Consider the following 1,153,433-nt stretch of genomic DNA (forward strand, 5'->3'; position numbering starts at 1 on the left):
GAAGGCCCCAGACCCATGTCCAGGACCCTTGGATCCATTGGCAACTTGAAGCTTGGCCAGTTCCAACTGGTGATCCCTGTCTTTCTGTTTTTCTGCCGGTTCGATTTTTAGTTTGGCCATATTGAAATTAAGCTCCTTCTGCCTAAACAGCAGCTCTTGCTTCTTGAATTCAAGTATGGCCTCCCCATCAGCACTGGCAGAGGAAACATTGGACATTTCATCTTCCCTGTCCTCATGTTCGCTGTGGACCAGTGCAGCGACAGAACTGTCAGTTCTACCAGTGAGAGCAGCCCCACCTCCTTCTGCACTGTCCTCTGAAGCTATAGCGCTAATCTGAGCTTCTTGCTACGCCATGATTCTTTGGATCATTTCCATTTTTGTGCCTTGAGAGGAGACACCTCTTTCAGCACACATCTTTTTCAATGTTTTGGATTTAGAAGCATTTAACGTTAACAAGGTACTTGTTTCCATACTGTTAGATAGGACTATGGCCTTTAAAAAGTTATGCTACGACAATTCACTACGTGTCCTGTTAGAAATAACTTGAAACGCCTTCGCTTGTGCGCAACACTGGATATCTTCAGTCGTATCCCACCGCTGTACACCAATTTGTTAAGATGGATTTCTGAACTCTGACCTGGAGGGGCAGAGGTTCAGAAGGCCAGCCTAGTTTCTTGGAACAGGGTAACCTCTGGACAAGCCAGACCAATCAGGGTAGCGATGGCGGCGGTCAAGACTAAGTCTCAAGAGGGTTGAGGGTGATGGAAAGACCTCAATGAGCACACAAAGCAAGGACACTTACAAATTACTCCAGACAGGTGTTATGTTAAAAATATAGACACATTTATTATAAGGCCGTTGTAACATCGACCATAGCAAAGAATCTCAATAATACTAAAGTAAACCAACACATCACAATCAATACAATATATATACAAGACCACAGGGTCTAAGGAGTTAGGAGCACGTAAGATGTAGACCACCTAGATGGGGAGGAAAACAGGCAGTGCACGTAATCATTAGACCCAGTTCGACATCTGAAATACACCTAACTAGGAGGAAGTCCGAGCCCTACGAAGAGAGGAGACTTATGCTCAAAGGTACCTGCACGCGCTGGGGCCAATGGACAAAAGAGGGCCTCTTCAAGGATATCAGGCAGTTCGAGAAGGTGAATGAAGCGATGCAGAACAAGTCCCCACTACTCAAGCAAGGCCTCCACTTGTGGGCAGAGGCAGGGTGAGAGTGCGGGATAGAGTCGCTATTTCGCAACAGCGGTAGAAAAGAAACGGGCTCCTGCGCGAGGGGCCACCGGTTGGGGTATGGACTACTCACCGGTCCCCGACGCAGGCAGACCCAGACTTCTCCAGTTCAGTTCACGTTGCTGGCAGGTTCAGCTGCGATGATCAGGACGTCTTGACACCGTGTCGATTCTGCGTAGCAGGATGCAGGGTCGAGGGTGTCCCAAACGCAGCGGACGTGCACAGGTTGTTACCACAGCAGGGCAACACGGCAACCGCGTTTACTCTGGTCCGGGCGCACTCATCTCACTTCAGACCTGGGAATGCCAAGTGTACGAATTTGGTGTGAGGGTGCCGTGGACGTAGAGCAAGCAGTAGACCAAGTTTCAAGGGCTTCCCCGAAACGGCGGCGGTGACAGAGCAAAGCATCCTGCGTAAGCTGGTCAGCCCACTCATTGGCTCAGGGACACTTCCGAAGAGGCTTACGTGCAGGGTTTGATGAAGGTGCCGGGAATAGTTGATCCCACTATTCCAATGGGTCGAAGCGCCTTCGCAGACCTTCTCAGACGATCAGATGCAGAGGGGTCTCGCAGGACGACAGCAGTTCAGGGTACCAAACCTTCAGCCGGTCACCAGCGGTTCCTCAACTCAGCTTCTTGTTGCAGGATACTTGGCTCCTTATCCCTTGTTCGGTGTGAACTCCGGAGATCGACATGGTAGTGGTGTTTTCAGCCTCCTCTTATCCAAAGTTACCTTTGTGCCAAAATGGAGAGGGCCCAATGGGAGATCTGCTCACAAACACTCACACCATACGTGGACCTATCACGGACCATGGTGGTCCCAGGCATTCAGGACACTCTAGACTCTCTGGCACCCAGGATGTTATTGGGAACAGAAATCCCCCCCAACATCCTGGAGGCACACACACGGCATGCAGAAGCCCGCAAAAGCGTTGTGTTTCACGAGAAAGTGCATGACCAAATAAGGACTGCCCCAGGTCGGCTCGACCTGGGGGAATGTGAAGGGGCTAGAAGGTCAGTGGACAGGACAAAGAACCTTGTGGCATGGCCATTTTAGGAGCCAGGCCACGTATTTGTGTCAAATGCGGTAAGCGCGGATACATGGCAGAAAAGGGTTCAAAACACAAGAGAAACGATAGCTGTCACCAGTCCCGTCCGTGACACACTTGCACAGTTCGTAATAAGTCCAGCGAGAGTTTCTAGGGCCTTTGAAATGACCAGAGACCCAAGAGCGCAGTAATGTAAGTTACGGTGCACTCTTGTTTCATGTTGCACAAAAGCTGCAACATGAGGAAAGGACTAAGGAAAACGAAGTCTCCCAGTACTGACTGTCTTAAGGGCATGTCAGTTTCCCCATAAGAATTGAGCGAAAGCCCAGAGGAGTGCGGCAGAAGGCTGCGCTTCTCTGGCAAAGTCTAGATCAGGGTGTAAAACAACAGCAAAAAGTTTGGGGGTTTCCACATGGAGGGAAAATTACATACAATTATGAAATCTTTCCTAACAAGAGCCACCAGCGCTCTTGCTGTGCACCCCATCGGTCCTTTGACCCACTTATTCTTGTCAAACATTATGCCATCCAGCTGTAATTGAGGTCTTATGCTGCTCTGCGACTGCTCCCTCTTGTTATTCTCGGAACATTCACTGCTGTCTGCTTCTAACACGGTTGCTTGAGCCTTGTGTCCCTGAAACATTCTCTGTGCCCTACACACCATCAGGTACACTAAACATTGTGCTATCAGAGGTGTAACCTCTTGGGGTATAAACAGTCTGGGTGTGCCAGTTGCATGGGGTATTCAAGAACAAATCATGAATCATTTGACTTCTCTCATCTCACCTCGCGCATATGACTGTACCATAAATGATATGTATCGGGGTGATGCAGATCCAAAATATTGTTAAAAAGACTCCCCTGATCCGGATCCACCGATCCCCTGCGCCCCTTTTGCTCTGATCACGGGTACATTATAACTTTCTAACCCAGATGCAATGTCAGTGTCATTATATCCCCCCCTTTCCCACTCTCCCTGAATAAACTTTGTTATAAGGAAAGAAAAATAGAGGAAAGCAAACAACCAATGCACAACCCAATTTTTCTACTCCTATTCGCTGCTCCTGGAGGCTGTGAAGAAGGGTTAACATGTGCTCGTACAAAGGGGTGCACTAATTTGAGAAATCTCAATAATGTAATAATAACACTCATCTTTATGACACCCCCTTCCCTGTGTCCTGCTCTGGGAGAGGGTGTTAGAACTGGTGTCTTTTTCGAACATCCGTGAGGTCGATCTAGGTCTTTTGTTCTTTAACCTTCAAAGTGGTAGATGTGGCATAGACCACTTTGTAGGGTGCTTGTAAAACCTCTTTCATTCCATTTTTCGGACCAATGCTCTGATAAATACCTGATCACATGGGAAGAGCTGTGGTTGGGATCTATCTTATAATACCAAAATAAAATAAAAAGGTTAAAAAAAATACCTTTTTTTGCACTTTATTTCCATTTTAAATGTGGGGGAGACCCCAGTAGTCCCCTCACATTCCCCTACCTTTATTTATTTACTTATGTATTTATTTGTATAGCACACAAACCCGTAGGCATCAGGGCGCTGTTACAGACATTGCATGAGTTACTATAGACACAAAGGAAGCATTAAAGTGCAAAGTCTAAGGCAAAGTGCACAGTTCACTTACAAAGGTAGAAAACAATCAAATTGCTATATCCTAGTGCTGTACTCTGTGTGGGAAGATGCTGGTAATTAATTGTCCAGTGAGTACAGCCAGGATTTAAGTTTTTCCCGGAAGGATCAGTGGGAGAGTTCTGCATTAAGTTGGGGCAGGTAATGCCTTCCAGTGTTTATCTGCTACTAGTGGAAAGCTGCATCTTCCAGATTTTTGTAGTTTGAATTTGGGTGTTAGGAGCATGGTAGATTGGGAGGTTCTAGTTGGTCTATTCACTTGAGTTTTCTTACATTTCCTGGTGAGATATTTAGGGGCAGCGTTGGCTAAGCATTTGTGTGTGATGGTTGGACTTTTGAAGTGGATTCTCTCATGCATAGGGAGCCAGTGGGCATTCCTTATGGCGATAGAGATATCATCATTTTTCTGGATAGTCAACGCTTTTCTAAGTGCATTATTTTGTACAGTTTGGAGATTCTTTATGTTACTGGTGTTTGTTCCAGCAAAAAGGACATTGCAATAGTAAAGTCTTGATAGGATAAGGTCTCTGACTATTGTAAGGCACCTGTTGGTAAACAGGAAGTGCCTGCTGGCATTGATTAATTTCTTGGTATAGGCTGAGGAAGAGGCTATTGCAATGACCAGCTTTGTTAATGTAAGGGATTCATCAGGTATACTCTGAACATTTTTACTGCTTTAGAGATTGGAATGGAGTTTCCATTTATGGTGAATAAAGCATATGACTTGTCAAGTTTGTTTAGTCGGTTGTGAGATCCAATGAGAAGGAGCTCTGTTTTATCATCATGAAGGCACAGAGCTTGTGTGGCCATTCCAGCCTGGATGCTTTGGGAGACAGAATTCACAGCACTGGAGTCGTTGTCATAGTTGCCAGTGATGGGAATGAGGATTTGGCTATTGTCTGCATAATTTGTGTAGAAGATACCCATGCATTTGAGGTGGGTGAAACGGGGCTTAGTAAACACATTGTAAAGCGTAGGAGAGATTCAGAAGCCTTGGGGGACACCACAGGTGACTAATGCTGGGTTTACTGATGCTGATGGTGAGAAGACTCTCATGGTTCTGTTAGACGGAAATGATTTGATCCAAGTTATCACCTTGTGTGAGAAGTTAGCTGCTGAGGCCAGGTGAAGGCACAATGTTTGGTGGTCCACTAGGTCAAAAGCGGCTGAGAGGTAAAGAAGGAGGAGGAGGGCTAATTTTCCATTGTCAATGCATTCCTCCATTTGTATCTTTAAATCAGGGAGATCTAATTCCGTACCATGGCCTGGATCAGGGCTGTCAGAAGATGTGGTGAGGCCCGGGGCAAAACATTTGGTGAGGCTCCCTTACAATTTTTTGCACTCGGCCAGCGGCGGCACATCCGCAAACAGGAGACTGGATAAATCTATGCACTGGTCACCTGGTCAAGCTCTGAATTCGGGCCCAGGTCCATGCCTGTCCTGTTGCAATACCGCACTGCCTCTTGGCTCCCCTGCACTTGTGGTCTGCATCTGTAACCCTACACTCCCCGCTCTTGCTCTTATTCTCCACCCGTTGGCTGCACTTATGAGTACCCACACTGGCCAACCGTTGGCTACACTCTTGTTTCTCCTTTGTTCCTGCACTTCTGCATCCTACCCCATCCTCGGCACATCTCCCCTCCCCCTTTCCCTGCTCTTGTGCGATCTGAACGACACAAGGCCTAATAAGATCTGTGTTTTGTCCTAATATTTTGTTTCTCACTCCTTGCCTTGTCGCGCCTAGAAACACTTGTGTACAGGCACGTTATAAATGCCATATCATATCATTAAGGAGCACCCTGCCCCTGTGTGCGCATTAAAACACACATCATACACAGTGACAAATGATGTACAGTGGAGGCTGGTACATTTCTGAACTTAAGAGGCTTATATGTTTGTGCCAATTAGGCAGGATCAACAGAGCACAGTGCGGGAGCCCAAACCAAACAAGGGTTTCTTGAGGGGGGTTCTCACTCCCAAGAAAATGTTTGAATCATTGGGTTAAATATATGCATTTTACAGCACTTTCTTTGCAAAATTGGGTAGAAATCCATACAGTTTGCAATTGGTTTTGTATGGAAGTACATGGAAATTCCCAATAGTTGCAAATCACAAATTGTGCATAGGAACATTTTCCAATACATTTCATGCCGCCTTTCCACGCGAGCTATGCTAGTATAAAAATATATTCATGCTGGTTGTTCTAATTATGTCCATGCAGGCAGCATCAATATATGCCATTATTACCACGTATGGAATCCCAGCCAGTAAAAATGCCATGTCACAGAAAGTATATCCAGGCTGACTGTGTACCATAAGTGTTATTACTGGCTAGATTGGCCTACATTCAATGTGGGCCAATTTAGCCAAGTTGTATGTTTGCTTCAACCTTGATGCATAGTCCTGTGCATCAAGGGTAAAGCACAAAGAGCACTGGCAATGCTAACAGTTTGGCCTTCATGTAGGCATGGGAAAGGCACTTCTGTATTGTTATTAGCTGACCATTGATAGTGCCAGTGCAAAATGGTTTGAGTACCTGAGCAGCCAATAGCAGTGCCTGGTAAATGCCCAATACAGAAGCCAAAACTGTTGGCTTTGCCAATGCTTATTTTTAAAAGAACTTCAGCGAAAGATACGCAGGGTTTTTTTAAATTGAGTGGCCAAAGGCAGACCTCATTAAGACATTTTTATTACACCAGTTACGTGTTTACAACTCCAATGAAGCCATGCACTCTCAGAAGACGCCTTTGAGGATACACTTGCAGGCACATTGAGGACAAAGTTTGATGACAAGGCATGTTTAAAGCTAGCTCCAAAAGTTCCAGTGAGGAGGTGTTTTGGGTGGGGAGGGCAGGAACTGGGTGAGAATTGCCATAGGGATTAGCAGGGCCATGAGAAGTCATTTCACTGTTAGCACCTGCATACATATCCATACATTTTTAGGTAATTGAAATCGTGATGTGGGGTTAGCAAATGCATGCTAGGGGAGTGATTAGAAGGGGAGTGGTGACATGAGACATCTCATTCTCACAGCAGTCCTTAAGTGTGACGTTTCAGAAATGAAGGCAAGAGGTAGTTGCTTATAACATTGAAGCTTCACCAGAATAGTCTCATTCGAAATGTGGAAAGATGTTAGGTGCCCCCACACAAGGAAGTTTGCCCCTTCCTCACAGCCTCTGACGTTAGCGCCTCTCCCAACATTTGAAGTGTTAGTCCCCTTTCCCCCCTGACAATTTAGCCTAGGTGCACCTCTGATGCCATGAACTCACCCCTTAATGAAGTGGCCCCCAGGGCGGCTACATTTAGGGGTGGTGCGGAACACACACTCACAAAAAACACTTTCACCCATGCATTCTTCCACCAGTTACACAACTCCATACATGCATGTATACATAAAACCAAACACAGCATTGACACAAACACCAACATGCACGCATGCACTCGTACATACACATAAACATACTAATTAAATTTAAATACACATATACACTTTTAATTTAAAATAAAAAACACTTACCTTACCTCCATGCACCCTTAAAAAGCATCCACGCAGCCGACACGTAGACATGCTGCCTGACAAGAGAGAACTCCTCTCCCATTAGTCAGCGTGATCACGCTGACAACATGAACACACTGGCTGACAGGAGAGGAGTCCTCTCTTGTCAGTCAGCGTGGTCATGCTGAGCAACGTGAACACACTGATTGACAATAGAGAACTCCTCTCCGATCAGTCCGCATGGTCACGCTGAGCAACGTGAACATATTGACTGACAGGAGAGAACTCCTCTCCCATCAGTCAGCGTGATCATGCTGACAACATGAACACACCGGCTGACAAAAGAGAACTCATCTCCTGTCAGTCAGCGTGGTCATGCGGAGCAACGTGAACACACTGACTGACAAGAGAGAACTCCTCTCCCATCAGTCAGTGTGGTCACACTGAGCAACGTGAACACACTGACAAGAGAGAACTCCTCTCCTGTCAGTCAGCGTGGTCATGCTGAGAAACGCGAACACACTGACTAACAAGAGAGAACTCCTCTCCCATCAGTCAGCATGGTCACACTGACAACATGAACACACCGGCTGACAAAAGAGAACTCCTCTCCCATCAGTCAGCGTGGTCACACTGAGCAACGTTAACACACTGACTGACAAGAGAGAACTCCTCTCCCATCAGTCAGCGTGATCACACTGAGCAACGTTAACACACTGACTGACAAGAGAGAACTCCTCTCCCATCAGTCAGCGTGTTCATACTGAGAAACATGAACACACTGACTGACAGCATGTCCACGGCTTCGCAACAAACAACAAAATCATTGCAGGGGCAGAGAGCAGACAACACAGTCCCCAGTGTGAATAAAGGACACGGGAGACTGTGCTGCCTTCCACTTAGGAGAGGGGGCCGTGAGGCCCCCCACATGTGCGAGGACCGGGGCAGTTTCCCCCCCTGAACTCCCCTTGTGACGGCCCTGGCCTGGATGGAAGCCAGATTGGCACCGGCCATGGAGATTGTTGGATTCTATGTGTTTTTGGATCTGAGCATAGGTTACTCTGTCCAAACGTTTTAGGATGAAAGGGACAGTTGTGATAAGTCGATAGTTTGTCGGAATGCTAGGCTCCAGAGTTGTTTTTTTAGAAGGGAGAGCACCCTCACATCTTTGAGAAGAATCAATTTGCAAGACATACAACAGTTACATAATCCTACATATTGTTCCATTTGTTTCACTGTGGTTAGCTGTGCAGTGTTCTGCACTGCTGCTACTCTTTCTGGTGTTACTCTTCTTCCCACCGATGATATTATCTGCCCAATATATACCACCTCTTTATGGCAATACTGCAGTTTTTCTTTGACTACCTTGTAGCCTTTCTCTGCTAGTAAAGTTAAAAGTATAACCAAATCTTCTTGGCATAGCTCTGCTGCTGTACTGCAGAAAAAAGGTTGTCTACATATTGAATCACTGCACTGCGTAATTGTACATTTCCTAAGTCCATTTGCACTACTCTATTAAATATGCTAGAGTACTCACAGTACTCTTGAGGTAATCGTGTTTGTTTGAATCTCTGCCCTCGATAGGTAAATGCTGTGAGATATGGGGTGTCAGGGTGCAGTTGGATAGAAAACATGCATTCTTGAGATTAATTATTGTGAATTATGGTTGCTTCTGTGCGGATATTTAATGGGATAGTGGCAAGACTGTGTACCACTGGAAATTCTGCTTCTACAATGTTATTCAACAGGTGTAAATCCTGAACCATCCAGTACCTTGAGCCCTTTTCTTTTTACACAGGGTATATAGCTGTGTTGCACTGGGATTACGATGACTGCATCAGGCCTTGTTGCTATAATGCTATGATGGTGGCATAGATCCCTTCATCTGCTTCCCTTGACATGGGGTGCTCTCTTACTCAGGGTAACATTGAACCTTCTTTCAGTTTGATTTGAACTGCCCCTATGCTCTTTAATAATCCTACATTGCGAGGGTTGCTAGGCCATATGTGGGTGGGCACCTTCTCCAGACCCACAAGCAAGTGTGGTAGTAATGCCTTGGCAACCTCAAACAGCTGGTCGTCAGACACCCCTCTTAGTAGCTGTGTTGGGTCTATGCACAGAACAGTGTGCCATTCATCCCCTTCCTCATCTGTAGCAAACAGAATTATTTCCTGTTTCCAAATCTAATGTAATTATTTTTTTTTATATTTTTTTAAATGATTAAGCTGTTATAAACAACTTTTCAATATACAAAATTAAACAGTTTAAAAAATATACAACAATTCATTTTTACATTCATAGGCGATGTACAAACTCAAAAAAACCAAAAGACAGAAGCACAATACATAAAACAAGTTATAGCTATAACAATAGCAATAAAGCAGTAAACAGATAACAGTCCACAACCAGATTAACCGTAAGCTTTAGACTATAGTCCATCCACAGCTAGACAATTCATAAAACTAGATTTTATCCAGAAATTCAATAGCAGTTAATTGCCAATGCGTCAAGTGTACGCTGCTTGAGATTACAACTTCTTCTCATTTATCAATATCCCAATTTACCGCAGATAGGAAATTAAATAAAGCTATCTGAACAGAATAATTGTTAAAACACAATAAAAACGACCAACGCATATCGTGGTCGATAGTTACTAAGGTACTAATCACCTTTGAAAAGTACCGTGCTCTAAGGGTTACAAGTTGGACACAGTGACAGACCAAGTGTTCAAGAGACTCGGTTGTAGTTGCATCCTTACAGAATCTACATATTGTAAGTGCTCGCGGTCTCAAATTACGTCTTGCTTGAACTAGGTAAGTCGGCCATAAATCAAACCGAGCCCTTAAAAGACCTGCTCTAAATGATGCCGATGGAGATTTCAGAAGATAAGCCTCTGGACTTTTAACTGGTTTAGGCCAGAACCGAAACCTACATGGTTGACGGTACTTTTGGCATTTTTCGAGGGTCTTAAGCCAGTCGAGTTGGAATAACAGATTTCTTGACTTCTCTGGATTAGAAGTCAATAAATCAATTGATATGTTTGCACTCGCTAGGGATTCCAAACAAAAATCTGTCCATTGTTTTACAAAGGACTTGTCTGATGATAACATATAATCAGCAATTATCGAAAGGGTGTTTGTTTTGGGAGATGCCATGACACATTTACGCAAGAGCATACAGCAGCGCCACGTATAAACTGCCTGCATTGAAATAAGACCAAGTTCATAGCGCAGCCAAGAACCAGGAACACAGTTAGGCAAAGCAAGCACTGCCCGCCAATATTTGCCTTCAAGTGTGTCAAAAATTAAATTTAAATTTTTACAGTTCAATAGCGTTTCCGCGCCGTATAAGATAGAAGGTATCGCTTTCATGGTCCAAAAAGTTATAGCCGGTTTAATGGTAAATTTACCAAATTTATGTAATATTATTTTGGTTTGGGAAATGGCCGTAAACAACTTTGCCTCTAGGCGCTCGACCTGACTACAAGATTTTATGGAACCATCAAAGTCAACACCTAGATAGGTATAAGTTGGGACAATCTCTAGTGGTATATTATTTATTGACCACTTTAACTTATATCTATGAAGACGATTTGCATGGTAAACTACAATCTGTGTTTTTTTGGTATTAACTATTAGTTGGTTCTCATGTAAATACTTGCTGAAAGTATCAATCAGATTCTGGAGGCCCTTCAGAGTTTTCGAAATGAGAACTATGTCATCAGCATAGTTCAGATTTGTTATTTTTTGACCTTTTAAGATGGGGGCATCAGAAAATGTCTGTGAAAAGATAGTGCTTAAATCATGGATAAAGTAATTGAAGATTGGGCGGCTAATAAGCATCCTTGTTTTAGGCCTCTGGCTGTCTTGATTGGAGCTGACAGCAGGCCCTCCAGGGTAAGTCTAACCCGAATCAACGTTGCACCATGAAACGCATGGATGATATCAAGAAGGTCTGGTGGAGAACTATCTCTTACTAGTTTTTTCACTAGTAAGGGGCGGGAAACAGAATCAAAAGCGGTATGTAGGTCAATGAACGCAAAGTAAACTGATTGTTTTTGTGATTGGCTAAGGGCTTTAATTGCATGGATAGATTAATACCGGTCCCCATCCCTGCTACAAACCCTGTTTGATGCCAATCACGCTTACCACTACTTTCAGTCCATTGATTAAATTCTGCCAATACTAGCTTTGCAAAGAGTTTGCCTGGGGCATCTAACAAAGCAATTGGGCGATAATTTCGAGGGTCAGCGCGGTCACCCTTCTTATAGATGGGGACTACTACTGAGCATAACCAAGAAGTTGGCAATCTACGATGGATCATTACTTGGGAGAAGATTGCATTAAGATTTAGGGCCCAAAGTCTTGAATTTCCTTTCAAGATGGCGTTGCGGAGGCCACCGGGGCCAGCAGCACAAGATGAACTTAGCTTCTGAATCAGCTCTTCGAGTAGGGTGGGAGAGCAATGGATGGTCCAGGATGTGGAGGATCGAAGCTGATAATCCTTTGGATCGAAGTCTGGGTCTCTATATAAATCTGTAAAATGAGATATCCAGACGTCCTCTTTAACAGTTCCTATTTGTACATACGCTTGGGTTTGATTTGATTTCTGATTAAGGTGGCGCCATATCTCTGCAGAGTTTTTAGACCAGATTGCAGAAAACATGGCTTCGCCATCTTGTTGGTAGATACGGGTTCGGCGTCCACGAATCCAATTCTGGTATTTGCATTTAGCTGTTTTTAAAGCAGAATTGGTGTTTATCGTATTTGACCTGAGAATTGATCTCTTTTCCTTACGGTATTCCGCCTTGCGGATTTTAATTGCAAGGTCAAATGTGTGGCTATGATTTTTAACGTAAGCATTTGGAACAATAGTGTTCCAAAAAGGTTCAAGAAAATCAATGTATTCGATCAAATTGTACGAGTTATCTGATTTATGTATTGCATGGGTGAACTTCATTAAGTTTCCATAAGACCATTTTAAACGGGTCTTGGTGTTATTAACCATTAAAGGTTGGTTCAACCATTGTCTAGATGTGCTATTAGATAGCCAGGCATATTGTAACGAGAGCAAGTGATGATCACTTGACAACTGCTGGATTATCTCAAACGAGAGAATCTCGGAAAACATGGCATATGCAACATAAATATAGTCAATGATGCTATGGCTGGTGTCTCTCTGCCATGTAGGATTCGGTGGAATATCATTAGCTACCGAGCCATTCACCATTCGCATATTACAATCAGACATAATCCTTGACCAGGTGGTAACGGCCTTCGTCTTGATTTTAAGAGGAGAGGATAAACAATCCATGTTTAAGTCACCCATAATAAAGGTTTCCGTAATGCCAGCAGTAGCTGATATGAGGTCTATAAACCCTGTTAACCCCGCAAAAAAAATGTATTCAGATATCCCTACCGGATTACGGTAGATATTAATGAGGGCTATTGTGTGATTTTTACAGTTAATTTTCACCAATTGCATATAAATGTTCACATGGCTCCAGGCTTCGATTTGAAATCCCAATTTTTTATTTACAGCCACCAATAAACCTGACGAAGGCCGACCACGAGATCCCATCTTTGCAGGTAAAAGAATGACATCAAAATTGTCCCAAGTAGGTGGTTCCAAATACCAAGTCTCTTGGAGAGCAATTATCGTATAACCTGCTAATGTTTTTAAGGAAGTTAGTAAATGGGCATGACCACGAGTGTTCCAGGAAGCTATCTTAATGGCATAAGGCTGTAAAGTAATTAATGGTTAATATCTCGCCGCCTGCATGTCATCACAAGAACTCGAATAAGTTTTGAATTGCTGAGCACAGGGAGCATCGTTACATTTTGTAATGCGATCCGGGACTTGAGCTAGCAAAAATCCCATATTAAATAGGGACATTTTTGCCAGCCATATTGTATTTAGGACTAGACCTGAAGGAATCGATAATCTCACAATCGCTGTTGAATCATCAGTGAGATATTCAACTTGGGCGATATCAAGAGATGTTAGATCCTCTAGTTCGTATACATCGCCAAAAATATTCAAGACACTTTGTCTGTTTAAGTTGAATTTAGGATAGGGACCTTCGCGGCATTTCAAAATTAACGTGTGACAAGCTGAGGCAGGCGAAGTCGAGTGACGGGTCAGTTTACGATTACTATTTCTCGGTTCCTGATTATTGGACGAGTTGTTACTTCTTTCCAAATTGCATTGTGGATTTCCTGGGGTCAAACAAGGAGCTCGATTAGATACTTTCGAGACCCCATTGTTTGTTGGATTCAATGGAGTTATTGGTTGAACAACCGGGGATGATCACAAAACCGTTTTTACATGAGTGTCAGACGCTAATTTCGTTAGTGAATCCTTATGTGCCAAACCACGTTCGTCTAAGTAAGAATCCAGCGCCCTACGCATTTCCCTCAGAAAATCAACCTTTTGTAAATCATTTTCATGATTTTTGGGTGTTAGTGACTGTTTATCCGAGGGTATGACCAATGTCCTTGGCGAAGACGGATCATAGTTGTTATTGGTATGGGCAGTTTCAAGTACTTCAACCAAGGCATCCAACGGGTCATGTACCACAGGGGGTGCATCCAACGGGTCATGTACCACAGGGGGTGCAGGCAAAACCTGCGCAACAGAGTTAATTGTGACACTAGCTGAGGTGACTGGACGTATGGTTACGGGATCATAAGGCATGGGACAAGACGCAGTGAACTTTTTAAAAAAGGTGTGTATGGACGCTTTTGGCATTCGAGCCATGGACATTTTCTTGGTTTTTTTTTTGTTTTTTGGTAGGTGCCTTGAGAATCTGCCTAGGTTTAGGTGATACAGCAGCGGTACTTTCAGATATTAAAGGAATATTATTCCCAATAGACACTATGTTAGTCATAACAGAGTTACTCTCAGATGTTAAAGCAATGTTATTCACAATGGGCAGGACATTATCAGACATCGAATCCGATATAATTAAGTCTTGTACACTCACCCATGATTTGTTCTCAGTGGCCGGGGCGACAGATGATTTTGTCGGACTAGATATAATAATATGAGAAATGATGGGCACCATCGGATGTAAAGGGGCGGTTGAAAGGGCTGAGACTAAATCTAGAGGGGGTATTGAAGAGACAGAGTCCGGCACTAGCCGATTGCCAATTGATGTACCGCTCAGCATGCCGACCGTTAGATGAGATTCAGGCTGGGATACCAGTTTCATATTCTGTGTCCATAACACTAAGTCATCCAACTTGGATTCTTGTTTTGTTATTTTTCCATCCAATACTTCGAAGAGTTTAAACAAAGCCATTAGGGTGGTGTTAATTGCCGTCAGTGTGGTTTGTAACAGCAATGACTGACTTTCAACAAAGTCGCCTTGTGGATCAACCCTGGGGCGGCGTGGTGTTGGGTGGACATATGAGATTGCAGACAAGGAATGAACTGATATTGGGGATTCAGATTTTGCTTGTGAGTTTTGGGAGTTGCAAATCGTTATAGGAGATTCGCACTGACGCGCATGAAGGGACACCTCTTGATCGTCATTTGCTTCGGGAGTGTAATCAGTGGAAATAGATGAATGAGTGCTTTGGGCATCGACTACTGGAGACATCTGACAAGGCGAATTTAGCATTGTGTTGTCAGAGAGTTCACAAGGCACCCTTAGGCCAGCAACAATTCTGTAGGAAGGACGCTGTGTAGGTAAAACAGGGTGGTTGCTTGGCTTAGGTAAGTTAAATAGCTGATGAGATTTTTCTATCGACTGCCCTCCTTGTTTAGGCGTTGACAAGCACAATGGTTACAATACTGTTAAACTGGGGCCCCTTGGTGTCAATGGGCATGGAGTCAGAACAATAGACTTAAAAGAAGTCTTTTTTTGTTGCAAATTATTATGATTACCATCAAAGCTATTACAAACATTTGTCATAGATGGCATATCGGTTTTCAGAGAATAAAGGCGGCCACGTTTAAGCATTTCAATTTCAACAAAAGGGCGTTAAATAGCTAAGTTACAGCACAATAGAGCACTCAAGGTGTTTGTATACGTAATACTCTATGGAGGATTTAGTAAACACTTACACGTGAAAGAAGATATAGATTAAGCCACCTCCACCGTCAATACGGCAAAGCGGCTAAGCGGTACTCAATCCGGTACTCGCCCGTGTGCGCGCGCGCTGTGCGTGTGCGCAAGATATTTGTAGATTAGGTAGATTCACCACGCAGCCAATCGCCGCGGTAAGGGGTGGAGCCGAAGGAGCTCAAGCACACAGTTCTGGCGCCAAGAACGCCAAAGTAAACTAGAAAACAAACAAACAACACTGTATCACTTTCACTGTGTTTGCAACAGTGTCAATAAAGTTTTTTTCAAATGACAAAGTCCTTGCATCACCCACCCAGGAAAACGTCCAGCACCAAAGTCCAACACAAGTCCAGCACGGGAACACAGGAGCACAGGAGCACGAGCAGCAGACAACGCGGCTAAGCGGTACTCAATCCGGTACTCGCCCGTGTAATTATTGTGCCTGGTGCCTTTTCCTGGGGAACAGCTAACCTGCACAAAAACTTGCTGCAAATGTACAGTGTCTAATCTTTAATCCCGGGTGCCCACCCTAACAAAACTGTTACCCCATAGAGAAACATATCTGGATGTAGGGGAACTCCTCTTATGGCACTGTCACTGACAAATTCTTGTGTTATGGCTGCAGCCTTAGCATGGTATTTGCCTGGTGTTGAACACACTTTACCTTCCTCGGTGAGTGATATGGTCACATTCAGTTTACTCAGGTCCCTGCCCAGAAGGCTAACTGGGGTATGTTTACAGTACAATGTGGGTGCTGACAACTCCTGTGTTGCCTTTATTATTCATTTATTGTTATTTATCTGTTTCTCCTCTCCTTCGCACTTTCCACTTCTCCCCCCTTCCATGCACTTTTCCCCTCCCCCTCTCCCATGCCCTTGCGCATTCTCAATGTCACTGGGCCTAGTAAGATCGCTGTTTTGTTCTCCTCTGTTCCCCTCCCTTGCCTTGTCGTGCTCTGAAACACTTGTGTACGAGCGCAATAGAAATAAAATATCAATATCAATGCATACAATGATAGGGAAATCGTCACTGAAAGAAACCTATACAATTTCCCCAGAGAGTCCCAAACTGTCCATTATTTTATCCACGAAAGGGAAATCTTCTTTCCCTAATACAGGGCTTTGTAGATCCTGTTTGAACAATAAACTTGAATGTTCCATCCCCTATCGCCACTCTAACCTGGGGTTCCTCTTCTGGGTCGGAAGTGACTGAAAGAACTGGGCATGCCAAATCTCTCTGTGGGTGGTGCTATTGGGGATAAGAATGCATGCCTAGGAGTGGAAAGGCATTCTCCCCTAAAATGCTTGCTCCTGTGTAATGCATCACTGTACCTTGTGGCAGGGGATTCTTAAACCATGGCCGTGTAGGGGCCTGCATGGCTGGCTGCGCTGTTTACATCTGTATGGCATTTTGTGCTGAATAATGGATAGGCTGCGACTGTACAGAGCCTGAGGCATGCATGGGACCTGGGGCGTACATGGGGGTTGGGGCATATGGGATAACTGGGGGCTGCATTTGAGACAGTGGATGGTAGGTGTTCTGAAATGCGGGATCGCTGGGGTTGTTATACGAAAAAGGTGGTCTGCTTCTACATTCTACATGCAAATGTCCTATCTTCCCAACAGGATCAAAACTTACCTCCAGACCTGGGCCTCATCCCTCCACATCCACCGCTCTTCCTCTCTGAAAACTACCTCTTCCCACCTGCAAACTTCCCATCTCCCTTCTATTATCTGCATACCCCTGGACCCAACCCTTCATCAGTCTCTGATCGGACTGCCGTTCCATGTTGCTCAAAGTCATCGATCCTTCCAATTATTTTTAAAATATTTTTTTAAAGCACAGACCGAGCTCGGGAGCAGCGCAGTGCTGTACTTTGTGTGGTTAGTCAGCATTTGGGCAGCCATCTTTTAACAGTAGCGCGGTACTGTGAGATTTATGCATCGTTATGTGCATTTGGAATTAGTCCTTGGTCGGGTGTTGTTGAAAGAGCCATGTTTTGAGAGATTTGCAAAGTTGGAGAATTGTGGGGGCATTCTGTGCCACAAGGATAGACTTCCAAAGGGTGGGTGCATTACAAGAAAAGGATTGTTTGTGGGCCCTCTCTTTGTGGACGAGTTGTGATTGAAGTGAGTTGGTCGATTTCCTTCTCCAATAGTGCACTATGTACGCCTGTATTTCAACCCATCCCTTTGTCTCAATACCAACCACTTATCATAATGTTGCACTTCATTGGGAAGACCCTTGCGCAGCGTGTGATAAAATACAGCAATATTCTTATCCCATGGCTCCCCTGTCTCCACATCTCCTGAATCTGATGAATGCATAGTGAGGGGTGTTTGCCTTCATTGTGGGGACCATAATTGAATGTGTGTCTGGTGTGTCTGGAGATACTTTCATACGTGTGCTCGACAGTTGTACAATGATGCGCCATCATATTACTGTTCAACTGCACCCCTGGATATCCTGCCGTCTTCCATATTTCCTTTGTCCGATCCGCTAGCAGCATAGCAAACAAACTCTCCATGTCTCCTATAGCTAATGAGACCCCTGCTGTCACAACCTGAGGTTTCCTCCCCCTTTTCCCATCTTTTGCCAATTTTATCCAACTGGGACATGGTCTAGGTCTCCTGCCCCATGTCTTAGCTCTGTTTTTTGTCTGTTTGACATTCTTCTTCTGCATCCTCCACTTCCCCATCGGTACATACTGAGTGATAGTTTATACTATAACGGTGCTCAGCTCTTCACTGTAAACCCTCTTGATCTCTGCCTGAATTGGATGCTCCCTCAATCAAATCCACCTTAATATCCCTAATAACCATAATATCTATCTTAAAGAGTATATATCCCTACCTCAACTTGTCTGTGCCGTTTTCCACGCTCTGTCCCAACTCTTGCCCCTTCGTCACTTATGCTAGCTCCTCCTCTACTTTCATTAGCCCTGCCTCTAGTTCCCTACGTGCCTTGTGCTCTACTTTCATAACCAATATCGTAATTTATCTTTCTAGTCTTCCGCTGTCCCTTTCTTTGGTTCTTTGGAGAGCGAAAAACAGGGGTTTGTTTACCCCTCTGCTGGATTTAAAGGAAGGAACCTATAAAGAGGTGGGGCAGTTGAGATGGTGGCGTGCATGTGTGTCTAATTGGGTCCTTCTGTTGTCTGATTGGGTCCTTCTTGCTTGGGAACCAGGTAGTGTTGTAGAAACCACAGCCGAGACACTGCTCTTGGGATTCATTTCTTTGATTGATTTGCTCTATTCAAGTGTGCGCTGCAGTTCCTATAGTGTCGGCTCTTTGCAATGGGAGCAGTATGACCCCATCTATTTCCGTGCCTTAGCAATGCCTGGACCCTAACAAGAATGATATAATGAGTTTTAATACCAGTCCCAGTGAGCTGTTAGGTCTCGCAACGATAGCCAATCTCTTCACCCGCCGACCAGAGATGTTGGCTGCTTGAAGACTGGCAGTGGGGAAGCATGAATAAGCTCTAGGTAAGCGAACAAAACAGACGATGTGGCCTAACACTCTTACTGATATAAGCTGCAACCTCTCACTGGTCCTAATTCAATATCGCAGAACTCTTGCTAACGTGGCTGTGGTTGACATCCCTTTTGTTACTAACAACTCAGCATCTATCCTACTTAATATTTGAACTGCATGGCACCTTAGCCACCCTTTCATTAATCAACAAAATAACACATTCTGAGTTCTCCTGGATACAAACAAAGCACAGATTAATTTATTTTTTATTTATTTTATTGGGCATTTGTAAGATCCTTATACAACACGAAATTGTGTTTCAAAGTGCCCAGAGGGCAAAGGGAAGGGACCAAGTGAACAGCAGGACAATGGGATATGAAAACAGTGATGAGCAAAATACAAAAAAATGTCCTACTAGGCATTGTGTACATTCGGAGCATGCAAGTGCATATAGTGAGAATGGGAAGAGGGAGGGGGGGGTTAAGTGCTAGGGGTTCCACAGAGGAGGGAAGTGCCAGAGAACTTAGTTGCAAAGGCAGCAGGTAAGTTCCAGGCAGTGACCACTTGGTGGAAGAGGGGTCACCAGCCAATACAATAAGTGCAGGTCTGTGAGATATCACAGGCCACTGGTGCTCAGGGTAATTTCAGGGGGCGGGCGGATGCTGCAGGTGATTAGGCAGAAGGCCAAGACCCAGAAGGACACATACGGGCCCAGGCAACCAAACATAGCGACTATGGGGTTTAGCATGAGGAGAGATGGAAGGAGGAGGAGAAGGGGAAAGTTTTGAGGTGCTTGTGGAACTTGAGGAGATCCAGCGCAAGGTGGAGAGAAAGAGTGAGGCTGTTCCAGAAGAGGGAGCCAGCCAAGGAAAGAGATCGCCCACCCGCTCTCTACTTAGAGAAGCACTTGACAAGCAGAGAGTTGGAGCCGGAGGATCAGAGAGATCTTGAAGGAGAGTATTTGGTGAGAGCAAGTTGCAAATAATGTTGTCTCCGGGCCCAGACAGCTTTTTGGATGATGCAGAGGAATTTAAATTTGATCCTTGCAGCAACTAGGAGCCAGTGGGGAAATGTTATGGCTGAAGCGATACAGTCACTGAGCTTGAGGCCAAGGATAAGTCTTGCAGCCCTATTCTGGATTCACTAATGCCAGCTATAAAGCCCTTAAAATATCCTTTACCTAAACAATAAATATAATGAGAAATATAGTTGCTACTCCTCTGTTCACCGCACGCTGCTCTCTAGGGTGTGCTAAAGCTATCTCCAAATAACACGTGTACAGAAATGCTAAGCCAAATGAGAAAAATGCTGACACTAAACGACCCGCTCCCTATGCTAACATAATGTACACAATCTAAACCTCTTTCCATGTTTGGGATGCTGCAGCATACCTGCATCATCCTTTCAGAAATCTGAGAGCCCACACTGTTCAGTTCTATTGTTTTGGCAAAACTGACATAACCAAATATCAGCCAAAATTAAAATACCATACAGGGCTTCAACATTTTGTTTTCAGTCTTTCACTCCACCTTTTCAAAGCTGTGTTGGCAGATTATTTTAACATATGCAGACTTGTTGGAAACACATGTCAGGGAAACAAAAACTTGACTGGGACCTAGCAGCGCCTGGAGAGCGCTCCACCAATGGCCTCTTACCTCAATCACAGCTCGACCGTTAGAGCCTTCCTATTTAATACTGCAATGCAAAGACAACTCTGCTGAAGCTGTTGAATCAGGTCATGTTTGAGTACTTAGCTTAGTGCCTCATGCTCTGTATGACATCAAAAGAAAGTTCAAAGAAAATGGATTGTATGGTGTTCCTACTGATAAATACAATTACATTTCTTAAACACATGTTTACAGGTTGTCCATTAAAAATGTACAATGCAACTATATTTTTCTTGTTTCAAAACTACAATGCAGAGGTGATATACCACTTAAGGGTGGGTGAGGGAAATGTCCGACATATAGTGCCAGCATGGTAAATGTTAACACAGAAGATGTTCACAATATAGCATTTACACAGTTTACCACTATTTAACAACTAGTGAAATGCAGGCAATTGTGTGTGATGGTTTGGTGTCCCATACTAAAACAACATTATTGGGCTTCATTATAAAGATGACCACACCTCTATTTCAAAAACGCATCACGATGAGTGATTCATTGTCTTACTAAGAATCCTTTGTACTCACAATTTCAGAATCTGTATCGTGACACTGCAATGCCAGAGACAGTACAAATACACTTGTAATAGGATGCCATCTGCAGGGTGTTCGTACATTTGTCATTGAAAGGGAGGTCTGCTAATGAGAAGCCCCTTTCATAATGTTCTCTAATGTGCACGATTGCCTTGCTTTAACCAGTCTTCTGACATCTATATTGTCAGCTCTGTGGTGGCACAGAGCAGATTCAGAGGTCACCTGTTCTTCCCTGATAGATTCTAGGGCCCAGAGTCTTTACAGGCATAGGTACCATTTTTACTGGCTGCAGCTCTGATCTAAATTCTGATACTTGAATGCCTTAGGCAGTCTGGTGACACACTGTTATATATAAGCCAGGCCTGGTTGTGGCATCACAATTGTCAATGACACACAATTGCAAAGCCACATCAATTTGATATCACACCAGTGTCAGCTCTGTGAGCAGAAATTCACTATGACAAAACTGATTAAAAAAAACTGGTCTGACTGTCTCCACTACTGCCAGGTGGAACAATAGCCATAATGCTGCCACTTTGATTCTTCAGCAGAAATGGCAACACCCACCTACAAGAACACAGTAACGCCCCTAGGAGGACTCTTGGGAACTGAGCTTCAAAGGTAGGCACTGACATAATAATGGCAGTCTCACACCAGGGTGCTGATCACTGCAGTTCCTTTTATACTGCCAGGCATGGTAAGGGGGTGGGTTTAGAGTAGCAAGAGTGGGAAGGTAGGGCTAAAGAAGGGCCAAACCATATTGCTTTCTAGTAGGGTGTTCTTTCTGTTCCTATCCTATCCATTTCCAGCAAGCAAGGTACTATGTTAGTGATGTAATAATTCAAAGGGCAGTTGTTGCTACAACAAGGAACCTAACCCGTACATTAGGCTTGCATTTGACGAGACCCTGTGACAAATTGCCTTTAAAAGGAGAGTGGCACCCGTCATTCTTTGATTCATATTTGGACCTTCAGAAGAAGAATTAATTGAAATTCTGTTGGGGATACAGTCTATCCCAGAGTCGTCTGCCCGGGAAGTGAAGACAGAAGGCATCCAAGGCAGAGGCAAACTCTGTCCCCTAACCAAGCCCAGGAACAGTCAGGGTGACTTTTGCCGGACAAAGCCCTCACTGTGGATGCATTAGAGGTGAAGAAAACCCTTTAGGTGCCATCCAAGGGAGTAGGAATGTGGCAGAAGGACTCATCTTTTCCCGGAGCCCCTATGTTGACGCACCATGTATCTCTAAACTGCCTCAAAGCCCGTTGACATCTTCTTCAAGCTCTGAGCCCTTACCTCTGCAGTACCTCAATGCTGTGTTGAGCCAGTCAAGCAAGCTCACCTCCAAAGGCCAGATGCCACTTCTCTGCTCCCGAGGCCACTGAGTCTTCCAACACAGCCGACCCAACATCACCTGCTGTCCCCATTATCTTTGACGTGCAGGCCTTCACCACTGCTGGACATTGCATCGTTGGACCTGGCACTGCCACTCATCAACTCAACATCGGCCCATGCTGAAAGTATTCAGACTGCCGGTTCAATGCTAAAAAGCCTAGCTCAATGCTGGTGAACTCCAACGACAAAGAAATACACTACTGTTAAGAGACCCTGTCCTTATGGTTCATTTTTGGGTCCATAGAGACTTTTAAGACCCTCCTCTCTGCTTTTTTCTTACAATGTGCCTTTTTGAACATTGATATTTTGACATTTAGGGGCCTGAACACACCTGCTTATCTACCATAGAGTGCTATTCTATACCTGCGTGCATGTTTTATTTAAAGCAGCTGGTTTTTGCTTGTGTTTTAAGTTAGCTAGTTATGTTTGTATTGTTTAATTAAAAGTCTATATTTATTATAGATTCTTGATTGTACATGCCTTTATTTTGGAGAGTCTATGCTATTGCTGCAATTGCTGTAGGGTTGCTACTTTTACTAGCTCACACGCCTTCTGAAGATTTAACCTGCACTACCACATAAGGCAAAGCACATATACCTTTCAGGCTGTGCCTGTTTTAACTTCATGATTAGGATCATTGCTGGTTTAGTAGAAATGTGGGGATAAATAGGCGGTTTAGACACTACTCATCCCTGTACTCCTGCAGAGCAGTAGTTCTTTCATCAAACAGTGACCACTAGATTTAAAATGAGTACAGGCACATAAGCGTTTAGTGAAATTCTGCCAAACTCATGTAATGTTATAGGTTTGCATATGTGTTGCACCTGCAGAAGTGACTTTACAGAAAAAGGACATTTAAAAGAGCATCATCGATCTTTAATACATTGAGGCACCATGGAAGTGACTTTAGAATAAGTTGCCATAAGTAAACCAAGTAGCAAATAACTTTGTGGTGCAAAATACCTAAATTGCACAATTGTTATATATGGAGCAACTCTGTGTCATTCGTTTTTTTAAAAATTATAATAGCATGATATATTAACATAAGCTTTGAAGTTAATGAGAATCACATACAGAGCTTCAGATAAGACAATGTGATTAAATAAATTGCCCACGATCACACACTTTGTTTAAATGGTGAAACTGAGATGTGGACAATTTAAGCAACTGTGCACATCTTCCCAGGTTTAGTTGATATATATATTTATTAAGGTTTTGCTTTACATTTCATGTGCTTAAATGTTTATTTCTGGCAATGCCTTGGAAGCGAACCACATTACATAATAAGCTGGCCTTTCATAGTAAAATAACTGTACACTATTGTTACGCTCACCTGGAATCCACGGGGACGCCACCCAGACCTGGTTGGATGATTTGCACTCTCAAACCCTCTCCCTTGGTAAGGCCTCTGGTTAAAGATGGGTCTTAATATTGTAAAAGGTGGATTCTCCGTCCTGCTCCTCGGGCAGGGGTGCATAGATGTGGGGGGCGAGCAGCGACCAAGTTACTTCACTGGTGCAAGCCCCCCTGTTGGAATCCAGGCCTGCTGCGACTCCGTAGGTTTGCTGCTTTACAGTCTTTATATGCAGTTCTTATGTTCCTCTTAGTTTGAATAATAATGTCTTGCTTCTTTCCTTTTAGGTATGGAAAGGTATTTTGGTGTTGTCATGCAGTTTGAAGATGAGCATGGGCCAGTAGGTGAAAGCGCAGTGTGCGTGATGCTGTCCTGTGAGTAATGTGCGATGCCTGGCGCTGTTTCGCCTTTTATATTGCTAACCTGTGTCTTTTCTCTCCTTGCAGGTTGCGATGTTCCTCACCAAGCGCCGTAATTTTACATCAATGATACTGACCAGGAAATGACTACCCAGGTAAGAATTGTGTGGCTTTCTTCATTCGGGAGGAAACGTGAGTAAACACTTACTAATGCTGTCTTTCTTTCTCATCTTTTCAGGTTATGGTATTCCAGGATGCATGCGGTGCCGGATAATGGAGTTCGTACCTTCAGGTGAGTGGAAATGAAGTCAGCGATGGATTGAAGAAAGGATACCGTTCCAGGTAAGTTTCGTAGTGTGCTTTCTCTCTCTGCATGTCCATGGTTTCAGGTAAGCTGGCATCAAAGAACTGGACACGGTGAGCGTTACGCTGCCCACAGCAGAATAACGCAAAGCGTGTTCTGCTGTTTGGGTGCAGTTTAAATATTCTCAGGTAAAGTAGTCCAGGTAAAATAGTCCCAGGCCTGCCACACCCAAAGTAGTCCAGGTAAAGTAGTCCCAGGCCTGCCACACCCAAAAGACTAGACCGCATAGCTCAGTTCCTTGTAACTGAGCTATGTGTGTGCCTCCATATTGGCTGAACCCCCCAAGTTGAATAGTCCCAAGTAAATAGTCCCATTCTAATGTTGGTCTTCATGATGGTTATGAGCCTGGCGCCAAAGGCGCCAGGACTGACTCCAAAAGAGTCTTGGGTGAGGTTTTAAGGCCTTTGACCTGGCCCTAACTGGAAGGCTGGCTTGCCAGTGAGGGCCTGGAACAAGGGTCATGACAACTACATACACTATGCTATAGAAATATGTTGAGGAATGAGAGTATGGCTTTAGTTGTATTCTCCCCATCCTGCATGCAAAGTCACAACAGCATAATGTATATTAATGTGAGCCTAACAAATCCCCATAGGGTTTAAAGGCATAGGCATTATTTCAAAAAGCATGCAGCATTATGCACCATTCTCACTTCTGATCATTCCCTCCCATACACATTTCTGAAGGGACCAATGTCCCTGCTACTAATCACCCCCTATCAATGCCTCATGGCTCGCAGTGTAAGGCTCTTTTGACACAGCAACATGAGGACCCTCTGCTTCCCGGAGCTCCTTGGGACATTGTCCTGGTAGCGGGACACCTGTACAGTTCAGAAAGGGTAAGGTGTCTTGCTGCCAGGACAATAAACTTGCTGAGTAGGAATTGCTCGGCACACATTGTCCTGCCAGTGGGACACCTTTCCCGTTGTACAGCCTCTTTGAGGTGCCAAACGGGAGTGGTGTCCCACTGACAAATGTCCTGGTCTGGCCTCCCACTCGGTATGCTACTGCTTGGGGTCATTTGAATACAGGAAAGCATACCTTCATTTTAGAGTCTGAATGTTGCAAGTAATTAATGAAATCAGAATAAGCATCTTAATGTGCGGTTTTAAAATCTTGCAGGCATTCATTTTCTATTATGTCTGTATGCTTGTTTGAGTCATTGCCCCAGTGGCTATAATCAAACACCAGCTCCCTTCAGCCTGCTTGCAGGCCCTCTTTGGGTAGTGGGGGTGCAGGCTTTTTTACTGCTGTCAATGCAGTGATTTCTAAAGACCAACTGTGATGTTATAAGTTTCCGAAGACTGGCATGTCTTTAGAATTTAATTTTAAAAATACACCACCAGTCTTAAGAAAGCTATAACAGAGCGTCGGCAATGGACTCTTGTGGTGTAGTAGTTTAGTGTTATCCCTCAGAGCTACGGTCCGCCCTTCCTCCACCCTGCCCCTTTCTTTCAGTTGTCATGTCCTCCCCAAACATTTCAGCAAAGTTACTCCACTGATGAAGGGAGGCATCGAGGAGTGCATTATACCCATCCATGTGGCTTAGGACCAGTGCTTGAATAAAGCTGTCCCGAGGGAGGAAGGGCTTGGATTTTCACAGGAGGGAGAGCTGAAACCAACTTGTCTGAGTTTTCTTACAGGATGAAGTAAACATGTGGCAACGCAAAGGGTCTTCATGATTTAGAATTATGTGGACCTTTAAGTTACTCCCCATTCTAGTAGGACTCAATCGAGGCATGACATGCTGTAATACTGCAAGGGTAATACCACATGCAGAATGTCTTTGTGTGGATGAAATTTCTGCCATACAAAACCCTGCACTTTTTTACCCATGGTTTAGTCAACACTTCATGTTTTTAAATCTCATTATAAGTGCAAAACATTAATTATCTACTCCATTCCACTGAGATTTTGCTTTTTTATTTCGGTGGTGCAATTTGAACATATCCATGCACATTCACTGTAGATTGTCTTCAGCACAGTGACCAGCAGTATTTATTTCTCGTGGGCTTCCCATACCACTTAGTCACCTTAAGGGCTTGGAAATAGTGCTGGCCATGCCTCTCTGCACCAAGGTTTTACAATGATAGGCTAATTAAGTCAATGGGCTTCATTACAAGTTTGGAGGTAGCCATGCCCTTAATAAGGGCATGGCTACCCCCAAACCCAGGTCCGGGTCCCGCAAAAGGGGACTTACCGGGCCATTCCGACATTGGAGGGCCCAGTAAATCCCTTTCGCGGGACCCGGTATGTCCCCATTCCCATTTGAGCCCCCAGAGGGCTCAATGGGAATGGGGAGGATGGCAACAATGGCCCGTTTCTGCCATCCGGTAATGCTCGTGGGTGCCACTCTGTACGCCTGGTCTGACCAGGTGTTCCACCGCGGCACCCGCAAGCATACTTGGAATGTTGCGGTGAGGTAACAACGGTGCCGGTAGCATTACCGGCACCGTTGTTGCCTTATCGCAACACTCCAAATGAGGCCCAATTTATGCCCATCCATAAATCCCCATACATACGGTAGTGAACGTGACCTCGAGCGTCATACTGACACATAAAGAAAGGAAGCTGAAGGGTAGGTATTTCAATAAACGACCCAAGTTCTCCATGTTAATTGTTAATGGATAGAAGCATACTGCGGAATAGCCAGAGCACGCAAACAGAAGCATTCAAGCAGGGGGAAGGAATCGGACCAAAAAGGTTTATTTGTGTGAATAGTTGGGTATATATGCGTAATTGCGAGCTTTAGGGCGATTTAATAAAATGTATCCACACTGTGTCATCGCTTTCCAGGATTATTTTGAAATAATCTAGAAACCGTATATAACATATTAAGATCTCATCACATAGACGGAACCACACGCTACCAAAAATGCCTTTGGCGCAATAATGGAATTCTAATGAAGTCATCAGCGGCTACAATGGAAGAGAGAAAATAATCCAGATAGATGGAAATGGAAATGCATTGCTCCTGCAACAACAATCAAAAATAATGGGCAGATGACTTACCATCGATATTCCTGCCATTCCTAGTCGCAGTCCCTTCTCGTTTAGGTGCTTCCACTCTTCATGAAAAGAACTCGAACTCCAATTCTCAAAAAGGAGATGTGTCTTTGGTTTCTTTTTTAATTTGCTCCACAAAGTGGGACAGGGATGTCATTTCACCAAAATGCCAGGGGTAGCAGAAGTGACATTACACAACCCTTGACCTTCGTTGACATCGCAGCATGTGATGTAATTTGACCCTGCTCCCAAATGACATCGTGGGAAAAATGTGGTTATGATATCACTGCAATATGATATACATTTCATACAGGAATGGAACGCCATATGTAGCATTACTATCAGTATGCATAGGCCCATATTAACAAATTACTGAGAATTTAAGCAAAGACGTCCAACACAACAACATGGACTATTGTGCATCACTCAGGCTAAACTGTAAACCGGCAGAGCATCTCGAAGAGTCCTAAACCCCAAAGCGCAGACATCCAGTGCCTGCCAAGTGTCTGGCCACAGACTGGAAACAGCAACTGACCAACACAAGCCCAACCAGAAGACAATCAGAGGCTGTACCATTTCATGCTTTGGAGTATATCAGGGCTCCTCGTTAAGAACCCATTCTGCCCAGGAAGGCTAAATAATAAAAGAACAAATTAATGGGTCTTTCTTTCCTATACCTGTGTCTCAATTGTTGGTTCTACGTAAAGTACAAGACACACCTTGTTGAGTTGATACAGAGTATATGTATTTAAAGGTAGAGACCTAATGGTCTAATAGCACACATGAATATAGAGTTATCCATTTCAAGACATAAAACAAATATGTGATGTTATCAAACAAACAATTTGAGGTAAATTCAGACTCAAAATTAAATGCAATAAGGTTGGGACAATACATAGCCTTCTGTCTGTTGTGTTGTGTTACAACAAGGGTCAAGCCAATGGTTACACCAGTGAAACAAAAAAAACATGAACATTGTCAATGGAAAACAGTGTTAGCAATTAGGCACTGCACTTATCATTACAGACTTGTCTACACAAATGTGTTTCGGCCCTCACTGACTGTTGTGCCAGCCAATCTTGAGCGGGCCTTCATCAGGACGAGAAAAGAAACCGGATGGACTGCAATATGTTTGTGCTGCCTACAGGGGGAAACAAATAGGCAGGTGTCAGTGCTGGGGCACTACGGTATAACTGAGGCAATGAAACTGTTAATAACTTAGATGTCTATAAATGACTTCCTTACTGTGCTAGGACAAAATTGATTCCGCACGGGTTCAAACAAGAGGTGATGCCCGTGGTGATTCAGGTGGCCTCTGGGTGTTTGTTTCTTTAATAGCGAAGGGACGACCTGTGTGGTAAAGGCAGGTGTCAGATTTGAATAAGGGGTGGGGGTTGTGAGCCAAGAGAGAGTTTAATTGGCTTACCTGTATAACGTAGTCTATTTAAAAACGGCGTTGGTCCGCTTCAAAATCTGATTTTTCATATAGGGTTGACGCAAAAATCAGTCAAACTTCTGATTAATGATGGACTGCTGTGGATCTGGGTGACCTCAATATCCTTCCAGTCCCTGTGGGGTCAAGCACGGAAGGTCTGTTAAGCAACCAAATGTCGCTAGGGTCACAGATCTAGTCTGTGAGTAAACAGGGGTACGCAAATACTTGCACTCGTTACCTGTATAATGTAATGTCACAGTGGATCTGGGGAAGCACCACAGCGCTGGTGCTGCTGTGGAAAGGTCTCCCGTGGTATTCTCCCTTGTTGCGGTATCTGCTTCTATACAGGACCCCCTGTCCGTGTCTGTTAGGAGATAAAGAGCAATGCTCTATGTTAACAACAAGGGGGATACTGGTGAGTCCAGGCAGGCATCTCTGTGCCCTGTATCATTCTCCTATCCATGCAGGGAGCTGTGTCGAAAATGAGATCCCAGCATCGAGGCATTGCCATGGGTACCGCTGTATTTATAGCCATCAGCCATGTTGGCATACATTGCTGTGTCAGCAGACGCGCTAGGTTAATATGTGGTTGTGAGCCCTGCGCCATCCTTATAAACGATGTAATACTGAAATATCACTTAATGATGGGCAAAAAATAATTATGGGTTAAATACATTCTGTTGTTGTCATTTGGTTGTCATGGCAACAGTCGACATCGTTTAGTCTTTCTTCTAGATTAATACGCGTTAATGTGGAAAGAGAAGCTGATAGGCCTTGTATTCTGGATGGGTGACGTATAACACATTGTCTCCACAGACTAGATCTGTGACCCTAGCGAAATTTGGTTACTTAACTTAACAGACCTTCCGTGCTTGACCCCACAGGGACTGGAAGGATATTGAGGTCACCCAGTACCACAGCACTCCATCATTAATCAACAGTTTGCCTGATTTTTGCGTCAACCCTATATGAAAAATCAGATTTTGAAGCGGACCAACGCCGTTTTTAAATAGACTATGTTATACAGGTAAGCCAATTAAACTCTCTCTTGGCTCACAACCCCCACCCCTTAGAAGGGGGATTCATTCTAATTTGATTAAAATCAGACACCTGCCTTTACCACACAGGTCGTCCCTTCTCTATTAAAGAAGCTAAAACCCAGAGACCACCCGAATCACCACGGGCATCAACTCTTGTTTGAACCCGTGCGGAATCAATTTTGTCCTAACACGGTAAGAAAGTAATTTATAGACATCTAAGTTATTAACTGTTTCATTGCCTCACCTATACCGTAGTGTCCCAGCACTGACACCTGCCTATTTGTCTCCGCCTATAGGCAGCACACACATAGAGCAGTCCATCCGGTTTCTTTTCTCGTCCTGATGCAGGCCCGTTCAAGATTGGCTGGCACAAACCACATTTGTGTAGACAAGTTTGTAATTATAACTGCAGTGCCTAATGTCTAACACTGTTTTCCAATGGCAATTTTCATGTTTTTTTGCTTCACTGTTGTAACCATTGTCTTGACCCCTGTTGTGACACAACGCAACAGTAGGCTTTGTATTGTCCCAACCTTATTGAATTTAATTGTGGGTCTGAATTTACCTCAAATTGTTTTTTTGATAACGTCACATATTTGTTTTATGTCTTGAAATGGATAACTCTATATTCATGTGTGTTATTAGACCATTAGGTCTCTACCTTTAAATACATATACTCTGTATCAACACAACTAGGTGTGTCTTGTACTTTACATAGAACCCAACAATTGAGACACAGGTATAGGAGAGGCAGACCCATTCATTTGTTCTATTACCATTTCATGCTTTTACACTTGGACACTTGGATCTTACACACACTCAAAAATGCTGCTTAAACTTGCATTCACTAGTTTTCTTTGAAATGTGTTTCTTTTTTTGTCAGACTACCACACTCATACCCTGTAATTTGTGTGCCCCTTCCTTTGCATTTTATCACAGGTTATACATATAAAGATGTTATATTATTGATTAATTGCTTAATCACAAATAAATGCTTCTGTTATTCTGGCAGCAGTTATCATGAAATTAAACTGTGGGTTCATGGGTGCCAACTTTTGATTTGCACTACATGGGAGGAAATACCCATACCTCTGCCCTGAATGTAAGCAAGTGACCAACACAACCATCCCGTGGCCAAATATATTTTATAGCACTTGTTATTTGTTATAATGAATTGCAAAACGTCATAAGATTAACAGGTTTTTAATATATAACATCTCAGCAATGGTCTCTCAACTTGCTGAGCTACCCTGGTATCCTTCTACTGTAGAGCGTGTCTATGGATCCCTTAATGTACGGTCTGCAAATGTTTTTCTGATTGGCAGACCCATTAACTGCAGAGATCTAAGCAACTCTCTTATTCCTAATTATACTTGAAGGGGCCCAGTGGAGCCATCTTTAAAACACACATTAAGCAGCATTTTTATCACAAGCATCACAAAGCAGTCACTTTATCTACTTTGGATTTGTAAAAGGCTGAGCCAACACTGGAATTACTGACTGGATTCTAACGTGTTGCATGTCCTGTACGTTATGTGAACACGTCAGTAGATATCCCGTGTGACCCTGAGCAACGTCACTTCTGCTGTTAGTGCGCATGCCGCCAAATACATCCCATATGTAATAATATCACGTGCTTGTATTGTGCTTCATGCCGCTGACATAAAATAGGTGATATGATGCAATGCAAGGATAGCCCGGAAAGTTAAGCACTCGCTTCAGTTATGGTGCAAAACCTCGGAAATTGGCAGGTAAAAACAGCCTAATAGGCGTGACTAGAAATGGCTGGTTGCATGAATGAGACGCTAAATAAAAATACATAATTTCACTTTGCTGCTAGACCTATGGTGTCCTAAAACGTACCTATATAAACGCACCCATGAAGGGTGCCCATGACAGAGCAGACTTTCTAAGGCACCTAACATCTGGCGGCACATTCCAATTTCTACGGGCGATTAGTAAATAGGCAGTATGTGGTTGTGCGCCTGGGTATGAGTTAGTTACCAGTTATGTCTACAAAACATCAATGCCTCCAGCTGTCTTTGTGTGTAGAAGTCCGAGCAGGGGATTTAGCATTAATGGCCAGAAAAAATGCACTCGTGACACCCTAAGTACCTTTCGGTGCATTTCTGGAATATAAGAACAACACACACAGAGATTGCAACACCCAGACCAACAGCCTTTCCATACATCACTTTATTCAGTGGCTAGCATAGGGTCCTGCTGCTGACTTCCGTGTTCCTGCATGGCAGATGGAAGTCCACAGAGTAGCCGTAGTAGCTCCCAGGGGGTCTGCTGTAGACTGTGGTCTTCTTCTCCATGTCTAGCTTGAAGGATAAAGGGTGGGCGAGAGCAGTTGTAGGCAGCAAAGCTCCAGCATCATGCTTACGGTCTTTCAGACAGAATAGCGCAAAGAGAAGTTCACATGCACACGTCACTGACGTGAGTAAAGCAGGGCCACTTGCACCCCTTTCTCCCTTCCAGCTCCACGAACAGGCAGAAATGACAGGACATTCAATGGCTATCTTTGAATGGATAAGGGTCCCATGTTTATCAGTGAGCGTGAGACTGCCATCTAAGATGCACTGTCAGTCTACTGATGGGATGCATGTGGATCATTTCTATAACTGCAAGTCAGTTGGAGCACAGTTTATAAAAAAGAAAAAAAGAAAAACATGTTTTTTTTCATTTCTTTTATTTTAATAGAGAGGTCACAAGGGAGACAGTGGGGGTCATGGCTGCAACCTCAGTGGTCACGGCTGCGAACCCTAGTGACACCCAAATGACGTCCCTGAAGTGGGAGGGTACACACGGGGATGCTAGGGAGGCAAACTGTGCACAATTGTTTGGCACGGCAGACCAGAAACAGTGTGTGGTATGCAAAGTTCCACACAATATCACGTGTTCCCCTCTTTTCCTTCATTACACTTTTTTGTTATAATCATTAGTGGCAAATGCCATTTTACTAGTAGGCTAGTAGGTAACAGAAAAGATGGCATCGTTAGGCAAACAGTGCTCTGGAATGTTAGATTGCTCTTCACATATAGGAGAGGGTAATTCGAGGTGCAGCCCTAAGGTCAATTTATATAAAAGGATCAAACAATTTCAGATTTAAAGAAGGACGTCTTCTGGGTGCAGGAGACGAAAGGCAGCCCTGCACAGAGCCACCATAACACAACAACACAGAGAAAAGAGGATCCAAAACGGAACCCTCCGTTTTCGGAACACTACCCGCCAAAACCGATCTCCCTAACAAGCAAGCCCATGCCCATGCTACTCCACCCACACTACAACCCTCCCTTGCACCAAGGCACAGCCACGTCCCTAGCACTGCCTCTATCATGATGCCAAGACACAACTCACCATCCCCCCTACCTCTACGGCTTGCAACTCACACCCACCCAACATAAGAGCCCTGAATGCAAACCTGCAGTACAGAACCACTACTCTATGTGCTGACTGGCCCCAGGGCACTAGATCACAGGTTTCTAACATTATATCTGTACATAGTCACACTGTCCCACATCAACCAACAACAACACATCCTAACACCCATAAATGCATCAGAAAGGTATCCCCCCCACCTCAACAACTCGATCTCTCAAAAAGGTCTACTAGAGCCCTAAGATCTGACTCTAGCACTCAATGATTCGTCCTAAGGTTCAAGAGCTCTAGGGCAGGGGCAGGGGAGTTGCTAGGTCTGGAAAAGACCCGGGGCTAAGCTGATGTCGGAACTGTTGGGACTGGGGGCTAGCTAGTCTTTTGGCTGTAGCTCCTGAGATTCTATCCGGGGCTACAACCAAAAGATCAGGGGCTATAGCCCCCTTAGCCCCCCACTAGCAACGGCCCTGGGCAGGGGGCAGCTTCCCAGTAGCAGCACCCAAGATCTGGAACTCCCTGCCCACCCACATTAGAAACAAGCTTTCTCACCAGAACTTTAAGAGCCTCATTAAAACGTGTCTCTTTAACACATTTTAATATGCATCGTTTAATATGTGTTGATTATAGCACTGTTTACATAGTTACATCAAAATGTTTTTACCTGCTTGCACAACCCACATGTAAATATGTGTTCTGTTTCTAACCTAACGCCAAGTTTGCCTATAATGAAATGCAACTACTCTGTAATGTGGGATGTCTTAACCCACGTATGCTCTACCCTGTGGCATCACTGTGTCCTGATGGTGCCAGGATCATCAAAATGGCTGCAAAACCTCTATGCACGCCAAAACCTATGGAAATTGCGCTCTACAAAGCACAAAAAGATGGCTTCCAAATCTACCCTGCATGTTGTCAGCGGTGGAATGGAGACCGCACTTCTGAAACATGTCATTGGGCTGCCCAACATGTAAATATGGAGCACAGATGAAAAGTAGTGCTTACTCAAAGAAATCTGAAATCTTGTGTTTTAATCTTTTCTTGGTTGCTGAAAATACAGAATGCTGGTCCCAAACAATCAAAAACATCCAATCTTCTTGTTGGGTGTCCCATGTTATTGAATACAAGAAATCATTGTGAAATTGCAATATCCTGGAAAACTGAATTGGTCACAAAAACATCCACAGCCAGTTTGCCTGCCTGCCTGTGAATCTGTCAAAATATGGACGCAGTACCAGCGGCCGCCTGTATGACAGCTGTCAGTAGTTGCATCAGAAGTTTAAACTTGTGCAATTGAAATCACATGTCTGGAAACTAAGTGACCTGTTACAGAGAGGAATCCAAGTTGTAACTATCTAATCTCCATGGTTTAGAGTCTGGAATCAGTGTTCTAGATGTTTGTTTTAAGATTGCAAGTTTATTTTAAACAAAGAAAAATTTAACAAAAATGACATTTAAAGTAAGCCTGACTCACAAAACTACAACTTCCCCCACCGGGCCAGTCACCTCCCTTCTGCTCCCAAGGCCAGGAACTCACATGCATGTGTTGATTAAAAGGGGAGGGGCACTTGGGCTGCTCTGGGAAGAGCACAATGGGCTTCCTCCCAGGCATGGAGATGCTAATCAGGAAGGATTGTAAAGGGCCTCTCCGAGAAGGAAGGGGGTGGAGTTTGCTGCTGAAGCTGCAGAAGGAGAAGGAGACGGGGACAGACAACTTTTGTTGATTCACAATGGACACAAAGCAGATTTCTAAAAAGACTGATCATTTACTGTGGACAATTGTAAAAATTATATAAACCCGGACTTCTGAACCTAAATTTTTGCTGCACATTTTAAGAGGAGCCAGAACTCTGTGCTATGTTCTGGGACGTAACTGTAGAAATTGTGGTTTTATAGCAAATGTATTTATGTCAAAAGCATGAAAGCTCACACCCTTATGCCCAGATACAATGCGCACATGTGTACACATTTTTGGACAAACCAGATATTGTGTCCCTGACAAAAAGTGTGAAATTCTGTCAAATCCAGACCCAAGATCCTATAGAGACGGGACTTGGAAGAGTATTTGCTCCACAGAATATGTGATGTATGTATGTTATTTTTATAAAGATTGCACACATGTAAATATGTATAATACCCAAAAGTAGATTTTATGTTCAAAAGGAAAGGGGAGGATTCTCTGACACATAAAACCACATCATCATGGTGACACCCTGTTTTCTCCTCCAATCAAGGGAGAGAGCAGACTCTAGCCAATAGCCTACCTAGGGGGTGCACTTAGGATAATTCAGCATACACACCCCTTTATCAAATGCATAAATAGAGACAGCTGAGGACTTAGGAGACACACAGATCCACCCACCATCTCAAGCTTGGCGAAGCACCCTGAAGGAGAACTATCCATATTCCAGACTCCAGATTCCAGAAACTTTGCAAGCAGAAAGGCTCATTGCATAGCTGAACCACTTTCAGCTGGGCCTTAACTTCCAGAACCCATCCCACAAACTTAAAGGGGAAACAGCAGAAGCAGCCGGGCTGTGCTGTACTGGTTACCTGCTAAATAATTATCTTCAGAACCAGAAGAACAGATTAAACCCAATCTTGTGCCGAGCCGTGCTGTGCTGCGACCAGAGAGCCATTGCAGATCCAGTCCAGTCCTACCGTGCGGTGACCAGAGCGCCTTGCTGATTGAAGACCAGAGCGCCTTGCTGATTGAAGACCAGAGCGCCTTGCTGTCCAGTCTGGTGTGCCCAGCAGAATCCTAGAATCCCTGACGGTTTTGTTCAAAACCTATATAGTGAGTATCCATAGATAGGACTGTGTCACTCTCATATATACTGTCCATAGGAATCCCTATCTAAATCCATCCTATCTTATCTTTAGAAACCTGCATTGTTAGAAATCTTTTTGAATTGCCTGAAATTTCCATATTCTCCTATATTCCTTCTGTATAATATTGTTAAAATTATCTTTGCACTGATATATTGCATCTGAAGAAGGCAAGCGTCTCGGCTGACAGTTGCCTTGATCAAGTGGCTGTACTGTTGTGTAGCAATTGCTTCTTCATAGTCCATCCCTAATGTAAATAAATCCTGTTTGTCTTTTTAAAAGCGCATCCTTGTTTTAAAATTTGTCTCTATCTGAAAAAAACGACCTCCACGAAAAATGTCCGTAACTTCTCCAATTTACATGCTAGTGTCTGCTTGTAGCTAACATCCTAAGCTTTCCAGAGAACCCAAAACCGCATCTCAAATCCTTATAGTTCTCCCGTGATCGTGATTACCGCCCGCGGAAAAGTTTGCCACAAATTTTCATTTTGGCAAAATCTATAATGTGTAAAATAGCTTTTCATTGCACCCGACCTCAAAATTAAGTTTTCACATTGCTTATTACTCTCAAATCATTGCTAGTGTTTGTTTGCAACCATACAAAGCAGCTCCAATTAGAATTTAAACAATTTCAGCCATTTAAAACCATATTTAGTGTTTTACCTATCCCGATCAATGCCAACTTTAAAATCATTTTGACAGTTTGCCAATCAGTTCTGTTTCTCTCTGTTTGCTGGGGGGAAATTGGGATTGATACATTTGTTTGAATTCTGCATTTGTGAAACCTGTTCTCTCTCCCCCTATCTCTTTATATTGCATATTGGGGGGGTTGAGGGGTGTGCAGGGGGAAATACTAACCACACTGCTATTTGATTTGAATATACAACCAAAAGTATTATTTCAGTTGCATTGTTTTTTCTCATCATTACTCCTTGTGATTAAAGAGATTGCTTAGTGTGACATCACCTCATTGGTGATTATTGTATACCCATTAAAATAGTGTGATTATATTGTGAAATATATAAATAAATATTTTAACTTTGCATACCACCCTGATTCATGGTTTAGTGTGACCGGGGGGGGGGGGGGTTCAAAGAGAGGGGCGTGATATAAGTGGTACATTGTTCAGAATAAAAGACCTTATAGTCACAAATAATTAAATAAGGATTTCAGTTGTGCATTACATGCTAGGCATTGACTTAGGTGAATGCCGGATTGAAATCACTTACCGTAACCATATAAGTAAGTTCCCTGTAATGTACGCCGTGATACCTCTGGGTTTGGGTGTACAACAAATTCTCGAAATAAACACAGACACTACTACTCCCCCCAGCCTACCCTTGCGCTGCGCCCTCCTTAACTCCAGATCCATCACTTCTCATCCCCATGAAATCCTGGACCTCATCACCATGAACGACCTAGACATCCTAGTCCTCACTGAGACCTGGCTTTCCCCCTCAGCAGGCCCATCCCTTTCCATTGCAATCTCTGCAGGCTATGCCATCCTCTGATGTGACATGCCAGAAAAGAAAGGTGGAGGAGTAGCCCTCATCTACAAAGATTGCCTCCCACTACACACCTCCTCCATGACACTGATTGCCCACTGTGAATCTCTATCTGCCAAACCTAGAAGCTCAGAAAACAACACAATTAACACACATATCATACACTGGCCATCCAGCCCCATTGCCTCCTTCGAAAATGACCTTACCCAACTCATCTCTGCCAACCTTAAATCTTCCACTCAACTAATAGTACTTGGTGACTTCAACTTGGGACACAAATGCAACTGCCATATCCACATCCCTTGCAGCCTATGGATGTACCCAACTCATCACAGAACCCAAACACTCTCACGACTGCAAACTAGACTGGTTGCTAGACCACAACTGCAATACCATCATTTCTTCTAACCTACCATGTCCCTGGTCAGATCACCACACTATCACCTTTTCCATCCCAGCCACTAGCATGCTTGCTAAACCCATCCTGGTCAATAGCATAACCATGGCACACAGTTCACACAACCTGATGAGCTCCAACACCATTCCTCTCATCAACACACCTCTCCCAGCCAAACAAGAGCCCACAACCCTAGCTGACCATTATAACATCTTGCTTTGCCACATTGACAACCACCTTGCTCCTCTCAAAGCTAAGAAGCCCAGGAACCCGACTCATCACAACTACTGGTTCACCCCAGAACTGCACGCTGTCAGGGCAGCGAAACACACAGCAGAAGCCATCTGGCTCAAATCCCCATCCCCACTAACAAGAGCCACCTCTCCTCACTCTCACACCAACACAAACAGCTGATCCTCACAACAAAAGCCTCCACATACAACGTAGGAATTGCCAATGCAGCCTTAAGCTCCCGAGAACTCTTCACCATTCTCTGTGAAGTCAAAACGCCCTTATCCCCCAGACGCCATCATCAAAGACAATTGGTGTAACAAGATCCAACAAACCCTCAGAGGGAAATTCACACATCTCCAAACAAAAATACTAACCAAACAAGCCACTCTGCCTACGGCTGACTTCCAACTGGGTCCTACCCATAACGACATCCCACCCTTAAAGTTCCAGCCTACCAACATCACTGCCCTTGCTAATATCTTCACCGGCCTTAAACCCTCCCGGTGCAATGGAGATGCTCTCTCAACCGCCCTCGTCAAAGACTGTATTGAGCCCCTATTCCCTTTGATAGCCGCCATCATAAACTCTTCCTTCACAGCCTGCTCTGTCCCCCTCTCACTCAAGGAAACCTGGATCTCACCGCTCTTGAAAAAAACCTACCTTCGTCCCAGCAATCCACACCAACTACCGCCCTATCACTACCATCCCCTTTCTCTTAAAAATCATGGTCAGAGTAGCCTATCTGCTACTTCCTATACAGGAATCCTTCCTCGAACAATCCTTCCTCGAACACTAACACATTCTAAAAAATCATCTTGACACTACCAACGACAATGGAGCCTTATACTTTCTCTTCCTCTAGACCTCTGTGACATTTGACCTTGTGGACTACAAGATCCTCTGCCTGTTTCTCCCTGATGCCACCAACTGGATCACCTCCTTCCTGTCTAACAGATCTTCCAGAGTATTCACGGGTGAGGCCACTGTCCCTCTAACACCCATCTCTTGTGGGGTACCCCAAGGCTTGTGTATCTCATCCACACCGTACAATGTCAATACCAAGCCACTGTTCGACCATCATGACACCTTGGATTCTTGTATACTACCTACGCTGATTATACCCAAAGCCTCTCCAGCCACCACTTGAAAGACAACCTAAGAATCAATGAAAGTACAAATCTATCCAAGCCTGGATGGCAGCACACTGTCTCTGCCTCAACGATGAAAAAAATGAGCTCCTTCTCATTGGGCACCCTGCCCCCCTCCAGTGTCTCCCGAAGGATTACACATCCTTCGTCATTGACAGCCACAAAATGATTGTAGCACCCTCTATTAAGAATTTTCGGGTCTACCTCGACTCATCGCTTACCATGTGTTGCCACATCAACCACATCGCATCGACATCAGGCTATGGGAATAAACTCATCAATGCCAGCAAACCTTTCCTCACCACCATGAACTGCTCGAAACTTGACTACTTCAACTCCCTGCTCTGCTGCGCTTCAGAAAAAAACCTCTGCAAACTTCAAACCACCCAGAACAATGCTCTCCGAGACACCATGAACATTGGCAAACACGACCACATATCGGAGGACAAGAGATCTGCCCAAAGGCTTACTGTTAAGGATAGAATCAATTTTGAAATCCTATTCCTTACCCACCATTGTCTCTCGAATAACACCCCAGGTGACCTGGTGGCCAGTTTAAGAAATAACACCTCAGAAAAACCCACTAGGGTCGCCTGCAGTCACGGCCTCATCACCCCAAGAAAGGAACTGAAAACACTGTTGTTCAACTGACTTTCCTTCCCTCTGTCCGCTGCCTGCTGACTTCTGTTTCTCCACCTGTAACTTGCGCCTAGAGGCCTAAGGGCTGTGCGCGCTGCTATAAATGTACAATTAAATAAATAAATCATCATTATTTTTAATGCCGTTTTTTGTTTAGAGTCAACATTTCCCAAACTGATTAAATGTTCACTGATTATGAATTGTGCAATATGTATGTCAAGCTATATAAGTCCAGTGATATGCCAGCATGCTTTGGGTCCTCCTGCTCCTGTTCCTCTAGGGCTGGTGCATGCTTTGTTTGATGAAGACCCCACTGCCTTAATGTTTGTAATGCCTGTGCAGCAGTGGCTCGTTGCCTAGTGAGTCTGGACGCAAAGGCTGGCACAGATGAATTACGCGATGCATTTTTCACAAGAAGATGAGCCGATACATGGAATTATTTGCATGGAAAATTGGGGATTTGTGTGCCGTTCTGTGTGCAAAACCCGTTTGTCGATTCATGGAATCGACTACGCTGCACCTTTTCGTAACTTGTGGGGACTTTGTGCATACTCGGCACGTCTCTGTGTGCGGTCGAGTGTCTTGAGTGAGACACTACGCGGAGCATGGGAGAGGCCTGCACAGAGAGCAGAGCAGGAGGCAGAACTCGGAAAATTCGGAGGAACAATGGAAAAAGTAGGCGTTACGAGGGATGGGCTACAGGCACTCCATAGCATGCCCACTGTTGTGTCGAAGGATACGTATTCATGGATCGGAGCGTGCAATCTCTCAGTGGGAAAATGCCTATGCAAATCCCTCCATCTCTGCCACAGAAGGCAGGTGTAAGTACACTTGCACATTGGAATCGCAGCCCAGAGGTGGGTTTGCATGTCAGATATAGGGGTCTGTGTACACAGCGGGTACCTGATTGGACTTACAGATGCACATACGCAGTGTAGTGTGGTTCAGGAATGGTTTACGGGAGTTTGCCCGGAAATTTTTCACATGAATTACGAAAGAACGTACCATGTTGTCGGGGTGCATGAAACAGTTACGAGGTACTCTGCAAGGGTCCCCGAGATACAGGTCCGTTTGCACGGGACCCCACGCAATGTTTGAAGGTTATGTGTATTGGCACCTGGGGAGGGCCTCATCCCCAGGTGCCAATACACATTGGCACACAGATAGCTGTTCTGGCTGTTTTTGCTTTGTGTGGGGGCATGTCTGGGCTGTTCTGGCCCCGACTTGCGTATACACCTATTTTGTGCAGATAATATCTTGAATACGTGGGGCCCACATTTCTTATTCTGCGTGCAAGCTCGCGCAGTGTCGTTCTGAGCGTGTGGCCTTTGTGGGTCAAATGCACACTTTTCCATGAATCGGTCCTGAGATCTGATCTGTGCTCCAACTGCGGTATCTTCCCTTGTGGCTGACCAGCCCAATTCATTGCCAGCAGCAGAGGAATGCACAAACCATCCTGGATAGTTTTCAGATCTGCGGTGCCCCAGATGGAAATGATCATGCTCGGCAAGCGGTTGGTAGTCAAGTAGTCTTAGCTTAGCAACTGATGTGATGGAGAGTGCAGAGGTACAGCTAGTCAAAATATGTCAGATCACCACCAGCATCCTTAGTGTGTGCAAGTTACTGTGAACATGGATGCCAATATATGCACAGGTTTGCATTTCTAGTGGCTACGCCTTCTTACTGCATGGCCGATTAGGTTTATTTTAGGATTTCCTGACAATTCTAGATTAACAAAGGGGATTGCAAAATAGTATCAATGTCACAGTAAGATTGTGTACACAATGTACACATTTGGCCCTTCAACTTAGATCCCTATGGATATTCCCACCCAGTTCCTGCCACTCCCGCCGAAAACACCTTCTCATGGGACGTCTTTGAGCTTGCTTCACTCAAGCCTTACCATTAAACTTTGCACTCTAGCCCCTACCAGTGTTTTTTCAAAGCCGTCTTCTCAGAGTTAATTAATTAATTGAAGCTTTAAACCTGCTACTGGTGTAATCAAAATGTCTAAACCAAGTCTACCTTCATCCACTCAATTTATAAGCACTATGTGTCCTTCACTGTTAAAATCAAGCCTTGGCAAAGGCAGCAGTTTTTGTGGGTTTATAATTATTGGGCATACTCGCACCATTTTGCACCCGCTACATCACTGGAAGTTAATACCACTATGAAAGTGCCTAACAAGTGCCTTTCTCATACCTACACAAAGCCCAAACGGTTTGCATTGCCAATGGTTGTTTAACTTAGATCTCTCCTCCTGAATTTCGTTCCTCGTGTACCAATCGTAAATTTGCACCTATACTCAAAGGTGGAAGTGTGAAATAAATCATTGGTACGCCATACCACTAGTTCATTTACTTTTTAAATGGGGCACCTTCAGTTGAAAGGCCCAAGAAAAGCACCCTGGATCCTTTTTCTTTCTCCCGACCCAAAAATAGAATCAGCTCAGCAAGCACTGCCCATTAACCAAATCACGGCAGGCAGAGACTGTGGCACTGCACCCAGCACCTCAGCAAACACATTTCTTTTTATCAGAAACAGAGCCTTTCATATGAATAATGGAGCATTTCCAACTGAAAAACCTCACAAAGCGCCAGTTACCGTGCAAATCTGTGATAGCTAAAGTGAGAAACACAAAGCACCCTTTTGAAGATGTGTTTATATACATGACTACTAGCTTGACATGCTAAGAAATAAAGTTAGCTTTTATGTCTCTATTCCAAAGTTATCACCATAGCAACGAGCTGGACGTTTGTGACAATCTCAATGTCTGAGTTTATTACACAACTTATTTTATTACATCTCTTGAAGCACTTAATGTAATGTGGGGTTAAATACATATTTCAGGTTTGTATTATCTTGCATTCTGGGACTTATAGTTTACCATTCAGGGAGTGGAAAATAAAACTGCATTGATATTTTGTAGGCTTAAATGCTGTTATAAAGATGTACTACATGTTGTCACGTGGCATTACGATGCAATGTGTGTATTTTGTCACTGAAATTTATACGACAGTGTTATTGTAGGCCATGAAATCCAAAATGTAAATATTGGTACCAAGAAAAGCTTGGAAGGTATGTAGTCACATTTGCACAGTGTGTTAAAATCGCTGCATCACGGTTCAGCCAAAGTGCCTGATCCTGGTTAAATAATTTAATCGCACTCAGATTTAACTGCAAACATTGGAGTCCTTATAAGTGATTAAGTCCACACTATAGGAAAAAAGACACACTTACAATGGCACAACTTTAATGAGTTAAAACAACATTGTGTATAATTGTGCTCCTCTGTTATTGGCCCCCAAAGCCATCAGCTAGACTGCATTATTGGTCCCCTGGCCTTCCCTCAATCCTATATCACTTGATATGACAGGCAAATATAAAATCTCAGCAGCCAGTCAATCTGCTATAATAGACTCTTTGGTACACCAACTGTGGGAAAGCCAACATTAAATGTCTCCCCTGTTTCTGCCAGTTGATATGATAGGTTATTTATAACACGCTTAATACCCAGAGGTTTCTAAGCGCAGACCCAGAGATCGAACCTGTGTTACTCCGTGTTCTCTTGCTTCCAAGGCAAGCACGTTGCCCCTGAGCGATCCTCCTTAGACAGTTACACAAGCTGTTTTGGACCATGGAGAGTACTGCCCCACAGGAGTATGAATGAAACTATTTATTATGTTTTGTTATGCTATGTTATTGCATCTTTTATAGTACACCCTCTGCCATTTTCCAGGAGCTTTGGAATCTGCAAGGAGTGCGGTAAGGGACTAATGCAGCAATGGGGAGCAGGGCAAGACTTCTTGGTTACAATTATGTGCAGATCTGAAGATGGGGCTCTGCAGAGCGTATATTTTAAATATTTTCTGAGCTGTTTTGAGAAGTAGTTAATGGGCACTCCATGTTGCTATGGTACTTGTTTGTCTGTGGGTCTGTCAGAGTGGTGCTTAGGGAGTGTGGGGAGTTCTGTTGATGATGGTGTGGCTTTGGTGGGCTAGGTTGGTGTTTAGTGAAATATTGTGCAGAAGCTTGTCTTTGAATGCTGTATTATCCATTGTGTTGCCTGTGTTATTACAGTGGATAGGTTGTGTGCTTCAATATATTGTGAATTAGGTTGTGAGGTAGAGTGATTTTGACAAGACTATACCCATATCTTTCTCAAATCAATGCCGTACTTGATTGCATGGACACACCATGAAAGACTAGGAGATGGAGGCTCTCAAAGTAACAGAAACAGCACACAGAAAATGGAAGCGTTTGCGCCCATTTACGTTTGTCAATGACACATGATGGAGCCAAGGACCCAATGAGGGGTGAGCTAGAGGAGCGGTTCCTAAGGCAGCCAAGGAGCAGAGGAGAGTGAGTTATCAGAACAGCCAAGGAACAGTGGGGCAATGACCAGAGGGGCAACTGACAACAGAACTTTGCTGTTACCATAGTCTATTTTTTGTTTGGGCTTTTAGGTGGTGCTTATAAACCAACGGTATTGCACTGGAATAAAGGTTGGAAGGAGATGGTGTGTGAGGAGGGACACTGCTTATAGGTGTTGTTTATTGATTTACCAATCGATTGCCTGCCTCTAGCCATAGTGATCCCTATGGCCATTCCATGATCTCTTGGAACTTGCTCTATCAAGCAGCAACATCAAGGTTTAGCCTGCCAGTGTTATTGCCCTAAGTGGTCTCCTGAGATTTAATGGCTTAATTGCAGCCTCACATGCACTACGGCTGTAATAGAAATGCATTAAACAATTGTGCCTTCAACCACTTGATTTATATTGGCTTGTGTGTAGGTATTAGACATGCCAGACACTCATATTTATGGATAATCACACCATGTTCTAGCTGTTGCATCTTATTGAACCCTCATTTTATTTATTTATTTATTTACTTATTTATATAGCACCGGAGCCCGTAGGCATCAGGGCGCATTACAAATACACAGGGAACAACAGAAAGAAAACAAGACAGTAGAGCATGTTTACTTGGCCTGCGTTGGTCACTTTACAAATTCCCTAACCGCTGGATAGGTCAATTATTTGAACAACAGTGTCTTCAATTTCTTTCTAAAGGATTGGTAGTTGGGTTCTAGTCTTAGGATATTTGGGAGCTCATTCCACTTGGATGCCACTTTAATCGGAAAGGCCCGCCCAAGTCCATTAGCTTTTTGGGAATGAGTTACTTTCAAAAACCCTTGTGCCTTGGATCTTAAGGTGTGGCAAGGTTCGTATGTAGTTATTTGTTTTTTTAGGTAAGCGGGGCGGATCCAAGATACAGTGATGGACAATGGTCATTTCTTTGAATGTAATGCAGTCTTCCATGGCTAACAAATGAAGAGACTTTCTGTCCTCTGTGATATGTCCCCCCCTCTTTTTCCTGGTGATTGTCCTCACCTGGACAATTCAGGGCAAGGAACTTGTGGTAGTAGAACAATATAAATACTTGAGTCATCCTCACCAATTCCGTCACAGCAAAGATTGAGACTTGGGAACTACGAAATAAACTTCAAACCTTGACCTCTCAGACGAGGATTCTTGTTGCCAGATTTGGTAAATTCTCATTTAAACATGCATCATCCTTTTACCAAATGAAGTTAGTACCAATATAATTATATGGGGTTGAAGCAGGAAATCCACGAAATCGTTTATACTGGGAGAGATTAGAGGGTAAATATTGGAGACAAGTGTTACAACTACCCAACTGCACTCCACTACCTATTATACGCTTTGAATTGGGTGTATTATCCCTGTATTCACAGATACTGTGGAAAATGTGTGCCTTATTGAGGAAATTATGTTGAGTCTTAATGTACTGAATGTATTGGGCATAGTAGCACAGTACATGCTCGCAAGCTCTACTGGATTTTCTAATAAGTGGTGTACGCTACTGTACACCGAAATGGCTGAGGCTGCGGTAAGCATTGAGATATTGGTCTCCAATCCAGATTTAGTAAAAAAAAAGATCTTTGAATATGACTGGATTGGGAACTTAGCAGCTTGCCGAACCTATAAAAATTTCGATATTGCAGTTTTTGGCTCAAAAAAATACAAAGTTATGGCGGAATACTTAACAAATGCCCTTCACCTCAGATATGACGACAATACATGAAAGTTAGATTTAATTTATGGCATACCCGCGATGTATTACAGAGGAGAAATCTAATTGCCCCAAATGAGAATTTCTGTCGATATTGTTTAGATCTACAACAAACAGAAACTCTTCAACACTTGGTTATTGCATGTCCCTGTTTACAATCGATGCGTATGAAACTATTTCAAAATGTACTGATGTTGTTCTCTGAGTTGGATGAGGGCACACTTTGGAAATTCCTCTTTACAAGTCCAAGATTGGCTGTAAAGGTAGCAATTGTACACTTCTTGGAGGCAACTGTGCCAGAATTTGCATGTACATAAATGACAAAACTGTTAGAGAGTAAAATTCTGTCTAGCCAAGAGAAAGGTATTTTAAGTTTGGACATTTTTTTTGTATAATGATGTTATGTAAAATGTAATATTTTATCTGGATGTGAAAACAATAATGTTAAATATTTGAAAAGTTGTTTTTAGCAACTAACCAAATAAAAAAAAAAAAAGATTGTCCTCACCACATCATTCTGAATGATGTGACATTGTTTGATGCATTATTTGTTGGCTCCTACCAGCAGCACATTCCCGTAGTCCAATATAGATAGGATTGTAGCTCTGGCGATAATGGTGCTGTTTTGTTTGCCCAGTACTGGCCTGATCCATCTGAGCAGCCTCTGGTGGTATTGGCAATTGTTTTATAGGTATGTTACGTGGGCGTCAGCTCCCAAGGATGCTTGTAGGTAGACACCTAGTGCCTTAACCTTGTAGGAGACCTCTACATTTGTGTCGTTGATCTTAAAGGTGGTGTAATCTGTGTCTAGTTTTGCCCTGGCCTCTGGTGATCCAAAGATCATGAGCTCAGTCTTGCTTCCATTGAAGCGAAGCCAGTTTGTTTTCATCCAGACCTCAATGGCACTGTAGATGTGAGTATGTTTATCGTTGTCAGTGGCGTGGCAGCCGGTCAATTCAATGACTAATTGCGTGTCATCTGCAACATTTGTAAAAAAGACACCTAAATTGGTAATAGGGTACATAGACACCACTGGTAGAGATTAAACAGAAGGGATGATAAACTTGCCCCCTGGAGTACGCAACATTTTATAAGTCGGGGCAAGGAGAAATGATTTCCCCAGTGGATCTTAGAGCTCCGATCTTCAAGAAGAGATGTAACCAGTCTATAGCTTCCCGAGAGCAATTTCCTGGTTTGTCTAAGACCTTGTGGAGTTTTTGATGGTCGAGCAAATCAAATGCTGCTGAGAGGTCCAATATATCAACATCCCTGCCTTTCCCTCATCCAGAATACTAAGCATTTTGGTCTGGAGGTCAAGCAGGGCCATCTCTGTACCATGTGCTCCTCTAAAGCATGATTGTTGGGTGTGTAGAAGGCTATTCCTGTTGACATACTCTTGGAGTTGAATAGTAGCAACTCTTTCCAGGATTTTTAGGAGAAAATTACAATTCGTTATTGGACAGAGGTAGGCATAGTCATGCTGGTCTGGTCCAGGTTTTCTGACTAGAGGAGTAAAGATAACTGTTGTAATTACAGTAGGGACCTTGTTTTCTCTAAAGAGGCATTCTCCATTCTACAAAGAAAAGGGGAAAAAGTCCCGGCATTGTCCATAATAAGCTTGGGAGGTAATATTTTTTCAGAACAGGCTGTACGTCTGATGGTAGAGAGTGAAGTATTCATGTCATCTAAGGAGAAAGGTGAGAACTTAAATGAATTCATCTATGAGGGGGTGTGCTCTAAGCTATCAAAAAATTGGTGTGGTTGAATATACACTTTGCAGGATTTTATGACTTTGTGGGCTTTTTGAATTTTATTACAGAAGGCTGTTTGGACTTTCTCACAGTCCTCCTGTGATGGCAGAAAAGGGGGGGGATAGAGATGGAGGTAGTGCTCCAGTTAAGATTTTGTCATGGGAGTATTTTACTCCCTATTTTTAAACTTTTAGAGTCAATGTGATTTTAAGAGAGTAAAAATGACTTTTCTGTTTTGCAAGAGAGTAAAATGTATGTGACACCCAGCCGACGTGTGCAAAAACTGTATGCAAATCATTACTATGTGGCAGCTTTCTTTATTGTGACAGAATATACCTTTCATTATTTCTCTAAGGTCTGGCCATTTGATTTCTGCTGTATATATTTAAATGTTGAAATCACAAAAACCTAGCCAATCACATAATAAAGCAAACATGAATTCTATTCTGTGTTTTGAGATTCGATGATAGAATTTTCTTTTGATGTTTAATGAAAATCCTCATTTGCTGGAGCTATTACTACCTAATGGTATGCCAATGTTATGATAAAACAGTGCAGAGAGGCAAGGGCTCTATGCTAAATTCTATATCTAATCTAATGGTCAAATGGTTATTTATATAGCGCTTTTGGCAAAGCGCTGTACATAGAACATATTTATCGCAATTATCACCAAACCAAAGTCAGTACTCCTTTATCAACCTCGAAAGGATGAAAGACTGTGTTGGCCTTGCTGGGATTCCAACCTGCAACCTATAGATTATGCACAGATTGCAGCAACGAGTGCTCAACCGGCTGTGCTAACAACTGATCAACTGAGGTATAATAATCACAGTACCTAGATGTTGGACGAACCATTTATGAAGAGCTACTTAAAGTTTAATACTAATCTGGATTATCACAGGGACAGGTTTTGCTGAGTTTCCATTTCAATTACCAATGTAACTTTTGTTTGTTTGACTTCCTGGAGAGTCAAGTTTTGGATGTTTTAGTTGTAATCTTGAAGGTTTGAGAGGCTAGAACCCTGTGATTGGTGTAATGATCATCACTCACACTTGAGCAAAGACTCTGCTGCCAGTGACTATTTATAGTAATGGACCCCATTGACTGCAAGGTTAAATGGATATTAACTAGACCACGCATACTGATCATATTACACTGTTTTTATAGTTAGAGTGTAAATTAAATTATAAGTGTAAAAACTATCTGCCTCTGTATGATTATGCACACAGCACAGGAACTCTGAAAAATATGATTGTGCAATGCTGGTTTGCTTTGACTGGAAAATGTTTTTATAAAATATGAATTCTCAATTGCAACTTAGTTTTCCATTGTATTAATTATACAAGCCTAACATTCTAGGAAAATAAATATGCACAGTGCTTCTGTTTGCTCCATGAGAATCAACACAGCAAAAGCTGAATGGAAAGAAACCATCCCTTTTATCACTGTGTGCCGTTTATTTTTTTGAAAGGCTTCAGAGAAATACCTTCTGTTTCAGAGGTAGCTTGCGATTACATACATGTAGATAAAAATCAAAAGAAGCCTTCTGGTTTATGTCAAGTAACATGACCTTTGCACTGCCCTCTGCTCTAAACCTGTGTGTAAATGAACCCAGGAAAATAATAAAGCTGTCGTATTTACAAGATTTTCATGCGTAAAAAGGCCTAGTACCCACCTTATCTGGAAGCCCAGATTGAGGTTTTTCTACTGATTTCAGATTCTGGAACAATTTGCCTGTCGCATTGGAGGCTACAGTGATCTGTTCATTGTAAGAATTTTTCTTTGCTTCAGTCAATATTTCTCTATGTAAGCTGTCCAATTCTTTCCATTTCTCTTTGTTGCTATCTGTGGGATATTTATGCCACTTTCTGTCACTTTTCCTTTTTTCATTTTTAAGTTTACAGGTTTCAGAATTAAACCAGTTCTGATGATTATAATTGGGTCTAACCTGCTTGTGTTTAATGGGAGCATGTTGGTCTATAAGCTTTTGGAATTGGTTATTAAATGTTGCCACAATTTTTGTCACAAGTGTCTTCGTCTGCCATAGCATTCATAATATCGTCAATGCCTTGTGCCAAGATAAATTCCTTCCACGAACTTTGTTTTTTTTTGTTTTTTTTTTCCACAAACTTTGTTAAGTACCTTGTTTGTGTTCCTAACATTCTCTTTAGGTATCAGTATCAGTTCAATTGTATGGTGATCAGACCATATGCAAGGATTTGTTCCAAGCATAGTCATTTCCACATTGTTGGAAACTATCCAGTCAAGTTGTTTTCCCTTGTTCGATGTAGGTTCGTAGTTTTTCACGAGAACGTCGACTGATTTCAGATCTTTTTCAAGGGATATAGCTTCCTTGTCTTTGATATTAGCTCTCTCTCTTATTAAGTCGCCTAAGACTACCGTCCCTGTATTGGGCCCTTTTAGATTGTTTACCAGTTGTGTCAGTTCTTCATTGAAGTGTGGGGCCAGAGATGCAGGTCTGTAGATTCCAATGATGTTAATGCAGATATTTTTGGATGCTGTCATTTTAAGTAAAAGAGTTTCACATCCATTGCAGTGGATAGGTGAGGGGAATAAGTAAATATTGTGCTTGGCTATTATAGCCACTCCACCACCCTTCCCTATTTCTCTATTTCGGTGATGAATGGTGTATCCTTGGGGAACTGCAATTTTGATGTTAGGGCCGATGGGTTCCTGCAACTAAGTTTGTTAGGCATAATATGTCTAGGTTATCCTGTAGGATTTAATTATGGATGCTTTGGGCATGGTTATTCATGGATCTGGTATTCAAAAGTCCTATTTTTACCTCTAAAGTTTTTGTTGATTTTACTGAGGGAAGTTCTTCCAATGGAGAAATTGTCTGTGTTTCAGGATCAAATTCCACTGGGACTGTTGTGGTTGTCTCAGTTTTTGATTTATTTCCATTTGTGAGACATTGCGAGGTCAGATTTAGTCCTGGCCTGGGGTTTGTGTGAGTTTGCAATGGTTTTGGTGTAGACTCGGGGATGGCATTTACAGGGGATGGATGAGGTAGCCCATGTTCTGGATTCTAAAAAGCGATGCACTGTGGTCAGGCGAGGTAGCTGCTCAGCCTGCGTCACTAGTTGCAATGTCCTTAAATAGCCCATACCTTATATGAGGATTGCAGAAGATGATTGGAAAATAAGATGAGCAGAGTGTCTCACAGAGGACGCCGATGGATGGCGTGGACCGGCGAGGACTGGTTTGTCACGGAAGAGCTGGTGCTGAAGCGACTGATGTTTCATTTTATGCAGTGTAGGCTGCTGGCAAATGTAGTTACCTAGAGCCTTCTGAGCCTGGTTACAATGGAGATCGGCTATGATGCATCGTACTGAGTACTGACAGGTAAGTTTAATCTGCTGAGGCAGATCTATGCAATTCAATGAAGTTTCCTGCTCAATTGTTGTAATTGCAATGTGTAGACAGCAGAAAAGGAGCTGGGGTTTAAAAATCCCCCTTGTGATCCTTTAATTGAGGTGACATATTGTATGTTGTAGGGGATGCAGAATAACTCTTACACCAAATAACAAGACTGACTCAGGAAGTTGTCAAAATGTCTCCTCCAACTGTTTTATTTTCAATTGTCTAAAACATGGAGTTACAACAGACATCAACGGATGTTCAATTGTGCTCTCAATCATTTTTCATAAAATAATACACTTAAGTACCACACATGTGTCATAAGTGACATCATACTACGTGGCAAACTAAGAAGACCTATGTGGGATTGTAATAGGCTCAAGGGGAACATCTAAGTATACTTTCTTTAGGGGATTGGGTTGTGATTGGGTCTCTACAGTCAGGTGGACAACTTATGCCCACTCCTAGTGTAAGTCAGCCTCATCAGTTACTAGATACACAGTACACCATTGGCTCTCAAACTATAAGGCCCTTTGTTATATGGCCTTCTAAAATTGGTTGCCACGCTCGTACCCTTCTGGAACATTTGGCTCTCTAGTAGCATGTAAACTGGTATCCCAGGTGCTGGTGGGTAGACTTGACCATGTCTCCCAACCCAATTCGTCATAGATCTTTCATCGCTCAAGCATTCTGCCATTCAGAGTGTCTTTGAACTTGGCCTTGCAAAGTATCACTGCTCCTGAGAATAAAAGGGAGTATAGGCACATCCTTATCCAAGCTCACGTCTGCACATCCACTCCTATTTCCATCCTCGATTTACGTGACAGGAGACTGTATTTCTGCCTGTTTTGCAGCATTTCAATTTTCTTGAATTAATAAACTTGGCACTCATGGTGTTCCTTCCTCACACCTTCACAAGGGCTGAATCAGCTTCTCACTTCCACTGTTCTTCAAGTATAGATAACCAGTTATTGGCTGCTCCATACTTTGACACCAGGCCAGTCAGCTATTCCAGGCCTTTCCTAGATCTTCAGCTGTTTTCTTGCTGCGAAACAGCCCTCGGATCCTTCTTTCTTCACTGGTCTGAGCTTACAGAATATGTGACACCGATGTCCAGAACTCCATATAATGGCGGCACCGCCTCCAGTCTATTCACTACGTATAGCCAGCTTTTACAATTACTTAACCTACTTGCATTACAGCATCTGTACAGTTATAAAATGGCTTGCCTTTTCTGCAGTGTTCTTCACATATCCAATCTTCATTCCGCACATGAAAGTCTTCTTGATTCTTTACTTCGTCATCAGATTTGATACGGTTTATGCATCTTCTTCTTCGACCATTCCTCTCAGAGTGTCACACTCAGACCTGGTGACGTCACCAGCCTATTTTCTTCACATCTTCATATTCTCTCTAGAACCTCCTCCAAGAGATTGTCTGCGAGGGTACATCACATAGGGTCTTCTCAACGAATACCTTGTCTCAAAGTCTCTTCGTGTAATAGGCACTATCACTGGCATTGCGCTCGTGACAATTTCCGGCTTCCAATATATAAGCAGAATGGGTGCGGGAATTCCTGCAGAGACATTCACCTGCTCCTCTACATTATGATCAGGTATTACCATGATGGCAGTGCCTGTAAAATGCCTATGCCATTCATACACAAATGCCAAAACTGTTGTCTTTGCCAATGCTTGAATTCAATGGAAGTGACTGTAGCCCAATGATTGCTGTTATTACTGACAACTACAACATGCATTTAAGATACAGGTATGGGCCTGCTCAAAGTATTGAATTTGTTTTGCTCAGATACTCCTATTTACAAGTATTAATTAAGAGAAAATGATTAAGTAATTTAAAATGGACATTACCTTGTCACCTGCCATTGTTGGATTAAATTATTGTACAATTCATGTAGGAAAATTATATTTTTATCTACTGACACTGTTTAGAGCCCTATACAGTTTAAATTGTATTTCCATTTCAAAATATGTTTAAACTATGTTTGTAATTGCATGTTTTAGTGTTAATTATGATTCACAGATAACACTAATAAACATTTTATGAAGAGATACATGTGAAATGGTGGGTTCTTGGTAGTGAATCATGTTGGTGTTTAAATAGGATTTGCCCAGATCAACATCCTTTAGATTTTCAAAGTCAGGAAAAGTCAGTATCTGGAGTCCTCTTGAATAAAGCACCGACCATGATTCACTATCAAGAACCCACTAGTTTCTTTCTTTGAGAATTCTCTTATGACACCAAAATGTCCAGCGCAAACGTGACAGGCATCGAAACCACAACTCATATCCCCAACCAGGGACAGTAGGAAACTGTCCCCAGGAGACCGTGACACAAGCTGCAGGGCAGCTTATATACTTGCATGGCAGCGCGGCAGTCCTACAGTTCTAATGTCTACCTCAACAGCACCAATCTTGTCAAATGGTATTTTGTTTAATCTGCATGCACAGTTGTATGAACGATTTCCATTTATCAATATATTGTTTTTTTATGTTTCTGCCAGGGACAAATATGTTACCATTTTTGATTATTATACCTAATAGCTGGTCTAAGCACAATACAAAAAGAGTCATTGCATATCAAAGGTCAAGCCCTGACCTGCCTCACCCAACACGCTATGCTAACACCCTACCCCCACCTGTCCCACTCCCTCATTTTTGAATACACCCAGAATACCACCAGCTTCTTTTTCCATTTTCACCACTGCTTATACGCCAGTAGGTAAACCCACATACAGACGAAAACAACAAGAGGAAAAAGTACTGCTACCAGGGGGTCTTCCCCATTTTGGTCATATTTTTTTGTCCAGACCAAGTTGGGGACCCTCATTATTACTAATTGAATGAATCAAAAAAACAAAAGTTTATCCAGAAAGAAACAAACAGAGAGGGGCTGAATAGTAGGTTCAAATAGTTATATTAGAAAGTATAGTTAATTTACACAGATGACAATACACGATTGAGAAGAGACATGCTAACACCCCTAAAGGTGTAAACACTTCTAAACAGGGTTAGTTTCCACAAATCACAGTAAAAACAAATCAAAAAGATATATGTTAGCACCCCTAAGCACAAAATTGAATCTAGTGTGCCAAAGAAATCATAGTTTTTGAACATATTTGAACCTACTATTCAGCCCCTCTCTGTGTGTTTCTTTCCGGATAAACTTTTGTTTTTTTGATTCATTCAATCAGTAATACTGAGGGTCCCCAACTTGGTCTGGGCAAAAAATATGACCAACAGGGGGAAGAACCCCGGCAGCAGTACTTCTCCCTCTGGTTTTTTCATCTATATGATTGCCGAGTCTGCTACCTGTCACTTTGGGCAAACCAAATCCCTTGTGTATGTTGATAAAACCGCATACTACATGATTTGAAAGTCATTTCTAACGTTACTCAGTACATGTTCCTGCTGAAGAGATGTGTCTGCAAGCTGGAGGTCACTATTTTCCAACTTGATTGAACTGCAAAGTATATAATTCTTCTGAGCCTCATAAAATGAGTATTACTGTGATGACTCAATCCCACCTGCCTTGCTGGTTGGGGGGGAGTGGCAAACAGAGCAGATAGTGGGCCTCATTACAACTCAGGCGGTAAGGGGTTTACGGCGCCGTAAACAGCGCCGACCCTTACCGCCTGAGTACGAGGTCCCTTAGCGCCATGGCGGATTTAACACCTGCTTTTAGCAGGTGTTAAAATCCATGGCGCTAAGGGACCATGGAGTTAATTACGCCACCGTAATTTACGGTGGCGTAATTAACGCCTTCCCCACTCCCATTATGCCCTATGGGGCAAAAATGGGAATGGGGAAGGGTAAATGGGGATTGGGGACTTACCGCCCCGCCAAACTCGGAATGGGGCGGTAAGTCCGCCAACCACCATGGCGTAAACGTAGTTTACGCCATGGTGGTAAAGTCACGGCCCAGGCGGTAACTTACCGCCTGGGTCGTAATGAGGCCCAGTGTGTCTAAGCTCTGGCGGGAACAAGTAGTGCCTTTAGAAAGACATGATACAAGTCCCAAACAATGGCTTTCTAGTGCCTGTAACCTTTCACCATTACAAAATGTCAATATCCCAGAACCACAGAGGCATACTGCAGTTACCTTTACTATATGTAAACTCACATTAGTGGAACAATATTGAATACAATTCTCAGATGCAATTTCTTTAAAACAGTTAGGACTGATCATCAAAATATTGATGCCCATGTATGCTCTGTACATTCCACGTGTAGCCACTTGTAACACATTCAGAAGGAGGCGGTACAGCCAGGTAAATTATTTGAGGGTTGCTAGGAGTCACAGCTGCATTCCTGCGGCCTTCCTTGCTACCCCTGGCATGCCCTCTGCGACCTATATTGAAAACAATTGGAAAAGAAACTGGAGCAACATGGAAACTCCATGGCTGCGGGTCAACTGGGTCTAGTCTCATGCTTTCAAGAGTTCTGTAACTTCAGTAGTTGCTTAGCAACCACGAAAACTTACAGAGCACTTGGAAGCAGGAGAGCCCTCTATCTGCCACTGTAGTGGAGGAGTGGTGAAGGAGAGGAATAGGCAGAGCTACAGACCACTGATTCTTCTGGTGAGCTAAGGAGGAGGACATGTAAGCACGTGTGCAAACGTAGGGACGCTGGCAGGCAAGACAGGACTAGAAAGATTTGCCAAAACTAGTTTATCACCCACAGAGGGTCTAGTGGGTGTAGGGGTTCCATCTCATCCTGTCTGGGAATATTTTCTTCCATGGTCTGCTCCATCTTCCGGGGAAAGATCCGACTTTCCCGCCCCCATCCTGACCTGCAGGTGGTTCAGTCCTGGCGTTTTCCATTTTCAGAACGCTTCTCAGAGTTGAGCCAGGCTGAGATGAGGAGTAATGTTCCAACCGATTTGTGGTTCATGGATTCTCAGTACCAGGGCAGCAGAACGAAGGTATTAGTAGTGACGGTGTACTCACAGTTTTGTTGCTTGGATGATCAGCAGATCTTGCCTCGGTAGGTGGCAGCACTGCTTTGTAACGTAAAATGATAAAAAAGGTGTCCCTAAAGGTATTCAGAGGCTGGACAAAGTCAGTACTCTGTGTACCCAGCAGACAGCACTCTCTGGAAACCCTCAAGGGGAAGAAAACGCAAATTGTGATGTAGTCACAGAATGGAAGAACGGAGGAGCACAATCCAGTCTGGTAAATAATCTTCAACAACAAAAGTAGAGTGTGTTTGTAATGGAGCTCCAGATAAAGCAATGTGTAGTAGTGCTGTCATGGCCACAGACCCCAGAACACAAAAAACACGCCATCTCGTGATAGGGGCAATGGGTGACTTGACTCACTTATGTCCCATTGGGACCCATAAACACAGGGGCCCTGGCTGGACTCAGTCCTGGCGCCTTTGGCTCATATAAAGATGTGAGCAGGAACACTTTATTTCAGTGCAGGAGTGATTTTACTTTATTTCAGTGCAGGAGTGCTTGTATTTTACAAGAACTTTCCAGGAGCTGAAATCCTTTATTCCAGAGAACATCCTCATGCGCTGAATCATCAGGTGTGGCTCCCTAGACCTGGTCTTCATATGCTGACTCATCAGGTGTGGCAAGGTGTGGCAGGCAGGCTGAACCTGGTGGGCGTTGCTTCAGAAGCTCAGCTATATAAGCTGCTCCATCCTTAAGGCTGGTGCTTTGCGTTATTGTGCACTCATGTGTAGTGTGACGCTCACCGCCGCTTCGACCAGATTACTTACCTTTGAAACCAGGTGTTCTACTGCATACTCACATCCAGGAAACCGGTGCTTCATCGCTTCATCTGCAGACTCATCTCCTGACATCCAGTGATCTTGATGGCGAAGCTGCAGCACCGCACTCCGCATCCACAAGCTCAGACCCTGTGAAGGAGAAGACAGACAAGATTGGAACACCTGTCCTACGGACGCGCCACATTTGAACCCTGTGCGCCCCCTAGTTAACAATTTACCAGCTACTGTACCGCTGCAGCTTTGTTCCTCGTCCCCTCCAGCTGCTGCCTCGAGCTCTGCAGCTTCTGCCGGGCCAGCAAAATTACCTGCAAGGGAAGAAAGCAAAATAGCAAACATCAAAAGTGGAACGGAGAGCAATACAAGACAACAAACTTTACAATAGAACAAAAACAGACGAGGAAAGACAAAGGCAAACAGGAACACTTACCTGAAGTATAGTGGCTTAGTCGCAGCAGGACTGGACTACCATGTGCAAGGAACCAGTGAAGGAACTCGGTCCAGATCATACAAGTGCCCCTGCCAGAAGCAGCAGGATGGAGTGCTCGCCAAAATGAATCAACAGGTGAGCTTTCCAGGGACAGCGCATCCCACGGGTACCACGGTTTGGGAGAAGGGGTCTGGAAGGGGATGAGGCACACAAGCTGGCATACTCACACCCCCTATACTCCACGCAGGAGCAGTTCCCTGTAGCATCACCTATTGCCACCAGTCACCACATAAGCGCAGATGGCAAAGTCGGACCTGAGCGACCTCGCCCCCGGGAGGGCTGCAACCGCACCCCAACGCCTCCGCAGAGACCAGATAAGTGTAACAGTCCAATGGAGGTAAGAGACTGGATTCACGATGAGGTAACAGAAACGAGTGGGCTGGAAGCAAGTAGGGAACGAGGAAAGGACAGAGCAGTAAGTGAAGACGAAAGGTAATTAAGCAGGAAAAGTAAGGAACTAAAGAAATAGAAGTGCTCAAGTAGAAGCGAGAGAGGCAGGCTCTTAAACCACAGTAACAGTTCACTGCGCGGCACGGAGAGAGCAACTCTCTGATCACGTGAGACAGAACAGAGAGAAGAGGGATGAATAAGTGTAGGCTAGATAGAGCATGAACCAGAAATAAGAAAGCAGGCAAACAGGAATGAGCAAGGACAAACAAACAACGGAACAAAGCAAGGGATGAAAAGGGGAACATGAAAAACCACAGTAGCAGAAGCAGAGAGGAACAGTAGTCCATAATGAATTAGCAAAAGCTAAACACCAGGAACGTAGTAGCAACATGCCAGACTCATCTAGTCACAGGCATAAGTAGATGTTAGCTGGATGTTACGCTCACCTGGTATCCACGGGGGCGCCACACGATAGTGGATGGAGGTCTAAGCACTATCCCGGACCCCTATCTGCTTGGTTATGTGCCAGATTTTGGGTAGCGCCTATAACAGGAGAATTGAGGGTTAAGATACTGGTTTTGTGATGGGTGGACTCCCACCTCCCTCTGGTCCAAATCCCCTCCCTTGGGGTTATTGCTCACCTTAGGTTTTTGTGCGTTGAACTCTCCATCCTGCGTCTCTGTGCAGGGGTGAGTGGTTGGTGTGGGCGTTCCATGGACCTAGTTGCTTCACTGGTCCATGTGCCCTTATGTCGGGTCCAGACCGGCTGTGACTCCAACTCTGCTTGCTGTCTTCCAAGTGAGTTATAATGTCTTTTCCGTATTTATTCTGTCTCTTTCCCTCCGTTTTCTCTGTCTTCTTGGTGTCTTGCTCCACTACGCTGTTCCCCAACAATGTCTCTTTTTATTGGGATGGTTGCGATCTCAGAGTTACTGCACCGATGGCGAAACCACAGCGAGTTATTGAAGCGCGGAGGGCTGCGCTGTTTATTGGTGTTAATTGCTAACCTGTGTTCTCTTCTCTTTGTACAGGTTGCGGTGATGTTCTGGAGTGATGAGCGATCAAAGCAATGCTTGCCCAGGTAAGTGCTTTGTTAATGCTGACCTTGTTCCTTCTCCCTTTCAGGTTGCGGTGAAACCCGGAGATGGGCGAGGTAAGAGAAGCGCAGGGTGCTGCCAGGACTCGCTGCTTGCCCAGGTGAGAATTGATATTAATGCTGTCCTTGTTTCTTTACCTTTGCAGGTTGCGGCGAACTCCAGAGATGGGCGAGGTAAGCGAAGCACAGGATGGATTCAAGACCGCTTACTTCACAGGTAAGTGTTCTTGCTCGCTAATGCTGTTCTTGTTCTTCCAGGTTATTGATGGAATCCAGATCTAGGGCTTCAGGATCGGGCCGCCGGAGAAGAAGATGAGCAGGAGCTGGACACGGTGAGAGTTACGCCACAGGAGTGCAGAATAACGCAAAACGTGTTCTGCTGTTTGGGTGGTAGTTCCAGGCCAAGTAGTTTCAGGCCCAGCAACACCCAAAACACAAGACCGCATGGCTTGGTTCCAAAGAACTGAGCTATTTAATAGGCCTCCATGTTGGATTAAGGTCCAAAACTGATATCGCTTTATTCCTGATAATGAGCCTAGCGCCAAATGCGCCAGGACTGACTCCATGTATGTTTGTGATGGAGTTTTAAGGCCCTTGGGGCCAGTGTGAAGGGCTTTAGCCCCACTGCTGTGAGGGGGCTGTTATACCTGAGGGGGTCAAGGGCATGGATCGTGACACTGGAAGGTGCTAGCACGCCATTTTGGAAATGATCTAGCCTGTTGCTGTGGACAAACGTGAACAGCATCAAAAAGGTGCCATCCGGGAGTGTGTCTGGAATTCTCTGTATGATATTTTCTCAATTTGAACCATAATGATCGGGATGTTTTCCTAACAGTATGCCCCCCCATGTGGAGCTAAGGGTCCTGGTTTCATGGGTGAAGACAATGACATTTCTTTATGAGAAGGGGAGCATGTACTGAAGAAGCCGATTCCGATGAGCGATCAGATGAATAATGGCCTTTCCAGTCAATGAGATATTGTAAAGAGCCCCTGAAGTATCGGGGGGCACATACTGCTGCTACTTCATATTCTGGACCATAGGCAGTGTCGACGGGTGGTGGATATCTTGTTTGATTTCTTTAAAACCGGTCTGGTATTTCAGTTGGGAAACTTGTAACATAGGATGTACCTTTGACCAGGAGGGTGGTAATTGTATACAATATGCCACAGTTCCTGTTGACTTGCTCACTTTGAAGGGTCCGAAATATTTAGGAGACAGTTTTGAAGGAATCAATCTCTTGGGGGGAAATGAGAGGACAGCCAAACCAAGTCTTCTTTTTGGAGAGTGGGTTATTTTGATCATTTTTTATCTGCTTGAATTTTAGTCTTGATTCTTGTTTCTTTTAAGGTGTGTATCTCAGATGGATGACCTTTTTGTATCTTGGCTACTAGTGTGTCCACAGAGGGTATTTTTGAAGAGGCCGGTACTGTCGTAGGTAGGATAGACAAATGGAATTCATAAGAGCAATAGAAAAGTCTTTTCCCTGTAGCAGAGTGAACAGCATTATTATAGGTGAATTCAGCATAGGGTAACAAAGAACTCCAATCATCCTGCTGCTAAAACAAAACAACAGAGGTATTGTTCCAAAGACTGGTTAAGTCTCTCTGTCTGTCCATTATATTATGAATGGAATCCTGAAATGAGAGACCATTGTATTTCTAACACTTTGCAAAGGTACTTCCAGAAAGTAAAGGTATATTGGAGTCTGCGGTCTGATAGTGTGGTTTTCGGGAGACCACGCAATCTGAAGATTGTCTGAAGAAAACAGGATGCCATTTGGGCCCCAGTAGGTATTTTTTTCCATGGGAATGAAATGTGCAAGTTTTGTCATGGAATCAATAGTGACCATTACGGTAGTGCTTTGGGACTAAGGGGGAAGTTCCACGATAAAGTCGGTGGACATATTTTCCCATGGTTGTGATGGTAAGGCTGCTTGGACTAACTTTCCTGATGGACCCTTACAAGGAATCTTGGTTTGTAGATATGCAATACCAGAGGATACATTCTCTTTAACATCTGTGGTCATTTTGGACCACCAGAAATGCTGGTTGACCAATTCCTGCGTGGAATGGATTTCTCTGTATCCTGCAGTTTTATGGTCATGGCAGAGTCCTAGCACTTCCTGTCAAAGAAGAGAAGTGGGTATGTACAGTTGTTCATGAAAGAAAATACCTTCTTCTTTAAACCGCCACAATGTTATGTCTAATTTAGCAACTTCTGTCAATCAATGACATTGGTCTTTAATGGATTGCAGGAGATATGTGGCAAAGAAAAGGACTGAAGATTGTGGTAATATTTTCTCAGGTATGAAATGTCTTTGTCGCCTCCTGCATCTCATGATAGCGCATCAGCCATTTGGTTGGTTGAGCCAGGAACGTACATAAGATTCATGTTTTATGAAGAAAAGAAATGGGCCGATCTGACCTGGAGTCTGTTCTGGGATTCAAAGTTCTGCAAAACCTTCAAGTTATGTTGATCTGTATGAATAGTGATAGCATATTGAGAACCCAACAGTAAATGTTGCCATTCTTGAAAGGCCTTCTTGAATGCCAACAATTCTTTCTACAAGACAGTGTAATTGCATTCAGAAGAAATTAATGTTTTGGACATTTATGCAATAGGATGTTCAATTCCTGCAGAAGAAACTTGCTTGAGGACAGCTCTGATAGCCAAATGGGATGCATCTGTTTCTAGAAGTAAATGTTTATTTTGATCATGGAGTCTCACGATGGGTGCAGAAGAGAATGCTTGTTTGAGCAGGTCAAAACTGTCATGGCCGTCTGTTGTCCACTAGCATTGTTGTTAAGGCTCTAATTTTGTATGAGAAATTGGGGATGAATTTCCTGTAAAAATGTGCAAAACCCCAAAAACGTTGAATATCTTTAACGTTTTCTGGTGTCTTCCGGTTTAAAATATCTTTTACTTTCGTAGGGTCCATGGCTGATCCTTTAGCTTATAATACAAACCCTAAGTAAGTGACAGTAGGTTGATGAAATGAACACTTGGCAAACAGGTGATTCTTTCTTAATCACTGTAACACTTTGGTGACATGTTGTTTGTGTTCTTCTAAAGTCATAGAGAAGACTAAGATGACCTCTAAGTAGACTGCTAAATCGTGTAAGAACAGGTCTGCAAATTCATGGTCTATGAATCTGTGACAAATGGATGGAGTGTTTTCTAACCCGAAGGGCATTATACAATACTCGTAATGACCAAATAGGGTGGGAAATGCTGTTTTTCACTCATCGCCTTAACGGATTGTCAGAAAGTGCTAGGCCTCTCTGAGATCCAATTTTGAGAAGACGGTGGCTCCTCACACAGATTCCACAATGTCTTGGATGAGAGGCAGAGGATTTCGATCTTTGAGGGTAGTTTTATTTTGTCACCTATAGTCGATGCATGGTCTCAATTCTTTACAGTATTTTCTTTGGGATAAAGATTAGGAAACTCCAGCCAGACTCTTGGATTCTGTTATGTGACCATGATGCAAATTGGTCTGTAAATAGGTATGTAATGCCTCCTTTTCAGGTTCTGACAATGCATTCATGCGAACAAAAGGTACTTGTGTATTGGGTAAAAGTTTGATGGCACAATCATCACCCCTATAAGGGAGTAACTCTTTGAATTCCTTGTTGGAGAACACATCCATTGAGTCGTGATAACATTCTGAGAGGGGATGGAGATTTGATACGGTAATGTTTGTGAATTTAATTCCCGGAGTGTCAATGTGTATATTACCCCACGCTCCATGTCGAAGACAGGATGAAAGACAACATTCTGAACCCAGAAAGAGAGTTCCAGCAGTCCAATTGATGGTCAGATTGTGCTTTCTTAGCCATGGCAGTGCCAATCTCCATGGGTAATGGGTTGCTTTTATTAGATCAAATATGACCTTCTCTATATGGGAAGAAACTGACATGATGAGATGAGAAGTTTGTTCCTTAATTGGTACAGACATTAGAGGAGTCTCATCCACTTCTTCTGCATGAACCTGTATTGTTTTCTTGCCTCGGGGTATGTCATGTTGTTCGGCCCATTCAGCATCCATAAAGAGGCCTGCGGCTCTGCAATCAATAAGAGTATGGACTCTCTGTATTGTCTTGTCAGTAAAACTTAGTAGTGTTACTTGTAGAATGACCATTGTGTCAAATTGGATATTAAATTATGCCTCCTATTGTAAACGATTGTATGTATATTGGCCTACGCCAAGTTGCATAAAACTGTACACGAATAACTCTCTACGGCAAGGTCTTGACCTTAGAAATTGATGTAAGCCACCATCTTGAATCTAACCACAATTTTAGGTTCTCTTGCTGTGTAAAAGTCACCCGGTACATCAAAATGGTGGACAAATTTGTGCGTGGACTGCTACCTGACATCCAGTCACAGATTATGTCTTCCGAGAGCGCTTGGCAGGCAAAATCCCAATCAGAAGTACTGCACATGGCTCAGTACGAGAACCGTGTCAATAATGAAAAAGATAGAGTAGAAAAGAGAAAAGGAGACTTAAAGACTAAAGTATTGTTACAACAAATTGTTAGAGGCCCCAGAGGGGGTAGTTCGCAGATTAGAGGTCAGTATGTTCCACAAGGGAATGTGCCCTTGGGTCCTGTGAACATTAACCAGTGTGCCTATTGTCGCCAGGAGGGTCATTGGCGTGCACAATGCCCCGTCCTTCGACAGAGGTCGAATAACACATTTGGGAGTATGGGTAGACGACCCAGAGGTCGCCCCGGGGTGGGGGGCCCTGGTAAAGGTCGGTTTTCGCAGGATCCTCAGCAACTTTTTTCACAGGACAATCAGACTTCGAGTGTGGATACTAGAAACATATTTGATCACCCTTCTGCTGCTTACCTCTCGGAGGAGCTTCCTTCTGATGATATTCTGTTTCGTTAGGATTGCCCAAAACAGGGTTTGGAACCTACACCTATTCCCGTTAGTCAGAAGGGTCCCTACGTTGAAATGGACACATCAGTTCTTGATAGACACTGGAGCACAGAAGTGCTCCATTGATCATTCTCGGGTTCCAAACATTCCACTGTCAGGGCAAACCAATGTCTCCGTAGGGTTTTCTGGCACACCAGTCATTTGTCCGGTTTCTTCGCCGGTACCTATTTCTTTGGGTCCCTTTACGGACCATTGTCCATTTCTTTTGACTTCGAATTGTGGAGAGAATTTTTTGGGGTTAAATCTGTTGAAGGAATTAAATGCGGTAATTCATTGTTCATCTGATGGAGTGCGTTTGACGATTTCACCACAGCAGTTTTCTGTTTCACAGTTTTTGACTAGACCTTTCCCACCAGAATTCAGTAATGTCCCGGAGTGTTTGTGGGCGGCTGACGACAATGATGTCGGTGTTCTAAAGATTGAGCCTGTTAGAATAGTCTTGAAACATGGTATTAAGCTGCCACGTATTCCGCAGTATAAGATCTCAGTTGAAGGTGAGCGAGCTTTGAAGAGCATTGTTTCTGATTTTGTGCATCGTGGGGTGATTGAGGAGATTACAGGAGGTTTGTGCAATAGTCCGATCCTACCCGTGTACAAAAAAGGCGATAATGCTATTCCGTTTCATTTTATAATTGATTTGCGTGCCATCAATAGAGTTGTCGCTCCACAATTTCCAATTGTGCCTGATGTGACGACGATATTAACTATGATTCCAGCTACGGCTAATTACTTTAGTGTTGTGGACCTGAAGAATGCTTTCTTCAGTATTCCTATTCGCAAGGACAGTAGATATTTGTTCGCGTTCACATTTACTCGTGCACCTCAGGGTTAAACCGAGAGTCCTAGCATTTATAGTAGGGCCTTGAAAGAACAGCTTGATACTCTTGAATTACCCCCTTCTTGTACACTGCTTCAGCACATTGACGACTTGCTTTTAGCAGCAGATTCTGAGAGCTCTTGTATGAGGGCACTGTATTGTTGCTCATCCATCTAGCTAAGCACGGTCACAAAGCTTTGCTTAAAAAGTTTCAATATTGTTGCCAGGAGGTCGCCTATCCAGGCTACCTCCTGTCAAAGGAGGGAAGAAGATTGACACGTGAAAGAATAAAACCCATTTCTGGCATGTCTGTCCCAAGTACACAGAAGGAAGTCAGAGCCTTAATAGGTATGGCTTCTAACTGTAGGTTATAGATCCCGAACTTTTCAATAGTAATAAAACCGATGTTGCCTTTGACAAAGAAGGGCATTTCTTCGCCATTGCCATGGAAATCGGAACATCAACAATCATTTGCGCTTCTCAAGACTGCATTTTGCTCTGCACCGGTTTTGGGTACACCAAATTACAACAAGGCCTTTGTGTTGTTTGTGCACAAATGTGATGGATGTGCTTTGGCTGTATTAACGCAGGAACATGGAGGAAAGAATAGGCCGTGCGGTTACTACTCTTCCGCCCTTGATCCTGTCGCATGCGCTTTGCCAAGATGTTTGCGGGCAGTCGCTGCTGCTGCCGCCTCTTTCAAACAGATAGAGGGAATAGTCCTAGGCCATGATTTAACCCTGATGGTGCCTCACTCTGTAGATGTTCTATTGAACAAAACCCAAACGCAACACCTCACTTCCGCACGATTGACGAGATATGAATTAATTTTGTTTGCTCCCCACATACAAATTAGGAGGTGTTGTGTTCTTAATCCGGCTGAACTCCTACCTTTCCCGCAAAATACTGTTTGCGGTGATGATGAGTCACATGACTGCCTGTATACTACTGAACAAGAAACAAAGGGCAGAATTGACCTAAGGACACTCCTTTGGATAATGCGCGAGGGGAGCAATTTTGTGATGGCTCCTGTTTCAAACTTCCTGATGGTACATCCACAGCTGTTTATGCAGTCACTACATTGTGCACGGTTGTAGAGACCAAGCGAATTACACATAACTCTGCGCAGGCCGCAGAGATTATAGCATTAACCCGAGCTTGTGAGCTTTCCGAAGGGCTAACGGTGAATATATATACTGACAGTCAGTATGCTTTTGGAGTGGCTCACAACTTTGGGAGACTTTGGCCAGAAAGAGGGTTTCTAACTTCACATGGGACCAAGATTCAGCATGGCCCCCTGATAGTACAATTGCTCTCGGCGCTCGCGCTCCCTAGCCAGTTAACGATCATGAAATGCGCAGCGCATCGCAAGATCACAGACGATGTAGGAAAAGGGAATGCTTTCGCTGATCAGATAGCCAGACAAACTGCCACAGATCTTCGCACAGAAATATATGCTCTAAGAGAAACTAGGAATATCTATGTAATGGACGAGGATATTGGGTCTTTGCGGCATATCCAAGCTGATGCCACAATGGAAGAATCTAAGAAATGGGCTGAAGGCTTGGGGAAATTAGATGATGACGGGTGTTCGGTGGACACAGTTGAAGGGAAATGGTTACTTCCTAATGCCTACATAGTCATGATGGTTACTATGGCACACGGTCCCACACGTGTGTGCCCAACAGATTACGAAAATGTTAGAGAAAGTCTGGGTAAATGATAAGATTTCGAAAATTGCTCAGCATTATGTCCAAAATTGCATGATTTGCCTACAGCACAATGTGGGGAAAGGGACGGTAACTCCAAGGGGTAGCTTTGGGCCTCCTTCTGTCCCATTTGAAGTGATTCATTTTGATTTTATTGAGATGGAGCGGTGCAATAGTTTAAAATATGTCCTTGTGGTCATTTGCGCCTTCAGTGAATGGGTTGAGGCTTTCCCTGTCAAAGATCCTACAGCCATGACCACTGCAAAAGTTATGATAAAGGAGTACTTCCCGCGGTTTGGGTTGCCAAGAGTCATCTGGTCGGACAATTGTCCACATTTTGTTGCTGCTGTAATTTTGCAGATATGTACGGCACTACATATTGATAAGCGATTTCATTCAGCTAGACATCCTCAAAGTGCCGGGTTGGTAGAGAGACATAACGGTATCCTAAAGAACAAACTCGCTAAGAGGTGTGCCGGTACCAAACTAAAATGGCCGGACGCCTTACCGATCGTGTTATTAGCCATGCGCACTACCCCTCAAACTAAGACTGGGCTCTCTCCATTTGAGGTGGTGATGGGGAGACCTGCCAATATTTGGGGTCTTCCGAAACCTAAAGCACTGAGAAATGTTGAGAATGTATTGCTTTCAGACTATTGTAACCAGTTGACTAAAAATCTGTATTTCATTTATCATCAGGTACGATCAGCTTTACCTGTACGTTATGAGGGCCCAGGACACAACATCCGGCCTGGAAGCTGGGTCCTGGTGAGAGCATACGAGCGGTCTTCTTGCCTCGCGCCTCACTGGCGGGGACCATTCCAGGTCTTGTTGGTCACCCAAACGGCAGTGCGGGTGGCTGGAAAGAAAAACTGGATACATGCGATGCATGTCAAGAAACTTCCTCACCCGACGAGGCACGTTACAGAAGAAACAGAACCCCTCGCTAATGCTGCAATCGATGATCCTGAGGCAGCAAATAGCACTGTGAGTGAGTCAGAGAATCTCTCTGAGCCCGTGGGGCTTGGGGAACTGTCCATTTTGTCTCCCCACTCTTTGGAAAAGTCATTTCCGGAAACCATTGCTTCGAATTCTGCAACTTCCGTTGCCTCTGATACGTTGCTTCCCTCAGGGAGTGACGTTACCTTATTTCCGGATCAAACAGTACTGCAGTACCGGGAACCACCAGATATAATCTTTGACGGAGAAAATAGACCTACAGCACGGATCGACTGTGCATTCAAAAGAAGGAAAGGATCATCAAGGGCTTGCTTTTGCCCAAATTTCAGAAAGGGGGTTCTGACGGCTAGGGTTGGGGAAGGACTAAGAAGCCGCGTGACTGGGAGGTCGCCAGCAACGAACATTGGGTTTCCATCCGAAGACTACGATGCCTGCCACCGCAACTGCCCGTATTGGACTTGTAAATAAGGGGGTGACCAACGTGGACAATGAACAATGTGCCTGGGCCCCGAAAACGTATTGCTGTGTTTTGATAATAATAGTTGGGGTTTTTATAGTAACTACTTTAGGATTCTGGTACGTCGAGGAGATTTATCCTCTAGAGCCCCCTTTGCCAACTGAAATTGTACCTACTGTTTTTACTCCTTTTGTACATGTTAATACTCTGTCACCTAGGGACTCTCAGCATAGACAGAAGTATCACAATAATACTATGATACTGATTATGAATTCGACACATGCCATTTTTAACAAAACCAATTGTTGGGTCTGTTCACATTTACCGCAACACGGGGATAAGGGGCTAGGTTGGTATATTGGCCTATGCCAAGTTGCATAAAACTGTACGCGAATAACTCTACGGCAAGGTCTTGACCTTAGAAATTGATGTAAGCCGCTATCTTGAATCAAACCGCCATTTTAGGTTCTTTTGCTGTGTAAAAGTCACCCTGTACATCAAAATGGTGGACGATGCCATTCCGAACAGAATCTGGTCGACATGACCTCCGTACAGCTAATGTATAACTTTCCAGCAAGCCACTTGTTAGGTTCGTGAACTGAGACCTTGTCCTTCTGTTGACCTGCATGTAAATGGATTACCTGTATCAACGGAACTGATCTATGCACATACTAATGAATAAATTAGAATTGACCTGGCAGAGACCCTAGACCAGTAATACATTCATGGAATGGTTAACCCGCGAAGGGGTTGGACAACAGGCTGGAGAAATGTATAAAAGCCTGAATGTCCCAATGTACAGTGTCTCACTGAATACATCGAACCCCGTTGAAGTTCGTTGTGTTGTACTGAGGGCCGATAGCTATCTGACCTGTCATTGACTTTGTCATTGCTTGACCTTAAAATAAAGTACTTTGTATGTTCCTTTGTAACCAGTGTTTGGTGTGTTTCCTTTGGGTTTCCTGGCCTCATATTATTTTCCTCTTTTCACAATTGGATGAGGGTTGTGTATACAGCCCAGGGAACCTTTCAGAACAGACCCATCTGTGGTCCTCTTCATGGACAGGTAGAAGCGTTTCCTGACGCCTTGGAGGGGCAAGTGGACAGCCTTTGAGGACATGATTCTTTGAACCGCAGTACATACATAGCCCCAATGTTCTTCTCCGGTTTCTCTATTCAGGCGTAAATGGTCCTCGAGCCATCCCTAAATGCAAAAGTTCTCCTTCTTCTGTTATTTTGATGCCTTGGGTGGATGCGTCATGGGTTGTCAGATGTGGTTCGATACGTTCAGATCTTTTTCTTTTCCAGCGTCCTCTCAAGTAGTCTATGATCTAATTGAAGCACCAAATAGACAATTTCTGATAAATTATGAGGACGAGGAATTTTGGAAACCTCGTCCTTTAGGTCCTCAGTGCATCGTCTGACCATGCTATTTCTGAGGCTAACTGTTTGAATTGTGTTATATAGTTCAAGATATCCATATCGCCTTGTCTAGGTCTAACAGATTTTCTTGTGCCGTAACAACAAATTCTCATCGTCTAAACATGGCCTGTAAACTATTGGGGAATGTAGGATAGGAATCCAATAATTGATTGTTAGTGGTTACATGCAGAGTTGCACAGACAAGGGCATTTGCTGATAAATGTGATTTCATAAAGCTCAACTTTGAGTGATCTGTAGGAAAGAACGTTGGTTTTAAAGTGAATTGAATCATGCAAGTGTCTATGAACCCTTTCATCTTTTTATAGTTTCCATCGAATGTTCCTGCAGCTGAAGGACCTGCAGGGAGTTCTGTGAGGGTTTGTGTAACCATCTGTCTTAGCAATGTATTTTCGTTCTTCAGGTTTTGAACTTCAACGTTGAATGATTGCACAGCTGCAACCAGTTGTACTTGTTAAGCCATTCTTCTCTAATCTTTTGAGCATCGCTTTCTATTAGCAGTGACGGTGTACTTACAGTTTTGTTGCGTGGGAGATCAGCGGATCTTGCAGTGGTAGGTGGCAGCACTGCTTTGTAGCGTGAGATGATAAAAAAAAGATGTCCCAAAAGGTATTCAGACGCTTGATAAAGTCAGTACTCCGTGTACCCAGCGGGCAGCACCCTCTGGAAACCCTCACGGGGAAGAAAAACTGAATCTTGACGTGGTAGCAGAATGGAAGAACGGAGGAGCCCAATCCGGTCTGCTAAAGGATCTTCAAGAAATGAAGTAGAGTGTCTTTAAAATGGATCTCCAAGGAAAGGAAGGTGTAGTAGTCCAAAGGAGGTAGAGACTGGATTCCAGATGAGGTAACAGAAACAAGTGGGCTGGAAGCAAGTAGGGAACGAGAAAAGGATGGAGCAAGAAGTGAAAAGAAAGTGAAGACGAAAGGTAAGTAAGCAGGAAAAGGAAGGAACTAAAGAAATAGAAGTGCGCAAATAGGAGAAAGAGACAAGCTCTGAAGCTGCAGTAACAGTACAATGAGCGGCGTGGTGAGAGCAACTCTCGGATCACGTGAGGGGTAAGAAGACAGAACAGACAGAAGAGGGATGAATAAGTGTAGGCTAGATAGAGCATAAACAATAGATAAGAAAACAGCAGAACGAGAAAGGGCAAGCAAACAATGCAACAAAGCAAGGGATGAAAAAAGGGGAACAAGGAAAACCACTGTTGCGGAAGCAGCAAGGAAGAGTAGTCCGAAATGAATAAGCAAAAGCTAAACACAAGGAGCGTAGTAGCAACTCACCAGACTCACCTAGTCAACAGCATAAGTAGACGTTAGCTGGAAGGTGCTAGCGTGCAATTTTGGAAATTATCTAGACTGTTGCTGTGTAGAAACGTGAACGGCATCAAACAGGCGCTATCTTGGAGTGTGACTGGAATGCTGTGTATGGTACTTTCTCAGTTTGAAACATAATGATTACGATCGGGATGTTTTCCTAACAGAAGGGCTGGCTCTAGCCATCTCTGACTACTTCTCATGTACATGAGTGCCACCAGAGAAGTGCCACTACAGTTTATGGGACAGTCTTCCATAGGTGGCAGAAATGCCATGTTCACTGGTGCATTACTTTCCCAGTCCAAACGAATGCACTCTGGGAACTGAAGTCTTGGTTTATTTCATCTGAATGGGCATACCCAGCTGGCTAGAGTGAATTGTAAAAACAGGCACTGGCAAAGCCAACAGTTTTGGCTTGTGTACACGTATTAGACATTTGCAAGACACTGCCATTATGTGTCCAGGTACTCGCACTATTTTGCAGCTGCTACCATCAGTGGGCAGTTAATACCTCAATGCAGTGTACACAAAAGCACATTTGGTTGACATTGCCAAATCCACCTTTACACAGCTAACTCATATTTTATGGGACCTTTGCCAGGTGGCCTGGCACTCCTAGGTTATCCTCCAGGTGCACCAAGAGGGAGGTTTAGAAACTTTCTGGTGTAGAAGTTAACATTTCAAGGGGGCGCTTCATCAAAACTCACATCCATCACACAACCATGCACTGACCAGTGCCACTGAATTTGTGTTTAAAACAGGCATTGGCAGAGCCAACAGTGTTGCAAGGACATCACTTTTGTAGGCTGCATACTATTTCATCAAGCATATAAACATTATTGTGTGCGTGCTATCGGTGCAGATATCAATGGATAATTAGCTAAAAGACACTGGCCCTCATTAGGACCCTGGCGGAGTGGGTTTCCGCCAGCGCTAATCGCGGCGGACCCGTCCGCCGTACTACGAGTTCCCTTAGCGCCATGGAGGTTTTCTCCGCCTGGTTTTACCGGGCGGAGAAAACCATGGCGCTAAGGGACCTCGTTGTTAATTACGCCGCTGTACTTTACGGTGGCGTAATTAACTCTTTCCCCACTCCCATTATACCCTATGGGGCAAGAATGGGAATGGGGAAGGGTAAAATGGGGATTGGGGATTTACCGCTCCGCCAAGGTCGGCATGGGGTGGTAAATCCGCCAACCCCCATGGCGCTATCGGCGGCTTTCCGCCATGCTCCGCGGTGCATTTAGCACCGCGGATTCCGCCAGGGTCGTAATGAGGGCCACTATCAAATGGCATCACTGTGTGTTACACTAAACACATTCATATAAATACCGCACTGGAAAACACTTTGCTTAGTAACGAGACAACCGTTTTGGCATTATCTCTCTACTGACATTTAGCGGATGTTGTCATCTTATGACCAAGTAATACCACAAGGGCAGTGCTAGAAAAATGCCTGTCTACTATACAATTCGAAAATGTTGGCTTTCCCAATGCGCGAATAATTCTAGCTATGGAGAACACGGGCGTCTGCATGACGGCAAATACAAGCTACTGTCGTTAATTAGCATGATATGCAATGAAGGAAAACAAACACTGAACACAGAAACCAGTATAACTACCAACTGATTGTGGCTTCCATTGACGTGATGTATTACTGTAACAGCTCTCTTCGCTCTTACAAGGAAGAATCGAAGCCGAGGATACTACATTTGCGACTCATTACATTACACGGAGTTGGGGTATACAGGCCGAGCAGGGAGGCGGCATCGAAGAGCAGATTGTCATATGGGGTGAATATACACCAAAACGAGGGCTGTCATGCGAGTATCATGTTACAGTGTGTAATAATTAAGCAGGTCAACGTCCAATCAAGGTAAGTTCTTAGCTTTTATTGTCGTTTCCTTACAAGCTAGTGCGTGAAACAACGGCGTCCCATTCAGCCAGTTACATCCTTCACCTTCCACTGCCAACGGCTCCTCTCAGATCTCTCATGCAGCATTCCTTCCCAACATTCCAGCAATCCATCGCAGGCACACATCATAACACTTCTCCCCCATAAAAACCGAAAACCGAAAATAGGAATGCCTAACAGCTGTACCAATGCCAAATCAATTACAGCATTATACATATAACCTGATAACAACCAAACACTCATCCCCCTGCTGGCACTAACTTAACCGAAGAACACCTAAACCCTAACCAACCACCTGCCAACAACGTGTGGCCACCACTCTATCAACAGTTACCACAACCCCCTAAAACGAACTCCACACCAGGTAAGCTAAACTGGACACAAACCAATCCATCCCAATAAGAAACCTCCATATGACAACAAGAATGACCCCTTGTCCACTGACAGGTACAAGATATCTTCACAACTACACACCAGTCCTCCGATACACAACTAACAGACCAGGCATTAGCCCACGAGAACGGAAAACAAAATAACGAACATCCACCGTCCTGAGCTCCCCCTCAGGACTGGACCTGCCACGTTCACTACTCAGTCAAATGACAATTTAACAAGGTCAAATGACAACTCACCTAACTTCCCGAATCCTCAGTGCACTAACATCCTTATGCCCCGAGCTGCCCCCCGGAGCCTCAGGCCTGCCATGCCCAAACACAAACCAGCCCTGACCAGGGCAACAACAAGCACAACACCAAGTAAGATGCCCAGTCCAACCACTAAGGGACAAACCTAAGATAGCAAACAACACTGGTATAAGCATCACGTACCATATGACCCACATAAGCACATGCGACCCCTAGTCACTTCCACCACAACTGCACACACCTCCATGTGACCCCAGGTCACTGCCACCACGCCACATGTGACCGCTAGTCACTGCCACCACTACAACTACTTCACACCTCCATGTGACCCCAGGTCACTGCCACCGCACCACATGTGACCCCTAGTCACTGCCACCACTACACCATACACCTCAATGTGACCCCAGGTCACTGCCACCTCTACAGCACACAGCTCAATGTGACCCCAGGTCACTGCCACCACACCACATGTGACCCCTAGTCACTGCCACCACTACACCACAGCTCAATGTGACCACTGGTCACTGCCACTTCCACTACATGTGACCCCCAGTCACTGACACCACTACCAGAATCAACATAACTCAATTGGAGAACATAAAGGACTTTACCATTGGAGAACACAAAGGACTTTACCATTGGCAAACACAAAGGACCCGGCCAGAATCCATTTGCGCCTCGTAGAAAACGCATCACCACTACCGAGACCCTATAAACCAAGATGCACAAGTACCCACAATATAGACTGTGCAGTAAAATGCGCTCACCACACTCACACATACTCCACGTCAGCACTATGTAAGGGCACACAACACCCTCACTTGCAGAACTGACCACACTGGCGAATCAGCACACAATCCTGGGATACGAGGAAGCCCCCTCCCTCACATCTGCCCAACAGGATAACATAAATATCTGATAAAGACAGCAAGAACAGGAACCAAACCCGCCCTCAAGTCATTTACAGCACTGCCCTAGCCCCCTTGAGAACAGAGAAGGCTGATGAGAGTCCACCCTCATGCCCGCCCGAAAACGGGCACTGAAATAAAGTTATACATTTCCCATTGAACGTCTTGCAAAAAAAAAAAAAAAACGACCTGCAAGAAAGACACAGTTACAGCAATATCATTTTACACAACCTGCAAAGGAATTTATAGCATGCTATAATCAACATTACAAAACACAGCAGAACACTACACCACACACCTCCACACACACGGGCCACAACATAAACATGCGCACCACTCATACCAAAGGCCCACAACACCACACTGAGGCCACAACATAAACACAGCAAACTCACTGGCCTCATCCACACACACAACACGAAATTAATCCTCAGACAGAGCGAGTTTACTCATCCTGATATAAAAATCACACAATTCAGGATCAAACTCCTTAAGGGCTCCAAACAGTTCAGTCAACGTTTACAGAACGTCCTGTCCGGAACGATATCCTCCAGACAAACTGCACACGCAGTCAGACGTGGCCACTTGGCTTGGACTGGCGAGCCTTGTACGTTGCCCTCCAACAGTCTCCTCTTGGGAAGTCTCTCACCATCAAGTACACAAAACCGCATCCCACACTGACTCCCTGATTGTGCAGTACTTACAAATTGTCAATACATCTCCTCGCATTAGAAGATGGATTCTTGTTATAATGCAGAACAATCTCTCTATCAAGTATACTCCAGGTAAAAGTAATGTAGTTGCTGATTGTTTGTCTCAATTACCATGTTCCTCGGATAATGAGGATAACAGTAGAGAAGAAATAGAAATGGACAGTGTCATAGCACAAATACATCCTGGTTTCACTAAGGAAGATTGGATGGAAGCTGTCAAAGCAGATGATGAACAAGAACAACTTAGATTGGCAATAAAGAGTGATTGGAAGAATGTTCATGAAGGGATGTTGTCATGGGAAGGCAAGAAAGAGGAAATGTCTTGCAATGAAGTTTGCATATATCGGGGTGATCGTATTGTACCGCCCATGGGTTTAAGAGAGAAGATCATGCAAATAGCACATGAAGGACATATAGGGAGAAATCTCACTAAAAGAAGAGTAAGAGAGACTTATTGGTGGCCGAAGATGTGGAATGAGTTGGAAAACATGGTGAAAGAGTGCTCTGCATGTGCAGTGAGTGACAAAGGGAAGATTGTCAGAGCCACACCTTTGCAACCCATAGATATACCAGGATCTGTGTGGACAAAGTTAGCCATTGATATTTCAGGGCCATTTGAAATATTAGAGCCTCACAAAATTTACATCATGGTACTGGTTGACTATACTTCTAAGTGGATTGAATGTGGTATTGTGGAGGGGTCTATGTCTGCAATAAAAGTCAAGAAATTCCTGGAGGAAATATTTGATAGGGAAGAAGAGCCTCAGGAGTTGATATCAGATAATGGGGCACAATTCATGTTAAACGATGTACAAGAATTTCTCAAAGAAAGAGCCATTAGACACAGAACCACTGCTTTATATCATCCTATGGGAAATGGATTGGTTGAGAGAATTAACCGATTTATCAAAGACACCATTCAATTGGCAGTAGCAAACAGCCTTTCTTGGAGAGAGACTCTTAAGGAAGCATTGATTACTTATAAAGTTACGCCACATTCCACAACAGAGGTAGAACCATTTACAATGATGAGAGGAAGAGTTGCTACTAACAGACCGAGACCAGCTTGGTTAACAGAAAGGAAAAATAGGGTTGTTGACATGGAAGCTGTTGTGAAGAGAGTAAAAGATAAACAAGCAAAGTATAAGAAATATTATGACAGACAGAAACATGTGAAGGAAAGTACTATAAAGGAAGGTGACTGGGTTAGAGTGAAAGAACCCAGAAGAGTTGTAAAAGGAGAATCTAAATATCGCTCTCCGCAGAGAGTGGTGGGTTGCTCCAGTAAATCTGTGGCATTAGAGGATGGAAATAGGTGGTCATGTGATGACGTAATCAAGACAGATGAGAAAGTGGAGCAAATTCTTGACATCGCCAAAAGAGTGGAGTGGAGAGATGTCAATAAAAGTAATGAGAAGTCAACAAGCAAACATACTAATGCTGCAGATGTGATGAAGGACAATACTTTTATGGTGAAACCCAGGAATAGAGTGCCATATGTCAAGAAGGACTTCATGTATTATTAATACTCTTAATTATAAATGGTTTCATCAGTTATATAGTTGAAAAGCAACAACGACATGTATCCTTTTTGTGGTTTTGCTATATGTTTTAGAATACCTTGTCAAGTTCTGTTGTTTTATTTTAAAGGAAAGTATGGTCCTACTTTGTTTAAATGTAAAGGGGGGGAGATGTTATGATAATGTAATCTGTGTGATGATGTGGCTATATGTAGAATCTTCACTGGCTCAGGTTCTAGATGAAGTGTGTCTGCCGAGCTCTGTTCTAGAGCTGAGGCAGAGATAACGACATCTGAGCCGTGATGCTGGAGGGGAACTCTCCGTTATAAATAAACTCATTGAAGTACTAAAATATGAGTCACGTCATACGTATGCTGGAGTTATACGCTGTGGACTAAACATAACACGCTACCGATTGTCCATCGTCATCCGGGCCACGTTACTGGAGCGGAACCTGCAATGGGGCCAACCACAGTAGCACTGCACTCAGCTTCCGTATGACGATCCATGGCCTTGCGTCTTAGGCAGCACGCCACGCTGCGTTGACCTTCAGAACCCTGTAGCTCCCCCCCCCCAACGGCAGCCAACGTCATCAGAGCCACGTCGGCTCCGAGGTAGCAACACACGACTAAAGAGTAATTCCAACTGCAAGTTCAGCCACGGCTGCACGTTACCAGCGCTGGCGTCCACTAGCGCTCGCACAGCAACTCCCACACACTTGCAGGCACGATCCGTTCCAATACCTCTGGAACTCCACCTGCAGGTCCCAGTGATACCGGCCTCGGACACGATGGAGTGCCCGCTACGGTACCACATAGTCCTCCACAAACACGGTCCTCCAATTCTGACGGCGGCCCCAGGCAAAACGGGCCTACTGCAGCGTCACACGATTCCTATAACGGAGCAAGGTCTTGGCAAGCCACTCCGGGAACACACATGATGCTGGCCCCAGGCGCAATAATGCCCACTACAGTGCTACAAGGACTGCCGCGGAGTACAAAGCCGGCTCCTCATGCTTCCAATCTTGTCAGGGGGGCAGGGTCGCAGCGACAACCCCAGGCCCTTCCCGCTCCTGATGCTGGCCCCGGACAACAACTAGTCCGCTACGGCACCAGACGTACAGCTTTAGGATGGCAGCCCTCACTTCACTCTTAGGGCTGCTGGATGGAACGACAGCAGGAAGGCGATGTCTTCACGCTTTAAGTCGCCCCCTCCATGGCGAAATCCCATCCTCGTTGCCAGTGTAATAATTAAGCAGGTCAACTTCCAATCAAGGTAAGTTCTTAGCTTTTATTTTCATTTCCTTACAAGCTAGTGCGTGAAACACCGGCGTCCCATCCAGCCAGTTACATCCTTCAAATTCCACTGCCAACGGCTCCTCTCAGAACTCTCATACAGCATTCCTTCTCAACATTCCAGCAATCCATCACAGGCACACATCATAACACAGTGCTTACAAATGGGGGTACAATGCAGTAGTGCTTACTGGGAGAGGAGGATACGCTGAAACGAAACAAGTCATGCAGTGATAAATAAATAAGGAAACGGACATGTTTTTCATGAAATGCTCAAACTAGCACCCTCATCAGCCGCTATGAACAGCTGATCTGTGGTCAGAACAGCTGATACGCCCTGGGATGACGAAGGGGGGCCTTGCCCCTCATGTCACACCCTGTCCATGTCACTGCCCCAACTATTCCAGGACCCGTAAGCCATCTACATACAGACGACTGACTGCAGGTAGAGGTTAGCTTGCCGTTTTTCTGGTCAGTCTTCACAGCTTCATTGAGGATCTTTCGAGTTCTTTGTAAATATATAAAACCCAACATGTTGGAAAGAGCAATGGCTGCTTCATGTTCCTTCTTTGCTGTGGTCCGGATTGTTCTAAAGCACCATTACCTCCACGTCCACACTTCCTCGTTCCAGTACTTACATCATGAGGCCCCTGCCTCCAACATGGGACTTTTTTCTTTTATTTTGTATAATTCCTCCCCCCACACTTAACACACAGAATCCAGTAAAAACGTTCCTGACTCCAGCAGGTTGACTGTTTCCTGTGCGGGGCTCCGGGGAGCAACGATTGCTGGCTCCCTGGTGGGGTTATGTGTGGCAGGGCCTTTGTTCCCTTCAGGTGCAGCATGCTCCCGGTTCCCCTGCTGGGCTTGTGCCCCGGTAGTGCATGAACTGCAGCCTCTCACGGTTTTTGCTGAGCATCATAGCCAGCGTGTGAGGCATCAACGCCTGGAGCCTGCAGGCCGGGCTAAGGGAAGAGGCTGCTGTGAGGGGTCAGGGACCTGTGTATGCCCTGGGGCTGTCCATTCCACAGAATGTGATGTCTCCAAGAACGATGTGCAACAGGTTGTGTTTGTGCCTTCTAGGGGCGGGTTGGCCCCGCCTCTGTGGGGGGTTATTAGTGTTTTCTCCAGAAGGCCTGCAGTTAAACACTGCAGTAACGGCCCATTACCAGGGGGATTTTGTACTTGTTCTCCCTCATTGGTGGGTTTTCTCCCGGTCCTAGAGTAAAATTCTCGGCCCAGGGGGGTGCGCAACAAGTATTTTCTAGCGTTCCTTTTTTTGCTGTGTTTGTGCTGCTGCTTACAACATGGGAAAGCGCACTGCTAATCTCAGGCACCTTGCCCTTTCCTCTTCCTCATCTTCCTCCTCCCCTGAGCTTCGCAGGAGGAAGAAGAAAATGTTGAGAATATTTCCTTGTCCAGGAATGACATAAAAAAGTTGCTTCTTTGGCATCATGGCCACATTCATGGGCACAAGCGCTGGCGTTGGTCGTCTTCATCTTTCTCCTCTTCTGGCGGGGAGTCCTCCTCTGCCACTTCCCGTTCCCCATCGGCTGATGCGGAAGGAAAATATCTGGACAGGGAAGATGTGGAGGAAGTTCTTACACAAGTTTGGGACTGAATAGGGTTTTCAGAGCCCTTGTTGCAGGTGGATGGGGCTGACCACACTATTCGCCAGTATAAGCATACCCCGAGGATGGTGTTGCCTTTGGTCTCTGACATCCGGTCTAAGATCCATTGTGAGTGGCGTGATCCGGAGAAGATTGCAATGCCCCGCATCATGGCCAGGCTCTACCCATTGAAGGGAGGTGAGAAGTTGCTTTCAGGTTCCAGCCTGAAGAAGGCTCATGCTGGTGCACATCTGGCCCTCAGGGCGAATATCTACGGCTCCTACACTAGGGGGACTGTGCTGAATGGTTTCAGAAAGTTGAACAAGGCCATGGAAGAGAGCTCTGACTGTGCCCCGCTGCTGGCTGACATGCAGCAGCAGGTTGAACTCTTGTCCGATCTAGCGTTTGATGGAGTATGTGGCTCAGCTATGGCCATTGGTGCTGGTGTGTTGGCTCATGTGCATCTGCGGAATTGGAAAACAGAGGGTTCACAGAAGGCGACTGCCCTTAAACTTCCTTTTGACACTTCCAAACTCTTTGGTGATTTGATTGAGGATAAAGTGCATAAGGTGTTTCGTGCTTACAAGCACGCTGACAAGTTATGGCAGAAGTCTACCTCGACGGTCAAGAAATCTTCTGATGCAGGGACTGGACGGTTGTTCCCTGGTTCCTCCTCCTGCTCCTTTCAAACGCCCAGGGGGTGGGCATGGTCGTCCGTGCTCTTCTCGTCCAGGCCCGGCCCAGAAGTACTGACGGTTTGGGTGGGCTGGGGGGCGAACGCCTCCGGCTGTTTATTCCGATATGGGACTGGTGGTGCTTGGATTCTTGGGATCTGGACACTGTCCGGATGAGTATCGAGTGAACTTCCTGTCTCCCCCTGTCCAGGGTTACATAGTTCAAACTGCTGTTCCCCGCTCGCTGCCCAAGAGGTTGGCTATGTCAACAGCTTTGACCGAGTTGTTACTGAAGGCAGCTTTCATGCCCAGTTCCCTTTCCGCAGTCGGGTCTGGGATTTTACTCATGGGTGTTTCTGGTCCCCAAACCTCAGGGAAGTCTCACCTCATCTTGGACCTCAAAGCTCTGAACTGCTTCATCCTGAAGGAACTCTTCAAGATGGAGACTTTGCAGAACATTCTCCCGATGTTGTGCATGGGGGACTGGATGGTGTCCCTGGATCTCCAGGATGCATATTACCACGTGTCTCTCCGCCCCTGCCAGATGAAATTCTTCTGTTTTGAAGTGGGATCTCAGCATTTGTAGTTCTGAGTCCCCAGGGTGTTCACCAAGCTGATGGCTCCCCTGGTGGCGCATCTTCACCTGAGGGGAATTCAGATTTTTCCCTACCTGGATGACTGGTTGGTCAAGGCGCCCCTCCAGCAGACAGTCCTTGCTCATCTTGAGCTGGTTTTCCAAGCATTTCGGGATTGGGGGTTTCTGGTGAACTGGCAGAAGTCTCATGTGGAGTCCTCTCAGGATCTGGCTTTCATCGGGGCTCAGATTTGCACCAGGATGGGGAGGATTTTTCTGTCCTGGGAGAAGGTCCAGTGCCTGCAGTCTGTTCTGGGCAGGGTTCTCAGGCGACGTTGTGCCCCGGCTCGCCTGTTGCTCATTCTTCAGGGGCACATGGCGTCTTGTGCCTTCCTGGTCCATGGGCTTGTCTTCATCTAGCTCCTCTTGTGTCTTATTTGTTCACCAACTGGCTCCCGGTGTCTCAGGCTTATGAGGCCTTGATCCCGGTGTCTCGTGCTCTGATGGCCGTTTTACTGTGGTGGCTACGGGTTCTGAATATTTGGGCAGGGGTGTCCCTGGTCCATCCCCCTTTCACCACTCTTACTACAGACGCCAGCAGAAGAGTTTGGGGGGCCACATTGGGTGTCCTCTCGGCACAGGGTGTTTATGGGCTCCGCAGGAGGTCCAGTGTTAGGGAGCATCTCAGGAATGGCTAATTTTCCTTACCTACTGAGTCCCTCAGCAGCTTTGCTGGATTTCTAGGATTTTTTTTTCCAACTGGTAAGAGTGTGAGCCCTTTTTTACCACTCTTACATGTGTTTTGCTGTGTGTGCTTAACATTTTTGTGTTCATAGACTGTGGAGCTTCACCTACTCCACAGGCATCATCTGTTTACTGTGTGTTACACAGGACCTTCAGTGCAGCGGCACACGGTTGTCTTTTAGACTTCCCAACTCAGACTCCATTTTCTGGGACAGACTACTGTCTCCCAGAACATGTAAAGTTGTCATTGACTTTATTAGTCTTTTAAAATCCACAGACCCAGTACAAACCATTTTACATGGAGTACTGGAAAGGGTTAATACTGATCCCTTTTTGTCTGTTCCTCTTGAACATTGCTTTTCTCCCTTTTCATCAAGACTTGGCTGGTGGCAGTGGTAACTACCCTATTTTTCCTACCGTGGTTATCTTAAATAACCTTCGTATTGTTTTACGCTATCTTGGTAGCCTCAAACTTAAACCCGCTAGACCATATAAGTTTTTATACAGTTCCAGCTGGGTTTATTCACCATTTCTTTTTGAAAATGTCTTTCTCGTGTTTTTCTCTGCACGCCAAACCAGGTTTGGTTCATTTGTTAACCGTCTCTTTGTGGGCTTCTACACAGAACCCTTCTTAGGCGCCTGAAAGTCTGGGTAGGTAGGATGTGAGGGAGGGGTTTTAGGACCCCTGCCATGGGTTCCCTTGGTAACCCAAGTCACACTCCTGTTTCATTGGCTAGGTGACTGTCTGCCAAAATACAGAAGTAACAAGGGATACCAGGGATATCTAAGTACTCTGACCTGGCCTGGAAAGAACAGAAAATAATTCACATAGAAGGTCAAAGTACTGTTGTGTTTATATGGTGAGAGCCAATGCAGTCTACCTATCTACATAATCCGACAGTCTAAGGAGCACAAAAAACACCTAAGACACAGAATATCTTACACAGCCCATATATTGGGATGAAACACATTAAATTCAACCCAGTCGATACTCAATCATGATTCAAAATTATTTATTAACACATTTGAAAAAAGAATCATTATAAAAAATATACACAATCAATGTCGCTATCAATAAATTCATCAACCAATCCATCAAATTCATCTACGGACTGGTACGAGCTAACATTCCCATCTAAAACCATAACCAACCACACATCAACCATACCACATTCACACTCAAACCAAACATCAAATCATTCAATTATATCATGTATTTCATTATTATAAAAACAATCGTATTAAAATACAACATTGCAATATTGGTCCATTATTAATATGAACCATACATTTTTCACCACTGAGTCAATCTTTAGTAATACAATGTATTCTAACTCAAGCTGGTTTCATTTAAAGTTGTTTATAATAAACAATACACTCCCCAATCCGACATGTTTCTATCTGTATAAATCTTGGTTCACAGAAATTCTTCAGGGGCGCTATGGCCCAGCGCAGTCAGGTGGAATATAGATGGAGAAAAAAAAAAAGAACATGCAGACTGTACCAGCAAGACTCACTATGAATCTCCTATGGGTATCTCAAGGACAGCCACCCTGCTGTGTGATTGACAGCCAGGATGTGTGAATGGGGGAAAACTGCATAAAAAGCTGGTCTCTGGGTCTGGTAAGGCAGAGTCGCCACTGGAATGAAAGAACCAACAAGGAGCTGACAGAAGAGGACCCCTACCACGACTGAACTGCCCGGTGAAACCCTGCTGCAGTCCGAATCCTAAAACTCCAACAACAGAGAAGATGCTCCTGGAATCTTCTTCCCCTGAGCGGGTGGGACCAACCAGTTTGCCCAAACTGCAAACCAGGACTCCCTCCTCTGGTCGAATTCGCTGTACAGAGCTACAGTGGGCCGGATAGCCAGGAAAGTCGGACCCTGCTTGGGTTTTAAGGAGCGCACCTTTTATTTGTTGCTTTGCTCTGCTGCTGGTTTCTTCCCTGGGTAGTGCAGGACCCTCCAGTCTTCCTAATTCATGACAGTCGCTTCAGGAACCGTGAGCCTGAAGTAACTGCCAGGAACATCCACCTCAGCTACAGCTTCTTCTCCATTTAAAGGTACTGTGCAAAACCGGTGGTTCGTTTCGTCCAGCCGTGGAGAAGGTGTGTGAAACCTTTCGCCAATCTGAGGGCTTGTCCTTCTCTACTCTTTAAACTAACTTTTCTGCTGACCAACTTCATCTGGGACTCTTGGCAAAGGCTTAACCGCAAACTACCCTGAACCGTGTGATCTTGAGCAATAGACTTTTGTCCTATTGACTTTGGCCCTAAGCCTATTTGATTTGATTCCATCACTGTAGTTCCTCTTTCTAGATTGCCCTGCTTACTTACCTGTTGGTGCTGCTCAAATTCTGCCTAAACTTCCTCTTTCCCTCCCTTTTTAATTCCTAGAGTGCCATTCTGCCCACTTCATTTTGTGAGCTTAACTTGTCTGGAAACTATTGGGAGTGGTGTGGTGTATTAAGAGTGTGATTTTTGAACTGCTTTACTTTAGTGAGATGTTATACAACTGATGTGTAAATAAATGTATATTCTTTTACACAGAAACCTTGAGTCAATGTTTGTTTGAATCATAGTAATTGCTGTCCTTTGTGTAACTATTGATACTGCTCACTTGCTCTTGAGATAAGTCTGGCTGCTCAGCCATCGCTACCACTTTTACTGTGTAGTACAGGCTTGTACCAAAGGTGAATTTGTACCGTCACTTGTAGTCTTAATTGTGTGTGGTGTTCCCAAAGGGTACTGCATATAAATCTGCCTAACATCCATCGCTTGTCCAATTGGAAGGAGTTGTTTGCCATTCTCCGGGCCCTGCTGTTCTTCAGGGAGTTTCTGGAGGGCTGGGCAGTATTGGTCCGAACGGACAATACCACAGCATTGGCATATGTCAACCGCCTGGGTGGGGTCCGGTCTCTACTTGAATGCTCTGGCGGATCAGGTAGGTTCCTCGGGGAGAGGCACCTGTTGTCCCTGGTGGCCTCTCATGTCAGTGGGAAACAATGTTTGGGAGTATCTGCTCAGCCGTTGGTTCCCCTCCTCTTCAGAACTGGATCTGTCAGACAGGGTGTTTGCAGAGATCTGTGTCAGGTTCGAGCTCCCGGTTCTGGATCTTTTTGCCTCTCAAGCCTCTGGACAGGTTCCTCTCTTCTGCTCCCAGTTCCCGGCCGAGGAGGGTCGGGGGTGGATGCCTTCGCTGTGAAGTTGCCTTGGGGTCTGCTTTATGCATTCCCTCCTCTCCCCCTTTTTCCCGGGTGGTTCAGTGCATCAGCGAGAGTGGGTCAACTGTGCTGTTGGTTGCTCTGTTCTGGCCCCGCTGGAGCTGGTTCCCCTCCCTGTTGGGGCTTCGGTCCGAGGAACCTTGGTTGATTCCGAGGTGGCCTTGTCCCCTGCAGGCGGGTCTGGGGTTTGGGGTAAGGCAGATTCAATGGGCGGTTTGTCTATTGCCTGGTCTCGGTTGAACTCCCTGGGTTTTTCAGGTCCTGTGATCGAGTCAATCATGAATGCTCATAGACCTTCTACTCTGAAGGCGTATGACAGACACTGGGGCCACTTTCAGGATTGGCGTGGGCGGTCGGAGATCCCACCCTGCGTTCTGGTCTTCCCGCTATTCTCTAGTTCGTCCAGGAGGGTTTTTGACAAGGGCCTGGCGATCTCCACGCTTCGATCCCAAAAGACCTCCATTAAGTTCCTCTTGTGGGAGTCTAATGGCCACCTGGATGGGAAGGTCTTGGTGAGGAAGTTGCTTCGGGGTCTCTCTTCATTCCATACTTGTACTTATAAGGGCCTTCCCCCTTGGGATCTCCCTCTTTTCTTGAGGTTCCTTCAGGGGCCCCCCCTTTGAGTCCCTGTCAGAAATTGACATCAAACACCTTACATTAAATACTGCTTTCATGATCGCTATCATGTCTGCCTGTAGGCTGGGGGAGGTTGGGGCTCTGTTGTGTCATGCTCCTTTCTTGAGGGTTCTACCAGACTCTGTGGTTTTACAGTTTGATCTGAAGTTCCTGTCTAAGGTTGTGTCTTGGTTTCACACCTCTCCGATCTGGTTCTCCCTGCTTTTTTCCAGGATCCTCAGACGCCGGACGAGGCGGCTTGGCATGCCATTGATGTACGGCAGGCGGTTCTGGAGTATTTGGCTCAGCCTGGCCCTTTCTGGCAGTCTGATATCTCTTGGTTACTTTCGGCCCCGCTGGTGCGGGACAGAAGGCCTCTGTGTTTTCCATTAGCCGGTGTATCTGTGATGTTGTCTTCATGGCCTGTGTGGCTTCTGGCCTGCCTAACCACATTCAGGATCACTCTACCAGGGGTTTGGCAGCTTGCTGGGCAGATGCTAAGGGGGTATCTCTACAAGAGATTTGTAGGGTGGCTACCTGGGCAGATCAGAACAACTTTGTCAACCACCATCAGTTGATTGTCTCTCACTCTGGGGATGGTTCCTTCGGGGTTGGCGTTTTGTCTGTTGGGATGTGATTTTGGAGTCAATAAAGGTGTACGTTTTTTGTTGTGCACTTTCTGTCTTGCTCCCTTAGTTGGACCTCTCCCCGTTGCTGCTTTGGTATGCCTCATGATGTAAGTACTGGGACGAGGAAGAGTGACGTGGATGTAATGCTCTGATTACTTACCGCTAATATTCATAATTCTACTCCTCCAATTCCTCATCAGAGTACTGATGACCCTCCTCTCCCTCCCTGCCGGGGAGGTCCCAGGCTCTGGCTTGGATATGTTAAACTGGATGCCGTGGGTTAAGGGGAGGAGTTATACAAAATAAAAGAAATAGAATAAGGTCCAGTGTCGGAGGCAAGGGCCTCATGATGTAAGTAATGTGACGAGGAAGAGTAGGACTAGGAGTGATGAAGATTCCCTGTAAGTAATCAGAGCATTACTCATAATGCACATGGATGGAAATCATTGGAAGTGTGAGGGAATGTATTGCAATGTAGCCTTGTGATCTAGTGTACTGTACACATTCAAAGCGTCTGTATACAGAAATTACCATTAAAAAATAAACACCAATAATACATATTTAGATGTAAGAGAAAATCGTTCTGTATTGCTTTGAAATTAACCATGTAACAAAAAGAAGTGTCTGTTCGAGCTCCCATCGTCCCCCTCTGTCCTTCTCCGTGTCACCGCTATTTTTTCTGTGCATTACATCTCGTTGTTTTGAAAACTGCAACGCATCCTACTCCACCCCAAACAATCTTTTAAACGTGATAGTCACCTCGGAAGATTTTTTCCATTAAAAAGAAATGTGCATTTTGCATCAAATCGCACACATGCTTTTACCGTTCCCCTGTCCTTCACTCCAAAGAGATAATACAGGCACTGTGGGACCACTGGTGCAGCTAAAAGCAGCATAGTACTGGAAAGGAAACACAAAACCAGGAGGACTAACAGTAATGAGCAAGCAAAGGCAAAGCTGGATACTAGGTTAAGTTTGTCTGTACGCAGCTGTCTGGAACACGGCAGACCTGGAACACGGGACAGAACACTATGGGCCTCATCACGACTTGGGCGGTAACGCCGGTGGTATTACCGCTGGCGGTATTAGCCCTACCGCCGAACTCCCCGGCGCTAAAAGCGCCGGATCACGAGTTCGGCGGTAATGTGAACCCCCATTCCCCATTCAGCCCATTCAGGAAACCCCATTCCCCATTGGGCTCAATGGGGACATTTTGCGCTAATACCGCCGGCGGATTTCCCGCCGGCGGTATGAGCGTGAATATTCGGCGGATTTCCCCCCAGCTAAGAGCTGGGGCGAAATCCGACGAAGTCCTGATTTGGCGGACCCTTAAATCCAGCGGTAATAGCGCTACTGCTGGATTTAAGGGTTACCGCCAAAGTCGTGATGAGGCCCTATATAGAAATCACTACCTGGTTTATAAACATAAACTATTGTGTCCTGTAAGCCATCCCTACAAAAAAAATATGGATTGAAAGTGCATTACTACTGGATTTTCCCAAACATTTAAATCCTCTTTAAATCCTTTTTAACTGCAGAAACTCCTATTGTACTCCGTGGATTGCATTTGGCTTCCTTTTGGCTTAATGCACCTGAAATATGTTAATTAGAAATCCAAAGTGGAATGCAATCCCTAAACAATCCTATAAAAATCCAAAAGCAATCCAATCTTCAAACAATCCAGTAAAAATCCAAAAACAATCCAATCCTCAAACAATGCAGTAAAAATCCAAAAGCAATCCAATCCCCAAACAATCCTATAAAAATCCAAAAGCAATCCAATCCTCAAACAATGCAGTAAAAATCCAAAAACAATGCAATCCGCAAACAATCCATTAAAAATCCATAAGCAATCCAATCCCCAAACAATCCTAAAAAATCAAAAAGCAATGCTATCCCTAAATAAATGCAAAAGCAATGAAATATGTTAATTTGAAATCCTTCCTCGTAGAAATCTAAAAGTAATGCAATCCCCAAACAAGTCTATAAAAATGCAAAACCAATGCAATGCAATCCCCAAATAATACTTTACAAATCAAAAAACCATGCAATTCCAAAAGAATACTACAATATAGGCACTGTATTGGTTTATGAGCTTGAAATAACATTTATTTAACTATAAACCTGAAAAAAATGTTTGAAAACACATTTGGTGCACCTGGGTTGAACTGGGCTATAAAAGTGTCACTGAGGCTTAATTGCTGCCCATTTCAAAGAGTTGGATTTTGAATTGATTTTAGAACAATAGTGATGATTTATTAGGTCTTAACAGTCATTTAGGTAAAATGGCCATGAAAGTCAAGACCACGAATGGCATATTACCTATATTTAAAAAGAATTGACACATTTTTTCTCCGACTGTATTTATTAAAAGACACTCAGAGGTTCAATCTGACACTGTGTACATAGCACAAAAACATGACTGTAGCAATCCCAGACCTGGGTGCTTTACAATTAGTTGCAATGGAAGTTAAAAACAAACAACAACAGAAAAAACACAATAACAGTTAGATAGTGTGGGGTAGACCTATAAAGGTTGGATTGTAATGCAAATCCCACACAGGAATGGGATGGTTGGGAAGAAGGTAAGTCCAGACCTTGCAGAATGATGGGAGGGATATGAGAAAGAGGGAAAGAGGGCCAGAGCCAGCCCTGGGAGCATGCAGGGGGATCTACTGCCATGGAGCAAGAAGGAGGCAGGACCACAACTTGCCACAGGGGAGCGGGGAGGAGACAAGTTGGGACCCAGAAGCAGCAAGTGAGTGAGAGGATCCCCCAGCCCAGAGAAGAATTAATCAGGTGGGAGCGAGAATCAGCAAGGAAGACAGCTGGGTACCCAGCCCAGAGAACAAGCGAGTCAGGTAGGGTCCAGCCGAGGGAGCAAGGGTGAGAGGAGAGCTGGAACCAGTCGAGGGAGTCATATGAGTATCCAGGCCCAGCCAGAAAGCAAGTGATTCAGGTAGGGTTCAGCCCAGGGAGCAATGGTGAGAGGGGGCCCAGAACCAGTCCAGGGAGTCATACAAGTATCCAGGTCAGTCAGGTGGGGTCCAGCCCAGGGAGCAATAGGAGTATCCAGGCCCAGCCCAGGGAGCAAGTGAGTCTGGTGGGGTCCAGCCCAGGGAGCAAGGGTGAGAGGGGACCCAGAACCAATCCAGGGAGTCACACCAGTATCCAGGCCCAGCCCAGGGAGCATGCGACTCCTGTGGGTCTACCCAGGGAGAAAAGGTGAGAGGGGACCCACAACCAGTCCAGAGAGTCACAGGAGTATCCAGGCCCAGCCCAGGGTGCAAGCGAGTCAGGTGGGGTCCAGCCCAGGGAACAGGGTGAGAGGGTATCCGGAACCAGTCGTGGGAGTCACACGAGTATCCAGGCTCAACCCATGGAGCAAGCGAGTCCGGTGGGGTCCAGCCCAGAGATCAAGGGTTAGAGGGGACCAGGAACCAGTCCAGGGAGTCACACGAGTATATAGGCCCAGCCCCAGGGAGCAAGCTAGTTTGGTGGGGTCCAGCCCAGGGAGCAATGGTGAGAGGGGACCCGGAACCAGCCCAAAGAATCACACGAGTATCCAGGCCCAACCCAGAGAGCAAGCGAGTCCGGTGGGGTACAGCCCAGGAAGCAAGGTTGAGAGGTGACACAGAACCAGTCCATGGAGGCACACGAGTATCCAGGCCCAGCCCAGGGAGCAAGCAAGTCTGGTGGGCCCTAGCCCAGAGAGCAAGGGTGAGAGGGGACCCAGAACCAGCCCAGGGAGTCACACGAGTATCCAGGCCCAGCCCAGCGCATCAGGTGGGGTCCAGCCCAGGGAGCAAGGGTGAGAGGGGACCCAGAACCAGTCCAGGGAGTCATACAAGTATACAGGCCAGTCAGGTGGGGTCCAGCCCAGGGAGCAAGGGTGAGAGGGAGCCCGTGACTCAGAACCAGTCCAGGGAGTCATACGAGTATCCAGGCCCAGCCCAGAGAGCAAGCGAGTCCGGTGGGGTCCAGCACATGAAGCAAGGACCACAGAACCAGTCCAACAAGTCACACGAGTATCTGGCCCAGCCCAGGGAGAAAGCAAGTCCAGTGGTGTCCAGCCAAGGGAGCAGGGGTGAGAGGGGACCTGGAACCAGTCCAGGGAGTCACACGAGTATCCAGGCCCATCCCAGAAAGCAAGTGAGTCAGGTGGGGTCCAGCAAAGGGAGCAAGGGTGAGAGGGAACCCAGAACCAGTCCAGGGAGTCATACAAGTATCCAGGCCAGTCAGGTGGGGTCCAGGCCAGGGAGCAAGGGTGAGAGGGGGCCCGGGACCCAGAACCAGTCCAGGGAGCCATACAAGTATGCAGGCCAGTCAGGTGGGGTCCAGCCCAGGGAGCAAGGGTTAGAGGGGATCTGGGACCCAGAACCAGTCTAGGGAGTCATACGAGTATCCAGCCCGACCCCAGGGATCAAGCGAGTCTGGTGGTGTCCAGCCCAGGGAGCAAGGGTGAGTGGGGACCCAGAATCAGTCCAGGAAGTCACACAAGTATTCAGGCCCAGCCCAGGGAGGAAGCGAGTCCAGTGTGAGTATACCTGGATACTTGTATGATACACAGAACCAGTCCACAGAACCAGTCCAGGGAGTCATACAAGTATCCAGGATGACTCCAAATAGCAAGGGAATGCTCAACTACACTTGTGTAGAAAAGACCAGGTTTGGTTCCTTCTTCTTCATCCGGTAGTTCCCAATTTTATTTTGGAGGGCTTTTCTGTACCCGGATACAGAGAGTATTGGAAAGCCAATTTCCCGGGGACTTTAACATGGATACATTCTGAAATGCAAAAAAGGTTTGTGTTAAAAGTTTGACAAGAGCAAGCAAAGTACTTTTTAGTTGACACGTGGCTGTGAACAATGAAGCATAGACAATTTTCACTGTACACCCTCTAATGTGCTTTTGGAATTCTACTTATGTACCTTGTATAGCTTCCTGTTGATGACAATCCAATGTTAACCTCCCCTTTGCGGCCATCAGTTCTTCTTTGGTTAACAGAAAATCCAGCAGCTTGTTCAGTAGGTAACGTGCTAGGTTGCTAGTTTGTGATTGTTTGGTGGTTACGGCAATCTCCCTCAACTTCACAGGGTTCACCAACACATCTGCAAACCTGCAGGTCCCATCTGTCACAAGGGGCATTTCTCTCTGTGTGCACAAAAACTGAAAAATTACTACATTTCTCAAAGCTGTCAATCTGGATCAAAGATTGGGAATTCCTTAGAATGTAATATATATTAGTGTCACTTCCCCCAAGATAAAATTGTTGGCTCTGCGTTTATCTTGTTTCCCATTTCTTTGCATAATTGGTATACTGTGAAGAAATTACCAATCTCATGTTTCCCATGTACAGTGCATTGGCAAAGGAGCCACACAAGCAAAACAAACTTTGCCCAACAGTATTTTTTTGCTGTGACTAAGGGTTTGAAATTGAGGGGTTCGGGGGGCTATTTAGCCCTGCTTGTAGCCTTAAAGAGCCTAGTAAGCTTTACACCATGCCTACCAGGGGCTACCTTTGGCTGATTACGTAAACCTATGGGACGATCACGTATACATATGGGAATTTAACTATGTGCTTTTGTAACAATCTATAAATAAACCTTAGGACACCACTATATGACATTTAAAGCATAACGGGTCATAAGTAATGGACAAAGCGATGTTTTCATGTGGGCATATAATGAGTGATGGACAATAACTGGTGAATACATGAGCCACAGTATTTGAGCTACCTTTTCCCACCCTCTGACAGTCGTCTAGAAGCCCTATGGCTTCATAGGAATGTTGGGGAGGAGGGTTTGAGATTGGGGCGGAGAAACACAGAAGCCTGTAACCGATAGCATTTGGATAGAGAAAAAGCATTTAGTTATTTCATAGGGGCACCAACCAACTTTTGTTTCACTCAAATGGCACTTACCTCTGATGCAGTTGATGGACCAGGGAACTGTTTCTGTGGCTCCAGTCCGCCTCCTCTTTATCCACTGAAGGGCCAGTTCCAAGCAGTGCTCAATTGCTACCTGCAGACGGGAATCCATTGTGTCCCAGTATGCTGAAATAATAGCACAAATATTAATATTACACATTTTAACACAGTACACATTCTAATGACAATTACCAAGATTGCAATGCAGTTACTCAAAGCACATACCGGTTAAGCTTTCCATCATATTGTCATCTTTGTCTATCGGGGGCTGATTAACAGTTTCCGTTGTCCCTGGTCCATAATCGCCAAATGACGATTCCATGCTCACCCTCAAGACACTGCTCATGTTATACAAAGGTAGCGGGCGCCCCTCTCTCGCAAGAACAGACATGATAACCTGTTCAGTGGTTATTAACCACTTGAGAGTTCGCAGCCACTGCTTTTACTCACTGTGCCTTTCACAGATGGGAAATATCCATTTGCATATCAGTCTTTGTCCTGCCCAGGGGCAGTCCAGCACCGAAATACAATGGCAATTCCAATCTGAACGAGAGTACCACCAGCAACCCCATACACGTGTTTCACCCTTGTTGGGGATCATCAGTGAGGTGAAGCTGATGCCTCTCTAAGCACAGTGAGAGGGAGACCACGTCTGGTTGCCCCCAGGAGACCTAGGGTTACCAATCCCAGGTTCCTTAAAAAATAGTTTTACAAAGGTAGCGGGCGCCCCTCTCTCGCAAGAACAGACATGATAACCTGTTCAGTGGTTATTAACCACTTGAGAGTTCGCAGCCACTGCTTTTACTCACTGTGCCTTTCACAGATGGGAAATATCCATTTGCATATCAGTCTTTGTCCTGCCCAGGGGCTTGCCCAGGGCCTTTGTGGGCGGGACAAAGACTGATATGCAAATGGATATTTCCCATCTGTGAAGGTACAGTGAGCAAAAAGCAATGGCTGCAAACTCTCAATGTGGTTAATAACCACTGAACAGGTTATCATGCCTTGTTCTTTCGAGAGAGAGAGGGGCGCCTGCTACCTTTTGTGTATTGTTGAAAGGAACTTGGGGTTGGTCACCCTAGGTTACCTGGGGGCAACCAGACGTGGACTCCCTGCTCACTGTGCTTAGAGAGGCTCAGCTTCACCTCACTGATGATGCCCAACAAGGCTGAAACACGTGTATGGGGTTGCTGATGGTACTCTTGTTCAGAGAGGAATTGCCATAGCATTTCGGTGCTGGACTGCCCTTGTGGGCGGGACAAAGACTGATATGCAAATGGATATTTCCCATCTGTGAAGGTACAGTGAGCAAAAAGCAATGGCTGCAAACTCTCAATGTGGTTAATAACCACTGAACAGGTTATCATGCCTTGTTCTTTCGAGAGAGAGGGGCGCCTGCTACCTTTTGTGTATTGTTGAAAGGAACTTGGGGTTGGTCACCCTAGGTTACCTGGGGGCAACCAGACGTGGACTCCCTGCTCACTGTGCTTAGAGAGGCTCAGCTTCACCTCACTGATGATGCCCAACAAGGCTGAAACACGTGTATGGGGTTGCTGATGGTACTCTTGTTCAGAGAGGAATTGCCATAGCATTTCGGTGCTGGACTGCCCTTGTGGGCGGGACAAAGACTGATATGCAAATATTATTTCCCATCTGTGAAGGTACAGTGAGCAAAAAGCAATGGCTGCAAACTCTCAATGTGGTTAATAACCACTGAACAGGTTATCATGCCTTGTTCTTTCGAGAGAGAGGGGCGCCTGCTACCTTTTGTGTATTGTTGAAAGGAACTTGGGGTTGGTCACCCTAGGTTACCTGGGGGCAACCAGACGTGGACTCCCTGCTCACTGTGCTTAGAGAGGCTCAGCTTCACCTCACTGATGATGCCCAACAAGGCTGAAACATGTGTATGGGGTTGCTGATGGTACTCTTGTTCAGAGAGGAATTGCCATAGCATTTCGGTGCTGGACTGCCCTTGTGGGCGGGACAAAGACTGATATGCAAATGGATATTTCCCATCTGTGAAGGTACAGTGAGCAAAAAGCAATGGCTGCAAACTCTCAATGTGGTTAATAACCACTGAACAGGTTATCATGCCTTGTTCTTTCGAGAGAGAGAGGGGCGCCTGCTACCTTTTGTGTACTGCTCATGTTATGTTCAGCGTCTTGTTCACAATGGGCTATTGCTGTCCCATTTAAGTCCTGGTGCATTTCTAGTCACAGTGGCCTAAGATGTGACTCTGTGCAATTTGACTAGTGGCCCAATAGTGGCCATGGAGCTTGGGGACAATATGGTGGTGGCGGCATGGTCTTACTGAGTTTGTCTGGCTGTAGACCCTGGGTAAATGGTGTAGAGTGGATAAGGCTCTGGTATTGCTGGATAGTGCAGTATAAGTATGGTTCACACCAGAGGGCAGGTGTAGCCCATTGCCCTTTGGAAGCCGACATAGCCTGGATAGGTAGAGGCAGTGGCGTACATAGGCCTTGTTGAGATTATGTATTTAGGAAACCCCTGAATTGTGGAGGTGTAAATACCTCAGCATTGTCAAGCCTCCCTACGACTCCACTTTCATTTGACAACCGCTCCACATTTTGCCTCCTTGGAACATCATGTCTAATTTGTACCTCTGGTAACACTGGAGGAAGAGAACGTGCCATGAACGTAGACACCTCTGCAAGCTTGGACGGATGCAAAGAAGGTCTTTTGGCTATCGCTTGCTTCTTCATTCCACTTGCCGCTTCAGTACTGTCACTCTGTGAAGTACCTTCTTTGCCATATCTTTATTTTTTACTAGTTTCATTATTCTCATCCCTAATTGCTTGCAGTAGAGTGTTCAAAACTACACTAGAACCTCTCTTTCCTCCATAGAGTTTTTTTACATGTGTCTTTTCTTTGAGGTAGCAAAAGAGGGCATCACCGGTCATGTTTCGGGTCACATTTCTTCGTCTATAAGTCATACAGGTTGATCATTCTGGAAAGAAAATATATATATTAAATGATTGCAATATATAGTACTGCAAACAACAGCACTCTCAACACACATCCGACACAAACACCTGCAACCACTGAACAGCCCTGGTACTGAACCTCCCCCCTCTGGAACGACAATCCAGGGCCCACTTTCAAACCAACCTGGAAAACAGTTTGTCCTGGTTCCACAAGCATCATCAGAAAAGCACAAACTCTATACTTATCCACCTTCCCTTACTGACCAACCCCCTAACTCCTCTATGTGGAGCCACATGAGCACCTGGAGACTGAAATAATGGTGGCGGTGTGCTATACAAATCAAATTATCATACACATTGTTATATGATTCTTAAGAAATACCCTTTGCACTATTGAAATACACCTTGAGAAGCTACAAGAGATTAGGATGGCTGACATAGTATCAACTAGTGACTCACAACAACTTACCACCAGACAATACAATTGTTTCAGAGTAACCCTCTTTCATTATCACATCTTTTCCGTCGTGGTTCAGTTCTACAGTATCAAAAAAGGCACGAACTTGCCCCCTGTCATCGCCACGCAAGTCGTCAGTAATAAACTCCAACTCTTCTTTTCCCAAGCACTCAACGGTATCGTCAGATTCAAAATGCACCACAAAAAAGGAGTCATCTGAGCACTAAAATTGGGCAATCTTATTAAATGTCCAAGTGGTCTGAAAGACACCCAAATGTGAAATATGCAATGCAAGGCATAAATTAATGTTCTAAATCTGAAAACAGATGTTTCATTTCAACTAGTCGCCAATATAAACTTTATGAAAAATAGCAACTAGTATTGCATGCTATGTGAGCAAAGCGGTTCATCAGTAGACTGGATGCAGGGGATTGTGTAGCACATGTTCATTTCCCCAGGAAAGGGGTGATTATTGCCCGATCTCAGTTTACCAGAATGGATATTGATATTTTATTTATATTGCGCTCATACACAGGTGTTTCAGAGCGCGACAAGGTAAGGGAGGGGAACAGGGGGGGAACAAAAACTACAATCTTACTAGGCCCAGTGACATTGAGAACATGCAAGCGCATGGAAGAGGGGAAGGGGAAAAGTGCATGGGGGATTGCGGAGCAGAGTAGAAACAGATAAATAATAGAAAATAAATAAATAATAAAGATAAACAGTGGTAGTGCAGCCGGCAAGTGCCTGGTTAAGGCAGCAGACAGGGTATGTCTGACACTTTCATGAAGAAAAAAGGGGGGGCAACTGTATGGGTACAGATACAGACCGCAGTGCAAGGGGTGGCCCGGAGGCAGTGCGGTTGGGTGGCAGGGTAAGCAGGTACCAGGATAAGTCTAGAGACCGCATCAGGTGTGACAGGGAGAGAGGGAGGAGAGGAGAGAAGAGGGGGGTCCAAGAGATCAATTATGAAACAATGTGCGTACTAGCAAGATCAATCTATAGTATTGCATATGAGAAAACAGTCAGGAAATGGATTTCTACATACAACACACATACGCTCCAAAGTCACTTCCCACCTAAGTTACCTTGGAACTTAGGAGAGATTAGTTGTCACGGCCAAAGTAAAAACAGTTTTACAGGAACACACTAAAGTTGTTGCCATGAAAATATGTTATAGTAGAAATACTGCCATATGTTTGGATACAGGCTGAATAAAAATGTACTTCAAAAAGGCAATTCTGGAGTATACTATTAAGTCATATTTTATTTTTGCACAGCTATTTTTTAAATATTTTGGACAAAAAAAAACTCCCGCCTCTTGTTGGTGTCTGGACACCTATTGTACTTTCTCATCACACCCACACACTTTCTATATATGCATTCTCTATTCAGACCCCCACTCTCTCCCCACATTACATCTACACTGGATTTCTTTCCCCTTCTCTCTCTGGCGCCCTCGCATGAATCCCCTCTTGTCATGTCACTCGCGATTTCTCACTCTACTCACATGATATGATATGACAGTTTATTTATATAGCGCCTATACACAATGTGTTTGAAAGCACTTCAAGGCAAGGGAGGGAACAAGGAAAAATACAATGACATTCTTATATGCCATGAACAGTAAGGATGTACTCGGCCTGACAACATTTCAGATAGTGCAAGAGCTAAGACGTAGATAAGGAAGGGAGGGGGAGAGTGGGAAGGAAACGGAAACAGACAGGTGGCTACCATACTAGGCCTGACAACATTTCTGGTAAAGCTGGAGAAAACAAAAGGTAGGGGAGAGGGGTGCAGAAAGAGAGGGGAGGAACAAAACAAGTGACTATCGTACTAGGCCTGACGACATTTCAGATAGTGTTGGAGGGGGGAGATAAGTAAGGGGAGGGAGGAGGAGATAGGAAAAGAGAGAAAGGGAGAGGCGGAGAGAACAGAGAGTAAGCAGTCAAAAAGAGTGGAGAAGCAAGAGGGGAGAGTGAATACAATTGCAGAAGTCAGTAGTAACAAATAATGTTGCAAGCCAGGATACAAGATTAAGATGGGATCAGCATGATTCAGGGCCACCATGAGTACAAGATGCAAAGGTAGTCCAGCATGAGAGCTGAGAAATGGTGACACACCGATCAATCAATGAAGTCCATAAAAGTCAAATCCAGCATTGGTCACAATATGGTGATGGTGAAACCAGAATGTATCAGGACACACTCCAGCAGAAGTAGGCTGTGTAGCCAACACTACACTCCTCTACACTAGCACATGCAGAAAGCTTTATCTATAGCACTGTCACCTGCCTTGCAGTAGCACCCCTAAAATACACAAATATTCCCACACACCCAAAACTTGGCCTTCAAACCACATGCTGACCAAAATGCCAACCGCCTCCCCAAAGTAACTCTGACGTGGGTCCATTTGCCACCAGACACTAATGAGCATCAAGCAACTCAACCGGTGCACACCCTGAAAACAAGTCACTGCACGTTGTTGAACACGCATATGCTTACTGGCATGCAGTTTCTCAAATCTGCCTGCCCCGCCCAAGCATCAAGAAGTTGTGCAAATGGCAGAAGCGGTGTCGTAAAAGTTCCAATTAGACAACATCGTTCTCTTCACATCTCCGTAACGGTTGTCATAAATCTCGTGGCCGGGTCCAACCTCCAGAACCTAGTCTGCACTTTAAAACACCAAATACAAAAACAGTGTCCTCCTGCACACATGATCTCTAGTAAAACAAAACTCAATGACATTTACAGGCGAGGAGTTGTGTCTAGCAGACGGTCAAACTAATAAGAGCCAGAGGAGAATTTAAAATGATCTGGAGCAATAATCATCCTACTTGGTGTCAAGCTTCACCCAGTAGGTAAGAGCTAACGCTATAAACTAGAGGTGAGTACACAGCGACACGGAAATCTAACTTCCACATGAGATGCACACTTAAATTTGTAAGGCACCAGTTGGTCTCGGGAGCCAAAGGTAGCACCTGTTAAATCAAAATAGGCTCTTCTAAGGTCGACCTGTAGAGATGAGGTCACAGGAAAGACCAATAAATTCAACTGACTGCATGTAAGGAGCATGAATGAACAATAACACGTTTTCACATGTTCCCTTCAGATCTGCTCCCACTTCTCAGACCAAAAGTAGAAGGGGCCCAACAACCCACAGTATGATGCTAATGGAACACTAGATGCTTTCTGTAAAGCCAACGTCCATTGACGATCTGTGATTGGGTAGTACCCGGGGACTATTGCGTCCAGAACCAGAACAAAAAAGGCCAGAGAGTCATGGAAAGATAAACAAAAACAGGACTACCTTACATAAAACAAAAACAACACAGTTTCTAAGTGGTCTTAGTTGTTGGGCCGTATACAGAGGGGTGCCATCCGTGAGCTGCCCACAACCGCCTACATGCTCTCACTGACCTGCATCCATTCTCTCTCCTTCCCTCACAGCGCTGTACCACCCCCTTGCTACCTGATGCAAACGGCAACAAACAGCAAATGTTCACACTGTCAGCTTTTCCAAAGCTTCTTTTTCAGAAGCTGCTATTTCCGCAAGCTGTTTCTTTTCAGAAACTTGTGATATACATATTAAGCCTCATTAGTAACTCTGCAACTTTCAATTTCTTGTATCATCGTTTTTAAACGCTACGTTGCACGGATATAAATAAGAGGAAATCGTATGAACACAAGTACATAAGAATAATACATTAATTGTATTGCTGTTAGAAAATGTAGAACACAAAGTGCTGAAAAGCTATATTTGTTATGCCTATTGATTTCCAGATTGTGGCAGGTGCTACGTATGAAAGTACTCAGATGGTAAAATAAGTAAGGGCTTGAAAGTAGAGAGTAGACGCAATAGAGCAGGTTTCTGCACCCTTTGGCTTTCCAGGTGTTTTGGACTACAACTCCCATCAGCCATATCCAGCAAAGTCAATGATGGGGGATCATGGGAATTGTAGTCCAACACATATGGAGAGGCACGTGTTGCAGACCCCTTCAGTAGGGAGTATCTATGTGACAGCTGAGGTACTTGTATTCATGATATGTTTCTCTTAGTGAGTATTTTCATGCCCATATCACAACAATTCAAACTTTGCTGATAGAGCATGCGCACGCTATTTGCAAACAACATGTGGGCCTGCATGCATTTTGAATCTGAAATTAAATGCAATAACATACTAAAGCACAATCTCAGCAGCATCCACGCACAGCAGCAGTTGGTATGGAAATGTTTCAATAGTACAATATTTGCTTAATTGCTAGCTGTTACAAAAAAAAATTGCTGCCAACATTAACGTAATTAAGTGGCTGTGGTTGTGACAGCAAGGGAGTCACCAGCCCCCCACCACAGCCAGATGTATCAGAGGGACCGTCACCACACAGCTCAGCTCATTTCTCAGTATCCATGAAGCGGCAGCAGGCTCGAGTTACTGAGTTACCGATCACCTATCTGCAGGCAGGTCAGCACGCTCCCAGTTTAAGATTGTTGTCACAGCAACTGCAAAGCGAGAGCAATTAGCAACAATATATCTGTGACCTGCTCGTATGCTGCGCGCAGCACACCGTTGTCGCTTGCCCTGAATTGTTTACTTCAGCATGCACTCGGTTACTGAAAGTGCAGCAAATGCAGCATTTCAGTTTCGATTGCTGTGGATGGGGGAGGAATCAAACTCCTAAAATGCCAGCCATGCTTAATTCCTGAATCGCAGAGCAGTTAATTATACAGTCGCCATGTGGTTTCGCATGCAGCAACACAGAACTATAATTCACACGGTCAGTGCCGGTCTGCTGCAGTGCGCGAGGACATGCTGCTGCGGTGCTAGATCTAAATAGGACGGACAGGCATATAGAAGCCTACAGGGCATACAGCGCAAACCGGATTGCATGTACATGGCTTGGTGGTCTCATAGCCACCCCACGTTGATTTAAAAACAAAGCAGTGGCCCATAAATAAATACAGCTGCATGTGCTTACCTTAAGATATCAGCTCAATCTTCCAAACAGTCTAACAAGTGCGTTTGTGTGGAAAATTGGCCATATATTTCCCCAAGACCTGACCTCCCCAAAGCAGGTACATGATAGGCAGAGAGGAAAGACTGGATTGGGGAAGGAAAGCAGGAACATGATGGACATAGAGGAAAGACTGGGTTGGGAAAGCAAAGCAGGTACAGGATCGGCAGAGAGGAAAAACTAGGTTGCAAGGAAGCCATTGTATAGCCCAAATGGAGTTAAGTATAGCACATTTGGTTTTTTATAACTGAGCTTGGAAAAAATGTTTGTGCTGTTGAAATATATTGTGCAAAACTAAGAAATAAAAATGGCCTATTAGTTTAACTGGCAAAGACAAACATAGGCTGCAAACATTGGCTGTACATCTCTTTATGGAGTATGTGCAGGCAGAGTGCAGGGCTGCGCGAAGGTATTACATTGTTTATTTATATAGCGCCTATACACAGGAAAGTGTTTCAACACTCTCAAGGACGGTGGTAAGAAGGGGGAATAACAACAGTCGCCCAGGGCCCTTGGAATTCTGAGACAATAATAGTCTGCACAGGCAGAGCAAGAGATTAGAGGCAAGCTGCATGGAGTTTTCACATATCAATCCCCCTGCATCGTAGCAAACACCCACAGTTCTGCAATTGCTGCCTATATTTTAGTTTACATATTTTACTTGTTTACAGCTGAAACATAATTACTGATAAAATTACATCTGGTAATCGAAAGAAACGTGGTCCTTATGCAAAAGAACAACTGGTAGGAATATTACTTCCTTTCTGCTTGGTTTACTTACATCTGCTTAAAAAATGTAAATTATTTTAGAGTACCATCCATAGTATTTATTGTTTGGGGGTAGAGGCAGTAGGCTGTTCAGGCTGCCCTTGGTCACCTCCTCTCCTTCTCTCATCGCCTAACTGCCATTCAAGATTGATGTGATCGTATCTCTCCAGCTCTGAAATCTCTCCATTGGCTCCCAGTGGATGCAAGGATTACATTCAAAACCCTCAACATTGTCCGCAAGGCTTTCTGGTGCCTAGGACAAAAATAACTTCAGCTATCCCCCTCAATTACCTCGCCTCTTCGTTCCTCTACTTCTAACTCCCTCAGGGTCAGTAGTTTTTTCATAGAAAGGAGCTGTGGCTAGATCTCTGTTTTCGGCTGGTGCCTCCCTCTGGAACAGCCTCGCCTCCCCTCTGAAACTTGAGGAGAACCATCTCTGCTTCCGGAAGCACCTCAAGACCTTCCTCTTTGCTTTTGCTTTTGCCTTCGCCCCCCTCTCCCCTACTGATTTGTTCTCTCTCGGCACCGTGCACCTGGCCTTCCCTCTGTCTTCCGGGCCCAGGTACCTGCTCACCCTGCCACCCTCCTGCACTGACTCCGGGCCACCCCTCAAACTGGGGTCTGTACCTGTACCCATACAGTCCCCCACTTTTTTTCTTCCTGCACTTATCAGACATTATCCTGTCTGCTGCCTTAAACTCAGCACTTGCCACTTGGTGGCTGCACTACCATGGTTTGTTGTCTTTATTATTTATATTTTTATGATTATTTATCTGTTTTTCTCAATTGCTCTGCACTTTCCACTCTCCCTCTCCCATTCACTTGCGCCTTCTCAATGTCACCAGGCCTAGTAAGATCATTCTTTTGTTCTTCCCTGTTCCTCTCCCTTGTCTGATCGCGCTCTGAAACACTTGTGTACGAGCGCGATATAAACAAATATCAATATAAATATCAAAGGTTTGCTGGCAATGATCCGAATGTCACAAGGCCTAGCCGGACCATTGTTATTTTTCTCCCTTGCCCCCCCCTTTAATTTGTCTTGAGGGGCCTTGAAACACCATTTGTTGTGTAAGGGACATACACATTACCCAATAAATAAACTAAATACATACAATTGTAATAGTGGGTACACATACTGCATTTTTTAAAATACATATTGTCAGAAGTGTGCTTTTTTTGAATAGTCACACATTCCTGTATGGCTCATATCATTACAGTTCAAAAACATTTCCTTTCATATACAGAGAACAACATTCATAGATGTCAACCAAAGCGCATCTTGCGCGAATGACTTTGAACCTAATTAAAAAAAGACCAGAATAACAGAATCAGAAACTACAGAAGAAATCCATTCATGTAAAATAGCACCATCATCTTGCGAGGAAGAAATTGGGACTTTTAGTTTCTGTTCATTTTCTGAATATTTTACTTCACAATTAAATAGTGATGATGGCAGCATATCATCAAATTATGAGGGACTTTGCATACCAGAGGATGTTGTGGCTATTCCTGTCACATGGATTGATGTTGACGATGAACTCTTTGAAAAAGTCCATATGGAATCCAAGTTAAGAAATTGTGATGGGCTTGTAGATTGTGAAGATGACAACTTATTTAGTGAGCAAGGAGAGATTATGGATGACAATGATTTTCCAGAAGGAGAAACCACTGAAATTGATGGCGTCCCTCAGGAAATTAATCCAGGTAATGAACACATTCACTCTGGTACAACCACATCACTGGGCGCTTCTGTTTTAATGATGTGTTGTCTACTAATTAAGTTTAAGTTGCCAGATGAGGCAATTTCAGATATTCTAACGGTAATCAGGATGCTTCTGCCTCAAGGTCACAGCATGATCAAATCTTTGTACCACCTTAGAATTTTTTTAAAGGATTTAGCTAACAATCTGAGACCAACAGTTCACTATTATTGTTCTTCATGTTATACCCCAGTTAAAAAGAGTACTCAACAATGTACTAGTCACGTTTTCAGGAACAACCTAACCGAATCTGGTGCTATGTCCTATTTTGTTCAGCTATCAATTATTGCTCAGTTGCAAAGTCTGAGGAAAAGAAATGATTTTTCAGAGTATGTTAGAACACATAGATTTAAACATTACTTTGAAAACATAGGAAATTTAGCGATGGGCTGCATTACAAAGAGATGTATAAAAAAGGTATTCTAAGTGACAAGAATAATTTGTCATTCTCAATCAATACAGACGGGGTAACAATTTTTAAGTCTTCAAATGTAAGCATGTGGCCTGTTTATATGTTAATAAATATGCTGCTAATAGCCATGAGGAAAAACAAGGCATAATGGGCCTCATTACGACCCTGGCGCTAAGTGAAAAACGATGGCGGTAAATGGTTACCGCCATCGTTTTCCGCCAGGTCCGATCATGACCCGTGACCGTTAACTACGATGCCATTAGCGGCATCGTAGTTAACGCTACCGCTAACTGCGCTAAGGGTGCGCGCACGCGACCGGCCACACCGTACTTAGCGCCATGGCGGAAAGGTACGCAAATGCCGACCCAAGCGGACATGCACCTAACGCCATCACCCAGCCCGTTAAGTACCTTACCGCCATGGTACTAATTACGCCATCGCGAACCAACCGTAAACGGCCATGTAAAGTGAATGCAGCTGCCACAGGTGAACAGAAACAGCACAGGTGAAGGCAATACAGACTCAGGAAGTACAAAAAGAGCACACCCCACCCCTTCCCACACCCAGTCACACTCCACAATGATACCAATACGACTAGCAATGTTGGGGCTGGAGGACCTGATAGCAATGCATGTGCTACAACAGCAACAACAACAACAGGCAGCACAGAGGAGACGCAGGAGGAGAAGGAGGGCAAGGCAAGCCCAGCAAGCTCCACCAGCACAGCCAGTGCCACCACGCAGGCAGCCCCCAATCCCACGCATCAGAGCCTATCCATTCAACCTCACTGCTGAGCAGATCCACACCCTGTACCGTTTGGACCGGGACACCATCAACGCCATCGTAGACATGATACACAACGACATCGTCAGCATGATAGAAACTCCAACCGCCATCCCCCCCCTACTGAAGGTAGTGTCTGTACTCCACTTCCTGGCCACAGGCACCTACCAGCACACAGTGGGGCACTTGCATGGCATTTCACAACCATTATTCTCACGAACACTCATCCAAGTGCTCAATGCCCTCCTCAAGCACAGGGACGACCACATCTCATTACCACGGACTGCCCAGGACATTGCAAACACCAAAGTGGGTTTCCATGCACTAGCCGGCATACCCGGTTGCATTGGTGCCATCGACTGCACCCATGTGGAATTGGTGGTTCCACGTGCAATGGAGGTACCGTACCGCAACCGGAAACAGTTCCACTCAATCAACGTGCAAATGGTCTGTGACTCCAACAAGATCATCACACATTGTTGTGCCCGATTCCCCGGATCAACCCATGATTCTATGGTCCTGAGGAACTCCACAATACCACGCTACATGGAGCGACATGCAGGCCCAAGATCCTGGCTACTCGGTGAGTCCAATGTCATGGAAGTGGGCAGGTGAATGACGTACCGATGCATACTCCACCTGGCTGAAAAGGGGGGGGAATGATGCAAACTCCACCTGGCTGAAAGGGGGTGGAATGATGCATACTCCACCTGGCTGAAAGGGGGGGGGGAATGATGCATACTCCACCTGGCTGTGAGCAACACAGAGAACGGAGACAGAGGATGGGCACTCACAATGCACTCAACCCCTCTGCATACATTGGGTGATGGCATGCAAAACAGGCCATGGGAGCCATGAGCATATACTGGTTGCATTGTGTGAATCAATTAGTGCATGTAGAAGTGAGCCGAAGTAACAGTTGGATGCAAGCCATGGTGGCACATCATGTTCTTGATCAGACGACATGACTGACACATACATTCTCGCCTACATACAGGTGATGCAGGCTATCCCCTGAAGAGGTGGCTCCTTACACCAGTCCGGAACCCGCAGAACCAGCACGAGGAGGACTTCAACCGTGCACATACACGTACTCGTGTGGTCATAGAGCAGACATTCGGCCTATTGAAGGCACGGTTCCGAAGCCTCAGCAGGTCTGGTGGGGCACTCCTGTACCACCATGAGAAGGTGGCAAAGATCATCATGGCATGTGTCATGCTACACAATATGTGCGTCAGACGGAATGTGCCCCTGCCCCCTCACGCAGAACTGCAACCACCTGACGATGAGGATGAGGAGGGTGCAGATGGGGCGGCACCCCATGGGGGAGGCGACGCACAGGAGGGGCGTGCAATGCGCCAAAGTATCATCGACCACTGCTTCTAGCACACACGGCTGGTGTGAATCACATGGAGACTGCACTTGGGGCACTGTGTGTCTCTGGGACATGCACACTGTGGACTGTACACCAATAAAGCACACATATGCAATGAAAATGTCCACACATTTCATTTTGGGAAAGAAAAAGTGTATTTAAACTATGAAACGTCGTGACACACCCCCTCCCCCCTCCCCCCTGCACACCCCAACACACCCCCTCCCCCCTCCCCCCTGAACACCCCAACACACCCCCTCCCCCCTCCCCCTGAACACCCCAACACACCCCCTCCCCCCTCCCCCCTGAACACCCCAACACACCCCTCTCCCCTCCACCCTGGAATCCCTACGAAGGTGCGGTAGTGTCTGTGCAGCAGGGTGTGCAGTAGTCCTGCTCGACTGTCAAGCCACTAATGTGAATCCCCTCCCCTGGCCCCCGGGGCACCCCTGCCCGTGCTGCGTAGATTGCGCCCTGATCTGCGGATGGGGTTGCTCTGTGCCGAGCTGGTTGATGAGTAGGGTCCGGCCTGCACATTTGGACGCATGTCCCTGATGGTCTGAGCAAGTTCTGTGAGGACATTGCGCACAGCCGCAAGTTCCGTGCATATGTCCTTTGTGGAGGACTCTATGGCAGCTGTGACTCGGTCTGCCAACCTCTCCATGCCATCCCTTGCCACCCCACACTGTGCAACATGTTCGTTGAGGAGGGCGGATAGCTGCTGCTGGCGGGTAACTATATCTTCAAGTGTCTGCTGGTTCCGCTGGCCCATGCCCAGTGGCATTTGCATGTCCATTGGGCTGCTCACCTCAGGCTGGGGGGATGGGGTGGCTGGCCAGTCCTCGGCCTCCGACTGCCCCTGTGTGGCATCCGCCTGCAGGGGGCTTAGGGATGTGCAGGGGGAATGTGGCTGGGCAGTGGGCCTTTCCTCATCGATGACCTCGATGCTGCCTGCCTCACTGTCGGAGGTTGCCGCTATGGCAGCGATTTCACCCAGGGTGCTGCTTGCAGCAGAGCCTGTCCCTTCAGTGGGCACGACTAGTGACATGTGCGGTGCTGCTGCTGGGTCTGTGTTTGCTGTTGTGGGGGCTGGCACTTGCCTGTCCTCTTCCCCAGGCAGGGTTTGTGGCTGCTGGTGTGTTTCCTTTAGGACGGCTGAGGTGGATGCCTGTGGCCTGGCCCTCTTGGTGGATCTGGATGCAGTGTTGTCCTCTTCCTGGAGGTCTGTGTCACATCCTGTGGTGGAGCAAAGGAGGGATAGTGTTATTGATGGGTCCGCGGACATTGGCCGTGCATTGTGAGGGATGACATCTATACAGTGGGTACATGCAGCACATTTCAGGCAGGGGCATACAGGTTTTGTGCTTTTTGTGTGGAGGTAGCATGGTGGTATGTGTGTGCCAGCAGTTAGGGTGTGCATGCTGCATGTGTACAGGGTGGAGTCTGGATGTGTCTGTGGACATTCACCTGCCGATGTGTTGCATATGCACTATGGGGCTACATGGTACTTCACATGATAGGACTTTGTTGAGTTTAGCATGGCTTTCTCTGGCCACCTACCTGCATCTCCTGAGGTCGGCACTCCTCTCTCCATCCCTCCGACACCTTGGATGCTCTCCATCCCAATGGTGGATGCACATATTTCCTCCCATGCTTGCAGCTTTATGGGCGATTCGGATCCACCCCCAGTTGACGTGCCTAGGTTCCGGTTAGCTGAGAGGATGCTTCGGACACGGAGCCTCAAGTCGTCCCAGCGCTTTCTGCACTGCTGGGCAGTGCGGGGTACCGCGCCCACTGCACTCACACACTGTGCCACTAGGGCCCATATGGCCTTCTTTTTCGCTATTGCCGGCCTTGTCATCTGCGCGGAGAATACAGCTGCAGCATTTTCTTGCAGGGTCTCTGCGAGCATGGTTAGTTCCTCCTTTGAGAAACGGTCTTGGCGCTGCCGGTCACATGCTTTTTTAACTACTTTGGGCATTTTTACTTGGCTAATTGGGTGGGTGATGGGTGTGGATAGGTGTCAGGGTTGGATCAGGTATGGTTGTGGAGTATGGCAATGGATTGTGTTTTTAAAAATGGCCGCCGTGCAGTTTCCCGTTCCGCCGCGATGACGCTATTTCCGGTTCCGCCTATTTACGGTGACCGCTAATTACGGTGACAGCTAATTGCGGTCGCCGCTATGGTGTATGTGGCGGTAGTGCTCCTTGCGCGGCGTGCGATGGCGGTAAGGGCCGTTTTTGGCTCATTTACGCCATGCCGTACTTTACATTAACGCCATGGCGTAATGCACGTGCCCTATGGGTCGGAATATGCCGCACTTTACGCCATCGACCCACGGTGTAAACGTTGATTACGCCATGGCGGTAATGTTCGGTACTTACCGCCAGGGTCGTAATGAGGCCCAATGTATTGCTCTATGGGATATGGATTTCCCCGGGCAAACCTCTAATGTGGTTATTTCTGCAACCTTTGTATGAGGAACTTGAGTTGCTCGAAAAAGGGTATGAATTTCATGATGTCAATGGACCTTTCATTTCAAGGTGTGCCCTGTTAACATGCACATGTGACTTGCCAGCAAGGACTTTAGTTTATAACTGTGTACAATTTAATTCTACATATTTAGGCCTCATATTTGATGGTCTGCCCTCGTATCACTCACAATTGTGTAAAATAGAACAGAAATTAACTACGGCTATCTTTCAAACAAGGCTAATAGTCTCTAAATATGGCACATTTTTCTATAAAGTTTGCTATTTTATACTGGACACAGAATGTAGTAGCCACTGTCCTATATGGTCTAGAGACATATAGAGAAATTCAATCAACCTTTTTGAATTCATTAGAAGCAAGGTTTTGGCGTGCAACTTTACATCTTCCTCAATGCATCCCTGGGGCACTGATTCGTTATGAATTAGGGCTATCCTCTCTGACTGCCATGTATAACTGGCGCCTATGTGCTTTATTCCTCAAATGTTTACTGTCTTCCTTGAATAACACCACATTAGCTACAGTTTCAAGCTATTTACTTACTTCATCTTATTCTGTCTATAATGTTAAATGCTGACATTTCCCTTGATACTCTAGTATACAATCCTGAGCGAGCCAAGAAAAAACTTTACTTGATGGACTGGATTGACACGAGAGCTAAATGCCTACAATATAAAGATTTTGATACCTCAATATTTGGCCCAAAATGTTATAGTGAAATAGCCTCTTATCTATGCTTAGCACCCTCTCCGCGGTAAGAAATGCAATATTACGTTTACGTTTTAATTTGTGGCCCACTCGTGAAGTCAAGGCTCGAAGAAAACAGATTGCATCGGATGCTAAGTGGTGTCGTTTTTGCAAAAATGAAGTACTTGTAGAAACTTTGAAACATCTAATTGTTAACTGTCCTGAACTCACGAACTTAAGAAAAATTAATTTTATAAAAAATCTTGCTTACTTTGCACAAATTGATCCAGAAAATCGATGGGTTGCAATAGCAGCCACCAATTGTATGAGCATCATTTTATCAACAATTAATTTTCTGAATGGACTGAAAATGGAATGAATGTTTCCCTATTTTTACTTGTTTCTTAATTGTTCTTGTATATGAGTTTCAAAGATTTTATCTATATGAATTTTATATGATCATTTTAATATTCAGTTAATATAATGTAATTGCGTATTCTGTATTGTATTGTTTTGTTTAAACTGTAAATCATTGATAAATTGATAGTAGAATTGATAAGTTTGTATTAATTGAAAAAGTTGATTAATTTCAGCTATATTCAATAAAGAAAAAAACAACTGTGTACAATTTAATGGGTACTCCAGCTATTGGCATTGTTTACAAAAAGGGAAGTGTTATAAGTTTCAAAATGGAGACACATCACTCATATTTCCTTATGATTAAAATGATCCTAAAGGGAACCAAACAATGAGAACCAAAACAACTATGAGTATAGCTATTGAGTCAGCTATTGGTAAAATACAAACTGGTGATGCAAATCATGTAGTAGGGGGTCACAAGGGTCCATTTTGGTTTTGTACTTAAAATATACAGGCGCATGAAACCGCTGTGTCATCGCTTATATGCTGTGTTTTTGGGTGTCATGAATCTCTTGCTGCAAAATTGGTTCTCAAAAGAGAACAAGGACAAAGACTTTTCCTTTTTTGATAAAAAAAAGAATATGTCAGAAATGCTCTAAAAAAGATTAAGCCAACACTTTTTGTCACACGGGTATCACATACAATCAAGGACCTTGGACATTGGAAAGCATCAGATTTCAGAAGCTTTCTATTGTACTGGGGTGTACCAATATTAAAAAAAGGTACTTACAGATTGTTATTTTGTACATTTCTGTTTACTTTCACAAGGTACTTATCTGCTGTCAAAAGAGAGCATTAGTGAGCAGGATGTATCTAATGCTGAAACATGTTTAATCACATATGTGATTACTCCTCCTACTGGGTCTCTCAGCAGCATTTGACTTGGTAGATCATGATGTGCTCTGTACCCACCTGGAATCTGCAGCCCACTTCTCTACACATGCCATTGCTTGGATCAAGTTGGTCTTAAGTGGCAGAACTAGGAGGGTTTTCTCTACCTCTGCAGCGGCTGACCCAGTACCTATCACATATGGCGTTCCCCATGGCTCCTGTGTCTCTCCTACCGTGTATAACATTTTCATGAAGCCCCTGTTTGATGATCTGGATCTTCTGGGTGTCACCTACACTAACTATGCAGATGACACTCAGATTCTCATCCCACTTTCGGGGGATTATGAACAGGATTTGGCCTTGGTGAATAAGATATACCACCTCATCCAGGCATGGATGTCATGGTCTATGCCTGAATGATGACAAAACGGAACTCATCATACTGGGGAATACACAAAACATCAAAAGACTGAACAATGACTATTCATCATTTGTTATAGATGGCAACACCATTAAAGCAGCAAAAGAGGTAAAAACATTAGGTTTTTACCTCGACTCTTGCCTCTCTCTAACAAAGCAGGTGAGTCCGATGGCCTCTACTACCGCATACACCTGTAAATTGATTAGAGCAGCAAAACCATACCTGTCCACTACCAGCTGCATCACCCTATCAAGAGCTCTGGTATTATCCAAATTGGACTATTGTAACGCATTATACATAGGGTCTAATACACACACACTGCAAAAAATCCAAACCTTGCAGAACAATGCCCTCAGAGCCGCCTTAGGAATCCCAAGAAGAGAGCATATCTCAGATGTCAGAAGACAATCTACTTGGCTCTCTACAGCGGACAAAATTAAACTTAAAACAGTATCACTAACATTCAAAAGTATTAACAATTTAGCCCCCAGACACCTAACAGAAAGGTTCAAAAGAAGAACCTCCAATAGACCCACCAGAGAATCATATACCAACCAGCTAGTTGTGCCCCCATTTAAACTGAGCAATGCCGGAGGCAACAGCTTCCCTGTCAAAGCAGCCCAGTTGCGGAACTCCCTCCCATCCTCTTTAAGATATGACCAATCCTATCCACACTTCAGACTCAACTGTATTAAATAGCACAAAGAAAACGACCTATAACTAACCGACACCAGGATTACTTACGTGTTACCCATCTGTTAATCTGTAGTTGAACACATGCTCACATGCTCATCCCCCCGCTTACCCCACGTTGCTTTTCGACTTTCAATGTATAATGTCTATACACCTCTGTGTACAAATACCTGTGTATATAACTCTGTATATAACTCTGTGCACAAACCTGTAGGGTGATCATTATCCTCTTGTCAAACTATCCTGTATCTACTTAGAATGTGTAACTGTAACTTGTAATCTTAAAGTATTCTGGCACACACGCCCGGATACCTTCGGGTCTGGCGCGCGCTATAAATAAATAAACAAACAAACAAAGAAACATATGTACAACTATATGAACAGTTCTATGGTGAAAGAGGAATGACTCTTACCCTTCACAATCTGATCCATCTGACAGACTGTGTACATTTTACAGGCCCGCTGTGTATCAATAATTGTTTTATTTTTGAAGATTTGAATGGCTTTCTGTTAAACAATGTTCATGCTAAACACGGTGTTGACATGCACACTTTGCATGTAATTGGGGTTTGGAAGGTGACACCTTTGCTGTTTGAAGTGCACAAAAAACAACTATCAGAGGAAGTGATAGACCTGTATCATAGTGCAATCAATTGTACTAGATTTTAAGACAAAAGAAAAGAAATCAATATGGGCATATGTGCTGGGGAAAAGTGTTTGGAAGCAATTGCTGGAAGAGTATTACAAGCTACTGAAAAACATGCATGGTTTAAATATGGAGTAAATAAATATGTACAAAAGGGGTTTTTATGTTTATAGACCAGAGTACTGCAGATGGAAAAGGAGATAGCAGAGTGCTGTATCGTATAGAAAGGGAAACCAGGTTGTATTGGGAATTGAAGTTTGCTTTTTACAGTTCGATGTGGATTCAGCAACATATAATGTTGCCTTGATCGAGAATTTCAAAATTATCGGAAGCATTGGACAGTTGTGGACTGTAGAAGAGGGTGACTTGGTTGATGCTGTGCCAGTAAGTGCCATAACTAATGCCTGCAACCTGGTGCAAGTAGAGAGTCAAACCTATATCATTGCTTCGCCAAATCAATATGACCTAGATAAAGAAGCAGTGTATTCTTTTAATTAGCTAAGGAAACCCACACAGCTTGCAAAGACAAAGTGTTGTCACCATTACTTCATTGTGCATTCTACTACTGACAGCTTTTTAAATGAATGTGGGGAGTCAAAAACACTGCTTCAAGAAGAACTGTGCTATTAATGTATCTAGGTACCCAGGATGTTAAGTAAAAAAAAAGTTAACTTCTGCCAAATATGTTTTATGAAAAGAAAATGACAAATATTAAATAAAAACAACTGTAACTGTGTTATATGAGATTTATAAAGTCTTTATTTTTTGCCAAATATGTTTTATGAAAAGAAAATGACAAATATTAAATAAAAACAACTGTAACTGTGTTATATGAGATTTATAAAGTCTTATTTTTAAAATCAAAACATCCTTTCAAATTTCATGCAGACTAATTTCGTTTGAACAGAATGCAGTCTGACTACATCCTTTTTGATTATTATTGAATTTATTAAGCGTTGATCGAGCTCCGAGAAACAGCAGAGCGCTTTACAGAGGTATACAACAATACAGATGCATAACGGAGCACTTTTCAGAGGTAACAACAGAACAGATATACAGCCGGAGCTGGTATACAGAGGGGCACAGAGGAGGACATCGGCTGTAACGGGTGGCAGGCAGGAGACAGGCAGCCACCGTCCAGTGAGGCAGGTGGCGCAATGGGAGATGGGATGGCTAAGGTATTAGCCATTTCTTTTACCCCTTGCTGCAAATTGGTATACCCTGAATGTTAGCAACTAGGCATTATTCACTGGAGAAATTAGTTTAGTGCAGTTGTAATTTGCACCAATAAAATGCAAAATAAATAAAACCTAAACTCTGCGAAATGTTTAACCAGATTAAAATGCTAAATAACTGCAACCAACGCTGAAACTAGTTTGACATTATTTTTCCAACATTTAAATGCAGTAACAATGTGTGCCTATGTTACTGGATTGTTTTTACAGCAATACAAGTTGGAAAAAATCCAAAATAAATCTTCCAATGTATCCTTGCTTGTAAAAGAATCCAAAATAAATACAGTCAAAATGTGTAGTGTTGCTGAATTGGTTTTATTGAGAAACAAGTTGGAGAAAATCCAAAATAAATCCTCCACTTTAAGACCAAACAATCATTGCTTGTCAAAAAATACCAAAATAAATCCTGCAAAAATGTGTGCCTGCCAATTAGTGTTAGTGTAATCCAAAATAAATCATCCAACCCAAGACAAATAAGTCCTCGCTTGGAAAAAACCCCCAAAAATCCAAAATAAATGCAAAAAAATATCTGCAGCTTAAAAACAAGCCAGAAGCAATCCCAAAACAATCCAAAAAGGGGATTTTTTTCAGCTCATTACCAATCAGTGCTAATTTTTCAATATAGGATGGACGGTTGAGTTTATCATGACAGGATTCAAACCTATGGCCTGCAGATCACGCCAGCTAGCACGTAACTCACTGAGCTGTCTAGCCATTTTCTAATGGTATTGGGTGACTGAACAGTGGAGACGAAAGGCCTTGCTTTGAATGTTTACATGCAGGTGTAAAGGGGGCTGAAGAAGCAAAGACACTGCTCCTATTCGTTGAAGGTATAATCCTGATATGGGAGATTGGTTATATTTACTTGTTGGAATTTATCAGTTTATGAATGTCCGGTTCCTGTTTTATATCAGAATGAGGAACTCTACCAAAGTCACAAAACTAACAATACTCAATTTGAAGGCAAATTGTGTTTTCTTAAGGTGGAATTTGTTTGGATCTGGTAATTTCTTTCCTGTCCTTATTCTAGTAGCTGTTGGTTGGGCTTAAAGTGACCCCGTGCGGTGGCACACACGCGATTCAATGTAGCTCGATGTTGGCTTCTTTTTTGTTTTTCTGATGTTATAACTGTCCCGCACAAAACTCCACCATGGCCTGTACTGTCGCATTCAGGGCACCACTGGCTCATCCGCGAATTGCATGACGAGGCAGGTCATTTCCCAGGAAGCCTCTGGGCTTGAGTAATCGGGCAGCAGGGTGTGCTGTGTTGCTGCTCCATCCAGTACAATTTTCTAAACTGAAACAAGGATTCGGCTTAGATATGAGCCAGCGACTGCAATGTCTGCCTTGTGTAAATGGTCATAATGCAGCTCTAAAGGGCTTAACAGTAGTATCGGGAACAACTGCCCCCCATTTGGGCAGATGGAGACCGTGGTGCGGGCAGATGAAGTAGCCTGTGATGTTACCAGGGGTTGAATTACGAGTTTGGAGGTAGCCATGTCGTTTTTACCGGCCTGGCTACCCCCAAACTTGGGTCTGGGTCCCGCAAAAAGGGACTTACCAGGCCATGCCAACCTTGGAGGGCCCAGTAATTCCCTTTCGCTAATGACAGGCCTGTTGTTAACATCCTGTTCTGCTAGCGGGTCCCGCTCTGCACGTCTGGTCTGGGCAGGCGTTCAGAGCGGGACCCGCTGCAGGACTCATAATCTGATGGCCCGGAGTAAACGTGTAAAAGCAAAAGGAAATATCGAGGCTGAGTACCACAAAAGGAAATACACCAAACACGGGCTTATAAAGATTCACAGATCTTTAATCTACTGTACAGTTTACAAAGAACAATTCAGATAGCTATCTGGCCTCAGTACATCACATCTAGACATTCGTACATTTATACATTTTCAGTAATAATATCCAGCCCCTCTGCAAGTTAATAATCCATGGTCTAGAGTTCGTGCCGAGTTCACTTATGGCTTGTACGACAATATGCACACGGATTATCTTTGGTTTACATTCAAACAATTACAATGGCAACAGTGTATTCCCAGGTTTAGCAGTAAGCCTTAGCACATGTCCCTTCACAATGCAGTTCAGCCAGTGTCCACATTCGACATTTACTTTACATTGTTTCGATGTATGTTCGCAGATGAGGCTTATTGGTGCAGACAATCCTAAAACCACAAGTCAGGCATGAGACAAGGTCTCTTTACCCAGTCTAAACATTTGGCCCGCGGACAGCCTAACCATTAACTAAGGTGCCAGGTTCGGGACGTCTCAGTTACAAGTTGGAAACACAGTCCACCATTTTAGAATGCAGAGTTACATTTGAATAGAGATCAAAATGGCGGATGATCCCAAAATTGCGGCGAAGTCGATCCAAAATCGGAACTTTGTAACGCGGTTTTCTTCGCAGAGCGACTGGGTTTAGGCCAATATATATATATATATATATGAAAGGAGGCGCAACATGATTTCCGGTTTTACAAACAGTGCCGGTCCCTCACTGGCACAATTTATTTTGTGGCCGCCACACTCCTAATGAGGCCCAGTGTCATTATGTGAAGCACATTTTCTTGTAGGATTGACTCGGTTGGGCTTTGGGGGTGTGGGCACAACACTGCTTGCTTCTCCTTACTTTTCACAAAATGTGTGTACCCGGTTAGGTTAGGCATATGTATATTCATGGGGTGCTGTTCCAAGGCCACCACAGAAAACGTGAGAGCAGTGGACAGGACACTCTTACCATCGCAACCTTTGACTTCCCGAACAGGAGCTCTCACTTTGCACTGCCAAGACAGCCATCGGGAAATAATTTCCGTCTATCTGATTAGTACCCTCCAATTCCAGAGAATTGTCTTAAGTGGAGCCTACCACCACCTGCAGAAAAAGGAGGGGGATGAACACAATACTGTGTTCCGCACCAAATACAGATTCTTTAAGTACCAAGTCATGCCGTTTGGACTGTGCAACACCCTTGCTGTTTTCCAGTACTTAATTCACAATTTGCTATGTGAACTACTAGATCCATGTGCCATTATCTACAAAGACGACATCCTGATCTATTCAAAAAGACTCATTGAGCACATTGGGCATGTACGAGCTGTACTGGAATGGCTGTGACAACATTGCAATTTTGCAAACCTGGAGAACAGTTTCTTGCATGTACAATAGATGGAATTCCTGGGCTTCATCCTGAAACCTGAAGGCATCATCATGGACAACAGAAAGTGGAAGCAATTCTTCAGTGGCCATCTCCAACATCAATGAGCTTTTAGAGCCCTTTTGGCAATACACTTTCAATGGATGGGATGCAGAATAACTCTGACACCAAAAAATCAAACCAACTCAGATAGATGGCAATGTTTTCTGTTTTAATATCAATTGTCTAAAATAGGGCGTTACAACAGACATCAACGGACGTTCGCTCGAGCTCTCATACATTTCATTAAAAAATAACAGTAAGTATTTTTCATACGTGATGTCATACTACTTGGAAAATAAGAAAAACCTTTGAGGGATTGTGATATGCTCAAGGGGAACATCTAAGTATACTGTCTATTGGCGGTTGGGTTGTGACTGGGTCTCTACTGTCAGGTGGATATTATGTGCCTACCTCTAGTGCAAGTCATTCTTAACCTTATTAAGTACATGGTATATCATTGGCTCTAAAACTATAAGGCACTTCGTTATTTGGCTTTCTACAATTGGTTGGCATGTTCGTGCCATGTCTGGAACATTCGGCTCAGTTAGCAGCATGTATGGTTGTACCCAGGTGCAAGGAGGTGGACTCGACTTTACCTCCCCACCCCATTAGCCCAAAGTCTCTCATCACCCATGCCTTCTGCCATGAAGATTGTCTTTGAACTTGGCCTTGCAGTGTATTCTTGTCTCTGGGAATATAAGGGAGTGCGAGCATGCACTATCGTTTGTTGTAGAACTGCAAACCCAATTCTATTTCCATCCTTAACTCAAGTGACAAGAGACCATGATGTGGACCATTTTGCTGCATTTAATTGTCTTAAATGAATAAAACTTGGCACACATTGTGTTCTTTCTTTGTACCTTAACAAGGAATGATTAAGCTTTGTATGTTTGCTACCTTCAAGAGTAGATTACCAGTCTTCAGCTTTGACATCAGGCCAAACAGCTTCGCAATTCAATTTCACAATCTCAGCTAATTCTTACTGTGACACGGCTCTCGGTCCTTCTTGTCCATGGGTCCAAACTTAGTAAATTCATGAAACCGATGTCCAGCTTGTATACAATGGCAGCTCTGCCTGCAGTCTATTCACTACGTATGGCCAGCTTCTATGAACGCTTGGTCTACTTGCGTTGCTGCATCTGTACAGTTATTAAACAGCTTGCATGTTCTGCAGTGCTCTTCGCACATGCAATCTTCTCTTTGCATATAAAAGTTTACTTGATTATTAACAGTTTCTATAAGTGTCATGCATCTTTTTCAACCAGTCGTCTCAGCCCATCACGCTCTCTTCTTGTGAGGACGCCAGATCCTTTTCTTGCTCTTTTTCATATTCCTTCAGGGACTTCCTCCATTAGATTCTCATCTCTTCAGGAATACATTTGATAGGGTTTTCTCAGAGGGTATATTCTTTCGAGTATTCTCCGCAGAATAGTCACAACTACTGGTGTCAAGCATTGCACATTCTCAGGCCTCCAACCTATAGGTGGGAGAGGGCGGAACTTCCTGCAGAGGCATTCGGCTGCTCCTCTACATCAATATAAGGCATCCATAGATTTTCAGCCAGAGTTTTTCAAGCTTTGCAAACTTCAATTGGAACTTTATCCCAGGGTTCTCACAAGTGCGTCACCTTAACACATCTATGAAAAAACAAGATGTTTGCTTGCAGCCAGGATGTGGAGCAGACCTTCAACATCTTAAAGACACATTTCACCATCCCATCTCTCCTGTGCTGCTACATCCCAACCCAGAGCAACACTACGTTGTAGAAACCAGCACTGCATACATGGGTGCAGTGTTGTCTCAATGGAGCCCGGAAACAGAAATTCTCCATCAAGTACCCCTCTGGTCCAAGAAGTTCTCTTGGCCAGAGTTAAATTACTTTATAACCAACAAGGAACTTATAGTCATAAAGGCACCCTTAAAGGAGGGGCAACACCATCTACTTGGAGCCAAGCACACTACCACGGTCTTCACTGACCACGGCAACCTGCAATTCTTGAAATCTGCATGTGCCTGTATGTGTTCCAATTGTGTTGGGCACTCCCTATTTGCTGCTTCATAACATCCCGGCCCGGTGTTTGCAACAGAAAGGTTGACACATTCTCTCTGATGTCCCTGAGTAAGGAAGAGGAGGACTGTTACAAGCAATTCCGGAATCACCACCTATCATAACCACAGAGAACATTGTAGTGGGGACAAGAAAAGAGGTACAGGATGTGACCATACTTCACAATAACATTTGTCACATGCTATCATCTGAGGAGGCATGGGCGGGTACGGGACCTGGATGCGGTATAAAGGATGGCTTACCCTATCACCTGAACTGGCTACACCTCCCTAGGGCTACACTACAGGAACAGGTGATGAGCAGTTACCACAACATGCTCCTGCCAGGTGACCCTGGAATCATGAAAACAATAACAAAGATACAACGGTGCTACTGGTGGCCCACATTAGCCAAAGACATAACACACTATGTGCTATCCGGTTCAATGTGTGCTCAAAACAAACACCCACAACAAAAACCGCAACAACCTTTAGAACCGGTGCCGGTACCCCCATCTGCATGGGACACCTTGTCTATGGCATAGCAGACTTACCCCCATGTCATGGGTTCAACACCATCCCGGTGGTGATGGATGACCTCTCCAAGGTAGCACACTTTATGCCCCTGAAAGGAGTACCCAATGCAAACACCTTGGAACAGACCTTACTGCACCAAATTGTGTGCTTCCACAGATTCCCATCTGTCATCATTTCAGACAGAGGAAGTATGTTTTTCTCCTGCTTCTCGTCCCATTGCTGCTCTCTGGCCCAAATCCATGTGCACTTCTCCACCAGCTACCACCCTCAAACCGATGTGCAGATGGAGAAGTTGAACCAGTGCCTTGAGCAATACTTATGATGCATTTTGTCGCAAACAGAAGCCGAGTGGGTCGACATCTTGTGGGTAGTGGAGTATGCCTACTGCAACATCCCCATGTGTCTACAGGTTATACTCCATATTATATATTACATGGTGGCATTCACGCACATCTATATCTGACCAGTGGAGTCTATCAAAATACATGCAGTACAAATACTGCATGCAGACATCCACTGCACACTAGCACAGGCTAAGGTCAACCTACAGCACACAAAAGACACCTATCGAATGGCTCCTATGTACCAGTAGGGTCTATTATGTTGGCTCGAAAAAAAGATTCTTCTGAATGGGGTGTATAGGACGGTATCCCATTAGTGCCTTAATAGACACAGCTGCGTTATGCCTCAAACTCCCAGCACCACTTCACATACATCCTGCCTTCCATGTCTCCTTGATTAAACCTGCAATTCCAGACGAACACCCTTCTCAGAGCGCACACCCACCAGCACTCATTGATGGAGAACCCGATTATGAAGTGCACGCTATACTGGGCTCTAAGATGGCCAAAGGGGTCTTGCACTATATTATGAACTGGAAGGAGTACAGGGTAACAGACCACTCTTGGGAACCGCTTATGTGGTACATGCACCCCGCTTAGTCAGGCGATTTCACAAAGAACACCCAGATAAAAAAGGTCTGGATTGACGGGTTTTAGGTGGGAGCTCGATCATGGCATCGGCCTCAGGGTGCCCATGTGAGCCGGGCTACTCATAGCCACCGAAATAGAGCCAGGGGTACTCACGGCACCCCCAAAGGCACAGTCAGGCCTACCTTTTAGCCCACATATGGTCGCCCTTGGGGCAGAGGTGGAGGTTGGGCAGGATTTGGGCCAGGAAAGCCTAGTGGGAACACGAAATCCCATCCTCTCGAAATCCTGTGAGATTTCATATTCTCATGGGATTAGGAAATCTCTGAACCCATTTTAGTGGACAAGACTGTATAACCCCCGCCCTTCCTCAAGCACACTGCTTGGCTATGAGGTCTTCACCTAGGCCTCCTATTTCTAAAGCCCAGCACATGGAAAAACAGCCTTCACAAACAAACAAACAGGAAGACAATTCTCACCTGCCTGGCTTTACCTGGTGCTTCTGGATCCAGATCTGTAACTCCACCTTCCCACAAGAAAAGGTGACTAGGAAGGATATAGCCCACAGGCTTTGCATCACATTACAGGAGCGATATCTAAGGACTTATCTGGTAAACCCATGCTCTGTACCGTTCTCCTCCTGGACTTGCCTGAACTCCGGATACCAGCCTGTGAAGAAACAAGAAGAGAAGAAGACATCAGACACTGGTTTCCCCAAGAAACCAGGACAAGAGATTAAAAGACATACATTGGGATATTGAACCGTGTGGCACCCCACGGCAACAAATAGGCTGACACCAGCGGGATTGTGTCTTTGGACTCAGTGATGTAACTGGGACAAGTTAGCTTACTGACAGCCTTCACTTCCCACCAAGATAGGCCCTTTCACATCAAGGGGAAAACAGAACAGTGTGTACACATGCCTACCATTCATGATCTTGTTTGCCTTACAGGGAGTCTTCGCACCCAAACTCTGGGGAGGAGTATAACAGGACAACCCCACACCTCCCGCACTGATCCCACATGTGCCCTATAAAATGCCATTTGGGATGGGAGTGGTAGGGACCGCCACAGGACTTACAAGGGGCCCCCACAAGATCCAGAACACAGGTGAATGTTGCACACAGCTTGACCCAGTTAGCCCTCGAATGGCCACCTCCTCGAACTTAACATTGATGCGTCCAAGATCACCACTGCGATGCCTGCCGACTCAAATGCTGAAACATCACCAATGACTGATTCAGTCTGGCCCAACTGCAAAGCGATCCTAGGACCACTCCTAAAAGCATCTTTGAGAGCCCTCCTTCAACTGCAGAGAGCACCCACGTTTGCCCCTACTGAATGCTCGCATGCTGCTTGGGCTTACACTGCCCAAACTGCCGAAACTGAGCTTGATCCACTCACATCAACGTTCGACACCAGGTCTATCTCTATCAACCCACCAATAACTGAATCGAAGTACTGTTGGCCCTGAGCTGCCCCCTCTGTCCACTTGGACCCCAGAAACGGGTTAGGTTACTATCTGTCCTGGTTTCACCAAAATCATATCCTTTTTGTGGCTAGTAATTTACCTACCACCCTAGGAACTACGATCAGTGCGCTACTTTCTTCCACCTGTCACATCATCCCTGTTCTTGCTTCAGTGTGGGTTTATGTACCATTTTTTTGTTTGTATTTGTTATATTACAGATGTTGTGTTTAATTAAAGTATATACATTTTTATAGAATCTTGATTGGACATTCCCATTATTTTGGACTGTTATACTGTGTTGTTTGTGTCACTAATGGTTTCACTTCACATCCCTCTTAAAAGCATAGCCTTCTCTCATCCCACGTTACCACAAAAGACAAAGGAGTTATATCTCTTAACTGTCCTTGTTTTACCTTTATGATTGTGTTGGGTTTTGTTTTGTAGAAGTTTGAGGGCTGAGTGGGATATTTTTACCCCTACTCATCTTTATACTCCTGTAAAGCAGAATCGGATTCATCACAGCCATGGCCTCTTTCATGCGTCTTGAACTAGGCATTATGGGACTTGTAGTAGGCTCACATTTGTTTGCACACCTGTCTCCATGTATCTTTGTCAGTTTGACTACTTACCTGAATGCCAGGTACGCTGTTCTCTGTGTGATATGATATGGTATGATATGATATATGTTATTTATAACTCGATTAATACCCAGAGATATTTCAAAGCGTGGACCCGGGGATCGAACCTGTGTTGCTCCATGTTGTCTTGCTTCAAAGGCGAGCACATTGCCCCTGAGCTATCCTCCCGAGATGATTGTTTGTTCATGTAAGCTGAAAGGGTGCTGTTCATCGTGTGTGGAACCTGGAAATCGGGCACAACAGTGGCTGATGAAAAGAACTGGATGTTTACTAATTGACCGATTTACAAATGACCTCAGAAGAATTGACCTGCGGAGAATTTACCTAATTTAAAAGGTCAATTAGAACATATATGAGGGGGGAAACCCCCTGCAAACCCCAAGCCATCCAGAACCCCCGAAACCCACCACCGAATCCCCTTATATTATTTATAATCCAAAACCAACCCAATACATATATAAAATAAATAAAATAATATGAAGGTCAATTGTGCAGAAGGTCAATTAGGACCACTATAATTAGGTCAATTAGGACAAACTGTCAATTTTAAAAGATCAATTTGGGTAATACCAAAGAACTGCATGGCATGTCATCTGAATGTTGATAGAATGATAGCGTTTATGGTTCCAATATTCTGGATCCACTGCCTGGGGTCGGCATTAATGCCACATGTGTGCAATCCAGGGCTACTATCACATTGGGAATTGGGCATTGGCGTAGAATTGTGCCTTTGCAGCATATACCTGAGCCTAGGTGGTGATCAGGGAAATGTGATGCTGGGTGCATCCCATTTTTGCTCTAGACAATGTTGGCTAGGACATGAAATGTAGCATCCCAATGGTGTGTTGGAATGTGATCGTGGCATAGAAGTGGAGGACAGACACCAGCTTCAGCAGTGGTGCCATAGCAGTTCTGATGGTGATGGTGCTCAGAAGATCATCCTCAATCAGGGTCAGCAGGTTTGAAATGGTGTGCCAGTCCAAGCAATAGATTGTGACTAATATTTCATCAGTCAATGTCCAGGGGGGAGGAACTAACACATGGTATGGTCGACCTCCACACAAAACCACAAAAGGTCATCCTTCGGTAAATCAGAATGTCAATGTTATATCAATGTTATGTTTAATATATGACTATTGAGATACATGCACTGGGGTGAAACAGTGTAAAAGTGTACCCAAGAATATTTAGTCATAAATAGATGTTCCCAATAATAATTGATCTCATAAAATGTTCTCAAACCATGCACATTTCAACACCTGACAAAATAATGCTGTGAAAATACATAATTTCCTACAAATTGCTACAGTTAAACACACAGACAATCCAAGTTACATAAAAAAGATTTTAAAAGTCTGTTATTTAAAGAAGAGAAAGTGGAAGTCAGTTATTGACAGTGGTCAACTTTACAATATAGTATGCCACGCCAGTGTGTGTTCAAGATCCGACAGGTTTCATTCCCTTAAGGTGATGATGGAACTTCATCAAAGGGCAGATTATGATGTGCATTAGTCAACAGTGAACAATACAAAAATGTGTGTGAGTATGAAAGAAGGGCAATATGATGATAGAAGAATATAGTATCCTACCTATTAGGAGAGAATCCTTTGGGAAAACTCAGTAGCCGAAAATCTGTGTCCTGTGTAATTCAGGCATTATTTTACGGATTCAAAGGCAGCTTCACTATTTGATTTGTGGAGATCTAGATTCACAAAGAAATATAAATATTACCAAAGCCATAGTGGGATCGTGTACATCAAAAGCATGCACATAGTGTAAAAAGACAGATGTCTTAATGTCTTATTTGAATGAGTAGGTAATATTTTCCATCTGGAAACGGATGTAATATTTTCCCAAAAACTCCAAAGACAAACATTTCAGGGACATTTTTCCTGAAAAGTGAAGAAAGGGTACCAATGTATTCACTAGATGGAAGAGCAAAATGGTGTGGGAGGAACTTAACACACACACACTGAGGGTCATACCATGTTGTGGTATAGATGATGACTGCTATCGTCGAAATGAGGATGTGAGATATATGTCTAAAGAATTGTGGGTAAAATGCAGTAGAAAAGACTGTGAACTTGAGACAAACATCATGACATCATAGGGTAGTCTTGATGACATGACACAGCCTCAACGGAATCAAAATAATGAACTCATCCCTAGATCATTCATGTAGCTAAAGAGTTTCAAGGTGATGACAGACTATGTGAGAAAGGTGCCTGTAGACTGAGAGACATTGTAGAGGACAATGTTACAAAGTACATTCAACCAAGCTGAAAATAGGATTACTATGCCTTTCTCAATAGCTGAGTGAGTGCAATGGTCATGTTAAATGTACTAATAGTATTGGATAGTGGATATTCCATAATATCATATAAAGAACAATGAATTAGCCTGGATGAGAACACATACCTAAGTTAACAAGGGGGGTCCTGGGAGTCCCTCTGCCAGACATTAGTCCTGGTTACGAGAGACTTACCCAGAGTCTTTAGCTCACTATCTTTCACAGAGAAGAAATATCCCAAACATATCAGTCTTTGTCCTGCCCTGGGGCAGTCCAGCACCGAAATGCTAGGCAATTCTACTCTGAACAAGAGTACCAACAGAAACCCCAGACATGTGTTTCGGTCTGGTTGGACCTCATCAGTAGGGTGGATCTGTGCCTCTCTAAGAATAGTGAGCAAGGGGTCCACGAGAGACTTACCCAGAGTTACTAGGGGAATCCAGACGTGGACCCCTTGCTCACTATTCTTAGAGAGGCACAGATCCACCCTACTGATGAGGTCCAACCAAGACTCTGGGTAAGTCTCTCGTAACCAGGACTAATGTCTGGCAGAGGGACTCCCAGGACCCCTCTTGTTAATTTGAGAACAAATACCAACTTAAAGGGTATGTATGGATATAGAGGAGCTCTATTATTCCATAGTTTCATTCAAGCTGATAATGTGGCTTTTAGTAAAAAAAGGTCATCCTTTTTGAAATTATTGAGAATTGTTTCAGCTATAGCTTTTTCTTGGTGTCTGAACATCCTTAGAACAGTAAATCTTATCTGTGTGTTTGCTATGAACAAAATGTCAGCCATGGGGTGATGTAATCACTGTGTTTCTTATGTAGCTATGATATTCACTCATACATGTTTTCACTTTTCCGATAGTCATCCCTATGTAGATGTGGTTGCAAGGGCAGAATATAACATATACCACCATGGTGGTATTGCAATTGGTAAAAGCATGCTGTTTCCAAGGTTGTTTAAGAGCAAGGTTTACCTCACTGCTTCATTCTGTAAAGCAGCACACAGTGCATTACACACATGGTGCATGGCCAGAAAGTGGCGGGAGATTCAGAGTAAGCCTTTGTTTTTGGGTTTGTGGTCGGTCTTTTTTCATGATATCACTTTTCACTATTTTTTCACTGATAAATGTGCTTTTTTAATGCAAATGTGGACATTGCCAATACGCTGTTTCCACTGTTCAAAATGTGCAAATGGCATTTAATGATGTTCTTAACTTGCCAAGATTTTTGGTGTTTCTTGTTCTTTCAGTCAATGTTGCTTCCCTGTTATTGCTTGCAGCTTTTTTCCAAGAGTGTTTGACAAGTTTTTCAGGGTAAACCCGCCTAATCAGTTTGTGAGAGATTGTTCTTCTATCTTATAGTCCTGCTTCTGAGAACTGTTTCAATGAAGACAGAGGAATTGGCCATGTGGTAAATCTTTCTTAAGACTATCTGGACAGAATCAGTCATATCTTAACAGTGAGTTTCTGTCAGTGATATGATATGATAGGTTATTTATAATATGATATGAAATGATAGGTTATTTATAACACGATTAATACCCAGCGGTTTCTAAGCGCGGACCGGGGATCAAACCGGTGTTGCTCCGTGTCGTCTTGCTTCCAAGGCGAGCACGTTGCCCTTGAGCTATCCTCCCGGTTTATGGTATTGCTGGACTCCGAACGCTGTTGTTCTCTTGTATAGAGTGATGTCTAAAAAAATGATTTCTGAGGTACAGATGATGGATTTGAATCTCAGATTTACGTCAAGGGAATTAACCCAAGTTACAAAGTTGTTAATGTGTTCTGCAGAGCCGCAGAGCCTTTCCAGAGCACAAACACATCAATATTTTCCAATCTTTTGAAACACATGTCTACGAGCGCGCTATAAGTAAATTATCATATCATATCATGCCAGGTGTGGAAGTAATCCATGCATGGTTTTGTTGAGTTGTTATGTGATCTACTTCAAAGCTCTCTACATATAGCTAAGCATTCCTTGGTGGTACCCATTGCTGTCTCCACAATCTAATGGTTCATTTGTTTATTACATTTTAAAAAGTGTCTGGTCAAAGCCATTTGAGTGCACCATACAATACATTCTAATGGCTTCTCTCAGTGGTGTCTTATTGAGTGCCTCAGAAACTTTTCTGATAGCTTCTTGCTCGGGGGATGCTTGTATATAGTCACTCTATATCCATAGTCATAAGTGTGATGTTTTCTGTATCAATTTCAAGACTCTCAATCCAGTTTATCATTTGGGTAGTATCCTATATATAAGACTTCATTTTAGGATTGAGAGTTCTTAAGAAATGGTTGGCATATTTGGATAGCAGCTCGAGAGCCTATCCAATGCCCAAGACAATACGTCTCCCCGGGGGAGATTCCAGGATCTAATGTACTTTAGGCAGGATATAAAAGACAGCGATGGATGGGAAGGATGGTATAAGCAATTGCTTATCTTGTTTTCTTATGAGTCCTTCTAGAAAAAAAACTGTAATTTTGGTCTTTGATCTTGTAGCGTATGTCCTTTGTGGAGTCAGAGCTTATGAGTGTGTAGCTTTTGCAGTCATGGAGCAATCATTCATATTCTTTTATGTACTTCTCTTTATATATAATGATATATATAATGACTATTGCATCTCCATTATCAGATTGCTTGATCACTGCATCTTCGTAAGAATTTATACTGTTAAAATGCATTCCTCTCGAGGTGTGTCAAATTATTAGATATCCTGTTGTTCAAACACTCTAATTTCTCTATGTCCCGTAGTTCTTGATTCTCAATCACTATAAACTATGGAGATCTAACAGGGGCTTAATAAAATGAAGGTAATCGCAATCCTGTCACATTGTCAGAATTTATTTCAACTAATTATTGCTGTTTTTTCATAAATCTGTGGAATCAATTCCTAAAATGGAAGGGATTGTGTTTGTTGGTGAAAACAAATCCAAGGTATTTGTCCAAAACCATAATTTCTATGTCATCCAGAGCATGATTTGAAATATTAACTACCAATGTGTTTCACTTCTCAGGGTTTCATTCCCCTTGTCCCATTTTTAACACACCTCTCCTTCACCTTTGCCATATCTGATTGTGGCTTGGAAGTGTGTTTGCGATTGGTGTAGGCCTTAAATACCCTTTTGGTGGCAATTGTTGGCGCCTCTGGAGTCATTTTCATTTCCTGTATGCTTTTACTCTCCCTTTTTGATGATGGCAGCTGCACTGTGTTTTTGGCAGAATTAAAGCTCACTGTTGGTGGTATTTCATCGTGTGGACGAAAAGCCATTTTTACATATGATGATAATTCCGCCAGTACAATTACTGCCGAAGCTAATTCCGCTGGTTTTTGCTGCTAATTCTGGCAGCAGTATTACCACACATTTTATGGCACCTCTTTTTAGCAGTTTTAAAAGTGGCATTAATACCTTTACCACTGTTTTTCCACTTACCACCCAAATTGTAATGATGCCAATAGGGGTGAAGATGAATCTCTCTATATATAAAGAACTGCACAGAAGGAAGTCTATACTTGACATAAGGGGTCTCCCATGTGGTTGTTATAAATTCTCATTACTTTTGGTAAAAGGGTTTGTTTGGTGTCATCGGGCAAGAACAAACTAAATGGTTGAGCTCATCCACATCATGCATACCAGCATGATGCCACAGAGGTGGTTTTATGGCTTTGAGGTTGTGTCCATTCAGCTTCTCATACAATGTCACTTCAGGTAATTCTCTATGTGCTAGTGTAGGTCGCAGGTGTTTATTGTCAGTATGCAAGGCAATATGATGGCAATCGTTGGATTATGTTTTACAGTGTTCAATGCTGTTGCCTGTGTTTTAGATACATTATCTTGAAAACATTTAAAATGTTTTAGAATGTGCTGCAAACTATCTATAAACCCACAAACCCATTACCCGTGGACAACATGTATTTTTTCATTTGGAAGGTGTCTTAGATGTATCCTGTAGGATGCCCAATTGTCCTTTCACTCAACCATACTCCATGCTGACATCTGTTGTAAAGATCGAAGTTCAAGGCTGCCTAGCAGGGCACAAGTATAATTTGCGCAAGTTATGTGGTGACGTTGAGGGTGGTGTGGTGGGTGACATCGGGAGTGGGGACATCATTGAATGCGGCGCAGCTTGCATAGGGGGCACAGAAGCAACTGCAGCACAAGAATTCCAATGGGGTAATGCAATGAAGGGTGGATGATTAGTTGTAGTAATGGGGTAGGTCATGCAGCGTGGGCACTAGGCGTGGGTAATGGGGGGTATATATCTGAACAGTCGAGAAGCCATTGTCTCATATGCCCACATTAGGAAAGCATTTTATTTCGCAGACAGCTCATAATAAAAGGGATACAGGCTTTTGTGACAGCAGTATGTATTGAAGATTCAACAGAAAACAGAAACAATGCGTATAAATCTTGCAAGGCTGCAGTTTCCCAGGAGAACACAGCCCCATCGGAGTCCCTCCAAGAGACACTCTCAAGACCAATGAGCTAGACAGCTGGGTGCATGAGGAGAATTGGCAGAGAAATAGAAATCAAATACAGTTAATTACAATCCAGCCACAGTGTGGTACCGTTTTTTCAGACTACACTTGGAAGCATACCATGAGAAGGAAGCTGGGGGGCCAGAGCAATGTGACAGGGAGCCAATCAGCGGGGAGAGGTTGAAGTGTCCCTAGGGTGCAACATAGTTAAGTGTCCTCGCTGATGTCTGTGGGGCACATCATTGGTTGGGGTCAATGTAAATGTCTCGCCCCTTGCCAATTAAAGATGTTATGCCCAATCAGTATGCAGCAATGTATCCATTTATATATTGGCCAATGCCAACCGATAGCAAGCGTTTTTGACAGATCAGCACAGTCACATAATTGTGGGGTGGTGTTGGAAGGTTTGTGATGTCATGAATGTTGTTAATGTGATTTTGACCAAGAAACATGTACCCAATCGGGGTCACTTAACATACCCATGCATATAGGGGGCAGACGTAGTTCCACCAATCAGCACTTGTGACCTGCCCAAAATATGTAACTAAAATGTTGTCTGGTAATTTTACAAGTTGTGTATAAATATAGCTGCAGTGGGCAGCGTTGTCAGCTCATTTCATTCAGTTCAGTTTCAGTTCCACAGGGCTGTCTGAACATGATTCCAAGCTGTTTGGGTCAAATAAATGTGCGTTACTTCTTGCTTGGTGTACGCTGCATTTTTTGGATTACTTTTTCTTCACTGGAATTATTTTAGGTGGAGGTCCTGTGGTACTTTGTGGATTCCTCAGCGAGATCATCAGGTCCCTCTGCGAACTGAAGGTATTCCACCGCACTCCTTGGAGCGTGGGGCAGGCGGGCTGAGAGCAGTTCAAAGTGCACTAACGAGGAGGCCCAGCAGAGTTCATAAAGGTCTACCTTTTCCCAAGCGTCGCCTACCCTCAAAGGGAGGTGCTGGCCATGGGAGAGGACTCAGCATCGAGTTGTCTCGGGAATCTCTACATCAAGTGAGTGTACCCTTGCATGAATGCACAACACCATGCCTGTATTCCGGCTGTGGTTTTTTTATGGTGTATCGGATGAATCCTAAAGGGCGGAGGACAATTAGCTGCAGTAGCCATAGATATTAGTTCCACCCCTCTGATAGGGAGAGGCTGTGTGGTGGGCACATCTGTAGTAGAAAATAGGAGTGTATAAATGGTGGCAAACTTCCATTAGATGGAGTGATGTGTAGTGCAGGCAATTGTAGTTACAAGATTCTTTATCAGGATTGAGAGAAGAGAGTATTGAGGTAAGTGCTCATTATTGATGAGGAGCCTGCACAGTAGATTAGAAATACTGTGGTATATTGCATTGGCTGAGGTGGCAGGGCTGGCACAAGAGTGTTGTTGTAAATAGTAGTGCTAAGAGTTTGTTCAAGTAGCATGGTGGCCTGAGGAGCAGGAGGAGCCAAGTGTATGTATATTAAAACAGATTAATTGGTAGTTAGGCGTGTGTGGGCCTGTGGAAAGGGCCATTGAGTGTTGTTTTGCTATGTCTTATGTTGGATTGAAGATGTGAATGTAAAGAGAGTTGGAGTGGGTATAAGTAAAGTGCGAGTTATAGTGTGTGAGGGAAGTAAAGTGTTGATTGTGAATATATGGTTGTATGTAATGTTTATTTTTTATTAATAAATTGGAGCCTTGTACAAGTGAAATAACTGTGATTAGTTTGTATATCCAAATTGGGAATTAAGTGAAATTTCACATGGGCAGAAGGGAGGAACTCTGACCTTGGACAGTGAGTAGGAATGAACAAGCGGGGGAAGATGGGGTTAAGTCAGATTATGCATACACCTTTGGACCACCTCTGTACTAAATTGCCCTAATATCAGATAACATTTTAAAATACCACTTTAGGTAGGGTCAGGACACTGAGGGTCAGTTTATCGAGAATGGCCAGGAGAAGGAACGTTCGATAGTGGCATAATAGAGAACATGGTCTCATATTTGTTGGCGACATATAAAGAACAGGCAAAATATTTTAGGCCTATGGAATCTCTATGAAGAGAAAAAGGAGGAACCTGCCAAAGAGGTTGGGAAAGGTAGTGCCACAGCGATGTCCCCCACACACCACCCCTTCCCTGCGGGCTATACCCTAGCTAAAGCCTGCAGCAGGTTCCACAAACCCATGACAGGTGTCCCCAAGAAGGGACAAGGTAGAAATAGGGAAGAGAATGCCAGAGGGTAGAAACACTACTACTGAGATAACAGCAGCAGGTAACAAGAAGTACTTAGCAGACATAGAAAAAAGAGTATGGTGGCAGTTACAGACTGTGTTCAGAGCAGCAGAGGACAAGATAAAGAAGGCGGTCTGGAAAAAGGAGGAGGGGCATAGGGTGGTGGGATGCCATGTGGCCGGATGTCTGGGAATATTATGTTTAAATTAGACATAAAAAATACGGAGGAGGAGGAAGAGGGCTCCGTGGGGACTGAAGCAAACCCTGAAGACACCAACAAGGATGTAGGAGAAGGGCCGGACAGAGGGGGGATGTAGGACGAAGGGGAATTGCACACGGATAGAGAAAGGAAAAAGAGGAAGAGGGAAGGTGGAGGAGAGAATGGGAAAGAGATAAAGAGAAAGAAAGGGAGATAGATTGGGGCACAGTAGGGATTGGTCCCAAACCCTCTGAAACAGGACAGGAAGGGTGTTGGTAGCCAGCGCTGCAATGTGCAAGGCTACCCCTACCCCATGAACCCAGCTGCCTCTGTTGCAGAAAGGCTAGGGAGGAGTGCAGTATACACCATGGCTGAGAGAAATGTAAATGCAACATGTTCTTGAAATGAAGATGTTGTCTCCTGAAAATATTTCTATCCCAGAGTCTTCTAGGTCTTCCACTCCTAAGGGACCTTGCATGCCTAAGGAAGCTGTGAGTATGTATGAGGTGAAGCTTGATATTTTGGATTGGTAGGGTGCTTTTGAGTACAACTATAGGATTCAGGGTTTCACAGGGAATCAGTTGATTCCTTGGCTTTTGTCTAGGCTATCCCACATTGCAACTGATGCTGTAATGGAGGTGGGTGAACCTGAAAGATTGGTGTATGAAAATGTGAAGCTAGCTTTGATAGCTAGTTTAGTTTAGTTTAGTTTGTTTATTTGTATAGCGCAGCCAACCCCTGAGCGCATTAGACTTGTAGACAACATAGGTTACAGAAGATTGCACATGCGAGGTACAGTAGAGGATAATACAATGGATAGCAAGAAGGACCGGGTTACAAAGTGGTCCGCGACAAAGGTTACCAAGCTGGCCGGGTTACAGATTGGTCTGCCACTGCATGCAGGTATCAGGTTATTGCTGAATAGTAAGCCACACTTTCACCTTGGCTCTGAATGACCAGAATGATACGTCAGCTCTGATTATCAAGGGAAGTGCATTACAGCATTTCGCTGCTAGCACAGGGAAGCTAGCTCCCCCTGCCATTTTCAGACTGAACTTGGGAATGTTTAGTTGGTGCAGATGAGGGGTTCTGGTTGGTCTGGACGAGCTATGCCTAGAGAATTGGTCTGATAAGTAACAAGAGGCTGTCAGAGAGAGGCATTTGTGTGTAATGATGAGTGAGCGTAGGTTGATTCTGTCACGGAATGGGAGCCAGTGAACCTCCTTACTGATGGTGGAAATGGGGGCCTTGTGAGGAAGGTTAAGGGCACATCTGAGGGCATTGTTCTATAAGATCTGTAGTCTGTTCAAGTTGTGATTAATGGAGCCAAGGAAGAGTGTATTGCAGTAGTCTAGTCTGGATAATATCAGTGCCCTAGACAATGTGAGGCAGCTGGTGGTAGATAAGAATGGCTTACAGGCATTAATAAGTTCATTAGTATAGACCGTGGATGAAATATGGCGTTTATTTGTTTTTTGAGTGAAAGTGTGGAGTTAAGATACACACGCAGTGTTTTGATTTCTTTTGAGACTTTTATGATATTTCCTTCAATGGTGAATGATTGGTACCTAGTGTCGAGTTTGTTAAGGCGGGCCTGTGATCCGACGATAAGCAGTTCCGTCTTATCGTTGTTTAAGCAGAGGCTATCGGTAGCCATCCATGCTTGAATTTCAAGGTAGATTTCATTTAGTTTTGCAACATCTTTCTCATAGCTCCCATTGAGTGTAATGAGGACCTGGGTGTCATCAGCATAGTTTGTATATGTGACACCCAGATGGTCAAGGCAGTCAAAGAGGAGCTTGGTAAAGATGTTGTAAAGCGTCGGGGAAATACAAGATCCTTGGGGTACTCCACATTGGATTGGGATGGGTCAGTCACAGCAGAAGGTACGAAGACCCTGGTCGATCTGTCGGACAGGAAGGACCGAATCCAATTGGTGGCATTCTGGGAGAATGCAGCAGCCGAAGAGAGGTGATTGGTGAGAATTTGGTGGTCAACTATGTCGAAGGCTGCAGACAGATCCAACAGGAGAAAAATGGCCAGATTGCCCTTATCTTTGGCTTCATCCATTTGGATTTTTAGATCCAGGAGGGTGGTTTTGGTCCCGTGCCTGGGTCTAAAGCAAGATTGTCGCAAGCCTAATAGATTATTTGGAAAAGTCCTTCCCAGTACCTTAGGAGGTTTAAGACCCTCAAAAAGATGATGGTACCCCTTGGGCTACCTGGGTGTGTGAATGTTTGAAGAACTTAGATGGTTGAGTTAAGGGTTACAGAGTTAACAATTTTGAAGGAATGAGAAACCTGTTTTCATTGGAAACTATTTTTGATGCCTGCTCTCCTGAGCTGAGACAGCATTTGGCCGCCTCTAAAGAGCTTGATCCCACAAAATTAGCAAGAGCATCTGACTCATGGGTAGCCACCAACAGGGCTACTCATAAGGATTCTGGGGCCACTCACAAAAATGATGAGGGGAACCAGTACAAAGGTGAGAATAAAGATTGCTCTAATTCCAACCAACCAGAAGAGGTCCCCAAACCACAGAAGGGTTAGGCCCCAGGGAAACCTTATAGGTATAGTGAATCCACTGGAGCCCAACCAGAGGGAGGTCAACAGAAACCCCCATTCCTGAGAGCATTTGGTAAATGCAATGTCTGTGGGTCTGTAGACCACTTGAAAGGAGATCCCAGATGCCAAGGTAAACCTGAAGGGGTCAGCACTGCCTCCGTAGTCTTCTCCCCAGAGGAAGAAGTACATATGGCTAGTGCCCACTTTCACCTACTAGCTGAAGAACCTTTTGGACTTCAAGCCAGAGTATCCTTAGAGTAGGGATGTCACGATATTGATTTTTTGACGGTATGATAACCTTCATTTGAAATGACTGTATACCGCGGTTATTGCAGTATAGTGCGCACGTGTGTTTATAAGCATGGTGGACACCAACAGTTCTGCAAGGAATTTGGTAATCAAACAGGAGAATAATTAGCAAAGAATCCTACCGTGTAAAGACCAGAGCAATATCGCGTCTGCCCGATTACAGCCCCCCACAAGCTGCAAAAGGGACTAATAAATTACATAGTATGGGCAAAGAGAGGGAGCTTTACCTGATAAGAGAATCACGTTTTCGAGTTTTCCCTGTCCCAGGCACCAGCAAACACAACAGGGAATCCTACATGGCACTAGTACCCGAGGGTGCAAAGTACTGCCTAGCACCAGCAACTGCATTCTGCCATTAGAGACCGAGGAGCAGTGCCTGGCCACACACTGGACGACAACACTTTTTGTCATACAACATAATTGAAATTAGAACATACTATTTATTGCACAGGCTTGTTACTGCCTTGCAAGGCCACACACGGAAATCACTTAACCACCAAAAGTGACCATGATGCTCATTCAAAAACAAATCACTTATATAAATACAGGTCTCTAAACGAAAACCATTCCCAAGAGACAAGTAAGGGAGGATGGATCATTGGTCGAAGTGTGCCAAAAGAAGTAGTGGAGCTATGCTTCCTGCTGACTTGAACCACGCTCCCCCAAACCCCATCGTCCCACTCCCTCCCACACGCAATTCAAAACCCCAAACAAGACACCTGCTGTTTAAGGGAATGTTGAGTGCAGTGCATTCATGCATTGAGGTGCAAATTTCAACTTCTACCTACACATTTATTTTAAGATGAAACCATTCCGGATTGGTTTCTTTTTAAAATAAAAGCATGGGAAAAGTAAAACGTTTAAAATAAAGTATAGGAGCACCGCTCCCGCCCACCACAGCAACACAACTGAATTGCAACACGGGTTTTCAAGGAATGGAAAAAAAAACACATATAAACTGAGCTTTTAACTTTTGTATTTCATGACCGTAGTATTAGCATTGGCAACGCAAAGATCTCTGTTCATATGCCATGTGGGACCCAACGGTAATGAAATACAAAAATAAAAATTAACATTTGTGTGTTTGTTGACAGATTGCCATAGAACTTGGCCAGGCCCAGGGATGAAACGACTGGTTCATTATAAGGCAGGGTTACCTTTAAGTGTGAGGTGCCCTGGGGTGTGCTGAAATCGCACACTAGCAGCAGAATCCTAAGAGGTTCTGTGTCACTCTGCAGACTTCACTGAAGCTCAGGCACATAAAGTGAGTGCTTTATTCCAACACGACCTGCGCACTTAGTGGTCGCATGCATTTAATGTAGAAAAGCACAGGCACAGCTGAGACATCACGACCCTTACCCGGGTCAGACAGCAGACGCAGACTTTCTAATAGTTCCTATACTTTTATTTACAAAAGAAACCATTCCGGAGCGGTTTCTTTACAAAATAAAAGTATAGGAACAGTGAAATGTTTAAAATAAAGTATAGGAGCACCGCTCCCGCCCACCACAGCCACACAACTGAATTAAAACATGGGTTTTCAAGTAATGGAGAAAAAAAACACATGTCAACTGAGCTTTTAACTTTTGCATTTCATGATCGTAGTATTGGCATTGGCAATGCAAAGATCTCTGTTCATATGCCATGTGGGACCCAACGGTAATGAAATGCAAAAATAAAAATTAACATTTGTGTGTTTGCTGACAGATTGCCATAGAACTTGGCCAAGCCCAGGGATGAAACAACTGGTTAATTATAAGGCTGGCTTACCTTTAAGTGTGAGGTGCCCTGGGGTGTGCTGAAATCGCACACTAGCAGCAGAATCCTAAGAGGTTCTGTGTCACTCTGCAGACTTCAGGGAAACTCAGGCACATAAAGTGAGTGCTTTATTCCAACACGACCTGCGCACTTAGTGGTCGCATGCATTTAATGTAGAAAAGCACCGGCACAGCTGAGACATCACGACCCTTACCCGGGTCAGACAGCAGACACAGACTTTCTAATAGTTCCTATACTTTTATTTACAAAAGAAACCATTCCGGAGCGGTTTCTTTACAAAATAAAAGTATAGGAACAGTGAAATGTTTAAAATAAAGTATAGGAGCACCACTCCCGCCCACCACAGCCACACAACTGAATTAAAACATGGGTTTTCAAGTAATGGAGAAAAAAAACACATGTCAACTGAGCTTTTAACTTTTGCATTTCATGACCGTAGTATTGGCATTGGCAATGCAAAGATCTCTGTTCATATGCCATGTGGGACCCAACGGTAATGAAATGGATGTTGCTAATGCACCTAAAGGTCCCACTAGATTTTCTGGAGGCCCTGTCCAATTGGTTCCAATTCTGCCAGCTCTCATTCAGTGTAATAAAATGACAGTGAGGATTCCTGTCAGTATTCAGAGTGAGGTGCCAGGGAGAGTCCTGTTGGGGAATGCATTAAAAACTGTGCAGTGTCCAGTACCCCCAGGCCTACCAGTAAGATGAAACAGAACCAAACCAAATTGGCTAGAGAGGCAACCTTAAGAGACCACTCCGAGCCTGTGGGAACTTCTACGGAGACCCCCACTGTAAGCCCTTGTGTTAGTAAGTTGGCCTCTAACCAAGGCAAATCTGAGGCTAGAATAGTAGGGAAATATGAGCCCCAAACAAGCTCCATCCTTGCCCATCCAGTTGTAAAGGCTTTGACCCCCCCTGCTTCTGAAGAAGAGGTGGATAGACAAATTGGACCCCACTCTAGGCCTGTGAGAACTGGTAATTCTCAAAGCTGGTCGAAAACCAGGAAGGATAGGTCTAAGGCTAAATACCTTAAGACTGTTGGATCTTCTGTGGAAGACTCCAGTATAAATCCTAGTGTTAGGAGGGAAACATTTAATCCTGGTAAACTGAGATCTCAGAGGAAGTGGAAGCATGTACCTTGCTTGAAATCAGACCCTCAAACCAAGATAACTGAGACCCAACCTACTCTTGTTAGAAAGGTGGTGAGGAACCATGGAGGCACCTCTAGATCTGAGGGGCTTTTAGAGCAGATCCCCTATACCTTAAATGAAAGAGATGTACCAAACAGGGTTTGTAGGTCATATAGCTTACAAATGAAAACCACTGATAAAGAGTGTCATAGCAAGGGTTACAAAAGGTTGCTGTTGAACTTAGCAGGCCATTTAACCAACTTGCAACAGGAGATCCATCCTGGTGCGGATTAGATCCTCCTGTCCCTTAGTCTGGTGGGGACGAGTGTTAGGGAGAATTCTCATAAATGTGCCAATTCCTCCTACCTTTTGCTAAACTTTGGGACTTTGAACTTTTAATTCTGTTTTTTTTTGTTTGTTTTCTGTCTGTATTTTCTTTGGTTATGGAGTTTTAGACAGCTCCATAGGCATCATCTTTTCATGTGTGTCACACTTCACCCTCAGTGCAGTGGCACAGGGAAACCTTTTCAGGCTTTCCTAGGGTTTAAATACCTTCTCTGGGATAAAATTACTGTTTCCCAGAGTGAGTAAAGTGAAATTGACTTTGCTAGTCTTTTAAAATTTCTAGACCCAGCACACCCTCTCTTACAATAGAGTGCTGGAGGGGTTACTTAGTATCCCCTGTGTCTAGATACTCATGTAGCTGTCAAATGCTACCCTTTCCTCTTGAAAAGGCTGATGGCAGTGGTTTTATAACGAACTACCATGATTTTTCCCGACCGCGAACACCGGTAGCATTAAATCACGGGAGCCATTTTTCTCAAGATGGAGTCTGAGCCCCCTCTGTAAAAACAGGTCCTGGTCTTCTTTTTTGCCGTTTCTTTGTGGACAGTTCCTTCTAGAGTTTTGCTCTGCGTGCCAAACCAGGTTTGGTTCCTTTGTTCATTCGCCTTTGGCGGACTTCAGCACTGAAGAGCGCTTCTGGTGCCCAAGTGTCTGCGGTGGGCAGGAATTGAAAGAGGTGCCCGAAACTTCCTGTGCTAAATCTCCTAGGAGACCCAAATGCACTCTGGTGTGATTGACTGTCTGGCAAGGACAGCCACCCTGCTGAGAGAGTGGCAGCTAGGCTTGAATGAATGGGAGGAAACTGGATAAAAGGCGAGTCTCTTTGCTGGAACGAAAGAACCAAAGACGAGCTTGAAGAGGACAGCTGCTGCAACTCCTGGACCATTGGTTTGCCCGGTGAAGCCCTGCTGCAGGTCCGAATCACTAAGTTCATCTTGACTGAGAAGCCCTACAAGGATGACTTCTCCCTTTGAGTTGATGAGACCAATCAACTGGACACTAAGCCACCTGCATACCATTCTCGGAGCTGGATGTATTTTCCTCAGAGTGCTGCAGGAAACAAATAACCAGGGAGAGGGACACCAGTTTGTGTACTTGACTACAGCTACCAGAATTGAAGATTTGCCAGTTGCCAGCTTTTTGACCAGTCCGCGTGCAGTGCAGGAGTCCCACGACGTCCTCTCCCTTGTCCCCACGACTGAGTCCCAGGAACTGCAAGATCTGAAGCAACTGCCAGGAAAAGAGGTCACCAGCTACATCGTTTTCTTCATTTGTAAACGTACTGTAAAATAAGACTGAGAGACTAGTCAGCAGCAGGATAATGTGAAAAACATGAACATTGTGGGAAACGAGACCTAGTCTATCATCTAAACTTCTAGTTAATTGTGTATTGTGTAATCATGATTACATTTTTTCCTTTTTTAGTCAAAGTAGGATAATTAATATGTGATGACTGTCGACTGACTAATGGTGATGGAATTAAAAAAAAATGTAAGTGAAAATTGATAATGAAATGATTGAAAATTAATGTAAGGTTCTGTTTTTCTTCCGTGTTTTGTGTAAAAATATTGAAAGGTTGATGTAATTCAGCTAAATCAATAAAAAAAAGACTGAGAGTACTTACCTTTAGCAGTGAAAGTGCTTGAAACTTTCCCAACTCACAGGCCTAATCAGCTTGTGACCCAAAATATGATTCTTCTTGCTATAACCTATTCCTAAGAACTGTTGCAGAGACGTTTCCGTTCATCTACCAGAACTGCTTTATCCTATCCAAGACTTTAGCCCATTGACTTTGTCCTAGCCTATTGAATTGAAGTGACTCTTCTGGTGAACTCTAAATATCTGCACTGTATTCTTTCTATGTTCTAATAATGTATGCCTTTTTGCGCCTCCTTCAAAGTGTTCTGAATGCCTCAGAAACTTAGAGTATACAGTACTGAAGTATATTTGTGTGTGATTATATTGCCTCCTTTTTATGAATGTTCTATAACTGATAGGTAAATAAATTAATAAGTATTTAACACAGAAACCTTGAGTGTAAGAGTTTATTTGAACACCTGTGATTGTAGACCTCTGTGTAACATCATTACAGCTCACATTCCCTCTTGAGATAAGCCTGGCTTCTCAGCTCCGTTACCAAAAACTGTGTAGTACAGACTTATACCAAAGGTTGGTTTTGCTTACGCCTGTTGTCCTAGTTGTGTGTTGTGGTCCCAAAGGATACTGCATACAAAGTTTGCCTAACAAGTAGTTCCCATCCAATCCCATTGTAGTACCCTCCCCCACCCCAAATCCTCTTTCATATAATAACACACCAATCCAACTTAAATTGACTTTGCCCAAAAATGCCTATAAAACATGCCATGCCCCGGTCAAAAAATGCCCATCTCTATGGGAAAGACTGATAAGTTGCAGCGAAAATTGAACTTTGAATCTGGCACTACATCTAAAGCACCCAGATTAAATTGCGGGATGGAATCCCCGACGCACGAAGCATCCCAGGAAGACGACTGTTCCCAACCCATCGATATCAGGGAAATTCTCCTCGAACTGAAAGCTGGGATTGTGAATCTTGACAGCGAAATCGACGGTCTCTCCTCCAAGGTAGACCAATTGCAACACCGGCTTGACAACCATACCGAACGTCTAGACACGGTAGAACAAAGAGTGTCCAACCTCGACGATGGTGCAATAGCCCTGGCAGCCAGAGTGTCAACATTAGAAGCTCAGATGAAAACGGCTAATGCGGGAAATGAAGATTTAGAAGAGCGCTCCAGGAGAAAAAACGTCAGGATTGTCGGGGGTAGAGAGCAACAGTTGCAGACGAAAATGGAGGATCACGTAGAGGCGATGTGCACAGAACTTTTTTGGGTCAGAAGCCCTATCATACTTATTCGTTGTTGAAAGAACCCACAGGATTCCAGCAATGAAACCAATCCCGGGGGTCCCACCCTACCAAATTATCGCAAAATTACTCAATTACAAAGACCGAGACACAATCCTGCGACTTGCGAGGGAGAAGGGTGAGCTACAACACGAATGTGACACCGTCCACTTCTACCCGGACTTCTCACCGGCCATTCAGGCAAAAAGGAGAGCCTTCACAGGCATTAAACATAGTTTTCGTGATAACCAGATACCCTATTCGATGCTCTTGCCCGCCCAGCTAAGAATGCAACATAATGGAAAGACCCAATTCTTCCAGACACCTAAGGAAGCTATCTCATATATGGACCGTGTGGGCTGCAGATCGCCGAGCAACAACCAAGCACTCCCACAGAGAGAGAGGGCTCAGAGTAACCCGCCATAATCAGCTACTACCAACAGAAGAATGATTCACATGCAGCGATAATCTTACCAGAATACAACATTTGGGTGAAATAATGTAGAGCCGCGTGACTTGGAAGGATACCAGAGCCCCTTGCGCAGCAAAAGTTAAAATCCACCAGTTGAATGGTAATGGGGTGGGGAAAGATAACGAGCAGGTTGGGGGTTGTTCATGAGACAGGAGGGGGAATAGTAAATAAGTTAGGGACCACCAAGTTGGGGGAAGTTTGTTATTTTACAAATGCACCGGACATGGGCGGGCCGTTCCGCGCCCCGAACTGGCCACCATCCAACAAATGCGGGAGAACAACAGCTCGGAATCCACAGACACAGTGACCCCCAAAGACTCAGCTAAACAAATAAAAAATAAAAAAACAGGCAGATTCAATTTAGCCACATGGAATATTAAAGGTGTCAATCAGCGGACCAAAGTGAGGAAAATAACGCAGTATCTGCGTCGACATAAAATGGATGTAGCCCTCATCCAGGAGACCCACCTGTGCCCCGCTTCTGAAAATCACTGGGCTAGAGAATGAGGCTGCCATAGGTACTTTGCTTCCTACTCCTCATATGCTAGAGGGTGGCTATCTTAATTAACAAAACAACCAACTTCAGGCTAATATCGACTAAAAAACATATGAAGGGGAGATCGCTGCTAGTGCATGGAATTATTAATGGCGAATAAATTATCCTTGTAAACTCCTATGGCTCACACACCGATGGCCCCAACAATTTCGATTGGGTGAGGACACATCTGGAAACGAACAGGCGAACCACAGTCATCTGGGGAGGAGACTTTAATACACCACTTAACCCCAGCAAAGACAAGTCGCACAACAATGTTCTTTCCCACTCCAAAGCAAGTTTGCAAATTACAGAGATATGCAAAGCCTACACTCTTAGAGACATCTGGAGGTGCAAACATTGGGACGGCCGAGAGTATACCTACTTTTCCTGAGTCCACAAAACTAGCTCAAGACTTGACTACCTCCTCGTGTCTGCAAATAGCTGTTTTCAGTGGGGAGGCTGCCAAATCCTTCCCAGATCCCTGTCAGATCACTCAGTAGTAATCCTAGAATGCACCACATCCCAAATGAGCAACGGTAGACCTCAATGGAGATTCAAGGCCAGAGTTCTTCAAGATCAAGCTTTCGCTGACAATCTCCAAACGCAAATAATATCCATCATCAAGGTCAATGTCCTCAGCAGGGACACTCTGGGAAACCCTAAAGTGCTTTGTCAGGGGAGTATGCCTAGAAAAAGAAAACAGGATCCTTAGGCTGGTACGCAGGGAACTGAATTCAAGCGAGACTCGCCTTAAGGAACTCGAACACTCACTTTCATCCGCTAATAACCCACAGGTCTTGGCAAAACTCAAGGAAGAACTGGAAACATTCAAAACTGCGGGAGAGAGAGAAATAACATTTCTAGCTAGCCATCACAAGATCTGTCAGTGCGGTGAAGGACAGAAGCATGGAGCACTCCTAGCACAGCTCGTAGCAGCAGATAGAAAGCCCACAATGGTTGAATCGGTCGGTGACCGCACCAGCAATCTCGTCTAGGCTGCCAAGGACATTGTTGAGACATTTCACCAATTCTACCAAGGTTTATACAACTCATACTGTACCGCAGACCCCTTCGATCTAACACACTACCTAGACACAGTCGAACTGTATTGGACAGACACCGAACTCAGAGAACCACTTAACGCACCTATCACCACAGAAGAGATACTCGAAGTAATCAAGGAATTACCAAATACAAAAGCACCAGGCCCAGACGGCCTGACAGACGAATTCTATAAATCCTTTGCGAATCTCCTGGCTCCACTCTTGCTACAGGTATATGATGAAGCCCTGGTTAATGATCAACTACCACCTACACTCTATGTGGCCAATATAATTCTCCAACATAAACCCGGCAAACCTAAAGATGACTGTGCATCTTACAGACCAATATCATTAATAAATCTGGATAATAAAATGTTCACGAAGATCCTTACCAAAAGGCTGCTTCCTCTGATGCCTGCCATGGTGCTGGCCGACCAAGCAGGCTTCATCCCAGGCAGAAACACATTGTTCGGCATAAGAAGAATGTTCGGCGTGATGGAAGCCATTAACCCGGAAAGCCAAGATGGCAAAGAGAAGTGAGATCCAAATCAGATTTTTCCCTCTCCTTCCAGTCAAGCACATACCACCTACACTCTACATGGCCAATATAATTCTCCTACATAAACCCGGCAAACCTAAAGATGACTGTGCATCTTACAGACCAATATCATTAATAAATTTGGATAATAAAATGTTCACAAAGATCCTGACCAACAGGCTGCTTCCTCTGATGCCTGACATGGTGCTGGCCGACCAAGCAAGCTTCATCCCAGGCAGAAACACATTGTTTGGCATAAGTAGAATGTTCGGCGTGATGGAAGCCATTAACCCAGAAAGCCAAGCAGTGGTGGTATGATTAGATGCTGGAAAAGCCTTTTACTCGGTCGAATGGCCCTTCCTCTAGACAGTGCTGGAACGCATGGGCACTGGGCAGGGGCTTTATACAACTAATCTCCCTCCTGTATAAAAGGCCAACATCCAACATCATGCTGGGAACCAACAGCTCAACTAATATATACCTACCAAGGGGAACAAGGCAAGGATGCCCACTGTCCGCAATATTGTTTGCCCTAGTGATGGAAACCCTGGCCTCAGACCTCAGACTACACCACCTCCACAGAGGCCTTTCCCTAGGCCAACATAACTTGATTATATCTCTGTATCTCTGAGGATGTCGCACTTTTTCTTCGTGATGCCAGTGAGAACTTAAACCCAGTGATGCGTGCAGTACTGAAATTTGGCCATTTCTCAGGGATGAAAATCAACAACTGCAAATGAATAAACTGCCCCCTTACTGCTTCTACCAGTGAATTTGCCAATGAATTTGGCTTCCAGTGGCAACACTCGCAAGTTAGGTACCTAGGTATCTACATGTCCAGAACAAGCGGGGATATCATGCAAGACAACTATGAAAAAGTAGTAGACGCCATTCAAATTAAAGTCAACAGATGGAAATCACTCCTTCTCACACTTAGGGGCAGAGTATCGATAGTTAAAATGATCATCCTAGCCAAACTGCTGTACCTTTTCTCATAAGTTCCCTTGGTGTTGACACAGAGATTTCTACAACGCATCAAGAGCATGATCCTGGACCTGGTATGGGCAGGTAAAATGGCGAGAGTGGCATATAATGCACTGGCCCTTCCAGTGAGACAAGGAGGCCTGGTCCTCCCAGATGTAGAACTTTACTACTGGGCTGCCCAGGCTCAATTTCTCAGTCACTGGTACACCACACACTTTGTCAGGCCACACGTCCAAATCGAAAGAGCCCTGGAGACTCCACATCTCCTTCATGCCATTATTTTCGGAAACATTTCTGGCACCTCGAACACCAATGAACATTGTTTTCACAACATACTCAATCCGGAAAAAGATGGCAAAGAGAAGCGAGATCCAAATCAGATGTTCCCCACTCCTTCCAGTCAAGCTCATTCGGGGAATCCCCATCACCGGGGAAAACATTTTCAACAATGGACTGAAAAAACTACAGATACACACAAAGAACAATCTCTTCCCAGAAAGTACATTTCTATCCCTACAACAAGCCCAGGCCATGGGAGGTAATAATGTACTGGACGTCTTCATCTACTTTAGGTTGCGACACATGCTACAGACCAGTATTCCCACCTTTCCACAACAAGCACCTGTTTGGCCATTGCAAGACAATATGATACAAGCTCAAGGAGAAGGTCACTTGATAACAAACATCTACAAGTCCCTCCTGATGGAATCTAAACCACCCAATCAAGGTGCAAAAAGGAGATAGGAAAGATCACTGGATGCCAATATTGCAGAGGGAGACTGGAACTACATACTAAATCTCACTCAAAAAGTAGCAATGAACACGACATACAAGTAGATACACTTCAACTACCATCACAAAGTGTACCACACCTCGACGAAACTCCACGCCCAATGAGAGACAATACCTGCAACATGTGGTCGATGTGATTTTCCCGAGGCAGACTTCATGCATCTGGCATGGATTTGCCCCACAGTGGCCACATTCTGGAAGTCAGTGCTGGAGAAAACATCAGCGATAATTGGTGCAGAATTGCTCTCTGACCCTAAATTGACAATGCTGGGTTTGACTAAAGATCTATACCTAGTACAGTTCGGAAATTGGCGGATCTACTATTGGTCCTAGCACGAAGAAGAGTGGCATGCAACTGGGGAAGGGGACCGCTCTGAGCCTGCACCGCTGGCTAAACGACATCACGTACTGCCAAGATGTGGAGACCAGCTTCATAAAGACAGTGCCGCTACATGAGCGTCCTCCAGACATCTGGGGGCCGTACATAGCCTATCTGTTATCAACCAAAGATGACCTGGACTCCCAGACTCTGTCCCTGGCGCATAGCCAGATGTTCTCATAGCTGTGTGCTAACAACATTTCAGATAACATGTAATGTTGACTTTTATGTTAAAACTCAGTGTTTATCTGTGTAAAGGGTGGAGTGGAACGGGAGGTGGGGGAGGGAGAGAGACTGAGGAGGGGGGTCGCTCGTGACAGCCAGTGCATGGCTTGTTTGTTAACTTTTGTAAAAAAATAATAAAGAAAGTTTTTAAAAAAAATGGCCATCTCCAGGCTTGGTTGCATACACACACAAAGACACTCTCAAATGCACACACATACAGAAGTGCACACAGATAGAGACACGTAAGCACACACAGCTTCACGCAACCAGACACACCCACGCACATAAAGAGATGCACACAAACACAGATGCACACATACACACACATGCACAGCGAACATGGACAATGTTACCAATGGGAATCAGTGTAATTGTCTCCCACTGGAAGTGATGGGTGATGTTCACCTTAAGATATATTCATCACCTTCTTACACCAATTGCTGGTGCACTTCAGCCTCCACCCCCCACAACCATTTCCAATACCAATTGAATGCTCCAATTGCTACTGCCTAGCCTGCCATGGGATGCCACCAAATGTATCCTTCCTTCATGCAGTCACTCAGACAAAAGCACACACACACAAACTCTAACAGCACAAACACACAGCAGCTGCACCTACAGCTACAGCTTACAGTCCCTCACTCAACATTTACATATGCACACAGACACATATCAGACACTCACACTCCACAAATAACATTACATACACTCAAACACACACTCACCAGACCCCATAGCTACACAACCTACAGTCCCAACTTTTACATATGTACCCAGATCCAAATCAGGCACACACACTGTAGGGGGAGCAGCAGGCAGGCACAGTGAGGGTGCTGTGAGAAACCTGAAGGTGTCTCACCCGCTAGTCCCTGATTATCTGTCATCCAGGTAGCCAGGACACAGTCATCACTTTTGGAACCAGTTCCTGGGGGCGGACCAGTGCAAGGATTACCTGGGTGAGGGGCTTTGGGGAGTGGAAGTGGGGTACCAAATGGCGAGACGCGGTATCCCACTTTCCAGTAACACCTTTAGCCCATCCTACCAGGTAGGATACTTAGGAACTCAACCACCCCCTCTTTTACAACACAAACATTTTCTAACGGACATATCTCTATGAGAGAAAATGGACTAACACCCGAGCCGTATACCCGACATGTCCCAACACAATGGTCCGTCATGGTGAGGTAATTACTGACCATTATGCACACCTGACTTCCATTACACTACCCCACACAGATAGAGGCGGAGCAGGAGAGCACATTCTGAGTGAGGCAAAGCACAGGAGGAAACAGCAATTCCAAGAGGGCAGTGTAACACAAGGAGAAAGATGACAAAACAGAAGGGGATTGCACGGGGGAAGTGCCCTTGACCTTTTTGACACAAAACTGTTACTTTCACAAAACCTTGAGAATAGAACACATAAGACCATAAAACCAGGCCAAAGAATGCTGCATGTGTCGGAGGGCTCTCCCGCGTCAATAATCAAGTCGGGCAGAATCGCATGCTGCCGTGGTACTGTCATCGGCTTCTTCAAGAAAGCAGCACCAGTGAAATCAACACAGCCAGTGAGTTGGGAATACCAATACCAAACCGGTCTGTGTTGAAGACAAGGTTGCAAGCGGCAACATTGTAAAGTGAGCACTGAAGAGAACAGTGTATGAAATGCATGTGATAACCTACACGACTAAAATTGAACAACAGATTAGTGATTGAAATTTGAAACCGAGTTATATACCCTACCTGTTACAGAGTGGCTGGCACCATGTGAATGCTCATTCGAAGGGCTCTGTAAGGTATCCAACTGAGAGTTGGCAAAGGTGAAAGAGTGGCAAAGAACTGTGCATCGAAGTGATCCTGCAACGGGTCAAGCAAAATCCAGTGCACATCCGAAAGTCTTCGATGTTGATACTGCCAAGAAAGTTGATGACAAAGGTGATAAAGTTGGTCCGAGCCCGAATGAGGGAGATCAATTGAAAGCTATGGGTTAAAGCAAGATTGTGTTAGAATGAATTAAATTGGTCCGAGCCCGGTGGAGGGAGACTGATTGAACATTGTGTTAAAACAGATCTGAGCATGGCTGAGGGGGATCGGGGGTGAACCGTGAATCATCCCAGAAATTGGATACATCAAAATCCTGCAAGCATTGTGTTAAAGGGGATCCGAGCCCGGCTGAGGGGGATCCGAGGTGAATAGTGAATCACATGAGAAATTGAGTATGTGTGAAATGCTGAGAGGAAAATAACTTACTGTTTGTTTGTCACATCAGGCCCTCTGAAAGAAGAGACTTTGAAAGGCAAAGAGACTTGGGCACAGAGGACCCTGATACTAATGTTTAAACTGCACCCTCATGCTAGAGAAGCCAGAGACTGTGCTAAAATTGAGTGTGCAGCCTTGTCCCGTGCTGAAAACATGGGGAAGGGAGACCAATGGCCTGAATATCCTGGCATATCATTTCTTGAACACTTATTTCTTTTTCATAATATTGTTTCCCGCACTATTTGTATTTAGAGATAAGAATTGACAATCGTTTTTCTTTTAGTATAGGCCCTTTTGTTTTGATAAGACATCACTAGGACTATGTTATTATTATTTGAAGGTTGTAGCTTGCTCCCATCTTTAGATTTAGGATTAGATAGGCGATTTTAAAACCCTTTTTAAAGTTGAATAAATACACTTGAACTGGGGTCACTTGTGTCTGTCTTACTGGTGATACCATGCCTTACTTAGAGCGCGAAGGAATCATTATCCAAGGCACTGTTGCACCTCAGAAGGACTGACAAAAGGGGCGTGCAGGTGCCTCTGTACAAGGGCTTATTTGGCTGCTTGCATGCTTGCTTAGCAACCAATGGGCAATGAATGTGTGCACACTTGGATACCGCTGCTTATTCCCAAGAGGAAAACATTTTGGCATGTGCCTCCGGAGATGGCTACTGCTAGAAACAGTTCAAAGCACAACAATGGCCGATTGCAGTGCTACCCTCTGAATCAGTAAAGACAGTTCACCACAGGCCAGGCCATTTAAATATATCTACATGTTGCTTGCTCTGTCCTTCCACCCAGAGAACACAAATAGATATATGTGGGATGTTTTAACCCACTAGGCCCTGTCCTGTGACATCCCTGTGTGCTGATGGTGCAAGAATCATCAAAATGGCCGCAAAAGCCCTATGCACGCCAAAACCTATGAAAATTGCACTTTGAAACCGGAAAAGATGGCTGCCAAATCTACTTTGCCTGTTGTCAGTAGGGGAAAGGAGACCTCACTGCTGAAACCTGTCACTGGGCTGCCTACCAAGGAACAATGGAAACTGCATGAAAGGCAGTGCTTTATTGAAAGAAACCCAGAAATTGCTCTTAAATCCCTTTTTCTTGGTTGCTGAAAATACAAAATACCGGTCCAAACACCACAAAACATCCAATATCTTTGGTGGGTGTTACACGCCACTTCATTTATGGAATCAGTATGAACATACAATGTCAGGAAAGGAAAAGCAGAATCTATCATCATAATATCCACAGTAAAAAGTGTGCTTGTCTGTGAAAATCTGTCAAAATATGGGCGCAGTACCAGCAGCCGCCTGTATGACAGCTGTCATTAGTTGCATCAGAAGTTTAAACTTGTGCAATTGAAATCAAATGCCTTGGAAATTAAGTGACCTGTTATCACAAGTAATATAGGTTGTAACTATTTAATCTCCATGGTTTAGAGACTGGAATTAGTGTTCTAGCTGCTTGTTTAAAAATTGCTAGTTTTATTTTAAACCAAGAAAAATGTAAGAAATTGACAGTGAATTTAAGCTGAACTCAAAAGTCACCAAACCAGTTCCCCCCAGCTTGCCCCAACAAAAGGCATCTCCCTCCTGCTTCCCACCAAGGTCAGGAACTCACACCTTTGTGAGGAGTAGATCAAAGGAGGAGATGTGGGCTGCTGCAGCAGAAGGGGGCAATGGACCTTCCTTGGCTGCAAGGATATGCAGATTGTGAAGTGTCAACAGTGGCCCCTCCCAGAAGGAAGGGGGCAGATTACTTCAGACCTGCCAGGAGGAAACGGAGGAGGGGACAGACACTTTTGTTGATTCACAAAGCAGAGAAAGTATATTTTTGAAAAAGACTGATACATGACTGTGCAAATTCGTAAAAATTATAGTATTAGCAGCATTGTGAATGTGATTTTATTGTGCACATTTTAAAAGGAGCCAGAATTCTGTGTGATGTTCTGAGACGGTGCAGTGAAAATTCTGGTTTTGTAGCAATTGTATCTATGTCAGAAGCATGAAATTTCATACGGTTATGCCCATTATATAATGTGCACATATGTACAACATTTTTGACAAATTAGATATCTTGTCCCGGACAAAAAGTGTGAAAATGTGTCAAATCCAGACCCAAGATCCAACGGCAACGGGGCTTGGAAGAATAGTTGCTCCACAAATTATGTGATCTATGTATGTTATTGGTATAAAGATTGTACACATGTAAAGATGTTTATATCAAAAATAGATTTTATGTGCAAAAGACACAAAGGGGAGGATGTTTTGCCTCATAAAACCGCATCATCATCATGACACTCTGTTTTCTCCTCCAATCAAGGGAGAGAGCAGACTCTAGCCAATAGACTGCGTAAGCGGTGCGCCTAGGATAATTCAGCTTACCCACCCCTTTATCGAATACATAAATAGAGACAGCTGAGGACTCAGAAAACAGACTGATCCACCCACCATCCCGAATTTGGCGAAGCACTTTGAAGGAGATCCATTCATACTCCTTGTTCCAGACTACAGAAACTTTGCAAGCAGAAAGGCTCAGAGCATAGCTGAACCATTTTCAGCTGGGCCTAACTTCCAGAACCCATCCCTCAATTTAAAGGGGAAACCAAAGAAGCAGCCATGCCGTGCTGCAACTGCTTGTCTGCCAAAGAATTATCTTCATAACCAGAAGGGCAGATTAAACCCCGCCTGGTGCCATGCTGCGCAGAACAGAGAGCCATTGCAGATCCAGTCCAGTCGTGCTGTGCAGTGTATACCAGAGTGCCTTGCTGTCCAGTCCTGCCGTGCGGTGTCCAGACCGCCTTGCTGATCGCTGAACCAAACCAGTCCGGTGTGCCCAGCAGTCTATCCGGAAAGTATCCCTGACCAGAACCAGAATCCCTGACGGTTCCATTCAAAACATTGGTAGTGAGTAACCATAGTATAGGATTGTCACTAGCCTATGTACTTTCCATAGTCATCCCTATCCCAATCAAATCTATCTTATATCCAGAAATGTATCCATCTATCTCAACAATACCATCAAGAAAAAAATCTCCTGTAGGTCACTCAGATCGAATAACCTGGCCCTCGTGGAAGTACCACAATACAAATATAGCAGAGCAGGACGAAGCAGTTTCAAAGTACTAGCCCCGTTGCATTGGAACGAGGTTACCTTATTAGGTTTTAAAAAAGCGTTGAAAACCTGGTTATTCAATAAATATTAAACAACCATTGCTAATCCCATTCCCACCCCTTTGACTGACTGATTTAGTATAAGAAAGTTATTGTTTGAATGTAACCGCTCCTCTGTATAAAAAAATGTCTTGTATGAACATTTGAATGCAACTGTAACACTGTAAAATAAGTGATAACATGTCTTTAATCTCGCCGTGATACCCGTGGGTCTGGGCGAGTAATAAATGTAATAAATAAATAAATAAATGTATTGTTAGAAATCCTTTTTGTCTTGCTACAACTCTCTCTCTCTTATCATATAGTCCTTCTCTAATGATATTGTTAAAATCATCTTTGCGCTGATATATTGCATCTGAAGAAGGCAAGCGTCTCGGCTGGCAGTTGCCTTGATCAAGTGGCTGAGCATCCGTGTAGTTTGTTTTTTCATAGGCCATCCCTAGTGTAAAGAAACCTTGTTTGTATTTTAAAAGTGCATCCTTGTTTTACAATTTTGCCTCTTTCTGAAAAAAACGACCTCCACAAAAACGTCCATAACTTCTTCATACTTTACGGAAAAGTTTGCCGCAAATTTTTTGTTTGGAAAAAATCTATAACGTGTAAAATAGTTTTTCATTGCACTCGACCTCAAAATTAAGTTTTCAACTCGCTTATTACTCTCAAATCATTGCTAGTGCGTGTCTGAAACCAGATAAAGCGGCTCCCATTAGAAATTCAACAATTTCAGTGAATTAAACCATTTTCAGTGTTTTACCTATTCATTCCAAGCCAACTTTAAAATAATTTTTGAGAGTTTGCAATCAATTCTGTTTTTCTCTCTTGTGCTTGCTGGGGGGGGTGGAAATTGGGATTGATATATTTTGTTTAATTCTGCATTGCTGAAAACTGTTTTCCCCCCTTCTATCTCTTTATATTGAATATTGGGGGGTTTGAAAAGGGTGCAGGGGGAAATAGTAACCACATTGCCATTTGATTGAACAAACCCACAAAAGTATTATTTCCGTGTTGCATTGTTTTTGCCCATCATTTCTCCTCGTGATTAAAGAGATTGTTTAGTATGACATCACCCCATTGGTGATCATTGTATAACCATTAAAAGTAGTGTGATATATATTGTGAAATCCATAAATAAATATTTTAACTTTGCAAACCAGCCTGCTTCCTGGTTCAGTGTGACCGGGGGGGATTCAAAGAGAGGGGCGTGATATAAGTGGTACATCGTTCAGAATAAAAGAATTTATAGACACAAATAAATAATTAAGAATTTCAGTTGTGCATCCCACGCTAGGCATTGGCTTAGGTGAAATGCCGGATTGAAATCACTTACATATATATGTTAAGTAAAAATGCTTTGGTTTAAGATACATTATGATTATGTTTACCAGAGAAAACGTTTTATATTCAATGAACAACCTTTTTAATGGGAAATTATGGTTTCAGTACAAAACAAGGACATTTCCTACAACCTCGAGCACCGGTTCCTACAGCAATCATAACTTTGCCACCACAGTCCAAATGCAACCACTGCTCATGAGGAAATTCACTGTATTGCGTGACATGTAAAAACAGGTCTAAAAAATATTCTTTATAGTTCTTTTTTAAAGGTGTTCCTAAGCAGGATAGGAGGGGTACTTTTGCATCTGGTTAGCTGTTTCCAGTCCTCATGTCCTTTAAGAACTGCCATATGTGCATGTTATTTAAAGTTGGCATATGTAGTGTTATGAACAGTCCATTCACAATGAATATGAGTTCATTGATCATAGTGGGATTTCGGCAAGTTCTGATTCCTGAAGTCTTTTGATTATTGAGTGTTGTTAATGCTACCAAAAGGTGTAGTGGTGTCCAGCTTTATAAATGCCATGGCGATATTTGCATCTGTGTTCGTTATTAAGCTGTGCCATAGGGGAAGGAGGGCTGATTCTATTGCACTCATTGGATTGAAGCATAGTTGAGTGTGATCCAGGATTAAGCTTTATGTGTTCCAAATTTGGATGTAAGCACAACTCACAATCATTTTGTCAAAGTATGGTAAATTGGAAATTGGGTGACAGTTTGTGAAATCTTTAGAATTTAGTAGTGTGTTTTTCAATAGAAGTTCAACATAGCCCAGCTGAGGTCACGTTCTCCCTCCTAGCCTTGTCCCCTCAGCAGGCCTCCTGTATTGAAAAGTCCTTTGATGACATCTACCAAGCTCTTAATACCCCCTTTGAAAACCACTCTCCTGATTGCACTTTCACTCCCCCTTACCCCAACTTTGCGTTACCCCTGATATTTGTGAACTAAAGATTGCCATGTGACTTTCCTCCATCTACTGTAGAATCCTGTACACACTGCTCTGTAACACAAACCATTATGCCCTACAAACACAACAGCCCTAAGCATCACCAAGTGCAATTACTTCATCAACCTTCCAATATCCACTCTCACTATTCTATGCTAGATCCCACTCAAGTAACTTCTATGTTTCATCAAGGATCCATAAAAACAGTGACACACACACACTAGCCTCAAAACTGTTAAGCACATTCACAATACAGTAACATAGCATCATCCAACAGTTGAGCATTTGCTTTTCCTAGTTGGCCAGGAGGCGGTTTGGGAGTATGCACTGATATGCCTCTGAGCATCACATGAGCACTCACATATTTTCTCTTAGTTATCCTATTCTCCATGCTTATTAGAGGATTGGATATGCACTCAAACATGTTCCCTTCTTTTTTCATACATGTCATGCATATAAGAGCAAAATGGCAAAGCACCTGGCCACTTCAGGCCTTTTTCAGATCAGATTTTGAAAACCTGTACTTGAAGACCCCATTTTGTCTCTTCACCACTCCTGCTGATTGCGGGTAATATGGGCATGCTGAATCTTCAGAATGTTGCAGAGACAACTTCTCCAGTAAAACAAGTACCACGGTTGCTATTGATACATACCGGTACTCCAAATGAGTCACCAAATCTCTGTTTACCGTCTTAACAACCCCATGTGTATCAGCTTTTCTGCATAGACATGCTTCGGTCCGACTTGAAAACATATCTACATTTACCGAAATACACTATAGACGTGCAACTCTGGGAAACTTTTCATAGTCAAAATGCACATTCACAAAATGGCCCCATATTGGCAGATGTGATCCCTGACTCGCTCTTCTGGTCTTGCCAGCATTATGCTGCAGTCATACCATTGTTGTTCAACCACCGTAGGCAAACCAAGCACAAGCCACTCAAGCTGAACTGCATGCACGGTACATGGGTAAAGTAAAGATGTGAAGATTGAGGTAGTAGCAATAAAACATTAGCTGCATTTTCTGGGTGTTAAGGCATCATCATCAGTTCTAGCACGCTCATCAAATGTAGTAAAGTGTGGCTGAACCTCATTTAGTGGGAACTTATTCACAGCATGGTCATGAGCCAGCACTCATTGGCCACCAGCATAGCCATTGCACTTAGCCATGCCAGCTTTACACAACGCTGTCTCAAGCCCACCCATGACCAAGGCCGCGCCCTAGACTGGATAAGTGACTTCAATTGTAACATTCCCACCCCTGTTACCTCCCGCTGCCAATTGTCAGACCATCAAACCATTGCCTTCAAAATCCCCCATTCAGAACACCCCAGACCAAACCCAAATGTACGGCCCGGTGCACAAAAAACATCAACCCCGCCCACAGCAACAGACCCAGCAGCAGTGGTCACCCACTACAAGCAATCTATTGCAAAGCAGTTTACACGCTTGCCTCTCTCAAACACAGGAAAGCCAAACCCCCACTAAAAGAAAATGCATGGTTTACTCCTGAACCCCTTGAAGTCTGTGCCAATAAGCATGCCACCGAGCTAGCTAGGAAAAAAAACCTCCCTTTCCTCCAATGTCCTCTTCCCCCTCCCTCGCCAAAAATTACAGAAGGGAAATCTAATTAATAATAATGCTTCATCTAGCTCCCAGGAACTTTTCATAATTCTCTGGGAGCTAGAGACCCCCTACACCCCCCGAGCCAGACCTGACAGTAGACAATACCTGGTGTGAAAAAATCCATGACACCCTCACTGCAATCGTCAACACTGTCAAAGGAAAAATCCTATCCAAGTAACTTGATATGCTAACCAAACCACCATCACCCACAAAACCCAGCCCCTTATCGACGCACACCAGCAACCCGTTAACTTCCACCCTGTCTCAGACATGGACGTCACCAAGATCATCAAGAGCCTCAAACTGTCAGGCTGCAAGGGTGACACTTGTCCAGTTCCAATCATCAAAGACTGTAACGCATCCTTCTCCACCAACTTAGTGCCAGCTTCCTTGAAGGAAGCATGGGTCCTATCGCTCCTCAAGAAACCCTCCCTCGACCCCTCCATTCTGACAAACTACTGCTCCATTGCTACAGTACCCTACCTCTTGAAGATCATGTTGCTTACATCCAGGTTCAAAAGTATCTTGAGGAAAACAACATCTTGGGCACTCGCCAATCAGGATTCCACCCCAAACACGGAACCGAAACTGCCCTACTTGATTTGAAAATAAAAATCGATGCCATCAAAGACACTGCCAAACCTGGCCTCCTGATGATGCTAGACCTCTCAGCAGCATTCAATTTGTTAGACCTCCAAATCCTCTGCTGTCAACTTGCCTCAACAGCAAACTTCTCTCCATCAGCTACCAACTGGATTAGGTCCTTCCTAGCTGACAGATCCTCACGTGTCTTCATCGAAGACTTTTCTGCTGAACCTAATCCTGTCACCTGTGGAGTTCTGCAAGGTTCCTGCCTCTCCCCCACTCTCTACAACATTTATACAATACCCCTCTTCAACCACCTTGACCTTCTAGGCATATCATACACAAACTATGCTGACGACATGAGGCAATTTATTCCACACTCCGGGTCTTACGCCCAGGACTCAGCCACCATCAACTATGCATATGAGGCCATATAAAATTGGATAGCTTCCCACCTACTCTGCCTCAACAATGATAAAACCAAAATCCTCATCATCGGGTCCAACTCCACACTTTGCAACATTGACCTAGCTTACAAGGAGTTCATCATCGATGGTAACCGTATCACCACATCTGCCAGTGCCAAGACTCTTGGTGTCTGCCTGGATGCCAACCTCAACCTCTCACGTCAAGTGAACTTGATCGCCTCAGCGTCGGCTACACAGCCAAACTGCTTTATGCCAGCAGGCCCTTCTTCTCCACTCCTAATCACCTAACAATTACAAGAGCTATCACAGGAGCCAAGCTCGACTACTGTAACGCCCTATTTACCAGCACGTCTGAACGCAACGTTACCAAACTCCAGACAATTCAGAACAATGCTCTCCAAGCGGCCATTGGTCTCTCCAAATCTGATCATATATCTGAAGCCAGGAGAGCTGCACACTAGCTGCCCATATGGGAAAGGATTAAGTTCAAAACATTGTGCCTGGAGCACTGATGTCTCTCCAACACTGCCCCAAACTACCTCTCATGCTGCATGGAGAAATATATCCCTGTCCGACATCTTAGATCATCAAACTCTCACTTCCTGAAGACCCCCAACTTCAACAGCCTTTCAGTAGGGGGCAATAGCTTCCCGGTTATGGCTGCCAAACTCTGGAACAATCTCCCACCAGCACTCAGAAAAGAACAGGCTTACTGGACCTTCTGCTGAAACTTAAAGACTTGGCTGTTCAACTAACTTTGCTCCTCCTTAGACTCTTCCATCCCACTAGTGCATATCCCCATCCACCCTCCTTTCTTCTCTTTTTACCTTGATATTACGTGTAACTTCACCCCACCCCTCTCCCTTCTTCTCTTTTGACCTTAATGTAACCTGTAACTTTGTACCTTAATGTAACTAGCACCTAGATAACCGATGGTTTGTGCGCTATAAAAAATGCAAAAATAAATAAGTAAATAACTGAGGTGAAAGATCAACATTGGTAGTTGCACTTTCAACAGAAGAATTTACCCTAGCAATATCGTTGTTAATACATTAACCGGGAGCACAATTTACCACTGTCAGTTTAAGTAGAAGCATTAAGGCCTCCAACAGTACTTCAACACATAAAGGATTGCTGAAGGTGATACAAGATGGGTTCAGAATCCCCTCTACCACCACAGGTGGCCCTAATCAAGGCCAATCCTGACTTCATAGTGTCATTCAGCGTATATAGTAACACATTAATTTTCTGAAAAGGTGCAAGCTCTAGTTGGCACTTAATAAATGGCAGGGACATCTGTGCTCTCAAGTGCATCTTTTGTCATGTAGTGAAACAGCTTCTCTTAATCTCAAATCGCTCTCGCTTAACTAGCCTCCATTGCATCTACATACAACTCTTGCTGTTCTACAGTAGTCCCCTTTGCTGCTCACCTCATAAAAGAACTTCCACATGTATCCTAACCCTATGTATCATCTCTCTTCAACCTCTTCCTCTCCATTGGGTACTTCCCCACCTGCTAAAAAGAAAATTATGTTCACCCTAGCCTCAAAACACCCCCAGTTGATAATAACAGAACCTTCCAAATATCAACCAATCTACCTACTCCCATTCTACTCCATACATTCTAGAGTGGGTTGCCTTCAAATGGATTATCAATTTGTTGTAGACTAATTAACTTATTGACTACTCCAAGGGTCTGTCTTTGGTCCACTTTTCGTCACTCTGTATACTTTTGGCAACCTGGTCTCCTCTTAAAGCTTCTCCCATCAACTCTTCGCTGATGACGGACAAATCTTCTTCTCCTTTCTCTCCATATCCAATGAGCTGTCATCAACAATTTCAAACTTTTTCTCAACCATCAAATAATGGATGGCGTCTCACTCGTTCATGCTCAACTCCCCTAAGACTGAAGTTCTCTACTTCCCAGCCAAACACTGTATCTCTTCCTTTCCTCCTCTTTCTCTCTTCTGTCCTGACTAACTTCCGTACTCTGCATCCGCTCGTAACCTTTGTGCCATCTTTGACCGATCACGTAACTACTCGCTCTTCATCTTTTAAGCTGCCACTGAAGCCAGACTCAACTACTTCAATGACAGTAAAATCCATCACTGTTTCCCCTTCAATAGTGCTAAAGAAGCACATTTTCTCATTAGTCCTTTCTAGATCTGACAATTGTGCCAGTCTCCTCGATGGCCTTCCCTACTACACTTTTTCTCCTCTGGACAAAGTCCTCAACTTCGTGATCCGGACTCATTTAAAGCTTTCTCGCTTTACCTCTGCCTCCTTTGCCCGTCGCCAGATTGCCTGGCTATCTATGAAACAAAGGGCTGAGCATAAACTTCTTCTCATATCTACATATCTGCTCAATGTCAGCTCACTGCTTTGCCACCCTTCAAGCCCCCTGTGCTCTCTCTTGAGTCAGCAAACTCCCTCTCCTCACTCCCCTACTCTGGAATGTTCTTCCTTTCACTCCCTGTTCTACTCCAACTCTACGACTATTTAAATCCAAACTCAAAGCTCTTCTTCTTTCTGAAGAACATGTTTCCTAGCACTCTGTGCTACTGCATCAACCTGCTTCCTCTCACCCTATCCTTCATGGATAACCCTACAGCACTTTTCTGTCACCGCTCCATATTTAATTCAGCACTTTCTACACCATCCCGCTCCTATGTCATTCTGTCCTGTCCTCATCCCTGTTTTTTTTTCCACCTTCGATTTCAACATCTGGTCTTCAAGTCACATTGCTCACCCCATTGTAAAGGACCCATGTCCTTCGCAGTGTTGTTAATGGTAACTTCTGTAAGCGTTTCTTTGCCAAAAATGCATTGCTTTCCTGGTGATTTTCATAAATAAACAAAGAAATAAATTAACAAGTAAAATATAGATTTTCCAGTTGTAACTCTACTGAAACATCTCTAACTCACGTCTCAAACTCCCTTACCTCTGCTCACCATAAAATAACTCTCCTCCATCCTATCCTTCTTAACCTATCTACAGCCAGCAGCATGGTAAAACACCCCACCCTCCTCCAGCCCCTTTCTAATATTGTGATTCAGGTATCTGTATTTGCTTTGATCTTGTCCTACCTCTTGGATAATTCCTTTCCATCTCCTGGAACATGGATACCTCAAAGTTCCTCAAGTTTCTCTACTCATCCCACATATCTTTACACTCTACAGCTCTTCCCTCAGCAAACCTCATCTCCTGCTTTGGATTCTCCTATCATATGTTTGATAATGACACTCTCATTTCCTTTACTTCTTCTCCCCTAACCCCACAACTCTCCTCAAAGATCGCAAGCTGTCTTGCTATCATCTGGTCCCTGATGGCACTTTTCTGTTTAATGCTTTGCCCCCCATGACATTATGTAATCTATCGAACATCCCTAAATGCCCCGCTCCTTCCCATCGTGCCTGTATATTTTCCACTGACATCCTCTCTTCCTTCCCCAAAGTGTATATTTTGAGGTTCTCTTTGAAAGTGACTTTAAAATTAATCACTTCTACTGTAACAGCTGCTAGGACCAATATGCTAAATATCTGGAAGAACTACCTCTGGCATCCAATGTGGATGATGTTCCTCACTGCTGCAAAATTCTGTAAGTGTTTTTTAAAATATTTTGTCTAGGCCTTTGGCCCTTTTGCCACCTTTGTGCGCTTCCTTGTTTTCAGCACCAGACACTGCCTCTGCTCCTCTTTGGGCCTCCTTCATGCCATCCTATGCCCTCCTCCCTGATATCGGATTGGTGTTCCTCCAAGTCAGGTGACTCTGGAACAATGACCCTCCTTACGATATCCCTCTCTTGTTGCATCCAACATGTATCAGTACTCCTCTCTGCTGCAAAACACTGTAAGTGTTTTTATTTGTTATTTTGTCTGTGTCTTTGGCTCTTTTGACACCTTCCTCCATGCCCTTGCCCTTGCCGCTGGTCTTCTTTGCCCGCTTCCACACAGTTCAGTTCCATCCTCCTCTCCCCTTTGGCCCTCTTTCATTCCACACCTTGCTGGCCCCTATGGAACTGGCTTGAAGTTTTCTAATGCTGAGTAAATCTTCTCTCCAATGTGGATGAGGATGCCTCACTGCTGCAAAACACTATAATAGTTTTTTGTTTTCATTTTGTCTGGGCCTTTGTCCCTTTTGCCACCTTCATCCATCTCCCTTGCCCCTAGTCGTCTTTGCATGTTTCCTTGTTCTCAGCTCAAGGCCCTGTCTCCACTCCCCTTTGGCCTGCCTTTATTCCACCCCCTGCTTTCCCCCCTGACACTGTATTGGTATTTGTCTGGGTCAGGTGATACCGGAACCTCGGCTTCTAGGGAGGAACTCTCAGGGCAGCCTCACCCCGGGCAGTTGGAAAAGGGCACAACTAAGGGTGCCTTCCTTAGTTTGCTTTCCTACCCTGTTTTCCTGTTCACCCGATGCCTCTGCCCTGCCAGATGCGATGCTCCAACCAACAGCTACATCAGGAAAGGGGACGCCTTAATTTGAATCCCGCCATTGTTGCGCTGGCCACTCTTGCATTTTGCTCCCAAGAGTGTTCCTAAGCCAGATTTCCTATTTCATATCTCACCATTGTTGTACTTTGCCACACTTGCATTTTTCTTGCAAGAGTGTTCGTGATTTGTGTTTGTTACTTTGCATCCCCGCCATTGTTGTCCTTGCTAGGCCCTGCTGCCACTCCCCTTTGGGTCGCCTTCATTCCAGCCCCTGCCTGCCCCACTGACATGGGATTGGTGTTTCTCCAGGTGAAGTGATACCAGAACCCCGGCTTCTTAGGAGGAACTCTCGGGCAGACTTCTCTGGGCAGCCATCAAATGGCACAGCTAAGGGTGGCTTCTTCCTTAGAGCACTTGACCAATGCTCTGACCAACAGATACATCAAGCATGGGGATGCCTTACTTTGAATCTCGCTATTGGCTCTTTTGCCACCTTCCTCCATCTCCCTTGCCCCTAGTCTTCTGTGCATGATTCCTTGTTCTCAGCTCCAGGCCCCGCCTCCACTCCTCTTTGGCCCTCCTTCATTGCACTTCGCCCACCTCTTGACACTGGATTGGTGTTTTGCGGGGTCAGGTGGTACCAGAACCTTGGCTTCTTAAGGTGAACTCTTGGGGCAGCCTTGCATGGGCAGCCGGCAAAGGGCACAGCTAAGAGGGCCTTTCTTAGGGCGCTTTCCTTCCCTATTTGCCTGTTTGTCTGATGCCTCTGCCCTGCCAGACACAATGCTCCACCCAACAGCTACATCAAGGTAGGGGATGCCTTACTTTAAACCCCACGATTTTTGTAATTTGCCACTCTTTCATTTTGCTCCCAAGAGTGTTCCTCTGATAGACAGGTTATTTCTAATCTCGCCATAGTTGTACTTTGCCACACTTGCATGTTCCTTCCAAGAGGGTTCCTGATTTGGGGTTGCTACTTTGAATCCCTGCCATTGTTGCACTAGCCACACTTGCATTCCAATTCACTGAGTGCTCCTTGTGGGTCTGCAACTGTGAATCCCGACCACTGCCGTATTCTGCCACACTCGCATTTCACTTCCCAGAGTGACTCCAATGTTAGCTGCGATTACCAGCCTGTCATCAGGGCTTGCACCACAGTCAAGGCAGGAATACTATTCAAAAAGTGCATTATTATGCATTTTTAAACAAACCTGAATCCCAAACTGTTTAGATCCAGCTCAATGAATGACACACACTTATGTGTCTTCTGTTCACAAGGCATTCAACAATACCCTGATATCTAACACAGTACAAGCCTCTTTGTGGTAGCTGATATACTAAAGCAATCCGTACAAAATCTTTTTCAGCAAGAATGTAATGCACACAAAGCTTAATAGCGCACTTATCTTTTAGGTATCCCAGTTCAGTACAATTACTCCATTAGACAGAACAGTGCAGTCTATTGACACCATTTTTCTTTGTTTCAACGCCATTAGGTAAGAATACGCCATTGATTTCCAGAGCAGCCTCAACACAAATGCTCCACCTTTTTAGGCAGCAAGGAAGGCCATTCCTTCGCTCTTCTTGTAATAAACAGGTATGATAAGGCTTATGCACATTAAGTATTAACAGTAGTCTTTATCTTTATTAGTATTTCTTGACAAGAAGTGTACACAAGAGGTCAAACCCTAAGAATATGTGCTATGTAATGTGTTTGTAGAACCTGACCTAAAGATGGATGTCTCAGTCCGAAATGCATCGGCATGGGTCTCTGTGCTTAAACAATGAAAACTAATATGAGCACTGTGTGTTTATTGTGTTTGTCTCAAAATGATTAATTATACGTTCTATTGTGCAGTAGTGTTAAATACACCCCAGGCATCACAAGGTCAAGTGAATGACTCACTAGACATTATTTGTTCTGGTTATTTTCCTGATTTAGTGTACATTAGGTTTTCTGGAGGACGCCTTTAAGTTTGAACTATCTTTCCTTGTCAAATATATATACCTGAGTGAGGCCCACCTCATCCCCATACTTCTGTCTTTCCCAATGTAAGTCTTGCCACTATGAATGTGCCACTGTTGTATCTGGCCACACTTGCATTTTGCTTCCCAGAGTGCTCCTAAACTGGGTTCACTGCTTTGAATATCACCACTGCCACACTATGCCACACTTCCATGTTGCCTGCTGAAATCTCACTGATATATGGCTGCCACTCCTAAACTCTCCCGGTGATATTCGGCAGAACTCTCATTTTGCCTCTGGGATGCACTGCAGGGCCAGGTTGCTGCAGTTACCCATACAGAACCTGGTAAAGCTGCCTGCACCTCAGTCCTTCTTTCCCCCAACACCCTGAATAATTACTCCACAATCATACTAAGTTAGTACCTCCAGACTCACAACCTCTCACCATGGCTAACACCTCTAAAATTAGAGGTTGCAACTGGTGCAACAGAAAGGCTCCTATTCATCCAGCCAGACACCATCCTTACATGTTGCCATTCTCTACCAACGTAGCACTCATTAGAATCTATGACCCACTCCCCCTTACGGCTGACACATTGCTCCCCTCAGCACAGCATCCCCTCTATCATCCACCCTCCCTCACATAGGTTGTCCCTGCAGTGTATCCCCCCAACCCAGGCTGACCCCAATTTAGAGCACTCCACCTTCACCCCTCTAGCCTCACCTGCACACCAGCACAGTAATCTTCCCATTCAGATCCTCACTTTGCATCTCTAATCGTTTTACCTGCAATTCTTGCATCCACCCACTGTTCTGATGACCCTTCAACCCTTACCCACATGCTCCCAGCTCCCTCAAAATATCTAAAGAGTATACACATCACCTTTCATGCCATTCCAATTGAGCACAATGCCCCCCACCTACTGCCAAGACATAAAAATAGCTCTCACACTTTCAACCTCAACTCCTCCCTGACAACCCCAAATCCAGTGAAATCACTCCTTAACCTGCTAAATAGTCTGCCAGGCAACACGAAATGCTCTCCTCCCCAGTGCAGCTCTAGGAGATTGTCACCAGACTCCCCCTTGACTGGAAATGCTTCCCCATCACAGACACCTTCTGTCCCTGTCCCCTCCTTCAACACTAGAGAATCCATCTCCACTAACCCACGTGGCCCCAGCACCCGGCTCACTAATCCTCACCCTCAACCACATACGCTCCCATTTCTTGTACCCAGATTACCATCCTACACCCAGAACTCCTCCACATCCCAACTCTCACCACACATCCACCAATAATGCGTATAGCCTCATTCCCTTAACCCTCCAGTGGACACCAAATGCCTCCTAGTGTGGACACCGATACCACACTCACATTTTGGACCATGCACCAATTCCATCCTTCCCCTCTGCCACACCACAAGCCAACCGCCCGACAGAATCTACCAGCCCTCCCTCTCTGTCACAACCTCCATCATTGCACCAGCCATCATAATCTCCCGCCTCTGCATCAACCCTTCCCCCACCTCTCAATGGTCCCGCCCTCTCCTCTACCAGCACCCCCCAAAAGCTAACCTCCTTGTCTTTGGAAAAACAACTAAACAGTCATCTGAACTGCATTCTAATCAATGCCAGATCCATCACAAAACATTGCCACAATATATACAACCTCATCTCATCTGAACGCCCTGACATCCTCTCTATCACAGAAACCTGATTCTCCCAAGACATCTGGCCAACCGCACATGAATACTTCTCACAGAGTTTCACACTTATTTTGCAAAACAGGGCCAGCATGACAGATGGCATTGCCATCCTTTACAAAGCCTACCTATCCTCCTCACACTCAGAAGAACAAGCACGAAGCATTGACTGCGAAACTCTCTTGGTGATATTCCTGCTATCATCCCCTCCCACTCACAGCCCCTTGCTCTTCTATTGTGCCCCAGGATACAATAAAGGCTTTGTGGAACAATAAAAGCTTTGTGGAATCCCTCAGCGACTTCATAGCAGCTCTCATTGCCTCCCACCCCGACCTCACAGTATTAGGGAATTTCAACATCTGGTTCGACATGCCAAATAACCCAATGACCTGACACCCTACTGAATAACCTGGAAACCTTGCCTCTAACACAGCTAGTCTTAGGGCCAAACCACTCTGGAAGTCACACCTTAGATGTTATCTTCAGTTCACCAAACTTCCTCTCCACACTAGCACCACGACCACTTGGCAGGTTTGACCACTTTGCCTTCCTCATCTACCTCTCTTCTGTGATTCCAAATGCCCCTCAGTCATCTCTGGGACCAATAACCAAAACGTACCTCTGGAAGGAAATCAAAGTGACTCAGAACCTGGCAAAGACCCTATTAGCCTCCATGACCTCCGCCCCCATCCATTTGGGTCAGATCACCATCTTCAACTTCAATCACTGGCTTTCTGAAGCACTCACCTCATTCTCACTCTTCAGATCTTTCTCTAACAGACAAAGCCACTCACCCAGATTGTTCATGCCATCCTTCAAAAAATGGAAAACCTTGGATCATATCCTGGAGCGTAGAAGGCGTGCAGACCAATCGCCCTCCAGCTGAAATGCCTGCATTTCACAGCTCTAGGATTATCGGGCAGAAATATGAAAAGCTAAATATTGCTACTACTGCAACAGAATATCCAATGCCCTGTACCCATTGAGGGAACTCTTCCAGCTCATTGCTGAATTCAGCACACCTGCCTGTACGACCACCACTACAATCCACACCTAATCCCTCTGTGACTCCTTCTTTGACCACTTCTACAACATGGCCCAAGAGAGTCACAATTCCATCCTCTCTAAATTCTCATCACTCTTCCACCTCACTTCCTACCTCTCCCACACCATCAGAAGCACTCTCCATCCTCCCACTCATCTCTACCTTTTCACCACTCTCGCCCCTGCATTCCCTCAGCTACTATCACTAAGATGGGCCACAGGATCTCCTGGGTATCCCTGGCCCCCTCACTGATAAAAGAAATCTTGACAGCCACCTGTGCCAGCGATAAAATTATTCTTGACAGCCACCTGTGGCAGCGACATCGCAAGATCCATCGTCAAGTCATCACTAGCTTCTGGTTCCTTCCCAGCAGAATTTAAGGCATCCTAGATCAAATCTCTCCTGAAAAAGACCTCCCTCGACCTTCATGTCCTCCCCAACTACAGACTCATCTCAAACAAATGCCTGCAGGCTCCAGCGCCAAATAAATAAATAAATAAATAAATAGATACAGCTAAATCAGCTGACCAAGCAGCATATTCTCAACTATGCCTCTACTCAAAATCAAACAAGATCCTTGGTTCTGCCCAATCTGGTTCCAGACCTTTACGAGGAACTGAATCATGCCTAGTCTCCATCTGGGATGATCTTAAACTGTGACTGAGAAGGTTGCACTGCCCTAATCCTATTCGACCTCTTGGCAGTGTTTGATACCATCGACCACTCCATCCTCACCAAGAGACTACTCTCCCTCTGCATCATGGATTCAGCTCTGAATTGGATATCCTCCTCCTTCCTCTCCAACAGATCCCAAATAGTAAACATGCCTCAATTCTCCTTAGATCCCCATCCAGTCACCCATGGCATGCTGCAGGGAACCTTCCTCTCACCGCTCTTCCATAACCTGTGCCTGAGGCTGCTTCTTGCATTCATTCAATCCCACAGCCTTTCCTGCTACAATTTTGCAGATGACACCCAAATCATCTTCAAAATCCCAAACAGCCACGCGTCCACCTCTCCTGATCTTGCATACTGCCTCTTGGAGATTGAGCGCTGAATGGTGGCCAATCACCTCCTACTTAAGCCAGGCAAAGCTGAGATCTTGATATGTGGGAAGACCACCCTCTTCCCTCAACCTACACCCTGGCTGCTGTCCCTATGCCACACCCCACCCCCTCCAATACAGTACAAAATCTTGGATGCATCATGGACGTGCACCTAACCCTATCACACAAAATCAACATATATGCTATAATGCTAACAACACATATGCATCCTCTGCCGCCTTTTTCCTTGCCCAACCTTCCTGCATAGAGCACAATCATTGCCATTATCCTTTCACGTCTAAACTGCGCTAATGTCCTATAACTAAGGGCCCCCGCATAGCAGATAAGAAAACTCTGACAAGTACAAAACACTGCCACAAAACTCCTCCTAACTATTGCCCTCAGAGAACACACCTCCCCCAGCCTTTATGTACTTCACTGGCTTCCATTTTGACGTCAATCCTCCATCAAGGCGATGTGCATTACCCATCAAACAGTTTACACAAAAATGCTGGTATACCTGCAGCATAAAATCCCACACTACAGGCCTAACAGAAAGCTCAGATCCGGCTCTGCACTTTGTTTTGTCATTCCAATGTCAAATATAAACCTGTATGGCGGATGCTCATTCTCAGTTCAAGCATCCACCATCTGGAGCTCCCTCCCATTAACTATCTGCCTCTTAGAGGACCACCTTGCCTTCAGGAAGGCACTCAAAACCTGGCTCTTCCCCTCGGCTCCCTCACACCCTTAATGCGGATCTCACACCCAATTCGAAAGCGCACTATTGACCACTAACATATGGTGGAAATTGGGGGCACACAAGAGGAGTCAGCTAAGAAGATCTTATCACTTCTTACGATACACACAGCATGCCCAAAAACCAATATGCGTCAGTCCTTCTTCACAGGACTTTTGTACGCTGGGTCCATCAAAATGCAGCTTTGTCCCCCAAAAAAAAAAAAATTTGGTCTGGCTAGTCACAGAATAGCACACCTTTGAGATACACACTCCTCGTCTATACCTTGGCCTAAACATACATCACCCTCGACCCAATGCTACTACCCATACTATAAAGCTGAGTCCCACACAAAATTCGGTCCGCCTGTTCACATAGCTTGACTCTGTGACTCTTTGACGGTTTGACAAATTGACACAGCACCCGTCCTCAAGCCTTTGTAATATGGGCTGCTGTTAGAGACCTAGCCATTCTCTATCTACCTTCTATCATTCATTACTTTCAACACAGACTACGGTTTTCCAAAGAATTTTCATCCTCACCGTGCTTCAAGGCCATATCAATGGCATCAGACGCTATACAAATGCCACCTAAAATAACACAACGTAACCATTTCATCACCTACCACTCCATGAAACCACTTACTTGCTTCCTACGGATTGGTTGCTTCCTACACCCCGGTGCTAAAACAATTGATATCTTTTATTTATATCTTTGTATTCATTCCTACTGAAACACCATGGGCCTCATTCCGAGTATTGCGGTAAGGGATAGCGGCCACCGGTAACGAGACCGGTGGCGGTGATCCCTTACCGCCATACTCCGAGTTCCCTTTGCGCCCACGCCCTTAACGCCTGCTTTGAGCAGGTGTTAAAGTCGAGGGCGCAAAGGGGCCTCCAAGCCAATAACGGTGACCGTAATGAACGGTCACCGTTATTTGCATCTTCCCCATTCCCATTGAGCCCTATGGGGGCTCATTTGGGAATGGGGAAGAGCCTTGGTGAATGGGGAATTACCGCCCCGCAACCTTAGAATGGGGCGGTAATTCCGGCATCCGCCAAGGTGCTGCCGGTCCGGGTACGGCGTCAACCAAGGCGTTAATAGCGCCATTGGTTATCGCCGTACTCGGAATGAGGCCCCATGTACTGATAAATACAACATGCAACTGCAAAGACTGAAATGTTAATTGTGGCAAACATCTCGCATATGTCAGCCTCATCATTTAGCACACACACCCCTACAGCCCTTAACCACATAACTAACAATAAGTAACTGTTTTTAAAACAGCATAGACCACACACACACACACAGTTGGGTCCCTACCTTTCTTTTACCCCTCAGGAAATCGAAGAATGCAGTTTTTGCATCGTTTTTAGTTAATACAAAGGATGCCATTTGAAGCGAAGCCACCTTCAGTGCCATGATTCACAGCTTTTGCCATTTCACATCTGAAAAGATGTAAGAACAAGAAACCACAGGCAGTCTACAGGGAACTGTATACTAGTTGATAATGAATAAGTTAAGACACACGATTTAGGGAGATGGGGGTACAGGGAGTCCCCCTTTTTAAAATGGCAGCTTCCCCTGTATATTTTCCTTCTTACAAAACACTTTATAGAATTGTATTTATGATAATATGGACTAAGGGGATGATTCACAGAAGTGTGCACTATAGCAAATTAGTTGTTTAACAGCGTCTCTGATTTTCACATAATACCTTAAAACCTAGTCACAAACCTTACACTGATCCAAATTGGGAGCTGCCTGGGGGTTCTTTAAGATGCAGAAGTGCAAATGTTAACAAATATTAACTCAAGGGCATCTCAGAGTTGCTCTAGATCGGCTAGGAGGTTTTCTTTTTTTTAAACTTTTGTTTTTTTTCTGGATATTTCTGCACGTGTCAATTATGTGTGGAGACCAGATGGCTGGTGTATTTTCCTACCTACATAATTTGGTTGAAAGCCACATAAGTGGGAAAAGGCATAGTTAAGACATAATTGCTATCTTCTGGGAGGATTACATAGCAACTTTCTAGGGCCCCTCAACGTTTTGATTGTTCCCCTCTATATATGTGGATCACTTATCTATGGTGCCAAAAGGGATTCTACTTAAGGTATGTGGTACTTGGTCGCCGTAAGGTTCCCAGTTTAAAAAGTGCCTCTCAAGAACTTCTATATCACCCCACAATTGTTTTAGGGGGTAGGCTGTCATTCAATTTTGGCTTTACTTAGGCAAAACGTTTTTAATGCATTAGCAGTCCACTACTCCTTTAAGTAGCCATTGAGATAACAATGTTTTTTTTTCAAGTTCTACTGTTGGTCATTTGGTATTTTAGGGCTTCCCTTGTTGAGGGCAACCACAAGGTAGGTCTAAAATGGCCATTCCGATCTCATGGGCTCTTTGTGAGCCCACATGCCAGTCTCCATATTGGTTCTAACTGGCTTAGACCAGTATAAATCCTCGGTCTCTCTCTCTCTCAAATTATGCAATTGTGCTCTGAGCTGAGCAGCAATTCTAGTAGCCAACCAATAGAGCTGACCATTGGACTTTTCTGTTCCTACACACATCCTGTTATTGATGACCAGCAAAGGTCAGCCTCTAATGACAGTGGTATTTCAGGGATCCCCTCCATTTCTCTCTCTCATTGCTGAATCTCAGTAGAAGCAGGACTGTGTTCCTGCTGGAGAGGATTCCTGCTGATTCCCACCGATCTGTGCATTTCTGGCCTTCACCTGGCAATACTGACTTGATGCAGTGGCCTGGGCAAATCCTTGTTGAGCTTTTATCTTGGTGGAAGTCTAGGCCTGAATGTGTGCATCCTGCTGACTCCACTTCAGTGCTGTGTCCATTCCTCTCTAGTAATCTGATGTACTACGTGTCTGTGATGTCAGTGGATATGGTTTCAGGTTGGAACCCTGGGTGTTTGTGTGTGAGTAGAGATTTAAAGAGTGACAGTTGGAGAAGCAGTGTTGGGCTAGCAAGGTGTGGGTGGCCAGTGGTCTGTTACATGTTATCTGGGTAACTCTCTTAACCTACCCCAGACCTACCTTTTGTGTCTCAGGAATACCAGGGCAATAAAAACGACCTGTACACTGACGAGTGGATTCATTATCTTCCATACCCACAAACCCATATTGCATCAGCTTCCTTGTTGGAATTGACTCCAGGCTGTCTTACCCACCACTGCTTGCTGTTGGCTGCCAGGGTCTCTGGCCTGTCTGTGAGTATCTTCCGTCACCTGAAAGGGTAGTGGGAAACCACTAGCCCACCTCATCTGCTCCTTGGGCCATGCCGGGTCACCCTCACATCCATCCTTGTTGTGGAACCACATTCTGTGTTTGTGCCACCCTCCCTTTGTCCTCCGAGCCACTGGAATCCTTTGACTACCCTGAGTATTTCTTACCAGTGGTTTCACTACTGACCTGAGGGGCTGCTTTGTTGGAAGCCACATTTTCTTCCTATTGTTCATCTTGGTCTTCAATGCTTTAGGGTTCAAGGTTATTGCTACTGGATCCCTTTAAACCAGACTTAGGAAAAAACCTATACTTTCCTGGGTTTTTATGTGCTGCTCCAGCCCTTTTTACGAAAACTGCTGATATTAGTAATAAAACCTCTGGGACCTGGGGTGGGTGATTATTGCAGATACCTACCTTCAGGGGTCCCTTTGTTCTGGAGTAGAGTGTTTAGAAGTGTTTCTCTACCACATTTCCCAATTACTAACTTTGGGGGTCTTCCTGCTTTGCTGCACTTCTCTCCATGGTTCCGCCATCAACCTGTGGATCTCTTTATTGGGGTCTCCTCTTGTCCTCCCTGTGGTTATTTTCTACCGATTCCGCACCTGTGGCGTAAAACAGAGACTTACTTTAATTTTCCCCATTCAAGGAGACAGCTTTCCAATTACCATGCAGCTCTCTTAAAGTAAATATTCGGTGAACTTACCTACCCCTGGACATTCTACCTTTAGCCACAAGGCGTTCAGGGAGTTCTGAGACAAGAACTGAATTTGTTGTATGTATCAACGATTTGTTATGTAGTTTTAAAGTCATGCTCTCCACGTCTCCCACTTTGAATGTATTTTTAAGCTGTAACAAATTGTGATAACTGTGTGAATGTGTGACTCTTTTCCCTGAAGTGTACTGCACTGGTAATTTTTTGGAAGCAACTGGCTGTGTGTAAGAATTGCTTTCACCCTCTAACACTATTATTATTCATACCATGTGCATTTGTGTATTCAAATACTATGCTCTTGAAGGCCAGAATTATTGAGGAGTGTTGGCGATGGCTTTAGGTGTCTTTTTGACTATTCTCCATGTGTGCTAACATGTCCGAATCCCTTTGCAACACTGTCTATATACGTGTATTCTTACCACCAGGTATAGTGCCTACAACGTATAACACGTTTTTAAATTATGTTTATTATGTGCCTAAGTATCTACTTGAACTACTGAATATATATATATATATATATATATATATATATATATATATATATATATATATATATATATATATATATGTGTAACATAATAAATGTATATATTTTTCAGTATAGTGTTCTATATGTTTCTATGGATAGGTGTGTGGCCTAACTGTACCTTGGCACCTGCTAACTCTGAGAGTTAGGACTTGTTGCTATGTCCATGTTACTTGCCTTCAAGACAGTTTTGGCTTCCCTTTATTGCCAATTGTATTTGTCCGCCCACCCACTTAGTGTTAGTGGTTGTACACAAACTGCCTTAACTGCCACTTACATAGAATCAAATATAAATAAAAAATGTCAGTACAGAGATTAAGAAGGTTGAGCGTTACTGTTGAAATAAAGTTGGCGCATCATCGGAAAAGAAAACATAATTCACAGGATTGGGTAGACTGGAAATCTCAGTGTATAATTAATGCCACACATACATATTATTGGAATCATATTTTTACATAGTATTTCACGCCAAATGCCTGTCACATCGAAGTACCACAATGATATAATGGGTAACCTACCATGTGTTATAAAGATATTGCAAAACAAAAGAGGTGATGGCTGTAAGGTTTTGAACGAATCTAACCCCTGCATTGCTCTGGGCAATGCCCCAGACCATCATTCTTTGCCTGCCAAACTTTCACAGAAAGGGGCAGGACCATATGTAAATCAGGCTTGGCCCCACCCCCAAGCGGGCAGTCTAGCCCAAACTGCTTAGTGACATCCTTTCTGCACGAGACCACAAGCATCCCCAGACATGTTTCGGCTTCATTGGGCGTCATCAGTAGGAGGAGTAGATTGGGTCGCGTGGGTCCCTTACCTGCTCGGCCTAGAGACCCAATCGACTCTTCACTGATGGGGCCCAAGGCCGAAACATGGCTTTGCTCTGGTCTGTAACTATGTGCCCCAGCAGTAATGAACCCCTCACCAACTCGGGGCGTATTCCTTAAATATGAAATGCTAATTCCTCTTTTAATTAGATGCTCATTTGCCAGCTGGAATTCTGCTCGGTGCTGGCTCAAACAGCAGGCATTTTGCCATCTCAACTCAACTGTAAAATGATATAACTGTTGAAATACCAATGTCATTTTCTCATTCAAGGTGACTAGTGAAGTCACTATTATTCATTCATTTATTTGCTGATTTGATTCAGATCAAACCTTAAACCATGTAGATAGTAACACATTTTTCCAATTACTTCTATAATATTTCTTAAAAATAACCATGGAAGGCAATTGGGTAAAACTAAAATACATGAAAATCTTGTGCCTGCTTTACTTGGCAATTTGGAAATATATGTGTTCTCTAAATTTAGGAAGTACTTTACGTAAGTTTGTTGAATATATATATATATATATATATATATATATATATATATATATATATATATATATATATATATATATTTGTTTTAACGAATACTCATATATGTTCCTCCAGTCCCTTTGAAATGACTTCCCACGCACCTTCTACAAACAAGCATTGGCAATGCCAACAGTTTGGGCTTTTCCCATAGTTATATTAGCTGGCCATTGATGGTAGCAGCTGCACAATGGTGTTTGTACTTGGACATCTAATAGCAGTGCCTGGCAATTGGCTAACACTTATACACAAGCCAAAACTGTTGACTTTGCCAATGCTGGTTTCGAACAGGTCTTCAGTGAATGACACGCATGGTGTTGCTAAATAGAGTGGCTGAAGCAAGACCTGGTAAAGGCATTTTTATTACACCAGTAGCAGGATTACAACTCCATTGAAGACATAACTCTCAGAAGACAGACAGTTTTGGAAAAAAAACAGACAGGCACTTTGAGTGCCAGATTTGATGGTAAGGATTGATTAAAGCACTCTCAAAGAGTTACCATAAGGTGTTTTTTTGGACGTGGAGGAATAGGAACTGGGTGAGAATCGACACCTTATATCCCAAACTAAAACGAGTTGCTTTCTTCCTTTAATCGGAATAAACTTTTCCGAAGGCAATCATTTGCAAATATCTTTCACAATCATGCATGAAGTCGGCCAGGAAACATGTTTCCCTAAGCCACCTAATTTACTATGCAAAGGGTAGAATTATGTTTTTCTGTTTAAACCTTAGCATACAGAGAGATTGGGCCTCATTACGACCCTGGCGCTGACGGAATGAAGGGGGCTGGTTCAGGACCCGTCCCCTTCATTCCGTCATGGCTGATTACGAGGTTCCCTTTGTGGGACCCGGATCAGACGTCTGGTAAAACCAGACGTCTTTTCCGGGTCACGCGAGGGGAAGAGGGAGGTAACAACGGGACACTTGTAATGTGCCCGTTGTCTCCCTCTCCATTCCCATTGAGCCCTATGGGGGCTCAAATGGGAATGGGGAATGGTTCCTGTAAGGAGGACTTATCGGGTCCTCCTATGTCGGAATGACCCGGTAAGTCCCCATTGCAGGAACCCGGTAATGGAGCCCGGTTTGGAGGCAGTCATGGTGCTAGTAGCACCATGGCTACCTCCAAACTCGTAATGAGGCCCATTGTCTTAGACATGCATAACATGTATAGTGAGACCAAACCTGACTCACCCCTAACAATAAGTGGCACTTGGAAACACCATTTTGTTGTATAAGCACCTAACAAATGCTCAATAAATAAAATAAATAAAGGGGTGAGCGATGAGGTAGATATAGAAAACGCCACGACCGCCCATCTGGTTTATTTAAACATGTCTTAGGCATCTCAGAAGAAGTCTCACAGCCATACAGGACATAATTAGCGGACACACAGAAACGCTGCTATAATCATGATGCCATTTCTTCTTCTTAGCAATGATGCTCCCAATGTTGTTGTCCATTTTCCTCTTTGACAAATTGTGTTTTTATGCACACAATATATGGAATAATGTACTCCCTGTCGTACGTTATAAGGATATTGCAAGTGAAATAGGAGTTCTGTGACCAAATAGAGGAACGGGTCCAAAGGCTGTGTTTTTTTTATGAGGTCATGGAACTCCAAGGTGACATGCAATATCCTTTTTGTATCCAGTAGGGGGGATTGTATTCCTTATAATACATGGTCACACACTGTCTTCCCCTTTAATACCTAGCCACTTAATTAATCTAATGTAAGAGTTCTTCCATGTTCTGATCTATATAATCGATATGAAATATGTTTGGATTTAGAAAAGCGCATATACAGCTTTTAATGTGTTTGAGAAAAACATCTCAAGTCATTTTATAAAATGCATAGAACAAACGTTTTCATTGGGCCTCATTACGACCCAGGCGGTAAGTTACCGCCTGGGCCGTGACTTTACCACCATGGCGTAAACTACGTTTACGCCATGGTGGCTGGCGGACTTACCGGCCCATTCCGAGTTTGGCGGGGCTGTAAGTCCCCAATCCCCATTTACCCTTCCCCATTCCCATTTTTGCCCCATAGGGGCAATTAATTTGTCCGCCCACCCACTTAGTGTTAGTGGTTGTACACAAACTGCCGTAACTGCCACTTACATAGAATCAAATATAAATAAAAAATGTCAGTACAGAGATTAAGAAGGTTGAGCGTTACTGTTGAAATAAAGTTGGCGCATCATCGGAAAAGAAAACATAATTCACAGGATTGGGTAGACTGGAAATCTCAGTGTATAATTAATGCCACACATACATATTATTGGAATCATATTTACAGTGGCGTAATTAACTCAATGGTCCCTTAGCGCCATGGATTTTAACACCTGCTAAAAGCAGGTGTTAAATCCGTCATGGCGCTAAGGGACCTCGTACTCAGGCGGTAAGGGTCGGCGCTGTTTACGGCGCCGTAAACCCCTTACCGCCTGAGTTGTAATGAGGCCCATTGTGTAGTTTAAAACAAGCAATAACATGCACATTCTCACCCACAAGTGTTCAACTGAAGCAGTGCACAAATTACACTTTGTACCATAAACTGTTCTTTGTCAACTCATGGCTGTGTCACAGTAAACTATTTTAGAAGCATGTTATTTGAAAAGCTTGTCACAGCTTTAATTAGGTGCTGCAGAGACAGCAGGTATTCTGCTCTGAGCTGGCTCAAGCAGCAGGTATTTTGATGTTATGTTATTTTATTCAGTATTTGTATAGCGCCTACTGACATTGGTATGGCCTCAAAGTGCTGTGAGGGTGAATGCCGTTTGGAAGACCATAGTCAGAAGAGATGTAAGGAGTAAAATGCATGTGTGTATTTATAGGCATAAGGAAGGTAGGTAGGGAGTGTCTAAGTCCCTAACAGCAGCCCGTAATTATCAGGTGAGGAGACGGGTAATGTGACAAGTTGCCAAAGAGTCTGAAGATTCATAGGAGTCAAGCCATTTGAACGGTTGGAACTAATTTTGCATGGGACTCAGCTGTATTCTTTTGGAGGTGCCACTCGGCCAATGGTAATGTATGTTTAGGGGGGGTGAAGCCAAACAGTGTATATCACAGTCGTTTGTGGTTGTACGGCCCAAAAACCTTAGGTGCGATTCCGCAAGTCTCTGGGATGCAGTGCATGAGGGTCTAGTGAAGAAAGACTGAAGCATAGTTAATTTTAGTCTTGCAGAGCATTTCATAAATAAAGGCCTGCTTAAGAAGTAACAGGTCCCACCCAAATTGCCTCTTCTTGAGAACCCGATTTCCCCGAGCGGGGATGGGCCATAGTTTGCGCAAAGGGGGCATCCAGGCTAAGTCTTTGAGGGGACTGATGGGAAGAGCCAGGTTTTGAGATCCTTCCTGAAGGCGAGGTGGTCCTCTATGCTGCATAAGGTTATGGAAAGGAGTTCCAGATGGTGTGTGCTTGGGCTGAGAAGGAGGAGACCCCCATGGGCTTTGAATTTGTCACTGGAATGATGAGAAGTGCTGAGCCTGATCTCAGGTTTCTGTTAGGTCTGTAGTGTGTACATTTATATTGCAGGTGCTCCCGTCCTTTCTTAGGAAGAGCTCGACGGGTGATGCACATTGCTTTGATGGTGGATTGTCACCTGATTGGAAGCCAGTGAAGGACACAGAGGGTGGGGTGATGTGTTCAGTAGAACCATGGATAGCAGGAGCCTTGCGGCTGTGCTTTGTACTGATTATAGTTTTCTTTTCTTCAATGAGAGGGCCCCTAGGTTTAGGGTGTTAACATAGTCTAGGCATGAAAGGATGATAGCAATGAATGCAGAGACTCTGTGTGGGAAGGTCAGGTAAGGAAAAAGGCTGCAAAGGGTGTGAATTTGTAGATAACAGCATTTTATCACAGAGTTGATGTGATGTGATAGTGTCAGGTCCACGTCCATAATGTTTCAGAGATTTTCTATGGTGTTGGAGATGGTGGGAGTTGGGCCTAGGGAGAGGGGCCATGGAGTGGGAAGAGGGTGGTCTTCCCACAGAGCATGATCTCATTTTTCCCTGGATTTAGTAGGACGTGGTTGGTCTTCATCCAGTGTTCGATTTCTGAGAGACATTTTGCGAGATCGTGGGAGGAAGAAGTGGGGCTCTAAGGGATTTTGAGGATGAGTTGGATGTCATCTGCATAATTATAGCATGATACAACATAGCATCAAATGAGTGTGAGAAGCAGGCTCTGAAAGAAGTTAAAGAGGAGTGGGGAGAGTGAAGATTCCTGCTGCCATCCATGGGCAACAAGGTGGGGGGCCGAGGAGAATGGAGGCAAGTGTACTATTTGGGATCTGTTAGAGTGAAAGGAGGATATCTAGTTCAGGGCTCAGTCCCTGATGCCGAGTGTGTGAAGTCTGTCAGTGAGGGTGGAGGGGTCAATGGTGTTGAATTCTGCCCAGAGGTCAATTAGGATTAGGGCAGGGCAGCCTTTGTAATCTGTGTGTCTTCTTAGATCATCCCAGATGGAGACTAGGCATGATTCAATTCCTTGTGAGGGTTTGTAGCCTGATTGGGTGAAGTTCAGGATCTGGTTGGATGTTGAGAAGAGGCATAGTTGTGAGTATGTCACTCAGTCGTTTAATTTAGCTATATCAGTTGTTGGGTCTGTAACTGGTCAGGACAAGAGGGTCTATGAAGGTCTTTTTAAAAACTTGTGTTTAGGCACATTATAAATGCCATATCATATCATATATCATATCAGGCGTTTTGAATTCTGCTTGCAAGGTGCCATGAGTGAGTGATTGTCAAGGAGAATTCTCCAGAATGGCTAATTTCCCTTACCGTTTGAGTCCCTCAGCAGCTTTGCTGGATTTCTAGGGTTTATTTTTTTTTAACCTGGTAAGAGTGTGAGCCTTTTTTCCCACTCTTACATGTGTTTTACTTTGTGTTGTACATTTGTTATGCTCATGGGCTATGGAGTCTCACCCACCCCATAGGCATCATCTTTTTACTGTGTGTCACCCAGCAACTTTAGTGCAGTGACGCAGGGTTGTCTTTTCAGACTTCCCACTTTAAACTCCATTTTCTGGGACTGACTACTGTGTCCCAGAACATGTAAAGTTACCATTGACTTTACTAGTCTTTTTAAATTTACAGACCCAGTACAACCTATCTTCCAATAGAGTACTGGAGGGGTTAATAGTTATTCCCTTTTGTCTGATTCTCCTGGAACATTAGTATGTTACCCTTTCTCTAAGATTTGGCGGTGGGAGTGGTATCTACCATTTTTATTCTACTGCAGACTATGAAAATAGACTTTAGTACCATTCGAAGCTACGGTGGTAGCCTCCAACACAAACCCGGTAATCCACTTTCATTTTAACTTGGTTCCGGGCGAGTTGATTCACCATATCTTTTTGTAAAGGTCTTTCTAGTGTTTTATTCTGCGCGCCAAACCAGGTTTGGTTCCTTTGCTGCACAGAAGCCTTCCTTAGGTGCCTGAGTGTCTGGGTGGACAGGATGTGAGGGAGGGGTTTGGGGCCCCCTGCACAGGGTCTCCTTGGAGACCCAAGTCACACTCTTGTTTGATTGGTTAGGTGGCTTCCCTGCGTGGACAGCCACCCTGCTGTGTGATTTACAGCCAGGCTGGGTGAATGGGGGATTTGGTGCATAAAAATCCAGTCTCTGGGACTGGAAGGCAGAGTCGCCACTGGAACGAGAGAACCAAAGAGAAGTTGAAGGAAGAAGACCGCTGCAACTACTGGACACCCGGTGAAGCCCTGCTGCAGGTCCGAATCACCTGAAACTTTGATGATAGAGGAGATCTGTAAGGAACCTTCTTCCCTTGAGCTTGGTGGGAACAACCAGCTCGCCAAACACCAGACACTGGTCCTCATCCTGGTCGAATTTACTGTGCATTGCTGCAGTAAACTGGATAGCAAGTGAGAAGGGAACCAGTTTTAGGTTTTAAGGAGCACGCCTTTTATTCATTGTTTTGCTCCGCTGCTGGCTTCTTCCCTGGGCAGTGCATGACCCTCCAGCCGTCCTCCTTCTTGCCACCATGACCGAAGCTTCAGGAACCGTGAGCCAGCAGGAACTGCCAGGAACAACTGCCTCAGCTACCGCATTCATCTTCTTTTAAGGTACTGTGCAAATTCAGTCATTTGTTCCATCTGACCGCGGTGAAAGTGCAGGAAATCTTTTGCCTCTCGGAAGGCTTGTCCTTTAAGTAACTTTTCTTCCGGCCAACTTCGTTTTGAACTCTAGGCAAAGACTTAACTGCAAACTACTTTGAACTGTGTGATACTCTGCAAAGACTCTGAACCATTAACATTGGCCCAGACCTATTGACTTGAATCCTAGTTGTAGTAGCCATTTCTAGACTGCCCTACCTATAACTTGTTGGTGCTATTGATTTTGGATTACCTTGTCTTTTCTCCCTTTTAAATTGCTGGAGTGCCATTTTGCTGACACTTCATTTTGAGCTTAACGTGTCCAGAATTGATTGGGTGTTTTTGTAGTATATTAAGACTGTGATTTTCTGCTGCTTTATGATAGTGAACTATTTTAAAAATAATGGTGTAAATAAATGTATATTATTTTATTGAGAAACCTTGAATCAGTGTTTGTTTGAGCAATAGTAATTGCTATCCTTTGTGTAATCTCTTGTACTGCTCACTTTGCTCTTGAGATAGGTCTGCCTGCTCAGCCATCTCTACCACTTTACTGTGTAGTAGAGGCTTGTACCAACGGTTAAATTGTACTTACACTGTAGTCTTAATTGTGTGTGGTGTTTCCAAAGGGTACTGCATGTGATTCTGCCTAACAGTAATGTTTTGAGAATGGGTCATGCAAGATCGCTGGTGCCGGTGGTTGTCAAGATTTCTTTTAGTAAAGCAGCGAGGATGGAGTCTTTGGAGGATTCTTAGGCACAGCTGAGCGATAGTAGGTTGAGAAATTCTAGATGGGAGAGTGGAGAAAAGGTCAAGAAGAGTGGGACAATGAATCTTTTAGAAATCTTGGGAGAGGTAGGGGGAAGGAGGGGTGAGCGATTCCATGCAATTTTTTTTGAGAGGATAGAATTGTGTGTCTCTAGGGTTATGTTGTGGAAGTGGTTTGAGAGGGAGTCACAGAGGGATTGGGTCTGTTTGGGAGTGTTGGTGGTGCAAGCAGGCAGGGATGTTGAATTTGGAGATAAGCTTGAAGAGTTCCCTTCAAGGGTGTGGGGAATTGGTGATTCTGTTCCAAAAACCGGATGTTTCGGCTTTTTGTGTGCCTGCCCGGTAAGATTTGAGCTGGACAGTGTAGGCCAATCTGTTGGAGGATGTTGGGTCTGCTTGCCATCTGCACTCTAGGATGGGGTTCTGGGATTTCAGTTTTTGGAGGGTTGAGGTGAACCATCTCGGGGAGGGTACTTGTCTGTTAGAGAAGGATCTGCTGGGGGTGAGGTGACTGAGTGCTTCAGAAAGCCAGTGTTCTAAGTTGAGGATGATGAACGGACCCGAAAAGAGGGGAGAGATGGCTAGGTAGGCGAATAGAGCGTCTGCCAGGTCAGGAGTCACTTTGACTTTCTTCCAGTGGCCGGAGTGGGTATGTAGCCCTGGAGCTGCTGGAAGGGTGGATGGTCCACAGTGGAGAGGGTGAAGAGGATAACCGAGTGGTCGGAACAGGCAAGAGGGTATGATGGCAGTGTGGTGATGAGGTCTCGTGAGCCAAAAATAGCATCTAGTGCAGTGGTCTTCAGAAGTTTTTTGGCATGGGTACCCCCTGAGCAGAATTTGGGCAGACCGGAAACCCCCCAATAATGAAAATGGACAGTATGTAAAAATGGCTATGAACTATTCTGCACTGCCCTGGGCTCCCCCACCTGCTCCCATCACAGTCGCTGAGCTCCCTCATCCCACTCCTACCCAGTTCCTGGGCTCTCTGCACCCCATCACAGACCCTGGATTCTCCCCACCCTGCTCCCACCACTATCCCAGAGCTCCCACCAATTCTACTCCCACCACAATCTCTAGGCCCTCCCCATCCCGTTCCCAAAACAGTCTGAGGGCCAGTGGGAGCTGGTGAATTTTTTAAGTGGATGGGGCATAAATATTTCCCACAAAAATGCCATAGCCACCGAGTGCAGCAAGTGAGCCTGAACCAATCAAGGCGGTTCGGGGGTTTTCCCCCTTGAATTTATTTTAAAATAATGGGTTAAAATGTTTCATTTTAGAGCATACCTAAAAAAAAATGGGTCAAAAGCCAAACAGTTTGCAAATGGTGCTGGGGGGCCAAGGGGAAAGCATGGTATTTTTGACTGGACATCTATGAGAGATAAAAACAAAAATACCATCCCTGTCCCCTGGGCTCCACAGCGCCTCAGAAGGACAGCTGATTTTGGAAGGTGGGCAGGGGGATTGTGCAACAAAGGCATTTTTTTAAAAAATCAGCTCAACGGACCAAAACAAACACACACACACACAGACAGAAACCTTCACACAGCAATCACTCTATCATTCATACAAGCACCCATCACCATACACTCACTCATAACACAAGCATACATACATCCATAGACATATTTAGATAAAAAATAAATGAACATAAATGTCCCTTCTGCAGGGAGCTGCGCGTGGGTGCTGAAATGCCCCACTCCAGGTTGCTCTGTCCCTGTGTGTGAGTAGGCACAGGAGCTCCCCCTCACACATACAGACATGCAGTGCCCCAGCCAGCATTTTCAATGAGCTACGCAAGGCTGGCAAAGCAACACGCCCCCAGCCTTGCATGACTCAGTGAGCGTGTGCAGCTGGGGAACTGAACTGTCAAAGGGAAAGAGTGTTTCCCTTTGACAGTTCAGCCATCGCAGGAGCACTCCCTCAGCTGGAAAAAGCAGCTGAGGGAGGGCTGAGTGTTTCACTGGACTGGCTCCTCGGCTCCTCCATAATGGGTGAGGGGCCATTGGGCGGATGCACCCTCATCCATTATGGATGATCCGCCAGGCTCGGACTGGCCTATTGGGCAATAGGGCAATACCCGTACCAAAAACGCAAAATGCTAGTGTAGGCCAGTCAAAATGGGCCCCTTTTTGGGGCCAATGTGGGCCAGTTTATTGAGTTACCTCACTATGCAGCTAGTAGTTTTGACCATTGTTACCGAATAAATATTAAATATCAATTTGGTTTAACAAAAAACATCCCCTGGGTACTATTCCAACAGTGTCTGCCTAAAGGAATGAATATCCATTTGCAACTGCGGGCCACTTTTACTTTGGTGCCTGAGACAGTTTTATGGTCTGGCCATGTGGGCCACCCCTGCCCATAACCTCCAACCTAATTTGTTTTTTTAAATATATATATAAATATATATATTTATTTTTTACATTTCATGCTGGCCTCTCGTGCCCCCTGGGTCTGCTCCCAGTTTGAAGACCTCTGCTCTGGGTTGTGACCAACAGAGTGGGCAGACTAGCAGTAAAATGACAATGGTTTCTAGGTTGTCCAGTAGAGATTGAATCATAGGGTTATGTGGGATGTCGAACCAGATGTTGAAACCCCCTAATGCTGTGAGGTGGGTCTGGGAGACCAGAATGGCTGCTAGAGAGTCACTTAGATATTCCGCAAAGCTTCTATTGTATCCTATGGGTCAATATATGATCAGGTAGCTGTTACCGCGATGGGGTGAGCATGAATTTTACCAGGAGGGATTTGCAGTCTGTGTTGCAGGCTTGTTCATCTGAGTGCGACAAGGATTGGGATGATTTGTGAAGGATAGCAATGCCACTTGCTCTGGTAGCCCTGTTATGTAAAATAAGATTGTAGCCTAGGGTGAAGACTTCATGTGCATTTGGGCGGAAGCCTTCGGAGAACCAGGTTTCGGTGGTTAAGAGGAAGTCCAGTCATTCAGATGAGGTTAGGCCATAAATGTTGTGAACATTATTTTTGCGACAGATCTGGCATTGATGAGAATGCAGTTCAGATGATTGTTTAATCATTAGTACGAGGTCGGGGATCAGGTTTTGGGTTGGTTCTGGGTGGGGGGAAGGGATGAATCCCAAAGGTTGGGGATGGGTTGGTGTAGAAATGGGAGAGGGTGATGGCTGATGGGGAGCATGCTTCAGTGGAGGGGAGAGGCCTAGAATAGGAGGTCAGGTGGATGGTTGGTGGTGTGGAGGAGGGGGAAGGTGGGAGCTGGTGCCGGGTCCGAAATGTGTCTGTAGTTGAGGTGTCTCTCATGAGGCGGTGAGGTAGGATAGTGGAGGCTGATTCTGTGGTGGATGAGGGGTCGGAGGGGTTGAAGGGATCTGAGTTTGGTATCCAGTCAGCAGGAGGGAGTCTGGCTACAGTCATCTAGTAGTGTGTGGCATGGGCAGTGTTCCTTAAGGGCAATTTGGCAGGTTGATGAGCGATTTTACAGTCTTTGGGGCTGTGGGGAGGAGGAGCTGGCTTAGATATGAGGGCTAGTCTTGGGTCTGGGCTGTCAGTCAGAAGAGTAATTCTCGATAGAAATGGGGCAATGGAGGCATTAATAACTGATTACAGAGAGGTTGTGATGTCATTTGCTTATTGCAGGTTAGTTGTGATGTCACAAATAGCATGTAATAAGAAAATAATTTCCAGGCTTTTATACATTAAACCTTGCTCTCAATCGATCCTTCTTGGGGACTTTAACTTAGGCCTCCATGACACCACAGATACTAATGCTACACTGGTAGCCAATTCTATTCACTCACTCGGCCTAACTCAAAGAGTTGATAAGCCTACGCACCTGAAGGGAAGAACCTTGGACTGGATAGCTGACTGTAACTGTACAACTACTATCTCATCCATAATGCCCCTACCTTGGACAGACCATTCACTGGTGTCCTTTAATTTAGTTACCGCCAGACCCAACCCCACGGCCCTTCCACCAGCACCTCCTTGCTTAACCAGAAATAAAAAATGCATCACCCTAGAGAAAGTAATCCCAGCTATATTACCAACCCTTAATGCGCTATCAGAGAACCTAAACCCCAGCATCCTAGTGCAAGAATTTAACACTATCATGCTCACTACCTTAGACAAAGTGGCCCCTCTCAAACTTAGACCGAGTAAGCCAAAAGCTCATCTAAACAAATGGTTTACTCCACAGCTAAAAGATCTACGTATCTTAAAAAGAAAGAGTGAAACCGCTTGAAGGCTTTGCCCATCAGCTGACAACAAAGCCAAACTTTCCACTCTCTCCTCACTGTATAAAAAAGAAGTCTGCCAGGCAAAACGTAATTCATATGACGACCGCATAGCGAAGTCCAACTCCAGTATGAAAGAGGTCTTCTCGATTCTAAAGGAACTCGAGTCCCCATTGCCATTCAGGACACCTGTACCAAGGACAAACCTTGGTGTACGGATATCCAGCAAGCCCTTACCAATAAAATCATCACACTCCAAAATAAAATCAAGCAAAAAATAAATGCACTCAAAATTCAGGATCCGCCCCATACCAAGAACTCATTGGTGCATAGTAACACCTTCCACTTCTCCAAAATGACCACCCTGGAAGTAGAAAAAGTTATCATGTTGCTTAAACCTTCAAACTGTAAAGGTGACATCTGCCCAGCACAGCTGATAAAAGACGCTGCCAGAGATTTATCCCCCTTTATTGCCAAACTGATCAACGCATCCTTCGCTTCAGGTACGATCCCGGCCAACCTTAAACAGTCCTGGGTTCTCCCTCTCCTAAAGAAGCAGACATTAGACCCTCTCATCCCTACTAACTACCGCCCTATCACGACGGTACCGTTTCTCCTTAAGATTCTGGATAAAGCCGCCTATATCCAAATTCAAAGGCTCCTGGAACTACACAACCTATTAGGAGAAAGACAATTGGGCTTCCGACCCCTACACGGAACAGAAACTGCCCTCATAGACTTGAAGTCCCAAATCGATGAGCTAAGAGACAAAGGGAGAACAGTACTCCTACTACTCCTGGACCTCTCAGCGGCCTTTGATTTGGTGGATCATAGAGTCCCCTGTAGCCACCTGGAGTCCGCCGCTCATTTCTCGGCAGAAGCCATTGGATGGATCAAGTCTTTCCTGAGCGAGAGAACGATGCCAGTCTTCTCTCCCTCCGCGGAGGCAGATCCCACCCCGATCTCGTGTGGTGTCCCTCAGGGCTCCTGCGTATCCCCAACTCTATACAACATTTTCACCAAGCCCCTGTTTGACGATCTGGATCATCTTGGTATCACCTACACTAACTACGCAGATGATACACAGATCCTCCTCCCGCTTTCTGGGGATCATGCTAAGGACACGGAATTGGTGAACAAGGTATACCTTATCATCCAGGCATGGATGGCTACTCACGGCCTTTGTCTAAACGATGATAAGACAGTTGATCATCTTAGGTACCCGAGCCAATATCAAAAAACTAGGACAGGAATTTGCCTCCTTCAACATAGACGGGAATATCATCCAAGTATCCAAGGATGTAAAAACCCTGGGATTCTATCTTGATTCTACCCTATCTTTTGATAAACAGCTAAAATCCCTTGCCTCCTCCACGGCCTACACGTGCAAACTGATTAGAGCCGGTAAACCTTTCCTCTCCAACAAGAGTTGTCTAATCCTGGCCAGAGCCCTAATTCTTTCCAGAGTAGATTATTGTAATGCTCTGTACTCTGGAGCTAATAAAAAAATAACCCAGAGACTACAAACACTACAAAATAATGCCCTGAGAGCGGCACTAGGCATTAACAAAAGGTCCCATATCTCGTCCACCAGACAACATCACAACTGGCTGTCTACAGAGAACAAAATAAAACTCAAGATGCTATCCTTGACCCACAAAGCCCTCAATAACTCTGCCCCTAGTTACTTGTCTGACAAACTCCATAGGAGAACATCTCTTAGACCCACCAGAGCTGGTAACTTCAACTGTTTGACAATACCGAACTTTAGACTCAACACTATTGGAGGAAACAGTTTCCCAGTAAAGGCAGCTAAAACTTGGAATTCTCTACCACAAGACCTGAGAGCAGACATGCCCTAACGTTGTTTCAGGAAAAAAGTTATTCAACTCCTTACCTCGACTGACCTTTGTTGACCGGGGGTTCCTACTTCCTACGGGTATCTTGACCCCTTTGAACCTGTATACTTGCTGTAATTACTGTATGCCTGATCTGTCTAACCCAATGTAATCTTAATGTACATTTTGCCATGATGTAACCTGTAAGTTTCGTATTTTCTTGCCAATGCGCCCTGATACCCTTGGGTCTGGCGCGCATAAAAAGTGAATAAAACAAACAAACAAACAAACAAACAAAACACATATTGCATGTTGACATGTATTATATGTGTTATATTTACCCAATTCAGTGTTTAGTCAAATCTACCTCACAAGGATGAAGGCCATAGTAGACACTTGCAGAGTCCAAGATTTGCCAATTTCTTAGAGAGTACTACACTCTTGGGCTATGTCTTTCAAGGCTATTTCCAGTGGGATTGTGCCATTATAAAACACTTTTTTATATCAGGCCCTTGGTCTATTCTTCTGTACATGATTTTAAAAGGGCATGTTTATCGTGGCAGAGCAAAATGTTCTTGCAAAAAGCTTTAAGCTCATATGTGAAATAATCTGCTTCTTTGAGTGCTCATTGCTCATCATATATTGAAAACTGAAACCCCACTTCATATTAGAACAGCCCACCTTTGGAAAGGATTGATGCAATTGTGATGTTACCTGCAAATACATTCTTCAGCCACTTGACAGGCATCATAATGTGTCAACCACTCACTCCATCTCAACGTGACTGACGACACAGTCAAACATAACCATGCAAATATCTATGTACACAATATTTTTGGCACATGTTATGTATAATTCGTTACATTGTATAACTATTTTCAGTGGCCTTGACAATTTTATTCTGAACCAGATAAAATAAAAAATACCCTTTAGCAAGACTTAAAGGGCATAGTTGTGCTGTAAAGTTCCAGATTCAATGCTGCCAAGGGGGCCGCATGCACCAGTTGTGTAAGTAACGTTGTGACGTAAAGAGTGACGTGGTGGGTGACATCAGTGGTGGAGCCATCATTGAATGCGGCGCTGCTTGACACAGAAGCAGGCACAGCACGCGAAGCCCCATGGTGGAGTGCAATGAAGGCTGGGTGCTTTTGGCATAGTAATGGGAAGTTACATAGTGCCGGTATGGGGTGGGGGTGCAGGGTGTCATGGGGTTATATCGTAGGGGGGCGTTTGAGGAATAGGTGAGCAGTATAGAAGTAATTTCCTTGTAGGCCCACGTTAGAAAAGTGTTTCTGGCAGGCAGCCCATGACAAAAGAACTGCAGACCTTTTATGTGACAACACTATGTAGTTTTGAACAGTCAGCAGAAAAAGTGTGCAGGAATGTTGCACGGCTGAAGTTTCCCAGGAGAACATAGCCCCAGCAAAGTCACTCTAAGTGATACTTTTGAGGCCAATGAGCTAGGCACCAGGATGCACAAGGAGAATTGGCTGAGAAATAGAAATCAAATACAGTTAATTACACTCCAGCAACAGCATGGTATATTTTCTTCAGACTACACTTGGCAGCAAGGCGTGAAAAGGGAGATGGGGGACCAGAGCCTTGGGGTAGGGGTTATGGGGCACATGTCAAGAAGCCAATCAAAGAGAGAGGTTTCAGTGTCTCTAGGGTGCAACATTGTACAGTGTCCTTGCTAATGTCCGCGGGGCACATCATTGGTCAGATACGGTGTGAATGTCTCGCCCCGTGCTATCTCAGGCCTTTTTATATTTTGGGCATTGCCAACCAATGACAAACAAGTGTTTTTGACTGATCAGCACAATCACATTATTGGGGGGGCGCTGTGGGAAGGTTTTAGACATAATGGTGGGTGTTAATGTGATTTTTGCCAAAGAAGTGTTTACCCAACTCAGGGTCACTTAACATATATACCAGCATATAGGGGACTGACGTAGTTCCACGAATCATCTTCCCTGACCTGCCCTAAAAATGTAACTAAAATGTTGTATGATCATTTTGTAATTTGTGTATAATATGCTAAGCCGCTGTGGGTAGCGTTGCCAGCCCATTTCATTCAGTTCTTTTCCACAGGGCTGTCTGAACCGTGCTTCTCAGCTCTTATGGGCCCAATACATTTCCATTACTTCTTGTTTGGTGTACGCTCCTTTTAGAATTGGGTTTTGGTTCCTATGATTACTCTCACCGGAGGTCTCTGGTACAGTTGCTCCTATGTTGACTGGGTGCAGCTATTAAACATGCAATTCAATCAGACGAGCTGCTTAGATCAGCGCTCATTAATGAGAATTGTGGCCAGCAGCAAAATTCAGCCGACATTAAAAATCACCTTAGTGTTACAATTAAAGTTCTCCAACCTGCTTAATTTCATATGTACTGAAAGAGAATCAGTGCAAGGTCAATCACTCCACTTGAGCACCGTAATTATTCATTCTGTCATACATTTCCTGCTACACAAACCTGACTTTAGAGATCCCGCATTGAAAGTTCCCCTTATGTTTGAGGAGCAGCTGTTTCTGTCAAACATCACCCGGGGCCAGCTCCTCTTGATCCTGGAGCTTTGATTGTGCACAAGGCAGATTCCTGTCACGCTGTCTAACGTGCTTTCAGTTCAGGTATATATTTGCAAATTACTGATCTTTATTTTGCCAATTCTGCGATCCCACCCTACACCAGGTGGGCATCATTTTAAGGATGTGTTCATAGGTGTCACTTTAGTAACACCAAATGGCGCAAAAACTATTGGCAGGGATAGTAATAAATGGGAAAGGTGCAGGAATACATACCCACCTTAGAGATGGTTTGTTATTACCTTCTTTTGTATGTTTCCTGTTTTGTGATTTGCGAAAAGGTAAACATTCTGGGGCGGTTTCTTAAAAAATGTTGGGGGCGCAAGTGATTTGATGATGAGGTGCAGTTCAGAACCCAACACTGAGAAATGCACTCGCAGCACCAACATGTGTGCTGTGAGCATGTTGTGTGCTTCGTACACTTATGAATGCAAAGGGTCAGGGTCACGCCATAACACCTTTTGCATTGCTAGTCAACCCTTCTGTAATGCGCAGGTCACCTTGGAGAGTGATGCAACTTGCGCGTTTTTCAAATTACTGCAAATAAAAGAGTGCATCCTCTGAGACCTGCTCCCGCCAAGAACTTTGAAGATTTGTCCTTATTGAGATATCTTGTATTCTCAAATACTTCACTGTATTTGATACTGGGAAATACTGAACACATTGTTTGCCAACCGTTCTTACCTCATATCAAATCAATTATTTTGATTTATTGTTTGTTAAAGAAAAATAATTATTTTATGTAACATTTGTAACTTACCTTCAACTTAATAAGATGGAAAATATTTGTTTGTATTGAATGTTCATCAATTGAAATTTTTCTTTGCACTAATTAGTAAAAACCTTGTTTTCCATTTTGGAAGAATGAATTATTGATATAATCTCGTTATAAAAATTGTTTGACAATTATATTGTCCAAAAATGTGCCCTGAGTCCTGCCCTCCGATGTACAACAGAGGACCTTTTCCCTCAACTGTTTCATGATCGTGTAGCCAAGATTGGACTGGGAGCACCGAAAATATCCTTGAATAACACTTGATAACGTGACACACATTAATGAATCACAGTGATTCTTGAGTGCATCTCTATACCCTCCCAGTTCTTGAACTGTATTGCTGTCTTGTAGTCATTAAGTGATATTTATGAGGGGGAATTTGAGGTTGCCCTTGACATATGACAGCCAAATATATCGACTTTGCCAATGCCTGTTGGATCCTCGTTTGAAAGTGAAGTCTGTTCAGAACCTGCACTGGCTTAGAAGCATGGCAGCAAAAGATGTAGCTAGACAAAAAGGGAGTAGGCTCATGGCACACTAGCACTCTTCACTATGCCTTGCAAAGAACCGTGTGAGTGCCCTGTTGTTGTTGTTTTTGTTTAAAAAAGGCAAGAATAGATGCAAGGTGCATTGCAGACTATTGAGTTTACATTCATGTGCATAACTAGGAGAATGGCAAGGGGCGGAACAGCATCTTCTGATTGGTTGATTTCATGACACAAACGTCCTTGATTGACAGAGTTGACTGGGTGGTGGTACTGTAGTTAACCTTGTTTATATACAAATTTTAATAAAATCATATATTGAACATGTTTGTGTAGTATGCAACTATTTTTAAGGTGTATTGATCATGTTGGATGTCTGCCAGCAGCGTGTCAGTAGCTTTGCAAACGAGACCATATAAAAAACGTCTGATGTAAAAGCTAACAATTTTTCCATGCCGATTGATGTGCTCTGTTTTGGAAGACGCTGGGGAACTGCAAAATCCAACACCATTCTTTTTTTTTTATTGAATCATCTGAATTTAATCAACTTTTCAATTTACAAATAGTTTTACAAAATTCTGAATAAGTATTTAAACAAATCAATAAATCACATTTGATAAAATCATTGATTACTTAAACAATTTCTGATTCAAGATTCAAAGCATTTAGAAATGTCACCACAGAAATTTGAATTGGCACCTTGGAAGTACTCAACATAAAAGCCCAGCACTGCTGCTCATCCATCATACCTAGGTACTTGCAATATCTGGAAACATTTATCACTCCTAACTCTACTAGAGCCGGACAGTAAACAATCAAATGTTCAACAGTTTCAGTGATCTTCGAGATTCTATAAAATCTGAAAATGCTTTGGTCTTGTGATAAATTCTTGCGTGTACATGACAAATCCCTAGTAGGCCACAGATTAAACCGAAATCGCAATATGGACTGTCTATAAAATACAGATGGAGCTTTGCACAAGTATCTTTCCATGGATCCCATCAATTATCACAAAACCTTCTGCTAGATGCATGTTTATACTATAAACACCTTTCTCTGTTATTAATCCAGTCCATGCTATAAATCCTTTGCTTTGTCGTGTCTGTATTAGACAGCAATAAGTCAATAGTTACACACACAGTTAGGCACATCAAACTTTATTACTATTTCATTGCGCATCCGGGTCACGTGATTATCCATGTGACCGGAACAAAACTACTTGTCACCATGGAAACGGAAAGCACTTTGCCGATGCAACAGCAATTGCCCGACGGCGCCTGACATCAGTCCGTGTAATGAAATTATGCCGATTACGGCGTCACTATTTCGGAGCTGCCCAATAACGCACATTACATTTAAGCGCAAGCCCAAAGTTCAGAAAGGAAACTTGCCAAAACGAAAGCCAACTGTGCCTAACTGGCAATGAGGTTTTTGAATTATACCCAGGAGCAGGATTATACAGTCATATTGACAACTCACCACATACAAAAGAACTGTCAACTAAATGCAACAAAAACGTTGAATGTGGCAAGTTAATATTGTTATTATGCCCTGAAGACGGCCTAGTCAGGTTGAAACACATGTTGGCGTGACATAGCTCTTTATATGACCATACAGGACATATTAGACAACTGTGTAACTTGCTTTACTTTATTGAGAAAATTCGTTTTTTTTGAAATACCGGTAATATCAGCAATTGCTTACAAGTGGACAAAGACAACCTTGTATGAGATTAATACATTTGTCTATTTCGATTTCACTCTAATACAGGAATCTTTTCCGTATAAACCTATTCATTGTCTCTTATTATTTTTCCAACAAGTAATATACTTTGGTTGAATTTCATGCTTGTATGAGCGCAGTCTGTGAGGCTAGCACCCCTTATGACGCAAGTTTTCTATGGGTGATAGTGGAAAATCACCAGCCTAACCCCACGGCTGCAGCCACCTACATACTTAAATTCCAAAGCAAGGGTACCTTCACCTTCAGTGGTGCGCACCTACAACCTTCGTAGAGCCATCTTTCCACATACCATATATGTTTCAGTCAATAGTTACATCAGCATACGCAAGAATTCGGTATATAGCTGTTAGCCATACTTGAACAAATATGAGTTGACTCGAGAATAAATATGCCAATAAGGTTTTTAACATAACTTCCATTCGAGTAGAAATTAAACATTTTCGAAATAAAACACACAATTTCCAATGATAGATAGTGTTGAGCGAAACTAGCCCCAATTCATACCACAGCCAAGAAAGTGGTATACACTGCGGTAGCTGCAGGATCCGTTTCCAAAGTTTTGCTTTCAGCCTATCCAGCATTTGGACTGGGAGGGGAGCTGTTGTTTCTAAACCATTTAATAGGGAGTGTGTCACTTTTAATGTCCAGTATGATAACGCCGGATTAAGAGAACATTTGCCAAAACGATGTAATATAATCCTGGCTTGGGACATAGCACTGTTTAGTTTACGCTCAATGCTTATTAGATGTCCCTTTGCATTGACAGCTCCCTAAAATACCATCCCTAGATATGTATAATTGGGTACAATGGCTAGTCTGATTTTATTAATAGACCAATGTATCAAATTCTGACTTTGCTTATTAGGAGTATACAGAACAATCTGTGTTTTTGCCGTGTTTATTTTTAACTCATTCTAAGTTATATAGCATCAAAGGCAGCCAATAAGTTCTGAAGACCAATCGGGGTCTTTCACACCAGGACCAGATCATCTGCGTACATTAGCGCTTTAATTGCAACTCCATTCAATCTTGACGAATCAGAACAAACTACATCAAATGCCCTCTTGACATCTTGAATAAAGTAATTAAATACAGCTGAGGTTAACAAACAGCCTTGTTTGAGTCCTCGGGCAGTAGGTATAGATGTAGATAATAAACCATTTAAAGTCAGTAGAATGTGAATGGAGGTGTTTGAGTGAAAGCTGTAAATAATATCACATAAAGTGGGTGCACACTTATCTCTGGTTAGTTTCAATATTAATAAGACCCGTGACACTGAATCAAAAGAAGAATGTAAATTTACAAATGCAAAAAATACTGGTTGTTTTATAGCTTGACATTGCAGTTTTAGGGCATTTAAACATGGTAGATTTATGGTGGTTCCCATTCCCGCCGCAAACCCTGATTGTTGAGGATCGCAACATTGGTCCGAAAGTGTCCATGCATTAAAGTCTCTTAGAATTAGTTTTGCAAAGATTTTGCCTGGCATATCTAAGAGAGCTATGGGTCGATAAGTTCTCGGGTAATGATCGGTCCCCCTTCTTAAAGATGGGAACTATTAGGGATGTTTGCCAAGACAATGGTAAAACCTTACACCTTAAGATTTGTTAATATAGCTTATTCAAAATAATAGCCCATAGATGTGGATTAGCCTTTAGCATAATGTTACTCAGGCCATCGGGTCCTGCTGCCCTAGACCCACTTGTCTGTTTGATAAACGCTTCTATGATGTCCATAGAGCACTCAACCAACCACTTTGATTTGGATTTCATAGTATATGTAAAGATGTCAAATCATTTATCCGCATATAACTGTGTAACGTGTGCAACCCACCATTGTTCCTAAACCCTGTTGGCTTGGGCTTCAATTTGATAAATGAGCTCCGGTTATTAAGCAATGTCGAAATATCGGCAGAGTTTTTTGACCCCACAGCTTTGAGCATTGCTTCACTATCATGTTGAAATATGAGTGATTTACGGGCTCGCAGCCAAATTTGACATCTACATTTGGCAGATCTTAAAGCAGCCTGTGGCATCAAGGGAGCAGCATTTAAGATAGTCTTTCTTTCTCTACGTTAAGCAGTACATCTTGCACGTACCTCTGGATTAAAGGCATGTATGTGCCTGATCGGCTGCTTTTTCATGATCAAAATATTGTCTTTAAATTGAGCCAAAAAATTAGTGTATTTTCTTCTAGATTGATCATTTAGATTCCATTCAACTGCTTTATTAAGAGCAAGAAGTTTAGGGATAGACCAAGAAAAACGAGATCTGGCATTATTCACCGTTAACAACTGTTTATGACAGTGTCTATTTAAATCGCCTTTTGTCCCATTCCATTGTAATTTCAGGGCAAGTAAGTTGTGATCACTATACTGTTGCTTCACTATTTCAAAAGAAAAAACCTGCATAAACAGATAGGAGTCCACATATATATAATCAATAATACGTGACAATCCCTCTCTACACCACGTGCTTTGGGCTGGAAGATCACCATTAACAGCACCATTGACCATTTGAAAATTCTCCTCACACATAAAGTTAGGCCATCTTAGAGCCTCCTGTAAGCACGCCCCTATCTATCATTCAAACAATCCACGTTAAGATCGCCAGCTAGTATGGTGGCTGAGATGTCTGGGTCATGGATATAGCATCCATTAATACTGCCAACTCTTTGTAGAATGTATCCTCAGCTATGCCATCAGGAATGTGATATATATTTAGTATGGCTACATTGCCTTGCGAACTCACCAGCTTCACCAATTGTTGGAATGCACTATAAGATAACCATGGTACAAGAGTGAACCCCGAGGTAATTCGTACTGCCACCAAAAGGCCCGAAGATGGTCTGCCTTTAATTCCTCTCATAGCTGGGACTAGCAAAACCTTATAATTGTCCCAGACCGGTGGAATTAGGAAACACGTTTCTTGGAATACTAGGATATCAAATGGATGAAAAAATGTATTTATCGATGTTTGCAAGTGTGAATGACCTCTTGTATTCCAACAGCCCAGTGACCGTGAGGAGCAATTTTCCGAATTTACTTTTTATCGGATAAGGCCTGGTTGAGGAGTAAACTTGTTCTTGATCATTAGAAATGTTGGTTTGACTAGCCAAGGGATAGTGTGACTGCTCAACTTGCCTTTGTGTACGCTCGGGGTCCTGAGCTGTTAAAAAGCCCAATTCAAAAAGTGTCATTTTTGCTTTCCATATTGTGTTTAGTACCACTTTGGATGGAATCCACAATCTCACTATCGCAAGATTTTGTCCCGCAATTAATTCTACTAAGTCTATGTGCCAGGTGGTGATATCCTCTAGCTCTACTACATCATTAAAGATGTGGAGGACACTCCTCCTATTGAGGTCATATGACCTAAACAGGATCTCACGACATTTCATTATCAACGAATAGCAGGTGGAGTTAGCTTCTGAATATATCTATTCTTATCCTCACTATAGTTACTCCGATTAGGGATTCTATTTTGCTGTGTTAATGAAACTTCACGTTGTATGGAGACCAGCTTCTTTTTTAGTGAAGGTTGACATGACTCTTGATCATATGAACTACCGTCGGGATTCTTTGCATCACCACTATTGGTTGCTGCACAGCCTTGATCACTAGACCCTGTTCGAGAGGCAGCTGAGGTAGGCTTGGAAAGCGAATTCACAGTGCAAGGTGCCAGCTGCTTCGCAAGATAAGCATCGACAAGTTTTTGGATTTGTTCAATCAAGAGAGCAGAATCAAAATGTATAGGTTTAGCTTTTAGTAAATTCGCAACATTAGACATTGATGTTTGACCTTGAGAGCCAGGCACTGTATTATAGGTGGAATGTACTATTGTGGGGGCTAGTTTTTTTTTCAGGGTTGTGTCTATCACTTTCTTCATCTCCTCTATAGCAGGAGTAGGAACCGCTCCTGTAGAAAGTGTTTGTGGAAGACCATTCAATTTAGCAACATGAAGTACATGCCCTTTGGCATGAGACTTCATATTTCTCTTAGGATGATTAGTTTGTTTGATAGCTTGTAGAAGTCTATTCAACAGTGAATAACTTAAAAATTGTTTTTGAGATGGAGGTTTTTGGATTACATCTACTCCATGTCCAACTGGGCATCATGTTCAGCCACTTGTGGTCTAACATTTCTAATTGTTGTCATATCAGGAGCTACACTTTTATCAACCTGTGGGAGATTTGGCAACCGATTTGGGTCGGTAGACTTAGGTGAAGCTGTTACTGCTTTGAGAAAGGTGGTCAGCGTATTTCTTGAGGCCTTAGGGGCCAGCATATTTTTTGTTTTTTTATTGGTACTTGCCGTACCAATCTCTTTTTCTTTGTTTGCTTTTTGAGTAAGGTGCAGGAGAGGCAACCACCACAACACTCTGGTTGTGGTCCGAAGAGTTTGTCAATCTAGTCTCATCTTGGTTAATGCTAACTCATGACTCGTCCTTGTTATTCTCATTTGTATGATCTCCTGTCACTTCGACCAGACAAATTATCTTTACAAATGAAGGCAGTGCTGGTTGCACAAATTGTTCAGACGTTAAGGTGGTATCACCATCTGGAATCACAATCGGTTGTTGGATTGGTGTGATTGCTAAATTACATATGGGCTTGATGGACATCATCCATTGAGAAAGGGATTCTAATTGCACCGACTGTTTAGTAACTTTTTCATTTAAGCTTTCAAATAACTTAAATACACTAAGTATAGTGGTGTTGATGGCAGTTAGTGTAAGCTCAATCATGGCAGCCTGCGAGGAAACAGTGTCTTGAGAACCTTGAATATCAAAATGTTTCCACTGTCGAGGATTTGTTGAACATAAAGTGATGTATCCGCTCACATAGAAGAGTTGGATACATTTCTTTCGCGCTGAAGTGTGCGCTCGCTATATATAGAAATTGGGGATTCGCATTGGCTGGCATAAAGTGAAATATTATCCCCAACTCTATTACTACTGCCAGAATCATTCGGGTGCATTGGTGATAACATGTCCGGTTGCATATTTGCCACTCCTCCATTGTCCCGGTGTAAAATAGTGGAGTCAGAGAGGAGTTGTGGCATTGGAGGTACAGAAGCAGACCCCGCTCGTGAACGATGAAAGAGTTGGTTAATACCCACTGCTCGAAAAGGGCAGTGAGTACTGGAGCGAGAAGGGTTCTGCAAATGAGGTGAGGCTATGTTTTCTGATTGGGGTGCCTTATAAGCCCCCTTGCTGGGAGGCCGCTGCACCTTATACATAAATGGAGTAAGGGTAATGGATTTGTGTGAGTAACATGAGTTAATAACATTACCGGCCACCGCCATGATGGATATGTAGGACAAATTTACTGGCATGCACGTTTTCAACGAGTATAAATAATTCTACACGCACTCACCCACTCACCCAATCTGTTCCCAATGTATCCTGAACAATCAACCCAAACCAGGAAAAGTCCTTGATATTGTAACCAGCCTCGCTGCTGTCATTCTGGGCAAAGCGAGCTAAGCGGTACTTGACTGAAGGTACTTCGCTCACGAGTTAGAATTTTCCAAACCCTATAGGAGAAATAGCTATAATCACTAGAATGGCTCTAAAGCACCGTGCCCGCAGTCGCCACCCAGCAATACCCACACACAGAAGAGTGTTTGAATCAAACAGTGGATATGACCATTTCTTGCAGATAAGCAATTCAGATTAAAACTGCAACAATCACTAGGTTACGTTATAGAATCCACAGTTTCTAGCAATACAGACAATGAGACTCAAAAGGCCGTAGCACTGCAGTCGCCTCACGTCAGGAAAGAAAAAGCTTTCAAAGCCCCTCTCTCAGAGGCCGGTGTTATCACAAGGATCGCTCAGAGACACAATGCACAGTGCCTACAGTCACCATCCAACGACCCTTGCAGAGAGGTTGCTTGGTTCATGATGTGCGTAGTGTCTGATTCTCGCAAGATGTCAGTGCGTGCTGTACCTGCAAAAGTTACTTCACTACAAGTTCCAGAATGCAGTGTAAGTGTAATGTTCACTGAAAAAAGACGATGAGGCTCAAAGGCCCTAGGCCCGCAGACGCCTCCCATCAGAATATGGAACTTCAGAAAACCGTCACTACAAGTTCCAGAATACAGTGAAAGTATATTGTTCTCTGAATCAAAAGGACGATGAGGCTCAAAGGCTCTAGGCCCGCAGACACCTCCCGTCTGAATGTGAAACTTCAGTAGTCCGCCACAAGTACCGCCACAAATACTATTCCAGAAGTAAATTGCCACCCGGCCACTAGTCATTCTCTAGCAATCAAATGCACGTCCAAAGGCAACCCGGACTGACACCCCTCGTAATTTCTTTTTATTATTTTTAACTTGAATCTTGGCCGCAGCTCTCTCAGATCTCCAGCCCCTTGGCGGTCCACTTAAATCCACTTGATATGGGGTACCCTTCCCAAAGCCAAGCCACCAAAAAGCCAAACAGGAATGCCTCGCAAATCACTGCCTCGCCATCATTATTTAAATCTTCTGCAGTCTTCCATGGAAAGTGTTTCATAAGTCACCATAGAAATCACCATATGGTTATTAGGATCCTCACCAGAGAACGCAGCCTTTTAGCACTATGCAAAGTGCTGCAAAAGGTGTGTAATTTCTTTTTTTTTTTATTTGAAAGTGCATTAGTTTAACAAGAAAACTTTTTACACATAGATCCTCCTAAAGCATCTACTTTGCTTTTTTTCATTTCATATATCCCTTTCCAATTCTAAAAACACTTAGGTAATCTATTACCATTTTTTATTTTTTTTATTTAATCCTTGGGCACCGATACTGTCTCTATCAATCCCTCAGTCTGCTCGTTCATTAAAGAAATTTAAAAGTTCAAACCTGTACATGTGAACCCTATATTAGTTCCTAAAGTAAATTCCAACCGCCAATCACCTACTGTTTTGGCTTTATAAGCTGAAAAATATGAATTTAGTCATCTCGATCTTTGTTGCTTGAATGCAGGACAAGTCAATAGTAGATGCTTTGTTGTTTCCAATGCATGTTTGTTTCTACAAAATCTACGTAATCCATTCAACACTCCTCAATTACCAGTTAGATGCTTAAATCGTTAGTAGGATAGACACCCAGTCTTATTTTCATTAATGCCTCTCCAAGAGCTTTACCTGGGAATTTCTTGATGTATGCTGGAATGCAGTCTCTTTTCTGATGTTCCACTGCTCCATTATTTTGTGTTTTGTACGTCAATCTTGTTTCTCTTGTTTTTATCTAATCTTGATGTTTTAATTTCTCTTTTATTTTGTTTGGGTTATTGATTAATTTGTCAACAGAAGAAGCAAGCGTTGTCAGTGGTTCCATCCAGCAATTTGTCCTTTCAATAAGCAATTCTTTGTTTTTGACTGTTACTTTGTTGGTCAAGATTTTGTATCCATCCAATTTCATTACAATCTTTTTTAATAGTGATAGAGATTTCTATCTCATTATTCCATATAAAGATTGTAACCCTAATTCAGATCTTATTGCGGCCATAGGAGTACATCTAGGCAGTTTCAGTAGGGGCTTCCAAAAAATGCTTTCAAGCTTGGTCCATATCTTCCACATTAAATTCAGTCCTGCCTCACTTCCATATGTCAGTATTGCTGTTACATTTTGAACATAGAAGGAACGCACTACACTGATTGTAAATTTCCCAAACATTTTGTTCAACCTTTTGCCTTGTGCACTTAATTTCTTGGTCTTGATTAATAATTCCAATTCCCAAAGTTATTCCCAGATACTTTATTGTGTTTACCTATTCCAGTCTCTGGTTACCAATTTTCCAAACAAAGCTTTTTTTCTAGTTGTTTTTGAAATTCCTATTGTTATGATCTTCGTTTTATTGATGTTTATTTCTAGCATATGTTGCTTCATAAAAGCTAGTAGTTCGTTCAGGAGATGTTGTAAGCCAATTTCCGTTTTTTCTACCAAAACTATATCATCGGCATTAAACATCATTGAATTATCGGTGTTGTTTATTTTGGCAGAAAGTGTGGGGCATGTCCTAGTTTTTGAAGAAAGTCTGTAATATATAATTTAAACAAGTTTGCTGCCAATGGGCAGCCTTGTTTTACCCCTTTTTTCGTTTTTATCACTGATGTTAATTTTCCATCTTGGCATCTTATTCGTGTCGAAGTATTTCCGTGCAAGGCTTTTATTTGGTGCAAAAATACTTGCTTGATAGCCCCCCTTTTGCAGTTTGGTCCAAAGGATTTCCCTGTCCACCCCATCGAACGCCTGCTTTAGATCTACAAATGACAGATGTAATCTTTCATTGGTTCGAATTGCGTTAAATTTTAGTAACGGCAGGAGAAATAACGTAAGTTTGGTGCCAATGCCTTTAGTGAAGCCTGTTTGCTGAGTGTCTATTATGGTATTATGAGCCGCCCACTCCGTCAATTATATTTGCAGATCTGAGGCAAAAATGTTCCCAATATATCAAGCAAATTATTGTCCTGTAGTTTCCTGGATCTTCTCTTTTTCCTTTCTTGAATATTGGTACTATGATACTTTTGGACCATGATTCAGGTAGTTTCTTCTTCTCATAGATATTTTTAAATATCAAGTTAATTAATTTTGCCCATTTTATCAGGGTCTTGTTAAAATGTAGATTTGTGACCCAATCTGGGCTCGCTGCAGATGAATCTATCTGTTTTTTAATGTTCTGCTCTATTTGAGCTTCAGTCAAGGGTAAATTCCAGATTACTTTTTTGTAAGTTTTCTCTAGCTTCACTATTGATATTTCACTTCCAAACACCATTGAGTAATGCTTTAGCCAATGTTCTTGCGTCACTCCACTTACCAGCCGACTTTGTTTGTTCAATGTCTTATTGTTAAGAATTGTCCATAGATCCTTTGAGTTAAAGTTGGCAAGGGCATAGAACATTTGTTCTCCTTGTTCTTGCTGTCACTGCTGTTGAAATCCTACTAGCCAATTTTTATAATATTGGTTCCGTTGTTTGATTTTTAGTAATCGAGAGTTGCCAACATAGATTTCCTTTATTTGTCTCAAATCTGATCGTAGTTATTTTTTTTTTGCTACCACATTAATGCTATATTGATGTTACTTCTTCAACAGTGGTGATGTCATCCCTGTCCATTTGGTTTCATAAGCTTTTAATAGAATGTCATAACCGGTATCCAATTTGTCAATTCTGACTTTTTGATTATAATTTTCAGTTCTGCTTATGATGTTGTTTTTTCTTATTCTTAGCCAATAGGGTCGGGATTATTTTTAGCATAGTCCCTTCTGGTTGTTCATTTCCAGTTAAGTTTCAAGATGTTATGATCACTGTTGTTTTGTGAAATGATCTTGAGACCGTCTAATTAATGTATCCAGTTGTTTAAAATCCATATATAATCAATTGTCGAGCATGAGGAACCATTAGTCCAAGTTGCCTTACCAGGGATTTCTCCATTTGTTTGGCCATTTAGCATTATTAGATTGTTTATTTCTGCCATCTGGATCCATTTTGCTTTGTTTGAATCTTCATGCTTCAGATTTTCCAAATTTGGAATACCCTGCTTATTTAAGCACTTAAGCCTCCGCATATAACCAATAACAATTGGGGATCTTTGGAGAGTTTGTTTATTAATGTTTCCTCAATGCTTCCCAGCAGTCTTTTTGCATTTATTTTTGCCGGGTTCCAATAGATGTTGAATAATAATAGTTTCCATTCCTGAGTCTTGTTCCAGTATGTTTATTAGAGCCCATTGTACAAAGGAATTAGGGTTCCTTTTTTTATGATGGTAACCCCTGGTTTACGTTTTGTTAATGTCAGTATCCCCCATACGGTCTACCATTGGGGCCTTTCAAGGTGGTGTTAAAGAGTAGCTCGCAATTATCACAGAGAGGTTTGTCTATGACCCACAACTCTTGTAAATAAATGATGGAGGCGTGTCTCAAGTCCCTCCTTGATTCATTGAACAAGAATCTAAAACCCCTCGTGTTCCAAGAAATCAAGTCGTCGCATTCCAGTCCAGATTGATCTTCATGTTAATTTGTTTTATTGATCACTAGGGAACTTGCGAACCAGGACCAGTCTTCGTCAGGACTCAATGTTCTTTCAGTGGAATACCTTCTGTTTTGTTCTGTATTGTGATCTTGATGTTTTCAACCTCCCTTTTCCAGTTTATTTTAGTCTTCACTATCTTCTCGTTATTTTTTTTCTTTTCCTTCACCGCCAGTTGTTCATATTTATCTGTCCTCGGTGATGATTTGTTTTCAACTGATTTCAAATGACTCAAGTCGGTAAGTTCGTATACACCTTTTCTTAATTTTCCAACATTTTTTGCCAGTTTTTTCTTTGCTACAATAGAGTTTAAGTGCAGGATTACTTTGTCAACCCTTTTTTCATTGTAATACTCAACTATTGCAATATTGTCAGAATCTATCTCCTTTAAATCACTTTTACAATGGGGTATTATTATCAAATTGTTCCTTTTTAAGTTTATTTCATCTGTTTCAGTCAGGATACCTTCTAGCATCACTTTTAGGTCAGAGTTCAGCCTGCGCCATGTAGAGCAATCTTGTTTAAGATCAGATATATTTCTGTGTTGGCATCTTGTTGGTTTTGAGGGGGTTCCATTTTGGTCTAATGTTTTCTTGACTTTTATTGAGTGATGGAGTTGAATGTTTCATTTCTTTTTGTTTCCTTTTCTGTTTATTCTCCATAGTGATGAATGGTCGTATTTCAATTTGAGAGTCATCTCCATTTCCAATTTCATTCATTACATCGTCCTGACCTGTGTTTATATCTGAGTCATTTGAATCATCTTGTACATTTTCAATTTTGCTGTCGTCACTAATGAGCAAGTCGTTGTTTTCTTGAATATAGAAGGATGCGTCATCAATTAAATTGTGTGTTATCTCGTTTTCATCATCCTCAGGTTCAGAATTGGTCACGTCTAAGACTGGAGATCATTTTTAATCAACTCCATCTTTTCCCTTATTGGCTGTCTCGATCTTTTCTTCGGCTACAGGTGTCTTTGTTTTATTAATCTCCTTTTCCGATGCAGCCACATTTCGCAGAAAGGCTCGAGATCCGGTCTGTTCCCTGATAGTACCAGTTTTAATGTTTTCTTGTTTTTTAGTTTTTGCTAAGCCAATCTCCCTGCTGTTTTTAGTTGACTTTGATTCATTTGTTTCTCGTCAAACATCACAGGATCATTGGGTCTTTTTGGTATATTAAATACCGAGTATGTGTTATCTTCTATTGTTATAGATTTTGTTTTCCCCGATTTTCACACTTCTGTTGCTGATTCAGGCATCTGCATTTTTAGTTGCTGGGGCATCTCTATTCTGCTTTGTTGTTCCATGTTTTTTTAATCATTTGGACCTGTCGATGTGATCACGTTACTGGTTCCTTAATCTAGATCAAGATCACTATTCGCGTTGTGTTTTTGACTCTTCATTGGTGGCTTTACCGTAATGTTGGTCATGGTGTTTGGATTTGGTGTATTTTTCAAAAGATGCCTGAGCTTGTTCTTCTCCTTTTGCCCCCTTACATCGAATATATTATTCACTCATTGTTTATTTTCTTCTTATTTTCTCATCCACTTTAGTAGATCTAACAAGGCTAGCATCATTGATTGTTTTTCTCCTTGTTCTTCGACTGCAAGATCCCATAGTTTTCTTTGCCAATTTATGGAGTTTTCAGCTTCTTGGTTTAGGCGCTCTTATACTTTTTTAGTGAAGCATTCTATTGCTACCAATTTGAAGTGGAGGAGTGCTATCATGGTTGTATTGTCATTTACGTTATCATTGATTGATTCATATAATTTAGTGTAGGGGGATAGAGAAATTGACAGTGCAGCCATAACATTGTTATGTATCTGTGTACTGGCGGCCATTGAGAGCTGGTTTTTATCATGTGTTGAGGTATTTGACTCTTTTCCAATTTATTTCTTCTCACCCTCCATTGTATTTTTATGCTGAGCATCTCCCCGTTGTTCAGCTCTGTCACAAGTTCCTTCAGTGTTCGCTTGTTGTCTGGTCTGTTTTCCCAATACTCTCAGCAGAAGCAATTCCTTATACTGGAGTATAACTGGACTCTGCACGGACCCGACGTGTGGTGCCAAGCGCCTGAGTTCACCTTTCAAGGGCCATCCTTCAAGTTAAAGGGCTAGAGTTCCACAGTAGTGCAGCAACAAAAACATCTTGTGTCGCAGAGATTCTGAGTATAACTGGACTCAGCATGGACTCAACGCACGGCGCTACACATCTGAGTTCACCTTTTAAGGGCAGTCCTTCAAGTTAAAGGGATAGAGCTCCACAGTAGAAGAGCAACAAAAACGTCTTTTCTCACAGAGATTCTGAGTATAACTGGACTCAGCATGGACTTGACGTGTGGCGCTATGCGCCTGAGTCCATCTTTTAAGGCTGGTCCTTCAAGTTAAAGGAATAGAGTTCCACAGTAGCACAGCAACAAAAACGTCTTGTCTCACAGAGTTTCTGAGTATAACTTGACTCAGCACAGACTTTTGAGAAGTTAGCATTTACAAATGTTTATGGTTTGTCCTGTCACACATGCAACACATTGTCCTGTGCGCCAGCACACATAACGTTTTGCTTCTGTGCCTGAAGCAACACATTCTCAATGTAAAGCACGCAGTGGGCAAAGTCCGAACTGTGTTTGACATTCTCTAAAGCTAAAAAGCCCACAAAGTCATGTGAATAAAAAACTGAATATCAGTAAGTGTGCCATCCTCGCACACAAGAATTGATATAAAAATAACATTTGAATTCGGAACCAAATTGTGAATGTATAAATTGACAGTATTTTGTGGTTTGATGTCATAATTCACTTCCCCTTGGGAGACATTGTTTCACCAAAATGCAAGGGCTAGCGGAAGTGACATCACCCGACCCTTGACCTCTTATGACATCTGTATTGTGATATGTTTGTCGATGACTCGGTAGCTGTATTGTGGCTGGTTATTCCTCTCTTGCATCTGGCTTGCTGGGTTGCCTATCGGCATTTCCTACGCTTCTGGGGCAGTAGATCAGAATTGCTGTGTGGGTGTACATGGGCAAATTCGGTGTGGCACTGGCAGTGCTGCTGTTGTGTGCTGAAATGTGGAACTTTGTTATTGCTTTTTATTATGCATGATGCATTGTGGTACCTGTTGAACTGGCACAGCCGACCCAGCCCTTTAAAATGAGATAGCAATACGTTGAAATGAATGAGGATGCAGAAGTTACTCAAACATCAATAATCAAAACGACTCAGGAAGTTAACAAAAGTTAACTGTTTTAATATCAGTTATCTAAAACAGGGAGTACAACGGACATCAACGGACATCTCATACCATGGTTTCTCAATTTGCTTCAGAAAAAACATCATATTTATAGTAAAAACTCATCATTGATGATGTTAACCTACGCACTTACTAACGTCACCCTACGTGGCAAACTACAACAAGCTAGTGGCAAATGTGATAGGCTTAGAGGGAACATCTAAGTATACGTTACATACTAGTCTAAAAAAGTGATAGGCTCCTTAACATCAGGTGGGGCAACTTAGCCCTCCCCTCAAATAGGTCACTATGAACGTCACTAAATACATGACGTGCTATTTGTTACACAAACTATAGGGCTCTTAATCATGCAGCCCCCAACAATTCGTTGGCACTCTTACATTTGTCAGTACTTTTCAACCCACGTTAGAAGCACACAGGCTGGACTTCCAGGTGCTGGTAAACTGGTCATTACCATAGCTTCCGACCAATTAGCATATCATCTATCATCACCTCAGTGGTCTGCCCGTCAATTAAGGCTTTGAACTTGGCCTTGGAAATGTTCGTTGCCCTGGAGAATACAGGGAAGTAGAGGCACGCTCTGCCTCTCTGCGTAGGTGTAGTTCGTCATGTTTGTCCAACTTCATCCATCCACATGACTGAAGACCACAAATTTGAGCTCTAGTGGATTCAAAGTATTATTGTTTTCGTCCATGCCTTCTGAACAGAAGTTTCATTCTTTCACACGATTGTAACTAATGTCTGCTCATCCCAGTTCGATAAGAACTTGGCTTCTTGGGGCTCATCCATCCTCGCCTTTCTGAGAATCACTTCTGCAATGTCATTGTTTTTCAACTGTGACACACTGGAAAAAGGCCTTTCTTCTTTGTTCCAGCTCTGCTATAACACGTTGTGGAAACATCCATTTGTTACTTCATTCCTACATATGTATAAGTTGGCGCATGCCGCAATCTATTCACTACATAGCTAGCTTCATGAATACTTCATCTGCTTCCATTTCTTTGTATCTGTAAACGTTTAAAATGACTTGATATCTTCATTGTTTCTGTAGCATACGTTTCCTGATCTCGAGCCCGAGATTTCACTTATCTTGATGCTGTCTTGGTGTCTTATAGACTATATTCACTTATGTCTCTGCATCTCTTCCATGTACATCAGTCTGGTTTTGTGTGATGTTACCAATCTGCTCTTTGATTCATTGGTGCTGCTTCTTCTGGGATTTCATTCAAATGGCCATCATACTGTCTTGTATGCAGGTATGGCTTTCTTAATGGGAACCTTGCCACAAGGATTCTCCTTGGTGTCGGTATTATCACTGGTACTGCACATGTCTCACGCTCTGGCTCCCAACATATAGGCAATATGGGTAAGATGCTTGAGGTGGGGGTACTTGGATCCTTCTCTAAAATCCCCTCTCTGGGCAATTCATCAACCACTATCCCATAATTCTTCACAACTAGACATCCTCGTCTGAAGAAATGCTTCATTGGGACCCATATATTGATTACTCCTTTCAGGCATCCTGCTGATTTCACATTCTCATACTTGTTCCAAGTCATGAGCATGCACTGGCCACTTGGACTGCAACAGATCAATCTTCCCAAATATTTCTTATGATTCTTTGGATACAGGAATTTCGTTCCCTCAGGTGCATGGAAATCTCAGATTTCTTCATCTGTTAACACTTTGGTCATCCATCCTGATTGAACATCAATCTTGATCTTCATCCCTGTGGCTTTCCTTGCTGTCTTCTTGCATTGTGAGATTATTATCCTAATCACACAGATTCCAAGCAATACCATTACTATCAGGGCTCCAAGAAACTTGAAAATATCTGCGATCCATTGTGGAACCAAAGACAAGAGTGCTCCAAACCAGCTATCATCAGCAATGTCTTCCACTTCGTCCAGCATTTGGACATGCAGCTCCGTCAGCATCTCTATGCCCTCTGTCAGGGTGCCATTCTCATCATCATGAGAAGGTATAAATGTGCAACATGATTCTCCAATTTTTGTACAAACACCTCCATCCATAGTTGTGATCATATCCAAGACCTGTGGCTCTCAGCTCTTCCCTGATAGCATTGAATCCCTTTATGGTAGTGTTCATTGTCTGCAACAGTTCCCATCTGCTAATTTGCAACCATTTTGTATTTTCTCCAACATGGATACGCGGCATAAATATCAACATGAATATTGATGAAGTCTGGCTGAACATATGGAATGGCATCAAAGGCTTCTATTGACTTGGCCGAAAAATAGTTCTCTCTCTTCATTCTACTTATCAGTTCCACAGATCTATTCTTCCTCAGGTGAGCATCTGCTTTTGGAAAACTGTCAAGATTTAAGCCACTTTTAGGAATTACCAATGCTGGAACATGAACATTTACTATGGAACATCGTCCTCCACAGTCGTTGGGCAGTTTCATATAAGCTCTGGATCCACATGGCCAGTAGTGATCCATTATCACTGCTGTTCCAATGCTCATTACTGGTACATCAAAGATTGAACCACAGTTCTAGTTTCTCCAACTTTTCTTGTGCCATTATTTTGCACAGTTTTGCACTTTCCAAATGCACTCTCTGCAATGGTGCTTCTTTATTTTCGACCCATGTCAGCAATTTGTCAAGTCTTGGCCATAGAGGTTTACATCCATTCTGCACTATGTCAATGGTTGGCTGATAGAAACCAATGATCACCCATGCTCTGCAGATGACCACTCCTTCTTCCCAGCCATCTAGTGAAAGCACGGATCTCCAGATCTGCATCTGTCCTCTGTTCTTCCATCTTCGAATTTCTTCTGCAGATTTTCCTGGACTCTCCAGTCTTCTGTTTACTTCCGATCTGATTCCAGCTCCTTTTACTCCAGGCTTTTTGTATCTGATCACGTGATTCTTGGTATGAGCTTTTAGCCTTGTCTTTGTATCTTGGACATAATCATCTTCTTCTGTATCTGTCCATTCAGTTGCCCATTTCAGAGGGCTGTTTGGCCCATTAACTGACCCCTTGTACGGCAGAGTGATCTGTGTGATAGACAATGTGCTGTCTCGACATCTATTTCAATAGCTATGAAAATCTTACACTTCCCCATTCTATACGGCAGGAGTGCACATACAAAGCTTTCCTCCTTCGAGGACCTCCTTCCCACTTCTTTCATACGCTCATACCGTATGTTTTTCGCCAATTGTGTTGTACTATCCAAGTAATCATTTAACTCATGATCATCCTCCCTAGCACTTCTCTTAGGTCTTTTCTTACAAGTTTCTATTTTCATTTTATGTACTATGTTAGCATAATTTTTTCTTACTGGACCGATTACAGAAACATTTGTCAGTGGACCTTGTATTTTTACATGTACTACTTGTGTAGGAGAAAGTTCCAGAAGCCTCATCCTATTACCATAATATGGTGGAAAAAAGATGTCTTGTATAATTTCCATATGTGACCTTCCCCCAAAATGAAGCCTAGATTTATCTATCACAGAACTAGGTGCTTTTGAATGTACCTCTAGAGTAGGGACAATTACATAAGGTCTTGGCTGCTTTGTAGTTGCCACATATATACCCTCCTTCTGCATAGGAAGATACAAAGGAATCTTTGCTTTATTTGGATCCAAATAGTAAGCAGTGCATACTCAAAGCGAGATAAGGATCACAATAAACAAAATGCATGTATAAATGATATATAGGTAGGCCTACTTCTTACAACAGTAGCTTCTTGCACATCGTGGAGGTCTCTTGTTGTCAGCCATAACATTATTACTATTGATGCTGCCCATTCTAAACCTTTTTTTAGGAAAGAACAATCAACTTTTATTGAAGCAACATCATGCAATATTCTGGAAGATGCTGTATCTGCTCCACAAGTTCCTCGATCAGCTGACTGATTGCAGGATGTCTAATAAAGTTCCTAATGTAAACAAAGGAATGGTCCTTTCTTCAGATGAAATGTGGATGCTCCTCCAGCAAGAGATAAAAGATTTCAGAGAGTAGACCTTGAATCTCTTCCCTCAAAAAGTCTTATTCAGGATGTCCTTAGTGTTTGCTCAGAATATATGGATTAACTTGTTCGCTTATGTCGCGTAGCAATTAATTAAGTGCCACTGTATTCCTCAGATCTCTCAAAAACGTGCAAACATCAGTTTGTCTTCCAATAAAATGTGGGCATTCCTCAACCATGTAGTGGAAAACCAACCCTACTAGTCTATGAGCATTTTCATTTGGTAGGGGCATTTGTGTTTTCCCCACTGTACTCAGGAAGCTGGAGAACTTGCTCTATTATGGTTGCAAGCAATCTCCTCACGATTGGGCCATTCTTAGGATTTTGCAGGAAATCACAAACGTCAGTATTTCTCCCCACCAATGAAGGGCAATAACGAAGAATGTGGAGAAAAATATGAAGGATGATCCGATGAACGTTGTCATTGGGCACCACCATTGGTGCCTACAAAGAAAAACTCAGTGAGAAAGGAACCAGGGAACTATTCCCTCCTCCAGTCGTTGAAAAGGAAATCCAAATCTGACATTCTTTCCTTCACAATCAAGACTTAAGAATGTCTCAGTCCAATGTTTAGCAAAGTCCTGTGGCTCAAGAGCAAATAGCCTTCTTTTACTCCTTTTTAGCAGCTTAAAAGGGTGTCCCGAATTAAGCCACAGTCCAAAGTATTCTGAATCTGTTTATTTTCCAGTTTCTGATTCCTTCTTTCTCATCATGGATCTTGTCTGCACGTTCTTCCCCGATGCTTGCTTCCGATGGGGGTGGAGTTGAAGGGGGTTCTCCAGCATAAATCTTTATGTCTCCAAGAAATATCCATGCATGTCGGCCTTGCACTTTCACTGCTGACTGTGTTACGTCCTCCACATTGAATGGGCCACCGACGAGTAAAGTTCCGGATCAAGACCTGATCACCGGGGAAAAGTTTGGGAAGATGGAGTTCTTCACATCCGGTTGTTTGATTGTCTCCATCTGTGTTCTGAGCCCCACACCCCTTCTGTTTGAGCTGATCTGAAATGACGGAGATACCTGTAGTCATACATATTAAATAATCACGTAACTCTTTTCCTAACAATTCTGCTGTCGCCTGGGCATTACTTCTAGTTCTAGACGGAGGTGTGAGGAGTGTCCTCATCCATCTCCCTGTCACTACTTCATGGGGAGAAAGATGGTGGTTACAACCTGGTTGATTTCTCAACGCATACAATGCCAAAGGTAGGCAATGCAACCATCCTTTCTTCGAGGTCAGCTCCATTTTGGCTATTCTTTCTTTAAGCAGGCCATTGAGTCTCTCACAGATTTCGTTCACTTGCAGATGATAAGCTGATGAAAACCTGTGCTTTATACTGAGCAATAAGCTTATCTGTTAAAAGACTTCATTGACAAAATTAAGGCAATTATCTTATCTTAATACTTCACATATTCCCCATCTAGGAAATACTTCTCGTACAAATAATTTCACAGTGCAGGTGGAATCTGGATGTGTACAAGGACTAGCTTCAATCCACCTTGAAAAAGGATATACTACTACAATCATGTATCTGTAACCATTACAGACTTGCAGCATGCTGACATAGCAGATAAGCAAATGCTGAAAGGGACCATTGGGTCTTGGGATAACTCCTCTAACTGTATGCAGTGTGTGCCCAGCAGTAAACTATTGACATAAGATGCAGTTCACTACATAAAATACAAAAGTGTTCTAATAAATTCGGAATGAACCATTCCTCTGCAATTGTGGCAGCGAGGCTCTCTCTAGTGACATGCTCAAGTGTAGCTGTTCCAATGCCACCCTTAATAAGGCTACAGGCATCACCGTTTTACCAGTGCTTTCCTGTCACCACAATGATTTAGAAGGAGTTAAAGAACACCCCGTCTGTCTCCACAGGACTTTCTCATCCTGCAGCACTTCCCCTTGAATTTCCATTAACTCAGTTTTGGACAAGTTGTTATAATAATCTGCGTGATTCTCGAGCACGGCAATCAGCGCCACTAATTCTGCAGCATGTGCCGAAAAGTGAGACAGTAGTCATGCACTTATCAATACTTCAAACTCCCCATTTGCCTTGTGCTTTACCACAGCAGCACCTATATAACTCTATCCATTATCTTGATCGATTCTAGAAGAACTGTCAATAAAGAGAATCTCTCCAGCTGCCAAAGGATTTTCCTTTACCCTTGGGATCTCATCATAAAATTCCTCATAGTTTGAGCAATCATGTGCATGCTCGTCTTCTGCCCATGGTTCTGCTATAAACATGACAGTGTTCATTATTCTGCATTTCACTATTGTAATCACTGGATTCGATATGACTACCTAGTAGGCAGAAGCCCTTTGAGAAGTCTACATACTTTTCGGTTTTTCCAAAATGGTAAACAAAGCATGTTCTAGAAATAATATCATGGAACATCCCATTACTATACTAGCAGCCTTCTCAATGGCGAACACGGTGGCTGACAAAGATTGTTCACAGGGAAAGTGACCTCTCATTACTGGGCCCAGAATACCACTATAATATGCTAGAGGCTTGTACCCCAACGTGGTTCTCTGCATGAGTACTGCTGTCATAACTATGTCATTCGTATGCGAAAATAAAAAGAATTCCTCAGCATAATTGGGAATCCCTAGAACTGTGCAAATTGCCCTTTTCAACTCATCAAACCTCTCTTCCATTTCTTCAGTCCAGACAATGTTTTCCTGGGTTGCCTGAGCTTTTTTCAGAGCCTGCAACAAGGACCTTATATATGAACTGTAATCAAAGACCCATGCTCTCACATAATTGTGTAGTCCCAAACATCTTTGCATGTGCTTTATATTGTGTGGCTTTGCTGTTTTTAAAACAGCCTCAGCTCTCTAAGGAGTAACTTTCTATCCTTCATACGAAATGAACTGACCTATATATAGCACTTCCTCTTGGCAATACTGCAATTTCTCCTTATCCACTTTCTATCCTTTCTCTGCAAGAATAATCATCAGTTGAACTGAATCATATCTGCACTCTTCCTCTAAAATGCTACAGACCAATATGTCATCTACGTATTGCAACACAACACTTTCTAAATCAATATTGCTGAAGTCTATCTGCAGGACTCTATTGAAAATCGATGGAGACTCACAATACCCCTGAGCCAAGCTGGTGCTTTTTAACTTAGTCTGACGAAACGTAAATGATATCAGATCTTGAGAATTCTCATGCAAAGGGATTGAGAAAAACGCATTTTTCAAGTCAATCACAGTGAAAAATCGTGCCTAAACAGAGATACTACATTAGATTGTCGCAGGATTAGGAACTAGATAGAACTTGGCCTCTACAATCTGGTTAATCGGGTGAAGGTCTTGCACTAGACACCACGACCACCCCTTTACTTTTTTTTAACAGGATACACTGACGTATTACACAGTGACTTTGCCGTCACAAACATACCTTGTTCCAGCATGGTGGATATCGTCTTAAAAATACCTTCGAGACATGGGATACTGTCGTGCTCGAGGTAACATTGCTCCTGTTTTCAATTTAATCTTAACTTTTCCAGCCCCCTTCAATAGGCCTATGTCATAGGGGCCTGTAGTCCATAAGGAAGCTGGCATATTTGCCATATCTTCTTCGAAAAACTCAGGACGTTTCAATGCTAACATCATTTTTTGAGTAACCTCACATTTGATTGTTCTCACCCAATAAGTAATACTCATTTCAAATACTACTTTCTCATCTGACGGATAGTCTCTAAACATATCCTCATCAGTGACGTCAGTCAATGCATAACCATCCCCAATGGCAATTACTGTGCACCATCGTCTTCCTTCATAATCAGTTCCATCAAGCAAAGCCATTTCTCCCCGCACTATGGCTGCTTGTAATTCTAAGGGAAAGACTCATCCTCCCTTTTCATCCATCGATATCCTTGGCCTGAATAAAAACTCATCAGGTATTCTCACAGTTTTACCCACCAAACCTGGTAACCATGTTAACAGAATGTGTACCCCATAATGAAAAACCTCTGGCTCTAATGGTGCTCCTCGTATGGCCATTTGTCCCGTGAATGCCATGATAAATTCACTCATATTTAAATAATGCATTCCTGGCATTGAACATAATATGCCTTCATTAGTAAATGAAATCATCATGTTCAATATTTTCATTAGATCTCTGACAGACGTCTGTCTCGAATACAATAATGGTACAGGCATGTCACATTCTCCTATAGAGACTGGCAGTTTTTCAGTAAAAGGAACTCTCCTTGTAGCTCCTGTGAAACCTTCAGCATTCATGGCATTCCCCGATAATGTAAATTTACCCTCTCGTATACATGAGCATGTTGCCCCCCTGTCTACTAAAAAAGAAAAAGATTTGACTCCTACATTGACGTCAACCCTCGGTTCCTCTTGAGGATTGGGTGACTCTGATAGTATTGAACACATCAAGTCTCCCAGTGAGATGTCCTATTGTGGGTATATGCTTATTCCTGTACCTGTGAAAGGATTTCCTTCTTCAACAGTGACACGCCCTATCCTAGGAGTCATTAACTATCCTGTACTTGTGCCCTGTTGTATCTGCATGGACGAATGCTGTGATTGCCCTCGCGGCAAATTCATTATTGTCTGCTGTGTTTGCAAACCTGGTTGCATTCTCGTCACTTGTGTTTGCTGTACTGTCTGATTTTCTGGTGGACCCCTTTCCATTCTGTCGAGTGTATACAGGCAGGTATGTGGTCCCCCTCTTGAAAATTGTGAATTTTCTACACACCCTTGACTTGTACACATGCGTGCAAGGTGTGCTGAAATACCACATGTCCAACATACAGGAGGTCTCCTAATTTGCCTTTCCTGCATGCCTTGACTATCATTCTGCATGTTTTGAAACCCACCCTGGTTATTCTGGAAATGTACCTGATTATTCTGAAAGCCTCCTGGATTATTCTGGAAGCCTCTGCCTCGGAAACCTCCCCTGCCTCGTGGTACGAATCCATTATTACTTTGATCGTATTGCCTTTGGTTATTCACCTGTGGCATAACTGCTGTTTGCTGTGAACTCGACCCTTCTCCGCTAGTCAACGTCGCCCCTTCTATGTCGTATTTTGACAATTATTTCTGCATTAATTTAGCTTCTTCACCTTTCCTAGCATTTTCTTTCTTTTAATTCTTCTCCTGCAACAGTCTGCAGTAATGCCAATGATCAGCTGAATTTCTAACCATGACTTCACTTCCATGCCCACTAACTTCTTGAGCTGCTTTTGAAATGGCTTTGGCAGCCCTTGGCATAGTATATAATAAAATACAGGTATAGATTTCCCCCAAGGCTCGCGAGTCTCCAAGCTCCATTCTTCCTGAAAATTCAGAATGTAAACAAGATGATCATGCCCTTCCTGCATCTTTTTCATCATTATATCTCCCATATCTGATGTGTCCGGATACAGTAGTCTGTGCGCTTTTCAGACTGCCGCTCTCAGTTATTAAATGGTGCTCCATTCTGAGCAGTGTTCGGCAAAGTGACACTCGAGCATCCTGCTCTCGACCAAACATTGTCTGCTCTCTCCCCAAGAATAGCAGCTAGAAGACCTTTAATATCTCCTATAGCTAACGTGTTTCATCCTGTCATTTTTTCTAACTCATGTATCCATTTCCCAGCGCCAGAAGTTAAACTCTGGAGTTTACACCTTAAATTGTCCTTGTGCATCTGTGGCCATGGTATATATTGTGGTATGGCTCCTCCTTTTCTAACAAAGCAAACTGCGATATCCAAAATTCACACTCATCCCCCATCATCTGTCTGTTCATAGCAGGGACAATGGTTCCACACTGCTTCCTTCCTGGCAGTGATCTTAATTTGCTCACATAAGGTGGTGGGTCCCCCCTCTCCCCATGGGATCTCCCTCTAAGTTGATCTAGTCGTGCCAGAGATTCTGATGCCCTCTATCTGGGTAAATCTAGATCTGACCATCTCACTTCCTTGTCCATTGGAGAACAACCCTCGGGACCACATGCGTTACCTCCCTCCTCCCCACGGAAGGTTTCCCTGTCTTTGTCTGACATATCCTGTCCCAAACTTGTATGGCTTCCCTCTCTTCTTCTCTATTCAGAGGTAGTTTGTCTAAAGACAACTCTTTAGGCTCAAAACTACACGAGCCTCCCTCTCGTCATACCTTTGAGCCGATCATTTTTACCCTTTCCTTTCAGTTCCCTCTTAGTCCTCATATCATGATAGACTTTATCGATTGTGTCCCCGATGCTTCTAGAGTCAAACTCATCCTCTAGATTTGTTATAGACTGACCTGGCATCGGTTCATGTGCTGGAATGAATTCTTCTTTGTCCTCCCATGCTACTACTGGATTAGGATCCATTCATTCTCTTTCTACACGCTCAATATTGCGTGCTCTCTGCCTTCTCTTTTGTTCTATTCCATCATCAAGCTCTCTTTGTTTCCTTGCTACTTCTCCCACTCTTTCTTCCAGCTTTCTTTTCATATCATGTCTCTCATTTGCCCTTTGTACTTCTTCATCTCTACGTCTTTGTATCCTTTTATCACTTAACTTTTGTTCTTCCTGTTCCTCTCTCTTTCCTTCTAGCCTTTCTCGTTCTTTGATTGCCCTCTGTCTGTTGTCATATTTCCTCTGTTCTTCTGCCCTTTCTTGCTATTTTAGTTGTTCATCCTGATACAACCTTTCTCGTCTTTGTCTATCCTTCCTTTTTTGCCCCATCTTTTTTCACTTGTTGATCTTTATCCCTATTTTTTCTGTCTTGTTCGTCTCAATCTTCTCTTTGCCTTACTTACTCAATGCTCTTACCATCAAGTTTGAGCAAAATCTGACCACCCATCCATTTGTTCTTTATGAGCGCTACCTCATCAGCCTTATCCTTTTCTCCCTTGCATCTCTTTATTTTTCTTCATATATCTGAGAATGTACTTGGTCGGTCACTTCTCTCCTTGTCCTTTCTCTCTTTCTCAATTGAGATTTTAGAGATCGCCTCTTTTTCAGGAATCTTCTCGGTACCCTCGTCGCTGCTATGTGCAGGTGACTCATATGCCAGATTGCTGTACCTTGCCGCTGCTTTAGGTTCTCTTAATGGGTATACTCCATCATCTTTTATACTATCGCCTTTAACTTCAGGTGCAGCGGGGGGAGCAGATAGCTCCTCACCCCCGTCTTTGCATATTTTAAGTATCCAGTCTTCAGGCGGTGACTCTTCTCTTTCCTCCTGGTACATTTTCCAGAGCGCTAAGCCTGCTATCCTTTTATCTAACTTATTTCCTGTGTATGCTGCATGCAAATGTGTCATGTGCTGTAAAACTGCCTTTGAAAGTGATCGCCCTTGTGGCCATGGCATGAACATTTTGTCTGCCGTGCCCTTAAGCCATTCCGCACTGTACTGTTTAAGCTTAGGTGCGTGTTTTGGCAACTGCTTGCATAGATGTGTAAGTGGAGGAATATCCTCCATTTTGACTCATCACACTTGATTGTCAATACTCACCTTTACACTTTGCACTTTTTCAAAAATATGTTTTTTCAGAAAAAGAATACAATATGAGCATGAGCAAAAATGAAAATGATGCTGGGTTTTCTCTCTCAGAAAAACTCTGCCAACTACGCCTCAGTTTCTAAATGCTCTGTACTTTTGTAATACACATATGTTATATTTGCTGGAACATACCTACTCACATTATAGCAACTGGCATTTAGTTTGGCAAAATGGTAGCCTCAGAGAAACGTGAACATTCCTTGAAAGGCCTTCTGAGATTCTATTGCAACTTCCGTGGGCTACCTTTAACAGTAAGAACACATGATTGAAATTACATAAAGCCATTTAGCCTTGGGTGTTGTGGCAATTTGGATAACATTTGGTATAGTGGCCTATGAGAAATACAGTTATTCATTGCCAAAATCATCTGTGGACATTTTATTTTCAGCTAGTTTTCTGTGACTCCAACTGTTGCCATGGCTTTTTTGTATTGCGTCTGGGAATGGGGTTCAAACACAACTGGTTGCTAAGCCCAGCCCTGAGTGCTCCCTTTGTTGTTCTGCTGGCAAGGGTTGACTCCTTACCAGAGGCAAAGGACAAACTCAGTGGTATGGTGGGAGCCAGTGCTTCAAAGGAATAACTGCCAGCCCAATGAGGAAGTCACATACAGGAGATAATTACTGGAGAAGGGGGGTGTAGGCAAGCTTAGGAGAGGATCTATCAACAGAGAAATCATCCCACCATCTTAGAAATGTTTAGACCCCACTTTTGCAGGTGCCCTCTCCCAACTTCCTACAGACAAGGCACTCTGGGAGCTGACATCAGATGACAAAGAATCTTGTTCTGTCAGCTGAATTTGATGAAGGAACACTTAAGGAAAGCTTGGCCAACAGCAGTGGCAAATCGACTACTCATGAGGGGACTCAAGAAGAAGGATTTCACTGGAGCTTTCTGGGGGTATAGTCTGTGTTACGCCCATAGTCATTGGGATGAAGATAAAGATCTCCAAGGAGAGTTTAAAGACACATTCCCTACCTACTTTAAAGGAACATTTAAAGTAACCTGCTGCTGGACATGGTCTGTTTGCTGCCTAGACACTGCTATCCGCAACTCTGCCTGCTGAAGGAGTAAATCAGCAAGGGACCCTGGTGAACCTCTTGGCTAGGAAGGGCAGAAGGACTTACCTGTTCCTCTGAGTCCATAGAGAGGGCCTCATAGAACCCCAGAGTAGATGCCTTTGGGTCTTCCTGTATCATCAAGCTGCTGGAAGCCATCTTGAGTGACTTTGAGACCCAACGGGTTACTGTAAGGATCCATGGACGCTGCATTTGACACTCTAAGGATTTAACCCAGTTTGAACTTCAAGCCTGCAGACTCAATGCTGATTATCTGTTTCTGTGCTTCTGCATGTCCTGAGCCATTGGTGCTGCTGGACCATATCCCACGTTGGACCCAGTCAGGCTGGCTTGACACTGGAGTTAAATCATGTCTTTCTCCACATATGGGACCTGTTGATCTTTGCACTCTGCCAACTCAACATTACTTGCTTGTTTACAGCTTCTTTAAGCTTCCCACTGTTGCCACTCTTGATTTATACCACATGTTGAACACAGTCTACCAGCACAAACGTGATGGCGAATTGATGGTTCAGAAAGAGCTATGATTTGTGGTTTGACACAATAGAACCTGAACAGGAGATTTAAGGTATGCACAGTGGTTCTGTCCTTTGAGTGTGATTTTAAGAGCCCTAGAGGCAATTACGACCCGACTTCTTAACTTTTCAAAAGGCATATACTGAACCTAAACATTTCTCCCAAGACAACTGCCTGAATATGACACAAACTGGATTATTTTCCACTGGAGTACAAGGATGAGTAGTTGTAAAATGACCCACTCAGCCCTCACACTTCTACGAACCAAAACATGACACAATCATAAATGTAGAACAGGGACAGTTAAGCAAAATACCTCCTTCACCTTTTGTGGTAACATGGGCCGAGGGAAGGCTTTGCTCTTAAGAGGGGTGTGAATGTGATCCGGTAGTGACTCAAACAACACAGTAACAAAGTCCAAAATAAAGGTTATCTGTATATAAAAAAGTCAAAAGTTGTCTGTGGTGGGATTTGTGCCAAAGCATTGTTCCTTATACAATTCTACACCGTTTCACCAATCTGCAACACATTTTGCATAGTTGCCTGTTAGGACCCTCCGGACATTACTGGCTACATGTCAATTTGACACCCCACCCCTTTACCCAGATGTGAACATTTTTGTTGTCTTTTTTAATGCATTTACAATGTGCCGAAGCCCGCAGGCACCAGGGTGCATACATTTAGACAAGGAACCACATGACAGAAACAAGACAGCTAGGTACTATTTGATCCTCCTGGAAAACTGCAACTGTTATCTAAAGATAACTGTCATCATTGCTTTCCTAAAAGCTAAGTAGTTACTCTCTAATCTGATTGCCCTCCGCAGTCGGTTCCATGCTTGGCCAGTTTTTACTGGGAATGATCTGCCTAGCCCATTTGAGTGCTTGAACGTGGGGCAAATGATCGCACCCTTAGATTGAGATCTCAACGAATGGCCAGGTGTGTAGTGAGATATGTGTTCCTTCAGGAAGGCAGGGGACTGCCAATGGAGACATCAGTGACTATGGCCATAGCCTTGAATGTAATCCGCTCCTTGATTGTCAGCCAGTGCAATGCTCTTCTATCTGAGGTAATATACTCCATTCTGGTTTTCTTCCTTACAGTTCTCACTGCACTGTTCTGAATAATCTGATATTTTGCAATGCACCCTTTGTTTGCTCCTAACATTAGTGCATTTCCGTAGTCCTACCTAGATAGAATAGTAGCCCTGGCTATTGTAGCACTGCTCTTTGCTCTCAAGAATGGATATGTTTGAGCAGACATAGATAGTATTGGCAACTTCTGTTCATATTGCTTACATGAGACTGCGCTTTTAGTGATGCCACTAGGGTGCTACCCAGAGTCTTCACTCTTTCTTGGACTTGGATGGCGGAATTCCTCATCTCAAAAAAGTCTCATATTCCTTGCCTAGTTTGGCACGTGCCTGTCGTGAATCAAAAATCAGTAACTCTGTTTTGTTCACGTTCAAACACACCCAGTTGGATGTCATCCAGGCCTCTATAGTGTTGCAAAATGTCTTTAGATTTTCAGAATCTATCTCATAGTTGCCGCTCAGCTCCATTACCAGCTGAGTATCATCAGCATAGTTTGTGAAAAACACTCCAGTGACCTCGAGAGCTGTGCAAAGTAATCTCAGATAGAGATTAAAAAGTAAGGGAGACAGACTGGCCCCCTGTGGAGCTCTGCAATTGATGGGTGTTAGGGTTGAAAATACTTCCCCCAATGAATTTTTGATCTTCGATTAGCCAGAAAGGATAGTACCCATCTGGTTGCCTTAATAGAGCAGCTCCCCATGTGTTCCAAGGACCAGATGAGTTGTTCATGGTCTAGGCCGAAAGCCACGGACAGGTCGAGCAGCACCAGCATACCCAACCTGCCTTTATCCATAATGCTAAGCATATGGGTTTGGAGATCGACCATGGCTGTTTCAGTGCTATGGACAGGTCTGAAACCTGATTGTTTATGTGCAAGATGTTATTAACTTCCATCAAGGCTTTCAACTGCATAGTAGCTGCTTTATCTAAGATCTTCAATAGGAAGTTGTAATTAGTGATAGGACGTAAGTTACTAGGATTCCTGTGTTCCAAACCTAGCTTATTTACTAGCGGGGTTACTGTAACTATTTTGGTATATGGCTATCACAAAATGATCCATTTACCTGATGTGTGAAAAAAGGTATGAAGATGCCCCCCTGTTCTAATATAATCCTTGGACGTAAGATATTCTCAACATAGGACGAACAATTAGGAAATCAAATCTCTCTGCCTCCCCTTGCTCCAGTAATTTAGTCGATGGATTTTGCTGGTGGGCCACAGAGGCTCAGGTAGTCATAGTTACGTCTCTAGCCTTCAAGATCTTAGCATTGAAAGCCTCCTGTATTTTTTGGCAGTCGTCCTGAGAGGGTTGGGACAGGGGGGACGGTGCTTTGGGCTTTTCTAGGGATCTCAATATTTCAAAGAGCTTACTCGTAGAGTTTGACACTCTGTTGATTTGCTCATTGTAGAAATTCTTCTTTGACTCTATTATGTTTTGTTTATACTGTGATTCTACTTCCTTCCACTTATTCTTATTCTCAGTGGTTGGATGTTTTACCCATCTTAGATCCAATGTTCTCTTCTCTCTTTTTAAGCTAGCAAGTTGTGTAGTGAACTGTTTCTTAAGCTGCATGGTTGCCCTGACTAATTTCCACGTGGCGCAGCCATCCGATCAACAAGTTCTTGAACCATTGTGTTATATGTCGAAACTAGGTTTTCACATGAGTCAGCTTCCATTGTGCGTACCATCACATCATTTAGGCATTGTGCTATCTCTACACTAGTGATTTTATTGAAATTCCTGTTCAAGATCCTTTTGTGCTGATTCCTAACTTTGGCCGCAGGCCCCCGGGGTGTTATTAGGAAGTCCACCCTATAATGTTCGGACCATATACATGGTATGGTCCCTTCTATTTTGACTTCCAATTTGCATGATACCACCCAGTCCAGCAAATTGCCATTTGATGTCATTGGGTCACTATTGCCTACCCTGAAGTCTATGTCCTTAAGAATTTTTTATAGTTCTAGGGCCTCTTTTTCATCAGGGTTCCCCGTCCAGCAATTTAGATCTCCCACAAGTAAGGTGGCTGTGTTAGTTCCATTAAGGCCACTCAACATCTGGGTTATTTCTTCGTTATCTGCCATGGGTGGAGGTGGTTGATATATCACTATGAAATGGATTCAGTTATTTTTAGTCTGAGTTAATTTCAAATGGAGGATTTCACATCGCTGGCAACAACAAAGAGTCATAAACATGTTATAGTCACTTCTTGCTATAATTGCCACTCCACCACTTTGTCCATGCTCTCTACTATTACAGAAAATTGAATAGCCCTCTGGGACTGCCATTTCAATCACGGGTACACTAGTGACACGTATCCATGTTTCCATAAGTCAGAGGATGTCAAGGTTGTTATCTTTAATAAGGTAGTGGATATTTCAAGCATGGTCGTTCAGGGACCGAGTGTTAAGCAACTGCATTTTTATTCCCTTTGGTAGACCTAAATCCTGGGCAGCCGTGGAATATGGCCTCTTTTGTGTGATGCTTACAGCTTCCAGTTGCCCAGTTCAGTAGGATTGAGCGCTTCTATTGTCTGATCAACTTCTGGGCCTGTTACTAGATTGTGAGAAGCTCCAAGTGCCTCATCATCCTCCAAGTCAGGCTCCACTAAGTCAGTAGTAGTTGTAGTTTTCTCTGTAATTCAAGGCGGTGGGACAGTTGATTTGGAGCTTACATTGCCAAGTCTACCCTCCTCAAAGGCTGCCTGTATATGTTTCTTCACAATTGCCATATGCTGCGCGCATTGGAGCCCTTTCATGTTTATGTTTCCCAAGTACCCCATGACTTATTTTGGATGGAATTAGGTTGAGTGATATGAGGTGCTTGGCAGAATACTACAGCTCCGTGTTTCCAGCGTCGATGGCGGCAAGGACCGGGAAAAACTGTGCTTGTCTCAGGTGCGCCGGCACAGGTTCGCCAGATCAACTGATTTCAGGGGCCTGGGGCTGCTGGGAAATGTAGTTTCCCTGGCCAAGTAGCTGAAACAGAGTGCACAAAGCCAAATGCTGGTTTTATTAAAGTTAGTAGACTACCCTCACATGCAGCCAGGCACACAATTCCAAGAACGTGATGAAATTCAACAAGTGATTACAAAAATACTTCAATTTCAATTAAAGTGCACCATATACACATTCAGTTTTGGCAGCAGCAAGATAACACACACACAGATGCAAAAAAGAAAGATTTGTTTGTGGATTTGAGGCAAAGTGTTGTTCCTTATTCAATTCCATGCCATTTCACCAATCTGCACCACATTTTGCATAGTTACTTGTTAGGACCCTCGGGACATTACTAGCTACCTGACATTTGGACACCCACCCTTTTCCTTGTATTTCACACCTTCAGACATGAAATGGTTGCCTGAAATCAGCAAAACATTAATGTGGTTGTAGAAGGACTGGTCCAGACACGAAGAACAAAACTCGAGGTCCAGGTCCTAGGATGCACAGTTTGCAAGATATTTGCACCACAATGCACTACAATGAGCTGCACCATGCCAGGGTGCGGTGACAGTTGCGGAGAGAGCATAGAATGTCACAGTATGCAGAAGCACATCAACTCTCACCTCCCCCCAACGTATGTTCTGGGGTTTGTCAGCCAGCCACACATGCCCATTATTAGTGCAATTTACTTCAGGTTGCAAAGCACATCAAGCAATAAGCAAATCAAACAGGGACCTGCAGGATCAATGTTATCATGTCCGTCTACAGAACCCGTTCAGAGAACTTGTACTGCTAGTGACCAATATGCTTCATTAAACACACTATCTGCAATAGAACAAAATAGAAAAACTGTACACAAATTCACCCCTGTTGAAGACAGAGAGGAAGCAACAGACTGTAGAAAAGTAGCCCTAACAGCTTGAGTACAAGGTTATAGGCAAATACCAACCACAAAAGTATATGTCTTAGGTGAAAGAAGGTGCAAAGAAGGTGCTGAGGTGATCTAACCAGTCTCTAGGGTCCCAGTGGACAGAGGGGGCAGTTCCTAGTCAACAGTACCTGTTTTGGATTGTTGGTAGGTTGATGGATGTGGAACACGGGGTCGAACATTGATGTGAGTGGATCAGGCTCTGATCGTGGCACGTTGGATTGTGTGGGCCCAAACAGCAAGTGGTCGTTGAGTAGAGGCAAATGTGTGGTTGAAGGCGGGCTCTCTGCAATGCAGGTTCGGGCAGTCCCTGGATCACTTTGCAGTTGGGCCAGGTCAAGTTGGGCTTCAAGCCTTAGCGAGGGGTCGATATGTGACCCTCCAGTGCTTCAAGTCTGCGGCTGATGGTTGTCAAAATGATGATCATGTGTGTGTTGATGTGCAGGTCAGTGAAGTGACAATTCGAGAGCTAGCTGGGACGAGCCATGGTTGTAACCCCTTATCAGAGTCAAGGTGTGACTCTCAAGAGGTTGGGGTTGGGTCCTGGCATCAAGCAGTGGATATGGTCCTAGTAAGTGACAAGTACAGCTAGAGCACGATGCAGCAACAAACTGGTTGAAGTGGAAGCGATAGTTTGGATTGGCGGAGGAGCGCAGAAGCCAGCGCCCGCATCATCCCTCTCATTCAAGGTGTGGAGAACACGTAGCGATGGGTTCAGTGCAGCAGAACAGAGAGTTTCAGCTGGTCTCATCCTCCGGCTTTTGTGAGGCCCACTCAGAGGGACTCAAGGGCATGGGTGTTCCATTCAGGGTCTTGTCTCCCAGCTTTAGGAAATTGCAGTGCAGAGTGACAGGCCCCGGACCACAACGAAGGTTCACCCCGTATGTGCTCTGGGAGTGGGTAATGGGCAGATCTTTAGTCTGCTTTGGATGGCTCCTTCTTCACCTCAATGTCAATACTCATGCAACCAGGGAATGCCAAAAACCCTCGAAGAACGGAGAAGATCCGTCATTTGGATTGCTAGTTAATCAGCCCACTGAGGACCTCCTCTGAGAGGGTGACCTTTCGTGTGAAATACCACCCTGTCCAATAAGGTGATATGGACAGGATAGAGGTTCACCTGGAAGAGCAAAACATACCACCAGGCTGCAAAGAACTGAATGACAGTTTTAGTACAGGAGTTTGGTTGTAAACCCAAGGTAATTAAGCTACTAGCCACCAACCTTAGTAGGCTGGGAACCAGCTTTGAAGGAAAGATGATGAAGAGTTGGCAAAAAACTCATATCAAGGTGATGTTTTTTCGATGGGATTCCTGGATTAGAGTAATAGAACAGAAAAATGGAAATTGGGAGGTGCCTAGGTGAAAGGAGGGGGGAGTTAATATGGTTAATAAGGATGTGAATACCCGGGCAGAACAAGGGTGCTCTAAGGGGAGTCAGAGAAGCAGTCAATAACAGCAAGGCATCCAAGGTTCAGAGCTCTCTGTTCGAAAGATAGACAGATAATTACTAAATCCGTTACTGTAGGGTCCAGTAGGCAATCCTTAAACTGAAATTTTTGATAAACCAGAAAATCCACCAAAACAGGTAAAATGTAATCACAAGAGAAGTTGTAATAACAAAAACATAGGTCGGTAACAGCAAAACAGGAGTAAATCGAGATCCAGGGCAAGTCTTAGTGCTAAGCAGAGGTCGGTAACGGGAGACAGAAATCGGGAACAAGAAACAATGGAGCAAGGAATGGGTGAACATACTTTAATCAGAAGCACTCTCCGAATGGAGTTCTTGGTTCTTTATGCTTCCATCCTGAGCGCTTGGTATGATGATGTAAGCGTGTGCAGAATGCAGTGGTTGGTCGCCACACAACCATGGCAACAGTAAAGACGTACGAAACACTTGGAACATTGCACCAATTGAATCCGCGGCATTCATGCAGGCACCATGGTAAACTCCGGGCGATCATATATGCTTTGCAGGAGTGTATTGTTTAAGGAAATGGCTGACACCTGGTCCAGGAGTGGGAACCATGATATCCTCCCCCAAAGGAGACAACACCCTATTAGTAGCATGGAAACAAGCCAACAAATCAGAAGTATGAATATTTTCACAAGGTTCCCAGGTCCGTTCCTCCGGACTGTAGCCATTCCAGTCCACTAGATATAATTGTCTGCCCTTCCTCATCTTCATGTCCGGGATAGCGCTAACTTCGTATTTCGCATTACCATCCACCATTACCGGGAGAGGATGAGCGGACAATTGGGTAGCAGTGTAAACATGGCTTAAGAAGAGATACGTGGAATACAGGATGGACATGACATGCATCCGGAAGCTGTAAGCAAAGTGCAACAGGGTTGATGACCTGGAGTACATCATACGGACTAATGTAACATGACACGAGTTTACGCATACCATGGATCTTTAGGTTTCTGGTCAATACCCAAACCTTCATTCTAGCTCGATAGATGGGAATAGGGGTGCCGTGCAGATCCGTATATTTCTTGGCACCGTCCTGTGCTTGATCCACATGGTCCTTGACTGTGATATGTAAGGTCACAAGAACCCTAACGGAAGCATGAGCAGCAGAGGGAAGAGGAGCTTCCAGAGGTATTGAATGGGGGTGTTGACCATATAATGTGTGAAAAATAGAGGAACCAGCAGAAGAATGGACGGAGTTATTGCAGGCAAATTCAGATGAAAAAAGAATGTTTAACCAGGACTCGTGATACTGCATCCAAAGACAGCGCAGATATTGCTCGAAAGTGTCATTCAGCCTCTCAGTTTGCCCAACTGTGGCAGGATAATTTCTCCGAGTGATATATGAGGGGTACAGCCAAAAGCCACCTTGTGGGGAAGCAAGAAGTGTTGTACAATACCCGACAAGGAATCATATACTCCCATGTAAGAAAGAACATCTGCCTTGGTATGGAGAACAGTGCCAGCATGCTTGTCTAGCAGTTGAGCACCTCACCAATTTCAAAGCAAGCAGATTCTGGTGGTCCATAAAAACAGTAACCTTATGACATGCTCCCAAGGAATGATGGCACCACTCAGCGAAAGCATCCTTGGTGGGTAGAAGTTTGTGTTCCATGACAGTATAATTCTGTTCAGAAATTGTTAACTTGAGCAAATAGAAGGCAACAGGATGTGTTTTATCTGTGTCAGGACATGTTGGAGAAAGGACAGCTCCAACAGCAACATCGGAAGCATCTGCTTCCACTATAAATGGTAGCATAAGGTCAGGGTGTTTTAAGGTTATCAAACGCTTCTTTGGCGGTCGGGTTCTATCTAAAAGGCATCGTAGGACTTGTAAGGCTGGTTAAAGGAGTAACAATAGAGGAAAAGGAATAGATTAACCTCCTATAAAAGTTTGCAAAACCAAGAAAAGACTCTAGGGCTTTTAGTGAACAAGGAACTGGCCAATCCAGCACGGCTTTCTCTTTTGAGTGACACAGCTTGACTCCTTTATCAGTAAAATTATAGCCCAAGAGCTTGACATCAGTCGCGTGAAGCACACACTTTTCACCGTCTTGGCACACAAGTGATGTTCGCTCAGTCTGTGGAGAACCGTTTGGACATGTTCAATGTGTTGTTCGACAGAGTTTAAAAAAATCAGGATGTCTTCTAGATATATGACCACATACTGGTCTTCTATGTATTAAAATATGTTGTTCATGAAATACTGGAAAGCGGCGGGAGCGTTACATAGGCTGAAGGGCATAACCAGGTATTCATATAGACCAGAACAAGTTGTAAATGCGGTCTTCCACTCATCCCCTTTTCTAATCTGCACAAGACTATAGATGCCTCTCAAATTCAGTTTAGTAAAAATGGTGGAGGAATCTAGCTGATCCAACAGGACCGAAATGAGTGGTAGTGGGTACTGGTTCTTCACAGTGATGGCATTAAGGCTCGGTAGTCGATACAGGCCCTGACTCTCCACCCTTCGTGGGGACAAAAAATAATGGAAAAGTAGCAGGAGACCTCGGATAAATCTGTTAGCTAGGGCCGTTTCCAGATATTCTTTCAGGACCTTGTCTTCATTAATAGTGACTAAGTATACATGGCCAGAAGGGATTTTCTAACCAGGAATTAGGTCAATTGGACAATCATATGGCCGGTGAGGAGATCATTGTTTGGCTCTGCCTTTATCAAATATATCAATATAATCCCTGTAATGGGCAGGGGTTGTGGCGCCCGTAAGCTTAGTCACAGCACTGATCGAGGAAACCGCTTCAAGAAAAACCACACAAGGGGAATTAGGAAATACAGTATCACAACTGACAATGACTTGATGAAAAGGTGACCTCTCGAGTTATGCAGTGTATGTGTGGGTTGTGTTCTTATAGCCTTGGGATGCCCAACATGACTTTGCATTCAGAAGCCGCGTTTCGATCAAAAGATAGCTGTTCTTGGTGTCCAGAGGCGGTAGTCATCATGATGATGGGCGTTTGTTTGGTTACCATCCCCGAAATTAGGGCTTAGTTAAGTTTAGTTTATTTATTTATAGAGTGCACTGAACCCTGAGGTATCTGGGCGCTTTTGCTTGAACAAGCAAACAGTAGTTACAAGGACGATAAATAAAGCAGTTGACTTGTGTTACATATCAAGTTAACATGCCAGACAGATGCATAGTATACAATGTGAAATGGTGAAACAGTGGAAGAGGTACTGAAAGGAAAAAGGGCTTGCCGGGCTGGAAAAGGCAGTCGTTCAGGGTTTTTGGTGCAAAAGAAGGGAAAAAGCTACACTTTCCATTAACCTTTGGGCAGCAGTTGGATGGGATGAGGCAGGTGCAGCCAACTGCTATTTAAGAGCTCCTTCGGCCCGTGCTGCATGTTGGTGATTGTTGGCATCGCACGGGCCGGAGGGAGCAGGTGCTCAGTTGGAGCATGTGAGGAATCTTGGAAGGCAGGACCGGGCCCGGCGGTGAGTTTCTATGACCTGGGCCTGGCGGTGAAATGCTGCAACGCTCAGCAGCATGTCCTGTGAGTGGAGAAGTGCACGGCAGGAGTCAATTCAACGCGCGATATTCACTGCCTGGGGAGGTGCCGACGAGCACCCCCAGGTCTCAGATAAGTGCCTGCAAATGTTCTTTTGATCAGATTGCTCAAACGTGATCTGTTGCAAATGTCTTAAAAAGATGTGATTGAGAGCCCCAGTTTTTATGAAGGTGCGTGATCCGCTGCTACCCACGACCCGGAAAACACTGTCCGACTCACGGCTTGCTTCCCATTCATAGCAAGAAACCCATCTGCAAGAAAGAAGGAATAACCTATCCCTCTGTTGCCAATCCTACCCGAACCATCTCGGCTGAGTGAAGATTAGTTTCCCACAGGCACGAAGAACGTCTATTTTGTGAAGCTTTGACAACGACCCGCGACGCACATGCGGGTCCGCGACACACACTTTCATAAAAACTGGGGCTCTCAATCACATCTTTTTAAGACATTTACAACAGATCACGTTTGAACAATCTGATCAAAAGAACATTTGGGTCTCGCTGTATTTCGCCCAACGCACACCTGATATCTAATAAGACCTTTTTTTAAACCTAAAACTTAGTGGGTTTCTACACAACAGTACGGTCAACAAGAAGTACTCAACACCATCAATTCTTATATTGTTCTTTTTAACTGTCCTGAAGACGGCTATACTTGCATCAACAGACAATTTTGTGTATTGCCTGATTTCTCTGGGTGCTATTAGCCGAAACATATGTCGACTTTCACAATTTAAACCTAAGATATCTAATAGGTTCTGTTTTTGATAGAGTTGTTTGACCAAAAAGTGCTCCACTCCCTTGTGTTGGAATTTGTACATTCAGTGTCCACAAGACACAACACCCACGTACTAACCTCACCACAGCTTTTGTTATATTAGATCCTTTGTTTGTCTTTTGCTGATTCATTTATAAAGTGTGAAAAGATTTATATTTCTTTTTCTTCCTTTTTTTAAACAAAGCAATGTTTTATACAGTTTTTAGTCTAGTCTAATAATAAAATTGATTTTGTGACTTTATAGTGGTTGTTGTTTTGTCCTTTAGACTGGTAAAATTTCAAGCCATCTTTATACACACAGGCTTGCACCTGGTGTTTTAGTTGCTTTTCCTTCTGTTGATGGGCACATTGTTTATCTGATTGTGGTACTAAGAGACAGGGTCACCGCCTTCCTTTTTCTGTTTGTTTAACTGCTCTTTGTTTCATTTCATCATGTTGCAAGTCCTGTTCTGTGTCACCAGGAGGTTCTTACGCTGTGATAGCAGCACCAAGGCACACATTGGGGGCATTAGTAAATAAGAAGTACTTGCCTGGGAATATCCTCCTTGGTTCATGAGTGTATAAGTGTTATGTTACCATCCATTTATACTTCTGTGCTCATTTGTGGCTATCTCAAGAAGTCTGCAAAAGTGTAAGGTGGAGAGTTGGTATTCTAAATAAGAAGGATACTAACCTAGGGTGTTAGGAAACAAGACAAGTTTGTTGCATGTTCTTTGTTTGATAGGTTATCCACCTCTCCTTTTCTGGTTACCCTAAACAACCCCTCCCTATCCACAACATCTCCCTAACCCACTTCCCCCTTCGGCTGCCTTGTGGTACCTGTGTGTATAACATTCAGGAGCCCATTCCGACCAAGGTGGGAGGGGTCACTACATTTGGCTTCCGTGGCTAGGAAGGAGTTGTGTATACTCCATTGGTGTGACAGGTACAGCTAACAAATGCATGATGTTACAAATCTAGGCATTTAGTCAGGCAATACAAATAAGCAGAAATTAGGGAATTAGGGTGGTACCACTGACCATTTCGTGTTGCGCTTTGTGTACAGCTGATATTCCAATCTGGTGGGCATAGGCAATGATATGATATGATATGATATTTTATTTATATAGCGCCCTATACACAAAGTGTTTCAAAGTGCTTCATGACAAGGGAGGGAACTAGGGAAAATGCAAAACATTCTTACAGGCCATGAACAACAAGAATGTGAAATTAACTTTCGTACTCGGCCTAGCAACATTTCAGATAGCGCAAGTGCTAAGACACAGATAGGAAGGAAACGGGAACAGACAGGCGACTACCGTACTAGGCCTGATAACACTTCGGCTAGAGCTGGAGAATTACACATGGTGAGGGAGAAGGGAGGAGAGAGGAGGGATAGGAACAAAACAAGCAACTATCGAACTAGGCCTGACGACAATTCAGATAGTGCTGGAGGAGAATGGGGGGATTTCAAGTAAGGGGGAGGGGAAAGACATTTGTTACTATCACACTAGGTCCAGGGACAATTCTGATAGCGTAAGTGCACAGAAAAAAGTAGGGGATGGGGAGGAGAGAGAGGGAGAAGGGGAAGGGAGAGGAGAAGAGAATAGAATAAAAACAGTGAAAAGAGCAAAGAAGCAGAGGGGAGGGTGAAAAAACGTTCAAACTGCAGTGTTCAGCCGTTGGCTCGGCATCACTGTTCTTATCTGAGGCTGTTGCTGGTATGGGCATTGTGGAATAATATCCATGTAATTCCCAGTGGCCCCTGAATCTAAGACCGCTCGAGACTGGAGGTTAAGATTGTCAGACAATGTCAAAGAGACGGACAGATAAACAGGCAGGGGGAAAGGAGTCTGAAGGATCACTACTCGCCTGAGGGACTCCTACTGCGGTTGAACTTTAGAGTTTAGCTCTTTCCGCATTGGCTTTTTTGTTAACTTATGCAGTAAATGATCTGCTGAGCCACAATACATACATAAATTACCGGAATGTCTACGTTGCCTCTCCACAGTTGACAAAGGACCACATACTGCATCGATTTGCATGGGTTCCCTATTTGATGGAGTAGCGACAGGGGTCTCCAGTCTGGTAGGAGGAACATGTGGTGTTATCTTTTCACCTTTGTGTTCCACCCTACGAGCATCGATCTGAAGTACCAAATCAAGTAGTTCTGGGAAACCCACAGGTACCACAGGAACTGTGGCATTGATATTCTTTAGGTCATCAGATAACCCTCTGTAGAAGGCAACTGCCTTCTTCTCTTCAGGCCATCCTGTTTCCGCGGCCAACTTGTTGACCTTTGCTAAATAAGTGAGCAAAGGGGCATTGCCCTGCTTTAGCTGCAGAAATTCTAGATATGTGGCTTGAGTTTTGTAACGAGTGTCAAAGACACAGTTCATGGCATTGATAAGGGCATCACAGTCGTACAACATATAACTTTTGGACTCTAATAGAGGGTTAGCCCAGGCTCCAGCGGTTCTGCCAAGGTAAGAAGGAACACAAGCTGCTTTAGTGGTAGCATCTGGAAACGAGGGAGGACGACAGAGGAAGTGTAGCTTACACTGATTAATAAAGGTACAATAGGTTTTTGGATCACCTTGGAATCTGTCAGGGGTTCCAATGAGAATTGAGTGGACATCAATACAGGGACTGAATTTTGCTGCGGTGTGGGATACACCAGAGCTGAAGCTGCTGCACCTGAGTACTCTGAGTCCCGAGAGGATGGATGTGCCAGATCTTGTAGAGCATCCATTCTACAATGGATACCCGACTGAGTTGTGGTCATGTCGGAGCGCAGATCTGGGACTAATTGCAATGGGATGGTCAGAGTATCAGCCACATCCATTGGTAGGGCTTCTGATTCTGTCAATACTCACGCAACCCGGGAACGCCGAAAACCCTCGAAGAATGGAGAAGATCTGCTATTTGGATCCGCTACACTGGCCTCAACTAAATTGAGAAATGGTGGAATTTACAAGCAGCTACCAGATAGTGGGGAGAACTAAACGAAAATTCATGTTCGACGCTTCCAAATAGTGTGTAGAACCAAAACAAATTCTCATGTTGGCTACGAAGAACTTAAAGAAATATAATTTTGACTTCTCTTGGTCCTGTTGAAAGCTTTCTGTCCCCTGAACTACTGTGGTTTTGAAATGGCAGTAGCAGGACCTATTAGCAGGTCCTAGTAGGAGTAGTGTCCCAAAACAAATGGCATCTCATCATCATATGACAGTCGCACTTTAATCTCACAAGCAGTAAATCACTTGAGGTAGCAATTTCACAATCAGCTTTTTGGTGTATGACTAGATGTAATGAAGAAGTCTTAATCATTAGAGGAGGTGTTTTGTCTATGGCTAGATGTATTACCACAGTCTTCCTCAGCAAGGTTCTGGTTTGTTTTAATGAATGTTTATTGTTCAATGTGGGGAACTACCAGGTTTCTCCTATTGTTTGATATCATAATCATGTCAGCGCTAACGACTCATTCACACTGTACCCTAGCATTGGGACAGCAAAATGCTAACTAAATGGTCACTCAAAAACCTGGCACGCCTTGATGAAATTGGAAGTTCGTTAGAGGAACTAATCAACAACCCAACGAAAACATCTAAAAAAGTAAAAGAACAAGATTGGTGTAACACTCAGGACTCGGCAACAGGATACAAAGCTTCAAGACATCTGCCAGTCAATACCCAAAAACTCAATGAACCAGCAAGCTACTTTGTAATCTACTAATTTCCAAATAAGAAACTGCAATCGACGTTCATGAGAGCCCGATTGAACTTCTTAAAAACAAATGAAATCCTTGTGATTCAAGATAAATCTAGAGCAAGTGGATGTACATTTTATGACCAGATGAATGTGCCGGAAACCTTGAGACATATGCTCCTTGAATGTAAGGGTCTAAAACAAAATCGAAAAGTCCATCTATGCCACCTGTTCACATACTACTGTAGTATGGACGAGGAATATTGGTGGACTCTTCTAATGAATGGGCCAATAGAAAACCAGTCATTGCAGTTGGGAACTTCATTGAGAGCCTGGATCAGTATCATAAGTAAACAATGTGGAGGTTCAATGGGTGGAAGAAGTTAACAAATAAAATGAATCACCTAACGAGGATGCGGATTGACAATAGGAATGAAAATGTCGAAGTGAACAAAGCAGAATACAAATAAACATTCAAACTGTAAGAACTGGTAAAACACAGTTAAATCAATAGGGGAGTGGGGAATTGGGACAGCAAAGCACTTCTATGGAAACTCCCCCAAGAGGTGCTGGCCATACTGACTGCTTACCAAACCAGTACTGTAGTGGGCCATCATCCCTGCTCATGAAGATATGCATCAACCTACTGGGCTGCTGAAGGATTGGAACATACTAATTTAGGAACATCTGCATTACGTTTCTCAATTAAGTGAGGAGTGTATCCCACACATTCTCCATCATCTGCCTTTCTCAATAGTAGTCTAAGAGAGTTATTTGGCATAGATGACAAGAATAATTCAAACCCTGGTTATAAATAAGACAATTTTCTTGACAACACTCTTGGTGATGGATCGAGCACAGCAGCGTTTGATATTTCTTTCACACATTGCTTTCCACACACTGTATCAATGTACATTGGCACATCTTGACTATGTCTCATTGTACTGAGTGCCTGAGTTCGTATGTGCCTGGAAAGCAGCCACGTTGATCATGCAACATGGGTAAATAAACAAAGCCAGGAGGTTACATGGTATTAGGTGATATGTTTTATAGAGGCAATGCTCAGTTCCACATGCAAGGTTAAGATCACATCCCTCATAAACTGTGCTTTATCCAGCACATCAGTCAAACCCTGAGCCTCTATCATGTTGGGAAAGTTGAGATCTAGCAGGAACACCAGTGGCCTTACTGAACAGTATGGCTAACACACATTACAGACACTACTACAGTAACAATGCACACTCTCTCATATGACCTTTGATATTTTTGTTCATGCTTAAATGCTTACATCACACTGGCATGCTCTTAGGAGAAGGTAGTATCACTATGGTAAGTGTAGCTGGTGCTCAGCATTCAGAACAATATTGGCAGAGCATCAATATTTTCTTGGGTGACATTAGGTGCTGGGAGTGGTATGGTGATGTGCTGTTAGATCGTCAATGCATTTGAGGTCTTGTGAGTTCATCCCACTCGTTTGCATGTTGCCAAATCATGTGGGACAGCTAAGGTGTGTCTTCCAGCAAAGCAAAGAGTTTCATTCTCAGAATACAGATGATGATATGGTTTAGATAGTTGTTCTTGTTGAAAGAAAATCTTTTTTTTTCCCTTTGGTGGGTTTTAGCCTTCTACACACCTAAAAAAGTTGGTGGTGATGGAGGTGGTTGTGGTTGTGGCATTAGTGGTCTTGCCATCTACCACCAACTAATATTCTGCAACTCCAAATCTTAAAGATTGTGTTTGAAAGACAATGTATACAAGTGGATCAGTATGTCTCTCTTTCCCTCCCAGCTATGTAACTGTGGCATTGCCACCTCCTTTTCACATAAGTGGTTTCGAGAACCATGTTTTGCTGCTGCCTTTACTTGGATGGTCCATAATCTTTGTCTAGCTCATCAATTTCATTATTCTCAAAGTCATGGAATGAGAGTGGGAGAGGAGGCGTTGAATTTCCCATACCCTCTCCCTCAACACTGTCTGCTGTTACTCATGGCTCATCGCCTCTATTTGTTTCAACTTTAACTATAATACCATGTTTTTTCTCTAGTGCTATAGTAAGTGTTATTACTACCCAATTTAATAGTAATGCCTTGCAATGGAAAATGGTTCTTCATAGCAAACCTTAGACATTTCTGGTGGTCTTGTGGCATGGGGTTTGGCCAATGAAAAGGGGTGGTCATAAGGAAGAGGCAGGCACAGAACATGTTGCATTGATGTGAGTAGGCTCGAAGTACAGAGTCCTGGAGGACATATACTTACGTGTGGTTTGTGGCATTGACACTTGGATATGTGTTCTTCAAAGGGGGAGACACTCATGATATATCAGATGACAGCACTGGGATACTGGGAGAGCCCCAGGCAGGACACAGTATGAGAAAGGGCTAAAGATGCAGCAGGCCATGCAAGGAGCTCTTGGTTGCACTGCCAGGTTTACTGTGGTCGAGGGTGGTACTAGCATACATACATGTGCCTTGTCTGTCGGGTACATGTGTGTAGTTTAAGGGTGTGAGTAGTTTCAAAGGATAGATGATTAATTGGTGAAGGGGCAGATGATTTGGGGCTCCTGAGAGGTCCTCTTATTGGAATATCGGCACTAGATAGAAACAGTAGAGTAGAAGTGGTGTTGTATGAATTGGGATGAAATGTTGTTGTTACTGATCTGGCTGACATTTTAAGATGGGGGAAGTGTCTTATGTCTGATGGGCGGAAAAAGTTCAGGCGGCAGACCCGACTATTTTAATTTCTATTTTAATGATTACTAATGTGGTGTTTTTTTAAGTGTTGTGGAGAGGTGTATTGCACAGGTCAGCAAGGCTGGCCCAAATGTGTCAGTATCTATTTTATACTGGTTTGCAAAGTGTGTGCTCTAATTTGTCTTTTGGCAAGCATTGTTATTGCTCTTTTATGTTGCTGAAATCTGAATGGTCAATCCCTTGGGAGATGCAGGAGCATGTCTGGTGTGTCTTAGAGTCACAGCCTGGGGTGGCTATGGGTTGAAAAGTCTGCTTAGTCCAGTCTTTGGAGAGTGCCAGGTTATTTTCTCTGTGGCAGTCTAGTGCACAATCCTATTCTGAGAGATTTTCTCAGGACTAGGTGATTGTTTTCTGTGCAGAGTTGCTTCTGAAGGATCAAGTCAACCCTGCCAGGATTCAAATGTGTAACTGCAGGATGCACACAGATGTCAGAGGAAAATGCTTAATTAGTCATAGGCTATGCAGCCAAACATCTGTGGCTGGAAAATATCTCCCACACACTACCTGTATTGCAATCCCTATTCTGGCTACCAATAATGAATAGTAATCTTTCAATCTTTGGGCTTGACTAACTCACAGGGAATACTAATTTCAAGGCCCCAAGTACCTATTGAAACTTCTATCTGCTTGAAATTCTTAGGTCCACCTTGGCAGGAAAAATTACTCTGGCATCATTCAAGCATACATTTTTAGGAGCCAACTCTTCTATACATGCGGGGTAGTGGCAAACAATAAAATAACTCCTTTGCCAGCATTTTGAATTACAATAGAGGTGGATGAAGTTAGTTAGGTCCATCGAGAGGGGGAGATAAAGGAAGAGAAGGTGACGGTGTGGATTTAGATATAGATCGGCATTTCTGTGTCTATTCAGTATGGGAGAAGATGTCTCTTCTGCTGCCCATGCATGCATTCTGCCCATGCTGTACTAAAGTTCTTTTGTTTCTGTTTTGGGTGTGGCAGTACCTGTAGTAATCCTTCCTTCCCACGCTTCCTCCCGATTACATTTAAATGTTTAGCTCCTTTTTTATGTGTACATTCATTGTGAGAATATATTTGGAGCAGTGGGGTAGTGGAAGACAGGAAGATTAACCAGACTGATGAGATAACTATACACCACTGCAACACCATGTTCCAGTGCTTCTAATTCCTGCAAATATCCCAAAGCTCTAGAGGAATCGCTTTCTTGGAAAAGACTAGTCCACTGCAGCTTATTTACACTATGCTTTGATAATATGAAGAAACAAAGCTCATGAATTGTTCCCTGTAAGGGCTGGAATATTCATATCCTACTGTGACAGATTGCCATTTGGCAGGAGTGCTGATGCATTGGCTTATTTATATGTGTTAACATAATAAAATAGAACAGGTAAATCCATCCATGGAACAGTAATCTGTCAATCAGATTCAACTTTCCTATACTCCATGCCAAAAGGATAGTGTGTACCTCTGCTCTGCTGCATCGGTATCCTGATCTACCAGTAGCAAAGACAGATTCAGAGGTCACATGTGCCCACTTGACAGCTGGTTTGACTGTAAAGACTGGGGGGGGTGTCTGTACTTCCGCTCTCTATATGGTAGAGGAGAGGCACAGAGGACCCCAGCCAAGATTCTCTATTATTGGTATGTGGTCGAACAATCAAGGCCTAGCTTCTAAGGAGGTGATGCAAGCTGGTTCTTAAGTACAGTGTAGACCCCGAGCACCCACGAAGGAAAGTCCACACACTGTATCGGTTAAAACACAGTTTTTATATAATTAATATTCAAGGTCATATACACGATCACGATAACTCACTTTGTACTCCGAAAATCAACAATGGTAAATATGTACAATTCTAAAGTGGTACCAATAACGTTATTAGATCTCATTAAAGTGCATACGGTCAGAATGACACACAGGCCAAAATAAAGAGGAAACCAGCAGTAGACAGAGGAAGGAAAGCAAGATGGTAGAGCAATTGGCAGAATACTGGCCCCACTACCTAGACACAGTTCTGTGTGGAGATCCCCCCACCTGGGCAACCTGTAGAAGAAAGATACAATCCCAGTCCATATATTGTTCACACTAGACTTTCCAATAGTTCTGCAACCCCAACGTACCTGGCGTTGTAGCGTTCCTCGTCGGGGAAATCGACAACCCTTCTTGAGTGCCCTCCCTTTAAGGCAGGAGTCGCGGGTCGTCGAACATCCGACGGAGAACAGGTCGAGCTACGACGGTGAAGTGGCCACGTCGTTCGTAGCGGTGCTCGTTGATGGGGAAGCGTAAACGTCCTGCAAGGAAGAGGCGTGGGGGGCACCTCAATGTCAATAGTTCTGCACCGCAAAGAGTTGAAGAACTGTGGCCCAGCAAGGGTGTCGAGTCGTCAGCGTCTCTGTGGTCTTTGGGTGGCGAGAAACCCACCGGTGGATGCTCCTCGGCGCGTCGACGGTCAGGCCTTCTCCGGCAGGATACAGCGGCGACGATGCGGACGAGAGCGTCCTTGGATCAATGAAGGTCTTAGGCAACGGGAGCATGGCGGCTCCAGTCCGTGACGGCGGTCGGCGACAATGGCGGAAAACAGTCCGGGCGCTTCTCCTTGGAGTTCCGCAGCAATCCCTGTATCGAGTCGGCAGCCTGTCGAAGGTCTGTCTAACAGGGAGCTTTGGCCAAGATCGGCTGTGCACGATGGTCCCTCGTAGCTCAGGAAGAGGGCACCTTACCAGGTGCTCTCTGGGTCAGTTCTTGAGGCACAGCAGCTTTCAGATTGCAAAGGAGAGCAACAGCAATTCTTCTCGTCCAGCAGGGCTCAAGGTTAAGCTTCAGTTACTCCAGTTACTCGTCGTAGTGGACTTCAGCTTTCGAACACGAGTCCTAGCAGTGCGAGGTCCCAGATATACTGTCACACTCAAGCATCCAATCACGACTACGGTCATTCATGCAGGCAGGCAGCCAATCAGGCACACGGGGCATTCAGGCCATTCACTTCTCTCCAGAAACTCAAAGTTATGTGTATTGGGACAAGTACCGAGCTATTCAACACTCCAAGCTGCATTCATACCGGTTTCGGGTAGGGCTGTCTCAACCATTTTGTCAATCACCAAATACTAGACAGCCACAACATAGAATGTATATTCGTCACAGACTCCATTCACCTAGGTCCCACCCACGGGCGTACCCACAACATATGGTTGTTGAGAAATCTCCAGCCAGTCTGGTCGGCACTTCTCCACACTATCATATATGGAACTACCACCCAACAGCCAGTCAGGGGGAAGGGCCAGAGGCAGGGCTTCCCGGGACTTCGGGAAGATCAAGGTAACAGGTGATGGAAGGCAAGAGGCCATGGGGGCCATTTTGTCTCCATCCGGAATCTACCGATTCCAATGACAGGGCCTGGGCATCCCAAAATGAAGGACGCTCAGGGCACCAGTCATTTCAGCATGGAGCTGCCACCAGCCCGTACCCTGCTCTGTGGGCCACCCAGAGGTGCCCAAAAACATACACTAGAGGGGCAGGGTTGCACCCCTACCCATGGGTGCCATAAGGGTCTCCCATGGGTCTGTTCACCAAACCAAAAGAGAGAGAGCTGCACTGCCAGGAGTCCCACGGAACTCCTGCGTGGAAAACACGACAGAACACACGATAAAAAGCAGTAAAGGACAAGGATACAGAGGCCCTGTCCCTCCGATGCATTTCCAGCATCACAGTGACATCCAAGGGTCTGTACTACGATATGCATAGCTCTCAACTCACACGCTTTTGGCGGGTGTCACCGCCTTGTAAAAGGCTGACTCACCCGCCAAGCCTCCTGCACTCCCATTCATTTCAATGGGCGTCTCACCCGCCAAAAACAAAATCGGGTGATTTCACCCGCCTTTGCAACACAAATGGTTGAGAGCTATGGATATGTACCCCTGTTCCAAAACACTATAATTATGAGTTTAATGTTCTGATGGTAGATACATCTTGATTAAATATAAGCCATGCCTTAATTAGGGTATGGTGGATGGTATTTGCCATAAATATTCCAGCCACAACAATTTGATATCACATATGTGTCAGCCCTGTGTGTGCAAGTATTCTGTGAAAGTATGTGTATTTTCCTGCAATGACCCTGCCACTGCTGGCAAGACTCTGTCCATGAGGATTGCCTCTCTTTGTTCTTTTTTGAGGGTAAGTAACACCATCCTCAGAGAGAAGACAGCCATTCCACAGGAAGCTATCCTGGGAACAGCAATCAAAGTGCATACCCATTCAAAAAATTCTTGGAGGATTCACACCAGGGTGTTTCACACCAAAACGCTTGAGGAATGTTCCACCATTATGTCTCTCTCTGCCTCTATCTTTCCTTCCTGTCCTCTTCACTTCCTTTAGCCCAAGGTATTTTGGGTGTGATGTCAGACGCAGTCCACTTATTTGAAGAAAAGCAATTGGACCACCTACTGCGGGCTAGCTTTAGTGCAGTCACCTGTGGGCTATGACGTTTAAAAGAAGGGGTCTCCCACTCCTTCTTTGATTCACTTCTGAACTAACACTACACCAGTGAGGTGAAAACTTAGTGTCCAAAGCAGAGAAGAGCTCTGTCCCCTAAACATCCCCAGGGACGATCAGGGTTTAAATACTGCTAAAATCGTAACCAGGACCTCACCAGGACCTCACTGTGTTGAGGGACAGCTGCAGTTGTGGGCCAGCCTCCCCTGTATGGAGGAGCATGAAAATAAGGACTGAATTATATCACTGTTTTGGTACTCAGAGCAACCAGAGGACCAAGACAGCCAGGAAGTCTGTATTTCCCCATTCAACCAACTTTGAACTATGTTTCGAGCAGGTTTGACCACTTCAAACAAACAGGACCCTCCAGAACAACTTTTGGCGTCCCTACCACATTGTACAGCTTCACTGCATGTTTGGTGCCACACCACGCTAGCCAAGCACATTGTTTCCCCAGCTTGAATTTGCAGTTCTTTAGTGCACCTGCCACCTTCGAACCACCTCTTTTGAACCACCTAGCATGTTTCTGATTCTGTTATTGTAGACTTGTTCGATCTTCATCTACAGCCAACCAGATCCTGGGGGATAATTTGAACTGCGACCTTTGAAGGCCAAACCAGAGCTGCTCAATTCAAAGTGTGTATCCCGTCGTCAGTCTCTTCCCCATCAAACCATCATATGGTTTAACTGATCCTAATGGCCCTAACAATCCACACTTCCCCGAGCCATGCCTTCGACCAGCACACCAGTTGGATCTCCACTTGACTTCTGCTCCTTGTCTAGAACAACACAACTGTGGTACCCTAACCACTGAACTGCACATTCAAACCTGTTCTCCACTGCACCATGCTACCTGAGCGCATCATCGCTTCACCTTGAGGTACAAGCTGTTTATTGCATCTGCCAACTTTGAACCTCCACTCAACTTGCCAGCATCTTCACTGTCACTCTTCATTGCCAGTCATGCGGACCCTGGTGAACCACTGAGAACTGATCCAAAAGCTCTCCATGAAACCGCTCCAACAGAACATATCCTTTTGACAAACATTGTGGTGTTTATTGCCTTGCACTCCTTATGCATGACCCAGAGTTCTATATCCTTCTATCTACATATGCTGTGTCCTTTCCTCACTGGTCGGTTTTGTTTAGTTATTTTTGCAGCTGGTGTTTCATTAAAGTATATCTTATTTTTTAGAATCTTGATTAGACATTCCCTATATTTTGGACCGTTGTACTATTGCTGTTTGGGTTGCCACTGAATCACATTCAACCACGTCTTCAGAGTATAGCCTTCCCTCAGCCCACAATACCGCAAAAGGCCAAGAAGCAATATCTCTTAACTGTGCCTTGTTTACCTTTTTTTTTTTTTTTTTTTTTTTTTTTATTATTACTTGTATATAATCAAGAAACAGATTTTTACAAGAACTGATTCCAGATAGAGCGAATCTCGTTTGCAGTGTGAAGAGGTTTGTCGGCAGTATAGGCCACAGTTTCAAGTTTCTGTAGATGACGGATCAGCGGCGGTGATGATTCTTGTCTTTTCGATTGCAAGTTTTAAAAGTTTGGCAGCTGCCGTGTGCCATCGGGTCTTTTCGCCATTGATGATTCGATTCCACCAGATATCTTCGTTTCCTGCGAAGGAGGTGGCTGTCAGAGAGCTAAAGTAGGCGATTCTGGGTTGGTGCAAGGCAGAGCAGCACATTACTAGATGCCTTATTGATTCAGTCTGTTCAGAATTTTGGCAGAGTCTGCGAAATTTTTCTTTAGATCTCGTTCTAATGGCTAGAATTTCTTGTGTCTGTAGCATGTTCAAGCGGGCTTTCAAAAAGATTCTCATGAGGGCTTTGCTGGGATATCTTTTGCAGTAAGCCATTGGCTCTTTCAGCTTATTTGTATTCGATGGCAGGTTGACTAGAAGTTTATATGAGGTCGCTTTATCGATGGTGGTGATCCAGTCCCAACAGTCTAGTTTGGTTTTGACCCTGGTAGGGTTGTTCTTCAGATCCTCTTCCGTACAGGCAATTAAGTGGAGTTTTTGTTTTTGTTCCATGGCCCACTTGTTCATGAAGTGGTTTTTGCCTATTCCAATTTCTTCAGCTATCATGTGGTAGATTTCCAGGCTGTCTGGGTGGATGACTTTCCTCTTAACTGTGCCTTGTTTACCTTTATGATTGGGATCACTCTGGTTTGTAGCAGTTTGAGGGAGGAGTAGGTGCTGTAGCCACTACTCCCCCTTTTACTCCTTGCGGGTAGTAGTCCTGTTGGCACCCTTGCTTTCAGCACACTTCATTCAGTATTCTTGTACAGTAATTGCAGTTTTTGTTTCAGACTATAAATCCACATTTGTATGTACCAGACCGCAATATGGTGATAACACCTAGTTTAGCTCTCACACCTGGCATGGACTCTTTTGTAAGGTCGTAAATCTTTCCACTGGGTTAAACATGTGTGATAGCTACCTACTCTTAGTCGTTGTTTGATGTAGGCAGGCAGTTCGTTTTAATGCATGATGAGCAAACAAGTGAGATACCATACATTTGAATGGAAGACATCACTCATTTGCTAACCACCTAATCGATGCACTCGGCAAGAGACAGCCTGGTTTTAACTAACAGGCATCACTTCCAGCGCAGTTACAAATAATATGCAGTCTGAGATACTACAGGGGTGTTGCTAGGTCTGGAAAAGAACCGGGGCTATGCTAATGTTGGGACTGTCGAGACTCGGGGCTAGCTAGCCTTTTGGTTGTAGCCCTTGAACTTCTATCAGGGGCTACAACCAAAAGACCCGGGGCTATAGCCCCCTAAGCCCCCCCAGCAACGCCTCAACAGAGATGCTTTTTAGCAGAGGAAACGTCACTCAAATCTGAGCTTCATATGATATGTACTGACAGTCTGTTTAACAGCTAGAATATCACCAAAAGACACTCTGTGCAATGCGGAAGGGGCAATCTGCCCTCCTTATCCTTTAACAGTGGGGACAGGACCCCCACTTTGCCCCAGTAGAGATGTTTACACTTTCAGTTTCGCATTGTGTACAATGTGTGTAGTGTTAGTGTGGTTGGTGACTAAAAACTATTGGTTTTAAAGTCAAGTACATGATGTGTACTGTTCGTAATGCAGTGATTTGTACCCTTCCTTTAAGTTTTTTTGTTTGTTGCTTGGGTACACATGTAATTGACTTGCCAAGTTGCTGAGTAGATACTTCTAATGCCCTGGCAGCAGTTACTAGTAAAGTGTGGTCTGAGTTCATTAGACCCAACGTTTGATTTTAGCTAGGGAGAAAAGAGGATGCTAAAAATGTAGCTCAGCATGTTGATGACTGACTGTCGCCGAGATGGTCTATTTTATAAGCTGCATGCAAATGCTATGGCTGTTTGTGATTCCGTCCACGGAAATACGTACTGTCAATTCCCTGTTTGTTCCGGAGAGGGTTTCTTATATTCAGGACAGGTGTGAAGAAATGCCGGCCTCGAAAGTAGAAATCAAGAGTTGGAACCAATGCACAGTTCAGGACGACACAAGCATTTAAATTCAATAGAGCAATCTGATAAGCCAGTTACAGTAGTATAAAATATTCTAAGGAAGGGGGAAACAATGCCAGGGTATTTGTGCGGGAAGTTACACAAAAAAAGTAATTGCAAGCAGCACATTGATCAAATAACAGTGTGGCCAACACGCGGGAAGCCGCGTTTTCATAAATGACCCCCACACCACGGCCCATCTATTCCCGTGGGGCTTGCTTCAGGCCAGACGAATGGACTGACTGAGCAAACAAAAGAAGCTGTAATAACGTGATTGCCAGCTGGTCAGAGGATCAGCTTAAAGAAAGCGGAAAAGCGCACTTTCTCCAGAAGGAGGCAGAGCACCAATTAGGTGTGAGATGCAACCAGACTTTAAGGTGAAGTGCGAGCAATTGCTCACTTTTTCCCAGAAAGAATTGAAATTGCCATATCCTCCTTCCACAAGACACCGCGATATTTCATTCAAAACTCGGTGCCTTTTTAAGGCTGAGTGAATCCATGGTGATCAATGCCTTGCTGACACAATGTGACGTTTGGGAACTCTGTGTCCGGAAAGGAAGAACACACAAAGCCGCTACTCGTCAGCCATACGTATGCTCTGTCTGGCCTCTGACCCTCGCTGTATTGGAGTATGTAAACGCTATTACACATTACATTTGCAATGCTGCCATCTAGTGACCATCTGTAGTAACAGTCAATTCTAAGGTTTGAAACACGTACCATATTCTCTTTATATTTTCCATCAATTTTCTATAAATATGTTGTTTTCTAAAGCTCAATCTGGGCAGAGGTGTTTTTTTTTTTTAACCAACGTCTTGTAAGAAGCACAGGAAATACTCGGTTGACAAATGCCAGCATTAACTCATTGCCACGCAAGACATATTTCCAACTTATAAACTCACCAATTAAAACGTCTGTACACAAGATACCCAAGTTACATCTGCTAAACGTGTTCACATGCAAGAGAAAACACCAATGACCGCAAAGTAAATATAAACACTCGAACGTGCAGTACTGCATCAATAATAGAACGTATTCGGAAACGCATTTTAGATTTCCAAGAAGTCATTATGGGCAGGAGCCTTGACGATAGCCAGAATATAAAGCTACTTGCTGGGTGTGGCGGTGTGCCTAGTGTTTCAGGTAGGCTACTCTGCGGTGGCAGGTGGTTGGGGCTGTTCTCATCTCATGGGCCCTGGGAGGTAATCAACCTAAAAAGATGAAAACAAAATCTAACTGACACTTCAGTTTTTAATATTTCCGATTCTCTATATTTGTTCTTCAGTGTACTTCGGACATATGTGTTTCTCCGGTGGGGCCGGGAAATGGTGATTGCATAAGATACAGTGCTTGATGTTGTAATGTACTTGACAGCGTTTAATGTGATAATATTCCACCAACTGTTAATATGAGGACATAAATAGACAACACGAAGAGACTCATCACAAGCTCAGAGGTGTGGGTTGAAACGGCGGTACTGCAGCGGTAATGACATTAAAACTGCATAAACACCACATTACTGAGCTGCCGTACGACAAGTTTGGTGCTAAGGTGGAGTATTTACCTCCAGCAAAAAAAAGGTGGAGGTAAATCCTTCACCTAACAGCCAACAATTGGCAAATTCAGCAGAATTACCAATGGCAGTAATTCCGCAGAAATCCCCATGCAGTCTTACGGACTCAGAAAATGGGGATTGCCAACCTGCCACCATTTCTAATCCTGCAGTAAATCTGTGGGAGCAAGTGGCAGTAACAGTAATCGAGTTGAACAGTAATTTGGCGGATTTGCAGGCGAATCTCCACCAGACTCATAAAGAGGCCATACATGCCTAAATATTGAGGTTTATTTTGAGTGCTCAAAGCTCGGCCTTCAACTAAGGCCTCACAGTCCATGCTGCCTGGAGGACATGGGGGAAGAGGGACATGTGCAGGACCCTTCACTGCCAATAAGGGGCCCCATCCCTCACTGGTGAGTCAACTGCCAGCTCCCACAGCCTACACGATTTAACAAGGAACAGTCTGTCAACCTCTTACATAAAAAACAAAACATAAGGGGTTTGGTGCGCGTTGTTATATATTTTGGTGAATGTTTAAGTTGTATTACAAGGGGAGTCAGGGATCAATCTGATGTATTGCAGTGGTGGGCTCACAATGTACCCTGAGAGGGGCTATATGCTTCTGTTTTCATTTGATGCGCGTGTGTTCACTGTGTTGTGGGTGTGCATAGGGACTTTCCAGAAGCATGGCTGGTGTGGTGTGAGGCTTGTATATGGTGTCGATAACGTGGAATGTTTTGTGGCTGGAAATGGGTGTTGTGAAAAGGTGCTGATAAGAGCGTGAGAAAAGGGTGAGGAAGGGAAAAAAAAGGGTGTGAAAGAGATGGGGAGCTGAGGAGCTAGTGAGAGCAGGTTGGTAAAGGATAGTAAGAGGTGGGGAGAAAGGACAAGGAAGTAGCAGTGAGGATGAACTTAAATAGTAGGGGGTGAGAAAAGCTGAAGACTAAAGAGGTGAGAAAGAGGATAGGGGGAGTCCAAGCGTGAGGATTTCTCATTTGGCATTTGGCATTTTTTATAGAAGCTCAGGCCTTTTTTCATTTGTATTCATTAATAAAATGATGTAGGCAATTCCATCTCTAAAATGAAAGTCTGCTGATCAGATACCCCTTTGATAACCTCCATGCCAAAAGCCCAGTTTTTACCTGTGCTCTGCTGCATCAGTATCCAGATCTGCCGTGCCTGATCTACCAGTGGCACAGAACAGGTCCAGAGGTCACAGGTACCCATATGACAGCTGCACTGTCATCCACGTCTCTGCAGCACAGTGGTTGCACTTAAGACATCCTCCCCTGTACCAACACCTACTCATTATGAGTTAACTGTCCTGGTGGCAAGTGTGGTGGATGGTATTTCTCATAATTACAGTCACAGCTATTTCATATCACACATGTGTCAGTCCTGTGTGCACAGCTCAGTTGTGAAAGGATTATGGATATTCTCCCCAGACAGGCTGGCCTTGCAACTGTCATCAGGAGCGTAGCCTTGGTAATTGTCTTTATTTGTTCCTTTGTGAGGCAAGTTAACATCCTCCCCAGAGAGACAGCCAGGAAGACAATGTCCTGAAAACAGGAAACAAAGAGCACACCCATTCACTAAAGGCTTGGCCTCACAGTCGTGGCAGTAGTGGGATTTGCAGAGACTGTGCCTGCAGCTTACTCGGCCAAAATAAGAATGTACATTTAACATTTTTTTATTTTTTATTTTTTTATTTTATATGGTTTATACAAACCTTTAAAATATTTACAAACCATCAACAAAACAACAAGCAACATACATCAATTTCCGTCATTCCACAGCCTCCTCCACTCCTCCCGCTCCCGCCAACGTCTGTAGAGTCCAGCCCTCCATTTGGCCAGTGCCTACGTCCTGCCATCATCAACCAAGCTAAATCACACTTCAATTATTCGTAAGAAGTTCGTCAATGGAATTAGCAGTTTTGGATCAGTTCCATTGAACATATGACCCCACCAATCATCCGCGCACAATGTCGGATGGCATGCGCTCCATGGACCCAAGTTCAAACTTCTTTCATTGCGAAGATTTTTGCAAAAAAGGACCAGATGCTTCAGTGTTTCTGGGGCTCTTGAGCAAAATCTGCAAGAAAGATTTGCGTTTTTGTTGCATTTCCACATCTGTAAACGCTCTTTGGTTTTAAATAGATTCATGCGAAATAACATGAAGCGTCTACGTGCATTGGGATCCAGGAATAAACTGATGTAGCGTTGTGCCGTATTAAAGGCACAAGCTTCAGCTGGTACATCTGTCATCAGTTTCGCAGCTGCTCTTTGTGCGCAAGTTCTCTCCCAATCTATGCGCCAGATTTTTATTTTTGCCGTGTTTTCGTGGAGCATATCAGTCTTGATGTCAAATTCAACTAGTATGCTTTCGCATCTTTGGATCCACATAGCCACTAAGTTCTGTCCTTCGGCCGTTGCGGTATGCAGGATTTGGAACTGGAGGATGTTTTCTCGCGCATGTGTCTTACGAAATAAGGATAACAGGTTCCAAGTAATTCTAGCTTGAAGAGAAATCAGCGATAATTCATATCTAATGCAAGATGTCATCGTTCCTCGTGGAAGGCCCAGTACTTTTGTCCAAAATTGGTTCTCTAAGGAGGACCATACTTCATGAGAGCAGCCCAGGGCGTTTTCTGCCCCGTAAATTAGAACTGGAGTGACCTTCTGTTGATAAAATAGTCTTAATGGTTCGTGAGAGAACTTTCCAAATTTCCTTTTTATGATTAAGGCTTGGCTGGGTAGCTGAGCACATTTCCTTTTGGTTTTGGCTCTCCAGGGACCGTCATTGATACAGGAACTTAAGACCATTCCCAAGTATTTCAGACTTTGTGATCTCTTCAGTATTGCTCCGCCCAGAGTCCATCTAAACTTTTTCATTGTTTTCGAGGACCCTCCTTTCAAGTTCTTAAATGTTAGGATTTCGCTTTTATTTGGGTTGATCAACAGCTGGTTCTCGCTTACGTATCGCTGAATAGCATCACGTTTTCTTTGTAAGACGATAGCTGTTAAATCCATTACGACAAGATCATCGGCATAGAGAAGCCAGCTTATGTGTGATTTATTTATTTTCGGCGGGAATGAATTCACTTCCTCTATCGCAATGCCAATGTCCGAGATGAACAAGCTAAATATAGCTGCGGCAAGCTGGCAGCCTTGCGTGACGCCCTTGCCTGTGGCTATTGCTGATGACAATGTTCCAACTTGGTCCAAACAAATCTTTATGGATGTTTCTGTATGAAGCTCCTGGATGGCAGATACAAGATCTTCCGGGCAGCCCCATCGCCGTAATTTTACCCACAGGAGGTTGCGGTCAACGGTATCGAAGGCGCTTGAAAAATCGATAAACGCTAGATGTACTACAGTGTTGGTTTTGATGGCCTCCATTTTTGCCAAGTTAAGTAGTAAAAGATTTAGGGAGCAACCAACTTGTTTGACAAAACCCGCCTGTCTGGCGTCAACATATCCCGTGTTTACAGCCCACTGAACCAACTTCTGTTGGAGTGTGGTAGCGTAAACCTTGCCCAGGACGTCTAATAATGCCACCGGTCGATAGTTTTTTGGATTTGATCTGTCCCCTTTTTTATAAATTGGTATTATGATCGATGTTTTCCATGATTTGGGGGATTTACCTGCGATATTTATTCTTTCGAATAAAGCTACACATATCTCTGCCCAAATCTCGGGATGCTGTTTCAAGGTGAAGTTCGTTATGCCATCTGGGCCCGGTGCTCTTGAGTTATTGGCCCTTTTGATTATTGCTACAATGTCATCTTTACAATAAGTGATGATTCGGGGTGAGAATAATAGTTTGAACTCTTCACCCATGGTTTTGTTGCCCCTGTATAGCTCCTCGAAATGAGCAGTCCATTCCGTTTCAGACACCAAACATGTTTGTAACGATTTTTGTGGCGCCTGCATGTCGTTCATAATCCTCCAAAACTCTCTTGTATTTTTGTTCCTTAATATGGATAACATTGTGTCAGCGTTGTTTTGAAGAGTTAGATGCATGTGGCTCTTCAACCAATTTTTATAGGACTGTTTAGCAGCTCTTATTTGTGTTTTCCTAGTAATAATTTCCAATGACTGGGCCTGTCGAATGTTCTGTCGCAGCAGCCGTTTTCGTTTCTGAATTTCAGGGTCAAACCAGTGTTTTCGAACCAAGATTGTATTCTTCGACCCCGCGTTCTTGGTCTTAAATTGAAACAATAGTTGGTTGTATTCTAATTGTGTGGAATCCTGACAATAAGCTGTTGCCAACTGGGCGACTTCTTGTTCTTCTAAGCGGAGTCTCACCCTGTTTGTCGCGACGGAGATATTATGCTGCCACCTCAGTTGACCTTCCTCTAATGATGTATTGAGATGCGTTATAAGCATATTATGGTCGCTAGTTGTTTGCTTCTTGATCACGAAGGAATTTATACGGGCGTGCAAATCAGTTGACACAAAGACGTAGTCAATCCTAGAGGCTGAATCTGCGCGCTGCCACGTCGCGGCAGGTGGCATATCTCCGGTTGTATTCCCATTCAGCATTGGCAATTGTCTTATTTCCATTTCCTCGAGCCACTCATTAGCTAGCACTTTTTTATCTGCGGTTATAAGTTTAAAGAAATCAATGTTTGAGTCCCCACATATCAGTATCTTGGCTTCTCTTCATACAGAACATCCAACATTTCCACGATTTTCTCTATGAAGACCTGTTTACCTGCCTTCTGGTGATTCCAATAACTGTTTAGAAATGTTATTTCCTCATCGTACCCAGTTTCTGCTTGGTAATTGTTGTTTCCTGGATAAATGGGGAGAGATTGTAGGACTTAGAAATCCTAAAGCCCGATGCCCTGTTTACTAGAGTTAACAAACCCACCATTGGATGACCTTTTGACAGTTTTATGGCTGGATTCAGGGCCACTTCGTAATTAATCACAAGTGGCATTTCGGAAAGCCAAGTTTCTTGCAAGCAAATGACCGACAGGCCGTCCAACCAGTTTGTATTGAAAAGATGTATAAATCCATGCGTGTTCCAAGATGCCACTAGGCACCTATTTAAGGTTGTCTTTTCCTGGCATTATTGACGGTCTTTCGTGTTAAGCGAGGCTGCCAACCAGCCCCAGTCGTTGTTCACCTCAGCAGTGCTAGTACAACAGAGTGCTTCGGCTATCGGCAATTGCTGGCCTTAGGTTCCACTTGTGGTGATTCTGATCTCCGTTTTGGGTTCCACAGATCCACTCGTATCGTTATACATCATAGAATTAGATGTTTTGTCTTCTATCTGGGTGCCTTCCCGTGGCGTCATAGTATTAGATTTTAAATCTTCTGTCTGGGTGCCTACCCGTGACAAGCACGGGGGCTGAACCTCGTCTGTGGATCTTACATTGATACATTTAGATCTGAGAAACTCATTTTTGTTCATAGAGCGCAGCACAGTGCTCTGTTGCCAGCCGCTTAGCATCTCTTCATTGTCTCGGGCATCCGAAGCATGGTGGTTCGGGCTGAGTGTTCCTAATGAGTAGACTTCAAATCCCAACAAAAATAGCGCAACGTTTGCTTCAATGATTGTGTTGGCTATCAATGAAGAAGATACGTGAAGGATTACTTTATCATTCCAATTCTCATTAGGAAATTCAACTATCTTTAGATCCCTGGACGTGATAGCACGCAAACTAGGAATCAAGTCGAATAGCCTGATGATGGTTGCACGGTTTAAGATCAACTTGTCCTTTGAGTCGAGCCTTTCAACCATCACCTTGAAGGCCAGATCGAGGTCGTTCTCTCTTTTGGTCTTGCCACCGTCTCTTCCGTGGGAGTTCTCTCGTGATTCGAGTCGTTCCAGTAGGCTGTTTGGAGAAGTCACGTTTGCTTTTTTGTTGTTGGAGGCTTTGTTGTTTGAAGCCATACTTCTGCTAGTGTCTTCGTTAGGTATTTTCTCCAGATTGCACATACTGGTTTTAGAATTCTCTCTTTCACCCAACTGAACTCCTCGTAATCTGTTACATAGTTTTGACCTTTTTTCTTTTTTTTTTTTTTTTTTTAATTCTTTATTTTAATTTTAGTACTTAGAACAGGACTGAACAATAAATCACAAAATATCATAGCACAGCATAAAGGATATAAACATGTAGGAATAGAAAAAGAAAGAATTTAACGATGAACTAGTACCTACTCAAAAAAGCTCCCCAGACCTGTGTATATAAACTCAATTTCCCCATTTTTCTGTATATACATTTCTCAATATTCGCTAAGCAGTTCATTTCTGTAATCCAATCCTCCAATATTGGTGAGACACACGATTTCCAGCTCCTCAAAATCATTTTTTTGCAAATAGAAGCACCTCTGAACAAAAATTTCTTTTTCGATAGTGAAAGGTCGTCAAGTAAATCATCGCAGCCTAGCACCATAGTCTTAAAATCCAAGTCAACATTTTGGTTCAGAACCCCGAGACAAATAATACAAACCTCATGCCAAAAACCACGAACCCTCACACAGTCCCACAGCAAATGTTCCATACTGCCTTTCTCACTCCAGCAACACCAACAAACATCAGAATCAGACAAACCTCTATTTTTAAGCCGTTTTTTCGGGCTCCAAAAAACTCTATTGAGAATTTTGATTTGTCTCGACCGTTCAGTCAAACTTATCGAACAAAGCTTCACATTCGCACACATCACAAGCCACAGGTCAGAAGTGATTTCACAACCCACTCTTCTGCTCCATTCATTAATTAATTCAGTATTCTCCTTATTATTCGATACAATTCGATGATAAACCCTACTCGCAAGCGACTGAACGCCAGTAGTGAAAAGTTCAACATTCGCAACCCCGTCACAATGCACTTCACCAATACATCTCTTCAATTTCCTGAAGTCCAAGATAGAAAAATTTTCAACAGTAAAAGTAGCACTTAACTCAGCATAGTCAATCCATTTTCCATCTTTAAAAACATCACTAATCCATTGAATTCCGCCAAGAAAACACTCCGGCCAAAACAACAACTTGCCATTGTCCGTTATAGCTTTATTCAACCACAGAGATGCATCAGGCGATTTCAGAGCAACCGAGCCACACATATCATAGATATTCTTCCAAACGTCTCTTAGAAACTCTGTCAAGGGGCATCTACTACCACGTTTGCTAACAGTCGTGAATATCGCTCTTGGGGCGAGTGGGCCCATCACACTTGCCTCTGCCATTGCCCACACACTAGGAGAATCCTTCAAAAAAGGAAGAAAAAATTGGCACGAGAAGGCCAAATGATATGCCTTAAAGTTTGGGACACCTAGTCCCCCCTTCTCAACCGGAAGCTGGAGTTTCCAAAGCTTCAGTCTTGGCGGTTTCTCATCCCAAAGAAAGTGGTATCAATCAACTTCCAAAAAGATTGACCACTTTTCAGGGGAAGCATACTCAGAATATAATTAATTTCTGGTGCAGAATTCATCTTTAGCGCATTTACCTTACCCCACAGAGATAGATGCAATACCGACCACCTTTGGACGTTCAATTTCAGTTCCTTACAAACCATACCCATGTTCTCTTCAACCATATCACTGACATCCGGAGTCAACCAAACCCCCAAGTACTTCAGTTTTTTCTCACACCATTGAAATCCAAACCCCACCACCAAAGACTTATCACAATGTGCAGTCACCGGCATTACCTCCGATTTAGACCAGTTAATCTTATATCCAGCCACTTCATGAAACCAATTAAGTGTATTCATCAACGAATGCAAAGACAAATCCAAGTTCCTCAAAACTAATAAAAGATCATCTGCGTAGAACCAAATGTTCTGTTCAACACCGTGAAAGGAAACACCTTGCAAATTCAAATCACCTCTCAATGCAATAGCCAGCGGTTCAATGGCTAGGACAAAAAACAATGGGGACAATGGACAACCTTGCCTAGTGCCCCTATGTAAATCAAAAGATTCCGACAATAAGCCATTAGTTTTAACATCGGCTGTGGGGCGAGCATATAAAAGGGCCACCCACGTAATGTATTCTTCTCCCATGTTCATATTTCGTAAAACCATAAACAAATATTGCCAGTTAATTCGATCAAATGCTTTCTCAGCATCTAGGGAGAAAATCGCCACGTCTTCATCTAAATCCCGTGCATGGGACATGGTCAATAACAAATTCCTGATATTACTGGAAGACCTACGGCCTTTAACAAACCCAGATTGGTCAGTGTGAATAAGCTTCGGCATGAGTTGTTCAATCCGTAAAGCAAGTAATTTAGCCAAAATCTTATTGTCAGTGTTTATCAAACTGATTGGTCGATAATTTGACGGCAAGTTACCATCCTTGCCCTTCTTTAAAAAGACTGAAATAGTAGCATGGTTTGTAGACGACGGGAGAAGTCCAGCTTCCTTGGATTCAGTATACATATCCTTCAAAAGACCCAACACCTTCTCTGGCAGAATTTTATAGAACTCAACCGGTAAACCATCAGGTCCCGGAGTCTTCCCAGAATTCAATTTACCAATGGCAAACCTGATTTCATCAATTGTGACCTGTCTGTTCAACTCTTCCTCCTCATCACAATTAACCTTTGGAACATCCAACCTGTGCATAAAATGTTCACCTTGACCAGTAACATCAGATTCATTTCTATATAAATCAGCATAAAAGGTCTTAAAGACTGCATTAATCTCACGCGGATCAAAAGTGGTCACACCATTCCCATCCTGAACTGAAGTAATGGCACCCTCAGAGTGTTGTTGTCTCAATCTGTAAGCTAGCCACTTATCACACTTTTCGCCTCGTTTGAAATAAGTACACTTGATCCTATACAAATCGTTATTAGCTTTCATATTCAGAATGTCATCCAGTTCCCTCTTCAGCTTCCTTAACTCATTCCTCTTACCATCATCATTCGGAGCACACACCAATTCCCTCGTCACCCCAATAATACGAGCATCAATATCCGAAGTCAACCTATCCATTTTCTTCCTTTTGCTGCTAGACAAACTTAGAGCAAGACCTCGCATTGTACATTTAAAGGCCTCCCAGATAGTTCTTTTACTAAGTTCTTCCGAAGTATTTTCCAACACAAAAAATTCAGCTTCAGTCCGAAGCTTCTCCAATAGGACATCATCATATAAAATTGATGTATTCATTTTCCATTGAAACGATCTACAGCACTCAAAGTTCAGAGCTACCCTCATAAAGACAGGAGCATGATCAGTAACAGCAATAGAGCCAATACTGCTGTCTAACAAATTCGCGGTCATCCCACCCGCCGTGAGTAGCATATCAATTCTCGAATAACTAGAATGCGAGCCAGAATAAAAGGTAAACTCCCTTACATTAGGGTGTTGCAGCCTCCAGCAATCTTTCAAATCAAAATCCTCAATAAGATTCCTAAATGAACGATAATGAATATCTTTCCTCTGAATCATCCTCTGAGTTGAACGATCAATAGAAGGATCATAAACCAAATTAAAATCACCTCCAATCAAAATATTGGAACAATCCAGATCAAGCAATAATTGCGACATAGAAGGAACCATCATCCATAGATGGAGCATAAACACTGCAAAACACATTCTTAGTCCCCTGAATATCCATCAAAAGAGCAATCATCCTGCCTGCTTTATCACTGCAAGTTTTCAAAATCTTAATCGGCGAACCTTTTCGAACAAGAATTGCAACACACCTGCTTCTACTGGAATAGCATGAGGTGAAGGCACTGCCAACCCACCTCTTCTGTAAAACACTTACATCCTCTTTCAATAGGTGAGTTTCCTGCAAAAAACAAACATCACATTTCATATCCTCAATACAATTAAGAATCTTCTGCCGTTTCACCGGATTATTCATACCATTAATATTCCATGAGGTGATCGACCTTTTTTCTTGCATGGTCATAAACAGTGGACTTCCTGAGATCTTCCCATTCTCCTCAGGAGTTACTGGTTTGTTGACAATGTGACAGGTTCTAAAGACCCTGGTACTTGCCAATTCTGTTGAATTTGCCTGGTATGAGTTGCGTGCACTCAAGCTCAGAGCTCCAGAGGAGTCTCCCTCTATTTCGGCAGGGCAAACCATAGGAGTGCTCTCATCGTTGTCTGCAGAGGTTATTTGAGCATACTTCTTTGGTTCTTGTGTGATTTCCAATTTCTCTGTATCGTCATAAGTGGACATGTTTAAGAGATCTTCAGAGATGTCGGCAGACAATTGGTCTACTGCGATCGCTGGAAGGAGAGGAACAGCTTCCTTTGCAGGCTCCGATCCTTTTCGATTTTCTTTTAGGTTAGATTTATTTGTGTCTTTTGTCACAATTTGAACGAAATTTATGTTCCTCAAAAATTTCCGTGCTCCTGTATTTTTATTATTTCTCTTACTCGGTTGGTTCTTCAATTTTTTTACCGTCTTTGTCGATTTATCATGAATTACCACTGGATTCTTGCAATTTCATGCTGTGCCTTCAAATATTGAGAATACATTCGGCTTCTCTGTGCCTTTGCAAGTTGTCTGCACGTTTTCCACAGTGTTAGGTTGGGGGGCTATAGTCGACGTAGAAGGTGTTTGATCGACAAGGCCCCTCTGCCTCTTATAGGCTCGCGCCTGTTCGAAGGCTGTGTTAAATGAAACGTCGTCAATTTTTTCACTCTCGAGAGAGGTACTTACTCCTCGATTGTATGGGCTTTTTACGGCGCTCGCCGTTTTTGCATGATCTGAACTTGCTTGTACCCGATCTTTACTAATAGTAAGATCGATCACTTGGACCTGATCTGACGACACACGAACTTCAGATCCTTGGGTGGGCCTCTCTATTATGTTTACAGACGCTGCCATAGAGCCTCCAATAATTAGTGGCTGATGCTCGGGGCACGCAGTTGAAGGTGAAGTTGGGTTTCTTTGTAGAGTGTTACCACTATTTGATTCAATTTCACGATGTGGACCAATACGATTTAAACCTTCGTATTTAAATATGGCTAGTGCTTCCCGGGCGACTTCAGCCAAAAGTGTTTTATCCAAGGAGTCATTTCTCTTTTGTTCGGCCAGAGATTTAAGTGAGGCATCCAGGCCTTTTAGGCCATGCTTAACGTTATGGGAGGATCGATTGCATATTTGTTCCAGATGAGCTACTTTGGTGTTCAATAGAGCCAACAATGTAGAGGAATCCTTCATTGTATCGTTTAGGTTCTCGTATAACTTCATGAAAGGTGCCATAGAAATGGCAAGTGAAGATAATATTGCAACTTGAATCCCCGTTGTTTGTTCAGACTCCTTAGGCTCCACCTTCCTTTTCCTACTAGTGTACTTCATAGTTTTCTTTTGTTTAAATCGTCTACCCCTCCTTATTTTCGGGAACGGCTGTTCAATAAAGGACAAGTCAGACAGATCACAGTTGACTGTTGAGTTCATAGTAGTGGACTTTGAATTTTGCGTGTTCAGAAGCGTTATTTCCGGATCAGTTCGTTTAGTGTTAGCCACTCTCTTTTGTGAGTTAAATTGGGTGAATGACATGTCCTGCAAGGATGACTCGCTTAACCTCACATTTGAGGCCCTTGCAGGCTGCTTTGTACGTTTATAGCAAACGTTAGCCCAAATGTCTTTGTTTGGTTCAGTTAGTTGTGAGTTCTGTCTTTTTAGGGCTACTTTGTGTATTTGTGTTGTCTCTTCTTGCTGACTGTTGCCGTTAATTAAGTTGCAATTACGTGTTTTGTTTACTGCTGTCGTGCTTTGCAAGATGATATTCACAACATTTAACGATTCACGGCACTTATATTGCTTTTGAATCACCTGCTCATCAAGTGTCACGGTTCTTACCTGCCGTTTTGGGACACAGACATCCTTTATCGTGTCATTTGAGGCTCCAAAAACATCATCATTCAGCTCCTCTAATACATTCACATCGGAGTTCGTCCCAGGTTCCCGGTCCATCTGGGATGCCAAAACGGCTCCAATCGAGCCCCCACCCTGGACCTGCACAACTATCCTGTGCTCCCTGAGTCGGTTCAACCGCCTCCACCGCTCTGGCCGCAACAACGCCCGAAGAGAGAGGAGGCGGCAGCACTCCCAAACAGGGAGGGACTCGGCCTCCACTATCCAAACAGACCTCCCACTCCCCGGCGAGTGCACAGCGCATGCGCGGGCCAACACCAGTGGAAGACACTGCGCCCGCTCCACCACGGTCTCCGGCACTGGCCCCCGTCACGACGGGGATCTCGGAGGGATCCAACCGCCGGACGCCTCCATCCACACCCAGCCCCACCTTCCCAGGACTCGGCCGTGTACGCGAGCCACTCCGGACAGGCGACACGCCGAGTAAGTGCTCGTACTGTTTACACACATGATCGTCGGCTTGTGTTGATCTCCGGCGGGGGCTTAACCCATCGACGAGACTTGAGTTCAAGGTGGGTGGGGGTATTCCTTGAGTGTGTAGGTTGATTTCACAGCAAGCATCACAGTTCAACGGTAGGGTTGTTTTTAGTCCGACATCCCCCCCGTGATTTTGTGACGGGTGATAATGTTAGGCACCACGACGGTTGGGTCCTCATCGTGATCTTCACTCACAGAGGTGGAGGTACATGAGTAAAATCGACTTACTTTCCTCTCACAAGTTCGATTCGCAGAACTGCGGACTCCAGTTTCCTCCTTTTCACCATGTTGGACGTGCTTTTTCTGCGCCCGTGTTCTGGACTTTGGCGAGGCCATAGATTGGTGGCGCAATCGCAAGCGCCACTCACCAAACAGCCTAACAGCAGTAGTCCAGCCCTTTCACTGCAGGGCTTACACCACAAGGGTGGTAGAGGCGGCCTCTTAAGGGTCAGCTGGTCCCTTAAAGGCACACGCACCTCTCCAGTGGGTATTAGTTAGAAAGCAACACACCACTCCTCTTCACTCGCCACAGCCTAACAGCAGTAGTCCAGCCCTTTCACCGCTTACATTTAACATTAGAGTCATTGCCAAGGCATTGTTTAATTGCAAATGTAACTTGACACGAGCCCTGCAGCCACCTTGTTATTAGGTGAACTGTGGGAGCTGTGTCGGTAGAGGGGTCTCGCTCATGGCAGTAAGGTGAAGAGAGCGGAACTGCTGAAACGCTTCCAGGCCTTTGAGAAAGGTAGGGGGCTGTAATATTATCATATTTCTACTGGTAATATCTTTAGTGGCAGAACTAGCCTCCAGCCCAAGATCCTATTTCTCTAGGGCACCTGGAAGTGGATGGGGAGGGTGACAGTCATTATGCTCCCACCATTCGGCCCAGAGAGAATGCTGCAGTGTCTCTCAGAGCTCCCAGAGGTTTCACAAGTCCCAGGCCTCAGTAAAATCCAATTCTTCAGTAAGGTCAAGGATTTCAGTTAGGTCCAGGGGAAGCCACTCTGGTGGAGACATAACCAGTAGGGAACTCTCTTTAGAAGAGACAACATGAGCCTTAGAGGTACGGAAGCAGTAGAAGGATGTTTCCCTCGACGGAAAAAAAACCTCATTCACATCCCTCTTGGGCGTATAGCCTTCCCTTGGGCCAATGTTACCATAAAAGGTGAAGAAGGTATGTCTCTTAACAGTGCCTGTTTGAACATTATGATTGTGTTGGCTCTTGGCTGTATAAGTGTGAGGAATGAGTAGGCCCTTTAGCCTCTACTAATATTTCACAGGAGAGAGGAGGCAAGGAGGAAGAGGGCACGAAAGAAGAGAGATAAAATAGGGGTGGTGAGAGGTGATTGATTCAATGAAGAGAAATCAGTAAATAGGAGATGGCGAGAGTGATATCATTCTGTCCCTCATTCGGGCTGGGCATTTCTCATAACATCCCATCCCATGTCCTGTAATGCTTGAACCTCTTATGTGCACTACTGGTTTAAAAATCTTTCTCTTGTATTGACATGGGGTCTAAGGTCAGTAAATAGACGACATGACAATGATTGCTTGGATAGACTCCTAAGACAAGAAATGTGTCTATGCTAGGAAACCTTCTGTTGGCTTTCTTGGATAGACTCTGCACTCATTGAATAAGAGTTTGAGTGTGATTCTGTGAATCTCCAGCAGTGTGAAATCAAGCTTAATGCTGGGCTTCCCTTTTTATATTCTACTTGTATAATAGATTATCAACTGAGAATGGCATTAACTCAATTATGATTTGTGCTGCCCAGATTGGGTAATAGGAGTTAAAATATAGTTCTAAGTCTATAATATTGGTGGTGGGTGATCAGAATGTTCAATTCGATCTGTTGCACAAATTGAAAGTGGTAACTATACATGAGGACAAGGTCTGGGATATACAGGACCTGGTGGCTGAGTTCCTGAAGAGCCAGCATAGGTTTACCCTAGATATTGCTTGCACCCGGCTTGGGCTGGAGTTAAGAGCTTGTAATTGGAGCCCCGCTCAACCCACATTTTGTTGTGAGGGAGCGTACATCTCACATTGATTAAGTTATGATAAGCACCCATGCTTGGGCCCAGGTGTTAAACTGCAAAGTGATCCCCAGAACCGAGAGTGATCACAGGCCGGTAGTTCTTAATCTAGTAAATGGTATTCCGACTGAGTTTCAGAGACAAGGATGTCAACTTTGGTACCAAATTTGTCTGGGGTCAAACAAGGAGGATGATCAAATGGGCCAATCTTGATCTGAACCAAGTTCTCCTGTATATGTATTCAAATTTCCTTGATGTATTGGGCAGGACACTGGGTATCAAGCATGTTTCTGATTCTGTTATTGTAGATTCATTTGATCATATAACCTCTATCATGCATGAGTTTGTTACTGCCCCAAGTAAGCTTATGAAAAAGGCGATGAATACGTGCACGCCTTGGTATGAGAAGGAATGCCGAGTAACAAAAAGAACATTAGTCGAGGCGACGAAAAATGACACTATTATTGACAAGGGCCAGCTCTGCAAAGCCAGATCTGATTACAACAAATTGGTGGCATCAAACAAAGATGATTTTGATTCAGCCATATGGGACTATCCAACTATGGCTGCAATAAGGAAAGACTCTGTTAAATTCTGGGGACTTGTTACTTTTTGCCAGGACCTACCTAGTATCTATATCCAGGGATGTATAAGCTCTTGGGCTGAACATTTTGGTAATCTAAACAGCGAAACTAGGGTAGAGTTTATGAATATATCACACGGAGAACAGCCTATGGTTATATCTGCTTGAGTTTATTCTCTTAGAAGCAAAAGAAGCAATCCTTGTGCAGAAATCAAACAAGGACCCTGGCCCCGATAAGGTTCCATGTGATTTCTTTAAGGATGAGGAGCTGATTTGTGCACCTTACTTGTTGAAGCTATTTAATCCAGTTGCAAGAGCAGATTTAGCTCCAGTTTCTTGGATAGAGGGAGCCGGCAGTGCACAGGCAAGTACCAGCAGCAAGGAGGCGGGAGGTGTGTCAACTCCCCAAACACAAATGCATGTCCAAATGGCATCCCAGTATAAGATGCCCAAGTGGACAGGAACACAAGTCAGCAGACCCAGAAGCTGTGCAAGCCAACAGGGCTGAGTGACGGGGTGGCACATTAGCCACCCTCCACATCAACCATGGGACAGGTCACCAGGGACACCCCTGAGCTTCTCAGCAGCGGGAATGTCAGGCAAGTGAACCAAACAAATGCCATGGGCACCACACCCCTACTGGCACACCCTGTGCCAACAGGATTGAGGTGTGCGAGCGACCACAACATCGTGCAGAAGTCACACCAGTATGCTGAGGCCTCAGTAGGCCTGCCCTATGTCAGCATGGCAGACTAGACACATGAAAGTACATGTACCACACACAGACATGTGCCCAGCCTGTGCACCACAGTGCAGCCCTGCTGACTGCACGGCAGTGCCGCATAGAGCCACGACAGTGCCATGGAATAAGCCACCCCCCACCAAGTGAGTGCCACCCGGGGAGGAGATGTGGGATCATGAAGGAACACAAGCATGCATGCCAGACGTAATCTTCCCCACCATGGACACCCTTGCTTACCCACACACAGGCAAAAGACCAACAGGCCATGGGTCACACACCCATCGTTACAAGCAACCCCGTGACTCTGGGCCCACATGCATCCTCCCATGACCAACCATGTCCTCCCATGACCAGCCATTTGCCCAAATGTGTGGGGTCACACACTGTACCATAGCAATTGTGCCTTGCATGCCAACACATGTGGGAGAATCATGCCGGATATCATTTATTATGTCCCTTACAGGGACTCACACATCACCAGAGGCATCAGAGGAGGAGAAGAATGCAGGCCCATCTGGTAGCTTGCTACCAGGCCCTCAAGGTCTGCAACCATCAAACTGCAGAGGCCCACACAGGCCTCACCAAGGCCTTACCAAGGCAGTTGTTCCGGCATGTAATGCTGCACCAGAGCAGGGCCAAGGCAATGCCCACACCACAGGCCACCAAAAACAGTGCAGGACACACTGCACCCACAGCCAGAGGGACTGACAATAACGCCACACCTGCTGCCAGGGGGACCAGCCCAGTGCAATTGTTAGGACTGATTTTCTATACTCTGGCCTGGTGGACAGTTGTATAGAAGGCCAACCTATATTGTGACAGGAACAACTCTGGCAGGCTGTAGCCAAACCAGTTTTGGTAGCAGTGACAGGCGGTCTATGCTAAGTTCTTCAGAGGTGGCGAGGGTCCACAATGAGGTCACACAATGGGAATCACAAATTACACTTAGAGCGGATGTATAACAATACAGTTATTTATTTATGGCCAAAACACACTATGAAAAATGACTACTAGTAAGCAGAGTTATCACACAAGACTATTTAACTAAATACATATATATATATGCATAATAGAGCATAATACACATGAGAAACTCCTGCAAAGGAAAGGTTAGAATAGTATTATGCACTTATGGTCCACAGAGATGATCCCTAACAAAAATTGTCCAGCTCTAAATTGTCGGGGGCCTTTTGTCCAATAGTTCAGGTAAAAGTTTCACAGAAGTTATGAAGCAGGAATAAATGCAGGTAGGGTCTCTGGGGTCCAGTGAAGGGTTTCGATGTTTAGGATGCCAGCTAGACTAATGCCCAAAAGTAGTCACAACAGTCAGATGTCTTGAACATCCAAGTAATGGCAAAGCCAATAATGTTAGAATTAGGCTTTATTATAAGCCCATTGACTTATAGTGGGAGTATAAGGGTAGGTTAGAAGCTCTGTAATTCCCCCCCCCAATACTCTGATTCTTCACCAGACTTGGCAGGACAAACGAAGAGGATCCTATGTTGCTTTTTCTGCCAAAAGTCGCAGTCCTCGATTCACAGGGGTTGCAGGTTCGGACTGATCTCTGCTTGGTGTCTTTCACTGTTGCAAGGACTCTCGATTGAAGAATGCAGCAATACTCGATGTAGAGCCCCTCTCAGGAATGGACTCGGCTCAGGTAAGCAATTTTGGATGGTGATCAGCGCAACACAGCGACGCAAAAGGACTCAGCAGCCGTTGTTGGACTTTCCCTCCTATCTCGTGTCCCCTTGCTGCTAGGACACCAACATTTCACAGGAGGCAGTCTCGTAGGGCCAGCTGAGGATCCCCCAAGTTTCAGGCCGAAACCCAGTACGGTGACACCAGCAGCACGGTAGCCAAAAAAAACAAAGCTGGTCAGACACAGGACGGTTCCAGGGCACTTCCAAAGGCTTCCTTTGGCAGGGCACTGAGCAGGCATCAGGAATGGATGGTTCCTCCACTGCAAGGGTCACAGTTCCTTCGCAGGACTGCTAAAGATCACAAGCAAGACATGGCTCCTCCAGGACAGCAGCAGAAGTTGGTTGCCAAACCTCCTTCCGTCAGGTCTCAGGTTTCTTCACAGGTGTCACAGCTGGATAGGATACTTGGCTCCTTCAGGTTTCTCCAGGATCTCTCAAGAATGGGTGTAGGGGTCCTCTTCTTATCCTAAAAGCCATGTAAGAGCTGAAACTCCAACAAGCCTAATGCAGGACTAGGCCACACACACAACCCACCAGTGGTCCAATCGGGACCACTGGCGGGAACATTCATGCATACCACTCAGACACACTGAAACCAGTTTGTGTATTAGGACCATACGTTCCCAGCCCACATTCTGCCAGCAAATGCACACAACCCTCCATAAGCCCGCCAAAAGCTTCTGCTTTCCCGGACACTGCAAGTTCTTATAAGGATTTTCCTGGCCTCTCAGACAAGGAAGAAGGCTAAAGAGCAAGATGGCAAAAGGACAAGCAGAAAGTCTTGTGGACGGCCATGTTTGACCAGTAGACACAGTTAGTAGCTAAATGCGGTAAACGCAGTAAGGCTAAAATGAAAATTCCCAAAATGTGCGAAAAAGTCACTGCTACCACCAGCTTATCCTTTTAGCACATCTACAGTAACCAAAAATCCTCTGAGTGTTATTCTAGGGCAAAATAAAAATGCACCTTCAGTGCAGTGGCACATGGAAGTCCTTTGGATTTCCCAAAGGTTTAAATACCTTGGGCCTCATTACGACCCAGGCGGTAAGTTACCGCCTGGGTCGTACCTTTACCACCATGGCGTAAACTACGTTTACGCCATGGTGGTTGGCGGACTTACCGCCCTATTCCGAGGTTGGCGGGGCGGTAAGTCCCCAATCCCCATTTACCCTTCCCCATTCCCATTTTTGCCCCATAGGGCATAATGGGAGTGGGGAAGGCGTTAATTACGCCACCGTAAATTACGGTGGCGTAATTAACAACAAGGTCCCTTAGCGCCATGGATTTTAACACCTGCTAAAAGCAGGTGTTAAATCCTCCATGGCGCTAAGGGACCTCGGAATCAGGCGGTAAGGGTCGGCGCTGTTTACGCTGCCGTAAACCCCTTACCGCCTGGGTCATAATGAGGCCCCTTCTCTTGGTTAAACTACTGTTTCCAAGAGCAGTAAAGTGAAATTGACTTTACTTACCTTTTGTAACTTTTAAGACCCAGCACACACTATCTTCCCCTTTTTCTACTTGCTCATGTAACATTTTTATGTTACCCTTTCTACAATTAATGGCTGATGGCAGTGGTTTACATTTTTCTACCATTGTGTGTTTTTACCGCGGGCTGCGTTTGCAGCTGCAGTATAGCACCCATTGTCAGTCTAGAAACACGGATACCTCTACTTTGAGACCGCAAATGCATTTTGGTGGCCGTGGACCAACCGTCTCATGCACGATACACAGAATATAGGTTTTCGAGTTTGCCAATGAACGGCCATTTTGATGTAACAAGAATCGCCATTTTGTTTTCTAACCATTGCTCATTGCTTTCTGTTCCTATTGCTTCGCAGTATATTTTCCGCTTACACTGCTCGACTGTGGAACATTGTTGTCTGTATGTGAAAAGGACAAGGCCACAGGGCCGAGAGGATAACAAGAGTTTGCTGAAACACAAGGGTAGGCAGCGCCAGGAAGAATGCCCGGCTCCCTCCTTAATGTAGCCTTGAAGCAGAGCTGCAGGGCATTTAAACATTTCACAGCTGCCAGCCAGTCTCGTTATATGGTAGAATATGTTAGAATAATACCGCTAAAGGCTTGAATTATGCTTCTCTAACAGCCCCCCTTTGCTGAGCCCGCTAAGAGCATGTCGGCTCCCAGGACGCGAATAGCACCTGATAGATAGCAAGGTCCGGAATGCAACTCCCCCCCGTATGTAGTTCGCTTCCAAGAACAGAAGCGCCGTGTTCTATTCTGTAACCGAAAGATGCCTACGCACTCAAAAATTGCAAATTGTTACTAGAATAGATGTTTAAAGGTGTCATAGTGGTCGGAGATGTCCATCATCACACCAAGTTCAAAGAAACCCAATAAAGGGGGGGTGTTAAACATGACATAGCTGATTGTTTGATATGCATTTTGTATATATGTAACTGATGTACGTAATTCACTCTCTTGCGTCCCTCGAGGTCTAGAGATACACGTCGCGGGGCGTGAGACTGAGTTGGCCAACTGAGACTTTTGCTTTGCAATAAAACCCTAGCTTTGGGAATACAACTTCGTGTCTGGCGTCTCTATCGTGTGTGGTGACCCGCCTTGTTTCCATAGATGTCAGGGTCCCCTAGGGGCCCCTTTCAAGATGGTGCCCGAATAGGGACCCTCCCCCACTTGTTCCTTCGCGTAACGTTGTAATTGAGAAAGGCAGAGAACGGCGAGGACGGGACGATCGAGCCAGGATCAAGAGGTGTTCCGCGCGCCCTGTAAAAGTGAATGAGAGATTCCTTTGCAGATCTGCACACATCTGATCCCTGATCGACGTGCCTGGCTAGAGAACAAGGAGGTGAGGGTCCCGAAATGAGGCGGAAGCCAAGAAACGCAGACACGACGTCTTTGGTGCGTCAGTATACAGACGACTTGATTTATCAGGTGAGTCATTCCCCGATTCAAAGCATCCTGATATTGGTTGAGAGTTGACTTTGCAAAATCAAACGCCCTAGGTAAGGTTGATTAACCAGGGGGAAGGTTGAAACATGCCTGGGGTATTGTCCACCTTAGCTGGGTTTTTCCACTGTGATAGACAATCTTTGGAAAATGGCCAAATTGTACCACCTGGGGGAACGCCGGCGTATGAGATGTATGTGAAGTATGGAGTGGGTGCGATAATATTCTGTGAGACTTGGGATAGGCAAACCAGAAAGCAACAAGACCATCATTGGCCGATTAATGGTAGTTTTGAGATGGCGAGTATAGATAACTTGGAAAGGGTGTTGATAAGAAAGAAAGTGCATCCTGCAGCATTTGAGACTATTAAAGACTGGAGAAAGGAAGCAATGCTCCGATTTAAAAGCACAGCAAAGCATGCACGCAGGCATAAATCAAAAGGTGAGGTAGCGGAAGAAAAAGAAGAGGAGGAGTGGACTGAGAGTCTAAGAAGGGCAGGCAGGCGTGACCAGTTGAATATAGAAAATAAATACCCACAGCGAGAATTGCACATCGCAGATGAATTGATAGAAAATATATTGACCCATACAAAACAAGACCCAAGATCAGAAGTAAGACCAGATACGTCAGTAGCTATTGCCCAGACCCCGCCCGTAGCCCAAGCTCCCCCTCCGGTAGCTCAAGCCCACCCACAGCCACAGACCGCGCACATAACACTTCCTACTAGCCAACCAGGCCCACAACAGACACTCGCTGTTCCCATTGTCCCATCCGCATCTCCCGCCTTAGACACAGACTCGGTACCGTCCGTTCCTCCCGGGGTTGAAGTTGAAACCACAGGGGCAAGAGGCGGGACTGACCAATGGGAGTGCACGAGGGTAACCCGCAGCGCAATCAGCAAAGAAAGGAAGGTGGAATTGCAGCAACAGGCAGAGATGTATATAGACGAGAATGACGGGGCGGCAACATTGGCTTCGATATATGACTTTCGTAGAAGCAACGAAAGACAGGTAGTGTTGGAATGCATGGGTAAATATTTGGTAGAGAAATGGAAACAGCTAATTGGGAAATTACCACCGCAGCGATTGTTAGATTTGAATGCATTAGCACGCTGTAGGGAGAGGGATTAAGAAGTGAGAGAACATGTGTATAGACTTTTTGAGCTTAAAGATGAATTAGATAATGACTATGCCGAAATGTTTACTGCACCCGGATACAGGAGTAAAGATATCGGGAGAAATAGAAAGGAAACTGTAGAGCCATATATACAGCGACGACATTCGATGTCATCAGTACAAAAGGGCGACAAGTTAAAAGTATGTATGCGAGAAGCGTTTAGATGGATGTCAGATCCTAGTATTCCCACAATGGAGATACACGAGTTATTTGATGAATATTCCATGTCTATGAAAAGAAAAGCGCTACAATCGATGGTTGAACATTTATTAGATAAAGATATAAAGAAACGATAAGGCCAGCCCGCCCGAAATAATGGCAGTATATAGAAGAGCATTAGAACGAGGGACAGGAGAAACAGCCCTATCATTGGATCTGGGAATATTGTTAATAAGAGAAGGGGGAGGGACGGTAAGTGGGGCATTTCCTATGAGAGAGGTCCCACCTACCTTTGTGCCCAAAGTGGAGGTTCCCGCAGCGGGCACCGTAGCGGCGCAGGTAACACCAGCCCATTACACCGCCCAATATGTACATGTCCCCTTTTCCAGACAGGAGGTGAACAACATAAAGCAGACGATTCCTGATATAAGAAAGAATCCTGCAGGGTTTTACAAGGAAGTAGAGTCCTGCCTACAGTCATCCGTGCTTACCATGGGTGATATAGACCTAATATTCCCGGTGATCCTGCCAGCAGACATATGGAAACAAATAAGGAAGGTAGATGACACAACAGCATTTGGCGCCACATCGGCGGACTTGATAATAGAAAACAGGAATAAAGTGGTTGGATGGACACCAGGACCGAACCTGGTGGCATTACCAGCACGTATAGTACAGAAGTTAAAAACAATTGTCCCAGAGAAAAGAATCCAATGGGACAAATTGACTGCATGTGTACAAGGCAAAGATGAGTTGGCTACAGATTATTTTAATAGATTTGAAGAAGTATTCACAGACTTCAGCGGGCAGGATGTGGGTTCAGAAGCAGGAAAGGTTGTTTCCTGCTTCTGTTTGTTTGTTGACAAATATGTGAGGGGGTTAAAACTTCCAATTCAGGATCTAATAATGACATCAGAGAGTGCATGGCAAGCAAAAACGTTGGGCGAAGTACTGCATATGGCCCAATAATATGAGCGCAGTGTGACTGCAGGAAAAGAAAAAGAAGAGAGGGATAGGCTAAATCTAAAGACACGAGTATTAATGCAGCAAGTAGTAGGACATAATAGAGAGCGAGGGAACGCACAAGGAAGGAGTAGTTCGAATATGCATGGGGGAACAGTGGGGCCAAATCAGTGTGCATATTGTAAAGGGGAAGGACATTGGCGAGCGCAATGCCCGCATCTACAGAAAAGAAATGGGTCTGGTCAGAGGAGACAGCATAGAGGACACCCAGGAGCGAATGGACCAAATAGGAATAGTATGCAGCAGCATCATAATAACGGAGGTAATCAAAACCAAGGCCAAAACCAAAATGCCCCAAACCAGAGTCAGGGACAGCAAAATCAACAATATGGAAATCAGAGTGAGGGAAATTGAGGGAAGAGTGGAAATGTTTTCGATACACAGCCAAACACGTATTACAGTAATAGTAATGATTACACATCGGACGATGTGTTATTTCCCCAATAGGACAGCTCAGGACAGGGGTCGGAACCAGTGTCTATTCCCGTGAATCAGAGAGGACCCTACGTAGAAATGAGAGTCAGGAATGAGGAGCACCGCTTTCTTGTAGATACAGGAGCACAGAAGTGTTCAATAGACCATCACTTGGTTCCGAATATACCACTGTCAGGGCAAAAGAATATTTCCGTAGGGTTCGCAGGTACACCAGTCATAAACCCAGTGTCCAAACCAGTCCCAGTTACCATTGGACCATTTACCGAACATTGTCCTTTCCTTCTAACAGAAAATTGTGGAGAAAATTTGTTGGGATTAAATTTGTTGAAAAAACTAGTTTCTGTTATACATTGCACGGCAGACAGAGTGTTTCTAACGATATGGCCACACGATGCCCCTGTGTCAGAATTCATGTCCGAAGCGTTACCAGGGGAACTAAGTAAAGTACCAACCTGTATATGGGCAATGCATGACAACGATGTGGGATGTTTAAATATAGAGCCAGTAAGGATTATTTTAAAAGAAGGTGTTACCCTACCGCGAATACCCCAATACAAAATTTCGGTTGAAGGTGAGAAAGGATTGAAGAGTATTGTTACCGATTTGGTGAAATTAGGGGTAATAGAGGAAATCACAGGTAGTATATGCAACAGCCCAATTCATCCGGTTTATAAAAAAGGAGGTAATGAGGTACCATACCGTTTCATAAATGATCTACGCGCATTGAATAAGGTAGTATATCCGCAATTTCCTCTAGTGCCAGAAGTCACTACAATATTGACAATGATCAGCAGAATATTTTAGTGTAATAGATTTGAAAAACGCATTCTTTAGTATTCCAGTGGACAAGGACAGTAGATATTTGTTCGCGTTCACATTAGGAGGACGATCATTTACATTTACGCGGATTCCGCAAGGTTATACGGAAAGTCCAAGTATTTACAGTAGAGCATTGAAAGAACAGCTAGACATGCTGGAATTACCCGTGGGTTGTGTACTTTTGCAATACATAGACGATTTATTGCTAGCTGCAGACACAGAGGAGATTTGTAAAGAAAGCACTGTATTACTACTGTCACACCTAGCGGCACATGGCCATAAAGCTAGTTTGAAGAAATTTCAGTATAATCGAAAGGAGGTAGTTTATTTGGGCTACCTACTTTCGAAAGGAGGGAGAAGACTAACGCCAGAATGCATAGAAAGTATTTCTTGTATGCCTATTCCAAAGACACAAAAAGGAGTCAGAGCCATAATAGGCATGGCTTCATATTGCCGACAATGGATTGGTAATTTTGCGTTAATTGTGAAACCATTAGTGAATTTGACTAGAAAAGATGCGGTTATGCCTTTGCAGTGGGATGAGGAATGTCAGAGAGCATTTGATTGATTGAAAACTGCATTATGCTCGGCTCCAGTTTTGGGTACGCCGAACTATAAGAACATTTTTAGACTATTTGTGTGTGAAAGTGAAGGATGTGCATTGGCAGTTTTGACACAGGAACAAGGTGGAAGAAATAGGCTATTTTTCTTCTGCGCTGGACCCTGTAGCGCGCGCACTACCACGATGTTTGCGATCTGTGGCGGTGGCTGCTGCGTCAGTGAAACAAACGGAAGGGATGTTATTGGGGCACACTTTAATTTTGATGGTGCCACATGCCATAGACGTTCTATTAAATAGGACACAGACGCAACACCTCACCTCTGCTAGATTGACAAGATATGAGATTATCTTGTTCGCGCCCCATATCCAAATTATGAGGTGTAGTGCTTTGAATCCTGCAGAATTAATGCCACTACCCATAAAAGAAATTGGGGAGGATGAATCACCTCCCTAGATTGCTTAATGGTCACTGAGGAAGAAACCAAGGGGAGAGTTGATTTAAGTGATATTCCACAGAAAGAGCCGAATGGAGAGTTATTTTGTGACGGCTCATGTTTTAAATTACCAGATGGTACGACAACTGCTGCATACGCTATCACTACCCTAGAGAGTGTTGTAGAAAGTAAAAGAATCCCCTATAATTCAGCACAAGCCGCAGAAATAATAGCAGTAACCAGAGCCTGCGAGATATCTGAAAATTTGAATGTGAATATATACTGATAGTCAGTACAAGTTTGGAGTGGTTCATAACTTTGGTCGTCTCTGGGCTGAGGGAGGGTTTCTTTTTTTTCTTGTTTCTTTTTTTTTTTTTCATCTATCCTTCTGTCTTTCTTTATTTTATTGTATTTATTTATTTTTTTTTTTTTAAACCAATTTATTAAATATTAACAGAAGAAATCAGTGTAACAAAGAGATACAATAGACAATTATCCATACAATAATAATGAAAAATATATTGAGAATTTTTTTTTAATAATAAAATTCATTAAAAAAAAAAAGTATATATATATATATATTTACAAAAATAATAATAATAAAAATAATAATAATAAATAAATCAATAAAAGGGGGCAGAAAAGGTGTGATGCAAAAGTCAAAAAGCAATAGCAATTCATAACATTGACCTGAAAACAACCTTCTAGAAAACTTTGGCATAGCAACAAACCAAGAAGCAAAAGACATGAACAATGACTAAATTGAAACATGCATGTCTACTTATCTGAATACAGGTAAACTCGACACAGGAAGCTCCAACGACTGACTAACCCTTATCCAAAAAGGCCTTCCATATTTTATCAAAAATACGTCCTTCCCCATTCACAGAATATATCACATTTTCAATATTGCTCGTGCGATACATCTCCTCCATCCACATGTTCAACGTCGGGTGAACATCTGATTTCCAATTTCTCAGGATCAGTTTTTTGGCCATCATAGCCCCACGTAAAATCCATGTAATCTGATGTTTCCCTAAGTCGTCCAGCATGGTGGATTCCCCCAGTATTAGAGTTTCAAAGTCAAATTCCAAATCTGCATTGACAACCTTGTTCATCATACTTGTCACAACAGACCAGAAATTCCTCACCCTGTGACACTCCCATAGCATGTGTTCCATAGTGCCACGAAAGTGACCACATCCCCAACAGCTGTCTGACTCTGTTAAATTTCGTTCCTTAAGTCTTACTGGTGTCCAGAAAACTCTATTCAAGAGCATTACTTGTCTGGATCTCTCTCCAACATTCAGGGACATTCTTTTAATATTCCTACATAAGTCACTCCACCTCTCTGCAGTCATCTCTTCTCTCAGATAGCAAGACCGTTTGTCCTGGAGCTTCGCATTAGCATTAGTGAAACCACTCAACATTTTATACATTTTAGATGCTGAATGATCACTTCTGCCAATCTGTTGAATAGTTAGAGCCAAATCAGAGATAACCAAAGATCGAATGTTCACAGCTCTCCTTAACTTTCTGTATTCGCCATAAGTACCTGCAGGTAAATCAAACTCTAGTTTCAAAATCCGAAATGTTTTCCAAGTGGTCCCATTGAAAAGATCTTCAACTTTAACAATCCCTGCTGCGAACCACTCTGGCCAGAACAAGGTCTTATTGTTCAGTTTGATATCCGGGTTAAACCAGATTGATGACATACCCGTTTTACCAGGCATAAACCTGGCAGACTGTTCATATGATCTCCATGTGGTTCTAAGGAAACTTGTTAGAACAGAAACGTTTTCCCGATCTGTCGTGACAGTGGAAAGGAGAGCCCGAGGGCACAAGAGGCCAGCACCCTTTGCCTCAGCCACAGCCCATTCATCTTCCATATCTTCCAAAAAGGGCAGGACATGCCTCAATGAAAATGCTTGATGATATAGTTCGAAATTTGAGACATTCAATCCCCCTCTGTCCTCTTGCAGCTGCAACTTCCATATTTTTAATCTCTGTGTTTTCTTACTCCATAAAAAGTTCTGCAGAATACTTGAAATCATTTTCCAATTCCGTTTACAGACAGGAAGGGGGATCATATTCAGAATGTAATTTAACTTTGGAGCTAAAATCATCTTAATAGCATTAATTTTCCCGCCAATGGATAGGCGAAGCTCACTCCAACGGTCTAATTCCAATCTTAATTTTTGCAGAAGTATATCCAAATTCAGGCCCATCATGGTCCTCAGGTTCCCGGAGATCCAAATTCCCAAGTACTTCATTTGTGTCGGACACCATCTGAAACCTACGTCCACAAGTTCTCTACAATTAGTCAAGTGTGAACCTGGTAGAGCCTCCGATTTGGTCCAGTTGACTTTATAATTTGACAACAGGCCGAAATCTTCAATCAAGACCATCACTTCTTGAAGAGAAGAAGCCAGTTCCTGGACGACCAACAGTAAATCATCGGCATACAGCCATAATTTCTGGCATACTCCATTGTAATTGACTCCCACTATCTTGTCATTAGATCTAATCGCCTCTGCCAAAGGTTCAATGGATATTATAAACAGTAGAGGAGATAAAGGACAGCCTTGCCTAGTCCCCCGTTGCAGTTCAAAACTATCCGATATAATCCCATTTGTGTTGACCTCCGCAGTCGGATTTGTATACAACAACTGAATCCAGCTTAAAAACTCAGGACCAAAATTCATCCTCTCCATGGTATTCATCATAAAACTCCATCTCACACGGTCAAATGCCTTCTCGGCGTCCAGAGACAAGGCAACAGCCTCCAACTCGTTCTTTTGACATACTTCCAGGTTAAGCAGCAGCTTTCTCATGTTGACAGAGGAGTGCCTTCCTTTAATGAAACCAGCCTGGCTAGGATGAATTATTCTAGGAAGCATTGTCTCCAACCTGCTCGCCAGGATCTTTGACAGGATTTTAGAATCGCAATTCAACAGGCTGATCGGCCTATAACTACTAGCATCCAGCTCAGGACGACCTTGTTTATGCAAAAGTGATATTGTGGCATGTCTCAAAGTTGCTGGTAGCAAACCCTTCAGTTTACTATCTTTAAACATCCCCCTCATCAGGTCCAATACCTCCTCCGGCATCCCTCGATAGAATTCGATCGGGAATCCGTCCGGGCCAGGACTCTTCCCCAAACTGAGCCTCCAAACAGCCTTTTTCACTTCATCAAGAGAGATCTCTGATTCCAGAATACTTTTCTCCGCATCCGACAAGTGTCTTAACTCCACAGACTCAAAAAATTGCTTCATCCGGTCCGAGTCTATTACAGATTGTTCACTATACAAGTCTTTATAGAAGTTCCTGAATATGGCATTAATTTCAACTGGGTCTCTGGTCACACCTTGCCTGCCGTTAATAGCTTTAATTGTTCTATTCGCCTCCCTCTATTTCAGTCTATGGGCCAGAAGTGTGCCACACTTTTCACCTCCCTCATAATACCTGCATTTGGTTCTAAAAATCATGCACTCTGCTTTTTCACTCAAAATCTTGTTCAAATCATATTTCATTTTCAGTAACTTGGTTGAACTCACTGCATCAAATCTACACATTAGCCCCTTCTCCAGAACCTTAATTGAATGTTTCAACTTCTCAGTTTCCTCAACATTCTTCCTCTTACGAATTCCAGACAATTTCATTGCCACACCACGCATCACACATTTGAACGCCTCCCACGCCGTGTTGATTCCCACCTCACCATTCATGTTAGTTCTAATATACTCCTCATCTTCTTTCACCAACATTTCCCTCAAACCTTCCTCTTTCATAATCATAGTGTTGAACCTCCAAACCCTGGATCTAATAGAGGCATAATTAAGAGACATATCTAACACGATAGGCGCGTGGTCAGAAATCACGATAGAGTCAATCACACAATTCTCCACGTTCTGAGTCACCACAGCACTCGTCAACACGAAGTCTAAACGAGAATATATATCATGTGCACTGGAGTGAAATGTGTATTCCCTCCCACACGGGTTCTTCAACCTCCAAACATCAGACAATCCAAAATCATCCATAAACAAGTGTAGGGAATCCCTGTCTCTTTTCCTACCATCCCTGCCCATTTTGCAACTCCTATCTAGAGCTAGGTCAACCACCAGGTTAAAGTCACCACAAATCAACAAATCTCTCGTATTTCCCATAGACAACAGTTCACGACCTAAGCCATGAAAGAAAACATCACTGTTCATATTCGGGGCATATAAATTACAAACCGTGAACACCAGATCTTGTATTTCTAACGTGAATAGCAACCAACGACCATCCTTGTCTGACTTGGAACTAACAATTGTACCTTGAAAATTCTTTTTAAACAGAGCAGTTACCCCTCTTGAACTGGATTTATAAGTCGCATGGAGCATGTGTCCACCCCAGCAATTCCCAAACTTTACTGCCTCAACATTAGACAAATGGGTCTCTTGCAGGAGGATTACATCAGCCTTTAGGAGAGAGGGTTTCTGACATCACATGGTGCCAGAATTCAACAAGGCCCACTGATAGTACGATTGCTGTCTGCACTCACGTTTCCAAAGCGCCTAGCAATAGTGAAATGCGAGGCACATAAAAAAGTAACATGCAAAATAGGAGAGGGAAACGCGTTTGCAGACAGAATTGCGAAACAAACTGCCACTGATTTAAATACCAAGATGATGACGATTCAGACAGAGGAAGTACCCTGTATGATACAAGATGGAGTTGCGACTGTCAAAGAAATGCAGGCCGAGGCTACGGCCGATGAAATACAGGGATGGGCAGAGGGATCTGTTGAGTTGGATTTGGAGGGTTGTTGGGTGGACAAGGGAACTAGAAACTGGATGTTGCCAAATTCATATGTGACTGCAATGGTCACAATGGCCCACAGCCCTACACACATCTGTGCAAAGAAAATGATACAGCACCTTTCTACAGTATGGCAGAATGTAAACATAAAAAAGAATGCAGAGAGGTTGGTGCAGAACTGTATCACATGTTTACAACACAATGTAGGAAAGGGAACAGTGACACCAACAGGCAGTTTTGGCCCGCCCTCCATGCCGTTTGAGGTAGTCCATTTTGATTTCATAGAGATGGAGAGGTGCCAAAACTTAAAATACGTCTTGGTGGTAATCTGTGCATTCAGTAAGTGGGTGGAGGCATATCCTTTAAAAGATTGCACCGCAATGACTATGGCAAAAGTAATGTTGAAGGAGTATTTTTCCAGATTTGGCTTGCCCCGGGTCCTATGGTCTGATAATGGACCGCATTTTGTGGGTGCAGTGGTATTACAGATATGTGCTGGTCTCCAGATTGATAAGAGATTCCATAGTTCAAGGCATCCGAGTTCTGCCGGTCTTGTGGAGAGGCACAACGGGATTCTTAAATCAAAGATTAGCAAGATTTGTGTGGGAAGCAAGTTCAGTTGGGTGGATGCATTACCAATAGCACTATTATGCATGCGTACATCTGTACAGGCTAAAACTGGGCTCTCCCCATACAAGATCGTAATGGGGAGGCCGGCAAATGTTTGGTGCGCACCTCAGCCAAAACGACTCAGTGAGATAGAACATCCTGTGCTTAGTACTTATTGTGGCCTTTTAATGCAGAAATTGCTTTTGATTCATCAGCAGGTGCAGGAGGCATTACCAGCACGGTATACCGGTCCGGGGCATGCGCTGGAGCCAGGAGACTGGGTGCTGCTAAAAAACTTTGAAAGAAAGTCATCATTAGTACCCAGGTGGCGTGGGCCCCATCAAGTCCTTTTAGCGACGCAGACTGCAATACGGGTGGATGGAAGGAAGTCGTGGATCCATGCCACCCATGCCAAAAAGATTCCAACTCCACTGAAAGTCTTGCCTGACACTGCTGACCGGAAAGAGACAGCGGTCCCAGAAACAAAACTGTTGCCAGTGAGCAGCCACCTAATCTGCCAAAACGAGAAGTGAAACTCGAAACAAAGCCTGTGACGATTGCCAAAAAGGGGTAAGGGCAAAAAGTGCCCCAACGTTGCCCAGCAGAATCGACATCACTGCTCACCGACGTGAAATCTGCCTTGCAGATACCAGCAAAACCAAATTGTGTACCCCTTTGGCGCCCACCAGCACTTGCCAGCACGCCAAAAAACAGATCTGCATCATTGGTGCAGCGCACACCAGCACCTGCAGTAGCGCCACAGGCTGACTTCAAGCCTGAATCTGAAAGTACATCTGCACTGTTCACGGATCATACGACACCAGGAGCAAGGCGATACAACCTGCGGCCTCGGAAGGCAAAGTGATCCGCATTCTCTTTTTTTTTGGTGTTTATGTCAACCTCTGGTTCAGCTCATGGACGGAGAAGGAACCAGTGGTGTAGAGGAGAGAAGCGTGAGAATTGTGCAAATCGGACAATTCAAGACTCGCGGCTCCTCGGTGCGATAATAAAAAGTACATGTGTCTTGAACCAGAACGGACAAACTGGGCGCACATGGTACTATGGCAAGTGAGATAACTGATTAACAGTACATGTGTCCGGAACCAGAGCGGACAAGCTGTGCACACATGATACTGAGGCGATAACTGATCAAAGGTCCTCTGAGCAGTATAAGAAGGGACAAGTGATCTCACCTAAAAACGAATAATCAAATCCAGGCTAAAAAGGACAGGCAAAACTGAATTGTGAGAATTCCATTGAACTTATAGACATCAGAGCAAGTGCAACGAAGAGAGATATCCACAAAGAACTGTGATAAGGAAGAAGAAGGACGACGAGAAACATGCCGGGACCGGTTCCAGCCTCCTTCTGCACTACAACCGCTGAGAATGAGTCAGTTATAAAGACTATAAATTTAAGAAAAACGCATGGTAAAACAAATTGTATGCTGGCACTAACGATAATAATGTGCTTTATGAGCGTGGTAGCACCAATATCGACAGCCCTAATATTATGGTGGGTAGAAACAATACACCCATTAGAAATGTTTTTACCAATAATTAATATATCCACTACTGAAAGCCCGGTTCAGGTGATCACTTATACCCTACCCCCAATGGAAGAAAAACACAGGGAAGGTTTTGGAAATAACACCTTACTACTGATAATGAACATGACACATGCAATCCTGAAGAAAACAAACTGCTGGGTATGTGCCCATTTACCACAGCATGCCGGAAAAGGAATAGGGTGGTATGTGCAGCCATTACCATTATGCTCTGCATGTAGTGCATCTTTAGGAGCAATGTTCTATGGGAAGTGGAATGAGAGTAATACGGGTCAATTAGACAGAACCAACATGAATGAGTTTGAGGAGATAATAATGAAGCCTGTAGGTTGTTCCATTTTCCACAAAGCACAAGTAATAGCCCCAGAGCCCACGAGGAAAAGTACACGGAAGATAACACCACAAAATAGACGAGATAGATTGTCCCCGCCAGAAAAAATTATTGTAATGACGTTTCGTTTAAGAACAGAAGGGGACAAAGATGCAATTCTCCCATTTTACACGGTGAATTATAGCCCAAGAACTGTCCCTTTTTGTCTAAAAAAGAAAGGCTCTTTTTCAGTCGGAACATATACTGGTTGTATGAATACAGTGGTACTAAAATGGGAAATAGAACCAGTATACGTAGGTGATCCAGTTTATTTTATATGTGGAGAGAAAGCATACCCTTGGTTGCCCAGAAACTGGGGAGGTACATGTTACCTAGGGCTACTGTTCCCAGGAGTATTTCTCTTAGAAACAGCAGCCATGGCCAGATTATCCAGAACTAGAGTCAAGAGGACTTACAAAGGTGTTTTAATAGCAACTGATGTAGCAAAATCATTCATTCCATTCTTAGGACAGATAGTGAACTCCTATAATATAAGGCAACTGTCCAGAATCCTAAAGAATACAATAAACACAACAACAGATATATTATTTAACATGACGTTGGAAGAAAGAGGAATCAGGTTAATGACGCTGCAAAATAGAATGGCTCTCGATGTAATCCTGGTTGATTGTGGGGGAATTTGCAAAATAGTGGGATCAGCATGTTGCGTTTATGTCGATGACTATTCCCCCATGATCTTTGAAGCAATAAAGAAAATGCACGTTCTAAGCTCTGAACTCCCCACGGGAGAAGGGAGCTGGGGAATAGGATCTTGGTTTTGGGGAATACTACGATCTTGGGGATGGAAGTTGATTTCAATATTAGTAGTGGTGTTCGGAATATTCCTAACGTGCTGTTGTTGTATACATTGTTTGCCCATAGTTTGCGCAGAGGTAACTGAGGGATGTACGGAAGGATGCATGCATATGATAACAAAGAAAAAACAACCTCATGATCGAACTAGCCCAGACCCAAATGAGATGAGAGCAGTGAAAGAGTTGATGGCAATAGATATTGATGAAGACAATGATGTCCACGATAGCATGCAAGACTCATATATAAGCACTTCAGATTCATCATCACTAGAGTAGGTTTCAATAAATAGATGAGACGTTTGGCATACGGCCAAAGGAGGGTTTGTCAGTCTAGAAATACGGATACCTCTACTTTGAGACCGCAAACGCATTTTGGTGGCCGTGGACCAACCGTCTCATGCACGATACACAGAATATAGGTTTTCGAGTTTGCCAATGAACGGCCATTTTGATGTAACAAGAATCGCCATTTTGTTTTCTAACCATTGCTCATTGCTTTCTGTTCCTATTGCTTCGCAGTATATTTTCCGCTTACACTGCTCGACTGTGGAACATTGTTGTCTGTATGTGAAAAGGACAAGGCCACAGGGCTGAGAGGATAACAAGAGTTCGCTGAAACACAAACGTAGGCAGCGCCAGGAAGAATGCCCGGCTCCCTCCTTAATGTAGCCTTGAAGCAGAGCTGCAGGGCATTTAATCATTTCACAGCTGCCAGCCAGTCTTGTTATATGGTAGAATATGTTAGAATAATACCGCTAAAGGCTTGAATTATGCTTCTCTAATGGCCCCCCTTTGCTGAGCTCGCTAAGAGCATGTCGGCTCCCAGGACGCGAATAGCACCTGATAGATAGCAAGGTCCGGAATGCAACTCCCCCCGTATGTAGTTTGCTTCCAAGAACAGAAGCGCCGTGTTCTATTCTGTAACCGAAAGATGCCTACGCACTCACAAATTGCAAATTGTTACTAGAATAGATGTTTAAAGGTGTCATAGTGGTCGGAGATGTCCATCATCACACCAATTTCAAAGAAACCCAATAAAGGGGGATGTTAAACATGACATAGCTGATTGTTTGATATGCATTTTGTATATATGTAACTGATGTACGTAATTCACTCTCTTGCGTCCCTCGAGGTCTAGAGATACACGTCGCGGGGCGTAAGACCGAGTTGGCCAACTGAGACTTTTGCTTTGCAATAAAACCCTAGCTTTGGGAATACAACCTCGTGTCTGGCGTCTCTATCGTGTGTGGTGACCCGCCTTGTTTCCATAGACGTCAGGGTCCCCTTCGGGCCCCTTTCACCATGGGTGCCCATTTTGTAAAAAGGACCCCAGTCTTCTTTTTTCACCATTTCTTGTTGTAAAGGTCTGTTAGGCAGAATCCTGTTCAGTGCCTTTAGGGACCACTACACACAATTAAGACTACAGGTGGCAATACAAGTTTTACCTTTGGTACAAGCCTGTACAACTATGTTAAAGTGGTAGCAGTAGCGGAGCAGCCAGGCTTATCTCAAGAGTATATGAGCAGTAGCAGAGATTACACAAAGGGACCACAATTACTGTGACTCAAGCAAACACTGACTCAAGGTTTTAGGTAAAAAATATGAATAAATATATTTTAAACCATTTGTTACAAACACGACACTTCTATTAATTTAAAAACCACACGTAAAATACACTATCACTAACCAATTCACTTTGTACGGTATACTTCAAGGTAAGTACCCTGTGTTTCAGCGGCCCGGTGTTGTGAAATAAAAGACATTACCGGGAATAGACTTGCGATCACTTTTTGACAGTAATGACAGTTCGGTCTTACTAAAGAAATGCGTATCCGCGGCAAGAAATGTTATCGGGGCAAAACCACACTTAGCACCTGAGATACCCAGAGAGAGTTGGGGGCAAAAATCATAGGGAATACTTTTGTCAAGGCAGACAGAACCAGAGAACACTCTTAGGGCCTCATTACACGGACGGCGGTAAGGGTTAACGTCACCGTTAATGGTACCGGTGACCGTTAACCCTTACCGCCTTACTGCGAGGTCCCTTTGCGGGTTGGAGAATTTAACACATGCTTTTTGCAGGCGTTAAAAACCAACCCGCAAAGGGACCAGGGAGCTAATTACGGTACCGCAATTTGGGGTGCCGTAATTGGCACCTTCCCCATTCCCATTATGCCCTATGGGGCAAAAATGGGAATGGGAAAGGGAAATGGGGGAAGGGGGGATTACCGCCCCACCAACCTTGGAATAGGGCGGTAATTCCCCTTTCCACCAAGGCGTTGCCGGTATTATACCGGCATGGACCAAGGTGCTAATAGCCTGCCAAAAGACAGTGAACAAAGAAGGCAAACCTGGTTTGCCGCGCAAAGTAAAACACAAGAAGGACTTTAACAAAAAGAAATGGCGAATAAACCCGACCAGAGCCAAAAGGAAAAGTATTTGATCAAGCGGGTTTAAGTTTGAGGCTAATATAATAGCCTAAAACAATACCACGTTTATATAGTATAATCGCGGTAGAAAAGTTAGGGTAGATACCAGTGCCACCAGCCAAGTCTAAATGTTAAAAGAGCGAAACAATATTCTAGGAGGTACAGATAAAAAGGGCCAAGGATTAACCCTTTCCAGTACTCCATGTAAGATGGGGTGTACTGGATCTGTGGTTAAATGACTAAGTAAAGTTAATGGCAACTTTACCCTTTTCTGGCAGACAGTAGTCAGCCTCAGAAATGGAGTCGGTGGGAAGTCTAAAAGACAACCCTGTGTCACTGCACTGAAGGTGCTGTGTAACACACAAGAGAAGGGGACTACTGAAGGTGTGTACTCCAGAGTCCACAATCACAAAAACAGGTAGAAGACACATGGCAAAACATGGGTAAGAGTGGGGGAAAAGCTCACACTCTTACCAAGTGAAAAAAATTATCTCCAGAAATCCAGCAAAGCTGCTGGGGGACTCACTAGGTGAGGGAAATTAGCCATAAAATGAGAATTCTCCCTAACACTGTCCTTCTTGAGATTTACTCTATGTGCCAAACCAGGTTTGGCCCCTTTGTTCATTTTGTCTTTGGCGGGCTTCAGTGCTGAAACCCGCCTCTGGCTGCAGCGTGTCTGGCAGTTCTGGAAGAAAACAAGGTGCCAGAAACTCCCTGTGTTTAGCCTCCTTGGTTACAGGAATGCACCCAAAGTTGATTGGCCGGCTGGCTGTCCTTGGAGGACAGCCACCCTGCTGTGTGCGTGACAGCTAGGCTGCGAATGAATGGCAGAGATTTGCATAACAGGCAAGGTTGTTTACAAGGAAGGCAGAGTCGACCACTGGATGAAGAAATCCGAAGAAGAACTTGGAAGAGATGCTTGCTGCAACTCCTGGACAACTCCTGGACAGTTGGTTTGCCAGGTGAAGCCCTACTGCAGTGCCGAAGCTCCAAATTCACTGCGACTAGAGAAGCCCTGCAAAGGATGACTTCTCCTCTTGGGTCGGTGGCACCAATCGACCCCAAGATGAACTCGCCTGAAACCCCTCTCACTTCTGGCTGCTGCAGGTACGGAGTGCCAGGGGACAGGAACACCAGAATCGAGTGCATACTTTTTAAGCTGGTCCTGAGCTATGAGCTTCAGGAAGATCCTCCGGAGGGCTGACCAAGCATGAGTCACCTCAACAGAGTGCTGGAACCCAGAAGCAAGGAAAGTCCACAAGGTGTCAAAGAACCACAGTGGTGCTGTTCGTGAGAAGCTGAAACCGCGAAGTGCTGCTGATCTGAACTTTGCCCATTGCTGCCACCTACCTTCGGATCATAGTGCAGGATTCCCCAGTCTTCCTCCCTCTTGTCTCCACGACTGAGGCCCAGGAACAACAGGATCTGCAGGAACTACAACAGGAACAGAAGCCAGCTGGATCCATTTCTTCAGACCTAAGGTACTGTGAACTTAGGGGTACTTACCTCTTGTTGCGTAGCTTGCTTTCTCTCAGTTGAGACTGCTGTGGACTGCTGTGGACTGGACAGATTATCCCACGTGACTCAAGGTTCTTAATAATTTCAGTAATGGACTCCATTGATGCGAGAGGCAAGCAATATTGCTTCACAAACACTGGAGTCATGCCAGGGTCTGTGGGAATTGTTGTTGTGTGGATGTCGGTGCGACCACAGTCATATGAGTCCACCGCAAAGAGATCTTGAAAATCCAAGAAAACATGTTTCAATTTTTGATTTTGGTCCAGAGTCTCACAGGCATCAGCTAGGTTGACTCTCTCTTCAACCATCTGCCTGAAAAGACTTCTGGTTTTGCTATCTCAGCGGCCTCCTCCAGCTGGGTGAAGTCCCTGCTGATTTGGACTGGTGGATTCAGGTGGGGAAGGCAGTCCTCGTGGACTTGGAAAATCACCTCATCCCTCCTAAAATCACAGGTCACATCTTCCTTACCATAAGGGCAAGAAGTGTACACCAGGAAGTTCCTCCCATGCCGAGTAAAGATCCTGACTGGTGGTGTGTTGTCATCACTATCACTGTCAAAACAGTCCTTGGGGATTGGTCCTAACAGTTAATTGTCTAAATCTATGGAAAAATGTTGGTCATCAACCGCCATTCCAATAATGGTGCCTGCGGCTAGAGTGATACTCTTTAAGTCGCTGTTATCCACCTCTATTGGAATGGTCTCATGTTCTATATTGACGAGTGGTGTTGGGTTTACCCCCAACCCTTGCTGTTGGAGAGAAGCATTTAGATGAATATAGGCGTCAGGGTTTTTCAGTTTCTGTCCTCTTTTAACTTTCACTTCCAGTGAGAATTGTCAGGTCCTTTCTGGGATGGTGACTTCCTCTCCAATCTGAATTTCAACTGCATAGGGCAGCAGTTGAGCTGACCTAAATGCTTTCTCTGGGTCATCAAAGCCCATGGGATTATCCGCTAATCGGGACCAAGCTTTGAAGTTTATTAGGTCCAAACTAATGGCAAAGGGATTGAGAACGTCACTGCCTAACTAAATGGCGGCAGTGATGTCTCGCACGACCCAACAATTATGGACTATGCTCACGTTGCCTATGGAGATTTTGAGAATACACCTGCTTGGCAGGAGATGTTTGGAATTGGGTGTTTCCAGATCCATTTCCCATTTAAATGTGGGAATGGCGGTATCTTTTGGGAGTTTGCGGAACATGGCCTCGCTGATGAAGCTCTTACCGTTGTTCACACACACTCGGGCGAGAACAGAGTCCTTCCCTTCATTTAACTGAATTGGGATGAACAACTGCTCTCCAATTTGCTGAATATCAGCCAGGCTTTGAGCTGATGTTTCATCTTTCTGGACTATAGGAGTGGAATGTTCTGACTGTGACTTTATAAAGATTTTCAGAGTATTTCCTTCCAGTGTGGAATGCCACCTTAGACTGGAAGGAAGGTTGATTTTCAGAAATAGAGAGGACCCCACATCACCAGTTTGTTGTCCTACTGCTATTACTGTCACTTCTGGGATTTGGCTGTTCTGGAAGTGAAATTCTACTTGGTCAGATTTTTGTTCAACCATGTGGCATGTACCGTTTAAACTAACATGGATGACACTCTGTTTTAATTGTATTGGTCGGTTAGTCTGGGTCCAGAGGACCATGTTTACACAATCTATTAGGGGTGACAACTTTCGCAGGAGGTCATTCCCTAGTAAACAAAGGGTGCCAACTGGAGTTACAACTATGACCGGGTGCTTCACCTTGTGTCGCCCAATTTTAATATCCAAATCCGCAGTCCCCTCAACGGGAATTTCCTTCCCGTCGAAGTTCTGAAGTTGTCCAGGAAGAGGGGTGAGAGGAATTTGGTAATTCTCCCCCCTTCCCGAAATTCAGTTTATCAAAGACCCTTTTTGACAGAAGGGTAGCTTGGGATCCAGTGTCCACCAGTGCCAAAATTGTACACTGCTCCTGTATCTGGACCGGGGCATAGAATCTTCCCTCCTTCTCCTCAAGGGGCACAGATAATGTATACTTTTGGACAACTGGTGGGTTAGTGTCATGGTTTTGGACACTGATAGAGAAGAGATTTGGGCAGGATTCAGTTTGGAGCCTTGGGAATCTGAAAAGAAAAGGTGACAGCTAGATATGGGAGAAGTTTCGGGTTCCCCTGGTTCTGGGCTGCCCCCCACTTTTGGACGCAGTCGCCAGGCTGGGTTTGAACCAGGGGATTTTCCTGCTGATGAGTCTGGGGTTGGATGTTGGGCGGAGCTAGCTCTGTCCCCCATTTACCCAGTCTGGATTTGGATCTTTTGGGACCCATTTTTCTTTGGGAGGAGTACCCCCATCTCTGAAGGAGAAGATCCTTTTCCCAGGATCCTCTGAGGATCCCTCTCCTTCATATTGGAAGATGTGTACCTCCTCCTCAAAATGGGTCTGTTTGGGCTCTTTATTTCTCCTACCCCCCCCCCCCCTCTGCTCCTTGGGTGGCAGACTTTCAGGGGCAGGAGATTTTGGTTCCGGTTCCTGGGTTTCCAGGGGCTTTTTACAAGGGGGGAAGGAAGCTTCCTCTAAGGTTTTACACCCCCCTTCCCCTTGTGCCTCCTCCCAGGGAACCGGTGGGTTGTCGGGGTTCTTCCCCCATCATTACTCTGGAGCACCAGGTCCTGAGTTTGAAGCATTCTGCATCGGCATGCTCATCTGAAGGTTCTTTTGAGCCCTCAGCATGCGATCCAGATCCTGTGCCATGTTTTGGACGTGGTGCTCTAGTTGTGACACCCGCTCAGGCTGATATGGGGTTCTCATTTCTCCCCTGGGCTGATCCCTGGAAGGGTAACTATCCCTTCTCCCAAAATACCCCGGGTTTGGAAAGTTTGGGTACCCCTCTACCCTTGGCCTCCCATCTCCCGGATTGGGTTGTCTGGGCTCAGGAAAGTGGGGAAAGAAGGATGGATTGTTTTGGGGTTGAACATTTTCGGGTACCTTGGGAAGAAATTCTGTCCAGTATTTGGGGAATTACTGCCCTCCTGGGGGAAGCGAGAAGGGAAGTTCCCTGGGTTTGCTGCTGTTTGGTTGGATCCCCCCTTGGGCTGGAGGAGTCCATACATAACCCAGGATGGGTCTATTCCCCTTGTAAAGGGGGCTGATGTAATCAGGGGAGTCAGGGGTCTCATGTGTGGGATTGCCTCCCTGGCTCCCTGTTTGTGACTGGCCCGAGGGCCTTCTGGGCTTGGGATTGCTTTGATTCTGTGCAGGCAGGTTTTTAGGCCCCCCATCTCCAAATCTAAAATGGGGGTGACCTTCACCTCCACCACTTTAGCAGCAGCAGGGGTGTTGGTTGTTTTGGGGCTTTTTGGATTATTTTTGTTTTCCACTGGCTTTTGCACCTCATAAATGTTTGTGGCTTGTTCGATGACCCAGTCTAGTGAACTTTTCTCGTGAAAATCTCTCACTAGCTGGGTCATGATGTACATGGGGAGAGCGTGGAAGAAAGTATTCACAAACTCTTTGCTGTCAGTGCACACCCTTCTGGTGGTCTGCGCAAAGGCACGCTTTAATTCTTGAACAAATTCTTGTGGGGCCTGATGTTCCCCACATTGCAAGTTGTAGGCTGCCTTGCGAGCCTACTGAGGATTCCTGTGCACAGAAAAATGTTTCAAGATGGCTGCCCTATAGGTTGACCATCTAGAATGATTTTGGTCCTCCAGCCCTACAAAGAAGCTGGAGTATTCTGGAGAGGAGGTCCATTTCACATATTGAACACAGCTTTGGCTGTCCTTCAAATGGAAAGTTTCCATCATCTGTTCAAAGAGCTCTAAGTGCTCCCAAACTGAATATTTCGCGTTCTTATGATAGGGTGTGATGATGCTCCTTATTGCTTATGATTTGTTTTAGGGGATCCTTGAGCAAGGCCCTTTTTACCTTATTGGCCTTTATGGTTCAGGTGACCCTGGTCCACTCCTCCTCTGACTCAGAGGCACTGCTCCCAGAGGTGCCCATCTGGTCTTCTAGGCTCTCCCAGATTCTGCAAGCCTGGGAATGGCTGGCAGAATGCGGGGGTCTAGTTTCCTGTGTCCTGGGGTGCTCAGAGGAGTCTTCTGATTCCTCCTTGCTCCCAGGATTTCAAGAGTACCCCCCCACTGTCCTAGCTGGGCAGAGGTTTTCAGGATACCCTTAGTGGGCCTACTCTCATGGAGTTCCCCACTAAATTTTACAGCACTTGGGAACCCATACCCAGATGCCCTCCCATCCATTCCTGGGAGGTGCTGGTCTATGAGCCCCATATTCCTCATTGGATTGAAGTCTGCCATCCCCGTGGCCCTTGGCTCATGAGCGCCAGTGGACATGGGGGTGGCAGAGTCCAGAGATTGAAAGAGATGAAGACCTCTGGTACTAGGTTTCCTGATGTTATGCTCAGGTGTTTCCCTTTCCCAGCGAACCTCATTTCTCTCAGCCCCTGCTCCCTGTTGCCATGCAAGAATCTGAGCTTTCTGTTCCTCTATCAAGGTCTTGCTAGTTTCTATCAATCGCTCTTGCATAGCTACCTGTCTGTGGAGCCTGTCATTGTTCTCACAGAGAGCCTCATTTTCTCTCTGTGCTTCCTGTGTCGGTTTAGAGTACTGGTCCAGTTTTTGCTGCAGGAGGGTTACCTCCTGAGTCCTGTCCATACTGGCCTGGTCTTTCCTTGCTAGAGCATATTCCACCCTCCTGGTGTGCTCTAACAATTTTTCATGGTCGTTTTGGAGGTCACCCAGTCCCTGAAAGGCCAGGTGATTTTCTTCTATCTTCTCTTTTAAATAACAGACTTCCTGGCCTAAGGTGTCCCTTTCTTGAGCAAGAGTATACCTCTGTGCAGCCAGGTCGTCCCTCTGTCTTTGGAGCGCACCAGCTTTCTGGCGCTCTTCATCAAATTCTGCCTGGGTGTCCAGGTCTTTCAGAATTAGTTTATTATTCTCTTCTTTTTCTTTGTCCAGGAGGCTTTGCAGGGTGACTACCTGCTCTGTGCATGACCTGTTAAAATGTATTTGCTGTTCCAGCTTTTTCTGGCTCTGCAGTAGAGAGTCCAAACTTTCTTGGTACTCCTTCTGCAAGGCCAGCATTTTGATATCCTGCTCTACCTTCTCCTGCTGCAGGGTACCCATGTCTTCTCTTATTTTGGTTAGGTACTGCCTAATTTCGTTTTCTGAATCATGGCTCCTCTGTAGCCTTTGCTCTACAGAGTCCATATCAGTTTGGGCCTTTTCTAATGCTTGCAGTTGCTTGTTTGCCAGATCTTGGCCCTCGGCATATTTGTCCTGTATTGCTCCACTATGGAGGAACAGATATGCCGCTATTTTGGCAATCTTGCTTTGCTCTTCCTTTGCTTTAGGGGCCATATACAGTTCACTAAGGGCCACATGTAATGGACCCTGATCTTGCCATATGTCTAACCCTGTTGCAGTTGTCTGTTCTGTGATTGCCTGCAACCACACATTCTGATCCTGTTCTGTCCATTCACTCCTTACAAATCAATTTATGCAGTAGGCGTTCTTTAGCCATTATGATTTCTACCAAGGTCGCCATTCTGGAAATATTAATTTCCTTTCTGACTTACAGGAGTTTATTTTATTTTTGCAAAACAGACCAATTCTTTAGAGCGTTCCTATTGAGGGGTGCTTTTCACAGTGTAACACAGTGTGGTAGCCCAACAGGGTTTATGTACCCAGTCAGTTAGCACACTGTATTAAGCTGTCACAAGTGGTATGTTTAATCCAGAAATCTTGTGACAAGCCCCCAATCTTGTAAATGATTTCAACCCGGCACTTCACCTAAGTCAATGCCTAGCGTGGGATGCACAAATGAAACCCTTAATTATTTATTTATGTCTATAAGTTATTTTACTTCTGAATGATATACCCTTATATCATGCCCCTCTCTTTGAATCTTTGAATCCCCCCCCCCGGTCACACTGAACCAGGAAGCAGGCTGTTTTGCAAAGATAAATATTTATTTGTGGATGTGCACAATATATATATCACACTATTTTAAAGGTTATACAATGATCTCCAATGGGGTGATGTCACAATAAATCTCTATAATATCAAAGAGCAATGATAGGAAAATAATGCAGCATAGAATAATACTTTGTATGGGTTCAATCAAAATGAAATGTGATTACTCTTTCCCCCTGCATGCTACTAAATCCCCCCAATATGCAATATAGAGAGATGGAAGGAGAGAAAACAGGTTTCAGGAATACACACTCAACAAATACAGTATCAATCCCAATTTCCCCCAGCAAACTCAGAGAAAAACAGGAATGATTGCAAACTTGTCAAAATGGTTTTAAAGTTGGCTTTGCATGAATGATAAAAATACGGAAAATGGATTTAATTCTCTAAAATGGTTCAATACTAGTGGGAGTTGCTTTGTATGGTGTAAGACAAACACTAGCAATGATTATTGAGTAATAGGCAAGTTGAAAACATAATTCTGAGGTCGGATGCAAAGAACAGCTATTTTACACGTGAGAGATTTGAGCCAAATGAAAAATTCACGGCAAACTTTCTCGCGAGCGATAAGCGCGATTGTGGAATAACTAGAAGGAGTTGGAAGGTGGTTTCTAGCATACACGGTGAAGAAGTTATGAAGGTTTTTGTGGAGGATGTTTTTTTTCAGAAAGAGTCAAAATTTGCAAAAGAAAGATGTGCTTTTTAAAATGACAAACACGATTTCTTTACACTAGGAGTAGACTATGAAGCTTCAAACTACACAACAGCGCAGCCACCAGCCCAGGATATCACTGGTTGATTTGGCCTGCCGGGACGCTCGCCTTTCTTCAGAAAATATATTACCGCAAAGATGATTTTAACACTACTATTACAAAAGGACTATAGGGATGAGAGAAAGATTTCAGACAAGACAAAAAGATTTTAACAATGCAGTTCTGGATATAATAGAATGGGTTTGGATAGGATTACTTATGGATAATATATTTGCTAGGGACAATCCTATGCTATGGATACTCACTACCAATGTTTGGAATGGACCCGTCAGGGATCTGGTCAGGGAGATTTTCGGGACAGGAATTCAGCTAGCACACCGGACTGGACTCAAGGTGCTCTGGTTCTGCAATCAGCAAGGCACTCTAGACACTGCACGGCGGAATTGGACTAGATCTGACGGGTTGGTTCTGGTTTGCAGCTATCTGGTCACAGCTCTGCTCTACTGGGTTGGCTCTCTGGATTCTGGCAAGAATGTTTAGCAAGAAAGCAGCAACAGAACAGCTAGGCTGTTCTTTTGCTCCCCTTAGAGGTCTGGGGTCAAATCTGTTTTCAGGATTTTAAAAGGCCAAGCTGAGAATGGTTCAGCTTTGGAAGTGGCCCTTTCTGCTTTCAAAGTTCTGGAGTCTGGAATCTGGACTCTTGGATATGGTGCTCCGCCAGCAATCGGTTGGTGGGTGAATGTGTCTGTCTAGGTCCTAAGCTGTCTCTATTTATGTATTTCCTAAAGGGGTCGGTGTGCTGAATTATACTAGGCACAGCCTTAGGTATTTATTGGTTAGGGTCTTTCCTCTCCCCTGATTTGAGAAGAAAACAGAGTGTCATGATGACAAGGTGTTTTATGATCCAGGGAGAACCTCCCCCAGGTTTCTGCACATGAAATCTATTTTTCATACAAGACATATTTACAATTTTACAAACTTGCTAGCAATGGCATATTGATATCACAGATTTGGCGGAGCAAGTATTCATCCAAGCCCCATCACGGTGAGAGCTTGGGTCTAGATTTGGCAATTCTTCACACTTTTTTTTGGTATGGTACCCAATGTCAAATTTGTCCACATTTTTACACATATGTGCACATGATATCTGGGCATAATCATGGAAAGTTTCATGTTTCTGCCATCACCACAATTGCTACAAAACCAAATTCTGTAGTCATGTCCCTGAACATAGCACAGAGTTCTGAGTAGTTTTGAAACGTGACCAGCATTTTCATATTAACAATACTGTCATTTTACAATTTTCACAATTTCGCACAGTTCCGTGTCAGTCCTTTTCAAAAATATACTTTTCTGTGGTTTCAGAATATACAATACTGTCTGTCCCGCCCCCAAAGTTTTGGTGGGTCAAGAGCAATCCCTGCCTCTTTCCTCTGGCAGGAGTTTCTGTTGACACTTGCATCTGCATATTCTTTTTAATCCAGGAAGCCCTTTGTCTCTCCCCGGTGCAACAGGCCAAAATCTCCTCCCCTCTCCATTAACACCTGAATGGGAGTTCCTGGGGCAGAGAGCAGAAGGAAGGTGCCTTTTGATTGGGGCATGCTGTGGAATTTGCTTTGAAGTTCTTTGGCTGGCATCAGTTTACTTTAAAACTCAATTTGTTTAAATTTGTCTTCGGATTTCAGAGCACTTATGGGTTTCCTTGCAATGAAGCACTGCCTTTCATGTAGTTTCCATGTTCACTCTGTGGGCAGCCCAATGACAGGTTTTAGCAGTGTGGTCTCCTGTTCCACCACTGACACAGGCAAAGTAGATTGGCAGCCAACTTTTCCGGTTTCACTCTGCAATTTTCAGAGGTTTTAGCACGCATAGGGCTTTTTGCGGCCATTTCGCTGGTTCTGGTACCACCAGCACACAGTGATGTCGCAGGGCAGAGCCTAGTGGGTCAATACATCCCACAGGTCAATTATGCCATCATGATCAATTGACTCCACGAGAACCTGGGCACGAGACGCTTTTAACCCAGCTGCTCTCTACTTTCTCTTCTAACTTTCAGTGTTATGCAGATGACACTCAACTCTCTTTCAGGCTCCCCTCAGCCTCCTCTCCTCTCTCGTCATTCCTGATTGTCTATCCGTGATTAAGGATTGGTGCACCTCTGACTATCTCTGCCTTAATGACAGTAAGACAGAGATCATTCTTATTGGAACCCCTGCTCCCGCTTTCTCTCTCTCACTCTGGCCACCCTCCTTGGGACCTCTTCCGTTCACCTTCCTGTGAGGCCAAAAACCTTGGTGTCATCTTCGATTCCACTCTCTCCTTCTCTCCGTGCCAAGAGCGAACACTACCAGCTGCACCTCCCCAGAGGTATTCTTTCTTTTCTTACTTTCCCCCAGAATCTCACTGTCTCCAGAACCCTGGTTCTCTCTGGGCTGGACTACTTCAACAGCCTCTTTCTCAATCTGCCCTCCTCTACCTTCCAGCCTCTGCAACTAATCCGGAACAGGCCTGCAAGACATATCCTTGGCCTCAAGCCCAGGGACTGTATCTCTCCAGCCCTGAAATCTCTCCACTGACTCCTGGTGACTGCAAGGATCAAGTTCAAGACCCTCTGCATCCTCCACAAGGCCTTTTGGGGCCGGGGACCACACTACATCCAACTCTCTGTTCCAAATTACCTTCCTTCTTGAGCCCTTCACTCAGCTATTTCCAACTCTCTGAGGATCAGACGCTTCTCCTGGCAGCGAGTGAGGAGTAGATCGCTCTCCTCTGCAGCTGCCTCCCTCTGGAATGGCCTCGCTGCCCCTCTGAAATTTTAGCCAGACCACCTGACATTCCGGAAGCTGCTCAATACCTTCCCTTTTCACCTCTGATTTCTCTCTCTCTCTCCCCTGCTGACCTACCTGTCTGCTGCTTTGACTGGTTGCTTGGCTACCCCAGAGTCTCACTTGGTACGAGGCTCCTCCATGATCAGTCTCCCCTGCACTGCTTCCAGGCCTATCATGCACTTAAGTGCTGTAACTGTAACCTCTACAGCCCCCTGCCTCCTTGCACTTATACACCATAGCTAAACTATCCTGGCTGCACTCACTCAGTGCAATGCTACCCTGATAGTACTTCCCCTTCTCCTTCCATGGCACTTCCCTGCTCTCCCTTCCCCCTGCACAATTGCGCTTTCGCACTTGCACGATCTGAATGACACAAGGCCTAGTAAGATCATTTGTCTTGTCCTCCCTCTGGGTTCCCCCACTTGGCTTGTTGCGCCTAGAAACACTTGTATACAGGCATGTTATAAATGACATATCATATTATAAACCCCACAGCCAGCTTCTTCAGCTGGGCTGACAGCAAAGGTTGAAGTTGTTTATTTACCCATATTTTGGCCTCTGAAATCCAGCAGAATCAGTTTCTCAAAAGTAAAAGTTCACTTTGCAAACCACACTGACTGCTGTGTTTTAATCCAGTTGTAAAAAACCTACCACATTTAAATTCACACATTCTCAATGTATTTGTATCAGTGTGCATGCATGTTTAATAACAGTCATATTTTCTTCACAGTGGGTTCTCTATGACCAGCCCCTTTCCTTGCATACACATCAAAAACCTTCCCGGTCTCTCAGTTTCCAAATACTTCAGAGAACCCCATGTTTGATTTTTTTTATGTTTCATTTGGTGAGTTTAACATTGAATCTTTCTGCGTGCCTGTAAGCTAATATGTATCTGTTCCAAACAAAAAGTAACACTAGGGTAACATATCCCATCCATAATTAACTACACTGGATACATAAGAAGATGCAACATCAAGCTCAGTTTGCCGCACCCCCAGTCATCAATAATAATCCCCTGTTTCTCGTGGCGACCTTTCCTGACCACTTCAACATAGCCGACCTCACAATTCATCAAAGAAGAGCCATAGGCATCTAGTCTCCTTTCCTGTCACTTGAGACAACCAGTCTGTCTGACCAGAACATACGTAATCCTTCCAGAGCTGAGCTAAACTCACAGTGCTGATACATGTCCAATATCATTTTGATGAGGCTGTATAGGTATGAGAGATACTAGCCACCATACATTAAACTCAGGTATGACATATTTAACATTTGCAACTGACTTCAGGATAGTAAAACATAATTATTAAAACATTTTTAAAAAATGATGTCTTTTTGGGAATAAGAGTGCATTTCCTAAATGCAGCCCCAGCACTGCAAAGACTTAACAACTGTCAAGATGATGCCTGTGACCTGTGAACCTGCTTTCTTCCAATATAGATCAGGTGCTGCAGATCATGGTACAGATCCAGTAGGTAACAGTTGTTCACAATGCTTTTGCAGAGAATTTAGGAAAGGAGGACATGGCTGTCAGTTTCACCCTTTCTGAGGTAGAATTACCTGCATAATTGCATTACTTAATCAAAATTAAAAAATCATGGGCTTCTACACCCATGCCAGATGGCAATTCCTCACAGACGGTGACATAGCATTGGAATAATTTCAATTTTAAAGCAGAAACTCACAGGGAACTGGGGAGAGCAAGGATTCTGCAGACTGCAGAGAAGGGGAACCCCTGTTCCAAATGGATGAGAACTGCTTTTGGAAAATATCTGGAGATTAAAATACCGTGTTCATGAGGGAGCTTGAAACTTCTGTGGTAGACCTGCTTTCGTAAAGGGAGAAAAAGATCAGAAGAGGCATGTTGATTGGGATTTCCCTGTGTAAATTGATGTTCTCTGCTGGCTGTGCACCTTAAAGAAGTATTCAAAAGTGTTCATGTAATTGGACATAGGTTCTCTAGAACCATTTCTTTGCTAACTCTCAGCCAGGAGTGAGTATATTGTGAGGTGTCTTCCATTAGGGTTAGCCCATTGAAAACAAAATGATTGAACATGTAAAGTGGGAACTGCACTTTGCATTCTCAATGTATTCATAACCAAACCAGATTTCTTGTACATGGGGAAAAATAGCATTTTTTTGCTGCTAAAGCACAGTTCTTTGCAAATCCAAATCCAGCAAAATGAAATCCTGCAGATTTTGACATTTGTAGTCTGAAACCGGATTTGTGGAAGGGCGTACATTTTAACATCTAAATGATTTATTGATAATTTGAGACCTGTGAAAAATATCATACTATAGAATAAAAGGCCAGATGTATGTTTGTCCAAAGCCGTCATGCATCTGCTTCACCTGTTACCACCGCTAGAGGGAACTGTTGCCTTACGTATACAACAATAAGACTTCAAGTTGTGCAGTATAGACTGGCCGCTCTGCCTGTTATCACCGGTAGAGGGAGCTGTTGCCTTACGCATACAATAAGAAGACTTCAAGTTCATATTCCAGGCAAACAAAATGTGTACTTCAACAATGATAACATACAATTTATCTGCAGAAAAGGCAGGGATACAACTTTGACAGTATATTTCAAGTTGCATACACTAAGAAAAAATATACATTTAAAAAAAACATATTAACATAAATTCATTTCACTAAGACGCTCCATGAAAATTTAACAAAAACAATGATGGGAAACCTCAACTCAACACAACTTTGGCTTGCGTACATGGGCATTTGCACTATACATATATAAAAAGACAAATTATGATGAAAGGGAGTTTAGCTGTATCACTTCCAATTCCATAGAAAAGATGCACTTCCAAATGAAGACTAAAATGTCATCAATGATCTTGTGATGAAGTGGGAGGACCCCTAACTAAAAGCGCCCAATTAATTTAAGGGTATTGCGGGGCATAGTTGTTGTCCTTACAGAAAGTCATAATCTGCTTTGCATACATAGAAAATATATTCCACCAATTTTTTGTATCGGGGGGAAAGAAAAGTTGCCAATAAGCTTCATATAAGGAAATGATAATTGTATTATGTTGCATAGATATTGGATTGTCATATTAGGTCTAGATACATACATATAATCAGTGGATTTATGGTGTTAATGAATGTGTGGATTATAATTGTTGAAATTATAGTTACACAGGCAGGCCAATTCTTGTTGCTGTGAACCATTTATAAATGTATTAATATATCAATGTGGTGACTTCCCCATTATAAAGTTAGAGAATCACCTTTCAATTGATTTTATTTGAATAAAAATAACATTTGCATTCAATATACAGCCTGTTTCTTGAATGGCAAGGTGGCATTGTATAATAGGGGCATTAACCTAGGAAATGTACCTTAGCCATGTCTATAATTCAATCCATAAAAGATCTGACATTAGTCACATAAAAAAAGAATGGTGTACACCAGGATTTTCACATGTAGCAGAATATTTAGTAAGTCAATGCCTGATCTACAAACAACATAACTATGAGAAGTGGTGAGGATGGAGAAAGGAACACAGCCAGCCTCATGGATGCCCTTCACCCAGTCCCTGTGCCATTTTTCCAGATTCATAAAGTGGAACGCCTGGCATTCGTACTGGTGGTGGTTTATATGTTTGCTAAATGGGTCAAAGCCTATCCTACTCTTACAGTTAATACAAAGGCTTCAGCTTCAGTCAAACTGTTGATACATGACTTTATCCTGAAATTTAGTGTGCCATTCAGTATTAATAGTGACATAGGTACCCATTTTACTAGAAAATTATGTGTTTACCAGAAACTCCACCCCTACCTGCTTGTCAGCCAAGGTTCAGTGCAGTATTTGGATGATGCTGTACTTGTCTAATTTAAACACTTCCTGAATTTGTCCAATGCATCTATCAAGAGGGGCAGGGGACACTGCACAAGCCAGCCCCCAATACAATGTTCTAACCTTTCAAGCCTAGGGACGGGGTACTGATAAGAAAACACTGGAAGAAACATTGTTTGGAGCACATGCGGAAACACCTTGTTGAAGGCCTTCTGACAATAGGAACTGCTGTCCAGTAATGTGATGTATCAAGCTGGAACACAGCCTCACACTGCGGAGCAGCAAGACTACCAAGCATTGCAGTATATGACAATACCAATTTTACTAGTTCTCCTACTTAGTGGTTTATTGGCGAGTCTTATATGCTGGGCATTTTGGGAGAGGCAGAATTTATGAAGAAGCCTTTGTTTCTGACAAGCTATTATTTAGAGGTTGAAAATGAGAAACCATGCACGTTACCACCCAAGATATAGAAGAAGGGCCAAGAAGGAAAAGATGAAATGTTATGACTTGGCATGAAGAGACATCCAGGACAGCCACTTGGGAGTGCAGGCCTGAGTACTAATATTTAATCTAAGTGCAATGCCAGAGAGTGCTGTGAGGAGCCATGAACAAGACACAGACACAGATGGCTTATGGTTTTATTTACAAGCTTTTATTAAATGGAAAATGCTTTGCTCTCTGTGCTCTCAGACGTATTTCCCTACCTCAACCAAAACTAAGTGTCTGTCCGATGTCAAGATCTCCAAAGGAAAATTTCCTATTCTGAAACCTATTCTGGCCCTCACATACTAAAGGTAACTCTAAGGTGTTAAGGGTAATGTCTTTTGCCTTGAAAGTACACACATGTGCAAACTTAAAAGGAATAAATATCTCCAACACAAAGGTTCCTTATGGGTAACGTTCACAATTCCAAGGGATGACTGCCTTCCTCAGTTTTCCCAAGACACTTTAAACTCCTAAGGGCATGAGTCTTCCTTGGAATTCTCTGGTCATCAAAAACAACTTGGATGCAAATCCCAACTTTGTAGGAAACCTGGTGTGCTCCCCTGTCAGGTTCCTCTCCACTTTAATGTAACTTCACTCACAAGCTTGGCTTTCCCTGGTGTACTCTCCTGCCAAGACTTCCTCATGTGACTCACTTTACATACTTGCCAACTGGACTTTACCTGATATACTCCTCCACCAGGAATTTCTTGTGAGGTTCACATTATAGACTTGCATATCTTGACTTTGCCTGCTGTACTCTCAAGCTAGGGATTTCTCATATGATTCACTTTACACTCTTGCAAACTTGACTTTGACTGGTATACTCTAATTCCAGGGCTTTCTCATGTGATTCAGTTTACACACTTGCAAACTTTCTCATTTGATTCTCTTTACACAATTGCAAACTTGACTTTCTCACGTTCATTCTATTGTTCTATTGTTTGCCCTTTGCTAATATCAGGTCTTATGTTCCTTTTCATTCACTTTGTTTGCTTTTATTTGCATTTGGTAATGTTTCTGAATCATCCCAGTGCCCCAGATTCCCTCTTGAGGACTCACTGGCTTTGTGTGGTGTTCTTCGGTTCCCTTGCCATTAACAGGAAGCAGCGCTCCAGTGTCCCTCCACTTCACAGGCTTGCCGGCTTAGTTGAGCACCTCCCACATCCTTTGTGGCTCTCGCTTGCCTGCCAAACATTTCTTTGTGTTCGGACAGCATGGATACTGATTCCTGTTTGCGTGGCCATTAGGAAGTCTTTCCTACTCTGCCTCTCACGATCTCTGCATGGCAGAACAGTTCCTGCAGTCCTCCTTCACTGGCCTTCTACCTGAGCTTGCTAGCTCCACTGTCCTCTCTGCAGCTCAAAAGTCCCTCGGTCAGCATCGAGAGGGCGAAACTTCCCCAGTCAACGTCTCTCATAGGTATCTCTAGATGGCGTCCCAGCCTCTGCAAAGTTAGGGGTAGAGGTGCACTCTTAAGTATTCAAGTGTAATTTCTATAAATAATCCTTGTTTCAGTATGAACAATTCCTGGTGCTCTCTAGTAAATCTGTGCTACCAGATCTTAATTACTGTGCAAAAAATGAGGTACCTCGTGCTGAATGGGAGACAACTAGAGGGCACTACCTGAGTGGGTTCCATAAGGGTTACAATGACAAATATGTGTTAAAACATCATCTAATACAGAGTAAGCCAATAAGAGCAGGGCAACAACAAAAACAGAAGTAAATCATAGTATTAAACAGAACCTTAAAAAGCTACTTTCCTTACCAAGACTAGCATTGAAAACTAATCTGACTGACTATTTCTCTACATACACATATGTTGTGGATAAAGGAGGAGGTGTTTCTCATGCCTAGAAACACTTGTGTACAGGTGCATTATAAATGCCATATCATATCAAATCAGGTATACTTCAGTAGGTGACGGACAAAGAAAGAAGAATCAGTAATGAGCCAGTGGGGTTCAAGAAATGCTTTGGAGGTGAGATGACTTTATCTGAAATCTTCAGACTATAGTAGCTCCTGGTATTTGTATCTCTGTCACAGAAGGAGAACTCGAGGCAGTGAATGTTATACTTTTGCTATCGAAGTACCAGCCATTTCCACTACAACGCTGTACCAGAGACAATATAGTTGAGCTTCAGCACACAAGGCTGTTTAAGAAAACCCAGGTTTGTATATTTGTTCAGCGAATTTGCTACCATGTCCCCAAACCTAGAAACTTAATGGAAGAAATTGCTTTGCAATTACAGACACTTTAGTAGAAACATGTATAAAATTGAACTGATCCTTAAATGTGGACTATGGTAAATGTCACATTCAGTTCCCTGTGTTTTTTTAAAAAACATTTTTTAAAACTCTTTTCATTGAATTTTATAACATATGTAAAACATTCCCTCAACAAGCCCCCTCAAGTGCACCTCCTGAGGCAACGATTACTCAATTCCTGATTTGCTTTCTTCCCAGGCTCATACTTCTCTTTCATTGTAAATTGAGCAGTCTCGGGCGATGTGGGCACCAGATCTCTCTTGGATAGGGAAGCGTAATTGTGAAGGCCTAATATGTTGTTGAAAAAGCCATGCCCCCCAGGGCCAGAGTATGTTCTGTTCGGTTCAATGGTAATGTCACTGACTTAATGTATCATAACCAACTTTTCTGTGTGAGGCTCATTGTGTAAAACCCTATAAAACCCCACTTTTTCTGTACTCAGTGACAGCACGATTGGGACGCGTATACTAGGCTTGTTTCCTGATGCATTTCTGTTTAGCTTTATGGAAATAAACCTGTCTCTACCTTTGCTGCCTTGCATCCTATGTCGCTTGTTGGGAAAAGGCTGAGGGTTCCATCACCAACAATATCCAAATGGTGTGCGAAGCAACTGTTTCTTCCATGTGTTTCTAGTACTCCATAGCTTGACAAATGAGTAAATGGTCCTGACAAACACCTGCCTTTCATTGATAATGAGCAATCAAGTGTTATGCAGAATGTAGCTCCTTCCTCTGAGCTCAGTAGATAACACACTGTGCACAATCACACAAATGACCAGACCTGGGGCACAGACATATCAATGTTCATATATCCCACACTAAGAGCAAGGGAACCTCAACACAACCTCACCTGACAGAGCAAATGAAAAGGTGACACCATCACAGCACTGTCCATGCACAGGGAATGATGGAGCATGAACATGCAGGGATCTTAAACAACTGCCTGAAAGGCATGGGACTGGTGTGATGTATTTACTTCTTCCCTGCATGAGTATATGGATTAGTAGAGGCTAAAGGGCCTACTTAGTCCTCACACTTCTAAAAACAAAGAGCAAACACAATCTTACAAGTTAAACAGGCACAGTCAAGAGATATACCTCCTTTGAATGTAGGCTGAGGTAAGGGTATACTTTCAGGAGGGGATGTGAATGTGAGTAGTGACACAAGCAGTCCAATCAAGGTTCTATAAAACAGACATACTTTAATCAAATGCACTATATGCAATAATAATTGAATAGAAAACACTACACAAAACACACCCCTGAGTAAAGAACACAGAATGACGAAAGATAACAAGATACAGCACTTTGGGTCATTGGGTCATGAATCAGGGGTGAAAGGCAAGTAAAAGACACAATATTCTTTAAAGGTATATGTTCTTGTTTGCAAAAGGGATACAAGTGACCTAACCAATATCTAGAGCCCACAAATGGACCAAGGGTGCAGTTAAAAGTCAATAGTACCTTTTTGCAGTTCAACAGTGTGGAACCAGAATTCCGAGCAGTTGTGAGAGCGGTTGGAGCCTAGTTCGGGTTCAGCAAGTCATGGTAATCCAACCAGGAAGCTGGCATCAAGCTGGTGCGAATACAGTGATCTGAGCAGTTCGAAGGAGGAGTTCAAGCAATGTAGTTTGGAGCTCTGACCAGGATTAGTTTGGGGTTGAGTCGATTCGAGTCAGGGTTGTAGCCTCCAGGTAGGGTTGGCAAGTGATGCACCTGTGGTTCAAGTCGAGGATTGGTGATGGTCAGTAGCGGTTATCCTGAGGCTCCAGTGTGTGGTTTAACAAAGCAGCAGTTTGAGGTTCAGTTATTTGTATAACAGATGGTTTAAGTCAGCGAATGACACTCCATTAGCTTGACTCAGGCCCTGCAATAAGCAATTGATTGAAGGTAAGCAGGTGAGGGGCTCCATTATGCACAATGCAGCACTGAGCTGGTTCGAAGTGCAACGCCGGTTCAAAGAGTTTGATTGAATACCAAAGGCAGCAATGGTGGGTCCTGTTTTTCAAGATGTGGTGAACACGGTTCTAAAGCAGTTCGACCGTTTTGATGTGGTGAAAACAGCAGTCCTGTCTCTAATGGCTCTCACAGTGCTGAGAATCCCAATCCAGTAATTCCAGGAGCAGATTAGTCCTTGTTCTCAGACACCCAAACATGGGGGATGCTGGCACAGAACTGCAGGGGTCCTTTAACAAAGGTCCTGGGTACTGTTGTAGCTGGCTGAGTTGCAGGTCTGGTCCCAATAGCAGTTCGACCCACGGGTTGCTGGGGATGGTTACAGGACAGAGCTTCCCTCTGCCTTGGACGGTCAGTCTTCACCTCATTGATGGACGACTTTGGGAAGATTAACTGAACCAACAGAGTTCCAATGAACTATGTCTCAGGTTTTTGTGAAAGAGTGAATGAATTAAAGAGTGGGAGGCCCCTTATTTTAAACACAAAAGCCCACAAGTGACTGGACTAAAGCTAGCCTGCTTTAGGTGTCCAATCCATGTACTTGAAATAAGTCGATTTTGCCTTCAGACATGAAATCCAAAGTGTTTTGTGCCACAGGAAGTGAAGGGAACAGGAAGGAAAGCTGGTGACAGAGAGAAACAAGATGGGGGAACCTTCTTCCAGCTGTAAAGAGCTCCCTCAGTCCAGCCTGTCTGGGAGAATACACGTAATCCTTTTGCTGGGCTCACACGGCTGACACATGTGTCATATAAAAAGCCTGTGACTGTAATAATTATGAGGAATACCATTAACTATACTATAATTCAGGTTTGGCTTATATGTAAACATTTATCTGCAATCAGAACAGTAGACTCATAATTATAGGGTTTTGGTACAGTGGTGCATATCTTAATGTAGCCCCTGTGCTGCAGAGACTCAGCTGTTACTGCAGCTGTCAAATGGGTGCTTACGACCTCTGAACCTGCTCATTGCCACTGTTAGAGCAGGGGCTGCAGAACAGGATATTGATCCAGCAGGTTACACAATATGCATTTGACAAGGAGCCTATGAAAGAGGAATCTGATAGGAGATTTCCCTTTCAGATATAAAATTACATTTAATTATTTAATGCAAATCAAAAAAGCCTGAGCTTCTACATCCTTGTCAGTTGGCAGGTTCTCACAACTGGGGAGCACCTTTAAGACTGCTAAAATGATGATGTATCCTCCCTCTTTCAAATGTGACTATGTATAACTTCACAGACAGTGGTTAATGCCCCATTAAGGTAACATGCCATTGCTCATCAGCAGTGATTGAACAATGTGCACATGAAGACCTGCAATAGAGTAGCAATAGAGTTGAGCAAACGTTTGAGGTCAGCTGAAACCTCCTCACTGTCTGTGTAAGGCTTGAAGGACCATACAGTTCAAATGGTAGCTTTAGATAATCTCCCTTTAGGTTTCCTTTCCCAGAGGCTCATTTACTACCAACTGTAGCATTGGAATGAAGCTTAGAATCTCAGATGCCTACCAACAGCCTCTTGTGGCATGACTATGGAAATAACCCCCACGTGGGTGGCGGAAATGTCTGGTAATGGCCTGCCAGCCCAAGCCTAGACATGCCCAAGTGAAGTGAGGCCTTGGAGAGGGCTGTGGGCCATTACCAGCCATTTGCGCCCTCCGACATCTCAGTGATAGCCATTTGCACCTCAGGTCCATCCAAGGTGTGAATGTTTTAATTCTTTTGGGGGGCATTGGTTCCGCTGGTATTGAGTACACCCATTCTCCAGGAAAAACCAAAGATGCCCACTGCCATAGGAAAATGGACATAGTCCCTTTACCATTTCTATTGCAGTCACGGGCGGGAGGAGCACGAGAACTGGAACACAAAAGCACCGGTCCAGCAGTTATGGGGGAGGTTAGGAAGGGAGTTGGGGAAGGGGAAGGTTTGTTTTAGGGGGTTGGATGAGGGTAGGTATGTGGTGAGGCAACAGGGAGAGGCTCCCTGTTGCCTCCCAAAAATCAGGATGACGCCACCAGATGAAGGGCCTTGTGTGTCGTGAAACAGAAGATGGTGCACAATGTATTCTCAACTGCTGTTCCAACCACGCGATTGGCTGAGCGGCCTTCGCCAGATGGGAATACAATGTACTGTCTCTCGGAGGTTTGAAATTTGCTGTTTGGTGCCTTTGAATGAAGAGCAGCCTCTCAGCGGCTAAACATCAGGCCCTTGCGGCCTTTGAATGCAGCAAGTCTCTGGCTGTTTGCCTGGATGGTCAGGTGCTTCTGCCTCATTTCCCGTACATAGAGCAATATGCAGTCTTGCACCTAGCATCTTGGCTTTGTCAGCAGCTCGAAAATGTGCAGCAGAGGTGATCCATCAGCCTCCAGTCACTGCAGTGTCTGAGGCTCTTCAGTAATTTCTCTGTATTCTCTTTACAAGCCAGTGTGTCCACCAACTCCAATAGGTGGGAAGATTCCCTCCAATGCTGCATTGCCATGATTGTCCTCAGGGCCATCAGCAGTTCCTTTTTCCAATCAATCTATCTGATTTGTTCCAGTCACATAAACTGGATCACAAAGGTTACAAATGCATGAGTGGCCATTTTAGGTTCCCCATTTTTGCAAGTTCACCAGTAAATCTCCTCTCTCTCTACTGTCTGATATCCTGGTCATGGATACTCCACAACTGATACTCCTCTGGTTGTCTGCCATGGAACTTCCTGGGAAACAACACAGAACACTATGCCGGTGTGGACCTGGTGGACCCCTTGCCACTAGAACAGAAGGGTTGTCTCCTGAAAGTACTCTTTTGCCCTTCAATACCAAAGGTAATACGGGCAAAACATAGCACAACATAGCCCCAAAAGAATTCCTTATACCTCTGATCCCACATATTGTAAGAGGGTAGATAACTTTAACCTCGCATATTCAGGAGAGACTGCATCCTAGGTTGCACAGGAGACAGTTGTTGGGATGATTGCGAGGGGGAGAAGAAAGCAGAGCAGGTGTGGTGGTGGTGATTTACAAAGCTGTGTATCTGGCTAGGAGGGTGAGGCAATCCACCTGTTATGCAAGCAGCCTGAGCCCTGAACTTGGTAGTAGGTGGTTGACGATTTTTAAAATTGGAATGAATCATCGGTGGAAAGTGACACTGACAGTAGCCCTGCAACTTTAGGCCTATGCGTATCCCATCTGACATAGACAATAGCATAATTCTGTTTGGATCCATGCTTCTGCAACTGACAGGCTGTCTTTTGCAGCCTTTTAACTTCCAGCTGCTATCTCAGTCGCCACATGTAATGCCTCCTTCCATGCATCACTGATCTTCTCTGATGTTCCCATAATCTGAATATTAGCTGCCCCCCAGAGCCTAACCTAAGCGAAGTGTAGCTGCTGACCTGGCCTTGACCATTGTAGAGTACCAGAAATAGCACTAATCCCAGTGTCCTTAGCATGCTCATTGCCTTCCAGCACTGCAGGTCCTCCAAAGCAATTGTTGGGATACGTGTGATATTATCATACCACATGAGGGTGGGGTAGAGAATACGAAAGGACAGTCAACTGGGAAGCCAGGTCTTCCTCCTTGCCCTCCTGTCGCCCAGGAGTGTGATCATGTAACTCAGGCCATCTGCCTCTGTTCTACAGTCAACATTTTGTTGCCTATGCTACCTGTAAGAATGGGCATGGATTACTTGGAGTGTCTGCATGTGTTGGCCTTGTAGTGACATGCAATTCTTTACATGCAGGGTTCTTACTTATTGTGAGGGAGTCATCTACAGGAGTTGTAGAATGTCCATCAGTGACCTCTTGCAGACCCCCGTTCCTATTCTGGTGTATATGGATATTGGTTTGGTCCTTAAGGTCAAGGCAAGCAGGAGTTTCCTATGAAAGCCTGGGACAGGCTGTGTTTAGAAAATTGTATTCACCACTTATGGTCTGTCTAGAGGTCTCCAACTTCCTTGAAAACGATTAGACCTATAGACTTCATGCATTCTCCTGCCACAGCCTCAACACCAGACATAGTGGTGGGGTGCTTCTTTTGGCTTTCCCTTTATCTAAAGTTCTGAAACGTTGCTCTGGAAGCAACTCCACAGCAAACTCATAAGGTTCTTCCAGCTTTTTTTGATTTTTTTCACATAGAGGGTGTGCAAAATAACAGTGGTCACCTCCTTTTACAGGTTATAGACTAAAAGGGTCCTGCTTCCTCATGCAGTTTTCAGTCCATTACAGTATTCAGCTCCTCGTCTGAGAACTTGATGGCTTGAATTTTCATAGACATTGGCAGGCACAGCAACACCAATAAATAATATGCGGTGGCGGAATGGCTTCAGCAAGGTCATGCACAAGCTTGACACAGGAAGCTGGGAGTTGACACAGGAGATAAGCATTGGCAAAAAGAAAGCAGGAGTTGGCAGCAAGTGCCTGTGGAGAACATTGTTGGTACGAGAGGGAGAATGTCTGTTGAAGAGATGGTGTCCAGGACACAGCCTAGGAGCAGGAATCCAGAGCTGAAGGCACGATAGGGCAATTAAGGGCAGAAGGTCTAATGTAGCAAGAGCAGGCAGGTGTGACTGTGTTGCTCAGGGGAATCAATATGACTCTTCAATGCTGGCAGGTCCGTCTGCATATGAAACATCGCCATGCCTGAAGATTTGCCCATCACAAAGGTTTTCTATAGCTCTTCTGTAAAATCTTGCAGATTTCAACAAGAATAGCCAGAGATGGCCTGTAGAAGTGATCCGGCTATTTTTCAGTCATTTAATGGCCAACTAACATGAGGGCCTAATGTTGCCCTTAAATGGTGTCTTAGAAGTGCCCAGGGTCACCAGTAAAACTCAAGTGTTTCTAGGCACGACAAGGCAAGGCAGAGAAAGGCAAAAGGAGGACAAAACAATGATCTTGCTAGGCCTTGTGTCATTCAGATTGTGCAAGTTCTGGGGGGAAGGCAGGGGGAGAAGTGCCAGGGGGGAGGGGAAGCATAAATGCTTCCATGGAGGTGCCTCATAAGTACAGAGATTCAGGGGACTGTAGGGTTGCAGATACAGTCCCCAAGTGGTCCAGAGGCCCGGAGGCACTGCAAGAGCAAATGGTCATACAGGAGTCTGGTCCCATAGTTCAGTGGGTGGTCAGGTAACCAGTTTGTGCAGCAGACAGTAGCATCAGCAAGGGAAAGGGAAAGAGAAAGTGGAAGAGAAAGGGAATGCCTTGAGTTGCTCCCGGAACCTTAGGCGGTCCTGCTCAAGTTTGAGAGATGCAGGGAGGCTGTTCCAGAGGGAGGCCCCAGCCGAGGACCGAGATCTACCCCGCACTCTCTGCTTGGAGAAACATCTGACCCTCAGAGAGTTGGAGGTGGATGAGCGGAAGGCTCTAGAAGGAAGATGCCTAGGAAGAGAAAGTTTGATGTAGTGTGGCTCCCAGCCACAGAAATCCTTATGGATGATCCAGAGGGTCTTGAACTTGATCTTTGCAGCCACAGGAGGCCAGTGGAGAGGTTTTTGGGCTGGAGAGATACAATCCCTCGGCTTGAGGGCAAGGACAAGTCTTGCAGTCCTGTTCTGGATTTGTTGTAAAGGGCAAAGAGTAGAGGCAGGCAGATTTAGAAAAAGGCAGTTGCAATAATCCGCCTAGAGAGAACCAGGGCTCTGGAGACAGCAAGCTTCTGGGCCAATGAGGAGGATCTCAGTCTTACTGGCATTAAGGTCGGGATTGTTGCAGGCACACCATTCCTGAATTGCAGACAGACAGTCAGGTATGAGAGAGGGAGCAGAGAAGGCTGAGGGGAGCCTGAAGGAGAGCTGTGTGTCATCCGCATAACACTGAAAGTTAGAACAAAAGGTAGAGATGCTGTGGGCCAGAGGTACCAAGTAGTGGTTAAAGAGCCAGGGAGAGAGGTTAGACCCCTGGGGAAAATCACATGTGGAGAGAGATAGAAGAGAGGAAGGCCCCAAGTTGGACTTGGGATGGTCGATCAGAGAGAAAGGAGGTCAACCAGGCTAGGGCCTGACCAGTGATACCCAGGTTGTCATGATAGTATATGATATGATATGATATGATATGATATGATATGATAGTTTATTTATATAGCGCCTATACACAATGTGTTTTAAAGCACTTCAAGGCAAGGGACGGAACAAGTGAAAATACAATGACATTCTTACAGGCCATGAACAGTAAGGATGTGAAATTAACTATCATACTCGGTCTGACATTTCAGATAGTGCAAGAGCTAAGACATAGATAAGGAATGGAGGGGGGGTTGGAAGGAAATGGAAACAGACGACTACCGTACTAGGCCTGACCACATTTCTGGAAGAGCTGGAGAAAAATGAAAGGTGAAGGAGAGGGGTGCAGAAAGGGAGGTGTCGGGGGGAAATTCTGCCGGGGTCGGCCGGGCCGTCCGCAGACCTCCGGGCAGGGAGGCCCCAACTCCTCCCGTATATCCCAAAAGAGATAGAGTATGAGACACGCAAGAAGCAAGGTGACTCTGCTGTTTATTAGACAAAACGGCAGGGATGGGTCAAGGAGCGTACGCGTCCGTCCTGACACACACACAATCGTGGGGCTCGCAGGCCCTTTTTACCTTAGTATGACGCGCTACTTGCGTCACCTTACAAAGTTTAGCAAAAAACCTATTTCCACTCTGGATTGGTTACTCGAGTGGTAGGGTTAGTATAGCATACATATAGAGAACGATGTTAGTGGTTGAGGGTTAGTCAGGTGATATACTTGGGCTGTCCCTTCAATTGGATACATGAAAATTGTTACATGAAGACCTCTGAGGATTGGTCAATGTTAATGGCGTCAGTGATAAGAGCCCCATGTTCTGATTGGTCCGCTCGCGAGCCCCCCAGTCTGAGACTATCGCTGTTCTCAGCTCGCGGTGCACCTGTCATTTGCAACAATGTTTTACTATGGGTAGGTGTAAACAATGTGAGGATTTATTCATATGTTGGGAGGTCGACTACTCCCACTGCTGCAGATGTCCAATGAGTCTTTTAATTGTATCTGCCTGTGTCTTAAAACGTGGGATTCAGGCGTCTCCTTCCTCCTGGGCTTGGCATCCTGTCAGGTTTGGCTTTGTCACGTGAGGTGGGACCGTGTTTGAGGCAAAATTTAGCACAATTAATATTGTTTTCCCACTGTGTGCCTGGTTTATCTTGCAGGTGCGACCTTGGCGTTGGCTTGCGGCGTGCGAGATTGCAACATCGTGCCCTTGGCGGTGTGCTTTCGCCGGGCTCATTCTGCAGGGTCAGCAACCGAGCTCTTGCTCATTCAATGTTCATGGAAGCTTTTGCTTGCGGCCTACTTGGGCCTGGTGCATAGGTGGAACCGTTTGATGCAGAGCGCTTTAGGTTACGGTATCATATTGCCCTATCCTCAGTATCGTGTCTCCGTTATATTCTTCATTATGGTACATGGTTCTTAGAAGAAGCGTGAGCAAGCCTTTTCAGATAAGTTCATGATGCGTCTTGCGTTTCTGCATTTTGAGAGCCTATGTGGAAAATAATAAAGATGCACGTCCGTGAGTATGTCTGTCTCCTACGTCATAGCACTGAGTATATTCTTCGTGTGGATTGGTGTGGGAGTGTCCGGTGTGCATGTTTGCACAGGTGTGCTAACCGTTGGCTAGGTCGTCATGGCATCTCTAACGACGTGTTGATTTAGTGCTGGATGGTTCAGTCGAGTCCATCCATGCCACAGGTGTCGGCATGTGCAGGGCAGGCTGGTGGGCACATCCGTATGTTCCTGTACCAGGGTATTTGGTCGTCTGGTAGATGGGCAAACTCCTCTCGTGGCGGGTGTCTGGGCCGTGATCCTCTAGGCCAAGCGCGAGAGGGGAAGGGCGGGAGCCTGTTCTTCCATTCTCCCACTTCAGAGGGGAGGAACAAAACAAGTGACTATCGTACTAGGCCTGACAACATTTCAGATAATGCTGGAGGGGTGGGGGTGGAATAAAACAAGTAGGTGGAGGGGGAGGAGACAGGAGACGTTGCTATCATACTATTGATGATTGAGCAGGATGGTGTGGGTGACCGTGTCGAGAGCACAGGATAGAACAAGGAGAATGAGGACAGAAGGAAGGTTAGAATCTAAATTAGAGAGCAAGTCTTCACAGGTGTTCAGGAGAGCAGCTTCCATGCTTCTGGCAGCTCTGAAGCCAGACTGGTGGTCATGGAGACAACTAACAGTTTCAATATGTAGATAAAGCTGGAAGATGGCCAGCTTTTCCAAGAGTTTGCTCAGGAAAGGAGTGATGGAGATAGGGTGGTAGTTTACTGGATAGGAAGGATCGGCAGAGGTCTTCTTAAGGAGGGGGTGCACAAGGGAGTGCTTAAGGGGGGAGAAGAAGGTTCCAGTGGCAAAAGAACGGTTGCTGAAATTGGCCACGGCTGGAGCAAGGGTGTCAATGTGGTCCTTAATAGTTCTGGAGGAGCAGGGGATCACCTGCTTTGTCGAGACTTTCATTGACCGGACTTGTCTAGAAGAATCGTCAGGAGTGAACAGTGAGAAGGAAGAGAAAGGAAGAGGCGATACGGCCGGAGAGGGGTCTGGAATGGTAGAGTGAGAGGAAGAGGAGGTAGAGGGAGATGCAAGAGTGTACAGGCTGTCCTGAGTTTTAGTGGTGAAATGAGATGCCATAGCCGTGCAAAGGGCCTTAGCGGGAACATGAGAGGTGGAGACTGCAGCAGTATTGACCAGCTCCTTGCTGATTTTAAAAGGTTTGGTCGAGTTGTTAGAGGCTGCTGAGACATGCCCTTGGGTGTAGGCTCTCTTCTTAGAGAGGATAGGGAGCCTGGATTGCCTTTGGAACAGGCGGCAGGCCAGTTTGTCAGAGGATAAGCTTGATTTTAAGGTGAGAAGTGTAACCACTGGACTAAATTGATGCATATTCCAAACGCGATGCTTCACTGAGTTACCACATTGCAATAACGGTTTTTCAAAGCTGAAATAAAATGCATTCCAGTGCCAAAAACGATTAATCATTGATGTGACCCAGTTACACAAAAACAACGTAAATAATACAGAAATGTTTCTTACTGAGCAAGCAAACATGGCCACACTGCTGTCATCAGTGTCACGACGATGCTTATAGAAAAATGCAAATGTGAAACATAAGCCTCACACACTGACTGATACACATGGAAGGTAAGACTGATTCAAATAAGCCTCTATCAGTAATATGTGCTCCTGAGATTTGTGTCAAGGGAAGTTTTAGACGCCCCCTGAAGTTCTTTAGAGATAAAAGGATTTTTTTACCAGATGTGTCCGAGCACAGTGTGAAACCTTCGCATTGTGTGTTTATTGTGTCCCGACAACCTTATTTGACATATTTTCAGATTGCACGATGATCAATGCAGCTGCTCTAGGTAATTGATCTGTGGTGACACATTCCTCCCTGTGGTTATGCAACAGTTTTTCTGAGCATGCGCCGCCATTTCTGAAGTCTCAGCGATTCTTTTCTAGGAAAGAGTAAATAAGGGTCTATGACATCTCTATATTGGCAAAGCAACTGCATTGAGCATAACAGGAATCCCCCATGTGGTGCAGTAGGCGTTCTATTGCCGTTAAATTGTTTGCATGAAACTGCTGCGGCCTTCCCCTGGGCACGCACAACCCCCATTAGCTCAGGAAGCAAAGGGCTAGCGTTTGCAAAACAAAAGCAAAACCTGTTCGTCAGGGAATGCGACTTGTGCGTAAAAGCCCTCTTCTTCCCACCCACGCATTCTTGTGTCTTTAGTCCTCTGTCACATTTCAGAATTTCTAGAATTGCTAACTGCAGGAGCAATTCCTCCAGCTCATATATTCAAGCATTTGCAATGAAAATGAATAATGTGTACAGTAATGAATGATGCACAAATGAAATATTAGAACAAAGTGCCATATTATTCCTGCAAAATGTTGCTTCTGAGATCAAATCCATCAACAATGTATATATATATTTGTAGGCATATATCGCCAACAGAGACATGCTGTGCATGCCTGACTAAGCTGAAGGCCATCATTACACGTTTTTGTGTAAGATATTTCTGTATACAGCTTTATTTATTTATTAAATTTGTATAGCGCACAGCAGCCCGTGGGCAAGAGGCGCTGTTACTTGCGGGGAGCTTAATTACAGGGTAGGTACAGCTGGAAAATGCATTTATACATACGTTTGTACATTGATACATTAAAGTACATAATCGATTTATAAGTACATTTGAACTTATCCGGCTGAGCAGGTAATTATGGTGTGTATCAGGCGGAGAGAGCCGTTTTCATGGATTTTTCGGAAAGCCATGAGGGATGCCTCGCCCAGAATGGAAGAGGGTAGTGCATTCCAGAATGAGTGAGCGAGGTAGGGGAAGCTGTCACCACCTGCTCTTGCTCTCTTTACCCTGGGCATGCACAGCATGTTAGTTTAGGGTGTTCTTGGTGGCCTTGTGGAGGTAGAGAGGTGGATCCTTTGCGATAGGTAGTCAGGTGCGGAGAGGTGGATGCACTTTTGGGTCAGTTTCAATGTCTTGAATATTATCCTTTCTTTTATTGGTAGCCAGTGGCAATCACTAATAGTTTATACAGCATTCGGGCAACCACCCGGTGAATGCAGCCACCTAAGCAAGCACTACAACTACATCAATGAGTCCCAGCTGGATGTTGACCTCAGAAACCACCACTGCCGCTGCTTGTGCAGCCACCTCTATCACCAAGACTGATGCGGCTACCACTACCAATTGCATGACCACCACCTTCACTGCCGCTATCACTGCTGCCGCTGCTGCAGCGTCCACTGCTGCTACTGCAGCTATCGCTGATGTCACTACAGGAGCTCCGTCACCTATGTGGATGCCATTCCATTTTCTGGAATAACCCGATACATCTGCCCACTGCATTTCAAAACCACTTGGCTGCCTCCACCCACTGCCAGCCTGCAGTGCTCCTCACTCCATCAGCTTTTACCCTGTGTGACCAGGCAGTAGTGCAGATATTGATGGTGATGCTATCCTGGGAGAACGCCAGATTAATCATGCCCTGATCGATATATCACAAGTGTATTGCTCGCCCCTTACATGCGGCCAGCCTGCACTTCAAAAGTTGTAATCCTGTGCCAGGGCCAACTCAGCCTTTCATCCTTCTAAGATCAATACATTGAATACCATTAATATTACATACTTAGAAGAGGCTGGAATCCTGAAGTGCTATATAAGAACACAACTTATTATTATTATTATTATTATTATTATTATTATTATTATTATTATTATTATTATTATTATTATTATTATTATTATTATTATCGTTAACATAAGCCCATCTATGCTATATCAGAAATGCAGCGGCAGGCATTTAAATCCAGGAGACACAATTCATTCTGAGACTCTGCAGCAAGCAATATGTTGCAGACTATAATCTCATGGGAGGCGGCACAAGAAGAGGGTTTTTAAGCAGGATCCTTTGGTCCCTTAGGAGAAAGTTGTCACAGAGTCTCCCACACTGTTTGGTATTTCATAGCTAAGCCTGACCCTTGGAAGAGGTCAGCTCCAAGAACTTACATCAGTGTTGGGGCCACAGCTGCTTACAACCACCCCAGGACGTTTGATGAGGTAAAGAAGGGAAGCGGTGGAGGAAATCTAAAGCGCAGGTTGGTGCCATTGCTGCCAAGCACCCTCATAAACATCAGCTGCAGGAGGTGGAAGGGTGGCATCACTGGTGGTGTGTTCCTGGGAAGAGAAAGCAGGTTCTCTGCTGGACCACAGAGGTCTTCGGGAACTTGTCAGCCTTGAGGTTGGAAGCGATCCCTCCATATCAGGGGTATAGTTACCAAAGGAAACATGACTATGAAGTGCAAGTGCAACCAAAATGTTCACTAACCAATTTGTGCACACACCACATGCAATATAGGGAGCAATGTCATAGCACGTGCCTAACAGGCATGTCTGTGTAGTCATGTTCAACTTCATGTACTAAGACAGTGTGCTTCTTCACTGGCTAGAGAATTATGTGTGCCTTTTAGAAAGCGTGCATACTGTTTGATGATCTAGAACCTGGTATCGCTTACCCCTACTTTCATGTTGTTCTGCTGCTTCTGATTTACAACGAAATGGTCTCTTGTCTTTGTTGGGGCTAGGGGCATGTGGGTGCAGTCCAACACTCAAGGTACATTAGAGTAACCAGTTATTCAAAATAACACAACTTTGGAAACTTGATTTCTAACTCTTTAGTGGAGAGGGAGATTTGTCTATGAATATGTGGAAATAGGGCCCTTCACATCCTGCTGAGAACAACAGACGACATAGGATGGGACATGCCATGGAGATTTCCACAGTGTCCTGGAATTTCTGTATGGTATGATATGATATGATATGATATGATATGATATGATATGATATGGCATTTGTTTCACGCCTATACACAAGTGTTTCAAGGCGTGACGAGGCAGGGAGGAGGGAACAAGGGGAAGACAGACAACGATCCTACTAGGCCACGTATCATTTAGATTGCACAAGTGCAGGGGTAGAGGGAAGGGAAAAAGTGCAAGGGGAAGGGGAGGGGGGGAAGTGCAGTACAGGGTAAGTAGAATAAAAATAAATAAATAAATAAATAGGGCCAGCTGGTGGCAAGTGCAAGGTAAGTGAGGACAAGTGCTGGGAGGGGGGGGCTGTAGGGATACAGAGACAGTCCCGCAGTTCAGGGGTTGCCAGGGAGGCAGTGCAAGTGGAGAGTGGCTGGGCCAAGGACCGAGGTCGGTGAGAGTGGCCCAGTTGCAGATTCAGTGCAGTTTCAGTGAAGAATTTAGCAGGGGAGAGGGAGAGAGAAAGCAGAAGCAAAGAGGAAGGTTTTGAGGTGCTTCCGGAACCGGAGATGGTTCTCCTCAAGTTTCAGGGAGGCAGGAAGGCTGTTCCAGAGGGAGGCCCCTGCCGCGGAGAGAGATCTACCCCCAGCTCGTTGCTTCGAGAAGCGGCTGACCCTGAGGGAGTTGGAGACCTATGAGCGAAGGGCTCGGGAAGGAAGATATTTAGGAAGAGAGAGTTGAAGGTATTTAGGCCCCAGGCCCCGGAAGGCCTTGTGGACAATGCAGGGGGTTTTGAACTTAATCCTCGCAGCCACTGGGAGCCAGTGTAGAGATTGTATAGAATACAAATGAAACACTATGTATAGATTGTATAGAATACAAATGAAACACTATCACCAGCTTGTATAGATTGTATTGAATAGAGGAGTGAGGCTGTTTGAATGGCAATGGCACTTTCTGTGTCCCTCTGGGTGAGATTCAGGATAGAAGTGATAATGTACATATCCAGCCTGCAAAAGGTTAATATTGACTCTTTACTGCAAATTCAGGGCGATGGGTTCACTCTCAAGACTGTGACCATCCTTTTCTTAATCGTCATGAACCTGCAACTCTTCCCTTCTCCTTATACTCTGCTCAAGCTGCATTCTCAGCACCTCTGGTTTCTGATGTTGCTACATAGCTCCCTCCACAGGTATAAAGATCTCAGGCAGGAATGAGTTAAATCAGCAAACCACATAAACGTTTATGTGTTGCTTGTCTCTCTCAAATCAGGCGGGCAGCATATGGCTCCCAAGTTCCTCTCAGTCTGGGCACTTTGTACTGTTTTGAGAACTTTTCTGCTTTTAAAACTCTTGGATAAGGCCTTGGATTCAATCCAGTCTAATCCCTCCCTCAGCACTGCGGTGTCAAATCAATCCAGTTACCTCCCAGTGTGTATTTCTCTCGCCCCACATCCCAAAGGGTTTGAGCTTAAAGAGCCCACAAACCCCACCCTAGAGGGGCTTGGTCTCACATATAATTCCCAAAGGATATGTTAGCTGAGATGTTGCTTTCCTAGTGATGACAAAGCTATTGAAACTTCCCCCTTTTTGTCATTGGCTGTCTTGGTTGAGAAGGCTGGCAGGGAGGGTTCCCAAATCTGAGTTTCAATAATATTTCTCCATAAGATCACCCCTCTAACTCTCATGACATTCTTTAGCTTTAAACTGGTATCAAACAATTTGGTTCTTTATACATTTGTGTTGTCATTTTCTTAAATATCTATGAATAAGATATTATTATGTTGTTCAGTCGGGGTAAAAAATTCAATTTGTCTGTGCTTTTCAGCTTGTCAAAAGACAGAGATATAGATTTTGATCATTTTATAAATTGGAATGAGGTTGAATTTAAATGGCATTTAAATATGTATGCCATGCTACTCAGTCTGAACAAGTCAATGTATTTGGTTTTTCTTATGTGAGTGTCAGAACAGAAACTATCGAGGATTTTCATGTCATGTTTTCAAATATTTAAAGACATCCTCATTGGAATGGAAGTGCACTTGATCCTGTTAAAAAAGGAAACCATTTCGCTCTACCAGTTTCTATTTCCCAGGTTTCTTGAGCCACATACCAACAGGTATCTGGACTCTGTGAGTTTGAGCAAAAGTCCACAATCCCCTGCATCCATTTAATAGATGGGTTTGTGGTTTAGAAATGTTCATCATTTAATTATAAAGGGACATTTTTATATTGGGCAGTAATGTGTCTGTCAAAACAGGCTGGGACCTTTCAGGTCACTTTATTTTAATTATTTACATTTTTGTAATGCCCAGAGCCTCGGGTATCACAGCATTTGTTACAGAGGTAAATAGGCAGGCATAGAGAGATAAATATGTAGGTATAAAAGGTAGACTAAGCCATGATAAGGAGGATTAGTCATATTTGCCAGGAAGCCAGGTTTTTGTCAGCTCTTTGAAGGCAGAGCAGGAGCCATGACACGGTAGTTGGTCCCTCCAGCTTTCTAGTTTTTAAAGCGTGGGGTGACAAGCCAAATGCTGGTGCTGGACTTTAGGGAGTGCACTGGGAGTTTTTGGGCAATACTGTTGTTGAGGTAGAGGGGGGTTCTTTGTGGATGCATCAGTCGGCCAATGTCAGGGTTTTAAAGTTGGTGCATGCTTTAATGGGCAGTCAGTGGACTTCACGTCTGATTGCTGAAATGTGGTCGGAACGACAAAGGCTAAGTGCTGCAAATTGGGCTTTGTTCTGCAGGAGTTGAAGTTTTGCTAAATTGGAGGCTGTTTTGCCCATTAAGAGTACATTATTCATTTATTTCATGTATTTATTTATCATGCACCGAGAGCCCGCAGGCACTAGGGTGCAACAATTACACACTCATAAGAACACAAAAGACAGAACAGCCAGAAACCTAAAGACAGTCCAAGAATTAGTCAGTTACTTAAATAAAAAGGTGTTTAGTACATTTTGAAAGGACATTATATTTCCTTGCAGTCTGAGCGGAATAGGCAGTGTGTTCCAAAGGTTAGCCGCTCTTACCAGGAAGGATCTTTCCATGAAGTTAGAATCCCAGACAAAGCACAAGTGCCTGATTGGAAGAATGGAATTCTCATATAGGAGTGTAACAGGCAGTCAAGCATATTAAGTAACAGGGACCCGTTCCAAATAAGGACCGATGTATCATGGTGGCAACTTTGAAGTTAATACATTCCCGTATCAGTAGCCAATGGAGATCTCTCCTGTGCTCTGAGATGTTGTGCCTTCTTGGGATTTCCCTAATAATGCACACATCATAATTCTGGAGAGTTTGATATGTTTTCAGACCGGAATTAGAGGCTCCATTTAGTAGAGAGTTGCAATAATCGGGCCTCGAGAGAATATTAGCTTGGGCGATGATTGCACAGTTCTTTTCAGTAATGTAGGGGCACATGTTTTTAAGCAGACGGAGGTGGTAGTTACAGTTCTGACTAACCTAATTGACATGAGCATCTGCTTTCAATGAGGCCTCCAACTGGCTGCCAAGAGTTTTTAATTTGCTTTGTACTGGAATGCTGTTACTTCTGTAGTCTGGGTTTAGTTTGAACAAGGCCTGTCATGAACCAAAAGTAAGGAGCTATGTTTTGGGACCATTAAGGCATAGTCAATGTGTAGACATCCATGACTTGGTTTGTTCATAAATTCTGGCTAGAACAGCACAGTCTTGAGTATAATCACAGCTGACTTCAGGAACTAGCTGGGTATCATCAGCATAAGTTTGTGAAAAATACAACCAAACCCTCAAGAAGCAGTCAAAGAGTCCTTATATACAGGTTGAACAAAACAGGGGTTAGGCACATTCCCTGGGGGCACACCACACATGGTGGGTGCCACTGGCAAAAAAGCTGAGCCCCACTGAATTGTTTGATTAGATAGAAAAGCTCAAAACCAAATAGCCTCTTGGGAGCAATATCTCAGATGACATAAGGAGTAGAAGAGGCTGTCATGATCAACTAAGTCTAAAGCCGCTGACAGATCAAGTAAAATCAGGATCCAAGCTTTTACCTCATCTATGATGTTTAACATATGAGACTGAACATGAACAAGAGCTGTCTCTGTGCTATATGTTGTCTGGAAGCCCGATTGCCTATTGTGGAGAGTACCATTCTGTTCCACAAAAGATCGGAGTTGAGATGCAGCAAATTTATCAAGGATCTCAAGAAGGAAATTACAATTTGTAATGGGCCTGAGGTTGCTTGGATCTTTGGGCTTAGGCCAGGCTTCTTAGGGAGGGGAATGACTGTCACTTCCTTGATCAGATCCGGGACCTGGCTGTCTTCAGAGGAGGCATTCACTAATCTGGTGAGGAAGGGTGCAAACAATTTCTTGTGCTCTAAGATTAGTTTGATGGGAGGATGTTTTCATGGCAGGAGGAAGGTCGCATGGAGAACAGCATATTCTGCATATTTGCTATTGAAATAAGGGAGAGTGTGAAAACAGGCTGTTTATGGGCCATAAGGTCTAAGATCTGCAGGTCCATTTTCCAAGCCATCCTGTTTTTCTCGGAGGGACATTTTAGCCACCGGTTATCACATTTACGCTTTTGTCTCTTTAAAGCACTGAGCTGCGGTGTAAACCATTTTTGATGTCCAATGTTTTCCCTTACCCACCATGATCGAGGGGGGCTATTATGTCCAACATCTCTGAAAAACTACTATAAAAAAGTAGTCACCAGAGATTAAACTGAGTCAGTGACTGATGAACATGCCATGATTGAATCCAAACGGACTGGAAGATCTTGGGAGCGTATCCTTTTAACATTTTGACTGGTGACTGTTTTAATGTTGTTGCTTATTTTTAAAAGAGGATCTTTCAGTTGAATGTGGACGTCTATGAGATAGTGATACAGCGAAATGCATGGTATTGTGCGGTCGATGTTGGCTATGAGATTTCTACTGACCACCCAGTCCAGGATATTATTTTTCCCTGTGGTGGTGGTGTTGTTCTGAACTTAATGATTAATGTTGTTTAAGGTAGATTCGAGTTCTATGGCCTCTTTGTCTAGTTGCAATAGTCCAACTTGCAGATGATGAGTGCTCTCGCAAGTGTGAGGTATTTACTGGCAGAAAGGTATTGCCTCCTCAGAGAGATGAGTCTGGATGTGTGGGCAGTGGAGGAAGCTAATACATTATGTGTCTGGTCAAAGTCAGCTCAGAATCCAGGTGGACTCCCAAGGTTTTCACGCTTTTCAGGACAGGGATGACCCAGCCAACGATACTGATGGAGGAGAAGGATGGGTCAATATTTTTAGATGGGTGGGAGCACTCACAGTGAGGAGCTCTATTTTATCATCATTTAAGCAGATGGTTGTGGGTGACCATGCAGTTTTGGATTGTACTGTGAACTCTGTTGATGACGATCGTATCAAGGGTGTAGTCCCCAGTGACGGATATGAGAATTTGCGTATGGTCTGCAAAGCTAGTGTCGGTGATACCTAGAGAGCCTAGTAGGTCGAAGAGGGGTGTGGTGTATGTGTTTTAGAGTGTGGGAGAAGCAGGAAACTTGGGGCACTGCAAGGGGGACTGAGATGCGGTCTGAACATCGCCAATAGAGACTATAGTGGTGCGATCACGGCGGAATGATTTTACTCAGGATGCGGCCTCAGGGGATACGTGGAGGTGGATGTTGAGGTGCTGGCAGTGGTGTCGTGATTGACCAAGTCAAAGGAGGCCGAGAGCTCATTATAAAATGAACACTGGTTCTTAAAAGGCACCTGATGAATTTTGAGATTTCTGCTGACAGATGTAATGGGAAATGTATTGCCCGCCCAGAAAACATCACCAAAAAAAACATTATTTATTTTTATTGTTAACGAGTTAAACACCAGAAATACAAACTGTTATGGTGCTGTGCTCTCAAACAGGCTGATGATTCATATCCACTTAACTGCAAGATTCCTAAGTCATTGGAGTTATTGTTCCTGCCAAGCTCACCTCGTACTATCATAATTAATCTGACGTAGTTGCAAAGAAGAATACAAGCATTCTTTAAGCAACCCAGCCTTCTTTGTCGAATACAAATGTGCAAACACAGGATACATGCTAATAAAGTGACTAAATTCTATATAAACTTCAGGCACATCACATTTATTAATAAGTGTGAATGCCTAATTCTGATATAACATGGATGTATCGTATTTCTAATTTGATTAATGCTTTGCTTTCTTTACTTAACTTGGAAACATTCATTTTTTTAATCTATGTTGTTGTGAAATTTGTGCTGTGAAAGTAACATACTGCAGCGTTCCCACTAAGGCCTAATTGTCATTTTGTGTCTTGCACAACACAAATACATTATGGGCCTTCGAAGCCAGCATTTTCTGAAATGTTACAGTTGACATAATCAGAATATTTCATTCTCAAATTGTCAAAGCAGCCTGCTCCTCCTGTTCTTCCTAATATAGGCTGTACAAAGGGGCACCCTTTAATTACTGTCATGTGTCAAAGCTGTGCATTTCACTGGGAAAACCTCTTACGTTTCAATGTACTTTTGATTGGCGTTCCAAACCGTACATGTACATATAGGATTGCACACAGAACGGCAATGCAAAGATAAAAAATGTTCAATGTTTTTTTAGACATATTTCAGTAGGATACGCACTAAGGATACAACTCACATTTTCAATATCTAATTGGGTTTTGTAATATTATTCACTGGATACTACCTAAGCTTACCTCAGAGGACCCTTCTGGATCAACGTTTCCGGAAAAGCGAGACGGGCAAAGACACGTGAACTGATAGATATAATTACATAAGGTCATACCCTGATGAAGGTGTCTTTCCTTCTAGGAGTCCAACAAGGATTCTCAAAGATGGTCATACGGCTGGGGCAGTGTTAATTAAGTAATAATTAAGCAATAACCCCCAATGCTAGGGTTAATTACCAGACCAGGTAATGCCCCAGTGCTGAGTTAAAGTTATCGCAGGGGCAATACCAGACCTGGAAATGACCCTGCGCGGAGGGGTTTATTGTTATTAGCATCCTGGTATTAATCATGGTATGGTATACCATGGTATGGTATATTTTCAAGTTGAGAAACAACGTGTTTGCCATTTCTAAACTTGAAAAAACTACAAAGCAAGATAGCCACCATGGACTAGGGAGAAGGGAACTACACATAGTCCCTTCTCCCTTTCGGTGGCAGTCATTTCCACAGCGGATGTGCTCCAGGAATAGCAAGTGCTTGCTGCACTGGTGAGGGACAAGGGAGGGCCCGGGAAGTGGGGATGGGGTGGGCGGGGGATGTGGAAATTGGAGTTGGGGTGGTGGAAAACAGTCAAAAGGGAGCCAGGTGCACATTTACTTGCTTTCCCAGCGAGGAAAATGCGGGCCTCCTGCTTCCAGAGAGGCTCGGAGCAGGGGCTTTACCATGAGGTAAAGACAATTTTCTGAACCTCAGGATTGACTGGGAGACTGGCACCTCTGTCCCACTGAAGAATGATGCTACTAGCAGCATAAACAACTCTTGTCACTTGTATAGTGGTACAAGCTGGCAGGACCAGAGCAGATCCCAAAGTGCTTTGATTTTGGCTGCCGGCTTCATGGTTCTCCAAACAGAATCTGTGGCATGGTGCCAATGCTTTTGGCTGAAAAGTTTTCCTACTACCCTAGTTGGGAAGTATACTAAAGTCACACTCCAGGGAAGCAGTCCTTTCAAACAACAAAGAGGTTTTCCAACAATGTATATGTTCTAAAAGCAAATAGAGTAGCAATGCCACCTGAGAAGTATTCTAACTCCATAGGTTTTGTGAATAATTCAGCAGGCATGATTCAATGAGCTAGCTGTCCCTTCAGCAAGGGTTGTTCAGTAAAAGATCTTAGGACTATACCATGCTATCCTGGAGACGAATGAGTCTTTAAGGCTCCTTTACCCCCAGGAGGCATTGAAAACTTAAAACAGGTTAAAGTATGTGACCCACAAGTTGTCATCCTACATGTAAATCTCTAAAACGAATTGCCTTCATTCAAAACTTTAAACAAAACAGCTGATGTTATCCTGTACTGAGGTAAACCTCCCACTTTACTAAAGAGAGGAAAGGAGCAAAAATATCATTATTTTTTTTTCTGTTTGCCAAACTGCAGATGCTGTCCTATAAATTGTTTCTTCTCAGGCAGTAAACAGAAAATAACATTGGTGAATCAGGGAAGAGGCAAGTCTCCCCCTTAGGCTTATGGCTGTGATCTTTGTTCTGGTACTGGTAATGTAGCACACATGAATCAACTGTCTTTTGGGACAAATAAAGGTCGCACTTTACATTGAGAAATACTAGATGTGAGTAGACACAAAGAGGATGTTAAATGAGGGAGAGAAACTGCCTAATGAAGGTTGTTCAAGAAAGAGGAGATCCAATGTCATGCTAGCCACGTATGCTTGTCACAGTGACATGGTTGATTACGATGGATTGGTTGACATTGCCAAATGTTATGAAAGGATCCAAAAGGACACATGCAGTAGACTCAACCCGGTCTGTAAAAAACAAAAAGAACAACCTACAACTTTCCTCTGTAAACATAAACAGGCAGTCTCAGAGGAATTTCAGAGATGGCTAGAACCTTGTGCAACAAAACATTGGTTAGACAACATAGATTCTTTACAAATCTTTTTTGGCTGTGACTGCAACTTCATGAATTTATAAAGTATCACACTAAACCATTTCTTATAATTCTGCTATTTATAGACATTTCATTTGAATCGATTGATTTTTAGAAATGATATGCCAACAAATGCCTTATCCATCCATACAAATATAAGTAATATGTATATATTCAAGAGTGAATGAGTAGATATGTGGGAGCACAGCCAGAGGATACAAGATTTCTACAAATGCAGGAAGGAGGTTAAACAAAGTGACATACTCATTTTACAACGTATATCAAAATGGATTACGCACTGTCACAAGGGAGACTGTGACTAGATATGAGACCATGACCCAGACTGATCTTTGTTTCTAAGTTTAATGTTTGCAAAAGAACAGGGTGGACTTTAAAGGAGTTCAGAGCAACAAATGATCATATACCAACAAAGCAATGAAAATCCTTCCCGGAACTACAAGAAATAAATACTGTCCACTATCCATCCAGCCACCCTTTTCTGGGGCTATGGTCATATTCGATCAAGTCTGTTGTTCTTAGTGTCCTCAATAGTTCAGGCATTGTCCAAAACACCAGTTGCCGCATTTTGGTAGTCCATGACAAACCATCCACAAGCACACATACAGTTCCACATTCTCATCTGCATTCCCCCTGCGGTTTCAGGTCATGCAAGGTAGATGGGTCTTCAGCTGGACCTTTCTACATCCTGACTACTCCAATTATGATTTCCTTCCCATTCGGTGTAGCAGCTCTCTCGTTCCTCCTCCTGCTTTCTGTTCCTGCCTGGACAGACCTGGTCCACCAGGACCTTCATAGGCTGACTATCTGGTGTATGGTTCTCTATTTCTCATAATATTTCCTGCCATCCTAAGGGTTTACTTTCCAATTCTTGGTCTATGTCTTTCTTTTATCCTGGAGTTGACCTTGAAGTCGCTCTGCGTGTTCACTCTCCAACTGCCCAATCCTCCCTCTTTCACCTTCTCTACTCCTTTGTGCACAACTGGGTCCACTCTCCTGATTTCTGCTTGACTCCTGCACATCATCCATATTATTTCTGGGTGATGAATGCACTAGCTACAATACCCTTGACATTGCAATCATGGCTGGAATTCTGGAAATCATCTGAACCACTGTCCTTGTCTCCCAGAGGGTCATTTGACTGATTGGATATTTGTTTTCAGTTTTTTGTTTTATCAAGTAGCTGTGAACCATATGAGGGTTTTGCCAGCAAAACAAAGCTCATTGGGCTTACAACACTCAGGATCTTGCCAGCATCCTGTCTGGAAGTCTCAAAGTTACATGGATCACTGTGATTGGCACCCATAGGGTCATGTGATGCACTGCCTCCCTTATTGAGTCTCCCCCGGGCATCCAGTCCAGTTCTCTGCAGCTACATTCTAAAAGAATCAAAGAGTAACTCAATGTGTGGCCTTTAAGGGCTGGAGGGGGAACGGGTCTGAACCATGCTTGAATCAGGACTATGATGTGCTCTCTTTTCCTTGACTCCTGCTTCCACGCATAGGGGTATTGGAACCCCCTGACTATGAATTCACCATCCAGCTTCTGTTATTGTTTGGCCTGGTAACTGACTTTTGGTTACCTATAGCCCCATTCAAGCCCAAATCAGAACTTACACCTGCTTCATCTCAGCCATCCATCCCGCAATTCCCTTTCCACTCCTCCACCTACCCGCTCTCTCTCTTGGCTGCACCCTTTCCTCATTGTATTCACTTGCCTATTTCTTCTACCCTGCATCATGCACATTAACTAGTCTCGATTCCTCCTTGTACTCAGTCTTCCCCTTCAGCCTAAACTCTGCCTAACCTCTGCTTCACCCTTCCCTCTCCCCATCTCCCTCCTCCCCCCTGCACCCCCACCCCTCTAACACGATGCACCTGTTCTCCCAGGATGTCCAACCTCATCTATCCCTCTTGCCTACAGCACATTATCAGATCCTCTCCCCAACCTCCTAACAATCTTTCACTTGACCTCCAGAATGCACAGCCCCACTGTAAAAGGTCTTCCTACATCACTGATCACTTCAATGCTCACCACTCTAAACATTCACTTGTTGATATCACAGAAACTTGGATCTCCCCTCTTGACTCTGCTACACTAGTGGTTCTCCACACTCACTCTATAACCTTCTCCCCCTCTCCCAGACCTGTTCGGAAGAGAACTGGTGTGGGGTTCAGACCCTCAACACTGCCCTCACACCCTTCTGTTATCACATCTTTCTCCTTTGAATATTCCACTATTCAACACCTCCCTCCTCTCACTGCTCTGTTCTCTATTGACCCCTTTATCCCCTTAACTCCTCATTCTGCAATCTAAACCTTCTCATTGAATCACTTCCTACTAACATCCATATTGTCATACTGCAGGAATTTAACCTTCCAAGCCCTATGCAACCACCCACCTTCAATTTAGCGTCCTCCTGTCTGATAGCGCCATCTACTCCAGCAATGACCAGCCTATCCACTCTGGTGGGAACTCTCTTTACTTGTCTTTCTCTCTAATTCATCTCCTCCCCTGACTTCTTCATTGACCCTTCTCCCTCTGATCACCCCATTCTTCACATTAACATTTCAGTCCCTGCACCCTCTAGTCCTCCTCACCCCTCTTCAATGGCTAAGAGGAAATCAGTCAAGACTCTCTTGGTTCTTAACTTGATGATGTGAGGACCTCCCCCCCTTTCTCTCTCCCCTATGCAAGCTACTTCCATTGGCCATGTTTTTCAGGCTTCATTTATGCATGTATAACTCACTTTGACCATCACTACCCTGCTCACACATTCACACCAGAGATCCCTGATAAGGTAGTAAGAAGAAAAGAAGAGAGATAGGAACCCAACCATGTGGCAACTGACAGCATTGCCATAATGGTATAAGGGGGGGGGGGAAGGTTGATCGCCCCTATACAGGAAGAACAATTTTGATACATCATTCTACAACATGTAATTCAAAAGACATAATGTATGGGACACAATGTATGGGATCAGATGCCCATGCAGAATCTTCTATGTGGGAATGACTACCAGAAAGGTGAACATTTGCAGCACTGAGCATACATGTAACATGAGAACTAGATAATAAAAGGTCAGCTGTGGTGAAAAATGTCATGGTTTCCAATTAGTTCAACTTCAGTTTGTTATCCTTGAAAGAATACAAGTGCTGATGAGGGTCAGAAACCATGGAACCTTGATATCCAGGAGGGAAATATTCTGGATTAGATATCTAGATACCCTATGTCCTAAAAGAATGAATCAGGACTGGGACCTGACACCCTTTCTGTAGATTGTTTGAATGGGTTTACCTTAAACGGGATGTTTTTCAATAAGAGGACTTTGGTCTTCTGAGTGGTGTATATTCCCCTAAGTATTGTATAAGAGGTCAACCTTTTAGGTGATTTAGCTTTTTCTATATAAGAAATTAAACAGGATTCTAATACTCAGAGGGAATTCTTGATAAGTGAAATTGGAGTTATGTCTACTGTTTGGACTGCATTGTTGATTTTTGAGTGTGATGACATGAACACATAATGGGCCACATAAAGGGGATGTGTTGTGTAATTTCATGAGCATTTGCAGGATTGATTTACCACATTCCTTGATAAGAGGCTTTGTGACTAAAATGTATAAGAGAAGTAGATTTAATAAATAAATATTGATATGTTCAGCGTAGATCAGTGATTTAGAAGTAGAGGATGGGTAGTTGATGGCCTCATCATGCTGCATGTGATGTAGTAACATGATAGTGACGATAGTTTAAAGGTCCACTAAGACTTGTGGCAATTGTTTTACTGTGTCTCCTGGGAGAGAGAAGCATTGGAGATTAGTGTCATCAAGCGATCTGATAATTAATTTCTGGGATTTGTATAGTCAACAATAGCAAAATAGGTGGCGATTTTTTGGTTGCTTATACATCTAAGAAATTGAATTTTTGAGTTACTGGAGTGCTTTCTTTTGGAAGGACGACATTGAAAGTAATTTTAAAAATGCTGGGCCTAATGCTGCAGAATTAATTTTTGTGAAAACTCATTTTGTGAATTGACATGAGATTTTTGTGAAATATTATTTTGATTTTATGAGGCACATTAACTAAAGTGAATAAAGTGAATGTAAGGCATTTATGAAATAACGGAACGGATTTTTGGAGTGTGTCTGGGATATCCTTTTGGACTTAAAGGGGATTTTTTTTTCTGTTTGCACATTCACTCCTTCCCATCCCCATCCTCAGCCCTCGATCACCTCTGAGATTCAGACACTCAAAACAAACATGCCCCATGACCTACGATGCAGGGGAGAATTAAAAATCCCCACCCTACTCCTATCCAATAAAACATATCTTGCTGCCCCCACCTCTACACAGGACTCGGCTGAAAAATCCTTCTTCACAAACCTAATCTCCTCCCCTTTCAATCACCCCCACAAACTTTCATCTACCCTCTATTATTTGCTTAAATCTGCCAAGCCAAAATCAATCACCTCATCCCTGCTAATGACTTTTCTGAGTATTCCTTGCCCAAAATCTCTCAAATTAAGGACACTCTCACATCCATCCTCTCACTTCCCTAACCCTCTTTCTGTCCACCACCTCTCCCCCTACCTCTTCTACTCTCAATTAATACTCCATGTCTCCTATCAAATTAGCACCTATCCTTACCAACATCATCTCACACTCCTATTGACCCATTTGCTTTGCAAATGATCAAAGACCTAGCCTTAATCACCTGCCCATATTTCTCTGAGCTCTTGAAATTTACTCTTCCTGCCTCTTCTAATCTGCAACTGTCCTACCCCTATTGAAGAAACCATCTCCAGGTCCAAAGGTCCCAGCAAACTATGACTCAGTTTCCCTCCTTCCCTTTTATTCTACGGACATTGAGTGAGTGGTCTTCAACTGGATCACTAAGTACATTGAAGATAATGGCCTTGGAGATTCACTTCAATATGGCTTCCCTAGTAAACACTCAACTGATACTGCACTCATGCATGTCCACAACTTTCTCTCTGATGATCACCACTACAAACTTTTGTTGGGATGTTAATGAGTGTATCCTGCCGCCCTACGCGCTTTCAGGTGAGGCAAACACCATATCAGGTGATGTAGTGTATAAGGGGGTAGCATAGACTTGCATGATCGCACTCTCTGCGAAACCAGTTTACTAAGCCAAATCTCATTAAAACGGAATGAATCTGCAGATCCCTGTTCCCATGAAAGTTCACTTCCCACTTGTCCGTCCAGTGTTGCGAATGTTTATCTTCCACAGGAATGCACCCTGCAAGAGCGTGAGACAACACCAGGCTCCACGCTGCATCCATTCATCTCCACTAAACTGCCAGCAGACCTCTAAACCACACCCCACAAGTCTGGAGCCAACCCCACACCACTGTCCCGACCTCCACACCTTTGTATTCACTGATAAGCAACCCCCCTGCCTCAACACAAATAAAATGTATGCATAAGATCTAAGCATGTGCGGCTGTATTTCTTCAAGCATGAAAACACATCTCTTGTAACACCAGGTACAGGGAGGGATACATTAAAGATCAAAACCCTGTGTGGAGACCTTGAGTGCAGGAACTGTGGTATCAATGAAGCCCTGAATGTGTGTCTGTATTTTAGTCTCCTTTCCCCCGGGACCATTTCCCGTTCCGCACAGGTGGATGCCGCAGTGATGGAATCGGGAGTTTGGCATGTTAGTTGACTGTCATGAGCCCAGCTGACCCACATGGATCCTGATCAACAACAACAGAACTAACTAATTGTAGCCAGGCATCCCCTTTGGTGCAGGCCTATCCATAATGCCTAGCCAATCAGTAGTATTAGTTTGTACTGTATATGATGATGTCACAATGCCTTTTAAGCATCTGCTTTGCTTCACAATAACCAGAGTGCTCTTGAGCAGGAGAGTCCTTTACTGATACTTGTATTCCGTACAATTAAACCTTTGTTATCCTTGCAACGCTATCTCCTGGTTTATTTCCCTAGAGGGTTGTTTTCATTCTGGAGTGTACGTACAAAGGGACTTGCCTTCATTTGGTGACTCTTGTGACGTGAATCCATTGCCCCCACACTTGCAGAGGTATCCAGGTGGCCTCTCCAGAAAGGCCGTACCCACCTACGGTGACCAGTCCCAAAACGCGTACGCTGAGTGGACCTTCCGTGTGCCGTCTTTGCAGAATTCCTGCTTGTTGAAGTGGGGTACGGCCCCAAGGAGAGGTCCAGGCCAGTTGTGGGAGGCACTCAGAAGAACGTGGACACATGAGTATAGCCTGCAAAGGATAACAAAGTAGGGTTGGGAGTATAGAGCAGTGTGAAAAGGGTGAACACGCAGTGAATAAAAGTAAGATTGTATTTTGGGTTATAGGTTGTGGTAATTTTTTATGGGAATTTTTTGATCTTTTTCTTTTTTAAGGATAATAAGAATAAGGAAAAAGCAATACGGGGCCAACCGAGTAAAGGGGCCAGTGGTGCCACATTCACTGTCTCAACCAGTGTGGGAGAAAAATAAAAGGAGAAATATAGGAGCTCTGCATTATTAGAGAGCTCAGGAAGAGTAGTGGTTGTTATTTTAGCTTGTTATTTTAGTTTATTTTGTTGGTGTATTTTAATATATACGGAGGCCCAGGAGGGTGTGATGTGTGCAAGCGCATTAGCGGAGCGTGTCAGAAGTGAATGAAGAATATCTAGTGGGGAACATGGGAGGAGGACAAGTGAATTGATTTTCTTTGCTATGAAATTCTTGGCAGTATTGACTGGTATTAGAGACAAGATTAAGGTGCATATGTTTTAAGTGATAGTGGACACATTTATGATTTAACTGTGAGACAGCAGTTCAAGGATAGCTTTGACACAAAACACTCTCTGGACATGACCATGGGTCAGACACCCCCCAGAACAATGTAAAGCCTTGCCCCTATACTGTGAGAAAATCAAAAAGTATCACAACCAATGGGTGACTTAGACTAAAGAGGAGGGAATGTCCCACTCCTGGCCCAAACAGGGACGGTTTGACAGATGTGCTTTGGATCATATGTCCACATACTTGAACACAAGGTATAAGGGGAGACAATTACAGAATAGAAGGGAAATATTGGACCTCTGGAGAATGTTCGAAGAAACAGAGATGCCGACTGGAGAGGAGGTGACATCTGATAGTGACAATAAGACGAGTACAGAGGAGGGTGGGGGAAAAGGGGAGACATAAAATGGAATATACCCGCTATCCATACACCTAGCAGAAGGGTACACCAATCCAACATATGTGTCAGTGGGCACTATAGTGGTTACCCCAAGTACGGCCCCACCCCCACCGTACATCCCACCCCCTAAAGTATCATACCCACACAGGGGTAAGCGCGAGTGACCTAGAGCTAGCATTAGCCTTGACACGCACAGAATTGGTAAGATTAAGGGCAGCATGTGAAGCCACAAGGGTGGCAGAGGTTCCAATGTTGCCTCCAGGGAATGCTCCTGCAGCAACCCAGTGATGAATGGAAGTCAGGCGACTTCCTGTTCAGAATAGACAGTGCCCCCATAAGAACCGTCCACATAGAGCAGGACAGGGAAACAGACAGCTTGGGGTATTAATGTAGGGTCCTGGAGAGGGGACGAGGAGCATTGGAGTGATTTCGATGACATGGAAGAAGATGCAGATGGAGGGGCCGAGCAAGTGCCCCTGACTACACCGAAAGTAGAATGCCTATGGGACGGAAGATTAAGGGAAAGGTTCGGCAGGATAGCACTAGCACTAAGGGTGGGAAAGAAAAGCCAAAAACGAAAATGCCACTTGTACACAAGGGTCTGGGGCATCCCCACTATATACCCTGGCCACAAATGGACACAAATAATCTCTTCAAGGCTCTCCCGCAACTGACAGTGGGGCAGGGAAATGGATTTATGCATTTGAGAAAAACACAGCAGGAGTACCCCTAGCCATAGGAGACATTAATAGTTTATTGGTAGCCACAGTGGTAGAACATGCAGAAACAGTGTGGATTAAAGATGGGTACCCTGGAGTAACGCTAAGCAATGATGCCCATGATGGCGCATCATTTAACAGGATCCGAGCATGTGTGTGGGATGCATTGTGATACACGTTTCCAGACATGCCAGGTTTACAGTCCATAATGCAATGCACAATGGGAGATGAGGAAGATGCTGCGCAATACATTTTCAGAGTTCAAGAGATGTGGAGAGCAGAAATGGGCAGTGCTTGGGACCAATCAATGTCCCGATTTTATTTCATTGTAAAAAGAGGGCTGCCCAAGGAAGTGCAGAAAGTGCTTGATAAGATAGCGGTGGTGGAAGTGAAGGGGTGGCCTAAGATTCAAAGCATCATAGTGCACCATTGTAGGAGGATCAAGGAACAAGAGAAGTAAACTATTCAGAGGAGGCGGGCAGAGGAAGTGAAACTGTTTCAAAATAAACTAGTGAAGGTAGCAGCAGTATTGACAGTGCCGCCCCAGGGCAGATGGGAGAGGAGGGGTGAGCCTCCATTACAAACCAGGTGAGGATAGTAGCAGTTTAGGCTGACGGTGGGCAAGCACAGTGGGGAGGAAACCAGATTTCTTTGGATCCCCAGTGGCAAGGAGGGCTGCAACGAGGACAAGATGGGTTTCAGGGGCATAGAGGAGGAGGATTTGGAGGTCCAGTACCAAGAGGTGGTGAGCCTGGACAATGTTGGATGTGTGGGAGCTGGGGACACTTTTCGAGAGAATGTCACTGCAGGTAGGGAGGACATTATAATTACAATCAACAACAGTATGAGTACTCCCACGCAGTTAGCCCCCAAGAGCCTGCTCGGGGAATGACTTCAATAGCATACGAAATTCACTCGGCCTAAATGCAGGTACCTCCTCAAATCCCCAGCCCTTACCACCTACCGCACCAACAATAAGCACTGCAACCACACCAGCCCCACCCTAACCAGCAGCCCTCCGAGAGCAGACACTAGTTCACGACTGCACCCAACGGAGCAGAGGCCAGGTATCAAGGAGCTACCGTGGTAAGGGGAAATCTTTTCTCGTTCACTGGGAGAGACACGTACCCCGACTAGGACAGCCCACAAAGAGCACTTGCGTGTCCAGTCCTGTCAATGACCTTACATCCGGAAGAGGAGCCGCTGGTGTGGGCAGAGATAGGGAATAAACAATTCATCTTTATAGTGGACTCTGGAGCAGAGAAGTCATGTATCAGTGAAGTAAATCTTCTGCTATCAAGAAAGACTCTTGACACGCAGGGATTCTCTGGGGCTGTTGTAACAGTTCCTTACACAAAAGATCTAGACATCAAGGTAGGAGAGAAGGCTGTACGAGATCCCCTTCTCTACTCTGAGAGCTATCCTGTCAAGTTACTCAGCAAGGGTGTGCTTAGTAAATTGAACATGACAATTTCATTTACAGACAGAGGAATTGTCTACTCCACACCTGGCATGTGCTCTTTATGAGCAAGGCTGGTAATACATGCAGTGGCCAGTGAAGTAGCAGTGAGGGGTATCCCCGTCAACCTGACATGTTTGTTTATGGTATCAAGGTACTGACATGTGCTGTCTCCCAACTTACCAGAAAAGAGTGGAGGGTGCCCACTGACTTCATTTCTCGACCTGTAGAACTCCCCGAGCTGGTTGCAGGGACAATCCTATCATTAGATCTGGAAGGCATAGTGGTAGCTGCAAAACAGATATATAATAATAATAATAATAAAAATAATGATAATTGTAGTGCTGGGTACTAACCCCCAGGGGTGCCAATGGTGCACTGTGTTATGCATCAACCCTAATGTGCCCCTAAGAGAATTATCCGATGAAGACCTTTTTGAGGATGGTAACAATGATGGAGAAATCATCCTCAAGATTTGCATATCTTATGAAATAATGGTGCAGTACAGGAAAGTAATGAGTCCTCTCATGGCTATTGTTAATGGACCACGCCCTTTCAGTGAGACAGATTTGCAATACGTCCAAACACACTTATGGACAACCAACCCATTTGATGTAGGAATGTTGAAGGAAGTGACCCCAGTAAAAATCACAGTTAAACAAGGAGCAGTACTTCCACAGGTGAAACAGTACCCACTGTCCAAGGAGGCAGAGGAAGGGATTCAGGAAACACTAAAAGCCCTGTTGCACTAAGGGATCATAGTGCCCTCCACCTCACCATGCAATACAGCTATATAGCCTATTAAAAAGGCAACAGGGGACAGTTGGAGGATGATACAGGATTTGAGACCTCTTAATGATGTTGTACAGAAAGAGTTCTCACTTGTTCTTAATCCGCCATCCATCTCATGCAGCATCCCCACGGAGACTACGCATTCTTCTGTGGTGGATTTTAAGAATGCATTCTTCTCAGTTTCCCAACACCCATACTCACAATACCTCACAGCCTTTACTCTGGGCAGAAATCATTACAAGCACACTTGTTTGCCCCACGGGTACTGTGAGAGCCCCAGCATTTTTAACAGGATACTACATGAACACTTAGGGAACATCCAACTACCCAGCACAATAATTCAGTAGATGACTTACTGGTCTGCAGCGACGGCAAGCAAAGCTGTCAAAGGGACTCCATTGCATTACTGCAGTTATTATCAAGAAAAGGGTATAAGGTTGATAATGCAAAACTGCAGTACTGCCAGCAGGAGGTGCTTTACCTGGCGCAACTAATTTCCAAAGATGGAAAAAGAATACTTCCCGACAGAGCGGAAACAGTGCATGCCACTCCCAAACCACTCACAGTAAAAGACATGCACAAGTTCCTAGATGCAACTATTGCAAGGCATGGATCTTAGACTATGCAGCGTACACAAGGCTGCTTGTTCAGGACCTCAAGGATGCCCAGAAAATGAACAACAAAATTGGGTGGACACCAGAGATGATAACCAGTTTCAATGACTTGAAAGAAGTCATTTCAACAGCACCTGTCCTTTCCACCGCTGATTACACACAGGAATTCTACATTTTCTCCCACTCAAATGGCACAATCATGACAACAGTAATCACACAGAAAAGCATGATGGGTCAAAAACCACTAGCCTATTACAGCATCACGCTCGATTCTGTCATGCAGGGACAGTCTACCTGTGAACAAGCTCTTGCTGCCGCAGCCATTGCTATTGAAAGTTCCAAGATTGTCATGGGGTGCTCAGTAATGTTATACGTGGAGCACACCCTTTTTGCAATCCTAGACCTCTAAAAGTCCACACTCATAACACAATGAGTATCAGCATATGAAATCATACAGTCTAGCCGGCACATCCACGTCGTACGGTGCAAGACAGTAAACCCTGCCGTGTTTCTCACTCAGCCATGCACTTGCAGCAGCATGACTCTACATCCTACAAAGGGGAAGACGATGATAGCCCCAAAGCAAAATACAGCCCATTAGAAGAGGAAGAGGTGCCCTTCATTGATGGGTTAGCATCAATTGATTAGGAAAATGGTAAAAGACATGTTGGGGTGGCAGTGGTCTGCCCGGAAGAGGGAGAATATGAAACACTGCTCATGAAGAAACTACATGTGCATTATTCTGCACAAGCAGCTGAACTGGAAGCAATCATAGAAGCCCTGCAGGCCTCTAAAGGGTGATATGTTACCATCTATTCAGACTCTGCCTTTGTCACCACCATGGTACATTCAGGTCTGTCACGCTGGAGAAGAAGGGGATTCTGAAGAGCAGATGGCTCACCATCACAGCATGAGGCCCTGCTCGACACAATGATTTACGCCCTCCTAGAGCCCTCTGTGGTGGCAGTTGTCAAATGCGCAGCAAACCCACATAACACATACAAAATCTCATTGGGGATTTCTGCTGCAGACACAGCAGCAAATGCTGCAGCATATCTCCCAGTACAAACATCGGCAGAATAAATCATGACCACAGCAAGGATGAGGCCAGACACAGATGCCTACACATCTCTCCCTATCACGCAAGTAATTGAGCTACAGCGTAGGGCTTCACCAGAGGAACAGTACATATGGCTCAGGGCGGTGCATGCAATCACCCACAGATCTCTTATGGAGGCAACAAAGCACAGGGATGGTAGTAATGTCCATGGAATTATTGCATACAGCCTTCGAGAATTGCATTTCCTGTCCCATAGCTCGAAACAACACATTACAGCGACATTCAGGAAGATTGGTTTGTCCCAAACTTACAGGAGCGCCTTGCATCAATGGTAGTGCAATGCACAACATGTTAGGTATTTAGTACAGGCATGAACTGAGAACGCTGAGAGGAATTTTACCTTGTCCTGTCGGTCCATTCCGTGAACTGCACATTAATTATGCAGACATGGGAGAAATATGTAATGGGGCAAGATATTTAATTGTGGTGGTTTGTCAATTTTCACGATGGGTTGAAGCTGGCCCATATACACACCCAGACACCAGGTGCACTGGTAAATTCCTCATCAGAGATGTAGTCCCCTGCTGGGGAGTGTGTGACATTCTAATGTCAGATAACGGTACTCATTTTTTCAATGAGCTGCCCATTGATTATCACAGCCCTGTTAGGAATAAAGCATTGTATGTGCTCGATTTCCAACCACAAGCCAATGGGGTGGTGGGGAGGTTCAACAGCCTCCATAAAAGCAGACTATCCAAACTATGCAACATGTTAAAAAAGTATTTGGTGTATTACCTAACCCTGGCCCTGTTCCATCTGTGCACACAACCCAGTAAGGACCACCACCTGTCACCCAATAAAATAGTGACTGGCATGCAGACACCCCTATCACATCCCTATCATCTCTCAGTAGAGCATCGGACGCTCATGGGGCCGCAGCAATTCTGGGGGAAGAGTTCAAGCAGTACCTGTCCTAACTGCCACCTTTAATAAGGTGTACTGCAAAACAAATGGCTCCGCCACACACCAAGCAAGCACAGACTACAACTGCCCCACAAACTGACACCAACCCGCACAACCATTGTTTCCAGGGGAATTGGTCTATGTCAGAAGCTTTGTGCGAAAATGGAACAACCCCAGGTTCCATGGCCCTACAAGGTTGTGTTTTCCATCCCTCTCGCAGTAAAGGTGAAAGGGCTGCGATATTAGATATACCTCTCAGATGTTCGCAGGGCCCCAAAGGACACCACACCAGGTATCCAGACAGAAGAACACAACACTACCTCAAAACCATAGCTCTATGCTGTCCATATTAGTGCATGTGAGAATCTTTACAGTACGAGCATTGCAGCTAGAGCACGAACTAAGTACCCTAAAACTCTATCTCTCTCTCCCCCTCCTCCCCTTTTACAACCCTTCACATTTTTGCAAAAAATGTGCAGGTGCAACAATGATGGAGATGACACCGCTGAGGCATTCTTCGAATAATGAGAGAGCTAGCATTAGTAGTACTAGGACATACAGTTATGACTGTGGTCTTCATTTTACAGCAGTTTTGTTTACAATAATGATGTTTGCATTAGGAATTTATTGTGGAACTTCTTTTATCTAGGCCATCTAAAAGAAGGGGCCTACAGGGACCTGGAACATGAGTACACCCTTGAATGTTACCGGATTACTTTTGAACGGGACTGAAGCACCCTCTAATGTCACTGTATTTCATTCAAATATAATTGACGTACTGCCTACTAACCTTAGTTTTACCCCTATGTACTCCACGGTGACTAAAACCACCCGGACCCCTACCTCCATCCCTGTCATGATAATAACGTCTAACCCAATCCTGAACAGGAACGAAAGGATGAATGAAAGTGCACCAGTAAAAATCTCTGAACAAACCACCATGACGACAAATGGATCAATGTATAATGTTACCCTTGCAAATAATAGCAGATCCCAAGCCACAATATGCAATAGCAAAAATGTTCCAAATACTAATATCAAACGTAAAAAGGTCCTTATGTAATGCCAACATCAATGGAAATATTACCAGAAGAACTACTGCAGTGTCCGCAGATGCTATAGCACAGGGCCAGTCCTTCTACCCTTTCCACTTTCATGTTTGTAACACTCCCTCTTTGGCTGCTTTCACAGATTCACACATCCATCACATCCAAAAACTCTACATCTCAGTTCAACACTTCAGATGTACACTTGAACTCTGAGAGTACATATCTCCTGTTAATCACAGCCACCTGCATCAAAAACTACTGTGAAACTCTCCAAAATTTCTTTTTCCCGATATATAAATATATATTCAGTGAAAAAATCTTCTTAAAGGGACATTAAAGTTACTTTGCACTAATAAAAACCTATCTAACCCAGTGCAGAAAGTGTGTTGAAAGGATATTATGGTTACAAGTAAAACCGAAAAACCCCAGAAATTCACCAGTTATGGAAGCTAAGCAATCAAAACTCGCAATCATACTGTGAGAGGGGTGGAAAACACGACCTTGTAGGGCCCATGGAACCTGGGGTTGTTCCATTTTTGTACAAAGCTTCTGACATAGACCAATTCCCCTTTAAACAATGGTTGTGTGGGTTGGTGTCAGTTTGTGGGGCAGTTGTAGTCTGTGCTTCCTCGGTGTGTGGCGGAGCCATTTGTTTTGCGAGTACTGCTTCAGCTCTTCTCCCAGAATTGCTGCTGCCCTATGAGCGTCCGATGCTCCACTGTGCACTGCTAAGACTAACACCCATGACATCAAAGATGACATCACACATTCTGTTTTTGGATTTCCAGAACAGAGCACTGTGCCAAATTGCTGCTTGCAGCAGATTGCTGCTTCCTGGTTAACTGTTTGCTCAACTCTAATTTGATAAAGTATGGCCAATACTGCTGCCTCAGCAGCTGCTGCCTCCTAATCATCACCCCCATCACCACTATCAAAACCATCTGCTGGATGGCCTGGGGAGGGGAACAGGTGTGGTGATGCAGAGGAGGAACAAGAAGAGGAAGAGGATGAGTAATGGAAGTCCCCACTACCAGCTGCCAACATGAGTCTTCAGTGTGGAGGCTCTTCACCACCGTTGGGGGCAGCCAAGGCAGGTACAGCCAACGTTCACTGCAATTAGTGTACTCAGTCATGGCAAATCTGGGCTGTACAGCTACAGCACCACCTCAATGCGACGACACCTGACGTCAATCCACAAGGCATCGGTTCGGTGGGTCATCCCCTTCGAACAGAGTAGTAGCTTGAGTTCCTTTGCAGCAACCTTGCCATCAGCTCCTGTACCAACAAGGGACACTCCTGTGGGGCAGCAGATCCCTGACACAGCCTCACAGGCCATACACACTGCAGTAGACCCTTTCCTTTCAAAGGTCACTGTATTGTGTATGTACTGCAACGCAGTACTCTACAGGGTTGAGCAATTGCGGAGTGCTTTCGAGTCTGCATTCTGGGAGCATGACAGAAAGTGCCCCCTACCTTGATTAGGTCCACCCAAAATGTTCCTCTCTCCACCTGCCCCTTCACCCCTGTGGTTGGTGCCCCTTCCCTACCTTCCCTTCCCTTCCTTGTGTCATGTTAAAAAATACCAAAATAAATATAAAACAAATACACACAAAAAAGGCTCTTTTCAGAGCCACCTTTCACAGTTTAGAAATAGAAGTGCCACTGAAATGGTGCAGGCCCCTGCGCAGTCCGCAAAGTCCATGGACAGTGCAGTAGTCTGCAGACTTTTAAAAGATGTGGGTGGTGGCACCATCAAAAACATTGCACTCTTCTCCGGGAGAAAGTGGTGGCTCTGAAAAAGCCTTTTTGTGTTGTTTTTTTTGGTTTTAGAAGGTTTGAAGTGGTCAACACCTACTGCAAAAATGCTTGCTATAGTTGCAAAAAGGGCTGTAAAGCATTTTGGATATTTCACAAAAGAAGGTGATTGCCAGCATTAGTAAGATGGACGCCATCTCTGTGAAAAATGTTGGTGCTACTAAATGTAATGTTTTCATTGTGGAAGGAAGACATACCAACATCTTGCAAAAATGTGCAAACAACCTTGTTGACATTAGGCCTTGCTTTCTCCATTTATGGACCAAATGAAGAAGAGCGCTTTCACATCTGATTCTGGGCAATGCGTGAAAAAATTACTTGAGAGTTTGGAAACATGTCCATGACTTTCCGCCTTCATTGCAAACTGCAGAGAGATTCCAGTAATGTGGCCTAAACTGTTCCCTCTACAATGAACAATAATAATGGCTGGATGATGCTGTGTCACCACAGTGGCACAAAGGAGAACAAATCCAGCCATTTCATGCCACGCATTCCATATCAGTGCACATCCACATGAGAGAATCCAAGACGTGCAGCCACTCCACAGTGCTCTGCATACACCTGCAACAAATGTATCCAAGAGCCCCTTAAAATCCAGACACTCTCCCTCCTAAAACACACAGCCATAGCCACCTGCATTCCTTTCTGAAAACAGAGCCTTTGCCACACTCCCTCCTTGCACACCTCACCCAGGGAACCTTATTGACCAATCCCCTGGCCTCCACAGTCATATTTCCATGCCTGCCATCCTTAAAAGTCCTGGATGTGGCACATGCGATCCGCGAACTACCACGGTGTTCGCAGATAAATCAGCCAAATAAATGGTGTGGGCAGAGAGATTTAACCCCTTATTGTGGTGGCTCTGAAAAGAGCCTTTTTTAGGTGCTAGTAAACAACCTTTCTCCTTACTGCCTTACATCAACCTCTGCAAAGCATCCCTTAGATTGCGAGAAAAAAAATGAGCATTTCGAAGAATGGACAACGAAACGTTGTCTCGGGTAAAATAGCGAATGCTAAGGGAGTCAATGTTGTCATTAGAGAAAACAGACATCTCAGCACACCACATAACTATACCCATGCCTCTAGTAACCAGGAGCCTTCCAGCATTGTGCTGCAGATTAAAGACATTGGGGTTGTTCCATTGTGCTCTAGGAGGTATTTCGGAAAAAAAACACCTTTGCCATAGGGAAAAGCAGCATCAGTTCTTCCACCAACAACTTCAGTACAGGACCAAAACTTGGAGCACTGATGTAACCAAATGCTCTCCTCCACAGTGCACCACCAAAACATCAGGACTACTAAAAGTAACCATGTCTCTGCAAAGAGCAATCAGTGCCTACAAATTGCGGCCAGGCACAATGTACCACAAAGCCTGCAGGCCTGGAAACCCAAGATCACCTGAAACACCTCTTGCCTGGGCATACCTCTCCAGATCATACCAAAATGAATCTCCCACTATCCATACAATAAGTCTCTGCCTCTCTCCAACACTAGCCATCTACACCACACAACCAACAAAGCAATGAAAAAAAGTATTACCCTCCCTTCCTGTAAAGCACAACCTGAACACCTGATTGGCTAATCCCCACAGTCCCATTTCCATGGCAGGTATGCTGAGAAGCCCCGGATGTGGCATCCCCTTTCCGTGAACTACCGCGGTATCCGTGGACCCGTAACACAGGGGCAACCCTTCTTCCTTTCCACTTCACTCTTTGCATCACTCCCTCAATGGCTACTGTTAATCAGTCACACAACCATCCATCATCCACCGGCAAGAAGTCTTCATCTAACTCTGTCAGCACAATTCAAAACTTTAGATATACTGTCGAACACTCAGGGTACAGATCTCCTGTAATTGAAAAGCACCTCTATCAAAAAGTACTGCAAAACTCTCCAAGATTTCTGCTTCCAGATTCATTCACCTCTGCATCCATCAGCACAAACTACAGGTATCCATATATTCTGTGGAGTACATTTGCAACTCTGTCACAAATGCATTGGAACAGGCTGCCTCCCACTTACCCTGCATAGCCTACTGAATAACTGTACTGTCATGTGTCCCATCTCCTGACATCAAGTGGCAGTTACTTACAATGCTGTGTGCTTTCAAAGTTGAGTTTTAATGGGCACTTGCAGAACAGCTGCAAACCACATATTTCGCTTTAATCAGCACTCTCTGTTGTTGTAAAACAAAAAATGAGAAACCACATTGGGAACATTTTCACAGCAAATTCAAGTGACAGATCTGATGTTAAATGCCCAGAATCCACACAGAAAAGGGAAACTGCATGTATGTTAGCCAAGCATGGCAAGTACATACATTGCAAAATTACCAAAATGCTCAATTGGAAGGAAAACAAAGAAATGCCTGTGTACATTGGCCACAGTGTTATCTGTACATTTGAATAAATCAATGCAAGAACCGAAAATTATTTCTGCAGTCATGTAGCAAGCATCTATGTGTGGGAAACTTAATACAATTCTACACAGAGTAACATTCTCCTTACCAATGTGTTTCAGCCCTTCTCATCATTCTAGGACTTGCACTAATCCATTTCTAAAGCAAGTAGTGCAACATCATCTCACAAACTTGCAAAAGTGCAGCCCCATACGGCACAGTTATCACTACAGGACTGGCCCACATAGTAACGATGCTGATGCTCCCAAGTCCCCACTCCTATGCAATGCTGTACAATTGGAAACCCACACTAACTCTTCCTGCCAACAAATCCTTATACAATCTAAAATAATGTGTTCTGCTAGTGCTATTACTGTGCCGTTAACACACACACCCACTAACTTCCTTCTTTTGCAATTGCAGTGAAGAACAGCCTCCTAAACACCAGTGATGTCTCTTCTGGAAGATAAAACCCAGAAGAAACCTACTCTTCACATCCAACAAAGTAAGTGCAGGACTGTAGTAGTGTTCTGCCTGTTACTCTGACAGTGCAGTGTTGTATTGTGGCCTAGACAATTCTACCTAACCCAACAGCACTTACTTCACTCTTGCTCATTCACCTTAGCAGGTTCACTCTTTGTATTGTCATCTGAAGAACAGTATGGTAACACCAACTAGTTTTGTGAAAACATCATAATGTCCTTACTTCTTAAGGCACAGTACACTGTCATACACACTGAATCAAACCTCACATACATACTAGTACAACCTTAAAAACCAAAAGTAACACCCCTTACCACAATCACACGCCCCGCTATGTATGCCTAACCTCATATTCAGACACTCGTGCACAGTGCATACAATTACATTGCACAACTTCCAAACCCACACTTTCCTTTTTTCCTCCAACAGACACAAGATAATATTTATGTTTGTTTATGTTTCTGTTTATGTTTCTGTTTATGTTCACGTTTAATCATTTATATTGTGCACCGAGGTACCCGTAGGCTTAAGGGTGCATGCAAATAAAGACTGGAAGATACAAACAAATCTTGCAAAAGAAAACATGACATGCATAGAACATCCGAAATACAAATACAAACCAACAGCATATAGGAAAGGAGAAAGATGGAAAACTAAAAATCATTAGTACATAAAAAAGGCAAAAAAGAGGGACTCCCATAACAGCAAAGGGCATCAGATAATCAAATTACAGCGAGAGGACTCTCTGGGAAGGTATTTGCATCTTCTTAAAATAACAGGTAATGTGCTAGACCCACAGCCCACTAGGACACAGACATTGTTAGATTGCGAAACAACAATCCTTGAGTTCCAGCCTGCAAAGGATCTTCAGGTCTGATAGTCTGACCACCCCCGACCCGGTTTTTTGTCTTAGCCAAGCTATAACCTTGTACTGCAATGCTTCTCTAGGCTCCTGGCCCTCAAACTTACCAATGTTGGTGAGGACAAAATTTCTCTGGTCCATAACAAAGTCCTGTGTGCTTATGTCATCTACTTTGGGCATTTGACACTTTCTTAGACACAAGTTCTGCGATGATCCCAGCTAAAGGGTGGCATTAATCGCTTAGGTTGAGTAATCTCTTCTTGAGCCAATTTCTGAGCCAGACTAGGGGCCGATAATTCCAGTGCAAGGCCTATAATAACAATATTGGGGGTTTCAAAACTTTTATTAATGGCCATGATGGACCTGATGGACCCCAAAGGATCCCTACTACTGGGATCAGTTTGTGAGGCCTGGTCTAACAGCTCATTTTGTAAGTTGGCTTGGCATGTCTTGTCCAGATTGTCCAATTTGAGCAACTGAGTCCCATTATTTGGATTAAAGGGCGCGTTGGTTTGTGAAGCAGTGTTCACTCTTGGTGACCGAAGATCCACAGCCCAGTTCCTCAGTGAGTCCGCCAGTATGCCAAGATCAAAGGGACAAGTACATAGAAGGCGCACTTTGGCAATACTGGCCATGAGGTCTGGCCAATGAGCAGGAGCTGATTGTTTCAATTGGGAGGGAATAGTCCCAACCCCTCTTGCGGGCGGCTTTAGATAGCATAAGATGAGGCAAATTATTGCCTGTGCGTTTCTCAGACTGTTCAGAGGAGATTGGAACCGTAGGAATAAGGGCCCACTCCATAGTATCACTGTAGTCAGCTCCGAGAGCGCTCCCCGTTGAAATGGGGGATGCGAAGTTAGACACTGGTAGAAGATTGCCAGATTCATGGGCTGGATATTCTTGGGCTGAGCATTTAAAGGAGGGGACATCGTCCTCAATTTTAGGCGATTCAGATTCTGAGAGGCCACTCTGCAGTCTCCGTCTCCTGCACGAGCTGAGAGACAAGACCTCAAGGGCTCGGTCTCTAGCAGGCGAGGGAGCAGGAGTGACTAAGACTGCTGATCCCACTACCCCCGATCTTGAAATGGACTTAACACATGGCCCTGGGGTTTGAAGTGAATACACCTGGTCCCTGTGGCATAGGCTATAGGCCCCACCTTTTTTACTGGCGGCCATGGTGATGACCACCGGTCACAGCACCTACAGAAAAAGTCACTGAACACTCCTCTCTCCAAGGGAGGGCTACCACTGGGCAGATAAATAGGGAGGGCTGGCGTGGCAGAATCCACCAAAATAAGAAACAAGCGCTTAACGCTTATCGCTTACCGCTTTAGTGAAAGCCAGCACTAGCCAGCACAGCTGACCTGAACTTCCCGAGAGTCTGCCTAAATACTGCGCCTCTCAGGTACTCATCGCCTCCGGGGGTCAAAGAGGCAGCTGAGAGCAAGGGGGATCCAGCGCTAAGATCCAAGCCCCAATGCCACGCGATATGTGAGATATGGAAGCCACAGGAGCAGAGGCACTGCAGGGAGTTGCAGCCCACATGCTGAAACGCCGTACGAACCAGCCGATTAGAGGAATGGACCTAAACCAGCAAAGAGCATCAAGCCGCACGGCAATGCCACCAATTCTGACACTTGCTGTTCAGCCTCAGCTCGATGTGTGTGTATGGGTATTAACAGCTGGAGACCCTTAGAAGGTCTACCAAAAAGCAACTCTGAAGAAAACAACCCGGAAATAGAGCATATAAAACTAAAAGCATGAAAAAAAGCCATCCGCCTCTAGCAGAGTGTGCAAGAAAAGTTCGAACAAAACAGCTAATACAGTCACTGAGCAAAACAGAACCAGGTAGCAGGAAAAAAAGTGTACCCCTCTTCCAAAATGTAAAAGTAAAAAGAAATGTATTAAGAAGAATGCAACTACCAGTAGTGCTAACATTGCATCTACCGATGTTAACGTAGCCACAGGTAAGCATTCCAAAAAATGTATTTTACAAAAAAAATGCCACCACATAGTCCTTCAGAACCTAATAAAAACAGGGGAGAAATCACGCTCAACCCTTAAAACTTACAGCAGAAAACTGATTCTGGAAGCTCTCGTAGACAGTGTAATACTCCTCAAAAGGAAATTTTATATATTCATTTTATACAGAAAGAAACCACTATAAAATGAATTACTAAACTACAAAAAGTACTTCACAACATATGCAATATCAACATAGATACCTTTGCAAACTTCTTTGCAGGTGAGTGGATTCACACAACCAGCACAGAGACATATTTCAGTGAATCGGCATACAAACAAGAGCAAACAAACCCATTTGCCATAAATAGCAGTGGGCGAGCGTAGGAAAAGATAGACGGCACCATTATGGCAGAAGAAACGCTGATTGAAAGAATATCCACAACAAACTTAAAATCAGCCCTCCATTGCACCAAACCAATCCATCCCGTCTACAAATGCACCTCAATGTTAAACATCTGAAAACAATCCTTCAAATCTTTACGGCAATTCCTCAATCAATATGCCAAAGCTAAAGACAAATACAAAATAAAATATTAGAAACCATGGACTCCTGTCCAGTGCGCAAATAGACAGTACTGTAAGGACATTCATTAGCCTGCATTCCCGCGCATTCACCTTCCACTACATGAAAATATTAGCAACACACCATTCTACTATACAAAATCTCATTCAGAGACTTTACTATGCAAAAAGTCCTGCTTTAGCACTGGAGCATTTAAAATCACATTCTCCTACATGGCACAGCCAAAGAACTCCTGGAAGAAATAGACCACATCCAAAGCAAATATTTTGGAAGTGACCAACATTTACAAAATCGAGAAACGTTAGAACAGAGTAGCGACAACCTTGCAGATGCCAACCTTCTATAACACATTTACAAAAAAGAAATAGCAAAGTTTAAAAGCACATTTGCTGAAATACCAAAGCAAGTATGTCTCTGTTGTCGCAGAAATTTCTATACAAAGAGCACCAAAACTGTAGATATAGCATACTAAATAGAAGACAATGAGGAATCCTAATGGTTCCAATTAGCACTCTACCTTGTAGCAGAAAACAAATGCAAAATTACTAACCCTCAATACTTTGCACATACTACACTCCAAAGGTTCATAATAACCAAATGCCTTCATGGGCTATCACTAATAACTTTGAAATATTCCATCTTCCAAAACCACTCCAACAGCTTAACTTGTATGAGAGCATTGTAATACAAACAGTGCACCCATTTCAAGTGATAATACGCCTTCCTCCAAAAACAGCCAAGTCGCCTCGTTCTAAATTGCTGAAAGGTATTTGTGACAAAGTAGTTTATTTGCCATTAGATCTTAAAGAAAATGTAGACACTCTGGGAGTCCAATGGCCAATAGATCAATCATTGATTATCCTAGTGAATGGTATACCTACAAAAGACAAAAACAATTGGCAGCAACTAGTAGACTTAAACAAAGTTAGAGAAGCCCTAGAATACCTTAAAGAGTACAATGAATAATACAAAGAAATAAACATTGAAGAAAACCTTAGAGAATCCACTGAAATAATTCAGGATTCCTCATCGACTGGCCAATTTCAACTTCTAGATCCTACTAAAACGTCCAATATATTAGACCAGTATACAATCTACCCGCTGCACTCCAAAGACAGCATAGATGATGCACTTGAAACATATCAAATGCAGCAAGGCAAAGGATCGCCAATCAGCATATTGGAATAAAGTGTAGAAGCACAACCCTTTCCGCTACTCTTTCCTGCTGGAATAGGCGGAAGGTATAGAAGATGCATCAGAATACCGCACTTTACAAATGTATTCGGAAGACCCCAGATTCAGACATAACGCTGAACACATGTTCCACCTCCTGTTTGAAAGTGAACTAGCAACTCTATGTTATAGAGTTGCACACACATTGAAAACAGGATCCAATTCTGTAAATATGTCTGCTGCGCAGCTCCTTCAAAATGTGCAAGACAAAGATGAAGTTTTGCAGTCAAGTATCACAAATCCCTTGGCAAACATGCTTGGTATGAAAGAATTCTGGTTCTGACTTCACATAGATGTACAGTGTATGCTACACAACCTTGGCAGTTGTGCACAGTACGCATGGGAAGACTTGCACAATTTCCTACACATAGCAAACGAAAACAAAGCAGGGATGGACATGAAAACACCAGGAGAACTCTGCTCTCTTGACCCTGTAAATGTGTCAAGGTACTTCCATCACCGCTTCATTGCCATGCTGCACTTCATCTGTAATAAAGCAATTCCTCGCCTTGGTGCAACACTTCTATCAATCCGGAGGAGTATCACACATCCACATGCTTTTGTGGATAAAAGATGTCCTAAATTTGGTCAGGACAATGATGCCACTGTTTTGTAATTCATTCACAAATATGTCACTTGCGAAATCCCTTCAGAAAGTGCACATAGTGAGCTACACGCACACATTTTGCAGTTTCAAAGACATAAATGTGGCAAGTACTGTCAACGCAGATATAAAAACAAAGGCAAATACTGTACGGCTTTGGTTTCCCTAGACCAGTTTCGGCAAAAGGACAAATAAACAGCTACATGTCTTTAAAAGACTTTATGAGACATTAAAAGAAGCAAAGAATCAAAGTACATCAATGATTACAATGCAATCAATGCCCTCTTAATGTATAGAACATTGAAGACAATTCCACTGCAGTTACACGATATGTCACAGCCTACTTAACCAAAGCTGAGAAAACAGAACTGAAAGACCTCTGGGATGACATGTCATCTAACAAAACACTGTCCCAAAAAATATACAGCTTTGGTATAAAAATGCTCTCCCGTAGAGAATGTGGTTGCTATGAAGCTACAGACTGTTTAAACGTCACAGCCTTATATGGGAAATCTGAAAACATAGTTTGGCTAAGCCTTGGTCCTGCTGCATCGAGAAAAAAAGTTCTCAAATCGTACAAAGACATAGAAACAATTGCCAAAAGGATCCCAACAGCCAGCACATTTTGAAAAACTATTTATTGGACACATACTATCCAAATGGAGTACTGTGATGGAAACCATGTGTCTATACCACATAGCCCAACATTTCTCATAAAAAATAATATTAAACCAGATGAGAAAAAAGGTAAATACATAGTCAAAAGTTGTGAGGGCAGCCTGGTTAAACTTACCAAACGTAGCCTGATTAATCATGTGAAGCTATCATTTAAAACTCTTCAACATAGAGAACTTTACTACATGTCCCTACTGCAACTTTTTAAGCCATGGAGAAAAGAAGAGGATTTATTGGACACCCATGCCTCCTATGAAGATGCTTTCAATGTGAGTGAAAGCACTATAACAGATATAACTTTCAAGCAGTACAAAAACATGTTGGACAATGAACACCAATAAGAGGACGAACATCAAGCAACTCTCACAGGAAGCCAAGAACCAATTGGAGAGCCACTCATAGTAAATGAGTCAGAATTAGCAATGACTGCAGTAGAAAACAGCATGTGTCAGTATGAGGAATCTGTAAAAAACTTTGATCTACTGAAATCACAACTGAATGATGAGCAGCGTAGCATTTTCCTGGAAGTAACTAAAGAAATTGAACACGGTGTGCAGCACAAAACTAAGACTTGTACCTGTCAAAGCTACAAAACTGTACTCCTGTATGTATGTGGTGAAGCTGGTTCGGGCAAAACATTCTTAATAAAAATCATCAGCAAGTTCCTCTAAAAATTGACAAACAACAAGCTTTCAGCAGTTGAAACTGCCCCCACAGGTTTAGCTGCCTACAACATAGGTGATGTTACTTTACTCTGATTGCAACTCCTTCCAGTAGAACACCAAAACAAATTAGAGTACTACAAACTTTCAGCATAAGCTGCTGCAGAGCTACGCAGAATTCTGAAACAAATGAAAATGCTCCTAATTGATGAGGTGGGCATGGTCTCCATCCTAATGTTGGCTTTGATTCACCTCAGATTGCAAGAGGTCCTTGAAACGAACTACAATGAACTCTTTGGAGGAAAACCTGTTATTGTTTTTGGAGATGTTCTTGAATTACCACCAGTGAAAGGTGAACCTATTTTTAAAACTTTAGGACACAAACTGTACCGTAACACACTTTGCAGCATAGGAAATGTAAATCTCTAGCAACATTTCCAATACAGAGAACTAACTCTAAACATGCATTAGTCTGCAGACCTCACCTATGCAAAATTTTGAAAAGCATTCGGATTGGAGTGCTTTCTAAGGATACGCAGTCTATCTTAAATAGCAGACACATCCACGAGATATACGGGCTTAACACATCTGCTACTGATGTCATGCAACAATTAGCACACACAAATGTAAAATGTATGTCCTTAATGCCAACCCTAGCAAGCTGTGCACAATTCAATGAAACAATGTTGAAAAAAGAAATGCAACCAATAGTGCAAATTAACTCCACAGACAAACTGGATGTGCATGGTATGACAGTGCCTATGTGTCAACAAGCCACAGCACAACTAAATAGCTTTGAAAACTCTATCTCCAACACAGCTGTTTTGGAGACAACGTTGACATTGTGTTTAAACTGTAGAGTAATGCTAAAGCACAGCCTTGACAAGGAGCAAGATTTAGTTAATGGAGCACTTGGTACAGTTGACTTCCAGACATACCCACATGACAACAACATTCAGTTTGTCAACATCCACTTTGACAAACTTTCAGAAGTTAAAAGGATATGACGCTCAACAGCCCAATTCCTTCTTTTCAAAGACATGTATGTTCGCAGAGAACAGTCCCTATTAATAAATCGCAAGGTCTAACCATAGATCAGGCATTGATTGACATTGACACCACAGTCTTTAGAGAAGGCATGAGTTACATAGCACTGTTATAGCTACGTACACTCGAAGGACTATTTCTAGTCAATTTTGATACAAAGTCAAGTCTAAAATTCCTTGCATGGTAGAGTACAACAGACTATGTGCACTGTACACATCCTTTCTCAAACTGTACCCTGTTCCTCAAAAAGGACAACTTAGTAAAAGAAAACTAGTGCAAACATAACTTATAAAATATGTTCCAACAGTACCACTAAAGAAACTGAAAGCAGCTGCTACTCCATTAAGTACCACAACCACATAAGGATGTAGTAAAAAGGAAAATGCAAATCCAACTGCACAACCAAAGAGAATTATCTCTTCAAAAAAAGCAAGTGCAGTTCCATCAAATGACTCAGACACAGAACTCTCTGGGCCATTCAAATTTTCCAACACAACTGGTCTAAATTGCTATGCAAATGTAGCAATCAATGTTCTATTCCAATTGCCCCAAACTGTTCAAAACATTTACTTGAACGTTTCAGACCAGTTGTGTTTGCAAATTCTACTCCTTCATAGAAATGCAACAAACAATCCTGACAAAACTTACAGTGTCTCAGGAATAAGGCAGCAATTGGACTACTGTGTGGGAATGGTGAGATTCACCATAAACACACAAGAAGATCCACAAGAATTTCTAATGTACTTACTGCAAGTGCTGGAAAGCAAAAACAACCTATAAATTACATCTTCCAGATTTCAAACATGTGAAAGCATACATGCACTCTCTGCAGCCATGTGGCACAGGAACAAGTCCTTAATGAGCACTTTGTGTATGTATCTATACCTAACTGTGAATCCATTTCATTTCAGCAGCTGGTGCAAAATGCAAATCATGGCATATAATGTACTACTTGCAATTCAGACAATCATTCTACCTTACAGATAAACTCACATAGCCAACACATAATAGTAATGCTTTTACGATACAACGCAGATGGTACCAAAAACAACTGCAAGCTTACTAGCTTTACACATGGGCAAGTATCGCTTGGCAAGAACTTCTTCATAACAGTAGGAATAATCTACCACATGGGTGCCACATACAGTGCAGGTCACTGTACTGGACACATGAAAAAGAAATGTGGGTGGTTTGAATGCAATGATACTTACATTACTCTGAAGCAGAGATTACTAGCAAATCTTGCAAATGCCTACTTAATATTCCTGAAACCTAAATTTACTCAGTGACCTACAAATCTAGCATAGCCTACTCCCAATACCCACCAACAAGTATGTAACTGCAAACGAAAAATAACCTTCTGCCCAGCGAAACTGTAACAACTTAGAATACACCAACTGGCCCATGAGTATATCACTTGCGCTGCTAAACAGTTTTTTCCCCAATGACCAGATGATTACAGGCACATAAACAACAACTGTGGAAAACACACACTAGCATTGTTTCACTCATAGTACTTGACAAGAAATGTACTGAGTATGTGGGTGTACAAACTGCCCTCACTCACCTGTAAAACTACCACATGTTAGAATAAGCCAACCGCTGTCTAACTATGCCCATACCACTGCAATAAATACGTAACTGCTTCTAACTGCACCCATATTACTGCAATGGCATTTGGCAATAGTGGAAAATGGAAATCCACCAACAAGAATGAAGGTGCTTGAAAGCATACCCTGCAAAACTGTGAAAATGTAAACAGTTAGAATACGCCAACTGGTATCCAACTGCAACCATAATTCTGCAATATTACTTCCCATTATTACACAATTTAAAATCCACCAATAAAAATGAAAGTACTTCTGAGGAAGCCCTTCAAGACTTATTAGTTATCAACAGCCAGAATACACCAACTGGTATCTCAGTACACCCACAGTACTACAATGTTACTTCCAGTGGTCAAACTGATAAAATCAACCTTCAACAATCAAACTGCTACAAAGCATACCTTCAAAAACTGTCAAAATACCAACAGTTAGAATCTGCCAACAGGTATCTAACTGCCCCCACAATACTGAAAAATTAGTTGTCAATAGTGCAGTACTTAGAAACACCAACAGCAAATAAACTGCTTAAATGGATACTGTTAAAAACAGGAAACAGATTAAGTTAGAATACGTCAACTATCTAACTGCAACCATAGCACCAACACTTCTGAAAAGCAAAACACATACACTGTTTCAATTCCTTCTACTGCAACAGTTCTTGTAACAGCAAGACGACATATATTTGCACCTTAAACATTCCATGTAACATCAAATGAATGTAGAAGGTTTTTTTTAAATCCTGCATGGATTTTTTTTTACACAGACCCAATGATTATGCAACCAAACACAGGAACTGAGCACATTGCACAGTAGACTTGTTTGAAGCATAGTACTTTGTGATGTACTAATTATGAGGGTCCACAAAATACATGAATGTCTGAAATTGTGTACAAATCTGACATTTTGAAGTCACTTCCCTAATATGTTGTGTCTCTTTTTTTAATCACAGACAATGAAACAAAGATTTCTCCTGCATTTCCACATGCAACACGGAAAATGTGTGCCCACAGTGCCACAATATGCAAATATGCTATGTCCACTTGAATGGTATTCTGTCACTGTGTTCCATAAATGTGTACAGTGCTTCAACAATATGTACAGAGAGTATACGCTTATTGGTGTTATGCTTCTTTGTAATGGGCAAATTGCAGTTCTATACACATGTTTGTGCAATGAATATGCTAGTGTGCACATTATTGGGTGCATGGCTGTATTATGCATGCCGCCATGCACCCAAGAGTCTAGGTCCTGGCCACAACCACCTCAGCATAATACTGCCATGCACCCAAGAATCTGGCCAGAGGCTACAACCCACACACATAATCCAGACACCTGAGTCCCTATCCACTTCTATACACATGCAATTACTCTTCTTGCAACCAGTGGGCAGACTGTAATGCACCCAAAAGTCTAATAGCAGCCCACAAGCTTCACAGCATAATGCAGCCATGCACCCAAGACTCTAGGGCAAGGCCACAACCATCACAGCATAATGCGCCTATGAACCCAAGAATGTGGCCAGTGCCCACAACACACATACTCAATCCAAACACCCAAGGCCCTGTCCACTTCTGTACACATAATATTACAGTGCTTGCACCCAATGGGCAGACTTTAATCCACCCAATAGTCTGGAGGCAGGCCACAACCACCTCAGCATAATACCCCCAATAGTCTAGGGCCTGTCCATGTCTGTAGGCATACTATTACAATTCTTGCACTCAGTGGGCAGACTCTCATACACCCAAGAATATCGGTGCAGTTCAATAAGGCAGCTGCCACATACCCTGTCCACTTCAGTACACATACTATTGCAGTACTTGCAACCAGTGGGCAGACTCTTGGGTGCATGGCCTCACCAAGACTCTAGTGGCTGGCCACAACTACCACAGAATAATACAGCCATGCAGCCAAGACTTTGGCCAGTGGCCACAACCCACACACTTAAACCAGCCTCCCAAGGCCCTCTGCACTTCTCTACACATACTATTACAGTACTTACAGTCAGTGGGCAGTAAGTTGAGCACTTAACCAAAACTACTGCAGGCCGTGTAATATAGAGGGTTCCTGCTACTTACCCTTTAATAAGCTTCTCAAAAGGCATATTCTCTTTTTTAACTGCCCATGACGCACAGTTATAACTCTTCGTTTCATTTAATCCTCCTACCTTTATAAATATCAGCCTTGCTAATTAAAAGTACTTCAGCATTACCACTTATCCCCACTAACTTCCTTTTACAATTACAGAAAAGAAGGACATTGCCGAAGACAACTACTGAAAAAAGAATACCCTTTACATCCTAGAAAGTAAGTACATTAATGTACCATGTATATGTCTGTAATTCCAACAGTATAGTTCCACTATATATTGGTCCAGAGTACTCTTTTCTAATCAACATTTATTTCACTCTAAATCATTATATTGCACCACTCACACCCTTTCTATTCCCATCTAAACACCACCATTAAAACACCCACTGTTTTCCTCAAACCACCAAAGTATCCCTACTTATTCAATCACACCACCACTCCCGTCCACCCTAACCCAAACCCATCACACCTCTACAGACCCTTACTCTTCCAACTTTCCCAACCAGACCTATTATGCCACTTCACAATCAAACAGCACTCTATTCATCTCTACAATTACACCCACACACCCATGCAATATATATGCATATACATTCCTACACTTTCAAAACCAAACTTAATTTTTTCCCAGCAGAGAAAACAAAATGCATACTAAAAAGCAACTTTGTAGAAAAGAAAATAGAGTAGATACAAATAAAAACAAGCCATATAATCATCCACCGCTAAAACAATTTATAGAAAACATTAAAACAAAAGACCTAGTATCCTCACTCAACAAAACCAAACCAGCCAGTACTAAAACAGGTAAGGTCCCTCATGCAGAAACTAAAAGTAAAAAGAAATGTACAAAGAAATGCAGACCTACTAATGAACCTAACACCATATCTACCAGTGTTAACATAGCCACTGTAAAGCAATCCAAAACACACAATGTTCCACCATAGAGTTCTTCACAATCTTATTACAAAAGCTGAAAAGTCACGATCTATGCTTAAAAAACTACTCCGGGAGACTAATCCTCAAAGCTCTTATTGACAGCGCCTTTCTACTAAAGAAAACATTATTTATTTTGATTTTAAACAGAATTAAACCACTAACTAAATTAATGAATACATTTCAAACAGTGCTTTTAAACATGCACAATGTGAATTAGATGCCTTTAACAACTTCTTTGAAGGTGAGTGGATTCACACAAGCAGCACATAACCATATTTCATTGAAGAGGCTTATAACCAAGAACAAAAAAAAACAATACAATTGCCGTAGACAGTGATGGCCGAGTGTAGGAAAAGATAGGAGACACCATTATGGCAAAAGAAACTCTTATAGAAAAAAGTTCCCAACAAAATTTCAATAAAATATTCCTTTCGCCCAAACAAATCGTCCAGTGTAAAAATGGACATGCAGCTCAATGTGTAACATACGCCAACAATCCTTTAAATCTTTACGACAATTCCTCAATCAATATGTGAAACTAACAGACAAAAATAAAATGAAAACTTTACTAAACATGGACTCTTGGCCAGTGTGCAGCCACACTGGACTTCGAGGAAATTCATTAGCCTTTATTTTAGGAACTGCTTACAAATGCACCTCCATCACATCACATCAACACAGCATTCCTGCAAACATAGACATACAATACATTGCAGACAGTTCCACTACAGTTGCAAGATATGCCACATCTCACCACAGCTCAGAAAACATAGCTAAAAGACCTTTGGGATGACATATCACCTGACAAAATCACTGTCACAAAGATTGTACAGCTTCGCTATAAAAAGCTCTCCCATAGTGAATGTGGGTGCTAAAAGCAGCAGATCGTTTAACAGGTACAGTCTTATATGACAAATCTGAACACATTGTCTGGGTGAACCTTGGTCCAGTTCCATCCCAAAAAAAGTACCGCAATCCCACCGAAAGATGGAAACAATAGCCACAAATGATCCCAACAGCCAGGACATTTAAAAAAAAAAACTATTTAATTGACACATACTACCCAAACAGAAGTACTGCTTTGGAAAACAGGTGCCTGTCCGACATCACCCAAAACAACTCATACAAGAACAATGTCACACCAGATGAGACAACTGGCAAATATTCAGTCTCAACTTGTGAATGAAGCCTAGTAAAACTTAACAAACCCAGCCTAATTAATCATATACATGTATAATTTAAATCTCTGCAACATATATAACTGCATTACTTTGCCCTAATGCAACTTTTTAAACCTTGGAGAAAAGAAGAAGAATTATCAGGTCACTACGGGGGTCATTACGAGTTTGGAGGTAGCCATGGTGCTATTAGCGTCATGGATGCCTCCAAACCCGTGTCTGGGTCCGGTCTGGCTGAATGGGGACTTACCGGGACATTCCGACCTATGCGGACCCGGTAAGTCCCCATTCAGTTAACCATTCCCTATTCCCATTTGAGCCCCCACAGGGCTCAATGGGAATGGGGAAGGTGATATATAATAATAATAATTAGCTCCAAGGTCCCTTAACGGGACCCGCAGAGAACAGCTGGTCAGACCAGCCGTTCCTGCTGGGACCGCTAAGGGACCTCAGAATAGGGCGGTAAGGGTTTACCGGCACCTGCATCATTACCGGTGACCATTAACCCTTACCGCCCAACTCGTAATGACCCCCTATGACTCATTTGAAGCTGCATTCAAAGCAAATGGAAGCAGTAGAACAAATGTCAATTTCAAACAATACAAGGAAATGGTGGACAATGAACGCCAACAAGAGGAACAAATTGAAGCTCTACAAGATAAAGGGTTCCATGTAATAATGTCCCCTCAAAAATATCGCCATGCAAATAAATGACAGATAAATGGACATTTTTTGTGGGGATATTATTACATGGACATGCGGGGGACAGCCCCGCAACCCCCAAACTCTTTTTTATTTTTCATGGGGAGCGAGGGGCACCCCCACAACCCCCACGGCCCCTGTCCCTATGTATATGGTCACATATATAATGTCGCCCCAACCTTTTCCTGGAAACATTATGTACGGCGTCCATATATATAGGGATATTATTACTTGATACCAGATAAAGACATTCCTGAAGGCAGTCAACCTTCCCTTATAGGAAGCCAAGAACCACTTGGAGAACCACTCATTCTAAATGAAGCAGAAATAGCCATGACTGAGATACAAAATACCCTTTATCAATACAGGCAATCTTAAGAAGACTCGTCAGTGCTCAAATCACAGCTAAATGATGAACAACTCACCATTTATCTAGAAGTCACTGAAGAATTGAACATGGTTTTAAACATGACTACTAAAACTTGTAGCTGTAAAAATTATAAATCTCTGCTTCTGCATGTAAGTGGTGCATCTGACCCTGGTAAAACATTCTTTAGTAAAATAATCAGCACATTTCTACAAAACATAACAAACAACACTGTTATGGCTGTTGTAACAGCCCACATAGTTTTAGCTGCCTTCAACATAGGAGGTGTAACTTTACACAAACTACTACTCCTTAACGTTGAAAACCAAATCAAATTATGATACTACAAATGATCAGCAGAAGCTGCTACTGAAGTATGCATACATTTGAAACAAATGAAAGTGCTCCTAATAGATGAAGTAAGTATGGTTTCCAACCTCATGTTGGCACTATTTCACCTCAGAATGCAAGAAGTCCTAAAAACCGACTCCGAAGAACTGTTTGAAGGAAAAAACATTATTGTTTTCGGAGACCTCCTACAGTTAACGCCAGTAAAAGGTCAAACTATTTTCAAAACATTAGGACACACACAATGCCACAACATGCTCAGCAGCATTGGAAATGTACATCTCTGGCATAATTTTCAGTACAGAGAACTAACTCAAAACATACGTCAGTCTGTAGACTTTACCTATGCTAACATTTTAAAAAGCATTGGAACTGGTCTGCTTACTAAAGATGCCAAATACATCTAAAATAGGAGACTAATCCATGAGCTAAATGGGCCAAAACACATCTGCTCCTGATGTCATGGAACAATTAACTCAACAAAATATAATAATACTTGCATATCAGCTCCACAGACAAACTAGAAGTGCACAGCATGACACTCCCTATGTGTCAACAAGCAACAGCATGACTAAATAAGTTAGAAAAATATATCTAAAACCCAGCCTGGATTGGAGTCAATTTTAACTGTGTCTAAACTGCAGAGTAATTCTAAAATGTAACCTTGACATAGAACAAGGTTTAGTCAATGAAGCAATAGATACAGATGTTGGCTTCCAAACATATGCACATGACAACAACATTCAGTTTGTCAACATCCACTTGGACAAACTTGCGGAAGTTAAATAAATTGCCACACAATAGCATGTTTCCTTCTTTTCAAAAACATGTATGTATGCAGAGAACAATTCTCTCTGTCTCTTGCATTTGTTGTCACTTTTCTCAAATAGCAAGGTCTAACCCTAGATCACACATTGATTCACATTGGCAGCAATATTTTCAAAAAAGGTGTGAGTTACGTAGGACTTTCACATCACTGTGCACACAATGGTCTATCCCTAGTTAAACTTGATGCAAACAAAGTCAATGCTGACATCCCTTGCATCCTAGAATACAACATGCTATGTGCACTGTAGACCCTGCATCTAGATATGTACCCTGTACCTCAAAAAAGAAAACCTTTAAAAAGAAAAGTAATAGAAACAGAACCTATTACAGATCTCCCAACAATACCACCAAAGAAACAATGACCACATGCTTATTCATCAAATAATACAACCACAAAACTGTCTATTACAAACTCAACTGCACGCCCATCAGAAGAGAAAGAGAGACATATCTCTTCTCCCAAAAAATCTGCAGACCCATCATAGATGCAACGGCACAACTCTATGGTCCATTTAAATTCAGCAACACAACTGGAGTAAATTGCTGTGCAAATGTAAAAATCGATCTTATCTGCCACCAATTGTTCACAATATTTACTTAAGTGACTTGGACCAGTTGTGTTTGCAAATGCTCAACCTTCATAGAAATGCCACAAATAATCCTGACAGCACTTACAATGTCTCAGGTATAAGGCAGGAATGTAACTACTGTGCAGGAATTGTAACATTTACCATAAACACACAGGAAGATCCTCAAGAATTTCTAATGTACTTAAAGTACTGGACATCCAACACATCCCTACGAATGAAATCTTTCATATTTCATACACGTGGAAACATACACACATTCTGCAACCATGTTTCACAAGAGCACATCCCTACTAAATGTACTCACTAACTGTAGCACAATAAAGTTAGAATACACCAACAGGTATCTAACTACAATATCATACTACAATAGTACTTTTAAAAGTCAGTCTAGTTAGAATACACCAACAGGTATGTAACTACTACAAAAATATCCTTTATTACAATAAACTTCAAATACACCATCACATTTCTTGTTACTACAACACTTCTTCTAAAGGCTAATATTGTTTGAATATGCCAACAGGTATCTAACTACTTTAAACATTCCCCTAGTCAAAACATACTTCAAACAAACATACTATCACACCTACACTCACATAGTTGTAATAGTTATTTGTTTAATCCAGTATGGATTTTTTTCTCTCTCAGTGACCCAACGATTATTTAATGTCAATACAACAGCAGTGTTTCATACATAGAATGTTCTGCCTATGCAGGTCAAAAAGAGTAAATGTATACTTAAAATCGTATGCAATTAAAGCTCTTAAACTATCATGCTTAACAAATTATACAGTTTTTTCCCCACAGAACATTAACCAGAGATTCCAGCATCATTACTGTATGAAACTAAGTAACCATACCAAGTATAAACAAATACATATTCTATAAGAACTATCCTCAATTGTGCTACAATCATACAAACTATTTACAGTTCAATTACATCATTCCACCACATTGCAAACACTTTATACTCCCACTAAATTACCTATAATTACTATACACATAGTACTACTGCAGTTGTTTTGGCCAGTGGACAGATTCTTGTGCCCAAAAATCTATCCACTGGCCTCAACCACCAAAATAGAATTAAACCATATAACAAGTATGTACAATAATCCTTCAAATAACAAAACTTGCCCTCAACTCCCGGCAATCAAAATGATATCCGCGGACACCAATATTGACCGCAGACTTGGCTGCATTTCCAAACCCCTTTTTCACCTAGAAAAACAGCTCTGTATCATCTTCATTCCACTCCCCTAGCCTTTCTATGCCCTCTTTCAGCCATCAAATAACCCCAAATGTGTTTTTCAAGCTACTCATTCATGGTGCTGTCCGCAGAGTACTGCAGTGTCCTTGGAGTGGCCGACAACAGCACCCACTTTTTTCACCAACAAAAACAGCTATTTACTTAAACGACTTGGACCAGTTGTGTTTGCAAATGCTCAACCTTCATAGAAATGCAACAAATTATCCTGACGGGACTCACAGTGTCTCAGGTATAAGGCAAGAATTGGACTACTGTACAGGAATTGTAACATTTACCATAAACACACATGAAGATCAAATCCAACACATCCCTATGAATGAAATCTTCCAGATTTCATACAGGTGGAAACATATAAACACTCTCTGCCACCATGTTTCACAAAAGCACATCCCTAACAAACGATTTGTATGTGTATCTATACCAAATTGTGAATCCATTCCATTTCACCAATTTCTGCACAATGCAAACCATGGCATAGTATGCCCTTTTTGCAATTCACACAATCTTTCCAGCATACAAATAAATTCACATAGCCATAGCTTTAAACATGGCCAGGCATCTAATGGCAAAAACACCTTCAAACCATACCACAGTGGGGCTACAACCACTTCAGGGCACTATACTGCATATGTCAAAAGGAAGTGGTTAGTTTGAATTTTACAACACCTCCGTTACTCCAAAACATAGGTTACCAGCAAACATAACAAATGTCTACTTAATGTTCCTTCAATCCAAATGTACCCACGAAACTGTAGCACAATTAACAGTTAGAATACACCAACAGTTATCTAACTACAATATAATACTACAATAGTACTTTTAAAAGTCAATCTAGTTAGAATACACCAACAGGTATGTAACTACTTCAAAAATATCCTTTATTACAATACACTTCAAATACGCCATCACATTTCTTGTTACTACAACACTTCTTCTAAAGGCTAATTTTGTTAGAATACGCCAACAGGTATCTAACTACTTTAAACATTCCCTTACTCAAAACATACTTCAAACAAACATACTATTACACCTACACTCACATAGTTGTAATAGTTATTTTTTTAATCCAGTATGGATTTTTTCTCACCCAATGACCCAATGATTATTTAATGTCAATACAATAACAGTGTTTTATGCATAGAATGTACTGTCTATGCGGGTCAAAAAAAGTAAAAGTATACTTAAAATGGTATGCAATTAAAGCTCTTAACCTATCCTGCTTAACAAATTATACTGTTTTTTACCCACAGAACATTAACCAGAGATTCCAGAACCCTTACTGTATGAAACTAAGTAACCATACCAAGTATAAACAAACACATATTCTATAACAACTATCCTTAATTGTACTACAATCATAAATACCATATACAGTTCAATTATATCATTCCACCACATTGCAAACACTTTATACTCCTATTAAATTACCTATAATTACTATACACATATTATCACCATGGTGGTTGTGGCCAGTGGGCAGATTCTTGCCACCAAGAATCTGTCCACTGACCTCAACCACCAAAATAGAATGAAACCATATAACAAGTATGTACAACAATCCTTCAAATAACAAAACTTGCCCTCATACCCCGGCAATCAAAATGATGTTTGCGGACACCAATATTGACCGCGGACTTGGCTGCATTTGCAAACCCCTTTTTCATCTATAAAAACAGCTCCATATCATCTTCATTCCACTCCGCTAGCCTTTCTATGCCACAGCCATCAATTAACTCCAAATGTATTTTCCAAGCTACTCATTCATGGTGCTGACCGTAGATTACTGCAGTGTCCGTGGAGCGGCCGACACCAGCACCCACTTTTTTCACCAAGAAAAACAGCTCCATATCATCTTTATTCCACGCCCCCCACCGTTCCCAGCACCTATTTTGACCACCAAATAACCCAAAATGTGTTTTCCACACTTTTTTCCCACCATGCAGTCTGCGGACACCAGCGGCTGTCCGCAGATCCAACACGGTAGCACTTCCAAAGATATGACACACCTCACGCTTTTCACCATCCAATCAGTGGACGTGTCCGATGTCTGCGGACATCATGTCGCCCCCTGATTGGTCCAGCGGGGTGTATGCAGAGTGAATAGGGAAGTAAGTCCGCAGACCGAGCCAAGATACACCAAATTTACCAAAGGACGCTTTTGGAACAAAGTCGCTGCTCCTGCCACAAATTTGGTGAAAATCCATGCAGCGGTTTGGGATGTAGGCGTGAGCATGTTTTTTTCCCATTGTGTCTTTGAGGATTTCCACAAATTTTGGGATCCCCCCTATAACTTTGCGGCTCCCCTGGACGAAACCACACCAAACTTCACCGGATCATTCCAAGGTAGCCATCTATGAGCTTCCCAAAATGTGTTCTTTCTATGTGTTGAGCAACCATAAACACACAGTCACTAAAACAGGCCATGTAAAATGTTTTTATATATCACTGAAAAAACATTGTTAAAGGAACGTTATGGTTAAGTTATGCTACTACAAACCTATCAAATTCAGTGAAAAAACATTGTAAAAGGGACATTATGGTTCAGTTGCCCTAAGAAAAACCTAGCCAATTCAGTACAAAAACATTGTTAAAGGGACGTTGCAGTTACTTTGCACTGACCACAACCTATCTATATTATGGCTACAAGTAAAACCGAAAACTCCCAGAAATTCACCAGTTATGGTATGCTAAGCAACCATAACTCGCGCCATCACTGTGCACTGCTAAAACTAACACCCAGGACATCAAAGATGACATAACAAATGTCATTGATGACATCACTGAAGACATTACATGTGCATTAACTTTTTATGAAAAGCCTCCTCAAGGGATTGTCATTATAATGTTAGCAGAACACTATCAGAGTTCATTGGGAGAACTATCATGAGATACATAGTTCATTAAGCAATGCATGAACATTGCACTTGCTGTACACTACAAACACCCAGCTTGTGTGAAAATTGTTGCCGCACATGTGTCGCATTTTTTATTTAGTCTGGGGATCCCAACCTTGTCTGTAGGACACCTATGCACATACGCACAAAGTATTCCACCCAATACGTGTCCTGCGGATAGAAGTCCCATTCAAGCACATTCGCAACATCACCATGTGACCGCACCCATGCTGCACATGGGCCCTTATTTGCTGGACATGATCCGGGCCCCCAGACATTGGAAAAGTACTATTTTGTGCAATGTGAATATACACCCTTACAAACGTCCCACATTGTGCCACTGTACATCAAACTATTTTTTGGAACGATTTGCACCTGTTTTCCCATTTCAAGTTCTCCACAGCAGCCCTATAAAAGGTCACACACCAGAGCTGCTCTGCATTTTGTTTTTTGGCTTTCCAGAACAGAGCAGTGGTCCGCATTGCTTCGTGCTGGAATTGCTTTCTGATCAATTCTGCTGTGCTATATTACCTTTGCAACTAATGGAAACCATGCTGCCGCTACTGCCTCAAAGTCTGCAGTACCCACACCCTCACCCTCACCACCACCACCACCTTCCGAAGGGCTTGGAGAAGAGAACAGGCGTGGTGATGTAGATAGTGATCAAGAGGAGAACGAGGATGAAGTACAGCAATTCCCCATTGCCTGCAGCCAGCATGAGTCCTGGGTGTGGAAACTGTTTACCACTGTAGGAGATGTGCCAAAGTCTCACACAAACCATGTGAGATGCACTGAGTGCAACATAGTACGCAGTCATGGACAACCTGACTTGTACAGCTACGTCACCACATCCAAGCGGCGACACCTCAAATTGAACCAAAAGGCAGCAGTTTGGAGGGTAGTCCCCTTCGAACAAGGCAGTAGGTTAATTTCCTCTACACCATACTCCGCATCTGCTCCTGCGACCAGTAGGGGCACTCCTAAACCAGCCTTGAAGGCCATTAGCACTGCAGCAGACCCTTTCCTCTCAAAGGTCACTGTATTGTATATGTAGTGCGACACAGTACTCTGCAGGGGGGTGCAACTTCAAAGTGCTTTCAAGGCTTTGGTCCGGGACCATGAGCAAGACTGCCCCCTACCTAAGTAAGGGCCACCCAAAATCTTCCTCCATCCACTTGCCCTTTCTTATTACTGTGGTTGGTGGCCTTTCCCTAACCTCTCTTCCCTTCCTTTCCTTCTGTGTCGTTTGTTACAAGAACAAGAACATTACAAAAAACCCAAAATATTAAAAAGTAAAAAAAAAGGCTCTTTGCATAGACACCTTTCAGAGTTCAAAAATAGAATTGCCAATAAAAGGATACAGGCCACCGTGCAGCCTATATCCTCCGCGGACAGCGCAGTAAATAATGTGAGGCGTGACTCCATCAAAAACATTGCACTTGTTTGCGGGAGAAAGTGCTAGCTCAGAAAATAGCTTTTTGTGATGTTTGTTTATTTTTGCAAGGGTTCAAATGGCCAACACCTACTAGAAAAATGCTTGCTGTACTTGAAAAAAGGGCTGCAATGTATTTTGGATATTTCACAGAAAAAGCTGATTGCCAGCATCAGTAAATTGGACGCCATTTCATTGTAAAATTTTCATGGGCGAAACGCAATATTTTCAGTGTGAAAGTAGGACATTCCAACATCTGTCAAAAAGGCACAAACAGCCTTGTTAACATTGCACCTTGCTTTCTCCATTTACAGACCAAATGAAGAAGAACGCAGACACATCTGTCTGTGAGCAATGTGAGAAAAATGTACTTGGGAGTTTGGAAACATGTCCATGACTTGCCCAAGTGCCCCCTTCATCACAAGCTGCAGACAAATTCCGGTAACATGTCCTAAACTGTTTCCGCCACAATGAATAATAACAATGTCTGGATGATGGAGCGTCACTAATGTGGCATAAAGAGGAACCTTATTCAGCCACTTGTTTCAACGTACTTCATATCAGTGGGCATCCACATGATAGAATCCAAGATGTGCAGCCACTCCATAGTGTTCTGCATGCACTTACAACCAATGTATGCAGGAGTCCCCCAAAATCGATACACTCTGCCTCCTGAATGACACAGCCATAACCATAGGCATCTGCACTCCTCTCTGAAAAACAGATCTTGTGCCGCAGTCTCTCCCTACACACCACACCCAGAAACCTTATTGACCAATCCCCTAATCTCCACAATCCCATTTCCATGCCTGCCATCCTCAAAAGGCCTGGATGTGACACGTGTAACCCTCGAACTACCACAGACATATTGTGCTTTGTACAGGAGTAGGAGAACAAATTCCAACCAGGGTAGGGGATTTCCTCTTCAGTAGTGGCTCTGAAAAGAGACTTTTTTGTAGGTGCTTGTAACCAAACACCCTTTCTTTTGTTTTTTTTGGGGGGTTTCTCTTTTCTTCTCCTCCTTACAGTCTTACATGAACCTCTTCAAAGCATCCTTCAGATTGTAAAACAAAATAGCATTTCCAATGGTGGACAAAGAAATGCCATCTGCACTGAAAAAGTGCACATTACGAGAATTAAGGAAGTCATTGTCACAGGATAACTTCACAGCAGGGTACAAAAATGGAGACATTCCTCTGTTTACAAGACACCTTCCGACCTCTGGCTGGGGACAAAGTACATTGGGATTGTTCCATACTCTTCTAGGTGATATGCATGAGAAAACCACCTTGGCAGTGGGAAAAATCTTCATCACTGCTTTTACCAAGTTCTTCAGTCCATGGAGCAAACATCGACAACTGATGTTACTGAAATGCAGAGCTCCATAATAGTTTCAGTGGCCACATGTCTGCAAAGTGTAACTACAGTGTGTTAACTGCACACAGCCACAGGCACACTGCGCCACAAAGCTTCCACTCCTTCAAAATCAAAATTGCCAGCAATGCCTCTTCCTTGTGCATACCTCTGCAGATCATCCACAAAGGAATCACCCATGATCAACACTGTGACTCTCTCCATCTCTGACATCCTCACTACACAGATCCTTGAAAAAAAGTGCTACCACCACACCCTTAACACCTGAATGGATAATCCCCACAATCCCATTTCCAAGCCAGACATGCTGAGAAGTGCAGGATGTGGCACGTGGACTTCCCGAACTACGGCAAGGGTCACGCCCCAGTGAGGCAGGGGCAGTCCTTCTTCCCTTTCCACTACTCTTTTTCCTGCCCTCCCTCATTGGGTACTGTTAAACAGTCACACACACATCCACCAATCACATCCAAGATCTCTGCATCTAACACTGTCACCTCTGTGCAACACTCCATAGGTGCCGTTAAGCACGCAGAGTCCAAGTCTCTTGTCATTTAAAAGCACCTCCACTAGAAAGTACTGTAAAACTATACAGGATTTCTGCATCCAGATTCTTCCACATCGCCCCCATCACCACAAAGTACAGGTATCAATATTTTTATACAGTACTTTTGCAACTCTGTTATAAGTGCCTCTGAACAGAGTACCTGGCGCTAAACCTCATAACGCACTCAAAAAGCATACTGTCATCTCTCCCATCACCTACCATCAAATGCCACCTGCAATGGTATGTGTTTTCAAAGTTTTAGTTTGCCTATATCAGCCACTGTAATATCCAAACCATTACTCTCTTCTTTCCTTCTATCAATTGTATGACTTTTTCCCACACTAACGCACCTCCTATAACATTTGTCAAATTATCACAGAAAAGGATCACTAAATGTATCCTACCAACCTAAACCAAGTACATACATTGCATGCATGGCAACAGAGTGCCGTCCACTTACCTTGCACACTTCACAGAATGCACCATTTCTTAAAAAGGCAAGATAATGTATGGATTGACAACAGTACCATTGATAATTGTGGATAAAGAAATCCAACAACTTAAATGATTGCTCTGCTCATTCAGGAAGCATATATCTGCAGAAACGTTAATGGAATTGCACAAACGAAAACATTTTCCTTTCCAAGCTGTACATCTTTCCAAACCTTTTTCTCACCCTTCTACATGCAGGACTAATCCATTTGCAAACTAAACAGTCCTACACCAATAAACACACTTGCTAAAGTGTACTTCATATGACAGACTTACAAATAAACTGCTTACCCCCTTACCAACAATGCTGATCCTCCCAAGTCCCCATTCATATACAAAGCCATCCAATTATAAACACACACTAAGTCTTCCTGCCAACACATCTCCCTACCCTTTTAAGTAATGTATTCTTCAAATGCAATCATTATGCCTTTAACAAACAAATGTCCTTACTGTCTTTTTTTACAGTTGCAGTAACCACCTCTGTCCTGAAAGCCAGTGGCGTGTGAACTTGAAAATACAACACAGAATAAGCCTACTCTCGACAGCTAACAAAGTAAGTGCAATACTATTGTGGAGTTTCACCTCTTACTGAGACAGTGCAGTGTTTTATTTTAAGAGACACAATTCCATCAACCCACTGGTATTTGCTTCATTCTTACTCATTACTCCTCAACAGTTGCACACTTTGTGTTATCATCTCGCCGCCATTATAATAATTCCCAGATAGCAATACAGAGTTCCCACCCTACAGTAACAGACCATTACATAATCACACATCTCTATCTTTATTCCTACCCTCATATTCATCCATTCATGCACAGCTGCAGACATATACATCACAAAATCTGCACACCCACACTTTCATTTTTTCTCCAACAGCTACTACAAAATGCCTACCAAAAATCAACTCTGTAGAAAACAATGCAGAAATAGAGCTGCTCAACCTAAAAGCATAGAAAGTAGCCATCCACCCAAGCAGATTTTCTCCAGACAGTTGAAAGAGAACAGCTAATACAGTCAGTGATGAAAACGAAAGCACCTACCAGTAAGGACAATGTCATTTTGCTGTCAAAATGTAGAAATAAAAAGAAACATAGTAGAAAGAATGAAACTCTCACTTCTGGTAATAGAGCATGTACAAATGCTAATGTCACCACAAGGAAACATTCCAAAAAAGTAATTTTACAAAAATGTTCCACCACAGAGTCCTTCAGAACTTTATAAGTAGAGGGGTGAAATCACACTGAATCCTTAACAGTTACTGCAGAAAAGTAATCCTGGAAGCTCTTGTAGACAGTACAATGCTCCTGAAATGACAAATCATTGTTTTAATTTTAAACAGAATGAAAACACTAACAAAATTAATTTGTAAACTAAAACCACTACTTCGAAAAAAAAATACAATATCAGCATAGATACCTTTGGCAACATCTGTACAGGTGAGTGGACTTACACCACCAACACGGAGCCATACATCACTTAAGAACCTTACAAACAAGAGCAAACAGACCAAACTGCCATACATACCACTGGACAAGGGTATGAAAAGGTAGACAATACCATAATGGAAGAAGACACACTGCTTTCACAAATATCCCTATCAAACTTAGATTTCACTCTCCATTGCACCGAACCAATACACCCCATCTACAAATGGCCTTGCACAGCAATGTGTAACGTTCGCCAAAACTGGCAGCAGTTCCTCAATGACTATGTGAAAGGCTATGGACTCCTGTCCAGTGCGCAAATACTATGAGGACATTCCTTAGCCTGCATATCTGGACCTGCTTGCAAAAGCACCTTCCAACATAACAAAATGTTAGCAACACACCATTGTACTGTAAGACATGTCGTTTACAAACTTTACTATGCAAAAACTCCAGCTTCAGCACTGGAATATTTAAGTGATATTCTCCTACACGGTACAGCCAAACAGCTGCTTGAACAAATAGAGCACATCCAAAGGAAATATTTTGGAACTGAAGAGCACTTACAAACTCTAGTACTTTCAGAAAACATTAGCAACAACTTTGCAGATGACAACTTTCTGTTTAACACATAAAAAAAGAAATACAAAAGTTTGAAAGAGCATCTGCTGAAGTGCCAAACCAAGTATGTGTGTGTTGTCACACAACTTTCTATATAAAGAGCACAAAAACCTTAGATGTAATGCAGAAAATAAATGACAATGACGAATCCCAATAGTTTCAAATAGCTCTCTACCTTATAGCAGAAAACAAATACGAAATTACGAACACCTCCATACTGTACACATAGTGCACTGCAAAACTTGACAATAACAATAACCAAATGCCTTGACAGGCTATCAGGAATAATTTGTAAATATCCCCAGCACCAAACACACTCTAACAGTTTAATTTGTATGAAAGCATTGTAATCCAAACAGTACACCCATTGCAAGCAATAATGCGACTTCAACTAAAAACTGCAAAATTGCCTCCTACCGAATTACTAAGAGGCATTTAAGGGAAAGTTTATTTACCATTAGATCTGAAAGAAAATGTAGACACTCTACGAGTGCAAAGGGCAATAGAAAAATCTTTGATTATCCTGGTAAATGGTGTACCTAAAAAAGACAAAATAATTTGGCAGTAACTAGTGGGCTTAAACAAAGTATCTTAAAGAGATCAATGAATACTACTAAAAATAAACTGAAGACAACCTGAGAGAAACCACCAACATAATTCAGGACTCCTCGACAACTGGCCAATTTGAACTTCTAGATCCTACTGCAAACTCCACTATTTTAGATCACTATACAATTCACCCGCTGGACTCCAAAGACAACATAGACGATATACTGGAAACATATCAAATGCAGCAACGCAAAGGATCGCCAATCAGTATATGGGAAAAAAGTGTAGAAGCACGAGCCTTTCCTCTACTCTTCCCAACTGGAAAAATTGGAAGATACGACGAAAGATGCACACAAATAACAGCATCAGAATACCGCTCTTTACGAATGTATCCTGAAGACCCTAGATTTAGACAAAAATGTGGAATAAATACTCCACCTTCTCCTTCAAAGTGAACTAGCAACGCTATGTTATGGAGTTGCACACACATTGAAAACAGGTTCCCATTTTCAAAACATGTGTGCTACACAGCTTCTTCAAAAGGTGCAAGACAAAGACAAAGTTTTACAGTCAAGTATTACAAATCTCTTGGCAAGCATGTGTGGTACAAAAGAATACTGGTTTCAACGGCACACAAATGTATGGTGCATGCTATGCAACCTTAGCCCACCCACATAGTTTGTCACTTTAAGTTGTGAAGAGTATGCATGGGAAAACTTGAGCACTTTCCTACGCATAGCAAACAAAAACAAAACAGGTATAGACATTAAGACATCAGGAGAACTGTGCTCTCTTGATCCTGTAAATGTATCAATACACTTCCATCAGGGCTTCATTGTCATGCTGCACTTTATTTGCAGTAAAGCATTTCCTCCCCTCGGAGGTGGAACACTTCTTTTGGAGAAAGGAATATCAATCCAGAGGAGCACCAGACTTCCACATACTTTTGTGGATTGAAAATGCTCCTAACTGTGGTCAGGACAGTGATGTAACTGTTTTGTAGTTCATTCACAAATATGTCACTTGCGAAATCCCTTCAGAAAGTACACATAGTGACTTACATGCACAACTTTTGCAGTTTCAAAGACACAAGTGTGGCAAGTATTTTCGGAAGAAATATAAAAACAAAGGCAAATACTACACCAAATGCCGCTTTGATTTTCAAGACCAGTTTGAGCAACAGGGCAAGTTAACAGCTTCATGTCTTCGGTTAGACACAGTGTGAAAGGGAAATCTCCTAAGAACACATGCTGCATAAAAAGAACCAAGGCAGCAAAGTACATCAATGATTACAATGCAATCATCGCCCTCCTATGGAATGCACATTTGATGTGCAGTACATTGAAGACAATTCCACTGCAGTTGCATAATATGTAACAGCCTACTTAACCAAAGCAGAGAAAACAGAGCTCAAAAACCTGTGGGTTGACATATCGGGGGTAATTCATAGAATATCATGCACAAATGGCGCATGTGGCTGGTGCACAGTGTGCGCGTGCGAATCTCTGCGCCAGCGGCGTGCGCTAAAATCCATTTCCGCGCACAGTATATTCATTGATTTTAGCTACCAAAACCAGCCGTGGCGCACAGTATCACACGCGAATGGCCCTGTGCGAGTGGGGTACGTGTATAACTGGGGTTCGTGTGAATTTTCACACGTGATTGTCCCTGTGCGAGTGGGGTACGTGTATAACTGGGGTTCGCGGGAAGTTTCACACGCGATTGGCCCAGTGCGAGTGGGGTACGTGTATAACTGGGGTTCGCGTGAAGTCTCACACGTGATTGGATCCGTGTACGTGTATTTCGGGAGTGTGTGGGAAGTTTCACACGCGAATGGCCCTGTGCGAGTGGGGTACGTGTATAACTGGGATTTGCGGGAAGTTTCACACGCGATTGTCCCTGTGTGAGTAGGGTACGTGTATAACTGGGGTTCGCGGGAAGTTTCACACGCGATTGGCCCTGTGCGAGTGGGGTACGTGTATAACTGGGGTTCGCGGGAAGTTTCACACGCGATTGTCCCTGTGTGAGTGGGGTACGTGTATAACTGCGGTTCGCGGGAAGTTTCACACGCGATTGGCCCTGTGAGAGTGTGGTACGTGTATAACTGGGGTTCGTGTGAAGTCTCACAGGCAATTTGAGCATGGTATGTGTATTTTGGGGGTGCGCATGTGGCTGGCGCACAGTGTGCATGTGCGAATCTCTGCGCCAGTGGCGTGCACTAAAATCCATTTCCGCGCACAGCGTATTCATGGATTTTAGCTACCAAAACCAGCCGTGGCGCACAGTATCACACGCAAATGGCCCTGTGTGAGTGGGGTACGTGTATAACTGGGGTTCGCAGGAAGTTTCACACGCGATTGTCCCTGTGCGAGTGGGGTATGTGTACAACTACGGTTCGCGAGAAGTTTCACATGCGATTGGACCTGTGAGAGTGGGGTACGTGTATAACTGGGGTTCGCGTGAAGTCTCACAGGCGATTTGAGCATGGTATGTGTATTTTGGGGGGGGCGGGAAGTTTCACATGCGAATGGCCCTGTGCGAGTGGGGTACGTGTATAACTGGGGTTTGCGGGAAGTTTCACACGCGATTGTCCCTGTGCGAGTGGGGTACGTGTATAACTGGGGTTCGTGGGAAGTTTCACATGCGATTGGCCCTGTGCAAGTGGGGTACGTGTATAACTGGGGTTCGCGTGAAGTCTCACATGCGATTTGAGCATGGTACGTGTATTTCGGGGGTGCGCAGGAAGTTTCACACGCGAATGACCCTGTGCGAGTGTGGTACGAGTATAACTGGGGTTCGCGTGAAGTCTCACATGTGATTTGAGCATGGTACGTGTATTTCAGGGGTGCGCGGGAAGTTTCACACACTAATGGCCCTGTGCGAGCGGGGTATGTGTATAACTTGGGTTCGCGTGAAGTCTCACACGTGATTTGAGCAGGGTACATGTATTTCTGGGGTGCGCGGGGAGTCCTACACGTGAATTGGCATTGTGGGTCCTTCCAGGTGTTCCCTCTATACCCTCCACGGTCCTGCAGGCAGCCCACACCACAGGGGACTACCCTGCACCCCTGGTCATGTCCCGCAGGCAGCCCATCCACCAGGGGCATGCCCCCCAGCCAAGCCACATGTCAGCTTGCACTACTGATCACCAACTCATGTCCCCCTGCACCCCCATCCCCCAGCAGTGCAGGGCACCTGCCAGCAGGCCCCCACTCATGTCACACTCATGTCCCCCTGCACCCCCGGCCCCCAGCAGTGCGGGGCACCTGCCAGCAGGCCCCCACTCATGTCCCCCTGTACCCCCACCCCCCAGCAGTGCGGGGCACCTGCCAGCAGGCCCCCACTCATGTCCCACTCATGTCCCCTCCTACATGAAATAAAGATGCACAATCATGGCCCACTTCTACACCAAAAAACCATATGCCGCCACACCATTCTTGAGACGCAATGATTTCCCAATCCACCCCATACTGACATGCCCATCTCAAGACACAAACCAAAACTCAACTATGTACATCAACACATGTCCATCACACACATACACTGGTTGGCATTGCTTGTGTAAACCCACATTTTCACATGCATCAACCCAATGAGCGAATCCCACACATGGAACTAACATATGAAAATGTATTATGTACATAAATAAATAAATGAAATGAAAGCATACCAAAATATCAAACATGAAATGAAAATCATGTGAAAAAGATGAGTGAATGAAAATGATAACCAATCCAAAAAAATGTGAAAGAAATACAGTCATAACTCTCCCTCCACCAACGCAAATCCAAAGGAAAGGTAAAAAAATGATATCCATTGTTTCATGTTCATAATGAAAACTAAAAAAGATAAATCAATCCATAGTCCAACTATTTACAATACATTGTCCGGAAAATAAAATTCTATTTCTCCATGTCCATAATGAAAAAAAAAATCCAAATTAATCCATGATCAAACTATATACAATCCATGGTCCAAAAAAAAAATCCATTAATCCATGTGCAAAATTCCAAAAAAGATATCAAATGAATCCATTGTCCAACGATGTAAAGGGTCCATGAGCCCAACCAAACAAATGAAACCTACCTAAGAAACTACCTAAAAATAAAACTATATACAAATGTGTGTGGCATTGTCCATTGACCACAAATAAAAGGAAAAGGAAAAGGAAACCTAACTCTAAAAACTATTTACAATGGCAGCGGGCTAGTCCGACGGCTCACTTTTGGATGTCCCGGGCCAGGGCATCATCGAACTCCCGCTCAATGTCCTGGAGGCGGTCCTCTTCCATGGCCCTGAGGGTTCACAGGGACGACGACATGTTCTTCTCCAACTCCGTGCGAATTGCCTCAAAGCACTCCGCCCGCCTCAGGGCCCTCCGCATGGAGTTCTCCGCCCTGACCATTGTGAGCCGTGCCTCTTCCGCCCACTTCCGCTCTGCATCTATGGCATGGCCCAAACGCTGCCACACAGAAGACACTTGAAATCCAGGGTCCTCCTGCCCTATGGCCGATGCCTGCCCCTCTGATGTTGAAGGTCCCGAGCCATCATGGCTCCCACCTTGCTGCTGCTGCTGTGCCTCTGCCTGTGCCCTGGCTCTTGCTGCCTGCACATCCTCCTCCGGCTGGGGTGCAGTTGTTGAGGTGGCCACCCCTGCTGGACGTCCGACTCCCGACTGTGGCAGGGATGTGTCCTCCACCAGACTGGCCGCATGGTCAGAGGCAGCTCCACAGGGTACCCATGTGGTACATGGGTGAGAAGATGGCATGGAGGATGACTGGCGCATAAGGGGTTCAGGTGAGGAGGGGGTCGGAACAAGGTCCAGCAAACGGAGGAATCTGGCCCTGGTGAGCTGTCCCAGTAGGTCAACGCGGTCAACGAGCCATTAGAGATGATGTGCAGTCTCCACATGAAAAGACTGCAGGTCAGCTTGCATGGCCTGTTGACGCTACGCCATCCCACCCAGGACAGGCTCAACCCGGTCCCGGATAGCCACATCCGCAGGGAGAGGAAGGCCAGTTGTTGTAAGCAGATCCCCTCCCTGAAAACGGGTCTGGACGTAGGCATCCCTGCTGGTGCAGGATGATGCAGTCACAGGATCGGGGACAGGATTACACGCAGGCAACTCCGCGGCGGCCTGTGCTGCCTCCTGTCCCTGCCTCTGCACTGCACCACTAGCACCAGTGGAATCCCCACCTCCAGACCCCGTCTCTGTCCGTTGCACGGCCTCCTCCTCCACCAAACCCCCACCAACCTGGATGACTCTGTGCCATCTTTGTCCGTCGGACCCTGTGGGGTCTCAACTGCCCCTTCTGCTGCCGAGGAGTCCAACTCCGACCTACGCCTCTTGGAACTACCCTCGGCAGCTCTGGCCTGGGACGCGGCACCAGACTCCTCACTCCCTGACGAGATGACAACTTGGGAGGGGAGCCGGGCCTTACGTCTCCGGCTAGCGTTGCAATCCCTGCTGCTGTGCTCCACAGTACCCTCTCCGCCCTCTTCATCAGTTGACGCTGCAGACAGGGAGAGATAGAACACAGGCATCAGGGCACTGTACAATGGACTGATAAACACATGACAGTTGCACATGAGTGGCAGTATCAAACTTCAGACATGGCATCACAATCCCCAACACACATGTCATTTCAACTCACACACATGAGAAATTCCACAGCCATATCACACCAGCCAGCACTATCCATACACATACGACAGCATGAGCATCCGAAGGTGAGCCTCACGTCACATGAAAAACGGGGAGTGCACAACACATGCACACACACCACCACACTTACAAGCATGTGTACATGTCCACCAACTGTCACAGTGATGAGATCGCCATCCATGTCACATCTGGCATTCAGCCTTCTACATGTCAGTGTCACATGCATCCAAGTTGCATCACAGTTGCACACTTGTCAAATATACACACATGCACATGTACACAGTGCAGATACATGCAGCAGGAACCACCATCCATGTGTGACACCACAACCATGCCAACGTACATACACAGAATTTCAAACATGTGTGCTTCCACATCTGCATTTGACCTGCATGCTTACCCACGCATACACCATCCATTTGTCTCACACATGAGAGGACTTGCATGTGTCAGCATCACCCCCCTGTACATACACATCCATACATGGCCCTACAAAAACACATGTGCAACCTGCCCACTACAGGCACACCACGACACGCACAGCGTACAGTCAGTATGCTTGTACACTTACCGCTCGACTCCAGACGGGTCTGCCTCTCAAGGACCTGGATGCGGAGCGCTGGGCATATGCATTCCAGGACCCTAATTTGGTGTTCCGACAGGGGGCCCCAGCATCCCTTAGCATCTGCTGCCTTGAAGAGGCACTGGGCCTTGTTGAGGGTCCTGGACCTGAAGTCCTCCCAGCGCTTCTTGGCATGTTGTAAGTCGCGGACTGCCACCCCCTCCGTGTTGATGGCAGTCACGATGTCCATCCAGATCCTGGTCCGTCCTTCCTTGTCGGCGCACAAACTTTCAAAGAGGGCATCATACTGCCCCAGGACTTGCTCCACCAGGACACCAACTTCGGTGGCAGTGAAGCTGGTGGCCCTCTGCCTCTCTGGCTGGGGGTTGCCAGTGGTGCCAGATGATGTTGTGCCCGACATGGCAACCCCAGAGGCAGGAGTGAGTGGGCAACTGGGTCCTGGGGCTGGGCTGTGGAGTGATGGTATCCCGTCGGGAGTCTTCGGTTCCAGCAGGGGTGGTCACAGCAACTGCACTCCTGGCTGATGTGCAGGCAGCAAATAGCAGGGCACGTGGGCAGCAGGCAGTCAGGCAGCAGCAGATAACAGGTGGGAGCGTGCTCGAGGCTCTGGGGGGCAGTAAGTCGGCCTTCTGGGCAGGAGCATGGTCTTCTGTGTGTTGTTGCGTGGCCAGCTTGATACGGAGTGATTTGGCACGTGAAAATCTTGCACGTCTGCGTGTAATTCGATGAAAGGCCCTTAGCTCGTAAGCAAGTCAGCACACGTACGCGGATTCATTGGACCAAAGGCCCTTAGCGCGTAAGCGCATCTGTGACGTGACGCGCGCGGGTGTTTCCCTCATCGCACGTGATGACAGAGCCCACGTGGAAAAAATGCATGTCCGAGTGTCAGCGCGTGTAATTGGAGGAAAGGGCCCGCGTAAGTGATGTGTACGTGTGGGCCGGTTTAAAAGGGACGTGTAGGACGCCATTTTCTTACATGCTTTTCATGGAGAGCGAGTGGGTGAATTCTGTACCTCTTGTCGGATCACACGCGATTACTTCACAGCGTTTCAAGTTCGTACTCCCTGCTACCTCTGACAGCTTTCTTCTTTTTTTGTTGGGCCTGTTTCCTCAAACAGCGTTCACTTCTTCTTTTGTCTTGTCTCCTCAGACAGCGTACAATTCTTCTTTTGGCGGGGTGTTGCCAACGCGCACACGTGTGTCTTTTTCACGTTCTTTTTCCAGGCAGACAGTGAGTTGTGCACGTATTTACCAACTGTGCTTGCCCGGTGTGTTGCGTACCCCTTCAGAGGTCATTGTAGGCTGCGTGTATTACGCGTACGCTTATTTTTGTGTTTCTGGGTGCCACAGCGTAGTGCGGGTTCATTTTTCCACGCACGTGGTCTATGAGGGGTTGCCTGCACGTTAGTTTTTGTTTTTGGGCTGCCTGTGCGTTGCGTGACCCGTCATCTTTCCCCAGGGGTCACAGACAGCCTTGTTAGAGCACTAGGGTACGAATTCTATCTAGTACCCTACCCCTTTCACCCCCAATTGCCCAGGACAATAGTTTACTGCTCCTCCCATACGCACAACAACATCAGTGCCATGGTTGGGAGGCGACCAAGCGGTAAGGGAGGCAAAGGTGGCCGACCTTCAAAAGGTGGACGTGGTGGGCGCGGTAGGGGACGTGGCCACGATTTGCAGGGTGTCCCTAGATCCCCATGTGTGGAGGAGCAATCAGGTACGCCCATGCCCCTCCCCCATGGTTGAGGGAAACATGGCTGACATCATCTCAGCTCAGCCCTTGTTGGACCAGCCCATTGTGGCACCTGACCTGGCACAGGATGACTCCCAGGCTGACTTCCAGGTCAGCAAGTCTAGGCCACGTGTGACAGTGCAAGTTGGTGTCACCAGGCCACGTGGATCGGGGGCAGCTATGTCATCTGCTGCCCCAAGTAGGCAGGGTGGGGAGGCTGCAGGGGCAGCTGCAGCTCCATCCACCCCAGCTCTGACTGTCCCAGCCAGGACAGTGACGGTCCTGGTCCATCAAACTGACGTTCCCCCTGCCAACATTGCACTTCAGCCAATGCCTGCACCAAGTCCTATGGTCATTGTGCAATCGCACACTCCTACTACCCAGTCCACCGGCGCTTCTGCCCCTACTGACCAGAGTGGCGTAAGCCACTCAGGCTCAGCTCCACCTTTAAAAAAGAGGAAGAAGGGTGCTCTAGCACTACAGGCTGAGACCCCAGGCACGGCTACACACTCCGGCACGTCAAGGAAGCCTAGCTTTAATGACCCGGAACTTAATGCACTTGTGGGCTATGTGTCGGCACATAAGCACGAAATGCTGGTGACTGCAGGGTGCAAGACCTCAACTGGTCAACGTAAGGCACACTGGCAGATCATCGCGGACCGCATAAGTGCCCTTGGATTTGTGAGGCGCACAGCTGATGATTGCTACAAGCGGTGGAATGACCTGAAACGCAGAGCAAAGAACAAGCTGGCCTCAAATCATGCCACTACTCTGGTGACTGGCGGTGGGTCTCTACCAGAGGACAACAAACTCACTGAACATGAGTCTGTTGCTGGGGTCTTCGTCACAGAGGAACAGATCCTCGGTGTGGGAGAACTACCTGATTACGACGCATTGTCCGGTGAGTGGCCATGCATGTGTGTGTAATCCATGTGTATGTTGTTTGGGTGATGGGTTCTGATTGAGTGGCAGGTGAGGGTGTGTGCACCTGAGTGGTATGGGTCACCCATGTGCTTCCTCCCATACATTCACGTGCCTTGGATTTGGGTTTGACAGTATCCCTTCTGGCGAGAGTAGCTGTTTAGCGCCACATTAGTGCAGTTGCCCTTGGACTGTCATATTGTCTGATTTTTTAAGTGTTCATTCAGGCTGATTGTTTAAATTCTCCCACTTTTGCAACACATTTTTCACCACTAAAGTCACATATGTGACATGCTTCTGTCATTGATTACACCCCACATTGGCCCACATTTGTTACCTTGTTAGGTGAATGATTTGACCATTCAGGCTGATTGAGTATTGGCCTGCTCACATTAATTTATGGGGCCTGTTTGAATGTGAAACATGATAGTTGTTTCCTGTCATGTTGAAGTGCACATCCATTGATGTGTACATCGGCCTGCAATCACTGGATTTTTGTACACTGGATGTGTTGCAGAGTGTCGCACATGCGTATTTTGTCGCACTATGTAGCATTTTTCATCTCATCATGTCCATCTCACATGGATGGCTGACAGCACTCATTCACTGACATATGGATGTACTTGTGGAATGTACCATGTCTATGGTACATGCCATCTGTGAGATGGCATGTGTCATGTATGTGTATTGGACATGCCACTCACAGGCTAATGTGTGATGCCAGTGCTACCCAGCATGCAGCAAATGTCTTGCTTTTCCATCTTGGTGTCCTCTGTGTGTGGTTTTTGCCTCCCCTTCCAACTCATTGACAGTGCATGCATGCCAGGGTTATAGTCATGTGGGACATGTGTAAATCATGTACTGGATCTCTGGCTTGTCAGGCCTATGTGTGTGCTATGGTGCTCATGCCTGTTTCCATTTGTTGTCTTTCATGTTTGTGCAGGTGATGACGCACTTGATGTTGTTGAGGTTGAGGAGATGGTGCAGACCCAGGAGGAATCTGGGGCACGACCGGGCACCAGTGGGGGATGTGGTGTGGTGGTGGGTGAGAACCCAATCTTGCTGCAGACCATTCTGTCCAGGGGCGTCTCTGGGTGCACCTCCCCAGACCTCTATTCAAGTGCTGAATCGGATGATGAGACTCATGTGCTGTTGCAGGTAAGTGTTTCTGGCAGGGATTCTGTTCTGTCCAACCCACCTGCACCAGGGGTAGAACCCTCTATGGTGATGTCAGTGTTGGTATGTCCGCCTTTGGTGGTTACGGATGCAGGGTCACACTCCACAGCATCTGATCCTGTTCCTGAGCCAGCAGATCAGAGGGGGAATGCAGTCCTGCAGCCTCAGGCAGTGCCAGCACAGCAAGGTGCAGATCGCCTTGCCCCAAACAGGTGTGGTGCTCGTCGACGCGGTGGCTGTACGCCACCAGGCAATACCGTATGGGAGAACTCCATGTACAGTATGGCGACCCAACAGGCAGCATCAGTTGAAATGATGGCTCAGGCAATGGAGAGGGTGGCCACTTCCATTATCCCCTCTGAAAGGCAGATGGAGCAACAACAGCAGGCAACAGACTCCATTTGCCAATCACACAGGGAAGACATATTGTCATCCACCAGGAACCGACGGGCGGCACTGGAGACTCTGCGCCAATCCATATCAATAGAGTCCCAGGCCCAAAGGGAAGCCTTGAGGGAAGAACTACATAACCTCAGGCAGAGTCTGCTTGACCTTGAGGCTTCCAGTAATTCGAGGCCATGCGTGCAGAAATGCATGCAACCCGTGAGGTGGTGCATGGGGATCTCCGCACTTTAATCCTCCAGAATCAGACCTTCCAGACCCACATGCTTGCTGCCATTGAGGACCATACCAGGGCTCTGTGTGGGCTGCCTCCCATAGTGCCACCACCTCCTGATGCAGCAGCAGAGGTTGAAGAGAGCGACAGCAGTTCTCCCACAATGGCATAGTCGTGCAGGCCATGAGCCCAAGGAGGTATTTTTCTTTCCGCAACATCCACGCAGGTGGGTGTTGGTGTGTACCCTGTCCTCGAACCTCCTGGGTGGCCTCCCCCACCTCCCCCTGGCCCACACATGGCAATTTTTTTTTGTTTTTTTTTTTGTTTACAGTGTGTTGCCCTGTGTGGCTCCTGTGGGCATCCACTGTATTCCGGCTGTGCACATGCAGGCTTGTCCTGAGTTTGGGTTAGATGCTTGAGTTCGTGAGACACACACCCCTCCTGCTTCCCGTTTCCATGGGCTTGCAAAGGGTGTGCCCAAGTGACAGTGAATTACACAGTGACGTTGGGCTCCCATGAGCTGTGTGGGCAGTCTGTAGTCAATACTGTGTATACATTACTAGTGGATATTGTTGTTGTATTGTACACTGCATGGTGTACTGATATGTGCTTGTGCATCCATGTCTTCCTCCTAATTTGCAGGTTCATTCCTCATGTCTTCACAAGGCCGTCTACTTTGGAGAAGGAGTTCATGTTGTATGCAGTACACTTACACATTTGCGTGGCAGCAACACAGTACAGTTAAAAGGGGTCGATATGCTGGCATAATCAGGTTGTAAGGCTACCACTACTTTAACTTAGTACTGTCATGTTTTTGCTATTTTTGATGTGTTGCTGCATTGTATTGTTGGTAAGTATTTGGTCATGTGTGTGGTTGGGTCTACATTACTGGGATCATATTGTGTGTGGGCACTTTCCATTAGGGAGAGTGTACTTTGTGACACTTGTCTCAGGTTTTGTGCCTGAAAAGCATTTCTTTGTTTGCTTTCACATTGCATGACATGCCATGGTGTGTTTGGTGGTGGAGCTGGGGAGGGGTTGGGTGACATGGAAAGGGGATAATGAGTTTTTCGTCATAGATGTATGTCATTTGGTGTTTGGGCAGGTAGGGATGCACACAATGTAACACTTCCAGGTGACCAATCTCAGGCTGGTATGGTTGTGACAGTTGACTGTCCCTTATGTCATCATCATTGATTGTCAGCTGGTATGTGCCAGGGCTGTGTGCACTCCACAGGGGTGTGATTTTATGTGAAGTTATTAGCCACCATCTGCGTACGGGCTGCCTCACCACGTGCCCTTTCCCTTCCCATGCGCAGCAGGCGTGCATGTGGTTGGGGATGTGGGGGCACCACCATGTCCACCAGCAGGCCCCCGCGTGTTGCAACGTTGTGCCGGACACATGCTGCCACTATGATCCTGCACACTACTGGGGGCGCGTATAGCAGCTGCCCACCAGAGCGGTCAAGGGAGCGAAAGCGTGACTTGAGTACTCCGAATGTGCGCTGCACTAAGCCCCGGGTTGCATTATGGGCTGTGTTGTATCTTACCTCAGGTGGTGTGGTGGGGTTCCGAATTGGCGTCATCATGTGGGTGCTCAGAGGGTAGGCACTGTCCCCTGGGGAGGTGGTGATGGGTATCATTAGTGGGTTCGTGACATTACTCAGTATCTGACATGCATGCATGTGCAGTGGCATTTATACTCACCAAGCAGCCATGTATCGCCATGCCGCCCAGCTTCTAGGTCCCGGTTTAGGGTTGACATTCTGTAAATGAAACTGTTGTGGGTGGACCCTGGATAGTTGGCATACACTGAGGTGATGATTCCCTTGGCATTGCATACTACCTGCACGTTGATGGAATGCCAGTGCTTGCGGTTTCTGTCGATGTGCTCAGTTGCTCTGGGAGGACGTAGAGCAACATGGGTGCAGTCAATGGCACCTAGCACTTTGGGGAAGTGTGCCACCCTGTAAAAATCCTGGACGCCAGCCTGCCTTTCTGCAGGTGTTCTGGGCAGGTATATGTGGCTGCGGACTGATGGGCATGCAGTCATGATGGCCAACACCTGGTGCACACTGCGTGGCCTGTGACACCCCCCCCACTATGGCAGTTGTCCGCTGAAATGATCCAGTGGCCAAGAAGTGCAGTACATTAAGGACCTTCTCCAGGGGTCTGAGTGCTTGGGAGCACAGGGTGGGTGATGTGAGGTCATCCTCCCACTCACTCACCAGGTTGAGTATTATGTGAGGTGGAAACCTGTACTGCCCATACACCTGGTCATCAGGCATCCCAAAAAGGCTGGTTCTGGGTGTAAAAATTCTGGGCCTGACTATCCTCCTCCTCCTGCGGTATCCCACGACCACTGCTGCTAGGAACGGTATATTCATCCTGGTCTAAGCTTGTTTGTTGTTTGCGTGCACTTTTATGCTGCGCGGGTCCACGTACGCCTGCTTCCTGCTGGCATATGTGTTTCCGGATTAGCGCATCTTTTTTGGCGCACGCGTTGGCCCCGTTCGATTCCATGAATACATGTTTTAGGCGAGCGTGTGGGCGTTCCGCGCACTTGCCTGCTGTACTTCCCCCGTGACGCCCACATTTTCACGCGTTGTTCACCATTTTGCGTGTCACGCCCAGTGTTATGCCTACTTTTGTTGTGTGCGCCGCGCTATGTGCGCTTTCGCTGTGCGCTAAGCGCCCGCTGTTTGAAGACGTGTGCGCCAGCGTGCACCAAGCAGGATTTTAGCGCACATCCATGGATTTCCACGCGCACAGACTTCCATGAATCTCTGTGCGTGGGTTTCACTGCAATTTTGCGTACTGGCACTGCGATTCGCATGCTTTCGCACGCTTGCGCTGAAATCTTCAGCACACATTAATTCCATGAATCGGCCTGATTATCGGACAAAACACTGTCACATAAATTGTACAGCTTTGGCATAAAAATGCTCTCCCATGTACAATGTGGCTGCTCCAAAGCTGCAGACCGTTTAACCGGCACCACCTTGAATGGGAAAACATAGTGTGGCTAAGTCTTTGTCTTGCCGCATCCAGGAGAAGAAGTCCAAAATCGTACAAACACATAGAAACAATAGCCAAAACCAATCCCAAAAGCCAGAACATTTTGAAAAACAACTTACTGGACACATACTACCCAAACAGGAGTGCTGCTTTAGAAACTGTGCACCTATACCACATAGTCCAAAACTTCTCATACAAAAATAACATTAAACCAGATGAGAAAACATGTAAATACAGAGTCGAAAGTTGTGAAGGCAGCCTGGTGAAATTTACCAAACGCAGCTAGATTAATCATATGAAGGTGTCATTAAAAACTCCTCAACACAACGATCTGTACTACATGGCCCTACTGCAACTTTTGACACCATGGAGAAAAGAAGGAGATGTATTAGACACCCATGCCTCCTATGAAGAAACTTTCAAAGCAAGGGAAAGTACCATAATAGATATAAAGTTTACACAGTACAAAACCATATTGGACAATGAACGTCAACAAGAAGAAGAACTTCAAGCACAACTAAATGTAGACACTACTGGTGGCAATGAACCGTCTGTCACAAGAAGCCAATAACCACTTGGACAGCCACTCATAGCAAGTGAGGCAGAACTAGCCATGAGGCAAGTAGATAACATCATGTGTCAGTATGAGCAATCTGCAGAAGAATTTGATATACTAAAATCACAACTAAACAATGAGCACGGTACCATTTTCTTAGAAGTAAGTAAAGAAATTGAACATGGTATACAGCACAAAACTAAAACTTGTGCCTGTGAACACTATACACATGTACTACTACATGTCAGTGATCAAGCTGGTTCAGGCAAAACATTCTTAATAAAAACAATCCTCCAACAATGAACAAACAACAAGCTTTCAGCTGTTCTAGCCACCCCCACAGGTGTAGCTGCCTACAACATATGCGGTGACACTTTACACCGATTGCTACTCTTTCCATTGGAACACCAAAACAAATTAGACAACTACAAACTGTCAACAGAATGTGCTATGGAGCTACGCAGAGTGTTGAAACAAATGAAAAAGCTCCTAATAGATGAGATAAGCATGGTCTCTCTTAGGGAGAATTCTCTGTTTAGGCTGAATTTCCTAACCTAGTGAGTCCCCAGCAGCTTTGCTGGATTTCTGGAGTTTGTTTTTTCCATCCTGCCAAGAGTGAGACTCTTTTTCTCCCATTCTTGGACATGAATGTGTGTAATTCCTTTTAATGTCAATGTGTTCTATGGGCTATGGGGTCTTTTACTCCATAGGGTCTCATATGTCTTTCTATGTGTGTTACACCGCACCCTCCGTGCCGTAACACTGGGGCGTCCTAGCGGACCTCCATCATAGACTCCATACCCGGGGACTGACTACTGTCTCCCCGGGCATGTAAAGTCACCATTGGCTTTACTAGACCTAAATTTACTAACAGAACTAGTACAAACCATCCTATTGTGGACGTACTAGTAGGGGTAATTCGATTACTCCTGGGTCTGTTATTCGAGGGGGCACCGTCCTGTCCCCCCTCCTCGAGTTTTGGCTGGTGGCAGTGGAAACTACTTGTTATATTCGACCCCGAATATAACCCTATGGGATTCTTCCCATTGTTGGAGATTAATACCTTTTTCTCGTTAATCTCTAACATACCACCGGTTTACTTATCTTAAATAAGTCTATCGGATGGTATTTTCTGCCAGAACTCGGTTTTTAAAATGGCGTCTGTGTTCGTCTCTGTGACTCCTAAACCAAAGGTTGAGCCCTTTGTTCCACTTTTGGCGGGCTTCTGTACAGAGACCCTCCAAAGTGGTGCCATTCTGTCTGGGTTACCACAGGGGGTGTGGGAGGGTGTTTAGGCACCCTGGCATGAGTTGTCTTGCCAACTCCGGTCACACTCTGGTGTGATTGGCCCAAGTGGTGAGCTTCCCCGCTCACCAATTAGCGTGTTTTGAGTGACAGCTAGGCTGAATGAATGGGGGTTTTCTGCATAAAAGCAGGGCTTTTGGGACTGGATCTTCAGAAGTCGCCACAGGAACTAAGAATCCAACGACGGTAAAGCTGAGCTGACCTGCAACGACGACACCTCCGGTGGAGCCCTGCTGAACCGACTCACCACTTCCCGACGACAGAGGAGATCTCCCTGCCGGAGAGTCTCTTCCCCTGACTGGTGGGAACAACCAGTCCTCTTTGCTTTTTCTTCGCTCCAGGACGCAGTGGTCGAATTGCCCGTGCAGAGCACCTCGGCAACCGGATAGCCACTACCCCTGCACCGCGACCAAAAGGTGGTGCCTTGTGACGGAGCACTCTGCGGCTGGTCTCTTCCCTGGTGGTGCAACGATCTTCAACTTTCCCTTCGACAACGAGATCATCTCTTCTCTTGGCAAAGACCGGACGTGCATCCACCACCAGGAACAACTGCCCCGGCCGGAGCTGTCTCTCCACAAACAAGGTACTGTGTCCGCCTGGCTTCCCTTGTTGCCGGATAGAGTGGGGTGTCTTAATCCTCGCCTCTCCACAGGGTCGCCTCCAAGCTTCTATAACGTTTTGTTCTGAACTGGTCCAATTTGCCTATAACAATTTGCGACAAAGACTCGAAGCACATTTCCACTAAGATACTTTTTGGGACATATCGCCTTGCCTCTCTCCGAGTGGGCCTGGCCTCTGAACTTTGGAATTTACAGTGGTTCCTGTCTTCTTGCCTTGCATCTTTGTTCTTACAAGTATTGGTATTGAGTTGATTTCTTAACCCGCCTTTTTCTCTCCCGTCCTAACGAATACTAGAGTCCCATCTATGTTAAAGCATACACCTCTGTCTGCAAATAAGTGATGCCGGTAAACCTAGACTTGTCGAACTATTGTTAGGGGGATTGATCTATTTCTTCGTATAGTAATTGTGATTGAAGTTGTTTGCCGTATTAGTGCCAGAGTGTTTTTTATAGATGTGTCGTTATAAATAAATACCTTTATATCTTTACACCGAAGCCTTGTTGCGTGTTTGCTTGTCTTACTGTGTAGAATTGCCCTATGCTGTATATTCCACATACTGCCTAACTCTTATTGAGGGAAGTCTGAATGCTCAGCCACAGCTACCAAGTGAATCTGTGTGGTACAGACTGCTACCAAGTGGGTTTACTGCCAAACACCTGTAGTCCTAAATCTTTTGCAGTGGTCCCAGAGGGAACTGTACAGGTTTCCGCCTAACACTGGTGTACAGCAGTGGGATTTGTATCGAGTATACAGTTTAGAGTGCTTTTCGACACTTTAGGATAACTAACCACAAAGCTTAGCACTAAAAAGCAACTTTCAAAAACATGTCTACTATGGAAGCTTACAGTCAAGAATCCTTGTCAGGTGAAAATACTGAGAGTTTACGAGCTCTCTGTAGGCAAGAGAATCTTTCTGTAAGGGGCAAGAAGTTAGAACTAATAGCGAGATTGCTGGTGAACCAAAGTCTGGGTACTGGTTCAGAGGAACCAACTTCTCCAGCAAATGTAGATAACAGTGATGGTGTTGATCTAAATCATTATTCTGATGATAGTGATGAAGAGGCTGAAGAGGAAGGAGAGGCTAACGAAACTGTCTCCCCTGCTCCTCTACCTGTCTTACCAGCTGTACCTACGGGGCCCATACCAGGTCCCACATGTAACTCTGCTTATTTTGGACTTGAAAAAATGAAGCTCGAATTAGAATACAAACGGTTCTTGGCTCAATCTGAAAGAAACCAAGAGCTCGAGTTCAGACGGATGAATGCCCAGGCTGAGCAGAAGCAAGCTGAGTTAAGGCTCATGGAAATAGAACTTAATCACGAGTTAGAGATGAAAAAGTTCTCTGTGGAAAATGCTTCTCTCTCCTCTGGTTCCTCTAGGAGCTCCAGTCCCAAAAGACCCCGGATGCCAAAGGAATTAGTGGGTATGTATGAACCGAGATTGGATGTGTTGGATTGGTTAAAGCTGTTTGAGTACAATCATGGGCTCCAGGACATCACCGGGAATGATCTACTTCCCTGGTTGTTCTCTAGGCTCCCCCCTGTTGCGACTGATGTGGTAATGGAGTTGGGGGAGGCGGATAAGACGGATTACGAAAGTGTGAAACTAGCTTTGATAGCTAGATTCAGGAAGACCCCTTCCCAGTATCTTAAGAGGTTTAGAACCCTCAAAAAGCATGATGGTACCCCTTGGGCTACCTGGGTGAGTGAAGGGTTGAAAAACCTAGAGTGATGGATTATGGGTTACAAAGTGAACACTTATGAGGGTATGAAGAATCTTTTTATGTTGGAGTCTATTTATGATGCTTGTTCTCCTGAGCTCAGACAGCACTTGGCTGATTCGAAGGAATTGGATTCCCGGAAGCTAGCTAAGGCTGCTGACTTATGGGTTGCCAACAGGGCTACTCATAAGGATTCTGGGGCAACTCAGAAAAAGGATGAGGGAAAACAGCCTAAAAAAGACTCAAAAGAGAATTTGAATAACTCAAATTCCAAAGAGGGCCCCAAACAAAACCAGAAGGGTAAGCCACAAAGAAAACCGCAGCAGAATAGTGTGTCTTCTGGTGCCAAACCGGAAGGGGGCCAGAACAAGCCACCATTCCAGAAAGCATTCGGTAAATGCTTCGTTTGTGGCTCGTCTGACCAAGTGAAAGGAGATCCCAGATGTAAGGGTAAACCTTCAGGGGTCCAGCTTGTCTCCTTAGCCTTCGCTCCAGAGGAGGAAGTCCAAATGGCAAGTGGAAACTTTCTACTGCTAGCTGATGAACCCATTGGAGTCTCAGCCAGCGTTTCTTAAGTATCTCTGGGGTTGTGGTAACAACAGAATTTAGATGTCTATAATTCTATCCCCGATAATACTAAAGAGTATTATAAGGACAGTGTCCAGGTGAATGGTCAGGAGACTCCTGCCATTAGGGACACTGGGGCCAGCATAACTGTGGTGGATAAATCGTTTTTTCAGGCAGAGGATGTTGCTAAGGCACCCAAACGCCTCACCAAGTTAGCTGGAGGGCCTGTGCAGATGCTTCCCCAATTACCAGTTCTCATCCAGTGTAATGACATGACTGTTAAGATACATGTCAGCATACAGAGTGAGGTACCAGGACGCGTACTGTTGGGTAACGATTTGAAAACTCTCGGAGTTGTATCACACACCCCCAGACCTCCTAGTAAACGGTTACAGGAGCTAACCAGATCCGCAAGAGAGAGGACCATGTGCGGTACTCTCCAGGAGATGATGAAGAAAGAGATCACTCCTGCTCCACTGGAATTGTCGGTCGCTGTCTCGAAGAAATCAGAAGTGAAAGCGAAACCTAAGACTTCTACCCCGAAACCAGCAGCCAGCATTTCAGTGCAGCCAACAAGGACTTCCCCGCGGTTGTCCAAAGTTACACCCGTAACTCCACATCCAGCTGAGGCTGAGAGGGAGGTACAACCCTTTGTGGTAGAATTAGACTCTGAGGAAGAGCTAATGGAAGGCCAGGAACTCATTGGAGATCTGGATCCTGTTGACCATCCTGAGCTGCAGTCTTTACTGGCAGAAGGTGGACCCAGCAGGGCAGACTTCAGTAAGGGACAGAGAGAATGTCCAACTCTGGAAGGTCTTCGCCACCAGGCAGAAGCTCAGGCTGAAGGGCAAGAGCCTGGGAAATACAGGTTGCACTGGGAAGATGGCCTCTTCTACAGTGAACCGACTGAGTCTGCACCTGGAGACTACAAACGACTTGTAGTACCCCAAGAGAACAGACCACAGTTCTTGCAGTTAGCCCACGAGATTCCTTTGGCTGGTCACTTGAGTTTCAAGAAGACTAAGGAAAGGCTCTCTCTCTACTTCTATTGGCCGAAGATGGGGGCCGAAGTGGAAAAACACTGCAGGAGCTGCTACACCTGCCAGACCTCTGGTAAGGTTGGCTCCAAGAATGTGGCACCTTTAGTGCCTCCCCCAGTTGTGGGAGTCCCATTTGAGAGAGTAGGGATTGACATTGTTCGTCCCCTTGATCCTCCAACCTCCTCAGGCAACAGGTTTATACTTGTTGTAGAAGACCATGGTACTAGGTATCCTGAGGCAATTCCTATGAGGACTGTTACAGCTCCGGCTGTGGCTAAGGCCCTCCTTGGTATTTTTACTAGGGTCGGGTTTCCTAAGGAAGTAATCTCTGACAGGGGGTCAAACTTTATGTCCCACTACATGAAAGCCATGTGGAAAACCTGTGAAGTTACTTACAAGTTCTCAACAGCTTACCACCCACAAACCAATGGGTTGGTATAACGGTTCAACCGAACCATGAAGAGCATGATAGGTGCTTTAGAGGAACCCCTTAAGCGTAAGTGGGACCTTCTACTGCCATGCCTTCTATTTGCTTATAGAGAAGTCCCTCAGGAGGGAGTAGGTTATTCTCCCTTCGACCTTCTCTATGGTCATCCCGTCAGAGGTCCATTGGCCCTGATTAAGGAGGGGTTGGAGAGTGCTCCTTCCCCCAAGCCAGTCAGAGTGACTGACTACGTGATAGGTCTCCGGAGGAGAATGTCGCACATGATGACCGAAGCAAGCGATAACTTGAAAGCTGGGCAAGCATTGGTCAAGCACTGGCACGATCAAAAGGCTAACATGGTTGAGTTCGCTCAAGACCAGCTTGTTCTCGTTATGATCCCAACAAGGCAGAGGGCCTTGCAAGACAAATGGATGGGACCCTTCAGAGTTGTGGGTAAACTCGGAGAGGTCAACTATCTGGTGGATTTGGGCAACCCCAAGGAGGCTCTGACAGTCTTCCACACCAACCAACTCAAAGCGTATGTCTCCCGACCTGATGTAGGAGCGTTGCTTCTAGCATCATCCGAGGAAGAAGAAGAGAGTGAAGCTCTTCCGGATCTCCTCAGAGGCTTACCTTTAGACGAAAAAAATTGAAGGAGTAAATCTTTCCTCCAATCTGACACCCGAGCAGCAAGAAGAGTGCAAATCTATGTTGAATCAGTTTGCCTCTCTGTTTTCGCTTTCAACAGGCTTGACCCCTTGGGGCCAGCATGACATACTCACTGGTGACTGTCTTCCAGTCAAAAGCAGAGGATACCGAATGTCAGAAAACGTACGAAACCACATCAAAGGTGAGGTCAACAAGATGCTTGATCTCGGGGTAAAAGAGCCCTCTACTAGTCCATGGTCTAGCCCAGTTGTGTTAGTACCAAAGGCCGGATCTAAAGAGCTTAGATTCCGCGTGGATTATAGAGCTCTTAATGCAGTCACCAAGACTGATGCCCACCCTTTACCAAGAACAGATGAGTTGGTGGACAAACATGGCGCAACCAAGTTCCTCAGCACATTTGACTTGACGTCAGGCTATTGGCAAATAGCCCTGACAGACAATGCCAAGGAGAAAACTAAACTGCATTTTCTACCCCCGTTGGCTTATACCAGTTTAAGGTAATGCCTTTCGGATTGAAGAATGCACCTGCTACGTTTCAAGGGATGGTAAACCAGGTTCTGAATGGGATGGAGGACTTCTGCATGGCATACTTGGATGACATAGCAGTGTTCAGCAATTCCTGGGAAGAACATGTAACCCACCTGAGAGATGTTTTGCAGGCTCTTGGATGAGCCAATCTGATCATAAAGGCGAGTAAATGCCAAATTGGACAGAGTGAGGTAGTCTATCTTGGACATGAGGTAGGAGGTGGAGAAATAAGGCCTTTGCTCAGTAAGATTGAAGCTGTGCAAAATTGGACAACACCTACTACTCAAACCCAAGTGAGAGCCTTCCTAGGCCTCACTGGGTATTACAGGAATTTCATCGAGAACTATGGGACCGTAGCTTCTCCACTGAATGTCATCTCCTCAACCAAATTTCCTAAAATGGTTATATGGAACGAGGAGTGCAATCAGGCTTTTGAAAACCTGAAAAAGGCTCTTTGCCAAGCCCCAGTACTCAGAGCTCCTGATTACCGCCAACACTTCATTGTGCAGACAGATGCTTCAAATGTAGGAATAGGTGCCGTACTCAGTCAACTGGATGGGAAAGGTAGGGAGCACCCCGTTTGCTTCATCAGCCGCAAGCTGAAGGATCCTGAAACAAGGTGGGCAACAATCGAAAGAGAGTGCTTTGCTATCGTGTGGGCTCTGAAGAAGTTTAGGCCGTACTTGTATGGTTCTACTTTTGTCATTCAGACTGACCACCAACCCTTGAAATGGTTAATGCAAATGAAAGGGGAAAACCCAAAACTATTGAGATGGTCGATCTGCCTGCAAGGGTTTGATTTCACCATTGAGCACAGGTCAGGGTGTCACCACCAAAATGCTGATGGTCTCTCTAGGATGTATGTCATTGACTAGAGGTATGAGATTCATCCAGGAGTGGATTAAATCCTCCTGTCCCTTAGTCTGGGGGGGCGAGTGTTAGGGAGAATTCTCTGTTTAGGATGAATTTCCTAACCTAGTGAGTCCCCCAGCAGCTTTGCTGGATTTCTGGAGTTTGTTTTTTCCATCCTGCCAAGAGTGAGACTCTTTTTCTCCCACTCTTGGACATGAATGTGTGTAATTCCGTTGAATGTCAATGTGTTCTATGGGCTATGGGGTCTTTTACTCCATAGGGTCTCATATGTTTTTCTATGTGTGTTACACCGCACCCTCCGTGCCGTAACACTGGGGCGTCCTAGCGGACCTCCATCATAGACTTCATACCCGGGGACTGACTACTGTCTCCCGGGCTTGTAAAGTCACCATTGGCTTTACTAGACCTAAATTTACTAACAGAACTAGTACAAACCATCCTATTGTGGATGTACTAGTAGGGGTAATTCGATTACTCCTGGGTCTGTTATTCGAGGGGGCACCGTCCTGTCCCCCCTCCTCGAGTTTTGGCTGGTGGCAGTGGAAACTACTTGTTATATTCGACCCCAAATATAACCCTATGGGATTCTTCCCATTGTTGGAGATTAATACCTTTTTCTCGTTAATCTCTAACATACCACCGGTTTACTTATCTTAAATAAGTCTATCGGATGGTATTTTCTGCCAGAACTCGGTTTTTAAAATGGCGTCTGTGTTCGTCTCTGTGACTCCTAAACCAAAGGTTGAGCCCTTTGTTCCACTTTTGGCGGGCTTCTGTACAGAGACCCTCCAAAGTGGTGCCATTCTGTCTGGGTTACCACAGGGGGTGTGGGAGGGTGTTTAGGCACCCTGGCATGAGTTGTCTTGCCAACTCCGGTCACACTCTGGTGTGATTGGCCCAAGTGGTGAGCTTCCCCGCTCACCAATTAGCGTGTTTTGAGTGACAGCTAGGCTGAATGAATGGGGGTTTTCTGCATAAAAGCAGGGCTTTTGGGACTGGATCTTCAGAAGTCGCCACAGGAACTAAGAATCCAACGACGGTAAAGCTGAGCTGACCTGCAACGACGACACCTCCGGTGGGGCCCTGCTGAACCGACTCACCACTTCCCGACGACAGAGGAGATCTCCCTGCCGGAGAGTCTCTTCCCCTGACTGGTGGGAACAACCAGTCCTCTTTGCTTTTTCTTCGCTCCAGGACGCAGTGGTCGAATTGCCCGTGCAGAGCACCTCGGCAACCGGATAGCCACTACCCCTGCACCGCGACCAAAAGGTGGTGCCTTGTGACGGAGCACTCTGCGGCTGGTCTCTTCCCTGGTGGTGCAACGATCTTCAACTTTCCCTTCGACAACGAGATCATCTCTTCTCTTGGCAAAGACCGGACGTGCATCCACCACCAGGAACAACTGCCCCCGCCGGAGCTGTCTCTCCACAAACAAGGTACTGTGTCCGCCTGGCTTCCCTTGTTGCCGGATAGAGTGGGGTGTCTTAATCCTCGCCTCTCCACAGGGTCGCCTCCAAGCTTCTATAACGTTTTGTTCTGAACTGGTCCAATTTGCCTATAACAATTTGCGACAAAGACTCGAAGCACATTTCCACTAAGATACTTTTTGGGACATATCGCCTTGCCTCTCTCCGAGTGGGCCTGGCCTCTGAACTTTGGAATTTACAGTGGTTCCTGTCTTCTTGCCTTGCATCTTTGTTCTTACAAGTATTGGTATTGAGTTGATTTCTTAACCCACCTTTTTCTCTCCCGTCCTAACGAATACTAGAGTCCCATCTATGTTAAAGCATACACCTCTGTCTGCAAATAAGTGATGCCGGTAAACCTAGACTTGTCGAACTATTGTTAGGGGGATTGATCTATTTCTTCGTATAGTATTTGTGATTGAAGTTGTTTGCCGTATTAGTGCCAGAGTGTTTTCTATAGATGTGTCGTTATAAATAAATACCTTTATATCTTTACACCGAAGCCTTGTTGCGTGTTTGCTTGTCTTACTGTGTAGAATTGCCCTATGCTGTATATTCCATATACTGCCTAACTCTTCTTGAGGGAAGTCTGAATGCTCAGCCACAGCTACCAAGTGAATCTGTGTGGTACAGACTGCTACCAAGTGGGTTTACTGCCAAACACCTGTAGTCCTAAATCTTTTGCAGTGGTCCCAGAGGGAACTGTACAGGTTTCCTCCTAACACTGGTGTACAGCAGTGGGATTTGTATCGAGTATACAGTTTAGAGTGCTTTTCGACACTTTAGGATAACTAACCACAAAGCTTAGCACTAAAAAGCAACTTTCAAAAACATGTCTACTATGGAAGCTTACAGTCAAGAATCCTTGTCAGGTGAAAATACTGAGAGTTTACGAGCTCTCTGTAGGCAAGAGAATCTTTCTGTAAGGGGCAAGAAGTTAGAACTAATAGCGAGATTGCTGGTGAACCAAAGTCTGGGTACTGGTTCAGAGGAACCAACTTCTCCAGCAAATGTAGATAACAGTGATGGTGTTGATCTAAATCATAATTCTGATGATAGTGATGAAGAGGCTGAAGAGGAAGGAGAGGCTAACGAAACTGTCTCCCCTGCTCCTCTACCTGTCTTACCAGCTGTATCTACGGGGCCCATACCAGGTCCCACATGTAACTCTGCTTATTTTGAACTTGAAAAAATGAAGCTTGAATTAGAATACAAACGGTTCTTGGCTCAATCTGAAAGAAACCAAGAGCTCGAGTTCAGACGGATGAATGCCCAGGCTGAGCAGAAGCAAGCTGAGTTAAGGCTCATGGAAATAGAACTTAATCACGAGTTAGAGATGAAAGGGTTCTCTGTGGAAAATGCTTCTCTCTCCTCTGGTTCCTCTAGGAGCTCCAGTCCCAAAAGACCCCGGATGCCAAAGGAATTAGTGGGTATGTATGAACCGAGATTGGATGTGTTGGATTGGTTAAAGCTGTTTGAGTACAATCATGGGCTCCAGGACATCACCGGGAATGATTTACTTCCCTGGTTGTTCTCTAGGCTCCCCCCTGTTGCGACTGATGTGGTAATGGAGTTGGGGGAGGCGGATAAGACGGATTACGAAAGTGTGAAACTAGCTTTGATAGCTAGATTCAGGAAGACCCCTTCCCAGTATCTTAAGAGGTTTAGAACCCTCAAAAAGCATGATGGTACCCCTTGGGCTACCTGGGTGAGTGAAGGGTTGAAAAACCTAGAGTGATGGATTATGGGTTACAAAGTGAACACTTATGAGGGTATGAAGAATCTTTTTATGTTGGAGTCTATTTATGATGCTTGTTCTCCTGAGCTCAGACAGCACTTGGCTGATTCGAAGGAATTGGATTCCCGGAAGCTAGCTAAGGCTGCTGACTTATGGGTTGCCAACAGGGCTACTCATAAGGATTCTGGGGCAACTCAGAAAAAGGATGAGGGAAAACAGCCTAAAAAAGACTCAAAAGAGAATTTGAATAACTCAAATTCCAAAGAGGGCCCCAAACAAAACCAGAAGGGTAAGCCACAAAGAAAACCGCAGCAGAATAGTGTGTCTTCTGGTGCCAAACCGGAAGGGGGCCAGAGCAAGCCACCATTCCAGAAAGCATTCGGTAAATGCTTCGTTTGTGGCTCGTCTGACCAAGTGAAAGGAGATCCCAGATGTAAGGGTAAACCTTCAGGGGTCCAGCTTGTCTCCTTAGCCTTCGCTCCAGAGGAGGAAGTCCAAAAAGGCAAGTGGAAACTTTCTACTGCTAGCTGATGAACCCATTGGAGTCTCAGCCAGCGTTTCTTAAGTATCTCTGGGGTTGTGGTAACAACAGAATTTAGATGTCTATAATTCTATCCCCGATAATACTAAAGAGTATTATAAGGACAGTGTCCAGGTGAATGGTCAGGAGACTCCTGCCATTAGGGACACTGGGGCCAGCATAACTGTGGTGGATAAATCGTTTTTTCAGGCAGAGGACGTTGCTAAGGCACCCAAACGCCTCACCAAGTTAGCTGGAGGGCCTGTGCAGATGCTTCCCCAATTACCAGTTCTCATCCAGTGTAATGACATGACTGTTAAGATACATGTCAGCATACAGAGTGAGGTACCAGGACGCGTACTGTTGGGTAACGATTTGAAAACTCTCGGAGTTGTATCACACACCCCCAGACCTCCTAGTAAACGGTTACAGGAGCTAACCAGATCCGCAAGAGAGAGGACCATGTGCGGTACTCTCCAGGAGATGATGAAGAAAGAGATCACTCCTGCTCCACTGGAATTGTCGGTCGCTGTCTCGAAGAAATCAGAAGTGAAAGCGAAACCTAAGACTTCTACCCCGAAACCAGCAGCCAGCATTTCAGTGCAGCCAACAAGGACTTCCCCGCGGTTGTCCAAAGTTACACCCGTAACTCCACATCCAGCTGAGGCTGAGAGGGAGGTACAACCCTTTGTGGTAGAATTAGACTCTGAGGAAGAGCTAATGGAAGGCCAGGAACTCATTGGAGATCTGGATCCTGTTGACCATCCTGAGCTGCAGTCTTTACTGGCAGAAGGTGGACCCAGCAGGGCAGACTTCAGTAAGGGACAGAGAGAATGTCCAACTCTGGAAGGTCTTCGCCACCAGGCAGAAGCTCAGGCTGAAGGGCAAGAGCCTGGGAAATACAGGTTGCACTGGGAAGATGGCCTCTTCTACAGTGAACCGACCGAGTCTGCACCTGGAGACTACAAACGACTTGTAGTACCCCAAGAGAACAGACCACAGTTCTTGCAGTTAGCCCACGAGATTCCTTTGGCTGGTCACTTGAGTTTCAAGAAGACTAAGGAAAGGCTCTCTCTCTACTTCTATTGGCCGAAGATGGGGGCCGAAGTGGAAAAACACTGCAGGAGCTGCTACACCTGCCAGACCTCTGGTAAGGTTGGCTCCAAGAATGTGGCACCTTTAGTGCCTCTCCCAGTTGTGGGAGTCCCATTTGAGAGAGTAGGGATTGACATTGTTGGTCCCCTTGATCCTCCAACCTCCTCAGGCAACAGGTTTATACTTGTTGTAGAAGACCATGGTACTAGGTATCCTGAGGCAATTCCTATGAGGACTGTTACAGCTCCGGCTGTGGCTAAGGCCCTCCTTGGTATTTTTACTAGGGTCGGGTTTCCTAAGGAAGTAATCTCTGACAGGGGGTCAAACTTTATGTCCCACTACATGAAAGCCATGTGGAAAACCTGTGAAGTTACTTACAAGTTCTCAACAGCTTACCACCCACAAACCAATGGGTTGGTATAACGGTTCAACCGAACCATGAAGAGCATGATAGGTGCTTTAGAGGAACCCCTTAAGCGTAAGTGGGACCTTCTACTGCCATGCCTTCTATTTGCTTATAGAGAAGTCCCTCAGGAGGGAGTAGGTTATTCTCCCTTCGACCTTCTCTATGGTCATCCCGTCAGAGGTCCATTGGCCCTGATTAAGGAGGGGTTGGAGAGTGCTCCTTCCCCCAAGCCAGTCAGAGTGACTGACTACGTGATAGGTCTCCGGAGGAGAATGTCGCACATGATGACCGAAGCAAGCGATAACTTGAAAGCTGGGCAAGCATTGGTCAAGCACTGGCACGATCAAAAGGCTAACATGGTTGAGTTTGCTCAAGACCAGCTTGTTCTCGTTATGATCCCAACAAGGCAGAGGGCCTTGCAAGACAAATGGATGGGACCCTTCAGAGTTGTGGGTAAACTCGGAGAGGTCAACTATCTGGTGGATTTGGGCAACCCCAAGGAGGCTCTGACAGTCTTCCACACCAACCAACTCAAAGCGTATGTCTCCCGACCTGATGTAGGAGCGTTGCTTCTAGCATCATCCGAGGAAGAAGAAGAGAGTGAAGCTCTTCCGGATCTCCTCAGAGGCTTACCTTTAGACGAAAAAAATTGAAGGAGTAAATCTCTCCTCCAATCTGACACCCGAGCAGCAAGAAGAGTGCAAATCTATGTTGAATCAGTTTGCCTCTCTGTTTTCGCTTTCAACAGGCTTGACCCCTTGGGGCCAGCATGACATACTCACTGGTGACTGTCTTCCAGTCAAAAGCAGAGGATACCGAATGTCAGAAAACGTACAAACCCACATCAAAGGTGAGGTCAACAAGATGCTTGATCTCGGGGTAAAAGAGCCCTCTACTAGTCCATGGTCTAGCCCAGTTGTGTTAGTACCAAAGGCCGGATCTAAAGAGCTTAGATTCTGCGTGGATTATAGAGCTCTTAATGCAGTCACCAAGACTGATGCCCACCCTTTACCAAGAACAGATGAGTTGGTGGACAAACTTGGCGCAACCAAGTTCCTCAGCACATTTGACTTGACGTCAGGCTATTGGCAAATAGCCCTGACAGACAATGCCAAGGAGAAAACTAAACTGCATTTTCTACCCCCGTTGGCTTATACCAGTTTAAGGTAATGCCTTTCGGATTGAAGAATGCACCTGCTACGTTTCAAGGGATGGTAAACCAGGTTCTGAATGGGATGGAGGACTTCTGCATGGCATACTTGGATGACATAGCAGTGTTCAGCAATTCCTGGGAAGAACATGTAACCCACCTGAGAGATGTTTTGCAGGCTCTTGGATGAGCCAATCTGATCATAAAGGCGAGTAAATGCCAAATTGGACAGAGTGAGGTAGTCTATCTTGGACATGAGGTAGGAGGTGGAGAAATAAGGCCTTTGCTCAGTAAGATTGAAGCTGTGCAAAATTGGACAACACCTACTACTCAAACCCAAGTGAGAGCCTTCCTAGGCCTCACTGGGTATTACAGGAATTTCATCGAGAACTATGGGACCGTAGCTTCTCCACTGAATGTCATCTCCTCAACCAAATTTCCTAAAATGGTTATATGGAACGAGGAGTGCAATCAGGCTTTTGAAAACTTGAAAAAGGCTCTTTGCCAAGCCCCAGTACTCAGAGCTCCTGATTACCGCCAACACTTCATTGTGCAGACAGATGCTTCAAATGTAGGAATAGGTGCCGTACTCAGTCAACTGGATGGGAAAGGTAGGGAGCACCCCGTTTGCTTCATCAGCCGCAAGCTGAAGGATCCTGAAACAAGGTGGGCAACAATCGAAAGAGAGTGCTTTGCTATCGTGTGGGCTCTGAAGAAGTTTAGGCCGTACTTGTATGGTTCTACTTTTGTCATTCAGACTGACCACCAACCCTTGAAATGGTTAATGCAAATGAAAGGGGAAAACCCAAAACTATTGAGATGGTCGATCTGCCTGCAAGGGTTTGATTTCACCATTGAGCACAGGTGAGGGTGTCACCACCAAAATGCTGATGGTCTCTCTAGGATGTATGTCATTGACTAGAGGTATGAGATTCATCCAGGAGTGGATTAAATCCTCCTGTCCCTTAGTCTGGGGGGGCGAGTGTTAGGGAGAATTCTCTGTTTAGGCTGAATTTCCTAACCTAGTGAGTCCCCCAGCAGCTTTGCTGGATTTCTGGAGTTTGTTTTTTCCATCCTGCCAAGAGTGAGACTCTTTTTCTCCCACTCTTGGACATGAATGTGTGTAATTCCGTTGAATGTCAATGTGTTCTATGGGCTATGGGGTCTTTTACTCCATAGGGTCTCATATGTTTTTCTATGTGTGTTACACCGCACCCTCCGTGCCGTAACACTGGGGCGTCCTAGCGGACCTCCATCATAGACTTCATACCCGGGGACTGACTACTGTCTCCCGGGCTTGTAAAGTCACCATTGGCTTTACTAGACCTAAATTTACTAACAGAACTAGTACAAACCATCCTATTGTGGATGTACTAGTAGGGGTAATTCGATTACTCCTGGGTCTGTTATTCGAGGGGGCACCGTCCTGTCCCCCCTCCTCGAGTTTTGGCTGGTGGCAGTGGAAACTACTTGTTATATTCGACCCCGAATATAACCCTATGGGATTCTTCCCATTGTTGGAGATTAATACCTTTTTCTCGTTAATCTCTAACATACCACCGGTTTACTTATCTTAAATAAGTCTATCAGATGGTATTTTCTGCCAGAACTCGGTTTTTAAAATGGCGTCTGTGTTCGTCTCTGTGACTCCTAAACCAAAGGTTGAGCCCTTTGTTCCACTTTTGGCGGGCTTCTGTACAGAGACCCTCCAAAGTGGTGCCATTCTGTCTGGGTTACCACAGGGGGTGTGGGAGGGTGTTTAGGCACCCTGGCATGAGTTGTCTTGCCAACTCCGGTCACACTCTGGTGTGATTGGCCCAAGTGGTGAGCTTCCCTGCTCACCAATTAGCGTGTTTTGAGTGACAGCGAGGCTGAATGAATGGGGGTTTTCTGCATAAAAGCAGGGCTTTTGGGACTGGATCTTCAGAAGTCGCCACAGGAACTAAGAATCCAACGACGGTAAAGCTGAGCTGACCTGCAACGACGACACCTCCGGTGGAGCCCTGCTGAACCGACTCACCACTTCCCGATGACAGAGGAGATCTCCCTGCCGGAGAGTCTCTTCCCCTGACTGGTGGGAACAACCAGTCCTCTTTGCTTTTTCTTCGCTCCAGGACGCAGTGGTCGAATTGCCCGTGCAGAGCACCTCGGCAACCGGATAGCCACTACCCCTGCACCGCGACCAAAAGGTGGTGCCTTGTGACAGAGCACTCTGCGGCTGGTCTCTTCCCTGGTGGTGCAACGATCTTCAACTTTCCCTTCGACAACGAGATCATCTCTTCTCTTGGCAAAGACCGGACGTGCATCCACCACCAGGAACAACTGCCCCCGCCGGAGCTGTCTCTCCACAAACAAGGTACTGTGTCCGCCTGGCTTCCCTTGTTGCCGGATAGAGTGGGGTGTCTTAATCCTCGCCTCTCCACAGGGTCGCCTCCAAGCTTCTATAACGTTTTGTTCTGAACTGGTCCAATTTGCCTATAACAATTTGCGACAAAGACTCGAAGCACATTTCCACTAAGATACTTTTTGGGACATATCGCCTTGCCTCTCTCCGAGTGGGCCTGGCCTCTGAACTTTGGAATTTCCAGTGGTTCCTGTCTTCTTGCCTTGCATCTTTGTTCTTACAAGTATTGGTATTGAGTTGATTTCTTAACCCGCCTTTTTCTCTCCCGTCCTAACGAATACTAGAGTCCCATCTATGTTAAAGCATACACCTCTGTCTGCAAATAAGTGATGCCGGTAAACCTAGACTTGTCGAACTATTGTTAGGGGGATTGATCTATTTCTTCGTATAGTAATTGTGATTGAAGTTGTTTGCCGTATTAGTGCCAGAGTGTTTTCTATAGATGTGTCGTTATAAATAAATACCTTTATATCTTTACACCGAAGCCTTGTTGCGTGTTTGCTTGTCTTACTGTGTAGAATTGCCCTATGCTGTATATTCCGCATACTGCCTAACTCTTCTTGAGGGAAGTCTGAATGCTCAGCCACAGCTACCAAGTGAATCTGTGTGGTACAGACTGCTACCAAGTGGGTTTACTGCCAAACACCTGTAGTCCTAAATCTTTTGCAGTGGTCCCAGAGGGAACTGTACAGGTTTCCGCCTAACACTGGTGTGCAGCAGTGGGATTTGTATCGAGTATACAGTTAAGAGTGCTTTTCGACACTTTAGGATAACTAACCACAAAGCTTAGCACTAAAAAGCAACTTTCAAAAACATGTCTACTATGGAAGCTTACAGTCAAGAATCCTTGTCAGGTGAAAATACTGAGAGTTTACGAGCTCTCTGTAGGCAAGAGAATCTTTCTGTAAGGGGCAAGAAGTTAGAACTAATAGCGAGATTGCTGGTGAACCAAAGTCTGGGTACTGGTTCAGAGGAACCAACTTCTCCAGCAAATGTAGATAACAGTGATGGTGTTGATCTAAATCATAATTCTGATGATAGTGATGAAGAGGCTGAAGAGGAAGGAGAGGCTAACGAAACTGTCTCCCCTGCTCCTCTACCTGTCTTACCAGCTGTACCTACGGGGCCCATACCAGGTCCCACATGTAACTCTGCTTATTTTGAACTTGAAAAAATGAAGCTCGAATTAGAATACAAACGGTTCTTGGCTCAATCTGAAAGAAACCAAGAGCTCGAGTTCAGACGGATGAATGCCCAGGCTGAGCAGAAGCAAGCTGAGTTAAGGCTCATGGAAATAGAACTTAATCACGAGTTAGAGATGAAAAAGTTCTCTGTGGAAAATGCTTCTCTCTCCTCTGGTTCCTCTAGGAGCTCCAGTCCCAAAAGACCCCGGATGCCAAAGGAATTAGTGGGTATGTATGAACCGAGATTGGATGAGTTGGATTGGTTAAAGCAGTTTGAGTACAATCATGGGCTCCAGGACATCACCGGGAATGATTTACTTCCCTGGTTGTTCTCTAGGCTCCCCCCTGTTGCGACTGATGTGGTAATGGAGTTGGGGGAGGCGGATAAGACGGATTACGAAAGTGTGAAACTAGCTTTGATAGCTAGATTCAGGAAGACCCCTTCCCAGTATCTTAAGAGGTTTAGAACCCTCAAAAAGCATGATGGTACCCCTTGGGCTACCTGGGTGAGTGAAGGGTTGAAAAACCTAGAGTGATGGATTATGGGTTACAAAGTGAACACTTATGAGGGTATGAAGAATCTTTTTATGTTGGAGTCTATTTATGATGCTTGTTCTCCTGAGCTCAGACAGCACTTGGCTGATTCGAAGGAATTGGATTCCCGGAAGCTAGCTAAGGCTGCTGACTTATGGGTTGCCAACAGGGCTACTCATAAGGATTCTGGGGCAACTCAGAAAAAGGATGAGGGAAAACAGCCTAAAAAAGACTCAAAAGAGAATTTGAATAACTCAAATTCCAAAGAGGGCCCCAAACAAAACCAGAAGGGTAAGCCACAAAGAAAACCGCAGCAGAATAGTGTGTCTTCTGGTGCCAAACCGGAAGGGGGCCAGAACAAGCCACCATTCCAGAAAGCATTCGGTAAATGCTTCATTTGTGGCTCGTCTGACCAAGTGAAAGGAGATCCCAGATGTAAGGGTAAACCTTCAGGGGTCCAGCTTGTCTCCTTAGCCTTCTCTCCAGAGGAGGAAGTCCAAATGGCAAGTGGAAACTTTCTACTGCTAGCTGATGAACCCATTGGAGTCTCAGCCAGCGTTTCTTAAGTATCTCTGGGGTTGTGGTAACAACAGAATTTAGATGTCTATAATTTTATCCCCGATAATACTAAAGAGTATTATAAGGACAGTGTCCAGGTGAATGGTCAGGAGACTCCTGCCATTAGGGACACTGGGGCCAGCATAACTGTGGTGGATAAATCGTTTTTTCAGGCAGAGGATGTTGCTAAGGCACCCAAACGTCTCACCAAGTTAGCTGGAGGGCCTGTGCAGATGCTTCCCCAATTACCAGTTCTCATCCAGTGTAATGACGTGACTGTTAAGATACATGTCAGCATACAGAGTGAGGTACCAGGACGCGTACTGTTGGGTAATGATTTGAAAACTCTCGGAGTTGTATCACACACCCCCAGACCTCCTAGTAAACGGTTACAGGAGCTAACCAGATCCGCAAGAGAGAGGACCATGTGCGGTACTCTCCAGGAGATGATGAAGAAAGAGATCACTCCTGCTCCACTGGAATTGTCGGTCGCTGTCTCGAAGAAATCAGAAGTGAAAGCGAAACCTAAGACTTCTACCCCGAAACCAGCAGCCAGCATTTCAGTGCAGCCAACAAGGACTTCCCCGCGGTTGTCCAAAGTTACACCCGTAACTCCACATCCAGCTGAGGCTGAGAGGGAGGTACAACCCTTTGTGGTAGAATTAGACTCTGAGGAAGAGCTAATGGAAGGCCAGGAACTCATTGGAGATCTGGATCCTGTTGACCATCCTGAGCTGCAGTCTTTACTGGCAGAAGGTGGACCCAGCAGGCAGACTTCAGTAAGGGACAGAGAGAATGTCCAACTCTGGAAGGTCTTCGCCACCAGGCAGAAGCTCAGGCTGAAGGGCAAGAGCCTGGGAAATACAGGTTGCACTGGGAAGATGGCCTCTTCTACAGTGAACCGACCGAGTCTGCACCTGGAGACTACAAACGACTTGTAGTACCCCAAGAGAACAGACCACAGTTCTTGCAGTTAGCCCACGAGATTCCTTTGGCTGGTCACTTGAGTTTCAAGAAGACTAAGGAAAGGCTCTCTCTCTACTTCTATTGGCCGAAGATGGGGGCCGAAGTGGAAAAACACTGCAGGAGCTGCTACACCTGCCAGACCTCTGGTAAGGTTGGCTCCAAGAATGTGGCACCTTTAGTGCCTCTCCCAGTTGTGGGAGTCCCATTTGAGAGAGTAGGGATTGACATTGTTGGTCCCCTTGATCCTCCAACCTCCTCAGGCAACAGGTTTATACTTGTTGTAGAAGACCATGGTACTAGGTATCCTGAGGCAATTCCTATGAGGACTGTTACAGCTCCGGCTGTGGCTAAGGCCCTCCTTGGTATTTTTACTAGGGTCGGGTTTCCTAAGGAAGTAATCTCTGACAGGGGGTCAAACTTTATGTCCCACTACATGAAAGCCATGTGGAAAACCTGTGAAGTTACTTACAAGTTCTCAACAGCTTACCACCCACAAACCAATGGGTTGGTATAACGGTTCAACCGAACCATGAAGAGCATGATAGGTGCTTTAGAGGAACCCCTTAAGCGTAAGTGGGACCTTCTACTGCCATGCCTTCTATTTGCTTATAGAGAAGTCCCTCAGGAGGGAGTAGGTTATTCTCCCTTCGACCTTCTCTATGGTCATCCCGTCAGAGGTCCATTGGCCCTGATTAAGGAGGGGTTGGAGAGTGCTCCTTCCCCCAAGCCAGTCAGAGTGACTGACTACGTGATAGGTCTCCGGAGGAGAATGTCGCACATGATGACCGAAGCAAGCGATAACTTGAAAGCTGGGCAAGCATTGGTCAAGCACTGGCACGATCAAAAGGCTAACATGGTTGAGTTCGCTCAAGACCAGCTTGTTCTCGTTATGATCCCAACAAGGCAGAGGGCCTTGCAAGACAAATGGATGGGACCCTTCAGAGTTGTGGGTAAACTCGGAGAGGTCAACTATCTGGTGGATTTGGGCAACCCCAAGGAGGCTCTGACAGTCTTCCACACCAACCGACTCAAAGCGTATGTCTCCCGACCTGATGTAGGAGCGTTGCTTCTAGCATCATCCGAGGAAGAAGAAGAGAGTGAAGCTCTTCCGGATCTCCTCAGAGGCTTACCTTTAGACGAAAAAAATTGAAGGAGTAAATCTCTCCTCCAATCTGACACCCGAGCAGCAAGAAGAGTGCAAATCTATGTTGAATCAGTTTGCCTCTCTGTTTTCGCTTTCAACAGGCTTGACCCCTTGGGGCCAGCATGACATACTCACTGGTGACTGTCTTCCAGTCAAAAGCAGAGGATACCGAATGTCAGAAAACGTACGAACCCACATCAAAGGTGAGGTCAACAAGATGCTTGATCTCGGGGTAAAAGAGCCCTCTACTAGTCCATGGTCTAGCCCAGTTGTGTTAGTACCAAAGGCCGGATCTAAAGAGCTTAGATTCTGCGTGGATTATAGAGCTCTTAATGCAGTCACCAAGACTGATGCCCACCCTTTACCAAGAACAGATGAGTTGGTGGACAAACTTGGCGCAACCAAGTTCCTCAGCACATTTGACTTGACGTCAGGCTATTGGCAAATAGCCCTGACAGACAATGCCAAGGAGAAAACTAAACTGCATTTTCTACCCCCGTTGGCTTATACCAGTTTAAGGTAATGCCTTTCGGATTGAAGAATGCACCTGCTACGTTTCAAGGGATGGTAAACCAGGTTCTGAATGGGATGGAGGACTTCTGCATGGCATACTTGGATGACATAGCAGTGTTCAGCAATTCCTGGGAAGAACATGTAACCCACCTGAGAGATGTTTTGCAGGCTCTTGGATGAGCCAATCTGATCATAAAGGCGAGTAAATGCCAAATTGGACAGAGTGAGGTAGTCTATCTTGGACATGAGGTAGGAGGTGGAGAAATAAGGCCTTTGCTCAGTAAGATTGAAGCTGTGCAAAATTGGACAACACCTACTACTCAAACCCAAGTGAGAGCCTTCCTAGGCCTCACTGGGTATTACAGGAATTTCATCGAGAACTATGGGACCGTAGCTTCTCCACTGAATGTCATCTCCTCAACCAAATTTCCTAAAATGGTTATATGGAACGAGGAGTGCAATCTGGCTTTTGAAAACCTGAAAAAGGCTCTTTGCCAAGCCCCAGTACTCAGAGCTCCTGATTACCGCCAACACTTCATTGTGCAGACAGATGCTTCAAATGTAGGAATAGGTGCCGTACTCAGTCAACTGGATGGGAAAGGTAGGGAGCACCCCGTTTGCTTCATCAGCCGCAAGCTGAAGGATCCTGAAACAAGGTGGGCAACAATCGAAAGAGAGTGCTTTGCTATCGTGTGGGCTCTGAAGAAGTTTAGGCCGTACTTGTATGGTTCTACTTTTGTCATTCAGACTGACCACCAACCCTTGAAATGGTTAATGCAAATGAAAGGGGAAAACCCAAAACTATTGAGATGGTCGATCTGCCTGCAAGGGTTTGATTTCACCATTGAGCACAGGTCAGGGTGTCACCACCAAAATGCTGATGGTCTCTCTAGGATGTATGTCATTGACTAGAGGTATGAGATTCATCCAGGAGTGGATTAAATCCTCCTGTCCCTTAGTCTGGGGGGGCGAGTGTTAGGGAGAATTCTCTGTTTAGGCTGAATTTCCTAACCTAGTGAGTCCCCCAGCAGCTTTGCTGGATTTCTGGAGTTTGTTTTTTCCATCCTGCCAAGAGTGAGACTCTTTTTCTCCCACTCTTGGACATGAATGTGTGTAATTCCGTCGAATGTCAATGTGTTCTATGGGCTATGGGGTCTTTTACTCCATAGGGTCTCATATGTTTTTCTATGTGTGTTACACCGCACCCTCCGTGCCGTAACACTGGGGCGTCCTAGCGGACCTCCATCATAGACTTCATACCTGGGGACTGACTACTGTCTCCCGGGCTTGTAAAGTCACCATTGGCTTTACTAGACCTAAATTTACTAACAGAACTAGTACAAACCATCCTATTGTGGATGTACTAGTAGGGGTAATTCGATTACTCCTGGGTCTGTTATTCGAGGGGGCACCGTCCCGTCCCCCCTCGTCGAGTTTTGGCTGGTGGCAGTGGAAACTACTTGTTATATTCAACCCCGAATATAACCCTATGGGATTCTTCCCATTGTTGGAGATTAATACCTTTTTCTCGTTAATCTCTAACATACCACCGGTTTACTTATCTTAAATAAGTCTATCGGATGGTATTTTCTGCCAGAACTCGGTTTTTAAAATGGCGTCTGTGTTCGTCTCTGTGACTTCTAAACCAAAGGTTGAGCCCTTTGTTCCACTTTTGGCGGGCTTCTGTACAGAGACTCTCCAAAGTGGTGCCATTCTGTCTGGATTACCACAGGGGTTATGGGAGGGGGTTTAGGCACCCTGGACTGAGTTGCCTTGCCAACTCCGGTCGCACTCTGGTGTGATTGGCCCAAGTGGTGAGCCTCCCCGCTCACCACTTAGCGTGTTTTGAGTGACAGCTAGGCTGAATGAATGGGGGTTTTCTGCATAAAAGCAGGGCTTTTGGGACTGGATCTTCAGAAGTCTCCAAAGGACCTAAGAATCCGACGAGGGTAAAGCTGAGCCGATCTGCAACGACGACACGATGACACCTCCGGTGGAGCCCTGCTGAACCGACTCACCACTTCCCGACGACAGAGGAGATCTCCCTGCCGGAGAGTCTCTTCCCCTGACTGGTGGGAACAACCAGTCCCCTTTGCTTTTTCTTCGCTCCAGGATGCAGCGGTCAAATTGCCCGTGCAGAGCACCTCGGCAACCGGATAGCCACTACCCCTGTACTGCGACCAAAAGGTGGTGCCTTGTGACGGAGCACTCCGCGGCTGGTCTCTTCCCTGGTGGTGCAACGATCTTCAACTTTCCCTTCGACGACGAGATCATCTCTTCTCTTGGCAAAGACCGGACGTGCATCCACCACAACTAGGAACAACTGCCACCGCCGGAGCTGTCTCTCCACAAACAAGTTACTGTGTCCGCCTGGCTTCCCTTGTTGCCGGATAGAGTGGGGTGTCTTAATCCTCGCCTCTCCACAGGGTCGCCTCCAAGCTTCTATAACGTTTTGTTCTGAACTGGTCCAATTTGCCTATAACAATTTGCGACAAAGACTCGAAGCGCATTTCCACTAAGATACTTTTTGGGACATATCGCCTTGCCTCTCTCCGAGTGGGCCTGGCCTCTGAACTTTGGAATCTACAGTGGTTCCTTTCTTCTTGCCTTGCATCTTTGTTCTTACAAGTGTTGGTATCGAGTTGATTTCTTAACCCGCCTTTTTCTCTCCCATCCTAACGAATACTAGAATGCCATCTAGGTTAAAGCATACACCTCTGTCTGCAAATAAGTGATGCCGGTAAACCTAGGCTTGTCGAACTATTGTTAGGGGGATTGATCTATTTGACAAACTTTCAGAAGTTAAACAGATAGGACACACAACAGCCCGATTCCTTCTATTCAAAGACATATAGGTAAACAGAGAAAAGTTTTCTCTATCGCTAGCATACGCAGTCACTATTCATAAATCGAAAGGTCTAACCTTAGAGCAAGCATTAATTGATATTGGTACCATAGTCTTCAAAGAAGGCATGAGTTGCGTAGCACTGTAACGTTTAGATACAGTGGAAGGACTATATCTAGTCAATTTTGAAGCAAGGGCAGTCAGGGCAGACATTCCTTGCATCATAGAGTACAATAGACTACGTGCACACTACACACCACATTGTGTTCCTCAAAAATGCAAAGGTTTTAAAAGAAAAGTAATGCAATCAGAAGTTCTAAATGATCGCCCAACAGTATCTTCAAAGAAATTGAAATCAACTCATATTCTATCAACTCCCAAAAACACAAAAGAATGGACTGAAAATAACAATGCATACCCAACTGCACACACAAAGAGAGCTTCCTCTTCGAAGAAACCATGTGCACTTCCATCAAAGTACTCAGATACACAACTGTCTGGTCCATTCAAATTTTCCAATATAAGTGGTGTAAATTGCTGTGCAAATTTAGCAATCAATGTTCTATTGCAAATGCCAGCAACTGTTGGACACATTTATTTAAACAGCTCAGACCAGATGTGTTTACAAATGGTAGTCCTTCACAGAAATGCAGCAAAGAGTCCTTAAAACAGTTACAGTGTCTCAGGAATAAGGCAGGAATTGGACTATTGTGCTGGAATGGTGAAATTCACGTTAAACAGACAGGAAGATCCACAGAATTTTTAATGCACTTACGTCAAGTAGTGGAAAGCAAAAACATACCCATGCAGATGGAACCAACAATAACTTTAAGCTTATTACCTTCGCACGCGGACAGTTATCACTTGGCAAGAAAACCTTCACAACAGTAGCCATAATGTACCACACAGGTGACACAACCAGTTCAGGTCGCTAAACTGCATACATTAAAAACCAATACTGTCCAATGGTCTGGAAAAACAGCTCCTGCATTGTCCTGTAATCGGAGCGGTCCCCTAGGAGGATATGTTTTGTTGTATGTTTGTTTGGGCACACACAAAGAGAATGTGCTGTGAGTCTGACAACACACAGTGGCACTGACATCTGTTATAAAATCCAAGCACATAAAAGGAGGGTCTGTACGCAACGTTTGAAAGACAAATTGCATTTCAGTAGCCGTGGAAGGAGAGTGGCACGTTCAAAACAGACAGCAAGCCTGTGGGTGAACATCCAACGGTACTCAATAACACACATTAGCTCACCCTAAGGTCCATAACCTGGCCATCTAGGGCCCTTTATGACATCCTTCCCTCAGAGCCCTTGTCCTTTACGCTACCACTGATAACGGCTATTTAAATGTATTATTGCTTTTAGTTTGCAGATACCTGATACCTTACTGCCCGTGTCACCCCTTCCACTTGCCAACTGATGCATTGTACAACAATCATTACAAGATTACGATAAGCAGTGTGTTTTCGCTCATCATTATCTTGGACAGGCGCTATGGCCCTGTATGTCCATTTGTCTTTCCAGCAATAAGAAACAACATGCAAACGTTTATGATATAAGACATCACAGAGACAACTGTCACCTTTCCTAACTTAAGAAGAAAGTGTGTTCTTCCACACGAATCCAAGGACCATATATTAATCCTTTTGTTATTTTGGCAGACATCAAAAGAAGTACACAAAAGCACACACAGCATTATGCGCTGGAAGTTACCTGCAAAATAAAAGAAGCATGCATTTCAGAAAGCTTACACTTTCTTGTGGACATTCTATGAAATATAAAACCACTGGTGACAGCACACAGTGTTGTGCATAAATGAGTCAAATATTTTCTGACCAACTACAGTGTATAACAAAATAGTTAGGTTATGCTTTGTGGCAGCATGTCTGTTTTAGCTTGTGATTATTTTCCTGTTTCCCGGACCTAGGTACTGGCATGTCACATTGGACTATGCTGGGCACAAACCTTATGAAAAAAGCAGTAGTACACGGTTTGCGGAACTACTGTCAGCAAGTAATGTCACCTATGGGGGCGAGTGTTGAGATGTAGGGCCCCGCCATCACTTAAAGGTAGTGGAAGCTACGCACACACAAAATTAGCACAAAATGGTAATGCCGAGCGCGTTCTTTGCGCATCTCAAAAAGTGCACAAAACAAAGGTAGTAATAAGATGGTCAACCGTCCTGTATTTTGTGGGATGTACCTGCATTGATGGTTTTGTCCGGTGATTTGCAGGCACTTTGTGTGGACCTCTAAACATGCCGAATTTGCCTTCACCCCCTGCCGGATAGAAGCTTTTGTGCCGTGAGCGCCCACTTCGGTGTGCTAATTGAATGCCAGGGCAGAGAGGCGGTAGGAGAGCTCTCCCTAGATGTGCAGCATGCAGCTCTCCGAGGATGTTCAGCATTTCAAGATGTTGCTCTGTGTAAGCAGAGCATTGCAAGGGCAGCAGGGTACGGGGGGATATTAGGAAGAACTATTGTCCCTTAAGAAATGTGAACTCAGAATGATTACAAGTAGTAGTGCAGCATGTTGTCTTTCAAGTAAGACTGTAATTGCCAGAGTGGAGTGTTATTTATTTTGTCGCACAGTAGTGTGTGTAGTACTAATGTACCTTCCATGGTAGATGGGGAGAAAAGAATAATAGCATACGCATGTAGCTGAACATATTTCTATGATCAATTATGTAGTGCAATGGTAGGTCATTGTGAAATGCTCCTTTTGCAGTAATGGGATATGTTTTTTTCCAAAGAATTTCTATAAACAAAACATTTCTTAAATATGTATGTGAAGTACACCTTTCAACGATTTGCAGGTAGCTACGTGCATTGTCCACATTTTAAATGTTTGATTCTAAGGAAATCCTTTCATGTTGCAATATCTCACTGCACTCACTAAGCAAAGGCTCTGATCAGGGGCAAACCACAGCAAACACAAATGGTGTCATGTCCCTCCCTAATGTGCAACAAGTGCAATGAACTACAGCATATGCAAGTGTAGGCATGTCAACTCACTTGCGGTGCTCTACCAAGCCTGAAATGTCCTCCACAACCTTTCTGTAAAGGTGACCACCCTAGGAGAGATGCAGAGGAAAAAGTGTGTGTGACAGCAATGTATGGTTATAACAAGTTACCCGAAGGATTGAAGCAACAAAAAAGACATTACTGTGTAAACATTTTTGTCGCACCCATATACCAGTATCACAGTGTTTGTATGCATGGCTGCATTGCGTTGCAGTGGGTGTGGCCAAGCCAGGTACCACAACCCACAAACATAACAGAGCCACTGGCACCCCTACCCAACCGCCGCAAAATAATACAGCCACGCATGCAAACATCTAGCCAGTTACCAGAATCCAGAAACATAACACAGCCTCCGGCACCACTACCCATTTCTGTTCACATAGTATTGTACTACTTCCAAGCAAACCACAAAATGTTCAGAACATTGCCCCTGCATCCAACACTCTATTAACCAATACATCATAATATAGTACAGTACTCAGTACTCTGGGCAAGTGCCACAATCCAAACACATAAAGATTGCACTTCTATACACACAGTATTCCAACACTTCACCCAGTGGACACACTCCAGGACTGTTGACTCCATCACCTCCAGCCATGCACCCAAAACTGTAGGACGTGCTAACAATCACCACACCCATGCAACTAACAATGTGTACACTGCTCACAAAGCACACACACAGCCAACAATGTGAAACCTACTGGCAACCATTGGGCATACTTTTCAGGGCAATGCCTCCAGCCATGTGTCACACAACAAAGCATAGTACACCCTATGCAAATATGTGCATGTCATGTGCAACCCACTCCCAATCCCCAATTGAGCCTGCCATCAGTCACCACAGAAAGTGCTTGCCTCAGGACCTATGGTGCCGTAACGAAGGCTGCCTGCAGTCACCACAGAAGGTACTCATGTGAGGAGCCACCCATGAATTGCTGCAGCACTTGCGGATACCGTTCACACACCACCATCTTCTTCTACCTAAAGAAATATATGAGATGAACCACTTTTCACTAGTCCACCCTTTCCATACCCTTTTCCCACCACCAGATGCCACAAAGCATATTTTCCAGCCCCTTTTGGCGCTGCACTATTCTTAGATACAGCATGGCACCATTACCCAAAAATGATGATGCACATCATGGTTCCCTCCAGCAAACCACCGGGAGTGTCCAATGTTCACCGACATCACGCCACACTCCAGGTCAATCAAACTTTTCACTGCAGAGCGAATAGGGAAATGGGACCATGGAGCGGAGGCAGATATCACTCATTTTTTGAGACTTGTAGTTTACCTGTTTTTAAAAAACATACTGGACGGACTTTCACCAAATTTACAAAAGCACGCTTTCCGGACCAAGTCGCCGCTTCTGCCGCAAATTTGTTGAAAATCCAACCAACTGTTTGGGCTGTACGCAAACACACATTTTTGTCCATTCAGTCTATGGGGAAAAAAAATTCAGCGCGGGCCATATACTTTTTTTTTACCAAGTTTGATGAAAATTCATCCTGGCAGAGCGAAGTTATAGCCCTCCCAAAAAGTGATCTTCCTATGAGTTGCGCAACTTAACCATAACTACACGCCCGGTAACGCGGGCCGTGTAATATATATATATTCACTGAAAAAACGTTGTTCAAAAGGACGTTATGGTTAAGTTGCACTAATAAAAAAGTATGAAATTCATTGAAAAAAAGTGTTGTTAAAGGGACTTTATGGTCACAAGTAAAACGGAAAACCATAGAAATTCGCCAGTTATGGTAAGCTAAGCAACCATAACTCACGCCACTGCCATGTACTGCTAGGAATAACACCCAGGACTTCAAAGATGACATCAGAAATGTAATTGGTGACAGTCTTAGCACAAAATAATCTCACCATCAGAACTTATATTATCATTCTCAAAAGATGACATTCCTGCAGCATATAAAAAAGCAGACACAACTTTATTGACAAGCTGCCTTGATTTGTGGACTGGAAAAGATTGTTGGACACCTACATGTTTGCCTCTGATTTATTTCAGAAAGAATAATAATCTTAGCAGTAGGAAACTGTTGCATTAGGCTTTTGATGAAATACTTCTGGGCAACCTGCAAAGACAATGGAATCTCAAACCCCACACTGTCCCCTCCACAATGCACAATTACAATGTCTGTACATAAAGTGAGCGATGCTCTCCCAGAATGAAAGAAGGTTTAAGCCACTAACTGCATGCCACAAATCTTCCACTACTGCCAATCCACTATTTCTAAGGATGCCATGATTTTCAGCATACACCTTCAATGCCTGAATTGTAGAGTCCCCCAGATTCCACAAAGTCTGCCTTCCAAATGTGTAGCTACAGCCATTGTCCGTTCTCTCACAACTCCTGCAAACACAACTCCTGCAACCCTCTCTTCCTGTACACCACACTCAGCAACCCCGATTGGCTAATCCCCACAGTCCCTTTTTCATGCCAGGCTTCCACAAAAGACCTGGATGTGGCACGTGCCGTCTGCAGATATCTGAGGTGTCCGCAGAACCCGCAACACAGGAGCAGCCTTTTCACCCTTTCCACTTTCATTTCTCAACACTCCCTCATTGGCTGCGTTCAAAGAGTCACAAATCCATCCACCAATCACATTCAAAACCTCTACACCTAACCCTGTCATCTCACTTCAACACTTCAGATGTACACCTGAACTCTCATTGTACATATCTCCTGCTAAGGCATCTGCATCGAAAACTACTGTGCAACTGTCCAAGATTTCTGTTTCCAGATTCAACAAGAGATGCAGCTAACAAAACATAGTACAGGTATGTTGATATTTTTTAAAACATTCCTGCTACTAACCCTGTAATAAGCTTCTCAATAAGCATATTCTATTTTTTAACCACTCTAGCAGATCCCATGCATTGCAACATGTATCACCTGCTCTCATGAAGCAGCAAACAGTTACAATGCTCTGCACTGCAAAACTTTTATATTTGATGAAAGTTAAAAAATGCATATGTGCATGTATAGCAGAACTGTGTCACAGTTTCATAAAATAAAGGAAAAGCATATAAAATAGATTTTTAGACCATTTTTAATTGGCACTTAGTGTCTGCCAGTTTAATATGTTCACCACATGCATACATCCCAGCATCACCCTTTCCAATCTATGTGTGCTTATTAAGTCTTTATTTGTTCCTGTCACTTCCAGCTTCACCCATTATTAAACTGAAACTACAAATCCCAGAATGCAAAGAAAAACACACACCTTCAAGATCCAAAACTGTAAAATGTATATCAAATACACATTTAAACTGCTGTGCTTTCCAAAATATCTTTATGAAGCATTTTGAAGAAAGTTCAAAAATGCATATCTGCATTTACAGCAGCACTGTGTCACTTTTCATAAAAGAAAGTAAAAACAGATAAAATAGATTTGTACACCATTTGTAATTGGCAGTCAGTGTGTGACAGTTAAATATATTGACAGTACATGTATACTTCCTAACATAACCCATTCCAATCTTGAGCTGCTTATAAAGTCGTACTTTTTCCTCTATATTCTATGGCTTGTACTCCAACTTTCACAATGGGAAAAGTGGAACTCCAAGTCCCAGAACCCAAAAAAAAAATCTAAGACTACATAAACACCTACAGATTAGAATGTCTCATGTTGCCAAGTATGCATATACTCCTAACATATTAAACTTCCACACAGCAACTGCCATTTAAAAGTGTACTGCAAATCTTTTCCAACAACTTTTCTTCTCTTTTACAAAATGTTACAGAGCTTTTACAAATGCACATTTCTTAACTTTCATGAAAATGCTCCTAAAAGCAACAATTTTTAACCGTCCACCAATTTTATTAACTGTTTTTCCCACCACTCCTCCTTCCTTCATAAACATAGACCTTGCTTTCTAAAAGTATTTCGCCATTACTGTATATCCCCACTAACCTCTTTTACTATTACAGGAAAGAAGCACATTACCTAAGAAAACACTCAAAAAATGAATACCTTCCACATACAAAACAAAGTAAGCACATTCATGTACCATGTATATGGCCCTCATTACAACACTGGTGCTAAACTATGGCGCTATTAGCACCATGGTTGGTGCTGGTGTTGTAACAAGTCCGCCATGGTGAAATGGGGAAATACCGCCCCATTCCAAGGTTGGCGGGGCGGTATTTCCCCCATTTCCCCATGGCCCTTCCCCATTCCCATTTTTGCCCCATAGGGCTCAATGGGAATGGGTAAGGCGGCAATTACGGTACCGCAAATTGCGGTACCGTAATTGCCTGCGAGGTCCCTTTGCGGGTCCCTACTTTAACGGCTGGTCCAGACCAGCCGTTAAGGTCGGGTCCCGCAAAGGGACCTCGTAGTAAGCCGCTAAGTGGTTAACGGCGCTGCAGCCTTTCACGGCGCTGTTAACCACTTAGCGCCAGGGTCGTAATGAGGCCCCATGCATGTAATTACAGCAGATGTTATTTCAAGAATTAAGAATGAAACGTACAGGGGAGACAAACTATACAGAATACAATAGGTAGAGGAAAGGGAAAATTATATCAAAATACAGTGATATCAGTGCTGCATAATTAATCATCCTTACTCATTATTATTAAGGTATTGGATTAAAACATTAAATGTTTTGTTAAATTTGTTCAAACAATTAAAGAAAAAACATGATTTTTTTTCAATATGGTGTATAGAGCATATGAAGTTCCATTAATGATACTTTGGAACTATGCTTCCAATTAGAGGTAATATTGTGGAAAGCAATACTAATAAATAAATTAAATAATGTTGTTGATTCAATCTGTTGTAAATATGGATTAACAATAGAGCCAATCATAAGATTACACACTGACAATGGTTCTTGAAAATGGAAAATCGTTTGCAGGCATAGCCACATTTTTGTCCAAAACACATATACAAATTTACAATCATAAATTAAATGGAAGAAATTGGCATTAAGCACATTACAAGGTATTGGTTACTTTTGCGGTTCTTAAAGGATTAAGGAATGCTCAGTGTAAAATAAAAAAAATGAGTTTGAGTTAGATTGGAAGCTACAGATGTTGAATAATATAGTTTCCATATTTTGCCCACATTTCTGAAGTGGGCTGAAACTTCCATTCGAGCCACCATAGCATAATAATACTGCAATTTAACAAATTGGGAGACTGAGCATCATTTTAAAAAAGTGGATTGCTAATTAAAAATGCTAATAGAGGGGATGGGGCTTTTACTGTACAAAAGGGATTTCTATAGAATTATGGAACAGGTGTTTAACAAGTTTGATACCTGATAAATACCATCTATAAATATTAATAGTTTTAGATTTGATATGGCAAAGTTTATTAATCCAAAGGAAAACATCCCCTAATTCAGTTCATGAAAACGGACTGGCTGGATGTTTATTCCAATGGATTTGAAAAAATGAAGACATGGAAATGAGGTAATGTTAGGCCATGCAAATTTAGTTAAGAAGTGAGATACGGAGAATGGGGCAATAATATTGGCCTCAATATTGATCCACTGAGGGGCATCCCTAAGGTGGTTTTTGTAGTGTTTGAATGTAACTAATTGTTTAAACATAAAAGCTTTATGATATAGTTGAAAGTTGGGAAATAGTCCTCCTGAAAGCTTTGGAAGTCTCAGTTTATTAATGAAAACTCTTGTTTTTTTGTGGTTCCATAAGAATTTAAGCAGTAGGCAGTCAAGTCTTTTGAAAATGTCTGTTTGAATAGCTACGGGAATCATAGATAAAGAGTAGAAAGTTATATGGATGATCATCATTTTTATAGAATCAAGGTGTCCACAACAAGACAAGAATGAAAAGAAAAGATGTGACCCCCCAGCGACTATTTTAGTAACATTTTATATCAAGTGTTAATAGTGATTGTAGTATGACTATCTTTAACAATATGTAGTCCTAGGTATTTGACATGCAAAGATTGCCATGTCATACCAAACAGTGGAGTGTTGATTAAAGTACAGGCGTTAGTAAGAGGCATAACTTCAGATTTGTCGAGATTCAATTTGTATCCCAAAACACTAGAGAAAATACTTATGGTAAATATTAAATGCTGAGTGGAAGAGGCATGATAAGAAAGATATAGTGAAATATGGTCAGCGTAAGCAGAGATTTTCACTTCTACGTTATTAATGGAGATACCTTTGTTGTGATGTTTAACACACCATGTATTTGTACATAGTTATTAACCCTGATGTATATACGTTCTGTAACCTTGACTACACCTTCATGTATGATTCCAGAATGTCCGATGGAATCATACACGAGGATGCCTGATTGAAAAAGGTTGGCCTCCTAGGGGCTCCTCCCAATAAACTTATGAGTTATACAATTGCTATCATAATACGACCCATTTATATGTTGATACTTCCTAACAATTGGCAACAAGGACTCGTTAGGAAGGGAGCCCCCAGATGCAGTAAAGCAGAAGTTTCCCGGATATAACTAACTGCTTCAAACAAGTGGCAGAGCGGCCGAACCCATTGAAAATACAAGAGCAACATTTAAAAAGCAAGTGGAAAGGTGAGCGACACAAAATGCATGCAGATATATAAAAGAAAAGCAATTTGTATAAGCTTACTGTCGATCGGTATCTTATGAATGCTGTGCGAGACGTTGGGACAACCGCAAGGAAACATTAGAGAAAAGCACCATATTACGTGCTTTGCGTGCCGCCATTTTGAGGACATTGAACGTTGCCTTGGCAACAACAAACAATACGCAACGGGGCGTTGCGTTACAGAAAGACGTATGGTATGCGGCACAGCCAACCTGCATGTGTTTCATTAAGTAAAGCGAAAGGAAGTAAAGCATTCAAATGAAATAAACGTGTGTTTAAATTGGAATACAGCAAACGTGACAATGTTGGAGACTACTTATTGCAGACATTGCCCTGATATTAACTTAGTGCTCAAATTAAGAGATTGAAAACGAACAAAGTGAAAGATGCAAAATACAATAGAAGGATTTGACAGACTAATGGTGTAAATGAAAACGAATTCATAGTGAGACGCTTTTACAACAAACATGCACAAATGTTCTACTAAGCAGTGAGTGTCCACAACCTGGAAACACATAGACATTAATACTGGAAAAGAAAGTAACACTGAGACATTTAGCTGTTGGATGAGTAAGTGTACATTATGAAGAACATAGCGGCTCCAGTTAAATTGTTGGCACTACCTGGAAATCCAGTATGTCCTTGGGAGCAATGGCAGGACAACTTCCAGGTATACTTGAGGGCATTAGGTGGATCTAAGTTCAGCGATGACTTAAAAGAAGCTACGCTTCTCAACTGTATAGGTGCAGAGGCACTCAGGATTTTCAGAACCTTTTCTGATTTTGACCATACGGATGAAGGCTCAAGAGAATCCTCAAGTGGGGCCAGAAAGTATGACACAGCAATCACTAAGCTAAATAAACACTTTGGAAATAAGACCAACATTGTGTTAGAGTGGTACATGTTCTTTTCAAGGAGACAAATAAGGGGGAGAGCATTAATGCCTATTTGGCTGCATTGAGAGGTTTGTTAGCTACGTGTGTTTTCACAGGGGTGGCAGATGAATACTTGAGAGATCAACTGGTTTTGCACGTAGCAGATCCACGATTCCAACAACGTTTGTTGCAGGCAAAGAACCCTACGTTAGAACAAGCGATCGAAATAGCAAGGTCCATTGAACTAGGAGAGAAGTGTATGAAAGAGGTCCAGAACAAAGTAGAGAATGCAGAAATAAAGACGGTCCAAGAGATAGATGATGGACAATGTGGCAAGGCAGAAGAGGATTTAATTGCCATAGTCAGAAGATTAGTCAAGTCTGATATAAGTGGTGGATCTAGACAAGAGAGAGAAAATACATACAGACCAACAAACAAATGCTTTAAGTGTGGATGGTACAGACATTTGAATGCGGAGAAAGATTGCCCAGCTTTGTCTGCAGAAAGCTATAAATGTGGACAAATAGGCCATTTTGGTAAGATGTGTCGCAACAGCAGGGGAAGAGGTAGATTTAATAACTGCTATGTGAGAAATGCTGGTCGATATAGTAGAGGAAGAGGTACGACCATGACAAACATAAAGGCGTTGGAGGAAATTGGTGGCCCAAGTAGCTTGTTAGCAATTACAGATAGATTTGAAGATGAAGTACAAATACTAGCTTTCACACCTAGCGAGGGCAGTCTGGGTCATTGGGTCCCAATGCAAATAAATGGAATAACATTACAAGTTATGGTGGATACAGGCTCTCCATATACCATGGTGGATATAAAAACATTTTTGAATATTTTTTTTTTTAAAAATGGAGGATTTGCAATTGACCAAAATAAAAGCAACTGGTTATGGAAAGACACCTATCATTATTATTGGATATGCGTGGGTACACTTGAATTTTGAGGGAAGGAAGACATACTGCAGATTGTATGTTGCTGAAGATGGATTTTCTATAGTCTGATGGTGGGAACAAGCGTCTTTGAAGATCAGGATACATCCAGGTGAAAATGTGCCCATTCTTTGTATCAATGAAAACAGTTGCAGCACATCGGAAAATCTAGCCAAGAGTTTTCCCAAAGTCTTCAATGATAAAATTGGAATTCTCAAGGATTTCAAACATCGCATCATACTCAAGAGAGGAGCAGATCCAGTGGTACACAAAGTCAGGAACATACCAATTGGCACAATAGAAGCATTAAAGAGTGAATTAGAGAAATTGTGCATGCAAGACATCATTGAACCTATTGAAAGCTCTGAGTGGTTATCCCCCATTGTAATTGTTAAAATGCCTGATGGATCAATCAAAATGTGCATCGACCTAAGAGATCTAAATGCCAAGATCTCGGTGGATCGCCATCCCCTACCAAACATAAGAGAGATGTTGACCACGATGAAGCCGGCGAATACTTCACAACGCTAAATCTATCATCAGCATACCACCAAGTTGTGTTAGACGAGAAATCCAGGCATTTGACATCGTTTATAACGTCATTGGGAGCATTCAGATATAAAAGAATGCCTTTTGGATTGGCTTCGGCAGCAACCGTATTTCAAAGATTAATGATCATCTGTTTGACGGTCTCGAAGGAGTGCATTATTTCCAAGATGACATTTTGATATCTGCAATGTCTGAAGAAGAACATGATGCAAAGTTGTTAGGTGTGTTGCAAGTTATACAGCAAAAAGGTATGACACTTAAGATTGAGAAGTGTAAGATAAAGAGGAATTAAGTGACTTACTTGGGTCATCGTATAAATGCAGATGGTATAAAGCCTAAAGAATCATTGGTTGACACCATTCTTAAAATTCCCGACCCCATCAATAAAGATCAACTTCGAAGTGTTTTAGGGTTGACAGAATATTATTCGAAATGTGTGGATCATTAATCTGACAGAACTGAACAGATGAGAAACCTCATGTGCAAAGGGGTGAAATGTAATTGGTCTGAAGGGTGCAAGGAGGAGTTTGGAATGATCAAGTCATTAATCAACAAAGCACCAGCAACCAAAATGTTCTACTCAAGTGCTAAAACAAGGAAATCAGTGGATGCCAGTTACATAGGCCTAGGGGGTGTCTCAGAGCAAGTGCAAGAAGGTGAAGTAGTTCCCATTGCTTTTGCCTCCAGAACATTGAGAGGGGCTGAAAAAACTATTTGACCATTGAAAAGGAGGCTCTCGGTGTCAAATGGATCTTAGAACACTTCAAAGGACTCATTTGGGGCATACCTGTTGATATCAAGACGGATCACAAGCCACTTATACATGTATTGAACTCATAAAACCCTCAAATGACATCCCCACGTAAAAGGAGGTGGACGTTGATTATCATGCAGTACAATGTCAATATAAAATATACTCCTGGGAGAACAAATGTAGTGGTGGATTGTTTTTCTCGCCTACCATGTGATAGTAACACAAATGAGGGTGAGGACAAGGAAGAACTAACAGATGATCAAAACATGGATTGTATAATTGCACATGTGCATCCTAGTTGTCCAAAAGATGAATGGATTGAAGCTAGAGAACAGGACCCTGAACGAAGACTATTGAGAAAAGCTATTGAGAGTGGCTGGAAAGATATTGAGGAACATATCAAATCCTGGGAAAAATTAAAAGATGAACTGACAAGTGACAATGCATGTATTTATAGAGGAGATCGGATAATACCCCCAGAAAGCATGAGGGAGATAATTATGAACATTGCACATAAAGGTCATGTTGGTAGAAATCTCACTAAAAGAAGAGTGAGAGAGGCTTATTGGTGGCCCAACATGTGGGGTGAATTGGAGACTTTAGTCAGAGATTGTACTGCATGTGCAGTAAGAGAGAAAGGAAAATCAACACATATAACACCATTGCAACCGGTGGAAGTTCCCAGTACAGTTTGGACAAAATATGGACCATATGAAACATTAGGACTAAAAAAAGTTTACTTTATTGTATTAGTTGATTATACATCCAAATGGGTGGAATGTGGAATTATTGAAGAATCAATATCATCTATGAAAGTAATGAAGTTTTTAAAAGAGATCTTTAACAGAGAAGGCGAACCGCAGGAATTAATATCTGACAATGGAGCTCAATTTATGTCACAAGAAATTCAAAAATGTTTGTGGGAAAGAGCCATTAAGCATAATACTACAGCCTTATACCATCCCATGGGGAATGGATTAGTAGAAAGAATGAATTGTTTCATAAAGGGTATTATCCAGTTAGCCATTGTTAACAATTTACCGTGGAAAGAGACACTCAAGGAAGCACTCAACACGTATAAGGTTACCCCACATTCTGTAACTGAAGAGGAACCATTTACATTGATGAGAGGAAGGATCACTACAAACAGACTTAGACCTGCCTGGTTAACAAAAAGGAGGAACAAGGAAATAAATGTCCAGGAAATTGTCAACAAAGTAAACAAAAAAAAAGAAAACAAGAAGAGTACAAAAATTATTATGATAAACAGAAGCATGTTCAAGAGAGTAAAATCAAGAAAGGTGACTGGGTTAGAGTGAAAGAACCCAAACATGTGATGAAAGGAGAATCTAGATTTCGCCCTCCTCAAAGAGTAATAGAATGTTTTAAAAAGTCTGTAATTCTAGAAGATGGAAAGAAATGGTTGTGTGATGATATAATCTTAGCAAAGGAGGAGGAGGTACTGAGGAATGAAAAAGAACAAAATATAAATGGAGAGATGTTTAAAGACAAGTCTAATGACTCAAGAATTATGAACAATGAGAAGTTGAAAAATAGAGAGAAACATGAGAAAACAATGGAGGATATCCATTCATCCTCAAGATCCAGGAGAAGGGTGTGGAACCATAAACAAGACTATATATATTATTGAAATCTTTCGTGGAATGAGATCCTTGGACACAGGAAAAGAATTTATAATTGTGTCCATATTCATCAATGCATACATGTATCCTTTTGATGGTTTCTTTTAAAAATATATATATATATAAGTCATACATGTTGTTACACTGATTTAAATGTATAGATAGCAAACAATAGGTACACACAACCCTTTTTGTTTATTTAATTATAGAGGGGAAGATGTTGTGATGTTTAACACACCATGTATTTGTACATAGTTATTAACCCTGATGTATATACGTTCTGTAACCTTGACTACACCTTCGTGTATGATTCCAGAATGTCAGATGGAATCATACACGAAGATGCCTGATTGAAAAAGGTTGGCCTCCTAGGGGCTCCTCCCAATAAACTTATGAGTTATACAATTAATATCATAATACGACTCATTTATATGATGATACGTAGCAACCTTTTATGCTAATGTTTGCTCTTATACTTTGTAGAAAGGGTTCTAGCACTGGGTTAAATAATAATGGCAAGAGGGGCAGCCTTCATGAGTACCCCTCTTTATTTGAAAATAGGGAGAGATGGAGTTATTGATGAGAATTCCGGTGGAAGGGGAGGAGTATAAGATTTAAACAAGGTTTATAAAAAAGGAGAAAGACCATGTCATTTTAAGGAGTGAAACAGAAAGGTCCAAGAAACATGGTCAAAAGCTTTTTCCTCATCAAGTACAAGAAGGGCTAAGGGGTCATTAGATTTTTGGGAATGTGATAAAATATGAAAAAGTAATCTAGCGTTGGAGGAGGCGTACCGATGTTTAATAAAACCTGATTGATCAATATGTATGAGTTCAGGAAGATATTTTTCTAGACGGTTAGCTAAGAGTTTAGCAAATATTTTAGAATCAGAGTTCATAAGGGAAATAGGTCTGTAGTTTTTAACAAGTGAGGGATCTTTATCGGGTTTGGGAAATAATACAGGAAGGGCTTTGCCAAAGGAGCCAGGGCTGTGGACGATTTCAGTAAAGTAAGAATATAGTTGTAAAAGTTTGGGCGAGATGGAATCAATAAACGTCTTATAAAAATCAATGGAAAACCCATCAGGGCCTGGAGCTTTATTGGGTTTGAGATCTAATATGGCTTGTTTAATTTCTGCTAAGGACACAGGTGTATTAAGAGAAGAAATATCTATGGGGTCGGAAGAAATGCTCTTGTTTCTTTCAAAAAAGGTATGGATTTTGGATACATTAATAGAGGGGTCAGAAGAATATAGTTTAGATTAGAAATGCAGAAAGGCTCCATTTATGTCCTTTTGATGAGTTAGGGCCTCATTACACGGTAGGCGGTGGACCAAGGTGCTATTAAAATACCGGCACCGCCTTGGAGGAAAGGGGAATTACCGCCCTATTCCAAGGTTGGCGGGGTGGTAATTCCCCCTTCCCCCATTGCCCTTCCCCATTCCCATTTTTGCCCCATAGGGCATAATGGGAATGGGGAAGGTGCTAATTACGGTACCGCAAATTGCGGTACCGTAATTAGCACCTTGGTCCCTTTGCGGGTTGGTTTTTAACGCCTGCTAAAAAGCAGGCGTTAAAGTACCAGCCCGCGAAGGGACCTCGTAGTAAGGCGGTAAGGGTTAACGGTCACCAGTACCATTACCGGTGACCGTTAACCCTTACCGCCTTCCGTGTAATGAGGCCCTTAGTCTGTTACCATCGGAAGAGGTGATGTGAGTGATGAGCGATTTTTATTTTTTATTTGTTAAATAAGAGGCCAACATTTTCCTGGCTTTGTTAGAGCCACTATAGAATTTAGATTTAGCGCGAAGTATAGAATTAGCAGCTTTAGCAGTGCATAATTTATTACATTTAGTATGTTTACTCATAAAAGTTTTTGCAATACTAGGATCTGGGTTAGCATAATAAGACCTTTTGAGATCTTTGATGGAGGCTAATATTGTGTTATGAATGAATTCAGATTTACATGTTTTAATAGCTGAGAATTAAAAAATAAACCCATTTTAAGGAGAAAAGAGTTACATTTCCATCTTGGGGAGAGTTTAGGGATAGGTATTCGTTCTAAAATGGTAGAGACAGGAGCATGATAAGGGATGGTTATAGAGCCGATTTCAGAATTAATAATGGCAGAAGTTAATTAAGGGTTAACAAAAAGAATGAGAGGAGAAGAATAAAAGGTAACGTCTTTTACAGAAGCACCAAAAGTCAATCAAATTGAGGTTATTTAAAATGTTGAGCAAATTATTGCAGGATTTGGAGTCTCCACATAAAATAAGTGTATCTGGATTTTTCTTTACAAGTTTCAATTTAAAATTGGACCTGAAAAGGTGGTCAGGAGCGGTGGGACCATATATGTTAATGGAGTGGTGGGACTATATACGTTAATTATAGTCACTGGTAGGTTGTTAATAATAGCTTCAACAATGATCCAGCAGCCTTCGGATCCTTTTCTCTGCTGGTCAGGGAGAAGGTTAAGTGCTTGTTAAACAAAATGGAGACACCACCTTTTTCATCTAGAGCCTTCAAGAAACGGGGATGACTAATTCAGGAAGCTTTGATTTTGAGGTTTTCACTGTCGGAGTGCAGATGAGTTTCTTGAAGACAGGTGTCATCAACCTTCAAATTTACGAGTCGGGTGATAACTTTATAATGTTTAATGGGACGATTTAACTCCTTAACATTCCAGGTGACAAACTCAATAGACTTTAATAATTAAAAGGTTGCAGATCAAATGACTGAAGTATGCAATAAAAATGAATGCAACAGAATAGACAGCTAATATAAATGGGATTATAGTAAGTAATGGGCCAGCAGAACAGTAACGTCCACGTATTGTATCACCACCGGGACATATAGGGATGTCAAAAAGGGTGTGAACAAGAAATAAGGAAGAAGGAAAATACAAGTATGCAAGGATTATAATGAAGTTAATAGGAACATGTAGAGAAGTTAAAGTAGGAAAAGTGAAGAGAATCCACTTAGAAAGATAATAAAAAAGGAATATCATGGGAGATACAAGGGCACAGACGAAGGAAGCAAGCGTGAAGAAGTACTAGTGAACATGAGATAAAGATCATTTCCAATATTATAGGAAAAGAAGTAAACAGGGCAACACTTAGAGCATCACATGTACAATATCAAAGCTAAGTGAACAATATGCATTAGATACATTGTTAGTATGATTAGATGAAAGCAGAGTGTAGCAAGAGTAGACATGCAGTCAGGTTTGTAAGGTAGAAACAGCAGGTTCCGTGGTTTTAATAGGCAATCTTGATTTGTCTCTGGAGCAAATAGGATTAAAAGAAGAATCTTGAGGGATTGATGAAACAAATCTGCTACGTATAGAGTTAAACTTGATATGTTGATTCTTTGACCTTCCAAATGAAGGTAATTGAGGATGAGGGTCTGACTTAGAGGAGCAGGATGTTGAATCTGAAGAAGTTTCCATTGGAGTAGATTGAAGAGATCGCTGGGTTCTGTGGATTCCTTAGTCGGGCCATCCATAATGCTAATTATCATTTTCACTGGTTCAAGCAGTCCATATCTGATGCCTAAGGTCTTCATGAGAGGTCTCATACCTAGAAATTGTTTCCTTTAGGCTTGAGTAATTTTGGAGAAATCTGAACAGATGAAGATCCTTTGCCCTTGATAATGAATAGGAGAATTTTTTCTGGCAGCTACTAAGTTTTGGCGCGCTTCATCCAATCTGCCTGAGAACATTTGCATCTCATGTTTGAAACCTTTGATTTCTTCCTGAATGTTGGAGGAATAAGAATCAAGAGTTAAAATGGAGCAACAAATTTTGCTGAGCTCCTCTAAAATCTTTTCCATGCATGAGCTGAATGAAGGGTTATTTTATACAGGTGACACTTTGGTGTTATCAAAAGAAAAGAGACCTAGTCTAATGAGCCATCGGTGTGGGCCGCACAACCTAATACCCAACAAGGGTTAATCTATTTTAGAGGTAGATTAAATTAATCTTTATTTCTTAACTTAAAGCAATCAGTATCGTTTGTTTAATCTCAGTTAGTGTACCACTCCTAGGTACTTGATTTCTAGCAAAGGGCAGCGATATACCTATGTATTTCAGACAACTAGTCCTTCATCGGAGCCACATGCCCATGCTTTTCACCCACAATCTAAGTAATAAGCATTAATAAACAGTAAATGTCAATGGCATAATTTTGAGTACTGCATCATTATTACATTCCCAAAACACATAGGGGGTCATTCATAAAAATCAGCGCACAAGTGGCGCACGCGGCTGGCGCACAGTGTGCGCGTGCGGCAGTCTGTGCCAGCCGCTTGTGCCAAAATCCATTTCCCAGCACAGCGTATTCATGGATTCTAACATCCATAACGATCCGTGGCACAGAGTGGCGCAGCAAACCTGCAGCAGCGCCAGTTACGCCCCCAACCTGCCCTGTGCGCCATGAACAGCACACAAATCCCGTACATGGCGCACAGGCCAGTGGACCAGCATACAGCCCACCAACCATGAAAACGTCTGTAAAACTCCCAGCGCACCCCTCCGAATACATGAACCCCGCACACAGCAGGGTGCGCGTGGAGAATCACACGCGACAGGCCTTGTGCGAGCGGGGTATGTGTATTTCAGGGGTGCGCATGGAGAATCACACGCGACAGGCCTTGTTTGAGCAGGGTACGTGTATTTCGGGGGTGCGCATGGAGAATCACACGTGACAGGCCTTGTGCGAGCGGGGTACGTGTATTTCGGCAGTGCGCGTGGAGAATCACATGCGACAGGCCTTGTGCGAGCGGGGTACGTGTATTTCGGGGGTGCACGTGGAGAATCACACGCAACAGGCCTTGTGCGAGCGGGGTACGTGTATTTCGGGGGTGCGCATGGAGAATCACACGCGATAGGCCCTGTGCGAACGGGGTACATGTATTTCAGGGGTGCGCATGGAGAATCACACGCGCTAGGCCCTTGTGCGAACGGGGTACGTGTATTTCGGGGGTGCGTGTGGAGAATCACACGTGATAGGCCCTGTGTGAGCGGAGTACGTGTATTTCGGGGGTGCATGTGGAGAATCACACACGATAGGCCCTGTGCAAGCGGGGTATGTGTATTTTGGGGCTGCACGTGGAGAATCACACGTGATAGGCCTTGTGCGAGTGGGGTACGTGTATTTCGGGGGTGCGCATGGAGAATCACATGCAATAGGCCTTGTGCGAGCGGGGTACGTGTATTTCAGGGGTGCATGTCACGACAGGCCTTGTGCGAGCGGGGTCCATGTATTCTGAGGGGTGCGCAGGGAGCTCCAAACATGATTTTGCAGTGTGTGTCCTCCCAGGAGTGCCCTGTACCCCCTCCCCAACCAGCCCACACCACAGGGGACTACCCTGTACCCCTGGGCATGTCCCATAGGCAGCCCATCCACCCTGGCCATGTCCCACAGCCAGCCCACATGACACCATGCACCAGTGAGCACCAAGTCATGTCCCCCTGCACCCCCACCCACCCTGCATTGACGGGCACCTTCCAGCAGGTGCCGACTCATGTCCCCCTGCACCCCCACCCACCCTGCATTGATGGGCACCTGCCAGCAGGCCCTGACACATGTCCCCCTGCACCCTCACCCACCCTGCATTGACGGGCACCTGCCAGCAGGCCCCGACACATGTCCCCCTGCACTCCCACCCACCCTGCATTGACGGGCACCTGCCAGCAGGCCCTGACACATGTCCCCTTGCACCCCCACCCACCCTGCAATGATGGGCACCTGCCAGCAGGCCCCGACACATGTCCCCTTGCACCCCCACCCACCCTGCATTGATGGGCACCTGCCAGCAGGCCCCGACACATGTCCCCACCCAACATGTCATAAAGATGCACATTCATGGGCCTCATGCCCACCAAAATCCCACTGCATGCCACCCCAGTCCTGAGACACAATCAAGTTTCCCATCCACCCCACATTGAAAGGCCTATTTCTTGTCACAAACCAAAAGTCAACTATGCACATCAACACATGTCCGTCACAAACACACACTGTGTGCCACATTGTGACATGCAGTAAACCAATGAGTGAATATCACACATGGAAGTAAGAAATCAAAATGTATTGTGCACAAAATTAAGCAAATGTAATCAAAGCATGAAAATAATATTAATAAAAAAAGAAAAATGCACGTCCAAAAACGAAATAAAAATAATGAAGTCACAATCCAAAGTCATCCAAAATAAAGTCAGTTAAAACTCCTTATCCACCAAAGCAAATCCAAAGGAAACAGACATTTTAAAATCCATTGATCCATGGCGAAGTAAAATAAAATTCTCACAGAAATCCACAGTCCAACTATGTACAGAGATTAAAACCAGGGTCCATGAGCCCAACTAATGAAATGAAAAACTAAAATAAAAAACGTACCCCGCTCGCACTAACTAACTATATACAATGGCGGCGGGCAAGTCCTACATCTCACTCTGTGATGTTGTGGGCCAGGGCATCATCGAACTCCATGTCTATCTCCTGGACGCGGGCCTCTGCCCTGGCCCCGAGGTCTCGCAGGGATGCATCCATGGCATGTTCCAACTCCCTGGGAGTTGCCGCAAGGCATTCAGCCGGCCTCAACGCCCGACGCATGGAGAACTCCGCCCAGACCATGGTGATTTGTTTTTTTATATAGTTTGTCATTTTCATGTGATGCTCAGGGTTTGCATCAAACACAATGGCTGGTCACTATGCTGTGTGCTGAGCAGTGTGTTGCAGGAGATGGACACAGCACACGGATTCTGCAGTGTTGATTTTGCCATGCACAATGTGCATATAAACAGACATTCATTGTTATGTTCAAGCTACAACTGTTGGTATGCATGTGGGTATGTCTTGCTTTGTGTGGGAGGTTGTTGGTCAGTCATTTCATCTGATTCCATGTCAGGCTTCATTGTCTGACGCCGCTTTACATTTTTCACATGTCAATGTGTACATTAATGGTACTGTGTTGGTGTTTTGCTATTGCTTGCCATGTCATTTGTGGTTTTGGAGGCTTTGGGTGACATACCAGTGATTGTCATGGCCTGTTTTGCAGGTCTGTGTGATACACACCTTGCATGTGTACCTTTTGGTCTCACAGGATTGGTTAGGTTTGAGTAGATAGGGATGCACACAATGTGGCACTTCCATGGCAACATTCTCAGGGTGGTAAGGTTGTGACAGTTGACTGTCTCTTTGTCATCATCGATTGTCACCTGGTTTGTGCCAGGCCTGTGTGCACTCTGCAGGGGTGGGAGTTTAGGTGAAAAATGTGGCCACAAGCTGGGTCCGGGCTGCCTCACCATGTGCCCTATCCCCTCCCATGGGCAGCGCCTGTGCCTGTGGTTGGGGATGTGGGGACACCACCATGTGCACCGGTACACCCTGCCGTGTTGCAACATTGTGCAGGACACATGCTGCCACAATGATCCTGCACACTACTGGGGATGCATAGAGTAGCTGCCCGCCAGAGCGGTCAAGGGAGTGGAAGCGTGACTTGAGCACTCTGAATATGCGCTCCACTATGCCCCTGGTTGCAATATGGGCAGCGTTGTAGCATTGTATCTTACCTGGGGTGGTGTGGTGGGGTTCCGGATTGGCGTCACGATGTAGTTGCTCAGAGAGTAGGCACTGTCCCCTGAAGAGGTGATAATGGTTGTGATTATTGGGGTTTGTGTATTTTTCTGTGTGTGACATGAATGCATGTGCATGGGCATTTGTACTCACCTAGGAGCCATGTGTCACCATGCTGCCCAGCTTCCAGGGCCCGGCTCAGGGCCGTCATTCTGTATATGAAACTGTCATGGGTGGAGCCAGGGTAGTTTGCATAGACAGAGGTGATGATTCCCTTGGCATCACATACCAACTGCACATTGATGGAATGTGAGTGCTTGCGGTTTCGGTAGATGTGCTCAGTGGCCCTAGGTGGACCTAGGGCCACATGTGTGCAATCTATGGCACCAAGCACTTTGGGGAAGTGTAAAAGTCCTGGACAACGGCCTGCCTTTCTGCGGGTGTTCTGGGCATGTATATGTGCCTGCGGACTGAGGGGCGCGCAGCTATGATTGCCAACACCTGGTGTAGGCAGCGTAACTGCGTTGCCTGTGAGACCTCCCCCACTATGGCAGTAGTCCGCTGAAATGACCCAGTGGCCAAAAAATGCAGGACATTGAGCACCTTCTCCAAGGGGCTCAATGCTTGGAAGCAGAGGGTGGGGGATGTAAGGTCATCTTCCCACTCCCTGACCTGGTCTAGGATGATACAAGGTGGAAACCTATACTTGCCGTAGACCTGGTCATCAGGCATCCCAAAAAGGCTAGTCCGGGGGGAAAAAATGCGGGCCCTGGCTATTCTCCTCCTCCTGCGGTGTCCCACGATCAGTGCTGCAACACATGGGGCATTCATCGTAGCGGTATATACGTGTTTGCTGTTTGCGCACTTTTATACTGTGTGCGGGGACGCTTACGCCTGCCTTCCTGTGGCGGACGTGTTGACGCCTGTGCGCATCTTTTAGCGTGCGCTTGTTTCCCTTATTCGAATCCATGAATACGAGTTGTTGGCGTGCGTGTGGGCGTTCCGTGTATTTCCCTGCAGTACTTCCCAAGTTACGCCTTCTTTTTTACGCGTTGTTCCCCATTCCGCGCGTTACACCCTGTGTCCCGCCCCCTTTTTGGTGTGTGTGCGGACATTGTGCGCTGTCCCTGTGCGCGTCGCACACAGCGTTCGGGTTGTTGCAATGACGTGTGCGCCCGTGTGCGCCACGCACGGATTTGGCGCACAACTTTCTCACGCTTGCGGTACCTTGCGCCAGCTTGCGCTGGAATTTTCGGCGCACGTTTGTTCAATAATTCGGCCCCATAGTTTTCACATAGGTTCACATCGAATTACAGGGCACCCACAACATATAAAAACACATGTCAACACATATAACATAAGAAATAAGAGAGATCAGATAAATAACATTAACTCCATTTTCCATAATCAGTGGCCATCTTGTTGCTATATATTCAATGATTTTTTTATAGGTTGCATGCTGTCACTCGACCTCCACCAAACTATACATATATGTCAGGTGTTAGAATCTCTGTGTGGTTGGAGACCACTAGCTACCATACCAACAGGCTTTAATTATATTCATACTTGTTATCACCTAATTATAAGATGTGTTATAGGTTCTGATGAGTTTTGGTTCCAACACATATAGTGTGAGTATAACATGCTCAGCGCCGTGATAAGTGCATTTAGGTCTGCTCGTGTGATTGTAAATCATCCCTCATTAGTGCTGTGAGACACTGACCTTGCATGTGCGTTTGTGCGAAAAGTTGCTGTCTGCGTGAAACTCGGCAAAAATAACATAATTGTAAAGATCATTTCTTTTGTACTTAAACTATTAATTGGATTACATAAATCGTCCTCACTTACTGTCCGAAAGAGACGCTTTCTCTGCATTACACGATCGTCGCAGCACTAAACACCGGTGCCGTCATACCTTCGCTTACTAGTGTTAGTTGGTTGTCTTGGTGGGGAAATTTCCAAGACGGTCTGCACGCACCAATTGCAGCAGCCATCATTAAAAGTACAATCGAGTGGAATTTCTATGTTGTGTAAGCATTTTTGTCACTATTACGTGTTCTAAACATCATGGAGTATTTAAGCTTATGAAAGATATTCACAGAGATTAAAAATGAAGCACACTGTGTATCATAATTAAGTTCTACAAAGACATGGGGCCTCATTACAAGTACTCCGGTCCGGAATTAACACTGCCGGTAAAACCATACCGGCACCGTTTCCATGTCCGCCCAATCATGACCCGCGGCCCCGGTAATAGCACCACCCTCAACCGCCACTGCGGAAATAGGGGTCCCGTTAAGTCCGTCTGCACGGAAACCCCTCCGTTACCGTCAACACGAAACACCGTGAGCATCACAACTAGCACGGACAAGGAAATACCGGCAAAAAAATGGCGTAAATACTGTGATCACGGTTGCGGAACCGCCGCCACCGCGAACATGGCGTTATACACTGCCTGCTGAACTGAATCAGGCGACAGGTGCACCAAATCAGCCCAGCTGGACCTAGCAGGCCACTGGGAGCCTACAAAAGGGCCACACCCAGCCCAACACAACACAGAACCATGCAGGCAGCAGGTCTAGTAGCACTGGGACTTGGCCTACTCAACCAACAGGCAGCACTGCACATGGTGGCAGTAATGGCGCAGAGGAGGAGGTGTAGGTGGAGGAGGCGCAGGCAGCAACCAGCCAACCCTGCAGCTATGGCAAACCCCATTGCCCAGCCAGCCCGACCCCGCCGCCAGCCAGCAATACCATGCATCAGGGCCTCACCCTGGAACCTCACCCCAGGACAGATCCACACACTATACCAGCTGGACCATGCAACAATCCTGCACATCACCACCATGGTTGAGGACAACATCAGCAGCCAAATTGACACCCCCACCGCCATCCCCCCCCTCTTGAAGGTTGTCTCAGTACTGCATTTCCTTGGCACTGGCACCTATCAACACACGGTTGGTGAGCTGCACGGCATATCACAACCCTGTTTCTCAAAAATCCTGGTACAGGTACTGGATGCCCTGTTGCGCCATGTGTCGGAACACATAGCCCTACCCCGCACCCTCCCCGAGGTCATTGCCACCAAGTTGGCCTTACATGCCATAGCAGGCATGCCAAATTGCATAGGCGCAGTTGACTGCACCCACGTTGAGCTGACAGTACCACGTGCAATTGAGGCGGTGTTCCGCAATAGGAAACAGTATCACTTTTTGAATGTCCAGATGGTTTGTGATGCCATGCAACTAATTACACACTGCTGCGCACGTTTCCCAGGCTCATCACATGACTCAATGGTACTCCGGAATTCCACGTTGCCACGGTACATGGAACGCTATGCCGGACAAAGCACATGGCTATTGGGTGAGTACAGCTGACAATGCTACAACCGGTTTATAGTCATAATGTCGAAAAAAAAATGTCGACAGACAAAAATGTCGAAAAAAAATGTCGAAAATAATAATGTCGACATCCTATACTTATAATGTAAAAAGTCATTTTTTCGAAAAAAAATGTCGACATTTTTTTTTTGACATTATGACTATAAACCCTTAAAACTATCAACACCTCACCCAACACCCTCCTGCAACCCCCCCACACCCCCCACCACCACCCTCCCACCCCTCATATGCAACACATTCTATTTATATATTTATTTATTTATTTATTCAATAAATAAATAACCAAAAAAAGGATCATTTACTATGGAGGGAGTCCCCCCAACCCCCCCTCACCCAACACCCCCCTGCCACCCCCCCACACCCCCCCCAACCACCCTTTCACCCCTCATACTCAACACATACCAATTATATATTTATTTATTTATTTATTTATTCAATAAATAAATAACCAAAAAAAGGATCATTTACTATGGGGGGGTCCCCCCCCAACCCCCCCTCACCCAACACCCCCCTGCCACCCCCCCACACCCCCCAACCACCCTTTCACCCCTCATACTCAACACATAACAATTATATATTTATTTATTTATTTAGTCAATAATTAAATAAATAAAAATAGTATCATTTACTATGGGGGGGTCCCCCCCCAACCCCCCCTCACCCAACACCCCCCTGCCACCCCCCCCACACCCCCCCAACCACCCCTCATACTCAACACATCTTATATATATATATTTATTTATTCATACAATAAATTCAAAATTTCGAAAAAATATCGAAAAATTTCGACATTATTGTTTGTCGACATTATTTTTTTCGACATTTATTTTTCGAAATTTTGACTGTCGAAATTTTGACTGTCGACATTATGACTGCACACCGCTACAACCCTGTCGAAGTGGTGTGTGTGTGTCCAGGCCAATGAGCATTGTGAGTGTGCCGCTGTGACCGCACATGCATCACCCCCATTCCATCTACCAAATACACAGCGGATGCCAAACATCATGAAGGAAGCCATGACAGGGCACCACAATGTGCCCGTGCACACGCTGGCACAGCCAATCCCGTCACTGTCCCATGAACCTTGTGCCACTGCAGACACCCACCCTCAATTGAAACACTGCCTCAAAAGGCACGAGAGGCGTGTAAATGAGACAACGTGTATTTACTACTTCCGTACAGTGGAGTCACTCTGCCATGTGTGGACAGCACTGCACCGTGACATGCACACAATCAAATGTCACCCGCAGGGCACAGTAAACATGCAAGTTAATGTGTATACCCATATCCAGTTAGCGACATACATCGTGATGCTCAAAACATACCTCCATACACTGCATGGTACATATGCATGAATGAATGATGATACAAGATTGCACAGCAGCAGATGAGGACATGATGCCACAAACACTGACATGTTCCCCCATCTACATCCCATGTAGGTGATGCGGGATATGCACTCACGCCATGGATGATGACACCTGTACGGAGACCAAGGAACAGGCATGAAGAGGCATACAATAGGGCACATATCAACACACGTGGAATGATTGAGAGGACATTTGGACTGCTGAAGGCCCGTTTCCGCTGTCTGAGCAGATCTGGCGGATCACTGCTGTACAGCCCAGTGAAGACGGGTAAAATCATGCTCGTATGTGCCATGCTGCACAATATATGCCTGCGCAGGAACATCCCAATGCCACCAGACGCAGATGAGGAAGATGGGGATGGGGGGATGGGGATGGGGATGGAGATGTGGATGGGGATGGCGATGGGGATGGGGATGGGGATGGGGATGGGGATGGGATGGCACCGCCTCCCCCTGGGGGTTCACATGATGGCCAGAGAGCACGGGATGCCCTGATTCGCATTTACTTTTGAGTCACAGCACATTCACAGAAATGCACGAACATGGCGACGACAATGAATTAATAGTTGCACTGCAAAATAAATGATCAATGTGCACATATGTATGTCTTGATTCGAAATGGTGATGTATTGATGTAATAACAACAGGGAAGGAGGTGCATTGGTTAGGGAAGCTGTACACCCGGGGCCACCCACCACCCAAACGTGCCCACCCCCACCCAGGCCCCATTGTTCAAACCCCCAAAACTACCTACCCCACCACCCAAACGTGCCCGTCCCCACCCAGGCCCCATTGTTCAAACCCCCAAAACTACCTACCCCACCACCCAAACGTGCCCACCCCCACCCAGGCCCCATTTTTCAAACCCCCAAAACTACCTACCCCACCACCCAAACGTGCCCACCCCTCTCACACCCTTGTAGTCCACATGTGTCCTGCACTGCCCCACACACATGCCATCACTTCCGTGTGCGCTTCTGTGCCTGTGCAACCTTGCCCGAGGGACTCGTTAGCCTACTCAAGCGCCTCCTTGGACTGGCAGTAGTGGAGCTTGATGGGGTGGTTGTGTTTGATTGCACAGAATCTGGGATTGAGGGCATCCGTGCCAGATTTGCCTGTTGGCCAACCAACATGGCCTCTACAAGCCTGGAGGTGTGGTCGTTGCCCTCCCGCACATGGCGTGCAAGGGTTACTATAGTGGTCGCAAAGCTTCCGATGGACCTCGACAGGTGACGCACTGAGGCGCTGTAGCTCTCCCTCTGCAGCCTGGATTCCTCTAGCTGCCTCTCCACCAGCTGGGTGAGGGTAGCCTGCTGCTCCTCCATCTGCTGCATGCGGGCATTCAGTTCGGCCATGGATGGGGTGGGCGACCTCATGGGACTCCTCAGTGATGTGGGGCTGAACTCCAGCTCATGGAAGGAGCCCAGGTCTTCCAATGTGGGCATCTCCCCCTGTGGCCCCGTTTCTGAGTGTTCTTGCGGGGCACTGTAATCACTGCAGGCTGCCCCCTCTGCAGTGCTGCTGCCTTCGGTATTGTGTTGGGTGGCCATGATAGGTTCCCTTGGCACCTGTCTAGACTCAGGCAGTGTGGAGACGGTGGGGATGTCGGTGGTGGTGGTGGGCGGCACATCTGTAGTGGCTGGTAATGTGGCCAGAGGTGCAGAACTGCCGGCAGCATCCTCCTGTGTGGTGGCGGTGGCTTGTGTACTTGCCGGTGCAGATTGGCTGGCCTGTTGTGCAGTATCACTGTCACTTGAAACGGATGTGGGGACACAAAGGGCATGCAATTAGTGTTGTTGTGGTGGCAGATGGGTGCATCACATGCGTCATTAAGATTGTACATTGAATATTGTTAGTCACATGCATCTGATTGCTGGTGTATGCATGCTGTGATATTGGTTGCCATACGGATCATGATGGGTCCTTTGGCCCACTCATGCACTGCCTGGGGGGGGTTGTTAATGGGTCCTTTGGCCCACACATGCACTGCCTGGGGGGGGGTTGTTAATGGGTCCTTTGGCCCACACATGCACTGCCTGGGGGGGGGTTGTTAATGGGTCCTTTGGCCCAGTACTCACAACTGCATATTTTCATGTGGCATTCATGTTTGGGCACTTACCGGCATCTGCAGGTGGGCTCACTCCTGCCTCAGCCTCCCCAATCCCATGGATTGCCTCAAGGTGGAGGACGCTGCTGCAATGCTCCTCCCATGCTTGCAGCCTCAGTGGGGAAGGGGGTCCTCCGCCTGTCCCACTGCTGCATTGACGGTGCTTGGAAATGAGGTTGCGTACCCTCAGCCTCAGGTCGTCCCACCGCTTGTGGCAGTCCTTCACGCTCTTCACTGTCACGCCCACAGCGGTGCACTTGCATGCAGCTTCGGCCCACACCTCCTTCCTCCGCTGCTGTGTGGCACGCCGTTGGTCGGCGCTGAACAGCATCTCCGCATTGTCCACAATGTGCTTCACCAAGACGGTTAGCTCCGCCTCGCTGAAGCGCTGTTTGCGCTGCCTCTGAGCAGGAATCGTGGCAGACATGCTGGTGGTCCCTTTTGGCTTCTCAGAGTTAGGATTGTGCTTGTGCTGACTCTGGATGGCAATGGATTGTGCTTTATATGATGGCTGCCTCTCTGTTTCCTGTTTTGGCGATCATGGTATTTCCGGTTCCGTGTCCGTGGCGGCGGAGGCGGACACGGGTTTTGCGCCACTTATGGCTGCGTTATTTCCATTTCCGTGGGGTTTTCCGTGACGGCGGTAACAACGTTTCCGAGTACGTGTGGTGCGCGCAACCGACAGCGTGTAATCGGACGGTTTTTCCGCAACCTTGCGGACACGGAAACGTTTTTACCGCCGTCACGGATTTTGCACGGTCCCGGACTGGCAGGTTGTAATGAGGCCCAAGATCCTGTGTTGGTCTGTACTGCCTGATTTTCTAATTAACGTGTGCCCAATCATGCGTTATGAATATTTGCTGTTGAAGTTGCGAGTGTTCCATGAGAAAGCTACCAATACTTCCATCCCCTTATTTTACGGTATAATAAGATTGGTGAAGCTGTCAATCACCTCTGTCTCGTGCCTATTTAGGTGTTATCATTCTTCCTATTAATGGAACCTTCGGATAGTGTTCCTATGTCTGTTAAAATAAGATGCGTCAAATGGGTATGTGATACGAGCTAGACAGTTGCTTCCTCATCTGTGTCTCTGTCCCAAAAGCAGACTTATTTGCATGTGTGTGGACGGAAATTGTTACTTAGTGTCATCATGCTGAACCATTAGGTTTGTGTGTACCTATTATGTCATCATACTGAAACACTCTTATGTTGGAATATGATCAATTCTTACATTCTTGTTTAACATTGAAATACTCAGATGGTCTTTATGTCAAGTTAATAACGACATTTATCAAACATATGACATGATTGTAACCTGAAATACCATTCATCACTCAGAAAACATGTTTTCTCTAGTTCATATTCAGGTATATGTCATGATTGTTAAGGAGTTCTGTTCTAAAGAAAGCAATTTAAGTCCCAATTTTCATTCATGCCTCTTGGTATCATGGTAAAAACCAAAAGAGAGGTAGAGCTGCGACTGACCAGGTTTGTCCCCAATATTTGTCAGTAAATGAAACAATTATATCATGATATTGGGAATCCTGGTGTTGTAGGTACTAATAGGTGAGATCTCTGAGTTTGTGACCCATGGGATTGTCCAGAAAGAAAAAGATGGTTGAACAAGGAAACTCACATACAACAATGATTGTGAATAAACGTGATTTGTATCAAAATTAAAAACATTCAAAAAAGAAAGAGAAAGCATTTATGAACAACTTACATATGACAAAATCCAATAGTCTTAGCATGAATAAATAATTAAATCAAAGATTAAAGTTTTGCTTCAGCACATAGGTAAATTTGAAGTCCTGACCATGTGACAAAATCCAATAGTCATGGCATAAGTAAATTAAAGTTTTGCTTCAGTACATGGGTAAATTTGGAGTACTGACCATGCACCGTACGGGCTTTTTTAGTGCTAGCTAGATACAAAGTATAATACATAGCCTGTAAGAGAGAGGTACACAAATGATTCTAAGTGTACGTCATGACCCATGTGTGACACATGTGGAGATCAACTTGTGTTCAATGAAATAGCTTATATTCAATAAAGCATCTCATATTACAGGTGCCAACGTGACAGGGGGAACGTGGTCAGATTCTCGGTATCGAGTACTGGCCTGACAATAGGTAGTTCATAGACTCCGAAGGCACTTATTGGTGCAAATGTCCCCCTTGCACATGGTACACGTTTCGGCGGAAGAGTTATCCAACTCCAATACATCAGTCGGATAAGTATTTTTCTAGAAGAACCGCCTTCATCAGGGCAAATGGGTGGCCCCTGTAGCAAGAAAATCAAAGACAAGAAAAGAGTAATAAATAAGAGATTCTTGTGTATCAACACCTTAATTCTTTCTGGACATAACTGGGTAAGATAGCACCCACTACTGTGTTGTACACGGGGAACCGTGTAATCGGTTTTATTAAAAAAACACTCAATAAAGTGAAAGGCACAGTAATGCAGTAACAAGGGTGCAAGTACATGCTATTGAATTTAAATGTGGTGGTGGAAAAACATGCCTGACTCACCACTGAAACCTTGTCATGAATCTCGCTGTGAGGCAGGCTCCCCGGACAGGTCGGACCAAACAGTCAGCACTGTTTAGTCGCTAAATGTGATAAAGTGTGGCCGGTCTCAGTCCATACACGTGAGTAGCCAAAAAGCCGGCTTGCTCTGAAATGGAGGCAACGAAAGAATCAAAATAGGCACACTGGCACTATGTGTAGTTCTGGTCACAGGTGGATGCAGTAGGAGCTCAGTGAGAACCACGGCCTATATTGAGAACCCTGCACCCGCCGGGTCATAGTGAATGTCTCGTCTAGAGAAAGCCTATATGACCCCTGCTTTTAAAAAAAAAACAATCATTTTAGCATATAAATGTACTTTGGCTCGAAAGTAGATGGCTCCCTGGAAATGGATGCTGATCACAGAGTGCAGCGAGGCGGAACCATGCCGTCAACGTGTCCGGAGTGGAGCTCTAAAAGCTGAACGGAGGTATCCCGTGTATCCTGTTGTTGAGGGCAAAAAATAGAACAGGACATGCCTCTGAATATTCAGATGGAATATAGTCAGATAGATAGTACTAGGCTGGTAAATAGAGTGCCAATGTTACCTGGGATGTACTCCGTAAAGCACTGTCCTCGTTGTGCTGTCTGGATGGGAGTGTGTGTTCACAGGCGCACGTACGTTGTGCTTTAGCGGGTGTCTGTTGGCCGGCGGCAGCTGTATCCCTGGCATATATCGTTCTGGAGGGTGTGTGTGTTTAAAGGCCAATGGGGGCGCGCCACGTGTGAAAGTCGGATTGGTTGCCGCCACAGGAATGCCGAACCAAGTGCATAAAGAACGTAGAGCCAGTGGGGGCGGAGTCCCCCATTCATGCAGGCCCTGGACGTCGTTTGGGAAAGAAGGATCTGGGAAGGTAAAGGGAACACGGACTGCTGAAATTGTGCCACCGTGGTGAGGTACCACGTAACTTTATGGTGCTTCAGCGGGGATGCCGGCGCCGTGACTTCGAGCCTCTATCAGTGAGATGGAGACAGTAGGAGTGCGAGAACGGACCAATTATGGCGGATCTAAAACTCCACCCGATTGGAAGTCCGTGCCGAGAGGGCGCAGACTAGAAGCTAGATGAGTCTCAATGTAAAGCAACAAGCGTATGTTGTGAAACAACAAAGAGTGTTAGTGAATTGTGGTAGTGGAAAGAAAATACGCCCAGTGTATTACGAATGTGGAGGAGGGATCCTCACATACACCCTCTGTGAGTACGTATGCCTTGTGCCGATTTGTCCCATCCACTGGCTGGATCCTATTTGTTGCAGAGTGAAAGCCCGCCTTAGGGCTGCAACACAAAAATGGGCGGAGACCCTCTTGGACATTTGGGGGTGAGGGACGTACTCACAGAGGGTGAATAACATATATTGGATGAGGCCTGCAAGGAACTAATAACTCTCATTAGGATGGAAAGATTTTTTGTTCGTTGAGGCCCTGTATCACCAAATCCAATCTTGGTGTCATGGTGTCAAGCCGATCTATCCAGAATGCTTCTCTATGTTTCCTCAAATCCTCAAATTCTTAATGTCAGCGTATTGTCCTTTATTTCCAATTACTTATAGTAACAATATTTTGATCTGCGCTACATTATGATGCATAGCGTTGACATGTTTGGCTACTGCAGAACTAGGATTTGTATTCCTTATACACGACTTATGCTCATTCTTGCAAATTCTCACTTTTCTTCCTGAGCACAAATCACAGGGGCGCTTGATACAGTATATGATATTTTCTGTGTTGGAAATGGCAAAACCTTTCAATTTTATCTTTTCTCCTGTCCGAGGGTGAGAAATTGGATTTCCTTTAATGATGTTATGGCAGTTGCAACAATTCCGACAAGGGAAGGTTTCTTGCCTGCTGTCTTTTCTGATGGTCTTCTCAGTTCCTGCTCTCATATTAACCAGTAAATCCCTTAAATTGCTACTGCGTTGGTAGATAAATGTTGTTGATGCTGCAAATAAATCTTTAGTACGGTTGTCACTTGTTAAGATGTTCCAATGTTTAGTAATCTGTTTCTTTATATGAACATTTTACGTAGAAAAGTGTGACAATTATACCACAGTTGGTGCTCGTTGTTTTGGCTTGATTTGCAGAAGTTCGCCTCCTGGTCGTGCTTTCTCAGTTGCTGTAGGTCAATTTCTAGATATCCTTTATCCTGCAATCTTTTTCTGAGTTTATCAATTTCAAGTTCGCATTCTGCCGGATCGCTGATTATGCATTTCAACCGTATCATCTTGTCATAGGGTAAATTACGCAAGGTGTTATGTGGATGGAAGCTCAAATGGTGCAGAAAATTGTTTCTGTTGGTAGGTTTTGTGAAAAGTGATGTGGTTATCTGGAGATTGTTCACTTTGACATGCACATCCAGGTAATGGATGTCCGGTTCTCCTTTTTCAGCGGTGAACTGAATTATTTGGTCAATATGATTGACATCTCAAAAATTGTCTTAATGAATTTCTATCTCCATGCCAAATTACAAAAATCTCGTCAATAAATCTAAGTCATGTTTTTATGTTTCCTTTCCATGCTGGATTCTCCAGAATGTATTTATGCTCAAAAAGATGCATGACGCTGCTGGCATATGAGGGGTCCATAGTGTCTCTCATGGTTGTCCTGAATACTTGTAGGCAGAATTGTTTCTTGGTTGTCATGGTGATCATGACTCGGGGGACATTTTTAAGATGGTTTGCATGCTACAATAGCGGTGGTCATCTTTGAAAGTGCAAGCTAGTGGAATTTCTATGTTGTGCAAGCATTTTTGTGACTATTACATGTTCAAAAACATCATGGAGTATTTAATCTTATGAAAGATATTCACGTAGATTAAAAATGAAGCACATTGTGTATCGTAATTAAGTTCTACAAAGACACGGGGCCTCATTACGAGTCTGGCAGTAACCGCGGCGGTAAAACTGCCTGGTTACCACCGGACTCGTATTACCATTCCGCCTCAGTGACTCCCGGAAATACCAGGGCATTACGACCCTGGTGTCCCGGGAATTCCGGAGGCGGAATTCGGTAAGTCCCCATTCCCATAGGACTCAATGGGAATGGGGAAGTGGAAACACCAGCACCATCTCGTGATGGTGCTGGTGTTTCCACGTCCGCCTGCAGACGGGAGACGTTCAACCCGCCAGGTCTGACCTGGCGGGAAGATCAACTCCCACCTGCAGGACTCAGGATCGGGCGGTCCGGAATTAACAGTGGCGGCGGGTTTACCGCCACTGTTAATTCCAGACCGCCCGACCTGTAATGAGGCCCACGATCTCCTGTTGGTCTGAATTGGTCTGAACTGCCTGATTTTCTAATTAAGGGGTGCCCAATACTGGGGTTATGATTATTTAAATGAATCAATAAATTACAGAAACTACTTCTAAACATGAGCACTGTCAACATACAAACCATTTCAAACTTCTGTAATGGTGAATGGCTTCACACAAGCAGAACAGAACCATATGTCAATGAAGAAGCTTATAAACAAGAACAACAACAAACAATTGCCGCAGACAATAATTGTCAAGGGTATGGAATGGTGGAACACACCATTATGGCAAAACAAACCTTTATAGGAAAAAAGTCCCCAACAAACTTTCAACCAAATGCTCCTTTCACCCAAACAAACCGTTCAAATGGACATGCAGCTCAAAGTGTAATGTAGGCCAACAATCCTTTCAAACTTTATGACAATTCCTCAATCACTTTGTGAAAATAAAACACAATAGTACAATGAAAACTTTACAAACCATAGACTCCCGTGTAGTGCGTAGCTACACTGGTCTGCAAGGACATTCATTATCCGCATTTTAGCAACTCCTTGCTAAAGCACTTTCCACCACATCAAAGTGTTAGCAACACACCATTGTACTAGACATAATCTTGTGGATTGACTATACCATGCAAAAAGTCCTGCTCTAGAACTGCACAATTTAAATAACATTCTCCTACATGGGACAGCCAAAGAACTGCTTCAAGAAATAGAGCACATCGTACGTAAATACTTTGGAACTGAACGTGACTTAGACAATTCTGTACCTTCAGAAAACATTACAGAAAATCTCATAAACACCAATGTCCTAATAAGACATACAAAAAAGAAATAGCTAAGTTTCAAAACACATCTGCTGAAATACCAGACCAAATATATGTCTGTTATTGCATAACATTTTATAAAAAGTGCACAAAAATAGTAGATCTAGCCTACAAAATATAAGACATTGAAGAATCGCAATAGTTCCAATTAGCATCATATCTAACAGCAGAAACTAAATACAAAATAACTGACCCCTCAACCGTTTCCATGTACTGCAAGACAAATCTTGACAATAACCAAATGCCATCACGTGCTAACACTAACAGCTTAACTTCTGCGAGAGCATTATAATACAAAAAGTGCACCCATTTCAAGCTATAATATGCCTTCAACCGAAATCAGCTAAATTACCTCCATCTGAGTAACTAAAGGGCATCCATGGCAAAATAGTATATTTGCCATTAGACACAAAAGAAAATGTACAAACTCTGTGAGTACAATGACCAATAGATCAATCTTTGTACTAGTTAATGGTATGCTAACAAAAGACAAAAATATTTGGCAACAATTAGCTGACTTAAACAAAGTTAGACAATATCTAAAAGAAAATAATGAATGCTACAAACATATCAACATAGAGGCAAGCTTAAGAGAAGTCACCCAAATTATTCAAGACTAACCAGCAACTGGCTAATTTGACCGTGTAGATCCTGTTAGTGCAGCCAACATTGTAGACCAGTATACAATTCACCCACTGCACTCCAAAGACACCATTGACAATGGATTAGAAACATATCAAATGCATCAAGCTGAAGGATCCCCAATGAGCATATTGGAAAAAGGTGTAAAAGCACATTCATTTCCTCTACTCTTTCCTACAGGAAAAGAAGACAAAAGGAATTCCATAACACTGGTTGACTGGCGCTCCAATTTAGGTTTTATTTAATTTAGGTTTTATTTAATTTGTACAAAAAGTTATCCTCTACACGTGTCAAATTACGGGACATACGTTGCCCATTAAGTAAAAACTTTTTAGAAAATCATAAACCATCAGACATTATGATGATGAGATTTTTTGGTATTGAACAAACCTGCCTTCCAGAAAGAGGAAGTAACAGAGAAAAACCTTTGGGCAAAATAGAAGCATTTTGGATTTTCGCTATGGATAGCACCAATGCAGGTCTCAATGCAGACCATGAACTGTACCATTTTCTTTAAGAATTTGTCAATAACATGCAAATATGCAATTATCGCAATGTTCTCCAATATATATATGATGAATTACTAGTCTCTCCCAGCGGAGTAAAATTAATAATGTGTTTTTTTCTTTCAGGTGAAAATTTGTCGGACAACAATACAGATTAGAAATGTAGGTTAACAACCAACCTGGGGACTAAGTTGGTAATAGTTAGACACTGTGCTTCCCTTGTCTTAATTAACCAATATTAATAGCATTTTGTGTAATTAAGGACCTCCACTTTTCCCTGACAAAACGTTATAGCAGCCTTACTTACATAAGGACATTCTTTAATTATATACGAAAAATAATATTAATAGTTTTTTTAATTAAGTGTGTCTACATGTGATCATGTCACGATAAAAATACATTGAAAGTTCTGATACGTCATAAAAACATTGTCATGAAAGCCGTGCGCAGTAAATTATTCAAAGAGTGGTGGAGCGTGCAGCTTTATTTAATTATACGAACAATATACAACCTAAATTTCAAAATAATTAATGGAAGCAATATCATAGATGTCGACATCGTTAAAATGGATAATGTCTAATTAAATAGCATTGGTTCCAAAAACATTATTCAATTGGACTATCTATTATAGCAGCAATTTTAAAATCATTACCTACCTAAAATGGCGTCTTCACGCAACGTGACCATTTCACAATGGAATGTTTGACGTCATCACGCCAAATGTAAACGAAGAATAAAGCGCAACTCTTAACACTCATTTATTTTAAAAAAAGCATCGAGTTGCTTCTTTATTTACACATCCACACACTTCAAATCATTTTCAAAATGGCGTCCTCGTGCAACGCAATCATCACATGATGATACATGTGACGTCATCACGTCGCCGAAATCATAGATGTCTAACTTGTAGCAGTTTGAAAACTCGACCAGAATCCGATGTAGTCCAGGAGCCAGAAACATCTAGGTAAGATCATTTGTTTGTAGCCAGTTAGATTAGACATTTGTCTTTAATCTTGTAAATTCATTTCTCGATTTTTCAAATGGCAGATGATTTTTTGAGATGATTTTACTTAGTAACTATCCCCCGTGTCTATAGGGACTGCCCAACTACCTATTCAGGAGTAAAGACTGCAAACTTGAAAAAGAAAATCTTGACAAAGGTCACAGGAAACCAATATCATTATAACAGAACTTTCCAAAAAGACAAGAATACACACAAAAAAGTAAGCTCCATTCAAATTATTAAATATACAATTTACTGAATCTTTAACTATGACAATGTTCAATAACTGCACGAAGACTGCAAATTGACTACTTAGAAGGCAGTAGTATGTGATATAGTAAAGAAGCATATGAGAGATGGTTACATTTTTCTTATGTGTTTTAAAAAAATGCTTATTAATAGGTTTTTCAAGATTTACAACAATTAAAATACAAATGTGTAAATACGTTAAATCTAGCAGCATATGGTTAAAAATCTTTCTCTTTTCTTATCTTTCTTTTTATTTTGTTCTTCTTGTTTGCCAAAGATTGAAGAAAATAATGTTAAACTCACCTCCTGATGAGCCACAATATTTATAAGTGGTGAAACACGTGTAGAGGATAACTTTTTGTACAAATTAAATAAAACCTAAATTGGAGCGCCAGTCAACCAGTGTTATGGAATTCCTTTTGTCTATTTAGTTTCAAGCTCTCTTCAGCCCTGGGAGATACCGAACACAGGAGTAAGACGGCACCAATCCAAAGCAAGCATTTCCATAAACTGTTCAAATTTCCTATTACTCGCCAAGTCCGCTCCAATCAAAGGCTGGTGAAGAATGACTACAGGAAAAAAAGGACAATATGATGAAAGGTCCAGGCAAATGAGTGCATCAGAATATCGCTCTTTAAGAATGTATTCTGGAGACCCCAGATTCAGACAAAATATTGAATACATGTTCCACCTCCTCTTTGAAATTGAACTAGCAGCTCTATGTTATGGAGTTTCACACATATTAAAAACAGGCTCAAACATTTTAAACATATCCGCTACCCAACTGCTTCTAAAAATAAAAGACATAGATGAAGTTTTGCAGTCAAGTATCACAAATCACTTGGCAAACAGGCGTGTTACAAAAGAATACAAGTTCAAATGTCACACTGATGTATGTTGTATGCTAAGGTACCTAGGCCCAGTCACATGGTTTTAGTTTAAGTTGTGCAGAGTACTCATGGGATGACTTGCATGACTTCTTACGCACTGCAAACCAAAACAAAGACAGAATAGGTATAAGAACACCATGAGAGCTCTGGTCTCTTCACCCTGTCAATGTATCAAGGTACTTTCACCATCGCTTCATTGCCATGATGCATTTATTTCATTTGCAATAAAACTACCGCTCTGCTCAGAGAAGTGCAACACCTATTTTGGAGAAAAGAATATCAGTCCAGAGGAGCACCACACATCCAAATGCTTTCATGGATAAAATATGCTCCTAAACTTGGCCATGATAGTGATGCCACTTTTTTACAATTTAAAAAAAAATACATTACCTGTGACTTCCCTTCACAAACCACAGTGACCTAAACACACATGTCTTACCCTTTCAAAAGTATAAGCGTGCCAAAGACTGCCAACGTAGATATAAAACCAAAGGCACATACTATACCAAATGTTGCTTTTTTGCTTCCCTAGACCAGCTTGATGTCTTCTGTTAGACACAGCGTACAAAGCAAAGCCCCTAAAAATACATACACCATTAAAAGGGACGAAGCATCCAAGTACATCAATGATTACAATGCAATCATTGCCCTCTTGTGAAATGCAAACATAGACATATACAATACATTGCAGACAATGCCACTGCATTTTCAGGATATGTCACAGCCTATCTCACAAAGGCTGAGAAAACAGAACTAAAATACCTCTGGGATGACAGATCATCTGACAAAACACTGTCACAAAAATTGTACAGCTCAGTATAAAAATGTTCTCCCATAGAGAATGCGGGTGCTACGAAGTTGCAGACCATTCAACAGGTACAGCCTTATATGGCAAATCTGAACACATTGTCTGGCTGAACCTTGGACCAGCTTCATAACAAAAAAGAGTACTAAAATCCTACCAAGAGATAGAAAACATAGCCACAAATGATCCCAACAGTCAGGAATTTTTTTTTTAAAAACAATGTAATTGGCACAGACTACCCAAACAAAATTACTGCTTTGGAAAACATGTGTCTCTACAAAATTGCCCAAAGCTACACCTACGAAAACTGTCACACCAAATGACACAACTGTCAAATATTCAGCCTCAAATTGTGAAGGAAGCCTAGAGGACATGCCCAGTTTAAGTAATAATATAAACTTATCATTTAAATCTCCACAACATAGAGAACTGTATTACATGGCCCTACTCCAACTTTTTAAACCTTGGAGAAAAGAAAATTAATTATTAGGTGACTATGACTCATTTGAAGCTGCATAACAAATTACAATTTCAAACAATATAAACAAATGTTGGACAATGAAGGCCAACAAGAGGAAGAAATTGAAGCTCAACTAGACAAAGACACTCCTGAGGGCAGTCAACCTTCACTTACAGGAAGCCGACAACCCCTTGGAGAACCACTCATTCTAAATGAAGCAGAAATAGCCATGACTGAAGTAGAAAATACCATGTATCAATATAAACAATCTGAGAAAGACTTGTCAGTGCTGGAATCACAGCTAAATGATGAACAACTCACCATTTATCTAGAAGTCACTCAAGAAATTGAACATGGTTTTAAACATGAAACTAAAAGCTGTAGTTATAAAAACTATAAACAAACGATCTGGATGTAGTAACAGCCCCACAGGTTTAGCTGCCTACAAAAAAGGAGGTATAACTTTACACCGACTACTGCTCCTCCCCGTAGAACACCAAAATAAAATAGAATACTACAAATTATCAGAAGAATGTTCTACTGAGGTAAGCAGAATTCTAAAACAAATGAAAGTGCTCCTGATAGACGAAGGAAGCATGGATTCCAACCTCATGTTGGCTTTCATTCATCTCAGAATGCAAGAAGTCCTAAAAACTAACTACGAAGAACTGTTTGGAGGAAAATATATTATTGTTTTCGGATACCTCCTATTGTTAACACCAGTGAAAGGTCAACCTATTTTCAAAACATTAGGACACAAACAATGTCGGAGTATCCTCGGTAGCATTGGAAATTTAAATCTCTGGCAACATTTTCACTACAGAGAACTAACTCAAAATATGTACCAGTCTGCAAACCTTACCTATGCTAACATTTAAAAAAAGCATTAGAACTGGTTGGCTTACTAAAGATGCAAAATCCATCTTAAATAATAGTCTAATCCACAAGCTATATGGATGAAACACATCTGCTCCTGATGTCATGGAACAATTAACTGTGTGTCAACAAGCAAGAGCATGACAAAATAGATTTGAAAAATGTATCTCCAACACAGCTGGATTGGAGAAAATATTGACTTTGTGTCTAAACGGCACAGTAATTCTAAAACATAACCTTGAAGTAGAACAGGGTTTAGTCAATGGAGCAATTGGTACAGTTGGTGGCTTCCAAACATATCCACATGACAACAACATTCAATTTGTTAACATCCACTTCGACAAACTTGCAGAAGTTAAATAAATTTGGTGGACAATAGCACATTTCCTTCTTTTCAAAGACATGAACGTATGCAGAGAGCAATTTTCTCTATCTTTTGCATTTGCTGTCACTATTTTAAAAGCACAAGATCTAACCCTAGATCAAGCAGTGATTGACATTGGCAGCACAGTCTTTAAAGAAGGTTTGAGTTGTGCAGTGCTTTCACATCTGCGTACAGTCAATGGTTTATTCCTAGTTAACTCTGATGCAAACGAAGTCAACACTGACATTCCTTGCATCCTGTAATACAACAACCTATGGGCACTATACACCTGCCATCTAGATATGTACCTGTACCTCAAAAAGAAAAAAAAACATTTAAAGACAAGCAATACAAACAGAAGCTATAGCAGATCTCCCAACAATACTTCTGAAAAAAACAATTACCAACTCCTTCTGCATCAAACAATACATCCACAAAACTGTCTAACTGCACGTCCATCATAAGAAGGAAGACACAAATGTCTGTCCTCCAGTAAAATCTGCAGCCCCATCAAACAAACCACAAACAGAGCTCTCTGGTCCATTTAAATTCAGCAACACAACTGGTGTAAATTATAATGTTAATGTCACAATGAATCTTCTCTTTCAATTGCCATCAATTGTTCACAACATTTACATAAACGGCTCAGACCAGTTGTGTTTGCAAATGCTCATCCTTCAGAGAAATGCCCCAAATAAACCTTGCAAAACTTACAGTGTCTCAGGTATAAGGCAGGAATTGGACTACTGTGCAGGAATGGTCAAATGTACCATAAACACACGGGAGAATCCACAAGCATTCCTAATTTACTTTCTGCAAGTGCTGAAACCAAAACCATCCCTATAAATGAAAGATTCCAGATTTCATACATGTGGAAACATACATGTACTCTCTGCAACCATGTTTCACAAGGCCACATCCCTAATGAACGATTTGTATATTTATGCATACCACATTATGAATCCATTCAATTTCACCAGCTTCTGCAGAATGCAAATCATGGCAAATCCTGGCATCATATGACCTTTTTGCAATTCAGACAATCGTTCCACCTTACAAACAAACTCACAAAGGCAAAATGTCATACTAATGCTTCTAAGGTACGATGCAGTTGGAACCAAAAATAACTATCAGGTTACAGGCTTCACACATGACCACGTATTTCTTGATATGATATGATATGATAGTTTATTTATATAGCGCCTATACACAATGTGTTTCAAAGTGCTTCAAGGCAAGGGAGGGAACAAGGGAAAATACAATGACATTCTTACAGGCCATGAACAGTAAGGATGTGAAATTAACTATCGTACTCGGCCTGACGACATTTCAGATAGTGCAAGAGTTAAGACATAGATAAGGAAGGGAGGGGGAGAGTGGGAAGGAAATGGAAACAGACAGGCGACTACCGTACTAGGCCTGATGACATTTCTGGTAGAGACAGAGAAAACAAAAGGTGAGGGAGAGGGGTGCAGAAAGGTAGGGGAGGAACAAAACAAGCGACTATCATACTAGGCCTGACGACATTTCAGATAGTACTGGAGGGGAGGGTGGGTAGGAAAAAAACAGTAACGGGAGGGTGGAGGAAACAGACGAGGTTGCTATAATATTAGGTCCAGGGACAATTCTGATAGAGTAAGTGCATAGAAGAAAGTAAGGGGAGGAGATAGGAAAAGGGAGAAGGGAAAGGAGGAGAGAACAGAGAGTAAGTAGTCAATAAGAGTGAAGAAGCAAGAGTGGAGAGCGAATACAATTGCAGAAGTCAGTAGTAACACATAATGTTGCGAGCCAGGATACAAGATGAAGATGGGAACAGCATGATTCAGGGCCACCATGAGTACAAGTTGCAAAGGAAGTCCAGCATGAGAGTTGAGAAAGAGTGACGCACAATGGATGAATGAAGTCCATAAAAGTCAAATCCAGCATTGGCCACAAGACGGTGATGGTGCAACCAGAATGTATCAGGACAGACTCCTGCAGAAGTAGGCTGGAGGAGGTTGAGGGGGAGCAGGGTAGAAGAATCAAGCAAAACAGGCAACACCTGTGTGCGAGAAGGGGGGGCACAAGGGAACATCACAGGGGGACAAGAGGGGATGGCGATGGCCTGTGGGACAGAGGTGATAACACATGTTGGTGCATGCTTACCTGCTGTGTGAGCCCTGGGTCCTCCTGGTCTGAACAGGCCCAAACAGGAATTGCCCTTTTCTTTGTCTGCCCTTCACTGGAGACGCCCGGGCGAGAGACGCCCTTGATCTACTAGTTAAGAGCAGGAAGGAAGAGGCAGGGCTAAGAAGGTTGGTGGTGCTTAGACCAGGTGACCTAGATCCACTTGCACCTGCTCCCCATCTGCAAAGGAAAAGAGGCTGGAGGGCTCCCTAAGTAGGGAAACAGAGCGGCAAGCAGGAAGGCACTAAGTGGGTGGGGCTTGCTAAGTGGTGAAAAAGAGCGGCAAGCAGGAAGGCACCAGGTGGGTGGGGCTTGCTAAGTGGTGAAACAGAGCGGCAGGCAGGAAGGCACCAGGTGGGCAGGACTTAGGCCAGGTGACCTAGATCTACTTGCTCCTGCTCCCCATCTGCCAAGAAAACCTTCCTAACAGTAGGTATATTATACCACACTGGTGCCACAAACACTTCAGGGCACTACACTGCATGTGTAAAAATAAATCAGTTGATTTAAATGTAATGAGACCTCAGTTGCTCCAACACATGGGTTACCAGCAAATTTAACAAATCCCTACTTAATATTCCTTCAACCCAAATTTAGTCACTAAACTATAGCACAATTAACAGTTAGAATACACCCAGCAGGTAACTAACTACATCCATAATACTACAATAGTACTTTTGAAAGTCAATCTAGTTAGTATATACCAACAGGTATCTAGCTACATGAACAATACCCTTCATTCCAAAACACTTCAAATACGCCATCTAAATTTGTATTCGACAAAACATCTCCTAACCTCTAATATATTTATAATATGCCAACAGGTATCTAACTACTTCAAGCATTTGCCTAATCACAACATACTTCAAACAAACATACTGTATGGATTTATTGTCCTAATGCCCCAATGATTATTTAATGTCAAAACAACAGCAGTGTATCATACAATAATGTTGTACCAAATATAGTACTATAGTACTTACAATGTACTGTTTATGAGGGTCTAAAAAATGTACATGTAAAACTGTATACAATTATAGCTTGTAAACTATCCTGCTTAACAAATTGTACTGTTTAACACTTTGTACACCCACTACATTACCTATAATTACTATACACATATTACTACTATGGTGATTCTGGCCATACTCCTCCTACATTACCTATAATTACTTTACACATATTACTACTGTGGTGGTTGTGGGCAGTGGACATATTCCTGGGACCATGGCCTGTGGCAATGCCTCCCAGAATCTGGCCATTGGCCTCAACCACCACAATACAATGAACTATGTAATAAGTACATACCATACATACCATACAACAACAAGTAATAAAACTAACCTTGACCCTTCATAATCAAAATAAAGTCAGCGGACACCGGAATTGACTGTGGACTCAGCAGCATTTACAAACCCTTTTTTCACCTATAAAACCAGCTCCACATTACCACCATTCCACTTCCCTACAATTTCTAGACCCTCTTTCAGCCATTGAATAACACCAAATGTCTTTTCCAAGCCGTTCGTTCATGGCTCTGTTCGCGAACAGCTGTGTTGTCCGCAGACAGCTACGACACCTACCTGAGCCTTTTCCACCTAAAAAAATAGCCCCATATCATCTTTTTTCCACTCCCCCATCCTTCCAGTCCCTCTTTCCACCACCAAATAACCCCAAATGTGTTTATCAGACTTTTCCCCAGCGCATCTGTGGTCACCAGCGGCTGTCCGTGGATCCAACATGGTCAGTGTTTCCAAAAATCTGCTGCACCTTGTGCTTTTCACCATCCAATCAGCAGGCGTGTTTGATGTCAGCGGACCTCACGCTGCCCTCTGGACCATCCAGGGGCCTGTCCGCAGACTGAACAAGAAAGTGAGTCCGCGGACCCAACTCAGGTACGACTCATTTGTGCTTACCTACTTTTTGGCCATTTAAAAAAAAAACAACTGGACGGATTTAGACCCAATTTAAAAAAGCCCGATTACCGGAATAAGCTGCCAAACATGCCCCAAATTTGGTGAAAATATTTCCAGCGGTTTGGGCTGTAAGCATGAACAACATTTATTTTCCATTGTGTCTATGGAAAAAACCACACATTTTGGGACCCCCCCCCTATAACTTTGCCTACCCATAACGAAACCTCACCAAGCTTTGCAAAACCAATCTGACATGGCCATATACTTTTTTATGCCTAGTTTCGTGAGGATTCATCCAGGGGGGGTGGATATATAAGCTGCCCAAAAGTGCTCTTCCTATGAGTTGAGCAACTTAACCATAACTATAGCGCCGCTATCGCGGGGCCTGTAAAATATATACATGTATACATTTATATATATTTCCCACTTTTCTAAACACTCATACAATGTCCCATTACTTTTTATCATCTTTGTGCTATTGTACAGGTACCCTTTGGGTTGGGAAATACAAAATGCAAAATGCAAATACCACCTTTTGATATCTCTGTGTGACCCCTGCACCTTTCCTTTATATCTCTGGGTAATCCATCAGACCTCCTATCTCTCAGTAACTCTGCCACATCCTCTTTATTAGAGGGTGTGGCACACCTTCTTCAATATCTCTGGGTTACTCATGCACACCTTCATCAATATCGATACATGAATTCTGGATTCTTCCTCAAGGTGCCTCCTGTACCCCTTCCTAAGTTTCTTTGGGTGACCCCTGTACCGCTACCTTAATATTTATAGGTGCCTCCCACACTCCTGTTTCAGTATTTTGGGGGACCTCTTCACCCATTTATCAATGTCTCTGTGTGACCCCTGCTCCCTTTCCTTCTCAAATCACCTGGAATTGTGTTCTGCACTCTCTTTCCATCTTAAAATTTCCAAGCTCCTTCTTCAACTAACCTCCTCTGGTGTTGCCTGACCTATGTAGCCTGCCCTACCTGCAGCAAGCTTGAATACTCTGACCCCTTAGCATGTGAATTGGGCATCATGAAAGTCTCTGGTAAGTAGAAAAACCCATCTTACCCTTGGTAAAGCCTCTTTGTGTGGAGAATGTATAATTGTTTCTCCAGCATATAAACAGTTTGCAAAAGGGCAATTCTTCAAACACTTTCCTTCCCATGCCTGCCTTCCTTAGTTTGGGGATATGCAGAGCTCCAGCATATGTTGCATATATTTGTACTCGTGAGAAATTGCTTTAAGCAGTGGTGAACTGTAACTATCAAATCCTTTATTTCCTTTTTCGGGTGTCTGAGAATGATTTGCCCTTGAAGGCCTCCCATTGTCCCCCCTTGTGCCTCCGAGAAGTGTCCTACATGCGGCAACATGCCTCATCAAGGGTCTACGCAGATATGAACACACCCCCCTTGCCCTCATTGAACTTCACTGGCTCCCACTGCATGCACAAATCACCTTAAAGTCATTGCTCTCGGGTCACCCAGCTACCTCACAGCGAAACTCAGCATCTTCAGCTGACTGCACGCCATCAGAAGCCAGGACATGTGCAGATTTGAAATCTGCTGCTACAAAAAGGAAAGGACCAGAAAAAAAGCCTTCTCTGCCTACAGCCCTACACTATGGAACATCCTCCGCATCAGCATCAGGCTCGCCCCCATGCTCCTACAATTCAGAAAGTAACTCAAGACCCACCTCTGCAAGGAGTCTCTCCTCCTCAAGACCTAGGCCATCATGTCACCTTCATGCCACCTGACTTGCTAGAGTCTGTCGGCCCCTTTCCTCCTGCCACCCTGTACAGCTGTACCTCTATTCTGATCCCATCGTTATCCCACTCCCCTCTGTATTCCAGTTCTGCTGTTACCTCTGAAAAGCATTCCATTATGCATCTGTACTGTTGACTCCATTCTCCCTGATGGCTAAGTGATCTCTAAGCCATGCCGCAACCATGATGGCAGTGGGGTTGTCCTGATCTTCCTTGAGTGGGTTGCTTCTTCCCTTATACCCACCCAGCCATACTCCTTCTTTGAGAGCCTGGTCTGCAAGCTGATCAACTCTCCTACCACCTCTCTGACTACTGCCTCTATTTATTGACCACTGGGCTACATCACAGTATTCCTCTCAGAATGGGTGGTTTTCTCTTTCTCTCTCCTGTCACCAAACACTAAACTCCTACTAGGTGACTTCAACATCCATCTTGACTCCTCAATAACGGCTACCACCACCCTCTTCCGTGACCTTTGCACCTCACTCTCCTTCTCCATTCTCCCCTTTGGTCCTACCCACTCGGCTGGACACCCTCTCGATGCCCTCATCTACACTAAACTTCTGCACTTCCCATCTCACATTACCCCTCTCTCATGGTCAGACCACTCCCACCTCTCCTCTCACATGGTTACTCTCGGCCCCCTGACCTCAACTCCCCCAGCACTGCCAACCTTGTTCTCTGACATTTGCCCAACGAAATGAGTGTCAGCTGATGCCTTTGCATCTACCTTCATCCCCCCTCTCTTCCCACTGCAGACTCTACCACTGACATTGCTCTTAGCAACCTCCACCTCGCCATCACCAACACTCTCGATATTCTTGTCCTAGTCATGAGGATTCACCTGAAACATGCCACCAAGTGCAACACTTGGTACGATTCTGATCTAGAAGCCCTGAAACACAAGTGCAGAGCTGCAGAACAGAAGTGGCAGACCTCATGCTCATCCTCTGACAAACTGGCCTGTCACCTTCTCCAAAGGAGTTTATACATTCACTCCAAGAAGCGGGCCCATATCCAGGCTCGCATCTCTGGTGCATCACAGAGAACTCTTTCAAATCCGCAAGGAACTAGCCAATCCCTCCGCAGTCTCTACCACACCTTTTCTCTCTCAGGTCCTCTGTACTGCATTGGCCTTCCAATTCACTGCAAAAATTCAGGACATCCTGAGTACTCTCTCCTCCCTGCTTTTCCCCTCAACACCTCCCATCCACCTGCAACCCCTGACATGACATCCTCCCTCAGCCTTCCTCTCCTCCTTCTCTCCTATCACATCGGATGAGGTCTCTAGGTGTGTCTGCTCTATAAATGTCTCCTCCAATCAAGTCCCCCTGTTCCTCCAGAACCATTAAGGACAACATTGGCTCCCTTGCCCCTGCACTTGCTGACTTCTGCAATTACTCTCTTGCTACTTGCTCTTTCCCCTCTTCCCTGAAGAACTCTGCTGTGCGCCACTCCTAAAAAAGCCTTCTGCAGACCCCTCATGTCTGGCTAAGCATTCCCCCATTTCTATCACCCCCTTCCTTGGGAAACTCCTGGAGAAATTGGTCCTCACACAACTGATTCAGCATACTGATCTGGTTGGCTGGCGACACGACCATCAATCTATATTCTGAGCATCCAAAAGCACGGAAACTGCTCTTCTGAACACCCGTGAAGAACTGCTCACATCTCTGGACTCTAACTCTCCCACTGTTCTCATTCTCCTTTATCCTCTGCATTTGGTACAGTGAACCACTCCATCTTCACAAAACAGCTCCATGATACCCTTGGTATCTTAGAGCGGGCACTGAACTGGCTGACCTCCTTCCTCACCGACCGTCCTTCCCAAGTTATCATGGGCTCTTTCTCTTCTCTCTCCCACCTCTAGCTCTACCTGTGGCATCCCCCAGGGCAATAACCTCTCACCATGGCTCTTTAACGTCTATCTCGCTCCACTTGCTCACCTTGTATCCAATTATTTCCCCCACTTTCAGTGTTATGCAGATGACACCCAACTCTTCTTCAAACTTCCCTCTGACTCTCTTGCTACTTCCTCTACCATTCCTGATTGCCTTTCTGCTATCCAGTCCTTGTGTGCCTCTAACGATCTCTGCCTCAGTGCTAGCAAGACTGAGATCCTTCCTATCAGGATTCCAGCTCCCACGTTCCTCCCTTCTTTCTGGGCACCATCTATAGGCCCCCCTCCTTTATCTGTAACTAGAAACCTCTGAGTCATCTTTGACTCATCTCTTTCTTTACTCCCTCACATCATGGACCTTGCCAGGAAACCTCACTTCCAACTCCACCTCCTCAGAGGCATCCTTCCATTCCTCTCCTTTCGCCAGAAACTCAAAGTCTCTAGAGCCATGGTTATCTCTAGGCTGAACTACTGCAACAGACTCTTCCTTAATCTACCCTCTTCCTCTCTCTGCCCCCTCCTGCTTATCCAGAATAGGGCTGAAAGACATATCCATGGCCTCAAGCCCAGGGACCGTATCTCTCCAGCCCTAAAATCTCTCCACTAGCTCCTGGTTGCTGCAAGGATCCAATTCAAATCCCTCTGCATTTTTCATAAGGCTGTCTGGGGCCAGGGGCCGTGCTTTCTACAACTTGCTGTCACCAAATTCTCTCCTTCCAGATCTTTACGTTACTCCGGCTCCAACTCTCTGTGTGTCAAGCGCTTCTCTATGCAGCGAGCTGGAGGGCAATCTCTTTCCTCGGCTGGCTTGCTCCTCTGGAAAAACCACACCTCCCCCAACCCCCATCTTGAACTGGATCTCTTCAAATTCCAGAAGCACCTCAAGACTTTCCTCTTCACCTCCTCCTTCCCCCACTCCTCCCGTGTTAAACCTCTCAGATGCTGAAATTGGTGGCCTTGGCCCTTATGCATCCTTCTGGGTCCTGGCCTTCCTCCCAATTGTCTTCAGCCCCTCCTGCTCCCAGCACTTGCCCTTGGGCACCCACTGTCCTGTGGTCCCTCAAAGGACTACACTTATTGAATCGGCAGATGACCACTCTTCACTATGTGACCTCTGCCAAGCACATAACGGTTCCCAGCAACTTACTCCCTGGCAATTCCCCCTCTGGGCCCTTGTCTTTATCTCTCTGCACTTGCATGATTCCAATGTTCAAAAGGCCTAGTAGGACCACCTCTATCATGTTCATTATTTTGCTCTCTTGCCTTCGTCTCATGTTCCCTCTCCTTGTCCTGTGGGCGCTTCAAAACACAATTTAAAATGAAAATAAAATAAAACGCTCTGTATTGTTGTACACCTCTGTAAAGCGTTCCATTGCTTCTCGAAGCTAGGTCTGTGCTAAATAATAATAATAATAATAATAATAATAATAATAATAATAATAATAATAATAATAATAATAATAATAAAATAATACATGTATCTATCTCAAGGCAAATGGTTTTGGGTCTGTTTTTTAAATGCATCTGCTTGCTTAAGATTTTTCTAACAGATCTTTTTTCTTTTGCAAGGACTTTTCTCTTTGCATTTCCCCTCACTTTCAGCAGGCCCAAAGTGAGGGTGGACTTGGGATCCCTTCTGCATCTCCTCTGGTGTCAACATTCTAGCTTTGAGCTGCACCCAGCCAATTTAACCACCCTCCTGACAGTCCCCAAAGTTAAGCTGGGGATTTTGTCACAATTCGTATGCACACTGTAACAAGCCTTATGACAGATACCTTCCTTTTGTAACATATTAACGGGAACATTTTTTAAAATGTTGTCTTTTACATTGGACAAATCAAATAAATGGAATAAATATTCAGGGTTGAAATGGAGGGTTGAAAGACATGTTTTGGGTACTGTATAAAGCAGATGTACTTCCTGCATGCCTCACCCTCTGCCAACATATTGTTGAATTTCAAAACCTACTTGTAAGCGATTTTTACAATGGTGGACACAAAATATGTGGTCTAATTTTCAGTGTCATGGCTAATGCCCAGCATACTCCCTCAAACTGCATCTACCAATACCCTTATCCAGTTCATGGGTTCCTTACTCTTTAGGAAACCAGCTTGTGATGTCCACAGGTGTTACTGAGTGTCAACCGTATTCCTGAGGATAATAATATCCTTAAGAAGATTCATGTTTTTCTGATGAACAACTTCATCACTCAATGGGGAACATTACCTGCATAGTCATCGGTGCTTAAAAATATATATTTAGAGTTGATATGTAAGTTCTTAATAACAGCTCCTTTGGCATACATTTTTCAGAGCAACTTTATTTTTATTCAGTATTAAGGATCTACTTCTCACAAACATTGTGCCTATTAGCAATGGTAAGCCACACAGACAAAGCAAAATCTCATGGTCGGTTCCTGTAGGCCACATGATCTTCTCTGTCCGTTTTGAAATGGCTTCCCTTTTAACAGCACCACCAAGCACATTTAGATGTATTTGCAATTCTGAAAGGTCTCCAGAATATATTTATTAATGGCAAAAGGGTTGTTAGAAGTGGAGGCTGATGTAGTTAGGGAGAATTTACATAGCTGAAATTGAGACAGGTTCTGTTCTGTTTGTTCCAAACTTCAGTTTAATATGCAGGTCACAACTGCATCCAGATCTAGGGGAAAGGAAGTGTTGTGATTAAAGAAAGTTTGAAGATATGTTTTCTTTTGTTTTCTCTCAAAATCCCCCACTGAGTCCGGGATACCATCTCAATCTGGACAGAGAAGATCAGCCAAATATCATGGGAAAAGGAGCTTTAGGTTTCCTCAAATGCTGTTTCACAATACAGATCATGAAATGGGATAGGCACACAACTTACACACTCATCGCAAGAGGATAGCTCAGGGGCAATGCACTCGTGTTGGGAGCAAGACGATGCAGAGCAACGCAGGATCCCCGGGTCTGTGCTTAGAAACCTCTGCGTATTAAGCACAATATAAATAACCCATTACAATTACACCTCCATGACCCAATGTTTCAGCAGTCTCTAAATATGTAAACATTTTAGGATACTTTCTCTAACTTGACTTTATTTTTCAATGTGCGCCCCAAACATGGGTGGCCAACTAAACATATGAGTAAAATAACAATGAAAAACGTTGGTTAAGGAGGTGAAAGCTAAATTGAAAAGTGGAGGGTGTGCAAAGATTTATTTCCACCATCATAATTTTGCAAAGTTCCCAACGTCACAACTACATTACATTGCACAATTTGCTGTTTGTTTAGCTTGTGAAATATGTTGCGAAACAACTGCTGCCTTGCAGTACAAGGATGAGTAGTGGCTAAACCACCTACTCAGCCGTCACACTTCTTTAAAACATCTGTGATCCCGAAAATTAGGGTGAAACAGGAACAGATAAGAAATATAGCTTCTTCGCCTTTTTTGGAAAGGTGGGCTGATGGCAGGCTACAATCTTTAGTGGGGTATGAATGTGAGACAGTAGCAACCCAAACAGCAATGGTACAACAGTCCAAAATAATGCAAAGTCCAGTCAAGGTTCCATCAAAATATACATACTTCAACTAAACAAACCACTGTGCAATAAAAGCTGTACTAAAAAACACTAAGAAAAAACAACCCCTGTAAGGGAAGACCTGGAAATGCAGAAAGTAATGATACAAGCACTATGGGTACATAGGGCGGACAAAGGAATTATCACTATAATGTAGTCAAAACAAGTTATATCTTTGTGAAAAAGATAGAAATGTAGGTCCTTCCCCAGTCTCAAGGGTCCCAGTAAATGTACCAGGAGGGCAGGGGCCTTCAACAGTACCTTATTCACAGTTCAACAGCATCGAAAAAGGCTTCTTGGCGTTGTGCAAACAGATCGAACCAGGTCCAGATGAGGTGAGTCGTATCAATCTGAGTAGGTATAGCATTTTATGCAGGAGTTTAAATATGTGTTTTTTAACCTGTTTATGTCATTATATAGTACATCTATTGTTGTTTAGATGGATGCATATTTGTACATGTTATATTGAATTAATGTATAATTGTTAAATGATTGTATTTATCCATGCCTATAGAATCAATAATGGCACATATCATCCTTTTTGTTCCTTTTATTTTATCTATTTTAATGTATTGAAATTGTACTTTACAGGCTTTGCCAAATACATTTAGTACACATTTTGTAGCTAGTGATTCAAGCATACAACGCTTTTATCAAAGATATAAGTTATAGACTGTTTCCCAAATAAAAAGATATCTGATTTTCCTAAAATGGTTTTTGATTTTAGGCAAAGCTTCTAGGAACTCGCATATGTCTGATGTGTTCTCGTCCGCTTTCTTAGAAGGGTATTTTAAAAGAGTGCAATAGGAATGTACTAGACTGTCCATCTTGGAATTAAACCTTCCATTAGAAAACATTTGACGTGGTTGTTCTAGTTTTCGATAGTGTGCTTTGCTTAAAAAGTGTAACATTTTAACATGACATTATAAAGTGGAAGTATTCTTTAAATTTGAACATTGTAAACATTGGCAAAGAACTAAATTACAATGGTTGGTCAATTGAATAGTTTCCTTTGTAATCGGTTCTTTTGTATAAATCACAGCAGCTCTCCTTCAAGATGTATGTCTTTTATTCTCTGTTTGCATTCCTGTCAGCTATGGCTGGGGTGGCTGTGGCAACGGGTCATATGACAAAACGTCTACCGTCCGTGGATTGAAAGAGAGGTGTACACATGTAATAAGGTAGAGAAAGAAAGCAGAGAGAGGTGGATAAAGAGAGCGAGAGAGATAAAGAGAGAGAGCATTAGAAAGAGAGAGTGATAGATCAGCATATGATACACTGGGTACAGCTAGTTCCATGTTATTGTTTTTGAAAGCAAAACACACAGATATTAAACGGTTCTCCCAATCCTGCCAGATATCTGAGACAGGCCAACAACTTACTGGGCTCAATGGTGTGAAAGTCTTCTGACAGGTCCACTACAACAGGAAATTAAATACAGCCCCTGTGCGTGGGCACCAGTAAATCATCAGCCACACAGACCAATTAAAAACCCAGTCCAGCCCCTTCTAGACACATTTTCATCTAAATAAATACTACCTTCATCTCTTACTGGGGAAGACTGGAAGTCGGGAAACAGTTGGTGCAGACCTCTCTGTCAAGGCCTGTATTTTCTTGGAACCTACACTGGTAGAAGATAGCTGTTGAAGAGTTATACAGAAAAGGTGATGGTATTTCAAAGAACTCTCTGAAGAGACCAGATGAGCATGGATGCAAATTATAGTCTAATTAATATCTAATTAATACCAGAGGTCTATTTGAGGAGTGTAGAATTTGGTAACAGATAAACACTTCTCTATGAAAAGGTCTGTTTTAATTATCACGCAAGTTGACAAACACTCACATTTGTTCCTTTGTCTTTTATTCTTCACAGAAAGTGTGTAGTTATTTAAAAATAGAGTAACAAAACATATCACTCCTACTGTTAACTGAAAAGTCAAAAAAGAAACAACACAAACTGGACAACAAATCAAATATAAAATAAATACAGTAGATTAAGGCATGTACAACTATTTGATTACATCGTAAAACACTATTTAGATACGTGCCAAGGATGAGTATGCTCGTCCTTTTTGCATAGACCTGCATAATAGTTTGGCACTTAAGGGGTTAAGAGACAGATCCACATATGCATCCCATTTGAAATACGGAGTAAAATGTACACAAATAAGGAAGAGTGCATCTAAAAAAAGTCAATCATGCAATGACTAGTTCCAATGTACATTGTTGACTTTGCCCTTCATGTTTCCATCCTCTACATACTTGTGGTGTCTTCCTCAGTGGCAAAACAATTAAAAGCAGTGGTGAAAACAGACTATAACCTGAAATAAAGAAGTGGGACGGGGAGAGAATGTTAACAAAACACTTTTTGTAACAGATACATAATACAAGTCTAAATGGCGCAAGGGATACATAGTGCTCTTACCTCAAAACTGCAGGTCATAGTCATTTTACCAGTGGTATTGATTGTATTTCTATGCAGTTTTAGGAATAGACCAGGACCCAATTAGGCCCTAATTTGGACCTAATTAGGAAATGAACCATTGATTTATATATTTCAATCTATAGGGAAGACATTACAAACACATGTCCTAAATCTTTTCCAGAATTTCCAGTGAGAAGAGCGCAGTACTTTGTGTAATTTGTTTTGGACATCCTAGTGTGAAGTGATACAATGTAGCCCATTCAGCTATTTTCAGGATAATTTGGGCTTCCTTCCCCTTGGTTTCTGTTGTTCTTCTGGAAATCCATTAGCTCCTGTACCAATTGTGCACATTATTTTGAAAATGTGGATGCATGAGTCTGGCCTCATTGAAGTACTGTGGACCTCTGTGGCTCTTCTGTCATTAAAGTTTAGAAAGATTGTTATTTCAATGATCGTTGAAGGCATAACCAGATTTTACATCTTCTGGAAAGCCTTGACGTCATTGTCTTCCAGGAAAGCCCTTAAGACTTTCCTATTCTCTCCTTAGCCTGTTGCAGATAGCGGCTGTTTGCTGAACACTGTGTCCCTCTATGTTCAGTAGCTATCATTGTACTGCTGTGTTCTGATACCATTGGGAGAAGTCTGTGCATTATAAAAACATGTAAGTTAATAATTAAACATTGTTATTGATGAGCATAGTTAAATGAGCTTTTACATTTATTTTCATTTGAGAGGGTTTGAGTATCATTTTGGCACGTATTTAAGCAACATTGGGACACTGCTCCATTTGAATTGTAATTGTAATTGTTTATTTGTAAAGTGCTTATACACAAGTGAAGTGCTACAAAGCGCTTCAAAGCGGAAGGGAACAAGGGAATATGGTAGTCAATTTTAGGCCTTGAAGTTTCCGAATGATCTAACAAAAATAACTAGCATAATAGACCTGAGGCATTTCTACTAGTGTAAGTGCATCCCAGGTGGGAAGCGGGTGGGGGGGGGAAGGAAGTAGCATACAATCAATAAACTGCCTTACTAGGCCTAACAACTTGTCAGACAGTACATGTTCATAACAAGAGTGGGGGAGAAGGAGGGGTGGAGGAGGTGGAAAAGGAAATACAGAACAAATACAGTACAAATGATCTTGGTAGGCCTACTGCCTTCAAGTGCGTAGACAGGAAGGGTGAGGGAGGGGGAGGGGGGCCAAGTGCATCAGTCTATCAGAGGCCAAGGTTAAGGGCAGAGAGGTTTCCCCTCTCATGGAACGTATTCGCAGTGCAGTAGTGCCAGGCAGAGTGCAGAGGCCAGCAGGCAAGTGTAGGACTGGTGGGGGAGCCTGGGACCTGCATGGGAAAGGTCTGGATGGGACAATCAAAGAGAAATGCAGACAGCCAGTTTAAAGTGGAGAGGCATCAGAGTAATGCATTGCTTCATTCATTATGTATGCTTCACATCAGCTAACATGACATGGATGCGTTTATGGGATACAAGTAGTTACCTGCTTTTCCGAGGGATGGCATCCCACAAGTAGCTTGGGGATTTACACAGACAGGTTTGAATAACTGTATATCAACAGCAGGAAAAGTTAGCAATAGAATACAGCTTATGCTACTGAAATAGAAATTTTACACTCATGAAAGTCAAGTAATTATCATGTAATTTAACAGGCTACATTTTCCAAAGAAGCAGATGTCTGCTGCACTTGAAGAAGTTGCCCTAATGCAGATTCTTAAATTTGTTCCAGACAAGGATTTCTGCTTTCAATATTTTAAAATAGACTATACATTTCTGTGCAAATACATAAGAAATCATATAATATCTTAAGAAGGCTTAGGTAATGTTGGTTTTGTTATTCATTTGATGAACTCAACACGGGTTCAAACTCCATGTCAGACCTGCAGAGAAGGTACAATGTGAGGAGGTCTATGTGTTGCATGGGATTTGGATTATCTGGAGGGAAGAGGTGTATGGTTTATAGTCTTAAAAACACATCAGGCTCACAAATACAAGGGACTCACTGCATCTGGAGCCCTGAGTTAATGGAACCCCCCTGCCCATGTGTGTGTGTTCTCCATGCGTTATTATTGTACATTCCTAAGGTAGGTCCTAGGATAAAAACACCATTATTTTCTGGTTCCCTGTTCAGCATGCATGGTAAATGAGAAATTAAGCTTTAAAATCAGGTTTAAGTGTGACCCTATATTTCATATCCTTTTGGCAAAATGAAATATTAGCAACTCTGTCAGTGAAATTAAAGAATGTTTCCCATAATGCTGCAACATGACTCACATTTGTATGCATTTGTGTCACACTCTAAAATGCAAAATAAATACACTCTTTGAATGCCCATTACATTTACACTGGAGATCAACTTGTTTTTTTTCCTTAATGGCCACATTAGCCAATATGGGGATATATTTAGGAATTCAGTGCTTGGAGACTTTAATTATGTGGCTTGCTATATTCCTTGGGAAATAAACGTGCTCTAATCAATAGGGAATAGTTCTTGTTTGATTCTCAACTTTGTTCTTTGGGATTGTGACACGAATAGGGACACCAGATGATCGCACTGGAAGAAGAAGAAGAAGAAGAAGAAGGAGAAGAAGAAGAAGAAGAAGAAGGAGGAGGAGAAGGAGAAGAAGAAGAAGAAGAAGAAGAAGGAGAAGAAGAAGAAGAAGAAGGAGAAGAAGAAGAAGAAGAAGAAGAAGAAGAAGAAGAAGAAGAAGAAGAAGAAGAAGAAGAAGAAGAAGAAGAAGAAGAAGATATGAAGAAAGCAGCTGACCTACTGCCAAGGTGATGGTATGTATACCTTACACCACATCTGTGCACACAGGCCACAGGCACGGCAAGCCATCCATGCACTGTAGAATGCAGCTATGGCAATGCTATCCCGGCCTACCAGCACACATAGACGTCCACACTGAAACCCATGACATACCTCAACACCTCTGCCATAAGTATACAGCAACAACCTACAACATGAATTTGGTTTAGCTGGGCACACATCGAATCTTCAGCACTAGAGCCATATCCTAAAACACCAACAACAGCCACCCACGTGCCTGATCTCCAGGCTGCTTACTGGAGCCTTGCAGACTGCCTAAGTCTTAACCCAGCAGAAATGCACACACGCATCTTTAATTCAAACTCTTAGATCCTCCTACACATGGACTGCGGTCACAGAGGGCGTTCCAACCACAAAGCGTATTAAGGCCGTACAAATGGAGAAAGGGTGCTATATAAATGATGAATACAATACAATACAATGCACAGTGGCTGAAAGAAAGATGTAATGACATTCTATTGGAACATAGCAGAGAGCAAAATGTGCAGAAATCTCCTATAAAGGGCAGCATCTACAAATGTTGCTTCTCTTGCTCTGCCAAGAAGGCCTTACACATTTTACTTTATTTTAGGACCTCATTTTTGCTGTAAAATGTCTGACGGGCATGCATGGATAGATTGAAAGTTGCACACACTTGTTGATTGGAAGCTGTACGCACATATTCAGAAAATATGGCATACACTTGTAAGAATCCTCTGCACCACATTTAACATAGAGAAAGTATTCTGATAATATAAATCGTGGGTGTCATAGTGGAAAATGAAGATTGTATCTTGATGTCTTAAAATAGAAACGCAATGCCTAATGTTGAAAACTTATCATTGAAGTATATACTGTGCTGCTCAGATAGAAGCCATCTTAGAAGGAGCTTATTTAAAATGCCTAGTATTGTTTAAAATCTATTATACACCTATAACTGATTATGGAAGTAGATGCTTGTGTGAACAGAAGTAGCAAGATTTATGTAGACAATTAAAACTTTGTGTTAACAAATTGTTTACCAGTTTATAACATTGTAGTGATATCCTTAGTATAAAGCTAAGGATGCTCTAGTTTAAATTGAATTATTTATTTTAAATAAATTTAGAGTTTTGAGAAATGCACTGTCTGTTGTTTTACCAAAAAATGTGGGGGATTCTACAACATAGGATGTAACATAAGTTATGCTGCCCTATGTGAATCAATAAATAAATGCACACATATTTCTGCAGCTACAAACCAAATGCCTCACATTCATATAGGGCAGGAGGGGGCAAGCTTCAAACTGATGCAAATAAGTGTACATAAATGGCTGTTTCCCATGTCAATTTTCTCTGGTACCAATACTTGTTTTTGATACTGTTGAAAATAAAATGTTCTCAATCTGCTATTTACTGGCTGAAGTTGAGTGTGGGTACATGTTAACTAAAGAGAGCTACAGTATACTCGCTGCTAAGGGGCTTTATGGATACAGAATAAAGTATTGCTTATAGTTTACAAAAGTGTTTACTAGACATGATGTATGTGTGCTGCCTCATAGCGTGATTGTCGCAAGCAGGATGATTCAAATTGTGTAGACAAATCATCCGAGCATATCTATTTTATTCTGGTGACATCCCCTACATGAAGTAAGGGGACCACCTTCGATTTATTTTATCTACATACATTTGTGTTTTTAACATAAAACATAGCATATTTCTTGTCCCAGAATTGTAGGGTTAGGACTGTACGCTAGGGGTTGTTAGATTAGAGATTGACACTTAGTGAAAAGAGTGACATAGCAACAAACATATATGTCCAGGTCATGGTTATGGCTATGTTCTTTGCAGAGAGCCATAAACAAACTGGTTAAATCACACTGACTGATGGTTCTGAATAGAACATTCTATTCGTGTTGACACACAATTCATGCTCATTGAAACAAATTGCCCTCTCCAGCAGTTAATTACAGCACTTGATTTGATTGACAGATTATTTATGTAGCACCACGAACCGAATTGACAGAGACTGCTTTAAATAAATACCAAGCTGTGGGGTTAAAACTTGGTCTAGAAAATTCATTTGAGATTTTGGTTACAATGCTAAACATCACATTGCAGTCCGTTTACACTCGGAGGTTCTTGGATTTCATCGGAAAATGACTTCTTGCTTATGGTATTATTTTTACAAGAATGATTAGTGACCTTTAATGGTTTTTCTAAGTAGTAACATTCTAGGCTCCTGTGGATGGGTCCTGCATGCGTGATCATAGGTGTCCTTCAATTATTTTAGCTTTTTTGTACCTCCTCCTAATCACGTGCTTCCATGGAGTTCTGTTCCTGATGCCCCTCATTTGGTTTACATCTATAAACGTGTACTTGTTTTTTAATTCAATGCCGGCACTCACGTTTGGAGCTATGAGCGAGCCTTCACTCAACAATGGTTTTCAGCACACTTTTCTTTTTAGTATCACCAGTGGCGTCGCTAGGGGAGGGCCTGGGGGGACCGGGGCCACCCTGTGAAACCCTGTGCCCCCCCCTACCTAGGACGAGCAGTGACCCTGTTCTCCCCCTTCATTTGTCTGTGCCCCCCTACTTGTGTCTTTGGCCCCCTCCTAAATTTGATTCCTGGCGACGCCACTGAGCATCACCCCCATCTATTCCAAAACTTTTTTGGTAGGAAATGTGTCATCTATTTGGTAACCCTTGAGGATTGATCAGAAAGGGGGAAAGCCATGCATGTAATGTTAATAATGATGTGTTATTTATATAGCACCCTCATCCAAAGCTCTTTACAGAGCTCATATTTACATTCAATATCACCCAACCGATATTGGTACTCATTTATCGACCTCGGAAGAAAGAAAGGCTGAGTGGGCCTTGCCGGGATTCGAACCTGCGACCTGCAGATCACGCTCACATCGCCGCGGCGAGCGCTCAACCTGCTGAGCTATCTTACCAGCATGTTCTATGCTATCTCGTGTCAGTCTCTTTCATGCTCTTCAAATGGTTAGATTGACCTGTTCCTTAAGGCCTGAACAGAAAAACAGGCATGATAAAATATGTCCAGTTGGACGAATGCCACCGAAGGTGACTGGCGAGACCAGCCGGATCTTGGTGTGTCATCGCACTGTGATGCAGCACGTGCAAAAGCACAGGAACTATATGGGGTTAAACAGAGTACCTCAGAGCATGGATTAAAAGCTGTGACTCGCTTCATCTGCAGAAACAGCATGGAGCCAGTGATCCAGCCGCGTGCACTCTGGCAAGCTGATAGCTCGCTGATGAAAATGACTATTTAAATTGCTGCGTCCTTGTGAGAAATTATCTTAATTTAAAGAAGTGAAGGACAAAGTGCTATACTGAAAGACACTCATCTTGACCAATGGGACACATAATCAGGCTCTTGCTAGATCTGTGGGATTGCACACTGACAGTGTTTTCAATTGATGTTCTTCCACTCTTGTGCTTAATAGAGTTGTTTGCCTGTTCTAGGTAAAAACCAAATACAGCAATCAATAGCAAACTGACCGTCCCGAGCAGACATCTAAGAAATCTGCTGTTGTTCGGTTTGACTCTGCAGTGCTGAGTGTATTTTCAAGCATGCGCGAAATATTGAGATTCTAAAATAACTTCAAAGAGTGCAGGTCTGCATAACAAACCCCTATTTCACGTGTATCGGCTGAAACTGGCTGGCCGTGGTTAACTTCAGGCCAAGGAATTAAAAAAACTGAAGAAAAGGTGAGTACTAGCGCTATTCTTCAGAACAACAGGCAGCTTCTAAGCGTGGGACTCTTTCAATAGTCACAGAGCTGGAGCCAATTAACGGCTCTCGCCTCTTTATGTGTAAACGAGCACTAAAACGAGAATACATCCCAGTTACAGCATCATGCGTGAAGCTCAGGGACCTCATGTAGACTGCTACCTGCCAAGTGTGATGCTGGCCAAGTGCACTGTCCAATCAGCGGGCACAATCAGCGGGGGTAACATTCCCCCCATTCATAATTGCCTTTATGAGTCACTTCAGGAAAAGGATAACATGTTTCATTCCAATGTAAGAACAAACGGTGCCGTTGCGAGTTTTACGGTGTGGTAAACAGGTTTCAATAATTGTTGCTGCCAGTGCTTTAAGTGGCCTGTCAAATTGAGCCAGGGGTCTTGGGGGTCGTGGCCAAAACGTGGTGTGGCCTGGAAGTGGGTTGGCACCACAATGAAGAGACAGCACTTGCCTCTGCTGAATGCCGCCTGTAAGGCCACGTTTCCGAGGAGCCAAGGCACGATTTTGCAAAATGGCCATGGCCTAACAGGAGGCATTCAAATCAGATAAGTGTTGTAACCTAATTGCGACACTGACGCACCCCTCCCCCCTCCCCCCACAGCCACCGCTTTACATTCATCATCACCCTTGCAACTAGGGCGCACGGTGGTTGATCCATGCATTTCGAATGAAGGGTGGGCCTTGCAGGGGGTTGGTGATATGAAATGATATGAGATGATATGGCATTTATAACGTGCCTATACACAAGTGTTTCAAGGCAGGAAAACACAAGTGTTTCATTGGTGCCACAATACAAGGCCGGTGAGGCTTTTGTTCTAAAGCCTGAAGCTCTCCCTTATGCGTGAAAACTTCAGGCTTGAGTAAAAAAAAAGGCTTGGCTTCTGAGGGGGGTGGGATTAGCAGGGGACATTAGGGAGCCCCAACATGGCCCCTGTCTCGGACACCCTTAAAGGCCTGGATACTGCCAATTTATTTGGCGGCAACAGTATTATCACTGCTTTTACCAAAACACTGAATTCTGAGAGTGAAGGTGGAGTGGAGGATTCACCCCCAGCAAAAAGCTGACATTTTTCCCACTCGCCATGGCTACAGCCTACCCTTCAGTCAGTAAAGCTATACCGCTATTTTTTTTAACTATATTATGACACTTGTCAAATAAGAAAACACTCCCACATCTCCAACACCATGCTTTTTGGTCGTTGCCAATCAGCCTTATGCAAATTTACTGTAAATTCACCCACGTTTTTTTTCTCCAAAACTGTCAAAAGAATACACAAATAATTTGTCATATTAGGTGTGCACAAAGTTCCTACAAACGTTGTAAAATCATTTGCAATCACTAGTCTTGTCCATTGCTGCATCTGCCTAACATAAATTGCCCTGACGTCACTACATAAATTGGACTGCCCCGGACCGTCACATAACCAACCCTAATGACATTCTACACCATTTTTGGATGACGTTCCTCTCCAGCGTAGCCAAATGCGCTCATAAGCACATACATGCCATGACGCAGAACCTATAAATGAACACACAGCGACTTGCAACGTAGCACGTCACATTTTGAAATAATAAACTGGTTTTTAAAAGAAAACATTAACACTTTACAATTTGTAAAGTACTTTTATTTCACAATAAACTGTCCGAGACCATTGGACTATTCCCATGTTCAATCAAATTGTAACTTTGTTTCTTAGGTCGTCATCGAAAATGTTAATCGTGAGGCACACGTTGTTCTTTTCCCATACACAAAGTATTCGTTTTCGATAAAGCAATCGCTTTGGTCGCACAGTGAATTCCAGGACGTCGGCATGAGCTTGGGCCTAGACCACCATAAAATATGTTTTGTTACTCCTAATGACCACTGCAGCGTACAGACAAATGGGTCCTGCGCGATCGTCCCACAAAACAGTCACGGTTAGGCAGCCGGTCACAAGTACGTGCATCTGGCGGGCGAATAATCCATCACTTGGCATCTGGAATCCATGGCAATCGCGGTAAGGCAGTATGTAGCTATTTGGAAAACATAACAGAAAATACGTATCAATACCTAACCTTTAGCAAACAATTTCAAAAAAGACAAAAATAATGTGGAAACTGATATAGAAATTGATGTGGTCATACATGACATTTTAAAGTAATATTAGCGTCGAACATGGGTGAATCTAGTGATAGCCTAAAACGCTGAGAATCTGCACTCTCCATAACTAAAAAAAAATGACAACTACACAGAAAGATAGTACTTCAGTTACATTGCCAAAATGAATGTTCAGGTAATAAAAAATTAAATCTCGTTATTTCAAAAAAGACAAAAAGTACGTGGAAACTGATACACAAATCGATGTGGTCATACATGACATTTTAAAGAAATATTAGCAATAAACATGGGTGAATCTAGTGATAGCCTAAAAACGCTCAGAATCTGCACTCTCCATAACTAAAAAAAATGACAACTACACAGAAAGATAATACTTCAATTACATTGCCAAAATTAATGTTCAGGTAATAAAAAATTAAATCTTGTTCCGGTGCACAGTCGTCAAAAGCAAACTTACACAATATTGTCCGTCTCCATTGTCTTTGTAAAACTCAGACAGCAATATGCTTGCACCAAAGATTCTTCATGAACTGATATAACATGTGCCTTACAAACGTTATGAATGCATAACCTTATCAAATGGTCTTTTTTGCAAACTTTCACTCCCTGCATTCTTACTGAATTTTCCCTTTCGCTCAAGGTCAAAAAACAATTGACCCTTTTAGGTTCAGTCGGATGTGTGGGCCTACTGAGCTCGCAACCAAAAAAGCAAAGCAATTGACCTTCACTCAGAATCCAAATACATGCTGACTTTGCAACAACATGTCTCAATGCATTCATGAGAACTGGTACTCCCATACACTTGCAGGCCCGCTGTTTCCATCAAACACTCAGATTTCAAACTCTAGGGCGCCAGTCTGACTGCAATATTATTTTAAATACATTGTAACACAGACAAAGTAATTCTTCGCCTGTACTTTACGGACATTATATTGAGCAACAACTCCCAATTTACCGTATGACTATGGTGACAAAAAAACACCACTTTTTGACTTCCTGCTGCCACATCCCATCCCAGCCTCATTAATCCTGACCTTCCGAGACAGTATTTAATAAGTTTAACAAGTGCAATGTTGTGTTGTTTTATATGTTTTAGCTGCGATGGCCGCGTACACCAAAACACGAATGAAAGATGGCGGGCGCATCAAAACAATCTGACACACTTCATGCTCTTCAACATCCAATCAGTGAATGTGTCACATGTCTGTGGACATGACGCTAGGGATTAGCCAATCGGTATTTTGTCCGCGGAGCGAACAGGGAAGTGTGACCGCGGAGCGGACATAGATATCACATATTTTTTGGTCATTTTGAATAAAACTACTGGACAGATTCTCATCAAATTTACAAAATCACGCTTTTGGGACCAAGCTCCTGCCGCAAATTTGGTGAAAATCCGTACAGCGGTTTGGGCTGTAGGCGTGCGCAAACTTTCCCCCATTCAGTCTATGGTAAAAAAAAGACGTTTTGGAGCCCCCCTATAACTTTCCCCCCCTGCACCAAACCTCACCAAACTTTGCAGAAAAATTCAGAGTGAGCCATATACTTTTTTTGCAAAGTTTGGTGAGGATTCGTCCAGGGGGAGCGGAGTTATAAGCCGCCCAAAAAGTGCTCTTCCTATGGAAACAGCAACTTAACCATAACTGCACAGCCACTACCTGAAAAGGGCCCCTAGGGGTCCCTCGCGATATGGAAACAAGGCAATAACCAAACACGAAAGGAGGCGCCAGACACGAGGTTCAAATTCCCAATGCTAGGATTTATTGCAAGCAAAAATAGTCTTAATTGGCCAACTGTGGTCTCACGATCCGCGACGTGTCTTTTCTAGACCTCGAGGGACGCAAGAGAGCGAATTATGTACATCAGTTACATATACACAAAATGCATATCATACAATCAGCTATGTCATGTTTAACACCCCCCTTTTATTAATTTTCTTTGAACTCGGGATGATGGACATTTCCGACGAGTATGACTATTATGACACTTTCGATGTCTATTCTAGTAACAATGTGCAATTTAGAAAGTGCAGAGGCATCTTCTAGTTGTTGAACAGAACACGGTGCTTCTGTTCTTGGAAGCAAGCTGCACACGGGGGAAGAGCCACATTCCAAGCTTTGCTATCTATGAGGTGCTATTCGTGTCCTGGGAGCCAACACGCTCTAAAGGGTTTTTGTAAGGGGGGGCCGTAAGAAGAGCATAATTCAAGCCTTTAGCTGCTTTATTCTAACATATTCTACCACAGTACGAGACTGGCTGGCAGCTGTGAAATGATTAAATGCCCTGCAGCTCTCCCTCAAGGCTACAGAGAGGGAGCTTTGGCATTCCTTTCTGGGCTACTCATGAGGAGTTTCAATGAACTCCTCAGTCCCGCGACCTTGCCCTTTCATATTCAGACAACAATGTTAACAGTTGAGCAGAGTAAGCAGAATTCACAAGAATTGCAAGCTGCAAAGCAGTTTTAGACAGAAAGCAATGAGCAATGGTTGAGAAGCAAAATGGCGATTCTTGCTACGTTTAAAATGGCCACTTGTTCGTCAAGCATTGCAGTCTGTATTTCTATAATTCTGTGCATAAGACGGTTGGCCTTCGGCCATCAAGATACGTCTATCATTCAAATGAAGGGTATTCACTTTTCCAGATTGACATACCGTGACTGTGTAATGACACTATTTTATGTAATAATGATTGGTCCCAATATGTTTGTGATTATTAACTTAACTTTCAAGCTTTGTTTTCACCGAAATAAAGTGATTTGACGGCCACCTTTGTACAGTATTGCTCAATTCATATGATAATGTTTTGGTTTCACACACTGAACCATCATTACTAAAAATACTGTTTTCTCGAATTGCAGTTAGCTATTAAAACAGATAACACAAAAATAATTAAAATAGGTACCTGTTAGCCATTTAGAATTAGGTTCTTGATATATAAAAACAACCGGTGGAGCATTATCTGGGGGTCCAAATAGTGAAAGATTGCAACTGGAAGCACCTGTTGGTATAGAAGGTGGGAGATAGAGAGGGAGAGATAGTTGAGGTGTATGGAGAATATTTTGATCAATTAAAGAGTAGAGGAGAAAAATGTAGAAAAGAAGGAAGGATGATATGAGGCATGCAGAACAAAATACATATCATAACTTTTATCTCTGCATATTCTCTTTACTGACAATTTTGTTATTCGTTTTCAACCTCATTTGTGGTACCAGTGGCACAATCTTGCTCTCCCTGGGGGATTGTACTATCGTGTGCCCTCCTCACATCTGATAAGTGCACCCAATACTTCAATCCTTTTACCTTCATCGCGGTGTGTGTACTATAGATGACCTCATAAGGGCCATGAAACTTGGGTGAATTCTACCTCCTCACAAAGCTGCAGACGTACACATGTGCTCCTGGCATCAGTGGCCCACTTGAACTGTCTGTGGCCGGTGTGGTAGTATCCGTCACCACATTTTCAGTAAAAGGTAGTGCTATTTGTCGCGCTATGCTGCATACTGCTCGTGTTAACTGGGTCAAGTATTCCTTGAACTCTTCCCCCAGCACTGTGGCAGGCCTGTGCGCTTCTAATCGGGGATACTGGTGTGTGTATTGGCCTTCCAGTCACAATTTCATGGGGGCTTAGATGGTGGTCTTTACATGGTTGCGTCCTGAGTTGGAACAGTGCTAGGGGAAAGCAATACGCCCAGTTTTTCTTCAATGTGTTACACAGCTTAGATAACTTACTCTTTAATAATCCGTTGATCTTTTCTACCATCCCATTCTCCATTGGATGATAAATTGAGAATAGTTTGTGTTTTAGCCCCAAGAGTGATGTCACTTCCTTAAAGAGGTCATTCGCAAAGTGCGTACCGTTGTCGGATCTAATCACATTGCATATTCCCCATCGTGAAAACACCTCCCGCACAAGGAACTTGGCCGCACACTTTGCGTCTGGGTGGGGATATGGGCCTGCTTCCACCCATCTTGAAAAAGGGGCACACTACCACAATCAAATATCTTGCTCCATTACACCGCTCTCCCATATCAACATAGTCTATGTGGAGCTCTCTAAATGGTCCTGTTGGTCGGGTCAGGGTACCACGCAGTGTTCTTAATGTCATTCCTGAATTATATGTTTGGCATGTTATGCATTCTACAATGAATTTTGACAGGTGCTCTTGCAAATTGGGGAGGAACCAGTGTTCCTGGATGTCTGCGTCAATGTGTTGCTTTGCTACATGGCCGGGGAAACGCAGCTGTTGGAATGCTATTTCTAGTAACTCTATGGTCATTACAACCTTTCCTGTTGTCTCCTGTCTCCAAATGAGATCTGTGGCTGATTGTTTACATCCCCGTTTGCTCCACAGTTCTTGCTCCTCTTGTGGTGCTCGCCTTTGTAATTCTATTATCTGCGCTATTGGGGTGTTATTGTATGCTTCTTCTTGTGGATCTGTGGTGGTTGCTTTTACAATGCATTTGAGTGCTGGTGTCACATTGAAATACGAGGCCTCCTTCGCTGCTGCGTCGGCTGCCGCGTTTCCCAATGAGATTGCATCTGTGTTGTTGGTATGGGCTTGGCATTTCACCACTGCCACTACCGATGGTACTGCTAATACATCTATTAGCTCATTTAACAATGTTGCATGCTGTACTGGAGAACCGTCGGCCCTCCTGAATCCCCTTCTACGCCACTGTGACAACCCTGAGTGCACTGTGGTAGTTGCATAAGCTGAGTCTGAGTATATTGTCACCGCACAGCCCTTGGCTGTGTGCAATGCTTCGATCAGGGCAGTTAGTTCGGCTGCCTGTGCTTAGTAATGGGATGGGAGGCGCTTTTGCACAATTGTCACATAGTCATCTTCCTCCATGCGCACTACCGCCATTCTGACGTGTTTTTCCCCTGTTTCAGGGTTTATTGATGCTGACCCATCTATGAAATATATTTCTCCCTCCTGTAGAGCATTTTCGCTTGCTTTCGGGATATCATCACCTTCCCCCTCATATGTGGCACAATCGTGTTCCTGCATGGCTCTGTAATAAATGTTGCTGGGTTTACTGTTTTGCACCTCACAATGTGTATGTTGGGGCTTGAAATGATTACTTCATATGCTGTTGCTCTTTGTGTCGTTAGTGTTGATTTTGATCGCTCAAGGATGGCGAACAGGGAATGCTCCGCATATAGCGTTACCAAACATCCCATGACAATGGTGGCGCTCGTTTCAATCGCGAAGGCCGCAGCTGCGAGAGCCTGTTCCCACGCAAAATGGCCTTGCATTACTGGATCTAGTGTCCCACTCTAGTAAGCCAATGGTTTGTGACCTAGTGATGTTTTCTGTGTCAGTACTGCTGTCATCAGTGTCCCATTGCAGTGTGAAAACAAGAAAAATTCCCTCTCATAATCTAGGTTCGCAAGGACTGGGGCATCAGCAATGAGGTCTTTTAATTTCAAATACTGTGTTATCATTTCCTGCGTCCATTTTATTGCTGCTCTATTTTTCTGTGCCTCTTTTGACGCTTGTAGTAAGGGGTGTGTGTATGCCACGTAATCAAGGACCCATGCTCGGCAATAGTTACAAATGCCAACACACTTTTGCATGTCTTTCACAGTTTTTGGGATTATTATGTTGCGTATAGCAGCTGCTCTGTCTGGGAGTATTCACTTCCCATCTTTTGATATTATCTGTCCGAGGTATACAACCTCGGCGAGACAGTATTGCAATTTCCTTTTGTCTACCTTGTATCCCTTGGTAGCTAGCACATTCAGTAGTGCTATCGAGTCTTCTCTACACTTTTCTTCTGTATGGCTACAGACGAGTAAATCGTCTACGTACTGAATGATGGTGCTCTCTACATCTATGTTTCCAATGTCTTCCCGTAACACCCTGGGGCTTTCACAATACCCTTGTGGGAGTCTGCGATGTTCATACCTGTTGTTCCCTAATGTGAACGCTGTCAGGTACTGTGACACTGGGTCGAGTGGTATGGAGAAGAAAGCATTCTTCAAGTCAATTACAGTGAAATATGTCGATTCTTTTGGCAGACTGCACAATATTGATGCCGGGTTAGGCACTAATGTGAACTCTTTTTGGATGACATCATTGAGTGGGCGGAGATCCTGGATCATCCTCCACGCCACTCCTTTTGCTTTCTTGATCGGGAAAATCGCTGTATTACATGGGGAGTTTGATGGCACTATGATGCCTTGTTTCAGGAGTGCATTTATGGTCTCCCTAATTCCCTCCTCCACTTCTCTTGATATAGGATATTGTTTCACCCTCGGCAGTATTGCACCTGACTTGAGTTTTATTTTTATTGGTGTCACCTCATGCAGTAGCCCTACGTCGTGGGGTCCTGTGGTCCAAATTTCAGGTGCTACTTTTGCCATGTCTTCCTCAAATATAAACAGTGGGGCCTTAATGCTAGCCATCAGTGGGTTATGTACCTCTCTGTAGTGGATCATAATATCACAAGGTATGCTTATTTCCATTATTATTTCTCCATCATTCTCACCATCAGTGAATAATTCCTCGTCTGTTATATCTCGTAGCATTATGTATGGGTCTATGCATAAAACAGTTCTCCACTCGCACCCACACAAGTCCAGTCCTATGACCACAATACGTTTGCTCGATACTTGAACTGCCTCGATGTCTATGGGCATTATCGTGCCTGGCCCGACGTCTGTGTGTGCAATTGGGCGGAATATGAAATCTGATGGTGTTCTCCATTCTTTTCTCGTTATCTCTGGCACCACTCGTGCTAATACCTTGATGCCATAAATAAACATGCTTATATCAATGGGTATTCCTCGCACCACAACTTTGTTCATTACTGTGCTGATCATCAACATGGCTCGTACTGGGCATACTCCTGGTGTTGAACACACTATTCCTCGTTCTGTAAACGAGAAGGTCATATTTAATTTGCTTAACAAATCACTCCCCAGAAAATTGATTGCCGCGTATTCGTGATACAGTAAGGGTGCGCGCACAGTTTTTCCCCTACCGTTATATCAAGATCTTTAGTGTAAGGAACATTTAAAATAGCCCCAGAGAACCCCTGCGTCATGAGTCTACCATAAAGATAAACTGCTTATTTCCTATCTCTGCCCCCACTAGTGGTTCCTCTTCTGCACATAGGGTGGTGGATAGGACTGGACACGCAAGTGTTCCCTGTGGGCTGTCCTAATCTGAATGTCTTTCTTGCCCTGGCACTGAGAAGACATTGTCTCCAATCACGGTCACGCCACGGTATGGTGCGGGCGCACCGTTTGCAGATGTTGCATAGCAATTATTGTTTGCGCTTCCCACTGCATTTTGTCTTGCCATAGGTTGTGGTGGTGGTTGCTGTCCTTGCTGCATCTGAGGTTCGTTATAGCATTGGTCTTGCTGTCTCCCACTTACCATCGGTAGTCCATAGGGGCTACCTGGGTTTGGGCACCCCCAACCTTGTTCTTCTCCATGGGCTGTTGCCCCTGGAAATACCCTGAAGGCCACATTCTACAATCTCTGGAGTAGTGTCCCCATCTTGCACAGTTCCAGCATGACCCTTGTGGTCCGCCTCTCATTCCTTGACCGCCAAATCCTCTATTTCCCATACCTCCAAACCCCCCCCTCTCTGGCCACGGTACCCAACTCTTCCTCTTGCTGGTCTTTCTTGCCACTGTTGTCCACAGTATTGCTCATCTCCGTTCCGCTGCCCTTGTCCACCTGTGGCCCGCAATGCCGCTATTGTTGCTGGTCTGTTTCCCGCTCCTCCGTCCCCCTCATTTTCTCGATCTGTGGTTGCGCTGACATTGACGGCGGCGACCTTCACTAATTTGTTCTGTACCAGCTTCGCTTTGTCTGCCAGCCTTTTTTGTGCTATCTCTTTTTCTCTCTCTTTGATCCTCCTGCAGTGGTGTACAATTATACTCTGTATTTCAGGCCAGCCCTTGGCTTCTATCCCAGCTATTTTGTCCAATGCCTTCTGCAACTCCTTCGGGAGCCCCTTTTTAATGATAAAATAAAACAAGGCGGTGGACTGGTTCCACGCCGTGCCAGTTTTACTTCTCCGTAAATCCTGCACCCGCAGTATGAATTGTGTAGGATCCTCGTTCTCCTCCATTGTGCACTGCATCACTAAATGTAAATCTGGAATATCTGGAAACGTGCACCTCAATGCATCCCATACTTGTGCTCGAACGGTATTGAATGCCGACCCATTGTGGCGGTCACAACTCATCGTGACTCCGGGGAATCCGACCTTTTCCCACACTGCGTCTGCTTGGTCACCAATTGCTGACACTAATAAGCTCTTCACATCCCCTTCGCTAGCGGCACTCCTGCTGTGTTTTTCTCAAAGGCATGTATCCACTTCCCAGCCTCTCCCGATAGTTGGGGGAGGACCTTTAGCAAGTTGTTATTATCCATTTGAGCCCATGGAATGTAGTGTGGCCTACCTGCTCCTTTATGTATCAATGGCATTTGTAACTTGTGTTTCTTTCCAACCTTACTTACCGCACCTTTCTTTATTTTACTTACCATTATATTTCCCCCTCGCTGTCTTAGTCTACCCTGCCATAGTGGTGGCGATGGTGTATCTGGGTATCGGCGGTTTGGCAGTGGGGACCCGTTCTCAGCAGCTGCTTCTTCATATTCGTCTAAGTCACTGCACACCTCTTCTATTTCTGATTCTTGCTCATTGTTCCCTTCACATCCTTCCCCTCTCTCACTTTCTAGGGTGGGTGGGTGTATAATCCTCACAGGTTTGTCATTTAGATGGAACAGGAACTCTCCTGACCGCCACTCTTTCTCTTGCCCTTGTGGTATGCGTGTTCCTTGTGATGATACTGATCGCGCTGGCTCTGAGATTTCTTGCGCCACTTCCCCTGCTGTGCTCAATGTTGGCGTTAGATCCGCTATGGATAATGGTGGCACCTCTCCTACCCCTGGCAGCATTTGGCCTCTATTCGCACAATGCTCTTAGCCGTGTTATTTCCATCTGTGCATGCGCTAGCTGGCGGTCTAATTCTCCAGTGAAGTGTGCCAAATTCAAAGGGGGGTGCGCTTTTGGGCCATACAAACCTCCTTTAACATAGGGTGGTGGTGCTGTGGCAACTGCTCAGGTTGTGGGTGCGGGAGTGGGACATGCTGGTATGTACAGGGGCTCACTGTATCCTACTGCTGGCCTTGACATTAAAGGATATATTTTGGTTGTATCGCCTTCAGCTGTAGTGGTAGTGCACTCGCCCTTTGGCGTTCCTCTTACCTCTTCCTGCGCTTTCTGTGTTTCGTTCGTTTTTTCTTTATTTACCTCTGCTGTAGGCGTAACTTCTTCAAACATTCGCCACAAGTCTAATACTTCTCTTCTATTTTGTAGTTGTTTCCCCTTATACCTTGCTAACAAGTGTGTGGATACTAAATCTAATACTCTTTTGTCGAATGACCCACCTTCTGGCCAAATTGGCGTCACACTGTCCCCTTTTATCTCCGTCAACCATTGGTTGTGGTATTTTTGTATTTTCTCACTGTATAACGGAAGGTGCTGACAAATATGTGCTAGTGGTGTTATTCCCCCATGACAATATGTTTCCTTTCCTCCCTTTGTCTGTACTTACCTTTCGACCTCCCTTTCCCCTTAATCACTTCTTCACTAGTCTTTTTCCCTTCGAGTTGGATAATACACCACGAGTCTTCTCAGATACTTGTAATTTGTATGCACATATATGTATCAAGATAAATATATCAATCACTTTTCAACGTTAACCTTATAGTTGTTGCATGTTCAAATTCAACAGTTCATTTTTGCATATTTTGCCACTTTAACCACAAATTAATCACAGTACTTGGATATCCTTGACGAAAAAATGGACAGAACACAAAAGCACATATAACACTTATCATGCACATGCACTGCCTGCACGCGTTTTCTCCCCGTTTGCCCTTTTTTACACCCCTTTTTCCCGTTTCGCCTACTCTTCTCATTCACTCCCAACCTCTTACACTCTCTTACTCTTTTCCAAGAATCCTTTCGTACCCAGAAGAAGAATGTTGTAAATAACTACTCCGAGTCTACTCAATATACGAGACTCCTACTATTTTCTCTGTATCTTCACTTATTAATTCTGCGCTGGGCGAGACAATGCTATGCGGCGCCGCCTTCTACCCCATTCGGGCTAGGATACCACTTCTCTTTTTTCTCTTCACTTCTTACAAAACCTAATGGCCATATAAAGGACAGATCAGAAAAGCCTCATCATCACTCACACAGGCCCTACTCTTCCCTATTACCCGTTACCACCTGTTTCCCCTATTTCCCCCTTACCTTTCCTTCGTAACCTTCGCAACCGGCACTCACGTATTTAGTCAGGTGACCCGAGGGTCGCCGCTTGCAGTCCAACCCCAGTCAGGCTCGCACCCCAACCAAGCTGTGGCCCGCCTCGGCGAGCAGCTTTTCAGTCGGGTATTCGTCAACTGGGAACCCTTGACCTTTCTTCGTAGTGCGCACAGGCTGGTCTGCCGCAGAGGCGATAGTTTTGCTGGGGGCGTCCTGGATCTCGACGCTCAGCACCGGCCTCGAGGCACCTCTCCGATCACGTCGGGATCACCAAATATTTGTGCCCTCCCCGACTCTACGTGAAAAGAAATGAACAATACAGACACTCCCTGGACAGGGAATAAGGCACAAAAGAGCAGGCTGCAAGAGTTCAAGGAAAAGTTTATCTAGATCTCTGAGAGCGCTCTGACCACATCAAGGTTACAACACATTTATATAGTACATTGACATCTTTAACATATGATGCTACATTGGACCTTGATTGGTCAGCCGAGGTGGTGTCTTAGGTGTGGGCATCATCTCTTCCTCCGGGTTGGTTGCTTGGTTGGCGGGAGGATTGACGTCAGACATCTGTGCTCTGGATGGGTGAAGGTCAGGTCGCTGTGAAACACGGTGGTCACTATCTAAGCTAAGCTAAGAAAATACATTCTGAGTAATGCATGCACTAAATAATAGTTGATCAAAAGACCCTCAGTAGTGTATCATGTTGTTGTACAAATCACTCAAGAGTTTATATCATCTACAACATTTGGGTTATACAGGTCACAGGTTTATGGGCCTTGAACACTATAATAATGTCATTGAACTATAGGGTTAGTCTAATAAGAATCTCAAGTATGTGGCACTTGTTAGTATTGGGCATGATATACTGCAGCAGGGGTCTAATGTTAATTGGGGGTCTGTTGGGTGGGGTTCATAGCATGGTTGGCAGTCTGGCACATGAAAGGGATGCCTTGCAAGGACACAGGGTTAGAATGGCAATAAGTTTCAACTGGCGAGGGTAAGAGGGCAAGGACACTTTTGTGGAGATGGACGAGCTATGTGCTTGGCTCATATTGGTTCACATGCAGGACAGTGATCTCAGAGGAAAAGGGATGTGTTACATTTATTATTTGTTGCAAGCAGCTCCGGCTTCAGCGTGAGAATGGAGCTGCAGAGTTTTCCAGTTGGAGTGGGGACGAGGGTGGGGGCCATGTGCTCCGAGCTACTGCGCCGGGCAAAAGGGAGAGATGCATTTTGTACTATCGCAGTGAGGCCTGGTTACCAAGATGGGGTCGAAAGGGGGTACAAAAAATGGATGCCCTGGGTCCTGCTTGGTGGTCCCATCTACTCAAATGTAACCCAAAGTTAACATTGCATAAGGGCGAGGGGCGTACCCACCACTAGAGGCACTTAGTCCGAGTTTTGTACTGAGAAGTGATGGTAGAGAGGGGCCCATTGGCCCCTCGCTCCCACACAATAGGTAAGCAATTAATGTAACATGTGATGTGGGCCTTATTTGATTTGCGCAGCGAGCTATGGAACTGTAAGATTTCATCCGTTATTTTGGTCTACACGTCAAAAGTTGCAACAAATGGGGCAGAAATCGGGGACTATGCTAATGTGCACTTACTGGCAAAAACTGAAAACACATTTCTGAAGTCTTTATATCAGCAACACGCTCTCGTACAAATCTTCAACTACATGCACAGATGGCCACAAATATGTTGAATAATTTGATGTCTGCAGAACTACATCTTCAGATCAGAAACTGGGGTTGACCAGGTGCAGACCTCTTTCAGATCCAGCTGAAGGAACTTTGTAGAATGCAGTGAATTATTTATATTCCTTGGTTTTGACATGTTTTCCTTTTCTTTGCACACACAGCTTTATGCTATTACTGATGAAATTGTAGCTGCTGAGAAAATTAAGTTAGTGGAGGCCTTCTGAAGAATGACTGGCGGCATTATTTTAGATGCCTTGCTGTCATTTAAACTCTGCATGAATTACCTACTAATTACGTCCTACTGTGGCTGTAATTGATTCTTTGTTTTCATTTGGAGACAATTGCTTTTATTTCGTTGCCCACATTATAAAAAAGCTGAAGCTCAAATGGCTGAAGCCGATGTACTGGAAAAATACAGGTGCTCTAGAATTTTTACTGGCTGGTGGAATGTTAACATGTTCTGTTTTTGTAAGCTAGTTCCTGTGCAGAGCTTATTGTCTCGGAAATAAGATAGTTCCAAACATTGGACTATCAAAATATTACTGTCAATGCACCAACAATGATAGTTAAAATTATGAACATAATATTAGATTGCGTCTTATATCATGCGTTTAGCAGAGTGAAAGATGTTTAGTTGTTCTCTTTATTGCAGTGAATTAATGTTTTCAATGCTATGCCTAACATTATGTCAAAAATGTGGCCTAGGCTTGAAGGTCTTTTTTGGAAGCGAGTTTTGGGTCTCCCCAACTCAACCCCAACAGCAATCGAAACTCTGAAGCATTTGTTACTATATTGCTCAGCTTTAACAGAGGAGAGAAGGATCTTTTTCGGCCAACATTTTTCAAAATGTCCATCGTACGATGCAGAAGATTGGTGGACAACCTTAATGTGTGGAGATAAAACAACTTATGTGAAAGCAGTGGTCTCATTCACGATCAAAATCTTTCCAAAACTGGTTGAGTAGATTAAAGGAAAGACCAAGGGAAAACAAGGACGTAGAACTCAAAATAGACAATTTGGTTATTGTTAAAAATGAAAGTCAAAGATACTCCAGGACTTGAAAGGAAAAGATCACTTCTTTAAAGGGAAACATAACGGGCCCCTTTCTTGTTTTTGCAAAAAATGTTAATCAATTAAATCAATAACAATAATAATTAAAAAATGCAATTTTGAAATAATAACTGGATTTTAATAATGGTTTTAACAAATTGTTTGCATTTCATGCATTTTTTATTGTATAGAATGTTTGGTAAATAACTTATCTACCAATAAATGCACTCACGCTACCACATATTGTGGGCTCAATATTTACGTCTGAGTCCTTCCAGAGGAAATGTTATCTTCTATGTGTTTCTTCCATATTCTCTGTCCCATTTTTAAAAGTCAGATTTACTCTTCCGTCATTGCTCGCACATTATTTTCTTGTGTAATGCTACCCTCTTATTAAATGGACACATCATAGAGGTTACTTGTGTTTGATGGGCTAAAATGCACAAAATGTGTTATTTTCCTCCGTATTATCAAACTTTAATCACCAAACTTTAATCACCAAATTGTGTTGTACAGCTTTCCATTTGAAATATTTGTGTTTATTTTTTTGTTGGACTTCCTTTAGGCTCTATTGCTTTCTCTTCAGTACGAGGTTAGTTTGATCTTCAACACTTATTTCTCATTTGCTTGCTAGTTTACAATGGCTCCAGGCATGCATCATTTTCAGCTCAAATAGTTGTGCATGGTGTATGGAGGATTCAAATATAGGTTCACACTGTGAAGTCTGATTTTGGCCAGAAATGGCAGCTGACAACCATGCCTTCATTTTAAATTAATGTGTCACCAAATATATAACCCAAAAGAAAGGTCATCTTTTCCTGGGCACCTTTGAATGTACTTCAGGGTATTACCCAAATATCTTTAGAAAAAAAAAACGCATGGTAGATTTGATCGAATTTTGGCTGTACGAACATTTCGTACAGATGAACATGTCGATCAAATTTACCATATAGTACCATTGCAGTGACCAAGGGCAGCAGGGATTGCGGGGGTGTCCCCCACACCCTTGTTCGCTGCAATGGAACCAGGGGTTGTGGGGGTGTCCCCCTCTTTATGTACAATAAAGTTGTACCAAAAAATAAAAAGAGAACCCTGCGGTGGCGGTTCCCAACCACGTAAGTGGAGGGAACCAGAGTTTTAGGGATATGGGGGCGTCAGGGGCACACAACAACGTGTGCCGCCAACAGGTAAGTAGGGGGACAACTAGGGTCGGGAATGTGCCTAAAATCATGCATGATTTCACCGCAGCACACATTTAGAATTCAGCTTTTTTTCATTCCAAATTTTGCGATGCAGTGAATTCACGTAGATCCTACTTCAGCCTTTTCTGATCACAAGAAATCACATATGAGAAAAGGTGCTAAGCAGGACAATTAATCAGTATCAGTTATCCGTTACTAAAAGAGTGTAAATATAAACAATAACACAGGTCCGCTTCTGCCAAAATGGCCAGCTTTCAAGCATATGAAACTTCAAAACAGCAACAAAAACAGGATGCCATGCTTTTAACAACACTCTTTCATCTGCATATCGTTGGCCTTGAGAAGCATCGCCATTGCAAACCTTAGATGTACCAACTAAACAATGAAAAAACCTTTTATGTCTGTTATGCATATGATATAAAACTGGTGCCAAGCATAATCAACACTCTCCGTGTTCTACTAAAGGTACTGAAAATGCAACTTAATCCAGGTCCATAAAAAAACACAGTAACAGTATATGATACATCAAATCCACAAACATGTAAACAGGAAATTCCATACGATCAGGGGGAAAAAAACTTGAAGTGTTGGCAAAATATACCTGGCTAACATACACATCACTCTACTTTTGCAAAGTCTATCTTGCAATTATAGAAAAAAACAGAAGCAGCAACAGGTGGAATTCAAACATTTGCAAGGACCCATGGCTCAAAAGCAATTTCAACCTGTTAAGAAATGTTCCAATTAGAAGTAGGAAGTGAACTTCTCTATGGCACAGACCTATGGGGCACCTAATAAACAAAGCAACACAGATAATTAGCAGTCAACAGAAGTTTTTTCGGAGTATTCTACCTTCAACCCCCTTTTCTCCCTTGTTCTGTTTTAGCATCTGGAAATCTTAGCTAAAGAATCAACCAGTGTGTAATGAAAACGTCAGTATCAATAAAAGTACATCTCGTAAGCAGCCTCTGAGCTGATATTTCCAGAAAAAGCTGGAGGCACAAGACTGCAGAAGGAAATCAAAGATGACTCACAGGAAGATGGGATACCAAGGGAAGGTCCAAGGCAAATCAGAATGATATCAGAATGACCAACAGAGAAAGTTAAGTGACAGTGAATCTTTCTAAATGGGACAGTTACAAAGAGATCTTAAAAACCATCCTATTGTTCCAAGTCCTTGAATTTATTTAGTCATACATAAGAGACCTGCCAGCAACAAACAACTAGCAAAAGTTAGATTACACGAGGCAATATCTTGCCCTTGGCAAAGAAAACAGAGGTGACCAGAAAGAAAATAGAAAATGGGCTACACAAACAGTTGAAATGCAAAAGAACCTAGAACAGCCTTATAGCACAGAACCTTCATCTGCATGTGGTGCTCGATGTTTTCCCAACATACTAGGCAGCCATATGAGAAAGACAATTATGATATATTACCTTGTAGATGAAGCACCTCTATTCTCCAAGGCCATGACAATATTTATTAAAAGGCCTCTAAACTTGAGGAGTGAATAGTGATGACAACCTTTAGTAGAGTAGTAGAAAAGTTGCAGAAAGGGACAGAAATATATAACTCCCAAAACAGAAAAATCATATCTAAAAGAAATCGTGCATCAATCCAAACTTCCACTTGCAACATTCATCTGATCAAACCTTCCATAAGGCCATTGACTGCCACCTCATTGTACCCCATGACTTTCCAGAGCCAGGATGAAAAACCCGACTCAGAGAAAGAAAGAACACCCTTGAGAAAAAGGAGTGAGCAAATGACAAAGCAGATACCACACATCAGGCCTTCAGTGCTGCATGCTACCCATTTCATCAGATACCCCAAATTACTTTGCTTCCCCTCACAATCCTCCCGTCTATATTCCATGCCTTCATGTAGTACTGATCACACCGTGTTTAGATTCTTGATCACTTGATACTTGATTGTGTTACTCATTGTTAATGTGCTTCTTCTTTGCAAGATGCCAGGTGGGTCAAATGCAGATTGAACATTGGAAAGCCTCATTATCTGCTCCTCCCTACCCTACCATTATGAAATGCTGCTGTTTCATATCCTAACAAGAACTGCACAATCTTGTGAGCGGGGGGTTGTCTGTGCTTTTGGATCCTAAGATGGGGTGCAATAGATGGAATGGCTTGGTACAATTTTAGATCCACAGAGAACATTGGGGATTTTCGAGTTCAAAATCCATGAGTCAGAAATAGCTTTTTCTATGCTGGGGTACGTTTACCATCACGTACCATGCCCCCTTCACCCCAATTGCCCAGGACAATTGTGTTCACCTCCCATTCACACTAGTCCATCAGTGCCATGGTTGGGAGGCCACCAAGTGGTAAGGTCGGCAAAGCTGGGTGACCTCCCAGTGGCCGTGGTGAGGCACGTGACCACGGTGGCCAGGGAGTCCAGGGAGACCAAGGTGGCCACGGTGAGGGATGTGGGCAGGGTAGCCCACGAGGGAGGAAGAGCTATGCCCCCCCCAGCGGGTCAGGGTGATGCAGCTGCTGCACACGTCCCCAGCGCCTATCTGACCCAACAGGCAGTGTCATCTGCTGTCGCAAGACCCCAGGTTGTGGAAGCTGCAGGTGCATCTCCGGCTACCACTACCCAGGCATGGGATCAGCCACCGCGGACTGTATTGGCACAGGCACAGGAAGACTCCCAGGCAGATTTCAGTGTCGGGAAGGCCAAGGCACGTGTCGCTAAGCTTGATGTGACCAAGCCATGTGTATCTGGGGCAGTGTTTACATCTGCTGCCCCGAGCAGCCAGGTGGTGGAAGCTGCAAGGGCAGATGCAGCCGACACCACCCCGGCTGTGAGTCAGCCAGCCAGGACTGTGTTGGGCATGGCCCTTTGCACCGAGGCAGTCATGGCGCTGTGTCCTGGCGACAGTGCCCAGCAGCCAATGCCTCCAGTCAGACCTTCAGTTGTCTTGCCATTGCCTGCTTCCACTGGCCAGTCCACCTGCTCTCCTGCTCCTACTGACCTGAGTAGCAGAAGCCATTCAGGGTCTGCATCACCTACCAAGAGGAGGAAGTGTGTTCCTGCGCTAGAGGCTGGGACCCCAGACACAGCTCAGGCTTCCAGCATGTCAAGGAAGAAGAGTTTCAATGAGGTGGAACTGGATGCACTTGTGGCCTACGTGTCGGGACATGACCATGAAATGCTGGTGACGTCAGGGTGCAACACTACACCTGCCCAGGGTAAGGCCCAAAGGCAGTGCATCGCGGAACGTGTCAGCGCAATGGGATTTGAGAAGCGCATGGCTGATGATCGCTATAAGCATTGTCATGACCTCCGACGCAGAGCAAAAAACAAGCAGGCTTCTAATAACGCCTCTACTCTGGTGACTCGCAGTGGGCCAGCACCAGTGGACGATGAACTCACTACGCATGAGGAGATTGCTGCATGGTGCATCAATGAGGGTTAGATCCAAGGAGTGGGAGACATGCTGGATCATGATGCAATGTCCGGTGAGTGTTGATGTGTGTGTGTCCAGGCCATGTGTATTTTGCTTGGGTGATGTGTTGTGATTGACTGCCAGTTCATGCGATATAGCCATGACTGCCATGTTGTTACGCTCACCTGGTATCCACGGGGATGCCACTCAGCCCTGGTTGCTTGATTTGCACCTGGAACCCCCTTCCCAATCCCGGGTGGTGCCTTCGATGGAAGTCGGGCCTGAAAGCACAGGAGGACTGGATTTAAGGTCAGGTACAGACTTCTCCCACCTCCCCTGAGTTCGACCCTATGGCCCTCTCCTCACCTTATTGTAGTAGTTGGCGTGCTCTCCATCCTGCGTAGTCTTCAGTGGGCTTGGACGACCAAGTTACTTCACTGGTGCGAGCCCATTCAAGTGTCTTTAAGGTAAGTCTATTTGGAGCAGTCTTTGTATGTTACTGTCCTTGCCTCGCTTTCTTTGTGGTTAATGTCTTTTCTTTACCCCCCTAGGTGAGCAGGAGATTCAGCGTGTATGCTGGTTGGATTGAGCACCTGCCGGTATGGATGGCGCAAGAAGCAAACTATGATTTGGTAAGTAACGCAGTAAGTGCGGCGCCGCTTCACCTTTTACTTGCTGACCTGTGTTTCTTCTCTCCTTCCAGGTCGCAATGGTCTTCTCTGGTGAGTGTGGTACCCCGGAACAATGCCGGCTAAGAGGTGGCCAAACAGGTGAGGTTCTCGTGATGACTGAGGTTTACGCCGTAAGTAACCTTTTCTAACGTTGTCTTTCTCTCTCTCCCTTCAGGTTGCTTCGTTCCGGTGAGTACGCAGTGTCCAGAAGATGCTGATTGCTGGATGGGCAACCGCAAGTAGCGGAAGCATGGACGAACGTCGGGCGGATACAGGATGGAGTTTGCAGGTAAGAGTCTATTAATGATGTTCTTTTTCTCCTCTGCAGGCTCGTTGTTCTGATGATTTCAGGTGTCAAGGACACTGGGCACGGTGAGCGTTACTCTGCAGGCTGCAGAATAAGACGAAGCGTGTTCTGTTGCTTGGGTGTGGTTTAAATAGCCTCCCAGCAAAGTAGTCCAGGTAAAGTAGTCCCGGGCTACCACACCCAAAACACTATACTGCACAGTCTAGTTCTAGGGAACTAGACTGTGTGGGTGCCTCCATGTTGGATGCAGGCCCAAGGAAAAGTAGTCCCCTTCAATGATGTTCCTTATACTGAATATTAGCTCCAAGAGAGCCTTGGAAGGCTCCTGAGGCCCTAATGGAACCCCGAACCCTGACCTTACCTGGCATGTGGACATGCCAGTGGGGGTTTTGGTTAAGGGTCGTGAGACATGTGTGACCCATGCGATGCTTCACTGATACTTGCTTGTTGGGATGCAGCCTGCATACATGTGCTACACACAGAGACAATCCTCATCACCACACCTGCACCTCCTTACATGCCAATCACTCAGCAGCATCTCTAGTCCTTGTTCTTGCTCCCAGACATGTTTGTGGACAAGCCTGGGATAATCTTCCACTCAACGACGTCTCTGTGAGGTCACCCTGCAAGCTGGTCCTCCTCAGAGGCATGCTTCCTTTCCTCTCTATCCCCCAGCAGATCACTGTCTACATGGTACTGGTGATTCACAGGTTGGAATACTGCAACAACCTGTTTCCAAAATCTCTGGCTATACACACTTCCCTCTGCAACTCTGGAGGTCTGTACTGTGTGCTACATCCTTTGCCCTTGATGCAGGGTGTCTCACTCGGACTGTGCAGATGGCACAGGCTCACAGTGGACAATAGTGTTAATTCATGGACCATGTGCATTCCCAGTAAGCCCCTATGGGTCTGTGTCAAGCTATTCATTCTACTCCATCTCTGGTATTTATCCATCTCATGGTATTTAGTTATTCCTCTCATGCTCACTCAGGGTCAGTTCCTGATCACACCCATTTTTGGGGTGTCCTCGTCAGTGTACAGCCTCCCAGCCTCTATGCAACTGGTGTTGTGGCTTCTCCGTGTCTGGGTGTACCTGCAATGATTCCTCATGTGTTGTGCTTTCTGTCCTATTCTCATCTGCTGTAGACTCAGATGACTGAGATGATGCAATTGACACATGCCCACACTGTATGCTACAACACAGTACTCTGATCCACCATTCTGAGCCATGCACTGCTTCCCAGCTATTCCCCAAACTTGGGGAGCGTGGGGTTACTGTACCCCTGCAACACACTGCCAACACTTTGCACATGATGACCACACTTGCCCTTACACTGCCATCATGACATGACATTGACATTACAGCATTTGTGTTTATATTGATGGTTGTGGCCGTACACATATACTACACTGCACCCACACACTTCTGAGCCCTGTTTCACCCTTCTACATGCCTATTCAGTTGTGTGATGTCAAAGTGACCTAGCATTGATGTATCCATATGCCTTCCTTCAATGTATTGCAACACACTAGCGTTGTTGCATCCTGTGACACATGTGTCCATTTTGTCGTAGTGATTTGAACGTACTGTATGCTGACATGCATTTTATATGTGTCACGGACAGTACTCTTTAACTTCCTTCTGTGGCTGGTTAACAGTTCTGCCATGGCTATGCTACGTGACCTCTGTTTGTTGGCATATGTCATTTTTGTGTATGGTCTATGACAAGCAGAAGCTTGTGTCTGATGCACGTGCTGTGCAACATGCAGTACATGTTTTGGCTTCACATTTGATACGCATACATATCTGCTTTCAGGGTCCCCTTCCATTTCATTGCCACTGCGTGCATGCCAGAGTTTGTATCATGTGTGACATGGCTGCTTCATATGTGATGCCTATGTGTGTGGTATATGCTGTTGACATGTGTGCGCATATGTTCTTTTGTTTTTTTGCAAGTGATGAGGCACTGGGAGCAGAGGAGGAGGAGGAGAGGGCAGAGAGGGCAGAGGGTTCAGGGCACCAACCAAGCACCAGTGGAGGGCGTGGTATGGTAGCCCATGAGCGTCCATTGGTGTTTCAGACCATCCTGTCCAGGGCTGGCTCTGGGTACACCTCTGAGGATTTCTTTGCCTCTGATGCCGAATCGGATATTGATCCATCCATGCTGTCGCAGGTGTGTGATTCTGCAGTGGATGCCGTTTTGCCCGACACACCTGCAGTGGGGATATACCCCTCAAGGGGCCAGTCAGTGTTGGTATGTCCGCCTGTGGTGGTTACAGATGCAGGGCCATGCTCCACACCAGTTGCTCCTGTTCCTGGGGCAGCAGATCAACTGAGGAATGCAGTCCTGCAGCCACAGGCAGCGCCAGCGCATCAAGGACCAGGTCTCCTTGGGCCCAACATGTGTGCTGTCCGGCAACGCGGTGGCCGTGCACCACTGGGGAACACTGTGTGGGAGAATTCCATGTATGCCATTGCACAGCAACATGGGGCATCATGTGAGATGATGGCTCAGGGCGTGGAACGTGTGGCCGATTCCATTCGACCCCCTGAAAGGCAGGTGGAGCCCCGGCAGGAGGCAATGTGGTCCACGTGCAGCTCACACAGGCTGGACGTGTTGGCCGCCAACAGGGACTGATGAGCTGAACTGGAGGCTCTGCACACAGCCCGCAGGGAGGACCTGAGGGAAGAGAACATCTCCCTCAGAACTACTCTGTTTACACTTTTGATGAGCCAGGGTACAAGGGCGGAACAGTGGATGGATCAGCTGGAACGCACCTTCTCGGCTGAACTCCATGTAAGCCATGAGGAGGTCTGTCTGTCAAGTGAGGCCTTGCAGGCAGAACTCTGTGCTACACATGAGACTTTCCAGGAGGATCTCTGTGCTGCACGTGAGGTGCTACATGGGGACCTCTATGCCATCTTCCTGCAGGACCAGGCTTACCAGATCTGCATGCTTGCTGCCATGGAGGGGCATGCTGGGGATATGCATGGGCAGGCACCCTTACCACGCACAAAAACAGCAAGGCTCCCACACCTATAATAGGTTTGGAAATGCAATTCACTGGATAGTGCTTGGGTTATCACAATTGCAAAACAGTTCAAACAATGGCAAGTGGACGTTCATGGAAAATACAACCTGACTTCATTAGTAATTCTGTTCAAATTAATAATTTTCAATATAAGATGTAATGTTTAAAAACAAGTACATAAAAGCTAACATCTAAAAACTAACAAAGTGACTAGTGCTCAAAAAAGTTCTAAGTGTTAATCACCAAACAACTGACACTGTACAAAATGCGCGATAAGTCTTTATCTCTCTCTTAGATACTCTGGTTACATCAAGTGTACATTTATACATATAAGTGACATCAGACAATTTATACCTTGATTCTTTGTTAGAACAGGCCTCACAAATACAATGTCTGAGACCTTCATTATAAAATGACTGAAATCTAGATGCCTTAGTCGAAAAGTACCTAAAGTGCACCTTTCAAAGTTTTTCTAATACTTGTTAAGATACTTCTTATTAGTATCTGTAATTGCCCAACATGTTTCGTTCCTATATCCCTTAGGGTTTGGTTTCAGGAACTTCTTCAGGGGAGTATGTAGATTTGGGTGCACCAATGCCCACAACCCAATTCATGATGGTCTTGTGGTGGACTTGACAAGTTGAAGCAGTTGTTGCAGTGTGAAGGCTTAGGTAATGTTTCTCAGTGGACAATTCAATAAAGTCAAAAGTCCACAAACTCCTGTCTTTAGTACAAGGGGGTGAATCCAGGCCAAACCTAATTGTAAAAACAAACCACATTCTGGTTAGTGTGGTTGATTTTTTAGAGTACATCAATAGTCATTTTAATTTAGTAAATGCACTCAGGGGGCTTACCGTCTCTTACTGTCGGTAAGCAATCCTAGGTGGCCGCATTGGGTCTCAGTGTAGCAGTCCCGAGGGATCCCTGTAGAAATACAAAAAGCACAGGACATGTTGTCCTATAATCACATCAAGCAAGTAACTCTGTCTTATTAAGTATTCTTCAGTGGTTTACTGGTAAGTGAATATGGGTAGAGAGGCATCAGTGATCTAGTTAGGACTTACTTTACACGTAACTCAAGTTCGAATAGACACTTTGTCTTCTTCGTGCTACGGTAATGTAGTTAAGGATACAGTAGAGCTGGACTGGTAGTAGGGTCCTGAAAGGTAAGCATCGATATATTCAGCAACGGGGCGTTCATGGAGTTGAAAGAAAGCAAATACACTCTCTATTGAGTTAGAAGTATTTAGTGGTGTCAGCATAAGGTGATGAGGAAAATACATCCTCACATGCAGGTTAAAGGGGCACTCTATCTGGTCACGGAGCCCCGTTCAGAAGTATAAACATATATAAATATATGTATGTATAGGGCAGATATTTGTATTGAGAATATGTGACTCAATAGCTCATATAGATAGACAACATATTATGGCAACAACCAGAGTGTGTACGAACGAGAGTACATAATTAGTCTTGGTACGGGCTCTCTAGGCTGTAGGGCGATAACTCCCAAAAGAGCGAGTATCGGTGCTGTATAGCTCTACTGCATCTTATTCGCTGGTGTGTATTGCAACGCAAACACTCATACATTAGTCAGGATTATTAGTTAGGCGGGCGTATTTAATCATTACACAAGAAGCTGTTGCTTGTTGGTGCTAGAAACATCCAGCATTCAAAGCTTAGACGAATAGATATAAAGTGTGAGCATGGGGAATACCTGGATGTCCCAAGCGGGTAGGACGCCGTATGTGTTACCACGCACACCTCCTGATATTCAACCAGAGGGTGACAACAGCAACGACTGAACTCTCATCACTATGGCCTAGCCGTGCATATCATGAGCCCATGGAGGATTATTTTTATCTCAACATCAACGCATGTGGGTGTTGACGTGCACCCTGCACCTCCTCCTTGGTGTCCCCCGGGCCCCTCCCCCCGGGTCGACCAAGGCCATTATTATTTTATTTTTCCTTTTTTTGTCTATTGTGCGTTCATGTGACAGTGTGTTGCTTTGTGTGGCAGCCAAAGGCATCCACTGTGTGTTCCGGCTGGGCCCATACAGGCTTCTCTCATGTTGGTGTTTGTGGCTTGGGGTCCGGACACATATTCCACTCCTGCCTCACCTTTCCATGGGCTTGTAAGGATGGCACTGTGTGACAGTAACGTACACAGAGGCATTGGGCTTCTGTCATATCTGTGGCCAACTGAAGTCCAACCCTAGTGGGGATTCATGATGGTTTGTCCAGGGCATGGTTGGCCTGCATTGTAGTTTGTATATTGTTAAATTTGCATGTATTCATGTTGCTTATTCATGTATGGCCTTGCATATCTACATTGCTGATGCACTTCATGCTGTAGGCAGTAGCATGCCCACTTTAGCTGTCAGAGACACACTCAAGATGGAAGGTGGCCGTGTGAGACACTTGTGCTATAGTGATTGGTCACTGTCTGACATTGTCACTGTTGGGTTCTGTGGTCATTATATGTTATGCTGGTGAACAGATAGTCCTGTGTTGGGTTTGATTTTTATGTGTCAGGCGATTGGCGTGATTTTTACATCGTTGAGTCAGCGACGGAGAAGTTCTAATGAGAAACATATGCAAAACTGAAGGTTTGTACATTTCCCTTTGGAAACATGCATTGAATACCCCTACAATCCCACACCCACAACACACAACACACCCCCAACCCCACCCCAACATACCCCCACGCACACCCTACTTACCTTCTGAGACATGCTCTGTCCCTGCAGCGCCAGTTCACTTTCACTTCCATGATCGGGAACTGGCGCCACAGGCTCCGTGATTTTTTTATTTTTTTTGGGCTGGGGAAGGGGGTTCCACTCTGCAATCCCGGCTCACTATACTGTGTAGTGTAGTCAGTGGGGTGTTGCGGGGGACACCCCCGCAGCAACAGCAATTTTTTTTTTTTTTTTTTAATTACCTGAAATGCATGCCACCAAAGGTTCAAATTTTGGGTGTTTGAACCTTTGGTGGCATGCATTTACATCCTTTTAGTATAGGTCAGACATATTTGGTCGGTCATTTCGGCAGATTTCATATCTGAGGGAATTGTCTCTGGCCTGTTTCCATTTGTCACAGTGCACTTTGTGACAGTTGTGTAATGTGTTGTGCATTTATTTTGGAGTTTTCACATTGCATGCCATGGCCTGGTGTGTCGGGCGGGTGACATGGGGTTTGGGAGGGTTTAGGTGACATACCAGGATTTAGATGTGCTATTTTGCATGGGGGTGGTGGATTATGCACCTTGCATGTGTGCGTATTGGTCACACGGGATTGTTTTTTTTTAAGTAGCTAGGGATGCACACAATCTAGCACTTCCAAGGACACATTCTCAGGGTGATAAGGTTGTGACAGTTGACTGTCCATTTGTCATCATCGATTGTCACCTGGAATGTGCCAAGCCTGTTTGCACTCCACGGGGGGATTTTACCTGAAAAATGTGGCCACAAGCTGGGTACGGGCTGCCTCGCCATGTACCCTTTGCCCCTCCCATGTGCAGCAGCCGTGTGTGTGGTTGGGGATGTGGGGGCACCACCATGTCCACCAGTACACCCTGCCATGTTGCTACGTTGTGCTGGACACATGCTGCCACAATGATCTTGCACACTACTGGGGGTGCATATAGTAGCTGTCCACCAGAGTGGTCAAGGGAGCGGAACCGTGACTTGAGCACTCCGAATGTGCCCCTGGTTGCAATATGGGCTGTGTTGTAGTTTCCCTGGGGTGGTGTGGTGGGATTCCGTATTGGCGTCATCATGTAGGTGCTCAGATGGTAGGCACTGTCCCCTGGCGGAGCTGAGAATGGTTGTCATTAGTTGGGTTTGTCTATTTGTCTGTGTGTGACATGCATGCATGTGCACAGGCATTTGTACTCACCAATGAGCCATTTGTTGCCATGCCTCCCAGCTTCCAGGTCCCGGTGCAGGGCTGACATTCTGAATATGAAACTGTCATGAGTGGACCCTGGATAGTTTGCATAGACAGAGGTGATGATTGCCTTGGCATCGCATACAACCTGCACACTGATGGAATGCCAGTGCTTGCAGTTGCGATAGATGTGCTCAGTGGCCTTAGGTGGACATAGGGCCACATGTGGGTAATCAATGGCACTGAGAACTTTGGGGAAGTGTGCCACCCTCTAAAAGTCCTGGACCACGGCCTGCCTTTCTGCGGGTGTTCTGGGCATGTATATGTGCCTGAGGGGCGTGCAGTCATGATTGCCAACTCCTGGTGTAGGCAGTGTGACTGCATGGGCTGTGAGACACCCCCAACTATGGCAGTTGTTTGCTGAAATGACCCAGTGGCCAAAAAATGCAGGACATTGAGTACCTTTTACAAGAGGCTCAGTGCTTGGCAGCACAGGGTGGGTGATGTGAGGTCATCCTCCCACTCAGTGACCAGGTCTATGATGATGTGAGGTGGAAACCTATACCTGTCATAGACCTGGTCATCAGGCATCCCAAAAAGGCTGGTCTTGGGTAGAAAAATGCGGTCATGGGTAGAAAAATGCGGGGCCTGGCTATCCTCCTCCTCCTGCGGTGTCCTGCGATCACTGCTGAGAGAAATGGTATGTTCATCATAGCTGTATATGCTTGTTTGTTATTTGCGCGCACATTTATGCTGCGCGGGGGCGCTTACGACAGCTTTCGCCTGGTGTACGTGTTTCCGGCTTTGCACGTCTTTTTGCACGCGCGGCTTTGCCCTGTTGGACTCCATAAATACGTGTTCTTAGAGAGTTTGTGGGCGTTGCGAGGATTTCACAGCGGTACTTCCCCCATAACGCCCACATTTTCGTGTGTTATTCCCCATTCCGCATGATCATTCGCCTATAGGTGTGTGCACTGGACGGTGTGCACCTTCTCTGGGCATCTCATGCAGGGGTTCTGTGATGTCGCAATGACGTGTGGAAGCCGCATGGATTTGGCGCAGGTCAAGGGTAAGCCACACGCAGTGTGTTCCATGAATAGGGAAATGGGCGCTTGCGTGAGTTTTGCACGCGTGTGTTGCGATTTTCACGCTTGCGCCCCCTTTTTCAGCACACATTTATTCAATGAATTACCCCGTAAAACTGGCTAAATCAATGACTCACCCCTTGAAGTGTGACTAAAACAAACTTTAATGAGTCTAGCAATTATTCTATAGAATTCCAGAAAGACTATTTGTTATTCTTATTCTTTCTTATTTAGGGTCACTGCTCAAAGTGTTACACTTGTGGAACCCCCTGTTTTGTTTTGTTTTTTAAAGATTTTTTTTTTGTTTAAGATGCCTGAACAAGAACGCCAGCCATTCCAGAAACAAAAGGCGCATGGCACTGGCCACAGCCCAGGAGCTTCCATTTAAAAAAAAGAAAAAAAAAATCTTTGTTTTTTTAGGGGTAGCAAGGGAGAGCTCAGGGGTCGCAGTTGTGACCTCTGGCGACCCCCAAATGACGTCCCTGATCATAGTGAAGATTGCTTGATGTAGAACATAATTTTAAGTGGGCAGGAAATCCACGGATAATAAAGCGAAAACACTGTAATCTGTGGAAGGCAGCACACGGAATTGAGTGCCTGGTAAAATGTCTCACTGCAATTCCAGGAGAAGGGGTGTGGCAAGTACATGAAGCTCTACCTGACAATAAGCCACACCCCTGACCTGCATTAGAGCCAGAAACAGGACAGGAGTATTATTACCTAAGCATTCAAGTGCTGATGTTGGTTTAACCACACATTATATGCAGCGGTCGAAGTGTACGAAAAGAAGTAGTGGAATTATGTTCCCTGCTGGCCTGCCCCAGCTCCCCACAAACCGCATAGCCATACCCGTCCCACGCGCAATCCAAACCACCAAAGAAAGGTGACTGCTTTATAAGGGAACGTTCAGTGCACCACACTGGAGTGAAGTTTGAACTTCTTCCTACACTTTTATTTTAAATCAAAGTCATTCATAATGATTTATTTTTTAAATAAAAGGATAGGAATGGTACAACTCAATTTAAAAAAGTAGAGGAGCACTGTTCCCAACCGCTCCCGCCCACTTCCACCACTGATTATATGACTCCTATGAATGAGTTTTTATCTTCGTATTGTGTATAACCGTTGCCACTTCAAAAACGAATTTATTGCACCTAATTACTTGTAGATCAATAAAACTGAATTTCTAAAATCTGTACTGCAGCTACTACCATGCATCCTAGCATTGTAAAGCAAGTCTCTGTTAGAATCCTTTCTGGTGCTTTGGCAATTTGCCGAATACATATGTGCATCCCCCTTACAATTAGAATATAGCACCCACAACTACGAGACATGAGAGGTGGCATTAGTAAACCGCAGAAACATGCGATGTACAGTAGAACTCAATGTGGCAGTGATGGAGTCAGGGGAATTGTGGGAGTGTGAGTCTCCAACCTGTGGTCCTTTCTCCAGGCCCATTAAACCATCACATCTCTCGGGGCTATTGCACTTCCTCTTTAATTAAAAACAATGCACCCAAGTGTGAGCATCATCACCCCGAACATGGAACCCAGAGGTGGCTTAGCAAGCAAGGTCAGACCCAACCTGGACACCCAACATGGTCTTTACACCACTTTTCTGAATTTTGTGTGTGTGTTTGAATGTAATGCAGTCTGTGTGTCTGTGTCTGTGTGCATGCACGCGTATGGGTGTTCATTTATGAATGAGTCTGTGCCTGTGTGAGCGAGTGAGTTTGTGTGTCTTCGTGTATGTATGTTCATGTGTGAGCAAGTGAGTGTGATGGAATGAGTGTGTGTGTGTGTGTGTGTGTGTTTGTTATGTGTGCGTACGTATGATGCCTGCATGTATATGTTTTTCATGGTCGGGTAGTCACATTATTATATATGTTATTTACAGAGGCAAATTGCCAGCAAGCATTATGTGTGCAAAATCATTGAAATGTTTGACAGTGTTAATGCTGGCATATTTTTGTGGGTGAAACTATAGAGAAGTAGTAGGTTACAGCTATGTGGAGTTATCTAGGTCGGGACTCCCAGTCTACCACGCACCTTGTTTGTGAGGTAATTGTATGTTGGCCCGCAGCCTTACTCCTGGTTTGTCTGGGGACCAACTCCGGGGTTCCCAAAGGCTGAATGAATTGATGGGAAGGCAAACCTATGGATCATTTCTAGAAGTAGTACACAGTAGCAATGCTGGCACGGTTGTGTGCATAGCACCATGAAAGTGTTACAAAGTGGCAATGCTAGCATGTATTTTGGGTGCAGCTTTATGATGTGATTTGCAATGACAATGATGTCATATATTGAGACCAAGCATAATTAAATTGATATGTGCTGGAAATGCTGGTGTATATATTATGGGCACAACTTGTAAAACGTGATTTAAATTAGACATACTGGCACGTATTTTGAGCAGTACATCAAAATGATTCACAGCAGGAATGTTGGCTTATATTGTGGGTGCTGCATTATGAAAGTGATATACATTGCCAAGTTATTTACAATGACAATGCTAGCATATATTGTGGTTGCGGCTTGATGGTTTATTATTGCACTGGCAATGTTTATGTGTATAGCTGGCTTCATGAAAGTGATACACTGTGGCAATTCTGGATTATATTGCAAACACAGCATCATGAAAATGATTTACAGTTGCAATGCAGACATATGCTGTGGACACAGCAATCATGAACATGTTGTAAAATACGCCAGTGTACTCTTAGCAACCTTTCAATTTTGTTTATATGTTAAACTAGAGAACCAATTATGAACTTTATGTCCTTCTACCCAATTTGATCAAGCATGTTGCACATTTTTATCACTTATTTGGTGGAGAACCCCCCAACCAGAATCAATCATTTATAACTGCCTTGCTATAGTTGGTTGCTCAAGCTTATTCAGAGGAGTTGGCAATATCGCTCCACTAAAATTATTCACCAGCTACCACAAAATGAAAAGACTTGATCTTGCCACTACCTCTTCAGAAGCTACATGATGCTACTGGCACCAACATAATCCACTGCCATTTGTTGCTGGAATGCTATTGGAGAAGAAATATATTTGAAGGACTGAAACATACCTCTTCCAAATTGTTCAACTCCCAACATGTTAAGAGTCAATGGTAACTCTAGCGAGGTCAAAGGGTTGGTGTCAGTAAAATGTTAATGCACATGCAGCAAGAGTACACATTGCAACCTTGTTTTCAATATAGATCTTGACTCTTTATGTATGGGACAGTATGAAATCAAGTGAACACACTTTTGTGATCCACCCTCAAGCTTTGATAACCACTTTCAAAAAGAATTAGAAGTTGTCATCCCTGCTGCAAATGCCAAGTGTTGCAGGACCTGGGGAGGTATGGGTCAAATCAGCATAGAAGAGCCAGAACAAAACCTTGGAAAGAAGACAAGTAAAAGGAATACCCTAGGTTTGTAGGAAAGCTATCCTTCATAGTACAAGCCTTCAAAGTGGTGAACAAGTAAACTTAAATTAACAAAAAGGGGAAGGGCAATTGGGATGAAACACGATTTAAGTAAACCCCTATGTGATCCTTTCCAAATAAATTACTGGAGATAAAGCAGTGAGATTCCCAAAAAACATTCTTACAATGAAAAATATTGATAGCGTAAATGAAAACAAATGCATATAATAATGAAGAAATAAAAAGTAGTAAACTACAAGAAACCAATTTTTACACATGAAATTGCAAATGTTTAGGAATTAACTTTGACAAAAAAGATAATACTGAAAGATAGTTGGATACCATATATTGTAAACTGGTTATGACAGAAGAAATTCAGATTGACTTAGACAAGCATAGCCCTAGAGTTTTCTCCTGCATTCCTACGTAAAGACCTTATTCCCAGTCCTGTTACTTTTGCTGGAAATTGCCAAGACTGAAGCAGCATACTCCTCTGCCTCCAAGACCGTTTTGTTTTCATTTATGTACATTGTTTAGTTAATTTAATGAAATCAACGGAAACATATGTATTGCCTGTCTTTGCTCTTTAAATATTTCTTCCCATAGTTGTTTATCTATGGTTCCCATCACCCACTTCTGTTTTTTCTTCTATGCATGCAGTCAATTTTTTCAAAATGTATTTTAATTTAATTTAATTTATATTTAGCACAGACTGAGTGCTGAACAAGGTTTGGATAGCCGTAAGCTGGGCTGGCACGTTTTAACTGTAGCATAGTACTTGATTTGCATTCTGTGGGTCCACTGCTGTTAGTGATGGCTAGGTGCTGTTGAAAAAGCCACATGTTGAGGCATTTGTAAAATTGGAGAATTGTGGGGGCATTACGAGTCAATACTGGGATCAAGTGTCAGAGGAGGAGTTCGTGACAAGGGAAGGATTGTTTGCAGGTCCTCTCCTTGCAAACTAGTTGTGATTCGAGACGGTTGGTCGATTTGATGTGCAAGAAGCATGTGCCACCAGCTATGTGGAGCTTAGCTGCCATGTACCATGGTGTGCTACTCGTGACTGCTTTGCAGATGATACATACACTCTTGAACAGTATCATGGCCTAGAGAGAAAGCCAATGTAGTTCATGTAGGATGGGGGTGATTCGGTCACATTTCCACATACCTGTAATAAGACATGCCGCTGTCAATGCTGATGCCTAAGGATTTTTCTGATTCCAAGAGTTGCAGATCGAATTCTTCTAGGCACATACCATTGATCCATTACTGTACAAGTTGTTGTTTAGCCAGGGAATCAATGACGACAAATACTGTCTGGGCTGGGTTACGTTTGAGGGAGATAGGCAGCCGATATTCAGAACTGGAGGATGGCTAGGTGATCGCAGAGGCGACTGCAGTCCAGTGGGTTTTTTATTCTCATGTACAACTGAGTATCGGCTACATGTTGGTGGATGGCTATATCAGGGCCTGTTAGGAGTGCACACAGAGGCTCCATGTAAAGGTTAAAAAGGATTGGTGAGAGGATGGAGCCTTGGGGACTCTAAAGGAGACTGGGAGTTAAATAAAATGTAGCATATTCATCTGAATCGTTGGTGTCTGCCTGAGAGGAGGGAGGTAAACCAATTCAAGACAGTGCTAGAGAATCCCTTTCCGTCAAAGAGTTGGGAGAGGATGATACAGTGGTTAGCTGTGTCAAATGCAACCGAGAGGACAAGGACGGTGAGGAGGAACGAGTCGCCCGTATCCATGATTTGGAGGGATTATTCCACACATGGATGGTGGCCGTCACAATGCTACACTTGGGATGGAAGTCAAATGCATAGCCCTTTAGGAGGTGTAGTTGATGGAATCTGGTACGTAGTTGTGTAGCGACTATATTTCCAAGATTTTGTCAATAAACAGGAGGTTTGTAATGGGTTGGTTGTTGGCCAGGTCGTCTGGGTCTAGGGTTGTTTTTCAAAAGAGGCCATATGAGACCAGTCGTGAGGGTGTCTGGGAGTAACTCTTCTGTGAGGGAAGTATTCATGATACTGAGTAGTGCATTGGGCACAGGGCCCATCAATGGGCCCATCTGATATCATCAGAGTAGGAAGTAGGTTTGAGAGAGTCAATTGTTTTTAGGAGGTCTTGGAGAGAGAGAGGAGAGAATTCACTTCAGGAGTGCAGTGTGCATGCTGGAATACAGGTGGGGCTTATGCTCTGGAAAACTGATTTGATGATCTGTCGAATATTGTCTATTTTTGTCAATAAAATGAATTGTTGATTATGCTGAATTGTTCCTGAGTTGCATGCCCCTCGGGATCGGATGAGGGTTTGGTATAATACTTTACTACTTCAAAGAGAGTGTTGCTTGTGCTAGAGGCGATCAAATGGTGGTGGAGTAGTAAGAAGGCTTGACCCCATTAAGCAGTATCTTACAGTTGGCTTGGAGAGATTTGAGGTTTGTGAGATTTCCAGGGTTACCGTTTTTTTGTGCCACTGTTTCTCTGGAGCTCTGATTGACCATTCGTTTGAGTTGCGCTTGGGGGTGCACCAAGAAGTGGATGGTTTGGTCTTACCCCAGGTGGTTTTTAAGGGGCCTGAGTGTCCATCAGATTCATATCTGAATTGGTATATAATTCCGGGAGGACTGAGGCACTCCCTGGGGTGGCAAGTTTGCAAAGCTTCCTTCTAGCTCATTGACTGGTAAGGCTGTGCATGAGTGGTGCTGAGTGAGGGGGCATTTAGCCTGACGTTTGTGTGGCGTGGTCGAGTGGGTGATCGACAGTGGGATGTTAGCATGCTCAGACCAGTCAAGTGGGATAGGGTGGTGTCTTTGTTGTGCGTGGGGGTGAGCACCTTTTGTCTAAGGTATATGGATCCAGTAAGTGCAAAAATCATACCTTCCTAGTAATATTTCCGGGCCTTCAACATTACTGCTTTTCATGTTATGTAAATTGTATCTTGTGAAGAAATTAGTGTCAAGGGAAATCCTAACTTTAAATTATATTGGATGTGGGAGAGACAAAGTGCATCTTAAGTACTTCTTTTGCTCTAAGAGAAATACACATTACAATGTAAGACTGTTAGAAAGACAAAGAGCATAGACCTCTATTTAGAGGTTGGTAGAAATAGGCATGTACCTCCTTCACAGCCTGCGCAAGTCTGAACAATTGAGAAGAGCTACCACAAACTCCATTGGAATCTCATCTAGCACTTCCATATACTAACCTTCACTACATCCGTGCTCAACCATGCTGCATACATACCAACTACGCCTCTCGCACATGGCGATTGAATATCTATCCCAACAGATTTAAAACAACAGAATGTTACAGGATTTAAAATCAACTAACATATCCGAGTCCCAGCCAATTAATCCTAGTACCATGGTTGTCCCGGGAGGATAGCTCAGTGGCAACGTGTTCGCCTTGGAAGCAAGACGACACGAAGCAACACAGGTTCGATTCCTGGGTCCGTGCTTAGAAACCCCTGGGTATTTAAGCATGTAATAAATATGCAACTAAGACAAAAAAAAAACAATCAGGCAACTAAAAAACAAAACAATTCCAGTAACAGCGACTCGATGCCCGCGGGCTGTGTGAGCGCTTTAAAAATGCAAATAAATAAATAAAATGGTCTTACAAGGCTCCCCTAAGGACACACGTGACTCAGTTCAAGATTGTTTCGATGACTATCATACTGCTGCACTGCAACATACAACCAGCACATTGGATAAGAAGGCAAGATGAACCATGGCTCTATGCTGAATTTTAAGGAATATGTCTCCTTATATAATGACTTGAGATACAATTTGATGGAAATGTAACTCAAATCATATGCTAGAGAAGCATATTCTCAAATGACAGCATATAAGTATCCCATTCAAACATAGAACACTACTAATGCTTAAGAAAAAAATGAGACGGGAGACATTTGAACACTTTGGCTGACAAATGCACATAAAGGATGCAAACCATGAAAAGGTACTGTTTGTGTTCATATTTTTCACCTTAGAGTAAAACGCTAATCAATGTAACAGTCTACAAATCAATTAAATGATCATTTGTGTTCTTTGTATCTACCAAGTATATGAACAGGATACTGTGATACTCATTTTGACAAATTAGTTAATTATGATATTATTCTTTGCAATCATATATTTTCTGATTAATAAAGAGTTTATTTTTATTTTGAAGATGAGCACAAATTGTTCGTAATATAACTCTACACACTGCACATATATAAACTAAGCCTCACGCAGAAGGCAATTTAATAAGCTTTCCAACTGACATCAGAATGCTACTCTGCTGCAATCAAGTTACATACATTCAAGGGCATGCAATGCTCCTGCATGGATACAAATGCCTCTATGCACTCGACACAGGACACCAAGAAACCAAGTACCACTGTAATGCCATCATCAACACAACAGCAAAGCTATCTTGGATTTGCCTCTCTACACACTAACCTGCCACCCTTCAGATCCACTGGAGACCATGCAAATAGTAGCAAAACCATAAGTGTGTTTGGGGGGATCAGAAGTCTGATCCACGAGCTAAGGACAGAATGGCAGCCTGTATTCAAAAGGTGATACCCTTGCAACAAAGGTACACTTCTTTGGTATGTAAGATCCCCCAACGTTGCATTTCCATTCTGAGCCGCAGCTGCCAGTGTTCTCACCACCAAACAATACATTGGGGTCCGGTACTACTTTGGCCTACTGCCCTGGGTCTTCCCACTGCATGTTTTGTAGGCCTGTTTACAAGAGGATTTGGAGTTCGTGTATTTCTGGTTGTTCCTGTGAAAATCTGATAAAAATCCCTTATGATGTTGAGAGGCCTCTCAAATGTACCCATCATCCTCCCACAAACTCACCCATTGGAAGCCCTCATCATTCAAGCAAGGTGTCCCGAATTCCACTCTTTTCTTTGTTGAATCCTGAAATCCTTATTTAGGCTTGTTGTAAATCTCCCAAATGTTCACACAATGCTGCTATACTACTTATGCCCAGTTTCACTCAATTTAAGAATAGCACCAGCTCTTATCTTTGGTTTGGTACCAACACATCTTGCCTCTATTATGGGCCCAATTCATCTCAGATATATTCCAAGCTCAGCCTTCCTAGAAGTTATAATTTCAACACAAGGCAGCTCTTTATCATTCAACAGGGATCAAAGTACATGTACATGCATGCTGTGGCTCTGGCCATGAACACATTAGGAGGTAGGAGAGTGTCATGTAGCAACCTTTTAAGCTCATAGGTGTACAGGTCCCCATGGTTCCTGAGTATTAGTGGATGTGAGGTTGAGCACCTTCCCTGATGTACCCGGAATATATTCAGGACTGGATCCTGTAAACCCATTACTTGATTGGGTAATAGGCTTCGATCAGATTCACAATGTTTGTCAAAGTATGCATGCAACACCTCTGATTATCATGTGTATAGGTTTGATATATTGATTGTAATGAATGTATGTTTTACTGTTTTGATGAGATTCATTACAGAATAGTGTAAAGTCATTCCTGTACACAATACTCTTTCTAATGGTCAATGTAAAACTGAAATTTGAGCAGAGCTACCTGGAATAAACAATGTCACTTAATTTTGTATTTATTTGATTGAGCATTTGTAAGGCGCTTTATACAACAGGAGTGTGATTGAAAGTGCCACATGGCTAAATGGGAAGGGAACAGGGGAAATAATAAAAGTGGAAAAAAAAGCAACAGTAATATATATATAGTTGTGATACTACCAGACCTTGTAGCATTTGGCCGTGCACGTGCATTGAAGAGAAGCGCAGGGGGATGGAAGGGGGAGCAGAGGAGGGGACAAGTGCTGGATGAGGGCCTGGGAGGGAACTGCTAAGGGGAGCCAGGAGGAGAGCCTCAGGCTAAGGGCTGGTACAGCCAACTCTCAAGGGTGGGATAGGGAGCCACCAGGCAGGGGCCCGCAGGTCAGTGCAGTGGTGGGGGTGGGGGTGCTGGTATTGATTAGCACGAAGGGCCTGAGATCCTGTGAGGTTCATAAGGATCAGGACACCAGTCACAGTGGCAGTGGGATGATTAGCAAGGAAAGGAAAGAGGGAAAGAGGTAGAGAGGAGCAAACTTTTGAGCAGTTTCCGGAACTTAAGGAGGTCCAGCTGAAATCTGAGAGGGGCAGGGAGGCTGCCCCAAAGGGAGACATCAGCCGAAGAGTGAGATCTAACCCCCACTCTCTGCTTTGAGAAGCGTTTGACAGTCAGTGAGTTGAATTAGAGGAGCATGGAGCTAAAGCAGGGGTGTATTTAGGAGGGAAAGATGCTGATAGCAAATTGCCTTGTGGATGATGCAGAAGGTCTTGAATTTGATCCCGGCAGCCCCCGCGAGCCAGTGGAGAGATTCCCTATTCTGGATTAGCTGGAGAAGGCAAAGGGAGGAGAGAGGGAGATTGAGAAGGACCTGTTGCAGTAGTCCAGCCTGAAGAGGGCCAGAGCTTTGGAGACATTGAGTGTCTGGGGGAAGGTGAGAAAAGGAAAAATGCCTCTGAGGAGGTGAAGCTGGAAGTGGGACTTTTTGGTAAGGTCCATGATGTGAAGGGTGAAGGAGAGAGCGAAGTCGAAGATGACCCCAAAGTTTTTTGTCTCACAAAATGGTGGGGGTAGATGGCTCAAATAGGGTGGCCAGAGGGTAGAAGGAAAAGAGGGCACAGGTGTCCCAATGAGGAATATCTCCATGTTACTGGCTTTGAGATGGAGATTGCTCACTGCACACAATGCCAGAATGGCAGCAGACCGTCGGGGATGAGAGATGAGGAAGAACAGAGACATCATTTGGGAGTCACTGGGGGTTGCAGCCACAGCCCCTGTGGTGCCAGGGGCTACCCCTGCATTTTCCTTGTAACCTCTGTATTTTTTATTTTTAAAAACATTTTATTTTCTTCTTTTTTAAAAATAGAAGCTCTAACATTTGTTATTGCCCAAATACAATAGCACTCAATTTAGCAAACTCTGATGGGTGTTATGGAAATGTGTGTGTGGGGCGGTGGTGCAGGCATTATTTTTTTTTAAATGACTGGAAGTGATTGATACGCCTGCCGGTGAGAAACCTGTGTAGAGTTTGGTTTCTCTCAAGACTTGCACATGTGGCCTTACAGCAAAACTCCTGCGGGCACTTTCTAGCAGTCAGCATGAACTGGAAGTAGGAAGTCCTGGACACTACTTGAGGATGTTGAGTTTATGGGGGTCAGGACCCTGTGATCGCACATGTCATATACTAGTCCAGCATGTAGTGAATGGAAGTATTAATGTCACGCTGCCTCTGTTAATTGTCTTCAGCCATAATCAAAGCCCCAGTGTACAGACTTCTAAGGTGACAGCACAATTCCTCTCATTCTCTAGTGACATCATGATACCATTGTGCCTTCACCCCTTATAAATGCCACATCATATCATATCATATGCCTCTCTCTCTCTCACAATCTCTGTCCCTCCTTCCCCGCCTCTCTCTCTCTCTCTTCTGTCAGAGGTATCCTCACCCCTCTCTTCTGCCATTGGCACCCCAGCTCTCACTCCCAGCCTATTTCTGCCTTCAGAGGGTCAAGATCCCATCTTCCATGTTGGGCCATTGTCTCGTTCCCTCTGTGCTGAGTTTTGCAGGAGAGTTTTTTGTGGGCTGATAGCAGGATCAACAGAACTTGACACAACTATCACTCTTGCCTGGGCTGACAGTGGATGGGGCCAAAAACTCTCAGGGTCCCCATTCCCTTTTATGCTCCTAAAGGCCAAACATATTGCCTACATTTATCAGAATAATCAACTCTCTGTTTTGCATGACTGGTCATGACGAAAGTGTGTTTGGTTTCAGGGTTCCTCAAGTGCCTTGGCTTTTTGGCAGGATATACCCAGACACCACAAACATAGATTCTACCCTATGGGTGGGATAACGTGGCCCGTTAATACTTGACTTATAACTTGTTTTTTGACAAGTTTTCAAAAGATCCAATTTGATCATTTGTGCTGCTTTCGTTTTCAAATAATAATAATTATTATTAACGTGCTGCTTAGTTTGCAAACAACCATAAGCATAAACATTACTATTCATGTTACATTCATATAAAAAACCTAAATAACCATATTCTGAGAAAAATTGTCACCTTTCAATTATTTACCATGTTGAAAAAATCTAATACACATTTAGTATATAAAATAGTCCAACAAGTATCCAATTACCAGTTTTCAGTAGTAGAACAAAAATAGAATGGCAGAAGTGTTGTGCAAAGTGTCATTCGAGTTGTGTATGAAAACATATGGTGCCACTTTCTGTGATGTCAAGTGGCGAAAGGTCGGTGCCACCACTCCCTGTGATGTCACTTGGGGCAGGGTCAAATGATATCACTTCCTGTGATGCCATCAGATCAAGGGTTCTGTGATGTCACTTCTGCTACACCTGGCATTTTGGTGAAATGACAAGGAAGAAGGGGAGGTAGTGGGAAGTTTGAAGGAAAGCTCTGTGTCATCGGCATAACAATGGAAATTATGAGATCAGTAGGAGATCAGGTGAGCAAGAGGGGCGAGTTAGATATTGAAGAGCCAAAGCAATAGGATAGAACACTGGGGGACACCACAGATATGCCTTTCCCTGAATTTAAGCAAAACACTGAATTTGTTTGTAGGTTTGTGGCTTGGCTAAGCATTCTTCCTGTCAGGACCCTCCAGACATTACTGGCTGCATGACATTTGGATATCTCGGTGTGCAGTCATAATGTCGACAGCAATAATGTCGACAGTCAAAATGTCGACAAATTAATGTCGAAAAACAATAATGTCGACAAACAAAAATGTCGACATTTTTCGATATTTTTTCAAAATTTAATTTAGTGTATGTATAAATAATTAAATAAATATATATATGATGTGTTGAGTATGAGGGGTGGTTGGGGGGGTGTGGGGGGGTGGCAGGGGGGTGTTGGGTGAGGGGGGGTTGGGGGGGGACCCCCCCCATAGTAAATACAATTTTTATTTATTTAATTATTGAATAAATAAATAAATAAATAAATAAATAATTGGTATGTGTTGAGTATGAGGGGTGAAAGGGTGGTTGAGGGGGTGTGGGGGGGTGGCAGGGGGGTGTTGGGTGAGGGGGGGTTGGGGGGACCCCCCCCATAGTAAATGATCCTTTTTTAGGTTATTTATTTATTGAATAAATAAATAAATAAATAAATAAATAAATAAATAAATAAATAAATAAATAATTGGTATGTGTTGAGTATGAGGGGTGAAAGGGTGGTTGGGGGTGTGGGGGGGGGGTGGCAGGGGGGTGTTGGGTGAGGTGTTGATAGTTTTAAGGGTTTATAGTCATAATGTCAACAAAAAAAATGTCGACATTTTTTTTTCGAAAAAATGACTTTTTACATTATAAGTATAGGATGTCGACATTATTATTTTCGACATTTTTTTTTCTACATTTTTGTCTGTCGACATTTTTTTTTCGACATTATGACTATAAACCGGATATCTCAACCCTTTCACCAGATTTCAGCGCCTTCACACATGAGACGGTTGCCTGAAATCAGCAAAACAACAATGTGGTCTTAGAAAGAACGGTCCCGACATGAGGAACAAAACTCAAGGTCCAGACCCAAGGATACACAGTTTCCAAGAAATTGGCACCACAGTGAACTGCATCATGCCAATGTGAGGCGGCAGGTGGGGAGAGAGCACAGAAGATCCCAGTATGCAGCTGCACAGCAACTCTCTCCTCCCCCTAGGTGTGCTCCGGGGTTTGTCAGCCAGCCACACATGCCCATTCTCAGTGCAGCTTACCTCAGGGTGCAAAGCACATCAAGCAATAAACAACTTCTGCTAGTATATATATAAAAGTCAAAATCTGTTTGTTTGTGGCGGGATTTGTAGCGAAGCGTTGTTCCTTATATAATTCCACATTGTTTCACCAATCTGCACCACATTTTGCATAGTTGCCTGTTAGGACCCTCCCAACATTACTGGTTACATGACATTTGGACACCCCATCCTTTTGCCTGGATTACAGCAAAAGTCAAAATTGTGTGTGGGTTTGTGGCAAAGCGTTGTTCCTTATACAATTCCACACTGTTTCACCAATCTGCTCATCATTTTGTGGACACCCACCCTTTCCCTGGATTTTAGCTCCTTCACACATGAGAAGGTTTCCTGAAATTGGCAAAACATCAATCAATCAGTTTACTTCAGGGTACAGATCATCAAGCAAATTGGAACAGCGACCTACAGGATCAGTTTTATCATGTGTGTCTACCTAACCCATTCAGAGAATGGGTACGTCTGCTAGTTATTGAATACAAATCAAAAAAGACAGGGCTTTTACACCCTTGCCAGATGGTAATTCATCACAGTGAGTGATCGGAAAATCGGGAAAGTGCAAAAGGCAGGACTCATGGTTTGAATTTGTCAATCGGTTCTTGAAGCAAGGTTCCAAGCAGTTCAGTAGCAACATCTCTAGGATCCCAGCTGTCTTGGATCTCAGGGTAGTGTGAGTCTGAATCCAGGGTCTCAGGGGCAAGATGAATCTCTTTCTTGTTCAGGGGAGGCTGGCACCCAAGTGCAGGGATCTGTCATCATGCTGAGGTCCTGTGTACCGCTGTGGATGGCAGAGAGTGAGGTCTTGCTCTAGTATCAGATCACTGCTCAGGTTGCTGTGAGTGCCACTATAGGGACTTAGAGAGAACTTGGGTCCCTTTTTCTTGGGCTCTCAAACACAAGGGAGGTGGGCACACAACTGCAGGTGTTCTTCAACACGGTGAGGTTTTAGGTACCACTGTGGGTGGCAGAGAGGCAGGTGTTTTCCCAGCAGCGGTCACCCCCAATTTGAATGGTTAAAGAGCAGAGCTTGCCTCTGCCCTCAACTACCTGTCTTCACCCCCCAACTCGAGGACTTCTGAAAAGACTGCTCTCCCAACAGCATCCAAGCACATTTTTCTTCAAGCGCTGAAGTCCAGAGATGAAGCAAAGAAAGCAAAATACCACAGGTGATTGCAATAAAGCTACACTGCTTTAGGAGTCCAAACCCTGTTCTTAAAGAAAGTGGACATTGCATCCAGACATCACACGCAAAGTACTTTGTGCTACAGGAAGTGGAGGGGACAGGACAGAAAGATGGAAGTAAAATGAAACAAGTTGGTGGGACCTTTCTCCAGCAATAAAGAGCTCTGTCTGTCTACACTAAACTACCCCTTCCCTTCAGAATAGAATCCAAGGACTTTGTATATAATTCAGCACTGTGGTATGAGGCTACTCTTTTTGTGAGTGGGTGGCTGGTTTGAATCCTGTTTCCAGTACAGCTTCATGTGAAATGGCTGTCTCTCTGGGAAGGGTGTTACCTGCCCAAATGAACAAAGAGAGGCATTCCCCAGGCTACCTTGCTGCCAGCAGTGGAAAGTCCCAACCTGTCCCAAGAGAAAGCACATAATCTTTTCACATCTGGGCTAGGCTTACAGGGTTGACACATGTGATAACAAATTGCTGTGGCTTGTAGGAATTATGAGAAATAATGTCCCCCGTAGCATAACTCGGGTATAGCTTATATTTAAAGGTTTTACTGCCAGGAGGGTAGATGCCTAATTATAGGGGTTTGGTACAGGGCTACATGTCTTAAATGCAGCCTTGCTACAGAGAGGTTGCTGTCATTGCAGCTGTCAAGTGAGCACCTGTGACCTCTGAACCTGCTATGTGCCATTGGTAGAGCAGGTGCTTCAGATCATGATACTGATGCAGCAGGGCACACATGCACACTATACTTTTTGCATGGAGCCTATGAAAGGGGAACTTGATCAGCAGATTTCCTTTGCAGAGATGTAATTACCCTCATCATTTTATTAAATAAGAAAAATCAGAAAAACCCAGTTTCCTGCATCCTTGCCAGATGATCATTCCTTTCAATGTGTCACTATACTTAGGGATAAGGGGTCTGGTTAGCAGACCACCCTTTCCATGATGGAATTCCTCACAGCATGTTGTTGATAAAAATATAATAAGGGATTTTCCTCACATATGGTCTCTTAGTAAAGCCCTCTATGAAGGGTAGTCCATCTCACAGACAAGTCAGTGTGCAGGGCTTTTAGGAACTGCGTTCTTACTGACTTTGACACCCATCACCCTAAACCCTCTGTGAAGGCTATCACTAGAACCTGAATGCCTCCATATCTTGCCATTTCCACAGCCTTCTACATTGACCCTATTGTCTCACTCTCACCATCCCTACAAAGCAGTTGGTTGTTTTTGTCTCATGTTTAGCAATTACTCACCTTTGGCCCACCCTGTGCCAGTAATTCCCTTCCTCATCATTTGAGCACATCTCTGTCTAATTACTTAATGCATTCCCTCTTTTAATCTTATTCACATACCACCCACTTCACACTTTCAACCTCTCCTTCCCTGACTTTAATCTGCTGCTTGAAACTCTCCCAGCTGATGCCTCACCATAATGAGCGACTTAAATATCTTCAGCACAGACACATCCCATCAACTGCAACTTGGCTCTATCCTAACCACTCTTTAGTTAACCTTCATACATTTGCCAACCCTACCCAAGGTAGGTCATCAATCTCATATTCCCATCTGCAACTCTTATTTCCTCTGCTCCCTTCTCCACTTCATCACATGTCCACGTGCGGTATGTGGAAGGTTACAAACAGTTGTTTATCTATACACCTCCTTGCATCCGCCATGGGTCAGGTGAACCTTTGCATATGACGTTGAAATCACTGTACTGAAGCTTTGAACTGTGTCGGATTATGCTTACACACCAATGCACAGTTTGCAGATTATTCAGTCACTTGTTTCAGAGGATAGCACTTCAATTGGCACATATGTGACAGAGAGCTGCTCATTACCAGCCCTGATGAATGTAAGACACCAATGACATAGTGGATGAAGTTCATTTTGAATGTTTGTGGTTGGCAGGTGCAAACGTCCATGCAATAGCTGTCCTGTATCATGTGTGTAAAAACTTGCTAGACCTTTAGGTGTATTACTGTTAGAAACCCTTAATTAACTTCCTTTCTTTCATTCAGTTTTGGAACCATAGGATTGAAGCAGGGATGTAAAAAAAAAAAAAAAAGTGTTCCTATGTTCTCCTCCCTGCAATCTGCATCGTAACTGTTTTGCTTAACATGGGCAGTCTTGCACTGGTCGGCCTGCACCTTTTCCCCAATACCTTAATTGTCCCACGTCTGATGTTCACCAGATCAGCCCAGGCCGCAATGTATTATTTATTTACACATAGGGCATATACTTCACGCTCCCTTATTCCTGCCCGCTCCCCTCGATTGGTATACCATCAGCTTTTAGTTCACTAATGCACACCTTTGTCCATAATACAGGACTCGCTCCTACAACCGTCCTGAGACTCCCACTTGGGATGAATCGTGTGTCCCCAGTATTGGGCTGTGGGGAGTGCCATTTTTTTCATTCGTTCATCCAGCCAGGACTGGAAGTTGAAAAACGTGGGGTGCACCTATTTACAGACCGTTCCGCCCACTCCTCCGCCCCCCCCCCCCCACACCGTGTCAGGCTATACAAGGGGCTGATTGCTCGTGATCATTTCCTGCTTGATCATCTGTGTGAGCACCATCTGTGACACAACATAACACAGTAACGTTAGCATACCTGCAAAGTCAATTAGTTAGGGAGTGGTGGGTGAGAAACACTTCACTGCCACTGTAGGAAAAAGGCAAAAGGCTCCACCAGCCTCTTGATGCCGGTATTTAAGCATCCCAGCCCCTCAACTCTGATGTCACCTGACCAGATGCGACATTGCTCTCTCTGAGCCAATCCCCTGGTCCCTCGCCCTGCGGCAGGCCTCCCCTTCCTGTGTGGTCTCATCTTCCTCCGGGCCGCTCCTAAACCGTGACCTAGGGAGAGCTCCATGTCCTGAGAGTTGGGGGTGGGGGCATTGGCCATGTTATGACATGACGCACTAACGTCCCGCCCTTCTGTGTGGGCTTCACCATTTTCTGTCCGGAAATCCCCCACCTTTTCCCATTACCTTCACTGTCTCACACCATTTCTGCACCTGATATTCACAAAATCAGCCCAGATCGCAATGTATTATGTATTAACACGTAAATCAACGTCAGAGCATAAACTTCAAGCTTCCTTATTCCTACCCCCCTCCCTTCTCTCTATTGGTAGGCAATCAGACCCGCATGGGGGTGTGTGCCTTGGCCCTACTCTATGTTATGGCGTGGTGCACTAACGCCCCACCACTCTTGCCCAACTCCTTTATAATGAACTAGCCATGGTCACATTGGAAGTTTCTCGAATTCGGAAAAGAAGCGTGTTTTCCTTTACAGTAGCTATCTTGCCCGGTGCCCCTTTTTAAACACTTTAAATTAAATCCCAAACTGCCTTAATTCAAACGTGTCATTGGGTCATGTTTATTATGCGGCTGTGAGCTACATCCTCTGTGGATTTACAACCTCTCTTTTTGCTTCAGATTCTGTGACAATTTGATTGGATTAGCTGTGACCCCTTGTGCGATTGGACACAGGCACTGTGCTCATGATTTCACGTCCGTACCCTTTACAGTCTAATGAGGCCATAAGGCTTACCACGGGGACAAGTCATTCTATTTCTCATTTTCATTCTTCTTGGCAGGCACGAAGCTATAAACTGATTGCGCAAATTATGCATTGTTTGCAAACACTCCATCCAATTTGTCCTCGGGGAACATAAACTGCCGTTTAGGCTCAAAGCAGAAGCTGCTACCCTGCAGATCCTGTCTATTCATACCCGTGGGTCTGTCAGCGCGCCTTCGAGTGTAATAGCTCTTGCGTCTGCTGTGCTGCAGTAACGGTAGGAGCTGAATGTGACATGTGACACGTGACACAGTATTTCTCAGCACGCCATGTGTCCATGGCATGGATTAGAGCAGATTGTGTTCTGTAAAGCGCTGGGTGAGTATTAAAACAACAACAAAAAGACCCGCAGCAGAAATGCAGCATACCAAAAAGAAAAGACAGTGGAATTAAAACCCTGATTGGAGTGTGCAGTTCCTACCCCTTCCCCTGTGCTGGATTTGAAAAGCGATGCATAGAGACAGATCAGGCAGCTTTAGCTCCTCGTTTTGAAATATTCTTCAGCCCTCATGTGCATTTTTCTTGTTTGCAGAAATATGTGTGCGACCCAATTATGAAGAACGTAATCATTTTCAGCACGACTTCTATGACCGAAACATAAAATAACTGCATTGGCATGTATGAGTCAATTTCGTAGTAAAAAACGCACACCCTAACTGTTCCTAATTACGATGGGCAATTATACGAAATGGAATTTAGTCGGCACGTTCCCAGTATGAGGCAATGGGTAGGTTCTCGCCAAGATGCTTGATAGCATTGACCTTGCATCTTTGAACTCTGCCACCTTTTTCCTTACCCTGGGACAACTTGGTGCATTGGGAAAGTGAATCTTATGAACTGATAACTCTTTGTCTTCCTCCAGTTTATGATATTCTTACAATTTTTTGCTCAACAATAACAGGGAAAGTTTCAATTTCTTAACAACATTTTAAAATGTAATCACTCATCAATTTTAGATGGCAATGCAGATCATACCCTGAATTTGAAGATAGAAAGAGGCACAGCTGTATGTGTTCTGCTCTGCACCACTTCTCACTGGGAATAGTGCAATACAATGGGCCTCATTCCGAGTTTGGTGGTAGTCATGGGGCTATTTGCGCCATGACTGCCTCCAATAACAGTACTGGCACCGGTCTCGTTCAATGGGGATTTACCGGTGTAGTCCGACCTTTGCGGGACCGGTAAATCCCCATTGAAAATACCATTCCCCATTCCCATTGAGCCCCTGTAGGGCTCAATGGGAATGGGGAAGTAGCTAATAACGGTACCGCAATTTGGGGTACCGTTATTAGCTCTGAAGTCCCTTAGCGGGTCCCGTCCATAACGCCTGGTAAAACCACGTGTTGAAGGAGGGACCCGGTAAGGGAACTCGTAGTAGGGCGGTAAGGGATTAGCGGCACCGGTCTCCTTAAGAGTGCCCGGTATCCCTTACCGCCCTACTCATAATGAGGCCCAATGTATTTGGTGGCTCCCTGGTGTGGAGCAGAGCGTTTGCATGATATGGGACATAGCAGCAGTGCAATATGGGTAAAGCCTGTTGTGCCATCACTGCATAAGAGGTTCACAATCCCCCAGGGTCTTTCTCACCTGACTAGCTGGCTGACTCCCTAGCCACTGAGTGCCAGTTCAGGCTTCAAGGCGGTCTTGCTATGAAAAACACTCTTTCTATTGGCTGATTGTCTCAAGTATGGCCAGGATGTCATTATGCAAAAAGAAATAGCTTCCACTGTTTGCCTGCACAATTCTTTTATTTTGGCTAACTAAAGTCTAGACAAAGTCTGTACGACCAAACAACTGCTGCTGCACATGATCACAGGGATAAACACTGGCTTCTAAACTCCTGCGCATCCGCTCCACACTACTACTAAATGTGTAGGGACTTTGGGCTGACTTAACCCCAACAAGTTCCAGTAATCTCCTCTTCAATTTGGTTTAAGATGCACCTTCAAGATGAATAAATTAAGGGGAGTTATATATAGTTACTTCTCCACAGCAGATTGGTCCATTTCAACCCTTCATTAGGGGTCCAATCTCAGAAGCTGTAGCAAGAGTTTTGCCTTCTTATATCAGCCTTGTCTGCCAGACGTTGTGAGAGGTTAACAGAAAAGGGGGGACCTAAACAAATGCTTCCTCTGTGGGCAGATGCTCTCCTAAAATCCACTATACTTCTTCCCTTCGCAAGTCTGCCTGTGTTTGAAACACTGTCTCCCGCCAAAGCCCCAGCTGTATGTCCAGTTCCTCTGGAAAGTTGTCGAGCCTTTGCAGCAGAAAACAAAGAGAGCCTACTGGGCTGGCCCAGTAGTTAACGGTGGGCGGAACCTACAGCCCCAGATGGTACTATACAAAAGCTCTGCCAGTGGAAATCCATTGATAATTAAATGACATCAGATGGATTTTGGCAATTATAACTGTATCTCCATGTAGGTCACTATATTAAATTCGATATCATTATATATACATAATTTTATATTTATATTGTATTTGTCTTTTTTTGGGATTTATATAGCACCTTAGACCAAAGCGCTTCACATTAAATTGCATACGGTACAAATCAAAATGTTCATTTAGGAAAGAGTTAGAGAGCAAGAATATGATCTTTGAGACACGAGCGGGACATAGAGTAAGATGAGAGTGAAGCGAAAGAGGCAGGGTGTTCCAAAGATGAAGTACCAACAGGGAGAAGGATTGCCTACATCCTTTTCAGTCTGGCTTTTGGCCTCTCGTGGGCACTGAGTCTGTTACAATCTCTCTTTTGGATGACCTTGCCATGCTTCAGGACTGCGGCAAGGTGGACATGCTGATTCTCCTTGACCTCATCGCGACCTTCGATATGATTGATTGATCATGGCGTCTCCTCTGATGCCTCAAACAGGGTGGCATATCCTGTTCTCCTCTTCTGTGGTTCTCTTCATTTCTCACAGATAGCCTGCAAACAGTGTCTCTCCATCCCTTTCAATCTGTTAATTCCACTCTTTCATGTGGTGTTCCTTAGGGATCTGTTGTATCCCCTTTTCGTTTGAATCTCTATCTATGCCCTCTGGCTGACTTTATGATGATCAAAAGGTGCTCTTTTACACCTACGCGGATGATACACAGTTATTGTTTCATCTTGATTCACTGACAACTGAACCACCATCCAAATTTAGAATATGTCTATCAGCATTAGGGGACTGGTTGGCAAAACATTGCTTGAAGTTAAATGGGGACAAAACCGAGGTTCTGGTGATTGGTTTCCCTAACTACAATATGGACTTGAACAGTGACTACTGGCCAGATTCCTTGGGTCCTTGCCCAGCTCCCAGCTCCTCAGTAAAAAGTCTTGGTGTGCAACATTTACCATCAGGCTCTAGAGAAGCCAACATGTCCTCAGTATGTAATGCTGTCTTTTACAAACTAAAGGTTCTGGGGAAGATTCTGCCATTCCTTAGGACTGAATGGTGTACGCTGGTGGTTACCTCTTCCAATATGGGATCCTTGGATTATTGTAATGAAATCTATCTCCGTCAACCCGCTTCTTTTTATCCAACACCGACAAATCATTCAAACATGTGCGGCCTGACTAGCATTGGGCACAAACAGATTTTCTCAGTTCTAGTCTCAACCGTTGCTACACCAGCTTCACCTGCTACCTTTGACCGTCCGAATCAATTTCAAAATTCTATGTGTCACACATCGATCAATCCATAAAACGGGTGCTAGCTACTAGAAATATAAGCTGGTCCACTATTAGCCAGCTAGACTTTTGCATTCAGCTTCTCAAACTCTATACTGCGTCATTGCACATCTTGGGGTGAAGGTCGCTCCTTTTCTGTCCCTGCCCCCACTCTGTGGAATTCTCTACCATCTCATCTCTGCCAAATCACTGATCATTTTCTTTTTCCATAAAGCTCTTAAAACTCACTTATTATACATTTCTTTTCAGCCAGCTCATCAGTCTTCTTCCTTGCATAGCACCTAGATGCCTTACTGGCCCTAGTTTGTGCTTTATGAATAGAAATTCAACACTACAATACAATACAAGGAAAGCAAGCCAGAAGAAGCACAGGGAGGGCGAGGTACTACAAGAAGAAACATGGACTCAGAGCACAGGGATTCAAGTGGAGAGTGGAAGGATATGAGTGAAGAGAAAGAGGGAGGAGTAGATTTAGATGGGATTTAAAGACCAAAAAAGAGGAAATTAAAGAGCAAACAGGAGTCAATGGGGAGACAAATGTGAGAATTGCAGATTGAGTGCAGAGGGGCAGGATGGGAGATATGAAGACCCATGAAGAAGACAAGAGCAGTACAAGCGGTTAGAGAACATGAGAGAAGATACAGGTAACTTACCAGTATGAAATTAAAAAAAGGGTCTAGCTTTCTGGATATTAAAAAAAGGGATTCAATAATATTGAGTGAGAGCAGAGATCTGTGAAGAGAAAGTAAGAGAATAATAAAAGTATATACCGAGGTTATGAGCAGAGGATAAAATAGATAAAGAGTTGGTGCGAAAAGAAATAGAGACAGGCCGGAAAAGAGCAGGAATTGTAGTGGCACAAAAGAAAAGAACCTCATTCTTAGAGGGATTCAAATTAAGAAAATGACAAGATGTCCAAGTTTGGATGCTGAGAAAACAGGATGTGTTTGTGTTGTGTATAGCAGGGTTGATAACGGAGAATGATAGGAAAATGTTGAGAATTATCAGTGTAAAAAGTGATGCGAAAGAGCAAAGGATGTAATGATAGAAGCAGGAGGGAGGAAAAGTGTAAAGAGAGAAAAGCAGGGGACCCAAAACAGAACCCTGTGGTACTCTATGAGAGAGAGGTGATGTAGATGAAGATTGATCAGCCCAGGAGACAGAGTAGGTACGGCTGGAAAGAGAGTAACGATAGTATTGAAGAACCAAATTTGTAACACCAAGAGAAGCAAGTGAGACAAGCAGACGGGAGCGGTTGACAGTATTGAATGCTGCTGAAAGTTCAAGGAGTACCAATAAAGAAGAGTGTTTGACAGAGTGAGCCAAAAGGAGCAAGTTTGTGACGGAGAGGAGAGTAATCTCAGTGGAGTGGAAGGGTCAGAAGCCAGATCTGCAAACTAGAAGAAAACATTTAAAATTAAGATAAGTGCAGACCTGAGAATAGACAATTTGATCCAGAAGTTTAGAAAGATAGGGAAGAAGAGAAATAGGTCTGATGTTTTAGTGAAGAGAAGGATCGAGCAAGGGAGTTTAAGAATAGGAAGAATCGCAGCATGCTTAAAGAAGATGGAAAGATAGAGTCGGAAAGAAGAAAAGAGAAGTAAGATGGGGAAGAAGAGGGAGAGGGTAGACCGTGAGAATTAGTAGTGAGGCAAGGTGGTACGTTGGCTTAGAGTTAGGGTGAGAGTTGGAAAGAAAATTGGCAGTGTCAGCATCTGTGGGAGGGCGAAAAAAAGCAAAGAAGAAAGAGGAGGAAGAGAGTAAAAGACAGAAGGAGGAGAAAGGAGAAGAGCAACTTTAGTGGAAAAATAAGAGGCCAGATAAGAGCTAGATAAGATGAGGTGGTAGCATGGTTAGGAGAGGGAGAATACGAGACAGAGCCTGAAAGAGACGTTGAGGATGAGAGGAAAAAGATTTGAGAAGATCTGTGGAGCATTGTTGCTTAGCAAAGAGCAGAGTTGTATTATAGGTTGTATGAAGAGATGACAAAAGGGATGAATTAGTAGGGGAATGAGGCTTACGCCAAAGGCGCTCATCATGGTGAAAAGAATGATGCAGCAAACAGTGAAGTATTCAGCCAAGGTTGAAGTTTTCTTTTTGAAGGGATGAATGGAGAAGCAGGATAGAGAGAGTCACAAGTGTCAAAGACGGCCGAGGAGAAGAGAGTGAAGGCAGAGTCCACAAATGATGAAGGAAGCAAGTTCAGCCAGTGATGAAAGAGAAGAGGAAATAGCAGAATTAAAAGCAGAGGCATTGAAGTTATGTAGGTCTCAATAGAGAAAGTTATAAAAGGAGGAAGGGGAGAGGAAAGAATTACAGAGGGGATAATAGAAAGCAATAGTAGTGCATGGTCAGAACAATAGAAAGTAAAAGCAGAGACTGAAGTCAAGGATAGCAGAGAGGAGAAAACTAGGTACAAAGTAGAACCTGAATTATGATGAGCAGGAACAGAAGAAAAATAGTGAGACTCAAGAAGACCTAGAAGAGGATCAGAGGAGTGAATTAATTACATATGCAGATTAAAGTCACAGAGGAGGTAAAATGGGGTAACATAAGGGAAGGGAGAAGAGAGGACAGAAGACTACCAATATCCTCACAAAAAGAGGTGACTGAGCCAGAAGGTCAAGAGAAAAGCTATAGGATAGGGCTTATAAAAGAAGGAGTATTGGTATTCAAATGTATAAAAAAGAGGAAGATGGGGAAATAGTGAATGAGAAACAATGAAGAATACTACGTCCACCCCCACAGCCCGACAAGTGGGTAGCGTGTAAGAAAGCAATCAAATAGGTTGTCAGACCAGCAGCGATAACAGAATTAAAAGATGACAGCCACGTTTTGGTAATACAAAGAAAATGTCAATTCAGGCAGAGAAATGTTTCAAGAGTGGAGTGAGCTTTCTTACAGATGTAGCATGTCTTCCAAAGAGCTAGATTGATAGGAGAAGGGTGATTAGTAACAGGGGCGTAAGGAATATTAAGCAGATTGTGATTGAAGAAATCAAGCGGATGAATGAGAAGTATAGTGCGAAGGGATAGGAAAAGACATAGCAACTAAGAAGTTAATCTGGAGGATAAATTAATAACTAGCACCACAATGGAAAGAAGATGGATAAGACCCAATAATGTTGTGGGTATAGGGGTAGTGCTTGATGAAGCCGGTATGGTGTTACAGGCCAAGTTTGAAGGACGCAATAGGAGCATCACAGATAAGAAGCAGGAAAGAATATAAAGGTAGAAGAGAATAGTAGCTGGAACTAACTGTAGAAACAAGAGCGTACTGCCCCCATCTGCAGTCAGCTGCAGCCAGCAAGGGACTTTAGCAGACCTCTCCCCGGGGCTTTGCACCAGAAGTGATGATATATTCTCCTGAGGTGATGGTGGGGGGTCAGAGGGCATGGCCAACTAGAAAGGAGATGGGCATTTGTACTACATTTCTACCACCAGCCCTTGGAGCTATACATTTAATAACTGAAACCTGTTTGTTTACTTTCATTGGGATTCATGTTTTTATCCTAAAAACGGGCCAATGTGAAATTTAGAATAACTTTGGTTCTAGATATTCCAGAACGGCTTGGGAGGTCCCCTTCCTGTGATGTCCAGGAGGATTTGCATCCAATTTCGTAGACTGCCAGCTCATTTGTAGCAGGTTTGCAAACCAAAAACGGGTTTACACGTTGTAGTGGAAACATCGGGTGGGGCACCATTCAGAAGTGTAGCCCCATTGCTTCTAACATCAATTTACCTTCAGCAGACAGTTTATAAATCCAACCATGCTCCCCCCCCCCCCCGCGCTTTAATAGTGGATTAATAAGGTGTGAAGAGTCAATAGACAGCTCTATGATATGAAGGGTTTCCCTGAAGGCCAATGACATTTTTAAAATTAAGCCTACATGAGAAACTGTTTTTCAGCTTCTGCATGCGTACATTTTCGTTGGGGCTTACCTTATGTTAGGTACTGTATGTCCTAACAGCTGTTAGCATGATTCCTATCAGAGCTCCCGAAAATTACAATAAATCTAAGAGATTCCCCCTCTCAGATCGTAATATATCACACTCTCCTCCTATGACACAAGTTTGAATTATTCCTAAATTAGGTTGGTCTTAGATTATGGGAGTATATGTTAGAAATGAAAGGGGTGATTACAAATACTGTTTTCTTGGAGTGTGAAGTATGCCCGGAAAAGAAATATGATATTATGATATGATATTTATAATGCGCTTAATACCCAGAGGTTTCTAAGCACAGACCCGGGGATCAAACCTAAGTTGATCCGTGTCGTCTTGCTTCCAAGGCGAACACGTTACCCCTGAGCTATCCTCTTGAGACAATAAATTTAAGCTATATCCCCAAAAATGCTCACGTTCAAGTAAAATAATATAATGTTTGGTAACCAGGCATTCATTTGTTGTGACGTTACAAATCACTGGGTGGTAGTAGATCAAAAATAATCGGGTCTTCCTGTGGGGCGTGTATGCTGGATTCAGGTGGTTTCAACACATTCTGAGTTAATCAGACGATTTTAAGGTAGCTTTAAACTTTTTCTAAGTTTATTTGCCCATACTTTTAAAGGAGCACTGGCCCCTCAGCAGCAATTCACATCTATTACCCCCTTAAGACATTAGCCTCCACAAATCCTGTGCCATTTAGGTTTTATAAGGATATGGGGGGTTGTTACTGAGAACAAATGGCATTTCCATTATCAGCTTTTCAAATGTACATAAGTTGTAGCCACATTCACTAAACCATATAATCCTGTTTGATTGGGGGTACTGGCATTTTCGGTGTGCCAAGGGGTTGTGGTGATTTGAAATGGTTACACTCCAAAAACTGACACGTATTCTCATAAAACATCATATTTGTCTGAGAAACATAGGTGAAGACACTTACATTACACTTGGGTGTTCTTGGTGTAAGTGGTGTATGTGATGTGTAAAAGTGAATGAAGAAGTATGTAACTGTTGGTTATGTGCAGCAAAGACAGGGCTGTGGTGCTTTCCTTTCTCTGCCTGCAGGTCCGTGAGAGCGGACTCTGCTCTTTTCCTTCTCCAGCCGTGCTTGCCGTCGTGCATAAGTTGGACCGTATGAGTAAGATTGAGTTTCATAGACGAGATCCACTAAAGGCTGGTGTCCTTCTATTGTTGCTTCGACATCCTTGTAGTGTTCTGCAAGGACTTGGAAGCAACAATAGAAGGACACACATATGGTCCAACTTATTAAGGTAATTCTTTAATACAATAACCCCATTAGCAGTATACTTCCTCTAGATATATTTCCAAGTTCCAAACTTTTTGCTAAATATAATTAACAGATTAAATCATGTGTTCAACAGATCTAGATGATCTAACTCAGCATTAGATGAAAAAAGAACAAAGGAAACTAACTTTTGAGAAATAACGGACAGCTAACAAAGGAGTATAGATGCAGTACTAGACATCTCTATGAAGATTAATGAAAACTTGAACTTCACTAGTAAGTAGTGCTCCTAAGAGTAAAGGTTTTCAATATACATAATTCTGTGACTAAAATATACATGATCTAATTATTTACTTAGGCATCTCACGAGGCTGTCAGGATAACTGAGGAAAATACACTTAACATATGAGCACAGCCACATAAGGACAGGATTCTATACCCTTGTATTTTTGCAATAAAGATAGGTGAGCAGATGCTTAATACTTGAATGACTTTATCTTCCTTGTAATGAAAATAGTTGAAAAGCATATTGTATTCCTTTTGTACATGTAAGAGACGAAAGTATGACACATACCATAATTTACATGAGTAAGAATAACTAGAATATTCAGGGAGTTTCACCTGTTTACTGTTGGAGAGAGTGGCATCAAGATAAAAGGCAAGTGTCTTCACGTTCTTCACGTTCTTGGCTTTGGCTATCATGATAACATTCCCATCGATCTCGAAAGAAGAGTAGTGCTGGCCTAGTTTCCTGCGATTAGAATGTGTACCCAGAATTATTAATTCAGTTTTTATCATCATTCAGGCATAGACCGTGAGTTGCCATTCAAGCCCAAATTTGTAGAAAGAATAGCCCCTGAAGAAGAGATAGACAATCTCGAAATGTGTTGGGCAAATAAAAAGACTTGAATTGAAGACAAGCATCCATTAAATTATTTACTAATAATCTCTTACTAATAATCCCGTACTGAGATGAATATTTCCTTAAAAGTTGGGCTTATCAATAGAGCCAATGAAAGTGTGCAGGGGATGTGATTTCCCAAATTAGGGAACAGTTTTTTTCTAGATGAATCGTGAATGTAGCCAACATGTTACACTTAGAAGAATTGTTAGGGTAGGCAATGCATTGAATCTAAAGGAATTTTGGGGGTGGTCAATGTGTTGCACTTAGAAGAATTATGAGGATAGCCAATGTGTTGCTCTTAGGAGAAGTTATGAGGATAGCCAATGTATTGCACTTAGAAAAAATCCCAGAGGTAGCCAAAGCGTTGCATTTAGGAGAATATTGTGGGTAGCCAATACTCAGCACTTAAAATGTTGTGAGGGTGGCCAATGTATTGCACTTGGATGAATTGTAATGGAGGTCAACGTGTTGCACTTAGGGGAATAGTGAGGGTAGGCTGTGTATTGCATTTGGAATCTTTGAGGGTGGGCAATGTGCTGCACCTACATGAATGGTGAGAGTGGCCAATGTATTACACTTGTATTGAGCTTAAGTGAATGTGATGCAACTGCTCACAAACTCACTAACAATGCTCCAGTATCCTGCTTAGTCACCTTAAACCACAGAACAAAACATGCCATGAATCTATTGCAGAAAAACATGAAACCACCACAAAATCCACCATGGAACACTGAACACGAAAACTAGTCAGTCACACGCAAATCCCCACACAAACACTCATACACCAAAAAACACTGAACGACTACTAACAGCACATCAAACATCTCTTGTGCTTTTCCCTCTTAATCCCACTAACTAAGAACTGCCAACCCTCCTTCTTGTTCAGATCTGCCAGGGTGCCTGGAAACCACAAAAAATGGCAACGGTGTGCGGTATAAGTCACAATAACATAACATTTCACATACATAGTTAGCATTTAAAGGAAAATAGTTTTACATATTCTTTTATAAAATTGTATTTTTTTACAGTCTAACATGGAGTGGCATAAACTTTCTATGGAGTGAGATAGGATATGCTGTAGCAGAGCTATTGGACATAAGCGGGACCTTTTTGAGACTTACTTGAAAGTTAGTGTATTTTTTTGAGAGTTCAAAGTTCAAATATGTCTTTTTCTCTCCCCCACCTCACTCTTTACCTGTGGCATCCCTCATGGTTCCATCCTGTCGCCATGGTTTTTATACATCTACCTGGTCCCTCTGGCGGCTTGATTTCCACCTACTCTCCTCACTTCCAGTTTTATGCAGACAACATACAGCTCTCTTTCCGGCTGCCTTCCCCTACCTCCTCCTCTTCCTGCCTTATACCTGACTGCCTGACTGCTATTTAGGCATCGTGCTATGCCATTGATCTCTGCCTCAATGCCAGAAAGATCCTTCTCAATGGAATACCTGCTCCTAGTTTCCATCTCACTCTCTGGCTAGACTCCGTAAGGTCCCCTCCTCTCACCTCCTTGTAAGGCAATAATCTTGGGATCATCTTTGACTCCTCTCTCTCCTTTCCTTCTCTCCATACATCACAGACCTTGCCAAGAAGTCAAACATTCAGCTTCATCTGCTCAGGGGCATTATACCTTTCCTCACCTTCCCCCAGAAACTTAGGGTCTCCATAGCCCTGGTTTTCTCTAGTCTTGACCACTGCAACAGCCTCTTTGTCAACCTTTCCCGCCTCCCTTCGCCCCCTCCAACTAATCCAAAATAGGACTGCAAGACTTATCGTTGGCCACAAGCCCAGGGACCACATCTCCCCAGCCCGAAACTCTCTCCACTGGCTCACTGTGACTGCAGAGATCAAATTCAAAACCCTTTACGTCATCCACAAGCCTGTCGGGGCCTGGGACCACTCTGCATCTAGCTTTCCCTCCCAAAATACCAGCCAAACAGAATCCTTCAGTCTTCTGGCTCACACTCTCTGCAGGTCAAACATTTCTCTAAGCAGAGAGGGGGAGGTAGATCCCTCTCCTCGGCTGGTGCTTCCCTCTGGAACAGCCTCCTTCCCCCTTCAGACTTGAGACAATACTTCTTATGTTGCAGAAACTTCTCAAGACCTTCCTTTTCTCCTCTTCCTTCCCTCTCCCCTCCCATGCTAAACTTTCCACCTGCCACTACAACTGGGCCCTAGTCCCATCAGAGTCATCCAGGGACAAGACCACCCCCTTACCAGTCCCTCCCAGCATCCTTTGCCAGCACTTGCCCTCTGGCTCCCTTTCCCAGACTATCCCAACCAAGTCCTCCTGTTCACTGCACTTTTCCTCACCTCTCCTCCTCTTTCCCTTGGCACTAGCCGACTTGGCCTGAATAGCACAGGCCCGCCCCTACCCATGTGGTTCCCCCACTCTTGCACTTCTCCCTCCACCCACCTTCCACTTATCACCTTGTCATGCACTCGCCCGGTAGGATTGTCACAATGGCAATATAACTGTCTCTTTGTTCTTGTTGTTTTTCTTATGATTCCCATCTCCCCCACTTCTCCTTCTTGTCTTGCGGCACCTGGAAACACATGTGTATAGGTGCCATGCAAATGTCCAATAAAATACAAATAAAAATACTTATTTACACCTGATTTCTTTGTGAATCCAATTTGTGGCCGGACGTTCTGACCAGCCATTGACATAAGCAGCAAAAGGAATACCTTGCCTAAAAAACAGACTTCTTTTTGAATTTGTCACTAATTTGTGCCTTGTATTGTAAAAGGGTATCTTGGTAGTGTGGCTTTACACAGAGTATTGTATAGTCTGAGAATGTCCAATGTGAGCCAAACCCAGATCGTTACATGTACATATAAAGTAATGCAAGTGTAGCTTTTCCCATTATAGCATATTTCGTTGCGCAGGCGTTGGGTTCTGTGTGTTTAGGCATTTCCATGAAGATTCAGGTTCATGTAGCATCTAACATTAGTGAAGTGGGTTAACAAAAAGACAAATCAAGAATGAACCACGATCCTAATTCGAGTTGAACGTAAAGGCACAGCTGTGATGGCTGAATATGTAATGAACTTGTCATGTCATGTAATGTTACGTTCCTGCTGATTGCCTCCGGGTGAAGAGGACAAAGAAAAGGAACACCTGCTTTTCCAATAGAGACTTCATTTCTGGACAATAGTGATTGAAATATGTTTTCCACACTTGATGTTACAATATACTAGAGAGAGCGACACTGAGAGATGGTGTCGGTACTTGTAACGTTATTTTATTTTTCCAGAATAATCGAATTCGTTGCTTTACAAAGAGCCCCATCTGTCTGTTTACAGCTTGTCAGAGAATGTGAGTGTACAATAGAGGGACCGGCAGCAGACAGACGTGCAGACAGATGGGTGCAGTGGAAAGGAAGAGCGGATGGACAGATGGAATTAAGGACATCCTCTATTAGCTATGAATTTCATGCATTCATGACGTCTGCTCTGCAACTGCGCAGATCATTCCAAAAACCGTAACTATTCTAAATACACAAACATTCAGGGCCTGATTCAGAGCTCGTGCTAAATGCAGTGTGCAAAGGAGACATTCTTCCCTCCAGTTTCCACCACCACCTTTCTGAGGGGGGTGGGACTATTGGGGGGGGGACAATATAGTGCTTTCCAGCAGCAAACAAAGGAAGCTTAAATCTATCGCTTAGATCAGGGGTGCACAACTTGTTTTGGTAGAGGGCCGAAAGCACCACACAAGTCCCAAACAGTGAGCCGTAGTCGAAATCGGAATGAGCTAGTGGATAGGCACATCAGTGTGCTAATTAGAGTTAAAAAGTGACCAATAGCGTTTGTTCTCGCAGTGTACATTGTGCCACATTGTTTTTCATATATGGTTCCGTGGCACATCTGTCCATTGCGAGAATGACACAAGGATATGAACAAAAATATTTGTGCCTGCATGCATGAAGTTGCATTTCTACCACCTCAACATCTGCATGAATGACCCTCACGCTTTCCATGGAGACAGGATTATTTAACTGACCCTGGCAACTTCCTTCTTGCAGAAAGTTTGGGAATGTTGGGTTCCTTGTGCCTGACCCATTTATTCCAAAATATATATATATATATATATATATATATATATATATATATATATATATATATATTTATTTGTTTATGACAAAAAACATTGTTAAAGGGACGTTATGGGTAAGTTGCACTACTAAAAACGTATGCAATTCACTAAAAAAAAACATTGTTAAAGCGACGATATGTTTCAGTTGCCCTAAGAAAAACCTATCTAATTCAGTGCAACAAGTACTTGAAAGGAACATTACACTTAGTTTGCACTAAAAACAACATATCCATATTATGGTTACAAGTAAAACCATAAAACCCCAGAAATTCACCAGTTATGGTAACCTAAGCAAATATAACTCGCACCACCACTGTACACTGCTAAGACTAACACTCATGCCATCAAACATGACATTACAAATGTTATTGATGCATGGAAAAACTTTGCATTTCCACAACTAATGAGGTCATTGTTGCAGAAGAACATCCAGTGAGCGGAAAAAAAATCACACATGCTTCTGTTGACGAGACAACTTCCAACCTCTGGCTCTGAACAACATACATTAGCATTGTCCCAAACTCTTTTTGGTGTTATGGCTGAGAAAAGCACATGGGCAGTGGGAAAAAGCCTCTTCACTACATCAGCAACCTCTTTAGTCGATGGAACAAACCTAAACAAGCCACGTAACCCAAATGCATGCCCCCATAGTTTACGACAACAACATCAACACGAGCCAAAGTGACCAGGCCTCTGCAAAGTGCATGCATATCAGCGAAACTGCGGTCATAGACAGTGCTCCACAATGCGTCAGCTACTTCCAAAACGAAATTGCCATCAAAGTGTCTTTCCAGGGCATACTTGTGCAGATCTATCACAAAGGCATCACCCAAAGTCAACACAATGCGTTTCCACACATCAGCCAGCCTTACTACACAGAGTGATGTAACACAGCATAACAGCCCCTTCCTATGAACCATACCCTCAGTACCTGATTGGCTAATCCCCACAGTCCCATTTCCATTGGCCAGCATGGTGGGAAGGGGAGAATGTGGCACATGCGTTTCCCAAAGTACTGCGAGGGCCGCGGTCCAGTAAAGCAGGAGCCGTCCTTATTCCCTTGCCACTATTTTTTGTCCACCACTACCTCATTGGGTATGGGTAAATAGTCACGCACGCACCCACCAATGCCATCCAAGACGTTAGCATCTACCAGTGTTAGTTCTGCACAACACTTCATATGTACTGTTACAAAATCAGCCTGCAAGTGTCCAGTAGAAAGTTCAGTAAAAGATTGCAAGATTTGTGCATTCACATTCATCCACCTGCACACCCATCACCACAAAATAGATATAAGTGCCTCTGAGCACGGTATCTGGCACTGAGCATCCATTACGTTTTTTAAAGCATACTGTTTCTTCTCCCATCCCCTACCATCAAGTGGCACTTCAATGGTATGTGCTTACAACATTTTCATTTACCCATATCATATATTGTAATATCGAAACAGGAACTCTCTTCTTTCCTTCCGACAATGCTGCAAATTGCTTTGCCCACTAACCCATCTCCTACGTAAATGGTAAAAATATGCCACCTATACCAGCACTGAATGTATCTCACCAATGTACAGCAACTTCCCAAAAGGTCACTGTCTGTACAGCTGTGGTTCTCTCTAGGCTGGTCTATTGCAACATCCTCTTTTTAAATCTGCCTGCTTCTACTCTCTGCCTTCTGCAATTCATCCAGAAGAGGACTACTCCGCGGACAGAAGTCTCATTGGCTTGGAGTATGCCGTGATGTCAGCAAACTTTGGACACACTGGGTGGTTGGCTGGAGGGAAGCGTGCAGTGCATCAAAGTTTTTGGGAAACGCCACCATGGTGTATTGGAGGACAGTGCAGCGGCAAAAGGGACTGACAAACATATTGTACGGCATGTTGTGGTGGGAGGAACGGATGGAAAGGGTGGGGGAGAGAGAAGTGGTTCATCTGAGATGCGTGATTATTAGGTGGATGAAGACGGTGGTGTGCCTGCAGTATCTGTGCCAACTGTGCCAATGTGCCGGTCCATACGCAGGCGACGACTATGTGTGGTGAAAGCAGGCAGCCTTGTTTACAGCACAAGTCCATTGCAAAACATATATTACCCTATGTGGAGGTGGGAAGGAGGGATGGAAATGGTGGGTGCGTGAGAAGTAGTTCATCTGAGTTATGTCAATAGGTGGACAAAGACGTTGATGTGCCTGCAGCATCCGTGCATAAAGCACCAATTCACGGGTCTCTGCACAGGCGACTACCATGTGTGCTGAAAGTAGGCAGGCTTTGTCACGGCATGATAGCTGGTGCAGATACCTCTTTCCATGCTGACTGATGGGAGCTCAATTGCAGGAGGGGAGTGCTTTGCACATTACATGCACATTGTAAGATAGTGTGTACTCTGGTGTGTTGCATGTGGTAAGGCCGTAGCCCATTCTATGCACGGATGGAGGCCTTCCACCGCCAACTATGTGCTGTGGTAGCAATTACGTTTGACAATGTTGCATTCTGTGTGTGGTTCATCAGCATTGCATACATTGTCCATTTCATGGGTGTGGTGTTTGGTAGCACATTCGTTTTGTGCTTTTGTGGTTCTGGTACGTGTGTGAAGTGTGGTACTTGGGCACATGTTGCCATGCAGGGCTGCATTACATTGCAGTTGGTGTGGGCAAGGCCTAGACTATTGGGCGCATGGCCAAAGGCCATAGCAAAGGCAATTTAGCACAGCATATTCGGTGCACAATCACTTACAGGACAAACCATGCTACACTGTTCTTAAAAGCTACAAACAGATTGCAGAACAGCACTGAGGTGTGGCATTTTGTAGGGCTGCTGTGGAGAACTTGCACCCAGAAAGCAGGACAACATTGTTGAAAACCATATTTACATGTGCAATGGCACATTGTGGTGTGTTTGTAAGTGTGTACTTTCTGAAAAACACTCTGTACATAGCACAACACTGTATTTTTCCCGCTGTCCGAGGGTCCGGATCGTGTCCCCGAAATAAGGGCCCACGCGCAGGTGTGGTTGCATGGTGACATCACCACTGTTCTCTCTTGGGACGGCTGTCCGCAGGACGTGTTTTGGGTGGAATACGTTGTACACATTTACACAGGTGTCCTATGCACACCGTTACCACTTCTCTACTGAGCAATAGTGCGACACAAATGCACCGACCATTTTGGGAGACGCTAGGTGTTTATAGGGTATAGCAGGTGGGATGTTTATCTATATAGCTACCTGTAGGGTGTGGGTGGGCGGCTAGAACATAATAAAGTTCATTTGCATATGCTGCACAGTGGTGGTGTTACCAGGACACAGAGTAACAGATACACATGCAGGTGCTTGCACAACGAATAAACAACGAATAAACGTCCGCTCCCACACGTAATTATAGGTGATGCACAACATGCGGAAATGTGAGTCGTGATGCCTCCATTGTCATTGCCGATGTGCCGTGCAGGTGCGGTGTCCATAGGACAACTACCTTTTGCTTAATTGCGGTCACTACTACGAGGACTGTGCGCCGCTCAGTCATAATGACATTAAAAAATAAAACAATACCATATGTGCACTGCGCAACAATTTAAATATCAACGTTTACTTGAACACATTGATACACATCAATAGGAAAGGGAAGGGGTCGTAGAAGTCGATACTTATTGTGGGGAATTGGGGATTTGCAGAAGTTGGTCGTGAGGGGAGGAATGGATTGAGGTATCATCATCATGTCTCCCATCACATGGATTTTGAGGGGATGGCAGGCTGTGACCTGGGGAAAGGGTACATGTGCAGGTCTGGCAGTGCTGTTTTATTTTGTCCATAATATCCCCTTGTACGCAACCTTTTAAGGCGGCACAATTGTTCTCCGAATTCTGCCATTTTGGCTTCCATGCTGTCCATTTTGATACTTACAAAGTTTCTTTCCTTTCCTATGCCCGTATGCTGTTGTGGAAGGGGTGCCGCTTGTGCTGCCTTGCTTTCCTTTCCAATATGTTCTCGTATGCCTTTCTGAGCAGGTTGGATGCTCCCCGATGTCCGTGACCAGACGCATACTCCAAGACTGCTGTGCGCATTAACATACTGCCCACAGGTTCAGAATGTTATACAGTACATCTTCAAAAAGTAAGGGTACCCTGCTAAAAACCTATGCAATTCACTGAAAAAATGTTGCTGAAGGAACATTATGCTTAAGTTGCACTAGTAAAAACCTACGAAATTCACTGACAAAAAACGTTGTTAAAGGGATGTTATGGTTAAGTTACACTAGTAAAAACCTATACTATTCACTCACAAAAAAACATTGCTAAAAGGCCGTTATGGGTAAATTGCACTACTAAAAATCTATGCCATTCACTGACAAAAAAAAATAATTAAAGGGACGATGTTTCAGTTGCCCTAAGAAAAACCTATCAAATTCAGTGCAACAAGTACTAGAAAGGAACATTAAACATACTTTGCACTAAAAACAACCTATCCATATTATGGTTACAAGTACAACAAAAAAAAAAACAGAATTTCCCCAGTTATGGCAACCTAAGCAACCATAACTCGTGCTACCACTGTGCACTGTTAAGACTAACACTCATGACATCAAACATGACATCGCAAATGCCCCTTTGACAACGTTTTTTGTCAGTGAATATATATATATATATATATATATATATATATATATATGTATATGTTCACTGAAAATACTTTCTTAAAGGGACGTTACGGTAAAGTTGCACTAAATAAAACCTATGAAAGGGACATTATAGTTAAAAGTAAAACCGAATGCATCAGAAATTCACCAGTTTTAATAAGCTAAGCAACCATAACTCGCGCCACCACAGTGCTCTGCTAAGACTTACACCCAGGACATGAAAGATGACATCACAAATGTCATTGTTCACATCACTGATGACATCACATATCTGGGCCACTTGTTTTTCTTTACTGACATTAGGCTAGTTTTTTGCTTTTACTGACAATGAGAATTTCCAAAATGTATAAGGTGCTATTTATCTACACATTAACTTTATTTATGTTCTGAAAGTACTTTCCTTATAGTTTAGTCTGAGCTCATAGTCCACATACATGGGTCAGAAAGCACACCTCAAACACACAATTAATATGTGTACATGATGATTTATTATAATATTATTGTCACTTTTGGGTGTTGTTGTTTGTTTCTTCCATACTTTAGTTTCCCTGTATGTGCCTCTAATTTGTATGCATTGTTCATTTTGATATGTATTTTATTCTACTAACACAAGTTTGTGGTAAGTTTTCAATTGTTATCTATTTATTTCAAGTTTACCATTACTCAAAACTCTCATAAATTAGCATTCATTATTTTAGTACCGGGAATTACCAGATTTAAAATATGTTACTTCTATGGTGCATGCTGCAACCATTGCCTATATGTATGTATGATTAGGTTCCTCTACTAACAACAACACTAGAATATAAGGATTTGTTTACAAGAGAACATTCTTTAATACATTAAGTAGTTCAAGATAGGTTTCCCAATCACCCCTAACTTTCTTGTTTCCAACATTATAAACTCAACTCCTCGTAGGGACTGTTTAATATGTGATGTCATTGTCCACAAGGCTTTCTGGGGCCTGGGTCAAAAATACCTTCAATTCTCTGTCTGCAAATACCAAAGAAGCGTGCCGGGGGTAGATCTCTGTCTTCGGCTGAGGCCTCACTCTGGAACAGCCTCTCTGCCACTCTGAAATTTGAGGAGAACCATCTCCAGTTCCGGAAGCACCTCAAGACCTTCCTCTTTGCTTCTGCATTATCTCCTCCTCTCCCCTGTTGATCTGTTCTTCTTAAGCATCCTGCTCCTGGTTACCCCCTGATTTCTGGCCCAGGTACTTGTCCACCCTGCCAAGGACCCGCACTGCCTCCTGGCAAACCTTGCACTTTGGGTCTGTATCTGTAACCCTACAGTCCCCCCTTTCCTGCACTTAGCAGACACCCCCGGTCTGCGACTTAAACTTAGCACTTGCCACTTTCTGACTGCACTACCATTTGTGGTTGTTTTTTATTCCTATGCTCAGCACTTTCCACTTCCCCCTCACCCCTGCACTTGCCCGTTCTCAATGTCACTGGGCCTAGTAAGATTGTTGTTTTTGTTCTCCCTTGTTCCCCTCCCTTGCCTCGTCGCACTCTGAAATATGTGTATGAACGTGATACAAGTAAAAAATCAATATCTATATCAGTGATGTCATCAATGACATTTGTGATGTCATCTTTCATGTCCTGGTTTTTAGTCTTAGCAGTGCACGGTGATGGCGCCAGCTATGGTTGCTTAGCTTACCATAACTGTTGAATTTCTAAGGTTTTTCGGTTTTACTTGTAACCATAACGTCCCTTTAACAACATTTTTTTCAGTGAATTTCATCGGTTTTTACCAGTGCACACTAATTTTCTACAACTTACTAATATCATACTTACCCCAATACGGCAACATTTTCATCCAATTTACAAAGTTCCACCTGAAAACTCCCTTTTCCAACTTCTAGCATCATTTATAACACTGCTATACACCTTTTGCAACTTTTCCCACTATTTTTGTGTATGTCGACGTTCGTGAACATCTGACGTCATCACAGACTTTTCAGACAATGTCACTTGATCTCGCACACACGCAGAGCATGATGACATGTTCGTGAATGCGTCCGCACTTCACGAAAAGGGTCTGTGCTTCGCAGACAGTTCTGAACTGCATTTTCTGCTTATCTAGGAACTTCAAGCTCAAAATTAACCCTTGCTCAACTCCTACACCTATTCTTCCTCATTATCCATTAACAATCTAGCACAGCGCACATACTTGGAAGAATATTAGCAAAACTGCTATTTATCTTAAAAATGGCATCTGCTATTGCCATCCCTCCTCCCCAAGGGCCACCACCACCATCTGGAGGACCTACAAAACAAAAGAAGGGACAATGAAGAGGACCATTAAGATGAGGTAGAGAAAGTGCCTACCTCTAGCACCCAGAGAGAAGCATGGGTGTGTCAGTTCTTTACCACGGTTGCAAATGTACCAAAGGCTAAAGCTACCCAAGTGAAATGCACTGAGTGCAACGTTGTACTCAGTCGTGGACTACCTGGACAGTACTTCTGCGGGACCACCTGCATGCACCGTCACACCAAATACATCCACTGTAATACTCTCAGAAAAGTTGTTCTTTTCTTAACAAGTAGTAGGCTGTCTTCCTCCACCTCATCTTCCTCAACCAATACTCTAACCACACAGCCTACTTCTGTGGGAAACAAAATCCCACCACTTACCTTGCAAGTGAAAAAAGAGGCTGTTGATCCATATCTTTCAAAGACAATGGTACTCTGCATATACTGAAACATGCCACTCTGTAGGGGGGACAATTTTGTAGTGCTTTTGAAGCTGTAATCAAGGAGCATGAGAAGCACTGCCTCCTACCTTAGAGTTAATGCACGTGCAACATTTTTGCCTGTCCACCTGCCCCTCCATATTAGTGGTTGGTGCCTCTTCCCTCATTTCCCTCCCCATCTTACTTTCTGACCTCTCTGGCAAAAAAAGGTTCCTTTAGGTACCACCTTTCACAGTTAAAAAATAGAAAATAGGACTAAAAGAAATAATCTTAAAGACTCCATCTACTTTACATTTCTCAAAAAAGTAGAGAGACTCAAAAAGATTCTCCAACATTTCCATTAGCATTGTGTGCCATGCTAATGGGAATAATGTGGCATTCATTATGTATGGCTAATGGCCCGGTAGCCCAAGTTATCAGCCCACTGTAGGAAGGAAAATCCTTTTCCATGGCGACCTTCGGCAGACAAAGAGAAGGAGCGAATACGATAGCGGCACCAAAATGAGGTAAGTAGGGAGACTAGGGGGTGAAAAAAAAGAAAATGTGAAAGTGGATGTGTGGAGGGAATGGCAGCAGGGAGAGCCGGCCGTCAGGAGGCTTGGAACACGGGCTTCTACTGGCGGTTCAAGCCCACGTTCCTAGGCCCCAGATTTGTTGGCTCCCCCGCACAATTGTTTACTAGAAAAACATATAAAAAGAAGAGAAACACTTTTCTGTCCAAAATACCTTTCTCAAGCATACAAGAAGCACCATCATCAATGGACCTTTATAAGTATCCACGGTCTCCACAATCCCCATTGCAGGCCATGGATCATGAAAAGACTGAGATGGCACGTGCACACCATAGCATAGGCCAGCCCTTCTACCCTTTTTCATTATATATTTGTAACACTCCCTCAATGCCTGCTTTCCTTTCAAACAGTCACACATCCATCCACTAATCACTTCCAAAAAGTGTACAGATAACCCTATGACCATATTAAGCTTCTACATACCAACTGCCACTTAACAATATTCTACCAATCTTTTGTATCTGCATTTCCCTTACTTTTACAAAAAATTGTACACAATGCTCCTATAAATGCACATATGCATTGAGCAGTGAGTGAAGCACACACATAGAAGAGGCACTATGGATGGGCAAGTGCTCATGAGAAGCCAGGAGGGAAATGCCAAGGGATGCCAAGGCGGTAAGCCACTGACTAGCTAACATCCAAGGGTGGGATGCATTTTAACCGTAACATCCCTTCAACAAAGTTTTTTCTGGAAATTTAAAATGTTTCATGGAAAACATTGTTCAATTGCCTACAGCATTGCCTATGGCATAAGGCTCCACCAAACTAAACCACTGCACCTGCCCTGCATCCTAGCCCAGTGTCCACTTTACCCTAATAATGTAACCAATGCGCAGTGCTCATGGCTTGCAGCCATTGCCAGTCTCCAAATCCATGGGGCATAAGCTTAGGTCATGCCGCATTCCCCGATAAGCAAATCAGAGTACACATTGGCGTCAAATGTATATCACTCGATTTTCTACTTACTTTATTTATTTATTTATTCGCATTTGTTAAGCGCACATCAGACCGAAGGCATCGTGGCGCTAGTTACAGTGTTGCTTATACTTGGTTACATACAATTCATGTCCGTGCGGTTACATTGGACGAGATATACTTTTTTTACAGACATGTAAGATCAGCATAAAGACACGTGAGAATGGGGTTAGTTGAAAAGGGTAGTTTTGAGCTTTTTTCGGAAGGTCCGTAGGTAGGGAATTCCAGAGCTTAGGTGCCAGGAAGGGGAAGCCTATGCCTCCTGCTTTGGTTCTGTTGATGCGAGGTATTGCTAGTTGGTTTGTGTATTGAGCTCTTCTTGGTCTTGTGGATTGATATTTACCTATCGTGTCAGATAGGTAAGTGGGAGCTGTGAGGTTGATGCATTTATGGGTGGTTGTGAGAATTTTGAAGGAGATCCGGTCTTTGACTGGGAGCCAGTGAGCTGCCTTTCTGGCTTGTGTGATGTGTTCTCTTTTTGGTATGCTAAGGGCTGCTCTGAGGGCGTTGTTTTGGGTTGTTTGGAGCCTAGATAGGTTTTTTTGGGAGGTGCCGGCTAGGAGCGCATTACAATAGTCTAGTTTAGCTCCTATAGTTGCTCGGGCGATGGAGAGGCAGCCCTCCTTGGTTAGGAAAGGTTTTATTGCATTAATGAGTTTAGTACTCAGTGCTGCGGCCGAGACTATGGCGCTGACTTGTTTGTCCATGGATAGTGTTGCGTCTATGTGAACCCCCAGTGTTTTGACTGAGGATAGGACTGGGATGATACAATTATCTATATTGAAGTTGGTGTACAGTGGGTTGAGGTTGGAGAGGGTAGATTTCTGTCCTAGAATGAGGATTTCGGTCTTGTCCCCGTTCAAGCAGAGGCCGTTAGTAGCCATCCATGCTTGTATGGTAGAGTAGATTTGCTGAAGGGTAGAGGCGTCTTGGTGATAATTCCCTATCAGGGGGAGGAGAACCTGCGTGTCGTCGGCATAGTTTGTGTAGGTGATTCCCAGCGAATCTAGTTTATCAAATAGTGGCTTTGTGAAAAGATTGTAGAGCGTGGGGGTGGTACAGGAACCTTGTGGCACACCACAGTGGATGATGGAGGGTGCTGCATGTGCTATGTTGGAGAACACTTTCATCGCTCTTCCCTCTAAGAATGATGTTACCCAGGATGCTGCGTCCTTTGAGAAGTGTGCGGCGTGTGTCAGGTGACTGGTAAGGGTAGTGTGGTCTACCAGGTCAAATGCAGCTGAAAGGTCAAGGAGAAGGAGGAGGGCGGGCTTGCCTTTGTCTAGGATGTTGCTAATTTCGTTTTTTAAGTCTAAAAGGGCGGTTTCAGTTCCGTGTCCCTTGCGGAACCCAGATTGTCATTTACCTAGGATTGCGTTCGATTCAAGGTAAAGTTGAATCTGTTTGTGGGCGGCCTTGTCGAGTAGTTTCAGGAGAAACGGGACTGTGGTTATGGGTCAGTAGTTATTGGGGTTAGCAGGGTCTAGCGTGGTTTTTTTTAGGAGGGGGCGTACCCAGGCCTCTTTGAGGCTGTCCGGGACTATGCCCGTTTTGAAGGATGCATTGATGAAGGCTGTGAGAAGAGGGGCGAGTGGTTCTGCGCAGTCTTTGATGACTTTAGGGGGGCATATATCACCCTTACATTGTGAGGGTTTGAGACGTCTGAGAATGTCAGTGACCTCAGTTTCGGAGATTTCGGTAAATGCAAATTTGGGCCCTTTTCTTGTTTTTACATTAGGTTTTATCTGTGCATTTGCACTTTGCTTTGGTAAGGTGTTGAAGTGGTGGGATATTTATTTTTGGAGGAGGGTTATTTTTGTAAGCATGGCTGATTGAATGCCTTCACACCATGCCTCGTCTTTGACAATCTCATCAGGGCATGTAGGTAGTACGGTTAGCTCTTTGAATATGTTGAAAAGTTCTTTAGAGTGGGAGTTGGCATTAGAGATACGGTGGTTGTAGGCTTCAGATTTGGCAAGGAAGATTGCGTCTTTGTATTTTTTTGCTATAGATTTAAAGTTAGCTTTCGTAGTGTCGCATGGGTTATGCTGCCAGTTTTTTTAGGGCTAAGCGTTTGTCTTTGCGCAGTGTCTGGAGTTCCTCTGTGGACCATGAATTGGAGTGGAAGGATTTTTTTTCTTTTTTGTTTTCCAATGGGGCAACAGAGTTGACAGCCATAGTGATGGTGTCTTTTAATATTTCTGCGAGGGTGTTGGGGTCGGCGGAGAACGGAGGCGCTAGGCAAGGTAGATTGAGAAGTGCGCTGATGTTGTCTGCAGTGAGTTTTTTTGCGCTTCTGGCTAAGGTCGCTGGTGCTTTAGTAGGCACTTTGGCGCTTAGTACGACAGGGATGTCAAATAGGAGAAGGTTGTGGTCTGTCCATGGGAGGCTCTTATTGGATGTGATGGTTGTGTTACAGTTGTGGTCTATAATCCAGTCTAGGATGCGACCTTTAGCATGAGTAGGCGAGGTGCTCTTTTGGGAGAAGCCTAGGTCTTGGAGGTCTTTGGCTAGAGAGATAGCAATTTTGTCCTTAGGGTCGTTGAATCCTAAGTTAAGGTCCCCTAAGAGTAGTGATTTTGTAGATTTTTTAAGGTTGTTTCCTACGAGGTGATTGACTTGACCTATGAAATTAGAGGTTGGGCCCGGAGGACGGTAAATGGTATGAATATTTATTGTGCTATTTGGAGAGAGTGTTAATTTGACTGATAGGATGTCAATATTATCTTCCTCTTGGTGGGGTACGGTTCTGATGGAGAGTGTTTCTTTATGAATAATGGCTACCCCCCCTCCTGTTCTAGCTATCCTGTCTTGCCTAAGGATGGCATATCCTTGTGGTAGGGCTAGTGAAATGGCTGGGCCGGAAGCTTTGTTGAGCCAAGTCTCTGTGATCGCGAGTAAGTCTAGATTTTGGGTAGTTATTAGGTCATTTACTTCTAATGTGTGGGCATTGAGTGATCGTACATTGATTAAGGCGCATTTGTATATCGTTGGGCATAGGCAAGAGATTTTTGTGGGTATGGAATGGGTGTCTGTTTTACTTACATTCTTACATTTAAAAAAAATAAAGCACAAGACATATTTCCAAAAATATGGCTGTGAATCTAACATAGCAGGTGTTTCCCAATTAATTATGCACCTCACGCTTTTCACCATCCAATCAGCAGTGGTATCCAATGTCCGGGGACATCATGCCACCCTCTAGGGCAATCGGATGCCCGTCCACAGACAAAACAGGAAAGTGAGTCTGCAGACAGCACCCTGACATCACACATTTCTTTTACCAACTTTTTGGTCGTTTTAAAAAGAACAACTGGAAGGAAGTACACATAATTTATAAAAGCACACTTTCTGGACCAAGCCACCTCTCCTGCCGCAAATTCGGTGAAAATCCGACCCAAAATGCGTATTTTTTCCCATAGACGCAATGGAATAAATATTTTGCTCACACCTACAGCCCAAATCGCTGGACAGATTTTCACCAAATGTTTGGCAAGAGTGGCGGCTTGGTCCCATAATTGTGCTTTTATAAGTTTGGTGTAGTTTTATACACATTTTACTACTATGGTGATTCTGTCCATACTCTTACTATATTACCTATAATTACTATACACATATTTCTACTGTGGTGGTTGTGGCCAGTGGACATATTCTTGGGGACATGACCTGCGTCCATAACCCCAGAATCTGGTCACTGGCCTCAACCACCACAATACAATTAACCATGTAAGACGTATGTACCATACACCATCAAGTAATAAAACTCACCTTGACCCTCCTGCAATCGAAATGCTGTCTATGGACATTGAAACTGACCATGGACTCGGTGGCATTTCAAAAACCTTTATTCACCTATAAAAAAAGCTCCACATTACCTTCTTTCTACGTCCCTACCATTTCTATGCCCTCTTTCAGCCATCAAATAACCCCAAATGTCTTTTCTAAGCTGTACATTCACTGACACCTCCCTGACCTTTTTCAACCTACAAAAATAGGCACATATCATCTTTTTCCGACTCCCCACCCTTCCCACCACCAAATAACCCAAAATGTGTTTTCCAGACTCCCCCCATGCTCTCCGCAGACAGTTTCCAAAAATATGACGCACATCACTCTTCCAATCAGTGGGCGCACTCGATGTACGCGGCCCTCATAATGTCCTCTGGACTAATCAGAGGCCCGTCCGCAGACCGAACAGGGAAGTGAGTCCACGGACCAAACCCAGATATCAGTAATTTCTTTTACCTACTTTTTGGCCAATAAAAAAAAAATTACTGGAAAAACTAATTTTAATGGTAGCAGGCATTTCGGTTGACAGGATGGTGTGTGTGCTGGATGTTTTAAATAATTGCCTACATTTAGCAGCATCACCTTACTTTTGTTTGTACCTGCTACTTCCATGCTCATGCATTCCATGAAAGTTGAATGTTGGCACGTATAAAGTTAATTCTGTAAGCACTTCCAACCTTTCCGTAGATCCATGCCATGTTGGGTATGTCTTTTATGGGTGTTTGTTCATGTGGTGAGTGGAATAACTATAACTTAATTTGCACCTACTGCATATGTATATATTTTTGTGCCATAAAAAGTTAATATCTCAAGTTTGGATGATTGATTTTTAATATTCTTGGAGCCTGAACTATTTGAGCTGAAGGGCTCAGCGTACATCATAAATCTCAAAAATGGAAACAGAACATTATTGGATAACATGGGCTAAAGTGTGAATTTTTCTGACTCTTTGGAAAGATCCAAACAAAAACATGTTTTTTCAGCAGTCATTTGAGTATGGATGTTGCAGCAACTTTACCATACCCTGAATATGGGTCTGGCTTTGGCCAGATCAGTTGCCTACCAAATGTGGTGATGTTTCAATGATGACAACAAAAGTTACAGATTACTGCAATAAGTTTGATATAATCTTAAGCATAGGGTGGCAATATTTCTAGAAATTTCTAGAAATGAGAACCAGTTGTGGATCACTAAATTCAATGGAGTTTACACAACTGAACAAACGCAAAAAATAGTTACAAACATCCACAACAGTACATCCAAAAATGGTACGGATGTGTGTGCAGACTGTTTTGGCTGACTCAGCGATTGTTCAGTTGACCCTTTTCATCGTGAGGAGCATGGTTAAACCCGTGTGATGTGAGCTATGTAAGGGATTTGTCTACAAAACAGCAGAGGCAGCACTTCAGCATGCACAGCTTTGTACACAGGTTGTTTTAGCTGATTTGTGGCTGCTGTGCTGTGGAAGTGCCGGCTTGAGATGAAAATGTCTAGTCTGTCTTCCACGGAACCAGAGCATCTCTTTCTTTGTTTGTGGTTGAATTTATTTTATTTAAAACAAAAAGTATACAAGGCATATAATAAATACAACAAATACTTTAAGGCATAGAAATTATGAACAATGTGAGCATCAGAGAATACAAATAAGGTAAATGTAAGTCAAGTATACATTTGACACTATTGTATAAAGGAATTCAAAACTTTTGAATTAGGGGATAAGTTTAACAGAACAAAATAAAACGAAAAATAGAAAAAAACAATAAAAGAAGAGACAAAACATATACAAAAGTGGGAGGGATGCAGAATCATACAAGGTAAGACTATGACCAACGAGGAAGTATTACATATCTTCAACCTATGGATATACAAATGGAGTTCCACCACAATTTATAATGAATACGATCTAAATGTTTCCAGTTGGCTGTGTTAGTTTGCATTGCAGCCAAAATGAAAAGGTCAAACAGATAACTTGCATTTTTATTGATGGTATCTTGTATTGATGAGCTGCCAAAAATTAGAAATCAAAAACAAAAATCTTGTTGTATGTTAAAAATGCTTTTTGAAGTAGTCCACACGCAATTCCAAAATGGTTTAACATGTTGACATTCTACAAACATATGTTTGAAATAGCCCTGAGCATGAAGGCAGCTAAAGCCTCTGTCAGTGTTTATATTTGAGGAGTGATACCAAGAGTAATAAAAGTTCTGTGATGAAAGAACTAGAGGGTTTGGAGCAAGCTGGCTGATGTGGTAACCGTGGAGATATTCTGCCATGTTAGAGCAAATGTAGTTGGCTATCTAGTAGCATACAGTCTTGCTGCCAGTCAATATGGTGAGCTTCTGCAAATTGAGAGGTAGTTCCTTCAGACAGGAATTTGTAAAACATGGAGGCGGTAATGCTAGAGTTTAGTAAATGTTTCAATCTGTACGCATTTCGAATGTTGGAGTTGCATATTAAAACATCATAGTTTTCCACAATTGAATAGGTAATAGTCAAATATTGTTGTATAAAAGAGACTACAATATGAGAATTAGTGGCAAATTCAGTAAACGCAATTGGAGCACCCTGTAAAAAAATGGATTGATATACTTAATGCCCCGAGAGAGCCATGGTATCCAACAAAAAGATTTCCCATTGACTTTTATTAAGGGATTAAACCAAATATAAGGAGAGATGAACAGGATGGATTTGAAACAGAGAGGGGCATATACATTCTAAGAAAATAGGCAGATAGGCGGCTACAAGTATGCTTTGTGAATCTATTTTTCCCCCTGATGAGGTAGAAATTAGTAAGGGTTATATGGGAGATCATAGCTCTCTCAATGAGTACCCAATAAGGTGTGTTGATTAATTATTCATAGGTAAACCATAGCTGCGCCTTCCTCAGAACAAAAGCCATATGATATTTTTTTGAAATCTGAAAATCCTTCTCCGCCATGTGTGCGGGATTTGTTCAGTTTGCTAAGAGAGATTTTATGTCTCTTTTCCCCCATAAGAAGTTAGCTAAACAGGAATCTGTAGATTTGGAAAAGGAAGGGGAAAAGGGAGTCAGCAACATATAAAGAAGATAAAGAACAATGTGGGAAATCATCATTTTAATAGATTCCAAATGGCCAGACCAGGAAAGATATAAAGGGGATCAAGAAGTTGTTAATTCATTAATTATTGTTAGTAGTGCTTCAGTATCTTTACTGGGTGTAGATATATGAATCCCTGAATATTTAAAGCCTTTGGGACAGCATTTCATACCTAGAGTTTGAGTGTGATCTTTAGGGCAATATATGTTGAGGAGTAGAATCTCTGATTTGTCAGTATTTAACAAACCCGGTGACTAGTGAGAATATTGAGATAATATCTAATAAGTGTAGAACACTAATATCTGGATTTATCAAGAGCAGTAATACATCATCTGCATATGCTGCAGTTTTGACATATATATCCCCACATTGGATTCCTAAAATATTATTATTCTGTCTGATTGCTTCCAATAAAGTTTCTAAAGCTACAATTGGGGACAAGGGCCATCCCTGATATTTTCCTCTAAACAAAGGGAAGTAGGGGGACATGTGTCCATTGACAAAGGCGGCTGTTTTGGAATTGGAGTATAAAACTCTAACCATAGAGAGAAACGGGGCACATATGCCATGCCACGAAATGGCTTTGAACAAATAATTTTGTTCCACTTTGTTAAATGCTTTTTCCGCATCTAGGGCTACCGCTGCATGGGGATCTTTGGAATTGTGTATTATATCCAAGACATCTAGAAATAGTCTAATATTGGGTGACGATAGCGTGGATTTAACATTTCCAACCTGATCATGTTTAACTAAATTAGGTAAGAAGGGAAGAAGTCTATTAGCTAAAATCTTAGCAACAATGTTACAATCTGTATTGATGAGGGAAAATGGTCGATAACTTTGGGGTAATTCAGGATCTTTATTAGGTTTGGGGAAAACGATTAACCTGGCCTCCAAGAAGGATCCCTGTGACTTGTTTTCCATAATGAAATGGGAAAAAAGTTGATTATGTGTGGGTGCTAATAGGTTACTAAAATGGGCAGAAATGTCAATAGGGAAACCATCTGGGGCAGGGGATTTACCTTTTAGTAAAGTCTTTATTAGCCTTATGTATTTCAGTAGGAGAGCTAGGCACATTCAATGACTGGAGATCAACTTTAAGAAATGTAGCATTAGGGATAGGATGAAGAAATTCTTGAATTTGAATATTATTCGGAGGAGCTTCAGAGGTATATAAATTAGAATACAATTGGGAGAAGACTTGAATAATTTCTTTATCTGAAAATGTCCTGTTGAGTCTGTGATCTTGTATGACTACAACCTTAGCATCATCTTTTTAAGGTTATGATATGATGCAAGAGATTTACTAGATTTATTGGAAAATGTGTACATTTTTGCTTCATATTTCAACAGATTAGCACAAGAACACTGTGTAACAATGTTATTGTATTGCAACTTAGATTGATAATCTATTAAGAGTGCAAGGGGAGTTGGTATGTGCATATTGGGATCCAAGGGATTTGAGTTGTTTAAGTATAGTGTCTGATGCTTGCTTTAGGTTTTTTCTTTTTATTAGCAACAAAAGATATAATTTGGCCTCTAAGAACAGATTTATAACAGTGCCAATTGTTAACAAAAGATGTGTCCTGGCTTTGATTTTCCAAGAATAAATTGTTGTGTTGCTGTGTGTTGACGGGTGTAAATGATTCACATTCAAAAGGGTGGCATGAAATCTCCATCTAATGGAGTTGTGGTGGTTCTGTGGGGATGCAAGCTGGATATATACTGGAGCATGAACCAAAAGTGTTATGCATTTTATTTGGTCAGCAAGACGGAGATTAACCATAGATTTGGAAATTAATATATAGTGTAATCTCGAGAAAGAGTTGTGAGGATTACGGAAGAAAGTGAACTATATACGCATAATGCATCAATAAGACCTAATTCTGATAAAAAATTAAGAAGTCGTGCATGAGATTTGCTGTTCTTAAAGCGTACATTGCACTTTCTGTCTAGAAAATTATCCATTCTCATTACAGTCTCCACAACAATTAGATTATGAGGGTTGCATTGAATGATGTGGTTTCTCAGTTGTCGCCAGTAAGACGGGTTTGAACATGTGGGACCATAAATGTTAAGAACTGTGTTTTCAGTGGATTCCACTAACATCCTAAGTAGCACCCATCTACCTAAATCATCACATTCATTTGCTACCACTTTGCATTTAAATGCCTTGTTAATAAGTGTGATGACTGCATTCTTTTTACCATTTGCTGCTCTTGAAAAAACCTGGCCCACCAAATGACATCTAGGTTTAGCTGCTTCCAAATGTGAGAGATGTGTTTCTTGGATACACGCAATCGATTGTTTTGTTCTGTTAGAGTGAGATAATACTTTCCGTCTTTTGACAGGATTATGCAGTCCTTTAATGTTGCAAGAAGTTATATTAAGTGGCATAAATTAAGATAAGGTTAACATAAACAACGGAACACTTGAAGAGTAAATAACATTTGCTATTATAATACGTATCATGACAGGATGTTGAGAGAAACTCCCATAAAGCAAATATACAGAATTCTGTATAGAAGTTGATAACAGAGGAGCAAAACATAAGGGAAGTGGGTGGACAAATAGCGTTAACATGAATTTATGTAGCATAGAAACATGACAAAAAACAGTAGATAGGAATTTGGCTAATAGGAACTTTGGCTTCCTTGCTGTGACAGAAACCTGACTGCATGACGCAGCTGGCCCGTCTCTAGCCTTAGCTGTCCCTGACAACTACTCCATCCTTAGAGCCGACAGACCTAATGCTCGAGGAGGAAGCACGGACATTATCTTCAAATCTACTCTAGACATGAGACTGGCCACCTCTTTTCCACTAATATCTTGTGAACTCCTCTCAGTCAAGCTCCAAACTTCACCTAAAAACACTATTAATATCCACCTAATATACAGGCCTCCAGGTCCTCCTGGATCCTTCGAAGAAGACATCACGTAACTAGTAGCTGACAACACCAAACCTATGGCGCAAAACATTATCTTGGGTGATTTTAACCTTGGTTATAATGAGCTTAATGACCTACACACCACCTCCTTAGCTAACGCCCTGACAGAACACGGATTCACACAAAAAAGTACCCAACCTACCCATGAGAAAGGTAGGATACTTGACTGGGTAGCAGACCACAACTCCAATATTACCATAAAAGACTCCTCAACCCTCGTGTGGTCTGATCATCACATCTTATCCCTAGAAATCAATGTCAACAACCTAGAACTGAAAAAGTCCCCAGTTGCACCACCTTGTCTCACCAGAAACAAGCATAATATCACAGCTGAGGCCATCATACCCTTAGTAATCCCCCTACTCAATGCCCTACTCGTCACAAATGACCTGAATGTGTTGGTTGAAACTTACAATGACAACATGGCCAAAGCCATAGACACTAGACACTATTGCCCCGCTAAAACTGCACAAAGGTAAGCCAAGAGCACATCTGAACTCCTAGTTCACCCCTGAACTTAAACTTCTATGCACAGAAAAAAGGAAACTCGAAACACTATGGAAAAAGACCCCTCTTCAGAGAACAAATTTAACCTAACAAACATCACTGCCACTAACAAAAGTGAGATCATCCGAACCAAAAAATAAACCTTCAATGATAGAATTAACTAGCCAAGTTCCAGCACCAACGAATTATTCAACATTTTAAGAGAGTTAGAAAACCATAACCCACCCGCAGATACCTGCACTAAGGAAAAACCTTAGTGCACTAGCATCCAAAATGCTCTCACTAATAAAATCACTAGACTCCAGACTAAAATAGCTGACGGCACCAACTAACCTCCTGCAATCAAACAAGTCCAACTACACCGCTACCGAATATTACAATTCAAGTTTCAAATTCAACAATGTATCTATACCTGAGATACAAAAAAATCATAGCATCACTGAAACCATCTAATTGTAAAGGTGACAGCTGCCCAGCTCAGATCATAAAAGATGCGGCCAGAGATTTAGCCCCTTTTATTACAAAACTAATAAATGCCTAATTCACCAGCAACTCAGTCCCAAGTTACCTCAAGGAATCTTGTGTCCTCCCATTATTTAAAAATGAAACATTAGATCCGTCTATACCCACTAACTGTAGACTGACCATGGCAGTCCCTTTCTTACTGAAGATCTTAGATAGAGTTTCATACTTGGAAATCCAAGACTTTCCTGAGACAAATAAACAACTAGGAATGTGTCAGTCTGGCTTCAGACCCCTACACGGAACGGAAACCGGCCTTGTTGACCTTAAAAGCCAGATTGACAATCTAAAAGACAAAGGCAGAGTTGCCATCCTACTCCCCTTAGACTTATCGGCGGCCTTTGATCTGGTTGACCATAAAATATTATGTAACCACCTGTCAACGGCAGCTAATTTCTTGAACTCCGCTGTCACGTGGATTCAGTCCTTCCTTGCTAACAGAACTATGCGTGTCTTCTCACCCACAGCAGCGGCCGATCCGATCTCCATCACCTGTGGAGTCCCACAAGGCTCACGCGTATCGCCTACTTTGTACAATATCTTTACAAAGCCCTTATTTGACAAACTGGACCGTTTGGGTGTCACCTACACCAATTATGCAGATGACACCCAGATACACCTACCACTATCAGATACCTATGACACAGATGTATGTCGGATCAACAAAGTCTACTCCATCATTCAGGCATGGATGGCCACACACGGCCTCTGCCTGAATGATGACAAGACTGAGATGCTCCTAGTCGGGTCACCCAATAACCTACAGAAACTTACTCCCAACTACACCAGTATCCTCATAGATGGGAACAATATACCTATTGCTAAAGATGTAAAAACTTTAGGATTTTACCTCAATGCCAACTCGAAACTAGCCAAACAGGTAAACATGACTGCCTCAGCCATCGCCTACACCGGCAAGCTGATCAGGGCATGCAGACCCCTACTGTCACCCAATAGTTGCCTCATACTGGCCAGAGCACTCATACAGTCCAAACTGGACTACTGCAATGGCCTCTACTTAGGCGCCAATAAATCTATACTCAACAAACTGCAAAATTTTCAAAATAATGCACTTAGAAACGCATTAAAAATACCCAGAAGAGAGCATATCATGGGAACTAGAAAACAATGGCTCTCCATACAAGAAAAAATTGACTTGAAAACCCTCTGCCTCACCTACAAAAATTTGAACCACCGAGCCCCACGATATCTTACCAACAAATTTACATTGAAACTATCAGCCCGAACCACAAGATCTACCCACACCTCCTGCCTAGAGGTATCCAGATACAACCTCAAAAGAGCAGGCGGCTCGAGCTTTCCAGTTCTAGCTGTCCAATTATGGAACACACTCCCACAGGATATAAAATCCATTCAAAGTTTTGAAAAATTCAGAAGTCACGTCATCACATGGCTACTCAACAAGAACTAATATTTCCTATCTTACCTCACTCCACCCATTTAGGTTCTTATTTAATTTGTATGCATGTAATGTATCTCCTGTCCTTCGCATTAACTGCATTAACTCTATCTCCTGCTATGTATTATATGCGTCTGCATGTATCCCACGTATCTTTGCTTATTATTATCCTGAGTTTGTATCTTGCATCCCTTGTATTTTGACTGTATAAACTGTATTCTGTAACTGCTATCTTCACCTTAAGCACCCAGATACCCCTGGGTCAAGCGCACCATATAAATAAAATAAACAAAGAAACAAACAGCCACACCAATCCATGTTAGACAAACAATGAGATGGGGTGGAGAGCTGATCAAAATAAGGCACACCATCCAACCCGAATCCAGTTGGATATGGTAGAAAAAGATGTATTGCATTAACCCATTAGTTGTAGTCTTTTTCAAAAAGGTGGTTTTGAAGTGTCCATATCATCCCTTTTGTGAGATTGAATAAAGTGTCTTAAATCCATTGGATTCTGTAAAGTGGAGGTATGCCCATGAAGGGTGACTTTGAGGATAGCTTGGTGGATGATTCCATATCTTGCATTTAACTGTCACAAGGGAGGTTTAAAGGTGTGTAATTATTTTCTTGCCATCCCGAGACAGCTGTTTGATTTGCTTCACTTCATCCATTATGCGAGTTACACAAGTAAAGTCCTAAACCCCATAACACTTGAGAGTAAAGTGACTAAGTCAAGAAGGGTCCACGCCCAGAAGAGGGGGACCCAAGGATGAATCCATCACACACCGAATATTGGAAACACACTTTCATTTCTTAAAAGGAACTTTTGTTTAAATTAGCTGAACACTACAGACCCTCGAAAGCAAGAGACTTTCAAGTGAGCCACCGACAGTCCTGCCAGCTGACATTGGAACTCTTGTATCGTGCTGGAGAGGCGCAAGACTGTACTGTGCTCCAAGCTCCCATCTTATCCTGTGGTCAAAACGTGGGGAAGGGATACCTATGCTACCACATACTCACATATTATTTTGAGAACACTTCTCTCTTCTTGAGAAATATCCCACACCCATTTTTTGTACTAGTTGTGATGTTGGCAATAGGGCTATTAAATATAGGCCCTTCATATTTTGACACAACGCCACTAGGACTGCCTTATTTTTCATTTGATGGTCGACGCTTGCTCCCATTTTAGGCTTAGGTTTAGAATAGGCATTTTTTCACGCTGCATACAGAATTCATTGTTCGATAAACACCCTGAACTGTGATCACTTGTGTCTGTGTTGCTTGTTGTCACCATGAGTCCTTCACAGCTGTCAGTGACGCAAGTTGTTTTATGTTATTGCATGGACAGATGCCCAAGCAGGTGTTGGCATGGCCATGCTGTGAGTAGTGGACTCATCTGTGTCTTCTGGTAGCCAACATTCCACTGTGTGTCTTGCCATCAATGTGTACACAGCAGTACCCTAGTCCATCTGTGCTTCCATGCATTCTGTGTTTGGCCAAACTACCAGTTGAGTCCCTGCCTACCCCTGTGTCCCTGTGCTATTTCTCACATAGCAACGCAGCAGGTTTCAGTAGGGTCACGTGTTTCTCTCCATTGTGCCATGTCATGTATCAGTTATAGGTCGTTTCATCGACGGTAATTATTTTGATAGGTTTCTTTATGAGCATTTTTTAATGAAAGAACTCATAGAAATTGATTTTCCACCCAATCCCCATCCCCTATTTTTTTTTTACTATTCCCAACTCCCCACCCTCATATTCACTTTCCCGACCCCCTATATATTTGGATGAGTTTTTTCATGAAACAATACTCATAAAAAAACATGGAAATAAAGACGGTCGATGAAAGGACGTGGCACCCATATATCTTGGTATGTATCTGCTCACTGCCCTCTTTGTGCTGTGTTTACGTGTGAATGTGTCATGACTTTGGTCATTATTGACCATGGATTGTTGTGTCTGTTCTAATGGGAATTGCATGGCCATGTGAATGAGTCCACCAGACAAAGGTGCAGGCCCCAGCCACTCCCCCGTGACAGCTTATCTTCGAGGAGAGATGTGGCTGCGGTAGTGCCATGGCCATCAGACATGGCTGTGGAGGGTAAGTCCCACAAGGTGAATGTGGCATGGGGTTCCTCAGCAGCAGTGGGACAGGGTGATGCCACACAGGGCCCATCCATGGGGGAAGACACCCTGAAGTCATCCATATGAGGGGGCTCACACTATTTCAAAGAGGTGCAGACTTGACTTTCGAGGGAGCTTGCAGGGTTTTGAAGGGTGCAGCCTTGACTTGCGAGGGAGTTCACGCAGTTTTGCAGGGGTGCCGCCTTGACTTGTGAGGGAGCTCATCTGGTTTCGCAAGGGTGCAGCCTTGCCATATGATTGACTGCTTGCAGGGTTGCCTGGGTGCTGGATGGTGGGTTAGACATGGACAAGGAGGTTTGCGCAAAAGTTGGTCTACGGCTATGGCTTTTGTTTTCCTGGGGGTGTGTTGTGAGCGTTCCTTGCGCAGCTCGGTTTCTTTTGTGGGTCGGGTTACTTTGCGATTTTGAATACATAAATATGCAGACCACACATTGGTAACTTTGCACATAGAGGTGTGCATAGTTGTTTTCGGCAGGGGAAATTTGCAGGACCAATCGGAACCTTTCTGTGAATCAACCCTAAATCTTTTTATTTCAACAAAAAATATAAAAAGCCACCCACATTAGCCACTCGGCTTTGTGAACATCTAGGCCAAGTGCTTTCTTTACCCTATAGCACATTTCTGCTCCACACATTATGGCCTGTGGCAATTTGTGGGTCCATGCACCACTGGCCATTACCTATGGCCTTGCCCAGTGGCCACATTGTCAGGGGCATTGCCGAAGCCACTCACAGTATTCAATGGCTTGCCCTTTTGCCTGGCCAGCTCTCAACTTTATGCTGTCCAGTTCCACTTCCCCTAAGAAATTGCCTTCAGCCATGCCCTAGACTTAATCAATCCTCACAAAGTGGCAACTGAGGCTGGCATGATGTCAGGCTCAGTGACAACTTTATCGACATTGCAGATCCATGGGCCAGAGAACCCACCAAGCCACACAAACCAGGCCCAGTGGTCATTTTTACCAGGCCAATCCGCACATTCCTGGGACCTGTCCTTTCAGTCATGCTCTAGGTGCTGTTAATCCCCTCTAAATGTCCACTTAACCCCCATTGCAGATGCATGGGTCACTAGCCACTTTTCCCATGGCATGACTGTGACAAATTGACTTCTGCCCTGCAAGAGTACAATGATGAGTAGAGGTGAAAGTGCCCACTCAATCCTCACACTTCTACAAATGAATATCCAGCTCAATCATAAAAGTAAAATGAGCACAGTTAAGAGATAAACACCTGCTTCGCCTTTTCTGGTAACATGAGTCGAGGGAAGGCTGTAATCTCATGAGGGTTGTGATTGTGATTCAGTAGCGACCCAAACAGCGAAGTGTAACAGTACAAAATAAAGGAATGTCCAATCAAGTTTCTATACAACTATATCATTTTTAAACACACCAGATGGAATAGTAATTAAATTGAGAACACTACAAAAAACCACCACATAGGAAATAACACAGAATCAACAAATATAACAAGATGCAGCACTCTGAGTAATGAAACAGGGGAGAGTGGCAAGTAAAAACAACAGTGTTCTGTAAAGGATATGTTATTGCGATCAAAGTGACCTAAACAGTCTCTAAAGCCCAGAAATTGACAAAGGGAGCAGTTATCAGTCAACAGAACAGTTTTGCGATTCTTGGCAGTTCAACAGTTTCAAACTAAGCTTTGAGCTGAAGTGCAAGCAGTGCAAGTCATGTTCATTTGCAGTGAGTTATGTTTATCTAAGTGGTAAGCTGGCATTGGACTTGGGCAAATATGGTGGCTCAAAGCTGTTTGAAGGCAATGTTCATTCGAGAGATGCAAGTTGGAGCGCTCACCTGGATCCATTCGGGGTCGAGCCAGTTCAAGTCAAGTGGTGAAGACTGGGTAGGGTGGGCAAGTGATGATCCCATGGTTCCAGTCAAGGGTTGGCACCAAATCAAAGTGGTGATCCTGATCGGACCACTGCTGGGGTGTGTGTGTGGGCTAGTCCTGCTATTGGCTAGTGGGAGTTTCAGTTCTTACCTGGCTTTTAGGGTAAGAAGAGGACCCCTGCACTCATTCTTCAGAGATCCTGGAGAAACCTGAAGGAGCAACGTATCCTACCCAGCTGTAAGACCCACAAAGAAACCTGAGACCTGACTGAGGGAGGCCTGTCGACCAACTTCTGCTGCTGTCCTGGAGGAGGAGCCCTTTCTTGCTTGTGATCTAGCAGTCCTGCAAAGGAGCTGCGACCCTTGGACTGGAGGGACCATCCATTCCCAATGTCTGCTCAGTACCCTGCCAAAGGAAGCCTTTGGAAGTGCCCTGGAACCGTGCTGTGGCTGACCAACTTTGGTATTGAGCTACCATGCTGCCGTTGTCACCGTACCAAGTTTCACCCTGAAACTAAGTGGATCCTCAGCTGGCAATACAAGACTGGCCTCTACAGAATTTCGGCATCCTAGCACCGAGGGAACTCGAGATAGGAGGGAAAGTCTGACCCCGGCTGCTGAGTGTTTTTGTATCACTATGCTGAGGTGACCACCATCCCAAATTGCTTACCTGACCTGGCAAGGCTGCACCCTTGCGAAACCAGATGAGCTCCCTCACAAGTCAAGGCGGCACCCCTGCAAAACTGCGTGAACTCCCTCGCAAGTCAAGGCTGCACCCTTCAAAACCCTGCAAGCTCCCTCGAAAGTCAAGTCTGCACCTCTTTGAAATAGTGTGAGCCCCCTCATATGGATGACTTCAGGGTGTCTTCCCCCATGGATGGGCCCTGTGTGGCATCACCCTGTCCCACTGCTGCTGAGGAATCCCATACCACATTCACCTTGTGGGACTTACCCTCCACAGCCATGTCTGATGGCCATGGCACTACTGCAGCCACATCTCTCCTCGAAGATAAGCTGTCACGGGGGAGTGGCTGGGGCCTGCACCTTTGTCTGGTGGACTCATTCACATGGCCATGCAATTCCCATTAGAACAGACACAACAATCCATGGTCAATAATGACCAAAGTCATGACACATTCACACGTAAACACAGCACAAAGAGGGCAGTGAGCAGATACATACCAAGATATATGGGTGCCACGTCCTTTCATCGACCGTCTTTATTTCCATGTTTTTTTATGAGTATTGTTTCATGAAAAAACTCATCCAAATATATAGGGGGTCGGGAAAGTGAATATGAGGGTGGGGAGTTGGGAATAGTAAAAAAAAAATAGGGGATGGGGATTGGGTGGAAAATCAATTTCTATGAGTTCTTTCATTAAAAAATGCTCATAAAGAAACCTATCAAAATAATTACCGTCGATGAAACGACCTATAACTGATACATGACATGGCACAATGGAGAGAAACACGTGACCCAACTGAAACCTGCTGCGTTGCAATGTGAGAAATGGCACAGGGACACAGGGGTAGGCAGGGACTCAACTGGTAGTTTGGCCAAACACAGAATGCATGGAAGCACAGATGGACTAGGGTACTGCTGTGTACACATTGATGGCAAGACACACAGTGGAATGTTGGCTACCAGAAGACGAGTACCTCCTCAGAGTGGTCCTGCATCGGGTTTTGCTGCATTCTTCAATTGAGAGTCCTTGCAACAGTGAAAGACACAAACTGGAGATCAGCTCAAACCTGCAACCCCTAGGAATCGATGACTGCGACTTTCGGCGGCAAAAGCAACAACGGACCCTCTTCCTTTGTCCTGCCAAGTCTGGGGAATAATCGAAGTGTGGGGGGTAAATTACAGAGCTTCTAACCTACCCCTATAATCCCATTATAAATCAATGAAATTATAATAAACCTTAATTCTAACATGGCTTTGCCATTGCTTGCGCAAGACAACTGAACATTGGGGCTACTTTTGGGCATTAGTCTAACTTGTACTCTAACCCTAAGATCCATTCACTGGACTCAAGGGACCCTCCCTGCATTTGTTCCTGCTTCATAGCTTTAGTGGAACTTATACCTGAACTATTGGGCAAAAGGCCCCAGACAATTTAGGGCTGGACAATTTTAGTTAGGGATCATCTCTGTGGAGCTTAAGGACATAATGCTGATCTAACTTTTCCTTTGCAGGAGTTTCTGATATGTATAATTCCCTATAACAAAGTGAATGTAGGTATGTATTTAGTTTAATAGTCTTGTGTGGTAACTCTACTTGCTAGTAGTCATTTTTCATAGTGTGTTTTTTGGCCAATAAATAATAACTGTATTTTTATACATGCTGTCTAAGTGTAATTTGTGATTCCCATTGTGTGATCTCATTGTGGACCCCTTACAAGTTTGAAGTGGGAAAATGGAAAAACAGACTCCCCTCTTTCCCCTCTCGCGCCTGGCCTAAAGGTTCACGGCCTAAGCACCCGCCACGAGAAGAGTTTGCCCATCTACCAGAAGACCAGATACCCTGGTACAGGAACATACGGATGTGTCCATCTGCCTGCCCAGCAGCCCGCCCTGCCCATGCCGATGCCTGCGGCATGGATCAACTGGACTAAAACTATATGTCGTTAGAGATGCCATGACGACCTAGCCAACGGATAGCACACCTGTGCCAACATACACACCGGACAATCCCGCACCAATCTACATGAAGAATATACTCAGTGCTATGACGTAGGCGACAGACATACTCACGGATGTGCATCTTTATTATTTTCCATATAGGCTTTCAGAAATGCAGAAACGCAAGACGCATCATGAACTCATCTAAAGAGCTTGCTTACGCTTCTCCTACACTTAGGTGCCGTAATGAGAATTATAACAAAGACACGATACTGGTCATAAGACAATATGAGACTATAACCTAAAGCGCCTGTGCACCAGACGGTTCCACCTATATACTAGGCCTGAGCAGGCCACAAGCAAGAGCTCTCGTGGACGATTAACAGAACAAGAATCAGGTTGCTGATCCTGCAGAATGAGCCTGGGGAAAGCAGACAGCCAAGCTCGTAATGTTGCAAACCCACAATCCAAAAGCAGACCATCAAGGGCACGATGTTGCAACCTCGCACGCCGCGCACCAACATCAAAGTCGCACCTGCAATCAAACCAGACACACAGTGGAAAAACAATATTAATTGTGAAGAATTCTGCCTCAAACACGGTCCCATCCCACGTGACCAAGCCGAACCTGACGAGATGCCAAACCCAGGAGGAAGGAGGCGTCTGGATCCCTCGTTACAAGACACAGGCAGATACACTTGAAAGGATCAATGGACATCTGCAACGGTGGGAGTAGTCGGCCGTCCAGCTCATGAATAAGTCTTCACATTGTCTGCATGTACCAATAGTGAAACATTGTTGCAAATTGCAGGTACACCGAGAGCTGGGAACAGCGATGGTCCCAGGCTGGGAAGCTCACGGGCGCACCAATCAGAACATGGGGCTCTTATCACTGACGCCATTAATATCAACCAACCATTAGAGGTCTCCATGTAACAATTCTCATGTATCTAATTGTAGGGACAACCCAGATATATCACCTGACTAACCCTCGGCCACTCATATTATTCTCTATACGTATGCTATACTAACCCTACCACTGGAGCAACCAATTAAGAGTGGCGATAGGTTTTTTTTGTTAATTTTCTAAAGTGACGCAGGTAGCGCGTCATAGTACAGTAAAAAGGGCCTGCGAGCCCCACGATTGTGTGTGTGTCAGGTCAGACGCGGTTTATAGTCATAATGTCGACAAAAAAATGTCGACAGACAAAAATGTCGAAAAAATAATGTCGAAAATAATAATGTCGACATTCTATACTTTTAATGTAAAAAGTCATAATGTCGAAAAAAAAATGTCGACATTTTTTTTCGACAATATGACTATAAACCCTTAACACTATCAACACCTCACCCAACACCCTCCTGCAACCCCCCCACACCCCACACCACCACCCTCCCACCCCTCATATGCAAGACATTCTAATTATTTATATATTTATTTATTTATTTTTTCAATAAATAAATAACCAACAAAAAGTATCATTTACTATGGGGGGGTCCCCCCCCAACCCCCCCTCACCCAACACCCCCCTGCCACCCCACCACACCCCCTAACCACCCTCTCACCCCTCATACTCAACACAATCTAATTATTTATTTATTTATTTATTTATTTTTTCAATAAATAAATAACCAAAAAGAGTCTAATTTACTATGGGGGGGGGGGTCCCCCCAACCCCCCCTCACCCAACACCCCCCTGACACCCCCCACACCCCCCCCAACCACCCTCTCACCCTCATTCCCAACACATAGTAATTATATATTTATTTATTTATTTATTATTCAATAAATAAATAAACAAATAAATAAAAAGAATATCATTTACTATGGGGATGTCCCCCCCAACCCCTCTCACCCAATACCCCCTGCCACCCCCCACCCCTCATACTCAACACATACAACACAACAATAAATATATATTTATTTATTTATACAACATTTCGAAAAAATGTCGACATTAATGTAAAATGTCGACATTTTTGTATGTCGACATTATTGATTTTCGACATTAATTTGTCGACATTTTGACTGTCGACATTATTGATGTCGACATTATGACTGCACACCGTCAGACGCGTATGATCCTTGACCCATCCCTGCCGTTTGTGTTTAATAAACTGCAGAGTCACATTGCTTCTTGTGTGTGTCTCATACTCTATCTCCTTTGGGATATACGGGAGGAGTTGGGGCCTCCCTGCCCGGAGGTCTGCGGACGGCCCGGCCGACCCTGGCAGAATTTCCCCCGACAAGCTGGAGGCACTGCTGAGATCTGTTTAAGATCGGCATTTTTACTTTTACTTTTTCCAGGGACTCCAGTTGCGAGAAGGCCCGGCTGCCCGGCCCCCTCTGCCGTCGCCCCCTTCTGAGGACTACAGGACCGTCGCGGAACTGCGAGAAGACCGGACAGCGCAATCCGAATATTGGCCCTCGGGAGCCGGTTGAGAAGTATCCCGCCCGCGGTTGGCGAGTGTCCAGACGTGGTCCAGACGAGGGGAGGTGGCGAGCCGCTTGGAGGGGTGCACGCAGTCGAGCGGCCCCGCATCAGGAGAACTTGGTGAGCATGCCACGCACAACAAACAATGTGAAATTGTGAGGGAGGGGGGAAGAATTAAATACGGAAGGTGGGAGGTGTTGCACAGGTGAACGGCGAAGGTTTGATAGTTTAGTGTGAGAAATAGAATGAATGATAGTTGAACAAGCGCGAGAGCAGTTGGCAACGTAACGTGAGAGAAGGGGGCGGAGCACGAAAACATCACGTGCGGCCGCTCGTAGAAACTGATTGGCCTAGGTCGCGACTACGTGTAAGGGTGTGTGTGTGTGTGTGGTTTCCTACGATTTGGCATTTATTGATCAATGAGTAGATGAGGATCCCTATTGTTCGAGCAAGACACTCGATAGGTAGATGAAGTTTCCCTGTAGGCGGTAGCTAGTTAAGTTGCCTAAATACGGAAGATAATTGGCTGGTTAAGCCCTCCTGTCGAGGGGCGTATCACACGCGAGGCGACGCAGCGTGCGCAGTCCGATTATAGTGTTGATTTGATTACCTTGTTCCAGGAGTGACAGGAAGACAGCTGTGGGGTTAACGGGGGTAGATTGCAGGTGTATTCTGGATTTAAAGAGTATATGAAGAACTTACCAGTAGTTCTACGTGATCGGTGACGTCACCAATAGGGTTTTCATAGGATATTGCAAACACGAGGTACCCTCGTTGTGAGAGTGTTGAGGAAGAGAACGGTGGTAAGGGAGTAGAAACGGAGATAAACGGTAAAACGAGTTGATCGAGAAAAGGCGAAGCGGGGAACGTGGCTGCGCACGGAGAACGCCGGCCACGGCAAGTGTAGAAGGGGGAGGAGCACGTGCAAACAGGACGACTGTATAAGCACGTAATAAGGGGTACGCAGCCGCAGGGGGCTACGTGCGCCTCGGCCGCAGGGGGCCGTAAGGGTGTTGTATAAAGGAAGAAGGGCAGAGGAAAATGTACAAATGTAACATACTATATTTTTATAATTTCCCTTAAGCAGACTATCGTAAGTCCCCAAACTTACGGGGCCAGGTAACGATATAAGGCTGTATATTGTAAACTACTAAGTGGGATAAACTGACACCAGATTAAGGGAGGGTAGCGAGTGGAGCGCTACTATGTCATACGGAACAGGATCGGGAGGGTGGGGGAACACCCTCACCACGCCACTACAATACATATGCACAACACTGCCACCCCATAGGGAGAAACTGATTAAGTATAGCATAGAATGGACCCAGGGGACGGATAACAAAATGCTAACACCGTGGCCGCCTAACGGTAGCTTCGATCCATATGTCCAACATTCACTATTAAATCATCTGCACAATACATATAAAGGGAAGAAGTTGGCAAACCACATGGAGGTGTTTAACTTATGGAGGATGTTCCAGGGGTCCCGACCAGGACCAAATGGAATATTCACTATGGGGGAAATACCAGAAGAAACAGAGATTAAGGAGGAAGAAGAGAATGGGAAACAGGGGTATGAGGACCCAAAGAACATGGGGAACAGAGGTGAGGGAGGAGAAAAGAATAATAAAGCAGATGAAATAAAAAAGGAATCGAGCAATGATATACCCATAGTAGCGGGAGTAAAAACAGAGGGAGGGGGGTTGTACCCTTTAAGAGAATTGGGAGAAATAGAAAGAGGACAGTTAAGGGCGGCTGAGGGATACTCGAACCCGGCATACAGCCCTCCACCATATGTAGCTCATAGGAAAATGCCAGCAGGGGAAGGGAGGACTGGAGAAGACCAGACTGTGGAGATAGGAAATGATGAATGGGTAGCTGCACAGATATTATTAAAATTACGAGGTTCATTAACGGGAGAAGAGAGGGAGGTAGTGAAGAAAACAGATGAGGATAATACCAGGGAGAGTGAATTGAGGGGGGAAGAGCTGTTAAGACAAAAGGAAGAGATTTTGGAGGAACGATTAGCAAAACTAAGGGATGAACAGAATGAATTGACCAAGCAGCTTGAGAGGGAAGGGAGAGAGAGAGCGAGGAAAAGGAAAGAAGGTAAGAACGAATTGGAAAAAATAAGGGAACGAACTGAGGAGCAAAGGAGAGAAGCTGACAGGGTAAGAGCAGCAGCAGAAAGGGTATCAAGAGTAGTACTGCGGGAAAAGAAAAGGGAAGAAGAAGAAAAAGAAAAAGAAATGGCAATATGGAGGAGGAGGTTACTATCAGAATCAACTAAGACATACGAAGAAGAGAGGGTGATGGAGAGTATAGTAGAAAAAGAAAGGGCGAAATGGGAGAGGGAGAAAGAGGATGAGAGAATATTAGAACAGATGAGAAGTGACGTGATGGAGGAGTTGAAAAGGAAGAGGGAGGAAAATAATAAGGAGATGGAGGAAAGGTATGAAGGAGAAAGAGGAGATAGGGGAAGAGAGAGTGGAAGATGGGGGAATATATATTATGACACAGAAGTAGCAACAACATCAGCACAAAGGGGAGCGGTTGACAAAAGAGAAAGAGGAGAACTGGACCTAATAGATTTACAAACAGTAACGATCAGGGGGAAAAAGACCGAGTGGGGGGTGCCGTCTATAAGTAGCTTTTGTAGTAAGGAAGAGAGAGTGGAAAGTGAAGGGAGGATGAGTGAAAGGGAAAGCTTAGATAAACTATACATTACCCGGACCAATATGGACTCACCATGGATCAGTAGGAGAAAGGATGAGATGGAGAGAAGCGAGGGGGGAAAGACAGGAGTAGAGGAAAGACGGGCAAATGAGGACGCAACATCCCCATCCCCATCATCCCCATCACGCCCTCCCCTATCGCACCCTACTGGCTCAACCACCTCACGTTCGTTACGAAAAATAAAACTAGCTCCCTTCACAGACGAACTGACACCATATACATGGCGGCTTAGAGACCTCCCTAGTCGCAGGCAGGAAAGAGGTGTACACATGCCTACATTAAATACAGAGGAAGATGGAAGAAGGGGAAAAGATGGAGAAGAAAGAGGTATGAGCAGGGGAAAAACAAACGAAAGTGTACATGAGGAAAAAAGAGAAGAGGAGGAAGGGTGTGAGGACTCAATATTATGGAACACAAAGGGTGAAACGGAACATAATTTAATGCCACTGCTGGAGAGAGGTGGGGTTAGACCACAGTATGTCCCTTGGAAGCATACCGACAAAGAAAATATCAAATGTAGGCTCCCATCATTAAGTGGAGGTGCGGGTAAATGGATATATGAAATGGAAAAACACACCGCAGGACAGAAGCTAGCAGTAGGAGATGTAAAGGGCCTTTTAATATCAATATTAGGGGATAGAGCGGATGACATATGGAAAAGAGCGGGATTTCATGGGGTAACAATAACAAATACATCGCACGATGGGGCACCGTTCGCAAACTGCAGACATGCACTATGGCAGGCATTGAGGGTACAGTACCCAGACACCTCAGATATAGGAGCAATTACATCTCGCAAAATGCATGAGAACGAAGATCCTGTTGATTATATTCAGGAAATCCAAGAGAAGTGGCGCATGGAAACTAGAGAACAATGGGATAAAACACCAGCAATATTTTACCATATACTGGTACAAGGGCTCCCGGAAGGAGTTCAGAAACAACTAAAGAAAGTAGTGGGAATGGAAGCAAAACCATGGCCCGAAATACAACTGACTATAGTGCATCATTGTAGGACATGGCAAGGAAAAATGAAACAAAAGGAAGAGGACAGGAAAACGGAAGAGGCTAAACTAGTACAGAAAAAGCTTACTAAGTACACAATGGAAGGGGCACTAATAACTACACCTCCAACAATGACCCAAAGCCCCACACAAGTAGTGGCTGCACAAGATTGTTCACAAATACCACCGTCACAGATTACGACACAACAGGTGCCGCCACTCCAACCATACACGCCCAACATGGGAGGAGGATACCCAATGCAAGGAGCTGGATATTACAATTATAACAGGGGGAGAGGAGGACTTATGAGGGGGAGAGGGTACGGGTATGGTACCCAACCGCAGGTGGGAGGATTTAGAAATCCCTATCCCACAGGGCAACCAGTATACCAGGACAACACAGGGAGCTTTCCATGGCAGAATAGGGAACCACCGGTGTGTTGGAGCTGTGGACTATTGGGGCACATGTCACGCACGTGTAGAGTTAGACCAGGAACACCATTATGGAGTAATCAGGGACAACCACGGCCCGCACAAGTACAGCAAGGCATACCACAACAGCAAATGTTGCCACAAGGAAATGAACAACAACAACAATTAACACAACAACAGCCCCAAACATTGTCACAACAACAGGTAGCGATCACACAACAACCACAAATACCACAAACGCAATTGGGTAGGGTGACGGTTTTGGGACACAACCCTTATACCGGGAATGGCCAGTCGTTGTACCCCCAATAGGACAGCCCACAGACGGCCTTGGTGTGTCCCATCCTGTCAGTAACACCTAATAGTGCGGAGGAACCACGCATAGAGGTAACAATAGGTGACAAAAAATTATCATTTCTTGTTGACACCGGGGCGACCCGGTCTTGCATAAGGGAAGGTAAATTTAAGATGTCAGGTGAGACCATGAACACCCAAGGATTCTCTGGGGCTAGAGGGTTGGTTCCCTTTACTGATAACATTCCCTTATCCATTGGAGATTACGATCTGTCAGTCCCGCTTTTATATTATAGTGCTTCACCAGTAAATATACTGGGGAGAGATATAATGAACAGGTTGAATATGACGATCTCCTTTACTGAGGACGGCATAATTTGCTCTACTCCAGGGATTAACATGCTCACAGCACGGCAAATTATGCAGGCATATTGTGGACAGACAGCGATTAGGGCGGAGCCAGTAGATGGTGAACTGTTCCAGTATGGAACCGACATGGCAATTGCATGGATGCCAGGGATAGAAGGGAAAATATGGAGAAGGCCAGCAGCCTATCTGTTCAGACCAGAAACACCTGTTAATGAACCAGAAGGGAAGGTGGCTTCAATGGATATTGAGAGCATTATTGCAACAACTGATTATATTGCTGTACATGCCCAAGACAAAGAAGGAAGAGCATGGAGGGCAGTGATAGCATTAGCAGAAGGATGTAGGCTCACCCAGGTGTCAGATGAAGAGCTGTTTTCAGATGACAAGGAGGAAGGTGAAATGGTGTTTATGATGAGTGTGGAAATATGGCTAAGAGTGGCCTACAAACAAGTAGCACAGAAAATTGCAATGGCACTTGAGGCACCCACATGCACCCCGGTCCCTTTCTTTAAGGACGATATGTCAAAGGTACCCAAATCATTGTGGACTACTGGCCCCTATGAAGTGGGCTGCATAAAAAGTATAGGGGGAGTAAAAATAAAATTGAAAAAAGGTGCAATACTCCCCAGAGTAAAACAGTACCCACTATCAAAAGAGGCAGATGAAGGCATATATGAAACCATAACGGCCCTTATAAATAATGGTATATTGGTCCCCTCAGAATCACCATGTAATACGGCTGTGTACCCAGTGTGCAAGGCTAAAGGAGGGTCTTGGCGCTTTATACAGGACCTCAGGCCATTGAACAACATAGTAGAAGCGGAATATCCCGTAGCTGCAAACCCGGCCACAATAGTGTGTGGCATTCCAGCAGAAGCATCACTGTTTACAGTGATCGATCTTAAAAATGCTTTTTTCTCAATACCATTACACCCAGACTCACAAGATCTGACGAGCTTCACTTACAGAAACGCTAAGTGGAAGCACACCAGATTACCACAAGGGTATTGTGAATCACCTTCAATTTTCAACAGAGTGATACAGATGGATTTGGGTAACATTGAAGTAGAAAGCACGGTGTTGCAGTACGTGGATGACATAATAATTTGCAGTAAAAACGAAAGAACATGCAGAGAGCACTCATTAAAGATGTTGACAATATTGGCTGACAAAGGTTATAAGGTAGACATGGAAAAGATACAGTACTGTCAGGAACAGGTACTTTACATTGGTCAGCTTATATCCCAACATGGAAGAAAGATCGCACCACAAAGAGCACAAGCTATTTCGGCCACTCCAATGCCACAAACTGTAAGGGAACTGCAGCAGTTCCTGGGGCTCTGCAACTACTGTAGAGCTTGGGTATTTGATTACAGTTCATATATAGGGCCCCTGCTTGAGGCGTTAGGGGAAGCTAATAAAGGGGAGAACAAATTGGGGTGGACAAGGGAAATGAAAGAAGCTTTTGATGAATTAAAAGATGCGATATCAACTGCTCCGGTGCTGGCATCCCCAGACTATGAGCGGCGATTTTTTATATTTTCACATTGCGACTCAGCAGTAATGAAGGCCTTGTTGGCTCAAAAAACAAGCATGGGCTACAAACCAGTAGCATTTTACAGTGGCCACTTAGATCCTGTAATGTTAGGCCACTTCCCCTGCGAACAAGGTCTCACCGCAGCCGCTTTTGCGGTGGAGAAAGCATCAACAATAACCATGGGGTGCCCGACTACACTATTTGTGGAACATGCACTTTTTGCAATATTGAATAAACCTAAATCCACCCTAACCACGCAAAGGGCATCAGGTTATGAGATCATTCTATCCAGAGCTGAACTATCAATTGTTAGATGTAGTACGGTCAACCCTGCAAGGTTTCTAGCAGAAGTAATTGAGGAGGGAGACTATGCCCATGACTGTACTGAAACAACTGAAATGTACTCATGTACTAGAAAAGTTGAGGAAAACGCACTAGAGGGGGGTGAGCTGTTATTTATTGATGGGTCATCAACCATCGATCAGGGGGATGGTGTGAGGAGGACTGGGGCAGCAGTGGTAAAAATGATGGAGGTACCGGTGTGTGTGGCAGTGAAATGTGTACAATTACCACAGCATTACTCCGCTCAAGCAGCTGAACTGGTCGCACTGATCTTGGCGTTGAAGGAAAGCTTTGACAAACGAGTGACTATATATTCCGACAGCGCATATGTCACATCAACTGTCCATTCAGGGTTGTCGAAATGGAGAAGAAGAGGGTTTAGGAGAGCTGATGGAACCCCAGTGCAACATGCTCTCTTATTGGCTGAACTGATTGAAGTAATAAATGACCCCCAGGAACTAGCTTTAGTAAAATGTACCGCACACACCAATGGTGAAGATCACGTCTCAAAAGGGAATGCAGCAGCAGACGCACATGCGAAGTATGCTGCATACTTTGGTGAGATATGGAACCCCCCAGAGTCACAGAGAGGGAGAGGGAGGGGAATAGCAAAAGAGATGTTGTTAAGAGAAGGGTACACCCATTTCCCAGCCACACAGATTATGGAGCTACATGCGGCTGCACCAATGGCCGAAAAGGAAATATGGGTAAAAAGAGGATGTACAATGTCCCCAACTGACGCACTATGGCGCCAGGGTAGCACTGGAAAGGTTGTAATACCATTGGCACTTTTGAACACTGCCCTGAGCCAACTACATCATCCAGCCCACACAGGAAAGGAAGTAATTGCAGCACGAATTAGGGAAGACTGGTTCTGCCCCGAGTTAAATTTGCATGTGTCGAATTTTATCAGTAACTGTATCACATGTCAACAGTTTACGGCCGGCCACACTCTAAAGGTGATAAAAGGTACCATACCCCGGCCAGAGGGACCTTTCCGGATCTCCACATTGACTATGTTGATATGATCAATATATGTCAAGGAAATAGGTATATGATTGTAGTAGTATGCCCATTCTCTAGGTGGATTGAGGCAGGGCCCTGTTCACACCCAGATGCATTTAGAGCAGCCAAGTTCTTAGTGAGGGAGGTCTTCCCCAGGTGGGGAGTGTGCGAGGTGTTAAGGTCAGACAACGGCCCACATTTTGCAAACGAGATGTTTCAGCACATCACATCGCTGCTGAACATTAAACATAAATTTGCATGTGCATACCACCCACAGGCCAACGGTGTATGTGAACGCCTGAATGGCCTATTAAAGGAGGCAATTGCAAAGATACAGCAAACAACAAAGAAGAGTTGGTTATATTGTCTTCCATTAGCATTATTTGAGCTGAGGAATAGGCCAGGGTCCGACCACCACCTCACTCCCCATGAGGTGGTTACCGGACGTCAAATGCGCCTTCCCCTAACGCCAACGTCAAGAGCATTTACCGACCATGAAAGTACTGCAAGTGTTCTGGGTGATGAAATGTACCAATATGTGTCTTCTTTGATTACTAGTGTAGTGTTTGTGTCTCAACAGCTCGAGCGCACACGGGGCGGGTCTAATAGAAGCCAACAAGAAGACGCGGATAAATAACTGGAAAAGGAAGGACTGTGTAAGGTTGCTAAAGGTGACCACGTACTACTTCGCAACTTCAATAGGAGATGGAATGACCCACGCTTTACGGGTCCCCATCTGGTAGAGGAGGTATCAACAAGAGCAGTAAAGTTAAAGGACAAGCGTGCCTGGAACCACCTACACGACGTAAAGATCTACGGACAACAGACCCGCCCCAGCGCCACAGACAGGTCCATTGAGAGAACAGCAACAACATCGACAACAGAAGAAGGAAGTTCTACCACAGCCAGCGGCCCAAGTATTACCATACCCTGTCACTCCCCAGACTCCCCAGAGACAATAATTGAAGAAGAAAGGGGTGATCCCCATCCAGCCCAACCCATGATCACACGCTCAAAGAGTAAAACAACGCCCACCGGTTGAACCCAAACACTCCCTGCCCACCATCCACTGACCCCTGTACACATTACAGTAGTAACTGTACTAAAGGACATTGCCTCGCACAAATACACATGTAAACACGTGAATGCTCTCTTTTCTTTTCTCTCGCACATCCAGGAACCGCGTATTATTGTATTGCTAAGAAGTAGATAACTAACAAATTCACTGCCCAGGAGTAGATGGTACCCTCAGACGATAACTACCCAGAAGAATTGTCACACCAATTTGTATATGAAATAAAAAGGCCAACGTACCTGAAAAGGAAAAGGGTACGAGTTTACTACACAGCGTTCCTTTTGGCCATAGAATATTCGATGCCCCACCTCCACCCATACTTACCTGCCCAAAGAGATAGATCGCTCAGAATAGCGTGGGAACAGCTCTTCGCCTGGGCACTGAATGACTATTTGATAGGAAGAGCTTAACAACTAACATTAACCAGCATATTAAGAATTTTCAGGCGGGCAACTCTAACATCGCAAGAATTCGCTGCCGGACTGCAGCAAGGTAAGAGCAAAATGCCGGTGAAATTAGCATATGTAATAAAAGTAATAGGGATTTTGATAATCACCGGGTTCGTAGCTGCCTCTGTATGGCAGTACAGCTATGCTACCAATATTATTGCTGTACCCAAACCTAACACACCCCCATCCCCAGCTGCAACAGGTGTTACGTCAGGTGATATTAGCAAAATTGCGCACAAGCAGAATAGAGTACAATGCAGCACATACTCAGATAATAAAGGTATTGACAATTATATACAAGATTCAGCACACGTCTCAAACAACATATGGTATCAACACATGACCCGCATTGGTAAGCAGACAACAGAAGACAGCTGCTACGTTTGCTCATTAATACCATACGCCATGAGCGCTTCTCGAACATTTGTTGCCACAGAAATAGACAAAAAAACGGCACGGTGCATAATATACTTGGCACTGTTCCAAACGAAAGGAAGATTTCAAGGAACAGTGGTGCATATGACGTGGAAAACACGAGACTCATACCCATACGAAAACAACTTCCTCAAGACTTATTTGAGTTACCACAAGAGCAGTTTACATGCTGAAGCATTTAGATACATAACAAGTGGTCCTGCAAAAGGAGAAACAAAAAAGGTAACACTGCAGTATTTATCATGTGATTGGTACGCCACTGAAGTCCCTGGTAAATTAGGATGCTGGGTCACTGGTGACGATAACGGGGAAAGTATACTTGGACAACAAATGGGAGATAGGAGTGGTTGGCAGCAACATGATAACAAAAGAAACTATTTCAACTATCGATGCGCACAATCACAGATGTTGGACAACTTGGATCAAATACGTGCCCATGCTCACATGGATAGAAACGTATGAAGACCCGATAACAATACTGCCGTTGACTGCGCCTAAAGTATGCTACCAACATAAAGGAGAGGTGGACGTAGGATATAACACCAATTGTGGAAGCGTGATGGAGTTACCTGAGGGGGGAGCAGGAACAGCAGTGATAATGGACCATTACTGGGCCTGTGGAGAAAAGGCATATCACACGCTGCCCCCTCTGTGGAATGGTGTATGCACGATGGTGCACGTCAATGTACCATCGCTAGTGGTACCCCAGAAGCATGTGAATGTGGCAAACTTTCCCAAAATGGATGAAGGGGACAAGAGAAATAAGAGATCTGCACCGCCTCAGGGGGAGCCAGGGAACAGGACCAACGGCAATGAAACTGTCCTAAACAGACGGAAAAGACAAGGGGAACCTCTGACAGGAAATTACCTATGGGGAAGGTCGGAAACGGCACTCACTTCGATTCCGCCAGAACACAGACTATTCAGCAGAGCAGCAATGTTCTTCTCCTCAATAATACAACCAGGATTGCAGGCTTACGCAAACACAAAATGGCTCCAGATAACTAGATGGGAACTCATGATGACCATCAATTCTACAGTAAACGGATTCAACGCAATAAAAGAAGAGCTGCGAGCAATAAGGATGGTAGCACTGCAGAACAGATATGTATTGGACCTCCTCACTGCCATGGAAGGAGGAGTTTGCGCAAAGATAGGACAATCATGCTGCACATTCATTCCTGCCAATGATGCTGACAACGGTACACTGACAGAAGCAGTTTCACAACTGGCCCAGTTACACTCCAAAATGGTGGATGAAAGTAAGGGTGTGAAAAAGGATGAGAGCTGGTTTTAGCTATTATGGTCATGGATGCCATCTTGGCTGTCAGATGGACTGAAAATTATAGTTGGCTGTATTATTTTGGCTGGAGCTACCCTAATCATAATAAGATTTTGGAAAGCCAGGAAGGCACGCACCACTGATGAGTTGCTTGAAATGGTCGGTATGCACCCACTGATGCCAGCAGATGACGGCCAACACACAGGCATAATAATACAAGAGAGAGAGAAATTGCGCAACCAGATCATCACCAACCATCTGGACCCACCATCGGTGAAGGTCGAGAACCCAAGAAACCCCAGGAGTTACATAGGGAAATGGGTATACTGTACTCCTGGAGGAGCCTGTGAGTATATGTATTGGTCATTTGAAGATCATGTTAACCATTATGGACATTTAGGAGGAATAACTAAAGTGTGGAGAGTAAGAGGAGATAACGAAAAGGATATGTTTGTGGTCGACAAGTCGACCAGAGGGGGGACTGAAGTGGGAAAATGGAAAAACAGACTCCCCTCTTTCCCCTCTCGCGCCTGGCCTAAAGGTTCACGGCCTAAGCACCCGCCACGAGAAGAGTTTGCCCATCTACCAGAAGACCAGATACCCTGGTACAGGAACATACGGATGTGTCCATCTGCCTGCCTAGCAGCCCGCCCTGCCCATGCCGATGCCTGCGGCATGGATCAACTGGACTAAAACTATACGTCGTTAGAGATGCCATGACGACCTAGCCAACGGATAGCACACCTGTGCCAACATACACACCGGACACTCCCGCACCAATCTACATGAAGAATATACTCAGTGCTATGACGTAGGCGACAGACATACTCACGGACGTGCATCTTTATTATTTTCCATATAGGCTTTCAGAAATGCAGAAACGCAAGACGCATCATGAACTCATCTAAAGAGCTTGCTTACGCTTCTCCTACACTTAGGTGCCGTAATGAGAATTATAACAAAGACACGATACTGGTCATAAGACAATATGAGACTATAACCTAAAGCGCCTGTGCACCAGACGGTTCCACCTATATACTAGGCCTGAGCAGGCCACAAGCAAGAGCTCTCGTGGACGATTAACAGAACAAGAATCAGGTTGCTGATCCTGCAGAATGAGCCTGGGGAAAGCAGACAGCCAAGGTCGTAATGTTGCAAACCCACAATCCAAAAGCAGACCATCAAGGGCACGATGTTGCAACCTCGCACGCCGCGCACCAACATCAAAGTCGCACCTGCAATCAAACCAGACACACAGTGGAAAAACAATATTAATTGTGCAGAAATCTGCCTCAAACACGGTCCCATCCCACGTGACCAAGCCGAACCTGACGAGATGCCAAACCCAGGAGGAAGGAGGCGTCTGGATCCCTCGTTACAAGACACAGGCAGATACACTTGAAAGGATCAATGGACATCTGCAACAGTGGGAGTAGTCGGCCGTCCAGCTCATGAATAAGTCTTCACATTGTCTGCATGTACCAATAGTGAAACATTGTTGCAAATTGCAGGTACACCGAGAGCTGGGAACAGCGATGGTGCCAGGCTGGGAAGCTCACGGGCGCACCAATCAGAACGTGGGGCTCTTATCACTGACGCCATTAATATCAACCAACCATTAGAGGTCTCCATGTAACAATTCTCATGTATCTAATTGTAGGGACAACCCAGATGTCAGGAATAAGGGCAAACATGTGTACACTGGGCTCAGAGGGCTAAAACACTGAAAAAGTCCAACAAAACTACAATTCCCGGCAGTACTTGGGAGGCTGGGTAGTTTACTGCCGGGCGCGCGTGGGGCCAGCTGATCTTGATTGCTAACAGTTTATGAGCGGCTCACGGCGTGCGGCAGGTGTGGCTTATTTTGTTTGGAGGTCGAAGCTGCGTCGGTCGGAGCAGCATCGGAAGAGTCAGGAGCCGCCCGCTATGAAATTGGCATGATCACCGAGGCGGCAGGCGGGAGCACTTTGCAGCGGGGAGAAGAGAGATCTTCACGGCTGCTACGGGCAACAGCATTCAACGTCCGGGAAGGCTCAGGAGCTTCCCGGACACAAGATAAGTGCGGGAAGGGCTTATTGGTCATTTATGAAATGCACATGTGATTACGAGCATGCTCACAAAAGTACTCAGTGTTTGTTAGGCGTATGGGGACAACGACCTACTGAGAGACTGTGCATATTCTTCTGTTATGCTGCAAGAAAGCATTTGACAGATCTTTATGTTCTACACGTTTAAGTACTTGTTGTGCTCGTTGTACTTGTTAGTTGCTTAAGTGTTGCATATACCAGCCCAATGGGCCATGTGTCATGTCTTCATCTTGGGAGTATTCCCATTGTATGTTTCATTTGCTAATCATGCTTTGTTTGTTTCATGTCGATGACATATAGTGTGTGAGATACATGTATTAAGATGTTCTCAAGGTAGGGGTTATCAGGTAATAGGCATATATGAAATCGAGTAATCAAGGTATTGCAGATTATGGTGTTACAAGTATTATTAAGTGTAGGATTTTTCCCTGTACTTCCCTGTACTTCCCCAGTCCTATCCAAACTAGGTTTTTCCTCTACCCTCTATCCGGTGTTCCTAAAACTCCTCACCCTATCCACAACCTCTCCCTAACCCTCTTCCCCCCACTGGCTGCCACGTGGTGTCCTGTCTATATATATATCAGGTACCTGTGCCAACCACGGTGGGAGGGTCGACTTCATTCGGCTTCTGTGGTTCGGGGGAGAGTGTCGACCTCTCCTCCTATTATTGTGTTTTGTGACATAATAAGCCACCCCCATATTGGGATACTCAAACCACCCAAGCCAAATGGAAGCGACTCCTCCGCCTTTGGCCGATGTGCTAAAGGCCCTTCAAGATATGCAGTTAGAATTAGCTCAGACAAGACAAGAAGCTGATAATTTGAAGACTCAAGTTCAAAGTTTGGTTGCTCAGAGAACTCCTTTGGAGGGGGTAGGTGCAATGGGAGTTGCCTCTTTTAGTCAGAATTCCACGGTAATTGTCCACCCTCCCAGTAGTGTCCCCTTGGCAGCCCCCGAGCGTTTTTCGGGGGATCCCAGAAAATACATGATGTTCCTTACACAGTGTAGATTACATTTCCTGTGTAAACCTACGGCCTTCGAGACTATTCAGGCTAGAACGGCTTTTGTCATTTCTTATTTAACCGGGGATGCTGCAGCATGGGCAATGCCCTTGGTACAAAAGGATGATCCCCTATTATATAACTGGGATGGGTTTTTGACGGAATTTGGCCGGCTATTTGATCGCAGAGAGGTGTCTCTAGCTCAGGATAAGGAATTGTTGGGATTAAAACAAGGAGTGCGGGACCTAGTAACGTATGTAACTCAGTTTAACAGGCTAGTCATAGAGACAGACTGGCCAACATCCAAACAAACAGTATTATTTTACCAAGGATTACGGGAGGAATTAAAAGATGCCATTGCACAAGTGGAGCCTCAACCGAGCACATGTACTGCTATGATAGATTTAGCGCTGAGGTTGGATCATCGTATGAATGAAAGGAAAGGTGATAAAAAGAGACCGGAAGTAGCACCTTTTGTACGACTAGACAGAAGTAGAGGAGGAAGGGCAAGTGAAGCAGAACCAATGCAGATTGGAAGTGTCAGAGGGCCATTATCGGCGGCAGAAAAGGAACAACGTAGGTCCAATAAGTTGTGTTTGTATTGTGGGCAAGCAGGGCATTTTATACGAACATGTCCCAATACCCCTCAGAAGAGTGGTGAAAAGAGTTCGAAGGAGGCGGGAAAAGAATTGGGCCGGCCTTGAGGGGAACACAGGTGTCAGGCCCATTAGAAGTAAGATTCCCCAGGTGGATTGCAAACACGGTGGGTGGGAAAACTTCCCATTTTTACATTCTGGTTACATTATGTTTTGCTTTGACGAAACAGGAGGTTAGGGCTATGGTGGACTCAGGGGCCACAGGTAATTTTGTAGACATCTCACTGGCTAATCAGTTAGGGTTACCTGTGGTCGACAAGCAGCAGGTAGAAGGAGTCCAGTCGGTAGATGGTTCAACATTAACATCAGGTCCCATACGACAACAGACTGAGGAATTGGAAATGATTTGTGAAGGAGGTCATCAAGAACTAATTACCTTTGACCTTATAGCAGCCCCGCAATTTGGGTTGATTCTGGGAATGCCATGGTTAAGATTACATAACCCGCAAATTGATTGGGTACTACGGACAGTAAGGTTTGATGAGCAACGATGTCAAGAACACATGTTACTTGAAACAGGCCCCACAGCATTGTTAATTGAGAAGGTAGTAGGGCCCCAAGTGGTGAGAGCAGTGGAAAACGGAATTCCCTCACAGTACATGGAATTTGCAAAAGTGTTTGACAAAAGAGTGGCGGAGCAGTTGCCTCCTCATAGGACCTATGATTGTGTTATTGAACTAGAAGAAGGGGCGAAATTACCTTGTAGTAGAATATATGCCCTTACAGAGAAGGAAAATGAACACTTACGAGAGTATCTTGATGAAATGTTGTCTAAAGGATTTATTAGGCACTCTACTTCTCCAGTTTCTTCTCCATTATTTTTTGTCCCTAAAAAGGAAGGAACGCTACGCACATGCATAGACTATCGGGCATTAAACAAGGTGACCATCAAGAATCGATTCCCTTTACCTTTGATTTCGGTTCTATTGGACCAAGTAAAGAATGCAAAGATTTATACCAAATTGGATCTAAGGGGAGCCTATCATTTGATACGGGTAAAGGAGGGAGATGAGTGGAAGACGGCATTCAGAACAAAGTTTGGATTATTTGAGTATCTTGTCATGCCGTTTGGTTTGTGTAATGCCCCTGCTGCTTTTCAGTTTTTTATGCAAGAAGTATTGCATGAGTTTATTGATCTCTTTGTAATTGTGTACATTGATGATATTTTGATTTATTCAAAATCCCCAGAACAACATGTAAAACATGTAACAGCAGTGTTGAAAAGGTTACAAGAATATCAATTATGTGTGAAATCAGAGAAATGCGCATTTCATGTAAGCCAGGTGGAATTTCTGGGTTTTATATTGACAAACACAGGGATTGTGATGGACCCAAGGAAGGTGCAAGCAGTAGTGAATTGGCCTTCTCCACAATGTATAAAAGACATACAATCTTTTTTGGGGTTTGCTAATTTCTACAGACGTTTTATTGGCAATTTCTCCAAGATCGTTAGTCCAATTACACAACTACTAAAAAAGGCAGTGAGATTTACATGGAGTGTGGAGGCAGAGCAAGCATTTCAACAACTAAAAACAGCATTCACTACTGCTCCTGTGTTAAGACATCCTAAACTAGAGAGAGCTTTTCAGGTAGAAACTGATGCCAGTAATGTGGCAGTAGGAGCTATTCTATCACAGAAGGATGGAGAGGGAATTTTGCATCCTGTGGCTTTTTTTTCTAAGAAATTGTCAGGATGTGAACAAAACTATTCTATTACGGATAAAGAATTATTGGCCATTCGATTAGCATTTGTGGAATGGAGACATTATTTGATGGGTGCAAGACATCAGGTGGTGGTGGTAACAGACCACAAAAACTTGCAATACTTCACAACGGCACAATCGCTAAGCCCTAGGCAACTACGTTGGTCTCAATATTTTAATGAATTTGACTTTGTGGTTACATTCAGGCCAGGTAGTAAGAATGGAAAAGTGGATGCTTTGTCTAGACAACAAAATGTGGATAATTCAGTAGGGGAAATTAAAACTGTTATTTCACCTGAAAGCATTGTCGGGGCTATTACGCAGAAAATCATTGAGCAGGTCAAGAAGGCTTTACCAGTTAGACAACTGCAGGAATGGTGTAAAACTCATCCCGCACGTACTCTACGGGAAGGTTTACCCTATCATCAGGGTAGACTGTACTTGCCCACCAAGGATTTACAGAAGCAAGCATTATACTGGTGCCATAATTCTCCATTGGCAGGGCATGCAGGTTTGAGAAAGATGCAAGAGATGCTAGGGAAATATTTCTGGTGGCCCACAGTAAAACAAGACTCGGAGAAGTACTTAAGGTTATGTGAGAATTGTGCACGTAACAAGGCAGAGCATGGGAAGAAGAGAGGGTTGTTACAGCCCTTACCAACACCAAGTCAGCTATGGACTTCCATTTCAATGGATTTCATTACGGATTTACCTCCTGATAATGGTTATGATACCATTTGGGTAGTAGTGGACTTCATGTCTAAGCAGGCTCACTTTGTTCCATGTGCCGGAATACCAGGAGCAGGAAAGTTGGCAGAGTTATTCTTGCAACATGTGGTCAGATTGCATGGGCTACCAAAGTGTATAATATCGGATAGAGGTTCACAATTCACCTCCAGGTTTTGGCGTGCCTTTTGTCAGATGCTGGGAATCAACTGTGCGCTCTCTACCAGCTATCATCCTCAAACTGATGGGCAAACAGAACGCGTTAATCAGACCCTAGAGCAATATTTAAGAGGGTACTTGGGAGATGGCAGAGATTCTTGGGTACAAGCTTTATGGTTGGCAGAATTCACATACAATAATACCTATCACACTTCCCTGGGAATGGCACCAAATGAATGTTTATATGGACAAGTGCAGAATATGCTACCCGAACATTTGCCAGAAGTGGGACAAATCCCCGCGTTACAAGAGCGTAAGCAGTTGCTTCTGGAGATCAGGCAAAAGGCACGGGCAAATCTAGAACAAGCCAAAAGACAATACAAGAGTCAAGCTGACAGACATAGACAAGCAGGTCCTAAATATGCAGTGGGAGATAAGGTGTGGTTATCCACACGAAATTTAGCCTTGATAGGCTCTCGAAAATTTCTACCTCGTTTTATTGGGCCCTACGTGATAATTAAATGTGTGTCAGCCACTGTGATGAAACTACGTTTGCCAAATAATGTACCTATCCATCCGGTATTCCATGTCTCTTTACTTAAACCCGCAGCTCCGGGGATGACTGCTAAAAGACCACCAGCCATCATGAAAGAAGGTCAGATGGAGTATGAAGTGAAAAGTATTCTGGATGCAAAAATAAGGAATCAACGGTTATGGTACCTGATTAACTGGACAGGTTATGGGCCGGAGGACTGTTCCTGGGAGCTGGCGGAATCAGTACATGCTCCAAGGTTGGTTAAACAATTTCATCGACAGCATCCGGGTAAGCCAGGTCCTGGGAAGGGCCTTCGGAGAGGAGGTAATGTCAGGAATAAGGGCAAACATGTGTACACTGGGCTCAGAGGGCTAAAACACTGAAAAAGTCCAACAAAACTACAATTCCCGGCAGTACTTGGGAGGCTGGGTAGTTTACTGCCGGGCGCGCGTGGGGCCGGCTGATCTTGATTGCTAACAGTTTATGAGCGGCTCACGGCGTGCGGCAGGTGTGGCTTATTTTGTTTGGAGGTCGAAGCTGCGTCGGTCGGAGCAGCATCGGAAGAGTCAGGAGCCGCCCGCTATGAAATTGGCATGATCACCGAGGCGGCAGGCGGGAGCACTTTGCAGCGGGGAGAAGAGAGATCTTCACGGCTGCTACGGGCAACAGCATTCAACGTCCGGGAAGGCTCAGGAGCTTCCCGGACACAAGATAAGTGCGGGAAGGGCTTATTGGTCATTTATGAAATGCACATGTGATTACGAGCATGCTCACAAAAGTACTCAGTGTTTGTTAGGCGTATGGGGACAACGACCTACTGAGAGACTGTGCATATTCTTCTGTTATGCTGCAAGAAAGCATTTGACAGATCTTTATGTTCTACACGTTTAAGTACTTGTTGTGCTCGTTGTACTTGTTAGTTGCTTAAGTGTTGCATATACCAGCCCAATGGGCCATGTGTCATGTCTTCATCTTGGGAGTATTCCCATTGTATGTTTCATTTGCTAATCATGCTTTGTTTGTTTCATGTCGATGACATATAGTGTGTGAGATACATGTATTAAGATGTTCTCAAGGTAGGGGTTATCAGGTAATAGGCATATATGAAATCGAGTAATCAAGGTATTGCAGATTATGGTGTTACAAGTATTATTAAGTGTAGGATTTTTCCCTGTACTTCCCTGTACTTCCCCAGTCCTATCCAAACTAGGTTTTTCCTCTACCCTCTATCCGGTGTTCCTAAAACTCCTCACCCTATCCACAACCTCTCCCTAACCCTCTTCCCCCCACTGGCTGCCACGTGGTGTCCTGTCTATATATATATCAGGTACCTGTGCCAACCACGGTGGGAGGGTCGACTTCATTCGGCTTCTGTGGTTCGGGGGAGAGTGTCGACCTCTCCTCCTATTATTGTGTTTTGTGACACCAGATATATCACCTGACTAACCCTCGGCCACTCATATTATTCTCTATACGTATGCTGTACTAACCCTACCACTGGAGCAACCAATTAAGAGTGGCGATAGGTTTTTTTTGTTAATTTTCTAAAGTGACGCAGGTAGCGCGTCATAGTACAGTAAAAAGGGCCTGCGAGCCCCACGATTGTGTGTGTGTCAGGTCAGACGCGTATGATCCTTGACCCATCCCTGCCGTTTGTGTTTAATAAACTGCAGAGTCACATTGCTTCTTGTGTGTGTCTCATACTCTATCTCCTTTGGAATATACGGGAGGAGTTGGGGCCTCCCTGCCCGGAGGTCTGCGGACGGCCCGGCTGACCCCGGCAGAATTTCCCCCGACAAGTTCACCACCTCTGACGATCTTAGCCTAGACCTCCTGTCACTGCTACTTGGACTAGTTTGGCTACAGCTCCCCAGAGTTGTCCCTGTCACAATGTAGGTTGACCTTCTATACATCTGTCCACCAGGTCAGAGTATAGACAATCAGTCCTAACACCTGTTAATCATAGGTATATGCGGGGCTGTCAGAGTCAGTGTCTGTGTCACTGGAGGTAAATTCCAAAGATGTAACAAGCTTTTCCCAATCAAGCGTATCAGATAACGCAGAGCCTATTATGTTATCATGATTATCCTACCCAATGCTAATAGAGTTCCTGAAAAGATGTATACAATGATTGAAGAGTGAGCCATGGTTATCAATAGCAAAGGAGCTGGGCAGAGATGTATTACGTTGTTCAGTATATCACCAGTAGCCCCTTCGGTTTCAATTGGCACTGTAGAACTCTGCACCAATATTGGCTCAGGACACATTGGAGCCATATATGTTGTGATTTTTCATTGTATAGAGTCTGGTTAACCCAATCAGTCCCTTTTTCCTCTCTTAGCGCATGGGGGGGCCAAACGGATCTAGTTTCCTATAGGTCAAATTGAGCAAGCTTTTGCTTTGGCGCTGAGTGCTGCTGCGCGGCCCGTAAGAGTGTTGCTGCACAAGTATTTACTCCCACATGGAATTGGGGAACCCCAGAACTCAATGGGGGGAAGGAGGATGTGTTAAAGAAAATAAGTACCTTAACACACTTTTTTACAGGTACCACATACCAAAGTCCTCAATATATTAATATCCTGCAGAGAATAACAACTCAAAGCCAAAAGTCACTCTACTAAGGGGCGAGGGGCGAGGACATGAGCCATGTTCTTCAACGCCATAGCTAGATGTTTTGGTTGGAAATGTAGGGTGCATAGCTCAAAGGGTCAGAGCCCGCAGTCACTCTGCAGAGTTTGGTTCTTCAAGATAATTCGTGGACAGCAGGCAAATTAACAACTCGTCCTTTGTTTATGCCATGAGCCATGTGCTTCCACGCTGCAACTAGCTGTTTGTTTTGGATTAACATGCAGAGCTCAAAGGCTCCGGACCCGCAGTCACTCTGCAAAATGTTTGGTTACACAAAGGTAGTTCAGGGTCAGCCAACAAATTAATCACTCATCCTCTGTTCCACCACGAGCAAACCACACACATGGTTAACAAGTACAGAGCTCAAAGGCTCAAAAGCCTGCAGTCGCTCTGTATAGGCAGGAGAAAGTCACTGGAAAGTGTGTGGAAGCACAGAAAAGAGTTCAACTAACAAATGAGCAGTTAACACAGTTGGTGAGCTGGTACCTAGGATTCAGGGTTGACACATGCTGTTAATCATGAAAAAACATGCTTCCATACCTATGCTAAAAGAGACTTTTACACGAGATTCCACAGTTCCTCTGCAACACTACAACACTCTCACACTCAAGCTATGCTCTGCAAACTGGGAGATGTTTTAACTGCAGAGATCCCTCCTCCAAGAGTAGACATTGAGAGAAGACTGGTCAAAATCATGATGGGTGAAGAACATGTAGCGCACTGGACCGCATTGCAACAATCTCACACTCCTGCATGACATCATGGAATGGCTTGTAACTTTTGAGTATGCATGTGAGGTAGAAGGATTGAGTGATGCTGACATGATTGCATGGTTGATTAGCAGACTGCCCATTCTGGTTGCAATGCCATTATGGAAATGTCAAAGCTGATAGATTAGACTTTGTGAAACTAAAGCAATCACTTATCCTCAAGTTTGGGAAGACTCCTGCCTAATACTTGAGGAGGTTTAGTGAATAAAAAAGAAAAGAAAGTATCACCTATGTAACTTTTGTTGCAGATTCTTGGAAAAAGAACTTGTGTGGCTGTATAGCGGGCTATCAAGTAACGGACTTTGAGGGTTTGATCAATTTGGTCATGCTTGAACATAATTTTGCCTCTTGTTCCCCAGAGCTTAAGCAACATTTGGCTGACTCAAAGAAGTTAAATCCAAAGAGGCTAGCCATTGCTGCTGACTCATGGGTATCACATAGAGTGTCCCATAAGGACAAGCATGCATCAGGCAAGCAGGAGGAGGGAAAGAAGCAGAAAGAGAAATATGGTGGATGCACTGATAAATCCATGTCCAAGAAGCTCCACAAAAGGTTTAATCAAGGGAATTAATCAGAATCAGGTCACGGATGGGGGACTAAACCTCCCAAGCATGTGAGCGGTTTCTCTAAGCCTCCCTATGTGTCAAATTCCAGTGGGACTTGTGTAAAGACTGGAGGGGGGTGTCTGTACTTCTGCTCTCTATATGGTAGAGGAGAGGCACAGAGGACCCCCACCAAGATTCTCTATCATTGGAACGTGGTCGAGCAATCAAGGCCTAGCATCTCAGGAGGTGATACAAGCTGGTTCTTAAGTACAGTGTAGTCCCCAAACACCCACAAAGGAATGTCCACACACTGTATTAGTTAAAACACAGTCTTTATAGAATTAATATTCAAGGTTATGTACAATATCACAATAACTCACTTTGTACTCGGATATCAATAAGGGCAAATATAGAGTTCTACGTGCTACCACTATTACTATTAGATCTCATTAAAGTGCATCAACTGTATGGTTAAATTTTCACACAAATGTGTTTGTAAAGGAAACCAACAATAGATAGAAGAGGAAAGCAGTTGGTTAGAACAATAGTCAGAATACTGGCCCTGTTCACCTAGACACAGTTCTGTGTGGAGATCCCCCCACCTGGTCAACCTGTAAAATAAAGATATATCACAAGCCTAGTCCATATATTGTTCACAAGAATCATTCCAATAGTTCAGCAACCCAAAAGTACCTGGTGTTGTAGAGTTCCTCATCGGGAAATCGACGGCCCTTCTTGAGTGCACTCCCTTTAAGGCAGGAGCCATGGTTCGTCGAACGTCCGGTGATGAACACGGTGAACTACGGTGGTGAAGTGGCAACTTCGTTGCTAGCAGTGCTCATTGACGGGGAAGGGTAAACATCCTGCAAGGAAGAGGCATACGGGGCACCTCGATGTCGATTGTTCTGGACCGCAAAGAGTTTGAAGAACTGTGGCCCAGCAAGGGCATCGAGTCGTCGGCGTCTATGTGGTCTTTGGGTGGTGGGAAACCCACCGGCGTATGCTCCTCGGCACGTTGACAGCCTGGCCTTCTCTGGCGGGATAAGGTGGACAGCGGTGCGGATGAGCGCATCTGTGAATTGAAAGTTTTTAGGCAACGGAGCATGGCGGCTCCGGTCAGCGAAGGTGGCGGACAACAGTCCGGGTGCTTCTCTTTGGGATTCAGCGGCAGTCCCCATCTCTGGTCGGCAACCTGTCGTAGGTATGTCTACCAGGGAGCTTTGGCAAATATCAGCTGGTGCAAAATGGTCCCTCGTAGGTCGGGAAGAGGGCACCTTACCAGGTCCTCTCTGGGTCAGTCCTTCGAGACACAGCAGCTTTCAGATCAACGAAGTAGAGCAACAGCAAGACTTTTCTTCCAGCAGGGCTTGAAGGTTAAGCTTCAGTTTTACTCTAGTTACTCTTCGTAGTGGACTTCAGCTTCTTAACATGAATTCTAGCAGTGAGAGGCCCCCAGATATACTAGTTGATCTCCCATTCATTCTGCTGGGTCACACTCAGGCAACCAATCCGTCAGAAGGGCATTCATGCAGGCAGGGAGCCAATCAGGTGCATAGTGCATTCAGGCCATTCACTTCTCTCCAGACACTCACAACAAGTTATGTGTATTGGGACAAGTACCCAGCCATTCAACACTTCATACTGCATTCATGCCAGTTTTGGGCAGGGCTGTCTCAGTCATTGTGTCAAACACCAGAAACCAGACATCCACAACAAGAAGTTCATATTGGTCACACACTCCATTCACCCAGGTCCCACCCACAGGCGTACCCACAAAAAACAGTCACTGGAAGGCTCCAGCCAGTCTGGCTTGGACTTCACACCAACACCATATATGGAACTTCCACCCAACAGCCAGTCAGGGTGAAGGGACATAGTCAAGGCTTCCCAGGACTTTGGGAAAACAAGGTAACAGGCAATAGAAAGCAAGAGGCCACATGGGCCATCTTTTTTCCTATCAGGAATCAACTGATTCCAATGGCAGGGCCTTGGTATCCCAAAATGGAGGATACTCAGAGCACCTGTCAAATTCAGCATGGAGCTGCCACCAGCCCAAACCCTGATCTGTGGACCACACACAGGTGCCTAAACACATACACTTGGGGCACAGGGTTGTACCCCCACCCATGGGTGCCATAAGGGTATCCCATGGGTCTGTAGACCAAACCAAAAGAGAGAGCTGCACCGCGAGGAGTCCCACATGAACTCCTGCATGGAAAAATAGACAGAAGGCACGATAAAAACAGTAAAGGACAAAGATACGGAGGCCCTGTCCCTCCGATGCATTTCCAGCATCACAACTTGTTACACTTGTGGAGCAAGTGACCACAGAAAGGGGGACCACAAATGTAAGGATTTGATGTTGGTGTTCACTCTGCCAGTCTGCCCTTATCTCAGTATGAGGAAGAAGAAATGGCAGGGCTGTCCTTCCATTTAGACTGCATCCCCTCAGAGGAAGTGTCTGAAGTTAGTCTAGATTCCTTGGAAACTAGTAGTGCTGGAGTATTGGCTCTCATCCCAGTCCTGTATCTCTACTGTTAGGAAAACGGGGCCCAGTCCTACTGATGTAGCTTACTTCATGGTAAACACACAGGCTCTTGACAGAGTTCCTGTGGGGGAAACTCAGTTGGCTGGTTCGCCTCTCTTAATGTTCCAGTAGCACCTGTGATTCAAGCTGTGAATAGAGAAATGGTCAGGGCATCTGGCAATATGAGGGGAGTGGTTCCTAGAAGAGTGCTGGGTGAGCTAAGTGATCAATACTTAGATCCTGATTGGCCCTCACCAGACTCTTCAAGCACTAGGTCTCAGAATCAGGCTGTCTTATCCAAGCCTAAGAGAAAGCCTAGGCCTAAGGGGAAACCCATGGTCAGAGGAGTCGGAAACAGATGCAGAGGGAAGGAGAATATTCCCCCTGGCTTACCTACAACATCTGGTGAGGTAGTTGGAAGTGTTCCTATTCCTAGTTTGGAAGAAGGACCGCCAGAAAATCTTGGATCCTATGGGCATCCCCTGCTGCCAAGTATACAGGTAGAGGAGAGTCCCAGGAGAGAGAGAAGTATGGCCAACAGAAAAGAAAACCATCATGGTTAGGCCTATTGAGAAAGGCTATGGTGTATAGGTGCATATTTGAGACCTATTGCACCTTGTAGGGATGGATTGATTGAAGAAACTCAAAAATAGATTTATTCATGAAAAGTCTGGAAAAGTTTCATTTTTTAACAGAAAATCATCTGTGCATTTCATTTCTGTGCGCCCAAGTTGCCTGTTTTGCTGCACAGTTTCCATCTAAAATATGCTGCCTGCTTTTTCCGGTGAGCCTTCCTTGTTTTCTGCTGAAGGTAGTGTGTGCTGGCCTCCTGCACTCGCATTGGTCTCCTGAGTGCTTTTTTCTCCCAATCGGGGACCGGCAGGCTTTACCTGGCCCCCTCACCAAAGGCCCACTGCCTTGTTTACTTTCATCCCTCCTCTGCCCTACGAAGCGTGAGGTCCTGCTTCCCTCTCCCCTCACCAGCTGATTGCTCAACTACTGGAGGTCGGGCCGGGCATCATGATCCCCTCTAACAAGTAGGTGCATATTTGAGACCTATTGTAACTCGTGGGAATGGATGGATTGAAGAAACTCTAAAATAGATTTATTCACGAAACGAAAAGTCGGGAAATGTTTAATTTTTTAACAGAAAATCATCTGTTTAATGTGCATTTCAGTGCGCTGCCCTGCATTTCATTTCTGTGTGCCCAAGTTGCCTGTTTTGCTGCACAATTTCAATCTAAAATATGCTGCCTGCTTTCTCTGGTGAGCCTTGGGACAATCACATATGGCAGCAGCCTTCTTCGTTTGCTTCTGAAGGTAGTGTGTGCTGGCCTCCTGCACTCCCATTGGTCTCCTGAGTGCTTTTTCCACCCAACTGGGGACTGGCTGGCTTTAGCGGGCCCCCTCACCAAGGCCCACTTCTAAGGCCCTTGTCAGCAACCTGTCCGCTACAGGTACGCTTCAAACCTCCGGTCACCTGTGATGATGTGTGTGCCCCCAAACCCCCTGGTCGCCTCTGATGCTGTGGGTCCCTCTCTGGTTGCCTGTGATGCTGTGTCTGTGTCCCACCCCCCTGGTCACCTATGATGCTGTTGCTGTGTGTGCCCCCCAAACACCATGGTCACCTGTGGTTCTGTGTGTGTCTCCCCCCAGTGGTCCCCTGTGATGCTGTGTGTGTCCCCCATCCCCCTGGTCACCTGTGATGCTGTGTGTTCCAAAACCCCTCCACCGCCCTGGTCGCCTGTGATGCTGTGTGTGCCCCCTGAACCTCCTCCTGGTTGTCTGTGATGCTGTTTGTGCCTCCACACCCCCTGGTTGCCTGTGATGCTGTGTGTGCCCCCCAGCTCCCCTGGTCACCTGTGATGCTGTGTGTGCCCCCGGTCACCAGTGATGATGTGCGTGCCCCCCACCCTGCCCCCTAGTCAACTGTGATGCTGTGTGTGCCCCCCACCCTGCCGTCTGGTCGCCTATGATGCTGTGTGCCCCCACCTCCCATTCTTGGCCTTGATTTCCCACCCCCACCCTCCCCTCTTCCCATTCTCGCTAGCTCTAGTGCCCCAATTCAGTTCATTTCTGCATTTGCATGCTGCAGCCGCCCTGCAACATGGGGTAGGCACTATGTATTTGCCCATTGTTGGACTATCGCATCTGTGTGCTGCTGCCGCCTTTCAATATGGGGTAGGCACCATGTATTTGCCCATTGCTGGACTTCCGCATCTGTGTGCTGCTGCCACCCTGCAACATGGGGTAGGTGCCATGTACTTGCCCATTGTTTGACTCTCGCATCTGTGTGCTGCAGCCGCCCTGCAACATGGGGTAGGCACCATGTATTTGCCCATTGCTGGACAGAAAATCATCTGTGCATTTCATTTCTGTGTGCCCAAGTTGCCTGTTTTGCTGCACAGTTTCCATCTAAAATATGCTGCCTGCTTTCTCCGGTGAGCCTTGGGACAATCAAAGATGGCCACAGCCTTCCTTGTTTTCTGCTGAAGGTAGTGTGTGCTGGCCTCCTGCACTCGATTTGGTCTCCTGAGTGCTTTTTTCTCCCAATCGGGGACCGGCAGGCTTTACCTGGCCCCCTCACCAAAGGCCCACTGCCTTGTTTACTTTCATCCCTCCTCTGCCCTACGAAGCGTGAGGTCCTGCTTCCCTCTCCCCCCACCAGCTGATTGCTCGACTACTGGAGGTCGGGCCGGGCATCATGATCCCCTATAAGAAGTAGGTGCATATTTGAGACCTATTGTAACTCGTGGGAATGGATTGAAGAAACTCTAAAATAGATTTATTCACGAAACGAAAAGTCGGGAAATGTTTAATTTTTTAACAGAAAATCATCTGTTTAATGTGCATTTCAGTGTGCTGCCCTGCATTTCATTTATGTGTGCCCAGGTTGCCTGTTTTGCTGCACAATTTCAATCTAAAATATGCTGCCTGCTTTCTCTGGTGAGCCTTGGGGCAATCACATATGGCAGCAGCCTTCTTCGTTTGCTTCTGAAGGTAGTGTGTGCTGGCCTCCTGCACTCCCATTGGTCTCCTGAGTGCTTTTTCCACCCAACTGGGGACTGGCTGGCTTTAGCGGGCCCCCTCACCAAGGCCCACTTCTAAGGCCCTTGTCAGCAACCTGTCCGCTACAGGTACGCTTCAAACTCCTGATCACCTGTGATGATGTGTGTGCCCCCAAACCCCCTGGTCGCCTCTGATGCTGTGGGTCCCTCCCTGGTCCCCTGTGATGCTGTGTGTGTCCCCCATCCCCCTGGTCACCTGTGATGCTGTGTGTTCCAAACCCCCCCCACTGCCTTGGTCGCCTGTGATGCTGTGTGTACCCCCTGAACCTCCTCCTGGTTGTCTGTGATGCTGTTTGTGCCTCCACACCCCCTGGTTGCCTGTGATGCTGTGTGTGCCCCCCAGCTCCCCTGGTCACCTGTGATGCTGTGTGTGCCCCCGGTCACCAGTGATGCTGTGCGTGCCCCCCACCCTGCCCCCTAGTCAACTGTGATGCTGTGTGTGCCCCCCACCCTGCCATCTGGTCGCCTATGATGCTGTGTGCCCCCACCTCCCATTCTTGGCCTTGATTTCCCACCGTCCCCCTCCCCTCTTCCCATTCTCTCTAGCTCTAGTGCCCCAATTCAGTTCATTTCTGCATTTGCATGCTGCAGCCGCCCTGCAACATGGGGTAGGCACTATGTATTTGCCCATTGTTGGACTATCGCATATGTGTTCTGCTGCCGCACTGCAACCTGGGACGGCACCATGTATTTGCCCTCTAATTTGATGTTTGCATCTGTGTGCTGCTGCCGCCTTTCAATATGGGGTAGGCACCATGTATTTGCCCATTGCTGGACTTCCGCATCTGTGTGCTGCTGCCACCCTGCAACATGGGGTAGGTGCCATGTACTTGCCCATTGTTTGACTCTCGCATCTGTGTGCTGCAACCGCCCTGCAACATGGGGTAGGCACCATGTATTTGCCCATTGCTGGACTTTCGCATATGTGTGCTGCTGGCGCCTTGCAACATGGGGTAGGCACCATGTATATGCCCATTGCTGGACTTTCGCATGTTTGCTGCTGCCGCCTTGCAACATGGGGTAGGCACCATGTATTTGCCCATTGCTGGACTTTTGCATCTGTGTGCTGCTGCCATTCTGCAACATGGGGTACGCACTTTCTAGGTCCAATGTATGCCTGGTATGTAACTATTGTAACTTGCTTGCTTCAAGCAGTTACTACTTAAGTTAAAGCGCCCAGGTGCCTCTGGGCTTTGTGCACTATATAAATATCAAAAATAAATAAATAAATAAACAATGCGACTATTCTCCTCCAGTGAAGCAAAGAGTTAAAAAGGAAGGTGGGTTACAACAAAGCCCACCAGAGAAAACCTTGAGAGGTTGGAGGTTACTTAGGTTGTGAGGCCCTTCCCACTACAGTTGGTGTGTGACATTTCCCCAGTGATGAATGCTAGTGTCAGGATATCATCTGCGTGGTCTAACAAACATTCTTGCTGGCCCATGATGGGGGTCCCAGAAGAAAACCATTGTAGGAGTCTCACTCTCTGTCACCAGGTTGAATTAAATTACGCCAGAGTTCACTTTTTGGAGTGAACTCCTTGCAACCAGAGATAAGGCCTAAGTTGGTTAGCCTTTTGACTATGGAGACCTCAGGTAATAGGTTGCAATTGGTGATTGCTGATCCTTATTCCATATGGCCTTATGCCACCCCACATAGAATGACTGCCAAGTCAGTCCTTGACACCCTACTGTATGACAGTCCCAGAGGTAGCCCCTCTGCTGTGCTCATTAGTGGTCAGACCCAGTTGAGGGATGGTGAAGTGACCTGTCAAGTGTCACTGAGCTGTCATCCACAGTATTGTCTGAGAGAGATCTGACAGATCTCTCATGAGTTTGATTGGAGCTCTCAGTGAGCCCCAGAGAAGGAGGGGGGACCTTCCACTGTCAAACTTATTCTGCAAATCCCTGACCACCTGTCAGTGGTACGGGCCTTGCCATGTTTCACAGTTCGGAAGGCCTTGGTGGAATGTCCAGGTTACCATAATGTTTCTTATAACTAGTATTAGATGTGAGACAATGGAGATATTAAGAGCTAAACTTGGTATTAAGAAAAGTCTGAGATTATGCAGATTGTGTGGAATGGCAAATATTGAGTCCGCAAAACATTTGATATGCCACTGTGTCTCAACCAGCTGCGGGAAAAATACTTGACAAGATATAAGAACTCCTGTTTAGAAGATGAGATAGAAATAATATGTCAAAAACTGATGGAAGGGAATGATATTAATTTGATTTTTCACATGATAAAATATGAGTTGATTTTAAACATTTTAAAGAGTTATCTGATGGTATTAATGTATGTTAATCTGACTGCTTACAATTGTTGGAAGAAATGGAAAGATGATTGTGTTTTATAATTGTAAAGCCTGTTATGGCTAAGAACATATTATAAATAAATAAATACATACATAAATAAATAAACACTAGTATGAAGGATTCAATCTTGAGAGATAAAATAGGAGTCCTGCCTAGAACTCCAGGAAGGGAGCCAGAGGCATCTGTGTCTCTCCCTGCCCTGTGCCTCAGCAGTCCTGCTAATGGCTTCAGTGAGGATGGCCTAGTGTCTCCTCACCTGACCCCCCCCCCCCCACATTGGCAAGATGAGCTAGAGAGTTTACTGAAGTAATCTCCCCCTTGTTGTCACTGACACCCTGTATAACAGATTGGTGTAAATCAGACTGTATTCTGGGAGTAAGTGAACCCACCAAGTTTGGGTACTGAGGTGGCTCAGAACCAAGAGAAAGTTCGGACAGTTGGTGTGAGATCCACCCTGTGTTGGAACAAAAAGAGTTAGAGAGCTCTAGTTGTCCAGAGTCCAGATATGAGGATCTGCAGGTGTTAGGCAAAATCACATGCAGTACCATTGGAACCACTACATGCAATTAAGACTACAAGTGTCAGTACAATTTCACCTTTGGTACAAGCCTGTACTAAACAGTATTGTGGTAGCAGTGGCTGAGCAGCCATGCTTATCTCAAGAGTAAAGTGAGCAGTACAAGGAGTTAGACAAAGGGACCAACAATTACAGTGATTCAAATAACCATGTACTCATGGTTTCTTGGTAAAAGAAAATACATTTAAAAGACTAAACGAATTACAAGAATATATATTAAAAAATGTCCTTGCAGGAAGGGGAGAGACATGCTGTTACGTGCTCGCCTCAATCTTCTGCCTACAAACGAGATCTTGGCAATAAGAGGCAAAGCCGCATCTAACTTTTGTCGTTTTTGCAATGCACAAGAAATAGAATCGATACGACATTCACTTCTAAAATGTGCCGCAAACCAACAAGTAAGAAGTCGTTACTTAAGACATATTTTTTCGGACTTTATTATAGCTGATGAAGATACTTGTTGGGCTCGCTTAATGGGAGGAGATAAGACAAAATGGCAGATAGCTACGTACAAAATATTGGAATCAGTAAATCTGCCACGGACATAGCCCACGACAAGGGCACATTTTAGTGAGACCCTTCGTTTTATGTGAATTTTATGACAAAACGTCATTTTGTAAAAATCTTTTTGATTAAATACAAATAAAAATAAAACAAATAAAAAAAATACATTTATTTACACAGTCCTTTAGAAAACATTACACTGGCAAGAGCAGCTCAATATCATATACCAATACACTACAAATACACAACCAATAAGTTACTGAACAAGTTCAGCTCCCCTGAAGTGGTAGAAAATGGCACTTCTGTTACTTTTGAAATGGGTAAAAAGACAAGGTTAAAAGAAAACAAGACACAAATACTTTCATAGGCAGGGCAAAGGGTTTCAGTTCACTACAAGCAGCAATTTAGTTCAATAGACCTGGGCCAAAGTCAATGGTTTAAAATCTTGTATAGGATAGCACAGTTCTGGTAGTAAACGGTTAAGTCTTTGCCACAGATCTTAGAAAAATATGGTCAGACAAAAAGTTAGATGTTGGTTCACAAACTTTCACTGTGGCCGAAAAGATTTCCGTACCGCTATTGCACAGTACCTTTAAAGCGAAGAAGAGCTGTAGCTGAGGCAGTTGTTCCTGGCAGTTCCTGCAGATCTCACTGTTCCTGAGCTTCAGTTGTGGGGACAAGAAGGAGGATGTTGGGAGGTTCCTGCACTGCCCAGGGAAGCGGCCACAAGCTTGGCAAATGTCAGTTTGAGGTGTGAGTGCCTTAAAGACCACAAACTGGTATCCTTCCTACTGGCTCTCTGGTTTTCCACAGCACCCTGCAGAAAATTCAACCAGTATGGGGACGGTGTCCAGGCGGCTTACGAGTTGGTTGTTCCAACCAACCTCAAGGGAAGAAGTTAACCTTGAGGGGCTTCTCTGTCGATGGAGTTTCAGGCAATTCGGACCTGCAGCATGGCTTCAACGGTGGACCAGGAGTTGCAGCAGTCGTCTTCAATCAGCTCTTCGGTTCTTTCGTTCCAGTGGTCGACTCTCCTTTCCAAGTCGCCGAAGCTTGCTTTTAAAGTTTTCCCCCATTCATTCCAGCCTGGCTGTCACTCACAAAGCAGGGTGGCTGTCCTTGCCAGACAGCCAGCTGGCCAATCACGCCAGAGTGCATTCAGGTCTCCTTGGAGACTAAGCACAGAGAGTTTTGGGCACCTCCCTCACATCCTGTCCACCCCAGACAGTCAGGCGCCAAAGGAGGGCTTCAGCACTGAAGCCTGCCAAAGGCAAACAAACAAAGGGACCAAACCTGGTTTGGTGTGCAGAGTTTCCTATAATAAATGGCAAAAAAGTCAACCGGAGCCTGTTTTTACGGATAGGTCTTGGGCGCCATATTGGAAAACATGGGTAACCCGATTTGTAGCTACCGGTGTTCGCGGTCTGGAAAATTCATGGCAGTTTGTTTAAAATTACTTCCACCAGCGATTTAAAGTAGGAAAGGTTAACATCTGACTGTTACATGAGTGTTCAGACTCCGGGTATGCTAGGCAACCCCTCCAGCACTCTACAGGAGGATCGTGTGTGCTGAGTCAGTAAATTTAAAAAGACTAGTAAAGTTAATTTAACTTTACATGCTCTGGGAGACTGTAGTCAGTCCCAGAGAAGGTATTTAAACCTTTGGAAGTCTAAAAGGCATCCTTGTGCCACTGCACGGAAGGTGTTATGTGACACATAAGAAAAAGAAGATGCCTATTGAGTTATTTTAAAACTCCATAACCAAAGAACACAAAAGTAAAACACACATCAAAATACATGGAAGAGTGGGAAAAAAGGTTCACACTCTTCCCAGGTAAAAAATCAAATCCTAAAAATCCATCAAAGTTGCTCGAGGTCTCAAAAGGTAAGGGAAATTAGCACATTCTTGAGAATTCTCCCTAACACCCCCCGCCCACTCCTGGATGAATCTCCTTACTCCAGTTGGTCAAACACCCTGGAGAGACCATCAGCATTTTGGTGGTGACACCCAGACCTGTGTTCAATGGTAAAATCAAACCCCTGAAGGCTGATTGACCATCTCAATAGTTTAGGGGTTTCCCCTTTCATTTGCATCCACCATCTCAAGGGTTGGTTATCAGTCTGAATCACAAATGTAGATCCATACAAGCATGGACTAAACTTCTTCAGTGACCACACAATAGCAAAGCACTCACGCTCAATGGTTGCCCACCTTGTTTCTGGTTCCTTCAACTTCCTGCTGATGAAGCAAATGGGGTGCTCCCTACCTTTCTCATCCAGCTGACTCAGAACTGCACCTACACCTGTATTTGAAGCATCTGTCTGCACAACGAAGGTTTGGTTATAGTCAGGACGTGTTAGGACTGGAGCTTGACAAAGGGCTCTCTTTAGGCCTTAAATGCTTGATTTCACTTCTCATTCCACCTGACCTTTTTAGGGAATTTGGGAGAGGAGACCGCATTCAAGGGAGAAGCTATGGTCCCGTAGTTCTCTACGAAGTTCCTATAGTAACCCTCACTTGGGATTGAGCAGTAGGGGTGGCCCAGTTTTGTACAGCTCCTAATTTATGTCCAAGGTAGAGTACTTTACTCTGACCAATTTGACACTTACTTGCCTTCATGGTCAGATGGGCCTGCTCAAGAGCCTGCAAAACATATCCTAAGTGGTTAACATGTTCTTTCCAAGTATGGCTGAACACTGCAATGTCATCCAAGTATGCCATGCAGATGTCCTCCATCCCATTCAGAACCTGGTTAACCATCCTTTGGAGTGTTGCAGGTGCATTCTTTAGCCCAAAAGGCATTATCTTAAACTGGTAGAGGCCTGCTGGGGTTGAAAATGCAGTTTTCTCCTTGGCATGGTCTGTCAGTGCTATTTGCCAATAGCCTGAAGTGAGATCAAATGTACTGAGGTACTTGGCTGAACCAGGTTTTTCCACCAGTTCATCTGTCCGTGTTAAAGAGTGGGCATCAGTCTTTGTGGCTGCATGAAGAGCTCTATAGTCCACACAGAATCTCATCTCCTTGGATCCTGCCTTTGGCACTAGTACAACTGGATTAGACCATGGGCTGTTAGAGGGCTCTATTACCCCGAGATCAAGCATCTTGTTGACCTGATCCTTTATGTGGGATCTTACATGATCTGACATCTGTAACCTCTGCTTTTAACAGGTAAACAGTCACCAGTGAAAATATCATGCTGGCCCCACAGGGTCAAGCCTGGTGATAGTGAAAACAGGGAGGCAAACTGATTTAACAGAAACTTGCACTCCTCCTGTTGTTCGGGTGTTAAATTAGAAGAGAGATTAACTCCTTATATTTTCTTATCTAAAGGCTGGCCTCTGTGTAGTTCAAGTAGAGGTTCACTCTCCTCCTCCTCTTGAGCTGAAGCTAGAAGCAAAGCTCCTACCTCTGGTCTTGAGACATAAGCTTTTAGACGGTTGTTGTGAAAGACTCTGGAAGCCTCCTTAGGATTGCCTACATCCACCAGATAGTTGACTTCTCCAAGTTTGCCCACAACCTTGAAGAGTACTATCCATTTGTCCTGTAAGGCCCTCTGCCTTGTAGGTACCATGACTAGAACTATCTGGTCTTGAGTAAACTCAACCATGTTGGCCTTCTGGTCATGCCAATGTTTCACCACAGCCTGACCTGCTTTCAAGTTATCTGATACTTCTGCCATCATGTGTGACATTCTCCTCCTGAGACCTATCACATAGTAAATGACTCTCATTGGGTTGGGGGAAGGAGCACTCTCTAACCCCTCCTTTATTAGGGCCAAGGGGCCTCTAACTCTATGGCCATAAAGAAGTTCAAAGGGACTAAATCCAACACCCTCCTGAGGGACTTCTCTATAAGCAAAGAGAAGGCATGGCAGTAGAAGGTCCCACTTTCTTCTAAGGGGTTCTTCTAAAGCACCTATCATGCTCTTCATTGTACGATTAAACCTCTCTAGCAATCCATTTGTCTGAGGATGGTAGGCAGTTGAGAACTTGTAAGTTACTCCACAGTTTTTCCACATGGCCTGCATGTAGTGGGACATACAATTGGATCCCCTGTCAGAGATAACTTCCTTAGGAAAACCTACTCTGGGAAAAATACCAAGTAGGGCCTTAAGAACAGCCTGAGCTGTAACAGTTCTCATAGGTATGGCTTCAGGATACCTAGTAGCATGGTCTACTACAACCAGGATAAACCTGTTTCCTGAAGATGTTGGAGTGTCTAAGGGACCAACAATGTTGATTCCTACCCTCTCAAAAGGGATCCCACCACTGGGAGAGGCACCAAGGGTGCCACATTGTTGGCTCCACTCTTGCCGGAGGTTTGGCAAGTGTGACAGCTCCTACAGAACTTATCTACATCAGACCCCAACTTAGGCCAGTAGAAATATAAGGAGAGCCTTTCCTTGGTCTTCTTGAAACTCAAGTGACCAGCCAAGGGTATCTCCTGGGCCGACTGTAGGAACTGGAGTCTGCTTTCAAGAGGCTCTACAAGTCTTCTGTAGTCCCCTGGGATAGACTCAGTCGGTTCACTGTAGAAGAGGCCATCTTCCCAGTACAACCTATGATTCGCTAGCTCTTGCCCGTCCAGCTGGGAAGTTGCCTGTCGACGAAGACCTTCAAGAGTTGGACACTCTCTTTGACCTCTGCTGAAGTCTGCCCTACAGGGTCCACCTTCTGCCTGTAAAGACTGCAGCTCAGGATGGTCTGCAGGATCCAGATCTCCAACAGTAGCAAGGTCCTCTTCTAGCTCTGAATCCTCAGCAGCTGATTCCACCGCACTAGGTTGTTCCACAACCTCAGCCTCACCTGGGGGGGGGACTCACAGGTGTGATCTTGGACAGTCCCCTAGGGGATGTCCTGGTTGGTAGCACGGGAGTAATGGCTGTTTTCTTCCTGGAGGTTTTAGGTTTCCCCTTTTCCTCCGTCTTCTTTCAGATTGCAGTCAGTAAATCCTGTGTACTGGTAGTTATAGTTTCTTCTATAATCAATCTCCTCTTAAGAGCCCTATAAAGTACTCTCTCTGGCCTTCCTAGTCTGCTCCTGTTTACTTTTGCTGGGAGGCCTGGGTGCTTGATACAACTCCAAGAGTTTTTAAGTCATTCCCCAACAGGACTCTCCCAAGTACTTCACTCTGAACACTAACCGGTATTTTGACAGTCATGTCATTGCACTGGATGAGAGCTGGTAACTGTGGAAGCATTTGGGCAGGGCCTCCAGCAAGTTTTGTTAGGTATTTGGGTGCCTAAGCAACATCCTCTAGCTTGAAAAAAGATGTATCTACTACAGTAATGCTGGCCCCAGTGTCTCTGATGGCAGGGGTCTCCTGACCATGCACAAGAACACTGTCTTTATAATACCCTTTAGTATTGTCTGGAATAGAATTGTAGAAATCTAATTTCTGTTGTTCCCACAGACCCAGGGATACTAAAGAAACACTGGCTGAGATGTTCATGGGTTCCTCGGCCAGTAAGTGAAAGTTTCCACTTGCCATTGGTACTTCATCCTCTGGGGAGAAGGCTAAGGAGACAGTGTGGATCCCTGAAGGTTTACCTTTACATCTGGGATCCCCTTTCACATGGCCAGTTGACCCACAAGCATAACATTTTCAACATTTTCCAAATCTCATTATGAATGGGGGTTTGTTCTGACCACCTTCCGGTTTGGCACCAGGATGTACATTAGCCTGATTCGGTTTGTCTTGTGGCTTACCCGTGTTATGTTTGGGGGCCTCTTTTGGTTTGGAGGTATTAGAATGCTCCTTGTTATCTTTCTTGTGCTGCTTTCGCTCATCCTTCTTCTGAGTTTCCCCAGAATCCTTGGGAGTAGCCCTGTTGGCAACCCACAAGTCAGCAGCCCTTGCGAACTTCTTTGGATCTAATTCCTTAGAGTCAGCAAAGTGCTGTCTCAACTCAGGAGAGCAGGCATCATAGATAGTTCCTAACATAAACAGATTTCTCATACCTTCATTAGTGTCAACTTTGTAACCCTTAACCCAACCATCTAAGTTCTTACAGTCACACACCCAGGTAGCCCAAGAGGTACCATCATGCTTTTTGAAGGTCCTAAACCTCTTAAGGTACTGGCAAGGGGTCTTCCCAAACCTAGCTATCAACGCTAGTTTTACACTTTCATACTCCATTCTCTCCACTTCACCCAATTCCATTACAACAGCAGATGCAACAGGGGCGAGCCTAGAAAAGAGCCAAGGAATCAGCTAATTCCCTGAAATGTTCTGAATCCCATGGTTATACTCAAAAGTAGCCAGCCAATCCAAAATATCAAGCTGAAACTCATACATACCCACTGCTTCTTTAGCATGCAAGGCCTCTTAGGACTGGAAGACCTAGAAGACTCTGGGAGGGAACCATTCTCAAGAGACAACTTTTTCATTTCAGGTTCATGATTCAATTCCATTTCTCTGAGCTTAGGTTCTTGATGTTTGCTTTTCACCCACTGCTCAGACTTTGTATTCCAACAACTTTTCTATCAGTTCAAACCTTTGGCCTTTTACAGTGAGATTCCTAGTTTTACACATATCTCTCAATTGATCAACTGTTAAAGTGACTAGGGTCTCCTGTCTGTAGCTTTCCATATCAGGCATGGTAACACAATTGCTTCTCTTGTAAAGATTATTTGAACCAAGGTAAGAATAGCACTATAAAGGCAACAACTATACTTTATCCTCACCAATGTACGCCAGTATTAAGCAGAATCACATGCAGTACCCTTTGGGACCACTATATGCAATTAAGACTACAAGTGTCAGTACAATTTCATCTTCGGTACAAGCCTGTACTACACAGTATTGTGGTAGCAGTGGCTGAGCAGCCAGACGTATCTCAAGTGTAAAGTGAGCAGTACAAGAGGTTACACAAAGGGACCAACAATTACAGTGATTCAAATAACCATGTACTCATGGTTTCTTGGAAAAAGAATATACTTTTATTTACACAGTCCTTTAGAAAACATTACACTAGCAAGAGCAGCTCAATTTCATATACTAATTCACTACAAATACACAACCAATAAGTTACTGAACAAGTTCAGCTCCTCTGAAGTGGGAGCAAAATAGCACTTCAGTTACTTTTAAAAGGGACAAAAAGACAGGGTAAAAAGATATCAAGGCACAAATACTTTCATAGGCAGGGCAAAGGGTTTCAGTTCACTACAACCAGCAAATCAATTCAATAGGCCTGGGCCAAAGTCAATGGTTCAGAGTCTTGTATAGGGTAGCACAGTTCTGGTAGTAAACAGTTAAGTCTTTGCCACGGATCTGAGAAGAATTTGGTCAGACGAAAAGTTAGATGTTGGTTTAGGGAAGGACAAGCCTTCAAAGTTGGGAAAGTTTCACAAACTTTTACTGTGGCCGAAAAGATTTCCAGATTGCATTTGCACAGTACCTTTAAAGTGAAGAAGAGCTGTAGCTGAGGCAGTTGTTCCTGGCAGTTCCTGCAGTTCTCGCTGTTCCTGAGCTTCAGTCATTGGGAAATGAAGGAGGATGTCGGGAGGTTCCTGCACTGCCAAGGGAAGAGGCCACAAGCTTGGAAAACGTCTGTTTAAGGTCGGAGTGGCTTAAAGACCACAAACTGGTATCCTTACCAGTAGCTATCCAGTTTTCCACAGCACTCTGCAGAAAATTCGACCAGTATGGGGACGATGTCCAGGCGTCTTACAAGTTGGTTGTTCCCACCCAACTCATGGGAAGAAGTTAACCTTGAAGGGCTTCTCTGTCGATGGAGTTTCAGACAATTTGGACCTGCAGCAGGGCTTGACCGGTGGACCAGGAGTTGCAGCAGTCATCTTCCTTCAGCTCGTCTTCGGTTCTTTTGTTTCGGTTCTCTGCTTTCCACGTCCCAGAAGCCTGCTTTTGAACCATTTTCCCCCATTCATTCCAGCCTGGCTGTCACTCACACAGCAGGGTGGCTGTCCTTGCCGGGCAGCCAGCCGGCCAATCACGCCAGAATGCATTCAGGTCTCCTAGGACACTAAGCACAGGGAGTTTCGGGCACCTCCCTCACACCCTGTCCACCCCAGACACGCAGGCGCCAGAGGAGGGCTTCAGCACTGGAGCCCGCCAAAGGCCAACGAACAAAGGGACCCTACCTGGTTTGGTGCACAGAGTTGGACACTTGAAGGACCTTTCCTAAAAGAAATGGCGAGAAAAGTCGACTGGATTCTGTTTTTACAGATAGGTCTTGGGTACCATATTGGAAAACATGGCTGACCCGATTTATAGCTACCAGTGTTGTAGTTTGTTTAAAACCACTGGCACCAGCCATTTAAAGTGGGAAAGAATAACATCTGACTTTTCCATGAGTGTTCAGACTCAGGGGATGCTAGGCAACCCCTCCAGCACTCTTTAGGAAGATAGTGTGTGCTGGGTCTTAAACAGTCTTAAAAAGACTAGTAAAGTCAATTTAACTGGTCATGATCTGGGAGACAGTAGTCAGTCCCAGAGAAGTTATTTAAACCTGGGAAAGTCTGAAAGACATCCCTGTGCCAATGAAGGTGCTGTGTGACACATAAGAAAAAGATGGTGCCTTTCGAGTTGTTTTAAAACTCCATAACTAAAGAACAAAAAAGTAAAACACACATCAAAATACATGGAAGAGTAGGAAAAAAGGCTCACACTCTCCCAGGAAAAAAATCAAATCCTAGGTATCCAGCAAAGTTGCTGTGGGTCTCAAAAGTTAAGGGAAATTAGCACATTCTTGAGAATTCTGCCTAACCGGAGGGAAATATAGGTAAATCCAGTTTTTGATTCTGTATGGACACTAGGGCTCAGTATTCTGTCCCCAAGACAGAGATACACTCTTCACGAAGAGGTAACACCTTAGTGGATCAGCTCTGTACTGAAAAGTACAGTTGATTTAATGATCTCTCTATAGGGTATGGCAACATATCCCTGTCAGTCTACGCTGAAGAGGAGACGGCAGTTTCAGCATTTTCAGAGCCCTACTTCAGTGTTTGGACTTCTGGATTGGAGGCTGCAACTGGCACCTGCCAATTGAGCGTAGCCCCTGTTCTGAATGGGAAAATGGATCTCAGCAATACATGTCTGGATGACATGGCAGATTCAACCCCACATGGAAGGAACTGGGTCTAACTCAAGAGACTGGGTGTCAAGACCTTCATCAGGCCAACTTGGTCAGGAAGACAACCAAGTGTCAAACTGAACAAGAGCCATTGGCCTTCCTCAAGCATGACATTGGTATATGCGGGTACAGGATGCAACCTCTTGTCAGTGATGTAATTCAGTGAAGTAATGTAATGTACAAAACTGGGCAACCTTCACTATGCAAGTACAAGTGAGGACTTTCCTGGGCCTCACTGGGAAACACAGGAACAAAGTGGTAGCCTGCATCAATATAGCTGTCCCTCTGACTGCCCTCACTACTCATAGGGAACCTAAAGAGTTCTTATGGACCCCTGAGTGTGAGAAGGCCATCACTGGCCTGAATGAATCCTTAGGTCAGGCCATTGGTTTAAGGGCACCTGATTGGAAGAGACCCTTCATAGTTTAGATAGATGTCTAGGACACTGGGATAGTTGGAAAACATTCACAGAGGTGAGAAACATCCTATATGTCTAATCAACTGCCAGTTTAGGAGTGGAGAACTCAGTTGGCCCCAGGTGGATAAGCGTTGTTTTTCTATTATATGGTGCCATAGGAACTTGATGTCCTACCTCCATGGGACTCACTTCACTGCGTATGCTCAGTTTAAGCCTTTGAAGTGGTTGATAGATGTTAAGGGAAAGAATTCAGAGTGGCTCGGATGGTTCATGAGTCTGCAGGCCTTGAACTTCACTATTGGGCATAGGCCAGATCCCACATTTAGCAATTCTGATGGGGTGTCCAACTGGGATAATGGACTGAAACAGTGGACCCATTCAGGAGTGGATAAGTTCCCCCTTTCCTTTAGTTGGGGGGGAGGGTGGTCCGTGTTAGGAAAGATTTCTCTTTACTGCAAACTTTTTACAGTGCAGTGAAGCCTTAGGTTTCACTGCAATGGCTTTTGCTGATATGTCATGGGGGAACTGATATGTCCTTCAGGCTGTCAGTACTGGGAAATCCTGTTTGCCTTAGTCGTGTTACTGTGTTACTACTTTTGGTTACTTTTGTATCACTTCTGGTAACTGTTTATCATTGTGCACAACTGCTTACCCTGCAGTACAATGGGGTCCATTTTTGTTTTGCCCTAGACTAACACTGAGAGCATTTTTGGTTACTCTAGGTGTGCTAAAAGGATAAGCTGGTGGCAGCAGTGACTATTTCCCACTTTTTGGAAATTTGTGTGTTAGCCTTACCGCGTTTAGCGCATTTTGCTACTAACTGCGGCTACTGGTCAAACACGGCTGTGCCACGAGGTTCTTCTCTTGACCTTTTGCCATCTTGTTCTTTAGCCTTCTTACTGGCCAGAGAGGCCAGAAAAATCCTTATCAGGACTTACAGTGCCTGGGAAAGCAGAAGCTTTTGACGGGCTACTGGAGGGTTGTGTGTGTTTGCTGGCAGGATGTGGGCTGGGACTGTCTGGTCCCAATCCACAAACTGGTTTCAGTGTCTCTGATTGGTATGCCTGAATGTTCCCGCCAGTGGACGTGATTGGACCACTGCTGGTGTGTGTCTGTGGGCTAGTCGTACTATTGGCTAGTGGAAGTTTCAGCTCTTACCTGGCTTTTAGGACAAGAAGAGGACCCCTGCACCCATTCTTCAGAGATCCTGAAGAAACATGGACAAGGCAAGTATCCTATGCAGCTGTGAAACCTGCGAAGAAACCTGAGACATGACTGAAGGAGGCATGGTGACCAACTTCTGCTGCTGTCCTGGAGGAGACTGTCTTGCTCGTGACTGTTAGCGTTCCTGTGAAGGTGCTATGACCATTGGGGTGGAGGGACCATTCATTCCTGATGTCTGCTTGGTGCCCTGCCAAAGGAAGCCTTCGGAAGTGCCCTGGAACCGTTCTGTGGCTGATTAGCTTTGTGTTTGGGCTACCGTGCTACCGAGTCTAACATTACGAAACTGACCTCTACGTAATTTTGGCATCCTAGCATCGATGTGATCCGAGATAGGAGGGAAAGTCTGACCACGGCTGCTGAGTCCTTTTGCGTTGCCGTGCTGTGGTGACCACCATCCAACATTGCTTACCTGACCCGAGTCCAGTCCTGAGAGGGGTCCTGCGGTGAGTTTTGTTGTATTCTTCAATCGAGTGTCCTTGCAACAGTGAAAGACACCAACCAGAGATCAACTCGAGCTGGCAACCCCGAGGAATATAGGGGGTAAGTTACAGAGCTTCTAACCTACTCCAATACTCCCATTATAAGTCAATGGGCTTATAATAAACCTTAATTCTAACATTATTAGCTTTGCCATTGCTGGCTTGCACAAGACATCTGAATGTTGGGGCTACTTTTGGGCATTTGTTTCCTGCTTCATAAAGTCTGTGGAACATTTACCTGAACTAATGGGCAAAAGGCCACAGACAATTTAGGGTTGGACAATTGTAGTTAGGGATCATCTCTGTGGACCTGAAGTGCATATTACTGATCTAACCTTTCCTTTGCAGGAGTTTCTGTTTTTTAGTGTGCCCTATAACAAAGTGAATGTATATATGTATTTAGTTTAATAGTCTTGTGTGATAACTCTACTTGCTAGTAGTTATTTTTCATAGTGTGTTTTTGGCCAGTAAATATTAACTGTATTTGTATACATCCTGTCTACATGTAATCTGTGATTCCCATTGTTTGACCTCATTGTGGACCCCTTACAAGCTCACTACCTCTGAAGATCTTAGCCTAGACCGCCTGTCACTGCTACCTGGACAGGTTTGGCTACAGCTCTCCAGGACTGTCCCTGTCACAATATAGGTTGGCCTTCTACACATCTGTCGACCAGGCCAGAGTATAGAAAATAAGTCCTAACAACCAGTTCAATGCAATGAACAAAGGGGTCCTGGATGTCTTGGCTCTCATGGTGCTGTGAATCCCAATCCAGGGATTCAAGGATAAGTTAAGTCATTGTTCTTGGGCTCCCAAACACAAGGGAGACTGGTGCACAACTACAGGGATACTTCAACATGGTATCGTCCTGGGTACCATTATAGCTGGCAGAGAGGCAGGTCTTGTACCAACAGAGGTTCACCCACACTGGTCCCTTGGGATAGTTAGGGCCCAGAGCATTCATCAGTCTTGAACCCTCATTCTTCACTTCACAGACGGAGGGGTTTGGAAAGATCAACTCTCCCAACAGAGGTCCTATGAATTCTTTCTTAGGTGCTTGTCTAAAAGTGAATCAAAGAAGAAGGTGGGACCCCTTCTTTTAAAGGCAAATGTTCACAGGTGATTGGACTAAAGATAGCCTGCTTTAGCGGTCCTATCACTGTTATTGAAATAAATTGACTTTGCCTTCTGACATCACAGCCAAAGTGCTATGTGCTAAATGAGTGGAGGGGGCAGGGATGATAGAGGCAGAGAGGATCAAGATGGTTGAACCTTCCTCCAGTTGGAAAATGCTTTCTTGTTCTAAACTAACCCCATCCCTTCCCTTCTCAATAGAATCACAGGAAGCTGCCAGACACTGATCTGACAGCTTCCTATGGAGTGGCTGTCTCTGATGGGAGGGTGTTATATGCCCTTCGAAAGGAACAAAGAGGCAATCCCCAACAATACTGTCCAGCTAGAAGTAGCACTGACACATTTTCTGGGGAGAATACACATACTCCTTTCACAACTGAGATGGGCTCACAGGGCTGACACGTGTGTTATCAAATTGTTGTGGCTATCATAATTATGAGAAATACCATCCACCATACACTAACTGAAATGTATGGCTAATATCTTAAGTTGCATCTAACACCAGACTTTTAACTCATAATTATATGGTTTTTGTACGGTGTGCATGTCTTAAATGCAGCCCGTGTTGCAGCGAGTTGGCTGTCACTGCAGCTGTCAAATGTGCACTTGTGTCCTCTGGGCCTGCTGTCTGCCACTGTAGAACAGGCACTGCAGATCATTATACTGAGGTACACAATCTGCTTTTTGCATGGAGCTTATGAAAGGGAAATCTGAACAGCAGATTTCCCTTTGAGAGATGGAATTACTTGCATAATTTCATTTATTAATAGAAAATCAGTAAAGCCAAGGCTTCTACACCCTTGCCGGATGGCAATTACTGACAATGAGCTTTCGCCATGCCCCATGGCCCATCCAGCTTCCTAAAGTGGTCAATGAACCTTGCCACAGACTAAGCCCAATCACCTCTTGGTGTCCTGATGAGTCTCAGAGAACTGCAATATGCCCTTTTCAATGTGTTTGCGGTACAGGGTCTTCCACAGACAACAAGAGCAGTCATTTAAATAATGTTTCCCATCCACCTCAAGCAATCAGATTAAACTTTTCCCAATTATCAAATACACTAGTTTTCATGGTCCGTGAATGCAGATATCTCAGAAGACATTTTGCAAACCAGAACCATGTAGGACTAATTATTTTGGGCCTACCTTGTTGCAGTTTTAAAAGAACACAGTGGACTCATTTGCACCAAATTTGTGAAATCATGCTTTCAGAAGCAGACAACCACTCCTAAAAATGTGACTGAAATCCATCCAGCGAATTTATCTGTAGATGCTGACAATAATTTGTCTTAGATGGTCAATAGATGCCTCATCTTCAAGATGAGCTAAAGCTGGAGCCTAGAAATCTCTGGTCCAGCGTTTGGTCTTACGAGATATCTACTCTTACACATCTAATTCTAAACCATGTTTCACTCCTATAAAGTAAATGTACCATGTATTTATTGCCATTCATTTTTCAAAAAATCCATGGCTTTTTCCAAAGTGCTGTTATTATTTCACTAACGTATCTGTTGTTTCTCTTGTTAACCATTCAAGATTGTTAGAAAATATTGAGTTCAGGTTCATTAGAATTCGTAAACTTGCTGAGTTCAGCAACATATCGAACCATATCCACACCTTCTGGCTACTGGCAGAATTTCAGATATTTATCCTACAACAGAAATTGATTTGAAAGGGTTCTGATAACCAGTATCAGGTTTAATCGTTTGCTCTTAAGAGTAGTAACTGATAAGTAGCTCTCATCCACACCCACCTACTCAAATGAGCAAGATTGCCCTTTATGTCATCGTGTACAAGAAGACATAATGAATTGTCTATTTTCTTGTTGCATCTACTCCACAATCAGGAATAACACATGAAAACCATTATTACAACAAATGGGTCTAAGGCCACGTAGACCTGCTTTAATCGATCTTGAGATGGCTAAAACACCATTGGTCGCCTGGACATTGCTTACATACTCGCGACATACCTTCAAACTGAGAAACAAATTGATGAACTCTTACAGATCAAATACATTTTATTCTGCTTCCTGTGTCTTACTTATGTAATTAAATTGTACTTTTAATTTATTGGGATGTTAGATGATGTCGAATAAAGTTCTTTGAATGAAAAAAGATGAGACATTTTGACATCCACCCTGTAACTTTGCTCCCCTTGAAAAGATCCCACACAACTTTTCATTCAAACCGAGAGACAGGCCTATATTCTGTTGCAAAGGTTAATCTAGATTTGCCAAACAGATGGATTGCAAATTATCCATAACTACAGGGTCGCTATTGCTGACCCTCTAAAATACTTATATACCTGAAAAATATACCAGGTGAAACGTGTTGTCTTGGCAGCATGCCCCACCATTGAACTACACATGTGATAAAACGGATTCTGCAATTGCCCACAGCCTTGGTGATTTCTTACAGGCTCTAGTGTGTGAGAGACGGCATGATTGGAAGGCATCGAAACACAAACATAAAGTCATTGAGGACGATGATTATAGGAGCTTGCCTTCAAGTGCCTTTGCATTTGTGTATGTTCAAGACCTAGATAAACATTGCATTGAGGACAGAGTATTTCAAGTTGTTTGAGACCAAAGGAATATTTCTCTAAATACTTTATTCTCTTTTTAGTTAAAAGCATAATTATTATAGTTTCTTAATAAAATGGCCATTGTTAGTGTGTGATAAAATATCAAACACAAAGTGACATGGAATTCTCAGTCCAATCAAAGGGATAAGAACATATAAGATTTGAAAGGCAACAAAAAGCATACTGAATTGTTTGAAGAAACATTTTGCCAGACGAGGAGGATGGTGAATATGGGAGGGATGGTGTTAGCACTGAGCTGCACAATGTCTATAGCACCTGTTGCACAAAAGTCTACATTTTCTAATCCTCAAAAAAGAAACAGAAGAAGATGGCTGGCGGGGGAGAAGGATTTGAGGCGAGAAACTCTGTCCTCACCAGCTGACAATTAGGCTTATAACAACGGAGAGCCTGGCAAGATCCCACCAAAAAGCCAGGACATAAAGGAGGCAGAGCGTGGTGTGGCTACGGACTCGTAGCGCAACCCGGAGTGAGCAGAAAACGAAGTGCAATCAGGTCCCGCGCTCAAAGCAGGGATGACCCACAAGCAGCAGAGTGGCATACCTGGTGCTTGCAGGGCAGGAAACTCCAGCTCACACCTAGGTGGCAGCAGGCTGTGCCCTAAGTGAAAGAGGAGATAGGGGGCATAATCCATGGTGGTGGAATTGACCTAACCCTCACTGACAGGTCAGGGAGGAATTGCTGTCTGTGCCGGGTGACGGGTTTGCCAGTGGCGATTGTGCTGTGATCCCTGGTGGCTCACTGCCTGAAACAGCCACTGGGGTGTGCGCCCAGGAACATCGCACCAGCTTGGAGGGCCCTGCAGGTGGGCTGCATCAGACTGGCTGCACGAAGCACCAGCATCATGGAGGGATTCACAGGCCTGGCAGGAATTGCAGCGCCAAACAAAGATAATAGAGATCCTACATAGAATGGATCACAGTGTCCAGGAGGCAGGCACGGAGCAACCCCTACTACCGGCCAATTGTGTCGAATAGAGGTACTCAAAGAAGAGGCTGTGAACTAGATTTGTGTAGAGAATGCACACAGATGTGAGGGAGAAAGCTGCAGGAACATTGAAGAGCCAGACCATCAGCGGGCTAGTGGGCCTGGAATAAGTCAAGTGGTAATTCGGTGGAGATGCCACACTGTGGCTGTGGGGGAGATATATCCTCACTGTGGTGGTGAGGGGAGGCTGAAACAGAGAAGGAACAAGCCCCCCAAGAAGGAACTGGCTGTTGGGACAACAGGGAAGCCTTAAGTGGAGGCGGCCGACCGAATAGGCTGTTGAGAGCCCTTCCCCATCCAAGGCAAGGGGGTGCAAGGGCCCTCAAGGCACCAGACCCAACCATTTGGAGGAGAGGCACACAAAGGGGGACCACTGACGGACATAGGAATCCAGGCTAAACCTGCATCATCTGCTGAGAGAATTGGAACTACAGGCCACTGCATAGGGGGCCAGATGTCAAAATGTAAAGCATTGGCGACCAAACAAAAACCCGTCCCAGAAGAGAATTGCAGGGGTATTTAGAGATATTGGGGGCAAGGAACACGACAACACAGCAGTGAGGGGGTGCAGTTCCACGATGCAGAACACCAGGGCGACCAGGGGGAGCTAGATATGGCAGTACGAAAGGAAGACTTACAAAAGTGCTTTAAAGAATTCCAGACCCAGTTCACTCTGATGAAAACGGAATTGAAACAATCTATACAGGAACTGAAAGTGGATATCGCTAAGCTGGAGGAAAAGGGGCACATTACACAAAGGACCCTGTAAGAAATAGCGGAGGACAAAAAGAAAAATTATGAACTCTTGGAGCATCTTTCCTGACCATTCCGCTTGTATGGTACTGTGACAGAATGCTACCTTCTGTTTGGATTATATTATGGCCATTTACATTTGTCCCTCAACACACGGCGAGTGACTTCGCCAGTGGAGCATTCAGTGCAGCAGAGTGCAGAACACCATACGGAAGATTTCCTGACCTACACTAGCCTCATCTACCACGTGGAACCAGAAGTCCCTTTTGTGTTCACTTTACATACGTCCATTCGATAAACACTTGAGCCACACATAACTGGAACCCCAGTACCTTGATGTTATACCTCATACACATGAACCCCTGATGAACAGCGTTCCAGCTCAAAACGCGGTGTCCAACTTATTAAAGAAGAATATTTGGAGATAACAGAACTTTCTTGGAAACATTCCTGCTACAATACATACATGGCTTAAAATATATGCACTTAACTGCCCCATCTAACGACTACTTTAGTGCCTATTAACTTAGACTGAATCATTGATATTCTTTTCCTTAGTACTTGGCTGTTTTTAGCCATTGAGAGTGTGCAGGGGACCGGAGCTCCCCTATTGTGGGAACTTTTCTCCATTGCTTTGTTGCATATTTCCACAATCCATGTGCCAGGACTGTTATTTCTCCCCTGCACCATAAGACTTTAACCATCTAAGACCAGTACATTTTATTATTATCTAATCCATTGGCTAAAGGTGTGCCGCATACACCGCTGCTTTCTTATCTCAAAATACCGAACTGCAATGCAAGGATTTAGAGAACCGCTCGAGGAGAGCAAACATACACATTAAGAACCAACCAGAGACAGTCAAGGACAAGGAGTTGAAGAACACAGTACAACAAATCTAATTAGATAGGGTCAATCGAGTGGGGCCTCGGTGGAGCGAACCAGGGTCCAGACCGTGCAACGTTTTGGCGGTTGAAAACTAATATGCCCAAAACGAGCAGATACTGAAGGGGACCCGATCTATGAAGCTCATAAGAGTCAATGGAATGGATATACAACTATACCCATACCTTGCCCTAAGAACCCTGCAAAAAGGAAGAGCAATGGGCCCGGTGGTGCGGTTCCTTGTCCAAAGATTGTGAGATATAATAGGACCTTCCTTTTTCTTTACAGTGTGGCGGCAATGTGAGGACTGCTATCTAGTGGAAGTCACTTGGATCTAGGGATTTGGGCTTTAGTATGCCCTATAAGGGGAGCTCTGGGAGTGTAGGAGGGTCAGGGTTGTGGACCTTATGTCCAGGCTTCAATGGGAACCATGACTCTCCCCAGGTCAGTTGGGAGCGATGCTGGGGGCTACGGTTAAGGTTTGGGGTGGGAGGCACAAGTGGAGCGGGGGGTTTAGGAACAGAGAGGGCTGGAGGGATGATGCCAATGTAGCCATGGGATAGAGAAGGCTGAGGCGGAAAGGGTGGCTGGCAAAACAACCATGATCTACACAGTCACAAAGTTTAATGTATGGGGTATGAACACCCCTGTGAAAAGGATAAAAATGAGAGGGCATCCTGCATAAGGAGAGGCCGGATGTGGTCTCAACCAGGAGACTCACATTAGGAAAAGAAATAGGCAGGGACTCAAGCTTCGGTCATATGCCAGGGTTCACCAGGCTACCGCAGTTGATAAAACAGCAGGGTGTTAATAGCAATTCAAGATGCACTTGATGTGCAAGTCAAGGATGTGCAAGCAGACCCACTGTGGAGATACATTTTCTTCCAGGTCTACATTGATCACCTGGTATATGCGCTGGCAAACGTTTACACCACTAATACAGGCCAAGAGGGCTTCCTACAAGGGGTGCTGGGGAGATATGAAGGATTTGCACAGGGGGAAGTGATCCTGGCTGGGGATTTTAATCTGGCATGGGCTCCAGAGGTGAATAGGAGTAAAGGGTCGCCTCAACACACGCAGGCTCCGTCTAAAGCATTGAAGCAGAGGATGGAGGCGTTGGGGCTTCATGATGTATGGAGGGGGTTTAGCGGGAAAGTTAAGGAGTTATCCTGCTACTCCCACGTTCAATCCTCTCTATCTAGGATAGATTACGTATGGGCTTCCACTAGGCTAATCGGGAGGGTAAGATTTGTTGAACTAAGGTTTCTTTCATTATTAGACAACGCCCTCATAACAGTGAATATGGACATAGAACGGAGCTGTGTTGGCCTTTGGAAATGGGGGTTCCCATCAGTTCTCCTACAGGACCATGTGCTGGTGGAGACTACTAGGTACACAATAGCCAGGAATGGCTACGCAATTGGTATGGGACACATTCAAGGCAGTCATAAGAGGGGAGATGATCGCACTGAAGGCCACACAGGACAGACACAAACAGACAATGTAGACAGAGTTGGAAGGTCAGTAAGCAGATGTCATGCATAGTATAGTGACCTGCCTGACCAGACCCCAACAGAAGTTACTTAAGCATATCCAGGGGAACCTAGAACTACACTTCACCAAACGTGCAGAGAAAGCTTTACTTTACACGAAACAGTGGTACTATGTGGGGGCAAATAAGGCTGACCACTTACTCATGAGACAACTGTGTAAAAATGTAATATAGCAGCCCATACCGTCCAAAAGATTAAATCTTGTGAGGGCACTCTCATCACAGAGAACGGCACCATCCTGCAGGTATTTGAGGACTACTACTCTGACTGCTCTGACTTATATTCCTTGAGGAACCCAGAGGGGGAGAAACAAGGGCTATATATGAGTGCAGTCACGGTGGAGGCGATTAAAACTCTTCCCATAACTAAATCCTGGGGTCTAGATGGCTATCCAGCATGTTTTAGTAAAACAATTAGCAGTACATTATACGAGGTGCACCAAATTGAATGATTCATTTCGGACCAAGGGGACGATTACGCCAACAATGGGCAAAATGAAAGTAGTGGTCTTCCCCAAGCCAAAAGAAGATGAGACTCTGCCAGGGTCCTATAGACCCATTGCATTGATAAACCTTAATGCAAACATATACACTAAAATATTAGCTAACAGGCTCTCGGCAGCCAGACCAATCAGGGCTTATACCGGGGAGGAAGACCCATGACAATGTTCGCAGGTTTTGCCATCTGACTGAGAAAACCTCCATTATACAGAAACTGCCACTATTGGTCTCACTGGATGTGAAGAAAGTATTTGACCTGGTAGAATGGTCTTTCCTTTTCAGCATCTTAGAAGGCATGGGATTTGGACAAGTGTTCCTTCAAATGGTGCAGGTGAACTACCACTCCCCTCTAATCGGCTCTCAATTAATGACAGACTCTCACGACGAATACTAACACAGAGGGGCCCAAAACAAGGGTGGCCGCTGTCACCATTACTGTATGCCCTATACTTTTACTGAACAAAATCTGCAAATCAGCACAGGTCAAGGGAATACATATGGCGGAGGAGGAGCACAAAATTATGGCTTTTGCTGATAACATGATGCTGACAATTGCGACTCGGACAGTTCATTACCCGCACTGATGGGAGAACTTGAAGCATTTGGGGAGGTGGTGGGCTTAAAAATCAATATGAAAAAGTCGAAAATGCTCAATTTATCTGTCATTCCTGACCAGATGGAACTGATCCAGTCCCAAACCCAGCTCAAGGCGGTGCAGCAAGGGATTTCTTATTTAGAGATCACCATAACCAAGAACCATGAAGGACTCTATGGGGCGAACTACCCTCAAGGACTGCAGAAAGTTAGAGTCGAACTGACGAGATGGTCCCTCCTCTCCATATTGTGGCTAGGGAGAATAGCCAAGGAGAAAATGGTTGTATTACCAAAAATCGTATAGTATTTCCATTCGCTTCCCACTGCCCTTCCTAAATCATTTTTTCCGATCCCTGAACAAGATGTTTTTAACATATCTTTGGCAGAATAAATCTCCTCGGGTGGCAATAAATACTGTGACAGCACATACAAATCAGGGATGCCTAGGGCTTCCACATGTCGGCAAATTTTACGGGGCAGCACAACTACGGGTGGTGAAAGAATAGTTCTGCGGGGAAATGCAGAAAATATGGCCACAACCGGAAAACACAGTTGCGGGACACCCCTGTAAGGAGTATTATGGCTAGAAAAAGTACATAGCCCACCTAATCTGGAATACGCTAGTGTGGAAGGGATCCCTTCCACTAGGATCCCTTCCACTATCCCTGCACAATTTACACCCCTGTTTCATAACCCAGAATTAACACCAGGGTTGGATCAGGGATCCCTTATGGTGTGGCGGAAGGTAGGATGCACAAAACTGCAGGATATGATGCAAGGACAATAAATTGTGTTGTTTGAGGAATGCAAGCAACAGGTGGGGTAGGAGGATGGACTCCCCTATTGTCAGTTAAGGCACTGGTTGTCCGATCCGTGCATTACGGCTGCAGCCGGAAGACAATTGACCCCATTTGAGATATACATAACACCACAGTCAGGGTCCAAGAAACTAGTCGTGCCCTTTAAAAATTACTCTTGGAGAGCCTGTGACCCATGCAATGGACATACATGACCAAATGGGAGAACTCGTTGGCCAGTGAGATTTCAGAACAGAGTTGGGAATATTTATGGGGCAATATACCTATGCTGGTGCGCCCTATTTAGTGGAGGGAAATGTGGTATAAAATAAGGCTAAAGTGGCATTATACCCTGGCAAGGATACATACCATGTATCCCAAAGTAGCATCAGACTGTGGGAGGGGCTGTGCAGAGAAGAGTGATTGGGCCCATTTTTGATGGGGGTGCCCAGTTATCAAACCATTTTGGGAGGGGGGAATGGACCCAGTTGGGGGAAATGCTTCCGGGGCAATGACACTAACATTGAAGTATGGACATGTGGGCTGTGGGACCCCAATGCCAGGACCCTCACTAAAAAGCAAATGAGGGGATATATGGTTCTGCTCATAGAAGCTTGGCTTGTCATTGTACAAAAGTGGAAACAGAAACAGGCACCGATTTAGCTTAAGTGGCTACAAAAAGTGTGGAATTGTGTAGCTCTTGAATGGGTCACCTATAGCCTGCAAGGAGATTGGGGTGTCTTCCAGAAGGACTCTGGTCAAATTCTGTCATACCTTAGAAGTGACTTTAATATCCAATGGTGCCAACACAGCCTAAGAATTCTGGACATAATATGAAAGGCCCTGGCTTACCACTTATGTGTGATGCATGTGTGATTCTGTCCCTAAGGCAAAAGGAGGGTATGGGGGAATAGGGAAGTTGGGGGGGAGTGTAAAAAAGAAACAGAAATGGAAGAAAGAAGTTCTCATTGTAAACTTAAACATAAGTAATCAAAACTTGTTTTTATTAAATGTTTACTCCAACACAAACAGATCTGCGAACACTATACATTTCTAGGTTTTCAAACATTTGGCCTAGGAATGTATGTCAATGTTGTCAAGATGTAGATCTGGATGAAATTGTCATAGCAATGCTAGGCAACAGTAAGGATTCGGTTTCAATAACCGAATGAAATCCTTCTGGGACCTTGTGGACTTGTGGCACCTCATCAGTTAATAAAAAATAACTCAGAAATGCAAATCAGTGGGAGTCACTCAAAGAAATACTATGGCCATATTGACGAGGAACCTGATCAGTACTGGGTGGTAACAGCTTGTGCCCGAGTAAATAGGCCTGAGAGAAGCCCCTAGATTCCACGACTGAGTAGATACTCGTGGGTGCTAAAGGTGGTGTGGCAAAAATGGGAGGGAGCAAGAGTGGTGAGGAGCGTGTAACTGTGAGGGAGCTCAGAACACAGGCTTAGAGCAGAGAATCCAGCACATGTTCCGTGCTTCCTTATTGGCCATTGCCGCCACGTAAGATGATAATATTAAAAAATGAATTCTAAAAATTCTTTATAGAATTACTTTTGTCTGCTCAACATGCAACCACTAGTTTAAGCAGGCGGGGTAAGAGCCTACCTTACTCCTAAATGTATTTGTAGATTTGCTTCCAACTTGACAACCTTATGCTGGTCTTGTAAAGAATGTATGGCTGATTTTAAACACTGTATTTTTTACTGTACATTAGTTTTTTCAATTCTGGGAAATAATTAGGATAACTACATTTTTTTTTTCATTTTACAGCACAACTCAATCTTGACAATCTAATTATTGGATTGCATGGTTACTCTGATTTAACTAATATTTCCTCTCCCAGGTTATTTCACCTACTTGTCTTCATTGGTTTTCATTCTAACTAGAAATGTTTTGATCGCTTATCGTATGCTACATGGTGGAATTATATATGCGACATTCATAGAATGGAAAAGGGTTGCACCACTTCTCTAATTGACGTGTATAAATATAATCAAAAGTGGAGTCCACTGATCGAATATCTTAATGCCTCCTCAGCAGTGTCCTTTTAATTTGTTGCCTCAGTTTGTTTTGTCTTTGTCTATTCTTCCTTCTCCTCTTGTGTCTTGTATTGTCCTGTCTTGTTTGTTCTTCTTTTGGGTTTTTGTAGTCCTTTCAGATATATATTTTTCATATATTGCCTCAATAAATGCTTATGTTAGAGTTTTGCAAGGAACTTTTAGTGCATCTCTACATTTATTGTAACCTTGATACACTATGTTGTGCCGTTTAATTGTTAACTCAACTTAAATTTGTGTCTTAGACTATTGGTTAGCAAGTATTATTATGGTTAATTGTTGATGATTATATCCTGTATTTATCAATTACAAAGCCTAATAAAAATGGCAAAAAAAAAAAACTGCCATGTTTCTCCCAGGTGTGGCTTTGCAATCTAAATGACTGGTCAGTTGCAAAGAACCGATCATTGTGTGCCTGAAGAAGTCCAAGACCCTGGGATCATTCTGGGAACAGCAGAAGCTGGATATACTTTCCTGTCTGAGAAGGTTGAACATGCTACACCAGGTACATCCCAAAAGATCTCAGAGAGATCAGACAACTGTGGCCAAACTGATTCAGAAAAAACTAAACATGATCAAGGGAGGCAACCTGTTTGAGAAAGCCAGACCCATTTTTGAGATCTACATTTGGGTAAAAGAATTTTAAAACCCACGACCCATCTCCAAGAAATATTGAAAATCCTAGGAGAAACCCCATTAATCTAGGATATAATTTAAAATTAAAGGGAGAAAATGTGCTAAATCATAGATGAATAAATACAATGATTCAATGTCTACATTATTATTTTTCTATCCCATGTGTTTTTTGTTGACGATAAATGAAGGGTGTGGCTGCTGCATTCGAGATGTGTGGCTGGTGCTCACATAAAGAACAGTAATCATGCAGCGATGCCTCCTGTTGCACTCACTCGTAATTAGATCTTTTCTGGAATTCCAGTATGGCTTAATAGAGAGCACATTCATTGGTCTTAGCTATTTCGCCATTTTGCAAATGTGGTGCTTTTCTGGTGGTCTATAAGTAGTAACCAAGGAGAAAAGGGATAACATCTCACATTCCAATATTGTCCACTCAGGTTGTGTTGTGGGTCATGTAGTAGTAGTCTGTGCTTAAAGGTCGCCATATGCCATAGCTACAGTATCACGGTGAGAATATCCATGACATAACTGGTTAATACTGAGGTGAAATTATAGGAGATCAGTGTTTAGAATTATGGTTGCAGACTCTGAGGACAGAGAACAAATGCCCAGCGGGAAACAACAGTATGCTTTATTTCATATGTGCTGTGTCACGCTTTCTGAGAATTCAACTGAGTTTGAAATTACTGTAGAATTAGTTGTTTGATAATACATATAATTCCCCTTTCTAAAACATCTTCGACCAGTAAAATAAAGTTTCAGTTTTTAAGACTACAAAAAAAAGAGAGTTTAATCATTGCTCAGGCATGTCATCATTACTTCTTTAACTGCAACAGATTCTTGATCAGAAAATGATGGAAATATTATCAACTGTACATTTTGGATAGAGAGATTGAATGTGGGTGGCACTTTTTCCTTCCCTGTCACTCTGCTACTTAGCACTTGTCTTGCACCTATAACAAAATAACTTCAGAGGATGGGGGGCTCTTTTACATCCTTCTGTGGACGGTGTCCTGCTTAAAATCAAGGTCATCCAGAATAACTCGAATCCAATTAACAAGTTTGCCAGAGGCCATCCTATTTATTAATTCCTGGATAGGTGCAAATCACTTTAGCCTGAACCCTTACAATACAGGTGGTCTTATTTGGAGGCCCTCATTCTACAGGCCTGCTCAGGCTTGGCCAGTACAGCTAGTGTCAGGACCATCGACACTGACGGAATGTGGGAATTATAATCCTGACCTGTCATTATCCCCACAACTGACAGCCGTCTCTAAAAATGCTTCTCTTCATGAAAACATTAAAGCATATTTTGCAATATTATCTTACATTGCAGAGTAAAGTGAAAGTAATACTTATTGAATTAGTAAAGTCACTTCTAGACAATGCGAATAGCAAATATTTGGGCATCTACATAACACTTCTAAAACATCTTGAAAGGATATACAAATACAGCTGCTTGCGTGCTCTTAAAACGTAAGAGGAGAGATCATATGTCCTCAGTCCTTGTCTGTTTCCACCGGCTACGGGTGGAGAAACATGACATTTAAGGGCTTACGATTTGTACACTGGGCCATCAATAACATGACCCAGTCAGTCTGAAATGTAGGTTTAAACGAGTCTCTTCTACTCGCCTTTGGTCAGAGAAGTCTAATCGTCTACTTTCTCAGACAGGCGGCAGAGCTTTTGCATTTGCGGCCATTCAACTTTGCAACTCTATATAAAATAAACTCATGGATCATACCACTTTCTGAAAGACTTTGGAACCCTATGTATTCAGACAATCCATGGAGGTCTCTAGCTTTCTATGTCCTCATTCTCTGATCTTCATTCCTTTATTTGCACCATGAAGTCATCGCAGAGGTGAAGGAGCACTCTACAAATGTCCTACAACACAGCATATAATAACATCCTGAAAGAGGCAGGCAGCCTCTAAAATGTACTCCAAAATGCAGTGCCTCCGGAGATCTAGACGGGCCTTCCAACAAACCCTGAGAAAAATGATCAATTGCTTTTAAATCAACCTTGTGATTGATTTGAAAAATGTTATTCATCTTAATTCAGGGAAAGCAAGTTAAGTTTGCAGCAAGGCTTGAGTGTGGCATCATGACTCTCTATGACCTTTTAGTGAAAAGCAATTTCATGTCTTCCACAACTATTGAGTGGCACTATGCAAGCCCTCCCTATCAAGCGCAGGTCTTACCTGGGATCGATCCCAGTGTGCCTTGGAGAAAACTGGTCTCCCCTGACCTGAAGACACTGTGCCCCCAGACTATATACACCTTAGGGCAGGAGACCTCAGGGAGTGAATCCAAAAGAGGGAAAACACCCAAAGGGAAAAACCTTGTAGAGGTACAGCGGCTCTCTCATTTGACCCATAATCCAGGGCGAAGCTGGGATGTCAAGCAGCACGAAGGCAGTGAATGCATAAAGACAAGAAAGACAAGAGTCAAGCAGGAGGCAGTGGTAAGAAAGCCAGGAATGGGGCAGAGGACAGAAAGTCAAGATGGGACAGAGTTCAGAAGCTGAAGGCAGAAGAACCAAGACTTCAGAAGAGGAAATAAGACAAGGAATGGGAACTAGCAGCAGTGACACTGACCAGAAGTTATGCGATGCAACCAGCCCGGTACGGGCCCGCTAATATCTTTTCCGGTGCTGCACATCTGATATGACCAGGAACTGGAAATCCATCATTTTGGGAAGGTCAGTGGTGACCAAGGCAGCCACAATCTTGGATGGGCTACTTCTCCATTGACAACAGAATTCTTTCCAAACACGAGTAGCACATTTTCTGATGTGTCTGTTTCTGTGCACAGGTAAGGATGGCCAGAGTCTCCACATTATGTGAAGAGGGTGCGACAGGACACTACCGCAGAGATAAAAAAGTATGTGGAGTTATGGGCCCCCTCCCTCACACTCCTGTGAGGCAAAAAACCTTGGTGTCATCTTCGACTCCTCTCTCCTTCTCTCCCACATCATGGACTTTGCCAAGAAGGCTCACTATCAGATTCACCTCCTCAGAGGCATTCTTCTTTTCCTCTCATCCCCCCAGAAGCTCAATGTCTCCAGAGCTCTGGTCCTCTCCAGGCTGTAATACTATAACAACCTCTTCCTCAACCTACCTGACTACCCCTTCACTCAATTCAACTAATCCAGAATACGACTGTAAGACTTATCCTTGGCCTCAAGCCGAGGGACCGCATCTCTGCAGCCCTAAAATCTCTGCACCGGCTCCCGGTTACTGAGAAAATCAAGTTCAAGACCCTTTGCATCAGCCACAAGGCTGTCTGGAGCCTGGTACCCCACTACATCCAACTCCCTCTTCTAAATACCTCCCTGCTAGAGCCCTTTGGTATTCTAGCTCCAACTCTGCAGATTACATGCTTCTCCAAGCAGAGAGTGGGGGGTAGATCTCTCTCTTCTGCTGGTGCCTCCCTCTGGAATGGCCTCCCTGCCCTTATCAGACTTGAGCCCGACATACTTAACTTCCGGAAGCTTCTCAAGACCCTCCTTTTCTCTTCCTCCTTCCCTGCAAATGTTCCTCCCCTCTCCCTCTTGACTGGCTGCCTGGTTACTTCAGATTCTAACAGGGCACCAGGCCCTCCCCAACCAGTCTACCTCTGCACTTGGTCTCCTTTGACTGCCCCCCCATCTTGCACTTGCCCTTCTGGGCTCCCTCCCCCTGCACTAGCCTGGCTGGGCCTTCACCCACCTTATCCCATCCAGCCCGTTCAACAAACTTGCATGTGGACCCTTCTGCCCTACACTCTCCTCCCCCTGGGCTCTGTCCTCCTGTCCTCCCCAGGCGATCGCTTTACCCTCCAGCATCCACCCCCCTCATCCCCTGCACTTCTATTACTGCATTTGCACGATCTGAATGTCACACGGCCAAGTAAAAGCGTTTCTGTTTTGTCATCCCTGCCCCCCTTGTCTTGTTGTGCCTTGAAACATTTGTGTATAGGCACATTATAAAAACCCAATAAATATATAAAATAAATGAAGAGAAAAGGGAAATTCCTGAAACTAGTGATAAAGATTTCCTTGATCATATCAACATACTAATTGAACCTAAAAGGCTGGATTTCATCACATTTATTTAAGATGTTTTCAGATTACACTGGGATATGGAGAATGTTTTGCTATTGTAAGAGGATTCAATTCAACACTACAGCTAAGTCAGCGCCTAGTTTATAGTACTGAATGAAAACCCTTATTGATATACCTTTATGTCCAGTTCATGCGTTCTGGATGACTACCCCTATATAACACCCCTCTCTTGGAATCCTCCTGACCCCACTGAGCCAAGAAGTAGTTCTGTTTTGCAAGTTAAAAGGTGTATTTGATAATTTAAACAATAGATATATATATCACACTTTATAATAAATTAATAATTGAATAGCACACTTAATCTGATATGATAAAGATTAACAACGGAGAATCTGGCACTAGCACACTTCTTGATAATCACTAAGGAGTTCACATGAAATGGATAAGATAGCACACAGGTGAATAGGAACAAAAGAAGAAGGTGGTACAGAATGCTTTATGTAAGCTCAGGTGGATGCAATATTCAATGAATGCAATACAGAAAATACTCAATATGATTTCAACAAAACAATGTAATCACTTTTCTCTGGCAATCCCCTCCCCCCCTTGATGCAAGGCAAGGAAATGGAAGGAAAATACACAGTTCTCAGAAATGCAATCAAATGTGATTCAGTTCACCCCAGCAACTTAGACTACAGAAGTTGAAAACACAGGCAAAATGCTTTGATATGTGCTGGCAATGGAGTGAAAATATGTTAAAATGCTTTTAATTCCCTCTAGAGGTTCAGGGTGAGTGAAATCAAGTTAATATTAGTCCAGGCTCACTCTAGCAATGATTCAGGGATGATTAGCAGGTTAAACGAATTTCTGGCAAATGGAAGGCAAGCAGCAGCTGTTTTTTTACACGTGAAGAAATTGCAAATCGCGGTAAAATTCGCGGATGCGTGTTCCGCGATTGCGGTAAAACTATAGAATGCGGTTCTAGGTTCGTAGGAAAGCCATGATTCTAACCTTTCAGATGAAAGTTATTGCAAGTCTCTAGCACAAACGGTTGCGGAGATATGAGTGATTAAATAACGGTCGTTTTTCAGATTTGAAATTTTTAAAAGCTCAAAATGACAAGTGACAGATTTTGCAGCTAGAATGACAAGTGACAGATTTGGAGCTATCAGGCAGTTCTACTTAGGTTAAATAGATTGAATTAGATGAATTTAAACTAAGAGATTGGTTCTACACAGTTCTGCTGGGTACTCACACTATATTCTTGAATTAAATGGGCCTCATCACGGATCTGGTCAGGGTTTTAGACTGGGCTCTGGTCTCTCTCTGGGCACAGCGTCTGGTCTCTGGAACTGCTCGCTCTCTGGTCTGGTCTCTTAGTTCTGGATAGATTGAAGTCTCTAGTTTGGCTTTCTGGAGGTTGATGAATTTGAAGTCTGGATCTCTGGATGTTGTATGGTCCGGCAGAGCGCGTTGCAGCAAATGGAATTGAAGGTCCCTATCTGTCCTGTCTGTCTGCTTTTATGTGTTTTTAGAGTGGGTGGGTATGTTGGTCATAACTAAACTTGCCCCTCTCACTTGTCATTGGTCAAATTTCCATTCCTCACTTGATTGGCGAAGCTAAGTTGTGTCAGAGTGATGTCTTTTTATGGCTTGCAGATAGGACACTCCTCTGTCAGATTGCACACATTCTATATTTGATAACAAAAGACATATTTCACAGTTACACAGTTGCTTGAAATTACATATACATGGTGTGGCTGAATTTAGCCATGTCTCTGTCCAAATCTGTTGTTTCTAAGAGCTTGCATTCAGAAATGGCACATAATTGACTTTTTAACTGATTTTTCAATTTCTGACATTGACCCAACTTTACATACATGTGCGCAGGGAGTATGGACATTAACTGATGAAGTTTCAGATTTTTAACATGCATACATTTAGTGTAATATCCACTTTTCCGCTGACACCCCCCTGAACATACCACCGTTTCTAAAAACCTCTTAAACTGTGGGCAGAAAAATCACAAGAATTATGGTACCATTTATAAAATTTTCACATGTCCGCTCTATGAATGATCCATCTTTTTAAAGTTATGTTCTGGCTCCAAAGGGGTGTGGTTTCCTCTCAGCACAAGGTAGAAATACTGGTTTATCCAGTTCTGCCAAGCCAGCTTCTGTCTCCAGTTTGTCCCCCTCCCAGTTTCTGCCAAGAGTAAGCCACTTTTACGACCCCTGCAATATAAGATTTGCTTGGGTCCTGAAAGGCTCATTGTTCAAGAGGAAGCCATTTATGATCCTCTCAATAAACCCTCTGCCTGGGTGAAGGGAGTTGCATTGTTCACTCTCCTGCAGAGCACAGGTAATTCAATTATCAGATAGATGGTATATTCTTAGTGTGGCCAGCAAAAAGGCAGATAGTCCTGGGAACACAGCTGTGACTCAAGTTTCACTCCTGATGGGGGTAGTTGTCAAGCAAAATCAAGTTCCTTAAGCCAGACTTTCAGCTAACTGTCATGTTTTTTGTTGCTTTTTAAATTAACTTGCAATTTTACACATGCAGCTAGAATGCTGATTCTAAGTGCAAAACTATGACATTTCAACAGTTACAAAGGCATGTGACACCAAACATAGGTCACTCATTTAATCTAAACATTTTCGATTTTAGTGTCTTTAAATCCAGTGCAACTTAAACTGCTGACTCCATAGCTCAGCCAGTTTTGTTATAAGCATTGTTCTGGGCTCTTCATTTCCCAGATTTTGTAGGCACACAAAACTCCATTCTGCCAAATGTCTGCTGGTGTTCAGTGAATATTTTGCACATATTGTAATGTTTGAAAATAGGCATTTTGAGCCTGCCTTCAGAGAAAAACAGGGTGGTTTTAAAACGCCGGCTTTTGGATAGTGGTGAGTACTGGTACTGCACCCATTTTTGGGATTTAACAAATGAATTCCCCACAATTTTAAGTTGCATTTGGCAATCAGCATTGCCATTCCCAATGGTTTCAGACTACTGTGCGGGTAGTCCAATGGTGGTTTTAAAGCGCTTTGAAGCTAACCGGCGCTACTGTTTTTCCTTTGGCAACCCATTTCCCTCATGGCAACCCGGCCTTTCATTCTCGCACTGGTGGGTGGCAAGTGAGGCAACCATTTTGGTGGGCGCAAAACTGCGCAGCTTTCCTGGATTTCGGCGCACATGTGGGTTTTCCGCCATCTTGGATTTTCTAAGCCCACAGCACCAAATGTTGTGGCATGATAGCTTAAACGTGGGTCAGGACACCCAACAAGCCCCCCCACGCGACTGCACTTTGAATTTGAGTCGATGGGGAGTCGCGTGCCCAAGGGTTTTGACCCACGCACCGGTCTGTCCGCATAATCTTCTTCCTACTCTGTAGATGGCACAGTTCAGCATCTTCTTCTCCATCCGGTACTGATCGATCGGTTCTCCTCGCCAGTCCTGATGGGAGTATTGGGCGGTCCACTGGGCCCATTGGATCTTCGTTCCCGGTCTCCGGATCGTCCTCCTTGGCCCGTCTCCAGGTTTTCTTTCTCCTAGGACGACAAAGGAAGAGCGGCAATACCTACTCATAGACGTTTTTCCACCACTGTTGAGATAGTGGGGCAGCATATGCATTTCATCATAACGAAACATTACATTCTTATTTTGAAAAAAAAACAGTATGACTAAGAGACAGTTTCATGCAAATCACAATATTTTAGAGACTAGATGTGGTATGTTTTATGATTGGAACAGAATTAGTCTGAGACAGTACCCGCTAGGATTCCAGAGGATTCCTCCAGTTGTTGCAGAGCGTGCCTGGGATGGCAACACTTCAACTGGTTTATGTGTACCCACTTGTCTTCCCCCGCTGCCAAAGGACCTTTGGGGATGTGGATTTTGTAGGCCACAGGGGAGATCTTGTCGATGATCTCCAAGGGTCCTTTCCATGTAGGCAAAAATTTGCGCTGCTTGGCCTGGTTCCTTTGGAAGTTGTATAGATAGACCCGGTCTCCCACCTGATATTCCTTCCTGGAAGTTTTCAGGTCATAATGGGTCTTCATGCTATCAGCTGATCTTTCTAGATTCCGCTGAGCATAAGCAAAAGCATGTTGGAGGTGTTTCCTTAAATTCTCTACATACTCATGAGTAGTGGAGGCATTTATCAGTGTCTGCTCTTGGGTCCTGTAGAGCAAATGCTGAGGAAGCACCATCTTGCGCCCAGTCATCAACTCAAATGGTGACATTTTGGTTGCAGATGAAGGGGTAGATCTGATGGCCATTAGGACCAGAGGTAATCGGATATCCCAACTTGGTCCAGAATCTGCCACAAACTTCTTTAATATGCTCACAATTGTCCGGTTATATCTCTCTACTGCCCCAGAAGAAGCTGGTCTATAAGCAATATGCAGCTTTCTCTTGACCCCCAGTATCTCCCACATCTTTGTCATTACTTCACTGGTGAAGTGGCTACCTCTGTCTGACTCAATCCTTTGAGGTAGACCAAAACGGGAAAAGATGTGGTTAATCATCAAGGCAGCTGCCGTTTCTGCCTTGCAGTTTGGGGCTGGGAGACATTCCACCCACTTGGTAAACAAGCATGTCACAGTCAACATGTACTTATTCCCCCTAGCCGAGCGAATCACAGGGCCTACAAAGTCGATTTGTAAATCCGACCATGGCAGTGTCATCCCCCTCTTTTGGAGAGGCGCACGGTGCGTGAGGGATGATGGCTGAAATTGTGCACACACAAGACACCCCTTCAAGTATTGGTCGAGGTCCTGCCCCATGTGTGGCCAGTATGCAACCTCTCTTAAGATTTCCAATGTTGTGTGAAACCCCCTATGACCGGCGGTGGCCGCATCATGGGCGTGACTTAACATCAGGCTTCGGAATGAGGTAGGAACCACCCACTGATCGTGGCCAGCTTTGGATTTCCTTACCAACAAACCGTCTTGGATTCGGAACATTTTTGGACATTTCATCAACACTCTTAGGTCCTCTTTCCCAATGTAATCGGTATCCGTCAGGGGAAAGTTCTCAGGGTCCTCAAGGTGCTGGTAAAATTTACCAATAATTGGATCCCCCTTCTGAGCAGTAATCAAATCAGCATCAGGGGTCTCCTTACTCCATTGTGCAATTGAAAGGTCGTTGTGAGCATTTGTCTGGGACCTAGTGATAGCAGTGACCTGGATTTCCCCCAACAGGGACTCAATCTCAATTAGATCCCCTTGGATGGCCCCGGTTTTGGCCAGCTAATCAGCTAAGTCATTTCCAGTTTTGTCTGGTCCCTCTACTTTGGAATGACCCTTGATCTTTTTCCAATAGATGGTCATCTCATTCGAGGTGACCAGATCATCAATGTTTTGGATCAACTTCCCATGTTTCAAGGGTTTGTTGTTAGCACATAACATGCCTCTGGTTTTCCAATTAACCAGGTGCTCCACGAACCCGTTCCGTACATAATCCGAATCTGTGATTATGACCAGTTCGTGGAGTTGATGCTGGACAGCAGTGAGGATGGCCTGATGCACAGCCATCAATTCTGCCACCTGACTACTTCGGGGACCAATTTTGTATCCAGCGGAGGGTTCTGGGGACTCATTCACCCATGCATTCCCTACGCCAGCCACCAGTTCTTTCTCCCCGTTGTTGTCAACATGGTAAGAGCATCCATCCACATACACAGTGGGCATTCCCTCACACTTGTCTTCTTCAAAGACTTTGTGGGGGGAATTAAGGTATGCCTCCATGTTGTCCTTTATTTTTAGACTTTCGTCCTCGAGACAGTTTTCTCTGGCACAATCATGCAAGTCAGCCAGACCTTGCGCGAGGGGACTCTTCTTGTTTTGGCCATATCGGACCTCCACAGGAAAGCCTTGCATTGACAGAATCCAGGAAGTAATTCGGGAATTACTCACATTTCCGGCCCGGATTCTGTCACTTTGGAGATATTGCAGAGGCTGGTGTGGAGTCTCCACTATGATGTGTTCCCCCTGGATAAACGGGCGGTAATTCTTCAATGCCCACACCGTTGCCAGGAGTGCCTTCTCACAATCGTTGAATTTTTCCTCCACAGAGGATAAAGTTTTGCTCGCATAGGAGATTACTTTATTGACCTTGTCATGCTTTTGGTATAATACTGCCGTCAAGCACGTATTAGAGAACCCCGTCTCCAGGAAGAACTCCTTGTTTCTGACAGGGTAAGCTAGGCAAGGCGCTTGTGAGAGGCTTCTTTTGAGTTGTTTTTCCGCCTCGGCTTGTTCTGGACCCCATTCCCACTTGACCCCCCCCTTCAGGAGATGAATCAGGGGTCTGGTGATCTCTGCGTAGCCCTCAATGAACTTTCTGCTGTAATTAGTCAGTCCAAGGAGGCTCCTTAGTTCCCGCAGAGTTGTGGGGTCTTTCAGTTTCTGAAGTGCTTCCACTTTCTTTTCCTGGGGACAGAGACCCTGAGGAGTAATCTCATGCCCCAAGAAATTAACACGGGTTCTACACCACTGTGCTTTCTGAAAGGAAAGTTTTGCTCCGGCGGCCCTCAACTGTGTCAGAACATAACGGATCTCCGCTATGTGTTCCTCCACAGATGAACTTTTGATGAGGACATCATCTACATAAGCCAGGTTACCCCTTGCACCCAGGTCGGGCATGGCCTTATGTAGGAAAATATTGAACTCATTACCGGAGTTAAGGTATCTGAAGGGAGTCCGGGTCCATGTGTACTGCTGGCCCCCAAAGGTGAAAGCCAGTTTGTATTGGTCCTCCCTACTGACAGGCACGGTCCAGTACCCATTGGTCAGGTCTATTGCTGTGAATACCTGTGACCCCTGGATCTGGGCCAGCCCTTGGTCAATGTAGGGCAGAGGCCATCGGGAAGTATGGACCCGTTTGTTGAGCTCCCTGAGGTCAGCACAGAGTCTCCACTGGCCGTTCGGCTTCAATATTCCCAGCACCGGATTATTGAAGGTGCTGTGGACTGGACGGATTATTCCCCGGGACTCAAGGTTCTTAATTATTTCAGTAAGGGACTCCATGGATGCGAGAGGCAAGCGATATTGCTTCACAAACACTGGGGTCATGCCAGGGTCCGTGGGGATTGTTGTTGTGTGGATGTCAGTGCGACCACAGTCATATGAGTCTACCGCAAAGAGATCTTGGAAATCCAAGAAAACTCGTTTCAACTTTTGCTTTTGTTCCAGAGTCACACAGGCATCAGCTAGGTTGACTCTCTCTTCCACCATCTGCCTGAAGCCTGGAAAGACTTCTGGTCTGGCTATCTCCGCGGCCTCCTCCAGCTGGGTGGAGAAGTCCCTGGTCAGAGTGCTGATTTGGACCGGAGGCTTCAGGTGGGAAAGGCAGCCCTCATGCACCTGGAAAATCACCTCATCCCTCCTGAAGTCACAAGTCACATCTTCCTTACCATAGGGGCAAGAAGTGTACACCAGGAAGTTCCCCCCATGCCGGGTAAAAATCCTGTCTGGTGTTGTGTTGTCATCACTGTCACTGTCAAAGCAGTCCTTGGGGATTGGCCCTAACAGTTCATTTCCAAGATCAATGGAGAAATGTCGGTCATCAACCGCCATTCCAATAATGGTGCCTGCGGCTAGAGTAATACTCTTTAAGTCGCTGTTATCCACCTCTATTGGAATGGTGTCATGTTCTATGTTGACTAATGGTGTTGGGTTTACCCCCAACCCTTGCAGTTGGAGAGAAGCATTTAGATGTATGTAAGCATCAGGGTTTTTCAAATGTTGTCCTCTTTTAACTTTCACTTCCAGGGAGAATTGTCGGGTCCTTTCTGGGATGGTGACTTCCTCTTTAACCTGAATTTCAACTGCATAAGGTAGCAATTGAGCTGACCTAAATGCTTTTTCTGGATCATCAAAGCCCATGGGATTATCCGCTAATCGGGACCAAGCTTTGAAGTTTATTAGGTCCAAACTAATGGCAAAGCGATTGAGAATGTCACTGCCTAAGTAAAAGGCGGCAGTGACGTCTCGCACGACCCAACAATTATGGACTATGCTCTTGTTGCCAATGGAGATTTTGAGCATACACCTGCTTGGCAGGAGATGTTTGGAATTAGGTGCTTCCAGGTCCATTTCCCATTTGTCTATGAGTTTGAATGTGGGAATGGCTGGATCTTTTGGGAGTTGGCGGAACATGGCTTCGCTGATGAAGCTCTTACCGTTGTTCGCACACACTCGAGCGAGAACAGAGTCCTTCCTATCATTTAACTGAACAGGGATGAACAACTGCTCTCCAATTTGCTGAATATCAGCCAGGCTCTGAGCTGATTTCACATCTTTCTGGACTGTAGGAGTGGGAGTTTCTGATTGTGGATTAGTAAAGAATTTCAGGGTGTTTCCTTCCAGCGTGGAATACCACCTTAAACTGGAAGGAAGGTTGATTTTCAGAAACAGAGAGGACCCCCCATCACCAGTCTGTTGTCCTACTGCTATTCCTGTCACGTCTGGAATTTGGCTATTCTGGAAGTGAAATTCTACTTGGTCAGATTTTTGTTCAACCATGTGGCAGGTGCCGTTTAAACTAACATGGTTGACACTCTGTTTTAATTTTATTGGTCGGCTAGTCTGGGTCCAGAGGACCTTGTTTACACAATCTATTAGGGGTGACAACCTTCTCAGGAGGTCATTCCCTAGTAAACAAGGGGTGCCCTCTGGGGTCACAACTATGACCGGGTGTTTCAACTTATGTCGCCCAATTTTAATATCCAAATCTGCCGTCCCCTCGACGGGAATTTCCTTCCCGTCAAAGTTCTGCAGTTGTCCAGGAAGAGAGGTGAGAGGAATTTGGTAATTCTCTCCCCTTCCTGCATTTAGTTCGTCAAAGGCCCTTCTGGACAGAAGGGTAGCTTGAGATCCAGTGTCCACCAGTGCCAAAATTGTACCCTGCCCCTGTACTTGTACCGGGGCATAATATCTTCCCTCCTTCTCCTCAAGGGGGCACAGATAATGTACATTTTTGGACAACTGGTGGGCTAATTTTCTGGTTTTGGACATCGCTAGCGAAGAGATTTGGGCAGAATTCTGTGGAGAGTCTTGGGAATCTGAAAGAAAAATTTGGCAACTGGAGATCAGAGCCATTGTGGGTTCCCCTGGCTCCGGTTCTGGGCCGCCCCCCCCTTTTTGGAGGCAGTCACCAGGATGGGTTTGAACCAGGGGATTTTCTTGCTGTTGGTTCTGGAATGAGATGGTGGGCGGCGATAGCTCAGTCTCCACATCTCCCCAGTCTGGACTTCATCCCTAGGGACCCATTTTTCTTTGGGAGGAGTTCCCCCCTCTCTGAAGGAGAAGATCCTTTTCCCAGGATCCTCTGAGGATCCCTCTCCCTCAAATTGGAAGATCTGTACCTCCTCCTCAAACTGTGTCTGTTTGGGTCTTTTGTTTCTCCTACCCCCCTCTGCTCCTTAGGAGGCAGACTTTCAGGGGCAGGAGATTTTGTTTCCGGTTCCTGGGTTTCCAGGGGCTGTTTACAAGTGAGGAAGGAAGCTTCCTCCAAGGCTTTACACCCCCCTTCCCCTTGTGCCTCCTCCCTGGGGACCGGTGTGTTATCGGGGTGCTGCCCCCGTCATTGTTCTGGAGCACCAGGTCCAGAGTTGGGTGCGTTCTGCGCCGGCACGCCCATCTGAGGGTTCTGCTGAGCCCTCAGTATGTGACCCAGATCCCGCGCCATGTTTTGAACCTGGCGCTCTAACTGGGAAACCCGCTCAGGCTGATACGGGGCCCTGTTTTCTCCCCTGGGCTGATCCCGGGAAGGGTAGCTGTCCCTCCTCTGGTAATACCCCGGGTTGGGAAGATTTGGGTACCCCTCCGCCCTTGCCCTCCCCTCTCCCGGATTCAGTGGTCTGGGCTCAGGGAATTGGGGAAAGAAGGATGGATGGTTTTGGGGCTGAAAGTCGGGTGGATATCTGGGGAAAAAGTTCTGCCCAGGGTTTGGTAAATTTCTGCCCTCCTGTGGGAAGTTTGGAGGGAAGTTCCCTGGGTTAGGTGCTCGGCTGGATCCCCCCCTTGGGCTGGAGGAGTCCACACATAACCCAGGATGGGTCGATTTCCCTTGTAACGGGGACTTACATAATCAGGAGAGCGAGGGACCCCATTTGTGGGGCTGCCTCCTTGGCTCCCTGTCTGTGACTGACCCGAGGACCTCCTGGGCCTAGCATTATTAGGTGCAGGTAGGATTTTAGGCCCCCCCATCTCCAAATTCAAAACGGGGGTGACCTTTACCTCTGCCACCTTGGCAGCAGCAGGGGTGCTGTTGGCTTTGGGGTTTTTCTGGGCATTACTTTTGCTATCTATCGGTTTCTGCACCTCATAGATCCGGGTAGCCTGTTCAATGACCCAGTCTAAAGATCTTTTCTCGTGAAAATCCCTCACGAGCTGGGTCATGATATATTTGGGCAAGGCATGGAAAAACGTATTTATAAATTCTCTGCTATCCGTGCGCACCCTTCTTGTGGTCTGTGCAAAAGCACGCTTTAACTCCTGCACAAATTCTTGTGGGGCCTGATCCTCCCCACATTGCAAATTGTAGGCTGCATTGCGAGCCTCTTGAGGATTTCTGTGAACAGAAAAATGTTTCAAGATGGCCGCCTTATAGGTGGACCATCTTAAATGATTTTGGTCCTCCAGCCCCGCAAAGAAACTGGAGTATTCCGGGGAGAAGGTCCACTTTACATATTGAATACAGCTTTGGCTGTCCTTCAAATGGAAAGTCTCCATCATTTGTTCAAACAACTCTAAGTGCTCCCAAACAGAATACTTAGCGTTCTTATGGTAAGGCGTGATGACGCTCCTGATCGCCTTAATCTGCTTTAAGGGGTCCTTAAGCAAGGCCCTTTTTGCCTTATTGGCCTTTTTGGTTCAGGTAACCCTTGTCCATTCGTCCTCGGACTCAGAGGCACTGCTCCCAGAGGTTCCCGTCTGTTCTTCCAGGTTTTCCCGGATTCTGCGAGCCTGGGAATGGCTGGCAGAATGTGGGGACCTGGTCTCCTGTGTCCTGCGCAGTTCAGAGGAGTCTTCAGATTCCTCCTTGCTGCCAGGATTTGATGGGTACCCCCTCCACTGACCTAACTGGGCAGAGGTTTTCAGGATGCCCTTAATGGGCCTACTCTCCTGGGGTTCCCCATTGAACTGTACTGTACTTGGGTGCCCATACCCGGATGCCCACCCCTCCATTCCTGAGTGGTACTGGCCTATGAGCCCCATACTCTTAGCTGGATAGTAATCTGCCATCCCTGTGGCCCTGTGCTCATGTGCGCCAGGGGACATGGGGGTGGTAGAGTCCAGGGACTGGGGGAGATGAAGGCCCCTGGTGTTAGGGCTCCTGCGGTTATGGTCAGGAGTCTCTCTTTCCCAGCGGACCTCATCTCTATCCGCCCCTGCTCCCTGTTGCAATGCAAGAGCCTGCATTTGTGCTTTCAGTTCCTCTGTTAAGGCCTTACTTGACTCTATAAGTTTCTCCTGCATCGCTACCTGTTGCTGGAGCCTCTCATTGTGCTGGCAGAGAGCCTCATTTTCCCTCTGTACTTCCTGGTTGGTCCTGGAGAACTGGGCCAGTCTTTGCTGCAGGAGGGTTACCTCCTGAGCTGTGTCCCTATTGGCCTGCTCCTTTCTTGCTAGAGCATCCTCCACCCTCCTGGTGTGCTCTAGCAAGTTCTGGTGTTCTTTTTGGAGGTCACCCAGTCCCTGGTGCGCCAGGTGATTTTCTTCCATTTTTCTTTTTAAATGGCAGACTTCCTGGCCTAAGGTATCCCTTTCCTGACTAAGAGCCTGCATCTGTGCCGCTAGGTCGTCCCTTTGCCTTTGGAAGGCACCAGCATTCTGGCGCTCCTGATCAAACTCTGCCTGGGTATCCAGGTCTTTCAGAATTAGTTTGTTGCTCTCTGCCTTCACTCTATCTAGGTGGCCTTGCAGGGTGACTACCTGCTCAGCACATACCCTGTTGAAGTCCAGTTGTTGCTCCAGCTTTTTCTGGTTTTGCAGTAGGGAGTCCAAACCTTCTTGGTATTCCTTCTGCAAGGCCAGAAATCTGGTATCCTGTTCTACCTTTTCCTGTTGCAGCACATCCATATCCTTCTTTATTTTAATGATGTGCTGCCTACTATCATCTTCTGACTCCTGGCTCCTCTGCAGCCTCTGCTCAGAAGAGACCAGGTCAGATTGGACCTTCTCTAACGCCATCTGTTGCCTATTTGCCAGATTTTGGCTTTCAGCACATCTATCCTGCATGTCTCCCATATATAGGTACAGGTATGCCGCTATCCTAACAATCTTGTCGTGTTCATCTTTGGCCTTAGGAGCCATATATAGTTCACTCAGGGCCACATGTAATGGACCCTGATCTCTCCATAGGTCTGACCCTGTTTCAGTGACCTGTCGCGTGATGGCCTGCAACCAGGCATCCTGGCCCTGTTCGGTCCATTCACCTCTCACAAATAGCTTATGCAAGAGGTGCTCTCTGGCTATTTTCATATCTACCAAGGTCGTCATTCTAGAGATTGGTCTCTGTCCTGACTTACAGAAGTTAGTATTTTATTTTTGCAGAACAGAACTTTTCTTGGAGTGTCCCTTTTGAGGAATGCTTCACAGCGTAATGCAGCGTGGTGATCCGACCGGATGTATGTATCCCGTCAGTTAGCACACTGTATTAAGCTGCACAAGTGGTATTCTAACCCAAACGTCCGGCCGAGCCCCCAGTTTGTAAGAGGATTCAATTCAACACTACAGCTAAGTCAGCGCCTAGTTTATAGTACTGAATGAAAACCCTTATTGATATACCTTTATGTCCAGTTCATGCGTTCTGGATGACTACCCCTTTATAACACCCCTCTCTTGGAATCCTCCTGACCCCACTGAGCCAAGAAGTAGTTCTGTTTTGCAAGTTAAAAGGTTTATTTGATAATTTAAACAATAGATATATATATCACACTTTATAATAAATTAATAATTGAATAGCACACTTAATCTGATATGATAAAGATTAACAACGGAGAATCTGGCACTAGCACACTTCTTGATAATCACTAAGGAGTTGACATGAAATGGATAAGATAGCACACAGGTGAATAGGAACAAAAGAAGAAGGTGGTACAGAATGCTTTATGTAAGCTCAGGTGGATGCAATATTCAATGAATGCAATACAGAAAATACTCAATATGATTTCAACAAAACAATGTAATCACTTTTCTCTGGCAATCCCCTCCCCCCCTTGATGCAAGGCAAGGAAATGGAAGGAAAACACACAGTTCTCAGAAATGCAATCAAATGTGATTCAGTTCACCCCAGCAACTTAGACTACAGAAGTTGAAAACACAGGCAAAATGCTTTGATATGTGCTGGCAATGGAGTGAAAATATGTTAAAATGCTTTTAATTCCCTCTAGAGGTTCAGGGTGAGTGAAATCAAGTTAATATTAGTCCAGGCTCACTCTAGCAATGATTCAGGGATGATTAGCAGGTTAAACGAATTTCTGGCAAATGGAAGGCAAGCAGCAGCTGTTTTTTTACACGTGAAGAAATTGCAAATCGCGGTAAAATTCGCGGATGCGTGTTCTGCGATTGCGGTAAAACTATAGGGGGTAGGAATGCGGTTCTAGGTTCGTAGGAAAGCCACGATTCTAACCTTTCAGATGAAAGTTATTGCAAGTCTCTAGCACAAACGGTTGCGGAGATATGAGTGATTAAATAACGGTCGTTTTTCAGATTTGAAATTTTAAAAGCTCAAAATGACAAGTGACAGATTTTGCAGCTAGAATGACAAGTGACAGATTTGGAGCTATCAGGCAGTTCTACTTAGGTTAAATAGATTGAATTAGATGAATTTAAACTAAGAGATTGGTTCTACACAGTTCTGCTGGGTACTCACACTATATTCTTGAATTAAATGGGCCTCATCACGGATCTGGTCAGGGTTTTAGACTGGGCTCTGGTCTCTCTCTGGGCACAGCGTCTGGTCTCTGGAACTGCTCGCTCTCTGGTCTGGTCTCTTAGTTCTGGATAGATTGAAGTCTCTAGTTTGGCTTTCTGGAGGTTGATGAATTTGAAGTCTGGATCTCTGGATGTTGTATGGTCCGGCAGAGCGCGTTGCAGCAAATGGAATTGAAGGTCCCTATCTGTCCTGTCTGTCTGCTTTTATGTGTTTTTAGAGTGGGTGGGTATGTTGGTCATAACTAAACTTGCCCCTCTCACTTGTCATTGGTCAAATTTCCATTCCTCACTTGATTGGCGAAGCTAAGTTGTGTCAGAGTGATGTCATTTTATGGCTTGCAGATAGGACACTCCTCTGTCAGATTGCACACATTCTATATTTGATAACAAAAGACATATTTCACAGTTACACAGTTGCTTGAAATTACATATACATGGTGTGGCTGAATTTAGCCATGTCTCTGTCCAAATCTGTTGTTTCTAAGAGCTTGCATTCAGAAATGGCACATAATTGACTTTTTAACTGATTTTTCAATTTCTGACATTGACCCAACTTTACATACATGTGCGCAGGGAGTATGGACATTAACTGATGAAGTTTCAGATTTTTAACATGCATACATTTAGAGTAATATCCACTTTTCCGCTGACACCCCCCTGAACATACCACCGGTTCTAAAAACCTCTTAAACTGTGGGCAGAAAAATCACAAGAATTATGGTACCATTTATAAAATTTTCACATGTCCGCTCTATGAATGATCCATCTTTTTAAAGTTATGTTCTGGCTCCAAAGGGGTGTGGTTTCCTCTCAGCACAAGGTAGAAATACTGGTTTATCCAGTTCTGCCAAGCCAGCTTCTGTCTCCAGTTTCTCCCCCTCCCAGTTTCTGCCAAGAGTAAGCCACTTTTACGACCCCTGCAATATAAGATTTGCTTGGGTCCTGAAAGGCTCATTGTTCAAGAGGAAGCCATTTATGATCCTCTCAATAAGCCCTCTGCCTGGGTGAAGGGAGTTGCATTGTTCACTCTCCTGCAGAGCACAGGTAATTCAATTATCAGATAGATGGTATATTCTTAGTGTGGCCAGCAAAAAGGCAGATAGTCCTGGGAACACAGCTGTGACTCAAGTTTCACTCCTGATGGGGGTAGTTGTCAAGCAAAATCAAGTTCCTTAAGCCAGACTTTCAGCTAACTGTCATGTTTTTTGTTGCTTTTTAAATTAACTTGCAATTTTACACATGCAGCTAGAATGCTGATTCTAAGTGCAAAACTATGACATTTCAACAGTTACAAAGGCATGTGACACCAAACATAGGTCACTCATTTAATCTAAACATTTTCGATTTTAGTGTCTTTAAATCCAGTGCAACTTAAACTGCTGACTCCATAGCTCAGCCAGTTTTGTTATAAGCATTGTTCTGGGCTCTTCATTTCCCAGATTTTGTAGGCACACAAAACTCCATTCTGCCAAATGTCTGCTGGTGTTCAGTGAATATTTTGCACATATTGTAATGTTTGAAAATAGGCATTTTGAGCCTGCCTTCAGAGAAACACAGGGTGGTTTTAAAACGCCGGCTTTTGGATAGTGGTGAGTACTGGTACTGCACCCATTTTTGGGATTGAACAAATGAATTCCCCACAATTCTAAGTTGCATTTGGCAATCAGCATTGCCATTCCCAATGGTTTCAGACTACTGTGCGGGTAGTCCAATGGTGGTTTTAAAGCGCTTTGAAGCTAACCGGCGCTACTGTTTTTCCTTTGGCAACCCATTTCCCTCATGGCAACCCGGCCTTTCATTCTCGCACTGGTGGGTGGCAAGTGAGGCAACCATTTTGGTGGGCGCACAAACTGCGCAGCTTTCCTGGATTTCGGCGCACATGTGGGTTTTCCGCCATCTTGGATTTTCTAAGCCCACAGCACCAAATGTTGTGGCATGATAGCTTAAACGTGGGTCAGGACACCCAACACTATACAAGTGACAAACTAAATAAATACATAAATAAGAAATGATTGTTGCTTCTAGGAAATGCATGCAAGCTAACATCAAGTTGATTGAAGATGTAAAGAAACATTCTTACATGTTGTTTTATAGTTAGTCAATGATGGTAGACCATTTTTTGTTTTTGTCATCTTTCCCCAATTAAACCTTATATCCAGCCTGAACATCACATTTTACCCACTTAGGATTTTGTTTAATAACATCTCAAGAATTAATCTTGACAAAAACATGTGCCTATCAAGCAAAAAGAAAAGAGGGGTGGTCCAAAGTACTGTACTGCAACAGCAAGGAAACTTTTGATTTCTATAGAATGAAAAACAGAATTGCGAAAAAGAATAGCACAAAGAAAAATACTAATATCTGTCTCAAAGGTGCACAGGTGCTAAGACCGAAAGTGATCCAAATATACATGTGCGACTGAGGGCCCGATTCTCAACTCAGTGTTAAGTACCGAAAAGGTAATTAAATGTGTCAACAACCTTTTTGGTACTTAAGACCTATTTTGGGGCCCGATCCTCAACTGGGTCTTAATTATCGAAAAGGTCATTAAAAGCGTTAACAACCTTTTCAGTAATTAAAACCTATTCTGAAGGTGGTGTATTCTTCTGAAGTTGGTATGAATGTGCCACTTTCTAAATATGTGTGGCGGTTGCTTGCAACTGCCACATTCGTAACCTGCTACTTAAGACAGGTATTCTTGTGGCACTCCTCCACTTTTAAATGTGCGCTAAAGTGGCGCACATATATGGTACCATTTTGGTGCCGGTATTGTGTAGGAGTGCCACAAGAAGCCTTGTCGCAATGCAGGATCTGTATGAAAACGTTTATATACACCAAAGCAAGGCCACTTTCATATACACCAAAGCAAGCAGCTTCAACATTGTATTCTGCAAAGTTGAAGCTGCTTTCTTTGGTGTATATGGAAGTGTTCATATGCACCACACAGGTGTATATGAACACTTTCATATACATCCAAGTAAGCAGCTTTAATGTTGTATTCTGTATCATTGAAACCGCTTACTTTGGTGTATATGAAAGAATTCATATGCACCACACGGTGTATATGAACACTTTCATATACACCAAAGTAAGCAGCTTCAACGTTGTATCTTGCAACGTTGAAGCTGCTTACTTTGGTGCATATTAAAGTGCTCATATGTGCCCATGTTCTCGGCAGCAGTTTTGTAAAATAAGGCATATGTCGTTATTTTATAAAAATGCTGCAGAGATTATTTCAGGATTGCGCCCGTTGTGCCAATAATCAGATGCAATGCTGACGGTGCACTGTCATGCACTACGAGGATGCCCAGACCCACTTGAGAATAGCGGTGGAGCCTGGCCATCCTGATTTGGCACAGTGAATTGTGTTGTTTAGCACGTTCACTGCGCCAACTTAAGAATCGGGGCCTGAAAGTGGTGCATTCTTCCGAAGTCGGTAGGAATGTGCCACTTTCGGAATACGTATGGCAGTTGCTAGAATGGGTTGTAAACCAAGCTAGCAACTGCCACATTCGTTACAAGCCACTTTAGACTGGTATTCTTGTGGCACTCCTCCAGTTTTATATGTGCACTAAAGTCACGCATATATGTAGTACTAGTACCATTTTGGTGCCGGTGTTCTGGAGGAGTGCCACAAGAAGCTGGTCACACTGTAGGTAAGCTGCTTTAACGATGGAATAAAATGTTTACTTCAGTACAACAATGCAAACCTATGTTAATGAATAGCATTGGGTCAGCTTACCATAATATTAAAGTCGAAAGAGCTCACGGGTGCAGCGATGTCTGTATTCGGATACGTGTAAATATTTAAACCTATCCTAATAGAGACATGTCCGCACCCTTGAGCTCTTTTTGTCTTAATATTATGGTAAATTGACCCAATGCAATTTGTTAACATAGTTTTGCGTGAGTGGACTGGCCCTGTACTCTGCAGCATTTTTGTAAAATAACAAATATGTCGTTATTTTACAAAAATGCTACTGAGATTTCAGGATGTCGTCTGCTGAGCCAAAAACAGGGGCACTGCTGACGGTCCACTATCGTACCCTACGAAGATGCTGAGGCCCACTTGAGAATAGTGGAGGAGCCTGGCCATGCTGATTTGGCACAGTGAATCATGCTCCTTGGCACGTTCAATGCGCCAACTTAAGAATCGGGCCCTGAATGTGATTTAGAAGTTTAGAAAAGTGCCCCTGTGTTTTGGTAACTCTTTAGTCACCATCATGTAATATCTGTTGGCAGTGCAAAGTCACTTTGTACCAGGGAAAAGTCACTTTGCAATGTGCAAAACATTCCATGAATCAGGCCCTTAATCACTACTGTTTTTAGGGCAGACAGATTATTATGTTAATTTACCCCTGAGCTAAAAGCTGAACGCTTTGTAGTTAGTTTCTGTAGAATACGTGCCTACCCCTATTGGTAAGCATTAGCATTCATGAGAGTTACTGCGAAAGGCTGGTAGGACAGAAGGAGAATGCATGCAGAACAAACCGAACACACACAATGACCATTTCTGATGGGTTTACCCGAGGACTTAAAAGGTCACGTTGCAAATATACTGTCAGAACCAGCCAATTTAAAATAAAACAAAAGGCCAAAAGGAAAAGAGCTGCTCAGAGGAGTTTAGTATGTGAGTTTCCAAGTACAAGCAGAGTAGATACGTGTGCAGCAATGCATACTATTCACAGCAATGTGAATTAATGTTAACACGTGATTTTTGTTGAAGTATTACCATGTGTAAAAAAAGATATATAGATCAGGCCCACTGACGTTTCATTAAAAACTAAGCAAAGTGATCAGCAACATTACATAGATCAAACTGTGAGCCTCTAGATTTTAAACTCTGATTCAAAATGTACTCACAAAGATATCTTGAGTGTTGAACAATGAACGCATCTGTGATTACATTACGTAAAAGGCTGCTGGAGGCATAGCAGTGTTTGATCCAGTGTTGCCTGTATGCTTGAGTAAACAAGATCGGTGTTGAGTCACTAAACGTGTTGCAGGCGCAGGTGTGAGTGACATCTGGACAGTGTAAGTGACTTTGAACTCGGGTAAAAGACATGCACTTGATTCGTTAAAAAAAATGTAACAACTGTACAACTGAGGTGTGTGTGTTTTCCATAACTTTAAATAATAATAACACATTGTGCTCTAATACAGCGCTTCATGCAAGACTCCTCCCCTTCCAAGAGCTGCAGTCATGGGTGTTTTACCTAGGGGTGGACTGGGAAGAAAAAGAGGCCCAGGAAATAATTTTCAAAGTGGCCCCATATTACATTTTTTCAGCAAGCCCAACCCTTTTCCTAAGGGAACATTTGGAAATATCACACAAAAGCGGCCCAGTCTGCAGAGGCTCCAGATTTCCCTATCGGGGAGTCCACCGCTGATTTTAACCTCAATTAATGGTCCTCGATGTATCCAACTCCAGAAAATGAAAGGCTGTTAGCCCTGCTCTGGCATTTGAATGTACGAGACGCAGGCTGGCCCCATATGAGAGGCGAGCACTTATGTATTTGCATACCTAGATGTCATTTACTACTAGACTTGAGAAAGTGAGCATTGCATAGGTTGGTTTGGGAGGGGAAGTGCAAACGTTGATGCACAGTCAGCAGTCTGTACCTTAACAGGTATTGAGAAACATTTCCAAAAGCATTTCTCAAATTGTTTAATACAACTAACGTACACGTCACTCATCTAGGTCTGAGTGGTGCAAGACTTATATGAAAGTGCAGTTAATTACTGTAAGATTTACAAGAGAAATAGGGAAGGATCTGCAGCTGAGCGAAAAAAAAGCTTTTAAATCACTTTTTCCCACATACACAATTATTTTCGTATCACAAACAAGGATCTCATGTGAACCTCCAAACATATTTCTGGGTGAATTTGATTCACTTGACTCGCCCCAGATGAGGAGAATGTGGCCAACCCACAGCAGTAGGCCTTTATACATCATAATGAAGCTATATTTGCACATAACCAAATGGGCTTTGTCCATGCTCGGCCACCAAGATTAGACATTGCGAGATCTGGGTGGTTCCCAGAGATGGCTCAGATCTGACCACTTTCGAAGAACCTTCCCTGCTCAGACCGAACGCTAAATCAGCAGACTTTGAGCCTTGATCTCAGGCAAAGTTCAAGCCATGCTTGCGCCCCATGGACACCTCTCTGAATGTGCAGACCTGCACTTACCTGGTTGAGACCACACTCTCACTCTAGGTTGTTGGACACCAAACCTGGACTGTGGGACCCCACAGACTCAGATCACGGGCTGCAACCTATCCCCTGCCTCCAACTGATGTGCAAGGTCCACACAGACCTCGCTAATGTGGAGGTCATGACCCGTGGGCCCTGCACAGACTGACCTCAGAGCTGACCCAGGTCCCAGCAGCCCGAAGCTGGGTCATGCGGGCCTTGCAGCGACACTGCTCCATATCTGCAGACCCAGAGTCATGTCCACAGACGTGTCTTGGGACTCATGGGCCAAGAGCCGAAGTCATGGACTCCAAGCCATCCCAGTTAAAGAGCCAAAGGGCACATATTAAGTTTGCGAGCCTGACAGATATTTTGCTAGGATGCAGCAAAGGGATCATTGTTTTAATGTGAATCATAAGGCACAACCAGACCTGGCTCAGAACTGGCCTGGGACTCATGGGCCCCAAGGCATGTCTGCAGGCCCTGCAATCCTGCCTCGGAAATAGCTCAAGGTATACTGAGGTGGCCTAGAGCACACGTACCACAATCCCAAAACAGAACTAAGTTTAACCCGGCTTCTTATCCATGGGCCACAAGCTAAGTCTGCAGGCCTCAAGACATGTTGGAGAGACGTGCACCGGGTTTGAGGACAATCATCCCAAGCACAGTCTGTGGGGAAACTGAGAGATGGATTGTGGCTTTTCAACCTAACAACAGTTTTTGAAAGCATATTGTAGGGACCCTGACAGTGGTAAGTGTTGGGGGATGCCCAAGAGGGTTGCAATGAGCCTCTTTTAAATTGCAGTTTCCATGTGCATGGTGTTGAACCCACAGGTAGACCTTTGGACCATTTTCAGACTTGTCAACACCAATCAGAATAGCTCTCCTTCAAGAAGCCATTCAGATAGTTTTTTTCTTAGGGTCCGTGGTCTCATTCATGTCCGTAGACCCTAAAAATGAAACCAAGAGCATCGATTGCGGTATGTTTGTCAAGAGATGTGTGTCTAATGTCCCAGCTAAAAGGAATTAATTAAGTGCAAATATCGGGTGAAACCATGAGATGGACGGTGGCAATGGTGAATTTAATCGACGCAATATTTCGACAGATCAGGGAGATACCACCGCCTCTCTAGGAGGATACCGGGGTTCACACTCCGTCAATAGAAGGAAAAAGGGGACTGATTTGACGTGACAAGCGGCATGAAATAACCCCAAACGTGAAATTTCGATTAGACAAGGGAGTTTTGAAAGGCAACAGACTTTTGATAAATTTCTCAGGTTTTTCCTGGAAAAAAAAGTCAAATAAAAATAAAAAAAAGTTTACAAAAATTAGGTGCATTTTCCGATCACTTTTTCAGGTGCTTTCTTTCAAAAATCAGTGGACAGATTTTCACCTAACCAAGTAAAAAACAGAAGAAGGACAGGACCCCAGCTTCTCATGCCAGTTTTGTGTACATCTGAGAGAGCAAACATTAGGTATAGGAGTTTTTACAGGAAATGCACATTTTCTGCTGCCCTTTATAACTTTTCTGTGTGGGTAGAACTTGATAGAACGTTTAAGACATACTCAGTATTGTGTCTATTGCTTAGGGAAGACTCATGTTGTTCGTGGAGCAGTATCTGAAAAAGAGATCTTCCTGCCAGGATCCCTGCATAGGTAAAGTGAGTGCTGTTTCCTAGTGCTGTAGCGTGAGGTATAGTTTATTTTATCATTTAGAAATAGTTGACTTGGACAGAGTTTTTGCATTTTAGGGTTGACATTTCCAACAGTGGTCGACTTTTATATGTATAGGTAATCACCTAAACTCCTTATAAAATATCCTTTCGGTAAAAGTAAGTCCCTCTTTTTTTATTTATGTGCGTGATGCCATTAGCCATTTTGTAAGTCTATGTCCGTATGTGTTTGTGTGTGGTTCTCATACCTGAATTGTACGATGATCACAGTACTATAGTGTGTGTTTCAGTGGCCTGGCAAGTCAAGAAAGTGGATGTGAAAGTGCATTTGTGTTAGGCAGTCTCAAGAAACCCAGTAACTTCACAAAGGGTCATTTTTTGTATCCATCACCTGGTATATTTCCAATCTAACAAAGAAGGGTGGCCTTGCTTAATCTCCCCCTCAAAACCAAGGAGCTTTTGGCCGCCAATACCCAAAGTCCTTCCAATGAAAAAGAGCTTGGATTGAGGACCCTCGAGGACATGAGAAGAGGCGGTCTAGGAACTATGAATAGAAACAAGACTGTTAAAGGGTATAAACCCAATGGTGCTAATAAAGAGCCTAGATGGGAGGTGGTAAGGGGTGGGGGGAAGATGGAAAACCGCTGCCCGTCACAAAAAACTGAAGAACTGAATCCAAAAGTTTTCCTGGAAAGGATTAAGCGTGATTCTACGATGTTCTTGCTGAATAGGTGAAATGTTGTCCGGTTGGTTAATACTATAGCCCCGAATTTTAAATTCACGACAGAGGATATTAAGATTGTGGAATTCATTGAAGAAAAAAAGACAGACTGGATTATATTGCATCTCTCCTTTAAGGGTAAAAAGGATGCCTTGCTAGCACTCAGAGACAAATTCTTACCCTTCGGTTTTGATCTAACTGACTTTCACGCTCAATTGAAAATGAACTGGAAATTGGCTACCTCTACAAGGGCCCCTGATTTGGAAAACCTAGTTCGGGGGGTGGAGAAGAGGAAGGAAAGGGGTAACGAAAGACTCAATAAGCAACTTAAAGAGGTGGTCTCGGTGGCCCACAAGAAAGATCTATATTCTCAGAAATTGACAGTTGCGAACCACGCAAAGCCGAGGGCTTTAACATCACCCGCGGCTACCGTTCCAGCTTTGTCATGGCTAGCAGGTGCTCTGAGTGGTCCTGGAAGTTGCTAGACTATCGAAAAAAAGACGTCGACCTTATTGAGGATCGGCTGTTGGAATACTAGAGGGTTCCGAAGCCTGTTTGGGGGTGGTTTGCGGGCTTTGGCGGATCTGGACATCCTCATGTTCCAAGAGACCTGGTTGAGGGAGCCTCCTCAGTGTGATGGTTATGTGGTGTCACTAAACCCGGCTCCTAAAGGGTTGCTTTACCACCCGTTTTCTGGATTACTGACGATGCTGAGGAATGACTTGGGTTGGTCGATTACGGCAACTAAATGCCCAAATCCCTATGTCCAAGCAATTTATTTAAAAAATGATTTCGATGGTGTGGACCGGCCTTGGCTTTTGATCAACGTGTATTGGCGAGTCAATGTGGGGAAGGAATTTGATTTTACGAAGGCTGTAACTAACTTGATTGATGAGGCTGTCTGTGAAGGGGATGGTGTTATGGTGTTAAGATATTGTTGTGTGGAGATCTTAATATCAAACTGTTTAATAAGACTGGGAAGCAGTGTGATAAGAAGGAATGGAATGAAAGGGAGAAGAATTGGATGAGGAGTATGAAGCTAAGAGAAATGCACTTGGTAAACGGGCAAACGGAGGGAGATATTCCCGGTCACCCCACATGGCGGGATGGTTTATTGACATCTTGCATTGACTACTGCTTCATTTCCGACAATCTTAAGGAGAGTATTGAGACCTTTGTGGTGATCCCCCAAACCATCAGGGATCACGATCTATTGTCCATAAGTTTTGGGGCTAGGTGGGATAAAGATCGGAAGGATGTGATGAAAGAGGTTGAATTAAGGAGATTGAAAGAGCATGAGGTCAGGAGGATTGACAGAGAGTATAATAGACAATTGTTGACGGACCCCCGGAACATTGATTATAGGGGGCTCCTTAAAGAATTCTCTAAACCAGGAGTGCGGAAAGGGGATCTGCCGTGGTCAAAAAAGCATGTCTATGACGGTGAACTAGTTAAAAAAGAAAAGACATGTGTAGAGCTCTGAAACAAATAGGGTGTGATTCTGGCTTGGACAAGAATGAAAGGGCATGAAAAGTGTGGCAGACATATAAAAATTGGTGTAGAAGTACGCAACATTTGCGTCTTCAGCATGATGGCGAGTGCATGTTACAAGCTGTCTGCAAGAAGGATTCTAGATCCACATGGGAATTAATTAATAATGCTGGGGTGTTCCGATATGAGAAATCCTTGGTGATGGTGGCGGAGAAAGACTGGATTAGTCATTATCAGTCATTGTTCTCTGACTCGGGTGAGGACTTGCATAGCCCTAAAGCTAGGGATAGTGGGGGATGGAAGTTTCTTCTGGATGATCATGATGTTGGTCTGATGATTGGAAAACTTAGTGCTTCCAGGGCGGCCGGTCCCGATGGGATCTCAAACTACGAACTAAAAAAAAACAAAGACCACTGGGTTAGTGTTGTTTTAACAATGTTTAGGCAAATCATGGCCAACAGAACCATTCCCGATTCTTGGAAGGAAGCCCTAATTGTGCCAATTTTTTAAAAGGGCGATAGGGCTGATCCTAAAAATTATCACCCTATCGCCCTTTTGGATGCGCTGGGAAAGCTCTTTGAAACCCTCCTGCTTCGAGATCTGAAAGACTGGGCGGATAAGAGTGGTATTTTGGACCCGAGGCAGACGGGCTTTGTGAGGGGTGTGGGCACCTCCCTAAACCTTTTCTTACTAAACTTACATAAGGAAAGGAGCTTTGAGAAGGAATCGATGCTGTTCTGGACCTTTGTGGACCTCGAACAGACATTCAACAGGGTCCTCAGGGGCCATCTGTGGGCGAAACTGCAGCTGTGGGGTTGCCCTGGGGATCTTGTGGAGGCAATTGAAGCACTTTATACTAACACCTTGGCGCGAATTAGGCTGTCCACAAGGGGAACGCTATCGAGTAAAATCCTTACCTTCCGGGGCCTGAAACAGGGGTGTGCCCTGGCCCCGTTACTCTTCTGTTTATATATCTTTGACTTGGGATTGTTCCAGGAGAATGTGCGTACCTTTCCACCCTCAATAAACAGAGCCCTGGTTCTGTGGATTCTTTTTGTAGATGACCTGGTCTTCCTTGACTGTACTCCTATAGGCCTCCAGCACCGCCTCCAAGCTTTTGAATCATACCTTAAGAGCAAGGGTTTGAAAATAAATGCAAGCAAATCTAAGGTCCTCCCGATGAAAAAGGCTAGAAGGTTAAAAAAGAGACCTTTATCTGGAGGGTAGGTGGAACTCCTCTAGAGACGGTGGACTCAATAGTGTATTTGGGGGTCAATATTAATAGGAATACTATCTGCCTCCCGGTCCATGGAGGGAGGCAGAGTTAACGAACTTCCGAAATTCATGATCAAATTCCCTGACCCCAAATATCGTGATCTTCTGCTTAGATGTCGCCTAAATATCTTACACTCAAGAGAGATTCTGTTCAAGAGGAATACGGTGGGGATTGAAAGTGCCAACTGTCGACATTGTATGAGTTCTTGCTGGGTGGAAACTCCGGAACATTTAATAATGAACTGTGAAGCTCTGATTAAGATTCAAATGTTATATTTAAAGGAGTCTTCTCTAATGGAAACTACTCTCTCGAAAGGGGAATGGTGGAAATGGATGCTAATTGGTGACAAGCCTAGGATGGTTATAGCTGTGATGAAAATGTTGGAGGTTGTGTTAACTAACCAAGGGGAAACGGGGAGGCAGGAGGGGGATTAAGAGAGTTTTGGGATTGATGCATATCCCTATTGTCTCAATGTCAATCTGACATAGTATCATCTCATGAGTAGGTGGAGAGGATGTTGTAACATCCATGGATGATATTTACAATTCAGCTGTTTAGGGAAAAGGTTTTATTCCCAGTGAAATGGCTGTTGTTGTTGCAAGCACTGGATGGCCTTTTCTTTTTTCTTTCTCTGGGGAACAAAGAATGTTAAAGGTTTTTTTTAAGTCAATGATTGTTTTTATACATGTTTGACTTTTTAACCAATAAAACTAAAAAACAAAAAAATTAAAAAAATTAAAAAGATTTCCAATGCGTATGGGATGGCAACACTCTAATTGCTGTGATCATATGTGAAGTGCAGCTTTAACTACACTAGTAATGTGTTGCAATGCCAGCGAATGCATTGTATGCATGTTATGTGACATAAAATGTAATGTGCAAGCGTATTACCAGCAATCACATCACATGCCAGGTTATGCCTAAAATCCCCAGTTAGTTCATCCAGTGAATATAAAGCCATCATGTGTGATATAAGTGATATATATATATTGTTCATCCTCACGTGTCTAATAGCGTTTACCATAGGCCAAGTGCATCCTCACATACCCCAATAATGCCACCAAATGCAGATTCACCTATGGCCTTATATCTATGGAATAAGTCAACATATGTATTTTGCAGCCACTCAAGTCTAATTGCTGTCATCTTCTGTCACGCACAGTCTTAAATACCTGTAATAAACTCACATTGGACAAGCCAGCTTGGAAGACTCTGGAGGCCAGATAAAGCAGCCTGCTTTACAATGCAGACCCTGGAAGCAGTATAGGGTGGATCCTCAGGGTCCTCCCAAAATCTCCACCATCCAAAGAGAGAGTAGAACAGTCCTATCAAATTTCACCCCATGGTTAACAGAGAAAATCGCATGTCAGGTTTTGGGGTAGAGCGGGCAAGGGATACCCTGGTAAGAGGTCAGTATTCTCGACCTTAACAGGGAACAAGCAATTACCTTCAGTTCCCTATTTCCCGAGTACCATCTCAAAACAGGGATGTTAGGGAATTCCTCAATGCCTTATTCCCTCTGACCATAAAGCCCAGAACAATTCTAAAAATCTTCAAAGCAGAGTCAGAGGAGAAAAAGGTGCAGCATTCCAAAATATATAGGGAAGCCCACTTGCTCCTAGGAGAATAATATGAAGGTGATCTCCAGAGCCCTCCTTCATATCTCCACAGCACCAATTGTAAATGCATATGTGTTCCCTGCTGCAGCCAGAACAGTATGGGGGTGGGGGTGGGGGCATTCCTCTCTAACTCAAGCAGCAGGGATTTATCTGCAAAACACCTTGTTTCCCTTACAAACAGTTTAAGGTCATCAATTCATAAATCCCTGGGGAAAGCTGCATGCCCCAAGCTTTTTTATAATTCTCCAAGGTTAAAGACCCTTTCCTGTGGAAAGTGCAGCAATTCTCTCCCCATAAACACCCTTCCTAGCCACATGGTGCAGTTTCAAGATGGCCACCTGACTTTTTAAGGCCTCACTAACCGCTTGATCACTGACACAGCCACATGCCCAATTAGATCATGGCAGGAAATCATCTGACAGCACAAACCAATCGGGGAACAGAAATGAGACCTGTAGCATCTTAAGTGCTCTGTGTGCTCAGTCAGTATGGTGGTTGTATCTAGGTAGTCGGTGTATACAGAGCAGAAAGGTGGATAGCTGGAGAGTAGAAGAGGAAAGAGAGCGAAGATGGTCAGCCTTGTCATCAAAGATATACTGAGGTAGGAGGGAGTGAAAAGAGAGAAAATTAGAGAGAGAATGATCTGGAAGGAGGAAGTAATACTTGTTAGGTAGAGATTGCTATTTTACGAAGGTCATAGGTTTCTAGAAGAGACAGGTGGATATAGGAAAGAGAAGAATATTAGAGGCGGGGCATAGTCATGCTGTAGGAGGGTCCATAGATAAGGAAGGTGATAGGGAAGTCCTTTGGAGATGGAAAAGGGGGCAGCGAGTTCCCATGATGAGAGCAGTCTTTAGCCGAGTGAAAAGGGTCAAGAGCAAGAAGTCGACTGAGAGGCAGGAGGCAAGACCAGCATAGGCTGAGCTGGGGTAAAGACAGGATATAAGAGCCAGAAAAGGAGACATTGCAGTAGACTTTGGCCCCCGGTGGTGGCACTTCAAATGCTCTGTGGTACGCATCCTCCTCCCCAAAAACACGGAAAAGGGTGTTTTTTTAAAGTGTAAACACAGATGTCTGCCTCCCTGGAAACCTAACTAAAGTTTTTTGTGTGTTTTTTTTGCATACTGCCGGTTGGCACTAACCAGGTCTTTGAAGTACCGTGATGGTAAAAACTATAGCTATGCTTTACAGGCCACATGTCATTCCCCATGTCTGTTTATTTTAAGCCTTATCTTTTATAAATGGGCTGGGGCAGACGCAAGTGTGAAATGGAGAGTGCTAATGACCCCTTTCCCTGACAAGTCACAGCTCACTGGGAAGGGCCCATTAGCACCCCAAAAGCCCCTCATTCTCTGTATACTCCACAGTAAATGCCTGCGCCAAATAAGCCTGAAACAGTGTAATGCATGCAATTGATTCAGGAATTCTGCATTCATTGTATTCAGAAGATGCTTGTGGGAAACAGCTCTGTGATGAATGCACAGAGATTTCTGGTTGTCTTGTGCAGGTTAGAAAATGTCAAGCATTAGGGTGTTGTAATTGTTTATGTACTCCTTGATTTCGGGAATAAGCAGTGTTTCAAATGAATGTTGAAAACAAGGAAAGGGGGTGTTTTTTAAAAATGGGGACAAGCATGGGTACAACTATAAATTGAGAGTGCCACCACCAGGTATGGGCCCTAAGATCTCTGCCCTTAGATTTGTTAAGACAGACCTATAGTCCTTAAGAGTGAAAAAGCCATCTATATGGTGAGGCAATGGTAGGGCAATTTTTACAACATATAAACTATATTAGTACCCAGTGAGGACTCAATCAGAATGAAATAAGCATTCCGATGGTCCCTCGCCAGGGCATTACCCAGCCGGGAATCCCTCGACCGGGATTCCATGACCATTGTTCCCGGCGCGGGCGTGGCAGCCCCTCAGCCAAGGAGAAGGCTTGAAGCTGGGCTATCTCCGCTCCGAGCCTCCACACGGCTCAAGCTGCCTTAGCCCCCCTGCTGGGGACTCAGGTATGTGTTTTTTCCCCTTTCTTCCCACCTCCCCGCCCTCCCCACCCCACTTATCTTCTGCCTCCTTTGTCCACGACGGGTGGCGTGGCAGCCTCCAGCCATGTAGAGGCTCGGAGCGGGGCCATCCCTACTCTGAGCCTCCACACGGCTGGAGGCTGCCTTCATCCCCCGCCAGGGATTCAGGTACATCTATTTTTTTCCCTCCCTCTCCCCCGCCCTCCCAACCCCACTTACCTTCTTCTCTGTCGTCTTTCGGGAGAGAACACGCTGGGAACAATTCTGTTCACACCGCGTCCGCTGGTTTATAGTCATAATGTCGAAAAAAAAATCCTATACTTATAATGTAAAAAGTCATTTTTTCGAAAAAAAAATGTCGACATTTTTTTTTTTGACATTATGACTATAAACCCTTAAAACTATCAACACCTCACCCAACACCCCCCTGCCACCCCCCCACACCCCCCAACCACCCTTTCACCCCTCATACTCAACACATACCAATTATTTATTTATTTATTTATTTATTTATTCAATAAATAAATAACCTAAAAAAGGATCATTTACTATGGGGGGGTCCCCCCCCAAGCCCCCCTCACCCAACACCCCCCTGCCACCCCGCCACACCCCCCCAACCACCCTTTCACCCCTCATACTCAACACATAACAATTATATATTTATTTATTTAGTCAATAATTAAATAAATAAAAATAGTATTTACTATGGGGGGGTCCCCCCCCAACCCCCCCTCACCCAACACCCCCCTGCCACCCCCCCACACCCCCCCAACCACCCCTCATACTCAACACATCATATATATATATATTTATTTATTTATTCATACAATAAATTAAATTTCGAAAAAATATAGAAAAATGTCGACATTTTTGTTTGTCGACATTATTGTTTTTCGACATTAATTTGTCGACATTTTGACTGTCGACATTATTGATGTCGACATTATGACTGCACACCGCGTCCGCTACCGATGGCCACCATGGAAAGGGAAAACGGACTCCGTTTTCCCTTTCCCGGTGGCCATTTTCTTGGTCTTTTTTTTCTGTCTGTCCCAAAATGCTGCAGTGTTTCGGGACAGAAAACGTGCTTTCAGTACCCCGGTCACACAGATCTTGCGGGCCAGGGTACTAATAGCAATATGCCCCTCAAACTCCTGCATAGACGTAATTAATATTTATTAACCATCCGAGTTGGGAAGAGTATACCCTTTAATTATTTATTTCCATTGCACACACATATGATTTACTTGAACAAATGTTTGTTAAAAATGCACAATGATGTGACATATTTGCAAACAGAACATGGGGAACATAGAAAAGTGTTCACACATATATAAATAAAGTCTGTGTAATGGTGTTAGTATAGTCTAGTATAGCTCTGAAAAGCATATATTTTTTAAAGCTTGCCTATATGTTGCTAAATTAACAGCACAGTCCGTGACTTCAGGGATCGAAGAAGTATGGTCCTAATTGTGTAGAACAATAATTTTTGGACAAAATAATTGTCAATCGTATTCAGACTACCATTTTTTTTAGAATTAATTAATCACAACTCAATATTTGAAAAACAGAGGCTTAATCCATAGCATACGAGTGATGACTGCAAAGTATTAACACGCAAACAGACAATCTGCATGCAAACGGAACAACATGGAAATGTGATGCTTGAATATTACTAGGGAAAAACTATTCTACATGGCCTAAAGAAACACAATATCACAAGAGTGTTTGTAGATGACACAGAGTGTATGCATTCATTCAGGTATGGAGGTAACACATGCTTTCGAGATTGGATGATTTTGATTATTGAGATAGCTCAAAACATGTTTATGAAATTTAAAAAATAAAGGCTCACAAGAAACATCTTCATTGAATAACACAGCATTACAGGATGCAAACATTATTTTGGAGACAATTAATTTGGAAATTATGAAATTTAGAGACTTAAATATATCGAACACATGGAAAAACCCTCTGCATTTTTAAGGGTATTCAACCAGATTCATTTATCCTTATTCCAACCCATTCTGTGTTTTGTAATACATAGAAATGTATCACTTAACCACAAGCATCAAGTCTTCTGTTGTTCCCTCACTGTGTGGTGCACTATAATAAAGCCATTCAATTCCAGTTAATTCCTCAGATACAATGCACCAAATGTGGCGTTCCACCTTGCATGTTTAATTGCTGATCACCATCACACCATTTCTTGGAGTGTACAGGCACACACTTACACTGAATCAGGTTCACTCTTTTTAACTCTTGCTACGGGAAAAAAGCTTTGCCCATACTGAAGACACCAGTTTCGCTTAAACTATTTCTATGGTTGTGAGCTATGGTGCGGTATGAGCATGAGGGCAGAATTTTTTGCAAATACAACACTCTATAGACACTCTATAGAGTTTAAGGTAGTTTTGCATGCAGTGCAGACTGTTTGGGTTCAAGCTTTGAAGGAGGTCGCTGTGGGGCGGTGCTGGTGGAGACGTACCTAAATGAGCCTTTAATTACTGTAATCAGCGTATCAGTGAGTGAGACTCTGCATGCAGCCTATTTGGGCTGTTCGGAATTCGCAGGTGGAGTGGAGGTGTGGTGAAGTCCCGTGGAGGCCATTTGATTTACAGAGAGGGAGGATCACCTTTACAACTCAGAACAGCGTCCAAACTCTCCTAAGCAACAGAGAAAAGGACAGTGATTTTGGGATCAGGTGCGAGGAGGGTAAGAGAGAGTCTTCCCTTCGAGAAGCATGCCACCTTGGTACTCTGTCTTTGTATTGTCATCTGCTCTACTGTCATGTTAAAACCTCAAGTTTCTTTTGATTTCATACGGGTCTGTTTTTTTGCTCCTGGCCAGTATTGAGTTAAATTGAAAGAGCATGAATTAATGATATTTGAGGAAGAAACAGACAATAGATAACACAATGCTTCACAAGCCACACAAGATTCACTGGGTCTTGGGACATAGTGCTTACTGTAACCAGAGTTCTGCCTGGGAGGATAACTCCCACAACCCTGAAAATTCTCATGGGACTTACCCTTGTTTTTCTTCGTGTGTCCATTTTGGGAGGAAGTTTTATCAGATCTCCCACCCTCTTTATCTTTGTTCTGTTTCCCCTCCTCCTGCTTACCAGGAATAGTCTTGTCCTTATGGGACACTTTGTGTGACACCCACAAATCTGCTGCACTGGCTAGCTTCTTAGGATTTATCTCCTTAGAATTAGCCAAGTGCTGCTTAAGCTCAGGGTAACAAGATGTACAAATATGTTCAAGCATGCCCAAACATATCATACCCTCAAAGGTGGTGAACTTACAGCCTTCAAACCAGCCAGTCAAGTTTTTTAAGGAATCAGTAACATAGGACACCCAAGTGTTACCTTCTTTCTTTTTGTACTCTCTCAAGTATTGAGCAGGGGTCTTCCCAAATGTTAAGATGAGTTTGCTTCAATCTTACTAAGGGCCTCATAACGACCCAGGCGTTAAGGGGTTAACGGCGCCGTAAAAGGTTGCGGCGCCGTTAACCCCTTAACGCCTTACTACGAGGTCCCTTTGCGGCTCCCGATCTTAACGGCTGGTCTGGACCAGCTGTTAAAATAGGGACCCGCAAAGGGACCTTGATGGCAATTACGGTACCGCAATTTGCGGGACCGTAATTGCCGCCTTCCCCATTCCCACTGAGCCCTATGGGGTAAAAATGGGAATGGGGAAGGGCCATGGAGAAAGGGGGAATTACCACCCCGCCAACCTTGGAATGGGGTGGTAATTCCCCCTTTCTCTATGGCGGACTCCGGCATGGACCATGGTGCTAATAGCACCATAGTTTAGTGCCGGAGTCCTAATGAGGGCCTAAGTATTTTCTGTCAGCCTTTGACATTTCCATGATGGCACTGTAGCCAGAATGGGGTAGTCGACTGAGCAACCATGCAATCTTGTCAGCATCCACAACCTCTTGTACTTCACATGCATACTCAAATGCAGTTAACCAGTCCATGATGTCATTCTTTTCATCATACATACTGAGCATCGCTATTTAGGAAACCGTGGATGAGATGAGGGCCCAGACCCATTTCCAGATCCCTTGGAGGAGCCAGTTGTAGCCTAAATCTTAGCCAGTTCCAACTGGCGATCCCTGTACTTTTGCTTTTCTGCTTGCTCAACTCTCAGCTTTGCCATCTTGAACTCAAGCTCTTTCTGCTTAAACAGCAGTTCTTGTTTATTTAATACAAGCAAGGCTTCAGCATCAGAGCCAACAGACAAAACTTGGGACTCTTCATCATCCCTTTCTTCATGGACCTTATGAATGATGGCAGCGACAGTTCTGCTAGAACTGTCAGAGCAGCCCCACCACCTTCTGCACTATCATCTGAGGTAATGGCATCGAGATGAGTCTCTTGCCAGACCATGATCCTTTGGATCATTTCTCCCATGGTACCTTGAGCAGTTAAGCCTCTCTCTGTACACAACATTCTCGGTGTCTCTGATTTAGAAGCATTCAAAGTTATGTTAGTTATTTCTTCCATGTTGTAAAATAAGTAGTTAGTTTTACAGTTAAGTTTCTACTAAGATCACTATGTGTCCTGTGTAAGTGTAATCTGGGTACCTTTACCAGTGCACAACACTGGATACCTTTGAACCCTTCCCACTACTGCCACCAATTTGTTAAGATGGATTTCTGAACTCTGACCTGGTGAGAAAAGATTCAGAAGGCCAGCCTAGTTGTTTGGAAAAGGGTAACCTTCTGGACAAGCCAGACCAATCAAGGTAGCATTTGTGGCAGTCAAGACTAGGACTCACAAGGGGTGAGGGTGAACGAAAGTCCACAATAAGCACACACAGTAAACAACACCATAAATTACTCTCAGTCAGGTGTATATACCAAAATTACATATACATTTATTAAAGGCCTTTTAACTCAAATACAAGATGAAACAACAATATTAACAATACGAACGCAACACTATACTAGGGAATGTATATATAGTAACTATTGGTCTGAAGGAATATTCAACAATTAAAGATCCACAACCAGTAACAGAAGAAGGTCAGACAGTGCAAATGAACTTTAGGCAATTCTTCAAGACTCTCAACCCTAACTAATAGGTAATCCAACCCCTACGAAGTGTAGCGCCTTGTGCTCAAAAGTACATTCAGTGTGGCAGCACTCAATCGTGCATTCAAGTACAAAAGGGGTCTCTTCAAGGGTCTCTAGTGTTACAGGAAGGAGGGTAAGGCGATGAAGAATAGAGTTCCACTATTCAAGGAGGGTCTCCACAAGGGTGCAGAGCTATTTCCACGAATCAGGAATAGGATGGTAGTTCAGACTATTCTTACAAAGGTGAGTGGCCCTTGGGGGACAATCGTGCATACAGTTTATGGATGTGCCAGGGGCCACTGGAAAGTGTTGCAACTACTCACTGTTGCAGTCCGGTCCAAACTTCACCAGTCAAGTCCAGTTCGCTTGCAGGTACTAGCCCAGCAGTTGCGCATCTCTCCGGTTTTCAGGGCTGCATTCTGGGACCTCAGTCTGTGGCAGGACATTGTTGATTTCTCCGCTTCTGGGGAAGGGATCGGGCCAGTTCCACTGCAGATTGTCCTAGGGCACATCGGGGGTACAGCAGCAAGGCACCCAGGAAGCTTGTCACCACAGCAGTGTGACACGGGTACCGCATAGGGTCGGGTAAAGGCGGACTCTCCTATTTCCAGACCTTGGAAAGATAGGTGAGGCAACTCGGTGGGAGAGTGCCTTTTACCAAGAGCTTATGGTTCTCAAAGTCTCAGGTCGAAACTCGAGATGGCGGTGGTTCCAAGGCAAAGTTCCCGTACACGCTGGTCAGTTCACTGGGTAGTCTAGGAACCCTTCTGAAGGGGCTCGTTTGCAGGTTAAGCAGGAAGTGTTGAGAGTAATAAGTTCCACTACTCCAATGGGCCGAAGTGTCTTTGCAGGCCTTCTCTGATCAATGAGAAACAGGGGATCTGATGGGACAACAGCACGGTCAGGGTGCCAAACCTTCCAGTGGGTCAACAACATTTCCACGGATCTTTTTTTTCAGTTCAGGATACTTGGCTCCTTTACTAGGTTTGGTGTGCATCAAGCCGCACATGCTCACTGAGCCATGCAAGGCTGGGGGCGCTTTACTTCGCCAGCCTTGCCTAGCTCATTGGAAATGCTGGCTGGGAAACTGCATGTTTCTCTGTGCGATGGGGAGCTCCTGCGCCTCCTTGCACATACAGACAGAGCAGCCTGGAGTGGGGCATTTCATCACCCATGCGCAGGCCCCTGCACACATGATTCCTGTTCATGATGCAGGAGCTGGAGCGCTGGGGAGGAAACTTCAGGACTGGGGCAGAAGGTATGTTTATGTTCATTTATTTTTTATTTAAATATGTGTATGGATGTGTGTATGCTTGTGTTATAAGTGAGTGTATGGTGATGGGTGCTTGTGTGAATGATAGAGTGATTGTGCGAGAGAGTGTGTGTGTGTGTGTGTGTGTGTGGTCCATTGAGCTGATTTTGACGAGTGGGGGGTAGAGGGGTTGTACAAAATTGCCTTTTTTCGCACAATCCCCCTACCCACATACCAAAATCAGCTCTCCTTCTGAGGTGCTGTGGAGCCCAGGGGACAGGGTTGGTATTTTCTTTACTGGACATCTGTTGTAGACGTCCATTCAAAAATACCATGCTTTTCCCCTCGTCCCCCCAGCGACTTGCATACACTCATAATCATAATGATTGTGTTAGGCACTGTGGGGCCCAGGGGACAGGGATGGTATATTTTTACTGGACATCTATCGAAGATGTCCAGTACAAAATATCATGCCTGCTCCCTGGCTCCCCCAGCGTCAATTTCAAACGGTTTGGATTTTTACCCAATTGGTTTTTTAAGTAACATCTAAAATTCTACATTTTAACCCATTATTTTAAAAACAATCCTGGGGGAAACCCCCCTCCCCCAACCCTCCCTTGATTTGTTTGGGCTTGCTCGCCATGCTCGCTCGCTATGGCATATTTGGGCAAATTATTTTGCCCCTCCATTAAAAAAAAATCACCAGCTGCCACTGTCCCTGAGACTGTGCTGGGAGCAGGGTGGGGAGTACAGGAACTGTGGTGGGAGCAGGATGGGTGGGAGCCATGTGAAAGTGGTGGGAGCAGGGTCAGAAGGTCTGTGGCGGGGTGGAAAGAGCCCAGGGACTGGGTGGGAGTGGGTTGAAGGAGCCCAGAGACTGTGATTGGAACAGGTGGGGAAGCCCAGGGACTATACTGGGAGTAGAGTGCAGTGACAGAGCGCAATAGTTCATAGACATTTGGACTAACTGTCCATTTGGCATTTTTTTGGGGGGCAGCCTGTCCACATTTTGTTCGGGGGCCATGGCTAAAATGTTTGAAGACCACTGCGCTAGAAGGTGCTGGCAGCAATGGCTGCCTGATCCATGTGCTCCGCCTGGGGAGCCAGCCATCCGACCGAATCCTGGGGGCAGCCACCACTAAGACAGCAGCAGATTACCCCAATACAATACCTGGGGTGCTGAGCAGCTGTTTTTCAGTCACTGTCCTTTGTGCTGCAGCGATCTAATCTTGGTGCAAAGGCCTTGCAGTGGTGAGGTGGTAGCAAAGCAGTTACCAGCCACAGTTGTGTTTGGAGTACCCTGTCTTGTCCTGGCTGCATCGGTGGCCCGGTCTGGACACACTGCCACACCTGTGATCTCCACTGGAGTGCTGGTAAGAGTGGTACAGCTCCAGAAGGCCTGAAGGAGGAGAAATGCATCAGGCGCGGGGCATCTCTGATGTTTCCCACCTGTGGGGGCACGCACTGGACCTTGTAAAGGCACTGAGAGTTTGGCACAGGCTACCTGGCAAGGCCCCCTCTGGCTTTGGATGCAGCTGTGGGGCAGACCACCCCTCACTGGTAAGTTCAGCCCTGGCAGAATGCAAGGTGTCCTCTGGGCTTCTGCTTCACTTGTGTGGGTCGGCATTGAGGCTCAGAGTCAACTGGTGATCTTGTTCATTGACGGCTGAATTGCTCCCTGTTCCTGGCTCCCTCGGGCTGCCTGGTGATGGCATCAAAAAATGTGCGTGAGCCATCTAACTGACTGCACCTGGGCCTCCTTTGTTTTTGACTGATCGTCCTCCACAAACTGCCTATAACATGCTGGGCTCTGGCTCTAAGAAGCAGAGCAAACTGATTGCATTCACCATAGATGCTCACAAGAGTAAAGATACCCCTATCGGGCTACTGTCTGCACCATGGCAGCAGATATTTATAATTCAACAAAAACACAATACAGTACATTTTTCTCAATGTCATATCTCAATTAACAGTAAATATTAAGCCTCACATGTCTTGGTGTAATCATTCACAATTAACCAGTATTTGATCAGCACCCTTGGGAGCTGCTCCTTACAATGCTTCAGGTGATAAATACACTGCCCTCTATGGATCAGAAGATGGACACGCTGACCAGTAGGCTGGAAAGCATGAATAATAAAGTAAAGCAACTATGTGGGTGCCTGACAGGGGCAGACACCTGTATCAGTTGTGCAGAGGGCCTGCTGTCCACTCTTGAGGGCAAGGTTGCATGCCTAGGAAATGACATGAAGATGGCGCAGGAGAAGAATGATGACTTGGAATCCAGCTCTCGACGAACCAATGTATGCATAGCCGGCCTCCCGGAGTCCGACATGAAGAGCCCGCTGGAGATATTCTTTGAGAAACACTTGCCAGAAAGGCAGGGGCTCCTTGTTTTCTCACCACATTCCCGGACTGCGCCCTGCCCTGGTTGCCCTCCAAACACTAACATTGCTAGGATCCTTAACTACAGGGACTTGATCCAGAAGGCTGCTCAAGAAAAAGAAGCAATTGCATTTGAGAACGCAAGCATATCTATCTTCCTAGATTAAAGCATTTCGGTGCAGACGGCGAGAAGAACATTGCTAGACGTCAAGAGTCAGCTATGTGATATGAACGTGAATTATCAAATGCATCCTTCACTGGGGCAGGAGGATGCCTCAAACTGTATTGACTCGCTGTGAACCTTACACCTATCGTATGCTAAAGTCGTGTGCAGTGCTAGATTGGGATTCTGCTGCATTTTGCAATGGGTACTACTGCATAAAGTGTTTGAATCTCTTATGTAGTGGCTCCCTGGGTCGGTTATGATGGAGAGCACTCCCAATAGCGAGAAACACATGTTGCTATTTGCTTTGTTTTTTTCACTTGTGTCATTGTTCTTTTTATGTAATGGGATCTTCCTTGGAGGTTGGGGTTATGCCAGTGTGGTTGGAGGCAGGGGGTTGGGCTTGTGATCGGAAGCATGGTGAATGATATTGCGTTGGTGATGGAGAAAATGATTGTGGAGCAAGGGTTGGCAGGCAACATGGCTCCATTGCACAACATGACACTTGGTTAGCTAACAAACATGCGGCAGTCAAGCATCACATACTGTTATTGTGCCCCCACCAATGTATCTAGCAGGTAAGACATTTCACTGATATCCTGGAATGTTTGTGGTCCTAATGACTCCAAAGAGCAGCATAGGGTCATAGCATACCTTAAAACGTATTAGTGCAGTATAATAATGCTAAAGGGGATCCACTTCAAGCAAGCAGGGCATGGCAGGTTTTGGCGATCAAGGACTCAATCAAGCTCGTCCTCCTCTTACACTTTGTACTCCCGGGGTATCATGACGATTATTCAACACTCAGAAGGTTTTCAGATACATAAGTTAATGTTAGACACTGAAAGGAGGTATGTCATTTTAGTAGGATGCTTGGCGGGACGGCAGGCATGTGGTATTTGCCAACATGTAAGCTCCAAATGTAGATGACCTCTCCCTCTTCAATGGTATCTCCTTTAAGCTACAGGAATTCATAGAGTATGATGTGGTCCTGGCAGGGGACCAGAACACAGTAACGGATATTCAATTAGACAGGTCTTTAGGTATGGTGAGGCCTCTGGGAAGCGCTGTGAAGACAATTGTAGAACTTACGATAAATATGGTTTGTTAGGCATATGGCGAGAAGCACACAAAGTACAGAGAGAATACACATATTATTCTACTGTACATGGCTCACACTCCCGTATTATATAAATTGATGTTTGCTAAATAACTGGTGATCTGGGTGAAACAATCAGAAATCCTTCCCTGAACACTGTCAGGTAATTCCCCTGTCACTGTGGGGCTGTTACTCCCTAATATCGCACAGCTAAGTCAATACTGGAGGTTCAAACCAGACTATTAAATGGTGTGGTATTTAAGGTGGCTCTTTGGAGCAGATATGCTGAGCTTCCTTGACACAAAGAGAGGCTCTGTTGATTAGGTTTACATGTTGTGGGAATCATATGAGGTGTTCCTGGGTGGAGTGTGTATATCAAAAGAAAGGGGGTACTTAAAGCATTGCAGGGAATCCTAGATAGAACTAAACAAGACTTCAAGAAGTTGGAGGTTGCGTACACTAGGGATCAATACAGAAACACCCTGGCCAGACTTCAGCAAAATCTTGATGAGGCGGCTAACAGGGGGATTAGGTTATTGGGGTGCAAAATATCGGCCAGACAGTACGGTGAAAGCGAAAGTCCTGACTGATTGCTCACCTGGACCCTACGCTCAGAACGCTGCCCGGAACTGATATCTGAAATCACTGAGAACGAGACGCCACTCCGAGATCTGGAAACCGTCTTGGAGCATTTGGATGCTACTTTTTGACTCTCTATGCTGAGCATGAGGAAAAGTCACATGTCAGAACACCACAATATCTTGATAACATTTGAATTGGCATGGATAGTGGATGAGCATCATAGCTTTTTGGATACCCCTATTACAGCTGAGGTGGTCAGGAAGGTGATCTGTAACCTTTCAAGAAGGAAAGCACCATGCCTGAACGGCATCATAATAGAATACTACAAGGGGGTTGTCCTTCTGTAGCTCCCCTTCTAATGGAAATGTATCTGGGTGCCCTGCATCCTTCAATTAGAGAAGCAGTTATAACTTTAATTCCAAAACCTGATAAGAACAATTGCCTAGGCGCATCATACAGGCCCTGCCCCTATTGAATATAGATAACAAGGTACTTGCATTGCTCCTGGCAAATAGGCTATCTCCTCTGATGACTAAACTGATGACTAAAGGCTTTATACCAGGGAGGTCTATCCAGTTCAATCTTCGCAGAATGTGTTATTCTCTCCTTAATTAATTCAGAAGTAATGGTAGGGGAAGTGCTACTAGATTCAGAGAAGGCTTTTGACGAACAGCAGATGGGTATAGGCACGTATATGCTGTCTCTGATCTAGCTGCTACATACTAAACCTATGGCCAAATTGATAATTAATGGAGTTGCCTCCTCTCTGCTTGTACTCCACACAGGCATGCAGTGGGATGCCTGCTGGCACTGCTTTTATTTTCACTGGCCATTAAGCCATTGTCCTGTATCTTACTCACAGAGCACATACACGATTTGATATGAAGTGATACAACATAATAAGTCATTTATAATGCACCTGTACACAAGTGTTCCATAGGGGGATGAGCTTCATACCCAGAGAATATTGATCTCGCTCTATGCTGATGACCTTTTGCTCTATGTCTCAGATCTTGCAGACAACCTGGATGCTGTGGTGTAGTTTGGGGAATTCACCAGACTTACAATAAACTGGGCTAAGTCTGAGTTACTCCCGCTCATGCCTTGCAAGGCTCAGTTCCCGATTGAAGGGGGGTGCACGCTTTGTATTTACTCCTTTCTTCCCCTTTCATGGTGTGCAGTAACTTGCCAATGTGCTGCTAATGTGATTTGGGTGGAAGCATTTATTATTACCCCATTTTGCCTCCCCCAACTGCTCATCAGCCAATAGGAGGATGCAGAGGGAGTAAGGGTGTTTTCCCAGCCAAGCACCAGATTATACACATTTTACATAATTCACATCATGGTAAAAATATGACAAATGGAAAGTCTGTTTGTTAAAAGACAAATTTAACAATGTAATGGAAAACTAAAAGCGCGGCTGAAACCAGAAAGTAAAAAATGCTGCATTTTAAAATGTGATAACATTGTCAGTGATATCTGAAGTATTTGAGGCTGCGGTGGAAATTGCTGTCAAAAGTAAACACAACTCATAAGATGAGCCACCTTTACTTTCGTTTTGTCACTACCACTTTGATGCCTGAAACAGGTGTCACGAAGGTGGTGCCAAAGGCATAAGGGGATCATCAGGATTCTTAGCTGCTACTCCTGGTAACCACAGTTTATGTCCCTGTTTGGGTGGGTCGTTTACTACTATTTGCAGGTTAATACATCATCCACTTCAATGCATGGATTCTTGAATGAGCCTTCTATAAGTCATATCCAACCCACACATACTATCAGAGAAAAGCTAAAACTTCATACCTGAAGGTCAGGGCCAAATTCTGGGTTAAGAGAAACAGCCAGGAAGATGGTTCTCTTTCTCTGAATTGCATATAATAGTTGGAATTCTGGAACAAATGCCAATCACACCAAGTCATCTACATTGTCACTGTCCATGTATCGGTTAGGGTCTTGGGGCATATGTACTCTCTCATGCTTATTCAAAGCTAAGCCTGGACAAACGTCCCCAAAAGTGACCAACAAATATTGCAAGTTACTGATACGAAAGCTCAGTCACCTGTGAATCTTCGTGGTTTGTGTTTGGAGGGTGAATCCTCCTCCCCACACTACCTCAAACAATTTCTAAGCCTCCCTCCTCCTACTGATCCCCTATGGCTCTACTCAAATCCACAAGAATTGTCTAAACCATGTTTATTTATCCAAAACAAGAGTGCTGGAAATAGAAAAAGGTGTGACACGCTCCTCTTCCCTGTGGAGGCCTAACAGCAGGGAAATGGGACATTTTACAACTGCCTGTTACAGGGCACTGTGGGTGATGACAGCCGCCTTTGCTCCCTCAGGGCCCACCATTTCTTTTATCGTCGAGTAACTTAAAACGTTTTGGTGTTCATTCTCCAGAAAAGTTCAACAAACTCAAATTCAGATGTTTCGAGTTATTTCCAAACTAATTCACCCCGCACTAGTCAAAACCATGATCGCACGACATGACTTTTTCTGGTACTGCAATGGTGTGTTACGATCCATCAGCACAATATGTGCTATTGAAAATGATTTTGGCCATAGTGGCCATTCATTTGTAAGGGCATTTGTCAAATCAGAAGACAGACTGACCCTTATCATTGCTTCTGATTATGATGGGGTTATTTCCATTTGCTCCCTTCAAGACAAACCAGCTGGGAAACTACCATACCTTCAGGATGTATCGGCATCTCTAAATGGTTTCACACTAAAGATGGGCATGGATTAAATCTGGGACCCTTTACTGTACTTGAGAGCAGCATTTTTACATATTGCTCTTTTCTATCACCTTGCACACCCATCTCACCAACATATTTTACCCGTTTTTTTGCTCAAGTTCATCTTTGACACACTCTACGAGATACTGTCAAACATTTCTCCACTAAAGGTCTCCTTATCATTCAGCAGGGGCTTAACCACCTGCACCTGCCCTGCCTGTATGCCCTGTCCACGACACACTGGCACACTGTGTTCACATATAGCAAGAGGCTATCATCAGTTACATCCTCTCCCCTGGTATTGTCACTATGTTATTTTGTTGACTCCTGCAAGTTAGGGAAGGTAGGCTTTTACTTTGGTACATATAGTTTATTTGTATTCTTATTGTTTTGTTCATGCAATTCTCTACTGAAAATTTCATGGATATTAACATAGGACTCCATTTCAATGACTGCATAGATGGTAAGAATGTAACACCTGTACAGTGGAGTTTATTTATTTAAAAATTCCGTAGTCACAGGGGGCTAGCTGCGGAACCAGCAAAGTCTGCAATACTCCATGCTATCAAAATGATTCTTTATTTTTGTACAGCCATCAAAAGCCCCTCATGGCTACATTTCTTTGTGCTGCAGTTGCAAGTTCAATGCAATGCCTTCCCTGAAAAGTATGCATTGATGCTCTACCCAGCATAGAGGCAGTTAAAATAGAAAAAAGTAAGGAATTTGCATGATAGAACCTCTGCCGAAGAGGCAATTGTCTTTGCAGAACGTCAAACTTAGGGAGAAATGTCAAGCTCCACCGTTACTTGCTGTTTAAGGCTGAGGACAGTATTTGCCAACACCTGCATTGTTAATTTATTTATTTAATTTATTTTTTCAATTTGTTAATCGCCTAAGCCCTCGGGAATCAGGGTTCTGTTGCAAACCAGTTGCACACGTGTTACTTAGCTTCAGATCAATATACATTTTGACATAGATTCATGGGGGGGTGATCATATTGGTAAGAGGGTAGTCACAAGTCTTGCAGTGGTTAGGCAAAGAGCCAGGTTTTCAAGGTTTTGTGGAATGCCCAATAGGATTTCAGTGTTCTAAGGTCAGTTGGCAAGGAGTTTCAATGGTGTGCGGTGACAGAAGGGAAGTTTACTCCTCCCCCTTTAGCCCTTTTCACTCTGGGTGCGAGTAGCTTCCCCACATGGAGGGATCTGGTAGGCCTGTTAGGTTGTGCTATAAGTATTTATTGTGACAGGTACTGAGGTGTTGTTTTGCTTAGGCATTTGTTAGCGACAGTCAGGGCTTTGAAAATATTTTTTAGTCTGATAGGTAGCCATTGTGCTTGTTTGAGATATGTTCTCTCTTTGGGATGTTGAGTGCTGCTCTTAGGATGTGGTTTTGTATTATTTGAAGCTTTAGGTTCTGTGTGGTGGTTCCTGCGAGGAGGGCATTGCAATAGTCTAATCTTGTGCCCATTATATCTGTGGCAATGGTTAGGCAGTTCTCTTTGGTGACAAATTGTCTTGCCAAGTTGATCAACTTGGCGGTGTGTGCCGACGCTGATGGAATGGAGCTTAATTGTCTGTTATAAGCAAGTGATGCATCCAAGTATATGCCCAAGGTTTTGTTGGACTTAGAGACTGGGATCTGTAATCCGTCTATCTTGAAGGCTGAAAAGTGTGAGCTAAGGTTCTTTAGCACCGTTTTTGAGCCCACTAATAACATCTCAGTCTTTTCATCATTGAGGCATAAACAGTTGGCAGCCATCCATGCTTGGATGGTGGTGTAGACTAAGTTCAGCAAGCGGGAGTCATTGTCATAATCACCTGACAGCAGGAGGAGGACTTGGCTATCCTCTGCATAGTTGGTGTGAGAGATGCCCAAGTTGTCCAACAGGTCAAATAGTGTTTTCGTGAAAATGTTGTATAGTGACGGTGATACGTATGATCCCTGTTGAACTCTGCACGGAATGGGGATGGGTGTTAAATGCACTGTTTATGTGAAGACTCTCATTGTTCTTTCTTACAGGAAGGAGGGAATCCAATTTGTGGCTTCTGGGGAGAAGTTGACAGCTGACTTAAGGTGGTAGCAGCATGTTTTATGGTTAACTAGATCGAATGCTCAGGTCTAGTAAGAGTAAGAGGGCTGGTTTTCCTTCATCTTTGAGCTAGTCCATTTGGATTTTAATGTCCAGCAGAGCTGATTCTGTGCCATGGCCTGGTCTAAATCCTGATTTGGCCTGTTCCCAAGATGAGGTTAGATTCTAAAAAGCTTTGAATCTAATTGTATGCTGTCCTGTCTAGTATTGTGAGCAAGAATGGGACGGTGGTGATTGGGCGGTAGTCCTTAGGCAGAGAGGGGTCAAGTGAAGGCTTTTTTAGAAGGGGGAGGACCCACACTTCTTTAAGGCTGGCGGGGACATTGTCGGTGGTAAAGGAGGCATTAATAAAGTTGGTGATAAAGGGACAAGGTTGGGGGCGCAGTCTTTGGTGATGGTGGCTGGACAAATATTGCCTGAACATCGGGAGGGTTTAAGGTTTTTAATGATGTTGGACGTTTCTGATTCAGAGATAGTTCTGAAAAGGATGGCACAGGTGACAAAATGTTTCTCTGGGAATTGAGGAGACTCTGATTAGTTTGACTGAGTTTCCGGACAATTGTTTCCTGTAGAAGACACATTTTATTTCTCATGGCATCTTGGATGTTGGTACATCAAGCTTCATCTTTGAGGATAGTGGAGGGTGGTATTGTGGGGGATTCCAGCTCTCTTAGTATTTTAAATAGCTCTTGTGAGTTCAAATTGGCTCTGGCTATTCCGGTGTTGTAGGTATCTGCTTTGGCCCTGATGATGGCTACTTTATATTCTTTTGCCAAGTTAAGGAATGTGGGTTTTGATAGTCCTTAGTGGTTTTTCCTCAATAGGGCTTCTGTTTTCTTTTTCTTGGAGCGTATAGTTAACAGGGCCTCTGAGAACCAAGAGTTGTGGTGGTCTTTTGGTTTGGGCTTTCTCAGGATGAGTGGCACTATGGTGGTAATAGCTTTCGCGAGTGTGCTCGAGTAAAGATCAGCAAGTTGTTGTTGGTCAGCAGAGGTGATGTTTTCCATGGCAAATATGCAGTTTGCAGTTAATGGCACTGATCTCTGAATTGAGGCCAATACACTCTACAATAGGTGGCCAATTCCATGCAAACAGCTCAAGAAGAGAACATCTCCCCGTAGGCCAAGATTAAAACCACAGACCGTTTTACTGCTGACAGTAATTTACTTTGCTGCATGGTATGTCTCTGTCTCGTTTCTTCCCCTTTTATAAATTAGTATTTTTTCCAGGAAAATCACAACAAACATGACTGTGTCCCCATATCAAACCTTTTCCAATACTAATTGGAAATGAATGTCTGCATCACACATTAGAATATCACAGAACTGTAGTGTGTTCCCAAAATCACAACACATTACTGTGCCCCATATCAAACCTTTCCAATTCTAATTGGAAATGAATGTCTGCATCATACTAGTGTATCCCATGATATGGGGATTAAATGGAATTGAATTACAAAAGTGGAACGTGAAGCTGAACTTGGCATATTATGGCAGTAAATCGGTACCTGATATTGAGTAATTCAAATAAGCTTTTAAGTACATTAGATGCATTACTGGGGCATCTGAGGCTGTATTTGCTAATGAAGGCAAAAAAAGAACTGTGGAGCTAACCAGTCTATGGGCCTCATTATGAGAATGGAGGTAGCCATAGGGCTCAATGGGAATGGGGAGGGAGGTAATAACGGGCAGATTACATCTGGCCCATTATTGCCTCCCTCCTCCCCTCGCGGGACCCGGAAGGCACACCTGGTTTTACTAGGCGTGCGATCCAGGTCCCGCGATGGGAAGCTCGTAATTGGCGCTCCCGGAATGAAGGGGCCGTTCCCATACCGACCCCCTTCATTACGGGAGTGCCAGCCTTATAATGAGGCCCTTTATTTTGACCTAATCTGTGCATATAAAGGCTTCGATGCATTGGATGGAATTACTGGGGTATTTGAAGTGTATTTGGCATATGATGTTAACAATTTCACATGTGTGGCTGAGCACTGCATTTGGGGGCTTAAGCCATGTATTTATTTATTTAGTATGCATTTATTATATCGGTAAAGTGTTTATGTCTAGTGCTATACACAAAATTACAAAAAGGCGGCGGCAATTAAATATATGAACAAAGAGAAGTTAGTACTGGAAACCAATAAGTTAGTATTGGAAAACAATTAGTATTGGAAAGGTTTGATATTGGGGCACAGTAATGTTTGTTGTGATTTCCTATTTATAAGGATTCTTTGGGATGTTTCAACCCACTACTGCTCTGCTATGCGGCATCACTGTGTTATGATGGTGCCAGAAAACATCAAAATGGCTGCAAAACCCTTGTGCGCGCCAAAACCTCTGAAGATCGCGCTTTGCAATGCACAAAAAGATGGCTGCCCAATCTGCCAAGCATGTTGTCAGTGGTGGAACAGAGATCTCACTCCTGAAATATGTCACTGGGCTCCACAACAAGTGAAAATGGAGTACAGAAGGAAGAAAGCAGTGTTTTGCTAAGGAAACCCCAAAATCGTGCTTTAAATACCTTTGTCTTTGGTGCTGAAACTGCATAATACCGGTACAGAACACCCTCAAACATCCAACATTCGTGCTGGGTGCTACAATTCACTTAGTCTAAGAAATCATTGGGAACTTGCAAGGTCCTGAAAAGCTGAAAGCATAAAGGAATCTCCACAGCAAAAGTGGCCTGTCTGTGGATCTGTCAAAAAGCTCTGGGTGCAGTACCCTGGGGCGCCTGAATGACAGCTGTCAGGAGCCTGCCCGATTAAACTATTAAACATGTATATAAACTGAAATCAAATGTTTGCAATCTAAGAGGCCTGTTACTGAGAGCAACCTATCTGTAATTGTTTTGATCCCTGCTATTTGGAAATCACAAGTTTGTTTTAAGCTAAGGGAAAATGCAACAGAATTAACAATTAAATCAAGCCTGGCTAAAAGCTACCAAACTGGAATATCAGGTTTCTCCACAGAAGGATGCCCTTTCCCCCCACCAGGAAATCACACCCAAGCGGTAATTATAGAGTTTGGAAAGAACTTGGTCTACAGAGGCAAAAGGGAACAATGAACAGCTGCTAATAAGGAAATGCGGGGTGTGAGGACAGTCGTAAATGGTCTCAGGGAGGAGACTGCTTCTGGACTGCAGGGAGACAGAAAGAGGCTGACCCGAACCAACCTTCACAAAGAACATTTTCTTAAAAGACTTATAATTTGCCAGTGGAAATTGTACAAAATATAAAAGTAACAGATTGGTGAATCTAAATTTTGGCTGCATGTTTCAAGAGGCAGCAAAATAGAGTGACATGTTCTGGAAAGAAATGGCAGGAAATGTGATTTTACACAAAATGTATTTTCGATAGAAGTCGGAAACTTTATACACTTATGCCCATGTTAAACGCGCACACTTGTAGAAATCTGCTTATAAATTGGACATTGTGTTCCTGATGAAAAGGGCAAAATTCTGTGAAAAGCCGAGACAAGATCCCACCTCTCCAGGGTTTTGAGGGACAGCTGCTATATAAAATATGTAATCTGTATATGATTCTTATAGAGGTTGCATATGTGGAAATATGTATGGTGCCAAAAGTAGATTTTGTGTTCAAGGGGCCAGGGGTGGATTCTCTGCATCATAAAATCCCACCATAAAGATGACACACTGTTTCTCTCCTCCTATCAAGGCAGAGAGGAGACTCTGACCCAATCACCTGTCAAAGGGGCGAGCTTAGGATAAACCAGCCCACACACTCCTTTATCATAGCATAAATAGAGACAGCTCACCACTCAAAAGACATACAGATTCACTCACTATCCTGATACTGGCGGAGCACCCTGCTGCTGAACTCTACATCTTCCTTGCTCCAGACTCCAGAAACTTGGCAAAGCAGAAACCCATTGCATAGCTGAACCATTTTCAGCTAGGCCTCAAATTCCAGTACCAGAATCCCACAAACCTAAGGGGAAGCATCAAAATACAGCCAGACAGCGCTGTACTGTTTGCCTGCTGAAATAATTATCATTAGAACCAAGAAGGGCCGATCCAATTCAGTCCTGTGCCGTGCTGTGACCAGAGTACACTGCAGATCCAGTCCAGTCTTGTGCCGTGCTGTGACCAGAGCGCCTTGCTGATTGCAGATCCAATCCGATGTGCCCGGCTGTCTGTCCTAGAATCACATCCCATTCCCTGACCAGAATCTTGATGTACCAGAATCCTGACGGTTCCATTTCAAAAAACATATCTAGTGAGTATCTATAGATAGAACTGTGTCACTAGCACATGTACCTTGCTTAGTTAATCCCTGTTTTAAACCCATCCTATCTTGTATTCAGAACCTGCATTGTAGGAGTATAGTTTGAATTGTCTGAAACCTCTATCCAATCCCTCCTATCTTTCTCTGTACTAGTATTGCTAAACTATCTCTGTGCTGATCTTTTCCCATCTGAAGAAGGTGAGTCCTCTGCAGGCAGTCATTCTGATCAAGTGGCTGTGTTCCTGTGTGGTATTCATTGTATTCATAGTCATCCTCTAGTGTAAGAAATCCTTTTGTCATTTTTAAGGTGTATTCCCGTTTTCCATTGTTGCACCTATCTCAAAAAAGCGACCTCCACTAAAACGCCCACAACTTCCTCAGTTTTTGTGCTAGAAACAAAATGTTAACTTCTGCTTGTGGCTAACATCCACGGCTTTAAATTGCATCAAATTGTTTCTTGGTGTTAAATCATTGCTTGTATTTGTCTGCAACTATCCAAAACGGCTCCCATAAGAATTTAGAGTAATTTCAGAAATTTTGACCATATTTGGTGTTTTTGCCCAGTCCATCCTAAAAACACCCTTCAATAGAAATACTCAAAGGAGTTGGGCCTGTTTTGCAAAAGTAAAATAACCCTGAGATAAGTCAGAAAGAAATTAATATTTCTGGAATGGCGACCTTAGTGGAAATCAATATGGCAAAAGAACACCTACTGCACAAATTGTTTTTCAGGGGTGAATGGGTAGAGCAGGATGAGAATGTCTGGCTGCAGGCAATCAAACAACAAATCACTGCCATAAAATTAGATACATGGCAGGACCAGGGTCCTTTACATCAGGCACTTAGTGAATTGTATGGCCCCTAAAGTAAAAGAAGAGCAATGTAAAATTGCCAAAATAGCGGCTTACCTATACCTCCACATTGGAGTAATACAGGAAAAATATGCCGAAAACCTAGATCTGGCAAAGAGGCAAATACAATCCCTAGAGGAAACCCAAACTGATTTGTACTCTGCAGAGCAAAGGCTATACAAGAGCCAAGAATCAGAGAGAGAAACCAGACAGTACCTGACAAAGGTGAAGATAGATCTGGATCTCCTGCAGCAAGAGAAGGTAGAGCAAGATACCAAATTACTGACACTGCAAAAAGAGTGTCAAGAAAGGCTGGATTCTCTACTACAGAGCCAACAAAAGCTGAAACTGCAAGTCAATTATGATGTAGTACCTGGGCAGGGCAGATAGTTGCCCTAGAAAATCAGATTGATGAAATGAAGGAGGAAAATAATAAATTAATAGTGAAGGATCTCCACACTCAAACAGATGTTGATGCGGAATGCCAGAAATTATGTGCCATTAGAAAACAAAGGGACGACCTGGCTGCACAGAGGGGTACTCTAATTCAGGAAAGGGGTGCCTTAGGCCAGGAAGTCAGCCATTTAAAAACCAAGGGAGAAGAAAATCACCTGGCCCTTCAGGGACTGGGTAAACTCAAAATGGACTATGAAAAGCTGTTAGAGCATACCAGGAGGGTGGAAGATGCTCTGGCAAAGAATAATCAGGCCAATCAGGATCAGACTCAGCAGGTGAGTCTCCTGCTGCAAAAGATGGCCCAATACTCCAAATGCAGACTGGAAGCACAGAGAGACAATGAGGCTCTATGTGAAAAAAATGGCAGGCTCCATAGACAGATAGCCATGCAGGAACAACTAATAGAGACCAGTAAGGCCTTAATAGAAGAACAAAAGGGTCAGATTCTTGTGTCCCAACAGGGAGTAGGGGCTGAGAGAGATGAGGTCAGATGGGAGAGGGAAACCCCTGAGCATAACCTCAGGAACCCTGCTCTCGCCAGAGACTATAATCCTTTCAATTCCATGGACTCTGCCTGACCCATGTCCACTGGCTCACATGAACCAAGGGCCACGGGGTTCGTAGATTTCAACCCAATGGGAAATATGGGGCTAATAGCTCAGCGCCTCCCAGAAATGGATGGACGGGCATCTCTGTATGGGTTCCCAAGTGCTAGGGCCATCTTCTCTGATCAGGGAGACTCAGTGAGGGGAGAATCAGAGAGATGGATCCTCAGAAATATAATTTACCAAGAGATCAGACATTGAAATTCGGTGGGGAATTCCATGAGATTAGGCCCACCAAGAGCATACTAAAAACCTCTTCCCAGCTAGGACAGTGGGGTGGGGGGGTACTCAACCAATCCTGGGAGCAAGGAAGAGTCAGAAGACTCTTCTGAGTGCCACAGGTCACAGGAGACTAGGCCCCCACATTCTGCCAGCCATTCCCGAGCTCGCAGAATCCGTGAGAGTCTAGAAGACCAGACAGCCACCTCTGGTGGCAGTGCCTCTGAGTCAGAGGATAAGTGGACCAGGGTGACAAGAATTAAAAAGGCTAACAAAGTTAAGAGGGCTTTTATTAAGGATCCCCTGTAGCAAATAAAAGCTATTAAGAGCGTCATCATCCCCTACCACAAAAATGCCAAATATTCGGTTTGGGAGCACCTTGAATTATTTGAGCAGATGATGGAGACTTTCCATCTGAAGGACAGCCAAATCTGTATTCAGTATGTAAAGTGGACAGTTTCTCCTGAGTACTCCAGCTTCTTTGCGGATCTGGAGGATCAGAACCATTTCAGATGGTCTACCTATAGGGCGGCCATCCTGAAACATTTTTCCATTCATAGGAACCCTCAAGAGGCTCGCAAGGCAGCCTACAACTTACATTGTGGGGAAGACTAGGCCCCACAAGAATTTGTTCAGGAACTGAAACACGCCTTTGCGTAGACCACTAGAAGGGTGCGCACTGACCGTAAGGAATTTGTGAACACCTTCTTTCATGCTCTCCCCAAGTACATTATGACCCAGCTAGTGAGGGACTTTCATGAGAAAAGATCACTGGACTGGGTCATTGAACAAGCAACACATATCTATGAAGTACAGAAGCTGTTGGAAAGTAAGAATACTACCAAAAGCCCCAAACTAACCAACACCCCTGCTGCTGCTAAGGTGGCGGAGGTGAAGGTTGCCCCCATTTTAGATCGGGAGATGGGGAGCCTAAAAACCTTCCAGCGCAGAATCTGACCAACCCCAAACCCAGAAGGCCCTTGGGCCAATCCCAAACGGGGAGCCAGGGAGGTAACCCCATAAATGGGGTCCCTAACTCCCCTGACTACATCAGCCCACGCTACAAGGGTAATAGACCCATCCCCCCAACGGGGGGATCCAACCAGACAGCAGGAAACCCAGGAAACTTCCCTCCTCATTTTTCCCAGGAGGGCAGTAATCCCTCAACTGCCGGACCAAATTTCTTTCCCCGGTACCCCCCAACCTTCAACCCCCAAAACAACCCTTCTTTCTCTCCCCACTTTCCTGAGCCCAGCCAGCCCAATCCGGGAGAGGAGAGGCCAAGGGTGAAGGGGTACCCAAACTTTCCTAACCCGGGGTATGATGGGAGAAGGGATAGTTACCCTTCCTGGGATCAACGCAGGGTAGACCTTAGGACCCCGTACCAGCCAGAGCGGGTGTCCCAACTAGAGTGCCAGGTCCAGAAAATGGCACAGGATCTGGGTCGCATGCTGAGGGCTCAATAGAACCCTCAAATGAGCATGGAGGCTCAGAACTCCTTGAATCCAGGGTCTGGTGCTCCAGAACAATGACAGGGGAACAACCCTGACAACCTACCGGTTCCCAGGGAGGAGGCACAAGAGGAAGGGGGGTGTTAAGCTCCCTTCCCCACTGAAAAGCCCCTGGAAACCCAGGAACCGGAACCAAAATCTCCTGCCCCCAAAATTCTGCAACCCAAGGAGCAGAGGGTGGGGAGGAGAAATAAAGAGCCTAAAAAGGCTCATTTTGAGGAGGAGGTGCAAATCTTCCAGTTTGAAGGAGAGGGGTCCTCAGAGGATCCTGGGAAAATGATCTTCTCCTTCAGGGATGGGGGAACTCCTCCCAAAGAAAAATGGGTAAAATGGGTCCCAAAGGATCCAACCCAGACAGGGTAGATGTGGGGGCTGAGTTAAAACCATCCATCATCAAACCCCAGAATGACCAGAACAAAAATCCCCTTGTTCAAACCCATTCAGGAGACTGCCTCCAAAAAGGGGGGGGGTCGTAGAATCAGAACCAGGGGAACCCAAAACTTCCCCCATATCTAGCTGTCACCTTTTACTTACAGGTTCCCAAGATCCCAAACAGAATCCTGCCCAAATCACCTCTCTGTCGGTATGCATTATTTTTGCCCCCTTGAGGAGAAGGAGGGAAGATTTTATGCCCTGGTCCAAATACAGGGGCAATGTACAATTTTGGCACTGGTGGAAACTGGATCCCAAGCCACCCTTCTGTCAAAAAGGGCCTTGGATCAGCTCAATTCGGGAAGGGGGGAGAAATACTAAATTCCTCTCACCCCTCTTCCAGGACAACTTCAGAACTTCGACGGGAAGGAAATTCCTGTCGTGGGGACTGCAGATTTAGACATTAAAATTGGGCGACACAAGGTGAAGCACCCGGTCATAGTTATGACTCCAGAGGGCACACCATATTTATTAGGGAATGACATCCTGCGTAGATTGTCTCCCCTCATAGATTGTGTAAACAAGGTCCTCTGGACCCAGACTAACCGACACCAATAAAATTGAAACAGAGTGTCAACCTTGTTAGTTTAAATGGCACATGCCACATGGTTGAACAAAAATCTGACCAAATTGAGTTCCACTTCCAGAATAATCAAATCCCTGACGTGACAGTAATTGCAGAAGGACAACAGAAGGACAACAAACTGGTGATGGGGAGTCCTCTCTATTTCTGAAAATCAACTTTCTTTCCAGTCTAAGGTGGCATTCCACACTGGAAGGAAACACTCTGAAATTCTATACAAATTCACAATCAGGAAATCCCATTCCAATAGTCCAAAAAGAGGAGAAATCAGCTCAAAGCTTGGCTGATATTCAGAAAATTGGAAAGCAGTTGTTCATCCCTATTCAGTTAAATAAGGGGAAGGACTCTGCAACAAGAGCATAGTCCATAATTGTTGGGTCGTACAAGATGTCCCTGCTGCACTTTATTTAGGCAGTGACATTCTCAATCGCTTTGCCATTAGTTTGGACCTAGTAAACTTCAAAGCTTGGTCCCGATTAGCGGGTAATCCCATGGACTTTGATGACCCAGAGAAAGCATTTCAGTCAGCTCAACTGCTGCCATATGCAGTTGAAACTCAGATTGGAGAGGAAGTCACCATCCCAGAACGGACCTGACAATTCTCACTTGAAGTAAAAATTAAAAGAGGACAGAAACTGAAAAATCCTGACGCCTATGTCCATCTTAATGCTAATTTTCAACAGCAAGGGTTGGGGGTAAACCCAATACCACTAGTCAACATAGAACACACCACCATTCCAATAGAGGTGGATAACAGCAACCTAAAGAGTATCACTCTGGGCACAGGCACCATTATTGGAATGGCGGTTTATGACCGACATTTTTCCATAGATTTAGGTAACAAACTGTTAGGACCAATCCTCAAGGACTGTTTTGACAATGATAGCGATGATGACACAACACCAGACAGGATCTTCACCCGACATGGGGGGAACTTCCTGCTGTACTCTTCCTAACGTTATGGTAAGGAAGATGTAACTTGTGAATTCAGGAGGGATGAGGTGATCTTTCAAGTCCACAAGGACTGCCTTCTGCACCTGAAGCCATCAGTCCAAACCAACACTTTGACCAGGGACTTGTCCACCAAGCTGGAGGAGGCCGCTGAGATAGCCAAACCGGAAGTCTTTCCAGGCTTCAGGCAGATGGTTGAAGAGAGAGTCAACCTAGCTGATGCCTGCGAGACTCTGGAGCAAAAGCAAAAATTGAAACAAGTTTTCTTAGATTTTCAAGATCTCTTTGCGGTGGACTCATATGACTGTGGTCGCACCGACATCACGCTACAACAATTCCCACGGACCCTGGCATGACTCCACTGTTTGTGAAGCAATATCGCTTGCCTCTCGCAGCAAGGGTTGGGGGTAAACCCAATACCACTAATCAACATAGAGCACGACATAATTCCAATAGAGGTGGATAACAGCAACCTAAAGAGTATCACTCTGGGCACAGGCACCATTATTGGAATGGCAGTTGATGACTGACATTTTTCCGTAGATTTAGGTAACAAACTGTTAGGACCAATCCCCAAGGACTGTTTTGACAGTGATAGCGATGATGACACAACACCAGACAGGATCTTCACCCGGCATGGGGGGAATTTCCTGGTGTACTCTTCCTGACCTTATGGTATGGAAGATGTAACTTGTGAATTCAGGAGGGATGAGGTGATCTTTCAAGTCCACAAGGACTGCCTTCTGCACCTGAAGCCATCAGTCCAAATCAACACTTTGACCAGGAAATTCTCCACCAAGCTGGAGGAAGCCGCTGAGATAGCCAAACAGGAAGTCTTTCCAGGCTTCAGGCAGATGGTTGAAGAGAGAGTCAACCTAGCTGATGCCTGCGAGACTCTGGAGCAAAAGCAAAAATTGAAACAAGTTTTCTTAGATTTTCAAGATCTCTTTGCGGTGGACTCATATGACAGTGGTCGCACTGACATCTACACCACAACAATTCCCACGGACCCTGGCATGACTCCACTGTTTGTGAAGCAATATCGCTTGCCTCTCGCATCAATGGAGTCCCTTACTGAAATAATTAAGAACCTTGAGCCCCGTGGGATAATTCATCCAGTCCACAGCACCTTCAATAATCCGGTTTTGGGGATTTTGAAACCTAACGGCGAGTGGACACTCTGTTCTGACCCAAGGTAGCACTTCAAACGGGATCCATACTTCCCGATGGCCTCTTCCATACATTGACCAAGGGCTGGCCCAGATCCAGGGGTCAAAGGTATTCACTGCCATTGACCTGACCAATGGGTACTGGACTGTACCTGTCAGTAGGGAGGACCAATACAAGCTGGCCTTTACCTTCGGGGGGCAGCAGTACACTTGGACCCGGACTCCCTTCGGATACATCAACTCAACCAATTAATTTAACATCTTTCTACATAAGGCTATGCCCGACTTGGGTAAAAGGGGTAACCTGGCCTATGTAGATGATGTTCTAGTCAAAAGCTTAATTGTGGAGGAACACATACAGAGATCCGTTATGTCCTGGCTCAGTTGAAGGCTGCCGGAGCAAAACTCTCCTTTCAAAAGGCACACTGGTGCAGAACCCGTGTCAATTTCTTGGGGCATGAGATAACTCCTCAGGATCTCTGTCCCCAGGAAAAGAAAGTAGAAGCACTCCAGAAAATAAAAGACCCCACAACTCTGCGGGAACTAAGGAGCCTTCTTGGACTAACTAATTATAGCAGAAAGTTGATTGAGGACTACACAGAGATCACAAGACCCCTGATCCATCTTTTGAAGGGGCTGGGGGTCAAGTGGGAGTGGGGTCCAGAACAAGCCGAGGCAGTAAACCAACTCAAAAGTAGCCTCTCACAAGCGCTTTGCCTAGCTTACCCTGTCAAAAACATGGAGTTCTTCTTGGAGACAGGGTTCTCAAATACATGCTTGACTACAGTATTATATCAAAAGCATGACAAGGTCAATAAAGTAATCTCTTCTGCGAGTAAAACTTTATCCTCTGTGGAGGAAAAATTCAACGATTGTGAGAAGGCACTCCTGGCAACGTGTGAGCATTGAAGAATTACAGCCCGTTTATCCAGGGGGAACACATCATAGTGGAGACTCCACACCAACCTTTGCAATATCTTCAAAGTGACAGAATCCGGGCCAGAAATGTGAGTAATTCCCGAATTACTTCCTGGATTCTGTCAATGCAAGGCTTTCCTGTGGAGGTCAGATATGGCCAAAACAAGAAGAGTCCCCTCACGCAAGGTCTGGCTGACTTGCATGATTGTGCTACAGAAAAGTCTTAAAATCTAAAACAACATGGAGGCCTACCTTAATTCCCCACACAAAGTCTATGAAGAAGACCAGTGTGAGGGAATGCCCACTGTCTATGTGGATTGGTGCTCCTACCATGTTGACAACAACAGGGAAAAGGAACTTGTGGCCGCGTAGGGAATGCATGGGTCAATGATGGCCCAGAACCCTCCGCTGGGTACAAAATCGGTCCCCGAAGTAGTCAAGTGGCAAAGCCATCCTCACTGCTGTCCAACACCAACTCCACAAACTGGCCATAATCACTGATTCAGATTATGTATGGAACGGGTTCGTGGAGCACCCAGTAAACTGGAACACCAGAGGCATGTTATGTGCTCTAATAATAAACCATTGAAACATGGGAAATTGATACAAAATATTGATGATCTGGTCACCTTGAACGGGATGACCATCTAATGGAAAAAGTTCAAGGGTCATTCTAAAGAAGAGGGACCAGACAAAACTGGAAATGACCTATCTGATCAGCTGGCCAAAACCGGAGCCATCCAAGGGGATCTATTTGAGATTGGGTCCCTGTTGGGGGACATCCAAGTCACTGCTATCACTAGGTCCCAGACAAATGCTCACAATGAACTCTCAACTGCACAATGGAGTAAGGAGACCCCAGATGCTGATTTAATTTCAGCTCAAAAAGGGGATGCAATAATTGGTAAGTTTTATCAACACATTGAGGACCCTGAGATCTTTCACCTGACGGATACTGATTACATTGGGAAAGAGGACCTCAGAGTGTTGATGAAATGTCCAAAAATGTTCAGAGTCCAAGACGGTTTGTTGGTGACGAGATCCATAGCTGGCCATGACCAATGGGAGGTCCCTACCTCATTCCGAAGCCTGATGCTAAATCGCGGCCATGATGCGGCCACAGCCGGTCATCAGGGGTATCATACGACATTAGAAATCTTGCAAGAGGTTGCATACTGGCCACACATGGGGCCAGACCTCGACCAATACTTGAAGGGGTGTCTTGTGGGCGCACAATTTCAGCCAACATCACTCACACACCGTGCTCCCCTCCAAAAGAGGGGGATGACACTGCCTTGGTCAGATTTACAAGTCGATTTTATCAGGCCCGTGATTCACTCCTCTAGGGGGAACAAGTGCATGTTGACCGTAACATGCTTGTTCACTAAATGGGCGGAATGTCTCCCGGCCCCAAATTGCATGGCAGAAACAGCAGCTGCCCTGATCATCAATCACATCTTCTCGCGTTTCGGACTACCCCAAAGAATTGAGTCAGACCGAGTTAGCCACTTCACTAGCAAAGTGTTGACAAAGCTGTGGGAGATACTTGGGGTAAAAAGGAAACTACACATTGCCTACCGGATAGCCTCTAGTGGTGGAGTTAAGAGATACAACAAGACTATTGTGAGCATATTAAAAAAGTTTGTGGCAGATGCTGGGCCAAGTTGGAACATTCGATTACCTCTTGTCCTGATGGCCATCAGATCTACCCCTTCTTCTGCAACAAAAATGTCTCCGTTTGAGCTGATGACTGGACGAAAGATGGTGCTTCCCCAGCATCTGCTCTACAGAACCCAAGAGCAGACCTTGATAAATGCCTCCAAAACTCATGAGTATGTTGAGAATCTGAGAAAACACCTTCAACATGCTTTTGCCTATGCTCAGTGGAATCTAGAAAGATCTGCAGACAGCATGAAGACCCACTATGATCTTAGGACAACTAAAAAGGCATACCAAGTAGGAGACTGGGTCTATTTGTACAATTTCCAAAGGAACCAAGCCAAACAGCGCAAAATTCTTCCAACTTGGCGGGGTCCTTTCGAAATTGTAGACAGAATCTCACCAGTCACCTACAAAATCTGCATCCCCAAGGGCAGTTTGTCAGAAGGGGAAGACAAGTGTGTCCACATAAACCAGCTGAAGAGTTGCCATCCCAGGCATACTCTACGACAAATAGAGGAGCCAAGAGGGGGACATTCCGGACACCTAGAAGAATCCAACTGTTAAAGCCATTAGTAAATACATGTGGGGAATATTGTAAATTGTATTTCAATGTATGCATCTGCCCCACTACATGAGTAGCAGTGGGGAAATGTCCATAACCATGCCCTGTTCTGTCTCATAGCATTGGAACCAAGAATTTCTAATTACCAAGGAGGACCGCTCGTGGACTGGGAGGAAAGACCCAAGGAGCCCGGAATATCGTTCTATACTCCCATCCAGAACCGGCGAGGAGAGCGGGTCGATCCAGCATTGATGGGAGAAGCAGACGACTTTCTCCACCTGGACCAAAGAAAGAAAGAACATCCCAATCTCCCGACTTCCCCTTGATGGCCGTTCAATCTCAAATCGTGAGGGGGGCTCTGTGGGATGTTTCAACCAACTTCCGCTCTGCTATGCGGCATCACTGTGTTATGATGGTCGCAGAAAACATCAAAATGCCTGCAAAACCCTTGTGCGCGCTAAAACCTCTGAAAATCGTGCTTTGCAATGCACAAAAAGATGGCTGCCCAATCTACCACGCATGTTGTCAGTGGTGGAACAGAGATCTTACTCCTGAAATATGTCACTGGGCTCCACAACAAGTGAAAATGGAGTACAGAAGGAAAAGGCTGTGTTTTGCTAAGGAAACCCCAAAATGTTGCTTTAAATCCCTTTGTCTTTGCTGCTGAAACCGCAGAATGCCGTTACAGAACACCCTCAAACATCCAAAATTCTTGCTGGGTGCTACAATTCACTTAGTCTAAGAAATCATTGGGAACTTGCAAGGTCCTGAAAAGCTGAAAGCATAAAGGAATCTCCACAGTAAAAGTGGCCTGTCTGTGGATCTGTCAAAAAGCTCTGGGTGCAGTTCCCTGGGCTGCCTGAATGACAGCTGTCAGGAGCCTGCCTGATTAAACTTTAAACATGTATATAAACTGAAATCAAATGTTTGCAATCTAAGAGGCCTGTTACTGAGAGTAACCTATCTATAATTGTTTTGATCCCATGGTTTAAAATCTTGAATCAGAATTCTAGCTGCTATTTTGAAATCACAAGTTTGTTTTAAGCTAAGGGAAAATGCAACAGAATTAACAATTAAATCAAGCCTGGCTAAAAGCTACCAAACTGGAATATCAGGTTTCTCCACAGAAGGATGGCCTTTCCCCCCACCAGGAAATCACACCCAAGCGGTAATTATAGAGTTTGGAAAGAACTTGGTCTACAGAGGCAAAAGGGAACAATGAACAGCAGCTACTAAGGAAATGCGGGGTGTGAGGACAGTCGTAAATGGCCTCTGCCAAGAGCAAACAGGGAGGAGACTGCTTCTGGACTGCAGGGAAACAGAAAGAAGCGGACCTGAACAACCATCTGTGGCTGAACCTTCACAAAGAACATTTTCTTAAAAGACTAATAATTTGCCAGTGAAACTTGTACAAAATATAAAAGTAACAGATTGGTGAATCTAAATTTTGGCTGCACGTTTCAAGAGGCGGCAAAATTGTGTGACATGTTGTGGAAAGAAATGACAGAAAATGTGATTTTACACAAAATGTATTTTTGATAGAAGTCTGAAACTTAATACACTTATGCCCATGCTAAGCACGCACACTTGCAGAAATATGCTTATAAATTGGACATTGTGTTCCTGAGGAAAAGGGCAAAATTCTGTGAAAAGCCGAGACAAGATCCCACAGCTCTGGGGTTTTGAGGGACAGCTGCTATATAAAATATATAATCTGTGCATGTGATTCTTATAGAGGTTGCACATGTGGAAATATGTATGGTGCCAAAAGTAGATTTTGTGTTCAAGGGGCAAGGGGTTGATTCTCTGCATCATAAAATCCCACCATAAAGATGACACACTGTTTCTCTCGTCCTATCAAGGCAGAGAGGAGACTCTGACCCAATCACCTGTCAAAGGGGTGAGCTTATGATAAACCAGCCCACACACCCCTTCATCATAGCATAAATAGAGACATTTCACCACTCAAAAAGACAGACAGATTCACTCACTATCCTGATACTGGCAGAGCACCCTGCTGCTGAACTCTACATCTTTCTTGCTCCAGACTCCAGAAACTTGGCAAAGCAGAAACCCATTACATAGCTGAAAATCAAGAACCAGAACCCCACAAACCTAAGGGGAAGCATCAAAATACAGCCGATCTGCACTGTACTGTTTGTCTGCTAAAATAATTATCCTCAGAACCAAGAAGGGCCGATCCAATTCAGTCCTGTGCCATGCTGTGACCAGAGTGCATTGCAGATCCAGTCCAGTCCTGTGCCGTGCTGTGACCAGAGCGCCTTGCTGATTGCAGATCCAATCCGATATGCCTGGCTGTTTGTCCTACAACCAGATCCTTTTCCCTGACCAGAATCTTGATGGACCAAAATCCTGACGGTTCTGTTTAAAAAACATATCTAGTCAGTAATATAGATAGAACTGTGTCACTAGCACATGTACCTTGCTTAGTTAATCCCTATCTTAAACCCATCCTATCTTGTATTCAGAACCTGCATTGTAGGAGTATAGTTTGAATTGTCTGAACCCTCTATCCAATCCCTCCTATCTTTCTCTGTACTAGTATTGTTAAACTATCTCTGTGCTGATCTTTTCCCATCTGAAGAAGGCGAGTCCTCTGCCTGCAGTCATTCTGATCAAGTGTCTGTGTTCCTGTGTGGTATTTGTTGTATTCATAGTCATCCTCTAGTGTACGAAATCCTTTTGTCATTTTTAAAGTGCATTCCTGTTTTCCATTCCTGCGCCTATCTTGAAAAAACAACCTCCACTAAAACGTCCATAACTTCCTCAGTTTTTGTGCTAGAAACTAAATCTCTGCTTGTAGCTAACACCCCCAGCTTTAAATCGCATCCAAAACCGCATTCCAGATCCATACGGTTCTACCGTTATCGCGATTATCGTGCAGTGAAAAGTTTGCCGCAAATTTTGTTTTCGGGAAATTCTGACACGTATAAAACAGCTTTTGATTGCTTCCTACTTGATTTTTAAGATTTCAAATTGTTTCTTGGCGTTAAATCATTGCTTGTATTTGTCTGCAACTATCCAAAACGGCTCCCATAAGAATTTATAGTAATTTCAGCAATTTTGACCATATTTGGTGTTTTTGCCCAGTCCATCCTAAGATAACATTAAAAGACATTCTGATAGCTTGATAGTCAATTACGTTTTTCTCTTGTTTTGCTGGGGGAAAGTGGGTTTGATATTCTGTGTGAATTTTGACATTCCTGAAAACCTGTTCTCTCCTCCTATCTATTTACTATTTTTTATTGCCTATTGGGGGTTGAGGGGTGTGCAGGGGGAACCTTTAACCACAGTGCTAATTGATCTGAACATACACACAAAAGTATCATTTCTGTGCTGAATTGTTTTGCTCACTATTACTCCTGGTGTATTAAAGAGATTATTCTGTGTTACATCACCCCATTGGTGATTATTGTTTACCCATTAAAACATAGTGTGCTTAAATTGTAAACCCATAAGAAATATTTTAACTTTGCAAACCAGCCTGATCCCTGGTTCAGTGTGACCGGGGGGAGGGGTTTCAGGAGAGGGGCGTGATATGAGTGATATATCGTTCAGAATAGAGAACTTTTAGACAAAAATAAATAAGGACTTCAGTTGTACATTACACTCTGGGCCTTGTGTGCCGGATTGAAATCATTTACAATTCATTCATTTTCTTTTGGCATTGAAAGAGTCAGATCAGGAGGTGTAACACTGGGTGCTGTGTTTTGGTTGTGTGTTCTTCCCATTTGGAGGGTCAATAACATTATGATGCTTAGTGCTTTGTGCCAGCACCCCAACTTCCAAGACATGTCAAAGGGCCTCATTACAGTTTCCCTGGTACAGTAAAAATGTTAGTAAAATTGCCGGATAATTCCAGTACTGGCATTTTTACTGTACCCTGGAAACACAATTTTGCCAGTGGGGCCACGGATCTACCTCAGCATAATGCCTCAATTAACTACATAGAGTCCCATGGGTGTGCATGGAATGGAGATTTACTAGCGTTTCCACCACCTGGAATATCGATATCAGGCGGCAGAAGCGGTAAGGGCAGTTTGCCGGTATCCTGCCAGAATTACTGGTGTGATACCAGCAAATTTGTAATGAGCCCCAAATGCCTTAATAAGATCCAGACACATGAATGGCTAGCTCCAACCCTCATCCTCCGGAGTCCTGGAGCATGTTAAATGTATTGTGCTGCTAGAAGCATCATTGAGCCCCCATTTGAATGGAAGGTGCATCTCTTAAGAGAGCCTATCCAAAAACAGCTGAGAGAGCAGGATGCACAGGACAGGTAGCAAGGAAGCACATGTTAATGATAATAATCTGTTATTTATGTAGCACTTTCACCAAAACACTGTACATAGAACATATTTACATACAATTATCGCCCACATAAAGTTGGTACTCATTTATTAACCTCGGCAGGGTTAAAGGCTGAGTATGCCTTGCCGAAAATGTGAACCTGCGGCTTGAAGATCACACTCAAAATGCAAGAGCCACAGCTCAACCCGCTGAGCTATCTTACCAGAAATCTGTGGGAAATCAAAAACATCTCTACTAACCATCCTCTGAACTGTTGTACATAACAAGGAGTCACATAATTAAAGTGATAGTGCTACTCCAAGCACTCTGTTCACAGTGTCCGAATGACTCCTCATGGAATATTGTGGTGGGACCGAATTTGAACAAAGTTGTATTATTTCACATAAATACCACAAATTAATTATGTGAATAGGCTTGCCACTCCAGTCCTCTCACTAGCCATCCGTCTCTCTCTCTCTTGCCATGTATGTGCTTGCATGACACTTTCCCTACAGTATAGTGGATTGTAAGGAGTTGTGAGCATTTAGTGGCAATTTTTTGGTATCACGTGTCTCTTGTTCTGTGCTTTTAGTAACAAACTCAAGGCTCATCAATGTCTATTTATCATCTATTATTATAATATGTATTATTTCACAAACATCCCACAAATTAATTATGTGAATAGGCTTGCCACTGCTAAAGTGCCACTCCAGTCCTCTCACTAGCCATCTCTCTCTCTCTCTCTCTCTCTCTCTCTCTCTCTCTCTCCTCTCTTTCTCTCTCTCTTTCTCTCTCGCCATGTCTGTGTTTGCATGACACTTTCCTTACAGTATTAATGGCACTTTTTTGGTATCACGTGTCTCTTGTTCTGTGCGTTTAGTAACAAACTCAAGACTCATCAATGTCTATTTATCATCTATTATTATAATTTGTATTATGTTGTATTCCAATAATATTATTGTGCACTAAACTCCTGCAACTTTGGAGAATATAAACACTGGACCCCATTCGAGATACCAAAATGGATCCCTTCTAAAAAACCAATGCCTTTTTTGGTGGTCTGCCTCTCTGCTCATAATAAATAGTAATGTTTCTGTGTCTGTGTCTTGGCTTTGCCATCTTTACTGAGAAATCGTTTCCCCTTTCACCTCCTCCCTTGACTGTTAAACACGTATGACTACTTCCCCCTAGACAGCACTATCCATGATAGCTCTCACAAGCCTCCAGTCGTGCCAGCAGGCACGCCCTCTCCACTGCTCTCCATAAAACAACTGTTTGTGAGTACAACGTAATCTGGATGTAGAACAGGCAGTTTTGTTACACTAACACCCAACTGTATGAATTCTACTCATGTTCTCCATCCCCAGTTGTCGCACTGTCCATCTACTCCTAGGAGGTTCAGGGCATTCAGTCATTCAAAGAATACTGAATTCGTCATGATGTTTTCTTTGGTAGGCAACATGAAAGAATGACATTTATGCATACAGCATCACTTCGCCATTTCATTGAATTAACAATTGTAGGTTCATTTTTAAATTGCCCAATTTTCCTGCAGAAAATCTCATATGCAAACACCAAAACCTTGTCATGCCATCAAGCAAAGTTGCCTTGATAATATGCTAAAGAGCTTGCTTCAAATAGCCCTTAAACTGTGTCCATACCATTTCAAGCAGACTTCAGTACAGAGTAGCAAGAGGAGCCGGGTCCAATGAAGGCCTTTGCTCTCCATGAATCACGCAACTGAGGAACGCTTTGGATCATTGTCCATTATTATTGTTAGTTTGCTGTTGTCCTGGGTATACTACTTTTTCGCATGCAGGATGAGTGCCCCCCAGTCCATGTTCCCCTTGAAGAAATATGCATCCCTTTTACATTCATAGATGACTATCAGGCCAGGGCTATGTTTGTAGATGCCCCCTTGTTAGGCAGAATCATATGCAGTACCCTTTGGGAACACCACACACAATTAAGACTACAAGTGCAAGTACAAATTCACCTCTGGTACAAGCCTGTACTACACAGTAAAGTGGTAGTGATGGCTGAGCAGCCAGACTTATTTCTAAAGTAAAGTGAGCTGTATCAGAAGTTACACAAAGGACAGCAATTACTATAGTTCAAACAAACACTGACTCAACGTTTCTGAGTAAAAGAATATACATTTATTTACACATTCATTTGTAGAACAGTTCACTAAATAAAGCAGCAGGAAAGTCACACTGTTAATATACTACACCACACCCAATCAGTTCTGGACAAGTTAAACTCAAAATGAAGTGAGAGCAAAATGGCACTCCAGCAATGTAAAAAGGGAGGGAAAGACAAGGATATACAAAAGGAAGCAGCACCAACAAGTAAGTAGGCAGGGCAATCTAGAAAAGGCTTGCTACAATGAGGATTCAAATCAATAGGCCTCGGCCAATGTTAATGGTTCAGAGTCTTTTCAGAGGATCACACAGTTTAGAGTAGTTTGCGTTTAGGTCTTTGCCAAGAGTTCGAAACAAAGTTGGTCAGAAGAAAAGTTACTTAAAAGAGTAGTGGAGGACAAGCCCTCGGACTGGTGAAAGATTTAAAACACTTTCATGGTGGTCGGACAGAAGGAACAACCGAATTTGAACAGTACCTTTAGAAGAAGAAGGATGCTGTAGCTGAGGCAGAAGTTCCGGGCAGATCCTGCAGGCTCACGGTTCCTGAAGCGACTGTCGGACTGACACGATGAAGGAAGACTGGAGGGTCCTGCACTGCCCAGGGAAGAAACCAGCAGCAGAGCAAAGCAACAAATAAAAGGTGCACTCCTTAAAACAGAGGTCCGGTTGTTACGCTCACCTGGCTCCCACAGAGGCGTCGATCTGAACTGGACAGCTGCGGTCTCCACCAATGTGATGCGTACTGCCGAGATCACATACTGGACTGGCCCACCTAGCTTCGTTTGCTTGGCTCGTAGGAGTATTCTTCTGCAAATGGAGAAAGGGAATTCCTTTCTTCTGACATTTGTTTAATTAAGTAAGTTGTGTCTTTAAATATGCTAATAGATTTGATTTGATTACAAAATGTATAGCATGCAACAAAAATACAACTGCAAACCGAAATGATTCTCGAGGCAGTGACACTAAGAGAACTACAACAAAGGTGAACGCATTAAAGATGAAACTAGTTAAATAGAATTGTTATCATTTCTTTTCTGAAACTCAATGGGGGCTATTAGCGGCATGGCTACCCCCTTACCGGCTACCGGGTCTGGGTTCCTTGAATGAGGAATTACCAGGCCATTCCGACCATGGAGGGCCCGGTAATTCCTCATTCAAGGAACCCAGACCCTGAACATTCCCATTCCCATTCGAGCCCCCATAGGGCACAATGGGAATGGGGAGCATGCTAATAACGGGCCTGTTAATAACAAGCCCATTGTTAGCATGCTCGGCTGCTCGCGGGACCCGCTAAGGATGTCTGGTTTTATCAGTAGTCCTTAGCGGGTCCCCGCGAGCAGACGCGCAATGGGGCGGTAAGGGGTTGGCAGCTCCGGCACCTTTACCGGGGCTGTTATCCCATTACTGCCAAAGTCGTAATGATCTCCAATAGGTTAGAAAGAAGACGGGTGGGTCTTCAGAGCATGGGTGGCTGAAACGAAAACCTTCTCTCACTGCTAGCTTTGTACACTGCCTATCACATTTTACACAGTCGATAAGCCACAGAGAGGGATGTCTTAGGGTTATAGGTCAATCAGTGCAACACGATGTATAGCAAAGAAATGGGATGCCTTTTCTTAAGGCTGAAAGCAAGCCAGCCTGATGCATTTCAATGACCTGAGGGCATTGATTTGAAAGGTTGGGAAAGCTATATTGACTGAGTGATTGAGTTCCTCTGAAATACAAAGAAGCATGCATTGAACCAGGTGGAGCTTGAACAATTGGCCCTTTATTGATGCACAAATATGAGCATCAATGTTCAAATTGTCCCCCCAAAGTATCTAAAAAATATTTACTTTCTCTGAGCATTTGTGATTCTGTCCAAACAAAAGCAGGATTGACACAAAAGTATGGCAGGTTGTGCATCTAATAATGGTTGGGAGGAACTAAAGGAATACTTCTATTTCGAGGTGTTTATTTTTAGCCCACTTTTCCTCCTCCATCTACTGACCTTCTCCGTCCTGCAGGAGAGTTCTGAAAAATCTTTAAGTGCACCACTGATAAGCAGGACAATCTATGTGTCATCTTCATAGTATAATAGTGTCATGTGATTCATGGTATCAAATGCTTCATACAGGTGCAGTAAGATCTGTAGAGACATGGGGGGGTCATTAAGAGTGAGGCAGTAAGGGGTTAACGGCGCCAGTAAAGGTGCCAGAGCCTTCAACCCCTTACCACCTCATTACGAGTCTGCTCACGAGAACCTGCTAAGGATACCTGTTTTTACCAGGCGACCTTAGCGGGTCCCGTGAGCAAACCAGGGTGCTAACAATGGGCCTGTTATTGACGGGCCGGTTGTTAGCACCCTCCCCATTCCCATTGAGCCCTATGGGGGTTTGAATGGGAATGGGGATGTTCAGGGTCTGGGTTCCCTGAATGAGGAATTACCGGGCCCTCCAAGGTCGGAATGGTCTGATAATTCCTCATTCAAGGAACCCGGACCCGGCACCCGGTAAGGGGGTAGCCATGCCAATAATAGCGACATGGTTACCTCCTACCGTGCAATGAGCCCCCTGGTCCCTACTCTACCTAGGCAAAGATGTCTTCTCAGACTGTGAAGAGTGCTGTTTTTGGCACACCCACAGGTCAAAAGCGAGATTGGAAGACGTCAAGAATAATAGCCTACTGCAATACAGTCAAGATACAAGGGATACCAGATACAGAATGAAAGTTACTAAGAACTACAAAACAGAGTTTTCCATGTGTGGGATAAGAGAAGACTGTTTGAGTGGAGGACAATTAAAGATGTATACATTTAAGAAACCCATTAAGGTTAAAGGCTGTGCATGCTTTTTGGTCAAAACGCCTGGTGTGGTATCCACCTGGATGGAAATCAGGTACAAAGACAGGGGCAGCATAGGTTTGTCATATGAGAATGCTTATTTTGATGAGAAATCATTGTAGAAACTAGAAGGGGAAATTAGGATGCCAGCAGTTGGTCAGAAGCCAATTGCTTAACGATGTTGTCTTGAATGTCTAACATTTTTCACAAAGCAGTTGTTAAAGGCTTTACAGTGTTCATGTGAGGGTGAGAGGCCATGCTCCCTGCAAGATGGCGCAAGGAACTATTTAAAAAATTGGAAACAGTTTTCTTGGTTCATTGGGAGCTCAGTCAAGGTTTTTTTAAAACAAAAAATAGATTTCTTTTATAGTGGTTCTCCGATTGCTTTAAGGAAGAGGGCCGATATAAATCAGATGCAGATTATACACCTACATTTAAATAAGCAAGAGATGTTCAGGAATGAAAAGGGGGAGGTTTTGTGTTTATGCTTAGTATCCCGCATGGAGGTGACCTGGTCAGTTGCATTCTCAAGGGTGGAAGGCAAGCAATCAAAGGACTTTACATAAGACACATTTCTATTCTATGGTATTTTATTATTAAGAAAAAGTAAATTTCGATGTGATGGTAATAGATTTTCTTTCCCAATCCGAGTATAGGACAAGAAAGAAATTTGTCTAGAATATTAGGAAGCTAGGGGGTACAATTAGGACATATTACCACATGAGTGTTGATTATTGAGAGGTCAACACTGCTAGACAAAACAATGTCAATGCAATTAACCTTTTTTTTTTTAATTTGTTGTAGCTGGTGAACCAACTTTTAAAATTTTTATATACATTATCATTCAGCATACTTAAACATCTTATACTTTACAACGAATAGTTACACCCCATTATAGGCAAATATGAAACAAGTAAACATAATAAAACCACATAAAACAAAATAAACAAAATGATACAAAGTGAAAGTGAAAGCCCTCATTGAAATTACTTAGAACTGACAATCACCATTCACTTTGAATTAATTTATGCAGAATTCGAGCCGGGGAAAATTATAGTAAGAAATTGCACAATTGCACGTTGTATAGTCATTCTTGGATTAGAAAACAGACGATTCAATATTTGCACAGAACTGGTGCCACTCTGAACCGACAACTTTCCCCCTAAGCATTTCACTCTGATGTCATGTAATGTGGGGCATTCAATGATGAGATGTTGTAATGTTTCACATTGTCCATTAACTTTACAGTGACAACAGAAATTCTGATCCTTCGATATTACCTTTCTTCTAAACAAGATCTCATTTGTCTCATATTGATTGAATCTGAATCTTAGATATTTCTGTCAGCATGCATGTGACGGGAATTTCAGCAGATACTCTGCTATTACCCCATACCTTTTGATGCCAAAAGCCTCAAGGTTAAAGTCTTTAAGTTTTGTGCAAAGTTCCATGTTGAAAATCCAGTCTGCTTGATGAATTCTATTTTTGGCATGATCTGGATTAGTCAACAGAAGCTCGATCGATACTGAGGCATCAGCAGCTGCATTGAGCGTGTGACTTCTCCACTTCCTTGACATACCAACTTTTGCAGTTAATAGATTTTGGGCTAGTGCATTTAGAAAGATAGGCCTCCCTAAACCATCCAGCATTTTCCGTAGAAGCGCACACTGCTTCCATAATACATGGGCATATAAGGAGACCAGGCCCAGTTCATATCGCAGCATGGCCAGTGGTGTGCCTGGGGAGAGTGATAGAACTTCTTTCCAAAATCTAGCTTCTAAGCTATCCCAGAATTTGCGGTTTTGTGGTACCAAAGCCTCAACACCATATAGCAGAATTGGAATTACTTTGGCCTTATAAAAGAGCACAATGTGTTTCACGGTGAACTTCCCATATCTTCTTAACATGATTTTAGATTGTGAAATCAAAGAACTAAGTGTAACCCTAATTTCAGTTGTCATAGTAGTTAGGGTTTTCTTGTGCTCAATTTATACTCCGAGATACTTATATCTGGCAACTTTAGTTAGTACACAATTTTGGAGGGACCACTCCAGATGATATTTTTTTGTAAAACTATTATTACACACTAAAATTTGGGATTTGGCTGTGTTGATCACAGGGTTATTTGATGTTGCATATGAACCTAATTGGTTTAACATGTTTTGTAGGCCTATGGGAGTGTGAGATAGTAATACCAAATCATCTGCGTATAGTAAGTAGGCAACCTTTTGAGATCCTATACGAGGCGCATCAACTACGCAGTTCATTAGTGCAGGGCCTAGATCAAAAATAAAGAAGTTAAATAAAAATGAGGCAAGAGCACAACCCTGCTTCACTCCTCTATATGTTTGGATAGCTGGTGATAATCTTCCGCCCATATTTAGTTTAACTCTCATAGAGGTAGAGGAGTGTAGTAAGATCACTAAGTTTATAAGGGACATTGGGCACTGATGTTGCCTTAGCTTAGCTATAAGCATATCTCTATCAATGTATTCGAAGGCGGATTTAAAGTCAATAAACCCCAAATATAAGGGGAGTCCACCATCAACTTGCCCTGATTGTATCATTGAGAGTGCTAAGATATTCGGTATTGTGCCCATGGCCTTTACAAAGCCTGACTGGAATGGGTCTCCTAGACTATTTTGATCTACCCACTCTTTGAGCTCCTTTAATATTATTCTACAAAATATTTTCGCAGGTGCATCCAATAAAGAAATTGGTCGGTAACTTGTTGGTAATTGACGGTCACCCTTTTTATAAATCGGATTTGTAATTGCATCCGTCCATGTTTTTGGTAATTTCTGATGTTTGTTTATTGCAGAAAATATCTTGTAGCGAATTGAGCACCAGATTTCAGGGTGTTTTTTCATCAGAGAGTTCGAAATCCCATCAGGTCCTACTACACGCAAGTTGCTTGATGTCATAATTAGGTGTTTTATTTCCTTTTGGTCAGTATGCAGCCAGAACCTCAACACCTCTCGTGTATTTAATGTCGAGACCGTGTTTACGGGTGAAGCATATAGGGATTGGAAGTAATCTACCCACTGATGTACCTCAACTGTCGATGTCTGAAGGTCTAATTGGCGGGCGTTATTAGTTTGATTTATTATTGCCCACATTTTTGTGATATTTTTATCAGCCAAAGTCGACAACATAATTGCACCATCTTTTGATATAGATTGGCTTGATGTCCTTTGACCCAGTTATTGTAGTTCAGGGGTACTTTTTTTATGAGAGTCAATCTAATGGTGAGAGGAAGCTTTGCCAAACTTCTCACTTCAGCACGATATGCTCTCTTCCTGATGAATATAGAGCTATCAAAAACATGGACGTGCCTTTCTCTTTTGGAATTCACAGCCTTCTGTTGGCTATATAATTGCATTGTATTGGAATATGTCAAACCTATGTCTGATGCTTGCCAGTTAGTTGAGGTATTTGAGTCATATAAAATTTGATTAAAATGCCACAAGGCGTTCTCCGACCATCAGAATCGGTTCTTGCCGCCATTTACCACAAAGCAACCACCTTCAATTAACTTGTGTTTGATATCATTCACATTTGCCATTACTTGCCAAGTGGCACACAACATGTTATGATCACTTGTTACAGATGGAGACACACAAAAGGAGCACATTGCTGACCATAAAGCACAATTTACATAGATGAAATCAATTGTGGATACAGAATTTCGTCTCTTCCAAGTTGGTGCAGGAGGGATGTCTGTTTTAAATGCTCCATTCAACATTTGCAAGTTCCTGTGAGTGACCATTGTGTTCCATTGTAACAGATTTTCACTCTTTTGTGCCCCATTTGTTGCTAAGCAATTCATATTCAAGTCACCTGCTAAGATGAAGTACAAAATCTTATAATCCGCAGATACTATGTCAAATAATTTATTCAAATCCCTACGCATTGGTGGTTCAGTGGTAGAATTCTCACCTCCAATTAACCTTATAATTTGAAGGGGTAGTTAGTTTGCAATGTGAGGTGATTGGCGGTACTTTCAGAAGTGTTGCCTTTGTTCGTCTGAAGGGAGCAATATATCAAAATTAATTAGTAGGTGCGAGGTTCCTGGAGCCCAAGAGAACTGCAGTTAGGAAAACATTTGCAGAAAGGTTTTTTTGAAACAGAGGGTGTTAGCAAAGTAGACATTTGATAACCATATTGTTTACAATGATGAGATATATAATGCATAGTTTCTCAAATTCTAGGTTTTGTCATCAGCAAGTCGCCCAAGGCAATTTTTAGACAATTACTGCTGGCCCCCCGACACATTTTATGAATCTACTGACTCAGAGGATGGTATAAGTTTCCAGAGCCAGAGAATGCAACACAGGAGGGTTGTCTTCAGCAAGCACGTTTCAGTAACATCAGGATTAACTAATGTAAAATAGCCAATTATATCTGCTATATCTCAAGCATGTTTACTGTGTACCTACCATTTAAAGTAGCACATTTGAGGCCAAACACTTTTGTTGCACAAAAGCAGAATACTACTAGAACACCTAAGAGTGGCAATGGGTAAGCCTAACTGGAGGGACAGTCCTTACCATTATCTAGATGAAGACCCCTGGCTTGGGGGAAAGTAGTAGTCTCCATTAGCATCAGGCAGGCAGGAGTTTGAGCCTCCAAATGAATACATTTGCCCCGACTCAACCTCAGGAATGCCACAAGTAGTCATAGCCAATATAGAATTCTGCAAGCAGTGTAACACGATAAATGCTACTCCATGCGGAGCAGGCCTTACAAAGCTCAGTTCATGTACATGACAGATGGCAAGGCAGCAATGAGAAAGAACGTTGGGAAATAGAGTGCCTTGCAGCACAGCCTGGTCTACAAGATGCATTAGGAGCCAAGGAAAGCTCAGTGAGTTCTCTAAACAAAACTGTTAAAGGGGTTGAGTTAGCAAATATTTAGAAGCAATCAAAACATGTGCTGGCAAGATTAGAATATCTGCAAGGAATGTTCAGAGACTTGATGTGGGAAAAACAGACTCTGGGGGTTCTTCTGTTTATACTCCCAAAGAATTCCATGAAGTGATTTGGTTTTTCTAGTTCAGGGTTTGACATGAGATATTTTCTGTTGCCAGGACACTTTTCAGACTTATATTTAGGGAAAGAAGATAGTTCTCAAAAATGGAAGTAAACAATAAATTAACTGTAGGATACTAGATATAGGAATTGCAAAACCTGGGAAATTGGAAACAACATCTAATACTCAAATAATACAATGATGCTGATATTCAATTACATCTGGAGTTTCCTAGAATCTATTCATAACATCTGTATGTGTGTGTGTGTGTGTGGGTGTGGGTGTGTGTGTGTGTGTACATGTCATTATCAGTCAATAATATGTGTAGACATAACATATACCTTTGTAAATGTTATACTGTTATCCTATCTGTTCCCTAAACAGTTTCCAACTCTAACAATATAATAAAAGGCCAGATTTATGTTTGTCCCTGTATGTTTGTTCGATGCAGTATCTTCGCCTGTTGTCCCTGCTAAGCTCCAGAAGAACGATGAAGCCATGCTACATAGCCTATCTCAATTTCGGGCACTGATGAAGACCAATGCACAGCAGAGGTACATTCAAGCCCAACCAATACCTGGGAAGATTTGAAAAACTTACTTTGGGAACCTGTATTAATTGAGCACCGGTTATTCCAGTTTGCCAGAGGGGAAGAAGTGTACATTGAAATTTGAGGTATCCTGGAATATACTTGACTTTGATGTAGAAGGGATTCAGTGTACGATTGGTAGGGCAACATGTGTGAATTCCCCAGACCCCAATTGTCTGTCTAATCTCAAACTAAAATCAGCACCATCTCTGTGGCCAAATGTTCTCTTTGAATTTGTTTCTAATATCATTGATAAACAGGTCATTCCTTCCTCATGGAGGGATGATACTATTATATTGGTCTTGAAAAGTGGGGATAGGCTTAATCACGCTAATTATAAACCAATTTCTTTGTTGGATGCTACACATATAAGAAATTCTGTTTATTTTCACTCTTGGGCAGAGACATATCAGTGCCATGATATTTATCAATCTGGATAACCATATGGCACTAATACCACACTGAACTGTTTGGTTATTGATTTGGTTATGCATTTATTGGTGAAACCAACAACTTTAGCGAAGAGACTGCTATATGTGGCCTTTTTAGACATCAGTAAGGCCTTTGATTGGGTCATCAGAAGTGTTCTTTGGAAGAAAATTAGGGTGTGGGGATGTGTAGAATCCCTGCTTGCTATTCTGGTAGACCTACATACAGAAACCAGAATGAGGATAAGGCTCGATCAGCTGGGCCTGTGCTCAGTGTGGATACGCAGCGAGAGGGGTCTTAGGCTAGGATGCACACTGGCCCCTTTCCTCTTCAGCATGTATATTTCAGATCTGGGTACATGCCTGCAGGGGTCTGGTGCTAATCCACAGAAATTGTGCTTGATCCCCATTCATTATCTCCTATATGCTGATGATATTGTTCTTTTTTATTAAATGTCTGTAGGGCTACAGAGGTCACTGATAGCGGTGTATGGGTACTTGAAAAATGAGAACTTAGAATTTGATATTTCCAACAAAAATGTTTTAATAGTGACTCCCCCAAGGAAGGTACTAAAGAAGAAGGCATTCGATTGGAAGATAAGGGATGAAATATTGAGAGTAGTAACACACTTGAAATATTTGGGTCTGTTGATTTTTAGGAAGGGTTCAAAAAAAGGTTTGAAGGAGATACAAACAACCATTGCCAGGTCCTCTTCTGCACAATTACGTCTTCTTGATATGAGATTTGGGCACTTCCCAATATATCCTGTAATGAAATTGTATAATGAAAACATTGTACCAAAGTAAATTCATGGTGCAGAGGTAACTGTTATGCGTGCAGGGTTTCGTACCAGGCTACGCACGCTTCGTGCAACCAGGAAACGAGTACTTTAAAACCCGGCTTTCCGAGGCGGCTGGAGGTTGCCATGGAAAAACGTTGCTAGGGAGACGCAACGTACGTGCTGGGTCATGGCGCTGATCATGTGTTCCTGGTTATTTAACCCTGCCTCCCTGCTTGTTCAGTGCTTCTGATCAAGCATTGTTTTTTGGAGCTTTTTCGTTCTTGACCTTGTTTCCTGATTCCCTGGTTTCTTGACTCCCTGCTTTTGAACCCGACCTTGATTTTTGGATCTTCCTTGTCTGTTACGGTACTTCGGTGATATCCTGGTTTTTTCGACCTTCGCCTTCTGTCCCTGGATTTGAAATTGCCTACTCCTTGGTCTATTCTGCCTGTGTGGTTCCGACCCGGTTTTGTTTAAAGGATTGCGTTACTAGGTGACTTCTTGTACTTTTTTGTACTGCAACGGCAACGTGGGAAGCGTTAGCTACCCAGCGACACAGCCTCCGCTGGGCCGTGGGACAGCCTCCGCTGCAACGTGGGAGGCGTTAGCCGTCCAGCGACACAGCCTCCGCTGCGCCGGGGGACAGCCTCTGCTGCAACGTGGGAGGCGTTAGCCGTCCAGCGACACAGCCTCCGCTGCGCCGGGGGACAGCCTCTGCTGCAACGTGGGAGCGCTTTCCATCCAGCGACACAGCCTCCGCTGCTCCGTGGGACAGCATCGGCTGCTCCGCGGGAGTGGTAACTTTCTGTTGATACATTTCATGTAAACCATACAGAGTTTGGTTTCCTCGTTTATCTAGTCTGTGTCAGTGACTACGTGTGCAACAATATTGGAATCTCTGGTAAGAAGTTATTGTACAGTTAAAGTATTGTTGGCAGCCTTGTACTTAAGGGGTAGTAACCAGAAGGGTGGTTTGTTTTGCAGTATTTACTACGAAATACGACCCATGCTCAGAGACCAGCTCTTCCCTTGCTCAGGTTAGTGGGGAAGGAGTGTTAGTAACTGATTGAAGCCTAAAAGTATACTTGGATACTAATTGTGCTTCCTTCCTTCTACAGCTACGTGGGTCTCGACGGGAATTCCATAAATCTTTCAATTAATTGATCCCTCTGTATGTGTGATTGGTACCATTCAGAGGGGTACATTGGTGGGAAGAATTCATCTTCTACACTACGGGGTCAACCAGTGAAGAGGAATTCTGACAGTAACCGACCTAGGGTAGCTTGGGACAAGCTCGAGCCGAATGTTTGGAAGAACGTATTACGACTCCCGCAGGGCAAGCAATTGCCTGCGATCAGACACAAACTGGGCTTGCTATCTTTACAGGCACATATACATTCTGAGCGTCTTCAACTGTTTCGAGGTTTGCTTTCACCCTGTTATGGTACAAAATTAAGTGGTTCCTTCAAATTATTTGTGTCTCTCTGTGTTAATAACTATAGAGTCATCCATAGAGGAGTTGACCTTGTGTCCCCTTAATCTAAAAAGGAAGATCAAGGAGCTGGACTGGATTTGTAATAGAAAGATGCTGCTGAAATATAGCTTATATGAACACTTCTGATGTGACATAAAATCGATAAACACAATTCCTTCCAATTTGGCAAGCATCCTTCTCATGGGTACATGGCAATTTTGTGAATAACATTTTATTTGGCCCCAACAAGGTACGTTTTGGGGGGCTAGAGCAAAGGTTGCAAAAGAGGCAAGGATGTATCGCTTTTGTGCCCAGAAATTTGAGATGTTAAAACACTTGTTTGGGAATTGTGGGGCTCTTGAGACTGCTTGCAACCATTATTTTGGGCACTGCATTGAAAAGAACGGTATGTTATCTTGGGAACTGCTCTGGTACCGTTTGTTGCTTAACCCTTTGCAATGCTGCTATGAGATATATGAATTTGACTATTGAAATGACCTGAGGAAGTTGTAGTATGGTTTTGATTTAATGTGTTTCGCTTTTAATGTTCCGTACTTTGCTAATGCTCGTTTACTTTGATGTATTGTTTTGTGTATGTGTTAGGAACAAAAATACATTGCACTATTTTCCATTCCATGATCATAGAAACTTTCCTGATGAGCCTTCTGATTATAAGAAGGTGAAACACGTGTTGAGAGTCACAAGTGGATGTCATAGAATAAACCATATTTGCAAACAATTGAATGTGTAAAGAGATTATTTTGGATTCCACCTTGGAGATGAATATACCGAATTACAGAAATCATAGGTTTGCATTTGTCTCAGCTCTTAACGAAAAACTTGATGAAATCTGGACATTTGTATACATTCGGAGTAAGAAAACCTGAAATGTATTTTATTTTAGTATTTATTTGAGAAATGTGGGACATGAGTTTGCAATACCACAATACCACAAAAAATACAACTTTAATATACTACAACATGTCTATCGTTTGGAAAATGTATAAATAAAAGTACAGGGTGACTAATAAATATCTTTCTAATACTTGTCAGGGTCTTAGATCAAGATTTTCTGAAAATGTATGTTTTGCATAATAGTATTCTACTACATACATTTCATTTTTTATTACAAACATTATGGCACTAGTGCAGTCTACTGAATAGCAGAGAGGGTGGGGAAGTCTTCCCTCCTACATGGCAGTCAAGCTGCAGGGACCCTAATTGGAATGTTGGGGTGAATGTGACAGATATTTTGGATATGGCAGCTAAGTCGGGTCTACCTTTTCCAGTGGCCTGTGAGGTAGAATGAGTAAACATATGAGTTATTGGGTGTGACCGTGTTACCTTGTCACAGACAGCATACGTCTGCTTAGTTAGAGCGAGTGCTATAGGAATATTGTTTTAATTTTATTTCTAATGTGATACAGTTTATAAATACACTTTACACATATAACAAATAAATAACGTGCATGTATTCATAAACAAAGCTTAGCATAAACGAATTGAAATATATATATAAAATCATAAGAAAAATAATTCTCTTGTCAAAACTCTCGGATTGTTTTGTACAAAAGAAAATATTTTCCAAAAAGTTCAAATCAGCTAACTTATGTACAGTACAGTTGACCCAAAGTCACATTAAAGTCACAGGTCTGTACCTGGCTCTAAAAAGTCTCGATCCAGTAGCATCCGGAAGTCCCATAAGGAAATTCCCACAATCTTCTTTATCTTTAGCCAAACATTGTACATTTTTTTGTTTTATTTATTTGCATTTATAAAGCGCACAGAGCAGCCCTGAGGCATTGTGGCGCTGTTACAGAAGGCTTGAGCTTAACATAAGTAGGATGAAACAATCGGTGGCAATAGTACAGTGATAGGTGGTACTGAGGGCTAGAACTTTAGCAGTAGTACAATGACAGGTGGTGAGCGGCCGGGGGGTCTGAAAGGTATGGTTACAGTGCAAGCATAACTGTGCATGTTGATTAAAAACATTAGTGGAATAGAAAGGTTTTTAGGTTTTTGCGAAAGGTGGTGTATGATTTTTTCATTCCTTAGTGAGGTTGGCAGGGCATTCCAGTTTTTAGGTGCGAGGTGTTGGAAGCTAGACCCTCCAGCTCTGGTTCTTTTGAACGTGGGGACATAGATCTGGTTGGCGCGGTGTGCACTGGTGGGTCTATTAGAGGTGTTGGGGGTGATTCTTTCTGAGAGATAGGGTGGGGCATCTGATGTAAGGCATCTATGTGTGATGGCCATGGCTTTAAAGAGTATGCGTTCCTTTACCGGTAACCAATGGGCATCTTTCCTAGCTTGAGAGATGTGTTCCCTTTTGGGAATGGTCAGCGCTGCCTGGAGTGCGTTGTTTTGCGTGATTTGGAGTTTTTTTAAGTTGTTGACAGAGGTGCCTAGAAAAAGGGCATTACAGTAGTCCAATTTGGTACCTATTATGGCTCTGGCGATGGATAGGCAGTTTTTGGTGGAGAGAAAAGGCTTGACTGCGTTGATCACCGTGGTGGTGAGCGCTGAGGCGGAGGCTATGGCGCTGACCTGGCGGGACATGGATAGTGAGGCATCTAGGTGAACACTTAGGGTTTTGAAAGTCTTGGAGACTGTGATGATGGAATTATCAATGTTAAAGGATTTGTATTGTGGGGGGAGTTTGTTGAGGGTTTCGCTGGTCCCTACTATAAGGATCTCAGTTTTATCCCTGTTTGAGTAGAGGCCGTTGGCAGCCATCCAGGTTTGGATGGCTGTAAAGATTTTGGTTAGGGCTGCCGCATCTTCTTCATAGGTCCCAGTTAGTGGGAGTAGTACCTGCGTGTCGTCTGCGTAGTTAGTGTATGCTATGTTGTGACTGTCGAGGTCATTGAAGAGTGGAAGGGTAAATGAGTGTAGGGGCGGTGCAGGAGCCCTGAGGGAATGTCTGAAAAGAACTTCATGAGTCTACCATTTAGAAACAAAGCCACCCAAGCGATGGCTTCTGGGGAGAAGTGCACTTCATTTTTTAGGTGCATGCCTAGGATGTCGTGGTTGACAAGGTCAAAGGCGGCGGACAGATCCAGTAGGAGAACGAGTGCCGGTTTGCCTTTGTCCATGATGTCCCCAAGTTGTATTTTTAGGTCGAGTAAGGCTGACTCTGTCCCGTGACCTGGTCAGAATCCTGACTATCTTTTACCTAGGATATGGTTGGTTTCAAGATAATCCTGGATTTGCGTGTAGGCAACTTTATCCAGGCTCTTGAGCAAGAAAGGCACGGTGGTGATGGGCCTATAATTATTGGTAACTTCTGGGTCAAGAGTAGATTTTTTTTAGAAGGGGGCGTACCCAGGCTTCTTTTAGACTGTCTGGAACTGTGTTGGCATTGAAGGAGGCGTTAATGAAGGTTTTGAGAAAGGGGGCGAGTGTTTTGGTGCAATCTTTGATGAGACTGGCTGGACAGGGGTCTCCTTTGCAGTTGGATGGTTTAATCTTGTTCATTATCTCAATGACTTCCTGTTCTGTTACTTTCCTAAATTTGAAAGGGGTTATGGGGGCTTTGTTGGGGGGGCACTGGTCTGGAGGTGGGCAGGTGGTCAGAGGTGGTAGTGGATTTGTGGCGCTCCTTGATTTTAGCTTGTAGGAATTCGATTTTGTTCAATAGGACAGATTGTATGGAGTTGCACCAGGTTTGGTCTTTAACAATATCTTGTGATTTGGTAGCTGGTGTGGTGAGTTCTTTGAAAATGGCGAAGAGTTCTTTGGATTCCGAGCTTGCATTAGCAATTCGTTCATTGTAGGAACCTCACTTGGCTATGATTATGGCTTTTTCGTATTGAGAAGTGATTTTTTTGTAAGAGGATAGGGTGGCTGGGGAGGGTGTTTTTTGCCAGGTGTTCAGTGCTTTTCTTTTCTGAGAGCAGAGTTCTTTAAGTTCAGAGGAGAACCAGGTGTTTGAGTGTTTCACTGTTTTAGCTTTTTTGTTCTGTAATGGGGCAATAGTGTCTATGGCAGTGCTTATGGTGCTCTTATAGATATCTGCTAACACTGACGGGTCAGAGGATTTAAGGTCTGTTGTGAGGGAGCCGAGGTGTGGAGTGATCTTATCTTCGGTAAGATCTTTGGTGCATATTGCCAAGGCTGGGGGGGTATGGTTGGGCTTTTTGGTCTTAGATGCGACTGGGATGAAGAAGTGAATGATGTGGTGGTCTGACCAGGGGGTAAGGGTGGTGGAGCTGATGTTGATGTGGCAGTTGTGGTCGGCTACCCAATCAAGGATGCGGCTTTTGTTATGTGTGGGTGAGGTTATCTTTTGGTCAAAGCCTAGTTATTTAAGGCTAATGAGAGAGAGTTGGCTGGCTTGTCCTTTTTGTCGTTGTAGCCTAGGTTAAGGTCACCTAGAAGGATGCTTTTGGAGGTGAGTTTTAGGTTTTCTGTTAAGCGATGTAGGAGGTTCTCGTGGAATCCAGTAGTGGACCAGGTGGGCGGTAAACTAGGTTGATGGTGATGGTGGAGTTGGGGGAGAGGGTGATTTTTGTAGCAAGGGAATCTATGGTATCGCCCAGGTTGGATGGAATTTGTCTGGCCTCTAAGTGATCTTTCAGGATGAGTGCTACCCCACCTCCTGCTGAGGAAAGGCGGTCTTGTCTGATGATGGAGTAGCCCTGTGGGATGGCAAAGTTGAGGGCTGGCCCTGCGGCGCTGTGGAGGCAAGTCTCCGTAATGGCTAGGATGTCAAGGTCCAGGTTGACGAGGGGTTCGGGAATTTCCGTGGCATGAGCAGGGATGGATCTGTCATTAATAAGGGCACACTGTAGGTTGTGTGAGGTCTGGGATGAGGAGGGGGTGGTGTTGTGTGGCGCCGGTGAGGCGGGGTTGGGGTGGGCCAGGACTGGAGTGGGTAAGGATGGATTGGCCGTGAGGGTGGACGTTTCTGTAGTTTTGTGTGAGTTGGGTGGTGCTTGGTGGGTGATGTTCAGGTGTCTGTAACGGGGTCCCAGGAGTTGGTTCCTGATTTTGGTGGGTCTAGTGTATGATGTTATGGTGGGTGGAGGATAGGCTATGATGTTGCTTTTTGTGAAGAAGGAGGGTAGAAAGTAGGTGGGTGGAATGTTAGAGGGGAAGGTGGGGGGGCGGCTGGTGAGGTGGTTGCTTGTGGGAGACACATGGTGAGCAGAGATGGGGGCTGTGTTAGGATGGCAATGCAGCCAGATGCTAGGAGCGACAGTTGAGAGGGGCGCAGCTAGGTGCAGAGATAGCAATCAATGGCAGTACAGGCAGTATAGTGCAACACACGATGGCATTCAAGGAGGGGTGCAGCGAGGTGCAGAGGTAGCAATCAATGGCAGTACAGGCAGTGCACCACACAGTGGCATTCAAGGAGGGGTGCAGCTAGGTGCAGAGGTAGCAATCAATGGCAGTACAGGCAGTATAGTGCAACACACAGTGGCATTCAAGGAGGGGTGCAGCTAGGTGCAGAGGTGGAAATCAATGGCAATAAGGCAGTATAGTGCAACACACAGTGGCATTCAAGGAGGGGTGCAGCTAGGTGCAGAGGTAGCAATCAATGACAGTACAAGCAGTATAGTGCAACACACAGTGGCTTTCAAGGAGGAGTGCAGCTAGGTGCAGAGGTAGCAATCAATGGCAGTACAAGCAGTATAGTGCAACACACAATGGCATTCAAGGAAGGTTGCAGCTAGGTGCAGAGGGAGCAATCAATGACAGTACAAGCAGTATAGTGCAACACAATGGCATTCAAGGAGGGGTGCACCTAGGTGCAAAGCTCAGCAGTCAGAGCCGTACAGGGAGGGTCAAAATGTAATTGTCCCGCGGGGTTTGGGTGGTTACTGTAGGAATCGGGCCCATGCGCTGATGGTGGAGCATGTGGAAAAGGAGACCATTTAAGGCCGTGGTGGCAGATGATCCACCCTCATAAGCAAAATTAAACGCCTAAGTCTAGCTGAAGGACACAGATTTTGATATTGCTGCAGTTTAAAAAAAATATGAAACATATGATACAAATGTGTACTTTTTAAAGGTGTTTAAGTGTGCATAATTTTCGAACCAATGCCATAGTTCTATACACTTAGTTACTAAAAGTTTAATTTTGGCGATATCACTCTCCCTTCTTGGGGTCCAGCATATGTCACTAAATACGCATTCCATATATTCCTTGAGACGACAAGTTGTTGTCTCCCTGAGGATTTCTTGGTACATAGTGGCCAAGAGTCGATTTTCAGGGTCATTGCTCATTCTCAAGTATAGCTCGGCCCGCTTTTATTTTAAAAACCTTTATTTTTCAGCTGACAAGTACATTACATAAACATAAGAAGTTGTATGGCACCAAATAAAACAGTTGATATGTTAACTAGGCATCAATGTTGCAGAGATCCGGTCGGTAGAGTTCAGGTATCTCCTGAGAGGTGTCCAGATGTCTTTAGGGCGACTGGTAGGTGAAATATCTCTTGTATAGTGATCCTCGCAGTCATATGTCTCAATTAGGTCCCAGAGCCACATTTGAATTGTTGGGCCTGTTTTTGCTTTCCAGTGACGAAGAATATTGCGTTTGCCCACTGTTGTTGCAACTGAGAATAGCCTTCGGATCTTGATTGGGGCATTAACAATGTCCCCCAGGAGATATTCCAGGGGCGTAGCCGGGATTCGCATTTCAAGGATGTCGCTAGGTTAGAGGCCACTTCTTCCCAGAACTGCCTCGTGGGGGGCATTCCCAGTACAAATGGAAATAATTGGCTTCAGGGATACAGCATTTAGGGCACAAGGTTTGCTTGGATTTGTTGAATTTGGATATTATCCCTGGGCTGATATGTAAATGATTTCGTATTTTGTATTGGATCAGCCTCAGGTTAGCATTTAGTGATATGGATTTGACAATATCTGGCCCATTGTGTGTCCTCTATTTCTATTTTAAGATCTCTCTTCCATTAGATTTTATGTTATTCTGGGAGGGGGTTTGGGACTGGACTGTATTGTATAACTTGGAAATGTTACCTTTGAACCCATCCCGATCCATTATGTCTAGGAAGAATGGGTGGGACGGAGGCTCAGTGGGGAACGATGGCCATTTGTGCTTTAGTGCTGTCTCCAGGCAATGGTATTGCAGTGTAACTGCAAATCTCTGACCCATTCTACTTTGGGATTCGACAAGACTCAGGAATTCCCCATTTGGGAACAGGTCCCCAAGCCTCATGCCTTTTCCGGGATCCCACTTCTTTTGCATTGTGGTGTCAAGTGATGGGTGATGTCTGAGTGATGCCACAAAGGAGTATGGGACCAGTATGGGTGTGTGCAGCCTACCCTGTAGAACAATGCCCGTGTAGTGCAAGTCACCAGATTCAGGCCAACCAGGCTTCCGTGTTTTTCAGAGAATATGCTAGATCGTATGTGGACTGGGGTTACCGCATGTTTCTCCACTTGTGTGTGAGGGTATGCCTCTGTGTCTTGGAACCAGTACCTGCATAATGAGCCTGCGCTGCATAGTAATATAGGCTCCAGTCAGGTGCCGATAGACCCCCTGTATCAAATTTCTCACTTAGTTTGGCCCAGCATTGTCTGACTGTTCCACCCCACACACAAAGCCTGAGGCCAATCGTTGCAATTTCACAAAACCACAGCCTGGCCAGATGGGGATGTTACTAAATAAATAGAGTAGCTTTGGGACAACCACCATTTTCAGAAGGGCAATGCGGCCATAAATTGAAATGGGGAGTTTACTCCATATTGTTAGTTTGGTTTCTAGCTGCGCAATGTAGGGGGCGTAGTTAACGTTATAGAGCATGTCTCCATCAGTGGCGACAATATTCCAAGACAGCGAGCCAAGTTTGGTGACCAGCAGAACTGTGCCATGGCATCTGCCCTAGCAGCACTCTGCGACAGAGGGATTATCTCAGATTTAGCCTGATTCATTTTATATCTCGAAAATTTGGCAAATTCTGTGATGTGGTGTGCTGCATGACCAGCAATAGGTTGGTGTTTGAATTCCGTACATATAGAAGGGTATCATCTGCATAGAGGGAGATAAGCTGGGGGGACCACATGTCAGAATACCACGGCACATGTGCTTGTGGCGTAAGAGTACTGCCATTCCCTCCATCGTGAGGACAAAAGGAGTTAGCGGGCATCACTGATGCGTGCCCCTCTGCAGAGTGAAGGCAGGGGACATGGTGTGATTAGTCTGAATTTTAGCTCTGGGATTTTTATGTAATAGGCAGATAAAGTTTTGGAAGTGTGGGCCGAACCCCATGCGGTTCAGTATAGCGAACATGTAGCGCCAGGACACCGAATCAAACGCTTTTTCCATGTCGAGGGTTATCACTACTGCAACAGCATCAGGGCCCAGATGCGCCATTATTGCAAAGAGTCTCTGCAGGTGTAAGGATGTGGATCTAGTAGGTATGAAGCCTGATTGATCTGGGTGTACCAGCTTATTCATATAGGGGAGGAGTCTATTTGCTATAACCTTGGCATATATTTTGGTGTCTGTATTAATTAGTGAGAGTGGGCGGTACGACTTGGGATCTTGTGGGGATTGTGTGGCTTAAGTAGGATGGTTATGGTGGCTTCCCTCAAGGACTCCGGGAGCATGCCGGACACCAAGGCTTCTTCCCATAGCGCTAGTATTCCGGGGGATAGTTCATCTGCATACCATTTTTAGAGGTCGGTTGGGAGGCCGTCCGGGCCCGTAGCCTTACCGGCCATCAGATCTTTAATGGCCTGCACAATTTTTTCGAGGGTAAAGGGGTTCTCCAGTATTTCCCTGTCAGTGTGTTCTAGACTGGGCAGTGGAATGGAGGACATATATTGTTCAAGCTCATGCGTCGTCACTTGGTCGGTGTTCTTGTACAGTTCGGAGTAAAATTCCAGAAAGACTTTGTTGATCTTGTCTGAATTAGTGTGGGTCATTCTGTCTGTTCCACTGATGGATGTGGTCGTCTTGAAGCCCTGCTCTGATTTGATCAGGTTTGCCAGCAACTTCCTGGCTTTGTTGCCCTCTCCATACTACCTGGCTCTTGTTGGCTACATGGTACATTTTATTTCCTGTTCTGCCAAGGTTCTGAAACTCTCCAACTGTTCCTGCAGAGATTTGAGGGATTCACACCAGGGGCATGCGCATGTGCCTTTTCCAGGGCCCAGAGATTGATTTCCATCTGATTTACTTCATTTCTAATGGCTGTAAGTGTACCGCAGGACTTGGACAGGAGATGGCCCCTGATCCAGACTTTCAATGTTTCCCAGAGTGTGGGGGACGCATTCACCGTACCCTGGTTGATGTTAAAGAATTCATTTATCTCTGCCCTCAGAGGTTCTATAATTGACTCATCTTTCAGGAGGGATGGGGGCATACGCCATGTGCAGTGTATCCTATACATTGCAGCAACGTTTATTTCCAATAGCACCAGCGAATGATCCGATACCGTTTGTGGAGGATGGAGCATCTGGTCCCATGTGGGATGAGTTCTAGGGCCAGTAGCCAATAGTCTATTTGTGAGCTGGTGGAGTGGACAGATGAGTAAAATGTGAAATCCTTCAGTGCCGGATGTAGTTCCCACCACACCTCCACCAGTGGCAGCTCAGCCATACCTTGTATTATAGTCCTAGCAGCTCTGGATTGGGATTTTAGGGGACCTGCTGATCTGTCCATGTGGAGGTCAAGAATTGTGTTGAAGTCTCCCCCCATATAATATTGGCATCCTTGTGTGGCGACACCTGTGACATGCAAGTAAAACTGCGGTGTTGATGTTCGGACCATATGTATTTACAAGGATTACTTCTTTATGAGCCCCATATTATCACCAATCTCTCTTCATTGTCAATTACTAATTTTGTAAGCTGGAAACTGGTGGTGAATAACGTGAATCTCCTAACGTGGAACATACGGGGTCTGGCAAACCCTATAAAGGCCAGAAACATATTGGCTTATGCCAGATATCATAGGGTAGATATATTATTCCTGCAAGAGACACATGCGACTGCAAGAGTCGTGGATTTCTTAGCCTGTGAGTGGGTCCCCCTAAGAAACGCCACAGGTTACTCTTCACAGGCCAGAGGTATGCTTACCATGGTACACCATCGCCTGAGGGGTCATCAGGGAAGTTACAGTTCCTTTGTTTGCCCTCGCCAGGTCACTGACCCTCAGCGAACCTGCGGACTCCATGATCTAATATGCAGATTAGATTACGGAGCCCGCAGGTTCGCAGAGGGTGAAAGGCGCCTCCGGCTCAGTGATCTATCTGCTCAGAGCAGATAGATCACAGAGCCCGAGGCTTCTATCTCCGTTGGCAAAGCTTTATAAAAGATGCCTTGAATTGTATACGTTTCAAGCCATCTTTTATAAACGTAGAAATATTTCTATGTTTATAAAAGACCGCTTGAAACATGCACAATTCAAGGCATCTTTTATAAAGCTTTGTCGATGGACAAAGCCACCTCAGGTTTTGTCCCTCCTCAACACTTTATAAAAGATGCCTTGAATTGTTTACGTTTCAAGTCGTCTTTTATAAACATAGAAATATGTAATAAATGTCTATGCTTATAAAAAGTGGCTTGAAAAGTGCACAAACCATAGTAAGGTAAGCACACAAGTGTGCGTAAATTACTATGGTTTGTGCACTTTTCAAGCCACCTTTTTATAAACCTAGAAATACGTAACATTGATATGTTTATAAGGCTTAAAAGGTACACAAACCATAGTAGTGCGCATACAAATATATAAATGCTCACATACATTTATATATTTGTTTGCGCACCTTGCAATGATTTGTGCACGTTTTAGGCCACGCCCACAATGGAAGCCACGCCCTCAAACGAGGCCCCCCCCCTCAATTTCTTACCCCACTTGAAGCACTGGTAAGCCAGAATTTTGGGCAGGGTTATTAAAAATCCTTTTTGAAAAAGTGTTAGCTGAAGGAATAATACCCTTGTCCTGGCAGTCCGCCATTTTAATACCGGTATTCAAGTAAGGTAACAGGATGGAGCCCGGCAATTATAGGCAATTATAGGCTTTTGTCTATGTTGGATTGTACTGGAAAACTATTTGCAACACACCTCTTGAATGAGCTCCAACTATGGGTAGATAAGATAGGCCTACTCTGCCAATTCCAATGTGGATTTAGAAAAGTGTACTCCATAACACATAATCTCGTAATTATAGACACACTTCGCACACGAGCTAGGACAAAAGGTGATCCACCGCTGTATGCACTACACATGGATTTTAAAGCAGCCTTAGATTTGATACCCAGAGAAAAATGATAGCAAAAGTTAAAATCTGTGGGCTGCCCTGATGGACTGCTGTATTATTTAAGACTTCTACATCAAAACACTAACTTATCCCTTAACCTTGATTCCCAGGGGAACATGACCAAGCACATACCACAAAATAGAGGGGTTAAACAGGGCTGCGTGACTGCACCTCTACTTTACAGTCTTTTTGGCCATGACCTTCCGGTGACTATCTCAATAGTTCATAACTGTCCACCGAGGATTGGTTATGTCCATTGTCCGGTATTAGCCTACGCGGATGATTTAGTGGTACTGGATCATACATTTAGTGGATTATCTAGATCTGCGGAAGCTTTATGGCATACGTGGAAAGCAATGGACTGGTAATTAACCATGAGAAAACACAACTTATGGTTATCACTGGGAATAAAATTGCCCGTCCTAGATTAATGGTCTGTGACATAGAGATCTACTATAAACCCACATATAAATATTTCAGTGTAGAGATAGAGATCAGGGGAGACTATGCAACTTGTAAAATCACGCTTAGCTAGAGCTGCTCAGATTACTGCACTGGTGCACCGATTTACTGTAAATCACAGTGGTCATATCATCTGGGGTGCTCGAAGTTATACATCTAGGTTCTTACCCCTATGATAACCTATGGCCTTGAATCCCTTTTGTCAATTGACTTAAAATGGCTACAGGTTATAGAGGGCACATTTTTGAGAACAATCTAAGGCCTCCCTGTCTGCATCCCCATGGCTATTATTAGATTAGAATTGGGGCTTATATCATTAAAATCTATTGTGTTAAAAAAGCAGGCCGAGCTGGGGGAGGCACTGTTGTGCACCAGCAAATATAGCCACCTGATGTAGGAGCTCCGTAACCTCATATATACTGTTATTGAAATCCTGTGGAGCGGGGCCAGCGCTGACACAAAGAATAGCTGGAATCCATACGGTACCAGGCGAGACACTTTTGTGGGAAAGCTGAGGGCAATCCAACTCTTCTGGTGCCCGTGGTGAGCCAGAGGGTGAAGAGCGGCTGGTGGCCGGGCCTGTGCGGTGCACGCCAAAACATCCCACTCTGCGATCGGCACAGCAGTCCGAGGAGGGAGGTCGCTGCGGAATGCCGGAGAGTGCACTCATCCATGGGACACTGTAATCAGCTCTGAAAGATCCTTCAGGCAGAGACCCCCGGGAGTGGAGTACTGGGGCTTGTGCCAGCCGTTGGATCCCTATCTGTGAAAAGGACGCAGTATACCGAATACCCAAAGACCTCTCACCCGGCTGGTGGCAGCTGCAGCTGGGTGAGGGGGGAATGGGGGGCGTGGGGACCAAGAGGTAGTGGGCATCCGTCATCTGGAGGGACACCCAGAATGCCATCACTGACCCGCTCCTTGGACCCAGCGCCGTCCCCACTTCGTCTGGACCCAGGAGCGACTGTGTGCGCCCGCCTGCTGAGATAGCGAAGAAATACCTGGAGTGCGGTACCTGCCAGTTCATGGAGAGGCAGGGTGGCTTCGCGGCTGTGACTGCACCACAGAAGGTGCGTGCCCTGTCCCTTAGAAAGGAGGGTCCCCTGCATACCTGTATCAGCAGCGCTCCGTGACAAGAATACCCCTGAGCTCCAGTGTACCCGCGCAAGGCTGCCTGGTGTCCGTGGCCTTCCTCTGCTGCATTCCGAAACTTTGCTTGTGCTGTGACTCCCTCTGCACCACTTGTCGCCCTGCACCTCTCGGAGGCCCGTTGGCAAGTGAAGTAGAACCCCGAGGCGGGCCGGCTGATCTGCCCAGAGCGCTCCTCCTGTGCGCCCTTGCTCCGTGTCCTTGGGGCCAGTGGACAAATGGGGATCAGTGGCTCCTAGTCACCCAGAAATACAGCAGAAGAAGCTGAGCCGTTTAGCACAGCAACACACCGTTGGTGATATCGGCCCCTGGCGGGTGCCTGCTGTACCCTAAACTAACTAATGCAAACGAGCTGCCCAACCAATAACCGTGTGTTCTGCTCATGTGTGGCACAGGCTGACCACATTAAAGATAAAATTATGGTTCCAGGGGGCTGGGCAATTAAGGTCCGGATAGACCCGGCAGACTGAGGGTGATTTGTATACCCCACAGGGGTAACTACACAAGGCACCAGAGTGACATCACACCAGGGCCAGAACTGGGCAGCATCCACAAAGCCTCCACGTCATACCTATTCACAGATCACACAATAATATCCTGAACGTACAGCATCAACAGTGGTCAGTCATCCTCCTGATCTACGAGAAGAGCACTGCACACTTGGAGCAGTCATGACAAGGGGGGCCAGGGGCAATAAAAAAGGCCCAATGGACCTCTTCACCAGTGCAAATGGCACATAAATCTCCCAGAACTCTGACCAAACTACCCCTAGCGGCTCCCAGCCGCACACCGAACCAAATATGGAGCCATACATGAGTGCGCTGCAGGCCGGATTCGCGGTCGTTATTAACAAACTAGATGACATAGGAAACACCATTGCCTCTATCAGATCCGACATACAAAAAGTGAATGCCAGGGTGTCAGAGGCAGAGGAGAGGGTGAGTACCCTGGAGGATACATCTGCCTCACATGGTAAAGTGATTGAAGATATCCAAAAGAATCTCAAATCTTTCTAGGATAAATGCGATGATCTCCTATCCAGATCCTGGCACAATAACATCAGGGTGGTTGGGATGGCGGAAAAATCCATGAATGTACCAATGGAGCAATACCTGGAGGAAGTCCTTCGATCACTGTTTCCAGACGCCCAGTTTTCACAGCAATTCTTAGTAGAAAGGATCCACAGATCTCTGGCTCCACCTCCTAAACCAAGCGCCCCTCTAAGCACGATAATAGCTCGCCTCCTCAACTACCGGGACAGAGACCTGATCCTCCGCCTATCACGTGAGAAAGGTTCCCTGACTCATGACTCTAACCAGATACATATCTACCCAGACTTTTCTAACGGGGTCCAGGCAGCCAGACGGACCTTCGATCAGGCTAAAAAAACACTCTGTGACAGGAAAATACACTACGCAATGCTGTTTCCCGCCATATTACGGCTTCAACATGCGGGAAGAGCCCACTTTTTTGAAACACCTGGTGAAACAATGGCCTATATCGAGCAACACATCCCCGAAGCCCAGAACAATGGATGACAACAGAATACCCAAAGTACAAGTCTGCGCACTCATACAAAATTGAAAGTCCTACACTACAATTGAGTGTCGGCTCACCCAATCCGCTGCAAGACAAGGTTACGACCCATACAAGAGCGGCAAGTTTCTAGGCTCCCAATTGTGGCCACACATAGCCACCCACTGAGTCAGATGGTTAAATTTAGTTTGGGTATTAAACTGTCCAGTTGGAAGGACGGTGAGGTTGGGAAGTGAGGGGTGCAAGTTGGGGGGATTAAGACAGAAAAGGCTGACAGGATCAATAATGGCTCACACAACATCACACAACAATGAACTGACTGCAGGCGCGTTACTAGGACACTGTCCAACCAAAAATGGCAGCATAGGCCCCATGAGGGGCCTATGAGGGGTCATCAGGGAAGTTACAGTGACTGACGGAAGTGCCAGCCAGCCTCAGCGATGCTGTGCCTGGCTGGCACTTCTGTCAGCTCGCTTGAAATTAAACTGGCGGGCGCATCTCCCGTCGCGGCTGCGGGATAATGCATCCCGCCAATGTTGTGTGGGATGGGGGGCCCCGGCAGGCCCCGGCCCACTTTAAGCACTGTGGCTTACTCTCAAGTGCAATGTTCGCAAGGACATTTGGGCCAGGCGCTCAAGATGATTTTAAGCTCTTAATTTTAGAAAGTAACAGGTTGTGAGGCACTTTATAGGGAGGAGAGGCAGGTGCGACATTTACTGCCTCAATACCTTCTTCTCTAGTCAAACTATTATGATTTACCAAAAAACTCTCCCATTGTTGCGCACCTATGGGGTTAATCAACAGAGTTTTACACTTCTCCCTCGCTTCCCCCAATAACACCCAGATGCTTCTTGTATTTTTGGAACACAGCACATGGACCATTTTCTGCCACCGAGTGATCATTTCTAAGTATCTCTTTGACTTAATCACAGATTTATACTTATTTTTAATTGCTCTACAAGTGGAGTGATAGGACTCGCAAGTGGCACTTGTACATTTTGCATTTCAGATTTCCGCTCTAAGTCCTCTTTTTGCATCTCTTATGGATTTATCTTAAGGCTTAGTTTTTATATGCTCATTTCCTGTCATCCTCATGGTTGCGGTAGCATGAGTGCTTGTGAGCGAAGTGATCCAGTTCTCAATACCGGTCACTGACATAGATCTAAATAAACTATGATTGAGAATAGGCTCTGCAGAAACTGCTAGTGCCACGTTGTATATATTTCTTTCTGACCAGCAAATGCGGGTCGCAGCCGGATTTACTTGTATGTTACCCATAGGCTTTAGATTATAATTTATGTCATGAGTAACATATGTGAGAGTCAGTGAATCATGATCGCTCCACACGTTTGAGTTTACCTTCATATCCTTTACACGAGAAGCAATTACTGGGCTAATGAAAATATAATCAAGGTTACTTTGGCCAAAACCGTTTTTTCCAAGTATGGTTCCCTGGGTTATCACTGATTGTCCTCCCATTTACCATCCAAATCCCAATTATGGAAAAAGTTCAGCCAGTATAATCCCTCAGGGTCATTAATTGAGTGAATCATTAAGCTCTTAGACCTTAAATGAGGATTGATAGAGGTCCCTCTGCTCCCTATCATATGGCAATTGAAATCTCCAGTGATTACAATGGCAACATTACCGGGCATCACGGTCCATTGAATCAGGAGGTCATGCAAGGCCTCCTGTATACACTCTCTCTAGCTAACCCCTGGCGGATTATAGCGGCTGATTAATAACATTCTCTCCACCATGCAACCATGGTAACGTTCAATTTCCACAGCGATAAGATTATCATCACAGTTGGTATCTTTGCGCTTAGATTTAAGATAATGTGATATTCCAATAATCAACCCCCTCGTGTGTCTTCCTCTGGGCCCTTTTTTTGCCAGTGATTGGTAAATTACATAACCATACAATGTCACTGGGAAAGTCAACCAAGTCTCTTGAAGGCAAATGCACATATGGTTCATAATGTGCTGGAGAGAACCGTCAGGGGAGAATAGATGGGTGAAACCCCTGCAGCTCCAGGAAATAATCGTGGTATCAGGTAATATTATCCCCATATATATGGTCACCGTAAATAATATTGCCTGGAAAAGGTGGACAGGGGCAAAAAAAAAAATGTGGGGGTTGCGGGGGGGGGGAGGGGGGTCCCCCGCATGTTCCATGCAATAATGTCACCACAAAAAACTGCCATTTTTCGGCGATATTTTTGTATGTCGATATTTTTGTGGCGACATTATTACATGGAACCATAATCGTATACTCTCAATGTTTTTGTACAACCGTTGGTAGCGATTCCGCAAGCCACTTTAATATGTTCTGGACATCAATCATCTGGACCTCATTCCCTATCGGTAGATGGGGGACAGTTATATCATTTACAGCATCCTTCTTGTCCTTCCTAGGCCAGTTTGGGTCTACTTTCTCAGGGTCTACATCTATAGCGACATCAGCCACCAGTAAGTTTTCTTTATAGCTGCGCATCATTTGTGACATTGCAAAAAATGTACAGTGAATAGCTGATACGTTCAGGTTGAGACTTTTCAGTGGCTCAACATATTCAAAGTCATCTGACTTCAATACTCTAAGCTGCGGCACAGAGTGTAGTCTAATCAGAAATTCCGATCGTGTCACCAATTTACATTCACTTTCTTGATATAGGTTCTTGATTATACAGTTGCGGTTGCCTGACTGCTCGGCGGAATTGGCTTTCTTAACAGAAATTGATGAAGATAGATTTCTGGCCAGAGAGGGCCTCTTTAAGCTCTTATTTGGAGTTGGAGAATTCTTGTCCGGTTCATCAAAAGCTTGTTGTGCTGCAGGTTCGGGTGGTTCCTCTTCAAAAGATTCATTGCCTTTATTCGCTATGAGCCAACTAGTTAGAGGGCCAGTGCCACTGGAGGTGCATTTTTTAGTTTGCACTACTCTTTTTTTGCCTTTTCATACATATTCCGAGAGGAGCAGTTACTGGCAATGGAGAGGCGGCCGCACACGGTCGTTGGCTCATCGCAGCCCTTCTCGCCAGCCGTCGCTGTTTCTGCGAGAAAAATATTACTGAATTGTTTGTACTGTTCAAATCAGGCTCAGGATTAGATTCAGGCTCCTCTATTAACCGGACTGCTTCAGATAGATTAAGCTCCGCCTCATCATTAGATTTGTTCATTGTGGCACTTTGAGGGATGATTTTACTCGTATTTTCGAAAATACGCCCACACATTTTTTATAAAAATGTCATGGCAAATTCCATTGCGGCCATTGATGATTGCAATTCAGCCACATCAGAAGAATGTGGGAAGGAGCTATTCTAGCGGCTGCCGTTCCTGTCATCTGTATCGCACGATTAGGAGAAGCCGAAAGTCTGACTGGTGGTGGTGACAAATGAGAGTGCTCAATATCATGTGCCTCATTTAGATCTTGCAAGTTGCTCTCTGAGCTTATCACTGGCGCTGGAGTCATCGCCCCTTGCATAGTGAGACATAAGTCAAGTAAAGGGTTATTATCAATGCCCCCAAAATTGGTCACTTCTTGGGGGTTACTGCAAATGTGTCTCAAAGACTCAATTTCATCCAATACTGTCGAGTTCTTCTCGGGCTGGGCGCTTGCAGGGAAAAAAGCTGTTATAAGTCCTTTACTTGACACTAATTGCTTTTTCATTTTATTGTTCAAACTTCCACTGCCTGCTGTACCCTCAGCAATTTTCATCATAGGCTCTTTACCTTTGCCTTTATGGTTGCGTAGATTGTAATTAAATTGAGCACTCTTCTTATTTTCTGGCATACTAAGTTCTAAGTATCGATCGTACAATATAGTTGGGAGATTCCTCACTAGTATCCTGTTTCTGGTCAATGCGGGGAAAGAGGGGGAATCGCACACCGAGCTAGAAGCACTTTCATACAGTTCCAAGTCACTGCTAAGAAAGGGGGCGAGCAGCTCATACTTGCAATGCGCGGCCGAGATCAAAGGATAGATCCCGAAGTCCCTCGGTCACACAAGGCAGGTAAGTTAGAAAAAAAACACACTAAGATTCAGGTTCTTATAAGACTAAGAGCACTTTTTGCCTTTCAGTACGCGTCCTCGCTCCTGGCTGCCAAAGAGCCAGACGTTAATGGCGTTGCAGCGGAACAACAGTGGAACTAACCATAAGAGTAAAAGTCCATCACTTTTACCGCTGCCGTCGCATGCAAAGGAAATTCAGCAAAGCACTACCCAAGCACTAGCAAAACAGCACTGAGAGGCCGTCCAGGGAATCCTTACCCATGTGCGAACAAGCCCTTTGTCTGATGCCTCCTGAGGGGCTCTGTGGCTGTAACTGCTGTAGCCGGACCACACCAGTCACACTTTCCACGGCTTCCACGGCTTCTGCTTCAGAGGCGCACGTTGGGTCCCGGTGAATCTTCCAGCCTCTCACAGAGGCTAGAGGAAAGTACCTCTCTCTCCCCTTGTTAGCTCACTGAGTCAAGCCGCACCTCTAACATGCACAGGAAATGAGACAACTGGATGAGGCTGCTTCCGACTCAGAAAACTCTGGTAAACGCAATACAGAAGGGGACCACATACCGTTGACCACAATCTTTAGGTGCATGACAGAAACAAACTGGGTCTGTAAAATAACTCACTCTTTATCTCTAACAAATCCAACACAGGACATACAAAGGCGGTGCCTCACAAGACTATATATTAACAACAGCAAACAAGTCCAGAGGATTTAATTCCAAAAGTATGAAAACCTTGACTTAATTAATACAAAAATAGGAATTTAATCATGAATAAATCCCAAAAACATTCATCAAAACAGGAGGACAATGAAAAATATCCCAAATATTCTGGCAATTCATCAATACCGTCAACCATACCAATACATTCAACAGCCACACCGTATCACAGCTCTAACAGACTTCAATCAAAAATCAACACACAATTAAAAACATGGCACAATGACATTATTGAAGCACATATGGCCTAAAATGGAGGCAGTTATTTTGATATTTCCATTTTCAGCCGGCTTTGAAGGACCGACCGGTTTCCTCGTAAAGAAGATGATTTGCCACATCTTCATCAGGGATGCAGAATGAACCTAAAATATACATACCATTAAAATACAATACATCATCCACCCAGCAATAGCTATACTACACACACACTACAATACACAAGACACAGTAAGAAATTCAATGAATGTCCTGTGTGCACAGGAGCAGCGGAACAATCAGATTATCCTGAGAAACCTAGGTGCCACTTATCTAAGCTGAACCCCATAACAAGTATCCAGACAAGACTCAGATGCTGGAGTGAGTAATTAAATGAACCAGAAAAAAATCATCAGCATGTCTATCACTGGCAAACTTGAACAGTTTAAGAAAAAACTCTATAGGTGCACACCCAGTGTAAAAGCATATACTTTTTTCAAAATTACATAAGCATGATTATAGACTAGACTTGGGGGCGGTAATCTTCATTTGGGGCTTAGACTCCCCTAAATCTATGCATAGCAAGCTCACCAGTCATATAGATGACATGTTTATGGAAACAGAGAGAGCACAAGGTCGAAGCTAAAAGTAATTAGTAGTGAATCGAAAACAGTGTAGTAAATGATCCTCTCATTAAGAGAGGTGCAGTACTCCCAGTAACTGTAGAGGGCATAATAGAATAATAAAGTGAGCTAGGCTGTAATACTAGTCACAGTTCTCGGTAGCAACAAAAACATGCTTACTTACCAATGGTATACAGCTTGTTTAGCTGGTACTCCATTGTGACAAGAAAATTCAAATTCCTTTAGCTGGCACGCCATGCATCATACGGCGTGCATGAGACGACTTGTGTTTAATCTGCAAGGTGAGTAAAATCACACAGCATAACATGCCATAAAGCCTTTTGTCCACAAAGCGATCTGGGCATCCATTCTCCACTGTTTCAGAAGCAATCAGTGAAGTGTGGGCTAGAGTGACCTACCACTGATACAATCCATAGAAATGTAAAAGGGGCAGAATACATTCCTCCGGCAGCCATTTTGTAGTGGAATGCTCCTCATATCTACTCAGTCAATGAGCCTCATATAAAGTAAACAATGGAATCTCTAATTATATGTGTATAGGATCCTCACATTGATATATGCTTCTGACTGTAATCTAACCCTCACTCCCCTCAAGCCTACTTCTGTAGGAGTCTGTGCTGATAAATTCTGGTTTCACAATCATCGTTTTGTGGCCAATGCTGGATTTGACTTTTATGGACTTCATTCATTCACGGTGCTTCAAGCTTTCTCAACTCTCATGCTGGACTTCCTTTGCATCTTGCAGTCATGGTGGCCCTGAATCATGCTGTTTCCATCTTCATCGTGTATCCTGGCTTGCAACATGATGTGTTACTACTGACTTCTGCATTGTATTCACTCTCCTCTCTTGCTTCTCCATTCTTTTGACTGCTAACTCTCTGTTCTCTCCTCCTTTCCCTTCTCTCTTTTCCTATCTCCTCCCCTTACTTTCTTCTATGCACTTACTCTATCAGAATTGTCCCTGGACCTAGTATGATTGCAACCTCGTCGGTCTCCTCCTTTCTCTCCTTACTGGTTTTTTCCTCCCCACTGCCCTCCAGCACTGAAATGTCGTCAGGCCTAGTATGATAGTCGCTTGTTTTGTTCCTCCCCTACCTTTCTGCACCCCTCTCCCTAACCTCTTGTTTTTCTCCAGCTCTTCCAGAAATGTCATCAGGCCTAGTACGGTAGTCGCCTGTCTGTTTCCATTTCCATCCCACTCTCCCCTCCCTCCCTTCCTTATATATGTCTTAGCTCTTGCACTATCTGAAATGACGTCAGGCTGAGTATGATAGTTAATTTCACATTCTTACTGTTCATGCCTGTAAGAATGTCATTGGCCCTCATTACGACCCTGGCGGAGGACCATGGTGCAATTTGCACCATGGTCCATGGCGCAGAGCTGCCAACTCCGCCATGGGGGTTGGCGGACTTACCGCCCCATTCCGACCTTGGCGGGGCGGTAAGTCCCCAATCCCCATTTACCCTTCCCCATTCCAATTTTTGCCCTATAGGGTATAATGGGAGTGGGGAAGGCGTTAATTACGCCACCGTAAATTACGGTGGCGTAATTAACAACAAGTCCCGTAGCGCCATGGATTTTTCCGGCTACAAAAAGCAGGCGTAAAAATCGCCATGGCGCTACGGGAACTCGTAGTCTGGCGGAAAGGTACGCCATGCATTACGCTGGCGTAAAACCCTTTCCGCCAGGGTCATAATGAGGGCCATTGTATTTTCCCTTGTTCCCTCCCTTGCCTTGAAGCGCTTTGAAACACATTGTGTATATGTGCTATATAATTAAACTATCCTATCATATCATATCATATATTATGTGTGCAGATGGGTCAATTGGAAATCAAATGTGAGTCACCCAATGGCATTTGAAGCCAAGGGGATGGTGAACAGCAGGGCGGGGATTATAAAAGCAATCATCTTGGAAAAGAATGTGTTAGGAATGGAAACTCTCATTTCAAAGCAAGAGGATATCATACAACAGCCAAATGTGTTGCATGAGTAATAAAGGGAAAAGGGCAAAATGGAGCAATCAGCTGGAGCTACACAAAGCTAAACAGAATCCAGAAAATAATAGGAAAGAGAATTTGGAAAGAATTACATCCCAAAATCCCATTCTTCCATGAAATTCAACCCTCATTAAAATTTTTTGAGGTTGTAAATCCAAGGCTGTTCTTTATAGCCTGGTTTATTAGGGCCCCTTTCAGCAGTAGTTTCCAGAATTTTGTCTGCACAGAACCAATCTAGCTCTTCCAATTTATGTTCCATTTCCACAAAATGTGTCACTAGAGGGGCATGAAGTGTCCTTGTTTGAATTCCCAATATATATTTTTCGGACAGCATAAATTACATTGCTGCTTTTGCAGGTCATAAATGACTAGCTCGTACAGAATGCTGTCATTTGCCGATGGAGGCTGTGGGGTCACACATAGCCGCTTTAATGATGCTCATGTCCTGTGGCAATTGTGTATTTCCATGGATTTTCTATTATATATGACTTTGACTTATGTTATTTCTTCTTATTGTTTGAATTCCGTTGGGAACGACTTCAACTACAATTACATGCCAATTAAAGGCACAACGTAGTACCCTTTCAACACTCTATGCGCCCTGAGGACGACCCATAGGTCGAAACAAGTGCTGGCTGGTCAAATCTATAGCCCAATGCATCTATGAAATTAAATGTTCAGTCTGTATCTCTGCATTGGTGTTCATGACTGTAATTTGTAGCTTTTCAAGACTTGTGTATTTATTGACCTATTCAGCACATCCATCTTGCACCAATGCCATTTCTAATATTGTTCATGAGCGCATCTGTTAGGAACAAACATTTTTCTTTGGTAAATGAACGAAGTTGCCACGTTTTGCCTTCATGTTCAAAAGAATGCATTTTAGATGAAACTGTACATTCTACACATGACGTAGAGGGGTAGGGATCAACCACATGAACATGGTGGATGTTCAGAATCGCTAGTTGACTTTTGGATATTCTACTTGCCTTTGTGAGTTTCTGTTTTAAATACTTGTTTTTTTTGTTTTTGAATCAAACAATGGCTTCTGAAATTTTAATCCTGTCATATTTAAGGTCCCCGATTTTTTCAAAATAGCTCCTCGAATTGCTGCGTTGCATTGGCAGATGGTAGTGGGACAGTCAGACCAACCAGTCCATGGTAGTTGCATGGTACTGGGGAATCCGTAAAGTCCCTATGAGCAAAGTTCAGTGGCGTACCACCTTTTTTCTGTGAGCCTGTTTTGCAAAATATCTGCACGTGCATTACATTTGAAATAACTGCAGTTACGTCGTAATCACAAAAACAGACACCATGATTAAAAAAAAAACTGTAAGTCTCTTTGATCCTCTCTATCTTCTCCTATGAACTTCCCATCCCATCCAACCGCAACCAATTCTAACGCTTTCGGGTCCTTTAGCAACAAGTGGCCATAAAACTGTAAAGAATAACATACAAATCTCTCTTGGTCTTGCCACTAATTCAAGGAGAGATGTCCAAATAGATAGGTTATGTATGAGATTGCTTTTACCCATGCAAAAGGGATGTGGCCCAGAAGCCTATAATGAACAGACCTCTACAGTATCTGTCAGGGGAGTTGCTAGGTCTGGAAAAGACCAGGGGCTATGCGGATGTTGGAACTGTTGGGACTGGGGGCTAGCTAGTCTTTTGGCTGTAGCTCCTGAGATTCTATCCGGGGCGACAACCAAAAGATCAGGGGCTATAGCCCCTATAGCCCCCCCTAGCAACGCCCCTGGTATCTGTAATACCACGTGTCCTATGGCTAGGATGTGGTGGAAGGACTTGTGTTGCTGTACTTGTCGGACCATGACTGGTTAGTCCCACCCTGTCCATAGCTTGCTGCATCTATATACTGCACACGGTGCCATCTCCTGCTGCCTACATTATGGGCTGAACTGATTAGTTAACGTTTTGCTCTGCTTGAGCCCAGAAGCTCAGCCAGGCATGCACACGGATTCACACACTGGCAGTGATGTATGCTGTCACAGCATGGGAAAACTAACCGCCCATTTGCTGGATTTGAAAAACAATGCAGGAAATAAACGCATCTGATGTCTGTGTGTGTTTCTTTGTTGTGCCGCCTGCAGGTCGCGAAGCATGACAACAGGAGAGGTGGGGCTGTCTAGCAAAGCTCCCACACAAGACACTCTTAGACTGACTCTCACAGCATTTCTCTGGCACATTCCTCACAATGCCTGCATGTCACTTTTAACAATGAGTGTCATCTTCTGCAGCAGCTGAGTGTGCCGCGTGGCAGGCAAGGCTCAACGTGCTTTTTATTAATGAAAGCAGCCAAATACTTGCTTTGAGATGAGACGCTTTCTTTTATGGTGTGTAACCACCTTACTTTTCGAAAGAAAATCTAATGTCTTTTACATTTTTCAAAATGTATTCATGTATCTTTTCATTCATACAGTGCCTTTACTTTGGCAGTGTTATTTCAAATGTGTCGGCCACGAGACGCACGTTTCGATCCATTTGGATCGTCCTCAGGTGGTGGATGCAGAGACTCACCACGAAGCAGCTATTTAGCTTCTTTCATTAAAACATATATTGAAGGTCCCTGACTAGGTCAAAAGATTGAGACCGTGTGGTACAATTAAAAACAAAAAAGAAGTGCTTAAGGTACACTTCAATAACATTAATTCATAAGTGTCCCCCTTTTGATAGTCGAGAGACTGCATCAAAAATAGGCCCCACACAGTCATTGTGGATACACAGGCTAAAATGCTAATTAAGTGCCATGCATGATCATGATACAGTAGTTGGGAGGTCCCTGAATCTAAACCTGGTTGGGAGTTATGTATACACTTAATTCTTATTAACATTAATAAACTGGTGAGGATGCAACAGCTGCAGTGACAGAGCACATTCAGCCCTGTATCATTCGTGACTGTGAGCAAATCCCTGCATTGAGTGACCTACGGAACTGGTCAGTGGATGGACAATGTTCATGCCCTAGTGCATCAGCAAACTATATAATGTGAACCAGCAGATGCAGAAGATGAAATTCAGGTGCAATTCATGCAGGAATGCTGTTCACACATATTAAGTAAGCACATTCCATGGGAACCTCACATTTCATTTTCAAAAGGCTTTGCAATGGTGAGGGGAGGACTCGTGAAGTGGCTGACTCATTCTCCAGTGATGGGGCAACCAATCAGACCATTACCTTATGAAGAAGCCTACACTCTAACAGATTAAATGGTGAGCCATTTCCGGGCAAAGAGTGCAGATATTGTGGGACGGTGCCACACATTCCCACAGACATGCCTGAGGTGAAATATGCATAAGCTGTATCAAAGTCAATCATTTTGCAAACGAATGTCCTGCAAAATTGAGGATGAAGTCAGAAAAGGGGAATACCCAAAGATCTCAGAACATTTGCTGCTGCACTGAAGAGTCACCAATCACTACCTATCCTGCATAGTCCGTTGATGAGACAGTTGTCTACCCTCATGCAGTGAACGCATTACCTGTTGAGACTGGGCTATTTGCACCCAAATGATGAACTACCATCAAAATGCTCTGGCTTCAGAGCGGCCAGAGGCACAAAAACTGCTCTCCTGAATACCTGTGAAGATCTGCTCTCTAACCTTGACTTCGGATCTCACACTAGCCTCCTCCTCATGCCACCCTGATCAAACGTCTCAGCATGAACTTTGGCATCACAGGTCAGGCTCTGGTGTGGCTGACCTCCTTCCTCTTGGACCAACCCTCCCAGGTCCAACTAGGGTCCTTTCTCTCCACCACCTCTCTTTCAACATGCAGTGTTCCCCAGGGCTCTATCCTCTCACCCTGGCTCTTCAATGTCTATCTGGCCACCTTGGCCCATCTGATCTCTACTTTCTCATCTAACTTTCAGTGTTACGCGGATGACACACAGCTAACTTTCAGGCAACATTCAGCCTCCTCTCCCTCCTCGCTCCTTTCTGACTATCTCTCCTCCTGTCCTCACATCACAGATCTTGCCAAGAAGGCCCACTTCTAGCTGCACCTCCTCAGAGGTATTCTACCTTTCCTCAACTTCCCCTGGAAACTCACTGTCTCCTGAGCTCTGGTTCTCTCCAGGCTGGACAATTGCAACAGCCTCTTTCTCAATCTTCCAACTCCACTGTTTGTCCTATCCAACTTATCTAGAACAGGACTGTGGGATTTATCCTTGGCCTGAAGCCCAGGGACTGCATCTCTCCAGCTCTGAAATCTCTCCACTGGCTCGCGGTGGCTCTGAGAATCAAGTTCAAGACACTCTGCATCATCCACAAGGCTTTCTGGAGCCGTGGACCTCACTATATCCAACTCTCTCTTCCTAAATAACTTCCTTCTAGAGCCTTACCAGAGCCCTGCTACCCCACCGCATTTCCCCTTTACCCCTTCCCTGCTCTTCCCCTGCACTTATCATTTGCACTTGCATGATCTGAATGTCACAAGGCCTAGTAAGATCGTTTGTCTTGTCATTCCTCTGTTTCCCATCCCTGTCTTGTGGCGCCTACAAACACTTGTATAGAGGCGCAATACAAATACCAAATCATATCATATCATATCATAGTGTTGATGTCAGCCATATTTCACAGTGGGGCATCTGTGATGTTTTACCTGAACACACATTAAACATGCCCTAACCAAAGCCTTTCCTCACCTCCACAAAGGTCAAGATTTACACTCCGATTCCCTTATGCATGGTTTTCACACCAACAATAATGCATGGAAATCACCCAATCAGAAAGAGTGCTTATAGCCAAAAAAGGCAGAGGTATGATTTTGAGTTTGTGGATCTCCTGGAAGGATTCCAACTCTGTTTCCAAAGTCATCAATGTCTAAAAGGCAAAATGTGCATATCTCACACTCATGAAATGATCCGACTTGTGGCCACCCTTCCTCAGTATCAGCTATTCTAAATGTGTGCCATGGTAGTTCAAGAACTGGCAGATCTTGAGAAAGCAGGCATAATTCAAAACGTAGCAGAACTAAAGCCATGTATCTCCCATTTAGTTATCACAAAAAAAGATGAATTGGCTGGTCAAGATAAGCATATGTTCAATGATGCACCTCTCGGACAAGGCAATCTGCAGGGAACATCACCTCATCGTGTTTGTTGATGATTTCATTGCAGATCTCAGAAGATCCACATTGATCTCCAAAGTGGGACTATGTTCGAGATGCCACTAACCCAAACTCAGCAATGAATCACATGGAATAACAACTTTTTTGGACACATCTGGGAATCCAATAACATGAAGATTGAGTTTGGGAGTCTTACCTGCTGCAGAGGCATTCCAAGATGCCACTACAAATTACTTCCTTAGTTTGCAGGTTGCGATGAACCTAAGCGTTGGTGTTCTAGTGTATTCATGCACTGAAGATGAGCACATCCCTCAAATGTGAGCAATGTTACAACGTCCGAAAGATAGTGGGTAAGCCCAACACCCAGTGAAATATGAATTTCTGAACGACAGATTGGAATAGTTCAGTTATGTGTTCAGCTGGAATGGCATCATTACTGACCCAAAGAAAGTCATGGGGCCTCATTACAAGTGTAGCGATATGGAAATAAGGGTGCCGGTAAGCTCACTGGTACCCTTGTTTCTGGACCGCCACATTAGGACTCTGCCTGCTAGGGCATCTGCGGCCGATAGGTCTAACCCTGTCTGGCGCAGCGGCTCCGGTAGGCAGATTTGTCACCGAAGCACCAGCACCGTTTGCAAAGGTGCTGGTGCTTCCGTCTCCCCGCTCCCACGGAGTCCTCGGAATGGAGACTTACAAAATCCAGCGCCTGACTTCCCGAACTTGTAAATCCCGGTGGCACCGGGAAGTCAGGCGCTGGATTCGATGTTACGGGATTGGCGGCAACCCGACGGTGCCAGCGGTGGGTTACCACCCACCTCGTAATGAGGCCCATAGACATTAAAGCCACACCTGCCCTGCAAACAGCTAGCAAAGTCTAACATTTCCTTGGCATGAGCAACTACTGCAATTGTTCAAAAAACAGTGCTAATAGTGTTTTAACAGGACCAAAACCTTTACATTATTTACATTTTTAAATGGTCTCAGGCACAATCATACAACCTTTTCTATTTCCTGATTTGGCAGAAGGGCTTTCTGTACTGATAGGCATATTTGTCATTGGTGTTAGTAGAGGGGTCTATGTCACCTAGGTTCCCTTATTCTATTTACAATTTGCATGTTTTCTACCTATTTTTCACTGCCTGCTATAACCTGTCACGTGTTATCCTCAATACTTGTCAAAATATTTTAATTACGGTGTGCCGTTTTTAAACCATATTCTTCTGGCAATTGTGTGGCTCATCCTTTTCTCCTTTCCCCTGATTCAAACTCGGTGAGAATGCCCTGAACTTTACTGGAACGTGTCTTGAACGTCTTGTTCTGTGAAATCCCTTTGTGTATTGAACTGTTTTGAAAGCAAATATCATCTGTTAAGGCGTAATACATCCAACCTCGCTACCACGAAGTAGATTGTTATTTTTTTTCTTTTTGCAATGGAGACAGTGTTTTAGCTTACCATTTATCCTACTGAGTCCGAATCACTGATGGAATTTTCAATCGCATTCCAGCTGTGAGGCTGTCTGCCCTGCATGTTGCCTGGAGAGCTGTAAGGAAGCCAGCTCTGCAACTTACTTCCAATCTCTCTGACATGTCTTCACAAGAGGCCTTCTTCCTACCAGTTTATAAATCTCTGCAGTAAAATATTTTTTTTTTTCATTCTTAAGTTGGTTATGGCAAAATAGAACAATGTAACTAGGTATGTGGGTATAGCGTGAAGAAAAACATATTTGCTATTTATTAGTAACGGTAATATTATAAAACAATAGGAATGGACCTGGTACCCTGAACTCCGTATGGATTTTCTGCTTTGTTGTTCACTGTTCTACTTTGTATGTAAATTGTCCACAATTAGGTAAAATGTCCTCTTTTACCCGACCTTGTTTGATTTAAATAGACTTTCATTTGGTAAGCCAAAGAGCATTTCTGTGTTGCCTTAGTTACCATATGTCAACCCACTATGCCATATAAATGTAAAGTGTGGCTACACACATTTGCTAACCTTATTGTGATGTGCTTTGTTTTCATGTCACATTAATTAATGTTTATTTTGCATTGAATATTCTTCAGGGTTTATTAGGTAGGTATTTGTTTATGAAGAAATAGGGTAGCATTTCAAATGTGTTTAACTTTTTTAATGCATTTTATTTTATCATTCCTCAGAATACATAGCATGTTTAATGCACTTTTGGCCTGATTTACAAAACTTTTTAATTGGATTTTCCCATTGAGAAATGCTTTAGAAAGCAGACCCTCTATATCCTTTCACTGCTTGTTAACAACTCACTGTCACATTGTCTCTTGTACTATGAATAGCTTTTTTCCTCAAAACTTCACCTTTCATTGTTTCTGTAGTCGCGGGTTTACAGAGCATCAGTATCCTGAGCCCTGGATAACCCCCGCCCAAGTGGGCATCGACTCCTCTTTTTGCCCTGAGGAAGGCTTGTCCCTTTGAAACAATCTAGGCCATATTTTTTTTAGCTTTTAGCCGAAACTCGAGTTGGCTTTTGACATCTGACATTTTGTTAATATTTTGGCTTGGTTCTAATCTGTTTATGCATGGTGTATTATGCATTTTAGACACCTGCTAAGTGCAGGATCAACACACGAGTGTGGCTCAAGGTATATTTTCCGTTAGGTTATTCTGTGCTTGTACCTTTTGTCACTTTATTCTTTAGTCTGTTTACGCATTGCACAGGCGTCTGTTGGCACATTGTTGGTGGAGCCTTCTCTTAACTGTCTTTACTGCTCCTTTTGGCGGAGTCAGCTGGTTGTGGTTTGCACCTTGTTTGGTGCATAGATTTATTGTATTTACATTGTACATGAATTTGCATTTTTCTTTACATGTTATTGAGATTTTGGTTTTGTGTATTTTCAACATGAGCTCAAACATTTGGTTTTGCATCTAATTAAAATGTTAAAGAGATCCACATAACATGGTCACTCTGTAGCTAATTCTGGACCTGTTTATACATGTTATGTTCATGTACTATGAATAGCTTTTCTGCCTCAGAACTACACTTTCCATTGTTCCTATAGTCGTGGGTTTACAGAGCGTCATTATCCTGATCCCTGGACTTCAAACAGCTCAGGTAATACTCACGCAAAGCCTGTTTGTCCTGTCCGGCTTGGAGTCAGTGGTCAGTACCACCTTGTGTCAGGACGTTGCTTTGTATTTCCTGGCAGCTGTTGCGTTTAAGGTCTGATTTATTTGTGCACATTTGTTTTGTTTAACAATGTATATAATACCTCTGTATGTATGAAGAATCGATGGCTAGCTTTAAATTGCGGTGATTATCCACTTGGCTTACACATGTTACAGCATTTCTCGGACCATCGTATTTTAAAAAGTACCTCTGTGTCTTTCATGAAACATCTCCTTTTTAATGATGTTACTTCAACAGCTAATTCCAACCACAGCAATTTCACTTCTGATCTCATTCATTTAAAATAGGTGGCTACAAACGCACGCTGTATTACGGACTCAATTATGGATTACAATATAGACATCTGAACCATGCCGACTGCTCTATGGTCTTACACTCTGTTGTGCCAGATGGCTACCGCTTTTTCTGCAAGCAGGCCACTGGGCACATCACATGCGTGTGCTAGAGGGAGCGTTAAGATATCTTTCATGTGACCAAACATTGTACTAAGGAAGGCAAAATGGGTGACTATGGCCCTCAAATTTTCATTAGCCCATCTCTGAACCAAAAGCTCTTGCCTTCCATAACCTTTTCTCAAGTAGTTTATGGTAATTTCGTGGAGTTTCCAGCCTGCCCCTTTCCTTCCTCTGCCAGCTCGCACAATAGAGAGAGAGAGAGAGAGAGAGAGAGAGAGAGAGAGAGAATGAGAGCGAGAGAAAGATGATTGCCAGCAGCAATGTGACCTAGAGAAGTGAGCCCTGTTTGCAAGGGTCGGTGGCGGGCATGCAGAGTTAGAGATTGTTTTGCCTTGTAAGGACTACTCACCCTTCTGCTGATTGGCAGACAGGCCTATACGATCGCCTACCACCTAACACTAGACACACATATGCCCCCAGATGAACACCAAAGGCCTAGCCATTAGCACATCAAAACTCACATCAACACTAACTGAACCATGTCTAAGCTTTCCTCTTTAGCCCTGCCACACTCACCCACATCAGTGGCTAACCAGAGTCAAAGTGCTTTAGTCTATCAAATGTTGGGTTATTATCTATGGATAACATACTCCAAGGTTTCTCTGCCAAACCAATAACAAACACATTGGCCAACAGGAAATGGGCACTTCTGACCTGTACACATCAAAACTACAGAGTTTGCATCTGCCTCTCCCACTGTCCCACGAATGCCCCCTCCTTCTATTTCTTAGAAAGTCAAGTATAGCGAGACCACCAGCAGTGGTAGAAGTGCACTTTACAAGACTACTTACATTACAATAGATCCCATAAACATGAAGGCTTAGCTAATTTTTTTTATGAAAGCTTGATGATTTCCCTTAGCTCTCCCTCTAAACTCCTTTCTTCAGTGGAATTTGTTTACCCTTAATTTTATTAGGAACATTAAAACAATGTTTTACATGCTTGTTTGTTTTCCTCCTTCTGGACAGAAGAGTGTTTTGAACATTTCTATGAATTTCTTTCCTCTCAGGGTTTACTCTGAGCTCCTATTTTCCTTTCAGGAGATTTTAACATATGGCTTGAATGCCGTTTCAGACATGAGTGTTCTCGTTTTCTGGACTTGCTATGCCCTCATGATTATTATTTTTTTGGTAACCTCTCAGCCATCACATGATAAAGGTCATTGTCTTGACCTGGTGATGTCCAGAGACACTTCCATTTCACCTGTTGATAATTTCAGAACTCTTGCACCAACTAAGCCACAAGGCTTTTTAACTTTCACATTGATAATAATTCTCCTTCTGCCGGACCCTTCCATTCAAAGGAACATTTACTTCCTTCCAAAGTGAAGTTCTCCAGCCAACAACACTTCTGTCTTGTCTTCTTTGATGCACTTCAGAGTGCGCCAGACAATGCGAGTATCTTAGGGAAACCAAATCTAAACATGTAATGAGATGACTCCTACTCACATGCATGCATCTCAAGGGACATATAATTAAAGAATAATACCTTTGACATTCCAAATATGCTAAATACACAGTGTTCTTCAAACATAAAATCTAAACTAAACACGTGTTTGGAGCCCTGTTGCCCAAACTCCCCAGCTTCAAAGAGTCAGAATGTACTTAGGGTGTGACCTCTTGACATCATCTGAGGTAATGAAGTTCGCCATATATCCAGTTAATGTAAAGTCCAATGAAGGGGTCTATAAGAGCTGTTTACATGACTCATGATGTTAGCACAAGGTTTCATAATTCAAGGAAAATGAAACTCATATAAAGTCAGCAACAGAAATGTATTTAAGAATGATTTTTGACAGAACTCCATAAAAATATGACTTAGTATAAAATGATAAGTGTGTTCCAACTTTGAGATTCTCTTCTATCAAATGAGTCTAAACACAATATTCATAGAATTTTTTTAAAAGGTAATTCTAGTGGAACGATTAATAAATAAGTCATATTTCTTTGCATAAATGCATTCCTCATTCGCCTGCATTGATGAAGACCACTGGAATCCAGATATCCATATCTATTTGATGTGTCATCTTGCTATGATGAGATGTGGAAGAAATATAATTTTGAAATTAAAATTGTCCAGCGTGTTCAGCCTCCTCGCTTTCACACAATTAGAAATATGCTCAACCTATGTATTCCCTTGGAGTGTCTGCCTTTTAAGCAAGCAAGTGAAAAGACATGTCCAATGAAAAGGTGCAATGTCACAATGATATTGTGCGAGAATAATACCCATTATAAAATTAGAAACACATATTCAATGCAAAGAACTTTGATTGTTAAGGTGACAGGTAAAGGAATACTTGTGCCAAATGGACGTGTGTTAAATAATATCTCGAGATGGAAGGGCCTAAACCATAAGGACTCCTGAAGAAGGTTTACCTGAGTAAAGCAAAAGAGGTAATGGATGGAAGGTTTTGAATTAATTTGAACCTCTGGCATAGCTCTGGGCAACCTTCTATCTAGACCATTGTTTTTCACCTGCCAAGCCATTACCGAAAGGTGAAAGGCCATATGCAAATCAGTGTTGGTCCTACCCTAAAAGGGTCACTAATGTGGACAGGTTACAAGTTGATATTCCGTAAACTCGCTCCCATAAATATACGATTGTTCATTATTTTTGGAACAAACAAAGAAATGGCAAAAAATAAATGTGTAGTTTAGAATTGTGGGATATCTTGACCCATTCCAATGTGCCCCACTGCATCACTTTACTGAAATGGTGAAAGAAACAGCCCAAAAAGGAGCGCTGACTCCTGTGTGCGCCAAAATCTTCAAAACTGCGTTTGGGTCACAACCAGAAAAAGGCTGCACAACCTGCCACACACAGTCAGGGGGGTGAAAACAGAGTTCTCACTGCAGGAGCAGGACAGTGGGCTCTGCCACATTCAACATGGGGCAAAGTGAATGAATTGCGCTGAAAACCCAAAATGCCTATCTAAAATGTTAGCTTTGCAACGTTAAAAAGTGATGTTTTTGGGGCTAGATCCATTAATTTCCACTGAATCATTGAGTTTAAAGGGCACTGCAATGCCCAGGATCTTCAAGTGTGGCTCAGAGGAACCGGGCCTCATTGACTGAAAGCTCTATAAAATGTATCTAATAAAAAGCAACCCAGGAACCCTTGTTTTAATTTTCCATGGGAAAAACGCGGCTAAACTTTGCAACAATTAACAGAATCAGCTGTGCAGAGAGAAACTCTAAACAAAGGCATGGTACATGTATCCAGACTGCAAACAATCCCAGCACTCAAGGGAAGAACTAGTGCTGACTAAAATGTGTATGTGCTGCAGAGGAAATTCAGATTTAAAGAAATTAGTTTAATGTGCTTTTCATGAATGAAGTGCAAAATCGCCTTTTGTGAAAGTATGTTTTTGTTTAAAGGCTTAATTCTTTAAGAATGTCAAAGGATTGCTAATGTGAAAAATCTACCTGTAAAATGTGTTCATTTTGTGTGTTTAAATTAAAGATTTAGGTGCAACCCAGTCTGAGTTAATCAACTATAGAAAAAAAACAATTATGCTCTGACAGTCCTTAGCCAGGGAAAGGTTGACACTTCAATGCTGGCAGGAAAGGCTAATTGCTGATGGGAGGCCTTGCATACTCAAGACAATGGGCTTCATCAGACATTCGTCCGTGCCCCAGCCAAAGACAATAGCAGGCTTGAACACTCACCTTTCCAGGGGACGGGCAGGAAGTTCCACTCTCCACGAAGAGGCCCCTCATTGAACTTCAAAGTATTTGCCATTTGCTCACACTTGGGAAGAAAGAAAAAAAACGGACATGTGACTTTTGGATTTTAAATGCTTAGTTTGCCACTGAACTTCAAGACATTTAACTTGGCGGCAAGAATAAGAAAAAGAGTGAAAAGTACAGTAGAATTTCTTACTGCGTAAGGAATAGAAGTTATGAAGAATGTCCAATTGCGCAGAAACTATTAATGTTGCAAATCTAATATTGTGTACCCATGTTCTAGGGGTGATTGCGCATATATATATCGAATTAGGATATGTTAGGCCATAACCTTTTATGCTTAAAATTGGCAAAATTCAACGGGAAGGCAAAACCAGGTCCCACTGACTTGGGAGTTGGATTAGAATGTGACCCACGAAATATGTAATTTATGTATTCAATTTTATTAGAGGGCATAATTATATAGATATGTATTTGTGTGAAAGTTAGATTTTGGTCCCAATAGTTATGGGAGGTTTCCAGATCATATCATAAAACATGACAACCCTTTCTGTCATCCAACCAGACTAGAGCATGGCGGGAACTGTGCTCTTGCCCAATCATAGCCTTGTGGGTGTGGGTTGTAAGTCTGCCCCTACCATAAACTTGAGTGATGTCATTTGGCAGGATAAATAAGGGAACCTCACAACATATAGACACTAATTCCTGAGACCATCCTGATTTCCACGTGGCGCCCTGTTTCTGAATTCTCCAGTTTGTTCCTGATTCTAGATTTCTTTGCAAAGTCAAGGCCTCAGCATTGCTGAACTCCTTTTCAGGTAGGCCCAAATCCTGAAACCATCCCAAAACTTAAGGGAAGCAAATTTGATCCAGTTTGGCTTGCTACCATTAATGCTTGTCTGCTGAAACTCGCCATCTCACTTGTGTCCAGTCTCCAGTAACCAGTGCAGTCCAGCACAGTCCAGTCAGTAGTCCAGATGACCAGAACCGTCCAGCTGACCTAATTCCACCAGAAGTGCCCTGCTGTCCCTAGACCCGATCTGTGATAACCAGAGCCCTTGACGGTCCAAAATCTTAAATTAAAATGGACTGTAAGTATCTATAGGAATCATAGTAAACCATAGCATATATTGCCTTGCTTAGTCCTATCCCAATCTCTCACCCATCCCATCTTAAACTTAAGAACCTATAATATTGTCAGAACCATTCTCGCAACTCTGTCTGTGATTCTTAGTGTTAGCACCAATATTTTCTCTTCATTTTTGTTTTACTAGACCATAATCCATTAGTGATTTTGATTAAATAAAATGATTCACATAAAGAAAAAGGGGTATCCACCACGTGAAGTGTTACAAGCGGCCGTGTAACTGTGGAGATTGACGGGTGGCATTCTTTTTTTCTTAGCCATTAATCTAGTTTAAGTAAAATTAATCTGTCATTTTAAAACCGATTTCCTGTTTTTCTCTGTTCTATTTGTCCAAAAACACCTTTCATTCAAACTAGCATAACCTCCTCAAATTAATAGCTAGAGACTTCATTTCAACTCTGTCTTAAACATAAGACATTTAGCTACATCCCCACACAAAACCCACATCCCAAAACAGTATTTGACCCATTTTTCTTAAAAACCGCTTAGTGAAATTTAGGCAGGAATTTGCATTTCTCAAAAGTTTTACACCTGTGAATTTCAATTCCTATTATTTCCAAAACTTCCGTAAAGATTCAACGTGTGTACTGTCGCTCATCCTAAAGCTTATAATTGTTAGCATCTTTTCAGAGTTGCTCCCATAGAGATTTATATAAATTTAAGGACTTTTTGCACACTTTTCATTGTTTTGCTCAGCCATTTTTCGAATGTCATTTTAAAAGTGTAACATTTCCAAAACGTTTTTCTCTCTTGTTTGGGGAGGGAAGATTGTATTCAAACCCTGTACACTGTTCTTTATTCCTGAATACCGGCTGCTTACCTACATCTGTGTAGAATTGCTAATTTGTGAGTTGAGAAAATTTGCAGAGGGAAATCTTAACTTAAGAGCTATCTTTCAAACAAGCCAAAACTGTTCGCTTCCCCCGAGTTTTATATTCTGTGTTGCTAAAAGTGAATTCAACTGCATTACCTACTTTCTTATTTGTATTGTCACTACATTGGTGATTGCTGCCCCATATATTAAAACATATGTTTGATTTGAATTTTAAATAAATAAGTCAATATTACCTTTACCAACCAGCCTGATTCCGGGTCCATAGTGACCTCTGCAACCAGCCTGATTCCGGGTCCATAGTGACCTCTGCTATTTTGAGAAGGGGTGTGATGTGAGTGGTATATCACTCAGAATATTGAACCTATAGACACAATAAAATGAGTATTTCATATGCGCACTGCATACTAGGCTGAGACCAGGGTGTATTTCCTGATTGAAATCCTTAACAGATTTGGGGGCTCTTGCCGTGATTTTGAGTTTGAGTTACCACCCATGACAGTCTAAGACAGCAGACTAACCTACTGGGTGCAGACACCTTGTTTGGTTGATGTACTGTACTACACTGTACAAGCACCTCTCAAAATAAATACTCCAAAATCAGGCCTGTTTGTAAAAGTAAAAGCAAATCAACCCTGAAATAATTCATAAAGAAATTGATATTTCCAAAATGTCGATCCCAGTAGTAATCAATATGGCTAGGGAACACCTTCTGCACAAACATTTTGTCAGGGGTGAGTGGCCAGAACAGAATGAACATGTCTGGCTGCAGGAAATCAAAGAACAGGCCACTGCCATGGAACTGGATAAATGGCAGGACAAGGGCCCATTACACCAAACTCTTAGTGAACTGTACATGGCCCCAAAAGTGAAAGAGGAACAGAGTAAAATTGCCAGAATATCGGCCTACCTATACCTCATATAGGAGTAATGCAGGAAAAGCATGCTGAGAGCATAGTTCTGGCAAAGAGTCAAGTGGAAACACGAGAAAGAATCCAGACTGATCTAGACTCTGCAGAGCAAAGGCTACAGAAGAGCCAAGAATTAGAGACATAATCTAGACACTATGTTACAAAATTAAAAGAAGACCTAGCTCTGCTACATCAAGAGAAGGAAGAGCAAGATACCCAATTACATAAACTGAATGAGGAGTGTCAGGAAAGAGTGGATTCTCTGCAACAGAGTCAACAAAAGCTGGCGCGACAATTACCTTTTAATAGAGTCTGTGCAGAACAGATGGTTATCCTACAAGACCAGATAGACAATTTAAAAGATGAAAATAATAAATTAATTATTAAAAATCTAGACTCTCAAACAGAATTTGATGAGGAGCACGAGAAATCCAATGCATTCAAAAAACAAAGGGATGACCTGACTGAACAGAGGGGCACCCGAAATCAGGAGAGGGACCCCTTAGGCCAGGAAGTAAGCCAATTAAAAGCCAGGCTAGAGGGAAGAAAGGTAGCCCTCCAGGAGCTCAATAAATTAAAAACAGAATATGAGAAGCTACTAGAGCACATCAGATGGGTGGAGGATGCCCTGGAAAAGAACACCCTGCCCAATGATGTTAAAACTCAGAAGGTGAGTCTCCTGCAGCAGAAATTGGCCCAGTATTCCCAGACCAGGCAGGAAGCCCAGAGAGACAATGAGGCTCTCTGTGAAAAGAATGATAGGCTCCACCAACAAGTAGTGATGCAAAAGCAAATCATTGGGCCCAGCAAGGGGTTGATAGAGGAACAAAAGGCTCAGATTTTTGCATATCATCAGGGAATAGGGGCTGAAAGAGAAAAGGTAGAGAGGGATAGAGAAACCCCTGATCCTAACATCAGGACCCCTGTACCCAGGGACTGTAACCCCTTCAATGCAATGAACTCTGCCAGCTTCATGTCCGCTGGCTCATATGAACCAGGGGCCGTGGGGATGGTAGACTTCGACAGAAGTGGTAAGATGGGACTAACAGATCGGCACCTCACAGAAATTGATGGACATGCGTCTCTGTACAGATCCCCAAATGTTAGGGCTAACATCTATGATCTCTGATTTCCTGGTGTACTCTTCCTGCCCTTATCGTAAGGAAGAGGTGACCTGTGACTTCAGGAGGGATGAGGCAATCTTCCAAGTCCACCAGGACGGCCTTCTCTGCCTGAAACCCTCTGTCCAGGTCAATACTTTAACGAGGGACTTCTCCACCCAGCTGGAGGAGGCCGGTGTGATAGCCAAACCAGAAGTTCTTCCAGGCTTCAGGCAAATGGTTGAAGAGAGAGTCAACCTAGCAGATGCCTGTGAGACTCTGGAGCAAAAGCAAAAGTTGAAACAAGTTTTCTTAGATTGTCAGCATCTCTTTGCGGTGGACTCATATGACTGTGGTGGCACCGAAATCCATACAACAACAATTCCCACGGACCCTGGTATGACTCCAGTGTTAGTGAAGCAATATAGCTTGCCTCTCGCACCATGGAGTCCTTCACAGAAATAATTAAAAATTTTGAGTGCCGTTGGATAATTTGTCCAGTCCACAGCACCTTTAATAATCCGGTGCTGGGGATTTTAAAACCGAACGGCCAGTGGAGACTCTGTGCTGACCGCTAAACAAACAGGTCCACACGTCCCTACGGCCTCTTCCCTACATTGACCAAGGGCTGGCCCAGATCCAGGGGTCAAAGGTGTATACTGCCTTTGACCTGACCAATGGGTAGTGGACCATACCTGCCAGTAGGGATTACCAATACAAGCTGGCCTTTAGTACACATGGACCCCGACTCCCTTCGGATACATCAACTCCGGCAATTAATTTAATATCTTCTTACACTAGGCCATGCCTGACTTGGGTGAAAGGGGTAACCTGGCCTATGTAGATGATGTTCTGATCAAAAACTCAACTGTGGAGGAACACATAGCGGAGATCCGTTATGTTCTGACCAAAATGAGGGTTGCCGGAGCAAAACTATCTTTCCAAAAGGCACAGTGGTGCAGGACCCATGTCAATTTATTGGGGCATGAGATAACTCCTGAGGGTCTCTGTCCCCAGGAAAAGAAAGTGGAAGCACTCCTTAAGCTAAAAGACCCCACACATCTGCGTGAGCTAAGGAGCCTTCTTGGACTGACTAATTACAGTAGAAAGTTCATTGAGGATTATGCACAAGACCCCTGATCCATCTGTTGAAGGGGGGTCAAGTGGGAGTGGGGTACAACAAGCCGAAGAAGTAAAGCAACTCAATAGAAGCCTCTCACAAGCTCCTTTCCTAGCTTACCCTGTTAAAACCAAGGAGTTCTTCTTGGAGACAGGGTTCTCAAAGACATGCTTGACCGCAGTATTATACCAAAAGCATGACAAGGTCAATAAAGTCATCTCCTATGCAAGTAAGACTTTATCCTCTGTGGAGGAAACATTCAAAGATTGTGAGAAGGGACTCCTGGCAACGGTGTGGGCATTGAAAAATGACCACCCATTCATCCAGGGGGAACACATCATCGTCTAGACTCCACACCAGCCTCTGCAATATCTTCAAAGTGACAAAATCCGGGCCAGAAATGTGAGAAATTCCAGAATTACTTCCTGGATTCTGTCAATGCAAAGCTTTCCTGTGGAGGTCAGATATGGCCAAAACAAGAAGAGTCCTCTCGCGCAAGGTCTGGCTGACTTGCATGATTGTGCCAGAGAAAACTGTCTCGAGGACGAAAGTCTTAAAATCCAGGACAACATGGAGGCATACCTGAACTCCCACTGTCCCTCTAATGCCCCCTCCTTCTATTTCTTAGAGAGTCAAGCATAGTAAGACAGCCAGCAGTGGTGGAAGTGCACTTTACAAGACTACTTACATTACAATAGATCCCATAAACATGAAGGTTTAGCTATTATTTATGAAAGCTTGATGATTTCCCTTAGCTCTCCCTCTAAACCCCTTTCTTCAGTGGAATTTGTTTACACTTAATTTTGTTAGGAACATTAAAACAATGTTTTACATGCTTGTTTGTTTTCCCCCTTCTGAACTGGAGAGTGTTTTGAACATTTCTAGGAATTTCTTTCCTCTCAGGGTTTACTCTGAGCTCCTATTTCCCTTTCAGGAGATTTTAACATATGGCTTGAATGCCATTTCAGACATGAGTGTTCTCGTTTTCTGGACTTGCTATGCCCTCATGATTATTATTTTTTTGGTAACCTGTCAGCCATCATATGATAAAGGTCATTGTCTTGACCTGGTGATGTCCAGAGACACTTCCATTTCACCTGTTGATAATTTCAGAACTCTTGCACCAACTAAGCCACAAGGCTTTTTAACTTTCACATTGATAATAATTCTCCTTCTTCCAGACCCTTCCGTTCAAAGGAACATTTAATTCCTTCCAAAGTGAAGTTCTCCAGCAAACAACATTTCTGTCTTGTCTTCTTTCATGCACTTCAGAGTGCGCCAGACAATGCGGGTATCTTAGAGAAACCAAATCTAAACATGTAATGAGATGACTCCTACTGACATGCACCCATCTCAAGGGAAATATCATTAAGGAATAATACATTTGACACTCCAAATATGCTAAATACACAGTGTTCTTCAAACATAAAATCTAAACTAAACACGTGTTTGGAGCTCTGTTGCCCAAACTCCTGAGCTTCAAAGAGTCAGAATGTACTTACGGTGTGACCTCTTGACATCAGCTGAGGTAATAAAGCTCGCCATATATCCAGTTAATGTAAAATCCGATGAAGGGGTCTATAAGAGCTGTTTACATGACTCACAATGTTAGCACAAGGTTTCATAATTCAAGGAAACTCATATAAAGTCAGCAACAGAAATGTATTAAAGAATGATTTTTGACAGAACTCCATAAAAATATGACTTAGTATAAAATGATGAAGATGTGTTCCAACTTTGAGATTCTCCTCTATCAAATGAGTCTAAACACGATATTCATAGAATTTTTTAAAAAGCTCATTCTATTAGAACGGTTAATAAATAAGTCATATTACTTTGCATAAGTGCATTCCCCATACGCTGCATTAATGGAGACCACTGGAATCCAGAAAACCATATCTATTTGATGTGTCATCTTGCTATGATGAGATGTGGAAGAAATATAATTTTTAACTTAAAATTGTCCAGAGTGTACAGCCTCCTCGCTTTCACACAATTAGAAATATGCTCAACCTATGTATTCCCTTGGAGTGTCTGCCTTTTAAGCAAGCAAGTGGAAAGAAATGTCTAATGAAAAGGTGCAATGTCACAATGACATTGTGTGAGAATAATACCCATTATAAAAGTAGAAACACATATTCAATGCGAAGAGCTTTGATTGCTAAGGCGGCAGGTAAAGGAATACTTGTGCCAAATGGACGAGTGTTAAACTTGGATAATATCTCGAGATGGAAGGGCCTAAACCATGAAGACTCCAGAAGCAGATTTACCTTATTAAAGCAAAAGAGGTAATGGCTGAAAGGTTTTGAATTAATTTGAACCTTGTGCATAGCTCTGGGCAACCCTCTATCTAGACCATTGTTTTTCACCTGCCAAGCCATTACCGAAAGGTGAAAGGCCATATGCAAATCAGTGTTGGTCCTACCCTAAAAGGGTCACTAATGTTGACAATTTACAAGTCGATATTCTGTAAACTCGCTCCCATAAATATAGGATTGTTCATTAATATTGGAACAAACAAAGAAATGGCAAAAAACTAAATGTGTAGTTTAGAATTGTGGGATAGTTTGACACATTCCAATGTGCCCCACTGCATCACTTTTCTGAAATGGTGAAATAAACAGCCCAAAAAGGATGCGCTGACTCCTGTGTGCGCCAAAATCTTCAAAACTGTGTTTGGGTCACAAGCAGAAAAAGGCTGCACACCCTGCCACACACAGTCAGGGGGGGTGAAAACAGAGTTCTCACTGCAGGAGCATGCCAGTGGGCTCTGCCACATTCAACATGGGGCAAAGTGAATGAATTGTGCTGAAAACCCAAAATGCCTTTCTAAAATGTTAGCTTTGCAACCTTAAAAAGTTATGTTTTGGGGGCTAGATCCATTCGTTTTCACTGAATCATTGGGATTAAAAGGGCACTGCAATGCCCAGGATCATCAAGTGTGGTTCAGAGGAACCTGGCCTCATTGACTGAAAGCTCTATACAATGTATCTAATAAAAAGCAACCCAGGAAACCTTGTTTTCATTTTCCATGGGAAAACACGGCTAAACTTTGCAACAAGTAACAGAATCAGCTGTGCAGAGAGAAACTCTAAACAAAGGCATGGTACATGTATCCAGACTGCAAACAATCCCAGCACTCAAGGGAAGTCTAGTGCTGACTAAAATGTGTATGTGCTACAGAGGAAAATCGGATTTAAAGAAATTAGTTTAATGTGCTTTTCATGAATAAAGTGCAAAATCGCCTTTTGTGAAAGCATGTTTTTGTTTAAAGGCTTAATTCTTTAAGAATGACAAAAATTCCTAATGTGAAAAATCTACCTATAAACTGTGTTCATTTCATATGTTTAAATGAAAGATTTAGGTGAAACTTAAAGTTAAACCCAGTCTGAGTTAATCAACTATAGAAAAAAAACAATTCTGCTCTGACAGTCCTTAGTCTGGAAAAGGTTGACACTTCAATGCTGGCAGAAAAGGCTAATTGCTGATGGGAGGCCTTGCATACTCATGACAATGGGCTCATTAGACATTTGTCTGTGCCCCAGGCAAAGACAATAGCAGGCTTAAACACTCAACTTTCCACGGGAGGGGCAGGAAGCTCCACTCTCCATGAAGAGGCCCCTCATTGAACTTCAAAGGATTTGCCATTTGCTCACACTTGGGAAGAAAGAAAAAAAACGGACATGTGACTTTTGGATTTTAAATGCTTAGTTTGGCACTGAACTTCAAGACATTTAACTTGGTGGCAAGAATAAGAAAAAGAGTGAAACGTACATACATTTAAATCTGAATTTATGCTAGCCATTTGCAAACTTGGTAGAATGTCTTATTGTGTAAGGAACAGAAGTTATGAAAAATGACCAATTGCGCAGAAACTATTAATGTTGCAAATCTAATATTGTGTACCCATGTTCCAAGGGTGATTGCGCATATATATATCGAATTAGGAAATGTTAGGCCATAACTTTTATGCTTAAAATTGCCAAAATTCAACAGGAAGGCAAAACCAGGTCCCACCGACTTGGGAGTTGGATTAGAATGTGACCCACGAAATATGTAATTTATGTATTCAATTTTCTAGGAAGGCATAATTATTTAAATATGTATTTGTGGGAAAGTTACATTTTGGTCCCAATAGTTATGGGAGGTTTCCAGATCATATCATAAAACATGACAACCCTTTCTGTCATCCAACCAGCCAAGAGCAAGACAGGAACTGTGCTCTTGCCCAACCATAGCCTTGTGGATGTGGGTTGTAAGTCTGCCCCTACCATAAACTTGAGTGATGTCATTTGGCAGGATAAATAAGGGAACCTCACAACATATAGACACTAATTCCTGACTCCATCCTGATTACCACGTGGTGCCCTGTTTCTGAATTCTCCATCTTGTTCCTGATTCCAGATTTCTTTGCAAAGTCACGGCCTCAGCATTGCTGAACTCCTTTTCAGGTAGGTCCAAATCCTGAAACCATCCCAAAACTTAAGGGAAGCACATTTGATCCAGTTTGGCTTGCTACCATTAATGCTTGCCTGCTGAAACTCGCCATCTCACTGATCTCCGGTCTCCAGTTACCAGTGCAGTCCATCACAGTCCAGTCCAGTCGGAGGTGCCAGCCCAGGTGACAAGAACCGCCCAGCTGACCTAATTCCACCATAAGTACCCTGCTGTCCTTAGACCCGATCCGTGATGACCAGAGCCCTTGATGGTCCAAAATCTTAAATTAAAGTGGACTGTAAGTATCAATAGGAATCATAGTAAACCATAGCATACATTGCCTTGCCTAGTCCTATCCCCATCTCTCACCCATCCCATCTTTAACTTAAGAACCTATAATATTGTCAGAACCATTCTTGCAACTCTGTCTGTGATTCTTAGTGTTAGCGCTGATATTTTCTCTTCATTTTTGTTTTACTAGACCATAAGCCATTAGTGATTTTGATTAAATAATGAATTCACATAAAGAAAAAGGGGTATCCACCACATGAAGGGTTACTAGTGGCCGTGTAACTGTGGAGATTGACGGGTGGCATTCTTTTTTCTTAGCCATTAATCTAGTTTAAGTAAAATTAATCTGTCATTTTAAAACCAATTTCCTGTTTTTCTCTGTTCTATTTGTCTAAAATCACCTCTCATTCAAACTAGCATAACTTCCTCAAATTAATAGCTAGAGACTTCATTTCAACTCTGACTTAAACATAAGACATTTAGCTACATCCCCACACAAAGACCGCATCCCAAAACAGTATTTGAGCCATTTTTCTTAAAAACTGTTTAGTGAAATTTAGGCAGGAATTCGCATTTCTCAAAGGTTTTAAACCTGTGATTTTCAATTTCTATTATTTCCAAAACTTCCCTAAAGATTCAAGGTGTTAACTGTTGCTCATCCTAAAGCTTATAATTGTTAGCATCTTTTCAGAGTTGCTCCCATAGAGATGTATATCAATTTAAGGACTTTTTGCACACTTTTCATTGTTTTGCTCAGACATTTTTCGAATGTCATTTTAAAAGTGTAAAATTTACAAAACGTTTTTCTCTCTTGTTTGGGGAGGGAAGATTGTATTCAAACCCTGTACACTGTTCTTTATTCCTGAATACCGGCTGCTTACTTACATCAGTGTAGAATTGCTAATTTGTGAGTTGAAAAAATTTGCAGGGGGAAATCTTAACTTTCAAACAAGCCAAAACTGTTTTCTTCTCTGAGTCTTATATTCTGTGTTGCTAAAAGTGAATTTAACTGCATTACCTACATTCTTATTTGTATTGTCACCACATTGGTGATTGCTGTCCCATATATTAAAACATATGTTTGATATGAATTTTAAATAAATAAATATTACCTTTACCAACCAACCTGATTCCTGGTCCATAGTGACCTCTGCTATTTTGAGAAGGGGTGTGATATGAGTGGTATATCACTCCGAATATTGAACCTATAGACACAATAAAATGAGTATTTAATTTGCACACTGCATACTAGGCTGGGACCACAGTGTATTTCCTGTTTGAAATCCTTAACAGATTGCATTGAAATATATTGAAGTTTGGAAACAAGACATTTCTAAAATGAAAAAGTACAATGATTTGCTGAAGAATAAAGCCTGAGAGTTTCATGCATTTAAAAGTTACACACATTTTTAATAAATAATAGCAATTGGCCATATAAAATCAGATGCATGTCTTAGTTGTTTCAATATGCAATGGATAGTAGGTTTATCATGTGTGTACTAGCCAACTACCAATGTATATTAAATGGATAGGTTTGTGCGTGGCCCTATCACAGCCCTAGAGCACCATGTCCTCAGTGCATGATCATGATCATGCCCTGTAAGCAATATAAATATATTGCTTCGCTACTTTTGGTGATGTTAAGAGTGCTACTCACCCTGCCTGATGTCATCAGTGCTCAAAAGAGATTTACACGCTGCAACGTGTGAGCGCGGAGTATAGCAACAGTGGGATTTTTCCTGGGATTGAGCGCACGGCTACAGCACGTCTGGAAGACTTCATTGTTCCTTTGCTGCTCAGGTCGTATACACGGAGACAAACTTGAGAGGCAGAAGCAGGATGGCATCAATGAAAACCCATAGTGGAGTGAAGCTGCACGTCGGAGGACGGACAGCAGAGCGAAGCAGGGTGAGTACTGGTGTCAAGCTTAAACTGCATCTCACTGTCAGAGAGGTATCGGACGCAACTGGTACCACACCAAAACACAACCTTTTCACCAGCCCACGACTTACACAGATATATAAATAAAGTGCTTGACAGTTTCACATCTTATGCAGTGTGCTGCCCAATGGGATTCATTTTTCTAAGCAGTTACACTGTAAGTGCCGGACTACAGACAGAACCTTTCTGTTAACCTTGCAACATGGCCAACTCCCAAAGCAATAGAGAGGCAATCAGAAAGGCACAAGCCACAACATTGTTTAATGAGACTCTACAAGTCAGCAACATCAGCATGCCCACTGCAACGGCACCTAAAAGTGACAGCAAACTGGGTCTACTTAAAGAACTGGAAAAATTACAACGCAGGGAATTGAGTAAGTGGTGGGAGGAACACTCACTCCAAAATTACATTGAAGTAGGTAGAATTCCACGAGGCTTGAGAATTCTAACCATCCCTTTCTTCGAAGAATTAGATCCAACGATGTTACAGGAATGGAGCGTTGCCACAAACGGATGTTCGAAAACTTTTTCGCAGTTGTTGGTGAAGTATGCTGGTGCAGACCGCATAAAGACATTGGAAAGAATTAATGAAATAGAAAAGCAACTTAAGAAGATACCTGAAACCGAAGAGGGTAAGAAGCTAAGGAGCAATATTGAGAAGAACTTGGTCGAATATGAGGAGGAAATAAAGGAAAGGAAACAGAGAAAGTTTCTTTGAGACAAAGACGATTATGAGAGGAAGAGTCTACACGTTTGCCAAAAGATTTGACCAGATGAGAAAAGCATCCCCATCTAGGCCAGCCAGATCAACTGAAGAAAATAAAGAGCAATTGAGTGACAATGCATCAACCTCAGAATCAGATCTAACAAGTAGCGAGACTGATGAACCCAACGTTCAAATTAATTTTTTAGACAAAATGTGTTCACTACGGCAAGGTGGCAGAAAAAACAAGCCACAAAGAGGTGGAAATCAAAGCGGGGGAAAGGCAGAGGTGGCCGAAAACCACAAGGAGGGGGAAGAGGAGCAGACAATGCAACGAGCAATACCCTGGCCAGATGGCTGCGCTCTGGAAAGTAGCAGAGCAAAATGTTGAGGATGATACAAAGCTGAGAATAATCAATCTATCAGACCATGTCCTCACCCCCAACCAGACAAAAGTACTCAATTTAGGTTTAAATTTCTGCCCTAAAGCAAAGAACGATTATGTGCAGACAAGAATGGACTTTGATCAATAAATACGTAAAATTCTTTGCAACGAATGTATATAAAAGGCGACCGAGAGACAAAGAGACGGGCCATACTGAGGTTCAAATTAAGGAGCTAACCACCTTAACAGATTTAGATGACCTGGAAAAAGGTATAGCTGCAGGAGTTCAAGGTGAACCCATAGACCGCAATGAGTTGGACATTAGAACATACTGGACCACTAAAAGCCAACTGAAACCAAAGTCAAAGTTTAATCCTGTGGCAAACCTTGGTAACAACATTGAGGCATTTCAAAGTTTAGTGATTGAAGATTTGAAAAAACCTAGAAGAAAGGAACAGAAAAGAATTTGGAATGACAATTTATCATTTACAGACAGGCAGGCATTAAAAGAGCTGCACGAACTTCAAAATGTTATTATCAAACCCTTGGATAAGGGGCGGAATATAGTCCTACAGAACAGATAAGAGAAGCTTACAAACAGCTTAATGACAAATGTTACATGAAAATTGCTCAAAATCCAATTAAAGAACTATAAAGCAAAATCAGTACGCTACTTACAGAATGGGAAGCAAAAGGCCTTCTGTTTGAGGAGAGTCGCAAATTCTTAACGATCACTAACTCAATCATACCTACTATTTATTTCCTCCCCAAGGTACAAAAAAACATGAAGAATCGCCCAGGAAGACCTATTGTTTGCTTGATAGGTTCCGCATTAGAAAATATGTCTAAATACATAGATGAAGTCCTGTTTCCATTTGTCTCGGTATTACCATCTTACTTAAGAGACACGACGGATTTCCTATCAAGAATTGAAGACATTCCCTGGGAGAAAGAATATCTATTAGCCAGCATGGATGTGGTTTCGTTGTACACGTCTATCAGTCACGAATATGGGAAGCAGACGTGTCAACACTTCTTACAGACTCGATCCCTCAATTACCTGGAACACACTCAAATGGTATTGTCAATGATAGATTTATGCTTGACCAACAATACTTTCCTCTTCAACAATGAGTATTTTAAACAGTTGCAAGGAACCGCTATGGGCACCACTTTTGCGCCGTCCTATGCAAACCTTACAATGGGCACATGGGAAGAACGGGAGGTCTGGACAGACACGAATCATGAATATACAGACAACATCATTCTCTGGCTGAGATACATTGATGATCTCTTCATAGTGTGGAAAGGAACCGAACAAGGATGGATGGAGTTTGTCAACCATCTCAATCTCAACGATAACAATCTCCGGTTCACAGAAACGCATAGTCGCAATTTGATTACTTTTCTCGACGTGAATGTGAGAATAGTAAACAACAAGTTAACCAGCGAATTATATAGAAAAATTACAGGGACAAATACACCACTCCACGCACACACTGGACACCCAAAAAACCTGATATGGAGCGTCCCTTACAGAGAATTTATCCGGTTGAGAAGAAACAACTGCACCTTGAAATCCTATGATATGGAGAGCAAAATCACTGCACAAGGGTTCGCGAGACAACAATACCCAAAGAGAGTGGTCGAGAGAGCATATCTCAAAGCCAGAGCTAAGGAACGTTCTAATCTCATAGCAGGAACCGAACAAAATGAGAAGAGGAATATGGAAAAAGACAGTACTCGGCTAATTTTAACTTTCGACACTCAGGCACCAAAGATCAGGCGCATCTTAACCAATCACTGGAGAATTCTTATGGCTGACCAGGAACTCAGTAGAACCCTCTGAAGCAGCCCACAGATAACCATTCAGAAGAAATCAATCCATAGGGGATGTCTTGGTTCAGAGCTACATGACTCAAGAAGAGGATAGCAACAAGACGAGTTGGTTATCCAACAACAAAAAAGAGGGCTTTTTTAAATGCACCCATTGTACCATCTGTAAATGTGCTAAAACTCAGGGCTCTTTTAAACATCCCATCACTGGCCAAACAGTTTCTATATCGGGTAAAATCACCTGCGAAACGGAATACGTTGTCTATGTGCTGACCTGTGCATGTGACAAGTGGTACATAGGAAGCATCAAATGTAAATTAAAGACACGTATCCAACAACATGTACGGGCAATGGTCAACAATGATGCTAACTACCCGATGGCCAAACATTTTGCAGAATTTCACGACAAGAATATGGGAAGTTTTGGGTTCTTTCGTATTCATAAAATTGAGACAGGACCAAGAGGAGGCGACAAAGAAAAAATCCTGAGACAGAAAGAGACTTGCTATATATTGGACTTTTAAAGCAAATTTCCAAATGGACACAATATAAACGAGGAACTCTACACATTTTTAGGCCAGTGATTGATAGTAGAGTAATTCTTTCTGCTTCTGTTTTTCTTTCACTGTTGTTCTTCCTTTCCTCTTCTTCTTCCTCCTTTTCTTCCTCTTTGTTAGCCTGTCTCTCCTCTTCGCGCAAGTTTCAGATAATACTTAAAACAAGATCTAAGCATTCATTGTGTTCCGCAAATGTCTAGTCCGAAAATATTGCAAGATGCTCATTTCTTATCTATGAAATATGATTAAGAGGAGGAAAGTAATTATCTCCCCCCCTTTTTCTTTTAAATACTCTTTTTAATACTGGTTTTAATTTGTTTGTAAGCAATTTTTAAATCACTAGGTGGTTGTCTTTTCAGCAATATGTTTACACATGTGTGATATTTGATTCTGTTTCTTAACCAGAGTTTGACTTTGAATATGTAGTGCAGACTTTGTGGAAATAGTTGCTGAGTCAGAATGTTTGGGAGACGACATGGCAGGCACTATGATCAAATGAGAAAAATCCCAGATTGCTGAATTGAGCATTTTGCACTTTATAATAATTGATGTACCTTATTACAATTCCCATGCACTATGCACTTTACAGTGACTGATGCACCTTAAAGAGATTGATGCACTTTATCATGCTTGTTGCACTACGCACTTTAAAGTGACCATTGTACTATATTGATTGATTCTATGCCCAGCAGTATATTGTGTGCTGGGTTTGAGGCAAGATAAGGAAAGGTTTGCCGAGATGGTATACAAGGTGTGTGTATTTAGTTGCACAGCCATTATATTGGCACTTTGCTAACAGGCAGCGCATTTAGGACCTTATTGCTAACTAGCAACAAATAGGTCTTGTTTAACATTCAGGCCAGAAGTATTATACGAAGTCCACTGTTGAGAATAGTACACAGAATTACCTCAGGTTGATTGACGGACCTCACAATGTGACCTGTGATGGAATCATTATGCTTCTGCAAGACCTCCTCTGCATCGAACTATGGCTGAACTCTGATCCATTTGGATCATAAAAAGGGCTGATTAAGCATTCATGCTACCACATCTGGGACTGGGAAAAGCAAATTGATTAACTTCATTTTTTACGATTTGTGAACTATGCTAATGTTCATTGCATGTTTAATGCGCCTGTCATCTAAGCAAAACATAATGTCTAAAATGTATGGAATGCATTTAAGCATGTATTCGGCACCGAGGGGCTCCATTGACACGCGCTCATTATCTGTGGCAGTTCATGGCGGGCAAATAGTGTAAACAACACACATGGAAACTCTGCATGAGATCCCAAACAAGGATAATCGACAGTGACCTCACAGTCTCAAGAGATGGCAATTTTATGCACATGCATCCTTGCCATTACTGCGGTAACCAATAGGTAAAAATGTCCGCCATGGGATTGCTCCAAATGGGTTGCGTTTCCCAATGGAGTCCCTCTTTTATTTCGGTGAAAATGGTCGCCGTTTGCTCTGCACCATATTTTAAAACTCTGTGGTTGAATGGGGACGCATTGTTGTGATCAAGCGGCGAGGCAAGCCACGAAACGCGTTAACGTTCCCAACGCGCACAGACATTTGCATTTTCGGAGAGCCAAACTTTGATGGCTTTTTAACATTTGTGCCACTTTGCAAGGCATTAATAAAGATGGTTACTATACAATAACTTTGCTGTCCGGACTTCGCCACTTTTGGTGATGTGAAGAGTGCTACTCACCCTGCCTGATGTTATCAGTGCTAAAAAGATATATATATGAGGGGACTGGCCACCAGGGGGCGCACGGATGGCAAGCTCCTCCACGTGAGCTCTGTCCTGAGGTCCTCCAAAGTGGCTTGAGCCCCCACTTCTGGACCCCCCCGGGGTAAGAGACTGATCCGATCTGGGACACAGAGGCCCCCCCATACTTCCAGCCAAAACCCAACGAAAAACGGAGGTTGCCTCGCTGAGTTTCGGCCTGTGGGATTTGACTGAACCAAAACCCTTCAGGCCTCAGAGCTCCCACCTCCCACTGTTTGTCGCCGGCCTGCCAACCTGTGCCTTTGGCCCGCATCCATACTCCAACGGCACCGACGGGCCATGCCCCTTGCCCCACTGCTGCCGTGCACCGTGTGCTTTCCCCTGGAGCATCTGGAGTGGGCCTGCACGAGCGCCCGTTGGAACCCGCATCAACCCATAAAAGGCGCAAACTCCAACGCACCTGCCAGCCTCATCACAGAACCCCATCGCAGGGTGCCTTGCCTTCCTGCCGCCGATCCCAAGGCAGACTTTGCTTCGCACCCCCAAGGTAAGGTGCCATCGACGCAGAAAGAGAGACGGAGCAAGGCCACCGGACTCGGCCTGTGCGTCCCGTGCGATGCACCACCCAGCACCCTCCAGGCCCGGATTAGACTACGAGACCTTGCGCCCCACTTCCGCGTATGGATCACATCTCCTACGATCATGCAGGACATCCATTATAAACTGAAGAGTGGGGAGCCGGCTTGGAATAGCCTTCAGATACACAACTCAAGTACAGGAGGAATCCTCTCCACAAGGAAGGGACTAATCTCCCCCCCTGACGGCGCAAGCTACTCCGAGAGCTGGGCCCCTGCACTACAGGGCGTGTGCCCTTCTCGGATCTTCCGTCTCATGGACCTCCCGCCCCACGAAACTCTAGCGCTGGGGTAGGGTCGACCGCTAACGTACTTAAGTGCTATACGAATCCTGCCCCCCCCCAGCACTCCGGGCCCTCCAACACGGGGACTGTAACACTGTGAACTGACCCTCCTAGCCACTACTAACGATACCCTTGTGAGGTTCGCTCGCACAAATATTACCAAATACAACGCATGAATGCCAAGGAGAGATTAGCGGCATACCAGTTCGCACCACCGCAAGATAGCCATCGACCGTATAGAGCTACAAATATGGCATCACCGAAGCCTGAGGCAGCCTCAACATAAGCGGACGTCGCTGATATCCTCAACAAAATGAGGAGCATGAGAGCGGACATTGGTGGCAAAATTGTTAAAACAGCCAAAGGATGGATAAAATGGAGTCAAAAGTTAGGGCTCCTGGTTGGGAGCCTATTCTACCCAGGAGGGTTAGTAGGGAACAATGATTACAATTGAATAGGTTCAAGAAAAATAGGTGCTATCAGAATACTCCTGTTTTTTGTCACCCTCTGTATCCAGACAAAATAAATATTTTCAAACTCTGTTGTAGAATCAATCTTATTCTTTATCTAAAGTTGTACAGTTCAACATAAAATGGACGCTTCAGAGTTAACATCAAAAAAAGGGGGAGGTCATTAACCTAAAGTAAAGAAAATATTTACATCACACAGAGCCAAAAGTTTTTCGGTACGACAACCATTTTGTGTGTGCAAGACAAAATCAAAATCAAATTTCATTTGTCAGGGAGTTTGCATGAAAGCGGCAAACAAATAAACAATTGGACATTTACAACATCACTTGAACATTTCAACAAAAACAAGTAATTTTAATTGTGTAAAGCAGCATGGATATACTGCAGTTGGGGATAGTGCATCTACACCACGGTGTTTCAGCCGTTTCTAGGTGGGCTTAATATGCCACATCTGGTACACGGCCTTCATCAGGACGGGGGTCTGTACTGTATGATGTCTGTGCTGCAGGGGGAATGGAGACAGTTGTCAGGGGAGTATTCATGCACCGATTATTTAAAGAAGAATAAATCATGTGCTGTGCAGTATTGAAAACACACACAGCTTACCTATGTGTGTATTAATTCCAAAGGTTCTGTTATTGGAAGTTGTATAAGCCACAAGGGCTAATCTCTGTCTGATCCTATTGTGAAAAAAACAGAAAGGAAGGAGTTTCTTATTGTTATGAAGATCACCTAAGAAGGGATCGGAAACAACTCGGTTATGGCGGGCACTCTTTTCATAACACAGACTCTTACCTCTCAGCTGGAGGTGAAGTTTCACTTTTAAACAAGCCTAGTTTCTCTTTTCTTTAAAATGGTCCCACGGACAAAAACCTAAATCGAACGGGAATATCCAATTAGTATTTTATGGCCCTAAGGGCACCTCAGTGGTTCTGAATGTCTGTCGAGTGCGGGCAAAATGGCCTTACCTGTCAGGGTGCAGGACCCGCTCGCAGTCTGCCACTGTAGCGTACGAACCGCTGAGTCATTCTACGATTCACAGAGACCTGGCTGAGGCGTTACTAACGCTGTTGCTAGGACTCCATGATCATTTATACGGCGGCCATCTTAGGTGGGGATGGGTTGCCACTAATTGTAAAAGCGAGTGAAAACTTTCCATCAATCGCTCAGATTGTTAAAAGAATGATTTAGCATGGGTCCCCATGTGTCTGGGATCCAAGTGTGTAATTTAGCCACTGTGTTTAATACAGGTTGCTATGGCAACCGACAATGGGCAAAAAGGGGCGTTAAATGTTGTGCCAATCGCTCGAATTGTACACCGAAAGTGTTTATGTAGGTCCTCACGTATGTGGAGATCCCAATGGGTAATCTAAACCCTATGTTGGTATGGGTTGTCATGGCAACCAGCACTGATAGTCCAACTGTAGGAGAACGGGCGCAAAGGTGGAAAAGGGAACGCCTCTGACCCTCCCTTTTGACACTGGGGGTGGGGCCTGATCCCTAGGCTTGGGCTGTACGAGTGTTGTTGACCAGTACCGGTGAGGTTCTAGAGGCAGCATCACACTAAACCAAATAAAAGGTGCAGAAAAGTCCCATATAGAGTCCAATACAATAATCTTATATGTGTGCCAATAAACATTTTGCCTCATCATTGATAACTACGTATACAGATGCATAATCAAAAGACCTTAGAACACATTGTTTTGTAATGACAGTAATGGTACATCAAGTGACTGTTGTTCCTAATTCCCACAACATACATTCTTTTTATCTTGGTTTTTTGATTTATGTAGAATAAACAGACAGAATTAACTATGTTCATATATATAGAATCACAGATCTGTTCTATCACCAAGGAATGGGATTTCATAGGAAAGATTTCCACTCAACTGAAATGTTCAGCCCGGCCTGTACAGTATTGAGTTTGTGAACCCAGCGTTGTTCTAGTTGTGTTAGTGTTTTGTTCATGTCTCCACCACGTTTTGCTGGTTTTACCTTCTGAAGGATGAACCATCTCAAATCAGTATCCTTATGGTTCTTTTGGATGAAATGTTCGACTAAGGGCTTGTCTGCTACCTTATTTCTAATGCAGGAGGGGTGTTCAGAAATGCGCATTTTTATGGCACGTATTGTTTTCCCTACATAGAGAGGCTGCAGGGACATTGCATGATATATATGACCCCCTTCGTGTTGCAGTTAGTGAAATCTTGCATTTTCCATTTCACTTTGTCGTGTTCAAACGATCTCTTTTGTAAGGTCAGAGGGCAGGCCACACAGTGTCCACATTTGTGGTGTCCAACTAACAGGGGTAGATCCCAGAGCGCATTAGGTGCTTGCAGGGGTGGTTCTATGAAAGTGTGCACCAATGTGTCATTGAGATTCCTGTTCTTTTTAAAGGCAAAACACGGCACATTGTTGAGTGTGCCAGGATGTTTGACCAGGTGCCAATTCTTTTTGATGGTCCTCTGGATCAATTGGTTTAGTGGTCCGAAAGTGGTGACACAGACTATCCTGCCCAGATCATTTTTGATTTTGTTCTCGAGACAGATTTCTCTTGGTGTATGTCTGGCCCTTTTCTTTGCTTGGCTGATATATTTTTTAGGGTAGCCTCTTTCTGTAAGTCGTTCGGCCAGTCCATCTGCGTGTTGTTGAAATTTTTCTAGATCTGTGCAGTTTCTCCGTATACGTAGAAATTGTCCATATGGTAGGTTGTACTTTAAACCCATCGGATGGTAACTTTGAAAATGTAATAGACTGTTGCGGTCGGTGGGTTTTCGGAAAAGTTCAGTTTTTATCAGATCGCCAGTTCTGTATATGTGGAGGTCCAAGAAATCTATTTGGTGGTGGTCCCAATGTATCATAAATTTGATATGTGGATTCCTTTGGTTGATCCAGTTATGGAAGCTTTGTAATTCGTGGGATGTGCCCTTCCAAACGATGATGATGTCATCGATGTATCGTTTCCATAAGGAGATGTTCTCCAAAAATGGGTTCTCTGTTGTGAATACATCGTTTTTTTCGTAGTTGGACATATACAAATTAGCGATGTCCGGGGCAAAAGTGGCCCCCATGCTCACCCCCTTGGTTTGCTTATAGATTTGGTTCTGAAACAGAAAAAAGTTCTCAGACATGGCCAATCTCGTACATTCCAGGATGAAATTGGTCAGAGTGGAGTTTAAATCTTCTCTGGTGTTCATGATGTCTCGTATGGCCTCTAGCGCTTCTTGTTGTGGTATTGATGTGTATAGAGCCTCTACATCCATGGTAGCAAGGAGGCTGTCATCAGTTAAAATGATGTTATCAAGTAGATTTATGGTGCTGGTGGTGTCCTTCAGGTATGAGGGCATCTGAATTACAAAGGGTTTTAAAAAATGATCGGTGTACAGGGATAGTGGTTCCAGGAGGGATTCACATGCCAATACTATCTGTCTCCCCGGTGGTTTTTCTGAATTTTTATGCATCTTCGGCAAAATATAAAAAGCCGGTGTGCGTGGGTTGGTCTTGTTCAGGAACAACTTTTCATCCTCGCATATCCACCCTTCATTAAGGGCATGTTGTGTGAGGCTAGCAATATCATCTTGAACATCCTTTGTGGGGTTGTGGTCAAGGGGTAGGTATGCTTCGTGATCGCTCAACAGTCGCAGGCATTCTGTGTTGTAATCAGACGTGCCCCAAACGACTATCCCTCCCCCTTTATCTGCATGTTTTATTGTTATTGATCTGTCAGTTTCCAGGTTCCGCATGGCAGTCCTCTCTTCCCGGTCCAAATTATCCCTATAGAAGTTGCCTTTCTTAAAACCAGCCATGACGGTTTTGGTCACCACTTTTTCAAAGGTGAGGATCTCTCCTGGGGTGGATCCAAGAGGGGGGTAGAAGTTGGATTTCTCTTTTAGACCTGTAATGTTGTCTGATTTTATACGCTGTTGCTCTTGATCAGTCCCATTCTGAGAAGGTAAGTATACTTAAAAACGAAATTAAACAATTTTTTATTACCAATGATACGGATGAAGTCACGAAAGTGAACATATGGGAAGCGGCTAAGGCCACCTGGCGTGGGATTTTGATCAGGGAAGGTGCAAGGAAGAAGAGGGTACGTACCTTAATTGAGACCAATATTAGACAGAAACTAGAGGCCGTAGAAAGCTTGGTCCAGAAGTCCCCGCAGAACAGATCCACACATCTCGCAACAGTCAAGGAATTAAGGGACGAGCTAAAAAACCCTGGACCTGGGCAAGGTGTCACAGACCTTACAATATCTCAAGCAAAAGTACTATGAGAAAGGAGACAAGGCTGATGCCCTCCTTGCAGCGAGGCACTTCGCACAAAGAGCAGAAAGATGGGTGGGCATGATAGAAAGGACAGATGGTACTCTCATAGACACGGTCGAATCCACCCCCGAAGGCATACAAGAGGCATTTGCCTTCTTCTACGAAGACCTATATACCTGTGACCCCTCTCCCCCAGTGGGGAGCGTAGACGCCTACCTCAGAGGGGCAGAACTCCCTACACTCACACACTCTGAGGCTGGAGCCCTCGACGCACAGGTTACAGGAGATAAGGTCTCAGATGCCATCAAACGCCTTAAGTCTGGGAAGGCACCAGGGGACGATGGTTTCACCCCCGGCTTCTACAAAACGTTCACCGCTTTTCTTACCCCCTTCCTAGTTACCCTGTTCAAAAGTATATTTGAAACGGGACAAGCACCCCCATCCTTCACCCAGGCCCTCGTAACGGTCATCCCAAAAGAAGGTAGAGATCCAAAGTATTGCGCATCATATCGCCCCATATCTCTCCTCAACATAGATGCCAAAATCTATGCGAGAGTAATAGCGGCCAGACTAGAAACACATCTCCCCAAACTGATACACACAGATCAAGTCGGCTTTGTAATGCGACGGCAGGGAGCAAATACAATGAGGAAAACACTGCCTTTGATACACGAGGCACAAAAGAGCAGTGATGACCCAACCCTCCTGTCTCTTGATGCCGAAAAGGCTTTCGACAGGGTGGACTGGGAGTTCCTGGAGAAAGTTTTAACCTGGATAGGCATTTGCCCTAAACTCTCCTGCGCTATTAAGGCTCTATATTCCACCCCCAAGACCTCTGTGGCCGTGAACGGTGGCTTCTCAAGATGGTTCTTACTGGAAAGAGGAACCAGGCAGGGCTGCCCACTATCAGCCATTCTATTCGTACTGTCCCTTGAACCACTTGCGCAGAAACTAAGGCTCGATAAAAGGGTGGAAGGGATTAAAGTAGGCAACCAGGAATACAAACTAGGCCTATATGCAGATGACATCCTCCTACACACAATCAACCCCCTGAGCTCGATACCAGCGGCCATGGAAATAATTGAGGATTATGGTCAACTGGCAGACCTGAAAATCAATACAGGGAAGTCAGTCCTTCTACCGATCGACAAGAGCAGGGACCTAGATGTAGAAAGATTTGCATCTCTAGGGATGAAGGTCAGTCTTACCACTCTGCGGTATTTGGGCGTCAATGTGACCCGAGACCTGGGCAGCCTCTTTGAAGCCAATTTCCCCCGATACTACACATGATCCAGAAAGATACCGAGCGATGGACAAGACTCACCATTTCCTGGATGGGTCGCCTCAATACCATTAAAATGGAGATCCTCCCAAAACTACTCTACCTATTCCAGATGCTCCCTATCCAAATACCCGAAAACTTCTTCACAACCACCAAAAAAATCCTACATACCTTCCTGTGGCAAAATAGGGAACTGTCAGGTTGCTTGATTGCCGTGAAGAGTATGATACCTCCGTCCCCAAGTACCAGAGAGAGAGAATACAAGATTACTCCCTATGCGATCATTGAGGCCACAGGTGGGTAGTTATTGAAGCCCCGAACCATGGAATGTTGAAACCCAAGGCAGCTGTAAAGGAAAACCTTTATTAGCAATCAAATGAGTACAGTACAAGCAAACAAGCAGGATAAAGAGCAGTGCTTACCTAAGCTGATGGGTGATGGAGCCCAGAATCCTCTGATGGGTGATAATTCCATGGAGAGGCACGTGAGCTGGTTTCCCCAATGACAATAGGGAGAAGAACTGTAGACTGGGTATAGACCCAACCTGCCCTCCTGTAACTGATGAAACGAAAGGACCGAAATCCAAAGTACTTGGTAACGTAATGCAGTGAAGAGGAAAATGCCAAGTCCATTCAGGGTAATCCAAGGCAGTCCAAAAGGCGTTCCGAGTTCAATTGATCCAGCAAACAGAGCCAAAGGACGTGAGCAAAGCAAATCCGAATAACAGTCCAAGAGTCAAGAGCCGTGAAACACAAAGTATCCGAACGCCGTACAGAGTCCTCCAAAGAACAGCTGTGAAGCACGGAAGTGCGGAAGTTCAGCGCTTAAGTAGTGGGTGCTTCCGCGTCACATGATGCGCGAGTGAGATGGATGAACATGTCACGTGATCTGCAAGCGCGACACGTGAGCACTGTTTAGATCTCAATGATCTCAATGATCGTGGAAATGACTTGTCCTGCAGCCGGCGTCTGCGAGCTCCCTCCTGCAGACGCCATGGCAGACGCCAGTGAAGGAACGGGGAACCCCCGAGTCTGCGTATGTGGCCCTTGGGGTAAACCCGCTCACGTGACACCCGTCCTCTGTGAGTGACAGGAAATGGGAACATGGCTGGGGTAACTGAGGCATTGTGAGTGTTGCCTTTCCTAGATGCATTGTGAGTGTTACCTGTCCTAGATACAGTGTGAGTATTGCCTGTCCTAGATGCTTGTGAAATAGGGCCGGAATGAGAGGATAGCGTGACAGAGCCCCCCCAAAGGCCCACGACCCCGTGGGCACAATGGATTGTCCCTATGGAAACGTGAAACCAAACGAGGGGCATGAACATCCACCGCGGGAATCCACAAGCGTTCCTCCGGGCCATAGCCCTTCCAATCCACTAGGTACTGCAAACTCCCCCTGAAGAAATGAGAACCCAGAATAGCAGACACCTCAAACACATCTGGGGAAGAAGGGGAAACTGGGGCCCCAGGGGAACGAAGACGGGTAGGACCAGGGCAAGGTTTGAGAAGAGAGACATGAAAGAAAGGGTGAAGCCGCCACGAAACCGGGCCTCGAAGGCGATAGCCCACAGGATTGATCACCCGGGAGACCACAAAAGGACCAACGAAATGGGGCAACAACTTGCGGCAACCCTGTAGATGTAGATGGCGAGAAGAAAGACAAACTCTATCCCCCACAGCAAACAAAGGGGCAACAGAACGCTTACGGTCCGCAGCAGCCTTCATCGAATCCTGGGCTTCTTTGAGATGCAGCAATTTCTGCGCGTGGACAGCCAAGACGTCTCTGATACAGGAAGAGGCAGCCGGGTTACCAGAAAGCGAGAAATCAGGGATGGGCAGGATCTTAGGGTGCTGACCATACAGGACATAGAAGGGAGAGAAACCAGTGGAGGAGTGCACCGCGTTGTTGTAGGCGAATTCAGCCGTATGCAAGATGCGAAACCAGGACTGTTGATGCTGGAGTATCAAACAACGCAGGGACTATTCCATGGTTTGATTAACCCTCTCGGTCTGTCCATCCATCTCAGGATGGTAGGCCGAAGAGTAATGTGAATCGATCCCCACTAATTTAGTCAAGGCACGCCAGAAACAAGAAGTGAATTGAGGACCCCTGTCGGACACCAACACTGACGGCAAACCGAAAAGGGAGACGATGGATTTAAAAAATAATCCTGCCAGGACAGGAGCAGAGGGAATGCCCGAGCATGGAATAAACTGTGCCATTTTGGTGAACGGGTCTACCACAACCCAGATGGAATCAAAACCCTGAACTCTGGGGAGGTCCGTCACGAAATCCATCGTCAAGGTATGCCAAGGCCGCGGGGTATGGGTAGAGGCTGCAGGAGTCCCAATGGGCACCCTTTCCGATGTTTGGATTGGGCACAAACAGAGCAGGTGTTGACATAGTATTCTACATCCCTTCTCATGGAAGGCCACCAACACCAGCGTTGTAGAAGCGAGAGTGTTCTTCGCTGACCAGGATGTGCATGAACAGGGAGATCATGGGACCATTCAGGAGCCAGATTGCGGACATCAGTGGTAGGTAGAAACAACTTGTTCTGGGAGAAAGGCAGACCATCTTGTAATACCAAATCCCAATCTGGAAGTAAGGACGGGTGAGTGGAAATCCACGTGCGGACCATATCCAGTAGAGTCAGAGAAGGGGTACAAAGACATATCACATGTTTCTTATCTAGCAAGGTTTCGGGATAGACAGGCAATGAACCCCCCCCAGGAGAGCGAGACAAAGCATCCGCCTTTCCATGAACGGTACCAGGACGATGCATGATCTGGAAATCGTAAGCGGCAAAGAACAGGTGCCACCTGACATGTCTGCTATTTGAGCACTTCAGTGATGCTAAATCACGAAGATTCTGAGGGTCCGAGAAAACCGTCACCCGGTGCTTTGCCCCCAGGAGATGGTGACGCCAGACTTGAAAAGCTTCTTTAACAGCTAGAAGTTATTTTTCGGTCACCGTATAGTGACACTCTGTGGGGGTGAACTTTCGGGAGTGAAAGGCGACTGGATGCAATCGTCCAGTAGTGACACACTCTTGAGATAGGATCGCCCCTAAGGCGAACGAGGACGCGCCCGCCTCGACTATGAAAGGGAGATCACTGTCCGGGTGTTGAAGGACAGGAGCAGTGGTAAATGCAGCTTAAAGGGTATCAAATGCAAGCTGTTGATCGTTGGACCATTTGTATGGTATAAGAGGACTGGTCAAAAGAGTAAGAGGCGCTGCTATGGAGGAAAATCCAGATATGAATCTTCTATAGTAGTTTGCAAAACCCAAAAAAGACTGCAATGCTTTAAGATTGGTGGGTACCAATCATTCCAATACTGCCTTGATTTTGGCATGGTTCATAGTGAGGCCGTCAGGGGTGATGTGGAACCCTAAAAACTCAATGTTGTCGGTGTGAAACTGGCATTTTTCGGGTTTTGCAAAAAGGGCGAACATGCGTAAATGTTTTAGTACCTCCCTTACGTGTAGGACGTGTTCCTCTTGAGAATGTGAAAAAATGAGAATGTCATCTAGCTAGACCACCACGAATACATCTAGAATATCACTAAATATCTCATTCATGAAGCGCTGGAATGTAGCAGGCGCATTGCAAAGGCCGAAGGGCATGACCAGATATTCGTATAACCCGTAACGAGTGCAAAAGGCTGTTTTCCACTCATCACCCTTTTGCACACGTACTAGATTATACGCACCCCTGAGGTCCAACTTGGTGTACACTGAAGCATGCGTGAGGCGATCTAATAAGAGCGAGATGAGAGGTATAGGATACCTATCCTTTTTGGTGTTGGCATTCAGGCGTCGATAGTCAACACATGGGCGGAGATCTCCCTCCTTCTTCGGGACGAAGAAGATGGGACTGGCCGCTGGGGATGAAGACGGGCGTATTTGACCTTTGCGTAAGGATTCTTGAATGTAAGCCTTCATGGTCTGTTCCTCAGTGGGAGATAGTGAGTAGATACGACCCTTTGGGACAACAGAACCTGGTAGTAACTCAATAGGACAATCGTACATCCTATGAGGTGGAAGGATTTCCGATGAGCCCTTATCAAAGATGTCCTGGTAGTCCCGATAGGGCTCCGGAATTGTCTCTGCTACAAGACCAACAATGTGTGTGTCCGTCAAGGGAACGGAAGAGGGTTCCAAAGAGAGTTGTTAAACAGTACTGAGGAGTTGGGCTGGTGTGCTCCCAGTAGGAGGTATAGTGAGACAAAACTCTTGGCAAACTTCTGCCTCAAAAAGCACATTACCTGTTTTCCAATTGATCAAAGGGTTGTGCAGGCGCAACCAAGGAATGCCCAGAATGAGGCCGTATTGTGGCATGGATATCAGGTCAAAACTAATGGTTTCTTTGTGGGTAGTTTGTATGACCAAAGTGAGATGTGCTGTCTGCTGTTTAACTGGGCCAGAAACTAACGAATTCCCTTCTATAGTCTGCACAGATTCTGGTTGGGTCTTAGTGATGAGAGGAAGATTGAGTGTGTGGGCCATATTGATATCTATATAATTACCAGTGGCACCAGAATCAATGATGACGGTTATTGAATGTGAGACCTCAGTACTGGGTTGTAACAATGCATGTACCATCACGGGTCTGATGGTGCCAAACGCAGGTACCTGGTCCGGGGAATGACATATCGCGCTCGAACCCGCCCCCGGATCTATGGTCGAGCTGCCCGAAAACCCTGAGATTTAGCCTTTGGGCGACGTGGACATTCTTTCACAAAGTGAGCAATCAACCCACAATAATAGCAAGCATTCTCCACCCTCCTGCGTTCCCTTTCCGTGGAAGTCAAAGGGCTACGTAGGCCTCCAACCTGCATAGGTTCTGAAGCAGACTCGGAATGAGAGGATACTGCAGAAGGGATAGAACCAGAAAACACAGCTTCAGCTCTCCGTTCTGAGCGTCTGGCGTCGACCTGGAGAGCCAGATCCACTAAATCGGGGAACGATGTGGGCAAGGAGGGAACTACTGATAGTGCATCTTTCATAGTGTTGTTCAGACCCTTGTAGAACACAACGGCCCTCTTGCTCTCGGGCCATGAAGTCTCAGCTGACAGTTGATTGAATTTTGTGATATATTCAATGAGTGTTCCCCTGCCTTGATGTAATTTTAACAGTTCTAGATCCCTGGATTGGGCTTTGCGGCGGGTGTCAAAGACACGTGACATTTCGGTCACCAGGAGGTCAAAGTCGTATAATGCCGGGTTATTGTTCTCAAGAAGCGGGTTGGCCCAGGCAGTGGCTGTACCAGATAAATGTGACAACAGAAAGGCAGCCTTTGCAGTAGGATCGGGGAAGGAGCTAGGTCGACACAAAAAGTGTAACTTGCACTGATTGATAAATGTGCGGTACTTTTTGGGATCCCCCTGGAATCTTTCAGGTGCAGCCAATGGGAAAGGAGTGGGTAGAATCACGGGAGCAGGAGTGGCTGGGCTTTGGGCCTGGGGAACTGGGGCGGGCGGTGCCGCGTCCCCGAACTCTGCATCTGCAGGTAAAGGGATGCGGGTACTCTGAATAGCATCCAAGCGCTGGTGAAGGGCTGTGGTGGCTGCAGCCATGTCTGCTCTTAGTACTGTCATCGCTTGAACCATAGCTGCCATGGGATCATCCGTGGCTCCCTGCATACTCTGCACGACAAAGTATGGCTTCACAGTCTGTCAGGTTGCTTGATTGTCGTGAAGAGTATGATACCTCTGTCCCCAAGTACCGCAGAGAGAGAATACAATAGTACTCCCTATGCGATCATTGAGGCCACATGTGGGTAGTTCTTGAAGCCCAGAACCACAGAATGTCGAAACCTAAGGCAGCTGTAAAGGAAAACCTTTATTAGCAATCAAATGAGTACAGTACAAGCAAACAAGCACGATAAAGAGCACTTCTTACCTAAGCTGATGGGTAATAGAGTCCTGAATCCTATGATGGGTGATAATTCCATGGAGGGGCACGTGAGCTGGTTTCCCCGATGACAATAGGGAGAAGAACTGTAGACTGGGTATAGACCAAACCTGCCCTCCTGTAACTGATGAAACGAAAGGACCAAAATCCAAAGTACTTGGTAACGTAATGCAGTGAAGAGGAAACTGCCAAGTCCATTCAGGGTAATCCCAGGCAGTCCAAAAGGTTTTCCGAGTTCAATTGATCCAGCAAACAGAGCCAACGGACGTGAGCAAAGCAAATCCGAATAACAGTCCAAGAGTCAAGAGCCGTGAAACACAAAGTATCCGAACGCCGTACAGAGTCCTCCAAAAACAGCTGTAAAGTGCGGAAGTGCGGAGGTTCAGCGCTTAAGTAGTGGGTGCGTCCGCATCACATGATCCGCGAGTGAGATGGATGAACGCATCACGTGATCCGCAAGCGCGACACGTGAGCGCTGTTTAGATCTCAATGATCGCGGAAATGACTTTCAGCGCGCAGCGTCCTGCAGCCGGTGTCTGTGAGCTCCCTCCTGCAGACGCCATGGCAGACGCCAGTGAAGGAACAGGGAACCCCCGAGTCTGCGTATGTGGCCCTTGTGGTAAACCCACTCACGTGACACCCGTCCACTGTGAGTGACAGGAAATGGGAACATGGCTGGGGTAACTGAGGCATTGTGAGTGTTGCCTGTCCTAGATGCATTGTGAGTGTTACCTGTCCTAGATACAGTGTGAGTATTGCCACTCCTAGAAGCTTGTGAAATAGGGATGGAATGAGAGGATAGCGTGACAGAAACCCAGGGTTCCCCTGGCCCTACTACACTTGCATAAGGATGATGATGGGGTAGGCCTCCCAGACATAGAGCTTTATTACAAAGCTGCCCAACTCCGAGTACTAATCCCGCACTTCAGACAACAGAAATAACCCCAATGGATAAGTCTAGATAACTACCATCTTCGACCTTTTATTGTGGGAGAATGGTTATGGGTACCGGGCCCCCAATTACGAAACAGTATTAAAAATCACCCCATCTTTGGGACTATATGGGCGAAATGTAAACCAAACAAAGGAACGGAAAGGAGTCACAACATGGCCCTCCCCCCTAACACACCTGTGGGTGCCAGGCATCAGAGATGATATCCCTGATCCAGGCAGCTTTGAAACATGGTACGAGGCCGGGCTTGAAAGGACAGGGCAACTGCGGAGAAATGATGCATTCATTACCATCCACGAGCCAGAAGATGCCCTAGGCATAGGCCCACTTTCAGTCTTTCTGTATATGCGGCTGAAAGGCGTGATGACCCGAGAGGTTTGGAAGGAGGCCTTACAGAGAGACCTCACACCGTTCAAGAGAATTTTAGACCTGTACGTAGGTTCCAGGGGCCTCATTAGCACAATGTACACAGCACTAATTGGTACTAACACAACCCCCTCAACCACCCTGAAATGCAAATGGGAAAAAGACCTTGGAAGAAATCTCCCACCAAAGATATGGCTCAAGATATGCAGAAGGACCTCGAAGTCATCTATCTCCTGTCAGTACAAACTGCATGGGATGAAGTTACTGTATAGATGGCAGTATGACTTGATGAGACTAGTCAGGATGTATGAAGAGATAAGCCCGCTCTGCTGGCGGGGGTGCGGCCAAAAAGCAAACTACTGGCACATGTGGTGGTGTTGTGGGGCAGTTCAAGCATATTGGGACGAGGTACTCAGCTGGATCAAAGAGCTTGATGAGGAAGGGAGGGAAAAGCAACCACTATAGATTTTGTTTGGTTTGGAGGAAACGGAAGAACACATACTTAAAGTACCCAAAATGATAAACGGACTCTTGCTGGTGGCCAGGGCCTGCCTCACATCCGTCTGGAAAAGAGCAAGTTTACCGATAAAATCTGGACAGGCTGACAGCTGCCATTCGTGGTGATCGCACCTCCATTGACACTGAATGGTCTGAGTTCCGAGCCAAGTACAGTAACTGAAGTTAAGTGTGCATCACGACATACCCAGAGTACTAACCTGTTAATCTGCCATTAATGCTTTTGTTGACCCAAAAAAAAAATATTCCAAATGTGGTACCAATGTCTGCACCAGAGAATTAGCCAATGATCTCCTCCCATGCTCTAAGTTCAGTAAGGAGATCACCAGCTGCCTCAAGGGTTGCGGGGTGGGGGTGGGGGGTAAAGTTTGAATTGGAGATATATGTTATTTTGAATTGAACACATTGCATTTAAAATTGTATTATGTTTTATGTAACATAAAAATCTAATACCCATGTTGAAAATCAATAAAACCAATTAAAAAAAAAAAGATATATATATATATATATATATATATATAAATATTCAGTGAAAAAACCTTGTTAAAGGGACATTATGGTTCCAAGTAAAACTGAAAAACCCTTGAAATTCGCCAGTTATGGTAAGCTAAGCAACCATAACTCACGCCACCACCGTGCACTGCTAAGTGCTAAGACTAACACCCAGGACATCAAAGATGACATCACAAATGTCATTGATGACATCACTGATGACATCACATGTGCATTTATCTTTAATGAAAGTCTGTACAAGGGTTTCTTATTGTAATGTTAATAAAAAAAGTGTCAAGGATTATAGGAATAAATATCAAGTGCTAATTCGTCCATCCAGTATACTAAGGTGCTCATGTAGAAACATAGGCATTGTGTGCAGCATACATGATGGAGGTGCAATATTCATAAACTTAGTAATCCTGAGTTTCTACATATCTTTTGAAACTTTTTGAACCCTTTTTTGTGTTTGAATTGTCCGCGGACAGTGCGCATGTCTGCAAACCGCGTGCAAGCACCCCTATAAAAGACCACACCCTAGAGCTTATTCTCATTGTGTTTCTGGCTATTCTTCAGAGCACAGCTATTTCTCCAGCAACTTGCTGATTCCACCATCGAGATGGCATCCCTGGCTGCAGAACTGCCACCTGGTGCTGCACCTGCTTCAGCACCACTCCCACCCCCCCCACCACCACCACCTTCCCAAGGGCCTGAAGAGGGGAACAGGAGTGAGGATGCAGAGGAGAAAGAAGAGGATGATGAGAATGAGGTAGAGGAAATCCATACTACCCGCACTAGATGTGAGTCTTGGGTGTGGCGGTTATTTTCCATTTATGGGAATGATCCTAAGGCTTGTGCGAACCGTGTTATCTGCAATGAGTGCAAAATGATACGAAGTCGCGGGAAGCACGGTTCGTACAGCATTGGGACCACGACCATGAAGCGACACCTGAGGTCATTTCACTCTGGGGCTATTCGCAAGGTTGTACCTTGCGAAGAACGTAGTAGGTTGATTTCCTCTACTTCATCCTCTGTTTCTGATCCTGTCACCACAAGGACCACCTCTGTGGGACAGCGTCTTCCTCAAGCTGCCTCACAGGCCATACAGAATTCTGGTGACCCTTACCTTTCGAGGGTCACAGTTGTATGTATGTACTGTGACACAGTACTCTGCAGGGGGGAGAGACTTCAGAGTGCTTTCGAGACTATCGTCTCAGAGCACGAGAAGACCTGCTGACTACCCAAATAAAACCCACTCTACGTCTTCCTCTCTCAGCTCGCCCTTTCTTATACCTGTGGTTGGTGTACCCCCCACTTTACCCTCCTTTCACTTCCTCTCCTAGTGTGTCATGTCTAAAAAACCCCCAAAAAATATAAAATTACAAAAATCAAAAAAAATTAAGGCTCTTTTCAGAGCCGCCTTTCACAGTTAAAAAATAGAAGTGAAGATAAATAAAGCAGGGCCCTTTGTATTTCTTAAAAGTCCGCGGACAGTTCGCGAACATTAAAAAAATTGGGGTGCTACCCTATTGTTACCATTGCATTTTTCTCTGGGAGGAAGTGGTGGCTCTGAAAAGAGCCTTGGGTGGTGTTTGTATGTCAAAAATTATAAATAATTAACACCTATTTCAAAATGGATGCTGTATTTCTAAAAAAGGTTGCAGTGCATTTTGTACATTTCTCAGAAAAATCTGATTGCCAGCATAAGTAAGATGGACTCCATCTCTGCGAAAAATGTATGTAGTACGAAACATAATATTTTCATTGTGAAAAGAGGACATGCCAAAATCTCTTAGAAATGCACAAACAGCCTTATTAACAGTGCGCCTTGCTTTTTCCATTTTTGGACCAAAAGAAGAAGAACGAAGCCACATTTGTCTCTGCGCAATCCGTGAAAATATTACTTGAGAATTAGGAAACATGTCCATTACTTTCCCAAGTCCTTCTTTCATAGCAAATTGCAAAGAAATTCCAGACACATGTCCTAAACTGTTCCCTCCACAATGAATTACAATTATGTCTGGATGTTGCTTTGTTTCCAAAGTAGCACAGAGAGGTAGCAAGTCCAACCACTTCATTCCACGTACTCCATGCCAGTGTACTTCTACATGTGGAAATCCAAGATCTACAGCTACTCCACAGCTTTGTGCATGCATCTTCAACCAATGTATCCACGAATCTCCCAAAATCCAAACAATCTGTTTTCTGAAACACACAACCATATCTATCTGTTGTTCTCTCAGCAAAAAGAGTATCTGAGAAACTCTCTCCTGGCACAACACACCCACTAAACTTTCCTGACCAATCCCTTTAACTGCTCATTCTCATTTGCATGACTTCTGAATCCAAAAATCCCCGGATGTAACTCCCGATGTCCGCGAACTACCGCCATGTCCGCGAACATATCGTATCATGAACAGCCCTTCTACCATTTCCACTTCACTCTCTGTGCCATTCCCTCATTGGATGTAGCTAAGAAATCACATGACCATGCACCAATCACATTCAAGACCTCTACATCTAACTGCATCATCATAGATCAGCACTGCAAATGTACTGTGAATCTCTCTGAGTACAAGTGGCATATCATTGGCAAGCACCATCTACAAGAAATACTGTACAAGTCTCCAAGATTTCTACTTGCAGCTCCATGCATATCCATATGCATGAACACAAACTACAGGTATGCATATTTTCTGTACAGTACATGAACACATTTTCAAACTGACTTTTAGCTTGTGTAATCTGTAAAATGAATCTACTGTCTTTTTTCCAATTTCCTAAAATCAACTATCACTTTATACTATTTACTTTCTTAATACACACACAATCAACTCATGTTAAACTAACATTTTTGAAATGAAATGTATAGACTACATATATTGAAACAAAATTGCATGCATGCACACTCTATGTTCCAATCTCAAAAAATAATACTTATACAATTACATTTATTTATTTATTTATTTGATTACTTTAATTTAAGCATGACATTAAGGCACTATTACCTAAAACATCTTAGTTACAGAAGTGGTGGTATTCAGTGGTACATTATGAATTTCACAAGACATACTAAAGATATGTTGTTTGTTACAGTTACTCATTGCAATACAATTTGTTCATTAAGAACATATCATATGTACTGAACTGGTGCAACATATCTTATGTGATTAAGATAGTTTTTCAGGGCTGAGGATTTCAATTAAAAAATCAATATCTAAATTAAAAACAATGCTATATAGAAACAAAATTACTAATTTGTTTATTTTGCAATTGCAGTGAAGACCATTCTCCTGAAAAGAAGCAGGCAAATTTCAAGAACAAAGAAGAACTAAGAATGAAACTGTTCATTTTAGAAAAAAAGTAAGTAGAATATCACCATAATATTTGTATTATTACTCAAACATACTGTAAAGTTAATTCATGCTATTTTCTCCTAAAAATAGAGATTGTGCACCATTCTGTCCAAAAATCCCCATGTCTTAAAGAGCGATTTACAGCCAGAATGGCGCACAAATTCCTACTTTTGGACACACAAATTACGCAACTCAACCGCTAGAATTTTCATATTGTAGAACAAACAACTGTTTTTATTGTATACATTAGATTTAATATTTGTACTTCTCCACACCACTAGCTTATTTTTTTCTGTCATCTGAACCTGAGTTTAGTAACATATTAATTGAAGAATACACATCCCTAGAAGTTGTAGTTCCCAATGCACAATCAGACACCATTACATACATCATCTTACTCAAACACTCATGCACACATCACACATACATTGCAGAACACCCCAACCCATACCTTATTTATTTTTTTCAACAGACCCTAAAGAATGCCTACCAAAAGTCAAGTCCGAAGAAAGCAACACAGAAGTAGAGCAAATGAAAATAAAAGTGTCCAACATAAGCATCCATCTCTAGCAGAATTTGTAAAAAAAAGTTCAAACAAAACAGCTAATACAGTCATTTAGTGAAACACAAAAAGTTTCAAGTACAAAAACGTTGCCTTCTCTATCAAAATGTAAAACAAACCAAAAAACAATTAACAGAAAATCAGCTATCACTACAGATAAAACTACTTCTTTAAATTATAATATAGTGCAAAGTAAGCATACCAAGAAAAGTATTTTAGCCAAAATGTTCCGTCACAAAGTCCTTCAAAATCTTATAAAAACAGAAGATAAATCAGGTTCAATGCTTAAAACCTATCGTAGGAAATTCATTTTAGAAGCGTTGATAGATAGTGCAATTCTTCACAAAAGGAAGTTATTTATTTTAGTGTTAAACAAAATGAAACCACTAACAAAACTAATAACTAAATTACAAAAAAGACTTCTCAATGAAAGAAATGTCAACAGAAAGAACTTCTTAATTATCTCCGGAGGTGAATGGAGTCACACTACGAGCACAGAACCATACTTTAATGAAGAAGCGTACAAAAAAAAAAACAAATACAATTGCCATACATAGCAGTGGTCGAGGTTATGAAAAAGTTAATAATACCATAATGGAACAAGAAGTACTCCTTACAAAAATATGCCCTGAAAACTTAGAATTACCCCTCCATTCAACTGAATCAGAACGTCTAGTGTACAAATGGCCATGCACGTCAAATATGTAACATTCCTAAACAATTTTTCAAGTCTTTACACCAATTCCTCAATCAATATGTAAAAAGCAAAGACAAAATCAAAATTAAACTACTGCAAAATATTGATACCTGTCCAGTGTGCAAATACACAGGACTACAAGGACATTCATTGGCCTGCATTACAGGACCTACTGGTAAAACCACCTTCCATGATATCAAAAGAATATCAACACATCATTCAACTATAAGAAATATAGTCTTTGAACTGTACTATGCTAAAAGTCCTGCTTTAGCACTAGCAAACTTAAATAACATTCTTCTACATGGTACAGCAAAAGATCTACTTCAAGAAATTGACTATATCCAGAAAAAATATTTTGGAAGTTAAAGCCATTTACAGAATGAAATAGCTTTAAACCAAATTAGCAACAATTCTACACATGGCAACCTTTTGCTAAACACATACAAAAAAGAAATACTAAAATTTAAAAGTACATCAGCTGAAGTACCAAAACATGTATGTGTATGTAGCCGCAGAACTTTTTATAAACGTAACATGAAAACTGTAGACCTATCATATAAAATAGAAGACAATGAAGATTCTAAATGGTTTGAATTATCTCTCTACCTTGTAGCAGAAAACAAATACAAAATAAGTGACCCCTTAATACTTTGCAGTTACTGCACTACAAAACTTGACAACAACCAAACTCCTTCACGTGCTATCACAAATAATTTGGAATTATACCCACTACCAAAACCCCTACAACAACTTAATTTATATGAGAGCATCATAATTCAAACAGTACACCCATTTCAAGCAATAATACGCCTTCAACCAAAAACAGCAAAATTACCTCCCTCTGAATTGGTAAAAGGCATTCATGGAAAAGTAGTTTATTTACCATTAGATCTAAAAGAAAATGTGCATACTCTAGGAGTGCAACATCCAATGCAGCAATCTATAATTATCTTAGTAAATGGAGTACCTACAAAAGACAAAAAAATATGGCAACAGCTGGTAGATTTACATAAAGTTAGACAAGCCTTACAATATCTTAAAGAGAATAATGAATATTACAAAGAAATTAATATTGAAGAAAACTTGAAATATACAACTGAAATAATTCATGAAACACAAGAAGCTGGTTAATTTGAGCTACTAGATCCTGCTACAATATACCAATACCAATTGGCGTATTGTAATTATCTTTTTTTTGCTCTAATTTAGTGGTATTCATTTATGTGATTAATTGTTGTAGAATCTTTGGGCAGTTAGATAGCTTTTGGAATATTCTAACAGTTTATATTTTTTACTACAAGTTTACTTGAGGTTTAAGTACAGTTTAGTTATCAAATTTTGGTTTTAAGAACATTAAATAAGTGTTTGTAAGATTTGCTGGTAATCTCTGCTTTAGAGTAATGGTACTATCATTACATTGAAACCACCCACATTTCTTCTTTATATATGCAGTGTAGTGCCCTGAATTGGTTGTGGCTCCTGCGTGGTAGATTATACCTATTGTTGTGAAGGTTTTCGTACCAAATGATATTTGACCATGTATGAATCCAGTCAGCTTGCAGTTGTTTTTGGTACCATCTGCATTGTAACGTAGAAGCATTAGTATTACGTATTTACCATGTGTTTGTATTAGTAAGGTGGAGCTATTCTCCGAATTGCAGGTAGAACATAATCTACCACGGTTTGCATTTTGTACAAGTTGCTGAAATGGAATGGATTCACAATTAGGTATTGATATATATATACAAAGCGTTCATTGGGGATTTGTTTTTGGGTCACATTGTTGCAGAGAGTGCATGTATGTTTCCACATGTATGAAATCTGTAAGATTTCATTTATAGGTATGTTTTTGTTTTCCAGTACTTGTAGTAAGTACATTAGAAATTCTTGTGGATCTTCCTGTGAGTTTATAGTGAATTTCCCCATTCCAGCACACTAGTCCAATTGTTGTCTTATTCCATAAACACTATACGTGTTGTCAGGATTGTTTGCTGCATTTCTGTGAAGTACTAACATTTGCAAACACAATGGGTCTGTACTGTGTAAGTATATGTTGTCAACAATTGGTGGTAATTGAAATGGAATATTCATTGCTACATGTGCGTAGCAACTTACACCAACTATATGTGAGAGTTTAAATGCACCAGGAAGTTCTGTATCTGCTTCTTTTTTTGGAGTTTGTCTTCCTTCTTTGAAGAAGTACCTGGTTTACTTTCCCTAATTGGTTCTTTTTTGCTTGTGGTACTTGATGAAGTATTAGTTTCTTTTACTCTCTTTGGAGGATTTGCAGTGATATCCTGTTGTATTTCTGTTTGATTTAGTTTTCTTTTACAACGTTTTACTTTTTGTGGAACAGGATATGTTTTAGATGGGGGTGTATAGAGAGCAACGTCTATTGTATTCTAAAATGCAAGGCATATCAGTGTTTACTTTACTTGCATCAAAGTTCATTAGAAATAGACCGTCAAGTGTAGGTAAGCGTGATAGTCACAAAACTGATGTTATTCAATGGTTTATAAATCTGACAACATTGGCAAACTGTAATTTGTATTGGAACACAATGGGTCTCATTACGAGAATCCCGCTAAAAAGGGGCCCATTACCGGCATGGAGGAAGGAGCGGGTCCATGCTCATTTGACGTCGCTAATAGCGGCTGATTACGAGTGCGCAAGCACGCGCGAGCCCTCATGCCGGTAATGGCCATATCGCCATGCCGATAAAGGCCTTCCGACCCCCCGATAGCGGCATCACGGGACCCGCCGATACCGCCTCCGCCTAGAAGGCACCCCTTAATACCGACCCGGTAATAACATCATGTAAATACTGTGCTCGTAATACCAGACCCAGAAGTAACGTCATCGGGTTGGAACGGGAAATGTGCCGGTGACCATCTTTAAAAACACAATCCATTGCAATCCTCCCAATCCACCAGTGCTGCATAGAAGAGACCAGGGCCATTGAATAGAACATGTCTAAGGCTACAAGAAAAACCAACCCCCGCCTGCGCAAGAAGCGCTTCTCAGATGAGGAATTGAATATGTTGGCAGATACCCTTGCTGCCCATGCCAATGAGGTCTTCACCCATAACCTCAAAAGGGAGGTGCAGCAGAGGAAGAAGGAGATATGGGAGAGTGAAGCACGCAAGGAGTCTGCAGTTGGCACCACCCCACGCACAGTCAAAGACTGCAAAAAAAGATGGGACGACTTCCGCCTCAAGGTCCGGAACATCCTAGCCAGCAATCATCAGGAGGCCATGGCCACAGGTGGGGGTGCCCACACCCTGGTCAAACTCATGCGCTGGGAGGAAACATGCAGCACAATTATCCAGATGGAGTTGATAGAGGGCTTCGGGGAGATGGAGACGGGTGCCGCAACATCTGGAGATGGAGGTGAGTGACCCTGCAAACCCCAGTAGGGCAAACCATGGTGGAGCACAAGTGATGTGGAATAGAGCCTAGGCAAGGTAATGCATGGCCCATCATACACACATTAACATATCCATGTCCAGATGGAGGCCCAAACCCTGCCACACTGAAATGCATTCTGAGTGCCAATCCCATTACCAACATACACCCATCACACAGGGACCATTCTCATGTCATACATCACACAAACCTGAATACAACGGCATACCATCTGGCATGCATCATTGTCAAATTCAGATGTCACGACTAATGCCAATATGCTCCCCCTTCAAACTACCCTGTGTGACACACCTGTAAGATATCAATGCAGGAGAAATGAAAAACTCCACAGCACCATCTCATGCATCTTGCATGTCACACCATCACTGATGCCCTGCATCTCTTCCTCCCCCCCAGGCACCGATGGAGAAGATGGCAGTCAGGACCCAGCCACAATGCCATCCACGTCCTGGGCCAAACCATCTGGCCCTGGCAAAACCACATCCTGGGCAGCATTGCGGCCCACAGTACAAGCGAGGGCGAGTGCACAGGCCATGCCGGCACATGAGGGACCCACAGCAACCGATGAGACTGCAACCACAGAGCTGCCAACAACAGTGGAAGGGGAGGCCATTGGCACCCATTCCGCTGCAACAAGTTCAGTGGGTGAGGCAGCAGCCACAGCCCCACTCAGTGACGTTGACATAGAAGCGAAGGAGTACGTGGACCAAGAAGGTACAATCCATGTGGCATGTCCACACACCCCAAGCCCCCCGTCCACTCCCAACACGCCACTCAGGCCTCACTCTGCAGCCCCATGCTGGATTCTGCAGTACCGCTGCACAGCCCCAGACTCAGTACCACCCCAGAGGCCAGTCCTGCAATGGCGCGCCCTGCCGCATCACCCTCAACCTCTGCTGATCCCACTGACTTGGAGGCACGGCTGTCAAGGGTGGAGGCAAGGCAGGACACCATGATTGACATTGTGCGCCAATATGTGGCTGACGGGGAGGAGACAAGGCGGGAGATCCGTCAGGCCATTGCTGGGAACACTGTCGCAATCAATGCCTGTGCTGTAATGCTCTGTGACAGTTTGGGGGCGGTCCCGCAGGTCCTGACCGGCATACTGCTACACATGCAGCAACAACAACCTGTGCCAGACGTGCCAATCCTTACAGCATCCACCCCATCCTCCACACCCGCATCCTCTGCACCCTCCAGCCCTGTGTGACTGACAAGGCAGAGTGCAAGACAGACCGAAATGCTGCCCCTGGACACAAAGAAAGCCTGCAAATAGTGTGGGATAACAATGGGAGTGGGGGGAGGTGGTGTTGGTGGTGTATAGGGGATTAAGGGGGTGTTCATTGTGGGGTATGGGGAGTTCATTGGGGGTTTGGGGAGTTCATTGGGGATATGGGAAGTTCATTGGGGGGTATGGGGAGTTCATTGGGGGGTATTGGGCGTTTGGGTGTGCTGGGGGAGGGGGGAGAAGGAAGAGGGCATGTGAGTGGTGGAGGGGGGATGCACTTTTCTGTAGTTTTCATTAATACACCTGTTGTGTGAAAAATCATTTAATGCGTGGACATTGTTCATTTTGTGTGTATTCATTTCATTCATGACAGTGCACAGTGCCCAACTCCCCACATACCCTGAGTGCATGTCCACATGGACCCAGTCCTCAGTGTAGCAATGACACATATCCATCAACATCCCTGTGGTTCAGAAGTATTCGTCAATGAGTGATTGGCGTACAGCACGGCCATCTTGTGCATCACGTACTGGCAGGGGTGCTGCTTCTCCTCCATCATCATCCTCATCATCCTCACCCGGTGCATGCATGTCAATGTCAGGTGGCAGTGGTACATTTCTCCGGATGCACATGTTGTGCAGCATGACACAGGCCATTGTGATCTTTGCCACCTTCTGAGGCCCATAAAGGAGTGCTCCACGAGACCTGCTCAGGCAGCGGTCCCGCAGGTCCTGACCGGCATACTGCTACACATGCATCAACAACAACCTGTGCCAGCCGTGCCAATCCCTACGGCATCCACCCCATCCTCCACACCCGCATCCTCCGCACCCTCCAGCCCTGTGTGACTGACAAGGCGGAGTGCAAGACACACCGAAATGCTGCCCCTGGACACAAAGAAAGCCTGCAAATAGTGTGGGATAACAATGGGAGTGGGGGGAGGTGGTGTTGGTGGTTTATAGGGGATTAAGGGGGTGTTCATTGTGGGGTATGGGGAGTTCATTGGGGGTTTGGGGAGTTCATTGGGGATATGGGGAGTTCATTGGTGGTATGGGGAGTTCATTGGGGGGTATGGAGCGTTTGGGTGTGCTGGGGGAGGGGGAGGGCGAAGGGGGAGGGCATGTGAGTGGTGGAGCGGGGATGCACTTTTCTGTAGTTTTCATTAATACACCTGTTGTGTGAAAAATCATTTAATGCGTGGACATTGTTCATTTTGTGTGTATTTATTTCATTCATGACAGTGCACAGTGCCCAACTCCCCACATACCCTGTGTGCATGTCCACATGGACCCAGTCCTCAGTGTAGCAATGACACATATCCATCAACATCCCTGTGGTTCAGAGGTATTCGTCAATGAGTGATTGGCGTCCAGCACGGCCATCTTGTGCATCATGTACTTGCAGGGGTGCTGCTTCTCCTCCATCATCATCCTCATCATCCTCACCCAGTGCATGCATGTCAATGTCAGGTGGCAGTGGTACATTTCTCCGGATGCACATGTTGTGCAGCATGACACAGGCCATGGCGATCTTTGCCACCTTCTGAGGCCCATAAAGGAGTGCTCCACCAGACCTGCTTAGGCAGCGGAACCGCGCCTTCAACAGGCCAAAGGTCTGCTCAATCACGAAACGGGTACGGGTATGAACCCGATTGTACTCCACTTTGTGCCTGTTCCGCGGGTTCCGCACAGGGGTAAGTTGCCACAGCTTCAAGGGATAGCCTCCACCACCTGCATGGGAGTACAAAGAGGTCTGTGTGAGTCATTCTGAGCTGCCACCTTTAGGATTCACGGCCATGGCCGCAGCTATTTGGTGTTGACATGCACATGTCCCTGTACGTATGCACACAGATCAATTGGATGCATTGTGTACTGCAATATGGTCTGCTAGTCTGGATAGCGTCGTACAGATGATGCAGGGTGTTCACTTACATGCTGATGCGGATGTACTGTGGATGTGGAACGATGTCTTTCCTCCCATAATTGCAGTGTATGCTACTCTGTGCCTAATCACACTAGTGACATTGGCACAGTTGTAATCATGTTTAGTCATGCATCGCTTGACATACCCATGGTGGCCTGGTTGTGCATCTTGCATGTTGTCGCTGATGTATGGCATTGGTCTAATGTGTGGCATTGATGTGTCATGTTCGGGGTGGGAGGTTCAGGTCAGAAGTGTTTAGCTCTGAGTGCTTTGTCCACTCACCGGCCATTCCCACCCAGGTGGAGTATGCATCCCCCCCATTCCCACCCAAGTGGAGTATGCATCCCCCCACATCACAACCCCGATGCACTGCCATGGGCCAGTCAGGCAACTCACCAAGCAGCCAGCACGTCGTCCAGCATGTCGCTCCATGTGACGGGGTAGAGTGGAGTTACGCAGCACCATGGCATCATGTATCGATCCAGGATATCGGTCACAACAATGTGTGATGATCTTGCTGGAGTCACATACCATCTGCACATTGATGGAGTGGTATTGCTTGCGATTGCGGTACACCGCCTCTATCGCATGAGGGACTACCAATTCAACATGGGTGCCTGGAAGCCTACTTTAGTGTCGGCAAGCTCCTGGGCAGTCCGTGGTAGCGAAATGTGGGTGCTAGCATGCTTCAAGAGGGCTTCCAGCACTTGGGTCAGCATGCGTGAAAAGAGTGGTTGTGGAATACCATGCAGCTGGCCCACTGTGTGCTGGTAGGTGCCTGTGGCCAGGAAGTGGAGCACAGACACAACCTTTAGTATCAGTGGGATGGCAGTGCGTATTTCAATGAAGCTGACGATATCATCATGTATCATGTCCACAATGGTGGTGATGGTGTCCCGGTCCAACCGGTACAGGTTGTGGATCTGCTCAGGGGTTAGATTGAATGGATTGGGTCTGATGTGAGGGATTGGTGGCTGCCTACGAGGTACTACTGGCTGCACTGGTGGTAATTGCTGGGCCTGTCTCACCCTCCTTCTCCTCCTGCGTCTCCTCTGTGCTGCCTGTTGTTGTGGTTGTAGTTGTTGTTGTTGCTGCTGTTGTTGCTGTAGTTGTAGCAGTACAGGCATGTCCTCCAGCCCCATGATTGCAACAGCTAGTGGTATCATTTTGGTGTGTGGTGTGTGGGTGTGCTCCTTTTATACTGGGACAGGCTCCATTGACTCCACCTGTGGTGATTGTGTGCACCTGTGGCAGTTGTCTTCACTGTAGGTTGCTATTTACGGGTGGTCCGCGATGCTTGTATAGCCGCCATCGTGCAGGCCCTAATTACTGCCTTCGTGATGCCGGTAAGTGAATGCCCGCGTAACTTGTGATGTCCTCCTATTACCGGCATCACAGTATTTCCTCCGCGAAGGGGCACGGTACGGCCGGTGGCGGTATTGGCGGGTTGTCGGGTTGTAATGGCCCGGACCCGTTAATGATGCCGGTGATACCATTCCGCCTTCCTATTTTCATTACCTCCATGCTCGTAATGAGGCCAAATGTCCATTTTTGTTTTAACTTAAATCAACTGTCAAAGAGTGACATCATGCACATGCTAACAATATGCAGAAGTGTCTGCTGGCAGACCTCCTATTCCTGTACTTTGCAGCACTCATAAGCCCTAAAAAAAATAGAAGGAATTCTATTGATATGGGGAAAAAAGTACTGAATACAAAGGTTATGTGTTTTTGGGGCTGCAGCATTCTCAAGTGTTACCAGATGTGTCGATTACCAGGATCTCGTCACTTCTCTCAAGAGGGGAGACCTTCTCTGTGAGGCTAGGGAGTGCAAGCCTGCTACACAATATTCCACTAACAGTGGCGGTAAGTGGGAGCTCACCTGGAGAGACTCCCCTCTTGAGGATAAGGACTCCCGTTCCCCCTCTCTTGAAATTATTGCCCTCATTGAAACCTGTATGTCTCCCTCTGATTCTGCTACACTTGCTGCCCTCAATTACCCCCTCTATAACTTCTGCCATGATCCCCGCCTCATGCGTAGGGGTGGTGGGGTGGCTCTATTTTCATATTCCATAGTCCCTATCTATGCTTCACCCGAATCCTCTACTAATTCTCCCTCATACACTACCTCTACTATCGCTGTACGTTACGTCCGGTGGGCCAAATCTTTGACCACCTCTCCCACTAATCGATGCACTCTCTCCAGATCAGCATTTCATTGTCATAGACGACTTTAACCTATACTCTCATTCCACAGGCACATCCACCGACTTTACCTCCCTTCTCCATCATCACTCTTTCTCTTCCATCCACTCCTTGCCCACCCACGCTAACGGGAACTCTGTCAATCTTACTCTCATCTCTAGTCTCAGCCAGCAGAATCTCTACTGCCCCCTCTCCATATGGCCCCTCAATAGTCTCTGCCGTTATCCTGACACGCTCATCCGCTTTCTCCTTCCTCCTGCTTCCCTCCATGACTGTTACTAAGTGCAGGTTTCCTGCCTCTGAACTCTCCATCTACCTCTCCGATCTACAACACTTGCTTTCCTCATTTGCTGAACTCACATTGCCAACCCCCCATGAAGCCTTCTCCAACTTCAACACTGCTCTTCAGGCTCTGAGCTGCGCTCATTTCCCTCTATACCCTTTTAGCCCTATGATCTCCCTGCCATGACCATGGATCACACCTCTCACACACACCCTGAAAACAGCATTGCAAAAAAAACTTTGACCAGGCAATCATCTAGATTCACTGGTGATCGAGAAATCTACCTCTCCGCTCTTTCACTCTACTCCTTGGCTCTTTACACTGCCAAATGTGAATTCTAATGCTCTCTAATTTCCTCTCAATCCTAACAACCTAGACACCTCAAAAAATCTCTAAACTCTATTCTCTCTCCCCGTAACTCCTGCTCCATCTCTTCCACTCTCTCTGTTAATGATCTCGCTATCTACTTTGCTTCTAAAATATCTACCATTTGAGATACCCTAAAAAATGACCCCTATCCTCCTTCCTGCCCACTACACTCAGCCACCCCTATACTCCCCTATACTCCACTCTCGCCACCATGTTCACCTTCAACCCCACTGACACTGAATAAATGTATGCACTTCTCCATGCAGCAAACCTTTCTTGTTCCCCCACTCTCCCCTCAACAAGTGAAACGTATAGCACTCACTGTTTCCCTGTACCGTAAGTCCCTCTTCAATGCCTCCCTTGACAAATCGGCCAGTGTAATCCCCATTCTAAAACCCAGCCTTGACCCTAACAATCCTGTCCATTTTCATCCTGTCTACCTTCTACCTCATTACACCAGAATCCTGGAAACAATTGTATTTAACCGATTCTCCAAATATCTGGACACACACAATCTTCGGGACCCACTTCAATCTGGCTTTAGACCCCTCCACTCTACTGAAACTGCACTTCTCAATGTAAACAACATCATCTCCTCCACTCGCCATGACAACCTGTCGTCTATCATTCTTTTTTACCTCTCTGCCGCCTTTGCTACTGTCAAACATTCTGACATCCTAGCCACACCGTCTATCCTTGGCACAAAAGATAAAGCCCTTGATTGGATATCCTCCTACCTTCCCCCCAGACACTTCTAAGTGTCCTGGAACAACCTTTCCTCCACGCCCACCCCTTTCGCTGTTGAGGTTTCCCATGGGTCAGTCCTGGTTCCTCTTCTATTCACCCTCTATGCCTCTGCTCTCGGTGTCCTCATCTCCTTGTACGGCTGCTCATATAAGTGTTTCACTGATGACACCTAGATATTCTGTGATTTCCCCTCCCTATCTGACAAACTGAGAGACAACTTCTCTCACTGTCTCACCACCATACAATATTGAATGGCATCTCACTCACTCATGCTCAGCTCCACTGACTACCGTAGTGTAGAGGAGGTCCCAGATATGGCCTGCACTCCAGCCACCCATTTTGAAGTACCAGGAACGTACACACCGAGATATCTGACGTACGATGAGCAAATAAACTAGCAGAGAGCCGCACTAGGGCTTTGGCCAGTGCCCTTCATAAGAACAATACCTGTTGAAGTGTCAATCATCAAACAACCATGGGCAGTACGGTATCCATTGAGACAACCGTACCAGCAGCTGACACAAAATGAAGACTACTGGGCTGTAATTGAAGGCGAATGGTGATGACACAAGGGCCCGGAAAATACTCACAGATGAAAGAAACGACAACCAAAGGGTGATAAACAAAGATGAAATGTAACGAATAATGACGTAATGGACCCAGAAGAAGGGACGATGTTGAAATATAATAGAAACATAGCCATAAAGCAGGATGAAAATATGCAACTAGCTAACACCTGTAAATATGCTTGGAACGCATGAAGCTAAAGAAACAGTACTGCTTGCTATGCTTAGTAGAAGAATAGAGCGGCAAGTGCCAACTATATATCTACCTCAATGAAGCACATTATATAAGTGCAAAGCCACTTTATACAAAAGCAGAATTAACCCTGGTTGCTAGGGGTCAAACAAGCCAGGATTCATATACCAGCACAAAGCGAGAGGAGAGAGCAGAATCGAAATTTTCCTCCAAGGAAGGGAGGAGAGCGGCAACTTCGAAGAATCAAAACTTAAGAGCATAGGAGCATGCCCAGTGAAGGTCGAGATAAGGAGGCCCAGGCAGGTGGCAAGGCCGAAGGGAGAATCAAATACGCAAATAGAAGGAAAATGAAGCAGACTCACTGTGTACTAATACGTGACCAGCCACGCGCGGGGAGGTACCAACGTCTGATGTCACCCAAACCCAGAGGATGCCATAACTTCTCCTGATAAGAAGCTACAGTTTCGAGGCCATCCTCTGCTAACTAATTGACACATAGCCCTAAAGTACTGATTGATGGAAGGGAGGCAGGGTGAATCTTTGGGCATACCGCATCTGGGTGATCATTCTGCATGCTGCTAATTAAAGTGGAGATTTATGCCTAGGGGTGTAACCCACCAAAACACAATAGACCAAATAATCTAGTGTCCTATAGCTAGTAGAACCAATGAGACTTCGTACTTTTAGTGACGTCTGACATGAGTGATGTAGAGGGAGGGCGTGGACGCCCACCCGATAAAAGTTATCCAATCCTCACACTCTGTTACCATATACCGATATAGCACCTATATTAAAGTTACCTTTTCCAACCAATAGAATTGCATGACAAACTTTTGAGTGTTACACGTCAATGATGATGAGTTTTGGGTATAAAAGTTAATGTTTGCATGAAGTTCGGGGAGTTGAAGCGAGACGGGCGATCCCATCACTGTTGATTTCCATGTTTCCCCGTTTTTTGTACTTGTCATTAAACGGACTTCCTTTTGCCAAACCATTGAGTTGTCCTTATTGATTGGTGTGGGAGTAAGATAATCCCACACCCCATCCACCTCAAGGTGCAGCTATCTCATCTTAAAGTACTCAAGGGTGAGCTCTGATCCTATGGGCCTGTCAGAGGTCACTCTGCCCTCCTGTACACTCCTTCCCTTATTCTTCTTCTGCTTGCAACCTTGGTGTTGTATTTGTCCCATCTCACAATTTTTCGGTTTTTATCTTGAAATCTGATACGGCCGACCATACTAAAGCTCTTGAACATCTGCAAAATACACCATCTCCTTCCTTTCAACACTACCAAACACCCAATAACCGCTGTAGTGCTCTCTAAAACTGATTACTGTGCTAATCTTTTTACGGCTTTTCAAACTATGCTTTCTTTCCACAGGACAAAGTCCCAAACGTTGCTGTCCGCACACTTTTGAACCTTCCTTGATTTACCTCTACCTCCTTGACCCACCACTAAAATGGTTGGTGAAAATTCGAGCTAAATACAAACTTCTTCTCATCTTTAAAACGATATATGTCCGTGCCCCTCCTTACCTAACTGTCCACCTCACCCCGACTCTCCCCCTCGTACTTTAAGATGATCCTTGACCCACCTTCTGGACACCTCTCGAGCCCCCTATGCTCCTTCTCATTTCTGATCCCTCTCTCTTCTCGCTCCACTAAACAGGAATGTCTTCCTCCCTGATCTGCTCAATTCCTTCTCTACCACTATTTAATTCTAATCTTAAAGCCCTTCCATTGTCAGAAGAGTCACAGTTCTAACACCTCTTTACCTATCCCGCCTCTCTCCTGACTTATCTACACAATGCCCACTGTACTTTCCCCTGTCCCCTAAACGCCATAAGGTTGCACTTTGTCCGCTCTCCCTTTTCTGAAATTGATGAATTGTGAGACAGGCATGGTATCAAGAGAGACCCAGACTCACGGTTGTTCATTTTAAAACCTTTATTTACTAAGGTTCCTGGTTTGGTGTAATGTCCGACTGGCACTAACTCTAAAGGGATGGTTCCCTTAACTGATGCTTCCAATGGTCGTCGCTGTCTAATGGTCCAAAATAAAAGTCTGGGTCTAAACCTATGCGTGCCCTCACTCCTTACACAAATGTGATAGGACAAAAAGTGGGAACCAAGGTTGATTTCAGGTGCTATTCTCACAAGGTGCCTTTTGGTGAATGTCACAAAAATGAGTTCAATCAACAGGGCTGTTCATATAACCTTCTCCACAGGGCCCTTGCTGTGATTTCATATACCTTCAGTGTCTCTGAGTACATTTGGGTTCCCTTCCCCAAGCTTCAACTTATTCAAGTTCCAAACACCACAGAAGAAAATGACACAGTTCCTTTTGTAGCTTCTCAGGGTTCCCTTTCCCACGCTTCACTCAGTTCAACACTATAAAGACAACCAATAAGTCTCCACCTTGGTTGAGCCTCTCAGGGTTCCATTCCCCAAGCTCAGGCCCTTCCAGCTTTCAAACACAAAATCAGCTTTTATGAGGAGGCACTTTGATTTCTTTGGTAGGCCTCTCAGGGTTCCCTTCACCCAAGCTCAGGCCCCTTGCAGCTTTTAACACAAAACAAAATATATCACAGTAAAATTATTTTGTCAAAATGCACTTTGCTTTCTGCAATAGGCTTCTCAGGGTTCCCTTCCCCAAGCTCAGGTCCCTTTCCAGCTTCAAACACAAGTTCAATAGCTCAGTTCAAGTGTTCAGGATGAATCTTGCCTTTTCCATACAGTTCTTTACACATATCATTCACTTATGTGGTGAAGCCGGAGACTTTTGAAAATGCCAGGGTATAGGTTCCTCCTCAGCACAGCCACTCTGACCTATGATCCCTCTGTATATTTCTTTCTTCTATCTCTGTCTTCTTGTGGAGCCACCTGCACCCCTTTACTGTTTCTTTCCTCTCTGTGCACACTTGCACACTTGTACTGTCACCCCTGCCACTTTTCCTTTACTCTTCTTCTGCTACCTTGCACCCCTTCCTCTGTTACGGGTCACTCGCACCCTCGTGCACACTTGCACTGTTGCCTTCCTTTTATCATGCCCTGGCACTTTTCCTTTACTCTTATTGTGCTGCCTTGCACTCTCTTTTCTGTTATGGGTCACTTGCACTTTGTACACACTTGCACTGTGGCTTTTCCTTACTTTCACTCACTTTCCACTCTCATCAGTCTTTTGCTCGCTTTCTGCTCCGATCTGCCTTGCTCTACTTTCTGCTGCGTTCTGTCAACTTTGCACTTTCTGCTTTGCTCTTGCTTTCAGCTGCACTCTCAACTTTTCTATACTGTTCTTTCCTTTCAATTCTGTGCTGCTTTAACTGTTCACACATTTTTCCCACTCCGCTCTCATCCAAATGCATGCTCCCGAGTTTCTCTCATGGGGTTAAGGTCAGGGTCTCACCACCTGCCCCTCAGATACCCTTGGGGTTGCACAGACCCCAAGGGAACGAGCACTCTCCTGAACCTGGCCGGCAGAGTGCAGGCTGCGTTTCTCTGGTTCCTTGGAGGCACATCTCCCTCACCACGCTGCAGCCCTTAATCCACACCGGGCCAACATCTCTGCATGCCATCCTCAGCCTGCAGCTCCTGGTTCTCTCTGCTCCTGGGCTACTCCGGTATGGACTGCATCCCCACCTCGCTCATCCTTCTGTGCAAGACCACTCCTTTTATAGTGAACAAAAATAGTCAAGTGGAGTCAGGTGTGACACCCTCACAATACCCAATGTGGCACAGGCAAATCCTGAGACTATGTTGGGCCAAAGTGAAAGCCAGAGGCCTAAACATAGCATGCACTCCCTGGGTGAGAATGCTTTGCCATCCCCGTCAATAGCAGGCACCCAGCACCCTCACAATCCCCAATGTGGCAAGGGTAACGCTTGAGACTATGTTGGGTCAAATTGAAAGCCGGAGGCCTAAACATAGCATGCCCTCCCTGGGTTAGAATCCTTTGCCATCCCAGTCAAAGGCAGGCACCCAGCACCCTCACAATACCCAATGTGGCAAGGGTAAAGCTTGAGACTATGTTAGTTCAAAGTGAAAGCCGCAGTCCTAAACATAGCATGCACTCCCCGGGATCTCCCAGCTCTAGGATCCCCACCTAATAAAACACTCCATTTGGGTTTAGCTTTAAAAATGTCATGTCACAGTGAGAAAACATGTCCAAACTGGATGCACAATGTAGGCCAGTCTAGACATGTGATAACACTTATCAGGCCTGGCTGAAGAGGTATGGGGGCCTATTTCAACATGATGGTTGGGGGACCCCTTGCCTGAAGTGGAAAACAGCCTGAGGCACCTGTGGGGGGCACACATTATAATGGAGAGAAAGAAATACAGCCAGCAGTTAATAGCCGCAGATATGACCAGCGAGAGGGAGCTGGAACACTAAATCCCCAATGAAAAGCTACAAATCCTTCTGTGTTAGCAAGTGGCTGATGTGGAGAAACATTTGTTAAAGGGCAACAAGGTAATAAGAATACTTCTGTATACCCCAAGTGAAGTGATGGACAGAAGGGCTCCAGCAAACACAGCTTGTAAGGCAAGCGCTGAGAAGCACACATATAAAGCCCCAGAATTTAAATATGTCTACACTGGCTCAGCCAATATATGGGAGAATCCACATCTAATAAAACACTTGTTGGCTTTGCCTTTAAAACTGCCATGCCATAGTCAGAAAATATGTCCAAACTGGCTGCACAATATAGGCCAGTCTAGACACGTGATAACACTTATCATCGGGCTCGGCTGAAGATGTTTGGGGGCCTATTTCAACATGATGGTTAGAGGACTCCTTGCTTATAGTGGGAAACAGTTTTAAGCACCTGTGGGGAGGGGATACATTATAATGGAGACAAAGAAATAGAGTTGAGTTAATAGCCACTGATTATCAGGCGATGGCCCGGTAGAGAGAGCCGAAACACTAAATGCCTACTGAAAAGTAATATGTCCTTTTTTGTCAGCAAATGGCTCAAGTCATACATGCCAACCCTCCCAATTTAGGTGGGAGACTCCCGATTTCTAAGAGAAAAATAGTGCTATTTTTCACGGTCCCCGTCTAATATAACTGTAGCCCCAATGCATTCCTATGGGGAAATATGCATCTCCCGATTTTCCTGTGGAAATCTCCCTCCCAGGTACATCTGAATGTTGGCATGTATGTGAAGTGGAGGAATCTGGGCAATGAGGTAATTAGAAAACTTCTGTATACCTCGAAGGAATTGTCAGCCAGAAGGGCTTCAGCAAACGCAGCTTGTAAGGCAGGCCATCAAAAGCACTCATTTAAAGCTTAAGAATGAAAGTAATATAGAAAGGAATATATTTCCGTTTTATTACACTGCTGATTAGTGTTGTATTGTGCCTGTCTGAGGTGAGGTAGCTTGAGATGTCATGTGGAATGTTTATGTGTGGATGATGGAATATTCTGAGTGAGTGTTCTGTGTAGAGGCGGTTACAGCTGGCTGGCCCTGGGTGATGGGAGCCGGTGATGTCACAGCTTATGTCCTTTATGTCTTCATGTGGATATGTAACTAAGAACTTGGAAATAAACTTACCTGAAGAAATTGTAAAGAGCCTGGAACCCGCTTTTTAACAATGGCGACGAGGATGGGATCAAGCGTGCCACAAGCTGAAGGACTGAGGACCCTGCTGCGGGGGGTGCAGGAAGTATAAGCTAATGGAGAAGGACTACACCGCCCCCAAAAACTGTAAGTCCCATCACCCAGGGTGCAGGGGGAGCCGGAGGATTAAAGCCCCATCTTTGGTGGGACCGGTGCACATAAGTAGTGGGCAAGCTGGGCCCCAGGGAGTCTTCAGGGAGAAGCCCTGACATGGCTCCCCAGAGCGCAGGGGCAGGAACAGGAATTGAGCCCCATTGCAGAGGGATCAGCTCCGGGAGCAGGAAAGAGGACTGTGTCCCAGGGTTCAGGGGAAGAAAGAGGCCCCCTTTTGGATGGGCAGCTCCTAAGTAGGAGGCAGAGCTCTACCCTGGGGGCTGGAGATGGCGCTGGACCAGCAGGTGAAAGATAATACTGGCAATACTGGGAAATTGATGTTGAAAGCAAAACATCAGTGCGTGGCCACCGCTGCCAATGTGTTTGGAAGGCCTGTACATCCTGGTCTGGTGTAATGAGTATGGTATTAAGACCATGGGTATTTGTGATCTCAGTGATGTTGTATGTTTCCAATTTGTGAATCCCTGTTGGAGTGAGGTTGTGATTGTCTTTTTGGAGGCTTTGACGTCTCAGTTCTCTAGAGTGGAAGTCTAGAGGTCTGCTGGGGTTCCAGGGTGGCAGCCTGGACACCCACGTTGTTGTAGGCGGGGGCAGGTGGTAGGAGGTGTAGCAGTCTTGTGGTTGTTCAGGATGTAGGTGAAGTGCCCAGTTTCAGGATTGGCCAGGTCCTGGGGTGAGAGCCCAGTTGCTTGTTTGTGGCAGGAACAGGCAGATGGATGGCAGTATTTTTGTTATTGGTACATGGAATGTAGTTTGTCAGGGTGTGATGTTTTGATGGTTGGCTTTGGCCGTGGAAGTGTCTGTCTGCCAGTTGAGTGTTACGTGTGTGTATATCTTGGAAGGTGGTAGTTGTGTTGTTCTGGTATGTGACTTGTATGGTTTAGTAAAGGAGGGAGGTGTGTTGTATTGTGCCTGTCTGAGGTGAGGTAGCTTGAGATGTCATGTGGAATGTTTATGTGTGGATTATGGAATATTCTGAGTGAGTGTTCTGTGTAGAGGCGGTTACAGCTGGCTGGCCCTGGGTGATGGGAGCCGGTGTTGTCACAGCCTGTGTCCTTTATGTCTTCATGTGGATATGTAACTAAGAACTTGGAAATAAACTTACCTGAAGAAATCTTAAAGAGCCTGGAACCTGCTTTTTAACAATTAGCAACATGGGTGCAGTTGCATACAGACTAATAAAAAAAAGACCAGTTGTACCATTTTGGGTGGCAGTAATTCACAATGGCTTGAGGGGTTTTGTGCCCATGCTTGATCGACCAACTCATTAAGGTTTCAGTCAACAGAAGCAAAGACAGTTTTATTGTGATAAATGGACTTCCCTTTCTAGATCCAATATGAAGGGCATGCAACAGAGCCCAAGTGGCACCCATCAGAATCTGTTAAAGTTGTCATGTTATTAAATACAGGGGCTGGTATTACATATATAACATATTACGTCTGTGTTCTCTCTTAGTAAGTTTATACTAGTAGGAGCAAAAGCCAACTTATTTTATTTATTTGCATTTATAAAGTGCACAAACAGCACTAGGGCATCATGGCGCTGTTACAGAAGGCTTACTTGGTTACAGAAGTAATTCTCTAAGGGTTAGATGTTTCTCCAGGCAGATAGTGGGGGGTATATCTCTCTCCTCTGCTGGTGCCTCCCTCTGGAATGGCCTCCCTGCCCCTTCAAACTTGAGCCGGACCATCTGAAGGTTCGGAAGCAGCTCAAAACCTTAATTTTCTGCTTTCTCTCTCTCCCTCCCCTGCTGAGCTACCTGTTTGCTGTACCGACTGGTTGCTTGGATACCCTCATAGTCTCTGAGTCCAGGCTCTTTCTTGATTGGTCACCCTTGCACTGTCTCTGTGTCAAACATGCACTTAGGGGCTGTAACTGTAACCCTGAAGCCCCTTATTCTCCTTGCACTACCCATAGCCACGCTGCCCTAGCTGCACTTACTCAGAGCATTGCAGCCCTGTTTTCCCCTCCCGTCTCCCTTGCACTTCCCCCCTCCCTTTCCCCTTGCACTTCTTGTTCTTGCAAATGACACAAGGCCTAGTGAGATCGTTTGTCTTGTCCTCCTTCTATCTTCCCTCCCTTGTCGCGCATAGAAACACTTGCGTACAGGCGCGTTATAAATTACCTTTATCATCTTATCACACATGCCCAGAAAAATATACAATGCCACAGTAAGAAATGGCTAGACTGGCAGCACCCAAATGCCAATGTAGCCAGGTAATTACACTTAGCAGGACTGCTTTATCAGAAATTCCCAGTTAAAAGAAAGTAATACCAAACTGAGGAATGAGTAGACTGGCTGCACCAAAATGCCTCTGTAGCCACTAATACCACATATCATACCTGCTTAGCTTGGACATGGGCAACCATTATGATGTATTGCAATGTCCCGCCCCCACATATCCCCTCTGCCTCCCACCCCCTACCCCAACCTCCAAAATATGCTCCTTGTCCAAGAATTACCTCCATGTCCCTCTTCCTTGTCCCAGAGCTTACGTATGAGGCAGTAAGTACTGGGATGAGGAAGAGTGGGACTAGGAGTAATGAAGATTAAAGGTAGCTAAGGCAGGCATTACCTCCATGTACCTCTACCTCATCCCAGTATGTGTGTATGAGGCAGAGTGCCTCATACAGAAGTACTGCCTCATACATAAGTACTGGGACGAGGAAGAATAGGGCTAGGAGTAATAAATGCATTAAACATAAGAAGTGGCACAACACCATTGAGTTGACTAGGCTTCAGCACTCCCCCCGCCTGAAATTTTGGGCTATGTTGACTCAACCTGGCTGACCTTTAGAGCTCTTGCCAGACAGAACAGATGTTAAACTACACCTGGGTTTTGCTGTTAATAAGGGCCCAGCAATTAGCAATGTAAAGCATTTCACTGTGAGTACCTGCATTAAAATGCCACATTTTTAGGCAATTGAAATTGCAATGTGGGCCTAGTACTTGCATGCAAAGGGAGTGATTCGAAGGGTAGAAAGGGAATAGGAGACTTAAAGGAGAGAGTTAACTGTTTGTAACATTGAAGCTGGGATGGGAGAGCCCTCAGACTTCAAAAAGAAAGTTTCTTTTTGTAGTCACTCTGTCTTCATAAAGAAATGATTTATGTTACAGAAATCATGTCTTTATGAATGCAGAGAGAATTCAAAAAGAAACTTTTTTTTTGAGAAAAAAAATCATTTTTTTTTTTATGTGGGTCCTCTGATATGCCACTGGTATGTATGTGTTTTCTGTATGTTTGATATTGTGCTCCCACCACAGCGTTTCTGGAGCTTTCTTTTTCGGCTCATTTGGATGGGAGTTAGTTTGTTTTGGGCTTCTTTCGGAAGGACAGGCAGCTTGTTTTATCATTCCGAGTTCCGCCCCTGCAACGATCTGCAATGGTGAATGATCAAGATTCCAGCGTGGGCCAGGGCTCGGAAGACAAAAGCCAGAATACGGTAAGGCTCGAGGTGCTGCTCGCGGGTTTAGGCTTTCACAGCATGCAGGTTTGGTCGTATCTTGATTTATGAGGCACACAAGCTGCCTTTGTTGTGCTATGCTTTATCTCGCTGCAGGCATGTGGGATGGCTGAGCTTCCTGCTAACGGTGGGTGCAGCGAGCTAGAAGACTGCAGACCCAGCACACTGTGAAGCAGGTATTCACTCAGGCCCCGGAGTCCCCTGCATCCCAGGTGCAGTTAAAACGTATTAACGTGAGTATACTTAAAAGTATATTTAAAAGTGAAAGTTCAAACGTGAAATGGCGGTGTCGGGATTAAGCCTCCCCTGCTTTGGTCTTGCTGGAGGAGTAATTCTATGACAAGACAGGAGGCTCATGTTATGCATTACAATCTTGACTCTGAAACCACAGCAGCAAAGAAAGAAACTTTCACAAACAAAAAAGTTGTAAAGAATTGTAAAGAACAGAACTAAATAGAGTTCAATGTCAATGTAAGGCAGCTCCCCAATCCATCATGGAGGACAGGTCATGCCCTGGAGGAGACCCATGAGCAGGGACCCTTCCTTATATAAGTCCATTACTCTAATCCCAATTCCTCTTTCTTTGCTGCTGACACCACAGCTAAGTTCACGCCTTTCAGTTTGTGTCTTGCATGTTGTCAGTAGAAATAAACCTTAATTGGTTACATTATGGAAGGGTAATTGTGTACTTGTAGCATTTCTTGGTGTACATTTCATATATATTGGTCCTTTAGATTATAAAGTACTGTTTATCTGACTTTCCAACGCTCGCGCTGGTTTGCCTCTGGGCGTTTGCTTAAGCGTGTATTGTTTTCTCTTTATATAAAGATTTATGGGCTGTCAGAAGCTGCTAATGCTTCGTGCAGGCGCACGCAAACATTCCTCTTCTCATTTCTTCTGTTTATTTCAGGTTTACGGCCGTCGCGCATATCTAACTGAAGCTGATAAGCTTCAAGGCCAGTGCACGCGAGCCTTTCTTTTGTTTGTTAGCCTCCATGTGTGTCTAATTAGCTTATTCAGGGCCTGCAGGGCTGGCGACCCGAGTACAAAGCCCTTTTGTGGGCTGCAGTGTTTATTTGGATAACACACCCTCCAGTGGCTCAACGGCTAAGTGCTTGGTGTTGGGAGGCTGGGTACCTGAGTTCTAATACAATGTCCGGAACATCATGGATATTTAATAATGTATATTAGTTAAATTTACATCTCTTTTTTCCTTTGAATTACGCTGTCAAATCGGTCGAAAGACAAATGGTCGACGGAATTTGGTCGAAAGCCAAATGGTTGGATTTTTTATTTTTATTTATATATATATTTTTTAGGTTTTCGTTTGGGGAAAAAAAGTTTTTTTTAGAAAAAAAAGGGGGTTGGGGGGGACCCCCCCCCCAAAAAAAGTGAAAATACAAAAAAAAAAAAATTCGACCATTTGTCTTTCAACCAAATGGTGTCGACCATTTGTCCTGTCGACCTTTTTTTTTCGACAAAATGACTGGTAACCTTGAATTACACCTGGGACTGCCAGGTGCTGCGGGCGTGCTCGGTCCGCTATGTTTCCTATGTTTCCTTCTTTTTTATTATTTTGAAGCCAGTCTGTACCACAGTCAGTAGGGGTTGTCACTGGTACCTGGAAGGTTTGAGGTTCGAACCTATCCTTCAACTTAAAAATTCTGAACGTGTTGGGGGGAAAAATAATAATTACATTTTTATTTACCATACCGCCCAACCATGCAAATCCCGGAGGGGGTTTCTAAAATGAAATCCGGGTTGCCTGGTCACCCTAGTTATGCGCGACAACTTGAGGCAGCCCAGTCCGCATTTTTTCACTTTAGCAAGATTATATATAATTTTAATTACTTTTGAATATGAATGTTTGAAACCCGCGCTCCAGTGCCTGATGCGCTTCTAGTCTGCAGTTTTGTTTAAGCGCGGCATATGGCATAAAGGATTACCTTCACTGTAGGTGTCATAAACCTGCTCGGTGCAGGCTTTGCCTGTGTTGTTCTGCGAGGTAAACCCCTCGTGTACTGCTGGTTTCACACCCTGCTCGGGTGAGCAGTTTGAGGTGCACTTGCTCAGTGTATTCCTCCCTTAAGGTCAGCAGCTTTGTTTAGGTGCTGCATATGGCATTGGTGATTTCTTTCATTGTATGGGAGACATTAACCTGCTTGGTTGCAGGCTTGCCTGTGTTCTTCTGCGAGGTCAACCCCTCGTGTCCTGCTGGTTCCACACCCTGCTCGGGTGAGCAGTTTGAGGTACACTTGCTCAGTGTATTCCTCGCTTAAAGTTGGCAACTTTGTTTGTGTGCTGCATATGGCGTTGGTGATTACCTTAACTGTTTGTGTGCCATAACCTGCTCGGTTTCAGGTTCTGCCTGAGTTCTACTGCGAAGTTACCCCCTCGTGTACTGATGGTTATCACGCCCTGCTCGGGTGAGCAGATGGAGGCACACTTGCTCAGTGTATTCCTCCCTTAAGGTCGGCAGCTTTGTTTAGGTGCTGCATATGGCAGATGTCTTTCATTTTGTTTCTGTAAGCATGCCATAACCTGCTCGGTTTCAGGCTTTGCCTGGATGCTACTGCGAGGTGCTCCCTCGTGTACTGCTGGTTGCCACACCGTGCTAGGGTGAGCAGTTGAGTGTGCACTTGCTCAGTGTACTCTTTTGCTAAACAATATGTTTAAGTGTTGACTAGAACACATTTGCGTTTCTCAGAATTGTCAGTAGCCCGGATAACTCAGTAGGTATCTGCTTCTATAAGGGCCGGGGGTTCGGACCCCTGGGAGGGCGTAACCCCTCTTCCTTGGATATTTTATATACTTTATATATTTTATATTTTTTATTTATTAAGTACTTTAAAGAAAGGAGTGTGAGGAGGTAGTTATAAACAGACTCATGTGGGGGTTGTACTTCTCCTCTAGCCATCTCTCTGGTGTTAACCTTTGTCTCTTAGTTAAAATTCTGGCACCCTTTGCCTTAGTTAGTTCGAGGACAACTCAGTCCTTTCCTTAGGTTTTTGCTTTCCCCAATAACAATTGCTCCACCCAATACCCATGCTGATTAAGCTGCAGACATTTTCTCTCGTCATGAGGAAGAAAATGATACTTTATGCCCCTATGGAGGTCTGCAGGGCTTGAGGCTCTCTTTAGTGGGGAGGTGTTTCCCTTTCTATTTGTCCTATTGTGACATTCATTTTACTATTGAACTATTGGTGGAGACAAGGTCAGCTCAATGGTAACTGTTCAGTTTTGTTGCAAGGCAGGTTGGGCATCCATGTTCTGCTTGGATGGAGTGTTTGGAAACACTTGTTGGTATCAGATGGACGAGTTGCCAAATAATAACTTTCTGGCACCTGCCCCATGGGTATCCTCCCAAAGCTTGGCCTATTGTTCAGCTAACCGTATAGCAACGTGTTACAATTTCTCCTCAGTTCGAGGAGTACAAGTAGGTTTCTGTACGCTCAAGAGATTTGTTCAGCCTCTTTCGTTATATATGTATATAATTTTTTCTACAGTGCAGCGAATAGAGTGCAGGCTTTTACAGCTGTGCTGAGCCTACTGATGCAGGTTCCTAACTTGGAAAGGTTTAATTCAGTCTTTCATCCGGCTGCAATCGATAAGTAAACACCTCACACAACACACTGTTGGCAGTAGTGATGAGCAACACTAGTATACCTGAGGGTTTGTAGCACTATATAACTGCTATTTTTGCTATGGGCAATGTGCTTAATATTTTTCTTTCCCCTGATTCCCTTAGTGGCCAGTTCAGCCTCACACGCATACAGAGTCCTTTCCCCCCTCATTCCCCTTCCCGCCATCCTTGAGGGAGATTGCATATTGATATTACACCTCTTGGAGTAACACCCGATGGTTGTTGTTTTTTTTCCTTTTACAGGAGTTCTGACTCGTGACCAGTGCAGACTCGCACTGAGCATTTCCCCATCCCGTCAGTTTACTTTCCTTTGTGCTAATTCCTGGTATTTCAATGAGTTAATCGGAGCCCCTTCCACGGTCAGGGGGTTGGTTAGAAGTGCAAGAGTGTATTTATTTATTTTAAAGTTGTAAAGCGGGGCTTTAGCGTGGTCCTCAGGGTAGCCTTCTTCTGGGTTGCAAGGTTTTCCTTAGATAAGTGGGGGAGGGTTCTCCTCCTTTGGGAAGGCTCACTATCCCTTGGTGGGTTAGAGGGGTCTGGGAGCGCTACTAATCTCCCATCCAAGTTATTACGACCCTCTTCTTACAATGCGTTCCAGCGTCTCTACATTAACTACAAAAAGGTGTCTGTCTGTGCGTTTCCCAGAGGGCGGGGATATATATATTTAGTTAATGACTTGATTCTCCTAGTCACCTGCATGGCAGGTAGACCTTTTGGGTTTTCACAGGAGATTTTTTTTTGTTTGCAATAAGGTGCCAGCTCAGGGCTCAGGGTGCTGGGAGCTTCAAGGTTCTTCAAGTTGCCTAAGATAAAGGGGGGTCCTCTTCCAGTGAGCAACTTCATTTTAACTGTTTAGTGATCAGTTCTTTGCAGTTTAGAGTTTTTGCTAAGACTTTGGAATTGAAGGGTCCTGCTTCGGTTAGTTTATGATCCTCTAGGGGATTTTTCAACCATCGAGGAGGGAACAAGGTTCAAGCTCCAGACACATCTACAAGGGGGTTCAGATATCACTATAATGGTAGCGATTGGATGTAAGATACATTTTTTTCTCATTGCCAGTTTTGGTCTCTTAAGGGTCAGGTTTTTGTAAATATCTGCCTTTTGTCATGGTAGCAGAGTCCTTCTTCAAGAGCTCAGGAGGTCTGAAGGTCTCCGTTTTGGCGGTTTGGCATGTTTAGCTTTTCAGGCGGGGCCCCTCTCTTCCATTCTGCTTCTACCCCCAGAAGACATACCTTCTTTAGTATACCCATATGTCTGAAGACAATTGTGTGTTGAGTCTATTGCTTTTCAGCTCCGCTCACGATAGGTCGTCCTATTACAGATTAATAAAACAATCTTTTTACTCCCGTTTTACCTTTTATGAAGATTTGTCTTTCCCACTCGTTCCCCAGTGTAGTTATGTGACATGCCAAGTTTCTAATGCGATCTTCCTTTAACGCATGGGATGGAACCTACAAAGCTTTCACCCCTAAGGGGTATTATTTCTTTATCTCCAGGAGAGCTAAGTGCTTATCTTCTTTGGTTTGCTGTATAGGTTCCCAGAGATGGTATGAATTTAAGTGTTTTAAATGTTTGATTGGACAACGGAGGAGTTTATTGTTCCGATGGGGTTTGTCCTAACCTATAAGTATAGGAAAACTTTGTTCAGTGTTTCCCCCTCTTTTTAACCAGTTGGTTTTTGTGACCTGTAAGGGACGCTGGAATTAGCACATCTTCCAGTTGTTTTTTTCTTGCAGTGGATTTGGCCATGCCTTATAAGACAGTTATTCGGCCACCCTAGTCTTGAGCAATTCTCTTGCAGTCAGCTGATTGATCTAATGAAAGCATTGAAAACGTGTTCTTCTCCTATTATTTTATTATATTATTTTATTATATTGTCTCTATTGTATTGATCATTTTATACAAATGGGATGCAATGGCTTCGAACTTGCATAATATGAGCCTCCTGTATTGTCATAGAATGGCTAATCCCCCACACTAACGTGAGATGGGGGTTTAGATTCCATTAAAGACAAGGAGGCGATTATTATCCCACCCACCCACTCTTGATATGATATGATATGATATGATATGATAGTTATGACACGCATGTAAACAGGTGTTTCAAGAGAGAACATTCTTTGGTTTGTTGTTCTCCCCATCCACCCTTCTTGCTTGTTGTTCTTACAGCTACGAGTTGAGGTTCTGATCAGGAGTGTGGCTCACAGTTACAAGTTATGGAGTGCGTGATACGAGAGCTTTGCTGGATTTGCCTTCATCGTTTATCATCTGATCTGTGCAGTAAACGTCTGGTTCAAGACAGCTACAGAAACAGGAATTGGGATTAGAGTAATGGATTTATATAAGGAAGGGTCCCTGCTCATTTGTCTCCTGCAGGGCATGATCTGTCCTCCATGATGGATTGGGGAGCTCCCTTACATTGACATTGAACTCTATTTAGTTCTGTTCTTTACAACTTTTTTGTTTGTAAAAGTTTTTTTCTTTGCTGCTGTGGTTTCAGAGTAAAGATTGCAATGCATAATAATGGCCTCCTTGTCTTTAATAGAATGTAAACCCCATCTCAATTTAGTGTGGGGGATTAGCCATTGTTACTCTGGGACTGTGGAGGGGGCAGGGCGTGGTGGGGGTGAAGGGTTTGCCCTGTGAAAAAACGCGGGCTGCATGGGGATGGGACTAGCTCAACCACGGATTCAAGGATCTTAAGTTGTGATAGGGAGTGGGTGCAACACATTTTTCCCCTGTTGTTAAGGACACATGATACCAGGTATTGTATCATGTGTCCTTATCAAAATATAAGATAAACACTGTCAATACACTTTGCAAATGTAGATTAATCTAGAAAGTAGTTCCTTTTACTATCCCTAATACATGGTGTTCGAAAAAATAAAATATTTATATCATGCACATACAATAAACTTTTAAAAAAAACGCCCACTTCTCCTTTCACGAAAAGCAAATTTGAGTATGCTGCGGTCTCATCCATAGTAACATTTAACCTGTCAAATTCATACCATATTTTCATTCATCGCCCTCATCCCCTTGATGAAGAGTACTGTTTTTCTCTAATTAATCAGATGTATTTGATTGTTTTTCTATCTCCCACACGTCTCCTCCAAGTTGCTTCCACCTCGGCTCACATTTCAAGAGACGGGTGGAGGAGAAAGCGGGCAGGGACGTGTGGGTAAGCCTGTGCCAAAGTGATTTCCCCTCTCTCTAAACCCATCTTTTACCTCCCCTTGCCCGCCTCTGTCCCTGTGGCCCCGCTGCTTCTCCCTCCTCATCATCATCTTCATTCAAAAAGGCAAATTGCATCTTGCTCTGCCCCTTTAAATGCATGTCTTCTCCTCACATCGACCCACCATATTTTTTTTAAGCAAAAGACCCAGAGCATGTTGCCCCCATCACCCGCACCTGCTTTGTCCATTTTCAATAATGTTCTGAATGTTTGTCCTCGGCACACGTCCCTGATAGCTTTTTCGATTTGGTGTTTATTGTACGTTGGTATTTTGCCAGAAAGTGGGCAATCGTATACAACAAAAATACAGATGTGTTATCATGGTGGTTCTGCTGCTATGCACCAGATCTGCTTAACAGCACCTTTTCTTTCTCCCGAGCCAAATATAAATCAGGTCAGTCCGGACATTCGCACACTGCCAGTTTCCCTAGGCACACAAGTTCACGCTCTGCAGGTCATTAGGGTGCTCAGGTTGCAAACTCATTTCTTTTATCAGTGGCAGTGCCTTTCATGTGCATGATGGGACACTTCCAACTAAAATAGCTCGCATAGCACCAGTTACCTTGCAAATCTGTGCTAGTTAAAGTGGACAACACAATGCGCCCATGTAAATATGTTTATATCCATCATGTCTACTGTCTTGACATGCAAAAAATAAAGTTGCTTTAAGTCACGAATCAAATGTTTTCAACATCATGAATAACAACGAGCTGGAAGTTTGTGACAAAGAAAATGCATATCTACCTTTGTTTATTACCCAACTTCTTGCATGTCTTAAATCGATGAAAATACAGTGATGTTAAAGAGATTTTTCAGGTTGACTTTATATTGCATTCTGGGACTTATAGCTTATCGTTCAGGATGTGAAAATTAAATCCACAATGATAGTCTTTTGGTTTAACATGTTTCTCTAGGGATGTACATGTTGTCATGTGGCTTTACTATGCAATTTAAGGACACTCTGTAAGGTATTTCTATAGACTTTGAAGTCTAACAATTTGAGCAAAGGTTTGTGTTCCTGCATGGTCACCCCCCACTAGACACCCATACCCGCCGCCATCTGTCTAACCATCCAACTCCCTCCTTTTTGGATACAGCCAGAGTACCACTTGTTTCTTTTTTTCACTTCCACCACTGGGTGTAGGAAACGAAAATGGACTCATCGGTGCAAATATATTTTGAGGTGCAACCCTCACCCCAACACTTGGGTTCAAAGATCCAATCTGTTTAAACTTCTGCTCTGTTCAGTCTTGCATTTCTTTTATGACATTTAGGCATAGTTCTTTTTTATAGACAGATCCCACCTGCATTTAAGAAAGGATGTGGGTTTTTTTGTGGTCAATTATGGTGTTTTACATAAGATTTGAACACGGGGAGCGTCAACTGAATGCTACTTTGGAGGGCTTTCTGAGCGTGTCGGGCTGAGTGGGCATGACTGAGTGTCTAGACATGACCGAAAGTGTGCATGAGTGAGCATGACTCTGTTTTTAATCAGTGACTTAGTGTAACTAATTGTGCATGAGTAAGCATGACTGAGTCCAGCCAAGTGCTTGTAACTGAATGACTGGGATTTGTGTGAGAGTGACTGGCTGACAGTGTGCCTAATATTAAGTTACTGACTGAAAGTGACTAAGTGATGGTGTGACTGCATGAGTGGCAGGGTGATTGAGTGACTCTCAGACTGAGTGAGAAGTGAGTGACTGGCTGGGTGAGGGAGTGAATGATTGGTTGGTTGACGGAGTGAGTGGGTTAGTGAGTGACTGGTTGGCTGGAAATATTACAAAAGTCTGCAACTGGCCCAAGCAAGGGCTATTTTTCTTGTGCGCGTTGTTGAGAGTTATTGTATATATGGGGTGTAAGAAGGAGAAGAGGTGTGGGGCAGTTGGGGTGGAAGGGAATGTGGTCACTGGTTACAGCACTCAGTATTCACCTCACATCCTGTCTCAATGCAAACTAGCTGAAGCTTGCTGCACCAGTTCTAAATCAATTGGCTGAAGGCAGACCTGGTTAACACATTTTTGTTACACCAGTAGTCGGTTTAAAACTCCAATTAAGTCATTAACTCTCAGAAGACTGCTTTGAAAAAGCACTGGCAGGCCCGTGCATGGGGCGATGTGTGCCTGGAGGGCTCATTGTCCCTGGGGGTTTGGCCCCTTGTCGGAGGTGTACATTATTTGTTCATTTTTATGCCAGTATTTGGTCATATCTGTATTTTTAGATATCATGCAGTGTGTGTGCACATCTCTGTTTCCACATTTAAATGATTTGCTGCCATCATTGGTAATAATGGTTATTGCTTGGTATTTGTGTCAGGCTGTGCCAATCAAGCTGCAGTTTGGTGTGGCACCAGGATCAAAACAAAAAAGTGTGAGGCCAACCGCAAAATGTGTGGCCTGAGCATTGCACAGAGTTTATCTTGCAACTGGACAAAATTTGTATATGTGCATGGGTCACATATAAGGTAATGAGTGGGGTAGGAAATATGCACCTGATATTCCAGTATTAACAGAAGAAAACAATCATCATTTAAGATTAAGCAAGATGGCTGCTTGCTACACAGCTGTGCTCTGAGGCATGAGACGCCAGTAAAAAAACTACCGTTATTACCTCCCATAGCCGCCCCAAAACAATGTACCTTATAACCAGAATGGGTATCCAAGGTGAAGTCGCAATCCAGAACTCCCGATCTTCCAGTGTGGTGCTCTGTTCAATTGGCTGCCAGAACAACATGGGGCCTGGTAAGCGGTGGGGACATCGAGAGTACTGCATCAGAGAGTGACCAAGAAGACTTAGGTGTTGGGGCCTCAGCCTGGTGCAGCATTGCAAGCGGAGTGAAGAGTGATGCTCAGATCCTTGGTGGAAGGCAGTGACTGCCGCAGGAACAGGGGGAGGGATTGGCTTGCCGCAACGGTATGGGAGAGTGGACGCGGGGCCGTGCTCCGCAGGGGCTTCCGTGCCCGTCACAATCTGTGTCCTTAGCTTGCCATTATGAACAGATGAGTGACCTGCCTCAGGGTAAGCACGGGTACCAATTGAAGCTGCTCCATCCTGCATCGGAGAGAGTGGCAAGCGGGGCGACCGATCAGTAGAAGGCCACATGGAGCAGTCACGCCCGCCATTTTAAATTGTGGCTGCGGCACCGGAGGTTCTGCCTCCTTCATAACTGCTTGACAGGACAACGGTGCCTTCAGCAAGATTTGGAGATGGGTGTCAAATGCAGGACAAGGTAGTGAGCGAGCGCAAGGTCAGGGATCTTACAGCGGGTGTGCAGGGAAGAGAGGCACATCAGAGTGAGTAGCCACTGGAACTTGAGCAAGAAGCGGGAGATCAGAGACAAAAGTGGGATGGCCCTGGGGAGTGCACAGTGCAGTATCCAATACATATAGTCTTCAGGGAGAGCTGATTCTGATGACCCCTGGGCTTCCAGCCAACCAAAAATCATGACAAGGGTACACTGGGGGTGGCGAATGTCATAGAGGAAACTGGCGTCATGGATAAGTACCTTTTCCCTTAAGATTTGGGAAGTTGGTTGGGAACAAATTGAACATGTGCACAAGAGGCGCAAGTACCTGAGTGGGAATCATTCAATGTTCTGGCTGTTGTGGTGTTTTTGAAGTGTTCCGACAACAAAGAGTAGTTATGTTGTTTTTCCAGCAATGAGGCCATCCGCCTGAACAGGAGTCCCCTACCCGAAGAAGCATCAGCAGGCAACTTAGTAGGTCAATATTGAGGCCTAATGTCAGGGCCTTTGTAACACTTGCTGGAAACTAATAAGAACCAGCAACACCATATCAAACAAACAAAAAATGCATGCTTTGCACCCAACTATGGCATGAGCAGCATGACAACCCTGCTGCCTCTGTCTCTTGCACTATATGGCCCCCTTCCATCTGGTAATGCTGCAGATCACTCCACCCTCATGTTTGTGCCTTTAGGTCCTTCTTACCCTGTACTTTCCTCTTGTGCACCTGATCTGTCTACGCCTGTCTTGCTGCTAGTTTGCCTGTTCAGTGCATTGTGCAGTTTCTCAATCTCTATCCCCCCTTCCATCTCTGTCCTCTCCCTCTGTGGTGCTCTCCATCTCCCCTATTTACTCTAACTGCTACCCTATCCTACCTCTTTTCCGAAGCCTGGAAGAAAAAAAGTTAAAGAAAGATCTCCTGGTCTCCAATACAGGCCTGCCCATTGCTGACACCTTCATCCGAGCTTCTTCCAGGCAGACTGTCACCGACATCCTCATTGACACTCCATCTTCAGACCTTTGGACTCTTCATCCATTAAGGTGGACCCAGATGGGAAATACTCTTGGCACATTTACCATCCTCTAGGTGCATCATTAATATCTACCAGAATGGCACTGAATTGACCCAGGGCTCTCAGCCCAACCTCCTCCTTCTTGATGGGTGTCTTTCATCTCTCATCAACTTCCTCCTTTCTCCTGCCACTCCTCCTTCTGCCACCCCCACCAACACTTTTGCCACCACCGAGGTGTGTACCTCATCCCTGTACTCTTCCTCAGAAAACCTTCCAAGGTGGCAACCAGCTTCACTTAGATACCCTCAACTTTGGCTCTGCTGTTGAACATTCCTCTGATATCTGTCACCTCCTTGAAGACTTTGACCTTAACGTCCTCACTCTCACTGAGACATGGTTCACTGCCAGCTCTGTCACAAGAGCCTCTCTAAGTCCAGGCTTTAATGGGCTGGAGGCGGAGTGGCCCTGATATTCTCTTAATAAGTTCCTGCTACTATCATACATACCCACTCAGTCCTACTCTTACTTCGAATGCCTCCTCTGCAGGTGTGGTCTCTTCTGTCCTCTCACTGATTCTTGCCACCATCTACAGGACCCCTGGTCCAGTCTCTCACTTCCTTTCGGAGTGGTCTGACCTCAATTCCTCTCTCCTGACCTCTACCTCCAAACTCCTCCTACTCAGAGACTTCAATATTCAACTTGACTCTCCTGATGTGGCCACTGGACTCTTCCCCAGCCTCTGTGACTCTTTCCCTCACAATTCTACCCTATGGTCTGACCGACTTGGATGAAGGATGATGATCTGCACCTCCCTAAATATCTCCCTGCTAGAGCCCTTCTGTTTTTTAGCTCAATTCTCTGCAGATCAGATGCTTTTCTAAGTAGAGAGTGGGGGTAGATCTCTCTCTTCGGCAGGATCCTCCCTGTGGAATGGCCACTCTGACCCTCTCAGGCTTGAGCGGGATCTCCTAAGTTCCAGAAGCTTCTCAAGACCCTCCTTTCCTCTCCCCCTCCCCTGCTAAAGCCCCCCTCTGCCCATGGACTGGCTGCCTGGTCCCTTCTGAGTCCTACAGGGTACCAGGCCCTCCTCGGCCAGTCTTCCCCAGCACTCCGGTCTCCCTAACCTGCACTTGCTCTTCTGGGCCCCCTTCCCCTCACTAGCCTGACAAGTGCATCCCTACCGAGCCTGGTCCACGCACATCCTCGCACTTAAAATATGGTCCTCACTCCCTGCATCCCCTGGCACTTGCCCACATGGTCGCCCCTTGGCACTTGCCTAGTTCAATGGGCCCTTCTATTCCCTTCCTCCCCACTTGTACTTGTATGCCCCGCTCTACCCCGTATTTCCCTCCTACCCTAGAATGTTCCCTCCCCCCTACCTGCACCCCTCCCCTTCCTCCTCCCCCCTGCAATCCTTGTTACTGCACTTGCTCGATCCAAATGGCACAAGGCCTAGTAGGACCGTTATTTTTGTTTTCTTCCCTGTCACCCCCCACACTTTTGTCTCGTGGCACCTTGAAACACCATTTGATGTATAGGTGCTATTTAAATAATCAATACATGCATAAATAAAATATTTATTTTACATTGTGGAAAGTGCAAAGCTTTGAGCCATATAAAAAATGTTGGCAGAATGTGCAAGACTGGCCATTTCGTTCTCTTTTGTCCTCCTCAAATGGAATGCAGCAAGTGAAATTGCTAAGAGCTGTTTACCTCATGCTTGTAGATTCAGAGAGCCCAGTTAGCTTGACACCAAGCAATGCCAGGAGCTACAGTTGACTCCCTTGTCAAACCGGTACCATTGAAATATACCTATGTGAAAATAACCAGTTATGGTAATGTGTATAAAGGAGCATTATGACACACATTTAAGTAAAATGCAGCATAAAACCTAGTGTATAGCTTAAAATAAACGTTCCACAAAACAATCACACCATAACATAAAGAAAGAAAAACAAACACAATTTCAATCACATTACAATGAGTCATATATAATGGACAATAATTTGGATTTCAAATGAAAGTTACATTTGTGGCATGCCATGTAATAGCTGCTAGTTCTCCAGATATGTTTCTTGTATACTACGTGATGCCAAATACCTTGGAGCTGCTCCTAGGTGCTCCTGCCCATCAATTCTTCATTTTTATTAGTAGCAAGATGTCCCCACTCAAAATCTCATAACCTCATTGTTGGTAATAACAGGTAGAAGATGGTCAGATGACTTGAGTTACAAGCCAGATTGCCTTTAACCCAGTCCGTGTTCCAAGAGTTTCTTCTATGCCATTCCAGCTTCCTGGTAAGAGAGCTAGACAACCGCTAGTGTAAGGATGGGTACTTAGAAAAAAGATGCAATATAGTTGCATGCCAGAGTTTTGACCTGCTGTGTTTACCAGCAAGAGTTGCGTTTCTGGAAATCTGATTAGGTCAGAGGGAACAGCAGCACCACACAGACATATGTTGGTGATGGATTTTAATGCTAACGAGGATTGGTAATAAATCAACTTTATTTTGGGACTGTTGTTCGAATTTGGGTATGAGTTTATTGATAGTTGATTGAAAGCACAATATACACACCTTTCACTGAAGAATGTTTAACTTGAAATGAAGGGGCTAAAGGGAATGTGTTAGATGTTTTTCGACTTCACACGCATACAAAGCAGTAATAAACGGCAATTGTAATACAAGGATGCTCAATGTCCGACAATGCATAGGCATTTAGGCTTAGTGATGTAAACTACACTACTGTCTCAAACTGTGAACATTTTTAGACCAGCATTTAAAGCTTGGTCTTGTTTGTGCCCTCCTTGTGCAATTCTCTCTCACCTCTAGCTTTGGATTCTCTGTCCTCCCTCCACTCCCTTGGATCCCAAGTAAATATCTGTCTCTAAGCAGTCTCAGACTATTCTAATGGTCATCTTCTTTTCTTTGAATGAGAGGCACTGTGGAGGCGCTCGTTCCAAGCGGTCTGCCACTCATTGCTAATGGTTAGCCTACTTTCTTACAATCTGCCATGGAGGAGGCGCTCGCTATAAAAGGTCTGCCACTCTTTGCTAATGGTTGTCTTTCTCGCTGTCTTTTTCTTTCTCCCTTTTTCTTTCTCCCTCTCTTTCTTCCTCCCTTTTTATTATAAGCAGTAAGTCACAATTAGCTAATAGTCCCCGTTTTGCTTTTATAGAATTTGAGTTATGCATGTGTACGTGGTCATTTCGACCATGCTAATTTCATACCCATGTCCACAAGGGGGATACAGGGCCTCACAAAGTGGCTAAGGGAACCACGGTTCCATGATGAGGGAACAAAGAAGTAATACCTTCACAATGAGGAGTCCAAACTTTACAAATTGGGTATGGTTAACACATTGTTGTGGACACCTGGTTCTGAAGGAGTGAGTGACATGCCTCAATAAACTGGAGCATTAGCAGACTTTATAAGTCGCCAACTTGTCAAAACTCTGATCTTGGTCAAATCAATATCGATAATGCCTTTTATGCTACAAGTCGCTTTCTAACAGGAAATATCTACTGAAAAAACTATTGAATACTCTGCACTTTAAGACTCAAGATGGAAGGTGCAGCTATTTCTGCTCTGTAAGTGGTTAATATTACTATTTGATTAACTCTGTCAAGTAATCAGTGGCTGATGTAGAAATTAAGATGATTATGTTGTTACTGCTGTAGGGAATTGGTGCAGCAGATGCGTCTTACTTCCCATAGGTTTGTTTCTATATTTCTAATGACCACATTCAACATGCCCCAATACCTGGAAGGCTTAATTTGTACAACTACTTGACCACAGTCGCACACATTGCAATTGCCATTATTCTGTTTTGAACGTGTGTGCCTTATAAATTACTTGTGTTTAAGTCAGATTTCCCTACTCCAATCAATGGATGTGAAATAATAATGGATACTGTCTGGGATTAGAATTGTGATTTTGATTAAACCTCTGTGAGGCTGGTGCTCTGCATCGAAGCAGGGTTGAGGTGCACACCAGTACTTTAGCAGGCTAGGAGAAGCATATGCTGGACTTGTCTAAATATAGGACCTTGTTTTTCAAAATGCTTTTATTGTGGGTTTCCAATATAGCATACTTTAGTTTCACCTCTTCTATGTGCTGTAGGACCTCATCTGGCTTCATCAGTGTTTTTTTAAATTACATTTGCCAGTGGCCACTACATGCCTAATGGTCAGAAGACAACAGTTTCTTTAACTTTTAAACCCACTAATCTATTGGTGCATATGGCTGTAACCATGATTTGTAGCTGTTGCTTACATTCATTTACCCTATGAAAGTTATTTTTGGTACTCTAGCACACTGAGGACTTTTATGATATTTGAGCGACTGGTGAATTTAGATTAAAAAAGACAAGTAAAGAGCCATAACTGGAGGATAACCAACAATTCATAAGACATGTAGGTGTTGTGTAGCAAGAGTCTAGTGGCCTAGAGAAATTGCTGGTTAGTATTGCAGGGGTTGAAATTAGGATTTCTTGACCAGGAACAAAATTCAGCCCCTTGTATCGGGCATCACCAATTAGGCAGTAGCTAGTGCATAGAGTATAGCAAATGTAATTTTGCGTAAGACACAAATTCTAAATGTTTGTCCATGATTCTCTTTTATACACATACCCAAACCTACTCAGTTAATATTACATAACCGTGCTTGTATTGCACCACTTGGTTTCGAGGTAACCAGGCTCTCCTTGGCTATAACCTGGAGCTAAACAGCTCCTAGCTCCTTGCAATTTCGAACCCTGTTATTCTTTTTTTAAATGTTTTCAAATGGATTTACATCTGTGATGTCTCCAATGTCATATTGACATGCAGTCACATAGTTGAGAGGCTTTACATATTTGTATAGCCTTTTTTAAAGTGAGCTGCCAGTGATGCAAAATCAAGCTGTTTTCTTCAAATCATATGTGCCTTTTCTAAGTCACTGCAGATAGGAGAGAATAGCTACTTCAGTAGATTCCAGGTCTGTATTTAGGAGGTTTCGTTAGTAAACTCCTAAAACACAACCTGGGAACATTGGGGGTCATAATGACATTGGTGGTAGCCGTGCCTGTATTACAGGCACGGCTGCTGCTGGTGTCATTTTGTTTCCGGTGCCCACAAATGTGCACTTACCGGGTCATTACGGCCCTGCTGGACCTGATAATTGCCCATTTGCGGGCACTGGATAAAAGATGCTCCCCATTCCCAGTCGGCCCCTAGGGCTGAATGAGAATGGGGAGCTCGGATGCACCGGCACTGTTAATTACGGTGCCGGTGCATCCGAAATCCTGTGCTCGCGGGTGCTGCTCTGCGGGTGCCTTGTCAACAAAGTTTGTCAAAGAGAATATTGACAAACTGAATGTTGTTGTCACGTGGGTATGTTTGAAAGCCAACAACTGTACCCAGTGCTCCATTAACTAGTCCTCGGTCCACGTGAAGGTTACGTTTAAGCATTACTCTGCAATTTAAGGATAATTTTAATATCTTTTCTAAGCCTGCTGTGTCTGAGATTGATTTTTCTAAACTATTTAGTCTTGTTGTGGCTTGGTAACACATGGGTAGTGTCATACCATATACATCTAGTTTGTCTGTGGCGCTAATTTCTATTATTGGTTGCATTTCTTTTTTTAACATTGTTTCATTGAATTTGAAACAGCTTGCAAGAGTTGGCATTAAGGCCATACAGTTGACATTTCTGTGGGCTAATTGTTCCATAACTTCTGTAGCAAATGCATTATCGCCATAAAGTGCATGAATGTGCCGGGTTTTCAATATTGCTTGTGCTTCTTGAGATAGTATACCAACTCTAATACTTTTTAAGATGTTGGCATAAGTGAGATCTGCAGATTGCTGCATGTTTTATGTTAATTCTCTGTATTTGAAATGTTGCCAAAGGTTGACATTTCCTATGCTGCCAACAGTTTTACGGCAGAGTTTGTGTCCTAAGGTTTTAAAAATAGGCTCACCTTTCAATGGTGTCAATTGAAGAAGATCTCCGAAAACAATAATGTGTTTTCCTGCAAAGAGCTCTTCGTAGTTTGTTTTGAGTACTTCTTGTAATTTGAGGTGAATCAAAGCCAACATTAGGTTGGAGACCATGCTCACTACATCTATTAGTAGCATTTTCATTTGTTTTAATACTCTGCATAGTTCCATTGCAGCTTCAGTTGAAAGCTTGTAATAGTCTAATTTGTTTTGGTGTTCTACTGTCAGGAGTAGTAATCGGTGTAAAGTGAAACCGCCTATGTTTTAGGCAGATAAACCTGTGGGGGCAGTGACAACAGCTGACAGATTGTTGTTTGTCAATTGTTGAAGGAACTTACTGATGATTTTGATTAAGAATGTTTTGCCAGAACCAGCTTCACCACTGACGTACAGGAGTATAGGTATGTAATTTTGATAGGTGGATTCTTTGTTTTCATGTTGTACACCATCTGCAATTTCTTTCGTTACTTCTTGAAAAATGCTACTTTGCTCATTGTTTAGTTTTGATTGTAGTATAGTTAAGTCTTCTTTATCTTCATACTGACACATGGTGTTTTCTACTTCTGTCATAGCTAATTCTGCCTCATTTGTTAAGAGTGGCTCTCCCAGTGGTTCCTGGCTTCCTGTTACAGAAGGTTGACTACTGTCGGGAGTGTCCTTATCGAGTTGGGCCTGGAGTTTGTCTTCGTGTTGCTGTTCATTGTGCAACATTGTTTTGTACTGTGTAAAGTTTACATCAGTTATAGTGCTTTCATTTGCTTTGAAAGCGTCTTCATATGAGTCATAGTTATCTAGTATTTCTTCTTCTTTTCTCCATGGTTTAAAGAGCAGGGACATGTAATATAGTTCTTTATGTTGAGGAGTCTTTAATGACAATTTGATATGATTAATTAAATTTCGTTTGGTGAGTTTTACTAAGCTGCCTTCACAATTTGTCACTCTGTATTTACCTTTTGTTCAATGGGTTTTATATTATTTTTGTATGTGAAGTTTTGGGCTATGTGGTATAGAAACATGGTTTCCAAAGTGTTACTTATGTTTGGATAGTATGTGTCCAGTAAATTGTTTTTTAAAATGTCTTGGCTGTTGGGATCGTGTTTGGCTATTGTTTCTATATCTTCGTATGATTTTAGAACTCTTTTTCTAGATTTAGCAGGACCAAGACTTAGCCATACTATATTTTCAGATTTTCCATACAAAGCAGTACCAGTTAAACGATCTGCCGCATCATAGGAGCCACATTCTCTATGGAAGAACATTTTTATGCCCAAGCTGTATAATTTCTGAGACAGTGTTTTGTCTGATGACAGGTCATTCCAGAGGTCTTGGAGCTCTGTTTTTTCTGCTTTTGTTAAGTATGCTGTAACATATTGTGCAACTGCAGTGGAATTGTCTGCAATGTAATGCACATCTATGTTTGCATTCCATAAGTGGGCAATGATTGCATTGTAATCATTGATACATTTTTCTTCTGTTCTTTTTATGTAATATGTATTTTTAGGTGATTTACCTTTAACACTAAGTCTAACTGAAGACATGAAGTTGTTCACTTGACCTGTTTTTCTAACCAGTCTAGGGAAAGCAAAGCGGCATTTGGTGTAGAATTTCCCTTTGTTTTTGTATTTGTGACGACAATATTTGCCACATTTGTGTCTTTGAAATTGTAAAATGTGTGCATGAAGATCACTATTTGTTGCTTCTGATGGAATTTCACAAGTGACATATTTTTCAATAAACTGTAAAACAGTGGCATCACTTTCTTGACCAAATTTAGGAGCATCTTTAATCCATAAAAGCATGTGGATATGTGGTGCTCCTCTGGCTTGGTATTCTTTTCTCCAAACGAAGTGTTGCACTTCTCCGAGGGGAGGAGCAGTTTTATTCCAAATAAAGTGTAGCATAGCAATGAAGCAATGGTGAAAATATCTTGAAACATTAACAGGATCTAGAGAACAAAGTTCTCCAGGTGTTAGTATATCTATGTTTGTTTTGTTTTTGTTTGATATGCATAGGAAATCATGTAAATCTTCCCATGCATAGTCTGCACAACTTAACCAGGCATTAAGGAAGGACAAGCAAAGGGACCTCGGAATAGGGCGCAAAAGGATTACCAGCACCGGTGTCATTACCGGTGCCCGGTATCCCTTTGCACCCGGGTCGTAATGACACCCATGCAGATGTTCACTTCACCTGTTTCTGTAACTGGTCTAGGGAAACCAAAGCGGCATTTGGTGTAGTATTTCCCTTTGATTTTGTATTTGCGACGACAATATTTGCCACATTTGTATCTTTGAAATTGTACAATTTGTCCTTGAAGGCCACTATGTGTCCTTTGTGAAGGGATTTCACAAGTGACATATTTTTGGATGAACTGCAAAACAGTAGCATCACTGTCCTGACCAAATTTAGGTGCACCTTTAATCTATAAAAGCATGTGGATATGTGGTGCTCCTCTGGCTTGGTATTCTTTTCTCCAAAAGAAGTGTTGCACTTATCGGAGGGGAGGAGCAGTTTTATTACAAATAAAGTGTAGCATAGCAATGAAGCAATGGTGAAAATATCTTGAAACATTAACAGGATCTAGAGAACAAAGTTCTCCAGGTGTTAGTTTATCTATGTTTGTTTTGTTTTTGTTTGATATGCGTAGGAAATCATGTAAATCTTCCCGTGCATACTCTGCACAACTTAATGTAACAAACCAAGTGGGTGGGCCAAGGTTTTTTAATCATACAATGTACATCTCCAGGACGTCGAAACCAGTACTATTTAGAACCACACATATTTGCTAATAGATTTGTAATATTTGATGGTAAAACCTCATGTTTCTGTTGCACTTTTTGTAATAATTGTGTAGCTGACATATTTTAAAAGTGGGATCCTGATTTTAATGTGTGTGCAACTCCGTAAAATAAAGTTGCTAATTCACTTTCAAAGAGTAGGTGGAATATGCATTCCACATTTTGTCTAAATCTGGGATCTTCAGAATACATCCGTAATGAGCGGTATTCGGATGCTGTTATTTGAATAGGTCTATCATCGTACCTTCCTCCTTTGCCAGTAGGAAAGAGTAGAAGAAAAGCACGTGCTTCTATACTTTTTTCCCATTTGCTGATTGGTGATCCTTTTGTTTGACGCATTTAGTACGTTATCTAGTGCATCTTCTACGGTGTCATTAGAGTACAATGTGTGAATTGTATAATGGTCTAAGGTATTGGATATTGTAGCAGGATCTAGGAGCTCAAATTTACCAGCTTCTTGTGTCTCTTGAATTATTTCAGTGGTATCCTTCAAGTTTTCTTCAATATTAATTTATTTGTAGTATTCATTATTGTCTTTCAGATATTGCAAGGTTTGTCTAACTTTATGTAAATCTACCAGTCGTTGCCAAATTCTTTTGTCTTTTGTAGGTACACCATTTAATAAGATAATTAAAGATTGCGCCATTGGACGTTGCACTCCTAGAGTGTGCACATTTTCTTTTAGATCTAATGGTAAATACACTACTTTTCCCCGAATACCTTTCACTAATTCAGAGGGAGAAAATTTTGCTGTTTTTGGTTGAAGGCGTATTATTGCTTGAAATGGGTGCACTGTTTGAATTATGATGCTCTCATACAAATTGAGTTGTTGCAGGGGTTTTGGTAGTGGGAATAATTCCAAATTATTTGTGATAGCACATGAAGGAGTTTGGTTATTGTCAAGTTTTGTAGTGCAGTAATTGCAACATATTAGGGGTTCTCTTATTTGGTATGTGTTTTCTGCTAAAAAGTACAGAGCTAATTTAAACCATTTGGAATGTTCATTGTCTTCTATTTTGTATGTTATGTCTATAGTTTTTGTAAAAGGTTCTGCAGCAACACACACACACATGGTTTGGTACTTCAGCGGATGTACGTTTAAATTTTAGTATTTCTTTTTTGTATGTGTGTAATAGAAGGTTGCCATGTGCAGAATTGTTGCTAGTCTGTTCTAAAACTATTGCATTGTATGTTGCTTGTCTGTTGCTTTCACTTACAAAATATTTTCTCTAGATACAGTCGATTTCTTCTTGTAGGTATTTGGGTGTACCATGCAGAAGAGTGTTATTTAAATTGGCTACTTCTAAAGCTGGACTTTTAGCATAGTACAGTATATACACTAGATTTCTTACATTTGAATGATGTGTTGATATCATTTTGATATCATGGAAGGTGCTTTTGCAAATAGGGCCTGAAATGTAGGCTAATGAATGCCCTTCTAGTCTTGTGTATTTGCGCACTGGACAGGTATACATATTTTGCAGCACTTTCATTTTGATTTTGTCTTTACCTTTCACATACTGATTGAGGAACTCGTGTAAAGATTTGAATGATTTGTTAGGAATGTTACATATTGACGTGCATGGCCATTTGTATACTGGATGGTCTGGTTCAGTCGAATGGAGAGGTAATTCTGAGTTTTCTGGGGGAACTTTGGTAAGCAGTGTTTCTTGTTCCATGATGGTATTATTGATTTTTCATATCCTCCTCCACTGCTATGGATGGCAATTGTGTTTGTTTGATTTTGTTTGTATGCTTCTTCATTAAAATATGGTTCTGTGGTCGTGGTGTGACTCCATTCACCGCCACACATATTTAATAAGTTATTTTTGTTGACATTCCGTTTATTGAGAAGTTTCTTTTGTAGTTTAGTAGTTAGTTTTGTTAGTGGTTTCATCCTGTTTATAAATAAAATAAATAACTTCGTTTTGAGAAGGATTGCACTGTCTACGAGAGTTTCTAGGATTAATTTTCTACGATACGTTTTAAGGGTTGTGGATGATTTGACTCCTCTTCTTATTAGATTCTGAAGGACTCTATTGTGGAACATTTTTGCTAAAATACTTTTTTTACTATGGTTTCTTCATACTATATCAGCAGGATTTATAGGAGCTGTATTAGCAGTAGTGGTAGCCGACTTCCTGTTAAGCATTTTCTGTTTTGTGCCACATTTTGATAGAGGAGCCAAAGTTTCTGTAGTTGAAGATTCATTTCTTTCGCTAAATGACTGTTTAAGCTGTTTTGTTTTAACGTTTTGTACAAACTCTGGTCGAGATGGATCCTTACTTTGGACACTTTTATTTTCATTTGCTCTATTTCTGTATTCCTTTCTACGGACTTGCTTTTTAGTAGGCATTCTTTGGGGTCTGTTGAAAAAAAGAAGGTATGGGTTGGTCTGTTTTACAATGTATGTGTGCTGTGTGCATGCGTGTATGAGTTTGATAGGGAAGATGTATGTGGTGGTGTGTGAATGTGCATTGGGCAGTTACAATGAGCTGGGAAGGCTATTCTTCTGTTTGTATGTTACTACACTGCGGTTCAGATGAGAGTAGAAAGTGAGCTAGTGGTGAGGAGAAGCATTAATGGTAAACGTAATGGTATAAAATTAAAACAGTTCTTTCTTTTCTAGTACTAACATTCTAAGGGATGAGTATGTTATTTGTGTTCCAAAAAAACAGAGATTTGTGTGCCATTCTACCTGCTAATCTCTGTTTAATAAATGGGGATTTGTGGGAAGAATGCTTCAGAAATCGATGTTGTTTTTGGTGCGCTAATTACATACATAACCCACACAATCTCTTTGAGGAACAGTAAGAATATAAAGGTAGCTTTGTACTTACTTTTTTTGTGCAATGACCAGGTTTCTTTGGATATGTTGTTTGTAGTGTAGATGCTGTTGATTTTCAGGAGAGTGGTCTTCACTGCAATTGTAAAAGGAAGAAGTTAGTCATTTTGTTTGTTTATAGCACTGATGTTAATGTACACATTCATTTTTCCGCTTTTGTGGAAGTATTCTCGTTTGATATCGCGACACAGTGTATGCGTGCATTTCATTTGACTATGTACAGCCTTTATATGCTATTTGACATATGTTAGTTGAACCTGCTTCGCAAATGAGTACAATTTTAAGTTTATAAAATTCGCTTGTTTTTTTGCAGCTGTGTTGCAGATAGCAGAGAGGTTTGGAAGTGATAGGTTATAATAGTAGATGGGAAAAATTTGAATACTTTCACATTATAAGTAGGAATGCGAAAAATCGGGAGCACCAGAGAGGGAGATGTCACCACAGCAAGCGGGAACGTTTATTTTTCTCGTACGATCGCATTGGAAGTAGCATTAATTTAGGTGGAAGACAGTAAAAAATGTGTGAAATTTTTTAATGAAAAATGGAGTTTAGCGTGTAAATAGGGAGGGTTGGCACGTATGTATAGGTTATGTGGGAGATAGTAAGAAGTAGTGCGATTTCTCAATGAAAACTCAGAAGTCTTGCGCTTAAAGCGGTATGTATGTATTGGCTATGCAGATTTAGTGGCATTAATTTGTTTAAAAGGATTCATAAGAGTTGCACATGTACTCTGAATAATATATGCATACCTGTACTTTGTAATCATGCATGCCGGTATGCATGGAGCTGTAAGTAGAAATCCTCGAAACTTACACAGTACTTTTTGTAGTAGGTGCTTTGCAATGATATGAGACTTGTATTCAGAGTGATCAACAGTACATTTGAAGTGCAAAACTCTGATGACGGAGTTAGATGGAGAGGTCTTGGATGTGATTGGTGGATGTTGTGTGACTGCTTAGCTGTGTCCATTGAGGTAGTTGATTCGCGAGTGATGTGGAAATGGTAGAAGGGCTGGCTAAGAGTGACTTGCCGCACGGAAACCGTGCTTGTCCGTGGGTAGGGCGTGCCACATATGGGGCTTTCCAGCAAATCTAGTATGGAAAGGGGACTGTAGGGATCAGCCAATCAGAAGTTGACATTGCTGATTTGTGTAGAAAGAGAGTGTGTGTAGTGAAGATGGCAGAGGTGGAGACAGTCAGGGTGTTGGTGCTCAGAGATATTTTTGTCCATGGTTTACAGCACTATTCTGAATGTAGACATGTGGCAAACAATTTCGATCTAAGAGGAGTGGAGGTGGTGTGGAGCGCTGCGACGGATTGCAATGTAGAGGTAATTCTTCAAGTTTGCAGAGATATGCGTAGGATGAACAGTCCCCATGTTGTAGTTTTGCACTATGGTGCTTTCCATTTGGGCTACCTGAGTCCACCTACTTTGTTGGGAGATTTGGAACAGTTGGTTAAAGCAGTCATCAACATCTTTCCAACTGCTAAAGGATTTTTTTTTGCTTACTCCCTCGAGCAAAATGGGACAAAAGTTCTGTTTTTGTCCTGGTCAAAGTATTGCTAGGTGTGCAATCAATTGCGGCATGCGTGCTTTCATGTTAAGAGCTTGTATGTTTTTCTGCAGCCATGAGAACATTGTTTCCAGTAATGCGGCTTATTTTGAAGCAGATGGTGTTTCTTTATCTTTTTTGGGAAATCCCATGTTCTTTTGGAAGGTAAGGCTTGCTTTGGAGAAGGTTAAAAACAAAACAACAGGTCTCTGTCAGGCATCTGCAAAAAAAAACAAAAAACAACGTCTCTTTTCAGAGCCCACCTTAAAGGGGAAAAGGGGAACACTATTCAAATGTACAGTCGTCATGCTCAGATCCACTACATGTCGACGGACATGGAGGTAGTCTGCAGGCAGCGCGTGCTACATACAGGGATTCTGGGGTGAAGAGGCATGCAAATGAGAATGAGCGGAGCTAGGGATTGGTCAGTAAAGTTCAGTGGGTGTGTTGTAAATGGAGAGATTTAGTGAGAACGTCTTTTCCCTGAGAGGAGAACAGACAGCTATGGCTGTGTGTGCTCGAAATCAGATTATCTGGATTTTGGGAGACTCATGGATACATTGGTTGAAGGTGCATGCAGAACGTTGCGGTATATCTGCAGATCTTGGATTCCCTCATGTGGAAGTGCACTGGCATGGAGTGCGTGGAATGAAATGGCTGGACTTGGTACCTCTCTGGGCTACTTTACAGATAGAGCGTCATCCTGATATAATTATCATTCATTGTGGAGGAAACAGTTTAGGGCATGTGTCTGGAATTTCGTTGCAATTTGCAATGAAGGAAGGACTTCAGAAGGTCATGGACATGTTTCCAAATTGCCAAGTCATTTTTTCACATATTGCACAAAGGCAAATGTGGCTGCATTCTTCTTTATATGGTCCACAAATGGAGGACGCGAGACACAATGTCAATAAGCCTGTTTGTGCCTTTCTAAGAGATGTTGACATTGCCTCTTTCCACAATGAAAATGTTATGTTTCATAGCACATTCATTTTTCGCAGAGATGGAGTCCATATTACATATGCTGGCAATTTTTTTCTTCAAAATGTACAAAATGCATTGCAACCTTTTTTGCCATTATAGTCACCTATTTTGCATTACATGTTGAGGAATCCAAGTTTTTCAAATACACACAATACCACCAAAAGGCTGTTTTCAGAGTCACCACTAACTGCCAGAAAAAAGAAAAGAAAAGAAAAGTGCATTGGTTTTGCTACGGTTGCACCCTAAAATTTTGTCTGTTGTAGGACTGTCCTCGGACTTTTAGAAAAATGCGGGGGGGTCTACACCGTTTATTTGATAGTTCCTTTTTTAAACTGAGAAAGGCGGCTCTGAAAAGAGTTTTTTGTTGTTTTATATTTTTTGGATATTTTACACACGACACACTAGGAGAGGAGGGGAAAGGAAGGTAAGGAAGGGACACCAACCACGGGGATTAGAAAGGGCAGGTGGAGAGAGAAAGATGTAGGGTGGGCATTATTTAGGTAGGTAGCAGGTCTTCTTGTGCTCCGTGACCGAAGTCTCGAAAGTACTTCGAAGACTCTCCCCCCCGCAGAGTACTGCATCGCAGTACATACACAATATTGTGACCTTTGAAAGGTAAGGGTCAACAGCATCGCAAATGGCCTATGAGGCAGCTGGAGGTATGCGCTCTCCCACAGGAGTGTCTCTTGTGGAGAGAGGATCGGACACAGAGGATACTGTGGAGGAACTCAACCTACTACATTCTTTACATGGTACCATCTTGCGAATGTCTGCACCATGGAACGAAGTTAGGTGTCGCTTTATGGTTGTCATACCAAAGCTGTACGCACCAGGTCTCCCACGCCCCAGCACCAAATTGCACTTATTACTGGTGACCAGGTTTGCACATGCTTTTGGTACATTACCAAAAATGGTAAACAACCGCCGCACCCATGACTCCCGGCGATTGGTGGTAGTAGGGAGGTCCCCCACCTCATTCTCTTCATCCTCTTCTTCCTCGCTTTCTACATCCTCACGCGTATTTTCCCTCTGCAGGCCCTTGGGGAGGTGGTGGCGGTGGAGGGTTTGGGGTGGTGCTGAGGCTGATGTAGCAACAGCAGCCATAGATGCCATTAGGGTTGGTGAGATAATCTCCACTAGAGCACTAAAGGCAGCAAAACTCAATCTACAATCACTAGAAGTACAATGAAGATGAGCTCGGGGGTGTGGCCTTTTATAGAGGTGGAGGGGTGTGCCTCGTGACCATATTGATTACTAAAAAGCATTGAAAAAGTTCCAAACAATATGTGGAAAGCTAGGACCATTGTATGGGACATGTGAAATGGTGATTTTGTATTGTAAAATAATTTGCCTTGTCTGCATAAGTTCTTTTGAAATGTTGCGGAAGCAGACAAAGTGCTCAAATTAGGGCACGCGCTCAGCGTGGGTGCGGTCACATGATGATGTTGTGAACACATCCGCAAAGGAAATGGGTGCCCGCAGGACACCAAATGCACAGGAACGGTTGTGCGAATTCGCATGGGTGTTCTACGGACAGTGTTCGGGTCCTGAAACTAATTAAAAGTGTGACACAAGTGAGTGTGTGTAGATGTTCTGCTCACTGTACGGCCACGTATAGTGTCCTTAGAACACCTCCGTTTTGTTTGCCTATGGACATGCTGGACACAGCGCCTGTTCTACAGACAGTTCCATCTTCACTGCGGATGGTACGGACAGCTATAGTGTCCTTAGGAGACTCCTCTTTTGTTCATTTACGGACATCCCTACCACCTGGTGTGTTCTAAGATCAGTTCCATCTTGGTTGCAAATGCTACGGGTAGGTGTATTGCCCTTAGGACATCCATATTTTATTAATTACGGACAGGCAGAACAGGCGCTCTGTCCACAGACTTTTTAACTCTTAAAAAAAAAAATTATTGACAAACGCAATTCCATTAAAAGTAACTTAACATTTTTTTTATTAAACACATATAAAGCAATTAAGAGAGAGAGGGGGAAGCAGACATTGAAACAAATACATGGGAATTAGGGGTTTCCACAGGCTCGTTGTGAGGGGATGAAGGGATGGAAGTTTTGTCAAAACTTTTATGTTGTTATTGGGGGTTTGGGGATAGTTCACTGGGAAATGGAGAAGGGGGAAAGGTACAGGTAGGACAGTGCTATCTTATTTTTCCTTTGATGTGGTCCTCCACAAATTGCCTTAACCCGTTAAAATTCTCTTTTAGCATGTCCACTTTCCCTTCTGCCTTTCAAGGTGTCTTGCACTGTGTCTTTTGGTGGACTTTGTTTATTTTGTACCTGGTCTGTTAAAAATAAATATATATATATATATATGTTAAGTATCCATAAAGTTGAATGTGTTCTAAGAACACTCGTGGTGTCCTGAAATGTTCGCAAATAAACAAAATGGGGGTGTTCTGAGGACGCTGTCGGTATTGTTCGATGGTAAGTTGAATGTGTTCTAAGAACACTCGTGGTGTCCTGAAATGTTCGTAGGGGGTGTCCTGAAGACACTGTCCGTATTGTTCAATGGCAAGTTGAATGTGTTCTAAGAACACTCGTGGTGTCCTGAAATGTTCGGAAATAAACAAAATGGGGGTGTTCTGAGTACGTGGTCCGTATTGTTCGTTGTCAAGTTGAAAATGTTCTAAGAACTCTCGCGGTGTCCTGAAATGTTCATAGGGGGTGTCCTGAAGACGCTGTTCGTATTGTTCGCTGGCAAGTTAAATGTGTTCTCAGAACACTCGCAGTGTCCTGAAATGTTTGCAAACAAACAAAATGGGGGTGTTCTGAGGACGCTGTCCGTATTGTTCGTTGTCAAGTAGAAAGTGTTCTAAGAACACTCGTGGTGTCCTGAAATGTTTGCAAATAAACAAAATGGGGGTGTTCTGAGGACGCTGTCCGTATTGTTCGATGGTAAATTGAATGTGTTCTAAGAACACTCGTGGTGTCCTGAAATATTCGTAGGGGGTGTCCTGAAGACACTGTCTGTATTGTTCGTTGACAAGTTGAAAATGTTCTAAGAACTTTCGCGGTGTCCTGCAATGTTCGCAAATAAACAAAATGGGGGTGTGTTCTAAGAACTCACGCGTTGTCCTGAAATGTTCGTAGGGGGTGTCCTGAAGACGCTGTCCGTATTGTTCAATGGCAAGTTGAATGTGTTCTAAGAACACTCGTGGTGTCCTGAAATGTTCGCAAATAAACAAAATGGGGGTGTTCTGAGGACGCTGTCCGTATTGTTCTGTGGCAAGCTGAATGTGTTCTAAGAACACTCGCAGTGTCCTGAAATGTTCGCAAATAAACAAAATGGGGGTGTTCTGAGGACGCTGTCTGTATTGTTCGTTGTCAAGTTGAAAGTGTTCTAAGAACTCTTGCGTTGTCCTGAAATGTTCATAGGGGGTGCCCTGAAGATGCTGTCCGTATTGTTCTTTGTCAAGTTGATTGTGTTCTAAGAACACTTGTGGTGTCCTAAAATGTTCGTAGGGGGTGTCCTGAAGACGCTGTCCGTATTGTTCGTTGTCAAGTTGAAAATGTTCTAAGAACTCTTGCGTTGTCCTGAAATGTTCGTAGGGGGTGTCCGGAAGACGCTGTTCGTATTGTTCGCTGGCAAGTTGAATGTGTTCTCAGAACATTCGTGGTGTCCTGAAATGTTCGGAAATAAACAAAATGGGGGTGTTCTGAGGACGCTGTCCGTATTGTTCGATGGTAAGTTGAATGTGTTCTAAGAACACTCGTGGTGTCCTGAAATGTTCGTACCGGGTGTCCTGAAGACACTGTCCGTATTGTTCAATGGCAAGTTGAATGTGTTCTAAGAACACTCGTGGTGTCCTGAAATGTTCGGAAATAAACAAAATGGGGGTGTTCTCAGGACGCTGTGCGTATTGTTCTGTGGCAAGCTGAATGTGTTCTAAGAACACTCGCAGTGTCCTGAAATGTTCACAAATTAACAAAATGGGGGTGTTCTGAGGATGTTGTCTGTATTGTTCGTTGTCAAGTTGAAAGTGTTCTAAGAACTCTTGCGTTGTCCTGAAATGTTCATAGGGGGTGTCCTGAAGACGCTGTCCGTATTGTTCTTTGTCAAGTTGATTGTGTTCTAAGAATACTCGTGGTGTCCTAAAATGTTCGTAGGGGGTGTCCTGAAGACGCTGTACGTATTGTTCGTTGTCAAGTTGAAAATGTTTGTTCTAAGAACTCTTGCGTTGTCCTGAAATGTTCGTAGGGGGTGTCCTGAAGACGCTGTTCGTATTGTTCGCTGGCAAGTTGAATGTGTTCTCAGAACATTCGTGGTGTCCTGAAATGTTCGCAAATAAACAAAATGGGGTGTTCTGAGGACGCTGTCCGTATTGTTCGATGGTAAGTTGAATGTGTTCTAAGAACTCTTGCGTTGTCCTGAAATGTTCATAGGGGGTGTCCTGAAGACGCTGTCCGTATTATTCTTTGTCAAGTTGATTGTGTTCTAAGAACTCTTGCGGTGTCCTGAAATGTTCGTAGGGGGTGTCCTGAAGACGCTGTTCGTATTGTTCGCTGGCAAGTTGAATGTGTTCGCAGAACATTCGTGGTGTCCTGAAATGTTCGTAAATAAACAAAATGGGGGTGTTCTGAGGATGCTGTCCGTATTGTTCTTTGTCAAGTTGAATGTGTTCTAAGAACACTCGTGGTGTCCTGAAATGTTCGCAAATAAACAAAATGGGGGTGTTCTGAGGACGCTGTCCGTATTGTTCGATGGTAAGTTGAATGTGTTCTAAGAACACTCGTGGTGTCCTGAAATGTTCGTAGGGGGTGTCCTGAAGACACTGTCTGTATTGTTCGTTGACAAGTTGAAAATATTCTAAGAACTCTCGCGGTGTCCTGCAATGTCCGCAAATAAAGAAAATGGGGGTGTGTTCTAAGAACTCACGCATTGTCCCGAAATGTTCATAGGGGGTGTCCTGAAGATGCTGTCCGTATTGTTCAATGGCAAGTTGAATGTGTTCTAAGAACACTCGTGGTGTCCTGAAATGTTCGCAAATAAACAAAATGGGGGTGTTCTGAGGATGCTGTCCGTATTGTTCTGTGGCAAGCTGAATGTGTTCTAAGAACACTCGCAGTGTCCTGAAATGTTTGCAAATAAACAAAATGGGGGTGTTCTGAGGACGCTGTCTGTATTGTTCGTTGTCAAGTTGAAAGTGTTCTAAGAACTCTTGCGTTGTCCTGAAATGTTCATAGGGAGTGTCCTGAAGAAGCTGTCCTTATTGTTCTTTGTCAAGTTGATTGTGTTCTAAGAACACTCGTGGTGTCCTAAAATGTTCGTAGGGGGTGTCCTGAAGACGCTGTCCGTATTGTTCGTTGTCAAGTTGAAAATGTTCTAAGAACTCTTGCGCGGTCCTGAAATGTTCGTACGGGGTGTCCTGAAGACGCTGTTCGTATTGTTCTCTGGCAAGTTGAATGTGTTCTCAGAACATTCGTGATGTCCTGAAATGTTCGCAAACAAACAAAATAGGGGTGTTCTGAGGACACTGTCCGTATTGTTCGTTGTCAAGTTGAAAATGTTCTAAGAACACACGCGGTGTTCGTATTGTTCTTTTTCAAGTTGAATGTGTTCTAAGAACAATCGTGGTGTCCTGAAATGGTCGCAAATAAACGAAATGGGGTTGTTCTGAGGACGCTGTCCGTATTGTTCGTTGTCAAGTTGAATGTTTTCCAAGAACACTCGTAGTGTCCTGAAATGTTCGTAGGGAGTGTCCTAAAGACGTTGTCCGTATTGTTCGATGGCAAGTTGAATGTGTTCTAAGAACACTCGCAGTGTCTTGAAATGTTTGCAAATTAACCAAATGGGGGTGTTCTGAGGACTGTGTCCATATTGTTTGTTGTCAAGTTGAAAGTGTTCTAAGAACTCTCGCGGTGTCCTGAAATGTTCGTAGGGGGTGTCCTGAAGACACTGTCCGTATTGTTCATTGGCAAGTTGAAAGTGTTCTAAGAACACTGGTAATGTCTGCAGACATTAAAAGTTTCCATAGGCCATAGTTGAAATGTTTGACTCTATTGGTGTGATATGCTGCAGTGGTTGTGGCCAGGGCATAGAGTGTTGGGTGCATGACCATTTGATCATGCACCCAACACTCTATGCCCTGGCCACAACCACTGCAGCATATCACACTTGTAGTTGATTATAACTTTGGGTCAAAAACAAATATATAAGGAACAAAGTTATACGATATTATGGGTGTGATATGGTATAGAGTGTATAATCTAGTTACTGTTTGGTTTAGTAACTGGAGTACATGTATTTCTTGTAAATTTCTGTGATAAAAGAAAGTAGTATGTTAGTATTAGTATTTTGTAATGACTTATTACATTGTATAATCAACATTTTTTTTTGGACCCTCATATTTAGTAGATTACAAACCAGAGTACTGTGCAATTTGCTCAGTTTCTGTGTTTGTTGCTAAAATCATTGGGTCTGTGGGAGAAAAGAAAATACATGTTGGATTAAAAAAAAACATTTTTCTGTTAGGCTACAGTTTATTTGTTTGTTTCTTTTCATTGTTCACTTGTTGCTTCTGGCCAATGTTTTATACATTGGGTTGTTGCATTTTTTTGGAGCACTAACATATTATTTATTTGTTTGCATATTATGAAATTTTGGAGCAGTTAGATACCAGTAGGCGTATTCTAACTGTCTATTTATTTATATATTTTAGTAGTATTGATTTATCTGTTTGGATATTGTTACATTTTTGGACAGTTAGATACCAATTGGCGTATTCTAACTGTCTATTTTTCTATATATTTTAGTGGGATTGATTTATCTGTTTCGATATGGTAACATTTTGGGACAGTTAGATACCAATTGGCGTATTCTAACTGTCTATTTTTTGCTCTAATTTAGTGGTATTCATTTATCTGATTAGTTGTACAATCTTTGGGCAGTTAGATAGCTTTTGGAATATTCTAACCGTTTATATTTTTTTACTACAAGTTTACTTGAGGTTTAAGTACAGTTTAGTTATCAAATTTTGGTTTTAAGAACATTAAATAATGTTTTTTTCTTTTTTATATATGCAGTGTAGTGCCCTGAATTGGTTGTGGCTCCTGCGTGGTAGATTATTCCTATTGTTGTGAAGGTTTTCTTACCATGTGATTTTTGACCATGTGTGAATCCTGTCAGCTTGCAGTTGTTTTTGGTACCATCTGCATTGTAAAGTAGAAGCGTTAGTATTACGTATTTACTATGTGTTTGCATTACTAACGTGGAGCAATTATCTGAATTGCAGGTAGAACATAATCTACCATGGTTTGCATTTTGTACAAGATGCTGAAATGGAATTGATTCACAATTAGGTATTGATATATATATATGAAGCGTTCATTGGGGATTTCTTCTTGTGTCACATTGTTGCAGAGAGTGCATGTATGTTTCCACATGTATGAAATGTGGAAGATTTCATTTATAGGTATGTTTTTGTTTTCCAGTACTTGTAGTAAGTACATTAGAAATTCTTGTGGATCTTCCTGTGAGTTTATAGTGAATTTCACCATTCCAGCACAGTAGTCCAATTTCTGTCTTATTCCATAAACACTATACGTGTTGTCAGGTTTATTTGCTACATTTCTGTGAAGTACTAACATTTGCATACACAATGGGTCTGTACTGTGTAAGTAAATGTTGTCAACAACTGGTGGAAATTGAAATAGAATATGCATTGCTACATTTGCGTAGCAACTTATACCAACTATATTTGAGAGTTTAAATGGACCAGGTAGTTCTGTATCTGACTGCTTTTCTTGGAGTTTGTCTTCCTTCTTTGAAGAAGTACCTGGTTGACTTTCCCTAATTGATTCTTTTTTGCTTGTGGTACTTGATGAAGTATTACTTTCTTTTACTCTCTTTGGAGGATTTGCAGAGACATCCTGTTGCATTTCTGTTTGATTTATTTTTCTTTTATAACGTTTTACTTTTTGTGGAACAGAATATGTGTTTAGATGGGGGGTGTATAGTGAGCGAAGTCTATTGTATTCTAAAATGCAATGAATATCAGCGTTTATTTTACTTGCATCAAAGTTGATTAGAAATAGACCGTCAAGTGTACGTAAGCGTGATAGTGCTACGTAGCTCATGCCTTCTTTAAAGACTGTGTTACCAATTTCTATCATTGCTTTGTCTAGGGTAAGACCTTGTGATTTATGAATCGTGACTGCGTATGCAAGAGTTAGGGAAAATTGTTCTCTGCGTACATACATGTCTTTGAAGAGAAGGAATCGAGCTGTTGAGCGTCCTATCCTTTTTACTTCTGAAAGATTGTCAAAGAGTATATTGACAAACTGAATTTTGTTGTGGGTATATTGTGGGTATGTTTGAAAGCCAACAACCCACAATTATATTGTGGGTATGTTTGAAAGCCAACAACTGTACCCAGTGCTCCATTAACTAGTCCTTGGTCCACGTGAAGGTTACATTTAAGCATTACTCTGCAATTGAAGGATCATTTTAATATCTTTTCTAAGCCTGCTGTGTTTGAGGTTGATTTTTCTAAACTATTTAGTCTTGTTGTGGCTTGGTCACACATGTGTAGTGTCATACCCTGTACATCTAGTTTGTCTGTGGTGCTAATTTCCATTATTGGTTGCATTTCTTTACTTAACATTATTTCATTGAATTTGAAACAGCTTGCAAGAGTTGGCATTAAGGCCATACAATTGACATTTTTGTGGGCTAATTGTTCCATAACATCTGTAGCACATGCATTATCGCCATAAAGTGTATTAATTTGCTGGGTTTTCAATATTGCTTCTGCTTCTTTTGAAAGTATACCAACTCTGATACTTTTTAATATGTTGGCATAAGTGAGATCTGCAGATTGCCGCATGTTTTCTGTTAATTCTCTCTATTGGAAATGTTGCCAAAGGTTGACATTTCCAATGCTGCCAACAGTTTTACTGCAGAGTTTGTGTCCTAATGTTTTAAAAATAGGCTCCCCTTTTACTCGTGTCAATTGAAGAAGATCTCCGAAAACAATAATGTGTTTTCCTGCAAAGAGCTCTTCATAGTTTGTTTTGAGTACTTCTTGTAATCTGAGGTGAATCAAAGCCAACATTAGGTTGGAGACCATGCTCACTTCATCTATTAGTAGCATTTTCATTTGTTTCAATACTCTGCGTAGTTCCATTGCAGCTTCTGCAGAAAGTTTGTAATAGTCTAATTTGTTCTGGTGTTCTACTGGCAATAGTAGTAATCGGTGTAAAGTGACACCACCTATGTTGTAGGCAGCTAAACCTGTGGGGGCAGTGACAACAGTTGACAGTTTGTTGTTTGTCTATTGTTGAAGGAATTTACTGATGATTTTGATTAGGAATGTTTTGCCAGAACCAGCTTCACCACTGACGTACAGTAGTATAGGTTTATAATTATAGCAGGAACATTCTTTATTTTCATGTTGTACACCATGTGCAATTTGTTTTGTTACTTCTTGAAAAATGCTACGTTGTTCATTGTTTAGTTTTGATTGTAGTATAGTTAAGTCTTCTTTATCTTCATACTGACACATGGGGCCTCATTACGACCCAGGCGGTAAGTTACCGCCTGGGCCGTGACTTTACCACCATGGCGTAAACTACGTTTACGCCATGGTGGTTGGCGGACTTACCGCCCCATTCCGAGGTCGGCGGGGCGGTAAGTCCCCAATCCCCATTTACCCTTCCCCATTCCCATTTTTGCCCCATAGGGCATAATGGGAGTGGGGAAGGCGTTAATTACGCCACCGTAAATTACGGTGGCGTAATTAACTCCATGGTCCCTTAGCGCCATGGATTTTAACACCTGCTAAAAGCAGGTGTTAAAAGCGCTATGGCGCTAAGGGACCTCGTAATTGGCGGTAAGGGGTCGGCGCAGCTAACGCTGGCGTTAACCCCTTACCGCCAGGGTCGTAATGAGGCCCATGGTGTTTTCTACCTCTATCATACCTAATTCTGCCTCATTTATTATTAGTGGTTCTCCCAGTGGTTCTTGGCTTCCTGTTACAGAAGGTTGACTACTGTCAGGAGTGTCCTTATCTAGTTGGGCCTGGATTTCTTCTTCGTGTTGCTGTTCATTGTGTAACATTGTTTTGAATTGTGTTAAGTTTACATCAGTTATAGTGCTTTCATTTGCTTTGAAAGCATCTTCATATGAGTCATAGTTATCTAGTATTTCTTCTTCTTTTCTCCATGGTTTAAAGAGTTGTAGCAGGGACATGTAATATCCTTCTTTATGTTGAGGAGTCTTTAATGACAATTTGATATGATTAATTAAATTTGGTTTAGTGAGTTTAACTAAGCTGCCTTCACAGTTTGTCACTCTGTATTTACCTTTTTTTTCATTAGGTTTTATATTATTTTTGTATGTGTAGTTTTGGGCTATGTGGTATAGACCCTTTTTTTCCAAAGTATTACTTCTGTTTGGGTAGTATGTGTCTAATAAATTATTTTTTAAAATGTCTTGGCTGTTGGGATCACGTTTGGCTATTGTTTCTATATCTTCATATGATTTTAGAACTCTTTTTCTAGATTTAGCTGGACCAAGACTTAGCCATACTACATTTTCAGATTTACCATACAATGCAGTACCAGTTAAACGATCAGCTGCTTCATATGATCCACATTCTCAATGGGAGAGCATTTGTATGCCCAAGCTGTATAATTTCTGAGACACTGTTTTATCTGATGACAGGTCATTCCAGAGGTCTTGGAGCTCTGTTTTTTCTGCTTTGGTTAAGTATGCTGTGACATATCGTGCAACTGCAGTAGAATTGTCTGCAATGTACTGCACATCTATGTTTGCATTCCAAATGTGGGCAATGATTGCATTATTATCATTGATATATTTTTCTTCTTCTTTTCTTTTTATGTAATATGTATTTTTAGGTGACTTACCTTTAACACTATGTCTAACTAAAGACATGAGGTTGTTCACTTGACCTGTATTTGTAACTGGTCTAGGGAAACCAAATTGGCATTTGGTGTAGTATTTCCCTTTGTTTTTGTATTTGCGACGACAATATTTTCCACATTTGTGTCTTTGAAATTGTGAAATTTGTTCATGAAGATCACTATTTGTGGCTTCAGATGGAATTTCACAAGTGACATATTTTTCAATAAACTGTAAAACAGTGGCATCACTGTCTTGACCAAATTTAGGAGCATCTTTAATCCATAAAAGCATGTGGATATATGGTGCTCCTCTGGCTTGGTATTCTTTTCTCCAAAAGAAGTGTTGCACTTCTCCAAGGGGAGGAACAGTTTTATTACAAATAAAATGTAGCATAGCAATGAAGCGATGGTGAAAATATCTTGAAACATTAACAGGATCCAAAGAACAAAGTTCTACTGGTGTAATTATATCTATGTTTGTTTTGTTTTTGTTTGATATGCGTAGGAAATCATGTACATTTTCCCATGCATATTCTGCACAACTTAATGTAACAAACCAAGTGGGTGGGCCAAGGTTTCTGATCATACAATGTACATCTTCATGACGTCGAAAACAGTTCTCTTTAGTACCACGCATATTAGCTAATAGATTTGTAATATTTGATTGTAAATCCTCATCCTTTTGTTGCACTTTTTGTAATAATTGTGTAGCTGTCATATTTTGAAAGTGTGATCATGATTTTAATATGTGTGCAACTCCGTAAAATAAAGTTGCTAGTTCACTTTCAAAGAGTAGGTGGAATATGTATTCCACATTTTGTCTAAATCTGGGATCTTCAGAATACATCCGTAATGAGCGGTATTCTGATGTTGATATTTGAATAGGTCTATCATCGTACCTTCCTCCTTTGCCAGTAGGAAAGAGTAGAGGAAAAGCATGTGCTTCTATACTTTTTTCCCATATGCTGATTGGTGATCCTTTTGTTTGAAGCATTTGGTACGTTTCCAGTGCATCCTCTATGGTGTCATTAGAGTGCAAAGGATGAATTGTATAATGGTCTAAAGTATTATATATTGTACCAGGATCTAGGAGCTCAAATTGACCAGTTTCTTAAGTTTCTTGAATTATTTCAGTTGTATCCTTCAAGTTTTCTTCAATATTAATTTCTTTGTAATATTCATTATTCTCTTTAAGATATTGCAAGGCTTGTCTAACTTTATGTAAATCTACCAGCTGTTGCCATATTTTTTTGTCTTTTGTAGGTATTCCATTTACTAAGATAAATAAAGATTGCTGCATTGGATGTTGCACTCCCAGAGTATGTACATTTTCTTTTAGATCTAATGGTAAATAAACAATTTTTCCACGAATGCCTTTTACCAATTCAGAGGGAGGTAATTTTGCTGTTTTTGGTTAAAGGCGTATTATTGCACTGTTTGAATTATGATGCTCACATATAAATTAAGTTGTTGTAGGGGTTTTGGTAGTGGGTATAACTCCAAATTATTTGTGATAGCACGTGAAGGATTTTGTTTGTTGTCAAGTTTTGTAGTGCAGTAACTTCTAAGTATTAAGGGGTCAGTTATTTCGTATTTGTTTTCTGCTACAAGGTAGAGAGCTAATTCATACCATTTAGAATCTTCATTGTCTTCTATTTTGTATTATAGGTGTACAGTTTTTGTGTTACTTTTATAAAAAGTTCTGCGGCAACATACACACACATGGTTTGGTACTTCAGTTGATGTACCTTTAAATGTTATTATTTCTTTTTTGTATGTGTTTAGTAAAAGGTTGCCATGTGTATTGTTGCTAATTTGGTTTAAAGCAATTTCTTTCTGTAAGTGGCTTTCACATCCAAAATATATTTTCTGGATATAGTCAATTTCTTCAAGTAGGTCTTTTACTGTACCATGTAGAAGAATGTTATTTAAATTTGCTAGTGCTAAAGCAGGACTTTTAGCATAGTACAGTTTATAGACTAGATTTCTTATAGTTGAATGATGTGTTGATATCTTTTTGATATCATGGAAGGTGGTTTTACAAGTAGGTCCTGTAATGCAGTCCAATGAATGTCCTTGTAGTCCTGTGTACTTGCGCATTGGACAGGTATCCATATTTTGCAGTAGTTTAATTTTGATTTTGTCTTTGCTTTTTACATATTGATTGAGGAACTGGCGTAAAGACTTGAAAAATTGTTTGGGAATGTTACACATTGACGTGCATGGCCATTTGTACACTGGATGTTCTAATTCAGTTGAATGGAGGGGTAATTCTAAGTTTTCAGGGCATATTTTGTAAGGAGTACTTTTTGTTCCATTATGGTATTATTCACTTTTTCATAGCCTCGACCACTGCTATGTATGGCAATTGTATTTGCTTGCTTTTGTTTGTATGCTTCTTCATTAAAGTATGGTTCTGTGCTCGTAGTGTGATTCCATTCACCTTCGCATATACTTAAGAAGTTCTTTCTGTTGACATTTTGTTTATTGAGAAGTCTTTTTTGTAATTTAGTTATTCGTTTTGTTAGTGGTTTCATTTTGTTTAACACTAAAATAAATAATTTCTTTTGAGAAGAATTGCACTGTCTATCAACGCTTCTAAGATTAATTTCCTACGATAGGTTTTAAGGGTTGAACCTGGTTTCTCTCCTGTTTTTATAAGATTTTGAAGGACTCTGTGACGGAACATTTTGGCTAAAATACTTTTCTTGGTATGCTTACTTTGAACTTGATACAGGAGGCAATGTTTTTCCACTTGAAACTTCTTTTGTTTCACTAAATGACTGTATTAGCTGTTTTGTTTCAACTTCCTTTTCAAATTCCGCTAGATATGGATGCTTATGTTGGACACTTATTTTCATTTGCTCTACTGCTGCGTTGCTTTCTACGGACTTGACTTTTGGTAGGCATTCTTTAGGGTCTGTTGAAAAAAATAAAGAAGGTATGGTTTGGGGTGTTCTGCAATGTATGTGTGCTGTGTGCATGAGTGTTTGAGTAAGATGATAAAGATGTATGTAATGATGTATGATTGTGCATTGGAAACTTCAACTAGTAGGGATGGGTATTCTTGAATTTATATGCTACTAAACTGGGGTTCAGATGAAAGAGAAAAGTAAGCCAGTGGTGTGGAGAAGTACAAATAGTAAATCTAATGTATACAATTAAAACAGTTGTTTGTTCTATAATATCCAAATTGTAGCGGTTGAGTTGGGTAATTTGTGTGTCCAAAAATAGGAATTTGTGGGCCATTCTGTCTATAAATCGCTGTTTAAGACATGGGGATTTGTGGACAGAATGGTGCACAATCTCTATTTTTAGGGACAGAAATAGCATGAATTAACTTTACAGTGTGTTTCAGTAATAATACAAATATTATTGTGATATTCTACTTACTTTTTTTTAAAATGAACAGGTTAATTCTTAGTTCTTCTTTGTTCTTCAAATTCTGTTGCTTCTTTTCAGGAGAAAGGTCTTCACTGCAATTGTAAAAGAAACAAATTAGTAATTTTGTTTGAATGTGGCACTGTTTTTAATTTAGACATTGATTTTTTTTAATTGAAATCCTCAGCGCCTTCCTCAAAACTATTAAAACTATCTTATTTACACAAGATACGTCGCACAAGTTCAATACACATGATACGTTCTTAATGAACAAATTGTATTGTAATGACTAACTTTAGCAAATAAAATATCTTTACTATGTTTGTGAAATTCATAATGGACCACTGAATACCACTATTTCTGTAACTAAGGTCTTCCAGGTAATAGTGTCTCAATGTCATGCTGAAATTAAAGTAATTGAATAAATAAAGAAATAAAACAAAAACAACAAAAAATATTAAGTAATATTTTCATGGATTGCACAGAGACAAATGTGGCTTTGTTCTTCTTCATTTGGTCCACAAATGGAAAAAGTGAGGTGCAATGTTAATAAGGCTGTTTGTGCCTTTCTTAGAGATTTTGGCATGTCCTCTTTTCACAATTAAAATATTATGTTTCGTAGTACATACATTTTTCGCAGAGATGGAGTCCATCTTACTTATGCTGGCAATCAGATTTTTTTGAGAAATATACAAAATGGATTACAACCTTTTTTAGAATTACAGCATCCATTTTGAAGTAGGTGTTAAGTATTTATAATTTTTGACATACAAACACCTCCCAAAGGCTCTTTTCATAGCCACCACTTCCTACCAGAGAAAATTGCAATGGTTATGATAGGGTAGCAACCCAATTTTTTAGATGTCCACGGACTGTCCGCGGACTTCTAAAAAATACAAAGGGCCACTTCTATTTTTTAACTGAAAAGAGCCTCATTTTTTTGATTTTTGCAATTTTGTATTTTTTTTGGTTTTTTATACACGACACACTAGGAGAGGAGGGGAAAGGAGGGTAAAGGGGGGGACACCAACCACAGGGATAAGAAAGGGCGAGCTGAGAGAAGAAGATGTAGAGTGGGTTTTATTTGGGTAGTGAGTAGGTCTTCTCATGCTCTGAGATGATAGTCTCAAAAGTACTGCGAAGTCGCTCCCCACTGCAGAGTACTGTGTCACAGTACATACATCCAACTGTGACCCTCGAAAGGTAAGGGTCATCAGAATTCTGTATGGCCTGTAAGGCAGCTTGAGGAAACGCTGTCCCACAGAGGTGGTCCTTGTGGTGACAGGATCAGAAACAGAGGATGAAGTACAGGAAATCAACCTACTACGTTCTTCGCAAGGTACAACCTTACGAATAGCCCCAGAGTGAAATGACCTCAGGTGTCGCTTCATGGTAGTGGTCCCAAAGCTCTCCGAACCGTGCCTCCCACGACTGAGTATCATTTTGCACTCATTGCAGGTGACACGGTTCGCACGAGCCTTAGGACCATTCCCATGAATGGTAAACAACCGCCACACCACAACCTCACACCTAGTGCGGGTAGTAGGGATTTCCTCTACCTCATTCTCCTCATCCTCTTCTTCCTTCTCTGCATCCTCACTCCTGTTCCCCTTTGGTATCCCGTGTAAACATATTTCATGAAAAGTACATACACACGTGATGTCATCACTGATGTCATCAATGACATTTGTGATGTCATCTTTGATGTTGTGGGTGTTAGTCTTAGCAGTGCACGTGGTGGCGCGAGTTATGGTTGCTTAGCTTACCATAACTGGCGAATTTCAAGGGTTTTTCGTTTTTACTTGGAACCATAGCGTCCCTTTAACAAAGTTTTTTCACTGAATTTCAAAGGTTTTTAGTAGCGCAACTTAACCATAACGTCCCTTTAACAAAGTTTTTTCACTGAATTTCATAGGTTTTTAGTAGCGCAATTTAACCATAACGTCCCTTTAACAAAGTTACACTGAAAATATATATATATATATATATATATATATATATATATATATATATATATATGTGATTAAGTACGTCTCTGTATTGGATATTTTTCAACAAGAGAACTATAACTAATCCTATCAGAGTGACCACCCATAGAGGAGCATCTTATTGGGGTATTATTTTCCTTTTATTTGAGATCGCCACATAGACCATGGCCCTCATTACAACACCGGCGCTAAACCATGGTGCTATTAGCACCATGGTTGGTGCCGGTGTTGTAATGAGTCCGCCATGGTGAAATGGGGAAATACCACCCCATTCCAAGGGTGGCAGGGTGGTATTTCTACATTTCCCAATGGCCCTTCCCCATTCCCATTTTTGCCCCATAGGGCTCAATGGGAATGGGGAAGGCGGCAATTACCGTACCGCAAATTGCGGTACCGTAATTGCCTGTGAGGTCCCTTTGCGGGTCCCTACTTTAATGGCTGGTCCAGACCAGCCATTCAGGTCGGCTCCTGCAAAGGGACCTCGTAGTAAAGTGCCAAGTAGTTAACGGCGCCGCAGCATTTTAGGGCACCGTTAACCACTTAGCGCCTGGGTCGTAATGAGGCCCCATGTTTCTCAGCTAATACCTTGGTGACTATTTGCATTTTCTGGAGTGTACGGACTAAATTTGAAAGGCATCTCACATTGACACTGATACCCACACACCCACAGATATCATGCACATTATATATTCATATGATCTTGCTAGCTGCATTGTGTTGGTTTAGATATATCCCTTACGTCATGATGCCATCACGTCACACACGAGTTAAGTTTTTGGTTACCATGGTCACTAGTAATGCAGCCATCGATGTTTCACTGCGGTGCAATATTTTCGCTGATCTAGGCAGTGCCCTCTAAGTTCCTTATGTGGACTTCGTGAGCACTTAAATAACACCATGCATGTTATATATAAAAAAACGTGCACAAACATTACATTGTGCTTAATTAGATATAATCCCTTAAATCATGACGTCATCACGTCAGATGCAAATTGTGTACTTAGTTACCATGGTCCCTAGCAACGCAGCTATCGGCCTTTCACTGTGGTGCATTTCCCACGCTGGTCTGGACAGTGAACCTTTATGTTTCTGATTACTTTTTTTCAATATTCTATCAACAACGGATTCGAGCATCACACTCATAAGCCCACATGCATATTAACATTGCAGATAACAGACTCACAACGAACTACCTCACCAGATAGAGAGCAGCAGCACGCCTACAACCTGGAATAGATGATAGACAGCCCATGCAGTAAGTACCTCTGAATTCTCTCGCTATTCAGTTCTCTTCATTGCTGATTCAAACTATTGAGACTTAGCCATTTATATACTCCACAGAACGGAGGTTCCACAAAGCCATGGATTAAGAAGCAGACATGCCCTGCATTCTTCACTTGGCACGCAACCTCCTGTTCAATAATTCTTGGTGAGGACTCTCCCCACGTGAAGACACTGTCACTTTATACCCAGTTATGACAGTTAACAGCTTCCTAATGGGATTATTTATACATTTTTGTAGTTCGGGTGACTAATTGGAAATCAGGCATTTCAGAATGTAAGCTTGGGACACACCATTACGGCACGCTGCTGACATCTCCTAATATACAAGGTGATTTACTAGGTTTTGGATGATTAAAACTATTATGTATAGGAAATAGAACCAATGTATAGTCATGCATGATATGAACTAGAACGAGTGCACAAAATAGTAACAGTGCATTGAAATAATTGTTTCTTTCTCTTTCTTTAAAACACAGTTTGTACTTTGTATATAAGAAACCCTGATGAAGAGCGTTCTTGCTCGAAACGCCTTGGATACCACGTTACAAGAAAAAAAATATTTGGAGAAGAAAAGAATTTAATATCTACGTCTGCTTAATAATTAACTGTCGTTATGAAATTGCAAAATTGCTTCTATCACCTAATACGGTACCAATGAAACACAATTGTAAAATTGACTCCTAATTATAGACCTGATGGTTTGGCTGTACCTCGGCCAGAGATAATGTGCAGGTGAAGGGAGTTCCTACACCTTGGGAACTTGCCATTCTTGCTTTGCGGGTCATTGGACTATGCAGGTGCTCCTCTGAGAACCACCAGGTTAGCTGTAGCCATAGTCCCCATTCAGATTAATGACAAGACAGCAAACCTTCCTGTCCTGGTTCAGGACAATGTACCTGCCAACATTTTGTTGGGGAATGACTTACTAGAGATGGGGTTAATTTCTGATGGGTTACCACTGACTGCTGCTGCCGTCACTGGGTCACTGGGTCACAGGTCACACAGGGTCTGACTGACAGTCAATCACCCAAGCCAAAGGGGAGGCCCAAAGCTAAGGGGAAGAGTAGAAAGATCACCTCTGTGAACGGGGCTCATTCTCTTCCAGAAGTTTCAGAAGGACCCACTGTGGTCCCAGCTCCTGGTGGACTAGGCCCAGTAGTGACCCCTGGCTTATCTTCTGAGGGAGAAGGGCTAGAGACCCTCATCGGGGAAAGGTACTAATCGTAGAGGATCATGCAGACCTCCAGTGCTTGTTGGCTGAAGGTGGGCCCTCTAGGGCGAATTTATTTAAGGGCCAAAGAGAGTGCCACTCTCTTGAGGGTTAAAGAAAATAGGCACAGGCACAATGTTAAGTGCCTAGGTATTTTTAGATTTGTTGGGAGGGTGAGCTCCTTTAAAGTGAGCCCACTCATCCTGAACCTGGTACAGTCAAGAGGTTGGTTGGACTCAAGGTAGGCAGGCCCTTCCTTTTACAGTTTACACATGAGGTGCTCTTAGCTGGTCATCCTGGGACCAAGAAGACCAAGCAAAGCCTCTCAGCCCACTTTTGTTGGCCCAGAATGGGTGAAGAAGTGGAAACACACTGCAGTAACTTCCCAACTTGTCAGATGGCTGGCAAAACTGTGCCATTGCCCCACTGCAGCCTTTGCCAGTGGTTGGCACACCATTTGAGAGGGTGGGCATTGACATTGCTGGTCCCCTAGACCCTCCAACATCAGATGGTGAAAACAGGTAAATCCTGGTACTGGTATATCATGCTACCAGGTACCCTGAGACTATAACCCTTTGGACCATAACAGCCAATGTGGTTGCCAGGGATCTCCTGGGCATCTTTAAAAGAGGTGGATTTGCTAAAGAGGTGATCTCTGACATAGGAACCAACTTCATGTCTAGTTACATGCAAGCTAAGTGGAAGGAATGTGGTTTAACCTATAGGTTCTCCGCCTCCTACCAGCCTCAGATCAATGGTCTGGTTGAGAGATTTAACAAGGCTCGCAATGGCATGTTGGGTGCCTTTGAAGAGCCCCAAAGGAGGAAATAGGATCTCCTCCGACCATGCGTGCTGTTTGCCTACACAGAGGTGCCTCAAGAGGGTGTTGGTTTCAGCCCCTTTGATCTCCACTTTGGACATCTAGTGAGGTGACCCCTTGCCTTAGTACGAGAAGGTTTGGAAGCCTCCCCCCCAGGTCCTGCCAAGTGGGGGACTATATGTTAGACCTCAGAGGGAGAATGGCACAGATGATAAGCCAGCCAACAGCAGATTTTAAGGCAAGCAATATAATTGAACAAGTTCTGGCATGACCTTAAGGCTTCACAAGTGGATTGGACTCCTGGTCAGGAGTCCAATCCAGTGTCCTGTGCTCTTTAAGGCCACCACATAATTGGCAATGAGGACGAGCACTGCAAACATGAAAGGCGCCATGCCGACTCCTGCTTTCCTCCAGTCCCCTGGCAACAATGGGAGCTGTTATTTTCTATGTACTTGGAGTTGTTAGGAGGCACAGGTTAATCACCACCCAGGAAGAAGGCCAGGCTCCTTAATGTAATGGGATTTGAAGGGTAGCACATATTCGCGGGCCTGAAGGCTGAGACCCCTGCAGGTGATGGTGAAGACATCTACAAGGAGGATCTTCGACAAGGAAAAAGTAGTCCTGCACAGACTCAAGTTCTATACAAGGAAACAAGAAGGTACAGAGCCAGGTGATGATTACATCACCCGCATGAGAGAGCTGGCGGCCCTATGCGGATTCAGGCACAATGTGGAGCAGGTCACACGTGAAATGTTGGTGGTTCACACCAATTCCTTCAAAGTCCAGGATAAGTGAACTGGACAAGGCTATTCAAATAGCGAGAGTTGAGGAGACCTCAAGCAGACGCAAAGAGGCAGTCAGACCCTCGCCTGCACCCAAAATGGCAGCTGTGTAATGGAAAGGGTACAGAGACAGGCAGTCACGAGAATCCAGCTAAGAGAGGGGACCCAGGTGGAGGGATTCCCAAAAATGGTATAGGTGTGCCAGCACCAAGCAGCTGGCCAATGATAAAGACTGTCCCGCAAGGCACAAAGAGTGCTCCAAGTGCAGGCGTTTCGGTCACATTGCCTTAACCTGCACGTGGCGGGAAAAGAAAGTTACCTTCATCGAAGGAGACAGAGGAACCAGTGATGAGGAGAAACCAGCCGATATGCCAGTGGGGATCATGGTAAACTCATCTTGCACCAGAAGAGAGAAGCCCCTCTGCATAGTGAAGATGGATGGAAACAAAGCATGTGTCATGACCAACTCGGGGTCAGACATTACCATCCTCCCCATCCAGATATACAAGAACATGGTAGGACGTGACTTGGTTGAGATTTGAAGCACCAGGCACAAGCCCACAGTCTTCGGGGGAGCCATTTTTGGCCTTGTGGGCTACATCAATTCTAAGCTTGAGTTTAAGGACAGATGCACCACAACAAAAGTCCACTTCTAGTGTTGGAGTGGGACAACCAGCACAAATTGAGTATTCGGCTAGACCTCAGCACCGATGACCAAGTGCTGCTGGTCTCCTCCGGAGGAGCGTCAAACCTGAGGAGTGTCTTTCCCTTGCTGTTCTCGGAAACACCAGGCAAGATAAAAAACTATGTTCACAAAACTCTTCATAAACCAAATGCTGTGCCTGTAAAAACACAGTCTGACTGTTCTAGCAACAGCAAGGTGAGCTCTAGAATCACAGCTTTGCAAAATGGTTGAAGAGGTCACTATTGAGACCGTTGAGCCCTCGGAATTGCTAAGCAATTGAAAAGAAGCCCTCAAATGACTTGAGAGTATGCATATCCCTATTCAGCCTCAACTTGGAGGTGGTCACAGACAGTTTTCCCTTGCCCAGCATCAATAAAATAAAAATAATCCTGATGATGAAGAAAGCAAAAATCTTCTCAAAGCTTGACATCCAAGACGCCTACCATCAGATCGATTTATACAAAACCTCCCATCCCCTCACAGCGTTCATCACGCCATTCGGCACATTTCAATACACATGCATGCTGTTTGGTTTGCGGTCCGCCACCTCAGCATTCCAAAGAATTATAAACTCACAGCTCCACGGCACCATCATATTTTCAGGACGACACCCTACTATACGCCAAGGGCACAAAAACCCATGATGGGGTGGTAAGAGAAGTCCTCTGCAAGCTACAGAGTGCAGGAGTTCGCCTACGCTACATAAAATGTATGTTTGGGGCACACGAAGTGGAGTACCTGGGCTACTGGATCTTGAAAGAAAGGGTGAGCCCTAAGAAAATCTACTGCAAGCCATAGTCGACACCCCAGCCCTGACCTCAATGAATGAACTTGGGTCATTCTTAGGGCTTGCAGAATATTATAAAGTTTGTTCCCAGATTTTCCTAGGCCACGTCCCCCTTGAGAAAGATCCTGAGGAAAGGAACGGAGTACACGTGGGACTCACAGCAAGTTGTGGCCTTCATTGTAATCAAGAAGAGAATTCTGCATGCCCCATGTTTAAAACCGTTCAACTCTGAATGGGAAATGTACATAACAATGGATGCCAGTGCATACAGCTTGGGTGCCACACTCGCTCAAAAAAGGGGAGATATCGAAAAGATAGTTGCTTTCGCCTCCAAAGCACTGTCCAATTCAGAAACAAAATACTCTGTGGTCAAGAATGAGATGCAGGCATGTGCCTGGGCTGTGGAGTATTTCAGGCCCTACCTGTGAGGCACCAAGTTCTGCCTGGTCACAGACCACAAACCCTTGGTGCACATGTTGAGCCCTATAGGCAAAAAGGGAGCAACGCCACGCCTAGCAAGAATTGCAGCCAAACTGCAAGAGCACACGTACGAGATCACCCATATCGCTGGCTGGGAGAACGCTCAAGCGGACTGCATGTCCAGATCACTGGATCAAACAATCCTGTGGACCACCTTCCTGGAAGACGAATGCGTGATGGCATCCATAAGGACACCTAAGAAATAAGGACTTAATGGAAATGAGCGAGTCCCATTTTCAGGAAGAAACGAGAAACAATGATGCACTGAGCATAGTAGCAGAGTGGGCCTGCATGGGTTGGCTCAACAAGAGAGCAATCCCAGAATAACTGTGGTGTATTATCAAGAGAGCAAACCCAGAATTCCTGTGGCCGTATTATCAGGTCAACAAGGAGATCATAAAAAAGGAAGGCTTAGTGATGAGGGGCGGCCAAGTAATTCCTCCCAGAGGAATGCTCAAAGTCATACTATGTAGAACCCAAGCAGGCCATCTGTGACACGGCGCAGAATGCGCAACGGATACTGGTGGCCTAGAACAGACAAAGAGGTGAGGATGATGATAGAGAGGTGCTATGAATGTGCCAACAGTGACAAAAGGCTAAAATTCAGGCAAGCACCCATTATACCTACAAAAATTCCAGCTGGGGTGTGGCACAAAAAAGGGCTGGAAATCATAGGCCCGTTGGAAGGCATGTCGAGTGACAACAAATATGGGGTAGTCATGGTGGACTACCTTTCCAAGTGGGTGGAAGTAGAATTCATGCCAGACATCACCACAGCCACAGTCATTGACGTACTTAACTCTGTCTTCCAAAGAGAAGGACTTCCCAAAGAGATTGTGATGGACATTTGGGTTCAATCAGTTTTAAGCGACATGGAAAGTTTTCTCAAGAAGCACAACATCCAACAATTGAGAGATAGCCTGTATCACCTACAAGCCAACAGGCTTCTGGAAAGGGTGAACCGATTTGTTAAAGGAGCTCTCCAACCGGTGTGTCCCGCGGGCATTAATCACTATAAAACAATCAAAGAGGCAGTGGAGGCGCACCGCATGGCACCCAATGCATTTACGGACGTGCATCCATTTCAGATGCTTAGAGGGAGAAGGGCTGCGCTGCATCCACGCTGGTACCCCTGTGGCTACACAAAGTCAGACAATATGACGACATCGACATGAGTGAAATCGTGTTTATACTACAGAAGAGCAAAGATGTCATGAAATCACAGAGCGACAAGCGCAGAGCAGAATATCGCATGGAGGTCAATGAAGGGGGCCTAGTGATAGTTTGCCTGCCCAACCAAGACACCCTAACAGGCTCCAAGTACAGCCAAACCATAGAAGTCACCCAGAAGGGCACCAATCACGTCTATACCAGTGATAAAAGTGGTAAAAGGTGGAACCTAGAAAGGGTGGCCGTGTACAAGAAAAAAACGTTTTAACCTGCCCCTCCATGGGAATGGGAGAAGGCAATGACCCATGTGGTTCAACCGACGGTCCTCAGCAGCAGGAGACGGAAGTTAGGGAAGAAGGAAACCAAAGTGATAGTATCCTCATGAGCCCTACACCTACGGCGAGAGACCTACACCGAGAAGCAAGCCCAGAGGAACAAACTCCAAGCAAAACATCTTGCATGACTACTCATTCCCCCAAGGCAGCCATTGGCCTGAATCAACCCCAACGAGAAAGAAGAAAGCCAACAAAATTCACAGACTTCGTCATGGACTAGGACGAAGCCTTTCCATCGAAAGGAGGTGTGTGAGGACCTGCCAAGCGAGATCGCGGGAGCCCGAGATCTCACGAGATTACATGCGAGAAGCATGTAGGAAGAAGGAAGTGTGCCAGACATGGAGCGAGGGAGCAGGAGGGCGGTTGTGTCCCCGCGCTCACCCTTGACAAGCAGTGAGCCAGCTCCTTAAGAGCAGCCTGTAAAGACAAGAAGGTTCCATCACTTGCAGAGCGTAATACCATGGCTGAGGGTAAGCCTTGTGGGGATCTAGCAAGTGAGAAGTTGTTGGGACCAGCTACTGGGTTACCAGTGCAGTGAAATCAACAACACTGATCCACTGGGGCTGAACTGTGAGTACTGGAAACATTCCCTGTCTTTTCTAAGGTGTCTCAATAAATGCCTCTACACCAATATAGTGTCCTGTGCTCTTTGAGGCCACCACCCCGTCCACAATAACCCTTTGGGGGCATGGGTTGCTTAGAATGGTGGCTGAAGGTAGGGCTAGAACACTGCCGAAGCTCTGGGCAGTTCCTCCATGTGAGCACAGGAAACGTTGGACTTTGCCACCTAAAATAATGAAAACAAACGCTCTCGTAATTAGCACACACACAAAAACGCACGTGCACGTTTCATTTAAAAACAACACGAATTCTGTATCACAGCATTGGATGGCTGATGTGAGTGAATCTGGGAATTAGGAACCCCTGGACGGCGGCAAAGATTTTACCGTCCTGACACCGAACTCTTCTGGGAAATATGAGCAGGCGCGCGCTGGAAACATGCTGTACATTCATTGTAACATTTCTCAAGAACATGTTCGCTCTGTCCCAGCTAAAAATCCAAGCGAATAAATTTAACTTACTGCTATTCATTTCAGCTGCCATCCTGTCCCACCACCTTTGGATGTGCAGTCCCTGTGGTTCAAAAGGAATTCAGCTGCAGCCGCAGCAGTGGCAACATCCTGGGACATCAGGACAAGAGGCAATGATGGATCACCGATGCAACTGTTATTTTAGCAGTTTTATGTTTTACCGGTTCTTTCTCTTTCTTGACATTTACTTCGAGTCATGATGTATCGTATCCTGCAGACAAAGGAAATACATTTTTTATTCTCCCTTAAGACCAGCAGCTTTTGGATCACTGAAACAAAATCCAGTATTGCCTACGATTCCAGTCACAGTAAAAGTCTTGCTAGAATAGCAGTGGCTGGAGAAAGTATTCTCTGTGTACGTCTGAGAAAGTGCACATGGAAAGTCTAGTTCTAAAGGCTCTGTCACAATTATGTTTCTTTCTTTCCTGTGTGCTGTTCAGGTAGGCTTGATTTGGCGGCACAAATTATTGCAGCTGCGCTTTTTTCAATAGTGATTTCATAGTCACGCCGCGGACATTATCTGTGGCCAAGCTTAAGGCATGGACAGCAAGGCATTTCTGACATCTGCAGTATGGGTTGCCCAGCATGGTGCAATAAAATGTAATCGTTGGCATCACTGTGACTCAATTTTAAGACTTTGACGCAGTGGGCACAGTGCACACTTTCTTGCCAAGTCATAAGTCTGATTAAAACTGTCGCACTGTGTGATTCACCAGTTCTTCGCTGATGTCACCGGCGTTCATAAACCCTGGTTCTTTGAGAGATATCAAAAGAACAAGGTAAAGATATGTTTATGAACGCTTCCAGAAAACGACAGTCTTCACTGCATAACCGATTATCAAACACGCATTGGCAATGCCAACAGTTTGCGCTTTTGTGTAGGCATTGGGAAGTCTCTTGCCAGGCACAGCCGTAGTGGTATTAACTGGCCATTCATGGTAGCAGGTGCTAAATGGTGTGAGCACCTGGGAATCTAATAGCAGTGTTTAAACACTCCGAAACTGTTGGCTTTGTCAATGCTTGTTTTTAACAGGACTTTATTGAAGGAAACGCAGTGCTTATCAATCAAGTGGCTAAAGGCAGACCTGGTTAAGACATTTTTATTACTACAGTAGTGGGTTCACAACTCCAATTCTTGCAGTTAAAGTTGCAATGTAAATGGTGATGGAATCAGTGCCAAGCTGCATATTTTATATCTGTCCTTCAAAAGAGAGTTAGGGAAATTGCTTCTCCTTAATAGAGGGAGTTGGGTGCAGACTCAAGCCCTCTTCCACTGATGTTCATGTTGTAAGTTTGAGAAAATCTTGATACAAATAAAAAGGTGAGTACATCTTGGGGTCCCCGCTAAGGTTCTAATTCTCTTGCTCCCCTGGCAGATGAACAAGAATGTTTAGATACCAGTGACAAACCAAGATCTAGTGACTGCAAAACAAAGACAGAAAACAAAGGACGCTACAGCAATTGGAAATTTAAATGTTACACTTTCATTAAATTCCAGATGAGATAGCAATACATTATCAACTCTTAGCAAAGCTGTGTATGCAGAGTGGCATTTTAATTATTTCAGTATGACAATTTTCCCTTCTAGGCTGTTTTGGCTGTCTCAAAGGATTGCCACTTTTCCCCCACAGATCGTTGTTGGTGAGCTAAGCCAGGATCAAATTAGGAGCAGGCTACGATCAATACGGCCTCAAAGGTGGGGAGGATCAAGTGCCCCTGAATTGTCCCATAAGAGCAGCAAGAGAAAACACAATATGTTAGAGGACAGGTAGTGTTTTTGTAATCCAGTCAATACATAGGTAAAAGCACTATAACTTAGATAGAAGTCTCAGAAAGCCAATAAACCTTTAATATGATTGGATGCTCATAGTCACCCAAAGAAGAAGACGTCATTCACATCCATGGGGTGAGAGCTCTTATGTACATTTAGGGAGATGGAAAGCATCCTGAGTCCAAACTCGATTTATCAGGATGTTGGGAGTAGGAAAACAAACGTTAGATCCAAATAGCCAGAAAATCCAGTTCAAAATCGGAATCCGTTTGGTGTGGAGCACCGGGAAAATGTCTGAATACAGAAGAGGATCAGAGGAATCCAGGAGGGAGCGGGAGTGCATGATATGGAAAACAACTAAGATTTGCAAATGTCCGGAGAATCAATAGCCTGTATCTTCAGTAAGGAAGAAGGGAACAGGAGAAAGGACAAACAGAGAATCTTAGAACAGTCTAAGAAAAGTCTCAGTGAGATGCAGAAATGATGATGGAACCAACCCATGATGATGCTCCTCTAAACGCTGATAGACATACACGATAAACAAGCTTAATTAACCTAGTGCCTATGTCGCATCCATTACTTACGTAGGGCGGGTTGCTACGGGTGGACAGAACGTGGGAAACTGCATTGCCCACTCTAAACTACGGAGCTGGAGTCGCACTGTTTAGAGGCCAGATAAGAAACAAAAGATTGAGCATTATACCTGAGGTAATGATAATAAGATGTTCCTCTAAACATCATTAGTTTCATCAATAATGTACCTAAAGCAGTTAGGTAGATAATATAGGTAGTCAATGTATTCAAGCACTTAGATATGGCTACCCTAAAACGATAGTTTTTCAATGAATGTGCCATGTGAAATCTGTATACGGTCCTAAGAGAAATGAGTCTAAGATAGAAGCAAGGAAGGAGTTGCCAATTGAATGATTCCCGTCCGCTGTGATGTTAAACACAGCATGTTGTAGTTAATAAATATTACAACTAGGAGTGGTCGAGTAATAAAACCGATGTTGCTATACTTGCTTCCCACAGATATTCATTCGGTGGTCTTGCCTGGAGAAAGGATCAAAGGGAGGGTTTCATATGTTCTACCCCCAACGAATCCAAGAAGACAAGATTAGCATGTACATTGTAAATGAATGTGGTACATACCCCTGAAGAATGTCCTAGCTAACAGCGTGAAATCATAAGGAAAGAAACATGTTGGGTGTGTTGTGAATGTTGTATGATTGATAGAATGAGTGACGGTGGCACAGATAGTTATAAGTGGGATGGACTTGTGCGTCCTTCCTGAATAAGAGATGGTAGCTAACAACAGATCCTGAATGAGAATTGATTCTATGTACTAAATTAAGTGCTGATAAATGTAGGTACCAAAAAACATTGTCGATGTACAGATTGTGTCTAAACTGAAGAGTTTTTTTAGAATCTTGCAAAAAAATCTATAATACATATGATAGACGATGTTTATATTTTTTTACTGAAATGTGTGGTATGAGAAGTAAATAAATTAATGTTTTTGATACTAATTTGAATCGTCTGTTATGATTTAATAAACATGAACACATACCACTGGGCAGACAAAAATGGTTTCGGGGAAGCAAGTGACCCTGTGAACAAATGATATTGTATTGTTATTATTAGAGAGCTGTTCATAAGTGGTATTTATTAATATTTCCTTTAGTCTCTCTGAGGTTTGTGAGGAACCAACCCATGAACATTTTCAGAGTCAAGACGGCATTAAGGAGCATTAGGAAAATCTGAGTTCTCAGATATATTTGTACTCATGCTACGCAGCAACTGCCTCCTCTTTCTCCGCACTGGCAGGATGGCATTCCCTGGAACTGTCCTGAATTGATTTACCTCCTACCTCCTGAGCAGACACCAGGCTGTCCAGATGAACACGTTCCATTCTATCTAAGTTCTAGTCTTGTGCAGAGTCTCCCAAAGATCCATCCTCTCACCTATCCTTTTAAACCTTTTTGTGGAGCCTCTAGGCATGCTCCTCTAAGATCCTGATATGGCTATCCACCAATAAGCAGCTGATACTCAATTAACAGCGCCTGACTTCCGGAACAACGGGGTCGTAATCCCCCGGTGATTCATTCCGGCAAGCCAGGCACCAGTAAATACCTCAAGTCCAGCGGCAACCTGCCGGCAGCATCGGCAGGGTTACCACGAGACTTGTGATGAGACCCATTGACTCATATACTATTTCTTCAATAACATATTTAGTCAACACCTGGGGAGTTCAATGTAGTCTTGCGCTCCTCAAGATCACATAAGATATTGTGTCAGATGTCCCTGTTAGGGTGTCCAACTACATTAGTGTACATTTCCATTTCTGGAGTGGGGGTTCCTGTGTTTCACCGTAATGTATTATTATGTATTATAATGTCTCAAGGGAGGAACCAAGGACATCATTTTCTTGAATGTCATCAACCGTGAATCTCATTTCATGTCTGGTGTCTGCAAACATGTTATTTTAGTATCCTTGAAACTGAGATGGTGCCCCCCATGGAAAGTTGTCAGTTTGCTGCACTGCTGTAACAATATAGGAGTGTTTGATCACCCATCTATACATATTTTCTGTCAAGAATAAACATTCTTCGGACACATCAATTTATTTAAACTGCAGCAAACTGCTAACAATGATCATTACTACAAAGAAATCTAAATATTGGACAGATACAATTGCCATTCAACTGCCGAGAAAGAAATTCTACCATGCTAAACAGATATGCATGTTCTCTAGATTCTGATCCAGTGGTGCCCATCAAAACAAAGCTTCACGCATCATGTCTTAGTGGATGTATACATTGAACCATCTCAATTCTATCAGTCTTTCATTTGTATGTTCTGCTCAGGTTCCCCATCAATGAAAGATTTTGTAGCAATGCACATTCTGAAGTAGTGAATTGCAGTTTCGTTTGCCTCAAAGCCTACAGCTGACCATGCTGAAGCTAGCTTCTTCTGGAGTTGGAGGAGAATGGAGTTGTGACCATCCAAATGCCTGAAGAACTGTACGGGCTGTACAACATTCCGTGGTTGCCAGAGCCTCACCTGCAGCTCAGGGATGATTTTGAAGACCTGCTGTGTCAGGTTTTGCAGCCTGCATTCAAATAGAACCAGGCACAGAACGTCAGTGGGTGAGTTGATAAGCAATTCCCACTTTTGTTGTATGTCAACTATATAATCGCAGACCTACCATGTAGAACTCATGTCACTTATATTACAATCGGATAACCACTGAAGTACAGAGTTTACAAGTGCTCCACTATATAGACACACCGAGTTGCTTTGGAACAGTGGGTTTCCATAAACATGCTAAATGATTGCTTTATTACTTTTGATGCATTCTAATTGTACAAAATCAAACAAGCACAAAACTCGACGAAAACAAAGCTTGTATTACAGAGAGACTTCCTATTGTTACACAAAAATCATTGTAATAGCCTCTAACAAATGTTTTGCTAGCTAGATGTCATAACCAATCATACACGTACACAGTCATATAAAGCATGATTATACATTTCCAGAATATCTGTTGCTGATCATGGCATGTTGGCCAGTGAAGGGACCATGAGCTTAGCAACTCATCTATGTTGTAGGCTGCTTGTGGTGGTAAAAAGACAATAAAAAAGGGAAGACACTAAACCAAATACCATATACAAATTATGATTGTTCCCAAGACTGCAAGTCAGAAAGGCCACTAAAAGGGGGTACCCGGGGGGAACACGAAGCGTTTCCCCCCAGGGTCATTTTTGGTGCTGAACAGGCCAGCGAGCTGGCCTGCGCATAGAGCGCCTTCCAGGGTACTTAAGGGGGCAGGGAAGGTTCTGGAGCAGGCGACGGTTGGGACGTGTGCTTGACAGCAGCCCAGATCGCCTGCTTCCGAGCCTTCCCTGAGTAGCTGGGCCTAGCATGTTGAGGTTAGCTGAGGTGAGGTAGGGTTTGTGGTTAGGTAGGGGGCAGGTTAGGTATCGGCTCGAGAATATTATTGTTAATTAATAAAAAAAAAAGTTATCAAATAGTCGGGGGTACCCCCCATTACCGGAGCCGTCGGTGGCCTCGTCTAGCAGCCGTGGGGCAGGGGAACAGGGTTTTCATTTCCCATCTCTGCTCTTTGTTGTGTTCTGGGCTGGGAGGCAGCTGCATGTTGGCGGCCTCATCTGGCACCCGTTGGGCGGTGGGAGCGGGGTTTACCTTCCAGGCTCAGCGTTGTGTGTTCTGGTTGGGGAGGCAGCTGCTGGCCACGTGCTCCGTGGTGAGCCGTTAGGTTGGGAAATCCACGCCAGGGCCATCCCACCCCTGTTGTCGCACTCGGTGCTGTTTGTTGAAGGGTGTTATCAGCCCGGTTCATTGCTATGCGGCGCATTTGCGCGGTAGCAAGCGGTGGACGCAGGGGGCAGTGCGGATCCCTTAGAGGGACTGCAACGCGATTAGGTGTTGTCTGGTCATATCTGTGCGGTTCTTTCCGCGCTTAGCCAGGGGGCAGTGTTTTTCTGACGCTTCTGGGCCCCTTTTGTTTAAGGTCAGCCTGGTTTTGGGGGTGATTTTAGATTTTGTGGTACAAGTTAGGTCCAGAGAGGGGGTTCCAGGTACAGCGCTGCAAGGTTTAAAAAAAAGATTGTTTAAAATAATTTTCAAATAAGTGTTAATAATTTTAGTATTCATATAAGAAGAGTTTCATTATCTCTTTATATATCTCTTTATATATCAGGTCTATATTTTTGGGGCATGCCCCCCCTTTCCAGGGCATACCAGTTCTGTGGTGTGGTAGGTGCTGGCTTGGGGGTTTAGTGCAGCTAGGTGACCGTTTAAGGGGAATATTTTAGTGCACAGCCATATTATTTGGTGCACTATGGTGGGTCAGGGAGCTAGTAAGAAGAGACTGGTGTATGCCAAGGCGCTGAGGGAGGCCCTAGAGATTATTAGCAGGGCATCTAAGGCCCAGCAGGAAGGGGCGGTGGTTGAGGTTACAGGAGAAGGGGAGGAAAGTGGGGGTAGGCCGCAGCGGAGAGCAGCGGCAGATGGGCTCTCGCGGCGGTGTGGCTTGCAGCCCTGCGGCTGGTAGAGGGGAGATCTGGGAGTCTAGGGGCAGGAAGATGAGGAGGGACATTGATAGGAGAGCATCCAGGGTGGAAGTGCAGTTGGGCAGGGAGTCAGATAGGGCTTTGGAGCATAATGACCAGGTGGAGGTAGGGGATGTTACGCGTGTCCAAAAAGATGTAGGGTGGGTGGCCCACGAAGGTGGAGGCGATTGGGTGCAAATAGGGGTGACAGGGCAGTGGGGAAAAGGGGGAAAATATCTGCAGAAGAATGCAGGTGGGAGGAGGAGGGAGTGGTCTCCATCAATTAGTGAGGTTAGGGTGGGGCACAGAACAACCCCCCCCGGCTAGGAGGATTTTGGGCGGAGGGCACAGAGCAGTCCATGCTTTTGCAGAGGATGAATATGGAGAGGGTTTAGGAATGGCCCCTCCTCGAACTGCACGAGGACAGTCTAGAGGGCACAGCACGGCCCCTAGCGAGGAAGATCACAGGGTGGAGGAGAGGACACCTCGCCCGAGAGAAGAGGACCAGGAAGGGGTTTCTGCGGCCCTGCCGAGAAGACAACAGAGTGGCGGGGAGGATTCCCCGGGCTCACAAGAAGAGGATCTACTCGACCCGAGCATGTGCTTGCAGCAGCAATGTTATTTCATGGGTGATGATGAAGGGATGGAAGAATATGTGGGGCAGTGGGAGGATGAAGGATATAGGTCAGTAAGGAGGAGGGGGAGGGCGAGAAGGGGCCTTAGGTGGGATTGTGAAAGACAGGAGCAAGGGGTTGGGGGGCAAGAGGTTGGGGGAATAACTGGCTGGGTGAGACTGCTGACATGTTTTGTCCCCGCAGCAGGAGCCCAGTAAGGAAGGAGATGAGGAGCATCGGAGTGGAGGCCAGGCTACAGAAGGGTGATGGCACGTCGGAAAGAGGTGAGTGGGAAGGGAACTGGTCAACTACATGGCAGAGGGGGGACACCAGAACGGGGGCAAGAAGTGATGGGTCAGGATTGCAAGGGGTAAGGAGAGAGATTGGTGTACAGGCTATTGGAGCCTTGGTGGGAGAAAGGAAAAATTGCTCGATGGAAGTACAGACAGACAAGGTGATTGAGCCATTGGCGCTCGAGGTACAGGTTTCAAAAGAAAAAGGTTGAGGTGAAGGGCAAGGAGGAAAAGCTACCATACATGGGCATCACAAAACCTTTGGGAGCACACTTGATGACAGCAACTAAGGATAACATTCAGACAGGGGAATTTGTGGATGTGTTTAAGTTGCTTCATAGGGAAGTGAGAGCAAAGGAGGGTTCTAAGGAAAAGGAGAGAAAACTGGCCTCACGCCCAAGGGTACGAGTGACAGTTGAAAATTGGATGTCAGCATTTATTATCTACGCAAGTGTATATTGGGAGACATTTCCGCTCTGCTAAAATACATGGATGTGATTAGAAAGGTATTTACAAGTTTTGGGGGCTTTGCGTGGGTGCGTTACGATGAAGAATTTAGGGCAAAGATGGCAGAGGACAACCAGGCGGTCTGGGGGCAAATAGACATGGATCTATGGCTGCAGGGGATGGCACCGATGAGGCTTGCCCCGACATTGCACACAGCAAGTGGTTTGACTGTGCCTTTCCGGCCCTTTCTTAGTCGCCCCGCCGATGAGAAGGTGGGAGAGGAGGTAGAGGGCAACCCACAGCGGCATGCTGGGCCTTTAATAAGGACGGCTGCACGAGGAATTTGTGTAGGTTCAGACATGAATGTATCAAGTGTGCAGGGAAGCACCCACTTATGCAGTGTTTCCAACAAGGAGATAGGGGGTGGGGGGAGAGGCTTTTACTCCAATTAAATTGGAGGTGCTGGAGAAGTGGTTGGAATTTTATCCAGACAGGGAAGCGGCTGAGATTTTGGGTGATGGTTTTCATCATGGTTTTAGGCTGGGTTACCAGGGGCCAAGGGTGCGTCGGTGGGCGGAAAATTTGAAGTACACCAAGGAAAATGTGGAGGTGGTGAGGGAAAAATTGGGCAAGGAGATAGCGGTGGGGAGGGTGGTAGGGCCATTTGATGATTTGCCAGGAGATTTAGTGGTATCCCCACTGGGAATTGTACCTAAGAAGGTCTCGGGGGACCTTCTTAGGCGGTCGGTTTGGTGAGGAAAGCAGGGTGCAGGCCCTTCATGGCCACGTGCGACATTAAGGAGGCTTTCAGGTTGTTGCCGGTGCACCCGGAGGATTTTTGGCTGCTGGGAATGCAATTTGAGGACCGCATCTACATTGACAAAGCTTTGCCAATGGGGTGCGCAATTTCTTGCACCTTGTTCGAGCGTTTCAGTTCCTTTTTGCAGTGGGTTTTCTCATACAGTTCTGGTTGGGAAGGGATACTGCATTACCTAGATGATTTTCTGTTGCTTAGCAGGGCCGACAGAGAGAGGGAGTGCGAGGAGATGCTAAAGATGTTTCAGTACCTGATGGGAGAGTTGGGGGTGCCTTTGGCGGAAGACAAAACAGAGGGACCGCCAGTGGTGTTGACCTTTTTAGAGATTGAATTGGACTCAGTGGCCGTGACCTCGCGCTTGCCGCATGACAAGGTGAGCAAACTGGTAGGATTGCTGGAGAAAGCGGTGGGGGCTCAGAAGATGACGCTAGTGGAAATGCAGAGACTGGTGGGGCATTTGAATTTTGCATGCAAGGTGGTAGCCCCGGAGCAGACTTTTTGTAGAAATATGGCGCAGTCTATGGCAGGAGCAAAGTGCCCACATCATAGGGTACGGGTATCAGGTGCAGTTCGGGAAGACTGTAGGATTTGGCTGCGTTTTCTGGAGAGCTTTAACGGGGTGTCCATGTGGTTGCAAGGGGATCTGGTGTCATGGGAAGTGCAGATATTTTCAGATGTAGAAGGTGCGGGAGGGTTTGGAGTGTTTTGGGGAGGAAAAATGTGTGCAGAGAAGTGGCCATCGCAGTGGTTGGAGGAAGGGATAGCATAGCATTTCTTGATTTTTTTCCTTTTTTGGTGGCAATGGAGTTGCGGGGGAAGGAGTTGCAAATCAGGAAAGTGAATTTCAACATTAACAACAAATGTGTGGTTCGTGTAGTGAACAGGCAGTTGGCAAGGGATCAGAGGGTGGTGAGGTTGATGAGAGAGTTTGTTCTGCGTTGCCTGGAATGGAATGCGGTGTTTAAGGCAAAACATGTGCCGGGGAAGGATAATGGCATCGCTGATGCATTATCTCGTTTTCAATGGCAGAGATTCCGTGGATTGGCTCGAGGAGCGGAACAGGAGGGGCAGCGGATTCTGGAGGAGCTGTGGAAGATAGGAAGCTGAGAGCGCTTTCATTGGTGGAGGGTTTGCTTGCCCCGACATCTAGGGAGGCATACAGGAGAGCTTGGGAGGATTTCATAAAAGGGGGAGCTCGTAGTTGGAAGGGTAGGGAGCGGAGAAGGGATGATGTCACTAACTTCCTCTTGAGGTGCATGGATATGGGTTGGTCTAAGGCAACTATAACAGGGAAAATGGCAGGGATCGCTTTCTATGGGAAATGGTTCTGGGGTTTTCAGCTGAGCGGTGGAGAAATGGAAGGATGGGCAAGGGAGAGTAGGAGGGAAAAGGACAAGCGGAGACCAGTATCGTCAGTCTTACTAGCCAGATTGTGTAGGGCTGTGGGGGTGGTTTGCTGGTCAGCCTGGGAACGAGATTTGTTCGCGACTTGCTTTACATGGCTTTTCTTTGGGGCCTTTAGGGTTTCTGAGCTGGTGGGAGGAAAGAGTGGGGTAAGTGGACTGCGCTGGGAAGATGTTTATTTTACGGAGTTAGGGCTGGACATCAGGATTAAGAGGTCTAAGACAGATGAAAAAGGGAAGGGCTCTTGGGTTTTGCTGGGTCGGGGGAGCAAGGATTTGTGGCCGATTTGTGCGTGCAGGTTTGGCGTGGAGGGAGCTATGTGGGGGAAGGTCAGGTTTGATTTTCCAGCATGAGGATTGGGGGTACTGTGAAAGGTGTTGGTAGCGGTAGTGGAAAAGGCGGAGGAGTTTGGAACTCATTCATTTAGGATGGGTACGGCATCTGAGGGTAGTAGATTGGGCTTATCGGAGGATAAGGTGAAAAGTTTGGGATGGTGGAAGTCTGGGAATTACAAAGGGCATGTCAGGGACTTGGGCACAATTGACGTTTGAAATAAGGATTTGGGGAGTACAGGAGTGTCAAATATGGTGGGGTGGTTGTGATTCGAAAGTGATATTGTAATTTCTTTTTCAGATGCCGCTCAGAGGCCAGGGGAGATGCAGCAGATTTGGATTGTGGGCCACTCTATTGTTAAGTGGGCGGGGAAGGAAGCAGAGAAAAGGGTTTTTGGCAGGCAATTGGGTTGCAGCTACAAAGTGGCATTGGTAAAATGGTTCGGTTTAGGGGGGCTCCGCTGGGATCAGTTGCTGCCAATGTTGGCGGGCTTGAGGGAACGCTATGGGTCTCCAGAGGGGGTGATCATTCATGCAAGGGAAAATTACCTTGTAAGAAATACAGGTGTGGGTCTTCTTAGGAAAATGAAAAGGGATTTGGTATGGGTCCGGGAAATGTGGCACAAGCATGTGTAGTTTGGACTAAGTTGTTGCCGTGGAGAGTTTGGAGGGGAGCGAGAAGTGAGGGAGTAATAGAGCGGACAAGGAAGGGAATAAATAGAGAGATGAAAAAAATGGTGTGCCTTGGCGGCGGTGAAGGTTTTGGAACACAAAGAAATAGTTTATGAAGGTTTCAAGATCTTCAGAGAGGATGGTGTCCACTTGTCAGTTTACGGGAATAGTTATTATCTGGCGGATTTGACCTCGCAGGGGGAAGAGATTGTAAGGAGTTGGAAGTAGAAAGAAGTGGTAGGGGTGGGGCAGAAAGAAGACCTCGGGGGAGGGTTTTTCTGTTGCAAGGGGCATGGCCCCTTTAGATGTGTGGGGAGTGAAGCAATGGGGGAATAACGTGGGAAAGGATGGGGTTGGTACTGTTTGCACAAACGGGCTACCCCGGGGGAACAGGTATTGGACCTGGAGGGGCATGGCCCCGGGGAGAAAGCGGGACGCCTCGAGAAGATGGTAAGGAGACAGTGGGGTACGAGTAATAGTTAAGGAGGAAGTGGAACTATTTAATTATTTAATTGTTGGGGAAAAATGAAAGTGTTGAATTATTAAATTGGTTGTTTAAAATATTTTGTTAGTCTGTAAGGCCATGGGAGCCAGGTCAGCGGTTGTGAGCTTTGGCCTGTCACATTAAAGCAACCGTTTCCACTACAAGCGAGTCTGGGTGTTTTGTGCAGTAAGCCAAAAATGTTGCTTATGCATGAAATTCAAACGAAATAACAAGTGATCGCAAAGAAGTGCATGTTAAAATTATAGCAGATTTTTCCCATTGCTGCTTTTAAAAAAGGAATGAACGTCCTGTCTCCAAATATCAAGGCATCAATCATAAATAAATCCAGATTAAGCTTTTCAAAATTGGACTCGGTAAAAAAATGAAAACTGTACACACTACCTGCTCTGTGTAGCTTAAAAGGGTAAAACAATCATTTTCAAGTTTTGTTTTTTCAAGTTAATAATGGAGAACGCTTATCCAAGTCCCATTTGGTTCATCTCAAAGTGAAACAAATCTTTCCAAGTCCAGCCCACCTCTTCCCACAATGCAGCGTGGAATTATCTCTAGTCCCAGGAATCTGTCTTAATCTTCCCAAAAACCTGCCTCTTAAATAGCTATCCATCAGTCTCCTACAGTACCACCTGATATGTCTAACCTATGGAAGATAAGACTGGGTAAAATATAATCAAACTAACAATCAGGTTTATCTCTGACTTGTGAAATTCCAGGCGTTAGTATGCCAGCTGGACAGGAACGTCTCTGATGTGCCACAATCTTGCAATGGTCATTTTGTAGGTGTATCCCCGGTGTAACGTATTCAAAGCTTTGGAAGGATAGGTTGGCAGGAACGTATCTGAGGTGAGGCTTGGAAGGGTTTGCCATGACTATCTTGCTGGTGACCAAATAAACATTTCAAGGAGCCATTTTCTAAGGTTCTGTAATATACCAAAATGGCAGTGCGCTTACATGTTCAGCCACTTTTTGGTAAATATTTTGCTAGTCACCTCACATTGCTAAAGAGCTATTCATGCAACCATACAAGGTATGCTAATGTATTAGACAGCGGCGAGGGGGGTGTGGTGGCCTCTCCACCAATGAAGAGGCTCGGAAAGGGGTCTTTACCACACAGGGAAAAAACCCACTCCAAGCCTCCTTAGAGCAGCAGGCTGCCATCTTCCCTCTCTGGGAATCAGGTAAGTGCGCTCCCCATGCCCCCTATTCTCCCTGAGACCCCGTCCCTCCACCCCTACCCCACGTTTCCTCATATTCAAGCCCCCCATCCCCTCACCACTTACCTTGTGATGTATTGTCCCTCGCTGGCGCCGGGAACAGTAGTGCTCCTGGCGCATCTCTGCCTTGTGTAAACCCCTTTCCCTGTTCCCTGGTGGCCATTTCCTTTCTTTACTCTTTTTTAAAAACACTGAAAGGGGAGATGGGACATGGTGGCATTTTTTTTTGCTTTCTTTCCTCGAGTTAAGAAATGGTTTACATGCCATTCGTCAACTCGAGAAAAATACTTTTAGTACCCTGGTGCAATCTGCCGGGGTACTAATAGCAATAGAAGCCTCGGAGGGTGCATTACCGGTCTATAATGCCCCAGGGCTTACTTTAAAGCCATCGCTTTGCTCCGGCTTGTGATTGACACCCCGGGGCATTACCAAACCGGTAATGCCCCCCCAATCTCGAGTTCTATTGCCTAAATAATGTACATAAAAAATATACTGTAATGACTTTTCATCACGTCAAACATGACATTCTAAATATGTAAAAATAAGGCTGATGTAGTTGCTACATCATTGTGCATTGGAAAACCTGCCATTTTAAATATGTCGAAACACTTTTTCTAATGCTTTGCTTTGAAACAAAACGACAGCGTGTTGTTCCATCCATAAGGAATACACGCTAACTATCATGCTAGTCGACCTACTGTAAAAGACACATCAGAATTGCAATGAGGCTGGGTCCCGCAATGTTTCAAAAATGCAAAACTAGATATTGATTGTATTTAAAATGTATTTATGCAGACAGACTTTTACATATTTCAAATTCAGTATTTGAACAGTGGCTAATATGCAATATTTAACCATATTAATTTAAAAGCACTCTAAACTGCAATATGTATTCAATATATAAATTGAAGTTTAGGAAACAGAGCTGCACATAGATATTTCAACGTGGCATTTTAATATGTATATATTAAAGCATTAATAAAGTATTCGATACATTTTTGATGACATGAATACAGAGTGCACTCAAAAAGCAACCCCTATAACTAAACACGTTTAAACAGGCCTATAAGAAAATTCAGCCTATATTATCAACATCATCATTGCTTTTATTCGACAACAATGTTATACAAGCATAAAAGCAAAGCAAGAAATACATCAAGAAATGTATTTATTTTATTTTTTTTGTGCATTTGTAAGGCACTTATACATCAAGTAAATGGTGTTTCAAAGCGCCTACAGGGAAACTGGAAGGGGCCACGGGAATGAAAGGCAAATATAACAATGAAAGAGAGAGGCAGTCCTGCTAGGACTAATACTTGTGAGCATTCAGAACGTGCACGTGTAGATGAGGGAGGGGGATACGTGCTGGGAGTACCATGGAGGGAAGTGCTAGGGAGTAAGTTGCAAAATGAAAAGGGAACATTCATTGTCAATAAATATTAAGATTAGAAAATAGCTTTATTAAAATAATTACAAAATAATTAAGTTGGTAAATAACAATATCATTGATGTCAGGCAAAGGACTTAAAAAGCCTGCCTCTCCTAATCCAGGTTTTTGAAGTATAGGTGGAAACAGAAAGCACTACGTCCTAGAGGCTTGAATTTCTTCAAAGTTCTTTGGACGAATTCAATGATATAATTCTGCGATTGTTTAGCCAAGCGTTCAAATTATGCTAGCAAATATTAACATAGGCAGGGCATAGAAACCAAAAATGCTGGAATGTCTCTACTAGATACCTGCAGAATGGACATCTATCTGAGTGGTGGTAAAGCCAATGGACAATCGTCTGCAAACAATAGGATCCCACCAACACCCTCAAATGTGGTGCATCTGCATCTAAAGCTGAGATTCTCTCTATGAGCCTGATATACAGAGAGAAGTGTCAGAGCCGGGGCTAAGCCCTGGTACACCCCTTTCTCTACGAGGGAATAGGATAGTGTTTTCCTCCGATCTCCCCCCTCACAAAACCCATGTTGTTAGAATAAACATCTACTGATGCTCTCAACAAGGCCCTTGGGACATATGCAACTCATAGATGGTTTTCCATAGCACATTGCTCAGAATCCATTGAAAGCTGTTTTTAGGGCAACAAACAATAGAAAATGTGTTTTGTATTCTCATTACAATATATTTGTTCAGTTATAATATTAACCCGAGAACTTGATTTACCATGCTAACCCCTCAGTGAAAGCCTGTTTGCAGATGAGTAATCCTGTTTTTTGTATCTACCCAAGCTTCTAATCGACCCAGTAAAACTGTGCTGTACATTTTCACCCAGTTTCTAAAAGGGAAATGGCACAGTAAGTCTCCAGGGAAGCACGCCCAACGTACTCATAGATAGGTATGATTTCAGCTTTATGTCATGATTCTGAGACTATATCGAAACAAAATGTGATGGCTGGAAAGTTTTAAATTAATTTCAACCTTTGTCGCAGCTCTGGGGAACCCACCAAACCATCATTCTTTAGCCTACTGTAAGGTGAACCTCTAGACCTGACTTATAAATAACAATCCTCTAAGGAAAAAGGCTTGGTGCACCCTTTTGTGAGAAGAAGAAGAGATTTTATTTGGCTATAAAAAGAAAATGGCTACAGAGTATTATGAGTCCACTGCCACGGAGCTCTCTCTTCTTCAAAGTAAACAGCACATTATAACTGTAAAAATCGTCATCTGTGATCCACATAAAATAAGGTGTTCATTGCCCACCCTCATTGGCTGCTGCCTATATACATACTAATGGTTACATATGGACCCCAGTTCATTGTCGACATACTCTTCGACTCCAACTTCTCTGCACATGGGTTTCAATCTCTTCACCTTGGGTTTCAGCTAAGTGATTGATTAAGTTACTGAAGTCACTGCCCTGCCCTGAGGCCCAATCACGTGTTGTGCACCTGTCTGTCAATATGAGCTCAGTGGATACCTTTGAGGTCAGTCTGGTCCTTGCAAATAAAGCAACTCTACTCTCATCCCAGACACACAGGCGCCCCCACCATGCCTCCCTGTTGCAATCACATGTGAGTTGGCACTACCCTTTGCTCTGCCTGGTACAAATCAGAGGCCCAGTGTTCTCTGCTCCCCACTCATCAGCTACCCCTCCAGGGGGGGCAAGCCTGATTCTCCTGCTGGTCCCACTAATCAGTGTAATTTGTGAAGGATTTAGGTGGTTTGCTCTCAGACATCTGGTTTTTCAAATGGAATGACCATTATCCTGGGGGGTGCTGGTCTTGACTTGTGTTATGGCAGCTGATGACTTCGGTCCCCCCTCGCATGGGTTTGTCGTTCACGACCGTATTAGGCAGTTCCCATTCCTTTGTAATTTTGCAAAGCTCTAACGAATACGTGTGTGTGTGTGTGTGTGTGTGTGTGTGTGTGTGTGTGGGTGCGTGCGTGCGTGCGTGCGTGTGTGCGTGTGTGTGTGTATGTGTGTGTGTGTGTGTGTGTGTGTGTGTGTGTGTTCCCTACCTCGCCTGTCCTGTGATGGGATTGCGATATTGGAGTGCAGGGCCTCGTTTTGTGTTTTCAACACAGCCTGCAAGGACCCAGGTCTAACTTCATGCATGGTAATGCTTCTATATTGGTGCAGGGAATTATAGCATATGTAATGTACATACTCAGCAGCTCTACCTAACACTCCACAGAGTTGTTTTTAATTCACCTTAAACCCATCTCATTTACTACAATCAATATACCTGCACTACTTGTCTATGCTAACAGGTCCCCCCACCGTCCTGGACCCACCCATATTTATTTCCCATGTATTGGAATATTTTCTGCAGTCTCAATTGTTTGGGAGGGGCGGGAATCTAAACGTGTATCGCAACATTCCCCCTTTAGCTAATTCTCTAATCCTCTTTAGTCAATCCTTCATGAACTAATCGCCCCTCTTCTCTCCTCCTATCCGCTTTGTCCTTGGGGACCCACAGCCTACACACCTGAATTGTAGTATCACTTATGTATGTATGCCATGATGCAGTTGAATCATTGCCTCCCTCCACCAGGCATACACTATGCATTAAGGCCAAGGGATAGCTATCTCCAATTATCTGGATCGACTGTGCTAAACTCGTAACCCAAGAACTAATAGTGCTCATGTACCTACGCCATGACTGACCTGGATCATCACCCCCTCTAGATATGCACTACCCTATCAGTGATGCCCCCCTTGCTAATCTCACCCATCTGGAACTCATAGCAGCAATTATGTACCTTTGCCATGACAGAGTTGATTCATTGCCTTTCTCCACCAGATATACACTACGTTATGAGGCCAAGAGATTTTTATCTACAATTATCTGGACCGACTGTTCTAGACTCATAACCCAAGCACTAATAGCACATATGTACCAATGGAACTTGATCATTACTCCCTCCAGATATGCACTATGCTATCAGTCCAGGAGATACCCATCCTTGAATATCTTATTTATCTGGAAATCTTTGAGCAAAAACCTCATACTGAGGGCCTAGTAGCACTTATAGCTTTGCTAATCCTACCTATCAGGAATGTATCTAGCAGAACTACCAACCAGGGACCTCTCCAGCAACTACATGGAAATGATATGATTTGGGCCAGATCTGGCTGTCATCATCCAACAGACAATGCTAATAAGCAATTGCAGACCCAACAAGAAACAGGGAGGATCTGGCCTAATTAGCTGAATCCGATCTCCATGTGTGCTTTCCTCCCCACAACTCAGGTGCTGCTTCTCCCAGCCTTGCACGTCCTTCCCCTCTTCTCGTCTCCATGTGCGCTTCCCACCCGTAACTCAGGCTTCGCTTCTCCCAGCCTTGCATGTCCTTACCCGCACTTCTTGTCTTTGCGTGTGCTTTCTGCCCCGTAACTCAGACTCTGCTTCTCCCGGCCTTGCACATCCTTCCTTTCACTGCCGGTCTCCACATGCGATTTCCACCCGCAACTCAGGCCCGCTTCTCCTGGCCTTGCACGTCCTTATCCTCTTCTTCTCTTGGTCTCCCAGGGTTACTAGGTTGTTGCATATTTTGTTCTGTCTTTGCATTCCCTCTCGTTTTCTATTTGTGCTGTGACTATTGTATTATATTGTATATTTGGTGCGTTGTTGCATTCCTCTTCTTACTGCTCGATGTCCCCCATTGCTACTAGAGTCTGCATATTTTGTACTGTACTGTATTGCATTTCCCCTTCAATACCACCCAGTGGTCTCTATTGTATTACCACACATCATTGCACTGTCTCCTTCTCTTTAGGCCCCCCCCCCACTAATGGCGAGCCTTGTTGTTTTGGTTCTCTGTGCTCACTGTACCTGTTCTCCCCTTGCCTTCCCCCTTTGTGTGCCCCTAATGTGTGACCCCCCCTACACCTTCTGCCTGGCTACCTTCTCCTGCTCTCCTCCTCACACGCCTCTATGGTGCCTCAGTCTCTCCTATCTTCTCTAACTGCTATTCTATCTCCTATCCTATCCCTCCAACTAAGTCTTGTAGGAAGAAGCTCAAAAGGACATACTGGTCTCCAACCCAGGCCTCCCTATCGCTGATACCTACACCAGTGCTTCCTCCAGACAGACCCTTACCGACATCCTCTTTATTGTTCTCTCTCCAGGCCTATGGACCCCACATATGGTCTCTGTTCTCTCTCCTTTTTCCTCCTCTCTCATTAATGGTGGCACTCAGTGGAGATCTTCTTGGCCTCTTCCACTTCTCCATGACCATTATTTATGTCTATCTGGAAGGCACTGTCTTAGTCCAGGGCCCTCAGCCCAATCTCCTCCTTTTCAATAGACACTTCCCATGCCTTATCAACTTCCTTCCTTCTTTCTCCTGCTATTCCTATCTACACCTCTCGGGCTCTTCCACCACCTTCATCTTCCGCCACCTCTCTGGCACCCTCTGCTGCTTCTCTCGCTGCTCTGCCTCCTCCTTCCTCCGCCATCTCTCTGGCACCCTCTTCCCTCTTCTTCCTCTCTGACTACTCTGACATCTCCTTCCTCCTCCTCTGGCCGCTCTCGACCTTTGCAGGGTGTACCTCATGCCAGTAGCCCTCCACAGAAGTCTCTCAAATGTGTCAATCTGCTCCACGTCACTACCCTTAACTCTCGCTCTGCTGTCAAACACATCTCTGACATATGCCAACTGTTCGAATAACTGGATCTGGATGTGCTCGGACTCACCGAGACATGGTTTATGGCTAGCTCTGTCACTCTCCTCACTGATGGCTAAAAGATCCTCTCCGAACCCAGAACCAACCGTCCAGGAGGTGGAGTAGCCCTGATTTTACCATAGTGGATCCCTGCTTCTGTCATTCCTACGCAGGCCTACTCCTCCTTTGAATGCCTGGTCTGCAGGCTCTCTATCTCTCCTGGCCTCTCTCTTACTGTGGCCACCATCTACAGGCCACCTGGCCGGGTCGCCCTCTTCCTCTCTGAGTGGGCCGGCCTCTCCTCCTCCCTCCTTGTCTCAACCTCTCAACTTTGAATGCTCAGAGATCTCAACATCCACCTGGATGTCTCTAGTCCCTCCTCTGGGTTCTTCCACAATTTCAGCAACTCTGTCTCACTCTATTCTTCCTTCTGGCCTGACACACTCTGCTGGGCACAGCCTGGATGTTCTTATTTCCTCAGTCATCCCCCTCTCTAACCCTCTAACCACTCATATCTCCTGGACTGACCACTTCTTCTCTCCTCTCACTTGATGCTCTCTGTCCCACAGGCGAAGCCAACCCCAGCACTGCCCCCTACCTTCTCGGTCATCCGGCCCATGAAGCTTGTGTCAGTGGAAGCTTTTGCCACTACCTTCTCTCCTCCTGCTTCAACTGCGGTTGACTCACACTCTGACACAGCCCTCTCCAACCTGCATATGTCAATCTCCAACACTCTTGATGTCCTTGCACCTGTCATGAGGATCAGGCTGAAGCCTACATCCAAGTACAATTCTTATCCCGCCAACCTTAAACGCAAGTGTAGGGTGGCTGAGAGGAAGTGGAGGGCATCAGGCTCATCCTCTGACAAACTGGCGTGCCGCCTGCTCCAAAGGCAATATAGGCTCTCTGTCCTGTCCAAGAAGAGAGCCTACATCCAAGCCTGTGTCTCGGTGGCCTCTAACAACTCAGACAAACTTTTCAAATTCTGCAAGGAGCTGGCCAATCCTGCTGCAGTCTCCACCTCTCATGTTCCCTCCAAGGCCCTCAGCACAGCACTGGCTTCTCACTTCACCACTAAAACTCAGGACATCCAGTCCACTCTCTCCTCTCCCTCACCCTCTACCACTCATGGCCCCCCTCCGGTCATCTCTCCTCCTCCTTTCTCGTCCTTCCCTGTGTTCACTCCCGATGATGTTTCCAGACAAGTCCGATCTATGAAAATCTCGTCAAAGCAGGTGACCCCCTTTTCCTGCATCATTTGGGGTGACAATATTTATTTATTTTAAATGCAAATAAAAATCACACCATTTTTATATTGGGCAGCAATCACCAAAGGGGTATTGATTACAATGAAAACCACTGAAATACTCTTGGGTAACCTTTTATAAGAACATATCTAAAGAACAAATGAATAGGATCACTTTTTCAATTAGGATAGATAGCACCTGAGTTAAGGTTTCCCCCTGCAATGTGCCCTCAAACCCCAATTAATCGAATTCTGATTGGATAGACAGAAGCAACAAGGAATCAGGGACCTTCCCGCACAAAATAAGAGGATTTCAAATCCCTTTGCAATGGCATAAATGACACTCAGATTTTGACAAATAATTAATTATATGTGTGGTTAAATAATGATATACATATGTTTTATCACAGTATCAGGGATGTAATATCACTAGCAACTATAAGGTAAGGTATCACAAAAGGCATACAGTTCAAAAAGCAACTTGAAATGAAAACACACTGCAGCCACATTCAAACGTTGAGAAGTTGCAATTTTCTCTTTTTCAGTTTTAAATGTAAAAAACGTTTTTTGTTTAAAACGGGTTAAATAAACAGAATCAGAATGCGGTTTTTAGGCTGGGTGATAGATGCACATCACAAGGACACTATGGAAGTGAAAGAGTGACTATAACGGTACTGTCCTAAAGTTGAATGTAGAAAGTGCCTAATAACGTCATTGTGGTATAGTGAACTTAGAAAGCGTGTCTAATATCATCACTGCTAAAGTTTATTCTAGAAAGTGTGCCTAATTAGCGTCACTTTGCTAAAGTTGAATATAGAAAGTGCCTAATAATGTCACTGTGGTATAGTTGAATTTAGAAAGTGTGCCTAATTCATCACTGCTAAAGTTTGAATCTAAAAATATGCCTAATAGCGTCACTGTAGTATAATTGAATTTAAAAAGAGTGCCTAATAGCGTCACTGTGGTATAGTTGAATCTAGAAAGTGTGCCTAATAGCGTCACTATGCCATAGTTTGAACTTAGAAAGTATGCCTAATAGCGTAATTGTGGTATAGCTGAATCTGGAAAGTGTGCCTAATATCAGCACTGTGCTTAAGTTCAGTGGATGGAGTGAATATATCTCTTTTTTTTCTGATTTATGCTATATATATGCTATGTACCTGTATCCCCATGTTATCTGTATCACATGTTTACCCTATCCATCCTGTCGCTTTAAATACGTACGCTGCTATGTACGCCCCCTGTCCTGCTCTTGTGCTTGGTCGCAGGTGCTCTACTGATAACCACCATATCACACTGCTATGCTTACTCCTTCCTTTACACCATCATTCAACTAGAACACAGCTAGGCTATGACACATCATCCTAATAAAACACAGCTAGCTGAGCACATACCGGCTAGCTTAGGCGTCTCGTCAGGCCTAATGCAGCCAGAATCTCAGTCTGGGTGTCCACCATCCATACTGAACACATCCAACTGATTTCATCAGCACCACACCTACTGCTAAAAAGTGGCTATCATGCAACAACCACACCAGTGGCACACATATCCGGTGCGCCCACGCACCATACAACACTCTCTCTCTCTACTGACTTCAACTGCGGTTCCCGAGGGCGTTCAACCTACCAGAGCTTTGAGATCATACCAATGATATATAAGGCACTATATAAATGCCAAGTAACAATAAAAAGTAACAAGATACGTTGAACATGACAGTGTGATCTAATTGCACATCCCCCCTTCCATCACCGCTAAAAGCAAAACAGGTTTGAAGGGTCTTCAACCGGATTGGCCGCAATTCACTCTTGATAGCATTCGGGCCTTGTTCTGTATCATTTGCCAACTGGATGATCTCCCACCTCACAATTTGTCACCACTTAGCATTCGCTGCAGCCAGAATCCCTGGCACCAGAAGGGAGGCAAAAAATACTTTCCTCTTAGTATACAGGCAGTGTTTGTCTGGGATGGCTTTAGGCAACCACGATGAGTATTCAGACTGATAATTCAATCTTTTCTTTCGTATATTCAGTGAGCACTTCTTCCTTCTAGCCTGTGAGAAATGGATCAGAACTTGATCCTGCTGCCCTATAACAGGGTTGGATGTAATTGTTAGATAAACTTCAGACACCACGAGAATGGTTGAGGGCAATGTGATCAATGGACAGACAGTTGCTTTGCCATGATGGTGCTAGATGTAAGTACACTTGCTGGCCACATACCCAGTAAATATCCATGAGGGCCGCTGGAATGAACAGTGTTTTATTGCATTTGGTATAAGTTCCAACTGGAACTTTCCAATTCCCTCAAAAGCAAAACTCATATTAGTCAGCTGCTTGAACCATCGCTGGAACTTCTCGTGTCTCAATCCATGTTAGTTTCGAGGCATACCTGGCCCATATTGTAAAACATTTCATGGTGATGTTCCATATCACTTCCTCTCCAAATTCTGCCAACTCCCCTTCCGTGCAGCTCACCATGGCCTTTTCGCCATCTGTTTGACACGAACAGCACTCCCTCCAATTTCAGCAGGGGTCATGGTTTTCATTGGACGCTGTGAGGATCCTGAGGGTGTCCCCACTTCTTTCTCCCCATCATCCTCTACTCAGGTGGCCAGGAAAGGGTCATCGCTCTTGGATCCAAACTCTGGGGAAGGGTATGGGAGGGGGGATTACCTGGGTAGAGGAAACTTGGGGAATGGCAGGATGATGTCCTTGGGAGAGACCACAGTCAATAGGGCTGCGAAGAATCCTGCCACAACCAAATCGTATATATCCAGCATTTCCCTATTTACACATCCCTCTATATCACAGCCGTTGTATATGTCCTAACCATATAAACAAGTTTGAGAAATACAAAAATACACCAAAATGAAACCGACAGCATAGATAAAAAATCAACATGATGCAAGAATACTTATTAAAAAACTTGAATATACTGTGAAAAGAAGAAGTAAAGTGTTTAATCTGAATGAGAAAGGTCAATTTTTCCACAGAAAAAAAAAGTACACAACAAGAGCAACTGTTTTATTTATACATACAAATACAGACATCTGAGGAATCTGGAAGTTGATGATGTAGAGGTGAAAAATCTGTTGCTAAAATGAAAACAAAACAGAAAACGAAGTTCTGAACTTTACAAGTGTTTGTTTGATACAACAATTTACAAATAACATTCAAACAATATGTTCACAGAAGGAGGTGATGTATGGGGCGATATCTTGAAATCTGAGAGGTACACCCAATACCACCATTCCTTCACCTTCACTGCAAAGGGAGTGGCATACACTACCGTGTAAGGTTCGAATGTAAACAGCATCCCGAGGTGCCATTGGAGAGGTGGCGAGCTCACATAATCTGGTACAGTGTTGTTCTCTTCTTCGGCCCATGTGGCACTATCTGTCGAGAAAGGCATTTTATTGACTTTGTTAATTCAGTGAGATACAACTTAAACTCATCTGCGAAAATTGATGCAGCCTTGTGAGCATCTGAAGCACTCTGCACAGGTGAAAGTGGCGTGTGCATATGACTCCCCATCACTATCTCATGAGGAGAGAGGTGATGATCGTTAGAGGGCTGAGTCCTCAAACTGAAGAGGGCCAGAGGCAAGCAATGGACCAAATCATTTTTGAGAGTAATGCATCATTTTATCAGTTTAGCCTTCAAGAGGCTGTTCATCCTCTCAACAACACTGTTGTGGGAGGAGGTGGGGGGTGGGATGGAGCACATCTTGTGTTTAATCCCTAGAATAGACGCAATCCCCTTCAACAGCTCATTCAAGAAGTGAGTGCTGTTATCTGCTTGGCCAGAGCAATTTCCCTTCAAGGTTTGTAATGTATGACCTGTGTTGTAGGTTTCACAGACAGTACAGTTAGATGTGAACACATTCAATAACTCTTCATGTTTGGCATGTACCAATCCTCCTGTGTATCAGCAGCAATGTGCTGCTCAGACACATGCAGGGGGTAGTGTAATTGGTCAAATGCAAACAGAACCAGTTACTGGGGCCTCACTACTTACCCTGTACTAACCTGTCTCCAATTGGGGTCTGTGGGAGACTGCGCACACCCCCTCTTCTGCCATAACAACTTCTCACTCTGCTAGGCCTGGGCCTGAAATTCTATAACTTCAGAAATTGGTAATGCTATGTCCAGAACCTGTATTTTCAACTGCATACTGGCAAGGGCTGGATATTCAGCGATCTCTGACACTGGTAAATATGCCGCAAATGTGGCTGCTCTGCCCACTGCTTCCTCAGCCAGTGAAACAAGGTCCTTGACATTAGTATGGGCCGTCACACTTGATGATTGTGACAAGTGTTGGTTGCAAGAGAGCATGAATCAATAGGTCTAAATGTGCTGCATGCTGTACTGTAGACCGATCGGTTCTCTGAAACCCTCACCACTTCCTCCTTGACAATCCAGAGTGCACGATAGTCATCACATAAACTGATTCTGAGTAAATCATCACTCGACATCCCTGTGTAGAGGAGGAGCCAAGTACCCCCACCTAAACCGACCTGCCCCATTTTTCCTGTATGCTGGAAACCAGAGTATATGACGTATACAGAACAGTTGAATCGACAAAGAGCAGAGTATTGACTCAGTCCAGTACCAGTAAAAGGGTCAGTACCTAAGAGAATCTGGGAACCAAGGTACCCATTGAGAAAACCACATCTGTATACACAGAAATATGATGCCATTTGAATAAAATCCCTGAAGAAGCAGAGCCAATAAGTGGCAAAGGATGAATGGTAAAGTCACTAACCATTGCCATTATATGCTACATGGAGCTGAAGATGATGTACATAAAAGAGATGCAGTGACCAGAGAATGCAGATATTCTATAAGGCATCAAGAAAGTATCAAGGATAAGTGACATCTTGGGATCAAGGTGAAGAAGCTTATGCCACAGAAACAGATGAAGATATCAAGTTATTTTAAACGTGTACAGACACAAAAGAAATGCAAACAGCAAAGTAATCGTGAAAGCTAGCTTTAAGCTTATTGTGAAATAGATTGCGGCAAGCGATAATGTATACATATAGGAATGAGAGAACTATGGATGTTTCCACTAAACGTATTATAGCAGGTTGGATGGTAGCAAAAGGGCCTCATTTCAGTGTGTCGCAGGTAAAAACCAAGTTGAATTACAAGTGTATTTCAGAAGGCGAGGCTGGACGAGCCAAGAAACCAAGGTCTTATCAAACTGGAGTGAACTGACATTGGCTACAAAGTTGTGTGAAAGAACAAGACTCCTGTCCAGAAGGCATGAACATAGCAAGGAAGATGTCAGAGGCTTATTAAATGCACGAAAAGGCTTCATTCAATGGTCTGCAGTCACATGGAAGCATAAAGTTGGAGGAAGGAGATGGTCACACATACGCACGAAGGCAGACTGTGCTTCTCACCCCCTAAATTTCCCAGAGGTAAGAATACTCTCAAGTACGAGCTTCAAAAGCCTAATTGACAGTAGACCACAGAGGTGATGATCGATTGATATGCTAATTGGTTGTAAGCTAAAGTTAAGGCAACCTCACCAGCACATGGATGGCCAGCCTGCAGGCTGCTAACGTAGGTGGAAAAGTATTGAAGGAGGATAGAGTGCCAACAATTGTAGAGGACTTGCCTATGTAAAGGTCCTATAGTGTGTAAACCAATGGGACGTCGTGTATTTAGTGACATTCATAGTGGTCATTTTTAGGGAAGGGCTTAGTTGTCCCACCCGATGTTAAGTAGCCAATCACATAGTTACACTTTTTTAGACTAGTATGGATCATATACTTAGATGTTCACACAGAGCTAATCACCCATACCTCAAGTTTTTGTCATTTGCCACGTAAAATGACGTTAGCACACATGTAGGTTAATGTCATTAATGACAAATATTGCTTATAAAAGTTTAGTTTTTTCTTAAATGCATTGAGTAAGAGGATCAAGCAATTGCGTTGATGTTCGTTATGCTACCTGTTTTAGAAAATTCATATTAAAACAGACTTTCTTTTGTCAACTTCCTGAGTCGGCTCTATTATTGATGTATGAGTAAAGTTTGCATCCCAATCCATCTCAAGGGTAATTGCTACTTATCAAAGGGGCTGGACTATCCAGTTCACTTGGTAGCAGAGGATTGTTCAGAGCCATCGATCTGAGTAAACTTTGGAATTTCATCACGATCAGACGACCTTTGCCATTCCGCTGAAAGGACGTGAAGCTCCTCGTAGATAGTGGTTAGTGTAATTTAAAAGTCTTGCAAGACCAGGTGCGATGGGTCCCCTAGTTTCCATACAATCCCCTCCCACTACTATGTGAAGCAGATCGATTGGAAGGTTGAAGAGTCGGATAGAAAAGGCAGAGGATCACAAGAGTCGGAAGACGAAAATGATATTGGTGAGTAAAAAATTGAGTGAGTTGACAAAAGCATAGGTGATGAGTGAAGAAAAAAGTGAGTCATGGAGGGCGGTGGGATAAAATATTACATGAGAGTAAGAGTGTAATATGTATATGGGGAATGAGATATTGACTCCTCGAGTGTGGCAGAGCAATATATAATCGTGAGAGAGGCATGATAAGAGAATACACACTGGCCTGCGTTTTTCACAAAAGTAACAGAAAAAATTTGAACCCAGAGTCCCATAGTGGAACACGTAGAAAACGGGTCTGATTGAAGGCAGATTTAAAGGGGTAATTTACACTTCATAGGAAGTATTTTAGAGGGCAAGACGAGTCTTAGAGAAAAGATCATAAGAGATTTATGTAAACGGATGTGTTTGTCTGTTTGTTTTATATGGTTTTTGAAGGGATGATGTCATAAGTGGAAAACATTTATTGATTGGTTAGAATTGATAAACCGCCTCCTATAGATTGGATACTTAATATATGCAAAGAGGGGGTGAGGAGTCCCAAACCGAAATAGGAGACGAGAGCAAGAAAGACGATGGGCTATACCTATTTAGGGAGCTTAAGGCAGCAACAGGGTATACCAATCCAGCACATGAGTCACCTGTGCAAAGCAGTGACGAAGGCACAGAGAAAAATACTAAGATAGATGTAATCTCTAAGATCCCGAGGGACAAGGAGGGATGCGATAAGGAGAGAAGTGATCGAGCAAGCACATCTCTAGATATGGGAAGAGAAATAAAAAGATGGAAGGGAGAAAGAGATAAAGCTGATGAGATAGCGCTTTTACAGAACAAATGGATGGGCGGTCAGATTTTACTTGAACTCGATGGTAAAGGCATTGAGGATGTAAGACAATGGGAAGATCAAGACGAGCAAGATAAAAAGATAAGGAAAGGGAAGAACGATTTAAAGACGAAGGAGCAAAAAGGAAGCATAGACAAAGATGAGAGCAGTTATAACAAGAGGAGCAGTCAAAAAGAGATAGCAGAAGAGCAAAGAAAAATGAGATAACAGGCAGAGCGATCAATTAGCAGGAGAGGTTAGAACGAAAAAGAATAGAAGCGGAGGAACAGAAGTTAAGGGACAAGAGTATGCAAAGACGAAAGGATGAGTAGATACGCAGGGCAAATTAGAGAAGCAATATGAAGAAAAAAGAAGAAGACAGAGTTAGAGAATAAGCAAGGAAACATATAGAATTTGACGATGATAAGGAACGTAATAGAAGGCAGAGAGCAAGTGATCTTGATCGCCTGGAAAAGGAGATAAGAAATCCTGAGCCAGAAGTAGCATGGGAAGACATAAAGAAATTCTTCCCAGAATACGAGGCATTACCAGATCTGTCTAGAGTAAATCTAGAAGACTAGTTTGACTCTAAGAGCATTGGGGAAGCAATCCATAAAGTATATCATGAAATGAAAGCACAGAAAGAGTTAAAGTGGAAGAGAAAAATGATCGACTCAAGAGCACTCAGTTGTATGACACGGACTAAGCCTCATGTAGTACAAGGCAAAATGAGCTGTCTCTAGATAGACTGACTCTAAATAGAGATGATGAGGAGAGAAGGTGCACAAGTTGGGCACAGGAAATGTCAGACGAAGACAAAGACACCTTCCATGGGGAAGAAAGAGGGAACCTATGTGGTCCTGAGGGATGTTTCTCAATTCAGAAAGAAGTCAAATGGTCAGATTTAAACGCACCTGTTACTAGGGTGTCAGAGCCATTGACACAGTCAGACAAACCCAAAAGGCAAATCCTTGGTGAGAGGTGGGAGTCGCCGCCTTATGTGAGCAGATTAGGATCATTGCCAGGTAGAAGGCGATGTGGTAATATTGTCTCTGCGGTGGACAGACAAATGATGAGAGTTGAGAATGAGTTTGGGGCGTCACAGTTTCCCTTGCTAGATAAAGGGGGGCCAGATCACAGTAAATACTGTGGCTCCAGATGGACAAGGATAAATTAAGGTGTAAACTTCAGAGTTTAACTTCTAGAGCTGAGAAGTGGATACATGAATTAAAGAAAATGATGGGAGGAAACACGTTGGCTATAGGGGACATTAAGGGTCTCTTAATCGCCATACTTGCTGAGAGAGCTGATGACGTGTGGACAGGAAAGGATATGCTGGTGTAACTACAGTCAGCACTGCTCATGATGGAGCACCATTCAATAACTGTAGGGCAGCAGTCTGGAAAGCACTTAGAGTACTGTATCCGGACACGTCCGATATGGGAGCTATAATGACGAAAAAGATGCAGGAGGGAGATGATCCACTTGTTTACATTCAGAATTTTCAAGAGGCAGAGAGCCTGGAGACACGCAAGGCTTGGGGAAAATCTATACCTGTGTTCTATCATATATTGTGCCAAGGGCTACCAGACTCTGTACAGAAGCAGCTCAAGAAGTTAGTAGGTATAGAGGCAAAACCGTGGTCGGAGATTCAGCTGACCATTGCACATTATTGTAGACTCTTGCAGGAAGAGAATCACAAAAAAAAACGATGAAGAAAGAGTGAGGAGACAAAATGAGTGCAGAAAAAACTGTCTAAGTATGCCATTGAAGGGGCGATGTTGACCAGTGTAGATGGATCCAATCCACAGTAGATTGCAAATATGCCACATGTGAATAACCAAAGGCAGTTTGACCAGAGTAATAACGGGTTTACTCTGCGTGGAAGGGGTGGGTTTTGAGGAAGATGTTTTCAGAATAATCAAGGAAATTGGCAGAATAATCAGGGAAGCTTCCAGAACAATCAAGGTGGGTTTCAAAATATGCAGTATGATGGTCAAAACATGCAGGATGGGCAGATTAGGAGGCCACCTACATGTTGGACATGCGAGATGACAGGGCATTTTGCTTATATGCGTAGAAGTCAAGGGTTCGTGCAAAGCAATCAGTTTTTAAGAGGGGGATGTCAAACCCGCCTGCATATTCACAGCAGTGTGGTGATGGGTTTGATCAGAATCAAACGATGCCGCAGCAGCAAGCTCCGAAAGTGCAGCAAGGCTTGCAGACACAGCAGATAGCAGTGTCTCTGCCACAAGGGTAGTCACAGCAAGTGTCCATGCAGATCCAGCAGAGCATGAGTACAGGGCAATCAACGACTCCTAGGATAGGGGGCATCACTGTTGATGGAGGGAATACGTTCACATGTAACGGAATGAGGCTGTTCCCGCAATAGGACAGGTCACTGCGACACTTGAAGTGTTCAGTAATATATGTGACGCCGAATCCTCACAAGGAACTGAGGGTAGACATCAATATAGGGGGTGAGAGTTTTTTGTTTTTAGTAGACACGGGTGCAACGCACTCAAGTGTATGAGAGGGAAAGTTTTTAATGTCTGGCACTGCCATGAACACTCAAGGCTTTTCAGGACCTACAAGTAAAGTTCCTTTAAATAAAGATTTACCAGTCTTTATAGGAGAATGCAACATGAAGGCGCCTTTGCTATATTCAAGGTAGACACCTGTCAATATATTGGGTCGAGATCTGATGACGAAGTTGAATATGACAATCGTGTTTGCCGATGAGGGCATAGTGTGTTCAATACCAGGGTTGCATTATAAAAAACGTGTGCAAAATTTTTATGGCATTTACAGGACAAATAGCCATGAGAGCAATACCTTTAGAACCTGAGGTTTTTTATTATGGAGTATGCATTTTATTGACATATCAGCCAGGCCTAGGGGGCAGAACAATGAGAATACCTGACAAGTTTTTGTTTAAGCCAAAGATACCTATGCGAGAAGAGGAAGGACACATTTTTCCCTTTACGTTGCAAGCAGCCATAGTGCGAGGTGAAATGGCTTTGCTTGATGGGGATGATGACAAAGGCAGAGGATGGTGTGCAGTAATCGCCATTGGGGAAGGTTACATATTGACTGACATCACTGATGAAGATCTGTTTGGAGATCATTCAACTGATGATGAAGTACTATTTGAAATGTGCATTATTTATTCGGTAAAAGCAATCAAACGAGCGGTGCCTCAGAAAATGATGATAGCACAACAATGTCCTGAGTATTTTGATGAAGACATGGCAAAAGTGCCAGCTTCAATATGGACTACAGGTCCCTATGACATCGGCCTGTTGAAGGGGGCGGAGAAGTGAAGATTAAATTGAAAACCGGGAGAAATTTTATCTCGAGCACGACAGTCTCCCACGTCTCGAGAGGCAGACAAAGGTATTTTTAAGACGATTTCCGCCATGATGGATCAGGGTATCTTAGTGATGTCAGAGTCACCATGCAATACTGTGGTGTACCCTATCAAGAAATCTAAGGGGGATCTTGGAGACTAATTCAAGATTTACGCAAGATAAACCAGATTGTAGGTGCCGAGTTTCCTCTAGTTCCTAACCCGTCTATAATTCTATGTAATATACCTATTGGAGCACAGTATTTCAGTGTGCTTGATTTGAAAAATGTGTTTTCCTCAATCCCATTGCACAAAGACTCGCAGGATCTGACTTCATTTACATTCAGACAAACACTTCTGAAAAGCACTCGTTTTCCACAGGGGTGTTGTGAGTCTCCATCGATTTTCAATAGAGTCCTGCAGATGGACTTAAGCAATATTGATTTTGAAAGCGTTGTCCTGTAATATGTGGATGACATTTTGGTTTGTAGCACTTCAGAGGAAGAGTGCAGATGCGATTCTGTTCAGCTGATGATTATACTTGCATCAAAGGATATACATTTGACAGAGATAAGTTACTGTATTGTCAACAGGAAATGTTGTATATTAGCCAATTGATTTCACATGAAGGAAAAAAAGTTACTCCTGAGAGGGCTGAGGTTATTTTGAAAACTGCAAAGCCACATATGATAACATTTTTGGGATTATGTAATTATATCAGAGCATGGGTCTTTGACTACAGCTCGTATACAAGGCCTTTATTGGAGGCTTTTAAGAAAGCACAGGAAACGCAGGAAAAAATTGTGTGGACTGAGGAAATGGAAGAAGTGTTTGAAGAACTGAAAAAAGCAATTTGCAAAGCTCCACTTTTAGGGATTACCAGTTATGCTGAGGAATTCTTTTTATTCTGCACTGTCATGACCGCAGTCCTCACACAGAGAACCAAGTGGGGGTACAAGCCCCTTGCATAATGCAGTGGGATTCTGGACCCAGTAATGAGAGGTCACTTCCCGTGTAAACAATCGCTAGCAGCCACCGCATTCACCATAGAGAAAGCTGCAAGCATAGTGATGGGATGCTCCATGACGTTATTTGTAGAGCACGCACTATTTGCCATTCTAGGAAATCCAAAAAGAACATTGACTTCTCAAAGGGCTTCTGCCTACAAGGTAGTCATATCAAATCCAGTGATCAAAATCGTTCGATGAAGAGTAGTGAATCCTGCCATGTTTGTAGCCGAACCACTGACAGAGGATGAGCATGCGCATGATTGTTCAAACTATGAAGAGTTCTATGAAGAAATTCCCAGGGTAAAAGAAAATGCCTTGCCAGGTGGATAAATTGTTTTTATTGATGGTTCTTCAAGAATCGATCAAAATGATGGACAGAGATATACAGCTGCTGCTGTGGTAAAGCACGCAGCCAATGGGGAGTTTCAGATATTGGTAAGTGCATGACTCCCATATCACTATTCAGCACAGGCTGCAGAATTAGTGGCGCTGATTGTCACGCTCGAGAATCATGCAGACCAGGAAGTAACAGTGTACAGTGACTCTGTCTATGTGACGTCAACGGTGCACGCAGATTTAGCATGTTGGAAAAGGAGGGGCAACCTCCGAGCGTATGGCACGCCATTACAGCACGCCGCCTTATTGGACAGGCTTATTGAGGTACTGCAACTCCCAGTGGCCATAGCTGTCATTAAATGCGCAGCTCACACTAAAAGGGCAGATTTTATCTCACATGGAAACCAAGCAGCAGACGATGAGGCAAAACTTGCTGCATGTTCAGAAAACGTAATGACTTTTGAAACACCTGATGTAAAAGAGAAAATGGTTGTGTTGATGAATGTGGTTGAAAAATATAGTGATCTGTCAAAAACGCAGCTTATGGAGGTCCAGGGGGGAAGCACCTCAAGATGAGAAACATTTATTGACATGAAGAGGGTATTCTTTAAACCCCTCTGAAGCATTGTGGCAACAAGACAGCACTGGTAAACTGGTGATGCCTGTAGCCTGATTGAGGGTTTCACTGGAACAGCTACACTACCCTGCACACCAGGGCCATCTTAAGCACTTTTGGGGCACAGGGCACAGACACCTCTGGAGCCCCCTCGCCATCTAAACAAAGGAATTACGGGATATAGAATATCTGTTCGTGCCCCCCTCAACGCGATCACAACACATAGCATGACATGTTGCCTTGCAGTGATTAAAATAGCCAACGGTTCAGTCACCTTCAGTCACTGTAACAAGAATGATAAATAAGTAGCATTTCAGTGACAACATCAGCAGTCCACAACAAGCCTATTAGCATTCTAGCATATGTACAGGACACTCTTTATCATTAGCAACCATGAGGAAGGTACATCGGTCATAGTATAAATTCAAGAGACAGATTGTATGTAAAAGGTGCACATAATCCAGAATAGACAAACGAGATGACTCAGATTAGCTCCCTCACAGAATGGAAAAATGCTAAAGCATGGATACAGGAGTTCAACTGGAAGCAAGGAGAAAGATAAACCTACCATAGCGTAGATAGCAGATGAAGATTAGAAGCTATCAGGAAGGTGTGCCAATCCAGCCAGATTGAGATTAGAAGAGGGACATGGTTTTCAAGTAAGTATGGCATTAGAGAGCAAAGACACAAGTGTCTGTGGTGTGTAATAAATCAATGTTCACTATTATTTGCTCGCTATTAATATAGCGGCAGCACCACTATAGCCAGTGAAACCATGAGTGAAGCTGTTTTGAAGATCTTACCTGAGCGCAAAATCACTCTGAAGGGTGACAATTGTGAATAGTTTAGGAGCTGGTAATTTTGACAGATTAGGCAATGCAAGATTAAACAAGATGCCCAGGATTACACATTGTTTAACAGGTGAAGCTGGGATTTGTGCCCACTCTACTATTTCTGTACTTTATCACGTTCTTTTATAGTATGGACCATGAACTAAAATGATCCCATTGTATAGATCTGACTTGGAAAGTAGACACATCACATAACCTAAAATGACAATTTTAAAAACAAAATGTTATAGAAGCATATTGCGCAACATGGGAATGATTCTAGCTTCATTAGATCCATCATCAAGGGAACTGAATAAGTACCAACATGCTAATTGATGAGATCCTAAAAGATTACATCTGGGTTTCTGTTTTGTATTTTAAAACTTTAAATTGGGCCAAAACACAGGCTTGTATTAACATGCACAAAAACCTTTCAATTATACAAAACAGCAAACTGTTTTTTTGTGCCAAATGAGCAGAAGCCAACCTTTTCAAGAAAGACAATACAGAATGTCTGAGAAATAGGATGATCTGTCCAGATTCACTTTGGTTCCACAGTCTTGAATTTGTATACCTAATCACCTCTCGGACTAACGCTTTATAGTCTTCATTGAAGGTGACTGCCTAGGTATTTCAAGCCTCCATCGGGAGAAAACAATTTCTAGACCTGCACCAAACTGATGCTATATTAATTTTGTATAGAAACCTCTATCTGGTACATGTACATTGCTAATAAAATGCTACTATCATGCTTATGTACCATATTTCTACCTGTGTTCTGTTTCCTAAGTTTATCAGCACTGTGATACTTACGGGTTTGGGCGCTGTCAACAAACACAACAAATAAATAAAAATGAGCTGTTGTGCTACAAAACAAAGTATGCATACATAGGAAAGGCTGAGTTGGCCTTGCTGTAATTTAGTATAATGATCTTGCATATGAAGACAGATCTCTGCAGTTAGTGCTTAACACACTGAGCTATTATCTGAAACAGCATGGCACTCACATTTATCAGTATGCATTTCAACTTTGGCTATTGCACATGATCAATATAATTCTCATAGAAAGGCGAGAATGCTACAGGAGCTGTGTCATAGTGAACACACAAACTATGTGTAGGACAGTGAACATAGAAAGCATTACAGGATGAATTGATCAGTGCAGAATGCATTTCTCAACAACAGACAGGCAATAGGTTCAGAGCCTCAGCAGCACGCCATAAAATATCTTGACGTGTGCTATTTAGGTTTTGTAAACAATGGTAACTGCCATCTTTACATTAGGCATCCTTGTGGGGCCCCCCTCCAAGGTGGGGGCCCGGGGCAAGTGCCCCTTTTGCCCTCTCATAAAGACGTCTCTGCTGCACACACAAAAATAGGGAGAACCTTGCAGCAACGATTGCTGAAGATTGGTTTGTGCCAAATCTGTTAGAGCATGTTGCATTTTTTATGAAAAATTGCATAGTCTGTCAAAAATTCATGGCTGGGCATACACTGCGCACAGTTTGGGGGTCATTCCAAGACCCACTGGCCCCTTTTAGTATTTACACATCGACTATGTCGATATGATACACGTATGTAATGGATCTAGATACGTGATTGTTGTAGTGTGTCCCTTTTCAAGGTGGATTGAAGCAGGTCCCTGTACACACCCAGATCCCACCTGTGCAGCAAAACTTTTAGTGCGGGAAGTGTTTCCCAGATGGGAGTATGTGAAGTAATGAGGTCAGATAATGGCCCCATTTTGTAGATCAGACATTTTGGCTTATCATCTGCAAGACAATGGGATTTGTGAGAGGCTCAAAGGCCTTCTAAAGGAAAGGATAGCCAAATTGAAGCTTACCTTGAAGAAAGGCTGGTTGCATTGCCTACCACTGGCATTATATGCTTCAAGGAACCAACCGGGTTCTGACCACCATCTCACATCCCACGAAATAGTGACTAGGAGGCGAATGGGAATACCCTTAATGCATCCATCCAGACTTAGAAGTGATGCTCAGTCAACTGCAGATTTGTTTGGAATGGAAATGCGTGACTATTTGAACTGCATGACTTCCAGTATTTCTGTCATTTCTGGACAGCTGCAGCGACAAGGGTGCAGGATTGTACAGAACACAGAAGGAGATGTTTCAACAAATACATCTCAAGAATTTCGTCTTCCCCTACTATTCCCCAGAAATGAGGTCCTAATACGGAACCACACAGGGAAAAAGTGGAACAAACCCCATTTTCACAGTCCGTTCATTGTGGAAGGCATCATGCCGTCTGCTGTCAATGTGCAGGGCAGGCATAATTGGATCTTCCTAGGCGATGTTAAGATCTTTGCTGGAAAAACCACTCTGCCGCACCCCTGCTAGAAGCAAGTATAAGCATCAGGGAAGAACCACAGCATGTGCAGACATGATCTATGATGAGGAAAAGGACGCAGAAGCTGACAAGTAGAAAGACAAAGAATTCATTGGACTATGGCTTGGTTTGGGACACTCTTTTAGCCGTCTCTGAAAGGGTTAAGGGAAGCTGATGCAAGCACTCTGTGCTGTCATTTTAGGGTGAAAATAAATGGTTGTTCATAAAGCCACAGGAGCTTGTTAAAAGCTTTGGACTGAAGCATGCTTAAGCCTTGATAAGAAGAGGAATAGGCCAGATTCTGATTGTGGTTTCGACAATTGGAAAAGAGTGCAGTATTGCTACTCTTTTCACACTATGTTTTTTTCAGATTTGCCCATGGTGTTATCCAATGACAATGTTTCAAGGATCATGTTTGAAGTTCTTTTCTTTGTTCTGCGCTCTTATCCGGTTGTTGTGGGGAGAACTTTGAATATTCGTATTTTCTTGCAAGATCCTAAGAATGGTCCTATTGTAAGGAGACTACTTGCAGCAATCATCGAGCACGTTTTGCTGCTACCTGAATACTGTGGGGGTAGCACAAATTCCCCTATCAACTAATGCTGCACACAGACTTGTCTGTGGGGTTTTCTTTCATCTAATTGAAGAGTACCGCATCTTGTTGGCAGACACACGGATGTGCTCACATTTCTAATGGATCCTGGAAACTCTGCAAATTTGAATGTGATCTTGGAAGGTATTATAATCCAAGTGAGCCTATGCTCTGTGCAAACCCACAGGATGGTGTTGTGAAATGTTTCTTTGAGGGACAGATCGAGAGGTTGCTGATAAAAGACAGACTGTTGGTTCATGCTGAAAGAAGTTCATCATGTCATATGGCTAAAGCAAATTTGAGGAGTTGACTGGGACCTTGTGTATGTCATTTTTTCCTTCTTGCTGGAAAGACATCTACATTTCGTGTGGTTGAAAACTGGTTCCAGAAAGAGATTGAGAGCTTGTTCTTATCATCTAGTAAGCAGAACGTTGATTGAGGACAAAATTGCCAAGTCAAGACAGCAGCTTCCAGAAGTAGTGCATAATGCTGATGTATTAAAGTTTACTTTTTCCTTCCTTAGGCAATAAAGATGGGTAGCACCAACAGTAATTTTATAATGCCTGATGCAGAGAGAAATCTGCAAATTAACATATCTTTGCATCATTTATGCTTGCATTTATAATTGTGTCAACTACTAGGCACCCAGGGCCCTATGTAGTTATTCCTGTTCCAAAGAAAGATGACCAATTACCTGAGTGTGAGATAAGTGACACATGCAAGAAAGGTTGCAGAAAGTTTGTTCGGACAAAAAAAGCAGGCTTGGCAAGACAGACAAGACAAGAGATTGTTAGAAGATGAGCCTTTAAAGGTAATGCATGCAAACACACTTGGTCCTATGATAAATAATCCAAAGGCAATCCCTAAGAGAAAGACACACATGGAGATTTTACAAGACTGTTTCATGGCTAAGTGGTCTGCTGAGCAGATGAGACATTCTGAACTTCCTCCTACTTAAGGAGCACGTGTAGGTGTACCTCATCCACTGATAGATGTACCTATGATTTATCCAAAAAGAAGAAGTTATCCTGGTACACTTCAAGACATGATTATAGAAGGTCAAATGAGGAGAATGAGAACTAAAAAGAATGCTCAAGAAGATGATTTTGAACTAAATGATTACCTGGACAGTATAGCTCATCTAGGAAATAACATTTGGTATCAACATATGAAAGAAGTCGGAAGAAGTACGTAAAATGAGGAATGCTTTGTGTGTGCACTCCTGCCATACAGTATGGGGAAGTTTAAAATCTTTATAGCTATCGAAATAGATGTCCAGACAGCTCACAGTCTTTCACACGTAGCACTGTGCAAAACCAGAGGCCAGTTCATAGGACGAGATGCCTACCTCAAATGGGCAACTGAATGGACAGATCCAGATGAAGATGACTATGTACAGGATACCAAGACAAGAAACAGAGCCCATACTAAGAATCATGTGATCAGATACGAGAAGCCTGGATAAAAGGAGCTGGAATCAGATGGGAGGTTATCAAGAAACTGAAGGTTTCAGGAAAATCTGCTGAGGACCTTCAAAGATGGAAGAACAGAGGACAAATGCAGATCTAGGGATCCGTGTTGTCTCCAGATGGATGGGAAGAAGGAGTGGTCATCTGTAGAGCCCGAGTGATCATTGGATGTTACAAACTGGCCGTTGACATTGTGCAGAATGGCTGCAAGTCATTATGGCCAATACTTGATAAGCTACTGACTTGGGTCGAAGATAGAGGAGGGCCCTTGCAGATAGTACCTCTGTAAAGTTCAAAGCAGTGCTTCAGAAATAATGGCACAAGACAAGTTGGAGAAAATAAGAATTTTGGTTGAATCTTTGATGTTCCATGAATGGTGCATATTACAGCAGTAATTATGCATCTTGGTCTTGTGGATCCAAGGCATACATGACGTTAACCAACCTACCCAAGGAATGGGGAGGAATATGCACCATGGTGAATGTCCATGTTCCAGTATTGATGATTCCAAAAAGTGATTTGCACCTTGATAATTTCCTGAAAGCAGATGCCCACCCGAGGAAGAGAAGATATGTGGAGTTGATAAAAAGGATGAAGAGAGAGAACTATTTCTCAGCTAAGTCAATAGAAGCTTTTGATGCCATACCATCTGAGCATATGCTGTTCATCCAGACCTCATCTGTGTTCATGTTGATCTTCATGCCGAGTATCCAGGTTGAAGCAAATACAGATTCCCAAATGGGAATTGCTGCCATTAACACTACAATAAAGGGATTCAATGTGATCAAAGAGATGAGAGCTATAGGACTGATGACTCTTCAGAACAGATACGTCCTGGATATGATTACAGCAATGGATGGAGGTATTAGTGCAAAAATTGGAGAATCATGTTGCACATGTATACCTTGTCATGATGACGAGAATGGAACCTTGACAGAGGCCTTAGACATGCTGTTGAAACTTCATGGCCAGATGATGGATGAAGGTGAAGACATCGCTGATGACAGCTGGTTTGGATCACTCTTCTGTTGTGTTCCACAATGGATGGCAGAAATTTTCAAGTTCCTTGGAGCCCTGATAGTGATGATATTTCTTGGATTTTGTGTAATCAAGAAAACAATCACACAATGCAAGAAGATAGCAAAGAAAGCCATAGGGATGATGATTATGACCGATGTTGAATCAGTATGGACGCCCAAAGACCTGACAGATGAAGAAATCAGGGACTTTGTGAAGGCTAGTATTCATGCACCTGAGAGGCTGAAGTTCTTGTATCCAAAGAATCACAAGAAGTATGTGGAAAGCTGGATCTACTGTAGTCCAAGTGGACAATGTAGTCTCATGACATGGAACAAAGATGAGCATGTGAAAACAGCAGGATGCCTGAAGGGAGTCATAAAGATATGGCTCCCAAAGAAGCTTTTCCTCAGGCCAAGCTGTTTGGATGTGAAGGATGATGTGAAAGTGGTTGATGAATCACCAAAGGGGGGAGTGTAGAGGCGGAGCCAAGTACCTCCACCTGAACCGCCCACCCCTTTTACCTGTATGCTGGAAACCAGAGTATTTGACGTATACAGAACAGTTGAATCAACAAAGAGCAGAGTATGGACTCAGTCCAGTACCCGTGAAAGGGCCAGTACCTAAGAGAATCTGGGAACCAAGGTACCCATTGAGAAAACCATATCTGTATGCAAAGAAATATGATGGCCATTTGAATGAAATCCCTGAAGAAGCAGAGCCAATAAGCGCCAATGATGAATGGTAATGTCACTAACCATTGTCAGTATATGCTACATGGAGCTGAAGATGATGTACATAAAAGAGATGCAGTGACCAGAGAATGCAGATATTCTATAAGGCATCAAGAAAGTATAAAGCATAAGTGACATCTTGGGATCAAGGTGAAGAAGCTTATGATACAGAAACAGATGAATATATCAAGTTATTTTACACATGTACAGACGCAAAAGAAACACAAGCAGCAAACTAATCATGAAAGCTTGCTTTAAGCTTATAGTTAAAATGATTACGGCAAGCCCCAACCTATACATATAGGAATGACAGAACTATGGATGTTTCCACTAAATGTATTATAGCAGGTTGAACAGTAGCAAAAAGGCCTCATTTCAGTGTGTCGCAGTTAAAAAGAAAGTTGAATTACAAGTGTATTTCAGAAGGCGAGGCAGGACAAGCCAAAGAACCAAGGTCTTATCAGACTAAGGTGAACTGACATTGGCTATTAAGTCGTGTGCAAGAACATGACTCCTGTTCAGAAAACATGAACATAACAAGGAAGACTTCAGAGGCTTATTAAAAAATAATATTAAATACACAAAAAGGATCGATTCCTTGTTCTCCAGTCACATGGAAGCATAAAGTAGGAAGAACGAGATGGTCACACCTACGCACAAAGGCAGACTGTGCTTCTCAGTCCTTAAATTTTCCAGAGCTAAGAACACTCTCAAGGACGAGCTTCAAAAGCCTAATTGACAGTATACCACTGAGCTGAAGATAGATTGATATGCTAATTGGTGGGAAGTAAAAGTTAAGGCAATCTCACCAGCACCTGATGGCCAGCCTGCAGGCAGCTAACATAGTTGGACAAGTATTGAAGAAGGATAGAGTGCCAAACAATTGAAGAGGACCTGCATATGTAGGGGTCCTATAGTGTGTAAACTAATGGGACATTGTGTATTTAGTGACGTTCATAGTGGTAATTTCTAGGGGAGGGCTTAGTTGTCCCACCCGATGTTAAGTAACCAATCACATAGTTACACTTTTTTAGATTAGTATGGATCATATACTTAGATGTTCACTCAGAGCCAATCACCCATGCTTATACATTTTTGTAGTTTGCCACGTAGGATGACATTAACACAAACATGTAGGTTAATGTCATTAATGATGAATATCGCTTATTAAAGTTTTTTCTTAAATGCATTGAGTAAGAGGATCGACCAATTGCATTGATGTTCGTTATGCTCCCTGTTTTAGAAAATTGATATTAAAACAGACTTCTTTTGTCAACTTCCTGAGTTGGCTCTATTATTTATGTATGTGTAAAGTCTGCATGCCATCCGTCTCCAGGGTAATTGCTACTCATCAAAGTGGCTGAACTATCCAGTTCACCTGTGAAGCCTCTAGCACCTCAATAAGGGCAATCAGTTTATCCTCTTGGGCAGAATAATGCAAAGGTAGTCTTCATTGGATAAAAACCTCATACCCTCCATCAACCAACCAGAACACTGCTGCCCCAATGTGTCGCTGGCCTGTCTCCTGATCGATAGTTGCTAACCCGTCAACAAAGAACACCTCTACATCATCAAGGGCGCAGTCTCATGCGTTAGGTATGTTGTCGTCCTGGCCCCCGTATGTTGCATAGTCATGAACGTCATCAGAGTCAGTAATGGGTTCTCTCAAAAAGGTAGCAGGGTTCACAGTCTTACAATGAACGATATGGATGGATGGGCTAGAAATAATAACTTCATATGCAGATGCCCTCTGTGTTCTCAATGTATGTTTTGATCTTTCAATTATTGCAAACACCGCATGTTCTATGTACAGAGTTACTGAACATCCCATGATAATCGTGGCTGACTTTTCAATAGCGGAAGCAGCTGCAGCTAATGGCTGTTCACAGTGGAACTGTCCTTGCATTACTGAACCAAACAAACCACTGTAATACGCTAAAGGTTTGTGGCCCATGGTACTATATTGTGTCTGGACTGCCCTCATCAACTGACCATCAGAGTGCAAGAAAAGATATAACTCTTTGATGTAGTCTGGGGTTGCTAAGACAGGGCAGTGGAGTCTTTCAATTGCTGAAAACTAGTGAGCATCTCATTAGTCCAAGTAAATATACTTTTGGTCCATAGGGCTTCTTTAAGGGCTTCCAGCAGTGATTGACTGTATGTTGCATAGTCAAAGATCTATGCCTTACAGTAATTACACAGCCCAAAGAATTTCTACATGTCCTTAACAGTTACTGGCTGGTGTGTGCCATACACCGCTGTGGTGCATCCTGGAGTCACTCTCTTACCACTTACTGAGATCAGTGGGCCTAGATACAACAACTCCTGTTGACAATACTGTAGTTTTGCCCTATCCACCATGTACCTCTTGTCAGCCAACAACTGTAACAATGCAATAAAATCTTCGGTGCTACACACCAGCAAATCATCCACATACTGAATGATGGTACTTGGACCTTGGATATTATCCAAATCATCATGCAGGACCCTGTTAAAAATGCTGGGCGCCTACTATGTTAGAACTGCCTCCCGGCAAATGTAAACGCAGTGAGGTATTGAGAGTCTGGATCCAATGGGACAGAAAAGAAAACAGTCTTGAGGTCTATAAAAGTGAAATGTGTGTCCGCGGGTATATTACAAAATATCGAGGCTGTTGGGTGTCCTGACCCACGTTTGAGCTATCATGCTGCAACATTTGGTGCTGTGGGCTTAGAAAATCCAAGATGGCCAAAAAGCCCACAAGTGCGCCAGAATCCAGGAGAACCACGCAGTTTGTGCGCACACCAAAATGGTTACCTAACTCGCCACCCACCAGTGTAAAGAAAGATCTTTGTTAACAAAATCCACTGTTACTGATGTCAAAAATTAGCTGAAATCGTGGCTCATTGGACCACTTTAAAGATTCAACCCTTTTGTGGGGTTCCACATAACCATTTTACTGTAAGGAGCCCCATCAAAACAATGTTAAGCAAGGATTATTTACTACCATGTAAGAACCATTCCTGTTTAGAATGCATTAATCCAAGAAAGATCCCAAAATGAATGCAGTACCAACAAAATACTCAAGGCGGCGCTAGCGGTCTAAACTCTGACAGGAGAACTGAGTGCAGTTGCTGACAAAGGGATTTGACTCAGCTGACTTCAAAGGCTGCATTTTAATTAAAAATTAGCCACATGCTGTTCCCAGAGGCCTGAAGCCTGGGAAACCCTCTCACCTCCAGAGATTCACACCAGGAGCTAGAATCTCACATGACCTCTTGGTTGATAGAAGGCAGACTGGCTGGGAGCCTCCTGGAGACCACACAATAGGCTCTTGCAAGTGAATAGGATATGTTGATTTTGACTGTTTCCTGTCAACAAAGGCCTGCCTGCCAGAAGACACATGTGACTGACCCACCCAAGTCTTGGAGGCGGACTCCAACACTCTGAGAACTGAATTGAAAGCAAAATATATATTTTACAGAAACACTGATAACTCTTTGTAATCAAATGACAGAAATGTATAACTTTGAGAGCCTTAATTTAAAAAATGTACCTTCAATTCAAGCCCAAACTCCAATTTGTGTGATGTTCTGGGGACAAACTAGCAGTTAAGAGGGTATTACTTAAAATGTCTGCATGTGAAAAGTCTGATACTTCATCAATTAATGCCTGCATGCCTTGCACACATTTGGGTAAATTTGAGTAAGAATCTGATATTGGTAACCTGACCAAAAAGTGAAATATGTTGCCATTTCTCAATGCAAGCTCTCAGGAAGAGCAGATTTGAACAGGGTATATCTCATGTGATATGCATGATGGGTGCATGTAATTTCAAACCACTGTGTAGCTATGAAATATGTCTTTTTGATCAAATATAGATTGTGTGTAAAGTTGACAGGGGTGGGTTCTCTGTATCATAAACAGACCTCATCATGATGACACTTCATTTCATTCCCCCAATCAAGGGGAAGAGGATGAAGTGGCCAATGACAAGTGGAGAGGGGTAGGGCCTAGGAAGCTAGCCTCTCCACCCATTTTCAAAACACATAAAAGCAGACAGTCAGGACAGATAGGGACATTCTATTCCATCTGCTGCGGGACGCTCTGCCGGGAAAATCCATACTTTACCTCCATCAACCTCCAGAGAGCCAACATAGAGACTTCAATCTATCCACCTTCAGAGACCAAGACTTTACTTCAGAATTGGTAGCAGAGAGGTCAACTACAAGCTAAATCCCTCTTTAGCAGGCCTCAAATCATTGGCATTATCACAGCCAGGTGAGCTGTTTGAATTCTTTGCAAGAACTCTTGCCATTTGCCAGAGAGCAGTGTTGTATCCAGAGAGAGACCAGCTGAACCGGAGACCGCTGTATCCGGACCCACAGACCTGATCAGAACCAGAGACCCAGACCAGACCAGCAGAGTAGAGCTGACCCAGACGCTGTGCGCAGAGACCGTCCGTGGCGAGTGAAGAAAACCTGACCAGATCCGTGGCGAGGCCCATTCTATTTCTAAATATATTGTGAGTACCTAGCAGAACTGTGCAGAACCAATCTCTTAGTTAAAATAATATAATTCAATCTATTTTAATCTACCAGAACTGCCTCCTATAAGTTGTCACCTGTCATTCCTAGTTGCTAGCTGTCACTTGTCACTTTGAACTTTAAAATTTCAAATCTGAAAAACGACCTTTACCATATCGCTCATATCTCCGTGACCATTTGTCTTAGAGACTTTCAGTAACTTTCCTCTGAAAGCTGGGAATCTTGGCTTTTCAACGAACCTAGAACTGCATTCCTATTCCATACACTTTTGCAGCAATCGCCAAAATAAGCACTCGCGAATTTGCCGCGATTTGCAAATTTCTCCATGTGTGAAAACAGCAGCTTCCTTGCTTTCCTTGCTAAAAATTTGTTTGCCTCTTAAGAACCATCCCTGAATCATTGCTAGAGTGAGCCTGGACTAATATTAACTAGATACCACTCACCCTGAACCTCCAGAGGGAATTAAAATCATTTTAGCACATTTTCCAATATATTGCTATCACATATAAAAGCATTTTGGGGCCTGTGTTTCAAACTTCTGTAGTCTAAGCTTGCTGGGGTGAACTGAATTACATTTGATTGCATTTCTGAGAACTGTGTGCTTTCCTTCCATTTCCTTGCATTGCATAAAAGGGGGGGTGAATTGTCCAAGAAAGTGATTACATTGTCTTTTGCTGAAATCCTATCAAGTTATTTTCTGTACTGCATTTCATTCAACATTGCATCCATCTGCACTTATATAAAGCATTCTCTACCACCTTATTCTTCTGTTCCTATTCACAAGTGTGCTAGTGCCAGACTATCCATTATTGATTACTGCTCAGATTAAGTGTCATATTCAATTATTAATTATTATAAAGTGTGATATATATATCTATTGTTTAAATTATCAAATAAACCTTTTAACTTGCAAAACAGAACTACTTCTTGGCTCAGCGGGGTCAGGGGGATTCCAAGAGAGGGGTGTTATATAGGGGTAGTCATCCAGAACGCATGAACTGGACATAAAGATATATCAATAAGGGTTTCCATTCAGTATCCAAGAATAGGCATTGACTTAGCTGTAGTGTTGAATTGAATCCTCTTACAAATTGGGGGCTCGAGCGGGACGTTTGGGTTAGATCTACCATTTGTGCAGATTAATACAGCGTGCCAGCTGACCAGATACACATATCCGGTCGGATCACCACGCTGTGTTACGCTGTAAAGCACTCCTCAAAGGAACGCTCTAAGGAAAAGGTCTGTTTTGCAAAAATAAAATACAAACTTCTGTAAGTCAGGAAGGAACTCAAATTCCAGAATGATGACCTTAGTAGACATGAAAATAGCCAGAGAGCACTTCTTACATAAGTTATTTGTGAGAGGTGAGTGGACTCACCAGGACCGCATGGTCTGGTTGCAGGCCATCACGCAACAGGTCATGGAAACAGGGTCAGATATATGGAGAGATCAGGGTCCCTTACATGTGGCCCTGAGTGAACTATACATGGCTCCTAAAGCTAAGGATGAACAAGACAAGATGGTTAGGATAGCGGCATACCTGTACCTATATATGGGAGACATGCAGGATAAATGTACTGAAAGCCAAGATCTGGCGAATAAGCGACAGATGGCGTTAGAGAAGGTCCATTCTGACCTGGTCTCTTCTGAGCAGAGGCTGCAGGGGAGCCAGGAGTCAGAAAATGAGAGTAGACAGCACATCATTAAAATAAAGAGGGATATGGACATCCTGCAACAGGAAAAGGCTGACCAGGATACCAGATTTCTGGCCTTGCAGAAGGAGTGCCAAGAAGGTTTGGACTCCCTACTGCAGAGCCAGAAAAAGCTGGAGCAACAGTTAGACTTCAATAGGGCATGTGCTGAGCAGGTAGTCACCCTGCAAAGCCACCTAGATAGGGAGAAGGCAGAGAGCAATAAACTGATTCTGAAAGACCTGGATACCCAGGCAGAGTTTGATCAGGAGCGCCAGAAAGCTGGTGCCTTCCAAAGGCAAAGGGACGACCTGACGGTACAGATGCAGACCTTTAGTCAGGAAAGGGACACCTTAGGCCAGGAAGTCTGCCACTTAAAAAGAAAAATGGAAGAAAATCACCTGGCCCACCAGGGACTGGGTGACCTCCAAAAAGAACACCCGAACTTGTTAGAGCACACCAGGAGGGTGGACGATGCTCTAGCAAGAAAGGAGCAGGCCAATAGGGACACAGCTCAGGAGGTAACCCTCCTGCAGCAGAGACTGGCCCAGTGCTCCAGGACCAATCAGGAGGCACAGAGAGAGAATGAGGCTCTCTGCCAGCACAATGATAGACTCCAACAACAGGTAGCGATGCAGGAGAGACTGATAGAGTCTAGTAAGGCCTTAAATGAGGAACTGAAGGCGCAGGCTCTTGCATTGCAACAGGGAGCAGGGGCGGATCGAGATGAGGTTCGCTGGGAAAGGGAAACTCCTGAGCATAACCTCAGGAGCCCTAGTACCAGAGGCCTTTATCTCTCTCAGTACCTGGACTCTGCCACCCCCATGTCCCCTGGCGCACATGAGCACCGGGCCACAGGGATGGCAGATTACTATCCAGCCAGAAGCATGGGGCTCAAAGCCCAGTACCTCCCAGGAATGGATGGGCGGGCATCCGGGTATGGGCACCCAAGCACAGTGCAATTTAGTGGGGAACCCCAGGAGAGTAGGCCCATTAAGGGCATTCTGAAAACCTCTGCCCAGTTAGGTCAGTGGGGGGGTACCCATCAAATCCTGGCAGCAAAGAGGAATCTGAAGACTCCTCTGAACGGTACAGGACACAGGAGACCAGGTCCCCACATTCTGCCAGCCATTCCCAGGCTCGCAGAATCCGGGAAAACCTGGAAGATCAGACAGGAACCTCTGGGAGCAGTGCCTCTGAGTCAGAGGACGAATGGACAAGGGTTACCCGAACCAAAAAGGCCAATAAGGCAAAAAGGGCCTTGATTAAGGACCCATTGAAACAGATTAAGGCAATCAGGAGTGTCATCACGCCTTATCAGAAGAACGCCAAGTATTCTGTTTGGGAGCACTTAGAGTTGTTTGAGCAAATGATGGAGACTTTCCATTTGAAGGACAGCCAAAGCTATATTCAATATGTAAAGTGGACCTTCTCCCCGGAATACTCCAGTTTCTTTGCGGGGCTGGAGGACCAAAATCATTTAAGATGGTCCACCTATAAGGCGGCCATCTTGAAACATTTTTCTACTCATAGAAATCCTCAAGAGGCTCGCAAGGCAGCCTACAATTTACAATGTGGGGAGGATCAGGCCCCACAAGAGTTTGTGCAGGAGTTAAAGCGTGCTTTTGCACAGACCACAAGAAGGGTGCGCACGGATAGCAGAGAATTTATTAATACGTTTTTCCATGCCTTGCCCAAATACATAATGACCCAGCTCGTGAGGGATTTTCACGAGAAAAGATCTTTAGACTGGGTCATTGAACAGGCGACCCGGATCTATGAGGTGCAGAAGCCAATAGAAAATAAAAATAATGCGCCCAAAAACCCCAAAGCCAACAACACCCCTGCTGCTGCCAAGGTGGCAGAGGTAAAGGTCACCCCCGTTTTAGAGTTGGAGATGGGGGGGCCTAAAAACCTACCTGCACCTAATAATGCTAGGCCCAGAAGGTCCTCGGGCCAGGCACAGACAGGGAGCCAAGGAGGCAGTCCCACAAATGGGGTCCCTCGCTCTCCTGATTATGTAAGTCCCCGTTACAAGGGAAATCGACCCATCCTGGGTTATGTGTGGACTCCTCCAGCCCAAGGGGGGGGATCCAGCCAAGCACCTAACCCAGGGAACTTCCCTCCTAACTTCCCACCGGAGGGCAGAAATTCTCCAAATCCTGGGCAGAACTTTTTCCCCAGGTATCCACCCAACTTCCAGCCCCAAAATCCTCCACCCTTCTTTCCCCAATTCCCTGAGCCCAGACAACAGAATCCGGGAGAGGGGAGGCCAAGGGTGGAGGGGTATCCAAATCTTCCCAACCAGGGGTACTACCAAAGAAGGGATAGCTACCCTTCCCGGGATCAGCCCAGGGGAGAAAACAGGGCCCCGTATCAGCCTGAGCGGGTTTCCCAGTTAGAGCGCCAGGTTCAAAACATGGCGCGGGATCTGGGTCACATACTGAGGGCTCAGCAGAACCCTCAGATCGGCATGCCGGCGCAGAACGCACCCAACTCTGGACCTGGTGCCCCAGAACAATGACGGGGCAGCACCCCGATAACTCACCGGTTCCCAGGGAGGAGGCACAAAGGGAAGGGGGGTGTAAAGCCTGGGAGGAAGCTTCCTTCCTCACTTGTAAACAGCCCCTGGAAATCCAGGAACCGGAAACAAAATCTCTTGCCCCTGAAAGTCTGCCTCCTAAGGAACAGAGGGGGGGTAGGAGAAACAAAAGACCCAAATAGACACAGTTTGAGGAGGAGGTACAGATCTTCCAATTTGAGGGAGAGGGATCCTCAGAGGATCCTGGGAAAAGGATCTTCTCCTTCAGAGAGGGGGGAACTCCTCCCAAAGAAAAATGGGTCCCTAGAGATGCAAATCCAGACTGGGGAGATGTGGAGACTGAGCTACCGCCGCCCACCATCTCATCCCAGAACCAACAGCAAAAAAATCCCCTGGTTCAAACCCATCCTGATGACTGCCTCCAAAAAGGGGGGGGCGGCCCAGAACCGGAACCAGGGGAACCCACAATGGCTCTGATCTCCAGTTGCCAACTTTTTCTTTCAGATTCCCAAGGCTCTCCACAGAATTCTGCCCAAATTTCTTCTCTTGCAATGTCCAAAACCAGAAAGTTAGCCCACCAGTTGTCCAAAAATGTGCATTATCTGTGCCCCCTTGAGGAGAAGGAGGGAAGATATTATGCCCCGGTACAAGTACAGGGGCAGGGTAAGATTTCAGCGCTGGTGGACACGGGATCTCAAGCTACCCTTCTGTCCAGAAGGGCCTTTGATGAACTGAATGCAGGAAGGGGAGGGATTTATCAAATTCCTCTCACCTCACTTCCTGGACAACTCCAGAACTTTGACGGGAAGGAAATTCCTGTCGACGGGACGGCAGATTTGGACATTAAAATTGGGCGACACAAGGTGAAACACCCGGTCATAGTAGTGACTCCAGAGGGCACCCCTTGTTTACTGGGGAATGACCTCCTGAGGAGGTTGTCACCGTTAATAGATTGCGTAAACAAGGTCCTCTGGACCCAGACTAGCCGACCAATAAAATTAAAACAGAGTGTCAACCATGTTAGTTTAAACGGCACCTGCCACATGGTTGAACAAAAATCTGACCAAGTAGAATTTCACTTCCAGAATAGCCAAATTCCAGACGTGACAGTAATAGCAGTAGGACAACAGACTGGTGATGGAGGGTCCTCTCTATTTCTGAAAATCAACCTCCCTTCCAGTTTAAAGTGGTATTCCACGCTGGAAGGAAACACTCTGAAATTCTATACTAATCCACAATCAGAAACTCCCACTCCTATAGTCCAGAAAGATGTGAAATCAGCTCAGAGCCTGGCTGATATTCAGCAAATTGGAGAGCAGTTGTTCATCCCTGTCCAGTTAAATGATGGGAAGGACTCTGTTCTCGCTCGAGTGTGTGTGAACAACGGTAAGAGCTTCATCAGCGAAGCCATGTTCCGCCAACTCCCAAAAGATCCAGCCATTCCCACCTTCAAACTGATAGACAAATGGGAAATGGACCTGGAAGCACCTAATTCCAAACATCTCCTGCCAAGCAGGTGTATGCTCAAAATCTCCATTGGCAACAAGAGCATAGTCCACAATTGTTGGGTCGTGCGAGACGTCCCTGCCTCCTTTTACTTAGGCAGTGACATTCTCAATCGCTTTGCCATTAGTTTGGACCTAATAAACTTCAAAGCTTGGTCCCGATTAGCGGATAATCCCATGGGCTTTGATGATCCAGAAAAAGCACTTAGGTCAGCTCAATTGCTACCTTATGCAGTTGAAATTCAGATCAAAGAGGAAGTCACCATCCCAGAAAGGACCCGACAATTCTCCCTGGAAGTGAAAGTTAAAAGAGGACAATATTTGCAAAACCCCGATGCTTACATACATCTAAACGCTTCTCTCCAACAGCAAGGGTTGGGGGTAAACCCAACTCCATTAGTCAACATAGAACATGACACCATTCTAATAGATGTGGATAACAGCGACTTGAAGAGTATTACTCTAGCCGCAGGCACCATTATTGGAATGGCGGTTGATGACCGACATTTTTCCATTGATTTAGGTAATGAACTGTTAGGGCCAATCCCCAAGGACTGCTTTGACAGTGACAGTGATGACAATACGACACCAGACAGGATTTTTACCCGGCATGGGGGGAACTTCCTGGTGTACACTTCTTGCCCTTATGGTAAGGGAGATGTGACTTGTGACTTCAGGAGGGATGAGGTGATTTTCCAGGTCCATGAGGGCTGCCTTTCCCACCTGAAGCCTCCGGTCCAAATCAGCACTCTGACCAGGGACTTCTCCACCCAGCTGGAGGAGGCCGCGGAGATAGCCAAACCAGAAGTCTTTCCAGGCTTCAGGCAGATGGTGGAAGAGAGAGTCAACCTAGCTGATGCATGTGTGACTCTGGAACAGAAGCAAAAGTTGAAACAAGTCTTCTTGGATTTCCAAGATCTCTTTGCGGTAGACTCATATGACTGTGGTCGCACCGACATCCACACAACAACAATCCCCACGGACCCTGGAATGACTCCAGTGTTTGTGAAGCAATATCGTTTGCCTCTCGCATCAATGGAGTGAAATAATTAAGAACCTTGAGTCCCGGGGAATAATCCGTCCAGTCCACAACACCTTCAATAATCCGGTGCTGGGAATATTGAAGCCAAACGGCCAGTGGAGACTCTGCGCCGACCTCAGGGAGCTCAACAAACGGGTCCATACTTCCCGATGGCCTCTGCCCTACATTGACCAAGGGCTGGCCCAGATTCAGGGGTCACAGGTATTCACTGCAATAGACCTGACCAATGGATACTGGACCGTGCCTGTCAGCAGGGAGGACCAATACAAACTGGCTTTTACCTTTGGGGGCCAGCAGTACACATGGACCCGGACTCCCTTCGGATACCTCAACCCCGGCAATGAATTCAACATTTTCCTACATAAGGCCATGCCCGACCTGGGTGCGAGGGGTAACCTGGCTTATGTAGATGATGTCCTCATCAAAAGTTCATCTGTGGAGGAACACATAGCGGAGATCCGTTATGTTCTGACGCAGTTGAGGGCCGCCGGAGCAAAACTTTCCTTTCAGAAAGCACAGTGGTGTAGAACCCGTGTTAATTTCTTGGGGCATGAGATTACTCCTCAGGGTCTCTGTCCCCAGGAAAAGAAAGTGGATGCACTTCAGAAACTGAAAGACCCCACAACTCTGCGGGAACTAAGGAGCCTCCTTGGACTGACTAATTACAGCAGAAAGTTCATTGAGGGCTACGCAGAGATCACCAGACCCCTGATTCATCTCCTGAAGGGGGGGTTAAGTGGGAATGGGGTCCAGAACAAGCCGAGGCAGTAAAACAACTCAAAAGAAGCCTCTCACAAGCGCCTTGCCTAGCTTACCCTGTCAGAAACAAGGAGTTCTTCCTGGAGACGGGGTTCTCTAATACGTGCTTGACGGCAGTATTATACCAAAAGCATGACAAGGTCAATAAAGTAATCTCCTATGCGAGCAAAACTTTATCCTCTGTGGAGGAAAAATTCAACGATTGTGAGAAGGCACTCCTGGCAACGGTGTGGGCATTGAAGAATTACCGCCCGTTTATCCAGGGGGAACACATCATAGTGGAGACTCCACACCAGCCTCTGCAATATCTCCAAAGTGACAGAATCCGGGCCGCAAATGTGAGTAATTCCCGAATTACTTCCTGGATTCTGTCAATGCAAGGCTTTCCTGTGGAGGTCAGATATGGCCAAAACAAGAAGAGTCCCCTCGCGCAAGGTCTGGCTGACTTGCATGATTGTGCCAGAGAAAACTGTCTCGAGGAGGAAAGTCTAAAAATAAAGGACAACATGGAGGCATACCTTAATTCCCCCCACAAAGTCTTTGAAGAAGACAAGTGTGAGGGAATGCCCACTGTATATGTGGATGGATGCTCGTACCATGTTGACAACGACGGGGAGAAAGAACTGGTGGCTGGCGTAGGGAATGCATGGGTGAAGGAGTTCCCAGAACCCTCATCTGGATACAAAATTGGTCCCCGAAGTAGTCAGGTGGCAGAATTGATGGCTGTGCATCAGGCCATCCTCACTGCTGTCCAGCATCAACTCCACGAACTGGTCATAATCACAGATTCGGATTATGTACGGAACGGGTTCGTGGAGCACCTGGTTAATTGGAAAACCAGAGGCATGTTATGTGCTAACAACAAACCCTTGAAACATGGGAAGTTGATCCAAAACATTGACGATCTGGTCACCTCGAATGAGATGACCATCCACTGGAAAAAGATCAAGGGTCATTCCAAAGTAGAGGGACCAGACAAAACTGGAAATGATTTAGCTGATCAGCTGGCCAAAACCGGGGCCATCCTAGGGGATCTAATTGAGATTGAGTCCCTGTTGGGGGAAATCCAGGTCACTGCTATCACTAGGTCCCAGACAAATGCTCACAATGATCTTTCAACTGCCCAATGGAGTAAGGAGACCCCTGATGCTGATTTGATTACAGCTCAGAAGGGGGATCCAATTATTGGTAAGTTTTACCAACACCTTGAGGACCCTGAGAACTTTCCCCTGACGGATACCGATTACACTGGGAAAGAGGACCTAAGAGTGTTGATGAAATTTCCAAAAATGTTCCGAATCCAAGACGGTTTGCTGGTAAGGAAATCCAAAGCTGGCCACGATCAGTGGGTGGGTCCTTCCTCATTCCGAAGCCTGATGTTAAGTCACGCCCATGATGCGGCCACCGTCGGTCATAGGGGGTTTCACACAACACTGGAAATCTTAAGAGAGGTTGCATACTGGCCACACATGGGGCAGGACCTTGACCTATACTTGAAGGGGTGTCTTGTGTGTGCACAATTTCAGCCATCATCCCTCATGCACCGTGCGCCTCTCCAAAAGAGGGGGATGACACTGCCATGGTCAGATTTACAAATCGACTTTGTAGGCCCCGTGGTTCGCTCTGCTAGGGGGAATAAGTACATGTTGACTGTGACATGCTTGTTTACCAAGTGGGTGGAATGTCTCCCAGCCCCAAATTGCAAGGCAGAAACCGCAGCTGCCTTGATGATTAACCACATCTTTTCCCGTTTTGGTCAACCTCAAAGGATTGAGTCAGACAGGGGTAGCCACTTCACCAGTGAAGTAATGACAAAGATGTGGGAGATACTGGGGGTCAAAAGGAAGTTGCATATTGCTTACCGGCCAGCTTCTTCTGGGGCAGTAGAGAGATATAACCGAACCATTGTGAGCATATTAAAGAAGTTTGTGGCAGATTCTGGGCCAAGTTGGGATATCTGATTACCTCTGGTCCTAATGGCCATCAGATCTACCCCTTCATCTGCAACCAAAATGTCACCATTTGAGTTGATGACTGGGCGCAAGATGGTGCTTCCTCAGCATTTGCTCTACAGGACCCAAGAGCAGACCCTAATAAATGCCTCCACAACTCACGAGTATGTGGAGAATTTAAGGAAACACCTTCAACATGCTTTTGCTTATGCTCAGCGGAATCTAGAAAGATCAGCTGATAGCATGAAGACCCACTATGACCTGAAGACTTCCAGGAAGGAATATCAGGTGGGGGACCGGGTCTATCTATACAATTTCCAAAGAAACCAGGCAAAACAGCAAAAATTTTTGCCTACATGGAAGGGACCCTTTGAGATTATAGACAAGATCTCCCCTGTGGCCTACAAGATCCGCATCCCCAAAGGCGGTTTGGCAGAGGGGGAAGACAAGTGGGTCCACATTAACCAGTTTAAGTGTTGCCATCCCAGGCACACTCTGCAACAACTGGAGGAATTCTCTGGAATCCTAGAGGGTACTGTCTGAGATTAATTCAGTTCTAACTTAAAATATCCTATATATCGCCTATCAAATTCTGAGTTTCTCAATGTGGGTGTTTTTGTTGTTGAATGCAAAAAGAAATGTGCATGATCATATGTTTTGACTATAAATTTATATGCCACCCCACTATATCACTGGTGGGGGAAAAATGTCTATGAATAGGTATTGCCGCTCTTCCTTTGTTGCCCTAGGAGAAAGAAAACCTGTAGACTGGCCAAGGAGGACGATCCGGAGACTGGGAGGATGATCCGGAGACCGGGAGCAGAGACGCAAGGGGCCCAGGGTACCGCCCAATATTCCCATCAGGACCGGCGAGGAGAACCGATCGATCAGTACCGGATGGAGGAAAAGATGCTGAACTGTGCCATTTGCAGAATTGGAAGAAGATTATGCGGACAGACCAGTGCGTGGGTCAAAACCCTTGTGCACCCGACTCCCCATCGACTCAAATTCAAAGGGCAGTCACGTGGGGGGATTTGTTGGGTGTCCTGACCCACGTTTGAGCTATCATGCTGCAACATTTGGTGCTGTGGGCTTAGAAAATCCAAGATGGCCAAAAAGCCCACAAGTGCGCCAGAATCCAGGAGAACCACGCAGTTTGTGCGCACACCAAAATGGTTACCTAACTCGCCACCCACCAGTGTAAAGAAAGATCTTTGTTAACAAAATCCACTGTTACTGATGTCAAAAAGTTGCTGAAATCGTGGCTCATTGGACCACTTTAAAGATTCAACCCTTTTGTGGGGTTCCACATAACCATTTTACTGTAAGGAGCCCCATCAAAACAATGTTAAGCAAGGATTATTTACTACCTTGTAAGAACCATTCCTGTTTAGAATACATTAATCCAAGAAAGATCCCAAAATGGATGCAGTACCAACAAAATCATCAAGGCCGCGCTAGCGGTCTAAACTCTGACAGGAGAACTGAGTGCAGTTGCTGACAAAGGGATTTGACTCAGCTGACTTCAAAGGCTGCATTTTAATTAAAAATTAGCCACATGCTGTTCCCAGAGGCCTGAAGCCTGGGAAACCCTCTCACCTCCAGAGATTCACACCAGGAGTTAGAATCTCACATGACCTCTTGGTTGATAGAAGGCAGACTGGCTGGGAGCCTCCTGGAGACCACACAATAGGCTCTTGCAATTGAATAGGATATGTTGATTTTGACTGTTTCCTGTCAACAAAGGCCTGCCTGCCAGAAGACACATGTGACTGACCCACCCAACTCTTGGAGGCGGACTCCAACACTCTGAGAACTGAATTGAAAGCAAAATATATATTTTACAGAAACACTGATAACTCTTTGTAATCAAATGACAGAAATGTATAATTTGAGAGCCTTAATTTAAAAAATGTACCTTCAATTCAAGCCCAAACTCCAATTTGTGTGATGTTCTGGGGGCAAACTAGCAGTTAAGAGGGTATTACTTAAAATGTCTGCATGTGAAAAGTCTGATACTTCATCAATTAATCCCTGCATGCCTTGCACACATTTGGGTAAATTTGAGTAAGAATCTGATATTGGTAACCTGACCAAAAAGTGAAATATGTTGCCATTTCTCAATGCAAGCTCTCAGGAAGAGCAGATTTGAACAGGGTATATCTCATGTGATATGCATGATGGGTGCATGTAATTTCAAACCACTGTGTAGCTATGAAATATGTCTTTTTGATCAAATATAGATTGTGTGTAAAGTTGACAGGGGTGGGTTCTCTGTATCATAAACAGACCTCATCATGATGACACTTCATTTCATTCCCCCAATCAAGGGGAAGAGGATGAAGTGGCCAATGACAAGTGGAGAGGGGTAGGGCCTAGGAAGCTAGCCTCTCCACCCATTTTCAAAACACATAAAAGCAGACAGTCAGGACAGATAGGGACATTCTATTCCATCTGCTGCGGGACGCTCTGCCGGGAAAATCCATACTTTACCTCCATCAACCTCCAGAGAGCCAACATAGAGACTTCAATCTATCCACCTTCAGAGACCAAGACTTTACTTCAGAATTTGTAGCAGAGAGGTCAACTACAAGCTAAATCCCTCTTTAGCAGGCCTCAAATCATTGCCATTATCACAGCCAGGCGAGCTGTTTGAATTCTTTGCAAGAACTCTTTCCATTTGCCAGAGAGCAGTGTTGTATCCAGAGAGAGACCAGCTGAACCGGAGACCGCTGTATCCGGACCCACAGACCTGATCAGAACCAGAGACCCAGACCAGACCAGCAGAGTAGAGCTGACCCAGACGCTGTGCACAGAGACCGTCCGTGGCGAGTGAAGAAAACCTGACCAGATCCGTGGCGAGGCCCATTCTATTTCTAAATATATTGTGAGTACCTAGCAGAACTGTGCAGAACCAATCTCTTAGTTAAAATAATATAATTCAATCTATTTTAATCCAACCAGAACTGCCTCCTAGAAGTTGTCACCTGTCATTCCTAGTTGCTAGCTGTCACTTGTCACTTTGAACTTTAAAATTTCAAATCTGAAAAATGACCTTTACCATATCGCTCATATCTCCATGACCGTTTGTCTTAGAGACTGGCAGTAACTTTCCTCTGAAAGCTGGGAATCTTGGCTTTTCAACGAACCTAGAACCGCATTCCTATTCCATACACTTTTGCCGCAATCGCGAAAAACACACTCGCGAATTTGCCGCGATTTGCTAATTTCTCCACGTGTGAAAACAGCAGCTTCCTTGCTTTCCTTGCTAAAAATTCGTTTGCCTCTTAAGAACCATCCCTGAATCATTGCTAGAGTGAGCCTGGACTAATATTAACTAGATACCACTCACCCTGAACCTCCAGAGGGAATTAAAATCATTTTAGCACATTTTCCAATATATTGCTATCACATATAAAAGCATTTTGGGGCCTGTGTTTCAAACTTCTGTAGTCTAAGCTTGCTGGGGTGAACTGAATTACATTTGATTGCATTTCTGAGAACTGTGTGCTTTCCTTCCATTTCCTTGCATTGCATAAAAGGGGGGGTGAATTGTCCAAGAAAGTGATTACATTGTCTTTTGCTGAAATCCTATCAAGTTATTTTCTGTACTGCATTTCATTCAACATTGCATCCATCTGAACTTATATAAAGCATTCTCTACCACCTTATTCTTCTGTTCCTATTCACAAGTGTGCTAGTGCCAGACTATCCATTATTGATTACTGCTCAGATTAAGTTTCATATTCAATTATTAATTATTATAAAGTGTGATATATATATATATCTATTGTTTAAATTATCAAATAAACCTTTTAACTTGCAAAACAGAACTACTTCTTGGCTCAGCGGGGTCAGGGGGATTCCAAGAGAGGGGTGTTATATAGGGGTAGTCATCCAGAATGCATGAACTGGACATAAAGATATATCAATAAGGGTTTCCATTCAGTATCCCAGACTAGGCATTGACTTAGCTGTAGTGTTGAATTGAATCCTCTTACAAGGCGGGGTTAGTGACCACTGGGAACTCTGATTATATTATGAGGAGGATGCAAATCGTAAATCATCCTCCAACTAGAACCCTTTCATTTTTTCACAGGATAAATGGCCGTATTTCATGGGGAATTTGATGGTACAGTGATACCTTGGTGTAAAAGGGCCATAATGGTGTTGTACATCCCTTCATCAAGCGATTTAGATAAAGGGTACTGTTATACTCTGCGTAACACTACACCATGCTTCGATGTGATGCGTATTGGTGTGACAGTGCACAAGAGCCCTACATCGTGAGGTTTTCTGGTCCATAACTTATCAGATACTTGAGATAGGTCTTCTTGAGCAAATGAAGGGGCATTTCCTACTAAAAACATGGGAAATGAGACATGTCGATACTGTATCATTATTTCACAAGGGACACGGGCGTCTAATATTATCTCCCAATTGTTGTCCTTATTCTCAAAAAGATCCTTATCTGTTATACCTCCCAGGGACTGGGTTGGATCAATACAAAAATGTGTGCGCCACTATCCCCTATCAATGTCTGTTGCTGTTAGCACAATCTTTTCCTTTGACACCAACGCTTCTTCTATGTCGAGCATGATACTAGTCCCTGCAATAAGTTCCTGGGGCAGGGCTGGTCTGAACAGGAATTTGGAGGGCAGCTGCCAGTACTGGTTTGCCACCTGTGGAACTGTGCTAAGAAGCACTGTGATCCATATACAAACACATCAGGGGCCACTGGTATTCCTCTCACCACTGCTTCATTTCCCAATGAATGTATTATCAGCATTACACTAACATAACAAATACCGGAGGTTGAGCACACAACTCCCTGTTCAGTAAATGAGATGGCCATGCTGAGCTTGCTTACGATGTTGTAGAGGAGGAGCCGAATGCCTCTACCAGAAGTGCTGCCCCCATTTTGCCTATATGTTGGAAACCGGAAAATTGCAACATGCGCAACGCCATTGATGGTGCCAATTTTACGAAAAGCCTTTGAGACAAGGTATCCATTGAGAAAACCCTATCTGATGTATCCTCAGGAACTGATGGTATCCTGGAGGAAATCCCCAAAGGAGTATGAAGATGAGTGAAAGAGAAAAGTGGTAACGTCACAAGAAGTAAAGGTGACACACTGAGAAGGGTGCCTGGAGAAGAAAGATGCATACTTTATGTAGAATCTGATGGCGAAATAAAGAATCGAGTAAGCTTTCATGTGCAGAATGAAGATTTCACGTGCAAAGAGTGCTGCAGAAAATGCAAGCTGTTTTATAACTGTACAGATGCAGCAAAGCAAGTAGACTATGTAATCGTAAAGGCTAGCTATACGTAGTGAATAGACTGCAGGCGGTGCCGCCATTATATAGAATCTGGATATTCGATGTTGGAATTATAGTAAGCCAGAACCCATGAAGAGAAAGACGGAAGGTGTGGCGCAGCAGACAAAATAGCTGAAGATCGAGAAGGCTGTCTGGCCATGTGTCAAAGGGTTGGGGCAGCCAATAACTGGTTATCTATCATTGAAGATACAGAAAAGCGAGACGCACCCCCTATTAAGGTGCACAGAAAAGACACCACGAGTGCCAGGTTTTATACATTTACTACTATTAAATACGAGAAAGGAGCGAAAGCACGGTCTCCTGTCACATGGGTTAGATGGAAATAGAAACTGGGCAAGAAGCACCAAGACGTGAAGATAAGAACCTGCTTGCACTCCCTTCTATTCTCAGGAGCACTGATACCTCGCAAGGCCGAGTTCAAAGACAATTCAAATAGCAGAAGGCATGAGCGATGATAGATGTTGGGTTAATTGGGTGGGAAAACATTGTCATGATGCCTACCTCCAAGGAGCCAGGTCCGACCCAGCAACCCCAGAGGCAGGCATCATTTCCCCCAGGGAAGTGCCAGCGGGCCCAAGCTGGGGCCCTTTGGACACAGTCCTGGCGCCTTAGGCGCCAGGCTCATGTTGGACCCCTGTCCTGGCGCCTTAGGCGCCAGGCTCATAAAGCTAGACATGTGTTCAAGTGTTTTAAGGTGCACTTACCTGATGCAGACCATGCTGCTACATCCAGGCCCTCTTGAGGCCTGAATGGAACTACTTTACCTGTGGACCTACTTTCCCCTGGGTGTGGTCGGGGAAGGATACATACCTGATCGGTGGAAGGATACATACCTGGAACTTCTTCCAAAGCTATTTAAACCACGCCCGACCAGCAACTCACGCTTCGCGTTGTTCTGCTCCTCGCAGCTGGACGCTCACCGTGTCAGCTCCTGCATCTGGACTTCAGCCACGCCTGTCAGCATCCTGGGTCACTTGCTAAGAGAGAATTGGAGAGAAAGAAGACCTTACCTGCTAAAGATGCATCACGGAGACTTCACACCGACGATCCTGAAAGGGAAGACATCATTTTAAAAGCATTTCGCTTCGATCGCTGCAGCGCTGCATTTCACTCACCTTTCCTGGGCACCTCCATCTTCAGCAGCGATCATCCGGATCCGCAGCCTCTTCCCAGAGCCTAGAGAGAAAAAGACAAGAACACAAGGTGAGAGAAGGAAGGGAATAGGAAAAGCTCAGTTTCCTTCTAAGACTTACCTGTTGGGTCATTCCCATTTCATTTCGGGTCCTGCCACTTCCTGGCATTCCGGACCCCGGCCCCTATGGGGAAAAAAGACAAAGACATTGAATGAGCGAATGCAAAGACATTACCCGAACTCTCATCCAGAACTTACCTGTCATTTACTGGAACTGCACGTTTCACTTCGGGTCGGCGCCATATCTCCGGCATTCCGAACCCCGGCCCCTAAAGGGAAAAAAGACATAAGCGATTAGCGCTTGCTGCAATAAGACAATGAACATTATTATAAGGCTTGAACTTTTGAACTTGCTACAGAACTCTTACAGCGCCTTACCTGAATAGTCAAGCTTATTTGAACTCCCATCAAACCTCAATCCAGTGAAGTAACTGGGTTTCAACGCGCCCCTGCATCAGAAGCAGGATGGAGAACTCATCCTTCCAGACCCTAAGGTGAGACTTCACGGGGAATCGAGGAAGGGTTTCGTGGAGGGCTGGAAGGGAGTGGGAGGCTTAAGCATTATTCCGTCAGTAGGTAATACTCCCTTTTCACGCACAGGGGAATATTCCTGCGAGCCAGTGAGTCCATCTTCAGAGTCCTGCGCTTCACCATAGAAGAAGCACCAGCACTCGAAGCCAGACCTGCGCCTCCGTGGGAATCAGGTGAGCGTGACAAACATGGTCAAGTCCACCCACTGACACCTGGGGTACCAGCTTGCGTGCTGCTAGCGAGTCGAATGTTCCAATAGGGTAAAAGCATGGCAACCAATTATAGAGGGCTGTGTAACAAAGAGCCCCATAGTTTGAGAGTCAATGATGTACCGTGTACTTAATAAATGTTGAAGATGACTTGCACTAGGGGTGTGCATGAGTTGTCCGCCTGACTATAGAGATCCAATCACAATCCAATCCCTTATAGAAAGTATACTAAGGTGTTCCCCTTAGTCCAATCACAATCCCATGTAGGTTTTCTTAGTTTGCCACATAGTATGACATCCCAAATGACACATTTCTGCTATATAAATGCGTTTTTTATTAAATACTTCGAGTTGAGCGGGATGAGGCTATGCTGTATATATTATGATATGATATGGCATTTATAATGCGCCTATACACAAGTATTTCAAGACGCAACGAGGCAAGGGAAGGGGAACAGAGGGAGAGACAACGATCTTACTAGGGCAGGTGTCATTCAGATCGCACAAATGCATGGGAAGGGGGAAGGGGAAAAAGTGTGGGGGGAAAGTGGGACAGTGCAGTACGTGGGAAACATAGGATAAAATACGGCCAGCTGGTGGCAAGTGCAAAGGGTAAATACAAACATCAAGTATAAGTGCTGGTAGGTGGACTGTAGGGATACAGAAAACAGTTCCCAAGTGCAGGGGTTTCCAGGGAGGCAGTGCAGATGTGCAACTGGTGGGGAAGGTGACCTGGGCCCGGCATCAGAGGGTGGCCAGGTAACCAGAGAAGTTTCAGTTTCAGCCAGGAATTCAGCAGGGGAGACGAGGAGAGAAAGCAGAAGCAAAGAGGAAGGTTTTGAGGTGCTTCGGAACCGGAGATGGTTCTCCTCAAGTTTCAGGGAGGCAGGGAGGCTTCTCCAGAGGGAGGCCCCAGCCAATGAGAGAGATCTACCACCAATTTGTTGCTTGGACAAGAGACTTACCCTGAGGGAGTTGGAGGCAGATGAGCAAAGAGCTCGAGAAGGAAGATATTTAGGATAAAGTATGACATCCGTTGATGTCCATTGAAACTCCCTGTTTTAGACAAATGAGTCCTTTTGCCAACTTCCTGAGTCAGTCTTATTATTTGGTGTGAGCTATTCTGCATATCCATCCATCGTACGATGTGCGACTTCAATTAAAAGGGCCATAAGGTTTCAATGTCCCTGCCCAACAGATTGACAGGCGTTGTGTGAGAAAACAATAGCAAAACAAAGCAATGAGGCCCATACCATTCTGTCTCCTATCTTAAGGGGTAATTATTTTTTAAACTGAACTTATTTTACTGTCCCAAATAATCCCTGCATGTCCATTACCTCACCTGACAAAGGGAATCCACTCACTAATACATGACTTTGTTGCGCCTGTTTCCACCATAAAAAAATGGTTTATTGCCTATCTCCACGCCCACCAAAGGTTCCTCTTCTGTGTTGCCAGTGACAGATAGAACTGGGCAAACTAATGCTCTCTATGGGCTGTCCTACTCTGGTTACGAGTTTGTTCCTGGAATAACTAAGGGATTCCCTCTGACAACAGTGGCCCCTTGACAATGTGTCACTGCACCGTTGGGTATTGCATTACTGTTCTGCACTTGAGGGCCCTGCTGTTAGCCATGGTGTACTGCTTATGTTGGTACACCAACAGACGCTGGGCCTGGCAGCTGCGTAAATGAGGGCTGGGGAGCAGGTGGGGCTGTGGGCAATGGCAGACTGTATGGTACTGCTGGGGGTGGTTGTAAATAGGGCTGAGGTGCAAGGTGGGCCCTCCCTGAGGGTACAGTGACTTCTGCTTGTTTGTATTTGATTATTATTTATATTGCACGCTGCCCGAAGGTATCTAGGTGCATTACAAGAATATGCAAAGTCTTAGTTACACACAATAGATATACACAAGGGAGCAGGGGGTAAAGGGAGAACAATTGACAAAACTTGCACAGTAGGCATTGACTAGTTTACAATATTTGCAATATTTACATTTTTGTGGAAATATATATAGTTACACAGGTAGTGGCCAAGCATGCTGTTGCTTGTTACGCATTATAGAGGCTATACAGTTTTGTAGTGTGTAGTTCCAATCAATGAGGGGAGGTTCAGGCTAGTAAGGTGTATCATTGGATATTAACCAGCTTGTCATATCTCTCCTGAATTTATAGAAAGATTGGTCCACTCTTAGAGTGCTAGGTGTAAGTTGGAAGCTACTGCCACTTGCTTTTTTGAGTTTGTACCTGGGCACTTGCATGCAATTGAAATTAGAAGACCTAGTCAGTCTTGCTGCGGGTATGCAATCACTTGTCTACTCCTACATTATCTCAAAAAATGACCCATCCGTCCTCACGTCCAACACTGTCCCACTACTCCTCCCCTTGGTCCCATTCCTCCAAATCCACCACATCCTCTGCCAACCCTTAAAAGCCCCCTCTCCCTCACTTATACCACACAGAAACCCTCCTTAGTGCTGAGGAGGGTACCCACTGTTCCAATCAAATCACCTCCCCAGCCAGGTTCCGTTCTTACGTCTGCCTGGATCTTTCTTCTGCACCAGTTTCACTTCCTCTATTCGAGCCCTCTGAGCCATTTCCATTTCTTTCTCTTTTTACTGTTTGCAATGATGTACAATAATAAACTGTATTTACACCCACCCCTTAGCTTCAATCCCCACTATCTTATTGAGAGTCTTCTGTACTTCCTTTGGGAGCCCTCGCTTCACTACAAAATAAAAGAATGGAATCGCTCGGTCCCACGAGTTTCCTGTCTCTGCCTTCCACATCTACTGAATGTGCAAAACATACTGAGTAGGGTCTTCATCATCTTGCATTTTCCGCCGCATTATTGATTACAGGTCTGGCACATCTGGATGTGTACACCATAGCACTGCCCATACTTGGGTCTGATGTCATTAAAATGTGCTCCATCATGGCTATCATCCCCTACCTTCACTCCAGATACCCTGCTTTAACCCAAATGTCATCTCCCCGATCCACCAGTAATGCAACAAATAAACTTCTCAGATCTCCCACTGCCAAAGTAGTACTGGCTGTCTGCTTCTCAAAAGCATATATTCACTTACCTGCTCTGGCTGTGAGAGACAGGAGTTCCTTTATGAAATCATATGTATCCATGTGGGCCCATGGTACATATTGGGTCCCTCCAGCCCCTTATGCAACACTGAAAACAGTGCCTCCAGTGTTTTGGTAACTTTCTTCTTCCCTGCCTGTGCTCTTTTTGTGACTTCCACGCACCCATTCCTATTCCTTAACATAGGTCCCCACAGACTCTCCACCCGCGGCGATATTGTGGGCTGCTCTTCTTCCTCCAACTTGCCCACTGTATTCCATTCCTCATCCCCTACTCGCATCCTTTCATAGTCATCATTAGACTGCACTCTTCCATAGTCCAAACTATATGCCTGCCTCTTCCTTCTCTCTTCCTTCTCTTTCTCTATGTGCATATCCTTAATCACAGTGCTGTCAATTCTAAACAAAATATCTCCTGCACCCCATTTGTCGATCCCAACAGGCGCTCGCTACATATCTCTCCTATCTAACTTTAGCCTTGCTAACTTTTCCACTTCCTTCCTCAACTTCTCTTTCCATTCCTTCTGTGGTTTTCTATGTGTTACTTCTTGTGCTATAGCTCTTGCAGCTGAAGATGCTATATTATTGGGGAGGTGCTGATATTGGGGTGTGGTGGGAGGTGGTGGAGCAGTAACGGGAAAGGGTATATAGGTAGGATTTGTGTATCCTGATGCAGCGGGTGTGGGGTAACACCCTAGCAGAGGAGACTGGTCTGCTTCTGCGGGCTATACTGGTGTAGGGGGTACTGGAGTGCTCGGGCGGTGGGCGTGGTAGTGGTTGGGGCACAGATTATGAGCAAACTATTCACCATTTTAGGGGGACTGATAGGAACATCTTCCAGGTCTTCCATCAATTTCCACAACTCTAACACTGCCTTTCTGTTTTTTCAACTTTTTTCCTCTGTATCTAGCTGCTAAAAACGTATACATATGGCTCAAAATGTCTTTATTATGTGTTCTCTGTTCCGGCCGTGGCTTATGCATCCCCACTTTCATTTCTGGTAGCCATTCGTTATGATATTTGAGGATCTTCTCCCGGTACAAAGGAAGAGCCTTACACATATACTCCAATGGGGTTGCCAGCTCCATCGCAGTCGCCCCTCTTCTGCCCTTATTCAATATTTCATCTAACCACACCCCAAATCAGCAGGGCTGTGCTCACCCATTACCCCTCTTGCCCTCCCACTACCAGTACCCCACCCTTCACCTCACTCACAACCCCCTCACACTCCTTTCAGACACGTCCTCACACCACCTGGCTTTGATAAACTTGAAATGGGTTGTTGCCATGATTTATTACCAATATCTTCACATCACCTCTGAGGTTTGAATCTATCATTTGTGGCTACAGAGGACTGATTCTCTGGCACTTAGCTTTTAAAATCTTTGGGTTCCCCAACTTATGGTTGATCCACATCCCAATTCTGAAACCATTTTTGAGGTTGGCATCATGGAAGCAGACACAGACAACATATTCAATGTAACAGAAATATCTTTATTAACTTAAATGTCAGGATGGTATAAGGCCTAACTTCTATGGTAAGGTGGGATTTCCCTACCTAAAGAAATTAAGGATAGTCTGTGTCAGTAAATTCAACTTAAACGTCTGTCTGTGTCCAAAACCTATGCTTGCCCTCATAACTAAAACAAAACAATGTGTAGGAATGTCAACCATAAATGAAACAGTGTTCCAAAAGTAAGGTTCTGAGCTACTTCCAGCTCAGGCTTATTCTTCAGCTGCTCCTCCCCATGTACCAACAAGTTCAGCACAGTGTTCAAGTTACCTTCTCTTGGATTTAAGGTCATACAGTTCCACACCTTTCTCTGGATTCTCTTCCTGAAGTTCAATACAGTTTCATTGTAGCAAGTCTCAAGGTTCCCATCCCCAAGTTCAAGGTAACAGTTATCACAAAAGGAAATGGCTTGAGGCTCCGTCTTTAAGATGAGTTCCATCAATTCTTCACAACTCAGGGTTCCTTTCCGTAAGCTCTAAATGCACCAATAGTAGTTTTCTATTTGACGCAATAGTAAGTTTCCTTGTCAGCACGTAGGGGCTCTATGGTCTGGGCACAGTTGTCAGACCACACAGTCCACCCATCACATGTCGCGCAACCAGGAACCCTTAGTTCTCCTGCTCACACATTGGCTCCTCGTTGTCAAGTTACTTAGTTTGGCTTCCTTGTTCTGCACACATTCAATGTCTTGAGACCTCTGCTGGGGGACTACTGCTATTTCCTCCCTCTGTTTTACTTATTTCTCCTTCTGCACCACCTCTCACGCAGGCAGTCCTACTCCTCTGCTGCACCCTTTCCCTGCATTACCTCTATCTCCTCTCCAACCTCAAAATTCATTAATGCATTGTCTACCATCATCACTAGTGGAACTGCAACCATAATGCACTATTCCTGCATTGTGGCAAGTATGTCTTGCCAGCCAGCCAGCCCTCTCCAGTCATACCTATGGCTTAAGAACTTCCTCCAATGGCTCTCAATCCTTCACCTTCCACTGTCTCTTTCTGTGCCAGTGACCAACCCTCTAATAACATTCCTGATCCACCACCTCTTCCTGAGCTGTTTCCCAATGGCTCTCCCACTTCAGAAAAAGCATTCTCTCTTTATGTGCATCTGCCACCTACAGGGTTCACGTCCAGAAGAGGCTCGCCATTTTTCTTTGAGCCCTCAACCTGGCAACCACATCCATTTACCAAAAAAGATTATGTTTTTTTCCTCCACCACATCCCTGTTTTAATTCAAATATAATTCTCTTGATAGGAAGGTCTAACATTAAATAATAAATACATTGTTAAGGTACTCACTAGGTCACACACATTGATGTGCATTGGGTTCTCACTCCACAATGAAAGGTGACTAAAGCAACCGGGAAAGGTTTTAGGAATTATGCATATGGACTAGTAGGTCAAACATGCAGCCAAAAAGAATTGGGAATACATTACATTTTTTAGGGGGGCACATAGGGAAAAAGGAACGGGCAGTGTAAACATGTCTGTATGCATTTTTTAATGAGGTAAATAAGCGTAAAACGGAAAGATGACAAAGGGGGGCTAATAAACAATCAGGTAAACAAAAGAGAATCAGCAGGGATACAAATACACTCAAATTCAATTCACTGGCAAACTCCAAAATTCATGAAACCGCCATTAAAACACAAGTTGTGGGCTTGCTTGGTACACCAATGCTCCAGCAGCCTTATAAAAACCACAAATACATTTTATAGGGCTTTCAAAGCTCACAGAGCACTCTCTTGCTGGAGATTCAGTGACCTCGAGTGATGCCCCCAACAGAACCCGATCCACTGGAACCCATGCAGCAGATTTGGTTTTAATTACCGGATGCTGGAAAACCTGGACTTCCCCCAGGAACACTGAATACTGATGAATATATTTGGTTAAAGGTACAAGGAAGAATTGGTCATTCATTGCCAACCATAATGCTCTGGAACAAAGTTGTATTTTTATTCCAGTCAGACTTAAAGTTCCTGGTAAAGCTTAGGTGCAAGAGTGGCCTCAAATCCCCATTGCATCTAATGCGGTTGTGATATCTGTGATGTCTTAAAAGTAAAAGAAAACCTTTCAAAATGTCAGTCATTCATTTTGGTTACATGCACAATGTGTTTCTCATTAATAGTAGGATAAACAAAGGGGTTTCAAGAAAGTATTCTCTGTTCTTTATTTCGGATTTATGAACTAAAAGGACAAAAGGCCTGGAGTCAAAGCAGAACTCCATTGAACATTTTTCGTGCACCTTTTCAAAAAATCATATTCTTTTGGGATTTGTCAAGGAGGCAGTCCACTTCTGACATTGGGGAACTTTTTCTTGAGTTGATGTTTGCTCTCTTAGATAAAAAAAAATATATGTAGAGCGATGTACAGCAACAAAAATGTGCTTGAGGTAATATTAAGGTAAAACACCAACGGTGCATTCTGGATGTGAAGCCTCCTGGCCTGCTGGTCACCTTCCCGCACATAATAGCAGTAAAATAAGACTGATTTCGTAAGAATGTGTAATATAACATAGTTGAAGCTTGATAGGATAATGATCTGGGAAGCAGTCTGTAGCACTAAGAAATACGTTTTAATTTATTTGCGGTTTACATGCACGAAGAATTAAATGGAGCTACTTAGTATGTATGCAGATTTTTGTTCCACTGAAGTAGCTTAATTAGGAATATCACTTTACCATTTTGATACTTGAAGCTAAATCATGTGTTCCTTCTCAGTCTTGATTTTTAGTCTAAACCCAAGGTTCATTGGGTCCTGCTGACCACTCTGACTGCCAGTATGTGCCCTCACCTGGTGTGTGCAGGTGCCGCCTAATGTCTCCTCATCTGCGGCTTTTTTCCGCCTGCCCTCCCTTGCATCGTCCTCCCCAAACGTTGCTGACACCGCACATCAACCAGTGTGGTCACATAATAGATCACATGATACGCCCTCCTCTTTAAAACCCATCACTCTAGGGCATCCCTGCCCTGGGCGTCTCAGCCTGTTTAAGGGCAGTACCTAGCCTTGTCTTCCACTGTTCGCACCTAGTGTACACCGATCTGCTGAAAATCATTCTTACTTTTATATTCTACTGCTGATTCATACTCATTCGCTCTTTGCTTTTCTCCTCGCTTCTTTCTACTACCCCTCTCCCACCCTCCCTCTTCCTTCCTTCCTTCCTTCCTTCCTTCCTTCCTTCCTTCCTTCCTTCCTTCCTTCCTTCCTTCCTTCCTTCCTTCCTTCCTTCCTTCCTTCCTTCCTTCCTTCCTTCCTTCCTTCCTTCCTCCCTCCCTCCCTCCCTCCTTCCCTCCCTTCCTTCCTTCCTTCCTTCCTTCCTTCCTTCCCTCCCTCCTTCCTTCCTTCCTTCCTTCCTTCCTCCCTTGCTCCCTCCCTCCCTCCCTTCCTCCCTTCCTTCCTTCCTTCCTTACTCCCTCCCTCCTTCCCTTCCTTCCTTCCTTCCTTCCTTCCTTCCTTCCTTCCTTCCTTCCTTCCTTCCTTCCTTCCTTCCTTCCTTCCTTCCTTCCTTCCTCCCTCCCTCCCTCCCTCCCTTCCTCCCTTCCTTCCTTCCTTCCTTCCTTCCTTCCTTCCTTCCTCCCTTCCTTCCTTACTCCCTCGCTCCTTCCCTCCTTCCCTTCCTCCCTCCCTCCCTTCCTTCCTTCCTTCCTTCCTTCCTTCCTTCCTTCCTTCCTTCCTTCCTTCCTTCCTTCCTTCCTTCCTTCCTTCCTTCCTTCCTTCCTTCCTTCCTTCCTTCCTTCCTTCCTTCCTTCTTTCCTTTCTTCCTTCCTTCCTTCCTTCCTTCCTTCCTTCCTTCCTTCCTTCCTTCCTTCCTTCCTTCCTTCCTTCCTACCTTCCTTCCTCCCTTTCTTCCTTCCTTCCTTCCTTCCTTTCTTCCTTCCTCCCTTCGTTCCTTCCTTCCTTCCTTTACTCTACTCCTCCCTATTCTATGTTTCTAAGCACCCACACTGTCTATACCTACTCACTATCACCTCATCATGTCTCCTATCCAATCTCTGGAAATTGTAATTATTCCAAACTGATCTATCTCCCTATTTCCTCTTCTCCGTTTTCATCCATCTCCATTGGCCTGTGGAATACAGGCTCCATTTGTAATGAGGCCCACTCTATTCTAGACCTTTTCTCTTGCTTTCAGTTTCACTTTCTTTGAATTTCTGAAACCTGCCAAACTCCTTACAATACCATAATTCCAGCTGTCCTCTCCACCCCAAATACTCATTTCACATACACCCCATCTTCTCATCCTAGATGCAGTGGGACTGGCATTCTATATCACTCATGCGGGTCTCTTGTCCTCCCAGCCCAACCTTCCCTGTTTTCCTCCTTTGAATAATATTTGTCTTCCTTTTGATAACCAGTTCCCATCACTTTTCTTATTCTGTATTGCTCTCCTGGCCCTCTTCTTTCTTTTCACCTCGACTGTCTCTTATCAACTATTCTCCCTACTACAAATCCTCTTTTTCTATTTGGCGACTTCAATATTCACCTCCCTTCTTTGTCCCTGTCTCGTTTTCTCTCTTCTTGATTCATATCACCTCTCTTAAATTCTTACCCTTCCCTTCCACATCTACAACTCCTCCTTGGATCTTATTTTTCTTCATTCCCTACTAAAGACTCAATCTCTTCTCATCCTCTTTATCTCTGTGATAACTTCATTCTTTTTCTCCTTGTCTTCCTCCTTCCTCTTACCAATTCATGGCCATACCGCTTTCTTGCACCATTATATCAATTTCTTTAACTTCTCCACTAGTCTATCTACTCTTAACTCCCTTCCCCCACCTATGGATTCTTTCTCAGCCCTCCTCACTAAACAAGCTGCTACCGCTGTTCAGGCTAATCTCCTATCTGCTCTCGATTTTCACTATCCTTCTCATCTTTTCAACCAACACGCCAGCCTACCCAAAATTGTCTGTCACCATTTTCTGTCACCATTTTCTCTCTCTTCAATCCTCAGTCTGCAGGGCCGAAAAGTTCTAGAAACAGATCTCATTCTCTTACTGACCCAACCTCTCTTTCCTCTCTCCATCCATCCTCTGATACCCTTCTGTTGAATGTAAAACAACATTAATTTTTCTGCTTGAATGCTTCTTTCTCCCATCATTCTAGTCATCCTTTCAACCTCTTACTCAAATCCTCTCCCCCAAAACACCCGCTCCCTCTCTCTCATCATCAGTCTCAGCGGCACCTCAAATCTCTTCTTCTCATTGTCTACCTCTACCCCATCTTCTCTTCATTCTCCTACCTCAACCCTTGAAAACATCTCAACCCCTCAGGCTGCTTCCCACTTCTTCTTCATACTCTCTTCTTTTCATCTACTCTTTGATACCGTCAATCATGCCATTCTTCTGTCCTCGCTTGCCTCACTTGGCCTTTCCAGCATGGTCTTCCATTGGTTCACTTCATACATTTCTAATCGCTCATTCTTGATTTCCTGGGTTGTGAAGGAACACAGAGGAAGCAATAAATAGTGGTAGGGCAATTGCATTATTTTAAAATTGACTAGTTCAGGGCAACAGATCATCTGTCCGGTTTGCACTGTTTAAGTGCTAACATGAACTAATCCAATTAACAACCCCTTCCCCATTAACTGGTAACATGTCACTCACAAATCAGTGCAAAATGGGCTCAGATGAGATGTCAAAAGTGAGGTGTTTCTCTGCAATGGAATGAAAATGTGCAAATATATCTTACTGGCTATGTGATCTCATTCCGCATTGAACAAACTGCGAGGTTGAAATAGGCAGTGATTCAAAAGCACCATTATATGGCAGGAAGCAATTGTTGCAGTTAGGTGGGTAACATTCGTATTGAAGGGAAAAATACTGAGGCCAGCTCAGGTGATGTGTGCACGTCAGGAAAAGAGGCAGGTTCTGTTGATTGAAAGAGATAGCACTTAAATTCAGGGCACTTAAGGGCTGTAGGCGGACGAACAACGGATGAGCAGAAGACTGGCAAAGCAGAGTCACAGAACTTACTGGGAGATCACAGGAGACATACGATAGCCGGGGGAGTGGCTATCCTGGCATAAAATGTGTCTTAGCCCTGTGGGATGCCGGAGAGCACGGAGGTCGCGACACTGCATTTGCTGCCAAACTGACACAGAGGGGTTTTTCAAGGATTGCAGAGAGCGAGAATCGTCTGTGTGCAAGGTGAATATACCAGTAAATATTCGAGGGCATGCTTGAATGGATGGGTTTTTCTTTTATTTAGTCAGAAGTTTTTTATTTTATGTGTAATTGTTCAATGTCACATTGAAATGCATTTCTAAAAGTTACAAGAGTTTGTTGTGTGGCTTCTGTCAGGTCTCATGGCTTTAGGTTGGGGTGAGCTGACTGACGTTCCTTTCATTATTGAGTAGTGTTTATTTTTTAAATTGGTTTTGTTTTCCTCTTCTCTTCTTTCTTCTTACTGCTGTTCCACATTCACACTGACAAATATAGTTCATGTAATGATTGCTGTGCACAATTGGTAAGTTATCTGTCAAGGTAAATACACATTATAAAAACCATTTCCTGGCTGAAACAATTTTATGGTATTTGGGTCATTGTATCTAATCTGCTTACCAAGGCAAGAGGGAAATTATAAAGGCTTTTATGAAAATTATATATTGTAGGCTCTGTAGTTAGATAGATTGTGAGTGTGCAGGAATTCAGCTATGCATGTTTACAGCTGAACAGATGCCATCAAGGCAGTAGCCCAGACTCGTAGATAAGTTGCTGGGAACAACAAGTGACACTATCAAAATCAATCCAAGTGTAATAAGTCTGGTAACTTTCATTTAGAGTGACCCGGAATGAAATGCAGGTTTTAGAGTATTCTGAGGGGAGCATTATCATTCTATAAAGGGCATTACCACAACAATGCTATACGACTGTACCACCATAATAGAATACCACAAAATTAGGTTTAGCTCCCTAGACAGAATCTCTAACATATTTTGGTGTGTTGGCCTGTGGGAACTTTAAAGCTGTTACTGGGCGTGGCAAGTGTATTAGACAAACAGCCATTCGATGCACATCATTCTGTGAAGTAATAGTATAACATTGTGCACAGTGTCATTATGTCACAAATTGAAGCAGATTTTTCTGAGCTGACGAACTACCTGGGGCAAAGTTATTTGCCCACAGGGTGTGGCCAACAGAAAATGCAGTTTTATGGAGGGTCCGAATATGTGAAGAAGTGCAGAAGAAGTCATTAAAAGACATCTTTGAAGAAGGGAGTATTGTACAGGTCTGCCTGCTGAGACTTTTTAGGGCTACAGATAAGAATGTAGAAAAACATTGCATAATACGATTATGTGCGAAGCTTTGGTTTCTCCTAAATCAGTCTTTAAAAATGCATGGGAATGATTCTGGAGTAATTAAAAAGTTACAGGCCTGTCCATCAACCTATGCACTACCAATACACGAAAAGCTGTCGTAGACATAATTCCAAAGTCATCATCTTTATGGCATCTCGGGCTCCTTATCTTCCCCCCCTTTCTTCAGTCTAGGGGCTTTCCCCGGGCCTCCAAGAATACAGCACCGACGGGGCAATCAATTCGTTTTCAAGAGTAAAAAGAAACAGACACCTTAAGTAGCCAGCACAATACATTGCTCATCCCTCTTTCACTGGGACACCTAAAAATAAAATTGATTATTATTATTCAGACATGCACTTCCGCCATGCTGAAACACCTGAACTTAAAGTCATCATTATACAAATCAAAAAACATACATCTCATATCATGCAACCAAACAATTCCAGCAATATACATCTCCCCATAGTATATCTCTTCATATCAGAACCTCTTTGCATTTTCCAGGTATCATTAAGTTTTACCTTCATTTCCGGGTTAAAGCAACCTTTCACCCTGCACTCATTATTTTCTTTCAACTAGTCTCAACTTGCTCAAGCCTCTTCACCTCATGGTTCGGATGTAAAAGTTTGATCTGGTTCACATGGACAAACTGTTCCACTGTCACTTCACCCTCCTTTTTAGCTATCCCGTACACCACAGGGGAAATTGTGTCTATTATTCTGTATGGCCTAGCTATGCTGCAAGAAATTTAGAGTTTTTATGTTTACTCTTTCCAAAGTTAAACTTGTAGACCTGATCTCCTACCTCGTATTCCTTTACAGATGTCTTTCTATCATAATATGTTTTCGCACTATCAGCAGCTTTCTCCAGATCCCACTGCACAAATGCAAATGCATGTTGTAAGTGCTTCCTCAACTCTTCCACATCTTTGTGAATTGTGGAAGCATTTACAAGTGTCTGCTCATGGGTCCTGTACGGTAGATGCAGTGGCAACACCATTTTTCTTCCTGTTAATATTTTATGAGGGCTGAGATTTGTTAATTTAGAGGGAGTAGTTCTAATGGCCATCAATACTAACGGCAGCTGAAGGTCCCAACTAGAACCTGCTTCAGCCATGAATGTCTTTAATACATAAACAATTGACCTGTTGTTCCTTTCTACTCCACCTCAAGAAGAAGGCCGGTATGAAATGTGTAATTTCATTTTTACGCTCAATATTTGCCAAACTTTTGTCATTAATGCACTAGTGAAATGGCTTCCCCGGTCTGACTCTATCCTTTGGGGTAACCCAAATTTTGAAATTATCTGATTTACCAGTAATGTGGCTGTTGTTTGGGCACTGCAATCTGGTGCTGTAATGCACTCCACCCATTTGGACATTAAACAAACCACTGTTGACAAATATTTGTTTCCTTTTGCTGACCTTTTTACAGGCCCGTCATAGTCGATTTGCAAATCAGACCAGGAAGGGTCAAACCTCTTTTCATTAATGGTGCTCTATATGTAGGTGAATCAGGTTGAAATTGTGCACATACTAGACACCCTCTAGCATATAGTTCAACATCTTGGCACATGTGTGGCCAATAGGCATAAACTTTTAAAATGTCCAAAGTTTTCTGGGAACCTCTGTGTCCTGCAGTTATCACATCATGTGCATGATGTAACATTAGTACCCGATATGACAAGGGCACCACCCATTGGATTTGACCTGTCATAGATTCTCTAATCATCAATCCATCTTGTAACCTAATTTTCTTTTTGCTTTTTAGCTATACCCTCAATTAGTCTTTCCATTTACAATCTGTTTCCGTCGGGGGATTTTGTTCTGCATCTAACAAGTGATTATACACTATGCCTAAAATTGGATCCTCCTTTTGAGCTTTGATCAGGTCCTGATATGGGGTATCAAACCACCATTGTACAACAGGCTGTTCAACTACATTTGGTGATTTGGAGCATGTTATCACATCTACCTGTATTTCTCCAAATAGGTTTTCAATAGGAGACAACTCTCCCATTACAACTCCAATTTTGGCTAATTGGTCAGCCTTGTCATTCTCCTCCTTGTCATGACCTGGCGTCTTTAAATTACCTCGGATTTCTCTACAATATTTTACGTAGCAAATCATTTTCTGACCAAGTTTGTCTATGGCTTGAATCATCTTGCCATGTTTGAGAGGTCTTTGTTATAGGTAAGCATATCTTTTACCTTCCAGCCAGGTATATATTCTACAAAACTATTTTGGGCATAATCAGAATCAGTCACTAGAACTATGTCTTTGAGTATATTTTCAACTACGGTAGTTTTGCATTTAGTTAAATGACAGAGATGTGTTGTATGTTGTATGGACATTTTAATAGTGTAATTGAGCCTGAAACACGTTTAAAAAAAAACAACTATATAATGGGATCACCAGTAAAAATATGTTTTTTTTAAAAATGATACTAAATATCTATATATTCAAGGATGGTGATCAGATAAAAAGATAAAGATCTCTAAAAAAAAAGTGGTCTTAAAAAATAAAAAGAAGATGAAAATGTATCTTTAAAAAAAATACATGAAGATCACACCACTGATAAAAAATGATGAGATCTGACACATTTAAAAAAAAAAGTTCTAAAAAATATACGCTATTTATTGATGTGTTGAAATATCACTGTTGTATTTATGATTGGGAATGTTGATTGTTTGTATGAAGCTGGGGGACATACATAAGTTGTGACAACAGAATTTCCATATGTATAGTATTTATTTTCAAATGTGTATAGTGTTTATTTTCCAAATATGGACACTTCAGTTGGGAACACATATACTTTAAAGGGTTTGTTTTGTTTTCTCCTGCAGTGATGACCCAGGGGATCTCAGCAGTAGAAAATAGGAGGGGTATGTAGGAACACAGAGGAAGCAATAAATAGTGGTAGGGGGTTAATGTAGAAAATACAAACATCATGAATGGCCGGTGCACATTGCAAATGGAAAGGCACACATTCTGGTCAATGGCATTATTTTAAAATGGACTAGCTAGTGCAACAGATCATCTGTCCGGTTTGCACTGTGTAAATGCTAACATGAACTAATCCAATTAACAACCCCTTGCCCATAACTGGTAACATGTCACTAACAAATCAGTGCAAAATGGGCTCAGATGAGATGTCAAAAGTGAGATGCTTCTCTGCAATGGAATTCAAATGTGCAAATATATTTTACTGGCTATGCGATCTCATTCAGCATTGCACAAACTGTGAGGTTGAAATATGCAGTTATTCAAAAGCACCACTGAATGGCAGGAAGCAATTGCTGCAGATAGGTTGACAAAACTTGTGTTGAAGGGAAAAATACTGAGGCCAGCTCGGGTGATGTGTGCACGTCAGGAAAAGAGGCAGGTCCTGTTGATTGGCAGGGACAGCACTTAAATTCAGGGCACAGTTGGGGTGTAAGCGGATGAACAACAGATGACCAGGAGACTGGCAAAGCAGAACGGCAGAACTTACTGGGAGATCACAGGAGACAGACGCTATACGGGGGAGTGGCTGTCCTTGCATAGAATTTGTGTTATCCCTGTGGGATGCCGGAGAGCACGGAGGTTGCAACACTGCTTTGCTGCCAAACTGACACAGAGGGGTGTTCCATAGATAGCAGAGCGAGAATCTTTCATGTGCAAGGTTAATATGCCAGTAAATCAGTAAATAATTGAGGGCATGCTTGAATGGACGGGTTTTTCTTTTAGTTAGTCAGACGTTTTTTTTTTGTGTAATTGTTAAATGTCACACGCAAATGCATTTCTGAAAGTTACAAGAGTTTGTTATTAAGTGTGGCTTCTGCCAGGTCTCACGACTCAGGGTTGGGGGGAGCTGACTGCCGTTCATTTTAATATTGAGTGGTGTTTCTTTTTTAAATTTACTGCTGTTCCACATTCACACTGACAAATATAGTTCATGTAATGATTGCTGTGTACAAGCGGTAAGTGTTAAGCAGAAACCTGTGCAGTTCCCTCTGGGACCACTGCAAAAGATTTAAGACTACAGGTGTTGGCAGTAAACCCACTTGGTAGCAGTCTGTACCACACAGATTCACTGTGGTAGCTGTGGCTGAGCAGTCAGACTTCCCTCAAGAAGAGTTAGGCAGTATATAGAGGATACAGGATAGGTACAGAGGCACAGTAGTACAAGCAAACACTGACCAGAGCTAGGTGTAAAAGTATATACTTATTTATTTTAAAGGCACATTCATAAATTACACTAGCACAGAAAAAGGTAAGTAAGTCAAAACACAGTCACTATTACTTATATGTACATCCCTAGTCATTTGTTGGACACGTCTAAGTTAACACCACTTATTTCCAAACAGAGGTGAGCGCTTAACGTCAGATGGCACTCCAACAAGTTATTAGAAAAGGGAGGGAAAAAGCAGAAGTAATGAAAGCAGCAAGGTAAAACACTTTTCACATAAGGTTAGAAAAGGCAGTCAATTGTGGAACAAGGAGAATTGGTTCGTGGCCCGCTTTAGAGAGAGCCAGGCGAAAATATGCCCAAGATCACACAATGTCACAAGTCTTTGCAGGTGAGTAGAAAAGGTTTTACTGAATTTAGAAAAAGTTTAGTTAGGGTGTCCCAGGCTTACCCATGTTCGAGAGCCGAGGGCTAAATCCAACCCGTACAATCGGTGGCAAGGGAAGCCGGGCGGAACACAGTACCTTTAAAAGTGGGAAGGATCCTCCAGCGGTGGTAGTTGTTCCTGGTAGTGGGTGCAAGTCGCGGCGTCGTCGAGAGGAAGAGGTGATCTCGACGTGGAGGAAAGCTGAAGGTCGTTGCACTACCAGGGATGAGACCAGCCGTGGAGTTTTCCGGTCACAAAGGATTTTACCCCTCTTTCGCGGTTGAGGTAAAAAGTGGTATCCCGGTTGCCGGGGTGCTTGGCACAGGCAAGGCGGCCACAAGATGCTTCGGGACGGCGAAAAGAAGGCAGCAACTGGTTGTCCCCACCAGTTAAGGGAAGGAGACTCTCCGGCGGGAGATCTCCTCTGTCGTCGGAAAAAGTAGTGAGACGGTTCCGCAGGGCTCCACCGGTGGTGTCGTCTTGGCAGGTCGGTTCGGCTTCTCCCTCTTCGGCCTCTTAGGTCCTGTGGCGACTTCTCAAGAACCAGTCCCAAAAACCCTGCTTTTATGCAGCAAACCCCCATTCATACAGCCTAGCTGTCACTCAAACATGCTAAGTGGTGAGCGGGGTGGCTCACCACTTGGGCCAATCACACCAGAGTGCGACATGAGTTGGCAAGGCAACTCAGTCCAGGGTGCCTAAACCCCCTCCCACACTCCCTGTGGTACCCAGACAGAATGGCACCACTGTGGAGGGCTTCTGTGCAGAAGCCCGCCAAAAGTGGAACAAAGGCTCGACTCGGGTTCAGGGTTACTGAAGTGAACCTAGACGCCATTTTGGCGGTGAGTTCTGGCAAAAAATCCCAACCGGTGAATTCATATTAAATAAATAAACCGGCGGTATCTTTAACATTGCACCAAGAAGTGGTGCATTAAAAACAATGGGAAATCCCATTGGGAAATATTCCGGTGGAATATTTCCTTGGTATCCACTGCCACCAGCCAGAACTCGGCGAGAGGGGACGGGACAGTACCCCCTCGACAACAGACCCAGGGGCAATCTAATTGCCCCTACCAGTACTTCCACAGTAAGATGGTTTGTACTGGTTAAGTTCCTAAGTTAAGACTAGTAAAGTCAATGGTGACTTTACAGACCCAGGGAGACAGTAGTCAGTCCCAGGGTGTGGAGTCTATGTTTGGGGGTCTCTATGACACCCCTGTGTTACTGCACTGAGGGTGCTGTATAACACACATTCAAAAACCAATGATAGCCTATGGGGAAAAAATACCCCCTAGCCCATAAGCACATAGCAAGTCACAGAAGTACTCTCAAGTCATGTCCAAGAGTGAGGGTAAAAGAGTCTCACTCTTGGCAGGAGAAAAAATAAACCCCAAAAATCCAGCAAAGCTGCTGGGGGACTCACTAGGTTAGGAAATTCAGCCTAGACAGGGAATTCTCCCTAACAGTAAGGTATCTGCCAAGATAAATACACATTGTAAAAATAATTTTGTGTCTGAAAAATGTTTATGGTATTTGGGTCATTGTATCTAATCTGCTTACCAAAGCAAGAGGGAAATTGTAAAGGCTTTTATGAAAATGATATATTGTCGGCTCTGTAGTTAGACAGAGTGTGAGTGTGTGGGATTTTGGCTGTGCATGTTTACAGCTGAACAGATCTGCCATCAACGCACTAGCCCAGCCTCATAGATAAGGTGCTGGGAACAACAAGTGACACTGTCAAAATCAATCCAAGTGTAATAAGTCTGATAACTTTCATTTAGAGGTGAGCCGGGATGAAATACAGGTTTTAGAGTATTCTGAGGGGAGCATTATCATTCAATAATGGGCATTACCACAACAATGCTATACGACTGTACCACCATAATAGAATACCACAAAATTAGGTTTAGCTCCCTAGACAGAATCTCTAACATATTTTGGTGTGTTGGCCTGTGGGAACTTTAAAGCTGTTACTGGGCGTGGCAAGTGTATTAGACAAACAGCCATTTGATGCACAAATTCATAGATTCTGGCGCAGGAGCAGCGTAAGTGCCTCGTGCAGAGAGGGAGAGTGGGCCACGCGTGGACCAGCCACGGCACAATCTAGCATTTTTCCGCACCGCGTATTCGTGGATTTCCCGAGCCATTACCAACCGCGGTACAGTGAACATCCAGCAGCGCCAGTTACACCCCCAAAACCACCCCTTGCACAGGAAAAAGCCATCGAAATCCCTAATATGGTGCAAGGCCCCGTGCTATCCTTGGCCCAGCACACAGCCCCCCTCAATCGTAATCGCGTGAAAAATAGGAGCGTACCCCGCTTGCAGCAGTAAAATTGAATGAAAATGGCCTCACATACACCCGCGAAATCCCGTACCCCACTCGTGCCTGTCAAATCATGTGAAAATGGCATTGCGTACCCCAGTAAAATCGCATACCCCGCTCGCGCCAGCCAAATTGTGTGAAAAGGCCCTCGCGTACCCTGCAAAATTGCATATCCCACTCGCACCAGCCAAATTGCTTGAAAAGGCCCTTGCATACCCCGCGAAATCGCGCACCCTGCAAAATTACGTACCCTGGCATTTGTGGTACATCTATCGCGTGGAAATCGTGTACCCAAGTGGCAAGGCCCTCGCGCGTGCTGCCATCAGCCACGAACACCCCCTGCAGGCAGCCCACACCACAGGGGACCCCCTAACACCTGTGACCATTCCCCACAGGCAGGCCACATGGGACCATAGACCGCAGGCCTGCCCCGACTCATGTCCCCCCACCAGTGACGGCAGTAACCTGTAGGCAGGCCCTGCCTCATGTTCCCCCACCAGTGATGGCAACCGGCAGACAGGCCCCACCTCATGTCCCCCCACCAGTGACAGCAACCTGCAGGGAGGCCCCGAATCATGGCCCCCCACCAGTGATGGCAACCTGCAGGCTGTTAGGGAGAATTCTCAAGGATGTGCTAATTTCCCTTAACTTTTGAGACCCCGAGCAACTTTGCTGGATTTCTAGGATTTTAATTTTTACCTGGAAAGAGTATGAACCTTTTTTCCCACTCTTTCTTGTATTTTGATGTGTGTTTTACTTTTCTGTTCTTTGGATATGGGGTTTTAAACAACTCCATAGGCATCATCTTTTTCTTGTGTGTCACAAAGCACCTTCAGTGCAGTGGCACAGGGATTTATTTCAGACGTCCCAAGGTTTAAATACCTTCTCTGGGACTGACTACTGTCTCCCAGAGCATGCAAAGTTAAATTGACTATGCTAGTCTTTTTAAATTCATAGACCCAGCACACACTATCTTCATATACAGGGCTGGAGGGGTTGCCTAGCATCCCCTATGTCTAAACACTCATGTAACAGTCAAATGTTACCCTTTCCTCTTGAAATGGCTTGTGGCAGTGGTTTTAGAACAAACTACTATGATTTTTCCTGACCGCAAACACCTGCAGCTAAAAATCGGGTCAGCCGTGTTTTTCAATATGGTGCCCAAGACCCCTCTGTAAAACCAGACTCTGGTCATCTTTTTTCACCGTTTCTTTTAGGAAAGGTCCTTCTAGTATTTGTCTTTGCTTGCCAAACCAGGTTTGGTCCCTTTGATCATTGGCCTTTGGTGGGCTTCAGTGCTGAAGCCCTCCTCTGGTGTCTGAGTGTCTGAGGTGGACAGGATGTGAGGGAGGTGCCCGAAACTCCCTGTGCTTAGTCTCCTAGGAAACTTGAATGCACTCTGGTGTGATTGGCTGACTGATGGTTTAGCAAGGACAGGCACCCTGCTAGGTGAGTAACAGCTAGGCTGGAATGAATGGGAGAAAACTGTTTAAAAGCAGTTCTCTGGGACTTGGAAGGCAGAGTCGACCACTGGAATGAAAGAACCAAAGACGAACTGAAGGAAGACAACTGCTGCAACTCCTGGACCGTTGGTTTGCCCGGTGAAGCCCTGCTGCAGGTCCAAATTGCCTGAAACTCCCTCGTCAGAGAAGACCCTTCAAGGATGACTTCTTCCCTTGAGCTGGTGGGAACAACCAACTCCCAAGCCACCTGGAAGCCATCTCCATGCTGTTAAAAACCAGATAGCCAGTGAGAAGAATACCAGTTGGTGGACTTTAAGGCACTCACACCTTAAATCCGACATTTAGCCAAGCTTGTGGCATCTTCCCTGGGCAGTGCAGAAACCTCCCGACATCCTCCTTCTTGTCGCCACGACTAAAGCTCAGGAACAGCGAGATCTGCAGGAACTGCCAGGAACAACTGCCTCAGCTACAGCTTTTCTTCATCCATAAGGTACTGTGAACATGTGGTCAGAAACCCTTTCTGCTGTGGGGAACGTTTGTGAAGCTTTCCCAACTTTGGAGTCTTGTTCGCTCCTAATCCGAAATATATCTCTTTTTCTGGCAAACTACTTCTAAGAACAGTGACAAAGCCTTAACAGTTTACTACTAGTACTGTGCCATCCTATCCAAGACACTGAACCATTGACTTTGGCCCAGGCCTATTGAATTGAACTGCCTCTTGTAGTGAAGTAAAAGTATTTACCCTGCTCTGAATGTAATTGTGCTTTGATTCTTATAACCTTTGTCTTTCTACCCCTTTTGAAAGTTACTGAAGTGACATTTTGCTCCCCATTTCATGGGAGCCTAACTTGTTCAGAAACTTATTGGTTGTGTACTGTAGTGTATCATAGTGTGATATTGAGCTGCTTCTTGCTAGTGGAATGTTTTCTAACTAAATGTGTAAATAAATTGATATCCTTTTTTAGCAAGAAACCTTAGGTAAATGTGTGTTTGAATTACTGTGATGGCAAGTCCTTTGTGTAACATATTTTACTGCTCACACCCCTCTTGAGATAAGTCTGGCTGCTCAGCCACTGCTACCACATAACTGTGTAGTACAGGCTTGTACCAAGGTGAGATTGTGCTTACACTTGTAGTCTTAATTGTGTGTAATTCTGCCTAACACAGGCAGGCCCTGTCTCATGTCCCCCCACCAGTGACAGCAACCGCCTCATGCCCCCCCACCAGTGTCGGCAACCTGCAGGCAGACCCCGCCTCATGTCCCCCCACCTGTGACGGCAACCTGCAGGCAGGCCCGACACCCCCCCAACACATTGTCACAATATGCATTCATGTATGAAATGGCCACAAAAATTCCACCACACGCTGCCCCCCCCCCCCACAGTGGAACTCAACACCCATCCATTGGTCATACTCCCCAGAACATGCCCCATGCCATGTGAATCACAATACATCAAATGCATGTCTGCATACACATCACCAACATTGATGAACAGCAGGGACACATAATGTAGCAAGTGAAGAGCGACACATGCACCAAACCATTGAGAGCAGACACCATTTTGATTAGAAGCAATAAAAATGTATTAAAAATTTAAATCCACACGAACTGAAAGACAATCATGAAAAAGAAAATATGAATGCAATGTAAACGAAACAGAAATTCAAAAATAAAAATGTGAGGATGAAAAATGGCAAAATGATAAAAGTGGTCCATGTCCATTGAATGTCCTCAGAAATAAAAGAAAACATAACTCCATGGTGATATAAATACAAAATAAGATAGCAAATGAGTCAAACTATGTACAACATCCAAGGGTCCATGATCTAAAAAACCAGAAACAAACCCTATAAAACCCTAAAAGTAACTAACTATGTACAAAATGTAAAGCAAAGTCCATGGACTCTAAACAATAAAAAAAGTAAGGAAACTTAACACTACATAACTATATGCAAGGTTAGCGGGCTAGTCCTACGACTCACCGATGTTACCAAGAGTCTGGGCCAGGGCATGATCAAACTTCGCATCAATATCCCAGAGGCGGAACTCTGCTCTAACCTTGAGGGCTCACAGGGACTCCATCTTGCTCCTTCCAAACTCCCTGCGAGTCTCCTCGAGGAACTCTGCCCACCTCTCTGCCCGACGCAGGGAGTTCTCCGCCCTGGCCATGGTGAGTCGTGCCCCACGTGCTTGGTGCTGCTCTGCATCTATCTGCTGGCCCATCCGCTGCCACACGGAAGACATCCTTATTCCAAGGTCCTCCTGCCAGATGGCCGATGCCTGCTCCCGTGATGTTGTTGGCCCCGGGTCCTGATGCCTCCTACGTTGAATCTGCTGCTGCCAATAAGCCCTGTGCCTGCGCCACCAGGACTGCCTCCAGGATGATGACAACCTCCAGGGCAGTCATACACATGCCCTGCTGCAAGGTGCCTGCACAACCTCCATTGCCAGTGGTCCTGTTGCTGGGTTGACCACCTTTGCTGAACCTCCGACTCCCGACTGTGGCAGGGATGTGGTCTCCACCAGACTGGCCGCCATGGTTGGGACGGATCCATAGGGACCCTGGTGGCAACTGGGCCGGAAGACGGTAGGGAGGATGACTGGTGCATAGTGGAGGAAGAGGAGGAGGGAGTCGCAGCAGTGCCCAGCACATGTAGCAAACCTGCAACAATGAGCTGTGCTAGCCAGTTCAGGAGGGCACAGACCTCTTCATGATGACGTGCAAGCGTCCGCCAGGAAGCCTGCACATTATCATGAATGGCACCTGTGCGCTTCACGACACCGGCTAGCACAGGCTCAACCTTGTCACGGATTGCCAGGTCTGCAGGTAGAGGAAGGTCATTTGACGTGGACTCATCCTCTAACTGCAGAACGTCCTGGACTGTGCATGCCTGCAGGTGTACACTGATGCAGGCGCAGGATCAGGGACAGGATTAGGCACAGGCCCCTCTGCGCTGACCTGCGCTGCCTCCTGCTCCTGCCCCTGGACTGCACCAATCACACCTGTGGCATCACCCCCACCAATCCCTATGTGTTGCCCTGATGCAGCCTCCTCCTCCCCCTCGCCCACCACCAACAATCTTCCGCATTGGATTGCCCCTGTGGGGGCCCACCTGTCCCTTCCGCTGCCGAGGATCCCACGTCCAATTTCACCTTCTTGGGCCTCCCCTCAGTAGCTGCAGCCGTAGTTGCGGATGCGGCACAAGTCTCCTCACTCCCGGTAGATGTTGTAACCTGGGAGGATGACTGGGCCTTGCGTCTCCGCCTGGTGGAGGCATCCCAGCCGCTGTGCTCCACATCGCTGTCTCCACCCTCTTCCTACATCGCCACTGTAGATAGGGAGACATTGAACACAAGTATCAGTGCACCAAACAAATGTCTGCTAGACACAAAGCAATCGCACATGAGTGCCACTGTCAAACGTCACAACCATCATCACCCTCCACAACACACAGGTCAGTGCAAGCAACACACATGCACAAACAAGCATGGCACGTGCATCAAACATTCACATCCATGTACAAGGCACTGCGGGCACATCAGAAGAGGGGCTGACCCTCACATGCATTATGGCACATGCACATCACATAAACACACATCACCAGACAGTCATGCATCAGGCCATGTAGACTTCCCGTCACAGTGCACTCATGGACAACTGGGCCACATGAGTCAATCACACATTGAGATGCTCATGTGTCATGCATCCATGGGGTTTGCCAATCAAACACTCACTACTCTGACACACGCACATGCACACCAAGCATGTCCATGAATGTTACATAAGCATCCATGTCTCACACCTCTCGCATGTCCAAGTACAGACACAAGAATGCAATCATGTGAAACTCGTTACATGCCAGTGTGCATCATGCATTGCAACACAGACACCATTGATGTGGAACACGCTTGATAGCACTCACATGCAGCACTGTTATGGACATGCACACATACATCTGTACATGAGTCATGCCAGACATAAGGTCAAGGTGCACACTCCAGCCCCACCTCAACATGCACTATGCTGGACAAGAACACATGGAAACTTACCACTCGATTCCGGACGGAGCTGCAACTCTAATACCTGGGCGTAAAGGGCTGGCTGTATGCGCTCCAAGACCCTCATCTGATTGATGGACAATGGGCTTGGGCATCCCACTTCTTCACCAGACGCGACGAGGCACCGGGCCTTGCTGAGGGTCCTGATCTGAAGTTCTCCCAGCGCTTCTGGAGGTGTTCGTAGTCGCAGGGTGCCACCCCCTCCATGTTGATGGCACCCATGATGTCTGCCCAGATCTTCCCCCGTCCATCCTTGTCGAGGGGCAATGTCACAGTGAAGAGGGCATCACAATACCCCAGGATTTGCTCCATCAGGATGCCATATTCATTGGGAGTGAAGCTGGCAGCCCTCTGCCTCCCTGCCTGGGGGTTGCCACTTGCCCCAGATGTTGCTTGGTCTGACATGGCAACCCCCTAGGCAGGTGTGGGTGGGCAACTGGTTCCTGGGGCTGGACTGTGGAGCGATGGAATAGCAGTCGGGAGTCTTCTGTGTCAGCAGAGGTGGTCTCAGCAACAGGATCTTTGACAATGGCTTCAGTACAGGCACCACATTGCAAGGCACGTAGGCAGCAGGCACACAGAGTGGGCTGGCAGCAGCAGATGGCTCGTAGGAGGCAGCTCGGGGTGTCTGGGGCAGGTAAATGGCCTTGTGGGCAGGAGAGTGGGTCTCCCGTGTACTACCGCCTGGCCAGCCAGATGCAGAGTGACTCAGCATGTGCACAAACAGCGCATTAGCGTGGAATCAGAGGAAAGGCTCTTAGCGTGAAAGCATGTAAGTGACGTGATGTGCACGGGCGTTGCTCTTCAGTACAGGTTAAAGGTCTGCATAGGGCACCAGTGCTCTGTACATGATTTTCATGAGAACTGACTAGTGAGATACTGCTCTTTTGTCGGTTCACACGCGATTTCTTGACTACGGTTGCAGTGCGTACTTCTTGTTTTGGTGGGGGAGTTGCCTACGCGCACACGCACGTGGGTTTTTCTTAATTTTTCAAGGCAGGCGGTGAGTTGCGCATGCATTTATCCTACTGTGGTTGCCCCTGTGTGTCGCGTATCCCATTTTCGAGGTCATAGTAGCCTGTGTGTTCCACCTGTATGCATCGTTTGTGTTTCTGGGTGCCACAGCGTACTGTGGAACATTAATTCCATGCACGTGGGCTACCCAGGGGTCGCGTGCATGTTTTTTGTTTTGTTTTTGGGGTGCCTGAGCATTGCGTGGCCTGTCATTCTTCCCCAGGGGTCACAGACAGCCTTGCAGGAGCACAGGGGTATGTTTTCCATTATGTACCCTGCCCCCTTCACCCCAATTGCCCAGGACAATTGTTGTGTGCACCTCCCATTCACACTAGTCCATCAGTGCCATGGTTGGGATGCCACCAAGTGGTAAGGGAGGCAAAGCTGGGTGACCTCCCAGAGGTGGCCGTGGTGAGGGATGTGGCCACGGTAGCCAGGGTGGCCCGGCCAGCCAGGGTGTGGAACATGCAGGTGCAGCTGCACCTGACACCACCCCGGCTCTGAGTCACCTGGCCAGGACCTTGTTGTCCCGGACCTTGCCACTGAGGCAGTTGTGGCGCTGGGTCCTGGCAACAGCACCCAGCAGCCAATGCCTGCAGTCAGACCGGTCATCGTGCCATTGCTGCTTCCAGTGGCCAGTCAACCTGCGCTTCAGCCCCTACTGACCGGAGCGGCAGAAGGCACTCAGGGTCTGCACCACCTCCCAAGAGGAAGCAGCATGCTCCAGTGGTACAGGCTGGGACCCCAAACACGTCTCAGGCCTCTGCACGTCAAGGAAGAAGAGTTTCAATGAAATGGAACGGGACACACTTGTGGTCTACGTGTTGGCACACGAAACGCTGGTGACGGCAGGGTGCAAAACTACACCTGCTCAGCGTAGGGCCCTCTGGCAGTGCATCACAGACCGTATTAGTGCCTTAGGATGTGAGAAATGCACAGCTGATGATTGCTCGAGGCGTTGGCATGACCTCTGACTCCGAGCAAAAAACAAGCGTGCTGCTAATTACGCCTCTACTCTGGTGAGGACGATGAACTCACTCTACACGAGGAGATCGCTGGAGGCTTCATCGATGAGGGTCAGATACGAGGCATGGGAGGCATGCCGGATTATGAGACAATGTCCGGTGAGTGTACATGCGAGTGTGTCCAGGCCATATGTATTTTGCTTGGGTGATGTGTTGTGATTGAATGCCAGTTCAGGCTATGTATTCTTGACTACCATGTGTGACCCATGCAATGCTTGACTGATACGTGCTTGTTGTGATGCAGACTGCATACAGACTATGTGCTGCACACAGAGGCAATCCTCATCACCACACCTGCAACCTCCTTCCATGTCAATCACTGGCCAGCCTCTCTTATCCATGTTCTTGCTCCAATATATGTTTGCAGATAGCCTGTGATGAGCTTCCACTGAAATCTCACCCTCTGTTGTTACATGACTGACGTCTCTGTGAGGTCACCCTTCAAGCTGATCCTCTTTAGGGGCATCCTTCCTTGCCTCTCTATCCCCCAGCAGCTCACTGTATCCATTGGACTGGTTATTCCCATGGCAGACTACTGCAACGGCTTGTTCCCGGTATTCTGTGAATATACACTCTTCTCTCTGCAACTCTGCCAGAGATGGACTGTGTGGGACGTCCTTTGGCCTTGATGCAGGGTCTCTCACTCGGACTGTGCTGATGGCACAGGCTCACAGTGGCCATGAGTGCTCATTCATGGGCCATGTGCATTTCAGGCAAGGCCCTCATTCGACTCCATCTCCGGTGTGTCCTCCTTCTCATGGTATTTGATCATCCCTTTCCTGCTCACTCAGGGTCAGTTGATCCTCACACCCATTTGTTTGTGGTTCTTATCTGTGTCGAGCATGAGTCTCCCTCTGGTACAGCCTCCCTGCCTCTATCCAACTGCTCGTGTAGCTTCTCCGTGTCTGGGTGAACTTCTGATGCGTCCTCATGTGTTGTGCTTTCTGCACTCCTCTCCCCTGCTGTAGTCCCAGATGACTCAGATAATGCAATTGCCACCTGCCGACACTGTCTGCTACTACACAGTACTCTGATCCACCATCTCAAGCCATGCACTGCCTCCAAGCCATTCCCACATTTGGGGCCCGGGGCCGGTTACTGTATCCCTACAACACACCGCCAGCACTTTGCACCTGATGACTGCACTCGCCCTTACACTACCATAATGACACCACATTGACATTACTTGTTTTGTGTTTTTATTGATAGTTTAGGCCTTACACGTCTACTGCTCTGCACCCACACACTTCTGAGCCCTGTTTCTCCCTTCAACATGCCTATTCACTTGTGTGATGTCAAAGTGACCTAGCATTGATGTATTCATGTTCCTTCCTTCACAGTATTTCAACTCCCTAGCGTTGTTGCATCTGATGACGCATGAGTGTTTTGTCTTAGTAGTTTCCATGTGCTGTCTAATGGCATGCATTTCACATGGATCATGGACAGTAGTATTTGAGTTCCATCTGGGTCTGGTTGACAGTACTGACATGGCTATGTTATGTGCCATCTGTGCGTTGGCACAGTCGTGTTTGTGGGGGGTCTATGACAGACACAGGCTTGCATGTTGCAGGTGCTATGCACCATGCAGTACATGTGTTGGCTTGACATTTGACATGCGTCCATGTCTGCTTTCAGGGTCCCCTTCCATTTGATTGTCACTGCATGCATACCTGAGTTTGTGTCATGTGTGACATGGCTGCTTCATGTGTTGGCTGTCTACATTGTGATACCTATGTGTTTGGTATATGCTGTTAACATGTGTGCTCATGTCTTCTTTTCATTTTGTGCAGGTGATGAGGCAACGGAAGCAGAGGAGGAGGAGGCGATGGCAGAGGGGGTGGAGTGTTAAGGGCCCCAACCAGGCACCAGTGGAGGCCGTGGTGTGGTAGGCCATGAACCTTCATTGGTGCTCCAGACCATCCTGGCCAGGGGTGTCCCTGACTACACCTCTGAGGATTTTTATGTCTGTGATGCGTAATCGGATGCTGAACCATATGTGTTGTCGCAGGCGAGTAGGTCTGGTATGGATGCTGTTCTGCCCGACACACCTGCAGTGGGGTAAACCCCCTCAAGGGGCCAATCAGTATTGGTATGTCTGCCTGTGGTGGTTACGGATGCAGGGTCACGCACCACACAATTTGCTCCTGGTCCTGAGGCAGCAGATCAAAGGAGGAATGGAGTCAGGCAGCACCAGCACAGCAAGGGCCAGGTCTCCTTGGGCCCAACAGGTGTGGGCTCCGGCAACACGGTGGCTGTGCACCACCGGGTAATACTGTGTGGGAGAATTCTATGTATGCCATTGCACAGCAAAAGGGGGCATCATGTGAGATGACGGCTCAGGGCATGGAAAGGGTGGCTGATTCCATTCTCCTCCCCGAAAGGCAGGTGGAGCTCCAGCAGCAGGCAATGTGGTCCATGTGCCGCTCACACAGGCAGGACATGTTGGCCACCTACAGGGACCAACGTGCTGAACTGGGGGCTCTGCGCACAGCCATTGCTGCTGAGGCAGTGGCCCACAGGGATGCCCTGAGGGAAGAGAACATCTCTCTCAGAACTACTCTGGCTGTACTTATGATAGCCCAGAGTACACGGGCGGAACAGCAGATGGAGCGGCTGACACACAACCTCACTGCTGAACTCCATGCAAGCCATGAAAAGGTCCGTGTGTCACGTGAGGGCTTGCAGGCAGAACTCTGTGCTACATGTGAGACCTTGCAAGCTGAACTCTGTGCTACACGTGAGGTGCTGCATGGGGACCTCCGTACCATCATCCTACAGAACCAAACCTTTCAGACCCGCATGCTTGCTGCCATAGAGGAGCATGCCAGGGCTATGCGTGGTCAGGCACCCTTACCACGCACATCTTCTGATATTCCTCCAGAGGGTGATGACAGCGATGACAGTACTCCCACTATGGCCTAGCCGTGCAGGACATGAGCCCATGGAGGTTTTTTTTTTAATTCTCAACATCCACCCCGCACCTCCTCCCTCCTGGGTTACAGCTATCTGGTTACAGCTCTGCTCTACTGGTTTGGATCTCTGGGTTCTAGAAAGAGTTCTTGGCAAGAAAGCAAAAACAGCACAGCCAGGCTGTTCAATTTCTGGTGTGCCCCTTGGAAGTCTGGGGTTAAAATCAGGTTGCAAGATTTTAAAGGCCAGCTGAGAAGGGTTCAGCTTTGGAATTGGGCCTTTTGCTTTCAGAGTTCTGGAGTCTTGGATCTGGGTTCCTCCTGCAGAGCGCTTCACCAGTAAATCAGTTGATGGGTGAATCTGTGTGTCCCTCTATGCCCTAAGCAGTCTCTATTTATGTATTTCCCAAAGGGGTGGGTAGGCTGAATTATACTAAGCACACCCTCTAGGAATCCGATTGGTTAGAATATTTCCCCTCTCCTGATTTGAGAAGGAAATCTAGTGTCATAGTGATGCTGCATTTTACAATCCATGGAGTACCACCCCTTTGTTTCTGTACAGTATATCTATTTTTCACATAAATCATATTTACAATATCACCAACTTGCTAATAATACATATTCACATCACAGATTTAGTAGAGCACATATTTGTCCGAGTTTCATTTTAGTGCGAGCTTCGGTTCAAATTTGACAGTTTTTCGCACTTTCGGTGGGGTACCCAGTGTCAGATCCGTCCACATTTTTCTCCATACATGCGCATGACATATGGGCATAATCCTATGAAGTTTCATATTTCTAGCATTATCACAATTCCTACAACATCAACATTTCAGTAGTCCTGTCTCTGAACATCGCACAGAGTTCAGAGTAGTTTCAAACTGTGAGCAGCATTTTCATATTAACAACCTATAATTTACAGATTTGTACAACTTTTGCCCAGTTTTCTATGAGTCTTTTTCCAAAAAGATATTTTCTACAGTTTCAGATACACAAATCTGGCTGGTCCCGCCTCCATGGTTTGCTGGGTTCAGAGCACTCCCAGGCTCCCTTCCTGCTGGCAGTTGTTTTCTGCTGACAGTTGAATCTGCATATCTTTTCCATCAAGGGAGTCTTTTGTCTCTCCTCAGAGCAACAGGCCAAAATCTCCTCCCACCTCCATTAACAACTCAATGACAGTTCCTGAGCAGAGAGCAGGGGGAAGATGCCTTTGTTTGGGGCAAACTGTGGAATGTGCCTTTGAAGTACTGTGGCTAACATTATTTCACTTTTAAAACCCCTTGTTAAAAATAGCCTTTTTCTAAATAAACTTACATTTTCAACAAATATACCCACAGATGTCATAATTCCAGTCTTTTTCAAACATAGAGATTGAATTGTAGCAACCTATATTGCTTTTGATAGCAAGTCCCTTCCTTTCCACAATTTGATTTTAAGACACAAGTTTTAAACTGCCAGTAAATGACAGCTTTGACACAGGCGAGCGGCGGTACTGCGCCCATATCTGACAGATTTTTCCAGGCAAGCATCTTTTTTAATGTGGATTTTCTTATGATGAAATGTGCTTCTCCTGACATTGTGCTTATGTGGATTCCTTAAATAAGGTGATGGTTAACACCCAACAAGGATGTTGGATCTTTTCTGATGTTTTGGAACCTTGATTTTGCACTTTCAACAGCCAAGGAAAAACTGATTTTAAAGCACTTCTGAATTTTCCTGGCAATGCATCCCTGTCTTTTCAGGTAATTCCATCTCACTCTGTGGGCAGCCCAATGACAGGTTTTAGTAGCGTGGTCTGCGGTTCCACCACTGACACAGGCAAATGGATTGGCAGCCTATTTTTCAGGTTTCCCTGCGCACTTCTCAAAGATTTTTAGCGCATAGAGCTTTTTGGCAGCCATCCTGTTGTTTCTGATGAAAGCAGCACACAGTGATGTTGCAGGGCAGAGCCTAGTGGGTCAGAACATCCCACAAATACATGTTGTTAACACGCTTGTGGGCGTTGCAGGGATTTCGCTGATAAACTTCCCCCGTTACGCCCACATTTTTGCATGTTGTTCCCCATTCCACGTGTTCCGCACCCTTTTTAGGTGTGTGTGTGCGCTGGATGGTGTGCGCCTTCTCTGGGTGTCTCGCGCAGAGTATTCCTGATGGCGCAATGGCATGTAGGACAGGCACGGATTCAGAGCAGGTCGCGGGTAAGCCACGCACAATATGTTCCATGAATCGTTTTGCGCGCTTGCGCCCTGTTTTCGGTGCACATTTATTCCATTACCCTAAAAATCTCTAACAGTTGGCTCCACCTCTGAGTAATGCCAACTTCAATCTGGTGTCCCACAGGTTCCTGTCCTTGATCCCCTCTTATTTTCCCCTCTACATGATCCCTCTTTCCTAACTAATATTCAATCTTTCCCCCCACTTCTATGCTGATGACACCCAACTGTTCTTTTCTTTGTCCTTTTTCACTGACTGATGTTTTGGCGTGACGTTCTACCATCAAACATTGGATGCATACCCACTTAGTGCACTTAAACCCAGCTAAAACCAAACTTCTCTTCTTCCCCACCCCATCCCTATCTCTTTCTGCCTATCCCCCAGGCATTGCTTTTCTACCCACCTTTAACGCTTGTTCTGCATCCACTCGTAATCTCAGTTATCTTCAAATATGCCACTCACATTTCCACTACTGCCTGCACTTGTTGTTGTTATCAGCTTTACAACGTTCATCACACTCATCCATTCCTGTCCCCCCATGCCACTAAACTTCTTATCTTCTCTCGTGTCTTTTCCCAATTAGAGTATTGCTCCTCCCCTCTTCTTGGCCTTCCTGCTTCCCATCTTGCTCCCCTTTGTCTTTAATTCCTCTTTTCGTATTATGTTTTCACTCACTGTTCATTCCTCTATCTTCGCTCAGCTTCATTCTTCCTCATTTCTTTCATTTGAGAACTGTCTATTATTTCATGTTCTCTGCGTAGTATATAAATGCCTCTATGTTATCGCCTCTTGACATCTTGCCTGTCTCTTCTCCTTTCATACGTCCACTTGTTCCCAGAACTCCCATCATATCTACCTTCTGGTCGTTCCCAAACCCCCCTGTCCTTCGACACGTTTTCACTCTTTCTCGCTACTTGCTCTTAAATTCTGGATTTGCCTCTAACTCTCGAACCACTCTGTTCCTTCTTTTTACCTATTCCGACTGCTTTGAAAAACCACCTACTTACATAATTGTAATGCATGTATTCCATTGATGTTATCTCATCATTCCATTTGTTTATACCATCCCTTAACTAATGTTCAGCATTATACAAATTCAATAAAATACGAATACATTTCAGGAATGTTTTGGACACACTTTTCTTCAAAGGAAAACAAATATTTAATATATGGTTCTGCAGGCAACTCACGAAAAATAATACCTTGAGAGAAATAGGGCCTCATTAGAAGTTTCCCGGTCCGGGAACTACGGTATGGGTAAGCATGCCGGTACCGTAGTTCCCGGACCGGCAAATTACGAGTTGTGCTCATGGGAGCCGGACCTGGTGGGCTGAAAGGCACCCGCGAGCACAGCATGTCGGATGCACTGGCACCGGCATCCGACCTCCCCATTCCCATGCATCCCTATGAGGCCGAATGGGAATGGGAAGCATCTTTTTTCCGGCATCCGCAAATGAGCAAATACTGTGTCTAGCAGGGCCACAATGACCCAGTAATTGCTCATTTACGGGCGCCGGAAGAAATTGCAAGTTCGGCAGCAGCCTGCCATTTTTAGCGACAAGGCTACCGCCAAAACTACAATGAGGCCCATAGTGTATTTCCTATGGACTTTGCAAGGGGCATCTAGGAAAATATGTCCAATATTTTGCTAGACGCCTCCAGTTTGTTCATAATATTATGATATGAATTCTCTCTGATGCTTCCTGCTGCCATTCAGAATAAAAATCTTTTCAATTCAAGATTATTTTTTATAGAGGAGGCTTGGTTGTCTTATCGTAATGTCTATTCAACAACTACATTGTGTACTGCAAATTAGGGAGAATGTTGTCTTCTTCATTTTATAGCAATTCAGTCAAGTTTACCTGAGCTCTGCCATCTCACAACAAAAACTAAGATAAACAAAAACAAGAATTGGAAAAGCCAATCGTTTTTGCTATGGTATAGCCGTTAGAACAGGGTCTATAAAACAATGATAACACTGACTGACTGACTGATTGACTGACTCTGCCTGTAAGCAAAATACCTGAACTAGCAGGGGATATGTATGTCAGGTGCGTGATATCTCAGTGGTCCATGTCAACCATGACAACTCATGCTAGTGGAACATCTTGCAGACACCTAAGAATGGTTTCTACTAAATTCAGTTATAGAATATCTTGCATCTGGGTGTATGAGCTATTGGTTTATGTCACTAGGAACGAAACACATACACACACATAAACAATGCACCATGTTGACGTTAGCACAAATGTCAATGCATTTAGAGAATACATATGATGTTCACAACAGTAGCTTTAAATATTAGATAGATCACAGTCATGCTTTAGTTAACCTGATCCCTATGAGGTGGTGCAAAGGGGTGAGATAAGGTAACATTTGTAATGTGATGAACTTCTTTTGGATTTGAGAAACAGTTAATTTGCACCGAGATTCAGTACCTTAACACTAGCAATTCCAGCATCCGAATACTTTACCTTTTGTTACATACGGTGTGTGTGTTTGCATTTTAGCATTGGTATTCCCAACCCATGTAGACTTCACCTTTTAGGTAGCACCCTTATCTCTTATTAGTTCATCTTAAAGTAACCACTGATTCCCTCTTTTTTAGCCTTAAGAGCATAATGTCTGCTCCTAACCATTCCACACATATGGCATGTGTGTGTTGTTAAAACGTTGTAAGTGGCTGTTATGCTCCTTGGATTTTCGCACAGAGTGTGTGTCTATACATTAATGCAATGCGTGTTTTCCTTTTACTTGTTTCTTATCATGTATTTTTGTCCAAATGTGTGTGTGCATTTGGGTGTGCGTGTGTGTGTTCCAGATTGGTTCTTGTTGGTAATGGTGTCTGTTTGTGTGGTCATACATCATCCACAACATGAGGATCAGGTATGCCTTCCAAACTACTGCAGATACATGAATCAATTGCTTTCTTTCATTCACAGTGCACAGCTCTAGTGACTCTTGCCCAAATGCACAAATATTAATATTCCCACCAGTTCCTTTACTCTTCAGAAGTGCATATTTTGAGTGTACGTGGCAAGTGTTCCTTTAGATTGATTTTAAACATTTACATCCTGCTTATAGTCGTTCATAATTTCCTGCAAGTATAGTCTGTGCGGATGGGTTTTTGTTGGTGATTGTGTCTGTTTCTGCGGATATTCATCACATTAAACTAACAACGCTATTTGATGGATACTGTCTTAAGGGATACGTCAAAAATAAGAATTATAAGGATAACATAGTTAATAGATTTTAGAGGAGGCTTAGGTATGTCAACATTTTGTAAACTATCTGTTAACATACTACAGACATATTCATCAATAGGGATAGGAGCATGCATCTACTGATAACTGACTGTTACATTTGGGGCAACGCACTGTTCATGGAAGCAAAACCACGCAGAGCAACAGAGGTTTGAATCCTGGATCCGCGCTTAGAAAGCAAACTCAGGTATGGTATTAGGCACGTTTAAAAAAAAAAAAAACAATTAAATAAATAAATGTTTTAACCATTGTACAAGAATGTTACACCTTTCAAGTTTAAGTATGGTACTAATACAATTCCACCATACATTGACATTCATTTTGTGAAATGTGTCCACTTAGCTGTATGCAATGCTTTTCATCTTGCCCCCCTCCTTGAGCTGTTTTCCCTCTTGGGAGGAATGGACCTCTCCCTGTGTACCTGCATTAACAGTTTGTTTTGTCCTTCCTTCTTTGCTTTTGTTCTGTGCTGCCCTGCTCATGTTGTTTTCTGGGGAATTGTAGATAGCCTCTTGCATATTCATATAACAGTATTCATATAACAATTGCTTTAATCTTTCCAATTTCCAATTGCGCTTGTGTCCTTGATCATGGGCCATCGCATAGGACTTAGTTTATTGCCAGTTGCAAAAAAAGCTGTTCATGAGGCCATTGTTAGTAAATACATCAATCTCAAATATCCATCCCCTAGGCTTAGCTCTTCGGAAGTGTCTTTTATAACTGTTGCTACACAACCAGGTTGTCCTGGGGCTGTTAGTCAAACTGACTCTGCCACAACTAATCCTTTGCCTATTGCGCCATTAATGCCTCTTACTGAGGGCACTGCAGATCCTAGCAATATGTATCTTGACGATTCTTTCAATGCCTCCTAGTGGCTTTCTTTAATTGGATGTCACATATTAAATCAGTGTTCTCGAATCGGTTAATTTCTGCCTTATGCAACTAATGTTTAACTCCCTATTAATACTCCGAGTGACATACCTCAGGGTGTTGCTGCTGAAGGTGTTACTAAGGAGGTTACTAATTATGTTATTGACGTTTCTTGCTTAAGTACCACTTTTTACGACACACACTCGGGCACTGTTGCTGATAGTAAACGTTGCTCTTCTTTTTTGCCATGTAAGCCAAATTATGGGCTTGGCTAGTGCATCCAATGAATCCCATGTTGCCATAAGACATGATGTCATGGCTCATACAAATCTTAAAGATATGTCTCGTAATGTTTCACCCTAACTTAATGCTAACCAGGCAATTTGGACACTGTAACATGTGCTGCTGAGGGTGTAATCATTAAAGCTTGTCTTTTGAACATCTGATCACTGAGTAATCATGCAATTGATATTTGTGACTATATTATGGACAATGAAATTCACATGTTGTGCTTAACTGTAGGGTATTTTGTGGAGATTTGGGGCCTGACGGTATTTTATTACCGCCGAAAAATAACTTAGCAATAATCACTCCTTGTATTCAGATTTGGCCATGTGCAACAATAGTACAGTGGACATGCACTATTTCAGCACCCAGGCATGCATATTTGGTATGCGTGGTTGGTAGGCGTGGTTGGTGGTATTTTGGTGAGCATTATTCCCTTGTTTTATTGGTGGCCCCAATGTTCAGAATCCCTTATCTTTGCTTAGATTTTTCGTGTAATCACTAGAGAGACCTCAGGCCTACATTTCAGGAATACCACATTTTCAATGTTAGTGTTAGTGTTAGTGTGCCACCATGGGCAATCTCACTGACTTATTTACGACAGAGAGCTATATGCGGTAATTTTGTGGTAATTTTCACTACCTTATATACGGTAGGGAACTATGTCCAGAGAGTCTCTCTTCCCGTTGGCTCATGTACCTCCAACGAGCTATGCTACAGTCACTCACAACTGTTCATACTGAATCTGACATGCACACATCTGTCTTAAAATGACCATTGCATTGTTTAAAAATCTCCCCACATCATCAGCATTGTAATGGTAAATAGTAAACACACCACCCGTCTGCTTTCAAATATCTTTCTGTATTATAAAAGTTGCATTTAAACACGATCTCATTCTTTACAGAAATAAATACAATAGCACAGTAACAGCTTTGTCTATGACACACTGCAAAGAGAGTGGCGGAGAACAGAACTCAAATTGCAACATTAGCATTTGATTAAGTCATGCACAGGAATCCTACACTGACTGCATATTCTCGTACACACTCAGCTCCCACACTTCTGTAATTACCTTATCTCTTTAGTTGTTCTCTTTCTAAATGTGGCTCCCTTGAAGATTAACCCCAGTGAAAACGAACGCTTTTCGTTCTCAAACCGGGGTTATTATCTGGAATCCTCAGCTTCTGCAGATAGGAATGCCTCAGCCAGGGGAAAGGTCCTTCTTCCAGCCCTGCCAAATCTTGACTGCCTTTCTTCTTCCTCAAACTCCCCCCAGCAAAAGCCTGATCACTCCCTCTAACATGATACTTGCTATGACGCTGCTCCAATCAGAATTAATCACGCCATCTCCTCCTTCTCTACACAATGGCTCATTTTTATAGTAATACTTTGTAACCAACTGATCTCGAGCCCATTTGCTTCCTGTAGTTATGTGGACAGGGCAGCAGAGAGAACAGAAAAAAAAATGGATGTGCGTTTAAAAGTTCACTTTCAGAATAGGCCTAATTCTGCAGTGGAGACACATTTTTATTAGTGGATTATGTTTCATTAGTCAGGTTAGTTATAAGTTATGTTAGTTGTTATTTTCAAATGTGTCTCTCGCACCATAGGAATTTCAGGTGAAAAATAGTGTGCATTTTTAAATGAGCACGTGTGCTTTTAACTGTAAAAATAGATTTGCATCTTATATGTTAAAATCGTTTTTGACTGAATAGCCTGTCTTTTCTTGTTAATCTGGTAACACATATAGCAATGCACCGCACCCTTGTGGTGGTGCTGCAAAAAAAAATTGCTACCTGTGCAGTAGTGCTGTACTCTGCTGTTTGCTACCTGTGTAGTAATGCTGTACTCTGTGCTGTTTGCTACCTGTGTAGTAGTGCTGTACTCTGTGCTGTAACACGCCAAATATCCTTACATACCCTCCTTTTGTTTTTAGAACTTGGCTATAATCCAAGCCAATTCCTAAAAACAATTTGTTCTCTCTTTTTTTCTTTTACAATATAGCAATCCAACAAAATGAATATTCATGTGCATCAATGAAAAATTTGCAATCAACACAGTATTCATCTGAGTTCATTAGTTTACAAAATGTTCTACATTTGCCTTCTCAGTTGAAGTGGCATTACTTTAAGTTTAGATTTTCCAAGTCAATTAAAAACAAAGAAATAAAACAACTAACTAAAACAAATAATTAATATAACAAATTAAAATAAATAATTAAAATAATAAATACGTGGAACTCCATATGTCAGGACTCTTGTCCGCTTCTGATATGTCCCGACCAGCGATGTTATTCGGTTCATTCGAGTACACTTCCATCTTGGCAATCTTAGATCCATAGGAGTCATCTTTCTTAGCATTCTGGTTATCTTGTCTTCACCTCCACCTGGAGGCAGGCATCTTTTGGTCTTCATCCAGGGGACTCCAGGACTCCATCGTCTCCCGTGGCCTCTGATCCCGGAACCTCCGACCAAATAATGTCAATTTTCTAAATTAAATAGAAAATAAACAAATTACGTACATAGCACAATACTAACTTCACCCTTTTGCCAAAAATAAAACATGCTTGGTAAAAATATTTTTTTTTTTTTTTTTTTTCTGAAATTAAACACAAGTTAAAAGAAAACAAGCAGATATTCAATATTTAACACACTTTCTCTCTGCACACCAACCATGAGCTTCCATTATATGTGCATTTATTTATTTATTTATTTATTTATTTATTTATTTATATTATATATTTTTACATATATTACAGTGTTTATGTACCATCATAACAATCAACTTTTTTTTAACTTCTTTGTCACTGCCTCCTGATTACACCCATTTATTTTCTCTTTTTGTGTTCAAGGGACTTTATCTGTTTCTACATGCTCAAGCTGCCTGATCTCATGTCTGGGATGGCATGGTTTGATTTGATTTACATGGACAAACTGCTCTATTGCTGTTTCACCTTCATTTTTCAAAATTTTATAAACCACAGGAGAGACCTTATCTATAATTCGAAATGGCCCCTGCCAGGCTGCTAGAAATTTAGAATATTTCTGTTTACTTTTTCCAAAATGAAATTTGTACACCTGATCCCCTACACTGTATTCCTTTACTGATGTCTTTTTATCATAATACGATTTTACACTGTCAGCAGCTCTTTCCAGATTTCTCTGCACAAAAGCAAATGCATGTTGCAAATGCCTCCTCAGTTCATCAATATATTCATGAACTGTGGATGCACTCACAAGGGTTTGCTCATGTGTTCTGTATAGTAGGTGTTGTGGTAACACCATTTTCCTACCTGTTAAGACCTCATGGGGGCTAACACCTGTTGCTTTGGCAGGAGTCGACCTGATTTCCATCAAAACCAACGGTAAACGTAAATCCCAGCTCGAACCTGCTTCTGCCACAAATTTCTTTAAAATATCCACAACAGACCTATTGCTTCTTTCAACTGTACCTGAAGACGCCGCCCGATATGCGATATGTAGTTTCCTTTTCACACCTAGTATTTGCCATACCTTACTCATTAGAGTACTTGTGAAATGACTTCCTCTGTCTGACTCAATTCTTTGTGGCAACCCAAACCTTGAGAACACATGGTTCACCAGCAATGTGGCTGCTGTTTGCGCACTACAATCTGGTGCAGGAATGCATTCAATCCACTTCGACATCAAACATACCACACTCAAAATATAACGGTGTCCCCTGCTCGACCTTTTTAAAGGACCTACATAGTCTATTTGCAAATCTGACCATGGGAGAGTTAGGCCTCTTTTCATCAATGGTGCTCTATGCATTGGTGAAGCGGGTTTAAATTGGGCGCATACTAGACATCCTCTAGTATATAATTCCATATCTTGGGACATATGTGGCCAGTAAGCATAATCTTTTAGTATTTCTAATGTTTTTTTTGAACCTCTATGGCCTGCAGTTATGGCATCATGTGCATGGTGTAGCATTAGTCCTCTGAATGAAAGGGGTACTACCCACTGTATTTGCCCTGTTATGGACTCTCTAATCATGAGTCCATCCTGTAATCTGATTCGTGTTTTGTTCTTTAATAGTACCCTCAACTCTTCTTTTCCCATACAATCTTTTTCTGTTAAAGGATTTTGTTCAGGATCTATCAAATGATTATAATAGATTCCCAAAATTTGATCATTCTTTTGTGCCTCAATCAAATCTTGGTCTGGCGTGTCATGACTCCACTGCACCACCGGTTGATCTACCTCCTTTGGTGCTTTCGAACATGTCACTGCATCAATTTGTATTTCACCCATTAAATAATCAATAGGTAGCAATTCTCCCATCACAGCCCCAATCTTAGCCAGGTGGTCTGCCTTATCATTTCCCTCCTTATCCTCTCCTGGTGTTTTCTGACACCAATTTGTCTATGGCTTGTATCATTTTTCCATGTTTAAGTGGCTTTTTGTTGTATGTAACCATGCCTCTTGCTTTCCAACCAGGCAAATACTCCACAAAGCTATTCCGTGCATAGTCAGAATCAGTCACCAGGACAATTTCACTGAACTTTTTATCAACTGCAGTAGCAATTGCTTTATAAATGGCTGCCAATTCCGCCACCTGACTGCTCCTATCTCCAATCCTCATCCCTATACTGGGAACGCCTTCACATTTCAACCAGACATTTCCTATTCCTGCCACTAATTGTTTATTACTGTCATTTTCAATGTGAAAAGCACAACCATCCACATATACAGTTGGCAAATCCTTGCATGTTTTTTCATCAAAAGCTTTGTGTGGTGATTGTTCAAATTCCTGCAAACTAGTTTCCACTTCCATTTAATTTGGTATTTGTTCAGCTGCACAGTCATGTAAATCAGCTAACCCTTGAGCAATTGGGCTCTTTTTATTTTGTCCATATCTCACTTCTACGGGAAAACCTTGTAATGCCAGCGTCCATGAAGTGATTCTGGATTGCGCTAGATTGCCTGATCTAATTCTTTTACTCTCTAAAAATTGCAAAGGTTGATGATTTGTTTCAATAATCACCTTTTCTCCCTGAACAATGGGGCGGAAATGTTGTAGCGCCCACACAGTGGTTAATAGGGCCTTTTCACATTCATTAAATTTCATTTCAACTTGGGAAAATGCCTTACTTGCATATGCAATGGTTTTGTGATTCAAATCGTGTTTTTGTGATAACACTGCTGACATACAATGTTCAGAAAAACCTATTTCTATAAAGAAATCCCTGTCCTTTATGGGGTATGCTAAACATGGTGCCTTTACAAGACATTCCTTTAATTTAGCCACTGCATCAGACTGACCTTTTTCCCATTTCCAGGGAGTATTCAGTTTAAGCAGTTTAGTCAATGGTTGAGTGATTTCTGCATAATTTTCAATGAACATTCTGTTATAGCCTGTCATCCCTAATAAACTTTTTACTCCTTTCACATTTTTAGGATCTTTTAATCTTTGTATGGCCTCTATTTTCTTCTTTTGTGGATTTAGCCCATGTTCAGTCACTTCATGCCCTAGAAAGTTCACTTTTCTCTTGCACCATTGTGCTTTTTGCAAAGATACTTTGGCGCCTGCTTACTGCAATTGGCCAAGTACATGTCTTATTTCATCAAAATGGCTTTTCAAACTTTCATTTTTTATCAGGACATCGTCCACATAAACTATTGTTCCTCTTTCCGCTGCATCCGGCATGGCCTTTCTCAAAAATATGCCAAATTCACTCCCACTATTGATGTACCCGAACGGAGCTCTAAGCCAGGCATATTGAGTCCTGTCAAATGTAAAGGAAAATAAATTCTGTATCTCCTCTGCCAATGGCACGCACCAATATCCAGAGGTGAGATCTAATGTGGTAAATACATTTGAACCATGTATCTGAGCTAGGCCCTGATCAATGAATGGCAGTGGCCATCTAGATATTGGTACTCTTTTATTTAACTCTCTCAAGTCTGCACATAGCCGCCATTGACCATTTGGCTTCAATACACCTAAAATAGGTGTATTGGATGTGCTATGAATGGGCCTGATGATTCCCCGTGATTCCAAATTTTTAATAATCTCTGCCAATGATTCTAAACATGCCAGCGGTAGTCTATACTGGCGTACAAACACTGGGTTTCTGCTACACCCTTCTGGCAGTGTGGCCACATGTAAATCAGTTAAACCACAATCATAAGCATCTTTTGCAAATACATCCTTAAACTCCATAAATATCTCCCTCAGGTTGTCCCTATCCTTATCGCTTTCACATGCATCCGCTAAGGAGACCTGCTCTTCTACCATTTTGGAAAATTCTGGAAAATCTTCTGGTGAGGGAATCTCGGCGCTTTCTTCTAACTGTGTGGCTGTGTCTTTTTGTAAAGCTGCCACTTTTAAATATTTTGGTATATCAGCTTCCACTTCAATGGGCTGATTTTCTGTTTCATTTTCATTTAAATTAAATATTATGCAATCCTCTTGATGGCAGCACACCATCTCATTTGAATCATAAGGATACACAGAATGAATTTTAAATATTCCTTTGGGCTGAGAGTCCAGGTGTTCTGGCAACTCGCCCTTGGCATCTACATATTTTTCAGGAATATTCCCAATCACCATGTTATTTAAATCTGCCGTATAATGTGATTTTTGTATGGCCATTCCTAATGGGGAGTTTTCCTCTAAATGAATATCCTGACAACCTTTATTATTTACCATGATTTTTACAGATCCTTCACCAATGTCTACCAATGGAATGTATTCATAATCCAGGCCTTGCTGTTTTATGGATTCATTCAGGCATACAAATGCATCAGAGCCTTTCATCTGCTGTCCATTTTTGCATTTCAGTGTTATTGCAAACTGTTTTGTAAATGCAGGAATAATAGTATCTTTCCTCATTTGTAATTCGATTGCATAAGGAACCAGTTGTGCACAATGATAAGCCCTTCTTTTGTCTTCGAATTCAGGTGCCGGACCACCTAGGTGTGACCATATTTTTTGATTAAGGAAATCTAACACCATACACATTCTGTGCATGATGTCATTTCCCATGTAAAATTCATTTTGTGCTCCACTCACTATCCAGACATTATGGTAAATTGTTTTCTGCCCAATGCTAATTTTAAGCATGCATCTGCCTGCAATTCGGTTTTCAAAGTCTGGGCTGTCCAAGCCAGAAACATATTGGTTTTTAATCCTAAATCTCGGGATTTCTTCCCTTTCCATTATTTTTTGCAATAATTTCTCATTAATGAAACTCCTTTCATGTTCAAGCGCTAAAGTGGCTTTTATTGTTTTAAAATAATCATTTATACCAACATGAACCCATGGTTGCTCATCTTCCATGTGTATTTCTGCCAGAATGGTAATGTGTTTTTCTGAATCTGTTTTAGGAGCAATATTCTGTTTGCACGCTTTCTCTTTTAGATAAAAACATAATGTGTGCTCATCTATGGCAGTCTGCCAATCTTTCCTTGGGTCCAAGTATATTTGTACAGGTAGTTTTTCATTGTCGCTCTGCATTTTGTCTTGACACATTAATATGACAGTGACACTAGGTATGCAGCTATTCTGGAGATATACCTCCACAGCATCATTTGTTTTGGCAACGGTGTGACATTCATTTATATTGCTGTTTTGTGATTTTAGTTTCTTAGGCCTCAATGGTTTTTTGGTTAAGGACCACAGCACTCCATTCATCCCATCTATGAGAGGAGACAATCTTTTCAGGCAATCTGTCCCCATCAGAAATGGAATTTCACAAATAGATGTGATCAATACCTCTTGTTTCATTCTGTGCTTTCCTATTTTTATGTCAACCTCAGTTACACCTATGATGGGCACCTCCTCCCCATTAAAGTTATGCACTGGGCCTTGATTTTCCTTCACTGTGATCTGACTCTGTGGAGGCCTCCCTTCATTGATACTCTTTACCAGCTCCTTGGACATAATTGTGGCCTGTGCGCCAGTGTCAATCATAGCAAAGGTGTGGCATTTTTCTTCTACAGTGATGGGTGCATAATATCTGTCCTCAACTTCCTCTAATACACATAAGAAATGTGAATTCTTACTGATTTCAGGGCTCACCTTTCTCAGGTCTTTTTCACTTTTGGCTAAGCACATTGGTAAATGAAAAGACATTTTTCCCTCCTTTTACCCATTTCTGTGCGAGATTTTTTTATTCATTTCTCCATGTTCAGAGGTTTTTTGGAGTGTGGCCACTGTTCGCCCATCCATCTGGGTAACATCAGAGACCACATTACAATCCTCCAACTGAACATGTGTAACAACATCATTCAGCAATTTGTCATTTTTTAATTCTGTGCATTTGTGATCATTTAGTGTGATACCAGCCCTTTCAGCCTCTTCAAAAATATGTGGCTCAAAGAATTCTTCAGGTGATTGACTTGTACCCTCCTTGTGAGTATTTCCTTTTTCTGTCTGTGTTTGGTCATTGTTTTGCTTGCCCAGGGAAGGAGCTATGGCATCCCCACTTACTCCCTGCTCACTGGTATTCCCCATGCATGAGTCATTTTTCTTAAATCTGTCCCTTTGTTCTTTTGGAATTCCTAAAGTTTCTTTTTCATTTGTGCAAATCTTTACTGTTTTATTTAGCTCTAAGTTAAACCGTACCTCTTTTTTAGAAGTATTTGCACTTTCTGTCACAATTTCATTTACTGGTACTTTCATTTTTAATCCATTAGGCATCTCAGAGTCGTTATGCAAAATTATATCAGAGCAATCTGTCATTTTGGCACTGCAGTTATCATGAGTACTTAGTCACTTTTCGGAAGCCCCCCGGTCATTGCTATGGCCATCAGCCCCTTCTTTGGAAGGTTGTTTTTGCGCTGTATAGAGCTTTCCTATTTGCTCAGCTAACATTTTCACTTGGGCCTCAAGGCACTGGAACCTTTCCATCTCTCTAGGATCCTCTTTCTGAGGCCTAGGTCGATATTGGTTGTTTTCCCCCTGATTGGATCTATTCTGATACCTCTCAGGTGATTGATGTCGGTTGGGATGGTTTCTGAACTCTTGATTCATTTGTGGAGGGGAGCGGGTTGCACCCATCCTTTGATTATAGTCCCCTGGTGGGGAATCATTGTACTGGCGTGGACTGTAGTTCACGTTTTGCCTCATGTCCTGTCTCTCAGATTGTGGGTACTGGCCCCTATGTTGATTTCCATTATCAGTAAATCGATCCACATATCGGGGCCTATCCTGATTACCATATATCATGGTGTTGGGATCAAACCTACTCTGTGTCCCCAATGACTGGTAGGGACCATCATTTCTTTGATCTTGATTTTGTCTCTGGTTATTGTTCATACCTGCCATATCAGGCCGATATCGTACCCGGGGTCTATCCCCTAAATACCTAGGGCTGATGTAGCTCTCTCTATTACTAGGATCATGTGATTGGAACATTGGTACAGGAAATGGCAATCTTTGTTGATTACCCCTTTGTTCAGGTGTCACATTACTTTTACCTTGGCTTTGAGCAGACTCAAGGGACATTTTGGCTGACCTGATTTCCATTACTGTGGCTGAGGGTTCTTTAGATTTGGGTCTAGCATCTTTCATTTTATCACTTTCTCTACCCTGACAATAGAGTACCTCATATAGTTTTGTGCTTTGATGTACAATCCATTCAAGGGACTTGTCACGGTCAAATTCACGGACCAATTGGGATATGATGTCTTTCTGTAGCCCATAGAAGTATGCAGTTTTAAACTCATTGGAATTTGAGTCAAAAGATACATCAAAGCGAGAAAATGCTCTTTTTAAGTCTTGTAAAAATTGGCGAGGGGATATATTAGGTCCAGCAGTAATTGTGTACGCGACTTTCTTTGCCTCCCGCAATGACTGAAAAGGAGAAAAATGACGCCTAATTTCTTTTTCAAACTCCAGCCATGTCATATTCTGCTGCTCATTTAATCCCCTTATGATGCTGGCCGTCGGGGCATCTAAAGTTAAATGAAAATATTGTCTGTACTGTTCCTTAGGTATCTGGAGTGCTTTAAAAATGTCATGTACCGCTTCTAAGTGATCCTCAATGCAGCATTCACCTCCCTTTTTAAATGGTTTGATCAGGGCTTTAATGGATTTCATTATTTTTATGGGGCTACTTGTTGCAATGCATGGAATTGCACTATTTTGTGATTCAATCCTGTTTTCAGGTGTATGAGATTGGTGGCTGCCCCCAATGGGAGTATCAAATCCCCCAAGGGCGCTGCAACCAAGTTCAGTCACCAGCCCAGTCACTGGAGCACTAGCTCTTTGGGCAGAGCTAGAATTCACCTCCACTCCATTGAATGTGGTACCCTGCCGCCTCTCCTGGGACCTGGGAATGCACATTTGCTGTTCTAAGTCCTTACACCTTTTAAGGAGTCTGGTTGCTTCATTTTGCAAATAATTATTTTCATCACTCATCTTATTAATCACCTCCTGCATGTCGCACATTTGCATTTGGCATTCATTGAACTCTTTATTTCTCTTGTCTCTTTCTTGAATCATTTTAATCATTTCTTGTTCTGCGCTCTGGAGATCACCTTCTTTTTCACAATGTTCTTTTTGTAAAATCTGCATTTCTGAAACAACCTCATCTTTATCCTGCCTAATGTGATCCACTAAGGCTTTTAAGTGTGCCAATTCTTGCTCACTATCTTCAAATTGTTTCTTGCTTTTGGATAACTGAGTATCAAAGTCTCTGCATTTTAATTGCATGTCTTTTTGGCATACATCCAATTCTGCTCTCAACATTTCCTGATTTTTACTTGCCCCCTCTAATTCAGTCTTTAACCTGTTAATTAGCTGAGTATCATTCTCTTGCATTCGCAGGGACTTGTTTAAAATAAACCATATTTTGCCGCATAGCCGTATTAAACAGTCTTTCTCTGCACTTTTATCGGCTGCATTCAATAATCTTGTAAGGCAGACCTGAATTATGCTGCCTTCTGCAAAAATATTGTCTAATTTTTCTTTCTGCACCTCACCCTGAATGCGGTTACTCCATTCCAACGTGCTATTCGATGACCAATTCCCATGTGCAAACAACTTTGCCTCTAAATATTGCACTAGATCTCAGAATGTGGTTTCCCTTTGTGACATTCTGGGCCTCATTACGACCCTTGCGGTAATCCGCCGTCATTACCGCCATGGCGTAATGAACGTTAACGCCGTGGGACGATGGCGTAAAGTGCGCCACATTAGGACCCATCGCGCACGAGCATTACGCCATGGCGGTAATGTAAACAGCGCCATGGCGGTAATGCCCCCAAAACGGCACCTACCGGCATCGTATGCGGCGCAAGGTGCACCACCGCCACCGCCGTACATAGCGGTGACCGTAGTTAGCGGTCACCGCAATTAGCGGTGACCGTAGATAAGCGGAACCGGAAGTAGCGTCACCGCGGCGGAACGGGAAAGAGCACGGCGGCCATCTTTAAAAACACAATCCATTGCCATCCTCCGAAACCACTGGACATCCGAGCCTGAGACCCCGCCAATACCGTCTTCAACCTTCTACCTGCAGGAAGATGCCTAAAGTTTTGAAAAAAGCCTGTGACCGCCAGCGGCAAGACCGCTTCTCCAGAGAGGAGCTTACCATTCTAGCGGAGACCCTCCAGGAGAACGCTGCAGTGGTATTCTCCAACCAACTGACAAGACCGGCCATATCCAAGAAGAAGGCCATATGGGCACTGGTAGCTCAGCGGGTCAGTGCCGTGGGAACAACACCCCGCAATGTCAAACAGTGCCGCAAGCGGTGGGACGATCTCCGGCTCAGAGTCAGGAGCATACTATCAGCCAACATGAACCTGGCAATGGCAACTGGGGGAGGATCGGAGTCCCCTATAAAATTGCAGCCATGGGAGGAAATCTGTGCCTCCACAATCGGAATGCAGAGCATTGAAGGAGTAGGAGGAATGGAGAGAGGAGCCCCGACATCGGGCGATGCAGGTAGGTGGCTCAAATCAAGGCATGCAAATCTCACCTAAGTCCATTCATGTGAAGTACAATGTTGGCCCATAGTGTGAATGCAACACATCAGCAGGAGACTGCCCACAGATACATCCGATCTGCACCCTGTACACATGCAGCACGCACACCCTAACTGCAGGCACCCACATACCTCCATGCTACTTCCACACAAAAGGGAGACAACTTTTTTCCCCTGCATGAAATGTGCCACATGTACTAACTGATGAGATGCCAGTCGCCACAATGCCCGGCCAATGTCCGCAGACCCATCAATAACACTCTCCCTCCTCTGTCCCACCACAGGCTCAAATTCCGACCTTGAGGAAGAGGACACCACAGCCTCCACACCCACCAAGAGGGCCAGGCCAACTGTGCCAACGCCACAACCCTCCACCTCTGTCGTCCCGAGGAAAACACCACAGCAGGCAAAATCCCTGCAAGGGAAACAGGACAGGGCACAGACAGCCACCCCAGCAGGCAGTACAGCAGCAGCAGCAGCAGCAGACATCACACCAATCATGCCCACAGAAGCCACAGCCTCTGCTGCAAGCAGCACAATTGGGGAGACTGCTGCCATTGCTGCCTCCTCCGATAGCGAAGCAGGGATCTTTGAGGAGAGTGATGTCAGAAGCCCCACAGGCCACCCTCATTCCCCCTACCTGTCCCTAAGCAGCCCGCATGCGGATGCCACACAGGGTCAGCCAGAGGATGACGATTGGCCAGCCACTCCATCCCCGCTGCAGGGGCAGATCAGCCCAATGGGAATACCACTGCCATTAGCCATGGGCCAGAATTCCAACCATTCTCTGGAGGCGATTGCCACCCGGCAGCAGCAACTTTCCTCGCTGCTCGAAGAACATGTTGCTGAATGTGGGGGGTCAAGTGCAGCAATGGAGAAATGTGCTGAGACTGTGAAGGCAGCTATAGAGTCGTCCACAAAGGACATCTGCGCGGAACTAGCTGCTGTGCGGCACGCCATCACTGACCTTGTGCAGACAATACGGGCCATGCGTCCAAATGAGCAGGCAGGATCCTCCTCGGTTGCCAGCTCGACACCGAGCAGCCCCATCCGCCGATCGGGGAGGAACCTCCGCAGCACAGGCAGGGGTGCCCCGGGGGCCAGTGGAGGGGGCTGCCAATAGTGGCCGGACAGTGTAGGAATCCTACTACTGACACTGCTGCACAGACCAACTCACACCTTTGTTGGGATTCCAGGGGGGGGGGGAGGGTGGAGGGGGGAGTGGGTGTGTTGGGGTGTGCAGGGGGGTGGCGGGGTGGTGTGTTGGGGAGTTAAGGGGGGAGTTTGGGGGGGTGTGTGTGCAGGGGGGAGGTGGGAGGTGGGAGGGGGTGTGTTGGGGTGTGCAGGGGGGAGGTGGGAGGTGGGAGGGGGTGTGACACGACAGTTCATAGTTCAAATACACTTTTTCGTTTCAAAAAAGGAAATGTGTGGACATTTTCATTGCGTATGTGTGCTTTATTGGTGTCCAGTCCTCAGTGTGCATGCCCCAGAGTCACACAGTGCCCCAAGTGCAGTCTCCATGCGATGAACACCAGCCGTGTGTGCTAGAAGCAGTGGTTGATGATACTTTGGCGCATGGCACGCCCCTCCTGTGCATCGCCTCCTCCATGTGGTGGCGCCCCTTCTGCACCCTCCTCATCCTCATCCTCATCGTCAGGTGGTTGCAGTTCTGCGTCAGGGGGCAGGGGCACATTCCGTCTGACGCACATATTGTGCAGCATGACACATGCCATGACGATCTTTGCCACCTTCTCATGGCCATACAGGAGTGCCCCACCAGACCTGCTGAGGCTTCGGAATCGTGCCTTCAGGAGGCCGAATGTCTGCTCTATGACCACACGAGTACGTGTATGTGCACGGTTGTAGTCCTCCTCGTGCTGGTTCTGCGGGTTCCGGACTGGCGTGAGGAGCCACCTCTTCAGGGGGTAGGCTGCATCACCTGTATGTAGGCGAGAATGTATGTGTCAGTCATGTTGTCTGATCAGGAACATGATGTCCCACCATGGCTGGCATGGAACTGTTACCTTGGCTCACTTCTACATGCACTAATTGATTCACACTATGCAACCAGTATATGCTCATTGCTGCCATGGCCTGTTTTGCATGCCATCACCCTATGTATGCAGAGGGGTTTTGTGCATTGTGAGTGGCCTTCCTCTGTATCCGTTCTCTGTGTTACTCACAGCCAGGTGGAGTATGCATCATCCCCCCCCCCTTTCAGCCAGGTGGAGTATGCATCATCCCCCCCCCCCTTTCAGCCAGGTGGAGTATGCATCATCCCCCCCCCCCCCTTTCAGCCAGGTGGAGTATGCACTGGTACGTCATTCCCATGCCCACTTCCATGACATCGCACTCACCAAGTAGCCAGGATCTTGGGCCTGCATGTCGCTCCATGTAGCGTGGTATTGTGGAGTTCCTCAGGACCATGGAATCATGGGTTGATCCGGGGAATCGGGCACAACAATGTGTGATGATCTTGTTGGAGTCACAGACCATTTGCACGTTGACAGAGTGGAACTGTTTCCGGTTGCGGTACGGTACCTCCATGGCACGTGGAACCACCAATTCCACATGGGTGCAGTCGATGGCACCAATGCAACCGGGTATGCTGGCTAGTGCATGGAAACCCACTTTGGTGTTTGCAATCTCCTGGGCAGTCCGTGGTAATGAGATGTGGTCGTCTGTGTGCTTGAGGAGGGCATCGAGCACTTGGATGAGTGTTCGTGAGAATAATGGTTGTGAAATGCCATGCAGGTGCCCCACTGTGTGCTGGTAGGTGCCTGTGGCCAGGAAGTGGAGTACAGCCACTACCTTCAGTAGGGGGGGGATGGCGGTTGGACTTTCTATCATGCTGACGATGTCGTTGTGTGTCATGTCTACGATGGCGGTGATGGTGTCCCTGTCCAAACGGTACAGGGTGTGGATCTGCTCAGCAGTGAGGTTGTTTGGATTGGCTCTGATGCGTGGGATTGGGGGCTGCCTGCGTGGTGGCACTGGCTGTGCTGGTGGGGCTTGCTGGGCCTGCCTTGCCCTCCTTCTCCTCCTGCGTCTCCTCTGTGCTGCCTGTTGTTGTTGTTGTTGCTGTTGCTGTTGTAGTAGCACATGCATTGCTATCAGGTCCTCCAGCCCCAACATTGCTAGTCGTATTGGCATCATTGTGGAGTGTGACTGGGTGTGGGTAGGGGTGGGGTGTGCTCTTTTTATACTCCCCTGAGTCTGTATTGCCTTCACCTGTGCTGTTTCTGTGCACCTGTGGCAGCTGCATTCACTTGAATTGGCCCTTTACGGTTGGTTCGCGATGGCGTTATTTGCACCATGGCGGTAAGGTACTTAGCGGCCTCATTGATGGCGTTAGGTGCATGTCCGCTTGGGTCGGCATTTGCGTGCCTTTCCGCCATGGCGCTAAGTACGGTGTGGGCGGTCGCGTGCGCGCACCCTTAGCGCTGTTTGCGGCAGCGTTAACTACGATGCCGCTATTGGCATCGTAGTTAACGGTCACGGGTCATGATCGTACCTGGCGGAAAACGATGGCGGTAAGCATTTACCGCCATCGTTTTTCGCTTAGCGCCAGGGTCGTAATGAGGCCCTCTGAAATTCGTTTTTAGTGGCACACTGCTATTATAAAATGGGTTCCCTTTAATGTGCAAATGGCAGTGTGAGACACGCTTGCCACGCCCAGTAGGTACTCTATGATCACTTTCCCGGCCTGCAACGCACCATAAATATGTAGGGTATTTTGTGGAGATTTGGGGCCTGACGGTATTTTATTACCGCCGAAAAATAACTTAGCAATAATCACTCCTTGTATTCAGATTTGGCCATGTGCAACAATAGTACAGTGGACATGCACTATTTCAGCACCCAGGCATGCATATTTGGTATGCGTGGTTGGTAGGCGTGGTTGGTGGTATTTTGGTGAGCATTATTCCCTTGTTTTATTGGTGGCCCCAATGTCCAGAATCCCTTATCTTTGCTTAGATTTTTCGTGTAATCACTAGAGAGACCTCAGGCCTACATTTCAGGAATACCACATTTTCAATGTTAGTGTTAGTGTTAGTGTGCCACCATGGGCAATCTCACTGACTTATTTACGACAGAGAGCTATATGCGGTAATTTTGTGGTAATTTTCACTACCTTATATACGGTAGGGAACTATGTCCAGAGAGTCTCTCTTCCCGTTGGCTCATGTACCTCCAACAAGCTATGCTACAGTCACTCACAACTGTTCATACTGAATCTGACATGCACACATCTGTCTTAAAATGACCATTGCATTGTTTAAAAATCTCCCCACATCATGAGCATTGTAATGGTAAATAGTAAACACACCACCCGTCTGCTTTCAAATATCTTTCTGTATTATAAAAGTTGCATTTAAACACGATCTCATTCTTTACAGAAATAAATACAATAGCACAGTAACAGCTTTGTCTATGACACACTGCAAAGAGAGTGGCGGAGAACAGAACTCAAATTGCAACCTTAGCATTTGATTAAGTCATGCACAGGAATCCTACACTGACTGCATATTCTCGTACACACTCAGCTCCCACACTTCTGTAATTACCTTATCTCTTTAGTTGTTCTCTTTCTGAATGTGGCTCCCTTGAAGATTAACCCCAGTGAAAACGAACGATTTTCCTTCTCAAACCGGGGTTATTATCTGGAATCCTCAGCTTCTGCAGATAGGAATGCCTCAGCCAGTGGAAAGGTCCTTCTTCCAGCCCTGCCAAATCTTGACTGCCTTTCTTCTTCCTCAAACTCCCCCCAGCAAAAGCCTGATCACTCCCTCTAGCATGATACTTGCTATGACGCTGCTCCAATCAGAATTAATCACGCCATCTCCTCCTTCTCTACACAATGGCTCATTTTTATAGTAATACTTTGTAACCAACTGATTTCCTGTTCTTTCGAGCCCATTTGCTTCCTGTAGTTATGTGGACAGGGCAGCAGAGAGAACAGAAGAAAAAAAATGGATGTGCGTTTAAAAGTTCACTTTCAGAATAGGCCTAATTCTGCAGTGGAGACAAATTTTTATTAGTGGATTATGTTTCATTAGTCAGGTTAGTTATAAGTTATGTTAGTTGTTATTTTCAAATGTGTCTCTCGCACCATAGGCATTTCAGGTGAAAAATAGTGTGCATTTTTAAATGAGCACGTGTGCTTTTAACTGTAAAAATAGATTTGCATCTTATATGTTAAAATCGTTTTTGACTGAATAGCCTGTCTTTTCTTGTTAATCTGGTAACACATATAGCAATGCACCGCACCCTTGTGGTGGTGCTGCAAAAAAAAATTGCTACCTGTGCAGTAGTGCTGTACTCTGTGCTGTTTGCTACCTGTGTAGTAATGCTGTACTCTGTGCTGTTTGCTACCTGTGTAGTAGTGCTGTACTCTGTGCTGTAACACGCCAAATATCCTTACATAACAGAAACCTGGCTCAAGGACTCCAGTATGCCGAGAATTGATCTGTCAGTCCCTACTGGTTTCCATTTTTTCGCCAGCAATCGGGAGCATGGAAATGGAGGAGGGTTGCTATCATAGCCAAAAACAACTTTGCCTTTTTGAATCACCTAGCGTTTGCAATGGTTGTGAAGTTATTCATATTAAACTAACTCCCAGTGCTAACAGTTGTGTTAACGTTATCCTCCTTTACCGTCCACCAAATGATATGCCGAGTTTTAATGGGGGCTATAAATCATTTGTTAGCTCCGCTAAACAAAACAAACTATTAAACCGTGTTGCTATGTGACATGAATCAGTGGCGCAGAGATGCCTCTCATAAGAAAGCAATAAACTTGGGACAAAATCTAAATAATATCGAGTTCTTTTTTCATAATAGCGAGTCTACTCATACTAAAGGAAACATCTTGAATTGGGTGGCCTCCCTGAACATAAAAATAACACCAAACCATGTATCTGGTCAGACCACCTATTTGTTGCGTTTCAGATACATCTTCCAGAGAAGTCTACACATAAAATAAACAAACCTAAACGAGTTTCTAGTAGGAACTTTAAAGAAGTTGGAGCCAATGACCTCATTGGTTGTATTGATACCCTTATGGACTCCACTATGGATTCAGACACCCCATTTGTCCTTGCTGCTTCATGCAGAAAATGTACTACCCAAATGCTGAACCATGTAACCTCTATGAACTCCAAAATTGTAAGCGACTTTTTATGCCATAACAGCTGGTTTACACCTGCTTTAGATGATCTTAAAAAGAAAAAAAAAAGATGATCAAATCTGGCTTAATACTAGGACAGATATAAATAAAACAGCGTGGAAAATTCAGGAAAATGCTTGCAGAATGGCAATGTATAAAGCAAAAAGAACGTTCTTTAACAATCACATTTTTAATGCTGATAACAGTACCAAGAAACGTTTTGAAATTCTAAAACAACTGGAGAAACCTAATGTCCAACGACAGTCTTTTGTTCCCATCAAGGTCACTTGTATAAGAATCCACCAAGCATTGGCAGATAAAATCAGCATTGCCCATAAGAAAATCCTGAATGACCTGTCCATTGACACAAAGTGCAAAACACTGGAAATTTAGGGAACACTTACCTTCCTTTACAGCTATTTTTTGTTTGTTTTATTTGTTATAGCTGGTGTTCCAGCCTTTCAAATTTTTTATCTTAAAAGATAAAAACAGAGTAATATATTTACATCAAATATAAAAAAATAGGAGCACATATCCATCAGATTAAGTACATACACAACATAAGCAAGTGCCAAAATAATAACATTTCCATTCTACAAATTTACAATTTTACACTAATACAGTGTTTTAGAAATATTAATAACTTGGGAGCGTGGCTTGGAGCCGATGAGAGCAGTTGCCTAGTTTCGGCGCTCCGCTCCGGTGAAGCTTTTCTATAATTATCTCTGTTTCCTGACGTACATTTGGTTTGCCACATCCTCCCTAGTGAATCCACTGCTGGGCGCTGAGGGTCTGTGGTGCCGTGTAGGGACTTCTACTGCCTGCATATTCGTGTGTGGCTCCTCCGGAGGGCCTGACTGGAAACCGCGTAATCGCACAGTTCCGGCAGCTGACGTTCCCTGTCCGCTGGTCGGCTGCCGCAACGCGGGTAGCCCGCCTCACATTGGATCGGCTGTTTCATTCATAACAAAGGTTTTTTTTTTCTTGGTTCACCATTTAACTTCATTTTAAGCCCATACTTAAATACTGGACCATGTTTTGTGTATCTTTCAATATTCCTCAAGTAGTTTGGTCTGCATTTACCTCATATTGATGACATTTCTTGTATAACATTGGATTTTCTCCTCTTTTTTCTTCTTTTTTCTTCGCATTTCCCTAATATTAAGCCATGGTGTCAATGCTGAACTTTCTTACATAGAATTTATATCATTTCTCAAGTGGCTTTTACCATACATACCTCATACCTATGACTTTCATTGCTAATTCCCGCTTACATGGAGTAAGACTAAATTAATTTGAATCATTTTTTTTGCCTCACAGTCCACCTCGTATTGTAAGCGCTCCAACCTTATGGTCTTTTCTCTAACCTAAAACAATTCTAATACGTTGTAGCTATTTAGTGGCAGCTATACAGTGGTGTATTATGTGCTCCATTCTCTTTTATCAATTTGGTGAGGAGAGGGAAGTGAGGAGAAAGGAAACCAGAATGGAAACAAGTAAACCAAGGATATTAATAGGGAGTAGTCTGGGCTCTGTCAAACCGTATTATCCTCATTTCCCCATATCTTTATAGTATGGCTACTAAAAAGGGTCAAACAAAAGAGGCTTGTGTGTCATCTCCCGCTACATCAAGAGACTAAAGAGTGATTCTCCGACACCCAAAGAAGACACTGTGACCCTGTTATGCAGACCATTCTGTCAGAAATAAGGGCTCTAAAGCCCTTCATGGAAGATACAAATGCTAAGCTGCAACAACTAGATAACAAATGGTCCATTTTTTTATCGAGCATGAACGAGGTGGAATGAACAGACAGTAATGTGGAAGATATCTCTAACAAGGTTGCTAATTTAGAAACTCAAGTCACCTCACTACAACAACATTCTGAGAACCTCAAAAACAGAAATAGGAGAAACAACCTGCGCATTATGGGCTTTCCGGAAGCAATTGAAGAACATGATCATATTGCCTTGCTTTATATGCTTCTCCCTCAAATTCTTAACCTACCACCCTCTGTGCAACTCAACATCCAGAGAGCTCATCGAATGGGCCCCAGCAATTCATCTTCCAGTACGCACAGTCCATCCAGAACTCTTATTTTGGCCTACCTGGACTTCATGCATATTACCCTCATTATGCAAAAAGTTAAAGAGATCAGACATTTAACATGGGAAGGAAACAACATCTTTATCACACAAGATGTGTCCAAGATAACAGCAGCAAGAAGTAGTATAAGAGATTTTTATTGGGGAAAAAGAAACATAGAATATCGCTTAGTAAGCTTAGAAAAAAACCTGCTCCCAAGGACGGGCAGGCTTCCCCGATTTCAGAAAATATCATTTGGCCTTCACTTCTAAGCAAACATAGTGGTGGTTTTCTCGAGATGTATCATTGCAGGTGCCTAGGTGGGTGTGCCTAGAGAGAGCTATGGCTTCCCCAATGTCCCTTGCTGTCCTTTACCTTATTAAAGGGAAATAAAAATTACCTAAATACTCCTGTTTCTGTCAATCCATCCTTTTCCTTAAGAAGGTGTTTTGTTCCCATACATAGCTAAGTAATCATCATTTATATCCCCATTCGTCTGTTATAATCCACTGATTAAAATAAATCAAAGGTAAATCCAATTTTTGGAGGCTATGGTTCTCTAAAGTCATTACATTTTGTAATCAACTCTTTAATTATGGTATTCCCATTACATTAGATGAATTTGTTGCCAAATGACATATGCCTAGTTCATCCCTAATGCAATTTCTTACAATTATTGCTGCAATTATAGAACATTTTGAAATTCTAATGTATAGATCCAATAATCCTAATGCGCCAAGATTGCTCCATATGCTGAACTCTAATACGACAGCCTCTATCTACTACAACATCCTATTAACTACTTTGTCTACCCCGAGGATTGAGTGTCTTCATAATGACTGGAGAGAAGATTGCTTACTCTTGGATCATCAGTTCACCTGGCCCCCTCAATGGCATTACATCTCTAAAATGACCACTTCTGCTAGCCTTATCCACATCGTTTTCTTTTTTCATCACAGAGCCTTTATTACCCCTATGTCCCTTTTCAAATGTGGTCTATCACTTAATGATAATTTTTGGGATTGCTTGCAGGTTCAAGTTTCTTTCAAGCATATGTTTATAGAATGCCGATATGCCAAGCCATTTTGGAACTCTGTGTGGAGTACCATCAAACATATGTTTAACCTTTCTGTGGACTTCTGTTTTGATCTTCTCATTTTAGGCAGCTCCATGCTACATTAAAATTTCATCAATCAACATGCTAGATTTCTATTTGATTTATGCTTATGGTAGCAATTCAAAATATCACAACCAACTGGAAAAACCTAAGTCATATTCATTGCAAATTTTGGTGGAACTCTATGTGCAACATTCATGGATTGGAAGACTGTAATGCATCTACCCCAGACTGACTAAATAAGTATCAGTTGAACTGACAATCTTTTAATGACTATTTATCCATTGCAGATTCTCAACAGTAACCTTCGAATCATTATCCTGTAATAATTCCAGTTATATTTGTACCCAATCTTTCATCCCCTGCCCTCCTTTCTCCATCCTCTTGTTTGTGTTTTGTCCAGTTGGTGTTTTGTCTTGTTGTCTGTAATGTTTTATCCCCCCTTCATATCTAAAAGTTATTAATGCTGTTTGAAACAATACGATATAAGGATACTTGGCTTACTTTAGTATTAATCTTGATTACATTTTGTATGTCGGGTCTTCACAGTGCCGCTATTCTTGATACATGATGTTTGTATTATTTACCTCATATACCTAATTTCATCCAATAAAATCTTTAAACTTAAAAAAAATATTAATAACTTATTCAAACCAGTTCGTATGTCATATATTCAATTATCATGAATGAGGATTCAAACAGGTTTCTTTTTAGTCGCACATTTAGAGACTTAGGGCTTGCATAAAATTCATCATTGCTATGTTCATTCCCTATTTATTACTATCAAACAAGGCTCCCCACAATACTTCTGTATCTACAATTTGGGATTCCTTAAAAAAATGATGCAAATGTCTGATTCTTAAAGAAATCAGTGCCGAGCACTCAGCAACCAGATGCTTTATTGTCTCCCGTTGAGGGATTTTATGACAACCTACAGTCATTACTATGTGTAATCTTATGCACATGCAACATATCATTTGTGGACCATAGGTTCAGTCTTAGGGCCTCATCACGAGTTGGGCCGTAATGCAGCGGTTTTCCTGTTGAGCGTAATTAGCGCTAACCCCAAGCCCCCCGGCGGATAGTCCGCCAGATCACGAGTTTGCGTGCACACGCACAGGGCCATGGCAGTAGCGCAAATAGCATGCAATGGGAAAAAGGCCCAAGAACCCATAAATTCAGCGCACCGTGCACTACCACCATACCTCGCCAATGGCACGCGCCATAAGCGCGTGCTATTAGCGCGCGGGAAACGCATCACCGCCGGAATGGGAAATAAAGAGGCGGCCATCTTGGAAAACACAATCCGTCGGATATCGCAGCCCCTGCAAGCCATCGACCCCTGGGAAAAGTGAATCATGTCATAGGAGCGCACTAGGGGCAAGTCAGCCCTGGACAGGGTCAGGAAGCCTAAATTCAGTGACCAGGAGCTTGCTGTACTGGTGGAGGAGGTCGAGATCCACCATGAAGAACTGCAGCAGCGTAAGACAAGTGGGCAGCGCTGTGCACAGATCTGGTGGAACATCAGCCAAAGGGTGTCTGCAGTGGGGCGCGTGCCCCGGGATGGCGAGGACTGCCACAAGCGCCACAATGACCTGCGTGTGAGAGTCCACGGCATCCTCTCACAGCACAGGAGTGCAAGCAGGGGCACTGGAGGAGGGCCACCACCACCCCCCGAACTCACAACCTGGGAGGAGAAGATGACTGCCCTAATCAACATGGGCACCACAGAGGGAAATGGTAGAGCGGAGGCAGGCACTGGCATTGACCCAACTGCAGGTGAGTCCCACCCCGAATGCATGCAACTGAAAGTAGCACACATGCAGACCCTGAGTGAATGAATGTGGTGAAATGTGTGTGAGGCACCGCAGACACCCATAACCGAGCCCTTGAAGCATTGAACCGTACTGCCGCCTAGACTCCCCTTCACGTGCAGTGCATCAATACAAGGGGCAGGGGACAGACATCCATAGCCATGGGACAGCTACGTAGAGTGTGAGTGTGCATGAATACACCCCCAGGACCCTGAGCATGGTGCATCCCAATCCCGCATGCTATGTTGTCACACAAACATTTCCATGCAGTGTTCCTCCACACTCACACATTCCACCAATCAATACATGGAGACTGAACGAAATGCAATTGGCATGCATAATTGACACTGCCTGCAATCTCACTTGATGGCATGAACTGTTTGGTACTTATGTAGGTTGCCTTGAACTCAATCCACACCCTATGTACCCCACATGCACATGGCGAACCTCACGGGATGAAGATGATGGGGAGGAGGCCACTCCATAATAGCGCCCGAGGCAGCGTGCCTCGACCAGCACCATCACCCCACAAAGGGGCCGCGTGGAAGGGAACCGATGCCGTACCCATCCCACATCACCACAACGCAGCCCAACCAGACCGCTGCAGCACCCACATGGACGCAGGGTGTCAGCGCCTAGCTCGCCCCAAGCCACCAGGAAGGCTTCCGATACAGAGGGAGTCACCTGTGGGCCAGAGCCCGATGTGGGAGTGACACCTCCAGGTGCGCATCAGGCAGGACATTTGCATTCCCCTGGAAGCAGCAACACCGAAGGGATGGGCACACCACAGGGGACCCCAGGGCCAGGCACACAGGGAGCACAAACCCCACGTTTGCATGAGCGTGATGTCCGCACACCACAACCAGATGTAGACACACCATCATATGGCAGCCCGGAAGAGAGGCACTCAGAGCCTGCCAGCACCATCCAAGCCGGCAACATGTCCCCATGCAGCCCCCCCCAACAGCGCACAAGAGGCAGGCCGGTACCTGCCACACCAGGGGTACCTTTCGTCACGGGAGCTGAAGGTACGCATACATATGTAATGTTGTGCTCACACTTGGAGTTTGTACTAATCACCATATGTGTTAAAAGAATGTACCCTTTGTTAAAAGAAGAGGCCTTCTCTTTATACAGCGGCATTTAAGACCTGCTGACCTGGCAAGAACTTGTTTTTAACAGAAGAATTGTGTTTGGTCACTGTATGTCGAAGCATGCTGAGCCTGCTAAAACTATCTGCAGATTACGGGTGGGGAAGGAATGAGTAAGCACAGCCTCGTGCACAGAGATAAGGACACAGAGGGGCACGAGAGAGAGCGAATAACAGATAACAGGAAACCACAATAGCAGATGTTGAACTGTTGACCATTGATGCAAAGTCATGACTGGGAGGAACCGCCTTGTGGTGGACATAATCTATGTGCAGCAATGTATGACAATGTAAAACAGATGGGTATAAAAGGACCACGATGTGCAGGGGAAAGAGCGGCACTTTGACGACTTGCTTTGCGAGACGGTTGAACTTGTGGCCCATTCGCGAATGCTTGTGTGTTAATAAAGCAATGTTTACTCAACTCTTTTCTGTTTGAGTTTTTATAGGGTCCCTCTTGTACTGGTTATGGTGACGGCGAGAAATCGCACCCACAATTTTGGTGTCAGAAGTGGGATGCGAAGGAGCGACAGTCCGTCACTGAGTGAGGAACGCCGCGGCGGAACCGGAGAAGGAATTGATCACGGGGCCCCAACAACTGAATCCGCACCTTTGATTGCAACCAACGCGTCATCCTTGTTTTTCCGGCTCCGTCGGCGGTGGAACAGCAGGCTGTCGCCCTTCGGGTCCGGAACACTCTGGCGGGACCCTTAAGATAAGTGGTATGGACGGATGCATGATGGAATAAGGAAATAATGATTCAGGGTTTGTGAAGAGGACGGTGGTAAGTCCGTCTATGAAGAAGTAATGTTGAAATGATGATATGATATGTTAGATACGCCAGGAGGATGTATTATTATTGTTAGCCAATAGGTGCATATTTGGGAAAGGTGAGTGTTTTAGGCAATTGCGGTATACCGCCAAGATGGGTCAAACGGCTTCCCACAAGGGAGGTATAGGCAAGAGACACTATGCCCCCCTTGAAGGAACCCCTGCATTTGATATGTTGATTAAACATGGATTGAACTCGACATTGTTTTTAAGGGAGTGGTCGAATATACAAAAGATTCGATTGAACATAATTGGCCAGATACCGGGTCCTTTGACATAGACCGCATATCCAAAATAGAAATAGAGTTAGTAAAAAGACGGGTTAGACCCGCACAGTTTGAGGCTATACGACTATGGAGGGTAGAAGCAATGCGCAGGCGCAATGCTCAGAATAAACAAAAAGCAAAGGAGCAGAAGAGAACCGTAAATCAAAAATTACATGATCTAGAGATAAAAGAGAAGGGTGAGAGGCTAGATCAGTTGGATAGACATATGATGATTAAGAACAGTGGGGGTATGTATCCTGCCGTGCTGGTGCCTCGATATGAAGATGTGATAGGGCTAGAAGCAGAACAAACAACGACTGAATTATTGTTTCCAGGAGCTACAGCTCCACCGGCAGACAGTGAGGGTGAAAGGGTGGAATTCCCAATGAAGTATGGAGACCCAGATAGGTTGATAGACCATAGGAGAACGACTACTGTAGAAAAGGATAGAGATGGAGACTTGCAAATCCTTATGACCGGGCTGTATGGCACACCCCTCAATGACAGCCTACGGGACCAATTGGGGCGTTTGACACCTTTGGAATTTAGGACAGTGGCCACTAAACTATATACCTTTCATGAGGGTAACTGTAAATTGAGAGGACAGAGTACTGCGGATCTGCCCTCAGCATATCAGGACGCTGTCGCGTTACTACCAGTGACTGCGTCCAGTGTTCAGTTATGGGGATGTATGTCCGACATAATAGCGGAAGTCATAAGGGGAGGTGTTGAATGGGAGAAGGAAAAGAGGGCATGGGAAAGAGAGGTGAGGGAAAGAGAGGCTAAACTCAAAGATGCAGACCAGGCGGGCCAAAACGTAGCTAATCGTATGATAGCATCCATACACTCGCAGTCCATGTCCACCCTGGTGAGTCTGATGGAGGGCCTTGGCTGGCCTATACAAGTAAACGTAATTAAATATCTTCTTATTAGGGTGGATGATATAGAAGAGGAAAAGGAGCTTAGATATGTGTCCCAGTGGAATAGGATTAGGACGGAATTGGATAAGAAACTGCTATCTAATATAAGAGTGGATGATTCAGGGGCGGAAGAATGGAGGATGGCTAAGGTGGAGAAACTATTAAAAGATTATAAAAAAATAAAAGAGAAAGCTCTTAGTCATCAATCCTCTGTTTCGCCACCAGCGCAGGCCCCTGTGAGTGAACAAACAAATACGGAAAAGTTACTATTAATGCCAATGAGAGAGTGCCAACCCACCATAGAGGCAGCCACTGGTAACATGATGCGCACCTATGTGTATGTCCCTTTATCCCGAATTGAATTAATGCATATCACCAAGTCCATCCCCGACCCCCGTATAGACCCGGCAGGATTCTACAAAGAAGTAGGAAAGTTATTCAGACCAGGGTTATTTACCGTAGAGGATTTAGATAACATATTGTTAGCCATTGTCCCAGAAGAAATATGGACCCCCTTTCGTGCCAAAGACAATGAAACAATAAAATGGAAAGATGTAATGGATGCGAGCAAAAATAGAAAACTGCATGAGGAATATCCTGAACCCCTAAGGGGGCATGGCATGGCAGTCCTGAGGGCTCTAGAAAAGGTGTTACCCCCATTTGATGTGAATGTGGAGAGACTGTCCGCTGTGATACAGGGTGCAAGTGAGGAAGTAGCACAGTACTTTCTGCGTTATGAAGCAGCATTCAAAGCGCACAGTGGGCTAGAGATAGGGTCTGAAACGGGCCAACGGTACTTTGCCACAAACTTTGTAGAGGGGCTCCACGGGCCAATACAGGAGAACATTAGGAGGGCAGAAAGTACATGGATGACTAGAAACCCCCGGGATCTCCTCGAAATGGCTAGGTATTACGAAAGAGGGGAAAGAGGGAAGGGACAACAAAAGGTACGACAAGAGAAGGATTTAAAAACCAAAGTGTTGATGCAACAGTTGCATCAAGGGCCCCAAGGCAGGTATAACTACAATTATAACGGCCCGTCACAGGGCTATAGTAGCAACATGATAGGGGGCCAAGGGACAGGAAGAGGTACAGTGCAAGGAGGTGCGCTATATGGGAGGAGGGATGGGCTACCCCAAGATGTATGTGCCTTCTGCAAGAGACCCGGACACTGGAAATCCCAGTGTCCCCAGAGTGGTGGGAGAGGAAGGGGCGTACGGCCCCCTTCACAGACAACATTTGCCCCAGGAAATAGGACTGGTGGGTACGGCAATCAAGACAATAGAATGTTTAAACCCCCTGAACCCAATGCCTTTGACGGACAAGCAAGAGGGGATGTTCCCTGGCCGGCCCCGCCTCCCCCCAATCTACTGTATCAGCCACAACAAACAACACAAATACAAGGTGTATGCCAGGGCGAAGGATGTGGGGTAGGGGTATACTATAATGACGACTTCCAGGATAACACAAGTGATATGTCCTGAGGAGGCCGAAATGAGACAGCGGGAGTGGTACAAGTACCTATAGATCAGAGGGGGCCTTATGCCTCCATTAGGATCGGCCCCCACCGAAACTTGAGATGTCTGGTAGACACGGGAGCTGGAAACAGTTCTGTGAATATCAGAGCCGTCCCCGCTGTCCCATTATCGGATAAAAGCAAGGTATCAGTTGGATTTGGGGGAAATCCAATAAAGACTCCTGTAAGTGAAATAGTAGAAGCGGAACTTCATGGGGTAAAATGGGAGAATGGGTGGCTGTTGACCAATCACTGGCCAGAAAACTTGTTAGGTATTGACGCATTAAAAACGCTAGGGGCCACAATATATTGCTCCCCCCAGGGAGTGAGAATGACCATAAGCAAACCTATGAGTATGATAGGAGTAATGCAAACCCTGCCCCCGGAACTCCAAGACATCCCGAATGAACTATGGGCCACTCATGGGAATGATGTAGGAGTGTTGGATGTTTCCCCAGTAGTAATCAAACTAAAGCCCGGTGCCAGGTTGCCCAGGATAAAACAATATCGCATATCACACGAGGGAGAGCAGGCACTATATCAAATAGTACAGGATATGATACGGTTAGGGGTGGTAGAGCCAACAAATGATAGCCCTTGTAACTCTCCAATCCTTCCAGTACACAAGAAAGGTGATGAAGCCGTACCCTATCGTTTTATTATTGATTTGAGAGAAATAAACAAAATAGTAGAACCCAGATATCCAGTTGTCCCTAATATTTCAAGTGTACTCACTTTAATTCCCAAAACAGCGAAATGGTTTACGGTAATTGATTTGAAAAATGCCTTCTTCAGCATTCCTATTGCCGAAGAAAGCAGGTACCTGTTTAGTTTCACTCTTCGAGATAGACAGTATCGATTTACTAGAGCCCCGCAGGGATATACAGAAAGTCCCGCCATATTCAGCCAAGCACTAAAAACACAGATGGATAACCTAGCCCTACCCGCTAACACTGCTCTGATACAATATGTTGATGATTTGCTATTATGTGCAGCCACCGAAGAGGAATGCCATTATGTGACCAGATTGGTGCTAATGCACTTAGCAGAGAATAAGCACAAGGTAGCCCTAGCCAAAATGCAGTATGTAAAACAAAAGGTCCATTATTTAGGCTTTGAGCTGTCCGAAGAGGGGCGAACCCTGTCTACTGATCGCATTGCTTTGATACAGTCCATAAAAGGTCCAGACACGGCAAAGGGTCTCCGAAGGATAATTGGTGTTTTATCCTACTGTAGGCACTGGATTCCTGAATTCTCTGTATTGATCCAGCCCATGCTAAAAGCCTTAAAAGAAGTACAAGGAAACGGCCCATTAGAATGGACACCTGAGATGGAAAAAGCCCTGACAGCTATGAAAGATGTTCTATGCCACGCACCGGCCTTAGGCACACCTGATTATACTAAGAGATTTTGCCTTTTTGTTGATGAACAGGAAGGTTGCGCTGTGTCAGTCTTGACACAGGAACAAGGGGGTAAACAGAGACCATGTGCATATTTTTCTAGCACTCTGGACTCAGTAGCTCGAGGCCTACCCCCATGCATGAGAGCAGTAGCTGCAGCAGCGACAGCCCTAAAACAAAGCGCAGGTATCATCCTAGGGAGTGAAGTAACAGTAAAGGTTCCACATACGGTAGATGTTCTTCTGAATAGAGTGCATACACAGCATTTGACCACAGCTAGACTCACACAGTATGAGATGATCCTGTTTGCCAGTAATGTAAAAATTGAACGGTGTAACACTTTGAATCCAGCGACACTGCTTCCTTTGCCCGTCTCACCTAATGACATTAGGCATGATTGTGTGATCCAAATGGAAGAACACACTAAGGGTAGAGCAGACCTGCAAGACACCCCGCTGGTTGATAATGAGGGTATATTATTCTGTGATGGTTCCTGTTTCAAACTGCCAAATGGGGAGACAACAGCAGGGTATGCTGTAACCACAGGGGAGCGGTTGATTGAGAGTGGGAAAGTGTGTGAAAAATCGGCCCAGGCAGCCGAATTGATTGCACTAACGAGAGCATTAGTGTTAAGCAGCGGTATGAAAGTGACAATTTATACTGATTCAGCCTACGCTCATGGGGTGGTTTCCAGTTTTGGTAAACTCTGGGGAGAGCGTGGGTTTTTAACCTCCCAAGGTGATACTATTAAACATGCCCGATTGATTGCTGAATTATTGCAAGCCCTTACGCTGCCCAAAGTGGTGGCCGTAGTGAAGTGCTCAGCGCATAAAAAAACACTGGATTATGTCACGCAGGGAAATTCTTTGGCTGACCAGATGGCTAAACTAGCTGCCACAAGGGACACTCAGTGGGAAGCCCGACAGCTCATAGTGGGGAGGGATGTGACTATGGAAGGGACGAAGGAGCGCGTAAAGGAAATCCAAGCAGATGCAACCATTGAAGAAAGACTATCTTGGCACAAGGATGATCAATATGAGGAGACGGTAGATGGGCTATGGGCACATACCAAAACGAACACCTGGGTACTACCTGACGCATACTTACCTGTGATAGTGAGTGTGGCTCATGGTCCAACCCACGTTAACGCAAGAACTATGGAAGAAGTTTTAAGTACTGTGTGGTACAACAAAAGATTGGGAATGTATTGTCGCCAATGGGCAAAACAATGTGACATATGTGTTTTATATAATGTGGGGAAAGGTGTACCGGCCCCGGCGGGCCACAGTAAGTTACCCACCTGCCCTTTTGAGGTGGTGTATGTGGACTTTATACAGCTGGAGCCTGTAAATAAACATTCCTACTGTTTGGTGATGAAATGTGGGTTCTCAGGATGGGTGGAAGCATATCCCCTGCGGGACAATAGTGCCACCTCCACAGCACAATGCATATTGAAACACTGGGTGCCCTTGTATACGGTCCCCAGATATCTATGATCTGACAATGGGACTCATTTTACTGGTGAAGTAGTAAGCAAAGTTTGCAAGGCCCTTGGTATTGATCAACGTTTCCACGCAGATTTTCATCCTCAATCAGCTGGGATTATAGAGGGCACAAATAAGGTACTGAAGAACAAACTGGCAAAGGCTTGTGCTGAAACGGGACTGAAATGGCCGGATGCATTTCCTATTGCATTATTGAGTATGCGTACTATGCCTAAGCGTACACATGGTTTATCTCCTTTCGAAATTGTTATGGGGCGCCCACCAAGTATTGGGACCCCCATATCACCTAAGAGATTGTCTGAGCAAGCATGGCCTGCATTACAACAGTACTGTATTGGGTTAACTAATAGACTGATTTCTATTAATGCACAGGTGAACGCAGTAGCTCCATCTCCTCTGATAGGAGAAGGTCACGACGTGCAGCCCGGTGACTGGGTTGTTATAAAAGCCTTCGATCGCACCAGCGGACTGCAACCCAGATGGAGGGGCCCGTTTCAGGTGCTTCTCGCAACACAAACTGCGGTAAAAGTTGATGGCAAACCGCACTGGTACCACGTGAATCACGTCAAGAAGACGCTTCCATTACTGATTCCTCCGGAAAAGGGAACCAACCAACCCCAGGTTGCAACAGTACTGCCAGACGCCATTAGTAGGTGTGCCCATCGTCTCCGATCCCGTGACGTGTATGTGCCAAGCAACGTGTAAGGACACTGTTTTGAACTTTGATCATTAGGGAGATGAACATTTGGACTCTCTTGTTGGTTTTAGCAGAATTGTGCCTTACTGAAGACGACAGGCTTGTAGCCTGAAGGGCCTTCGGCGTTCCCCTCCTGGGACAGGCACTACGAGACGTGGGACAGATCGGATGAAGGTTTTCAGTGAGACCTACCACTATTAGAGTAATAAGGACACTGGTGCTTTAAATAGGGGATACAGCTATATCGCTAGGTTGCATCTGATACGCATACGTACCTATAATTGACCAACATACTGAATTATGTCTGCACCCGTATATGCTGGTTTAATCCCTGAGCAGATAAATGTATGCTCCCCAAACACAGAAGGTAAGAGAAAAACACCACTTTGCACCACAAGGAACAAAATCTTATTTTTTGTATGCTCGATAGTAGGCAGCTCCTTACGCCCATACTGGTTCTAGCGGCAATAGTTGTAGGAATTTGTCTCTGCATCCAATGCTTCCCGGTATGTGTGTCGTGCTGTGTTTCCATGTGTTCTTCCAGCATAACGCGCCTAAATCCAATGGATAAAAGCCATGTACAACAGGAATTTTTTGACATGGGAGGCCTGGAGAAGATTATGGTACATACAGTATGTGATGATGTTGCTTTCCTGCCATCTGCTTATGCTAGGACTGTTTAGATTGATGCTCAAGTGTGAGCAAAGGGTGGATTGAAGGTACGCATACATATGTAACGTTGTGCTCACACTTGGAGTTTGTACTAATCACCATATGTGTTAAAAGAATGTACCCTTTGTTAAAAGAAGAGGCCTTCTCTTTATACAGCGGCATTTAAGACCTGCTGACCTGGCAAGAACTTGTTTTTAACAGAAGAATTGTGTTTGGTCACTGTATGTCGAAGCATGCTGAGCCTGCTAAAACTATCTGCAGATTACGGGTGGGGAAGGAATGAGTAAGCACAGCCTCGTGCACAGAGATAAGGACACAGAGGGGCACGAGAGAGAGCGAATAACAGATAACAGGAAACCACAATAGCAGATGTTGAACTGTTGACCATTGATGCAAAGTCATGACTGGGAGGAACCGCCTTGTGGTGGACATAATCTATGTGCAGCAATGTATGACAATGTAAAACAGATGGGTATAAAAGGACCACGATGTGCAGGGGAAAGGGCGGCACTTTGAAGACTTGCTTTGCGAGACGGTTGAACTTGTGGCCCATTCGCGAATGCTTGTGTGTTAATAAAGCAATGTTTACTCAACTCTTTTCTGTTTGAGTTTTTATAGGGTCCCTCTTGTACTGGTTATGGTGACAGCGAGAAATCGCACCCACAGAGCAGCAGTGATGGGACGTCTGAACATAATTGAGGCCAAACAGGCAAAAATTTAATCCATGGCCAAAGTGCACATCCGGCACATCAAGGCCATCAGCGCATCCATACGGCATGGCTGCAAGTACATTGCCCGAGACAACGCACGCACACGCAGAGTGGTGGAGCAATGCACCTCAGCCCTGACAGGATTTGGGCAAAGGATACGGGAGTTGTGCGAGGCAGTATCCGCACTCGCTGAGCAGACAAGGGAAGCAAACAACCTTTTTCGTCAGCACATGCAGGCAACCGGTTCAGTCCCATCAACCTCCACTACACCCACAGAGGGATCCCTTGAGCCTTCTCCCAGGCGCGTTCATTGCACCACCTCAGATCCCGCACACAAGAGGGGCCAGGAGATGGAAAGCACCCTCGAGCATCGTAGTTTGACATGGCATTGATGTGGGTGCCCTGAGAACATGCACTTACCTGCACTGTTGTGGGGTGTTCACTGGGGGGAGGGGGGATTGTGTGCTGGGTGTTCACTGGGGGCAGGGGGGATTGTGTGCTGGGTGTTCACTGGGGGGAGGGGGGATTGTGTGCTGGGTCTTCACTGGGGGGAGGGGGGATTGTGTGCTGGGTGTTCACTGGGGGGAGGGGGGATTGTGTGCTGGGTGTTCACTGGGGGGAGGGGGGATTGTGTGCTGGGTGTTCACTGGAGGGAGGGGGGATAGTAGATTTACAAATCATACAAAGCATGAACAGTTGTTATTGTGATTAAATGCTCTTTAATGTTCAAGTGACATGTGCAAAATGTAGCCGTCACCTGTATCAAAATAAAAATTATCAATCAAGCCCTGTCTGGCCAACCTCCCCTCCCTCAGCCCATTCCTTTGTGCACGTGCAACACCTTCCGGCACGTGATGACATTTTCAGCAGGATCAGGTTTCTGTCGAGAAGGTCATGCCATCTCATTGCAATGTTGGCATCCAACCTTTTACTTCCAGGACATGCATGGTGTAAGGTTGCCATACAGCTGTTTATCTATGTATTTGTGAGTTGTCATGTGCATCACACTCATCTATTACATGTGCCCTACTTATCATTTGGCCAGTTACATTGTGGGGTGTGCTGTGCTAGGAGCAGCATTGAATCAATGGAGTACTCATAACTTGGTACGTCTCTGTTTCACAATTTAACAGTACACTGTCCCTTGTCACTGGAGGATGGGACCCTTCCATCTGCATGTGCATGCGACAAGTGGTTAGCTCATGTGTCATTGCCATTCCCTTTTGCTGCTGTTGCATTTGACGGTTGCCACTGTTATGTACTGTTCACCAGGCATTTCATTGAACAATCGGGGGACAGTGTTTCAGGGGTGTACATTGTTGTTAATCAGACTAATGTGTAATGCTTTTGTGGATGTGCTGACTTTTGTGTAACATTGGCATGACTGTCGGGTGGCCAGGGTGGGATGTCTGTACTGTGTCAGGGTGGGATGCTATAGTGCAACTCACACAGGAGGCTTTGTGGTAGTAGGCCTTCCATTTGTCCCTGTGCTGCCACATGTCTTTTGCATCCTGAATGGGTGTGTTCTGCTGTGTTGGACATGTCCTAGGGTTCTCGAGTAAGGTGCTTGCATGGAAATGAAAGTGCTGCCTATTGCCATGCAGGGATTTCACTGTGTGTGACCAGCACCATCAGATGTGATTCAACATGCATTACGGACTACATTTGTACTCATCCAGCATCCATGTGTTTTGGCCTCAGTGCCTTTCCATGTACGCTGGCAGGGTAATGTTGTGCAGGACCATGGAGCCGTGGGTGGATCCTGGGTAGCGGGCACAGCAGTGGCTGAAGGTGAGGTCAGGGCCACATGTCATCTGCACATTCAGGAATTTTAATTTTTCCGGGTTCTGTAGGCTGCCTCATGTGCCTGGGGTGGTACAAGTGCTACATGTGTGCAGTCCAGGGCTGCTATTACATTCGGAACTTGGGCAATGGCATGGAATTGACCCTTCAGCTGGTTCACCTGTGCCTGTGTGGCTGGCAATGCGATGTGCTCATTCACATGAATCAACAGTGCATCCAGCACCTGTCCCAGCATGGCACTGAAGGTGGACTGGGCCATGCCATGCATCATGGCAACAGTGTGTTGGTAGCTGCCAGTCCCGAGGAAATGTAGCACGGACACAAGCTTCACAAGCGGGGGTACTGCTGTGCTGATGGCTATACGGCTGGCGATGTCAGCCTGGATTGTGTCCAGCAACTGGGTGATGGTTGCCCTGTCCAGCCTATATTCAGTCACCAACTGGCCATCAGTCCGGGCCCAGGGTGTTGGCCTGGGCCTGGGGATGGCTGGCCGTCTTGCTGGTGCTGCTCTCCTCCTCCTTCTCCTCATCCCCACCACCCCCTGCGCTCCCAGGGCCCTGGCCTGGTTGGCTGGCCTCTGTAGCTCCAGACTCAGCAGCTAAATCTCAACACCAAGGCTCCCGGCTCCAAATGGCAGCATGGTGTTTGGAAGTGTGTGTTGTGCATGGGTGGGTCCTTTGTAGGTATCTGATTTGCATTGGTTTCACCTGGGCCCTTATTGCAGTCTCCTCCCTGCTCCTGCTGGTCTAATGGTGTTGGGGAGGCTGTGTTGTGCATGGGTGGGTCCTTTGTAGGCCTCTGATTTGCATTGGTTTCACCTGGGCCTTTATTGCAGTCTCCTCCCTGCTCCTGCTGGTGTAATGGTGTTGGGGAGGGTGTGTTGTGCATGGGTGGGTCCTTTGTAGGCCTCTGATTTGCATTGGTTTCACCTGGGCCATTATTGCAGTCTCCTCCCTGCTCCTGCTGGTGTAATGGTGTTGGGGAGGGTGTATTGTGCATGGGTGGGTCCTTTGTAGGCCTCTGATTTGAATTGGTTTCACCTGGTCCCTTATTGCTGTGCCCTGTGTTCTTTTACCTCCAGCATTTTGCTGGGGGTATTTTCGGCGGATTGTCTGCCGCTTTTCTGGCACTAATGGCGCCTACGCCAGACTCGTGATTGCTATGTTTTAGCGCAAATGGATACTGGCACTTTTACAGCCGACGCTTGTACAGCCGGCTGTACTTGAGCTGGCTGTAATCGCCCCGGCACGATTTGTACTCGTGATCTGACGGACCGTTAAAATCGGCGCTGATAGCGTTACCGGCGATTTTAAGGGTTACCGCCCAACTCGAGATGAGGCCCTTAGTCTTATAAACAGATTTTGCCATTTGGAGTCAGGGTATCTTAACAGGTAGGTTACTTTTGTATGCCAAAAGGCTGCACCCTAAATAGACATAGTTTACAGCACTGATCCCTAGTTGTGATCCAATCACTCAACCAGAGCTTATTTTTAGCCCTGCCTGGGTCAGCTATTAAGAGGATCTCATGAATCCCCTCTGATCCCATTATAGTCAATATTTTAGATCACCATAACTGCACTTTTGTATGCTTAGTTGTCAAACATACTTTGACAGGGTATTCAAAATGCAGATTGGGATGGTGGACATCAGATATTTCCTATAGAAGGATAAAAGTTTCCAAATATACAGGGGATAAAGAGACTCCATTCCTAATTCATGACGTATCGCTCAAATAGGTACCGTCTGTGGCAGACCCAAAACTGACCTCCAAAAGGAGCCCTCCATTCTCTGCCAGAACAATTTTGTTTGCCATTTCCTGGTTTAAGCCCCATAGGTTAATATAAGGGCTGCTTTTTGCTTAAAAAAGTTCATAGCTGGGGCAAAAGAGAACTTTCCATACTTTGCCTGAATAATACGGGCTTGCGAGATGCATGTTTTTAACTTATGTTGTACGGCATAGTGATACAGTTTATCGTTCGTATCATTACTAATGAAAGTTCCCAAATATTTGTACTCATGTACAACCTCTAGGTAATATTTTGCAAAGACCAAGGGAGTATCTTCAGTGGCTTTCTATGATTTGTAATAATCTCCATGACCTTGCATTTTGTCTGGTTGATCCTCAGACCGTTTGCCACAACATAAGCACCAAGCTGCGAAAGGAGGGCACGGAAGCCCCTGGGTGTTCTAGCCAACAAAACAAGGTTGTCAGTATAGAACAACCAGGGGATCGCCTGCCCCCCCCCCAACCTAGGGGCATCCGAGACAACACTCAGGAACTCATTGGGCATGTCAGCCACAAAGAAGTTAAAGAGAGTACAGGCCAACAGACACCCCTGATTTAAGCCCCTAAAGGTTTCAATTGGGTCTGAGAGGTTGCCATCTAAGGACAGTCTCACCTGGATGGTAGTTTGCAAATGCAATTCTTTAATCCAATAGACTGCATTTTCAGGGCAGGCAGCTTTCCTCAGTTTGCCAATCAGTAACTCTCTACTTACAGAGTCGAATGCCGCTTGAAAGTCAATAAAAGCCACATAAAATGGCTGTTTTCTAGATAGCACTTGCTGTTTTATTGCTTCCAGGGCATGCACATTTATAGCTGTTCCCAGACCAGGCATAAAGATGGTCTTATTAGGATCCGGCAGGTTGGTGGTATCAAGCCAATGATTGATATCTCTAAAGATTAACCTGGCAAAAATGTTCCCTGCAATGTCCAACAATGTAATCGCATGATCATTCCCAGGATTTAACTGATCCCCCTTCTTATATATCGGTAACTGCCCAATCCTAACTGCCTGTCCAAAGATTACTAGGAGTGTATTAGCCCAGGCTAATGGGTGTTGCTTGATAACATTTGATAAACCATCCGGGCTGGGGGCCCTGGACGTATTAATCTTGGAGATGTAAATTAAAATGTCCCCCAAGTTAAGGTCTAGGTTAGTCTCACTCGCAAATTCAGATACCCCCAAAGGACCTGCCAAAGGGGCTTCAGCATAGAGCGACCTATAAAATGTGACCCAAACTTCTTCCGGGACTGCATTTTTTTGTGATATGGTCTGTCCCTGAGCTTGATTAAGAAGACCCCACATTCTGGATGAGCTTTTCGAGGCCATTGATGCAACATTTCCTCAGCATCTCGCTGCAGTATCAACGCTCTCCTTGCTTTTAGCCAATTCTTATATCGGCACTTAAGTGATCTCAAATGTTCCAATTTGTCTAAACTTGAGAGCAAACAGATTTCCCTTTTGTCCGCATGACTTTACAGCTATTGCCGTGTCTGATATGGAAAAGACACTCAGAAAGATGCACCCCACCACCTGCTCTGGTGACATTTTTCCATCAAAGCTCATTTTAGGGAATGTACACATTGTTGCCCCTTTTTTACATGGTTTGTGAATGCCACATTTGCATACAATTCTGTTTTTGATTCCATAAAGAAGGTTATGGTTGCCCCTCCTTAAAAAAATGGGTTTAAAACTCAGGAAGACTGCTAATCTAAGACCAATTATGAATGTCCAATTCCTTTTAAAACGTATTAATAAAATAGCAACCATGCAGTGCCAGGAACATCTGGACCTTTCTATCTTACATGTGAGGCAATCTGGTGTTCGTCCGGATGTGCCTTGTTAGAGCTGCAGACCCATATATTTTGGACATTGTGGTTAGGGGTAAGGCTGGGCTATTGGTGCTGCTAGACTTATCAGCAACGTTTAACCTCTTTGACCAGGGGAGAATGCTCAGATAATGCTGTGCAGTGGATTTTTTCCTTCTTAAACAACAGGTGCTCCACGGCATGCTGAGGTGAGGCTATTTCAGACTCGGCCCGCTATATTCTGGAGTCCCCCAAGATGCAAGCATGTTGCCTGCACTCTTCAAAGTGTATATTGGACCGCTTTGTGACCGACTTGCAGAAATGAGAGGGCAGTTTAAGAATAATGCCGATGACACCCAGTTTTTGTTGGAATTGAATGGTAATTAGGCCATGGATTCAGACAGGCTAACCTTCATGTATAAGTCTATCAAACATTGGATGTCCACACACTGGATGTGTCTAAACAGGTCCAAAACGGAACTTATGATATTAGGGTCAATCCAGGCCAGAGCAAAACTTGATCCAAGAAATTCCAATTTCATTATTGAAGACTGTAATATTCCTGTCGTTGATAAAGTAAAGACAAGTGGAATCTACATAGAGTCGTCTCTTGATATGGAGGCGCACATTATTAACTTAGTAAAAAATGCACAGTACCATCTGAGACTCATCAGACAGATGGAACCTTTTGTCCGCAACAAAAATTGTGAAACTCTGGCCAGAGCTCCAATTCAACTAATGTTCTCTTGGCTGGTGCTGGCAAAGGGGGCATCCACAAACTCCAAATTGTGCAGAATGAGGCAGTTTGGAAAGTGATATACAACTCCTATGGAGCCCATATCTCCGAATTTAGAAAATAACTGCACTGGCTACCTGTGGGTGCCAGAGTGCACGTCAAAGTGATTACTTTGACACATTAATTCCTTTGTGGTATGCCTCCCCTCTTCTCAAGCAAAGCATAGCTAAATACGAGCGAAGGAGAGTCTTGTGCTTTAGTAACGCTAACCTTCTCTCCTGTCCCAGAGTTCAACGTGTCAATGGAAATGGCAGGTGGTTTTCAGGACAGCCACCTTATGTATGGAATTCCTTGCCTATGGAGCTACATCATGAAAGGAATGTGTTCCCGTTCGGAAACGCCTGAAAACATGTTTATTCAAGTAACTGAATGACTCATGTTGCTGATGACCATCTCTTCTCTTTCTGTGTCATCTTTTCTGTTTTGTTTTGTGTGTTTATGTGCGGCCTGCGCGCTCCAGGATAAAACAAATAAATAAATACATTTTAAAAATGCAACAAGAAATTAAGGAATGCCTTGCTATATACAGTATCAAGTGTTAAATGTCCTAAAATATTATTTAAATCTTAAGGGCTGGAGATTATAAATACGTTTTTTTTTAATGTTTTGAGAGGTCAATTCCAAAAAATATTGTAGATACTAGCAGTAAAATATCATGGTAAATGGTACCTTCTTTAGAGTTATATGACCTACATTTATTATCATGTGACAAAGTGGAAGGCATTAACAGTGTTCTGTGCAGAATAAGATACAAATAGTGTGTTAGAATTGCAGAGGTTGACATGAAATTAACTTTGTTCATCTATATGGCAATATACCCTTAGTTTAGTGCGATTTACCATTGATTTTCATTTGCTCTTCACATGACCACTCAGTGCTCCTGTCTCTTTTAACAAATAGTATTGTATAAAAATGTGAAACTTTTTAGGATTTAAGGAGTTATGTAAGCCGCATTCTACTAGATTTAAGGGAAATAGTTTGTGCAAACAATTAGTCATTTTTATTAATAGTTTCACTTAATGGTTAATATTGAGAGAAGTTGGCATAGGACACCAAATTGTTACACAGGACATTACCAAAATCCACCCAAAAAATAATCTACTGTCATTTGGGTATTGGATAGAGGCTTAATGATCTTATTTAATGAATGTTTCCAAAAGAAAGTTTAACCATTAATCTTAAAGTGTTCATTATATGAAATGAAATGAGGATGGTACTAAGATCATTTTGGAATTCATGGGGATACACCTTTCCCTTGCTTTTTCCTTCCTGGAACTAGCATGTAGGTGCCTTTTGGCCATAAGCGCTTTATAAATCCATAAAAACTGATACCTAGATACACATGCTTTAATGTGTGAAGTAGTGTTTTTACAATGTTGAAACTAGTTGTCTTCGGAAGTGTTTACACTGCCCCAAGATCAAACATGAAAAAGGGACAAATTATGCATGTTTCCAGTGGATCAGTAGCATCGGTAGCTAGAAACCAATCCTGTGACTGGTTTCAAACAAATGGCATGCGAAAAGGTGTGAAATTAGGACCCTTATTAATGTAGGCATACTTGTATTTGGTGATAGTGATTCTATGATATTGGTAAGGTAATTGGAAGTATTCTTGGGAGGTACAATCCCTTTGGTGACTGCATGAATTTAGTGGCCCCTGGAGCCTCCACCAAGTTAGAAATAGGGGAGACCATGAACTATTTTGCTCAATTAACATTAACATCCATATTTTATCTATATCTTAATGTTTTCTTGATGGAAGAAAACATAATAACAAAATGTTAAATCCCAGTGGCACACCATTTAATACCAAAATCATCAATATAACATTTACTGTACAACACACCATATGGGTGGCATTACTTCAGACATGTCTTTATTATGCTTATATCAATCAAGGGGTGAAATTAAATCAATACAAACATTAATATTGTCACCAGGATTTTTTTTTTTTTATCTCAGTTTATCATCAGCACTGGCCACTAATTTGATCTCTTAATTGTTGCATTTGATTCATATTAAATAGTGATTAAGTCTTAATAATTCAATAAAAGCTGAGGCCAAGAAAAATAATAAGAGGGGAGCAAATGTCAGCTTTTCTTTGTAATGGGCTGTATTGTAGGATGGAAGGCACTTCCACCCAAGAGTATCAAAGTGCTCTGAATAGACTAACAAGAAAAAAGGGGGACTAAGATGAGGAGTTAATTTAAACAGAAATACTTTAACCTTTTTTCCCAAATGCAAAAACATTGCTAATATTCCGTACATTTTCATTGAGAGCATTCCAACGATTGGCTGCAACAATGGTTAATCCCCCTCACTAACGTGAGAGGGGGTTTAGATTCGATTAAAGACAAGGAGGCGAGTACTATGCATACATTCTTTACTTCTGACACCACAGCAGCAAAGACTAAACTTTAACAAATGAATAAGTTTGTTCAACTGAAAACTGAAACAGTTTAAGAGAAGTCGAAGGGAATATTCCCATTCCAACATGGAGGCCAGGTCATGCCCTGTATGTAACCAATAGGCGGAGGCCCACCCCAGATAAGTCATTTCCTCAAATCCCAACTCTTCTTCTGCAGCTGCATCACACCGGACGCCAACCCTGAAGACTAAATGCTGTAGCGCGTAGACACGATCCATGAGTAACTCAGAGGATCTTATACATTGTGGCATCACAGGACGATGAAGGCATCTTCTTGACTGGACCACCTCAACGCGAAGCTGTATGTAAAACAAATTAAAAGGGTGGGTGGGTGGGATTATACTCGCCTCCTTGTCTTTAATAGAATCTAAACCCCCTGTCACGTTAGTGAGAGGGATTAATCATTCTATGTCAAGACAGGAGGCTTCATATGATGCAAATTTAAAGCCCTTACATCACATTAATTGCAACATGATCAATACGTTTGTGGTAAAATGTTTTAAACGTGGACTCTCTGGACCAATCAGCTGCTTTCAATATTTGCCCCAAGCTACCCCCCAGGAAAGCGGCTTTAGAGGTCATAGCCCCCCTAACCGAATGGGGACCAAAAGAGGAAGTGTCAACCCCTGCTTCCTTCATAATCCACCTTACCCATCTGGCTAACATGGCTGGGGAGACTTGTTTGTGAAGTTTCCTATAGGAAATGAGCAGCTGAGAGGTAATTAGGAGGCCAAAGCCCATCTGTCTTTAACTCACACATTTCAAACATCAAACCACACACAGTTTTGGATCTTCTGGAAAAGCAGGATAGGAAATGGAGGAAATGAAACACTTATGGCCTCATTACGACTTTCAGGGTTCCCTGAATGGGGAATTACCGGGCCATTCTGAGTTCGGAAGGCACAGTAATTCCTCCCTCCAGGACCCCGGGCCCAGACCTTCCCCGTTCCTATTTGAGCCCCCATAGGGCACAATGGGAGAGTGAGCAAACAACGGGCCGATTACGAGGCGGAATGGGTTTAACGGGTCTGCCTCCTTTAGCGGAGCCCGTTAACCCGTTTCGCCTCAGTTGTAATGAGGCCCTTAGTTCTCCTTGAAACAAAGAAAGGTACCCCTTGCGAGGTGAACACTTTGTTATCAACATCCAATGCCCTGATATCTGAAACTCTCTTACTGGAAATAAGTCATAACAACATGGCTAACTTGGAGAAAAGTAGCTACAAAGTCAATTCATCATTATGAGGCCAGGAGTGAAACAAATCCAACACCGTATTAACATCCCATAAACAGAATACTTAGCCTTGGGAGGAACCTTGATGTGAATAGACTTGAGGGCCTTGGACACTAAGAAGTGCCACCCCACTGGTTCCCCTTTTACGAACACATGCCCAGCCAAAATGGCTGACATGAACCCATTGATAGCTTTGTATGCCTTGCATGCCTTAAATAATTCCACTAGGAAATTAACCACTTCTACTGGAGGGGAAAAACGGGATTGAAGTGTTGAGCAACACACCAGCTAACCCAGCAGCTCTTTTCTGAAGATTACCCTGATTTGGTAGAAGCTGGCTAGGAATCCTTGAGGATACAGATAGAGTCCTGCAGAAGCCCCTGAAATCCTCCAAACAATAAGGGAGAGAAGCCCCTGAAGGATCAGCTTGTGCGGGAGACCGTAAGGTCTGTTAAGAGTTGAGGGTGTAGAGGAAGAAGACGAGGAATATCCACCACCAACACCTGAGAGAGCCAAAAAGGGGGTCACCAACACCAGCGTCCAAGCCTGTCTGCGCACTTTAACTAGGACCCTGGCTATCATGGCAAAGGGGGGAAAAGCATAGGAAAGGGGATCCGACCTGTAGGAAAGCATTGGTTGCTAACACACTGGGATCTGATCTCCAACTGTAGAAGCGGGGGACCTGACTGTTGAGTCTGGAGGCAAAATGAATCGGACCCCAGTGATTTTGGCAAATATAGCTCTGTCCAACATCAGTCGCTCTTGTCCGGGAGATGTCTGGAATTCCAGTCTGCTACTGCATTGTTGACTCCTGGAAGATACTCTGCCTTCAACAAAATGTTCCAATCTAGGCAAAAATGCAAGAACTCCCTCACAAAATCTGCTAGGGCCTTGGACCGAGTTCCCACCAGATGGTTTATGTATCAAACTGCTGAAATTGTGTTCATCCGAAGAAGGACGCAGCAATTCCCTTGATCCTTGAGAACACTCTTAACTGCAAAGGAGCCTGCTAACAACTCCAGACAGTTGATATGCAACCTCTTCTCTAAGTTCGACCACTTTCCGCCTGTGGACACCTGTCCTATCCTGGCAGGCCAGCCTGCTCTGCTGACATCCGGAGTGGGCCCAAAAATCACTCTGCCATTCAAAGCATCCATGTGCCTGAGCCACCTCAGGAGACAGAACCACTAAATGAGAGTAAGATAGACTCCTGTGAAGATGCTTGCTCTTGAGGCGTTGTAATGCCCTCTAATGGAGGGGAGCCAGAAATATGGCTTTAATGGAGGCTGACAAAATCCCCACGACCCTGGATAGCCGTCAGAGGGAAACCCTCCATTTCTTGAGGAGGAGGCAGATTTCCTTCCGTATTTTGGAAAGCCAGCAATCTGGAAGGAGAAGGATGCACTGCTTGGAATCTATATTGAAGCCTAGAAATTGGATAAATTGTGTAGGCTGGAATATGGACTTCTTTCATTTATAACAAAACCTAATGCCTGTAACAGAGAAACTGTTAAACTCAGATGAGTCTGAAGAATCTGAAAACTCTGAGCCAGAAGAAGCATGTTGATCAGGTAAATTATTAAACAAATCTCTTTGGACCTGAGGTGAGCCATCACCGGCTTCATTAGTTTGGTGAAGCACAAGGGGTCTGACGAGAGGCCAAACGGAAGGGAGTGAAACTTCCAAGTGCGAGACCCTCATTGGAACTGCAGAAACTTCTGATGGGGAGGAAAGACTGGCACCACCAAGTATGCATCCTTGGGGTCTATATTGACCATCCAATCTGCCGGGAGAAGGGTGTCCCTGAGGAGATGAATTCACTCCATCTTGAAGTGGTGATAAACTACAAATGAGTCGAGGGCTTGCATGTTTATGATTGGTCGAAAACCCGCCCCAGGCTTCGGGACTAGAAATATCGTGCTCAGGAACTGGGAGGCTCTGAAGGAAGCTGGAACTACTGCCCCCTTGAAAATGAGGTCCCGGACCTCTGCATGTATTAACCTTTGCTTCTCCTTGTCATACACAAGGGGAAGGGGAAAGGAGAGCAGACAAGGGGGGGGGAATACAACTCTATTTGAAAACCCCTCACTGTTTTAAACACCCAGGGATCGGACGTGAGCACCTCCCACCGGGGAAAAACCTGGCCAACCTACCCCTAAACCTTTGAGGGAATAAACATTTAAAACATGTGGCAATATCTGGAACTGCTCTTGCTCTAACAGCACCTCTGCCAGCACATTTTCTCCAGTGGAACCCCCTCTGGGGGTAGAATTCAGCCTGTGCTCCCCGAGCAGAGGAGGAATTGCGTGCACATCTAGATACATACTGTTGGGGATGGGTAAAGCCCTGGGGGAAACGGACAGTCGACCGGGCTCTACCTCTTCCGGCCCTGTCAAAAACCTTTGGGGCAAAAACCTTCTTTATGTTGACCTGAGTCTTATCCAAGGCAGTGAAAGTGTGTACGTGGGCTGACAGATCCTTGATGAATCGATCACCAAACAAATTACCTTGGGCCTTAAGCCCTGCTTCCCCTTCCACCATATCCGCTAGCTTGGAGGCAAGACTCATAAGGGGAGACTTACGCCACTCCCTAGAAATGACAGTGTTGGCATTGCTAAGCAGACAAACTGTCCTCTGTATCCAGCCCCGGAGGGTGTGCACATCGGCAGGGAAATTGAAAAATGCAGCCTCTTCTGTGAATTTAAAATTCTGCATTACAGGAACGAGAAGTGCACAGGGAAAGGGAGGGGAGAAGTGCAAGGGAGAGTGGAGGGAAAAGCAGGGCAGCAATGCTCTGAGTAAGTGCACCCAGGGCAGAGCAGCTCTGGGTAGTGCAAGGAGAACAAGGTACTGTAGGATTACAGTACAGCCCCTAAGTGCGTGGTAGGCCCAGAGGTAGTGCAAGGATGACTGATCAAAAAACAGCCTGGTACCAGTGAGACTCTGAGGGTAGCCAAGCAACCAGTCGGTACAGCACAAAGGTAGGTCAGGTAGGTCCACAGAGAAGGAGAGAGACAAAGCAGATAAGAAGAGGAAGGTTTTGAGCTGTTCCGGAACTTCAGGTGGCCTAGCTCAAATTTTAGAGGGGCAGGCTGGCCATTCCAGAGGGAGGCACCTGCAGAGGAGAGAGATCTTCCCCACACTCTTTCCCTGGAGAAGCGTCTAACCCTTAGAGAGTTGGAGGTAGCTGAGTGAAGGGCTTGGGAAGGAAGGCATTTTGGAAAAGAGCATTGGTTGCAGTGTGGGCCCCAGCCCCAGGAAGCCTTGTGGACAATGCAAAGGGTCTTGAACTTGATCCTTGCAGCCACCGGGAGCCAGTGTAGACATTTATGGGCTGGAGAGATATAGTTCCTGTGTTTGAGACCAACGAAAAGTCTTGCAGTCCTGTTCTGGATCAGTTGCAGAGGGAGGAGAGTAGAGGAAGGCAGATTGAGAAAGAGTCTGTTGCAGTAGTCCAGCCTAGAGAAAATCAGAGCTCTGAAGACAGTGAGCTTCTGGGCAAAAGTGAGAAAGGGAAGAGTCCCTTTGAGGAGGTCCAGCTAGTAGTGGAACTTCTTGGCGACGTCCGAGATGTGAGGAGAGAAAGAGAGGGTGGAGGCAAAGGAAGAGGTCCCAAGGCAGGTGGCCAGAGTGAGTGAGCAATAATATACTACTAGTTAAAACAGTAGTATTTGTAATACACATTTTTGATGTATGCTACTAACCCTCACTAAATCAACTATTATGTAACAGCAGTTTGTCACCTGTTCTACTTTTGATTATAAGCCACACAAGGCCCAAATGTGACTTTTTAAGATTGTTTTTTGTCTTGTTTTTCGTTGTGAACCTACTATTTGTAGATGTGTGTCCGAATTTATGAATAAAATTAATCAGTATCCAACATTTTCCTACATTCTAAACTCATTCATTACCACTAATGACTAGTATATGCAAACTAGCTCTCTGCCTCTTTTAAGTCTACCTTCTCCACACAGTTGACCAGGGGTAGCTGTTGACTCTCCTCCTCTCTTGTCTATGCCACATGCCTTCTTGAGTCAAGCCCACCTTAAACAAAAAAGAAGGCATTTCCTGCCCTTATATTTCTCCAGAGTGAGAGAGGGACATCAAGGGCAGGGGTACGAATGAGAAGGATCTCCATCGTATTGGCATTGAGGCAAAGATCGTTGGAGATGCATCAATCCAGAATCACAGATAGACAGTTAGGAATGAGCGAGAGAGGAGAGAAGGCTGAGGGGAGCCTGTAGGAAAGCTGATTGTCATCCGTATAACGCTGAAAGTTAGTGGAGAAGGTAGAGACCTTCATAGATCAGACTTGTCTAGAAACCTTGCAAGAGAAAAAGAGGAGAAAGGAGGAGAAGGGGAGATGGCCAAAGCGGGCCGAGAGAGGAGGAAGGAGAGGAAGAGGAGATATAGGACAGAAAGTTTGTATTGCCTTTGGAGCAGGTGACAGTTTGTCGGAGGATGTGCCTGAAGCACTCCACTTCCACTGAGCTAGCCTGCACTTGTGGTTGGAAATCATACCAAGAGTTGCACCTGGAGGTAGGCTTAAGCTGGATTTTCATGACATGGGCAAGGATTACCTGGGTGTTGGAAATAGAAAGATGCAGATTAGAGAGGGCTGTGTCAAGGTGTGAGTAGGAGGAGCAGAGAAAGTAGAGGCAAAGGCATCCACTGACACAGGCTTCATGGGCCGAATGACCAAGAAGGTAGGTGGCAGTGCTGGAGGGAGTGCTTTGCCACAAGGATATAGAGTTTTAGGTGAGGGGAGAGTAGAAAGTGGTCAGTCCAAGAGAGAGGAGTGGTGAGAGGGTTAGAAAGAGGGCTGTCTGAGGTGAAGAGAACATCCAAAGTATGTCTGTCAGAGTGTGTCGGGCCAGATTGCAGAACGGAAAGAGAGAGAGTGTCACAGAGGTTGCAGAAAAGCTAAGAGGAGGGTTTAGAAGCATCCAGGTGGATGTTGTGATCTCCGTGGAGGAGAAGTTGAGAAGTTGAGGAAAGGAGATAAAGAGGAGAGGTCGGCCCATTCAGAGAGGAAGAGGTCAACCTGCCAGGTGGCCTATAGATGGTGGCCACAGTTACAGAGAAGATAGAAGAGGTAGAGAGCCTGTAGACCAGGCATTCAAAGGAGGAGTAGACATGTGCAGGGATGGCAGATGCCGGGACCACTCTGGAAATATCAGGGCTACTGTACCTACACGACAGTTGGTTCTGGGTTTGGAGAGGATCTTGTAGCCCACAGGGAGGAGAGTGTCAAAATTCATGTCTCGTGAGAGCAAGGACATCTATGCCAATTTCTTCATGGAGGTGCCAGATGTCAGAGGATTGTTTGACAGCAGAACCAAAGTTTGAGAGTTAGCAATGTGGTGCAGGTTGCCACATTTGAAAGTCTTCTGTGGAGGGGTACAAGATTGAGGTACACCCTGTGGAGGTGGTAGAGAGGCCCCGGGGTGGGCAGAGGAGGAAGAAGAAGGTGCCAGAGAGGTGGCGGAAGAAGTAGCAGGAGAAGAGAGGAAGTGCCGTTCAGATAGACATTTAGATGTATAAATATCTTATGTATACCTCTAGTCCATGGGTTTCTCCAAATTCAATCACTTAGTAGGGTATCTAGTGTTTCCATCGAAAAGGTTTCCAATTGAACCTTTTCCATGGAAACCTATCCATCGAAATTATATGCATTGAATGCATATATGTGATGGGTAATGGGTTAATTTTCATTGGGGTGGGTTTTTAAGGTTAAAAAACAGGGTGTTGGAAGGGAACATCCCCCGCCCCCAAAAAATACAAAAAAATGCATTTGATGCAAATATTTTCGATGGTTGGGTTTTCGATGCAAAAACCTTTATTGGAAATTTTTAGATGGAAAGTCAATAAACCCTTCAGTAGTACATTACTTATACATAACAAATTCAACAAAATGATTAGATTGTTAAAGAATGTAAAGTTGAAATCATTAATCTCACAAACTACATCCTGAGACAGTTGATTTAATGATTGTCGACCTTACAAGATCAGCTAAAAATGTCTAAAAAGATATGGTTAATTGTCTGATTATATTTTTTTCATTGTTATGGATATAAAGTCAAACACTGTGTATATGTAACATTTTAAAAATACAGATTTGAAAGTGTACCTGATAACCTTCAGAGATGTGGCCAAGATTTGGAGTGTGATCATGCTCCAAAACATATTCATTAAATGATGCATTGAATTGTTTTATAACAATTAGAATTTTTAACAAGCAGCTAAAGTTTATGAACAAAACCATACTCCATCCATATAGTTAGTGAAAGTAGGTTTTTATGAAGTTTTTCTTTAATTGTGGCATTTGTTTCTGTTACAAATACACGGAGGTTGTTGATCTAATGCTTTGCAATTTACAGACAGTATTTCAAATTAAAAAAAAACAATAATTCAATAAATTCTCAGTTGTTATACCTCATCCACCAGACCGGTTGCAGGAGAAGAGTTGTACATTGTAGAAGTTTCAGCCTCCTCCTATATCAAAGTAATATCAATAATAAAGATGTAAAAGGAAAATCGAAAAATAAAATAACATGCAAAAGATGGTCTATTTTTACATAGAAGCCTACATGCCACTTAGACAGATTTCTGGATTGCTATGCACTTGGGTGGATTTCCAGTTATAGCAACAACAATCCTAATTGATAAAGTCACTCATCTGCATACACCACGCACACTACCTCTGACAGCACTACAGTGCGATATCTTGCTCTTTCAAGCTCTACCCTACTATGCACCCACCCTCCCTTCTTGCATTACAGATCTGCCTGAGTGCATAGAGGCCACACAAGTGGCATCTTTGCACGTTAACCTTGTTTTGAAGGCTAAACTTGTACATGACAATAATCAATATAATTTCCGTTGAACTTAAACAACTAAATATTTTGCATAGACGCATCTGAAGGATTGGTATACAAAATTACTTGAATGGTGAGTGTGGTTGCTGTTGACTCCGGAATAGTGTTAAATGTACAATCTTGGTCCTTTAATTAATACATATATTAAGACCATTGTTAAATAGAAAATGTATATTAGTATAATAAATTAGACCACATCAAAAGCGATAAAGTACGTTTATGTGCAAGTCACTCAGCCTCACCATGTGGATGTTGGACTTCTCTGTGGTTTCCTCCATGATAACGTTCTGTAGTTCCATCAGTGCAGTCTACGTAAACACAGAGATGGTATAAAACACCTTTTACAAAATGACCTATATGTAAATGACACAATGCAAGTTTTTTTAGAAGGCTCACATTGCACCAAACTATTAGTGTATCCCTAAACTATTCCCACTATTTCCCACTCAAATTTACTGACCACCCGCCCTCCTTCTTTGCATTAAAGATCCGCCTGATGACCTGGAGACCATCAAGTGGCATCATTGTGCATTAATTTTGTTTTGCAAAACCTAAAATGGTACATAGCAATAATCAATATTTCTTTAATTGGAACGGATCTGAAGGATTATTATAAACAATTACTTGAAAGGTGAGTGAGGTTGCTGTTGACTCTGGAATAGTGGTAGATGTACAATCTTGGTTTTTTAACTGTGCATTACATTTATAAACAAGACCACATCAATAGTGATAAAGTAAGTTTATGAGCAAGTCACTCGGCCTCACCAGGTGGATGTTGGATGTGTTTGTGGTTTCCTCCATGTTAATGGTCTGCACTTCCATCAGTGCGGTCTATGTAAACACAGAGATGTTAATCAACACATTCAACAAAATGACATATTTGTAAAATATGCAATGTACGTTTTTCTAGAAGGCTCACATTGCACCAAACTATTAGTGTATCCCTAAAATAGGGATAAACAAACGAATCTAAAGTTAAAATTGTAAAAACCATAGTACAGTGTGCCTCAAAGGCAACTTTTGCAGTAAAATATCAATGGAAGTATTCCACAAAAACTCCAAACCATTCGTTATGTTACCTGTTCACAGACTATTTCACTGTGTTGAAAGATAATTTGAAAAAACATATATTGAACAAATTTAGAAAAAAATTAAAATACATAAAACATTCTGCCTCCACCACACTACTCAACCTGGGTCAGCGTGTGCTGAAATTCAGTAGGAACTGCATTGGGAAGTAATTTGGGATAGAGTCTGCGGTGATGCTTATTAGTGAACTTTGACTGTTCGTACATATCTTCAGAGAAGTGCATGCTGCAGAAGCGTTGGCTCTGCTTTCAATCTCAGACACTGGATATCTGCAGTTCGACAGCCATTTTTTTTTTTAAACTAAATTTATATCCTTCGGAAAGACATGCAGAACTGTTTTTTCACTTTTGGCATGGCTAACATTGGGGCAACCAAAAACGATACATGAAGGCATTTTGGGATTTTCCTTATGATCTCTTAAAAGAAACAACTACAAAAAATTACAATAAAAAACATGTCACAGTCAGCACATCAAACATCGCATTGCATTGATAATAAAGGTACTTTAAAAAAAACAAACCCTAAGGCAAACATACATTGAAAACATGTACTATGAAATATTAAATTTGGAAGCAATACTCTGTAATGTTATGTGATATGATATGATATATGTCAATTATAACGTGCCTGTGCACGACAGTTTCTAGGTGCCACAAGCCAAAAAAGGGAAGATAAGGGGAAGACAAGGCAAATGATCCTAAAAGGCCTTTTGTCATTCGTATCGTGCAAGTGTGACAACGCAAAGTGCAGGGGGAAAGTATATGGGGAAATGCAAGGGAGAGGGTTTAGGGAAGTGGGATCAGGGCAGCATGGCTCTGAGTAGCCAGAGCAGAGCGGCTCTGGGTAAGTGCATGGAGGCAAGGGGGGGTGGTGTTGGAGTTAAAGTTGCAGCCCATAAGTGTGCAATAGTTCCGGAAGCAGTGCAAGGAAGACTGTTCATGGAGGAGCCTGGAACCCAGTGAGACTCTTAGGGTAGTCAAGCAACCAGTCGTTGCAGCAGACAGGTAAGTTAGCAAGGAAGTGAGAGAGATAATGCAGAGGAAAAATTAAGGTATTGAGCTGCTTCAGCAGCTTCTGGTGGTGTGGCTCAAATCTGAGAGGTGCGGGGAGGCCATTCCAGAGGGAGGCACCTGCAGAGGAGAAAGATCTACCCCCCACTCTCAGCCTGGAGAAGCGTCTGTCCCACAGCCAGTTGGATGTAGCTGAGCAAAAGGCTCTATGAGGAAGGCATTTTGGAAGAGTGAATTGGATGTAATGCAAGCCTTGTGGATGATGCAGAGGGTCTTGAATTTGATCCTTGCAGCAACCGGGAGTCAGTGGAGAGAGTTCAGGGTGGAGAGATGTGGTCCCTGGGCTTAAGGCAACGATAAGTCTTGCAGCCCTATTCTGGATTAACTTGAGGGGGCGGAGAGAAGAAGAAGATGCTACAAATTCTAAAGATTCTAAAGATATGATATGATATATGATATGATATGATATGATATGGCATTTGTAACGCGCCTGTACACAAGTGTTTCAAGGCGCGACGAGGCGGGGGGGGGAACAAGGGGAAGACAGACAACGATCCTACTAGGCCAGGTGTCATTCAGATCGCGCAAGTGCAGGGGTGGGGGGAAAGGAAAAGTGCAAGGGGAAGGGAAGGGGGGGGGAAGTGCAGTACAAGGTAAGTAGCGTAAAAAAAAAAAATAAGGCCAGCTGGTGGCAAGTGCAGGGTAGATGCAGAACAAGTGCTGGGAAGGGGGGGCTGTAAGGATACAGTGACAGTCCCGCAGTGCAGGGGGGTGCCAGGGAGGCAGTGCAAGTGGAGAGTAGCTGGGCCCTGGACCGAGGTCACTGAGAGTGGCCCAGTTACAGATTCAGAGCAGATTCAGTGAAGAATTAAAGCTGTTCAGCAGGGGAGAGGGAGAGAGAAAGCAGAAGCAAAGAGGAAGGTTTTGAGGTGCTTCCGGAACCGGAGGTGGTTCTCCTCAAGTTTCAGGGAGGCAGGAAGGCTGTTCCAGAGGGAGGCCCCTGCTGCAGAGAGAGATCTACCCCCAGCTCGTTGCTTCGAGAAGCGGCTGACTCTGAGGGAGTTGGAGACGGATGAGCAAAGGGCTCGGGAAGGAAGATATTTAGGAAGAGAGAGTTGAAGGTATTTAGGCCCCAGTCCCCAGAAGGCCTTGTGGACAATGCAGAGGGTTTTGAACTTAATCCTCGCAGGCACTGGGAGCCAGTGTAGAGATTTCAGTCCTGGAGAGATACGGTCTCTGGGCTTGAGGCCAAGGACAAGTCTGGCAGTTCTGTTCTGAATGAGTTGCAGAGAGCGGAGAGTGGAGGCAGGCAGATTAAGATAGAGGCTGTTACAGTAGTCCAGCTTTGAGAGAACCAGGGCTCGGGAGACAGTGAGCTTCTGGGGGAAGGAGAGGAAGGGAAGAATACCTCTGAGGAGGTGCAGCTAGTAGTGTGACTTCTTAGAGACGTCTGATATATGAGGAGAGAAGGAAAGTGTGGAGTCGAAGATGACCCCGAGGTTTTTTGCCTTGCAGGTAGGAGCAGGAAGGGGGCCAAGCTAGGCCGGCCAGAGAGCTGCAGGGAAGGAGGGAGTGGGTGTGCCGATAAGTAGAATCTCAGTCTTACTGGCATTAAGGCAAAGGTCATTGGCGGCACACCATTCCTGGATAGCAGACAGACAGTCAGAGATGAGGGAAGGAGAGGAGGAGGCCGAGGGTAGCCTGAAAATGAGCTGGTTATCATCCGCATAGCACTGGAAGTTGGGGCAGAGAGCGGCGATGAATATTAGGGTTTGAGATTAGAAGAAGAAATGTATTCAATTTACAGAAAAATGCTTTTGTCAGTGACCCATATATGTTACAATGATATAGGAGAACAATCAGGGCTTTAAGTGGGCTGGGGCCTGCCGGGGCTGGGCCCCGGCACGCTCCGAAATTTCGTTTTGAAGCGGGGCCCTGCCGGGGCCCACTAATCTCCCCGGGCAGCCCCGGCCACTACACGAAAAGGCATTTTTTTCTACAGCCTGAAGCTCTCGCTCGTGTACGAGAGCTTCAGGCTTCAGAAAAAAATGCCTTTCAGCTATAATGGTGGCGCCGCCCCTGCGAAGCATCCCTTTAATCAAGGGATGCACGTGGGCCGGTGCCACCATTATGGAGAAACGTGAGGCCGCTGGAAGCAGAGGCCTTGCTTTCTAAATACTGAAGCTCCCGCGGATTCGCTGGAGTTTCAGTCTTTAGGAAAAAGGCCTCTGCTTCCAGTGGCCTCACCCTTTCAGCCTTAATGGTGATGCTGCCCCTCCCCAGCTGGCAAGGGGCAGCACCACCATTAAGGCTGAATAGGCGAGGCGTTGTCCCCTGCCAGGCAAGCCTATACAAAATAAATGCAGAGATCAGCACCCTCTCCCCCACAGGGGAGAGGGTGCTAATCTCTACAAAAGGCTGCCTGACAGGGGTGCCAGTAGCCCATTGAGCCGGGGCTCGTCAAGGGGGCGTGGCCTAACGACCCATCAAGACCCTGTTGTTAGGCCACGCCCCCTCGATGGGCCCCGGCATGATTTGTAGTGCCACTTAAGGCACTGGGAACAACATGCAGTGTTAGCCGTCTCGGTTGTCAAACACACAACATATATTGAGTTAACTCACTCATTACTTGGATTACGAGGGCAAACTGTAGATCGAAGTTCCTACATAAGGAACATCAGCATTGGCAACACAAATCTTGTGAAGCAGCCAGCCCTGAGGTTATGCAGCTCGGTAACGCATAGCAGTGGTGTGTCTACTTTGGCAATATTCTCCAATACAGCTGGCATAGCCTCACAATGATGGCAGGTACACCAGGTGGAAACATCTTTCATGTGACTGGGTTCAGGCTCCGGTGATTGGTCGTCATGACTTTCATCTAATTGCCCATGGTCTTGATTTTTATTTATTTCACGGATTTCCCTTTCTGAATATTCTGACTCATACATGTAGGGCTCAATAGTGGCCATCGTTAGTGAATATTGAAGAAGTAATATCCAACAGTGAGAGAAATGGAAATGTTTTGAAACAGTAATGAAATGGGGTTTTATATTAAAATTCAATGTTAACAAAAACAAGTGACAAAAAAGCCATGTTAGAAAAACCAATCGTGCAAAGACAAGATTAATAGGGACACACTTTAAAAGTTTGCAAGGACACATGTAAAGAACATGCCAAGTTAAAGAAGAATTTTAACATGGTTTGGTAAACACATCTGTGCATAATATAAGAAATGATAAAATAAAAAGCGACTACTGAATTATCAGCAGCAAAATTGCTTGTTCTCAGTGTGTTGTGCTTGGCAGATAGCTGAACAGAGAAGAAACGAGTCAGGGAGACTCGAAAAGAAAGACACTTACGCGAAAGAAAAGTAAACTCCTACGTTATGTGATCGGAAATGGTTTGTTTATGTTTGTCGAGGAAAGAGGCGTTTTGGCATTTCCATGGAGACACATCAATAGATCGTGCACAGGGGATGTTCACATGATATGTGTATTGGCGTTGTGAACAGGGGGCGTAAGTGTCTAGTGATGCCAGTTTTAGGGGCACTGTACAGCTATAAGGGCACTTGAACATAGAGATATATATCAATGGTTAAGATTTCCACAAGATGGCTGTGCCCAGGCAGGCATTTTCACGTGTATACAATTGAGGAACAATAAGGTAAGATGCAAAGGATATTTTTAAAGATGGATCTTTGTATGACTGATCGATTGGGACAGTACAATCTCTGAGCGACCTACCCCTTTAAGTATGTTTATGCCATTTGTCAATGTAGCCCACTGCCCCCAACGGTTTTATAAGTGGGGCTGATTGAATCAGCTGTCTGGTGCGGTAACCGCACTCCAAACCACTTTCAGTGTCAGCATGCCAAGAACAGCCAAGAACATGGGCGCAGAGATATTTGTTCTTTGAAATGGTCAATGACTCATTTTCAAGGAGTTGTTCAATCCTCTTTCGTTCAGTAATCAGTGCTGCACTTGCAGAAATTCCTCTGGGGGAGTGCACATCTGACTGTTACTGTAGAATGGGGTTGTGTGGGGCCATGAGAATATGCTTTTAGATTTAGGAATGTGTAATTTCTTTCCTCTTGAGGAAATTGTAGATTTAGCAGTTCTCTAAGTGAATGATCTCCAGGCCTCTCTTAAATTTGGGCCCAGTTCTCATCAGAAATGCAGCAGATGGCAAAAAATCAAGGCAGAGGAAACCTTGTTGAAAGTGGCTGCTGGAGCTAATACACAGTGCAGTGCAACTTGACTGGGTTTAACAGAGGATGGTGGATGGTGCAGGGTCCTGTCCTCTAGCCATGACCTTCTTGACTGTACTGAGGAGATGGAGACACAGGCGGGTGCAGCTCCACCGAACGTCTCTGGTACCTGCACCCTTCGTGGGGGGTGGTGTAGAGATGGCATCTGGATGGTTTGACGGTTTGAGGTTAGAGTCGCAGAGCATGGAGGGAGCCCAAGCAGGTATTGAATAGAGTGCAGTGTGTACATTCGGCATCACGGTATTTGTTTTGTGCTTTGCTAGCCTCCACTGGCTTTACACTGTTATTCTTTTTTCTTTTCTAATTTCAACACTGCAGGCATATAGTACTGAATTTGGCACTTATGTTATAGTCATATACACATATTTGATACTGTTATCTTATAAGGTTGCCTGAGTGCAGACGAATCTGGTAAGCACTGCGGTTTGCAGTGGGTGCAGCAGTCTTGAACTCGATTCCTGAGCTCGAGCCTTGGAGAAGCACTGCAGGAGACTCCTGGTGAGTGAACTGTGCCTGAATATGTACGCTCTAAGGAGCCTATCAAGACCTTATGATCCGCCAATTAATGAGCAAATGTTTGCTATGGCGTGAGACGTTGCCTTACCTGAATCTCTGGGGAAGGGGGGACTTAATGTAGTGATCACACCCATGTCTTGGAGAATCCTGCTAAAAACAAAGTCCTCAAATTAACATCATTCTTTAAAAAAACAGCAGTGAATGGAAAAGAGACTGACTCAACTGGGAGCCAAGAAGATCACTTTGAAGCACAATCCAAAGTTTGTAACAATGGTAAACAGCAGGGAGAAATGTCGGATCCTCGATCTTCCATAACACACGCAGAGATATTACTTAACTTGGAAATTCACGAGACAGCAGATAGAATGGAGGCACGGGTACCATGTGTGACTTCTCTTAACCAAGCCATGTAACTAATGGCAGTATCCATTCAAGCAGAGTGATTAACAGTCCTCCTATTTTCTCAGGCGTGCATCCCTCGGATAGTGACATGTCGTCTTCCTCAGAAGCCGCTTCCCCTCTTACGGCCCAGTCAAGCCAGAGTATTTCACCCAGTAACATGCCAATAATGCGGAAACAGCTTTGGTGTCTTTAAAGTATTTTCTTTCCACCATTGTTTCTCTATATGAGAATGTCAAGACTGATGTTCAATAACACACAGTAATGCTTAACTCTATACAGAGCAAAATGGAGCATATGGTCAATGAAACAGAGTTGAAATCTCTTTTGCAGATGAAATTGAAGACAGCCGAATCAGATTTATCGCAGGCTGTGTTTCTCCTTCAGAATTCTGTGGTTAATTCACAAAATACTCAATAGGTTTTTTCCTGGGAATAGAGCCACTTCAGAATGGTTAGCTAGCAGTATTAAAATTTCCGTTAATTTGCCAGCCACACAGAGGGGGTTATTTCTAGTGTTAACGCTACAAATAAAATCCCTTTTTCCAAGCTGGAAGTTATGTTTTCCATGTGTGGATTGTAAAAGAAGCAAGTCTCCTACACTTTTATCACTAATGTCCGTAGCGGCCGAGCCTTCAAAAATGGCCACCTTAATGGGAGGAAAGTAACTACAGAGCGAAAGAACATCCAGCCACCTCAAGATAAAAAGTCAAAAATATTCTCTGGGGAAAATGGCTAACAGATCATCCTCGAAAAAGACTCTTACTATAAAGGAATCTTTTAAATCTGAAAATTGCCTTATAATCAACCTCTGCATTAGAAAACAGCAAAAAATAAATTGGCTAACGCCGAGGAGTTTGATGATTGAGAAAGAGGAAAGTGTATTACCTGAAGTTGCGGCTGCTTATGGTTCACAGGCCTCAGGTTTTTCTTCTAGTATGGGCTCTAGCTCAGTGGCTGTGCAAACTGTAAACATTGTGAATAATTGCACTCAAACTAATCAAGTCTTGATTAGATTAGGTCTAATAAGATGTGCCTTGCAATGTCAGCGGACTTTCAGAATGAGCTGGAACTCAGTGAAGGACATTCAGGGTCCTACAACCACACTTTGACAATCAAAGCTTGTGCTATGGCTTTGACAACAGAAGAGGCCATGCTTGGGCTCTCCTCTGTCACATATATTTCTGTAATAACCTCCAGGAAAAAAATAAGTGGTTCCATAGCTGTGCAACCTGATCTGGCAGGTGAATGGCCTTTTGGACAGGGTTCTTGTGTCTCAAAAGAGAAAGATTTCCTAGAGGTACGAGGCCCATTATGTAAATGGTCCAAGGACAGGGTTGGTGAAAGCTCTAGAACGTCCCTGTGATTAGCATTTTGAGGGGAGCTGTAGGCTCGGGGAATAATGCCAATTCAAGGAATATGCAGCTGCCCTTTAGTGAGCAAGAGGGAAAAAGTAATAAGGTGTGATATACATGAGAATAAGCGGGTGGATATCCCGTGGCCATATAGTGTTTTAGTGGAGACAATCTTTAGGGATGACAAGCAATTGATTTTGAATCAAGCTAACATGGTTCTGGCTTTATTTTTGGAAGTACCTAACCTACGTGCAATTTCCACAAAAGATATTGATTGGGTGGAATTCATGGACCTAACTGGAACAGACTGTGTCACCCTGGATATCAGTTTGAGAATCGTCTTTGATTCTATTATAAGAGAGTCAGTTCCTCTTAGGAAAGTAGGTTTTGAAATAACAGAGTTCAACCCAAATAACCCAGCGACCTGCACAGGCTTTAATATGTTAAATAATGTAGTTATCTCTGTGCCTGCGGAGTCATGGGTGCTCGGGAAGTATGCGCGTCCAATGACAAACAAGACTGCTATTGGTTTACGAGTGCTTTGCACTCTAGACTCTTGGGTCTATAAGAGAAACATGGGTACTCGTTACGAGTCCGGCGGTAACTGAGGCGGTAAAACCGCCTGGTTACCGCCGGACTCGTATTACCATTCCGCCTCCGTGATTCCCGGAATTACCGGGGCATTACAACCCCGTTTTTCCGGGAAACACGGAGGCGGAATGGTGTTAATCCCCATTCCCATTGAGTCCTATGGGACTCGATGGGAATGGGGATCATGGAAACACCAGCAGCATCTCGTAATGCTGCCGGTGTTTACTCATCCGCCTGCAGGCGGGTGGTGTTAAACCCGCCAGGTCAGACCTGGCGGGAACATCACCGCCCGCCTGCAGCAGTCGGCATCAGGCGGTCCGGAAACAACGGTGGCGGCGGGTTTACCTCCACCGTTATTTCCGGACCGCCTGAGTTGTATTGAGGCCCATGGTCTTTAGTGACAATTTTAAGTTTCATGTATTATTATGGAACTCTCATTGGCATGGGCATCTCTTTTTGAATCCTACATTAGGTTTGACTTTGGATAAATATGTGATTGTATTGTTGCAGGAAACTTGGCTCATCACTTGCCCTGTTTTAGATGGCTACCGGATGTTCTGACAGCCGACCTAAGGGGGCATATGGTCGCCCTGCAGGGGGCCTACTGTGTATTGTCAAATCCTGTTTAGCAGTATACAACAATAAGGAATATGATGTACATAAGGGGGTTCTGGCTGTAGAAGTCAGTATAACCCAACGGAAGGAAAATATTACAATTCTATTTGTTAATATCTACTGGCACACATGTGTTGGTGAGTTAGCCAGAGTTCTTGATATTCTTACTGATTTTATCACGATTTGGAGATGCAGTACAACAGGTGGACTAGTATTCCTAGCAGGGTATCTAAATTCCATCTTTGCAGATAATAATGCTGACTGGAATAATGCTGATTATTTGATCTTGCCTAATTCCTTTTCTATGAAAGCTGGACATGGGGAAAAGTGATCCAATTATATTTCAGCCTTGGGACTTCTCAACCTAAATGTATCCATTGTGGTGGACATTTCTGGAATTCCAACTTGGCATTGGGGAATTAGTTCCTCAGTACTGGATTCCATTTTTGTCGAGTATAACCTCTACGATCGTTGCATCAGTATGCACATCAAATGTAACTCATGGAGTTAGCATTGTCTTATGACTACCATAGTTGATATTCATCTACTGAAAAACAATGAGGCCGCCCCATCATACGCAGGCAGTTGCACGTTGCATTAACTACATTAGTGCTGTTCAAAATAATTCCACCTATGAGTATGAGCTTAAAACATTTAGTTTAATTAATGATGAACCCTTTATGGATAGTTCAATGAAGTTTCTTTTTGGGAAAAATCATCAAGCTAAATTGCCACCAGAAAAGCCCTGCAGGTATACTCATGTGTTTGATCCTATAGTGGCTGAAGAAAAATGGAATATGAGGCAGTGTATTAGAAAGGTAAAAAAAAACTAAAATGTCAGTGGAGGTTGTGGAGAATGAAGTTAGGAATATTAGGCAACATTTAAGAACTGGAACAAACGCCATAGGGCACATCTGTTCCATCAAAAGGACAAATTAATGTTAGGAATGTTGAAAAAGAGTGACGTTGGCAACTTTTGGAAAGTGGTTAATTCCCTAGAGGATGGTCAAGCGGAGCATCAAACCAGCAATGTAGTTAAAGCAGACTGGATTAATCACTTTTTCACTATGCATTCTATGGAAAGCAATATTTCTCCACGTATTGGTCAACTTTTGGATAGTAGCGTGGTACATAGGACAGTCTATTTTGACTCAGAGATGGTACAGGAAATAATAAAGAAATACAGTAATTCTAAGGCTCCGGGACCAAATAATCTATCCAATCACTCATTTAAAGATGGAGAGATAACCTGGGCCACAATACTAACCCCTTTATTTGAGGAAGCGATTCTCAAGGGGTAATTACAGCTCTCTTGGCGTACTTCCTATATAATAACAATTTATAAGAAAACAAATCCATGCAATTATCGACCAATATCTATTCTTGATGCTGACAGTAATGTTTGTCAGTATATTGCTCTGTCATCTGGAAGAATGGGCTGTTAAAGCTAGTAGGTATAGGAAGTGTCAGACTGGATTCAGGAAGATGTATAACACCACCCTCAATGGCTTTGTCCTAAAATGCATACAGGTGAAGGTTTGGTCTGGCTGGTCTGAGCAGGCTTATGTTGTTACTACTGATTTAACATCAGTGTTCAACTTAGTAAATAGAAATTACCTCTTGACCAAGCTCTATAATTGGGGAATACCTGTAGACTTGTTTAGCCTAAATGTTGAATTGGTTGAGAATACTAACATACAGGTTCGCCTTGATGAATCTGTTACCTTGTCCAGAATGATTAATACTAGAGCTGGCTGGATTGTAAAAGAAGCAAGTCTCCTACACTTTTATCACTAATGTCCGTAGCGGCCGAGCCTTCAAAAATGGCCACCTTAATGGGAGGAAAGTAACTACAGAGCGAAAGAACATCCAGCCACCTCAAGATAAAAAGTCAAAAACATTCTCTGGGGAAAATGGCTAACAGATCATCCTCGAAAAAGACTCTTACTATAAAGGAATCTTTTAAATCTGAAAATTGCCTTATAATCAACCTCTGCATTAGAAAACAGCAAAAAATCAATTGGCTAACGCCGAGGAGTTTGATGATTGAGAAAGAGGAAAGTGTATTACCGGAAGTTGCGGCTGCTTATGGTTCACAGGCCTCAGGTTTTTCTTCTAGTATGGGCTCTAGCTCAGTGGCTGTGCAAACTGTAAACATTGTGAATAATTGCACTCAAACTAATCAAGTCTTGATTAGATTAGGTCTAATAAGATGTGCCTTGCAATGTCAGCGGACTTTCAGAATGAGCTGGAACTCAGTGAAGGACATTCAGGGTCCTACAACCACACTTTGACAATCAAAGCTTGTGCTATGGCTTTGACAACAGAAGAGGCCATGCTTGGGCTCTCCTCTGTCACATATATTTCTGTAATAACCTCCAGGAAAAAAATAAGTGGTTCCATAGCTGTGCAACCTGATCTGGCAGGTGAATGGCCTTTTGGACAGGGTTCTTGTGTCTCAAAAGAGAAAGATTTCCTAGAGGTACGAGGCCCATTATGTAAATGGTCCAAGGACAGGGTTGGTGAAAGCTCTAGAACGTCCCTGTGATTAGCATTTTGAGGGGAGCTGTAGGCTCGGGGAATAATGCCAATTCAAGGAATATGCAGCTGCCCTTTAGTGAGCAAGAGGGAAAAAGTAATAAGGTGTAATATACATGAGAATAAGCGGGTGGATATCCCGTGGCCATATAGTGTTTTAGTGGAGACAATCTTTAGGGATGACAAGCAATTGATTTTGAATCAAGCTAACATGGTTCTGGCTTTATTTTTGGAAGTACCTAACCTACGTGCAATTTCCACAAAAGATATTGATTATATCTTATAACACCACCCTCAATGGCTTTGTCCTAAAATGCATACAGGTGAAGGTTTGGTCTGGCTGGTCTGAGCAGGCTTATGTTGTTACTATTGATTTAACATCAGTGTTCAACTTAGTAAATAGAAATTACCTCTTGACCAAGCTCTATAATTGGGGAATACCTGTAGACTTGTTTAGCCTAAATGTTGAATTGGTTGAGAATACTAACATACAGGTTCGCCTTGATCAATCTGTTACCTTGTCCAGAATGATTAATACTAGAGCTGGCTTGAGGCAGGGGTGCATTTTAGCCCCATGCCTCTTTAATCTCTATCTATGAAATGTTTATGGGAGCCTGGAAGGAAGATCGTTTGTCTCACCAAAATATGTATGAGTAGTATTATTTGCCATTTGTACACCAATGACTTTCTTTTGTTTGGTTGTACCCCCTTCGGTTTACAGCATTTGGTAACAGACTTTTCTAAACATGCCACATCTAACTCATTCAAAATGAATGTTGGAAAGACTAAACCTCTGGTAATTTCTTGAAGGAGAAATTGATGTGTGTGTATGGAAAATTAAACAGGATCATCTTGAGGTGGTGAACAGATTGATTTATCTTGGTTTTCCAATAGAGGGTCGACCCTGTAAAAAAGCACTTCAGAATATGTCATGCACAAGGCAATTGCCTCGGTATTGCAGATGAGGCGAATAACGTCTAAATATTGCAAATATTCTTTTATTCCCCTTGTTAAGATTTTTGAGGGAAAAGCTGTTCCTAAATTAGCGTATGGTATTGAAACACTGCAAATCTGGTTAGTGGACAGCTTATACAGTGCAAAAAAGTTATATCTAGTGAAAAGTTGTACATTTTCCTAATGCTATTCCTACAGCTGCAATTAGGTTTGAGCTTGGATTAACTTCCATTGCTGTCAGAGCTCAATGGAAATACATGCAACTGTATCATAGGATGCTGAACCCTCCTAAAGTTTCACTATACACTGATTTAGCAGCTGCAACATGTGACGGCCGAGAACCTACCTTAAATTTCTTTGCTGCTTGCTCAAGGCTTATTGTCAAAAATAGCGTTGAATCCGAATGACTTATAGACAATCCAGGCACGGTTCAAACATCTTTGTAAAATTATGATTGGGTTTGTACTACTGAATCCTGCCACGTTTATAAGTCACTAAAACACTCAAAGCACAAATGTTAACAGCTTGGGTCAATGGCACCTCATTTAAGAATCTTTCTCTGCCTGCGGGCACAGTTAGAATTTACAAGATTTTGATGGAATTTATATCCCACAGGAGAGATATTGAAAAGGTTAAATATTCTAGAACAAGGAGTAAGTTATTGTAGATTTGGTGAAAATCAGAAAGAATTAGAAACGCTGCAACATATATTAATTCATTGACCAAAGCCTATGCTAACTCAAGCTATGTTTTTAAAAGATCATGTGTACTCTCTGAACCATGCAGGAAGTCAATTGATATGGAAGAAATGTCTAGGGGTAGACCTGCATCAGTTGCTCAGGCAGCTATTGGGTTTCTCTGGACTTTAAACTTTGATGTAAGATTGCAAGGTTATTTTTTTAACTGCTTGTCTTCCCTAAAGAAATATGATTAGGATAACTAAATGGTTGATTTTAAGATGTTTGGAAAAGGTGTGTTTTACTTGTCTAAGTTTAATTTGAAATGTGTTAGAATATTTAATCTGTGGATTGTATGATACTATGGAAAGTCTTTATTAGAGTTTTTAACTAGATGTATATATATGTAAAGTTCATTTTTTTTTAAATGTTTTATTGGTTAATCTTATTTAAACCTTAAACATTATTCTCCTTACGCCATTACTAAGGTCATTATGCCTTTCTTAAAATCCTCTTCCATCGATAAGAACCAGTCCAGTAGCGTGTTCCCTCCGTTACCTTTTGTTCCATCATTACATTGTTCCAAAATTAGTTTTGCCAAAATAATTAATTGATTAATTAATTACATAAGTCTACTCCTAAATTTGTCTCAAAGTCCAGACCCTTCTTCCTGATTCAGACTTAATGTTTCGACAAATGTTAGTGCATCGAGGGTTTTGCCAATTTTGTCAACAGTCAGCAGTCGTTCCCAGTAGTCTTCTTCCATCTCCTCAGTAATATTCCTTATATAGCTGCCCATATAGGTCTCTCTTTTCCATTTTTTCCTTTGTTTCCCATATTCTGAAGGCTGTATTTTTTTAAACCAATTTGAAGTGACAGTGCCTACTGCGGGAGCGCATGACTCCACTCGTGCACTGTGAATTGGAACACTCTGTCCATATTAACTAAGGGGCTTTTTAAATATATGGCAGCTTCTAAGGTAACATGCTTTATGAACATACCAGCCAGAAAATAATAGAAACGGTCCTGTTTTTATAAAGAGCAGCATACATATATGCCACACAGGCAGATTCACCAAATCCAAGAAGTTCAAAAGTTAAAACAAATCGTGAAAAACAAAGAACTAAATCTTGATATTTATCTGATATGGACATTTTCAAGTGTAATACTGATTAATGCCCAGCAAGATAGGTCAGAGAACAAACCACCCGCCTCTGACATCTATGTTCATCATAATCCTCATCAACTTCATTCGGATAAAACCATTAAAGCATGAACAGATGTCAAAATCGTAATACAAACACAGTGCAACAAAAAAATAAAAATGTATAATGTCACATGAAAATACATGTAGAGATTTACAAATAATGAAATGCAAATATATAACTAAAAAGACTTCTACAAAATGGCAGGCCAGCTGGGACCTCAGAGAACATGAGGCCTTTCTTTCAAGTTTAACCAGTGTGTTCACTAAAATGCTATAAACTGAGCATTTAACCATCTACATCTTATTCTATTCTCAAGGCCAGAGGTCCTTGTTCAGCCGGCAGGACTGACGTTTGGATCTTAGTAGCCCCCACTCTACCCTTCATCCTTCTGACATTAATAAGTACAGTGATTGGGTAATGACGAGACCTACTATTACAGCACTTAGAACCCGGAAGAATCTGGCTTCAAGATCTACTCAAAAATATATTATTTTAGGAATTCATGCTTCAGATGGTGCCAATTGCCTTAAACAAATTACGGGGAAAGTGGGAATGATCCTCTCCATGGTGACTCAATATATATTTTCTCCTAAAGACATTTATTTACAGCACCATTATCTTTTGTGAAAGTTCTGCTGTGACTTTCAAATATATGAAATGACACTGGTGGACTTTACAATGGAAATAATAATTACGAAACTTAGAGAATTGTCATAGAATCTGCAATACCACCAGTAAAATGAAGGTAGATAAAAATCAACTTGTGACTGAGAGAGAAGCAATTATGGTTATAGAAAGAAGTCAGATGAGTGCAATAAGCCATTCCAAGACCCTGTCTAGCTTTCCACACCAAAGACGAGATTATCTAAGGTATGCACTTATTTTTGTTTCTTTGCACGTTCAGACTGAGCTGCTTTGATTATCAGAAAGCTGTGCACACTAGCAGCCCAAATTTATTTGCATTGAAATCTCTTTGTTTTTGAAAGTGCACACATAACGGGCCCATGCCATCAAATTATGTGAGATTCAAATATGAGCTCCAATGTCTATCAACAGCCACATTCACTCATTTCAGAATAAGCTTGAACGTAAGAAGTGGAATCATCTTTTAACTTTATGTGCCCTACTGACAGCATTCACAAGGCTAATGAGTTTGTAAGGGTTGTGCTGCATTATTTGACTACAGCTAAAACGTAAGGCAAATTAATTCATTTTTAATAATAAATAAATATTCTATTGTGATATAATCCAAAGAAACAGGATTTTACACAACACATATTAAATACACAATCATTAATATCCATATATATATATATATATATGTATATATATATATATATATATAAAATACAAAATATAAATATAAAATATATATATAAATATAATGCAACATAAAACATAATACAATACTGTACAATTCAATAGTAAAAATATATGATTTGGCACCAACAATGTATATATAAATCGTATAATCATACCAAACAAATTTTGGGAGAATAATGATGTATTAATACCGATAACACTATAATGCCTCAGGCAGTGGCATAATTTGTGACCATACCCTAAAAAGTGCTAGCTGTAAACCAAGTGATTCAGTATTCAGACAGTTATACCAAAAATCGTCATAATTATGAACCCATTTTTTTTCATACGCATTCATATATATAGGGCCCATTTTTGGACAGAGTGTTAGTACGTGTCTCGCAGTTTCCATCATTTTTAAACAAGCAGTAGATGTCCAAATGAAATCTGCAAGGACGCAGCCCTTGCACATTATGCCTTCTTTTTTAGTTTTTGGTATTATTCCTGTGGACAGTTTGCCATGAATTCTAACAGCAGAGGTCACTGTTTGCAGTCTAAATACCGTGGCCCCAGAGCCTGAGGCACAAACGTTTGCACCAAAAAAGTGCTGCATGCTTTTATGTTATGTTATGTTATGTTATTTTGCATTTATATAGTGCCTTATATACCATTGGTATGGTCTGAAGGCACTGATAGGTTGAACGCCCTTGGGAACCGAAGTTCAGGTGAGTAGAGAGAGTCAAGGTGCCTGTGAGCACCGGGTATGTCTGCAGCTGGTGCGGTATTCATGTAATAGCTGCTTTTTAGCGGTAGGTGTGGTGGTTGAGAGATCAGTAGTATGTGTTCGTTCTGGCAGGATTTATCCAGACCGAATGTGGCTGCGTCAGGCCTGAGGAGAACGCCTGGCTGGGGGGTGTGTAACCAGCAGTGTTTACTTAGAATGATGTGGAGTGAGCGGCGGATGTTGGTATGAGAACAGTTATACCAAATGGTGTCATAGTATCTCTGTGTTCTAATTGAGTGGTGGTGTAGAGAAGAGAGTAAGCGTGGTGGTGAGATATGATGGGTTATATGCACTTTCAAATGTTCCCTGCATTCCAAACCATACTATGTACGTCACGCATCATGCATTCATCTGTTTGCTCACTCACCAGCTCTACGCACTCGTCCGTTTTATGTCCTCACACGCTGTAACGCTCACCTGACTCCCACGGAGGCGCTGGTCTGGTACGCGCTGCTGTGACCTCTTCTAAGGTGATGCGCAGGGTTTGGAAGACGGACTGGACCTGGCCCCCAAATCTGGCTTGTCTGGCTCGCAGAAGTATCCTTCTGTAGGCGAAAATAGGGGATTAACTGTCTGCAGGGTAATGCAATCGGCCTCCCACTTTCCCCTCTCACCCTCCTCGAAACCCTTCTGTGATTCCTCGTAGCGTCTCACCTTAGGGTCTGGAAGGATGAGCTCTCCATCCTGCTTCTGATGCAGGGGCGCGTTGGTATCCAGTTACTTCACTGGATGTTCGGGTTGGTGAGAACCAAACTTGCTTGGCTTCCAGGTAAGTTTTTTGATAAGAGGTCCCCGTTGTGTCCATGCATTAATGTACTAATGCTAGTGTCTTTTTCCCCATAGGGGCCGGGGTACGGAATGCCGGGGAACAGGCCCGACCCGAGATGAGAGGTGAAATCCTTGTAGAAATCAGGTAAGTCTTTAATGAGCGTTTTTTTGGTAATGTCTTTTCATTCGCTCAGTAACGCTGATGTCTTTTTTTCCCCTTAGGGGCCGGGGTCCGGAAATGCCAGGATGCGGCACGGACCCGAAATGAAGAGGGAATGAATCAACAGGTAACTCTTAACATGGAGATTTAGCTTTCCTTATTTCCTCCTCTCTCTCACCTTTTGTTCTGGTCTTTTTCTCCCTAGGCGCTGGGGCGTGACTGCGAATCCGGATGATCGCTGCTGAACATGGAGGCGCCCTGTAAAGGTGAGTGGAATGCGGCGCTGCAGCGATCGACGCGATGAGCTTTTAAATAAAAGTCTTCCTTTTCAGGATTGTCGGCGAGATGTCACCGGGATGCGGATTTAGCAGGTAAGGACTTTTCCTTCTTCTGTTCTCTTCTTCTCTTCCTTTGCAGGTGATCCAGGATGCTGGCAGGCGTGGCAGAAGTCAGGATGCAGGAGCAGACACGGTGAGCGTCCAGCTGCTAGATGCAGAACAACGCGAAGTACGTGTGGCTGTTCTGGTGGGGTTTAAATAGCCTTGGAAGAAGTTCAGGTATGTATCCTTCCTCCAATCAGGTATGTATCCTTCCCCGACCACGCCCGGATGGTAAATTAGTCCCACAGGTAAAGTAGTTCCTTTCAGGCCTCAAGGAGGCCGGGATCCTGCAGCATGGTCTGCATCAGGTAAATGCACCCAAGCACTCCCATAATGAGCCTGGCGCCTATGGCGCCAGGACTGATGTCTTTTATGAGCCTGGCGCCATAGGCGCCAGGACACTGTCCAAAGGGCCCCTATATGGGGTTGCTGGGTCCTTCCTTGGGGACTGGATGTCCGCTTTCGGGGACGCAGGGCTTGAACCGGCTCCCCGGGAGCGGGCATCATGACACACGCCTATGCATTCACCCCCTCTTCTCACTCACCCCCTCTGCTCACTCACCCCCTCTGCTCACTCACGCCCTCTACGCACTCACCCCCTCTACGCACTCACCCTCTCTACGCACTCACCCCCTGTATGCACTCACCCCCTGTACGCACTCATCCCCTCCACGCCCTAATACCCTCCACGCACTCATCCCCTCCACGCACTCATCCCCTCCACGCACTCATCCCCTCCACGCACTCATCCCTTCCACGCAGTCATCCCTTCCACGCAGTCATCCCTTCCACGTATTCATCAATTCCACGCAGTCATCCCTTCCATGTAGTCATCCCCTCCACGCACTCATCTCTTCCACGCGTTCATCCCCTCCACACACTCATCCCCTCCATGCACTAATCCCTTCCACACATTCATCCCTTCCACGCACTCATCCCTTCCACACAGAGAGGCTATTGGGCACACTTCTAAATGGACTTTTCACAGAGATGCTATTGGGCAAACTTCTAAATGGACTTTTCACAGAGAGGCTATTGGGTACACTTCTAAATTCAACATTTCATAGAGAGGGTATTGGGCACACTTTAATTCAACTTCTAAATGCACTTCTAAATTCAACTTTCACAGAGGAGCTATTGGGCACACTTCTAACTGCACTTTCAACAGAAAGGCTATTGGGCACACTTCTAACTGCACTTTCCACAGAGAGGCTATTGGGCACACTTCTAAATTCAACTTCTAAATGCACTTCTAAATTCAACTTTCACAGAGAGGCTATTGGGCACACTTCTAAATTCAACTTCTAAATGAACTTCTAAATTCAACTTTCACAGAGAGGCTGTTGGGCACACTTCTAAATGCACTTCTAAATTCTACTTTCACCGAGAGGCTATTGGGCCCACTACTAAATTCAACTTTTCACAGAGAGGCTATTGGGCACACTTCTAAGTTCAACTTTCACAGCGAGGCTATTGGGCACACTTCTAAATTCAACTTTTCACAGAGAGCCTATTGGGCACACTTTTAGATTCAGCTTCTAAATGCACTTCTAAATTCAACTTTCACAGAGAGGCTATTGGGCACACTTCTGAATGCACTTTCCACAGAGAGAATATTGGGTACACTTCTAAATTCAACTTTCAGAGAGGCTATTGGGCGCACTTCTAAATGCACTTTTCACAGCGAGGCTATTGGGCTATTGGGCACACTTCTAAATAAACTTTTCACAGAGAGGCTATTGGGCACACTTCTAAATTCAACTTCTAAATGCACTTCTAAATTCAACTTTCACAGAGAGGCAATTGGGCATACTTCTAAATTCAACTTCTAAATGCACTTCTAGATTCAACTTTCGCAGAGAGTCTATTGGGCACACTTCTAAATTCAACTTTCACATAAAAACTGTTGGGAACACTTCTCGATTCAACTTTCACAGAGATGCTATTGGGTACACTTCTAAATTTGACTTCTAAATGCACTTATAAATTCAGCTTTCACAGAGAGGCTATTGGGAACACTTCTAGGTTCAACTTCCACCTAGAAGCTATTGGGTAAATACAATTTTCACAGGAGGCTATTGGGCATACTTCTAAATACAGCTTTCACAGAGAGGCTATTGGGCACACTTCTAGATTCAACTTTCACAGAGAGGCTATTGGGCACACTTCTAAATTCAACTTTCCATGAGCGGCTATTGGGTACGCTTCTAAATACAATTTTCACAGAGAGGCTGTTGGGCACACTTCTAAATTCAACTTTCACAGAGAGGCTATTGGGCACACTTCTAAATTCAACTTTCCATGAGTGGCTATTGGGTACGCTTCTAAATACAATTTTCACAGAGAGGCTGTTGGGCACACTTCTAAATACAATTTTCACAGGAGGCTATTGGGCACACTTCTAAATACAGCTTTGAGAGGCTATTGGGCATACTTCTAAATTCAATTTTCAATGAGCGGCTATTGGGCACGCTTCTAAATTCAGCTTTCAATGAGGGGCTATTGGGGACACTTCTAAATTCACAGAGTGGTTATTGGGCACACTTCAAATTCAACTTTCCATAAACGGCTATTGGGTGCACTTCTAAATTCAAAGAGAGGCTGTTGGGCAGAACCTCTAAGTGCTATTGGGTACACTTCTAAATGCAATTGTGCACATTGGTAAATGCAACTTTCTTCAAAGAGGCTATTGGTCACAACTTCTAAATGCAATTGGGGACACTTCTAAATTCAACTTTCCTCAGAGAGACTATTGGGCAGAACTTCTAAATGCAATTGGGTACTCTTCTAAATGCAATTGGGCACACTTCTAACTGCAATTTTTCTCAGAGAGGCTTATGGGCACAACTTCTAAATGCAATTGGGTACACTTCTAAATGCAATTGGGCACACTTCTAACTTCAACTTTCCTCATAGAGGCTATTGGGCACAACTTCTAAATGTGATTGGGTACACTTCTAAATGCAATTGGGCACACTTCTAGATGCAGCTTTTCTTGGAGATGCTGTTGGGCACAACTTCTAAATGTGGCTGGGTACACTTCTAAATGCAATTGGGCACACTACTAAATTCATCTTTTCACAGAGAGGCTATTGGGCACACTTCTAAGTTCAACTTTCACAGCGAGGCTATTGGGCACACATCTAAATTCAACTTTTCACAGAGAGCCTATTGGGCACACTTTTAGATTCAGCTTCTAAATGCACTTTTAAATTCAACTTTCACAGAGAGGCTATTGGGCACACTTCTGAATGCACTTTCCACACAGAGAATATTTGGTACACTTCTAAATTCAACTTCCAGAGAGGCTATTGGGTGCACTTCTAAATGCACTTTTCACAGCGAGGCTATTGGGCACACTTCTAAATGCACTTTTCACAGAGAGGCTATTGGGCACACTTCTAAATTTAACTTCTAAATTCAACTTTCACAGAGAGGCAATTGGGCATACTTCTAAATTCAACTTCTAAATGCACTTCTAGATTCAACTTTCGCAGAGAGTCTATTGGGCACACTTCTAAATTCAACTTTCACATAAAAGCTGTTGGGAACACTTCTCGATTCAACTTTCATAGAGATGCTATTGGGTACACTTCTAAATTCGACTTCTAAATGCACGTCTAAATTCAGCTTTCACAGAGAGGCTATTCGGAACACTTCTAGGTTCAACTTCCACCTAGAAGCTATTGGGTAAATACAATTTTCACAGGAGGCTATTGGGCATACTTCTAAATACAGCTTTCACAGAGAGGCTATTGGGCACAATTCTAGATTCAACTTTCCATGAGCGGCTATTGGGTCCGCTTCTAAATACAATTTTCACAGAGAGGCTGTTGGGCACACTCTTAATTCAACTTTCACAGAGAGGCTATTGGGCACACTTCTAAATTCAACTTTCCATGAGCGGCTATTGGGCACGCTTCTAAATACAATTTTCACAGGAGGCTATTGGGCACACTTATAAATACAGCTTTAAGAGGCTATTGGGCATACTTCTAAATTCAATTTTCAATGAGCGGCTATTGGGCACGCTTCTAAATTCAGCTTTCAATGAGGGGCTATTGGGGACACTTCTAAATTCACAGAGTGGTTATTGGGCACACTTCAAATTCAACTTACCATAAACGGCTATTGGGCGCACTTCTATATTCAAAGAGAGGCTATTGGGCAGAGCTTCTAAATGCAATTGGGCACATTTCTAAATGCAACTTTCCTCATAGAGGCTATTGGGCACAACTTCTAAATGTGATTGGGTACACTTCTAAATGCAATTGGGCACATTTCTAGATGCAGCTTTTATTGGAGAGGCTGTTGGGCACAACTTCTAAATGTGGTTGGGTACACTTCTAAATGCAATTGGGCACACTTCTAAATGCAATTTTTCTCAGAGAGGCTATTGGGCACAACTTCCAAGTGCAACTTTTCTTAGAGAGGCTATTGTGCACAACTTCTAAATGCAACTTTTCTCAGAGAGGCTTTTGGGCACAACTTCTAAATGCGATTGGGTACACTTCTAAATGCAATTGGGCACACTTCTAAATGCAACTTTTCTCAGAGAGACTATTGGGCACAACTTCTGAATGCAATTGGGGATATTTCTAAATTCAGCTTTTCTCAGAGAGACTATTGGGCACAACTTCTAAATGCAACTTTTTTCGGAGAGGCTATTGGGCACAATTTCTAAATGCAACTTTTCTCAGAGAGGCTGTTGGGCACAACTTCTAAATGCAACTTTTCTCAGAGAGACTATTGGGCACAAACTTTTAAATGCAACTTTTCTCAGAGAGGCTATTGGGCACAGCTTCTAAATGCAATGGGGGACACTTCTAAATGCAGTTGGGCACACTTCTAAATGCAATTGGGGACACTTCTAGATTCAACTTTTCTCAGAGAGACTATTGGGCACAACTTCTAAATGCAATTGGGGACACTTCTAAATGCAGTTGGGCAGACTTCTAATGCAATTGGGGACACTTCTAAATTCAACTTTTCTCAGAGAGATTATTGGGCACAACTTCTAAATGCAAATGGGGACATTTCTAAATTCAACTTTTCTCTGAGAGACTATTGGGCGCAACTTCTAAATGCAACTTTTCTCAGAGAGGCTATTGGGCACAACTTGTAAATGCAACTTCTCTCAGAGAAGCTATTGGGCACAACTTCTAAATGCAACTTTCTCAGAGAGGCTATTGGGCACAACGTCTAGCTGCAACTTTTCTCAGGGAGACTATTGGGCACAGCTTCAAATGCAATTTTCTCAGAGAGGCTATTGGGCACAACTTCTAAATGCAACTTTCTCAGAGAGGCTATTGGGCACAACGTCTAGCTGCAACCTTTCTCAGGGAGACTATTGGGCACAACTTCTAAATGCAATTGTGGACACTTCAAAATTCAACTTTTCTCAGAGAGACTATTGGGCACAACTTTTGTATCATATGTGTATCAGGCATCCAAGCACGCAGTACATAGATGGCAGGAAGGAGCCCACAGTATGTAAAAGGGGGGCAGGAGCAGGTGTAGGGTGGCAGAGTGAAGGGGTGTTTTGTGGGGGGACCCCCTGGAAGTGACCTGGAGAGGACAGCTTATAAAAAGCCAAACCTGAGAAATGCAGACATTTGTTCTAGAATCCACAGATTTGTAACCAGCCTTTAGACATAGTTCCAGAGTCACATTATTTAAGGCAGATTTGCAACCTCGCAGGATTAGGAGAGTATGTAGGTTATGTTATGTTAAATGAGCTTGTAAAGCACAAACATTTACCCAAAGGCATCATGGAGCTAAAATACCAGAAGAAGTAAGACAGACGTTGACAACATGGGTTATTGAAAAGCAGAGTTTTCAACGACCATCGAAAAAAGAGAGATCGTCAGCAGTGGCATGAAGAGTCAGAGGGAGTGAGTTTCATCGTTTGGCTGCTGCTACTGAAAAGGGTGGGTGCATGGCACCGAGAGGCAGTAACTGAAAAGGGAGGGCAAGTTCCAGTGCGATGAATTACAAAGCAGGCAGAGACTGCAGACATTAAAATACAGATAAGTATAGGAAAAAGGATAATGAATTAAGGCACCGCCCATAGTTGAATTAATGAAGTGTCAAACTGGACACAAAAAAAAAATAACTATTTTGTCTTTGAGGTACCCGGGTGTAAATTGTTAATCATTCGGCAAGGAGGAGTTTTGTTGTTCATACAGGAGTGCTCAAAACTTGCCAGGTATAATTCCAAGTTTGCTTCTTGTATGTTGTCCTGCCAATTTCACTAATGAATATCAGCGAGGGTCACTCAGGGAAATGAGAAATCACTGTTCTGGCCTGGGGACTATGAATGAGCGCTAAAGAGGTTTGGATTTTAAAAGCTGTTGCTATTAAAAAGCTGTAAATACAAATGTAATATTAAATTGTGTAAGATGTCTTTGCATGTTTCTTTTTCTTTTGAGTTACATGAGAAATTGCATTTTGCATGTGTTGCCATGTGCGATAAGTGTTCCAAATGTGTTAGTTGTTTTGTTTGATGAACCATAAAATGACAATAAAAACCCCAAATGTGGTTGTGGTTATCTTCTGAATTTATTTTGGTTTCTGAAAAAATGTGTAAGAGTGTTTTGCTCTGCCTGGCGAGAAACCAGGCTTTTCAGATGATCTGTCTGCTATGGTACCAAGCCTTTCTGATATTTAGTCAAGGAGCCTGTGATAAAAGTATAGTGTATTAATTTAAGTTAAAAGTTAAGTATATAGTTGAGTATAGTTAAGTATAAAAGTTAGGTATACAATTTATTTTGCTTTCTGAAAAAAGTGTGTGAGTGGTTTGCTCTGCCTGGTGTGAAACAAAACTTTTCAGATGATCTGTCTGGCATGGTACCAAGCCTTTATGATATTTAGTCAAGGAGCCTGTGATAAAAGTATAGTGACAGAGAGGCGGCAATAAACAAAATTCTTACAATACCGCACTCAATACATAACTTAAGTCATGGTGACTGAATCATTTGCCTGCTGAACAGCAACGAATACAACTGTGAGATGGTCCTCACATTGCCTTCATTTAGAGGGGCCAGTGATCTCAAACAGGTGCCTTACTAATGAAGCAATATAGATTCCCTTAATCCAATTGTGCAATATATACCAATAAAAATGTGATATTGCCTTGGTGTGAGTTCACTGCAGATAATAAAGGATGTAATTTTCCTCTTTTGTGATGTCACACTCCCTACTCTCACAGATGCTGCTCTAGAACCGCTCCTCTGAGACATGGTTGTAAATCTCACTCCATTGGCTCTGAATGCAATGAGTTAAGGTCCCCCCACGTAGAAACATGGAAACAATATAAATGTGGTATGACATGCCTGTGTGCACTGCTTCCTCGTCGCTCCTTCCATTGTTCATGGAAGGTAAGTAAATGTTGCTCAAATCCCACCATCAGCCCACCTCTAAACAAGAAAACCCATACAGGCCCAATTCATCTTGTTTGTAAAAATGTACAATTGTATGCAGGGGGAACACAGCACATACGTTATTTCTGCACTTAATGTACAATTACCTTGTAAATCCTCTAACGTTTGCTCTGAGAACAGATATTTGTCCACCTCTTGACTCCCAAACCTGACCACCCCACTGCCAATAACTGATAACTTAATCACATTTGTGTTCTATATATTCTCCTCCCTCTTGCTGCACTGCCAATTTTACCAAGGAGAGGCAGCGAACGCTATGCCTCCAAAACACAACCACTCCTGTTAGCACCATCATATGTAATCACCAGTAATTCAACAAGTACTTGGTGTAAATTCCTACCCTACCTCTCGCATGAGAACCCGCTCACAAAGGCCTAATAAATCTCTTATTCCTTTTTGAATTGGACTATCCCCATTCTCTCAGCTCGCTTTCTTGAAAGCACCTTCCACTCACCCCTCTGAAGCTGCCTCAATCCAGAATGAATGTGGAGCAAACTCCAAATTGTCCAAACACTGCATCTTAAAGAATATCCTCAAGAGTGCCAGCACCTAGAAAGCAGACCCTCCTTCCATCATATACACCGAAACAGTTGATTCTGCCCTTGTGTCCGAAACATTACCACTCCTGAAAAGTGTATTTAAGACTCTTTAAAAATGGGATTACAGTTTATGCTTTTAATAGAAAATATAAGCATCTATAGCTTGTGGAGGGGCCCAAAAAGAATATGTTTACTGAAGCATGGGGACGTCGCTCAGTATGGAATTGAATCGAATTTCAGAATGCAAGCACCCTAACACACCCTACATCAACCTCAACACGTATTACTCTCTTGCTGACTACCTTTTTAAAATTGCCACCACCACTGTATTGTCCACATGCAAATTCACTTACTGTTCTCTCACTTCCTAGTGCAGTGCTAGAACCACTTAGATGGAAAGAAACTCCATAAGTGTTCATCATCTCTCGTGCAGTCTGTCAGTACATTAGATTCCCTGTGATTATAGAAGGAAACATCTGGCAACTGACTTAACTGAAAAGAAAAACTCTATTGGCTCACTGTGCAGCCACACTGACACACCTATAATCTGGCAAAAGATTCAGCCTAGTACCACTAAGTCGCAAGGGAAGTTCTGGTGTCCAAGCAACTTCTGTATCTTATGCATCTCCAGCTTCTTGACTCTCAATGCCTCACCAAAATAGTGCAGTAATTTCTTCACTTTGTCCATGGCAAACCTTGATCACAATTCCTCTCAATCCAATTCAACTGCCAGGAATGTCAATGTAAATGCTTACTGTTCCATCTTCTCAGGTGCCAACAGGACCCCAACTTCCCAATCAATCTCACAGCTCACATAACAACTCCTTGCACTAACCCCCTCAGCAAACCTAGCGCAAAATGGAAAAGCACTTGAGTAATGCAGAATCTGTTGTGGTCATGACCTAATTAAAACTAAACTGCAAGAAACTGCTGAAAACATTTTTAAAAACTCATGATACTGAACATCTGTGGGGAATTGCTTATTCCCAAATACCTTGCCTTGGAACTGCATTCCCCGTAGTCAGAAACCCTTGGGGTGTACCAGTAACAACATAGAAGCGGACTTGGGATTACACTTCATCATCAAAGCTCTTTCCCCACAACTCCTGATCATCTCGATTGATGAAGATGAAGTCATTCGCTATTGGCCCTTTTGACCATAACAAATGATATATTGAGCTGCTGTTTATTCCCCTTCATTCTACTTAGGCACCAACCTCAAAGGGTAAGCAGCAACATACTACAAGGCACACCCCATGAAAGTTCATGTGATCTTCCCTGCTGACAGCTCCTTCAACAATAGCTGGGCAAGGACTTCTGGCATGTCCTTCCCCAACCTCAGATGCTCCCCTCACCTCGTCAATGATGTACTGGAAACGTGCTTCTAACAATGCTGTCCTATGACTGGGAAACAACACAGCTACTCCAGGACTCCAAAGACATGGACACATTAACTGCAGAATGTGCCCTTCCTTACAAACCCCTGCTGCCTCCCGATCCTATGTTATAAACTAACATCTCACTCCTGTCTGCATGCTTAAAACAGCAGACAGGGGTGCTGACCCACTGCCTAATGCACCTGTGACAAAAATTGCATATTGCTATAAAACATGCCTCCTTTTTGTTTGGAGGGCATTGTTTGTTTCTTCTCTCTTAAAATCTACACCAACCCCTTCGTGGGTGAGGCACCCAACACAGGACTGGTATGGCAAAGTAAGTACTCTCATCAAAGGCATGGATGCTGCTGGGTGCATATGTTCAATCCGCTGTAACGATAAATCAATGCTAATTCTATCTAAATCAATGCTAGCCCGTGTTGAGGATCCGCTTGAAGCCCAAATCCAAGTGCAACTCTTGGTACGATTCTGACCTTGCCGCGCTTAAACGTAAGTGTAGGATGGCAGATAGGAAGTGGAGGGAATCGGGCGCCTCCCCAGACAAACTGGCCTGCTGCCTGCTCCAAAGGCAGTACAGACTCTCTGTCCTCTCTAAGAAGAGAGCCTTTACTTTACTTTACTTTATTGAACTTATAGTGCACAGCAATGGAACCATAGGCAAGATGGCTCAGACGAGACAAATACATAGAACATAAGCAAGGGTCGGCCAGAGAGGAAAATGAGCAGAAGCAAAAAGTTTACGTGAACAACCAAGTTTTTTACTTTTTCTTAAAAGGCTCTAGTTTTGTTTCCAGCCTAAGATCGAACGCATACTGTTCCAGGCCGCTGGTGCCGCTATGGCAAAGGCTCCTTTTTCCGCCCTTTTGGATTTGTTTCTTGGGATCATTAGCATTTTTGTCTCATTTGATCTAAGTGATCGGTAGGTGGTCTTGAATGTAATAAGTTCATTCAGATAACGGGACATTATGCCCAAAAGGCTCTTGAAGGTAATCAAGAGGAGGCGATAACGGATTCTAGCCTCCACATGGAGCCAATGCAAAGTTCTTCTGGCTGTCGTGACATGGTCATGTATCGCTAAGCCCGTGACAACCCACACTGCCCTGTTTTGGATAACCTGGAGCCGATTTATCTCGGTTTTACTAATGCCAGTCAATAGACTGCAGCAATAGTCAATTTCTGAACCTACTATGGCCTTGCTAGCGTTTCCACATTGATCTGGGAAATCATGGGTCGCAGATGTGCAAAGAGTCTTAGATAGTAGGCAGCTCCGGAGACCACACTCCCACATGGGCCTTCATGGGGGGGTGCTGGTCCAAGATGACCCCAAGGGACTTTACTTTCTTGAGGGTGTCAATCTTTACTTCTCCAAGTTGGACATTTCTGTATCGGGGGTCCAGATTGGAGATCAAACTAGGAGACCCCACAATCATAATTTCCGTCTTGGACCTATTCAGGGCCAATCCATTCATAACCATCCAATTTTCAATGCATGTGTATGCCTTATTTATCCAGTCTTTTTTTATGCATGATCACTAGTCAGGGGGATGATACATTGCGTATCATCCTCAAAATTTGTAAACCGGAATACCTTCTTGCTCAAGCATCGCAGAAAAAGGAGCTGTAAAGATGTTATGAAAACAAGGAGAGAGACTTGCTCCTTGCGGAACTCCATATTCAATCGGCACTGTAGCTGCTTTAGCAATTTCCGAGCAGACACAGCTGACCGTGGTTCTGGAGGGAAGAGGCTACCCAGTGGGAAGCCTCGGAAGAAAATGCTGCCATTTTTATTTTTCGAGCGTGGTGTCCAACAATGTATGGTCAACCAGGTCAAAAGCGGCGGAGAGATCCAACAGCATAATCATGGTTGTCTCTCCCTTGTGGATGTTGGACCAGAGCCTAGATTTAAGTTCCAGGAAAGCTGTTTCAGTACTATGCCCAGCTCTGAAGCCCGATTGTCGGCAAATGAGTATAAGGTGGCTTTCAAGGTGATTGGCTATCTGTTTATACACAACCCTATCCAATAGTTTCATCAGAAATGCTGAGTTGGTAATGGGCCTGAAGTTCAAAATGTTCTCTTTCGGGAGGCCTACTTTATTTAACAGTGGAGTCACCCACGAACGTTTCAGATCGTCAGGCACCAAACTCTCTCTGAAGGATGCATTAACAAACTGGAGAATGGCATCCAACAGATTGGGGGGACATGTTTTAATGATAATGGGAGAGAAGGGATCTCCCTTGCAGCTAGTCATTTTTAGATGCTTCACAACCTCCGTCAACTCTACCAATGTGATTGCGGCAAATGAAAATTCAGGAATTGTGGGGCATCTAATTGGTTCATTACCGCTTATGACACTAGCTGCAGAAGAGGCATTGGCTTTGTTAATGAGGATGTTAGACTCGATGCCCTGGAGTTTGGCACCCATAGCATCCTGTATCGACTGACAAAAAGCTCTGTCTTTCACCACCTCATCTACGTCAGGAACGGGTGTGTACTCTTGCTCTTTGAGAATTTTAAAGAGCTCCTTTGTCTCTGACTTGGATGTGGTGATCCTGTTGTAAAATGAATTCTTCTTTGCTTCCAATAGTGCGTCTTTTTATTTTCTAGCCGCCTGCTGGTATGCAAGGAGCAAGATAGGATAGTAGTTCACTTTCCAACTATGATATTGCTTAAGCGCAAAACCTTTGAGCTTGCGTAAGGCAGACGTGAGCCAAGGTTTATTTATGGGTGCCGATTTATGCTTCCTCAATTTCTCAGGAGCTAACTGGTTAGTGATGTCCATAAAGGAATCCGTGAGAACTTTGGACAAGTTCTGCACCAAATCTGTTGGCAAGAGGTTGGTCATATGATTGACCAGAGGGATATTTTTTCTAAGGTAAGAGATTTAGGATTTCAACCTTTATTTGGTGGCAGAGAGTGGTCGTCAGATCTTTTATGGACACATTGGTTGCCGCTAACCAGTCAAGGGTGTGTCCAAGATGAATGTAGGGGTGGCGATTATATTGGGTGAATCCCAAGGTGTCCATGGCGAACTCCAGGTCTGACCCTTTGGGGTCATCCTGGTGCCAAAGCTAATAGTTGAAATCTCCCATGACGATAAAACTAGAAAGGGGTTTGAGGCATGCCACCAGATGGTTGGATAATGTTGTAGCAAAATCTGCAGAGTGAGATGGTGGCCTGTATATGAATAATAAGTTGAGCGTAGCCTCTGCATGTATACCAATCTTGATCTGAATGGATTCAATGACTTCAAGAATATGAACAGTTTTTCCCCAGATGGTAATTTGTGATTTAAAAATCAGCACCACTCCACCCCCTCTTCCGATGGGCCTATCTGCTCGCAGCATTGAGTATCCTTCTGGGACCACCAGATTGAGGGAGGGGCCCATGGCACTATGTGCCCAGGTTTCGGTAAAAGCACAAATGTCAATATCCAGCTCTTCAGTATATGCTGCTATCTCCACAGCATGCTATAACAAGGACCGAGTGTTAAGTAAAAGACAGGACATTGGGTGTTTGGGTGCAATTATATGTATATTTTTTTATATTATATCCGTTAGCTCCTGACCCATAGAATCACAGATTTTATCCTGCTGAACAAGGGCAGGACCAGGTAAATCAATGTTCAATAATGGGAGACCGCCTTCCACGCTGTATGTGGGTAGTGATGTAGTGTGCAGAGTAGTGGAGGATACCGGAATTATCCATTATCCATCTACTGGATGTGGATATGGCATGCCTGTAATAGTGCAGGTGGTGTTACTGTGGAAAAAAAACATTAGGGGAGGGGGCGAAGCAACAGGGGATACAGCCACTATGCCCTTACCGTTATTCCTCCGAAGTTGCACTCCGCTGGACTGCTCACGAACGGAGGACTTCATTTTTTCAGCTTCAATTGTGGTGAGTACTTCAAGCAAACCCATACTGGGCTGCAAATGCGATAATAACTATAGGGAATCGTGACAGGGCACCAGCCTACATTCAAGCCTGCATCTCTGCGGCATCTAACAGCTCTGCCAAACTTTTCAAAATCTGCAAGGAGCTGGACAATCCTGCTGCAATCTTTACCTCCCCTGTTCCCTTCCAGGCCCTCTGCACAGCCTTGACCTCTCATTTCACTACTAAAACTCAGGACACCATGTCTACCCTCTCATCCTCTACCTGCTCTTCCTCCTTCTCTACCACTCCTGACCCATCTGAGGCTGTCTCTCCTTTCTCCCCCTTTCCCCTGTTCACCCCTGATGATGTTTCTGGACATGCCTGATCTATGAAAGGTTCTCCCATGCTCATCCAGAACAGTGAAGGACCACATCAACACCCTTGCTCCAGCCTTGGCCAATTTCTGCAATCACTCCTTTCCCCTCCCCCTTAAGCACTCTCTTGTGCACCCACTTCTAAAGAAGCCCTTGGCCGATCCTTCCTCTCTGGCTAACTATCGGCCAATCTCCATCACTCCTTTCCGGCTCAAACTCTTGGAAAAACTGGCCATCTCCCAGGAGAATCTACAAACTGAATATATTGGTTGACTCCATGACCACCAGTCTGGCTTCAAAGCTGCCAGAAGCACAGAAACTGCTCTCCTGAACACCTGTGAAGACTTGCTCTCCAATCTTAACTCTAATCTCCCTTCTGTCCTCATTCTCCTTGATCTATCCTCTGCTTTTGACACAGTCATCCATGCCATCCTGCTCAATCGTCTCCGAAAAAATAACCTTGGTATAACTGATCAGGCGCTGGACTGGTTGACCTCCTTTTGCAACTACCGACCCTCTCAGGTCCAACTGGGGTCTTTTCTCTCTTCTATCACTATCTCTACGTATGCTGTTCCTCACGGGTCTATCCTCTCACCTTGGCTCTTCAACCACTACCTAGCACCTCTTACCCACTGAATCGCTAATTTCTGCTCCAATTTTCAATGTTATGCAGATGACACCCAGCTCTCTTTCAGGCTCCCATCAGACTCCTCTGCTTCTTCTCTCATACAACACCATCTGGCTGCAATTCAGGAATGGTGTGCCATCAATGATCTCTGCCTTAATGCCAGTAAGACTGAGATCCTCCTCATTGGGACGCCCGCTCCCTTCTTTTCTCTCTCTCTCTATGGCCGCCCACTCTGTGCCCTCTTCCTGCTCCTTCCTGTGAGGCTAAGAACCTTGGTGTCATCTTTGACTCCACCCTCTCCTTCTCTTCTCACATCTTTAACATCACTAAGAAGTCAAACTATCAGCTGCACCTCCTCAGAGGTATTCTTCCTTTTCTCACTTAGCCCTAGAAGCTCACTGTCTCCAGAGCTCTGTTCCTCTCTAGGCTGGACTATTGCAACAGCCTCTTTCTAAATCTTCCTGCCTCTACTCTTCGACCTTTACAACTTATCAAAAACAGGACTGCGAGACTTGTCCTTGGCCTCAAGCCCAGGGATCGTATCTCTCCAGCTCTGACATCTATTCACTGGCTCCCGTGGCTGCAAGGATCAACTATAAGACCCTCTGCATCATCCACAAGACCTTCTCGAGCCTGGGGCCGCTCTACCCCCAACTTTCTCTTACAAAACATCTTCCTTCTCAAGCTCTCTGCTCATCCACCTCCAACTCTCTGAGGGTCAGACACTTCTCCAAGCAGAGATTTTGGGGCAGGTCTATCTCCTCAGTTGGGGTCTCCCTCTGGAACAGCCTCCCTGCCTCTCTCAAACTTGAGCAGAAACAACTCCGGTTCTGGAAGCAACTGAAGACCTTCCTTTACGCTTCTGATTTCTCTCTTTCTCTCCCCTGCTGATGCACATGACTGCTCCACGCACTGGTCACCTGGTCACCCTCTGAACTCGGGCCCAGGCTTTTGCATGTCCAGTTGCCCTTGCACTGCCTCTGGGCTCCCCAGCACTTAAGGATCTGTATCTGCAACTCTACAGTCCCTACTCCCTGCATTTATGAGCCACCCGCTGGCTGCACTTGTGAGTTAACTGCACTTGCCCCTTCCCCATCCCCATGGCACTTCTCCCTTTCCCTCTTCCCCACACTTGTGTGATCTGAATGGAATAAGGCCTAGCAAGATCGTTATTTTGTCCTCCCTTTGTCTCCCCCACCTTGTCTTGTCATGCCTAGAAGCACTTGTGTACAGGTGCCTTATAAATGCCACATCATATCATACCATATCATATCTACAGTGCATTATCTTCCTCTTCCATGTGGACTCTGACCTCCTGGTCACACTTTGCCCAGTGCCGGGGGCAGCTTTTGGTACCAAAGGGGGTGGACAGCTCCTGAAGATGCACCAAGATTTATAAAGGATTTATGGGTAAGCAAGAACTCACGGGGTGGTGAATGTTTTCAATTGATGCTTCTAAATTGTTCCTCTAAATAGTGCAAGCAACCGAGCATAGAGATGGAGCCCCCAAAAATGATGGGGAGTTCAGGGGAGTACTCCCCAAGAGAATTATTTTTTAAATAATGTGCTGAAATTATGCATTTTGCAGCACAATTCTTCCCAAAAATGAGATAAAAAGTGATACAATTTTAAATTCGGTTCTCTAGGGTAACACATGAAAAAATCAAGTAAATGTCATGTCACCAACAGTACACTACATAGGAGTACTTCATACCATTTTCATAAGGCTGCAGCTGCAACCTATCTATGGCAATAATGGTCAAGGTAAATCGCATGCATTAGACTGCTGCAACAATCTATGCTAGTAACGGTCACTTTAAATAACATGCAAGAAGCGTTCCAGCCTTCATGCATATGATTTAAAGTGACCATTGCTGGCATACATAGGGCAACCTATCTATGCCAGCAACGGTTACTTTAAATTCAGTGGCAGCTGGTGAATTTGTTAATTGGAGTGGCGTAAATATTTCCACGAAATATGCCAGAGCGACTGAGTGTAGAGAGGGAGCCTGAAACAACCGAAGGTTCTGTTTTCCTCCCGCAGAGATTTTATTTTTAAATATTGTGTTAAAATGGTGTGCTATACAGCACACCTTCTGCGAAAAACTGGGTAAAAATTACAGACAGTTTACAAGTCACCAACAGTACGCAAACGCATTTCCCAACAAATTTTCGTGATGCCTTTGCCACAATATATACCACTAAAATCATTTTCAAGATTTTCACACTGGATGTGTCCATACATGTCCATGCTGACTGCACCAATATATACTAGAATTCCTATATTAGAACGTAATCCTGTCTGCTTTGCACATAATGCCATTAATCATACTACAAGACAACATGTCCAGATTGGCTGTGTTAATACATGGCAGTAACCCCATCAGGACTCAGTCATTGCAACTGTTGAGGAAAACCATCTCCAGTTCCGGAGCACCTCAAGACCTTCGTCTTTGCTTCTGCCTTCGCTCCCCCTCTCCCCTGCTGATCTGCTCTCTCTTGGCACTGTGCACCTGGCCACCCTCTGTCCTCTGGGCCCAGGTACCTGCTCACCCTGCCACCCTCCTGCACTGCCTCCTGGCCACCCCTTGCTCTGGGGACTGCATCTGTACCCATACAGTCCCCCACCCCCATGTTCTTCTTTTTCTGCAATTATCAGACTTACCCAGTCTTCTGCCGTAAACACAGCACTTGCCACTTGCTGGCTGCACTACCACTGTTTATTGCCCCTATTATCTATTTATTTTTATTTATTATTATTATTTATCAGTTCTCCTCTGTCTCCTCACTCTCCACTGTTCCCCTTCCATGCACTTTTCCCTTTCCGATGCACTTGTGCGTTCTCAATGTAACTGGGCCTACTAAGATCATTGTTGTGTTCTTCCCTTTCCCCTCCATTGCCTTGTCGCGCTCTGAAACACTTGTGTATGAACGCAATACAAATAAAATATCACATCATATCAAATCGTTGGCAAACTCGGACTGGCATACACCATAATCTAGAGACTTCTCAACATGCTTGACCAATAATGGGTCAGTATGCCTGACACAAAGTTAATCTCCAGACTTGTACCAAACTCTTTCAGGTTGATACTTTCCATAAAAGGCTTTACTTTGTATAAGTGACCGCATTTTGGTATTTGAATCCGCAGTTGACACCTGATGCTGTAATCTGGGAATTTTATGCCATTCCTAAACCTTGCTTATGGGGCTTTACTTGGCATAACATTGAGATATGTGCGCATTTAGGGGAAATTAACATATACTGTCCTCACCTGTACTTGTCAGTTTATACCAATTTTGGCACACGAGCTAGGACATGGCCTTTTGATGCTGCACTTCTAAAATGGCAACACCTAGATATGGGTGGGTGCAGTATATTTCACAGATGAAGCTTTTTTCGACCTGTGATGGATGTTCTTGGGAATGTGATGCTGCACTTCCTTATGATAGCAGCCCCAGGATTGTGGGGATGTCAAGATACTTAGCATATGAGGCATTTCTTATAAAATAGCAGTACTTGGGATTTTGAGGCTGCACTTGGTGTATGTTGCAAGTACTTGATCATGTTAGGCTGCACATTGTACCTGATGACAATACCAGTCATGTGATGCTAGAGCTCACATACGATGGTGGCTCAAGGAAACGAGGCTGCACTCAGCATATTAAAGCACACGTGGGCATGAAAGACTGTATTTAGCATAAATTGTAATTTCCTTGTATCTAAACTGTAGGCGGCATAAGGTGGAAGTCACTTACCATATGAAACTGTTTTGGCATATAAAGCAGTGCTACTACCCTATGATAGGTTTGTTATTCGTTTCCCTGCAGAACCATAGGTGTTATATGGTTCGTTGAATAAGTATTTTTTTTCAGCTTTGATCATTATTTGTTATTTTATCAATAGTATGCTTAGTTCAGCACCGCTTCTGGTGATGCTTTCCGGACAGGGCATGTGGTGTCCCTTCCTGTGAATCCATGGAGGTCCAGAGTTATAAAATGTCACTTCCTGTGATGTCATCAGGCATGTGATGTCACTTCCGCTACCCTAGGCATTTTATGTGAATGACGCCCCTGAGTGAAAGAAATAAGGATAGCCTCGTTCACTCAACAATAATGTGTTTTTAGCTCCAGAAATAATTATTTTTGTAACCTTGGAGCAGATAAGGGGGAGTAACAAAAGTTAATTAGCTTCCCTCCTGTTGGAACTCTGCAACACATGCAGCAGTTTTTGTAAAGGTGTCTTAAAGTTTGATGTTTGTGGTCTTATGCACGGGTGATAAACATTAAGACGCATAGACTTGGGAATCTGAAAGTGAACATTCAAAATATGCAGTGGGGTGAGTTTCTTTGCTCCGCCCCCTCTTAAGATAGACCCTCCACCACCGCTTCCTTGGGAGAGGGTACATAGGCAGGGTGTCAGTAAATGTAGTAATTGATGGGATTTGAAAGAATTAGGAAATACATATGGTTCCTCTATAGTTGTGATATGCGAGTATGAGCAGGTGGGAGAGCCTGTTTGCTCACTGAATCGGCCTCACTAGGTGTCTGTAGGAAGTTCTCTGGAACAACATGTCAGAACCATAGGTAAGAAAAGAAATTCCAAAAGAATGCAAGGAACTGCAAGAAGAGAAACGCTGAGAGAAATATAGACTAGTGGCTAGAATGCCACATGCAGACCCTCACCAGTACCCACCTGAAGTACCTTCAGGCACCCAGGAAAGCAACATTTCTTCTGCAATGGACTGCCTGTACCTTGTACCTTTGCTTACACTATCAGGGTCGGATTGGGTCGTCGGCCCATCGGCCCGTGGCCGATGCAAAATCATGGCTGGAGACCTGGGGGCCGGTTCCTGAAGACCATGTGGGCCGGTTTCGGCCCAGGCATGGGCTTCATTGTGAAGCCTTCACACTTCAGGAACCAGCCCCCAGGGCCTCAGCCTCGCCGGACGGATGGATGCAAGTTGCAAAGGATCTGTAAGTAAGCAACTTACAGATCCTTTGCAATTGCAGCCCTGCGCCCGCCGCCGCCAGCCCGCCGCAGATGCAGAGAAAGGTAACACTGAAGTGTTACCTTTCTTTGATAAATGCGGCGGGCCGGCGGCCAACTGCCGCGGCCCGGCCGCGACACCCTGGCGCCAGCAGCAGTCAGTGTTACAAAACACTGGGAGGGAGCGGCAATGCTGGGCGGAGCTGCCTCAGCCCGGCCTGATCCCTCCCAGTGTTTTGTATTACACTGGAGCCTGCCGTTGCTGGAACCCAAGGACAGCCCGGCACCATTGGCGATCCTTCGACTGCAGGCAAGCAGGAGTTCCTTTCGTTAGAGGAAGGGCCCTCTTAACGCTCTTTGCGTGGCGACGCACATGGAACCTTACAGTAAAGAAGAAGTGACAGGCGTAAGAGGCGTACTCGAGAAGAGGCTTCCCTGGAGTTCGGGATACCTTTGGAGATTAAAGAAAAAGAAAATGTTTTTGCGCTGTCCTTGGAGAATTGGTTTCTACTGGCGCCAAGAGGTACTGTGATTGATGCTATGCCGCGGCAGCCCCATGTTAGTAAGGTGTGCAAGGGACCTTGCTTGTTCACAGCGTGTCGCTGGAAGTAAGGACTAAAATCTGATGTGCCATTTGAATGGATTTCTATAAATCAAACTGACAAACCTAGCGGACATGTCACGGTTAATTTAACGGAACGGAAGTTATAGATTTAACTTTTAAGTTGCTAAAGGAGAACATGCATATATAATAGTTTTCTGTTTTACAGTCTGATACAACCGCAGCCTGTTTCAACATATTTGAAGCAACTTGGAAATGTTTGGGTTGCATAAGGTTAATAGTAATCGAACGCGTGGTTTAAAACGTCTAGTGCTGTGAGTTAGTAAGGTTTCATGTATGGTGTCCTTGATGTGCACCCAGTCAGCTGAACATGGAAAACATTTATTGGGGGAACCGACTTCTTAGGAGGGGCGGGGCTTTGGGAAGGAGGGGGCAGGTTGTGCAACACAGTATCTCTAAATAGAACCCAATCCTGACGATTTGCATAAAGGCATTGAGCATTATGTGAACAACATAATGTCCACAATTTTAAATGTTAAACATGTCTTATATTGAGTTATTAAGAAAACCTTTTAAGCGAATAATGGACTCTTCTGTTTTGATTGGTCACAATATTCACCATAATAAAGAGATAATTGTATTTGTATTTTATTTATAAAGCGCACCTGGCCTCGGGCATCTGAGCGCATCACTTAGGTTACATGGCAGATTGACATAAAATATGATATACAGGGCAATATACAGAAATGAAAACAAACAGATTACAGTCATAAGATTCTATATACTAAAAGAGTGATTAAAAAAATGGCAATGATAGGCATGTATGTACAGTTAAAGTGTAACCACAAAATTTGCAGAATATAAAAAGCATCTTTATACAAGCTAAGCAGAGAACTGTCTGTAAAATGTAAGAAATGTATACCAGTTTGAACAGCTGCAAAACTGTGTGAGGCTTTGTCAGTATCACCAAATAATAATTGCTCATTTTACTATATCCGATATGATAGCTCAGTGGGTTGAGCGCTCGCTACTGCGATGTGTGTTCGATCTGCAGGTGTGAATCCCAGCAAGTCCATCTCAGCCTTTCATCCTTCTTAGGTCGATAAATGAGTACCAACACAGGTTGGGTGATATTGTATGCAAATTTGTTCTATAAAAAAGAGCTTAAGCGTAAGTGCTATACAATAACATATTATCATTTGGCCTTGGACGATTGCACTATCAGACTGTTTTAAGGTTGACGCTTCCATGTGTCTATTGTCATTGTGTTAAATGTGGTTTGAGTCTATTAGTACTAATGTTTTTCTTATGTCGCCCTGAAGTGAATCACTTTGCAAGTTGATATTCATATCAATCACAATAAAGGAACAAATAAACAAGGGAAGATTGCCAAAAATCCCTCCACAAAAACATGCTAGTCCCACATTGTCACTTACCCCAAACCATGCCATAGCCGGTCGTCACTGAACAAAGCCGCTGAAAGACACCTGCACACTTGCTGACCTGAAAAAATCACTGGCATTAGGAGATTTAAACAACTACGCCCCGTCCCCCTCTTTCTGGCGTGATCCCTGATCCCCCTGCTGGACTGTACCAAAACACCCAGTATCCCTGTGGGGGGCGGGGGAGACTCATTCTTTAGATTCCGGGAACTCCTTACTTTAATCCATTTCAGGTTCATCCTCGAACAAGAGGACGCACAGAAGCATCCTCGGTAGCGAGTAGCACTGTCTACCCACAGCACATAAGGATTCAGATGAACACCTTAGTAACTTGAGGGCAAAATACAGTCAAAACAAGGAAAGGATGCAAGGCACGTACATGCAGTTCAATCCCTTCTCCAGCTTTTAAACAAGTGCTTTCAACGACATGGTGAAGGGTGCTGACTGAACGGTGGTCCCTTTGGGAAGTGCACAGGACCCACAATCCTCTGACCGAAGGCTCTCAGCATCACATCCTCCAAGGGAGCAGCGACACAAGAACATCTGGGCCTTCATCGTTTCATACACTGGCTGTGTTTACTGCCTGCCAGGTTATGGGACTAGGTGTATGTATCTCCTGCAGTACTCATCAGAAGTGTGGTAAAAAAGGTCTAATTATGAGGTGAAAGACCTCAAAAGAAACCCTGGCAACAATTCGAAAAGCCCCTAACTTCCTGAAATATTTTTCAGCTATGTTCATGGATCGGCAAACACATGTTCATAATAAGAAAACATGTGCAAGTGGGCCCACGGCGGGCATGAAAAGCTGGCGTGTCTGACTCCCACTTCCTTACTCTCTTTTATCATTATTGTTATTATTATTATTATTATTATTATTATTATTATTATTATTATTATTATTATTATTATTTCCAATGAAATACACAGAAGGGTGATTTCTGGGCCTACTGTGCATTACAGTGAATGGTTCTGCAACGGCATGGGTCTAAGCCATTCCCATGAACCAAACAGGAACGTTAATTTCATTTTTAGGGATACAAAAGTCCTCCTTTTCATCAATTTTTAAGGCAGTATTTCTGAAAATGTACAGGTGTCTCCAGATTCCAGCGTCCTAGAGGCAAATTGACCCCGTTTAGAAATTGGGTCGGAAGTGTTGCAAAACTTATAAGGACGCTGTGGTGTTTTCAACGTTAATGGCCCAAAATGTCGCCCTCGTAGCTGCGACGGCCGAAGTTTCAGTTTTTTTTTACACCCCCTTACACCATATATATATATATATATATATATATATATATATATATATATATATATGGGTGGGCTGCGGATGTCTACCCCCCCAACATTTCTATGTGGTGTAAAGGGGGTTAAACATCTCAATTATGGGGGTCGCAGTGATCACATAGATCCGAGCAGTTGTGATGATGCTTCTGGCACCTGTTTTCTTTCTCTGCAGCCGTACAAGTGCTAGAGCTAAAACAAGCCAGTCTTGTTCCATTCTTTAATGTGATGTTTTGTAATGCACCACGTGAACGGAAGAGACTGCTTAAGAGCAATGAGAAAAAAGAAAAGGCACGATGGGGCGGGTAAGATGATGGGGAAAGGGAAGAGGTGAAGAGAGGGAGGGAGAAAAGATAAGGTGGCACACCGTTTTGGAGAAAGGCTTAGTTAATGTGGTTTGGAGGCATTACACGTGTTGTACATGTGCGCATTCTCTTTTTATGGGCATCGGTGCTATCTAAGCATTCCCGAATCGCAGAGTTTTCAGAGCCTTCCCAACATTAAGGTGATCTCAATTGAGCGTTAATTACTGAAGGAGGGCCTCAATTGAGCCATAATTCCTGAGGGAGGGCATTTCATGCTAGTCTTTCCTGCCTGGATGTTTTCCATTTGTTTGCTGAGGGGGTCAGTCTGTTGGTCGCACTGGATAGCAGCAGTCTTGAGGCCGCTGTTTGATGAATAGGACTGCTTGCCTAGTGATGCACAAGGCATTGAATTCCTTTCTGAATTGTGCCACAAGCCAATGCAGATTCTGAAGAGCACTGGTGACATGGGCATCTCATTGCAAGCTGAAGACCATTCAACTTGACATGAACCCAAAGCGTTCCAAGCAGATGCTATCCATCTGTATATAAAGACGGTCTCACAGCATGTGAAGGCAAGGCGGTGCAACAGAGCATTGGCACCTCTCAGTACCCTAGCCCTGACAAAAACAGATGATTGTATTGTATTGCATTGTATTGTGTTCTTTTGTATTGTTGAACCATAAAACTCCCCTTGATTGGATGTAGATTGTGCTACGTTCCATTTGGTGTACTTGAAATAACCTATTGCAGTCAGCCTCAAGCACAGTGTTGTGTGCTTGATTATACTGTGATTTTGCAAATGAGCCCTTCCTATGGGCACCTAAGTAGTGAAAGTTTAATTTAAAAGCAATGGACTGTGACAGCATGTTAGCTTGAAACTCCAGGGTCAGCAAGTACAATGCACACAACATCCTGCAATGTCTCTGACCCTTGGCTCTCTGGTGAGTTTGGAATTATTCACAGTAGAATAGCTCAATTTATCAATCGGAGCAGGCTGGCTGCACGGAGTCACAGGTGTGGCTTTTGTGGCGCACTGCTCTATTATTCATGTTTGGGTACATTGCCAGACCTACACAATTCGCCTTCCCCTCCTGCAGTGAGCATATGGGCTGCTTGCACCTCAGCGGTAGGTAATTCATCTTCCCACCCACCTGGGCGATCTGCCATGCTTCTTAAGCAATTAGTGTCCTTGGGAAAAAGTTTAGCAGTGTTTCATTGCAACTCCTGAAAGCTGTTCCCATATCATATGATTTAGTAGCTGGACTGAAGCAAATATAAACGTAGGGCTGGGGCTCGTCCACCCACTTCATCGTAAAGGATAGTCGGGATTTCAAAATACCAAAAAAACGTATCTACTGTCCATTGAGTATTACATTTAAAAAACCCGGAAAATCTGTCTGCTTTGTACTATGTGTGTGTTGAATAGCACGGCCCTATTAGAGCAGCAGGTTATCTGAACCCGGTTTAGAGATCCCAATGCCTTCATTACCTGTAGTCTCGATGGATCAGACAGTTGTTCTTGTTCCCAGTTGCTAATGGTAAGAGGTGAATCTGCACCTCTATTGTCCCTGATGCCTAAACATATGAAGGATGATACACTAGATTGTATGAAAACTGTAGCTCTGGGCAGTGAGTTTAGTGTGGATATGTGAGGGAAGGAAGGGGAGCAGTAGGTGAGGAGTACCTTTAGAGAGGCTTAAGCTGGTGCTGTCTCTCCATCAAGCTGTGGTCGAGGAGAGTTTCCTCAAGAAGGCACCTTTATTGTGTACAACTCTAAGTAGTACTGGAAAAATCTCATTAAAAGGCTGCACCTCATTAGGCAAAAACCAGATTTGTCATAGGTTAAAGTAGCTCAGCAGTTAAGGTGTTAAATGTACTGTATACGGAACACATTTACTGGAATGAGTGCACCAATGAAACGTGTGCATTTAAAAAAGAGCATATTGCTGTATCCCTGTCATTTTATTTTTATTGTTAAACTATGTTCTTTGACATCTCACAGATTACAGATTTTTGACTTATAGAATTTCACTTAAAACTTGTTTAATTATATAATTTACACTTATATTTAAAACCAATTCATTTTATTAATTAAAACCAATTAACAGCTAAGGAAAAGAAAAAAACAAACTATCAATTTCATCAAAATAGAGCAGCTTTTCCAAGCACCAACTCAAATCAAATGTAGTGGTCAGTCAGGGTCGTCCAACAAACCAATTTCCTTCCCCATGTATATCCGCAGGTATAGGAACTTCACAGTAAAGCCAAACATTGCCGCAGTTGCCACCAAGGATTTTGCTCCATATATTGACCTCCAAAATTAGTCTGGTACAAAGCACAATATTAGGGTGGCGTCCATGCATTGTTATCATTCCACCAAACATAATAATCAACAATTCATGCTTGAGAGAGAACTGAATGCTCGCCTCCTAGTCTTTAATAGAATGAATACCCCCTGTGCAGCTAGCAGGGGTAATCTTCATTTTATGACAAGACTGGAGGCAAGCATTGTGCTTGTTCAAAGCTTCCCCAACACAGTAATGGCCACATTTTCAGTTGGCTTAAAGTAAAAATCTTTAAAGGTACGAACACTAGCCCAATCAGCTGCTAACATGATCTCCTGCAATGACACTGCTGTCGTGAAGGCCCTGGAGGCCATGGACACTTTTCAGAGTGAGCTCCATACCTAGTCAAGTCAATTCCTGCTGCTTGCATCACTTCCTTGACCCTTCTAGCAATGGTAACTGTTGCCACTGCGTGAAACGGCTTCCTACGCGCAATGAGTAATTGTGTGGCACTTGCTGCTCTGTTCTCTGCGGTCCTACACTCATACCCCTTGATGCAGCTTGCTACACACCACTTGGTATTACTCAGGAAATAAGGGTAATGAACCGTAGAGGTCCCTGTCTTGGTCCTCTTCCTTACAGCAAAGGTTACATCCTCTGGTCCAAAGGACGTCCTATTTATCTCCAGCACTATTGACATCTGCAGGATACGAGACAAAGCAGTATTGCTAACTTGCCTGACAATTGCTTAAGAGTCAAGTATCTGTCTGTGGGCCAGCTCTCTAAGAGGCGCACTACCGTTGTTACGTTACATAAAACTTTATAACTAGGCTCAGACGGCACTTTAAAGCTAGCTCCTCTGATGAGCCTCACTACAACTGGGTGTTCCCCTCCTGGGACTCCTTCATTCGGCAAGTGTCCTGCCGAAATTGCCAACCTGTACACTCCTATGCTACGAAAAGCCTTCCCGTCCTGTAGCAGCTGCGCCAAAAAGTTCAATATGCCCACTACAGGGGCTGAAATGGGATGAAGACTTCTCTCTTTACACCAATTAGTCCACTTGGCCCAAGCCACGTCATAGCTCCTCTGCAGCTTGCACCGAAATGCCTGGCAGCACCCAGCATCACCTGATATCCTGCACGCAATGAGCGGGAGTGTCCCTCTTTCTATCAGAGGATGACATGACCCAGCTGGGTCCGTGAGCAGTCGGTCTCCTTCGGGGAGTACCCTTGGGAAATCTAGTGCGCGCTCCATCAGAGTCAGGAACCACACCTGTGACTTCCATAGTGGCACCACTACAATCAACTCTGCCCTCTCTCTCTGACACTTCGCTAGAACTCTGCTCAGCATCATGAAGGAGGGAAAAGCATACAGAACTCTGCTCGACCAGCTCTGTAGGAATTTGTCTGTCCCTGGCGCCCCTGGATCCAGCCTCCAGCTGAAGTAATCGGCTGTCTGCGTATTGAGGCGATACACAAAGAGGTCCATGAACACTGGACCCCATCTCCGATTCAGCATGTGAAACACTGTCGGGTCTAATTTCCAGTCGCTGGAATCCATAAGGTACCGCGAGTTCCAGTCAGTTATTACATTCAGCGCTCCGAGCAGCTATTCTGCCATCACCGATGTCCCTGACTAGAGACAGAAATGTCAGAAGTCCTTTGCTAGCTCAGCTAGCATTCTGGACCTCGTTCCTCTCAGCAAAACGCATGACTTCACCTTGTCTTTCGTGAACGCTTTGATCGCGAAAGATCCCGCCAGGAGCTCCAGGCAGTTTATGTGAAGGCGAAGCTCCTCTCCGCTCCACTTGCTTCCTGTCTGCAGGTTTCCGCATCTTGCTCCCCAGCCTAGACGAATGGTGTCTGACTCTATTATTAAGTATAACCGGTTTCCGAAAATGGCACGCCCATTCTAGATGTCCATATTCTGCAACCACCATTGAAGCTCTGTGATGGACTCTGGGTCCAATGGTACTTGCTGATGATACTTCAAGCCTTGCTGCAAGTGTTTTATCTTCAATTACTGCAGCGCTCAATAGTGTAACAGACCTGGAAATATAGCCTGAATGCAGGTCACTAATAGTCCCACTATCCTTGCTAGCACTCTGAGAGAGACCATCTGCTTCTCCAGACACCCTCTGATTTCCCTCTTGATAACTCGTATATTCCGGGCTGGAAGCTCCAGGCTAGATTCTTGGTGTCGAGGACAAAACCCAGAAAGTCTAGCCTCTGAGCTGGCATGGTGTCCGATTTCTCTACGTTCACTAGAAATCATAAGGACACAAGCATGTCTTGCACCCATCTTGTCTGGTACACTGGAGCTTCTCTGTCCTTTGCCAGGAGTAACAGGTCGTCCAGGTATATAATTAATCTCACTCCCTTCTCTCAAATCGCTGCCCTACCGGCTTCATCAATTTGGTGAAAGCCCATGGCGCTGACACAAGTCCAAAGGGCATTGTCTTGAATTGCCAGAACTGCTTGTTCCAGCAAAAAGCTAGAAACGTTCTGTAGGCCTTCTGCCCTGGGACCGTCAGGTAAGCATCCTTGAGGTCGAGTCTCATCAGCCAGTCTCCCTCTCTCAGGGAGTGTCTGAGCTGATGAATGCCTTCCATCTTGAAATGATGGTAACAGACCCATCCGTTCAATTCTTTCAGATTTATCACTGGCCGGACCTTCTCTTTTCTGTGTACTAGGAACATGTTGCTTACATAACTGGGGGCTGTTGGGCACTTCTCTATGGCGTCTTTCTGTGCTAGCTGGGATAGCTCGTGATCCAGACACTTCTGCTCTGTGCATGCGAGGCGCTGCTGGTGAGGCCAGCTCGTCTGTACTGGCGGTTCTATGAACTCTAGCTTCAGACCTCTTACAGTTTGCAAAATCCAGGCATCGCTGGAAAGCGTGCGCCAATTTTTCCAGAACATACTGGTTCTGCCCCACCCAAGGAGGACAAGGTATCGCTCTCACCTGGTGTAAAACCTTGGCCACGTCCAGAATCTCTTCCTCTACGTTTTGGGGAAACATCCCCTGGCCGGGAAGAATGCATCCTGTTGTCTGTTCTCCCAGTACTGTGCTCTGGGATCTTCTCCCTCCTTGTTTGTGACCAGCTGCATGACCCCTAAATCGACCGGTCCCGCCAAAAACTCTATTTAGGAAAATCTTCTGAATGGAGGCTTGCACTTTCTCCAATGACGTGTAAGTGCCGACAAAGCGGCCCATCTCTTTCCGAAAAGTTTCTCCAAACAGGAGACCTTGTGCTGCTTCTCCTGCTTCATATCAAGCAAGATCACTCAGTTTTGGGTCGATCTTAAGCAGCAGACCCCTCCTTCTCCCCGAGGCAATGGCACAATTCGCGTTCCCCAGAAGGCAGATGGCTCTTTGTGCCCAGACTGCTAAGGTGTCACGGTTCACTACCTCTCCTGTATCTCTAGCTCTCTCCGCTAGATCCATAATCTTAGCAAGAGGACCTGCCAAATCCAGCATTTTCTCTTGGTAGCTTTTCCAAGATCTGTCAATGCCCTTGCGGGGGTCCCTACTCGTCTTGGACACAAAAGTCAGCATTTTAGGATCCAGCTCGGGGGTCTTCCCCACCTTCCCGGGGAGGTCTGGTCTAGGAAATTCTGTGCGTAAGCATTTACGAACCTCTTTATTTAGGGCTTTTCTCAGCCTCATTGTCAAGTATTGTGCAACTCTAGGAGACGGTTGCCAGTCCGAGGATCTTGGGTTTTGGATGTTATCGGGGTCAAACATGTCCTCTTGCTATTCTTGGAGGTGCTTTTCCTTGCAGGCTCTCTTTCCCCCGCTGGACTTAGCCCAATCTTCTTCCACTGTCTCCTCATCCTCATGCGAGGAGTGGTCTCCCTCTACTGGACCTTCTTCAGAGCCTGGGTCATCTACTCTACCATTTCCTTCCCCTGGAGTGGGGGTCATGAAGCTTGGCACTCTCTGGCAATGCAAATAGGCTTCTCTGAGCTTTGTGAAAGCGTCAGCAACCTCCGGGGCCTTTTCCTTCACCCCATCCAATGGACCCTGGGGGTCGCAAGAGGATTTCCCCTTTTGGGCCTAAATACTCCCCTTCGACCCTGACTTTGAGGGTTCCGTGGGAGTGCGTACAGTCTCTGTGGTGCTTTCTTTGGGCTGATTCAACATCGCTTCCAGCGTCTCCAGCCGTTCTTGCGGGGTCTCACCCTTAGGGCCACTGCATCGACCAGCAAATTCCCCAGCACCTTCTTAAAGCTTGCAGCGAGGTCCAGCTACTGCTCTTCTTCGCTCCATTCGAATTCTGACATCCTGAGGAGAATGCTGTGTGCATGTTTCCTGTGAAGGTGTCTTGGCACCCCCACGTTGCTGGTCTGATGCCTGTATACTCTTCAGGTTATCTTTTTCTTGTGTTTCTTTTTCTTTTCTTTTTCTTTTGCTAATAGTGGCTGCAAAGGACTGATCTCTTTCCACTGCCTGTTGTAGGCTGAATGTCCTTAATCTGCCTCTCAGACGAGGCTTCGTGTGTCTGCAGTATCAAAACAACACTCTGTTCCTGAGAGGTGTGAATTATTTATCCCTCGTGGCACAATTCGCTCCCCAGTGACTTGTTATTATAATGTTGCGGCGTGCAGATCAATATAAATAAGCCCTTTATGTGCTTTGGATATGAGCCGGGCATTCACCGTCGGGCCCGGCTTCCTCTCACTCCATGAAGCTGCTAGCTAATGCGACCACAGAAGCGGAGAGCCTCTGGCTCCACCTCCCCAAAGGTGGGGGCCAGAGTCCTCCTCTCAGCCTCGCTGCATCGCAGATTGCAATGCAAACGCGGCCGAGAAGGGGCTCCGGCTCCGCATCCCCAAGGGTGGGGGCCGGAGCACTCTCCCTCCAGCTCTCCGCTTCTCAGCAATACACTGAGATCTCATGGCGCCGGATTCCGCAGCGGTGCTAAACCCCAAATGTGTCCGTAATAGGGCACGGGCTGCCCGCAGCAGAAATGACACTTAATTAAATATAAGAACATTTCTCACTGTCATGTTGCAGCTGCTACCCTCCGCGTCCTTATGGCAAAATAGTACTTATATGCTTGAAGAGCAGTAAAAGAAGAGGAGGAGCTCAGGGACAGGATGTGGTCATAGCTGAGCTGGATTAGAGATGGACTACAGAGACTATGGGAATTGTAGTTCAAAAACAGAAAAGTCACTCTGGGACATTTTCAGAAGATTTGTTAGTTATAGTTTGTTGAAACTGCTGAGGAGTAGTAATAAAAGAAGTTGAAGCATAATGCTCACCTCCAGTCTTGTCATAGAATACACTACATTCAGTAAGCAAGTATCTAGTCGAGTTCAATGTTAATTTACAGATAGGACAGAGTCGTTCACTTCTTTCCAAACCAATCCAGGCCCCTATGTTTTCATAGACCGGTAAGGTTTCGAGCCACAAAGCGGTAATAAAATGTACCAATTTTGGTGAATATCTTTTTACCAGGTAGTCACAAGGTGTATTTACATTCATACCCTGGTTAGAATATGTTATACTTTGTTTGTTAACTAAATAGTCAATGCACACCCTACGATCATAATCCTTTGATTTTCTTTCAAAGTCCAAAGCATATACCTCACCTAGCAAGTCTGGTAGACCCTTCATGCCAATCGCCTTGCAGTGATTTAATTACAGTTTTTTTTTTAGTATTAGCAAACCATGTGCTACGCCCTCAATGTAAATCATGTAACTTGAATATGTTTCAGGGCCCATCCTTTTCTCTGAAGAATATTCTACCCCACCACTTGCTAAAAGCCAACTGCCAAAGAACATGTAAAGATGGCAGTCCTAATTCTAGGCACATGGCTTCCACAGGTACTGATTTTGGTACAGTACACCCAACATTGCTCTCAATATTTTCCCCTCTAATTTGGACAACCAAAGAACTGATCCCAGGGGCAATGTTTCCAGTGCATATAATATCATCGGCACTACAGATGACTTGTATGCAGTAAGCTTAGCCTCCATAGAACGGCCCCCCTGCCTAACAATTACCTTTTTTAAGGAGAGCCATTTGGTCCAAGCTGTAGAGGGGACCACCCTTGCTTGATGAGTACTGTTCAAGTTGTGTACTATATGCATACCTAGATATATGTAAGTGTCAACTTGATCTAATGTTTGTCCACCCAGTCGCCACATAAACCTCTTATCCTGGTATGCTCCCTTGCCTATTGACATGACCTTTATTTTTCCTGTATTCCTTGGAGGCCATTTATTTCTGCATACTTTGATAATGCATCAAGTGAACACTGTAGGACCATGGGGGTACAGTCCAACATAACAGCGTCACCTGCATATATGACACCACAAATCCTTTTACCCCAAAGATTGGTGGATGATTGTGTACTGTTTCAAAAGATTGTCCAAGGTCTGCCACATAGGGATTATATAATAATGGGGCAAGTATACAACCTTGCTTAAGGCCAACGTTGGTGAGTAGTGGTCTCGTAAGAGAACCATCCTGTGCTAGCCTAACTTTTACTACAGTGTCCTCATGCATCTGTCAGATGAAATAAAGTAGTGAGTCGTTCAGACCCAATCTGACAATCTATCCCAAAGTTTACTCCTGTCTACTGTGTCAAAACCTGAGAAATAATCCACAAAACACACATAAAGACTGGTACCAGGATTTTGTAGCGCATCAGATGAAGTGTCCAAATGGCATGTTTAGTGCTGTACACCTTCCTGAAGTACATCTGCATTGGGTTCACTATACGATTTGCACTTACCCATGCAGAAAGTAATTCCAACAATAATTGAGAAAAGATCTTGGAGCTAGAGTCCTGCATGGCCAATAGTTGATAATTATCCGGATCCTTTCGTGTACCCTTCTTATATACTGGAATCAAAATTGATTCCAGCCATGTGGAAGGGTAGCCCCCGTTATAACAGACATAATGACCATAGTAGCTCTGCCCAATACTCAGGGTCATTCTTCATGACCATATTGCATAATCCATCAGGACCTACAGCTCTTGATGATTTGGATCTCACAATTAATGAGACAATGTCTGCCTCCTTCACGTGATTCCAAACCATTGAGCCTGTCTTGGGTCCTTTTAATGAGATCATCTTAGGGTCAATCTCTGTCCAATAATTGTTATTGATCTGCTTGGCCTAGTTGATTTCAGAAATACCACAAACCATTTGTTCAGTTTTTGCAGGGCTAAAGTTTTGCAACAGGAACCAACATTTCTTGGTGTTGTTAGTTTTAACAATTGTGTCTATTAGGTACCAGTTTCGGGCATTGATGTCATATTTATTAGCACCTAACCGACACATGTACTTTGTCCTTGCTGCCACCTTAAGTCTGCATTTTTCCCTGTACGATGTTTGTTTATTTTTAGTTATTACTTGAATAGTAAAATTATATGTCCTCTTCCTTTTAGCTATTTCTGATTGATACAAATGCTCCGAGCTAGTTGTATTATTTGGTCGCATGAATCGCTGCCTCATATGTAGGTTATATCTGTCTATCAAATGTTTCAATTCCCAATCATGTCCACTGAGTAATATCTCATAGTTCTGTGTGTTAGTTCTCAAGTTAGAGTGAACAGGTTGACATTAAAAGCTGTCCCGCATAGCCTGTTCCCCTGTGAGTTTTAGGGACAGGTTCATACACATTCGCCTTCCATGCTGTTTACCTTTTGTTTCAAATGTTATACTTAGTATAGCATGGGCACTTCTATCTATGGGACTTTGCAGTTGGGACGAATGCTTAAGGATAGCAGCATTCACAAAAAGAAATCAATGCAACTTTTGTAAGTTCCGTTCGACCAAGTCACCATAAGGTCCGCTGAATTGTCAGTGAGCATCTCCAAATCATATTCTAGTAGAGCTGCATGCCTGTCAGGGCCCTTGTCTGGGCTGCACGTCCTCACTTGCCCCCTTTAATTCCAATCATAGGGTCTCTGCAGTCTACATTAAAGTCACCACTCAAAATTATACCCACTTTAGGGTGTCTGCCATACCAATTACGTAATGTCTCCACGACTGCCCGCATAAGGCATTTAGTTAAATCACCACCAGAAGGGTCATACAATGTCAGCACTAAGGATGGTTCAGTACCCCATGGGGTGTTTGTAAGAATTCCCGCCAGGAGGTTTTTCTGCATAGGTCTATCAGAAAACTCCACCAAAACATATCCTGCTTTTACACTTATACAGATCCTCCCTTTAGGCCGTCCCAGTTTGACGGGGGCTGCAAGGCTATAGACCATACTGTAGCCATCAAGTTGGAAAGGCAAAGTGAACTGGAGAACCCAGCCCCTTTGATGAGCAGCAATTGCCCTGGAGATGGATGGGAAGGCAGACTTTATTCATGCATCAATAATAGAGACGACTCAGGAAGTTGGCAAAAGGAAGACTGTTTTAATATCAAGTATCTAAAACAGGGAGCATAATGAAGATCAAAGAATTTGCTCTATCCTCTTACTCCAACATTCTTAGTAAAAACTAAGATCTTATAAGCACTACTCATCATCAATGACGTCTAACCTATTTGTTACCAATGTCATCCTATGTGGCAAACTACAAAAACCTATGAGTATGGGTGATTGGTTCTATCTAAGTATACAATCCATACTAGTCTGTGTTTATTGGTTACTTATCATCAGGTCGGGCAACTAAGCCCTCCTCTAAAAATGACCACTATGAACGTCACTAAGTACACGTCTCACTGGTTTACACAACTTTAGTCCCTCTAAAAATGCAGTCCTCTGCAATTGGTTGGCACTCTAACCTCTGTCAGTACTTTTCCACCTACGTCTAGCAGCCTGCAGGCTGGCCATCCATTTGCTGGTGAGTTTGCCATCGATTAGCATATCAATCCATGATCACCTCAGTGGTCTACTGTCAATTAGGCTTTTGAAGCTCGGCCTTGGGAGTGTTCTTAGCTCAGAGAAATTTAGGGAGTGAGAAGTATGGTCTGCCCTCATGCGTAGGTGTGATCCTTTCGTTCATCCAACTTCATGCTTCCATATGACTGGAGTCCTGGGAATCAAGCCTTTTCGTGTATTTAATACTATTTTTTGATAAAACCTCCGACATCTTCCTTGCTTTATTCATGCATTCTGAACAGGAGTTTTGTTCTTTCACACGATCTGTATCAATGTCAGTTCACTCCAGTTTGATAAGACCTTGGCTTCTTTGGCTCATCCAGCCTCATCTGCTGAGATTCACCTTCTAATGCAATTTGCTTTTTAACTGCGACATACTAGAAATGAGGCCTTCCAGCACTGCTATAATGCGTACTGGAAACATCCATCCTTTACTTATCCATATATATATATATATATATATATATATATAGATATATATATATATATATATATATATTGGTGCTTGCCGCAATCTATTCACTACAAAGCCAGCCTTAAGATTATTTCATCTGCTTGCGTTTCTTTTGCATCTGTACACCTGTAAAATGACTTGATATCTTCATCTGTGTCTGTGGCATAAGCTTCTTCACCTTGATCCCAAGATGTCACTTATTCTTGATACTTTCTTGATGCCTTATTGAATATCTGCATTCTCTGGTCTCTGCATCTCTTCTAGGTATGTCATCTCAGTTCTGCATGACATATACTGGCGATGGTTGATGATGTTACCATTCGTCCTTGCCGTTTATTGGCTCTGCTTCTTCAGGGATTTCATTCAAATGACCATCATATTTTCTTGTATGCAGGTATGGTTTTTTCAATGGGAACCTTGCCTCCAGGAGTCTCTTTACTGTCAGTATTTTCACTGGTACTGCACAGAGTCCATACTCTGCCCTTTGTTGGTTCAACTGTTATGGGTACGTCACATACTCTGGTTTCCAGCATACAGGTAAAAGGGGTGGGACAGTTAAGGTAGTGGTACTTGGCTCCTCTTCTACACTAGTCATCGAGATTTCGTGCAAAGTGAAGACCTCAGCACCGATCAGGTGAGCTAGTCCATGTGTATTTCCGAAAAACGAGTTAAACCCTCTTGTATTCCAGGACGCAATATTTTGCATAGGTGTGTCCTTGGTCAATACATTTCAACAAGTAGGATACACTCTAAACCAACTGTCCTCTAACCTTCTTGACATTCCCCCATCGCCATGCTTTCATGTGCTGTAACATAACCAGCAGAGTTACCCAAGGCCCCCTGTCCCCACAGATAATTTTTGGGTACCAAGGGGCAAAAGGCAGCAAGTTAAAAGCCCAATGCCCAAAGTGCTTGTGCATGCTGACAAATGCGTTCAATGACGATAGGCAAGTGAAGGCATAGAATAACCCGGTTCGTCACACTAGTACACCTAAGCAATTCAAGTAGTGTTATGTCATTGCTTGATATTGTACAAAGGTGCGGTATGATGTGCAGACATTTCAGGAACCATTCCCTGTTTAGGAATGGACTACTGGTTGTTGGAGAAATTTTGACCAATTTTATATGGCGTTCATCTATATACCGGATAGAGTCTGGACGAGTGGCAACATTAGAACTGTGGGAATTCCCAGGACAATTGTACCACGGAACTACTGGGGTGACTACAGTAAACGGGTCAGTCAATGTTCTCTGTAAACCCTCTTTTGATGTCCCATGTAATGCACCACTGGTGTCTTGCTGCTTTGGGAGTTAATCTATAGAGGTCAGGACACCAGTAGTTTGCCCCCGCGAGATTATTGCCGCAGCATATGTCATCTGTCCTGTTCTTGGTACCACCCAATTATCCGGTGGGCCTTGAAGTATTACCCGCCTCACGTCTCCATTTGTTAGTTTGTTAATGACCAGGTAAGGCCCCATTGATGTGGTTGCATGTAGAGTACAGTTAGAATTCACTCTGGTCGTAGAAGCGAGGTTCTCCTCCAATTGTATTTTGTGTGTCACCAATGGCTGTTTTCCCCTGGGATCAGCCTTAGATTTTTGTTGTTTTACAAGCTCTGAGGTTGATGATATATTCCACATGGACTGTTCAATGCGCAATGACAGTAGAGCTTGTTCCTCCAAGTCAGCAGTGACCCTTACTAAGTCTGTCACAACCGCAGTGAGGGCCTTCGGTTTAGGGTGTCCTGGGTGTTTCACAGATTTATTAATGATTGTGCAGGATTGATGAAACGCCTCAGTGGCCTTAGTACTAACTTTACGTGATGTTTGAGCAGTATGCTGTAGTGTCACTGATTTTGCGGGTTTCTTGTTTTTTTGCCCCTTTCATTTTCTATTAAGGTCTTCATTGTCCATGCAAGACTCCTTCAGGCTAGACTCATTAATTTGCCCAGTAATGTTTTAGGTGTCAGTGTTCTTCTGCTATGCCAGAGCAGAGTTGGAATAAGGCCTCTATTTTGCAGTGCAAATTGTCCAATTTATTGGATTTATCCTGCTCAGCCTGCTTTACTGGTGTGGATTTCCCCCTATTTACAGACTTATAGTCTTCATCTCCATCCTCCATTTCACTGTCACTTGATGTAAAGTCTGGGGTGGAAAGGAGATCTTCCAGTTCAGGAGTGTTGGACAAGGTGGACCCAATCACATTGTTATATTCTGGTTTAGATGGACCCAAGGAGTTTTGTCGTAAGTTCAGGCAATGGTTTAATAGTGATCCATTGTTGTCAATGTTGGAGAACTCAGGGGAGAGATCTATTGCAGTATTTATGGGTTCCAGCACACTGTCCTAACAGCTTGGCAATGCGGCAATGTTTGCTGCAGTATTTTACACTTGCACTGTCTGTGCTGCTCCCATAAATATGTTGCTTTTGGGCTGTGTAGAACCACGTAGGCCTGAGTAGTCCTTCTTGCCCTTTTTTGGGTGAGGGGGACTTCCCAAATCACGCTTCCCTGTAGTTTGGGTTATAGGTCATGTGCCCTTTCGCTGCGTAGGCCATATCTGTGTAACTTGGTTTTTGGCATTGCAGTGAGTTTGAGTTCAAGTTTATGTCAGTGGCCTAGAAGTGGTAAGGCTAGGTTTTGTGCACACTTAATTGGGCCACAGGATCCACAGGGCACAATGTTGTGCTTGCTACCTTCAATTACTTTTTAACACTGATAGTCGCATCTATGGTATACGTAATCACAACCAGCAGTCCCAGCCTGTTTATTGTATGAAAGTAATATATTAAATGTTCCAATATAGTGAGGAAAGATTAAACACTCGCTTACCAGCCGTGCACAAAGGCGCCTTCCGCAATTTGACATAATCCACTCGAAGCTCTCCCTTGTCAGGCCTCAGCAGCCCCAACTGACACAACTGCCCTCAGTTGTCCTTCGCCATGTCATTAACCGAAACATACATTTGTTTACATTGTAATTTAAACCTGTATTGAGAACGGTACATAATTTGCTTGGTAAAAGGGAATTACTAAAAACTGTACATAATTTAAAAAAAGAACTGAAATAAAATACCGTATGGCCAGTAATGTTTATTGTGTAAGGTATGTGACAAGGGATAGTGAAGTCATATGAAGTACTGGCGGAGCTACCAGTTCTATAATGTGACCTTTGAAAGTGGCAAATGGGAGCAATCCCAGATTTCACCAGTCCTCTGAATACAGTCCAGACTCACCTAGAACACATGTTTTCTCTAAAGATAGATGTCAGTGATTCCATAGCTGAGTTAAAAGTTTTGAATGCACTCACCCAAGCAGCTAAGGAGGGACTTAAATATATGCTGCTTAATGTCTGCAAGCCAATGCATGGAGGGGAGGTTCCAGTGTGACATGGGCATGAGGGACAAATACCGGCCTGGATCGTAGACTCTAAAGCAACACATATGGCAGATTCAGGGATGAGGCGTATGATGTGGATGCATGATTATTGAGTGCATTATTCACTCAGTCAGAAATGGGAGAGAGAGTTTTCTGCAACCTTTCAAGATAGTTCATTATGTCGGACAACATCCATGACATTTTTCCCTGACCCTAACATGGTGGACAATCCAACTAAACCAAAGAACACTCCCATCACCTGGAGTAATCGTAAGGAATTATCACCCATCAAAAGAAGGTGAGAGATTACGCACAAGGGAAGGTGGTGGGCATGCTGGGCAAAGGCCAATCATAGCAAAGGAAATTCAGGAAGGAATTGGCCAGCCAATCATCAAAGCCTTATTGCCCTCATTTACCTATTTGTCACAGTAAAAAAAGAAGAACATTTCCGTAGTCTTTGTGGGGAGAGATGGGTATTCCTCAGAGGCTATGTTGTGAAGCGGGAGTAGAGCAGGAGAGAGGTTGGAGGAGGAGGAAAAAGCAAAGCAGGAGGATATGAAAAGGTGGAGAGAATGGGAGAGGGTGCAGGGGACGGAGAGCAAGAACAAGAAGTAGGGTAGCAGGAGTAAATGAGAACAGAAGGATGGGGAGATGGAAACGTTGGTGGAGCAAGAACAGAAGAGAAAGGACAATAGCTGGAGTCAAAGAAGCAAGTGGGTCACCTTCAGGAATCAAACTACTTCCAGGGTCTGAGAAGCCCAAACCCCCACCAGTATGAAGAAAGGTGCCAAAACCCTACAACTCCTGCAGACTTGGAGTGAAGTTTGTGGACACTGTCCATGAATGATCACTCAGGAAAACCTCTCTCTGAAGTAGGAACTGGAGTTTTTGGGTTCAGGACATCAGGTCCTTCTAAAGTAGAGAATGCACTGTTTTTGTATTCCCATCCCGTCAACTGTTTTAGTACATAACTCTCCCATTGTTTGTTGTGTTACATCATCACTAAATCACACAGGAGTTCTCCTAAGGACTATTTCATATTGTCTATTTATTCCAGGAAAAAAACTTTGTTAAAGGGACATTATGGTTAAGTTGCACTAATGAAAACCTATTACATTCAGGGAAAAAACTGTGTTAAAGGGATGTTATGAGTACAAGTAAATCGGAAAACCTAAGAAATTCACTGGTTATGGTAGGCTTTGCAACCATAACTCAAGCCACTGCCATGCACTGCTGACACTAACACCCAAGACATCAAAGATGACAGTACAAATTACATCATTGATGATATCATTGATAACAGCACATATCTGGGGTGGTTGTTTTTGTTCAGTGACAGTATTCATTTTAAGCTGGGGACTTCATGTGGTTATACTGCATTGAAACCATGATACACATACTATAAAGATATTGTGCATGTAGAGCTTGACCGTGTACAATATTCTAAAGTTCTTTTCCCGAGGGTTTGCCCTGAGGTCATAATGCACATACATAGAAAAAGAAGCATGTTCCATGCAGATAACATTTCTCAAAGTACCTCCGGGTTATCTTTGACTCCACACTTTCCTTCTCCACACACATCTCTGACATCTCCAAAAAGTCAAGCTTTTTATTGCACCTCCTCAGAGGCACTTTGCCTTTCCTCTCCTTCCCTCAAAAAGTCATTGTCTCCCAAGCTCTGATTCTCTCCAGACTGGATTAATGTAACAGCCTCTTCCTAAATCTACCTGCCTCCACTCTCCACCCTCTACAACTAATCCAGAACAGGACTGCGATAATTGTCCTTGGCCTCAAGCCCTGGGATAGTATCTCTCCAGCCCTGAAATCCCTTCATTGGATCCCAGTGGATGCAAGGATTAGATTTAAAACCGGTTGCATTGTCCACAAGGGTTTCTGGGGCCTAGGTCCAAAATACCTTGAACTATCCCTCTGTAAATACCTCCCCTCTTGAGCCCTTCGCTCCTCTACCTGTAACTCCCTCAGGGTTAGTTGTTTTGCAAAGAAATTACCTGGGGGTAGATCTCTGTCTTCAGATGGGGCCTCCCTCTGGAACAGACTCCCGGCCACCTTGAAACTTGAGGAAACCCATCGCTAGTTCCGGAAGCACCTTAAGTCCTTCCTCGTTGCCTCTGCCTTTGCCCCCCTTCTCCTCTGTTGATTCTGTTTCTTCTCTTGGCATTGTGCATCTGGCCACCTTCTGTCACTCGGGCCCAGGTGCCTGCTCACCCTGCCACCCTCCTGCACTACCTCCGGGCCACCCCCTGCACTGCGGTTCTGTATCTCTACCCATAGAGTCCCCTCCACTTTTCTTCTGCACTTGTCAGATATCCCTTATATGACTAACTTTCAACTGCCACCTGCTGGCAGCACTACCATGATTTATTGCCCTTATTTATTTATTCATTTATTTATTTTATTATTTATACTGTTCTCTCGTCTGTTCCACACTCTTCACTCCCCTCCCTTCCATGCACTTTCCCCATCTTACCTTTTCCATGCGCTTTCTTAAATGTCACTGGGCCTAGTAAGATCGCTGTTTTCTTTTTGTCCTCCCTTGTTGTCCTCCATTTTGACTGGTCACGTTCTGAAACGCTTGTGTACAAGTGCGATATAAATAAAATGTCATTTCATTTAATTTCATTTCAAGAATGTGATATACTTTGACCTACCATTGTACTACCTAAACATACCATTTTAAGAATAATTTATTTATATGGTCCATACGGCATTCATTGTTTCTCTTTATGTATTATTTGATTGCTGTATTCACAAAAAACTTCAGTGCAAAGTTTCTTTTTCAATAATCACCCTTTATGTGACATCGAGTAGTTAATTACAAGACTACGGATCACCTTTGATATGTTGTAAATGCCACTGTAACCGATACCCCTTATACAGACATTCCATTTGCATTGGTACACAGTAGTAATATCATAAGTGATGTTATGAGTGATGTCATCGATGGCATCATTTGTGATGTCATATTTGCTGTCCTAAGTGTTAGTGTTAGCAGTGCATGGGGGTGGCACGAGTTACCATAAATGGTGAATTTCTTGGGTATTTCGATTTTACTTGTAACCATAACGTCCCTTTACCAAAGATTTTGCCTGCATTTGGTACGTTTTAATAAGTGATACTTATCCATAATGTCCCATCAACAAAGTTGTTTCACTGAATTTCATAGATTTTTATTAGTGCAACTTCATCATAAAGTCCCTTTAACAAAGTTTTTCATTGAATTTCATCTGTTTTCATCCGTTTTCTTAGTGCAACTTAACCATAACTTCCCATTAACAAAATTTTTTCACTAAATTTGATAGGATTTTATTAGTGCAATGTCCGTTTAATGACATTTTTTCATTGAATTTGATAGGTTTTTATCAGTGCAACTTAACAATAACGTCCCTTTAACAACATTTTTTCAGTAAATTTCATAGGTTTTTAAGAGTGAAAATGTTTCATGGTGTTACATCACTGTATATACATTATTAATAATTCCTCCTTTAACATAATGAACTATAAACCACCTTTAACATATGATGTGTGTCATTATCAGTAGTGCTTGCTGGGGATTCCAGTCATGGTTGAATTATCTAGGGCATGAGGCTGGACCATGACCCCAACCACACAAAAACACCCCTGTTGTCCACTGCACCTACCCTGCATCCTAGTTCAGTGTCCACTATACCCTCTTAATGTTACCAATGGCCAGTGCTCATCGCTTGCAGCCATGACCAGTCTCCAAAATCCATGGGCCATGCCGCATGTCCCAACAAGTATCAGAGTAGACCATTGTCTTTGCCAAAGACCAGGCCCACTGTCCAAACTTATATCACTATTTTTTGTACTTACAGTTTAACACTTTGGTAAAAATAAAACACAGGACACATTTGCAAAAACATGCCATCAGGTCCTTGCTGATGCTCCTCGCGCAAGTTTGCTGCAATCCCGTCCAGCACTTCATGCTGTAGCCAGGAGCAGAATATTTTTTCTATTAAAAATTAGGCTAGAGCCATGTTGCATGCCCCAATAAGCAAATCAGAGTAGACATTTCTCCATCCCAGCCCCACTGCCCAGACACCAAAGTTATATCACTAGTTTTTGTACTTACAGTTTGACACTTAAATAAACAGAGGACAGATTTGCAAAAGCATGCTTTCCCATCCTTGCAGACGATCCCCGTGCAGGTTTGTTGCAATCCTGTCCAGTACTTCGGGATGTAGCCACAAGCCTAATTATTTTCCCATTCCAATCTAGGGCTTTGGCCATGCCGCATGCCACAATAAGCAAACCAGAGTAGACATTTATCCTTGCTCAGTGCCAGGCACCAAAGTTATATTACTATTTTGTGTATTTACATTTTGACACTTTGGAAAGAATAAAACACAGGACAGATTTGCAAAACCATGCTTTCAGGTCCTTGCTGATGGTTCTCAGGCAAGTTTGCTGCAATCCCATCCAGCACTTCAGGTTGTAGCCAGGAGCAGATTTTTGTATCAAATTTAAAACGTATCCGAATTTAAAAGAACTTTACCACATAGCTGGTCCCTGGTGGCCATGCCCACTTTGCCGGTCCCTCATGGTCATGGCCAGGGGCCAGATTGTCCGGGTCATCCCACTCTTGACAAAATCCCACCAAACTTTGCAAAAACATTTATAGTTAGGGCTAAAATCTTTTTGCAAACTTGTATGCAGATCCGTCAAACGGCAGCTAATTTATAGGCTGTTCAAACATTTTGGACCTCCCCCTGTAATTTTGCCCCCTCTGAGCAAAACAGCACCAAACTTTGCAGAACCATTCGGGGTTGGGTCCAGAATGATACTGCAATATTTCATGCAATTTCATTGGGTGGCACCAAAGTTAAAAGCCATCCACAAACTGCTTTTCACCAATCTTATAGTGCAGCAATATGCATGGATGTCCTCAAACATTTGTCAAGGTCACTGACATACCAGCAATGTCCCAGAACATCTGAGATTTTTCTGGACTTCCGAGAAAATAAAAAACACCCCATTCTGGGCTTTCTATCGCCAAGTCCTATCCCATCATCTTCACCCCTCACATCCCCAGAGATTGTTTAATTAGTTTGACAAGTGTAAGGTTGTGTTTTTTAATATGTATTTACTGCGATGTTCGCGGACGTCCATTTCAAATGTTTTGATGCACCTCCCTTTTTTTATTGACCAATCAGCAGGTGCGTACGATGTCCACAAACGTCACACAACTCTCTGATTGGTCCAGAAGTGTCCACAGACACCGAATCAGGAAGTGAGTCCACAGACTGGATGCAGATTCACTCATTTTTTGTACCTACTTTTTCTCCATTATAAAAATATCTACTGGACAGATGTACAGCAAATTTGCAAACGCAAGCTTTCAGGGCCAAGCCACTGCTCCTCGTGCAAGTTTGGTGCAAATCGGTCCAGTGGTATGGGCTATAGGCGTGAGCTATGTCTTTGATAATTTCAAAAGTTTGGGACCCCCTTGTAACTTTGTCATCCCTTTGGGAAACCACACCAAACTTTGCAGGACCATTCACACGTGGCCATCTACTATTCCTGCACAGTTTGGTGAGGATTTGTTAAATGGTGCAAAAAGTTATAAGGCACCCAAAAACTGCTCTTCCTATCGATTGAGCAACTAATCAATAACAACAGGGCCACTACCACAGGCACTGTTGTATGTATTGCACAGCCACGCTAGTGGCTGTGTAGTTATGGTTAAGTTGCTAATCCCATAGGAAGAGCACTTTTTGCGTGGCTTATAACTTCGCTCCCCCTGGATGAATCCACACCAAACTTTGCAAAAAAAAGCATATGGGCCACTCTGAATTTTTTTGCAAAGTTTAGTGAGGTTTGGTCCAGGGGGGCAAAGTTATAGGGGGGGTCCCAAAATGTCTTTCTTCCCATAGACTGAATGGAGAAAAAACTGTACACGCCTACAGCCCAAACCGCTAGACGGATTTTCACCAAATTTGCGGCAGGAGCAGCAGCTTGGTCCCAAAAGTGTGCTTTTGTAAATTTGGTGAGCATTTTTTAAAACGACCAAAAAGTAGGTCACAAAAAATTAGTGATATCTATGTCCACTCCGCGGACACACTTCCCTGTTCGCTCCGCGGGCAGGACACCAATTGGCTCACGTCATGTCCGTGGACATGCGACGTGTCCCCTGATTGGATGGTGAAGAGCGTGAAATGCGTCAGATCTTTGGAAATACCCGCCATCCTAGATCCATGCTTGGTGTCCGCGGACATCTCAGTATAAACATATTGAAAAACACAACATTGCAATTGTCAAATTTATTAAATCATCTCTGGGGAGGTGAGAGGTGATGAGGATGGGATGGGATATGGCTGCAAGAAGCAAAAAACAGGTGTTTTTTTTGTGAAAGTGCGAACAGTTATGATGTTCGTGAACAGTCCTGTGGAGGACCACAAGAAGTGGTTGATTGACTTACAATCTATGTGTACAAGTCCACCATTTACGTTTCTGCCTCAACATCTGTGTTGTCACTGAAATAATGCAATCAACTTGAAAATTAGTGAAGGTTGCGAGCTAAAAGCACTGTGCAGAGAAGTGATACAGTACCCACTGCTAAGGGCTAAGGAAACTTTGCAATGACGCTTGGTGTTTATAAATTGATGTTGTTGTGCTACACCCAGAGCACGGCAAAGAAAGGGTTATTCATGACTGTGTTAAAATGTAATTAAAGTAATAATGGAGTCAGACTGGCGCCCTCTACAGTCGGCACCTCAGGCAGCCACCTGCACTGCCTGATGCAAAGACCGCCCTGCACGTGCATGAGAATTACAGTTCTCATGGATACGGAGTAGCAAGTGGTTGCAAAGTAAGAATGTATTTTGATTCTGAGTGAAGGTCACCAGCTTTGAATTTTTGTTTGCGAGCTCAGGAAGCCCACACATCGGACACTCAGTATAAGTTTCAATTGTTTTTTGACCTTGAGAGAAAGGGATAATTCCGAAAGGAATTGAATGAAGGAGGGTTGTTATAATGTAAGATATGATAAGCTTATGTATTCAAAAAGTGGACTAAGGAACATGTAAATTCAGTTTCTGAAAAATTGTTGGTGCGAACGGTGCCTTACGGTCTGAGTTATGCCAAGAGAATGGAAATGGTGAATGTAATGTAAGTTTAATTTTGGATGATTTTATACTCGAACGAGCATTAATTTATCATTACCTGAGCATTATTTGTGGGTTACATTGTAGTTGTTTGTTCTGTGTGGCATATTACAATGAAACACAAGTATAACCTTTGTGTGTAATGTTCTTTTTACCGTCCAGATGGACAGGCCAGCATTGATATGCATGTAGACCACTACTCAGTTCTCCCAGGTTCAACGCTAATATTTCATTAAAATGCCATGTATGAGCACATAGAATTGTAGCATCAGCTTTCGTATCCCATTTAGAGTTGATCATACTACATAGCAATGTTCTCGGAAGCAAATTGTAATAAAGATCGGCTAGTGAGACATATTTCTATTATGTTTCAGAAACAGGTACATTTTTCCATTTTGCGATTGTCATAGATTCCAGATGCCAACTGACAGATTTTTTAATCGGCAGCTCCAGCTACTTGTGAACAACTGGATGAGTTTAACAGTTGTTTGTGACGATCGGCAAGGGCAGCTATGCCCTTACACTGTACTAGCAATTAGGAGCAACATAACATCCTTTACAGTGGTCTAGCCTCAAGTTGATGCACAAGCCCTGGAATTCAGTGTCCGACCCAAGCGCTTCTTTTATCCAAAACAAACACCTTGTGTACACAAAAAAAAGAACAACGCGTGACTCACGATAAACATTTTGGATTGCGAGCGAAGAAAGAAATTTCAAATTTGATTGAATATGGCAATAGTCGGATCTTGTCGGAACGTTTATTGTGAAATAAAAGTACTTTACAAATTGTACAGTCTTGTTGTTTCTTTTTAAAGTATGGTTTAGTATTTCGAATTGGGCCGTGCTGTATTGTGAGAAGTTGTCTGTTGATATTCGGGTTCTGCGTCATGTCACGTAGGTGATGACTGGGTGCGTTTGGGTACGATGCTCAAGAACGTCACAGAGAAAGGCAGACAATATCACTAGGTTTGGCAATGTGAGGCTCAGGGGCGGGGCATATAATTTAGTGCTGCCAGGGCAGTTCATTCTAGGCCAGTGGTCTTCAAATTTATTTGGCCGGGGCCCCCCTGAGCAGAATTTGGGCAGTATATATTGCGCTACGTCACCTGCTCCCATCACAGTCGCTGGGCTCCATCATCCCACTCCTACCCAGTCCCTGGTCTCTCCACACCCCATCACACACCCTAGGCTCTCCCCACTCTGCTCCCACCACTATCCCTTGGTTCCCGCCCATTGTGCTCCCGCTATAGTACGTGGGTTGCCCACATCCCGTTTCCAACACAGTCTGAGGGCCAGTGGCGGCTGGTGATTTTTTTAAGTGGAGGGGCATAACTATTTCCCCCAAAAATTCCATAGTGACTGAGCATAGTGAGGGAGCCAGAACCAATGAAGGGGGATTCGGGGGGGGGGTTCCCCCTGTGAATGTTTTTTAAATAATGGGTTAATATGTTGCATTGTAGAGTATACTTTTTAACAAAAAAATGGGTAAACAGCTAAACAGTTTGCAATTGGTGCTGGAGGTCCAGAGGGCAGGCATGACATTTTTTACTGGACATCTATAATAGATGTCCAGTAAAAAGATACCATCCCTGTCCCCTGGGCCCCAATGGGCCTAACACAATCAACATGATTATGTGTGTCTGCAAGGCACTGCACATTTATACAGCAATCACTCTATCATTGACACGAGCATCCATCACCATACATTCACTCATAACATAAGCATACACGCATCCATACACATGTTTAAATAAAAACAATGAACATAAACGTACCTTCTGTATTGGCCTGCATGTGGGTGCTGAAACGCCCTGCTCCAGGCTGCTCTGTCCGTATGTGCGAGGAGGCACAGGAGTTCCTCCTCGGACATACAGACATGCAGTGCCCCAGCCAGCATTTTCAATGAGCTATGCAATGCTGGTGAAGCAAAACGCCCCAGCACTTGTATGGCTCAGTGAGCATGTGCGGCTGGAGAACTAAACTGAACTGTCAAAGGGAAACAGTTTTCCCTTTGACAGTTCAGCCAGCCCAGGAGCACTCCATTAGCTGGAAAAAGCAGCTGAGGGAGTGCTCACTGTTTCACTGGGCTGGCTCCTTAGCTCCTCCGTAATGGATGAGCCGCCAGGCTCGGACTGGGCTATAGGGCAATGCCTGTACCAAAAATGTAAAATTCTGGTGTGGGCCAGTCAAAATGGGCCACCATTTTGGCCAACGTGGACCAGTTCGATGAGTTACTTAACTATGCAGTTAGTCATTTTGACCATTGTTGCTGAATATATCACAATTTACTTACAATTATTAATAACAGTGCCGGGTGCCGGTGCATCTGACGAGCTGTGCTCGCGGGTGCTGCTCGGCCTGCCAGGTCAGACCTGGCAGACGGTCAGGCACCCGCAAGCACAACTTTTACTATGGCGGTACGGTAGCAACGGTGCCTGTAGCTTACCGGCCGCCATAGTTGTAATGAGGCCCAGTCTGTGACTAAAGGAATGAATATCCATTTACAACTGCAGCCTACTTTTTCATTGTTGCCTGAGACAGTTTCATGCTTAAGCCTGACCATGTGAGCCACTCTGCCCATTTCTTCTAATCTAAATTTTTTTAATGTTTTTATATTTCATGCTGAGCTCTCCGGGCCCCCCAGTGATGCACCTGCGGACTCCTGGGGGGTTGCGCCCCACATTTTGAATACCACTGTCTCAGGCCGATGCAGCAATGGGGAAGATTAGCACAAGATGACCGCGCCCTGTTGCCAGATTTTGCATGTGTATAAAAGAGGAAAACTAAGGTAAGGTGCATTGGAAATGTTTGTGCGATCGATCAACGTATGTATAAAAATACATGCCTGAACCCTCGGATCAATAATATTTTCTGAGCATTGCTCTTGTCAAACTTATCAAATAATCTCTAAGGAGGTGAGGGGTGATGAGGATGGGATGGTATATTTGTGACTTGATTGCGAATGAGTTTACAAAGTTTGGTGGGATTCTGTCATGAGGGGAGGAAATTAGAGGGGGGGTCCCAAAATAATGTAATGGCTTATGAATGAGGTGACATTTGATGAATCTACACTTATTTTGGCAAACTGATAATTGATCTGGATATAAATGTTTTTGCGAAGTTTGGTGGGATTTTGTCAAGAGGGGGAAAAATTAGAGGGGGGGTGCCAAAATAATGTAAAAGCTTATAAATTTGGTGCCATTTGACAAATCTACACAAAGGTTTGCAAAAAGATTATAAATCTAGATATAAATGTTTTCCTACAGTTTGAATGGATTTTGTCAAGTGGGGGCTAGGTTATATGACGATTGTGTGTGCATTCATTTGAAAAAATAAAACATGGTGGATTTGTAGCAAACATGCGTAAGGAGCATTGGCAAGGACCTACAAGCATGGTTTTGCCAATGTGCCAGTATTTTATTATTTGCCAAGTGTCATAATGTAGCTATAATAAAATAGCGGTATACCTTTAGTGAATGAGGGGTAGCCTGTGGCAATGTGCAGTGGCCATATTGTCTGGTTCATGGAATAAGGTCATGATCCAGACAATCTGGCTACAGGCTATGACCACAAGGGAGAAAACATAGGATTAAAGTGACCATGTCCACCTGGGACTGGCTTTGTGGTAAAGTTATTCGAAATTAGGATAGATCTGAAAGGGAAGAAAAATGTGCTTGTGGTATTATGTATGGTCATAGGGTTCTCTTTTTGCCTTCTACAGGCTGCCATGGAAAGTGAAGAGGGCCCTGTACGGAACCCTTGCCTTCCTTTTCCATGGTGGCAATCTTGGAAAAGGATTTTCCTTCCTATACTGGGACCCCACAGGCGTCCCGGTGTAGGAAGCAAAATCCTCTTTTTTAGCACCGCGGATTCCGCTTTGGGAACCTAGGTTGCTAATGACTTTCATCCCCCATTTCAGCATCGGTCCGCGGACATACGCACACTCCGCGGATATCAAAATCACTAGCTGGGGGTTCAACATGTCCTATGTTACATGTATATAATTAAGGGAATCCTAGTAAACATACATCAAATTCACAGTATGTATATGTATATTCAGTAAAAAAAACTTTGTTAAAGGGACCGGTGTCAGGTCTAAATGTCGAAAACATTTGGTCGAATGACAAAAATGGCAAAAAAAGAATGTCGAAAAAAATAATTTGAATGCTTTATTTTTTTATTAACATATTTTTTTTGGGTTCCTCAAGTTAAAAAAAAAGGGTTAAAACAGAAAAAAAATTTAAAAAAGGGGGGGTTGGGGAGGAACCCCCCCATTTCAAACAAAAAACAAACAAAAAAAGACATTCGATTTTTTTTTCGACATTATTTTTTCGACATTTTGACTTTCGACAAAATGTTATTCGAAAATTTCACCATAAACGAAAGGGACGTTATGGTTAAGTTGCGCTAACAAAAACCTATGTATATTCAGTAAAAAAAACGTTGTTAAAGGGACGTTATGGTTAAGTTGCGCTACAAAAAACCTATGTATATTCAGTAAAAAAAACTTTGTTAAAGGGATGCTATGGTTCAAATTAAAACCGAAAAAAACCCTGAAATTCGCTAGTTATGGTAAGGTAAGCAACCATAACTCGCGCCACCACTGTGCACTGCTAAAACTAACACCCAGGACATCAATGATGACATCACAAATGTCAGTGCCGGCTTCTTCCCTGGCTAGTGCAGGACCCTCCAGATGTCCTCCTTCTTGTCACCACAACAGTCGCTTCAGGAACCGTGAGCCTGCAGGAACTGCCAGGAACAACTGCCTCAGCTGCAGCATTCTTGTGCATTTAAGGTACTGTGCAAATTCGGTCATTCGTTCAGTCCGACCACAGTGAAAGTGCTTGAAATCTTTCGCCTCTTTGAAAGCTTGACCTTCCCTTCTCCTTTGAATAACTTTTCCTCCGACCAACTTCGTTTTTAACTCTTGGCAAAGACTTAACCGCAAACTACTCTGAACTGTGTGATCCTCTGCAAAGACTCTGAACCATTAACCTTGGCCCAGGCCTATTGACTTAAATCCTTGTTGTAGTAGCCTTTTTCTAGATTGCCCTGCCTATCACGTGTTGGTGTTGTTGATTTTGGATAACCTTGTCTTTTTCTTTTTCTTGTCTTTTTCTCCCTTTTTCTCCCTTTTTCTCGCCATTTTGCTCACACTTCATTATGAACTTAATTTGTCTATAATTGATTGGGTGTTGTGTAGTGTATTAAGACTGTGATTTTCTGCTGCTTTATGATAGTGAACTGTTTTATATCTGATGGTGTAAATAAATGTATATTCTTATACTCAGAAACCTTGAATCAATGTTTGCTTGAATCATAGTAATTGTTGTCCTTTGTGTAACCTCTTGTACTGCTCACTTTACTCTTGAGATAAGTCTGGTTGCTCAGCCATCGCTACCACTTTACTGTGTAGTACAGGCCTGTACCAAAGGTGAAATTGTACTTACACTTTTAGTCTTAATTGTGTGTTGTGTTCCCAAAGGGTACTGCATATGATTCTGCCTAACACCAGTCTGAACCAAACTTTTTGGTTCAAGAAATCTAAAACCATACTCATTCAGTGTATGATGCTGTTTCCCAAATAGAATGAGTCTTTGGTTCCACTTACAAGCCATATATGGTCATGAATGCTTTTGGAATATATTGTTATTTTTTAACATACATCTTCCCACAATTCTTTGTCTGAATTCAGGCCCATCGTATCTGAAATAATTTTGATTTTTAATTTTAAAACTTGGTATCTCATCTCTGTCAAGCATTTGTTTGAACACTTTCTCATCAATCAAACTCCTTTCTTGCTCCAGGGCCAACACTGCATCAATCATTTATGGTTGGCCATTCACATGCACAGGTATCCAGGCCTGACCTTCCTGCATGTGTATTTCTGCAATTGTAGAAATATACTTTTCCTGATCTGACTTTGAAACCTCACTTTGTTCAAAGTCTTCATCGCTTAGATAAAACTGCAATGTGTTTTCATCTATCTGTGTTTGCCAGTTCTTCTTGGGATTCAAGTAAATCTCTAATGACTGTTTTTCTTTTTCTCCCTGCATTTCACTGTGGCACATGGTACACAGCCATTCTGAAGGTACACCTCTGCTGCTCTCTCCGACGTAGCGATGGTGCGACATTCATTTATAGTGCTTACTAGCAAAAGTACCCATACTCCAAACGGGTTCTGTAGACAGACATGATAACACTCTCATGAACTGTTGAAAATCGATGATCCTGTAGGTCGCTGTTCCGATGCGCTTATCGCTTGATGTGCTTTGCACCCTGAAGTAAATTGCACTGAGAATGGGTGCATGTGGCTGGCTGACATACCCCCGAGCAGACGGTGGGAGGAGACGAGGGTTGGTGTGTTGCTGCATACTGGGACCTACTGTGCTCTCTCTTCCAACCTGTTGCCTCACCCTGGCGTGATGCAGTTCATTGCAGTATATTGCAGTGCAAATGTACGAGAAGCTGTGCAGTTTAGGGTTGAGGAACAGTCCTTCTACGACCACATTGATGTTTCTTTTTTTTCCTCATGTCAGGACCGGTCCTTCTACGACCACATTGATGTTTTGCCGATTTCAGGCAACTGTCTCATGTGTGAATATTTTGAAATCTAGAGAAAGCATTGGGGTGTCCTAATGTTATAAAGCCAGTCAGGTCCAGAGGGTCCAGGTCCAATTTGGTGCAGATTGGTGAAACGGTATGGAATTGTTTAAGGAACAACACTTCGCCAAGCCACAAACCCACAAACAAATTTGGAATTTTGCTTGAATCCAGGGAAAGGGGTGGGGTGTCCAAGTGTCATGTAGCCAGTAATGTCCAGAGGGTCCTAACAGATAACTATGCAAAATGTGGTGCAGATTGGTGAAACAGTGTGGAATTGTATAAGGAACAAAGCTTTGTCAAGCCATAAACTCACAAACACATTTTGACTTGTGCTGAATTCCGGAGAACGGGTGGGGTATCAAACTGTTATGTAGCCATTATTCTCTGGGGGGTCCTACCAGGTAACTATGCATCAATTGGTGCAGATTGGTGAAACGGTGTGGAATTTTATAAGAAACAACATTTTACCACAAACCCAGCCACTCACACATTTTCACTTTTATAAATATACAATATGGCTCATCTCTTGTTTAGGTTTCAAGGGCTTTTTGGACAAAGACCACAGAACCCCATGTACCCCATCAATTAGGGGTGGCAGTCTCTTCAGACAATTTGTCCCTTTTACGAATGGGGTCCCCACCACCACTTCTTGTCTCAGTCTATGCTTCCCTACTTTGATCTCAACTACCGTGGCACCTTCCACCGATATTTCTTCCCCATTGAAATTGTGCATGGGGCCATCAATCTCTCTCATTTTCAACATGTCTTGTGGGAGTCCCCTTTTGTTTATGCTATCCAATACTTTCCTTGACATTACAGTTGTGTGTGGGCCTGTAACCACCATTGCAAATACACTGCATTGCTCTTCAATTGTGACAGGCATATCGTAGCTGCCTCCACATTCTTCAAGTATACATAGGAAGTGTGAATTGTTGCCAATTTCAGGCTTATTTTCATTAGGCCTGTCTGGCTTTTTTCTAAGCATAAACAAAGAGGTGATGGCTGGAAAGTTTCTAAGCAAAAGAGCATATCAATTGACATTTGAACCCCCACCCCTTAATTGCCCATCTCTTTTTCTATTTCTGTGTTTATTTTTCTGTCCTGAAAATTCATTTGGACCTTTGCCACTGATTGTCCCCCTTGTATATTGGGACCACCAGTGTTCTCACCCCATTCCTTTTCTGCGGTTTGTTTCCATATTATTTTGATCTCCTTAACTTACTTGCACTCTGGCACACAACTGTTTTGTGTTTTCATTAGCAGCATGTGGCAGAATTTCAGCATTCTTTGTTTGTAACTTACCTGGCTCTTGTACAATACCTGTTAATTCTGCCTCTTGGAACATCTGTAACTTGAAATACTCCTCTAGGAACTCATCTGCACATGCCCTTTGGGGAATTCTCATTTCTGTGGAGATATGAGCACAATGAGAATCATCAGGCAATGGAACGCTATCATTTAAGCCGGTCAAGTGGCACAGCGAGTAGAGCGCCCGCTTTGACACCCGTGCAGAGCCTGTTAACGCAGGTTCGAATCCCGGCGGGGCCAAACTCAGCCTTTCATCCTTCCGAGGTCGATAAATGAGCACCACACACTGTGGGTAATAATAAGCAGCGCTCAGATACCTGAGGGTTTGTAGCGCTATATAAAAGCCTAATTATTATTATTATTATTATTATTGTTTTTCTGTTTTCACCTATATTTCATGCATTTTTGCTCCATGTATTGCTAAGACATTCAGCCACTAGCTATCATTCTCTCAAAAATATGTGCCCCCTCATTTTCATGTTGCATGTTCTTTTTAAATTGTCTTTTAATTATTTGTTCTTTGGGTTCCTCCTACGTGTTTCTCTTTTCTTCTTTCTCATCTTTACACACCTGAATAGTTTGGTCCAATTCTAAATTAACTCAGACTCCTTTTTGTGTGCGTTTTTATTTCTCGTGTTATCGCCATTTGGTTGTTTTCTTAATTGTACATCACTTAGCAATTCAGTTTGTTCAGTAATTTGTGCATCATTTATGTCTTCAGTGTGGGACTCCTGGCTGATTAGTCATTTGCTACCACCTTGTGCAATGTCACCCTTATGCTCTGAATTCTAACTCAGCTGCTGAGCTAACATTTTCACTTGTGCCTCTAAGCACTGAAATCTATCCAGATCCCTAAACACATCCCTGTGTGCTCTCAACCGATACTGGTTGGATTCATTTGATCAGACCTATTTGGCTTTCTTTCGGGAGACTGATTCATGTCAGTGTTTCCACTGAACTCTCTGGACAAATGAGGTGGGAGCGTGAGGTGACTGTCCTCTTTCCATGGTCTCCCTGTGGGCTCTAGGTTACGATTTGTCTCCCATTAGATTGATCCTACTCCCTTTTCTGATCTCCAATTTCCATGAGCCTATCTACATACCTTGGTCCTGTTTGATTTCTATATAATATCATTTTAGCAAGGTTAAACCTCCTTGGGGCCTTCAATGCCCGGTAGGGTCCGTCATTCAGTTGACTTTGGGTGTTATTAGGTCCTACCATATCATACCGAAACCCCACCCTTAGTGATTTGCCAAGTGACCTGGGACTAGTGTACATGTGTCTCTGGATGGGATCTGTAGATTGAAACAAACACAGTAGCTTGGGATGGTGCTGCCTTTCCTTGCATGGTCACACCCTTCTGGCTATATGGTATGTCATTTATTATCAGAGCAGTCTCTAATGACATGTTTTTTCCAGACTCAATTTCTATCCCTTCTGGGGTAGACTCTTTCACCCTTTACTTTGATTCCTTACTTTAATCCTCATTATGGGCATTTACCTCCTACATTTTAGCTGATTGATCAAGAATTCACTGCAAGCGTCTGCCTCTAGTGAATTCACGGGCTAGCTGGGAGACCACCTCTTGCTTGCTGCAGTCCGTGAAAGAACGTGGTCTTGAATTCTACTGAGTTTACATCACAGCTGACATCACGTTGGGAGAAAGTTCATTTTAGATTTTGAAAGTAGTGTCGTGGAGATTAATCTGGTTGAGCTGTCATAGTATATGCTTTTTTGCGTTATATCCCTCTCATATTTATTGCATAGTAAATGTTCCGATTCATTCAAGCACTGTATAGAGCTAGCAGCACTCGGTTACATTGTGAGATGGAAAAACCTGACATACTGGGTTTTAGGGATGTTCAATGTACAAAATAATTTGATGACAGATTCCAAATGTTCCTCAATAGAAACACCTGAATCTATCCTAAATGGTTTGATTGAGCTCTTAATATTTTTCATGATTTTCAGTACATTAAACTGTATGTCATTTTGAACCCCGCTCTCTGTGCTCCACCGCGTCATGTCTCAAGCACTGGAGTGTAGGCAGCTCCCGCTGACTGCTGATCATCTGGCAAAGTTCCCAGCCTGTGGCTTGACACAGCCTCAATGAGAGTAATGCCCTGCTGTCCTCAGGGATTTGAAAACAGTTCTGGGTTTCTAAACTCTGAACTTTGTCATTTCATTTCTCTGTTGTGCATGTAATTCTTGTTTTTTATTCAAAATTCAGAGCTTTCTTGCAATCTGTACTTTGTAGTCACTGATCACTTCTATCTTCATATCATGTTCAGACATCAACTTAAACACTTCACTTTCTAGTGATTGTATATCCCTAGAGGACTGCATGTTATTTTTGGGCAGTGACTGCATCTCTGATAAAACAAAATCCCTATTTTCCTGAATAGTCTCTAGAATTGCTTTTAAGTGGGCAATTTCCCCTTCATATTCCCCTACTTGCCTCTCTTTTTGTGCAATCTCCAAATGTAAGCATCGCTTGGTTTACAATTGTGCACTGAGCTCTCTGTTTTCTGAACTCTCGTCTAACTAACAATTTTTCACACAAAGTCACCAACTCACATCGCAAGCCTGCAATGACCGCACCCTCCTTTATTCTCAGTTCAATTAGCCTAGCTAAAACGAACCATGTCTTTGCGTCAGGGCAAATTAAACTATCGATTTGTGACTTCTTCTCATAGCGAAAGAGCCTAAATACGCATGACTGTAGTACAGTCCCCTCTGCAAACAACTGCTCAGGGCATTTTTTATCAAGTTCTGAGACTGTTTGCTCTGGCCAATTTTTGATAGTTTTTGATGTCCAAATTACAAAAGCACACAGCCCCAAATACTCCAAAAGACAATTGTCACAGCACAGTATGGCCACTCCATAAAGCGCCACGCCTAAGAAATGCAATTAGCTAAACATGCCCACATTGTCCACCAAAATTTAAGAAATGTGTGTTTGCCAAAATGTAGGGAATTCATCTATAACCACCTCTCATTTGCTATACATTTTATTTTTGGATCCTTGTCTAGTGAATTACCAGGCTTTATACTGCACTATGTACACCAGACCTCCACACTATGGGGTCATTACAAGGTTGGAGTCAATGGAAAAACAATGGCGTAAAGGATTAATGGCATCGCATACCGATCCAGGCTATTCCGACCTAAGAACCCGGCATTAGAGGCACCACTAACAACGGTGCCTCTAATAGCGGCAAGGGTGCGGGCACACGGGCCTTCAGGCCGGCAATACTGGAATGCCGCTAACAGGAGGACATTACAAGTCAGACGGACATGCAAATACCTGCATCATGAAGGCGCTAATGGGGGATACTGGCATGCCGGCAATACCGGCATCGCAAAGCACCCGTCAACTGCTGTGTGCAGTGTTCCCAACTGCTACAGGTGCACACAATCAACACAGGTGGAGGTAATGGAGTCTGGCCAGCACAAAAGGAGCACACCCACACACCACACCCCTTCCCACACCAAAATGATTCCACTAGTAGTAGCAATACTGGGGATGGAGGACATGCTTGCATTGCTACACCAGCAACAACAACAACAGCAGGCACCACGGAGGAGATGCAGAAGGAGAAGGAGGGTGAGACAGGCCCAGTATGCCCCACCAGTGCAGCCAGTGGTACCACACAGGCAGCCCCCAATCCCTCTCATCAGAGCCAGTCCATTCAACCTAACCCCTGAGCAGATCCACACCCTGTACCGTCTGGACTGGGACACCATCACCACCATCGTGGACATAATACACAACAACATTGTCAGCCTCATTTAAATACGCATCGCCATCCCCCCTCTACCGAAGGTAGGGTCGGTGCTCCGATTCCTTGCCACAGGCACCTACTAGCACACAGTGGGGCACATGCATGGCATATCACAAACCTTATTTTCTCGCATGCTGAACCAAGTACTGGATGCCCTCCTGAAGCACACAAGGGACTACATATTCCTATCACAGACTCCCCAGAAGATTTTTGATACAAAAGTTGGCTTCCATGCACTGGCAGACATGCCAAATTGTATAGGTGGCCTCAACTGCACCCACATGTTGTTGGTGGTCCTGCATGCCTTGGAGGTGGTGTACCACAACCGCAAGCAATACCACTCCATCAATGAACAGATGGTATGTGACGCCAACAAGATCATCACACATTGTTGTGCCCGATATCCTGGATCAACACATGACTCAATGGTCCTGCGGACCTCCACGCTACCACGCTACATGGAACGACATGCAGGACGACGTGCCTGGCTGCTTGGTAAGTTGCATGACAGACACATGGCAGTGAAATGGGGGGATAGATGCACACACCACCATGGTGTCATTGTTGATGTGACAGCACAGTGTGCACATCACAAAACACTGTGCCCCAAAGCATCCCAAACTGAATATGACAACCAAATCCCATAAAAATGAAGTAAGCTGGACACCTATCACAACATGCCAAACTTAAAAACACCCCACATCCCACAACACGTCCACCACCCATCATCGTACCTCACCCTCCGTAACACAATCCAGCAACATGCTGTGAATATTCACTATGTAAATGTCTGCAGCAAATCACTACACAGAACAAGCATCCATGGGAGTGCACTGAACAAAATCACCAAGGGAATCCACAGCTTGTCACAGGGCCGCCACCAACACAGAAGTGCAGCATGTCACCATCGTAATAATCAGCACAGAATGCCTAATATTGCAGAGCCTACTGCCAACGCTGCCAGTCAGAAAATCATACAGAACACAACACATCACAAATTTGATACAAACACAGCGGTATGCATCCACAATGCATGAGCAACATCAAGGTGCTGTACATTGTGTATCATCTTGGAGATGCAACCCACACCATGAGTCCATGGCACAGAACACATTGAGGGCATCAAAATTGTGTGCATACAACCAGGGACATGTGCATGTGACCAACAATAATCTGCAAGCATGTGTGATTAGTACAGCTGTCCATCATGAATCGACTAACATATACCTTTTATTGCCTCTCATGCAGGTGATAGTGGCTATCCCTTGAAGCCGTGGCTCCTCACCCCTGTCCGAAACCCACAGAACAGGCACGAGGAGGACTACAATTGTTCCCATACCAGTACCCGTGTGGTCATCAAGCAGACCTTTGGCCTGTTGAAGGTACGTTTTCGCTGCCTTAGCCGGTCGGGTGGGGCACTCCTCTACAGGCATGAGAAGGTGGCCAAAATCATCATGGCATGTGTCATGCTGCACAACATGTGTATCCGACGGAACGTGCCCCTGCCCCCTGACATTGAACTGCAACCAACTGGTGATTATTAAGGGGATGAAGAAGATGTGGGTGCACATCATCACGGTGCCGATGCACAGGAGGGACGTGCTGTGTGTCAATCAGTGATTGCACAATATTTATAACACACATGGTTGCAGAGGCTGACATGAAAGTTGGACAGAGGGCACTGGGTGTGGGAGTACATGTACACTATGCACTGTATATCAATAAATGGCACATATGCAATAAGGAATGTCCACTCAAGATTTTCTTTTTCACACAACGGGTGTATTTAACTGTCCAAAAAAGATTAAAGTGCTCAAACCCTCCACCTCACTCACCCTCTCCCCCCTCCACCCACAACTCCCCCACACACCCTCTCCCTCTTCCCCCTCCCCCCACAACTTCCCCACACACCCTCTATCCCCTCCCCCTCTCCCCACAACTCCCCACACACCCCCTCCCCTTCCTCCCCCCACAACTCCCCCACACACCCTCTCCCTCCTCCCCCCACAACTCCCCCAAACATGGTGTCCAAGCAAATGCTTCATGTGTCAGTGTCTATTGCCTTCATCAGGCTGACCCGTCTACATCCTTCCACCTGGTGGCGGCATGTCCGAGCGGCACAGGGTGCACGCTGACCTGCGTAGGGGACTGGTTTGGGTGGAGCTTGACGAAGAAGGGGTGGCCTCTTGCTCCATTCTGGGGGATGGACGCTCAGCCTCCATGGAATCTGCAATGCGGGTGAGGACCTGCCTCAGGGCAGACACCTCCTCGTATAATCTATTGGTGCTTTCCACAATGACCTGCCTCAGGGACGCAGTTTTGTCGCATCCCTCCTGCCTTGCTTGGGCACTGTCTGCGACAAACTGCCTCACTAGGGCAGTGAGCTCTTCCTGGCGGTGTGCCTTGTGTCCTGCCTGCTGCACCCCCGCCTGCACACCAGTGGAGGGTGCATGTGTGACATGTGCAAATCCATTTGGGTCCTCTGTGGGACTCATGCTCCCTTGTACGGACTCCCTCCCCAGACTGCTGCGGGGTGGTGTCGTGGTAGGAGTCGACAGGTGTGAACTGGGGGGATTGGGCGGGACTTGGTGTTGCAGGTAGGTCCGAGGAGTCGTCCTCGAAGGCACACACACCTGGCCCTGCACGTCATCATCTGTCAAGGGTGCCGTAGCTGCCACCTCACCAACATAGCTGTTCTCTGCTGATTGTGCCCCATCGACTGTCTCCTGTGCAGGTATCACAGGTGTTGTGGGGACAGTAGTGATGGGCCTTAGAGGCACCGGTGCCGTGGCATCCTGAACTGTTTTGGTCTTCAGTGCCTGTTGTGGCTTGTCTGGGCCTTTCGAAGTGGGAGGCCTGTTGCCTTCATCCCTGGCCCTCTTCCGGGGTGTAGTCGCCTGTGGGGGTGAGTCCCGGGCCTCGCTGTTAGGATCTGAACCTGTGGGGGACCAAGAGAGGGACGGCATGAGTGATGGTTTGACAAGCATCAGGCATACATTTGTATTTTTGCTCTTCTACACATTAGAGGAGATTAGGCAGTGGAGTTTTGATTATCACGTTGCTTGCTATATGGGTGGAGCCTATATGGGTGGAGCTTGCAGGCATCCGTCGGGGTCACTCATGTTGGGTTGGGCGTATGCTATGTGACATGCATTTCTGTTGTGGCCTGCATGCAGTGTGACTTATGCCATTTTCATATTTGTGTGGTGTGTGTCAGTTGTGGCATTGCCATGCTGCATGCATGTGCATGTGCCTGTGCTGCGGACGACATCTAGGCAGGGAATAGTGTATGTATTGGGCCATGCATTGCCTCTTTAGACAGACAAATTGGTGGACTATCATCATACTTTGCATTACAGGGTTTTCTTAGGACACTCACTTCCTTCCGCTGATGAGGTGGCGCCACGCTCCATCTCGCTCACACCTTCGATGGCCTCTATGCCAATCATGCTGGCACAGATCTCCTCCCACAGGCTTAGCTTTATTGGTGAGCTTGGTCCTCCACCAGTAGCCATGGCCTGGCTCCTGTTTGCGGACAGGATGTTCCTGACTCGCAGGCACAGGTCATCCCATTTCTTCAGAACATCCTTTATTGAGCGGGGGGTGTTGCCTACCCCACTGACTCTTTGGGCAACAAGTTCCCAGATTTCTTTCTTCTTTATCACTGCCTCTCTCTTGAGGCTGTTTGCGAAAACAACCTTGGCATTGTCAGCCAGGGTCTCAGCCAGCGTTGTTAGTTCATCTTCATTAAAGCGATCTTTGCGCTGGTGGGAGGTGCCTTTTTTCACTGCCTTGGGCATGATTTTCTTGTGGGAGGTTGATGTCTGTAGTCAGCAATATGCTCCAGGTCCTGAGTGCTGAGGATGACAATGGAGTGTGTTTTTCAAGATGGCCGCCGTGTTCTTTCCCGTTCCTGTGCGATGACGCTACTTCCGGTTACGCTTATTTATGGGCACCGCTAATAGCGGTCACTGCTGATAGCGGGGCCCGCTAATGTTGTTTCCATTGATGCCGGTAGTGCTGTTTGCGCGTTCCATGATGCCGCTAAGGGCCATTTTTGGACTTTAACAGCATGCCGGTAATGTCGTTACCGGCATGGCGCAAAGCTCGTGCACGCAAATTCGTAATAGCCCTCTATTAGCGGGCTCTTTACTACATGGACACGGTATTTGCTCCATCCCCTATGTGTTGTAAACTGAATAAGCCACTCAATAACAGACCAACACAGAGGCTTTCATAATTATAACCTCAGGCACTTTTATATTCATTGGGCAAACCAGAATAAAAATATGCAGCAGAGCAACATCAGTGTTACATTCTCATTGGACACATGCAAAATAACAGTGAAAGACACTTTGCATTGGCAGAAAAGAATATCATTTGTAACAATATGATCAATACAATCTCAAATCTTCACCTAGTACCTTGGCCATGTAAGGAATCTGATATCTAATTCCATTTGCCCCTTGTCATCAGCTAAGGTCAAAATAAACCAATAGATTCACCCATGCACGTTATTAGAGAACGGAAATCATAATATACAATTTCACACTGACAGATTCCTTTGGCCTTTAAGAAGCTATTTTACTGCTACATGTATTCCCCCACACACAACATGTGCTTGTTATACATTAGAAATTAGTATTGTTAATAAAACCGCAGCACACCGTACATGGCATGTGCTGCAATGTTAGCTTCATTTGTCACTGGTGCACACTGTCTCAGAGGCTGAAATCACTGGCCCAATGAAATTAGTGCTTGGTTGAAATTCGTGCACTGCATTATTCCAACAAGTTGAAAAACAATATGCAATATAAAAAACGGAATAGTGATAAACAACAAAGAAACCTACATTTTACAGTATCAGCATTGAAAAATTCAGAATTAAAATAGAAACTGGTCCAAGGAAAAAATTGAAATTGTGTTGCCTGCTAGGGTCAATAAATCCTAGCCCTATCTAATGAGTTGAGCATATTAGCCTGCTCTTCAGTTAAAATCTATATACAAGATGGAAACCACTAATTGCATAACATGGATGTTTGGTGAGTAATGGTCTAGTTGTCAAAAGTATGACCAGTCCTAACATCACAAGTATCATGTAACGGGTTGACAGAGAAGGCAGTAAAGTGGCATTAGCATAGACACACCCACACTTTAAAAAACATGGGTATAGGCTGCAGGAAAACAAACAGAGGAGCATGGTCAGAGATAGCTATGTACCCAAAAGGTGCTACAGGAATACAGCTACATTCAGAGTGTTCAAGCCATCTTATAATAAAAGGTGAATGAAATCCAAAAGAGAATGTGCAATGGGACTATGGATTATTGAGACAAAGATAGACACTAAATTGTACATACTGAGAATGCTGCAATTTTTATTAACAGGAAAAGTTCTTTTCGAGTATTAACAAATATTGAAATCTAGGTATAATTGTGGATCGCTTGGAAATGCAAATGGAATACCTAATTGTACAATAAGCTGGTTTTAGGGTAAGTGTGGACAGATAGATGAGTAACTACTAAGAACTGTGAAATTTAAAGATGTGCAAGGAATAAATAATTGTTTTAGAAAAAAGAGTCTCTAATACTAGACTTTAGTCTTGCAGATCTGGAGACCGACATCTCTCAATGATGATAGCAACATTAATCAATAAATGAAGAAGCGGTCCACCTTGTGGATATGAGAAGAAATATCTAAGAATGTTGTTTTATAAAAGTAAACCACATGAAAAGCATTTCAGAAAAAGTGAAATCTGCCACACTGGTATGGTAAGTGGCTAAAAACCAACACTTTATCTCTAATGAGCGCTTCCTATTTTTTAACAGGGAATAAGTGACAAAAGACCAAATAAATACTTGGAGAGCAAAGCCTTTAGAAGGTAATTAAAACCTATGAATGCTATGATGTTGTTACATAGCACACAGGGCAAAAGAAAAGAGATAACAACAATCTCTATTTCTATTGCCATTTGTAGATGACTACAAGAGAAATCTGAGTCTGTGATGAATATGTTCTCACTGTGAAAGGAAAGAAAACTATAATGCATGTGTCCCCTATATATTAGATAGCTCCACAGAAAAATAACCTTTTTTTAAAAAATGGTATTCTTGATGAAAGTTCTTAAATAAGGAGGGTTATGAACTGGAACATGCTAAGTGATTTTTTAGAGTAATATAAGTTATTGATATTATGCTAAAATTGTAAAACATCTATTTTAAAAAATTACACTGTGAGACACGCAGCAAACAATACAGTTTCAATAGGAATATAATTTTTGACAATTCACTGGCGTGTTGATGATGTGTACATGATATATTTCACTAGAGGAATTACATAAACAATGTTTTTATAGGCGGAAGACTTAATCATTTCTTTTAAAGTGTAGTTCTCTTAATTGTTGTAAAAAGAAAATGTCTGTAAAAACAATATATATTTTATGTGTAAGAAAATAAAGTTGAAAGAATTGTGCTAATCAGTGAAGTCTGAAAATGTTGTAGAAATCTGCCATGGCACCTCTAGTGTAGGTTCTAGATATAATAGTAGTTATAACCCCGGGTACACCTGCCCTACACTTGGTTTCCCCAGGTTCCTCTAATAATACTAGAGAAGATTCCGTAGGCATCCATGCACATGCCTCTTGCTATGCATGTATATGGCAGGAGACATTTATGATTCATTTTGCAAATGACAGTACAGTAACACAGAAACTCGTCTCTACTCAAATCTCTGGGTTACATTAGCATCATTTGACGTAGGTGACTGCCTGCACTTAAGTGCTGTTGTATGAGGCACCCTCCATGCAATGTATAGAGTAGAGCAAAATGAGCCCCTTAATAACTGGTCTTGTTGCTGACTGAAACCAAGGGTGTGGTCTACTTAAACTTGTATATGAATTGAACTTTTTACCTGTTCTTGTAATAGAATAGAACCATCTGTTTCATGGCAGAATGTTATGAATACCCGATCATATCAATGGACTGTATATACATTGCTGAGAAGATTGTTAAATATATGTGTACAACTGTGTAATTACTTTTATTTATGTACTTAAGTATGTGTTTTTAAAATGTACGAAAAATGTAGACAAATGAAAGATTCACACATTTATCTGATCATCCACCCATGGGAATCATACTATGTTTAGGTTATGTTATGTTATGTTATAAAATTGTATAGAGCGCACTACCACCCAAAGGCATCTTGGCGCTATGAAATCACAGTATGGACTAACTTAATCTGATCTAAAATAGAAAGGTATTCAGGCACCGTCTAAATTCAAGATGATCCGTAATCTGTTTTAATGCAGGCAGCAGGGTATAGCACAATTGGGCCGTTGCCACCGACAATGCTCGGCCCCACATCCCGGTACGCCTATAGGTGGGGATCACCAGATGGCCAGCTGTCCGTGAGCACAGGTCACGCACTGGGCAGTAGCGAACAGGTTTTTCCTGCAGATAGCCAGCCCCAAGACCCAGCAAGGCCCAGTGAACCAAACACAATTTGTATTGATGTGTATGCCACGCATTGTGGAAACTAAACTGTGTCTTGGTTTGCTGCAGTGCACATTTTGTGGTTAACAATGAGGAAGAGGCATTGCCCATGGTTACAATGATATCGCCTAGTCCTGCTGGATAATGACCGTTTAGCGTGATCATGGTGACTATAAGTCCCTGTATTGCACTGATTGGGGCATATCCGGTTACACTGAGATTGTAAGGTTTTGCGTGGGGATTAGACCATAATTACATCAGTAAAATTAAGGAGATCCGTCAATATGTGTGAGAAATGTTAGCATTATTAAAAATGTTCAGAGAAGCTTTTACAGCCCCCATGAGGAGAAAAGAAACATTTAGCTTGACAAAAAAAGGCGTTGCTGATAAAGGAACTCTATCCCAAACGTTGACTTATTAAAATTATTCTAATAGACAAAAGTCATCTATCAGAATAAAACGTGTTAAGGTTAGGAGAGACACAATAGGCATTAGGATTAGTTTTAGAATTGACAGGAATTTCACATTTGGTGACTTTGCAAAAATGCGTGCTGTCATGTATTGTCTCTATACTGAACAGGCAGATCAGATATAACCTGAACCATGCTGCTAACAGACTCTCAAATTATGTATTGTATTAGTTTCAGTCAAAAAATTAAAGGTAGACCTCTCTTTGTGTGCCTTTAATCTGGGTTTTGGGACTTCCAACCAATGTGTGTAAATTGATCCTTTTGTCTCTGTACTTGGTGTATTATGTAATCAAAATGGAGTTCCCAAATGATTCCTTGCCTCTGTACCAATATTAGTTTATCTGTTAATAGATCAGGATTTCTGTTATCAGAAATGCACTCCTTGTCTCACTAGAATGTCTCAAAATACTTGCCACATGTCACTAGGAATTCTCACAATGATTTCCTTGTCTACTAGGAATTCTCAAAATGATTTCCATCTATCTTTCCGGGGCCTGCATTACATTCAATGCTCTCTTCCAAAATACCTTCCTTCTCGAGACCTTCATTCAGCTACCTCCAACTCTCTATGGGTCAGACGCCTCTCCAAGCAGAGAGTGGGGGGTAGATATCTTTCCTCTGCAGGTGCCTCCCTCTGGAATGGCCTCCCTGCCCCTCTCAAACTTGAGCCGGACCACCTGAAGTTCCGGAAGCAGCTCCAAACATTCCCCTTCTCCTCTTTTTTTCTCTCTCCCTCCCCTGCTGACCTACCTGACCTACCTGTCTGCTGTACCGACTGGTTGCTTGGCAACTCTCAGAGTCTCACTGGGTACAAGGCTCTTTCTTGATTAGTCACCCTTGCACTGACTCCGGGCCTATCACATACTTAGGGGCTGTATCTGTAACCCTACAGTCTCTTGTCTCCTTGGACTACCCAGAGTTACGCTGTCCTGGCTGCACTTACTCAGAGCATTGCTGCCCTGCCTCCCCTCTCCCTTGCATCCGCCCCCCTTTTCCCTTACACTTCTCATTCTCGCACATGCACGATCTGAATTACACAAGGGCAAGTAAGATTGTTTGTGTTGTCCTCCATCTGTTCCCTCCCTTGTCTTGCGCGCCTAGAAACTCTTTTGTACAGACGCATTATAAATTACATATCATATCATATCATTATCATATCATACTCTGGTATCCTACTATGTCCCTGCAGCTGGTCAAAATGCTGAATATTGTGGTTTCAAAACGTATTTCTACCATTGAAAAGGCATGGTATATGACAGAATTAAGGGCTATATTCGGAGGTTTGGGTTACATTGTAAATTGGGGTTCGTGGTTGGAGTTAGATGCTGAGATTAGAGCTTGATTTTTACATTAGAAGCTTGAGTTTCCGTTTAGAGCTTGGTGTTAAGTATTAGAGGTTGGGGTTAAATTTCTGGATTAGCTGTTAGATGTTGGAGTTGGAGGGTGGCTCAGATGTTTGGATAGGGTTCAAGTTTAGTATTACAGGTAATCATGAGAGCCAGAAAGGAAGGGTGCTAAGTATGGCAAGCCGGTAATGTATGACGGACAAGAAGGGCATGGGTGAATCAATTTCAAAAAGCACCAGTTAAGATATAAAAGAACAACCTAGTAAAGGTTTGCCTTTCAGGGGTAAAAAATACAGACAATACCATTTAAAAATAAAAAGTTAGCTGTGCGGAGGTCCACTTTCAGCAACCTCACAACGGAAAGACCAGCATTTGAAATGTAGCCTTTATCCATGGAACAGAAATGGAAAGAAAAACTTAAGAGTCGCCAATACATGATCTGAAAAGTAAGCATAAAGTCAACAAGTTAAGTTGATTTTATGAGAAAAATGTCAATAACAAATGTGAGAACACAATGTATTTCCAAGATTCTACATTTCTTGCCTTTGCTACAGAATAAATAGAAAGAATGAATGAAAGACTGCTAACTTATAGAATCATCTAAACAGATAGCATTGATTGAATTAATCACAAAACAGTAGCTATTAATGACAGTTAAACAAATTACTTGAGACGTACAACAGAAATGATTTAGGCCATCAAATGCCTCCCCAAATTAATACTTCAAACGAGTTCAGCCTCCCATTCAAATATAATAGAATTAAGGGGTATTAATTGGGGGTCACCAAGGGTACCCGCTGTTACCCATGTGAATTACTTTGGTACCCCTGTCACTGCCCCTGTCCATTCCCTAACCCCTCAGCAGCTTCTCATTTGAGGGTATACCATTTCTATTGGAACAGGCAGTGGTCATGAGACGAGGGTCCCTATTAATCAAACCGGTCAATGGCCCGGGGTGCCTTGAGCACATATTATGGTATGTTATCTTGAATTTGTGTATCACCTTGTGCCATAGCTTATGGCGTTAAAGCGCTTTGCCTGTCAGAGATGCAAAGGAGGAGTATGATAGAACATTCAGCAGTGGTAGGGAGCAGCAAAGTCGGGTAGAGAGTTGGGAGGAGGGCGAGGCATAGATAAGTTGTACAGGAAGCCCTGAGATCGAAAAGGTGGGGGAGCTATGTGTACAATTGGACCGAAGTTATCATGCGACTCAACTGTATATGTTCTTGGCATAAGATGGCAGTAATTGGTCATATGAGGTCACACATTTCACATGGCAACCCTCATATGGCAATGCATGGTATGGAATTACGTGGAGTTTTAAGGCTGTGCTTGACATTTTTGGCAGCTACTAGACATGCATTGAACTTATTACCGAGAGATATGATGATTCTCATGGCCTATGATGGGTGCAACTGGAAATATGATGCTTTATTGTGGCTTGCATGGCATTACTAGGACATGCAAGGCTGAGTTTGGCATATGATGGAAACCAAGGAACATGTGAAGCACTGGATGGGAATGACTGGTAATGGGGGGCATACATGGGGAACTTAAGCTTGTGTTTGATCTATGATAGCAGTAGCTGGATTATGAGGCTGCACACTAGTTCTGGTGACTATTGCATGTATTACATGGCCACGGTAGTGGCCATGTAGTTATGGTTAAGTTGCTGTTTCCATAGGAAGAGCACTTTTTGGGTGGCTTATAACTTCGCTCTCCCTGGACGGATCCTCACCAAAATTTGCAGAAGAAGTGTTTGTGTCACTCTGAATTGTTCTGCAAAGTTTGGTGAGGATTCGTTCAGGGGGGGCAAAGTTATAGGGGGGTCCCAAAACTTTTTTTTTCCCATAGACTGAATGGGGAAAAAAATTTGCTCGCGTCTACAGCCCAAACCGCTGGACGGATTTTCACCAAATTTGGACCAGGAGCAGCGATTTGGTCCCGAAAGCGTGCTTTTGGAAATTTGGTGAAAATCCGTCCAGTAGTTTTTTTTAAAATGACCAAAAAGTAGGTAAAAAAAAATTAAGTGATATCTATGTTCGGTCCGCGGACACACTTCCCTGTTCGCTGCGCGGACAGTGTCCTGATTGGCCAATCGGCTTGCGTGATGTTCGCAGGCTTGCAACGTGTTCGCTGATTGGATGGCGTGGAGCGTGTCAGATTTTCGGTAGCGCCCGCCATCTTGGATTCGCGGTCGTCCGCGGACAGCGCGGTGAAACTTTGTTCAAAATTTGTATTTAGTAGAGTGTGTTGCTGTGTAGGAGTGTTTGGGGAGGGTGGGAGTGTATAAGATAGGATGAAAGTTGTGTTTTTTTATGTGTTAGACGTTCTTTTTGTGTTCGATTTGTCTGCGGACATCACGGGTGTTCTGAAATGTTCTAAATAAACTGAATGGGGGGTGTTCTGAGGACTCAATATGTGTCGTTTTGTTCGCAAGCAAACTGAAACTGTTCTAAGAACACTCGCAGTGTCCTGAAATGTTCGTAAATAAACAAAATGGGGGTGTCCTGAGGACGCTGTCCGTATTGTTCGTTGTCAAGTTGAATATGTTCTAAGAACACTCGCGGTGTCCTGAAATGTTCGCAAATACACAAAATGGGGGTGTTCTGAAGACATTGTCGAACACTCGCTGTGTCCTGAAATGTTCGCAAATATGAATAGGGGTTGTGGCTGACAATTTGAATGTGTTCTAAGAACACTCGCGGTGTCCTGAAATGTTCGCAAATAAACAAAATGGGGGTGTCCTGAGGACGCTGTCCGTATTGTTCTCTGTCAAGTTGAATGTGTTCTAAGAACACTCGCGGTGTCCTGAAATGTTCGCAAATAAACAAGATGGTGGTGTTCTGAAGACGCTTCTAAGAACACTCGCGGTGTCCGGGGAATGTTCGTAGGGGGTGTCCTGAAGGCGTAGTCCGTATTGTTCACTGGCAAGTTGAATGTGTTCTAAGAACACTCGCAGTGTCCTGAAATGTTCGCAAATAAACAAAATGGGGGTGTCCTGAGGACGCTGTCCGTATTGTTCTCTGTCAAGTTGAATGTGTGCTAAGAACTCTCGCGTTGTTCTGAAATGTTTGTAGGGGGTGTCCTGAGGACGCTGTCCGTATTGTTCTCTGTCAAGTTGAATGTGTTCTAAGAACACTCGCAGTGTCCTGAAATGTTCGCAAATAAACAAAATGGGGGTGTTCTGAAGACGTTTCTAAGAACACTCGCAGTGTCTTGGAATGTTCGTAGGGGGTGTCCTGAAGGCGTAGTCCGTATTGTTCGCTGGCAAGTTGAATGTGTTCTAAGAACACTCGCAGTGTCCTGAAATGTTCACAAATAAACAAAATGGGGGTGTCCTGAGGATGCTGTCCGTATTGTTCTCTGTCAAGTTGAATGTGTTCTAAGAACTCTCGCATTGTTCTGAAATGTTCGTAGGGGGTGTACTGAGGACGCTGTCCGTATTGTTCTCTGTCAAGTTGAATGTGTTCTAAGAACACTCGCGGTGTCCTGAAATGTTCGCAAATAAACAAAATGGGGGTGTCCTGAGGACGCTGTCCGTATTGTTCTCTGTCAAGTTGAATGTGTTCTAAGAACTCTCGCGTTGTTCTGAAATCTTCGTAGGGGGTGTCCTGAAGATGCTGTTCGTATTGTTCTCTGTCAAGTTGAATGTGTTCTTAGAACACTCATGGTGTCCTGAAATGTTCGCAAATAAACGAAATGGGGGTGTTCTGAGGACACTGTCCGTGTTGTTTGTTGTCAAGTTGAATGTGTTCTAAGAACACTCGCTGTGTCCTGAAATGTTCGCAAATAAACAAGATGGTGGTGTTCTGAAGACGCTTCTAAGAACACTCACGGTGTCCGGGGAATGTTCGTAGGGGCTGTCCTGAGGACGCTGTCCGTATTGTTCTCTGTCAAGTTGAATGTGTTCTAAGAACACTCGCGGTGTCCTGAAATGTTTGCAAATAAACAAAATGGGTGTGTTCTGAAGATGTTTCTAAGAACACTTGCGGTGTCCTGGAATGTTCATAGGGGGTGTCCTGAAGGCGTAGTCCGTATTGTTCGCTGGCAAGTTGAATGTGTTCTAAGAACACTCGCAGTGTCCTGAAATGTTCGCAAATAAACGAAATGGGGGTGTCCTGAGGACACTGTCCGTATTTTTCGTTGTCAAGTTGAAAGTGTTCTAAGAACTATCGCGTTGTTCTGAAATGTTCGTAGGGGGTGTCCTGAAACACTGTCCGTATTGTTCACTGGCAACTTGAAAGTGTTCTAAGAACACTCATAATGTCCGCGGACATTAAACGTTTCCATAGACCAAATGTTTGACTCTATGGATGTGATATGCTGCGGTGGTTGTTGCCAGGGCATAGAGTCTTGGGTGCATGGCCATTGCCAGGGCATAGAGTCTTGGGTGCATGGCCATTTGGCCATGCACCCAAGACTCTATGCCCTGGCAACAACCACTGCAGCATATCACATTCATATTTGCTTATAACTTTGGGTGAAAAACAAATGTATAAGGAACAAAGGTATTAGATACTATGGATGTGATATGCTGCTATGGTTCTCCTTATTATTGTATACTTACTGTTTGCTCTAGTTACCGGAGTACATGTATTTCTTGTTAATTTCTGTGATAAAAGAAAATAGCATGTTAGTATTAGTATTTTGTAATGACTTATTACATTGTATAATCAATATACTTATTTTTTTTTGGACCCTCATATTTAGTAGATTACAAATCAGAGTACTGTGCAATTTGCTCAGTTTCTGTATTTGTTGCTAAAATCATTGGGTCTGTGGGAGAAAAAAAAATCCATGTTGGATTAAAAAAAAAACTTTTTCTGTTATGCTACAGTTTATTTGTTTGTTTGTTTTCAGTGTTCACTTGTTGTTTCTGGCTAATTCTTTATACTTTGGCTTGTTGTATTTTTTTGGAGCAGTAACATATTATTTATTTGTTTTGATATTATAAAATTTTGGAGCAGTTAGATACCAATTGGCATATTCTAACTGTCTAATTTTTTGATATATTTTAGTGGTATTGATTTATCTATTTGGATATTGTTAAATTTTGGGACAGTTAGATACCAATTGGCGTATTCTAACTGTGTATTTTTTGGTCTAATTTAGTGGTATTCATTTTTCTGATTAGTTGTTGTAGAATCTTTGAGCAGTTAGATAGCTTTTGGAGTATTCTAACAGTTTATATTTTTTTAACACAAGTGTTTAAATACAGTTTAGTTACCAAATTTTGGTTTTAAGAACATCAAATAAGCGTTTGTAAGATTTCCTGGTAATCTCTGCTTTAGAGTAATGGTACTATCATTACATTCAAACCATCCACATTTCTTTTTTATATATGCAGTGTAGTGCCCTGAATTGGTTGTGGCTCCTGCGTAGTAGATTGTACCTATTGTTGTGAAGGTTTTCTTACCAATTGATATTTGACCATGTGTGATTCCAGTCAGCTTGCAGTTGTTTTTGGTACCATCTGCATTGTAACCTAGAAGCATTAGTATTATGTACTTACTATGTGTTTGTATTACTAACGTGGAGCGATTATCTGAATTGCAGGTAGAGCTTAATCTACCATGGTTTGCATTTTGTACAAGTCGCTTTTTGGTATTTATATATATATGAAGCGTTCATTGGGGGTTTCTTCTTGTGTCACATTGTTGCAGAGAGTGCATGTATGTTTTCACATGTATGAAATCTGAAAGATTTCATTTATAGGTATGTTTTTGTTTTCCAGTACTTGTAGTAAGTACATTAGAAATTCTTGTGGATCTTCCTGTGAGTTTATAGTGAATTTCACCATTCCAGCACAGTAGTCCAATTGTTGTCTTATTCCATAAACACTATACGTGTTGTCAGGATTGTTTGCTGCATTTCTGTGAAGTACTAACATTTGCAAACACAATGGGTCTGTACTGTGTAAGTAAATGTTGTCAACAATTGGTGGTAATTGAAATAGAATATTCATTGCTACATTTGCGTAGCAACTTACACCAACTATATTTGAGAATTTAAATGGTCCAGGTAGTTCTGTATCTAACTGCTTTTTTTGGAGTTTGTCTTCCTTCTTTAAAGAAGTACCTGGTTTACTTTCCCTAATTGATTCTTTTTTGCTTGTGGTACTTGATGAAGTATTAGTTTCTTTTACACTCTTTGGAGGATTTGCAGTGACATCCTGTTGCATTTCTGTTTGATTTCTTTTTCTTTTATAAAGTTTTACTTTTTGTGGAACAGAATATGTGTTTAGGTGGGGGGTGTATAGTGAGCGAAGTCTATTGTATTCTAAAATGCAAAGAATATCAGCGTTTATTTTACTTGCATCAAAGTTGATTAGAAATAGACCGTCAAGTGTACGTAAGCATGATAGTGCTACATACCTCATGCCTTCTTTAAAGACTGTGTTACCAATATCTATCATTGCTTTGTCTAGGGTAAGACCTTGTGATTTATGAATCGTGACTGCGTATGCAAGAGTTAGAGAAAATTGTTCTCTGCGTACATACATATCTTTGAAGAGAAGGAATCTAGCTGTTGAGCGTCCTATCCTTTTTACTTCTGAAAGTTTGTCAAAGAGTATATTGACAAACTGAATTTTGTTGTTGCGTGGGTATGTTTGAAAGCCAACAACTGTAGCCAGTGCTCCATTAACTAGTCCTTGGTCCACGTCAAGGTTACGTTTAAGCATTACTCTGCAATTTAAGGATAATTTAAATATCTTTTCTAAGCCTGCTGTGTTTGAGATTGATTTTTCTAAACTATTTAGTCTTGTTGTGGCTTGGTCACACATGGGTAGTGTCATACCATGTACATCTAGTTTGTCTGTGGTGCTAATTTCCATGATTGGTTGCATTTCTTTACTTAGCATGATTTCATTGAAACAGCTTGCAAGAGTTGGCATTAAGGCCATACAATTGACATTTTTGTGGGCTAATTGTTACATAACATCTGTAGCACATGCATTATCGCCATAAAGTGCATTAATGTGCCGGGTTTTCAATATTGCTTCTGCTTCTTTAGAAAGTATACCAACTCTGATACTTTTTTAAAATGTTGGCATAAGTGAGATCTGCAGATTGCCGCATGTTTTCTTTTAATTCTCTGTATTGGAAATGTTGCCAAAGGTTGACATTTCCAATGCTGCCAACAGTTTTACGGCAGAGTTTGTGTCCTAATGTTTTAAAAATAGGCTCACCTTTTACTGGTGTTAATTGAAGCAGATCTCCAAAAACAATAATGTGTTTTCCTGCAAAGAGCTCTTCATAGTCTGTTTTGAGTACTTCTTGTAATCTGAGGTGAATCAAAGCTAACATCAGGTTGGAGACCATGCTTTCTTCATCTATTAGTAGCATTTTCATTTGTTTCAATACTCTGCATAATTCCATTGCAGCTTCTGCAGAAAGTTTGTAATAGTCTAATTTGTTCTGGTGTTTTACTGGTAATAGTAGTAATCGGTGTAATGTAACACCACCTATGTTGTAGGCAGCTAAACCTGTGGGGGCAGTGACAACAGCTGACAGTTTGTTGTTTGTCAATTGTTGAAGGAACTTACTAATGATTTTGATTAGGAATGTTTTGCCAGAACCAGCTTCACCACTGACGTACAGTAGTATAAGTTTATAATTATGGCAGGAACATTCTTTATTTTCATGTTTTACACCATGTGCAATTTGTTTAGTTACTTCTTGAAAAATGCTGCTTTGGTCATTGTTTAGTTTTGATTGTAGTATAGTTAAGTCTTCTTTATCTTCATACTGACACATTGTGTTTTCTACTTCTGTCATAGCTAATTCTGCTAATTCTGCTAGTGGTTCTCCCAGTGGTTCTTGGCTTCCTGTTACAGAAGGTTGACTACTGTCAGGAGTGTCCTTATCTAGTTGGGCTTGGAGTTCTTCTTCGTGTTGCTGTTCATTGTGCAACATTGTTTTGTACTGTGCAAAGTTTACATCAGTTATAGTGCTTTCATTTGCTTTGAAAGCATCCTCATATGAGTCATAGTTATCTAGTAATTGTTCTTCTTTTCTCCATGGTTTGAAGAGTTGTAGCAGGGACATGTAATATACTTCTTTATGTTGAGGAGTCTTTAATGACAATTTGATATGATTAATTAAATGTGGTTTAGTGAGTTTAACTAAGCTGCCTTCACAGTTTGTCACTCTATATTTACCTTTTTTTTCATCAGGTTTCATATTATTTTTGTGTGTGTAGTTTTGGGCTAAATGTGGTATAGACACATGTTTTCCAAAGTATAACTTCTGTTTGGGTAGTATGTGTCCAATAAATTGTTTTTTAAAATGTCTTGGCTGTTGGGATCATGTTTGGCTATTGTTTCTATATCTTCATATGATTTTAGAACTCTTTTTCTAGATTTAGCTGGACCAAGACTTAGCCATACTATATTTTCAGATTTACCATACAATGCAGTACCAGTTAAACGATCAGCTGCTTCATATGATCCACATTCTCTATGGGTGAGCATTTTTATGCCCAAGCTGTATAATTGCTGAGATATTGTTTTATCTGATGACAGGTCATTCCAGAGGTCTTGGAGCTCTGTCTTTTCTGCTTTAGTTAAGTATGCTGTGACATATCGTGCAACTGCAGTAGAATTGTCTGCAATGTACTGCACATCTATGTTTGCATTCCATAATTGGGCAATGATTGCATTATAATCATTGATATATTTTTCTTCTTCTTTTCTTTTTATGTAATATGTATTTTTAGGTGACTTACCTTTAACACTATGGGCCTCATTACGACCCTGGCGCTAAGGGGTCTGCGCCAGCGTTAGCTGCGCGGACCCCTTACCGCCAACTACGAGTTTCTGGAGCGCCATGGTCATTTTTCCGCCCGCTTTTTGCGGGCGGAAAAATCCATGGCGCTCTGGGACCTTGGTGTTAATTACGCCACCGTATTTTACGGTGGCGTAATTAACTCCTTCCCCACTCCCATTGAGCCCTATGGGGCCGAAATGGGAATGGGGAAGGGTAAATGGGTCAATGGGGACTTACCGCCCCGCCGACCTCGGAATGGGGCGGTAAGTCCGCCATCCGCCATGGCGTAAAGGGACTTTGCGCCATGGCCGGAAAGTCCGTCGATGGCGGAAAAAATCCGCAAGGGTCGTAATGAGGGCCTATGTCTAACTGAAGACATGAGGTTGTTCACTTGACCTGTATTTGTAACTGGTCTAGGGAAACCATATCGGCATTTGGTGTAGTATTTCCCTTTGTTTTTGTATTTGCGATGACAATATTTTCGACATTTGTGTCTTTGAAATTGTAAAATGTGTGCATGAAGATCACTATTTGTGGCTTCTGATGGAATTTCACAAGTGACATATTTTTCAATAAACTGTAAAACAGTGGCATCACTGTCTTGACCAAATTTAGGAGCATCTTTAATCCATAAAAGCATGTGGATATGTGGTGCTCCTCTGGCTTGGTATTCTTTTCTCGAAAAGAAGTGTTGCACTTCTCCAAGGGGAGGAACAGTTTTATTACAAATAAAATGTAGCATAGCAATGAAGTGATGGTGAAAATATCTTGAAACATTAACAGGATCCAAAGAACAAAGTTCTCTAGGTGTTAGTATATCTATGTTTGTTTTGTTTTTATTTGATATGCGTAGGAAATCATGTAAATCTTCCCATGCATATTCTGCACAACTTAATGTAACAAACCAAGTGGGTGGGCCAAGGTTTCTGATCATACAACGTACATCTCCATGACGTCGAAACCAGTACTCTTTAGTACCACGCATATTTGCTAATAGATTTGTAATATTTGATTGTAAAACCTCATCCTTTTGTTGCACTTTTTCTAATAATTGTGTAGCTGTCATATTTTGAAAGTGTGATCCTGATTTTAATATGTGTGCAACTCCATAACATAAAGTCGCTAGTTCACTTTCAAAGAGTAGGTGGAATATGTATTCCACATTTTGTCTAAATCTGGGATCTTCAGAATACATCCGTAATGAGCGGTATTCTGAAGCTGATATTTGAATAGGTCTATCATCATACCTTCCTCCTTTGCCAGTAGGAAAGAGTAGAGGAAAAGCACGTGCTTCTATACTTTTTTCCCGTATGCTGATTGGCGATCCTTTTGTTTGACGCATTTGGTAAGTTTCCAGTACATCTTCTACGGTGTCATTACAGTGCAAAGGTTGAATTGTATAATGGTCTAAAGTATTTGATATTGTAGCAGGATCTAGTAGCTCACATTTACCAGCTTCTTGTGTTTCTTGAATTATTTCAGTTGTATCTTTCAAGATTTCTTCAATATTAATTTCTTTGTAATATTCATTATTCTCTTTAAGATATTGGAAGGCTTGTCTAACTTTATATAAATCTACCAGCTGTTGCCATATTTTTTTGTCTTTTGTAGGTACTCCATTTACTAAGATAATTAAAGATTGCTGCATTGGACGTTGCACTCCTAGAGTATGCATATTTTCTTTTAGATCTAATGGTAAATAAATTACTTTTCCACAAATGCCTTTTAACAATTCAGAGGGAGGTAATTTTGCTGTTTTTGGTTGAAGGCGTATTATTGCTTGAAATGGGTGTACTGTTTGAATTATGATGCTCTCATATAAATTAAGTTTTTGTAGGGGTTTTGGTACTGGGTATAATTCCAAATTATTTGTGATAGCACCTGAAGGAGTTTGGTTGTTGTCAAGTTTTGTAGTGCAGTAACTGCAAAGTATTAAGGGCTCAGTTATTTCGTATTTGTTTTCTGCTACAAGGTAGAGAGCTAATTCAAACCATTTAGAATCTTCATTGTCTTCTATTTTGTATGATAGGTCTACAGTTTTTGTGTTACTTTTATAAAAAGTTCTACGGCAACATACACATACATGGTTTGGTACTTCAGCTGATGTACTTTTAAATTTTAGTATTTCTTTTTTGTATGTGTTTAGCAAAAGGTTGCCTTGTGTAGAATTGTTGCTTAATTGGTTCAAAGCTATTTCATTCTGTAAATGGCTTTCACTTCCAAAATATTTTTTCTGGATATAGTGAATTTCTTCAAGTAGGTCTTTTGCTGTACCATGTAGAAGGATGTTATTTAACTTTGCTAGTGCTAAAGCAGGACTTTTAGCATAGTACAGTTTATAGACTAGATTTCTTATAGTTGAATGATGTTTTGATATCTTTTTGATATCATGGAAAGTGGTTTTACAAGTAGGTCCTGTAATGCAGGCCAATGAATGTCCTTGTAGTCCTGTGTACTTGCGCACTGGACAGGTATCCATATTTTGCAGTAATTTAATTTTGATTTTGTCTTTGCTTTTTACATATTTATTGAGGAATTGGCGTAAAGATTTGAAACATTGTTTGGCAATGTTACACATTGACGTGCATGGCCATTTGTACACTAGACGTTCTGATTCAGTTGAATGGAGGGGTAATTCTAGGTTTTCAGGGCATATTTTTGTAAGGAGTCCTTCTTGTTCCATTATGGTATTATTCACTTTTTCATAACCTCGACCACTGCTATGTATGGCAATTGTATTTGTTTGCTTTGTTTGTACGCTTCTTCATTAAAATATTGTTCTGTGCTCGTAGTGTGATTCCATTCACCTCCGCAGATACTTAAGAAGTTCTTTCTGTTGACATTGAGAAATCTTTTTTGTAATTTAGTTATTAGTTTTGTTAGTGGTATCATTTTGTTTAACAGTAAAATAAAAAACTTTCTTTTGATAAGAATTGCACTGTCCATCAACGCTTCTAAGATTAATTTACTACAATAGGTTTTAAGCATTGAACCTGATTTCTCCCCTGTTTTTATAAGATTTTGAAGGACTTTGTGATGGTACATTTTGGCTAAAATACTTTTCTTGGTATGCTTACTTTGCACTATATTAAAATTTGAAGAAGTAGTTTTATCTGTAGTGATAGCTGATTTTCTGTTAATAGTTTTTTGGTTTGTTTTACATTTTGATAGAGGAGGCAAAGTTGTTGTACTTGAAACTTCTTGTGTTTCACTAAATGACTGTATTAGCTGTTTTGTTTCAACTTTTTTTACAAATTCTGCTAGAGATGGATGCTTATGTTGGACACTTATATTTAGCTCTACTTTTGCGTTGTTTTCTACGGACTTGACTTTTGGTAGCCATTCTTTAGGGTCTGTTGAAAAAAATAAAGAAGATATGGGTTGGCTTGTTCTGGAATGTATGTGTGCTGTGTGCATGAGTGTTTGAGTAAGATGATAAAGATGTATGTAATGGTGTGTGATTGTGCATTGGGAACTACAACTAGTAGGGATAGGTATTCTTGAATTAATGTGTTACTAAACTGGGGTTCAGATGACAAAAAAAAAGTAAGCTAGTGGTGTGGAAAAGTACAAATAGTAAATCTAATGTATACAATTAAAACAGTTGTTTGTTCTATAATATGAAAATTGTAGCGGTTCAGTTGGGTAATTTGTGAGTCCAAAAATAGGAATTTGTGGGCCATTCTGGCTGTAAATCGCTGTTTAAGACATGGAGATTTTTGGACAAAATGGTACACAATCAAGTTTCAAGCTTGTGTCTTCCCCTGTGTATATGTTTCAGATGATGTGACTGGACTCTAAGGGAATTACTGTAAGAACCTACTTGAAGGATACGTCTACAAATAAAATAAATGTTTTAGTTTCTGACTGTTACTGAAGAAAACCATATGGCCTAAATATGTCAGCAAAAGAAAAAAGAGTGAGCCAGACATGTGATGTCATCAGTGATGTCATCAATGACTATTTTTCTTCTTTTTATATGTGAATAATACTATAGTTGGATCATTAACATGTATTGGTTGGTACACAGTTAACCATTTATGATTTACACCCTGAGGACGACCCAGCAGGGTTAAAACACGTGTTGGCGCTTTTTCTGTTCCTTTTGTTATACTAAACATTATAGTAACTTGCACCAGTGTATGTTTGTGTGTTTTTTCAAAAATTGAAGAAATAAATGCTGGCTACTACCAGTACCTGATACTGTAAGCTTTTGGTTTCGTTTATTTTCCTTATGGGGATTGCTAACTAACGCTAGGAGAAAGTGCAGACAGCAAGGATGCTCTAGGTCTACTTTGCTTAATGAAATAGCTCCTCTCAAATTAAGAAAGGTCAAGCCAACTGCTCACATGAATAAATGGTTCTCAGCAGAATTAAAAGTTCTTTGCAATATCAAAAGAGCAGTGGAATTGGAGAAAAGCCCTGTCTCTCAAATCTAAAGATAAATTCTCGTCTGCAGCCACCGCCTATAAACTGCTATTGCAAATGCAAAAAAAGATCTTCAACTTGAGAATACAAAATGCCAAATCTGGCACAAAATAGCTATTCTCCATTCTAAGAGAATTGGAATCAACAGTGCCCCCCACAAATGTTTACATCAAGGATAAAGCCTGGTGTGATAACATCCAACAAGCAGTATCGAACAAAATAGCTCTCTTACAAGTGAAGATAGAGTCCAAAAAAGCAAGCCTTGCCTCCAAAGACCACTCTAGCAATAAAAAGAGTTTCACCACTCCCAATTGCAATCCTTTCTATTTCTTCCCAGTTACTGAGGACGAAGTAGTTAACATAATTGCCAGCCTTAAACCCTCAAACTGCCAAGGTGACTTGTACCCGCCTCAGTCATTAAGAACGAAGCTAAAGACCTAGCCCCCTTCATCACATCGCTGATCAACACCTCATTTAAACATGTGTCTGTACCTAACAACCTTGAAGAGGCATGGGTCCTACCTCTCCTCAAAAAACCTAACTTAGACTCCAACATACCCACTAATTATAGACACATCACGACCATCCCCTTTCTCCTGAAAATATTAGACAGAGTGGCTTACCTTCAAATACAACGACATTTGGAAGACAATAACCTCCTAGGCTTGTGACAATCTGGCTTTAGACCCAGGAATGGGACCGAAACTGCCCTTCTGGATCGAAAAATCCCAAATGGATGAAGCTAAAGACAAGGGCAACCTGGCCATCCTGCTCCTGTTGGATCTATCCACAGCCTTCGAGTTAGTTGACCACCACATTCTCACCCAACACCTTTCTTCGGCTGCCGCATTCTCACAGAATGGCACCAATTGGATTCGGTCCTTCCTGTCGGATAGGTCGACTAGTGTCTTCGCACCTTCGGCTGCAGCTGACCCTGTCCCAATCTAATGTGGAGTATCCTAAGGTTCTAGTATTTCACCCAAGCTTTACAAAATCTTTACCAAGCTCCTCTTTGATTGACTTGAAGATCTGTGTGTCACATATACCAACTACGCTGACGACACCCAGGTCCTCATCACACTCACTGGGAGCTATGAGAAAGATGCTGCAAAACGTAATGAAATCTACCTTTATATTCAAGCATGGATGGCCACACACAGCCTCTGCTTGAACGATGACAAGACGGAACTGCTCATTGTAGGATCCCAAGCCTGCCTCAACAAGTTGGATGCTAGGTACCAATCATTCACAACTGACGGCGATATCATAAAAGTCTCTAAAGAAGTCAAAACTCTGGGCGTGTATCTTGATCCACTCTATCACTCAAGAACAAATAAATGCCACTATCTCATCCACGGCCTATACTAATAAATTAATTAATGCCTGTAGGCCATTTCGTTCATCCACCAGCTGCCACACATTGTCTAGAGCTTTGATACTATCCAAACTAGACTACTGTAATACACGTTTTAGGCTCCACAAATCACAATCTAAATAGACTCCAGGTTTTACAGAACAATGCCCTTAGATGTGCCCTTAACCTTCCTCGCAAGGCCAACATCTCTTCCCTCAGTAAGGAAGTCCACTGGCTCCCTATCCCGGACAGAATTAAACTAAGATTGCTTGTCATTACTCACAAATGCCTTTCACTGACTGCCCCACGCTACTTATCTGACAAATTCTCTAGACATAGCACAGCCAGACCCACCAGAACCCCTACATGCACCAACTGAACATTCCTAAATTCAACCTGAAAACTGCAGGGGATCTAGCTTCCCTGTGCTAGCAGCGAAATGCTGGAACACACTTCCCATGACAATTACGTCCGAAGAGTCTTTCTGGTCATTTAGAGCTAAGGTCAAAACATGGCTCACTTTGCAGTAAGAAGAATGATATCTGCATACAGGTACTGCAATCTGCTTCCCAGCTAGCCTGTAACCATGTGACGGACCACACTGTAACCCGGTCCTCATGCTCTCTGTTGTATTATCTCTTATGTATCTTGTATGTGCAACCTTTCTGTAACCTATGTTGCTCCTCAAGTCAAATGCACCCATTTACCCGAGGGTTTGGCTGCACTTTATAAATAAACTAAACTAAAGTCTGTAAATGTTGTAGAAATCTGCCATGGCACCTCTAGTGTAGGTTCTAGATATAATAGTAGTTATAACCCCGGGTACACCTGCCCTACACTTGGTTTCCCCACGTTCCTCTAATAATACTAGAGAAGATTCTGTAGGCATCCATGCACATGCCTCTTGCTATGCATGTACATGGTAGGAGACATTTATGATTCTTTTTGTAAATGAGGGTATAGTAACACAGAAACTCGTCTCTACTCAAATGTCTGGGTTACATTTACACCATTTGACGTAGGTGACTGCCTGCACTTAACTGCTGTTGTATGAGGCACCCTCCATGCAATGTATAGAGTAGAGCAAAATGAGCCCCTTAATAACTGGTCTTGTTGCTGACTGAAACTATGGGTGTGGTCTACTTAAACTTTTATATGAACTGAACTTTTTACCTGTTCTTGTAATAGAATAGAACCATCTGTTTCATGGCAGAAATGTTATGAATCCCCGCTCATATCAATGGACTGTATATACATCGCTGAGAAGATTGTTAAATATTTGTGTACAGCTGTGTAATTACTTTTACTTATGCAATTATGTATGTTTTTTTTAAATGTAAGAAAAATGTAGATAAATGAAAGATTCACACATTATCTGATCATCCACCCATGGAAACTGTACTATGTTTAGGTTATTTTCTGTTATAAAAATGCATAGAGCGCACCATCACCCAAAGGCATCTTGGCGCAAGGAAACCACAGTACGTACCACCGTAATTACATCAGTTAAATTAGAGAGGTCTGTCAATATGTGTGAGAACTGTTAGAGTTATTAAAATGTTCACAGAAGATTTTACAGCCCCCATGAAAAGAAAAGAAACCTTTAGCTTGACAAAAAAAGGTTTGCTGACAGACTGATAAAGGAATACTATCCCAAACGTTGACTTATTAGAATTATTCTAATAGACAAAAGTCAATTATCAGAATAAAACGTGTTAGTGTTAGGAGAGATGCAGTAGGCATTAGGGTTAGTTTTAGGAGTGACATGAATTTCACATTTGGTGACTTTGACCTCTTACCCTGTAGGAGAGTTACTCCAATTCAAAGTGAAGATTTACAAATTCTTATTACCAAAGGTGCTTCCTATTTTTCAATCAATCTGTTTTATCTGAGAGCTGTGCTCAGAGATGACTCTGTCTAGTATAAATGTAAAATGTAGCTTTCCAGCTGTCAAACAAAGAAAGATTTGGGTGAGTTGTTGAGTCTATTGTTTGTCCACCTGTATATCTTATACAAGGCGTTCCTTCTTTGATAAGAGGAAGTAACCTGTGCCTGGATATTTCACATGTGCACATTGTATTGCTAACACAATATATCATTTTTAGCTCTGGCTAGGGTCTTTGTTTTGAATTATTTGCAAGAATATCAATTTGGTATATTTCAAGAGGGTATTTATAAAACAACAATTAGTCTGCATGCTCTTTTAACAATCTTAATCAACACAAAAATCCAGGCTGATGCACCTTTCTTAACAAAAAGTATCCATCCACCTTTCATGAATTCATTCACACACAAAAATACTATACAATGGTGTTGCAATTGTATTTCTAATGTCTTAGTTCATTAAAACATATCTGTCTGTTTGTCCATGATTTATTTAAAGGTGTAGTGTTGCACAAATGCATGCTGTCATGTATTGTCTCCATACTGAACATGCAGATCAGATACCTGAACCATGCTGCTAACAGACTCTCAAATTATGTATTTATTAGTTTCAGTCAAAAAATGAAAGGTAGACCTCTCTTTGTGTGCCTTTAATGTAGGTTTTTGGACTTCCAATCTACGTGTGTAAATTGATCCTTTTGTCTCTGTACTTGGTGTATTATGTAATCAAAATGGAGTTCCCAAATGATTCCTTGTCTCTGTACCAATATTAGTTAATCTGTTAATAGATTAGGATTTCTGTTATCAAAAATGCACTCCTTGTCTCACTAGAATTTCTCAAAATAATTGCCACGTGTCACTAGGAATTGTCACAATGCTTTCCTTGCTACTAGGAATTCTCAAAATGATTTCCATCTATCTTGCCGGGGCCTGCACTACATCCAATGCTCTCTTCCAAAATACCTTCCTTCTCATGCCCTTCATTAAGCTACCTCCAACTCTCTATGGGTCAGACGCCTCTTCAATCAGAGAGTGGAGGGTAGATCTCTTTCCTCTGCAGGTGCCTCCCTCTGGAATGGCCTCCCTGCCCCTCTCAAGCTTGAGCCGGACCACCTGAAGTTGCAGAAACAACTCCAAACATAACCTTTCTCCTCTTTATTCTCTCTCTCCCTCCCCTGGTGACCTACCTGACCTACCTGTCTGCAGTACCGACTGGTTGCTTGGCTACTCTCAGAGTCTCACTGGGTACAAGGCTCTTTCTTGACCAGTCACCCTTGCACTGCCTTGCACTGCCTCCGGGCCTATCACATACTTAGGGGCTGTATCTGTAACCCTACAGTCTTTTATCTCCTTGGACTACCCAGAGCCGCGCTGCCATGGCTGCACTTACTCAGAGCATTGCTGCCCTGCCTCCCCCCCTCTCCCTTGCACCTGCCCCCTTTCCCCTTGCACTTCTCATTCTTGCACGTGCATGATCTGAATGACACAAGGCCAAGTAAGATTGTTTGTCTTGTCCTCCATCTGTTCCCTCCCTTGTCTTGCGTGCCTAGAAACTCTTGTGTACAGGCGCATTATAAATTACTTATCATATCATATCATTATCATATCATACCCTGGTATCCTACTATGTCCCTGTAGCTGGTCAAAATGCTGAATATTGTGGTTTCAAAATGTATTTCTACCATGGAAAAGGCCTGGTACATGACAGAATTAAGGGCTATATTTGGAGGTTTGAGTTACATTGTAAATTGGGGTTTGTGGTTGGAGTTAGATGCTGAGATTAGAGCTTGATTTTTACATTAGAAGCTTGAGTTTCGGTTTAGAGCTTGGTGTTAAGTATTAGAGGTTGGGGTTAGATTTCGGGATTAGCTGTTAGATGTTGGAGTTGGAGGGTGGTTCAGATGTTTGGATAGGGTTCAAGTTTAGTATTACAGGTAAGCATGAGAGCCAGAAAGGAAGGGTGCTAAGTATGGCAAGCCAGTAATGTATGGCGGTCAAGAAGGGCATGGGTGAATCAATTTCAAAAAGCACCAGTTAAGATATAAAACATCAACCTAGTAAAGGATTGCCTTTCAGAGGTCAAACATACAGACAATACCAATTTAAAAATAAAAAGTCAGCTGTGCAGAGGTCCACTTTCAGCAACCTCACAACGGAAAGACCCCCATTTGAAATGTAACCATTATCCATGGAACAGAAATGGAAATAAAATCAGTCGCCAATACATGATCTGAAAAGAAAGCATAAAGTCAACAGATTAGGTTAATTTTATGAGAAAAATGTCAATATCAAATGTGGGAACAACACAATGTATTTCCAAGATTGCACATTTCTTACCTTTGCTACAGAATAAATAGAAAGAATGAAAGACTGCTAACTTATACAATCATCTAAACAGATAGCATTGATTGAATTAATCACAAAACAGTAGATATGAATCACAGTTAAACAAATAATTTGAGACATTGTACAACAAAAATGATTTAGGCCATCAAATGTCTCCCCAAATTAAGACTTCAAACGAGTTCAGCCTCTCAAATCAATAAATTACCTTGGTACCCCCGTCACTCCCCATGTCCATTCCCTAACCCCTCAGCAGCTTCTATGTTGATGGTACACCATATCTATGGGAACAGGCAGTGGTCATGAGACGAGGGTCCCTATTAATCAAACTGGTCAATGGCCCTGGGTGCCTTGAGCACATATTATGTTATGTTATCTTGAATTTGTGTAGTGCCTTGTGCCATAGCTTATGGCGTTAAAGCGCTTTGCCTGTTAGAGATGCAAAGGAGGAGTATGATAGAACATTCAGCAGTGGTAGGGAGCAGCAAAGCCGGGTAGAGAGTTGGGATGAGGGTGAGGGATAGATAAGATATCCAGGAAGCCCTGAGAAGGAAAAGATGGAGGAGCTATGTGTACAATTGGACCGAAGTTATCATGGGACTCAACTGTCTATGCTCTTGGCATACGATGGCAGTAATTGGCCATATGAGGTCACACATTTCACATGGCAACCCTCATATGGCAATGCATGATATGGAATTACTTGGATTTTTAAGGTTGTGCTTGACATTTTTGGCAGCTACTAGACATGCATTGAACGTATTAACGAGAGATAGGATGATTCTCATGTCCCATGATGGGCGCAACTGGAACCATGATGTATTACTGTGGCTTGCATGGCATTACTAGGACATGCAAGGCTGAGTTTGGCATGTGATGGAAACCAAGGAACATGTGAAGCACTGGATGGGAATGACTGGTAATGGGGGGCATACATGGGGAACTTAAGCGTGTGTTTGATCTATGATGGCAGTAGCTGGAATATGAGGCTGCACACTAGTTATGGTGACTATTGCATGTATATAAGAGTATATATGGCATTACTGAAGTATTGTTAAGTTGCACATACACGTGGTGACGAGTCTATGCATCTGATACACAGCATAGCATTATTGGAGCATTTGGGGCTGTCCTCGGTATATGATGGCATCAATAGGGAATTTGCAGCATTAATTGAACTTGGGTAGCACGATTGGGGCATTTGAGGCTACACTTAGCATATGATGTCTATTAATGGGCATGTGAGACTTCTGCACATTATATATGGCGACTGTACCATGTATATAGGGCCTGGATGACATTAGTGGGGCATTTCTAACTGTACTTGACTACACCTTACAATTGGTGGCTATTGCATGCATCTGGGATCTGGGGCATTTGGTGGCATTACTCTGGCATTTGAGGCTTTGCTTGATATATGATAGTGCCCCCTTGAGGTTGTGCTTTGCATATTATGTTTATAACTCCCATATAAGTCTACAACAGCACCTTTTGGTGTGGAGGTGGCTTTTGGCATATAGTGGCTGTGCCAAGCAATGTGGAGCTGTATTTAGCATAGGAGAAGAATGCTTGCTGTATAACGCTGATACAACTGTTATAAGATGAAATTAGCTGGCCATACGCATCTGTATTTGCATTTGACGTGCTACTCTGGCAATGATGGTTCTGGGTGTAAATGCCCTACCACGGCAGCACCTAATTTCCAATATGGTTGGTAAATAAATAGTAATTGTTCTGTTTTAGTCAAATGTATTTTAATAATCATAAGATCATTTAACTTTATTTTTACATCAGCAACATCGCTCCCTGTGATGTCATCAATGTCAAACTCCACATGATATCACTTTCCAAGATGTTATCAGGTTTCCTAAAGTCACGTGTTCTGCCCCTGATATTTTGGTCAACTGGAATCCCTGATTAAAATAGTACAATAGACCATCCGTTCACTGACATACCGCAATTAACCACTGATTGATACAAGAACAATATTGATTCCCTCCTTTACTGAAATGATCATTGATGTATGGGCTACACATGCTTACCCAGACTGCCTGAAGGAAGCCAAACTCACAGTCATCCATAAATCTGTGATGAAAGCCCCATTACGTCAGAATGACATAGCAACATATGTTCTTAATGTTGTTCTTAAAGTTGCTGTGAAACAAAAATGTACCCCAAAAGTTGTAGAATTTCACAAAGTTGCAAAGATTATAATTGGATGGAAAGGAATTGTCTATTGAGAGGTGTAGTTACAACGAAATGATGCAGAAACGAATTGCAGGCTTAGGCCTAATTACCAAAAAATCACTTGCTGTTACTTAGTAATCGCACTACAAAAAACAGACATAAACGTAGATCCATTGTATTGGAGTTCAGTCACAACCAATAGTTTTAAGTTAAAGCGTGTGTTTAGTTTAGTTTAGTTTATTTGCTTATATAGCGCACCAAACCCGACGGTATCTGGTCGCTTTTACTTATGAATACAACAGAGGTTAAAGATATGTGGTACAAAACACAAATCACAGACACAGAAGGAAGGCAGTTATCTTGTGTTACAGATCAAGATAGCTGGCCTTATCTAGCCTGAGAGTTAAGTGCCGACGTAAAGAGTTTGCATGGGCGAAAATGGTAGGAGCCTAGTGTTACATATCTAGGCACAGGTACTCAGTTTATAGTCCTTGATTAAGCTGGGAGAAGAGACAGACACTTTTTTACCATATTCCTGAATGCCCAGAACGAAGGTTCAGCTCTGACCACTGGGGCTAGAGAATTCTAGGCTTTAGCAGCTAGTACAGGGAAGCTTGACCCACCCGCTGTTTGTAGTTTGAATTTTGGGATATTGAGACACTGAGAATAGCTGGATCTAGTGGGTCTGCTTGATTCCTTTCTGGAGAATTTGTCAACCAGATATTTAGGGGCCATATTAGAGAGACATTTATGTGTGTTGCATGGGTGTGGCATCATCCAGCGATCTTAATGGTGCGTAGTTTAATAGGCAATATGCACAAAGGTATTTTCACAAGACAGCACATTAAAGGGGTCTTAACGGGAAGCTGCTGGAGAAAATCACCAGCTGTGCCAGTGGTATTTCAGAACATCTGCCAAATTCAGATATTACCACTAGCAGAGGTGGTATTTCTGGACTATCTTGGCAGTATTCCAGCAGTGCCACTTCCACCAGTAGTACATTCAGGAATATTTGACACATTTGGTATCCATTCTTTACACCACCATATTCATGGTGGAAATGCAAAATGTACAGTAGTGGTTAATACCACCGCTGTACATATTTTTACGTGCTCAAAAGTGACATTTCGGACACTTTTCAGCACTGCATAGAAGAGGTGGTGAAAGAAATGCAAACATTCCTACCTTCTTCTCATGTCCCCATGTAAAGTTTTTTAAATTTACATTGAAAGGAAAGTGCTTTGCTTCCAAAAAACCTAAAAATACAAATTTTGGGGGCCGATATGATGTGATATTTTATTTATATCCTGCATATACGCAAGTGTTTCAAGTCGCGACAAGGTGATAGAGGGGAACAAGAGAAAAAAAAACAATAGTGAATAAACAAAAGAACTCCAACTAGTTGCCAAATCTTGCAAGATGGAAGTCTACACACAGAAAGCCAACTCACTTAACACACGTATCGCTAATGCCTCCTCCAACAGCAAGGAGCTATTCACTATCATTAAGGAATTGGAAACACCTATTCATCCTCCTAGCACAGTCGTAGTAAGCAAAGCATGGTGCTCCACTATTCAAGATTCGCTAGCTACCACAATTAGCACGCTGCAAAAAAAAATCGAAACCCAAAAGAAAATACTAGGCACGTCCTCCGAGACAGCCTCTTTGTCACCTATAGACAACACATCCAATATACCAGACTTTCATTTCACACCAGTAACTACACAACAAGTACAAATAACGATAGCCTCACTGAAACCCTCTAACTGTAAAGGAGATAACTTCCCTGCAAAACTAGTCAAGCATTGCTCTCCCACACTAGCACCTATCATCACCAATTTCGTAAATGCATGTTTTGATACCAACAACATCCCGGCCAACATCAAAGAAGCGTGGGTCACCCCCCTCCTTAAAAAACCCACCCTAGATCCCACCATCCCCACTAATTATAGACCCATCACCACAGTCCCCTTCCTTCTTAAAATCATAGATAAAATTCCCTACACCCAAGTTCAAGCCCACCTCGAAAATAACAAATTACTAGGGGAAAGACAATCAGGTTTCCGCCCTGGACAAAGCACCGAAACAGAACTGCTGGATCAGAAAAACCAAATGGATGCAGCCAGGAACTCAGGAAGCCTATGCATCTTGCTCCGACTTGACCTGTCCGCGGCATTTGATTTAGTAGACCATAGCAAACTGTGCCAAACCCTAGCAAACAACTTCCACTTCTCCAAGGAAGCACCCACTTGGATCAACTCGTTCCTTTCAGACCGTGCATCAAGAGTAGCCTTAGGCGACACAGCAACTGATCATATTCTAGTCCCGCTAGGAGTTCCCCAAGGTACTTGTCTCTCCCCTCGCTCTATAATGCATATACCAAACTACTCTTTGCAGCCTTAGATGCAATGGGAGTAATTTACACCAACTTTGCGGATGATACACAAATACTTATTTCCATCTCAGGCAACCTAGAACAGGACACCATCTGCGTGAATAAAATATACTCCATCATCCAGAACTGGATGGCAGTCAATAGTTTATGCTTAAAAAGAGAGAAAACACAGATCCTCATAGTAGGATCTCCCGCACGTCTAGCCAAGCTTCAACAAAAATATAAATCCATAGTCATTGACAAAACCCCAATCCCAATCTCAAATCAAGTAAAAACCCTAGGGGTCTTCCTAGACTCGAGTCTCACCATGTGCAAACACATCAGCGCCCTAGCCTCAAGGACAGCCTATACCACTAAACGTTAAGTCGCCCTTCCCTCACTCAACAAAACTGGATCACATAAGCAAGAGCCCTCATCCTAACCAAAATCAATTATTGTAACATACTCATCCTAGGCACCTAAAAAAAAACATCAACAAAATGCAGTTACTCAAGAACAAAGCACTAAGATCAGCATTAGGCATAAAAAAGGGACCATATATCGCACCACAGGAGAGAGGCACACTGGTTACCCATCCAAGCCAGGATACTTCACAAAACGCTCACACTCACACACAAATGTGTTACAGGTGATGCACCCAGCTACCTTAACAAATGCCTAAACCGCAAAGCTACAACCATAACCTTTAGATCTAATGCAAACTTACATCGGCACGTCCCGCGATTCAGTAATGTAAGAACAGGTAGCTCCAGCTTCACTGTAGCAGCCCCCAGAATTTGGAATTCACTCCCAGCGAATATCAGTAATGAGCCTGCCCTGAACAAATGTAAGAAACTTCTCAAAACATGGCCCTTTAACAAATACTAAACATCATTGTTCTTCCAGCCAATGTAAATGTTTTGTACCGCTGTAGTTATTTTATATGTAATAACCAATGTTCCCTCTAATTATTTTTCTCTATGTGCTGAACTTGTTTGCTGTTGTGCACACATTATTTTCCATGTGCACAACTGAGTAATGAGGTAAGTCACTTTGTGAGCATGCGTATTCAGTGAACTACTGTTGTAGAAGAGAGTTTGGAAAGGAATTCCCTCTTCCCAGCCACTGCAATTCTTGACAAATCTTACAACTTTTCCAAACACGTTGGCTAATATAGAATATGTCATGTGTGATTAAACAGAAAACTCATCAACCAATCCAAGACTTCAACATCTGCCACAGTACCATGCAAACGTTTTATGCCACTGGAAAATCACTCATGTGTACTACAAAACACAAATATCTCTTGTCATAAACTGATGTGACTATCAAGAAATTCAGACAGAATATAACATTTGCCAATGGATTAATGGCAATTAAAAGCAATGTGTCAGAAAGCATGCTGTAGGAGTTCAAGTGCCACTTTAATGAAGTAATTCAAGGGCCAGGAGAACATGCTTCTAATAATTTGTGTAAGGATGATAATTGCATCCGAATAACTGCACCTCAGAATATGATGATCAAATGTTCCAGTGCCTCTGCTTACTATCCACATTACATTGTCCTTTGGGTAGTGATAATACCAGACTTATAGCTAAGAGACATACACAACATTCATTTTTACTCCCTAAAAAATGAAAATGTGCCCAACAAAAATGAGAAACAATGAACATTTTGTTGCTTCAACCCACAAAGCTCCACTGATATGTTTTCGAATTTGTGACCAGTAGAGCAGTGGCATAGGAAGGGACTCTAATAATATTAATGCCTAATCTCAACAGGAATGTTAAGGGGAAGAACATAATTTAATAAGCAGAAAGTATCCCTATTGGCAAAGCTAATTACTTGTTTATTCCCTGAAAAATCATTTGACTCCAAGTAAGGAGCATAATCTGATTAGAGCCCTGCTTATACCCCCGACATATGAAGTTAAATGACAGGGCACATAATAAAGTCTATAGTTTGCCCACCCTTCCGCACCACAGCCTAGATCAAATTACTGAGGTTTGTTATGGAGCCCTGCTGAAGAAAATCACAATATATATATATATATATATATATATATATATATATATATATATATATATATATATATATATATATATATTACACAGCCACGGTAGCGGCCGTGTAGCTATGGTTAAGTTGCTGATTCCATAGAAAGAGCACTTTTTGGGCGGCTTATAACTCCGCTCCCCCTGGACGAATCCTCACCAGACTTTGCAAGAAAGGTATATGGGCCACCGGGGGGAGGAAGTTATAGGAGGGGGTCCCAAAACGTCTTTTTTTCCCATAGACTGAATGGGGGAAAAACTTTGCGCACGCCTACAGGCCAAACCGCTGGATGGCTTTTCACCAAATTTGCGGCAGCGGCTTGGTCCCGAAAGCATGCTTTTGTAAATCTGGTGACAATCCGTCCAGTAGTTTCCTTTAAAACGTCCAAAAAGTATGTCTCAAAAAATTAGTGATTTCTATGTTCGCTCTACGGTCACACTTCCCTGTTCGCTCCACGGACAAGATACTGATTGGCTAAGGGGCTGGCTTCATGACCGCGGACACACAATGTCTCCGCCGATTGGCTGCAGTTAGCCGTGATGTGCGTCAGATTGTTTGGATGCGCCCGACAGCTTGGATCTGCTGACAGCGCGACGGCGACCAGAGGTGAACTGCTGTTTCTGAAACTGTTTTGGTGTGTCAGAGTGCTTGGGGAGGTTCAGAGAGTAAGAGATGGGTAAAATACTGTATTTGTTTAGGCGGCAGGTGTTAATGATGTATTCCCTATGCTCGCCTTGTCCGGGATGTTTGTAAGTACTGAAAATGAGGGGTCTCATAAGGATAGTACTTCCGTCCGTGCTGTGCGCAGGCAACTGGAAACTGTTCTAAGGACACGCATGGTGTTAGCGAATATTAAAATTGAGTACATGCCGTAGTTCAAATTTTTGTTTCCATAGTTGTGCTCCTGATTTATATGCCGCCATGGGTGTGATATGCTGCGGTGGTTGTGGCCAGGGACTAGAGTCTTGGGTGCATGGCCGTAGGCCATAGGCCATACTCCCAAGACACTAGGCCCTGGCCACAACCACCGCAGCATATGACAGCTATAGGTACCCCTGTAGTATCGCATACCGAAGGCCATGCACCCAAGAACCAAGTTATAAGCACTGGAGTTATAAGCCACTATGGTTTTTAAATACTGCACACCCATATATTCAAATATCTATGGCCTTACACCCAAGACTCTAGCCTCTGGCCACAACCACTGCAGCATATCACAGATATAGATACACCCGCAGTATCAAACTTCAATCAGGTGGTTGTGGGGAGGGCCTAGAGTCTTGGGTGCATGGCCGAAGGGCATTCACCCAAGACCAAATGTATACGTAGTGAAGTTACAAGCCACATGGGTGTAATATGCTGGGGTGGTTCTGGCCAGGACCTAGAGTCTTGGGTGCATGGCCGAAGGGCATACACCCAAGAACAAAGTTATAAGCACTGAAGTTATAAGGCACCATGGGTTTTATATAGTGCGGTGGTTGTGGGCAGGACGTAGAGTTTTGGATGCATGGCTGCAGGCGGTAGGCCATACACCCAAGAGTGTAGACCCTGCCCACAACCACTGCAGCATATCACATTCATACATCACACCCATACAATTGATTATGTATCTGGTAGGTGTGGGCAGGGCCTACAGTCCTGGGTGCAAATTGAGTACATGCTACAGTTAAAATGTTTCATTCTATGGGTGTGCTAATGATTTATAAGCGACCATGGGTGTAATATGCTGCAGTGGCTGTTGCCAGGGCCTAGAGTCTTGGGTGCATGGCCGTAGGCCCTGGCCACAACCACTGCAGCATATCACAGCAATGGATACACCCTTAGTATCGCTTATCGCTCAGATGGTTGTGGGGAGGGTGTACAGTCTTGGGTGCACCCAAGAACAAACTTATAAGCACTGGAGTTATAAGGCACTGCACACCCAAACATTCTAATATCTATGGCCCTACACCCAAGACTCTAGCCTCTGGCCACACCCACTGCAGCATATCACAGCTATAGATACACCCGTAGTATCAAGCATCAATCAGGTGGTTGTGGGGAGGGCCTAGAGTCTTGGGTGCAGAGCCAGAGGCCATGCACCCAAGACCAAATGTATACGTAGTGAAGTTACAAGCCAAAATGGGTGTGATATGCTGTGGTGGTTCTGGGCAGGACCTAGAGTTATAAGCACTAAAGTTATAAGCCAACTTGGTTTTTATATACTGCACACTTATCGATGCGAATATCTATGGCCATACATCCAAGACTCCAGGCCCTGGCCACAACCACCGCAGCATATCACCGCAATAGCTACACCCGTAGTATTGAACATCTATCGGGTGGTTGTGGGGAGAGCCTAGAGTCTTGGGTGCATGGCCGAAGACCATGCACCCAAGCCCCAATTTATACATAGTGAAGTTATAAGCCACAATGGTTGTGATATGCTGTAGTGGTTGTGGCCAGAACCTAGAGTCTTGGATACATGGCCGAAGGCCATGCACCCAAGAACAAAGTTATAAGCACTGAACTTATGAGCCAACATTGGTTTCATATACTGGACGCCTACAGATTAAATTATCTATGCCTACACACCCAAGACCCTAGGCCCTGGCTACAACCACCACAGCACATCAAAGCTATAGATACACCTGTAGTATCGAACATCGATCACGTGGTTGTGGGGAGTAACTAGAGTCTTGGATGCATGGCCACAGGCCACAGGCAGTAGGCCACACACCCAAGACTCTAGGCCCTGCCCACAACCACCGTAGCATATCAAATTCACACATCACACCCATACAATCGAATATCTATATGGTAGGTGTGGGCAGGGCCTAAAGTCCTGGGTGCAAATTGAGTGTGTGCTGCAGTTACAATGTGTCATTCTATGGGTGTGCTATTGATTTATAAGCCACTATGCGTGTGATATGCTGCAGTGGTTGTGGCCAGGACCTAGAGTCTTGGGTGCTTGGCCATAGGCCATACTCCCAAGACTCTAGGCCCTGGCCACAATCACTGCAGCATACCACAGCAATAGATACACCCGTAGTATCGCATATGGATCAGGTGGTTGTGGGGTGGGCCTAGAGTGTCGGGTGCATGGCCGTAGGCCATGCACCCAAGAACAAACATATAAGCACTGCAGTTATGAGCCACAATGGTTGTGATATGCTGCAGTGGTTGTGGCCAGGAGTTAGAGTCTTGGGTGCATGGCCAAAGGCCATGCACCCAAGAATTAAGTTATAAGCACTGAGGTTATAAGTCAGCATGGGTGTGATGTGGTGTGGTGGTTGTGTGCACGACCTAGAGTCTTAGGTGCATTGCCGCAGGCCATGCACCCAAGACCAAAGTCATAAGCAGTGAAGTGATAAGCCACCATGGTTTTGATATGCTGCGATGGTAGTGGGTAGGACCTACAGTCTTGGTTGCTTGGCCGCAGGGTGTAGGTCATAGGTTATACATCCAAGGCTCTAGGCCTTGCCTACAGCAACTGCACCATATTACTGCATAGATCAGACGTATAGATTTGAATATGTATGACGTGTGAAATTATACTTATTGTTTTCTCTGTTGAGATTCGATATATTTCTTACATGACTTTAGTACTTGGCGGAAATATCTTTTTTTAATTTCTGTGATAAAAGAAAAGAGCATGTTAATGTTTGTATTTTATAAAGACGTATTACTTTGTACAATAGACATTTTAGCTTTTTTTTTACCCTCATATTTAGTTTACAAACCAGTGTACTGTGCATTTTGCTCAATTTCTGTGTTTGTTTTTCAAATCCTTGGGAATGGGGAAAAAAGAAATCCTTGTCAGATTAAAAAAAAACTTTCTTTGCTATGCTACAAACTATTTCTTTGTTTCCTTTGAGTGTTCACTTGTTGTTTCTGATTAATATTATGTATGTTGGCTTGTTGCAGATTTTTTAACCAGTTATATACCTGTTGGTGTATTCTAACTGTGTATTTTTTGTTACGGATCTGTGGTATTCATTTATCTGTGTGATTGTTATACACTCTTGGGCAGTTAGATATCTGTTGGTGTATTCTAACTGTTTATAGTGTTTTACTTGAATTTTTCTTAATGTTGAAGTACACGTTAGTTATAAAATTTTGGCTTTAAGAAGATTAAATACGCGTTTGTAAGATGTGCTGGCAATCTCTGCTTTAGAGTAATGGTACTATCATTACATTCGAACCATCTTTTTAATATATGCAGTGTAGTGACCTGAATTGGTTGTGGCTCCTGCGTGGTAGATTAGATTATACCTATTGTTGTAAAGGTTTTCTTACCAAGTGACACTTGACCGTGTGTGAATCCAGTCACCTTTCAGTTGTTTTTGGTACCTTCTGCATTGTAACGTAGAAGCATTAGTATTATGTAGCTACTATGTGTTTGAATCAGTAAGGTGGAGCGATTATCTGAATTGCAGATAGTACATAATCTGCCATGGTTTGCATTCTGTAAAAGTTGCTGAAATTGATGGATTCACAATTAGGTATGGATACATACACAAATCGCTCATTTGGGATTTGTTCCTGTGTCACATTGTTACAGAGAGTGCATTTATGTTTCCACATGTATGAAATTTCGAAGATTTCATTTATAGGTATGTTTATGTTTTCCAGTACTTGTAGTTAGTACATTAGAAATTCTTGTGGATCTTCTTGTGAGTTTATAGTGAATCTCACCATTCCAGCACAGTAGTCCAATTCTTGTCTTATTCCGTGAACACTATACGTGTTGTCAGGATTGTTTGTTGCGTTTCTATGAAGGACTAACATTTGCAAACACAATTGGTCTGTACTGTGTAAGTAAATGTTGTTAACAATTGGTGTCAATTGAAATAGAATATTCATTGCTACATTTGCATAGCAATTTACACCAGTTTCATTTGAAAATTTGAATGGGCCAGCTAGTTCTGTCTCTGAGTGATTTTTTTGGAGTTTCTGTTCCTTCTTTGAAGAAGTACCTGATTTACTTTCCCTAATAGGTTCTTCTTTGCTTGTGGTAATTGATGAAGTTTTAGCTTCTTTTGTTTTCTTTGAAGGATTTGCTGTCAGATTATGTTGCATTTCTGTTTGAATTAGTTTTCTTTTACCACGTTTTCCTTTTTCTGGAACAGCATATGATTTCAGATGAGGGGTGTACAGTGAACGCAGTCTATTGTATTCTAAAATGCAAGGAATATCAGCGTTCACTTTACTTGCATAAAAGTTGATTAGAAATAGACTGTCAAGTGTACGTAAGCGTGATAGTGCTATGTAGCTCATGCCTTCTTTAAAGATTGTGTTTCCTATATCTATCAATGCTTTGTCTATGGTAAGACATTGGGATTTATGGATGGTGACTGCATATGCAAGAGTTAGAGAAAATTGTTTGCTACGTACATACATGTCTTTGAAGAGAAGGAATCGAGCTGTTGAGCACCCTATCCTTTTCACTTCTGAAAGTTTCTCAAAGCAAATATTGACATACTGAATGTTATTGGCACATGGGTATGTATGAAAGCCAACAACTGTACCCAGTGCCCCATTAACTAGCCCTGGCTCCACGTCAAGGTTACGTTTAAGCATTACTCTACAATTTAAGGATAATTTTAATATTTTTTCCAAACCAGCTGTGTTGGAGATTGAATTTTCTAAGGTAATTAGTCTTGTTGTGGCTTGCTGACACATGGGTAGTGTGATACCATGTAGTCCAGTTTGTCTGTGGAGCAAATTTCCATTATTGGTTGCATTTCTTTTTTTAACATTGTTTAATTGAATTTAAAACAGCTTGCAAGAGTTGGCATTAAGGCCATACAATTGACATTTTTGTGCGCTAATTGTTCCATAACATCAGTAGCACATGCGTTATTGCCATAAAATGCATGAATGTGCCGGTTTTTCAATATTGCTTGTGCTTCTTGAGATAGTACACCAACTCTAATACTTTTTAAAATGTTGGCGTAAGTGAGATCTGCAGATTGACGCATGTTTTCTGTTAATACTCTGTATTGGAAATGTTGCCAAAGGTTGACATGTCCTATGCTACCAACAGTTTTACGGCAGAGTTTGTGTCCTAAGGTTTTAAAAATAGGTTCACCTTTCACTGGTGTCAATTGTAGAAGATCTCCGAAAACGATCATGTGTTTCCCTGCAAAGAGTTCTTCGTGTTTGTTTTAAGTACTTCTTGCAATCTGAGGTGAATTAAAGCCAACAATAGGTTGGAGACCATGCTCAATTCATCTATTAGTAGCATTTTCATTTGTTTTAATACTCTGCGTAGTTCTATTGCAGCTTCGGCAGAAAGTTTGTAATAGTCTAATTTGTTTTGGTGTTCTACTGGAAGGAATAGTAATCGGTTTAAAGTGACACCGCCTATGTTGTAGGCAGCTAAACCTGTGGGGGCAGTCACAACAGCTGACAGTTTGCTGTTTGTCAATTGTTGAAGGAACTTGCTGATGAGTTTGATTAAGAATGTTTTTCCTGACCCAGCTTCACCACTGACGTACAGCAGTATAGGTTTGTAATTTTGGCAGGTACATTCTTTATTTTCGGGTTGTACAACATGTGCAATTTCTTTTGTTACTTCTTCAAAAATGGTGCGCTGATTTTTGTTAAGTTTTGATTGTAGTACAGTTAAGTCTTCTATATCTTCTTCATAGTGACACATGGTGTTTTCCACTTCTGTCATAGCTAATTCTGCCTCATTTGCTATTAGTGGCTGTCCTAGTAGTTCTTGACTTCCTGTTACAGACGATTGACTACTGTCGGAAGTGTCCTTATCTAGCTGGGATTGAAGTTCTTCTTCGTGTTGCTGTTCATTGTGCAACATTGTTTTGTACTGCGTAAAGTTCACATCGGTGATAGTGCTTTCATTTGCTTTGAAAGCATCTTCATAGCAGTCATAGTCATCTAGTATCTCTTCCTCTTTTCTCCATGGTTTAAAAAGTAGTAGCAGGGACATGTAATATATTTCTTTCTGTTGAGGAATTTTTAATGACACTTTGACATAATTACTTAAGCTTTGTTTGGTAAGTTTCACTAAGTTGCCTTCACAATCTGTCACTCTATATCTACCTTTGTTTTCATTGGGTTTTATATTATTTGTGTATGCACAGTTTTGAGCTATGTGGTATAGACACATGGTTTCCAAAGTGGTACTCCTGTTCTGGTAGTATGTGTCCAGTAATTTTTTTTTTTAAATGTCTTGGCTGTTGGGATCATTTTTGGTAATTTTTTCTATGTCCTCATATTATTTCTTGAACTCTTTTTCTATATTTAGCAGGACCAAGACTTAGCCATACTATGTTTTCTGATTTTCCATACAAAGCAGTACCGGTTAAACGATCTGAAGCTTCATAGGCACCACATTCTCTATGAGAGAGCATATTTATGCCTACGCTGTACAATTTCTGAGATAGTGTTTTGTCTGATGATAGGTCATTCCAGAGGTCTTGAAGCTCTGTTTTTCTGCTTTTGTTAAGTAGGCTGTAACATATTATGCAACTGCAGTGCAATTGTCTGCAATATACTGCACATCTATGTTTGCATTCCATAAGAGGGCAATGATTGCATTGTAATCATTGATATATTTTGATTCTAACACTATGTCGAACTGAAGACATGAAGTTGTTCACTTCACCTGTTTCTGTAACTGGTCTAGGGAAACCAAAGTGGCATTTGGTGTAGTATTTCCCTTTGCTTTTGTATTTGCAACGACAATATTTGCCACATTTGTGTCTTTGAAATTGTAAAATCTGTCTATGAAGGTCACTATGTGTCCATTGTGAAGGGATTTCACAAGTGACATATTTTTGGATGAACTGCAAAACAGTGGCATCACTGTCCTGACCAAATTTAGGTGCACCCTTGATCCATAAAAACATGTGAATATGTGGTGCTCATCTGGCTTGGTATTCTTTTTTGGGTGGTCCAAGGTTTCTGATCATACAACGTACATCTCTGTTCCGTCGGAACCAGTATTCTTTCATACCACGCATGTTTGAAAACAGATTTGTTATGCTTGATTGTAAAACCTCATCTTTTTGTTGCACTTTTTGTATTAATTGCATAGCTGACATATTTTGAAAGTGGGTTCCAGATTTTAATATGTGTGCAACTCCGTAACATAGGGTTGCTAGTTCAATTTCAAAGAGTAGGTGGAAAATGAATTCCACATTTTGTCTAAATCTGGGATCTTGAGAATACATTCATAATGAGCAGTATTCTGATGCCGTAATCTGAGTGGGTCTATCATCGTATCTTCTGCCTTTGCCAGTAGGAAATAGCAGTGGAAAAGCACGTGCTCCTATACTTTTTTCCCATATGCTCATTGGTGACCCTTTGGTTTTTCGCATTTGGTAAGTTTCAGTGCATCATCTATGCTCTCATTAGAGTGCAATGGATGGATTGTGTAATGCTCCAAAAGAGTGGATACTGCAGCAGGATCCAGAAGTTCAAATTGACCAGTTTCTGATGACTCATGAAATATTTCAGTTGTTTACCTTAAGCTTTCTTCAATATTTATTTATTTGTAGTATTTGTTATTGTCTTTCAAATATTGCAAGGCTTGTCTAACTTTATGTAAGACCACCAGTTGTTGCAAAAAATGTTTGTCCCTTGTTGGTACACCATTTAGTAAGACAATTAAATAATGCTCTATTGGACGTTGCACTCCTAGAGTGTGCTCATTTTCTGTCAGATCTAATGGCAAATAAAATACTTTGCCACGAATGCCTTTAGACAATTCAGAGGGAGGTAATGTTGCTGTTTTTGGTTGAAGGATATTATTGCTTGAAATGGGTGAACTGTTTGAATTATGATGCTCTCATACAAATTGAGTTGTTGCAGGGGTTTTGGTAGTGGGAATAATTCCAAATTATTTGTGATAGTACGTGAAGGAGTTTGGTTGTTGTCCAGTTGTGTAGTGCAGTAACTGCAACATATTAGGGGTTCACTTATTTGGTATTTGTTTTCTGCTAAAAGGTAGAGAGCTCATTCAAACCATTTGGAATCTTCATTGGACCTCATTACAGGTCGGCCGGTCTGGAATTAACAGTGGCGGTAAACCCACCGCCACTGTTAATTCCGAGTCCTGCAGGCGGGAGGTGATCTTCCTGCCAGGTCTGACCTGGCGGGTTGAACACCTCCCGCCTGCAGGCGGACGTGGAAACACCAGCACCATCACGAGCTGGTGCCGGTGTTTCCACTTCCCCATTCCCATTGAGTCCTATAGGACTCAATGGGAATGGGGATTTATACCATTCCGCCTCCGGGATTCTCAGGACCCCAGGGTCGTAATGTCCTGGTATTTCAAGGAGTCACGCAGGCGGAATTGTAATACGAGTCCGGCGGTAACCAGGCAGTTTTACCGCCGCAGGTTACCGCCGGACTCGTAATGAGGCCCATTGTCTTCTATTTTGTATGTTACGTGTATAGTTTTTGTGTTCCTTTTGTAAAACGTTCTGCGGCAACACACACACATGGTTTGGTTCTTCAGCCGATGTACTTTTACATTTTTGTATTTCTTTTTTGTATGTGTGTAATAGAAGTTTGTTATGTGCAGAATTGTTGCTAGTCTGTTCTAAAACTATTACATTTTGTAAGTGGCTTTCAGTTCCAAAATATTTTCTCTGGGAACGGTCGACTTCTTCTTGTAGGTATTTGGGTGTACCATGCAGAAGAGTGTTATTTAAATTGGCTAATTCTAAGGCTGGACTTTTAGCATAGTACAGTTTATACACTAGATTTCTTACATTTGAATGATGTATTGATATCCTTTTGATATCATGGGAGGTGCTTTTGCAAACAGGTCCTGAAATGCAGGCTAATGAATGTCCTTGTAGTCCTGTGTATTTTTGTGCACTGGACAGATTTCCATATTTTGCAGCACTTTCATTTTGATTTTGTCTTTACCTTTCACATACTGATTGAGGAACTGACGTAAAGATTTGAAAGATTTGTTAGGAATGTTACACATTGACATGCACGGTCATTTTTATACTGGACGGTCTGCTTCAGTCGAATGGAGAGGTAATTATGAGTTTTCAAGGGGATACTTTTGTAAGCAGTGTTTCTTGTTCCATGATGGTATTATTGATTTTTTCATACCCTCGTCCACTGCTATGGATTGCAATTGTGTTTGTTTGATTTTGTTTGTATGCTTCTTCATTAAAATATGGTTCTGTGGTTGTTGTGGGACTCCATTCACCTCCACATATATTTAAGAAGTTATTTTTGTTGACATTCCGTTTATTGAGAAGTTTCTTTTGAAGTTTACTACTTAGTTTTGTCAGTGGTTTCATCCTATTAAACACCAAAATAAATAACTTCCTTTTGAGAAGGATTGCACTGTCTACGAGAGCTTGTAGGATTAATTTTCTACGGTAGGTTTTAAGGGTTGAGGATGATTTTGTTCCTCTTTTTATTAAATTCTGAAGGACTCTGTGGTGAAACATTTTTGCTGAAATACTTTTTTTTACTATGGGTTCTTGCTAGTATACCAGGATTCATAGGAGCATTGTTAGCAATACTTGTAGCCGAATTTTTGTAAAGCATTTTCTGTTTCGTGCCACATTTTGATAGAGGAGTCAAAGTTTCGGTAGTTGAAGCTTCCTTTGTTTCGCTAAATGACTGTATTAGCTGTTTTGTTTCAACGTTCTGTACAAACTCTGCTACAGATGGATGCTTACTTTGGACACTATTTGCTCTATTTCTGCGTTCCTTTCTACAGACTTGCTTTTTGGTAGGCATTCTTTGGGGACTGTTGAAAAAAAAGAAGGCATAGTTTGGTCTGTTTTACAATGTATGTGTGCTGTGTGCATGCGTGCATGAGTTTGATGGGCAAGCTGTTTGTGGTGGTGTGTAAATGTGCATTGGGCTGTTACAATGAGTTGGGAAGGCTATTTTTCTGTTTGTATATTACTACACTGTTCTTCAGATGAGAGTAGAAAGTGAGCTAATTGTGAGGAGAAGCATTAATAGTAAACGTAATGGTATAAAATTAAAACAGCTATTTGTTTTGTAGTACTAACATTCTAAGGCTGCTGTATGTTATTTGTGTTACAAAAACACAGGGATTTGTGTGCCATTCTGCCTGTTATTCTTTTTTTAAGAAATGGGGATTTGTGGGTAGAATGGATCAAAAATCAATGTTTTTTTTGGTGCGCAAATTACATAAATAACCCACACAGTCTCTTTGAGGAACAGTAAGAATATAAAGGTAGTACTGTAGTTAGTTTTTTTTGCTGAATGACCAGGTTTCTTGCAGTGTAGATGCTGTTGATTTTCAGGAGAGTAGTCTTCACTGCAATTGTAAACGGAAGAAGTTTGTGTGTTTAAAGCAGTGATGTTAATGTACACAGTCATTTTGCATCTTTCATCGGAGTATTCTCCTTTGATATCTGAACACAGTGCATGTGTGCAATTCATTTCACTATGTGCAGCCTTTATATGTTATTTGCAGTGTGTTAGTTGAACCTGCTTCGCAAATGAGCACAATTTTCAGTTCATGAAATTCCCTTGTTTTTTTTAAGCTGTGTTTTCCATAGCAGAGAGGTATGGAAATGATAGGTCAATATAGTAGATGGGAAAAATTTGACCACTTTCATATTATAAGTATGAATGCGAAAAATCGGGAGAGCCTCAGAGGGAGATGTCACCACAGCAATCGGGAACATGTATTTTTCTTGTATGATCGCATTGGAAGTAGCATTAATTTAGGCAGAAGACAGTAAACAATTGTGACATTTTCTAATGGAAAAACGAGTTTTGCACCTAAATCGGGAGGGTTGTTACGTATGTATAGGTTATGTGGGAGACAGTAAGAAGTAGTGCGGTTTCTCAATGAAAAATCAGAAATCTTGCACTTAAAGGGAGAGCGTTGGTATGTATTGGCTATGCAGATTTAGTGCCATTAATTTGTTTAAATGGAATCATAAGGGTTGCACATGTTCTCTGAATAAAATATGCATACCTGTACTTTGTACTCATGCATGTGCGTATGCATGGAGCTGTAAGTAGAAATCTGCGACACATGCACAGTAATTTGTGAAGTAGGTGCTTTGCAATGATATGTGACTTGCTTTCACGGGGGGATCAACAGTACGTATGAAGTGCGGAACTGTGATGACGGAGTTAGATGTAGAGATCTTGAATGTGATTGGTGGATGGATGTGTGACTGCTTAGATTTGTCCATTGAGGGAATGGATTCACGAGTGATGTGGAAAGGGTAGAAGGACTGGCTAAGAGTTACATGCCGCACGGACACTGCGCTTGTCTGCGGGTAGGGCGTGCCACAAACGGGGTTCTACAGCAAATCCAGCATGGAAAGGGGACTGTAGGCATCAGCCAATCAGATGTTCACATTGTTCATTTGTGTTGAAAGACAGTGTGTGCAGTGAAGATGGTAGAGGTGGAGACAGTCAGGGTGTTGGTGCTCGGAGATATTCTTGTCCATTGTTTACAGCACTATTCCGAAAGTAGGCATGTGGCACACAATTTCGATGTCAGAGGAGTGGAGGTGGTGTGGAGCGCTGCGACTGATTTCAATGTTGCGCCAATTCTCCAAGTTTGCAGAGATATGTGTAGGATGACCAGTCCCCATGTGGTAGTTTTGCACTACGGTGCTTGCCATTTGGGATACGTGAGTTCAGATACTTTGTTGGAAGATTTGGAACAGTTGGTGCAAGCAGTCATTAACATCTTTCCAACTGCGAAAATGTAATTTCTTCTGGCTTACTCCCTAGAGGAAAATGGGACAACAGTTCTGTTTTTTGTTCTGATCAAAGTATTGGAAGGTGTACAATCAATCGCGGCATGCATGCTTTCATGTTACGAGCTGGTATGTTTTTCTGCAGCCACGAGAACATTGTTTCCAGTAATGCGGCTTATTTTGAAGCAGATGGGGTTTCGTTATCTTTTCTTGGGAAATGCCATGTTCTTTTGGAATGTAAGGCTTGCTTTGGAGAAGGTTCTCTAATGATTGTAGGAGTAAAGATAGAAGAAAAAAATCAAAAAAAGTACAAAATAACAGGTGTCTGTCAGGCATCTACCAAAAAAACAAAATAAGTCTCTTTTCAGAGCCCACCTTAAAGGGGAAAAGGGGAATACTATTTAAATGTACAGTCGTCACGCTCAGATCCTCGATGTGTCCGGGAACATGGCGGTAGTCTGCAGGCAGCTCGTATTACCAATGGGGTTTCTGGGGTGGAGATGCATGCAAATGAGAATGAGCGAAGCTACGGATTGGTCAGTAAAGTTCAGTGGGTGTGTTCTGAACGGATATATTTAATGAGAACGTCTTTTTCCTGACAGGATACCAGACAGCTATTGCTCTGTGTGCTCGAAAACAGATTATCTGGATTTTGGGATACACAGGGGTACATTGGTTGAAGGTGCATGCAGAAAGTTGCGGTATATCTGCAGATCTTGGATATTCTAATGCGGAAGTGCACTGGCATGGAGTGTGTGGAATGAAGTGGCTGGACTTGGTACCTCTCTGTGCTACTTTACAGACAGACCGTCATCCTGATATAATTATCATTCATTGTGGAGGAAACAGTTTAGGGCATGTCTCTGGAATTTCTTTGCAATTTGCAATGAAGGAAGGACTTGCGAAGGGCATGGACAGGTTTCCAAATTGCCAAGTAGTTTTTTCCCGTATTGCACAAAGACAAATGTGGCTGCGTTCTTCTGCATGTGGTCCACAAATGGAGAAAGCGACGCGCAATGTAAATAAGGCTGTTTGTGCCATTCTAAGAGATGGTGGCATGTCCTCTTTCCACAATGAAAACATTTTGTTTCGCAGCACTTTCATTTTTCGCAGAGATGGAGTCCATCTCACATATGCTGGCAATCAGTTTTTTCTTCGAAATGTACAAAATGCATTGCAATCTTTTTTGGATTCATAGTCACCTATTTTTCATTACATTTTTTCGAATCCACAGTTTTTCAAACACACAAAACACCACCAAAAGGCTCTTTTCACCCTCCATTTTTGTGCGTCCTACGACTGTCGGTGGACTTTTTGAAAAATGTGCAGAGGCCTACACCGGTCATTTGATAGTTCCATTGTTAAACTGAGAAAGGGGGCTCTGAAAAGTGACTTTTTTGTAATTTTTGGTGTTTTCCATTTTTTTAAATTTTTTACACACGACACACTAGGAGAGAAGGGTAAAGGAGGGTAAGGAAGGGACACCAAACACGGGGATAAGAAAGGGCAGGTGGAGAGAGAAAGATGTACAGCGGGCCTTACTTAGGTAGGGAACAGTTCTTCTGGTGGTCTGTGACCATAGTCTCAAAAGCACTTTGAAGACTTTCTCCCCTGCAGAGTACTGCGTTGCAGTACATACACAATATTGTGACTCTCGAAAGGTAAGGGTCAACAGCATCGCAAATGGCCTGTGAGGCAGCTGGAGGGATGCGCTCTCCCACAGGAGTGTCTCTTGTGGTGAGAGGATCGGACACAGAGGAGGCTGCGGAGGAACTCAACCTACTACGTTCTTCGCATTGTACCACCTTGCGAATGTCCGCACTGTGGAACGAAGTTAGGTGTCGCTTCATGGTTGTCGTACCAAAGCTGTACGCACCAGGTCTCCCACGACCCAGCACCAAGTTGCACTGGTTACACATGACCTGGTTCGCACGTGCTTTTGGTACGTTTCCAAACACGGTAAACAACCGTCACACCCACGACTCCCGGCGAGTGCTTGTAGTGCGGAGTTCCTCCACCTCATTCTCTTCTTCCTCTTCTTCCTCCCTCTCTACATCCGCATGTGTATTTCTCTCTGCAGGCCCTTGGGGAGGTGGTGGCGGTGGAGGGTTTGGGTGTGGTGCTGAGGCTGATGAAGCAACAGTAGCCATGGATGCCATTAGGGTTGGTCGGCTAATCTTCGCTACAGCAGTAAACGCAGCAAAACTCAATCCGCTATAGCCAGAAGTACAATGAAGATGAGCTCGGGGGTGTGGCCTTTTATAGGGGTGGAGGGGCGCGCCTCGTGACCATATCGATCACTCAAAAGCGTTGCAAAAATTCTGAACAATACGTTGAAAGGTAAGCCATTGTATGGGAAATGGTGATTTTATACTGTAAAATAATTTCCCATGTCTGTATAAGTTATTTTGAAATTTTGCGGAAGCAGACACACTGCGCAAATTAGGCCACATGCTCAGCGTGGGTGCGGTCACATGATGATGTCGTGAACACATCCGCAAAGGAAATGGGTGCCCGCTGGACACCAAATGCAGAGTAACGGACGTGCGCATGCGCGCAGGTGTACTATGGATAGTGTTCGGGTCCTGAAACTAATTAAAAGTGCGACACAAGTGAGACGGACAGTTACGGACAGGCGCGATGTTCGCAGTACTTTTGGGTGTGGTGCGCATGCGCGTAGATGTTCTGCTGACTGTACGGCCAGGTACAGTGTCCTTAGGACACCTCCATTTTGTTTGACTACTGACATGCCGGCTACAAATGTCATCAATGACATTTGTGATGTCATCTTTGATGTCCTGGGTGTTAGTGTTAGCAGTGCACAGTGGTGTGGGCAGTTATGGTTGCTTAGCCTACCATAACTGGTGAATTTCAGGGGTTTTTCGGTTTTACTTCGAACCATAATGTCACGTATGTAAAGTTTTTTTTTTGTGAAATTCCCAGGTTTTAGTAGCCCAACTTAACCATAATGTCCCCTTAACAAAGTTTTTTAGTGAATATATTGCGCTGTAATGTGGATTAATTTGTTGTCTATTCTCCAGTTGTCCATGTATGCACGTTTTGATGTCTTGTATCCTATCACAGAGATTAGAGTATTTTTAAACATTTTGATACTATGCTATTTTACTATTTTGTGATTTTTTAATCTTTTGTTGACATTCAATTGTTTGGTTTTATGATTTACATAAACAGTATATTTAGGAATACATTAGTGCATCCATGGACCCAGAGCACTGTGCATATTATTATTACTGTTAAAAGGACAACTCCCATCATCCCCCCGCCCCCCTTTTTTTGCTGCTAAGCACTTTGCACTTTTCATGCTGCTAAAGCACTATGCACTTTGCACTGCTATTACACTGCATTATTTGGCTTGACATGTCCCATATGTACTTTATTATTTAGACGAAGATGTCCATGCGTCTATGTATTTTTGAGACTCGAGGTGACCATTTGGCGTGCTTTTACATTAGTTAGTAAATTGCACGCATGATACTTAGATTGTAGGACTGAGTTGAGGAGACGGTTGATCAACAGTGGGTGTGCAGATTTTTGTGTAGATGTCCCACACACATGCGTGGTACTTACTGGCTAGGCTTCTCTCATGTTAATACTTTATTTCTTATTTTTTAGAGGCGAGTATACCTGCATGTATTCTATTATTTTCGGGGGGCTTCCATTTGGCTGACGTTATTGGTAGACATTAGTTGCTATCGATACAACTATTTATTATGTCACAGCATTGGAGGTTTGATAATGTTGTTATACACTGCCTTATTCTCAGAGCGGTGTATCCTTTCTGATCTTTTCCTTCTCCTGGCACTCTCCCGCATTTTTCACTGTCTCCTCCTCAGTCTATGCAGTTGTAGTATCCACACACTTGCTGTAACATTTTTAATTACACAGCATTTATATTATGTATTGTTGACTGTGGTGTGTACTTTATTTTTATAGTACACACAAAACTGAGGTGCTCACTACATTGCACTTATTTGTGAATGGGGACATTCTATGCATTGCCATCATAGACTCTTTTAAGCACTTTTAAGGAGTCCTTTCTCTGTGTCATTCCCTACCTATGTGAACAAACGGTCAGAACACCACGAAATGCGTCGGCTGCAATCCAGGTTTTCCCTTCTAATGCACTTTTACACATAAATAATATTTTGTGCTGCCTGGACCTGCTGTCACGCCTTTTCTTTTCTGAGACTGGATTCCATTTCCCAGCTGCTCTCGGGAGTGCAACCCGTTGGGTTCCGGGGCATTTTTTCATTTGAAAAAAAAAATAAATATATATATATATATATATATATATATATATATATATATATATATATGCCTTTTAGGTTAATAGCATCAATTAATCAGCGATACAACTGATTGAGTGCCTTCTTCTGTAACTATGAATCCCTCTTATTTATGTAATTCTTTGTTATCAGTTAAATAAGATGCAGAGGTATGCTAGAGACGATACACAAAGAACACATGGTTATATTGAAAAGCCCTCATTAGCTGAGCATAGAAAGAAGAATAAGGTGCTGTGGTCTAGATGGGTACTAGAATTTCCTATCCTTTAGCAAACAAGCAACACATTTCTTTCAGTGTACTGCCGAAACGTCTGACTTGGTTTTTGAAATTTGCTGCTTTGTTCATCACCCGCAAGGAGTAGTGACCTGACCTGTGCTCTTTCACCCATACCCTTCCCCGGCCCCTGTGCTTGCCTCCAATACTAGTTGATAGAGCACTGCAAAAAGAGCGATTGTAGCAGTAAACACTAACTGGGATATTTGCAGACCCACAATGCTTTGCAAGCAAGGCATATTTAATGCCTCAAAGTATTATGTGCATTATACGAATGTAATTACTCAGGATGTACGCAATTCTTTTGCAGTGCATACAAGATTGTTTGCAACATATCCCACCCTTATATCATTGTGTAGGATTACACAAGTGCTCAGTGAAACTGTTTTTGTATAGAAGCAAGTTACCATATAATGTGTAAAGGTCTATGCCCAAAGGAACTCTGAACACTTGGAAACAATGCAGATTGTGTGAAAAGTATTTTCCTTTCTGATACTATGGATGAGTAATCCCAGGCATAGTCCATACCCATTATCCCTTGTAAGCTAAGTAAATGATATTGCAACGTTGCTCTCCACTTTAGGCTAATGTTAGTAATGTTAAAGTAGGGCATACTGAGCATCACATTTGTCTTCTCAAAATCCTTGCAGGTCAAATTAATATTTGAGTTTTCTAATGCATTAACTTGCAAGGGGGCCGCTTCAAAGTACTTGCATGACATATGTACAAAGAAGAGGAAGTATGGGATAAGGTTACACATCCAGGTAGCCTGCTTACTTACAGTCAGTATGTGATATTTTAGCTGGTAGTTCGATTGTATTGTGTGGGTGACGCTTTTGGTCAGGCACAATGGGTAACAGAAATTCTGGCATGTGAACGTTATTCATATTATTCATATTACAAAAAACATAAAACAAGTGGATGTAGGTGCACGTCTTCTAACCTTTCGCAGAGCCAAGAGAGGAAGAGTCAAGGTTGTCTGGTACTATCTTAATGTGTTCTGGGCCAGAGGTTACAGTCATAAGGTAAAAGTGTGGTAGAATCAAGCTTATAAGTCATAGATGGGGAGGGAACATTATTTGGTTAATATGTGCAGGCATATTTTGGTTAGATTCTTCTGTTCATGGAGCCAGTGTTTAATATTAGTGTTTAACCTCTTTTGTGTGTATTTTGCTGTTAGGGATTTTACGTGTCTACGGTCACCCTTGCATAGTAGTGTAATGCCAATTAGTTGAATATCAAGGCTATTTGCTTATTTTAAGAGAAAGCTAATTTCAATTAATTGCTGTGGCTTGTGCCTTATTAATTATGTTTAAATAGGTGAGAATTGTCTGTGTGCTGCAAAAAATCTTCTGAGCGGCACCCAGAAGGGAGCTGGGCAAGTGCACATGCACACTGTTTAGAGGGAACACTGGTAATAACTGAAGTGCAGGGGAGAGGGAAGGGGAGAAATGCCAGGGGAAGGGGAGGAGGAGAAAATCCAAGACATAGGATCAAACATTTAAAAAACAAGAAGTGCGGGCAGCAGGTGGCAGTGCAAGGGTTAAGGGCAGAAAAACAGGTGATAGATAAGTGCCAGTAAGGGGAGTTGTAGGGTTGCAGATACAGCCCCAAGTGCACGGTTGCCAGGGGGCAGTGCAAGTGTGAAACTGGGAGGGCAGGAAGCTGGGCCTGTGGTACAGAGGGTAGCCAGGTAAAACAGTGCAGTATCAGACAGGAGATCAGCAGGGAGCGCAAGAGGGAAGGCATAAGCAAAGAGGAAAGTCTTGATCTGCTTCCGGAACCGGTGATGGTTTTGCTCAAGTTTCAGAGAGGCAGGGAGGCTGTTCCAGAGGGAGGTGCCAGCCGAAGAGAGAGATCTGCCCCCAACTCATTGCTTGCAAAAGGGACTTACCCTCAAGGAGTAGGAGGTGGAGGAGCGAAGTGCTCGAGTAGGAAGATACTTCAGAAGAGAAAGATGGTGACATTTTGGTCCCAGACCCCAGTTGGTCTTGTGGACAATGCAAAGGGACTTGAAATGTATCCTTGCAGCCACTGCAAGCCAATGTAGGGATTTCAGTTCTGGAAAGATATGATCCCTGGGCTTGAGGCCAAGGACAAGTCTTGCAGTCCTGTTCTGGATGAGTTGCAGAGGACGGAGAATAGTGGCAGGCAGATTTCAATGGGGGCTGTTACAGTAGTCAAGCCTAGAGTGAACCAGAGCTCTAGATACAGTGAGCTTCTGGGGGAAGGAGAGGAAAGGAAGAATACCTCTGAGGAGGTGCAGTTGGTAGTTCGACTTCTTAGAGACATCAGAAATATGAGGATAGGAGAGAGAGGAGTCAAAGATAACCCAGAGGTTCTTAGCTAGCCTCAGAGGTAGGATCAGGACGAGGGCCAAGGGCCCCCAGCCAGAGTGGCGGGAAAAAGGGGTGTGGGTGTGCCGATGAGGAGAATCTCAGTCTTGCTAGCATTCAGGCAGAGATCATTGGCGGTGCACCACTCCTGGAGTGCAGTCAGACAATCCGGGATGAGAGAGGGAGAAGAGGCGGCAGAGGGTAGCTTGAAGGCAAGCTGTGTGTCATCCGCGTAGCATTGGACGTTGGAGCAGAGAGTGTCAATTCGGTGGTCGAGAGGTGCCAGGTATTGGTTGAACAACCACTGAGAGCGGTTAGACCCCTGGGGAACACCACAGGTGGAAAGAGAAGCCAGACTGATGGTCAAGGAGATAACCAGCCGATTCAGTCAGAAGAGTAAGCTGGGAGATGGCCAGGAGTTTGCCCAGTTACGGATTGATAGAGATCGGGCAATAGTTCGCCGGTAGGTATTAGGGAGGGATTAGCCATCCTGCACAAACTTCACATCTCTATCACCTCCACTGAAACACAACCCAGCACAGCTAACTGTGAATCCATCCTAGTCAAATGCTCTCTCTTGCCTACTCTCTCACACAGCTTCCTACTCACCTACAGGCCCCCGGTCTATGACAGATGCCATTCTAGCTAACCACCTGACACTCACCCTACTGAGAGACTTTAACATCTTGTTTGACCTCCCCAATAACTCCATAACTTCACCCTTGGTCGACAGCTTAGAGGCACTCAACCTCACCCAGCATATCAGTGGACCAAAACATACTGCTGGCCACACCCAAAATGTCATTTTCAGCTCTTCTGACCTCATCTCCACGTCCACCAGCAACCCCTCTTTGAGACAGACCACTCTGCCATACCTTTTTCCATCCTTACACCACTGCCTCCCCCAAGCCTTCCTCTACCCCTACATCTCAGTACAGGTACTGGAACAAGGTCAAGGTACTACCGGATCTGGCAGAGGAAATGTTAAGTGGCCTTGCGTCACTCCCGATCAGAGTTACACCCTTACCCATAGAGCTCTTTGACTCCTGGTTAAATGACTCCCTCATTCCCCTAAGTTCACTCCCTCCCTCACAGGACCTACCTCCAGATGGTTCACCTCCCACCCGAAGACTCTAAAAACCCATATATGCTCCCTTGAACACAAATGGCAAGCTTCAAGAACCCCACAAAGCAAATCAGTACTCGCCCACGACCACAGAAACTACAAATCAGAGATCCGAAAGGCCAAAAAAGTATATTATAATGTTATTACAATAAAAGGATCCTGAACTACCATAGTGGCAGCAACAAACTTCACAGGATCATCACTGAATTCCTTAACCCACCATGCACCGCAGCCCCAACTGCCTCCTCCAAAAACTCTGCAACTCTCTGTCCGGACACTTCCACAAAAAGGTCTGGACAGGATGGCCACCCTCAAAGCCAAACTCTCCTTCTTGCTCACCCACTCTACACCTACTCTATCAGAGCCAACCTCCCCTCGACCCCCAAGAACCCTTGTTTCTGCTCTTTCAATCGTATCTCGAGCGAGGAGCTTGCAAAACTACTATCCGTCAGCCGAGCCTCTGGCTCATTGCCTGAACCTTGTCCCGCCTCTCTCCTCAAAGAAATCTTCACCTCCACCTGTGCAGGAGAATTGGCGAAGTCCATTCTCATCTACTCCCTCACCTCTGGCATCTTCCCAGACTCCTTCAAAACTGTGCATGTCAAACCTCTGTTCAAAAAGGTATCCCTCGACCCTCTACTACCAATCAACTACAGGCCAATATCCAACAACAGTTTCCTGGCAAAAATCATCAACCACACTGCTTACTCGCAGCTTAATAATTAGTGGAATCTAACAATCATCTAGACCCCACGCAATCAGGTTTCCGTCCATGCCACAGAACAGAAACCATGCTGATCTCTATCTGGGATTATCTCAAAGTGACAGCAGACTCAGAAGGATGTGCAGGTCTTATTTTTCTTGGCCTCTCTGCAAAGTTTGACTCTATCAACCACATGATCCTCCTTGACAGCCAGCACTCCTTAGGAATAAGTGATTCAGCTCTCTCCTGGATCCCCCCATTCCTCTCTAATAGACAGCAAATCACCCATCTCACCTTTTTATCTCGGCTTCACACCCAGCAAACCCTGGAGTACCCCAAGACACCTGCCTCTCACCCCTTCCCTTCAACCTTTACTTGACCCCCCTGCCCAGGATCATCCGCTCATACAACCTCACTTGCTTGACCCCCCTGCCACAAATCATCCAGAGAATTCATAAATCGACCACCTACCCCAGCCCTGACCTAGAACCATGTTTCTCAGACATAGACCGCTGGATGATGACAAACTATCTCCTTCTGAACCAAGGTAAAATGGAGATCATGGTATGTGGACAATCTGCTATATACCCCCAACCAACTCCCTGGCTACCCTCACTCGGCCTCCCCCTGTGACCTCCACCACTGTCAAAAACATTGGCTGCACAATGCACTCTGACCTAGCTCTGTCTCACCACATCAACAATACATCCAAAGCCTTTCATTTCCATCTTAGGCTCCTAAAACGTATCTTCCCTTACCTAAAACTCGGTTGCCAGACTGTTTCTCACATTGGGACGAAGGGACCACATCTCACCAACTCTCCACATCCTACACTGGCTCCCTTTTGGATGCAGGACCACCTTCACATTCCTATGAATTACCCACAGAGCTGTGCACCAATCAGGCCCCACATTCCTACAAGAAAACATTATGCCTTACCACCGACTCACACCCTAAGGTCAAGCACAGCCCTCCTCCTAGTAGTCTCCACCTCCAATTTTGACAGGATCGCAGGGTCAGCCTACTCAACCCTGGCACCAACTCTGTGGAGCTCACTGGTTCTCTGCATTTGACACAGTGAGGACTACATAGATTTCCAGAAGGCACTCAAAACCTGGTTCCTCATCAAAAAACACATAAGGGAACGGAGTGAACAACCCGACCAACCACCACAACCGAAACCTGGCGTCATTCCCCACGGATTACAGACTCTGTCATAGACCATCAGGCCTGATGGTATCTAACTCCACTACCTAGAGCCTTTGCCCAGATTTGAACTCTGAATCGTAGAGGCACTCATGTACCTGACAAAATTATTCACAGCCTCATCCGCAGGAATTCCGTACACTCTGAGGCCTAGAGGTATCTATCACCATTAATCAGGGGCGGTTGTGTTAGACTAGTAACCCGAGCACCAATAGCTTGATCAAGGCTATAAAATTATGCTCTGCGCAATCAGTCCAAGAAGTCACAATTCTATGCACCTGAAAATCCAAGAGCAGAACTAGATACCAGGGGGGGTGTCTAGCAGTTATTCTGCTAATCACACCTACCAGTGAATGTATATAGCGGACTACCTACCGATAACCTATCTAGCAGAACTAGCAACTAATGCACTAATAGCACCTATAAACTTGTTAATTGCTCTGCAATTATGCACTATGCTATCAGTCCAGGAAATGGCCTTGCTTGCTAATCCTACACATTTGGAAATCCCTGTGAGGAATTATATAGTAAGGAATGTATTAGCACTTATTCTTTGCTAATCCAAACTGTCTGGGAATGTCCTAGTAGAACTGCCTATTGGGGATTCTAATTAGCAGAACTGCCAGCCGAATATGTCGTTAGCACCTATACAGTAACATGAGTTTTGAGACAGATCTTCCTGTCGGCATGCGTCAGTCTTCACCAAAACAATCTGACCCATCAAGAAACAGGGAGCTACCACGCCCTCAACAGGCACTGGAAGCTCAACAGGAAAACACACAGACACTCAAACACGCCACTATGCTAACTCTTGCTTCTGCACCAACAAAAAATAGAATGCAGCTACACCTCTCGATTAATTCAGCCTGGCTTCCCACATACTTGCACACCTCCACGCTCACCCCAAAAGTCTTTAGAATGCAGCTATACCCTTTGAAATAGGCCTAGGTGCACACATAGCGTCAATCTCAAACACCAGTTCTGCCAGAATGCAGATACCATAGTCCATTGGTCTTGCTGCACACATTCTACTGATCTTACACAACCACTGCATCACACCTAGCACTGGTATGCAGCTACACACCACCTATCACACACTGGTTGCACACATACCGAGGGCAACCAAGCACGTTTTACTACACTACTCTCTCTACTGACGTGGACTGCTGTCCCCGTGGGCATTCAACCCAAAACACTTTTGAATCATAACACTGGCTATACAAATGCCCAATAACATAACATAACATAAGATAAACGTGCTGAAGGTCAAAGCAGGTGGACATTCACCTGAATATCAACCCTGAAATGCTGCAGGTGATATTCCAAGGGTGTTTCATCCAACTCTGAATTGGTCAAGCAGTAAACCTGGCTATGCCAGCTACAGCAATAAGCCAAAAGATAAACATTTCTCAAAATGACTCTAACATAACATTCAGACATTCTCTTCTACGTTGGAAAGTGACATGCCATTTATGTATGCATCATCCTCTTTTACAAAGCTTACAATCTGAAGTCACAAGCTACTGAACTGTATTCATCATCATGTGCTGCTGTCAGCATTGTAAAAACATAAATTCTCCCGACATGTCATTACTTATTAAGCAAATTAATGTTAGACAAATGTTCAAATGTCCCAAAAGCAACCAAATATGAAGCTTTCTAATATGAGACTGCTCTGGGTTAACCATTCCCAAAGGAATTAAAGTATTGTCATAATTCAACCACTACAATAAATAGAGGTTGTGGTCAGTATTTAGAGTAAGGGACCTAGGATAGAGATAGGCAGTAGAGAATAGGGTTAAGGGTTATAGGATATTGCAAGTGGTTAAGTTTAGAGGCTGTTGTTAGAGCTTAGGTTTTAGGGCATTGAGGTTAGAAGTGGGTCTTAGAGGTTGTAAAGTTTAGAAGCGCATCTTCTCATGGCTTCTAGGCTCCTGGCATCCATCAGAACATCTGTATTGGTGACGGTCAAGAAATAGGAAGACATTCTCCTTAGTCTTTAGCCAGTTAGCTCTTATCTGGCAAAGGGGCAGTATGATCCTGAATATATTTTAATGAATGTGATTCACTGTTGGCAATAAAACATCTTACAGGGAAATCAGTAAATGTGGTTGTTTCTAAATGTAAGTATGTAGCGAAACCAATCCTTGTGCTTTCCAGTATCCAGCAAATACATTTTGAGTACAAGACGACTAAAATTATTTTAAAAAATGGCATGAGAGTGGCGTTCGAGTGGTCTGTGTGGTTAAAATTCCAATTTGGATCAGCCCGGAGTTTTTCTTCCATCTCGACTGAGGAGGCGGTCCCTGCAGCCAAGGAAAGCAAAGCAAGACCTTCAAAAACGCCAAAACCATGCAAAGCGCAGCACAAGAGTGGCATTCAAATGATCTATGTGGTTAAAATTCCAATTTGGATCAGCCCGTAGTGTTTTTTCCACCTCGACTGAGGGGGCAGTCCCTGCAGCAGAGGAATGCAAAGCAAAACCATCAAAACTGCCAGACCCGTGCAAAGCTCAGTTCAAGAGTGGAGTTCAAGTGGTCTGTGTGGTCCATGGAGAGATGAGATCCCAGATGGTGAGCCATCCGTGGTCGCTTTAAGCTGCAACAAGACATTGTTTCCGGTCTGCAGTGAGTTCGAAAAAGAACTTTTGAGGCTGGTTATTATATCGCTTATATCGTCTGTTACGTTTAATTTTTCAACTGAATCAGGTTGCATGTTAGAAGTATTCTGTTTCACAGGCCAGATTTGATACTTCATTCGTTTAATCTTGAACTGACCATTCTGTTTTAGATGAAGTATTGCAGTACTGGAACCGGCAACATGAGTCAGCATTTAGCACTCGGCAATGTGCTAGCTGGAATTTTGAATTCTCCCTTTTCCTAAAAGGCTCTAAATATTCCAACTACTTCAATCGTTGGAACAGTGGCACAAATATTAAGGCATAAGCGGATAAAGACATATAAGTATCCATTGTAGTGCAATAATTAGGTGTTGCCTTGAACTTGTAATGCCTGTCGTCTAAGGCTAAAAAGTCAAGTGGGGGCATTACAGCAGTCATCTAATTGTACTATATTAAACTGTACGAAAAGTAATTAAATGGAGGAGGAAGTGAGGGTGACTGAGGAAGAACGTCCTACATGCACACAAGATGAAATGGTTGCTGAGATAATATGTAAATTGGGCGTACCTAGATCTCGTTCTTTCAAGAACGGGAAACAGCACACACGAAAGTTATCATCAAAACTCAAATTAAAAGCTTCTCGTCATTCATCCACAAGCACCTGTTGCCCCATGAGTCAAAAAAGCTTCTCCAATTGCTGGACAGAAAAATCACCGACTTTTTTCCGAAGTCTGGGACCAGCACAGGAATTCGATCCATCATTTCCAAACGTGCCATTCCTGAAATAGGCAGGACGTGCATAAAGGACATCATCATGATTGAATTTGCCAACAATGATACGAACGCTTTACCTGACTTGGAAACAGAGGGCGCAGGAAATTAGTGACAGTCTTGTCCAGCAGACATGTCACGCCTTCCGCATATGCTCCCCTTCGGAATTAACACATTTCTTGGAGAATGAGTCTGCGGGAATCCGATGTGAGAATATGCCAGCGGAGGCGTTATTTTGACACCATACACTCAAGGAGGCAGACAAATGTATTAGAAATCATTGTCTGCGTCAGCTTTAAACATGGTGCTTGGTTCATTTGTCGAACTTTATGATAATATTAGGGACAGTGTGATGGCACACACTCTATGTTTGAGTGAGAACAAAATTAAATTGGAAATGTTGGGGCCCTTATTTGTGTCGCCACCCATTAAGTTAGGTAGCTGTGGGCTCAACAATGCATCACAAACCTCGACTGATACTTCTCTGACCTTGCTCCCTCCCCACTCTCTTTGCCTTTTGGCGCCTGGAAACACCTAACAAATGCTCAATAAATAAATAATAAGAGGGCAGGGGGTTGGGGAAGGTAATAATTTGCATAGCCTTAAAGTACCAGTTAGAGCATGCGTTGAAGCAGTGACGGAAAGGGGGATGCTGAGACAGGTTGCAGGGGAGAGGGTATTAGCTCATTTGCGCTCAAGTATAATGGAGGGTGTGAGGGTGCAATAGTGTGGAGGAAGCAGGGACTTCCAGTGCATTAGATAAGAACAGTAATGCAATTGATAATAAGGTTGGTGGGAAAACCGGGAGGAAATAAAAAAATAAAAAATCTAAATGGAATAAGGGGGCATCTTCACACAAATTTTTGGCGCAATTTAACTAATATTGAAGAACTAAATCAACATACACCACGGTACCGAAATATAACTATTTTTAATCCCCTTGTAACTGATGAGAAAAATTAAGAGGAAGGTGACTTGGATTGTCGCGAATTGGAACCTCATGTTATAGAAAATGATTCATATTGTGTGTCAATGGAACAAATAATGTTTTTCTGGAGAGTGAAGGGTCTTCCAGTGATGTCCTTTTTGTAAAGGAATTAAGTGCTAATGTTGATTCAGCATCTCAGACAGAAGGCACGCTGGGTGCAATAAACGTATCATTAGAAAGGCTAACATTCTTTTGTGTACATAGGATGTGAAGTTAAATACGGGTTAGCCTTGGGTACGGACGGGCAAGGTAGACATGCTAACATGGAATCGGAGGTAACAAGGAACAAGGGTCATGCAGCAAAAGGAGAGTTGCCCTGAGATAAAACATTTGTTGGGAAAACTGAATTGCCCGGAAGTGAGGACAATTTCAAGGTCTATAGGTACAGACTTCAGTGGTCCTCAACCCTGGAGTTAGGCACATGCAAGTAGAGATATTGGGATGGCCAAAGAGTTGGGAGAACCTGAAATTCCACACATCAAAGGAAATGGCTCTTATAATGAAGAAAGAAGGATAGGGTGCAAGCCCACCACTTATCTAAGCACGAAGGGTCACTCTGAGATAACAGATTATGGATTATGAGTATCCTGCGGAAATATATCACGGTGTGGCTGAATCGATCCAATGTCTTGCTGATTATTTCTGAGATTTCAAGTTTGAAAACATTAACAGCTTCAGACATTGATTGGGTAGAATGTGTGGACATGTTAACAACTGAGAAATGTATTATACATTTGCTCGAAAATTGTTAGGGGTCTAACACTATCTGAGAAAAACTATCTGTTGGGCTTGAGTTTTCTGGTAGAAGGTGGTGAAGAGAACATAATGTAATATGGGAGACACACAATATCAAATGAAGAGTGGCACTGAAGGCAAATGAGGGTCTGGGCCGTGAAGTAATTGATTTACTGCCCCAAAAGAGCACTCCTTCTATGGATTGGTCAGGGTTTTTGACATATGGGAGTCAGAACTCAGGACTAGTGCTACAGCCTTCTTAGCAGTGTTGCCCATATGAAGGTGATCGCATAAGGTGTGTGTAAGTGCACATCTTATTTCCAATGTTGAAGTTCTTGTTCTTTTAAAACAATGTAATTAAGTACTTCTGCAGGAGACATGGCTAACTTCTGCAATGGTTATACAGTTTTTGCCCAGTGTGCCAGACCCAGCGATGCAGGGCAACCTTGGGGCTTAATAGCAGCTATTCACTCTGGGGAGGGCTTGATTTCAAGAGAAGTCCTTAACCTTCAGTTTGGGGCCATTGCCATTGAAGTAACTGGGAATGGGAATATTAAAGCATGCTTGTTAATATTTTTATATTGGCACATTGGCATTGCCCCACTAGACAACTTTTTGAGGATCATAATAGATTGTATTGTTGCATGGCAAAGTGAAGTACCTTTGGGTCACATATTATTGGCTGGGGATTTGAACGCTGCTTGTATGGATTTAGAATACGGGGAAGAGGAACGGGCAGTAACTTCTGATATGGTTCCCTCTTGGAGAAAGGCACAGGTGGTAGGACTATGGAATACAGAGTTAGCTTCATGGATCTCCAAATTCTCAATGGGAGGGTCACAGGAGATCTTGTAAGTCAGTCTACATGGCACTATGGGGCGAGTGACTCCCCAATTGATAATGTCTTTGTGGACAATTACCTATGTCTTTCATGTTTGGGCATGTTTATAACAAAAAATATGTGGAGTGACCATTTCATGTTAAAGGCTGAATTTGGGGCCTCCCTCCAAGTGCTTTAAGTGATCTGAAAGTGAATGCAGCTAGTAATAGAATCTGCTGGTCACTGAAAATGATTAGTTGTTTGAACAACACTCTTGTAGAGACCTTTAAAAGGACGACTTATGAATGGAATCATTAGTGGACACGCTGAGTAAATTACAAGGGGACAATTCAAGGGGGAATAATAAGGGGGAATAATAATGCGAGAGATGCGTCGAGACATTGGGGTAATTATGTCCCCAAGCAGTATTTTTGTTAAGAAATTGGAACAGAGGAAATGAGTAAAACAAGCACACAGTATATTCTGTAAATCCCATTGGGCAATACTTTTGCAGAAAGATGGTGTGCTGTAGCACCTTGAAGCATCTCTTTTGCTAGATGGAATTACCAATAAAGATCTCACACCAAATAACCGGACAGAATCATAGAATATGGCAAAGTTCTACTTTATTCTTAGTTTAATAAAGCAGGTTACACTGACAAACATTGGACTAACGTTTGCATACACGCACACAAACTTGATTATGCAGAGGTCTTATACCCCAATATACTTCATTTATGACATCATCCTATGTGTCAAACTATAAAACCTACTGGTGGCATGGATTGGTTAGGGGAACATGCCTACCTATAGAAAGTACACAGTATTGCACTTCATTGGTGTTCTCTTATTTCTAAGACACACCTCAAACGACCTCTAAATATGCATAATACTGTTTATAGCAGACAAGAAGGCAGTGGATTGGTCTAAGCGATATTTTATAGTAGGTTACCTCATAGACCCACTAATTGGTTGGCATCCCACCCAACATTGGACTTTTGGCGTGCTAGCAGCAACTAAGGAAATTAAAACCCAGGTGCTTGGGTCACGTCAGATTACTCCCGACTTTTCCAAGTAGACCATCATCATTGGCACAGGTATTATAGCTCAGTGGCAACACCCTCGCCTTGGAAGCAAGATGATGCAGAACAACACAGGTTCAAATCCCACACCCGCATCTAGAAGCCTCTTCGGTATTAAGCGCGTTATAAATAACCAATAATAATAATTATAATCTCTCATTAGTTTGACAATAAGCCAAAGTTTTCTGTCTGTAGTTGACTTTACCATTGCTCTCTGTTCTAGGACATTCGAGTGAGTATGAGCATTTATCTTCAACCACAGCCTTATGAATAGCCCTTGTTTTCATCCTCTGCATCACGTTGAGGAGGCCGCAAATTTGTACATTTCATCCTCCTATTTACTGCTATTTGATTCAATTTAGCTGGGTGTTGTTGCTCCCTTGGCCTCTAGAGACTGTTTCACTCCATTTTGTATGAGCCTTATTCACTGTTAATTGTCCAACACTTGACTCTGACATATGTGTTCATCTTCGTTAATATAAGAGAAATGTGTCTCACGCTCATGATGTTATCCATCTGCCTCCCTTTGTACAACATAGAATCCTCTTTGATTGCGCATGAAGCCGTTTTCCAGCATCTCCTGACTCTTCAGCCCTGATCTGTTTCTGAGGTAGTTAGAACGGATCTTCGCACAAGCCGGCGGTCATTTTCCAATTATGGCCATCCTAGCCACGTTATATATTCCTCAATAGCAAGCTTCTATACATCTCATCTACCTTGCATTGCTGCGTATTTACACATATTGATCCACAAGTTACTTCATCTTCTCTTTGCATACATGATTACTTTATCATTTTGTACATGTTTCTCTTGTTGCTTTAGTTACATCGTCATTCTTAAGTATTTTCATTTCGTTTCAGCATATTCTTGTATATCTTCTTCATGACATCCCTCTGCCCTTGTCAGATGTCACTCAATGCTCCATGATGTCTAATGGTGCAAGCAAACATCCATCCACTCTCTCAGTGTGAGTGTACATTCGGCATGCTTGTCTGAGTGCATAACGTCTCTCATACTCGATGCAGTATAGGGACAACGCAGGGGGTCCCACATGCAGCTCCTCTCCTGCTGTTCCAGTATGACAGCAGTGTGAAAATATGAATGCCCAATTTGGAGCAGCTTCTACAGCACAGTTAAACGCAGTCCCAGAGGTTATGTGGGTCACACAATTTGAAGAACTTCATTCATGTCAAAGCTAATTTTTAGTAAGAAGTCAGGAGCCCTTGCAGAAATTGGAGGAAAGATGAAAACTGGAAATGGACACAGACTTGGTAATCGAACAGATAAAACATAGTAAGCCCTCTGGGGCTCCTGGTGCAAATGGTTTATCCAATAATATCCTGAAGGGCGATCCCCTGTTCTAGGAACTCATCTTAATTTGAGAGATGCGGTAGCAAGTGGCTGATTTCCTGAGTCTTGGTGGATGGCTCTGATGGTACTGATATATAAGAGAGGCACAATGACTGACCTTAAATATTATTGTGCAATCACTTTGCTTGATGTGGAGATTAAAGTCTTTGAATCCCTCTTATTAATACATTTGTTGGAGTGGGCACATTCTGCCAGGAGATTAAGTAAATTGCAAACTGGTTTTCGGAAGGGACACTCCAACAATGTAAATGGTATGGTGGTTAGAGAAATCCAAGATCCGGTTTGGGCAGATAAATTGAGCTGACCCTAAGCCTCCTCAATAGACCTCTTGGCAGCCTTTGAGATTGTGGATCGAGGTAGACTGTGGTAGACTTTGATTAAAACATTTAAACTCAGGGCTGCCGAGAGGTCTAATGAAGTTGATAATTGTTTTACATGAAGGGTCCGAAATGAGGGTTTGGCTAAATAAAGACGGCAACCTTTCACGTAACATTAATACCAAGTCAGGCCTCAGACAGGATTGCATCTTGGCTCCCTGTCTTTTTAACCTATATGTATTTAAAAGACCAAGTTTTTATATCTCCTAACCTGGGTGCCTTGAGAATTCCCTAGATTGCTTACGCTGATGACCTTTTAATTTTTGATAGCACTTCGATAGGTCTTCAGCGTCTATTACAAGATTTTAATGAATATTCGAAATTGAATGGTCTTGTAATCAATCCAGGGGAAATTATAATATTAGAATGCTCAGGGAGAGAAAAATTATTCTTGCACAGGTGGGTTTTGGAAAATACAATTTTGACTTGTCCTTCAAGCATAACCTATTTGCGTTTTCACATATCGGCCAGCAGTATTTGAGAATATGTGTTTAGTCCTAAAACAGATAACCTCTGCCCTGATCAATTAATCACTTAAACTCCTGTCGGGGGAAATTCTGCCGGGGTCGGCCGGGCCGTCCGCAGACCTCCGGGCAGGGAGGCCCCAACTCCTCCCGTATATCCCAAAGGAGATAGAGTATGAGACACACACAAGAAGCAATGTAACTCTGCTGTTTATTAAACACAAACGGCAGGGATGGGTCAAGGATCATACGCGTCTGACCTGACACACACACAATCGTGGGGCTCGCAGGCCCTTTTTACTGTAGTATGACGCGCTACCTGCGTCACTTTAGAAAATTAACAAAAAAAACCTATCGCCACTCTTAATTGGTTGCTCGAGTGGTAGGGTTAGTATAGCATACGTATAGAGAATAATATGAGTGGCCGAGGGTTAGTCAGGTGATATATCTGGGTTGTCCCTACAATTAGATACATGAGAATTGTTACATGAAGACTCCTAATGGTTGGTTGATGTTAATGGCGTCAGTGATAAGAGCCCCATGTTCTGATTGGTGCGCCCGTGAGCTTCCCAGCCTGGGACCATCGCTGTTCCCAGCTCTCGGTGTACCTGCAATTTGCAACAATGTTTCACTATTGGTACATGCAGACAATGTGAAGACTTATTCATGAGCTGGACGGTCGACTACTCCCACCGTTGCAGATGTCCATTGATCCTTTCAAGTGTATCTGCCTGTGTCTTGTAACGAGGGATCCAGATGCCTCCTTCCTCCTGGGTTTGGCATCTCGTCAGGTTCGGCTTGGTCACGTGGGATGGGACCGTGTTTGAGGCAGAATTCTGCACAATTAATATTGTTTTTCCACTGTGTGTCTGGTTTGATTGCAGGTGCGACTTTGATGTTGGTGCGCGGCGTACGAGGTTGCAACATCGTGCCCTTGATGGTCTGCTTTTGGATTGTGGGTTTGCAACATTACGACCTTGGCTGTCTGCTTTCCCCAGGCTCATTCTGCAGGATCAGCAACCTGATTCTTGTTCTGTTAATCGTCCACGAGAGCTCTTGCTTGCGGCCTACTCAGGCCTAGTATATAGGTGGAACCGTCTGGTGCACAGGCGCTTTAGGTTATAGTCTCATATTGTCTTATGACCAGTATCGTGTCTTTGTTATAATTCTCATTACGGCACCTAAGTGTAGGAGAAGCGTAAGCAAGCTCTTTAGATGAATTCATGATGCGTCTTGCGTTTCTGCATTTCTGAAAGCCTATATGGAAAATAATAAAGATGCACGTCCTTGAGTATGTCTGTCGCCTACGTCATAGCACTGAGTATATTCTTCATGTAGATTGGTGCAGGAGTGTCCAGTGTGTATGTTGGCACAGGTGTGCTATCCGTTGGCTAGGTCGTCATGGCATCTCTAACGACGTATAGTTTTAGTCCAGTTGATCCATGCCGCAGGCATCGGCATGGGCAGGGCGGGCTGCTGGGCAGGCAGATGGACACATCCGTATGTTCCTGTACCAGGGTATCTGGTCATCTGGTAGATGGGCAAACTCTTCTCGTGGCGGGTGCTTGGGCCGTGAACCTTTAGGCCAGGCGCGAGAGGGGAAAGAGGGGAGTCTGTTTTTCCATTTTCCCACTTCAGTCCCCCCTCTGGTCGACTTGTCGACCACAAACATATCCTTTTCGTTATCTCCTCTTACTCTCCACACTTTAGTTATTCCTCCTAAATGTCCATAATGGTTAACATGATCTTCAAATGACCAATACATATACTCACAGGCTCCTCCAGGAGTACAGTATACCCATTTCCCTATGTAACTCCTGGGGTTTCTTGGGTTCTCGACCTTCACCGATGGTGGGTCCAGATGGTTGGTGATGATCTGGTTGCGCAATTTCTCTCTCTCTTGTATTATTATGCCTGTGTGTTGGCCGTCATCTGCTGGCATCAGTGGGTGCATACCGACCATTTCAAGCAACTCGTCAGTGGTGCGTGCCTTCCGGGCTTTCCAAAATCTTATTATGATCAGGGTAGCTCCAGCCAAAATAATACAGCCAACTATAATTTTCAGTCCATCTGACAGCCAAGATGGCATCCATGACCATAATAGCGAAAACCAGCTCTCATCCTTTTTCACACCCTTACTTTCATCCACCATTTTGGAGTGTAACTGGGCCAGTTGTGAAACTGCTTCTGTCAATGTACCGTTGTCAGCATCATTGGCAGGAATGAATGTGCAGCATGATTGTCCTATCTTTGCGCAAACTCCTCCTTCCATGGCAGTGAGGAGGTCCAATACATATCTGTTCTGCAGTGCTACCATCCTTATTGCTTGCAGCTCTTCTTTTATTGCGTTGAATCCGTTTACTGTAGAATTGATGGTCATCATGAGTTCCCATCTAGTTATCTGGAGCCATTTTGCGTTCGCGTAAGCCTACAATCCTGGATGTATTATTGAGGAGAAGAACATTGCTGCTCTGCTGAATAGTCTGTGTTCTGGCGGAATCGAAGTGAGTGCCGTTTCCGACCTTCCCCATAGGTAATTTCCTGTCAGAGGTTCCCCTTGTCTTTTCCGTCTGTTTAGGACAGTTTCATTGCCGTTGGTCCTGTTCCCTGGCTCCCCCTGAGGCGGTGCAGATCTCTTATTTCTCTTGTCCCCTTCATCCATTTTGGGAAAGTTTGCCACATTCACATGCTTCTAGGGTACCACTAGCGATGGTACATTGACGTGCACCATCGTGCATACACCATTCCACAGAGGGGGCAGCGTGTGATATGCCTTTTCTCCACAGGCCCAGTAATGGTCCATTATCACTGCTGTTCCTGCTCCCCCCTCAGGTAACTCCATCACGCTTCCACAATTGGTGTTATATCCTACGTCCACCTCTCCTTTATGTTGGTAGCATACTTTAGGCGCAGTCAACGGCAGTATTGTTATCGGGTCTTCATCCGTTTCTATCCATGTGAGCATGGGCACGTATTTGATCCAAGTTGTCCAACATCTGTGATTGTGCGCATCGATAGTTGAAATAGTTTCTTTTGTTACCATGTTGCTGCCAACCACTCCTATCTCCCATTTGTTGTCCAAGTATACTTTCCCCGTTATCGTCACCAGTGGCCTCTCCCAGCATCCTAATTTACCAGGGACTTCAGTGGCGTACCAATCACATGATAAATACTGCAGTGTTACTTTCTTTGTTTCTCCTTTTGCAGGACCACTTGTTATGTATCTAAATGCTTCAGCATGTAAACTGCTCTTGTGGTAACTCAAATAAGTCTTGAGGAAGTTGTTTTCGTATGGGTATGAGTCTCGTGTTTTCCACGTCATATGCACCACTGTTCCTTGAAATCTTCCTTTTGTTTGGAACAGTGCCAAGTATATTATGCACCGTGCCATCTATTTCTGTGGCAACAAATGTTCGAGAAGCGCTCATGGCGTATGGTATTAATGAGCAAACGTAGCAGCTGTCTTCTGTTGTCTGCTTACCAATGCGGGTCATGTGTTGATACCATATGTTGTTTGAGACGTGTGCTGAATCTTGTATATAATTGTCAATACCTTTATTATCTGAGTATGTGCTGCGTTGTACTCTATTCTGCTTGTGCGCAATTTTGCTAATATCACCTGACGTACACCTGTTGCAGCTGGGGATGGGGGTGTGTTAGGTTTGGGTACAGCAATAATATTGGTAGCATAGCTGTACTGCCATACAGAGGCAGCTACGAACCCAGTGATTATCAAAATCCCTATTACTTTTATTACATATGCTAATTTCACCGGCATTTTGCTCTTACCTTGCTGCAGTCCGGCAGCGAATTCTTGCGATGTTAGAGTTGCCCGCCTGAAAATTCTTAATATGCTGGTTAATGTTAGTTGTTAAGCTCTCCCTATCAAATAGTCATTCAGTGCCCAGTCGAAGAGCTGTTCCCACGCTATTCTGAGCGATCTATCTCTTAGGGCAGGTAAGTATGGGTGGAGGTGGGGCATCGCATATTCTATGGCCAAAAGGAACGCTGTGTAGTAAACTCGTACCCTTTTCCTTTTCAGGTACGTTGGCCTTTTTATTTCATATACAAATTGGTGTGACAATTCTTCTGGGTAGTTATCGTCTGAGGGTACCATCTACTCCTGGGCAGTGAATTCGTTAGTTATCTACTTCTTAGCAATAAAATAATACGCGGTTCCTGCATGTGCGAGAGAAAAGAAAAGAGAGCATTCACGTGTTTACATGTGTATTTGTGCGAGGCAATGTCCTTTAGTACAGTTACTACTGTAATGGGTACAGGGGTCAGTGGATGGTGGGCAGGGGGTGTTTGGGTTCAACCGGTGGGCGTTGTTTTACTCTTTGAGCGCGTGATCATCGGGTGGGCTGGATGGGGATCACCCCTTTCTTCTTCAGTTATTGTCTCTGGGGAGTCTGGGGAGTGACAGGGTATGGTAATACTTGGGCCGCTGGCTGTGGTAGATCTTCCTTCTTCTGTTGTCGATGTTGTTGCTGTTCTCTCAATGGACCTGTCGGTGGCGCTGGGGCGGGTCTGTTGTCCATAGATCTTTACGTCGTGTAGGTGGTTCCAGGCACGCTTGTCCTGTAACTTTACTGCTCTTGTTGATACCTCCTCTACCAGATGGGGACCAGTAAAGAGTGGGTCATTCCATCTCCTATTGAAGTTGCGAAGTAGTACGTGGTCACCTTTAGCAACCTTACACAGTCCTTCCTTTTCCAGTTCTTTATCCGCGTCTTCTTGTTGGCTTCTATTAGACCCGCCCCGTGTGCGCTCGAGCTGTTGAGACACAAACACTACACTAGTAATCAAAGAAGACACATATTGGTACATTTCATCACCCAGAACACTTGCAGTGCTTTCATGGTCGGTAAATGCTCTTGACGTTGGCGTTAGGGGAAGGCGCATTTGACGTCCGGTAACCACCTCATGGGGAGTGAGGTGGTGGTCGGACCCTGGCCTATTCCTCAGCTCAAATAATGCTAATTGAAGACAATATAACCAACTCTTCTTTTGTTGTTTGCTGTATCTTTGCAATTGCCTCCTTTAATAGGCCATTCAGGCGTTCACATATACCGTTGGCCTGTGGGTGGTATGCACATGCAAATTTATGTTTAATGTTCAGCAGCGATGTAATGTGCTGAAACATCTCGTTTGCAAAATGTGGGCCGTTGTCTGACCTTAACACCTCGCACACTCCCCACCTGGGGAAGACCTCCCTCACTAAGAACTTGGCTGCTCTAAATGCATCTGGGTGTGATCAGGGCCCTGCCTCAATCCACCTAGAGAATGGGCATACTACTACAATCATATACCTATTTCCTTGACATATATTGATCATATCAACATAGTCAATGTGGAGATGCCGGAAAGGTCCCTCTGGCCGGGGTATAGTACCTCTTATCACCTTTAGAGTGTGGCCGGCCGTAAACTGTTGATATGTGATACAGTTACTGATAAAATTCGACACATGCGAATTTAACTCGGGGCAGAACCAGTCTTCCCTAATTCGTGCTGCAATTACTTCCTTTCCTGTGTGGGCTGGATGATGTAGTTGGCTCAGGGCAGTGTTCAAAAGTGCCAATGGTATTACAACCTGTCCAGTGCCACCCTGGCGCCATAGTGCGTCAGTTGGGGACATTGTACATCCTCTTTTTACCCATATTTCCTTTTCGGCCATTGGTGCAGCCGCTTGTAGCTCCATAATCTGTGTGGCTGGGAGATGGGTGTACCCTTCTCTTAACAACATCTCTTTTGCTATTCCCCTCCCTCTCCCTCTCTGTGACTCTGGGGGGTTCCATATCTCACCAAAGTATGCAGCATACTTCGCATGTGCGTCTGCTGCTGCATTCCCTTTTGAGACCTGATCTTCACCATTGGTGTGTGCGGTGCATTTTACTAAAGCTAGTTCTTGGGGGTCATTTATTACTTCAATCAGTTCAGCCAATAAGAGAGCATGTTGCACTGGGGTGCCATCAGCTCTCCTAAACCCTCTTCTTCTCCATTTCGACAACCCTGAGTGGACAGTTGATGTAACATATGCGCTGTCGGAATATATAGTCACTCGTTTGTCAAAGCTTTCCTTCAATGCCAAGATCAGTGCGACCAGTTTAGCTGCTTGAGCGGAGTAATGCTGTGGTAATTGTACACATTTCACTGCCACACACACCGGTACCTCCATCATTTTCACCACTGCTGCCCCAGTCCTCCTCACACCATCCCCCTGATCGATGGTTGATGACCCATCAATAAATAACAGCTCACCCCCCTCTAGTGCGTTTTCCTCAACTTTTCTAGTACATGAGTACATTTCAGTTGTTTCAGTACAGTCATGGGCATAGTCTCCCTCCTCAATTACTTCTGCTAGGAACCTTGCAGGGTTGACCATGCTACATCTAACAATTGATAGTTCAGCTCTGGATAGAATGATCTCATAACCTGATGCCCTTTGCGTGGTTAGGGTGGATTTAGGTTTATTCAATATTGCAAAAAGTGCATGTTCCACAAATAGTGTAGTCGGGCACCCCATGGTTATTGTTGATGCTTTCTCCACCGCAAAAGCGGCTGCGGCGAGACCTTGTTCGCAGGGGAAGTGGCCTAACATTACAGGATCTAAGTGGCCACTGTAAAATGCTACTGGTTTGTAGCCCATGCTTGTTTTTTGAGCCAACACGGCTTTCATTACTGCTGAGTCGCAATGTGAAAATATAAAAAATCGCCGCTCATAGTCTGGGGATGCCAGCACCGGAGCAGTTGATATCGCATCTTTTAATTCATCAAAAGCTTCTTTCATTTCCCTCGTCCACCCCGATTTGTTCTCCCCTTTATTAGCTTCCCGTAACGCCTCAAGCAGGGGCCCTATATATGAACTGTAATCAAATACCCAAGCTCTACAGTAGTTGCAGAGCCCCAGGAACTGCTGCAGTTCCCTTACAGTTTGTGGCATTGGAGTGGCCGAAATAGCTTGTGCTCTTTGTGGTGTGATCTTTCTTCCATGTTGGGATATAAGCTGACCAATGTAAAGTACCTGTTCCTGACAGTACTGTATCTTTTCCATGTCTACCTTGTAACCTTCGTCAGCCAATATTGTCAACATCTTTAATGAGTCCTCTCTGCATGTTTTTTCGTTTTTACTGCAAATTATTATGTCATCCACGTACTGCAACACCGTGCTTTCTACTTCAATGTTACCCAAATCCATCTGTATCACTCTGTTGAAAATAGAAGGTGATTCACAATACCCTTGTGGTAATCTGGTGTGCTTCCACTTGGCGTTTCTGTAAGTGAAGCTCGTCAGATCTTGTGAGTCTGGGTGTAATGGTATTGAGAAAAAAGCATTTTTAAGATCGATCACTGTAAACCGTGATGCTTCTGCTGGAATGCCACACAATATTGTGGCCGGGTTTGCAGCTACGGGATATTCGCTTCTACTATGTTGTTCAAGGGCCTGAGGTCCTGTATAAAGCGCCAAGACCCTCCTTTAGCCTTGCGCACTGGGTACACAGCCGTATTACATGGTGATTCTGAGGGGACCAATATACCGTTATTTATAAGGGCCGTTATGGTTTCATATATGCCCTCATCTGCCTCTTTTGATAGTGGGTACTGTTTTACTCTGGGGAGTATTGCACCTTTTTTCAATTTTATTTTTACTCCCCCTATACTTTTTATGCAGCCCACGTCATAGGGGCCAGTAGTCCACAATGATTTGGGTACCTTTGACATATCGTCCTTAAAGAAAGGGACCGGGGTGCATGTGGGTGCCTCAAGTGCCATTGCAATTTTCTGTGCTACTTGTTTGTAGGCCACTCTTAGCCATATTTCCACACTCATCATAAACACCATTTCACCTTCCTCCTTTTCATCTGAAAACAGCTCTTCATCTGACACCTGGGTGAGCCTACATCCTTCTGCTAATGCTATCACTGCCCTCCATGCTCTTCCTTCTTTGTCTTGGGCATGTACAGCAATATAATCAGCTGTTGCAATAATGCTCTCAATATCCATTGAAACCACCTTCCCTTCTGGTTCATTAACAGGTGTTTCTGGTCTGAACAGATAGGCTGCTGGCCTTCTCCATATTTTCCCTTCTATCCCTGGCATCCATGCAATTGCCATGTCGGTTTCATACTGGAACAGTTCACCATCTACTGGCTCCGCCCTAATCGCTGTCTGTCCACAGTATGCCTGCATAATTTGCCGTGCTGTGAGCATGTTAATCCCTGGAGTAGAGCAAATTATGCCATCCTCAGTAAAGGAGATTGTCATATTCAACCTGTTCATTATATCTCTCCCCAGTATATTTACTGGTGAAGCACTATAATATAAAAGTGGAACTGACAGATCGTAATCTCCAATAGATAAGGGAATGTTATCAGTAAAGGGAACCAACCCTCTAGCCCCAGAGAATCCTTGGGTGTTCATGGTCTCACCTGACATCTTAAATTTACCTTCCCTTATGCAAGACCGGGTCGCCCCGGTGTCAACAAGGAATGATAATTTTTTGTCACCTATCGTTACCTCTATGCGTGGTTCCTCCGCACTATTAGGTGTTACTGACAGGATGGGACACACCAAGGCCGTCTGTGGGCTGTCCTATTGGGGGTACAACGACTGGCCATTCCCGGTATAAGGGTTGTGTCCCAAAACCGTCACCCTACCCAATTGCGTTTGTGGTATTTGTGGTTGTTGTGTGATCGCTACCTGTTGTTGTGGCAATGTTTGGGGCTGTTGTTGTGTTAATTGTTGTTGTTGTTCATTTCCTTGTGGCAACATTTGCTGTTGTGGTATGCCTTGCTGTACTTGTGCGGGCCGTGGTTGTCCCTGATTACTCCATAATGGTGTTCCTGGTCTAACTCTACACGTGCGTGACATGTGCCCCAATAGTCCACAGCTCCAACACACCGTGGGTTCCCTATTCTGCCATGGAAAGCTCCCTGTGTTGTCCTGGTATACTGGTTGCCCTGTGGGATAGGAATTTCTAAATCCTCCCACCTGCGGTTGGGTACCATACCCGCACCCTCTCCCCCTCATAAGTCCTCCTCTCCCCCTGTTATAATTGTAATATCCAGCTTCTTGCATTGGGTATCCTCCTCCCATGTTGGGCGTGTATGGTTGGAGTGGCGGCACCTGTTGTGTTGTAATCTGTGAAGGTGGTATTTGTGAGGAATCTTGTGCAGCCACTACTTGTGTGGGGCTTTGGGTCATTGTTGGAGGTGTAGTTATTAGTGCCCCTTCCATTGTGTACTTAGTAAGCTTTTTCTGTACTAGTTTAGCCTCTTCCGTTTTCCTGTCCTCTTCCTTTTGTTTCATTTTTCCTTGCCATGTCCTACAATGATGCACTATAGTCAGTTGTATTTCGGGCCATGGTTTTGCTTCCATTCCCACTACTTTCTTTAGTTGTTTCTGAACTCCTTCCGGGAGCCCTTGTACCAGTATATGGTAAAATATTGCTGGTGTTTTATCCCATTGTTCTCTAGTTTCCATGCGCCACTTCTCTTGGATTTCCTGAATATAATCAACAGGATCTTCGTTCTCATGCATTTTGCGAGATGTAATTGCTCCTATATCTGAGGTGTCTGGGTACTCTACCCTCAATGCCTGCCATAGTGCATGTCTGCAGTTTGCGAACGGTGCCCCATCGTGCGATGTATTTGTTATTGTTACCCCATGAAATCCCGCTCTTTTCCATATGTCATCCGCTCTATCCCCTAATATTGATATTAAAAGGCCCTTTACATCTCCTACTGCTAGCTTCTGTCCTGAGGTGTGTTTTTCCATTTCATATATCCATTTACCCGCACCACCTCTTAATGATGGGAGCCTACATTTGATATTTTCTTTATCGGTATGCTTCCAAGGAACATACTGTGGTCTAACCCCACCTCTCTCCAGCAGTGGCATTAAATTATGTTCCGTTTCACCCTTTGTGTTCCATAATATTGAGTCCTCACACCCTTCCTCCTCTTCTCTTTCTTCCGCATTTACACTTTCGTTTGTATTTCCCCTGCTCATACCTCTTTCTTCTCCATCTTTTCCCCTTCTTCCATCTTCCTCTGTATTTAATGTAGGCATGTGTACACCTCTTTCCTGCCTGCGACTAGGGTGGTCTCTAAGCCGCCATGTATAGGGTGTCAGTTTGTCTGTGAAGGGAGCTAGTTTTATTTTGCGTAACAAACGTGAGGTGGTTGAGCCTGTAGGGTGCGATAGGGGAGGGCGTGATGGGGATGGGGATGTTGCGTCCTCATTTGCCCGTCTTTCCTCTACTCCTGTCTTTCCCCCCTCACTTCTCTCCATCTCATCCTTTCTCCTACTGATCCATGGTGAGTCCATATTGGTCCGGGTGATGTATAGTTTATCTAAGCTTTCCCTTTCACTCTTCCTCCCTTCACTTTCCACTCTCTCTTCCTCACTACAAAAGCTATTTATAAACGGCACCCCCCACTCGGTCTTTTTCCCCCTGATCGTTACTGGTTGTAAATCTATGAGGTCCAGTTCTCCTCTTTCTCTTTTGTCAACCGCTCCCCTTTGTGCTGATGTTGTTGCTACTTCTGTCATAATATATATTCCCCCATCTTCCACTCTCTCTTCCCCTATCTCCTCTTTCTCCTTCATACCTTTCCTCCATCTCCTTAATATTTTCCTCCCTCTTCCTTTTCAACTCCTCCATCACGTCACTTCTCATCTGTTCTAATATTCTCTCATCCTCTTTCTCCCTCTCCCATTTCGCCCTTTCTTTTTCTACTATACTCTCCATCATCCTCTCTTCTTCGTATTTCTTAGTTGATTCTGATAGTAACCTCCTCCTCCATATTGCCATTTCTTTTTCTTTTTCTTCTTCTTCCCTTTTCTTTTCCCGCAGTACTACTCTTGATACCCTTTCTGCTGCTGCTTTTACCCTGTCAGCTTCTCTCCTTTGCTCCTCAGTTCGTTCCCTTATTTTTTCCAATTCGTTCTTACCTTCTTTCCTTTTCCTCGCTCTCTCTCTCTCTTCCCTCTCAAGCTGCTTGGTCAATTCATTCTGTTCATCCCTTAGTTTTGCTAATCGTTCCTCCAAAATCTCTTCCTTTTGTCTTAACAGCTCTTCCCCCCTCAATTCACTCTCCCTGGTATTATCCTCATCTGTTTTCTTCACTACCTCCCTCTCTTCTCCCGTTAATGAACCTCGTAATTTTAATAATATCTGTGCAGCTACCCATTCATCATTTCCTATCTCCACAGTCTGGTCTTCTCCAGTCCTCCCTTCCCCTGCTGGCATTTTCCTATGAGCTACATATGGTGGAGGGCTGTATGCCGGGTTCGAGTATCCCTCAGCCGCCCTTAACTGTCCTCTTTCTATTTCTCCCAATTCTCTTAAAGGGTACAACCCCCCTCCCTCTGTTTTTACTCCCGCTACTATGGGTATATCATTGCTCGCTTCCTTTTTTATTTCAGCTGCTTTATTATTCTTTTCTCCTCCCTCACCTCTGTTCCCCGTGTTCTTTGGGTCCTCATACCCCTGTTTCCCATTCTCTTCTTCCTCCTTAATCTCTGTTTCTTCTGGTATTTCCCCCATAGTGAATATTCCATTTGGTCCTGGTTGGGACCCCTGGAATATCCTCCATAAGTTAAACACCTCCATGTGGTTTGCCAACTTGTTCCCTTTATATGTATTGTGCAGATGATTTAATAGTGAATGTTGGGCATATGGATCGAAGCTACCGTTAGGCGGCCACGGTGTTAGCATTTTGCTATCCGTCCCCTGGGTCCATTCTATGCTATACTTAATCAGTTTCTCCCTATGGGGTGGCAGTGTTGTGCATATGTATTGAAGTGGCGTGGTGAGGGTGTTCCCCCACCCTCCCGATCCTGTTCCGTATGACATAGTAGCGCTCCACTCGCTACCCTCCCTTAATCTGGTGTCAGTTTATCTCACTTAGTAATTTACAATATACAGCCTTATATCGTTACCTGGCCCCGTAAGTTTGGGGACTTACGATAGTCTGCTTAAGGGAAATTATAAAAATATAGTATGTTACATTTGTACATTTTCCTCTGCCCTTCTTCCTTTATACAACACCCTTACGGCCCCCTGCGGCCGAGGCGCACGTAGCCCCCTGCGGCTGCGTACCCCTTATTACGTGCTTATACAGTCGTCCTGTTTTCACGTGCTCCTCCCCCTTCTACACTTGCCGTGGCCGGCGTTCTCCGTGCGCAGCCACGTTCCCCGCTTCGCCTTTTCTCGATCAACTCGTTTTACCGTTTATCTCCGTTTCTACTCCCTTACCACCGTTCTCTTCCTCAACACTCTCACAACGAGGATGCCTCGTGTTTGCGATATCCTATGAAAACCCTATTGGTGACGTCACCGATCACGTAGAGCTACTGGTAAGTTCTTCATATACTCTTTAAATCCAGAATACACCTGCAATCTACCCCCGTTAACGCCACAGCTGTCTTCCTGTCACTCCTGGAACAAGGTAATCAAATCAACACTATAATCGGAGTGCGCACACTGCGTCGCCTCGCGTGTGATACGCCCCTCAACAGGAGGGCTTAACCAGCCAATTATCTTCCGTATTTAGGCAATTTAACTAGCTACCGCCTACAGGGAAACGTCATCTACCTATCGAGTGTCTTGCCCGAACAATAGGGATCCTCATCTACTCATTGATCAATAAATGCCAAATCGTAGGAAACCACACACACACCCTTACACGTAGTCGCGGCCTAGGCCAATCAGTTTCTACGAGCGGCCGCACGTGATGTTTTCGTGCTCCGCCCCCTTCTCTCGCGTTACGTTGCCAACTGCTCTCGCGCTTGTTCAACTATCATTCATTCTATTTCTAACACTAAACTATCAAACCTTCGCCGTTCACCTGTGCAACACCTCCCGCCTCCTGTATTTAATTCTTCCCCCCTCCCTCACAATTTCACATTGTTTGTTGTGCGTGGCATGCTCACCAAGTTCTCCTGATGCGGGGCCGCTCGACTGCGTGCACCCCTCCAAGCGGCTCGCCACCTCCCCTCGTCTGGACCACGTCTGGACACTCGCCAACCGCGGGCGGGATACTTCTCAACCGGCTCCCGAGGGCCAATATTCGGATTGCGCTGTCCGGTCTTCTCGCAGTTCCGCGACGGTCCTGTAGTCCTCAGAAGGGGGCGACGGCAGAGGGGGCCGCGCCGCCGGGCCTTCTCGCAACTGGAGTGCCTGGAAAAAGTAAAAGTAAAAATGCCGATCTTAAACAGATCTCAGCAGTGCCTCCAGCTTGTCGGGGGAAATTCTGCCGGGGTCGGCCGGGCCGTCCGCAGACCTCCGGGCAGGGAGGCCCCAACTCCTCCCGTATATCCCAAAGGAGATAGAGTATGAGACACACACAAGAAGCAATGTGACTCTGCTGTTTATTAAACACAAACGGCAGGGATGGGTCAAGGATCATACGCGTCTGACCTGACACACACACAATCGTGGGGCTCGCAGGCCCTTTTTACTGTAGTATGACGCGCTACCTGCGTCACTTTAGAAAATTAACAAAAAAAACCTATCGCCACTCTTAATTGGTTGCTCGAGTGGTAGGGTTAGTATAGCATACGTATAGAGAATAATATGAGTGGCCGAGGGTAGTCAGGTGATATATCTGGGTTGTCCCTACAATTAGATACATGAGAATTGTTACATGAAGACTCCTAATGGTTGGTTGATGTTAATGGCGTCAGTGATAAGAGCCCCATGTTCTGATTGGTGCGCCCGTGAGCTTCCCAGCCTGGGACCATCGCTGTTCCCAGCTCTCGGTGTACCTGCAATTTGCAACAATGTTTCACTATTGGTACATGCAGACAATGTGAAGACTTATTCATGAGCTGGACGGCCGACTACTCCCACCGTTGCAGATGTCCATTGATCCTTTCAAGTGTATCTGCCTGTGTCTTGTAATGAGGGATCCAGACGCCTCCTTCCTCCTGGGTTTGGCATCTCGTCAGGTTCGGCTTGGTCACGTGGGATGGGACAGTGTTTGAGGCAGAATTCTGCACAATTAATATTGTTTTTCCACTGTGTGTCTGGTTTGATTGCAGGTGCGACTTTGATGTTGGTGCGCGGCGTGCGAGGTTGCAACATCGTGCCCTTGATGGTCTGCTTTTGGATTGTGGGTTTGCAACATTACGACCTTGGCTCTCTGCTTTCCCCAGGCTCATTCTGCAGGATCAGCAACCTGATTCTTGTTCTGTTAATCGTCCACGAGAGCTCTTGCTTGCGGCCTACTCAGGCCTAGTATATAGGTGGAACCGTCTGGTGCACAGGCGCTTTAGGTTATAGTCTCATATTGTCTTATGACCAGTATCGTGTCTTTGTTATAATTCTCATTACGGCACCTAAGTGTAGGAGAAGCGTAAGCAAGCTCTTTAGATGAGTTCATGATGCGTCTTGCGTTTCTGCATTTCTGAAAGCCTATATGGAAAATAATAAAGATGCACGTCCGTGAGTATGTCTGTCGCCTACGTCATAGCACTGAGTATATTCTTCATGTAGATTGGTGCGGGAGTGTCCAGTGTGTATGTTGGCACAGGTGTGCTATCCGTTGGCTAGGTCGTCATGGCATCTCTAACGACGTATAGTTTTAGTCCAGTTGATCCATGCCGCAGGCATCGGCATGGGCAGGGCGGGCTGCTGGGCAGGCAGATGGACACATCCGTATGTTCCTGTACCAGGGTATCTGGTCGTATGGTAGATGGGCAAACTCTTCTCGTGGCGGGTGCTTGGGCCGTGAACCTTTAGGCCAGGCGCGAGAGGGGAAAGAGGGGAGTCTGTTTTTCCATTTTCCCACTTCACTCCACAGAAAATGTGGTAGTTTTTCCATGAAACCTTCTAAAGACTTTTATGAATGGAAAATTATACTGAAAATGGTATATGAGCTAGAACTGTGGAATAACGTATCTTTTACTTTGTTAGACAAAATGGAGGCGTACAGTTGGAGGAGAATCTTGAGAGTATCTCATGATGGTGCACTTGCAGCGATTTGTTATGAATTGGGCTTATTATCAATCAAGGTTCGCATCCAGTGGAGATTACTGGCTCTTCTCTATAGACTAATCACTTCTCTTAAGGGTCTATTGAACTATGATCTGAAAGTATGTATGGAAACCCAGCTTGCTCAAGGGAAATGCACATGCCCAATGGGAAGGTTGGGTGTTTACTGTGTCAATGTGCTGAAAGAGATCAATCAAGACATAGATACCTATGAAAGTTACATTTATTTATATTTAATGTGATTTAGTCTTAAAAATAAAACTTTACACATAAAAGATAACACAATTAAATAAGACCAAAAACCAAATATACAATATATATATATATTAGACACAAATAACAACAAATACAAAAGCAAAATATCAAAAAACAATCTGATAAATACAACTTTATTACAATGAATTTAGCACATATCAATGGTCATCCTCCCAGTTTATCTTCCTGAAACATTAGCAAGCTTATAAAATCTTCTAGGGCATAGGCATACCTGTTAGAGAGGACAACCATATCAATTAAAATTCAGCATCTATTAGCATCAGCCGCCTGGCAAAAGTTCATAATAAATCAGAAGGAGATAACTTAGATCTTATTCTATCTCAGCTACACATCTTTCTACCTCCTTCCAAATTCTATACATTGCAGTGTGTAGTCCCTTATTCTGAGAATCGATCATTTGTTTCCAGAAGTACGGGTCCTTGATAGAATCTAGGTGATGCACAAATCTTCCAAGATGTAACATACATGTATTACCCAAACTGGGGCACTCATTGAGGACATGTTTATCCATCTCCGCGTGATCTTTGTTACCACAGATATGGCAAAAGCATTCCTCAACTGGAACCTTGCGTGCTACCCCAAACACATGTAACAATGGTAAATGGCTAATACGAAGAAGGAAGATACATCTTCTAAGGTGGGGCGAAGGGTATATATTCAGAATAGGCTGAGCCCTTTTAAAAGAGTACAGAATATCAGAGATAAAGGTATAACTCTTTAGTGATTCTAAATGAGCCTAATTCTCGTTCCAGTCCCACAGGTCTACTCGATTACCCAGGGAGAGACTCATATTAATTAAGTTTTCTACCCAGTTTGGATGCCCACCTATGTCATGGAACAGAGCCTCCATACTCTTGCTGAAGAGAGACTTATACCTATGTTTGTTCTCTTCTTTGCCCAAGGTTTCCAGCAACCGATTTGTAGAACCATTCAGCATCTTAAGATACAAGATAGCTCTCTTCGTCTGCACTTGGAATTTCAGGGACAACATTCCAAATTCCGGCCTGATTATGGCCATTGGTATGAGTTCGGGAGGCCCAGAATTTTCCTCCAGAATTTCCCTTCAATCACTTGTAACCATTGCAGATCAATCTCTATCAACATTTCTAGCCCATGAGTTATTGCAGGTATCAAACATTGTGGGTATAATTGCATTACACCATTCAATGAGTAACCGCCTCTACTTCTCGTAAACTGACCCATCAAGGCGGTCAATCGTATGGCTTTCTTTTTCTGCATCTCAATACAAGGGCTGTGACCTGGTAAAATGTCAAATTCAATCCCCAAGTATCTGTAAGTGGACACATCTGAAATTTCCACTTGATGAATATAAAGCCGTGTTCGAGCAATGTGCTTCCTTATTAATAGCATCAGTTGGGTTTTATCGATATTAATCTTCAGCCCATTTGATTTAGCATAATCCCACAGTACTTCAGCCGTACACGATATACCCCTAAATGTACGATCAAGTAATACGCGGTCATCAGCATATGCCAATACTGCACAATGGGTGATGCCAATTTTGGGCGGGCAGTTCTTAGCTGTTCTCAGGTTTGCCAGTATATCAGACACAAACAGGTTGTAGAGCAGGGGAGCAGTAATGCAGCCCTGCTTTACTCAACAATTTTGATTAATTAGAGATGTCATATTACCCTTTGCGTCAAGCCTCAGACAGACTGAATAGTTTCAGATAGTACAATATTTCAGACAGGGAAACCCAGTGTAGTTAGTTTGTTCCACAACTGTTCACTAGGCACCATGTCAAACGCTGCATTAAAGTCAACAAAAAGGGCGTATGAAGGGGGGTTATTGGGTCAACATGCCTTTGTAGTTAAAGAATTCAACAATAGTAAAGCGGCTCTGTATGATTGGCACTGGAATGTTACTATTGATCAGTTCCATGGTTATTCCTCTCTCTCTTGCATTTGGCCCATGAGCATAAGGAATGAGGTTTTGCTGCTCCATATTTACTTTTATTCCCAAAACGCTTTTATAGACAACTTCTTTTGCAACTAAGATGGAATTTGTTACCAACCCATTAGGTCCAGTTAAGGTGACTGTTTGGAATTGGAGATCCCAGTTGTAAATTTTGTAAAAATGAAAATATTACTGAAACAACAAAACATGTGCTTTTAGAGTGGCCCACACTGTTGTCACAAAGAATGGCATAATTCAGGAATTTTCTTTATTTCTTCAGTGGGTAGATATTGAGAATTTATGGAAAAGTGCCTATGCCCGAAATCGACTGGGGCGGGAATTGCAGTAGCCGGTTGTGTTAATTCACTGAAGTTGGTATATTTACGCTGAGGCAGTGACCACACTTTAATTTTGTTTAGGGTTGTGATTTAGGTGTTTTTAAGAAGAAGAGAGTTCTAGATTATTAACTTGGGTATATTATTGTGATGTTCTTGGTTTTAACTATGCTTGATTGTGTTATATTCGTTTTTATGTGGACTTGTTGTGGTTTCATTTTTATATATAATTACCTGTTTTCTAACTGTATTTACTGTAGCTATGAATTACTGTTCATATTTTTTTAAACGTTTATTTAACTTGCACAGATTTTCAACATTACATTGTTTCCAGTTGCATTGCTTATTTGTTACATTTGTACAATTGTGTACATAGTTGAAGTATATCATGCATTCATTATCACAGTTCTTCTTGTCCTCCTCTCGTAGGCTTTTATCTACTAGGTATTGGCCGAATCCGCCACAGACATCTTTCAGGCGGCATGTCATCAGTAGTAGGCTAGAGTATACTTCCTTGTTATCTTTCGCCCAGGTCATGTCATTCTCCCATTCTTTCAACATATGAGGTTCCTTGCTTTTCCAATGCATTCGTATAGCACGCTTTGCTAATAACAGGCCTAAATTAAAAAGCTTACGCTAGACTGGGCTCATTTTGCACACAATGCCCAAAACACATGACTCTGGGGTCCCAGTTTATAGGCTGGTCCGACATCTCGCCAAGTGCTCTGCACACATCATCCCAGTATTTAGCGAGTGTTCTGCATGACCACGACATGTGCAATATGCTTAGCTCTTAGCTCCCACATCTTTGGCACTTTCCCGTTGCTGTGGTATACATGCGTTTGAGTCGGACTGGGGAGGGGTGAACTCTATTCAGTATTTTATAATGTATCAGATGGTACCTTGAGTTACAAGATATAGATCATGAATTGTATTTAATCTGATGAATTGTAAAGGTTTTTTTTTAACCATATACAAATAAATGAGGCACTCACAAATGACTGGTATGTCCTTAGAGATTTTCAGACAGGAAAACTACAATGTCTCCCCTATACTTTGGGAATTGTAGTGTTGCTGAATTCCTTTCAGTGTTGTCAATATCACCTTTAAATGTAAGTTTTCTTGTTCCACAAGAGTTCACTATCTGATGCATAAGGAGGGAAATGGTTGCACATTCATGATGAATTTCATGTAGAGTGAGCAGGATCTTGAAAAGTTAACAAATCAGGCAGATCAAGTATAGTTTCAGAGTCAAATCTTGAATGACAGAAAATTCACGTTCAAAGTGTCAGATCAAACACTTACCAATATGGCCGTGATCAGGAAAAATGAACCTCCTAATAAAGACAAATTCAGTGAGCAACCTCTGAAAGACCTCTGGTGCAAACCACGCAGTCGTGTTGACATACTTCATGACAATGATCTTATCCATGTGTAATACAGTGGAGTAGCCTTTGAGGGGATAGACAAATGTTAGGACTGCACAAAGAATGGCCATATGTTTTCTCGTAATGAAAAGTTTGGATACATTTTCCAAGGTCCAAAACATCTGGGCAGATGAATATTGCTGTGCCACCCTCCCAGTCCTTCGGAATGGCACGAGTGGTGAGAACAACAAGGCATGGGAGACAGAAAGCCAATCCATTGTAGAATGTATCCTTCTGAAACCACCACTATAGAGCACCTTGTGTCTGCTGTGAGGTGTGAATTGGAAACTCACACAGGGTAATTCATAGAATTTCGCAGAAAAGTGTCGCAAGCGGCTGGCGCAGAGTGTCCGCGTGCGATTGTCTGCGCCAGGCACGTGCGCTAAAACCGATTTCCGCGCACAGCGTATTCATTGATTTTAGGCTCCCAAACCAGCCGTGGCGCAGAGTATCGCAGCGACCCTGCAGCAGCGCCAGTAACGCCTCCAAGAACGCCCTCGCGCAAGGAAAAGCCATCAAAATCGCAAAATCATCGCAAAGGGCTGCGCTAACCCTGGACCAGTTTACAGGGCTGCCAAACAAGGATCGCAAAGCGGGTAACGTGCATATCAGGGGTACGCGTGAAGTTATACACGCGATTAGCCAGGGTACGTGTATTACAGGGGTACGCGGGAAGTGTAACACGCGATTGGCCAGGGTACGTGTATTACAGGGGTAGGCGGGAAGTTATACACGCGATTAGCCAGGGTACGTGTATTACAGGGGTACGCGGGAAGTTTAACACGCGATTGGCCAGGGTACGTGTATTACAGGGGTATGCGGGAAGTTTTTCATGCGATTAGCCAGGGTACGTGTATTACAGGGGTACGCGGGAAGTTTAACACGCGATTGGCCAGGGTACGTGTATTACAGGGGTAGGCGGGAAGTTTTACACGCGATTAGCCAGGGCACGTGTATCACAGGGGTACGCGGGAATTATCACATGCGATTTGGCTGTGTACGTGTATTACAGGGGTACACGGGAAGTTTTACACGCGATTCGGCTGGGTACGTGTATTACAGGGATGCGATTTGGCCAGGTACGTGTATTACAGGGGTGCGCAGGAATTATCACACGCGATTTGGCTGGGTACGTGTATTACAGGGGTGCGTGGGAATCATCACACGCGATTTGGCTGGGTACGTGTATTACAGGGGTGCGTGGGAAGTCACACGCGATTAGGCTGGGTGGGTCCTCACAGGTGTTCCCTGTACACCCTCCACGGCCCCTGCAGGCAGCCTACAAAACAGGGGACTACCCTGCACACCTGCTCATGTCCCCCTGCACCCCCACCCCCCAGCAGTGCAGGGGCAGCCTCCACCAGGCCCCCACCCATGTCTCCCACCACCCCCACCCCCCCGCCACCAGGGGCAGCCTCCACCAAGCCCCCACCCATGCCTCCCACCACCCCCAACCCCCAGCAGTGCAGGGGCAGCCTCCACCAGGCCCCCACCCATGCCTCCCACCACCCCCAACCCCCAGCAGTGCAGGAGCAGCCTCCACCAGGCCCCCACCCATGCCTCCCACCACCCCCAACCCCCAGCAGTGCAGGGGCAGCCTCCACCAGGCCCCCACCCATGTCTCCCACCACCCCCACCCCCCCGCCACCAGGGGCAGCCTCCACCAGGCCCCCACCCATGCCTCCCACCACCCCCAACCGCCAGCAGTGCAGGGGCAGCCTCCACCAGGCCCCCACCCATGCCTCCCACCACCCCCAACCCCCAGCAGTGCAGGGGCAGCCTCCACCAGGCCCCCACCCATGCCTCCCACCACCCCCAACCCCCAGCAGTGCAGGGGCAGCCCCCACCAGGCCCCCACCCATGTCTCCCACCACCCCCACCCTCCCGCCACCAGGGGCAGCCTCCACCAGGCCCCCACCCATGTCTCCCACCACCCCCACCCCCCAGCAGTGCAGGGGCAGCCTCCACCAGGCCCCCACTCATGTCCCCTATCACCCCCACCCCCCCAGTCACCAGGGGCAGCCTCCACCAGGCCCCCACTCATGTCCCCTATCACCCCCACCCCCCAGCAGTGCAGGGGCACCCTCCACCAGGCCCACACCCATGTCTCCCACCACCCCCACCCCCCCCCGCCACCAGGGGCAGCCTCCACCAGGCCCCCACTCATGTCTCCCACCACCCCCCAGCAGTGCAGGGGCAGCCTCCACCAGGCCCCCACCCATGTCTCCCACCACCCCCACCCCCCTGCCACCAGGGGCAGCCTCCACCAGGCCCCCACTCATGTCCCCTATCACCCCCACCCCCCAGCAGTGCAGGGGCACCCTCCACCAGGCCCACACCCATGTCTCCCACCACCCCCACCCCCCCCCCCGCCACCAGGGGCAGCCTCCACCAGGCCCCCACTCATGTCCCCTATCACCCCCACCCCCCCAGTCACCAGGGGCAGCCTCCACCAGGCCCCCACTCATGTCTCCCACCACCCCCACCCTCCTGCCACCAGGGGCAGCCTCCACCAGGCCCCCACCCATGCCTCCCACCACCCCCACCCCCTGCCACCAGGGGCAGCCTCCACCAGGCCCCCACCCATGCCTCCCACCACCCCCAACCCCCAGCAGTGCAGGGGCAGCCTCCACCAGGCCCCCACCCATGTCTCCCACCACCCCCACCCCCCCCGCCACCAGGGGCAGCCTCCACCAAGCCCCCACCCATGCCTCCCACCACCCCCAACCCCCAGCAGTGCAGGGGCAGCCTCCACCAGGCCCCCACCCATGCCTCCCACCACCCCCAACCCCCAGCAGTGCAGGAGCAGCCTCCACCAGGCCCCCACCCATGCCTCCCACCACCCCCAACCCCCAGCAGTGCAGGGGCAGCCTCCACCAGGCCCCCACCCATGTCTCCCACCACCCCCACCCCCCCGCCACCAGGGGCAGCCTCCACCAGGCCCCCACCCATGCCTCCCACCACCCCCAACCGCCAGCAGTGCAGGGGCAGCCTCCACCAGGCCCCCACCCATGCCTCCCACCACCCCCAACCCCCAGCAGTGCAGGGGCAGCCTCCACCAGGCCCCCACCCATGCCTCCCACCACCCCCAACCCCCAGCAGTGCAGGGGCAGCCCCCACCAGGCCCCCACCCATGTCTCCCACCACCCCCACCCTCCCGCCACCAGGGGCAGCCTCCACCAGGCCCCCACCCATGTCTCCCACCACCCCCACCCCCCAGCAGTGCAGGGGCAGCCTCCACCAGGCCCCCACTCATGTCCCCTATCACCCCCACCCCCCCAGTCACCAGGGGCAGCCTCCACCAGGCCCCCACTCATGTCCCCTATCACCCCCACCCCCCAGCAGTGCAGGGGCACCCTCCACCAGGCCCACACCCATGTCTCCCACCACCCCCACCCCCCCCCCGCCACCAGGGGCAGCCTCCACCAGGCCCCCACTCATGTCTCCCACCACCCCCCAGCAGTGCAGGGGCAGCCTCCACCAGGCCCCCACCCATGTCTCCCACCACCCCCACCCCCCTGCCACCAGGGGCAGCCTCCACCAGGCCCCCACTCATGTCCCCTATCACCCCCACCCCCCAGCAGTGCAGGGGCACCCTCCACCAGGCCCACACCCATGTCTCCCACCACCCCCACCCCCCCCCGCCACCAGGGGCAGCCTCCACCAGGCCCCCACTCATGTCCCCTATCACCCCCACCCCCCCAGTCACCAGGGGCAGCCTCCACCAGGCCCCCACTCATGTCTCCCACCACCCCCACCCTCCCGCCACCAGGGGCAGCCTCCACCAGGCCCCCACCCATGCCTCCCACCACCCCCACCCCCTGCCACCAGGGGCAGCCTCCACCAGGCCCCCACCCATGCCTCCCACCACCCCCACCCCCCCGCCACCAGGGGCAGCCTCCACCAGGCCCCCACCCATGCCTCCCACCACCCCCAACCCCCAGCAGTGCAGGGGCAGCCTCCACCAGGCCCCCACCCATGTCTCCCACCACCCCCACCCCCCCGCCACCAGGGGCAGCCTCCACCAGGCCCCCACCCATGCCTCCCACCACCCCCAACCCCCAGCAGTGCAGGGGCAGCCTCCACCAGGCCCCCACCCATGCCTCCCACCACCCCCAACCCCCAGCAGTGCAGGGGCAGCCCCCACCAGGCCCCCACCCATGTCTCCCACCACCCCCACCCTCCCGCCACCAGGGGCAGCCTCCACCAGGCCCCCACCCATGTCTCCCACCACCCCCACCCCCCATCAGTGCAGGGGCAGCCTCCACCAGGCCCCCACTCATGTCCCCTATCACCCCCACCCCCCCAGTCACCAGGGGCAGCCTCCACCAGGCCCCCACTCATGTCCCCTATCACCCCCACCCCCCAGCAGTGCAGGGGCACCCTCCACCAGGCCCACACCCATGTCTCCCACCACCCCCACCCCCCCCCCGCCACCAGGGGCAGCCTCCACCAGGCCCCCACTCATGTCTCCCACCACCCCCACCCCCCAGCAGTGCAGGGGCAGCCTCCACCAGGCCCCCACCCATGTCTCCCACCACCCCCACCCCCCCGCCACCAGGGGCAGCCTCCACCAGGCCCCCACTCATGTCCCCTATCACCCCCACCCCCCAGCAGTGCAGGGGCAGCCTCCACCAGGCCCCCACCCATGTCTCCCACCACCCCCACCCCACCGCCACCAGGGGCAGCCTCCACCAGGCCCCCACTCATGTCCCCTATCACCCCCACCCCCCCAGTCACCAGGGGCAGCCTCCACCAGGCCCCCACTCATGTCTCCCACCACCCCCACCCTCCCGCCACCAGGGGCAGCCTCCACCAGGCCCCCACCCATGCCTCCCACCACCCCCACCCCCCCGCCACCAGGGGCAGCCTCCACCAGGCCCCCACCCATGCCTCCCACCACCCCCACCCCCCCGCCACCAGGGGCAGCCTCCACCAGGCCCCCACCCATGCCTCCCACCACCCCCAACCCCCAGCAGTGCAGGGGCAGCCTCCACCAGGCCCCCACCCATGTCTCCCACCACCCCCACCCCCCCGCCACCAGGGGCAGCCTCCACCAGGCCCCCACCCATGCCTCCCACCACCCCCAACCCCCAGCAGTGCAGGGGCAGCCTCCACCAGGCCCCCACCCATGCCTCCCACCACCCCCACCCCCCAGCAGTGAAGGGGCAGCCTCCACCAGGCCCCCACTCATGTCCCCTATCACCCCCACCCCCCAGTCACCAGGGGCAGCCTCCACCAGGCCCCCACTCATGTCCCCTATCACCCCCACCCCCCAGCAGTGCAGGGGCACCCTCCACCAGGCCCACACCCATGTCTCCCACCACCCCCACCCCCCCCCGCCACCAGGGGCAGCCTCCACCAGGCCCCCACTCATGTCTCCCACCACCCCCACCCCCCAGCAGTGCAGGGGCAGCCTCCACCAGGCCCCCACCCATGTCTCCCACCACCCCCACCCCCCTGCCACCAGGGGCAGCCTCCACCAGGCCCCCACCCATGCCTCCCACCACCCCCCCGCCACCAGGGGCAGCCTCCACCAGGCCCCCACCCATGCCTCCCACCACCCCCACCCCCCCCGCCACCAGGGGCAGCCTCCACCAGGCCCCCACCCATGCCTCCCACCACCCCCAACCCCCAGCAGTGCAGGGGCAGCCTCCACCAGGCCCCCACCCATGTCTCCCACCACCCCCACCCCCCTGCCACCAGGGGCAGCCTCCACCAGGCCCCCACCCATGCCTCCCACCACCCCCAACCCCCAGCAGTGCAGGGGCAGCCTCCACCAGGCCCCCACCCATGCCTCCCACCACCCCCAACCCCCAGCAGTGCAGGGGCAGCCTCCACCAGGCCCCCACCCATGCCTCCCACCACCCCCAACCCCCAGCAGTGCAGGGGCAGCCCCCACCAGGCCCCCACCCAGGCAGCAGCAGATGGCAGGTGGGAGCGTGCTCAGGGCTCTGGGGGGCAGTAATTTGGCCTCCTGGCCAGGAGCGTGGTCTCTCGTGTGTGAACGCGTGGACAGCCTGATAGGGAGTGAAATCCCACACGTCAGCGTGTGAATCGAGGAAAGGCCCTTAGCGCGTAAACCCGTCAACAGCATATGCGCGCCTACAGTCACCTGCACGTGCAGGAAATTGTTGCGTGACACGTCCCAGTGTCAAAGCGTGTGATTGGTGAAAATGGATCTACACGCAGAAGTGACAAAGCGTGTGATTGGTGAAAATGGATCTACACGCAGGAGTGACAAAGCGTGTGATTGGTGAACGTACACGCCGCGTAAGTGACGCTGTACTTGTGGGCCTGTATATAAGGTACATGTAGAACACCATTTCCTTGAATGTGCTTTTCGTGGAGAGCGAGTGGGTGAATTCTGTACTTCTTGTCGTTTCACACGCGATTTACTTCACGGCGTTTCCAGTTCGTACTCCCTGTTACCTCTGACAGCTTTTTCTCTTTTTTCCTCTTGTACTGGTTTACCTGGGCCTGTTCCCTCAAACAGTGTCCCCTTCTACTGTTGTCCTGTCTTCTCAGACAGCGTACACATCTTCTTTTGGCGGGGATATTGCCAGCCAAACGCGCTCATTTTTCACGCTCTTTTACCTGGCAGACGGTGAGTCACGCACGTATCCAACTTCTGTGCTTGCCCCGTGTGTAGCCTACCCCTTCAGAGGTCATTCTAGGCTGCGTGTGACACGCATACGTTCATTCTTGTGTTACTGGGTGCCACAGCGTAGTGCAGGTTTTTCTTTCTGCACACGTGGTCTAGGAGGGGTTGCGTGCACGTCATCTCCCTTTTTTGGGCCTCCTGTGCGTTGCGTGACCCGTCATCTTTCCCCAGGGGTTACAATCAGCCGTGCTAGAGCACTAGGGTACAATTACCATCTGGTACCCAACCCCTTTGACCCCCAATTGCCCAGGACAATTGTCTACAGCCACTCCCATACGCACATTAATATCAGTGCCATGGCTGGGAGGCGAGGATTCCGTAAGGGTGGCAAAGGTGGAAGAGCCACAAGTGGTGGCCGTGGTGGATCCGGTAGGGGACGTGGTCGTAACTTGCAGGGTGAGCCTGTCCCCCCATGTGTGGAGGACCAGTCAAGGGCACCCATCATCCCCCCTCCCCCCTCCCCCCCTCCCGTTGAGGCTGAAGTGGCTGACACCATCCATGCTCAGCCCTTGTTGGACCAGCCCATTGTGGCACCAGACCTGGCTGACTCCATGGCTGACTTCCAGGTCAGCAGGGCTACGACACGTGCGCTGGTGCACGTTGATGCTATCATGCCACGTGGATCTGGGGCAGCAAGGTCATCTGCTGCCCCAAGTAGGCAGGGCGGAGAGGCTGCAGGGGCAGCTGCAGCTCCATCCACCCCAGCTCTCACACACCCAGCCAGGACAGTGTCCGTCCTAGTCCATTCTGCTGACATTCCCCATGACACCATTACACTTGAGCCAATGCCTGCACCAACTCCCATGCTGAGTGTGCAATCCCACACACCTGATACAGAGCCCACCAGGGCTCCTGCCCCTAGTGTCCAGAGCGGCGCAGGACACTCAGGATCACCACCACCTTCCAAGCGGAAGAGGAAGAGTGCTCGTCCGGCACAGGCTGATGCCCCCGACACGGCTACACAGTCCGGTCCGTCGAGGAAGCCCAGCTTCACGGATGTGGAACTGAATGCACTTGTCGAGTATGTGTCCGGACATGATAACGAGATGGTCATTGTTGCAGGATCCAAGACCACACCTGCACAATGCCAGGCACACTGGCAGACCATTGCGGACATCGTAAGTGCCCTTGGAATCGTGAGGCACACAGCCAATGATTGCTACAAGCGCTGGAATGACCTAAAGCGCAGGGCAAAGAAGAAGCTGGCCTCAAGTCATGCCGCAACTCTAGTGACTGGAGGTGGGTCTCCAGTAGAAGACATGGAACTCACTCCACATGAGTCAGTCGCTGGGACCTACGTCACGGAGGAACAGATCCAAGGCGTGGGAGATCTGCCTGATTACGAGGCATTGTCCGGTGAGTGCACATGCATGTGTGTGTCATCCATGTGCATGGTGTGTGTGTGAGGGCATCTGTTTGTGTGCCAGGTGAGAGTGTGTGCGCCTGAGTCGAATGGGTCAGCCATGTGCTTCATGCAACACATCCTGGGCAGCTGCATTTCGCCATTGCAGTATCCCTTCTGCCAACAGTAGACATCTAGCCCAACAGCACCCAAGTTGGCCTTGAAGTGTCACCTTGCCACTACATTGTTGATTATTTTCCTATGTTCAATCAGACAGATTGTATGCATTCCACCACTTATACTAGGCATTCCTCAGTCCTCTAGTCACATGTATGGCATGGCCATGGTAAAGTGGAGTTACTTTGTTACCTGGATATCATATGTTCACACATGTCCCTGTGCAATTGGACCATATTGGACTGGCAGCTCCAGGTGATAAAGCAGACCTGTCAGAATTAGAAAAGCTATTGCATGTGGGAACTGGACAGAATGAATAAGTGCTGCCCTCCTCTCCATCTACACTCAATAGCAATGGCACATGCCATCTGTGTGATGGCATGTGTGTGTCACCTGGCAATCACAGGGCAATGTGTGATGCCACTGCCAGGCAGCATGCATGAAATGTGTTCATCTTCCATCTTTGTGTAATGAGTGTGTGCCATTTGCCTGCCCTTCATACGCAGTGAGGGTGCATGCATGGGAGGGTCTTAGTCATGTGGGACATGTGTCAATCAAGTACTGCTTCTCTTGTTTCACAGCCCTCATTGTGTGCCATGGTGCTAATGCGGGTTTCCATTTCTTTGTCATTATGTCATTGCAGGGGAAGACGCACCTAATACTGCTGGGGTTGTGGAGATGGTGCAGAGCCAGGAGGCGTCCGAGGGCCGACCAACCACCAGTGAGGGACGTGGTGTGCTGGTGGGTGAAAACCCACAAGTGCTGCTGGTCGTGCTCTCAAGGGGTGTCTCTGGCTGCACCTCCCCCGAGCTGTACTCAGCTGTTGACTCGGATGATGAGACCTACGTGCCGTCGCAGGTGAGTGTTCCAGGGAGGGAATCTGTTCTGTCCCACCCACCTGCACCAGGGTCAGAACCCTCAATGGGGATGTCAGTGTTGGCAGCTAGGCCTTTGGTGGTTACGGATGCAGGGTCACACTCCGCGACATCTGATCCTGTTCCTGGGCCAGCAGATCAGAGGGGGAATGCAGTCCTGCAGCCTCAGGCAGTGCCGGCACAGCAAGGCGCAGCCCGCCTTGCCCCAGACAGGTGTGGTGCCCGCCGACGTGGTGGCCGTACGCCACCTGGCAATACCGTATGGGAGCAATCCATTTACGGTATGGCTACCCAACAGGCAGCATCATCCGAGATGATGGCTCAGGCCATGGATAGGGTGGCCACTTCCATTGTCCCCCCTGAAAGGCTGATGGAGCGACTAGAGCAGGCAACCGACTCCATCTGCCAGTCACACAGGGAGGACATGTTGGCGTCCAACAGGGACAGGCGGGCGGCACTGGCGACTCTGCAGGAGGCCATCTCCATAGAGTCCCAGGGCCACAGGGAAGCCCTGAGGCAGGAGCTACATCAACTCAGGACGACTCTTGTTGAGCTAGAGGCTTCAACACACCAAAGGACAGAACAGCAGCTGGAGCGTCTCACCCGTACGCTCTCAGCTGAGATGCAAGCAACGAGGGCAGAGGTCCGGGCATCCCGTGAGTTGTTGCATGGGGACCTCCGCACCCTCATCCTCCAGAACGAGACCTACCACACCCGCATGCTTGCAGCCATGGAGGAACAGAGTAGGGCCTTGCGTGGGCTGCCTCCCATAGTGCAACCACCTCCGGATGCAGCTGCACAGGGTGATAATAGCGACAGCAGTGATACTCCCACAATAGGGTAGCCGTGTGGGCCATGAGCCCATGGAGGTGTTTTATTTTCCCAGGATCCACACAGGTGGTTTCTGGTGTGCACCCTGACCTCGGACCTCCTGGGTGGCCTCCCCAACCCCCCCGGGCCCTTTAATGGCCATTTTTGATTTTCTTTTTATTTTTATATTTTTTAAATTTTTATTTTTATTTTTATTTTTATATTTTTCCCAATTTTTTGGGGACACATTGTTGGCTTCCGTGGTTCCTGTGGGCATACGCTGCATTGTGGCTGGGCACATGCAGGCTTGTCATGTATTAGGTTCAGATGCCTGGATTTGAGTCACACACACCCCTCCAGCTTCCCGTTTCCATGGGCTTGCAAAGGGTGTGCCCAAGTGACATTGAAGTACACGGTGACATTGGACTCCCACTACATGTGTGGGTAGTCTAGTCAATACTGTGTATACATTCCTAGTGCATATTGCTGTTGTGTTGTACACTGCATGTTGCATTGATGTGTAACTCATCATCTGTGTCTGCCTCCCAATTTGCAGGTCCCTTCCTCATGTCTACACAAGGCCCTCTAGTCTGGAGATGGGGTCCTTGTTGGCAGCAGTGCACCTACAACTCTACATGGCACCAACACTGTTCAGTTGGAAGTGGTGGGAGTGCAGGCATATTCAGGTGGTGAGACAACTGATTTATTACATTACTGAAGTCATGTTTATGGTAGTACGTGCTCAAGTATGTTGTTTGTCCTGCATTACAGTGAGCATTTCAGGTGTAGGAAGTTTCAATTGGGGACACTGTACATCGCAGCACTTGTCACGTTGTGGGGATTACTTTGTTTACCTGCACATAGCATGACATGGCACGGTGTGTTGTGTGGCGGTGCTGGGGATGGGTTGCGTGACATGGCACTGTCCTCTTGTTGCATTTAGCAAGTGGGTATTAATTTTGGCTGCTTGAATGTGTTCCTTCACAAAACTGCATTGGTGTTGTGTGTGGGTAGGGATGCACACATTGTAACACTTCCAGGTGAACAATCTCAGGCTGATATGCTTTTCACGGTTGAATCTCCAGACATTCAGGATCAGTGTCAGGTTGAGTCATCATTGACTGTCAGATGGAATGTGCCAGGCCAGTGTGCACTCCACAGGGGAGTGAATACTATGTGAAGTAATTAGCCACTAGCTGTGTACGGGCTGCCTCCCCTCGTGCCCTTTCCCCTCCCATGCGCAGCGGCTGTGCATGTGGTTGGGGATGTGGGGACAACACCATGTCCACGGGCAGGCCCCGGCGTGTTGCAACGTTGTGCAGGACACATGCTCCACTATGATCCTGCACACTACTGGGGGAGCGTATAACAGCTGCCCGCCAGAACGGTCAAGGGAGCGAAAGCGTGACTTTAGCACTCCGAATGTGCGCTCCACTATGCCCCGGGTTGTAATGTGGGCTGTGTTATATCTTACCTCGGGTGGCGTGGTGGGGTTCCAAATTGGCGTCATCATGTGGGGGCTGAGAGGGTAGGCACTGTCCCCTGTGGAGGTGGTGATTGGTATCATTGGTGGGGTTGTGACCTTGCTCAGTATCCAACATGCATGCATGTGCAGTGGCATACATACTCACCGAGAAGCCATGTATCGCCATGCCGCCCAGCATCTATGTCCCGGCATAGGGTGGACATTCGGTAAATGAAGCTGTCGTGGGTGGACCCGGGATAGTTGGCATATACTGAGGTGATGATTCCCTTGGCATTACATACTACCTGCACGTTGATGGAATGCCAGTGCTTGCGGTTCCTATAGATGTGCTCAGATGCCCTGGGGGGACGTAGAGCCACATGGGTGCAGTCGATGGCACCTAGCACTTTGGGGAATCGTGCCACTCCGTAAAAATCCAGGGCGGCAGCATGCCTTTCAGCAGGTGTTCTGGGCAGGTATATGTGCCTGCGGACTGATGGGCGTGCAGTGATGATGTCCAAGACCTGGTGTAGGCAGCGTGACTGGGTGGCCTGTGACACCCCACCCACTATGGCACTTGTCCGCTGAAATGATCCAGTGGCTAAGAAGTGCAGTACATTGAGGACCTTCTCCAGGGGGCTGAGTGCTTGAGAGCACAGGGTGGGTGATGTGAGGTCATCCTCCCACTCACTCACCAGGTCCAGTATTATGTGTGGTGGAAACCTGTACCTTCCATACACCTGGTCATCAGGCATCCCGAAAAGGCTGGTTCTGGGTGTGAATATTCTGGCCCTGACTCTCCTCCTCCTCCTTTGGTAGCCCACTGCCACTGCTGCTAGGAACGGTATGTTCATCCTGGCATCTGGCTTGTTATTTGAAAAGTGCGCAAATTAATGCTTTGCGCGTGTTCTAGGCGAGCGTGTGACCCGCGCACCCCTGGAATCTAGTTCCCACTCCAATAGCGTGTGGAAATTCCCACGCAGCAGCCATACAGGTGCGCTGACGTACTTGCGTGTGTAAGTGCCCGCGCACCCCTAAAATACACGTACATAGGCCAATCGCGTGTACGCGCACTTTTGTCCAATTACACGCAATGAAATACACGTACATAGGCCAATCACGCGATGACACTCTGACGTGCAGTATTTCCACGTGTGTTCCGTCATCACGTGCTGAGTGGGGAACGCCCGTGCGGGTCACGTCAGACGCGCTTACGCGCTGAGGGACTCTGGTCCAATAGAATCGCGTATGCGTGCTGACGCGCTTACGCGCTAAGGGCCTTTCCTCGGATTTCACGCTGACGTGCAGGATTTTCACGTGCCAAATCACTCCGTATCAAGCTGGCCACCCGAAAACACACGGAACCCCACGCTCCTGCCCAGAAGGCCGAGATACTGCCCCCCAGTGCCCCGAGCAGCCTCCCACGTGCTATCTGCTGCTGCCTGCCTGCCTGCCTGCCTGCTGCCACCGTGCCCTGCCATTTGGTGCCTGCACATCAGCCATCTGCAGGGGTCCAGTTGCTGTGTCCACCCCTGCTGGAACTGAAGACTCCCAACTGGGATTACATCGCTCCACAGCCCAGCCCCAGGACCCAGTTGCCCACCCACACCTGCCTCTGGGGTTGCCATGTCGGGCACTTCCACATCTGGCACCAGTGGCAACCCCAGGCCAGAGGGGCAGAGGGGCACCAGCTTCACTGCCACCGAAGTTGGTGTCCTGGTGGAGCATGTCCTGGGGCAGTATGATGCCCTCTTTGGATCGTCCCGCGCCAGCAAGGAAAGACGGGAGAGGATCTGGGCCGACTGTGTGGTTGCCATCAACGCGGAGGGGGTGGCAACCCGCAACGTCCAGAAGATCAAGAAGCGCTGGGAGGACTTGAGGTCCAGGACCCTTGTGAAGGCCCGGCGCCTCGTGGAGGGGGGCCGGGGCCGCATGAGTTCCATCCAGAAGAGGGTCCTGGAACGCGTACGCCCAGCGCTCCACGCCCAGGTCCTTGAGAGGGAGGCCCGTCTGGAGTTGAGCGGTATGTGTCCAAGCATTACTGTGTGAGACAGGGCATGTTGCGGTGTGCTGGTTCTATGATACTTGCCTGTATGTGTGCCATGGGCCATGTATGCATGTATGTGTGCAGGGACATCATGGTAATGCATGTGCGACCAGTGATGTGTGACCCACATGGTTGTTGCATGTGTTGAAATGCGGCAGGGGGAGCCCTATGCAGATTTTGGACATGAGAGCATGCCAGTCTCTGTACCTGGACATGGATGGGGGTGAAGGATGGGTGCTGATGCCAGGTACATATATGGTAGCCATGTCTGTGTGCCTGACCTGCGTGTCTGTGACTTGTGCATGCCATGGATGCATGACACATGTGTGTGACAATGCACAGATTCAGTGACGCACCCAACTTACCCTTGTTTCGCCTGTGTTCGGTGTGTTTGGGGCCAGATGGATGTGACTGAGGTGAAGTGTGTGCATGTGATATGCATGAGCCATGATGCATGTGAGTTACATATCATTGAATGTTTCTAGAGTCCATTGGACATGCATGGAAATGTCCATGGCATGCACCATGCCTGTTACTGTGTGTGTTTTGCCTGGACTGACCCATGTGTTGTGGAGGGACATGATGGAAGTGTACTTTGACAGTG

This window comes from Ambystoma mexicanum, chromosome 6q (genome assembly GCF_040938575.1).
Source record: "Ambystoma mexicanum isolate Mex_15411 chromosome 6q, UKY_AmexF1_1, whole genome shotgun sequence".
NCBI lineage: Eukaryota > Metazoa > Chordata > Amphibia > Caudata > Ambystomatidae > Ambystoma > Ambystoma mexicanum.